The 1153433-nt window shown below is 39.0% G+C and overlaps 4 protein-coding genes and 1 long non-coding RNA gene across 20 annotated transcripts; 3 read left to right on the top strand and 2 right to left on the bottom strand.

Annotated features, from left to right (window-relative positions):
- Positions 1-271440: 271440 nt before the first annotated feature.
- Positions 271441-767034, top strand: TENM3 (teneurin transmembrane protein 3). 8 transcript variants are annotated; one of them, XM_089525426.1, is made up of 33 exons: positions 271441-271505; positions 380897-381196; positions 397077-397355; positions 434234-434326; positions 541294-541503; positions 581879-582116; positions 600418-600656; positions 622732-622854; positions 634667-634881; positions 641447-641657; positions 642107-642208; positions 642385-642579; positions 652016-652216; positions 656789-656974; positions 673262-673288; positions 675084-675101; positions 676016-676162; positions 692756-692972; positions 694377-694496; positions 694848-695109; positions 705277-705544; positions 706375-706518; positions 710395-710644; positions 711001-711021; positions 717273-717505; positions 717987-718141; positions 721504-722378; positions 746937-747112; positions 747692-747927; positions 752646-752942; positions 754561-756172; positions 760431-760561; positions 762904-767034. In XM_089525426.1, exons 2-33 carry the CDS (start codon positions 380965-380967, stop codon positions 763657-763659), a joined length of 8469 nt encoding a protein of 2822 aa, XP_089381552.1. In that variant the 5' UTR covers positions 271441-271505; positions 380897-380964; the 3' UTR covers positions 763660-767034. The 8 variants fall into 8 exon arrangements, with proteins under 8 accessions (XP_089381552.1, XP_089381553.1, XP_089381551.1 ...); XM_089525427.1 differs by having other exon boundaries at positions 622729-622854; positions 642388-642579; XM_089525425.1 differs by having other exon boundaries at positions 622729-622854.
- A 23921-nt stretch (positions 767035-790955) lies between these two features.
- Positions 790956-854619, bottom strand: DCTD (dCMP deaminase). Of its 8 annotated transcripts, none has more exons than XR_016281432.1 (8): positions 854463-854619; positions 846129-846240; positions 843914-844049; positions 840381-840497; positions 837815-837911; positions 834397-834471; positions 792321-792426; positions 790956-791027 (listed from the first exon to the last, which is right to left on the bottom strand). XR_016281432.1 is itself a non-coding variant. In XM_089526995.1 (7 exons), the coding sequence occupies exons 1-7, from the start codon at positions 854597-854599 to the stop codon at positions 825094-825096; spliced, it is 681 nt and encodes a 226-aa protein (XP_089383121.1). In that variant the 5' UTR covers positions 854600-854619; the 3' UTR covers positions 824938-825093. The 8 variants fall into 8 exon arrangements, 3 of the variants coding, with proteins under 3 accessions (XP_089383121.1, XP_089383122.1, XP_089383123.1); XR_016281433.1 differs by lacking the exon at positions 854463-854619 and adding an exon at positions 853491-853629; XR_016281434.1 differs by lacking the exon at positions 854463-854619 and adding an exon at positions 847501-847523.
- A 4269-nt stretch (positions 854620-858888) lies between these two features.
- LOC149312811 (uncharacterized) lies at positions 858889-869301 on the top strand. Its single transcript, XR_016281437.1, has 3 exons — positions 858889-858960; positions 864518-864536; positions 868973-869301. It is a non-coding gene; the product is annotated as an uncharacterized LOC149312811 (long non-coding RNA).
- A 57318-nt stretch (positions 869302-926619) lies between these two features.
- Positions 926620-1104206, top strand: WWC2 (WW and C2 domain containing 2). Of its 2 annotated transcripts, XM_089525423.1 has the most exons (23): positions 926620-927019; positions 990704-990813; positions 1013367-1013570; positions 1016274-1016350; positions 1023175-1023254; positions 1030588-1030717; positions 1031237-1031386; positions 1036470-1036543; positions 1039295-1039534; positions 1050534-1050623; positions 1052464-1053074; positions 1062189-1062309; positions 1067036-1067116; positions 1067215-1067301; positions 1071419-1071611; positions 1074964-1075122; positions 1076361-1076497; positions 1079072-1079261; positions 1082774-1082935; positions 1088328-1088420; positions 1092810-1093052; positions 1098564-1098691; positions 1101064-1104206. In XM_089525423.1, the coding sequence occupies exons 1-23, from the start codon at positions 926889-926891 to the stop codon at positions 1101128-1101130; spliced, it is 3558 nt and encodes a 1185-aa protein (XP_089381549.1). In that variant the 5' UTR covers positions 926620-926888; the 3' UTR covers positions 1101131-1104206. The 2 variants fall into 2 exon arrangements, with proteins under 2 accessions (XP_089381549.1, XP_089381550.1); XM_089525424.1 differs by lacking the exons at positions 926620-927019; positions 1013367-1013570; positions 1016274-1016350 and having other exon boundaries at positions 990744-990813; positions 1101064-1104204.
- A 2600-nt stretch (positions 1104207-1106806) lies between these two features.
- LOC149312809 (claudin-24-like) lies at positions 1106807-1108230 on the bottom strand. Its single transcript, XM_089526994.1, has one exon. The coding sequence runs from the start codon at positions 1107704-1107706 to the stop codon at positions 1107038-1107040; it is 669 nt and encodes a 222-aa protein (XP_089383120.1). The 5' UTR covers positions 1107707-1108230; the 3' UTR covers positions 1106807-1107037.
- Positions 1108231-1153433: the final 45203 nt, after the last annotated feature.

Raw genomic sequence — 1153433 nt, 5'->3', positions numbered from 1 at the left:
CCAAATTCAAAACAGATTTTACAAACAAACCAATTTATTATTTATTATTTTATTTTTGGTAACAGTGGTCTCATTCCCACTACCTTTTAAATCGGTTACCAAATCAGTTTGAACCGGTTCAAACGACTCTGGTTCCCACTTAATCCAAATCGCTGAAGCAATTCCGAGAGGGGGGCCATACTCTAGACCCATTTAACCCACGTCTTTGTGACGCTGATTTTTTCAGCTTCGTTTTCGATAAATCAATTCCGCGCAAGTGTGAACCACATGCGGATCAGAATTTATTTAAACTTGCCCTTCGGCTGGCTGGAGCGGGTCCATTGTGGCATGAATGTGAACCACAAGTGGATTATTTTGGAGGGAAAAAATGTGATCGGAGCAAATGTAGTGGGAACCGCACTCTGCTGTCGAATCGATCCATAGATTCAGATCACACACCGATTTAACTGTAAGTGGGACTGGGGCCAATATAAAACACAGCCCTTTCCTTCATGGCCACAGCATTGCTGAAAGCCTGAATAGGAAGGTTTTTGCCAGTGGGCAGAAACAGAAGAAGGAAGCAGGTAGCATAGCCTCCTTTGGACATGAAAGGAGCCCCAGGAAGGCTCTGTCTCACATAGACATCCTCACCAAATGTAGTAAGGATGAGAAACTGAAGACTGAACAAGGACCTTCCTCTCAGAACTCAAATCTTGGCAGGCTACTGTGGGATAATATAATCTTTCAGGTCATATAAGGCTTTATGGGGACTTAACCAATAGCCGGTGAACCTGTTGTAACATGAGTGTTTTATGCTTCCAGTAAACAGTCAAGCAGCATTTTGGTCACACAGCAGTTTTTAAAACACATTTCAAATAATCCATATAAGATGTTACACAAGCATGCATCATCATGACCAAATCAGACTCCCTTAGGAGCAAGCATAGCTGGCACATCAGACTTAATTGTGCTTTAGCCACTGCAGAAACTTGGGAGTTCAGCCATGGGGTCAGTCCATGATTGCACCCATGTTTTTAAGCTGTCTTCAGGAGCAGCGCAACTCATTCTTCCAATAAAAATTGAATCACTCTTCCCTGATCTGCTTTTTGACTGTTGAGTCATTAAGAAAGCTGTTGAATGATACCAAATGAACAAACCTCTATGAGGTATGTGTCTAAATGCCACTTCATTATGATACACTTATTATTCTTATGCTTGCTTCATTCTTTCTGTCTTTCTCCAAGAAGATCAGGTTGCTATATGTTGTTTTTCCCATTTTATCTTCACAACAGCCATGTGAGGTAGGTTGCTGAAAAAACCATGACTGTCCCGATGAGCACCCTGGTTGAGTGGGGTACAAATAACTTCCCTTGTCTTGGTCCAACATCACACTACAAGAATCATACACACTTCTTAGTGGGACTGAAATTTCCCAGACAATCTTTTCTAGACTTTGAGGATTACTTTTCTCGGGGACATGTGTTCCTTTTCCTCTTCCCTGTTAGTACAGTCATTTATCTAAGAAAGAAAGCAAAGCTGTTCCCAACTTTAGTTTTCTTCCTATCGCTGGCATTATCTCCCCTCTTTGAATGAAAAGTAGTCCTCATTTTAAATTTTCTCTCATTCCACCAGATGCCTTACTCTGCACAAGAAACAAACCTGACCCTCATGCTAATAAAAGGAGCCTTGGCTAGCAGCCAGGTTGTGTGAGGCAACCTTCCTACTGAGCAGTAATTTGCTTTCTTTGTGCTCCATGCCCTGATCCTTGAATAGACCATTTCACCAGAGATACCAACATTTTTTTCCCTGCCACGCTCAGACAAATGAGTTGCTATTGGATAGAGAAACAGAACCATACAGAGAGGTGAGATACACTGCTGGAGGATATCTACCCTTTGTACTATGCATTCTTCTGCTCACTGTGCTTCTTGACAGCCTTCTCAAGCTGGAATCTGAGTTCACTATTACTATGTCTTGAAAAGTTGTAGGAGGAGGGGGAAGAAGGACCCACCAACATGTTCATTTTGGAGCACTGCACAAAGTGGATGAAAATGTCAAAGTAAGAAATTGAGATAGGTTGTGTTATGTTGGACATGCCCTATTGTGATACATGTGTTTGTAATTGTCTTATTATGACTGGTATCTATCATATAATTGTTTTTTTGAAGGCATGCTTACTGTGCATTTCAGCGAGTCCCTCTTTGGACAAATTTCTTAGCCCTTCTTTTGCCTTTACAGTCCTCTCATTCTACATTTGTTATTTCCTAATTTCTCAAGCATTTGCTACTCAAAGCATCTTGTTAAACAAACTTAAATTCAGTGAGTTTTGAGCTATGTTCTAAGTGGAATGATAATCCCAGTATATTAAAGGTTAGCATCATATTAGTACTGTGTTAGGGTCAGGGTTTTAGTTAGGATGAGATTTAGGGTTGTACTTAGCATTTCAGTGTGTTCCCTCACTTCTGTTGACAACTAGCACATGTAACTTCCTCTTTGCTGCTTCAAGGTTCACAAAAAACATCATGGGCCTTTTCTTTTTGACACAATATGTCATGGCTAGGACAAAATTATTCCAATGGCAAAACCCAACAGATTTGTTGGAACATTTTTTCGTCAGTAACCTTTTTGTTTGTAAAAAGGAATATTCATGCCAACTGGCTGAAACCTGCAAAACGTTTACATGGTTATAAAATGACAATAATATGTGTCAATTCAGTTTTTAAAAAAGACAGTAGGAGGACTAACAAGTCCTGAGGAGTGAGAGTAAAACAAATATTGCTGAGTTAACTACTTTATAGCTGAGTGACTACAGGAACAATCGACACTAAGATTTTTGAAGAATTTTCTTATGGAACCTCACTAAAAGGGACACTGGTGGAATTCATATAAAGCCAGGCTCTGAAACTCACTATTAAACTTGATATAATGTGTGATTACTTTGTGAAGATCCTAGTGTGTGTGTGATATAGTCTGCCCTCTGTATCCATAGATTCCATATCCATGGATTCAACCATCCATGGTTTTAAAATATTTGAAAATATATATAAATCCCAAAAAGCAAGCCTTGATTTTGCCATTTTATATAAGGGACACTGTTTTACTATGCATTATATTTAATGGGACTTGAGCATCCACAGATTTTGGTATCCATGAGGGGTCCTGGAACCAAGTGGATACCAAGGGCCCACTGTAAATAGGCTGATGTATGGGGAAAGAGGAGCAGGGGGAGAGAAATTCATAACAAATTTTACTTAATCATGCAGGTAAGGAAATACTATTTCATAGGGTTGTTCCTTAAAAATACATGCACACATGCAGAGACACATATCTTGTTCTAATCAGGACTCCAGAATGTTTCAACAAACTAAAACAAATTAGGTTAGAAAACGTATGTGGAGTAGGTGAGGAAGATGTGACAAATGGAAAAGATAATTGGGGAGAGTGGGACAGCAAAATGCTGAAGCCGAAGTTATCACATACAGGTGCATCCTAATTTAAAGTGAGCATCCTCTTTCTTTGTTCATTAGAGTCAGCAGTGCTTGTTGTCTGACAAGCACAAAACATTGATCTATACTTGCCTAATTAATGATTTCCTGCCACTGTTTGGGTCCTGTTGATTCAAAGGAATCTTATTTAAAATAGTTCCAGTGTTGCCAAAATCAGGGGTTGTTCTTGCCTCTTCTCAAATTGTGGACTATGAGATATTCCCCTGGATAATCTGTGACATCATTTCCACCTGTGTACAAAACAACTAACTCATTGTGTCTTGCTGAGGAATGGAGTGAATTTCTTTAACAGGAACAGCTTAGTGATGGGTGAGACTGTCATTTGGTTCACCTTTGGATGATAACTTTCTGGAAGTTGTCATCATAGAGATGACATAAAGAACTTGCTGTTCTAGAAAATTTTGAAGATAGGAGCAAGTGAAATGGACAGGTTTGCAGGGGGGCTTTGAGTACTTCTCTCTTAACAACTTGACTTTGAAATCCTATCAATGTTTGTCATGCTGAATTAGGATTGCTACCTCCTTTTTTCTGTCAGATTTCTCATCTTTAACAGCTGTGTGACAAGTGCAACATAGCTCTTATTGGACCAAACCTGTACAGAGAATTTCATTCGGTTTATTTTTACATGAACTTACCAAGATTTACAAATCATTTCATAAACAAGGTGGATAAAGCTGAGGTTTTCTAGAATAAAGTGAAATGCTTTGTTTTATCTAAAATGTTCAGAATACTTTCCCCCAACAGATACTAAATAACTATTGTTATTTCCATGGAGAGGTTATGATAAGTCATTACTATATGTGGTTATTAGCTGCAAGGTTGGCAGAAAGTTATCTTCATCTGGTTCAGATGAAGAACACAACTGTGGAAGGAATTCCCACCACCTAAATAGACCTCTGATGATACATCCTTGTTTCTACAGGAAATTCCAGGGTCACCAATTTAGTCCACTGGTTAGACCAGTAAAGGTAGACCAACTCTTGCTGACTGCAGACTCAAACTCTCCTCCCCTATCTTATGGTTTCATAGTCCCTCTGCTTTTGTCTTATGTCACACCAGTTCATCCTTGACTGTATGGAACCAGTCTAAAAGGAACCAAAACTAACCATCACAGTACTCTGCTAATGGTGATTTATTTTATGAAAAAGTAATGTAAATTATGAACTGTCTTTCTAACTGTTGTGGGAAACATTGTTTCCGAAAGGTGAGTAATGATACACAGGCTTCCTGACTTTTATACCTGGTATAGAAGCAGGAGATAACTGCATCTGAAAAATTCACCCTAAAGTGTGTGATAAGGACAGAGAGTCTGTGTGCACAAACACACACACACACACACACACACACACAGAGAGAGAGAGAGAGAGAGAGAGAGAGAGAGAGAGAGTTCATGTATCCAAATGGCTCTAAATGGGAACTAATTATTAAATCTTTCATTGTTCCTTATTTCTAAATGGCAAGTGTTGCAATGTTTTTTTGTACTACAGAAAGATTTCCTGTGTTTTAGACACAGATCAGGCTAGCAGGTATATTTCTTTCATGTGACAAAAGTACATTTAGATGAATCCATCTACTTCTTATAATTATTTCATGGCAGCACATGATGTCCAATGGTTCCCAGCATGACTCATTTAGAATATTTAGTACCACTGTGTTGACATTCTGCCAGGCACTTGCTGATAGCTGTATGTAAGGATTTTTGTTGCTGAATCTGATTTGCCTCAAAGCAGGTCACAAATCTCAGTCACAGTTCAGTAGATCATTGAGATTTTATTGTTTGAGTTAGCCTTGTTTTTCTGGCTTGCTTCCAAAGCCACAAACTCAGAGTGTGGGTTCTGTGGAAAACATGAAGGGAAGGTCTTAGAAGGCAACCTGCTGCTAATATGTAATTCCTAACTTAGTTCAGTTTTTGACATTGTCCCCTGTGAATGACAGCAATTTAAATTGTTATAAAATTCATATCCTTGTTTAGAAGAACAAAGATTTACTGTCAGTTCTGGCATTTGATGTGTTTCTTATTCCTGTCTTATTCTTAATCAAGAGATGCAACTGACAAGGATTGTGCTAAATGTAACTAGCAGGGAGATGCAGATAACAAGACTCTCGATGTAAGTGAAAATGACGAATCACTGGTGCACCTCTTAAAAGAAACACTGCTTGTAGCATCACTGTCCAAAGCAAATCACAAGTAGAAGAGAAGAGGAAAACAGGATATTGTACAGGATATTGTATAGAAAAACATTTCAGGAAGACCGCTCTTTGTTCTTTGTCCTTATTATTTCCTGAGCATGGCATGTGCCCAGTAATGTACATGATAGCCAGTTCTCTTTATTCCAGTAAACAATATGGAAGAAGGCCCATGGCTCCTGTATTTTAGTCCATATGCATCTGGGAGTTGCTGCCAGGTTGGCTTCTATTACATTGTTTTTCTCTATTCAGCTTACTACACAGATTGGCTGATGCCTTTCAGATTTCATGTGCAGCACTGGCTTGTAGGAGCCAAATGCCCATGAATTTGAGAGTCCACAGGAATTTGGCCCTGAAGACCACTGATATGACTCATCCACCTTCATTATGCATTATTCAGAAGCACTCTGATTTCAAAATAACTTGTTCTTGGACAAAATCAGCTAAAGAACAGTTGAAGCCATTGAAGTTGCCAGATTTTCCAACCTGCTTGCTAAACCCTGTTGTCACTTGATACATGGCAATTGTGCTCAAAATTGAGAGGTAATGATAAACAAAATGTTGCCCTTTCTTTTAAATTTGTGGCTATGTCAAGAATCACTTGTGAATATGAGCCTTGAAAAGTCTGGACAGAAGGTGTACCCTCAGAAAAGTCTTATGTTGTATTATCCAGCATAAGATAATAACACACTGATTTCTAATATAAAGTTGGTATCTGATTTCCTTCGCCATCCATCTAGAATTCTGATTCCAATAGCTCTATCCACATTACTGTGGGATGCCCTCATAACCAAAGAGGGCCGGTTCTATCATTCTACAGAGTGAGGCAGATACCTGAAGTGGCAGATGCTAGAAACCATTCCTCTTGAGTCCCCTGCCCATAAATGAGTGTTGGACAGAACTGTTGATGTCAAATAACCAATATTTCAATACTAATTTATGCAGTTACCCTGTAGTGGAAGCTACAAAGTATAAGGTACCATTTAGTCCTTTATCTTAAGAACTAGAATGTTTTAGGTTGACCTGTAATCAAGCGTGAGTTGCTTAGTCTTTAGAGACATAGAACATCGACAGGATAAAACATATGTGATCATGGACAAAACAGCTGGCAAGTCAAATATGAAGTAGTTTTTTTAGTTTTATGTTTACTTTATTCATTTACGATAATGGTATGTGAGAACACTGAACTCGGATATTCTATTAGTTGACACCTCTGGTGCTTCCTTTTCTTAGGAAACACATGACAGTTTGTCTATATTCCATGCCACAATGTGAATAGGAAAAAGAAAGGGTGACAGGAAAGAAGAATAACAGAATGCAAGACATTTTCAAGCAGTCCTTATGTTTCAGGAGTCTGAATTCAGTGTGGAATTAATTAGGGATATCATGATATATTTTGAGACTCTTTGTTTCAGAATTTAACAACATAATTAGAAGGGATATGGTGGCAATCAATGCCATGGAAAACCTGGAGGTCTTACTCCCCAAGCTATTATCACACAGTCTGTCTGTCTCAAAATCAGGAAGAGGATGATAGAATACGTTTCACAGTGATATCATCATTCACCTCAACAGTGTGTTATCATCTCCACTTAAATGAAGGCCATTTGTCTGCTGTGTGACCTAAATAATTTGGTAGGTGAGGGGAACCAAGAACCACAAAAATCCAATAGACCCAGAGATTGGTCTATTAATCCAAGAAGAACCAAATTTATTCCTGAGGCATTCAAAACAAGTTGCATCTATAGAAAAACACAATTCATAAAACAACAGCCAAAAACTGAATAAAATTAATTTTCATGTAACAGAACCATAAAATTAATACTCCACATAATAAAACATATTGGACTGGATGTACATTTAGTCACACTTACAACAGATTCACTGAAGTTATTTCAACTTGTCAGCTCAAAGTATGACAAACACAACAATCTAGCTGATATACACAAGACTAGCAATACATTTGTAAGGAAACATATTTATTTTTTTTTTTTGTAGCTAAACAAAGCCAAATAGAAGATTGCTTTGTGAGTAAAATGTTTTTAATCCTAAAGACCAAGCACACCATATAGGCTACAAATCAAACCATTTGGGAAAAAATTGTTTCTTTACTTTTAAAAAATTAATAAACCTACAAAAAATGACAAAGGCACAACATAAAAGTGTTGACATCTCTGGTCACACCCTGCATAAGACTAGTTTCAAAACTGCTATAGGATTACTAAGCATAAGACAGAGAAAAGGCAGAATAAAGTTTGTGTCTTCACAAGAGGAATAATGGTGGTTATGAGGATGGAGAAAGGATATCTTATTAATTCCATTCCACATGCACACATATATCCAATACCTTACTATTTTGTTTCAGTTGTTCTCACCTTTGACCTGTCTGATGTTTTTGGCCATGACTCCTGGTTTTCCTTACCATTGGCCCTACTGCCTAAGGCTTCTTGGAACTAACATCCAGAATATCTGGAGGACCAAAAGCTGAGTACAGAATTCTCACTGAGTACCTGTAAAACCTGGAATTTGTTTTGTCACCTTTGCAGCTGTTACTCAGTTTATCATATGTACACTAGTTAGGAAGTAAATGTATAGCACATATAATGGCTGTTTCTGGAATCACACTTGTTTTTTAAATAGCATAACTGTAAAATGCAGTATCAATGAAGAGCACATTCTTGGTTGTTTTAGGATAACTAGTTAATCTTTTCCAAATTCTAGTGCATCTTCCTTTTGTGCTATGTCCCCCTGATAAAAATGGTCTTTATAATCATTATTCATTATGTCTTGTAAAGATCACACTTTTAGATTTGATTCCTGCAATATTTTAGAGATGAAATCCTATTTTTTATTTTATTTCTATTTTTTTTCAATTCCTGATTTTGAGTCTTCCTTCTTTTCTTGTTTTTAAGGTTTTTAATGTCCTCGTTTATTTCTTCACTGACAAACTAATTTATTTTTGCATTTCCAATTTTTTTAAAGCCTCCTCCCCACCCCTTTTGCTACATATGAGCCATTAGCTGACATGTTTATTTTCTAGAGTCTGGACCAGCTTTTAAAATTTGTTTTGCCTCCTTCAGTTTATAAATGTTATAATCAATTATTTAGGGATCATCTCCCAAGTGAGTCCTAAGCAGAAGAGCTGATAGCCCTCACCCAGGCCATTCGAAGAGACAGGCGTCTCTGAAGCAGCTGACACTAGTGAGCCCAGATAGTTTCCAACCCTCTCTTGAGCACTAGGATTTTGAGGGCCAGCCAGCAATTACACATTTCATATATCACTCAGTGAAGGAAAGGGAAGTGTTGTGCGAACCTATGTACTTGCCTGTGCTGAGTTTGCATTGTTTTGCCCATTGCATATTCAGCCTCAGGGTAGCACTGAAAGGAAAAGCGGGCCATCAGAGAGACACCATGGAACTAAAGCAGTGTAATTGCACTCAGTCAACATCAGCTCAGCATCAGTAATTAGACAGGGGCCCAATAATAAAGTTGGTATTAGGCTTGCCAGTGAAAACATGAGTTTTATCCATGTTCCACCTCTATAGAACTGAGATGCAGATTCTTCCATGTGAAATTAACTTTATACAAGGAAGTTGCTTTTTAGTGAAATACGAACAAGAGATTCATGGCGTTAACATGGTACTTGTATTAATAATGTCCTATTTCACCTCCTTCTTGAACTTTCAGCTAAAGAATTTTCTTATTTTCGCTGGTGACACACTGTCTTTTTGAATCTAATTAAAACTTTCTTTTTGGTCCTTAGGTGGAAAGATAACTCTGCAGAGATGAGCTCTTAATTAATGCACAGGGTCCCTGCAAGTCCCACCTCTCAACAGCAGTGATTGACATCCAAGGATACATAAATTACACTAATTGAGCTTTGCATCTATGCAGTCCTTTCACAACCAACTCATCAGAGAAGGTAAGTGAGCAGACCAGCATAAAACATTACGTCTGTATGCCTGTATGTTTTCCCTTTGGGGGAAAATCTTTCCAGATTACTGAGCATATGTTAGCATAGAGACAAATTTTTCTCTTCATTTTGAGAAGTAGTCTTGGCATTTCCTTAAAAAAAATGTTAACATTTATTATAGCCATTTACTAACCATACACAGTATGACTGCCAGTAGCAAAAGGATTACAAATCAATAACTTTATGCAAATAATCACTTGGTAACATTGGGTAATTGTCAGTTGTCTTGGATTATAATAGGAACATTTCAGCTTTGTAGGTGGGGTTATAAACTAGCCTTGCCACAGTTCACTTCTCTCAGAGTTCAGAGGCCATGTCACTTGCCTCAGGTTATGCTTAATGTCATTAATTAAATGAGGAATTAAACACATTTCTTGCCTTTTGGAAGTCATCTTGCCATAAAGTTGAACTGGTACAGGTACTGCTATGTGGCAGAAAACATAGCTAGGATGATAAGGCCCCAGCATCTTGGCCACAGACAAGAACTATGTTATTGTGGGCAAAAGTAGGTCAAATTGGCATCTGGCCCTTCCGAACTCATTGAGCAGTTCTCAATTAATGGGTTATCTGAAACAGAGATGTTTTACCTCTTTGAGCCTTCTTTATGGGCTAAACAAGATGCTTAACATAAAATTTTGAGAAGTGTAAAGTAAATCTCAGAGAGTCCTCTAGTTTATAGTTAAACTATCCCTTCACATCCTCAGCTAGCCAGCCAGCTTCTAATGCAGAGTAGTCTTCCTTGAGCAGAAGAAACGCCTACAGAATGCCCTAAAGTTAAGGCTTGACTTGGAGGGAGGAATAATAACAGGAGATTCTACAATCACTTAGTACATTTGCAGAAGATATTCCCTAGCACATAAGATTCCTTGGCACCTTGCTATCAACAGGAAATGAATTTGGGAATGCACTATGCACCTAGGTTTCTACCTTTGTGCCTTCGCTTTTTAGGATAGATACTTTGGTATTATATAAAATCTTGCTACTGAATAATTCAAGAACGACCCAAGGATGAATTGCTAGAAACATCTATAAAGCATACTTGCATAATGCTCTCCCTTTTAGTTTTGGACCAACTGCCCAATTTTATAGTAAACTTTGATCTTCTTGTAGTTTAAATAATGTTGTTTAATGTTGTTTAATGTTGTTTAAATAATGTTTGGCCTGCATTCATTAAATTTAACTAGACGGTTTCCCTGATATTAGGTTTACAGAGCAACACAGTGAGGATGAAATCATTACATATTTTAAGAGAAAGATACCAGCTGGAACAGAGTGGTTAGAAAGATATGTTGGAGGGAGCTGGGTTATATCAAGGCAATAGTTGGTAGAAAAGAAGAATTGTAAAGGGAGTGTGGTGAGGGCTGGAAACAATCAAGGAGGAAAATAGATGGAATCCAAAACATGCCTACTTAAAACGTTCTCTGTGGCTTAAGCAACAGCTCTAGCAATAAAGATAATCAGTTTGGTCTGGGAAAATGGCATTTGTCCAGTTTTGTGCCTTTGTCTAAATAACTTAAGATCATCTTAAAAGGAGGTTTTGTTTTACTCTGTTTTGACATTTCTTTTCATTCACTAAAATTTTTCCCAGTGCTTTATGTTACATTCTTAGTGATAAGCATTTCTAACTGGTAGAGTTTCAGTGCCAGTTTGGCACTTTGACCTGCTGTTTTTATAGCCTTCCATTTATGGGTTTGTAATTTCCTAGAAGTGTGAGGTGGGCGTGGGTGTTATTAATACAAAAATTGGGTGTGCATTTTTAGAACTGCCAAACAGGGAAGAATCAAAGTGCTCATGCAGTTTGCCCAATTTATTCCAGATGCAGAGTCAGGTTTGCTTAGCATATAATTTGAAAAGTTATGGCAATAAAATAATGTTCTGAAGCATCTGTGTCTCCTGTATTTGGTCCTGTTTGCCTTTAGCCTTGTCCTTCACTATAAAATCCTAGGCAATCTAGCTCTTACTTTGTTACACAGATTTGGCTCTGTAATCTCAAAACTGACAGCTGAGAATATCATACCATATTTTCTAAACCAATGGTCCTCAACCTTGCCCTTGCCCCCAAAGAGTTGTACTTTAACTCTCAGAAGATACCCCATCCAGCATGACCAGTAGTGAAGGATTCTAGAGGATTCAAAATATCTGGGAATGCTAAAGGTTGAAAGCTACTAATCTACTCAGTCTAGGGATATAGATAGCTCTCTTTGCGGGCTCATATTGAATGGGCTTAATACAGGACTGAAGATAGGAGGAAGAAACATCAACAATCTCAGATATGCAGATGACACCATATTACTAGCAGTTACCTTCCAATTACTAAGGAAGGTAAAAGACGAAAGTGTAAAGGCAGACTTAATGCTGAACATAAAGAAAAAAGAATGGCCACAGAGAAATTGCATGAATTCACTCTAGATAATATGGAAATTGAAATAGTTAAATGGTTACTGTACCTTGGATCAAACATGGAATAGAGTCTGTAATCAGGAAACCAGAAGACTGGGAATGAGAAGGGCAGCTGTTTAGGAACTAGACAAGATCATAAAGAGTAAAGATATACAACTGAACACTACAGTTAGAATCATCCAAGCCATTGTATTCCTCAGCGCCATGTACAGATGCAAGAGCTGGACAGTGAAGAAAGCAGATAAGAGGGAAATCAACTCATTTGAGATGTGGAGCTAGAGAAGAGTGCTGAGGATATTGTGGGTGATCAAAAAGGCAAACAAATGGGTCTTTGAACAGATTTGGAAACCAAGGCACATTACAGACCACCGAAAAGCGGCGGCCTGCACCCGCCCCTTTCCCCACCGGATTGGGGCCTCAGTGGCCAGAGCGGCAGCTGCTGAGGCCCTGATCCGCCACTTTCCAGGCCATGGGGAAGCGGCAAAAGGCCCCTTCCCCGAGGGCTGGAAAGGGCTTCAAGCCCCAAGGACACCCTGCAGCGGCAGGAGGGAGGAGAAAGGGGCCGCTTGGCCCCTATCTCCCTTGCGTCACTGGGCGCAGCCATCTAAAGGCTGCGCCCAGCGATGCAAGACCAGGAAGGAGCTCCATTTCGGAGCTCCTTCCTGCTCCGACAAAAGGGCGCACTAAGCGCCCTCATGCGGCATGACGGCGTCACGTCCACGCCGCCTCGTTTGGAGGCAGCGCGTTCGTGACACCATCATGGCGGCCCCCATGTAGATGGGGCGCCACCATCTTGTACGTCCTGAGGACGTATTAGGCTTGGGACATCCCTTATGGCCATTTCTAACGCGCACAAGATGATTAAACTGAGGCTGTTGTACTTTGGCCATATCATGAGAAGGCATGACTCAGTGGAAAAGACAATAAATGCTAGGAAAAGTAGAGGGCAGTGGAAAAAGAGGAAGACTGCATGCCAGATGGTTAGACTCAATTAGGGAGGTCCCTGGCATAAATCTACAAGACTTATGCAGAGTAATGGAGGATAGGGAGGCTTAAAGATGTCTCATTTACACGGGATGACTGAAGGGTACTTAACAACAACAGTGATCACACATAACACCATAATCCTGTCTGCCAGTAGGGGATATTTTCAGCCACTTCTCTAGGACTTCAGTTTTCAGCTACATATACAGAGAGTTTTGATTTCAAAGAGCGTTTTTGATTTGATTTCAACTAAATAATTGTTCTTTTTTCTATAGCTTCTGCATAACTATTGAAAATACAATGAATTCTAAAATTTAAGAAACATTACCACTGCAACACATTAAGAGCTACTGTGGATAATCGAAGATCATGATTTCAGATCACCTTAAGCTATGCTTCTTAGTAAAGAAAGTTCAAATTATACAATTCCAAGTAAATTTCAAGTTGCACTTTCAGTTTGCTAAACAATTTACTTCAAAGTAATCACTTGGAAGCCATCAAGAATGTGAAAGAAATTTTTATGTAGGTTGCTTCTAGTAGGTGATGTCTAGATTATAGGCCAGAAAACAGATCAGGTGTTGCTCACAAAGTAAGCAACATAGATATGCAAAAGAAAAATAAGCTGTAAAGGTGAATTATGTCCAGCCAGATAACAATCTATTATACTAACTGTCCAATTGCTTGTCATGTTGAGAAGGGGCTTGCTTTAATTAGCCAATATGACATGACAGGGTGTGAATTACTATCTAATAATTCTTGTTCAGAGTATTGTTAAGCATGGGACCAAAGGCCAAGTGCCATTCAGCAGAGGAGGCATAAATTATTACCCTGTCATTTAATTTTTGAAATACAATATTGTAATTATTTTTAAAAGTTTGCTTTATCTTTGGAAATTAAGGATGAAAAGAAATATTTATGAATGTTATGTTTTCCTATGCAGCCACATTCCTCACTGATCACTCACTCACCTCTTTGAAGGCTTCTCATTTGTAAACCCCTTAAAATTCATCTCAGGTCATACAGAAAAGTAAGTTGTTTTAAAAACCTGCATTTTTAAAATCTCTCTTTCTGGCAGCATCAAAGGGGATGTCAATGGGGAGAGAACTGAACAGCAGGAAAGAGAATGCTCCTACTGGCTTTATCTGCTACTGAGCCCTGAAGACACTAAAACTTCAAATAGGGGCAATCATTTTGAAAAAGTTTTCAGTTGGTATAGTTTTGTCTCCTTCTACTCAGATGGAGCTAACAATGGAAAAAGCACCAGGTATGCTACATACCATCACTTCAAATTGTGATAACCAGTTGATATAAATTGCCCCTTACTACCAGTTAACAAAGCTTGTTTTGTTTCATAGAATTTTCCTAGGGCTTAAGTATACTTGTGGACATATGTGACAATTTGATCATGTAGCAAAAGGCTTCAAATCAGTCAGATTACATTTGTTGTTTGATACCAAATATTTCACATTTTTGTGTTTGGAGCAGGATTTTGCAAAGCAATTGGGAAGTATAGTTTACAATCAGGGGGAAAAGCATGGGATGAACAGAGACAGAATCCTTTGGCCTTGAAGAAGCCCTTGAAGGCTGAAGTTATTAACCTCAGCCTTAAGCAGAGTTGAATTTGACCTGTGGTGCTGGGCATAATGAAAGGGTGGCCCTAAAGAAAACACTCTTAAACTTTTTGTCTGCAGGTCCAATGCATATGGACACCATACAGTTGTCTTATATAGCCATAACAGACTAACTGCCTTACCACATGCGAAAAGAAAGCTGAAATGGAGTGGGAGAGTGGCATCTTTCTGAGCAGTCATACTACTTCTGTTCTCTTCCCATGTCATAAAAGTGTCCATTTTGTTGAATGGATTTTTCCAGTGTGACAATAGACACACTTTTACAATTATTTCCCTAAGGAAGAGAACGAAAATGCCATGACGTCATGTGAAGAGGCACAAAGAAAATCGCTATTTTCTCTTGCTCTGTTTTGGCTCCCCCCCCCCCTCATATGATAAAGCAGTAAGAAAGCCTTCCTGCACCTAGTAGCATATATATCCTGGACTACATAACCTATCTACAACAGGAAAAAACTAGGCTGAGAGGACAAGGAGCCTGCCTATCTGAGATTAGCTTACAGAGTGTGTGTTTGGCTCAGAATACATTTTGTAACAACTGTATGCTGACAAAATGTCATATACATGTTTATTCTTACAGAGTGCATTGGGTAGTTTGTACAAAAATGGATGATGAATGAAACAAATGGATCAAATTGCTGATGAAAGATGAGGAATTTTATTATGGTGGGGAAGAATGAAGCAACTGATTACTCCAGAATTGCTTCACCAAAGAAGAGTCTTCATAAATGATCTTAACCAGAGTGACATACAGTGGGCCCATGGCATCTGCTGGGGTTTGGTTCAAATCCTACTGCTAAAGCCCCATTAAATATAGTGGCATAGGTGTCACTTTATATAAAATGGCAAAATTAAGGTTTGCTTTTGGAATTTAAAAAAAAATATTTTCAAGCTGTGGATAGTTGAACCCATGGATAAAGAATCCATGGATATGGAGGAGCTGCTGTAATTGCAACTGGGGACAATTATTACATCATGCTGGGAAAGAACCCAAGTCTAGTGGTGCTACCATAACAGGCTCAAAACCATAACCACCATCTCTGTGACTTCCCATGGTTTTTGTGACCTCATGAAGACGTGAGCAGAGTGTGGAGGGGCGATGAAAGCAAACAATCTTGCTGGATTAAGAAATGCCACATATTTATTTTCTCCTTTAAATCCCCATCCTTGCAGAACAGAAACAGTCATGCAAACAAGCTGAAACTCATGTTTCCACTTATGGTTGAACAAAGTGGTTACTCTCCACATCCAGGAATCCTAAGTGCTACTGGTTTTGGGGTTTTTTTTTGGTTTTTTTGTTTTGTTTTGTTTTGTTTTGTTTTTGCATGTAGTTGCTGTTTTACAAAGGAGAAAGGAAGAAGTTGAACAGCTTTTAGTTTAAGAGCTTTGGAGAACCTACCCATCTCTTGTAGTAGTTGGTCTAGGACAGACAAAATAAAAACAAACAAACAAACTGGTTAGCGGCCAGTGAGATTTTCATGAGAATAAAGAGACATGTCTCAGGATGCTGAAAAGATGGGCTTTTATTAGTTAAAAAGCCAAAATGCCTTTTAGCTAATATAAGACCATCTTTTCAGCATCTTGAGATTGATCTCCTCTTTCTCCCCAGAACTGGAGAAGCTGGGTAAATTTCCATTTAGCCCTGAAGCTTGAAGGATTGTTATCTCTTCACCTAATGCACTTGCAGGAAACAAAGTGTGCAGAAAACATGCCTGCCACATCAAAGTTGGGTGAAATTCAAATTTGATATATAGATAGCTAAACATTTATTTTACATGTTTTAAATCTGCCTATTACTTACCTCTCTTTCTGCTTCAGAATATTTGGCAACAGCTGTTTTAAACTATGCATCTATAGAGTTTCTATCGTGACCAAGAAACACTCTATTAAATAAAGTTAGGGAGTACTATTGATAATAAAATGCCTGTAGTATATGCTTTCCTTCCAAAATAGGAATGTGTTTAAGATTTGATTTGCTCTGACATATCTTCTAACAAAAGAAGAAAGGAAAGGATTTGGATAGTGAAACTAAAAATAGTTCCATGCTAATTTAATAACTAGGCAGGTTTTTTTTCCTATCTGCCAAGAAAAATTTGAAAACCATTTCCTGCTGCCACTCACACTATGGAAATATAAAACTTCAGTGATGAAATCAGAGTCAATGATAAAGATGGCTGCTATGATTTATTTCCTAAGATTCATATCAGTCACCATGTGTGGCAAGTTCTAAGATGTATAGATGAAATGGATGTCTGCCCACTTTGCTTTGTTATTAATTCCAAAGATAATTGGGAGGGTTTTCCTAGCTGCCTTTCAATGGTGCCACAATTTCTGCAAATCACCAGAGCTTACTACCCCAAATGAATAACGGCAGATATTCTGCATTCAAAGGCAGACTTGCTGTTAACATAATGAAAATGAAGATAATGACCATGGAGGACCTACATAAATTTAGACAATGAGGAAATTGAAATAAAGCATTCTCTTTATTTCTCTTTATTATCATCTCTTATCTCTTGACTGTAGTCAAAAGATAAGAAGAAGACTAGGAATGGCAATGGGCAGCCATGAAAGAGCTAGAGAAGAACCTAAAGAGTAAAGATCTGAGCACTAAAGTTAGAATCATCCTAGCAATGGTATTCCCAATCACTATGTATGGATGTGAGAGGTGAATAGTGGGAAAAGATAGATAAAAAGAAAATAAACTCATTTGAGATGTGGTGCTGGACAAGAGTATACTTGGGAGAGTCAAAAAGACAAACAAATGGGGCTTTGAACAGATCTAGCCTAGTAGCCAAGATGATTGAGGCTATCAGACTTTAGTCACATCATGAGAAGGCATGACTCATTACAAAAAACAATAATGCTGAGGAAGTTGGAAAGCAGCAGAAAGAGAAGAAGACTGCACAGCAGATGGTTGTACTCACTTAGGGAGGACATGAGCATGAATTTGCAGGACTTGAGCAGAGCAGTGGAGGATAGAGAGTCTTGGAGATGTCTCATCCACAGGGTTGCCATGAGTCGAGGTCAGCTCAAGGGCAGTTAACAACAACAATTCTGAATCCATAGATTTATTCCCATCATAATGTTATATTTTTGAAGTGGCTGCTTAATAATGATAATTGCCCAAATTTGAAGGTTAAAATCCCAATATTTTATGGTTACACAAAAACTAATCGAAAACATAATTGCAAGTCCCAACTTGAATGAACACATTTAATCAATGAGACATTGGTTAGTTAACACATCGGAGAATTTCATTCATTTAATGGGTCTGTTCTTACAAAAGCATTGTCTTTCCAGGCAGCAGTTGATTCAATTGATCAGCCTTACCTGAGACTCACGATTAGTTGTACAGTAGCTAAATATGTGGTTGATATGGCTGACACATTATTATGTATGTGTTCATTGGTTTACAATATTTACAAATATTGACATACTTGTCAAAATTCAGGAGAAGTGTACAAATTCATTAAATATTAATTAAATCAAACTACAGATACAAATATACTCAGTAGATGCCAAGAATCTTACTTAATTAGTTATTAAAATAGAAATCATTGGTTCAAACTGCTTGCTTTACACCATTTTTACAGGCACTGTTTTATCTTTAACCCAAAGCACAACACTATTGCGTCTGGCAACTTAATATAGTGGGAGGAGAAGGAATTTGAAATATAAAGCACCACCACTGAGAAGGTCCTTCTTATGGTTCAGGTTCATATAAACATGATTATATGCCATTACAGAGAGTGGAATGGTCAAATTATTAATTGCTGCATTACACTTTTTCACCCAACAAATAACAGATGGGAGGCAATTATCAGATTTAAATGGAGTTTCACATTGGAATTGATTACAAAGGAGGACCTGCACAGTGAAACTTTAATACACTTTTCAGTATGAATTCTTAGGATGCTCAAGAAGAGATATTACACACTCCTTATCAACTTGCTGTATAAGCTCCCTAGCTCAGGAGCAAAGTTTAGCACTATCCCTAGTCTTAAAGCCACAGATTAAAATGTCAAGGAGAGCATATCTGCATCACTTTCATACAGGCTTTTTTATGTATAATGTGAAGCTACTGCCCCCCCCCCTCCTTTGTAGCCACCCCTTGTAGCCATGACAGGTATAAAGTATTCCTTTTTTCCCCAAATGGCCTTTTGCTGGAGTACCCTCTTCCTCCTGATTCACCAAAATAGAAACCTACTCCAAAGGGAATCTCATATTTCAGCATCCAACAAAGTAGCCATGCAGTCCTAAATAGCACCATTCAAAGCTAGTAGACGTGTAGAGAGAGGCAGACAAGATGATTCGATACTACAACCAATGGCCCATCTAGACAAAAAATGTAAACAAACCTCATTTCATGAACCAGGGGCCATTCTTCCCACAATGAAGCAAGAGAGGATGAGCTTGTGTCAAAACCAGTAGCCCATCCCTTCCCTATCTCTGTGTGTAGCCCTTACTTTTCGTGCATGGCCACCCTCTAACCTTTCCCAGGACTGGGTGCAGAAGTGTCAACCTTCTTACCAGCCAACGTTGGATGGTGCAGGGCAGTAGCATTTTTAGACTTTTTGATACACAGTGTACCCACTAAGGCTGTGGTCCAAAACAGAAGCAAAGAAGATTCTTAACCCTTTTCTCTCAAGCTATTTTCCTATGGAAAATCAATGGCTTCTAGTTACGCTTGCTTCATATTGCCTCCAGCATTATAAACTCCATGAAAAAAGCCAAATGAAATACATCATTCTGTCCCAAGAAAGGAATATTTCACCTTCAGTGAGTGTAGAGATGGACAAATAAAAAGCAATATTTGTATGTGTTTTTTCCAAATACAACTTTTAAAAAGCATATTATTATTATTATTATCATTATCTTTAAACAAATATGGAATAAAATCACGAATGTATAAATGGCCCTTTGACACCTGGCACCAGCAGAAAAATAATAATTCCAGTGTAGATATATATTGTATTAAGTAGCAAGTGCATATTACCATAATTATTTCATATGAATGAGAGAGCTGGTTACGTAGCACCGGCAACTACAAGAATAAAAACAAGCTTGCAGCTTGTTTAATACATTTCTCACACTGCCTCCTTTGCCACCCAGTTATTCTACCCCTGACTACTGCATGGTGGTAGAAGTTTGTTCTAAAATTAGACATGAACAAGCAGCACCATCTGTCACAGCTACTGTAATTCAGCTATGTAAACAAAAGTCTTTTAAAATGGTTAATCCCAGATCTACCCAGGGGTAGAGAAAGAATACTGTATCTTTGTGTTCAGCACGATCACTGGTTTTTCTAACCTTGCAACAAAAATGCATTGTAGTAGAAGTGCAGCTTTTGGCACAATGTCAGAACTCTTACAGCCACCTTGGGTTTGTTCTAACATGATAGAAGGTGGAAAAGCCAGGGTACAATATAGACATTTCCCACATTTTTGAGGTCTTAGGTCAATAATTTGTATTTAAATGTAATATCAATGAATGGTTTTGAATAGTAATGATCCCATCTGTTTTACTGACAGTACATGATGTGAATCATTGACAGCTGCATGATCAATCTGCTTTCATTCCTTGGGGATAATTAACATGAGTAGAGTAGTGTAAAGTGAAGCCACTGTGGAGAGTTCAGTAGCCATGCACTGCCACCTTGATATGGACAGTCTCTTACAGGGTGATCCTATGCATTTATACTAGTAAATTATGAATTCAAGTAAGTGCCTGTGGGAATCAAGTGCCTGTGACATTAACTGGTGGTAGAGAAGACTGGTCTTCAATGCAGAGCCTAGGACCAAGATAGAACCCTCAACTCTTCCTGCAAGAGTTTTTGCATAAAGGACTGCCAGGGCTACTGTTTGAAGCATCTTCTAGAGCAGTAAAATATTATCTGGCTCTGATTTACCACATCCCATCCAGAGACATCACTCAGCTTTCCTAGGACTTGCCTACATGATTCAAATACTCTCCGTTCTAGTTTAATAGAATGTCATTTAGCCACATGCTATTCATAGGAGTTTGGAGTTGAGGGGGCGGGGGGCTGCTTAAACTCCATAGAAAAAGACTTTGCAGTATTTACCAGAATATCCAGGGAAATTTGAAGAAATGCACATTATCACACATGTGGCTGCCCATCTGTTTTGGATGGATAAGAATAGCTGCACATTTTTGGCATTGAGAATGTGAATAAATGTGAAAAGATCCAAATTTGCACAGGAAAGTGAAGACAAATAACCATTAATGTGAGTGTGTGAAAATCAACAATTTGAATAATACAGTCCTTGTAGACTAGCTCCTAGACATGAAGAACAATTAGGACCTTCCTGTTTGGAGTGAGAATTTACTGGTGAATTAATTTATTGTTATTTTATGTGTTTTCTACCTTTAATTACTGGTTTGATCCTTTAGATTTGACTTCCTGATCAAACTCTTGTCTCCCTCCTCACAAATGCTAGTGGCTCATTCTGTCAAAGTTAGGCTACTGTAAGCATGAAGCCACAAACGATGATCATTTGCCATACAGAAAGTGTTTGCTATGGCATTTCCTTATGAAGAGAATAATGTATGGGCAAACCCAGGGTTAATATGCATCATGTCACTTGGGATACTTCTTTCATGTCAGTTATTTGTTGAATATTTCATGATCATTTCATCTTTATCTTCTTTACTAATTGCCTGATCATGGTGAGTTGGTGGACAAAATATGAATAGAAGAATAGGAGAGCATTCCAGCATAGAGGTTTCTGGTGCTTTCATAGAATCATAGAGGTGGAAAAGAGCCCATGGACCATCTAACCCAATCTGCAGCTGTACAGGAATCCACTACTAGAATCATCACTGAGAGGTAGCCTAACCTCTATTTTAAAACCTCAAATGAAGGTTCAAAGTTTCAAAGTATTTAGATATGAAGTGAACACAAAAATTCCAGATATGTGGAAGGACAAAACCTCTCATTGTTTTCTTGGGTCTGTACGCATGGGCCTCCCCTGGTCTGGCATTGTCCTGTTTAGATAATGCAGGCCAACAACTCCAGTCTGAAGACAGGCACACTGGACTCCATTCTGGTAGATCCAGGAGGCGATAGGAAGACTGGACGCCATTTCAGAGGATCCAGCCTGACGCCAGCCCATTTTTGCACTCTGTTGTTTATAAATTGACATTCATGGTCACATGGAGGACTTTGATGGTCTCCAGATATTTTCTGATTTCGTGATGTTTTAAGAGGAACTGTAGTGTTGTTCAATAAACTTCACAGTACAACCAACCGAATACTTACTTTTCCTCACTACAATAATCCCACTGACCAAAGGATTCTGGGAGCTATAGCTCCCCCCCCCCCAGGTTATCAAATCCCCATGTTTAGCTGTTCCAGCCATAAACAAGAAATTCAGTATATCAACAAGAAATTGTTTTCTTGTGAGACAAGACAAATGAGTGCATGTAATATTGGGGAAAAGCCAAAGAATGCATAGCAGAAATTGGCCAATGTCTGTGAAAATTCAGGAAAAGATTTTGCATGTGTCCAAATGTTAAAAGACTGGTACTTTGACTCATTAGACCTGTGAATTATTTTGATGTTTTGAATAACAGGGTTGCAAATTTTCTCATTCCCCACCACCACAAAAAAAAAAAAAAGCTGACATTTTCTTCTCTGCATAACACTTATCTTTTTATGCCTATTCTGGCAATCCCCCCCCCCCCCCCCGTAATGGCTTCTGTGTTTCTTCATTTTAAAAATATAGACATATGTTTTACATGCTGTTTCACAGTTTTAACAGTGTCATTGTTTTTTTAATAGAAAAAAATAACTTCTCACAGTCATAACATTCTATTTCACAAGCCAAGTTTGAAGCCAGAATCAACCTTGTTCCTCTTCTTCCACTGTACTTAAGATTTTAACTTTGCTCCGAAAGAAGAACCTGCTTATTTGAAGGCGATAGAACAGTTTGACAGTACATCTGTCCCTTTTTTGAATCAACCATATTGATGTTTCTGGTAGAAATCCACTTTGTGTTGTTGCATACTGTCTTACCAAAAATGCGGGGTTTCTTTCCTTCACACACACACATTAAACACACACACATACACACACCTGGTTTAATTCAGTTCATTGAGTTGGGCAATGGTTGTTAAAAGATAAAGCATGGAAAAATAAGAATAACAAAAATTAAAGCTCCTGAAGAAAAATAAGTAGCATTCATGTCTTGGCACGGGAGTATAAAAATTAATCACTTTGTTTTTTTACATCCTCAATGCAAAAGGATGTATCAACAAATGAAGATATGGTATTCTATTAAGAAAGTGGTGGATTCTGATGAGATTTTCCACATTTCAAGACTTAAAAGAAGGGAGACAGTAATCCAAAAGGAAAGCGGCTGTAGTTTGGGGCCCATTGGCATAGACACATTCAGTAGAACATCCGAGACTAATTGAGAAGAGGAAATTGCTAGCAAAAGTTTATGGACACAGTCCATGTTATCAGATGCATCTCAGGAACCTCAAGATAGTGACAGAGGAGGCTCATGAGGCTTTAACTGGAGGAGGAGAGGGGGATACTTTTCTTGGCATGTTAGCCTTATCTACTGAATGATGATAAAATTAATTGCTGAGTGACTACTGCTAATTTAGTAGGAGTTAGTTTGTGGTGCACTATAATGTCATCTGTCCATAATAAAAGTTAACTTCAATATGAAATCACTCACAGAGATTTGTTGGAATATGCCGCGTAATCTTAGCAGTATGCTGGTCACTCTATTTTGTTTTAACATTGTGTTCTAATAGTGCAGGTACTTAATGAGTGTTGGGGCTTTGGACAGAGATCTTGCAGAGAAATAGAATTTGGGAAGGGAAGTTCTCAACTATGAAATTAAGTTTAAAGATTAAATAAACCAGATAATCTCAATCCAGTCCCTGTTTCTCATATCTCCTCCACATTATTGAAAGAATCTGAATATCGTTGGCACTCTTTGAAAACTAATGCCCCCCCCCCCCCCCCCGATTTAATGATGATAAAACTGCTCAATTAGAAAGGTACTGGAAAATATTGCCTCTGGGGTGTGTGTATGTGTTAAAAATTGCCCTCCCTTCCCACATCCCCTTTAACTATACGCTTAATGTTGGTTAAACTGCCCATCTTTCATTGCTATAGTATAGCATTTCTGGTTTGTAAAACAAGGACACTTTTTGGATTAGAACTATACACTGTATCCTTCAAAGTGGACTAAACAGCCAACAGGAGTAATGGGAATGATTAAACCCTGTCACATGGGGTTAGATCTGGTTCTTTCTTCCCACATGACAGGCTGTGACAGCCAAGCACCATTGGAGCAAATCAAATGACTGTGGCAGTTTGCTGTGAGCAGAGCTACTGTCAGAACTGTTATTATGAGCAAAATGTTGGATTTATCAACTAGGGAAATTCTCAACCAGACAATGCAGTTTCTATTTTCAGAAAGTTCTCACCAAATAGCGACAGACAGGAACTGCAACAGGACTGTGATCAAAAGCATCTGATTTTGTATTTACTGAGTTTCCATGTAGCAATTTGTGATACATGCACACAATCATATGGATTGTCTTTGCAACATATTCCTGATTTAGAGGAATGCTGTCTTAAGTAATTGTCGCTCAGTTATAATTCAAGCATAGCTTATCATTGGTTTGTAATTACTGTGTGTGCTTGTTATTTGGAATGATTACAGGCAGGCTGTCAGGAAGTAACAATGTCCCCATCTGAAGCCAAGGTTTTGTCATATTATTACCAGACTGGGTCATATTTCAGCTGTACAAATCTAGTCATTGAACAGTGGGTATTAGCGTCATGAACACTTCAAATGCATCTTTCTAATTTAGCAGAATGGAGATTAGAATGAACTGAAAGTGAAAGCCTGTCTAAAGAAGACAGTGTTTTTAGTGATCTATCTGTCAGTTGAGAGGGCATACAAAACCGTAAATCTCTCTTCCCATGCCATTTGCTTGCACGTAGAGTTATTTTTGGTTCTACTAGGTGTTTGTTTTTTATTCTGCAAGGTACACCCCACCTGTACCTAGTGTGTTGTCAAATTTTCATCAGAATCATCCTTTTGTAAGTAAGACAATATCCCCTAGGCAGGGGAAAACCATTTCCTGGTAAGATTTCTTTTGTTTTGCTGATCCTGGTTTGTTTTTACTCTTAATATTTTAACCTATTTTAAAAACTATTTGTATGATTTAGTAGAAATATTTGTTGTAGTTTGTAGATTTAGCAAAAGGCTATAATGAAGATACAAAAATAGATACAGGTGATTTTTTTTTTAAAAAAAAATATTTCCATTATTGTTTTAACAGTTATTTACTGTCAGCAATAGGGGTTGTTTGTGACAACAAAACCAGGGTGCAATTCCTGACTACAACGTGTGTAATTTAAGGTATTATTACTCAAAGTAGTGGTCCCTGGATCAATGCTGGTCCTTGACCCATTAGCTGCTTGTCTCTGGAGAGTTTCCAGGAAAGAAAGAATAATGGTAACCACTGGAAATAAATATGGTATCGGTCCTTGGCATATGGGGGGAAGGGGATATTGTCAGTCTTTTACATCAGATAGCTTAGGAAGCATTGATATACAGGGGAGGAAAGAGACAAAACTTGATAAATAATTAAGAAGCACATATAAGATTGTCGCCAACTAAGCCTTTTCTGTATGGTGGGGACTTCATGAAGTGGGGACATAAATTCATAAGAGTGTGCCCACATATACCAGCCAAATTTCATACATACACTTTATGTTCATGCTGTAACTGCTGTGTATACTGTCCATCTAATATGTTCACAGAGTTAACACAGTCAACCATCTTCAAATGTTTTTTTTTTCAGGAGACTCATTTTGTAGGAGCAGTTTTTAAAAGGAATATGTCAGATCATTTTAAACCATGCTGAATTTGTGGTAGGCCAGCTGCAAAATAAGTATAATTTATCATTCAGTAGGTGCCAGCTCCTAGGAGCTATACATGAAAGCATACCAGCAAGGGAATTCAGATGTACAGCTGCAGCTGAGCCGAGCCAGGTCATTCCTTCTAATACCCACAGTAGTGGAGCATGTTTGCAGCAAATACATGCTCAGTGGGATGAGGAGGAGAACAAAGCAAGGTATTTTGTTGTCTGATGGAGGAAATGCCCCAAACATTTCAGTTCCCTCAATAACAGTAAAAACACAAGAATAATAAATTAATTGTGTGCCTTTTAATGACAACAGACTTCTGTTGCCTGAGATGACTGGCTTAGTCTGCCTGTTATAGTAGTGTATAGCTTAGATGTGAGGAGTTAACCCAAAATTTACTGAGAGAGATTTTCTGATAATTTATTTTTCCTTATCCATTTTTAAAAGGGGCCTTTTTTGCACAGTACTCTTCTTTTCTTGTGGTTATGCTTCCTCACTCTTATAATCACATAAAGCAACATTTGGTCTGGGGCACAATGGAGGGTGCAGAATGATTCCCCAGGCAAAGTGGGGAAGGGAGCCCTTAGGAAAAGAAAGAAGGTGCACCTCTCTCATACCTTTGTTGTGAGAAACCTGAAGTCTATCATGGCGCTGAGATTCCACTTTTAAATGCCATGCCAACACATCCTTGCAATCCCAGAATCTGTAGTTTGGTGAAACATTAACAGCTCTTTAGTGAAGAATCTAAGTACTCTTCCCTAAATGCCAAATCCCAGCATTCCATATGATATTTTCATGGCAGTGAAAGTAGAATTGTAGTACTACAGTTGTGTAGCATGAGGGGTCCCTTGGACATGCTGTGTGGCACACTCAGCTTTATCCTCTCCAGAAGGGAATATCAGGTGTAGCTGCCATCTGAGGTAGTTGCCTGACCACCACAAGCAGCTCTATGCATTTATGGTTGGGTGGAAATCTATATTTTTAACTTTAGCTTGCTTCTCCACTTACTATTTTTATTTTTAATGAATATCATTTCCATTTACATTTATGCATGCCAAAAATTGCCCAAAAAAAGCTTGCAGAGAAAAGTGGAGAACAATCAGGCCAACTGCATATTTAATTAATAAAACAAGTTCCCAAATAATATACTTTGGATCCCCCCCCCAAAAAAAAACTTAAAAATTGCATCTCATAAATTAAATATTTGTACTTTTGAATTACTCAAGCATTTTAATGCTGCTGAGCTACATTGTGATGTATAGATCTAACGCCTAGTGCTAAGTCAGTGATGAAATCTGAGGATGGACTTTTGCATCTTGTTCTGTTGACCTTTTGGGTTATAAGACAGTGCTGTCTGAACTATTTTTTTCCTTTTCTACCCCTATTCTTCCTTGTACTTTGGGACACAGTGTGATATTTAATTTTCATCTAGCTGAGCAAATAAAAATAATTTTGTCATTTTCCTGGTAACTTGACAGAAACCCCACAGTGATTTTTGAACAGAAAGAAGTCTGATTAGACTCTGTACAATATTAACCTATAATATACTAGGTGTGTGTGTGTGTAGATAAGTGGTGTGCAAACCACACAACCTGGTAGGCTTCTTTCTGGCATTCTCAGTCCCACCCCACAGAAGACTCATTTTCTACCCATCCAGCCCTCTAATAAACCCAGCAAGGAAATTATCTCTTCTGAAAGCCTTCTAAATAAGTTGCAAGAGACTCTTGCACTTTTTATAACAACAACAACAACAAAAATACTTGACCATCTCCTGTTTGGTTTAGCATTCCTTTGCTTTGGTTGGACATGTTTGGCAGTTCATGCAGCCTCTAGAGGGATCCAGGGGCATAAAAATGATGAATTGACCCACTGCACTTGCCAAATCCTATTGCAGATGAATAGTGTTTCACATCATTGTGGAGCTGGCATTTTAACCATTGCTTTCCATTGTTGTTGGGTTTTAGTAATTGAAATGTTTCAATATAATAATCTTTATTCTAGTCCACTGAGCATAAAAAGGACTGAAATTCAATGCTACTGTTGCTTGGACTATTAATGCTTTGTGCTCTTTAGGGATTTTGGTGGTAGTGCCATTTGTAAAGCATACATTGCTCTATATTAAAAGTAAAAGGACCCATTATAAAACTCCCACTGAATGTTGCTTACTTGGCCAATGTGGGTTACTAAAACCTCAGTCACATTGTTGTTGGGTGGTTGTTATTTTTTAAGTAAAATAGGTTGTTTATAGTAAAACATGAAACTATTTGGTTGTTTCTTGGACATCTTTTTTTATTCACAGCACAAAAGGCATGCACACATGATTCTATTTTGCAGTTATGAATGGAAAGATATTTCAAAGGCATTAAATTAGGTTGTGCTGGGAGAACCCACGCTCTTTCCTTCCTCCCATATGACTCCCACTGTTTCCCCTGATCTATGATTTGCAAGCTATTATTATTTGTGTTCTGCAATTACCAGGAATGACACCTCCCCTTCACCACCTCAAGCTACAAGTCTGAAATGAATAAATGCTGTTTATTGTGACAGTCTGTGTTTTGCCTGCAGAAAAATGACAGACTGCACTACTGACACAGTCAGTTGCTGTTTTTTTTACCACTGTGTCCTAACCTGATTATCAAAAACTCTCCAAAACTGTGACAAAAGATAGCATGGAGTACAGCAGTGAGCAAGGATGTAATTCTCAGGCCTTAAACAAACAAGTAGCATTAATTCAAAATGCTCTCTACGTGCTTTTAGTGTATTACAAAAATATGGTCATAATAGGGCAAATTAAAATTATCTTTGCACCAATCTGTTTGAAGATTATTTATATAAGCATTACACTCTGCATGAAAATGAAATCAGGTAGGACTGTTAATGGCAGCAATTACAACCATTTGTAAATTCTGGGATAAATTCCACCAGATTAGCTTGGGAATGCTTCCACAGAATCAGTGTGGTACAGCTTGATTTGAACAATTGAAAATGTTACAGAAACACCTGAGGGCATTTGAAGGCTTGCAGTTAATTAGATTTTAAAGAAAATTTCATTTTGATGATATGTTTACAGTGCAGTCAAATGTGTTTGTGAGTGTTGTGTATGTGTTAAGTCCGATTGTATTTGCTTTCAGAGAGTCATTCTGTATTTCCATTTTCTGTTTTTCATTCTGTTTCTTATTACTCATATTAATTGACTTTTATGTAGCTTTATACATTGTTTAGCATATTCGCACAGTTAAAGAGGCATGAAACTCAAAATGCACTTCAGTGATTCCAACTGTAGTACAATTCGCATGCATGCTTTTTTTCCCAAGAAAGAAAAGAAAAGAAAATAGTGAGGATATGCAAAGAAAGATTCTAACTGTGTAGCTAGATGTAATTTAGATAAGGCTTTAGAAATGTACAAAAAACATAATTCTTCACTGAAGTAAAAAGATAATCAGTCAAGTTACTGTTATCCTTGTTGGTCCAACATCAATTCTATAATTAGGTAATTATAGCTTGATATTATTGATCAAAGTGTAGTTTTGATTGCTTTAGTTCTTCTTACTTTTTATTAAAAGCAATTACAAAATAAATGGCACTTTTAAAATCCAACATAAATGTAAGATACTACATCCCCAGTTTCTGGCCAGAGTACTCTGTTCCTATTTATCCAGAGGTATCCATCTGAGTTGGAGGGATAGCTACGCATGCAGGCCACTCCTCTCTCTAGCCACATGGTATTGGGAAACAAAGTGTTTTAAAGTCCAGGAAATAAATTTAAATTGCATTAGCAACATAGCAATAGCAATACTATTTACATTTCTATACCACTTCATAGTGAACTCTGCATTCTCTAAGCAGTTCACAGTCTGTAAGCCAATTGCGCCCAATAAGCTGGGTGATCATTTTCCTGACCTACAAAAGGTTGGAAGGCTGAGTCAACCTTGGAGCCCCTGGGATCAAACTCACAGCATTGTGGCCGCAGTCCCAGCATTTAACCACTGCACCACCAAAATCACATCCTGGAACCCTCATTTTAGCCACAAAATAGATATGTCGTTTTAGCCACACAAAAAAGAGGAGCCAATAGACTGGCACTTTACTATTTGAGGTTTCTACCTCAAGCAAAGGGATAATTTTTAAAAAATGGGACAGCAATTGACAAGCTCTATCTAACAGTACCTAAAATGTTCCTAATGGAAAAGCATGGAGGCTTTTTGAAATATTCTCTGCCTAACAAAGGGGATAGTCTCGCAAAGCCTCCTATAGCTTTAATTGTTAATAGATCCTTGATCAGGAAGACCTGGAGTAAAGTTCTGTGAGGCAGAACTATGGCACACCTTCTCTCTCATCTCCCAAACCCACCTTTTAGCTTCTGCATTCCCCTACCTAATACAACAATTTAATGGCCAGTGGAAAGTGAGAGGGGAGTATGGAAAAGTATTGAATTAAGGGTATAATTACATTTAATTAATTTAATTTAATTTAGAGTTTAATTCAACTCTTTTTCTGTAGCTGGATTCACAACAACAATGTCTCCACAACCCAGTAAATAGCCATGTTTGGTGTTCCCAACACCACTTTACAGAGTGAAGATGTTTTTCTTTTTCATTAGAATATTGACTATTTCCTATGTCCCAGAATAGGATTCTTATCATTGTAGTTTAATTGGTGAGGAACCAGCAGTGAAAATCTCATGTTTCTGCTTCTCAAAAGTTGTGAGAATGAGAAAGGTAGGATAAGGCTCTTAGATATACCACAAACAAAAGCCACATTAATCAAACCTAAATTGTACGCTACGACTTGAAAACAGGTCCATGAAAGACCATTTGAGTGACCAATTCAGTGGTGGGGATAAAATTTTAGGAGATGAAGGCTTTCATGGCTGATGTCATAGTTTTTGGTGGGGTTTTTGGGTTGTGTGGCCATGTTCTAGAAGAGTTTATTCTTGACGTTTCTCCAGCATCTGTGGCTGGCAACTTCAGAGAATTTTAGAAGACTTTTTTTTTTTTACTCCAACAACACTGAGGTGGTAAAACTGTGCCAGAGAAAATATTTTTGTGTGGAGAGTCTGCCTGCAATCAGAAGTGGCACAGCTAGGGCCAAAATTTCCTTGGCCATTTATTAGATGCTTGAGGGTTTAAAAATAAATAAATAGCAGGCGTAGAAGCATTACTGCCAGTCAGGAAGGTCTTTGACCTTTCTCCTCACCCCCATGGCCCCAGCTTTCCCATATCATTCCCACTATTAATTGTTGTGGTTTAAATATTGAATGCCATAATTAATCATGGGACAAATGTCATGTCTACCTGACCTATAGTCACAAGCCAAAATCCTACCTCAGACTGGCAGAGTGTTAAGGCCTGGAGGCAAACATTCCTCCACAATGTACATCTTTGCCTGGTCCTTCTCTCTCCCCACGTAACTGACTTTTCATGTATCATGTTGCTGTATCATGGACCCATAACAATTTAGTGGCTGAGGGTGGGCAAGGTAGCATCTATCTAAGTTGCTACAGCTGGAATCTTAAAGGAGGAATCATCCTCTGGCCTTCCAGAACGTTCTTTCTTTCCATAACAACCTTAAAACTATACATAGGGACAGAACAGAAATTTATGCCTGCATATATGACACTAAGAGGACTCCATCACAGACTTATTTTGTCACAAGTTGTTCTCGTTCATTGTGACATTTGGAGTGTCAGATCCTTGAGTCATTTGTTTGTGGGTATACACTCATTCCCTTCTTATTTTTATAATTAAATAGAACTTTAAAGTCTTGCTTTCATTATTAGCATACTTCCAGTATATTAACTTTGTCACAATTATTGATGTGTCACAGATTTAAAAAGTAGTTTGCACAGTGACGATAGATTATCTCTCAAAAGCTTTCATACAGAGAGAGTTCCAGTTGTGACGTTTAATAATGAGAGGTACCACAAACAACTGTTTGAGATCGAATAGGCTATTTACTGTCATTTGTATGTGTTTGCCATGATTGATCAGCACTAATAACAGTGTGGCACTGAATATGTAAGAGATCACTTGCTGATTTAACAGAGATGTGCCACTTGTTTGCTGTGAGCTGCTGTCATCAATAACAAGGTCTCACTATTGGAGCCTGTAAATTAATCAGTCTTGATTCAGGACAGAACTACAAATTACAGTATACAAATTATAGATTATTTGCACATGCTTAAAATATATTATTGCCTCAATAAACAAATAAATGGAATAGCTTTAGGATTCTTTCTTAAAAGTTGAATGATTTTTCTTAAAAACTAAATGGTTTTTCATGTTGTTATAGGCATTTTTAGGTCAACCCTGTTCTTAGCATCTAATGCTTGGGTGCTGTTGTACTACACAATTATAGGCTATGATTACATTTCAACTGCCATGGTTCCCTCCTATAAAATCCTGAGATTTGCAGTTTAAGGAGAAGTTTTTAGAATTCTCAGCCAGGAAGCTCTAGTGATTCACAAAATTACAAAACCCAGGATTCCATAGGATGCAGCCATGGCAATGCACTGGAATCATAGTGCTATAATTGTGTAGTGTGAAAGAACCTTAGGATGAAGGAAAATGTGACCCTCAAGATATTGTTAAGACTGTAAATCCCATTTTGCCTAGTCAGTATAACCAATAGCAAACAATAATGAAGGGTTGTCCAGAGGGGCATTGGACCATTTGGTTCAGGTTCCCACTGAGGAGATTATTGCACATAGAAAAACTGGCAGAGAGATAAAGGATCTAAAAAACAGAAACGGGTTTTATCTCATTTACCCGTGCCCAGGCTGTAGGCCACTTCTTCAAGAATGGGAAAATCCCCGGTGGATACCGGCTGCCTACAGCCTGGAGACAAATAAATGCAATAAGACCTGTTTGTGTCTTTTAGATCCTGCATCTTTCCTGACAGTTTTTCTGTTTGCAATAATCTCCAAAGAAATTACTCCCACCCTAAATTCATTGTGTACCAAATCCCTCTGCTATGACCTTGCCATATTGATTGCTAGAGCCTACTTCCCCATATGCATGCACCCTTACATAGGTGTCCATCACACTCCCAATATCAGGCTTGCTCTAGTTCAAACAAACTTTTTAGGTAGTTTGTTGTGGGGTTTTGGGGCTATGTGGCCATGTTCTAGAAGAGTTTCTTCCTGACATCAGAAAGAAACTCTTCTAGAACATGGCCACATAGCCCAAAAAACCCACAAAAAACGATGAATGCTGGCCATGAAAGCCTTCGACTTCATATCTAGGTAGTCTAGTCAAGAGATATCTTCCCATCCCTGATAAAACTGATTGTATAGAGCATTTCTAGCTATTATTTTCCTGGTTTCCCCCATTCATTGCAGCCTGCCAGCACCACAACCAAAGCTGTTCCTGGGGTTCCTTTCAAAAAGCATGGGCTGCAGCAGTAGTGAAGACAAGCTATATTTGGAAGTGCTTTAGTGCACAAGTGCAGTTCTGCTCACATAACTTTGAATTCATCCCATTCTTTCACTAATCTTATTGCACCTCACTAAAGTAAGCCAGTAATTTTCTCCCCATATGGAAGATGAGTTTTGCCTCTGATTAACAAGTCAATTCACAGATGACTTGACATTTGGATCCAACACACACAGTTAGTGCTCTTAACTGGCATGGTACCAGCATATTAAATGTGTGAGATATATATATATATATATATATATATATATATATATATATATATAATATTTAGATTCAATAGAAATATTTCTCATATTTAAAGACAAGACTGAGTGATTTCAGTATATAGTGTACAAACTACACTGGAGCTGATAAATATTGAGTTAACTCAGTAATTCGTCAGAAATATGTTTTGTTTGCTGGAACTCATACAAATTGGAAGTAGATTACACTAGCTGCCATTAACAGGGAGTTGAAATGAAGTGAAAGAAGGGAGAACAGACAGGCCTCAAACATCATTACTCTGGGACTATGACAAATGTGTAACATGACCCCCTTGTCCTCTCCCCACTGAAAGGCTTTATCTGTTTGTGGACAAAAATAGAGAGTTTATTTGTGTCCTTTTGCTTCATCATTAATTAATTAATTAATTCAATCTACATCCTAACTTACTCCCGTAAACTGGACTCAAGGTTGCTTATAATACAGCTGAAACTTAACATAAACAAAAGCATGGAAATTAAAAGCAGAATTGCATGCCAGTAAAAGGAAAATGCAAGTCCCATTCAGTTAAAAGGCCCTTTTATAAAACACAGAATCAGTTGCCAAAGGCTTGTCTGAGTCCATTTATGCAGACTTCCTCCTTTGGCTACCCAATGTGGTTATGTGCTTGTTTCATGTATTTTTTTTAAAGGAGGGGGTGTGTGCATGATTTTTTGTACTCACTTTTCAAGGGGGCACATCCCATCACTGATTAACATGTGTTTGTCAGCATTTTAGAAAAAAATATGTTTATGTGTCTGCATTTTCCCAACATGCTCGTGTTTCTAAATATATTTGTTTCTTTCACGGAACATATTGTGAGCTTGGAAATTTGTGGATTTCCAGCCAAATTACCACATTTTTTGTGTTCACTCTGTGATCTCTGGATAAGGTAAATCCATTTTAAACAATCCTGATATAGTGAATTTCTAATACTTACAATATCATCTGTATTCCATTAGTATTTGTCTCAATGATATAGTGGTCCCCCATGGCTCTTGCATTCACTGCTTCTTGGTGAGGCCTTTAAAGTCTAGTCAGACATAGCATTGGAAGGAAACCTGATAGATGATGTGATGTTCCTTTGAATGCCACAGGTTTTGTTGTAACAGTCACTTGGGTAATAGATTCAGACCACATGGTGTGCCAAAATATATACTACATAAAAGTGCACTCAACAACCACTCTGTTTACAGATATGACAATGACAGAGGTCAGTCACTAAATAGTTGAGATGACAGAGCTTAGTGCTCAAAATCTGCTCGTGCCCTAAGAAACAGGAAAAAAGCCAAAGGTCCAGGACTCCAGCTGTTTTGTACCAGTTCTTACTTTTTTCCCATATTCTGTGAACAACAACAACAAAAAAAAACCCTTCTGTATAGTCTTATTCTACCTGAAGGAAGCAACATAAATATACACATGTTTTAACTGTCCATCCCAGCATAAATAATTTTTTGGGATACTTGAGATGAATATGGTGTGGGATGGAGCATTACTTTGTGGCACTGCATATATGCTTTGTATGGGGATGTTTTAGTTTTCAGCTTTGGATTTTTAAATTAGGGTACTAGAGCAGAAAAAACTCTTCAGAGGCTCTTGAATGTTTGCCAGAGTACTGGAGTTGTGTCTGCACTGCAAAAATAATCCAGGTTAACACCACATTAATTGCCACACCTCCATGGAATTTTGGGAATTGTGGTTTTGTGAAACATTTAGCCTTCTCTGTCAGAGCTCTGGTGACCCAACAAACTACAATTCCCAGAACTCCATAGCATTCACCCATGACTGTTAAGAGTGGTTTCAACCTGGATTATTTCCAGAAGCAGCCTTATCTGTTATGGCCCAGCATTATCTGACAGAGAAGACTAAATGCCTCACAAAACTACCATCCACAGCATTCCACAACACTGAGCCATTGCAGTTAAAGTGGTGTCAACCTGGATTATTTCTGCAGTGTGGGTGCCTCATTGCTGGAACAATGGAATGGGTTGTCGGTGGACGGAATCATGTGGCATAACCCTGTTACTTGGAAAAGTCTACATGCCTTTTATGTCTTTAATAACATGAAATTGACAAAAAAAAATATTACTCACAAGTTACATTTAATTTGGGGACTCATAACCAGGATTCAAGCAGTTCTACATCACATATACATTCCCTTTTTTTCTTCCATGGAATTTAAGGGTTGTCCCCTAGATTCCATAAATGGATCAAGTCAATATTTTGATCTGAAAAGGTTTAGATTCACACAACACATACAGTAACCTGACTTTTTAGGAACAGAACTGCATCTGTATTAATTTACTACTAGTCGTTCCAAGAGTATTCATAATGATAGATGATTACCATGCAAAAGGTTGACATGGTCACCATCTAAGAGTAATGAGCATCATATGCAGGGGGGAGAACTAGAAGCAAATAATCTATATGTTTTATGTCTTTATTTACATAAATAAGCAGGTACAGTAATTAAGGTTTATTTTTACTAATGGGAGTCAGTAATAGAGGTCATCTCATCTTAATTACACAAATAATTAAGTTGAGCAAATCACATGTATTTATCAGGGAGCGGCAAAATAAAAACATTTTTTCACCCTACATTTCAGGATAAAGAAATGTAATTGTGAGGAATAATGAAGATCAGTTATACCATTTAGCCTAGTCTCAATGGGTCGGTGAATAATGAGAAAGCATTGTTAACACAAATTTAGAAATATGCTTATTGACACCATAATGTGGAGGCAAAACCCAAATCACCATGGCAAAGGAAATTTAGCATAGACAAGAGCAATGGACAAGTACATGGATGGAGTATACATTTAAAGTGTACTTTGGACATTGGTGGGTTATGATTTAAATATAACCTCTCTGGAAAAAGTTCCAGACATCATTTCAGACAGTCTGATGATGAGATCTTCTTAATGCTTTGCAAAGGTCAAAAAAGTGAATAATATGTTAAGGTACATAGGGAATAATATGGAAAATATAAAATTTTCATATATTGTAACCTGATAGTGGTTTTTACCTATGCTTTTTAAACTGAGTTTGGTCACTTTACATTTTAAAGGTATGAAAAGATATGGTCTGAAGGAGGCATTTTCTATTTTTTTTTAAGAAGAAAAAGTAAAGAGAAAATGAACTAAAGGAAAGTTTGAAAAGTAAAAAAAAAGCAGGCATTCTGATTTAAATAATTGAATTGAAATACTTGCTTTTATAGAGTGAGTGATAGGAATAGGAAAAAAATGAAACTTAAGTTGTCATATGCATATGCTTGTTTTGTTAATAACTAGTATGGCTGAATATTATCAGCAAGTACTAAATAGTTTTGGAGCTGCCAAGTTTGTAGCCCCAGTCAGTTGTAGCATTCTGTTCAAGAAAAGGGATAAGGGATAATCCGTTCGCACATTGTCAAAGGTAGGGCCACATGACCTCAAGTTCTTAGTTTATTCATTTTTCCCCAATTAATGCAACCTTTTTTTGTCCACCCTGAAAGTAAGGGAAATGTTCAGGTTGAATATTTCAGCCCAGCACTGTTTCAAATTCTGGCAATTAATTTCCCACTTCATTGATTTTATCTAGAGATGTATCTACAATAGCAATAGCAAGTACATTTCTATACCACTGATCAGTGCACTTAGCACTCCCTAGGTGGTTTACAATGTGTAAGCCCCAACAAGCTAGGTACTCATTTCAGCAACCTCGGAAGGATGCCAGGTTGAGTCATCCCTGGAGCCCCTGGCAGGTATCAAACTCACAACCTTGTGACTGAGAGTGGCTGCAGTACTGGCATTTAGCCACTGTGCCACCATACTTGACCTTGTACCTTGACCTTGTCATGTAGCCCAAACTGAATAATACTGTGGAATTTTGTTTGTCTTAAATCACTAGAGATGCCAGGGAAGCTCGCTACATTTGAGCTTTATAAAGTTCTGAATTATTCAGGTTCAGATTAAAATACTCTAAATTATTCACCATCTCAGGTTAAAATCTTGACTAAAACAAAATTTGGAATTTATTTCCCAAGGGAGCAGCAATTGTCAACTCATGAAGGAAGCTTCTCTTCAGCCCAATATCAGGCAAAGGGATCCAAAAAATGTCTGATTGTAGGTAAATGGTAAACCATTTACTGTCCAAAGACCCTGAGGACCAAGGGGACTGTAATGACGTGTTGTTTTCTGTTCCACCACCAGGTATTTTTTCTGAACTGCAATGTCAGAGACTGTGTATCAAATTAAATGAATATATCACTGTCTACAGAGACTCACAAGGGACACAGCTCATCAAAATACCTGGTGGTAGGGAGAAACAAATGCCCCTCCGTTTTGCACTCCACCAAATGTTTTCATTGGCATAGGTTGTTTCCATTCCCTAACCAATGTAATTTAATTCACTTTATGGAAGGAAATAAAACTTGTTTAAGGTCTGTCATCTGTCAGCTCCCCCTGCTACTTTACTACATAATTGTATTGACCATTCTAGCTGCTGAGGAATACAATTACAAAATGTAAACAAACATCTTGCGGGAATAGGATTCCCACAACACTCCAACACAAGAGACATCATCCTGGCTAAATCAGGACAAAGAAAGATGTGCTAAACTGGCACCAAAGCTGAGTGACAGAAAGACTTATCAGGATGAAAAAAAACGTGATTGGAATTGACAGTGTTGATAAAAGTAGTGTTTTCACACTGCTTGGGACTCATTGCAACACTTTACACATTTTCCACAGCATTTCAGAGAAATAAATGTGCATGAAACAAGGTGCACACTTTTAAATGCAAACAGCTCAGAACTGGAATTATTTTTGGGGGAAAATGTACCTGCATAAATTCTACCTGCATAAATTAAGTAAATACATGAATGAATCTGTGCATTTGGAAAAGATGCATTTACACATCTTTCATGTGAAGGAAAACACACACTCACAACCCAGTACAACACAAGGATGGGGGTGGGCAGAATTGCAGGCAGAATTTAATGAGACACATTAAATCTAGACTAAAAGATTTTTACCCCTTTCCAAGAGTTGCAAATTACTGAAAAGATGGTGAAAAGACAACATGTACAGAGAGAAATCTGTGCACACCTTTGGCATGGGAGGGGCAATGTGTTGCTAGTGGAGGAAAGATGGAGGAAATGTGGAGGTCAAGGAAGGTTTAGAGCACTGCTTCTCAAATTTTAGTCCTTGAGATGTTTTGAACCAGCTCCCAGAACCCCAGCCAGCTTGATCAATTGCCAGTGATTCTGGGAGCTGAAAACCAAATTTTTGAAGGGTCAAAAAGGAAGATATGACTTCACATTTCTATTAATAAAGTGTCTACTGATCTTCTGGACTTACTTTTGAATTGCTTGAAGTGTACTCACTCAGTTCAGTAGTTCTGAAAATATTGTTTTGAGGTGTAATCAAGATTTGGGATTTTATAACAGATAAAAGACAAAATAAGTTGATTATTCCTCAGTGATTCTGAACCAATATATATATAATATGTTGTCAAGGAGTGAAGACCATTAGTCAATAGTATGAGTGCCACAATTAGAATATTTGTACATTGGTTTGTGGGAAATATGATGAACCATTTGAGTTGCAGTGATTGGAACTCATCTATCAAACACAATAATCATTACTTTTGTGATGAGAAAATGAGTTAGCCTCATAACTGCTTTAGTTACCATAATGGGTACATTTGAGCAAAAGACACAAACATTATCAAATGATTTATTATGATGTGGTAGTTGGAAATAAAATATTTATGATCAGAGATGTAGTAACAATCATTCTGGGCAATTAAAACTTTCATAGTTTAAAGGAGATCAGAAGGCCCTAGACCCATTTTGCCATTTCCTATGCCTTTCTTCTTTCCATATTTTTAGTTTTTCCCCACATGGGTTTATTGCACTGTTTCCTTCTTTTTATCAATAGAAAAGTGACAATTGTATTATCTTGAATGCTGCATGCTCCCAAAATGACATCCATATATTATGCAGTTGTTGGTAACATTGTTACTACTGCTACTATTCTAATCTCTAATATGTCTGTTGTAACTCCTACTCCTTGGAGGTATCTTCTCTGTTCTACCTGCTGACTTATAAATGCAACTTGCAACCAAATGACCAGTGTAAGGAACTGCCTTCAGGGGTTTATGAGATTACTGAAGATGTCTTGGCTTCTGAAGCCTTGGTAGTACCACACCAGGTGGCATTCATGCTGATTCTGCCTGTTGTGAATAAAGGTAAAGGTAGTCCTTTGACATGAAAGAACTAGAGGTGGTGCTCATCTCCATTACTAAGCTGAATAGCCAGATTGTCCAAGGACTACTCCGGTGGTCATGTGGCCAGCATGACTGCACCAAATGCTGTTACCTTCCCACTGAAATGGTACCTATTTATCTACTTGCATTTCCATGCTTTTGAACTGCTAGTTAGGCAGAAGCTGGGACTAGTGACAGGAGCTCACCCCATCATGCAGCACTTGGGCCTCGAACTGCCAATTTTACAATCTTCTAATCATCAAAATTGGTGTCTGAACCACTAAGCCACTGCATTAGTAGTTGTGAATAACGGAATAGAAATAAGTTTTTTTAAAAAAAAGGAAAAGAAAAGAGTGTTACTTTCTTCTTGAGATTTTCTGTTCTTAACAGCCTTTCCCCATCTTCTGAAAAGGGAGAGTACACATTAAAAAAAAAGATTAGGTAAAGTAAACTGCTAACTCAACAGTTCTCTGGTTTACTGGAATGTAACAGGGAAAACAGGTAAGAAAATTATTTTAGTTAGTGAAGGGTGAGTCTGATTTAGATTAGCACTACTAATGGTATCTCCATTTCAGAGAGAGAATACCAGACAGTCAAAGAGCTCCAGACATTTCTTCCGAAGATCCAAACCTTTTATTCCTTTCTATGCCTCTTTGGGACCTGGGGTTAAGGTCTTATCAAATGTTTACATAGCATGTATCATGATGACAGTTTTTCTATTTAATAGGAGGTGCTACTGCTACACCTTGTTCTCTCAGCTTGTAATACCACACCAGGTCCTAATAAGGAACTATTAATAAATAAGAAAGTAGAACTGTTTCCTTTTTTGGACTCATGTCAAAGGGGCATCAGATTTCCCTGGCAATACTGCAGTATTCCTTGCCACACAACCACCTGTGAATTATGTGTATGCTTCATAGTCTATATATATATGGCCAACATAGCCAGACAGGCCCAAACATCCCTCCCAAATTTGGTGAACATTCATCTACCTATTTACATAGATAAAGTTACTTTTATTTATACAGATAAAACAAAACTTCAAAAAAAAATTAACTCACCTCACGGAAATCTTCCAAATCATAGATGGATAAATTAATAAATAAATTGAGGTGCCTTCCAGTGCTCCTCCAAGTGAATTTTGTCTACATCACATACCCTATATTTTCAATAATACTATTCCAAATATATTATCACCTCTGATTAAAATCTGTTCACTCATTTTTGCCCAGTGTGGTATTAAACAGGCAGAAATTTATTTTTGCTTCTATAGACAATTATACTTATGCTATGGCAATAAATATTTGTATTTTGTTTTTCCCCAGAATGCCTTCATTGAGTGATCAACTCTTCATTCATTCATTCATATAAATGTATTGACCTAGAATAGTTGAAGGACACATTAAGGTGTGCAGTGTGTACCATCATATGAGTTGCTCATGTAATACTCAGGCAATGAATACTGCAATACCTTCTTCAGTGGATGCAATAAAGTCTACAAATGTTCCTTTCCTTTTTCAATTTTTCTTTCTTAGCTATTCTCTGGAAGAAATTACCTCTTTTGGAGACTATAAGTACTTCTTGGATTTATATTTTTTTAAAAAATAATATTTTTGCCAAGTTGTTTCCTTTGAACATATCAAAGAGACCATATCAGAGAGACTATATCAGACTTCCATATAAGAATATAAATAATTTGAATGTGGTAGATTTGGCAAATAAGTGTTTGATCATCCTCCAAAGAAAAGGAGATTGGGCTCATTGCCATAACGAAAGCTGTTCTTTTGACCACATCACCTGCATTTCCTACTCTTAAAAGTAATTCTCTTTCTTCCTTCTAATGAGTAGCATATACAGTCATGCACACGGAAGCCTCTTTTCATTGAGCAAGCCAGGCGTATATTTATTTATGTCTGGCAGCACCCTATCCTGATGGTGTACACAAAGAATCTTAGATATTTCTTTATTACTATATCATGATCATAACAACAGCAGTAAAGGTCATTCCTTAGGAGTGTAATTACTCACATTATTAATAGTTGTGCAAATGAGAGTTTTTTTAAAAAATAAAGAGCACCCACACACCATCAGACTGGTATTGTAGGCTAGTGAGATTTACTCCTTTGTCCATTCATATTCCATTTGCTTTGGAAGGAAAGATTCTGTTGTCACAAATTTGAGTTTTCACTCTAGTACAAATGGCAGGCATAGAGGGAGATGAAGTTTCTGATCCAAATTGTAGTGAAGAGAGAAAGATGTGAGGGCGGGTGGGGGGGGGGCTTCATACTAATACTGCAGTATATACTAATGCATAATTGCTAGTTATGTGGGTGGTGTCATATCTAGTTAGGCAGTAAATCAACTAGAATAAATGCACCAAGATTTAAATAAGCATGAAAAGTTTTTCTGTGACTAAGAGGGATTCAAATTTGTCACAAAGTAGACTGGTTCCCAAACTGGGGGTGGGGAGAGATAGATGGAGTTTGTAGTATGGCATATCATTGTGCAAAAATAAGTCAAAATTTCACTTAGCAAAGAGTTTCTTGCATAAAACACCACTTATTTTTACCAAGAAATTTCATCCAAATAGTTTCTAGAGCAGAAGTGATAGCACACTCTCTTTATTTGTCTACATGCTCATTTTAGAAGTTAACTACAATTACTTGCATTGTTTTCATTCACATGGTAGTGCTCCCTCTTGCTTTGGAAAACTCCAATGTGAAAGAAAATTGGATTAATACTAACATTGTAATTCACAGATAGTGGTCAGTGCCTTGTTGTTTTATACTTTGAAAGTACTGTACAAAATATTCTGTAGAATGATTCCTTCTGCTGTCTTTGTAATGTTGAATAGAAGCCTTCTATTTTAATTACAGTCTGTAAAAATAAAGGATGTGTCTCATGGTCAGACTGTGGATCTGACAAAGCATTTGTGCTCAAACGTCTAAAAGGAAAATTAGGGACAAGTGCTTAGGAGTTTCAGAATTTTATGTGATGGTTTCATTTGAGACCTTTCACTAAAAATCAAATACTGCAAATGGAAAGATCATCTGTAAGAATTTGAATGTAGGATTATTGTAGGACCTGTCACAATAAATAGGAAAATATTTTTACTGTGTAATTATATGTCAAGATTTGGTAGCTAATGGACTTTTTGTAGTCACATCAAGGTCAGAAGAGCAATTACTGTTTATGAATTATCTGAAATCTTTTATAGCCCCTTTCCAACTAGTTTTATAGCCTCTGTTTATATTAGACATCTTTGCTGTTTCACGCATTTCTTTCCTATTGTTTTTGGTAAGAGCATAGTAGAACATTTTGTCAATTCTGTAGTTGTTTGCAAAACCTCCCTTTATTTCACCAAAGAGCTTGCAATTAGCCCACTTCTTCCTATTGAGAACCATCTCTGTAATAACAGCTTTGCTGGCAGATCTTTTGTTAGGCAGATTTTAAAATCAAGAACCAACAAAGGAGGGGAGATCCAGTCTTAGAAAAGTTCAATAAATCCCCTTCAAGGTCATATCAGTTAAGATTACATGGCTTTTCCACTTCAGTAAGCACTACAATTTTGGTTTTTTCTGGGTGCTAATTTGAAACAATCAAATTAGTAGAATAAACTTTCTGAAAATGATGACTGGTAAACCTGACAAAGAGCTTAAAATCTTTTTTTCCATGTTTAATAGGGTTCCCTTCTATCTTTCTTTCTCCCCCCCCCCCACATCCCACCCCACAGCTTGCTGTATCACTTCCTTTGAAGCTGCGCAAAGTGTATACTTTGACAGGTCCTGGTTGTGGGAAGTATAAGACTGTAGCAAGGATCCGTATAGTATAATCCACCCAGTCACTGTTGGTCACTGATCCAGCTGCATGCATCAGCTTAGTAGTCAAAGGGCATGGTAATTCCCTCCTTCGGCCTTTTCTTTCTTCGAAGGCAAAATCGTCACCTGGTGTTTTTGATTCATGCATTCTAATTATGATGGCTGCCATCATCAGCCCTGTGGGTGACAGTAGAAATTCTGTGAGCCAAGAGCTAATACCGCAGCTTGTTAAGCAACCATGTCAGACTGATTTTAGGGCCCATTTTGCAGTTCACCACAGGCCTATCTAAAAGCATCAGGAGCCTCCGTCTAGCGGGGCAGACTTATTGTCTTTCTAAATGTCTCCTTCTGATAAGCAGATCCCAAATATGGTTCATTCACTGTGGATTTGAAGGCACAGTAGGGAACTTGGCTCACAGAGTTGATACAACAAAATGCTTAATATTTTCACTTGGTTGAGAGATAAAGAACCTATTTCTAAGATACACACACACACACACACACAGAGCTATGATCAAAAGTTTGAAATTTAAATCAGAAGTCTTGGAAAGCTATTCTGACATTCAAAGAAATCTCTCTCCTCTGTACAAAGAACACGCTGGGATTGTGCCAATGTTTGAATCAGAGAGAATTCACATAATGACAAGAAATGTGGTTGCTCATCACTGCCTCTTTAGATTTCTTTAATATTTTTTCATGATCTTGACAAGCAAGTCTGAAGCTTGCTAGTTTAATAACTACAGCCAACCCCAGCAATTGTTGTGTTTTGTTTGTTCAAGAGCCATTAGCTCTTAATTCTTGACACTTCTCCTCTTTTTCTCCCTCCCTACCCCCTCTTTTTTAAACAGTTTAGCTAAAGAAGAGTTTAATGACAAAAGGAATATGGGCTGCAATCCAATGTACACTTAAAGGGTAAGGCCTACTGGACATGCAGTGCAAAGATGTGTAGGCTTGCACTGACTGTGCTCTTTACTTATCCTAAGTAATTTGTTTTACTCTTGCTTTTTCTGGCTTCTGTTGCTGAAAATACTATTTGGAAGATGTGATGTGATTATGGTGCATATCTGACTCTGAATCGCTATGATCTTCAGCAGAGTTGCATGTAAATCTTATTGAAAAGCAGCCAATAAAAGTTACAACATCTCATTATGTTCCTGCTTGGGCCCTATTCTTATGACCATTTCAACCCTGTGGTGGCCACAATTTTCAGTCAGTCAGAGATAAGTTCCAGCTGCGTTGCCACAGGCTGAACTAGTTGTATACAGTCCAACACCATGTGCTAAACTAGTACAGAATGCTGGAAATTACAAATGGGTGCCAAAACCTTATCTGTGTGAAGTTTAGTGCATTTTGTCAGAATGCACATGACAGGTTTAGTACATGGCACATTGGCTGGAAGTCAGTATGCACTGACTGATAGCCACAACTGCCACATGCTGTAATGTGTCATGAGAATCGGTTTCTATTCATGTTTGTATCAATTCAGCCAAGTTTGCTGAGCATTAAAAAGAAATAATGCCCACAGAAGGTCTTTTAGAACCTGCTCTAGACAATGAGAAAATTGAAATAGTCAAAATGTTCCCACACCTTGGTTCAAATATCGATCAGAACAGAAACGGCAGCCAAGAAATCAGAAGAAGACTAGGATTGGAAAGGGCAGCTGTGAAAGAACTGAACAAGATCATAAAATGTAAAGACATAACTCTGAACACTAAAGTGAAAGTATAGTCCAAGCCACTGTATACTCCATTACATGGACAGATGTGAGAGCTAGACAGTGAAAAGGGCCAATAAGAAGCAATCAACTAATCTGTGGTACTAGAGAAAAATGCTGAGAATATTGTGGGTGGCCAAGAAGACAAATAGATGGGTCTAGAACAGATCAAGCCTGAACTTTCTTTGGAAGCCAAGATGATTAAATTGAGATTGTTGTATTTAGACCACATCATGAGGAAAAATGAATAATTAGAAATGATGCTAAGAATGGTGGAAGGCAGTAGAAAAATAGGAAGACCACATGCCAGATGGTTAGACTCAACCAGGGAGACCTGGACCTGGACCTACAGGACCTGAGCAAAGAAACTGAGGACAGGACAGCTTGGAGATGTCCCATCCACAGGGTCACCATGAATCAAAGTCAACTTGAGGGCAGTGTACAAGAACAACAAGTAATGCAGCCAGGGGTGGGGGGAGCCAGCCATTAGTTTTTCAAATTAAGTTATTCTGTATTTTGAAATAAATTGGGAAAACTACCTTTTGTTTGCCACACAGTTTAGTGTTGTCTTAAAATTACCATATGTGTTGGTGGAGTAGTCACTAAACCTCAGTTTGTGCAACATTCATACCCATACAAATGCTTGAGTAGGGACACTACAACTGCTCTTGCTGCTCTGCAAACTCAGGCCCATGTCAGACTGACAGTTGAATTTTTTCCCAGCAATACTGGTGAAATAGCATCTTCCACCACAATTGATAGTAACAGGCCAGCTTGGGTGGTATAGGTTAAGGAATACTGCACACACCTCTGCTATCTGAAACTTATCAGTTCTCACGGACATCAGCATCTCTGCTGAGCAGCCTACCTCATTGCTAAAGCTTGGATATTTTACATTTTTTTGACTACATGCCCATGCTGGTTGTTGGGTTCTAGTAGTTGTAGTTGAAGGCTAAGATCCAATGGTGGCAGTATGTTTGTGCAATTCCCAGTTTTACAAGTGGCTCTACCTTTTTAAAGCTTGCACAGAGAAGCATCCAATACCTCTTTTGACAAGTAATCAAAGCCAACAATTAACAGAGATAGCCACTGATTGCCTCCAAGTGACACATGTGAAGCTTCCAGCCATAATTGAAAACAGTTCATCCTATTCTAGTGTCCTCAGATCTAATATCTAGCATTGGAGAGGGAATATCTGGATTGCAGTCATGGTTCTAAATTGTTCAGAGACACATGTAGACCAGAGTCCCTTTTCATACCTTTGCTTTTCAAAACATATAAGGTGGCAGGGGTTGGTAATCTGGATATGACCAAAAGGGTGAAGCCAGAAAGCACAATCCCAGTCTGCCCCCACACAGGTGAGATTTCCTGAGTTTGAATCCAAGACGCCTCCAGTTCTACTGCACTGTACCACAAGAAGGATATCTTATCACAAAGGACTAAACATTTGCCTATGTTTAAGCAGTATAGTATAGAATAGTGTAACGTTCTACTTTTTGTCTCTATTTTCTTCAATGTGAGACTGTGACAGCTCTCATATAATCTCAGTGGTGTACTAGTAGTTAGTATGTGGTTATTAAATAAGTTAATAAACAGACACATTCCAATTAGGAAAAAAACTGGAGGTGGTCTAGTTTGTTTAGTGATTTAGACATATAGCTTTATTATGGTCATAGACTAGCCTCTATACTTAGAAAATAAACTAGTATAGAATAAACAGACACACATTTCAACTCCTAGGTATTTGCATGCACTGTGCCTATTGTGGTTTCTGAATGTGCATATTACTAAATAACTGAAATAAGTTGTCATAAGGGTACCAAATCCTGTCTGATTTTGGTAGCTAGGCTCTGAATGGTACGTGGATGAGAGACCGCCAATGAATACCAGGTACTGTCGACTGTATTTCAGAGGTAAGAACTGGCAAAAGCACCTCTGAATACTTGCCTAAGAAAACCCCATGAAATTCATGGGGTCACCATAAATTGACAGCTGACTTGAAGGCACATATATATACACACACAACAGATATCTATCTGCTTTCAATAAGAAACTTAAAAGAGAGCCAACATGATGTAGAGGTTGGACTACTACTCTGGAAACCAGGATTCAAATCCTCATGGGTTAGGGTCTTCATAGCCACTGTGGGTCTTCATAGCCATTTTATATTCATAATACAGTTGGCCCTTAGTATCCATGGGGGTTCCGTTCTGGACCTCCCTCCCACCATGGATGAAAAAAAGATGGGACTTCAAGTCCCATGGTTTTCAATGGCAGTACATGTACACATGGCTGCTCTGCCGCAGCTGCTTGCAGGCATGGCCATTGGAGCAATAGGGCTTGCCATCTATAGATTCTTAAATTTGCAAATGTCAACCCTTTGGTTGGTAGGATGGGCTGTATTCTAGTACTAAAATATCAGACGATCTTCCAGGTGTGATTTTTCCCCCCTCAAAAGATTGCATCATTGTATCATTATCAAGAAAACAATGAATGAATGATCTCCATTCATATTCTGAGGTCTTTTCAACTTCTTGGTCTTTCTTATGAACTGTTTTATGAACAGAGGTCAAAACATGTAAGGTACTGCACTTAGGGCAGAAAAATGAAATGCACAGATATAAGATGGGGGACACCTGGCTGAATGAAACTACATGTGAAAGGGATCTAGGAGTCCAAGTAGACCACAAGTTGAACATGAGTCAACAGTGTGATGCAGCAGCTAAAAAGGCCAATGCAATTTTAGGCTGCATCAATAGAAGTATAGTGTCTAGATCAAGGGAAGTAATAACACCACTGTATTCTGCTTTGGTCAGGCCCCACCTGGAATATTGTGTCCAGTTCTGGGCACCACAATTCAAATTGAAAAACTGGAGCATGTCCAAAGGAGGGCGACCAAAATGGAGAAGGATCTGGAAACATGCCCTATGAGGAATGACTTAGGGAGCTGGGGATGTTTAGCCTGGAGAACAGAAGATTAAGAGGTGATCTGATAGCCCTGTTTAAATATTTGAAGGGATGTCATATTGAGGAGGGAGTAAGCTTGTTTTCTGCCGCTCCAGAGAACAGGACCCAGAACAATGGATGCAAGTTGCAGGAAAAGAGATTCCACCTCAACATTAGGAGGAACTTCCTGACAGTAAGGGCTGTTCGACAGTGGAACACACTTTCTCAGAGAGTGGTGGAGTCTCCTTCTTTGGAGGTCTTTAAGCAGAGGCTGGATGCCCATCTGTCAGGGATGCTTTGATTTGGATTTCCTGTATGGCAGGGGGTTGGACTGATGGCCCTTGTGGTCTCTTCCAACTCTATAATTCTATGTTGCTATGATTCTGTGCTGCAGAAATAATCCAGTTTGAGACTGCTTTAATTGTCCTGACTCAGTGCTATAGAGAATCCTGGGAATTGTAGTTTATTGTGGCATCAGAGCTCTCTGACAGAGAAGTCTAAATGTCTCACATAACTACAGTTCCCAAAATTCCCTAGCATTGAGCCAAAGCAGTTAAAGTAGTCTCAAATTTGATTATTTCTGCAGTATGTTTTGGACCATAGTTTCTTATAGGAGAATTCAGAAGTCCTGTTTATCATAGTCTCATAGGAATAGGTGTAATTTTTCCATTCATTTCTAGTCCTCTTTTCTTGTAATGTTCAAGAGAGTTACTTACCAAGTGCTGTTGGGCTAAAAGGACAGAGCAGATTATCATGCTTAGACATATGTGGGGGGAATCACACAAAAACCTTTCATATTGTAGCTCTGATCCTATTATTATGCTGTCACTGAAGCAGCATTGCATTAACGCACACTCTGGTTAAAGCAAAATGCTGGGGCAATGTCACTTCAATGACAGGACAATGACAGGAACAGCACAATGTCATTTGAAAGGTTTTTGCACCCTCTCTGTCACTTGCATTTTCCAGACAGGACAATGTTCAAATAAATGTGATGTTGTATGAAAGTCCTTCCCGCACTTGCATGGGAAGGATGGGGCAGGAACGGGACAATGGCGTCCCATCCCCTGTGTGATCATCTCCAGAGCCAAGTGCACTAGAAAGTCTTAAAAACAAGAGGTTGGCTTTCAGGAACTCTACTAACATTGGTTGCAACATCTTGGTTACCATAGGCAATAAATTATCTGTAATTTAAGAGAAAGTACATGATTCCAATATCATGCCCATTGTTAAGGTGATTTACTAGCTGTCTCTGTTACTGTTGTCATTTCCTGATTTTTGCCTTAACCTTAGCATTAACATTTTTTGTTAAATGTTGACTTGGTTGAAAGGATTTTTTTAAAAGGAAAATAAAGTTCACACGGGCTGTTTCTTACCAATGATAAATGGTTAAAGAAAAAACTGCTTTCAAGTGTTTGTGTAAATGTGTGTCTGAATATATATGAACAGCTGCAATTAGATAAACTTGAGAGGAATGGTTATAATCCTGAAGGTTGGGTTTGATTAATAAAATGTGTGATAGCCTGCTGATTTTTGAAATCAAAAGGTAAATAAATACATGTTGCCATGTTCAGCAGTAAAGTAATAAGCACATTGCAGTAAATGTGACTGGCATATAACAATGAAGGGAATAATGTCAGATTCACTCAGGAAACAGCTAGTAGTTAAATCTGCAAAGCAAATGGCTTTTTCAACAAATGTATCCACAGTTTAAATATGCTGAGATGGGGCAGTAGAGAGTCTAACAAATTATTCATGTCATAGTTAAATTATGTTCTATCCAGTGCTACAGTGGCATATTTATTTAATCAAACCATGATCATTATTTGACAATTACTTTTACGAAGTTCCATCAAACTGGCTTGATAATATGTTTCAATTGTATTAGCTAAGCTGTGCAAGCAAATGATAATCCTATACAGTCCAGGAGATGAAAGAATCTATGAAAAGTTTACCATCACAGAATACAGTGGAGCTGAAGACATGAGGTCATTAAAGTTTAACTAATCTCAAACTTAAAGCGGAACTCCACTTGCAAGAGCACATTAATGAAATAAGAACTCCAGGAAAAACAGGGAATACTGGACCATTTTTTAGCAAATGTAATGTGTATTTCCATGGAGTGTTATAACATTTGATCTGCTTTCCTTAAATGTACTCTTAAAAACTCAAATTTAACATAGGTTTCCCTGAAAATTAATTCCACACCACAATCTTTTGGAAAGCTGTAGAATTATCCTTTTGCCTCAAGTGAGATGGGCTTGCAGTTCCACTTCAAGAAATTTTCCTCACTACCCTGTTGTATGGGGGTGAGTCTTGCTGGTTTAGGTCTACTTAGTAGCCAGCCTGTCCCTGCTGCACATCAGAGGAGCCTTCTAGAACTGGAAGTTCTTTAGAATGATCTTTCTGTCTCAAGTCCATTGCCTAATGCATTCGCTGTTCCCTTCTGATATTCTTTTTCCTAAATTTGCACATGACTTCTTGATTTCCTAGTTATTGAAATTCCACCACCACTACCCAGCACACACTCTCCACCACCATCCCCCTTTTTTTTCTGTTTGAAAGCCCATACAGACAGGCCAAAATAAAGCTGCTTCGGGTCACTTTGGAGGTATGCTGTTTGAATGATCCTAAGGACTGGAGAGGGCTTTGGCGCAGCTTCTGACCTCTTAAGATGCACATGTCATTTAAAAAACATAGCTCCAGAGTGATCTGAAGCAGCTTTATTTTGGCCTGGCTGTATGGACCCAAGGTTGACTACCAGACTTGAGACATGACTTGAGATTTGAATTGAAAGTATCTTGCAAGGACTTGAGACTTGACTTGGGACTTGAATTGAAAGTATCTTGCAGTTACTTGAGACTCGACTTGGGACTTGGAGTAAAAGACTTGAATATATCACTGCTTTATCCTACCTCTGCTTTCATCACCCTCCACAAGAAAACATCTTCTTTCTTTCTGGATAATGAGGTAGATAGTACACTTGTGAATGACATATTGTAGGACCACTGTCCTACATAAACAATTGGTTATTAGGATAGTTTGGGAGAAAAGAACAAAGAAACTGTTGCTGACAAAAGGGCTTGATCAAAGTCATTATAGGCCCTGGGGTTGGCACACTGTAACACTAACTATGCTCCCCCAACACCATGGGAGATAGACAGACAGACAGATAGATGATAGGATTTTCTAAATGCACCTGATGAAGAGGACTAATGCCCATGAAAACTTACAATATTGTACATTTATTAGGTATTTATTAATGCCAGCTAGAGTTGAATGACTGAACATAAATGTTGACTTGCTAAATCCCTATTGATTCATTTGGGCTATATCAGCTGAGACTGGATTCATAGAACTGTGTTATGAATTACCTTTCCTTCCTTCCTGTATATGACTTTACTGTTGTTTGTTTTCAAGTCATTTCTGACTTATGGCAGACTCTAACTACTGTACCATGATGGCTCTCTCTCTATAAGGCTATATAACCCTTAACTTTATAGCTCTTGCCCAACTGCATAGATCTAAAACCATCCAAAACTCAATGAAAATAGTTCAAGAGCAATGTTTTTCTTCATTCCTGCTGCACTGCTTACTGACAAGATTTGCAATAATTCTGTTGCCTGATTATTCCAGATATTGGACGACAGAGTAGAAGAATGGAAATAACAAAGGGAAAAACATAATTTCTTCAAGATCGATATAGGGCCAAAATATAAGAATTTGATCCCAAATTTAAGCTGCCAGAAAGGCTATTATCATGATCTGTAATTCCATAAATGTTAGATTGTATATTTCAAACAGAAGAGTTTCTTCAATTTCCCAGATGATATCTGCATTTGTCTTTTTTATATACAATAAAGCATTTTGGAGATCTTAAGAATTCAGAATTTAGAATATTGCTCAGTGGCAAATCAAATAAGAATTTGTAGATTGATCTCTAGGTATCTCTAATCAAAATGAAAAGATAGCAAAACTGGGCTAAATGAGTCAATGGTTTGACTTTGTTTAAGGTATTTTTCTGTGTTTTTCCATATCCTGAAGGCATGCATTACATGAACTACAATGCATTCTTCCATAATATATAACAGTCTGTGAAAGGGAAGAATGCTTGCTTTAAGAAAACAAAAGCAATATCCATAGAGTATATCAAAAGAAACCTGCAAAACTTTGGAGTAGTCCTATTACTCTGAGTGTTTTGACCTTGATTAAAATGTTGGGAGTTTTGTCTTCTACTTCAGTTGTTACATTCCCAGATGGTATAAAAGCATCCAGAGTTGTCAATGCAGCCTGTTGTCTTACAATGAAAGCTGCTCGGTTTTCCAGGTGAGAAGCTTTAGTTTTGATAGTGCATGCATGCTGTCTTGACACCAGGATGGCCATTCCTTGCTTGGTTGTTAAATTATGGCACAAACACTTCTCATTGATTGCAATTTTAAAGCCACTTCAAGGCCTAGTTTTGGCCCCATGGTTTCGCTGTGCCTGTACAATTGAAGAGAATAGCTTCAGTGATGGGTACTATTATGGCCATTGTATTCCTGTGAGGTGGAATGTAAGTCACTGCTGAAGCTATTCCACTTGTCTAAAATGTCTGCATGTCTTGCCATTGCTAAGAGAATTATGTGGCCTCCTATGATGTAAAAGTGCAGCTCACTAGATGCCACACAGACTATGAAAACGCATTTGCCCTCAGAGGACAGCTCTTAGCTTTGTATATTTTAACCACATCTCTGGTTACATTCCAAAGACAGATTGTGTGTAAGGAATTATTCTTTTTGAGATTCCCTGAAGCTTGATCATTAAAGAATCATCTTCAAAATGCACTGGTTCAAATGCTAAGTAAGCTTTGCCACTGATGCTCTTTCATGTGATTATTTCTTTATTCACTTACATTCTGCCCAGTTGATTGATTATTCACTTGATGCTAGTATTTTGTATTGTCACTACAAGATTTACAGTGTGCAAAGTTTATTATGCCCCATATAAAAATTGTTTGTATACAATAGCTCTGTGAATGAAAAAAGACTATTTAAAATAAGAACCAGGGCACTGTAAAACTTGCATATTTTCCTGACCTCTGCAAGCTTTACCAATTCTTGGTTAAAATCTCCTGTTTGGTTCCATGAGATTCCATTCTTCAGTGTTTCACTTTCTGTTAATGTGCAGTGCCTTCCATGATTCTGAAGCCCTTAACGCTAAGAAGCATGGATCTAATTATAATAAACCTTGACTGCCTTTTAGAGCAACATTAGCATCTGGTCATCAAACCAATATGCAGAGAGTAGAGTGACTCTTAAGAACACACAAGCTAGATAAATCCATGAGACGAAATGGCTAGGCTCAAATCCTGATCAGTGTCGCAAGTAAGGACATGTAAAGAAGTAATAAAAAAAGAATAATCCCTGAAATATGTTGGAGTGCACTACTTATGCTTACCCCTCACACAGCAGGGATTCACTGGCAAAGGTTCATAGTTTCTAGATATGATGACATTTCTTAGAAATCAAGCAAATCCTCCTGAAATGGCCATGTAAGTGGCTGAAGTGATGCTCCCAGCTTTCTGCAATCTGCCCCTGTTCTAAAATTAATCTACTTCTCCCTCCCCCCCCCCCCTTTCTCTGTCTGTCTCATGAATGTACATGCACCATTTGTTTTGTGGATGAATGAGAAAAAATCCTCATACACAAAGTGGAGTAAATGCATTCAACTGCTGTACCAGACTCTCTAAATCAAGCTAAGATAACAAAGACCTTTTAGCAGGATTTATCTTCCCTGGCTCTTGCATTTCCCAGGGTAGGTGGTTTTTTATGGGAGGAAGTTGTTGGAAGAGCTCACTTTTCACTCACATGCCATTTGAATCTAGCACTATCTAACACCATTGGCTCAGGCAGTTACAGGAGAGGTGGGGAAGGGGACAGAAATTAAAAGCTGCTTCTTTTGCAAGTTCCTATGATGAATGGAAAGCCAGGATATCACTGGTTTACATCCAGTAAGTAAGTGTATTGTACTCTGGTTTGTATTCCAAGAAATTAGACATCTCTTGCTGTGATATGTCAGCCATGAGATGGTGTGGACTAACATAGCTGACATTGCTTGAGCCAAAATGGACTGTCTTAATATTCTGTTGTTCACAGTACAGACTACCAAATAGGGTTCCTTTTCACTTTCCCCCCTTTCTAGCTACTATTGCTGTGTCAACTAGAATTGAGAGTGATGGCTCCATCGGCTTCCCTCCTGGCTGGTTAATGTCTTAAACTATTGGCCAATTAGATAGGAAAAGAGCATGCCAACTTTTCCACTAGTCTTCTCAACATGTTTGTGTATGTCACACATTCTAAGATGACTACAAATGATATTGCCCAGATGATGAGTCTTGATTCAACAGCCATTCCAAAATAGCCCTTCTGTTATCTCCTTGTTCATCATACACTACTGCAGTCAAACATCACAGCAAACTATTGATTGGTGTGCATTCATAATATAAATATTCCCAGTAACCATCCAGGAGTTTCAAGTGATAAATACTGTCTTTCTTTTGTCTTAGTTGCAAACCTGCCCCGTCTTGTTCAGCATCAAAAGGTTTTGAGAATGATTTGTTAGCCTGTAAATCAAAACTTTGTGCCACGCTATTTGCAGTGCTATTTACACAGCTTCTGAACTTATGGGAACATAAATACACTAAAGCCACCAGACCCTTTCTCATCTTGGAAGCTAAGGAGGGTCCACCCTGGTTAGTACTTGGATGGGAGAATGCTAAAAAATACTGGATGCTGTAGGCTATATTTCAGAGGAAGGAACTGGCAAAACCACCACTGAGCATTCCTTGCCCAAGAAAACCTTATGAAATTCACAGAGTCATCAGGCAGTTTGAAGGCACGTATACACAGAGAAAGGCTGCAGGGTTATTTGATAAAGAGTCCAGAAGCTTGATCAAACTGAATGGTGGATGAGAAGAAGGAAAGCTGGAAGAAATTATGGTTATTTCTTTTCCTCATAAGACAGTGTCAGTTTCCCACTTTCTCTCTTTTCCTTTTACCATTTTCTTTCCTGGCCATCATGCAGGTCATGAAAGTGGAAGCAAGTAGTGTGGTCGTTCATTTAGTTCCAGTGCCATGCATAGCTTTTTGTGGCAGTGAGCAATGTTAAAAGTAGCAGTGGGTGAAAATGAGAAATCCAAAGATGGTCTTGGTAAGCAACAGATGCACTTCTGCAAAACACCCCTTGCATAAATATAAAATGCCACAAAGTACTGTTGTTTTCAGCATGAAATTGTAATGTTAGAAATCATAAGCAACCTTTCTTCCTTTTAATCATCTTTAGAAAAAAACATGTTAACTCCCTTATCAGGCAGTTTGACTAAAAAGGTATGTGTAAATTTCTAAGTAGGTATGTATGACCTCCAGCTTTTAGTATGTAGATTTTGAATTCATTTTGATTTTTTTAAAAAATCTGATATTTATTTTGCCTATAGCATTTTTACATTGGGTTCCCTGGACATGGCCAGTTCCTGAATTTCTTTTTCTGTGGAGTCTGCATAACTCAGGAGGTTGACCCTGCAATCTGTAAGCAGATGTTGAATTAATTTGATCAGACTTACTTTTTTTCCTTAGACCCTTGGAGAAATGCCCAGTTGCACATTCCTGCTATTCTGCAACAGTAGAACAACAAATAACAACAATAACAAATCTGATGAACCATGTGGAAAATAGCCTCACCTTAAGCACTATATTTCATATTATAGGGCTTGTCAAAACAGCAAATGAACAAAATAATTGAGAGCTCTTGGACAAGAAGATGTTGCAGGTCAGAATGTATGTCCACAGTGATTTCTGAATTATTGTCAATTGCAATACAGAAAGTAGTCACTCCCCCCCCCCTTTTGACACTGAATGCCAAAACTTTGTGCAGATCAGAAGTGGAAACCATTTAGTTCTTCAACTGCTGTTGGTCTGCAACTCCTTGCAGCTCTAAGCAGTATGATTTTCATCCCTAGTACAGGTACAACATCTGTTTGCTAGGTTTCATACTAATGTAGTAGGGTATCTGGCTGCATCTACACAATAGAAATAATGCAGTTTGACACCAATTTAACTGCCAAGACTCAATGCTATGGAATTCTAGGATTTGTAGTTTTTTGTGGCAACAGAGCTCTCTGACAGGGAAGGCTAAATATCTCACAAAACTACAAATCCCAAAATTCTGTAGTATTGAGCCATGGCAATTAAAGCGGCATCAAACAAACTGCATTATTTCTGCAGCCCCTAGCTCAGATCTGTTATAAACAGTTATAAGCCTTCAATATGTGTTAAGGTAAAAATACAAGAGATCCCATCAAAGTGATTAGTATCTAAGGCCCTGTACATATGGGCCCTTTAGCACGTCCTGGTGACGTGCTAGGGTTGCCTCGGGGCACTGTTTCCAGATGCCCCACAACCCTAGGACGTCACCAGGACGTCACAGCCGTGCGGTGCCGTATACACGGCATGCACAGCTGTGACGTCACTGCCATGTGCCTTCCAGATAGCCACGCGTGGCAGCAACGTATTCACGTTGCTGCAGGCAGTTTGCAGCGGTGCTAAAAGGAGCCGCTTTGTAGCAGCCCTTTTGTTTCCGCATAGCCACGCCACGCAATTTGGTTGCTGTGGCGTGGTTACATGGAAAAGAGAGGCGGCCGCTGGCTGCCTCTTTCTGGCGGTCTGTACCCCGCCTTAGAAAGAATTTCTTAAAGTAGATGGAATAAAGGGAGGTGATGTCCTAGCAATCCAGGAAGATACATTTTCTATTGCCAGCTTTGAGATGTTACTTTTTTTGGACTACAAATCCTGCAGTTCCCCAGCTGATATGCCTACTGGCTATGAGAATTACAGGTTTTGAGAGTTATAATGGGAATTAGAAATTTCCCCAAGGTTTGTTTTCCATTTAGTTGCCACTGATAGAATTAAATAGCTTGAATCAGGGCTGAAGAAGTGTACTGTGTATTTTCTTCATTTGTCTTGCTATATATATGTATATAAAGATTCATGAGTATTCCACATAAATTGGACTTCACCCATCACCACCACAAAGTTTTGGTTTTGGATCACGGATTCTCCAGTTAGGAGAACACACTCCTTTATTTGTTACTTGGTTTAAATTGCTATGGTTTTTATTATAGCAATGGAAGTATACCGACATGTTTAGCTATCAGTGATTCAAAAAGAAAAAAATCCATCAAAAGCTAAAGCTGTTTCCAGACATGGAATTTCTGGGTCAAGCAAGCCTTAATAGATATTTCCTCTGTATCTTCTGATTACAAGTCCTTGTAAGCCTGGAGAAAATATCCTACATAAACAGTGGGAACTCTGCTTTAAGCTACCTTTCAAAAGGCTTGTTTGTCATTTTTCATCAATTTATCTGTAAATAATGCCATAGCAGAACATTTGTGGCTTTGCTGGAAAGCTAAAATCCTCAGATTAAGGCAAGTTTAAAAGGATTCACTCAGGTGTCCTCTAATTCACTCTCACTGAAAAGTTATAATATACATGCAGATATTTCTTGTACTGATTTGGAGTGGTTAATTTACAGTATGTGTCTAAAAAGCCTGGTCAATAGGGTTGACAGGTCTCAGGACACTGGCTGAAGTCTCAACTGCTGTTCTTATCTCATGAGTCTCTAGGCAGCAGACAAATCTCAGGCCATGTGGCACTAAGTTTTTCTCAGTAGCATCACCTCAACTGCAGATCTCCCTATGCAAGGAAGTTAGGCTGGACCCATCACTTTTAAGTTTGGAATGGGCAGCCAAAATAGTGCTGTTCTGCACGGCACTCAGTGTTTGAAATTGCTTAACTATTTTAAAACTAAATTTCAGTATTGTTTTTAAGAATGCTTTTACGAGTTTTTAAAAGTATTTCAATGAGTTTTTTAAAGGTTTTAATTTGTTTTTATTTGTTCATCACCCTGGGAACCTTTGTGGGAACCCACCACCAATGACATCAGGAGATGCTGCTCTCCATTCTCGCTTTTGGTGCTGAAAATCTAGCAAGTGAGATTCTGCTAGCTAGCAACCCTACTGGACAGTAGTGGTGTTTTATATTATACTGAGCCCTTGGCTCCAGGATCCCCTGTGGACACCAACATCCATGGATGCTCAAGTCCCCTTAAATACAGTGGCAAGGTAAAATGGTGTCCCTTGCATAAAATGATAAAAACAAAATTTGCTTTTTGGAATATATATATATATATATATATATATAGTATTATTTTCAAGCCATGGATGGCTGAATCTGTGGATATGGGGAGTCAACTGTACAATACATTCAGTATCACTTTGTACATAGTTCCTTAAATGTAAGTCAGACTATATTTAATGGGGTTTATTTCCTAATAAATATGATTAGGATTGCAGTCTATTAGTATAATCTCTATAGAAATTGAACATTCAAAATAACTCAGATGTAAGGTTTTCTGTTTCCCTGAATAACATACGTATTTTAAAAAAATAATTTTGAAATGAAACAGACAACTCAAAAGAATTGCCCCCAGGACTATGCAGGGCCCATTCGTGTTGGGACCATGGCAGCCACATGTGCCCGTCCCCAATTCAGGTTGCTGCCACAATCCCCAACTGGCCCAATGAAAAGAATCAGATTTTCCACTTCTTTTCAGGCCAGTTTTGGGCCTGCTCTTTGGGAAAGAGACACACCCAGGGCAGCTTCTGGCCATGTTCATGGAATGCATCATGTGCATGCCCTGCCCACCAACCTGACAGCAGCTCTTTGGAACCATCTGTTTGAGGCCCTTGTTCCATCACATTTTTCTTCAACTTCCCTCTATGCTAGAACTCCAAGCAGTATATGTAAAGGGTCACCCAGGCACTGATAAGCAAATCAGCAAGGTAGCTGAATCCTGATCTGTAGGGGAAGAACTGTGACTGAAATCCAACTAATAGTGTCAGGTAGAATAGATCCATTCAGTCACAGGAATTGTTGATTTATAATTCAACAGTTCATTCAATGTCCATGTTGTTGGGGACTGGCAACATAAGTGATGCTATAGGTAGGTAGTGAGATAAAATGGATGTGTCTGCTGCAACAAGAGAGAAGACAAAAGTTAACTCTATCAAGAGAGAAAGCTTCTTGGGAGCTAGCTAAGCAGCTTTCTCTCCAGGCTTTCTCTATCTTCCTCCTATGCCATTATGCATTGCTATGAAAAACTGTTTTATGCTTGCATGTAAAACACCTGAGACTGATCATCCTACTCTAATTGGGATTAAAAACCTTTGGCCAATTGACTTTTGCCTTATTAATGCAGTGATGTTAAGTAAATTACTTAAGATGCATGCATTTTGTTAGCTAGGTATCACTTCTTTTGTTCAAAATGTACTATGAGAAGCAGTCATCTCACAGAGGAGGTGAGGGTTCATTTTGGCAACATGCCTTTCATCCCAACAAACTGTTATGAGACCTTTCTTTATTTCCCCCCATTTTTCTGCGGGAGTGAACTGAGAAACATTTTGGGCGTATAGTTCACCTATTCGGTTGGTATTTTCCCTCTAGAATAAAAACTACACCATGTAGAAATGTTTGCTACATTCTAACTTTAATCAAGGATGAAAAAGGACGAAACAAGCTGCCCTTGTAGCCATTCAATAGCACTGTGTATTATATGCTCAAGAACTGCAGCAGAGTGACATCCAATAACCCTCCTGGGGGAAGTGACAGTATGAGACTCGGATATGTTTGTGGCTAACAGGATACAAAGAGCAGGCTTTCTCCTCCTAATGTAAACAGGTTCAACCTAGGTATAGTATAGTATTTCCCAGGGGTGCTGCCTAAATATTTTAACAAGAGAACTGCAGAATGAGGACAGAAAATCCACCACTGACTTCCACTGTCTAACCACAAGATAAAAAATTGATTACTATTCTGTTGGCTTCAGAAGTTCCCAGATAACGATTTTTATTTCTAAGCTGCAGCATGACATTGAAAGCATAAGCTGGTGTAACACTACCTATATTTTACGGGTGGTCCATAACAAAATCAATATGCCATATCTCTCTCTTCCACAGCCTTTCACAGACCAACATATAAAACAGTCATTTTTAGTTATTCATTTATACATAATCCAAGATATAGTATATACACATGGGTTTACAGCTAGATAGGTTAACATTCTATTGATACATCCTAGATTGTAGTTTGGTTTTGTTTATTTGTTTATTTTTACACTACACAAAATGTGATCTACTTTATGCCTATAAAGGTGAGAAAATAATCAATCACCTTAATTAATTAACTGAAATATTTATAAACTGCCTTTTTGGAGGTGGTCCACGCAAGGCAACAAACAAAATACAGATATAAAAAGAGATTGGTATAAGAGTATAATAAAACCTTAAACTACAAAGACACGGAACAAAATGATAGAGTAAAATATAATTAAGCCAGTCTTGAAAAACTGTCCAAGAATCACAAATGATTAGCAGCATATTCAGTAAAATAAGTTAATTAAAAGTTCTTAAAAAGAGGTGGTTTTTCAGCCTTTTCAAAAACCAGAAATAAAGGGTCCAACCACAGATCTTGAAGAAAAAAAGGTTCCTAATGATGGGTTCACCAATGAGACATGGAGCAGTGTTAATTAGGAAAGAAAATTAACATGAACATTGGACTGATCTACGTAACTTAGTTTGCAGAATGTAAAGAAAATTTACATCTAATCCTAATTTACATCTAATAGCAAACTCATGTATTGTCTGCTGTCAGGGCTGGAGCCAAAATAGAGCTGCTAATAACTATGCATGAGACAATAACATGTTCAGTGTCTAAGCAGGGCTTATCAAAAACTATCTCCAAACAACTCAGTGAGATTTAAGTGTGATCCTAGAGTACTGGCTGACATTTGGCAAAAGAAAACAGCCAGTGGGAACGTAATGGTGCACAGTAGAGAAAGACATTACAGACTGCCTTGAAAAGAACCTATTGGGAAGTAAAGCAATAGCAATAGCAAGTATATTTCTATACTGCCTATCAGTGCACTTAAGCACTCCCTAAGTGGTTTACAATGTGTAAGATGCATCCCAACCTGTTACTATAAGTCCCAGTTTTGACATTTTATCATAGCATCATGTTAAATTAATGTCTGCTATCATTATACAATATTGGCTGGTAGGCATCAGCAGAAAAAAATGTGTTGGGGATGAAATGATTCCATTTCGAATTCGTGTTCACTATGTATTATAAATTTTGTTTGCAAAGCTAACCACTTACTCCAAGGTAGTCCCGTTCAAATCAGCAGAACTGATGTATGGATAAAGTGATTCAAAGCAAGAACATAAACCAAAAATGGACCCAAATATTCAGAGAGGCCGAGGGCATTCATATATGTCCTAATTTGCAATGTCCCTTTGTGATTTATGATTCACAACTGCTGTTGTAATTATCTCTTTGTAAAAATTAATGGTGATTTCAATCAGTTTTTATTTCTGCATGAAGCTAAGAACATGCATTTGTTTTCCTCTAATCTACTGAGAGATGTATCAAGGAGAAAATGGCAATTCTGCCACTTGCACAAATAGGTAAAGGGCAATCCTGATGAAACTAGTGAATTAAGGAGCAAAGAGATTCTTTCATATTAACATACCAGCCAATTCCACTTTTTGCCTCAGCACCAAGCAAAAGGCTTGACACACACGTACCCAGGAAAAAAATCCATCTAAGACCTGCTGTCGATGTGTCTGATGAAAACAACTTGACATTTAAGTATTTCAACTGCCAGTTTATCACATGAGTGGCTCCAGTGATTAGTTTCTTAGCAGACACTAACAAAGTCAGAAGCTGAAAGGGTGCATGTACTGTACTAAGTAAGTTGCAAAGGGAATGTTGACATGCACACATTTGCTGAGATGGTGTGAAGCTGTGTGTGTTTCTCTGTTGCCAGCCAAATGATGGTAGGAAAACACCTGTCTGTAGTGGAGTGACAGTTCATAATGTTAATTTTGCAAATCTCTCACTGGAGTTTGTATGTGTATGTGAGCATGCGTACACTTAAATTTTCAAACCAACCTGCTTTTACAAAAAGCACCGTACAGTTTTCTCTAAATCTATTTGACCTAGGTTTCAAGTCCAAGAGGTTTAAAAACCTAGGTTTAAAGTCCAAGAGCATGGGATATACTGAAATTAAGTGTTAATAAAGGTACTAGGAACTCAGTTTAAAGTCCAATACCATTCTATGCATTATCTAAAAATTCATCTGCTATGCACTAAGTCGTCCCTGTGCAATTATTTTTTTACTGTGGATGAATCTACACTGTTCAGTGTTAAGAACATAAATTCTTGCTTTCTATTTTTTTTAAAAAAAGACTGTTTAACCAAATGATTTGAGTTTCTTGATAGCAGTGATACTACACAAAGAATGCCCTATTTGTGAACCATACTTCTGTTAACATAATGATCTGAGCAAGATTCATACAGGATTTCACTTTTCCCCACTCCTTTCTCCTTTCTTTATGCTTCTTGTTCATCAAGGCATATGTGTTTAACATCTGGAAAAACTGCAACAGATCAAGAAAATCTGGGAGCAAAATTTAAGCTGTTAGTAACAGTGGATTCCAGGAACATTTTTATTTTGGGCTCAGAAATGTTGTGAAGTATATAACAAGTAGCAATTACTAAATGCATTAACCTTTTGCCTATGGTGACAGCAAGCTTTGAAATGCTTGAATGCACACTCATTTGCACATACACACAGATGCTGGGTATTACCAGCTGTGGCTGCCATTGCCTCCCCCTTTGGAGAAAAAAAATCTGAACAGGGTTTTCATGAATCCATATTTTTTCCAAGACATCTCAGAGTTTTTTTCATGAAGGCAACTAAAAAGTATTAAAAGTCATGCTGCCCATCTATGTTGATGCTACAAAGGGAAATTTATTTATTTATAATAATTTTAAGCTGCTTATCAGCTTATTTAGTATACATGAAGAACAATAACCAGCCACATTATCAGTCATATTTATTGTGGCACCAAAGAAGGCTCAATGTCTCAAAAAATGTCAGTTCCCAGAATTCCCTAGCATCGAGCCAGGGCAGTTTAAGAATTTGCAAACTGGATTACAGTATTTCTGTGGTGTGTTTTGGACTATAGAATACTTTCTGAAGCTGCTTTAAACATGGAAGACAAATTTCACTTTCAATGAAAAAATGTAATGCAGGGGTAGCCATATTGGCCATACAACAAAATCCTAACACACTGTAGTAATACCTTTAGTTGCTCAACCAAAAGGTTAAAAATACATCATATTAGCTTTTGAAGCCTTCATCATCATTAAGGGATGATTTAAAAAATCAGGCAGAAGAAGAGAAGTTACAGTGGTAGGGACACAGGTCTGCATTTTATTTCAGATGTTTGCTTATGGTATTTAAGGTGAACAATAGAGTTGGAGGGTCCCCATGCGAGTCCAACCCCCTGCTCAGCACAGGATCTTCAGATAAAGCATCGGCAGCAGGTAGCTGTCCAGTCTCTTTTTGAAAACATCAAAAAAAGGACAGCTTACCATCTCTCTGGGCAATTGGTTCCACTCCCTAACCACTCTAACTGTCAAGAGGATTCTTCTCATGTTTTTCATGAGTCCTACCCTATGGGACAGCAGAGAACAAAATTGCAGCCTCCTTTCTGTGATGGCCCTTTAGATATTGAAATATTACCCTTCAATCTTATTTTCACCAAACTGAACAAGTGCAGCTCCTTCAACATTTGTTCATTTCCGCACCTCTATATCTGTTATCATGCTTGTTGCCCTTGTATGAACCTGCTCCAGTTTGTTCATCTGGTTCTTAACATGAGATACCCAAAACTGAACACAATATTCCAAATGAGTCCTGACCTGCACAGAATATAGTAGTAAAGTCATAGAATCATGGAATCACAGAATCATAGGATTGGAAGAGACCACAAGGGTCATCCAGTCCAACCCCCTGCCATGCAGGAACTCTGAATCAAAGCATACCCAACAGCTGACCATCCAGCCTCTGTTTAAAGACCTCCAAAGGAGATTCCACCACTATCTGAGGGAGTGTGTTCCACTGTCGAACAGTCCTTACTGTTAGGAAGTTCCTCCTAATGTTGAGTTGGAATCTCTTCTCCTGTAGCTTGCATCCATTGTTCCTGGTCCTAATCTCTGGAACAGCAGAAAACAAGCTTGTTTTGTCCTCCATATGACATCCTTTCAAATATTTAAACAGGGCTATCATATCACCTCTTAATCTTCTCTTCTCTATGCTAAACATACCCAGTTCCCTAAGTCAACTCTCAAAGAGCATGATTTCCAGACCCTTCAGTATTTTTGTCACCCTCCAGTTTCTCAACATCCTTTTTGAAATGTGGTGCCCAGAACTGAACATAGTATTCCAGGTGGAGCCTGACCAGTGGAACTAATACTTCCCTTGATCTAGACACTATACTTATGTTGATGCAACCTAAAATTACATTGGCCTTTTTAGCTGCTGCATGGCACTGTTGACTCATGATCTACTAGGACTAGATAATGAGTCCTAGTAGACATGATCTACTAGAGAGAGAGAGAGAGAGAGAGATTTGCCTGGCATCATTTGTTTCTCTGAAACCCATGTTGACTTTTTGTGATTATGTCATTCCCTTCTAAACGTCCACAGACTCTCTGTTCAATTATCTGCTCTAGAATCTTTCCTGGCATTGATGTCAGACTAACTGGACGATAATTGTTGGGATCATCTTTTTTTCCCCTTTTTGAAGATACTATTTTTGAAGGTACTATTAGTTCCTTTGAATTGGAGACCATGCTTCTATTAATGCAGGCTAAAATAGTATTCATATTCTTTGCTGCAGCATCACGCTGCTGGTTTATGTTCAATTTATGGTCAACAATAATCCTAAAGTCCTTTTTATATGTAGTATTGATGAGGCATGCATCCCTATCCCATACCTATTGCATTTTGTTTTAATGGCCTAAATGTATATTTCTGCATTTGTATGTATTCAATTTCATTTTATTAATTTCTGCCTAATTTAATTAATTTCTGGCCATATCTAAGTTCTTTTGAATTCTGTTCTTATCTTACTTTGTGTTGACCCCCCCATACAAGTTTGTGAAATCTACAAACTTAATAAGGATCCCCTTAGCTGGAGATAAGATATCATAAAAATGGCATCAGGCATCACTGGCTGGTGCCTGAAAGGTTATATCCTCCCCATTCTAGCCTCAATGCAACTCATCTATTATAGTAACAAAGAAATTTCCCATGCTAAATCCACACTAGAATCTAGGTTGTAAAACAGCTAACGTTCTAATAATAATAATAATAATAATAACCTGAAGCTGAGATGGCATTACTTTCTCTATCACCTTATCCAGAAGATGAAAGTCTGAAATTCCAGTGATGCTTTTTTAACATTCATATCAATGCTTAATTATCTTCAATTTCCAATGCAAATTTACATCTATTTACTCTCTCTCTGCTCAAAATACACAGCCATGAAAAGTGAACAGATGGCCACACTTTCTATACTATGCATCCTCATGGATACTCACAGATATGCCAGTAAAAACTGTAATTCTCTTTTTGTGGAGTTTATGGAGATCCCCTCTCTACAAAAATCCTGAATCCTTCTGAATTGTGTGTGGCCAAATCAGTCTATTTGAATAGAATGAGGAGTATTTTGATTGTACAGTGGACCCTTGTTATACGCTGGGGTTTGGTTCCAAGATCCCCTGTGGATAACAAAATCCATGGATGCTCGAGTCCCATTAAATATAATGACATAGCAAAATGGTGTCTCTTATAAAAAAATGGAAAATCAAGGTTTGATATTTCAAATTTATAATTTTTTTGAACATTTTCTATCTTTGGATGCTTGAATCAGTGTATAAAAATGTGTACAATAAGGGCTGACTGTATATGCAAGCCCTTAGCCTTCCTAGGGAGGTGGGTCAAAAGCCTGGGATCAGCCACCAAAAAGTCCTTCTCCTGTGTTCCCATTAAAGATGCCTCAAACAATGGTGGGACCAAGACAAGGTCTGAAGATCTTATAGCCTAAGCAGGCTCATATAAGAAGATACAGTCTTTCAAATAGTCTAGATCCAAGCTGTATAGTGGTATAGATGCCATAACCAAAAATTTCCAACTGTGTGTAAAAATGGACCGGCAGCCAGTACATTACAGCCATTGCAACAAGTTCCTATACCCAGCTGCAATTAACAGTCTGGCTACAACTATTTGGGTCAACTGAAGTCTCTGAGTACTTTTCAAAGGCAACCCCACATTAGCATACTGAAGTAATCCAAATGGGATAAAATTAATACTCCAAGACAGCACACTTTGATAAAGTAAATCCTGGGGTTTTGCCATTTTTTGTTTTAAAAACATTTCCTTCATAAGATTAATGTGATGTCTATTAAACTTAACTGTAGTTTTGAATGCTATTTCTGAATTCCAAAATAAGAGCAATATAAATTGTACAGGGAATAAATACATCTTTGAAATATCTAATTTTGATTTCATAATTACCAGTGTTGACTACTGGGCACACTTACTCAGATTCACTATTGGCCATTAGAGTGTAAAATGCATAAGGAGTTTGGTGTTCAATTTAATGATGGGGAGTTTCAGCCAAAATAAATATTGGAAGGGTCAAACAAAATAGAAGAACAATTACTCTTTTTCTTTTAGCACTGGGAAATGTAGAATGTTGCTCATAACCAAAAATTAAGATACTGTTATACAAATGTTCCTCCACAAATTATGCTCATGAAGCAGGAAAAGGAGAAAACACCCAAGGGTAGTTCAAAACTTGAGGGCAAGAAAGCAATCAGCTAATAAATTTCAAATACAAGTTGGGAACATGGCAAAGACTAAGAGGTCAATCTGCAGAGTATTTTAAATGCTTTTTTCATAGTCCTCAACCGACAGAAGAATTTGCTCGTGGGCCCTCTTTGAAATGTCAGATAGTTGAGGTATAGGTTTCATTCATACTTTATGAATCCTAGTGGAAAAGTCCGGTCTGGATTTAAAAACACAAGTCTGGCTGTAGCAGAATTGCGGGGGGGGGGGGGGGGGGTCAAAATAAGAAAGGAAATATGGGAGAGACAGCTAGAAGTTTTTTAACTTTCATAGCAAGAACACACAGGTGATCTTGTCACCTGGATTTAGGCAGGAAGGCATTGGCTTTTTAGCATATTGGTCTCTGTAGCCAGTACATGTGATGTCAGTGTGCACATACTGGCATAATGGTTTAGGGCAATGGTTTAGGAGCAACAACTTTAACTCCCTTGCAGCAGAACTTACACTTTGAAAATCAGTGGTAGAGGATCTTGTTCTTGGCACATGGGATAATTTTCTTTCTGATTGGTTTTAGCCTTTGAATTTGCATCATTGAGAATGGTCTTTAAGGAAAATGTCCACAGAGAGCAGAATAGGCAGGAGTACACTTTGGCTCCCAGAACACAAATGAATCTGAGCTGAGCAGAGGGTAATGGTGTTTAAGTCCTATCTTACCTCCTAAACACAAGGCTAGCCTCCACATAGGTGTACTATGCAAACTGGTGTGCATTTTCACACATTCACATTGGTGATTAATTGTCTTCAGTTTCCTGAGTAAATTCGCATCTATTCGAATCTGTTCTCCCTCCCTCTGATGAAAATGTTCAGCCATCCAATGCATGTGAAGCAGATGGACAGTCACATGAGCAATAATGCAGTGGATACTCTGGTATAAACCATGAAGCCTGTTTCCACTGAATTTTTGGAGGAGAGAGCTGCAAAAAGCCCAAACTCTTGCAAATTGTCTGGGGCCAGATCACCTTCTATTTGACTGGAATGAAAAGTAATTTAAATGTGTACACTAGCCCATGGTTAGAAATTACCTTGCTACATAGTTTTATATCTTGCATTTCTGTTTGATTTATGGACACTCGGAATCTGCTTGAGTCACTCACTATGCTGTCTAATGGTAGAGCCAGCCCTACATTCTGGACAGCTAAAAATGTACTATTGTACCCAGCAGTTAACAGTAAATCAATATAGTCTCAATCCTAACAGCCAAGATATGAAAAATGTTTCTGACAGAAAATTGGAGAACTGGCCCCTACATCTGCTACTGGCACTTAATGTTATCTGATGGCAGAAGTATTGATGGCAAATGGAGATTGAGTTTGGCCTTCTTTTCTGCTGTTGGCACATAGTGTCCTATGGAATTTAGAAATGTTTTTGACTTTTTGTCACATTGCAGGTGCTGTGTCACAATTTAAAATAATTCATTCAATTTTGTCTGCTGATTAAGTCACTGACAACATTCTATTTTCAAGTATTCAGTGTCAACCAATTCCATTTGCATCTAGTTATTTTTAAAAACACACACTTATCCTAATGCTGTTCTGAATTAAGAATCTGTAACATAGATGCCGCTCTGGCACTTGCTTCTCTTTGACCCAATAACCCTGGATTTAGTGATATGAGTTCGATTTGGACAAAATCCTAAAACCAAAATGAGTCAGACTGATTTGAACAGATTTAGGATTCATCCAGAGTAAAGTATGGTGTCACCTCCCCCCGCTCCTTGACCTACTCCCCCCATACTACACCACACAGAATCCTTAGTAATGTTTTTATACTAATGGCCCAGTACAGACAGGCAGCTTGTGGCATCCTCACCGGGAACTAGGGCTAGATGAGGCTGGGCATTTAGATGCCCAGCAGCCCCAGTCCACAAGGATGCCACCATCATGGCTTGCCACCTTCTACATGGACGGCACCATGATGGTGCAAGTGTTGCACAGTGCCCAAATGGTGCTGGCAGGAAGTGACAAGATTGGGGTGCGTGTGCCAATCGTGCACCTTCCAAGAAGCGGCTTTAGGCAGCTTCTTTTTCCTCCCGGGAGGGAGTGCATCATTGCCGTGCCATTTGGTGGCTGCGGTATCAATGCGGGACTAAAAGGGGCAGCCCTTCTGTCAAGCTCCAATGTTACTCATAAATCATAATTCCCAAATCTCACTGGTAATAGTTGTGGCAGTAGGAACAGATTGCCAGTAATTACCAATGGGAGGCAGAAAGGGTCAGAATGCAGGGGTGGAACTTAAGGACTACAAAGACTTTATGTACCTTCCCATTACCTTTTCTTCTCCCTGACCCTCGTAGTGGTCTCCAGGAATAGTTATACTCCTAAACAAGTAATAAAAGCACCTCACAAGGGGTTGAGAAACTACAAAATGGAATAATCTTCTGGGCAATCCTGGGGTGTTTTTGGTGGACAGAGTTGTTATTGTTCGGAAAGCTGATGCAGCTATGCCATATGTGAAGTTTCTACTATTTATGTACTTTGGACAAAACATATTTTCCTAAGTGTGAAAATTGTCAAGACCAACAACAACAAAATCCTGTATTTAATTTTCTTTTCTCATTTACATCCCTGGTGCTCAAGTATTTTTTCTAATAACCTCTCAAAATCTTTTAAGTGTGTGTATGTGTAGAGGAGGTGAGGTGAGGCAGTACTGAATGAAATTTTCAGGCACACACCAGAAGCCCACATGACTTCTTTTGATACATAACTTTGTGTACATCTAACTATGTAGCAGAGGCACTAAGAAACCCCTTTACTGAATTAAAAACATGCAACTCATGATGACAGCAATAGTGCCTGATGTGCATTGGTGCCCAATAAACATTAGGATCAATGATGAGCATCAGGACCAGTGTGATGTGCATATTGGTCCTGTTGTGCATCAGTCCAGTTGTGCACAAGTGTATATTGGATGCTTCGCTGGCTTTGCTATATAGTAATGTAACAGCAGCCCTCTGCTTTATATTGACATTATTCAACTGCACAATTCTAAGTCCCACATATGTAAATTCAGTTATGCAGATAATAAGTCTCTAACAGGATTCTGACCCTATTTTTCCCTTCTGCCAAATTACAGATAGGTACAGGGTGGTTTTGTGAGCAATTTCTATAAAAATAATACAATGTAAAGGTAATTGTCTTATAAAATGTACATTTCAGAAAGATGGATGAGGGAATTTTGTGGTAAAGTCCTTTTAAAACTTGCCAGAAACAATAGAAAAATGATCCCCCATTCTTTTATGTGAAATCTCTGTGCATACATTGCATTGGTCCCAGCCCTATCATGCACAAGGTTGCACCTCTCCTGAGGAAGGAGGTATGGAATTTGGAAATACAGTTGGCCCTCCATATCCACAGATTCTTTATCTATGGATTCAAACCATCCACAGATTAAAAATATTTTTTTAAAAAAATATAAATCCCCAAAGTCCTGGAAACACTGATTTTGCCATCTTATATAAGAGACACCATTTTACTGTGCCATTGTATTTAATGGGAGCTGAGCATCCACAGATTTCAATATCCATGGGGGTCCTGGAATCAAACCCCAGCAGATACCAAGGGCCCATTGCACTCATAGTTCTATTATTGCCAGTGGAAGCTAAAGCAGCCTCAATGTTTCAGAGAGCTTGAGGTTATTTTTAATTGGTCCAACAACTACAGTCCTTTCTGGACAGAAATAATCTTGCCATAGTAGTTCATGCACTGGTAACCTTCCAATTAGACTACTTTAATATGCTCTGCATGGGGTTGTCCTTAAAAATGACTTGGAAGCTGTAGCTAAGTGCAAAATTGCTCACTGGAACACCAAAAAGGCATCATATAATGAATTGCACTGGCTACCAATATGCTTCCAGACTGATTTCAAGGGGCTTGTGATAACATTTACAGCCCTGAATGGCTTGGAACCTCAATGCTTGAAGAAACACATCTTCCCCCTCCTCCATATATATATATATACCTGAGAATTGAAGTCTGCTTGAGGTTTTCAATAGGGAACGTGGAATTACTAAACTTCATATTTCCTGAAATGATGTTTTGATTTGGGCCTGAATCAAACTGGGCAGTGTCCAAAGAGTTCCAAGTTATATCTTGTGCTTGATTCATATTTCTAAGTTTGATTATATTAACTCAAAAAAGGCTTGTTTTAATATTACTTTCATGGTAACATTATGTTTTCATTCTATGGTTAGTGATTATATATACATTATACTGGAATGTACGACTGGCCATTTGTCATCCCATGACCCTTACACACAGAAATAAACACCATTCCACTGCATTTAGGGTACATCGGAAACAAAGTCAAGTCACTTCTGGTCTCCTGTTATGGGGGCTTTTTCACTTTGTGAAAGTTGGGGCTGAGAGATGTGCCGGGTGACAGATGTAAGCTGTTGCATTTCCTGCTGATTTTGGCTCATTTCAGCTAAAAACCAATGAATTTTTTTTAAAAAAAATGTACATAAAGGAACTTTGCAGGTCATGAGGGGGACATATTTGTCTGCATAGGTGGGGCTTTGCAGTCACATGTATCACACTTTTTCCACTCCTGCCTTTATGATGCTCATAGTGCTCATATTTATCTTATAAAGAAGTTCTTGATCACACAATGCTTTAAGTAGTATTCCTAAGCTATGCACCTGCTGTTTGCATGGGGAATGCGCTCCCATCTAAGACAGTCTGCACACCCAGTTCTCAGACAAGAAACTCACTTATGCAAAGGGTTTTCATTTTGTTAGCCTCCAGCTCATTATTGACTCCAGACACAGGTTCAGCATCTATGCAGCCTCACCTGACTTAAATAACACAGAGGAAAAAGCTAACAAGAACAATAGAACTGGTGTCATACTCCTGTTGATGATTAAGGCATTTTTCTAAGTGCTCTTTTGAAATGTGCACAGGTTTTGCTGGATGCATCTGCATATATCCATCAGCAGAACATAAATTACGTCTGGCCCTAAGAAAGTCTAAGACGTGTAGACCAAGACAAGCCTCAAACCATGGACTGAGATCAGATTACTCACAAATCCTCAATCCATTTGGGCTACAGCACTGTTAATTAATCAAGACTGGAAGAAACCTGAATTCTAGATACACCACACAATACGATTAATAGTAAGTGTGTCTGTGTAGTCCATGATCAGTCAGACTGAAAAACTTGAAACATTCTGGTTCACTAATTTTAATGCTATGGTCCTAATTCAAGAATTCTTTGAACAAAGGTTTGAAAATTACACATACCTACAAAAATCTAAATGCCATTGCTGTTCATGCTAAATAGCAACTAAAATACAGATTAATGCATCTGTTTCTCTGATGAGTACACATAATTCCCATTAAATGGACAAACTCATGGTTGATAAACTTGAAATTGAATCTGCTTACACACACACACACACACACACACTCTTCATCATCCGAAGATAGGAAGGTTCAATTTCAGGTCTGTCAACCATGTCCTTGTCCATTTAATGGGACCTATGCGCAAACCATTTAGAAAACAGATATTTAAGCTTGTGTTTTGATTGGCTGAATCCCTTTAAATAATTTATATACAAATGTAATCACAATATTTCTTGCCTGATGAGCTTCTCTTCTTGATTCAATGGTGGGGAAAAAAACCAATACACTAAGTCGTTGATAGTAACTCCTGGGGAAAAATATTCTGCACTAATACATTCCTAGTACAGTATTGGAATTCTTGAAAAGTTAGAAAAATTGAAATTATGAAGCCACTGAAGGAAACTATTGCATGTAATCACCATACTCTTTCTCTCACAGCTTGACTCTATGACAGTTTGATGGGTTTATTGCAGTTGGCATGGATTGCTATGGCTAAACTAAATGGCAGCTATCTCACTTGCCCTTGATTGTGCTCAGATTAATCAAAGGCTTTTGAAGTAATGGCTTTTTGTGTCCAGGCTAAGAAACATTTATTTTGTAGACGAGTGAATTTTAAATAGATACAGATATTTCAAGACATTTGTACGCAATAGTAATGAAATTCCGATAGGGCTTACTGTTTTTCATAGCAACACTAAAAACTAGAGTGGCTGAAGTGTGAAAATTCACACTTCTTCTCTTCTCTGTCAAACACTGGAAATGAACAAACTATGATTGAATTTTTATCTAAATCATTAGCATAGAAGCATTTGCAAACATATGAAAACTGAAACATTACAGATATATATTGAATTGTAAATTAAAGGCACAAGAGGTATAATAGAAGTTAAGGTGCATGAAACTGACAGATGAGATGATGTGAGAATTTATCATGCAGTTCCTGTAAGGCATAAACACCTTCTTAACTAGAGAACTCAAGAACTATAGTTCATGGAGGTAGAATAGAATTCTATTGATTTGTAAACTTCCTTGCGTCATGTTTTTTTTTTTGGGGGGGGGGAGGGGGGAGGATAAAAGATACCAATAAGATAATAACAATCACGACAACTGTCTAGAAACTCATTTTACATTTCACCAAACTACAAACTCAAAGAAATAACCATCTTAGTCTGGAATATCAGTGTGCAAAGGGATCTTGTAGCACCTTTGAAACTAACTAGGTGAAAGATGTTGTAGCATAAGCTTTCGTAGACTTGGTCTACTTCCTCAGACGCATGGAGTGAACATGCATCTGAAGAAGGATATTTCTGCTTTTTCAGTGAAATAACCACATTTGAGAGTTTATTATCTCTGACATTATTTTTATTTGTTGTTGTTGTTTTAGTATACTGTTTGTTGTCATATTTTGTTTATAAATTGTTTTTTTAAAAAGAAGTAAATCAAGTCTATGAAAGCTTATGCTACAATACCTTTCACCAGTTAGTTTCAAAGGTGCTACAAGTTCCCTTCACATACCAAACTAGGATCTGTAGGTTACCATAGGGTGGTGCCATGAGTTAAAGTCATATCAAGATGTGACAGCTGTGAAATATAGGGATAGTCTCAGAATCATTTTCAATGTGTTGAAAAAGGTGTACAGCATGGGCTGGACATGGGAGAAGTGTTCCAAAGCCAATGTAGGCCTCTTGACATGTGCAACAACTTGGGACATTTTATTTGCTAGGACATCTCCTGTATGATGTTACCAAAAGGAACATATTGAAAGGCTCATTCAGTACAGAAAAAAGTGGTCCTTCTGGGTATGATTTGATGTGTTTTACTCTTTTAAAATATAGGAAGAACAAAACAACATTGCCCAGCTTAATTAGTATTTTTGGATTTTTTTAAAAAAAATCTATAGGTTCCACTTAAAGCATCAATAACCCCAAATCATCTTTATATTATTAATTACCAGTTACATTTTTATAACAACACAGTAAGTTACCCTAATATACACACTGCCTTGGAAGCATATCCCTTGAAATTCAGTGCAGCTTACTTCTGAGTAGAAAGATATAAGACTATCTTGTCAGACTACAATTTCATACATCCTTGCCTGAGAATAAACTCTTCTTATGACACTGTGAGAAACTTTCAAGTAAACATAAGCATAAGATTGCATTTAAATGCACAAAAAATCACTTTTACATTAAATATCATCTATAGCTAAGTTAAACTGTGGGAATCTTCTCCATTTGTAAGGACATTGTGGCTTTTCAGGTGTTATTTGAAGCATTCCCCCTGCTGAGCTCTGCCTTGCCATTGAAACTGGAATATACATCTTTCTTCCCTATTTACTCTGAGACTTTAGTGCCAGTGGAAATTTATAGGAGGTGGCACTCAGTGAACATTGCTGTGTTATGCTGAAATGGGCTTTGCTACCTGATTTAAAAAAGTAGTCTGGCTCAATTCCTGTGCCTCTTGAGATGTATTCTGGGCAGGAAAAGTCTGCCTTAAATTATCTTTATGCCTCTAATTTCAGATCCACATTAGAAAAGCCAGCAGTTCTTAAGCAGAAGAATGACAGAGAACATGTATTTAGCATTGTGTGCAGCCGTCCATTACATGCTATGCTGACACTGTGGATGAGAATTCATAGTATTCCTGGGATTAGGATTTCTACTTGTTGGTCTAAAATAACTAGAAATCAGTAATGAATTGTAGTTGTGGGAAGATAACAAGTTACCCAGGAATGCACAGGTATACACACTGTTATATGAACAACATAAGGAGCTTGCATAAACATTCTCAAATATATATGTTCCATGCACACATAACATACTCAAGTTTGCACATGCACTGTTCCATATGACCACTCACCTAAAACATGAAACATGAGCTGACTACACAGTCACATTATACTGCACATGTACATATATTCATATTATACACAGATACATATGCACACCAGCTGTCACATATGTTGAATATATTTGCTGTGCACATATATTTGAAAATTTGCTTTTTTAAAAACTGCATCTCCCAGAATCTTCATTCCAACATGGTCAGAATTCCAAGCTCAGAACCATTTACTACATGAATTACATGTACAGGGCCACCTAGTCTTGTAATGAACTGTCCAGTGATGAATTGTAACCAGTACTGTCTGAGGACAGTACTGAATCCACCAGAATGTTAAGCAAATATTTCCATACATCTCTTAGAGAAGAGGGAGAAGATAATAACACATGAGAGTGACAGAATAAACCTTTTGAATATAGAATCTGCATCGTTCATGTGCTCCTTGTGGGTTTCGTATAGGCATTTGGTTGGCTACTGTGGGTACAGGATATTTGGCAAGATATCAAAAGTCGCTTAACTTCTATGTTCACCTTGGCTGTTTTGATATATTTATACAGCACCAACAATTTTAAACACCATACAGCAAATTAGGGAGACAGCATGGTATAGTGGTTTGAGCATTGGACTACCACTCTGGAGACCAGGCTTTGAATCCCCTCTCTGCCATGGAACCCCACTAGATGACCTTGGGCAAGTCACACACTCTCAGCCTCAGAGGAGGGGAGGGCAAAGATCTGAACAAATCTTGCCAAGAAAACCCCATGTCTTTGGGTCCATAAGTCAAAAACAACTTGGAGGCACACAACAACAAAAACAACAACAACAGCTAGTTAAAGTTAAGACAATCCTTGTGTATTAATTCACAGTCTAGTGGACACAATATAAAAAGGAACAAAGAGAAAAGAGGAAAACTAGAATTAGTGGTGAGTGGTTTTTCAGGAGGGCAGAAAGAGGGAGCAAATGCTCTGAAGCTTTTTATTGTCTGTCCAATGAATAGGTCTTGACTGGTATTTTCCTTGTTGTGCTTTCCCTTCTGCAAGGATGGGGTTTAATTTTGATGGCCCCAGAGTGTGCTTCTTTTCATCTCTACAACCCAGAGTCATTTAGCAGTTGAAGGGAAAGTGGAAAAAGTGAAGCAACCAAGGGGGAGAGGGAAGGCAATGTCCGTGTAGCTGCTCTTTCTCAGAGGTGGAACCATCTGTGATGTTCTTGCTGGGAGACAAGGGGTAAGGGATTTTATTTTACAATCTTATTGAACAAGAGGACTCTGGATTTGTTGGGAGCAATGGGAAAGACCAACATATTGCCACACATTCTTGTATAGCAGAATAAGCCTTCATCACTACCATCTTGTCAAAAGGAGATGTCCAGAACTGAATGAAGCATGGTATAAATTTTTGTAGTGAAAAGGCCATAAGAATTCTCTAGGTTGAGTTTGTAGGCTATTAAAAGTCTGTGAGAACTAGTAAAGGACTTATTGGTTATAACATTACTTTGAAGATAAATATATTATTTGAATGCATAAGAGTGGCACCCTGCCATTTTCCTGTTATTCATTTGGCTATAGACAACTTGCTTACTTAATTGCTTCTTCATAAATTCCACATCCATTAGTTCACTGTTACTGGCAAGTAAAATCCAATGCAATTACATAACATACTGCAGTATGAGAACTAAATACTGTTTTGCCAGGAACCAACAAAAGTCCTTCTAATCCAGCAGTTAATGTCCAGAAGAAATCAACCAAATACCTACAAGGGCGTAGAGGCAAAGCAGGAGGGAGAGAGCAATCCCATGCTAGTGCCTCCTACATCATGTAAACAATGATTTTGAACTGTCCATACAGCAACATTTAATGGCACATACCTCTTGTGAATTTTTGTTATCCCTGGGATTTATTTCAGTGTCCCATTGTAATCACACACAAAACATGATCACAGCCTCTTGAGTCATTGGGTCATTGATTAACTGTCATCTCTTAACTTCATGGGTTCACATGGGTAATCTATTCAGAAGATGGAGAGCATCCTATACTTAGTTATGCAAAGCACTGCAAGAGCTCACATTTCAAGAGGTTGCAGTTAAGGTATTCCTTAACTTAGCTCAGTAAATGCAACTCAGGTAGTGATAAGGGAGTGGTAAATATTTGCCTAGGTCCTTTGCCCCTAGATAAATGAGTACACTGTATGTCTTCATCAAACCCATTAATCAACAATGCAGAAAGCCCTGGTGCACATATAAATAACTCTCTGGCAAGGTGTATTACTGCCATATGACTATGTTCATTGAACTATCACACTGTTAGCCTCATTTGATATAGTTCTAGTTATTTGCACTTGCATTCATTCCCTCTGGACCCATAATTATTTCTCTTCTCTTGAGTCCTTCTAATTTGTAACAATATTGACCTGTAATTGACCTCATTACTCTCATCCCTCCAGTAAAGCAATTTAAAATTTCCACAGATCTGTTAAATACACTGTCCATTTCAGCACTGTTGAATGGCCTACCTGTGCCTTACAAGAAATTGGTTAAATTCTCTCTGATAATAGTCAGAGGGAAGAAACGTTGCTAATAAGAGCTCATTAAATAAATAATGCGGGAAGCAAGATGGAACAGGCAACAGTAAAAATAAGTTTGAATTATCTGAATCAGGCAGATCATACAGAGAATCTATTTTCTTCAGGTACCAAAAGTAATGAGTGCAATTTTTGGGAACTGTGGAAGCAAGTGATCCCCAGAATAAACACTCAGAAAATAGTTGTAAAATAGTCCGTTTGCTAGGCTGAGATATTGTAGTGTCCCATGGTCCAGTGAGTTCAATTTTTTTTTCCTGATGGAATTAAGCCACTAGAAAATTCATCAAGCACTTGCTACACCTGGCTGTCCTTCCACAAAGTGGGCATTATTATTCCTCCTTTGGGAGCACATTCATTTCCTTATTGTGAATGAAAATCTACAAAGCCAGGTTACTACTGCAGTATGCACTGACTTATTCTGGTGCTACTATTCTAAGCAAATTACCAGTGTAACAGAGAGCTGTCTATTCTCCTTTTACTTTATCTTTTACTTTATCTTCTTTTAGTTATCCAACTAACTTTATTGAGTCCTGCTGCACCTGTTGTATTTTTGTTTTTGTTTAGTGTTTTCTTTGACGTGGACAGATCTGTATACTCTAGAATCACTGCTCACTTAGTTTATGGTGAAGGTCTAAGACTTAGACTATCTCCTAAAGTTGTACTCAGTAAAAACTCATATAAAGAAAGCAAATTTTGAGAAAAGGTGATGAAACTCAGATCCCAGTAGTTTCTTCATGCCCATTCATGAAGCCATGTTCATGGTCCATTTCCTACTCTTTCATCCTCAGTATAAGTGCCACTTCTGTTAGGGGAAGTTCCAGGAAATTTACAGAGTTAAAGATCTCTGCAATCACATGTAGCCTCCTCTGTATGAGCAATATTGCATTTCCCCCCTTAGTTTGAAGTCCTTTCTGAAGGATGGGTTTGTCAGCTCTGCCTGGTAACACTCTAAGATCCTTTCAAATGGGTGGATGACTAAAAACACAGTCTTGCAGTCCAAGGGAGATCTTGAATCACATAGAATCATAGAATCATAGAGTTGGAAGAGAGCATAAGGGCCATCCAGTCCAACCCCCTGCCACGCAGGAACTCTCAATCAAAGCATCCCTGACATATGGCCATCCAGCCTCTGTTTAAAGACCTCCAAAGAAGGAGACTCCACCACTCTCCGAGGGAGTTTGTTCCACTGTCGAACAGCCCTTACTGTCAGGAAGTTCTTCCTAATGTTGAGGTGAAATCTCTTTTCCTGTAGCTTGCATCCATTGTTCCGCGTTCTAGTCTCTGGAGCAGCAGAAAACAAGCTTGCTCCCTCCTCAACATGACATCCCTTCAAATGTTTAAACAGAGCTATCATATCACCTTTTAACCTTCTCTTCTCCAGGCTAAACATCCCCAGCTCCCCAGATTTCCTCATAGGGCATGGTTTCCAGACCCTTCACCATATAAGAAGAAATGGAAATCTTTTTCTGAGGGTTTAGACAAAGCTCTGACATTTGTTCTACCTCCTGGAGCTCTCCAGTCTCTGCAACCACTCTCTCTATGTGGCTGGAATTCCATTTTTACTGAGGAGAGAAAAGACAGAGACATGGGGGAGTCTAGCAGTGAGTAGAAATGACAAGAGGCCAGTTCACTAGATCTACAGCCTCACAACCCGTGTTCATGGGTGCAGTAGTTCTGGTCTATAAACCCTGGGGAGGATGCTAACACACACACATACACAAAGAAAAGAACATGCAGTAGAGAGGGAGGAAGGGCAAAAAAAAAAAAAAGATTCTTTGTAATTTGTTCCCAAACAGGCACAGCCCCAGTGGGCTTTGGATAGATACATGGCTAAAGAAGAGATACATATGAAGCTCCATTCTTCACCTTAGAGGTGTTCTCTGAAGCTGTATATGCCCTATGAACTGTCATCTGATATTATTTCCAGATATTCCCGTCTCAAAGAATCCATTCTACAGAAATGTTGTCAAATAAATAAATCCATTACTTTCTACTACTGATCAAAACACCTATGTTTGCTATTGTAGACAGATAAACCAAATGAGAAGCAGCCTTGAGACCATTAGTGCTGAATATAAAGACGAGAAGTTAAAGCAGCAATTTTATGTTTAAAGTGATGCTGATTTAAGACTAATATCTCATTTCCACATTATAACATGCATGTAGGGAGTAATGTAGTACTGTTCATTTTTGACGACCATTTGAAGCTTTCTTAGCAGTATAATTTTTTTTAGAACGTTATTAGATAGACATTTTTGACTTTTTATCATAAGAGTTATTCCTTGTAGGAAAGTGGCTAGATTTTGTCCCTATATCCCTAGACACATCTTGCTCAGAGATGCCTCTCTCAGAAAGAAACAAGTATTTTCCCAATCATGGTATTGATTCAAGTCAAGGTGGAGGTAGAAATCGCATAGGAAACATATGATTAGAACTGCTAGGGTTTTTTTGTCCCTACACCTTATATAATCAGCTGTATCAGCAGAGTTTTCGGTGATTGTGGAACAGAACAGCAATATTGTCAACATCCAACAAATGGATTGTTAGACAACAAGACCTTACATTTGTCTATAAAGGCTCTGATATAATTCAGTGGTGTGTAGATAATTAGATAATCTCACTTTTTTACCTAACTTCAGTCCTTTCAAACTAGGCCTTATACTCCTTCTCCTGCCCTCTTACTTTTTCGGTTAAATTGCTTTACCAGCTTATCTTTCTCTGAATCAAAACATAATCTTCTTATCCTTGACTTTAAAGCCCTATATAATTCTTATTCCACACCACTATGACCAATCCTTTTCCTTGACTGTCACATTCACAAATGTTCCAGTGCTCAGATCACTTACCCTGGAGTAGATCCCTAAAATCAATGGGCCTACAACAAGGTAAGCAGAATGAAACCGGCAGCCACTATTCCATGACAAGCCTGTTCCTCGTTTCCTTGAACCTCTTTTTTAAAATATTTCCAGGGTATTAAGAGCCAACTTTTTTTTCAGGATTTTTCACCTACTCATCTTCTCATGAAGAGAAACATATAAAAGTCTTCTTGGTGATAGGTTTTCCAAACTTTTTCCCCCCTCTTTATACCTCAGTTCTGCTCCGTGTCATTTCCTGCCAGAGTCCTTGGAGCCTGCAAGAATGTTTCTAGCCCACTCTGGATTGTTTGCTTGTTGTTGTGTGCCTTCAAGTCATTTCCAACTTATGGGGGTCTCTAAGGTGAACTTAGTACAGGGTTTTCTGGGGCTGAGTGTGTGTAATGCTCAAGGTCAACCCCAGTGGATTTTCATGGCCCAGCAGGGAATTGAACCTTGATCTCCAGAATCATGCTCCATTGCTCAAACCATGCTGGCTCTTACTGGTTCTGGATTTGTAGCAGTCCCTTAGCATGCACGTAGGCTTGAAGACTTTAATATAAAGTATTCTTACTTGCCATCTCCCCACACCGACGCTTGTAGAGTACGTGAGAGAAAGTTATACCCTGTGGCTGGAGCACACCTTCAGGACATTCTAGGTTTTGGCTCATATGCCTTCATAAATTGGTTTAGTATTTATTTTCACACTGTGCCGAAGCACACTGGCTAAGTGTGGCCTAAGGATATCCCAGAGGCTTGTTCCACAATGCTAGGCATCTGCCTCATATGACTACAAGCTTCCAGTGTGGCAAGAAGTCGGATCATTATTAAACATTTACCATGCAGCAAACCATAGGTCATATCCAAAGAGACCCAGCAGACTCCAAAATCCATGCTGGCATCATGGCAGAACAGAATAAATCAGACATGAAAGAGAGATGGAATTGCAGGTTATATGAAAAGGTTTTACTCCTCACTTCTGGACTAATTTGAAAAATATAACCTTTTTCATACATCTTGAGACTCTCTCTCTTTCACATCTGATTCATTCAACATTTTCATTGCCTTCTGCTTTTAGAACCATGAAGCTTTGCTCAAACTTCTAGTGGCTCAAGTAAAAAAAATAATAAAAACCCAAACTGTCATTAATAAGGGTCATTCTGGAATATAAAATCCTCTGGTCTTATGAAGAAAGCATTAAAATTACACGACAGTTGGGGGATGTGATAGGAAAAAATGTGTTATGTACTATATTTATGCAAATATAGCATACATTCCCATTTGACTGAGACAGAGAGTAAAATGACCTTTCATTGACTTTATTGCTTCAGATATTTACACTTGTTAGCAGCTTAATTTCACACATTTAGATTTTGACAGAGTCATTAATGTCATAATAATTACAATAATTATATGAATAATGTTGTTCCAGCACACGAATGGAGAGTGCTGTAAGTGATGGGCAAAACCATGTACTACAAGTGACCTAAGCAATCAGTTCCAAGTTGCTTGTTGTGAGTTTAAAGATGTTCCTTTAGAATGGGCTGCATCTATTTCTGCCACCAGCTGACAAATCAAAGAATTAACAATCCAACACCAGTTTATTTGATGAGGGAAATTAATCAATCTTTCATGTTTTCTCTTCTGGGCAATTGGCAAAATGTCAGCTTGTTAAGCCGATAAAAGAAAATGTGAAACCATCTATACAAATGCGCAGAATAGTAGTATTTTTTCAAAAGTCATTTTAGACACACACATATATACATTGTAGAAAGCGTAGTTATGCCTATATGGCTTGGCAGTGACCAGTGCTGAACAGAATTTTTAAGATTTGTGTTGTTGTTGTAGTTTTACTTCAGATATGCAGTTGCATGTTTTGGAAAGGAAATGTTAAAATAACACAAGACATTTGGAAGTATCAATGAGCAGGATAATACTCATACTTCCCCCAGCTGACCTTACGTCTGATTTCCATAGAATATTTCTCCCTGCCTCGCCTCTGCAGGTTCAGTTGTTATGTTATCCTGTAGGCTCACAGATTCTTCTCAGGGTCGCATAAGAACTTACTTTCAGACATTTATATGTCACCATCTCAGTAGCAGAATCACTGGATGTTGAAAGAAGCCTTCACCTATCCCGCAGACCCAAGGCTGTTAGTTCCTATACCTAAATAGACCTCACCATGACACCCCAGCATTGTGGCATAAGAAAGTAAGTGGAGGCTGTGCTAGGAGCACTGAGGGCCATGTGTATCACTGAGAAGATGTTTTGTGAACCATGATTTAGTTACATACCAGTTATCATGACAGGCAGTAGTTCTGTACAGTTTTCACTGAAATCTTTGTATGTTTTTAAACCATTAATTTACAAAGCATGTGATCTCCCACCATGCCATCATTTGTCACCTAGTGGCAATGTAGAACATCTAATTAATTCAATACCCCCAAAAACCTTATGTTTAAATTAAGGAGAACCCTTCCATCCTCTCTTTCCTCACCATACTTACTTGTTTATGTTGCAGTCTTATGCAGACCTACATGCCAATGTATGTTTCCTTTTTTGTCTTTCCTTTATAGAGCTGTAAATTATATGCTTGTATCGTTCTTCTATTCTAGGCATTTTTTTTTCTTTTTGGCAGAACCACAGAAATGAGAAGCTATTATGTTAACCATTCTTTTCATTGCAGCAGTCTAAAAATACTGAACCAAACACAGAAGAAAAAGGAGAATCCCTTTACATCTTAAATGGCCTCAGGATTTTTGTCCTCACTAAACAACAAATGGAGTTCTTCATTTAGGTTATTCATCCTTTCTTTTTATGTAATCACACTTTTGCCATTTTCAGATGCCCAAAAGCAGTTTCCCAGCCACTCTATATTGATAACTTAAAGACTTTATGAGAAAATACAGTGTTGGGAAAAGAGTTCATATTAAATAGAGAGAAGTGGGTAGTAAAAATAATTATTTCAACCAGTGTTCATGAGCTTTTCTCATGAAAATTTGATAGCTTATTCACGGGCAGTAGTTTCATAGTTCTGCAAGTTAATTTTCCATTTAGAACTGACAGTTGCATGCATTTTAAGTTAAGTTAACTGTGAGTGTATTTCTATTACTTCTGTCCAAGGATTTTCTTTTGTAAATTGGGGGTTGGAGAAATGGGTTGCTTGTGTTAATTATTTTGTTTGGTGGCTCTGCTCAGGAAATTTGTGAACCTCCATTTTAAATAATTTTTCATTAACAAAAAAATCAAGAAATTATATTGTGGATTCCCGTGTTTACTTAAATTCCCATAAAATGCAGGTGTAGGAGGGGGAATTCCCTTCACATAGACATTATTTGTGGATTATAGGTTATTACTAAGTGTCTGTTCACTCCAGCTTTAGCAATACTTTGGAGTTGGGTGGCTCTCAGTAAAAGGATGGTGGACGTCTCTGGTTTTTCTGTTTCTCTAAAAGTAGACAGATTCTCCGCAAGTGAAGCTATCACTCCATATTAAAAGTTTTCATTTTGCAATCAGAAACTACAATACATTGTATGAGCATTGCAATCCTGAATGTATTCAATTCAGAAGAGGTCAAATATCTACTGGCACATAGTAGAGCTAAGACATGTAGATTTGTCTAATTATGTTTTTGTTTCAGCAAATATCATTTCAGGGAAAAGATGGACATTTATAATCACTTCTTTTTTGGCACAATTGTCATCCCCACTAGTTTGCACCGCTTCAAAATGCATGTCAATCATCTGTGTATCATCAGTGACATAAGCGGCAACCCATGCAGCCTGGCTTGAGAACTAGATAGATAGATAGATAGATAGATAGATAGATAGATAGATAGAAGATTTGATTAATTGATTTTGCAACGTACTTGCAATCAGTGAGGCAAGTAGTTGCAAAACCAATGAATCGAATCTTCTATCCATTTTTTTCTTAAAAATTGCCTCACTGATTGCAAGTAGTTGCAAAATCTATGAATTGAATCCTCTATCAATTTTATTTTAAAAAAATGATAGGAAATTTGATTCATTGGTTTTGCAACTACTTGTCTCACTGGTTGCAAGTTGCACAATCAATGAATCAAATCTATCAATTTTATTTTTTAAAAAAACAAGTGCCCATAGGTCACACCACAAGCACAAAGGCAGTGCTGAGGGGGGCAGGGGGAGAATGGTGGATCTACCAAAAACTGAGGAGGGATGGTAAACACCCCTCTGCCATTAGTTCCAACCCTCCAGAATGATGTGATTCAGATCCCTCATTCCCACTTGTTGAACATGCTTCAGAATCTTTTTTTTTTTTTTTTCAAACGAACCGCTAAGAAACTAGTGTATGGAAAAAAAATTGGTTTTTGCATTTGCCTCACTTTATCGTGACAGAAACCAATCAAAGTAAGATTGGAACCAGTTTCAAATGGGAATGGCAGTCATATAATCCTGTCAGTGATTCACTTTAAATTATAGTGGGAATGTGCCCAGAGGCTCTCTTTCATTGTCTGCATTTGGGATTATGAGATTATTAATAAAATGGTCTTTTCTGCAGTGGCCAGATCCCTTTGGAATATGTTATAATCTGCCATGCATCAGGTTCCATCACTATCTGTCTGAAGATACCCACCTATTTACCTACCCATTTGTTTCTTTTGGCTTTTGCTTGAGTTATGTTTTATTGTGTTACTGATCCTTTAAACTGCAATTACATGTTGGCTTTCATTGTTTGGGGGATGGGACTGAATTTCTCCTTCTCCTCCTCTTCTTTCTCCCTTCCTTCTACTGTCATAAAATGCTCACTGTTGTATTGTATTTTATAATGAAAGCTGCCTTGAAAGGGTTCTAAGAGCAGAGCATAAATATCATAGACTATTGTTGCTTTTCACACTAGAGAACTTGGATTATTTAAACCCTGTTTGAGTCACTTTGCTAAGTAGAATTAAAGTATGTTGACTGACCTATTATGTGGATTAGATAGCATAAGAAAAAGACTGTGATTCTGTCTTGTAGGCTCTGCTTCAATGGACCATACATAAAAACAGGAATTACCTATCCAACATAATGTCAGTTTCTAATATATCTATGGCAAATATGTTTCACTTATTTTGTGTGCTTTAAGTTTGCACAATGAAGCCATTACTGTAGCAATTATTTCACTTTTACAGTTAAGCCTTTACATAATATCTTATAAGCATCTGATACATGGAGCAAACAACAACCTTTCCCCAAGATACTATTCGGGATAAGTGGAAACTCTTCAGGATTCAAAAATCAATTCTCCATAAACAAAGCAAAACAAAAACATTTACATTGTCTTCCATAATCTTGCTGTTAGCAGTTGCACTGCTACATTATGCATGACTCTTTGAATGCTCATTGCTTCAACAAATGGCACAGTGTTCCATTAGTGATTTTCAATTTCATGGTAAACTTTGCAATTTATAAGTGTTATTTAGGCAAGTGTACTATTATTTTGCATATTTTATATCATGCATCATTTGTTACCCATGTGATCTATATATATTTCAGGATCAATAAACTGTCTGAAGGACTAAATACCCTTATTATTATGACTATTAAAAAGTATGCCATTGAAACAGCCACTTTAGGGAGCTTATTCTTAAAGTGGGTTTCAAGGATCATGAGTTTAGCACATTGTATATGCAGTGTTAAGCACTTGATATTTGTGTATTAAATACAATTCATTTTTTTCCTTGTTAACTGGGCTTCCTATTAAAACCATTTACAGCATAATAAAACATACAAAATAAGATCAATAGAAGAGATAGGTAAGACACGCTACCACCCATTACAGTATTTTGGACAACCTGAAATTTCCTGGCATAAGGGCTGTTCAACAGTGGAACAAACTCCCTTGGAGTGTAGTGGAGTCTCCTTCCTTAGAGGTCTTCAAACAGAGGCTGGATGGCCATCTGTCGGGGGTGCTTTGATTTAGATTTCCTGCATGGCAGGGGGTTGGACTGGATGGCCCTTGCGGTCTCTTCCAACTCTATGATTCTATGATTCTATGATTCAGGCTTGCAATCCATAGACTGGAGGATTGTGGCTCTCCACACGCCATATTTTTCAGTGGTGTTACATGCATGCAGAATAATAAAAGGCACAATCATCCATGTTTTTCCGCATCTATCCAGGGGTGGGGATGGGGACTGAGATGGAGACGGGAACCCCCATGGATGTGAACAGTAAACTGTACCTAAAACATGTATCATCAAAATGTTATCGGTAGCCTTCTTTCACAATAAGCACAGCTAGCACACTGACCTAAGTTGGTTTATGTAGACTGGGCCATAGCTGCCACCTGAATATCCAGATGTGATACCCTTTATGTGTACCTAAAACGTGAATCTGAATAGGCTGAACTCCTCTTCCCAGATCAGCTGTTTAACTATGCAGGATCATCTGTGTACAAAATTTCAGTTTGTTCATTTATTCCCTCCCATGAAATCCATTACTGTCCTCTAACACCGTTTTAGCTGTTCAGCAGCCTCCCTCGAATGTGGTGGAAGAGAGAAAGAGATGCATATTGCCAAACCCTCAGCAATGTCCCTAGGTGACTTGTCTTGGTAGTTTCATGCAAATGTTCAACAGCATCACAGATGACATAGAACCCCTAGGTCAACAGGCAAATTGTCAAACAAGTATCCCCCATCATCACCTTCTGGAATGACTAGGACAGGCACAGAATTGGGACCCTAAATCCTATCGCCAATCAAGGTAACTCATAGTTCATAGTACTGAAAGCCACTAAAGAAATTCAGCAGAACAAACAGGTTCAACACAAATTGTTATGTTCCTGTATACCATAGTGACCCAAGCTTCTTCTCTCCACTTTGATGGATAGAGCTAGAGCAACCTTTGTTTCTCTCTATCTCTCTCTTTAACATTCCCTTCTCTCCCCTCACAACATTTCCTCTCTCTGACCAGAAGGCTGCTAGGGAAAGGGAAGAAATCAGAACTCAAAAGCCAGACACTAGCTTACCTTGAGCCTTAGGAATGATCTAGAAGTTTACTGCACCGGGGATAAAACGTTCCCTGATGTGTTACAACGGGCACGAACAGGGCCGTGCATGGAGCGTGATGGGAACCCGATGGGGCCCAGAACGCTAGTTTACCACACAGGGAACGATGCCGACGCCATGCGTTCCCATCGGGTTCCAGGGGATGCCATTTCTGGGGATGGTTTTGAAACAGTTCCCAGAAATGGCGTCCCCTGGAACCTGATGGGAATGCATGGTGTCAGCGTCGTTCCCTGTGCGGTAAACTAACATTCTGGGCCCCATCGGGTTCCCATCATGCTCCGTGCACAGCCCCGCTCATGCCCGTTGTAATGCATCGGGGAACGTTTTATCCCCGGTGTGGTAAACTTCCTAGTGTACCCTCAGCTCCATTTTGCAAACATTATTCTTCTCAAACTAAGGAAGAAGACTAATGTGAATCTCAGCCCATTTTATGTTTTACTGATGGCTACAAATAATGCTCTTTGTAGGGCTTAAGCAGCACTTTGTGAGATAGTACATCTTGGTCTTACTGCCTGCCATATTTTACACCTAGTTTTTTGCTTCTGCATAAAGAACTATTCTTAATACAGGATTTTTCAAGTTAGGCTATATTTACACAGAACTAATAAGAGGTGTGGATTTACTCTGCTGTTGTTTATCAATGATGTTGTTGCTGGAACTGCAGTTGTCAGGTATCAGTTGCATGCATGTTAGTGACTTTTATGGCTTATCTACAAGGAAAACAGACTTACATTTATCACAGTAAACTGTTCTAATAATGTACATGTTGACTGGGGCTGAATCCAGACCATTTTATCATGTCAGGGCTTTAATCCAGAGGAAAAAGGTGATGATGTATGCTGATTTTAAGCAGAAAATCTGGATACTTGTGCATGCTTGTGGACTGCACTCCATAGCAATATTGTTGTGGGGACATGGGAGGGGAGTTTAGTAGTCTGTACATTCACATGGATATGAAGAGGTAGAGAAACCTGGAGAGGCAATAGTCATGCACCCACGCAAATGGCTATTTATCAGACTGGATGAGTCTGAAAGGGAGAGTTGTGTATGGACAGTTCTCCTAAACTTGTCTTGATGTGTGTGGCAGTTATATAGAAAAGCCTGTAGCTGATGCGGATTGGGGCAACCCAAAGGTCAGCTGGATTTTCCTGTCAGTGTAGATATGCCCTTAGACTAGGCCATTATAATTTTATTCATTATAAATTTGTTTTTTCTTCATTTTCACATGCCTTCTCTATGGCAAAACAGAACTATTATAAATCATTAAACTCTGACAATGAGAGGGGCCCGCAGCGTTTGTTCTCCACTTTCAACACTTTGCTAAAACCTTCTTCTCCACCTGTCTCTTCATTATTTTCTCCTAATGATTTTGCTACCTATTTTATCACCAAGATTACTACTATTCGTTCTGAGTTTGTTCCTCCTGATTTTTCATCTACTACTAATCTTCAGTCACTTTCGACTAAAAAAAAATTCTACATTTCCTCCTGTCTCTATGGTTGAACTCTCTACATTGCTGAACTCTTCCAAACTCTTCCAAACCTGCAACTTGTTCTCTTTTTCCAGTTCCTTCTCATTTTCTGTGTACAGCGCTGTGTAAATTTACAGCGCTTTACAAATAAATAATAATAATAATAATAACAATAATAATTTCCAGGTAAAACTACTTTTCAAGGCAGCCTGAAAAATTCAGATAGGATAAAAACTATATAAAGGACGTTTGTAAAATCTAGGAAATTTAATCTTAATAATTACATCAGGCAAATAAATAGCCGTGTTAGTCTGGTGCTGCATAAACCGGGGAGAGGGAGGAGAGAAAAGAAAAGATTAACCAGTTTTTATTTTAGCATGAGTTTTCATTAATATTAGTTCATTTCTTTACAGACAGTCTTGGAGATTATCGCACACAGAAATCCCAATGGGAGAGACGCAGGACCAAAAGACAAAAATGAATGTTATTGCATTTACCCATGCCTGGGCTGTAGGCAGCCTGTATACATTTGGGCAGCCCGTCCGCAATGTGGAATTCTCCCATAGCTTTTTCAAGAACAGGAAAATCTCATTCTTGAAAAAGCTGCGGGAGAAGTCTGGGTTCCAGATAGGCTGCCCAAGTGGATATGGGCTGCCTACAGCCTGGACACAGGTAAATGCAGTCACATTCATTTTTAGATCCCATGTCTCTCCCACTGGGTTTGCTGGGTGCGATACTATCCTCAGAGTGATATTATCGCCTCAAATTATGAAGCATATTTATATAGTTGTGGGAAGGTGATAGAATGCCATAAAATCCAGAAAGATGCAAATTGTCACCCAAAATCTGTGTGAAATTTGAAATATAGTGCTGGAAAAGCATTCTGTGGATACTATAGACTACTTAAAGGAGAAATCAATGGGTCCTAGAGCAAATCAAACCTAGGAGCCAAGATGACTAAGCTAAGACTGTCATACTTTGGCCATATCATGAGAAGACATGACTCATTAGAAAAAAATAAACAATAATGCTTTGGTAAGGTAGAAGGCAGAAAGAAAAGAGGAAGCTCACATTCTATGAAGGAAGCCACAGCCCTGAGTCTGCAAGACCTTAGCAGGGCTGATAATGACAGGGTGACTTGCCAGTGTCACATTCATAGGGCTGTAATAAGTTGATTTCATGGCAGCTAACACCAAAAAACCTAATGAATATGTGAGCACTTTATGTCAGTTTTGGAAAGGACTGCCTCTTTGCACAGAGTTCATAAAAGTACAGTGGGCCCTTCCCTTACGCGGGTGATCCAATCTGGATTCCCCCGTGTAAGGGGAATTCTACATATGCTAGCGTTACATTAAAAACAATGGGGTGCATGTTTATAGTGTGGCACAGCGTGCACGCCACAGGCATGCACGCCATTTCCTAGATTGGTGCGCAGCTTCACCATAAGCTTGAAGCTGTGTACGGTGCACCTACATATGGTTTTGACGCACTGTACCATGCTAGCAGAGGAATTCTGGAAGTACCCATATGAAAAAGGGTTTTTTAAAGCTCTCATCATCAGTGTTTCAGAATCTCATTAATCTCCTGTGCTGGCATCATAAACCTCCACCTATATCCCGATTTGATTTGCATAAGGCCTTGCACAGTATAGTTAAAAGTTCACAGTTATAATACACTGTCACATTTTATCTTCTATTATGTCTTTGATTGATCCAGTGGAGTATTTTCTACTGATTCTGTTCTGGTATTAGGTGTTACATCTACTGCTGGGTCCTGCACTCTAAACAATCTTGCTACACAACAATTCCTGCCTTCATAAATCCCCCTGGAAGTTAGGGCGCTGACTGACTGAGGTTGCTTTGGTCTACTGTATAGCATTGTTATGCCTGTGTTGGCCTTTCAAAGGAGTGTATTGCAGCCCTCTAAGACTAAGTGCTATTTTCATTCCTATTTGTCCATGACAAAAATCTAATCTTTGTCCATTTCAAAACACAATTTGTTGTTTCAAAACATGACAAATTCCTTCTTTCTGTATAATGAATCATGGCAGACATTTGCAGAGTTGTCTGACAATTTCATAAAAGAAGCCTGTACATTATGTTAGAGCCCTTTTGTTTTGTTTTTTCTTCTTGTTGGCTGTTAGATGGGGGGAGGCAATACAAATACAATTCCTATAGCATAAATGTATCCCATGAAGTAAGTAAGTAAATTACCATATCTTTTCTATTTAGAGGTAAAGATGCTGAGATTCAGTAGGGTCAAATGTCTTATTTTGTACATAGTCACAGAAATGCATTGCTAGCCATTCCATTGAGGCTGTGAATGAAATATTTGCAGAGGGCAATGCCTCCTGTAACTGAGTCCTCCTTCTGTTATAGTCACCACACTTGACTCTAAAAGGTCCCTAGGGACGAAGATTAATTAGATTTCAATTATGTTACAGAAAAATGTACTTTACATACTTGTGCTCTGGAAAGCATTATGGTGTATCTTTAATGTGTTTAAAAATTCAAAAATGTTTTTAAAAGCCACTTTAAAAGTCAGACCAAAGGCAAGCTAATGGAAAATGGTGTCATCCTTCAAACTGATGTATGTTCAGTTTCACCAAGCCTCACTCAGTCTGTGTGACGTTATGCAGATACAGAAGGAATTTTTGTGAATGATCACTGAAATTTTTCAAGCAGGCCATTAAAATCAGCTGACAGCTACAGAGAGATAATGTTAGTGCAGTATGATTAGACCAGTTTAAAGTAAAAATAAACACAGTCAGAAATAAGATCATGAGATAAAGTAGCTGGGGTTTTTTTTTATCTGTCTGCTTGTATTTTGGTCTTACAAAACCTTTTCTTTTAATATTTCTTTTTGAATTATATGTAGATTTTATCAAGTGTCTTATCGGTCATCATTATTAAATAGACAAAAGTGAAGAGTTCTAACTAAAAATTGAGAGTAACATTCTTAATACAGTTGTAATCAGTCTTACAGCAAGATTCTTTCAACAGTTTGGACTATTTTAAATGCTTCTTTGTTAGGAATATAGAGCAAATCAATATGAAGAGACCAAAACTAACAGAACCATACACTCATGATTTTTGCAACAGCTGAAACCTAGTGCATAGGCTGTGCCATGTGGACCACAGAAACCACTTTCAAATGACATGTCTTTATGTAGAGCCCACAGCTCCTCCTGGCTTCAAGAAAATATGTTTGCTGTCACTTTTTCCACAGTAAGCGAACATATTTAGTATCACACTATGTATCTGAAGTGGTGGCATTCAACACGGTACTTTTCAAAAGTTTGAAATGTGTCATAAAATACATATTTTGGCCTTGAGATATGTTTCTTTAACATATGACTGAACTTGTTTGCCTGTTTTGATGGTAAGTTTCTTGGGAACAGGGATTTGAGATTTTAATCTAGTGACAGGGAAGCCCTTTCCCTCTGCCTACTTGGCTTTCTATTTCTGTTAGAGGACAGGCTGCTGTCAGTCCAATACAGCTGGCTCAGAAATTAGTATGTCTGCCAAATCAACAGGAGCACACTGAAGGATAACATAGCAGCTTCTGTCTCGAGATAGAAGAACATTCTGGTATGGTGCCTGGAAAGAGAAATGGGAGCCAAGATTTGGTGGCTTAATCCAAAAAATGGATTTATTAACAGCTAATAAGAAACAATTGGGATGTAGTGGCTTAGTGATTAAGGCTCTGACTCTGATGATCACAAGGTCGGCATTTCGAGACCCATGCATTTCATGACAGAGTGAGTTCCTGTCACTAGTCCCAGCTTTTTCCAAACTAGCAGTTTGAAAGCATGTAAAAGTGCAAGTAGATAAATAGGTACCACTACAGTATTCACAAAGATAACAGCATTCCATGATCACAGAGTCATCTTTGACAATGCTGGCTCCCTTGGCTTAGTAACGGAGATGAGCATTGTCACCTACAGTCGGACATGACTAGACAAACTTGTCATAGGGAAAATCTTTATCTTTACTTTAATAAGAAACAACATCACTTTGTCAAGCTTTTGTGGCAATATGTGAATTAGTGAACGTCCTGGTAGGTGAGGAGAGGGGAACAGCAGTTAAGATGAGCCCAACTGTATGAATCAATCCAAAGCAAGGTAATACTCACAGGTCATAGTAGGCACTTACTGGAGAGAAGCATTGGGATTTGGTTCAAGATAGGAACTTCAAGATACTTAGGCAGTACAGATGCCAGCAAGACCACTGATTGAAAGCAAAACAACCACCTAATCCAAGAGTCTAAAAGCAATTGTAATTTCTAGACAACGCAGATGAAGATGATTATTGAGAGAAGCATGTCATTTCCTATATCAAAGTGCTTGCTGGAATACCACAAAGGGGCTCTCAGTATTGTTCTTTAACAGTTTAAACCCTGCTGACATTAGCCTTTACCAGCACTGAGGGGTTAGAGGAAGCAAAATTGAGCAATGAGAGTTACTATAAAAGGTTCATTTTTTAAAAAAAATGAAAAAAGCAAATGTTTCCCTGATTACTAATTCTGTATACATTTGAACATATACTGAAAAAAGTATTGCTCCCATGTCACTTCCATGTTTTTTCATTGCTCCGTTTCTGCTGTGAGAGTAGATATGCAATCCAACCAAAGAAAGTAATTTATATGCTTTCTTAAACATATTGCTATCTGGATCAGGAACCATGATTGTAAATCAGAGGAAGAACTTAAAGTTTCTCCTAAGAAGACTATAATGACATGATGACGCTGTCCCTACCTGATCCTTGGTAGCACTGTACTCTTGTGTCCCAAGTTTGGATGAGCATTAAATGTGCATTGAATGCTGCCTGTCTACAACTCCCTACTTTCAATAGGATACACATTTCAATATACATTGGACTGGATATATGTTATGGTATATGACTAGAATATGTATATTATATGGTTTGCTCAAATAAAAGTACATTCTTCAGCCAGGATAAATACATTGCCACAGATTTTTATTTTTATTTTTTCTTATTGAAAAAGTATAATTTGTATGATTTCTGCATAATTATATAATCTCTGTAAAATTTACTGGAGGTTGGTTTGTTTCTTTATCTGCCATGATATTTAAGTGTAGTCTTCTCCTACACAGTATCTTCTGGATATATTGCCTACAAGACTCAGCGCAAACCAAGATATCCAATGGCTTTGACATTTTGGGAGTTGTGGCCTAAAACATTTGGAAGGCATGAACTTTGATTAAGAATTACAGCATTCTTCTTCAAACTCAATGCCTTCCAAATGTTTAGGCCACAACTGATTGGTTACTGGTTTTTAATGATTGTGCTAGATAAAGCAATAAAGTTCAGAAAAATATATCATTTTGTGACATGAGTGTGCTAGTATATAACAATATTGCACAAGTATGCTAAAATTTTGGTTTTACTTTAAATAAATTTCTCTTCTGGTTTAGACATTTCAGTTGAAGGTACACCAACATTTGTCACAGGAGCTTATTTCTCATGTAAAGTTTTCACTTTTATTTTTTGTTCTGAGCTAAAAGACAGGAGGAAGTTTATTTTAGCTTTATCAGATTTTAAATTTGTTTCCTTTAGTATTCATTAACTGATTGTCTCATTCTTTCCCAAACTCCTAGCAGAATACATTGATTTTTCTTCAGTTTTAATTCTGAAACTGAGTATTATTGTGGACCAGACACATTCATCAAATATTAAGTATATAATTTTCTTGATCTGGGCCTTAGGACTGTAGTCTTTGTTTCTTCAAAAAGCATACAAACATTCACAAGTGTCACAGTTGTGTCTAAAGAGTTGTACCATTATGACTGTAGTGACCAAAATAAGAAAAGGCTTCTAGCTTTGCAATGAATTTTAACCCTACAGTCATTTACTTTCATACTGCACAAGTGTTTTCTGGCTCAAGTTTTAGATGTCCAAGAGTTCTCAAAATGTTTTTAATTTGTAGCAATCAAATGTCAGCTTTTTAATGAGCTGAGATAGGTATAACCCTTGGGCATATACTCCTGAACTAACATTTGAAGGATGGCCAATTATTTGCCATGCTTATGCATGATGTTACTATAGGCACATCCTTGTGCCAAAACTGATTCCCGATAATTTTGCTTAAATCTATCTTTTTGCAACTGCCAAAACAAAGGAGCAGCTCATACTTAATATGCTATTCATTTGATAATTGCTTTTTGTTTTATTGTTGTGTTGTGCTGTTGGAAATTAGCTTTTGTAGGCTAAAAGACTGCTCCATCATGAAGAAAAAAATTATTGAAGTGAGAAAAAAAAAAGGATTGATGGGTTAGGCGTGTTACAGACCGCCCGTTAGGGGCGGCATGCACCCGCCCCTTTCCCTGGTGTATCGGGGCCTCAGCTGCCAGAACGGCAGCCTCCGAGGCCCCGATCCGTTGTTTTTCAGGCAAAAGGCCGCTTCCCCGCGGCCTGGAAAGGGGTGTCCTTGGGGCTTCAAGCCCTAAGAACACCCGGCAATGGCGGGGAGGAGGAGAAAGGGGCCGCTTGGCCCCTTTCTCCTTTGCATTGCTGGCGCAGCCATGTAAAGGCTGCGCCCAGCAACGCAAATGGCAAAAGAAGCTCCGTTTTGGAGCTCCTTCTGTGGCCGGGGAAAGGGCGCACTATGCGCCCTGGCGCAGCGTGACGACGTCATGTCTGCGCCACCCCGTATAGAGGCGACGCGCTTGTGATGCCATAATGGTGGTGCCATCTACATAGGGTGCCACCATTTTGTATGGACTGGGTCCGTATTAGAGTTGGGGCTGTCCGGAAGGGACACCCCTTCCTAACCCTAGTACGGACCCAGTCCGTACTTTAAGGCCCATGTGTAACGGGCCTTAGTTAGCTTTAGCTCAGCAGGTTTGTCTGTAGTCTGTGAAAAAGTAGCCTGCCCTTTATTCTTAGGAAGGAAGACAATTAGAGGTTTTAAGTAGAAATAGTGGAAAAACTGATTCACATTTTATTTCATATTAACCTAACTGATACTTCATAAGATGATGCATGAGTCAGAAAACAATTAATCCTTCAGTTTTTGCAGCTCTCCAAATGTTGTGATACCATTCTCTAATCCAAATGTTTACACAAAATGAACCCGTTATAGAAAAGTGCATGTAAAGTTTTAGGCATTAGGGGAAATGCTTACAAAAATGAATAAAGTTCTGATACTCGTTTCTCCCAGTGTATGTATACACCATTACATACAAATTTTAACCCTCTAAATACAACAATATGTGCAGAAACATGACATAAAGAAAGTGTGCTTTAAAAAGTGTTAAAGTTGTAAACATTCAAATAGGTGGATTTTCTATCCCTAGCTAGTAACTAGCTCTCAGCAGAGAGTCTGGAAAAAGTTAGTAAAACATACTTCTGATAACAGAGTACAAAGTACCCATTTTTTAAAATAAAAAATCAACATATATCTGAAGTAAAATGGCACAGTAGGCTCCATAAACTCAGTTTAATGTTAGCTTTACAGTCTTCAACTAGCAACTATTCAACTTATTATTCAGAGAGTTTCAAAAGCATTTTGGATAAGGCAGCAGGGATGGAAGTAGGTTCCAAGTAAAGGAGTTCATACAATAAAGGACAAGTATAAATTTGGCACATAAAAAGTAATTAGTAAGAGATCAAGCATTACATTCTTCATGATGAGTACAGCAATACCTTGAGAACTTGAACATGAGTTATGCAGTGATAATCTGCACTCACAATCACATGACACAGATCACTGTTTCTTATTTTGTTTTGTACCTGCTAAGATTCAGAGACTGTAAACCTGTTGTGTTCTTGTTCTCAAAAAGCTAGACGATGAAGAAACTTTGTGATAAATAAGTCACACTGAAACCACCTCACAATCACTTTCATCCATAAAAATTACACTGTTGGATTTATTCTTCAGTGTCTCCCACAATTAAGATCCCCCTTTCCTAGTAATATACTAAAATTAGTACTACTAATACAATAAAAAAGGTTCAACATACAAGATTTTGCATTTTTGCTGATACATATCTTGATATCTAGTTTTCAAAGACTAATTACAGTTGACAATGACTTACTGTTGGTGTTTTCAACCTATTTGTCTGATTGTTATGGATGTTTTATGCCCTTCTTTGTTTAAAATTATTACCCATCATAAACTTTTACAGCAGGGTGGGGGGAAATAGATTTCCTTGTGAATAAAACTCCTTAAATACTTCAGCTTACTACATCAGTATGAATAGCAGCTAAAAACCACTATGGCGTACATATTTGACATAACTTCAGTGACAGAGGTAACCTTAATAAAAATGAATAAAACAAGATTTTTCTAATAATTTAATTGCCCTCAAAACCTATAATAGACCATTGTCAGTCCTTTCCAGAAGTGACTGTTTCATATTGTGCAGTAAACAGTGTCTTGCTATGCACAAGATTGTTTAAAAGTTTTGTAAGGTTAAGAGCATGTTGTTTTAAAGATTGCCTGCCCAGCAGGTTGTAATGTTTCTTTCTACAGTACATTAGTGAACTATGTTGAGCAAATTTGACAAAGTATATTTTGTTAATATGCTAAAAACATAAGATGCCTCTCTAGAACATTTTTTCAAAAATATTTTAATACAGTCATGTCAATATCTTGTAACTATCTTACTGATCCTTCTATAAACGGAAAGATTAAAGTAAGTGTTTTCTTTTTTAAATCCATGTGTATGCTCAAATCCCTCAGTACCCAATAAATGTAAGGGACAACAAATATTACTTACTTGCTTACTTGCTAATTAGCTTACTTGCTGTTCACCGCTATGATCTTTGGAATAGCGGTATATAAATAAAACAAATTATTATTATTATTATTATTATTATTATTATTATCCTTTAAAAATATTGAGAACTTGATTATATTGAAATGATCATTACTCACAATTCAAATCTTTGACTAAAATCTTTTGCCTCAATGATTTTTTTAAAATCAAAATTGCCTTGGTTCTTCAAAAATGACTTTGCCATGCAAGCAGAGAAGCTTTCTTGTATGCTATATTACACTGTGAATGTATTAAATCCCTCTATGAACTTGATGTCTTCAGTAATCAAAAACACTTAGAACACTGGAGCATATGCAATTCTTTGGAATTAGAAAGGCATTTTTGAAACAATATTTTTTTATAAATGATAAGATACTACAATACAATCACATATTTTCTTCCAACGGGTAATCAACAATAATGTAGAATCATACACTCACAAAGTTGGAAGAGACCACAAGGGCCAACCTGCTGCTATGCTGGAATACATAACCAAAGGACTACAAACAGATGGCCATCCAGCCTGTTTAAAAACCTACAAAGAAGGAGCCTCCACCACACTCTGAGGCAGTGTATTCCACAGTTGAACAGTTCCTACCATCAGGCAGTTCTTTGTAATGTTTAAGCAGAATCTTTTCTTGTAGTCTGAATACATTATTCCATGTCCTAGTCTCTGTTGCAGCAGAAAACAAGTTTGTTTCATTCTCAATATGACATGCTTTCAAATATTTAAACATGGCTATCATTTCACCTCTTAACCTTGCCTTCCCCAGGCTACACATACCCAGCTTCCTAACAGCCTTCTTGAATTGTGGTGCCCAGAACTGGACACTATATTCCAAGTGAGGTATGACCAAAGCAGAATAGAATGGTATTATTACTTGCCTTGATCTAGACACTGTAAACCTATTTATACAGACTACTATCACATTAGCTTTTTTAGCTGATGCATCATACTGCTGACTCATGTTCAGCTTGTAGACTACTAACACTCCTAGATACTATTCACATGTATGGCTGTCAAGCAATGTGTCCCTCATCTTATATCTGTGCATTTCATTTTTTCTGCCTAAGTGTAGTACCTTGCATTTCCCCTTATTGCAATTCATTTTGTTAATTGCCATACCTTTCTAATCCATTATGGTCATTTTGAATTCTGATCCTCTCCTCTGGGGTATTAGCTGCCACTCCTAATTTGATATCATCTGCACACTTGATAAGCATGTTCTCTATTCCATCATCCAAGTTATCGATAAAAATGTTAAATAGCAGTGGGCCCAGGAAAGAACTTTATGGCACCCTGCTAGTCATTTATCTCCAGGATGAAAAGGAGCCATTACTGAGTATCTTTTGGGTTTGGTAGGTCAATCAATTACAAATTCACCTAACAGTTGCATTGTCAAGCCCACATTTTGCTAGCTTGTTTGCAAAAATATCATGGGGGACCTTGTCAAAGACTTTGCTGACTTTGAGATACACTACATCCACAGCATTTCTTTAATCTACCAAGATTGTAACTCTAACAGAAAAAAGGAGATAAGATTGATCTGGGATGACTTGTTTTGGAGAAACCCATGCTGATTTTTAGTGATCGTGGGATTCCTTTCTAAGTGCTTAAAGACTAGCTGTTTCATTATCTGCTCTAGAATCTTTCATGCTCTAGAATGTCTTAAGGTTGTTTGTTATTGTATGATTCTGCCAAACAGTGTCTTCAGGATTATAAAACAGATTGGATCTCCCCTTCAAGTGACACAGAGAGAGAGAGACCTTGGACAGAGAGATCCAATCTTTAATGCCTCTTGTAAAAACCTCCAAGGCCTATGCTGCTGTAATGTTAGAGCACTGACGGTTCAGGAGGGGTGTTGGATACTATTGGGGATTCTCTATTCCAACAAGGGACTCATGGTTATAATGATGAAGAATTCATTCCCTTGCACCTACAGATACATACACAGGAAGAGAGGGAGGAAAATCTCTATATTCCCTTCTTCTAGAGGGGCTTTGAATGAGGCATCTGCAGATCTCATCACAACCTCTTGCAGGTTTGCTCTTTCCATGAAGAGCAAAGTTTAAATATATTGCTGCTTAATCTAAACATAAAAGACACATGTATCTTTAAACTGTCTCTGTAATAAGAAACAGTATTTCGATGTTGTCTTGTCCTAATTTTTTTTCTTTCTTCTTAGTATCTAGGATAATTTTAGGTGTGACAATGTAAGCTAATTAATCCTATGGTAATGTTAGTGGATACTGTATTGAACAACAGATAAATGTGTATCTGTTCACATTTGCATCAATATCACCCCCATATGCCTTGGAAAGCACTTTGTTTCACTCTTGAAGAGAGCAGGAATCAATAAGTAGCAAATGGATTCTCCAGGCTCTCTGAGGTCTTTTGAATGTAATTCAATGGTGGGTGTTTAACCAAACTCTTATTGTCCATGGAACTACAGAATATTATACGCCTCAGTTTTAGACTTATTTTCTCTTCTACTGTTGCTTGTCTTTGGAGAGGTAGTTTACTGATCTCAGTTAATGCCATGTCATCAATAAATAATTATTGTCTGTTTGATCTTTTTAAATAGCAATCTATCCTTCTTCCTCAAAATGGGGAAATATTAATGCCATTTTAAGCATATTCTATCTTCATTCTAAACTGGATTCACTCTCTTCAAAACTATTTCAAACCAATACAAGCTGAATTATAGCCTGCCTTACCCAACAATTTGCAAGACAGTCCTAGTACTATGGATGAATAGTATACAGTCAGACCCCAGATTATGTGTGACAGCTGTTCTGGGGCCCTTCACACAATACAAAATTCAAGTATAATCTGGAATGCTATTTGTCTTACATAAAATGAATGATGAAGTCTTCTCTCTAGTCATTTCATAGGTCTGCCAGTGTAATTCTCTGATATGCTTCCACTGGAAGTTGACCAAGACATTGTGGAAATATGACTAATGAAGGACCCTAAGGATTTCACATATAACTGAAACTTTTGCCCAAAACAGATGGGCCAAATGATGTGGTTTCCTGCTGCGTTGGGTGGGCAGCATTTAGATTATGCATGCCCCAAATGCAGCGGGAAACTGCACCAGCACCGCATCTTTCCAAAAGAACCAGGCCACCAAGGAGTGGAAAAATCCACTCTTTTTTGGTAGCCCCGTTCAGGACTGCAGTGGCAACCCGAATTGTAGGCTGGTGCAGCCCCAGCATGTTTTTTTCAGCCCATCTCTTTTAGGTCCATGTAATACAAACTTGCACAATATGGGGTCCTACTGTATATTAAAATTATGTGTCTTTGTGTATGAAATCATGCCTTGTATTTCACAGGCTCAAAGGGAGGTTGGTGCTTATGGGGAGAAACAGATGGGTGAAAAGGGCCGCCTCTTTTAGGCTGGATTGGGGCCGGGGCAAACATATGCCCGGCACCAATCCAGCTAGATTCCACATCAAAAAGGAGTGGATAAGATCCTCTCTTTGGGGGGGGGCAGAAAAAAGCCGCCCCTTCTCCTGAAGAGCCGGCTTTTCCCCCAGAAGAGCTGGCTCTGGGGCAAGTGGCATGTAAATGCCATGCCCCCAAGTGGGGGAGAAGTGGGCCAGCATATAATTGCTTGTCTAGCTTCAGTCTGACTGGGGGGGCATGTTGCATCTAAACACCACACCCCCAAGTTGGCCAAAACGGACTGTTTGTTTCAGCCCTATGTACCCAAAATGATATTATTCACAGAAGGTGAATTCATGATCAGGCTTAGGGACCCCTTCCCCCCAGATGTACAGAAGTATGGAAAAAAAGTACTAAGGAAGGGACCACAAGAACATCCCAATGAAGACTGAATATGCTACCAGTCACCACATGATGTTGATTGACTGCTGAGGAAAGAGAAGGAATGAACACCAATTCTAAACAGGCTTAAATGGGTTTTTGAGGTAGCAAAAGCAAGATACTGCCTCAAGTAAGAAAATATATCTACAACAGGTGTTGCAAACTGTTTGCTGAAAAATGCTTTTGATGTTCTTTCTATGAGTATGAAGTGAACAACATGGGGTAGTAATACCTTGCCCATATTTCCTATAGTAGTCAGAAGACATTGCTTTTTACCAATTTGGATTAATATTTTGGTGAAACAAACTATTCTAATTTTAGCATATCCACTGTGAGACAACAGATCTATTAATGTGGTTTAGTGGAGCTTATGGCCCTGTACAATAAAATTGTAACTGTAACTAATAAATGAAAAAGGGATATGAAAATGCTTTGATTTAGTAGAAGTGTGGTCCCATTTGGAATTAATGCTCAATTTAGTATTACAAACACCTTCCAAACAAACACCTTCTCTGATCAATATTACACTGGGCAAGAAGTAACACTTTCCTTCTCAATGCTTATCCTGTGAAAGTTATCCCCATAGCATCCTAAAGTTATGTGTGTATATATGTATGTTCACATGCACCACTTTAAACAATTTAACCTGGACAAAATAAAACCCATAATTACACAGATCAGAAACTAGCCATGATTTCACTTGCTCCCATATTCTCAGGAGAATAGCCAGCTTTTCACTTGATGTTAAACGCAAACCTCCTCTGAAGAAATTTTCCAGGAAAACCCTGTGATAGGTTTGCTTTATGGTTGCCATAAGATGAAAATAACTTTAAGGCAAACAACACACCACACACTAAAATAAGGGCAATGTCAATACCAATAAAGTCTCTAAATTCTACACTGAGATACTTTGTGGTATACATTTCCTAGATTCACAGAGATTCACATAGATGTTCTTACCACAACCAGCAAGTCTTAATGTTCAGATATATGTTCTTTGTATGGAAGTAAGGTTCTAACTATAGATCATTTTACTAAATATTTAGATGAAGAAGTTATTTTTAGACTTTCACAGATTCTAAAATCCTGAGATTCCCTTGATAATTTTTTGAAAGAAAACTTTCAGTAGACATGTTGGCCTCATTCCTATTTGATTTAGTTTCCACAGGTTTGGGTAACCAATCCAAATTGATGAATTGGTTCAGCCTCAGAGCATGGTTCCCATTATATTTGTGCTGGGAGAGGCCAGGGACAGAAAGCCGAGATGGAAGGAGGCCTGGGAAAGGAGAAGGCCAGGATGGAAGGAGGCGAGGAGGTGGGGAAAAGGAGAAGGCCAGGACAGAAGGAGGCAAGGAGACCAGGGAAGGCCGAGACAGAGAAGCTGGAGAAGCCAGGGACTGCCGGGATGGAGAGAAATTAATTCCTTCAGTTAGAACGTATCACTGAACGCCTTACTTGTAGGTACTTTTTAAATATGTAGAAGTTTCTCCATCATAATCATTCATGGCAGCAGTGGCAACAGTTGTATTTCAAACTGTTCACTTCCCTAAGGGCTCACTTCTATCTGCCAGTCAAGATATTCTTAAGATTTTCCCACTACAAGAAGAGTAGAAAGATTCTGTTCAGGGACTAAATATTTTATTGATAGTAAAGTTATGATCTAAGGCTTATAGTCATCTCCAGTAACTGAATACATATTCTTCATAAAATAAACAGGCCACATGAACATTGAGTAAAACTGTGATAATAGCTACAAACATGTACACATAGCAAATATTTGTATATAACAATGTGACTGTGAATTCAGGGCCTTGTCCTCCATTTCTGAGGGGGGATCTAAATCTAACTAATCCATCCATCTATCCATCATGAAACACTACATTTTAAATTTTTCAATAGGTGCCCTTCTATTACCTATATTCTAATTTTGGGGGCTTTGGGGGACCTACATTATATGCTGTCTTCTGAAAATGCAAACTGCTACTGAGCATCCATTGTATTACATTAATTGGCTTTAAGGCACAGGTTTAACAGAAAGAACGTGTTGCTTAAATTTAATTAGTTGATGTAAATATTGTGGTCATAATCCATGAGAGAATTCAAAGACATAGCTATATTAGTCTGGAAAATACGTGTGCAAAGGGATCCTGTAGCACCTTTGATACTAACTGAAAGAAAGAAGCTGGCTGTATGAGTTTTGTAGACTTGACCCTACTTCTTCAGATATGAGAAATTGTTGTATTGTAGTCTTTTTTCAAAGTGATGGTACTAAAATGAATGGGTAAACATTCCAAGTCCCATTTATTTCAACTCGGTGCATGTAATATTACATTAAATATCCCTGGCCTGTACAGATTCTGTTGGTTTTATCTTATCCACACACAATCATCATTTTACGAACCACTCCAGTCTGTCAAACTTTCTGAGTATTCAAGGAATTAATGTCCCTGACTTGTGTGCAAATTGAGATTAGTAGAGCAATTAAGTTTAAATATTTTCTTAAAATGCATACTAAAATTCCTCCACAATTAGGAAGATAGTGAAATAAAGCTCTCTCTTTTTTAATGTAAGCAATTAGGAAGGTTTTTACTGGACTGGTTGAAGTGTGGCCTTGGAGCTACATTTGTCCTCCAAGGATGTTTGTGAAGCCTCTGACCCATCCATACTGAAACTGTGCCTGTAGCAGAGCAGTACAAATGGAACTGTTGACACAAGGGAGTTGTGTACTCCTTGTAACCAGCCCAACTAGCAATCTGACTGCAGCATTCTTGCTCTTACTTTTTAAATCTTTTTTTTCCCCTTTTGTCAAACCATGTGGCTGCAGAGAGTCTCAGGGGCATAATATGGTCACCAGATTCACTGCAATTGGCCATGTCTGGTTTAAGTTGAGAACCACATCATGCTTTTATTTCAAAAAGCCAAATATTTACTACTACCCAAAATTGAAACATATAGCTTCAAGCACACAACATATAACAAGCACACAACTCATAACAAGCACAGAGGTGTAGAGCCCTGGTGGCACAGTGGTAAAATGCCTGTACTGCAGCCACTCACTCAAAACCATAAGGTTGTGAGTTCAAGACCAGCAAAAGGGCTCAAGCTCGACTCAGGCTTGCATCCTTCTGAGGTCTCTAAAATGAGTACCCAGATTGATGGGGGCAAATTAGCTACAGTTGTAAATGAAGCTTGTTTGTTTTGTTTTAGCAGTTTTCAGGTAACAAAGGCCCCGTACAGACTGGCAGAAAGCACTGGCCTGGGGCTGATTTTAGGGCTCCAGAGGGCTGGGCATCCATACGCGCCCAGCCCCACTAGTGGCACCCATATGCCTTCTTGCTGCGGCCCTACCCACCTGAGATGCACGACAATGACGCATGGGCATCCACATGCCCAAATGGTGCTCGTTGGACATGGCGACGTCATGGTGCGTGCAAGCACCATAATGGTGCTCCTACAGTGCTACGCGGCTTCTTTTTAGGGAGCGTGTCGGTGCTGCGCCGTGTGGTTGCGCGGCACCAATGAGGAGCAAAGGTGGGTGGCATGGAGCGCCTGTCTGCATCCCCCCAAAGACTCAGAAGTAGGATCTCCAGAACTTAGGCCCTGACTTCTCTGTCTGATTTCCCCGTGCTGAATAGGAAGGCCTGAAGGGATTGTGTTCATTTGAACAGGACAGCCTCTACTCACATTCAAGCAAATATGAGTAGAAGCTGCCTTTAGGCCACCTCATTCACCAGAGGGAGACTGGAGTATAGGGATGGACTGACATATGCTGCTCCCTACTTCCTACAAGAGTTGCTGTACTTTCTTTGGTGTAATTCCCATTTATTGCTGTGATGTTCAATTAACACAAAAAGCATTTTGCTTTTGTATGCTCAGTTGATTATTTTAAAAAATTTAAAACTCTTTTTTAAATAGGATGGGCACAGAAACCTAAAAGAATCAAATTATATTCATGTCTAGTCTGAAATATGTCCTGTATTATTCAGCAAAGTTTAATCCCAAGTACAATAACAACAAACATTTTGAGAATGCTGGTTAATTTAGGGGCAAACTCCATCCTGCATATAAATGTTGTTATTGTTTATTTTATATCTCCCCCTTTGAGCCTGCCTGGACCCTGATATTGGCAGGAAAGGCCCAGATCTGGTTGGTGGAAACACAAGAAGGCCTTCTTAGTGGCTGCTCTTAAACTTTGGAACTGTCCCTAGAGGAGCTAGAATGGCTCACTTCTTGCTCTCCTTTTGTCATAATTTTTCTATTTAGATAGGCTTTTAAAACTGTATGCTTTTAAAGAAAGGGCTGTAAGTGGATGACTGTTTTGTCTTTGAACATATACGTTCAAAGATAAAACAGTCATCCACTTACAGCCCTTTCTTTAAAAGCATGCAGTGTATGAACGTGTATGTTTCTAGTTTAATTCTGTTTTAATGTTGACTTTTTGTATGATTTAATTACAATATATCACAATCATTTTAATTGTAAGTTGTTTTGAATCTCCATCTTGGAAAAAAGATACACGCTTAATAGTAGTGGTAGTAATAGAGTCATAGTCATATACATTTTCAGGCAGTTTGCACTTCATTAATTAAAGGTTGCCATACTCACCAGCTGGAATCCATGGGAATTCAGAGAAGTTCATCCATGGCCAATTAAGCCTTTTGTTCTTGTTATTCGCTGTCATGTTGACTTTGGCTTATGGTAACCCTATGAAAGTAAAAAACACATTCCAGCCATTAGCTGCCATGTTCTGTTCTTGCAGACTGAGGGCTGTGGCATCCTTGATTGAATGGATCTACCTCAACTATAATGTCTCTTCAACTTTAAATTAAGCCTACTTTTGGGATTGTTTCTCTACTTGAATTAAGCACCAAATAATGGCATCTCATTATCTTAGAAATGCCAGGGAAAAAAACACTGTTCAGGTTATTTTGTATGATATCCAGAGATCCTGATTCATTTTACATTTGACAGTTTGTACTACAAAGAATACCAACTAATATCAATGGTGCATTCTTTGATCTGTTCTGTCAGTGACAAGTAACCTTTGTAGTTAGAATGCAATTGATGTACATTGGACAGATGTGATAAAGTTGTTTTTTTTTCTAAAAAAAATATTGGTTTTTTTTAGTATTGCTATATTGTGATCTCCATTTATCATGGCCTTTGGATGAAACAATAACATACGTTGATTTGATATTTCAAACTAGTGATACAATAACTTGTTTTAATGCTTACTTGGAAATTTTTTATTAGGACAAAGTCACAATATATTTTTGTTTCTTCATTGTACTAGAATTAGAGGTATAATGCTAGTTTTTCAAAATGGATCTTATTCTGATTGGGAATAAACTATAGTATCACAGCCTTGATTCTTGATAATAAAATATGACTATCTCTAATAGTTTGTGTCTGTTCCAGCTCCTTAAAGAACAATTATTAAAATGACTTTTTATTTATTTATTTGATTTATATTTTGCTTTTTACCACTATGGAACACAACTGGTTTACACTGTAGGCTAAAACAAAATCAGCTAAAACAATCTGTGAAAATGAAAATGCATTAAACAGCAATTATTAATTTAAATCAGTGAAAAACACATTAAAAACATATTACATGTTTTAAAACAGGCCAGCCATTAAACAGTCTTATAGCAGCTCTTGATAGAAGGCAGGAGCAGATGGAAAGGGCTTTCCCTATTGGTATGTGTTATTCTGCTAAAATAATAAGGGAACAAAGCACTGAAAGAAGAGCAGATGGAGAAATCTTGGAGCAGGGAGATAAATACTCATCACAACAATTTCTGTATGTTTATCTGTGAGGCTATTCATCTGTATTACAATGCAATCGTATGCATGTTTACTCAGAAGTAAACATGGCTTACTTCAAGACCAGCACCTTTGCATTCAGAATGAGCCTCCAATAAAATGTCCCTAAAGAGGGACAGTAATCTGATAAATTTAATTCTTGTTTGATCTATGTCAGGGAGACTGAATTCCTTTTTTACAGTTTTTAAAAGGAGAAGCAAAATTTAAACCAATTTACAACATTCAGCATATCAATGCATTGTCTGACAGAAAACTTAATAGTGCTTTAAATTTGGAAAGTACAGAATTCTAGATAGTGACACTCATTTGTAATATTGTAAATTATGACACTTTAAGTTGATTGAGGCTTCGACTCTTGATGTATTATTTGGAAATAATTCCCACTGGTTTGCTAGCATCTTATGTCTGTGTAAAAGTGAATAGGATAGTAAGGGATTTGAAATCAACTGATACATTTGCAATTAAATACATTTTGGATTGAATTGTTTTTCTTGTTGACTTCAAAGAGACTGAAATGGCTTAAATCCAAGAACTTTGACTTAATTGAGTTGAATATTGGGCTATTGTTGCCTCTTGTATGCAGCTCTCTATTCTCTGGGTGAAAGTGATGCAATCTACTTTGCTAATGCAATTCAATCCAGTTTTGGCTATTTACCAATGTGAAGTTCTCAAAATGGCAAGAACTGGATGCATGTTCATAGCTCTATTAGCCAAAGTGACTTTGTGTAAAAAGAATCCTTCATGTGACTATTAGACCACAATATTCAGTGTAGCAGCGAGTACACTGCTGTCTCTGACTCGGGCTTGTCTCTGACTTGTATCAGTCTTTCTTTCTTTCTTTCTTTCTTTCTTTCTTTCTTCCTCATTCCTCCTGAATTATTTTACAAAAGGAATGAACCCTGGAACTTTCTGTTTTGGAATAAGAAAAATGAACCCATTATCTGGAAAATATATATATATATATATATATATATATATATATATATATATATGAAATCTCCACTTACATTAGTATTACCATCCTGTATTAAATTACTTTATACTTTGATAATGGGAAACAGATACTTCTATGAAAAATATTACAAAGAATAGTGTGATATATGAAATTTCTGACACGCTTTAAGTGGACACTGAGATTATGTGCTTTAGAGCACCAAATTGTGTTATTTTATCATGTCAGAGTAGGCACCATGGAAGATTATGAAGCTTATGGAGGTGAAGTTCCTGACTTGGAAATTATACATTTTCATGTGTGTAAAATCTCATATGAGCAAAGTGACTTTTGTATAGTAGGAAAGAAGTTACCTCTACTTTTACCAAATAATTTATAAACTCACTTGAAAATATTAGAGCCTTTGTTGCCCACCAAGAAATTTGCTCCCAGTCTTTCAGAAATTGCCCACTCTTGGAATGTTCTCAAGGACTATTTTGTTCCCAAGGACCCAGCACCATTTGAAAAGCGCCCAACTGGAACTCATATTTAAAAAAAACAATAATGGGGGGAAACAGACAGGCAAAATGCATTGTGTTCCTGGAAGCTTGGAGACATGGCGAATACACGACACATATCCCCAAGCCACCAGGAACATGCCATGAAGCCACCCTGAACAACTACACAGCAGCAGCGTTGCAGAATTTTGGTGGCACTGCATTTAGAAGCACAGAAAAACTGCCACCACTGCCGCAAATGCACCTTTTTCACAGCAGAAAAAGGAGCAGTTGTCTGTCGCTTCTTTTTGCACCAGGAAAATGACATATTGGGGCCATGGCCCCAATCCAGCACTCACAGGGGCAGCGTAGAGTCGCCCCTTTACTGCCATCTGTTTTGCCCCTATCTGTTTTTCAGAGAGATAAAAGGGGGGCTTTAGATAAGAGTTGTAGTGATGTTTACTAATTATCCAATGCAGAGGGTCACCTTGAAGAAATTGAAAACATTTTACTTTTTTAAATTATAAATCCTCGAGTTTTCTATCTACCATGGCAGTGGTGGTGTTGACTGGATAATTCAGAGAGCTTCAATCAAAAAGATGGCATTTCCTATCTATCCACTTTATAACTGTAAGGTTACCTTCTTCACGTATGCACAGTAGAGCACCTCCAACTTTTCCCCTTACACACACAGCCACCCAACATCAAAAATTTGCCTGGGCTGAAATATTTAATCCAGCTGTGAGTTGGCTGCATTCTCATTGCAGAAATAATCCATCTTGACACGACTTTAACTGGCATGTCTCAATCCACACTGCAGAAATAATCCAATTTGACACCACTTTAACTACCATGGCTGAATCCTATGGAATTCTGGGAACTGTAGTTTGTTGTGGCACCAGAGCCCTCTGACAGAGAAGGCTAAATGTTTCACAAAACTAGAATTCCCAGATAGAATTCCCAGATGTGGATGCAGCCTTTGTAGATTAATGGTATGTGTTTCTACTTAAAACCAGGCCTCAGTTTATAACTGGACAAAAATGCACAAATGTCTCTAGATACATTTTAAAATTGTTTCTAGACTTGATTTAGAGTTATACAGAAACACCAATGTTTTGAACTAAGCAGACATAATAATGCTTTCTGTTTGGCTGAAATCCAGATCTTCTTTAAGAGGCACCAAACATTTGCATTTAGTGATGTTTTGCACCTTTTTTTAAAAAAAAAAAATCTAATAGTCTGGAATTCTGTTAAAGACTACCTAGAGACATGAAGCAAAACATGGATCTTTAATGTACAGGAGCAACATAGAGACAATACCCCCTGTTTATTAAAATCACCTCTCAATGATGTTTCATCTTATTTAATGATAAATGAACATTTTAATGCTATATACACAGGTTGCCAACTAAAATTAATTTGGCTTGTTAAAGTAATGGGAAGAACTGCCTGGAGCCATGATGTGAATACATTTTATTTTTCTAAACCCTATTTTTCTAAAGCCTTCTCATAGTTGCTCAGCTCATCCATATAACTAGGGAACTTGTTGCAAAAAGTCTAAATTTTTAGCAGCACTTTGATCTTTCCTTCTGATCCATAATGTTCTCAAAGCTATTAATTTCTATTATTGAAAAAGCTGTAAAATTAAATGTATTTAAAACTGCAACACTTATCAGTCATGTTTTTGGCACCACTGATGAGTAGTCCTTTAGTCTACTCATAAAAAACAGTACATAAAAACATTAATGGACAACAATTAAACATCTTTTAAAAGATTATCAGGAAGAAAAAGACTTTGATATGCACTTTCTAGTCCACCTACTTCACTATTCTGTGTTTCTCCCTCTTTGGACTTAGCATATAAAGAAAGCCAGAGTTCTTCAAAGACACAGATGTATAAATGAACGAGATTTAATACAAATAATGCCTTTTAATAAAAAGTGAATTGAGTTGATCTCTGCAGAATCAATAAGAGTCTGGGGTGAGGGGAAATACATAGAACTCTTTTTTCATTTAATGATTGTCTTTATAATTATCTATGGGAAATTAGGATGTTATTTTAAACTGCTGCTTCACAATGCTGATAGGTTTGCACTTAGGTACAAATACCTGGGGCACTGCAGACATCAGAACGTCAGCAAGGCCCAGTCATTTCTGGGTCTCTTGATATCAAATGATCTAGCAATTTACATAATGCTGATGGGAGCTGCCATAACAACTCTTGGCTTCAGTCTGTTTGGTATCCACTTTTGATCATAACTTCTTACCAGTTGTATTTCCTGGAATGCCTTACGAGTGATGTTGGCATTACCATGGTAGGGTAAGGAAACTATGGCGGGTTACAGACCGCCATTTAGGACGCACTCTGCACGTCCTAGGGTTAGGAAGGGCGTCCTAGGGTTAGGAAGGGTTGTCATTGGATCCAGCATTGAAGAATGCAGGGCATAATACTATCCATGTGCAGCACTGGGATTGTTTCTTCAAAAGCAGCTGCCAACCTCAGAGCACTGCCATGGTGATTTACTGAGGCAAGGAGTGGATAAACAACCAGAAAGTACCAGCTCGAGGTAGGGAAAGAGGAATCTGGTTGTTTTTCTGCATTTCTAGTGATTTGCTGGAGATCTAGGAGGACAACTTCATATCTCTTCCTTGGCCAAACCATGACAGTACTGAGACTTATAGCTTTTATTAAGGATGGAAGCGAACAATAAGAGCTCCTTGTTCAACATCCAAAAACAAGACAAAACAAAAAGATACGCACACACATACCTCCAAATTATACACATATGACTCTGAGATCAAGTTATGTCGCTCTATATACCATAATAGATAAACAATTAAAATTATAGATGCTTATCACTCATCGTAACTAAAGAAAAGGGATCTTTCAGCAGAAGGAATGTATTAGGGGAAAACATCTTCCAGTTTAAAAGAAGCCTAAAACGTATGACTGAAGAATGGAAAGTTGGAATTAAAAGTGGTTTTCTCCCAAAACCTACTGAAGAGGTGCCTTTGATAACTAATCAAAAGTCTGCAAGATTATTGCTGACTTTTATTGCAGGCCTTTTTTCTGGCTTTTTAAATGTTTAATGTATTTCCTTCATAACAATTTAACACTACAGAAGTATTTTTCTTTGTCACAATAACAGTTTGAAAAAAGTTTAGTCTGATTAGCGGGAGAAAAAAACAAGACAAGAAAGAAAAAAGGAAAGGAAAGGAAAAGAGAAAAAGAGGTTGATTGAATCCTCCAGTAATTAAACTGTGATTTGTATAAGAGACAGTCCCATAAGACACCCAAAAACACGAAGCAATGGGATTGTGAAGTGATTTTTCTTGCATAAGAAAAAGATGGAGGATTCATAATTCATTGATTAACATACTAATAGATGAGATTGCCTCCCAAAAGAGAAGTCTAAAAGCCATGAACTTTTGTGAATAAATGAATAAATTAGCTATTAGTAAGTGTACATTGGCACGATCAACCGTATGTTTAGTCATTCTGCTTCAGGATCTTTCTGAATCTTGTATTTTGCCTATACTGTCAGAGAATTGTGTCAGTGTCTGTTTGCTAAAGGGTTTTCCATAAATGCTCATTCCTTGCTTTAAGTCAGAGCTAACAGGCATCCTACTAGCACCGAGAAAGATTGTTTTAAAAAATCATCCCTGGAAAGGCATGGCAGCTAGTGAAGCAAACAGCCAGAAGGAACAGGTTTTTACTAGTGAGCAGGGAAGAAGGTGTCAGAATAGATAAACCAGAAGATGTGAGAGATAATAATTCAAACTCCATAGAAGATCGAATCTACCTGGAGACATAGAACTAACATACAAAGACACAGTGTTCTCTGTGCTGTGTAGAATAATGGAGCTGTTCATTGTTCAACAGTTTTCTCATTTGAAGGGAAAACTCTTGAGGCAGAGGGTGCAGGCTAGAAAGCCAACAATGTCATACAATGTCATCCTGAAGTCAAACACTATTCCATACCAGTTGGTCTTTGTAATTTCAAATGAAACATTTCTGAAAACTGAAAAACACAATCCCCCCCTTTTTTTTTTACTGGATCTACTAGCACTGAACAAATATCACACTTTCCACCATATCTGTGGACCCATCTGTCTACAGTGGGCCTTGAGACAGCTTTCAGCGGGAGCTGAATGGATTCTAATAATTATCAGGAAAAGTGGCTTGCCATTATAGATGAGGCAATTGGGTGACCGGAAGTCAATAAAAGTGACCCCAGACAGAAAAGAGAATTCACTGACAAGTGGCAAGGACTCTCGGTCCCTTAATCTAAAGAGAGGTGGGGAAACCACACCCCTTTCACAACACTGCTCCATAACTGGAATATCATTATTATTATTATTATTATTATTATTATTATTATTATTATTATTATTGAATCCTAGAACCATAAAATCATAGAGTTGGAAGAGACCACAATGGCCATCCAGTCTAACCCCCTGCCATGCAGGAAATTTAAATTGAAGCATTCCCAACAGATGGCCATCAAGCCTCTGTTTGAAGACATCTAAGGAAGGAGACTCCACTACACTCCGAGGGAGTTTGTTCCACTGTCGAACAGCCCTTACTGTCAGGAAGTTCCTCCTAATGTTGAGGTGGAATCTCTTTTCCTGGAGCTTGCATCCATTGCTCCAGGTCCTAGTCTCTGGAGCAGCAGAAAACAAGCTTGTTCTCTCCTCAATATGACATCCCTTCAAGCCCAAACAGGGCTATCATATCACCTCTTAACCTTCTCTATTCCAGGCTAAACATCCTCAGCTCCCTAAGGCGTTCCTCAGAGTTCATGATTTCAAGATCCTTCACCATTTTAGTTGTCCTCCTTTGGACACGCTCCAATTTCTCCACATCCTTTTTGAATTGTGGTGCCCAGAACTGGACACTATTTCATTCCCCCTTATCCTCAAGGCTCAAGGCAGGGTACAACATGTTAAAATACAAAACAAAATTTAAAAAGAAAACACATAAAATCAACAGTTAAAATACAGTACTATAAAACAAATTGTAGTGTGCAATAGATTAGAATGGGTCTAAGCAAGCAATTTTCTCCAACAATATGTGAAAGACACCATCACCCACTTAAACACATTGCACACACACAAAAATTGACACTAGTCTGAAATTATTATAAACCCCTGGCCAAAAGCAGGATTTTTCCAACAACCAGCTTAAAGGACAGTGATATCTATGTGGTCATGTAAAAGGCATTTCAATTCATACTTCATCTTGTTTTATAGTAATTTGAGAGTGACCAACAGGCAGTGATGTATACTTGAGTTGACTGACTCAGATTCAAGTCAGACTTAAGTCATTTCAATGATTCTACTTGGATTCAACTTTGCAATAAATGACGCACTGACTAGACTCGCAACTTGCATATTTTTACCAACCAACTTGCTGGCCTTGTTCAGTAACATAACATATTCATAAAATTTCTTGGAGGGGAACAGTAGTAAATGTGTTAGCCAAAGGGCTTGAGGCAGAAGGATCTTCTAAAGTTTTTCAAAAGGTTTAGAAGACTCTTCCAATGTACAGTGGGGGAAGGCTGCCAAATTGATCTCAAGTTCTGCCTCAAGCCCATTGCCTAACATTTCCCTCCAAGAAACACACCTCACACTATTTGGGGGGGGGGGGGGGTCCTTGTCTGCTGCTCCTAGAAAAACCTTTAGAAGGATCCTCCGATGTACAATGGGAACAGGCTGCTGAGTAAACCTAAACCTCTGCCTCAAGTCCAGAGTATAGGGTGTTTTTTTCAGGGAAGAACAAAAATGTGTTAGGCAACTGGCTTAAGGAAGAAATATACTTCTAAAGCTTTTCTTAGAAAAAGCAGACAATACTTACCCCCAGAACACAGGACTCTTGTCTAACATGCCCCATTCTCTTAGGGTCAAGTCTTACCTGCTGCTCTCCATGGCCTGTTACAGACTGCCAAAATAAAGCTGCTTCGGGTCTCTTTGGAGGTATGCTGTTTAAATGATGCATGCATCATAAGAATCCGGAAGCTGCACCAAAGCTGCACTCCAGTGCTTAGGAATGGAGTGTGGCTTTGGTGCGACCTCCGAACTCTTAGGACCCATGCATCATTTAAATAGCATACCTCCAAAGAGACCCGAAGCAGCTTTATTTTGGCAGTCTGTAATAGGCCAAAGAGAATGATGACATGGACTTTGCTCCCAGTGGCAGGGTCAACTGACATGATACAAACAGCTTTCTGCACTGACATGTTGCTCCCCTCAGCAGCCATAGCTCTCAGAAAATAAATCCGCCCTTGATCAACCAACATCAATCTGCCCCATACTGGACAGTATATTCATCCTCTCTTCCAACTGTTTTAAATGATAACTGAAACACCTTAATTTGACACGTGGTCGAAAGAGTGGACTACAAATCCAATATACAGGTTATGGTATAATTTAATTTTTTTATTTAACTTTGTGCACATTATCTAAATTTTCCAGTTACTGACACTATAGACACGACACGGCTGACACCACCATCATCACCTCCTATTTTCCCATTACATTTGGCTCCCAGACTTCAGACTCTACTTGAGACCTGACTTAAATGTATCTTTCAAGGACTTGAGATTCGACTTGAAACTTGGAGTAAAAGACTTGAATACATTACTGCCAGGGGGATTTAAAGATTTCTGTAAATGTTTTTAAAAGGCTTTGGGCACCAGATTTGCTGACTATGTATTCTCAGAATCTCATTTTGCATCCAAGTAGGCAAACATAATCCACAGTGCTTAATTCATAATACATATGAGCATTGCCAACTGGACAAATATATATTTTGAATCAGGTAATTCCACACACCTTAGTATCATTACTTCATCAAATTAAATATTTAAATATACCTTTTTTAACAGTACTGGCTTCTGATGATACAGGAGCAACCTCACTAGGCATCAGAGACTGGTTGTTATTTCAGGCATCTGAAGAAAAAATCAGTAGCACTTTTTCACTGGGAAAAAAATTATGCTGTCAGGTTAACTGGGCAGACATTGATTTCCTTTGGAAAAACAGTTAAGTATATGCTTAACTTTCTTACTGTGAAAGTCGAAGGAAACATAATGTGCTTAACTTGGCCTCAGTTTTACTCTTTCTTTCCAACATCAGCAACTTTAAGAATGGTGCTTTATTGCTGTCATTTTCTGTCTGTCCCAAATATTAAAGTATTTTCTACAAAAAAGCACTGTTGCCTCCAAGTGTAAGATCTATCTTGAAAGTGAATGGAATAGTCCTTACTATACTTGTAGATAGTTCAACATGTATGCTTTTTTTTTTTAACCTTTGTTCATAATTTTGGTTAATTCTCTTCCAAAATCATGCTTTATATTTAGCCCTTGAGACTACCTTCACAAATTTAGATGCAGCAATCCCTTAGATGATGTGCCCATTCTGACTGCATTTACAACTCACTGGAGGAAAACTGGAAAACAGTAACATCTATAATGCCTCCCCCAAAGATTCCAGAGATAGCTTCACTGGTAATCCACACATCTTTGCTTTTAAAAGTTAGTAAAAATGTATCTTCCCCCCACCACATCCTCAATAATTATTCCCATGGCTTACATTCAGACTAATATTTTACTTTCCCAAGTCTATGCATATCATACCAGCTTTTCCATCTAGTGCATTCTTTCCATACTAATGCCTAATGGCTCCATTCAGAAATGGAGATTGTTCCCTTGGCCCTGACATCTGACAGCATGCTGATGGGATCATCTGTTAATGAAAGTTAGTGGCATTTGCTCATTCATATCGTTTGTTGTTCAAGTTACTTTCATTTAAGATAGCAATTCTGATGGTTATTCAAAATAAGTGAAAATGATTTTCAACCAAACAGGCATAACCATCAACATCAGTTGTTCTCACATAACTGAGAGATCACTCAGCAGTCATTTAACATTTGAAGACTACCAAAGAAAACTGCCTCATGCAACCATTCACCACTTTCCCTTCCTTTTCCTAATGTAAAGACAATGTAGGAAGTTTTGGCACTGCATTTCAATATACAATGGGACACACTGGCAATTCATTTGCAGTTATTTTATTTTATTGCGTTGCATTTAGCTATAGAAGCTATAACAATCAAATTAAAATAGTCTAAAAGTTCCCATACATTAATTAGAGCAGATACTGTATTTCAACTATGAACATTAGAGCATAGTTTGCAAAGGTATCACGGTCCTATTGTAAGAAATTATTCTGAGTATTTTATATGGTGTTTTATGTATACAAATCATAATTTAAAAACACAAAATGAATGGTTCTTTGCCAGTACTTTAAATTAGGGTTGCTTTCAGAATTAAAAACCAAAGGTGGAAAGTTTCACAGCTCATGATAATTCTTCAGTATTCTTGCATGCTGTTGACTTATTTGGGGAAGATATCATCAATATGTATCTGTATGGCTCCCAATATAAAATATACTCTGGTCATGTTTCTGATTCATTCAGATTACTAGCAATAGCTGAAACACTGGAGAATTCATTGAAGTGTGATTTTTATTGTTCTAAAGTTTAGAGCTGTCTACATTTTCATCAACTGATAGCTTTTCCCTATAAATACTACACTGCACAAAGCAAGGGGCTGCAGGAGATCCCTGCAGCATTTCCCTCCCACAGATATTGCTTTAGGCTTGCATTGCCAAGTACATCTGAAAGTGATGTGATTCTTGGGTGAAAGAAAGGATGAATTTGCAGCTTTTAATTTTGAAACACATGTGAACAATAAGTGAAAATGAATTAGTAAACAGCCCAAATAACCCTGCTGATTTTAATGTTATTCTGCTCTCACATCTATTGGCGTTCATTTCCACAGAGAAAATAGCAGATTGTCAGATACTATACACTTTATGGATATTTATATATCCAATGTCATAATTGGTGCTCTTGACAGGGTGTAAATGTTTGAATAAATACATAAACAAACAACAAATAATACAATACCTGCAAATGTTTTAAACATTTCACTACCCCAACTCTCACGTTGATATTTATATCTACATCACGGTTTTCAAAGCCTCTGAAATAAAAATCCAGATGCACCTTCTAAAACAAAAATTTGTTGCCATAAGATCTACATTATCACTTCTGGTTTTTATTAACTGTACTTTTTATTGTAAGATTTTACTTTCCTCATAAACCCTGTGTCACTCAGACACTGGTTGCCATATTTCATTTCATCTACAAATTTTATTGGACTCAGTTTTTATTCTCTTCAGTTTTTGCTTTGTTTTTAGTATTATGTTTGACATTCCTCTGGGGGGCTGACTTATACTGAATGTCCTTTCCTGTGATGAAAAGAATGCTCCCTTGAGCAACCGTGAATGAAATCTGGTAACTGGAAATGTACAGAAGTAGTATCCAAAAAGTACTTTGGCTAGTCAGCACACTTCAAATGCTATGCTGTTCATTCTCTAATAGACTGCTGCAATAAACTTGCCTTTGAGACAGCATATATTTAGTCTACAGTTTCTCTCTTCTCTTTTCCTCATTACTTTGCAATACACTTTCAGGCTTTGACCACATGTAAAATGACACATTCCTACGTTAAGGGCATACAGTACTGCCAAGAGCCTGTTTAGCAGATGCAGCATGGCAAAGCCATTTAAGGACTCTCTTCAGTAAACCATAGATCTAAAACAAATTTAGATTTCCAGTGGCAGGATACTGCACAAATATTCATAAGGTCATACTGTAGATGGAAAAGCTGTTCTCCCTCCATCACAATTCTCTTGCTTGTTCACTTATCCTTCTGAAATTTTACAGTTTTCTTGCCTAGAGACTTCTCTATGACATAATGTCATTTTATACACATTGATTAAAACAACACATAGCTGGAAGTCATCAGAAACAAATCACTTGCCACTACCACAAACTGAATATTCTCCTTTTACTCAAACTCAACACCCATCTCCTGAAAATATTCAGGTTTCTAAACTAGGTCAATGTCTGGTTACCAGAATTTACCTTTTGGGGGGGGGGGGGGGGGGGAATCAGCAGACAAAAGCATGAAGCTTTATCTGAAATTTGGCAGGCTTAATAGGCTATTACATTTATAAATTGACTTCAGTTTGGACAAAATATGTACAGCTATTTGTTGATTTCCAGTGCTATTCAATGCTAGTTGATTTCTAGCACTAGACAAATGCTAGCCAAGCAAATGCTTGGGATACATAATCCCAGTTCCATGTTTACCATCTCTACTTAAAAGGATCTCAGATAACAGAACTGGGAAGAATGCATCATGGCTCCCATCTTGGGGACTTTTTGCTAGGTGGAGGAGGCAGCCAAATAGAGCAAGGGTGAGGTTTGATATAGGGTGGTTTCTGTTCATATACTCATTTTTTATCAGATTCTGCGGTGCATACTTATGCCATCTGTACTGATTTACAGTCGGCCCGGATTTTTTATACACAGCTTCAAGCATCGACGGTTTGAAAATGTTCAAAAAAAGTATAAATTTCAAATATCAAACCTTGATTTTCCATTTTTTTAAAAAGGAACACCATTTTGCTATGTCATTATATTTAATCGGACTTGAGCATCCATGGATTTTGTTAACCACAGGGGATCTTGGAACCAAACCCCAGCGAATAACAAGGTCCCACTGTATATGATTGGGTTCAACACACTCTTTTCCCTCATACTAACTGAACCCTTACATAACTCTCATATTAACTGACCAAGCAAAGAGAAATAAATAAAATATACATCATTTACATCCAACCAAGGGTTGCATTCCACTTCTACTTCTCATTTAATGGGGAGTAAAGGAAAGTTTAAAATGACTTCATTTCAAAATACAAGGATTAGTGATAATAATTTTCCTTCAGTAACAAACTTAGCCTCAAGTCCATATTACATTTTCTCAGAAGCCTATGTGTCATTATTTTCTATGCTGTCTTTTATTTATGGCATGAAAAGTGTTCCCTGAACTTCCTACAGAACTACTTCTACCTTCAAGCTTATCTTCAAGGCATCCTTCTGCAAGTCCTTTGAAAAACTGTGAAAACTTTTCCTCTAAGACAAGCATAATAAAGAAAGTTTGCAGTGTGCGTTAGATTTTAGAATGGTGATGCTAATGTTTTTATGTATCTTATACATTTTTGTTTTATGAGTTTTGTGTTACCCTTTTTGAATTATATAAAAGGCAAGAAAAATAAATAAATAAATAAATAAATAAATAAATAAATAAATAAATAAATATCACCTCTGTGTCTAAAAAGGAGATGAAAACAGTTAAAGCAGTAAATGTGTTTAGGGTGATAGATGAAGTAGGCACTTCTCCAGTTTGGATGGATGAGATTCACTTTGTTCATTCTGATGATGTAGACAAGTTACTTTAAGGGGTATGGCCAAGTATTTGTCTATATTTTTGCTGAAAAGACCTGCCAGCATGTAATGGAGACTGTAAATGCTTCTTTGAATGAGAATTGTGTGCCATTGCCTCTATAAGAAGCTATTGTGACAACATCATTAGATCCTCATGTCAGTTTTGATTTTCTCTGTTGTATTCCTTCTGAAGAACTAGATTGTAGCTTGTGGTATTTGAAGTTCCATGTATTTCCAGGTGCAGCATTGCTCCTGGTGAGTCAAGTGGCTGCTGTGGCCAAAGGTATCAGTTAAAGTTGTTGCACCCACCACATCCTTTCCTAAAGAAGATGATCTCCAGAGTAATGCATGTCTTACCTTGTTACTGTTGTTATAGGCCTTCAAGTAATTTCTGACTTATGGTGACTCTAAGATAAACCTATTATGCGGTTTTCTTAGGAAGATTTGTTTGGAGGAAATTTGCCATTGACATTCTTTGAGGCTGAGAGTGTATGACTTGCCCAAGGTCACCCAGTGGGTTTCATGGCCAAGACAAACATCGAAGCGTAGTCTCCAGCATCGCAGCCCAATGCTCAAACCACTATACTATGCTGGCTCTAGCTTATGTTTAAATTATTAAAATGCACTCTCCATGGGGTTGTCCTTGAAGAATGTTCAGAGCTAATGTAGTATGTGGCATCCTGATTTTTATCTGGTATATACTTCATACACTAGTCTCATGCAAACTACTCAACCTTCTAGATTTTTTCTGAGCATCATGATCATCATCTCTTACCCACTTCTCCCTGTGGATCAAGGTCACAAAAAATATTAAAATATATCAATGGATTTATATCTTGACTTTCTCCCCCAAGTATGCTGGATAGGGCATAAGGCAAGGTGACAGGGTTAAGGGAGAGTCAGGAAGAGAGCACAATGGAGATAGCAGCCCCGGCAGCAGGAATAAGAGGAGGTGCGATGATAGCTGCCTTGAGAAGAGTATGGCGCTGTACATACCGGCATATGTGATGCCCCCGTCACGTGCTAGGGGTTGGCCGAGGACACAGCATCCATACCAGCCTTACCCCTAGCACGTGACGGGGGCGTCAAAATGGCAGCGTCCTATACACACGGGCACCGCCATTTTGACATAATGGCCGCATCACGTCCAAACGGTGCAGCACAGCCGTTATGTCTTGGCACCCTTTCAGCGGTGCTGAAAGGAGCTCCAAAACGGAGCTCCTTTCACACCACATATCACTGGCGTGGCCTTTACACAGCCACACCAGCAATACTGAAGAGAAGGGGCCGAGAGGTCCCTTTCTCTCTTTCCCTGCCACTGTCGGGTGTCCTTGGGGCATGAATCCCCAAGGACACCCTTTCCAGGCTGTGGGGAAGCAGCATTTTGCTGCTTCCCTGAGGCCTGGAAAAGTGGCGGATCGGGGCCTCCGGGGCTGCCGCTGTGGCAGCTCAGGCCCCGATCTGTCGGGGAAAGGGGTGAGTGCAGGCCACCCCAAAGGGGCAGTCTGTATCCCGCCTATGTTACCATTTTATTTTAGAAGCACGACTACTGCAAGAACTGGGCCCATGCAGAAGTGTTCTCTATGTGAAGACAGCATCAACTTTCAAAGAGGCATAATGCATACATACTTTGTACCTGAGTATCAGAAGCTGCTTATAAACATATTCAGTTGCCTGACATTTTTCAGCACCATATTGAAAAGGTGCTTCTATCCAATTTGAAGAGTTAACATGGATTCAGGGATGAAACATACGACCCCAAAGGGGGGGCATGATGCCACCCCTGACAAAACCAGATTTGGGCCATGGCAACCACACACCGCAACCTCAATGTCCACTCCTATTCGGAATGGGAAAAAAGCTGCCCCTTTACCTCTAGGGACGGCTTTTTGCCAGCTCTGGGGCGAGTGGCGTCTGAACGCCATGCCTTCAAGTAATTCAGAAGCTGGTCAACATGTAATCACCAGAGCGGCTTCCAGACAACTCAGGGGTGTGGTGTGGCGTGTCTAAATACTACACCACCAAGCTGACTAGAAGCTGGCTTTCCCGGGCCATCTGTTTCAGCGCTAACTCACCCTATTTGATCTAGTGAACCCATTGCGAGTATATACAGCTATGTTCTGATTTGATCACTTAGTAAAAATTCTCTTTAATTTTATTATAATAAATAGAAGGCTCAGCTACTGAGACCATTCAGTGTTAAGTGCCCAGGTTATCTATCATATATATTTTTCATGGTAAAGAGGGAAGGAATCTGATTAATTCTTTTATATTGGTTTTTTATCTTTGATTTTGCCCATGAACTTGATAAGTAAAATAAATAAATAAAGCCCTTTCCCCAACAAACTTCATATAGTCAGTGTTGCATGTATATACAAAAATTAAATTCCACTGAGTTCCCTGGAGACTACACCCTGTGTTGAAGCAGAAGAGCCAAGTTATGGGTTAGTTTACCAATTAAATGCAAAGATACAGTGTTATCTGTATAGAGAAATGAGACTGACAAGCAAAGAGTGGCTTTCTCATTAAGCTTTGATGCTTTTGCTATGCTAAGCATATTTTTCAGCAAAAGACTTGAGAAATTTTAGGTTAACATTCATATGTTGTTTTGGTCACAGGAGGCATTGGCATTTTACAGCTAATGTGTTAAACAAATAATTAATGGTTCATCAGCTGTTCCTTTCATTACACACAATCTGAGGTTATATTGCATGTTATCTATATGTGAAAACCACCTGAAGAAACACTAATTAAAAATTCCTCAGATGGTTTGTCTGAACACTAATTCACCTTGAAGTGCATTTAACACCAGACTTTGTGCCACTTGATATATTCCTATCTACCCACACAGACCCTGGTAGATTTCACTAGGTATCTAAATCAAACTGAACCAACAAGAAAAACTTTTAAAAATATATCATTAGAATAGTGGATGCTGGTGATAGAAAAAGTCATCCCTGGGTACATCTTGTAAGAAACCCTCCAGTGCTCTCTAGAGCAATGGTCCCCAAACCATTTTGGGCTACTGCCTCCTTTCCTTTTGATGACAACCCAAATGCCTCCCAACACCTATCCCAGGATGAAGAATACAGGGGACTGTCCTCTCATCACTGATGGCCACCCCACCCCGCCAGCCAGCCAGCCTCATCTACCTCATCTGTGCTCAGTTTGCCACCATCTCCTCCTCAGCCTCTCATGTGTGAATACACCAGTGGCAGTGGCCCAGGTCTGCTCTTCCCTGTCACTCATGCTGGACTTGCAGCTAGCTAGCTGGTTGCTTGGTTGCTGCTCCCAGGGCAAAGGGAACAGCAACCAAGCAGCTGGTTGAGCAGCAACCAAGAATTCTTTCTCCTGCTTTGCTCCTTGTCACAAGGCTGACACAGATGAGAGGCTTCTTGGTTGCTGCTCAGACAGCTGCTTCGTTGCTGCTCCCTAGGTGACCAGGAAGGGAAGAAGTGCAAAGGTAGATGTTTCCCAGAAAGGAAGGACTCTCAATCTTTCTTTGCTGGGGCAGCCAGTGTGTGTGTGCAGCAGGTTTATAGAGGGCATGGTCTGGACTAGAGACTGGCATGGACAGGGAAAGGAAGATTTTATCTACAGGAGCCACTCCAAAGGGAAGGGCTCTTTCCATGAATCAGCCCAGGATATTCCCCCTCCTTTCCTAGAGACATGCCTTCCTCACACACCTTCAAGTGTCCCCTTCCCCATGCACACCCAAACATTTTTTCATTTGCTACCTGCTCAGCCTGTCAGATGAAAGAAAGTAGGAGTCTTGGCTAAGCTCATAAAGCTTAAGCAGGGCCCCAAATTTGTAAGCTTCCTTTTGCTGTCACTTCTCCCTACTGCCCCAGTCACTCTGTCCCAAAATGACACCAGTCTGAGCCATAGAAGCAATGCCCTGCATCCAAACCTCACAAGGATGTTGAGAAACTGGAGCGTGTCCAAAGGAGGGTGACTAAAATAGTGTAAGGTCTGGAAACCATGCCCTGTGAGGAATGACTTAGGAGGCTGGGGATATTTAGCCTGAGAAGAGAAGGTTAAGAGGTGATATGATAGCCCTGTTTAAATATTTGAAGAGATGTCATGTTGAGGAGGGAGCAAGCTTGTTTTCTGCTGCTCCAGAGACTAGAACGCAGAACAATGGATGCAAGCTACAGGAAAAGAGATTCCACCTCAACATTAGGAGGAACATCCTGACAGTAAGGGCTGTTCAACAGTGGAACAAACTCCCTCGGAGTGTAGTGGAGTCTCCTTCCTTAGAGGGCTTCAAACAGAGGCTAGATGGCCATCTGCCGGGGATGCTTTGATTTAGATTTCCTGCATGGCAGGGGGTTGGACTGGATGGTCCTTGCAGTCTCTTCCAACGCTACGATTCTATGAATCTATGGCCCGTTCTAGACGGGCCTTTAATACGCTCCCGTCACGTGCTGGGGTTGGCCGAGGACCTAGCGTCCATACCGGCCTCACCCCTAGCTTGTGATGGGGGCCTAAAAATGGCAGCGCCCTATACACATGGGCGCCGCCATTTTTACGTGCCGGACGCTTAGCATCCGCATGTCCCCCTGCACTTGCAACGTCACGAGTGCGCCAGTTGCGCACTCGTGCATCGCAAGCGTGATGCAAAAAGAAGCCACTTTTTGCAGCTTCTTTTTCCGCCACCGGGAAGCCTCCTCATTTGAAGGCTGAGGCTTCTTGGCAGCGGAAATGGAGACAGTGGCAGACCGCCCTTTTTGGGTGATCTGTAAACTGCCTATGAAAGTTTCCCAACCACCACTGCCACTACTTGTGATAGACATATGTAAGGGAGTGAGCTCATGAGGGCAGGCAAAGAGCAGAAGACACCAGCACACAAAGTGATCCTTTAAGCTGTGTGGTGGTTTCAAGAGATCCTTAAAAGAGATGTTTCATGCAATCCTCATCCCCACCATGGTCCTAAAGGCTGCTGGCTCCCCTTGCCTTTCTTGATCACCAATACCTTGACTGAAGCCGCCCCGATGCCCCCTTTTTTCCTCATAGCCCCCTTGTACATTTCCACCAGCCTTATAATGTTTTTCTCTACTTCCACAAGGCTTATTTGACCTGTTTGTTTCATTTCACAGGTGCTTATTGTTAGTCTGCTTCATTAACAATATACTTGGGTATGACTAAAAACTCCAGCCATTCTTCTGCCTCCCCCCCCCCCCCCCATGCTCAGTAACTGAATTCTTTATGCTTGCCAGTGGGGCAATAATTGAACATGACACGTAAAAAAAGAATTCAAAGATTTAAAAATTGAAAATAACCCTGAAAGTGCAAAACTATAAAGGTAATGAAACCAAACAATTTCAAACCAATTTAATAGCTACCTTGAGTCCCATTTTGAGAAAAAGGCAGGATAGAAATCCCATGAATAAATAAATAATCATATTCTCATCCCTGTCTTAATAGCTATGGCTGTTGTTGTTTTTTCCCATTAAGACGACACACCATAAACCATCTTTTTGATGCCTTCCTTTCAGTGAGGTTAAAATGTTGTCAGCTTCCATAAACATGGAATACATGAACTAAAAATGTAACTGGTAACTAATGCTATTGACAAGGTGAAATGATCACAATGAAAAGGGTAAAGGTTTCCCCTTAGACATGATTGTCTAGTTGTACCCTGCTGTAGATGGTCATGTTCATCTCCGTTACTGAGCTGAAGGAAGCTGAAGTGTTGTCAAAGACGACTCCGTGGTCATGTGGCCAGCATGACTAAATGCCGAGCTACATTGAACACTATTACCTTCCCACCAAACTGGTACCTATTTATCTGCTTGCACTTTTACATGCTTTAGAACGGCTAAGTTGTGGACGTCACAATCAGTGTCTTAACTGCTAAGCCACTGCGTCCCTATAAATGTTCACAATACTGCAGCTAAAATCCAACTGGCACTAAATTGGGAAAGCAAGTTTATTATTTGGATTGGTTTTGCCACCTTACGTTTCTAGCAGAAATCCAGCATATTTTCCACTGGGATCTAACTCTGAACCAGAACTAATTGTTCATTTTAATTATGCCCCTTTCATCTTGACTTTCCTCTGCTCCTGTCACACTTTCCTCCCTCTGCAGCTTGCTCTACCAGTCTCCTGCTCCCTTTGTTAACTTTTCATAATAAGATCAGTGTTTTTGTGTCCAGAATTTTTTCTAATACTGACCTCCAGGGTGTTGCAAAATATTAATGTAAGAGATTTGCCTCCTCAGCTTTCTTATTCGATACTCTACATCTTACGTTGTTTCTTCCCTGTTTATGAAGAAATCAAACTAAACACCCACATAATAAATATTTTACCAGACAACAATATGAAGTTATATTTATCCTATGTGTCTGAACTGAAGCAGCAGCAGACAATATGGTCCATTAACAGCCATTTTCTGACTTGTATTTTGTATTCTTACATGATAGAGACTAAAAGAATTTAGAATTAAAATAATTATATTATAATCACCCCATATAACTGGTGATTTGAAAGTGCTCACCTTCAAACCCTGGAGAGCTTCCGTCAGTCAGAGCAAGCAGTACTGGGTTCAATAGACAGGCATTTTCCTGTGTCCCACATAAGGAGATGTGAGTGGGATGCCAATCTTGAACAGAGGTTTTAATTTTGTAATCACTGTCTTTGAATAAGAACTATTATTCACAACTGGAACACTGCTTTTATCTCCCAGACCCCCATTATGTACATTCACTTCAAAAGATATCCGCAATAGGTCATTATGGGTGCATCCAGACTGAGTGAAAAGCTCAGAGTTTGTTCCTGATATTTCCAAGTTTATACTGGGTTAAACTAAACTGACCTGGTGAGCTGGTATAAAAGTTTTTAATTATCCTGGAAAGTGACAGAAAATATCCTGGGGAAACCAAAACCATGTAAGAATCTCAGAAATAAAATTAGAAAGAATAAGAACAAAATGAAGTCTTTACAATATGTCTGGAGTTGTCTGGTTTTCACAGTATGGCTGAGGAAAAGAAAAGATGCATGCTCAGATGTCTTTTAAAATCTTCAGCAATAATGTTTGTTGCATATGGTAGTTCAATTTTTAACTCTAACATGGATCACACCTATGCAAAGCAGATTTTTATCCAAGTGCTTGTACCAAAAGTAAAACCATTTTCTTTCACTATAGTTTAATTTTCCCTCCCACATTTTTGCAGATACTAGGAAATTTGGTTTAATAATTACAGGATCATTTTATTTTGAAGTGGGAATGATGCTAAGAGGTTTTGGTGTCTTTAAAAATGTACAGATGAAGTAGTATTATGGGGGTGCACTGTCAGTGTCTCAGACATGAATTATATTCTGGTAAATATTCCCAAAGATCCGATTAGAATTAAGCACCAACAGTGCCAAAATATTTACCTGGAATAAATGTACAGACAAATTGCTGCAACAAAACTATGCAAAGATTTCTGCAAAGTTATTGTTCCTCTTTCAGGAAAGAATTCCAAGTGGCTTTGGGTGAAGTGTTGCTGTAATTCACCACCATTCTTCCATTTTATTTTAATCAACCAGTATGATTCTCAATGCAGAAAGAAATGAGGTGATTTCTTGACCTAGCATGTCAGAACACCACAATTAATGAAGAATAAATAATGATCCAAATAGATGCACATGATTTTAAATTTTGGTTCCTCTTCCTCCTCCTCCTTCTTTTATATTCTTATTTGTATTATTTCAACAATGTATTTGTATTACTTCAACAATGGCTTTTCACACCCAGGACTTTGCAGGATTGGCAGTTAATTCACCGGTTTCCCCCAATGAAAAGGGACATGGCAGCTACAGGAGGGAAATGGTATTGTGCAGTCAGCATCAATGATGCCACTTCCTTCCCAGGGAATCACAGTTTAAAAGCCACATTTGATAATTTCCAATGTCTTTGGAGACTCAGAGGCATTCTTAACATTAAGGAAAGTGTGTTCCCTAGGCTGTTTTTTTCCTCTATCACATTTTGTGAAACAACGTTTGATGTTTTCAAGAAATGAAACAAAATATGGAAGTTTAGACTGTCCCTCAATATAAAAATTAAGACTAATTGATTTGCTCCTAATTTGATTGTCTGCACCCATTTATATGTCTAAAAAATACAGAGAAGATACTGAGCAACTAGAGTAATACTTTCAGTATTACCATGATCTGTAAGTGGGTAAAGAGCTGCTACGTTGTACTATGCACTGAAAATTGGTACATTTGCTATAATATATTGAAACTCTCTATGATCTATGTCTGCATTTCAACTTATTTTGAGAACACCCACATATTACAGTAATAACCATCTACACAGACGAACCACACTTCTTAAAATCAAAAGAAAATGAAAAGTGAATCTCAGCCATTCCAGCTGTGGATAGGAGACACAATTTTTAAAAATTAAAAGAGCTCCCTTTCAAGGCTATAGGTTCCTGCCTGTGTAGCAGACTCCCTACAATGATGTTCTCATTTAAAGGTCTGACATGACTGACTTCACCTGGAAAGTTATCCATTATTGGTTGGCAGTAGATAAACCCATCAAAAGATGTTACAAATAAGTAAGAATTTATTTGAAAAGTGGCATTATCCTATTCCTGTCAGGAAGTGGGAGCAAAGTAGCCAGCAGTTTATTAGATTTACAAAGAGGGAGACTGTTTGGAAGTAGATATTTTTAAGGTCAGCATCTTTAATCCAGAGCTGTGGCAGCAGATTTGATGTTTCCTAAATGGTAGCCTTTATCAGCAATCTGGTTTGGTCAATTCATTTTTCCCCCTCACGTGCAGTGACACTAAACCAGGGGAAAAGAACAAGAAGATATCTTGCATTCAGTTGCACTCATTTCCTATTAACAGATATCGCTATCAGCAACCAGAGTTGATAAAACCCTTAAAGCAATAAAATAAAATAAAAATAAAAATGTGACACCACCACACACAAACACAGTATATGGGAAGGTCTACAGAACAGAAAGAGTGGTGTGTTCAAACAGCTAGGTAATGCCTTTCAACTAGTCTGAAAATACGTTCCTTCCTTTTCCATCTTCTTCTACCCCAATTTGCTTTGTTTGAAGAGTCTATCATTACTGTAGTAGTGAAGACAGTACTGAAAAGCTACATTGAAAGTAGTAAACAGTAAACAAGCTGTAAGTACTCTGACATGGTCAAGTGTTTATTCTTTTTTAAAACAGCCCAACACATTTCGGGCTATATGGGAAAAGGCCTTCTTCAGAGTCTAAAAATAAACACAAATACAAATATGTAATTTAAAAATAGGACAACACTAAACAAGAGTGGGACACAGACCGCCCAAAAAGGTTGGTCTGCCACAGCCTCCTTTTCCGCCAGCGGGTTCTTTTTTCGTCGCGCTTGCGACACCTGAGTGCGCAAATGGCACACTCCTGACGTTGGAAGCACGCTGCGACGTGCGAATGCTATGCGTCCATCACGTCATAATGGCGGTGCCTACGTAGACAAGGTGCTGCCATTTCGACACCGCCATGACATGCTAGGGTTGCGGGGCATGCAGTGGCACCGCCCTTGGGCAAACCTAGCACGAATCCAGGCCAGTGCAAAGTGCCGGTCTGGATAACGCCAAACTATACCCCATAAAGCTACATAGGAATGTATTATTTTTCATTCTGAAGTATAAATACCAGAAACATACATATCTGTCAGCAGAAACCTCAGTGAGGTTGAGAACACTTTCCTAAAACACGGGTACATTTATAAAAAGAACAGTCTATAGTATTTTGCTGTATATAAGTATTCCAGCTAGTCCTTGAATAGGAATAGACAATGGTATTTGTTGGAATCAGACCCTTTTTATTATTGATATTTTATTGCACAAATAACAAAAAAATATATAACAAACAGTGCCAATTCAAAACCCAGGGATATCCGATGCCTCATTGTGTAACAGATTTTCACTTTGGGATAATAGAAAGAATTTATAACAACAAAGAATATATTTTGAAGAAAAAAGAAGTGGAATGGATTTTAAAATTGAAATCTCTGGTACCTTTAGGTCTGAATGACTTTTTGGACCTGCAATCTTTAACATAATTGCAATAAGGAACAATGTATTGTATGAATGTACATTATTAAAATATAATGTCTTCAATGGGCTGAATAATTACTTGAATAGATTTCATCAGATGTCCCTGGGTCTGATTCCAACACATTTATTAGTATCTGATAATGTAAATTGGTCTCCAGGAGTCAATTGAATTTTGGTTCAACATTGTTGTGTGCCTTCGAGTCATTTTTACTTATAGTGACCACAAGGCAAACCTATCACAAGTTTTTCTTTTCTTGGTAAAAATTGTTCAGAGGGGGTTTGCCTTTGCCTTCCTCTTAGGCTGAGAGAGTGCAACTTGCCCAAGGTTATTCAGTGGGTTTCCATGGTCGAGTGGGAATTCATACCCTGGTCTCAAGAGTCGTAGTTCAATACTCAACCTCTGCACCGCATTGGCTCTATCTTCCCAGTAAATTCAGAAAAAGAAAAAAAAAACTGTTGCAGCCTATCCTAGTTTGTGTGTTCTTCCTTCTCACAATATGATGCACATGTGTTCTAGTTTTCTTTTGCAATATGCTGTAGGTTATGATTCTGTAAAATTAAAATGAAGGCTTAATGACCCAGCTGTCCTACCTTTGTTTGATGAAAGGTCAGGAGCAAGTGTTAGCACTGGAGAGTTTACTGGCATTGGGGTCCTAGCAGCTGGCCTAGTATGTCTGTTTCTAGACCTGGGCCTGCACACTATGACTCTCCTGTAGATGTGAAAAAGGGTTACTAAATATTCCCCAGTCAAGAGAGAAGTGGGGGCAAGAAGAAAGAAAAGAGAACTGTCTGTAAGCAGGAATTGCCCTCATTACTTTTTCTAAAAGTAATGGTTTACTTCTTGTTTACAAGACATATAAATACAATAGCACTCTGCTCCAGTAACTGGGAATTGGATACAAGTTGAGTCTTCCTTATCCAAAATGCTAGGGACCAGAAGTCATCTGGATTTTGGTTGCTGTTGTTGTTATCATTATTGAATATTTGCATATCTCACAGATGGGATCCAAGCTGAAACATGACATTCATTTATGTTTTGTGTGCACCTTAGCCACATAGCCTGAAGATCATTTTATATATAATACTTTTAATAATGTTGTGCATGAAACAAAATTTGCATACACTGAACCACCAGAAAGCAAAGGTGTTTCTATCTCAGCCACCCATGAAAAAAGTTGTAGATTTGGGAGTAAATTGGATTTCAGAATTCCAGATAAGGGAGACTCAAGTTGTAGAAGAAGAAAAAAGAAGTGTACTGCTGATGTTCCATTTCCATGGCCCTACCATTAGTCAGAGAGGGCAGCTGCCTCAGGTAAATGATGCTTAGGAAGGGAAATGGTGGTAAAGTGCGAGATGACCTACTCCGGGCCCTGTGAGCTACTTGCTAACCCTTATTACAGAGGATGATACTGCTCCATTCCTTCTCTTGAAGTGAGATTCAGCCTGACAGCTGGGACAGCTACTGTTATATGACCCAGGCAGCAAAATATCTTGAGTCTTCCCCCCACCTCACCCCCCTCCCCCTGGAAGATATATAGCTGCTGGATTGGCTGTGGCAAAAGAGAAAGACATGTCAGGATACTTACTGTGTCAGAAAGGGAAGAGTAGTCTTTAAATAAAGATATGTAGCTATGAACACATACTGTTTGGATAAAAATCCACTTCACCCATTCTGAAAAGAAAGACAAATAACCAAAGCCTGAGAAGCAGCTGCAAACAGTAGCCACTGAGAAGAGGGACAGGAGAAGGGATTAGCTGGGATCCTGCTGGGATCTAAGCCTCTTCCTCCTACTTCTCTAGGGAATGTAGGAGGGGACTTTGCTCCCATAAATATAAACCAAGGGAAGTGGCATTATTTGCAAATGAATGTAGCAATGTCGCTTTTGCCCTTTTAAAATTTTTATTCTAAGAAAAAAGAGAGAGAGAGATCTCTTTGTCCTATATTCCCCACTGCACTAGGGATGTTATTCATAATTTCTAATATTAGGCTACGACTAGCTGTTTCAATATCTAGATGCTTCAACATGAATATACACATTTTTAGTTGTATTAACTAGACAAAGCATGGTAATGAATCTATCCTTCGCCCATTTCCCAACACTATTATCAAAAATAACTAAATAAACAAAGCTAGCTAGCTGCCGGAACGTTTGAGTTCAAATGAAGTGTTCAAGAGTTCTGTCATGACATATATCACTTCAGGCCAATTACTGAAATGGAAAATACTGGCATATGCCCTTTTGTTTCTTAGGCATGTCTGATAAACATTACTTCTGCTTTCAAGGCAGAGTAAAGAGATTATTTGGGACTAGGCTGGTATGAAGCCCAATACAAAAGACTTTTTTTTAAAAAAAAAAAACATTTCAAGCACCAAATAGTACAATGCCATACAGAGGTGCGCACATAAAACACACACACTTATGTATAGTAAAATGAAGTTAAAATACAAACCTAGCCCTTACCTATACAACAAGGCTTGCTAAATCCAGTGGGAATGGCTTCTCTGTAGAGATGTATCAGTTGCACATACATGCTTCTCTTTTGACTTCTATCAAAAACAAGTCAAAATGCAAGCGTGCCATCCATGTTCATGAGTAGAAACTGCACACAGACAAGGTAGGGACACCAAGTGAATATCTAAGCCTTTAAGAAGCCAAACCAAAAAAAAAAAAAAAGACAACACAAGATAATACATAATACAAAATTGGTATTTTTTTTTTAAAGGCAGTGAACCAACAGTGTGGGAAGGAAAACACATTTGCCCTATAAAAGATGAATTGTCACCCATCCTCCCACCCTAAATCTGTAGTGATAGTGATTTCTATAGGAGCAGCCCACATAAGGAAGTATTTAGTGATGCATGAGTGGACACCAAAGGCATAGTAGGACATTATTTGGACTTTGTAAAATACATTTGTTCTTTATATCCTATCTGTCTTTTAAATCATCTTTTAATCTTGACCCTGTTCCTCAATATGAGTACATTCAGATGTTTCATTTAATTTTATATCCTTCCCCCTGTATTATTGAGTCTCTGAGGCCTCTGTCTTGCATAAAAACCAGGATCTTATTGCCTTTGAATGGTGGAAAAGGGAAACTAGCCATTATTGCACAATTTCCATTGCTTCCCCATTCTACCACACAGAATGTGGTTTCCATCCTTGGCATCACTTTGTATAGAAACTCTGCTTTTCAGATCATTTTTCTTCCCCATTAACTTTAGACAGAAAGGGGTTTTTGTTTCCCACATTTATCTATTCAATAAGTGGTGACATTCTGTATTGACAGAAATAAAAGAGAGGGAGATCCCAGGATGAAATTAATTCTTTGTACATACCTAAAGAATTAGTCGTTCTGCCCAAGAACACACACGAATGTAATCTGAGCTACATAAACAAAATACAATGTAAAATGATGTTAAGAAGTTTAATTTAAATGTGATCCCCTAAAAGGTAAAGTTGGCAATGTTCTATTAATGCTCTGTATCTACTTACTTAGGAGTAAACCCCATTGAACTGTATGTGGTATGAGCAACACAGTGCTACGCACTTCCATGTAATTGTGAAGAGTTGCATTGTACATGTATAGAATTAAAAACACTTTACATTTGCAATTTAATTCACATGGTTTTCTTCTGTACTGATTATTTTACTATTTGTTGTCTAAAAAGAATTTAAAGATACATTTTCAATTCAGTGCTCTTATTTTATATGTGATATTTTGGAAACAGGCTTTTTTGTTTTGACTTTCTATATACATATCTAGTAAATATAATCTACATGTATAACATATGCCCTAACCCATGAAGAATTGCTATATGGAAGCCTGTGAAATGATTTCTATATTAGACACTGTCAATCAGTACATGGCAGTATGCCATAGAGTTTTCTTGCTTCCTGTAGAATTTTGAATTGTTACAGCCATCTCTAGAATACAGCCAAATCTGATGGAGTGGCATTGCTATATTTATAAACCAACTTCTACCTTTAGTAAATGATAGTATTCCCTGAGTAATGTTGTAGTGGTGGTTTTGGGGTGAAATGCTCGGTATAGTTTACATGCTCTTTCTGCTTACTCTCCCAGTCATTCATAAGGTGAGTCTCAGTCATTTGTTCATCCATCTCATTCTATCCACTAATTTATTCTACTTTTTACTTATTCTACTTATTTCCTCCCTCGTTCCTTTACATTCTTCAGTCCTATCACATCTGTTCCTGAAGTACTTAGTCTTCGTATATTCCATATGTCTTTTCGCTGTTGTGGAGGGATTCAATAAAGCCAAGGGCACAATGGTAGAACGTGATGTGGTGCCATAGAATTATGGGTGGATGAAATAGATGAGCTTGGGCCACAATGTCTCCTGCCTCCCTTATCGCTCAATAGCAGTTTGGAATTGTAGGCAGTTTGTTTTCAATCTTAGTCAGGTCTTTGTAAGGGGGGGGGGGGTATGTTGCTTCATTCATTTTGAATTGTGAGTGTAGAAAAGTGTGTTTCACAACTCACAGACAGTGGGGGGCAGGGTTGACAAGCAAGTGAAGGCTTCACTCAGGTCATCCCTGACCCATATAAGCTGCTTTCCCCACCACACTTACAGATTCATCATCCCTACCCACTTTTCCTCAGTGTTAGGGGTTATGTATACATTATTGTTTTACTACAGGTGTCCTACTGCTTAGTTGACATTATCACATTTCTGGGTGGTTGTGGCATGGGAGCTGCATTTAGTTTGGGGGTATACAGGGCCTGTGCACCCTCCATACCCAGAACTCAAGGGACATTGATCATATAGGCAATCAGATTGTCCCAGTTCAGAGAAAGATGGCTATGCCTCAATTCCAGCTGGCAGAAGAACCACAGCGTGGCTTCCACCCACACAGATTTCTGCATCTGTATTTCCAGCACCACCCAGTTTACAAGCTGTGTGAATAGTTTTCTACTGGACAGCAGGCAGATCATCCGATGTATGGGCTACTATCAACTGGCTGTTGTGTTATCCAGTGCCTAAACCTAAACCATGCTGTGGTCCAAGCCTATTCAGATGTAACCAAGAAAATTGTGGCCTTTTCCATTCCAACAAAATGGGTTTGTGTTCATTCTTGGTAAATGAGGAGAGCCACATCCACCACTGGGTCCACAATATCATTGTGCTTCCTCTTGATTTAAAATGTGTAGTGTGAAAAACTATGCATCTTCAAAACATTGGCTTTTTCCTATCCCACCCATTTCCCAACATTTGTGTTTATAGTCATGCTTGCTGTGTCATAAATAGGAATTATCTCTTGTGCATATATACACTCTATTTAAGAGCTTAGTGTAGAGATGAACTGTATGTTTTTCAGATATTATTGTGGATATAGTACATTTCTGTAAGCAATTGCTCCATGATGCTCTGGGCTGCTAGGTCTCCAGATATGGGGAGGGAGACCTCTGTGGACTCTTCTACATCATATGGCTTTGGAAATTCTGGCAATTTCTTTCCTTCCTTTCTTTAACACTACTCTCAAACTCCCAGTGACTATGAATGTGGGTTCAAATGTGGCTAAATTGAAAAAGTTGTTATGAGATCCCTAAAGAGGACAACAGTGACAACTGAGTAGTGGAATTTCCCTAACATTGGCAAAGCAATTTACAGTATAAGTAGTCTGACAATTGTTCTATAATTCTACCTAACAAAGGAGCTTGTAGCTTCACAAAAATCAGAGGCAACTTGGATCTCAAATTTTATTTCATAGAGTACCCACAGGCCCAGAAGGAGGAGGGGCCTGCATGCATGAATGTTTGGCAACACCACCTGAGATTACAACAGCTACATTTTGACAAAATGCAGACTAGGGATTAACATCATCATATATTTTTCTTCCTATGTGATGTCTTACCACCTTTTATGATGAAGAAGCCACTGGGGCTTCAAAAGTTTGCAACATGTATTTTGTGCATTTTGGTTTGTCCAATAAAGGTATCACTATTTTGTAGATTTTGGATGTTATTTTACTTTGCTACATGGCCAACATATCTAGCCCCAGATATGTTTTCTACAACTTTGTTATATTTGTCCACCAGGACAGACACAATAATCTATTATCCAAGTTAGATAAAGTATTTGCTATTCCATCAAAGGTACGGGACATTTCCACAAGATCTTTATCTTTATTTTCATAATGATTTTCTATACTTTTAATATATTTTTCTATAATTAACTATCTGAAGATTGTGATGCATGTGCACTTCCACTATGATGTAGGGACAGTGCTTGCCATGTTCAGCTACCGTGTATGACACAGATTGCAAATTAAATAATTTAATACTTAAATTGGAGACTGGGTAATATTTTCTTTGGCAAAGACAGCAGTTTTCTGATTAATGTTTTTAATTTTAAGAGATGTCTAATACACAGAATAATAAAACTGACAGTTTGGATTATTTAGAATTAAAGATGTTCGCCTCAATACACATGAGGCTTTTAAAGAGAATTTCAAAGTTTATGTTTACAGGATAGAAACCCACTAATTAAACCAAGTTCAACTTTCTCCTTGTTTTGCAGTGATTCCTTATTCCCAAACTCAATAATTCTATTGGATTTGTGGCTAATGTTGGCATATCTATTGTTATATCCTAGTTAAGGTAATATTTACTGAAGACCCAAATGCATTTGAATGTGGGAAATGAATATGTGGTGTTATCAGTGGGAAAATGTTCTTTAACTATATTGAAAAATACAGTTTTTCATATTTCTGTATATGAAAATACCTACAATTAAGAAATTCTGAAATAGTTTATCTATCCCCTTCATCAGAGTTGTTTAACACAGAGATAAAAATTGAGTTCTCACTGCTTTTGCTTTTTGCCCAGGACTGCAACATATTTAGGTTTGTAGACTTTTAGGAGCTGGAATGGCGAGGCCCATTTGCTAGTGTTCTTTACATACATGGTGAATGGCTGGTTTGTTGTTGTTATTATTACTTTTACTATTACGATTTCCAGCAACAGCTCTCATGTGTGCTGCAACAGACAGCCACCAACTTCCAAGGAGTGGGCTGTATCCATTCATGAATGTTTTGATCCTGTTCCATATCAGTGCTGGTATCCTCATATCTGATTTCTGCCCCATTTTACTTATCTTCTCCTCCTTCATTATCTGAAAGAGTGAATGATGTATGGTTTTTCCTTTTCAGTTACTGACAATACTGTTCAACTAGCAGGAGATCCTTGGGTAGCAAGGTCTTTGTTCAGTGAAGCAAAGGATTGTTTTGCCCTTGGCTGATCACACTATCTCTGTGGCTCTCTTGTCCATGTTGAATGAACAACATGAATCTCCCACAGTTCCTAAAAGAATCTTAAGGTCAGCTACCTTAAAACTGTTTTACTTAATGCATTTATGTTTACAAAACTAGCTTTTCAAATATATTTCTCCTCTGTCAACAGAATCTCACAGAGAAGGATAGAAAACAATAGCCAGTGTCAGTGAAGCTTGTAACGTGTATCAGAAAACTACTAATAGGGGGGAACTCTGATTCTCAAGCCGAAGGAAACACAAATAAACACCCACTGAGTTTTTTCTATTTTCACCACCTGACCTTTGCCATTATAACTGAGTAGTCATCTTAGGGCATTTTCCAGGTTATAAGAGAGATGTTGACTGAAATGATGACAGATAAAACACATTCTGTGGCTGTGAATGCCTCATCTTTGTGGAACAGCTGACAGTTTGGTAGTGGACTCTTAAGACAGATCTAGTTTCGTTTACTTTCTTTAGACTTGGGGGAGGGAAAAGCTTTGTATTTTAGACATATTATTTTTTTAAAAAAAAATACCTCTGTCCTAGTATACAGAACTATGAGTCAAATTGCACTCAGAAACCCATGCCATCAAACATATTGTTATGATTATTAGCATGCTCTTCCTGTAGTGGGGAGATTACATCAACCACTCAGGATGGTTGGTTGATGTTTCCTTAATAAGAGATAATGGTTGGGAGGTAGTTGGCAAACACTCTCCCTCAATCCCTCTGTGAGTTAAAGCTCAGAGAAGATGATGCCTTCCATCCAGCCAAAAGGGTCTCATGGAAAATTACTTTTTTTAAAATATTGCTATTTCTAAGAGACCCTCCCCCATTACTGTTATAACCACATTTTTTAATTTAAAAAAAAACCCTCATATATTCTGAAAGTACAATGAAAGTACATTTTAGTTGCATTTGGGGTTTTTAAATGCTTCAAGTCAATGTTGTGTGGTTTTAAAAAAACAGATATACTCTTCTAGTAATATAATTCTTCATTAATTTTGTACTGGAAGAAACAATAAGTAACTTTACCAATTTTCATCCCACTGCAGGAAAATATTCAAAAACTGGAGCATTTTCAAAGAGTAAATACAGTTCTGAACTTATTCTGTGCAAAAACTACAAAAATTAATTTGACAGAAAATAACATTTTCTGCAGTTTTCTGCACAGAAAAGTGTTCACACACACACACCTGGAGAAATGAATGACTTCAGAGTCTAAATGGGAAAAAAGATTCATCAAAATATCTCCAGTAAATAGATAAAACTTAGGGAAATTTAAGATGTACACAAGTGTGATTCATTTAACCTTTTTTTAAAACCTTGTGGCCACTAATATTCAAGCAAACTGCTTGCTTCTTACCCAGATCTAATTTTGCTCCAAATATGTACATTATAATTTGCATATTTTATACATAACTGATATCTATCATTTCCTTAAAATACAGTAGAATCTCGATTATCCGACATAAACAGGCGGGCTGATAGTTGGATAGCCGAAAATGTTGGATAATCCGGAGGGTCCAAGAAAAGCCTTGAAATCACTATGAATTGCAAACGTATTGAAGTTTTATTGCAGTAACAGTAAAAGTAACGTTGCAGTAACATTATAGGAATAACATTGTAATGTATAAACAGTCCTCTGAACATGTACAGAAATCACTGATCAACATTGTGATGTACAATATGTACTGTATAAACAGTTCAGTCCTCTGAAAATGTAAAGAAATCACTGAGCAGCGACGTTGGATAATCCGGAATGTTGGATAATCGAAGGTTGGATAATCGAGACTCTACTGTATGCCACAAACAAGATGCTTGTGGCACCTTAAAAACTATCAGTCTAATTGAACCATGGAATTATAGATGAAGCAAGTTAAAAGTTCATAAGTGAATGTTGTTTGTTCCCCATTTCATTTAATACGTTAAGTTTTCCTGCCCAAGATTTCACATTAAGAAGTAGCATATATGTGGCGTGTGAGTCCACAGCACAGTGTGTGGGGGGATAGGTGTTGAGACTATTCCCTCAACCCATTGCACTGTGGAGTCATTGCCAACAACTCGCCCATTGCTGCCACCATTCTGTGAAAGTTCCTGCTGTGAACTGCACCTGGTCTCACATACATAGCAAGGTGTCCTCTTCTGGCATCACAGGCCACTACTGGGTCCTGCATGGAGAATGGTGGCAGCAACAGATAAGGGGACATGTTGCTGTCTGAACTACTGACTACTGCTGCAGAGTTTCTGGGAAACTCCACCACAAACACCCATTTTTAAAAAACCAGGCTAAGAGTGGGCAGGGTTGGAGTGGATCCACCAGAATGGTATCTGGACTAGCTATTCACAGCCCAGGGTTGTTGGTGATGCTAGGTTGGGAGGAAAGCAGGCCTATGCAAGACCAAGTAAGATCCAGGGGTGGGAATGGACTGGATCCATGGATAGGGTATGATGGTGTGCCCTAGTAATGTTTAACTGTGGATACATGGTAGAGACCAGGGAAATCAGCGTAACAGGATTTTTCTAGGCTTTCCTAATGCCTTAGTAGGATGTGGTTAGGCACAGTCAAATTATCTGTAATAGTTTTTCCTCCATATTCAGCCTGCCATATGCTAGCTCTTATTCTTCATTTTTAGCTTGTATCAAGTTCTGCTGAAAATTAACATTGTGAGAAGTCACTGTTTCTTGAGCGGTTTCATGAAGTGCTCTTTTCTTTTTGTTAATATAATTTAAATGGCCAATTGTGTTTTATTCTGTAAAGATTATTTTGAGAGCTCTGATAATCATAGAAATGAGTTTAATTGGCTTCTAAATGACTATGAACAAACTTAACCTCAAAGATGGCTAAAGCTTGCTTCGGTCTCGAAATTCTACCCTGTTTTCTTCCGCCACATGAATTGAGATTCTATTGTACAGTACGTAAGTGATTTTCCAAAGCTTTTTAAAAGGAAGCAAGTATTAATATTTTAAACAGAAGTAATTGCTTCTTGCTTAGCAATGGTTTTCATTTATGAGTGTTTATCCGAGGCAAATGGAAAGTATGGTTAATTTAAGTTAAAAATGGGTTCTTTAAATAGCTCTAATTACATTCTCTTTATATTTGTACATTTTAGACACTTAAGATTTAATCGGTAGCACTTCTAACAAACCCTAATGTTTATTAGCTGGTTTAAAATTATTATTATATATGACAGTTGAATGAAAAAATAAATTATGGTTTGGCTACTGTAATACGCAGTAAATAAGAGGGACCAACACTGGAAAAAATTATATGTCTTCTTCATTTTTTTTCCAATTTAAAAGACAAAGAGATAGCATCAAAACCACCTTAGAAGAAGGAAACCATTTTCATCACATCCTTGTGCAGCAAGGCAATGGTTATTCACTTACTTTTAATAAAAGAGTTATATTTTGAAATTTTACCTTTAATGGAAGAAAGAGATAACAGATATAATATAAGCCTTACCCTGAACAAAACAATATATTTTTATTGTTTTTATGGAATAAATGTGTAGATTATCATGGGTGAAGAGTAATCTTGGGTATAACAAAGTTCATGGATTTCATAATATTTTACTTAGAACTGTGTCAAATCCACCTTTATGGGACTGGTTGGTCCTAGAAGGAGAAAATAGGGAAATTTATTAAGACTTCATAAGGTGACAGCACTAGTGACTTGGCTGGCGGGAAAGAAAGATAATCTTCCTCAAACAGGAAATCTAATAAGTATCCCAGGCCAAATCCATGCATAGTTGGAAGGGTTTGTATCTTGTTAAATCCAGTACTGATGTGAAAAGAGTATTTTTTCAACATATTCAATACCTTTACTGGTATTCTGGTGCCACTGGACAGTGTCAGACTCATTCCATGTCCAGGAGCAAAAAAACCCCACAAAAAAACAAAAACAAACCTTTCAACATGTGTAGTTCTAGGCTGCATCTTCAGAGGGCTGGTGCCACAACAAACCACAGTTCCCAGAATTCCACAGCATTGAGCCATAGCATTTAAGATGTTGTCAAACTGGATTACAGTTGGCCCTTCTTATACACAGATTTTTATACATGGATTCAAGCATCCATGGTTTGAAAATGTTCCAAAAAAGTTTCAAATATCAAACCTTGATTGTCCAATTTTTATAAGGGACACCATTTTGCTATGTCATTATATTTAACGGGACTCAGGTGTCCACGGATTTTGTTATCCACAGGGGATCTTGGATCAAACCCCAGTGTATAACAAGGGTCCACTGTATTTCTGTTGTTTGGATGCAGCCCTGGAAGCAGAAATGTAGTCCTGAGGCATAATTCCAGTGCTCCTATCCCACGCTGGGGGGGGGGGGGGGGGATTATAATAGTGAAACTACTTGACAATTTTCTATACGCTCAAGGGATTCTAAAATCAGAACCCAATAGTACTCTGGTTCATCCCATGAGATGACAGAGATTCACAGAGACATCTCTGCTGTGAATTAATGATTCACTTTAAGTTTAAATAAACTCAACTTCATGCCAACCCAGCTGCTAAGATATTTAGAGTTTTACAGATGTTCTACTAAAAAAATGGTCCCAAAACACTGTATATTGGTAGCCATTCATTACTGTATTTCTGTTACATATTTATTTATTTATGTATTTTGTTTTTGAACCCTAGAGATTTCTTTACAACAAAGAGAATGAAAGGATGGCTTATGGTCTTCAGTTTGGGGGCAGTCTGTCACCTCTGTGTTAGAGCATAGTGGGGCTGTGGGTAGATAGATTTTTCATCTTATTTCTTCTGTTCTATACCAAACTTTGGAAATCATACAGAGTATTGTTTTCCAAAGAAAATCAATTTTAGTAACATTATGAGTGCAGTTAAAATATAAAATTTGTTTTGCAGTATTTTTAAATATCTGCAATTAACAGTGTACTGACTCCCCCTTGTATGTTTCAAACAGGTAGAGTTTCCTTGAAATAACTGATCATTACAGTTCAGTGGGATTCTGATGCCACTCTGCTCTATTAAATGTACTCATTTGAAGCATTAATAACATTTTAACAAACCACAGCAGTGAAACTTGTATTAAAATTGGCTTAATTAAACATGTGCGTGCATTCACTATATCTTTCAGATATTCTTTCTCTGTTACTCACTTTCAAGATTTTTCCCAGTGCTTGTGGAATTTTTCAGATTACAAGCTAAATCAACAATATTTCATCTAAAAGAACAGGGAAAATCACATCTATGTGGTGATTTTTCCTTTTGGTGCAGATGTGACACTAGAAGAAAACCTACTAAATTGACAGATATTGGATTTCTTCAAAGAAAAACAGAGAACTGAGTAAATATTTTTCTCATTTACTCCACAGAAAAGGTCAATGAAAGGTTACTTGCAGCTCAGCCATATATTCTCCTGTGTTTGCTGGAATGCTTTCCATTATAATATTTACAACGTACTCTGTATGAGGCAAATGTGCCAGTTTTGAAAAGCTTTGCTAAATATGGAGGGAATCTTACACTTCTTGTGTTTGCTGCTAGAATTAGACCATCAATGCCATTTTAGTGCTTTGTAAAATGGTATGCAATGATTTAAATGTCTTCCTACTGTATCCTTGGGCATAAAGCCTAAGAACATAAGGAAAGCCATGTTAAATTTGACCATTCTGTTCACACTGTGGTTACACAAAATCCACAAGCAGGACACCAGTTCAACGTCATCCTTCTATTTTTGTTACTCATTTACTGGTACTTACCAGCATTCTGTCTCTGATATTGGAAATCGTATATAGTAGTACTGTTAAAGAATGTTTCAACAGATTAAGAGTTAAGAAAACTGGGACGTTTTCTGTGGGGAAAAATAATTTGTGAAAAATCTTCAATACAGTGTATTTTGCATATAATCAGGATTTGGGAAAATATAGCACATATAGATCAGAATTAATTTATATTGTCTTTTATATATGGAAGGCATTGCTGTACTCCCTTCTGTATTTTTGTCCAAGCATTATAAGCCTTTTTAATAGCCTTTTGTTTTTGGGTTCCTTTAGGTCGCTTCTGACATATGGCTACCCAAGTCAACACTTTCATAGGGTTTTCTGGGCATGTTTTGTTCAGAACATATTTATCTTGCCATCCTCTGAGGCTGAGAGAGTGTGACTTGCCCAAGATCACCCAGTGGGTTAACAAGGTTGAGTCTTCAGTTATAGTCCAACATCCAAACAACTACACCACTCTGACCCCTGTAATACAGTCATTGCAGACAAAAGGATTCAGTTATTGCCCCTGGTTATCACAAAGAATTAGTGTGGCTTGCAACATGGCATTGGGGAGACCTCATTGCTTCATACAGTGTTGTCATACTCAGTAGACTGTTCCTTCTGATCAAGTATTATTGTTCAGGTTAATTTTGTTTTGAAGGCCTCTAAAAATCACTGTTCTCTATACACATCTGCATAATCTTCCTGCACACTGAAAGATGACACTGAAACAACAGAGATGGACTATGTACATTTTAATGGTAGTTAAATCACTCATATTACAAAGCTGGAAGGATAAAAAGTCACCATCTGTCTTTCTGTGTTCTACCACAAGCAGTTTAGATTCTGCAGTGCAGCATATTGTTGGAAAATATACATTTATATTAATGAGCTTTCTTGAGGTGGTATTATACAGTGCGCCTGCCCCATACGTGGGCTTGCCATATGCGGCTTTAAGCTTACGTGGACTCCAAGCCCCAGGTGTCAAAATGATGTGCGCGCCTGTGGCATATGCACAGCTCAGCATTCAGGAGTGCACGGCCATTGAAACAAACGGGACTTGAGGTCCCACGGTTTTTCCGTTACCGGGGGGGGGGGGGTCCACCCAGATCCCTCAAGTATACTAAGGGTGCACTGTACTGGTGATGTGCAGGAGTTTGTACCACTGACATTGTCTGGCTTGATAGATACTGTTAATATTTGATGGGACTGGGCCCCTCTTCATATCCTGCTTTTCTTTTCCTGTCAGTCCGCTGACACAGAGGCCACACTTAGCAATGTGATGCATATATTTGTTAGAGGGATCAACAACTTTACATTATATGACATCTGGACGAGATAATTTGTTTTTTAATCTGAAAAGGAAGCCTAGAAAATCTAGGCTGTGCCTTTACTAGGCACAGTCATTTAGCATATCATTTTTCTTGTCAGGTAGTCTCATTGTGTTGGTTAGTTTCCACTCCACTCCAAAGTTTTATTGTATAGTTGGCCCTTCATATCCATGGATTGTTATCCACAGATTCAACTAACTATGGTTTTAAAAGGATGGATGGACGGACGGACGGACGGACGGACGGACGGACGGACAGACCAAAAAACAAACTTTGATTTTGCCATTTTATATAAGGGCCACCATTTTACTACCCCATTGTATTTAATAGGAATGGAGCATTCATGGTTCTGGTATGCATGAGCAGTCCTTAAACCAAATCACAGGAGATACCAAGGCCTACTGTATAAATTATCTTTATAGTTCCTCACTGAATTTATTGATAAAGACCATGCCTGAGATTTAATGGAATCCCGAAAGCCCCACTCGCATAGTAGATCACCTATGTTTGACACTGTACAAGCAGCAATCACCATTGTGCAAAAATACAATGGATGCTTCTATGCATGAGCTGCCAATGCGCTCATGCTATGATTTGACACAATGGATTTCTGGACCATGATTTTTTCATGCACAACTCATTCCATGAATTCAACAGAAGGCTAGATCTCCTTCTCAAAGAAACAAATCATTTTTTTAAAAGCAGTTGAAAGTATGAGGGACTGCTGTTCAAAGGGGGGGTCACTAAATACATCTAAAGAAACTTGTTGCATTCTGACTAAAGTATTTGTGCATAAATATTACAATAACCTATTTAGAAATACGGATAGGCTGATATTTTTGACCTTACATGGCCATATTAAATTCTACTCTGCAGCAACATCTGAACTGTAAAATCATTCTGCTGTGGTTATGCTATTGGAACTCTTAAGATGAATGAGGCAGTCTTTCTTACCTTTTGGAGATAGATGATCAAAGAAAAAGACTATATTCAAACATGCCTTCTAACACTAGATACCCTCCAATAATTTACTATTCCTTCCACAAAAAGTTCACATCTTTTCACATTTCTGTTGAGCATATTACACTACACTTTAATCACTTCTCTTGCTAAAGAATGTAAAAGAATTCAACTTAGTAGAGAAGAGTCAAGTAATATCTAAATGAAATTCACTTTCAAAGGTATGGAAAGTGCTTTAAAATATAACATTTATCAAAGCTTATAATAATAATAATCAAAAAAACCCAGTCCTCAAAGTACTTCACTGGTATAAAATGGATTTCACCATTGCCATGTGTTGAGGACTGAACAATTAGATTAAAATGTGCACAAGAATTTGATTAACAGTGTATGGAGTTAATGGGAAAGCTTTCAAAGGACAGCCAGACTCAAAATAGATCATCTGAAAAATATTTGGACAGTGCAGAATTTCAGATCACTGAAATATTATATTTTGGTCCTTATTATAAAGGCTGGTAAAAATGTGCAAATAAATGAAGGCTTAAATCTGTTAATAAATTGAATCTATATATGTATAGATTTAGGAGTCAGCATGGTGTAGTGGTTTGAGTCTTGGACTTAACTCTAGAGACCAGGGTTTGAATCCCAGGTTAGGCATGTAAAGTCACTGGGTGACCTGGGCAAGTCACATTCTCTCAGCCTCAGAGGATGGCAGTTACAAAGCCCCTCCGAAGAAACTTGCCAAGAAAGCCCCATCAAAAAGATTGCATGAACTTAAAAAATTATGAGCATATGTAATGTAGTCCCATACATATTAATCTGGAGTAAGCCTCACTAAATGGAACTGATCACATTTCTATGTACAGATTTATAGGAGCACACCATAAGACCCATTTATTTTAGGGGCAGACAAGTTAAGTTTAGCATACACTACTGTATTGAAGTCAGTAGCTGTTTGACTTTGGCTAGATGCACTTAATCTTTCTTTCTTTCTTTCTTTCTTTCTTTCTTTCTTTCTTTCAGCTCTCTCTCTACCAACTCTTCCTGAATTTGTTTAAGCAAAAAGTTCAAGAGTTCAGAATAATCATTGTTATACATTCTGTTTCACCATCTTTAACATCATCTATAACTGTATCAGAACCAACTAGATATCAAAGTATCATCTGATTGTTGAATTTATTTATGGCTCAATTTATCAGTAACATTCTGACACTCACATGAAAGCAATGGACATATTTTTACCACTGCTGACTAAAATATTTGCCTGAAAGAAAAAGGGTCCCAAACTATAAAACAAAACCAAAAAACAATAATAAAATATATTGTTTGCTATCATTAACCTTTCCCATCTCTTCTTCCACTCAGAACCTGGGCATCTTTTCATATCAATATAGGCAACAAGTTTTGGATGGTCTGAACATTGTTCTAAAGGAAGGAAGGAAGGAAGGAAGGAAGGAAGGAAGGAAGGAAGGAAGGAAGGGACTGAGAATGTATGGAGTTTATCACATGTAATTTTCATGCCAACCCGGGCACGGGACAGGATTGGGCTGGATCGGGTTAAAACTGATTTTACTGCACACAAAATTGCTGCTGCACTGCCAACCGACCATCACCCGTCCTCCAGCAGTGCTCTGGTAGCTGATTTTGATACTACAGAAGCTTTCCGTAGTACCAAAATCAGCTGCTATGGCACTGCTTGAGGACGGGTGATGGTCAGGTAGCAGTGCAGCAGCAATTTTGAGTGCGATAAAATCTGTTTTAACCCATTCCAGCCCAATCCCATCCCATGCCCAGTTTGGCATGAAAATTACATGTGGTAAACTCTTAGGTGAATGAATTCTTAATAACTAAGAAGATCTAACTTCAGACTTCTCTATGGGGAATAGCATGAAAATACAATTTCCTTGCTCAAAAACCCTTTGAAAATTTTGCACAGTGAGTTGGTGGGGGGAGGGGGAATTCAGAGTACTTATACTGTATCACTTCATAAACCCTTTGGAAACTGAATTTATAATCCCCACATTTTTAGAACAACCTTCTTCAGTTATAATAAAATAGTATATAAGGGTTGAGAGAGATAAATTTAGGCTGAAGTCCTGCCTCCAGTTGCTTGGGACTACAGGAATATTATTCCCCACTTGTAAACTCCACAAACACACATATTTTTCCACCACTTCTTTCATCCTTTTTCATAAAATGCAAAATCCATAAAGACTGTATATTTAACAGAGTGCTGTCTACTTGGTAGCATAACAAGTCCTCCTTTCTGAGGTACAGGTTTCTCAAATAAATATCTTCTGCAATATTTACTGTTCCAACTTTTACCAAAACTAGACTTAAGATACAAAATCAATTGAAGGCTCAATCCTATGATCTATGGTATATTGGACCCAAGCCATAGAAATGATTGGATCACCTCCTCCAAGGCCAGAGAAAGAGCCGTGAAGGAGAGAATGAACTTTGTACTCCATCCTCCAAGCCACACAAAAAGATCCAGTCCCCTCACTTCTGATGCTGAAGCACTGAACTAGGAAACAGGAGAAACAAGGAAAAATGAGAATGTGGTAGAATCACATCCATGCTACCAACACAGGCACATGATTTCTCTCCCATTTTCAGTAATGCCAGAAAAACTGATTAAAATGTTTATGTTATGCTATTCTGATACTCAGAAAAGAAAGATGATAATGTTGTTTGGAAAATATGCAACTTAATGCCCATAACCACACTTAGTTGTTAACCATCATCAAGTTGACTTTGACTTACAGTGACCCTATGAATGAGAGACCTCCAGGTCACTCTGCCATCAACAGCCCTGCTCAGGTCTTGCAGACTCAGGGTTGCGCTTCCTAGATTGAGTCCATCCTTCTAGAATGCAGCCTTCCTCTTTACCTACTGCCTTCTACATTATTGTCTTTTCTAGTGATTCACACTAGATGCAGTAAAAATCTAAAATTTTTAAGTGTTCCTATTGAGCAGGGAAGATCATGCAGTGTTTCATTAAGCTTACTCTTTTATCTTTTTTATCAACCTAACACTAAACTATAGATATGAATGTACTGTTTGCATTTTAGTCATAGTAGCATGATTTAAATAAATCACTGCCAGTTCCTTTTAACGATGAAATGTTTAGAATTTAGAAATCGTTTAGAAAGTTTTCTAAATTATTTATATTTTAAATTGTGATGTTCATACAATCTACCCTGTCTTCGCTTGTTTACACTGCCAAATCCACCTAAACCTTGTATAAACTGAGACGTTCAGAAATGGATGCCAGAATGCAGACAGAACACTCTAAGCCCATATGCAAAGATGCTGCTGTCTAGAGTTTATTTTGTCTGCTTGCCATATTACACTGAACCCTGGATATAACTGTACATAATGGGTTTTGAATCTGGTCTCTGTGGATTGCAGCCAACATCACATGCACAAGTTAATGACCGATTGTTATCTCTGCTCACTGCTGGTTCTTTCTCTTTTTTAAATAAGTGTTTTAGTGTAAGGATGGGTTACAAAGTAATGGATTAATTAAGGTCAAATCCCAGTGAATTGTAGAGTTTATTTTTTATGAGAGAGTAAAAAGAGTCTCACAGGTTCCTCTTTCATATAATAGTACCATTGTAATGGTTAAGTAAAATGGGGGGGGAGGGGGTTGTCTATCTTGGTAAAGATAGGAAAATGAAAATCCTACGTTATTTCAATATTCCTACCGATCAGCATACTAACAACATTTATCATTACTGTGACTGACACTAATTTACAAAAATGAGAAATATTCAATGTCTTAACAATTGCAAGTGGATCTAAATCATATGACTGTGCTGAATGTGGTTTATTAATATCTGACAGTATAAATTGATCTCCAGGAGCCAACTGAATTTCTGTTCAATGTTGTTGTTGTGTGCCTTCAAGTCATTTCTGATTTATGGCGTCCCTAAGGTGACCCTATCATGAGGCTTTCTTGGCATGATTTATTCAGAAGAGGGTTGCCTTTGTCTTCCTGTGAGGCTGAGAGAGTGTGATTTCCCCAAAGGTCCTATGGCCAAGTGGGATTCAAACCCTGCTCTCCCAGTGTTCTAAACCAACACAACATTCAAACCACAATGCCATGCTGGCTGTGCTTGGTTCAGTGGGATAGTATATTTTAGTCCAATATAGTAGCATATTTTCAAAATGTGGGATTTGATTAACAATGACAAAGTCAAAGCAGTGGTTCAGTATACTAATTATTCTAGTGAGAGATTCTAATATCTCATAAGATTGTGTTGAATTTCTGTACCTTTTACTAGATTATCCTTCTCTTATTATTACCTGGACTTTTCTTTCCACCAATATTTCGCCCTTCAATGGATTTTAAAAAAAAACAAACCCTTTTTCTAAGGAAAACACAAACTCAAAATAAAATGTATTCCATTCTTCTGGATTTACATTGCCAGCACAGAGGTTACATTCAAAACTCTGCATGGAGCTCAGTACTACAAGGAAAATTAACAAAAGGAAACTATGCTAGCTCCTGTTTCTCAACCTGATCATACATACATTCCTTCCTTCTTTATTTTCACACACACACACACACTTGTTGTTCACTACCATCCAACTGACTTAGACCTATGGCAACCCTATGAACAGAGCCCTCCAAATCACCCAATATCAATAGCCATGCTCAGGTCTTGCAGTCTCAGGGCCGTGACTTTCTTGACTGAGGGACAGAACAGACAGCCCAAAAAAAGCCAATTTCCAGACATCATCGGTGCAAAACATTTAGACACCGCACATCCCAATGATGCCAGGAAGCCGGCGTGAAGCAGTCCAACTGCCCAGATATGGGTGGCTTCATAATGTCCTGGAGGCACAATGTTTACATGCAGTATGCCACTGGAGCATCATGAAGGTGCCATGGGGCCTCAGCAGCACCAACAAAGCCAGCTTTTTCCCAGCCGAAAAAGAAGCAGATCTTTGCCACTCCTTTTCCAGCCAGGTTCATGGCAGATTAGGGGTGTGGTGTGTGTTTGCCAAGCCCCAATCCATCTTTGGAATGATCAGCTTCAAGCCACTCCTTCAGGTCCTTCTGTTCCAGCCAAGTCTATCAGTTGGGAATGTGGTCTTTCTCTTTACCTACTGTCTTTTGCTTTGCTGAGCATTATTGTTTTTTCTAGTTACTCATGCCTTTTCAAGATATGCCCAAAATATAACAGTCTCAGGTTAGTCATCTTGGTTTCTAGGGAGAGTTCAGGTGTTATTCAATCTGGGGTCCATTTACAGTTGTCCATAACCATCTGGGGATTTGACTTTTGCAAATTTCATTATTCAAAAATTTGATTAATATGTTCTCTCTAGCAATCTCTAGGTCCTCTAGTATGGCTCTGTTGTTAACGTTTGCCAAAAGTCATGCTGGAGAACCTAAGGATTCCTAGAGAGAACACTTCTCTAGGCATTTGTAGATCCTCCAGCACAATGTCATGGTCTCCTTCTCATTTCTTGACTGTAGTGTCCATTCTGGTCAATGACTGGGCCAAGGTATGGAACATGTTGAACTATTCAATGTCTTCATTGTCTATTTTAAAGTTATGTAAATCATCTGTGGTCATTATTTTTGTTTTCCAAATGTTCATCTGTAAACCCACCTTTGCACTTTCTTCCTTGACTTTCTTCAGTAATCATTCCAAGTCTTTGCTATTTTCTACTAGTAGTACAGTGTCACCTGTATCTTGAATTGTTGATGTTCCTTCCTTCAGTTTTCACATCTCCTTCCTCTGAGTAGTACTGCTTTAGGTAGTTTGAAAGCAAAGGGCTGTAAAGCTTGCCTAAGTTTTGGGAATGTAAGCTTTGCCAAGCAAACAGCCTCTTGCTGCTCAAATATATAGAGTCTATACAGTTTTTGAGAAATTAGAGTTATCTGTCCAGTTGAGCACTATAGTCATTCACGAAGCATCTTTTTTGAATTCAAGGCTTATCAGCCTTTTGTCTAAGATCAAATGTAGTATTATTAGAGTGATTAACAATCAAGACTTAATAGTTGCTGAAAACAATGCAAGATCAAAATAAATTTATTACAGTATTTGATTTTTTGTATGTTATTAAGTGATCAAATGAAACATAAATAAATAAATGAATGAATAAAATAATAAACATCTTAATAAACACATTCAAACTTTAAACACCTCCCCTGTGCATGTGAATTGGGAGTATGTAGCCCAGCAATTTCTAGTTTGGACTTTTCTGTATGCATATTTTTATCAGGTGTGTAGTGGCAAATGTTGAAGTAGAGAAGCACCTTGTAACAATGCCTATAGCGATACCCTCAAAATGAGTTTTAAAATGCAGGAAACAGTATTAATGTATATCAACAAACCATTTCCAGCTGTTTTCATTGCCATTGTAAGGTGTTTTTGGTAAAGCTAATGGGTCTTAATTGCCTACTCAAGACAAAGCTACTCTGATATATTTTGCATAATAATGGAGAAAGCTCACAACAAGATTGTTGCTATGGAAATCTACTCCACCCCTCCATTACTGTAGGCATTTTAGTAGAACAGGAGGGCCTGAGGTGGTGACTGACAATATCTTCATCCTTGTTAATCAAAACGTCTTGCCCATGAAATCTCTGTCTCCACAGCCCCACTGATTTTAGTTCTCCAGTGCTTGGTCATCTAGCTCAGTATTGTGTCCACCAGCCTTTCTCAAGTGACTGCCCATTAGACACATTGGCCTACAGCTGTTATCATTCCCAGTCATGCAACTCCCCAAGGTTACAACTAGAGGTCTTTCCTGATGTTAGCTGGAGATATTTATTTATTTATTTATTTATTTATTTATTTATTTATTTCCTGCTCTTTCCCCAGGACTGGGACTCAGAGCGGTTTCACAGCATTAAAAAACAGTACAATACTAATATATATATTTTTAAAAGTACGGTACATTGAAAAGGATTTTTAAACTGGTCCAACATCCCAGCCTGTCCTTATTGTAATTCTCTAAATGCCTATGTAAACAGGTAGGTCTTCACCTGCCGGAGGAAGACCATCAAGGAGGGAGCCATTCTGATCTCCCTGGGCATGGAGTTCCAGAGTCTGGGGCAGCCACAGAGAAGGCCCTCTCTCTTGTCCCCACCAACCGTGTTTCTGATGGTGTTGGGAGAGAGAGAAGGGCTTCTCCAGAGGATCTCAGAGTCCAGGCCAGTTCATTCCAGGACAAAAGGTTTGCCAAATAGTGTGGACCTGAGCCATGTAGGGCTTTGTAGGTAATTAGCAGCACCTTGAATTGTGCCTGGAAACAAACTGGCAGCCAATGAAGCTGTTTCAACAGGGGCGCTGTATGGTCTCTGTAATCTGCCCCTGTTAACAGCCTGGCAGTAGCTCTTTGAACCAACTGAATTTTCCGAATACTTTTCAAAGGCAGCCCCATGTAGAGCCCATTACAGTAGTCCAAACAAGATGTATCCAAGGCATGTACCACCGTGGCCAAATCTGTCTTCTCAAGGAACGGGCGCAGCTGGTGTACAAGTTTTAAATATGCAAAAGCACTCCTGGTTACAGCAGAGACCTGGGCCTCCAGGTTCAAAGCTGAGTCCAAGAGTACCCCCAAACTGCGAACCTGTATCTTCAGGGGGAATGTGACCCCATCTAACACAGGCTGGATCCCTATTCCCTGATCTGCCTTCTGACTGACCAGGAGCACCTCTGTCTTGTCTGGATTAAGTTTCAACATGTTTGCCCTCATCCAGTCCATTACTGAAGACAGCCTCTCTGGATTGAGGTGAGAAGGAATAGTAGAGTTGACTGTCATCTGCATATTGATGACACCACACCCCAAAACTCTGGACAGCCTCTCCCAGCGGTTTCATGTATATGTTAAACAGCATAGGGAACAACACAGAACCCTGAGAGACCCCACAGGCCAATGGCCAGGGGGTCGAACAGGAGTCCCCCAATACCACCCACTGAGTTCGCCCCTCCAGGAAGGAATGGAGCCACTGTAGAACAGTACCTCCAGGCCTCATCCCAGAGAGGCGGTCAGAAGAATACCATGATTGATGGTATCAAAAGCCACTGAGAGGTCCAGGAGAACCAACAGCGACACACTCCCCTTGTCCAGTTCCCTGCGTAGGTCGCCGACCAAGGCGATCAAGGCTATCTCTGTTCCATATCCAGGTCTGAAACCAGATTGAAATGGATCTAGATAATCTGTTTCATCCAGAAATGCCTGGAGTTAAGAAGCCATCACACGTTCCAAAACCTTGCCCAGAAATTGGAGGTTAGACACTGCCTGATAATTATTAATTATTGTGGGATCTAAGGATGACTTTCTTAACAGGGGCCTCACAACAGCCTCCTTTAGGCAGGATGGAATTCTGCTTTGTTGTATGGAGGCATTGATTACCTCCTTTACCCACTCAAACAGTCCCCCTCTGGCCTGTTTAATAAGCCAAGAAGGACAAGGGTCCAAGACACATGTGGTGGCTTTTACCTCTCCAAGGATCCTGTCCACATCATCAGGCTGCACAAGTTGAAAAGTATCCATTAACACTGGACCGACAGGAGGCAAAGTTACATCCACTGACACTGTATCAACTGTAGCATCCAAGTCGGAGCGGATCTGAGTGACTTTATCTGCTGATGCCAATGGCTGGACTTTTTGCACACAATTGTGGGCTCATCCAGTTAGCTACAATCCTATTTCCAGAAGAGCAAGAAACTACAGTAATAACAATGTATTAAACTTGTATTTGTACGTCCCACTGTTGTGCACCACCTTGTTTAATGTAATGCTTTATCATTAGGTTTAGACAGTACATACACACTGATCTGGCTTATAGTGAGTTAAATTTATGACAATAGAAAAGATGTTCCCCACATAAAAATCTGCAGCCAATTATTTGGTCCACAGGCCAAAATAATTAATCTAAGATAAGTCTTTTTTGTGTGTGAATTAACAACTGTGCAAAGGTTAGGAAAGAATGGACAGAATGCAATTCATTCTTCATAGTACAGATAAAACTCAGGACCACCCGCAAACAGTTTTACTGGCTGAGGCACATAGAAAAGCTAGTCATATTGCAAATGCTGAAGTAAGAGTCAAATGCCAATGTGATACTATCATCCATTTGAGATCATCAGACTAGTTTAGGTCTTGTAAACCAGGCAATACGGCACACATTCTTCTGATAATTTACTAACTCCTTCAATCCCTAGCCTCTATTGTTTGAGGTGGCTCCTTCACCTTGCGTAACAGAAGGGCTGGTTGCAATGGTGGGGCTGGCTTACAAATTTAGGAATGCCTGTATTCATTGTATACAAAAGTATGGGCAACTTTTACCCCTTTTGCATTGTATACTCATTTTTGTTGTTGTTGTTGTGTGCTTTCAAGTCATTTCCAACTTATGATGATCCTAAGGTGAACCTTCCATGGAGTTTTCTTTGTAAGATTTGTTCAGAGGGGTTTGCCTTCGGGTTCCTCTCAAGCTAAGACCTGTGGATCTGAGTCCATAAATTTCACAAAAGAGTAATGTTATGCCATCATACCTGAAATTTGTTTTGTTAATATTGGCCCGGTACAAACATACCCTAAATGACACCTTCGTCATGTGCTAGGGTTGCCTCAGGGTTGAGTGCCCACACGCCCTGCAACCCTAGCACGTGACTAGGGCGTCATCACTGCACAGCGCTGTACAGACGACATGCGTAGCGATGATGTTGCTGCTGTGCTGTGTCCAAATGGAGCAATGCAGCAGTGATGTGTTCAAGCCATCGTGGGCTGCTTGTGGCGGCACAAAAAGGAGCCGCTTTTTAGCGTTCCTTTTTTGCTGCACAGCAGCACCGCACAATTTGGTTACTGCGGCACTGCTGCGCAGCAATGAGAAATGGCCCCAGCCCATCCTTTTGGACTCGTTTGTACCGGGCCTTAGCTAGGCAAATATGTTCTGAACATGTCTTCAAAAACAGAAGAAAGCTTTTCTGAACCATTACTACTATAATTATTATTTTTTTTTGAGCGCTGGGTTTCTAGTTTTCTGACTGGAAGCATTTTCAAGCATCATGGAGAAGTGAAGCTCTAGCATTAGATACAAGTTCATATGATGTTCTCACTAACATCAAAAGGAAAGTGTTGAATGGGGAATGTTGGTTTCATGTGCTCAGTTTAACTGAACAATAACAATATCAAAAGCAAGTACATTTCTATACCGCTTATCAGTGAACTAGCATTCCTTAAACTGTTTACAAGATGTAATCCAATTGCCCCCATCAAGCTGGGTACTCATATTAATGAAGGTTTAAGGGCTTTCATCCCACCAGTCCTAAACAAAAGTGTGGACTTTAGATGTCTAAGAAAAAATGAGTCAAATCATCCTTAAAGAAAGATCTATATATTGATTTTTATATTTCTGTCATTATTTTTAAAACATTGGTGTGGATCCTATTGTTAATTCAAACTACACTAGATCCATTGAATCAATTCATCTATGTGATGACTCACATAGGCCTACTAAGAACTAACCAAGAGGATTTGGGGCATAGTCAATGTGTTTTCTTTTACCACACAACTCACTTAGGCCTTACATCAATTTTAAGAAAGAGACAAAAATAAAACTGCAATTTGTGGATTTTTATATCAGATTTTGTATTCTTCTCATCTTGTTTGAATTGCTGTTCTTTCTGGAAACCATAAGTCTTATTCATTGTTTATAGTGGTAACAACACTTTTGAGTCAATGACATACCTTTTAAAAAAATAATATTGCATTTGACAATACAATGCAAATCCAAATAACTCCACTTTTAGAAGCATACGACTAAAGGGCTGAGGAAAATGAACAACATATCCAAAAAAAAAAAAAAAAGAATAATTCTCTGTATTTTATTTCTGGTCATCATATCTGGAGGTTCAATCTCAATATGACAGTGTTGGATTTGTTGATCTCAATGTATTCCTTTGAAACACTTAACATATTGTAAAAACAATGCACATTTTGACACAGTTGGCAGGCTCTGGTCAGAAAAGACTCAAAATCAACTAAGCATAGAAATTCTATTTGCCTAGGGAAATCGTGGTGCCTTTAAAGAAAGAAAGTTGATATTTATTAATGCAATGCCTTTCATGGTGTCTGTCTTTTCTGTCTTCTAATAGTTAATCGTCTCATGCAGTTCCCTTCATTGTGGTGGAACTCTGACAAACAAAACCATAGGAAGAATTTTCCTTTCACCTTGAAGGTAATAACACCAACACTACACTTCTGATTTGAAACACCTGTGGTGACTTCTTGAAGTTTGAGATATTTGCTTATTCTTTAATTTCAGTCTTTGCATGCTGTCAATCAGGAATAGCATTCTCGAGCCAATTCATATATAGAAACCCAGACGTATAAAATTTAAAAGAATATAATATATGTATCTACAGTTCTGACTAAAACACTGACTGGAGAAATTATTACGTGAGGCAAAAAAGTGGAATTAAAGTAGAATAGACACATTTATGACCAAACTTTATCAGATGGTGCTGTGGCTGAGCTGGAACTGGTCTGCCCTCCATCCATGACTATCACACAACATTTCAATGGCAGGCTTTCCCTGTCAGTTGCTACCAATATCATTGCTGTAGCATTAGATTTGTATGTGATAATGTCTGGGAGAGCCAGCATAGCATAGTGGTTTGAGTGTTGGACTATGAGTCTGAAGACCAGGGTTTGAATCTCCTCTTGATCATGAAAACTCACAATGATCTTGGACAAGTTGCCTCTAAGCATGGCAGTGATAAAAGTGTGTCCAGTGGAATGCAGCCAAAATGGTGAAGGGTCTGGAAACCATGTTTAGCCTGAGAACAGATGGTTAAGAGGTAATATGATAGCCCTGTTTAAGTATCTGAAGTGGTGTCATACTGCAGATGGAGCAAGCTTGTTTTCTGCTGATCCAGCGAATAGGACCCAGAACAATGGATGCAAGCTACAGGAAAAGATATTCAACCTAAACCTTAAGAGGAACTTCCTGTTAGTAAGAGCTTTTCAACAGTGGAATACACTCCCTCGGAGAGCAGTGGAGTCCTCTTCTTTGGAGGTCTTTAAGCAGAGGCTGGATGGCCATCTGTTGGGGGTGCTTTGACTGTGAGTTCCTGCATGGCAGGGGGTTGGACTGGATAGCCTATGAGAATTGCCTTAAGTCAGAAATGACTTGAAGGCACACAACGCACACACAACATCTAGGCTGCAGTGCAGGCTTTGAGCAGTCATATGGTGCCAGTTTTTTCTTTTCTCTTCCCTCCCCCCACTATTCCCAAAAGCTCTCGGACAGAGAAGGCTAAACATCTCACAAAATGACATTTCCCAGAATTCCACAGCATTTAGCCAGGGCAGTTCGATCGGTCTCAAACTGAATTATTTCTGCAGTGTGTTTTGGACCTTAGCTGTTCATATCCACTGGGGTTAGGAACGCAGGACTCCCGTGAAAGTAGAAAATCTGCAAATAAAAAGCACTATTTTTTCTTATCATTGGCCCCTTACAGACTGGCCAAAATAAAGCTGCTTCGAGTCACTTTGGAGGTATGCTGTTTCAATGATGCATGCGTCCTAAGAGGCTGGAAGCCACGCCAAAGCCATACTCCAGTCCTAAGGACTAGAGCACAGATTTTGCACAGCTTCCGGACTCTTAGGACGCATGCATCATTGAAACAGCATACCTCCAAAGTGACCCAAAGCAGCTTTATTTTGGTCTGTCTGTATGGGACCTAAGAGAACATCTCTCTAGGAATCTCTAAGTATAATCTGATTTAATTATGTGTTCTTTTTTAAACTCTGGCCTTAAACAGTTTCACATTTCCTAAGAAGTTTAAGTCTTGCTTAGCGCTTACATGATTATTGTTTGTTTGTGTGTTTGTTTTTCAGTCAATCTCTCGTTGGGAAAATGTATCTTTTTTTCTAAATGTGACATATTTTTTCTCATAATGAGATCTGTATTCTGTCAAGTTTTGATTTAAAATATGTCATTTTCCAAACCCAAGTTTGTTTAGTTTTAGCTGATCATTCTAAATTGCATCTAGGGATATAATTCTTTGCCAATTTTCTTCTCAATAAACCAGTGACTATTTTTTTAAAAAATTTCTTCTTGCTGCAATAAAGTCTTTGAAAATTTTCACAATGTTTCAGTCCTAGACTGACAAGAATCTTCACCATTTAAGATTCACACATGTTGTTTTGCACTGACAGCAGCATATTTTCTGTGGACTCTCTCAAACGGAGGAGGCAAGAGTCATTAAAACATGATTAAAAGATTATCACACTCCTGCATGCTTCTCCCGTTCATGTCCCATGTGTAAACTGTAGTGGACACGTCATTGGGTAATAATATGAGTGTCTGTTATCACCCCACAATGCATCCATTACAGTTTACACATGGGGCACGAATGGATGAAGCACGTAGGAGTGTGATAATCTTTGCCTCGATCACGCTATTACCACATTTTAATCACATTTTAATTACGCTTGCCTCCGGTCTGAAAAATCCTGTGCAAAAAAGTATTTTGTGTGCTGAACTATTGTCTGCAAGTAGATCATGATGTGATGACCTGAGATATATATTATTACAAAATATCCATATGTATTCAACAGAAAGTGTAGTGCAGTGTAGAAATTAGTCACATGATATATACATGTTGTTTATTATTTTCCACAAAGGAATGCTGCTTTTTAAAAAAGTAAAAGAAGCGTTAAAACCACATATGTACAAACTTGGAAAAGGTAATATGCCTTAGTGTATGTTTTCTCTTTTTCTAATTATTCAAATTACTTAGAACTTAAGTGCATAGAATAACTTCAGTTTACTGTAAAAGAGCTATTACAACAAAAAAAATCATTTTTTTTAAAAAAAAATTAAGTCTCTGAATATTTCTGAGAGACTCTTACAATATTTTGCCTTCACAACAACTCTGGGCAGGTAGATCAGATTCAATCAGACACAGGGGCTTGTCGTCAATTAAAATGGGAATCAATGGCAATCCATGCTCAAATTTGAGTGTCCCACACCCAAGGCCAATTTTCTGTTTCCTGGACACTGTGGTTCTTTTTTCAAAGACAAATATATAAATCCTTCTATTACAGAAGGACTATGTTGAATTTAAAATCTGTGTAAAAATATTGCTTTGACAGCACAAAATGGATCCACCAGTTTGGGTAATAGTATGCTTCATGCTGTTCTGTTCACAGCTGTGAGATGTAGGACATTCCATAGCATCTATGTTTGCATTGTTTGCTTGTCTGAGTCTGATGAATCTGTCTAGAACATCTATTTGAGATCCATTCAGCTTGAGGAAATTGCTTATTGTGTCTTTCTTGTCACTAATGTGTCTGCAAAGCACAATATCATAGCTTTTCTTTCCACTATGTCTGCCAAAAGATTGGTATACTGATGACAATTCCTGACTACAGATGTGTTTGCATCTTATTTATGTGTGAAGTTGCTGGAATACTTCATGCACTATTGACTATTGTCAACATATGACTGAGTCTCAGCTAGAAATCATACATTAGCTACAGGTCAGTAAATAAGCAGAGATATAAGAAAACACTCATGATAAAAACATGAAAATTAAAATATTCAAGCAAAATCAAACCATGACAAGTGTTAAATTGTGTGTACATAGAATATGTTTATACAGTTGGGGAGAATTCATTGTAGAACTGATTGACTGAGAGTTGTTAACTTGAGTTATTAGTCCCTGACCTAAATCCAGTTGTTAGGCCCAACTACAGTAGATTCACCAGGTCAATGTGAACTTGGTAAATCAAGTCTAATATATTTGGGTCCATTCTACAGGCCTCCCCCATTTATTTGACAGGTTAGGAAACAGAGCACTGTCAAAAAGCAGAAGTCATCAAAGTGCAGAACCATTATGTGCTCTGGTCCTTAACCTGTAGAATAAGCAGACTCCCCCTCCCAAAAGCCAAACCTTCCCCAGAAGAGAGCGAAATCCTTGACAGCCAAACAGAGTGGTATTTTCTTCTCTTCATCCCCCCTCTGCAACCCCCAAATGTACAGGTTGACTACACACACTATCCTTGTGCTGTGCCAGGGGGAGGAGGATACCATGCCAGCTCTGACCACCCTGTGTGTGTGTGTGTGTGTGTGTGTGTGCCTTTGCCCATCCCGTCAGCCTCTCCATTTCCCCCTGGTCAATCTGATCCCTTCAGTGTGCTGCCACGACACAGCTGCAGTTAGGGTTGCTGTTTCTTCTGCTGCTGCTTTCCGTTGCCTGGGCCTGGCTCCCCCATTGCTCTCATTGGTTGGGCAGGGAAAGAAGAAATGCCACCCTACCTCTGCTCAGCCTGTGTGCATGAGAGAGGGTAGGTGGGTGCCTTCACCAGTCCCATCAAACTCACTGCCTCTCCTGGGCAATCTGTTTCCTGAAGCCACTTCTGCTGTCGCTTTACTTCGCAGTGGCAGAGTGAAAGGAGTGGATCAGCCGGAGGAGGCAGAGAAGTTGGCAGGGCCAGTGGAGGCACATGCACGGTGTGTGTGTGTGTGTGTGTGTGTGTGTGTGTGTGTGTGTGTGTGAATGATACTGGGGCAATATCCCTCTCTCTTCTGCCCCTTCAGTGAGAGGAATGGGGGAGGCCAGGCTGAGGCAAAGCAAAACAGCAGCAAAAGCAGCAACAGTAACTTACTACCATGTCATGACAGCCCAGGCTGACTGTGGTAGTAAACATACATGCAGAAACAGAGAGAAAGAAAGAGGGTAGTTCATCCCCATGCCTAGTGAGCACTAAGGATGAGAAACCAAGCTAATATAATGGAAAGCAACAGCAGCAGCAGCAGTAACTGTCCTTTTGAAGGGGGAACAACATAGTGGGGAAATTACATCAGGCAATGAGAACGCTGTGGGACTACAGCCTTAGTGCCTCTAAAATGAGGAAGGGTGGTACTGTAGGTTCTTAGCCCCACATCTTCTCTCTTTAACATCCCTGTCTCATGGGTGCTCTTTTTTCCCTTGTCAGTGACCTGCTCTGTATTAAGTCTGCCCAGCCTGTAGCTGCGGAGAGTGAAAGAGAAACATTAGTACAGCTGTTATTGTGTTTGAGTGTACTTTTAACGTTGAATTTGGAGAATCTAAGTACAAACCTGCAGTGATGGAGACTGGTGTCAAAATATGTCTGGCTTAACTGTAAAGCCAATAAAGAATTGAAGCCACAAGGTTACTGGTTTTTTTCCCCTCCTTCCAAAGATTTCAAGTAGTGTATGATTATACTTTTAGTGACTGGTCTATTTAAATGTAGACAATGGCTGTATTGTTTTAAATCATGTGATAATTTACAAATAAACACACACACTAACTATTCTTCCAATTTGAAACACAGCCAGTGATGACAACTCTTTGAGCACATTTTTTAAATCAATTATGGATCCTTATAATGGTGTTTCTATCTCTTCTATTTTTAGTCAGTTTGCTAATCAAAATATCAGGGGGACTTTATCAAATGCTTTGCTGAAATCCAGATAAATAACTTCCACAGATTCTCACTGCCTACTAATAACCCCGCCACCAAAAAAAAAAAAAAAAAGATTTACAGTTAGTTTGGCAGGATCTGTGCTTGACAAACTCATACTGGCTTCTACTAATCACTGCATTGTCATCAAGATAGCTAAAAGGAAAATTCCTGAATAATCCATTTTAATATTTTTTCCTGGTACTGAGGTCAGGCTGACTGGCCTGCCATCTCCTGGATTTTCTTTATTGAAGAGAAGGATAATGTTTGCTCTTCTCCAGTCCTCTGGAAACTCTTCCATTCTCCAAGAGTTCTGAAGTGGTTCTGTGTTATGTCAGCAGCTTCCTTTAAAAATATGGGATGAGGTCATCTGGCCCTGCAGATCTGAACTTATTTAGGTTAACTAGGTGATTCCTGACTAACTCTTTATCAATCTTGATTTGCAATCCAGTTTCCTTGCAAAGGTCTCTGCGGATGCATGGAAGCACACAGGCTGCTGTCACACTGCAGAATTGATGCAGATTGACACCATTTTAACTGCCATGACTCCATCCTAGACAATTCTGCCACTTGTAGCTTATTGTGGCACTAGAACACTCTGATAGAGAAGGCTAAATATCTCACAAAACTAGAAATCACAGAATTCCATAACACTGAGCGATGGGCAATTAAAGCTGTGTCAAACCGCATCAGTTCTGCAGTGTAGATACAACCACAGTCCTCTTTGGAGTGAAGATGGGGAACTGATGCAAAATAGGTATTGAGCAACTTTGTCTTTTTTATTGTGACCTGTTAACATTTTGCCATCTTTGCAGTTCCACCATTTCCTTGGTGACTATCTTGTTTTGAATATATATTATAAAAAAAACCTTCTTGTTGTCTTGCCTAGCGAGTCTCAGCTATTTTGAGCTTTATCTTTCCTTTACACTATTCCTGCAAGTTTGGACTATACATCTGTATTCTTCCTTAGTGATTCACCCTTCCTTCCATTCTCTATACATTCCTTTTTATTTTAAATTCCTTCTCAAATTTAGTGTGCAACCAAGATGTTTCCCCTTTTTCTTTTCCCATGGAATTATTTGTACCTTTAGCAGTTCATTCTTCAAGAAATCCTAGCCATGCTGGGTGCCATTTTCCTTGTGCATCACTAGTTAAACCCAGCGTTTCCCTAAGCTTCATAAAACCAGCTTTCCTGAAATCCAAGTTTTGTGTTTGTGTAGACTCTTTTTGGGTCGGCCCCACAATCATGAATTCTAGCATTACTGGGTCACTCCCCCCAAGGTACCAACTGCTTTAATTCCAGTAACCAACTCCTCTCTATTGATTAGGATCAAGTCCAGGATTGCTGATCCTCCTGTTCATTCCTTTTGAAAGAGGTCATTCTAATCATAGAGCATTCTATATCAATTTATTCTTTGCATTGCACCTGACTACTGGGGGTAAAGCCATTTTGTGCTCTGGATACAATGGTTCTCTGAAATTTGGGGGGGAAACTATCTATATAAATATTGTTTTCTGCACAAATCCCAAATTTAGGATAGTGACCTAATTCCAGTTGCTAGTCCCAGTTAGAATAGATGTGCTGAATCAATTGCTGAATTATAAATCAGCACATATTTGGACCCCACTGATTCAGTGGGTATGCTCTATTTGGGAGTAGCAGGATTTAGGCCTGTCTGAAAGCATCACTGATAATGATGTAAACATCATAATGATGCAAACATCAAACATAATGAGGCAAAGCGTTTGGTTGCTTGAATCTTCAGCAATTTTAAAATTGCCTTTACATGATCCGTACATAATAAAGCTAACACTTATTTGGTGTGTAAACAAATCCCTTCCTATGAAGTGATATTACTAAATACTAATAGATTTTACTGAAACCTTAAAAATACTCTTACAATGGCTTTGACTATGTTCTGCTCCATTTTTTTGTTATGTGGGGCATGATTGGCACATTTGTTTTATTCAGTGTTCTACAAATGCACAGTCTGAACACAGAAATGTATTCTTTTAATAGCCTTATTTTTATGTCCATTATTAGTTAATGTGCCTTTTGCTATATTAGAAAGTGACTTTGCAGTGTGGACATAAAAGATACATAGTGTGAACAGATAAAAGGTGTAGCATGAATCACACAAAAAGGAAAAATTCTCAAGGAGAGTTCTGAAAACTGCTTGATGTTAAACAGATATATTGTCTTTAAGGTTAAGCCATAGGGAGCTAAAGTTTTAAGTCTATTTCTAGAAGGTTTTTTCTCTCTCTTTTATCCTGATCATCTGCTCTGTATAGTTTCTGCAGGAAAATCCTATGGTCACAAGTGGGTGAAATTAAATTTGGTAGGTTAAGGATTTGACACTTTCTTTGATCCAGACTCTTAGTGAGATAACGGAACTGATATGCTGAAGAATAAACATACAGTAGGTCAGCTCTTACCTGTATATTGTTTATTAGTCTCTGTATGCTGGTATTCTGTGGCAGATAAAAATACAGTATTTCAGGCTCCATACAGGCTCATAGCATGTATGTTTCTTCTAAGTGACCACAGGTAGTGTGGTCCATCCTTTTAAACAATGAAAGGTAGAATTGATGATAGGTGGTTTTATTCAGCTTTTAAAACAACTTGTGGACATCAGGAAGTTGTCTGAAATACATCATTGTACTTTTTGCCCTCTGGAATTATTTTAATTTGTACTAATAGGCAGCTGTCTTGACAACTCTCTTTAAAGTCTTCTGATGCAAGAAGAAATTAGATCAGAAAAAGAATTTGGTTTTACAGGTTATTTCTGTGATATTTCTTTTAGTCTTTCAATTCCAAAATAATTAATCAAACCTAGCTGATATTTCTAAAAGCATCTAAGAATAGAGTCTACTGAAATGTAACTCCCATTGGTTTCAGTGAAACTTACCTCCAGTATGTGCATTTGTGTTTTTACAGTAAAGTGGACCATTTCAATTAGCAAAGTAATTGGGATTTTTAAAAAATTATATGTTCACAGCTGTGGGTTGAATTAATTTACTTCATTGGGCATAACATCAATCCAGATTGTTTCCTTCAAATATTTGGGACATATATCTTCCAGATGATATTTAGTTTTAAAAAGTAATTATAGCTAGAGTTAGACTATCTGAAAGACCAAATCTCTAAATATGAGGAGGGCCTTCTTTCAGGAGATCAGTGCACTTTTTTTTTAAGCACCTTATCCCTGACAGGATAGAGGCACATTTAAATTTACAAATGGGTTTTATTGTATTCACTGTGGCCAGGTGAATACAGCCCATATACAATCCAGATGCCAGATGAGCTTATTCTGCAGCTTTTCAAGAACAGGAAAAAAGAACAGGCTGGCATCCAGGCTCTATCCGGGCTGCATTCATCCAGCCATGGGTGAATGTGATAAGACCCATTTGTAAATTTGATCAGACCCCTACCCCATTGGGATGAGGTGCTTTAAAAAGAGTGTACTAATCTCCTCAGTCCCACTACCATCACAGACACGTTTGGTGAGAAGAGAGCCTTCCTGGTGGCTGCTCCCAGACTGTGGACTTCCCTGCCATGGGAAGCTAGTTTTACTCTTTCTGCTTTCTTTCCATCAGAAGGGGAAGACATTTAAGAATTAAATGTCTGGTGGAAAAGGTCTGTAAGTTCCCCAATGTGTTTTTATCATTTCTGTGGCCTTTAAAAAAAATAATTAATGTTTTAATATGTGCAATTCTTTTTAATTGTTTCTGTTGTTCTGTTCTGTTCTGTTTTGGACCTTAGATAGTTTTAGTTGCTTTTTAAAGGGCTGCTGGGCTGTGGTACAAAGGAACTAAAATAAAAATGCATGTTTAAAGTAATGACATCCCTCATTTCATTACAGTTATAATGTAACCTATGTATGTCTTATAAAAAGGAATTAATGACATATAACTCATTATTTGTACTATCAAGCTCTGTTCCCATTATGAGACTCAGGAGCAATTTTAACAGTATGAACTTGTATTTTTCTACTTCATTTGTTGTTAACAATCTTACTTACCACTAGAGCTGTGTCTAGTGAGTAGCTCTCCCTAGGGCTGGTTTGTGCTGTAGCATTAAACAAGAAAAGGTGGAATCCATCAAGAAACATTATGAACATACAGTGGGCCCTTAGTATCTGCTGGGGTTTGGTTCCAGGACCCCCATGGATACAAAAATCCATGGATGGTCAAGTCCTGTTAAATACAATAGCATAGTAAATCAGTGTCCCTAAAATAAAATGACAAAATCAAGGTTTGTCTTTTGGAATTTATATTTTTATATATTTTCAAGCTGTAGATGCTTGAATCCATGAATGAAGACTCTGTAGACACAGAGGACCAACTGTATAAAGAAATATAGAAAATTTCTAATCACACTGTTGGACAGTGCAACCTAGTTTCATTGTGGTAAGATCCTTTATTGCCCTTTGAAGTACTAAGCACAGTCCTAGCTTTGTTGTTAGTATAAGACATTTGGAGGAAATCATCTCTTGGGACCCTTATTTCTATTATCTTTCCTCTAATCACTTCTTTGCTCTAGTGAAGTGTGTGTGTCTTCTGCACTGACCAATGAATTCATTTCTCTTACTGAATCCATAACAATTCTTCTGCTTGTACATTTATTTTTTTAATTTTCTGTTCTGCCCTTCAGCTTGTATTTTAGTATAATTATTTCTTTAGCATCAGAACAGCTTACCAAAACAATAAAAACAAGTAAACAAATGCCACCAATAGAACAGTCAAGGCATCACACAGTAGTAGTAGTTGTAGTAGTAGTAGCAGTGTAAAACTAGGTTCAACAAAAATATCCAATGAGTGGGAAAACAAACTGTCTTTGCCTTGCACAAACAGTTGTCACCAGCCTGGGGATACATTTCCAAAGGTCCCACAAGTGAAAATATCTTCTTGGTGGTCACCACAAAGGCCATCTCTGAAAGCAGGAGTATCATAAAAACATTGGGAACTCTTTTCTTCCACTGTAGCACAATATCCACTATACCATAATGAAAGTCAATAATTTGTCTTGAATAATCACATTGGATTATATGAAACAATAAAGTTAATGGAATGATACATGCTATAATGATACAGAAGATGGAATGAGTAACTTTAACCATTGTATTGATGTCTTGGAAAGACCCAGCTACAATACAGGTATGGTAAAGTGAGCAAAAAGTTCACTAGGGCTAGTGAAACAGGCAGGCTACTATCCATAATGCTCCAACGTATCACAGATGCAAACCAAGACACATGGAATCAAGTAACATCAGAATGTGGTCAAGATGGCAGAAGTTATTTATGAGGAAGAACACATGAGCTAGGAGAGGCGGCAGCAATTTGCTTTTTGTTTGAGCCTACTAGCAAAGGCAAACTCTACCCCTTCCTCTCCTCTCCTCTCCTCTCCTCTCCTCTCCTCTCCTCTCCTCCCTGATGAATCAATTCAGTTAATTAATTTGGCTCTTTGCAATTAGTTTGCAGCAGTGGAAGTTAGTTGAGGACCAAAGGGGGAAATGGGAGGAGAAGAGAGAAACTGGAACATTTTAAAAGCTACTGAAAAAGTAGCATGACAGAAGATTAATTGAGATTGCCCCTGCCAAACCAGGACAGTCGCAGAGTATCGACAATCTGTCTGCAAAAATGGCACTGCTCTGGCACTGAAACAGCTATGAACACAATCTTCAAGAGTGACAATAGGCAGAAAGTATATGCTACATTAACAAGGAAGAGATCCCAGGATCTCTCAGTATACTATATCTTTTTAGACACATGTCAAGTCTAGGCTTTTCTGCGTTTAATCTTTGCTTATTGCTTATATGAATGCAAGCACCTGTAGATTGAAGCTATCAATTCTTATATTGTCAGGGATATAGACAGATAAACATTACCTGAGCTGCCTGTTGACTAAAGTGTCTGCAACTATCCTATGCTCTCAACATCAGTGAGAAATCTTAACAAAATAATCCATATTGGTCAATTAAACCCTGACTAAAGGCTGTTAAGGAATGGGCATTTTAAAAATATTATTTGTTAGCAGGCAGTAATTTTATCATGAATTCTCTTCAGCTACAGGCAGCAGAAAGTCAAGTTGTTTTTTTAATTGGCTGCAAATCAGAACAGGCAATTACGAAACTATTAACCATTAAGGGATGTCACTAAAAATGCACAATAAATAAATGTGGCTTCTTAGTGGACAAACACGGTATACTATGGCCAATTAACACATAGCACATAGCAGAGCATGTTATGACAAAAGAAGGGAAAGAAAATAAGTACAATAAAAATGCAAAAGTTTTCCTATTGTCTTTTCCTGCTTCAGTACTCATAGTGCAAATGACAGTAGCAAAAAGATGCCCCTAATAAAGTTTTCTCAGTTCTGTAAAACATGGTGGAAATTAGTTCTATAAGTACTATTTCTGGAGGTCACATTAAGTTACCTATAGCTTATTATTTTTATTTAGTACAATTTGGGTTCTGCTGCAAGAGCTCGGGAAGAATTGTTGTTGTGGGCCTTCAAGTCAATTTCAACTTATGGCTTCCCTAAAACAAACCTGTATTTTCTTTCCAAGACTGGTTCGGAAAGGTTTTTGCCTTTGCCTTCCTCTGAGGGCTGAGACTGTGTGACTTGCCCAAGGTGACCCAGTGGCTGAGTGAGGATTTGAACCCTGGTCTCCAGAGTTATAGTCCAACACTCAGACCAATACGCATCACTGACTCTCGCTTGGGAAGAATAGCTTCAACTAAAAATAAAACACAGTGAAATTATGCCACACATGCCTAACTCTAGCCACTAAATGCCAGTGCCCAGAAGAATTTCACAGTTTTTCCAGATGGACCACAGTTTATGGCGCATTTCTTTATTCTCTGATTACCTGATTTATCTTTCCCTATAAGTACCATATCTAATGAACAAGAAAGCTAAGGGTGAATCTGAAACAATGATATACTTATCTTAGCCTATCTTACGTTTCTCTAATGGGAAATGTGATAAGGATTGTAAAAAGTTGTGAAAGTCCTAGGGAAACAATACCCAGCAATAATGTTAATGACAGCAATAAAACTTTTCCCACTACATTCCACATTCCATTATTTCTCCACTATGTTGTTTCCTAAAGTACCACTTTCTTGTTTTATGTCTTTAGTGATTTACTAAAGTACTAAATTTTGCTAAAGTTTACTAAAATTGTTTACTAAAGTCTTGGACAAGTTATTATTTTTCCTGTGAACTGGATATTGCACTGCACAAGCAAATGCAGAGACAAAGAAGTAGTTAGACATTTCTGGCTGAGTCTAGTTTTACCTTGTCCTGTGTGAGTCGAGTCCAGGAGCAGGTAATTGCAACAGGTCCATACAGGTTTTCTCCTCCAGGAGCTTCCAGCATCACACAGGGCCAAAAAAACAGAAGTGGCCAGTACTGGGGAAGGTTCCCCTGGAGACTTGAAGGATTTCACTTGTATTTTCTTCAGAAAAAAGGGTAGTCCAGAGAATCTGGAGATCAGAGGTTACAAAACCAGCCTTGGAGACACACTTTGCCCATGTCCATCCAACCCAAGATTCTCTTTCCAGCAACGGTACATCAAAAGCCCCTGAAAAGCATAGAATGAGATCATGAGGTCAACATGATCCCATTGTTGCTTGCAACCAGCATCTGGTATTCAAAAGAATTCTGGACATTTGGCTATTATGGCTTACATTGCTAGATCAGATAGGAAAAGCTTTAGATAGATGGGTGAAACCATTGGGCAGTTTGATGGGAGTGTTTGGGCACAGTACTTGGGATTTTTATCATTCCTCATGTTTTGGAGGCTGCAGTCTCCCCTATTGAATGAAATCTGCTTTTTTTGGAATTACATTCAATGTATCAATTGTTTTCTGTGAGGCTTTCTCCTTTGCATACTGATTTGCAACCTAAGAACCATGGTATTTCACTTGTAAATTACTCCTGACTTTCTTTTTTAATCAGTCTGAAAAATACTTAGTAGTATGGAACACAGCCAATGTGAATTTCTCCATATAATGAACTTTTAAAAAAATATAAATCCCAGATACTTCTTGCTATATTTCTGAGCAGTAAAAATCCAATGAGGTGTGTTAAAGAGGGATAGAAATTGCCCACTGACAAGAGGCCTTTTGGGCACAGAGGGCACAGCATCATATAGAGGTTTCATACAGAACTTCAGCATTTTCTGACCTAGATTCCCTTTCATTTTGTATGGTTTTATAGCTTTGGGCATTTCCCCTGAGAATACAATGGTTTGGAGATTTGGTATGTTTTCATACCAAAGTCATGCTTTCTTTTCCTTACCCACACCCTATTTCACTCTGATCCTTACAAAGCTTCTTGGTGTCACTTTAATCCTTTCCTAGTTTTCAGCTCTCTGTTCTGATCCTCCATCAGCTCCCCTGTGCTATTCACTTTCTGTCAGATCCCCTGGGGACCATTCTGTCTCCAGCTTAACTTCTTCCTTTTTCTTTTCCTTTCACATAAAAATATAACTGATAGGCAAACATACTGGGTCCAAGTAAACATGTCAGTTGAAATTTTCCATATATGTGTGTGTGTGTGAGTGAGAGAGAGAGAGAGAGAGTCCCAGCTGAATGGGAACTTTGTCCACATGTAGGACTCAAACATGTCTATTTAGGGTGTATTTAGTAAACTAGCATTACTAAAGTTAGAAATATTGTTAGTCAGCTTTCTACCAGAAAAATGAAAATATTTTTGTTCATTTTTTTAAATTTTGGTATTACTGTGAAAAACTTCCTTCTATTGTTTTTGCAAGGATTAAGAAACAGACTGTTGCAGTTTAATTTTTAATCATTTTAATGCAATCTCAATAGTTTCATACGATTAACACTAATGTGAATTAGTTCTAGGAGTACAGATTTGGATCCCATATTTATATGTCTGTCCAGCAGTTAGAGTGTGGCTAACCTGGACAGCAAAGTGATAGCGGGAGAAATGGGTTTTACATAGTTATCCAGAACTTATATTAACTCCTACCTACAAAATCTGGTCTGGGTAAGTAAACTGGAAAAACTTTTTGTGGAATATGTGGTTTTAGACAGTGAAATGCAGCTCACTGATGACAACAGAAGAAATATGTGTATGAATTCCAGCAGATTAGTAGTCCAGGAATGTGTACTTTGGACATATGTAGCCTGAATTGTGTTTATTTTTGTACTTCCATTCTAATTCCTTCCTCCTCCTCTTTTGCATTCACAGTGTGGAGAAATATAAAGAATATGTTTATGGGGAAAAGTGTGCAGAACTAGTAGCTACCCCCACTGTCATCCATTCATTAGAACAAATAAAGTAGTGTACAAAACTGATGACATATAATGACATTTTGGAAGTTAGCCCTATTGGAAACTGTGGTTTGAACACTCTGGTGACTCACAGGAGTACGTATTGTAATCTTGCCAACAGTGAATGTTGGGGATGGTCAAACCAATTTAGTACAGGGGCTTCACAATGGAAGAGGGAGTGAATAAAAGGTGAAAACATAGTAAAATATTAACCATTCTTTAATTTTATGTTTACATAAGATGTGAGAGCTGGGTCTTCATGAAAGAAGACGTCTTTTGTAAACTGGCATATTAAAAGACATTTTCAGACATTCTGGAAGGTGCAGAAACAGATGGCTTGCTAATTATTTTCTAAAACTGTTATCAGACTATACTGGCAGTGTATTGTTAAGCACAAATTCATGTGAAAATAAGTACGCCCACTATTACAGGAAAGGAAAAAGAAGAAAAATCATCAAACTTTGTATTTTTAATATTTGAGTATCAAAAGGGAAGATAGATTTTGGGGGGAAATCATTAAATTCTGCTTTCTAAAAACTGAATAACTTCTCTCTATAATCCATGTTTTAATGCTGGTTAAAATGCTGGTTGGGGGCATTTCTTGTTTAAATTTGGTGGTACATAATGATTTATTTATTTATTTATTTATTTATGGCAAACCAAACCTTGAAAGTACATAGGAATCTGGGCCTAAATGAATTGTATTTGTTTGACAGACAATCCATATCTAGTCACATATAGGAAGACAAGAATTCCTATAGGAATAGTGAACATTTTTTCAAAATACTAAAATGAATATGGAACATCTTCAAAAGAGAAAATAAGCTAAAATTAAGTACGAGCAGATACCAAAACCAGGTAATTGTGGGGTTTTTTTAAAATCTAGTTTACCTGAAACATTTCATTTTAAGCAAATGACATTCTATTAAGTGTCAATAAGACAGTATCAATTTAGTTACGGTATATGTTTTTTAAAAAAATGTTTTTGAACCATGCTAAGCACTTTTGGGCCCTTCGTATTATTTATATGTAGATGTAAATGTTGTTATAAGAAACACAACAGAAGAGAGTCTGTTTAAAATCACGTGTGCATTCTAATCAATTTAGATTTCATATTTGCAATGTAAATGCAGAGGAAATAAAACCCAAAACACTTTTAGTGTCATGTATCAATTATTATTTATTATTAAAATTTCAGATACCCTTTCATCACAAAAGAAAATATGCTACTTTTCAAGATGAAAACTAATATAATAATATTAATAACAACAACAACAACAACAATAACAACAACAATACCTACAGCAAGAGTTCACTAAGACTGGTATTGTAGATCAATGCTAATTGAACATCTGCACTATAGGTCATTCTACAATGTGGGGACCAAATGGAAGAAGCACCCCTTTAAGTCTCCACAACTATAGGGCATGTTCTGATTATCTTAGTTCATGTGCTACAGAGACTGTAATGTAATCACTGCAAATGAGTTTCAGGTTGACCATTTCCACATTTAGGGCATGTCTGTATGGTACATTAACCTGACACTTTCTTTATTATTATTTACCCCACTATAATGTCTAGTGCTAGTAATATATAAACCTTTCTCTTGAGATGGGATAGCAGTGTTCCAGTTTGACATCTAATAGTTATAGCGAGAACTCTATGCATAATATCAAGCTCACTGGATATTACAGATCATAAGTGAACCAGCCCCTAGAGATAACTTGGGCCTGTCAAGAAACTGTGTGTTCCCATCATATTCTGACTGAAATAAAATCAGTCTGAATATGATTTACATTATTTTCAGATAAAGTGAAGTGCAATCAAACTTTATAATATAGTAATATACAATTGTTCCATGTTCACTTAGGGCTTGAATAGATACAGCTGCACACAGGAGAACAGAGACTGCTCTATAGCTATCCTTACCTCTCCCTGTCAACCTTCACTGAGTCGGAAGAGTTTTAAAAAGACATCACAGCTGGACATTTTGATGTGAATATGTAATGTGCGAAATGTTGCAGATACCTCAAATACAGGGTGATACCTTTTGTTTTGAGCCTTAACTCCTTAAAGCACAGATGGGTGTCTTTTAAAAAGCTAAAAGAAAACCCAAACTGGCAAATTGATCCATCTATATCTTATTTTTTTTAAAAAAAAAAACTTTACCTTCCTGTAATTGTTCAGTTCATAAATGATGGTAAACCTATAATTTGTGGTGATCATAGCTGAGAACTCAAAAAGTGTTTTATTTCCAACCTACAGAAGAACCATGGTTCAGTCAAACAATGTTGCTCGACTGTTTATCTGTTTTCATATAGTGCAGATGAGTCTTAGTTCTGGGAAAAGATCAGGATACAAATCATCATCATCATCATCATCATCATCATCATCATCATCATCATCTCCAGTATTCTGATATCTGGGGGAAATAGCCTTGAAAACTAGAAGAATTGCCCTACTTATGGTTGATCAAATCAGACACACTAACCATAGTTTGCAAACCTTTTTCAAACGATGATTTCTGATTTGGCTTCCCGAGTGTTTTCAAGCAACACCTTCATTTGAGCTAGCACACTAAATCATAAATGAAATAATTAAGATTTTTTATTTATGATTTGGTGTGATATTGAACTGTATTTGTATGTGCATATGCATATAAAACTGCAGTTAACTAATGTTATTGTTAAAATGTCTGGCTGTACTTACATGTCTGTTCTTTTTTATTATTCTAAAAACTAGAATAGTGATGACAATAACACACATCTTAAAAGGGGAAAATATTTCCATGTGATTTATGTGATGATCCATAGAAAACAGGGTTGAATTGGTAACTGACACCCAGGAGCTACATCTGACACAGATATGCCTTTGAAATTTTGTCAACACTGAAAGCTCTCACACTGAAATCTACTGAAAAACATTCTGCACCATCACAAGATCCATAAGGGCATCACCTTAATTATAAAGAGCTTTGGTAGCTCACAGGGGGGGAAATGAACGACATGTTTTCCCCCACCTATTTTGCTTTTTCAGAAATTTGAAAACCTCTTGTTCATTAACATTTGCAGAGCTCTGGAAGCAGACTCAAATTTACAAAAGGTCTGGGAGTTCTTTAAAGCAAATTCCCACCCCATTCAATAATTTATGTCATGTATAGTGCCTTGACCACTTTAAAGAGACTGTGTAGCTTTAGAAAAATAGCATTAAAACAAATTAGAAAGTATTAACGCATGTATTTTTTTCCATTAGTGTAACCAGGAAGCTTACTAATTCACAAATATTGAAACTAGCCCTGATAGAGATGAATTAATTTCTCATATTTTAATAATGAAAGCAACAGAAACAACAGAAAACAGAGTAACTAGTATGAGTAGCATTGCAGAAGTGGCTATGAAAGTGGGCAAATGTGTCTTTGGACATAATGTCTTTTATTTTTCATAAACATGCTTATTTCTGTTATGATATACTTACATCATTTGCTTTTTTCACTTTTTTGCACTAGCTTAAACATTAATATTTCAACAGCAAACATACTTCAGTGTCAAGAATATATTTTTAAAGTGCTTTACAGAAAATAATAATTACATGAAAAGTTGTAATTTAAGCCTTCATTTTTACTATACCCTAATATAATTCAGCATTAACACAGTGTTTACCTTATTGCCGCTGCATGTCAGAAACCAATACCTGAAAAGAAAAACAGATTCTGAAAAATAAATTACATTCCAAAATATGTATCTTGCAGAAACACTCATGTTAATCTCTTATTATGACAAAGAAAATTAACCTTTATAGAACAACATGCCTTTGTAACTCAGATTTTCTAACCAATATAATGTGAAGCTTTAAACATTCTATAAATGTTCATAACTTCAGATTTCTCTTATGAAAGCTTCATTAAAGTATATAAATTAGTAGTACTGTCAGAAATGGCATTAAGTATTCAATAAGAGTAGACTTAATGCAATTAATAGCAATTAAAATTATACTTTTATGATGTCAGCCACCAGCATTGGAAAGACATAATTGCCTGTAAGGACGTTTGTACCATATTTATCCGCTAAAGCTGTCCAATTTATATGAAAAATGCCAAAAACATATCCCATATGGGTACTATTATCTTCTTGGATTTTAAGAAGTAATCTGTCTTATCCTGCATGTGCACATTAAGCTAATTTGCTTTAATTAGTTTTTTCTCATTGTGTTGATGCTAACTTTTGGAGGTACATATGCTAAACTTTGTTATGAGGTCAGTACATAGACCTTAAGCCCTGAAGGTTGACTATTTAACTTGCTTATATTTCTCCATTTAATTTACAGACTGGCTAGATAATATGATTACACTTCAACAACTGAGGGGTTTTAATTAGCAGTTGAATATGAACTAATGCCATTGGTGTTTTCCCCCAATTCTGAGAGATTAATGAACAGATTCTTGTCAGACCAACTTGCATATATGCATATAAAATTTACAAATATAAGTTATCATATCATCATAAATGAAGATTACTCTGTCCGTAATCAGTTGCTCAACTACTCTGTAATTTTAAAATAGTAAAACATCCAAACATATTATGTTGTTTACAGCACTGCTGTAAATAGGTTTTGAAATCCTTTAAATCGTTTCCTCGATCAGATTAATTCAATAACATTTGTAGAGTCCTTCTGTAATATTTTCCTACTTTCCTTGGGATCCAGTAGAAAGACTTATATTGATGAGATTCAATAAAGATAATTAAACCAAATGAGCCTGTCTATATAATCTGTCAAGATAACAGCTGATACAGAGGATCTTACAGCACAAAAGGAATTATATGCAATCAAAGCACCAAAATAACACAGAGCTATTGGGTTTAACATTCCCAGAAGTTCTAATGCTCAATTACGTTTCCTCTTCGAATATCAGTAGGAAGGTATGTTTACGGGACTAAAGAAACTCTCTGTCAATCTCACAGAGAAGTTATAGAAAGCAGGTACCAACCTCCCAGCCTTCATTACTCAAGCAGTTATAGTACAAAAGAAAAAGCAGCACACCTAAAATAATATTTTTTTAAAAAAAATGAAGCATGGAATTGAATGTATCAGCACTGAAATTATTCCCATCCCTTATAAAAAAAATTAAATTTTACCCAAGGCAAGCCATTCAGACTATGGAATTCAGTTCTTCTCGACTAGGGCTGGGCTCCACAGCAACAACTATGGAGGAGGAATCTAGAATAGCAAATAGAAAACCTGACTAGGCATAAGCATCTCAAAGTTTCTGTAATCAAGAGCCATATCCCAAGGTTACTCTGTCAGATGTTCAAAGCACTTCATGGGCATATGGTCATAATCTTTAAAATACTGTGCTAAGGTAAATTGGTATTATTATACCGCATGTTGCACATATAGAGTACTAGAAGGTGTGGCTTGCGTAGGGCCACCAACTTTTAGCTGGAGGGAACCTTAACTTTCCAATTCATATCTCAACCACTAAACAACAACATCTGCAGTTTAAAAAACAAAACAATCAAATCAGTACAGAAACACCTGTTAATTATGTATTTCAACACGCACAAGACTCCTGAATAAGACTTAGTCGGTCATACCTAATATGACAGAACAAAACCCAACCTTTTATAACAAAGTAATCTTGAACATGTGTGGCATTGCTTAACTGCCCCCCCCCCAATATATATCTGGACTTGTCCATTCTTAATAATTTATTTGGTATGTTGTTTATACATTACTAAAAAAAATTTAATTTAAAGTGGCATCATTTCTTTTTATTTTTGTTACCTGTGTAATAATTGGTGAACTTCTCTAACAGAACTAGGAAGTTACTAGTAGTTATAATTATTACTGTGTACTTATTATTATTATTGTAATAATATATAAGTATTAGTTAACCAACCACTATCATGTCAGGATGCACAGGGAAGCCACTGAAATCCACAAACATTTGGATAATTTCAACTGGAAAGAAGAAACCCTCAAAGTGAACAAAATATGGCTACCGGTCCTGAAGAATAGCAAAATAAGGACTCAGCAAATACAAATGGGAAACCACTCAGAGTCAGGGGCTCACTAATCCTCTTTTACATTGGCCTCCCAGCCTGAGGCCTGCCATCTGCAACAGAACAATACATATGCAAATCACTCCTGCATTCCCAGGCTCACACAGTATATATATACCCAACTTTTTCCAGGCAAGCATTCTCTGAAGATGCCAGCCACAGATGCTGACAAAACGTCAGGAAGAAACTCTTCTAGAACATGGCCACATAGCCCGAAAAACCCACAAAAAACTATGGATGCCGGCCATGAAAGCCTTCAACTTCACATTACAGTCGGCCCTTCTTATACACGGATTTTTTATACACGGATTCAAGCATACACGGTTTGAAAATGTTCCAAAAAAGTATAAATTTACCTTGATGTTCCATTTTTTATTAGGGACACCATTTTGCTATGTCATTATACTTAATGGGACTTGAGCATACACGGATTTTGTTATACACGGGGGATCTTGGAACCAAACCCCAGCGTATAACAAGGATCCACTGTAGTTAATAACTTTGCATTAATTTCTTTTTACAATTATGAAGGTATAGTTAACAACATTGCTTTATGGTCATAGCAAAGAGGACTAATTTCACTTGTAATGTTTTACTTACTTTTATTGTTATGTGGGGTGCCTTCACTGAATGATGAGGCAGTACTACTTGTTGTTTTGGCCACAAAGCCACATTCAGTGTGTGGCCACCCTATGAATGAGATGAACTCTCATCAACAGTCAAGTTCAGTTCTTGCAAGCTCAGGGCTGTGGCTTCCTTAATTGAATCAATCCATTGGTATTGTAGTCTTCCTACTGCCTTCTATTTCCCCAAGAATTATTCTCTTTGCCAGTGAGTCACATTGCCCCATGATATATCCAAAGTATATCAACCTCTGTTCAGTAATCAAGGGAGAAATGAGCAAAGGCTTTGTCTTTTTTGCAGTCCATGGTATCCATTGAACTCTCCTCCAGCACCACATTTCAAATGAGCTCATTTTCTTCCTGTCAGTTTTCTTCCATGGAATTATGCTTGGTGACACAATGGATGGCTGGGGCCTATCAGCTGTGATAGTGGTCTCATCAATGCCAGGACCTGTAAAATTCAAAGATATAACTATGTTAGTCTGGAAAATCAGTATGCAAAGGGATCTTGTAGCACCTTTGATACTTACTGAAAGAAAGAAGTTGGTAGCATGAGCTTTCATAGACTTGAGCCTACTTTCTCAGATGTATTTCCTCAGAAGTCTCCAAAACAATCATCTGAAGAAGTAGGCTCAAGTTGGCAAAAGCTCATGCTACCAACTTCTTTCTTTCAGTTACTCTCAAAGGTGCCATTAGCAGTAGTCATCAGTAAGCATTTGTGCAGTTGGCTTGTTGGTGACTGTTGCCTCGTTGCCTCTTGATAGGTCTGGATAAATCTTAGAAGTTTATCTCACAGCCATTTTTGTCCTGGCATGCATGGGATGGGATTGGGTTGGAACGGGGGGAAACGTTCTGCCAGCCCCTTTTTGTGGTATGGAAGCCTTCCGTATCACCAAAATTGGCTGGCAGAGCACACCCAAGGGATGGGTGATGGTCGGGCAGCAGTGCAGTAGCAATTTACTGTGTGATAACACCCGTTTTTCCCCATTCCGACCCAATCCCGTCCCGTGCACGGCCAGAGCAAAAATGGCCATGTGATAATCTCCTTAATCTTCCTGTCAGGTCCAAAACATATTGCAGAAATAATCCAGTTTGAGACTGATTTAACTGCCTTTAAAGCTAGGGAATTCTGAGAACTGTAGTCTTATGTGAAACATTTAGCCTTCTTTGTCAGAGAGCTCTGGTGCCACGATAAACTACAATTCCAAGGGTTCCCTAGCACTGAGCCAGGGCAGTTAAAAGAAGTGTCAAACTGGATTATTTTTGCAGTGTGTTTTGGATCTCAGATGCTATACAGTTCAAACTGTTACCAGAGAAACAGAATATTCTTAGAAATTCTTTTTACACCTTGTTAAAAAAATGTGTTTTAATACTATTTTGTGATGTGCCAAAAAGGAAGCTGGAATTTATCTATTTCATAAAAGTAATGACAGGATGCCACTTACATTGGTGAAGGTTCACACTGAAATATCATGCTCCTCCATTTGATTGTAGTAGTAAAGCTAGAAAGAAAAAGCATTTTCGTCCCTTTCCCCAAGTATTTTCCCCTCACTGCTTGGTTGGAATGAGGAGCTATAATGCACACATCCCTAGCCTATTCTTGATAAAGAAATATTTTGTAATTATTTTTGTATTTATAATGGACGATTCAACCAAATATATTACTTTTTAGAAAAAAGCTAGAGTCTATTCCATTTTTAAAAAAAGTCATTTGACCAATTTCCTGGCATTGTTTTGTTTTGTTGGCAATATACACTGGCAGCTAAATTAACTTTCAGTTTTTAAAATGTAAAAATAACAAAATCTGTGGAACTATCAGTGTGCTTCTCATTCTTCTGGAACTAGTTGAATCTTGCCTCTACAGCTCAGGCTATATTGGAAAAAAATTAATCAGACTTAACCTTCTTTTACAGGAAGTAAATGAATGGCTAAAAACAATGTTTGCACCAATAAAAAACCCCCACAAATTAGATTTCCTGCAGGGGCAAACTTTTTCAAAGTAGATCTGTGTGTTCCACAGAGACCAATCCTACATTTTAGGTCTTCCTTTGACTGGCTTTTTCCTTATAATAGCATGAAGTTCTCTAGGGTAAGAAGAAAAACAGATACTTGCCATTATGGGGATAAAATTCCTGTCAGTAAAAATCAGGTTTCGAAAGCAGCAACATTAGTAATTTGACGTTCAGTGGATTTTTTTGTCACTCCAATCCACAAGGGAAAGGGGAAAAGGCCAATCTGCCTCCTCTAATAGCTGGTGTTGGTTTTGGATGTAATGTGTTGCTCTTTTGATAGCTCTCGCATGCACATAACCTGTTATCAGTCTGTTGTAATTATGATGTATCATCTTCATGATTTGCCTCTTTGCAGCCTAATATATTATGATAGCTAAAGTGAGCTGCTCTGTTTATAATTGGATGGCTGCTATTGATATGGGTAATGGATCTCTCCTGTGAAATGCAAACAGCAACTAGATGCTCAGCATGGAGGTAAATTAAGTACCGGTGCTACCTGGGAATCAGCAGGTAGGCCTCATGACTTAGTGTAGGGATGTATTTTTTCTGGCATCTCAGCACATCTCTAATTGCAATTATATTTCATGCCCACCTTGTCATGTTTCTTAGACTACTGTATGTATAAATCTTTTAAGTACCAAAAACTAGCAGGTGACCATGGATAGTTTTTATTGATGATCTATGTGTCGCTTACAAACAACAACATAGTCCTGCTATGGCCCCTTGAAATCCAAACTGTCTAGGGCCAAATCTACTAATTTCATACAGAAAGGGGGTACAAAACAGAACATTTTTTAAACATTGAAATCCTTTACAAATCCTCAAATTTATTGAGCTACATAATCCTCCTTCTTTGCATTTTGACAATATCACTACCGAATGATTGCTGGAAATGTTATGATGCAAATAGACAGATTCACAATGCAGACCCTGCCAATGTACAAGTGGTAAAATATTGCCATGCTCTTATCAGTTTGTGTAAAACAGGATTTGGAATATTGCTTCTATAGATCATGATACAGAATTAGCATTTACAACAGATGGAAGTCTTTGTCTCTTCCTAAACAAATATGCATTTTTTAGGCTCCAGTTCTATATCCACTTACCTGGGAGTAAGTCTACTTGAAAGCAGCAGAACTTCCTTCTGAATATACATATACAGGATTGTTCTTCTATAGTAAAATAAAATATTTTCAAAGCTATGACAGAACCTATTATAATGACATCTCCTTAATACCATGTAACCTTATATATTTTTTTTAATCAGTAGCATTAATACATTGGTATACCTAGAATGCGAAAAGTAAGTTTTCATACAGTGCATTGATTTTTGTTTTCTCTCTGTAAACACAGAAATATAGCAACAATGTGCAGAACTAACAAAATATTGATTTTATTTCCCTTGTTTTTAGTTCACTTTGGGTTTAAGGTTGACAGGGGCAATTATATTCTTACATCCTCTCAATGTCCCTAAGTACTATTGAGGAGATCTTGGTGTTGTTGTTGTTGTTGTTTTAAAAAATCACCTTGGGCATGTATTTGCCAACCAGTATAAGCTTTTAGAACATTTCATTTGGTGTGTTTCAGCTAATCCAGTCATGGATAATGAAGAGCAAGCCATCAAAACCTTTCAAGTCTTAGCCCTTCTTTTTAATTCTCATTCTCCTCTGAAAAAATCTTTCTTCCTGTGAAAACAGAGGAGTAAAATACCTCAAACCAAATAGTCTTTTGCCCTGTGATGATAACCTTTTAGTTTAGTTTAGCTGAACCAGATCTAGTAATGTGATTAGAACAGAATGTCTACAAAGCATGAGTTTGCTCAGTTTTTGCTTTGATTTTATTTAAGGGTTACTACTGGTAATTTATTTTTTAAAAACATTGAACACTGTGAGCTGAGCATAATTTATCACTCTTGTTCAAATATGGGCAAATCTGTAATTTTCACCAGGAAATCTACTGCACTTTTGTGTTGCAGGTTACCTTAGTGCTGAACTTTCATTTAACAGTAATCACTTGAAATAACTTGTTCTGATGATGGAGAGAAACAGTTCACTAATTACAATTAAATTATGTGAGCCATGACTTCAGTACCATCAATAAGTATGACCTGAATTGTATTATTTAATCTTGCTTGGAGACTCATTTGGGGTATATTAGAAAACCAGAAGACTTTCAGATGGATTTTTTTTTCTTAGATGTATTGGTTGATTTGATTGATAATTGTGACACCCCACCCTTCTTAAACCCAAGCATATTGCTTCTTGCAAATTCACACCTTTCCTCTGAGCTTAATCCGATATTTTGAATATACAGTAAGCCCTTCTTATCCGGGGGGGGGGGGTCCATTTAAGAGCCCCTTGCAGATGAAAAAAAGTGGAAAGTTTTATTAATACTATAGTACTTTCACAAATTTTGCATCGTCTCCTCTGACTGTTTTTGCTATATCTTGACTTACTACTAATATAACCCTATTTCTTCTTGCAATGTTATTTCAGATAATTTATCTCTGTAGTTATCTGATTCAAAAAGCCCATTCCCCATCCACATTAGCTCACTTACACCAAGTATTTGCTGCATCTATATGTTCCATGTTCTACAGTTTCTAGCTTCTCCAATTCTTCTCACATTCTTCTTAGATTCCACATTCCTGTTATATGTATCGTGCAGCTATAGAATTTCCTTTCACAGCTGAGCATATCAGCAGCTCAACATCTTTTTAGCTTGAGTCCAATTGAAACATTAGACAGAATACTATTCATATTTTTCCTTTGCTCTCTGCTCATGTTGAGTGCCTTCCAACCTGGAAGTTTGCTCTTAAAACACAATCTCTTGTTTCACATTGGGTTATCGTACTACAAACTAATGTATGGGTAGTGCCCATGTATTAGTTCCAGTAGTTTAGCCATTCCAGTTCCTTGAGTCTTACATCTGAGATTTGCAAATGCTCTATCTATCTGCAAATGCTCAATCTATCTGCTTGCACCCACACAAGGATGTCTGCACCTAGGGAACAGACATTTAAATAATATTTCTGTTTTTGCTTAATCAAGCATAATCCTATTACATGGTGATTGATACCAAATGTAATTTATTTCCTTTTAATTAAAAATAATAATAATAATAAACTTAAGATTTAATGTTTAAACACCAGTTTTGTTCATTAATCTGGTAAGCTAATAAATTCTAGCTTCCTACCTTTGCGTATGTTTATGAACATGATCTCAATTTTGTGATGTATGTCTCTCTGCCTGCCAAATTGTTTTTTTAATTTTAACCTAATGCTGTATAGCATTCTACTGTTTTAAAACTTTGATTGTTTAATTGCAATTTTAATATTGGGGAGGGGTTCGGGAAGAGATCAATTAGTATTTTATTGTATTTTTAATGCATTTTTACTGTTGTAACCCACCTGGATTCGTAGGGATTGGGTGGGCTTTAAATGAATTATTATTATTATTATTATTATTATTATTATTATTATTATGCTTTATTGATATATATATATTTTTAAAGACAAGGAATCGGTGTCTTTCTTTCCCTGAACAATTCTTACATTTTAATCTTCTGTCTGGGAGTCTGGGAAGAACGGCCAAATGTCCTCCATTTTGTGAAACAGAACCTCTGCCAAGCACACCCCATCTTCTGCCATTCCTTTCTGCCGGGGCTCTTAGCCATTCACAGCTGCCTCCCCCAATGCAGCTTAGCCCTTGAGGGAAGGGAAGGGAAGGGAAGGGAAGGGAAGGGAAGGGAAGGGAAAGGATGAGACAGGATTGACCAGTGGGTCCCACATGGTTCTGTCCTGGGTCCAGTGCTATTCAACATCTTTTTCAATGACAGAATTAGGGGCACAGTTATCAAATTTGCAGATGTCACCAAATTAGCAGGAGTAGCTAATACCCCAGAGGACAGGATCAAAATTCAAAACCTGAATAGATTAGAAAGCTGGGCCAAAGCTAACATAATGAAATCCAATCTGGAGAAATGTAAGGTACTGCACTTAGGGCAAAAAATGAAACACACAAATATAGGATGGGGGACACTTAGCTGAATGAGACTACAAATGAAAGGGATCTAGGAGTCCACGTAGAACACAAGTTGAACATGAGTCAACAGTGCAATGCGGCAGCTAAAAAGGCCAATGCGATTTTAGGCTGTATCAATAGAAGTATAGTCTCTAGATCAAGGGAAGTAATAGTGCCACTCTATTCTGCTGTGGTCAGGCCCCACCTGGAATATTGTGTCCAGTTCTGGGCACCACAGTTCAAAAAGGATGTTGAGAAACTGAAGCATGTCCAAAGGAGGGTGACTAAAAGGTTGAAGGGTCTGGAAACCATGTCCTATGATGAACAGCTTAGGCAGCTGGGAATGTTTAGCCTGGATAAGAGAAGGTTAAGAGGTAATATGATAGCCCTGTTTAAATATTTGAAGGGATGTCATATTGAGGAGCTTGTTTTCTGCTGTTCCAGAGAACAGGACCCGGAACAATGGATGCAAGCTCCAAGAAAAGAGATTCCACCTCAACATTAGGAGGAACTTCCTGACAGTAAGGGCTGTTTGACAGTGGAACACACTCCCTCGGAGAGTGGTGGAGTCTCCCTCCTTGGAGGCGTTCAAACAGAGGCTGGTTGGCCATCTGTCAGGGATGCTTTGATTGAGAGTTCCTGCATGGCAGGGAGTTGGACTGGATGGCCCTTGTGGTTTCTTCCAACTCTAGGGTTCTGTGATTCTACAGGGTTGGAGGAAAGAGATGCAACATGATGAAGGCCAGGTGGCTGCAAGAGCAAATGCTTGGCTGGGCACCACAGGCAAGGGGAGGCTGCTGAGGTAGGCAGGGTAAGGAATTGGCAAGGGAGAAAGAAGGGTGGTGGATAGGACAAGGCTGCTGGTGCTGGTTGGGGCAGTGAAAGGGAGCCTATTTGTATCTTATGTGGGCTGGGAGGCAGGGCAGCTAGAGAACAAGATAGGAAGGAACAGCCAAGCCGTACCACCTTGGCCATTTCCTCCTGCTGCTGCCGCCATTGCTGTTGTCCAATGGAAGCAGGCCAGACACCTAGTTGGGGCTGGAAAGGGCGTGAGCATGGCAGCTTGGCCTGAGGATGTTGCCCAAGAGAAGGCTCCCCCTCTGACACTCTTTTCTTCTTCTCCTTCTCCTGCATGGGCTCCAGAACCAGCAGCAATTCACTTCAGGGAAGTCTGATGCCAACAGGGAGTTTAAGGTACGTACACATACAAACAGAGAGGGACACTGGTGGCGGGGGGAGAGAATTGTCATAGAAAAGAGTTGATAGGAAAAGGTTACCAATGAAATCCTCTATGAACTGATTGTAAGACTCAATGACCTGAACAGGACTTACATCTGAGTAAACATACATAGGATTGTACAGCCAATTAGCTCACAACTTGTTTCCAGAAAATGTGAAAATTCAAGTAACAGAATTTACTTTTCAACTCCACCATATTAACAGCCACTGTCTCAATAGAAACACTTAAATTCACCAAAGATGCTGCATTTAGGTGCCCCAAGATCTCTTGCTATGTCATAGAGAGAGAGAGAAAAATGCAGAACTATCACTACTATTATGAAAAATGAAAAAAATGCTGGACAGCACCAATAGCGCTCCTGGTCACTTAAACTGGCTGTTCTCTGCCTTGGCTATAATATAGTTGTAAATAAACCACATGAAATAAATTTATATATTTATATTATTATTTTTAGTTTTTACTTTGTAATGTCCTACATTTTTCTTGAATGTACTAAATTTTGCGGTGTTTGTCCTCCTTTGTAGTTATAACATCTGGTCACCCTGCAAGGAATGTAGTTTTGGCTCAGAATAAATCACGCACACACACACACACACACACACAAAACTATAATTTCCTCAAATGTACATTTGCTCTTACATTTTATTTATTTATTTTTATATTTATATTTTATATTTTATTTTTATTTTTTGCTTTCTTTTAAAGTTAGGCAAATACTCAATGCTATACAAGTGATATGCTTGTGTTTCTGCATTTTTTTAATCTTGATTATTTTTTTGGTGGTACAATATCCAGAAACCTGTATTATACCAGTCATGATTTAAGTGGCAGTACATACAAGGTAATCACTAGAAGTAGTACATACTGCAAAACATTTTGACTTCCATCAATTTAATTAATGCCAAGTTGTGTTAGAAAAAGAAAAGAGAAAAGGTACAGTGCCTTGATTATCATGTATATATTTTGAACAGGTGCCCACTGGGGGGACAGTTCTTTAATGTTACCCTGTCATATGATACCAATTATTTTAAGTGTGCATGACAGATTGTTGACACACTGTAAATGGGAGGTTGCATCTCAGCAGGTTTTACCCCTAATCCAGTTGAACTTTTTAAAAAACAAAACAGCTATATATGGCAAAGAACAATGTGCCATGAAAATATCCTCATTCATTAAGGATATAGTTTCTTAAAACCAGTGGAAAATAGCTGTTAACTTTTATGAATTTGGATTCTACTCTTAGACCAGAACCATGTTGGTGACTATGACCCTGTGCAGACCGGCACTTTGGGCTGGCCTGGGGGCAGAGTCAGGGCATAGCATCTCCATGACACACACTCCGGCTCTGCCCCCAGGTCACCGTGACACTGCACACCACACCACATGGCGCACAGCATCATAGTGCTCCTCCAGCATTGCATCTGCATGATGCCGCACCGAAGGAGCGCCATATAGCTGTAGTGCTGTGGCTATTTCACCCTTTCCAGGGCACAAAAAGGAGCCACTTTTTGCAGCTCCTTTTTGAACCCTGGAAAAGCCAGATTGGGGCTGTAGCATGCGGTTGCCACAGCCCTGATCTGGCTGAAGAAGGGGTGGCTAGAGGCCATCCTTTCAGGGCTGTTTGCACAGCCCCTATGTTAGCAGCTGCATTTTTTTTTCAGGGTCACACAGCAGTGATGAGGGAACACAGAGAAAATCTGCCAACTTTGACCAAACTGTTTGACCATTGCTTTAATCCCTACATGATTGTTTTACCCATGGCCTTTTCCTTCTTGCTGCTATACTGTACCTATATCACTTTGATGCACCAAAGGATTCTCACCATTCAATTGACTTACCCTAGATGATGTAAATGCCCCAACATAGAGAGTTATCTTTAAACAGTAGTTGCCATTACAACTGCTTTTATAATTAATATAAACAGCAAGGACATGCCAGTCAATTTTACACTGTTTTATTCCTTACGGACACCAACCCTGATATAACATATAATGTTGCCAGATTCTGCACAGCTGCAGTTAAATTCCGTCAGACAGTGACCTCTGCAGTAGGCTAGTACCAATCTTGCCCTGCCACACTGGATTCTAAACGGATATTTTAAATACCGTTTTTAACCTGTGTTTTACCTAGTTCTACCTTGTTTTTACATCCTTTTATTCTGTATCCCCTTCTTACCTGTTCTGGTCTATGACTGTAATAAAGAAAATACAAATATGTTATAACCAATGTTGTAATTACTGGAAACATTAGCTACCACTGCAGTTACATGTTGTTGTTTTTTAAAAAGAAAAACTTATTGCTGTGTCTTCTTTTGAATGTGACTAATGTTGTTACTTTTCCTACTTTTAACAAAACACCAGCACTTAGCCGACAAGGCACTCCTAGACTCTCTTTTGAAGGCCTACGGAGTGGCAATAAGTGCAGCAAAGCATTCGTTCTATGCTGCACGTATTGCGTCCACGGAGTCACGTCCGGCAGAACTGTTCAGAGTAGTGAGGGAGCTTACTCAACTGCCTCCCCCCCTGAACCCTATTTTGGAGCCATCTAAAGCCTGCTGTGACGAGTTTAACAACTTCGCAGATAAAATCTCTCGGATAAGGTCTGATCTCGACACCAGTATTTCTTCAGAATTGAGAGTAGAGGCGTCCAGAGCTTCCGTGGACTTTGTTAAACTGGATCATTTTGAGTCTGTGAGTACCGAGGAAGTGGACAAGATTCTACGAAGCGTTAGGAAGATGACATGCTCTCTCGATCCCTGTCCTTCATGGCTGGCAGCTCAGGGGGGAACGGCTGTAACTACTATGTTAGGCCGTATAATTAATTCATCTTTCAGGGAAGGGCGGTTTCCATCCAGCTTAAAATCTGCAGTTGTAAAACCACTGCTAAAAAAGACCTCCCTAGACCCCCTGAATTGCAATAACTATCGGCCTGTTTCGCTGCTGCCTTTTCTGGGGAAGGTGATCAAGAGAGCGGTTGCCTTCCAGCTTCAGGCAATTTTGGATGAAATGGATTTTCTAGACCCATTTCAAACCGGCTTCCAGGCGGGCTATGGAGTTGAGACCGTCATAGTCACCTTAGTCGATGATCTCCGTCTGGGCATGGACAGGGGAAGCGTGTCCTTGTTAGTGCTTTTGGACATCTCAGCGGCTTTCGATACTATCGACCATGGTATCCTTCTGGAACGCCTGAGGGAGTTAGGTATCGGGGGCACTGCGCTCCAGTGGTTGCGTTCCTACCTCTCGGATAGATTCCAGATGGTGCAGCTGGGGGATTGTTGTTCCGATAAGAGGGCACTTACATCTGGCGTCCCTCAAGGAGCAATCTTGTCCCCTGTGCTATTTAACATTTACATGAAACTGCTGGGAGAGATCATCTGGAGACACGGGGAACGGTGTTATCAGTACACTGATAACACCCAAATATGTTTCACTGTGCCTCCGACTGATGCAGTGATTAGGGATGGCATCTCTCCTCTAAATGCTTGCTTGGAGTCGGTAATGGGCTGGATGAGGGAAAACAGACTCAGTTTGAATCCAGAGAAAACGGAAGTACTCCCCGGGCCAGGGGAAGGAAATTTGTCCACCTGTCCTGAATGGGGTCATGCTCCCCCTGAAGGACTCAGTTCGCAGTCTGGGGGTGCTTCTGGACTGTTTATCCAGCTAGTTTTTGTGTGTGTGTTTTAAGAGGTTGTATGTTTTATAGTTTTTTAAATCGCATTGGGATGTTTTTAACATGTTGTTGGTGATACTTGTTAGTTAAATGTTATATTGTATCACTTTTGTTGTACACCGCTGTGATCGAATTTGGAATAGCAGTATATAAATAAAATTGTATTTATCATTATTATTATTATTAAAATAACAAAATGCCACAAAATGCCTCTGATATAATACACACATATACACAAAGCAGCAGTATAAGACTTGACCCGTATGATATTTCTCTTCCACCATTTAGTAAGGCCCTGAGCTTAAAACATTAGGTTTGAAAATTACTTTCATAATTCTGACTCTTATACACTGGAAAATAAATTTATTCTAACCTACACAGTAATAACTGAAATTGTCTGATTGGTTGGATTACAAGCTTCTTATTTTTAAATGTTAGTTTCATGACAAACCATGGGACAAACCATTTACAGGGAATGTTATGGAAGTTATCACTAGTGATCTTGGTGTGTGTGTGGGGGGGGGGGGGAGAGAATTAGTTACTGGCACCATCAAAAGTGTACTTTTCATCATTTTAAATTTGCCTTCCTCCAATATTGATTCACACCACCACCACCCATGGACTAAAAAGCCTATAGTAAAATGTTACCTGAGTGTGGTGGGACGTCTACATATCTGGAAGGTGATTTTTAAAAAAAGGAAAGGAAGAGGGAAAGAAAGGGAAAACACCACCTTTCAACGCCTTGTACAGTGGTAGTAAAAACACATACAAAGATTACAAAGGATTTAAACAGGACATGGATTGAGCATGGGTTTAGTTAAACGAATTACTGGCCTCCAAATCTTTCAACTGCAATCTCACCAAACTCTTCAAAAAAGTGATTCACTGATTTAGGAAGTTGGTGAAAAGCAGAATGAGGGAGAAGAGGAAGTAAACTTTTTTGCTTAATTTTCCAAGTGCACTGTTCTGTATAAGCAAAAATAAACAATTAAAAAGGGGGTTCATTGCTAGGAGTACTGCAGCTACAACATTGTGGGTTTGATCCTGCAGGGTTCCAAGTTGACTCAGCCTTCCATCCTTTCATAGGTTGGTAAAATGATCACCGAGCTTGTTGGGGGCAATTGGCTTACAGATTGTAAACTGCTTAGAGAGTGCTGAGTTCACTATGAAGCAGTATAGAAATGTAAATGCTATTGCTATTGCAGAAAAAAAGTTTTTTTTTTGTTTGTTTTTTTGCAGTGGGTTTTCTAAATCCATTTTTGTGAATATTTAAACTCGACCAGAACAGAAAATAAAGAAGGCAAACATATATTTATAGATTATACACAGACATGCAAAGTTCATTACATGTTACTAAAACTGCTATTAATAAAGGATTGCATGAATTTTAAATGTTTTTTAGTATTTAGTATATTCATAAATTTTAGTATACCCATAAATGACTAAGGGCTGGAACAGACAGCCCATTAAAGCCACCTTACAGGCATCTTGGGGACACGGTGTTTATACACTGCACACTCCCAAGTTGCCTGGAAGATGCACAGAAGCCAGCCATCCACCCACAAGAGGGTGGCCTCAACACACTTTAGGAGCATAGCGTTTACTGCACACTGCCAGAGCACCTAGAAGTTGGCCTGGGGCTGCAGCAGAGGCACCAAAGGCAGCTCTTTCCTGGCCCAAATCGAAGTGGATCTTTTCCACTCCTATTTGGGCTGGGTTCAGGGTGTGTTGGAGCTGCAGTGCATGTTTGCCGCAGTCTCAATGTATCTTTGCACAGGGGCGGTTTCAAGCCACCCCTTCGTGGCCATCTGTTTCTGCTGTAAATGGAATAACTAACAACAACAAAGTGGAATAACTACTGGACAATGCACAACGGCTACCAAAGCTGATAGAAATCAAATTTTGCTAATACGCATGTATATATTTATAGGAGACATAGAGTCACAGAATCATAGAGTTGGAATGGGCCTCATTGCCCTGCATGTCCAACCTCCTGCTTGATGTGGGATCTCCAACTAAAGCGTCCCCAAGGGGTAGCTTTTCAGATTCTTTTTGAAGATGTCCAGAGAAGGATACCTCACCACTACTCTAAGCAATTTATTCCATTGCCAAACCACTCTTATTGTCAAGAAGTTTCTTCTAAGGTTCAATTGAAATCTACTCTCATGTAATTTCAAACCATTAGACATGATTCTACCCTCTGGGGCAACAGAGGACAGGCCTGTCTGCTCCTCTCTCTGACAGCCCTTGAGTAATTGAAAGAGTGCAGTCATACCCACTCCTCAGTTTTCTCTTCACTAAAATGAATATGCCCAGCTTCTCCAACCTTTCCTCATATATTTTATTCTCCATACCTCTTACCATCCTCATTGCCCTTCTCTGAACCTGCTCCAACTTGTCTATATTCTTCTTTAAATGAAGCACCCAGAACTGAATGCAGTACTCCAGATCAGGCCTGACCAGTACAGAATATAGTGGGATTATTACTTCCCTCAACTTGGAAACTATGGGGCTGTACAGATGAGGAGAAAAGGGTGGCCAGAGGCCGCCTCTTTCTCCCCCAGATCGTTGACACAGCAACTGCATGGCATGGCAACAACCTGCTCCCAAAAAGAACTGCAAAACACCATTAGCATCCTGGAGCAGTGCGGTGATATCCCTTGTGTACCACACCATTCGGACATGGCACACATAGAAACATAGAATCATAGAGTTGGAAGAGACCACAAGGCCAGGAAATCTCAATCAAAGCATCCCCAACAGATGGCCATCCAGCCTCTGTTTAAAGACCTCCAGGGAAGGAGACTCCACTACACTCTGAGGGAGTGTGTTCCACTGTCAAACAGCCCTTACTGTCAGGAAGTTCCTCCTAATATTGAGGCGGAATCTCTTTTCCTGTAGCTTGCATCCATCGCGCGCACTGTCTGAACGGGCACACAGCAAGATGGCGCCCAGATAGCATGGTAGGGTTCGGGAACACGTGGACGCTCTACTCTCCTGAGCCCTAAAATCAACCCCAGGCCTGAGCAAAGCGCCAGTCTGTACCAGGCCTATGTTTCTAGTAATGCATGCTAAAATAGCATTCACCCCTTTTTGCTGCAGCATCACACTGCTGGCTCATATTATAATAATAAATAAATAATAATAATAAATGCTTTATTTGTATACCGCCCTTCTTCCAATCAGGGCGGTGCACAGGATAATAACATATACAATATACAAAGGCAATAAAACAGATTAAAATATACATTTAAAATCACATACTAGCCAGCTCATCATTGGTTATCGGCCGGGGGGGGGGGGGGGACTAACTAGAGCTTGTATTGGGGAACGCTCGCTTAAACAGGAAGGTTTTTAAATCCTTCCTGAACTGGGCTTAGGGAGGTAGCCGAGCGGAGCTCTATGGGCAGCATATTCCAGAGGGTTGGGGCCAAGATGGTAAATGTCCTCCTTGCAGTGGAGGATAGTCTTGCCCCAGGTACCCTCAATAGCTGCTGCCCAGTTGTTCTGAGTGTGCGGGGCAGATTGTATGGGGAGAGGCGGTCCTCAAGGTATCCTGGGCCCAAGCCATGTAGGGCTTTATAGGTTATAACCAACACCTTGTATTGCGCCTGGAAGCAAATGGGCAGCCAATGCAGATCTTTAAGTACAGGTGTTATATGACTGGCCCTGGGTGTACCAGTGACCAGTCTGGCTGCCATATTCTGTACCAATTGTAGCTTCCGGGTATGGTACAAGGGTTGCCCCATGTAGAGCGCGTTGCAGAAATCCAGTCGAGATGTTACCAGAGCATGTACCACCGTTTCAAGGTCCCTCTGGTCCAGGTAGGGACGCAGTTGGCGAATCAGCCGAAGCTGATAACAGGTGCTCCTGACCGTCGCATCCACCTGAGATGTAAGGTGGAGCGACGAGTCAAGGAGCACCCCCAGACTGCATACCGAGTCCTTTACGGGAAGCATGATCCCGTTCAGGACAGGCGGAACCACCGCCATCCCCGGGCCAGGGGAACCTATCATGAGCACCTCCGTTTTCTCTGGATTCAGACTGAGTCGGTTTTCCCTCATCCAGCCCATTACTGACTCCAGACAGGTCACGAGAGAAGAGATGCCATCCCCAGTCACTGCATCAGTCGGAGACATAGAGAAGACTATTTGGGTGTCATCAGCATATTGATAACCCCGCACCCCGTGTCTCCGGGCCTCAGTTTCTTTCTTTCCCTCACTCTAGTACATGAAAATGCCATATTGCTTACTAGGAAATTGAAATATTTTTACTCTCTCACATTTGGGTTAGATTATACTTTGAGTTCCTTCCCAGTCCTATAAGATGACCCAGAACTAAATCAGCTGTTGGAGCCATTCATCTTTGAGGCTTATTGCATGTATTATTAAACCGGCTTACCTCTATCTGGTTTAAGGGTTAATTTGGGTGGCACCCTGATCTTATCACACACTTTTTACAGCCAAAATTTTACTGCCTGAATAGGGCCATCCCCAATAGCAGAGCCGCACCCCCTGACTCTTTTTGAATCCAGGAGTTTTCCAGTTTTAAAAAATGGCCACTGAAGCAGCTCTGCAAGTAAGAATGGACCTGGGCTGTATATAGAACAAGATTTTAATATGTATATGTAATATACTTTAATATCTTACAAATCGTTCAACATCTAGCAACGGTCGCCCACCTCGCCGGGCAGACCATTTTGCCGCTAGACACGGCTGGACTACAAGCCCCAGAGTGCTCTGGGGCTTGCACGGCTCCCTATTGGTGCACGGGGGAAGGGGTGGCCCTTCCACTCCGCGACGCTCTGGGAGACGGTTTCGTTGGTGCGGGGCTTCCGGTCCTCCAAGGCTGCCCATTGGTGGGCTGGGCCTTGGAGGCGGGGCCCTGCAAAGCACACAGGGAGGGAGGGGCCTAGGCCTATATAAGGCTGTGTTGCTGGCCCTTTCCCTCAGTCGGTTGCTTGGCTTCGAGCAGAGCAGAGCCAAGCTGTGGAAGGGAGCAAGTCTTGGTGCTTCTCCCACCCGCCCACCACTGTTGTTAGGTGGTTTTTAGTCACAACTTGGCGGCAGCATATGCCAGGATCTGCACGTTGTGTTACCCGGGCTATGGAGCTCTGGTTTGGGAGTCAATAGGTACCCGGGGGCGAATAGGGCAGGCGTTTGGCCATTGCGGGGGCCAGGACGCAGGAGCGCCTCCCGGTGACTAGGGGCTTTGTGAATTGGTGAACGCAAGACAAGGTTTGCGGTCAAGTTGTGTTCCTTAGCCCCTAGGTCATCCCAAGCACCGGGTGGGTGCCCGGTTTGGATAATCAGACTACATTGGGTGGTTTGATTGCACAGATCCTGACCTTATGCTTTGTGCCAACCCTACCAATTGTTTGCAAATAAAGTTGTGGCCTTACTTCCAACATGTTGTACTGTAGTTATTTGACAGCAACATCTGAGGCAACAGTGAAAAAAATGATGGAGCTTAACATTGCACTGAGGCTAAAAACTTATACACATTTACCAGGCAATAAATACCCTAAAGACACAAGATCCTATCTGATCTTGGAAGCTAAACAGGGTCAGGCCTGGTTAGTACTTGAAGGGGAAACCACCAATGAATACCAGGTGCTGCGGACTATATTTCAGAAGAAGGAATTGCCAAAACCAACTCTAAATATTCCTTACCTAAGAAACCCCTATGAAATTAATGGGGTCCTCATAAGGTGACTTAAAGATGTTTTCACCTGCCTCTCTTTTCCTCCCCTATCTTTTTGGTAAAAAGTTCATTTAAAACTTAGAGATACATTATGTTACTTAGTCCAGACCTCATTACCCTGTGAGCTGCAATGCTACAATATAGACTTAAGCCTCCCTTCTTTGACTGATGAAAGCAGAGGAAACGGTCACTGGGAGTAAATCTGAATCTCCCACACACGTAGCATAGCCAAACTGAACATCAATCAATGATTCATATCCAAAGAGCACATCAACTGGCAATATGATACAGCTGGGGGGAAGCTTTTTCAATTTTAAGCTCCATCAATGGATCCATAATCATTCCACTTCATTGTGTAATAAATTTCAGATACAATACTATGTCCAGTTCTGGGCACCAAACATTTAGAAAAGTATGGACAAATTTGAGAGAGAAGCAACAAAGAAGGTCAGGAGGTGTGAGAAACAAATCATATGGAAAGACTGATGAAAATATGTATCCTTCTATTTAAGATGATAATATGGAGAAGCACACTTCAAATTCCTGAAGTGTTGTTACACAGCAGATTATGAGGCCTGTCCAAGAGAACAGAGATATGTGTTCAGATAGCAGGACTGAGTCTGATGGGCTTAATTTACATTTTGGTTGAGTATGAAGATATGCTTCTTGATAATAAAAGTTGATTGAAAGTGGGAACAGTGACTAAAAGTGATGGCTTCCTCTTTAAGTGGAGGTCTGTTTGCAAGTGTAGTTCAGCATCTTCATTACCCAATGAACTAATCTATGTTAGGACTAGCTCTGATATCTCTCCATTAAGTGAGGAGTTGAGCTAGATAGCCCACAATATCCTTTTCAATTCTATGGTTCGGTGTTCTGAAGTTAACTTGGAAGAGAGGAAACAAACACAGGAGTACACAAGTAATAGGGCTGGAGGAAGTAGTGTGCAAATTCAGTATAAGTTTGACCTCATCCTCAAAATTTGTTTTGATGTAATTGACTAAGTGTCTCATGCATTCTATTTGTTGTTGTTGTTGTTGTTGTTGTTGTTGTTGTTAACCACCCTTGAGTTGATCTCAACTTATGGTGACCCAGTAGAGACACCTCCAAGACTCCCTATCCTCCTTTATTCTTCTAAGTTCTTGCAGATTCATACTCGTGACCTCCTTAACTGTTCCATCCATCTAGCATGTAGTCTTTCTTTCTTTCTACTTCTCTCCACCTTTTCTAACATTACTTTATTATCTTTTCTAATAATTCATGCCTTCTCATGATGTGGCCAAAATATGATAGCCTCAGTTTAGTCATCTTTCCCTCCAGGGAAAATTCAGGCTGGATCTATTCTAGGACCCATTTCTTTGTTCTTGTTGCTGTCCATGGTATCCTCAGCACTCTTCTCCAGCACCACATCTCAAATTAATTTATTCTCTTTTTGTCCATTTTCTTAACTGTCCAGTTCTTGCATTCATACATGGTAATGGGGGAATATAGTTCTTTCATAGCTGCCCTCCTCATTCTTTGTCTTCTTTGGATATCTTGACTGGAGTCCCTGTTCTGTTCAATGTTTGATCCAAGTTATAGGGACTCTTTTACTATTTCTATATCTTGTCTAGGCTGAACTTGTGAAGATCCTCCGTGGTCATTATTTTTGTTTTCTTTATGTTCAACAGTAAGTCTACCTTTGCACGTTCTTCTTTGACCTTCCTCAGTAGTTGCTCTAGGTCTTCAATGTTTTCTGCTAATACTGTAGTATGATGTCGTCTGCATATCTTAGATTGGTTGATACTCCTTCCTCCTATTTTCACTCCTCCTGCTTTTGTGTCCAACCCTTCTTTTCTTATACAGTGGGCCCTCTCCTTACACAGGGGATCTGTTCCGGATCCCCCTGCGTAAGGGAAAATCTGCCTATGCTAAAGCCCTATTGTTTTTCTACCCAAGCAGCTTCCACGTAAGCTGGCGCAAGAACACTGTAATATTTTCTGCATACAAGTTGAAAAGATATGGTGAAAGGATGCAGTCTTGTCTGACCCATTTGCCAATTGGGAGCCCTTCATTTTCTCCTTTTTCTGTTCTAACAGTGGCCTCTTGTCCTAGGTACAGATTCCCCATCAGGACTATCAGATGTGTTGGCTCTCCCGTGTCTGTATGAACTCTTTTGGAATGATCCCTAGGAGGGCAAGTGTTGGCAAATGTTGCCTAATGAATAAGGCAATGAGGCAATAGTGTAACCTAATGCCAACATAGAAATATGGTATTGCAGAATCGCTGTAGCCTTAATGAACCAGAAGCCCACTTCAGTTTTCTGCTTCTCTCCTTCTCTCTCATATTTCTTGCAGTTCCTTCTTCTTTTATTCTTCTATTGTCTGTGCCATCATCACTGCCATTCTCTGATGTTCTCTTGCCTTTACATTTTCTTTCCACTCTTTGTCTTCTCTTGCTTCTCCATATGTCCTTCTGTCCAACCACTTTCTTTACATCTGTTGTCGTCCACTCTGGTTCTCTCATCTCATCCATTCTTACCTCTCTCATTTTCTGCACAGACTGGCTTCCATCCCTGTGTGCTATGAAGCAGCATGCTACATTTCTTCTGCCTACTTCTTCATCCCTCCTGTTCTTTGCTGCCTCCCTGCCTTGTTTTGAGTGGCTCATTACTGCAGCTGATGGTGACTGCCAAGGAGTGATAAAATCCAGGCAGGATGACAAGGGAGGCAATGGGAGAGAGAAAAATATATAGTATATGCAAACACTCCCTCCCCATTGTTAACCAAAAAAAGGTCCTCAAAATTATGTTAAAACCTACTGGGAGCCAGATCATTTGTATTCTTGCTCATTTTTAAAATGTTATTATCATAAATGATATCAACGTGGTGGTTTTGATGTTTGGCTATGTAGATGTTAAGAAAGATCTGGAATACAGTGTTCTGACTATGATGCGCTAACGAATTAGATTAAGAAATCTTATTATTGATAATAGGCACTATTTCACATACTTTAGGGCAACCTGCACTAGCAATTTAATCCTGTAGCTGTAGAATTTAATCGTGTAGCTCCTATAAAAATATAACTCTATATGGGATACAAAAGCACTACTCTCTTCTACTAAAGTGTATTGTTGATAATATCCTTTTAGTTCCTTAACATTTGATCTGGTCTCTATTTGTTTCTTCAGAAAAAACAGCAATCTGTGGGAATATCACTATAATAAAGCATGTCAACCTTTAAGTATCCTCTGTTCAAAGTTGTCTCTTGTCAGTTATTTGAAAATTGCACCTCTCTGACAGTGAATTTTTCGAGGGTTAGCATTTGGAATTTAATAGCTAATGTATAGATCTAGATGTTCTAGTGCTCCAGTGAGAGACACGTTGAAAGATAACTATTCATAGCTATCTATCTTTTGGGAAAGAGAGGAGGTTACTTAGATATGCTGTTTTCTAACCAAACTAATAAAAGCATTTCTTTCAATAGACCTGAGGAGGAAAAAGTTAGCTTCTATCTCAGAGGCAAGTAGGCATATTATTTTCCTTGTTACTGAGTGCTGCTGTGCGCTTTCTTACATATACACACACACTTTCATAAATTCTATCCAGTTACAATGTTGGCAAAAGTTCAGTGGCTAGGTAAACCCTGCACTGCATTTCTTTGAGCAAAGGAAAGTAAACTAGGGCTTCATATCAATTTGGGCCAAAAAGGTTTCATTGTAGAATTTTCTGACTGTACAGTTTTAAAAAATCCTTGCTATAAGTAAAAATCATAGGTATATGAAATCCCACAGGCTTGGCAAAAAAGCAGATAGACAGTATAAGTAAATATATACCCTTAACAAGAACAATCCATCTATAATTTCTGCTTCGGGGAATCAAAATTTTGTTATTTCAAAACGTGGACGTCAAAATACTGTATAATGATCAAAAACTCCCACTGCGTTATAAATCCCCCAAACTATAGCTTCCTACTGCAAAAGTATCAGCATGGATAAATCTTTAAATGGTCAAGAGTTACTATGGATTTTTTTTTTGTACAAGATCACTGATACAAGTTGAAAAATAAACTCCCCCACACTTGTGCTATTCTTTTTTTTCCTGTAATTATTTGTCAATGGAAACAAGATAAGATTTGGTATCAGGCCAGTAGGAAAACAAGATAGTTTCTTGCCTGTGGAAGAGTTAAAATGCTCTTGCTATTCTATTTTTCTTGAAGAGGAAGAAATGTATACTTGGGACATTGACTGATTGTTATTTTTGGACAATCACAGCAAGGTCTTTCTAACTGTAGTCAAGAAAAATAATATTTTATTTCAAGATTTATCAGTGGTCCAGTTCAGTTGTTCAGTTTCCATCCATAGTTTAGGAGCCATAAATAAGCCATAGAGGTGAGTTTTGCTTTTTCCTGCAACCAATTTTTTAAAACCTCTTTCCATCAGAAATATGAAGAAGTGTGTGGATGTTGGTTAACAAAAAAAGCAAATTGAAGCAAATTGTCTTCTATTTGAACCAGCCAGATTCAGTAGGTACAGCTACTGCCACGGTTAATGCCATACTATTTCTGGTCTCTTAATTAAGTATAGGCCTTATACAGACTCGCCCAAAAGGCTGGCCAATGGGCGGAGTCAGGACACAGTATCCTGACGACGCATGCCCTGACTCCACCACAGCGTGCCATGTGCCTCTCCAGACAGCACACAGCATTATGATGCACCTCTGGCAGTGCATTCAGATGATGCAGCGCCAAAGGGGCGCTATACAGCTGTGTCGCGGTGCTGATGGTGCTCTTTTTGTACTCTCCAAAGGCCAGATCTGGGCCATGGCATGAAGTAGCCACAGCCCCAATCCAGCCAGGAAAGGGTCTGTATAGCCCCTATACTTAACTAATTTGTGTGACTTGGTCTGACCCCTCCTTCCACCAAATCCTGCATTACCAGGCATCAGCCACCGCAAGTGATGTATGTCTGTTCTGTTGATCAAAACAGTGCAGACTGATATTTCCACATGCTCCTCCTGACTTCTGGTGTGACATTCCAAAGCAGGAACCCTGTTGCAATTCCTCCTTGCACCAGAGAATGATTGGCAGTACTGATAAAGGATAAATCTTTTTTTTTTACTTTTTTTTAATAAGGGCAATAATGTAGCATTAAGTTACTTGAGACAACACTGGAGGAAGTTGCTCAATTTTCGGGTTCAAAGACTAGTTAAATTTCATAGAAGAAAATAGAAGTTATCAGTAGAGGCAAAGTCAGATATTCTGACATATGTGACCACCAGTTGGGAGATAGATGATGATGATTATTTCTAATTTTCTCTCTGTGTGTGTGTGTGTGTGTGTGTGTGTGTGTGTTGGCATTTTGGGGTGTTTTGTGTGTGTTATATTTAGTGTGTGCAGTATTACCTTCTTTTTGTTGTTGCTTTCTTTATTGTGTATCTTGTTTTTCATGTAAAACCTTTATATATATATATATATATATATATATATATATATATATATATATATATATAGTGAAACAATTTTTAAAATGTGAAACCTTGAGCACAGTTACAGCTCAGTCACAGTATGCCATGTTCCTTTGGTTCCACACAACCATTTATTGGAGGTATATTTCTTTTATTCATATATACGAAATAAGCCACACTGTCTTCAATAATATTAGAACCCAAGTTGAATTAGGCTGTATGTGAAATTAGGTTAAATGTAGATGATGAGGATTCAGTTATATACTATAGCTGCTGCTAAAACAGAAGCTTTTTCTGGAATAGATAAGAATAATAGGACACCTTCCTGATCTATGAAAAGAAGACCTTGTGGGAAGAAAAAAAGCTGTATCTTTCATGGTTGCAGGTTAGAAATTCGTCAACAAAGGCTTTCTCACTGCTGAGATAGAAAGGAATGCTTTGCCAGTTTTTATCTTCTGTTGAAGGTACAGGATGGCACAGAAAAGGTGGCAACAATAGATGCCCAGCTGTATCAGAAATGCCTTCAGAAACAGTTGAGAAAAGCAGGAACATTTTTCATTGTCATATGATATGATTTGAAGCTGTGCTAGAACTCTGTGAAAATTAGTCATGACTGCATACAAGGACAAGAAATCTGCAGTTATAATGGACCACACCATTCTGCCTTTTCAGTTAAGGGCAAGGATGAAACCTCATTGTACGTGAAATGCATGTTAGCAGTTGCGGGAAGAAATCACACGAAAATGTAGAACACAGTCAGGAGATTTCATCTTTTTCCCCTTTGCTGCAGTTCCAAGAAAATTACCTTCCTTTCAGAATTCTCTTGGCTCAAAGCGAGAAACCGCCAAAGGTAGACAATTTACTTTTAGAGCATTCCTGTGGTCTACATGTCCCATTAACATCAGTCAAGATTGTGCTGCTTCTTGTAACCAGCACATTTTCCTAATGTTTCACTATGACACCATAATGAAAGAGAACCAATGTAGCATAGAGGATAAAAGTGCTGTTTTGGGACTTGGGCAGTCCAGGTTATGATTGCCGCTCAGTTATAAAGCTCTCACCAACCTCTGGCCGGTCATTCTCTCTTAGCCTTAACCTCAAGGTGGCTGCAAGGAAAACATAGAGAGAAGAAGCCATGCATGCTAACTTGAGCTCATTGCAGGAAAGGTAGGATATACCTGTAATTATTACTGTAATTAATAATTATTTTAATTGCTAAAATTGTAACATTTTAAGAAAAAACAACAATATCTTCAGGTCTGGGGAGTAGGCAAGAGGAAATAGTTTTAGAGAAACTATTTCAGATTTCAGATGGGCTTGTGATAGAATCTAGGTAAAAATCTCCTATGACAGATTCTAAGATAAAAGGTGCTTGTCATGTTTGTTTGTAGCAACAACGTTCTAAGGGTGGATGGGAGCTGTCACTTTAATTTCCAAAAAAAACACTGGAGTAACTCATAAGTGTCAGTTCAGGACACTGTGAGAAATCAAAATAGCAGTTTACCGAACCAGCTGTCCAAAATGGAGGACTAAAGCACATACCCACAGTAGAAGATCCTACTGACACAACGGCAGCTTTCCTGGGATGTCAGTTCGATACTATAGCTGAGAAATACTGTTGCATTAGCAAAAGTGTGTGTGTGTGTGTGTGTTTAACTTATAAGTTAGGTAAAGAGATTTTTCCCTCTAGTTCTTGCCACATCCACAAGTTTGATCTTATTCTTTGGCAGAGGAAAGAAATGGACGTAGGAAATAAATTTAAGGTGTCATGAAAGGGCATCAAGTGTTATTTACTTTGTTATTGCAATTTTATTGCCAGTGACAGGGAAAGTGTTTGTGGTATTTTCTGCCACAGGTGACAAAATAAGTGCACCTTGCATAGTATTGGTGGGCACGATTTGCTGCTCTATCTCAGGAAACAAAATATGTTGTGCCAGCCTTATACATACCCATTTAAAATATGCAGCATAACTACTGCTGAGAGAGGAAAAGAAAGAAAAAGAAGCTATCATCATAATATCGACAATGTAGTAACTTTTTTTCTAAGAAGCAACCAGTTCATGTTTTGGCAGTGAACTTACTTTAAAACATAGTTCTGAAGACCAGAAAAACTGGCTTCTTAATCTGCATTATCCCCTGTAATGCTATTTACCTTATATTTGCATGCAAGTCCAGTATATATTTACTGTTCTTCTGAGAACAACTAGCTAAACATTTTGTGGTTTGATTTTTAAAATTAGTTTTCATGTAGGCCTCTGACCTTCATTGCCCCAGGGAAGTAAATCAGGCAGTACAGAAGTCAAGAGATCTTGGAAGCTGATGCTATTCCCCATGTTACTTGGTGAATATTTATACTTCTAGAACAGAGGACTGAACTGTATTATTGTAATTCTGAGATTATATTCAAATAGATTAATATCTTGAAGTCTCATGTTCAGTGATAAAAGTGCTTTTGTTTAAATGTCAAGTTCAGCTAAGTGTGTACAGTGCCATTAAGTTTCTCCTCACTTTCTAAAGCCCGGTCTGCATGTGCCAAATAAACTGTCCTCTCCCCCCCCCCCCCCCCATTTCCATGAAAACCAGTCTGGATAACACAGGGCCCAATCCCCAGTTCTGTTGCAAACTGTCCACATGACATCTGAACAGCTGAGAAACACATTCCCTTGCAGTGTGATGGAGTCTCCTTCTTTGGAGCTTTTTAAACCGAGGCTGGATGGCCGTCTTTCAGGGGTATTTTGATTGTGTATTCCTGCAGGACGGGGGTTGGACTGGATGGCCCTTGTGGTCCCCTCCAATTCTATGTTTTATGATACTGTGATTCTAACAAACCTGAGGTATAACACTCTTAACACGAATTTTTAAAAACTCTCCATTTGCTCACTGGAGCGCTCTGTTGCAATGCTGGGCAGCTGTTTACAGTGCATCCCGCTGTACTACCCAGTGGTGCCACCGCCACCAGTCACTGACTTTGAAGTAAGAATGACATGCTTAGCCATGTGATCAACGCTGGAAATCTCATTTTAACCTCAGAGCAAGCAACCCATGGTGGCAATGGTGGTGCTGAGCAGCATACAGGGATGTACTTGTGAGCAGCCAGCGAGCATCACAACAGAGTTCCCAAGATAACAGGAAGATGTCACAGCAGCTTCAAGGCAAGAATGCTCTGGACTGCTCCTGGAATATTCTGGCCCATGTAAACCCAGCCTAAAAGGAAACCACAGGAAAAAGTGGCTGAGGTTATTCTTCCCTTTGTGTATCTGGCTTTGACCCCAGAACATATTTTGGTGTGGTTTGGAACAAACTTAAAGAGTCCATTTCCTGCTGAATAAAAAGACAGAGAGAAACATTTTAGATCAGTAATTCCCAAAGTGGTCAGTATGCCCTCCTGGGGCCAGTGGAAGAATCCAAGGGACAGTGAGGTAGAAGGGGGGCAATAGGGAGTGGTAAGGAAAAGCAGGTGGCAGGGGGGCCGTCAATCAAAGTATTGGTATGCAGAAAACACAAGGGGAACCAGCAGACTCTGGGAGATAGTGGGGATAAGGATTACATTAAACATCTTTTCAAGGTCCCCAAAAAACCACCACACAGCCTCGCTGATCATTTTGTGTTGTGGTGTCTCCCATTCTTTGCTTGCCCATGTAAATTCATTCTCTTTCTGGCGCCTTTCACTAGTAGTGACAACTGGGAAACTTGTGTGAGGCTTGGGCACAGGGTATCACTTCTGTGCCTCAGAGCAGAACCATTTTGAGACAGATGGGAGCGAAGAGTTAGATCACATAGTGATGGGGGAGAAGTGGTGACAAAAAGGAGCTTTCAAATCTCCTGTGCTTTGTGAGCTTTGCTGGGGCTTGGCTACTAGGCTGGAGTTGCACTACTGTTCCTGCTTTCTTTCATCAGACAGGCTGAAAGAAGAGGTAGCAGAATAAACCTTTTTTGTTTGTTTGTTTGTTTGTTTGTTTGTTTTTGTTGTTGGTTTTTTGTTTTGTTTTGTTTTTGTTTTTTTGGTGGGTGAGTGGACACTTGAAGCTGTGTGGGGAAGACCTGCCTTTGGGAAAGGAGTATCTGTGCTCGATTCTTGGAAAAAGCCCTTTGTCTTGAAGCGGCTCCTGTAGTCTCCTTTTCTGGCCCATTGCATTCTCCAGAGCACATGGCCTCTGTAAACCCCCTATACACATACACCAGCTGTGCCTTTTTCTGCCCCAATGAAGAATTGAGAGTTCCTCCTGCCTAGGCAGAAGCTTCTCCCTTGCACCTGCTCACCCTGGGAGCAGCAACTGAGCAACTGGCTGAGCAGCAACCAAGAAGCCTCTTGTCTGCACTGGCCTTTGCTGCAAGGTTGGCACGAGTGAGAAGCTTCTTGGTTACTGCTCAGCCAGCTACTCAGTTGCCGCTCCCAGGATGACAGGGTGCAAAAGGAGCAGTGACTAAGCAGGTAGTCAAACAGCCACCAAGAAGCCTTTTGCCTGCACCAGCCTTAACTGCAAAGCTGGCACAAGGAAGAAGCTTTCTGGTCACTGCTCAGCCAGCTCTTTGGTTGCTGCTCCCAATATGACTGGGTGAAAAGGGGACAGAAACAAAGACTGGTTGTTTTGAATTTGCAGTAGAAAAGGTAAAGGTAAAGGTTTTCCCTTGACAAGACTGTCTACAGTGTTTGACTGTAGAGCGTGATGTTCATCTCCATTACAAGCCAAGGGAACCAGTATTGACAGAAATGATTCCGTGGTCATGTGGCCACCATGACTACATGGAGAACAGCAGATCTAGTAGTTTTTTGTGGGTTTTGGGGGCTATGAGGCCATGTTCTGGAAGAGTTTATTCCTGATGTTTCACTAGCAGCTGTGGCTGACATCTTCTCTGAAGATGACAGCCACAGCTGCTGGCGAAACATCAGGAATAAACTCTTCTAGAACACAGCCTCATAGCCTGAAAAACCCACAAAAAACTATGGATGCCAGCCATGAAAGCCTTCAACTTCACAGTAGACCTAATATAAAAAAAAAATGTGGGGGGGGGGCACTAGGGCTGCCACCCAAAAGGAAAGAGGACAGTAGCACAAAAAAGTCTAGGAACCACTGTTTTAGATTATGCTAGTCTAATGTCATTTTAAATTGTCATCTATGCCCTTGCTTCAATATTAAAAACTGAATCATAAGTCCCAGTGCCATGCCTCAGCTGCCTACAAGTTTGTGTAGCAAGCACACCATTGGTACTGTATCAATACTGGTGCTGGACTAAACCATAATCAAACACAGTTTAAAGTCATAAGACAAGGTCTTCACTTGGTGTTACTCTAAGTGGAAACTGAGCCATGGAAACAAAGAGGATTTGGATGTGGGACTGAACGGACAGCGCCAGGTACAAAACACTAGGGCAAATACTGATGTACTTTGTAAGGGTGCAGTGGTACAATAAAGTACCACTTTCAGGACCAAAATCAGTTTACAAATGGAGCTGGAAAATTAATTCCCTGATTTGATTAATATCAAAGTTAACAGCATACAATGAAATCTGGGTTAATGAAAACATACTAAAATATGTTATTCTGGCAGTCTCCTTAGTACAGGCTTAGAAACCTTTACCAGAGAAATTTTTTCATTTGTTTAGATATTTTTCAGGAGCTTAAGTTGCTTTATATTTGCAGAGGTCCTGCAGGATCCCACTGGGTGTTGGGATGTATTCCAGGAATTGCATCACTACTTGAATTCCTAAGCTTTGTAAGCATGAGCCTCTTAAAGTATGAAACTGATTGCAAGCCTTTGGATGTACTGTATGCAACTTGATTCCAATTTGTTTTTTAAGTAAGCATTTGACATGTTACATTATGTCACATCCCAGTTTAATATAAAGTGACTTCCTGTGTCCAATAAAAAGCACATTTTAAGGAGGATGCCAAGTACTATATTATTTCCTTGGATATTACACTGGAAAGCAACCCCTTCTGTCTTGGAAAGATTATTTGCAAGTAGTAGTGTTGAATCTGCTAGTAAAATAGACATTTTCTGGTATTCTGATATTTTTATTCATCTGTCCTATCCAATTACAGAAGTGACACAAACAAGATGTAATCCAGTGTTATGCACCTATTAAAGTTCTGGAGCTGCATCTTGTGTTAGCTTGTGTTGGTGGGAACTGCACATATGCATGTTCTCATACATACACACGCACAAAGAACCTCTATCTCAGCAATCCTACTCAGGATTGCTGGAGAATGGGCTGTTGGTGCTATATATTATGTTATATTATATCATAATTGTAATCAACAATGGTTTCTTTCAAACACTCTCATCTACTACCTCCATCATCATAGTAAACATATCCCCTTTTTTGTACTTTTACACTTATTTTGAAAGTACATTCTTCTTAGCTACCTTTCAGCAGAAGCAACAGCTATCAGAACCACACTCAGGGGGCAGGAGTCGTAAGGGCCTCTGAGACTGGCTGCCAAAGCATCTTCTCAGAGGCCCTTATGACGTCTGCCCTTTGAGGACCACTCCTAGAAAACAGAAAAGACTTTGAAAGTCCTTGGAAGTGGCAGGTGGGCCCAACTGGTTGAGGAAGAAATGGGAAGAGGGGACAGTCATAGTGAGAGAACGGTAGAAGGAGGAGGAATTTGTGGCAAAAGTTGTGTCAAGTGCCACCAGGGTACCACGCTCAGGGAAGTCTGATATTGAGTAGTGGTGATAGTGAGCACATCCTTCTGTGGACATTTTGGCAGCTCCAGGAAGCCACTATCCCATACAGCATTTCTGTGACTATGGGCCCAAACAGACAGGCCAAAATAACACTGCTTTGGGTCATTTTGGAGGTATGCTGCTTAAATGCTGCATGCATCCTAAGAAGCCAGAAGCCACGCCAAAGCCATGTTCCAGTCTTAAGGACTGGGTCACAGCTTCTGGCCTCTTAGATGTGTGTGTCATTTAAACAGCATATCTCCAAAGTGACCCAAAGCAGCTTTATTTTGGCCTGTCTGTTTGGGCCCTATGTGCCTATCAAGAGCCTTGGTTTGTGCACTCTTAAAATAATAAAATATGTAAATACAGCTATTTGAAGGCTTAAACTATAGGGTAAATAAACCCACCTTCAAGAGACTGGGGAAGTGAATTGTGGGGGAGATGCTAAAAAACATTTGCATTTATCAAGAAAAGTTAACTAATCTTGGATGTAAATGTAATGGTTATTAAATAATATTCTCAGTTTCCTTGTCCTTGATGGGAAAGAGTGTCTCAGCACTCTGGTTGAGACCATGTTGAAACATCCCAACATGAGAAAACCTGTGGAACTGAGGTTCAAAACACACTGCAGAAGTATTCCAGTTTGAGACCACTTTAACTTCCATCATTCAGTGCTAGGGAATCCTGAGAATTGTAATTTAGTGTGGCACCAGAGCTCTCTGGCAGAGAAGGCTACATGTCTCACAGAACTACAGTTCCCAGATTTCCCTAGTCTTGAGCTAAGGGAGTTAAAGCAGTCTCAAACTATTATACCATGTGTTTTTGGACCCAGGTTGGAGTTTTCTCATTTTCTTTCATAAAAATTTGCAAAGGGTGAAAAATACTTACTTTATTATTTTGAGATTTTCTTCAGATTGCAAAAAACCCTTCCCAAATGCAAGGTTATCATCATCATCATCATCATCATCATCATCATCATCATCATCATCATCATCATCATCCTGTACAGTGAAAATGTGCAGGATTTGTCATAATCTCACATTTACAAGGAGAAAAATGTTGATTGTTATTTTTGTTCTCGTTGTGTATAAGGGAAAAATTAAGGGAAGATTTGCACACCTAAAATCCTGTTTATTACATATAATAACCTTTAGAGCAAGAAATATGCATTTGTACATTCAGACTTTGCTATGTATTTTGTGCATGTAATTCCTGACATTGCTTTCCTGTTCTATTAAAATATCAAAACCTAATCAGTCAGTTGGCAGTAAATGATGGGAGTAAAAAACAGAAATCCACAGCAAAGATTAGCAATATCTGAAAGTGGGTTAGGATTCCTAGTGGGATTCTACCTCTTTTAACAACAAAGTGCAGAGGGAAAGAATATGCACAGCTTACTTTGTCTTCCTATTTCTTTTGATCTGAAAGAACAATCAGATAAGGGTGATTTCTGGAGACAGTTCAGAATGAACAGATTTCAGTTGCCCCCAGTGATAACCATCATTGTCAACAGGAGGTATTCCAGGTACTGTCACTAGAGCCTTCACTGTTCAGAGGCTGAGTATTTTATCTTTTTATTTTTAAAAACTACTGCTGGGAACTCTCTTTATAGCACGCATTGGATGATGAGTATTTAGAGGAAGAATGAACCTTGAAGGGGAATAAAGCCTGAGCTTCAGAGGCTATCAATGAACACCAGAGGGAGAGAATAATTTAAGGTTAAGGTGGGAAATCTCATGCACACACAAAAGAAAAAGGAAGCCTGTGTCAAATCACAGAATAAATAATCAAGTGTTATGCAGGACAAAATATCTTATTCAGGGTTTGCTTGACATTTTTTTAACCTCCTCTTACATCTGATGTGAAAAAAAAGAAGATAATAGGTAGATGTTTATCCACATAACAGGCACAGAGTGTCAAGGGTCAGTCTTAGCAAGGCTAAGAAGACTGAACACAGGAGGATGTTGCCAGTCACCACTGAATGCTCTCATCTTAGTTATATAGGGGCCTTCTCATGTATTATTTTCATAAGCATACCAACACTAATCAAGGAAGTGAGTCCTTCACTTCAGTTCCCTATACACCTCTATGTTGTAAGGGAAATAATCAATCCGGCATTATGTGCAATGTTCCATAGGAATTATCCAGCATTGTCTGTTTCTCATTACTGGCAAATTTAATATAGAAATGTATACCATTAGTGAGTGAAGTTCAAGCAACATTGGTGGTCCATGTGTAACAATGTGAATTCGTTCACCACTACCAAGTGATCATCAATCTGTACAATCACATTTTCACCCAGGAAAAGGCATTTTCTCTGCTCTCCTGTTTTAGAATCCAGCTGTTAGATTATAGTAGAGTAGTTTGGAGAGAGCAGGTGTGACATGCATCTAACTGCTGTTCTACTTTATCCACTGGGGGAAAGGCATGCTACAATCCAGGGTGCATATTTTATTTTTATTTTATTTTATTTTGAGCATTTATGCTCTGCTTTTCAGCACAAAGGATCTCAGAACAGTTTACAGATTTCTGAGGTCCCTTGGGGTTACCTCCCTCAGGGTTACTATCTAAAAAGACATGACACAGAAGGAGAAGGGAATCAAGTGCAACAGATGCTACCGGTTCATCTCTCCCTTCGAGGTATTGGTAAGGCCTTTAATATTACTCCTTTCAGAAAGATTACAAGAGTGAACCCAATCATATGTTGAGTTTGTGGATAATCTATTCAGGCATATCTCAAGCTTCTAACAAAGACGCTCCTTTTTACAACGTATTTTTGTGCCTGCCTACCCCCTACTTTTTTTTCTTGTCTTCTGTCTAGTTTGAAGTTTTTTAGCCACAACATGTTTGGGAAGATGGTGAAGGAGGGATGGTGTCAGTTCTGTAATAACAATGTAATAAAGCATGAGCTGGGAAAGAATAGGATTCTGCTCTATCTGTTCCTGTTGTAGCTTTGTGCACACCTGCTTACAACAGGCAAAGTAAACAGCAGCTGCCTCCAGAATACTTTACAGAGCATGCATGAACAATAAAACTGAATCAAAAGGACAATAGCAATAGCAAGTACATTTGTATGCCGTGTATCAGTACACTTACGCACTCCCAAAATGGTTTACCATATGTAAGCTAATTGTCCCCAACAAGCTGGATACTCATTTTAGCAACCTTGGAAGGATTCAAAGCTGAATCGACACTGAGCCCCTGGCTGGGACTGAACTCACAACTTTATGGTTTGTGAATGAGTGGCTGCAGAACAGGCATTTAACCACTGTGCTGCTGTTACGCCTGATAAGCAGGTTATTTTTAGCCACCCCGCCCCCCCCCCCCCCCCGTAGGCCACAGTGTTTGGTTACTGCAGCCTCCATCTGGGGCATCTTGCTGCCCCTTTCTCCCAGTCTGTACAGCCCTTTTGTTTCAATTGGTTTGCCCTAATCCAGACACTGATGCCAGTCACTGGTTTAGATGGAAAGAGAACTAATTACAAGCTTACTTTAACAGATAGATGTGAAATGTGATTGGCTTGAGGACAAAGGATGTAAATCTTTTTTTATTTTGTTTTTGTCAACATCAATGAGAAATCTAAACTATTTCTATAGACCTCTATTGCCTTCCCAACATTCCACAGGATGTTGCCAAAAAAGTAGAATCATAGTACTACAGTTGTGTAATGTGAAAGATCTCCTTGACTCTCCTCCTTATTTCCATCCAAAAAATAGTGCTTCTCCACATCAGAGTGTGGCAAGGGTACAAAAATGCCAAAGTTTTGTCTGCTTGTAATAATCAGAAAAATACACAGTAGCACACTGCTATTCTCCCTCTCATCTATGTGTCTCTGGAGATCCATGAAGGAAGGTGAAAGGGACATTCCTTTGCCAAGGAGCGGGATGAGTGCCCAGGTAGACTGGCAGCAGAGCCAAGCTGCCTGCTCCTCTCACTGTCCCTACCTCGCTGCCAAGATATGGCCATTTATTAGTTGCCTGGCCTAGCCAAGAAAGGGACTTCCCACGCAGAACCCCTGATCCACAAGGAGCAGGAAGAAGCCAAGGCAAAAAACAGCCAAAGGAGCATCCCAAAGACAGGGTGCTGCCCACTCCATCTGTCCTCCTGCTGATGCTCCTGGAAGTGTCCCCACCAACCATAGTAAATTCCTCTGCATACAATCTGGGTCTGACACTGCTAATGGGTCGTTGCTTTCTCATCTGGAATCTGTATGCCTGTCTGCCACATGCCAGTCTCAGTAGCACTGATCATTGAAGATTTCTCAGCAGAATATACTGGCAGGCACAAAATCCCACAATGGCTAACTTTTCTCAGAGGTGAGTTTCAATAGTCAGTAACCTACCTACCTTCCCCCAATTTTTGTCAAAGATTAGAAACAGTGCTAATAATATCTGTAATGGGCACCAATTCCACGCCCACAGGATTAGCCACATGCTGCATTCCCATCCCAGTGTCCAAATCTGCACATTCTCTAATAAATTTCAGCAGCAAACTGAAAAAAGAAAAAAGTCAACCAGTGGAACAGGAAATACTTAGCTTCCTCTAGTTTGACAGTGAAAATTGATGGCAAGCCACTTCTTTAAAACAAACAGAATGTGCTTGTTTTTAAAGGGATTTTAATGGCTTGCTGCTGAATTTCAACAGCACAGTTTAGGAGGTGGATCAAAAAATATCCTGAAAGGCTATGTGGAGTTCACAGACAACATATTTCCATCTTTGCCTTTAGTTTCACATATTGACTAAAAGTTAGAAAGTCCAAATCTCCTTTCTCAATTTATAAACACAGAAGAAATACCAAGAGACTATAGAGAGGATAGTAAAGAGGATCTGAATACAGAATTACACATTAGATTAAGACAGCGATATATTTCTGGAGAATATTCATTCTATTGTTCGGCATATTATCACTGCGATGAGTGGACAGTAGTGTGTCAAGGAAGGCTGGCTCCTTTTGTGCCAGGAACAGAGACAGCATCAAGCTTAACATTAGCCAGAGTGAGACAGCCATCTCAAGTGCCAGGTGGCAAAAAGGGGCTAGGATTACTGTATATACTCAACTATAAATTGAGAAATGTATGCCCCCAAATTGACTTTAAATCCTGGGTCGACTTATATACATGTCAATATACTAATAATGCTTAGAAAGGTCTTGAAACAAGTACCGCCTGATGCACCACTCTTCGTGCCTTGAGGCAGTAGTGTGTGTGTGTGTGTGTGTGTGTGTAAGAGGTTCCCAGTCCTATTTGAAAGTCGTCTCTTCTCATCAAAGATGTTTCAGATTCTTCTTCAAGGATATTAAAGTTCTGGATTACTAAATTGTGTTCATGGGGGAGGAGAAGATACAGCACAGGAGGAAAGAGTTAAATATCCCAAGTCTTATGAAATAATAATTATGAGTCCCCCACAATGCTATTTGCATGTTTCAAAACCTGCACTCTAAATTTAAATATGCATTTACAACATACTCCTGAAACTGTGTGTATAGAATGGTATATTACATTGAACTCAATACTCTCTGAAAAGTGTTGAGGATTACAATCTGAGTATTATATCAAAGAAACACTCCTTTTAGTTCCACTTCTTTCCTTTCTCAATCTGATCTGAAAGCATTTCCTTCCCATAAAAGAAACACCCCCTTTAACTCCACTTCCTTTCCTACTCAACTCAATGTTAAAACTTCTCCTCCAGTACCTGTGAAGTGATGGTCGGGAGAGGTCCAGAGGAGGAGTGATAGAAGTAGTGTTTTCATATTTCCATCCTCTGTTATAGCCCTCTAAATTCTACCCTCAATTTATCCACGATTATATCAAAATCCATGATTTTGATCCTGAAACCTTCCCTTGACTTATACATGAAGTTGATTTATACACAAGTATATACTGTAAGCTCTGTGAGCTCCATAGCCTGCCCTGAAGTCCTTAAACTACCTTACCACAAGATAAGAAAATAATTTCCCATTCTGACCACCAAAGTAAGGTCCAAGTGCCAGTCCATTCAGCTTTTGTGTATGAAGCATGGCAATGAAACACTGTATCTTTCACCTGAGGTAGTGCAATTTCTTGAGTCAACTTAGTTAATTAGTATAAACCAGGATAAAAAAAAGAGAATAGGCTGTACCAGACACCCACAGGCATTTCTTTTAGAGGAGGAAGTATGTCACCTTACAATGCCAGTACCAGGGCAGCTGCATCACTGAATAATGTAGCAATGTTTGGCCTCCAGGCTCTCAGTATTTTTATTCAAGGAAGGGAATACATTTCAGAATTTCTCTTGGGCCACGCGGCTTAAGATTAAAGCAATGCGAACCCACATTCCCATATTTGAACCAGGATGGAATTACCTTAGGTTAAAAAAATGTCATGATTTTTATCTCCTTCCCATAGTTCACTAGCATAGTATATGTTTTGTGTATACGATGTCACAGAGTTCAGTCCCTGATATTTCCAGTCAAGAAACCAGGAAAGGATCTACCCAAAGTTTTCTTCTTTTGGTAGGAATAACCACATCAGCACAGTGTTTTCATTTGAGGATTGTAGTTAGCTGTCTCATTATCCCTTGGAGGATCTGTCCGCTGACATTATTGGACATCTTGTGGAACACATGATATGTGATATTTTACCAAATGGAATTGTTGAAAATATAATAGATATGATTCACAAGGTAATTTTAAAAACTACCTTTACCTTTTCTCTCCTGGGGAACTAATAATCGTTAGAAATATGATTAGTTTACCAACTAAGATGCATCACTATTGAGTAACAAGTACCACTGATAGCACTTCTTAATGTCATTTGCCCACAGGTATTTGTCTGCAACCTATTAAAGCTTGCCACTGTATCTCACTAAATCATCAGTCATTATAGCAGTCCAGCCACCTGCTGTTCAGTATATTAGGTGCTTGAAGTGAATGAAGTGTCAAGACTAGCAGAAAAGAGCAATGACTGAGAGGCTGGATGGAGTTTTTCCATTTTATCTGAGTACAGAAGAATTTGAGTATGTCCTAGTCAAGTCATCCAAATAAAATTTAAAAGGTAAAGATTGTAAAGAAACCACTTGTCCTTGCTTGGGGAATCTAGTCAAAAACATATTCACAAGTTATCTAACCTTCTTTTCTCTGAAAAGTTTGTTTGATCATATTGCAATAGTTAAACCTGCAACTTAATTTATGATTGAAATGGTAACTGTTGGTAGGTTTATGGTTATTTCTTCTCACACAGCTTTTCCAACCAAAATCCTGACAATTCTTGATTGATTGATTGATTGATTGATTTTTAAACTGCCCACTAACTAGAGTTCTCTGGGCAGTATACAAACTGTTGAAAATATAGTGTGCTTTAACATATAACAATAGTACAATAAATCAACAATTGAAGAAACAGGAGATAAAACCATGTTAAAACAGACATCAGAGAACAAAACATGTTCTTCTTTGTCTTGGGCTGTGTTTGAAACATGACAGAACTGCACATGGTATCTGTGCCTTTGCCATGCAATTCTTGTTAAAGGTGTAGAATAATGTATCTGTTGTGAGGATGAGAATCTTGGCACCTAAGGGACCATGCAGGTGTTGAATTCCACGTACTATACACAGTCTTTTGTCAACACCCAGCAATATCCCACATTTAATTGCTTATATTTCTCATATATCACACCTCTGCTCTCAGCTTCATTTATAAATCATTGCAATGCTCTCTGAAGGGGTTTCATGTGTGTATGTGTGTGTTTTCTGATTTGCCAGTTCAGAGCCTGCTGTGACATAATATCTTTGTGTGAATTTCCTCTCCTGGTATCAACTGCAGCCTAGAAACATTGTATTACATAAACAGATAGGAGAAACAGGATAAAAGGACAATGAACTTGCATACTGATCAGAAGCCTTTCTGAAGTGTGTAAATGCTGATGTTTCAGATTCTTCTTCAAGGATATTAAAGTTTTTGAATAGTGTTCATGGGGGAGGGGGAGCTACAGCACAGGAAGAAAGAGTTAAATATCCCCAGGCCTTCTGTGATAATGATAATGATCATTTTCATGTTTCAAAACCTGCACTTTAAATTATATATGTATTTACAACATATTCCCGAAACTGTGGATATATAATGATATATTCCATTGAATTCAATACTCTCTGAAAAGTGTTAAGGATTACAATCTAAGTATTATATCTGGTTTGGATATTGACTGCCCATACTTGAATATTGATTATTGAAAAGGAACACATCAATTGTGACAATAGCTAGCCATACTTAGAATTTTATAAATAGGTTAGAACTGTTTGCTTCAACCAGAGAACCATTCATTCTTACTGAGAACCTTTCCTTCTGGTCTGCTTTCCTTTCCCAAATAAGATGTTAACAGGAGAGGAGAAATCTTTTTTCCTTCCATCATCCTTGAGACATGGTGTGGTAGAAACCAGGAATTTTGTTAGCAGTGCTAAAAGAAAAAAGAAAACTGAATTAAACCTTATTCGCCATATATTATTTCTGAAACCCAAAACACATGGGCAAGATAGAGCAGCTTCTGGCCACTTTGAAGGTGAGGTGTACACATGATGCACACTCCCGAAATAGCTGGAAGCCTGACTGAGACCACCACCTAAGGTGGCCTGGGGCTGCCAGAAAATGGAGTGCAAAAAAGTACTTCTTACCATTCGAGATAGCAGTGGTGGCAGGCCTTGGGATTGTAGCAGACAGTTGACACAGTCCCATGCCAATCATGGGCAATTGGGGCTGGAGTGGCTTCCAGCCTCTCCAAGTTGACCATCTGCTTCACCACCCCTGAAGTTTAGAAAAATTCAGATTGGCCCTGAGTTAATGAGAACAAGGAATTTAATTACTAAGCAACAAAAGATACTAGTGCAAGTGTATATGGACAGAATCATAGTGTTGGAAGAGACCTCAAGGGCCATCAAGTCTAAGCCCCTGCCATGTAGGAATACACAATTGAAGCACCCTCAACAGATGGCCATCCAGCCTCTGTTTAAAAACCCAAAGAGAAGGACACTCCACCACTCTCCAAGGCAGCATATTCCACTGTCAACAACATTTATTGTGAGGAAGTTCTAACACTGAGGTGGAATCTTTTTTCCTGTAGTTTGTATCAATTGCTCCAGGTCCTATTATCTGGAGCTGCAGAAAACAAACTTGCTTCATTTTCAGTATGACATCTCTTCAAATATTTAAACAAGGCTACCATGGCACCTCTTAACCTTCTCTTCCCCAGGCAAAATAAACCCAGCTCCCAACGCTGCTCCTCATATGGCATGGTTTTCAGACTTTTCACTATTTTGGCCATCCTCTTCTGGATTCTACATTCTACTTTGTCTACATACTTCTTGAATTGTGGTGCCCAGAACAGCAGCATTCTGACTGAGGCCTGATCAAAGCAGAACAGAGTGGTACTATCACTTCACTAGATCTAGACACTATACTTCAATTGATGCAGTCTTTTTTAGCTGCCATATCATAGTGTTGACCCATGTTCAGTAGTTGTTGTGTGGTCTACTAAGACTCCTAGATCCCTTTCACGTGTACTGTTCTCAAGTCAGGTGCTGTAGTTCTTTGTGTTCCAGGACCTGTGGTTCCTCGTATCAGCTCCCTCTCGTGGCTCAGTATCACAGAAAATAAAGGCTCTGAGATCTCTTTGAAGTAGCTGTGCTTTGACACCTATATTTCCAAGATATACTAATAGCTGTTTCAGGATTAGCTGGGGTTCACTGTCACATCTTGCAAAGAAAAATTGGTAAGCTCAATATCCTGTCTGTTTACGGACGACAGATAAAGGAACTAGACAATGTACCCCGGGTATTATTTGTTGTATGGTGTGCAGAGTACTTAAAATCTAGGTTAAAAAACTATAGTATTTTAGTTGCTTGGATGTGGGATGATCAGCCTAATACAATTTCATACATAGATATCAAAGCATCAGAGCATCGTAATACCATAATATGGATAGGAGTATTCTGGAGGCAATTAGCACCTGCTTTAAGAAATGTTATCTTAAGAATTCAAGGCACTTGGCCATTTCAGTATTACAGAACAGTTTTTACAATGGACGGCATTATTATGAGACATTTGTTAGATGCCTTGAGAGAGTAAAATGTGCACTTATAAAGGTGGAGAGTGCCCCCTTCCATTTAAAGTACAGAGAACAACATCCTGGCTTACACTTGAGATATTAGCCTTGTATACCTTGCATCTCTGAATTTCCCAGTTCTGAATGTGTGTCAGTGCACTGATCAAAACCTCTTCTTGTTGATATCTTTCGTGATGACTGAAATACCTATGCATAGCATTACTTCTGTATGTAAAGTTATACAGTGTTGACAGATTCTATAGCTCTTCTATGACATGGCACTATAAAAAAATCCTTTCTTCCATAACTACCAAAGAAATCATGGGGGTTAAATGACAGTGCTCCAACAGCTATTTGTCTGTCACAAAGAACGGTAAATTGCAGCCTGTCTCCAAGATGGTGTTTAGGCACATTCTGAGATTAATGGTTTTGCATAGACACTTTGAGCTCCAGGATTTTTTGAGATGAGTTCTATCAAGAAGATCCATCCAATTTGAACTCAACTGAAGAGGGGTTTGGTGGTAGTGGTGCGGTGGTGTTTTTGATAAAGTTGTGTATTAATAGCAAAGTTTACATGCAAGTTTGTGGGTGAGGACCACACAATGTTTGCTCTGAAAAATACCTTTAATTATAATTTGAAATAATACATGGATTTTAAAATGGGAATCTTTCTCAGTGAGTCTAAAAGGGATCTTTTTTTCCTTTTTCCTCCTCAATAAGACACAAGAAGGTGACATTGTTACAGGATTTTAAAAATATGATTATGAGAACAAATTGCAAGAAACATGATGATTGTCTGGCCCTTGGGTTAAACATAAGGAAGAGTAACAATTCATCTTCAGTGTTCTGTTGCCCCAGTCTTTAGTTGTAGAACTTGTGGAAAAGTGGACCTAGGGAGCATGGTCCTATTTCTACTGTCACTGAAAGACCCAAAATTAGTTTCAATTTTCCTAATGGTTCATGTCAGGATTAGACACAGTCTTAAATATACTGTAAAAGAAAGGGACAATGGCCCAGTTTAAACAATCATATATTGGGTTAATAAGCTGGAATGCCTGATCCTTTTATGCACATACTCCATCTTGATGATGATGATGATCTCCTTCCCTTCCCTTCCCTTCCCTTCCCTTCCCTTCCCTTGTATGTTGCAGTAATCCAGAAACTCTTTAATCATAGTTTCCTGTTATATCCAAAGAGGAAGATTGCACTTACTAGGTTCAGAACAAACTAGGATCTTAAACCATTATGAGAATTTTAATATTCTGTCTGTTCCAAGTCTAGTAACCATAACTTCCCAGTTTGGATATAACAGGAAATTATGGTAGAAAGGAGGGAGGGAGGAGCTGCTGAGGTATGGTATGTCATCTTAACAAATCTTAGTTATGACCATCAGACCTAGTTGCTGTTCTCAGTCTTCATTAAAGACAGTAAAGTGACAGGAAGGCCATAAACACTACTCCTTCACAAGGCTTACTTTCCTGAACCAGCCATAAAATAGTAATAGACTTGCTTGATTCAAGGGGCACAAAATGTGGGCTGATAATCCAATCAAATTTAATAGGTATTATCTATCCTAAGTAAATCCCATATACCACACACAGTGAGGTCAGTTTTCCCTTCTTTGTACAACTTTTTAAAAACTTTTCAGCAGATGACATATTCACTCTGAGCTTTGTTGAGTCCTCATGGTTCCTATTTACTTGAAATGTAGCATGGATAATGAGCTTTCTTTAAATAAAAAAAATCTTAATATGAGTTTTGCAGATATCAGCATTAGCCTGCATTTGCATTTCCATTCAGGCATATCCTATTGTCCAATTAAGATGGGTCAGAATTATTTCTTGTTGCCAGTTTATAAAATCTTGCTGATTTGTAGCAGATTTCCTACAATATTGCAAATGTCTGCTCCAAGACACAGCCTCCATCCCTTGATACATTCTATGGAAATATATATGATAAGAGACTTTCTCATTCACTTCAAACAACAATGCTGCTTGTATGTACCAGTGTTCCAGAGTTCTGCTGAGATCTAGCTGGATGTATGTTAAGCTGGATCTATATTGTATAACAGTCTGATTTTATAAGCTTTCAAAACAATGAGCTGTTTTTCATTTTCAGTATTAGTGTGTTGACATCATCCTTCTCTAGGTTTTTATGTATAATACCACTAATAATTGTTAACATATATTGGGTATACGTTTGCAGAAATGGCTTCATCTCATCCATGCCTACAAAGTGTATCAAAGGATAGGGATTCTGTGTTATAGCAGGCATTCACAATATTGTAAGAAAGTTTGAGAAAACAATACAGTTTTTGTAAGCTAGTCACAATTCTGGACTTATTTTGTGCAACATTTTCACGGTTGGTTTTTGGGCAAGAAACAGCATTTTCAGGAACTTGCAGAATGTAACAAGGTGTTGTTTTTCTCCACTTTCCATTCACTTTATTTTCGCATTATTGCTGTTTGGTGCAAACGCATCTGCAAAATATCCCGCATTTGCACGTTTTATACTTTTCAAATCCCACTTCTGAGCAGGATTCATCTAGTGTGATACAGCTCTATGTTTAACTTTTGAACCATTTAGTTACAACTGATCTGACAGAAACAGTAGAGACCAATGTTGGAAGAGAAAGATAAAAATCTCTGCTTGGTAATGGAATTTACCATGTGACCTCCTAGCAAACCTACCTTTGTTGTTGTTAAGTAATATTTGACAATGGCAACCCTAAGGTGACCCTATTATAGGGTTTTCCTGGCAGGTTTCTTCTGAGGGGGTTTGCCATTGCTATCCTTTGAGGCTGAGAGAGTGTAACTTGCCCAAGGTTACCCAGTTTTGTTTGTTTGTTTAGTGCTCAAGCAGGGAATCTTAGTGTTGACTTTTGTTCAGATGACCAATATGCTTCCTGCTTTGGAAGTTTACCCATGGAGCCTGATACACCCCTCTTTTACAGAATATCACCAAGGGTTGTGCAAAAGTTAATCAAACAAAAACTCTTTGGGAAATTGAGTCCACAGGTGCATTTTAAAATCCTTCCCCATGCATCCCCCTTGTAATTAGCAGTACATGATACTTAACAGGAAAATATTAATATGCAGGCATTTGAATGGCAATAGCAGCTTCATTTATATACTGCTCTTACCATCGTGTCCATGCCCACATGACTAAACTCTGAAAACATCTGTCTTATTAAATGACATTTTCATTAGTTCTCTTCCTCAAGATATAACACAATGGTGGCTAATGAGAAGTAATTCCATTGCCTTCAGTGGGATTTACTCTGATGTAAGTGGAGTACATTCACTTGCTTATAAGTAAGCCTGGTTGAAAGTAATAGGATTTTCGTGTGAGCAGACATATCTAAGCTTGATTAAAGGATTCTTATTTTTCTACCAGAGGTCGTTTGGTGTGCGCACACAGAGGAAATTCTAACAAACCCAATGAATTTTGCTTCTGTATTTATTCATTTGTTCCATCTGGGGGAGACTGACAGCATGAAAGGGTGACCAGATCTTGAAGCACCCTTCTTCCATATCTCCTTAAGGCCTAAGTGTTTTCAGGGTCTTTGGTGTGCAGGGACTCAACTTTAGTCCCTGCACACCTCCCACTATCCCCACTCGCCATGCCTAGTGGCTATTCCTTGTTCAAATCCAAACTACCATCCCATAAATTAACCATCTGGATTGGAGACAACACAACATATTTATTTAGATTATGCAGAAAAATAGATACTTCATACAGTGGGCCCACGCCATACGCAGGACACTATACCGGGTTCCAGCTTATGCAGACAGTAAAAGAAATGGTGCATGCCCCCATAGTGCACGAGTCGCCCCAGCGGCAAGAATGTGCCCCCATTGTTTGCTATGGGGTGCAAGCATATGCAGATTTCCCCTTGCAGGGAGGGATCCAGAATGGATCCCCCACATAAGGGGAGGACCCACTGTACTTACACCTTTTCTTTCTTCTTGTTTTCTTCTTCTTCCCCTCTCTCAGCCCTCCTGTCTCAGCTGAGCTCGGCTGCCTTTATATATTTTTAAATCCCTCTCTCTGAGGCAGAAAAAGAGTCCAACAGGAGAGGGGGAGAGAAGGCGAAAGAGAGACACCCTCAACCTAACTGCCCATCTGATTTGAAGCCATGACTCCTACAGACCATCCCCACCTGCTCCCTTCCCCCCCCCCCCACCACCCCTGTATTATCACTGCAAAGAGTAGACAAAGGGCTTCTATTGTTAAAAGAGCTATCTTGTATCACCTGGCTTTTCTTTTCATTTTGTTGGGAAAGGTGGAGCCTTGCTCAGGCCAACTTTCATTGTAAAGACTGGAGACTGACGTCTCTGACAAAATGTGGCCTGGAACAAAGGAGCAATCATGGATCTGCTTCTTCAAACATGCCCAGCTGGCCAGGACATTTTTAACAGCCTACTATCCAAGATTTTTCCAGTTTTCCAGGACTTATGGCAAGCCTATGCAGGGTTCTTCTTGAAAAGGTTTCTTGCATTTGAAAAACTTCTTTAAACCCATTTTTAATATTTCCTTATTCTTTCTATCTCTAGTGAGATGGTGGGATGGGAGTCTTCGTTCTGTCAACCACACTGTCTGGCAATATGCTTTTGGGCCCAATTAAAGGTATTGGTTTTAACTCAGTAGAGATCAGCACAACTGAGGTATGCCTGTTTTAAAGGCCATCTCTCCCTCTATCAAGTTATCCTCCAGTTTTATTTGTCCAACTGGACTTTGTTTTGGCTGCCAACTCTGTTAGTTCAGTACAAAAACAGGGCTTATATTGTTCTGACACCAGGGTTATAATAAAATAAAATTAAATATTATTTATATCCCACCTATCTATCAAAGATAATTGAGGCATCTGTTGAATTACCGTAAGTAACTGAAGAATTATTTCTCTTTTCTTGCTGCAAAGTCTTTCTTTTTCAAATGGACTTTGTGTTCTTCTTTTTTTTAGAACAAGTTTTCTGGAAGATTCTTTTTAAAAGTTATTTTATTACCTTTTCAATTTTAGTTCTTTCAATTTTATATTATTGTAGGGGCTTTATTCTTGAAAGCCTTTTTGAGTACATGCTATAATTATACTAAATACATTCACGTTTCTATTTTGACCTCCAGTGGTTCATCCACCATGATACTCTCACTGCTCCATCTTTTAGTGCAGTGAATAAACAGTTCCATTCAAACGTTAAGTTATTTCATTTTTATTTGCTTACATAACCAGTGAATGTGGTTCTCTAAAGTTCTTTCATAGGAGTGTCTAAAAAAATTTAAAGTAACCTTTGGAGTTAAAGTTCAGTTGAACTAAGGTGTTTGGAGAGAGATTAAGAATAAAGCTCAGGAGCATTGTCCAATTTTGTCATCCTCTTCTATAAGACTTTACTTTTATCTCTTTATTTGTGCTCTGAGCCAAAAAAATTCCATCAGCTTCTCAAAATAAGGCCTCTGTGCACAGATAACATCTTGGTTGGAAGACTAGCTTTCGTGAACTGTATCCTTCTCCAGGAACTACTGCAGTACATACCTTGATGTTGTGGTTCCAATCCTTTGTCATCTGTCTTGCTAATTCTTGTAAGTAATCAGTTTTGTAAATTTAGTAATGTAAAGTTATAAGAGATTAAATGTTCCTTGTATTATTGGAACTGAATGATATGTTGAATTAAATGAATTACAGTAGATGGTAGAATTCCAGAATTCAAACCTACTAATTAATTGTCCTGATATTGTGCATTTCTGTTTCCCATTTAATAAGATAAACACAGAGCTGATAATTCTGGTTTAATTATTCATAGAAAGCAAGTAATTTAAAACCGAGCATTCGTGTGTAGTATATGGTAGCTATTTTAAATGTGCAAAATAAAATGTGAAATATAAGCAAAAATGCAGTGTTTATGAAGTCTCATTTTACTAAGGTTCTATTACATTTCTGTCTCTCTGCCATCTAAAACTCAGAGCATTTACTTTTTTTAATTAATTTTATTGAGTTTTTACAAATAAATGACAACAATAATAACAACAACAACAATTAACTACAAGGGCCAAGGGAATGTAGCTGATGAATAGCTATTCTGCAGCAGAATAAAAAAATAGTTCTCAGCAAGAGCCGGAGAGTCCGGCTTGTCAAGGAGTACAGTGTCAGTCCAAAGATCCATCTGTGAAGTAGGAGGTTGGATCTGGTGGGAATGATGATTAACTTAGGGGCTTGACAGACGGGTGGAAAAATGGTGCCCCTGTTTGCCCTAGATAATTGTGGGCGGCAACAATCTGCTCCCTCTTGGGAGCAAAAAAGAAGCTGCTGAAAGCAGCTTCCTAGAAGGGGTCCCATAATGGCACTCGTGCACCATGATGGTGTCCCTTCTGGCTCTGATGCACATGCATCATCATGGGGCACCACAGACAGCAAAAGTAGGGCTGGGCGCGTGTGGACACCCAGTCCTATCTAGCCCTACCTTCAGCCCCAGGCCAGCAGAAAATTCCTGTTTAGGGCCATAGTCAATAAAGATCATCCAGTCTTCTTGAAATATGTCAGTCCTTTTTGTGGCCAGTGCAAAACCTCATTGTCGCAGACAGTTTCTCCATTAACCACATAGCCCAAATTCTAGACCACCAGTTCTCAATGGAGAGGTCACCTGACTTCCAACATTTGGCTACTTCTAATCTGGCAGCAGTAATAATAAAAATTATCCATTTCCTATGTTTCAAGTTAGAATTACTTTTAACAAATATAGAAAGCACAAGCACAATTGGATAGAAATTTATGGTTTGATCAATGATAGATGAAATTTGATAGAGAACTGCATCCTAGAATTTTCTCACTTGAAGGCATTCAATCCACATATGCCTATAAGAGCCTCTAGATTTACAACCCCTCCAGCAATCTGGAGAGAGTGTTTTAACCATTTTAAACAGTATTACAGGTGTGAGATACCACCTATACCTTTCAAAGTATTCTCCCGCACAGATGTTGAACACGATTTGTATGGAGGTGAAGACCAAATATGAGCCCATGCAGTGTCTGAAAATTGTAGTTTTCAATTCTCCTTGCAAAAATGAGTGCATATACTGGCCTTTCCCATACGTGTGTTCCAGGAGACGTTTGTAGATAACTGCTGCCGTCCCTTGAATATGAGATGCGGAGTTCAAACAAACAGGGCATTTACATTTATTCTGAATAAAAAGTGTTTGAATGCTATACAGTTTCATTTGGAGAAGTCTTTGAATTCTAGTTTCACTTGGATCAATGAGAGCTACCATTTGTTAGTTTGCTTCAGGCAGAAAAATGTCTTGGGCTTATTAAAAAAAACCTGTGGATAAAAATAGAAAACACGAGTTTAGATCAGCGTAAGTTCTGTAAAAGTAGCTTACATTAAGTTACTCTATCTAAGCTAATTAGGCTTTATTTTAAAAATTACTGAAGAAGAAAGAAGACAAAAAGGTGTTTTTAACTGCAAAGATTTAGACTAAAAATAGTCATCAGTTAAGATCATTGTGCATAACTCTTTAAGTCCATCCTTTTCATTATTTTCAATAGTGCTCTTTTCTAGGAGGGCTATAACTGTGGAATTCAACAAAATCCAAAACTGATAAAATAGTGTAACCTTTACTGGACCAGCTAAAGAGCACATGCAAGCTTTCAAAGATTCATCAGGCAAATACGTTAAAAAATCATATAGCATTATGATCACTTACAGTGGAAGAAAAGTGACCCTAACATTGTTACTTTTCTTCAAAGGTATAACTGTTTTGTGGATTTGGAATTTTATTGTATTTTTCTGCATGGCCAACATGGCTACCTTTGGTTATAACTTTGGAATACACAGATAACAAAAACTATGAATATGCATGTGTATCTTGTAGGATATTTAATTGGCCACATGAACTGAAATATTAGTCATGGATAAAATGCCTTGAGCTCAATTTCAAGGCAAATTTGATCAGATAGGAGAAGATTTCCCATCACATCCCATTGATCACTAAAAATAACAGAGGTGAAATAAAACAATTACTTTGAACTGCCAAGATGATATAGAGGAAAATATACGCATCAATGTATCAAGCATAGCACAGTGAGACTGGGGAGGCAACAAACAACAATATTCTTTTAGAGAGGATAACACAAAAAAGGAAGGGAAATGGTTTAATAATAATAATAATAATAATAATAATAATAATAATAATTTATTTCTATTTCCCACCTCTCCCTATGGATCGAGGCAAGATTACAGCAATCAGCAAATTACAACAAAAAACATGTCAAATACATGGCATAAAATATATCGCTATCAATACAATATAATACTATACAGTTGGTCAGGTCTCCATGAAAGCATGCAATTCTGACTGGGTAAGATATATTACAGCAGGTTAGGTGGATAGGCTTGCCGGAAGAACAGTAGTCAAGGAGGTGGCAACAAAGTAGATTGCAAAGGAATACAGTTATAAATAAAGATGAAAAAGCTGGCAATATGTTATAGGTGCTAGAAGATATAGAGCTCATTATATGACCAGAAAACTATTATTAGATCAGATTACAGTCTAATTTTCCAGCGTTTTAAATAGGCCATGGTGATAGCAGGTTTGTGTTTTCCCCCTAAAATTTGGTAGCTCTCCATGTGTTGACACATTCTCCACATGGAAACAGAAAACCTGTGAAGGAGTAAAATTCACAATTCTTTATCACCTTCTCAGTAGCCTAGATACCTGGTTATTACAGTTTTTCTTCCTGGTTGTGTATACTACCTGAGTTGATCTGTACATTTTGTAGAGTGTATTGGTGGGGACCAGGATTTTGCCTTTCATCATTATGAAGCACATTTGGAAGCATTATGAAGCTAGCAGATTTTGAGATAATCGTTTCAGATGTATGGTTGCTGGTACAGAAATGTTCTGTGTAGCTTTAGAGCATTGATGTTCATGACTGAAATAAGAAAAGTTAATAACAACTTATTGAATCCCCTAGACATGGTGAAGGAAGCTGTCGGGGTACAGTCCTCTGCTTGTGTGTGTGTTGGGGAGGGGAGTATTTAAAGTTCCTTGCTGGTTGCTTAAATAATCTGGGTGACTGCAACATAACATTCATCCTCAAAAACAAGGCTATCTCCCTTGTATTAGATAACAATTTAACATAATTTAGAGAAGCTTTACAACAAAATAAACATGAGCTTCCAGGGTTTCAGCTTCAGATTGTGTGATTTATCATTTAAGTTATCTGAACTGAGAAAGTGTTAGAATTAGATTTGCAGCCAAACCACTTGAGTCACTAGTGCCTTTGAACTCCTCTGGAATATAACAGAGCTGTTGCTATTGTAGCTCTTCACAGTAGGTTTCCAGTGCTGACAAGCTGAACAACTTGTTTTCACCCAAAGTGTTCAAAAACTGGTAGTAACTTCAGCAGTACAACAATTCACTGTGAACGTAGAGTCATTTAACTTGTGATACCATAGATGAATGTTATCACTGCAGTTCTCAAAAATGAGACAAAGAGAGAGAGAGTTTGTGAGATAAACAGAAGTGTGGCTTTGCCTGTATAATCAATATGACTTCTCACCCCACATTGTTAAGTATGGTTTTTCGTTGATGCTATGTGATAGATATTTTACTTCAAACATATTGTGATAGGCCACAGTTTAAGAACATGAGGAGAGCCATGCTTGATGCAACCAAAGGTGTATCTGGTCCAGAATTCACTTTCATATACCAGTCAATGGGAAACTGGTTATCAGGGCATATGTGCAGAAAATTCTTCCGATTCATTTTCCTCAACTTCCTCTCATTTGTCCTCCAGTATCAGAAGTACACTGTCTCTGATGCTTATAATATGTTAATCCCCTTTTAATGCTGTCCATGTTGATGACCATCAGTACAACCTGCATTGTGTGAAGTACTTCCTTTTATATTTAATGAATCCTCCACCATTCAATTTTAGTTAATATTCCAGAATGAGGATGAGAGAAAGCTCCTCCTTATCCAATTTCTCCAACATGTTATAATTGTGTACACTTTTATTACATTTTCAATTTCTTACCCATCCCGCCACATCTTATATATTTTAACCTTTTCTCTTATGGGAGATGTTCAGTCCCTTGTTCATTTTGGTTGCCCTTTATTGTGCTTACCCATTTTCTGCACCTTTTCCTTTTCAGATGTCTGATACCTACTTTATTATAGTAAGAAAATGACAGTCAATTCCAATCAGAATTTATTGAGGACATTAAGAGCTGGAAGGACTTTGGCTAATCACTATAATGTCTCCAACAAATGGTAAATGAAAGCATAAGGAAATTGAGTTAACACAAGTTAAAAGTTCACATTCTTACTGAATTATATTAGAAGACCCGCAACTTAATTAAATTATCTGAAACTGCTTGTTTCACTTCTCTTTTAACAGTACATTTCTATTCTAGTTTCCTGGTAGATGCATAATAGGTGGAAGGCTTGCTTGGGTCATATAGAAATAACACATCACTTTATCACTTTATGCAAAATTTCAGAAGAAAAATAATTGAAGTGACTGAGGGCTGGAACAGACCAGGGAAAAAAAGCCAGCTTCCTGGTGGCTTCAGGATGTGGCATACACATGACACATACTCACAAGCAGGTAGGAAGCCATCATGAAGCCACCCAGCCATTTACATGGTGGTTACAGTGCTCCTGCGGCACGGCGTTTAAATGCCGCACATCTCAGGAGCACTACAAATCTGCAATGACAGTAGAAAAGCTGGCTTTCTGCTGCTTCTTTTTGCACCAGCAAATAGGCAGACTGGGGCTGCAGTGTGTGGCTGCTGCATCACCACCAATCTGGTGTTTTTGGGTGGTCTGTTTTGCCCCCAAGTGAACTGTTATTGCTATGACCCAAGCAAACTTTTAAATTGTTAAAAACAGGTTAAAATGTACATTTCTTTTCATTTATTTTACTGATTGTGGCCTGTAAGGCAGTGGCTTCCATGTCAGTGAAGTAGTAAATCTACCCTGGGTTTTATCTTAAAACTAAACTGTTAATCCTATGCACACAAAAAGTTCAGTAATTTGGATAGCTACTTTAAAGTCTGGAGTAAAATCTGGAATGGATGCATACCTGATTGATATGAAGACATGGAATTCTGGTACTTTAAGTATTAAATCCTTGTCATTTTAACATTACTGGGCCCTGGAACTTGTCAGTCTAGCACAGGGAGCTGAACTTATAACCCAGAAGCTGTGTGTATTGCCAAGTCCTTGTGAACAGTCACTATGCCCAACACTGCTACCAAATCTTCTCCCCAGTGAAGCAGATGGAATTGCTGTGTTTGACACAGTGATTCAAATCAGGGTCACTGGGAGGGGAATATGCTTAAACTTCTCAAATATAGAATCCTAAAGCTGTTCTCTCATCCTAGCAATCTTGAGAAAGATTGCTAGGATGAAGGCAAAGTTAAAGCTTCCACACCCACAGAAAACTAGGACCTCTCCCCCAACATGTATTTGCATGTCTATTTGTGTATAGGTATGGGTATATATGTCTGTATGAATACCCAGGTCCTCCTCATAACCACCAGTAGATATCTGATGTGGTCCTCAAATCAAAAGTTTTGCTTGACAGACTACTGGTTGACAGTTTCTCATCATCCGTTTACATGCATTTTCCACATCCGTTTACATGCATTTTCCATATTAAAGGTTCCTAGTTTTCTTTCCTTAAGCAGAATACATTTGGACCTTGGTATCCATGGGGGATCCATTCCAGACCCTCCCCCTGGATACCAAAAATGTGGGACCTCAAGTCCCCTTGTCCATATTGGAAGTGCAATATGCATGTGCTGCCACTGGGAACAATGGGGCTTGCCTTCGCAGATGCTTAAATCCACAGATGGCAAGCCCATGGGTAAGAAGACTCCACTGTATTCTTGTTTAGTTATTCCTAGATAAATTCATCTTTTCTTTCTCCTTACTAGGGATAGGGATGTTTGTAGACCATCTATTTCCCAGTAGTGGCAGGATTCCCATCTTTCTTTTTGTTTCCATCTCTCCCTAAACAGCACAAGCAAGCAAAAATAGCCCACAGTTCTCAAGGAAGAATTCTAAATTAGTTCAATTTATTGCTGCCTGCAATGCCAAGAACATCTAGGTGTGGCCAATATGAGTTTGGGAATTATGTAACCTGGTCTATGGTTACTGAACTACAGGTACAATATAAGTGTAATACAGAAGAAGACCAAAGAGCAGGTGGTTACAATGTTCTGTGACTGTAGTAAAGCTACGTACACAACAATCTCTGTTGCTGGACCAGGGGCCCATTCATACCAAACAATGATAGTGCTACATCCCACTAAGTCCCATAGTAATATCCCATGGAATTGTGGGACTAGCAATTTGGGGAGAGCATTTAAAATTCTCAGTCAAAGAATGCCACAGGATGGGAACCATGGTAGTTAAAGTGGAATGATTGTATTAGAAATGTGTCTTGTGAATGAGACCTAAGATGAAGTGGAAAACCTGATATGATAGTGCTTTACATGTAAATTTCAGTATAAATGCTTAAAGATTATAGAAAGACAAAGTGTGGTTAAAAGGCAAACTCCCTCAGAAGGCACTGATAAAATTCTTTTAAAATAATAGATAGCATACTACCAAATTTAACTCCGTCTTATTTAGGAAAATACTTTCATATGCCTGCCAACAGAAGCTGTGTTTTTTATTATAATATATCCTGCCCTTATGTGGCATATTAGTTTGAAAATGTTTGCACATACAGACACATGTGCATTAAGAAAGTAAATCTATTCCTTTAGGAAACTGTTTGGGTTGCATGTTACAGCCTGTGAATGTTCATTTCCAGTTCTTTAACTGTAGACTGTCTTAGTAAATTTTGTATATCGCATGAAAGATTCTTATATCTTATCCTGAAAATCTCCATCTGTTAGAACAAAAGTGTGTAACACTGCACTTTTATGAGACAACTAGCATAACAATGCCTTAACTAGCTCAAAAGCACTATGCTTTCCAGACAGTGAAGCTAAATTCTGTTTTGTCAATGGAAGCAGTTATACATCATGCTTCACTTCCTGAGAAATATCAGCATAAGCAGGAAAGCAGTGTCATCCCCTTTCATTTAACGTTTTAAATTTTAAATGAAGTTATTTTAGATACCGGCAGAAATAGCCTTATTCAGCTGTAGAAAGCAATCTGTGGTATAAAAATTGTGATAAAATAGCTTTGCCACCTTTCTTGTTTTTTAGGCCATGCCGAAAACTGGTTGTGTTCCACATAAAGCTTTATCTAAAGAATTATTTCTTAAGGCTAACCGTTACTTAGAAAAAATAGATGTGTTTTATAAAGAAGTATGGCCTCCCACAGACTTGTTTTTTGAAGGTTGTTACAAAAAAAAGACCTTTTTTAAAAACTGCTGGTAAAGAATTAACTCTCCTATGAGATGAAATGTTCTGTCCAATCCTGTTTCACAGTAGCTTTTAGTGCTTGACTGTACCAAAGAGAAAGGGCATGATTTGATTGTTCATTGTTGCTAGCAGAAGACTAACAATTGTCTTTAAATAATAATCATCACCAAGGCTGTATAGAGCAGTTTTCATTGGGCTTTGATCAAATGTGTAGTGTGTAACCCCTGCAGTAGTTGCTCTGCAGCTCACTCCTGAGCATGTTTACTGAGAAATAAACCCCACAACATTCCATTATACTTCCTAATAGGCATGCATATGGGACTTTAGCCTTCAGTGTCCTGTATCTTACACATTTGAAGCTCTTGAATATTGAATGGTTTATATGTATCCATGTGTGTGTACACGAGCAGTCTTATGCTGGTTCTGTGCCATTTGACTTATGGTCAAATTGTGTTTCTAATACCGCCAAAAACAAAAGAACAACTCAAGTTGCAAACAGTGACACTGCCCCCATTTTTATTCTGAGATAGATGATGACAGACAGACACAAAATATTATATACAGTATTACAAAAATCTTAATGAAGCTTGGGGTGAAGAGTCAGTGAATGAATGAATGGATTGAACAGATATATTATTTTGGTCAAATATTAGAGCTGGATCTGATGCATCACATCCTTTTGCTAAAGGTAAAGTTTACTTCTAGAAAATAACATTATTCCATTCCTAATTTTCTTTGGTATTTTGAAAATACAGAAGAAGATATGCAAATGAAATGCTTTGGAAGCAGCTTCCTGGAAGCATATAAAGTATACGACTAGGTTTATTTGTTAATGTTGGAAGGCTTTCATGATATACTTTTACATCTTTCCTCTGAAGGCAGATAAAATCCCATAAATTCTTCAATCAAAATTGAGTGGAAGATAATAGTTTCTGCAAATGGAAAAAAGCTGGAAGCTTTTACAGGGCCTTAATAGTATGACAAAAACTACAGCAACTTACAAAATACTAGTGCAGTATAACAGAATTGGAATTATCTGGAAAAACTTTAATTTCCAAGCATGTGTGTTTATAATTTCCAAGTGTGTGTGTTTTATTCACTTTTCTCTGAATAAAAGTGATTAAAATACATTGGGGTGAAAGGTGGAAGGAAGAGAGGTGAATGATTTAAAAAGTGTATATTATATATGTTCCACAATGTTTTTAGTTACTTAAAGGCACAGAACAAGCAATTGTCTTTTTCAGCTTTGCTGTGAAAAAGTTATTTGGTCAAACAGAGTATATACTGTTTATATAGTTTCAGTCTCAAGGCTAGATTCACCTCAAAGCTTTTCTCATTTTAAGTGCTGTAATTCGATTGAGATTAATGATGTTACACTGGGATTAAAAACAACAACAGGGAAATACGCAGTGGTGGTTCAGATCCTAAAACAGCATGAAATTGCCTAGCTGAAAGCTTCCAACTGATAAAAATATTTTGAAGAATGTTATTTCGATTTGCTCCTCCTATTATGGGCTTATATGAGCCTTTGCTTGTAAAGGATTTCTCCACAGCAGGTCCAATGGAGGTCAAATTACCTTTAACTCCCTTGTTTCCCTAAGTACCGCAGACATACATCCTATAAGATTCTGGACTCTTGTCATATTAATGTACATGCTGTTTCTTTCTAGGATCAGAAGTAAGGTAATTGTATATATTGTAACACAGACACTTTATGATATGTAGCTTATATTAAAGCAATAGGAAATAACATGTTACGTTTCTCATTAGTAAAGTGTAATAATGCCTTACATAAAAACGAGACAGCCCATTTATGTTTTCCTTAGATTCACATTTAAAAGAAAAATATTGCTATGACTGTAAGTAGACTTATGATGCACACAAAGAAATTCATTATGTTAAAATGATCGGGCGTGCCTAAACTAGCTTCAGCTATATGAAATTTTAAAGATATAGATGAATACTCATTCTTTAATTCTAAGAACATAATGAAGAGTATATTTTACTTTAGCTTACAAAACATGTAAATACTAATTGATGTGAAATAGCTATTTCCCACTTATCTGTTGCAACATGGTTTGCAGTATTAAAAACCATTTCTTTTTCTATATATTTAATTTGCTATACAAAGTAGTTAATATCCTTATGCATCCATCAACATTTATATACCTGCTTTTTAGTTAGAGGAGTTTTTCCAATTTAAAACAATCAATCTACCAGATTACATCATAATTTCCTGAGTTAAACACAGATTCTGTGGGTTTTCCCCCCTTGGAAGTGACTTGAAGGTACACAACAACAGCAAAAAAACTGTAATAACAGAAAGGGATGAATGGATAAAAAGTGAAATCAAGACATTTTATTGGGTGAAAGTATGAAATACAATTCTTTAGTAGATCCAAGTCCTTGTTTTTACTTTGCTAAAACAATTGCATTGTAATAATACAAATAATATAACCCTTCAATATCCACTAGAAAGAGGAAGAAGCATATGAAAGGCATGACTGAAATGCCAAAATCAGGATTCCAATGAATCTGACACAACTCATTATTCCATTTGTATATTGTTTCCTCCGATCTGTCCATTATTATTTTCTTTCAGAGGCTGTGCTGTTTCTCAACAATTACATTCACTGCTACAGTACCTCTAAGTTCTGTGTGATATACCCATACTTCTGTTTTTAACTCTTTGCATTTATTTATTAAAATTAATTAATATATAATAAACTGTTGCAATTGGACACACATTCCACATGGGCTAGGAGTGGCGCTAGGACACATAACCTTTCATTTAAATCAATGCCCTCTCAGTGCTCGTAAAAATTCAAGAAATGCCTTCCCTTATTTGCTTTGTGTTTTGTTTCGCCTCTGTCTCGAATCTGATGAACAGAGTTTTTAGCAGTTGCACACAAAAATATTACTTGTTTGTTTTTTGTAATATTAATCCCTAGCCTGTATGTTTCACAGAATTCAGTGAGATTTACTCTCAGGTTAAGCATGCACAGCACTGAAATCCTAGGGATTCATTGAGGAATACCATGTATATGTGTTTTCGCATACACAGATACTGTGGAGGGAGATTTTAAAAAGCAGAAACAGGCATAACAATTTCATTTTCCTTCATTCAAAAAGTATGGATTACTATATTTGTATTGTTCAAGATGTTATATGGTGCCATGCTATTGAAAACATCCCATCTGGAAGAAGAGCAGTCAGGCTTCGTGTCTATTGATAATAGAATTCCCAGCTAACCATATCTATTTTGATAAATCAGATTCTACCAGACAGCATCTACCGGCTGTTTACTCCTTGCAGATGGTGCTGTGCTTATACAGAAGCCAGGGCAAAGACGTCAAACTCAAGAACTGTTGACTGGAATTTCCACAATCTCTGATACCTACATTGTGTTTCTTGCTTAGATGCCTAAGGTTTGGCACATGCGTCTTCAATTATTCCCATTGGCCACAAGTGTTGAAACATCATTCTCTGCATTAGTATGCTTTATATTTTAAAGAAACCCACATGCCAACAGAGCACAAGCACTTTGTCCCATAATGACTTCTTAGCTTGTACAGTACCAATAAGCTATGGCTGAAAACCATATTAATATTAATGGAAAAATGGAAGTCTGAGATTTAGTGACTCTTGTTCCCTCCATGCACCTCCCTTATGTTAAATCCATTAGCAGAGATGAATGCACTTTAATAAATAAAAAAAGAACAAAATGTCTCTCCATTCAGCAACATTAACCTGACCTTTGCTACACAGCGCCTTTTATATGACCACTATGATGTTTGATGTTGACCTGCATTCTGATGGTATCACAAATGCAACAACTGAGAATCCTTATTTTCCTCATAAAATGCTTTTGATTTAAATTGCTCTGTTTTTGATGGAAAGAGTGCTATAAATGTACTAAAATTGTATGGTTCTATTGAGGTTTTTGTGAATATGATGATTAGCAATAAGATTCATAGAGGGGCTCCCAAGTGTAAGCTATATAAAAAGTAATGTCTGTGCTGCTAAGGAGATGATCCAGTTTTTTTGCTTCATCTTAAACATTAGTCGTTCTCCTATACTGTACAAATCGTAAAGGTAATATTAAATTTACTAGTTCCTTGAAAACAATTGGGAAATGTGTTGTTAGTTATTAAGGGAGAAACATATTCCAGTAGACCTTTTTGTACAGAATTTTTAAACTCATGGTCTGGATTGTTGCTGCTTTCATCTGCACTCTGTAACATTTAACATTTAAAAACCTATTCTTTAAAAACCAAAAGTGGACTTGCAGAAATTTCTGGTTTGCCTTTTCACCCTTTCCTCGTCTTCTCTTTGTCTTTTCCTCTCTACGTTTTTTGGCAGCTTATGTAGCTCATGAAGGATCTCAGGGGCAAAAAATTGATGCTAGACTCATCACAGTTGCCCAGACCTGTCCTCGTGTTCTAAGCACCCTCATTCAAAGCCAAGGGATACTGTAGTGGTATATGTTGTGTTGTAAAATTTGTCCGCTTCTTCCAGCTCTATTTATGTGGACAGTATACGTATATACATTAGCTATCATTAGTTGGCACGGCTTCTTAAGATACCCATATTCAGATTAGTATTTATTTTGACATGCTGTTATATTGTTAAAGAATAAGCAGAGCCTAGAAAGCAAAAGCAAAGTGTCCAATTCTGGCTGTGACCACTTCTTATTCTTGGATTTTAGATGGATCTAGTGGCAATACAGCTGAGGATAGTACAGAACCTGCCAGCCGTTATTTTATGTTGGGTGTGGTAGCATTATTTGGAAACTGAATATTCCTGGACATGGCAAAATGGCAAAAAAAAAAATGGCTTTCAAGATGTAAAAAAATTGACATATTTTTTTCTAATAAAATGAAAGGTTGAAAATGTTAGTTGAAAAAGATGTCACTTTTCCAATATTTTGTTGAGTGTCAAACCATATACTACATACAAATACATATAACATTGGCTGAGGGTGGGGGGCAGGAATCAAAACAGTCTCAGAAGGCTGAAATTATGAGCAGAGGATAGCAGAAGTGACTTTATTCTTTCCCAGTTGGCTGTTTTTCCTGTTGCATATACCATCACTTAAGCTGCATTTTTTGCCACTAGTTTTAGAAAACTAGTTTAGGGAAGATTTTAGCAGAAAAATGACCATATAGAGAATGGATGAAGCACCTTGTTTCCAGTCAGCTGCAATGGTCAATAGCCAATGACAGTCAAATCATAAACATACTGGCTTGTGCTAAGCCCTGCTCAGTATAATGGGAGAAATGTACAAGTAAGCATACCAGAGCTATGACGATTCTCTACAAATTTGTCAAATCCCTTTTTTAAAAATCTGTGAATCCTAGTTTACCTAAGCATAAAATGTTTACAATCCCAAAACTGTATAAGACCCTATGAAATGTTGGCAATCCCAGTTCTAAAGAATCCAAATAATTTTAACATTTTTATAGAAAAAGAAAGAGAATATATTACATAGTGAGACACATATTTAAATCCCAGTGAACCCAATAGGACTTACTGCAGAGTAAATGTGTAGCACAGTAAGCTGTCTAATTTCTTTTTATTCTTTGAAGAATGTATGTTCATCTTAATAATATTCAGCATGAAATATACCACCAATTTGAATTATCACCTTCAAGTAATATCTTGTTTTATGCTTCATTGTTTGTATGTCAGGTGTGTGTGTGTAAAGACCTTCTCTGTATACTTTGACAGACATCCCTGCACAGAACATCTTGTGATGCATGAAGTCTCCACATTTCTGTACATCCTAAAGAGAGCATTGATGGAATATATATATTTTTTGTATGAACTCAGCTATTTTGTGGAAAGAACTGCATAACAATTAATGCTGTTGAAATCGCTATTGTTGTCTTCCTACACAGGAGGAGCCTTATTTCCACAGATAGATGAAAGATAATCCCCGCCACTTGACTGTGCATCCTTTTGCCTAATGCAGCACTTCTGCTAATAAGAAGCCACAGTTAAAAAATTAAAAATATAATTAGAAATGAAAGAGCAAAGTATTGTTATTATACATGTTAATCAGCAAGAACAGAGCTCTTGACTCTCTTACTTTGAACAGAGATCTCCCACTGTTTATGCGGAGCCTCCTATCTCCTCTTGAAGAAAGCCTTTGCCTTCGAGAAAGTGACTGTTGCTCTCTGCGCCTGCAGCAGTCCCTTCTGTGTTCTGTCAGTAACACCAAGGGAGAGAGGCCCCTTCATACAACTTTGGGGGAGCTCACTCTCTTGAAGCTTGTTCCTTGCTGTTAAGGACTCATTAGGCATTATAGTACAATTAGGGCAATACTTATGTGAGCATATAATGGTAATTGACTAGCTAATAATCTGTATTAATGGAAATAGAAAAGAGTCTTTCCTTTGATAGCTGAGTGGTTTCTGTTAATCCAGGATATTTATTGCAGTTTATAACCTTTCCTCTCTCTCGCCTCCACTTCTTCTTGTCTTCAGTTCTCTAAATGTTCTGAAGTCCTCCAATTCTGATTTCTGGTGGCAAATCTTGCCATACAGCAATGCCATTGCTAAGTAGGGAATATGGCTTTGTACCACCCAGAAAAGTAACAAGGGATGTTTGATCCTGTGTGCTGGATATGTTCACAAAATTCTATAGTATCTTGATTTAAAAAAAAGCATGACTTCCTCCAGAAAAGACTTAAAAAAAAAACTTCTTGTCAAAATCAAATTCCTCACTAACTCTTCTGAGCTGTGATTTTGCTATTTTAAGTAAAATATTCTTTTACTTCAGTGACAGATGTCTTAGCTTATGCATCTCCTACATTTAATTTTTTTAATGAAACTATAATATGTATTATGGATATTTCCTTCTTTTTAGCTGTACATTAATGAACACTAATCTCTGAGTAATCAAGAAAGTCTGTTAGAACCTTCTAGGTTAACTGAGCGCTCTTGGCTTTTCTCTCTTTATAGTTAATTATTTCTGTTATGTACATATTCTGCGCAATTAGGGGACATTTTTCAAATGGAACCATATTTGGACATATGAAACCATAAAGAGTCTACTTCTTCCCAAAGTTTTCTAAGGACTTTTTGCTTTCACTTGATGAAAAACAGCACCAGGCAACATCTAGTGGAAATGAACCAACTGTTGAGAAGAATCAGTGGAATTTTAGGCATATGCTTACATTTCTTACATTGGAAGCATAAGGGACTTTAGCGTGCTTCAATTTGGTGGATTGTATACAATATTGGCAAAAGACTTCATAAAACTGGTTTTTCTACTGATAAAACAAGAAAAAACACAAATAGACATAGTAGCTTCTCTTACATAAGTTGCTGTTCCTCTACATTACACATTTTAATCTATAAAAGTCAGTTAAAATAGGATTGAAATTAATTTAAAATCCAACTTTTGTTGTTGTTGTTGTGTGCCTTCAAATAATTTATGATGAACCTAAGGCAAACTTATCATGGGGTTTTCTGGAGCTAGGAGTGTGTGACTTGCCCATAGTCGCCTAGTAGGGTTTCCATGGCCAATGGGGTATCCAACACTTAAACCACCACCCTGCATTGGCTCTCCTAAATCCAAATACACAGAGAAATTGAAAGCTAGATCAACAAAAAGATAAATCAAAAGATCAGTGGATGTTAGTTTCATGCAATACTGGTCACAACAATAAAAGTATTCATTTATATTCACAGGTTAAATTATTTCAGGAAATGACATAAAATGACATTAAAATGTGGGAATATGTGGTTTCCCTCTTTTGTACAAACATTACTTGTTATTTTCAATATATTTATTAATATTGTACGGTCTACAACTAATTACACTGGCAAAGAAAAATATAATAAATACTGTCTGTTTCTTATGAAAAAATACACATTTGAGCGTGCCTTCTTAGCCGAAAGCTAATCTGGCTGTCTGTGAACCCACCTCTATGTTGATGCAGTATACTAAGTTCAGAAGGTTCCAGGTTCATTTTGTTGCATCCCTAGAGTCAGGCACCAAGTGATTTGATGCATGTTAAAGAGACACAGCTAGTCAGAATAGACCATACTGGGTTCAGTGGGCATTGTGATCTGATAAAGTGTAGGTGTTGTGGTATAAGCTACAAAACAAGAGTAAGCAGAGACTAAAAGGGGAGGCAAATTGCAGCATATGTCCCAATCAAACAACATCAGTATGAAATAAATGTTCCTTCTGGATTCATTATTCCCAGCCAAAATTGGGTTAAAGTGGGTTATCCTCATACTATCCAGCATCCTTTTGAGCATTTCTGCTTGTTTCAAGAAGAGAAGAGGGAAACAGATGCCACATTTAGTATAGTTTCTGTACTTCAGAACTCCCCAAAGTAGGCACAAAAGCATCATCTCATAGGAGGGGATTAAAGTAAGCAATATGCAAGAGAAGAAGTGTCAGATAATTTGTGACCTCAAAGTAAGTATGAATCCGGGTGAGATGAGCAGAGAGAAGAATAATCCATTCAAGCACCATTAATTCCTTCGATTTTCTTCAATGAGAAAAAGGAAGAAGGAGAAGGATTAAAGGTAGTGAACTTCTTGCTATCCCGTTACCTACTCCACTTCTGATGTATGCAAGAGGAACATAGGGGCCATTACATAAATGTAAAAGAATTATGTGTGTGACATGGAAGGCTTTTAAAAGAGTGTGATAAAGACTGGGGCTGAAATACTATATCAATTTACCTGGAAGGAAGTTCATCATAGAGTCACAGAATCATAGAGCTGGAAGAGTCTACAAAGGCATCCAGTCCAATACCCTGCCATGCAAGGAATACACAATCAAAGCACTCCCAACAAATGGCCATCCAGCCTCTGTTTAAAAAACTCCAAAGAAGGAGATTCCACCACTCTCTGAGGCAGCATAGTCCACTGTCGAACACCTCTTACCATCAGGAAGGTCTTCCTGATGTTTAGGTGGGATCTCTTTTCCTGCAGCTTGAACCCACTGCTCCATATCAAGGTTCAAAACACACTGCAGAAATAATCCAGTCTGAGAGCACATTAATTACCCTAAGTGCTAGGGAATCCTAAGAATTGTAGTTTGTTGTGGCACCGGTGCTCTCTGACAGAGACGACTAAATGACTCACTACAGTTCCCAGAATTCTCTAGCATTAAGCAGTTTCAAACTGGATTATTTCTGCAGCGTGTTTTGGACCCTAGTCTCTGGAGCAGTAGGGAAAAAAGCTTGTTCCATCTTCAATATTGAAATTCAAATTTATTATTATGGTCGATGACCAGCATAAAACAATATAAAAGAGTACAATATTATACAATGCCCAATATGACATCCCTTCAAATATGTAAACATGGTTATGTCACCAATTCCAGTGGGATTTACTTCAGAGTAACAATGTATGTAAATACATTCCATCTTGAAATATAATGCTGAAACAGTTCTACCTACAATGCCATACAGATACCTTTATTTAAAGTATTTCATTTTGTACAGTTTGTTATTGCATTAGGCTTTGTCTCAGGGATATTTAGACAAAAAGTGCGTGAAATAAAACTGAGATTTTGTTCATTGTTCCAGTACCAATGGCACTTGGGTTATCCTGTCCAGTCATAATTGTATGTTTGTCAAAGAGAACAATTGTGTTTCACTATAGGAATAATTATAATGATGGACAAACAAAGAGTTAATTTAAAACATGAAGTAGAGTGTTTAATGGAGGAATTTAAGAGCAGATAAGAAATACAGCATCCCACATATTCTTCCATAAATGTACATTCCTCCAGAGATAATGGATATCATTATCAACGGCGCCTGTCCTAGGAAACTTGGCAAGGTTATGATTGTTTGTTACAGCTTTGGTTATATTAACATGCACATTAATATTTATAAATATTTGATGTCATGTTAATTTTTCATATAAGATGATTTATGTAATGTTGCTGTGCTCTGTTAGAGGGCATTTAGTGTAGGCTTCAAAAGGGAACTGGATTGATGCATGTTCTTTAAAGGGACTTGACCGTATATTACTGTTACGTACACACAATGAATCATTCTAGGAAAAAGTGGTTCAAAAATAAATTATCTGAATTGTGGAAAAGCTCCATTAACATTTTAAATAAAACATCATGAAAAACACCATTCTAAAGTATTTCACATATCTTATTAAATAGCAGGCATTTGTTGTCAAAGAGAGCAGAATTTACTGAAACTTTGTGTCTAAATAATGTATTCCACTATTTTATGCCCATCTTTTTTCTTGATGCCCATTCTAAATTAATTATGATAGAAGGTGGATAATTCCTATTATGGCATAATACATATGTACACAGAGCAGATTGCTTGTTGTTTCAAGAGAATTACTTTTCTTTTTTGTCTTTTAAAGCAATATAAGTCCTAAAAAGAGTAATAAGACTGATCAACACTATATGGTTCCATGAACGTGACAGTGAAGAAATTGTTAGCATTAGTAGAGAATAAGAACTGAAGTGATTAACAAAGGACTTTAGTTCAAACTAGTGAAGAGACAAGGGCTTTCAGTTTAAATATTTAGCCATCTCAAGCTTTCAGTGTGGGGACTTTTAAAAATGGTGAAATATATAATATAAAATAAAATCAGATATCTCTATAATATAACTTTCTTCCAGCCTATTGTGTGTTGGCTTATAGTTCCTGACATGCAAGTATAGCATTCATGAGACTTCAAGATTTGTATAGTTAAAAGAATTTAGTGACTGGATGTAATCATCACCATGATTCCCTACTGCTGTTATCTCCCCATTCCCATACATAGATAATGTACCCAAATGAATATTTAGAAATGTTCAACTCTATATGTTACTACACACGAACAGGTCTCACTGATTTCAGTCAGGGTTACACATAGAACAATGGCTTTAGAATTACAGCTTTAAGTTTAGAAATTGAGATGGTCCATAAAAAGCTAGTAAGCTTTGAAAGGTACAGTGGTATATTTGTGACCATATAAGTTCACATCGCCTTCTCGAATTATACCCTGACAACTTTGTAGAAGCTGTTAGTCTGGCTTTTGGAGATTTAACTTCATCAGTAATGTGGTGTGTCTTCGGTGGGAAATTTTCCACCATTCTACTCTGCCCTCTTCTCCTATCTCATTTTCAAGCTGAATAGTCTAATTGCATGAGAAACATCCTGTGGATATTTCCTTTCCCAGCTTTCCATTTTGCTCTACATACTCATGTGCACCAGGAATTCCTATCTGCATGTCAAGAATATTGTTTTGCCACTCCCACAACACCTAACAAAACTGTTGTGATTAGGCTACCTAAATCTGCTGCTCTTATCCAACTCTTATCACTATCCAAGTGTTGATGATAGAAAATGTGCCTCCCATGATTGTTTCCTAGAGTGAGCATCAAATTTGTAGTTATGAGACAAACATATTTCATTACTTTAAAATGCAGTATTGTACCAGCTTGCAACTTCCCACAATTTGTGACTGTTCTTCCAAACTAAATGCAGCCTATCAGTTAGGAGTAGCCTGCGGCATGGGCAGGCAGAAATGCTTCACCCTAAAATGGCAGGAGGAGGCTCTACCAGCTCAGACATGAACTGGCAGTGACATGATGCATATGTTATAGACATCAGGTGCTTGGCAATCCTCTTGGCTTTTGAAGACTGAGATAGGCAGCCAAATAGAAAGTTTATTGAGTCCTGATAGTGAGCTGACCAGCTGGTGAGCTGTGTCCATTCTGTTGGTTACACATAGTGCTCATAAAGTACAGACTTTGGCCAGTGTGGTGTAGCTAGAGTGTCAGATTAAAGGATTGAGGAGATCCTGTTTCAAATCCTGCCTTAGCTGTGAAACCCATTTGATGACTATGAGCCAGTCACTGACTCACCACTTTGCAGTCTAATCTACCTTGCTGAGTAAATATGGATTGCTGGGGAGAGGGCCATGAGCTCTTTATCAGTAGGCTTTATGCAACAGTAATAAATAAGAAAATAGAAATAATAACTGGCAATCTCACAGTCTTAAATCACAATAATTTTTTCATTGCAATTTTAAATATACCACAGGTAATAAATATAAAGAAAATTAATCCAAGTTTGTGTGACTGCTTTTGATGAAATAAGGCATATGCCCTCCCCTGCCCAGTGTTTTCTGTTCTAAAGGAAATGTAACAAAATCACATTTTAAAATATAGCTTAGCTCTCTAAGCTCATACAGAAAGTGGCAGAGTTTGGGAAAAGCTAACAGTTGTAAGCAAATATGCCAACCATGCAGGCAAAGCATTATTAATTTTCAGGGCAGTGATTGTCTCACCAAATTTTGCCCTAACTATATAGCATTTACTTCCTAGGTTATAACCTCTGGAGCAGGAAAAGTTCCTTGAGATTTGCTAAGACAGCATTAGCTGTTGAGATGAGGCTTCTACATTCCCACCCAATTAATTATATTTTAATCCGGATGGTTCATATATACTCCAGAGTTTCTCTTAGTTTCAAATTCTGTTTCCTATTTACATCTATGAAGCCATGACTATGTTCACCAACAATTTGGCCATTACTGCCAAAGTGGAAGAGTTATTCTAAAAGATTAGATTTTTATCTATACCCGGTAGAGGGAATCTCCAGTCCGTAGGCTGGATCTGAACTCTCTCCAAGCTGCTTAGACTTATGTTCTGCCTCTTAGAGAAAAGTGAAGGAAGACATATTACAGTAGTTGGGAAGCACAGGCTCAGGGCAAGTGGAATGCCTTGAATCAACAGTTCCCAGAAGACTTGATTCATCCAAATCCTTCCCAATGAAAAGGGAAAGGAAGCTTGCTTTTGCACACTTTTCTCCACAATGCTCCAGGAGGCAAAATGATGCCAACTACTTTCAGTGATTGTTCATTGATATACCAAATCCTCACCATTCTAAGAGAAAGATGACGTGATAGTGACCCTGCTTTCTCTGACTCAAGATGGGGCACAACTTGGAAGTTACAAATAATCAGTTAAATTCAATGTTAGTCCAACCTAGAATAAACCTATTGAACTCAATAGAATGTTTGTTTATGATTAACAAGCTCCACTTGTTTCCATGCGTTTATTCTAGGTAATAAAAATATTTGATTTAGGCCTGTGTAGTTATTTGTAGGGATGCAGTGGTTTGAGAATTGGACTATAACTCTGGAGACCAGGCTTTGAATCTCCACTCAGCCATGGAAACCCATTGGGTCACACTGTCTCAGTTTTGGAGTCAGGCAAAGGCAAATTCCCTCTTAACAAATCTTGCCAAGAAACCCCTGTGGTAGGTTCACCTTCAGTTGCCATAAATCAAAAATGGCTTGAAAACACACAACAACAATTACTTGTAACAATATTTTCAAGGTTATGAAAACATAACATGGTTACATTGCAACATGAACAAATGTGCAAGTATGCACACACACACATCTCACTTGTAACATTTTCTGGTTACTTTCAGTGTAACTTTTTGAGTTAAAGGCTGCAAGTTTTATACCATACTCTTTATCAATCGTAACTAATGTTCCATAAAATAACAAAAAGGAGTATGTAACAACTGATGTAAAAGCTGCTAGACTTGGTTAGTGTTAATATCAGATTATTTTCTGGACTCCCAAACAAATTACACAACTTCTCAAAAATTATTTTCTGATCTCTGGGATAAAGGTCACCCTGAAATTTGAGAACAACTGTCTTGATTGTAGTTAATTTCCTCATGTTTCATTTTAAATCACTCTGGTTCAATAAGGTCTATGCTGGACAGAGTAATGTCCCTAGGGTTCTCCAACTCTAGTACCATGTATTAGGATACACAGACCTAAATCCAATTGTTTGTTTCAACTAGAATTGATTTACTGAATCAATGGGAACTTGGTAAATGAACATGGATGAAAGTTCTGTTGAGTCATTGGGTCTACTTTTGTTTGAACTAACAGTTGGATTTAAGTCACAGTATCAAATTCCCAGGGATGTCACTTTTGGGGAGGGGGATATTTTTTTGTTTTTACCTTTGCTTTTGTTTTGTTATGTTTAGCAACTTAAAGAGCACATTGGCAGGTTACAGACCGCCCCTTTCCCCAGTGTATCGGGGCCTCAGCTGCCAGAACGGCAGCCACTGAGGCCCCGATCTGCCGCTTTTCAGGCTGTGGGGAAGCGGCAAAACGCCACTTCCCCGCAGCCTGAAAAGGGGTGTCCTTCAAGCCCCAAGGACACCCCACGGCGGCAGGGAGAAGGAGAAAGGGCCCGTTTGGCCCCTTTCTCCCTTGCTTCACTGGGCGCAGCCATCTGAAGGCTGCGTCCGGCGACGCAAAGCAGTGCCGCAAACCAGGAAGGAGCTCCGAAATGGAACTCCTTCCTGGTCCGCGCTAAGGGCGCACTAGGTGCCCTGGCGCGGAGCGAGGACATCACGTCCGCGCCGCCCCGTATAGAGGAGGCGCGGCTGTGACGTCCTCATGATGGCCGCCGTCATTTTTTATGTGCAGAGCGCGTATTAGGGTTAGGGAGGTGCGGAAGCACCGCACCTCCCTAATCCTAGTACGCGCTCTGCGCGTACTTTAATGGCGGTGTGTAACCCGCCATTGAATTCTACATTTCAACTGTTACCCAGTCCTGGACTTCAGGAATAATCTCTTATTATTTAGGCTTATATCAGCCTCTTAATTTTAGAGGCAAGTGTGGGCCTTCTTGAAGGAGATCAGCCTTCAAACCACTTGAATAGAATAAATATGTATTAGAAGTAAAATGAAAATAGTTCTTTCTCATGTATTCACTGATGCGAAAAGAGAAATATGGCAGGTTTATGGGCTGGATCCCCTCTGAATGATGTGTCTAGTGGGCATCTGTATAATAACACATACCACATTCAGACTTCTTTGGCTTGGTCCGTCTCATTCTCTTTGAGTCTGGAGCTCCCTGGATACCACCTTTCTCAATTAATCTATATTTTATAAAATACTCAAAGCACCCAAGCTTTAAGTTGTGTTGGTGATGATTTTATGTCTACTATTATTATTCGGTTTTGCCTTTTGTGATAATATCTTTTTTTTTTAAGTTGAGACCTCATACAGTTTGCCAAGTAAGGACTTCACACTTCATAGAACTAGATTCCTTGGGGAAGAGATATCCAAGACAATCTATGACAATAAGCATACTTGCTGTACACAGCAGTATGACAAAAAGGATGGCATGAGCCAGTAGGCCTTTTCGATGGGAAACATCAGTGTGAGTACCAAGTACTGAAAATCTATCCCATTATTTGTGATTGGCAAAACAGTGTAAAATTCAAATATTAATAGCAAAAAAATTAGTAATGGTTTACATGCAATATGTGTTTCTGTTATTAAACATGAAGGACAAGGAGTGAAAGACATCTGATGCTAACAATAATTTACATTATGCATTCAGAGATGTTGGAGATTATTGCACATGCCTTATCCCATCTTTTTACCAACGGGATAGACATATGTAATTGTAATAAAGTTTATTCGGTCATTGACCAGCAAAGATAGACATATGTTTAATTTTCAAAGACAGGTCTTATCGCATTTTCCTGGGGCCAGGTGTATGCAGCAAGCATGCAACCCGGCTTATCCTGCAGCTTTTCAAGGATGGAAAAATCCTTGAAATGCAAAGTACTAGAAAACAGGAGTCCCATCACACTACTCAGGTATAGCACTATACTTGAATAGTGTGATGGGACTCCTATTTTCTAGTACTTTGTATGATCAGGTGCAGCCCCTACCTTTCACCAGCCAGCATGGCACATGTTGTTCATATCCACAGCTTCACTATTCTCTATTTTGCACACAAACTAGTTATCCATCAACAACAGAGTAACATACCTCAAAGTTTGAAGATGAGAACAGAAAGAGCTGAAGCAAAGAGGCAAGCTACATTGTTCATTTCTATTCATTTTCTCTGAAAGAAACAATATATTGTATTCCTGTGAGTAGCACAATGTCTATAACTACTCTGGCTTCCCTGATCAGTCAAGTTCCTGAAAGTATGCTCCTGATCACAGAAACTGCAGCAATTGCACCTTGTCAATTGCCATTTCATAATATTATATGGCACCTGTAAGTGCTTCTTTTGTACATGAGAGAAAGTAAACATAACATTGTGATTGCCTAGTGCTTCTATGTATAATGTTCCCTTTGTTAGAAGCCAAAACAGCAGAAGCTGTACTTCACTTGTGTAACGGCTGATGGGAAAGTGGCCCCTCCATCATGGTGACTGTTCTATTACTACATTGCTGCGCAAAACAAAAAACAAAGCACAAAATCTGCTACTGTTAGTTCAATAAAATATTTAGGACAAATTAAACACAATGAAATTCTTTTAAATGAGATTAGATTTTCAGGAAAATAAAATCCCCAAACTCCACTTATGTTCATTAATTTGAATTGTAATTGTTAATACAGTCATTTGGGAAAATATTACGTTATTAAAAGTAATAGTTAAGCAAAGATAATTAAGTTCTCTTCATTTAAGTGACCTCCTTCATAGCCAGTGTTTATGCTATGATTCTTTTACACCACTCCACACAGGCCTAAATCCTATTGTTAGTCCAGACTTGAGTAGACCCATTAAACCAATGGGATTTATCTCAGTGTGGATTCACCATTCAGTAATTGTTTCAGAGAGTCTTCTCTAGTTGGGCCTAACCAACAGAATTCCAGCCTTATATTGTTCCATATACAGTTTTTTGTTATCTGTTTAGATAAGTATATGTTATTTATGTAGTTAAAATAAAAATTACTTGCTGCTATAAACTCCGTTAGGTTGTTGTTGTTGTTGTTAACTGCCCTCGGATCAACCCCAATTCATGGCGACCCTGTGGATGAGACATCTCCAAGTCCCCCTATCCTCCACTGCTCTTTCAGTCTTACAGATTTGTGTCCATGGCCTCCCTAACTGAATCTAGCCATTCAGTGTGTGGTCTTCCTCTCTTTCTGCTGCCCTCCACCTTTCCTAGCATTAATGTCTTTTTGAGTGAGTGATGCCTTCTCATGATGGGGCCATGGTATGTCAGCCTCAGTTCGTCATCTTAGCTTCCAGGGAGATTTGTGGTTTGATCTGTTCTAGAACCCATTTGTTTGTCTTTGTGCCTGTTTGTGGTATCCTCAGCATTCTTCTCCAGCACCACATCTCAATTGTTTTTACCTGCTTTTTTACTGTCCAACTCTCACATCTCTACCTGATGATGGAGAATACTATGGCTTGGACAATTCTCACTTTGGTGCTCAGTTGTAAGTCTTCATTCTTTAGGTCTTGTCTAGTTCTTTCATCATTACCATTACCATTCCTAGCCTTCTTTTGATTTCTTGGCTGCAGTCACAACTCTGATCAATGTTTGATCCTCCATACATGAACTCTTTAACTATTTCAATTTCTTCATTGTCTAGGTTGAACTTATGTATTTCTCCCATGATCATTATTTTTGTTTTCTTTATATTCAGCATTAAGCTTACCTTTGCACTTTCATCTTGACCTTGTTTAGTAATTGTTTGAAGTCTATAATGTTTTCTGCTAGTAATATGGTGCTGTCCACATATCTAAGACTGCTGGCCTTTGCCAGCAACAAGTGTAGGAAAACCCACCTCCATGGCATCCAGGTTCATGTCTACACTAGAATGAAAGTCATTGTTAATTTAGTGTAAATTTACATGTATACTTCTTATACCCACAACAAGACTTCACAATTTAATACTGACAAAATACCATATGTAACTTGAGTTTTTAAAAGAAGAAAAACAGCAATAAAGGAATTATTGTGAGATTAAATGTAAGAAGGTTGAGTGTCATGAAAATTCCCCCCTGATCTATGCATCTTAGACAAATTATTTACTGCTCATTGAAATTTCATGGAATCATTGATATCCTGCTTCACGTCCTAAAATGTCATGGTGGGTTTTTAAAAATGATACTTCATACATGTAACCATTTGGACTGGTATACAGATAAATTACCAAGATATCACAAGAACCTTTGTATGCAGCCAGTTGTGGCAAGTGGGTTAATTCTTACTCAAGATGTAAAGTGACGGTATAATCCTGATTACACCATTCATTCAGCTGATCTGACACATGCTTTGGACCACTCAGAAAAATCAATCTCATTGGTCCGAGGGTTGAGCCATTAACAGATGAATCAAATGACAAATGAGTACATAGTCAGCCTGGATAAGAAATGACTAAACCTGAACTCTGGGCATGATAGGGCTAGTAGCCTTTATCTATAACAAACCAGCTTTTGGCTATAACTGACTGGAGGACATTTAGAAGGTCATTAGCCACTAATCATGTTGACTGCTTTTTGGAGTCCTGAAAAGTAATGTTTATATGTTCGGCTGATTTCCTAATTGGTTTAGAAAGTGTATCAATACAAACATATTTTGCTTGCTGGTAACAAGAAACATTATTTGCAAAGTAGCCGTATTAGTCTCTTGCAGTATAAAAAGGAGGGAGGGTGGGGGAGGACAGAATGTAGCATCAACTTTAAGACTGACTGACAGCTATTTTTTTCATAAACTTTTGTAGAGATAAATGCACATCTTCAGATACTTACAGAGCATTTATTATCACTCTGTAAGCATCCAAAGAGCTGGGCTTATATCTGCGAAAGCTCATGCAAAAATAAAAACCAGTTAAATATTATTTGCATTAACAGACACAGGTCTTTTTATAGTCCTTCTTTTGGTACCTTTCCAGTGCAAAATGGTAAGTGTGCTCTGGAGATAAAATGACTGGGCTGATTTCTGCTGCTACACTATAAGGGCACAATTTTATTATGCCAGAGAGATTCCTGATTGCCAAGTTTTGGCAGTTTTCCATTCTCAATATTGTATTAGTAGTGAAAATTGTTTAAATAATAGGTTATGAGACACTGGGTATTTCTTTTAGCAGCCTTCTTGCTGTTATTATCTCAATATGTTTAGTATTTCATTTTGATATATAGCTAGAGCACGCTGCATCATTTGTACTTGGTTTGTCTCACACAGCTGCATCATCTGTTTGCTTCCATAATAAAGTCCTTGAACTGCACATTTAATACATAAGATCAGGAGGTCTGTGGGTCATATTTACAAAACTGAAAGTGATAGGGACCCAACATATTGCTGTTTATTTCAGTGGAAGTTAACAAACAATATAGCACCTGAAAATAACTTCCCTGATGCTCCCTTCTTCAACAACGCAGCAAGTATTTGTTTTAGTACTATCACAGACTTATCAATAGTGATCCCCATTGAGATCAGAGCTTCTCTTCTTCCTCTCTAATTTACTTATGTTTTCTACAGGGAGTACTCTATTCTGTTAGGTCTTGGTCTCTCGGGCATTTAAGCAGCCCTTTAGAGCGTACATTATCTCAAGACAAGAATTGGCTCCTGCATTTAGCTGAGCTTACAGACATTTCACCTTCAGCATGGTAGTGTTTTAGCCTTCTTCACTGCTTGCAATATACAGGAAGAGCTCTGGATTTGTTGCTTTTGCATAGGAGCAGTAAGTTCAATTCTGCCAAGAGTCACCATTACTTTACCTCCTCAACATTTAGGTTTCCATCCCCCAAAATTTTGCAATGAAGTTCTTAGGTATGATACAAGTTCTGTTTGCATAGACTGAAACACATTTGCATATACAAATGAATGGCACATCACTACAACCAGTATGGGCAGTAGCTGTGCTGGCTGGGGCATTCTGGGAGTTGTATGTAAAGTAATATTTTCAGGTTTTGGAAATCAGGGAATAGCAGGATCAAAGCAGAAGTCACAGAATTCCTTTTCCTTTCTGCCTTTTTCTCTTTAAGGGAGCCCTTAGTTCAGTACAGCTGAGAATTATGTTCAACTCACTTTTGATAAGAATGTATCAAAACACAGTATGCACATACCATTATATTTGAGATGAGGGGGAAATGAGATTTTAAAAGCTCAGACATGGGAGAAAGTGAAATTGATAGTCTATTCAGGCTCAGATCTCTGTGTGCTTAACTCTTAGGAGTCTGACTTTAAATTTCTGTGAATTCCACCATCTTAGAAATGAACTAATATTTCCATTTCTTTTTTTTCTGAGAGCCTTCTCAGCTTTAACAACAATGGTAGGTAGATACAAGATGCTCCTCTCTGTGCTGGGAATCACCATACTCACTGAACTGAGTCATTGCAGTGTGTAGTGGGTGTGTTTCAGTTTGGTTTGTTTGCTTGGAGAATTTTCTCACATAGTGAAGATGAAAAGATCTTTAGATTTGAGATGGGAGAAAACAAAACTGACAGACACTCCAGTCTCCATACCCTTCCTTGCAATCTTGGGAATAGGGCATATGAAGTACCAATTAGTCTACTCCTCTAGTTTTGCTGATCCTACTTTAGTTGTTTTCTTCTTCTTGCAGGTCATGTGCTGTTTTTGTATTTGCGACTGTCATTGAAAAAAGACAGTTGTCACTTACACAGTGGGTTTGATTAATGAGCCCATGTCTTACCAAAAAAGGAGGAGTAGCACAAGAGTATCTACTTTGAAAATGTTTCCACAAGGAAGAAGAAGTGGAGAGAGACAACATCAGTTACATAGGTTTGATAGAAAAGAAAACAGAACTTTCGGGTTTAAATCCACATTACAGTGTCCAATGTAATCACATGAACTGAAAGGAAAGCCAGTCCTTTACATTTTGTGTGTTTAATATATTGCATATACTATTGTATTTGTTGCCTGATGTTTCCCAAAGCAAGTACTCAGGGCAGCTTATAGGATAAAAAGAAATACTCTTTGAGTAGAAATGCTTGAAAAAGTTCACACAAATGTGTTTAAAATAGTATTAAAAGTTCTATAGATTTAGAATCATTTAAAACATCTCAGTTTAAAGGCAGAGGATAAAAAGCAGTACAGCACACCAAAGTAAGCCCTTTACTTTTAAGACAAAAGCCTTTTAAAATAAAAAGGTCCTCACCTGCTGACAAAAGGATAGCAAGGAGACAGCCTAACCTCTCTAGAAAGGACTCCAGAGCTTAGGAGCAACCATCAAGAAGGCTCTCTCTTGCATTCCCACCAGATGTGCCTGTGAAGGTTAAGAGAAGGCCTCCCATAAGATTTCAGAGCCTGGAGAGGCAGGACACAGTCTTTCAGGATGTAGTCTATATACAGCTATATAGATCATAACCAGAATTTTAATTTGTGCTTAGAAAAAAAACATAGCCAACAGAACTGTTGTCCACATTTCAAGAAGCCAAGAGTTCTCTCTTCAGGTTAAAAAAAGTCTCAGAAGTTCATTACCTGGACAACAACAATGAAAAAGTTTTTGTCTGTACTGTCTCCTAGCTGTCCCATAGAATCTTTTACTTAGGCAGCCCCCAAGCCTCCGGCAAAAGAGCAGATTTAATCTGCACCTGCCAGCACTGGCCCACTTCTGGAGTGGATAGTCCAGTTGCCATAGTCCCAGAGCGATGCTACAAAGTCTCTTTGCGTGTTTACACCAGGTACTTAACACTTCAGCTGAATTAACATAACAGAAGAGGTCTTCTAGCACCTTTGAGACTAACTGAAATAAAGATGTTGGTAGCATGAGTTTTTGTAGGAGTTTATCGCACTCACTTTTGGTCCTGATCCGGGCAGGGGACGCACCTCACCGAGTAAAAACACATTTTATCACATGCTATACTGTCCTCAAGGCGTTCCCATGCCATCGCCTGACCCTAACCTGTCCTCAATCCAGGCTCAGCCGCGTGATTGAAGGATGGAAGCTTTCCAGCTGAGAAAAATCACGTGGCTGAGCCTGGCTCAGGGATGGGTTACAGAATGGTATGGGGGACAGAATAAAATGCCATAAAATGCATTTTTACTCAGCCACGCGTATCCCCTGCCCATGCCTAGACTGGGGGCAAAAGTGAGTATGATAAACTCTATAACTTGAACCTAGTTCCTCACATGCATTTCAGAAAGGAAACCTGTCTGAGATAAAGGAAGACTGTGTAAGTAGACTGAAAACAGCTTACATTTGACAGCTATTTGGGGGGAAATGAAAAGGCATGTTGGATTAAATTTAGAATTTACTTTAAAATATTCTGAGCATATCAATATCTAAATTTGTTATGCACCTTTGAATATCTCACCTTTGCTATGCCCACTAATTTAGCCTTTCGGAGACTCCTACTGGAGTTGCAAGTCTCTGAGAAACATCAAAGGGCTTTTATTAATAAAGGCATCAAAACCTAATCTAAGAAATGTTTCTTGTCTAAAACTTTAGATGTAAGTGTGTGTGTGGGGGGGGTCTTACACTACATCCTCTAAAACATTATTTTTGAGACTTCTGAAAACTGAGCCTTGATTAATGAAGAAGAAATATTCTAAATATGGACATTCTTCATCATCCTCATCTAGTTGTTGTGTCAGATCGGTTGATATAAGTTTCTGAGTGTCCACCCAATTGCTGGAGGGACTGAGTCTGAGAGTGCCAAATGAACAATTTTCTGTGCCAAGTATTTGATATTGAATTTTGTGCCAGAACTCACCAGAAATCTCAGCCTTGGCAACTCTTTTGATTGCAGTCAGCTCAGAAATGAAGAAATCAGAACAGATGAAAGTGCTCTTAAACAGGTTAAATTGCATTCCCTTCATGGAGTAACTGGCAGAACTTCCCACTCATCTAGTACAGGGCAGAGAAGATGTGTTTTTCTTTTTCCAAAGAGACATAAGTTCCAGTATCTTTTTCTCTGTAAATGAAAGCACTGGTAGTATTTCCTACCAATGATCCTAATGTATAAAATGGTCCCACAAGACCCTGGTTCCTTTCCCCTTGTAAACTATGTGATAAAGACAGAGGTTAGAAGTAAAGTTACCTGTCATATGTTACCTTGAAGGAGAGGATAACAAAGCCATAATGACATTATTTTCACAAAGAGATGTTACAGCTGTAAAAGCTACTTTTTAAGTATATTCAGTAAAATTTACATCTTATTTCTGAAGTTCTGGGATTTGAAATTCATCTGAGGGCTTTTACCAAGGTGAGTCTCCCAGGGTGCCCCCCCCCTTTCCCCCTGTTTTTAAGTGTATTTGTGTAAAAACAAAGTACAGAGTATGTTGCTCTCAAAATAATGAACAGTGACAAACATGTTTCTTTAAGAAGAAATAATGAGCAATGTGTAATGGTTTACTTTTTTTGACAAATAAAATTAAATGTTCAAAGCTCTATCTAGAGAAAGACAGTACAGTAGCAATGCTGGGAATGGACCTCTCTAGTTTGAAAGGGATTTAAAGGTGTTCATTGTTCAATTGTTGGAATTGTTGGACTGCAATTCAGAAACCACTACCTTCAGAGGAGTTCTAATATAGGAGATATTAGAAGAAAGTGGTTGATGGCTTTCTTGAGGCCTAAAACTTTACATTATTGGCCCTAATCGCCTTGGACTAGCGAATAAGAAAACTTTTAGTCAAACCTGGATAGAGATTATAAAAGGGCCAGACCTTGACAAAAGATGTTTGGTAATTGCTTGGCTGCTATAGAAGGGGTCTTTAACAGGTGGGTGATGTACTTCTTAAGAACCAAGTGTTTTAATGTACAGTTCAGTTGCATTTTAATCTAACTCGTTCAATAAGATTCTAACTTTAAAACTATTTATGTTTTTATCTCTACGTGTCTTTAATCTTTCTGTGAGCTGCTTGTGTCCCACTTTTGGTGGAAAGATAGGATATAAATAAGATATAAACAAACAGAAAAATAGATTTTGAAGAATAAATGAAAAAGGGTAGTGTTATGTTCCATCTAGAAAATCATTTATGTTTTTTGACTTATGAGGCATTTCTAAATAATTGAGTTGACCCATTTAGTCCTAGAGGAACATTAAAGTGCATCATGTCATGGGTTAACATGAACATACTTAAAAGCAGAAGAGTTCCTATTTTCTAATGTAGTATATTGCTTTCCCCCCCCTAGCTTTTTCCCCCCTAGCACCATAATTTTTTAAGTTTTAAAATTAATTTGCCCCCTCCCCTTTTAATTACTGACCTATGCAACACAGGTAAGAATTTAAATTAAAACTAAATAAAAATTTGCAATATAGTAAAACTACATTAGACATTATTTAGGTGTTCCTGTTGGCTAGTTCTCTTCCACTCCCTTGTAATGATTTTCTCATACAGCTTCATATAATTCAAAGTTGAATACCCCATCACATCAAGGGCTAAATCCAATTGTTTGGATTACTGCTACAATTGTTAGTAGTAATTAGAATAGACTCACTGAATCCATGAAACTTATGTCAATGTTGATTTGAAAAGTTCCCATTAATTTAATGGGTCTAAGTTAGGACACAAGAAGTCTGTATAAGAGGTCTATACACATTTATTTTGAATAGTTAATACATAAAGGTTTACATTCAGTGTTGTCCATGAAATAGTGAAATGGAGGGGAAGTCTCATGTCTGAGTGGAAGTCCACTTGTGTGTTGTTTGTTTATTATTTCATTTGTATCCCATCTTTTCTCCTAAGGTTGGGATGCAAGATGTCTTTTATCATATTAAAATAAAGCACAATTGAATATAAATGTAAAATACCTATTGATTTTAAACAGATATTAAACAACTTTAAAATACTAGTTTAATGAACACAATAAAAGATTAAAAGTCACTCTAACATGTCCATTTAGGCCCAGTTAGTTACTAGTCAGACCATGCCTGACTTTTTTTGAAAAAATATTCGCTGGTGGAGGGACAACAAGGAGCTAGCCTAATCTCCCTAGGGATGCCATCGCAAGAAGAGCCTCTTCTGAAGTTCTTAAAAGTCCTATAGGCCCTTGTTAAAATGACCCATCAATTCATACTCTAAGGATGTTCATGCATGAGCCCATTCTCACAATGATCATGCTTTTAAAGAAACCAGAATTATACCTGTTTGAGAGCAGCCACTATTGCTCTTCTTCTCAGTTGTGTGACAGAGGTCCAAAATACACTGCAGAAAAAAACACATTTTAAACCACTTTAACTGCCCAGTGCTAGGGAATTCTGGGAAAGATCTCTGACAGAGAAGCCTAAATGTCTCACAAAACTACAGTTCCCAGGATTCTCTAGCATTGAGCCAGGACAGTTAAAGTGGTCTCAAATGATTATTTCTGCAGCATGTTTTGGACCTGGGGCTACTTCTGCCATCACACTCTCTTCCTGATTCCCTCTTTATCCTACCTCCCCTGTGATATGCCTTACCCAGTATGCCTTTTGGGATGATGATGATGATGATTACTTTTGCACACAATTCCAGAGCTCTGATACTCTGATTTAAAGGTTGTTTTTTTAAAAGAAGAAGAAGAATATAAATAGAAAAATAATAAATACATAGAAATAATAAGGGGAATCTGCTTGCTTAGGAATAGTGAAGGGGAGTGCGGACAAGGAGAGAGGAGGAGACACTGACACCATGTGACTGCCCCAGCACAATTGATGGGTTTCCTCGCTCAGTTGATAGGTTGATTGAGCTCACTGATGGCTTTCCTCAGTCAATGAAAAGGGACATCCTAACCATGCTTCAGGGACACAGTAGTTATCCTAATAGAGCACACAGGTTTCCATCACACTGTACACGCATACTTCAGTTAACAAAGCCTCTAACAAGGATGCTCCTTTTTACAAGGTGTTTTAACACCTGCCGAGCCTCCCTTTTCCTATGTCCTCTACCTAGCCAAAGTTTCTTAGCAGCATTGGCACTGGGAAGCTGGTGAAAAAGAACTAGAGAAACACAGGTTGTTGGTACTGGGTTGCAGCAGCATATCTGCAGTCAACAAGTCAATACAGCTTGGTCTGGAAAAGAATGGTATTCCCCTCTAGTGAATCTTTCTATTGCTGTATGTGCCTACTACAACAGGCAAGTTAAACAAGAGCTGAATCCCTTCCTGAGCATGCATGAACAGCAAAACACAACGAAAAGGAGAGAACAGATTATCCTGCCTCACCTGCTCCCCCAACATGTTTAAAAAGCATAGCTCTATAGGTTTTGTCAACAAAATAGAAATTATAAGAAAACTGGAGGCCAGTGAAATTGGGGAGAGGGGATCTCTGGATTAATTTTGGAAAATTTCAAGTGGTCTCTAGAAGTTGGTGTAAAGCTTCTCTGACCTGGTTGTTTCATTTCACATTTGCATATTCTTAGTTTTTGATTAAAAAAAGTTTGCTCTTGTTTTTTATGGTATAGGAACCTACTCTAATCTTTCCATGCTGTTTCTGACTCTGGCACCAAAGTTTCTGTTAAAGAAGTACTGCCCAGGAAATAATCTACCTCATTCAATAAGCTATACTTATAACTGTATTCTTAACATAAAACCTTATGTGTTACATTAAAGATGCACTGAAATCTCCAGTATTTCTCAATATTACAAAAAACAATTTCATAAGATAGATAGGATAGATATATAAACTATGTTTTGAAATCCTATAGAAAGCCTATTACATGTAATACAATTATAATTGTTCAAATATGCACCTACAGTGAAAATAATCCTCCTGAGGTTTTTAAATAATATTTTGCAGTCATTTAAATGCATCCTTGTGTCATATGTCACATATGATTTTGTTATTTTTAGGCTTCTGGAAGCATTGCTAAAGGAATCAGTACCACAGCTAAATGTGGCTTGCAGATTCTTCCTGCCTCTTTTCTGCAAGCCATATACTTTTGTCCCTCAAGCTGCATAGATGTATTCCAATAATTAAAAGGAAACTGGGTGGGGATTTTTTTTTTTAATGGACACTTCTTGAGATCTTGAGTAAAAAAGGAAAAGTTCCCATGAGTGAAGTATAAGTTAGCTTTTTTCAAGAAAAAGAAAAGGCATGAATTACATTTTTCTTCTTGTCCTTTAAATGAATAGCATAGTTTGGGTGAAATTATCAGGCAATTGCATGCCTTTTATGCAGATAATGCTATTTGATGAAAGCGGTGTTTTGATCTGCTAAGGATAATACAGATCCAGGGTTGGATTCATTGGTAAGAGTAAAGCTGTCTTCTGTGATAACTTCATCTCAGCATGAGGTCAGACGGAGAAAACTGGGATGGGGGATTAAAAAATGACACAGTCGGAGCAGTATTCAGTTCCCTGCTGTGCTCCTGGCTGCACACTATAGCTTATGTTTCTGATCTGTTATGGTATTGTCTGCTTTTCTCTCCCAGAGCAGAAAGAGATTGCTTAAAACTTTTCTTTTTTCAGCTAGAGGGATTAGTTCAGTGCAGCTTTTTTAATTAAAGAAACTGTATCTTTTTCAAGGCAATTTAAGGCTGCAGTAGAAGGCCATCAGCATTCATAACTTAGTACTATTAACTATAACAAAGAGTTGTTATACCTTTTAAATTTTAAAATAGGAGCCAATCAGTAAAAATTTGGGGTTCATAATTGCTCCTTCCCCCCAAATAAGTAGCACTGAATGAATTATTGTCTAGAACTAGCAGTTTTGAGTGTGGCACATTCCGTTTAGCAAAGCGTTCTTTATTAAATCCCCATGAAAATTTTAATTGCGTAAATAAGTGGAAATAGTTCTGAAGGTTTTTCCTCTCTGTTAAAAATTTTAAAGAAAGAGTTCTTCTCTAATAAAATGCACTACTATATGCAGACAAAACCATTCAGTGTTCAGGAAATTTAAATTTGAGATAAAATTGTGGTTCAGTTTTGTTAATGGTAATAGATGGAAACCTCAAATATTTTAAATAAGGCCCATATGGTGATCACTTTACAAAGCATACAAGGATGGTGCTTGGATTGCAACATATACATCTCCTACTAAATTCCATGTCAGATCAATTAGAAACAGTTCTCCTGGACAGACAAGAACAGAGTGGGTTGCAGCTAGACTAACAACAAAAGAAGCACTTCCAAATGCTACCTATTTTACAATTTTTTAAAAATAAACAGCAAACAATATTTTATTAATAGTTCACCTAGCTATTTACTGTAAGGACATTTTTATACTCAATGACAAAAACAACAAAGAAACTAATTGAACCAGTTTTTAAAACCAAACCTTTCAGTTAGAGTGGTATGTTTTGGTAGTTTTAACAAATCTGAAGCACACTTTTTGCATTTTGTAGTACAGTCTGCTTGTAGTTAATGATCAGCTGTAATGACGGTCAGGTTTTTCTTCCAAAACATGTTGTAGTCAAAGGAGAAGCATAACTTTAAATCTACACTTCAAATTGACTTATCTGAGAGTCAACTCAGTGGAATTTATGTCTAAATAGACATTATAGGATGCCCTGTATTCAGTTCTGTGAAGGAATCACAGTTGTAACAAGACTTATTTTTACTCCACAGAGTAAGAATGAATAGATTATTAGTATAGGTATTAATTAGTTAGTGAAGGTATTAATTTAAAAGCCAGTAGTGGTTTGAGTATTGGACTATGGTACTCTGGAGACCATGCACATGAACATGCACAAGTGCTCCCCTATCTATACAACTCTAAAAATACTACAGTTTTTTTTTTACCATCCTAAATGCTCACAACCACTACAAAACATAATGGCTTTGCACCATAACCTTAATCCCCAACCCCCCACAAAAGTCAGTAAGTGTCTCTTCACCCTAAAGCTTCCACAAAATTCAATGTGTCTTCACTCAGATTAGCTAATTAAAGCTGTCATCCTTGTCTGGATGCAATGAGATTCCACTGAATTCAATACAACTTGCCCATATATATATATATATATATATATATATATATATATATATATGCTGCCTTTTAAACTTAACATTGCAGGTTGGTGTACAATAGAGGTAGGCAAGTTACAATACAGAGGCTGCTTGCAGCTTGTAGGGTCTGATTTTGCAACCTCTCAAACCCCCGAATGCCCAAGCCCCCAAAGGCTGCCCTCTCCCAAATGCCAAAAATGACATAAACCACTACAAAACATTGACCCCTCCTGGAAACCTTCACAAAGCTAAAACAACAACTTTTAAACAAAACCAAAATCAATCCAGAATGGCTGAAAATGAAACTGGAACTCATATGCCCTCCTGGGCAGAGAGAGGTGAAAAGTGGCACTGCGGTGTCTCCAGTTGCCCACCGGTGGTGCACAGCAACCTAGACAGAAAAATTTCTTATAAAACAAAGAGAATATAAAAACATTAACTTTAACAGTTGGGCAAAGTGATCTTGTAATACCTTTGAGACTAACAGGTCTGAAATAGACCAGCAGTCAGCACCAGTTTGGGGGTGGCGTGGGGGCATGGCATGTAGATGATGCATGCCCCTAAGCAGGCATCATGCTGCCAGCCTGACTAGACGCCGGGCAGCATTGCAGTGCTCCAGTGGCATGGCATTTATACACCATAAACTGCAGGAGTGCTGCAAAGCTGCAGCGGCGGAGGCGAAGGAATGAGTGCCCTTTTGCTGGCTCAAAAAAGAGCACCATTTTGCTGCCTCTTTTTTAACTGGCAAATAGCCAGATCGGGGCTGTGACATGCGGTTGCCACGACCCCAATCTGGCAGTCAAAGGGGTGGCGTGAAGCCACCCCTTCAGGGCCATCTGTTTCAGCCCTAAATGTGTGAGTACAGAATATCAGTGCACCAAACTAAGGTTTTGTCCTTTTAAATCATAGAAGGACTGACTGATTGAACTAAATATACAATGATTCTAATTTTTAAAAGTTATGATGTTTCTGGTTAATAAATTTGTAACAAGGCATCAGCTATTGTACTTTAGCTATAGAATTTGAACAACAAAAAGGATTCTCTCTATTTGCACTAACAGTCTCAAGACTGTCAGAAAATATCTCACCATTCTGCAGGTGAGGAGAAAAATGTATCTGTTTCTCATTTTCACACATGAGAACAAGACAATCCCTATAGCCCTTCTGTAGACTGTACAGATTGTAGGATTTTGAGGATGCCCTTGAAAACAGTTTGGAAACTCTAGGTGATACCAATTCTGCTGTTGGCATACTAATTGGGTGAGACCTGATCAAAACACATTACACTACACCTATTCTGAAATATCCATTAGTTACCATTTGTTTCTAGCTGCAATTTTAAGGTGTTGGTTTTGATCTTTGAAGTCTTACAGGCCCCTGATTCCAGATATCTCCCAAGGGCAACTTCTTTGAGTTAAGGCAGTTCATTGCAGCCATCCTTGTAATACTTAACAGGCAGACGCGCACACACATACTACAGTACTACCATTGAGGTTGCAGTTAATATAGACCTTCTCCTGCATCATTGAGCCACTGTCCAGAGAGCCATAAAGGCATTATTCAGTGTAATGGTAACACAGACACAGCACAAGAGAATGGAGAAGAGAACCAGTAGGAAGGAAACACTGGTTTTAGTGATATGCTTTTGTCAGGAGAGATGCACAGCAAGGACCACAAAAATGACTAAATGGGGAACATATCTGTTCCATGTAGTTAGAATTAAAAAGGCTCAGGGCAGTTACAATTAAAATATTTAAGCATTATCAAATGCATTTAATAAGAAAATAAATACACCGCATAACTCCAGCATCAAGTCAGCTTAAACACCAAAAGCCTATCTGAATAGAAATGCCTTTGCTTGTTGGCAGAAGGATGGTGATGGAGCTAGCCTTGCTTCACAGAGAATGGAATTCTAGTGCCCTGGGAGAAGCCTATCAGGGAGATCATCTCATGTTCTTTCCAAACATGTGTCTGATGGTGGCTAGAAAGAAAGGAGGTGCTTTAAATGAAAATATAGCAATAGCAAGTATATTTCTATACCGCTTATCAGTGAACTAGCACTCCCTAAGTGATTTACAATGTATAAGCCAGTTGCCCCACAAAAGCTGGTTACTCATTTTACTGACCTAGGAAAGGACAGAAGGCTGAGTCAACTTTGGAGCCCTCCTCTAGAATCAAACTTACAGCATTGTGGCTGCAGTATCAGCATTTAATCACTGTGCCACAATGAAGGATCTTACATTTCGTTCTTTCTACTAGAGTTGTTGGAAACAAGGATCGGTACTTAGTTATGCAGTTCCTAAGAAGGGAGTCACATGCTCCCTGTAACTGGTTCTGCTCAACACTGGCCTCACTATTCTGGACCAGCTGATATTTCTGAGCACTTTGAAAGAGTAGCACCATATACAATGTATTAGTGTAGTTGAACCCAGTGGTGTGATTAGGGGGGAGGGCAAACTGCACCGGGTGACACCCCAGAGGAGCAATGACAACCGGTTGGACCCTCCTCCCTCTTTGGCACAGGAGGGGTGAACATGCACCCTTCCCAGCTGCTCCATTGCTTGGCTTTCTCCCTGGAGAGGAAACTTGACAATGGAGCAGCAGGAGGGGTGAACGTGTGCCCTTCCCAAATGGCATCCTCTGCACCAGGTCACACTCTAGCTAGTGATGCCAAGGGTGCCACCATGGCTATATCTGACATTTCTAGGTACAGGAGTGATTAACCACTAGCCTTAGCTGTTCAAACATACTCTTGGCTACCAGGGAAACAGGCTATCTACATTTTGGCCTGAATCCAGAAGTTCACCGAAGCCGCCAACCTGACTCTGCAAGGAGCTTATTACTCCATCAGACATAGGCTGAATCCCTATTCCCTGATGTGCCTTTCAACTGGCTGAGGACATTTCCTTTAGGGAAATAAAATTCTCTCCCACCAAGAGCACGTGCTTTTCTATGGTGGTCTCAGAACTGTAAAATTCTTTATGTGTTTTTCCTTGGTCCTTTCGTGAAGGAAGGCAGAAATGTGAGTATTACATCAGGCATTTAGGAACTAGCTGGAAATTTTATTGTAGCTTTTTGTAGTTTTCAAACAGTTGTTTTACATTGCTTGCATCTGATTTATGTTATATTTTCATTTGTATTTTTGCAGATTGCCTTGTGAATTTTTTTTCTTTTATGAAAAAGTAGCCCAGAAATATGTGATAAGTAAATAATCATGAGTACTATAAATTACAAATGTAGTGTACTTAAATAATCACACAATTATTTCTTATCAAACCTAACAGGTTTTCTCAGTTGGCAGTCCAGTGCCAGAGATGTATGACAGCAGGTGGAATGTAGGGATTATTTTCTCCCCTCTAAGCTATGTGTAGATTCAGTCAAGTTGGTTCTTTTATGGGTCCATGGTAAAAAGGGTCAATGACTGGGTGAAACTAAAGTACCGTGCTTTCACCAGAGGTCAGTCTCATATAGAGCATTGGTTTATGCAGTGGAACACAAACTAATGTAGCAGAAAAGCATGACCCCCATTTAAAGGTTGATTTGTATGATAATCAGTACATCCAGTGGCTCTAGAATGGATACATGTAAGATGCTAGTTTGCTTTAATGAAGGTAATTAGGACATATTTTTTCCAGTGTAGACAGCCATTTAATTTTATTGGTTTGTCAATGAATATTTAAAATATTTGTTGTACAATATTGCCACAATTCAAATGCCAAGCAAATGAAACTCCTCAAAGTATTCCTGGTAGCTTGGTAATATTTCCATGTAAGGTGGTTTGTTGTTGTAAACTTTTGATGATCCTTTGCTAATAATGCAGTAAGCTAGATATCCCAGCAGACTGAAATTTACAAGTGTAATTCCTGACCTCAGAAGCAAAATTCCCATTCACTAATGCATCCAATTTACTAATGAGTTACTAACACTCCAATGCAGAATCCAGCTTAGCTGAAGTGTTTGGATTTAAACCGATTTATCGATTTAATTGGCTTAAATCTTAGTACTTTCATGAAGCTGTGGATCAGTCTGCTTTGTTAGCTGATGGGTTATCAATTGGGGCTTATATTGTATAAACATTCCTTTCTGTTAAAGTTCAGCTGCTGCTCACCCACCCCTCTGGGGGAAAAGAAGAAACTAGGTATATTTTCTGGTTGTTTTCCTAGGAGATGTATAGATAGCTACAAGCAACAGCAAAGTACAATTAGTAAGTTGAGGGAGGTTATCTTTGGAAAAACATTAGGGAAACTTGACACCATGCAGATCTGCAGGAATGCTCTCAGATAAACACGGCAAACATGCCCCCAAAGGCAGGGTCTAAAGGGGAGGCCGAGAAAATGACCCAAATCTGCTCTGTTTTCTAAAGGAAGTCCTAAACAGCTGTTCAGCCTAACCCAGAAAGAGAAAAAAACATGAAGCCAATTGTGTAAAGAACAAATGGGAACTGTAACTGTCACATTATAGTCTGCCAATAAGATTGACAGGGAATCTACAACAATTCCCCAGCACTAGGTTTTGGATGTTAATACCTCTCCCTTTCCCTTGCTCTTTCTCCTTCAAATCACCCCCCCCCCCCATTATCCTCAGCAATGCACAGAGTTGGCTCTTTCAGTCCCACCCAGGCAAGCTCTTACCTAACTGTTCTCAACCACAGCTTGACTGCACAACAACCCCCAAAGCAAATTTAATGGTTAGAAACAATTTCTTCCGATGCCATTTGACAAGTGATTTTTTTTGGGGGGGGGGGGGTAGGTGCTTGAGTAACCTAAAAAAAAAAACCTTACAGAGAAAATAGTAGTAAAGAGGGAGCCACTTTAAAGCACATAGAAGAAATACAGTAGATGAACATGCACATTAAAAAAAAGAGATGGGGGTTAGAGAGAAGGGGGGAGAGGACACATTAGGGCAACTTTACAAGTCTGGAGAGCACATGGCAATGCCTGGATTGTGTTTTTTCCTCCTCTCCATTTTTATGGGGAGCTTCCACCAGGCAGGAGCCAGACTGTCTTGCAAGGAGGTCCAATCCTGCTGTTTGCTTTCAATTACACCTTCAAGCCGATGGACCTGGGAAGCTTGCCTTGGCCTTTGAGTGCTGAAACATGTGAGACGTGTTTTTGTCTGGCCCTGCAAAATAAAAAATATTAGCAGTTGGAGTGGGGAACAGAAATGATCATGTTCATGTACACACAGGGTGACCAGATGTCCTAACCATAAAGGAGAACAAGGCCCCTTAAAATGTAGGCTGATCTGGAAAAATCTGTAGGACATGACCAAATAAAAGCTCTAAAAGAACACTCATAGGAATTTATCACACTGGGTCTAATTTGGTCATTTATGAGAGATTAAAGTGCATTTAAAGCATCCTGCAAATAAAATGAAAATGGCGAGTAATTGCACAAATGATTATCACACACAATTGTGCAAATAAAGCGACATCGGAAATGCATTGTCGCTGAAGTCCCAAAAGTAAAAAGATGCACATTAATGCTTCTTTGTGACCACTCTAATGGTGGGTTTTGTGCGACATTTTTCTGGGATATTCAAGTGATAAACTCCCGATCTCCTTGGTTTGATAAACCCCATAGAAATGTAAACTCATGCTTTTTTAGATACACTCAAAATTATTTATTTTATTTTATTTCAAGGATTTATATCTCATTTCCCCCCACAACAGGACTCAAGGCGGGTTACAATAATTTTAAAAAGGATAGAACTGAAACACTGATTACAAAAGTTAACAAAATAATTAAATGCACCCAAATGCATCTGAGGAAGTAGACATAAGTCTACGAAAGCTCATACTGCCAATTTCTTTCTTTCAGTTAGTCTCAAAAGTGCAATAAGACCTCTCCACAAAATAATTAAATATTACTAATATTAAAAAAGGTAAGTTTTAATATTAAATTAAAATGGAGGCTTCTTACTCAAAATGCATGCTTCTGTAGTCATGCACAAATTTTGGATATCCTCCAGGAAGAGAACATGCAAATGCAAGGCCCCATTCCCACTGGCCCAGTTAACATGGTTGGAACTGGGTAGATCCGGATGCTCCTCCCCCAGATCTCTCCGTTAGCAAGTGCCCACTAGATTTGAGGGGCATTTTAACCCGAATGCCTTATCAGGTTTAACTTGAAGGCACCTGCTGTCAATCAAGCGATCGTCATAGGTGACATTTGCAGGGGCATCGGAAGTGTCCTCTCCCCCTCCTTTTTTAAAAGAGCCATGCACAAAATGCCCCAAAGTGTGCACGTCAAAATTTAAAACCTCTTTGTGTGTGTGGGGGGGGGGGGGGCATTTGGGTCAGTGCAGGTTATTATCTGCCCTTGGCCCCATTTTCAACCCCAAAATGCAAGCTAATGCATCCTATATCCCTAGCTCCTTGCCACCCCAGAATGCCTCGTACACATGTAGTAATAATAAATAATAATAATAATAATAAATTCCTCACCTCGGAAATGCCAGAAAAGGATGTGATTGCCATGCATTCTTTTTTGCTTTTAAAAGCAATTCAGGGCTAGCCCTGAAGAGACAGTAGCAAAAGCATGTATCGTTTTGCCAGTTGCCTAATTGACAAGAGCAACAAATGTAACATTCGAATTATAGCATTGATTCACAAAGGAAAAAAAGTCTAGCCCTTTGCAACATTTCCCCTTTGCTGGAAGCCAGCAAATGGAAGGGAAAGTGAACAAGCAACTAGCCATGTTCTATCCATCTATATATCTGCCTCAAGAAAAAAAATGCGCATATTTTGTCAAAAATAATTTTAAAAAATAAAAAAGGGGGGAAGGTGCCTGATGGGAGCTCCGTTCGTGCCCTGCCTTTGACCTGACCTGACCTGACCTGACCCTTTTCCTCCTGCTGACATTCTCTTCAGAGGAGCTTTGCCATTGCCTTCCACTCAGGCTGAGAGAGAGTGACCTGTCGGTTCCAACTGACCCATGGAATCAATTGGGAATAAAAGAGAAATGAAACGCAGGCATTCTGACTGTAGCATCCGCATATAACACAAATAATAATAATAATAATAATAATAATAATAATAATAATAATCCAGGAGCAAGAGGAAATAAAGCACAAGCAAGCACACAGACATGTCACCCAAAAAACCATGCACATAAATTGTCAGAAATAAAAGAGGCTCCTTCTGCTGCAGCTGGATTTCCCTACATCCCCCGGCTTAGCCCCACAGCCCTATTTCCCTGGGCAATCCTCCTCCTCCTCCTCTTTCCTTCCAACCCTCCCCTCCCAAGCTGCCCTGGCTCCTTCATCATCATCCTCCTGCTCCATTAGAGAATGCCCTCCATTTCCCAGGGCTCCTCCTCCTCCTCCATCACTTTCTCCACTCCCCCTCCCTCTTACAGCCCTTTGCAGCCCAAAAGTCACCCTGATTTCCCCCCCTTTTGCCTCCTCTCAGCCTCCAGTCCTTCGGTTCTTTCCTCCTCTTCCTCCCTCTCCCCTCAGATGAGGGGAGGGAATGCTCTGTCCACCCTCCAACCCTAATCTCTCCCTGAATTTGCCCCGATCATGATCGAGGGCAAGTTCATATTTCGCGGAGCCCGGGTCTTTTTGGGAAAAGATGGATTTTAGCCCGATTCTGGATACCCCGGGGTAAGGGGCATTTCCTTCTGCAAGCCTTGACAGGGATTGTGACAGAATCGGGCCCAATATGAACTTCACGTGCAAATTTTGAATCCTGAACCGGGTTAAAAGGTAGTCTGAATGGGATTCACAGGTCCTGGAAAAGGAGGATGTCTGACTACCCTGGATATGTACTGTGGTGCCTTTAAAAAAGAAAAAAGGAAAACATTTTACATTTTAAGTTTAGTCACGTTCAGGGACAGACTTGGGAAAGATATCAGGATATTAGCCAGATCAGATTGGAAAGAAACGTGACTTAAGGCACTTCAAATTAGCTTAAAGGCTAAAGCGTAATTAAACTCCCTTAAGCTCCCTCCTCCTAGTATTCAACTTATCCTACCATCCTAAATACCTCCTTTGAAAGTAAGCCCCATGGATTGGAGGTAAGGCTGGGGCTCTGCTTGCCACTGTTTTAAGAATAAGCGTTTTCTCTCCTCAGGTACTTGTCCTGTGGACTCTGGACAAGGAGGGAATGGCTTCCAGGGGAGCCCTTTCCCTATACAATAGGCAGTGAAATGGAATAATAATAATAATAATAATAATAATAATAATAATAATAGCTTTATTTTTATCCCACTTCTCTGTCAAAAAGACAACCGAGGCAGCTTACAATTAAAAGAATTGTAATTGCGCAAATGATTATCACACGCAGTTGCACAAATAAAGCGATATCAAAATGCACAGAGGAGGAGAGGAGAACAAGAGCCGTTGGCTTTGTCCACACTGAAGACATAATCCGTTTTTCTGGCAGTTAAAGCTCTATTAAAATGGATTATGTCTCCAGTGTAGACAGACTCCAAGTTGGGTTTCTCTTTTTCATCCTTCCCTCAGCGGTTTACAATCAGTAAACCAGATTCTAATGGGTGACCTGGGATAAGTCACACTATTAGCCAGGGCAGTTAAAGTGGTCTCAAACTGGATTATTTCTGCAGTGTGCTTTGGATCTAAAGGAGCCCTGGTGGCGCAGTGGTTAAATGCCTGTACTGCAGCCATTCACTCGAAACCACAAGGTTGCGAGTTCAAGACCAGCAAAAGGGCCCAAGCTGGACTCAGGCTTGCATCCTTCCGAGGAGGGAGCTAAAATTGAGTACCCAGACTGTTGGGGGCAAATTAGCTTACTTGCTAATTAGCTTACTTGCTGTTCACCGCTGTGATCTTTGGAATAGCGGTATATAAATAAAACAAATTATTAATTAATTATTAAATAGATTACCACACTACATTCTTTATATAGTGCTGCTGTTCCACTTTTAAGTGCTGTGGCTGCCTCCTGTTGCATTATGGGGTTTGTAGTTCAGCGAGGACTAAGCTCTCTGGCTGAGAATTCTAAATGCCCCCTCCTTAAACTACAAATCCCAGAATGCAACAAGAGGAGGCAGCCAGAGCAGTTAAAATGGAATAGCAGCACTATAAGAGTGTAGTGTGGACATCTAGTCTCAAAGGTTTGTAGCACCTTTGAGACTAGATTACACTACACTCTTATAGTGCTGCTATAGATAGGGTAGTGATCTCTCTACACATTTTGGTCCTTCAGGGTTTTACTTGGACTTCGGCTCCCAGAAGCCTTTGCCAGCCTGGTCAATAGTCAGGGATTCTGGGGGCTGAAGTCCAAAAGATAAAACAATGAGGGAACTAAGTTTCCTCACAACAAGAAGTCTGACAGGAGTTTTGTGTGTGTGTGTGTGTGTGATGGCAATGCCAATAATAATGTCCACATTTTAGTTTGTTACAAGGGTCCTCCTCCCAACTTTTAACTCCATTAAACACCATTTTAACTCCATGGAGAGCAGGGTTCGAATCCCGGGCCATGAAACCATTCTTGGTTGAGTCACACTCTCTCAGCCTCAACTCCCTCTGAATAAACTTTGCAAGCGATGGTTTGGCCTGAGGGTCGCCATAAGTCGGAAACAACACAGCTTCTAGCCCCCTCTCCTCCGCCCAAATGTTCTTGAAAGGCCGACATCTATCCAAGGCCGCTGAGCCACAGCTTTGCTCGAGGGAGGGTTTCCCTGGTGGACGGCGTTTGGGGATCAAGGCTGGCCAGTGGGCAGAAGCGTGCTTTGATGAACGGCCCAAGTGTCTTTCTCTGCTGCAATGGCTTCCTTTGATCCTTCCCTTCTATTCTCAACATGGAGGGAGCCGGTGTCAAAAGACCTTTTCAAAGCCATATATAGCTTTCCTTTTGGGCTGCTGAGGAAAGACAAGCCAAAAATGGAGGGCGTTACAGAAAAAATGGAGGACACGGCCCTAGAAACACTTTATAAATGTAAATTCATGCTTCTCAGTCCTCAGAATGGAGGACATTTGGGGAAGATATAAGACACGACACAAGGAAATGTTGAAACACTCCCTAAATTCATGCTCCTCAGACCTCAGAATGGAGGACATGCAGGAAGAATGTGGAAGTTAAAGTGGTGCCAAACTGCATGAATTCTGCAGTGCAGAGGCTCCTTACATGGAGCAGTGGTTTGAGTGTTGACCTTAGGCAAGCCACACTCTCTCAGCCTCAGGGGAAGGCAATGGCAAACTCCCTCTGAACCAGTCTTGCCAAGGAAACCCCAGGACAGGGGTCGCCATAAGTTGGAAACGAAGGCACCCAACACAATAGATGGAGTTTGAGAACCGGTTATAGAGTGATTGATTGATTGATATCTAGAAAGCCAGCCTTCTTTCAAAGTGTGGTCACAGCCTAGAGCCAAACGGTTCGAAACCGCTTTTCGCGCGTAGACACAAACGCAGGGCTGCCAAGAATTCGTTACTGTTACATCAGCGTATCCCCCCCCCCCCCCTTGGTCGTTGGCTTTGAGCTGGGAAGCTTTGCCGTGGGTTGTGCTGCGAGGTCCTGTGTTCAAATTCTGCCCCGTTCTCGGGACTTTGGGGTTTATTTCCCAGAAGAAACTTTGGGAAAGCAGGGAAAACGAATGAAGCAGAAGTGGAGAAGTTTTCTGGCCTTAAGTCCAAAACACACTGCAGATATAACCCAGTTTTGAGACCGCTTTAACTGCCCTGGCTCAGTGCTAGGGAATACTGAGCTTTACAGTATATTGTGGCACCCGAGCTCTCCCTGACAGAGAAGGCTAAATGCCTCACAAAACTACAGTTCCCAGAACTCCATAGCACTGAGCCAGGGCAGCTAAAGCGGTCTCAAACTGGATTATTTCCGCCGTGTGTTTTGGAACTAAAAGAGAGGGAAGGAGAGGTTCCCCAAGACCCTCCTAAACAGTCTGCAAAGTATTTATTCAAGAAGTAAAGCCCTAGAATCTAGTAGGAGGGATGCGTCTACACTGTAGAAATAATGCAGTTTGACACTGCTTTCAGTGCTATGGAATCCTGGGATTTGTAGCTTTCTTAGGTCTTTAGCCTCCTCTCCCCAAAACTACAGATCCCATTCTGTGGGATGGAGCCTTGGCAGTTAAAGCGGTGTCAAACCACATTGTACAGTTCTTAAAATGGCTTCACAGACTAAAGAGATCTCTCTCTACAGACTCGAGATCAGGGTTCGCATTCTGCCTCAGCCCCGTAAACCCACTTTGGGCAAACCACACTCTCTCAGCCTCGGAGGGTGACTCTGAAGAAACTCGTCAAGAAAACCTCTTGAATCAGGTTCTCCGGAGGGTCGCCATAAATCGGAAAGGAACAAGATAATAGGGAGACTCTGAGGGAAAGCGACATTTTATTTTGAGGAGCGAAAGCATATATGTAAGGGAGGAGGAGATGGATGGATCTGGGTAAGAGAGACGGTTTTACTACCAGGTGTGTTCAATGCAAACTAAGGTCCAACACACACTGCAGAAATAACCCAGCTTGAGACCGCTTTAACTGCCCTGGCTCAATGCTAGGGGGATCCTGGAAACTGTAGTTTTGTGAGACATTGAGCCTTCTCTGTCAGAAGGTGCCGCAACGAACTACAATTCCCAGGATTCCCTAGCACTGTGTGCAATTAAAATGGTCTCAAACTGGATTATTTCTCCAGTCCGGACGCAGCCTTAAGTACCAAGCGCTGCCTCAGGAACGCAAACACTTGGCGCCTTTTAAACACCGCTAAAAGAAGTAACGGAGAGAGCCAGGGTAGCGGTTTGAGCGTCGGATTATGACTCTGGGTTCGAATCCTGGCTGGGCCACAGAAACCCAGTGCCCGAGTCACACTCTCTCAGCCTCAGAGGGTAGCAATAGGGAAACCCTTTATGAGGAAACTTAAGAAAGCCCCACGAAGAAATGGAGAAAGCGCGCCCGCCCGCCCGCCCGCCCGCCGTCCTCACTACCCCAAGATCAACTGGGGGGCATCTGAGACAAGTTCGTCAGTGTTTGCAATCAGCGCCCGCCCGCCCGCACCCCTTTCCCTCCCCCTCCCTTCCTCTTCGTTCATCAGCGCCAAGTGCTGTTCACGGATGACCCCTCAATCACGGCGCCGCGAGTGGATGCCCTGATTGGACGCAGCATGGGAGCCCCGGCATTCCGAAGGAACCAACCGAGGAAGCGGGGGGGGGAGGAGGAGTGGAATGCGAGGTGGTTCAGTCCACCGCCCGACCAAAGCCGCCGCCAAGGGGCACCCCGGCGCTCAATGCTCTAGGGGCTGAGAAGGTTATAAGAGAGTAATCCTATTCCGGGGCTTTTTGGATCCCCCCCCTCTCTGAGCGCTTCATGGTATGCTCCTCTCCCCCTCTCTCCCCCTCCCTTTTCGTTTTCTGAAGCTGCTGCCGCCGCCGCCGCCGCCGCCGCGTTCCCTGCGGGGGTCGCCCCTTGCAGAATTGCCACCCTCCCGGCTACCGCCCCCCCTCTGCTCCAGTGGCACTTTATTTGGTGGTCCCCTCTCTGCCTCCTCCGCCTCCTCCTCCTCCTCTGGGCTTCGCGATAACGAGCTCCCCTCCGGCCGCAGGAAAGTGAACTCCTCCTCCGGCTCCTGGGCGCCCCCTCCTCCCCCTCCCCTCCCTCCATCCCGGACCCGAGAGGGAACTTGGGACTGACTCTCCGCTCTCCCTCCGTCCTCCCTGCCGCCTTCTTCCCGCCTTTCTCCTTGAGAAGAGAAGAGAAGAGAAGAGGAGGAGGAGGAGGCGGAGAAGGGAGTCCGCGCCGAGGCGCCCCGGGTAAGTGGAGACTGAAGAGGGGCTCCCCTGGCGCTCCGGGAGGGGAAGGGGGCGCCGCGGGGGACCCAGCCTCGACCCAGGCAGGCAGGCAGGCAGGCAGGCAGGCATGCGGGGAAGCACCGTCCGCCCTCCCTTCCCCTTCACTCCTCTCTCTCCCTTCTTCTTTCACTTCATCCCTTCCTCTCTCTCTCTCTCTTTCTCCTTCCTTCCTTCCCTCCCTTCCTCTTTCCCGTCTTTCCTTCCACTCTCTCTCTCTCTCTCTCTCTTCTTCTTCTTCTTCTTGTCATCCCTTCCTCTTTCTCTCTTTTTCTTCCTCCTTTTTTCTTTCACTTCATCCCTTCCTCTTTCTTCTCTCTTCTTCTTCCTTCTTCTTTCCTCCCTCTTCCGTCTTCTTTCCTTTCAATACCTCCCCTTTCTCTTCCTTCCTTCCTTCCTTCCTCTCTCTCTTTCACTTCCTTCTTCCTTCTTTCCTTCCTTCCCTCCCTCCCTTCATCTCTCTCCTTCCTTCCTTTTTTTCTCTTTCGCTTCTGTCCTCTCTTTCTTTCTTTCTCCTTCATTCTTTCCTGGCTCTCTCTTTTTCATCCCTTCCTCGCAACTTATTTCTCTTTTCCTTCCTTCCATCCTCCCTTTCTTTCTCCTTCTTTCCTTTCTCTCACTTTTCCCTTTCTTCCTCGCAACTTATTTCTCTTTTCCTTCCTTCCCACCTTCTTCCTTCCTTTCTCTTTCCTTTCCTTCTATCCTCCCTTTTTTCCTTCTTTCCTTACAACTTATTTCTCCCTCCCTTCCTTTATTTCTCTTTCTTTCCTTCCTTCCTCGCAACTGATTTCTCCCTTCCTTCCTGTTCTCCTTCCTTCCTTCCATCCATCTATCTTCCCCTTTTCTCCCTCCCTCCCTCCCTCCCTTCCTTCCTTCCTTCCTTCCTCTTTTTTCATTCTTTCCTCTCCTCTTTCCCTTCTTCGTCTCTCCCGGGTCCTTCCTCGCCTTGAACTGCCCGCCTTTTCCGAGGAGCCTCTCCTCCGGTGGCAGCCTCAGGCGGTGCTTCCCTCCAAAGCCCCCTTTTAATGCTCCGCTTCGGACTTTCTCCTCTCCTTTCCCTTTCTCCTTCTTCCCTTCTCTCTCTCTGTTTCTGGGCCAAAGGGCAGAGAGCAGACAGAAGAAGAAGAGGCTTTTTTTTTGGGGGGGGGAAGCAGCGAACGAGAGAGGAGCCCCTCTTTCTCTCTCTGGCTCCGTCCGCGCCAAACACGCGTGTCTTAAGCCTCGTGTGAACGCGGTGTTCCAATCTCTCAATTAGGTCGGGTCTCAGACTGTGGAAAAGGAGAGAGAGAGAGAGAGAGAAAGAAAGGCAGAAGGAAGGACAGCTTTCCTCCCTTTTTAAAAGCATCCTAGCTAATGCCACCAGCAACACAGATCCATGCCCTGTCTGCCTCTATAACAGAGGTTTCAGCCTCCCTCTTTCAGAGTGATGAATGTATTCTAGTTTCAATAATACCTTGAGGTCTTTTGCTGCTCACACTCTCTGACCATCTCAACCTTTTCCGACTTGTACCCACCTCTGAGTTGTCAAACTGTTGTTGAGACCTTTTTTTAGATCTACGTTTCGATATACGTTGTGGTTGCTTCACCTTGGACCTTGCAGCTCCTTGGGCGACTTTGACATGTCTGGGAAACCCTTCCCTTGACCTCCCTGCTGCTGCTGCTGCTGCTGCTGCTGCTCTGGCGTCCTTTGCTTTCTTGAGGGCAAGTAGAGGGTTTTGCCTCTTAGGATCCAGCAGGTTGAGCTTTGCTGGGTTTCATTGACCTTTCTCCAGTCACGCCAAGGTGTACACAACACATTACTTATCCAAAACATCAGCCTCCCAGGCTAGCAAAAGTCTAGCCTTCTGCGCTTGTTGGGATGGGTGTTGCAGTGTTGCAGCTTTTCAAAAGACAGGACTCCTGGTACACACCGGTTTTAACACACACAAACACACAGGCAAGACACACTTCATGAGTCTGGCTCTTTACTGTGTCAAGCTAAGGATCCTCAAGGACCATAAAAGCCTGCCTTTTGGTTTAAAGTGTGGATGGTTTCTTATCTGTGGTGTGATCTCTGTAGATGAGATTGTCTCTTCCTAGCACTGTACCACTTATCTTTTGACAACTGTGTTTGTCAAACCTTTGCAGACAGGATAGATTTCGCTGGGTGGTCTGTTCATGCTGGAAGTTAGGCATTCAGACTTTACAAATATTCTTATCTGCACTTAAGAAATTGCCAGTAAAACAAAGAAGGAGGAAAAAGGAAAGACATTTGTACACATTGCCTGAAAGAACAGAGTTCTGCAGATCTATCGTTTTATAACACAGCGTTGTGAAGTGTGTGTTGCTTTTTCTGTCATGTTTTTGGTGCCATCTAAACTTTGATAATCTAATCATAACTTTAATATAAATGCAAATAGGATAACATCTTGCATAATATATGTCAAACGCATGCAGAATCCCCATGATGCAGTTGTATTGTGACTTGCAGAGTTAAAGCAGTGCATGTAAAGATTTAAAAATATGTCAGTATGTCTCTGAGATACCCCGTTTTGGACGTGATCCCATTCGACATTTACATTGGAGTAAAAGCATTAGGTGGAATTTTTGAGTAAGCTTATAAAGATATGCATTGTCAAGGTGTTTGGGTTTTTGGTTAAAAGTACTGTAGGACATTTATTCTAGTATCAATAATTATAAAAACAGTGCATAATATTTGTGTTTACCTAAAGATATTTAGAGTTAATAATTTTATAGTTTCTTAAGTAAAGCATCGAATTAGCGTATCATTTGAGGCCACTGTAGGAATGCATACAGCACACTGTAGTCTTAGGTAATAACATTTGTATAATGTTAAAGTATAATGTTAAAGTACCTGGTATGGGTCAACATGGTCTAGTGGCTGAAACTCTGCAGTAAACTAAAATGACTGGATTTAATCTATGTGATGGCAGTTGGCTTAAACTGGATGTTTTTACGCTCCCAGTGTGGCAGATCCAGTGTAACTTCTGCAGATTAGAAAACAGAAGGCTTCTTACATGTGCTGTATACAGTTTCCATGAAGAAGTGACGTGACAATTTTAATCCCTGTGAGGAAATAGGAAAGCACAAATTCTGAAGCTTAAATCATTCATTCCAGAAGATCTTTTGCTTTAGTGGAATTGCTCTGGCATAAGTGGTTGAATACGATAAGGAGAAGTTGTACAGAGGAATGCTGTGAATCCCCTATTTAAAAAAAAGTCATCTATAGGTCAGGGAGGATATTGCAGTCATGATCTGGTTAGCAAGATATTTGTATTCCAGTTAAGCTTTTTCATGCAAATAATAGTTGTGTCTTGGAGACTTGAGAGTAAAGCACAACAGAACAAAATGATCTTTATAACTGTCCAACTGTTATGATATGTAGAAACAAAACATATAAATGGAAGGAGAGATTTAGAAAAGCAGACTAGCCAAGTTTAGTGTCAACCCTAAAAGATTTAGAGATATGATCTTAAGGAAACCTTACAAAATGCGTAAACTAAAAATCAGTAGCCTTTAAAATCTTACATTTTGTACCCTGTGCAGCACGATCCAAGCTATTAGTAGTTATTAGTGTGCTGCTTTTCTTGATGTAACTGATCTTTGCATTAAGTCCCACAAATAGGACCCATAGTTTCAGGAGAATCAGGCCTTTAAATTTTCAAGCAAAAGAGAGTTAAGTTTCCTGAATTTATAGCTAATATATTAAAATTAAGACTACTCCAAAAACATATGCAGATATTCTGCCTTTGAAGCACTCACTATCAAGTAGTCCTGTTGACTCCAAAAGAATTTGGTGGAATTCAGACTATGTCAGAAAGCTCTCGAAATCTTGCAGCAACTAGACCCTTACAAATATTCTAATTTTGAGAATTCTTGTGATACATACTGTTAAATGTAACTTTTAAAATACTAGTAGAAGAGTAACTGTATGTAGAACTATAACTAAAATCTGTATGGAAAACAGATGGCTTTAATACGCCTGTACTAAATCTGTTTCTTGTTCTTTAACCTGTTCCTTCGTACAAGGTTTGTTGTTTTAGCAGGTATGGCTATATTAAGATTCCTGACAATTGGTGTGCAAAACAGAAACATTCTGTTATGTGATGATATTGAAGTTGTTTGTTTGAAGGAAACACCATGTCAGGTACATATGCGATAAGCTGAAATATCTTCTTCCAAATAGTTCAAATCTTGAATTAAAAGATTTGTCTTCTGAGTGTCCAGTTGAGAATGGCAAATTGTATGATACTGTTTTGTAAGGCAGGCTCTGTCATACTAACACTTAAATATTCATCCCCCCCCCCCCCCCGCTAACTTCAGAGAATTTCCTATTAAGTAAGATGTTGCCATTACCAGTTTTAAAGATGCCTGGCTTGGAAAGTTTCAGATCCTTTTTAATGTATCAGGGTAGATATATGCTGGCTCCCCCCCCCCCCCAATTCCGAAACTGATAACTTGATTATGTCTTAGAAAACCTGATTTATTTTATACTTTCTTCATACCAGGCATTACTGTTATGAAGATTTCCTTATAATTGAGATTAATGTTTCTAAGCAAAAGTAGTGATTTGGAGAGCTGCATCCATTTTGAGTGCTGTTCTAATCAACTTTACATAAAGCATTTCACAATATATCAGTCTGCATTGAAACCTGCCTTATTATGTAGAATTAACTTGTAGGTGATTGATAGCAAGACTGCTCCATCTTGAGAAGTCATTTGTTTCCAAACAAGTGTTAGGGATTCTGAAATTTTCTGAGTTCTAGGTCACACCACACTGACCTTACTGAGGCCTGAGTGAGGCTTCATATTAAAACTGGAGAGGGGACAGGTTTCATTCTGGGAAAAGAAAATGCATATGTTTAACCTACGCATGCGTTCAATCTACATTTTGGAGACAGATTCATACCTCTTCCTTACTAAAACATGATAGAAAGAAAGAACAGGTGGTAACTTCTAAGAACGTGCTTATAATTTTTGAAAATGTTTTTTTCCAAGGATGAGATTAACAGTATCGAATATCAACCACAATCACCTATCCTATTTCAGTTGATAGTTATTCTAGCAGTACATTGTATGGTAATAGAAATCACCCTGGGAATGAAAGGTAATGGAAGTAGTTCTTTATCCTTCTCTAAAAACAGTAAGGATAGTAGATGCTTTCGCTCCTGCTGTGAAATTTGCATATTTTCTCTCCTGTCTGTGTTCCTGTCTCAGCTCTGTCAGCATTTTGTTCTAGACAAAAAGTAAATATTCACTTTTTACCATGGGTGGGATATCTGTATCCAGTTCACTAAAACACCAGGAGAAACTAAAACACACAGCCTTAGTAAATAAAGCAGAAAAGTAGAATAATATCATTCTAAATGAAATAAATGAGGTGAGGAATATTTCCATCCCCTTAAACCTGTGTTATTTATTTTGTGAGAGCTCTTAGCTGTATGGCATTACCTACACTGTATACTAAATATGTTGCTTTGTAGTTAAAGGAATATTGTTTTCAAAATGTTTTATTTCTGAACAACTAATTTTTTTCAGAAGTGTTTTATATTAAAGTAGATCACAAAGATGTCAAAATTGTAAAATTACTGCTGAACCCCCTCCCCTTTTTATTTAGTGTTTGGCACTTGTTTGGAAAAGAGGCAGTATGTTTCATAGATCTGCGGCTTTGCTTTCTCTTTCCACTGCTGGCATGTTTATTTTGTATATATTGGAGTGGAGAAGCTGTACTTGATTCCCTTATGAGTTTTTTGGAATGTGTGTGAAATTATTTAAAGTGCTTTTGGTGTCTAAATGGTCAGTATTACACACACACACACACACACACACACACACACACACACCATTATAAAAAGTTAAACTTAAATTGATTCAGGCCAGAAATATTGGAACAAATAGAAGAATTGCTTTCTGTATAAGCAAATGCTGTGGCCAGAGGTGAGGAATTTTTGTTATTATGCATATATGGTGACACAAAGTCAGCAGAAAAAGACAGGCTGGTAGCATTGCCTGGATTATTATGGATATAGTTGGTATAATTTGGATAGTTAGTGCTAATATGTTATTTGTTTATGAGAAGGAAGAAAATGTAGTGTTAATTTTAGAGTTGAGAAGTGAAAAACAAACACGGATTAAAGTTCAGGTTATTGGAAATACCATGCTTGTTTCATCCCATCTAGTCTTATTGATGCAAGAAGGATGAGATGAAGCTGCTGTATGTCACTGTAATGTCAGTTTTTATTGCGGTAATATGTTGTGCTAATTTGTTTGTATCTAAAATATAAACATTGTGAACAAAGTGTATTCTCTGTTGACAGACTATAATAGCATGTCTATTTCTGACATGAGAAAATAGCACAGAAAATTATCTTTTAAAACATTCATTTGTAAAGCAGAATATTATTTTCTGGTCCTCATAATGCCTTATGCACACAGTTAAGAATCTGCACAACAAATCATTTTATTTTGTGTATTTCTCATTTCCTTTTATCATAGGAGTGAATTTAGCTGTGGGTTAACAAACGTGCATTCTGATTTTATCCCCTAGTCCAACTTTCAACCAAAGTTCTGGAGATATATCATTTACGTTGCTGTAAGTCATATTGACACCAGCTGAGAATGCACGTCCCACTGGGCAAGTGTAATCTCCATTTATGGAAATGGGGTTGCAGCCACTGGAGCATTTTGAGGATTGCACTTTAAGATTCTTGTGAGAATAAAAGCTTTTTAAAAATACCTGCAGTGTTATTTCATCCCCTTTTCTTTGATATCTACAAGTCCAATTCCAATGTTTAACGAGTGTGTAAAGGTCTAAAGAACTGCTCTGGATTCTGTACAGTATTTTACTTAAAAACTAACTTGGAACTTACTATACTGGTTGATAAGAGAACACAAAAGATTTAACATAAGACCAAAGGAAGAAACATGTTTCAATGTGGTGACATGTTCTTGTATAGTGAAACACCCCAGGCATACAACTATATTAAAATATTCATGTATTAATCTTTTAAAGGGATGAATTTATCTGTGAATAGTAGGTGAGACATAGAAATGCATCCTAATGCTAAAAACCGAGCCACAGTTTCCTAACATAAGTCCCATTGAAATGGATGCATTTAAATCTGCTGGGGAACTTGCAAGGAAGTCATTTCCATCAGAACTAACAGGACAGCCATGTAATGGCTGCCAATTTTTAAGACCAACTCTAGAATGCTTACCTGCATGTGAGATTACAGTATATATATTTGATAGGAATGTATATTATAGTTGGGCAGGCTGTAACAAGTGATTTTAAAATAAGGTCTTTAGATGAAATCATTATGTTTTGTTTCAGATTTGCTGTTTCCATAAAGGGGAAAAAGATTTTAAATAAAATGACTTATGAACCAGAAAATAAAAACGAAAGATCTGTGAAATCCATGGTATTCTCTTCCAAATTTTTGTTCCTCTGATGATAATTGGTTGGGCTCAAAAATGAGAACTTTTGTAATTGACTGGTTATTAGTGTGAGCTGTGAACCTCAAAATGCTTAGTCACACAGCCATTTGGTGTTTTCGAGCAAGTCTTCTAGTTTCAGCACCTATTTACAGTGTGGGAATAATCATAGAAGCCTTTTAAACAGTACTGGTATGAAGGTTACTGGCAGGACTGATCCAAAAGAATTTTAAAAATAGTAATAAACACCAAATGGACAGTCATTGTTTTCATTGTATGCAGTACTCTTGTTAAGGTTGCAAAATATTTTGCTTTATGTTATGTAAATACTAAATATTAGAAGGTGAATTTGAAATCATACTGTTAAGGAAAATTATTGCTCTTTACACAAATGATCAAAGAAGACTTTGAGGTTGAAGACTAATTCCTGCTGGTTTTACAATATCTATCAAATATTGCTTTTAACTTAAAGATGAAAGTAAGAGGAATGTGTGGTGCTTTATAAATGCAGCTGGTTAAATTATATATACAGAAGTTAAAATCATAGTTAATTTACTAGCAAACTAATTGCATTTATTTCAACAATCAGAATTCTGGAGTTTATAATCAAATGCAAATATTTAAATATTGAGATATGAGCATGCCATGAATTTCTCAAAATGTCAAATGGCTGCAGTTACTTTAATTGCCTATAAATCAGTATATGTCAAAATCCCATATTAAACTGAAGTATAACAGTAGGGACTATTGTGAGACAGAACAATTAGTGTGTGTCATCCAAAAAGTGGGAACTCTACAGTTCTTTGCAGAGTATAGTGTTGATATTTACTGGCTATGTTTACTGGTACTCTGATCCCCCAAGGTTTTTACAGATTGAATGAAAGTCCTACAGAATTACTCTCTTTCTGAGAAGTTTTTCAATACTTTTATTGAGGCCAAGAGGTGGCTCTTAATTTAAGGAGTGGCATAGTAGCAGAATTACAGTACTGTATTTAGGTTGACATAGACAGTGACATTGCAGTTTATACCGGCTTCAGTCTTTACAAATGAGACACAAAGCAATTATTCTAGATCATGATAAGTCATTCATAAAGCCCTTATTGTTTTCCAGACTACGAAACTAAAATACAGTGTTGCACAACTAATATAATTTCACTTGTTGTGACTTTATGGTTTGTTTTTGTACTGGCAACCCATTAAGGGTTGCTTAGTGGTTGCAGTGAAACTTGACAGTGAAGATAAGTTCCATTTTATATTTTTTCCAACACTAAAATCTAAAGTTTTTTCACTAAACTGAGAAGAGAAGCAATTGAATGCTTCTGTACAATTGTGCAGTCCATTCCTGGTTTACCAGTATCTCTTGAGGTCCAACTGGAAGGAAATGTTAACATCGTTGATCTAGTGATATTCTGTGCTGGGGCTGGAACAACTATTGCAAGAGAGTGATGCACATGTAGTGTTTTCATTTTGGGTGGGGAGTTTGAGAAGGAGGGACAGTATTGAGGCGGTATTGTTGAGGGACTAGCCAATCACCTTGTGAGCATCCTGCTGTTGTCTCTTGGTTCATAAGGCAAGTAAGTAACCCCACAACTTAAGAAAAGTGGGACTATCAGAAATGATGCACTCCACACTCCCACCCCACAGTTTGGATACTTTATATTTCAGATTTCTGAAGCGACACTGAAATTTGCGAAGGCAGACTGTTAGGATTTCAGGTGAGGCTGTTCAGGTTGTTATTTTCTTTCATGCATAACAAGTTAGCAAATCAAGATTTTGGTTAGCGAGAGCCTTTAGCAGTGCAACCTTCTTCTAGTTTATATTGAGCTTGATTTAACTGTTATTTAGCAGCTAACAGATAATAGGAGAGAAGATCAAAAGGTTCAGATGTGTTTGTTTTTTTACAATATTTTGTAAATTTGAATTCTCTGGGCTACAGTATAGCTGCATAATCTGCATGATACAGATGTATTTTCTCACATAGTTAATACAGGAATATGACAGTATACTTGATTTAGTTTCAGTAGTGATATAAAGGCTCTTAATAGAAACTGAGTGTTTCTGAAGTATTAATTAAAATCTTGGTGTTTGTAAGGTTATAGCATACTTTTTAAGAAAACATCAATTTTTATACATATACACAAATTTAAAGCACATTTCTTTACTCAAAAATAAATTCCACTTGTTCACTGGGGTTGTTCCAAAGTATCTTACCTAGAAGTAAAGCCTCAAGAAGTTTAATATTGTTTCTTACTAGCTTTAACCCACTTGAATTTGTAACTTATATTTAGTAATCTTAACAGAGTACTATAGTGTATTTCAAATGCATGTATGAATTGTGAAATTTTGTTAAATGCCTAGCTTCAAAAACCTTTAAATTAGTAGAACAAGTAAAATCGCTCTGTATTTATTATCTATAGTGGATAATTGTTTTAAAATGAAAGATACTTAATAGAAAATAAATACAGTGTGGAATTTGTTAACTATTTAAAGTGAGTGTATATGTTTTTCAGTAAAAATGAAGAGGTACAGTATATTTTATTAAAATCACTTAAAATGAATACCAGTGAGCATTGATGTCTGTGGGTGGGGATTGTCTGAATATTTTCCTGATATTGCCAGATGAGTATGAACTATATGGTGACAAAAATAAAAATGTTGTCATGCAAATGCCTGTTTAAAACAGTAATTTAAACCTATAAAACGGGTCACCTTTTCCTTGAAACGTTTAAAGTTCAGTAAGCAAACTAGGATAAATGTATGTCTTTACTTAAGTTCCTAGTTACGGGACAGTAATTGCCATTAAGCTAAGTGGGACTGCCCATAAAACTAGGCTGTACACAAGGTTGCTTTCAGCTAAGTAACATATGCTAAGGATCTTTATTTTCTGAAAGTTAATTTCATTGGTCAAAAACCAATGGTTTGATATTGGTTTTTTATTTACTTATAATATTTAGAATGCCTGAAAAATGTAACCATCCTCCCAAGTATTTAAAAGTGCTTAAATACTATGCTTTTTGGTACAGATAAATCATTCAAAAATAGTTATACAGGAGTGTGTGTGTGTGTGTGTGTTGGGGGGGGTGTAGTTAGGCTTTCTTTAAAAATGTCTCGATGTAGTTGAATGTGTTTTTGAGGATAGAAATAACTATATTTTTAATATTGATCCAAAGTGGACACAATAGAATCACAGATATTTAATAAATATTAAAATGACAAACTTTCATTTAACCACTGGAAAATATTAGTATTGTTTCAAAAGAACATGTATGTGTCCTTGGTCCACCTCATTTGTAAAATATACTTTAAAGAAAAGCTTGATCACACTTTGAAAGCGTGTTTGTACCCGAAAATGTTTTAATTGTGAAGAGTGCACATTTTAATATTTATAGGACAATAAGTGTTCTGCCAAATGTCATGTGTGAATGCATGTGTGACTCATTGTAATCAAAGGAAACTTGAACAGCTGAAGTGGAGGTTTTAACACAGTCTTGTGTCATAACATTCACTTACTATTTCTCAGAAGTTTGTAGAATGATTTTGCACAACTAAATGTATTCTGATTTGAAAAAAGGTAAATATCTTGATGCTAAGTCTACACTAGAATTACAGTTTTGTAAACTGCTGGGCAAGAGTGACAGATATGGCTGATACATAGTTTTCTTGCTGTGTTAGGAAGGAGCGCGTGTATTTTTTTTTCTTTTGTGGCTAGGTTCATTTAGTAGCATTTTTCATGTACTTAGCAGTAACTCATGTAAGCAAAAAATAGAAGCATTAGTACTATTTCTTTGAGAGGATATTCCATGAGGGTAGGGTGTCTTGAGGATAAACTGTGATCCTTTGATGAAGACTTGCATTATGATGATGGAGGAATGACACGATGCAATCCTGAGCATGTTTGTTGTGAATTTTAATTATCCTGAGTCTAATGGGGTTCACTATTTAGAAAGAATGCTTAGGACTGCAATGTGCTTTTGATTTTGTTGCACATGTCTTTTGTAAGCATAATTGAAAGCCCATAGGCTTTGCAGCAAAATCTATGTCCCCTTGATCCAGAGCCTGGAGTAGCACCTGCCCTTGCTTCACATAAAAGGCTGCCTTAGTGCAGTGAGCATTAAGAGCACCTACCCACCACAAGATTGCTGTTGTTATTGTTCGTATGTATAACTAAGAGTAACTAGTAGATATGTTCTCCACTGACATTATTGCACAGTGATTTGAAAATTTCAGCGATGTTGCAAAGAGCTGCTGATTTAAGAACAGTTTCTATCATTAGGACTTTGGATTTCATAAACACAACCAATTTTGTAGTTAGAGGGGCACTATCCTTGGTTGCACTTTTAAGATAGGGAAGTGACTTAAGAAGTGTTCTTGTATTCAAGAAAATATTTTGGCTGTACTAAGAGCAATTAATTTAGGTCCAAAACAACTGTGGAAATAATCCAGTTTGAGACCCCTTTAACTGCCCTAGCTCTGTACTAGAGAATCCTGGGAATTGCAGTTTATTGTGGCAATAGAGCTGTCTGACAGAGAAGGCTAAATATCTCACAAAACTACAGTTCCCAGAATTCCGTAGCATTGAGCCAGGTCAGATAAAGCGGTTTTAAACTGGATTATTTCTTCAGTGTGTTTTTGACTTTTGTAGAATATGACACTGGCAGTGCTTGGTGTTGGTAGACTTCTGTGTCACCTAGAGTTGTGAATAAGAAATTCAACTATGTTATGACATTGCAGGTATACTACAATTTTGTGTCCCACTAACCAGTACTTAGTCTACCATTGGTCAGAATAAGAAGGTCACCTTAGCAGCTGTTTTGAGTATCAAGTAAATAAAGCAAGTTGTTTGTTACTCAGTTTATTATCATTGTCCTAAATCCAACCTATTCTCAGCGGAGGAAAACAGTACATCTAGTCTTGAACTGAATATCAGTACCGGCTGCAATACTGGAAAAACTCTATGATTGGATGGATACTGGCCTTAGTGTTTTTACTTCAAGGAAAAGGATGTGTGGGATTTTTCTGCCTTAGGCACTGATATAATGTGTGAGGTTTGTATAGTATGCACTCAGACAGGACCAGGAATATTTACTCTTTCACTCCAGGCAGCAAAATATCATGGGCTTTCTGTACCTCTGAGAGGGGAAACAGTTATTTTTCTGTATTTATATGCCACTTTTCACAGTTACAGTCTTCTTACTTTAGCACTTTGTTTTATATTATGCCACTCATAACATAGATCCTACTTACTTGAGATACCTTTTCTACTGAAAACCACAACAATGTTGTATCGTTTCCGTGACAATAAAAATTATATGGCAAGCATATTTGCTGTTTCTGTATTAATACTGTACATCCAGATTTGTCAAACCCTAGGGCAATGTTTGGCTGTGTAAAATTAGTAATAATGTGATAAAGATGGTAGCTGCCTTTTTCTTTAGTGAACTTGTTCATGTGTACATTTCTTTCCTTCCCCAGTCTATATCTAGGGTTCTGATGACATAGCCACCATGTGGAGATTGTTTGAAATAGCCTCGGTATGGTATACACTCCATCCAGCAAAGAGTTTCTGAGTATCTTCTCATAATGTGATTTGACTTCTTGAACATGATTGGTTTCCACAATCCTAACAGTATTCTTGTTAGTGGAAAGTTTAATACTCATGTGTCTAACAGGCTAGCCGTTTATGTAGTTTGAAAGAGTTTTTATAAGACTGTAGAAATTTCACCACCATTTCACCAATTTTTAAATAGAACATTGAGTCACACCAGTTCTTGAGCACCTTTTAATTTCATAATGCAGAATCAAGGCTTACATTGCTTGCATGATAAGTGTAATAATAATAATAATAATAATAATAATAATAATAATACTATCCCAAATGAGTTAGAAACAACCGTTATATGGAAAGTACCTTCCTAATCTTTTATTTTTATAAGAAACGTGTATATTCTGAAAGATTTCCTTTGTGACCCAGATCATGAAAATGTAACAATAATAAGAAAATAATGTTTAAAATAGCAACCTAAATAATAAACAAAGCAGAGTGATCTGAACTTGAGAGGACATAACAGCACCAGACAAGCTTTCTTGCAAAAAATGTTTGTAATCGGGGTTCAACAATGGCCATAGCACTGGCCCATTGAGAAGATTAAAGAAGGACCTTCAAGAATTATCTTAATATTCAAGCAGATTCAAATGGGAAAGGAGATTTCATCCTGAATTTAGATTCCAAGGTATTTTGTGGCATTAAATGTAGACAAAGGTGTGCATTCCACATTCATGGTTCACTCATCTTCCCATCCTCTGTTCCTTGGTTTTTTATGCTGTAAATACAATGGCTTTCTATGTTTTACTTCTTTATGTCTGATTTATTTGTTCATCACAACTCTGGGATTTTTGTGACAAGGGATTGGATTCAATTGGGATAGGACTGAGCCTATATGCCTGTCATCCCTCTAATGGAGAGATCCCCTTATGGGTTCTTGAATGATTCTTCCAGGAACATGCTCACCTCAGGGGCTGTTTTACTAGGCTCACTTCCAAGTGATGGAGATCTATACAGTAGTTAGCACCCAACTAGGATTCCACTTTCTGTGATTCAGGCTCAGTAGCCAGGCTAGGAGGTTTGGTCTTTATCAGTTGGTGGACAGATTGCTTGATGCCTGGACTCATTGTACTGGAGGGTGAACCTCTATAGTTTGTAACTAATAAACATGTAGCTTGTCAATCTTATTTGTTCTGGGTTCTTCCTCCACCCAGTGCTTCACTTACTGCTTGCTTCTAGAATGCAGATATATAACTTAACTGGTGAAAGATGTATTGGCTCATTGTAGGCACTTTGTATTTCATAGTTAAGACTACAAACCTGATCCTTTAGAAGGAGTTAAAATCTATTTTAGGGGAGTGAATACAGAATAAGAAAAACGAGACTGCCAATTGCATTTGAGTATGCATTTATTTTGTGTTGTACACAGTTTATTTGTGCTACAGTATATAATGTTTTGCAGGAATATCTGACAAATGTTTATGGTTTGTCTGTGTTATAAAGTCCACCCTGTGTGACCCTATGTAAATTCCAGAAATAAACTTAAAGATGGTTGCTTGTTTCAGTGTTGGCAGATAGAGAGTGCATGAAGGTGTGCATTTGCTCATGAAAAAAATATTAGAAGTGAGTTCAGATTGCTTCTGTTATTAGAGATGGATTGTATGAGTCTGGGCTATCCAAAATTATATTATTGAGAAATAAGTTTTTCATGTCAGGAAATTAAGGTGTTGATGGTAAGGATTCAAAGGTCCAAAACACACTACAGAAATAATTCAGTTTGAGACTGCTTTAACTGCCTTGGCTCAATGCTAGGGAATTCTGGGAACTGTATTTTTATGAGACATTTAGCCTTCTCTGTCAGAGAGCTCTGGTGCCACAATAAACTACTATTCCCACTATTCCCTAGCACTGAACCAGGGCAGTTAAAACAGTCTCAAGCTGGATTATTTCTGCACTGTGTTTTGGACCAAAGACACTATAACTGTGACTGTTTCAAGTATTAACATGTGTAACAGGGATGATTGTTTTGGGGAACATCATTTTGGAATATAAAAAAATATTAAATCTTACCATTAGAGATTAGAGACACTGTGGTAAAGTTGTCTAGAACAAGGTTCGTGTCAAACTAACAAGCATGTTTTAAGAAAGTTGACATAAAAATGACCTGAGCCAAGCAGCAATGTCAGTATGAACTGTATAGCTGCCCTCACTCTGGCATAGAGGTCAACATGCTCGCTGTTTTCTTTATAAACCTATCTAGCAAGCCATTGGCACTTGGTGCAAAGTTCACTCTACCATCTTCAGTCTTCTGTTATAAACTGTATATTATTTTAGAAAATTGCCATTCAGAATCTGAATGTAGGGTAAAAACCCCAGTTAAAAACAGAAAATAATTTTAAGGAACATAACACATTATTTATTTAATTTAAGACATTTCTGTATTGCCTGCCAGCCTACAAAGGCTATATTTGTGGACATTTATAAATAATCAGATTATTGCAAAATATTATTATCAACACATATAATTTTTAAAAAAGACTTCTAAGAAATCTTGATAGATATGTTTCATATCTATGAACTTAGATTCTATTGACATATCTTCATTTTATATCATTACATAATACAGTTATTTATGGTAGGTTTTAAAAATGGATGGTAATGCTGAGTTATGAATGACAGATCTAGAAAAGCATGGAAAATTGAAATAAATTCAGTGGGGTTCACATTTCATGATACCATTAATTTTCTAAAGCATATTTTGCCACTGGGTATCATAGTTCCAAGAGATGTGCTTTGCATACTCTAGCGATCTGGGCAAAATGGGAAAACTGATTTAACTTATGCATGTGCAGAATTGTGGGAATTTTTGTCCAAGTATAGGACACTTGTACACAAAATATGAAAACATATTTTTTTTGTGTAGAAGCAAATTTTGGAGGCATTTCTCCCCCCTCTTCCAAAATGTACATGGTTCTGTCATACAACAACCATGCAAAAATATGATTTTTGCACAATATAGGTATAGGTGCCTTCAGAAGCCATATTCTTGTTTGCAAAAATCATGTTTCTTTCTTCCCAAACCCCTAATTTTGTATAAAACCCACACTTAAAATCAAGTTTGAAGCAACTGAGTTGGACTCATTCCTGAATTCTTCATCCCGAGGTCTCTTAAAGAACCTGGAGATGATGGGTGCAAACATGCCCTACAAATTGCATCACCTTCATGCCAAGCTGCCTAAAATTGTGACAGTAGAATGCATGTATTACAGACTCAAGGCCTGATTGTCCATTAGCCACAGCCCATATACAATAAAGTTAAGGAAATGATTGTAGGAAGGTGATCCAGTATCAACTGAAGTGTCAAACCTGGGGGAACAGTTCTATGCTTCAAGCGACAGGGAATGTCTCTGCCTGATGTCAGTTTGGTGAGTGTATACCTAGGGCTGGCCATTCTCTTACCTATTTGCTGCAAAATCCTACCACTTCAGGAGAGCCGATAAAGTTGAATGGACTCTTGTGGAGAAGACAAGCAATAAACCACAGTCATGCTGTGTCTCCACACCTCTTCACAAAATACAAATGGGGAAGGGAGACATACTTCTAGCCACCTGCTTGTTAACAGTGTCAAAGCACTCTGAAAAGTTAGCAAGATAGGACCTGCTTGTGTAGAAGCCATGTTGTCCACAGCATCATGAGCTACCAATCCATTTTCCAGCATATTGCAAAGTGGTGGTGCTTAAAGCAATTGAAAGCCGTGCAACGGGAGAATGAATGGTGCGCACGCCCATGTCATGCACGAACCCCATTATATCCAATGGAGCTCAAGCATATGCGTTATGTACAGCACTGTGTAAATCTACAGCGCTATATAAATAAAACATAATAATAACAATAATAATATGCAGGAGGGGATCCGGAACAGATCCCCGTATAAGGCAAGGGCGCACTATACAAACTTGAACCAAAAAACAAAACAAACAAAATAACCCAAAAAACACTACACCACATGAGACCACACATATTTTGACATACATACTGAAGATATTCTTCTCCTTGTCCTGCCATGATATTTAGTATATTTGGTGGAAACATGAGGGAAGACCTTAGTAACTGCTCCAGGCCACAGGAGCCCATGGCAAGTTCATTCAGCAGACAGATATTCAGACTCTTTGGTGGTGTTAAATTGTTCACTGAAATTTCACCTTGTTAATGTGATTTATTTTTTCTAGGGTCTTTTATTTGGTGAGTGCTGTTTATTATGTATTTTTATGTTTTCATAATAGTTTTGTATTTTATCTTGTATTTTAGTTTTTCAGCTACCTCGAGCACTATTTTTAGTGGAAAGTCAGGATAAACATTTATTAAATGGTTCTTCAGAAAGATTTTTGTGTCCATGTACTCATTTTTGTATCTTTAATAATGTTTTCTACCAATTTACCCAGAATTCCAAGATAACCCGTCTGCAGTTTTCAGTATAGATTCACTATAGATCCTTTTGAATAAATTGCCTTACTTTGACCAATGCTTAGGTTTTGATATTTGATATTTTAGGTTTTGATATTTTAAGAAATAGACATTTATTTTTTGAAAATTATTGCACATTGCACCAGTGCAGTTGGACTGCAGAAGTGTTAATAATCTGTTGAAATGACAGAAATGACAAAAAAAAAAATCCTACTTACTAACATCATAAGAGTTGTAATTGTTGGGACTGTCAGCTTGTACTCCAGAGTAGGGGATCACAGACTGCTGGTGGTTGTTGCTAATTCAAAATATGATATGATATTGATATGATATTCATATTGATCCCCATGATTAATGTAAGAAAAATAAGGTGATTAGCAATGGAGTGTGTATCTTTGACGTTGTATAAAAAACCATATTTGTGTTTTTCATGCAGCACTGAAAGAAGCTGAACTTACTGCACTGCTATTAAAAGTATAGGAAAAAATATCCTCCTATATCAGGTATCGTTTCATGAAAGTAAGCATAGGATGACATTCTTAATATTGTTATATCAGAAATCAGAAACAAAACCCAGTGTCTAGTAGCCATTTGTAAATATGTGGTTCGTTATGTCAGCTTTTGTAAAGAGTTTGGGACTAGGATAAGGCTAGAAATAAGGGTTTTTTGCATATATAAACGTTCAATTAGCTAGCTGTGTAAGTCTGTGTACATTTACAAAATTGATTTGAAGAAAGTATCCTATCAAATTCAGTTTTCCTATATCTATCATCAAGTACAGTGCATAATAGTACACAGAACTCAAAATAAAATATCAAGCTGTAATGTTGTGCTATGTTTCAGAATCTAGCTTTTGGATGAGAAAGTGCATAATGCTGAGTAAATTTTAATGCTATTTTATAGTTATCAGTACAGTACAGTCATAAAATAGATTATAATAGATAAGGGGCAATCTGATTATATATTACAATTTTCTGCCAACTTAATTTTTTTCTAGAGCCACTTCATGTCTCCTTTTAATAGGTTTCCTGGTGCAAGAGGTAGGCTCTATTTTATTTTTACATCTGTATATTCCTTAATATATTGTTAAAAAGCTCTACAGGGAAAGCTAAATGTTGCATCTTTGACCTTTCTGTTTATTGGTAATCTAATGAGACATCTCTGCTGCAATAACAACTTCCAGCTTTTCTTGCACTAGTTCTCGCTAACAGCACCAACACCATCCATTGGGGGCTAAGAATATTTAATCCTTTAACGCTGACATATACAACACATAGCCATGTCAGCTACAGCTGTTTCCAAACATCAGTAACAAAATTATAGACAGGTTTTGAAGCTTCCGTGGTGGAAATGAATACATCTGAGGATTTAACTTGCTGACAGTGTTTATGTAATTTAATCTTACCATCTGGAAGAAAGTAAACATTTTTTAGAAAATTAAAGTTAAGGAAATAAACCCCATGTGGTTTTTAAATTCAGTTAAGTTCATTAAAATGTTCAATTGCAAGTTCGTTGTAGCTATATTGAGAAGATTCTTATTCAAATGCCATGGGGATATCATTCCCTTTGTTAAAAAGTGCCTTTTAAAACTATAGTTGTGATTCCCCCTCCCCAACTTTAGTTTGTTAAGAGCAAAAGCCTACTAAACTTTATGTTGCTATATAGTGTGAATAATATTTGAATCTTAGATCTGCAGTCTTTACTATCCTAGAAGTTCTTATTTTCCAATAGCACCAGTGCAATGCAAGTGTTGGTAACTGTGCAGAGAATATCAGGACAGTTATTTATGTAGACATTAAATCCACAGTCCAACATACAACTAAGTAATTGGTTATGCTTAAAATTCCAGTGGATGTAGCTGCTCTAATAGTGCAATCATGTGCAAGCTTGTTTAGATGTAAGTTGGTCTTAATAAATATATTAAGGATTGCAGTCTTCAATGTATTGTGGTTTGTGACTACTGTACATATTGCAATTAGTATTAGTAGATCTGGCTATATAGGAGATAATAGTTGTAACATCTGGAATGCCACATGATCCCCATGCTTTTGCCTGGGAGAAAGTACCAGGACAAAATCAGCATGAATTGCCAAGACTGAACAGACAACAGCTTTTTTTAAAAAGTTTTTGTTTTCAGAAAGATAGCACATTGTACAAGTGCCTAACACAAACATTCATGGAGGTACTTGTGTGAAATTTGACAGTGTGAGTCTTCTGTACTATATCCACCATGTCTCCAAAATTCTATGCAGAGGTTTTGAGGTAGAAAAACCAGTACAATCTGCAACCATTTGTGGTTTACCAATGCATGTCAATGGGGATGGCTGGCAATTCAGATTTCAGAATCTTCATTGAGACACACAGTCTGAACTGGAATGGACTGGATCCAGATTGATCAGCTTTGGGTCTGAAATGAATAGGGCCCTATGCACATCCTTAAAAATGTATTTTTGTTACTACCATTAGCCCTCCATATTCACTGATTTTTTTATTACCAGATTCAACCATCCACAGTTTGAACACAGAGGGGAGGGGGATTTGGTATCCACGGGGGATCCATTCCAGATCCCCTTCATGGATACTAAAATTCACAGGACCTCAAGTCCCATTGTCCCCAATGGTGGTGCGTACATGCAGCCATGCCATCATTGCTTAAATAACGAGGTCCCATTGTGTGTGTGAGAGAGAGACTTCCAAAAAGCAAACCTTGATTTTGCCATTTTATATAATGGACACTATTTTAATACAGCATTATATTTAATGCCACTTCAGAATCCATGGATTTTGGTATCCACAGGAATACTCTGGAACAAAATTCCAGAAGACACAAAGGACCCACCGTATTTATATTTTTTTAGTCCTTGCTGTGAATATCTATTGAATTGTTCAATTCATTGTATCTTTATTACTGTGATACATTTGTTATAAGACTTTAATATTAAGTCATCATTGGATACATGGAAATGTTGCTGTTAAGTGTTACTTAGCTCCCCTCCCTCCGATGTTGCTATAAGCTGTTTTGAGCATGGTTGCACAATATAAAAGTGACATTCAAGTAAAAATGATGTGGATAACTATGCGAACAGACAGTATTGGGTAATTTTTAGCTGGCTCAACCAGGATCCCAAATTTTGTGGAATCCAATTCCTGGGAAAGCTATATTAGTAAATATCTTTATTTTCTGCTCGCCTTAAAGGGACAGGGTTCTGTAGGGAGAAAAAGTGTTTAAAAGGTTTTAAAGAAAAGGAGTCATGGGGGTGCAGGTTGTGCAGTCCTCCATTACATGCTGAGTATCAGAAAAACCCATCTTTTCTTTTCTGTTTATAAAGCGTCTTTGGAAGGAGTGCTTCTGAATGGGAAATTAGAAGTGTCCATGCATGCTGCTCAACCCTTTCATGACTACCACACCATTTGCATAATGAGTAAACAATTTGCATAATATGGAAATATAGTTGTGAGGATTTTGGGAATTAGAATATGGCAGCTGAGATAGAGAGAGGGAGAGACAGACAGAGAGGGAGACTGACTGTGACAGACTGCTGAGGCAAGAGTGAGCAAGAGAGTTAGGGAATGGGAAGGCTGAATAAGCACTGGATGAAAGATGAAAAAGACCAGCAAGAAAAAAGACTGTGGGAGGAGGGAGAGGCTGGTACAGACTGAATGACTATCAAGCCTGATTGAAGGAGAGGGCAATATGAGAGAAAGAGAAATGAGGTATGGGACAGAACTAGGGGTGGAAAGAAGATTTGAAAATACTTGGAAAATGCTTGAAAAACATGCTTTTAGAGTGTTGAAACACCTTGAAGAGAAGAAGCCTGGACTGACAATAATTATTCATAATACTTATGAATACAATACTTATTCATTGTAAAATTTGCACATGGTTGTTTTGTACAGAAAAATTATGTTAATGTATTATTATTATTATTAGTAGTAGTAGTAGTAGTAGTATTAAAATGTATTATGTGCAAAATTCTCATATTTGATTTGAATAGAAAACAATATTTTCAGCACAGGGAATAGTATTTTCTACACAGTAATATTATTTCATGTGCAGAAAAATCCATTTTCTATGAAAAATAACAATGTGCCAGTTTTGCTCAGAATAGGTCCCAAATTATGAATAGCCTTTGAAAATTGCATAGGTTTCAAAGTCTTTCTTACAGGAGGAAGGAAATTGCTGAAATTACTCATTGCTTCCTTTAAGAAGAAACACCAGGGTGAGTGTGTAACTGCTGAGTGGTTAATTTAGGCAAAGCAATGTATTTTCATCTGTTCATTACTAAGATGTAATCATAGTGAGAAGTTGAACTTTTCAGTGTTTTTGCTTTTTCTACAAGGCAGCAGTCAAAAGATGAGAGAAAAGATTTGTGGGTAATATTGTTGCTTGCTTCTCTGGGAAAAATCCCAGTCTGACTAGGTTGGAGTTTGCACACCATCCATTGCACTATTTGCAGAAACCCTGTCTCCAGATATTCTTAACTCTCGCAGCCCCTTCCAAAATGGATAGAATCTTAAACTGAAATATTTTTGCATCTTATTAAAGTAAGAATTAGTTAAAACTTCAAATACAATTGCTAGCAAATGCATTCATATATTTTCATATTTCTTAGAACTGATAGAAAACTTTGCCACGCTGGTGTTCACTTCCCAGCCTGAATTCTGTTCTGCAGAAGAGCTCTTTCAGACTATCGAAAATACTGTGATCTGATGAAAGTGAGAGAGATAGTTTTTATTGATCCCCCCCCCCAACAGTCTCCTGTGCCACTACCATTCTCTTACAATTTCTTAAGATTTTGGGTTGTACTAAAAAGAATCATTGATTCGGGTTCTTTCTTTCATTGGGAACAACAAGTGAAATGCCTTCTGTAATATTTGTTAGGATCTTAACCTTAATTTCAGTGCTTTCCTTGAATTACAGGTTGAATAAGACAATTACTCATGTCGTGGTAAGACAATTTTGTTTATTCTGGAGTGATTTATATTCACAGTAATTCAAAGCCAGTTGGTGAATTTGGAACTCAAGTGGGCATATCATTCCCGTTAACAAACTGTTGAACTTTTAGCATCTGATGGAGAATTGTTTAAAGTCAATTAATGAATATGTAATTCAACAGAGACAGTTATTGCCATATTCAACCTGTTCACGTTGTAGTAACAGCTATCAGTCCTAACATTTTGTGGGTGACTCAGAGACATATAATGACTGACGGTAATTGTGCGATACAGTAGAAAAAAACTTATTTTTTTCCAGGAAAACAGATTAGATACTCAATTTAATTGTCGCCATAGATTCTTAAATGAAAATATGTTTACTAAAAGAGAAGTGATGGGCTTTGAGTACCTGGAGCCAGCTAATTGTGAACTTCACAAACTGCTACCGTATTTTCCAGCATATAAGACGACTGGGCATATAAGACGACCCCCAACTTTTCCAGTTAAAATATAGAGTTTGGGATATACTTGCCATATAAGACTACCCCTCTTCCAACACACACCAAATAAAAATTAAAAAAAAAAACATCAGATTTGATTTCAATATGGTAATTTTAATTCAAATGCTTATGACATGCAGGTACTTAGCAGGAAACCTTGTTGTATACAAAGCCTGCTTGGACTGGTCAACTCTCCCTGCCTGCCCAGCCCTCCCTGTCTCCAAGACTATCAGAGCAGTAGCTGCTTTCATACGAATGCCGCATACAGCGGGGATGTGCCCGCGGCCGTTTTTGAGCTCCCTCCACCATATGCAGCAACCATAGATTCTCCAGTCTGCCCTATAAGATGACACCCAGGCGTATAAGACAACCCCCAACTTTTGAGAAGATTTTCCTGGGTTAAAAAGTAGTCTTATACGCCAGAAAATACAGTAAATAGCTTGGTTTAATTCTTAGCAGTATGCATTTCAGCAGCTTTGTAAAACTTAAGTGATGCACAAATCTTGCCAAGTCTTAACTTTATGAATCTGACTTAGACAGCTTGTTTGAAATAAATACACAGACCAATAGGTTTTTAAACATTTATGGTTGTGCCCTGTGTTAAATGAAAAGACCATGTTTAATGTTGATGCAATAAAAATTAATTAGTTGTAAGTCAGGTTTTGCTTCAGTTGTAATTAGTTTAGTGCATAATTATTATGTCTGATAGCAAATTGAGATCTGCAAGCATTTTGATTTTATTCCAAGTTTTAAAAATAACACCCCTTTTTGATTTATGCCATCAGTGACTATAAAAAAATCATATTAGTCAACCATATTATAAACACTGTAATTTTTAAGTGGCTGAGAGAGCATTTACATTTATGTCAGCCCCATGTCATATTAAACTGTCTTGGAGAAATGTTTTATATTGGGCATATTTTCCTTGCTTGACTAAAAAACAAAGAAAGCTCTGTTTTCATTTTTTTTAAAAAAATGTTTTGCTGTGTACAAAAGTATTTTCAAAAATACTTTTTTTGTGGTACAATGCTATGAATGGTGCACGCACCCCATTATTTTCAATGGGGCGTGAGCATATGCGATTCCCCCCACACATGGAGTGGGTTGGCCCAGAACGCAACGGAAGGGAGGACTGTAAGTGAAATTCACACGAATTGTTTTACTGAATTGTTGCTCTACAAATAGAGGCACTCTACATTTGTGAAAAAGACTGTTGAGAATAAGAAAATGCTAGAATTAGTTTTTGTAGTTCTGTGTATTGTAATAGTGTCTGTGTGTGTGTGTGTGTGTAGAAGAGAGAATCTTGCAAGATATAAAATTTCATGTGCTGCATTTCCCCACTAGTACTTATATTTTATATATCTTATATGGCCAGGAGTGCCTGTTATCAGCTTTGGTTGATACACCAGCTGTGACCTTACCTGGAGCAGGAGGACCTAGAAATGGTGGTACATGTGCTGGTAACCATCTCAGTTTCTGCAATGCACTCTACATACGTGGGGCTATCTTTGTGCCAAGTTTGGAAGCTTCAATTGGTGCAAAATATGGCAGTCAGATTGGTCATGGGTAAATCCAGAATTGACCACATTACACCTATTCTGAAATCTCTCCATTGGCTGCCAATTAGCTTCCGGGCACAGTACAAGGTGTTGGTTATTACCTTTAAAGCCCTACATTTATTTTATTTTATTTATGGTATTTATACCCCGCCCTTCAGCCCTAAAGACTCTCAGAGCATCTTGGGTCCAGCTTACTTGCGGGAACACCTCCTCCCATAAAATCCACCCCACGCTCTTAGGTCCTCAGGGAAGAATTTACTGCAGCCTAGGAAGACCAGGTTGGCTGCAGTTTCCCAGAGGATCTTGTCATCAGCCGTTCTGAAAGTGTGGAATGACCTGCTGGACAAGATCCATCATATTACTACCCTGGACGCCTTTATGAAGGCAGTCAAGATGGATCTCTTCCGACAGACCTTCCCAGACTGACCTCCCATCCAAATGACATGCCCATGTGCCTTTGATTGTCCTACTCCATGCTGTTCATTTTTAACTGTTTTATAATTATTTAATTATTTTAAATGTGTAATTTGTATTGATTGGTATTTGCTTATTGTTGGGGAGGTTTTGGGATTGTTTAATTTGATTATTTTGTTGGGTTAGGCATTGATTATTTTCTTGTGTTATGCATTTTTACTTCTTTTATTGTAACCTACCTCGATCCATAGAGAGAGGCAGGCTACAAATAAATTATTATTATTATTATTATTATTATTATTATTATTATTATTTATAAAGTAGTTGTTCTTGGTGAATAACCTTGGTGGAATTAGGATGGAGAGTCATTTGGAAAACTAAAGCAGTGTTTTAAAATAAGTTGCTTCACTAATGTGAGCTCTCTCCTCAAAGAAGCTTAATATTTCAGACCCAGTATACTGTTTAAAAGTTTATTAATGTCAGGGGTGTTGTCAGCAGGAAGTATATTTTACCCTAGGTAGTTTTACAAATTTGGCAGCTAGATTATGGCTCTTCTAAGTAGGATATTACTGTAGGACAACAGATCTGTTAGGATTATGTAGTCAACTGCTTTGAAGATGTAGCATCCAGTGTGAGCACTGTGCTGAATAAATGAGTAAGAGGAACATGCTCACTGTGGGATATCTCTTGAGATAATACACTTTGCATGCTTCAAAAACAGAGAGACTGTGAGGACTTGGAGGTGTGTTCAGATGGATGAACTGCTCTGTCTAGGCAAGGATTCCTTCCATTGTTCCATTGAAGTGTGAGAGTCAGCGTAAGAGAAAAGATTTCTAAGCAAGGTCATGAAGGAGACAGGTGTGGTGAATGAGAGATGGGTTTCCTGGAAGCTAGGGATCTATACTTTTTCATCACTTTGATAACTTGTTTTATTTTTTAAAATTTGGAAGAGTTTAAATATATGCTTAGATCCAAAGGTCTTCTTGTGATCCTTAATGAGATCTGTAGATGCTGCTGGGAAGTAAAAACCAGCCCCACTTTGTATGGCAGAAGTGATTTGTATGAGTCTCTTTGAAATCCAGCCATAGTACTTATTTAATACATTTTGTTCAAAATATATATTTTAAAAAATCCAAAAGACACACAGAGAGAAAATATTGGAAATAGACTGTGTAGACAATGAAAATTTGAACAAATCAAATGGAACAGACAGAAAATAAAGAGGAGGTAAAAAGGTGAAGAAAAAATAGTGCTATTTTTGTTCCTACTTACCATACTTGCTCAATTATGTCAACCTTGTTTTATAACTTCTTGATTGCCAAAAGCAAAAGTGGTCAAGAATAGTACATATGTCCAAGAGTTTTCTTACGAGTGTACTGTGCAGGGAACAGTAAACAACTCACAGTCCTTAATTATTTTCAGACTACTTATTTGCACAAATGATAGGACTCTTCAAATGGCATTTATATATTGCTCAAATTGCATGGCATTTATATCACAAAAAATTAAGACCAGAGTTGCTTCAGTAAGGGTTTGTTTGTTTTTAAAATTTAGTCAGTGTGAAATTGAAGAGGCTAGAGATTAAGGACACAAGAAATACCAACCTAAGAGGTACATTTCAAACTGTGTCTAAGAGCATTTTCATCTCTTCTGACCTCTTAATACACTTTATTCTAAGAGTACAATAGCCATAGATTTGAGATGTGTTGTGGCTTTGAGTGTTTATTTTTCATATCAGTCCATAATTGAAACAAGCATCTTAAAAGCTGCTGAGCACAGAATTCAAAATAATGTCTTGAGTTTAGTTTATGTTTAGTTTCAATCTGTTCTTACAGACCTTTTACATATTCCCTTGGTGGTCTTTCAAAAAAGCAGGTGTTCAGAATTGTCTCCAGTCTACTCCAAAAGCACCCCAGGCCTTGGATTAATACATGAGAGCTGCTTTTTATTTAGGTCTGCCTATTTACATAATGCCTCTTCATGGAATGTAAAACCAAATCAAACCATACTCTTAGCTGGTCAGTGGTGCATGGTCTTGTTTTTCTACAGAATTAAATTTTGACATTGGCTTTCCTCATTTGAGGTTGGGGAAAACTGTGAAAACACATGTGAACTTGCATTGTTCTTGTGTATAGTATTTAGCTATCTTTTCTAATATCAGCAAAGTAAAAGTATGTAAAAACAGCAAAGCAATGGCTTGGGAACTGGGCTTAGTAAATGTGAATTGTGTAACAATATTCAAAATTCAGCTGCATATACTATGCAAAGGTTTCATGTTTGAAGAGCAAAACTTTCAAACATAACATTAAATTCTAGTATTAAACTCTTGAACATTCTTGATTCCAGAATGTCATAGTAAAGACCCATGTTTATGTGGTCAGCACAGTTTTGAGGATAGGTTAATGTGCCAGTTATATACTAAAATAAACAGATAAAGAAACCAACTTTCTTACATTGTTTGAACTATTATGAGGTACATAAATTCATAATGTTGTGTTTTCTCCCCTTTATGGGTACATTTATTGATCAAAACATCCTTTATATTTAATCTACAATTCATTGTATCCTTTATAGTCTTACATGGGCTGGGTTGGTTCTTCTCTCTGAACAATAATTTTCTTTGCTGTTATACATTAAATATTTGTTCAAGATATACAAGTTCCTATAATCTATGGCTATATATTAAAATTGGGAAATATATTGCTGATTTTAGGTAGAACTGTGAGACTGTTGCTATGGTGGCTGATGTATTTCATTTGAATGAAACATTAAGACCACCATCTGGGACCACTGAATTCAGTAGCAAAGCTGCCATTTATTCTAGTGCAGTAAATGTTTTATCCTAACTGTAAATGGCTTGTAAATAATACTGAAAATATGTAACAGTGTTTGAGATTAATAGCAGTAGAGATCACTGAAAACATTCACATGCTGTGTGAAGACTAGCTAGATGGACCAGTGTCCTGACTGAATATAAGACAGTTTCTTATTTTTGTTCTTTTCTGGTTTAAAATATCATAATTATATAAAATAGGAGAAAGATAAACAATGGCTGAATCCACACTGCAGGAAAGATCTAGTTTGACATGACTTTAAGTGCTATGGCTCAGTGCTATGGAATTTGGGGGTTTGTAATATTGTGGAACAGTCTTCTCTGTCAGAGACCTCTGATGCCACAACAAACTACAATTTCCAGAATATCATAGCATTGAGCCATGGCAGTTAAAGTGGTGTCAAACTGGATCATTTCTGCAGTGCAGATGCAGCCAGTAGCAATTAATGCAGATGTAATAACACTCCACACATGTGCAGCAAGCCCTTGTATTCTGCACTGTGAAAGACTGATTTAGGTACTGGAAATATAGCAATTAAATTGTGTAAAATCCCAGCAGTTTTATTTTTTTTTCTAATGTACAATAAATGTTCTTTTACTTTTTCACAGTTTACAGTTGTGGACTCTCTGTGGCTACTTACCAGGTGCATTTATTGCGGCTTAATTTGTACATGCTGCTAAACTCTTGTGATTCGTTAAAAGAATGAACCTATGAGAACCTTTGCCTTGCACTATCCCTGAAAACAGATATGTTTTGATTGGTCTTAACTTTGGTTTGCTCATGTCAAATCATGATTTATGAAGCTGATTTAGTAGTCTAGATTCATGCTACTCAAAGTAATGATACAAGGACTGCTGTTGTTCTACAAGCCTTGTCCCCAGTGAGCTTCCAGGGGGCAAATGTATCCAATGCACACAGATACGGTACTGGTAGCAGCACAGTGCAGGAGGTAGAAAACACTAGTCCCTGACATCAGATAGTTTGAGATACACTGATCTAGATTATCCAGAGTTTCTGCTTCAGGTATACTGTATATACTCATGCATATGTCTAGAAATTTTAGTTAAAATTTGACTCCAAAAATCTGAGTAAAATAATAATAATAATAATAATAATAATAAATTTATTTATATCCCGCCCCTCTACAAGATGCATTCGGGGTGGCTTACAAAGATTAAAAAACATATATTCCAAAACCCTCAATCCCTCTCTTACAATACAATTAAACGATGTAAGAATTAAAACATACATAAAAATAAAATAAATTAAAATCAGTGGGTCTATGTATGTACTGTACTGTACTTTAATTCTTATAAAAAAAGAACCATTCCCTGGTGAAAGGCAAGAGTGTCATCTGTTCTGGAAGCACTCACAGCCCCTTTATATATTTTCATCCACGAAGCCTTTAGTGTGAGCAGAAACAGTTACCATATTTTCCGGCGCATAAGGCGACCCTTTAAGTCTTCCTTATGTGCTGGATTTTTACCCCAGAGACAGGCGAATGGCATAGCCACTTCCCTGTCTCTGGGGTCCTTGGTGGGTCCTCTCCCAGCCAGCTGGCACTTGCGCCGGCTGGAGGGTTCCTCTCTGGAGGCCTGAGAGAGGATCCATGGCGGCTGGGCTCTCGCCGCCATTTTTCTTCCAAACTCTCAACTTACAATTGTAAAAGAAAATAATTTTGCTCAACAAAATTAATTAGAGGAAAAGTGGTAAGGGAAGAAAAACTAAGATGCTGTAGAATACTCATGGCTGCAAAATGAGAACTTGCTAGAGCAGTTTGTTAATATAATTATATAAAAAGACATTTTTATATTTCCCTATTCTAGTACTAAACAGTAGTTTTGTCAAGCAGTAACAACTTATTCCTTATGGGAAAGTGCACTTTTATTGTCTGATGGGCAGTTTACATCTATAAAACAAAATGGATTAAAGAAAATTAAACAGTATTTTAAAGACTTTGACAGCATGTTCCATCCTAACAACACTATATTTAACAAGGTTATAGGAAGAAGATACTTAGTTTTCCATACCACTACTTAACTAGATTAGCTTTTTTAAAAAAATACAGGATTTTTTTAGCTGAAGTCAATAGTCACACAACACAGTATAGGAGTCTAAAGTAGAAGTGCATGAAATTAAGTACTGCATTTAAATCAATTGTGGTCAAGTAATTTGAATACACAATTTTAGTTCTAATGGTCTGTGGATCATAGCTCAAAGACACAATCATTATAGGCTAGTTTTAGAACTTGTTAATTTAGAACTTTAAACCTTATGTGTCCATCTTTACAGTATACCATTTGTTCTACAAGCTCTTTATGAAACAGTTGCACAAGTATATAAATACAGTTAGACATTATGCATCAAGCACTCATTTCTAAAGTTGTGTAACGTCAGTGAACTTTTGGTTATTACCTCCATTGCCTTTATCAGATTGTTAACTGGCTATTTGAGAAATCCTGTATTGTTTCTGTTAGGTTAGAATTTTTATACTCTGATCTCTGGGGGAAAGATTGTTAGACTGTAGGTCTTATTTCATATACTCACTGATCTGCAGTATCATGAAAGAAGTGTATCATCCACCATGCACTTAGTGTATATACAGGTACTTTGCTGGTTATAGGGATCATATAACTAACTCTCTTGCTGAAACAACTTTACTGGCTACCAGCCCATTTCCTGGCAGAATTCAAAGTGCTGGTTATGACCTATAAAACTATATACATTTTACGTTCAGACTATCTGAAAGATCAAATCTCCCTGTATAAGCCTACCCAAGGTTTAACATCTTCAGACGAAGGCTTTCTCTCAGTCTCACCAACTTCCCAGGTATGGCTGGTGAGGACTAGGGAGAGTGGTTTCTCAGTGGCTGCTCCCAGGCTATGGAACCCTCTGCCAAGGGAGGCTCAGTTGGCCCTCTCCCTGATCGCCATTCATTGGCAGGCCCAGAGCTTTCTATTTAGACAGGATGTGATGGTTTAACAGTTAAGATGCTGACTCTGATGGTTGCAAGGTCAGCAGATTGACAGTTTGAGACCCTAGCGCTGTGTGATGGAGTGAGCTTCCATCACTAAGCCCAGCTTCTGCCAACCTAGCAGTAAAACTGCAAGTAGATAAATAGGTACCACTTTGGTGGGAAGTTAACAGCGTTCTGGGCACCTTGGCATTTAGTCATACTGGCCACATGACCACGGATTCATCTTTGACAATGCAGGCTCCGTCTTAGAAAAGAATATGAACACCTTTCCCTACAGTCAGACATGACTGAACAATCTTATCAAAGGGGGAACCTTTACCTCTAGCTTTTCCATTTTGAACTGGTTGTGCTGGTGCCATGGATAAGTTTTAATGTGCTTTTAATTTTTTTAAACTAATGTTTTTAAATGGTTTGAAAAAAGGAAAGGGTTTCGTTTCCTATTTTGAAACAAACTCTCTCCTGGACCTAAAATGGCCCTGGGGATCCTAAAATATGGCAAAAATGCCCCCACAGCCCATAGAGAGTACTGTATTAGGAAACATTTGGTGACAGTTTGTTTTGTTTGTTTTTTGTGGTAGTGGGTGTGGCTCCCTGTGAAGGTTCCCTGTGTGTCCCCTTTCATTCCTGCTTAGTTGGATGAGATCCTTGAGACCACCTTTTATCTTAAAAAAAAAAAAAAAACCCATCCAATAACTTATTACATCTTAGCAATGCATTGACATGTTGCTGGCGAATTCCACTGTTACTTGCAAACCCAGTGAAGAACTAGCCAAGCTAAGGCAAGTGAAAAATTCTGCAGAGTGTTTTTCTGTTGTTCCATTTAAAGAAGTTCTAGAGCAAAAGGATATTACTACAGGCGGGACCAAGTTGTCCTACAGGCAAAGATAGAAAGTTTCAAGTTACAAAGTAAAATCATTTTAGCCAAACCAGGAAAATAAGTCAAAATTCTGATGCCACTGACTGTTACATGTTCCTAACCTTACTCATAGATCAGGTGGGATTTGTAGTCCTTCATTTTTCTGGATAGCTGGGAGCTTGGACTCCATTGTCGAGCTCCACCAGCCTCCTCATGGTCTGCCTCATGACAGCCAGAAATAAAAGCCCAGCAGGCAACAGAAAGACTCCCCAAAAACCTTGTGTTTCATCCAGGCTTTTTAAACCCTCTCCCTGAGAACCATCTTTTTTTAAAAAAAAAAAAAAATTATCATTATTATTATTGAACAATTTACACAACAAACATCTATATAACATACATACTCCCAACAATCACCATGTTACCACATCACAACTTTATCATATACTTACTATCTATCAACTTCTTTTATCCTTCTCCTTCTACCTAAGACTTCCCTTCTTCTTCAATTCCAACCTTTCTTTACCTTCTTCTCTGACCTTTTTCTCAACCTCATTAATCTCTCCTATCTCTCTCTCAACACCTACTCTTACCCTCTACGACCTACTTATCCCTCTCTTAATTACTGCTGATTACTACTCTAACCCCTACAGTCGCAAATCAACCTGTGCTTCCTACCTTCTCATTTACTCGAGAACCATCTTGAAGGTTCATGCTTCTCCTCAACTGCCCATTTCATTGGACAGTTGCCATTTAATAATAATAAATAATAAAATATTTATTTCTAGCCCGCCTTTCCAATGATCAAGGCGGATTACAGACACATGCCAGTACAGCATACCAATACAATATAAGACACAATAAAAACAGCAAAAACTTTACATTAAAAATTGCAGTAGCAATTACAAATTACATCAGCTGTGATGTAATCCCTCAGTAAAATGTTAACGGTACCTCCTCCCACATTTAACTCTTTGTTATCTAGGAAGAAGACTCCTCTAAATGGAGGGATTCCCATTTATCCCACTCCCCAAGGCTTCCTGGGGTTTTAATGCAGCCTTTTAGCCTCCTACAGTTCCCCCCCCCCCCCCCGCTTTATAAGCTATTAGCAGTATTTGACCATGGGCAAGAAATAATATTTGACCAATGTCCCAAACCAAACTGGGCTGTGTATGCCATTAATATGACAATTATCAGTTGAAAATCTGAAATGTGTTCTAATTATTCCTAAACATAGAATTATTGTTCAAAGCTTACAAAACTATTTCCATATCCCTGTTCCTGGAATAGGATATGATGTCCCATAAGTATAGCTGATGTCATCTAAAATAAGTTGTAAAACATTGTTGCAATCTACCAAGAAGTAGCAATAAAGAATTTTCTTTCATGCTTTTGGAACCTGAGTGACTAAGATGAAAATTTTCCCATCATAACAGTACAACATTGCAGTATGTTCTGATTCACAAACCTTAAATAGATTATGTTTGCAATATCATAACTTCCTAAATTTAAAGAGAGAATTCCCACATTCCAGAGGTTATGTCAGTATGTGCACTTAGCTATAAAGGGATTTTCAAACATGCTATATCCTAAGAGCTCCACATTAACAGCTTCTAGGTTGAAGAGGAATATCAGATAAGAATAGTCTTGCATCCAATTTCACCCATTAGTATATGGATTTAAGCATTCTTACTAAATTTGAAGAATTTAATGTTTACTTTTGCAACCATGGGATTATGTACTTTAAACCAGGTGTGGCCAACTGTTGAAGACCGAGGGACCACATTAATCCCCCAGGAAACCTTGGAGGGTCATACCAGCTTCTGTAAACAAACAAACAACCCCAAAACCACACCCTTTCTTCCCCTGCTTGCCCCCAGATTCACTCTAGGAGACACAGGGACATATTTTGGGGTTTCTTAAGCCACTATAGGACATTTGGTTTGGTTTGCTCCTGGGGTTTCTGATTGGGGATCCAAAGATGGTAGAAATGCCCATCACATCCCTTAGGAATCGTTTCTGGGCATTTTGGAGTCAATAATTTTTTTTTATGCCTGGAGGTCACAAAAATGGCCCTGGGCCCTGTATGTGGCACATAAGCCACACTTTCCTCAGCCCTATTTTAAATTTTCTCTTTAGATAGTGGGTGATGTATATAATGCATTACAGTAGATACACTTAAATACATTATATATTTGAACATGTTCTAATTTTCTCCACTCTGGGTAGATAATCTCTTTTCAGTTTGGTGAGATATGAGGAGAAGCCTGTCATTAAAAAACAGAAACAGAACGGTGGTTGATGATAGATACAGGCCTGATATATGCTTACCTCCTCTCATATGAAAATACACAGCTCTGACTATATAGTATACATAAGGATTTTAAGAAAGGGGTCTTTCTTAAAGTTGAACTTAAAAGATCATGACATCTTTTGTTTTGAAATAACTACACTTTAGTTTAAGCAGTGTCATTTGGAAATAGCTGTGAATTTTGCAACATGCCAAGTTTCATACGCTACCATGGCCTATGTTTGTTTAACAATTCCTATTGTATACATGGGCCCGGTACAAACCACCCCAAAAGGGTGGGCTGGTAGTGGCCTGTTTGCCTCCGGAGGAATGCCGCAGCAGTGAAACTGCCCGGTGTCCCTCCGCCCCAAAAAGAACCCAGAAAAAAATGGGTTCTTTTTAGGACGGAGTGTGCACATCACGAGTGTGTCATTGGCACACTCGTGATGTAAGCAACGCACAGCGACATCTATACACTGTGCATCACTTATGTCAAGATGGTGGCCCCTGTGTGAATGGGAAGCCGCCATTAGGCTGGCGCCGTGATGTGCCTAGGGTTCAGGAATGTGCTGTTGCCATGTGCTCCAGAACTCTAGTATTGGCAGCAGCACACCGCTTTTGGACCGTCTCTCCCAGGCCTTACTTAGGCTAATACAATACATTTATCATCCTAAAATAAATAAGTAGGACAAGTATATCTAAATGATAGAATCATAGAGTTGGAAGAGACCACAAACCATCCAGTCCAACCCCTTGCCATGTAGGAACTCTCAATCACAGCATCCCCGACAGATGGCCATTCAGCTTCTGTTTAAAGACCTCCAAGGAAGTTGACTCCACCACTCTCTGAGGGAGTGTGTTCCACTGTCGAACAGCCCTTACTGTCAGGAAGTTCCTCCTAATGTTGAGGTGGAATCTCTTTGCCTGTAGCTTGCATCCATTGTTCCGGGTCCTGTTCTCTGGAGCAGCAGAAAACAAGCTTGCTCCCTCCTCAATATGACATCCCCTTCAAATATTTAAACAGGGCTATCAGATCACCTCTTAACCTTCTCTTCTCCAGGCTAAACATCCCCAGCTCCCTAAGTCATTCCTCATAGGGCATGGTTTCCAGACCCTTCACCATTTTAGTTGCCCTCCTTTGGACACGCTCCAGTGTGGATGTATATCTTATGGCTTATCCTGAAGTATATGCATTAATTGTGATGTCCACATAGCCATGTTTAGAAGGATGCTCTTGTGCTGAACTACAAACACACACACACACACACACACACACACAGTTATGACAGCTTTCATCTCCATCAGAAGCAGGTCTTTTGTAATATCTCATTTAGACCAAGACTGACTAGCATTGTTTCCGTTACAACAGGGATAGCACACAAATGTTTATTGTTGCTGAGAAAATCTATCACAGCTCTTGTGAGGATGGGGCTATGGTCAATAAGTTGGAGGCAGATAGCAGAATCAAAACATCCTAGTAGTTCAACAAAAGGCTGTGGTTCTGCTACACCACTGCTTGTGAACACACACAAGTAGCATTATCACATGATAATAATTCTGTAGCATAGTGAGGAGCTTCATATTATTTGGTGCTGCTCTTTTAGATTATCTAGCAAAAATGGATTTCTTATTACTGTAATGAAAAAGAACAGTGTGTGCTTCCCATTCATGGGCATTTGGTGCCTCATTTGGATGGGAAAAAACACAGGAGCTCAAGCCCGTATTAGTCAATGGATCATGCCTATTGAGCGTGTGAGTGTGTGCCGCCATTGGCTAATCTGGGGTGAGTTGATTTGCAGGCACTCCAATCCATGGATGGCTAGCCTGCCAGTATGGTGGGCTCATTGCTTTAGCAAAGTTTATATTCACTTTTTTGACAGTCAAACAGACAGACACATGTTCCCCTCGCCCAGAAATCTGTACTGTATTGATAAACTGTGTTCTGAATGGGTAGACATATTATATGCCACGGTGATAATAATGTGTGCAACTTCGATTAAATAGTTTGTTAAATACTGTATTCAGAGTGATGAGTGTTTCTCAACTTCCACATTGCCCATTATGTGTTGAAGTAAATTAAAGCTGGAAAACCTTTGTTAGTGTTGTAATGCTGAAACTGACATCCAATTCCCTCAGACAATAGGTACAAGTCTGCAAGCTGCTCTAATTCTTTCCAGTCTTTACATTTATTGATTCTTTTGTAGACCTGTTTCATCCAATCTATTACAAGTGGCACCAGTTAAAAGTGTGAAGTTTATCACATTTTACCCGAGGCACATGAAAAACAGTGGGTTCCAAACATATGTTCCACCAGATTCAGCGTTATTTTTTAAAACACAGAATCCTTTTTAAAAAATTAGGGGTTTGAGACAGTTTGAGGTGTTGTCTTTATTAAAAAGATTGACATGTTAATTTTTTGGTTTGACATAATCCCCTAAGAGTAAAAAAAATATATTAAAAAATCTATCTCCAATATGAACTTAATTCAGCTGCTATTTGTTACCGTAGGCTCTAAATGTTTTATCAGTTCAGTTGGTTTCAATACTGCTTATTTTGCCATGTCTTTGAAATGGTATTTTGCATATTTAAATGAACTACTTTACAGACAGTGTTTGTGAGCATGAGTGAAATATCTCTATGCTGAAAGATTTTTCTTCTCCATGTTAACAAGAGAATTCTATCAAAAATGTTTCCACTTATAATATCTATACAGATGCATCAGTAGAATAGGCTTATTGGAATTAACTTAATATAACAATTTTATTATCCACGATTTTTCAGGATTATGCCTTTTCTGCATATCCTGGACTGTAAAACATACCATATAAATAATTGATAATAAACAAACAAATCCTACTTTTGCTTCTCTCTGTTCTTCCTTGAATTTAAGGCTTTGAAGTTCAGTAAATAATTTATGGGACTATTACAGTAGACGAATCAAACAGTATCCTTGATCCTAGTTGTTTTGTGTCCTTGTTTCTGAGGAGAATTTTTAACTTATCTTTCTGATTGGTAGGTAAACAAGATGATGGAGAAAACAGAATGATATATTTTAGAATATGTTTTAGATACTAAAAATAGATTTATCTCATCATGAATTATAAGCTAATTTCTGTGTTCATGTGCATATTTATAAATATAGGCTACAGAATTCCTGGATCATTTAAAAATGGGAGGGGGGGTTGGCTTGTTTTGTTTTTGTAAAAAATGTATAACTAAATTTTGAGTTCATGACAGACTAAAGTGTATGATGCAAGTTTTAACTGTGTGAAACTATGGGCCCATACAGACAGGCCAAAATAAAGCTGCTTCGGGTCACTTTGGAGGTTTGCTGTTTAAATGGCATATGCATCTTAAGAGGCCAGAAGTGGCATCAAAGCTGCACTCCAGTGCTTAGGACCGGAGCATGGCTTTGGCATGGCTTCTGGCCTCTTAGAATGCATGCATAATTTAAACAGCATACCTCCAAAGTGACGCAAAGCAGCTTTATTTTGGCCTGTCTGTAAGGGCCCTATGTTAACTTTTTACTAAGGGCAAATTATTAAACTAGTTTCTTGCACACATAAATTCACACAGACTATCTGAAAACCAAATAAATATTTGTTAAAGCCTTCATAGAGTTATGATATTAAAAAAAATTCTGCCAAATGTGGAAATATAGTTTAAAAACTATAGAACACATTATTTTTATTTGAGTAAATAGGATATCTTTTTATTCCTCTTATTCATATAACTGGAAAGACGAGAATATAAACATGACAATTTAAAGATATTTCAAGTGGTCCATGCTCCATCCTCAACAGATACTTTTCCATATTTTTTCTCCCTTGCCTGTGTTGTGGATTGCTCACAAGTAGAGATGTGAAAAATATTAATTAATATTAACACCCTTGATGAAGAAATGGTGCCTATATGCTTAAGGCACTCTGCTGAGGAAAAGGAAATTTAACCTACCATGAGATTCTTTGAGCTTCAGAATTTAATTCAGAAACATTCATTTGTACTAAACTAGAACTGTCCTGTGGAGAACCTACGTATATAAAAACTATGCACATTTCATAAATGTGCAAATTACTATACAGAAAATTACACATGCAACAAATGGACTAACAGTGATGGCAAACATTTCAAAGACTGAGTGCCCAAACTGCAACCCAAACCCACTTATTTATTGCAAAGTGCCATGTCCCTCTGACTTTCTAGTAACAAACTCTGGCAAACTCTATGCTGAGGTGATGGCATGTGTGCCCACAGAGAGGGCTCTGAGTGCCACTTCTGGCACTAGTGCCATAGGTTCGCCACTGCTGGGCTACCACAACTCCGTATCACAATGAGGAAGACAGGTCTCATATTTATTGCTTCTACAAGGCCTGGGTTGTAGATAGTACTGAGGCAAATATAGACATTGACAAGATGCTAGGTCTTCCCTAGCCCTATCTGGAGATCCTTGATATACTGTAGTCACAAGTATTAAATAATCCTCACTCAGCATAGCTTTCAAATTCAGATTTAGAGTGGCACATTGGTACGCAAGATGGTACAACAGTCCGCAAACAGATGGCAACATTAAAAACTAAATAAAAATGTAAATCCATATAGACCTCAAAGAATTGCAAGTATCTGTCTAAACTACATAAATGAGCAATACAGTGCCAGAATATGCAAACCAGTCTGTTTGGGGTTTATATTATCCTCGCATGAATTTGTTTATAAGTCTGGTCTTTCCATATTAAATTTAAGAACAGGTTTCGTAATATTTCCTTTCAAAATAGGCACTTGACTGTATCCAAAGGTTTTTGGAGAAGTCTGAAGTTAAAGATTCAGATCTGTCCAGTTATATAACTGGGTCCAAGAGATATAGATTGGAGTAGTTTGTGCTTGCATTCATAAAGACTATATTTTTAACTATGATTTAAAAAATGAAAGTTTAAAATAAGGCACAACATCCCCATGTATCACATATACATTATGGGCTGAACAGATGAACATATTTTTGTTAAATATCTTAGTGCTATTTCAACATAATGTGTGTATGACTTTAAATTTTAATACTTAAGGGACGTGTAACATGAAATGGAAATCCATCACTACCACCTCTTATTTCTCCAGACTGATGTTCTGAAGTCTTCCCTCCATCTCCCAGCTAAAGTGAACCAGCTGGGTTTTAAAAAGAAAGAAAAGAAAGCAGAACAAGTAGACCTATGGTAGTGGGTATTCTAATTTTAATGTTTTACTTTGGGCACATCATGAGAAGGGAGGACTCATTGGGGGGGAAATAATGCTGAGAAAGGTGAAAGTAAGTAGAAAAAGAGGAAGGCCACATGCTAGATGAACAGACTCTATTAAGGAGATCATGGATATGAGTTTACAGGACCTAGGCAGAGTGGTGAAGGACAGGGAGTCTTGCAGATGTCTCATCCACAGGGTCGCCATGGGTCAAGATTGACTTGAGGGCAGTTAACAACAAACAAAAAACCAGAAAAAGAAATATTTGGCCCCATACAGACAGGCCAAAATAAAGGTGCTTCGAGTCACTGTGGAGGTATGCTAGATGCATACTAAGACGGATTTTAGCAATATTGTAGAGAAAGAATCTACAGGCCTTGGCTGTGGCTTGGATGTGGGGGATACACGACAGAGAAGAATCAAAAATAAAACCAAGACTACAGGCTTCCTGGACTGGTCGAATAGAAGTGTCATCAACAGAAACAGAAAAGGAGTATTGAAGAGTAGACTTAGGTGGAAAAATGAGAAGCTCTGTTTTGGACATATTGAACTTCAGGCATCGATGTCACTTCCACTGAGAGACAGCTGTAAAATGAAACTTGCTGTTCAAGACCCGGAGAAAGGTCCGGGGTGGAAAGTTTTCACTTTTCACCACTCTAGACAGAATAGGGGATGGTTCCTTTTTTATTATTATAAGAATTAATACAGTACCTTAACTTTGATCAGAAATGGAACCACCCCCTTCTCTGATTAGAGTGACAGAAGGCCTTTTTGAATATTTGGGTGGGAAAATGGCAGTGGCACCTAGGTTTTACTCTCAACATATCCACGGTCACTTCAAAATCCATAATCTTGGCCCTAAAACCTACCCTCATTTTATGCATGGGTCGACGTATAAACAAGTATATGCGGTACTTTGTTTGGGTTACAACCCACAAATCCCCCAGCCAGCTTGGTTTTAAAAAAAGTAATATTTATGGACCACATACACCACTTGAGGCATGCAAGATACTCAGTACTGTGAAGCTACAAAATGTTTTTTTTTAACCATGACTAAGAGGTTAACAAAAACAAACTGACCCTTATTAGATGCATAGGATTCCCCTTAATAAGCTCTAGCCACTGCCTCCAGAAGTCACACATGCAGTTGAATGGTGTCCACCACCCATATGCTGTAGAATTGCCACATGAATTCAGAATAATACACCTGCTACTTGAAGAAATGCTTTAGAAGTGATTGAGAGCATTTCTAAAGAAACAGCATCATGAAGTGATGGGTGAAATTGTGCAGCTAAATCAGGCAGGATTGGGTTATTTAAAAACAAAAAACCAAGCAATAAACATCTCCTGGAGCATTGCTAAATTCATTATTGCAAAATACAAAGAAAATGGCTCAACCACAGGATTGATTAAAAAAGGCTGGCCATTACGCCAAGCAACTGAGTAAGGCAGTTCTCAAGCATTTTATCCCTGTGACACCCTTTACATCTACAGATGGACATCGTGCCCTGCTGCTCAACATAGTATATGAATAAAACTATTTTGTTTGTGTAATGTGCATATTTTCACTTGTACATTCATGTATATTCACATTTTAACATTTTATAAGGAAATAACTTCATCCAAATTAGAACAATTTTTATTTAAATGAATTCAGTACATAACACATGTACATTTTATACATATGGTCTCACACACAGCCACACTCACATAAGCCAGTGATCACAGATACATACAGTCATGCTCTTTCTTTTTTTCTTCCACTTACAGACATATTCATTTACTTTACTGAGTGTATGTGAGAATTAGTTTGTGACATAACGTCACTCACACACTGAGAGAAATACCAAAGGTGTATGAGAATGTGTTGAGGCTGCAGCAGTGTTTCATCCCAAGAACTAGAACAGTGACAGGACAGGCAGAAGAAGAGAAAGCAGCAGCTTGTGATGCCCTGCTGGGGCCATGATCCAGTGAGCTTTCCCACTTCTCTCAGGCAGAAGTTGCTGTTCCAAACATCATCCTTGCCTTTCTGTTCCCCTCCAGGGCAGAAAAAAATTGAGGAAAGGAGGAGGAGGGTGGGTATCAGGGCTTCCAAGTCTTACACACACACACACACACACACACACACACACACACACACACACCTGGGGTTCGACCCCACTATTTGAGAATATTTGAGTAAGATATTATTTAGAGAAGGAACCAAGAGGCCAATGTTAACTCTGAAGGAAATAGAGAGATGGCAGCTGTCCATGAGACAACCATCAACTGGATGATCAACAAAGTTGGGTTTTATGGAAGACTAGTGAGAAGAACGTCATTGATAAAACAAACCCATATCAAAACCCATGTATAGTTTTTGTAAAGGCATGCAGGAGACACAGCAAGCATGTGAGAAAAGCTTCTCTGGTTTGATAAGACAAGATTTAAATTTAGTGACCATGCTGCAAAAAATATGTGCAGTGTGAAGACAGCATTGTTCATTCCTCTAAAACATGGAACATAGTGCTAGTAGCAGCATGTTGTAGGAATATTTTTCCTTGACAAAGAATTGGAATCTGGTCAGCTTTGAGGACAAGATGGATGGAGTCAAATACAGGGCAATTCTAGAGAAAACATTTCAGTCTTCAAGGAACCTGGGACTGGAGTGGAGATTCATCTTGCTTCAGGATAATGTCCCTAAACACACAGCCAAAGTAACACTGGAGTGGCTAAAACACAAGAACTTCAGTGTCCTAGAATGTCCCAGTCAAAGCCCAGATCTTAATCTGATTGAAAATATGTCTTGACCAGAAAGTTGTTGTTCACTCATCCATCTTAACAGAACTGGAGCTATTTTCTCTAGAAGAATGGGCAAAAATCACAGTATCTCAAAGTGTAAAGCTAATACAGACACACAGAAGAAAAGCCAAGTTGTAATTGCTGATAAAGGTGCTTTTCCACAAACTGATTCAACCAACAAATGCTACTTTGTCTTTAATTACTTAGCTTTTATGATTAACCACAGTAAAATGTTTTATTTTGCATTGTTGAGTATCTCAAATCTGTCAAGTGTTGATAATGCCTTTGAAATCAGTTTCAAGTCCAGGTTGTCACAACGAAACATGGAAAAGTTAAAGGGTCTGCAGGAATACTTTTCTATGGCCCGATTTAAATGGGCCTCGGCACTGCCCCCGTCACGTGCTAGGGGTTGGCCGAGGATGTAGCGTCCATACCAGCCTCACCCCTAGCACATGATGGGGGCGTCAAAATGGCAGCGCCCTGTACACATGGGCGCCGCCATTTTGACACGATGGACGCGTAGCATCTGCACGTCCCGGCGCCTTTGTGATGCCACAAGTGCGCCATTGGCTTTTTGCTGGTTCTTTTTGTTCTGTGACAGAGCCACGCGGTTTGTCCGCTGCTGCTCCCTCGCGGAGCAAACCAGGGCAGCGGGAGATCGCCATTTTTGGGCGGTCTGTATCCCACCTAAGATACTATATGTTGTATTTCCTTTGTTTAATCTTACAGTCTGGCTTCCACATTTGTGGCTTTGACTTTTTGCAGATTTGATTATTCATTGATTATTTCCTGCTACCACCGCTGTTTCCCTAGTGTCATTTTTAATAGGGACTGTAAGCCTCACAAAACTGACAATAGCCTGTGCAAATATAGCAAGGCTTGTAAGTCCCTGTTAAAACTTTTATTAGGCAGTGGCAAGCTCCACCAGCTGCCTACTTCTAATGCATTTGTGGTGAATTCAGTCTGTTGATCATACTTTGTGAGTGTGGTAAATATGGTTGGGGGAAGTTAGAGTTATATGTGGTTTTTCCACTTTTGTGGTGGTTCTGTACCTCTAACCCCAGTGAATTTGGAGGGCTGACTGTATATGCCAAAGCCAGAAGTTCACCAATTTTTCCTTAGAGCAGTGGTTTCCTTGGGGGTCAAACGACCCTTTTACAGGAGTCGCGTAAGACCATCAGAAAACACATAATTCTGATAGTCTTAGGAACCAAGACCATTTTATAGTTGGGAGTCACCACAACATGAGAAACTGTATTAAAGGGTCGCAGCATTATGAAGGTTGAGAATCATTGCCTTAGAGGGTGTCAGTATTCATAAGTATGGAAGGTTCTGCCTGGCTCGCTTGATCACTTTTTTTTTTTAAAGCCTCATAATCTTTAAACCAGTCCTCAGAAAACAAGATTGTGCTCTTCCCAAAGTGCATACTAATTTCTGGCTTTCAAATGACCTGGTTTTTGTTTGTTTGTTGTAAAAGTTTCTTTGATATAAATTTTAAAAGGTTTGAAATTTTCATTTTTTTTAAAAAAAATTGTGTTCTCTCTCTACATTATGTATGCTTTGAATGATTCTGGTGACTTCATGCAATATTCTTCTGGGTTGCCTGTCTGGGATGGTACTTGGAGGTACTGTTTTACAGTGGCTCTGTCCTTCTTTCTCACAATTGAGTATTCATAATTTCCTCAGTCTTCTCCTTGCCATAAAGGAAAAAAAATGTTTTTGTGTGGTTCTTGCCTGGTATTTGCACATTCCAAATTGTTTTGGGAAATGATTCTGCCCAGGAATGTGTGTGTGTGTGGGGTGGGGGGTTGCATGAGAATGATGGGGCTTTTCATAAAAACACTTTCCAGGCAGCCATGTGTATTTAATAATATTGCTGTCCCCTATGCAAAAACCAGCAATCTTATACAACAAAAATCTTGGGCTGGGGGATAGATAGGTTACGGATGGATCTTACATAACAAAAGGATTTTTTAAGTTTCAAGATTGCTTTTTTGTTGTTCAAACTTTTTTCATAAATATTTTTGCTTCTTCAGATTCCTGTTTGTGTTTTTGTTTTGTGGAGGATGTGTGTGTGTGTATTGCTGTATATACTCCTTTAAGTCGGGGGGGGGGGGGGGGAGAGACAAAAAATTGACCCAAAAAACCTGGGTCAACTTGCACATGAGTCAATGCTGCAATTGGGACCCAGCATATTGGCAGTGACAAGAATAATAAATAATAATAATAAAAAGTTTATTTCTATCCCGCTTTTCCAACTTTTGATCAAAGCGGCGAACAGATTTAGATAAAAAATACATCAAGATAAAACAATTAAAACAGCATTTAAAAACAATCACAATAATAACAACAGGGCCTAGCTGAGTGGGGGAATCCATAAACATTGCAAGGTCGTCAACAGAGGGGGTAAAATATAAAAAGTAGACTCAAGAAGCCCCTTGTTGCAAGGAAGAAGCACTCCCTCTCCCATTACCTCTCCCTTGCCCTAACCAGAGCAAGAAAGTCAGCACTCCCTCCTTCCTCGCCTTTTTTTTCTGCCCAAGCTGGTTCAGCATCAATGGAGCAGGAGGAATAAATCCATGTATAAGCCTCTATTCACAGAGACCTCCAAGTCTCATGAAGCTTACACAATAAAACCCCATTAAAATGGCCACCACTTTCTCAGTTCAGATTCCATTGCTGCTGAACCTGCTTGGGCATATAAAGAAAGTGGTGGAGGCAAGGTCTGTCTTTCTTCCTCTGGTTGGGTAAAGCAGGGGTAATGGTGTGGGAGCACTGCTTCCACGCCAAGAGATGGTCTTAGCCTCTTCTTTATCCATGGATTCAACTATCTACAGCCTGAAAATATTCCAAAAATATATAAATTCCAAATAGCAAACCTTGATTTTGCCATTTTATATAAGGGACACTGTTTTACTAATCCATGCTGTTGAGCAGTTCAAGAGGAAAATGTGGGAAGACTGTGCTCGAATAAACATGAATGTGGAAAATAATGTAGGTAGCTGCCATACTTCTGCAGTATGGTCTTTATTATTTTTAAAAAATATAATCTTACAAAGATCAATTTTGCATTTGGAAACATATGGAAATACCATCAAAATCTGTGCATGAGTTGAGGCACTAGGAATGTAATTGGAAATCATTTTACTTCATTCTACTCTCTTGGCATGACATTGACTGGTCTGTATTCTTTGTACTGAATGATAAATGGAGAAATAAAAAATATTTTTGTTAATGAAATTTCTTATGTGTAAGGGTTTCAAGGGAGGAAGCATCTTGGACTATCCTGTAATTTACTCTTCCTTTTGTGTGTATGCTGTTTCAATAGCCATGGAAGCAGATACTTGTATTTCTGCTTGCTCTTTATACAGAATCTAATCTGTGTATGTTCGTAAAAATCTTGGAAATCTGTTTGCTAAATCATGTGGTAAATAGTCTTGCTGATGACTGAAAAGTTGCTGTGGGGCTGCCGTTGTTAAGCACTTATTACAGGAATCCAACCAGGCAAATTAAGAAACCTGTGTGTTTGCTTGTTATTTCAAGACTTTTATGCTTGGCTTCTGAAGAACCCCTTACAGGACCTTGTGACCTAAAAACGGCTTGCTGTTCCTTAGTCAGGGATTGCCTTGTGAAATCTGAATCACTGACCTGGCAACAATGAAAATGATTACCTCCAAGGGAGAGTTTAGCTTTTGTTATTCTTTAATGCAGCGTGTTTGAATGTCTACTATTAAAAATGTACAGTATGTGTAAAAGTACTATGGAGTAGTTGGTGCCATTTTATAACAGAACATTAGTGGAGAGACTTAAAATTTATTTTTTCCTTCAATCTGGCAGATTAAAGAATTTAATATTTCATAGCAAAGGGTTATTAACAGCATCCTCATTTGTAGTGCAGGAGAACTTCAGCGAATGAAGTTACTATTTGTTCCATACATGACTGTTCTAATAAAAGTGTATGGACTTGTTATCTGAGTTATATGAAGATTTTAAGACACTGCAGAAGTGCTGCAGTACAAATATATTATGTTGTGCTAAATGCTGAGTTTGGAAGCCTTTACAGTTAGGGAAATTGAGAAATGCCTGAAGAAATGTATATAATGGCTTACATACAACAACCTGCCTCCACATTTTGAATTTACAGTCAATTATTTCATCCCATATCTTTTTTATAATACAGTAGGCACTTGGTATCTTTGGGAGTTTGGTTCCAGGATCCCCAGGGATATCAAAAAGTGCAGATACTCAAGTCAATATTTAAAATTTAAAATTGTTTACCATCCACTGCAGTCGGGCCAAGAAGCAGTTACAGAGTAGTAGTGGAGACAGTGGCATCAAAGCCTAGACACCAGGCATGCGTTATTCCTGGTTTGGCAATGGTGATTGTGCTGTAGACAGAAGCTATAGCTGGTATGCTCCCAGCAGGAAATAGGAAGCAGGAAGAATTTGGGGCTTGCTTCCTCACTCCTCCTCCTCCTCCCCTCCCTTGGCTGATGGAAGTCAATCCAACCATAAAGCCTCAGCCAGGATTTAAACCTTTTCCTAACACTCTTTTCCTACCATGGCACATCAGCCAGAATTTAAACCCCTTCCCTACTTCCTTTCCCATCTTCCCACCACATAGCCTCATCCAGAACTTAAACCCCTTCCTCACTCCGTTCCCATCTTCCCACCACGAAGCCTCATCTAGAATTTAATTCCCTTACTCACTCCATTTCCCAGTTTCTCATCACAAAGCCTCAGCCAGAATTATATATTTTATATAAACCAGGACTTATATTGAGATCTGCAGGGGAGGGCTTTCTCACAGATCCATCACCCTCATAGGTGTAGTTGGTAAGGACTTGGGAGAAATTCTTCACTATGGCTGCTACCAGGATGTGGAAGGCCCTTCCATGAGAGATTCTGAGTGGCTTGCTACTCTTCCCACCACTCCTTTCAGTCCATTTTGGGAGGGATTTTGAAGGAAAAACTGGAACACATTGGGCTTTCTTATGTTACTTTTACATCTTATGCAAATTTCATCTGTTCCTTGCACATGATGTTATTTGTGAATCTTTTTCTTTAATCACTTCTCATTAGAAGAAGAGGCAGTTTCATTTTATTAGCATACCAATATTAAACAAAAACTTTGATTCAGTATATATTTATCTTTGTGCTGTTTTGACTTGTCATCATTGTTTTTTCTTGTATAAACATACTTCTTACAATGCAAAGTGTTGTATTTGAAAAATCCTTGATGATATTTCATGTTTGTCACACATGCCCTATTTTTGTCTTCCTTTCCTTTTTTTAAAGCAAAGGCCTCTTTTTCACTTTTCAGCTGTTTAGTTAAAGCCTATTATTATCTACTCCGCAGGACAGGGCACTGTCCTCACTTTATCTGTGGATGTACTCTTCCTGCTTATTATTTGAGAACATACAATTTAAGTGAAGAAACCTTTTGCTATTTACAAAAGAGCTTCAAGACACCTAATGCAGAAAAGTTGTTAGGATGATCCTTATGATCAGCTTTAATAATGGTGTCAGTGTCCAGTCACTAATGGCTAAGAAAAATGTTACATTACCAATAGGGATTATTCTAGTAGCAAGGACTGGCAAATCAGTTTAAATGAACACAAAACAAAATGCCTAATACTGATGTTGCAAGTTCACTAGAGATTAAAGAAACTGTTGTAATTATATATATGGTATGAAAAGCTAACCTAAAACATAGCTTTTTCTTCAGATTAAATGGAAAAACAAGAGTTTGAAATGATGCAATACATCCCCCATGATTAGGGTTGCCATAATTCTCTACTATAAACTGGGACAAAATGTAGGACAAAATTTAGAGCAAAATATAGGACTTATCTGATGCTTTAGGAACTGCAGCACTGTCACATCTTCCATTTTTGAGTAAGGTAATTGAGAGAGCTGTTCTCCTTCAACTCCAAAGAGTTTTCAGTGAAATTGATTATCTGGATCCATTTTTAACTGGCTTCAGGATAGGATATGGAGTTGAGACTGCCATGGTTGCCTTGGTCAGTGATCTTCGTCTGAATATAGACAGGGGAAGTGTGACCCTGCTGGTACATCTGGACCTCTCAGCGGCTTTTGATATGATAGATCATGACATTCTCTTGGAGCGTTTGGTAGAGTTGGGATTCGGAGGCACTGCATTGCAGTGGTTCCGATCCTATCTCTCAGGGAGACTCCATAGGGTGATGCATGGGGACAGTTGCTCCTCTAAAAGAAAACTAAAATCTGGTGTCCCTCAAGGTGCCATTCTGTCCCCAATGTTATTTAATATACAGTGCACTTGCGTTTTACGCAGGCACATATGCAGATTTCAGCATACGCTGAAAGCCGCGCCGGAAGAGCCCGTTGCGTGCCCTAGAAGAATTAATGGGGTGCGCGCCCCAGTGTGCTGTTGTGCGACACGGGCGTGAGTCCCATTACTTACTATGGTGCTTCAGCATACACTGATTTCCCCTTATGCAGAGGGATCCGGACTGGATCCCCGCGTAAGGGGAGGGCACACTATATGTATGAAGCTGTTGGGAGAGATCATCCAGAGACATCCATGCTGATGACACCCAGATATATCTCTCTATGCCTCGGACAACAGTCTTGACCAAGGATGGCATCGCTTGTCTCAGTGAGTGCCTTGAAGTGGTAATGGACTGGATAAGGAAAAACAGACTGAAACAGAATCTAGACAAGACAGAGGTACTCGCCGTTTGGACCCCTAACATAGGTATAGGGGAGAAATCAACCAGTCCTAGATGGAGTCACATATCACACTCCCCTTAAAGGATTGTGTTCGCAGTCTGGGATTGCTCGTAGACTCGTCGCTTCTGATGTTAAATCAAGTACATGTGATGGTCAGGAGTGCTTGTTATTAGCTTTGGCTGATATGCCAGCTGCGTCCCTTCCTGGAACCGGTGGACCTGGAAACGGTAGTACATGCGCTGGTAACCTCTTGACTCAACTTCTGTGATGCGCTCTACATGGGGCTACCCTTGAAGTCTAGAAACTTCAACTGGTTCAGAATATGGCAGCTAGGCTGGTCACCAGGACAGCTAGAAGTGACCATATAACACCTATATTGAAATCTCCTCACTGGCTGCTTATTAGTTTCTGGGCACAGTACAAGGTGTTGGTAATGACCTATAAAGTCCTTCATGGCTTGGGTCCAACCTATTTGCAGGATCGCCTAGTTCCGTACAACCCACCTCCCACACTGAGATCCTCTGGGAAGAATTTACTGCAGCCAATAAAGACCAGACTGGCTGCGGTTACCCAGAGGGCGTTCTCATCTGCCACTCCCAAACTACGGAAAGGCTTGTCGGAAGAGATCCAGAATATCAACAACCTTGGCGGCTTTATAAGGGCTGTCAAGACAGATTTCCTCTGACAAGCCTTCCCTGATTGACTTTCCTGATTAACTTACTTGGCCCCCGTTAATATGGACTCCTATGTATCACACCCAGGACTCCCATTGTCTTCTGTTATGTTATCATTGGATATTATTTAGCATAGTCACTGTTAATCGAGTATTTTAAGTGTTGTGTTGGAGGGAGGGATAATGGGTTTTATTGGGTATTTTATTCTTATTGGAAGCCGCCTCAATCCAACTGGAGAGGCGGGATTTATTATTATTATTATTATTTATGATGAGAGGTATGAAGAACAAAACATATGATGAAACGTTGAAGGAACTGGGCTTGTTCACCTTGGTGAAGAAAAGAACACATTTCTACCATGCACTCACCTAGTAGAGTGCTATCAGACTAGTTATAAATTTAATTTATATTCTGTCTTTCTCCCAACACAGGCTTCAAGGCAACTAGAGGATAGAGTAGAAGAGCAATTTAATACCAAAGAATTGGGGAACAGAGAGGGGAACATGTATACCAATTTGTATTTCCATCTCTCGTTATGATCTTTGCTTCCCCATGTGCTGTATCTCACCTCAATAGAGTCAGCATGTCCAAGTGCCTTGAGCAAGGGCATTCAGTGTTGGCATATCCAGATACCAGGCTCACTCTGCAACCCTGTCACATATACAGTAAAACAACACATCAACATCTCACCCGCTCCTGACAAAAGAACTAACTATATAAATAAAGCATCATTATTATTATTATTATTATTATTATTATTATTGTTGTTGTCCCTGATGTATCTCTTGTCAAAGGGATTTTCAGCCATGGAGAGCAGAACAGAAGATAAGCTCAGCCCTTAATGCTGGCCAAAGTCTCCTGCTTCAAGCAACTGTCACAAGGAAAGATGTTTCTAGTAAGCTTCTGGTCGGGAGGATAGGCCAGGTTAAAAGGCTCTACACATGATAGTGGTTAGTCCCTTACATGAATAAAGTTACTCACTTGAAAAACCAAGTGCTGTTCTCCTGCTATTCTATCTAGCTCTTTCATCTTGAGGCCTCTTACTGGTAATGTGAGGTAAAATTCAATAGAAGATGAGTGAACCAGTTCAAGTTCTGGGATTTCAAGTGAATGAACAAATGTGAATCATTAGTTTTGTAGGAGTCCTAAGCCTCAGTCTTTCATTGCTTTTAAATTGACATGTGGATTTACTTGTTTGTAAATTTTGATGTTTTATGAATCACTATGCCATGATTATAGCTTTGCAAAAAATATTTGGAATACTTTTGTATACTATAAAGTCATCATATATTATTTTCTTTTGTCTTTAGGTTCTGAGATCTCTTCTATTGCACTAAACACATAAATCTCATAGTTCTCTTGTACAGTACTTTCATTTATCTTTCTCTACAGTTAGCTCTGTGTGGTACCATATTATTTTCAGATCTAAGAAAATTTGCTTGATTTAAAGGTGCTGAGGCAAGTTTCATATGTAAAACTGGGCAATATTGCTAAGAAGATACAGTGCCCAAGGAAGGTCCAGAAGGAAATACATGAATTCCATGTAACAGAAATAAATGCATTTTTATTACATGTAAGTCCAAAAACAGCTAGGTGTGCTAAAGTTGAAATAGCTTCTAAAGATAAAGAAAGTGTCAATGAGGCAATGTCGTTTATCATGATTATGGGACTGGAATTGTTCTGAAGAACAGCGTCCATCAGTATCCTTTGAAGAAATGGGCTAAGTGTAGTGAAAATGGAGTGCTAGTAATTAGAGCTGTCACTGGTGCAGCGGCGTTGTGATATTTTCATGATGCTTAATAAAGGACAAGGTGAGAAATTAGTTCACTTGACACCTTCAGAACAAATGCTATAAAATCTGAAGCACTGCCCTTGCACAAGAGAAGAAATGTACTCAGCTATATGAGAGGATGAGTAGGTGCTTCTTGAGGTTCTTCTGTAGAATATATATGGGAGCTTACATAACATCTAAATAACTGTGCTCAGGGACAGATGACACAATAAGCCAGAGATCTGTACAAATGCTGTCTTGTAGGTTATGAGCAGCATGCTGGTGTTTGCATCAGGCCTGGCTAAACAAACCATGGGGTTTTGCTCCATAATTTGTTTAGGGTGTTGTCCAAATGGGGGCAGTTTCACTTTTTAAATTTATTTCTCTCTCAACAAGCTTGAGAAACAAATAAAGAAGTATGGATTCTTCCTCTTGTTTGTTGTGAGACCATAAATTAGAGAGACAAAAACATCTATGTGTTGATTACCTGATTACCAAACCAAAGTTAAACATTGGTGGGCTGTTTAGTTGCTCCCTCTTCAAGCGGGCATGAATAAGCTTTTCTGCATGACAAATCTAGATTCAGGTGGTTCCTTAGCTTGTCAGATCTCCATCTCCAGCCATGTCTGTAATGCTGCCATTCTCCCCTCCTCTTCCTCCTTTTCAGGAAAGTAGAAATAGAGTTGTACCTCAGTTAACAAATTAGATGTGTACCTAGGTTTACTTCTTTAACAGAAAATTTGATAATAGAGGCAGAATAACATGGAATGAATGGAGATAGGCCCCCTACACCACAAAAAGAAGACCTTGACATGTAAATAATAACAACCAGGTTTATTTATAATGGCCTTTTCACCAGAGGGGAGAACATCAGACATATATAATCAAGAACAAAACAAAACACAACACTATAAAATACCGAGGATAAAATCCTTACCACCTCACCAGATGCTCAGCAACCTTAGGCACACTCAGCAGCTTAATCCAGCAAATCAAACAGGAAGGTCTCCAACCCTTTATGAAAATCCTCACCCAGGCAAAGGTATGAAGGAAGACTATTCTATAAATGTGGGGCCAGATCCTGAAAGACTCATAGGTTTGAAAGAGCTGTATGCTTTGTTTGAACCACCAGAATTCTTTTCCTGTTCCTAGATGGTATATACCAGGATAGCTAACCTACCAGATACTGGGGGAAGTTAAAGGGCCTTATTATATCAGGACCAAAAGCTTTTAATGAGCCCTGGCCTAAACTGGTAGCCAGTGGAGGGATTTATGAGAAGAGGCGTGTGAGTATTTAGGAGATTTAAAATCACTCAAAGGGCACTGTTTGGGATTAAAACCAGAAGAATAAGAAAACAGGAAGGTAAACCTGCCAATTGACTTGGCTATTATAATGGTTCAAACATGAAACAACCAAGGCTTGGACAAGCAGATGGGCAGTATCAGTGGTCAAAAACCTACAGATCCTACAGATGTTCAAAAGATGAAAATTACATTCCTTTGTAGTTGCCCCAATAAAGGGGTGTAGGGACAGACAATCATTCAACAGGACTCCCAAGGTTCCTGACAACAGATATGACCATGTTACAGCATAACCATGTTTCAGCAAACTTTATATTCAAAACTCACAAAATGACATGGAGAATTAAACAACCAGGTCAGGGAAGCATTGGATAAATAAAACCATTTTGAACCTTCTAAAGATCACTTAAAAGCTGATTCCAAAATGCATCCAGAGGTGGAGGTTTTTTCCCCATTCACCAGCCTCTACTTTTCTTTCAGTTTCCATTCTGAGGCCAAACTAAAGCTTTATTGCATTTTATAATGCAGACAATTTGCTCTGATCAGATATCTGTTACTCCACTCCTTCTTCCCCATTCTCCCAAGGCTGATGCTAAAGAAACTTCCAGCTAGGCTGAGGATGAAGCCCCAAGGACACCCTGACAGCGGCGGGGAAAAGAGAAAGGGGCCACTCGGCCCCTTTCTCTTTTGTGTCGCTGGTGCAGCCGTGTAAAGGCTGCACTAGCAACACAGATAAAGGAAGGAGCTCCGTTTCGGAGCGCCTTCTTGCGCCGCGGAAAGGGCGCCAGGATGTCACTTCCACACTGCCCCATTTGAAGGCGGTGTGGTCGTGACATCCTAATGGCGGTGCCCATGTAGAATGGGGGCCGCCATTTTGTATGTACTGTATACGTACTAGGGTTGGGGGCGTGTGAAAGAGACGCCCCCGGGCAACCCTAGTGCATACACAGTATGTACTAAAAGGCCCTTCTGGAAAGGGCCTTTGTTAACTGCAGCATGTCTGTGTCCCAAAATGGCAACAGCACTGTTCAGATTCCTGCTTTTCAGTAAAAATAGTTCAGTAAAACTATCTTATTCTGCATTTAAATTTAGTGTGGAATTATCCTGTGCTCCTTAGTTTTCATTATGCTTTGTCAGACTCTCATTTATTCTTGAAAGTCCTTTAGATAGTAAAATTATTTGCTATTTAATATCACATTGTCTTGTGTATGAAACAAGCATACTATATGCTATAAATTTTTTTATAAAATTCAGGTTTTTCTTCCAAGCTACACTTGTACTACATGTGATTATAAAGTGGAAGAATGATGCTTATTTTAAGAGTTATGTACACCATATATTTTATTTGGAAGCAACAGTGTTATGTAGTGCATTTGGACATTGAACTACCACTCTGGGAGACTAGGGTTTAATTTTCGGCTTGGCCATAAAACTCACTGGGGGTGACCTTGGGCACGTCACATCATCAGCCCCAGAAAATCCTGTGATAGTTCTCCATAATCCTGTGATAGGTGTTCGGGTCTCCATAAGTTGGGAACAACTTGCAGGCACACAACAACAACATTTCATATGCAACATATTTTACAGTATATTTTATTTTGTATTATTTTAAGGATATAAACTGAGATAGCTTCACATGTTCTAATCCCCCCCCCCCCATATTTTCCCTTCTGAATTATCATCTATGAACATTTTTTGTTTAAAATAGAGCAAATTAGGTTGTGTAAATTTCAGTGAGAGCCAGTGGGGTGTAGTGGTTTGAATATTGCACTAGGACTCTAGGAGACTGGGGTTCAAATCTTTTCTTGCCCATGGAAATCCAGTTGGTGACTTTGGGCAAGTCACACTCTTTCAGCCTCAGAGGAACAAATCTTTAACAAATCTGGCCAATAAAATCCCATGATAGAAAACGCCATGATCTTAGAGTTGCTATAAACTGGAAATTTGAAAGCACACAAGCAAATGTTCACCCCTGATCCCAATGTAACTTTTAAACCTTTTTTTTTTTTTTTTTTTTTTGGTACTTCCTGCACATGGTTTGTATGATCTCTCTTGCTCCTCTGCTGTTGTTTCACTGCATGGTTGGAGCAATGAGGGATTATGTAATAAGGGAGATGAGGTGATGCTGCTGCCAGCCAATCTTCTTTGAATATATAGTTTGGTCCATAAAGGCAAATGAAGCAGAATTGACCTCAGTGTTGTTTTGGGGATGAAGGAAGACAAAATATACATACATATTGCTCAGGCTAGTCGGCAGTACTCTTTCTTCCCATTCCGTACTGGAACAGTCTGCTTTCCTGTTCTCAGAAGCTGGAAAGCAAGAAACATCGGACAATTTGCCTTGACAATGTGCTTTTTTTCACCTGCACACTGGGTGAATGCTTCACATCTATTCACTGTCTTCAGACCAGCACCAAATGTGCAGTCCACAGACACTACTATATGATCAGGCTGGTCACTGATTTTGCACTTATTTTCTGCAGTAGTAAGTAAAATTTATTCAGTCATTGACCAATACACAAATTGATAAAATAATAATTGCACAGTTTTCTGCAGCTTATCTGCTTCCGGGGACACTGATTATGAGGCTTTTTTTGTTCTTTTTACAAGTTTCTTTTGCAATGTGTTTGCATTATCTTACTCATCTTTCAGAGTATAGAATGAGACATACTCCAGTGTGTTTGGAGGGTAATGCCAAAATCAATTTGCTTTTCAAATACATAATATATAAGATATTTGGCCTCATGTTTCATATTTGCTGATCAAGCAATGACCCTTTAATGCAACCTCTGTCAAGTAGTATAGTGGGTTAGACGTAGATGACACAAAACTTAATAATAGCTAATAATTTTAAGGAATGTTGTTCTTTCAATTTTAAGCAGAATGATGGTTTGCAAAAGCAGGTATCAGTCATTTAGCAGATCTTGTTTTTAATATGCCTAAACAGCTCTGTCTGTACTAAAATGAATTTAGACAATTTACTATAGACTACCTCTGAAACAATTTCTTTAAAATTATGTAATTAGTATTGTAATAGCTCATATTCTAGGGCAGCATATAATTGTGTGAAATATGGCAAAGAAAATAGAAGATTCCTCTTGGGATTTGCAGTTGCATTTTGTCTTGGTGGCATACCATGTCTGTTTGATGATCAGAATACTGTCTCATATATATTGACTGTTGAACTGCTCAGGGTCTTGACAGCTGGATCACTTACTGACCCTTTTCTTCATATAATCTCTTCAGGGATCAAACAGAGTACTGCCATACCAAGCATTTTCCAAATGCAGTAGGACTGAACTGGAGACAGTCTCCGTTTAGATTGATGGCTAGATTGATAGTAAGAAGCACAGGAGGTTCAGGCTCCTTACTACTACAAAGCCATCTGACAGGTAGACATATTTGCTTATAAACTGAAAAACTCAACAATAATAAGGTTTTTAGTATTATGTTACATGATTGTTTACTATTACAGATAGCTAGCAAATAGCAAAGTATTTGTTTATCAACATGATGGATAACAATGACTCAAAACATTGTTTTACTCTTTATATTATTCTCCTAGTTGGTAGTGGACTGGCCATTTACAGTGTACGTCAACAATAATGCAAATTTGTTTAGGACTTCCAGAATAATCTGTAACTTTCACCTGGACCTATCTTTAGAGACAAGACTGAGTATGTGTGCCTGTGTCTGTATGTATGAATATTGAAATCTTGAAACTTGAGCAAACTCATCTCATCCTGCATGTGTCCCAGATTTCTTTTTATAAAACATTTCTGTATGAAATAGCACCATCTTGAGTTAAAAGCTCTTTAGATTTTAATTTATACGGTTTCACAATATCAGAATTTTCACAAATTCTAATTTTTAATTTTCAGGTATATTAAATTTGCAAGTGTACTTTTAAAAAGACAAACCAGAAATTCTGGTTTATTTACATCCTTATTTATAGCCTTTCTTACAGCATGGAACCCAAGGTGGCTTATACCAAGGTTAAAACAAGATAAAACTAAAAATTGGATAACAAAAATAAAATAAAATAAATAACACAAAGTATGTTGATATGTTAAAATGCTATTAAATTTTTAACTGTTTAAAATCATCTAAAGGCATTTTTAACTAAATGCAACACACATATCACATTGGTAGCAAATCATTGTTACTGTAAATGAGTATCACCTTGATGCTGTTTCATCTTTGCTATGCTGGAAACACACTTGGGAAAATAAGTAGTTGAGATAATGTTATATATCTCTTTGATTAAGGACATTCTTTTCCCCCACTGTGTAGAGATGAAAGTTATTTCTATTTCATGCAAGCCCACATCATGGCCAAAACAGGGCCTGGGCTAACATGTTTACTTTTTGAAATTTATATTTTTTGAACATTTTCAAGTCATGGATGATTGAATCTGTGGATTGTCATGGCCAGCCAAGATCAGGTCTCAGAGGATGAGGAGGAGGATGGGGCTCCTCCAGAGCAGGAGGTAATTGAGGCTACACCAGGTGCTGGTCCTGCTCCAGTGCAAGAAGTAGTTGAGGCTACACCAGGTGTTAATCCTGCTTTGCCAGAGTCCAGCCCTAGAGGAGGAGGAGCAGCCAGGTCCCAGTGCTGGTGGGATTCCTCTTGTGGTGCAACAGCCTAGTGGTGGTGCTGGGGAGGAATCATGCCTGGACGTGCCTTCCTTCAAGCAAAGAAGGGCTGAGACTGCTTGCAGGCGTAGATCCAGGAGGATTGCAGAGAGGCAATTAGCAAATCAGCCTCAGGTGGCACGGGGGAGAGTTTCCCTTACTTAATGAGCAGAGAGACAGCAACTCAGTGCCGGAGTTTATTGTATGATCCTTTGGTGTGATTGCTGCCGGCACTGGCTCTGTGTATCCGGACTCCTTGTTGCCTTGACTCTTGACCTTGGAACGGACTGGACTCTTATTACCTTCTGCTGCCCTGACCCTGGATCGGATTGACTTCCTGACTTCGGCTCTGGCTTTCGGCTTGCTCTTTAACTCTGACTCCTTGCAAGGTTTGTGGACTGGTTCCAGTGCTTGCTAATTACCTTGCTGAGACATCCTTATCAGCATTGTTTATGTGTGCTGGCTGCAGTCCAGGACAGGAGAAAGAAGCCATGGATATGGAGAGCCAACTGTAGTATGAGCAGAGCTGATCTGGATCATACCAAATACCTGTGTAGTTCAATGTATTCTTTATCACAGTGGGCAACCTTCGTCCTGAGACAGCATGATTTTATTGTGACTAATATCTACTGAATGTATCTATTCCATTTTGAAAGCCTAGCCATGCAACAATGGGAGTGGGACTAATAGTCTGTTATTTTGTACTTGTGTGGATTTCTTCATATGATTCAATGCTTACTATGTCATCAAATGGTACTTCTTTGTCCAAATCTTTGTATTTCTTTACTAGAACGTCTATTTTAAGTATCTATGACTCTACACACATAGCTGTAACAGAAAGTAAATTAACTTTTTTTTGTAAACCAAGAAGGCCAGAGATTATGCATTTAAATGGATATTGAATGCCAGCCAAGTGATCTATGATTAATGGGTTCTGAGTGAAGATGTAGACTTTGAGTCTTTCTCTTGCATTTTGTTTAAATGATCGGTGAGTGCAGAGCTATAAGGGCATGTCATAAGTAGGTTTCCTAATCACAAAGCCTCACCCTTCTTCTCTGGTCCTGAATTGAAAGGGAGAGAACTTCAAGTGAAAGTACTCTATTGAAAAGTGTGTTTGTATGTGTAAATATTTAAATACAGTGAGCCTGCGCCATACATGGGCTCGCTATAGGCGGCTTTCAGCTTACGCAGAAGCCGCTGGGAGAATTGGCAAATGGCACGCACGCCCGTGGCGCATACACACAGCCACGCAACATGCACGAGCCCCATTACGTGCTTTTTTCCTTACGTAGTGGGGTCCGTAACTCTCAGAGCGTGTGGAAAAGTCAGGACGTGGCAACCCTAGTCATAAAATGCAGCCAAAATAGACTACTGTGCTATAGGAATAAAGAATAAAGATAGGCATGTGGAGATAGATCTAGAACCTCAATATCACTAGAGTTAGGACAGTTTATGATGTAATTTCTTTATTGCATGCCTTAATCCAGTCCTGGTCAGAGAATCCTGTACATTCCCTTCATTATTGTATTCTCTATAGATGGAATACAGTATCTGTATAAGCAAAATCATGATATGAGGCATTTTTGTATTTGTTCTTTCTTTTTGTTTCTGATAATCCAGGGATCATTAATAGTTCTAGGAAGATTAGAAGATCAATCCAGGTATTATTTTCTACCCACTCTTTTTCAAGAAGACAGAGAGAAGAGAGGTTAGCTCAAAGGCATCCATAAGCTTAAGACCTATTTCTCTTGTCATACTTGGTTCAGAAATTATTATCTGACTATGTTTAGAAAACAGAATTTTAGTCAGAATTCCAAAAGATTAAAATTTACATCAGATTTCACAGTGAGCTTGACACTTCATAAAAACACATTTCTTAGTTTACTAGCTTGGAAAATATTGCAGTAATTGCCAAGCCTCATGCCACTTGATCTCTAACCTGGAGCAGCATCTGGATTGTCAAGAAAAAGAATAATATAGCTTTTGGCTATATATATATTTCTTTTCTGAAGCATAGGAAGAAAGACTGAATTACTGAAAACAGAATTGTCTTGGTGTGGCCTTTGGTTTACCTGTTTGGCAGCCAGTCACTGTATTTAATTTGACTGAATATGTTAACTTTCCAAACTCTGTTGCACATTCAATTAGATGACTCCTCTAAGAGAAAGAGATAGTAATATGTGGATAGGCAGAACAATGTTAATACTGTTTCACAGTAATAACATTCTAAATTTGTAAAACAATTTACAATCAAGAGTGCTTCTCTTTAAAGTCTTACATCTTATGGCTGCTTTACAGTTTTTGATAGTTCCCTTGTGGAGAAAAAGGACTTTATTGTTTTCTATTTAAGTTATTGCTTTTATTGGTTCATTTTTAATTTGTTCATTCTGATTCCTATCATAGTTAACCCTCTTGCTTGCGTCACTCAGAAGTCTTTGTTACAGTGAAAAGCTTCCATTAACCCACACCAGTGATTTCTTGGAGATTATACATGTAAATCAACCAAATGTAAGCTGTTCATCAGAACTGCTTCAGGGATTCTGCCCCTGTAAATATGCCAAATTAATTATTATGTGAGATGGCATGACTATTGATGAGATTTCAGAAGTAAATGGTATAAACTAGCCTAAAGATGGTTATAACCAAATCACTGTAAAATGTCTTCAAAAACAGTTGAAAATAGTATTTCATATGAATTTTCAATCAAGAAACCAAATAGGAAAAATGGGTGACAGAACAATGAAATAGTGTCCGTTAAATTAATAATTTTTGGCCAATTTAATTCTTGTCTTCCCCAATGACATATAAAGAAACTGAACAAATATATAGTTTTATAAATGACAAATATTTAGTTTAGAAAAGAGGGACATAATGCTGTTAGAGTATGATCTTGTGGTAGCTGGAAGGGCATCACAAGGGCAGTAGAATATGGTGCATTCCTCAGCTGAGGTCTGGTCCTGAAAGCCTTCTCTGAAGGGCAGGAGAAATCTCTGCCAATGTTGCTGCGCAGGTGGTAGGATGAAAAAAGAGGGCATTTGGGGGGAGAGGTTGTCAAGAGAAATTGGAGCAGTCCTTGGTTCTTTGATTAACTTTGATTAACAAATGCTCTGACAGTAAACGTTTTTATGAAGTGTTTTTGGCACACATTAATAATAATAATATGATTTATTTGTATACCGCTTTTCCTACGATCATGCCACAAGCATGATCCTTCCCAGTTGCATAGATGTGCACGCTCTTCCTAGTCTGATGAAAAAACTTCCTAGTGCCTCCTGAGCCCTCCTTTCTCATTTTGTGTGTGTGTGTGATGTGCACTTTTCCTCTTGTCCATTGTCTTGCTGAAAAGGCTTTCTAGAAGCAACAGCAACAGTGGTTGCAATATTCTGGAGGGCATACTGGAGAAACAGACTTTCAATGCCAGGTTCTGGAGGCATTTTGTAAGTAAATAATTCTCTAGAAGCACTGTTTACTCCACATGTTCCTGTGTGAGCTGCAATCAATGTGTATCAAAACCAGCTGTAGCAGGCAAAGCAAACAGTAGCTGTATCCAGAATCTTGTACTGAGCAAGCAAGAAACAGTAAAACAGAGGAGAAAGGGTAGAAGTACCCTACCTAAGCAGCTATCTTCAGCAGGTTAAAAAGGCATAGATCTATGCATTTGACTTGCAAAATGAGAAGCATAAGAAGGGGGTAAGCTATAAAAAGAAAAATATGTATTGTAGAAGAAGTCTTGTTCATCACAGGTGGTTGGAATGCCAAAATAAGGAAACAGAGCAGAAGGAAAATTTGACCTAGGATCAAGAAATGAAACAGGAGACCAAGTAACTGAATTTTGTAAGGCCACCAGTTTGTTTATCACAAACACATTCTTCAAGTAACTGAAGAGGCAACTGTATACATGGACATCATCTGATGGCCAATGCAGAACTCAAATAAACTATATAACTGGAAGCAGAAGCTTTATCTTCTCTGCAAAAACAAGACCAGGAGCAGATTGTGGCACAGAACTAATGTCAAAAATTAGAGTAAAACTAAAGAACACTAAACCAACCATCATGCTGTAATAAAATCTGAAGAAAATCTCCACAGAATTTTAAGATAATCCTTGATGTCCTTGGATGAAAAATAGCTTTGCACTATTAAGCCCAGGTGACTAGAAGGCAGAAGGACTCTGGAGTGAAGCCAGGGACACCCTAAGGGATGATTTAAAAAACCAAGATCTTCCCCACACATTTACACGTTTACCTTCTTTGCCTGGAAGAACATTAAAACAAAAGATTTTCCTCATTCTGAGACACCCGATGCCTCGTTGTAATCTGAAAGTGTGTCTTCAGGAGTGACTTGGGGGGGGGGCTGTAACTATGTTTTCCCCTCCTCTGCACCACTCCTGGCAATGTGCTTTGAGGTTACAATGAGGCTCCAGGTGCCTCACAAGCTGGCAGAATCTTTATTTTTGTGTTGTTCCAGACAGGGAAGGTAAATGGCTGGTAACAATACGTCCTGGAGCTTAGGGAAAGGCAGTGGTAGCTGATTAAAATGGCAGAATGTGTGATATGTCCTGCCTCCCCCCACCCTCAGGTCCAGTGCAAATCAATTGGACACACACAGAAAACACTAGAGATTCCTGTAAACTCTGCAGCAAACTGTGAGTTTTAAAAATCCACATTGAGATGTTTTTAATCTGAGTTTGCTGTTGATTGGGTCCTGCATCATGGATCCTGGTCATGCCATATTTGGGGAAAATGCTATGCACTGTGTGTCCTGATCTGCACAGATTCAGGGGAAATTTGGATTTTTCCCCTTGTGTAGACTTGGCCACAGATCCATAGTAACAGTAGTGCAGTTATTGTTTTTTGCTGTGCTTGTTGCCAGAGAATGTTCTTAGATCATGCTGTTAGACATGAGAGAGTCAGTGGTGTAATGGACATAAAGGTGGGATTGGAACAGGGAAATGAGTTACCATATATACTCGCCTATAAGTTGACCTCATATATAAGTCGAGGGCAGATTTTGGGGCCAAAATTATGGATTTTGATATGATCCATGGCTAAGTCTGGGGTAAAATTTAGGGGCATGTAATGGGTGATGCAAAGGAAAACAATGCCAAGAAACTTACAAAACTCCAGTAGGCATAACTATTTGTGGTCATACTAAAGGATGAATGGATGGATGGGTGAGAGAGTAGAAGCAGGTCAATACTTACACACACACGCGTGTGCGTGCGATTTAAAGTGAAGTGCTTGCATTGACCTGTGGATAAATCGACTCAGGGTTTTTTGGGTCAATTTTTTAATCTAAATTTCTAGACTTATACATGGGTATATACAGTAAGCTGCATTCCTCTGCTAATCAACAATTAGCATGCTCTTTAACTCCTGTGTTTGTTTGTGTTCTGTGGCCCTTTTGGCTGACCTAATAAAGGTGTTAGGCTAAAATATTTTGAAATATTCTGTACTATTAAGAGATATGCAGTTATTTTTTAAATCAATTAACTTTTAGTTAGAGTGAGTTTATATATGGATAATTATTACCAATAGAAGGAATATCAACAGAAAGGTCACTGTCTAAAACATTGTGGAGAAAAAGCTTTGGGGCCAATGCTTCCATATTTTGATGATACTAGGCACAGCTCTGTGTTAAATTTCAGATTATTGATGTCCTTGGCTGGTGTCCTGTTGGTAACTATATGCATAACTATACACAGTCTCTATATACACCTTTTGAGGGAACTGTCAGAAGCAAGAAAGTATCTGTTACCTCCAGCTCTGGATGTAGCTGGATCTTCCTGGCCACTTACCAGATGAAAGAGACTGCCCAGTTTTTTTTCCTTTCTAGTTGCCCTTGAACATCTGTTTTTCTAGGATTTATTTATTTATTCAATTTATAGCCTTCACATCACAGAATTCAAAGCAGTTTGCCACAAATAGAACAAAAATCAGTTTAACACCCCCCCTGCAATTAATACAAAGGTTTTTTTAAAAGTTAAATAATAATTCTTTTTTTACATTTAAAGCATGGTAAAAAGATAGTAATGAACAGCACAACACAGCTAATTAAAACTTCAGTTTGCTGCAATAAACTGAAAATTAAAGGCTTGCCAAAATATAAAAGGATCTTGGTTGTCAAAGGAAAGACAACAGGGGGATGGTAATCAAACCTGTGGAATGGAGTTCACAACTTGAGAGCAGTCACTGATAAAGCTCTTTCCTGTGTACTCACTAGCTGGGACTATGATTGTGATGGGACTGAGAGAAAGTCCGCCCACTACAGATCCTACAGTCTGCTCATATGTGGGTAAAACAGACGGGCAACTTGCCAATCAAACCCCGAGTGGGGTGGGACTGTGGCAACTAGACGCCACAGTCCTGAGGCTGCCCATTGCCACTGTCCACAATGGACCTCTGGCAAGAAGTGTTTTTTGTTTTGTTTTTGTGCACTACCTTTATGGCTGGGTTTGGTCTGTATTAGCTGGTCTCTGCATGGCTTCCGATCGATCCAGGCATGTGCAATATCTGCATACCATGCCACCGGATTGGCCCAGAGGTGGTGCTTTTTGCCCATCTGTTTCAAGCCATGGGGACGGATACAGTCTTTCTGATAGTGGGAATCTAAGCCATATAGGACATTAAGGGTAATAAGTAACACTTTGAAATCTGGAAATGGACCAGTGGAGCTGTTGCAACAAGGGAATTGCCTGTTGTCAAGGAAATAAGGTGCAGTCTTATACTGAGAGTAATGGCTATTCCTTCTATCCTCCATGCTCAAGAGCAGCTGAGTGATCCCCACAGCCAATTAGTGGCCAGAAGAAGGAACCATGCTCACCAATCCCTGGGATATTGTTGTGCACTGGAGAGAAATAACTGAACAGAGTGATCAGCCTGCCACCTCCTTGAAAGCATTCTGGTGCAGATTTAATACTCTGCCAGAATGTTATCAGTCTCCGACTGATGCAGTGACTAGGGATGGCATCTCTCCTCTCAATGCCTGTCTGGGGTCAGTAATGGGCTGGATGAGGGAAAACAGACTCAGTTTGAATCCAGAAAAAATGGAAGTACTCGTGATAGGTTCTCCTGGTCTGGGAAAGAGTATTTGTCCACCTGTCCTGAATGGGGTCACACTCACCTTGAAGGACTCAGTTCGCAGTCTGGGGGTGCTTCTGGACTCGTTGCTCCACCTTACATCTCAGGTGGATGCGACGGTCAGGAGCACTTGTTATCAGCTTCAGCTGATATGCCAGCCGCGACCCTACCTGACCGGGGGGACCTTGAAACCTTGAAATGGTGGTATATGCTTTGGTAACCTCTCGGTTGGATTTCTGTAATGCGCTCTACATGGGGCAACCCTTGTACCAAACCCAGAAGCTTCAATTAGTGCAGAATATGGCAGCAAGGCTGGTTACTGGTAGCTCCAGGACCAGCCATATAACATCTCTTTTGCAAGATCTACATTGGCTGCCCATTTGCTTCCGGGCGCAATACAAGGTATTGGTTATTACCTATAAAGCCCTAAATGGCTTGGGCCCAGGGTACTTGGAGGACCGCCTCTCCCCATATAATCCACCCCGCACTCTTAGATCGGTCAGGAAGCAATTGCTAAGTGTTCCCAAGACAAGATATATCTCGTCTTCTCAAAGGGCATTTTCTGTCTCGGCCCCGCAGACCTGGAACTCCCTTCCCGACAACCTCCGCTCTGTCACCTCCCTTGACCAGTTCAGGAAGGAACTTAAGACCTAAGCTTTCCAACAAGCTTTCCCCCATGTGTCTTGACATCTGTTTTCTCTCCCGTTATACAGTTGCTATTCGGCTAGTTTGTTTCTCTGGTTTTATTTTTGGAAATTGCAAATGTTTTATTGGAATGTTTTTTATGATGTTTTTAACTTGGAATGTTTTATATTGTATACTGTTCAATGTATCCATGTTGTAACCCGCTTTGATCTTTGGAAAAGCGGGCTAGAAATAAACAGTATTATTATTATATAGAATCTCAGCTATTGTGTCCATGCCTATAGTGGGGGGAAACCTGGGGGACTACCTCCCAGTTGAATCATTTTATTTTTGTTTCTCAAAACATTTGATCCAAATGAAAAGCTTGCACATCAATACAATTAGTCACCATACACAAGTTTCTTAACACTTGTTTCACTTTTATGTTTAGGTACTTTTACTTTTTCATCACTGTTGAGACCGTTTCTCCTGTGTTTTTACATTTCATCTCCATTATTTTGTTAAATGAGATGGAATTATGACTCTTAGCTCCTTACAGTCTCACTTTCATTCTCAGATTTTTTTTTTTTTTGAAAAATCAGATCACTTTTATGCTTAGGTTAATTTAAATTATCAGTATTCTGAGTGAGAAATGAAATTCTAAAATTAAAAATGAAGTGTTGAGCTGGAAGGCAATTTGAAAGGGGAAAAAAGATACAGTAATGGATTTCACAACAAAAATTCTACTTTTTGAAGATCCAATCACTCCCCTTTCATATTCTGGACTCTTCTTTTTTGCCCCTTTAGCATCAGTCCTCTTTCCACCTGTATAAAATGAGCAACTGGATTAGTTTAGATCAGTTACGCCGTCTTGGAGAAGCTTGAGGGGGAATTGGAAATGTATCCACTATATCTCTTGTGTAAATTAGGTTTTTGATCGTTTTGATGAGGGATAATTGCTTAAACATGACAGTTAATTTGCGTTTTGTATTCCTCCATAGAAGCTTCAGAGAAATTGTGTTATCCTGGATATTGCTGACTTTACGTTAACTTTTCTTGACTTCATACTACTAGAGGCACTGCATCTCAAATTTAAGTACGGCCTCCATGTTTTATAGCATTCTAATTTAATACTGCAAACTTTGAGACTATATAGTTTTCCAAATTTTAAAAATAATTTGTGTAATAGATAATTTGGACATGATCCACTTTTAACTCTTGCAGTGACAATAGGATTTAAAATGAGTGGTAACTTGCTCAGTATGAGTGTTCTACATTTACACTGTAATTTTTAAAATTCCAAACATACAAAATATTTTCTTTTTTTAAGCAGTGGTGAGTAGGCTTATTTTTGTAAAGATTATAAATAATGTATTGTGTTAGCTGTTCAGTCCACAAGTGAATTCAATTAGTTTTTGTGTAAATTATTACAATACTGATTAGAATTGTTGCTGTTAAAACAAGTTTAAATTGAGACTTGCATTAAAGGCAAACAGTGCTGAATGAAAAACATCAAGCCTACTTGGACACATTCAGTACAGTACTAGTGCTGCAGCCTAACCTTTGCCTGTCAGTGAATTTCTCAAGTGGCAGATCTGCACTTGAAAAAAAAGCCTAGATGCGTCATTCCTGAGTCACCTCTATCTTTTACAAAAATTTACAGAAGTTCCATTATAACTGAAGTGGAGTAGGAGATATAGCTGCAGCATTTTATTACTTCTCAGGTATCTGAATGGAGCTGGTCTGTGGTCAGTTGTTTGGGTTTTTAACCACCTCTGAGTTGTAAATACAGTAAGATTTTGAATTCCACATGAAAATTGTTTGTGCATATCTACTTTCTCATGCTTTGAATGCCATGCTAACTTCAGTGTTAATTCCTTCATTGTGGATGTTTCAGTATGTGATCTAGGTTATCTTTTTCTTGATTTACCTAATATCAAGCAAAAAATACTATGACTATTCCATAATCTAACAGTATGAACAAAATGTTAATATAACCCAGCAGGAGAATTTTATTTAATCTTAGTTTCATTCTGCATATACCTATCACATGAAATAGCTATTTTTGTTAGAAAGTAAAATTGCTTTTAAAAAAATTCAGTGCAAAAAAAGGTAATGTAGCAACAGTTGGCTCAGCTTTGTATTGCTTGAGATGCATTCTGCCAAAAAAATATTAGAGCACCTTCTTATTTTGAAGCTTTATTTTTTTTCAATACTTTATGTATAGACACATACTGCTCTCTGAGAGGCAGACTCCTGCAAATCTGTCTCCATTTACTCTTCGTAGAATTGAATCAGTACAATTGATAAGAATGTCAGACAACAATGTGCCTGGTTAAATAGACCATCTGCTTGTTTCATAACATTAACATTTATGCTTAGTACATTACAAGAACTGTGTTTGAGGTGCTGGGTAGTATCTGTTGTTAATCTGAGAATAAATGATAATATGCAGTATCTCCAAATTATCACATGTCTTTCATTTTGTTTCATCCAGCTTTGATTGTGAAATCCTTTTCTTCACTCTTCCACAGTACAAAAAACTTTAACACATTCTGCTACTGTTATCTGTGTGCACATTTCATACAAACCCCTTTTTGTTATCACAGGACCTATGCATAGTATGTTTTTAAAAAGATAACTATGGCCCAAGACAGATGAGCCAAAAGTGCCGTGCTGCAGCTGATACTAGGGTTAGGGAGCATGCAGTAACTGCATGGTCCCTAACCCTAGTACGTGTGGGCACCACCATGATTGTATGGCACTGCCCACACTGGATGCACATGCATGACGTGTCCTGTGTGACACGTCCAAACTGCATGTAGCACAAGACACATCACTGTGCCCCTGGAGGGCAATTATGGCGCCTTACCAGCGGCATGGAAAGGAGCTACGTTTTGCAGCTCCTTTTGCGTGCATATCGCAGGCGTGGCAACCACATGGCCACACCAACGATGCAGAGGAGAAAGGGGTTGCCCCTTTCTCCTCTTAAGGGTTGGGGTGCCGGTGGGCATGAAGCCGCAAGGGCACCCCCTTTCCGAGTTGAAGAGAAGCGGCATTTTGCCTCTTCTCTTTGGCCTGGAAAAACATTGGATTGTTTTCAATAATGCTATATGCATATACACATACATAGGGTTTCTTAGGCAAGGAATACTGAGAAGTGGGTTTACTATTTCCTCCTGTGAAATATAGCCTACAATACATATTGAGCAAGGGACTTCTGCTACCGCCCAAGAACATTAAATGCTAAGACAAAGTTAAAGCCTTTGACAGCAAAACTCCTTTTCAACAAGGCATTGATTTCCGATTATCATGATCCTAAAGCGAACTTATAACAGGTTTTCCGGGCTGAGAATGTGTGATTCGCCCAAGATCACCCAGTGGACTTCCATGGCTGAGGGGGAAACTGAACTTCCATCTCCAGAGTGGTAATCTGATACTGAAACAACTACACCATGCTGGCCCTCAGGGTCTCAAGCAGAGGTACCTAAACCATTTCTAATGGAAATGCTACATGGAACCTACTACCAAGCTATTATCACCCCCTAGTTCAGAATCCAATTTATGGTAGTAGCAAGTTTTTAGCAAACATTTACATGAGCCATATGCTGGCAATTCATATGGGAGTTCATACAGATCAGTTCAAGATTTCTTGATTTTGTTTAGGTTATAGTTGTATATTCCTTCACACAGTACATATAAAAACAGTAGCTGGGTGGAAATTCTCTGCTTTTCAAGTTTTATTTCCCATCAAATCTGTGTAATTAGTTTATCTTACCAGGTTTGAATGGTTCCAGGACTTTGTGTGATAAATCCATAATAATTATTTTTGTAACATTTTAAATGCATGTTTCTTCCAGATGTTAATTAATCTCAGGAAAGAATATAGAGGGTTGGTTTAAAGGATCAAAATTTGGGTGTGAATTGTTTGGACAAGTGTGTAAGTACTCCTATGCAAAAGGATTTGGCACATACTTAATTGTTTTTTTATCAAAAACATCTTGCCACATGGAATGCCAGCTATAGCTGATGTGTGATGACATCTGATATTTTCAAGTAGCAAAGATCCAGCAAGTTAGACAATTTAAAAAACTAAATGTATCACCCCCTGCAATGAGGTTTTCACATCTGCTTTATTCTTAGAAGTGCTAGCTGATAAATCTTTGATATGTCCTTTCTGTAAAATGTAATTTAATGATCTCAGCCTGTGTAACCTTTTATATAGTTTAAAGTATATATGTTTTGTCCTATTTCTGATACACCCAATGTTTTATTCCTTGCCTCAAGATCTGCTAAAAGTGGTATGGTGCACTAGTAATATGGGGATCAGACACAATTCATTAGTTACATAGCTATCTGTGTTGCAAACAGGAGCAATGGCAGTGCTGTTTATTTCTAATAAATAAACAGTGAATGCTATATGGTAGTGTAATTCATGATAGGATATATAAAATAGCTTTATTGATATCCTAATACAGTTACCTCCATTTATTTAAACTAGAGAAGGGGAGGGGGTGATAATATGCCAGTAGTTGTATGCTGGTGGTAAACAGGAGCAAAGTCAAAAGTGGATAGTAATATCCCTTTTCTTTTTCTTTATGTCACCCCTTGCTCCTCTTCTTCTGCTGTCCTTTTTTCTGTTTCTTTCACTTCCTCGCAGATCCATCTATTTCTATGACTTCCTCCCCATAGAGATGGATGCTGGGGAGGAGGCTCATGTTCTTATCCCAGGTGGGAGCCAACTGAGTGCAATGTATGTCAAACAGCACAGCACCAGATAATGCTCCTTGTGAGCAACTTGCGCTGACAAGGTCAGAAATGAAGCTAAAATCTTACATGCTTTAGTACAGAAATCTCCATCTATTACTTGAAAAATGGGTGTCTTTAACAGGACAGGCCTCTGGCCTAGAATCTAGTTATCCTGTATAAAAGCTTTGTCATGCTTGCTTACATTGGGACACTGGGTCCATGGATGGTAGAACACCATCCACCAACATGAGTAGACTGACCTGTTTTTTGAAGTTATTTGGTTGTGATGGTGGTGCAGTCTGTTGAGTTTAAGGCCCTGCTGTGTTCTTCATTGACAATTTCTAAATCCACATCAAGCTCACTGCTAGACTCCAGGGTTACAGATCACTCTTTTGAAGGGAACAGATCACTCTTTTAAGATTAGACCAAGGGCCACATAATGCTAAGCGAGTAGCCACGGGTTGCCTAAAGTCATTTAAGTACTTACAATTTCCAGAAACCTAAACTCAACCTAGAAGTATTCCAAGGTGACTAGGTACAATTCCTGCATGATTGACAGTGCCTGAGTATGTCTCCCTGATGACTGATTAGTCTAATGTAGAGAAAGCATACTTATCTTTATTTTTTCATATTCAGACTAGTCATATGAACTCAACATTATTGAGCACATAGATAATTTGTCAGATCCTTTTAGGCAGTTTTCATGCATGATCATGTGTGCACATACTTAATCTGACCATCCATTATTTATCTTATATACAACCTGCTTGGAAGATGGTGGGAATGTTGTGAATGTCATTTATCTGGATTTCATCAAAACATTTGATAAAGTTTCCCATAATATTTGATTGGTAAAACAAATATATGTGGAATAGATGGGAACACTGTCAGTTGGATCCATAATTGGTTGGAAAACCATGTTCAAAAATTGTTATCAATGGCTGCATTTCAAATTGAAACAATGTCTTGAGTGGAGTACTTCTGGGTTTTGTCCTAAGGCCACTACCCTTCAACATTTTTTTTATCAATGATAGCAAGATGGATGCAATCCTTATCAAGTTTGCAGATGATGCAAAACTGGGAAGGATGGCTAAGATATTAGAAGATAGGAAGAGAATTAAAAAGGTCTTGATAAACTAGAAAATTGGGCAGCAAATTAATAAATTGAAATTCAAAAGAGAAAAATACAAAAATTACATTTAGACCATACAAATGTACAGATTATAGGATGGGGGATAACAAGGCTCAGCAATACTCCACGTGAAAAGGAATTATTGGAATTATTATTGATCATAAATTGAACATGAGACAGCAATGTAATGCTGTAGCAAAGAAGGCAAATGCTATTTTTGCCGGCATTAATGCAAGCATAGTTTCCAAGTTGAGAGAAGTAATGGTCATTCTATATTCTGCACTGGTCAGGTCCCATCTGGAGTACTGTGTTCACTTCTGGGTGTCTCATTTTGAGAAGGATATAAACTAGTTGGAGCAGGCTTAGAGAAGTGCAACAAGGATGATAAGAGGTACTGAGAACAAAACATCAGGACATGTTGAAGGAGCTGGGCATGTTCAGTTTGCTGGTTGAGGAGTGACATAATTGCACTTTTAAAATATCTCATTGGCTGTCACAATGAGGAGAGGGCAGGCATGTACTCTGCTGCCACAGAGGGTAGGGCCACCTCTAATGTTTTTAAGTTACAGAAGAGTAGATTTCAACTGGACATTTGGAAGAATTCTTGGCAGTAAGAGTGGTTTGTCAATTGAACCAATTGACTAGAAAGATCATGGGGCCTCCTTTGGACATCTTCAGAAAGAGGCTGGACAGTAACTTGCTGAGATGCTTTAGCTGGAGATCTTGCACTGGTCCAGGGGATTGGACATGATGGCCCATGAGACCCCTTCCAGCTCTGATCCTGTGATTCTATGGTTTGCAAATTGTGCTTTTATTGTTGTATGCCTTCAAGCTGTTTCTGACTTATGGCGACCCTAAGGGGGTCCTATCATCAGGTTTTTTTTGGGCAAGATTTGTTCAGAGGAGGTTTGCCATTGCCTTCCCCTGAGGCTGAGAGCATGTGACTTGCCCAGGGAAACCCAGTGAGTTTTATCACCAAGCTGGGAATCGAATCCTGATCTCCAGAGTCATAGTCCAACTCTCAAGCCACTATACCATGTGTTGATTAGCCCCACAGAAATAATGGCTAGCATTCTTTTAAGCAGTACAATGTAAGCTGGACCTCAAACAGACAGCTCCAGAGGGCTGCTGTTGAACTAATCCAGGGACGGGCCATGCACATGATGCATGCCCCTAGATCGCACAGAGGCTGTGCCGGGGCCACCTAATGCTGCCAAAACCTAGCCACAAAAGGAGCAGTATCTTACTACTCCTTTTCGTGGCTTGTTTGGGACTGTGGCAGTGGCTGCCCTTGGAACCGTGGCATCTGGTGCTGCAGTTCTGCGGCGTGTGGGGCAGAGCAGTCTCTGGACGCTCTTTTTGCCTCGTCTGCTTCGACCCCTAGACTTGACAACTCAATGACTGCTTTATATTCACATTTATGATTGTGAGACCATTGCTATGAGCAGACTTTGCCCCTAAAACCCATTTTGAACATCAGACAGCCCCACTGAGCTTTGTGTTGAGTTCTGTGGAATTTGTGAGCAGGGCCTTAAAGCATGGTGCATCTAACCCACTTCTTACCAGCTAATGGCACTGCAATGAACAGTTTCAAGAAGATCCTAGGGGGTCTCTGCTTCTTTCTGTTTGTCACACTGTGTCTTACTGACAAGAGGGGGCTGGATGTGTCATACTGCAGCACTGTGCCACAGCAGGCCTTCATTCATTACATCTACCTGGCTTTTAAAATGGATTTAAGGAGATCAGATTGGGAAACAAAGAATAACTATGACATAGTAGTGTGTTCTATGCATGATCTCAGCCTATGATATATACCAGTCAAATTTTTATTATGTCTGTCTAAAAAGGAAGAAATTGGTGACATGAGCCTCAATGCAGAGATCCCCTGTACAAACCTGTTGAAGCACAGCTAGGTTTATGTGTTTTTATCTCCTAGTTGCAGTACTTTGTGTTGAATATTATAGCTGGGGGAGGTAAGTTCCTTTTGAATTAACACATCAGAGTAACATGTGTTAAAATATCTTCATATGGGATCAGCATATTTAAATGATGTCCTTTCCCTCATATAGTCTATGCTCAACTGCATAATTTTAGAGGTGCTGATGCATATTAAATTTTCATTGGGGGAATGGGGGGAGAGGAGGGGCTTTGGGGTTGTAGCACCCTGACTGTGCAACCTCTTACCCCAGGATTTCTCTTCGTCCATATCTTCCATTTGAATTTTGACATTTCAACATTCTTGTGCATGTGAATGCATCCATTCCTGTTTTCATTTTGTTTCTTTCTCTCTTGATAATTTATTAATGTATTATTTTGATGGGTCTTAAATCCCTACTCAGCCATGGAAACCCACTGGGTGACCTTGGGCAAATCACATTCTTAGTTTCAGAGGAATGCAAAGGCAAACTGGCTCTGAACAGATCTTGCCATGAAACTCTCAGATGGCTTTGCCTTAGGGTTGCTATGTCGGAGACGGCTTGATGACACACAACAATAGTGACCTAATTTGGCTTGTTTCATTAGGTGTTTTGTTGCTACCTTGAGATGCAAGTTTTGAACTAAAGAGTGGCTTATTTTCGTTAATGAGTATATGTAATACATTTCACAGACCTAAAGATGAATTTATATCCTGAAAATACATTCTTACACTAAAGTTACTCTGGGTAGAATTAAGGCCCACTTAAGTAAATTGTAATTTTTAAGCTATTTCAACATCTTTAAGATGCTTTTTAAGGTTATTGAAAACAACTAAATTTGGTTCTACACCTGTTTTTGTGATGACATCCTGAATAATTATGCTGCCTTCTGAAATGGGAAATGGTTACTTGAGCAGGTTTCCTAATGAAATAAAACAAGCAGTTGTTCATTAATTTTTGTACAAGTAACAAATTAATCTTTGTCTGAAAAAAATACTTGACAGTTTTATATCAATTTGTAAATACATCAGCTTACAAACATGGGAATCTCATAATTTTTAATTTGGAGTTAAGCTCTTCAGACTCCAGTTACTTATAAAATATTTTTAGTGTATTCAAATGAAAGAGAAATGCTCCTGAAAATATCTGAGATAGGGAGGGGGAGAGACCTTTTGGGCTCTGTTAAGCTAAAAATTTCAATTTATTACTAGCAATTAAGCATTTGAGTGGCTGTAAATGGCATTTAACATTTTACAAGTTAATACAGACATGTAAGTTACAGAGAGGTAATAGAATACCTCTGCAATAAACCATCAAATTTAGTACAAAAACAAATTGTTGCTTGTATTGAAGATTTTTAAAAAAACCTTCATGAGTTTATAGTACTTTGCTTTTGATTCTGTATATTTTTAATCCCTGAAAAATATGCTATATCCTTATGTTTAATAGATATTTTGTTTAACATGACAGCTTGTTCTACAATCTGTTGGTAAAATAATCTCACTTCTTGCCAAATTAGGCTCAGGAATCCTTAGTACATTTCAAAGTGCTCTAGTAACCCTTCAGCTCAGCTCCTTAGGTTCCTTTCCAGAAAGGCAGCACTGATAGTTTATGGATTTTATTTTATATTTATAGCTTGTCCTTGGTTTCTTTGTGCACCATGATAATGAGGCCCTCGGTTCTTGGAGTCATCCTACATGCAATTCTAATTGCATAGTGTGCGGTTCTCTGTGTTGAATTTGCTTATTTGAAAGTAAACGTACAGGCCTCTGATCTGGTTCAGGAGTACCATAGGTGGGGAACAGTTTTTATTACAATATTTATATTGTACCGTATATTCAGAGATATCAAATCAGTCTAAACGTTTTAAAACACTGCAAAATAGGGAAGAATAACATTTTATTTTTATTTTCACTCTTAGTCTGTACCTTTCCTGTGGCTATCTGGCACTCCTCATTGACCTACAGTAAAAGTACAGTTTGGCTTCCTTTCATAGCATCTCCTAGTCCTTCGCTCTCCCGGCCCAGCAAAATCTCATTTCTCCTTTGGTGGTGTTTAGATTACTTCTCTCTGTGTTCTTTGTGTTCGCAGTGTGGGTCTGAAGCTATTTGGAATTTGTCTTTATTTCCCTTCATGTTGTGAAATTGAAAAGATGCTTCTGAGCAGTGGCAAAAGATCATTTGGTCTGTGTAGGACTTCACAGACCATTGTTATCACTTCAGTTGACTCTCATTCAGTAAAAGACATCCTGTCATTGTCACATTTAGTGGATTCTTTGCTGTCCATGAAATGGGCAGTATCCCTGTTTGGTTATGTACATTATCTACTTCACATGATGACTGATTTGGAAAGAAATTCACAAGTGATGAGGACCAGCGGTGTTGCCACAGATGCTGTGTGAGGTATGACTGCTTGGCTGAGTCACATCCCCGCCCCAAACGACATTGTTTTCCTCCCATCTTTTCTGTACTGTGTGGAAAGTTATTTAAGAATTACTTATAGTTGTAAACTCACATTAGTTCATTCCAATGAAGGTTGCCTTTTAAAAGTAAATTTTGGTGTCTTTCTCAAAGGTAACTAATATCATTAATTTTAGTTACTTTAAAAAATTCATATGACAACTTGCTGGCCTATCATAGAAAGCATACTCTCCTCCCGTTCAAATCAGCACTTCCCAACAGAGCATGAGTCTACACTTGAATCCTGTTATACTCATAGTGATGCTTCATTCTTGTAGCTGTAAAATTAACTAAAAGTACAATTAAACCGCAAAAGGAATAATTGTCTCTCAAAGCGTTACAATAATATCTTAGCTATGCTTTAGTATTGTGAAAGGGAAAATAGGAAGTAATTACAAGTAAATAGTCTCTTATAGCTAGTTAATCCCAAGATCTTTGGAAGTATTTGGCATATGGCAGACATTATACTACCATTGTACCAGTCCCTGAAAAATGGAGTTTAAATTGTGCAGTAATTTCTTGAAGTGGTCCGTGGCTTCTGCCCACTTTTGACCCTGTTGCAGCCATGTGTTCTTGCATACAACAGAGAAAGTAAACAGCAGTTGACTCTAGAATTCCTTACTAAACATGGGCGAAAAGTAAAACAGAGAGAAAATTTGAAAGCAGGTAAGCCTTCCCCACCAGCTACGTGTGTGTGTGTGTGTGTGTGTGTGTGTGCGCCTTCAAGTTGCCAGTCAACCTGTGGCAACACCATGAATTTTAGGGTTTTCCTAGGCAAGGAATATTCAGAGGAGGTTTTGCCAGTTTTCCCCCCTGTGAATTATCCCCTACAGTAACTGGTATTTGTTGGTCGTCTCCCATCCAAGAACTAACCAGAGCTGACTCTGCTTAGTTTCCAATATCAGATATCTTCTTTCCCTGTCAGAATGCTCTTGTATCCCATTAAATCTCAAATCCCAAAATTTCATAGCATTGAGCCATGGAAGTTGAAATGGTGTCAAACTGCTTTATTTCTGCTGTGTGGCAGCAGCCTCAGCATGTTTTTAAAAAACTTAGATCTTTAAATTTGGCAACCAATTGGGAAATCATAAGAAAAGCAGAGATAGGTGAAAGGAAAAAAATATCCCTTGGTGTATTTTAAAAGAAATTTTAAATTAGCCTCTAGAAGGTTCAAAATGTTTACCTTGACCTTGTTTCATTTCAAATGTGCAGATTGTTTGTTTTGATTTTAAACATTTGCTGAAACACTTTGTATTAAGTTTCTCATTTTGTGGTATAGAAACCTGTCTCTATTCTTTCCATAATTATCTCTGTCTTTCCAGATTCTCTGTTAAAGAAGTAATGCCCAGGAACACACCTACAGTAGGCTCTTGGTATCCGCTGGGGTTTGGTTCCACAACCCCCCCATGGATACCAGAATCCGTGGCTACTATAGTCCCATTATATAAAATGGTACATTAAAATGGTGTCTCTTATATAAAATGAAAAAATCAAGGGTTGTTTCTTTCTCCCGGATTTTTAAAAATACATATATTTTCAAGCCATGGACAGTTGAATTCATGGATGACGAGCCGTTGGATACGGAGGGAGATCTGTACTCTATTAACAGAATATACATGTGCTCTTTATTTTGAGTGTTCAGCAGATTGCTACTCTTCTAACAGACCTTTGTGTAGTGAGATTAAAAGAGACAAATATTGTTGTCTTGATACTTTCCCTGAAGGTTTGCTGAAATGGATGTTAACATCCATTCACAATTAAACCTTTTACCTTTTTGTTTCTCTGAAGATGGGGGAGAGTCTGCTTGTAAACAAGCAAACAAAACAAAATTCTGAAACTAAAAGCCAGCATTTCCAACTGCATTCAATCTCATGTTGCAGATTCTAAGAGCTTGTATTACAGTAGTCTTTTTCTCTGTTATTTTCTCTGCAATGCCATGATACTGAAACATATACAATTTAGGGCTTCATTTTGCCATATATTTTATCAGAGAACTAATAAACATTGAAAATCTGTGATTCCATTGTTATGAATATCCCTTCCACAGATGGAGATTGCTGCCATTCCATGCATTCCATGCAAAGGATAGCTTTTGCCTACCATTTACATAGCCCTCCTCTGGCCATACTTGAAGATGAGTTGCCATTGGGCGAAATGTTTCTTATATGTATGTGGGCAGTAAAGTGAGCTTTGCAAGGAATTTATTGATACCACGTCTTTCAATCAGCATTATAAAATATACATCCATAATGTTTATGGCCAGCTGACATAGCACACCCACAAACACACACACATATAGAGAGAAGCTCAGTGTAGTACAAATGACACTTTGCTTGTAAAGTGTGGCACACATATTATAGCTCTTTGAATTCTCAGTGAGTTTTTCCAAGGACATTAAAACAATAGGATTTTCTCTATTTATAATTAAACTGTAAATCATATCTGAGCAATCCAGCTACTATCAAACTATAGTTGCCAATTTCACTGTGTATAACCAGTGTAGGATATAGTGTAGTTCATACATAATGTGACCTAGATACTTATAACTATGATTTTAGAGATGGGGAAAATCAGAATCAGCCTAGGATTGTTTCTCCCTTTACAAAAAGGAAAGTAATGAACATCCCGCTATGCTTGTTCTTCATTTCATACACACTTCTAGTGATATATATGATATATTAAAGATAAATGACCAAACCAATAAGTTGTCCATTTTAAATAATAATAATTTTATTTCATCACGATAAAAATAATAGAAAGAGCCTTCCAAAGAATCACTTCATCCCCATGAATCATAACAATAATACATTAAATAATAATTGAGTCTCAGCTATGATCCAAGAATAGCTGGAATCACATAGTAGCCTCAGTCTAAAGTCCTGGCTGCCTTGAGGAAAAGAAACATCCCCACCCTGTTCCCACACTGACCTGTTTAGATGACACACAGGACCAAAATGGGGGAAACATGAAGTCTCATCCACACTTCAGGACACACTTCTCCAGAGTAAAAAGAAACTCCATTTGCTCCTAATCAGGCTGAAAACTTGAGAATCCTCTGAGTATGCAGAATGTGTGCCAGTGTAGGGATGGGGCAGGAGTGTTGCTGTGTAGGTGGAAGTGGTGACGAAGAGGTGCCCTGGGTCAGGCGAGCCGCTGAACTCTTCCTGCCAGGAAATTCCAACTCCCACCACAGCATTGTAACTTTCACGTTTGTACTGTTCTTCCAGTACATATTCCATTTTAATGGAATCAGAACTGGGACCAGGACTGGAGTGGGGAATAAGTAGACAGTGCTGCCAGTATTGGCCCATTGTGGTTGCTGATTGTGTGGGCAGTGCATCTTCCCCACGGATCCGGAACCTCTGACAGTAAGCCAGATTTTCCCACCAGTGCAGATAAGACCTCAGCCCTCTCCATCTAAATGCCTGAAATACTGCTGCAGTACCACAATGTCTTGCAATGTTTTGATAGTACAGCAATGACCAGACAAAATTCTAAATATTTGAAAAGGCTCTTGTAATATACTTTATTAAATGTAAAAGATATTATATAAGGTTAATATAATTGCAATATACACTGAAATATTATAAAATGTTATTTTCATATTCTGCAGATACAGAATTTTTTAAATATTTGCAACGCATGCAGCTTGATTAATAGAAACAGATAATTCAGCTTTATATCTCCCAAACATTGGTGTCTTTTCAGCTCAAAATCAAATGAATTACTTATACTGTAGTCATAGGAAGATAACTTGAATCAAGATTCATGTGTAATTTAGTTACTTATCATCCACATCTTTGTTTGCCAACACCGTCCTCTTTGTACAATTAGATGTTAACTTCAGTTGAAGTCCAATCTTCATCTTTCATATTCATGCCACTTGTGATCAAGTGAACAAGAACAGTCAGATAGAGAGTACTGGAGTGCACTTCTGCACTGGTAAAGGCATTATCATCCTAACTTTTAAAAACAACGGAAAGTTAAAATGACCTATACAGCTATTTCCAGGAGGCAATTTGTAGACAGTTTCTATAATGCCTGCATAAGAAAGATATTTCCGAAGAGGAAGCTATTAATATCCTTCTTTCCTTAAAAATGTGGAGTGAGCTAGTCATGCCACTTCCCTTGAGATTTTGCAGGGAGCTTCTTCTGTAGGAATAGTTGTAGTCCTAGAACCACATGTAAATTTCAGATGACTGGGAAGATGGTGTTCAACCAACAGGAACACCTGTGACAAGAAAGTACTACTTTGAATGTGTATCTTTAAATATAGAACATGACTACAGATGGGAGAACATGAATTCAGTGGGCAGAAATACACAAGAAGATGTGGGCCTTCAAAGAGAAAGATTACCTAGAAAAATATTTCTTTTTCACCTACTTGTGATGACAAAAACAGAGCAACCTTGTCTAAGTCACCGCTGTTTCTTTCTGTTGCTGTTACTTCTCACTTTTCAATCTAAAAAATAACATAAACCTTAACTCTGAGCATCATGAATCCTAAGGAGTCTGTGGAAAGCCAGATATTACTTGTTTACAGTAGTAGCACTGCCAATGCTTATTATAAAGGCATTCCATCCAAAGAAAAATCTGGGGCAAGGGGAATATGTCCCTTGCTCCTTTTCATCAGTCTTTCATGTTACACTCAATAGGCAGTGCTTATTCTCCTCGTTCAAAGTAAAGTAAACCAGCCATACAAAAGAGAGTAACCTTGGGAGCTCCACTTATTTTGGATTTCAGTTTCTAGAAATCCCAAACAGCATGCCAGTAAATTAGGGTAAAGTAAGAGATTATGGGAGTTATAGTCCAAAACATGGTGAGTGAAGTATCCCCACCTCTACCCTAATTAAATTTTCATACAGTTGATTTTTAAAATACTGTGATTATTAATAAATTATTTATTTATTGTTAAGAATTGCAATAAAAATTTCTATACTGCTCATATGTGTGCTGCCTGACCATAAGTTTGGTATTTTATAAAGAATGTATTGAATCCAGGATAATAACAGATGGTGATCCTGGCAGATTTCTTCCTGAAGTAGAATAAGCTACAGTGATAAAGTAATACTGTGATACTTTGGCTGCACACTGTATCTTAAATCTACGTTTTTGATACTATTTGTTGCAATCCTGTCAGAAAAGTTCTGGTTTAAATGTTGACTATTCTTAAAGTGTAATACAAAAGGTATACTTGTAGTAGATAAATATTCTATAAATTACTTCCTACATTTTTATTAAATACCAGAATATGGATAAAGTGGAAGCCTTCTGAGTCTGTTTAATTTTCAAGTAGCATATAGTTAAAATGAGAACTACACTGAAATCTTTATGTAATACTTTTCCCTGCACCTTGTTCACATAATTGGCTAATGTCGGCAAAGCAAGGAAACACACCAAGTGACATTGTTTATTTGTTTATTTTAACGTTTAGTTCCACACAAACTGATAAATAAAAATCATGCATAGAGTCAATTGCATCATTTTGAAAAGCGACTGAGCAACAAACATTCAGCATGGTCTAATCATACTTAAAAATGAGTTCTCCAGAATAAACATACCATATTTACGTGTCTGTCTGTCTATCTGTCTGTCTATCTATCTATCTATCTATCTATCTATCTATCTATCTATCTATATGAAATTAAATTAAATTCTTTATTATGGCCAAAGACCATATCTATATATCTGTATATATATCTCACAGTGTAGTGATGAGCTAGCTGCCTCTTTTCTTGCTGCTGACGGGGCCTGGCGTACAGGTATAACTCACTTTTGCCCTTCAGTCATTGCTCTTGGTGAAGCTGCAGATTCCTGTGATCCTTTTTACTCAGAAGTATGTGCAGGCTATATTGATACTACAGTGTGGAGCAAAAGGTTACATCAACCTACCGCTTTCTAAGCTAGCTTCCTGATCCAGAGAAGCTCCCCTGCCCTTTGGCTAAATGGTGGTGGGCAGTGGGTAAGTTTCCAGCTGAGTCTTAAAAGGAAGATGTAGTTCGACCACAGGTCTCTTTCAGTGAAAAAAAGGCACTGCTGGTGATAATAATAATAATAATGAGAAGATTTATTTATATACCGCCCAGTCACTGGGAATCCAATTTACCAATTTGATCTCAAAGTCTAGGAACTTTACAAAAGGAAACAAAGACATACAGTGGAGCCTCCGCATACGCTGCCTTTTTATAGGCGGCTTTGAGCATAGGCGCTCAAAGCCGCCGGCGTGCGCGCGGCGGAAGGGTGGCACGTCCCATTCAATTGAATGGGCGCGCGCACCCGTTGCGCCTTCCGCGCCGCCGCGCACGAGCCCCATTGGAAACAATGGGGCTCGAGCATAGGCGGATTTTTTTATACACGGAGGGATCTGGAACTGATCCCTCGCGTATAATAAGGTTCCACTGTACTTTACATAGCTTCTGGCTTCCCTCTGTTGATATGGCTCTTCTCATTATTGGCTGAGTTGTTGGAATTTAACTATGCACATGACAAATTTTGCAGCATGGGAGGGATTCTCTCAGATGAAAGTCTCATTACCACCTTAGAAGCCTTTAAAAAGGCACTTAAGACAGATCTCTTCCAGCGGGCCTATCCACCTGACCTTTTATAGCTGATTTTATGGAACATTCCAACTCTGATTTGATAGCACGGAAAATTGACAATGATTTGGCCTTTTTAGTGATTGGTAGTAATATTGTTGTTGTTTTACTGACCATATTTTTAGATAATACTGTATTTTGAATTGTATTGTTGTTTTTATTCTTTGCTGTAATCCCACCTCGCTCCGTAGGGAGAGGTGGGAAATACAAATAAAATTCATTATTATTATTATTATTATTATTATTATTATTCTAATGCTACATGTTAAAATTCATTATGCAGGAAAAAAGATGGAGTAATAAAACACTTTATTTATTTAATAAAGCATTTTATATGAAAGCCAATATCATCTGGATATCCCATAAAATTCACACACACCCTTTTCCCCCCTGTGTTTAAAGCAGGGTGCTTGCAGGAGAAAAATCTAATGTGGAAACACCAGATTTTTAGGGAACAAACTCTTCTGTATATTTTTGGCGAAAATTTGTGCATTGATAAAAAAAAGCTGAAAACGATATATTAGTACTTGCCAGTTGTTAAGACTGTATGAAAGTAGTGTCTGATTTACATGTCTGAATAGCAAGAGTATCGGAAAGTTGTGTGTTAAACACTGGTGTATGTGAGTGAAGAGCATGTAAATGAGAGATAATGAAGAAGGAATTAATACAAAGAAAATATAGCATACATATAAAACAAACTGGAGATTTACAGGGTTCTTTATTATTTGGTCTTTCTGTGTATGAATGACTGAGGACATATATTTAGTACTAATATAGTAAGTCAATCAGTAGAATATGCTTTTACATTTTTTAAAAAAAAAATCAAAGCCTCCTACATAGTATATAAAACAGCAGGTGTGCAACCTAGTATAAATATTCCAAGTGTGTACCTTTTCTCAGTGTTGCATAAGTTAACTGAATATATTTTATAAACTTTCTAAAAAGCTTAGTATTCATAACTTTTTAAAAAAGTATTTATTTACTAGACTTGAAATATGAGTGCATATAGGTCAGGCTTTTTTTTAAAGCACTTTATCTCAACAAGCCTATACAATCTTTGCACATTGTTTATTTTGTTTGATGATGAGAACCTGTTTATTCTAAATGACTGGCATTGCTTTCATAGGAAAATGAATAGCAGCGTTCAGTATGAATACTGCCCTTTATTCCATTTAATTTTCCATCCTATAGTGAAAGTTGAATGACAGGAAGTTGTAGCTTTTTTCTTAACATGCTCAAAAAGTCTTTTTCACCAAGCCTAGTTTCTGGTATCCAGGTGACTGCTGTGCTAATATTTATTTTAATGTACCATATGTAAGTCATACTGTTGCCACGAGGCCAGACAGTATTCTATTGATAAAATGCGTGGATAGATATCTGTCCATTTTCTCCACAGTGAAATATGGTCCTGTTATGTTTTAAATATTTGTCATAGCTTGGGAAACCTGAATGCTGACTCTGTATTTCTACCCACTAAAAATTGTCCTCATATTGTGTTCTTGCTTCCTATATGTTAAGCTAAATAGACTAACTGCTGTTATGAACCTGTCAGGGAATGCATGTCAAACACTAGGGGTATCATATAATCAGACTGGTGTCAGGGTGGAAAAGTCAGTGGCTTGGGAGGGTGGAGGAGCCTGACCTTGTTCTCTCAACATTGCCTTTACACTGAATGGAACAGATGAGAGTCTGAATTATTCACAACACTGAAAGCTTATAATTGTTAGCATTGGTGGCAGCAACAAAGTATAGAAGCAGATTTCTTTTGTTGTCAAAATGTCTGACCTGGTAACACTTCAAAGGCTTTCCTTCACAAAACTGTCTTTAAGAATTTATCTCCGCCCCCCAAGATTTTATACATAGCATTTTTCCCACGTTTGTTTCCTGTAAGGGAATCTGGGTCAAAAAGGTTAAAGTTAAGATATAGCCTTTTCTCAGAAACATTGTAGTAGAACAGACAATCTATATATTTTAAAGGATTTTTTTCTTAAAGGTAGGAAGGATAAGGTGCAATTGCATTCAAGACTGCAAATGTATAAAACTAGAACGCAGTGCCATTTAAAATTTTTGTGGTTTTGTTAACAGATGAGATAGATGTTTATACAGGAGTTGTTGTTTTTTTATTAAAAAAACCCCTAAAATTGTATATCATGGTGGCAACTTATGATGTATGTGAATTTGAAAACATTTGCTTTAATTGTGAATTTGTAATATTAGGATAAAGTAGGACAAATTAGGATAGATTAAGTCTTTTGTGTGTTATGGGTCTTATGGGTCTTATGATTTTATATGTTATGTGTTATGAGTGTTATAATTTATATGATTAATACATTTTAAAATATTTTTAAAGAAATAAAATATTTGCTTTAATTAATAACAGAAGTGGCTATTCAGGTGATTTGACTGGGATAAAGTCTTTTGCAGAAAACCTTTAGGAACAGAAACATTTTTCTGATTGCGGGGTTGTCCACATGGACCAAAAGGCTTGGGTTCCAGTTGGACTCGTGTCATCTAGTTCAGATGATGCAGGCCAAACCCTCAGGGGCAGCCTTGGGCCCAATTATGCCAGATCAGATGCAGATCTGGACTATTTGGTCTGATCCTGGGGTAAACAGCCAATACCATGGGATAATTTACCCTGGTTTTGCCATGGGGCTTACTGGAAACTCCACAGCAAACCCCAGCTTTTTACACAGCCCCCTGCACTCCTTATCTTCACTTACATCTCTCTATCAGAGAAGCCCCCATTGCTCCTTCTGGTGCAGAAACAGAGGGCCTGGACATGTGGGTGCAGCCAAGCACCCCGTTTCCACATCAGATGCAGCAATGAGGGGCTCCTCAGGGGTGCACAGCAAAGTAAGGAGTGTGTGTTTGTCCCAGGTCCTGGGTTAATGCGGGGGCAGGTGGGTAAATACGCTCGTCCCTGTGCCAACCAGGAACCTACTTGGGCCAGGATAGCATGGGATCAGCCTGTTCTATCCTAATCCATCTACTCAGCTCTTAGGTTGATGTGTTGTTCAAAGAGATCAGTAGTAAATGAAGTATTACCATGTTTGCTACTCTTATAGTTTACATTTCACTTAGTTCAGTTCAAATATTAAATTGCAGCAAAGACTTTTGCTTCATTCATTGAAATATTTTCACTCTGTAGTCCATAAATACTCTTGTATATTTGAGGAGCATAAGATTATAATAGGCAAGTTTTAGGAACAGATGTTGATGCATTGGACTACAATTCTGGAGACCAGTGTTTGAATCCTCTTTGGCCAAGCCAGCTCACTGGATGACCTGGGGCAAGTCACAGTCTGTCAGAGGTAGGCAAAGGCAAATTTCTCTGAACAAAATCTTGCCAAGAAAACCCCATGATAGATTCACTTTAGAATTGCCATAAATTGGAAATGACTTAAGGCACACAACAATAGGAAAAAAATATTATGATCAGTTCCTTCCTCTCTCTCATCCTACTGTTAAGATATAAACCTAGTGGAAGTTTTAGGCTCTTTACAGACCAGCCTGAAAGGTTTGCATGGGGCAGAGTCCAGGTATAGTATCCTCATGACGCATGCCCCACTCTGTTCCTCCAGGGCGCCCTGATGCTGCACACCAATCCCCATGACACACAACATGGTGCACCTCTGGTGCTGCATCCAGATGACGCAGTGCCAAAGGGGTGCCATATAGCTGTGCTGCACTGCTGCGGCTATGATGCCCTCTCAAGGGTGCAAAAAGGAGCTTCAAAAAGCCCTCAAAAGGCCAAATCAGGGCTGTAGCATGAGGTTGCTGCAGCCCCAATCCGGCTAGGAATCTGTCGAGCTCCTCAATCATAAGATTTATATGTATTCTTGTTTTTATGCAAGACTTATTCATTTTATTGGGGGTTGTACAGGACAGATTGGCAGGGGATTGTCTTCCATCTGTGAAGACACAACAGCTTAGATTCCCATCCTACACAGAGAGCATGGGAACCATCTGGTGAAATACCTAGGTGATGTTTGCTTGTCTTGCATTGGTTGCTTGATTACTACAGTTAGGACCTCAGTGTCAGGGCAGCTATAGGTGGAGCAAAGAAGTTAGTATAAATGGTGGCTGCAAACTGAGGCATGCTATTTAGTGGGTAAGGAGTTCAATGCTGCTTGTGTGTGTGTGGCTTATCACCCATGTTCTGTCATGCTTTCTCCCACACACTTGATTGTCTTTCATACACTCTCTATTTCTGTCTGGTGTGCATTGCATGTCATTGCAGCACACACTATTGTTCTGTCACACAATCTCAAACACAATTTCCCCCTGCTTTCATATACAATCCAACATTCTCATGCTCTCTTTCTAACACACACATGTACAGATAAATCCCTAGCTGTCTTTTTCAGATATTTCAATTTTTGAAAAATGATAATAGGGAAATCTGGTGAATCACATGGTTATGAGGCCCAACTCTGAGGTAGAAGCCACTCCCCATTTGGCCCTGTGGGACTGGGTACATGTGGCAATAAAAACATTAATAAAATTTTAACTCCATTAGCCACAGAATAGTAATTTCCCATGAGATCTGGCTGTCTCTATCCTGTGTGGAGCTAACTGCCCTTTCTTAGGTGGAGAACACTGAAATTGTTAAGAAGTCCCTGTACTGTTATATCGGGTAACACTTTTAGGTACTGTATAGTAAAACTTGCCAAATGAAAGATTTTTTTACCTTTGTTGGAGATTTAAAAAAAATCCCTCAAAGAATTAAGTCACAGTCCATTGCTCCTTCTTGTTAAAGTTTCCCCTCAGTATCTTCAAATCCAGGAAACATATTCAGAGGTAGCTGTGATGGTCATGCTGCAAATACAATAATATCCAAAATCCACAAAAGAGTGATATCTTTATTGGCAAAGTAGCAGAAAATCCATTGTGTAAGCTTTCAAAGTTTCACTGATCTTCACCAGGCAATGATTTTAATAATCATACAGTAAAATAAAAGTGGAAATGTTATTAAGTTACCTTTGCAGTTAATACATATTGTTGCTAAATAACATTTTTTCTTCTGCATTAGGAAGACAATTCAAAGTGAGGATGGGTAAGTGTGAAAATCAGGGACACATTAGCCCTCTAGGAGACCTTGGAGGACTGTACCTGCTGCCACACAAAAACCATTTCCCCCCCAAGTGCCCTCTAGGTGACACAGGGCTTGCTATGGAGCCCTCTTGGGGGCCCCTGGAGAGCATTGTAGGACATTTTAAGGCAACCTCCTTTTTAAAAGAAAACCTCAAGATTTCATTTTGACCCCTGTGTGTCCAGGGGAGCTCCAAACATGTGGAAATGCCCACTACATTGCCTAGATATCTTTTTTGGGCACTTTTGAGCAAAAACTGTTTCAATTCTGGGAAATGGTGAGGGTCACAAAAATGGCCTCAGGACGCCATATGCAGCCATGGGCCATACTTTGCCTATTCCTGGTCTAAAGGCTGCTTGATATATAACAAATCAGTATATAAATGCTGATTTCACTTTATGAATACTGTAAGCAGAGTACTTCATGTCTGAGGCTGCATCCGCACTGCAGAAATAATCTGGTGTGACACCACTTTAACTGCCATGGCTCGATACTATGGAAGTGTGGGAAATTCTATAGCATTCAACCGTGGCAGTTAAAATGGCAATAAACTGAATTATTTCTGCAGTGCAGATGCAGCCTGAGTGACTGTACTTGGATGGTGCCTGGGATGCCCTTGCCATGAGGATGGGGGTGCTTTCAAAATGTGTTGTCTAACCAGAAGTACAGCAGAAAAGCACTTGAGAAGATTTATACTCATTCAGAGCTTGAACAGGATTTTGGCTTCTGGTTGATTCTCTACATGGATGGATTCAAACTTACATAAACGAAGGAGAATTATATAATGGAATGAAGAAGAAAATTAAGAGCTGCACACAAACATGTCAAGGCAAAAAAATTACAAAGAAGGATGGGAAAGACAACTCAAAACGTCACTAAATTGATGGACAAAATTTCAGCAATTCAAATGAGTTTACAGTCAGCCCTTCTTATACACGGATTTTTTTTATACGTGGATTCAAGCATCCACGGTTTGAAAATACAGTCCATCCTCGCCTTACGCGGGGGATCCGTTCCGGATCCCGCCGCGTAAGGTGAATTCCGTCTATGCTCGAGCCCCAATGTTTCCAATGGGGCTCGTGCATGGCGGCCGCGGCAGCGCAGCAGCACACGGGGCGCAACGGGCGCACACGCCCATTCGATTGAATGGGACGCGCTGCCCCTTCCGCCCCATATGCACCCCGCGGCTTGAGCGCGTATGCTCAAGGCCGCGTATGGTGCGCCCATGTATGGCGCGGGCGCGCTGTATTAAAAAAAAGTATAAATTTCAAATATCAAACCTTGATTTTCCATTTTTTATAAGGGACACCATTTTGCTATGTCATTATATTTAATGGGACTTGAACATCCACGGATTTTGTTATCCACGGGGGATCTTGGAACCAAACCCCAGTGTAAAAAAAGGGTCCACTGTATTATCAAAACATAGGTATCCCTTTCAAACATTGCCAATTGTTTTATCCAAAACACTGTTTAAAATTTGGTAGAAAAAACTTATTTTATTTTTTTATTTTTTTGTGGGCTGGTAGGAAGCCAATTTTAAATATTAAAAATGCAGTTAATATTGTGTGGGAGGTCAAGGGGGTAAGGGGAAGAGGAAGGGGAAAACTTGGTTAGTCTTGGTTGTTATTTTGATCGCTGTGGAAACTTCCATTTGCATTTCTTCATGTGTGTGATGTTATTTTTTTCTTGTGTTTTGTATGTTATAAGTGAATTTCAGTAGAAGTTATTTTGTTTTAAAAAAAAACCTTCACTAAATTACTTTACATCCTTACAAAAAGTAAACAATATCCAAGTATCTTTGAGAATAAAACTACATTTTTTGTGTACATCTTTAAAAATTATAGCTCTGCTATCAGTTTATGTTGTGAGTGATTTGGAGCTTAGATTCTAACAGCTGAGCTGAGTTATCATTGGCTCCCATTTTTATTTTTTTCCATATGTCAACTTACGCTTTTTGTTGTGAGATACATGCAAATATCATATGCGAGGTTATTCATAAAAATGTTCGCACAACAAATGTCGTTATAGTTAGATGGAAATGCACATATCCAAACATGACTTACTTTACAACATGGGTCTTATGGCTTGTGTGTTATGTGAAACATTGAAACCATATTTCTCAGTTAGCCATATACAACTGGCAAACCCTGGCTGTAATTTCTTAGGCAGAGATTCTACCAGGGCTGTGAGCAAGGCACATCTGCTGCATGGGAAAAAGGCACCTGCAGAGAAGGGATTATAAGGGAAAGAAAAAGCAGCAGGAGGCAGTTCTTTGTGTCACTTTTTACTACTCTAATTAAACAAGAGAATGGAATAGATAGATGAGCATAGAAAAGAGAAACTCTGAATCCACACCTGCAAAATAATTAGGCATTACCTCAATCCGGTTCCTGTTTGAACACATGATGTTCCTCTGGTTACAAAGGGAAAGCAGGCTTAATGTGATTTAAAAAACAACAACCACTTTTTACTCCCCTTTCCCCCTTATGGACTTAATAGGGCTGGGACGTCTCTGGGGTGGACAGAAAGAGCAGGACCAAGACAGGGGAGGAAGAAAGAATGGCCAACATAGCCCCTTCTCCCTTTACCTGAAGTTTATATAATCCCTATGAAGCCCTGACCCACCAAGGCCAATGCTGCAAAGGAAGTGGGAAGGGGCTATGATGGCAGCTCCTCTTCATCTCCTCCCTGTTTCTGCTCCCTCCATCTGCCCTGAGTCTCATACACCACCCACCATCTGTCCTTTGTGTCAGTGTGTGCATATATGTACATATGTGGGTTCTGTCTGTCAGGAGAATTAAAGACCTCCTAGTTTAGGCAACAACATTTAAAGTTTAAAGTTCGTTTGCTTGCTTACTCACTTGGGTTGGAGGGGGGAAGGGGATGGGATGGGATTGCGGGATTCAAATAATCTACTGTATTTTCTGGTGTATAAGACTACTTTTTAACACAGGAAAATCTTCTCAAAAGTCGGGGGCATCTTATACGCCGGGTGTCATATTATATATAGGGCAGATGCTGAAACTTCCGAGCTGGACTGGAAAATCAGTGGTCACCGCATATGGTGGGGGGAGCTGAAAAACGGCCACGGCCGCATCCCTGCCATATGTGGCGATCGTATGAAAGCAGTGTCCACTCTGATAGTCTTGGAGACAGGGAGAGCTGGCCAGGCAGGGAGAGCTGACCAATCTAAGCAGGCTTTGTATACAACAAGGTTTCCTGCTAAGGACCTACATGTAATAAGCATTTGAATTTAAATTATCATATTGAAATCAAATATGATGTTTTTAAAATTTTTATTTGGTGTGCGTTGGAAGAGGGGTAGTCTTATACGGTGAGTACACTCCAAACTCTATATTTTAACTGGAAAAGTTGAGGGTCATCTTATATGCCTAGTTATCTTATACGCCGGAAAATACGGTAATTGAAATGCAGGTGGATGATCAGGATGACAGGAAAACAAAAAAGGGCTGTTGGTTGGTACATTCACATGCATGCTGGGAAAGAAAAATAGCACAGCACCTGCAGTCGTGCAACCCAAAATAACCGGTTTTATTGAATATGTGGACCAAGATAGAAATGCCCTTTTATAGCAGTGTGACTTCAGATGGGGAAATCTAAGGCTTTATGATCAATTTGAGTTCAGATTATGGCACTCATAGGGCCAAACAGATGCAGGATACAGTGAACTGGAGTTAAATTATTTTGCAGGTATGGATTCAACTTCCATATAACAGCAAAGTTGTTCAAAGACTTGTTCCACCTGTCACAACTAGTGTATATCTTTGGGGAAATTGTGCAGGGTTTATCTTATGGGCACCAGCCTTCAGGGGAGATTATTTTTGTATGTACATTCACTGAACAGAACTTGTTTACTAATTTTTAAGGCCACCTCTGTGAATTTTTTGTTCTCATACTGGATCTTGGCTTTTAAGTTTCAAAAACATCCATGTTCTAAACTCAACTGTTAGTCCAAGTTCATGTAGACTCATTGAATTAATGGAACTTATATAAGTACTGACTTTTAGAAATTGGATGTAGCCTAGTGTTTGCAATATATAATTAACAATATATAATTATATTGTAATCATTGCAGAATTTCAAAAAGTTCCATTGCAAAATTTGTTTGGACAAAAAAGGGCTTACCATCCAATTTTTTTCACTAGAATTTTCTGTTATTTAATGTTTTGTTTTCTGTGATTTTTGCACAGAAAAGACATGTGGGTTTTCTGTATAGCAACCCATGTGTTTATGCAAATCATGTAGCTAAATGCATACTATGTGAAATGTATGCAGATTGTGTAAACATACCGAGTCCTCTGCAGAAATCCCACATGTATTTTTAAGTAAAAAATATTACTTACATGCATACAGCAGCTTCGTTCCTTGCATGTATTTCTGTGCAAAAAATAGTTTAGTGCAGAAATCAGTTTTCTGCCCAGAATATAAGTGTAATCTACCCATAATCCATGTTTTCTGCCTCCAAATATGTTTTGTGTAAAGGAAAACCATGTGTACAGTACTTTTTGCAGAAATGGATTTTTCTCAACGAAGTCCCAGAAAATGAGTTGTGGTTGAAAATTGCACAGAAAGCCTTGTATTCCCACAAGGCACAAAATAACTGATGAAATTGTTCAGTCTTGTACATGGGACTCAAATAAGTGAAGATTTTAATCTCTCGTTGGGGGTGGAAATAGCCTCTGAGAGCAAGTTGTGGTTTTTAAAAAAAATGTTTTGTTTTTAACTACCAGTTGCTTCTCTTTATGTGGCTTTATTTTTTTCATTCTTATTTTTCTACAGTGAGTAGAAATTATTTTCTTTCTTTCTTTCTTTCTTTCTTTCTTTCTTTCTTTCTTTCTTCATCATTACATTTCCTATGTGGTATTATGGTGTTTCAACATTTCTCCCTTTCAACACCAGCCTTATCTTCATGTCTCACACATATTCTTTTCAGTCCTTACAAATATGATCCTCTTTCAGCCACGTTAGTCAAGCAGACCTACTTCTCTATGTCATTTCTCCTGTTTCTTTAAGCAAAAAGATTCTCTCCTTAAACAAATCTCCTTTGTTAAAACTAGCCAAGTTTCATTTATCCCTCCATAAAAATAAAACACAATAACCTAGAAATCAGATCCTCTTTACTAAATCTCTTCCACCCGTACCCAACTGTTATCAAATAATCCCATGGATTTCAAATCACACAGCAAGTTCTTAATGTTTTTCTGGATGTTGCTCCTTCGTTCTGTGTACTACAGAGACCCTAACCTGTGCTTCTATGTGCTTGACACTCATTTCTCAAATGTTGTTTTTTCTAAGGAAAATAGTCAACATTCAGTTTCATTTCTCTAAGATGATAGGCTAATTATCAAAACTAATTTCTGCAAAGGAATCCTAGAATCATAGAAGATAATAACAAATAAAACACAGGCTAATATTTGTGAAATATGATCATCATAATCTGTACTTCTAGTTTTGCATAGTGCTTTTACTTGTTGAAGGTTATTGTACTGAATGTTTATGCTATTCAGTAGTTTCATAATGGAAGTATCCTATTTCAAAGAAATGAGTTTGAAGAAATGCAGATAAATCTAGAGTTTTAATGCAGATTGAAAAAAATAGATAGCTTTTAGACTTTCATGACTGATTAATTTAGTCTGGCTTTAAGTTTCGAGTTACTATGTAAGTAAGAACTTTTATTTTAAAATGATATTTTACTTTCATGGAGCCTTTTAAAATATTTTTGCCTGCTTAATAAAAGTGCAAATAATTTCTCCCAGAACCATGAAACTAACACACACGTACAAGACTGTTCCCTAAAGCAATGACTATATATCTCTAGTTGTTGGACTGCAGTGCCCAGCAACCATCACTATTGGCTATGGAGCCTAAGAATACTGGAATGTGCAGTCCAACAGTAGTTGGAGGGCTACATGATTGCTACCCCTATTCTAAATCTCTGGGTGGGATTTCACTACCAAAAAAGGAGCCAATGTGTTGCTTGGGAGTACTCTTCGATACACTTCTGTCACTGGAGGTCCAGTTGGACTTCATGGTGTGGGGTGCCTGGGGCTTGAGTGGAGCACCTCAGCATCATGTGGTAATAGTTTTAAGGGAATTTCACTGGCTACCAGTTCATTCCCATGTGAATTAATGTTACTTGTAGCCCTGAGTAGCTTGGGACCTTGATATTTGACAGAGCACCTCTTCCTATATATATTTATCACTCCATTGAGGTCAGCTGGAGGTGCTCTCCTATGTGGAGAAGCAGTGCATCATACTACATATAGTAATATACTACATGAAGACATGGCAAAGATATATTGTTTAAGATGTCCCGGTTGTGGAATTCCCTTGTTTTGCATGCCTGGTTGGTACTGACTTTCTTTTTATTTTGTTTCAAAGAGAAAATGTAGCCAAATGTAGCCTTGCAGGGTCTGTGGATCTTGGTTTTGAATCTGTAACATGAGGGTTTTTTTAACTGTATGAATTGTTCACTATGAAAGTTTTGCCAGAAACAAAAACTGAATCCAGATTGTAAACAGGATTGTATTACAGAACCGTACCCATAACCAGGTACTAGCAAGGAGGGACCTATTTAAATCCCTGCCTATTTTCCCCATATTTCATTCTTTTCTTTTATCAGAAAAAAATAGGCGGGTGGACCCAACAGAATGGTCCCAATGGACTTAACATTTTTCCTCTGTAAATACTGCAAAATACTTGCTAGTGATTATGGGACACCAGTTACAACCTCAGATAAACAATGAAGCCTGCTAGAGCCTCTGGAGTGTTGTATGCCAACTTCCTCAATTCCTTTGGTCCAAAAGATAGGGGCTATAGGAAGAGGGATGCTTTTTGTGTGCTTGTTATCCTTCTGTTAGTGTTCAAACAAAGTATTTGCAAAAGCTAGACCCTCTCTGAGGTAACCAACAGGATACTTATGCATCTTTACTTATGCATTGGCTAGCACTTGGAAAAATGATTAATTGTATGCCACTAATAGGAAACTTGTTGGAAGACAATCATGTACTGTTTTGAAATTGATTAATTCTAAAATATAGGGCAAGGTGATGGCTTTCAAGAGGGTTTCTTGGGGTTGGGCTTATGACAGTGTTGTTGTTTTTTAAACCCAGTATGCTGACTTTAGAATCGTATTTTGTATTTTTGTACAAGACTGGCTTCTGATATTAAGATTCTAGATATGATGACCTGAAATATCCATGTATTAAGAGTCATCAGTTTGACTAATGGTAGACCATAGCTACAGATCATCTTAAGCACCTCTTCAGAGTGTCATTTTTCCAGCTCAGTTGATTTCTGACATATCTCACTTTATCAGCCACTGGAGTGGAAATTCCATCATTCTTCTATGTGTTTTGAATTTTTCTGAGTGTTTATTTGTAATAGGTTTTATGGATGATTAGTTATGTGAATTGTGTCTTTTTTGTGGGAGTTGCTGGTTCTTAATTCTTTTTTATAAACTCCAATTTGTATCACGGGTTCATGTTTGAGTAGTTGTACTGTTTAGTTTTGATTTGTGTTTTTTACATGTAAAAAATAGTTTAATTAGATATTAGTAGTTAGCCTACAATAACTTCCCAGTTAAATGATATTTTTAATTAATATACTCAGTATTGTGCTTTATTTTCAAAACGGACAGTGAACTGTATTTGCATTTCCCCTCCTAGAGCTATTTTGAATTCTAATTTTAACTGAAGCCTTATGGTTCTTTTGAAGCTAAAAGCAAAAATGTGACTGATTACAGGGTAGTAATCATGTTACTACTACATGCTATAACAATCACTATTTCAATAAGGAAATGCAAGAAATTAGGTGACCTATTTGTTTATGCCCATTTTGAAATTGTAGTGTAAGTTACTTAGTCCAGTCCTGTACCCCAATAATTTTGTTTTTAATGTTTTTTTAATGTAATGTCTCTTTTAATGTTCAAATTAAATCAAAGTTTCAGCTACTGAAAGTGCAACACATTCATAGGAGTTTATCACATGGGGAACATTTGGAAGTGTAAAATGGTAAGAACCCATTATTAATTCATAATTGCCCAAATGGTTTTCACACGCAAAGCACTTTTATCCCATGCAAAATCTGCACTTGTGTGCAAATTTGTGAATGGCTTTCACATGATGGGACCAAATGTGACTCCATCCCAATAATGATAAAAGTACATGCATCCTGAAAAAGCGATCAAATGTGCAAATGATTTTCACATGTAGACCATGACAAATCTGTGTGTGTGTGTGCCTTCCCTCAGCAGCTGTTCCTTTAAGAGCCCTGGCTATGGGGGCTGAAGCTGGGGACAGACAGACAGACACAGGAAATAGCAAGGGGGAACTAAGCCTTTTTTCTGTCTTGCTTGCTCGGTCCCTCCCTTTGCCTCAATAGCTGTTTCTTTAAGGGATCTGGCTAGGAGGGAAAGCTGAAACGATCACCAAACAGTTCCCTTTTAGGGATTTTGGACTTCAGCTCCCAGAAGCCATGTTGGCCAATAGCCTGGGATTCTGGGAGCTAAAGTCCAAAATTCCTTATAGGGGACAGTTTGGGGATTACTGGGGCTGAAGCAGGAGACACACACACACACACACACAGAGGAGTGCACTGGGACTCAGACTTCACTCTCCTCTCTCTCTTTCTGCCCTTGCATTAGCTGTTTGTTTTAAGAGCTCTGACTATGAAGAAGGGTGGGCACTTATTTTACTTATTCCACTGCACTAGCAGTAAACTTGTCCCAAAAAGCCATGGGAAATCTGACAACAACAAAAACCTAGGGAGAATCCCATGAATAAACTGCAAGTAGCTTTCATACTACAGCAGTTGCACACAAAAAAGTGAATTTGTGAATGGAATGGAAATGAATTTCCAATATTTTCCCAAAAATACTTATCTCCTGGTTCATGTCACTTTCTTGTCATCTGAAAAACATCTGCGCAATTGTGCCTAATATGCTGGATAACTATGGGTTCTGACCCTTTTAAACTTCCAGTTTTCTCTATGTCATAAATTCCATAGTTATGGCCATGGATATGGGTGAACTGTCACAAACCATGACTCTTCTTTCCCTCATTCATCCTCTTGGTTTCCTTTGCAGAAAATCAGAAAATAAAGGATTGCTTATCTGGCAGTGTTAGTCTTTTCTTTCACGCAACTTGTTATAATGATTCTTGTCTCTTAGAAAGGGTTTGTGCAGCCCCACCACACCCCAGGAATGCAAAAATACCTGAAATGGGAGGTGGGGGGGGGGGTGGGAATAGAAAGCTACCTCACTGATGCCAGACTTGAACAGAAGGTCAGAGGCAGATAGCATCGATATTAAAGTGTCGGCAATGGGATTGTGCTTTGATATACAGAATCCTTTCAGACACTAAAAGGAACAGCAAATTAGCCGTACTTTATTGAAAAACATTTTAGATTCATTCCTCCTGGTTCTCAGCTCCACTTCTAAATTTAACTTGCAAAACTATTATCAGTTTGTGGAAGAATTGTTATCACCATTTTTTATTTTATCTATATGAACCATTGCCATTATGTTTTATTCATTATTCAGCATTATATTATATTTTTATCTAATTATAATTCCTTTTGGAAATGTGTGTTACACATATACACACACGAGTATTGCATTCCAAAATTTACTTCTAAAAATGGAAGCAAAATGCTTTTTCTGCACAAACCAGGAAGATTATATAAAAGCATGCAAAGCATTATATGCTCTAGCTGCAATGGGCCTTATGTTCCCCAGTTACAATAATTCTTTAGGGAACTTGTATGGGGAACTACTGTTCTGAAGGAAGTGCAGCACTTTTCTTTAGCAGTTTAAAAGTCCTAGAAGCATATAAAAGACTTAGCCAGATGTTTCAGTTAACACTCTGTAACATTTACCCCTAAGCCTAATTTGCATAACAATTAAATACATGCTACAATGTATGTTTACAGCCTGTGGAACTAATCAATATATTACTGTTGGTTTTTGCTTTTGAAAATGAACCACCTGAATCCATTATTTTCAGTTTCTCTTACCTTCTTGACACACTTTTATCCAGGCACATACTATAGTATAAGGAGATAGGTAGGGCACAGCTGAAATTTATAAAAAAAAATCTCAGACATTTGAAACTCTATTCTGGTGTTGGTCCTTTTTTGAAAAATGTTTTCATTCTGAAATGTAACCTTAATTTGAATATCAGAAGCAATAGTTTAGCCTGGAGAAGATAAGGTTAAGAGGAGATATGTTTCAAAGACATAGCTGTGTTTAGTCTGAAATATCAATATGCAGAGGGATCTTGTAGTACCTTTGAGATTAACTGAAACAGAGCAGTCGGTAGCATAAGCTTTTGTATACTTGATCCTGCTTCCTCAGATGCATGGGGTAGAGTGGAAAATCAAGGGAAGACATATATAACAGTCTGTGTGGGAGAATGTCCATAGGAATGCAAAGGTTTGTGGGTTTGGAGATGGGGTGACAAGGTCAGTTTTAACAATGGTCATTGGGGGACAAAGCAGGAGAAAGGATGCTGCCTAAAGCCAAGGTGAGTGGCTAGCCATATGAATGAATACTGGGGATGTAGTGTGGGAACCAACAAAGAAGACATGATGAACTGGCCAAGAGTGCCTCCATGAGGATGCTAGGGTTAGATAGTGTTATAATGTGTGTGGTGCGCTAGGAAACCATTCTCTCTCTTCTACCCAATGTTAATGGACTGTAGTTTGTTGACATATTCTAGTTCTGCTGTTTCTCTTTTCAGGCTACTCATTCACATGGTTAGCCACTCTCCTTGACTTTAGGCAGCATCCTTCCTCCTGCCTTGTCCCCCAACAATTGTTGGGGGACAACACTTGTTAAAACTGAACTTGCCATCTCATTTCCACTCCCACAAACCTTTGCATTCCTATAGACATTCCCACACACAAGCTGCTATATAGGTCTGTCCCTGGACTTTCCACTCTACCCCATGCATCTGAGGAAATAGGATCAAGTCAGCTCAGGCTACCAACTTCTCTCTTTCAGTTAAACTGGCCGATAAACTAACTGATAGACTGTATATGTTTGTATGAAACAGGCCATAGTCTTACTGCTTTCAACTGAAGAGGCTTGGCCACAGTAAGAGTCCAGATAAAGAGATCGATCAATCCTGCCATTTACTGATGGCAACCAGTTACCCAGCCTGACTGGTTGGTATTGGAAGCTAACTGATTCAGCTGGCCTGCTGAGTCCACCTCTGAAATGGCAGAGGTGGGATTCCATATGAGAAGAACCCACTGTGTGGTTCCTTCTACACCTTGGATAGGGCAGGCTCACGTACCTTCAAACTTACCATGATGCTGGTAGCAACCAGTCCTAAGATCCCATAAGGGCCACCCAACTGGATCCAAAAGGTGCACAGGTCCTATCTCCCACCAAATGGATCTGTGCCGCAATCTAAGACCTACAATAAGAGGGAGCTGTAGCTGATTCCTCCTCCTGTTCTTCCTCCATTTCCTCTGATTACAACATAGTTGAAAACATGCAAACTGTCGGCATTAACATAAACTCAAACTAATAATGATATTAAAACAGAGTTTTAGCCTGCCAACAGAAGGGCATCCAAGAGGGGGCCATAAAACCTATTTTCCACCAGGCCTACTGCAGTTGGATTCAAGACCAGATCTCCTGTCATCTTGCATAAAAGTCCTCCCTCCCAGTCATACAGATGCAGCCTCATCTGAACAATACAGCACCTCCAAAGCAAGTAGCAGCAACAACTACCACCACATACAAGGAGCAGCAGTGGCTGGGGAATGCAGGTTCAGGGGCCAGAGCTCCAGGGAGCAATGGAAGACAGCAGGAAGTGATGGCAGTGAGGAGAAGGAGAAGGAGCAGCAGCAAATGAGTGGACAAGAGATAGAGAGCTGGAAGATGGAGGAGTGGTGGTGACACAGTGTGGGAAAATATTCTGGGATGGAAGTGTTAAAGCAACAGCAAGGCTGTCTCAGTGGAGGGAGGTGTGCAGGTCACCATTACTGTTGTTATGCTGTGTGAGGCAGGAACCTCAGCATGCTGAATTAGCGTTACCCCTATTAATGGACTGCATCCCCTCTTAATCAAATTCATGGAGCTGGCAGATATTCATATATATTCTTGAGTAGGAAGTAATGAGTGGGCGAGAGAAAATTCAAATGCAAAAAGTAAAAATATTGATTTTTATTAGTAAACAGTAATTAGGTGGCAGCACAGACATCCTAGAATAGATGTGTTGATTAATGCATTTGCTGCTATAAAAGTTAAATAGGATTTTAAGCTAGAATATTTTCAGGTTAAAATAAAACATTCAATCTGTATCTCTGAAAAAAATCACACTCGTTTTCTGTACTGCAATTCAATCTGTTTGTATTCACTTTGCTGTGCATTTCCCTAACAAATCTGATGACAGTGTTTCATTTGCAGAGCTTTCTGTGGTGTTCTGATAGATATGTACACTTTTGACATTAGTAACTTTAAAAAGGAGTCTAAAACTAAAATTATACTAAAATTATACCAGCAGAACACCTGGGTGTGACAATTGTAATTATGGTTATGATTAATCTGTGTAGCACCAGTAATGTAGAGGACTGTTTTCCATTGTAGCCATCTCCCTGTTCATCCTCATAAAAATCTTGTAAGGAGTTGGCTGAGAGATAGTTAGTGGCCTAAAGTCACCCAGTAAGCTTTGTGATAAGCATAGATCTAAACGTGGCCTTCCGTATTCAAGTTTAGTGTTCTGTTACACTTGTGGGTGTGTCAGGCCACTACTTGCTGGTGGTGGTGATAAGGCTAAAATACAAAGTAAAAACTGCAAGAATTAATATACTTGATCTGCAGAATATTAATATGGAGTCTCCTTCCTTGGAGGTCTTTAAACAGAGGCTGGATGGCCATCTGTCAGGTATGCTTTGATTGAGAGTTCCTGCATGGCAGGGTGTTGGACTGGATGGTCCTTGTGGTCTCTTCCAACTCTATGATTCTATGATACTAATATTTGCATAATGTACTTAATTTTGCAAGTTTTCATAATATGCCAGTTAGATTATACCTGGATTTGGGGAACTGGAATATTGGAACATTACAGCAGCGATTCCTAAACTTTGGTCCTCCAGATTTTTTGGACTTCAGCTCCCAGAATTTCTGACAGCCAAGCTGGCTGGGGCTTCTGGGAGTTGAACTCCAAAACATTTTGAAAACCAGTGTTTGGGACCCACTGCATTAAAGTGTGCTATAAATATATTACATGCATAAAGAACCAGGACAATGTAAAGACTTTTTACAAATCTGCATCATTCAAAGAGGTGGCAAAGAAAGATCTTTTGACACAGTATTTATCGAATGAATTGCTTTCCTTAAGATCAACAAACTGTAATTGTGACATATACTTGCTTTGACAATAAGTTGAATCCAAGAACTGTTTGACTGATAATGTGAAAACTTTCACATCAAAGAGCTTCATTATCTTGCAGAGTTATTTTAATACCATTTTATGGGTTTGGTGATTTTGGACAGTAAACATGTGTCACATTATTTCATTGAGAATATCAATTTAGTATTTTTAAAAAATGAAAATGTAGTGCTATTTGTAGGTGAAGGTAAATATATGTAAAAGTTCAGAGTGGCCCACTGGATCAGGAAAAGGAGATCCATTCAGCTGCTGATCAGGACATAAAGAGGATAACATTTCCAGCTCCCTCACACCAGAAAGCAAGGCTGATAAAAGTTGAATTGACTTCCTTCACACCAGCTGAACTGTCCTCCTTCACACAATCTGGCAGCTGGCTCTTAAGGTGAGTTGGGATGGTATTTATACAGGCTAACAGTAATCTTACTGAATACAGTGGGCCCTCCTTATCTGCTGACTTGCCATCCATGGATTCCAGCATCTGCAGATGGCAAGCCCCCAGCTGTTTCTAATGGTGGCAGGTACACATGGCTGCACCTCCATTAGGGATCGCCCTGGCAATTTCACTGTCCGTGGGGGCCGGGTAGACTGGCAGGGGGTGCTATGTTCCTGCTGTGAACTCTGCCTGATGCCAGCCTGGGAAGCAAATTGGAGCCACAGAGAGACAGAGGCAGCGGGAAACTGGACTCTGAGCTCAGCCTCACCTGGGAGGGCACCAACACTTGCACCACCTTCACCCCCTTCCTCTTTTTGTTAGCTTGTCACCCAGTGCTCCAAAAATGAGAGTGCCCCATGAGGGAGAGTGTGGGACCGCCTTGGTGCCCCTGCCTGCCCAGAAGATGCCCAGGAGATGGGGGGCTTACCTGAAGTCCTGTTGTCCATAATGGCAAAGGGGGCTGTCCCTAGTAGCCACACCACCATTGGAGACAACATGACTTGAGCATCTGTGGATTTTGGTATCCGTGGGGAGACGTTCCAAAATGCCCCCCCCCCCATGGATACCAAGGTTCCACTGTACACAGCATTTAACCTTGTTGAATACAGATCAGTTATGGATCCATAACTCTAGGTTATAAATCTAGGTAACTGCAGTACTGAATTCTAGACATTGTTAATATGGCACACAAGTTACTCAATTTCTGTGAGTCTATACATTGCACTTACTGTTTCCAACTGTCTGTTTAAATATAATCAAGGAATATGGTGTTGTGGGAATTTCTCTTGTTGGTCTCCAGCTTCCTAGCTCCTTCACCATTTGCTGTGTTAGCCAGGACCAATGGGAATTAGGCCAAAACCAGAACATGTTGAAGTTGTTTCGAAAAATCTTGTAAAATTTAATTTAAAAAATGTGTTGACACTTTTTATTGTGATTAATTGGTCAGAAATTTTAAAAGCTATAACTTGTATTCTAAAAGTTGCATGTTATTTGTCATTGATATGGTCTGATAAAAACCACTTTGATTTTTTGATCGGAGAAAAAAGGCCTTCATTTTGAAGACCATCATAGTATAGCAAGGTGAAAATGTCATGCAATAATGAGATAACATTGTGGTATAGAAAGTATATTTTTAAAAGCTAACTGTTTCAACACATTCTCCACTAAAAAGTCAGAAGCACATTTTATTTTTCTTGACCTGCTTCGGTGACTGCCAATCTCTTAAGTTTCAACATTAAATACACTTCTAAATATAGCAGGAATGCATGCTTTGTAGTACGAATCCCTTTCTACAGCTTTCTAGATGAGTGTATGTTGTACACTGCAGAAGCTTTTACTAGTGTCCCCTAGATCGGACTGGCTCCATTTCTAAATAAGTATTAGATGTTTGCCTTTCCCCACAGTAAAGCACTCAATTGGTTTCCCTTTCAAGGAACAAAATTGTGAACCTTTCTTTATTTATACACATATTTATACAGTGCACCTGTGTTATACTTGGACGCGTTTTATGCAGATTCCGGCATACGCTGGAAGCTGCGACGGAAGTGAGGGAGGCGCACGCCGGAAGGAAACGATGGCACGCGCTCCCATGGTGTGTGCCCCGCACACTGTGGCTGCACCTCCGCAAGCACAAGCCCCATTCATTTGAATGGTGCTTGAGCAGCTGCATTTTTTCCTTTATGTGGGGGGATCTGGAACGAATCCCCGGGTAAGGGAAGGGCAGACTGTACATGAATTGCAGACTTTGGCTGAAAACAGATGGCCCTAAAGGGCCAGCGTCATGCCGTACCTTTGTACGCCGGAACGGGGCTGTGGCAACTGCACACCGTGGCTTTGATCTGGCCTTCTTCCAGTTCAAAAAGGAGTGGCAGAAAGCTGCTCCTTTTTGCGAAGGGGAAGGGCGCCCTTTTAGCCACTGCCGCAGGTTTGCGGTACCCCTGTGGGAAGTGGCATATAAATGCCACACTTCCAGAGCACCGCAACACTGCGCTTCATCTGGTCGAGTGGGCAGTGTGATGGCGGCATCGGGCATGCATCATCTAAAAACCACACTCCCATACTACTCCCAAGGTGGCATATTATGCCCATCTATTTAGCTCCATACTCTCCTTTTTGAGACATAGCTACAAGCATGCATGAGAAGATCCTGGATATAATCCTTTCCTTGGCCCAAACAACATTAGGAACAAGCATCAGTGGCTTACTTGTCATATGTTTTTTTAAAAGTACAACCTCCTCAAACCTTTCCAGATTTCCACTTTGCAAAGGGAAATTATTAAGTGTTCTTTCATTTAAAAAAAACCCAACAAAACAAATGGTGCTTTGTGCAAAAAAAATGATTTGCATCATTTTCATTATTATTATTATTATTATTATTATTATTATAAAAAGGCTTTTCAACTAGCTAATAAGACTTTAGCAAAAGGACCTGAAAAATGAAAAGTCTTTTGGAAGTTGATTACTACTACTACTACTACTTATTCTTCTTCTTCTTCCTCTTTGGGGAGGGGTTTCAATCTCTCAGGAGCCCTTTGCCATTTGCAAATATTCTTTTCAGTCATTCAATACATTCCCAAGTTTCTGCTATCAGATCAGTGTGAATGTCACTGGCAAAGTGGATGGCATGGGAAAGGAACAGAATATGCAGCACTTAGTGAGAGGAGAGGACAGGAGCTTTTAAAGATTGCCATACTTGAGCTGTGTACTGGAATAATATGATGGAAGCTAGGAATAGTACAAAGTTTAGTGTTGAAAGGAAGATCAGAAACTAAGTTTTAGGATAAATCAAGGACTTTGTGGAGGAATAGTGAAGCAATATAAAATACTGAGACAAAATGTGTTACGCTAGAAGGCAGGTATTGTACAGTTCGGGATATTAATATGACTGCTGCTGGTGATGTATATGTTTTGGGTAAGAGGCATTCAGCCTTTGTCATGCACAAGATTTTAAGCAGGCAGGGAGACTTTATATTAACAAATGGCAAAACAAATTCCAATAAAATTTATTGTATAGGACTGCAGGTGAAATATTTTTCTTTCTGCTGGAGTACTTTTGTAGTCAGGGAGCTCACATTCCCCACTGCATATTTATTGTGTTGACTTCTCTTTGAAGAATCACAGATCCAGACATTTCATAACTTGTAATCCATTACTAGGAGCCTTGATGGAGCAGTGGTTAAATGCTAATACTGCAGCCATTCACAGCCACAAGGCTGTGAGTTTGATCCCAGGCAGGTCTCCAGGGTTGACTTAGCCTTGCATCCATCCATAGATTGCTAAAATGAGTACCAAGCTTGTTGGGGGCAATTAGCTTATACATTGTAAACCACTGAGGGAGTGCTTAAGTGCACTCAGAAGTGGTATAGAAATTTACTTTCTATTGCTATTGCTTGCTATGACATACAGTGGACCCTTGTTATACGCTGGGGTTTGGTTCCCAGATCCCCCATGTATAACAAAATCTGTATATGCTCAAGTCCCATTAAATATAATGACATAGCAAAATGGTGTCCCTTATTTAAAAAAATGGAAAATCAAGGTTTCATATTTGAAATTTATACTTTTTTGGAACATTTTCAAAGCGTGTATAAAAAATCTGTGTATAAGAAGGGCCAACTGATACAAGTATTGTGGGAAAACAATGGAATAGAACAATTTTTGATAGTTCACAGACTTAAAACAAAAGTAACTGCCAGGAAATGCTCATGGATCTTCATGTGATGGAATGCTAATTTGCTCAAAAGCTTGCTTGCACATCTTTTAAAATACTACACACCTGAGACTCCGAAACTTACATGCCATGTTACCTTGCAGAAACATACCATTACTAATTCCATTCATGGAATTTCTATCGCAAAATAAAGGAACTACTGTACTCCTATTGTACACACATCAGCAATGTAGAATGTCAAGCTCACTTAAATTGAATATCCATTTCTTTCTCTTCTGTCAACCAAGAGATATGGAAAAGGACACCTAGAAGATGGTAGCAAGCTCTAGAGCTGTTGAATTATCTCTGTTGCTATGGCAAAACCCCAAATTACAAAGACCCCTTCAAGAGTACTTCCTCAGGCGACACATACCAAGGAATAAGCTATTGCTGAGACTGGGTGGAAAAATGCAGGCAAGGTTTCTGCTCATTTCCAATGCTGTTTCTTCCCCATCCCCTATGAAAAATGTGGTTTTCCCTCCACTTCTTTTTGCGCTGGAGGAACTTGCCATTGATAAGGGTCAGAGTACATGTATTGTTCCATGTTTATGTATGAGAAATAGCACATATATTTACCAAGAATTGTAGGTTCAGTGACATTTCTGGGCAGATCTTTATACTGTATTTCAGAAAGCCAGTGATAGATATTTATGGACAGATAATGACTAGATAAGGCACCTTTCAAAGTCACTCAGATTAATCCTAACTATGGTACTAGTATTTACAATGGCAAATAGTACAGTTGGTAATTGTACCACCCCAATCTTTATGATAAAAACATGAAAAAATGTAAGGATATGATCAGTTGTATCTTTACTGTTTATGATAACTGTATAATTGCTGTCATGGCGTTTTAATAATATAGTGCTATGAAGCCTCTTGCAGTTTCTAACCTTACTATTCTTAGCCTTGAGGGCTAGGGAAGACAATAGATAACCCGGACTGCTGCTTTTTGAAGTTTATTGAGTTCATTGACTTCTGTGAGAAGGAGATTGTTAATTGCTAACAAAGCAGCATGGATTAGACCATTGAGGATTTTCAACTGTGGATAGTCAAAATAAAATTTATACACAAAAATAGTACATACAAAAGGTTTTTGCTCCCCCTCCCCCACACTATCCACTTAAAACTCCAGAACCTTGAAAGCAATAAATTAACTTCTTTTGTAAATAATATTAAATTGTATAAATTATAAGAAGCCACATTTTTAAAAGGTTATATATTTTAAAATTAAGTTAAGAATTTTAATTTTCCAACAAATTTTCATTGTAGTAGATGTATATCGTTGTTTGTGTAGAGCAGTTGAAATGTTTAGTGTAGTTGATTGCATGTTAAAAAATGAATTTAAGAACAACAGTATACCAAAGAAAATAGTTTCTTAAGGGATGAGGGAATTTTTTATCTTAGGAAACATCATGTCAATTGTATAAAGGTTCTAGAGTAGGATATGATATTGGTGCAGATATTGTAATAGTATATCTGAACAGATAGTTGAACAAGAACTCTTCATGTTCTGCTCTTCTGAGAAGGTACTGCTCCTTAATAGATTTTAAATTGTCCTTTGTGCGATAAAGAAGTATTTCCTAAAAGAACAATTTCTGTATTCTGCATATGTATTCCATTTACATGTACAAATCTGAGATTCATGAAATCTCCAGAATATTTCAGATAAGGCTTGATGATTAAAGACCTGATACTTTTAGAATTCTAAATTACAATATGATTGTAAATTAAATACATGCTGAGAATTACTTTAAGTGAGATGATTGATTTGTTTAAAAGTGTATTTTAGAAAGGCAATAGATGAATGGATCTAACAGCATCTTTCTTCTTTTGTTGGGCAGGAAAAGGTACAGCTTTATATTACATCGTGATGAATTCCATACTTCTGTGTAGTAATATTCTGGGGAAAAACTGGCTGCTTCCATTGCTTAGACTTTGTATGTTAATTAAATGGCATATTTCAAATACCTTATACTCAAAGGTGCAACAGGAAGAAAGATCTCATTATGTTTTTTTCTCCTGAAGACAAAAGGGAAAAAAAAACCCTTACATCATGTTAATACAAGACATAACACTTCTGTTAATGAGCCACTTTCATGCATTTTAGTCCACATATCCTAGTGTTTGTTTATGCAGAGAGGCAAATAGTGGCAATTACTCTTATGTAATATTAATAGATTTAAAATATGTAATACTGCCTTGTGTCATATAAAAGGGCTTTCTGTCCTTGATAAAAAAAAGTACATAGTACACTGTTTCTGTTTGTGTGTTGATGTCCATGGAGGTTGATTAGTCTCATAATCTCTGCAAACTTTACCTTCCTTATATAAATTTCTAATTACATCAGTTGGTAATGTTGAAAATTTAGTTACAACTCAGGCTTCCTGAAAGTGTTTAATTTTAGTGGAATACTTGTGAAGTCTGATCAGATACAATATTGTTTAATATATAGTTGATAAGATCATAGAAATTCCTGACTTCTGATAATTTCAGTGACCTTCTTGGCTCACCATAGCTGGGAGACCACTAGTAGAATAGTGGAACCCTGTGTAAGTTTTGGTGGTGGACACTTCCCTTTCCACTGAAGCTCTCTGAATATCCTCTCCCGAAGAAAACCCCACAGCCATTTGTTGGCCCTTTCATAAGGATGCAGTAAGAAGGAAAATGGGAGGTTCAGCATTGTACGGGATTTATGTTGATCTTTACAATTATTGTCTATAAATGTGTTAATGGGTGTATTGTGGACTTAATGCTATTTGAGAATGAGGCACCATGCCTGCTGAATTTATGAGCCACTATTAAGTATGTTCTAAAACAACAAAAGAATTTACAATACAGAAGCTTCTCTGATTTCTGCTGTTTAGACTGTAGCCAAAGGACCCAGTTTGAACAATCCATTTTTTCAATACAAATTGCAGGCAGATGGTAGTGGATTGTGGAATCAGCATTTAATTTGGATCCCAACAACAATGGGTGGCAAAATACTAAAACTTTCTTCCCCTGTCCTGATTCAGGTTAGGTTTCCCACACTTAATTTTGAGTAAGGAAGGAAAGCTGACATATTGTGTTCTTCATATTAGAAATGTTTTTATTTAATTCTAAGGCCAGTCTAGCATTCTGTTTACTCCATGGTTAATCAGGTGCTTCAAGCAGAGCTTAAAGCAGCCCTGGTGGTGCAGTGGTTAAATGCCTGTACTGCAGCCACTCACTCAAAACCACATGGTTGTGAGTTCAAGACCAGCAAAAAAGGGCTCAAGCTTGACTCAGGCTTGCATCCTTCCGAGATCGCTAAAATGAGTACCCATGTTGTTGGGGGCAAATTAGTTTACAGTTGTAAACCGCTTAGACACTGCTTAGGCGGTATGAAGTGGTATATAAATGAAGCTTGTTTGTTTTGTTTTTTGTTTTTGTATTGAATTTCTGAGACACGATCCGTATGCAGCCAAAAGAGCATCACTCCCACAAAATATTGTGTCAGCTCTCTTGAAGGTTAGTGGGTGAGGGAGGGAAAACTTTAGGGGGGAAGTTTGTGGGAGATGCCCACACACATATACAAGAGAGAGAAAGGACAAGTGTGATCAGTGAGCATAGAATACTACCTAACCACTGGGGAAATACTAAGGAATGGGCACATGGAATTGTGTGTAACTAGGGCAGAGTGCAGTGTTTAATGACAGGGCAAATGGGAACTATGTCAATGCTGTTAAGCTTAATAAGCTTCCTCCAATATTAAGGTGAACTGCAAAACTCCTCTATAATAGGATCAGCCTGTTCAGCTGGCAGAAACAGTCAGCTTGTTCAGCTCATGGGAAATCTGTCTAATGGTAAAGAAGTCTCTGATCTAAATATGCAAAAATACACATTTGTAACTATTTTCTGAGGCAATAAATTAACAGCATGTCAGCCATTTCCCTCTCTGGAAATCTATTTTCTTGGTTTTTAAGCAAAATTCCTAAGTGACATTTTTTAAATGCTGAAAGTGAAATACACCACTCACAGATGCTTTGCAACTTTCCCTTGAATCAGTGCTTGTTAAGACCAGAGAGTCAATCTGAACTTGAAGCTAAAACTGGAATGAAGCTCTGTTTTGTCCTGAACTAGAACAGAATCTAAACCATTATCTGATAATCTGTTTTGAGTGTCTGTCATAACAAAACTGGAGAGGAACAAGGATTGGGTTGCCAATTCAAAACAGGAGATGCCCCAAACAACAAAACATCTGTTGGGGGTATTCTCACTGATTTACTGACTCTATCAGAATCAAAAGAAGCACATAAAATATAAAAACTTTGGGAAGATGTGTATAAGCGTATATACTCCACATTCTTTAAGGACTAGGCTATAAATCTCTTTTCTATTCATGACAAATGTTTGGTCAACACACAGGTTATCATGGAAAAGAAAAACATACAATACAGTATAATGGAATGCAATACATATTTATGTTGTTAAAAGAATGCAATATAGGTAACATATATTTGGTGTCTATCAAATTGACTTTACATGTATAGTATGCTGGGAACATACATACAGAAGCAAACAAGTATACTTGACATGTGAACCTAAAATGGTGCATGAACAAAGGGCTTTTTTTAAAAAAAATCAAGAATTGAACTGATCATTTAGGCATGTAGAATTGGTTAACTTTATTTCAGTAGCATTTGAACCTGAACTAAAGCAATGACTTTGTTTGTTTTTTTGTTTAAAATACTGTATGGCTTGACTGTACTGGCACGAACAGAGTATGCCAAAAATATATGGTAGATGATACTATTAATAGTGTATATTTTATTATTTTGGGGGACAGAGATTACTTAACTAACCTAACAATTATACTGCTAAATAATTTGCCTCATTTTGGTCTCATTGGGCCGAAACAGAGAGGCCAAAATAAAGCTGCTTTGGGTCACTTTGGAGGTATGCTGTTTAAATGACACACATCTTAAGAGGCCAGAAGCTGCTCCAAAGCTGCATTCCAGTCCTTAGGACTTCTGGCCTTGTAGGATGCATGCATCATTTAAACAGCATACCTCCAAAGTGACCTGAAGCAGCTTTATTTTGGCCTATCTGTTCGGGGCCTTTCTCATAGAATTAAATGGTAGCTAAGAGTCAGCATTATTTTGTTTGAGTAGGACTTTTACCCCTAGTAATTACCTAACTACCAATGTGTATAGTGTATTATGTAAATATATACATAAATTATATATAATCTATTTAATCCTCTTACAGATGAAAAGTCGAATGTAGAGCAGAATTTCAAGCAACCTGACCTGATGTGCATACAGAAGTAATGAAGCATGGATGTGAAAGAACGCAGACCTTATTGCTCCCTGACAAAGAGCAGAAGAGACAAGGAGCGGCGTTACACAAATTCTTCAACAGAAAATGAAGAGTGCCGAGTGCCTACACAGAAATCCTACAGCTCAAGTGAAACTCTGAAAGCTTTTGATCATGATTCCTCCAGATTGCTTTATGGAAACCGAGTAAAAGACTTGGTCCACAGGGAGTCAGATGAGTATAGCCGACAAGGTAGGCATGATATTGTAAATATAGCACAAATATTTCCTATGCAGATATATAGTATCTGGACTCTGGAGGTCTAACCCTCTGTGTCAGTCTTACCATTGATATTGGAATGGTTGACATTTCTGTCAAGCTTCTACTGCATTGGCTTCATATTTTAACAAGCTGGGAAAAGTTGCTATACATGATTATCCCTCTCTTGTTTTAAAAAAATAACCTGATACAATCTTTAAAGTTTGTTGAGAATGCCCCTTTTTCTGTACATATGCCAAGTCAATAGAACAAAGGCATTTCAAGAGACATTTTTGGGAACATTTGCACAATGCTTACTTCTGAGGTCAGAGTCATGCAATGCATCCAATTCTTTAAAGCCACATGGAACAAGCCTTTCAATCCTGGTTCATTGCCAGCCCAGGCAGCTGGTAAGACAACTGTAAAACTATTTTGACATCCCATATTGTTGCCCACTGTTACAAGGAAACAAAGTTACTGTTTTTTTCAGAGTATTTTCAACACTTCCACAAATGAGCTGGTATGTTCTTATAGGCTGTGAAAAATCACAGCTTTGATTTCCCCTGCAGAGGTCTCCAAGAAATTTACTACAAACGTTCAGTGTATTCAGTGTCTACTGAATTTTTGGATCAGGGTCTGTCATAGGAAAAAAATAAAATAAACAGGAACACTGCAATTACATTGTACTTCCCTCAGGCATGTAAATAGTCAAACACCTGCAAGAAAGAAGATGGTCATATGTGAAAGCGAACAAGGCTTTTGCACTTTTAAGAACAGAGCAGAAGGAAAACTTTCAGCAGTGATTTGTGTCATTACACGGCAATTAAAAGTGCAAGAACCTGTTCCTAAAAGTGCAAGAACCCTGGTATAAATATTTAAAATAAATATTATTTGGGAGTAAATATTTATAATGACATTAAGACCAAGGGAATTTTAGAGATGTAATTAAAAACAAATAAATAAGCATAAACTTTAGTTGTTGGCTTTTTTCCTTCAGCCTACCAACACACTGCAAATTACTGATGTAAAGTATATATGGATAGGCTGGAGTAGTCATTTTGTGGGCTCATTAAAAATCTGTTTTATATTACTGAGCTTCTTAAATATCAATTTGTTCAAAGTTTATATGATTTCTTTCTATAATATTCAGCCACTGGAGTGGGACTATATAATTCATATGTGACCACATTACTCTATAAACAAACAAAAACCTTCTTCCTAGCACATGGATTAGGTCACATGGATCTTGTCTTCTGAGATAGCACAGCAAAGCAGCATCCTATTTATATGATAACCTGCCCCCTTCTCCAACACCAGCAGTTATAGATATTTCTGGTAGATGCCTATTAGGCTTCCAGAGGGCTTATACTTATGAACCCAGAAGTGAGATGCATAGTCTTAAACACTCCTAAAACACAGTATGCCATTAAAACATTAATATGTATTTGTTCTAATTCTAAAGGATTTATTCTCATTCTAAAGAAATTAGAATTTACATGGCACTAAAAGCCATAGTTTGAGTGTTGGCCTATGACTCTAGAGACCAAGGTTTAAGTCCTAGTTCAGCCACAAAACCCACTGGGCAAGTCACACACTCTCAGCCTCAGTGGAAGGCAAGGACAAACCTCCTCTGAGCAAATCTTTTAAAGAAACCCTTCATGATAGGATCAGAAATTAATGGGTGGAGGTGAGAGAGAGGAAGCCCTGCCAGGAGGAGGTTACAGTAGTCTAGTCGTGAGACCACTAGGGCATGGACCAGTGTTTTTGCGGTAGAAGCTGAGAGATATGGACAGATTTTGGCAATATTATAAAGAAAAAATCTACAGACCTTGGCTGTAGTCTGGATCTGGGGGATAAATGACAAAGAGGAGTCGAAAATGAAACCAAGACTGCAGGCTTTCTGGACCGGCTGGATAGATATGTTATTGACAGAAATAGAAAAGGAGTAGTGAAGGGTGGGCTTAGGTGGGAAAACAAGAAGCTTGGTCTTGGACATATTGAGCTTCAGACGCCGATGGTGCATCCAGTGGGAGACAGCTGTTAAACAGGATGACACTTGCTGTTCTAGCTCTGATGAAAGATTAGGGGTGGAAAGGTACAGCTGGGTATCATCAGCATATAAATGGTAGGAGAAACCAAAAGAACTAATAGGTTTGCCAAGGGAGAGTGTGTATAAAGAGAACAAAAGGGGACCCAAAACAGAGCCCTGAGGAACTCCCAAAAGATAAGGGGACAGAGAACGAGGTCTGACCACCCGAGACCACTGAAAAAGATCTATCTGACAGATAAGATGTGAACCAGTTGAGGACAAGGCCCAAGAAACCGGGGTCAGAGAGTACGTCTATTAGGAGACAGTGGTCCACGGTGTCGAAGGCTGCAGACAGATCGAGAAGGACAAGGATAGAGTAGAGGCCATTCGCCTTGGCCTGCAAAAGATCATTCGAGATCTTAGTGAGGGCCGTCTCTGTGGAGTGCCGTGGTTACTATGGAGTGCCGTGGTTACTATCAGCAAAGAATTGGCTTCCATTTGAAGATCAAAAATCTGAACCTAGAATCTAAAAGAGAGTTATTTGCCTGCCCTTTCTCTGATATGGAAAACTTGTTCAACAGGGACTAATTGGAAGGACCTTTTTGACAGGCTAGAACTAAAATACATCCATATTTGTAGCTCTGTGTTTGTAGGCTGAACTACAAATATCAGTAGTTGGGTCAAGTATATTTTCCTTGGAGAAAAAAGCATCGAAAACTCACATCTTGGATCAACCCAACTAAGCAAAGTCCATTCATAGTCAGATGTAGTTACAATGTAAAAACCATGGTAGAAATAGAGGACCAGCATAGGTTGAATTTTCATATTTTGCACAAATAAATCTAACTGACATAGATAGCTTTGTAAATCATTTGTAACAACTATTTGTAGATAGCTTGTATTTTATTCTGCTTTTTAAAACTATAGTATAAGTGTGATTATACTGTATACTCTTATACTGTATATACTCATGTATAAGTCTATAAATTTTAGTCAAAAATTTGACCCAAAAAAAGCTGGGTCGACTTATCCACAGGTCAATGTAAGTACGGTACTTTATCTCTCATATATATATATATATATATATATATATATATATATGAGCCATCCTCTATCTCTAAATAAAAGGGAAGAACTTGGTCCATCCTGCCAGCACCAAAAAGAAGCCTGGATCCCCTCTATTCTCTTATGCATCCAGCCTTAGGATGAGCACAAACAGTTATGCCTGCCAGAATTTTCTAGGGTCTTTGGCATCATTTTTCTTTGCATCATCCTTTACATCCTTTGTTACATGCCCTCAATTTATCCATGGGTCATATCAAAATCCATAATTTTGGCCTCAAAACCTGCCATTGACTTATAAATGAGGGTGTTCAGTATATACGGTATATTCTATCTGTTTATTTGTTGCTTTCTTATTTATTATAATTACTTTAATGACCTTGGGTTGTGACTGTTCATAGCTTTTAGCAATAAAGATTCTACTACTACTATAGAGCTTTTGTATCTCTGCCATAATAACTACTGATGGTGGTGGATTACTTTGCCTTGGAAGAGCATTCTTCCTCCTACAGGTTTTATCTAAGTGGTTTTACACTTCAACAGTCTAGACTGTTGGAATGTATGGGTTGCAAGATAGCTTGAAAGGAAAATATATAAAACTTAACTCACTTTTCAGAATACTCTTGCCACTGAAATAAGTGACTCTAGACTCTCATTAGGATTGACGTGGTATTACCCTCAGGGGTACTTTGATCAGAAACAAAAGCGGTATACAAATAAAAGTTTTATTATTATTTATTACTTCAAGATATTCCCATTGTGTCCCCGATCTATCAGTAATATTGCTCTGATCACTGAGAAGGCATATATAAGCATTGCAAGTCCCAATAAAGTAATACCATTCCCCAGGATGGTTTCCAGATAATCCAGATTATATGTAGGTCAGCCACAAGCAACTTGATCAGAATATAAACTGTCAGAAATGTTTTTGACAAATCTGTAGCCATTATATTAAGCATTAAAGAATGCGACTGCATTGTCTCATCAAAATGAGATCCATATTATGAATAATTGCTTTGAATCATTACAACAGTTTATAGTTTCATTAATGTTAATCTGAAAATGGTTACTCACAGAGAATTTGTGAGGTGCCCCACAGCATAAGGTCTCAGAGTGGCATAATATTAAAACAATACTACAGTATAATAGAATTCAGACAACAGAGCAGTGTAAAATACAAAGACAGCATTGTTACTGTTTAGAGTGTTGGGTTGCCAGTGCAAATAAGGAAAGTATTTGTTGGCATGACAAAGATGTCAGAATGGGTACGAGGCATATTCCACTGATGAACAGATTCCAAATAAGGGTTACCATGGCTTAGAATTCCATTCTGTAGACACCGTTTGCAAACTCTCATACCCCAAAAGGGATTCAAGCAAGATTTTAGGAAGGGCTACTTCACATAGGTTTTACACACACACACTGACCACTAGCAAATGCCCTTGGAACAGTTTAAAAACACAAAGGTTGTGTAGATTATATCAACACTGGAATACTTTGCAGGACAGGCAAATCGTCTTCATGTGGTGGAGCACTAGAAGTTGCAAATTTATGGCTGCTTTCTCCATCCTGGCAGAGTCCTTGACATTTTAGAGAGCTGTCTGTAATCTACACAGCCCTCCAGAACTGTGGATGACTCAAGATCTAGGAATTATATAGCTGCCCCTTTTGAGCCAATGCCCCTCAAGAAGTAAGTGATAGAGTCAACTGTGTCTGGAACGTTTATACCACTACCAGTGACCAGCTCTGTGAGTTGCCAGCTTCCTGTCATCCTGTGATAGATCTTAATAACCATACTCTGTGAGACAGCCAAAACTGTCCAGGAAAATTGTCGGTGTTACAACAGCCAATGCTTCCTGCTCCACTTCACTTTCTTTCCACCTACATCTGAGCACTGAGTTAATATTCTCAGCTCTCCTTTCCCATCTCTCTTGTTTGTTCGACACAGTCTTCCTCTTCACTGTGCATTTTTGCTGGTTTCTTTGAAAACCATGGAATTTGCCCTCTGTGCTTCCACCCCCTACCCCAAGGTAAATGGGTGGTTTTCATTTTGATTAAAATAATTTTGTTTGGGGTTTGTTTTGTTTTTGATTTTTTAGTAGAGGGAGCAGTTTTTCAATGAAGAGATTTAAAAAACTTTATGTTAAAACACTCAGAAGAATAAATTGATTATTTCTCTCCCCCCCCCCCCCCATCTAGAAGTACAAGGGGAAAAATGCACTGTTAAGCAGACAGTGGAGGACATCCTGTTAGTGACATGCATGCACATATATTCATTTTTAAATAGGGTACAGAGCACTTGCCCTTGTGCTCAGCTGTTGTGACTCCTAGGGCCACATAGGTTTTTTTTTTTTTAAAAATCTGTGCTCTAAAAAGTTGCCCAGCATCCTAGAGGAGTGTGAGAACATATCTGCCACGTTTGTGCTGCCCTCCCATGCCATTTTAGTTCTAACAGAGGCCCTTTTAAAAAACAAGAAGTGAATGGGAAGTGATTTCTCTGTCATTTCTGTTTGTAAATAAAGCTTTTCCTGGACCTAAAATGAAACATGGCAAAAATATCTCCATGCTCATAGAAAGCATGTTAGGGCAGAAATGGGGTTTCTGTGCAAGGAATGGGAGAAAGAAGCAGTTTGCCATGGTCTCCTCAGGGACTTACATTGCCCCTTGCCTGTTGACAATTGTCCACCCTTGCTCTGAACTATCTAGCTTTACAAAAATCTATGTATATTACAATAAATAAATAAATACCCACCCCCACCCTGCAGATACTTATACATACACCATGTTGTATCGTACAGACTCCCCATTTGGGTTTCAGAAACAATGCCAGTCTGTGAACCTCATCTTTCTGGAGCAGTCCAACTTTTTTTGAGCTATGTGAACTTAAAAACAAACCCCAAACCCTTGTAAACTAATGTGAAAGTAGAATAAAACAAACTTGAGACTGGAAAATTGAGAAAAGGAGCATAACTGGGATGGGTGAAGTGTTTGCCCTCTTTTGAAGCTTAGATTCATCCATCCCTTTGTTATATTTACACTGGACTTCATCAATTCCATTATTCATCCAAAACATTGATTGAGCACCTGAGTCACAAGAAACTTAAAAGGGAGCTTTCCAAGAGGTATGCAACACTATTATTCTAATTAAAAAAACTTTACAGACCCCTTCTGCACCTATGGATTTTACTGTGACATTTTTCCTAAGTAGATTTGGAAAGTTGGACTGCTGAATATATCTTTTTTTTTACTCTAATTGTATTGTGCTCATATGAAAATGCAGTTTTCCTTCAGCAGAGACAGTATACATGATACAGTTTTTCAGTAGCTAAAGGACTGAAATGCCAGTTCCAGGAATGTTTCCTATAGTTGTGTATGTGTCTATAGAGGTTTCCTCTGATACTTGCTGTTTTAATAGCTGTAATTGCTACCTGTAGGTTTGATAAAGTTTAGATTACCCTTTACTTGTTTTGCACTCTCATCATAAATTAAGGAGAATTTAATTTTCCTTGACTGCATTTTTTTCCAGTACTCTGAAGACAAAAAGAGTGTGCTGAAATATTAATGAGAAAAATTAATTAAGGATTTTTTGTTTTTGTTTTTGTTTTTTGCAAAATAGTTTTCATTTATACAGGGGTTTTTTGCACACTGATTCCAATACCTGTATTTGGGTTTTCACTGAGTTTATATTATATTTGAAGTAAGCAAAAGGTGATTGAAAGCAAACCTTGTATCATCTGATTAACTTGAAAACAGAGATATCTTCAACTAGTTGTTGTTGCTGTTGTTGCTGTTGTGTACCATCAAGTTGTTTCCTACTTTAGGCAACCCTAAGATGAACCATTCCTGGGGTTTTCTGGGACTCAGAATGAACTACTACCATTTCTAAATACAACTTGCCACTCCATACAGTGCACAGTTGTGTACATGTGCGCCTCCCCGAGTAAAAGACTGTCATTTTATAGGACTGCAAAAACTTAAAACATTAATGTGAATTTTAATGCTTAATTAATATTAATCCAGATTTATTACATTTTAAATATTAGCTATGCAACATGATTGATTTGGAGAACAAAATGATTAACTTTATTCAGATGCTATAAATGTCAGCTGTAGCATGAAAAGATTTAAGTGGTCATAGTTTTTTTTTCCTTTCAAACTTTAAAAGTCTGTATGTAAACACCTAAGCAAATCTGTCTTATTGTCCTAACATATCAGATATTGTCTGTCTTATTTTAAATTTCTTGCGTAATGATTTATAGTGTAATTTTAACTATTTTACTTTAAAGCAACCCTGTTGGTTTGTAGTGCAACTGACATTCACATAAGAGAACTGGGTTTGCAGATTTATTATTTCCTCTGTGTCTGTGGAGTTCACAATAAATAACCAATTATAATTATAGTAATACTAATACAACAAAATCATGAACAGTAGCAATAATAATATAACAAATTTCAGAAGTTTCTTACTCATTTAAATGTCAGCCACAAAATGCCAGGCAAATGGAAGTGCTTTACTGTGTAAAAGATACTACTGATAGGGCAGCCTTCCTCAGGAAGTTGTGAGACACTCACCAACACTTTCTCTCCATTTATGGTCCTTTCAAGATCATATGATACTTTTTCAATATTTTTAGGTTCACCTGGTAAATTTCACTGTTTGTGATAGGATGTAGCCAGAAAGGGAGACTCCCTTTCTGGCTACATCCTATCACAAACAGTGTAATAGGATGCATGCTTTTTTTCTTGAAAGAAAGTGCAGATTTGGAATAAAGCTCTTACTCAACCCAGCATTTAAAGCACATTGATTATTAAATGCAACTGCTACATTAGTCTTGAAAGGCATTAAAAAAACCCAGTGTTATGGAAACGTGTAAGCCACAAATGAAAGAATCTAATTCTAAACCTAAAAACAGAAAATAGTCCTTTTCACCTGACACAGCCAATGAAATTAATTCCTATCCATCATTGTAATCAAGTTTACCTAATGTTATAACCAAAGAAAGTAAGTCTTAATGTGACAGCTGTCTTCAAAGTCTTGAGTTGTAAATCCTGCCAATCTCTGGCGTGGTCCAGACCGATGCTTTATGCCAGCCTGGCCATGTACTAGGGTTATTATTATTAATTATTATTATTAAACTTTATTTCTAAAGCACTCAGCAGGGGCAGAGTGACTGCATGCTCTGGAACCCTAGTACGTGGCGGCAGCTTAATGACGGCACCCTGTATACATGGGCGCCACCATTGTTACGTAAACGCCACGCAGTGTCTGCACATTGCCATGTGGCACTTACAAAATGGGTGCGCCAATGGCGCACTTGTTACGCCACCCCTGCAGTTTTAAAAGAACCCGCTTTTCATGTGTTCTTTTTCCACCATAGGGAAGCCACGTGGTTTGGTGGCTGCAGCTTCCTTCTGGAGGAAAAAGAGGCACTGGCAGGCTGCTGTTTTTCAGCGGTCTGTACTGCACCATTATTACCTTAGTCCTGTCAGGATAGTTTCTGTTGGCTTTTTAACTCTTGTGTCTTGCCACAATCAGAGAAAAGCCCCAAAGTCAAGCATCTGCTTCGTATTCCTTGTTGGGATAGATCTCCCTTTATTTGGGATTGTTCATAGTGCCTTTGATGCAGGACTATTGTTATATAGAGGACTCCTCTGTCATGTCTATGTATTATACCGATAGATACGCAACACAAGGATTTCTGGAGAAAACAGCCCTTCTCTTACCATGCCTATCACAGTCTTATAGCGATCGGTATCATATGTGGTACTGTCAGCCTCAACAGACCAGCACTAAACACCACAGTCTCTAAACTGCCAGCTTAATTGATGATGTCGGGACCTGCCCTTATACTGACAATCTTCATGTCTGCTGCATCACTTTCAGTACTGAGTGGGATTCCACTGTTACCAATGGTATGAATCACCTGAGCCATGCTACCTACTTTGAGCACTCCTTCAGCAATGGTTGTTAAAACAGCATCTTTTGTACTGTATCAGCAGCTATCTGCGGAAGAGTCTGAAGACTATGATACTGATACTTCTCCAGATTCTCCTTTGCTTCTTCACCTGTCTTCCCATCTGAGACCATGGAGGATGCTGGGCCATTGTTGATTCCTAAGGACATTAAGCTATTCACTGATATGGTACTGAAATTCCACCAAAGGAGGAAGGAAGCTGTTTGCAATTGGGGAAGGGCATGCAAGATTAAGTTGAGGAGCAACTAATTTACATGAATCATAAGCAAAAAACACAAAGCACCTCCCAGAGACCTCTAGTAGCTTACAACAGAGCAAATCAGTTAGGTTACGCAGCTTTATAGAATAGGAGGTTTTCATGCAGGATACATTTTCCTTGCTACAAACTAGCTGCAGCAGCTGGAAAAATGTAGCAATAGCAATATCTAGTATATTTCTATACCACTTACCAGTGCACTTAAGCATGCCCTTAGCAGTTTACAATGTGTAAGCCAATTGCCCCCAACAAGCTGGGTACTCATTTTAGTGAACTTGGAAGGATGCTAGGCTGAATCGACCCTGAGCCCCTGGCTGGTATTGAACTCACAACCTTGTGATTTGTGAGTGAGTGGTTGCAGAACAGGCATGTAACCACTGTGCCACCAGGTCTCAAAACATAGTCCATATTATTCCTTATTTTGTGGCCATTCACACCACAAGCTGCTTGGGTATGTGTGATAACAGTTTCTTTGATATGTAATCAGCTGTTAAATGAGGTGGCTTGGTGTACTCACTAGAATCTGGTCTGAACAGAATTGAGAAATGACGTCTTGTTGATATTTCTCAGACAATATGATATTGCCTGAGGTCCCCACAGTCCTTAGTCCTATGACAGTTTTATTAATTGACTAGAAAATGTAGGAGACATTGCACTGGGATTAGAATCACTTGTTAATGTTGCCTATTTTGTGTGTGTGTGGGGGGGGGAGGACAGAATAAGTCTACTCAATTCAATTACAACATGGAAGAATATCAAATAATAACCACAACATCATCTTACAACCATGTATAAAATCCCTAAAGAAAAAAAGTAGATTTAAGGCTGATTATCACATGATTGCAAGACTGGTCTATGTATATTAGGGTAGAGGAGCTCAGTGGACAACTAACATGGTAATTGACTCCTAAAGCTGGAACACTGTTGGTGTACAGTGCATATGTAAGAGCAGTTGCACTTTTTCCATGATTGTGCAGCCACCACCTCACCACCACCACCACAGAGTATTGTAAAATAGCTGAGACCTGACAACTTCTCTGCCCCTGCTGACCTTTCCATCCTATGCTCACTACTTCCATGCTTGTCAATATTTTTTGCTCCTTTCCTTTCCTTTCTTTTTTCTTTTTAGTCTTGTGCCAGCACAATAATTGTGCTGGTGGAGCCAACACGATCCTGGCCTGAATTTTCCCATGAAAGGAGGTGACGATGTACACTCTCAATGAGAGAAGTGTTTTTAAAATGTGGATGCAGCATTTTTAAAACTTAATCTTGACACAAAATTATATTTGTGGCTTTGCAACTGACACTGTGTTCAGCAGTTGGCAGACTTCCCTAGCTTGTTTTCTTTATTTCTAAAATGGGAGTTGTTCCTGTGGAATGAATATACCTGAGAGTCTTAATCAGCTAATGTTTGCAAAGTATTATGAGCTGATCGGTTTGATGGTGTTACCTGTGTAAGTGCTGAACATTATTATCAGCTAGATAAGAAGGTGATAGTGGACTTGGAAACTTTGCTTCTTTCCTATTTTAATGTCATTTGCCTCAGATGCTGCTGCAAATAACCACACATAACAACAAGTTTGGAAGAAAGGCCACAACTTTATTAGCAAGCAATTGGTAAGGGTTGGCACCAAGCATGAGGTCAAGATCTGCAAAATCAAACAGCCCCACGTTTGTCTGATTATCCAAAAACCTGGCACCCACCAGGCGCTTGGGATGACCCTAGGGGCTAAGGAACACAACTTGACCGCAAAACATGTCATGCGTTCACATATTCAATAAGCCCCTAGTCACTGGGAGGCGCTCCCGCGTTATGGACCCCGCAATGGCCATACGCCTGCCCTATTCGCCCCCGGGTACCTATTGACTCCCAACCAGAGCTCCATAGCCCTGGTACCACACCGTGCAGATCCTGGCCTATGCTGCCGCCCCAAGTTGTGACAAAAAACCCAAAAAACAGCGGTGGGTGGGTGGGTGGGGGAAGCTGCTCCTGTCTTCCTGCCTTCCTAGCTTGGCTCCGCACCGTGCGAAGCCAAGCGCCGACTGGGGGACAGGGCCTGCAGCACAGCCTTATATAGGCCTAAGCCCTGCCCCCCCACAACGTGTGCTGCAGAACTCCTCTTCCAAGGCAGCCCAACCAATGGGCTGCCCTGGAGGACCGGAAGCTCCGCACCACTGAGCCCGACTCCCAGACCATCGTGGGGTGGAAGTACTGCCCCTTCCACCCCGCACACCAATAGGGAGCCGGGGCAAGCCCCAGTGCATACTGGGGCTTGTAGTTTTTGCTGCCTCTAGCGGCAAAATGGTCTGCCCGGCTAGCGGGCGACTGGTTTTTTTAGGCAATACATTGTACATTTGGAAATGCCACACATTTAATTACTTTCAAGGTACTGTGCAAAATTAGACAAATGTTTAATAAATCTATTGACCATACTCTATTTACACTGAAGTTATTTAGACATTTTTCTTACTTGTTTTATTTTTGGAAACTGAGATTTGTTTAAAATGTATTTGATGAAAATAGATGAATGAGCATCTAGGACAGAAATAATCTTTTGGTTAGGGAGAGCAATTCATTTTGCCATAAAGTTCATTTCAGTTCATTTTGCAAAAAAAGCCCTTTGCACAGCTTTAGAGAAAGCCTTTTTACACAAGACAATAACATAAAGTGAAGGAGGAGTCCCATCTAGTGGGTCAAAAGTCTGTTAGTCTTAACAGTAGCTGCAAAAAAAGCAAAAAAAAATCTTTCTCACCTCCTACCTAAGGAGGCAGGGAGAACTGAAGCAATGAGAGAAGGAAGTGAAGAATATTCACATTGTTTCTTGTTCTGGATGAGAACAGGGTGTCTTATTTTGTCAAAAAATTGGGAACTGCTGTGAAATTTTTTTTTCACTCTTGTCTGAATGCAAAAAGACCAGTCCTTTTTTCCCTTGTGGACAGCAGCATGCTTTAAGGAAAGAAAAAAAAAGAAAAGAAAAGAAACAAGAGCTTTTATGCAATTTGTGTAGAAAAACACTGAATTTCACACACAAAAAAAGTCTTTGCAGTGGTTCTTAAATGGTGGGGCGGGACTGCTGAGGTATGTGAGAGTTGTTTATGTTGGGCTCTGGAGGCTCTGATCCCTCCTCCTTTTCCCAAACTTTTTAATGTGTAAAATTGACATATGCACTGAGTTGAATATTGAATGTATTTGAATAAAACTGTTCTAATTTGAATGATGTTATTTCCTTATAAAATGTTAAGAAATGTATATACATGAATGTATAAATGAAAATACACACATTAAATAAACAAAATATTTTTATTCATATACTATGTCAAGTGGGAGAGGTGCGATGTCTGCAAGCAGATTAAAGGGGGGGTCTCTAAGGTTAAAGTTTGAGTACCACTGTCCTAACAGTTTGTCTAAAAGACCTGAAATGCAAAACAACAACAACAACAACAAAAACCCACACAATAATCTCACTCAGTGGGGAGGAGAAAATTGACATGTTTTGGTATGTAAGAATGAAACAATGAAAGATTTATGTCCTAAAGCAAGAATAGTACACTCCTCATCACTGTATCAATAAAGGAAATATCACCTGAGAAATGTGGAGTGGGAAGAGGGAAAGATCTGTGCTTGCTCTTCCCTGACTAAGTATTCTCTGTAGCATACTTGATTCTTTGGTCAGATCCATAGACTGGGGAACCATGATGTTAACATCTATTTATATTCAACCACTAAATATACTATGATTGCAGTTGACAGTATAGAGACTAAATGGGACAAGCTATCCCAACCTCACTTTCTAGTTTCATATTATCTTGGAAGCAAGTATACCCATATAAAGTTGTAGAACAAGAATGGTATAGGAAGAGGTCTCCATCCCCCAACTGTTCACAACTTTCACCTACTAAATCTGGACTCATGTCTAAATCCAGTTGCTACTTCCAGCTAGAGTAAATTTACTGAATCAATTACTGAATGGTAAATCAACCCTTATGTCAGTTCTGTTCATTCAGTAAGTCTGTTCTAGTTAAGACTAAGAAATAGATTTAAAACTCAGACATTCTAGAATTCTCCAAGAATTCAGTGCTATTTTAAAAAATGTCCTAGTACTTCACTGTGGTCCAAAACACACTGCAGAAATAATCCAGTCTGAAACAGCTTTAACTGTCCTGGCTCAATGTTAAGGAATCCTGGGAATTGTAGTTTATTTTGGCACCAGAGCTCTCTGACAGAGAAGACTAAACGTCTCACAAAACTACAGTTTCCAGAATTCACTAGCATTGAGCCAGGGCAGTTAAAGCAGTCTCAAATGGGATTATTTCTGCAATGTGTATTGGACCTATGAGAACCAGTGTGGTGTTGCAGTTTGAGCGTTGGACTATGACTCTAGAGAACAGGGTTTGAATCTCTGCTCACCCATGAAATCCACTGGGTAACCCTAGACAAGTCACACTATTTCAGAGGGGTGACCACTGAAGAAATTTGCCCAGAAAACCCTGTAATGGGTTCACTTTAGGATCTCCATAAGTCTGAAGTGACTTGAAGGCGCACAACAACAAACTTCAGTATGCTTGTACAAACCCCTCAATCTTTGTCACTCCAAAAGGGTTGTGCTTGAAAGCTCTGCCTTCTAGACAAACCATACTTTTTCTTGTTTGAATGTAAATTGTCATACAGAGATTAGGCTGTGCTAATATGGACACATTTTCATATCCACTGTACTTGGATATATTCTCAACCAAATGCTATTATAATTTTAAATTGTTGTAAATTTAGGAGTTATTTCACAATTGCTGAATGGTACCAAAGATGTGCAAATGTTCAGTGAGTGTCCTGATAATTTTTGACTTCAGCCTTAAAGCAAACTTCAGTACATAGTATGGTTCCTGTTTAAACAGTTGATTGTTTACTAATTCCTCTTCAACCACATTCACAGAGTTTACTCTTCAGTGTAGTTATTTGCAGCTGTGACAATTGCCTCCCCTTCTTCCATGCATTTTTGTTCTGTTACTTATTTCACAACTCATGATAAGAACTATTTGATTTTGTAGTTAATTGCAGTAACTGTTTCTAATTATTTATGAGTGCTGCAGTCAAAATCTATTTACTATTCTGACTGGAATAAAACTGATTGTAGCAACTGATACGACCGCAGCAATAAGGTAATTAACTGATATACTTGAAAGCTGACAAGGTCTGGGACAGAAGGCCCTTTTACATTGTGCATTCAGTTCTTCACATTTCCATTGCTCTTTTTTTTAATGTACTTGATTTTATACTTTTGGAGATTTACACACTTATCTAAGCTTCCAATTACAACCTGTCCAGGAGGATCATTCAAATGCATACTAGCACAAAACTTTTCTTTGAGAAGGGGAGGGAGCTACTAAAATTACTTATACTTCACTTTCTCACTATAATTTACAAAACTAAAAAACAACAACACAAACATGCAGTACAAAGGAAGTATAAAAATTAAAAGTAGACAAAGCAACAGTCATATTAAAAGCCCAAAATAAAAAATTGACAGAATAACATACAATATTTGAAATATATTAAAATAAGAAAATATTCAGCTTGACCCATAGTTTCTACAGTAGGATGTCACTCCTAGGATTTGTAGTCTAGCATGAAATTGAAATATCCTGGTGGTGTGTATAGATCACAAATGTGTGAGTACCTGGGAAATAAAGCAAGCTGAACATACAGCCATTACTAAACAATAACTTTTAAGTGCTGTAATTCAAATACTCTTCAGTATCTCAAGGAATTTTATTTATTCACATATAAATGTGTCTCTTTTTAAGTGGTCCCAAAACAGAATGCAGGCATCCTTACACTATCATATGAAAATTAAAATGTAAAAATATGTCTGATTTTTATTTGACTTGACAGTGCCCATGAACCAAATACTGAAAGTCTAAAAACAGCAATGCAATTATCAGTTGCTAGTATCTTTAATGTTTTTTTTTTCCCCCTTAGGAAAAGTAATGTATTGTACTTTTAGGTATTCGACAAAAGCAGGAAGATTTAATAAAGATCAAGCAAACCCTTATTCTAATTTGACAAATGTTTTATTGTGGAGGGAAGCAAAATTTTCTTATAATGACAGATGACATCTGGATGGGGAAAATATCCTGTTGTTTAAGACTTTAGCCACAAGAGAGAAGGATAATCCTGACACATACTAGTTACTGCTTTCACACTTTCATAATGTAAAAAAATAAATAATGGCTGTCAGTTACAGTTAATCCTATATGCTGAACTATTTCTTCTTTATTTAGATGTGCTTCTCTTTTTCATGTGTTAGAAAACTCCTGATGTGCTTAAGTAGTTCACAAAGAATGAGTAAGATGCAGAAGTTGAAAGAGGTCACACAAGTTTTGTCAAAGATAAAAAGAATGTACTTGACCACTGCTCATGTGGAGCTTAATAACAGACCTTGAAACATATCTAGGAAAATATATGTAGTTAACATGTGTTTCTTTTAATGTTTTTTTTAAAAAATAGATAAGTGCATAGATTCTTATGTTTTGTCATTTTTTTTCTTCCCTAATTAGGACAGAATTTTACCCTAAGGCAGTTAGGAGTTTGTGAACCAGCAACTCGAAGAGGACTGGCATTTTGTGCTGAAATGGGGCTCCCCCACAGAGGTTACTCTATCAGTGCAGGGTCAGATGCTGATACTGAAAATGAAGGAGTGATGTCTCCAGAGCATGCCATGAGACTTTGGGGCAGAGGGGTCAAATCAGGCCGCAGTTCCTGTCTCTCAAGCCGTTCCAACTCAGCCCTCACTTTAACTGATACTGAGCATGAAAACAAGTCAGACAGTGAGAATGGTAAGTCTTTCTGTGTGTGAGTCTAAAAAACATTTTAATGTTTGTAATTTATGCAGCTCTTAGCCTTTTAATAAGAAATTGTTGAGTGAACAAGTTAAATAATGCCAGTTTTCCAGAAATGTGACTTTTCCAGGAAGACAATATTGGTCAGTGAAGTGACCCAATCTGACTCTACAGCATTTTATCAATCAGTTTGGAAATAGCACAGGATTTTTAAAAACTTGTGTATGACTTATCTTGATCCACAATTTTCCACAGAAGAACAAAGAAGGAAAGTGCTGAAGTTTATTCCCACTTGCATTCTAACTCCTTTAAGAAATATAAAAGAATTTTTTGAATCTGAAAATGGATGAGGGAGTTCACAGACCAGTTTATAAAGAAAGCTCAAGTGATTGAAGATCAAATTTGGTCCAGCTTTAAACTTGCTATTTGATGATAGCAATTGAAATTATTGTGAAGTAGGAAGTGTGCCATTTGTGCCATGGATCATTATGCAGTTAAATGCCACAAACATATCAAGAAAACACTTTTATGCATTTAAAAATAGCAAGGACTAGAAAGGTTACTTTGTGACTACATTTGCAGAATCTCCAGCCATAATGCTGGCTTGGGATTCTGGGAATTGTAGTACAAAAAGTAACTTCTCTAACCTCTGGGATATAGTTTATTTATACAAGTTTACCCTAGTTAATTCTTAAGTCAGTTTAATTATGGATTAGATAATGTGCTGCCTGCAGATATCATGTAGCCTCTAATGTTGCACATTTCTTGTTTTCTTCAAGAGGCTCCCTGTTTTAGTGGCAGTGGGCATGTTTTGAACAAAGACAGTACTGTATAGATTAAACTAGATGGACCAACTACCTCAACTTCATGAGTCAGCTTCATACATTTTATATGTTAATTGGACTCGTGCAAGGTAACTTCCATAACAAATTGTACCCCAATATATGTTTGAAACACTTTTCCCTAGAAAAAAGTGATTTCTTTGTGTGTATTGTGAGAAACGAAGCTCTCTTTTAGATTTCTTTGGAAAAGGTCATTAACAGAACATCATCCATTGATCTGACTGTAAAATTTTACTTACTCCTGAAAGAATAAGTAAGGACTGCCAACATTTAAAGCAACCATTCTACCCTATCTTTAAAAGCAGTGGAAACATGCAGAAATTAAGCTTATAAAGCTTTTCCAAAGATGGAGATAGAGCAGTGGAAAAACTTAGGTTCCAACATTTCTTTTGAAAGGTTTCTTCTTAAAAGTTAAGGAACAGTGGGGGAATACAGAAGGAAGGCACTAGGCCACCCGTCTTTGCCCCTCGTCGGCACTGCACCAAAAGCATGGTGCGGCACTGATGCACTTCCTTAAAAAAAGCTGCCTAGAGTGGCTTCTTTTTAGGAGTGCCATAATGGCGCTCGTGTGCCATGATGATGACGCTTCTGGTGAGTGCCATTTGGGCGCACAGATGCCCGTGCGTCATTGTCGCATGCTTTGTGTGGGTGCTGCTAGTAGGGCATATGGATGCTTTGCACCAGTCTGTACTGGGCCAGAGTCACTAACAAAAGTGAGAAGTTAATTTCAAATCATCTAATTCAGTGGAACAAAGAATTTTTAATGTGCAAGGATGTAGCTATTGAAAGAGGCTAAAATATAATTTGGGAAAAGACTCAGACTGTACAAAGGAGATTTGTAGCTCAGTAATACCTCATATAGTAATTGTTGTGAGGCAAGCTGAAGATTTCACTTCATAAGTACAGTAACACAAAGTAGTACAGTATGGTTGCATCTGATTTTGGACAGGGATTGGAGAGAAGTACCACTACAGGGCAACAAAATGAGAACTCACTTTTTCTGGGCTTGGTTGTCCCAAATGTGATCCTTTGTTCTTTTGCTTATAAATTAAAGCATAGTGTGATGGTCTTAGATTGAGGAGTAAAGAGGCAAATCAAGAGTTTTGCAAAATTCTGCTTTCTCAGCCTACAGAAAGCTTACAGAGAGGGCTAATTTGCTTCTGTATTTATTTATATATTTAAAGATGCACCTGTGTAATGGCATCTGCCACATTTATGGGAATTGTATGCACATTTTGATCGCCTGCAACAAATGTGTAAATTATATGCAGCCTCAAAATCAGTACATCCTGTCCCTTGGAGTTATCTTGTTGAATATCATAGTTTACATAGCAAATTTTAAGGAATTGTTTTGACAAATGAGCTAGGAACAAAAGAGATGATGCCTTAAAATGTAAGATTAAGAATAATTTGTTTGGATGCCACACTGCCAGCTCAACTGGATGATGACTAGGGCAGACATGTTAAAATCTTCATATCTTATGCTTGAAAACAGGTTTTGGAACTGGAACAGAGAGAAGTTTTCATGGTGACTTTTAAGAGCTCATTTTCATGGAAGGAAGCATTTATGTAAATCAATTTTCATATGAAAAACAAAAAAGTAACTTGAAAGTGTTTTCTCAGAGATGGTAAGGTTTGAAGTTCTGTTGTGAAGTGGTAAAACCAACATGTGCCACATCAAAAACAAACGTGTGCACTTACTGTGGCAACAAACACTGATTTTGTGCATTACAGTGTCCCCTGATATCCAGAAAAGCAGCCTCTTTTTGTAAGAATGGATGATTTTTAGTTTGATTTTGTCAAAATCTTCTCTCTTAAATAACTTGTACTGACACAGATAAGAATAAAAATAAAATAAATAAATCCCTGTATATAATTTCTTGTTATCTGAAACAAACTCACTGGTAAAACAGATTATTTGAAGGCAGGGCACGGAAGAATTCATTGTTATAAAAGTTGAGAAGACAGCTGGAAAATGTCATTAGGAACAATTGAGGCTTCTGTCCTTATACAAACAATAAGGAATTGTTATGGGGCAAATGGCAAATAGAGGGAAGGTTGAATTCTCTCTCTCTAGACTTTGCATTCCCCCAATTAATATTACATCTAGTTTAGCTGTCCAGGATTGAGATAAGACATTTATGAAAATGTGTGCCTTATGATACACCTTTCCATTTGACAAAGTTTGAAACAGTTAGGTGCTTATTTCAAATTTTCTTTATTTATAGACTTTAATAAGCAGTGACATCAGCAGTATCAGAAAATTTATGTAGACCCTTTAGTAAGGGGACAGTTTAACAACCAAAAATAGGTACCCCTCCCCTCAAAACCCAACCATTGGTTTGTCTAAACCTGGGCATTTTTCAAACACTACTCATCTTAACTGTACAGATTGTATATTTGTGCTTACATAAGTGCAGTATTAGATTTGAAAATCTAATAATTAATTAATGAAGCAAAATGAATGAAGCACTTGTCAAATTTTGTAGCAGATTGTCTCATGTTTCTGATATTAACTTTAAAAAAATGAGTTTAGCAACTTAATAATATTTATATTTATTGATTAGCAAGCAAAAAGACCTGACTGTGACTATGTTAGTGGCAAATAAAATTTTGCTACATTCATCTGGGTGAAATGTATAAAAATTTGGACAAATCATATGTCTCAGTTTGGAAATATAAAGCAGATTGTTATATAGATTTATGTTATCTAAAACTGCACTGCAGTTATTGCATAGGCTTAGTAAGAGGAATAATAACAGATTTATGTGTCAATACAGGCATGCCTTATGAACAAAGCAACGCATAAAGAAGCTTCTGTTTATAAAGTCTTGTAAAGTCTATGCCTGCCTAGTCCACTTTTCCTTCTTGTTCTCTGTCTAGCTGGAAGATTTTCAGCGGTGTTGGATTGCAGTAGCATCTGCATCTAAAACTTGGGAAGAAATAGATTCTTCTTTAACAGATCTTAACGTAGCTATGTGTCCCTGCCCACTATAGGCAAGATAAACAGCACCTAGCATCACAATCCCTTCTTGAATGTGTCTGAACAGCAAAACAGAGAGAAAAGGCAAAAACATATAAACCTGCCTCATAAGCTACTTCCAGAATGTTAGATATCTATAGTTTTGGTCACCAAAATGGAAATCATAAGAAAAGAAAGGCTGATGAAAGAAAAAAATTATCTCTGGATGCATTTTTGAAGAAACTTTTGTGGACTTTTTGGACGGTTCAAAATGTTTTTCTTTGCTTACCTGACCTGGTTGTTTGATTTCACACATGCATATTGTTAGTTCTGGACAATATGCTTGCTGATTGGGAACCTATCCCAATTATATCTGTTTTATTTTTGCCTCTCGTACCAAATTTTCTGTGAAAGAAGGAATCCCCAAGAATGCATCTGTTTCCTTAACTGAAGCATACCTATACAAAGTCAGACATGCTAAGCACATTCTGATTACAGTATAAAGTCTAAATATAGTAAAGTTTAATAGGTGATTTTGATGTAAATTAAGACTGGTAAAATTTTCAAATGTCAAGGGGAAGAAAAAAGTGAAGACTCTCTATTTCAGGTTGGTTTAAAAGTAATTTCCCCACATCTATATGCAAAATCTAGTTGCATATATTATAAAATATTTTATTCTTATGCAGGCTGGTTACTTATTTATTTATTAAGTTTAATGTGCACTGCTCCATCAAGCTTGCCAGTGCTTGAAATAAGTTGGGATGCCTTTGCAGGACACCCTCAAATTTAGTCCCACCAGTAGAAATAAACTCTGGATTTTATTTCTACTGGTGGGACTAAATTTGAGGGTGTTTATACTTCTGAGCTGAAGATTTTCCTGCCAGTAAAAAAGAGTGAGAAGCAATAATTGTCCTAGCACCATGTTCAACACTCTCCTAATGTTTCCCAACCCCCTGAAGTAGGTTTTGAAGGAACGTAGAACACTAACTGCAGTTGGAGTTAGAATAAAAGAAATTCACCTTGAACACTGGAAACTGACGATGGGATTCCTCTACAGGAAAGATATTCTTCTGTTCATGGGATGCAAATTCTGATCCATCACACAGTTCTTAAGATTCTTGTATACATCCTGAGAAAGGAGCTACCTTCTGAAAGGACTCATGTACTGTTTGTACTCATAGCCATAGAGCCACAAATTAATTCCTGCAATTTTAGTCATCCGTCCCATACAGATAGATTTGGGTTTAAAAAATAGTTTGGGAATCTTGTTATTATTCCTATGTTTCAAGATGATAGACATCTAATATAGTCATTCATATTGGCCAATGAGGTTCACCAAAAGACAGATTAACACAGTTTTGTCTGGAACCCCTAAGGGTTTTCTTTTGCTTACAGAGGCATTGCACCCTTCTCTCTATATGTAAAATAATCCACTTTTTCTGTTCTATTTATTTCAGTGTCTTTATAAGAAACACAAGAAGTGCACCATTTTGAGCCAGGCAGCACTAATACAAATATATCTATCATGCATCCATGATAAGCTGCTTTCTGCAGTGCTTTCTCATTTTATTTTATTAATCAATAACAACTTGACCTATTATCCCGCTTTGTATCACAGAAGTGTGCTTCCTATTAACAGAATTCTTCCCCAGTCACCCAGCTATTATTATAATCAATATCCTTCTCCAGGGAATCTTCCACAAGCATTTGTCCTACACATCAGGATCTTTGTTTCTGTAAGCTGTATTTTTCTGATTCACTTGTACTATTATTCCTGTGCTTAAAGTAAGTTGCACAAAGTACTGGTATTCCTGAGTAATGTTCTAGTGAAAGAATTTTATTTATGAGTAAGCAACTTCATCATTTAGCGCCATTATTCCCTAGCAGTGATAAAAGGCTTATGACTGTGTAGGAAAGATTTTATGTAGCATATCACTATATCTCTGCCTTAAAGAGTCAATTTCAAATATGTTGAAATGCAGTCTCTGTAAATCAGCTTGATACTTATTAAAATGCAAGCTGCAGAAATCTTTGGCATGAAGAGTATTTGTATGCACAGCCAAAATTATGTGGTACCAGTTGTGCTGTTGCAATAATATCAAGTACAAGCTAACTGTAGAAAGGCTATGAATCTTAAAGATTTCGCTTTTATGAAAAGAGAACTTTTTTAAAATAAGAATCATTCCTACTTGGTTTGACTGAATTTTAAATTTTAAATTCAGTCATTCTACTTGCATATGCAGCATTGTACAGTTGTTAATAATTTGTCTTAATAAACTGCCTTTCCTCTGGTGTGTTTGTCTTTGCATCTAGCTAAAGATAATACTAAACAGCAACTCACCAAAGAGGTGCTGTATTATTCAGATAGCCATCCTGTTAGGACATAATGGCCTGTTACAGACAGGCCAAAATAAAGCTGCTTCGAGTCACTTTGGAGGTATGGTATTTCAATGATGCATGTGTCCTAAGAGTCCAAAAGCCGCACCAAAGCCACGCTCCAGTTCTAAGGACTGGAATGCAGCTTTGATGCGGCTTTTGGACACTTAGGACGCATGCATCATTGAAATACCATACCTGACTCGAAGCAGCTTTATTTTGGCCTGTCTGTAACAGGCCAATGAAAGAAATGTATACAACAGAACTAGTAATTTGAAGACATTCTTTTTAATTTTAAGGTAACATACCTTTCTCTAAATTAGTAATTCCATAGTACTTCATATTATTGGAATACGTAGCAGGGTTAATTGTAAATTAATACTAATAAATTGGTGTATATAAAAGTCTGGAATCCTGCTGGTTAGACTCAACAAGAGTAGACTCATTGAATTAATTGTTGAACCCCATTTTGGGAGAAAGGCAGGATATCCAATAAATAAATAAACGTTGAATGGTATGTTTTAGTGGGGAGTAACAACAGGATTTAGATCCATATGTTCTCCTTGAAAACTTTTAATTTAAGAATTTATTTAAGCAGTTAGCAGGTGCTCATTTTACTGCCTTAGGATACTGATGAATCAATAGGCCCTTTAAAAATTAGTGTTTTTTTCCTTTAAAAACATGTTTTTAATTATAGTTCTAAGAGCAAAATATAATTCATTTTATACTAAGTTGTTCAAACCTGCAGTAGTCTTTTGGATTTACATAACCTTAAAGGTCTGTAGCTTGCAAAATAAAATAATGACTTGCTTGAGAGATCATTGACAATTTTATTTATTTTGCTGTTCTGTTTATTTATTTTGCTGACACCTATAGTTTCAGAATATTACATGGACATCTTATTTTTGTTCCAGGAATTACATTGGAATCATGCTGGTAGTTTTTCCAGGCTCTTCAAAAAGCATATGGAAGCTAAGTAAGAGCTGGTAAAATATGATAATGTGAAGTCAAAGGAATAAGAAATGAATAATAAAGCCTGAGAATGTATGCTGGATATTGGGAACAAATTCAGGATGGAAGCCCTGCTCAGAGAATAGAGTGCAGGAGGAAATTGGGGAGGGGAAAGTGGAAAAGGAAGAACAGCCAGCCATTTCTTGGCAGCAATGTAAATGCTAAATGCTAAATACTCTTAGTAATGGATAAGGAAACAATCCTATAACATGAAAGTAGTAGTGGTACAAGTACAAGTAGCAGATATGGAACTCCATAATACAGACATCAACAACTATGTAAATCCTGGTTTGAAGATGAAAATTCATAAGCTAGTTACAAAACTGACAAGGACTAAAACATTACTGTACAGGGAGCAGCCACTGAAGTACCGGTAAACATACATAGGCTTGGTTCGGCCACCTAGTTAAGTGAATATGGACTATGTGTGATAGAAGAATAAATATATATCCCACTCACAACCATATCTGTAACTGTGATGTGGATATTCCATACCAAAGCATAAAATCTTGATCCCAACAGTCTCTTCTACATATTCACACTTTGAAGCAGTAAGATGATATGAATTTGGCAACTTCATTTCTGTTGCATTATTTGATGTGCTTGATGGAATAGAAAGGTGAGCATCTGTTCATCCACCATGTAGAGCCTATCACTCCCTGGGTAAGTGGTGCATGTGGACCTTAGGTTATTGCAGATTACTTAGTTAAAGGATGTGGAAAGGGATTGCACAGTGTGTTTTCATTTCTTGTTGGGGTTTTTTTAAGGCTGAATTCACTATGTCATCTTTTTATGAGTGCTTCATGCTTTAGATGCAGTTTTTATACATTAATTCAAATAAAATTCTCTGTGTAACATCCAAACCAGCTTGGAATTGAATCTATTACTTATTTATGAGGCCTTTTGTAATGTCAGTGTTATTTCTGGAATGCATATGTGTGGATACTATTTTATATTTAGGCTTTGTACAATGTGCTGCAAGATGACAAAATGCCAAAGGTAATCTTCTGGCATTTACTGATTCAAAATCAAACTGCTGCCTTGCAGAAAACAGCAAAGACACTAATTGAATTGCTTATAAACACTTTTTTTACATCAAAAATCATTTGAGATTGAAATATATGTATAACACATTTTACGCAAGTTGATAGTTACAGTGAATTCTTAAAAATGCTTTAACTGGAAAAAATATTGAATGTTACAGATTGAGGAAAATATAAGCTGTGTGTCTGTGGGTTTGGAAGTAACTTTAATATGAGCATTTACATTTAGATTCATTTCTAAAGAAGTCATAAAATACTTCCAGAGAACTTTTTGCCAATTTTTGCATTTTAAAGAATATGCTTCATATCCATTGCTACTCAGTTTCACTAATCAAAAATATGTGACCAAAAAAATCTTAACAGAATCTTGTATTTCTTTCTAAATTATAAATATTCTCTAATTTTTGAAATTGCATTGAGAGCAAACCATGCTGTGCACATATCAGAACCGATGATGTGTGCTGTTTTGATTTTGAATGTGTTTTGATGTCCTTGAAAAATCACAGTGGTAGCAGTAAAACTGTTTTAATTAATGATTCGGAGAACAACAAATCTGCTGATTCAGGCTTTATGATGTAATTATCACTGGGACAGAAAGGAAGCAAATCTGGCAGGAGGGTTAAACGTTGCTTTGTTGATAAATAGTTCAACACTTGGGTAATGTTTCATGGGGTATATTTTCTATAAAAATGTTTTCATTTGCTAATAGAATTATACCTGACTTACCACACTCTTTTTCATACATAATGTAATGACAGAAAGCAAATTTCATTTTAATTTTTTGTTTTGCGAGGAAAACATTTATTGTATGATCGTGAGTGGGCTAGAGCCATCTGCCATTTATTATGAAGCAGCCATTTAAAATTACTTAAAGTGAGATTAAATAGCTTGAAGCATTTAGTATTGTCCATTCTTTCTTATGCAACACAGCATAAGTGCAAAGTCCTGCACTGGTAGCATGCTGGACTAGATGATCCCTGGGATACCTTCCGACTCTGTGATTCTATGGTTCTGTGAAACATAGTCTTTTAGGAATACGCAATAAGCTTTTATTCCTAATTAAATATTGCAGTTGTACTTTATTCATCTAGTCACTAGGACTGTTCAGCCAGAATCTTCCCTGTAACTATCCATGTGGATATAAAGACTCAACCTCAGGCTCATTGGAGTCCAACTGATAGGCTGTTTGATTGCAGCCATATTTACATAAACAAGAAGATAACATTTCGGTTGTTTCATTATAAAACAAAGATATAAATGGTTTGTAGTTATGAAAGCCCATTCCCCAGGAAGTACCTTACACAAACTAAAAGATTGTCCTGTTTTATTGTGTGATTATTATTGGTGTTGTGGATTGTCTTAAACTGTGTAGGCATGTTTGCATCTTATACAATCTGTGTTGTCTGGAATTTACCACTGTTCAACATATAGCTTGCAGTAGGGCAACATGTAAACAGCACGTGAACACATACTTGATCTGGGGTCAGTAACAACTGCTTGTGCTTTGAGGATGTGTTAACAAACACGTTAATCCTCCTGAAATCCTGATCACTTAAATATAGGTTTCCCACTTGTCATCATAGAAGCTCAAGGCTAGTGAAAGCCTAGGTAAAATTGTATTTCATCTGTTTAAAACACTTAAAAATAAAACAGAAGCAAGAATCAAAACAGCAGCAATAATAATAATATACTATGTATTGATGGAAAAGCTCATTATCTCAGATGTAACTATAAAAGAATGTAGATAGAAAACTTCTTGACTAGGGGAATTTATTCTAATCTTTTTTATGAATGACCAGTAATAAATTAATATGCAAAGGGATCTATTGGCAACTTTGAGACTAACTGAAAGACAGAAGCCGGTAGCATAAGGTTTTATAGACTTGAGCCTATTTCCTCAGATGCATAGGGTGGAGTGGAGAGTACTGTATTTTCTGGCGTATAAGACTACTTTTTATCCCAGGAAAATCTTCTCAAAAGTTGGGGGTCGTCTTATACGCCAGGTGTCATCTTATAGGGCAGGTGCTGAAACATCTGAGCCAGACTGGAGAATCTGCAGTCACCGCATATGTAACTGAAGGGCGGAGCAAGCTGCAGGCGTCCGGGACGCCCGGGGTATGGAAAAAAGAGCCGTGTTTGCAATACCGCTCTGATAGTCTTGGAGACAGGGAGGGCTGGGCAGGCAGAGAGAGCTGACCAATCCAAGCAGGCTGAATAGCTTCTGAAACATATGTTCCAAATAGAACCAAAGTCATTCAGGTTATTTGACAAAACAAGTTTTCCTGCTAAGTATCTACATGTCATAAGCATTTGAATTAAAATTACCAGATTGAAATCAAATCTGATGTTTTTATTTGGTGTGCGTTGGACAAGAGGTAGTCTTATATGGCGAGTATATCCCAAACTCTATATTTTAACTGGAAAAGTTGGGGGTCGTCTTATACCCCCAGTCGTCTTATATGCCGGAAAATACGGGAATAAATTAAGATTGCAGTGATTGCTAGAACAGAAACAACTGGAAAAAAAGACCTTTTCAAGGAACAGTGCTGTTTCTCAGCTATTACATAACACATATCTGATGGAAATGCCAGTATGGGCTAGAAGAGTGCCAATACCTGTGATTAAGTCATTCATCAAGCTAATCAAATCGAACTTGTTGAATGGGAACCCAACATACCTGCATCATACAGGACAGTATCAAGGTGGATCTAATCAGTATCAGCAGCTGCCACTGCTGAATTTGTGAATCTTGATATCATCTGCAGACTGCACTATTTTTCCCTATACCAAACCAGTGCATTATCAGATAGGAGTATCTTTCCACTTCTGGAACCCATTTTCTCTTGCTTATGTGAGAATTTTGACACTGAATAGCTTCTGAAACATATGTTCCAAACGGAGCCAAGGTCATTCAGGTTATTTGACCAAACATGGGGAAATCCTTATGTATTGTTGTCCTCCATTAACATATTTAGTTTGAGGGAATGATATATGTCTACCTTTCTAAGGTACATGTAATCGTATGGAAGTTATAGCAGCCTTGGACTCACACCTAATTGCTGTCTTAGCAAGTAACAATGACATTGTTTGAGATCATGTTTTAGATTCCTAAAAGATCTGTAAGACTGTACTGTACTATGATTATGTAATTCATAAAAGTGGTTCCATAGGACCCCCCCCCCCCCTTTAGAAGCACAAATGAAGGAATGATGATATAATCTTTCTATCATATTTAGACTGGTTACTTTAATAATAATGTTTATTGTCTGTTGTTATTCATTCACTTTATTTATATCCTACCTTTCCCCCAGAATTGGGATTCCAGGTGGCTCACAAATAAAATCAAATACAATATAGTTAAAGATAGAAAAGATTATCATATAGGGGTTTATAAATTATAACCAGAACTTTGATTTTTTGGTCATAACAAACATTGCTTCAAACTAAAAATCTAGTTACAAATTGACTCTTTAAGAACCTTACACTAAAAAGGGAGTTTATTAAGATAATTGTGATCTAGCCAATCATGTCCTTTTGCTAGGACATTAATGGCAAAAGTACAAGCAAATCGATTGATTGATTCACTTCAAATTTGTCCTGAACAGTTGAGGACTTTCTCCAGCAGACTTGGATGGTGGCGGTGGAGGTGATGAATCAGGTGTGAATCAGAAATGCATTTGTGTAGCGTTGGATTTAGTTGAGAGTAAGAACTTTATCGCACCGGGTTCTCGGCCCGTCCTGGCAGGAAACGGAAATGAGTGGGGGACAGATTTTACTGCACACACCCGTCCCTCACTCATTCCGTTCCCCCTCTCTTCCCTGCCCATTCCATTCCAGAGGGAATGCTTTTTGAGAACTGTTCAGAACAGTTCTCAAAAATTTCCCCCTCTGGAACAGATTAAGAACGGAAGAGAGGGGGAACGGAACGAATGAGGGACGGGTGCATGTGGTAAAATCCGTCCCCCACTCGTTCCGCACTCGTCCCTGCTCCTTCCGTTCCGTGCTCAGAATGGAACAGAAGGAGCCAATGCGATAAAGCTCTAAGTGTCAAAAAATTTAGAACTGTGGCCATATGAGTGACAGTCATTAACTTTTTAATCATATTGAGAAAGGTTATGGTGTTCTGAAACAGCATCACATTGGACAGCTAGCATTTGAATGCAAAAGCCTTCCCAGTGTAGTGCAGTGTTCCATTCATAGCTATTCAGATGTCCAAGGTGTTGTTTCACTTAGACTATTTTTATCATTTTTTTTTTTTTTTACTGGAGAAAGAGAGTTGGATAACTCCAATGTCATTGATCTCCAGTACCAAAATGCCCCTTTTTCGTATGGAAACATGTTTAGCTACTTAGTGATATACATAAAATATTATACCATATGTGTGGATTTAAGGTCAAGCTGTTTTTAACTAATAGTGCTCAATAAATAAATAAATTTCATATTCTCGTTTGTTATTTTCAAAGTTCTTTGTTCTTTACTGTATCAGAAGCATTGATTTTATGAAATAGCTAATAGGCTTTCCTTTGTGCAAAGTTCTTTGCCTGTGATTAGCTTTTTACAATTGAATTGTTTTATTCCCTTGTGGGAAATATATAAATGCAATAAAAATTCATTCAAATGGAGCCATGATGTTAAAAATATTAGTGAACTGTGTTTTTACAAATGGTTTATTTATTTCCTTTTTTCAAACTTTCTGTCAGGTGTTCAGAATGCATATTAGCTTACATTCCCTTATTCTTTGAAACTGTTTAAATAGTGACTATGAATGTCAGAAGACAGTATGGAAGAATGAGGAAAATTGAAGCAGGACAAGCGTGCAGCACAAACCAAATTATCATAGTAGGTTTCATGGAAAATAGCAAATGTGAACATACCTTCAATCCTATTTCTACAATGGAGCATTATTTTTTCAAAACCATTAGCAGCATAGGGAAGAATGGCATTACCATTCTTTTCATCCTTTAAAGAAAGAAAAATCCAACCTCATTTCATTCCCATGGTGAGCATTATAGATGATGCATTTAGACAACTAGTTTAAACAATTCCCTGTGTTGGAGGTACAGTACAGGACTTCAGCTGCTACATATTCAGAATGGGACACAATCCAGTGATGGTTTAGATCTCCCTATCTTGAAATTCCAACATGGAGAATGTAAAAGTTGTAGATGTTTCCATAGGGATCCTGAAATTATATCATTGAGATCAAAGCTCTTGTCACTTGGAGGGGAAGCTCTAATTTATGATATGGCTCCCAGCATACCTTAGGAATGTTCTCTAAACCATTTAGAACAGTGATTCTTTTGTTTTCAGGGTCCTGTACCCTTTTGAGAATCTGATGAATGCTATAGATCTTCTCCCTAGAAAAATATTTTTAATGTTGTGTTAGGCTACTCAGGTCTTTTGTACCACTGCTCTTCAATTTGTAACATGTGTCTGTGTATGTGTACAAAGTAAGTTGCTTTTGAGACAGTCAAAAGTAGTTACCGATTTACTTACTTTTGATAAATAGGAAGATAAAATGAACTGTTTAAAATTTGTGACCATAACTCTAACTTCCCAGTAAAGAAAGTCTTAGAGTTCTTTGGCCTGAAATATAAGTCTAATTTAAATCTAATTAGTTTTTATAAGCAATTTTTCAAGGTCTGACAGTATGAACATAGAAGGCTGTGCTGAGTATTGCACCAAAATACTTTTTATTGAGTAAAAGAATCAGACTCAGTCTGGACATGTCGTTGATGATACCTTTTAAGGTTACATAGATAAGCTGGAATGTTTCTCCTAATTCCACTTAATCTTCTGCAATAAAACAAAAATCTGTCCTAATAAATGAAATCTCACAGCTCTCAGTTCTTACTGGTTTTCTTGTTCCAGGAAGTACCTGACTAAAATGTTTTATAAGTGAAAATAGAGACTGGGAACAAAGATATAAAACAGAAAAGGGTGTAAGCAACTTATCCATGAATGTAAAGCCAATTTATAACATGTGAATTGAACAGAAGTATTAGAGTAGGCAATATATTTGCCAAGTAAACTTCTGTTCCTGTCTTCTGTATGTTTTCCTCAAAGATATGGAGTAGGTTGTGTGATAGAGGCCACCATGAATGTGGAGAAGGCTAAGCCTTTGTTCCATGAAAAATTCCTCCAGGGACAGTTTGCCTCTGAGATATTATTTGTGAGGAGTGTAGCAAGGGTCATATCCCTCCTCTGGATTCTGAAGTTCTGATCCAGATGGCCATATTAAAATAAACACCTTGAAACAAGCTTTGTGTAGGCAGTCATGTGAAAAATGTATTTTCTGTTTTACACCTTAGTAAATCAATAACAAATTTAACATTTTAAGGGCCCAAACAGACAGGCCAAAATAAAGCTGCTTCGAGTCACTTTGGAGGTATGCTGTTTAAATGATGCATGCATCCTAAGAGGCCAAAAGCTGCACCAAAGCCATGTTCCAGTACTAAGGACTAGAGCGCAGCTTCTGGCCTCTTAAGATGTGTGAGGCATTTAAACAGCACACCTCCAAAGTGACCCGAAGCAGTTTTATTTTGTCCTGTCTGTTTGGGCCCTAAGTGTCAATTTTAAAGTATCCTCTTTAACGTTGAGGTATAAATCATGTGATTATCATGTTATGCTGGTCCTGAGTGGAACAAATAGCACCTTGTATTGAGAAACATTGCCTTTATTTAGATTAATTAGATTATTTAGATTAAAACTACAAATTTAGCTAGAATGCTGCCAAATAAGTTTTTTAAAGATCCTGGTTCTTTATCTAACAAAACAGCTTCTTTGTCTCCCTGTTCCAGATCTCATTTTGCCTAAGAGTTTAGATAGTGTTCTGAAATAAACAAAACTTCTGTTTCTCTCTTTCTGGTTGGTTGTCTGTGAAATAGGCTGTTGTTCTTCTTGTCAGATGGTGTATGTAGTACTCCACTGTTGAGCTGATATTCATTTATTAAAATCACGCACATTTTGATTTTTGTTTTTAAGGGGAAGATCCTTTGTGAGTCTGTGCCTTGAGAATTTCAGCAACAAATTTGTTTCTACTATAATAAGATAACAAAATAGCATTATGGCATTCACAGTTGTGTTTATAAGACTGTTTTTATTCATTTGTAAGACATCTTTAAGGCTTTGAACAACCACAACAACAAACCCAAACACACAAGAAGCCTGGGGGGTGGTTTCTTGAGCTGTAATTTTATCATATAGATAGATTTTAAAAATAGTGGATTTCACTGTTTTTACCACTGTTGGTATTTAAAACAATTTCTGCTGAGAATATCTTGTGGAACATATTAAACAAAGCTAGGGATATATTTTAAAAATTATTACTGAAGCAGACTATCAGGAAGAAAAAGTTACTAAGGCATTCCCCTGTGCTCCCATTAATTTGTATAGTATCAAGGACCTGATTATGAATATGGTTACTGAAGTAGGTATGTAATAAACAGAATATAATTGAATTTTCAATATTTAGTCACAAGGGAATAATTTTCTTACAAGACGTCTGCTCTGTCTTCCAGCTAATTGTCACTCTTTATTCAATCTTGCCACATAAATGTCATCAAATAGTGAAAATCCACCTCCTCCAAAAAGTGATTTCCTTTTAAAATGTGTGGCTCTACACTATCGTATTTTAAATTTTTAAATCACATTTCTCTTTCTGACATGGTTCACAAACGGTTTGAAATAAAGTCATATGGAATTCGAGGATCAGCTGCACAGTAATTTTCATGGAGTGTTTGACATGAGAAAGTTAATCATGGAGAACACTTTTTAAAATTTTGAGGCTGAAGAGTTCCAAAATTGAGCAAAAAACAGAGGAAAAAAGTAAAACAAAGCAAGGGAACAGAGACCCCACGTGACTGCCAATTGTGCAAGTGCCCCGGGAATGGCTTTTCACACCCGGGGCATTGCATGATTGGCAATTCATTCACAAGTTTTCCCCATGAATGAAAGGACAGACGGGTCAGGGATGATGATACCTCTTCCTTCCTGTGGGAATCACTGTTTAAAAGCCTCATATAATCTCCCACATTTCCAAAACATCCAGTGAAAAATTTGGGTGGGGATGTTGCTCAGAGAGCATGCTTTGTATGTGAAAAACCCACATGTATTAACTGGTATGTCCATATTTGGGGCTTCATGGGTTGTGATAGCTCAGCTGAAATTTTGCTGTTTGTTTAGAAGTACCATTTCCCTCCTAACTCACAGATCTGAGATTCGTGCCCTTGAATATCCGTGAAGGTGCAATCTCTGCTATTTTCAATGGTGTGCATGTCCGGGCCACGAGCCTCCGTTTTTGTGGGAAGGGGGGGGGGGTCCAGAACGGATCCCCTGTGAAAATGGAGGGCCAGCTGTAAGCCCTATTGAACTTAATGGCCTTTATGTCTAAATAATTATGTATACATAATATGCACACTGGAGAATGACTGAATGTTATGTACCTTCAAGCCAACTTTCAGGTGACCATTGTTAAAAGATAAAGTTTTCCCCTTTGACAAGGTTGTCAAGTCGTGTCTGACTGTAGGCGGCAGTTCTCATCTCTGTTACTAAGGTGCGGGAGCAAGAGTTGTCAAAGACGATTCCGTAGTCATGTTGCCAGCATGACTGAATAAAACGCTATTACCTTCTCACCAAGATGGTACCCATTTGTCTACAGTCATCCCTCCTTATCCACGGATCTTTTATCCATGGATTCAAACATCCACTGCTTGAAAATATTCCCCCCAAAAGTATAAATCTCAAATGGCAAACCGTGATTTTCCATTTCATATAAGGGACACCAGTTTGCTATGCCATTGTTTTTAATGGGACTTGAGCATCCATGGATTTTGTTAACCATGGAGGGTCCTGGAACCAAATTTTTGCTGGCATATTTTAGTTAGAAATTCAGTGGTTTCTGTGTCTATGGGGGAAATCAGACTGGCATGATTGGGCCAGTACCGAGGCAACCAAATGGCCCACTCCTGAAGCAGGCCACTACTGTGTTACCAAACGGGCTGCCAGCAGGAGTGGATTTAATCCGTTCCTGGAAAGTCCAACTCCTGCACTTCAGCATGGCTTCAGAGTGGCTTCTGGCTGCTTTGGGGGCATGAGTCATCTGAATGTCATGCTCCCAAAGTGGCTAGAAGCCGCTTTTTTGGGCCCATCTGTTTCAAGCCTATCACTTCAAACAGCTCTTTGGTAGACCGTCTGTTCCTAATTATTTAATAATAATAATAATAATAATAATAATAATAATAAAGTTTATTTCTATACCGCTTTTCTGCGTTGATCAAAGCGGTGTACAGAACAAAAGAATACAACAATACAGCAGTACAGAATAAAAATACAATATATACATAATGATAAAACTGTATAAAAATTACAAATACAATTTAAAAACTATTAAACCAAATCAAAGCCATGGTTGAGCCATGATGCAAAATACATAGGGGGGGGGGAACCACATGATATCAGAGCACATGGGGGAAAGCTTGATGGAAGAAAAAGGTCTTAAGTTTCTTTTTAAAGATATCCAGGGAGGTGATAGAGCGGAGCTCATCGGGAAGGGTGTTCCAAATTTTTGGGGCCGAGATAGAAAAGGCCCTTTGCGAAGTCGACGCATATTTTGCAGTTGGAACCCTCAACAGGTTCTTCCAGTTCCTTGAAAGCAGCTTTTATTTCAAGTTCTAAAATTGTAGTGTTATTGAAATAAGTTTCTTTATTGAATTATCCTGTCATTCATTCTTCTCTTTTACAGAGTTATTCAATTTATTGGTTCTTTTTTGTCTTAAACGTGTGTGTGTGTGTGTGTGTGTTTGTGTGTATGTAATGTATTCTATTGGTTTTATAGCATCCACACTCTTGATTTAATTTACTCCTTGATTTTATTAGATCTTGTGGAAAAGGTCACTTGTTCTACCTTTTTATTTCTTTGTATTATCGTTATACTAATTCTCTTTGATGATGGTCACTCTGGGCAAATTATATACAGAGGCCTCTGGGGCTTGCCCCGGCCCCTTATTGGTGCGCAGGGCAGAAGTGGACTCGCTTCCACCCTGCGATGCTCTAGGGGCCGGGCTCTATGATCCGGGAGTTCCGGTCCTCCAGGGCAGCTCATTGGTCAGCTGCCCGGGAGGAAGAGTCTCCTGGATCAGGTGACCTGGGGGGCGGAACCGGGGCCTATATAAGGCCACGCGACTGGCTCCAGCCCTCAGTCAGCACTTGGCTCCAAGCGGTTCGGAGCCAAGTATGAAGGGAGGAGGTAACGGAGTGCTTCTCCCACCCACCCACTGCTTGGTTCGTGGGTTTTTTGTCACAACTTCGAGTCGGCAGCATAGGCCAGGATCTGCACGGTGTGGTACCAGGGCTACGGAGCTCTGGTTTGGGAGTCAGTCGGGACCCGGGGGTGAATAGGGCAGGTGTATGGCCATTGTGGGGGCCATAACATGAGGACACCTCCCGGTGACTAGGGGCTTAGCGAATATGTGAACGCATGGCAGAGTTGTGGTCAAGCGGTGTTCCTTAGCCCCTAGGTCATCCCAATGCCTGGTGGGTACCAGGTTTTCGCTAATCAGACAAACATGGGGTTGTTTGATTTCGCAGATCCTGACCTCATGCTTGGTGCCAACCCTGCCAATTGTTTGCTATTAATAAAGTTGTGGCCTTTCCTCCAGCTTGGTTTCCTGTGGTTATTTGTCAGCGGCATCTGAGGCAAGTATTACTTGTCCAAGGTCACTCAGTGGGTTTCCATGGCTGAGCGGAGATTGAAACTGGGTCTTTTCAGACTTGGCAATAGCAACATCATTAAATCTTTTATGGCCATGGAGAACAACTGTCATGGGGCCAGTTTTTGTATTGTGGCAGGCTGAAGCTCTTGATTTTCACCTGGAAATGAGTCCTAGATCACTGGAAGTCTATGTTTAGTTTATTGTGAAGACACACCCAACTAAAAGTGGTGGCAGGTTTGGGTGTGCAACGCCGGTACCCTGGTGAGATCAAACTCTTCTACCCAAAAAAGGCTCTGAAGCTGAATGTAAAGTTCAAAAAGGGAGGAAATTTAATTTAAAGGACAAAATAAAGAGTTTCCTCCTTCCCAGCTCTAAACAAAAGGTACTTTACAGTTTCAGCAATCTTCAGGTTGTCATCTTTCTGGGCCTGATGTTGGTTTGCTCTCCTCACTCAATGGAGCTGGTGCAGGGTCTTTCAGCTCCTGAATTCTTTATTCACTTGTTGTTGGTAACTAATTTGGCTGAGTTGGTAACTAAAATGGCTAAAGTGTAAGAAATGCCCTTTCCGGCTGTCTGGGCCTGTTTGCCACCAAAAGACAGCTCTCTGCCTGCTCACAGCAAAGACTGCTCCAAACTAAAAGCTTCCAGCTACAACAGAGCATGCTGGGAAAGGGCAAACCAAACCTGGAAATAATGCAGGGGAATCCTACAGCTCCTACCACAAACTAATACAATGACTTTCCTACACTAAAATATTCTATGGCCTGAACCAAAACGAAAGAAAATGCAGGGGGAAATTCAATCAGTCCTGGCAGGACATCACATTTATGTTTCTGGATTTTACTGCCAATTGTAGACTGAAAGGAAAGGGTGTTTGTTACGTGACTGCCATCTGTCTGCCATTTGAAGACTATTTTCCCTTATTTTTAATCTGAGGGGTTTAGGGAAGCTTGGAAGGACTGGGGATCACAGTAAAGAGGTTGTACGTCATATGCAGGCTGTGGGCTGCACTTTCCCCAGCTCTGTTATACAGTGAAGTAGTATCACAGCACTTTGCTTATTAAGACGGTTCGACTAGCGTGTGTACAAGAAGTTTTAGGATCCAGCATAAATTGATAAGAAGAGGCATAGTGATTTCAGCATTGGACCATGACTTTGGGGACCAGAGTTCGAATCCCTACTCGGCTATGGAAACCCACTGCCCTAGAGTCACCATAAGTCAGAAATTACTTGAAGGCACACAACAACAAAGATTTTAATTCATTTTAATTACAACTCTAAACATGACAAAGACATAAATCATTCTCTGTGTGTGTGTGTGTGTGTGTGTGTGTGTGTACTGAAGCTTTGTATTCACTATATATTACTCTCATCTAGGTTACAGAATTAATGTTAACTGTTAATGTTAAAAATAGATGCATGAGGTATAGGACAGCTTTGAAGAGGAGAAGGCAGATGAAAGTACCGGTTTTGTGTTTCCACAACCTGATCCATTCAACCAGCTGCCCTTTCCACCTGCCTTGTGAATAAAGAGTTCCCAAAACCTGTGTTTAAAGAGCACTTATAAAAGCCAGACCCTTTTTGGCAAGAACTAAGTAGAAAGAGCCAGTTTCAAATTTTTAACATGTGAGACAAAGAGGATTAGGGAGCTGCTTCCAGCCAGTGGAAATTTGATTTCAAAAGAAAACACAGTGATTTTCAAACTTTTGATTCCTATTGTATGAGTGCCAACTGAAATAACTTTAAAATCAGTGCTGTGTAGTGTATGGGAATTGCTTCAGCCCAGAAATCTTAAATCTAAACATTTACCAGGGAATTTGCTAAATCAGATTTCATTTAATCAAATGTCATATTACATACAAATCACACATCTCAATTAATGTATTTTTCCCCAGCTCACCAGGTACATTTCAAATCTCTTAGCCAAGAGTATATTCTTTACATTGTGACAAAAGCTGTGACTTTTATTATGCACTATTATTGCTTTTACATCCAATACTGTTATCTTAAAAAAAAAAAAAGAGGGCACCACCACAAATAGTTTGTTTGTTTCTGCAAAGGAAAAATCCTTAAATGATCATTAGTTTTTATTCTACATACACAGATGAATCTCTTTGTATTTGGGAAAACATGCCAATCCTTTGTTCTCCCTTTTCTTTTTTACTGATATCTCAAAGGGCAACAGATTATTATTTTAGTAGCAGCTGAATTTCTTGGGAATCTACTTGCATGATGATGTTGAGCCACTGAACAATGCAAATATATAAAAGAAGTTTATTTTTGTGGAGGAATGTACTACAATCCTATGAAAGAGATACCAAACTATCTTGTATGCTGTTGCTATTTTTAGTAGTAGTAGTAGTAGTAGTATATCGTACATTTTTCTCAGTACAGGACTCAAGATGGCTTGCAACAGATTAAGACAAGACAAAGAAAGAAACAGAAGGCAACCACATAACTAAAAATTCACAAAATATGCAAGTTAAAGAGTGATTAAACTGTCAAAAATAACATTAAAATTAAAAATTAAAACTAGTTAAAACATAAACCATTAATAAACAAACAAGCAGCTTAACACAAATAACAATTAGAAAATCCAGCTCATTGTTTAGGCAGGAAAGGCCTTGTATAACAAGTTCTCAAAGGCCTGTAGAAACAGAAAGGTCTTAACTTGTCTGTGGAAAGAAAGCAAGGAGGGTGCAAGTCTAACTTCTCTGGGAGAAGACTTCCAGAATCTGGGAATAGCCACTGAAAGGCCCTCTTCAATATTCTCACCAGATGTTTTTGCAGAGATGATGGGATAGTGAGAAGGGCCTACTCAGAATATCTCAAACACAGGTTCATATGAGATAACTTAGTAAAATAATCTGGACCTGGACCATATGGGGCTTTATAGCTCATAACCAGCACTTTGAATTGTGCTTGTAAACAGACTGGCCAACAAAAGAGCTGTGGCAAGAAGGGAGTTGCCTGCTCCTTATATCCAGCCTCAGTTAACAACCTGGCTAAAGCTCTTTGGATCACCTGAAGTTTTCAAACACTCTTCAAGGCAGCCCTACATAGAGCATGTTACAGTTACTCAACCTGTGTTTGCAATCCTACAATGCTACAGAAATATATTAGTATTTCTATTTGGAATTAAGCCCCATTAAATTCAATGGTATGTTTTCCTACTGAACCAAGATTGTGATGCTGAGTTTTCTTCTCAAACCTATCATATGCTGTTTGCTGTAAGGCTTTCCTGCTGTCTTCTCTATGTAGTTGTCCTTACAAGTATTGAACTTACACTAGCCAGAAACTCTAGAATATTGAAAATCATATAGCAGAGGTAGTATTTCCCTTCCCTGTGGACACAAGCTAACTTTCAGTGTCTGGATCTGATTATTTGATTATTACAATTCATGTTGGTCTTGCCTCAGAGAAAACAACTACTCTCGGCCCTGGTCTGCATGAACTATAATAAGTCGGTGTGGACAGAGCAACTTGAATGGTATGATATCTGTGCCTGATTTTTTTTAAAAGGTTGAGATGTCAAAAGCCACTTTGTCAGAAAAGTGTGTGTGCTGTGTGTCTGTTCCTTCAAGTCAACTTCTGGTGACCCTATCAATTTCATAAGGTTTCTGTTGTTGTTGTGTGCCTTCAAGTTGTTTCCGATTTATGGCAACCCTAAGGCCTGTAGAAATCATGGAGTTTTCTTGGCAAGATTTGTTCAGAAGAGGATTGCCATTGCCTTCTCCTGAGGCTGAGAGCATGTGACTTATCCAGGGTTTTGTGGCCAAGCTGGGAATTGAACCCTGGTCTCCAGAGTCATAGTCCAACTCTCAAACTACTAAGCCACACTAGCTCTTGTCAGAAATCACCACTGTGTAAAAAAAGGTGCATGTGACACAAATGCTTGTTTTGATTGATTGGCTGTTTTTCTAATATGAATATATTGATGAGACAGACAAAAGTATTTCTATATTTTGCGATAAAGCTTGTTTCAAGGGACTAGATACTCATTTTTCAGATATTCCCATACATTTAACCTGTTAAGACAGTGGTGCATTTGGAACTGTATTACTGGCAGTTTGCAATCTGGATGAGAAGAAGGAAGAGGATTTTTTTAGTTTTCTTCGTAAGAGTTTATGATGCTTTAACCTCTAACTCATTTTGATTGGGAAAAGAGAAACCATTTACAGTACTTCAATAGGTGTTTATTTCCTTACTGAAAATTTAATTAATGTTTATTTGCTAGTTGCTTTTATGTTGTTGTTGTTGTTGTTGTTGTTGTGTACCTTCAAGCCATTTCTAATTTATGGTGATCCTAAGGCAAATCTATTGTGGAGTTTTCTGGGGCTGGAGTTCTCTCATTCATAGGATCACCATAAGACAAGATTGACTTGACTGTAAATAAACACAGCCACATCAGATCATAATATCCAAGATTTTTTCATATAAAAGCAAACAAAAACAAGCAATGACCTTTTTATCGCCATAGACTTTTAAAATGGAAAGTTTTAAAAGAACGAGCTGAGGTGCTGTGTTTTTAGACTGAACAATATTAATAGTTCAATCTTTGAATGGTATTTTATCTTTTTAAGTATAAATCATTATAGTATTGTCAAAAGTTTAGTCCTATTTTAATGTTACTATTTTGGTGCGTTTTTAGCTGTATTATGCTTTTAACTTGTAAGCCATCTTGTGCCCCAATTTTGGGAGAAATACGGGATACAAATATCATCAGCAGCATCATCAGCAGCATCATCATCATCGTTTAATTTCATTCTAGTAATAGTAAACGATCTCCTTCCTAATTTATGTTCTTATATGCAACACGTGGTACTTTGCATGGCACTTTGCGATAAAGTTGCTCCGATCCGCTCAGATGTGGATGCTGTAGTTGATAGTATTCTCAACTGTTTGTTGATAGTGCTAATGGATACTTTTCAATTTGTTCAGGCAGAGGATGTGGACAGGATGCTCAGAGAGGTGTGAGCCACCATATTTATACTCGACCAATAGTCCTCAAACTGTGCTCTTTAAGAGATTTTGGACTTCAGCTCCCAGAAGCCTCAGCCATGTTGGCCAATAATCTGGGATTCTTGGAGCTGAAGTCCAAAATCCCCTAAAGGGCACAGTTTGTGGACCACTGTGCTAGACCCTTGTCCTTCCTGGCTTATCAAACAAACCAGAGGGGAATGGTTGTGTGGGTGAAGGGGGTAGTCAGTGCCTCCCTACAACAAGGCAGTCTTCCACTGCATTTCATTATTATTTGTGTGTGATTTGTTTTAATACTGTAATAGTTTTAATTCTATTTAAAATCTTTTTTTTCTGTTTTTAATGTTGTTGTTCTTTTAAATTGTGAGCTGTTTTAAGTCCCAATTTAGGTTAAAAACAGAACTAAGGAGGAGGAGGAGGAGGAGGAGCTTCTTATTCCCCTCCCCCTCCCAAATTCACAACACTTTATTTGTAGTCACCTTGGAAGAGTTGCTTAGTGAAATAGTTGTTAAGTAAAATTGATCTTTTCCTTAATAGGCCTTTGTTTTAGATCCCAGGTATGCCACACTGACCTAGCATATTGTTCAAGCGTAAGCAATAGATTCCTTGTCTGTCACCTCAGGTACTTTGCTAATGTAGCATTGATCAAATCTAAAAATCCTACACTCAGGAGAAGTGATAGAAATATTAGCCATGGGATGCACTACATGCCCAAAAGATAAATTGTCCAGGATGTCATTTTGCAAGTTGGAGGTCACAATTCATTCATCTTGTTACTTGGTTGTATCCCTTTAGTGGCTTCAATTGCAGGATTAAATATTGAATAGTGGCAGATCGTTCAATATATAGCTCTCCTATGCTGGCATTAGAAGGCTTTTCATGCTTAAACTGGAACTCTGTGCACATAGAATGCCAAAGGTAATCATGCTGATGATCTATTCTATAAGATTAATCCCACAACAATATTACCAGGCAATTCTTAAAACATTGATTTACCCCTGATTTGACACTTTTAAAACAAATGAATATACCAAGCTTTTCAGAAATGGGATTGTGAGGAGAGCCTTTCTGAAAGGCGCTATCAAAAATTAATCAATTTGAGAGACCTATAAGGAATATTTCATGATTTCTAGTAAATTTCATGGGGCTCTTCCACAGAAAGATAGGGAAAAAGATTTCTAGACAGCTATGTCACTATAGTTGCTCTGTAGATTGACTTGAAATGGTTCCAGCCTCTAAAACTCTTCTAGAATTTTATCTATGTTAAATAACATGTGCTGTTTAATATTTCGTAATGTTTATAAGGATAAAGAAATCACATCTCTTCCTTTATCTTTTGTGCTTAAAATGAAAGTCCTTTGTTATATCTTGATATAACATTATAGTTTGATACCACAGTGCTGACCTTGACATCACAATACTTGTATTACAAAGTTCCATGCTTCACCTTATTGAAGAATATGATAGTATGATTTCCTAATGTCCTAATTTGATTTTTTGTACAACACAAGCTGTTATGGCAACTACTTTATACAAAATAATTTTTGACATGGAGTTACAATGTTTCAGCTTTCCCACATGTTTCTTATCTCGGGCAGTAATAATTTTGAAATAAAAATTTGAGTTATTTACCTTAGGACCTGTTTGTACTTGTGTATATTGGTAATAACTGATGAGGACTCTAGGTTTGCATGAATTAAGAAGTTTTTATTTGGAAAAATGCAGAGTGCAGTCACACACACACACACACACAATTGTAATTCAAACAGACACAGCATTCAGAACTGACTGAGATGGAAATATGGAAACTGAATAGTAAAGTTTGAGGGGCTTAAAGAGGATGATATATTTGTCCAAGAGTACACCACCGAAAGCGGGAGTGGCTCAGACTGAGTCTGAGGGAAATACAGTTCATACACAGAACTCAGCCTGAGACAACTGTATATGTTCTGTGCACAGAGGCTGTTTTTTTTAGGAGCAGTATTTATACCTGAAAACTAGCCTCTCGGGATGTGCTATCTTGCAGGAAAACAAAGACTTGATAGCTTTGTCAGGAATTGACAGTAGGATTCTGGATTTTAACTTTAGGATACTAAAAAGAGTGATTGGATGAGGAAAACCCCAGGGTGAATGGACAGGGAAGATGACTGGAAGCACAGCGGAGGGCAGGCAGAGAGAACTGCCTTACTACTTGGGAACAATGAGACCTCCTTTGTCTTGTGGTGCAAGAGAAAATGCAAAAGAGGTTGGGGTGAGGAAAGAGTCTGCACACCTATTTAGTTTTGATTGTAACATTACCTGGATCATGTACATGTTCTTAGGTCCTCGCTCCTTCCTCGTGGAGGCTTCACCTAATTTTCCAAAAGGTCATTATGACCTCTTAAGAACATGCTGAATTCAGATATGAAATATGAAAATATGGAGACCCTCAAGTATAGCACAGGGTATGCAGGGTGTACTGACAGTAGGAACACATCCCTATTTTTTCCATGTGCCTCTGGAACCAAATTTTGGGTATCACTGTCTTTAGTTTTCTTGAATGTTTACCATAAGTTTCCTCTGTTATTGTGTACTAGCTTCTTTTGCCACCCATAGTGATTTCTTTAATATTCTGTTTAATGCAGTACATTAAATGGTAATTGAGCTGTGTCACTGGTCATACATTTTGCTTTTTTACTATTGCAAGGTCAATATTAAAGCTTTATCTGCCTGAGTTCTTTGTCTGCTTTTTACTGCTTGTTTCTTACATCTGTGAAATATGTGCTTCCCCAATTTGACAGTCAGCTATCAGTTGTACTGGAATTATAAATCCTACTGTGTGGGCGGAAGGAATGAATGAAGCTCATTAGAAAGTATTTTCAATATATTTTCTTCCCTAGTGCTCAAATTCATTTTTGTGCAGCAGAAACCTTCTGTAATGTTTAATGTTGTCTGATGTGCATGTTAGCAGCTTTTATATTTGTCATCTTGTCTTAATTTAATGAATGCATAGATGGCCATCACATATGCAGCTATAACTAATACAATGTATTTTCCTTCCCTTCACAGTATTCTTAATATAAACAGGATGCACTCTTTCTTTCAATACAGTATCTCCCTTTTCCCCCTTTCACACATATTCATGCACACGCACACTTAGCAGTCAGGAACAAGCCCCAATGCCACACACCCTAGGTACAGGGCTAATGGAAACATATAGTGGAGCAATAGATATCCCCAGTCCAACATATGGTGCCTTACATGTGTCTTGTCTTCCTTTGCCACAGAGCTGAATTTCAATAAGAGTTAAATGTCATATTTTGAATGTTGATTGTTTAGGCAGTTGACAGTATGCCTGGTATAATGAAGTATAGCACATGTAATATAGCCAAGCCCGTACATGCAGTGATAATTCAATGTATCTTTTAAAAAGAAAATATCTTAAAACAAGTCAGCATTGTTTTCTCAACTGTTGTGCTGAAGTCTTCATACAAGTTTAGTATGTAACTGCATCTGGAAAAATGTGGCCACTTAACATTATATCAAGCTGACAGTATAAATCTAACAAGAGTAAAAGAAAATATTATCAGAAGATGACTTTTTGAAACAGTAATATTGCATATAAAACATGTGCCATCTGACATTACTCTTGATCTCAAAGTTAATTTTCATATGAGGATCAAATTCTTACCAAGCAACTGTGCAGCTTCAGCAAAATGGCTTTTGTTCACTTAGATAAAGGTGCTAAAGGATTAACTAACAGAGCTAGGAGGGCACCATATTGAGTACTAACGCAGTTTAACAGCACCATATTGTGTGCTATTAAATAGTTTTTCCATGTTTTGCATATCAGAAAAGATTGTTTTATAGAATATTCCTACTAATTTTAATAGAGTACTTTGTACTCTTTTAATGCATGCTCTTGAATTGAGTACTTTAAAGTTGAACTAGGATTTGCCATATTTTCTACGAATGCATGAAAACTTGCTTGGCGTGGTTATAATCTTAATCCGGACCTGCTTTTCTATGTATATGAATGGAATATGGAGTGCTGAATATGACATTAGAAACTTAACAAATTAAGGAATAATTCATCATTGGTCCCATAATGGGGAAAACGGTAGAATTTCAATCAAATAAATGAATCAGTTCATAAGAGTGACCTGAGCCTAGATTTTGAGGCCAAGACAAGACAGAGCAAAAGCAGGTAGGGAGATGAAATGATTGATTAATTTATACCATCTTTTTTTCATTAAAGGAGGTTAACTAAAATATAGTGATAAAGTTTAAAAAAAAACTAAAGTAAAATGACTACTGATAACAGCATTTTGTCATTAAGATGGGAAAGCTAGTCCAATCTGGAATCTTCTCAGTTCAGGCTTTACACCATGTCCTGTTCCTGTTCAAGGTCCGATCTAGACGGGCCTTTGCGGCACCCCTGTCATGTGCTAGGGGTTGGGTGAGGGTGCACCGCCCATACGTGCCTCACCCCTAGCTCGTGATGGGGGCGTCAAAATGGCGGCGCCCTATACACATGGGCACTGCCATTTGACATGATGAACACCTAGCATCCACACGTCCCAACGTCATCATGATTCTGCGAGTGCGCCATTGGCGCACTGCGGCATCACAATCATGCTGCAGAAAGAACCTGCTTTTTGCTGCGCAAGGGAGCCACGCGATTTGTTCGCTACGGCTCCCCCGCACAGCAAAGCAAGGCGCTGGCAGACTGCCCTTTTTGGGCGGTCTGTACCACGCCCAAGGTAACTTTTTTGGGGTGGGGGAGCCTAATTGTGATAATTTGCCCAAAGTCACCAATGAGTTTCCATAGCCTAGCAGGTATTCAAACTCTGGTCTCTAGAGTTGTAGTCCAGCACTCAAACCACTACACTACGCTGGCTATTCATTACCTAACCCGAGAAACTGAAGCCACCTGTTACAACTAAAATTCACCTTAAAGCTAGTAGATCCTGTTGCTAAAGACTTCATAATTGAACTTCCACCTTTAAAAAAAATGAAGGCACAAACATATTCAGATTCTGCAACTAGGCAGGACACTCCAACTTTTAAAATACTTGCTTTTAGAAACTGCATGTATGTGTGTGTGTGCACATGTGCATGCTGCTATCTTTCATAGTCAATTCATATAATCAGTTGAATTAAACTTATCAGGTTAAGTTTAGGATATTGTAAATTTGATTCAACTATGAATTTTTAATGTATCCAGAACTGTAATGCCTACCTCTAAAAACAACAACAAAAACCTTGAAATTCTGCAACTCAAGTGTTTAGAGTGGTACTTAATCCATGCATTTCATTTCCTGCCAAACAGCCACTAGACTATATTTAACTGTGCTTAAGGACTGCTAGTGTGGATCCTGGCTGTTGAATCAGTAAAGGAACCTGGTAATGGATGCTCATTTGCATATGCTGTGCCCATATATGTTGTATACGTACCCTTTTACATGGATATTTTATATCCAGCTGAAGCTTTATATTGATAATATCCTGCATGCTTACAACTCATAGTTGGAAAAGACAGATTTGTTTAACTGAATTCCAGGAAAGCAAATGTACATCAAGGATCATATCATTCTTCCATTAATGTTCCCTGGATTTATAACTGGAGTGCTCAAGTCAGTTTTGGTGGCTCCATTAACTTTTGTTTTGCTTGTAGACAAAACAACCATCACTTTCCTTGCCTTTTTTAAAACCATCTTTACCTGATAAAAGAGCCTGTCAACTTTAAATGAATATTGTGCTTCATAAAGGTATCACCTCAACATGGACTTTAACATTTGTTAAACAACCCAGCATTACCTTTAAGAGATGTGTTTTTTTAAAAAAAATAATCCCTTTTTGTTTTAACCTACCTAACTAATTTGGTGTCATCAGCAAATTTAGCTGCCTTAGCTCAACCCAAGCTCATGTATTAACAAAGTAAATAATATTGGTCCAAGTAGAAATTCTCAAGGAAAATCCACTGATCCCAGTCCTCTTTTGTGGGAGAACTAACCAATGATTTTCACTCTCTGTTTCCTTTTCTTTCACCCATTGCCAATCTAGGAGAGAACGTATGTTCTTAATTCACAAGTGCTAGATTTGCCCAGGAGTTTTTGAATGCAAAATTCTTTTGAAAGTCTGAGTCTACAGTGCCACCACTTTTGTCCTTATGTTTGTTGATTCCCTAAAAGAACTCTATAAAAAATTAGTGAGAGAAGACTTATCTTTGCAAAATACTTGTTGATGCCCCTTCATCAAGTCCTTGTAAATGCTGGATAGCTTTGTATTTCCCACTATTGGGCTTACTATTTCCTGCCACCCGTTGAGGCTATTCATTGATGTGAAAAGATGTGCAGTACATTCAATGTTTGGAATTTAAGTCCATTCTGACTGGCCTTCAGTATTCAGTAGCTGCTTTTAAAAGATGAGCTTTTGAAAGTAACCATTGAAGTGATATGTTGATTCATTTTCTTTTCTTTTAGAATGCATGCTATCTTTTGTCTGAAACAAGACAATAAATTAATGTGTGACTCTAGTGGGAGAGATTATGTGCTGCTTCATACGGTATGACTACTTTTTACACTGCAATAAGAAATCTGGTCTTCTGGGTGTCTTTGAAGTACCATATATACTCATGTACAAGTTGACTTCATGTATAAGTCGAGGGGAGGTTTCAGGGTCAAAATCCTGGGTTTTGCTATGACCCGTGGATAAGTTAAGGGTAAAACTTAGGGGATTATAAGAAAGGATTGAAAGGGGAAAATACCACTTCCATCCCTCCTTCTCCTTCTCCAGACCTCTTCCAATTGATTCCTAGGTCCTGGAAGAGAGGTTTTAACATTGGATTAAGAAATGAAGCAAGTGGATTTAAGTTGAGAATTGTTTCCCTAGGAAGCGAGGTCTTACAAAATGGACTGGAGATATAGTTTTAAATGAAGAGGTTTCTTTTATAGGAAGCCAGGTCTTGTATTGTTACCTGCCTCAATCCCCAAAACGGGAGAGGTGGGATATAAATAATAATAATAATAATAATAATAATAATAATAATAATAATATTTCCTCAAATGTTCTTATTGGCACAAAATGCCCATAAGTTAAAAACGGGTTAGGTAATGAATTAAATAATCATTATGAATTCTTAATTTTTTTCCACCTCATGAATCTGGCTAATATTCCTGCTCCCTGTCTGGGGTCATCCAGGCTTAGTCCAGAGAATTTTATTTTGCCACTGTAAAGTACCATGTAAAAATTTAACACTGATCTGATTTGGTTAAGCAATTCCTTCTGCTTTATTAAATCAACAAATAGGTAAATCTTTAATATACCGAAAAATCCAGACATGAATGATAATGTGATTAATTATATTCTAACACAATGAGACAAAACTGTATAAATTAACTGAGTGCAAATCGACCAAAGAAACTAAACTATCTACAAACCATTTTTCTGATTGTCAAATTAAATTGCTTCTGACATCATTAAAAAAACAAACCAGCAAGCCTCAGATCTCTGTTGTTGTTGTTGTTGTTGTTGTTGTTGTTGTTAACCACCCTTGAGTTGATCTCGACCTGTGGTGACCCGGTGGATGGAACATTTCCAAGACTCCCAATCCTCCACTATTCTACTTAGTTCCTGCAAAGTCATACTTGTGACCTCCTTAATAGAGTCCATCCATCTAGCATGTAGCATTCCTCTTTACACTTCCCTCCACCTACCCTACCATTATTGTTTTTTTCCAGTGAGTCATGTCTTATCATGATGTGTCCAAAGAGTGACAGCCTCAGTTTTGTCATCTTGTCTTCCAGGGAAATTTCTGGCTTGATCTGCTCTAGAACCTGTTTGTTTGTCTTTTTGGCCATCAGTGGTATCCCCAGCACTTTTCTCCAGCACCACATCACAAATGAATGGATTTTCACCCTATCTTCTTTCTTAACTGTCCAGCTCTCATATCCATACATGGTAACAAACAATACAGGGGCTTGCATGATTCTAATTTTTGTGTTCAGTTGTATATCTTTGCATTCTAGGATGTTTTCTAGTTCTTTCATACCCAGTGTGTCCCCATATTTAATCTTCTGATTTCCTGACTGCAGTCCTCATTCCTATCAGTGTGTGGTCCCAGGTATGAGAATTCTTTTAGTATTTCTGTTTCTTCATTGTCTAGGTTTGTATACATTCTCTGTGGTCATTATTATGTTCAACAGCACTTTCTTCCTAGAACTTTTTTAGTAGTTGTTGAAGGTCTGTGAGGTTCTTTGTTAGTACTATAGTGTCATCTTTGTGTATAGATTGTTGATATTTCTTCCTCCTATTTTCACTCCTCCTCCTCCTATGACAAAGTCTACTTTTCTTACAATGTGGTCTGCATATAAGTTGAGAAGAGGTAGGGTGATAAGACACAACCTTATCTTGAGTTCCCCTTTGCCAATTGGGAACCATTCTGTTTCTCCATGTTCTGTTCTGACAGTAGTCTCTTGTCCTGAGTAAAGATTCCTCATCAGGACTATCAGGTGTGGTGGCATTCCCATGTCATTAACCGAATTCCATAGCCTTTCATGATCTATGCAGTCAAAAGCTTTGTTATAATTGAAGCACATGTTCATTTTCTTTTGAAATTCTCTGGTGTGTTCCATTAGCCATCGTATGTTTACAATGTGGTCTCTAGTGCCTCCTGCTTTCCTGAACCCCACTTGGTCCCCTTTGAGCACTGCATCAGGGCTGCAGCAACAGCATGCCGCAGCTCCGATCTGGCATTTTTTCAGCCCCAAAAGAAGTGGCAAAATGCCACTCCTTCTTGAGATGGAAAAGGCTGCCCTTGCCGCTGCAGCAGCTATTCCACGTTTCTATAGCGCAACATGTGTAAACGTTGTGCTGCAGAAACATTGTGGTGCTGCCTGTTATCTAGTCAGGGGAGCAATGTGACACCACTTTGGGCTTGATGCCGGCTTTTTATGTTGGTCTGTACAGCCACAGTGTTGCAGAATCTTGAGCATAATTTTGCTTGCATGTGAGATTAGTTCTATTATCCTGTAGTTGCTGCAGTCATTTGTGTCTCCTTTTTTATGGATGGGAATGTATATTGATCCTTTGGCCATTGTTTTGTTTTCCTGCTGGCATATGTTAGTTATGTCATATGTCAACGGAGATTGCAGCAATTCAACTGGAATATCACCTGTTCCTAGTGATTTGTTTTTTTGTCATTTCCTTTATTGCAGCTTCCACCTTGCTTGGGATGTGTACTCATTAGCAAATCATTCTTACTCCCCTTCCTATGTAGCCTTTGCCATTTTTGATCTGGTTTTCCGCAAAACTTTATGTTGAATGTTTCTCGTGTTAAATTGTTTTAACATAAATGTGCACATCATGTACATCACATAGGCCTAAAACAGTAAAAACTTCCTAAGCTGAAGAAGATACAGTTTAAAGTGCCCAACACTTAAGACATTAAGATGCAACCTAAATAGTTAAATGCTTTTTGCATAATAACACAAGACATTGCAGCTATCACTGTAATAGTGTAGTACAGAAATGCACCATGCACATACTTAGTTGCTTAGCTGAGAAGATGATTCCTCCTGATTGCACATAAAAAGGAATATATTGAATACAGTTCAAAAACGGAGTACTAGGAATAATATCAAAATATGATGATTGTACAGCTGCAAAACATCTGGAGAGAGAAAGAGAAAAACAAGAGGAAAAGAGGTTCAAATCAACACAACGTACTTTAGTGAAGCATTGTCTGTGTTAGAAAAAACTGTTATTTCTGTTGTGCCAGTTTAGTCACACAGTCAGTTCAGTCACTTTTAGAGTAATATTGATGCCATGCACTAGGAGATCTATAATTAACCTCTGCTTTGCTTCTGCGGTAACGTTTGCCAGATGTTGGCTCTTGAGTTAAAGCTACTGTTTTCTACTACAAACATTTGCAGCTAAAGGCTAGTTCTGAAGTTTGGTTTTAGTAACATTATAGTTTTCCTCTAATCCAACTATTGCAGCATGCCTTTGTTTTTGTTTCCCAATGTTTATATCCCAGATATTGCAGCATCTCTCTTCTGTTCTGTTTTCTGAGCATTGCATTTAAAATGGTATCCTTTTTGTACAACATATTCAGTAATAACGGTCTATTTTGTTTATTCCATTTTCTAGTTAGCTAGTCATTCATGGTGAGAGAAGGATTTAGCTGAAATAAGGAAAATGTTAATTCTAAAGCATTGCAGATGGAGTGATTAGTGAGTATTGGGAATACTGAATGGGTGGATTCATTCAGATGGCCCAAACGTGTCACTGTAGTGATGAGTTTCTGTGCTATATGTCCCTCCCCCCAAATCCAAACAACATTTTGTTAATTACTGGATTTGGGTGGTTTTGTTTTTTTTAAATGTGTCTATGAGATAAATTCCTTTAAAAATGGCAATGTTTTCCTAGTGCTAATCTGTTGATGTGGTTCATCAATGTAGCATAGATGGATAACTTTGTGAGCTTAGATATGGGTGTGTCTTACTCTCATCCTTTCCCATTTTGCGCTTGTTTACAGGTGTGTTCCATTTTGCAGTCCTTGTGTATTTTCTTTCTGCTTCTCCTTCATAGTCTTGTTGTTGCTGCTGCTGTTGTTGCATGTCTTCAAATTGTTTCTGACTTATGGTGACCCTAAGGTGAACCAACTACAGGGTTTTCTTGGCAAAATTTGTTCAGAGGGTGTTTGCTTTGCCTTCCTCTGGGGCTGTGAGAGTGTGATTTGCCAAGGTCACCCGTTGGGTTTTCATGGCCAAGAGGGGATTCTGACTGACTCTAGAGTCATCCAGTGCTCAAACCATGCTGGCCCTCCAAAGTATCCTTATAGCACTTAATTTTAAAAAATCTCTTTTGAAGGGCCTGAATGGTGGCATTCATTGTTTCCTTAGGCAGACATTGTTCTTCCTTCCTGTGGAGCTTCTACTTGTCCTCTCATGTCACAACTTCTGCTGCCACCATCTGTGAAATTGTTGTTGCTACCTCTTGTAACAATCACCTATGTGATTCTTCTTGTGTGGGTTCTTTTCCAAAACAAAAGTTTCATTAAACCACTAGTACCAAAATACACTAACCACAATTGCACATCCATTGCCATCACAGGCATCACTGTGCTGACAATTAAGCTTAAAACACTGTGTTGTATCCTAGTTGGCACAATTACATGCTAATTCTAATTAGCCATCCTCAAAATCTTCAATGGTCCTTCTCTCCCCCCTCCCTGGGTGGCTGTGTGCAGTCAAAATGCTCATTACTATATTGTTGAGTGGCAAGATGATTTTGTCTGGTTGCCTAGGCAATGTGGAGATGCTTTTGTCTTCTACTGAAAAAGAGGATTCAGACGTTGCAATGAGTGAACTTCATGTTCCCCCCAAACACTTGACTAAAATAGGAGTGTGACTTTGCAGTCTGCCATCAAGGTTACAAAGTTATCAGTTAGTTTCAGCTCACTTTGGCTTAGAAGTGACTGAATGTCCTACAGGTTTGCTAAGAAGAAAGTGTGACATAGCTGACATGGTTACACTATACACATTCCACCGTTTGTAAAAGGTTTTTTCACCAGAACAGCAAGCATCTGCTTCAGTTTATTTAAATAAGCATGTATACTCTGGGCATATCCTTTGAAGAACTTTTCAAAATGAGGGGTTGAGAATAGGTTACAATGCAAGCTAAATGGCGCCTCTTCATAGCAAGAATCCGAAAACAAGAAAACTGCACAGAACCTGGAAAGAACCCTCAAAGCTCTGCAGATCTTTTACCACATATACAGAAACATAGCCCAGATAATTTTGGAAAGGAAGAAGAAGGGGCAAAACCAGAAGTTAATAAATAGTGAGGAATGTTGCTGGCTAGAGATGAGGAATCAAAGAGGAGAGGTACCTGTTTCCAACACATTAAGAGGGCAATGTATCCTGTCAATCAGTATCCAATATCCACCTTCTGTTCCCTGAACTCTTCCAGGACTTTGTCAGAAGTGGACTTGTATTTGCCAATAAGCTTTATGTATTCCTATGAATGATCTCTAAAACTAGGACTAGTAAAAATCCAGGAAAAATGTAGTGACTGTCACTAGATATTGGTTGGAAATAATCTGCTAATCCTTCAAATAAATTTATGCTACTTTTCCCCTTATACTCAATTTTATATATTTTTCTGCCCTTTATATTTTCCCTGCAATTTTCATTTTGTTACTGGCATGTTTTAATCAGCTGAAGAGAATTTTTTTGAATATATTAATATATCAGCAAGGACTTGTTCTATAAAATTTGTTAAAGGATAGAGTTAATCATGAATCCTTTTCTGGAATACTGTTGTAATCCTCCCTCCATAAAGGATTTGGGAATGTGAGAGTTGATTCACAGTGAATAAAATACTCTGCATCTGTTTTAGAATATATTTTAATGTTGCAGCTTATAGTTCTCTTAAGGCATATTCCACTTTAGCGACTCTGTTTCTTAATAGTAAGAGTACAAACAATTTGCTATGTATTATTATTATTATTATTATTATTATTATTATTAACCTTTATTTATAAAGCGCTGTAAATTTACACAGCGCTGTACATAACAATCTTTTTAATTGGACGGTTCCCTGCCCTCAGGCTTACAATCTAGAAAGACACGACACAGAGGGAGTGGTGGTGGGGAAGGGGCATCTCTAGTAGGATAATACATATAAAATACATAGCAATACAGGAAATGATATTATTATTAACCTTTATTTATAAAGCGCTGTAAATAGTCACATTACTTTTAAATTCTGTTTGAACCAAAATCATGTATGTTGGCCTAAGTCATGGAATGAATGAGACATGGGTAATCATGGTTATGATTTTATCATTTTGCAAGGGTGTGATGAGGCACTGTGTACTCTTTGCCTCTTTTAAAATGACTTCAGTTTCCAAGAAGGTTCAGTCCCTCTAAATGCAATTTTGATGTTATGGTTTTCTCAACAGGCACTACTGCTCAGACCACCCTATGTTGGAATGCTTCATATCATGATGAGGATCTGATCCTGATTGGAGATACTGAATCCCAGCAAAATACAAGTAAATAAGAGTAAAGATAATGATATATTAAACATAATTACAGTGAAATGCTGCTTCATAAATTTACACACTTCAGTAACCTCAAATTACTGTGATGGCAAAAATAGGCTCCTGCACAGAAATATCCACTTTTACAACTCTTGTCAAGAACATGTGCTACAGAAATAGAGTTGAGTTGTGTTGGAAAGTACAGTGTGAGGTAATGCTAAGCATATCAAAAGGTATACGTCATCCTTCTGGTATTCATCCTTGAATTCTAACATCACTGAGTGAACATAAGTAGATAACTTGGCTTAGAAATCCTAGGTATACAAAAGTTTTGGAAATTCCCATTGAAAAACTGAAACTGTTGTTATTTATTTCCTAGAAGAGGGAGAAAATGCACAACCCATTCAGTTACTGTGTTGTGTAATGGAAAGTGGGGATGAAGGAATCAAGCAACATTTTTGAAACTAACTAATTTATTTTAGTGTGAGCTTTCATAGATATCAATTCCCTTTTCCCTCTGCCTTTAGATGTGGTCTGTTAGTATTACTATTGTTACTGTGGCTTGTAAAATTTTGCCCATTTTCATGAAACTAAATATTACTAAATATTTATAGTTAGTGCAATAAAATATATTACTATAAGTATCCACTACTACTCTCTTTTAATGATTCATTCTGTAGCTGTAAATCTTTAAAAGGCAAGGCATCTTAATCAAGATGCATTCCATGGTCTAAAGCAGAGAAGATGCCTCATGTTGTACTGCAGAATTGAGCCTTCCTCTGCTCTCATGTTCAGATTACAGGCTTCAGGTGCTATACTCAGTACTCCAAAAACTCAATATTTAGGGAAGTAGAAAGTTCTTGTAGTAATCATCCTGCTCAAGCTAGTATTCCCAAGTCTCTGTTTGGTTCCAGGGGGAAAGAGTTCAAAGAACAGTGGAGTTGTACCGAAATGAATGGGAATCCTCTTGTAAAAAAAGAAAAAAAAGAAAAGTGGTTGGTTATTGTATCTGCAAGAAATCAGGGGTTTAGAAAACTGTCTTGCTGAATTTTATACTAGCTAGTTCTCAACTGGACTATCATATTTTATTATTTTAAAAAAAGATAGAGACGAAAAGAGTATGTAAGATAACCATTCAGGATGTAGATTTTAAATGTGAAAGAAACTGATATGTGTAATCTATTGCAAACACAAGAATTGATAGCAAATGGTTTAAGGCTGCCAAAATTGAGCTCTGTCACTTCCATTAATAGAAAAAAGATTACAGATGCCCAAACAATATACAGCTATACAAGAACTCCTAAGAATCTTCCAGCGTACAGGAGATGGTTGCCAAGCAAGCTGTCCTTGCTGCGCTCATTGTAAAGTTATCCTTTGCAAACTTCCTTTGTAAGTTGATTGTCAAAGGTTGATTTAGGTTAAATTTAGTGAGTGTCTTCACTATTCATTTGCCCCTATAAGATATGGATGCAGGGTAGTATGGATTGACTCAAATCTGCTGCGGACACAAGGAGCAAAAACAAGTAGGTTTTTAAAAATCCAGATAAATATGTTTCTGTAAAAGTGTAGGCACTGTATATGATGGCATCAGTTTCATGAATAATCTATAAACATTAAGATTTCAGAATTTATTTCAGCAACATTTTCTTCTTAAAATTCCTTGAGCTATTTGTTGGAGAACATGTGGGTGTGCTATTTAACAAACATGTATTGTTCTTCCTTCTTTGTGAGAAGCATTGATTTTTGTTATTTGAAAATCTCCATTGTGCTTCTCAACTTGTACACCCAGAGTCTGTGTAAAAAGAGTACAGCCATAGAATGTGGTGAAAATGCCAGGATACTTAGAACTGTTTGACGTTTTTGCTCTGGTTATTGTTTTTATCAGAGCGCATAGGCAGTGATCTACTATGTTACTTCCTGTTGTTGCTTTTCTGTACCTTCAAGTTGTTTCTGACTTATGGCAACACTAAGGCTACATCCACGCTGCAAAAATAATCCAATTTGATACCACATTAACTGCATGGCTCAATGCAATTGAATTCTGGGAATTGTAGTTTTGTGAGACATTTAGCCTTCTATGGCCTGTTACAGACTGCCAAAATAAAGCTGCTTCAGGTCTCTTTGGAGGTATGCTGTTTAAATGATGCATGGATCCTAAGAGTCCGGAGGTCGCGCCAAAGCCACACTCCATTCTTAAGCACTGGAGTGCAGCTTTGGTGCAGCTTCTGGATTCTTAGGTTGCATGCATCATTTAAACAGCATACCTCCAAAGAGACCCGAAGCAGCTTTATTTTGGCAGTCTGTAACAGGCCTCAGTTAGAGAGCTCTGCCACCACAACAAACTACAATTCCCAGAATTCCATAGCATTGAGCCATGGCAATTAAAGTGCTCTCAAACTGGATGCAGACTTAGGGTTACCATAAGTCAGAAACACCTTGAAGGTAAACTATAAAAACAGGTAATAACATAGTAGATTTTATTTTATTTCTACAGGGTGGATGCAGCCTAAGACGAACCTATCATAGGGTTTTCTTGGCAAGATTTAGGGGTTTGCCTTTGCCTCCTTCTGAAGTGAAAAGTGTGTGACCTCCCTAAAGTCACTCATTGGGTTTCCATTGCCGAGTGGGGGCTTTGAATCCTGGTTTCCAGACTCCAGAGTCATAATCCAGTGCTCAAACTACTACACCACTTTGGCTCAATAGATGTTGATAGGAAACAAGTGATCAGACTATCCGGTTAGCAAATACCTATGATTACATGATATATAGCTAATCATGCATGAGATTAGTCTTATTAGAAAACTACAAAACCAACTCTGGATAGTGAAAATTCTCGCATTGCTTATTTCCTGTTGAAAGTCTGATATCACATCAGATTTCACAGTCTATTGGTTCAAACCTACTCTTTGCTTTTTCTTTACTTTAAACCTGAAATGGGTTAATAAAATGTGTCTTATTTTAATAATAAGGGGAAAATAACAGATGATTGGTCAGTATGTAGAGATCAGTGGGATTCATTTTTTAAAGTGGACATATTTTCTGAATTTATTGTTCCTCACCATTTTACATTTTGTTTGAATATCTATGTTGCATTTTTGTTTATTATGTATATAAGTGTTTATATAAAATGCTTTCCCTCACCGTTCAGTCCTGAATGATTTTTATGCTTCAATGTTTTTTTAAACTAGATGAGTTCTGTATTTCTGTTATTTTGGTAACTTTTTTGTGTATTTTGTCATACTAATTCAGGGTAAGGGGGAGAGCAAATGTTGATTGTGAGTTGTTATTATATATGTGTCTTTGGTTTCCTTTTTATGCAAAGTTGTAAAATGCTAAAATTGTAATTTAGAAGAAAGATGCCTATATTTGGGATGGGAAGAAACTCTCTTAATATTTCTCCTGGCTTACAAAATGGAAATATTAAATATTTAGAGAGTGCTGAAAATCAACTCTTTGCTTGCATTGCAAAGTGTTCCCACCATCAAATTTGGATGAGATTTGGTTTACGTCTTTGCTATATCTGTTCCACAGCTACAGCTCAGAAAGCAAATTTACAATATCCAACAGGTCACTAGCATGGCTAATGAGAAGTTTGAAGGAAGCCATCAGATTTTTTTTAAAATATTCCCTTCAGAAACTGGTCAGTCTTGCCCAAAAGAGGCAAATGTAAAAGAACAAAAATGCAGACAAAATAGGGATACAAAAAAGGATATTGCTAATAGAATTTACATCAGCAAGATGTAGTTCTTCACACAATGCATAGTTAAACTGCTAAATTCACTGCCACAAGATGTCAAAATGGCTGCAAAACTAGGATGGCTTTCAAAGGGGACTGTGGATATATTCATAGAGGGTGGGGCCATCATTGCCTGTCATTCAGGATGATTAGTGCCAGTAGCAAATAGGCATTTTAAAAATAATAGTTGTGTGTCTCTATGTATGGCTAGTCCTAGTTTGTAGACTCCCAATTTGAAAATTGGACACATATAATTATATCAATGAAGTACGAGAATAAATTCAGACTGCAAGGTGACTAGAGGTATGAAATTTCACTAACTGAATTTCAGTAATTAAACTGAATCGGAAATGAGATGGGAAAACAAGCCTCTAGGAGTAGCAATTTTATATGCAAACAGTATCAAATTGAGGCATGTTGCATTACAATTTGTAAGGTTTTCTGAAAACATCTGAACAAAATCTCTCTTCCTGTACATGGTGATGTGAGAAGGGCTTAATTCCCAAGGAAAGTGCCAGTAATAAAGAGTTTTAAGTTGCCTAAATATCAGGCTGTTTGTCCTGGAAATCCTGCTTTTTAATTTGATCGATATACATTTACCTCTCCAAGATCCATCAAGAGCCATGTAAATCTACTTGTTTTGTAAAACTGCTCTTGTGCAATGGTGGGCAGAATAAAACATGGTTGCAGCTTGTACTAAAAGATAATGGCTATCCCTGTAGGCTTACAGGTAGGGTTGCCATAAGTCAGAACCTCCAAACCGGGACAAATGTAGGGCAACATTTTCAAATGTAGGACACATTTTTTAAAAATGGAGGACATGCAAAAAATTTGAGGATTTTTTAAAAATGTTAATATAAATGCATGTTTTTTAGGCATGATCAAAATGGAGGACATTTTGGCATTATTCCTAGACAGATGGCAGAAATGTACTTGCCCTCGGGTTCAACTGTACTTCTCAGAAGTGTGTACTTGGGCAAGGGACTGTGGCTTTTCTTCACTGTGCATAAGTTTGTAAAAATCACAGCAAGTTACATTGGCCGTGCCTCAGAGGCTTGTTGATATCAATATCACCATCATCATCATCATCATCATCATCATCATCACAATTGTCCAAGAAAGGCAGACTTGTTAGCATTCAAAGCGCCATAAATACACAGAAAATGTACTTGCATATATTTAATAATAAAAAATAATGAAAAAAAATTAATAAACAAGGCAGGGGTGTATATATTTAATAATAAAAATTATTGTAATAAAATAAAAAACAAGCAATAATAAAAATCAATGAAATAAAATAAAATAAAAAACAATAATAAAAATTAATAAAATAATATAAAAACAAGCAATAAAATTAATAAAATGAAATAAAAGCAAGCAATCATAACAATAAATGAAATAAAATAAAAAAGCAATAAAAATTAATAAAATAAAAAAATAAGTATTTTATATTTTTAAAAATTACTGCAATTAAAAAAAACAAACCCAAGGCAGACCTGAAATGGCCACTGACTCACTTTTCCACCTCCTCCTCCTCTTCATCCTCCCCATCTCCTCCTCTTCATCCTCCTCATCTCCTCCTCTTCATCCTCCCCATCTATCTCCTCCTCTTCATCCTCCCCATCTCCGCCTCTTCATCTTCCCCATCTCCTCCTCTTCATCCTCCCCATCTATCTCCTCCTCTTCATCCTCCCCATCTCCTCCTCTTCATCTTCCGCATCTCCTCCTCTTCATCCTCCCCATCTATTTCCTCCTCTTCATCCTCCCCATCTCCTCCTCTTCATCATCCCCATCTCCTCCTCTTCATCCTCCCCATCTATCTCCTCCTCTTCATCCTCCCCATCTCCTCTTCTTCATCCTCTCCCTCCTTCTCGGCGCAAGGCCTCCTTGGGGAGCCCTGCGCAAGGGCGCGCAAGTTTGGGATGCGCGCGCGCTGCCGCTGGCCCATGCTGCAGCCGGGGCAGCACGCGCAAGGGAAGAGGAGCCCGTCCCCTTTGGCCAGCTGGCCAATGGCCGGCTAGCCCAAGAGGACGAGCTCCTCCGTCATAGCCCCGCGCACGGGTGGGAAAGCCCCACCGTGGGTGGCGCGGCGGCGGCAGCAGCGGCAGCGCTAGTGAGGAGGAGGAAGGCGGTGCTGCCCAAGAAGAGGAGGAGGAGGTGGGTTGGCGGCCAGCCGCATTAGTGGCCACAGCAATGGCCGCATGAATGGGGGCCTGGAGCCGGGACAAAGGCTGGGGTTGGGGGGAACTGGACCGGGGCAGGCAGGGGGGCCCCAAAAGCGGGTTTGTCCCGGGGGCCACCGGGATATGGCATCCCTACTTACAGGAGTCACTGTTCTCTTGACCCTTCTCTGATTTTTAGTAAAAACAAACAAACAAACAAACAAAAACACTAGGAAGAGTTGAGGCCTGCTGTAATGAGTGGAGGAAGTTCACATCTCTGAATGAGTCACTCTATAGACCATATGATTCCCACCCATGCCTAAGGGGTTCTATAGTGACTTTCTTATTAATGACTTAATTGGTTACTGAAATCACTTTGGTTTGGTGATAAAACTTGGCAAAAATTAAGTCCACAGATGTTATGAGAAAACATGGATATGGTTTGTGTGAGAAGGAGGAAAGAGAAAAGGAGGACAACCATCTTCATTTGCAAAATATTTGTTCTAGTAAAACAGTATTGGAGTGGGGTGCCATGGGATGGGTGACTCATTTGCAGAAAGGCGAAATATTCGTCTTTTACAACAAAATATAAAAATGCAATGACAAGCATTTTCTTTGCAACCCAGTCTAATTCTAGAACAATGTACCATCTTAAAATTCTGATATTAGAGGATTCAATGGTTTTGGTATAATATATAAGTTAATATTTTATAAGTTAAGTTAATGCAGAACAGATATAAAAATGAAATAAAAGAAGTCTCTTTTTCGTAATCCTAGAATAATTTACTGATTTATAGAGTTTTGGGGTTCCCCCCTCCTTTTAACTGTATTTACCAGTGGGCAGGTACATTAGTAAAAAGATTGCTAGAGTAGCAATATGTGTAAATATATTTGCAAGGCTTTATTCACACACATATATTTCACCTCAGTCCATAGCAGCAGTATAACTATACCTGTTTTGAACTTAATTCTTATAATGTGTCCAAAGTGCATCAATAATCTTTGCAATGTTTCTGTGTGATAGGCCAATATTATTATTAATTCCTGTATTGCATAAGTTGTAGCAGTTTGAGTATTGGACTGTGACTCTGGAGACCAGGGTTCAAATTGCTGTTCAGTCATGGAAACCCACTGGTGACTTTGGGTAAGTCACACTCTCAGCCTCAGAGGAAGGCAAAGGCAAACCCCCTTTGAACAATTTTTTTCAAGAAACCTCTATGATAAGTTCACTTTAGGGTTACCATAAGTCTGAAAGAACAGCCAAGGAGGCTTTGAGGGAGAAGCTGAAAGAGAATGAGGACAGTGTAAGCCTCTGCAGAGAGACTGCCAGACTTCATGAGGCTTATATACAGTAAGCCCCTATTTAAAATAGTCACCTCAGTCACTCTTCAGTCTCTCTCATGTTGTTGCTGAATGTTTAGACTGAATAAGGAGGGAAGGTGGTCTTTTTTTTCTCTGGTTAGGGCAAGGGAGGGCTAATGGGGTGGGAGTGCTGTTTTTACACCAAGAGGAGCCTCTTGCCTTTGCCCCTGGTTACTGCATTCACACTGGGTCTCTATTTCAGCATTGACCAGGTTTTTTGGAGTCATTTTTTGTCATTTTTTTCCAGTTTATACACAAGTATACATGGGAGTTCTATCAGGTGGAAGAAAGAATACAGGTATGCTTGTCCCTCCCACTTGCAGACTTCTTTACATGTGTAGAGAAACCTCCTTGGTGTAGATGTATATCTCCAGTTTGGGAAAGATAAGAAGAACAGTGATATAAGGATGCAAAAGAAATGTATTCATCAAACATATTCCTTTCCATAGATAGAGAATAGATGATCTTTGTGAGCCTCCTCAAAATTTATAAACAGTGTCAGAGCCTTTAGAATCTGGGTCACAGTATCAATACAATACAGGAAAAACACTTGAAATACTGCAGATTACATGTAAAAGCCAGGTATATTTGTTATCCTCTTACGTGTTTATATATACATTAGTTGCTCTACTTTAATCTGATTATTTCTAATGACTAGGACATGACAATGTTCTTACAGGCATCACAGCTATTATTTTAGGGTGCCTGGGAATTGAAGCCACACTGAATCCTGAATGCTAATACATTTGTTGTTGTTGTTGTTGTTGCCTTAGCTATTTATGTACAAGAATTTTTTAAAACCTCAGTGGATTTTAAAGCTGGATTAACTGTTAACTCAAAATAGTTATATTTTCTTTGCTTTATTGTTCCACAAGCTAGCTCTCTAGACAAGCCCAAACCAACTTTGATTATATTGCCCAGATTCTGCCTTTGTTCTCAGAAAAAACACCAAAGTGATTAGCCACTACCTGATTCGGGCCTAGGCATGCCACAAATTCCTTTCAATTTCATTTTTGCTCTGGCCGTATCTGTCTCTTGAAGCTTACCTGTCTAATAAACCTTTGAACAATTATGGTTGATTAAATAACATTTATTCCTTTTATCTATTCACTGTCAAGCTTTTTATCTAATCATGGTTACAGTACATCCATGAGAGTGCAGAGCAGCTGTAAGCACAACTGCCTCATCATTTCCATTCATGTTTCACTGTATTTAGGCCTGGTTGCCAAAACAGTAGATAGTTGGGAAGAGCACTTGTCACCTCAACCTGCCTTTTCAGATCTAATATTAGAAAGTAAGTAAGTAAAGCAAGGGTGAGAATTGTATGGCTCTCCAGATGTTGTTGAACTACAAATCTTAGTGGCCCCAGCCAGCATAGCCATTACTTGTGAATGATGGCAGTTGTTGCTCATTACCATCTGGAGGGCTAAACAATACCCACCCTCTGCTTTAGAAGGAAACTCAGAAGAAAAGGTTTCTTAGCTGAAGATGTTGTATAGGTACCCCACTGCATCCCAGCATCCATTTATATTTCTGCATGACCTTTCCATCTTGCAGTTGCATTATTTCCAAAGTGACAGGCCAATTACGTTATTATGTTAAGATGACATAATTTAGTTACAATCCAGTGCAGTCTCAGCAGCAAACATTGTAAGAGATAAAATTTTAGAAAACTAAATATACAATATAGGACAGGCGATTTGAGAAAATAAGAGTGATATTCCATAACAGCCAGCCTGCAGCTCCCACCATAGCCCAGAAGGCATCATACTTAACATACAGAAACAATAAAAATTCAAACACTTCTGTTATTCAATATAAGCAAAGCCCAAATCCATCAACAAGTGTGTTGAACAACAATGTAGATGTAATCCTCATTTCACATGTTTTTGGAAGGAAGTGGATGGAGAACACATTAAAAGAAAAATGTGCATTGACCTAGTCAGTAATATCATACTTTGACTTAGGGTGAATCTCCAATGTCAGACAGGCTTTTGCTGAGGAGCAAGACTAATTGTGCCAAACAGCTACCAGGCAGCAGCAGTAGTGCGAGTTAGTACTGACAGACGATTGCTCAGAGCCAACAGCAGTGGGATCATAGCTAAAACCTGTTAGCACTGTGAAGAAGAAGTTATGGTAAAAAAAAAATTAATTGTCTTTTACCATGAAAACTATATGATGGCACAGTCCAAAATAAACCAAGACAGTGCCAGAAGATGAAACACTCAGGTCAGAAGGCACTCAACAAACTACTTGCAACAGAGGACAACTATGAGTAGCACTGTAGCCAGTGTCACAGCTGAACTGAAGCTGTAGGACATTTAACTGTTGGCATAAAGAAAAGTCCAAAGCTGCATATTATAGGCATCTGGAATATGAGAAACGTGAATAAGGGGAAGCTAGATATAATAAAATAAGAACTGGATCTTACAAACCTTGCAGTGCTTGGAGTGAGTGAGCGAAAGTGGACAGGAATGGGACATTTGAGTCAGATAATTACCCAGTGTTTTACTCAGAAAATGAAAATCTAAGAAGAAATGGGATGACAAAAGCAGCCAAAGGATATAATGCAATGTCTGGTTGAATGATATCAATAAAACTACAGGGAAAACCCATCAGTAACCACAATCCAAGGATTCTTTATTGGAGTCCAGGAGGAAATTCATCACACACCAAAACAGGACATTTTGGTAATAATAGGCAGTTGGAGCACAAAAATAGGAAACAGAAGAACCAAACAATATAGGAGAATTTGGCCTAGGGCTAGGGAATGAAGCAGGAGAGTAACTGATTAAATTCTGTGACGGTTGTAAGGCAACCCAAGAGGTGACTGTACAGTTGGCCATTCTTATACACAGATTTTTTTAATACGTGGATTCAAGCATCTACAGTCTGTAAATGTTCAAAAAAAAGTATAAATTTCAAATATCAAACCTTGATTTTCCATTTTTTACAAAGGACACCATTTTGCTATGTCATTATAATTAATGGGACTTGAGCATACACGGATTTTGTTATCCACTGGGGATCTTGGATCCAAACCTCAGCGTATAACAAGGGTCCACTGTATATCCGAATACCACCTGATGTCCAATACAGAAATCAGATAAACTACATAATAAAAAGTGGAAGATAGAAAAGTTCCATTCTTTCTGCAAAACCAATACCAGGAGCAGATAGTGGCACAGATCATGAAGTACTAATATCAAAAATTATAATAAAGCTAAAGAGTAACACCAAATCAATAATTGTGCCAAAATACAACCTGAAGAACATCCCTGTAAAATTTAAGGCTAATATAAAAAATAGATTTGCACTATTAAGCCTAATTGACCATGAACCAGAAGAACTCTCGACTTAAGCCAGGGACATTTTGGGAGAAGAATGGAAGGGGGGAAAACACTATCTTCAGCCAAAAAAGAAAAGGTCTTCACTGGATGACAGAGGAAATTCTTCAAGCAGTTAACAATACACTGAAGAATTATATAAAAGAGATAAAAGGATGACAGATTCTTTCAAAGAAGAACCTACAATTTTAGAAAGTAAAGTGGAAGCTTCACTCAGAGCACTTGGGATAAGTAAATCACCAGGAAGACATGGCATAGCCCCTGATTCTGGGCCCATTTCCTCATCCTTATGCCATTAAAATTAGAGGGGATACCAACTGGAAGATAATCTTGAGCCAATAAAATATAGCTAATATTTTGGCCAGGATTTCAAGTGAGCATCACGTGGGCTCCGCTTGTACATCTGCCTTGGGAAATGATTTAAAGACACCCTGAGCTCTTGTTAAAATTTTTGTTGTATTCAGTCCAGTACTGTCATATCAGAGGGAACCCACACTGCAGCTCCACATAGCAACTGGGGCAGTAGTTTACTCTTATAAAGATCCTGAAGGGACATCACAAACCTACTCCCAGAAACAGATGACATCATACTGCTATGGAAATAGCAAAGACTTGGAACAATTACTGAAGGAAGTGAAGGAAGAAAATGCAAAGGCAGGTTTTCAACTGAAGATTAAGAAAACAAAATAAAGACCATAGATGATTTACATAAAGTTAAAGTAGGCAATAAAGACTTTGAGATAGTCATTCATCAAAATGGAGATGCAGTCAAGAAATGGGAAGAAAATGAAGACATGGAAGGATAGCTATAAAGAATCTAGACAAAATTCTGAAGTGTAAAGATATCATCACTGAATACTAAAGTTAGGATTGTCCACCTCAATATATTTCCAATTTCTGTATATAGGGTGAAAGCTGGACAGTGAAGAAGGTCGAAAGAAAGAGAATTGGCTAACGTAAAATGTGGTGCTGGAGCAGAGTTCCATGGATATTCTGAACTGCCAAAAAGACAAATAAATGGGTCCTAGAGCAAATCAAGCCTGCATACTCCCTAGAAGCCAAGATAGCTAAACTGAGACTGACATACTTTGACCATAACATGAAAAGACATGACTCATGAGAAAAACAACAGCTGCCCCGCCCCTAGTCGCTGCCCCTGGGATTAGCTCCATGTATGCAAACAAAAGCCGCTACAAACAAACACTGAGGCTGATATAACTTTGCCAACCAAACTCACAGCCCGTTTATTTCTGGTCCCAAGTCACACAGTTACATATGCCCACCTCCCAGTTACTTCACTGGAGCTGCCAACTTACGTTTGGGCCCGAAGTTCCTGTGCCGCTGACCTAGTTGCTTCACTGGCTCAGCAAGGAATTCTTCCTTTTCCCCGGGCTCAGCGAACCAATGGGGCTCTTCTTCACAGGGTGTAGGTGCGGGGAGGATGATAATCCCACGCTGGACTTCTCGGTCCTTCCCTCGTAGCAGGTCTCGGGGCCACTGCTACTGCCTGGCGTCCTTCCCTTACCACCCACCACGGCTCCTCTCCTTCTTCCAGCCCTTCCCATCTGCTGCCTACTTCAGGGTTCCAAGGCTGTCCTCCACCTCCAATCTCCTCTCAAGGGCAGGCAGGGTGTGTAGTCAGGACTGGGCCTACCCGCACCCTCCCACCTAGGGAGTAATCTCTTCAACCGCGGCGTCCTCCTCCCGCCTCCGAGCACGCCTCCTCTTTCCCTTGCCCCATCTCCTCACCGCGTCCCCGTCTTCCAGTCACTCTCCTCCCCCCGAGCGCCTCTCCCTTGCTCCTTTTCAAACCCTCCGGGGCTCCACCCCTCCCCGCAGGTGTAACCCCTAATTGCTTCCCCCTCTCCGGCTGGGTCCTTTCTCTACCCTTCACCACTCCTGGGTCCTCAAGCCCCCCACTCGCCCACTCAACCTAACCACTACTCTCCTTCTCTTTACAGTTTGGTAAAACAGAATAATAATTATTATTATTATTATTATTATTATTATTATTATTATTATTATTATTAGCCCACCTAATCACAAGGAATCCGGGCAGGTTACAGCAATAAAAATACAGAGAATACAATAAAATAAAATACAATAAAATAAATAAAATAGAATAAAATAAAAGGCAGATGGTCCCTGAGTCTGCAAGACCTGAGCAGGGCTGGAGATCTTTCATTCATCGGGTCACCATACGTTGAAGTCAACTTGACGGCAGTTAACAACATCAACAAATAGTAATGTTTCACATTGTACATTTATGTAAGTAGAAATGCTTATTTCCATTTTTAATATAAATTATATGGACAAAACTTTGCAGTCTTCAGTGTTGTTTCATTTGCTGCCATCATCAACCTCTGATATTCATTTCCATCTTTCACTATTAATTGGTGACATGCTATGTATCAGCAAGCTGTCCCCAAATATTCAAATGCTTATCAGCTCTATTTGTTTCTATGAAATAATGGATTGCAACTATTTATTTATTTATGGATTTCAACTCTTTTTAATGAAGAGATAATAGAGTGGGCCTGTGATTTCTAACTATTGAATTCTGTAATTTTGTGAGACATTTATCATTGTCTGTCATAGTGCTTTGGTGCCACAATAAAATAAAATTTCCAGGATTCCCTAGCACTGAGCTAGGGCAGTGAAAGTGGTCTCAAACTGGATTATTTCTGCAGTGTGTTTTGGACCATAGTTAATTTAAAATTTAAATTAAAGTTACTTCAGTCTAAAAGATGTAGACTAACTTCAGTCACCCAGAGGGTCTTTTCTACTGCTGCTCTGAAGCTATGGAATGACCTGCCAGAGGAGATCAGCCACATTTCTACTCTTGCAGTCTTTAAGAAGGTTCTTAAGACGGATCTCTTCCAGCAGGCCTTCCCAGCGTAGCTCCGCTCCCCGTATACTGTGATTTATGTCGCTCTGTCCACTACTTTCCCCCTTAATTTTAAAACTATTGTATTTTATTGTTTTTAAATGCTGATTATTTAATTGTAATTTTAGTATTGGGATGACAGGTTGGGAAGGGATTAATTTTTAATTTTATTGTATTTTCTATGTATTTTTATTGTTGTAACCCACCTGGATTCCTTGTGATTGGGCGGGCTATAAATAAATCATTCATGTTATTATTATTATTATTATTATTATTATTATTATTATTATTATAGCTTATAGTTAAATTAAATTAGGGGATGCAGTGGTTCAAGTGGTTAAGACGCTGACTCTGTTGATTGCAAGATCAGCAGGTTGGTAGTTTGAGGCTTGGGTGCCGCATTATAGGGTGAGCTCCCATCACTAGTCCAGCTACTGCCAACCTAGCAGTTTGAAAGCGTGCAAATGCAAGTAGATAAATAGGTACCACTTTGGTCCACATGATCACAGAGTAGTCTCTGACAACGCTGGCTCTTTGTCTTAGTAACAGAGATGATCAACGCCCCCTGTGGTTGGACATGGCTTGTTGATCCTGTCAACGGGGAATACCTTTACCTTTACCTTATAGTTAAATTAATAACTGAATAATGTAGCTTAGTGGTTAACTATTATGTCTTATAGTTGTAGAACAATATAAGTTTGCAGAAATATATTTTTATATTTTGATACACGTAATTTTGATAAACGCATTATCATTTGTAACATAAATAAAATAAATAAATAAACTATTTGACTGACTGACTTCTAAAAAGATATATCAATGAGATACAAGTGAGGATGCCATTATATATGTGTGTTCTTGCCAGTGCCTGCTCCAGAAAGCTATCTGCCATTCATGTGGTACTATAAAAATGCTACTGTGATCTTAATTAAGATCAGGTCAGTAGATCATTATTCATCTTAATAGTTGCATTTTATGCCAATGATTATTTTATTCATCGTGTAAACCTATCCAGGCCTGAAACAGATGAGCCAATTGATGCGGTTTCTTTGTTTAGATGATGTACGCCGTGAATGTGGCTGGAAGCTGCACTGATGCCATGTCTTCTGAAAAGAACCAGGCCAAAAAGGAGCAGAAAAATCAGCTCATTTTCAGCGGCCCAGTTCAGGACCATGGCAGTGTGGGGTTGCTGCGGTCCTGGAATAAATGGCACCACAGCGGTCCCACCATAGTCCTTTTAGCCCATCTGTTTTGGGCTACAGTTGGTACTCTGTATCCATGGGCTCTTCATCCACAGTTTCAAAAATCCATGGCTTGAAAATAAATTTAAAATTAACAGAAAAGCAAATCTTGATTTTGCCATTTTATATTAGGTCTAACATTTTACTACATCATTGTATAAAATGGGACTTCAGCATTCACAGATTTTGGTATCCATGGGGGTGTCCTGGAACCAATCCCCAGTGGATACCAACGGTCTAGTGCACAATAATACAACTGTTAAAAAGCAATGGAAACTAAATATAAGAGTCTGGTGTCCAGTATGATAGTTTTAAATATTTTAATGGGCCTTGTAAAAGAAGGTGCTTTATTCTTGTTGATACACTGGCAAAGCCATATAATGTCTACTTTTATTTTCAACAGCTGTTTATATGTTCAGTTTTAAGTATGGCTAAGATTAGTCAAATAAAGCCTTTTGAGACAGTGGGGAACATGATATTTCTGACCAGCTGCAAAAATTTTAGCCTCATAGAAGAAAAATGAAAAGAATAAAAGAAAAGGCATGTTATGTATTAGCCTTTTTTCTTTTTTATGATTTAAAATTCCTATAAACCCTTAATAGAACTCTAATGTTTTGTGACTTGAGCAATTCTTCATCATCCAGCTGTTTTCAGGTTGCTTTTAGTTCAATTTAAGGTTTCTTTGATTCAATAGATTAATGCTGACTGTATTTATGGACTTTAAATCCAGAGTCACACAATGTTTAATAAAATGTGATTGAAATTGCTATAAACCTATTATAATTTGGATAAATGAGAAGGACAATATTAGAAATAATGTTCACAGTATTTGAATACCACTATTAAAAAATTGTCCTATTCTGTTTGTTCTCTACCATTTAAGTAATATTAAGTAGCATACAGAATATAAAGCCTCAATTCAGTTAAAATTGCCCTGTATGCCTACTACCTTGATAGGAAAGGAGGCCATAAATATTAGGGTATGAAGAACAATGCATATGGTTCTAATTGAACATTCCTAAGTTTGGTTTAATGCAGACAGCCAAATGTGGTTTTGCAATAAAATGTCATTTTTATGTTATGTAGAAACAGAACTGTTCCATGCTTTCATTCATTGTTGAGGAGAATTAACTATTTAAAACTATGTTATTATTGGCAGAAATTTTGAAAATTAACATATAATATATTTTTTTAAAAACATGACTTCCCAGGAACAGCTATCAATTGAGCTTGTGACTGTGGGAGCTTAAAGGCTTGGAAATATATGGACTCCAAATGTTGAGCTGCATTTCTTCTGTAAACTGATAATAAAAACATGGTCAACAATGCAATAATCCCACCTCGATCTGTGGGGAGAGGCGGGAAAATTTAAATAAAAATTTTATTATTATTATTTATTAATAAATATTTCTTCACCTTTCCATGCCATATATTGTGTTATTAAGTTATTTACATCCATCTAGACTGTTGCATATTATGGAACCCTAACGAGCCAATAGACTTTATATTTTGTGTGCAGATAAAAGAAAATAGGAATACAATATGCCCTTCACATTCACTGGGGTTAAGGGTGCAGGACCCTTGTGAAAATGGGAAAATGACATAAAACCCCACTTTTTACCAAGATAACACCTCTCTAGAAATCTCTAGGCCCACCAGAACCCTTTGGTCCACATTAGGTGGAAGTTGACCATAGAATCACGCTGGCAGACCTAGAGATGCCTAGAGAAGTTCTTTGGCATTGTTTTCCTTTGCTTTGTCCTTTACATTCTGTGTTGCATGCTCTTAAGTTTTACCCTCAACTTAGCCGCAGGTCACATCAAAATCCATACTTTTGCTACAAAAACCTGTCCTCAACGTATACCATGGATCTATGGATTTAACCACCCACAACTTGAAAAGATTCGAAAGAAATCAAATAAATTCCAAACAGCAAACCTTAATTTTGCCATTTTATATAGGGAACATAATTTTACTATGCCATTGTATATAATAGGACTTGAACATCTATGAATTTTGGTATCCACGGGTCCTGGAACCAAACTGCAGCAGATACCAAGGGTGTACTGTACATGAGGTCTACATATTCTTGTTAACTGTTCTTGAGTCAACCCCATCTCAGGAACCCTGTGGATGAGACCACCTATCCTCCATTGCTCTGCTTATAGGGTTGCCATAAGTCTGGACCTCTAAACCAGGACAAATGTAGGACAAAATTTTCAAAGGTAGGGCACATTTTTTAAAAAATGGAGGACACGCAAAAAAAATTGATGGTTTTTAAAAAATGTTAATATAAATTCATGTTTCTTAGGCATGATCAAAATGGAGGACATTTGGGCATTATTCCTAGACAGATGACAGAAATGTACTTTCCTTTTTGGCCAACCTCCCCTCCCCCCATTCCAAACAGCACATTTGGGCATTGAACATGGCTTTACTTAACATGGCATCTTGCATATTTCAGAGGCTTATTTGATAACCAAACTCTTTGGGTTTCACACTGAACATGCTATGCATACTGAATATGTCAAGGTGGTTTAACAAGAAGTGGATTTGCCCTCGGATTCAACTGTACTTCTCAGAAGTGTGTATTTGGTCAAGGGACTCTGGGGTTTTTTTCACTGCACATGAGTTTGTAAAAATCAGAGCAACTTACATTGGTCGCGCCTCAGAAGCTGGCTCATTTCATCATCATCATCATCATCATCCTCTTCTTCTTCCTTGTCCTTCCTCCCTCCTTCCTCCCTCCTTCCTTCCTTCCTTCCTCTCTCCTTCCTTCCTTCCTCCTCCTCTGCTTTCCAGGCCCAAGCGGAGGAGGAGGTGGGTGGCTGCCTTGGTGCACTCCCCCCTGCCCGTGCGCCAAGGCAGCAGGCAGGCTGCCACCCACCTCCGCCTTGCGCGCCTCTGCGCCAGGTGCTTGCCTTGGGCCTGGCAGGTGGAGGCAGAGGTGCCTGCCTGGTTTCGCGCTCCCTGCCCGTGCGTGTGCTAAGGCAGCAGGCAGGCAGCCAGCCACCCACCTCCGCCTCAGCCTCCTCCTCTGCGTCCGCCTCCCGGGCCCAAGGAAGTGCCCAGCGCGGAGGTGGTGGTGGGTGGCTGCCTGCCTGCTGCCTTGGCGCGTGCGCGGGTGGGGAGCGCCAAGCCAGGCAGGCACCTCTGCCTCCTCCTCCTCCACTTGGTGTGGCCTGGAACGGAGGAGGAGGAGGAGAAGGAGGTGCGCCTCCTGTGTGCGCCCGCGCCCCCCTCCCCACCTCCCTGCCACCCTCCCCTGCCTCCCTGCGTGGCCGCGCCACCCACCTCTTCCTCCATTCCAGGCCACGCGGCCGCGCGCTTCGCTTCCTCCATGCGGCCTGGAACGGAGGAGGAGGAGGGGGGGTGGCGCGGCTGTGCGGGGAGGTGAGTTGGCGCCACACAGGCCCTGAACCGGGGGCTGGGGGCCAAACCAGACCGGGACCGGGAGGGGGGCCCCAAAAGCGGATTTGGCCCGGGGGCCACCGGGATATGGCATCCCTATCTGCTTAGATCCTGCAAGTTCAGGCCTGTGACCTCTCTGATTGAGTCTGTCTGTCTGATGTGGTCTTCCTCTCTTTCGGTTGCCTTCTACCTTCCCTAGCATTATCATCCTTTCTAGTGAGCAATGCCTTCTTATGATACAACATCCTCAGTTTTGTCATCTCTTCTTTCAAGGAAAGTTCAGGTTCAATAAGTTCAGGCTCAGTCTGGTCAAGGACCTGTTTGTTTGTCTTTCTGGCTGTCCACAATATCCTGGGCACTCTTTTCCAGTACCATATCTCAAAAGAGTTTATTTTCTTTCTGTCTGTTTTCTTTACTCTCCAGCTCTAGCATTCATGCATTGTGATGGGGAATACAATAGCTTGAATGATTCTGATTTTAGCATTCAGTTGTATATCTGTATACTTAGGATTTTATCTAGTTTCTTCATGGTTGCCCTTCCTAGTTTTCATCTACTTCTGATTCTTTGACTGCAGTTTCCATTCTTATCAGTGTTTGATCCAAGGTATGGGAACTCTTTAACTATTTCGATTTCCTCATTATGTAGGTTCAGGTTGACTTATACAAGAGTATATATGGTATACTTATCAGATAAGATTTTAAAAGTTATTTTATTTTGATGGACCCTGCACTCGTGCATTTGGTTATCAACACTATCAATTGTTTATTAAGACTAACCTTATAGTTTAGTTCTGGACTCTGAATGCATTTTATCTAGTAGAAGTATGTTAGGAAAGGAAAAATAAAGATTTATTTGAACACTTCTTTTAATTCAGTGACTATTGTGCTGACAACAGAATGGCTTTGTCATGCATTCTATTGGACTGGAATAAATTAAATAGAAAATGTGATTCTGCAAGTCACTTTATCTTGTATTCTGTGACCCTATGGAAGAATACAGCAGAATTATCAATGAGCCAGAAATATGTTTTCAAATCATTTCAATTTATAAAACCATGCAAGTCATATGTGAAGGGGGGAAACATATAGGTAATCAAGCTAAGAATATTAATTTCGGTATTTGTCATGTACTTGTGTAGATATTTGTCTTGTGCTTTATTTGGTTGAAAGTTAACAGCTGATTAAATTTTAAAGCAATAATAATGTTTGAAACCTGAATAAGAAATGGATGAACAGCCTAGCTATAATAGTGTTATGAAATCCATTCCTGCTTGTGTGAGATGAAAACACCCATGAAAATAGCCATAAAACAATACTCCTATACATCAGATGGAAATTATTTCAGTACTATATTGTATTATCAGATTTAAATCAAAGCCATTTGTACACTGTAGATACCATACACTGTCTTCCACCCTGTATATAAAATCCTCTGTAATTCAAGAGCTACACACACTGTGATCTAATATGCTCAGTCTTCCCCCCTAACAAAAAAGGTGAAGGATAGGGAAAATGTTCATCCTTCCCCTATGTGTACATTTATAAAAGTAAAGCATGTGGTTCTGGTTGCATCAAACATTGGTTGTGATTGGATTTTCACTATTCATGTTTTATTGTGAACAGAATGAGCTGTTGTTACATAGTCTTCTCTGCCTGTACTCCAATCATTTTTTTTAATTAACTACGGTTTAGCACTGTGGTCTGTTGAAACAAGCCATCTTCTCCTTCGTTTTCTTTTTTTCTTTCTTTTGCATCTTATAAATTTTCACTTATTAGGTGTTCTGTATGCATATGGGCACACACACACAAAGACAATTTTACAAATCATAACAAAAACACTTAACAATTAGACATGCTATAGGACCTTAAATTATAATGAATCTTTTGTCATTCATGTATAGTCCAATGGATAGAGAAGAGATGTTCTGTGTAGACTCAGTGGTACTGTCCTGTCAACTGGAAGTGGTCCAGATTTTTTTTCCGGTTGTAAAGAGAAGTATATTCAGAGGATTCTTTCTTGGGAGAGATAACAAACAAATCTTCATCTTTCTTTTCCTGTGGTTTCATTTTATATGTCAGCCGTTCACATAAGACTATATTCCAAACCCTTGATAGTCATTGATGAAAAGACAGTCCAGATAGAAGTCTTTAATGTTTTGCAGTTTCCAGTTGTGCAGCTGCTATAAGCATTCATATAAGGCCCTTGTTTTTCACATTTGTGTTACCACCACAAAACATAGACAGTAAAGTGAACCAGAGAGGGTAATAGGTTGGTTAGTAGTTTTGGAGATGAAGTCAGCATTTGCTCCCAAAGTCGCTTTTAACACGGGGGCAATTGAGCCACATATGTAGCAAGGTGCCTGTCTCTTTACAGCCTCTCCAGCACTATGCAGATAGGTTACAATTTATCTAGGACAGTCACACTCTGGTGAGGTATTATTTATATATAGTCTTCACTATACAAGCAATTTCTTGTATTGCTGCTGATACATTCTTTATCTGGGATTCCATTCTTTGTCTGGGAATGTTATTCCCAGTTCTGATTCCTATGACAATTTTATTCCTAATGCAATCTTCAAACAACAATCTTCAGTTAATAGGAATGTTTTAAAAATTAAGTTAATCATGTAATAATGCAACGTGGATGCTACTTGTGGTCAAAAACACATATATTTCTGAGCTTACCATATATAAGAAACAAATTTAAATGGATTGAATAACACATGCAAATCTCTAAATGTATCCATTTGAAAAATATGCACAGAAATAAATATGGATTTTTTCCCATTAAAATATCTTCTTGGAACTAACTTGGAGATGAGGGTGGAAGGAAGTCTGTAGACACATAGACATGACAGAAGGGACCATTCCTTGTGATAAATAAAATATTACTGTAGTGATTTAAAACTTAATTTCAGACATTACATTTTCTGCCTGATATGCTTAGATAAGTCCTTAAATGAGTGGTCTCCCCACACTGCCTGAGCCATATAAGGCAGAGGACTTGCAGAATATCATGGCTGCTTCTCTGCTCTTAGAAAAATCAGCTGTAAGAATTTCTTGTCAATAGCTAAACCACAGCACAAAATGCATCTTGCAGCATTCTGTGCCCGTTATTTTCCCCCTTGATGGACTGCTTGTGCCACCAATTACATATGCATATCAGCTGAGCTGCATAAAAACTGATTACACTGAGAAATTTGTTCACTTTGCACTGCAAATTGTTTTGTACAGAACTAAACAAGTGTAAGTAAACTTAACTAAAACCACTAGATGGGATGAACCTCCTGAAGATGGTCTGCAAAATAAATAGAAATGAAGGCAATTCTAGTAAATAGAGTATTTTACCTTTCTTTCAAACTTCTAACTCAGTGGTCCCCAAACTGTGCTCTTTAAGGGATTTTGGTTTTCAGCTCCCAGAATCACAGACTATTGGCCGACGTGGCTGAGGCTTCCGGGAGCTGAAGTCCAAAATCTCTTAAAGGACAAAGTTTGGGGTCCACTGTAAATTACCTTCCAGCTCTTGCCCTCCATAAACAGAATTTGCAGTTTCGCTGCTGGAAACTCTTCTTGTATTCAATACCTCTGGGACCTTAAGCAAAACTGTCATAGAATGACAGTTTAGGAACCATCATCCTTCTACAGCTGGCTTTTGCTGCTTTTGTTGTTGGGTGTCTTCACGTTGTTTCCAACTAGTATGACAGCATTTGTATGATGATAATGGGGGGCAAAATTTTGATAGACTCCCCGCTATCCAAGTACTATAATTAAATCCTGCAACTTTAATTACAAACTGATCTAAAGATGCTTGTACTGTATACTGTGTAAATCTACAGCGCTTTATAAATAAAGGTTAATAATAATAATAATAATAATAATAATAATAATAATACCTGAGATATTTCAAGAATATACAGACTGAGCCTCCCTTATCCAAATACTTGGGACCAGAAGTGTTTTGGATTTTGGACTATTTTTGGATTTTGGAATATTTGCATTTACATAATGAGATATCTTGGAAATGGGACCAAAGTCTAAATAAGAAATTCATTCATGTTTCATATACACCAATGGTACTTAAAAGGTTTACCCTTGGGACTTCCACCTTTTATAACTACACGTGGATGCTGCACCCCTCACTCAACATAGTATATGAATAAAAATATTTAGTGTATGTGTTTTCATTCACACATTCATGCACATTCATATTTTAACATTGTATAAGGAAATAGTATTGTTCAGATTAGATGAGTTTTATTTAAGTAATTTCAATATTTTACTCATTGCATGTATAAATTTTACACACAAAAAGTTTGGAAAGAAGAGGAGGAGGAATCAGAGCCTAAACTCTTGTGCTTCCCTTAAGCATCTCTCATCTCCCCCCCCCCCCCCGGGGTCCTGCCCCACCATTAGACAACCACTGGTATATACCTTGTACACATAGCCTGAAGGTAATTTTATACATAATATCTTCAATGATTTTGTGCATGAAACAAAGTTTGTGCACATTGAACCATACGTAAGTAAAAGTGTCACTGTCTCAGGCACCCATGTGGACAATGTTGGATTTTAGAGTATTTTGGATTTTGGAATTCCAGATAAGGAAGATTCTCAACCTGTATTTTCTGGTGACACAGTGATTAAATGCTGGTGCTGCAGCCACAACGTTGTAAGTTTGATCCTTGAGGAAGGTTCCATGGTCCACTCAGCAATCCATCCTTTTGTAGGTCAGTAAAATGAGATTAAATGATCACCTCTGTGTGTTCTTATCCCCCCCCCCCCCAGCATCTTGCCTTCCTGTACCTTTCTGTTTCTCCTATCTCCCCTCACATCTGTACTTCCCTTCTTCCTTTGTGTGGTCCCACTGTAAAGCTGCTGAGCACTGGCTATTTGCAGTGGCTGCCATTTTGGTGCCATCCTACTGGTGGGAGGATTGATTACACGTAGTTTTATACAAGTAATACGGATGTCCCCCCTCCCCCTCCACACACACTGTTTTTCTTTTTGCACATGGTGATGGCATGTTGTAACTGCTTTAAAACAGCAGAAGATTCATGCCATTTTTCATATTCCTAATATGTAGATGTCCTGGGCACCTAAGTAGAAAGGGTGAACTAAATATCTCAGGATGGCTGGATACGTTGCACAAAAACAAGTAAACGATATTTTACCTATGGAGTGCACAAGGGGAAGGGAGGAGCTTTGTAAGTCCATTTGAACAAAAACAAGAAAGAGTGACACCTTAAAGACTGACACATTTTATTAGGCATAAGCTTATTTGGAGTCAGGTTAATTATGTCAAATAAAACTCTTTATTCCTTAGGGTGCCATAAGACTGTTTATTTTTAACCTATAACCCTTAGATATAATATAATTTTAAGTTATAGACAAGGTAGGTCTTGTGCATGTAACAGGTCTCTTGTTGATTTTAAATCTTCCACTAACTGAATTTTTTTTTTCAATTGTCATTATAAGATAGAGAAAAATGAACCCACAAGTTGTGTTTTTTGGTTGTTTCCTATTAAAAATATGCTGTTAAAGCTTCTTTCTTCACAAAATGCCAATTCTTTGCAAAAGAATAGTTTCCAGTGACCTCAAAAGTTTAAATTTTAATAAATTGTAGAACAGAATTTGCCAGGCTTCTTAAGTTAAAATTATTTTCCCTTATTACGTAACTTTGAGTCAACTTGCAATGTACAGAATTATTGTTTAACATCCTACTAATTTGAAGGGCCTTTTTCCCCCCTTTTTGTTAATGATCTTTCCAGCCATTGTTAAATCACTTCTAGGCATCATTTGTGTTTGTAATAGTGAATTGTAAACCCACTAAATTTCACATTTTCATATAAACAGTCTCATTACTCTGTTTATATAGTGACTTTCATACCGCAGTGCTGAACATTATATTGGAATAGTTTGGCGACAATAAATGTTACAGAGATAGTGAAGACCTCTTTGGCAAGAAAATTTGAGTTTAAAAGCAGTGGGAAACATCCAAGAATAGTTCTTAAACATATTGCATTCATTATAAACAGCTGTGTATATGAGAAGCCATTCTTTATCCCACCTACGAAATCCAATAAGGCACAGTACTGCCATTTTTATGCCAATTTGTTGACCTATGTAAAGTTTCAAAACAATTTGTACAGAGCATGTGTAGAAAAATGGATAGCTTGATTTTTTTTTAAATGTGTTAAGAAACTCTTACTGTAAAATGATTCTAAAATTAGTCTGTAAGCGGTGTTTCATTGGAAATGCAAATCCTGTGGTCCCACTATGACTGCAGCCACTGACCCCAGTCTTAACAGTGACTTAGTGTGGTTTGGATTCCTGCATATTTCAAAACAAAGGAAACAACAAACAAACAAAAAAATGCCCACATTAGACAAGATATGGTATATCACCCACTAGTCAGTGTCCTATTCCAGCAATACTCTCATATACTGCCATGGACCAATCAAAGCATGAGGATGACAGAATGGTTTTGTGATTTTGCTCTAGTTAACAGATGTGCAAAACATAGGCATAAAGTAATTATAAATGTCCTCACCAGCACATACCTTCACAGCAAATTCAAAAGAAACACAGCAATTGATATAACTAAAGCAGATCTCTGTAGCTGGAAACATTATTTTTGACTGAACTTCCCACTCTTTCTTATGCTTCTCATCAATCCTTTGACAAGCTGAGCAAACCATACCCCCCCCCCCCCCCGGCATGACTGGACCTCAACCCCTTTCATTTTCTTTTTGTCTTCTTCAGTTTGGACTTTCGCCTTCTTCAGTTGCCAAAGATGAAACTAGGCTCTATATTAAGTGGCATTTTAAAATGCTGTTACCATCATTCTTAGTGGGTGTATTATCCTCTAAGTAGAGGTCATGCCATGTTAAAGCTTTTAGTCCACATATCCAAAAGTTCTTAATTTTGTTTAAAACGTCTGAAGGGTATGGCACCTCAGTGCCAAAAGGGACAAATCAGAGAAGCTGTGATGCTCCTAGTCGAAAGGCCTGGCCATTAGTTGCTCTAGCTTTCTAGTTGGAATAACAGCATTATGGTACCTGAAACTTGTGTGCAGTCTGTTATTGTTTTGTTCTTATACTGCAGGTGACATCCTACATGCCTGTACTGAATCACATAAATAAGATTGCAGGGCCTGCAGGGGATGTATTGTTTAATATAGTAGGTTCTGCCAGTCACTGTTCCTAAAAGTGACAGTCTTCTTAAGGTATTAAGGGGTGATGCAACGCTTTGAATCACAAGGGTGTGATCCTGGATTGCTGACTGGTGGTCTCAGGATAACCTTTACAACAGGGGCATAGCTAGGATTTTAGGAAGGGGGGGGGTCCAGACTAAGTGCCACCATTGTAATGGGGCTTGAGTGCGGCAGCACAGCAGCACACACAATTCATTTTTCTAATGGAAGGGGGGGGGTCCGGACCCCAAGAAACCCTCCCCCCTTGGCTACTTCCCTGTTTACAAGCAATCTTCCTAGATTTGGTGGCTGGCAGAAAGCTATAACTGGAGGCTTGTTGATGGCTCTAGCAAGATGTTTTGAATTTGTTAGCAATGTATAGCTTTCTCATTGCTATATAGTAGTTAGGAGATGATGAATGGAAGTCTACCACAAATGAAGTGCTGTTGGTTTGCTTTTTAAGTAAGTGTGTGTGTGTGTGTGTGTGTGTGTGTGTGTGTGTGTGTGTGTGTGTAATTGAGATTTGAACCTACAACAGAGAAATACTGAAGTGAACTGATTTGACCAAGGCAAATCATATATTTCTCCTTAGGCAGTAAGAATAATATCAAATGCAAAAAGGAGGAGAAGAGGAGAGAAGGAGGATTAGAATCCATATCTCCATTCCATAAAGAAATATGCTGAATACAGGACAAATTCTTTTGGAAAGGGCCCTTCTTTTTCCTGCTAACCAGTCAGGCAGGTGGTGGTAGTGACTATCAGCTATGGCCATCATAGCCAATGCGCTGTAGTCAACAAGGCCCTCTTTCCGTTTGTAAGTTACAAAGTGGTTCTACATATACCCATTGACCCATATAACAACTGATCAGACCTCACTCTTGTCTGGATTAAATCTTGGTTTCTTGCACATAGAGGCTTTTTCATTTGTGCTGAGAACATTCATATTCTTCTTCACATCACTTGAGAGGAAGAGAGAGAGTTGTTACCAGCAATGTGATCAGACTTAAATCCAAACCCCCAGATGGAATAACCACTTCCAGCTGCTTCATATAGATATTAAACAGTATGGGGTACCAATTAGATTTGCAAGAAAATACATAGACCCAGCAATGGAATGGTAGAGCCGTGTATTACTATCTAAAACTACTCTGTATGGCTAATTTGAATTCTTTCATCTTGTCTGTGGAAAGGTTTGGGACAGAGCAGGTGCATTCAGCAGGAGTATTTTAACACATATCCTGCTTTTCATTCCTGTGGGATTCATTCCAGGGATGAGACTGACCTGGGGATGTACACAGCTTCTGTCTATACATAATCTTTTTCCTGGTCTGTGCCCCACCTTTGTTCCAATCTATTTGTGGCCCTTGTGTGGGTGTTAGAATTAGAATTATGCTGACATGATAGCTATGCTAATGTAATAATCCCTAATGCTGACCTTTATGGATTATGCCAGTTCAAGGGCATCCTATATTCTTATCTATAAAAGTTATTATAAATCAAAGATAGCATTGCACAATTAACTTTTAAAATTAGCACAGAAATAAGAAGTGTTATTTCTTTTTTTGGTATTCAAAGATATATTTGAGATAAGTTAACAAATAAATCTTCAGGAAGTCAAATGAACCTAGCTGGAAAAGCTTCTGAAAAAACTTGGAGGTTTTTCTAAGACAATTAAAATAGTTGTCGAATGTATTTGAAAGGTTTTCAAAACATGAGTGGCATAGCTTACCTCTTGGCAGTTGTAGAACATTTTAAAAAGAAATTTCACTCCATCTTGTCATCTAATGCTAAGGATGGATTTGGATCTCCCCCCTCCCCTCCAACACATACATATACACCACTGTATGGTGATTTTTGCCATCATCCTATATTGTGGCTCCAGTCTAGTCTAGGTTGCCTAAAAGGATTCAAATGCAGGAAGAACTACAGTTCCTTCACTGCATCTTTAATCAGTTTTACAAAACTTCCTGACTGAAACCACAATAGCATGGGAATGTGTTTCCTTCAGTCAGTACTATTTCACTTTATCTTAGTGTATGGTTTATATATAAGTGTGAAAAGCAGCATGCTTTATTTTTTGTCAACTCAAAGAAAAATAGATTATGATCTTACAGATTGAATTTCTATGTGCAGTTAGTGACATTTAGAGGTGGAAGTGTTTCATTTTCTTTCTGTCCCTTTTTTGGTGGGATTAGACTAAGTATTCAAGAAATTATTTGATTTGATTTGATTTATATTCTGGCTTTCTCCCAGAATGGGATGTTAGGCGGCATGGTATCCAGTCTTGGAAAATGGCGGCATTGATTTTGTTACCGTGTTAAGATAGTAACAGATGCTGCATCCTGATGATGATCATTCCCACACAGTAACAGAACAGGAAAGAAAGAAAGAAAGAAAGAAAGAAAGAAAGAAAGAAAGAAAGAATTTGAAGGCAATCCAAGTTTGGATGATTGTTGTATGCCAGTATCAGCAACAGTTATCCTAGGCAACCTTAAATCTACTGACTTTCTAGTCCTTAATATAAATGCTAATGCCAATGAATAAACTCACCTGCTAAAAGTTATAGTTTCAAATTAGACTGAAGGAGCAGATCTCTCTTTGTATTAATATACAATAAAACACTGCAAGGTATATTTTAAAAGCAGTGGTTGGTACTTTACAGCAGTCAGGCTTGTCCCTAATAGCCTTCTGTAAAAACAAACAAAAACATTTATCATTAAGTTGAAAACATGCCTATTGAATGTTAGATTAATGTAGATGTTTCTTGTTGTTGAAGAGGTAGTAGCTGTGAAATATTGAATACATTTCAAACAAAGAAGTTTCAAACTTCTTTCTCCTAGAAGTGGAAATAAATCACACATTTCAAGGCAATTCATGTTACACCTCTTCATCTCTTTATAAAAACCAGTCAGGATTGTTTATTAGGAGTAGGCTTTTTCTTATTTTATTACAGTAAAATTTCAATTTGGATATTAATTTTGATTGGTAGCTGCGAAAATTGGTTCAGCCAGCATTTTATAATTTTAAGAGGTGAATGTCATTTGACAGGGCGTTAAATACATAAGGCAGGGCTCTAAATTCTTTAGAAGGAGGGTGTCCCTGAAGCTGAAATGCCTTTTGTCATATATCAATGCAATGTTATAACAATGTAACTATAACAGTGTAATGACCATTCTGTGTGCCAGTCAGACAAAATAAAGGTCTGAAGGACAGCAGCAGCTGAAATCACGGATCGAGGACATAGTTTCCATGATGTTGTTTGGAAAGAACACTTACGTAGAGAAAAATATAAAGTATTTAAAATGACAGTCACAAAGAAACAAGTTAGTGTTTTCTTGTAAAAAACCATTCAAAATATTTTGCCATCTGAATACTATCCCAGCATTTCTCATGGTAAGAAATGCCTGAGAGAGTCTCATTAGTACCGACTATAGAGTAGATTTTTCTCTTTCCTAAAAACTTGTACACTTTTAGTGATAAGCTACTCTGTTTGTGGTCTTTACCAATTCTTGTTAGTTAACATCAATGTTGTTTCCTCAGGAAAGCCAATCCTCTGTGCCAGACCACTACACTAACCATATATTACTTCAGGATGTCTGTAAATACCTTGCTGTGGGTGGGATTCCTTGTTTTGTGCAGACATGTTACATGGCCTCTTTTCACTATATTTGACTTTATTTCCCATTTTCAGATAAATCCCTCACTGCTACATAAACATTAATTTCTAATTAAGGAATGTGCTTCTTAAGCAGAAGGTGTAGGCACTGTTGATGCAAGAGCCAGAAACTTAAATCCAAGCCTCCTGGTCAGTTGGAGGTGGTTGCATTATGGAGATTAGACAGCCAGTCTCCAGTATGGAAGCAATGCTGGCTGTAGCTCTGTAGGAACTGGTTCCCTGCCAGATAAAAGCCAGCATGTTTGTAGCAGCTGCCAGCAGAAAGGAATATGAGAAAATGGCAAGTATATGAAAGAGGAAGCAAATGAACTGATGGAACTCTAAACATTAAAATTTTAGAAGGTGTTTCCTATGTGTACAGTTGGAGAATGTATTTGGGCTGCTGATTGTAGAACAAATTTGCTCTATTTTGTGCAAGGTTTAAAATGGTCTTTTGCTTTCAAATTAATACCACTTGAGTGTGTATATTTGTTAGTTAACATGAGCAAACATTTGTAAAGATAGCGTAATCTTCTCTTTACTTGATATAAATCCATTCTTTATTGCAAACAACTGTGTTGATCTTAAAACATTAAGGAATTATCATATTCTTCTCTATGTTTTAGGTTTGCATATCTCATTTTAAAAGCAAGAGAACCTCACACAATTTGATTTTCTAGTCAAAAGTGTTTGTTGATCTAAGAGCCCAATACAGAGACGCATGAAAATGATTTGTTCTGAAGCACTTAACCAGCAGTTCTGTTTCATGTTCAAATATGATAACAAAAGTATGTGCGCTGCTTCACTTACACGAGAACTGTCTCTTGTATTAAACATTTGATGCCTGTGTGCCCTTTTTCTCTGAAGCCTGCTGATTAACTGATGATATCTTCACTTGTACTCAAGCCTAGGGACGATGAACTAATTAAAACTGTTTTTCGACCATGAAAAGCATGACTCCTCAGGTTTGCACAGAACTATAAAAATTAAGATCTAAAGTGATGTTTTTTCCCCTCCTAACATGCACAGTATTTAAATTTTTAAATATTTATTTATTTATGTGGTGCTACAGATCATCATTTCACAAATGTCATATAAATAGTGTCATAAAAACTGCAATAGTACTACTTACTGTATCATTTTTGGACACTTTTCACTGACAGGAAATAAAAACAGCACCTACCGAGATTACTTTGTATATGAAGTTATGTTAAATACTTGTATATAGGAAACATTTACTACTGTGCTTTGGTTACCTTGTAGCATGTGTGTATCCTCCCTGAAAACCTCAAAACCCAGGCAGGCTCATATGGGAGGATACAGTACTTCAACTAGCGTGAAACCAAGCTGTACGTTTAGCACTTTGAATTGTACTTGGGGACAGACAGCAGTGGACCTGGCAATACAAATGCATTATGTGCTGTCTGCAACCAGCCCTACCTAGCTGTCTGGTGCCAGGGTTGTGAACCAGCTTAGGTTTCTGAGCACTTTTTAAAGGTAGATCCATACAGAGATCATTACAGTAATCCAAACAGGATATAACTAAGGATGTGTCACTATAACTAGATCAGACATCTCTAGTAAAAGGATGCTTCTGGGGCACTACAGTAAAATGCATTACTAGCCACACAGAATTCTTAGTATGTAATCACAAGGTTTACTCCAGGAGTACACTCTTGAGTTGTCAGAGGAAGATTAACCTGTCCAACATGTGCTATCTGCTTGTTCCACAATCTACTGTTCAACTGACCAAGAGAATTACCTGGATATCACATTCAATTTTTTTATCCCCATCAGTTCATTTTCCTCAAGGACAGTCAAGTCCATTGGAATGAATGCCCTATGGGATTCATTACCAAGACCATCTCCAATGAAGATGGGAAAGTCCACAGGATTGAAGTCAAGATCACAAAGCAAGTGATAACAAACACATTTATTGGACCTGTTATTGAAGCAGTTCTGCTCCTGACCTGTGATGAGGCACAAACATAGAACATATGGATTCATTAGTTAGTAACACATTAGTATTACATTATATAATTAAAAATTATATGAGCTGTAGAATCTACCAATTTTAGATGGGTAGTGTTTTGCCACGAAAGGGCATTTCTGTTATCTGTTTCCTTGTCTTAGGTTGTAATTATACACGTGCATGATTGGTTGTCCATAGCAGATCTCCTATCTCTGGCCTTGTTCTCCTCAGTTTTCTCTTTCTGCAGTCTGATGTCTTGTTCTCTCATATTTTTAACCTCACCCTGATAACCACCTTACTGCTCTTACTGTTCTTTTATCTTCCTCTTCAGTTAGTGTTGAGTTGTACAGTACCACGGAGATTTCATTTACCTCAGAGTAGTTGGATGTTAGTTAACTGTTTGGATAGATATATAGCGAAAGACAATGTGTGTTGAGGCCAAAATACTTACTGATGACAGTGTTTACAATAATCACAGTGTCTTCAGATTTAAGTGAAAAAGGAGAAATGGAAGTGTTTGATGTCATTAGCATGCTGGTCCCAAGGGGCTTTTATGTACAGTATATGTTACAAATGTGTTAACATGTCAAGGTGTTCCACAGGCATCCCTATGGTGATGCACACCAAGGCATCAAACTGGAGCGGCTGTAAATGGTGCCTCCAAGTGCCATCCTAGCAAAGAAATCCCAAAGATGGTATCAACAGACCCTGAGAGGTACTGCAGAATCAACAGGGAGACACTTCCCCTGTCCAGTTCCACCTATTCATTTGTTCACCAGATGACTAAAGTCATCTCTGTCCCATAACCAGGGCTCATGCCAGAGACTGAAATGAATCTATATAATCAATCCGATTGAGAAACTGGAGATGCCACCAAGGGCTCCAACACCTTGCCCTGAAATTGGGGAGGGTGGTGGCTGGTAATTATCCAGTACTGTAGCATTCAGGGTGGGTTTTTTCCATAGAGCATCTCTTACAACAATTTCCTTTAGGCATATTTCAAAGATCCAGTTTCAGCAGGAAATAGTGCTATTCAAACTGGAAACAGTACCAATAAATAAATAAATAAATAAATAAATAAATAAATAAATAAATAACATTTTTAAGTGCACATGTAAATGTTTAGGACATCCATCTGCACTACATACCTCAGTGGTGGAGCACATGCTTTTTACACAAAAAATCCAAGGTTCACTCCCTGGCTTCTCAGTGTTAATGGATCATTGGCCTGTTACAGACTGCCAAAATAAAGCTGCTTCGGCTCTCTTTGGAGGTGTGCTGTTTAAATGATGCATGCATCCTAAGAATCCGGAAGCTGCACCAAAGCTGCACTCCAGTGCTTAGGAATGGAGTGTGGCTTTGGCGCGACCTCTGGACTCTTAGGACCCATGCATCAGTCAAACAGCATACCTCCAAAGAGACCCGAAGCAGTTTTATTATGGCAGTCTGTAACAGGCCATAGTAGATGACAAAAAAAAAGAACTTTTTCAGAGACCTTTGGAAGGTGCTGGCAATTAGAGAAGGAAATAATAAACTAAATGGACCAAGGATCTCATTCAGTATAAGGCAAGTTTCATATCTGAATATGCTTAGCAATTGCTAGAATCCAAATACTGGGGAAAAGCCATAGTTCAGTAGTAGGAATATGATTTCAAAGTAAAATGTTCCAGGTTGATCAACAGCCAGAGCTGGGAAAGACTTCTCTATGAAACCCTGAAAAGTTTCTTTGTGGCACTGCAGACAACACTGAGATAGATGTGTCAGTGTAAGGCAGATTCATAGATTCCTTAGATTTGATGAGTTGTGCCTTCAAAAGCACATTTCTACCGCTTTTGGCTACATCTAGACAACTATACAGAACTGGATCCGGGCATGAGAGTTCTGATTCGCTTGGCAATGGGGATGTTTCTCTTCACATTGATAATTTCGCAAAGGGATCTGGAAACTATCAAAAAGATGGAACAAAGTATTCACAAAACCATCCACCATAATATACCATGTGTTTTTGTGAACTTGGCATTAGAAACAGAAATAGGAACAGGCTGATTAAAGCACCTGGTGAGGAGAGTGATTACCCATAGGAGGGACATCGATATAGTTAATAAGTTAGGATGTTTGTGAGAAAGCTGAATAGTCCTATGGACTAAAGTAATAGAAATGAAATGAGACTTAATAGCTTGAATTAGAAGAATATTAAAACAAAGTCTTTGGGGGCCCTTGGGAGCTAATAATTAGTATTTTTGTTATCTGCTGGGAACTGAATGCTGGAAGCAACAGAAGAAAAAGGGACCTGGGGTCTTGGTTAATCACAAGATGATTATAAGCCACTAATGTTATGGTATTGCAAAGAAACAAGAAGTGCAATTCTACAATGTGTTATCCTGCTTATTACAATAGTGACAGGGAAATAATATGACTGTTTTAGACATTTGTATCTTTTTCTAGGAGATGTCAATTTGGTTGACATTTTAAAGTCGGGAATTGTTTTGTTATGTACTCTGCCAGTCGAGATAACTGGCAAAGGTGGGAAATGCACCTAGTATCACTGTCAGAGGCAGAGGTGGATTTGATATGAGGGTCATGAAATGGGGAGTGGGTAGGGAGAAGGGTTAGATTTATGTGGCAATGTAGTGGCCTGTAGTGATAGCGTTGGTTCACGTAAGGTGTTCCAGCCTTGTTTTGTACTGGGCTCAGGACTACTTGTCTACTATTTGTCTTTGTTACATTCTGCACAAATAGCAAGTCTTGCCTATACAAGAAGTTTCCCCCCCCAAATTTTTTTTATTAGAAACAAACATCAAACATCAAACCTAAACAAATACATTGACATATAATATTTAACATTAAAACCACACTATATAGACAAATCACATTATCATATTGAAAATCCGTAAGGTCTTGGATTTTGAATCTTCTTAAATCAAATATATAATTGCTTCCACAAAGTAAATGCATTTCTTTATATGATTAACCATATTATGTCTCCTAAATATAAATCTGTAAGTAAAAGGTTTTTCATTTCCTAATAGGAAATGAGCATGTAATTAGGGAGTTATGTATCGGACATAATACATTTTTGATTAATTATTTCCCCTATATCTTTTTAGGCAGTCCCATTCTTTTTCTTTTTCTTCCTTATTCAAATCTTTTAGAGATGCCGTCAATATATCCATTTCCATTGCTTTGTTTAACCTATACATCCACTCTTCTTCTGTCGGGGTCTTTTTTCCCCTCCAATAACTAGCATAAGACAATTCTAGCTATAGTAATCATATATAGGATGATACGTCTATATTTTCTTTCTATTTCTTTTTCTAGTATCTAATTGGAATAGTAATACATAATATCCTCGATATCAGTGTGTATTTCCCCCCAATATTTTACAGCCTCTGTACATTTCCACCAAAGGTACAAAGATGTTTTGAAGTATTGAGAAGAGATGATACTCAATGTATATCTGCTAAAATTTTGAGTTTGACATATTTTTAACATTTGTCTTTCCCTGGTGAAATCACTAAAGCTTAACTGTTAATGCCTTCCAAAGGTGGTTATCTTTTTATTTAAGCTGAACTTTGATTACTGCAATAAAACCTGTAAAGAGATTGCATTTTATTTTACACTATTTAAAATACTGATTTGTTATCTATCTCAGATCAGAACTGAATATAGATAAACCTGGTTATGTTGTTGCAGCTTTGATATAGGTCTTTGACTAGAGACTATGTATCCCACTTGCACTGGTGATGCCAGACTGCAAGTGGAATCTTCTTCAGCTAGTGCAACTTATTTCTCTGGGACTATAAATTGCCTATAGATGCAGCAAATTCTAAATATTTTCTGAATAGCAATTGATGACCAGTTCTGCTCATCAATCTCTTCCTGAATGCCTTTAAGGCCCCTTTCTCTCACACACTAGGCTTGAGGAGGAGAAACTTGTACTGTTGATCTTTGATGCAAGTTCTTTTGCTATGTCCAGAGTCAAACACATTATCAGAAATTCCATCAGACTACTCTGTTCTGAGAGAGAAGGCATTCTGGTGTGATACTGATTTTGCCCAGATAGAAGCAATGTGACAGATTTACTGCCACTGCCTGTTCCAAAACCCAGTGCAATATGAAAATATCTTCTCTCCCTCAGCATCTACCCCACACAGGGTGACTCTAGGGTCTGGCAGGTCTGCTGTCTGGGCGGTAAAGTGAGTCTCCACCCCTTCCCACCTGGCCAGCAGCTCCGCTAGATTCTGAAAAGGCTGCTGGAGAAGGAATATTAAAAAATGATACACATAGGGTGTCAAATATCCTATGTATAGCATTGCACCCATACTGAGGGAGTAAAAGAGTGAGCTTGCTATTTATAGCTTGGTTAGTAAGATTTGTGTGTGCATGATTTCTTGACATTGCCCCTTAGAGGGAAATAAGACCTAGCATATATGATTTTTAAATATATGTTTGTCTTTTGGGCCTATTTGCACTTACTTTACTGGATTCAGTGACACAGGCACACTAAATGGCAAGGAAGGATGGAAGGGGCTTCTTATACCCTTGATGAGTCTCATGAATATGATGCTGAATTATCATCATCATCATCATCATCATCATCATCATCATCATGTTTGTTTATATCCCACCTTCCTCCCAGTACAGGGACTCACAAATCTAAAACAGACCAAATTAAAACATAAAACTTGAAAGAGTCGGTGTAACACTCTGTTAACAAGAGGTGCATTGCAGTAGCTTCTAAGAAGAAATACAACAGTGACTATAGATTGTTAACAAAATTTTAAATCATTCTTATTCAGTCATCTAAACCCTCAATTTCTATATGGATAAACCACCCTAATCACAAATATATAACTCTATGTCTGTATATATAACTTGCATAATTGTTATTAATTTGCATGTTACAATAACTATTTTACTGGATTAATTTACCATGTGCTTGTATATATGGTAAGAGAATGTGAATGGGGAGGTGGTAATAATAATAATATTTGACAAGCTGGCAGTTCTTTCTTTGCATTTCCAGTTTTTCTGGTGTTCTTGAATCCATCATAAAATGTAAGTAAAGACAGGGATAGCTATTTAAACTTCCTTTCTCGTCTCTACAGCTCTTGGCCAGATGAATCTCTCTGTTCCAATTTCTTTTCTTAGGTTTCTTATCAGAAATATCTTCTTCTACCCTTCTTCATTCTGTCATGCCATTCTTTCTTCCACTATCACTCCATTATAGGCTACTTCTTCCTTTAGTTCTCTGCTTTCTCAGATTCTTTTATTGAGGCTCTGCCTTCTTTACTTCTGGTCTTTGCATCTGCTTTGTTTCTTGGTTGTATGTAAGTAGTTTAACCAATGGTACTTTGGAGATTTTAGTCTTCCCATCTTAGTGTGACATTAGAACAATTCAGCCAGTCATTGCCACCTTCAGCCAATCACTGCTACCTTCAACACTAAAATCCCTTGCTGGTTTACAATAGAGATGTTATTGGAGATGGAAAATATATTATTGCCCACTACAGAGTACTGACACAATAAATTGAGTTCATTCATCAAAATCATGATTCCGTCTTTAAAAGGAACTTTTACATTCCAGGCTGTTATATCTTGCATTGTTACTTATTTTGTAGCTAAGAAAAACTGTGTGTGTGTATGCACACACATATAATACATGTGATAACTGTCATGCTCCTCATTACTTGTAATTGAAATTTCGCATATTCCTTGAGAAAAAAGTGATGCTATCCTGTGCTTGAATGCTAAATTACAATACTTGTTTTGTATTAATATTTGTCTGTGTATATTTTATGGAGAGAGCCAGCATAGTATAGTGGTTTGGACTAGGATGCTGGAGATCATCCCGGTTTGATCATGTAAGCCTACTGGGTGACCTTGGGCAAGTCACACTCTCTCAGCATCAGAGGATGGCAATGGCAAATGCCCTCTAATGAAACAGACCAAGAAAATCCATGATAGGCTTGCTGCAGGGTCACCATAAGTCAAAAACAACTTGAAGGCACACTAAACAACAATATTTTATGGAGCCAGCATGATATAATGGTTTAACATTGGACTGTGACCTTGGAAACCAGGATTCAAATCTCCTCTCAGCCAGGAAAACTCACTGGGTGAGCTTGGACGTCACACTTTCTCATCCTCAGAGGATGGCAAAAACACATACACCACTGAATAAATTGTGCCAAGAAAAATCCATAGATATACTTGCTGTAGGGTCACCATAAGTCAGAAACAACTTGAAGGCACACAACAACAATGGTTTATGGCTAATTTGGGCTGATAGATTTTAACATTCCTGTAAAAACATTTTTTTAAAAGAATGAATATACTGATCATTGTATTATAGTTATGACTATTGTTTTTAGATTACTTGGTTATACCCTAGACATTTTTATACACATATTATCAGTGTGTTTATAAGAGCATCTGAATACCTTGAAAAGAAAGGTGACATACCATTTATTTCTTGATTTATTAAATAGAGTAATTTAATAATAGCAAATTAACTCCTAACTGGAAAGTAGAGTGTGACAGAAGAGTGAGCAAAGGAAGGACTGACAGCAGGGGCCAGAATGTAATGATGGCTAGTGTCGGTGTCAGATGAGATAGTCATTTAGGGAGTCAGGTCAAAGACAGTTAGCAAGAGGTCAGAGAGAGTCTGTTGATGTAGGACAGAGTGATTTACTGAGAATTAGGGGCCTGAGTTAGGGTTGCAGACAGGATTGTTAGAAGGCAAAGGTAACTGAAGCAGAAGTGGGAGCTGAAAGGATTAGTTGGTTAGAAGAGAGGAGTAAAGGAAATCTGAAACAATACGTTATATTATTAGAACCATTACAACTTTGGCCAGAAGTTGCTATGTTCCACAAATAATTATATATTTTATTGGAGAGCTTGGAAAAGTTGTTTTTTAATTTCCAGTATACTCCACAAAATAACCAGAATTAGAGAGTTATCATCCTCCCGCCCCCATCAAAGCAATTTTTCTAATATCTAGTTAATGCTTTCACAACACTTTGGGGTGAATTCTAGGGCTGGCGTATCCCATGCCATGCATGGCCTTTGAAGTACACAGATATGTGTCTCAAAAATGAAAGCCCTATTGCTCTGTGCAAATCAATAAGCCATGGAAGCTGGTTATTTGGGAAGCAGTAAGAGAAATCTGGCTCACTGGACCAGTCAAGCGATTTATCCAGTAGCCTCTAGGACCAAGGCTGCATAGACACATCATATGAAGCTTGTTGTATCTTTTTTTGACATCTTTAACATAAGTTATCGATACATAATATATTTTAATTACTTATTGAGAGTAGCAATTAATAATCTTTGAGCATTGTTGCTTTACCGTTTAATTTTGTTAGGGGCCTTGTCAGGACACAGAACTAAAACACAAGATGGCTGTTGGACTTCACCTGCGAATGGAAAATCATGAAAAGGGGGAGCACAGCTTTTCAAAAGGAGAAGATATCTATGAAGAATGGAGCCTATACTGTATTTCAAGTGGACTTTGGAAATATTGTACCAACATTATCATAGCATAGGACTTTATCACACGAGAAAAATCAGGTGGAAATTGAGGGTTTAAACAGTGATTATCCTGTGAAAATTGTGCGATTGTGATTAAGATTTTCATACACATTATGATTAAAGAGTCATTATCCTGGGTCTAACCAGGGAATAAACCATGCAATAAACAGCAACAAATCATTTATGGGATTTCTCCATGAATGATTTGTTGATGTTTATTGCCTGGTTCCCGGGATAATGGCTCTTTAATTGTAATGTCGTGTGACAATCTTAATCACAATCGTGCAATTTTCAATGGATAATCACTGTTTAAACCCCAAATTTTCCCTGTGTGATAGTCCATAGTTTTTTGTGGGGTTTTTTGGGCTATGTGTCTGTGTTCTAGAAGAGTTTTTTCCTGAAGTTTTGCCAGCCAAAGTTGCTGGCAAAACAGTGAGGAAAACACTCTTCTAGACCATGGCGACATAGCCCGAAAAACCCACAAAAAACTATGGATGCTGGTCTTGAAAGCCTTCAACTTCACGTCATCATAGCAATTAGTAGAGAGAGAAAAGCATGAACAGAATTGGGACATTGGAAACTAGCGTGAGACAGAGCAACCTACTACAGAAGGTTGGCACAGCTGAGACTAGAGATGGTTGTTGCATGAAGAAGAGGAAAGCGAGGATAAGGATTATAAATTTATAATTGTATGAGTGTCCCAATCCTTTAATCCAGTTATGAGGGCATGCCCCGATGGCAGCTGCCGGCAGCCTTGGTGTGGGAAAGGGTCTGGGGAAAAGGCAGGCCTCTCGATGATCCTGTATTCCAAGCGGCCAGACAGCTGCACAGGCCTCACCAGTTTACTCACCTTTTGGACCGTTGGGAGACCAGCACAGGCAGTATGCCTCCTGCCTTTATAGGAAGGATAAAAATGCAGACTACATTTAAAGGCAAGAGGCAAAAGTTGATTTGATTTTAATAAAGCTGGGTTTCATCCAAATCCCAAGAGCGAAGGAAATTACAGCGCGGAAACACTACATTAAGAGACATCGTTCCAAATAGAATCTGTGGAGGGGATTTTACTTTATTTATTTATTTTGAAAGGCATTTGGGAATTGCGCACAGGGCGTATGAGCGACAGGATTGCAACGTTTCCTATTGGGTTTTTAAGCCCCTTCAAGCTGCTCTTCATTTCAATTTTTGGAGCTCTTGCAGGGTGGGTGGGTGATGCATTATTTATTGTTATTGTTAGGGCTTCAGATGTGGGCTTTTTTAAAAATAAAAAAGTACTGTGCTTTCCTTTGGTTTGGAGGCAAGGCAGGTTGGCCTTGATAGGGGAGGCTGAACAGTGTAGATCTTAAACTAGGGAGCTGATCACACTGGGGCTAATTCTGGCTTTAAAGAGAGATTAAAGTGCATTGAAAGCATCCCGCAATAAAGTGAAAATGGTGAGTAATTGCACAAATAAAGCAATATTGGAAATGCATTGTTGAAATCCCAAAAATAAAGAGATATGTGTTAATGCTTCTTTGTGACCACTTCAATGGTGGGTTTCACACAGCGGCATGCAAAATCATTTCATATATAAACACGATTTTTCCGGGATATTCACAAAATAAACACCCAGTATCTCCTTTCATGGGATAAACGCCTAAGAAAAGGAGGCAGTAATGCCTCTCTCTGCATGCCTGCAGCAACCTGGGTTTGTGCAATGTGAGGCCATGAACCCGGAGCCTGAGCTGGGCCCAAAGAGGAGGAGGGACACTGAGTCACTTGGCTCAAAGTGCTGGGGGGGGGAGGGGTTGGTGGCTGTGTGGAGGGTCTTTCCTCTCTCCTCCTCCTGGGTGCCCAGGTTGGGTCCTCCTCTTTCCAGGACCTGTCCTCCATTTCCACCTTCTGCCCAGGAGGGGTTCCCAAATTCCCCCCCCCCCATTCCGCACAGGACGAAGAAGCAGCGATGTACATTTCTAGGAGTGTTTTTAGTGTTTTATGTGGTCATGTCCTCCCCCCCCCCCCACTGGAGTGTCCAACATTTCTCAGTGCCTTGTCCTCCTGTGCTACCATGATGTCGGGACACCCCCTCTTCCTCTTCTTCCATCACCTCCTCTTCCTTCTCCCCTTCTCCCTCTCCTCCCTCTTTTCCCCCTTCTTTTCATCTTCTTCTCCCTTGTCTTTCTCTCCCTCTCCTCCCCCCTCCTCCTTCCTCCCTTTCCTCATCCATCTTCTTCCTCCTCCTTTTTCCTCCTCCTCCTCTTCTTCCTTCCCCTTTCAACCTCTTCTTCTTCCTCCTCTTTCCCTTCATCATCTTCTTCCTCCCCTTTTCCTCCTCCTCCTCCTCCTTCCCTCCATCGTCTTCTTCTTCCTCCCCTTTTCCTTCTTCCCTTCTTCCTCCTCCTTCCTCGTTCCCCTCTTCTTCTTTCTCCCTTTCCTCCTCATCCTCTTCTTCTTCCTCTTCTTCCTTCTCACCCTCCTCCCTCTTTTCCCTCCTCCCTCTTGCTGGGGCTCTTCCTCGGAGGCGCCCACTCCTGCCTCCCTCCCTGCCTGCCTGCCTGCCTCCTTCCTCTCCGCGCAGCAGACCCTCTCCATCTCTCTCTCTCTCTCTCTCTCTCGCTCCTCCTCGGCGCTGGAGCCCGAACGGAGGCAGCAGCAGCCAGAAGGAGAGGAAGCAGCAGGAGGAGAAGGAGAAGCAGCGCTGCTCTGGACGCCCAGGAAAGGTGGGTGCAGCCGGGGAAGCAAAGCAGGAGGCTCCTCAGGCTCCAAGGCGAAGGGGAAACGGGGGAAGGACTGGCTGAGCCTCTTCCCTTTGCAAAGAAGGGCGTTCGGGGGGAGGGCGCGTCCAGATTGCAGGATTAACCCGGTTTGATGGCGCTCCAAGGGCCAGGGCTCCAGGCGCTGGCATTCTGGGAATTGCAGTTGGTCGTGGCACCACAGCAGAGCCCTGCGATTCCCAGAATGCCCGCGCCTGGAGCCCTGGCCCTTGGAGCGCCATCAAACCGGGTTAATCCTGCAGTCTGGACAGAGGCTTCCCTGTGCAGATCCTCTTTGCCATATCGCCTTTACCGGGCTTCAAAGAATGGGATCCGCAGCCTTTCCTTTCCAGCCTTGAAGGAGGCTTTTGCCCAGTCTTCTTTCGCAGGCGACATGAAGGCAGAAGCCAGGCTGGCTCTTTGCAAAAGGCACTGACTGGGCATAAGGCATGCCTGGCACCGTTGCCTCTTCCTTGCCAGAGGCTCGAATAAGGGCACCGGGCAGCAGCAACAACAGCAGCAGCAGCTCACCAGTCATAGACATCTCCTGAATGGCAATGGAGAGCAGGGACTGCAACCAGGAGCTAACCATTCAGTCTCTGTGGGGTTAGTAGTATCTAACCAGCATCTAACTACTCTGTCTACTAAAGGGCAATGGGGATAGTAGAGACTAACCAGGAGCTAACCATTCAGTCCCTTGAAAGGCAATGGGGTTAGTTAATATCTAACCAGCATCTGACGATTCAGACTCCTGAAAAGCAATGGGGTTAGCAGTGTCTAACCAGCATCTAACTACTCAGTCTACTAAAGGACAATGGGGATAGTAGAGACTAACCAGGAGCTAACCATTCAGTCTCTTGAAAGGCAATGGGGTTAGTAGAGACTAACCAAGATCTAACCATCCAATCTCCTAAAAAGCAATGAGGTTAGTAGAGTCCAACCAGGCTCTAACCATTCAGAGTCCCCTGAATGGCATCGGTTGGCAGAGCCTCTGTTGAGTTTTGTTTTTTCTTCCCCAACAAAGTCCATAAAGGGAGAGCTAACTTTATTACAGCCGATGTAGTGTAAGTGAAAACAGTGAGGGGAAACAGACTGGATTGATTTAGAAGTAATGGTTAAGCGTTGCCTGTAAACCCGGCAGTCCTCTCGGCCATTTATTGTGGTATCTGGAAAGGGGGAGGGGGTAAAAATAAGGCATACCACATTTGCTGTAAACAGTCACAGGACCCAGTGCTTGCTTTCTCTCCTTTTTCCGCACGCTACACGCAGAATCACATCCACATGTGCCACAGAGGCGTTCAGCGTCCTCCAAGCTTAATATAATCAAACACGTTGCCCTTAAAGATGGTGTAGCTGAAGATTTGATCCTTTTCCACTGAAGTGGAAATACTTTCAGTAATTGGAAGCAGATCCCTGTCTGGAGCTGTGCAAAGAAGCCAAGGTTTTCGTTTTCAAAAAAATAAACCTTTTGTTCTCTCAACTTTTAAGAGTTGGGCTGAAGCATCCAGAGAGGCCACCATTTGCTTATTGTTTTAAGATCTTATTAGAATTTTCCTTGGCAGAAAAAGGCACATCAGCATTTAGAGTATTTTGGGAAAAGCGGCACGTTTTGTATGACGGCCCCGTCCAAATATAGCATTGCACGTTTTGTAAATTCCTCTTTTAAAGGGATAAATAATTACAAACAGTATTGTTTGCACGCCGGTCGAAAGTGTTGGCTCTTGATACGTTTTCTCAGGGTCTTTGCCACAAGCTGATTTCAAACTTGGGAGGGGGGGGGGTTGGCTGTGAAACTTTGATGCTATGCTGGTCAGCCTCACCAAACAAATCTGGACAGCTGCTCTTAGTTAACTATTGGTTTCTGTACTCTGGCTATTATCATTAAAGGTGGGGTGGTGGTGGGGGAGAGAGAAGAAGCCCTTTAAGGAATGTTTTCCCTCAGTTCAGGAACACTTAGGTAGGAGATCCACTTTGTGGACCTTGAGGCGAAGCGTGATCTGTAGCTGACCTGTTTAGGAATTTGTAAGCTGGAGAACAATGGAGCTAAAGCGTGGGTCTGCTTTGCCATTGTAGGCCTTTTGAGCAGCAAAGTCAATTGACGAAAATTGCATGGGAAAAGTTGTGAGATCTTTCTGTACAGGGGTCTCTGCGTGGCAGTGAATGCGTTGCATCTCTTTGTGCAATCGCCTGATGGAATGAGTCAGTCTTACCTTTTGATCTTTTTTTATAACTAGAGTTAAGGTGAGTCAGTCAATTTGCTTCTATTTCCTAATACTAATGTAATTGCTTCCAAAAACCATTGGGTGGCCTATCTTGTTCGTTTTTGAAGACTTCTGAAATCATTCAGCAAAACTGTTACAGATTAAGATAAAATGGATATAAGAAAACCTCAGAAAGATGCATTTCCATCCATATGTTTGTTCAAAATGAAGATAATTGAGGTTTTTTTTTAAAAAAAATACGTATGTTGCTAAATGGTACCGTTTCCTTTTTTTATTACTTCTGGAAAAACTAGGAATTTGCAGTATAAATCTTATTTACTAATCGGGGGGAATCCATTGTCCTTGTTTTGGCATTCACAACTAATAATATTGGAAACTTTTGTTTTCTTCTTCTCCAGTAAAATATTGGATGGACAAATAATGTCAGTGCAATGTGAAATGAATTTTTGTGATGACACATGCTAGTAACTGTCTAAATAGAATAATCTCCATAATAATAATTTCAATATAATGTGAAATAAATTTGTTATGACACATGTTAGTAACTGTCTAAATAGAATAATCTCCACAATGATAACAACAACAACAACAACAATAATTCCAATATAATGTGAAATGCATTTCTGTTATGACACATGTTAGTAACTATCTAAGTACAATAATCTCCATAATCAGTATGTCAGATTACATGCTTACTCCAGGTATTCAGTTCTTTAGAAGATATATGAGAGAAAGGTTGCTAAGCATCAGTCACAACTACAAGTAAGATAAAATGACCGAAATTAAAGAATCTCTTCAGAGCTTTGTTTTTTGTATTTGTTGAAGCACATTTCAAAAGGTTTCAACAAAAGTTGTGCAATTAGTGGGGAAAAGATCCGTTTTCAGTCACGATCAGCAATTAAGGGATCAGAATTCAGAACTTCATGTTTTGTTTATAACTACCATGCTTTGTGTGCTTTTCAGGCCATTCTTTGAACTAAACAATAGTGACTAACAATATTAACCAGGCTTTCCAGAAATGAATGTTTGCGAAGTAAATACAGAATACGATAGCATGCATTTATGTGACCTGGGAACTTTGTTTTGCCTTGCATTGTAGAACAGTTTTGATACGAATGAGCACAATCTAGTGCAGAGCTCTCCTGTGACCTTCTTAAGCCCCACCTAAGTGAATGGGAGAAGCAGAAGAGCTGCAACAGAAGGAGAGAGGAAAGGGTTGAAGCTTTGTGTCCTGTTTTTCTGGCATCTTAGTGAAAGTCAATGTGCTTTTATTATAGACGTCACAACCTATTTAAATTAAACTGCCATATGGAGAACCATTCATTTTGTGTTTCAGTTACAGCTGTAATTTAAAGGCCTGTTGTGAAATATTATCTTTATCAATGGATTTGTTTCACACTTTTTAAACCTTGACCCTAAAAGCTTCCTTTTTTTCCCCTGAAAATGGAAAAGTGAGTTGAACTAATTTAACCACTGCACTATAAATATTTATAGTAGCCAAAGAAAATTAATTAAACTTTTAAAAGATTCACTAGTTATAAACATATAAGTATATGAAGTAACAGTAAATCTTTTCCTTTGGGGAAAGACCCACACATTAAAATGTCCAGAGGTTTAATAGTCTGCAAAGATAGTTGTAAATGACAGGAAAGAAGACTATCATCAACCCCTTTTGCTAATGCACTCTGTTAAAGTTGTAATTGCAATACTGCAGTATAGGCAGATATATTCACCATAAGTGGTATTAACTCTTACGTTCTTCTTAAGGGATTTAGACAAGGTAGCCTACATAAGGAAGTATGTAACTTGATACTTGTATATGTGTTTACCAGATGAAGTTTCTACGGCAAAGGAAACTGCCATATTTGTTGTACCTTTTATATACAATCAGGTGACTTTGCCAACATTGTCCATACCCAGGTAACTGGATGGAAATAACCAGAGTGAGCAAGAAATTGTGGAGTACCTTACTAGAGTCAGGTAAATGGACAGAACTTCAGTTCTGTTGTCATGGCTCCATCCTATTGAATTCTGGAATTTATAGTTCATTGTGGCACCAAAGGTCTCTGACAGAAGCGACTAAATAGCTAACAAAACTACAAATCAAGACTTCCATAGTATTGCGCCATTGCAAATGAAGCATTAATTCTGCAGTGCAGATGCACTCTGTTTCCTAATCTGAATCCTGCACCTTCAGTTGTGGACATTTAGATTTTGTTTCACCTGGTATCTAGAATTTTTTTTAGGTGCAACTCAATTACTGAATTTATACTACTATCAGCATCAGAGGTAGTAAGCCTCCTTATTTCAGATGCTGTACAACACATGAAGGAGGGTGCTATTCCATTAAGAGCCTGCTTGTGAGCTTTCCATAGGCATCTGGGTTGGCCACTGTGGGAACAAACTAATGCATCTCAATGTCACACTACACTGTTATGGCACTGTTATTCCACTTTAACTGCTCTGACTGCCTCCTGTGGAATTCTTGGGTTTGCAGTTTAGTGAGGCCTGAACTGAGATTTCTAAATGCCCCCCCCCCCAAACTGAAAATCCTAGGATTCCACATGAGGCAGCCAGAGCAGTTAAAGTGTAGAGTGATAGTCTTGGTGGACTAGAGAGCTAGTGTGGCATAGTGAGTTGAATGTTGGACTAGGACACTGGAGATCAGGGTTCAAATCCCTGCACAGCCATGAAACTCACTGGGTGACCTTGGGCAAGTCACATTCTTTCAGCCTTAGGGGAAGGCAATGGCAAACCTCTTCTGAACAAATCTTGTCAAAGAAAACCTCCTGGTAGGTTCAAGTTAGAGTTGCCATAACTCAGAAAAAACGTGAAGACACATGCACAACAACAAGATAGGTCTACTTACAGTCTTAGGTTGTGTGCTTATAAAATCCCACTAAATTTAATGGTGTTTACATTCAAGCAGTTTGCTTGTGTGATTTCATAGGATGACAGTGGTGGACAATAATATCTGCATTTAAGAGAATTTTACAGGCAAGATAAAACAATTTGTGTGAATGTTCAGTAACTTATTAAGGAGCTGTTTTACATGAACCATGGAAAGCTTTTTGCATAATTTTAATTTTGGAGTGTTTTTAATTTAATATATATTTGAAGGAATAAAAGAAGCAATATAAACAATGTTGAACTCTCTCTATTCTTATGTGCAGAAATCCCCCCAAAGGCTTTAAAAACAGGCATGGGGCCACAATCAGGAGCTTTTTACACAGCCACCATTTTTATTTTTATATTTTCCTTTTTGAGCAGGGAACTAGGACTGTGCAAACCACAGAGCACACTGCTTTTCAAAGTTTCTCTGAGCCTCAAAAATAATGTTCTCTGGGGGAAGTAGATTACTGTTTGTGAAAGGAAAGCAGTTTGGTAAAGAGCCAGGAGCCCACTTGATTTTGCCAAATTCTAACCAAAATATGAACTCAATAAGCAAGTTTGCTATATTTATACAAATAAAGAAAAGGAACAAATATGTTTTCATAGATTTCTATGCAATGATTTTTATTATGTGCCTGATTTTCATATTTTTTAAATATATAATCTGTTCTGTTTTTAATTATACAGATTTTTGGTTCTGTTGAATAATTACTGTGTATTTTTCTGACTTCGTTGGTGCACTTGCTACAGTACAATTTAGTTAAAATTTAGTTAAAATGGTAAAAAGCTAAGCTATATATAAGTGACACTCCCAGCTGGATGTGTGAGTTTGTAATTCAGCATTGTAGTTTATAGCCTTAACTTTAAAAGGAGAGTTTTATACATGGACTTCACACAGTTTTTGTTTGATTGCTTGGCGAGGATAGGCCATTTCCTATATAAGGTAAGCTGTCCCTAAGATCCTGCTTGGATGAGTGTGAACATATTTCATCATAGTAAAATAAGTGTACACTTCACTTATTAAGTAGTTGCTGTGGTGTTAGTTTATAGACAAGAAATGAACACATAGGAGAGAGTCAGAAGGATCAAAGACCCAGATAACCTATAGCATGGCCTATGTTTTGCTGCACTACAGATAATACTGTAAATTAGACTTACATAATTTAGTGGTTTAGATGTTGGGCTTGTACTCTCAGAGACCAGGGTCCCTCCTCAGCCATAGAACCCTCTGCCATAGAATCCCTGCTCAGTCATAAAAACCCTCTGGGTGACTTTGGGCAAGTCACACTCTCTCAGCCTCAGTGGGAGGCGAAGGCAAACCATCAGAACAAATTTTGCCAAGAACACCCCACAATAGCCTCCCCTTAGGGTCATCATAAGTCCAGAAACAACTCAAAGCCACAACAAGAAATATTTCATTCCTTTCTACTATAAAAATCAAAAGTAGACCTTTCATATTGACTGTTTTAGAAAGAAGGAAATTACTAATAAAGTGAGAAGAAAGTGTTATTAGAGAGACTTTGCAAATGGCTCCATTTTCACTATCGAACATAAAAACAGAAGTAATTATCTTAGAAATGTTGTTTATGTTAATTTTTGCAGAACACTTCTTTCCGTCATAAATTGTTTCCAAGGTGGGAAAAATGTTGCCCAGGGAGCTGTAAAACATAGTCTGGAACTTTTATAATGCTCTTTCTTTTTAACTAACCTTATGTGACAGAGTTAACATAGTTAACCTTTTATAATTATTTAACCATTATTTCATTAATGTTGCCCCCTGCTTAAATGTTGTACATTACTGGAAAAGACACCTGACTGTGCTCTTAAAAGTTTATTTGTCTTTCAATTCCTGTGATAGTAGGGGGCAGTACATCTCCTTAATTATCTTTGTTCAGGGAAATGCTGAAAGGCCAGGGTAGTTAAACAAGGCCATTCTGATTTGCGATAAGGTCGAAGTCAGATGCAAGGAAAGTTGTTAAATGCATTATCATATTATTGAGCACATCATCAGTAACATGACCTTGATGGAGGTGGAAAATGCCATTTGACTCTTTTATGACAGCCACCATTGAGTCTACATTATCACTGCCAGAAAATTCATCATGTAGCTTTATCATCAGCTTCCCTTTTTGTTTTGAAATCTTACTTCCATTTATTATAACTCATAAGTGAATGGTTAGAAATTGAAATAAATATTTTTTCTGATTATGGTAGATTTCAATATGCAAGAAGGTATCCTTTTCTTTGGCAGATTCTGAAACTTTCTTTCATTAAATATTGAAGCGACCAGACTAGTTCTTGGTTAAGTATCTTTCAATAATAAATGGTTATTTTCCATTCATGGAGCTAGCTGATCTTGTACTTATTTGAAAATTGCTATGCTGCTATAAAGAGATAGTTGCCGACTTCATTTTTAGCTGCTGCTGTAACATTTGCAGTTAGACTCATGAAATTGTGCTTGCTTGGGGCTCTTCAACTTAACACAGTATAGAGGCTATTCTAGATTTACAATTACTCTTAAAAGCAAGTATTAGCTTAAAAATGGAATATTGTAATCATGCTTCTAGTTATGTGCATTTACATTTTGTTGATCTGCGTGAAACATAGACATGCTTAACTGGTCCATTTCCAGAATTCACAAGTAGTTATGATGGTTTTATGTGCTTATAGATTAATTCAGTAAATTCATTCAGAACTTTATTTGAGTAAATCTCCACTAGAATTTCAGTGAACTTAACATAAACCTATATTTTAAAAGTTGTTTGACGGCTAAGGTTGCAGAACCAAGCACCTTCCCTGAAAAGCATGTTCCAGTCAAGTTCAGAATGTTTATATAGTCTTATTAATTGCCATGTTAAGCACTTGTTTAACTCCTCAACCCTGTTGAGACTAATAATTTAAATCAATGAAATTTAGTTGTAAATGTATGACTTTATTCAGGAAAGTCATGAGAAAAATAGTATGGATTAGATTCTTGTGGCTTCGGTACAGCAGCCTGCCCTCCTCTGCTTTTATTGTTTGCATAGTAGTAACAGATTTGTTTGCTAGAATAAGGGGCGTGTTTTTCAGTTTGAGAAACTGTGCAGCTTCTTTTACAATGTGGCTTCAAATTTCCTCATAGGAAGATATTCTTTCAGATTCATTTGAATCTCAGCTGTAACTGCATTGGTTTGAGTGAATGTGTTTATTAGAATTCTATCCCATCTTTCTTCAGTAGAAGTCAGTGCAGCTCGCATAAAGTCCTCAGAACCATGCAGGACCCTGTCTGTGGCTGCTTAATTTGTGACACTGAAATTATGTCACTTTACTTGGGAGTCAACACTCTAGAAATAACATGAAGTGTGGCTAAGAGCCACACACTTTGGACAGGAATATTGTGTTGCTGAATAAATTGGCCCTGGATTTTTGGCAAGGAAGCTTGGAAGCAACAACATACACAGACCTGCACTATCCTAGGTAATGTAAGTTCTTTCATTAGTTAAAAGAATAAAACAGAATGCCCCTCCTAGCCACTTCCAACATGAATGCTAACAATAATAGGTATTGAGAAACATAATAATGCACTTTCCCATGGAAATATAATATTAGTGACCCCCTGGGTAAATTTGGGAACATGTAGCAGAATGAGGTGTGTGTTAAAGGTAGCAGTCCAAGCTTTGATTTATAGTTGTCAAAGAGCTTAGAATTAAAATGTTATTTTAACACCTCCCACCCATCTCTTCTTTATTATGGCTACGTTCCAAGCTAAAGGTAATATTGTTGTGGATTAGCCATTTTCCAAACATATTATTGGAATTATTCATTCCAAATCTAAAAGAGGATAGTTGTGCACAGTTCATGAAATAAATGAAATGACTGAAAGGAGGGGAGAAACACAAATCTTAAAATGAGCTTTCATTTATACTAGCACCACTGTTGTCGCCACATCATTAGTACATACAATATTTGCAGATGCAGGTAAAAGATCCCAGAAAGTTATTGTTGCAGTTTGAACACTAAAGACTATTTTGATCAGATATCCATGTTGAGGGAACATTGTCCAAATTACTTGCTGGGCTGCAAAGCAATGACAATTGTAACTCGAAACTGCAGAGAAGCAATGTTGTTTGCAGACTCTTGGTCAGTCTGAGGAAACACAGAAAGGAAGACAACATTAATTACAAGATGAAGGGGAATCATTTAGAAAATACATTTAAAAAAAGCTGAGGTGGATAACATTTTCATGTTATGAAATGATTTTGAAATCACTAGCTCTTCTGAAGGAATGACCTATTCACCTTTAGTACCTTAGTTTGGAATACTGGGTGAGGGTGAAATGGAGGAAAAATAAAATGCCATGTAATGAGAAGGTGTCACCAGTGTATTAAAGCATTTATTCCCAAAGGCACTGGAAAATGTATCTTATTGTTACATTCTCTGGTGTAAGGCATATCTGTTCATTATTTTTTGTGTATTATTTGGTTCTGTACAAAATTATGTCGAATTTGAAATTCAGCATGATATAGTGGTTTGAGGTTTGCTTTATAACTCTGGAGACCAGGGTTCGAATTCCTGCTCAGCCGTGGAAAACCACTGGATGACCTTGTGTAAGTCACATTGTCTCAGCTTGAAAGGAAGGTAAACCCTCTTGAATCTTACCAAGAAGACTCTGTGGAAGTTTTTCCTTAGAGTTGCCATATGTTGACACCCCAAAGGCACACAACAAGATGTTGAACTTGGATAGGATCCTGTACACTTAAATAATAGCAAAATTAATTAGCTTATTAGATCAGGGTAGCTCATCCAACACCAAAGACTAATCAATCATATATTGAATTCAAAGAGGTGTGTGAACTGTGTGTCCCTCCAGATTTTGATGAATTGCAGCTCCCACCAGCCTCTAGACACAGCTCAGCCACTAGTGAGGAATGGTGGAAGTTTTAGTCCATCAACTTTTAGAGGGCTTTATGACTGACATACCCAAACTAGAACAATTACAGTAAGTTTCTTTCCTTGTGTCTTCAGAGAATGGGGCCTATTAAATTTTGCTAGCCTGAATAAGCCACTGATTTTTCCAAGACGTATTTTAGAATTAATCCTACATCATGCTGAATATCACTGAGTGCTTTTGTGCATCCTGGATACATACATTGCAATATTCTACTAGAGTTTATTTTGGTCATCAGGATTATCATTGACTGAGGCTATGCTTTCATTTAAAAAGGGGGAAAAATGTAGATGTCTCCAGTTGTGATTGACTGAGTGGAACTCAGTATTTACAGATGATTATCATTTCTTTCTTTATGAAGACATCATGATGTCTAGAATTTCCAGGAACATGCATATTCCAGACATGATCAGTGTCTGCTTATATCTGCTTGCCTGAAAGTAAACCCTATTGGATTTTATGCATCTTGATTCTGAATGCACACACACACACACACACACACACACACACACACACACTTTTGCACTGTAACACTGCAGTTCCCATAGTCCAGGGATTGTATCTCAGTGCCCACAGTGATGACAGATTCCCCCCTGCAGATGCCTCCCAGGAACTCAACCTTGAAAAGTGGCAAAAAAAATGGTATGTTAGGAATGTGGCAGTGGAAAAAATGGAGTTACTGACACCTGTCTTGAGGTGTACAAAAGGACATCCCTCTATCCAGGTTCTTCTAACTGCAGTGGGACCTTTCCCAAATTCACATATGCAAATCAGAAAAAAGTCAGCCCTGTGGAAGGGAAAAGCCAAGATTTTGCTAACACCTTTATCAATGACAGTCTGGGTATAGTCTAAGATGTGTTGGAATCTATGACGTCCTCTGATTTCCATTCCCTTTAGCACTAGTGCTTGACTCACATTGTGAAATTTCTCTGTAGTGATGTAAAGTTAGGCTGTACAGCTTTGGAGCTGTCCTAAAACTTACTTAAATCAAAATTATTATCAATGAATAGAAAAATAATGTAAATATTTCACCTGCTGTTTGTGTATGTATTTTGGAGATGTTTTGCACCACTCATTAATTTGTGGAAGCTCTTACTTGGGGAAAGACATAAATCCACATGCTGTATTTTTTTCTGAGCGCTAAATACTCCATTTGTGTATCTGGCTTGGCTGAAAAATGTGTAAATGGTCCCTTTGGCTCCACATCTGAGGAGGCTCATAAATGCAAACAATTTCTTTCCAAGTCAATTATAACTCATGCTTGCTAAATTGGTTCAAGATTTGCTTGTGTCAGACAAGTAACCTAATGAGTATTTTGCTTTTGAGGAAACCATCTCCCAGTGCTTAAAGGAGATGAATGATATGGAGGCTGGAAGATCTTCATTTTTGTAGAATGACAGACTGTTAACAAATCAAATATTTTTGTAAGTGCCTTTTTGTGCATGTGCCAGATAGTGTGAAGTGTGAATACAGTTCTTTATGCCAAAGCTAGGTTAATTTTTTTTAATACTTCACATTTTTCTATTTTTTTTAAATAGACATTTATTTATTTATATTGTTGTTACTGTTATATTAATTCTGAAAGTTAGTCAAGTACACAAACATGTGGGATCAGAATCAAGAAAGTGGTACTTCACCCTATGAGGAGGTGATTTCAAAACCAGCTTAGAGTTAATTTCAGCTTATTATTAAGTAATGAATCTTCCATTACCAGCCTTACTGATTATTGGTCCTAACTAAGATGTAAAATAAGAGAAATATGTTTTTGTGGCAGTGGAGATATTTCTTTGGTTTTAATTTAGTTTTTATGTCATATTTCCAGAGAAAATTGTGCCCCAGTTGGTTCACAATAAACATCAACATACCAGTGTTTATCACAGTTAAAAATGCATTTCACAAAACACTATAATTGCTGGATTTCTGTTGGATGCCTTTGGACCGTACTTCTTGTTGTTGTTGTTGCGTGCCTTCAAGTCATTTCTGACTTACGGCAACCCTAAGACAAACCTATCACAAGGTTGTCTGTGGCTGAGAGTGTGTGACTTGCCCGAAGTCACCCACTGGGTTTCCCTAACCATGTAGGGAATCGAACCCTAATCTCCTGAGTCCTAATCCAGTGATCAAATCCCTACACCACTCAATGTGTTAATTTTGTATTAGAAAAATAAATCTGATATGTTCTTTTAAATTACATTCCTGTGATATGGAGTTCAATTGAAGGTTAACTTTGGCCCGGTACATACCTTATTGATGGTTCAGAGGTGTGGCGGCATTCTTTCCTCCGCAGAGAAGCTGCAGCCACCAAACCGCGTGGCTTCCCTGCGGAGGAAAAAGAACCTGCAAAAAGCAGGTTCTTTTAAAGCCGCAGGGGCGACGTAACCAGTGCGCCATTTTAGGTACGCTTATGTAACAATGGCGGCACCCATGTATACAGGGCACTGCCATTGTTACAGTGCCACGGCGTACTAGGGTGAGGGACCATGTGGTTGCTGTACGGTCCCTTAACCCTAGTATGGCTCCAGCACAACGCTTTAGCACCGTGTGTACTGCACCTTTGTTGATTACTGTAAATCCAAGATTGGACAGATAAACATTCACCATCCATTGTTCATTATACAGGAGATCTAATCACTTTAGCTGTACGTTGGCATCTATAATTAATAGACGTCAGACTCAAGAAAAAATATTTTTGCAAATATGATCAGCTCGTATTAATGTATGTCCTTATCCTTTGTTCATAACTTTGTTCATATCCTATGTTTTCCCTTTCCCCGTATGTCTTTGTTATCCTTATTCTTTTCTTTGCTTTTTTTATTCATTGTTTTACAAATCCAATTTTAAAATGTTAAGCACAGCAGCATGTATCACCAAGACCAGCATATATCTGAAGATGAAAACAATTCAGGAAATATAGGATGAACATGACTTAATACATGGATTTAAAAACAAACAAACCCTAACTCTTTTTGATTTCATTTTTGCCTGTGTATTTGAAGGGCCACAGAAGCCTTACGTAAAAGCAGTACTAAGGGGTTAAGTCTTCTTAGCAGGTAGAGATTGTACAGTTGGTTTCCCAATCTTTCCTTCAGGAGGGTGTTAGCAAGAGGAAAAGAAAAGAAAAATGGAATGGAATGGAAGTGGTGACACATGCTCCTCTCCTGCCTTCCTGGTGATTTGGCTATGAATGTTGATCTTGCTGCCTAAAACTTTCAGATGCTGAAGCATTTCATTTGGCACCTTGAAGACCACACACATTAGTGATAATGAGAGGGTGACATGCAAGAAGGGTTTTGTTGCAGTTTAAGAATCTTAGTGCCATGATACACATCCATATATTTATCCCCAGAATGTGAATAGACATTAGCATTCTGATAAAGAGCTGCTATCCTTTGATTTGTATCAAATGTGCATCCAGTTTGAGCCATGTTTACAAACTCTACATGAGAAGCCTCCTGATTGGTTAGCATCAGATTGCCATTGAAAATAACATTGTTTTTAAAAAGATGTAGTCAGTGTGGCATGGCAGTTTGAGCATTGGACTATGACTCTAGAGTAGTGATTCCCAAACTCTGGTCTTCCAGGTGTTTTGGACTTCAGCTTCCAGAAACAGTCTGGGATTCTGTGAACTGAAGGCCAAAACACCTGGAAATCAAGAGTTTGGGAATCACTGCTCTAGAGACTACGGTTCAATTCCCAGCTCAGCTATGAAACCCACTGGGTGACCTTGGGCATGACACATGCTCTCATCCTGAAGGGAAGACAATGGCAAACCTCCTCTGGACAAATCTTGCCAACAAACCCCCATGATAGCTTTGCTTAGGTTTTCCATAATTTAGAAATTACTTTAAGGCATACAACACACACACATACCATATATACTCAACTATAAGTCAACCTCATGTATAAGTCGAGGGCAAATTTTGGGGCCAAAATTATGGGGTTTGCTATGACCTGTGGATAAGTCGAGGGTAAAACTTAGGGGCATAAAGCAAAGGATCTAAAGGATGAAGCAAAGTAAAACAATGTCAAAGAACTTATAAAATTCCATCAGACTTAAATCTAGGGTGCTTACTCATAAGGCTGGATGGATGAAAGAGTAGAGGGGGTTGGTGCTTCACATATTATACTCTTGCTTTTCATCAGGAGACGGTTCCTTCTTTTAAATAACAATTAAGATACAGTACTTATACTGACCCATGGATAAGTCGGGAAACAACATCTTTAAAAAAGCATTTTTACACTGATGTTCATGTTACAAAGGCATACAGAAGCCGAATTCTCTGCCTTGCAAGGTCTGAAAAATTGTGGTCAATTTTTTAACCTAAATTTCTAGACTTATACATGAGTATATACAGTAGTCACCAAGACATGCAACCTTAAGCCACCTCTTTCTTTCTTTCTTTCTTTCTTTCTTTCTTGCTTTCTTTTTTGGTGAGGGGTATGTGTTTAGTGTATTTCATGCCCCTGAAAGATCATTTTACATGCACAGAGGTGGCTTATCCTTTCCTCTAAAAAGTGCTACATTTTCCACACACTTTTCTTTCCTAGTTGTGGCAAGCAGAATACAAAGGAGTGGGCAATAGGGGTAGGTGCAGAATAAAGATGCTTTTTCCTCCACTGGAGTCATTTTGCAGGTAAAGCAAAGCCAACACTGATACAAATCCTGTATAGCTATACCTGAGAGGATTTACAGATCTTGTTTGTGAGTAGGCATGCATAGCATCACACTGCCTTTCTAACAACTTCAGACTATAGTGCTAAACACACTGAACAGGCCCTGCTGGACACAGTTTTGACTAGTTTATTTCAAAAAGCCCTATTTTTTTTAATTTTAAAAGTAAGATAGAATTAAGCAGTGGGAAATATTTGTAAATTTAGACTAGATCATCAGAAAGCTGTTAAAAATGATCAAGAAGATCCTTAATGAGGTAGTCTTCATTCTTTTACTCTTAACCAGTGACCACCCATTGTAACAAGAAATCTAAGCAGGCTCACTCTCCATTCCTATCTCCTTTGTCATAACCACAGATGAGATTGGAAACAATTGGCTTTTGATTTTAACTAACCTTAATTCTAGTATTCGGCTCAAAACATAGTTGTTAGTCATCAGCAGTTTGCTGAAATATGCTAACTTCCAACCTTGTGTATGAAATCTCATGGCCATACTGGAGTAGAAGAGCATCATATCACACTCATATATGATTGCTGCAACATTTTTTGTCAAAGCCTAATAGACCTCAAACCTGTGAAAGCAAAAATTTGAATGAAAACTGATTAGTTTCCTGAATTTCCAGCATATAATGCATTAGCTGCTGAAACAGGAGTGCTTGAAAAACACAGTTTGTAATGACAGTGGCAGCTCTGCCATAGTACTGTCAGATCTACTGGGACAACAATATTGAAAATGCTATAAAATCGAAGATTGAGCACATTTACATTTTCTTTCTACGAAAAGATAATATGCCCATGAAATGCAGGCTTGATTTTTATAGATAAATTCTGTGCCATAAGTCTAGTCTGGAGTAGGAACCAGAACTTACATGGCTATGGCAGCAGTTACTTTTTAAGGCAGCATTGTATCAACTCAACAGTCTTTCCCTTCCCTACTCATTGCAAAGGTGTTCTGAAATCTTTATCAGATGCAGATGCAAACTTAATTACTGCCTACTGGAGTACTGAGGTAGGACTACACATTCACTTGCATTTAATATTACACTTAATGCATTTCAAGTACATATTCCTTTGTAGTTCAGTTTCTTAAATCACTAAAGATTTTTTTTAAAAAAAACAATCAATAGCAGCAAATTAATTGTACATAACAATTATTGTGGAGAGTATTCAAAGAGCAGGCATCCCACTTGTTCTGCCAAACCTGAGAGAGAGAGAGAGAAAGCTCTGTGGAAAACAAAGGTCTGTTCTACTTTTATCGTTTTGAGAATAATTGCTGGCATTTATACATTTTTTAAATAAAATTACAATTCCTTTAGCAATAGACATTTGGAAATACAGTAATTTGTTAGAGAGAGAGAGATGAGAACAGTAGTTTAAGCTTTTATCAGGTTACTTAGAAAATATTTCATTGTACTAACCTCAAGATTGTCAGGACATTGAAGGTAGAGGAACCGTAACTCCTGCCAGTGTTGCTGAGGAGGCTATGATGGGGTGGTACATCCATCCTGGAAGCACTCCTTTGAGGTTCTTTTATTATGCCATATGGCTTTGGGTAATTCATGAAAGCCAATTGTGTCTTTGGAAGCACTCAGTTTACCTGTAGGAGTCAGGGTCCAGCAGTGCTTCTTATGGCAAGACATGATAGTCATTGGTCTAATGGACCGAAAGCTTCTTCACCCTTCTGGAATGCTACCTTAAAAAGACAAAATGCTGGGAGAAGGAAGAGGATCACCTCCTCTCCAGGGCACAGCAATTCAGAAAGGTATTTCTCCCATTGTAGTGAAGATTGCTTTCTAAAAGTGTAAAATAATCTGTAACACAAGAAAAACCACAGAGAATACTATTACATAAGAGCAAATTGTAAACTTTCTCCAATCATTACAAATAATAAATAGCCTGTAGAAATAATTATTTCTGTGTCCAACAAAATTTGCAATAAATGCATAAAAACACCAGCTTTACATTTTCATGTAATGCCTCGTATCAAAGTGCAGTCAAAACCTGCTTCTTGTTTGGAGTTGTGCATACTCTTCTAATTTGTACAAGATCTCTGTATAAACCTGATGCATGTTTACATTTGGAAGCTTATCAGGGATTCAGTGAGCTATATGGATGCATCTTGTGTAGATGGGAAACTGTAGCAGGGGTTAAAAGGGAATCAGGCAAAAGAGGCAACTGTGCAAGAGCAAGCAAGATAAGGCAAGAACATTCATCAGTTGTTATAGTGTACAATAGTCTTACTATTTTTCCAGAAGTAAATACTGAAAAGATATTCTTGAGCAAGCTGAGTTTCACAGATTCAAGAAATGTATCTCTCTATATAAGTCTGTGGCAGCCAATTTCTTGCAAGTACCAGTAATACCATACACTTTAATTGGTCAGTTTTATTCAGAACTCCTTTGATCGGGGGGGGGGGGGGGGGAGCAGTAATTTTATTTTGTTTCTTTGTTTAATTAATTTATATCATGCTATTCTACTTGTAAGGTACCCAAGGAAATTTATTTCCCATCCCTGTGGTTTACATTTTACTCTTCGTATCTTATACATACTCACTATTTTAATATATGAATCGTGAGTGAATTGTCATACATTCTAATGCATCATCACACATACGTTTTAGCAGACTGGTTTGTCTTTGCCCAATCTAGTTGATTGTTCATGGGTATATGCCATGTGAAAGGTTTGTTCCGTATTTTTGTATCACAACACTAAGTCTTACTTTAGTTTCAGATAACTCTTATTTCCCTTCTGGGTCAAAGTAAACCACATAGCTTGACCTACAGTCCATTTGTCCTTAGGATGATACCCCAGGATCATAGGATAGATTGAATCTTTGCCTCCAAGATTGGCGATTGAGACTTGAAACAGACTGGCTGAATCAACCAGCATGAGGCTGTGCTGGCACCATTTGCACCGAGGCCATGGCAACCTCATGCACCCAGTCCCAATCCGAGCCACTGCCATGATCCTGAACTGGGCCGCCAGAAGGAGCGGATTGCACCTACTGCTTCTTGGCCCGGTTCTTTCTGGATGATATGGGCTCAGCGTGGCTTCCAGCCACATCTGGGGCATGCATTATCTGAACGCTGTGCCCTGAATGTGGCAGAAATCTGCATAATTTGGCCTGTGTGTTTCAGGCCACAGATGGATTGGAGGAAGAGACTGACTGATGCATTGCCACTGCTTTGAATTGGTGGAAAGAATTTTGTCCCAGATTATTCTTTTTGGAGATTACTAAATTTAGCATTAGCAGATTATACTGTTCACTGATGCTGAAGTGCATTTCAGATCCACTTATAAATTTTTATGAATTGGGATGAGTATAACATAGGGCGAATAGATGTAGAAGATGTAAGTAACATCTGCTAAACTGCATCGTCTAATTGTAAAAGATGAAGGAACTCTGTCCCCATTGCATCTGTCCACCAAAATATAACTCCACTGTGTACAACCTAGATCTTTCTTTTTATTTCCCATGTTCCTCCAAAGAAATAAAGGCTACACAGTTCTTCCCCTTCCTTATTTCAGCCAAACATCAACTCTGTAAATTGGGGGAAAGAGGGGCGGGGAAGGAGCTCTTATTCTTCAGATGTCACCCAGTTGAGCTTCATAGCTGAATGGGAATTTGTACCTCATTCTTTTTGGTAACAGTAATCACCATACCATGCTTGCGCTGGTGAACAGAAATTAGACTCCTCCTCCTCCTCCTTTTCCTTTTCTTCCATTTAAACACAAGTGCAGAGACTTAAGATTACAGTTAGTAGCTTCTGGAAGGGGAAATCTCATGTGCACAGCAAGAGCCATGGTCTATTGTTTCAGAAGGTACATGGGGATCACAGCTGTAATGTTAGATTTAAGAGAGAGCTTTTATAAGAAATGAAAGCAGCAGCAAATTGCTAACAAAGGGTACAAACTGACAGTGTAGTCATCCTTCCGTGTCCACAGAATCCATATACACAGGTTCAACCATCCACAGCTTGAAAAAAAAAATCCAAAGAGCTGCTATTGATTTTGGTGTCCACAGATAGTCATGGAACTGAACCACATTGGATACTAAGGGCCCATTGTAATCGTAGGGGGAACATCAGAATCATCTCAGGCATAGAAAAGAGATTTTAAATTACATAAAAGGTTTGAGGGTTTATGTTTACAGTATGAGAGAGGACAAGGAGTAAAAGTCTGTTGGACAGAAAAGATGGCAATATAGCAATGGACAGCACCTGTCTAATTAAAAATAATAATTGAAAGTCGCTCTGATAGCCTTTAGGGCTGAAGGGTGGGGTATAAGTACAGTTGTCCCTTCATATTCGCTAGGGTTAGGGGAACAAGACCCCCGTGAATATGGAAAAAACACAAATAACAAAAACACTGTTTTTACCTGAGAGGACACCTCTCTAGGAATCTCTAGGTCCTCCAGTGCAACTCTGTAGTAAATGTCCAACATACACTGACCATAGAATGGCACTGGAGTAGCTACAAATGGTCTTTCAGTGCAACTTTTAGTTAAAGTTGACCACAGATTTGCACTGGAGAACCTAGACAGTCCTAGAGAGAACATATTAATGAAATTTGTGAATAATCAAAGCAGCAAATATCAAAGCCGCAAATATGGAGGGATGACTGTACTCTAATTAAAAAAAAACTTCACATCACCTAGTTTGTCTCTGTATTCTTCCAAAAGGAAAACCCCTGGTAAGAATAGAATAAGACAGTGAGAGGCCTTCAGACGAAGATAGGTAAAGAGGTGGTACAGGATCATCTACCTACGTTAAATGGATTTACATCTCCAGGGTCAGATGAACTACATTCAAAGGAACTTTTACATATGATCTCAGGGCATTTGTCCATAATGTTTGAGAACTCACGGAGTGAAGGAGAGCAAAACTAGCTTGTATTTTCGAAAGGGGGGAAAAGAGGAGCTAAGCAACTACCAAATGGTCAACTTGTCATCATTACCAGGAAAATTGTAATTGAAGAGCCTCTGTATATAGTCTTTGATAATTCATGGAGGAGAAGTCCCAGGATACTGGATGGCGAAGGTTCTCATCTTCAAAAATGTGGAATAAGAGGACCTGAGCAATTACAAACCAGTCAACTTAGTGTGAGTAGCAGAACAGGTTTTGGAACAGGTCATTAAATAATCAGTCTGTGAAATTTAGGTAGAAAAGCTGGCCACGATCCTGCATGAGACATGTAGCCATGATATTGTTGCTACAATCCTTTTCTTGATTGAGTCCACAAAACCCACCTTAAAATCCAGGCAGCCACACTGATGGATGGAATTCTGTGGTGCTGTTGAGTGGGGAGCTAAAGGATGATGGATGCTAGCCTCTCCCACCAGCAAGGGAGGGAGACACTGGTGGGAAGGGGCTGGGCACATCCTCCTCCACCACCCTGCTGACCATAGTTGCAGAACGCAATCACTTGGTGAAGCTGCATGGATTTTAAAGTAGGTTTGAGGTGCATTTACAATTGTGGTAATGATACTATGATTATAAATGTGATAACAACAGTTATGAGGTTGTATATCTAGCTTAAGGTGTCATAACTGCCTAACAAGGTGCCAGTCTCTGTGATTACTAAGAGTTATCATGGGTTTCTCACCAATAGTTCCTTATCATCTTGAAGGGGAATGACAAGTAAAGTGTGACGAACTACTATCTTCAACATGACTTGATTTAAAAAAACATGACGTACAAAAAGCCATGCTATTCAGATTTGCTGATGATGCCAAACCTTGGCAGCACAGATAATACTTTAGAAGACAAAGATCAGACTTCAAGATGACCTCAGCACATTGGGAAACGGGGCCAAAACTAACACTGTGAATTTCAACAGTGTGATATAGTGGTAGGAAAATGCTCAATTCGCAGTTTGGGAGTGCTTCTGGACTCATCCCTGCAATTGTCATCCCAAGTTAATGCAACGGTCAGAGGCACCTGTTATCAACTTCAGTTGATACGCCAACTGCGACCCTACCTGGGTGAAAGGGACCTTGAAACGGTGGTACATGCTCTGGTAACCTCTCGTTTGGATTTCTGTAATGCGCTTTACATGGGGCAACCCTTGTACCAAACTCGGAAGCTTCAATTAGTACAAAACATGGCCTCCAGATTGGTCACCGGTCGTTCCAGGTTTGACCACATAACACCAATCTTAAAAGATTTTCACTGGCTGCCTATTTGCTTCTGAGCACAATACAAGGTGTTGGTAATTACCTATAAATCCCTACATGGCTTGGGCCTGAGTTACTTGAAGGACCGCATCTCCCCATATGATCCACCCCACACTCTCAGAACAACCGGGAAGAACTTGCTCGAAGTCCCTACTTCGAGATATGTTACTACTTCTCAGAGGGCCTTTTCAGTAACGGCCCCCAAGCATTGGAATAGTCTTCCCGAGGAGCTCCGTCTCATTACGTCCCTTGAACTGTTTAAAAAGAGACTTAAAACCTTTCTCTTTAACCAAGCATTCCCCCATGTACACTGAAGTTATGTTCGATCCCCTTTCTCCCTCTCACTACATACACCTATGAACTGGATTTTAATTGTATATTGTAATTAATGTAATGTAGTTTTAATTTTATGTTGTTTTAATAATTTTACTATGTACACCGCTTTGATCACTGTGGAAAAGCGGTATAGAAATAAATTTTATTATTATTATTATTAAATTCTAGTTTGTATTAACAGAAATATGTCACGATCAGGGCAAGTAATATTACTATCTATTCTGCTTTGATCAAAGTTTACATGGAGTACTGTGTCTGCTTTTGAGTACATTAACTTAAGAAGGATGTTGACAAGCATAAACATGTCCAGAAGAATGAGATCGGGATGGTAAAGGGTCTGAAAACCAAGTCTGATGAATAACAGTGTAGGAAGGTGGTGTGTTTATCCTGAAGAAGAGGTGATCAGGATGTAAAATGATGGCCATCTTCAAGAGCTACAACATGAAAGATGGAGCAAGCTTACCCTAGCTCCACCAGAAAATGAGACCCTAGCAAATAGATTCAGATTACAAGAAAGAATATTCCAAATAAAGTTTGGGATGAATGTGATGGTAACTATTCAGTGGGGGACTGGTCTGTATTGGAAAGTGGTGGATTTTGCTTCTCTGGAGGATTTTAAAGAGTGGTCGGGTGGCCATCAGTGATACTTCATCTTTAGATCTCTGCATATACAGGAGATAGGACTGGATAGGACCTGGGGACTCTTCCAGTTCTACAATTCTGGGATTTTCTGTGTATGCAGTGATACACAAAAACGTATTTATGGTCTCTGATAAGCTCAGAATATTATTCTTTGCTGAAGTACTCAGCTATACAAATATAAAGAGTGTGCCATTCATCAGTTTTTCTCTTTCCACTTTGACATCTCAAGAGTCTCATGATAAAACAGGAAAATGTGTGATTTCATTTTATTTATTTTAAAATGTTCTTTTCTTTAGCACAGCAGTCCCCTTTTTCTTGTTTTATTTGAAGAGGCCACTAGAAATTGCTAAAAAGATATTTTCCTTAAGCTGATTCATGCAACTCATTCCTCTATTACACTCTGGCCCACTAACAACAGTTCTCCATGTATTTCTCTTCTCCACAACACTGAACCTGAAACAAAAGTCACTGAACTTGGGACCTCAGTCATGCAAAACATATTTTCTACTAGTGAGCTATGGCATCTTCATTTCTCTTCCTGTTTTAAAAAACTGTACTTCTGCCACCATGTTTTCTGGCTACTGACACTATCCTCATGAACACACTTCTGTATCCTAGAAACTTGTTAGGTTTACAAAATAATACAGTTTGATAAAACAAATAATTTAAATGAACTACTAAACTTTTAATCTACAGGGCAGGTTAGGTAAATCTTTGTCCTCCTGACTGTTCTATTTCGTTTATTCCCTGCTGTATTATAAACCTAATTATTGACACCTTTGCACAGATAACAGAACATTGCATTAAGACCTAAGGCTAGTTTAAATAAAGACTTTTAGGAAACTTCTCTGCTATCCTGGGAAATGAGTTCTAAGCTCCCCCTCTTGATTATACACTGCCATTGTATAAGCTGCTTTCAAACAAGTAAAGTAAATTATTTTTCAGTTCTAAAATGATTAAATAACATACTCTTAAACATTAAATAACTTGTAAAATTTAGTTTGCTTGTTCCTAAATTAAAGCAACAATTGATTAATTTTTCCAGTTAATAATATTTTTCTACTTGAAAGAACTTCCCTATTACCTGTGAATGTTTTTAAAGAAATTCCATGTGGTTTGTGGTTAATTATGAGAACCACTTATTAGCATCGCAATCAGCATGACTTTGCCATGCTCTTATAATGAAGCTACTTCCTCTGCAAAATCAATATCTGTAATACAGATATGAAAAATCATATGAAATGTAGTCATCAAAAGATAATCGTAGCTTACTGAACCATGTCTGAGTAGTAGTACTTCTGACATCACCGGTGTATAGTTATTGTAGTTAGCCTTTTGTACTTTAGCAGGACTGCCAAATAATCCTGAAGTAAAATGAAATATTCCTTTCATTTGCATATAGAAATTACATTTAAAAAATTGGAAACATAGATCTATTTAAATGTGGCTACAGGCCTAGTTATAGAGATCACAATGGAGGTCACCCTGATGGGCAATCTACTCCACAAATTGGATAGGAGGATTGTGTTGCGGTTGGTTCTGGGATATCTCTCAGTGACACTCAGTTTCAGTGAATATGGAGTTCTTCTGGGTCAAAAGTCTGGGATAAAATATGAAAGCACTGTTTTACAATAGCTCACTCTTACTGGAGAGATGAGTTTATGGCCTCATGATGAGGTCCTTCTTTTTGGCACCATGGGCCTTGATCTGTGCTATTGAGTTGTGTCTTCTTTCTCATTCTGCTTAATTTGCATATGAAACTGCTAGGACAGGTTATTCGAGAGTTAGGTACCACAAGTTTCTAGTATAGATGATAACCAACTCTAGCTCACCTTTCCACACACATATAAACAAGATGTTTTTGTTCTTAAACAATGTGTATTGTGGGTACTGGATTGAATGAGGGTGAAATGGTTTAATGCAGATAAGGCATGAATGTTTCTGGTCAGTTGAAAAGCCAGTCTGAGAACTGGGATCTGTTCTGTGCTGGACTGAGGCTGCATCTGCACTATAAAAATAATCCAGTTTGACACTACTAACGGCCATTGCTCAGAACTATGGGATTCTGGTAATTATAGTTTCGTGAGACATTTAGCCTTCTCTGTTAGAGCGCTCTGGTGCCACAACAAAGTACAAATCGCAGATTCCATAGCATTGAACCATAACAGTTAAAGTGGTGCCAAACTGGATTAGTTCTGCAGTGAGGATGCAACCTGAGTTATATTCCCCTTAAAAACTGAAATTCACAGTTTGTGTATGTTCCTGGATTGTCCTGAATGTCACTTGGAAAGTTTTGCCCTGGCCATGAGAGTGTTTGCATTGTTAAGGCTAGTGTGCCAACTTTACCCATTATTGAATTTGACCATGATGGTACTTGCCATAGTTACAGCATATCCCACTCATAATATGCTGTGTATGAAGCTGGCTTTTTAAAGGATGCAGAAACTTGGAATGGTCCAATGTGTTATGGCCAGACTCTCAGTGATGTAGCTAAGGGGGGGGGGGGAGGTCCGTGGGGTCCGGACCCCCCCTTCCATTAAATACAATGAATGGTTCGCCACACCCAACCCCTGTTGTAATGGTGGCACTTAGTCTGGAACCTCCCTCCCCTCCCAAAATCCTGGCTATGTCCCTGAGACTTTTGATTGGGTACAATTGCAGGAAACATATGAAAGTTTCACAGATGCTTGTCTGTTTCCAGGCATGTTTTAAAATTCTGGTTATGACCTATAAAGCCCTATACTATTTGGGACCTGGTTATTTGAAGGACAGTTCCCCCCCCCCCCTTAAATGCCTCCCTGGGTTTTAACATTCATGGAGATGCCCTTCTGTCAGTCATGTCCTCATTGGAGGCATGTTTTTGTGAGTCACTAAATCCTAATCATTTTTTCAGTTCTGCAAGAGATTGCATGGAAGCATAGGAATCACTATGGATTTTGCCTATGCAGTGCTATCTGAACATCCAATCATAATATCATAGAGTTGGAAGGTACCAGAAGGGCCATCTACTCCATTCCTCTGCTAAAGCAATTCTGGCAGAATGTTTATTCTGTTTGCACTATTAGCTTTTCTGTATTCCCTTCACAGTAATTTGGATCCAAATCTGTGTATTTCTAGTATAGAGTTAGTGTGCTCATTTTGAATCAATCCATTATTTCTTTTCATAGAAATACTTTATAAGCGCAATCACACTGAACAAAGATGACACAATAGCCTTTTAAATCAAGTATCTCTGAAAATAGGAATAACCCACTTACCTGTGTGTCTTACTCTGTGGATTGTCACTGTTGCAACTCTGGTGTATTAGCCCAGTCTTAACAGAAGAGTGACACTGCTGTGCAATCAGTACATTAGATCTTTCTGTCCCCTAAACCCCTGCAGCTCAAAGCTTTGTAAAAATCGTATTCTTAAAAATACTTCTCCAACAGCTGCCTATGGGCAGTATTCCAGCAGTGCCTAATAGGCTACCTGTTATAGTAAAAATAGCTCTTCTAGCTGATATAGCAAGATTAGCCAAGTCTCTCACAGAGGGGAGTGTATGTATCTGTGTGACTGTGTGCATGTGCTGTCTCCCTACTGCCCATAATAGTGGCAGAAGAATGTCAGACAGTGGTTAGTTCTTGATAGTTTTGTGGAGGAAAAGAAGCAACCATATTAAATATATGAGTAATTCTTGAGATGGTGCAAGAGGCATCCTTTATTCATAAGGCTATTTGGCTCTGCTCATTGTACCTGGCAAAGTGTACTGACACTGAACTTGTTCTAATAAATACACAGCACTGCGTCCTAAGGTGTAAAGATTTCAGGAGTACACTAAATTCAGAATTGTCCAAGCTATTATATTCCCTATTACTATGCATGGGTGTGAGAGCTGGGCAGTGAGGAAAGCTGAAAGGAAATAAACTCATTTGAGATGTGGTGCTGCAGAAGAGTACTGAGGATACCATGGGAAGCCAAAAAGACAAACAAATGGGTTCTCCCTGGAAGCAAAGATTATAAAACTGAGGTTATGGTGCTTTAATCATATCATGAGAAGGCATGACTTATTAGAAATGACGATAATGCTAGACAGCAATAATACTAGAAAGATGATAATGCTAGAAAGGTAGAAGGCAACAGAAAGAGAGGAGGACCACACATCAGGTAGATAGACTCAATCAGGGAGTGCATGAGCCTGAATTTGCAGGACCTACACAGAGCAGTGGAAGACAGGGGATCTTGGAGATGTCTCATCCACAGAGTGGCTATGAGTCGGGGTGGACCCAAGGGCAGTTAACAACGACAATAAACTGTTGCTCTCAGTACTGCTATATGCAGTAAGTCCTTCTAGGAAAGGACTTGCGTGTGTTTCTGATTATAACAGTCTTGAGTTTACAGCATCTCACTGATAGACTTAGTTCATGAAATGAAGGTTAGCAACTGCTTTGAAAATCTCTTAAATAAAATTGAGTGTCATTCTAAGTCAAACTTGAGCACTGAATTGTTGATATTATGAGGTTAGGTAATTTAATTTGTCTTAAATGCCTTCAGTGGCTTCCTCTGATAGAATCCTATTTCCAGCTCTTCGGAGAATAATAAAATTGACAAGTCCACATCTCCATTTCGTTTATTTTGGCAAGCAGTAAGGGTTGAATATTCATCTTCATAGTTCTCTCTATCATATACCCATCTTTGTAGCTATAATTTATTTATTTATTGCACCCTAAGCAGATGGGAGTTTAAGATTTTAACAGCTCTAGTATATTGAAAGGGGAGGAATACAAATCCTCTTTTTTCCCTTGTCAAGCAAAGAGACATAAAATAGAAAATGTCATTTGAAGTGTATGAAGGTGGGGTAGAAGAAGATGGATCATATTTTGGGCCTGTCAGACATGACAGGCACTCTTTATGCTGAGAAATGAGTACATATAAAATCTGTCTTCTTTCTTTCTTTCTTTCTTTCTTTCTTTCTTTCTTTCTTTTTTGCTTTTCTTAATTTATTGTGAACAATTTTAATTACTCTAAAGCATTGTGTATCTCTGTGTGTGTCTGTGTTCATGTTCCAGCATCTAGAACAAACCTTCTGGTATAATAATAATAATAACTACTACTACTACTACTACTACTACAAGTAATAGCAGCAGCAGCAAAAGCATAACATATTTCTATGTAACCGATTAACTGCTGTAATTGTTATTGGACATGTTATCCATACAGATTGAGCATCCTTAATCCAGAAATCCGATGTGCTCCAAACTCCGAAATGCTTTTCATGGGTGGCTCAGATAGTGACAACTTTGCTTTCTGATGGTTCAGTGTACACAAACTTTGTTTATGTACAAATTATGTAAATATTGTGTGAAATTACTTTCAGGCTATGTGTATATGAAGCAGAAATGAACTTCATTTAATAATAATAATAATAATAATAATAATAATAATAATTTTTATTTGTATACCGCTTTCCCTCCAGATCAAAGTGGTTCACAACATACAAGCTACATGTCACATGCTATAGCACAAAGCAATACAATACATCAACAGTGACATCAGCGATCTCATACAATTCAACAAAAACAAAAAAATTATTGGGTCTCGTCTCCAAGATATCTCATGTATATGCAAATATTCTAAAATCCATTTTAAAAAAAATCCCAAAACACTTCTGGTCCTGACTTCTGAGCCTTTCAAATAAGGGATCCTCAACTTGTATGTGAAACAATATGCTGTGGATATATTCATCATGCTTTTTGTTTTCTAGTTCTTTGTTTTTGTGACAGATCGTTACATTAAGCAACATTACTGCAACTCTAGAACTAGGGTTTGACTCCCTTCTCAGCCATGGAAATGCACTGGCTGATGACAAAGGTAAACCCCTCCTGAACAAATATCACCCAGAAAACTCCATGATAAGGTCACCTTGGGTCCAGAATTCCAAAATCTAAATGATCCATACAACAACACAGCAACACAAGTGTAAAAGACTTGAAGGTACAGAAGAACAACGCTACAGTGATTGTTTATTTACTCTCAGAAAAACACATTATGTTTTTCTGAGACTTTGCCATTTCTTATCAGAGTGTACTTTTTCGAACAGGAGAATATGCCACCTTCTACATAACAAGAGTATAGCTTATATCTTTCGTACTTTATCCCAAAAAACTTTAAAATGCTGCACTGTATAGAATCGTGGAATTATAGAACTGGAAGAGACCACAAGGGCCATCTAGTCCAACCCCCTGACATGGAGAAATACACAATCAACACACTCCTGACAGGTGGTGATCCAGCTTCCACTTAAAAACCTCCAAAGAAAGAGACTCTCAATACTCTCCAAGGCAGTGCATTCCAGCTCTTACTGTCAGGAAATTCTTCCTAATGTTTAGGTGGAATTTATTTTCCTGTTTGAATGTACTGCTCTGTATCCCAATCACTGGGGCAGAAAAAAAAAAAAACCTTGCTCCAACCTCAATATGACATCCCTTCAAATATTTAAATGTAGATATCATGTTACTTCTTAACCTTCTCTTCTCCAAGCTAAACATAGCCATTTCCCTAAGCCACTCCTCATAGGGCATAGTTTCCAGAGTTTTGATTGTTCTCCTCTGCACAAACTCCAGCTTGTAAGTATTCCTCTTGAATTGGACACAACCCATGGTGATGAAGAGGGGTGTCTGATGACTTTGATGTCAAAAAAAAGGTGTGATAAGATGCTTCACACTTCTGTTTATTTAGAGCTATCTCCTCTTTTCTTCCAAAGATTCCTGGACGACAGTAAAAAAATCAGGGTACTTCAAATAAATTAAACATGCACAATTCATTTGTGGCTGAATATCCTCTGTTGTATCATGAAATAATTTGACAAAAGTCTGTACAGATATTACAACTAGTTGAATTCTATCCACTGCATAAGTATGTACAGAGACAAATGTTTGATACTGAAGATTTTCACACAACATCGTTATATCATTCCTTTATTGTCCCAAAGTGTAGTGGAATCGTCATAACAGATAGACGATTCCAAAAGATTTTCACATGAGGCTGTTAGTGTTCTTAAATCGTTGATATATCAGAATTCAGCAATAAGTGATTACAAAACAATTTCAAAACAGTTGAATATTAATTATCTGACCCCCTTATGTCAACATGCTGTTGTCCATAATTTTGTCCAGAATTAGCAAGGTTTTGTACTTTTTCTGACAAAAAAACCTCCTTCCCACACTAAGCAGGATTTTGAAATGAGCTTGAAATCTCTAACACTTTTTTTTTGGCAGCAAATACTAGATCAAGCGATATGATTTTGTCACACATCTAAGCTGCATTTAGTGGATAAATGTAAAGATACAGCATTATTTATCCCTAAATGACATGGTTAGTGTTGTTTGTATCAGCAATTAGTTTGCATTATATGGGCAATTGGCTCTCTGTATCCATGGATTCTTTATCTACAGATCCAAACATTCACAGCTTGAAAATATTCTGAAAAAATATATAAATTTAAAAAAGCAAACCTTGATTTTTGCCTCTTTATATAAGGACATCATTTTATTATGCCACTGTATTTAATGGGGCTTGAACATTAGCTGATTTTAGTATCCATGGCGAGTCTTGGAACCAAGCCCCAGAGGATATCAAGGGCCCAGTGTACATTATGACACCCATTATTCAAGCAAAACCAACAGGAAAAGGCTGTTCTAGGCTATAGAATGCACTCAGAAAATAATTTTTATCCAGACATTCAAAGCCAAGAGATTTGTTATAAGCAGTGGCATTCCCTGATTACTGTGGCTTCCTCATTCATTTGAGCCAAATAAGTACATATGTGCTCACATTCATTGTGTTATTCTCTATGAAATTCATTCCCTAAGATTAAATGACTCAGATTCCTTAAAAGCTTGAGAGAACTATGTGTTCATCCATGCACAAAAAGATTGCCAGCCCAAATAAATTAAATGCAGACCTTGGTATTTTATACCACTGAAGGCCTAAATTCTCTTTGAGTCCCCACTGGAATAGACCCATTTAATCCATTATATTTGTCTACATATTGATTCATCATTGAACCATTGTCTGAATGGGTCTGTTCTTATTGTGCAGGCCTATGCTGTCTACTCAGAAGTTATTGGTAATTAGGTTCAATAGGACTTAGTTCCAAGTACACAGAATTTTAGGCTCAAACCACAAATGAAGTCATGTTTACTCAGACATACACCATTGATCTCTGTGAGACCTACACATAAGTGTGTATAGGATTGTTCTCATAATGTTTGTCTTTCTGAGTTTGGTTTTTTAATATTTCAAAATCAAATGTATTACATTTCAGAGATACATTTCTCATATTCACCTGTTCCATTGGAAATAATAACTTAGTAGATGAATGTATAATTGCAGGATTTCCAAGTACTGTATTTGGGTCTTTAAAAAGAAAAGAAAAAAGCTTTGGATATCAACTATGCAATTTTGAAGAAATGAGGAATGCCATTTGTTTTTATTAAGCTGGGATTTGAACATTTGAAAAAGCACTGAGGGAGGCATAGCTTTTGAAATTGAGGTAATGTTTCTCACTTGCATGTGAAAAATATTATTTTTGGAATGCTTTCATTCTTTATAAATAAACATAGGAACCTGTGCCTGCAGGAAATATGTTTACTTTGTGGGTGCTGGGGTTTTTGTGTGTGTATTGTTTTGTTTCTTAGTAAACGTAGCACTAGCTAGGAATACCAAATGAGAGATAACATCTTGGTGATAAAATGTAAATATATTGATTAAAAATGTCAGTGTGATTAAGCCTTGCCAGCTCTGAAAATATTAAAACAAGGGGTAGATTTCCCATAATATTTAACTGACATTATGATAAATTATTTTTTAGAAAATAACTTATAAAAAAGTGGTAATCTTCAATGTTTGAAAATTCATAATGCTAAAAAGACACATTTAAAGTATATTTGATAAAACAGAATTGAATTAGACAAAAAATAAATAAACATTTTAGCAATCTTCTTTTTAACTTCATTATTCACAATCTGCTTGTTTTTAATGCCTGTCTTTTTTCTTTATACCATTTTTACAATATTCTCTGCCTATGGCATAACCCTTGCAATTTAGATTTGCTTCATAGACTCAATCATGATTTATTATTATTATTATTATTATTATTATTATTATTATTTTAACACTGGTACAAGAAAGCATATGCTATTGTTCTTGCTTTGTTGCCTGATACACAGAAGTAAATTAACCTGAAAAATTTTGCTGATCTTACTCCAATTCTTAACTTTTCTAAATATGTCTAATTTTGGTTTTACTATGGCAAGATTTTAATTAATTTTCACTGATTTTTTTCTTATTTATTTCCCTTCAAAATGTTTGGTCATTTTTTAAATAATAAAGAAGATAATTATTTGTTGTGGTTGTTGTTTATGGTGGGGATGCTGAGTGATTTGCTCATTGTGTTTTAAAGGATGGCACATTAATAGTATGCTATTTTGAGATTTTTTTTAAAAAAAAAACAATAAATTAAAATAAAATATAAAAAATGCCCAAAAATCCACCCGCTGAAATTGTACTTCTTACCTTAAAAAATAATGTCATTACTAGTTTTACCATCTTTAACAAACAGGCCATTGTTACGCCTTGACCTTGATGCTTCCAAAAATATACAGGTAATGGGTAATTGGAACTTGTTATTATCAAGTTTTTATTTTACTTGGAAAAATTCAGCTATCTAAATGACCACTGGTTAGAAAATTGGACTACAGATGAGCATGTTAATTTCCTTAAAAGAACAAAACAAACAAACAAACAACTTGATATGTTTCTTAGAAGATAAAGGTCTACCTAGTAATGGCCAAGCAAGGAATTGAACCTTGGTCTTCAGTCATACTGCAATACTCAAATCACTACATCATGCTGGCTTTCTCTAACAGAGTTAAATTTATGCATCCATTGCTTCTGAACTTGAAATATTTCTTTGTCTCAGCACATCAGTATATTTAAATAATACTCTAGCTTTTCTAAATATTCCTGCTTATTGGGTTTTCTGCTGGCTATGCAAAAATTAAAATGTTAATATTGCTATTTTTTTTTTGAATAATTAGGCTAAAGCAGTGTATTCTGTATGTGTGGTAAAATGATTTCACCATTATTTGTCTGGTGGCTCCTTGTTGCAAAGCCAAGCAGCCTTTATCTTGATAGCAACTTGACTAAATATTTATCAGCTCAAATCTTAACCTTGACCCCAACCCTGCTTTCAAAAGTAGCATGTGTTTCGAATTGCTTCTCAGGCTACCAGAATTTACATAGTATCATTGGATTTGGAGAACGTTTGCTCTCAGGCATACAATAGCATAAATTCTCATGTAAATCCTAGAATTTTCTTTCCATAGTTATGTGCAGCTCCAAATGTCTCATTACCAATTTGTTAATAAGGAACGTTTTCAGCTATCACAGTTCTCAGTGAATATTTTTGAAGACATGCTTCAACAGTGATACTTAGTAAGCAGTGTACTGACTGTAGGCACCATCAGCAAAATTCAAATTGTTACATTTTGCTTTCTGGCAGATGCGTTTAGTTTAGTTCTTCATTAATGGTAAATACAGTCTTGCTTGTATGTTGCAAAATGTTTTCAAACCATATGCATTTTTGTATTTTCCTAATTCTTGAATATTAAAAGTGATCCATAAATATCACTTCACAGATTTCTGGCTAGTGAACTTGAAGTCATTTCAATTGAGATATCTGGTTTTCAATGATAAATGATAGCTGAAGTTTCCAGTATTGTTCATGTTTATGACGTTCATTAGAACTATGTCCCAGATGATTATCTTGACAGTGTATGCTTTCACTTCATCAAGACCTTAAAGTATTTGGGTCACCGCACAATGAAATACTTTTAGGGCTGAACATATCCCATAAGACTCTCTACACAAGTAGCAGCAAGCTAGCAAGTGAAAGTGTAAACCTTGGAATATTCTTGTTTAAATGGATTCGGAAACAGCGATAAATCTTTCTTGCTTTAGAACCACAGCTAAGAATCCATCAGTTTATGTTCAAATAAATGCATTAATGATGTTAGGGTTATTTTTAACATCCCTAATGTGACTGTTAAGGATACATTATATTTATTTTCAAGATACGGAATGTTTCTATTTTTGCAGCTGATCAGTACAAAAATGAAAGTTTTGGAGAAAACCATTACAATGATATGTTTGAGAGAGAGAGAGAGCTCCATTCCTATTAAAAGGGCATATGTTATAATTTGAATCTTCCTGTGAGGTTCAGATTTATGGGAGTTTCTTAATTTCTGTTGATTTGAGACTAGACAAGAGAATCCTCTTTGCTCTTATTCTGTAATACTGTATGAACTGCATTGCGAGAATTTCACAGTGATATTCTTAGTACAAATGTAGGTGGGATGGAAAAACACAGATGGGCAGAGCATTTGTAGGTTGAGAGTGAAAATTTTCATTGCATTCCTTTCAGTAGGATTTGTATCTCAAACTCCATTCTGCCACAATTAGCGTTCTGTATCTCACTGGATTGAGATGAATGAAGTAGCATCTGCCTATTCACCTCAGCCATTGAGAACTCCTCCTCTTCTCTCAAATGAACAGTTTCAGATCTTATTTAAAATGTGTTGGACCAGATGAAAGCAGTGTAGTTTTTTAAACTTTATAAAACTATAATAACTCCTTCTTGCTATAATTTCTTTTTTAGCAGCTTCTGTAAGGGATGCCCAGTTTCCCTCTGTCCAGAGTGCAATAGTAAAATACTTAAAATTTAAGCAATTTATCTGCTCTCACTGCTGCTGCCACTGCAGAGAAATTTAGAAGATATATATTCATGAACAGGCAGTGTATAAGGTTGTGGGTAGCTGCAGGCATTGTTAATTAGCACAGCAGGGTGTGATCCTAGAGCTCAAGACTCACAATCTGGTTCCTGCTTGAGCTTCTTCTTTTTTTAAATGTTAGTGGTAAAGAGTTGTAAATCGTATTGCTGTGTATATAGAATTGAAGAGTATGAGCTCAGGACGAACCTTGTGAATATGATTGCCAAAGGTTCCAGATTTAATTGCTATTTTTCAGACAAGGCTGGAGGACTTTCCTGTCTGAAACTCCCAAGAACCCTCTGCAGCCAGACAGTGTAGGCCCACCTTCTTAACCTGATGCCCTCCTGTTCTTGTAGATGCAATGCTGAGCTATGCATCTCAATGGAGTAGTGATATAAAGGAGCTTCCTGTGTTCCATTATAAAAGATTATTTTTAAAACACATACACACATGCTCCAGATGGGCCTGATATAATATTTGAAATTACTGTTGATTCTCTTGTCCTCCTGGCCCTTTCTTTATCTTCTAAATTTATGTTTTCTGGGAATTAGATAATAGTGGGATTGTTCTGTCAAATTTCCCTAGCCTCTGCTATTTTGCTGCTCAAAGAGATTGTGGAATTTTTCCAAGAGTACATTAGATTTGTGGCGTTATTATTTTCATCCACAAAAGCATTATTATACCTGATACTCAAATCCCAGATATTGTCTTTTCAGGTAATTACTGAAAAAATTACCCTGTACTCACTGTTGGGAGTTGAGGTATTGAGCGTTATAATTTCTGAAACTGAGGTTCAAGCAGAAAATTCTAGTGCTTATACTGAATAATGTCTGACGGCAACCTTGTTATATAAATGGCTGTCAGTGTTATCTATGCATTGCATAATTGATGACATTATATAGCTTCCCCACCTGTATTGGCAAATAGTCATATATTAGGAAACATTTTCAAATTTGTATGCATTTAGCAATGATTGGCACATCATTTTATTGAACATCATATTTTAAAGAGGTTTTCAGCTATCCACAGTTCTCACTTTCTCTGTAAAAGATTTGTTCCAATAGTTTTCCTGATGTACTATTTGACTAATTAAAAAATGTTTCATTCAAAAGAATGATTGCAATTTAAAATCAAACCTTTTAGATAAATGCCAACTGGAGTAATGCATGCATGCTGTTTATTCTTCGTGGATTTAATCAGTTTGCTGTATATGTGAGTCAAGTTTATAGTATTTTTTCTAATATTTCTTATATAGGGTAGGATTGTCTTTTTACACTAACATGCATATTTCTGCTTAGTAGGTGAGAAAATGATTTATATTTTATTGTTGAGATTTAATTGTTGGGATTTATATTTGATATACCCTGAGACATTGGAAGACTATTAAGGCCAAAGCATATGTAGCTATGGATAGCTACATATGGACACAGTAAAATGGACATAATATTCTATGTGAATCATAGAGTTGGAAGAGACCGCATGGGCCATCCAGTTCAACTCCCTCCCATGCAGGAAATCCAATCAAACCATCCCCAATAGATGGCCATCTAGCCTCTGCTTAAAGACCTCCAAGGAAGGAGACTCCACTACACTCCAAGGGAGTTTGTTCCACTGTCGAACAGCCCTTACTGTCAGGAAGTTCTTCCTAATGTTGAGGTGGAATCTCTTTTCCTGTAGCTTGCACCCATTGTTCCAGGTCCTAGTCTCTGGAGCAGCAGAAAACAAGCTTGCTCCCTCCTCAATATGACATCCCTTCAAATATTTAAACAGGGCTATCATATCACCTCTTAACCTTCTCTTCTCCAGGCTAAACATCCCCAGCTCCCTGAGTCGTTCCTCATAGGGCAAGGTTTCCAGACCTTTCACTATTTTAGTCGCCCTCCTTTGGACACGCTCCAGTTTCTCAATGTCCTCTTTGCATTGTGGGGCCCAGAACTGGACACAGTATTCCAGGTGAGGCCTGACCAAAGCAGAATACAGTGGCACTATTACTTCTCTTGATCTAGAAGCCTGACCGCAGCATAATAGAACAGTATTATTGCTTTCTCTGATCTGAACACTACTTTTCTTTTGATCCAGCCTAAAACTGCATTGACTTCTTTTATTGTTGTGTCACACTAATTATTATTATTATTATTATTATTATTATTATTATTATTATTATTATTATTATTATTATGCATCCTTGATCTAAGACCGTTAGATCATTTTCATACACACTGTCAGGTCATGTGTCACCCTTGCTATGTTTTTACTGCCTAGCTGCCATTTATTCCATTTGAAATTTATGTTATTAATCTTGGCCCTGTTCTCCAACTTGTTAAATTCATCTTGAATCCTGATTCTCTCATCTTATGTAATGGTTAACTCGCCTTCAGTATCATTCATGAATTTCCTGAGGACACCTTGTATCTCCTTCATCTTGTAGTTTATAAATAGCAGTGTGACCATGAGAGAACTCTGCATCATCCTATTTACCACTTTTATCCAGGGAAACAAGGAGACATTGATAAGCAGTCTTGGATTTGTTGTATCATTTAGCTCAACAAGAAGTATTGGGTAGCCCTCATTATAGCAGCTTCTTTGCAAGTGTAGCAGGGAAAATTTTATCAAAATCCTTTCAGAAATCAAAGTATACTGTATGCACAGTATTCCACTGGTCTACCAAGGTTTTATTTAAAAAAATATAAATACATTATAGATCTCACATGACTTGTTTTAAGAGCCCATTATGGATCTTAATAATTACATATTTCTTTTCTGAGTGTTTACTGTCTGCATGTTTATCAGTTCTAGAACTTTTCCTGGTGTCTCTGTCATGCTCACCAGTTGATAGTTGCTCTTTTTCCCCTTTCTGGAGAGGGAGAACATCTATCTACCTCCAGTTGGCAACCTGCTCACCTTCTCTCAAAGACTTCTTCAGGATCATAGGCAGAAACTGTGAGATTATAGCTGCAGATTCCATAATCTCACGCTACTTTGGCTGTAGTACCTCTGGCCCTGGAAACTTCATTTCATTTAAAGTGCTTATATGTTCTTGTACTACCCCTTTATTTATTTTTGCCTCAGCCACCCAAGTTCTTTATACAAACATCCTGGTTTCTTTAAATACCTTCTACGTTTCTTTCTCAGTGAAATTATTTGCAATTGTGTCTTCAATATCCAGCCTTAAAGAAACTCCCTGATGTCATGAACTCTTTGAGAAAATTTCTTGTCTGATATTCACATATCCTGAAGTGTTTCAGAAAATTATTTTGTGCAAAATATATGTTTTTTTCTATGAAAATTGTGGGTTTTGTACCAAAAATGCTGTTTCCAGATAACCACGTGTATGGGTGGTGGTGGCGGTGGTGGAAGGTGTGCAGGACTGCTGTTATTTTGAACCAAAAACAGCAACCAGGCACAAAAAAACCATTATGTCATTTCTTTGGAGGGTATACAAGGGCACAAAAATCATTAACACAAAAAATGTGGCTCCTTTCCCCCCCAAAAAAATTGCTTTATTTTGTCGACAACCCAGCAGTGTTGTTCCTAAAAGCCCACTGCTTTTTGAATAGATTTAGATCCTTCAGTTACTTCTTTACAGCCATATGCCTCTTCCTACCATGTTTCAGTAATGCAACTTAAATCATATTTCCCCTCCTGTGTTAAGAGTTCATATTCATACTGTTTTGTTCTGGTTCTTTGTTTATTATTGTCGAGACATCTGAAACTATGGTTTATTCCTCTTCAGCATCCTTACTGCTATTTCATGCCTGTTGGTAGGTTCATGTACCACCACCCCAGTCTCCGTTGCATCATTTATATGGTTTTCCATGGACCCAAATATTCATGTCCTTTGAAATACTGTTTTTCTCCCCCACAGGATTCAACTTAAGCCCCCCCCCCCCCCCCAGTTCAGGTTTACTGTACAGTACTCCTAGCAAACACATTCTTACTAACCACTGTTAAGTGCAACCCATCGCTTGTTAGAAGACAGGCTATGGTCCAAGACTCCTGAACTTTTCCAACAACACCATTTCGCACAACAAATTGTTCATTCTTTCTGTGCCATGACTTTGATTGCTGACTAAATGTGTTCTCCAGGGTCCTTCCGCATACTGGGTGAAGCTTCATAGTTAATTTTAATAAACTGAAGGCAAAGTCTGACAGTATCATTTTGTTAGCACATGTATCAGAAGAGGAAGGGCGATCTTCAGTGAGCTTGATAAGTCTTGGCAACCTCTCTGTTAGCATTGGATCCTTGCATGAGAAAGGCAACTCACCTCTCAAGACTTCTTGTCAGCTGTGCACATTGCGGTCTCTGTTCTCTTTATTAAGGAGTCACCTGCAGCCATCTTATTAGGAGTCATAGAATCTCCAAGGCCATGACTAGGTTCTCTGGGTCCTGTGGCCGCTTTCCCTGTTCCTGTTGCCCAGAACCACTGTCCAAGGAGAAAGCTTGGAATTGATGTGTTGCTTTGAAGACATGGCATTGGTACAGATTAGTTCTGTTTATATGTGTCTCATTTTTTCTAACCATTTGTCTCTTGCGTTTGGTAGCGAACCTTGCTCCTCTTCTGTTGCTCTTCCAGGAGAATCTTCTGTGCTCTTTATCTTCACCAGTGATTCAAAGTATAATTAGTTCTCTTGTTCTTGTGCCTACTCTACCAACAGGAAAATCAGTTTGCACTTGTTGCAGGTGTACAGCAGCAAAACATGGCACAAATGTTGCTGGTCACTGCAGCTGTTCCCTTATTGACCATGTCTATTTATTCCTATAGGCACTGACACAGCATGCTGGGTCACTTCCTCAGATACATCCACTGAATGCTCCTCTTACTCTCTCATTTCACAAGCTCTTTTCTCATGAGTTACAGAGACTGTGAAAGCAGCTATATACAGCAGCTGTATATATACAAAAGCTCACACACAATGCTCAAGATAACTCAGCCAAGTGAAGGGCACGAACTAGTGACTAAGGGGCTTGACAGACCAGCATTATATTCAGGCATGGTGGTGGTGTGGAGTTGTGAAGTACACATGCTGTCCGTCCTGACATTGTCGCCACGTTGGCCACCTGACCAGAAGGCGAGTGGCATCACATTGCATCTTCAGAGTTTACATGCTCTGTGCTGTAGAAGTGGCAAAAAGAAGATGACACCATAACTAGGGCACCCTTTCTGTGGCGCAAAAAGGAGCTGCTTTTTGCGGCTTCATTTTCATGCCTCGGAAAGGCCAGATCAGGGCCTCAGCATGCGATCTGTCAAGCCCCTAATTTCCGCACCAAGTCAGTGACTTGCTTCCTGTTAGAGGCAGCTGAAAATAATTAATTTCTGCTGATGTTCTTCAATGTTTAATCCATTTAGTAAAGTATTAGAGCAAATGGTTTATAATTTTAAATTGGGGGAGCACCTTTGATGAGTCTGGGAGATAGTTTTCTGTCCCTTTTGCCCCCTAAGCCCACACAGAATGCCAACTATGCCAAATATGGTGGGGGGGGGGGGGGCAAACCAGGAAGTTGCTGGAAGTCAACTTCTGGTTTTGAAACACTATATTACTATTTATAAAATGTTAAATTGGGGGGGGGGGATTTGTTGTAATTTATTTGAAAGTAAATAGGTTGCCAGAAAAGGGGGAATATGGGAAAGGCTGAGTATTGGTGTTAGGGGTCACAAAAACAGCCTTGGAGGACCACATGTTACACTTTTCTCACCCCTTTTTAAAGCAATCTAATGTATAATATGTCTCTTCTTTAAATTTTAATGCAATACTGACAGTATTTGAAACATCTTTTTAAAAACAAAATAAAACTGTGTACTATTAACCTGATGCACAAGTGAAAATCACCTTCTCTAGTCATTGTTCTTAATGGTAATGGTTATATAAGAACATAAGGAGACCAATGTCCCATCTAGTCCAGCATATTGTTTTGCACAGCAAGCAGGATGGGAAAGCAAAAGCCTTCTCTCTTTAATTAGTTTCCAGCAACTGATGTCCATGGGCATGTTTCCTCTCAGCCTGGAAGATCTATGAAGCCATCATAACCAGTTATCAGATTTCATTAGATACAAGCACTCTGTCTCATAAACACATTGTCTCTTTCCAGAAATAATACCATACTGTGCTTTTCTATGATACAAACAAGCCTGTGGCTAGCATCTCTTCTTATCCTCTGTTTTCTAAATCTCCCACTTCTCCTCCCGTGTAGTAAACCATAAAATGCTATTATATCAGAATAAAGAAAACAGTCATCTTCTGAAATGGCTGTACATTAATGATTGTAAATCTGGGTTTCAGCCAGTTCTGGTTTTTGGAAATCTAGTTTGATTGTAATAATAATTTATAGTTTACAGCAGAAAAGGAAATAAGAGAAGAGCCAGGAAAATAACCCAAGGCTTAGTCTTGTATGTAATGTCAAACTATTTTGTCAATTTGAATCATTATTATAACTTGAAAACTGCACATATAAAATGTAAAAGTTAATATAAAGTGCTTCTAAAAAAAGAAAACTCTTATACAGCATGCATATTAGGTTAGATTGCTATACAACACTGTGCTGTTGAATTTAACAAAGTATAAATGCTGATTTCTACAAAAATTACAATATAAATATTAGCAAGCTTTGTTACTAAGTGCAGAAGAGCCCATCAAAAATTGTTTTGAATACAGGTTTACTTCTATGTCCCCTTTGCCTTTGTCTTTCTAGCCATAAATCATATACTGGAAAGTTTACTAACTGTAAAACTGCAAGGTTTTCATTGTCTTGTGTAGGCAGTTTAGAGGTTTGATCATTCCTACTTGTATACTGAACTACAATTCTTAAAGTGTTACTAGAACTTTAGAATAAATACATTTGGTGAATTCCGGTGACAGAAGCGGTAATCTTTTGCTCTCTTTATATATAAATGTCTTTCTTTTCTAAAAATAGAAGATGGAAGTATATAGGCCAGCTATATTTTATATTACACCTTTCCCAAACGTACGTGTGTGTGTGTGTGTGTGTGAGAGAGAGAGAGAGAGAGAGAGAGAATGAAAATAAGAAACAGAAAGTTTAAGTTCTTGCATTTACAACATACCATGTTTTATAATTGTATCAGCTTACATCTTATTTACATCTTATTTGCTCTTGGCATTATAACAATTATTTTTAATACATTATTTGCAAATTGTGCATTTGTATCTGTTTTTCTTCAAAAACACAAGTAAATTCTGATCCGGAATTTGATCCAGTTTGTGTGTGTGTGTGTGTGTGTGTGTTTGTCGCTTAAAGTGTAAATTGCATACCATAAGTGTCTGCATAAAAGGGGATATGCTAAAAAAAATTTTTTTAGATCCAAGACAAAAATGAATTGTTGCAGTTTTGGACTGCAGGTGCTTGATTGCTATAAGAATTAAACATGGTCACATTTTACAACCTCGCCTTGGTAGCATCTTTTCTCGTGTTACCATTGTGTGAATGCTATAATCAAAATACAGTTAGAAGTTTGGAGAAAAAAAGTCTCCAAATACAAGGAGATTTTCTTACAGCTATTTGCAAACTGTCATTTCTGCTTGAAATCCCCCCCCCCCTCACCTTTCTGGGAAAGATACATCACTACAATTTTATAGTCAAGCTTTTAGCAGAGTCCGTCAAAGTCTGTTATGATCTCCTGATAATGCACAACCACTGACTTGGTTTATCTAATGCAGGCATTGTCTGACAGAGTTATAGCATGACTGTGGGCCATTTGATTGTTGTGGCTTGAAGGAGTATTTTCTTTGTAGCAGCATCAGCATGATCTCCCTTTGCACCTGAGCCATAAGAGGACACAAAATAATTGATGTGATAAAAGAGTTCATGGACAGAATTGCTTTATGAAAAGCATTTTTTTTCCATTTGCAATTACTATCTAATGTTGAAAATGTTGACATATAAAGTGATGCAAAGCACTACTGGTCTGCTGTGTAGGTAAAAAGTGGCAAGGCATCAATAATATGTGTGTGGAATGATTTTTTTTTATTGTATGCTGCCTGAATTTTATTCATTACAGTAGTTGTTAACTGATACTTTTTAATAGTAAAAAGTATTAAAATAAGTATGTTTGTATGATCACCTAGAATGCAAGATGTAGTTGGACAGAGAACCAACATTCCATATCAAAAACAAACAAATGAAGAAAAAGATGGGGCAGAAATGAAATGGAACAAAGGGAACATTTTGAGTCTATGGATCCTATATCCATAAATAAGTAAACCTTTGTGGTTTTTAGATGCCAGGTATCACTCCTTGATATATGCTACTTAGAGAAGTCATGAGTGGCACAGAAACACTCAGCAACTACTGAGGGAAGAAAAAGAGACAAAATTGGAAGCAAACAGTTTACACTTAGCAGAGGAAAAGGCAAGGGGATGCTGATACAGATGAAGTACAGTAAAATTTCAGAAACTGTCTGTCCATTTTTATTGTTTAAAGCTAGTGGGCATCATAGTATCTATCACACAACAATTGTCAATGTAACAGTTAATCCAGAAGAAAGTTTAACATACACATTTTCTGAAATACATAGTGGCATAATTTACACTAATTAAATTTCCATAATCATTTAAAATTTTAAAACCCCACTTGGCTCTCAGCATTGTTTTAGGTCAGAAATGTCCCATAACTGTCCCACTGCTGCCATATAGGTGGCAAACCTGTTAAATCAGCTAGCAACCATCTAAGGTTGAAATCACCTGACTAACCTAAAAATCAGAAAGAATAAAGAAGCCTAGCCCTTAAAAAATAGAGAATACAGGATTCAATGTTTTCATTCTAGGCTGCTTGTCTTGTATAGAGATGGTCATTTATGGGGCAGGTTTTTTTTATAAAAAAATTAGTGGCCAAATATTCTGAAGGCATCTTGGAGAATATAGAAGATAAGCATAGAAAATAGTTCTAGAGAACAAGGCATCTGTCCGTAATTTGAGTAGAGTTATTAAAGGGTAGGAAAATGCATTTTATGAAAATTGCAATGTTTCTGATATCATGATTTTAGGAGTAAGTGTCCTAAAATTCCTCTTAACTAATGGTTTCCAAGTCAGTGGTGCAGTGGATCTGCTCTGGGTTTTGGTCCAGATTTTTCCTTCTAAATGTTTTTATTTTTTTCGTTGTAGAAATGTGATCTGGATTTTTATTTAAAGCAGTATGTTCTAAATATTTGTAAAGAATCATATTTGTGGAAAGTCAAACTGCTAACAGTTTAAGGTCCAGGGTTCTGTCCTGGGCCTTTTGTTGTTCAATGTATTTATAATTGGCTTGGATGACAGAATAAAGGAAGGCTATGGGTGGGTGTGTTCCTTCAAGTCACCTATCAATTTATGGCAATCCCATGAATTTCATAGGATTTTCTTTAGCAAGGAATATTCAGAGGTGGTTTTGCCAGTTCATTCCTCTCAAATATAGCCTATAGCGCCTGATATTTGTTGACAGTCTCCCAAGTACCAGCCAGAGTACTGCTCAGCTTCCAAGATCAGAAATTTCCAGATAACAAGTTTGGAGGAGTAATTAATATCTGAAGGACAGACTTTGAGCTTCAATATGATCTTAACAATTAATGGGATTGCTTGTATATTTTAAGCCTGTTCCCAAGTTGCCTGTATTTTCACAATTACTAAGACTTATACAAGCATTCCGTTGCAACTGTTCATTGTGGTGATATCTTGTCTGGACAGGAAGACTTAAAATAAAGAGAAGAAAGAAAATCTCCCTTTTGTCCTCCCATCAGTCTCTATAAAAAAATGACAGAAATATAAATGCCAAATAATAATAATTCTTAAGTGCTGAATATTCTCAGGATGTGGGGAAGAATGGGTCAGATGTTAAGAATGAGTAACTGCCAGACAGTATCACCTATAGCTGGACATCCTTTATCTAGTCTAGGGGTGGGTGTCTGTCATGGGATAGCATCTGTCAGGGGTTGGGTGGTTTCGTTGGCTCCCTGCAGAGTCTGTATATTCAATTTTTGTAGACCTCACCCGCATGAAAGAGCCTCACAATCAAAAATATGTTGACATTTCCCCTGTTTCCTGGAGGCAGTGGGACATTTTTAGTAAAAGAACATCCTAGGTTCAAATTATATTGTCGGCATCGTCATCATCATCATAATCTATTGTATTTATATTCTGTTCTTTAGAAATGCTCTCAGAATGGCTTATATTGGTAATCAGACAGTTCCCTGTCCTCGGGCTTACAATCTAAGGACACAAGGCACAAGGAAAAGGGATGGTAGTGAGGAAAGGGATTAAGTCAAGCAGAATCTGCCTCTTATTCTTTCCCTCTGAGGCCAGGGCGATGGCAGTTGGAATGGAGGGAGGGCCTGTCCTATGGGGGGACCTTGGAGCATGTGTGGTCCATTGGCTACATTTTGCCCATCCCTGATCTAAGCCATTTTAATCAAGAGCTCACCTCAGGTGATTGATTGTGAGATACTCTGTAAGGTCTCTCTCTCTCTCTCTCTGGGGTACATGTCCAGGGCATTATTACCTTTCTGTTAAGTCAAATTCCTGGTGATGTCTTTCAGCAGGGGCATTGTTTTGCTGTTGGTTCTTTTATGTTAGAAGAGGCTTTTCTTCACCACAGAATTCTCCTAAAAGAAGAACTAGAGATCTTTTCATGTTTGGAGAAAAAGCTTTCTTTTCTGCAAAGAGTCTTATGTCCTTGTCCTGAAATTCTTGTGCAGAAGCATTGTTGAAATCACTGGCTAGGCTTTACCCAGCTCTGTCTCTGAGCTACTTACTGTCAGTGAAGTCTGAAAAACCTGAGCTACCTGAAACCACTCATTAAGAATGCTTCGACATCATGATTCAGTAGTCTCTTAAGGCACTGTGGAATGGGAATGCTTTTTGTGTTCATTCTACATCTGTTACTTCTATCGAAGTATTTTCCACAGTACTTACCATCCCCAATTGACAGCAAAGACCCTATCATCAGTGCAGCAATTCTTGCATTAGGGTTGCTGCAGTGTTAGCAGAAGAGCCATAAAGTCTGATTCTAAACATTGATATTGCCCTCTGCTATGAAAGACAGTTCAAGTTTGTTTTTGGTGTTGTAACTCTTAAAATGTCAATGAAAGAAAGCATAGCTAGACACTTTTTTGAGTTCTGTTTATTTTTTTAATGAAGTCCTGGAACAGGTTTCCATTTAGGCAAGCATTTGGCAAACAGAGATAAATGGTGATCTTTTTCCAAACAGGATTTTTTTTTTTTTTTTTGGGGGGGGGGGGGTATCTTGGTATATTTTTGTTGTTGAGTGCCTTTAGGTTGTTTCTGACATATGGCAACCCTAAGGCAAACCTATCACAATGTTTTCTTTAGAAGAGGTTTGTCCTTGCCTTCCTCTGAGGTTGAGAGAATGTTATTTACCCAAGGTTACCCAGTGGATTTCCATGCCCAAACAGGGATTAGAACCCTGGTCTTCAGAGTCCTAATCCAGCAGGCAAACCACTACACAACTCTGCCTGTTATTTTAGTATATAGTACAGTGTGCCTGCGTCAGCATAAGCTGAAAGCCATGGAACGGAACAGGTAATAGCCGCATGCTGCAGTTCACCACCTGCATGAACCCCATTGTTTTCAATGGGGCTCAAGCATACACAGTATTTGCCTTACACGAGGGGGTCTAGAACAGATCCCCCACTTAAGGCAAGGGTGCCCTGTATGTATTTTTTAAATTGGTTTGAATTACGTTACCTCCTATTAAAGTAATTGCTGTATTATATTTAAATATATGTTTTGCACTCCCCATCGCATTGTAATTTGTTTGGCGAAAGGCTACCTGTATAGTATGGACCAGTTAAACATTCTAGAATGGCTCTCGATTTTTGTTCTTGATTTTTAATTACTGACAGCCTGGCTTTCCCTCATGGAAGCCAAATACATGTTCACCACATACATTTAGGAAGACTTCCAAAACTGTCTTGTATGAGTTGGTGCTACAGATAAATTGTAAAAAAAAATAAAGGAACCTCTCTGAATTGTCTTTGTGATTATTACAATAAAATATACTCGTAAGATACACAGTATGGTGAACATATAATTGTGGAAGATAGTGACTTATGATGGTTGGCTTGCTAAAAACCACAAACAGAAGTGTTCTTATTCTACAACTGCTAAATCTGAAATGGTTATAATAATTCCCATTTTTTTTAAACCTTGGCTGCCTTGTGCCAACTATATACAATTCTTTCCCTCTATTTAGTAAGATTTGTAGATGCCTCCCAAACCAGAATCATTGCTGTTTGGGGCGGGTTATAGACCGCCGAAAAGCGGCGGTCTGGCTCCGCCGCTGCTTGCAGCATCCGGGAGATGCAGCCTTTAAACGGCGCAACTCCCGGACGCTGCAGAGAAGGAGCGCGGAAATCGCGCTCCTTCTCGGGCCCTGGAAGAGGCGCCGCAAGTGCCAAAGGGCGCACTTGTGGCGTCACTTCCGGTGCGCCACATGCGGATGCAAAGCGTCCGTTGCGTCAATATGGCGGCCCCCATGTGGAAGGGGCGCTGCCATATTGTACGTATTCCATACGTACTAGGGTTAGGGGGGTGCGGAAGCACCACCCCTTCCTAACCCTAATACGTATGGAATACGTATTTTTTTGGCAGTGTGTAACCCGCCTTAGTGACTAAAATAGTGCTTGATTAAATCAAATAAATAACATAAATTCTGGGGGGAAATTGTTGTATTTTTGTTACAATTTCCATTCTATTCAATACTGTTCAGTTTTATATTCCAGTACGTCCTCAAAACTGTTTGAAATATTTGTTTCCTAACACATATCCTTTATGCCATAAAAAAAATCACAAGGAGATGCTATAACAGGATTTGACACATTTAGTATAATGCATTACGGTTAAGAATGACAGCATATGATAGTTTACTCTTTCAAGAAGCTTTCAAGAGGAATATAGCAGTGAAATATGTTTCCTGTGGAATAAGCACATGACCCATTGCTGATCATAAAAAAAAAATACTGTTCAACACAGATGCTATGTTCAGTGAGCTAGAAAGGTTTAAGTTAGTGTGTTATTGGCTTGTTAGTTGTTGTACCAAACACGTTTAATCCTGCCCTTCCTTTTCCGGTCTCCATAGTAAATTATCATAGGCAAATAAATTCAAAGCATGCATTTTGCTTTTTGAAATAGGATTTTTAAATCCTTTCAAAAATGACATTTGAAATAGCATTGAAATTTAGTTTCCCATCTGAAAAGTTAAGGCATGCACATGAAGAATGATGCCATTCAGAGCAAGTATGTGGCAGCACAATTCAATATTGTTTTGTTTTGCTCTTATATGGCATTAATCTTTTAAGAGTGTAAGAATAATTTACTCTTCTATAATAGTTGTTATATGGAGTTACTGAATTTACAGATTGTGTTGATCAATAGAAGCACTAAGAACTACTTCTATGAAATTGTTTCTTGATATTCAAACAGTATTCATGTTATTTGATCAGATGCAAACTAAATCTTTTAACAGACAGTGGTAGTTGCAAGTTACTCACGGACATTATACTTTAAGTAGGTTAAGCAAGATTTCACATCTCCCCCATTCAAATTACCATTCTTGTAGTAAAGAAATAATTTCCAATAATATACAGTACTAATGGGAGGCAATGAACATTACTATTTATTTATTTCATTTCATGTCTATGCAACCTTTCTCCCAGAAAGGAATCCAAGGCAGCTCATAAACAAAACCATCTAAAAATTTCACAGTATTAAATCATCTGGCTTTAAAAAAAGTATAAAATGTATTAACATACAATAGTTAAAAACATGAATAAAACACACATTTCTATATAAATGAAAACATTTTATAGGCATAAAACTGATACAGCCCCTGGTAATGAGAACTTGCCAATATATTAGGGCAGGTGTTGATATAGCTGAGATATTCTCATTTATAAAATCCCATTCATTTAAAATACATCATAGACATTACTTACTGAAACTATGATGAGCTTAAAAGAGGGGATGTTATCTGCATAATTGCAACAATTAGGTATGCCTGCTTCTATACTCTGTGAGTTTCCAACAGTTCTGCTTGGCTATGTAGATGAACAAATATATGATGCACAATAAGAAATGGTTCCGAATTTGTTGATTGCGCTAGAATTTTGATTGCCAAAAACTTGAGAAGCAATACTTATCCACATTTTGGAAGATGATTGTGGAAAATGTGAATATTTGTAGAAATGACAAAGCTAGTAAAGTGTGTGTTCACAAACAGATGATAGACAAAAGACAACCTATTTTTAAAAAGCCCTGGAGGAGTTTATTGATTTTATGACACTGGAAATAACTTGGCAATTAAAAGCTATTAAAGCTTTTCCTTGTTCTAATTAATTCAATGAAAAATAATTTGTTTACATTGCTTCTTTGTTTTGTGGCTCCAGAGGCGAGTTATACTCCATTTTCAAAGAATACATGGAGACATATAGTTGGAGGAAATCAGGCCACAACGTTTTTGATTAGGGGTGTACATTAATGCTATTCAACATCTTTATCAGTGACTTGGATGAAGGAATAGAGGGCATGCTTATTAAATTTGCAGATGACACCAAAATAGGAGGAGTAGCTAATACCCTAGAGGACAGGATCAAAATTCAAAATGACCTTAATAGATTAGAAAGCCGGGCCAAAACTAACAAAATGAGCGTCAACAGGGAGAAATGTAAGATACTGCACTTAGGTAGAAAAAATGAAATAAATAGACATAGGATGGGGAACACCTAGCTTAAAGAGACTGTGTGTGAAAGGGATCTAGGAGTTCTAGTAGACCACAAGTTGAACATAAGTCAACAGTGCGATACAGCAGCTAAAAAGGCCAATGCTATTTTAGGCTGCATCAATAGATGTATAGTATCTAGATCAAGGGAAGTAATAGTGTCACTCTATTCTGCTTTGGTCAGACCTCACTTGGAATACTATGTCCAGTTCTGGGAACCACAATTAAAAAAGGATGTTGATAAATTGGAGTGTGTCCAAAGGAGGGCCACCAAAATGGTGAAGGGCCTGAAAACCATTCCTTATTAGGAAAAATGTACAGAGCTGGGTATGTTTAGCCTGGAAAAGAGACGGTTAAGAGGTGATATGATAGCCCTGTTTAAGTATTTGAAGGGGTGTCACATTGAGCATGGAGCAAGCTTGTTTTCTGTTGCTCCAGAGACTAGAACACGGAACAATGGGTGCAAGCTACAGGAATAGAGATTCCACCACCACATTAGGAGAATCCTGACAATGAGCTGTTCAACAATGGAACACGCTCCTTCAAAGTTTGGTATAGCCTCCTTCTTTGGAGGTCTTTAAGCAGAGGCTGGATGGCCATCTATTGGGGATGCTTTGATTGTGACTTCCTGCATGGCAGGGGTTGAACTGGATGGCCCTTGGGGTCTCTTCCAACTCTATGATTTTATGATTTCTATGAGCTTGGCAGCTGAGATGGCCATGTGGATCATATCAGTCAATGAACCAATAACTTGGCCTGCTTGTCGAGTGATAGCTGGGATGACAGATATGGGATTCCACATGGGTGAACACCACCACTTCATGGCTCCCCTGCCACCAGGGGATGTGACAAAAATTGACACTTCCCAGCCTGGGTATGATCTTTGCCACCCAGAGTCCCATCAGGGGACATCCCCCCCCCTCACCATTTAATTGGGCCTGCCAACCCCTGATTACTTACTTTCTATATCTGGATCCAATACTGTCACCCCCGAAAAGTTGTGACAGTAAGAGAAAACAGTAATCCATCATAGAGTATTGACATAATTAGAGGAAGGGTGGATGGGATGTCGCTCTAAAGCCAACACTGGAGAACAGCCTTACATCCCTGAGCTCCTGACCAAAATGAAGCCAGCAGCTAGGCTACTCTGGTCCTGCCAAGCAGCCATTTAATTTAGATTCCATTGGCTAGCATTTTTCACTTCTTCTCAAGGCCCACACAAATCATATGGGCCTCTGTAAAGCAGCAGCAGCAGATGGCATCATTGTCAGCATGGTGCCTCTGGGTCCATGCCACCCCAGACTACAAATTCACTCCAAGGTAAATCAAGGAGTGTTGCTTACTGGAAAAATGGGGATATTCTTTTTATATGAATGATTTCATCATTCATATTTTATATTGTATTTCTATCTTAAATAACAAATATTAAATTTTAGATTGCTTCCCCTTTTCCTCAAAACCAGATACTTCCTTTCCTGGGGAAAAAATATCAAAATTGTTTTGCATCTTACCTTAGCAGATGTTATGAATGCATTAGTTTAATAAAATTCACATCCCATAGTGTTATGTTTCAGTATCAAACAATAGATTATTTCATGTTCAGAAAAAACTATAATCTTTGTAGTATTTTTTCTTGGATAAAATTAGGTAACTGACAGAAACTATGGCCCCATACAGACAGGCCAAAATAAAGCTGCTTCAGGTCACTTTGGAGGTATTCTGTTTAAATGATGCATGTGTCCTAAGAGTCCAGAAGCTGCGCCAAAGCTGCCTTCCAATCCTTAGGACTTGATCGTGGCTTTGGCCCAGCTTCTGGACTCTTAGGACACATGCATCATGTAAACAGCATACCTCCAAAGTGACCTGAAGCAGCTTTATTTTGGCAGTATGTATTGGGCCCATAATACATGCCTTCCCCTTTGGGTCAAATGATGCCAAATAGTAACAAGTTTATCGCGGAATCTCTGAGGGAGCCATTGTGCACTCAGTTTTTCTTTTGTAAACTGACTCATTTAAACAAATCTGGGCAAAGCCATGTTGTTATGAATCATAACAAGCCTTTTTCCTATCATCACCAAAGAAATTCCAGCTATCTAAGACAAAAATTTAATGAGAGATGTTCATACGTGCTCACTGTATTTTTTGTGAATATTCAGAAAGCTTTGAACGCTAAGTGGCAACATTGCATATGTTCTCTTTCATGGTGCTTGAATAATTTTCCAGAGAGTGATCACTGCAGCTGCTGTGAATATGGATATTTGTTTGTTTTTCACCTTGGTCATTGGAATGCTGACATAGCTAATCTATCCTGCACATAGAAGAGAAGGGCTTCATATACTGAGGCATTCTTCTGAACAAAATAAAATCAAACGCCATGCTTGGGACACTCAAGTAATCTGCCACGAGTTTATTGGAGCCGTCTCTTCTGATTTTTTTTTTTTTTTTTTTTTTTTTTGAGAGAGAGAGAGAGAGAATGAGAGAGAAGAAAAGCAAACACATGAAACATATTCATGAGGAATTTGGGAGGGAAAGAAATGGGAATGTTCTTTCTGCTTTTTCATGGATGTTTGTGAGAGAAAAGGAGATGGCATGGGCTGTCGGGGTGAGTTATAGAATGCATTTTGTGATCTCCCCCTGGTAGTACTGCTCATTATGTTAAACAGGGTAGCTCTTAAACCCTCTGTAGTTTTCATTTTATGTGCATTGGCCTTCATTTGCTGAAATGCTTCAAGTTCACAGCACTAAAGTCATTTTGAAAACAGGATGTAATTACAAAGGTTTCTTATGCTTACCCACAGCTTTTTGGGACCAATGTAATTATCATTACATGTGGATACTGTAAATTGAATATCCCTTCCCTAATTACATTAAACTCAAGGGTTAGCTGCTTAAGCATCCAAATAAGAAAAGTTCACCCTTTGCTATAAATAGTCGAATTGTTCTGTTAGTTAAGTTGACCTTTAAAGCTCAGCATTTACATGATATTGTCAGGTGTACATTATAAAGATAGCTTGTAATGAGATCTGTAATGAGTAACCCAGTTATAATGGCCTTTTCTAAAAGTTCATTTATTCAGCATTTTCTAACGGCATGATGAAATTAAAGTTTTAATCTGTGCGTGTCAGGGCCTTTTTAAGGGACAAGCCACACTGTTCTTAGTTGAGTTCCATCCTGCCAACTGCTGGAAGTAGCTTATTATTACTGCCACAGCTTGACAGAAGTTACTATAAATATAAAGAATTAGCCTTGCCTATTAAAAGAAAGTGACTTATTAAGAGAGCATGTGTTTTCTTTGACACAGAGTTTTATGTTCTGCTTCATCCTTCTTTACATATATAAAGGAACTTGCTTTCTTTTTTGGAAAAATATGAGTAATTCCTGTATGATGTCCAGAAAAAAACAGCTTCATCTTCATCCATTTTTTTAAAAAAAAATCCACTGAATGCCTTGGTCAGTGGTATTTTGGGGCCCAAAGGAGAATTCCAATATATTCTATGGTATCAGATGCCCCATGTTCACAGGCGTGTTTGTGGATGTAGATCAGGATATCCCACAGTACTGAAACATTCAGAGATGGAAGCATGTGTTTACACAAGGTGGAACATTCGTTTTTACTAGCTGTCAACCCTTCTTCTTTGCCAGTTTTTTTTTAATGTAACCAACACAAGTTCAGTGGATTTGTTGGGACAATTTTGTCCCAGCTGTTTTTGTCTGTTGAAAAGAACAACAAAAACACTTTATGGCAGATGGCTGAAATTCTGAGACGTTGTTTACAACTCTTCAGGTGATGACAACGTAGTGAAACGTCTACCACGTTGAACTGAATGTAACAAAAGATGACTCCAGGGGACTAAAATGTTCTCTGTATCTGGATGAGGGTTAAGAATGCTTACGTGTCTAATTTAGTAGTGGCACATTGTGCTTTTGGTATTATTACAGTGATTCTTTACCTTATGAGGGCAATGTGAATCAAAGGTTTCATGAAGAATTGATATTGAATAGATTTCTGCTTGCTCATTCATTAAAAATATTACAGTTCTGTATAGTTATCTCCTGCTGTTTAATTCCGTGGCTCCCCTCCCCATTCTAGCTTCATTAAAACCATACCATTCCCCCGCTGAAGCTTATTTCCTCCAAGGACACCTTCTGCTGAGTGTCCTTTATGAGCTCTCACTTGAAAACAACAACCTGCTTTATGTGGGACAAATGACAAAGTATGCATTGCAAAGGATTTTCCTGCTGTACATAAAGTGACTAGAATTTTGATGATATACAGTGAACAACAGACTGTTGCCAAGCGGTGTACCTTGAATAGCAGTATCCTAATACTTTAACCATTCTGTCTGTTTAGCCTTATGTTCCACTTTTTTATACAATTATACTTTGTATACCTTGTTTTTTATTTCAGCATGTTTCTATTAATTGTAAATTTAACATGCATTTGCAGAGTCTTCATTTTCATTAATTATAATAAAACTAAAAGTATTGACTCAATTCTCTGACTTCTCCAATACTGCCAGGAAAAAAAACTATATAAAGAAATTGTCCACATTTAGTTTATTCAGTTATAAAATATATAGTTCTATTTTCTAACACAGGAAATTTAGTGTTATGCATCCTCAATAGAGGAGTGGCATTCTACTGTTTTATATCATGGACTGAATTTATCAGGAGTATCAACTTCACAGCAGCAATTTTTAAGGATATATGTGAGGCTAGTGTGTGGCAGTAGCCAAGCAAGGAAAATGTTCCATTGTGAGGAGCAACAAAGAGAGTATCACCAGGATGACAAATGGAACATGCAAGCTCTCTGAAAACATTGTGGAATGCAGTGAGCCCTTTTCACCTGTTGATTCTTGACTCAACTACAGTCCAGATATGTAACAACCAACAGATATTTACCATCTGTTGCCTTGTCACTTTTGTGTGAGAACTTGGAAATCTGACTCCCCCTCCCCCCCCATTCTAAACACATTTTCTTGTAAGTGTGTCAAATTAGTTTAGTAGAACTTTTGGATGAGTGTACTTTGCATTTGTGCCTCCCTTTTATCTCCTGTAATGCAGCTGTTTGCAGTATAGTACAGCAATGTTGTGGGTAACGTATGGTACAGCTCGCCTCCTAGCCATAAGGGGAAGAGTGCTTGCTACAACTCCTGGCCAGCAGTTGGAGCTACTGTCATAGTTGTAAATTTGTGTGAGTCAGAGGTTTAAAACAAACTAAAGGAAGACGTTGTTACATCTTGTTTAACTTACCAACAGCCATCATTCCTATGAGATATGAAGAAGCTGATCATTTCATTTTAAGAGGTCACCAGTGGAGGAAAGCATCAGAAGTATGTCCTCTTAATTAAGGGGAATTTAACCTGGAAACAAAACCTAAGGAGGGGAGTAAAGTAAAGGCTGAATAGAGCAGAGGGAAGGACAAGTGTAGGCAAAGTGTGATACACACACAAATACCACTAGGACTGTCTTTGCTCCCTTCAACCCATTCCAATTCCCTGGACCACCCTTTTTCTGACAAAAAAGTGGAGCGGAAGGAATTGCCTTTCCTGGATGACTTCAGCATTGACAAAGCATTTTAAATAGCTTGCATTCTGCTACAGTGTTCATCCAGAAGTGGATTCCCAGACATTCCAGGTTAGGAAGAGGTTTGTTTTTATTCTGTGGCATTTTTTGCAATCCATATAAGCCCAGGGATGCTGGGACAAAAAAAAGGGGGCGGGAAGCTGTCAGATCTGTTGCAGGTACCAATCAAAAGTTAGGAAAAATCTCTTCAGGAACAGATACAACAAGAGTAGGGCAGTTCTGGCCCACAGGTACCATATGAATCCTGGAGTACCCCATCAGTCCCCCAAATCTCTTGTGGACACCCCATCCCTGACACTTTGAAGAATCAGTGGATGGAAAACAAGCACTTGGAGGGTGGTAAACCTGCAGTAGAAGAAATGTTAAAAAATTGGCCCCCGGCTCTCATGTAGTTGCCCATCCTTGAATACCATGTTCTTTAGTAACAACAGACTTTTTCTCTGTCTTGGTGTGTCATCTGATTGAGTTAAAGAAGGAATATTGGCTTGTTGCTTGACATGTCTTAACATTTCTCTCCTTTCTCAGCAGTACACAGAAGCTGGAATCTACAGGTTCCTGGCATTTAGATTGTTTGCTGATACCTAATGCAAACAATTGTCCATTACATTAATCTGTAAGGACAGTCAGAATCTGGGTGTAAAAATGGTATTAGCCTGTTGTTGTTTTTCTGCTTTCTATGAATCATCTTGAGTGAGTGATATAATGAAATTGAAGAGAGGGACAATCTAAAATCCAGCCTGTTCTAGTCTGGATTTTGTACCGTCACAGCTTTTAAAATCTTCTGTGCATCAAGTGATAACAATGCCAGTTAAATCCATTTCAGTTCTAGTTTGTAACACAACAGATTCTGGAAGAAACAAGGGGGGGGGGGTTGGTTTGCAAGACATTGATTTTAAAATATTTCTCTACATATTTATAGATCTCTGGGGTAAACTCAATCGGTAAAACAATTTATCATTAAAAAGTGAAAAGCTTTAAGGAGTTTAAAGGAGGTAAGGCCACCTTAATGCCTTGCCTCAGTTTGAAAGTTTATTTTTCATTAGACTTTCAAATACTTTGATTAATTCCATATCCATTTTTACTGACACATTTTCATGATATACTTCTTCCAGCTGTGACGTGAAAGACTCAGCAGGTGATAAAAAGAGAGGTGTTCATTTATAAAAACAGTAAGGAGCAAATTTAGAAACAAATGAAAATGCTCTGCTCTTAATTTTTCATACTTTACTAATAGCATGTTTTTTAAAAAAAAAATGAAACAAAACCTCGATTTATAAATATCCTCTGTTTCCTCTCAACCTTTGGTTAGATTAATAAGTTTTTCTGGAAACTGGGTCAAACATAGTAAAAGAAAAGTAAAAATTTATGTCCAGAGAATCTTTGCTTGTCACATGAGTAACACATTAGAGCATTCAAAGATATAGTCTTGTTAGTCTGTAAAATCAGTATGGAGATTGTGAAGTGGAAGTTTTCACAGCTGGCATCCATAGTTTTTTGTGGGTTTTTCAGGATATATGGCTGTGTTCTGGAAGAGTTGATGTTTCATCAGCATCTCTGGCTGGCATCCTCAGAGAAGATGCTAGCCATGTCAACTCTTCCAGAATATGCCCAATTAGCCTTAAAAAAACACAAAAACTAAGTATGGAGATTATCAGACACTGAGGCTACAAGAGCCAGCCAAAAAAGGAGCAGCAAAAATCCATTCCTACCATTAGCCCGTTCAGGACCACCACTGCATCCTGCTTAGAAGTGTGCTATCCAGTTGCCATGGCCTATTCTGATCCTTAATGTACCTTAATGTGGAGAATAAAGAATCATGTTAAAAGTGTGTCATCTTGCACTCAGATTAAAGTACAGTAAGAAACTACAACCGAAATACTTTTTAAATCCTATGAATTCATAAATTGTAGATCCCAGTTTACTCTAAGGCAATTTCTTTGACCTCTTTGCTTTGCCAGAAGGATACGTGATCATAAATTCTCATCTTGTTTTGTTAACATAGAATAGCATGGTTAATCATATGGTTATATCCCATTTTCATTGTCCTAAACAGATGACAGAAAATCTAGTGAGTGAAGAGGATGCATTAATTTGAAGGCAATTGTCCACAGTGGCAACATTCGTCATTCCAGAACCTGTATCTGCTATCCTGGTATCTGTTCGGCCTTCAGTCCTCCCTGCCTGCTCACACATAATTTTAAAAACATAACCAGAGTTATGTTCCAAAGATCTAATCCACTCAGATCCCAGGCCAACCAAAACAAGAGTCTACCAAAATTAAATGGAGTCTCTGGTACACCAAAATGATGGTTTATTGAGCCATTGGACTGTGGAAATAAAACCTAAAGGCAAAGGCAGCTCGTATTCTTTCAGATGATTGAAGCTGTCCTTCATCACAGGACCAGATTATTGGCCCAAATTTCCCTGATCTTTAACATTTCTGCCTTGTCCTGAAAAGTGCTGGAATCACTGGAAAGCTGACATATCATCAGATCAGAAGAGAGTTTCCCTCTCTGACTCCTTCCTCCTTGCCCTTTAAAATGACAAATTTATTGCAATTTGTTTCTCTTTCTTTAGCTGATTTGTGTGCATGATGTTTTCTTCCTCTTTCTCGCTATAACCTTTCTTGTGAGCTACATCTTAAGTTACAACATTTCAACTTTTTCCCCTGGAATTTTGCAAGCTTAAATAGTTTCTCTAGGTCTGCTTCAACTATTTAGATTAAAAGGAGTTGCTGCTGAATTTGCAGAGCATTCAGGTGGGATTGTGCTTTCATGCTCCTTCAAACAGATGGATAACCTCTGTCTGTTGATAGATTTAGATGGCCTAGTTGGCATTTCTTTTATCCTAGAACATACACTGAAGCATTTGGAAGCTCTTTTGTGAAAGCTTAGCTACCCTCAGTTTTAGATGTATACAAACAGTAATTTTTTTCTATTCTGGGAATGCCCTCCCTCCTGTTGGCTAAAATTGGTTATGACCTATGCATCTTCTGTGTTTTTAAGGTCAAATTCATAAGGCATAAGTGATGCTAATTTTTTTAGACCAAATTCATAAGGCATAAGTGATGCTATTTGTGTTATTGGTCAATTTGTCCAAACCCCAAGGACTATCTTTTTAATTTCCTGGGTTTTTCTTTTGGTAACACCAAATTTCCTGTTTGATTGTAGTGTTGTTCCTAGGACCTTTAATTTCAGCCTGTCTTTCATAACCCCAAATGTCTTGAAATAATGATTTGTCCAGTTTCTTTCAATCTTGATCTGAGATAGAAAGAATTTTGTGACATGAAATCTTGCTTAGTTTGTTCCACACTATTGAAGGATTCCACACACAGATATACATACACACACATTGAGAGTACCTCTCTTTTCTCATTTAAGTAGACTTATTCTGGACTTTTAAAATTCAGTTTGACTTCGTGTTTTTTGTTTTTTTAAATAAGATTGTTAAAGTGTTAGGTGACATGTTTAACAAATTAATAGTATTTAAAGAGTCACATGACATTAACTATTATAACAGGATTTTTCTGGTAATAGCTGTATGATTCAAGCAGCTATACTTACAATATTGAATATTCAATATCTGCCTTATGGTATTGGTAGCTCAACTGAGATGTTTTCTGCTATCTGTTCCTGAATCTTTCAGTCCAGTTTACAGTACTGTGTGATTGTAGCAGAGCCAGTGGCATCCAACTTTTGTTTTAAGTTTAAACTTTCTAGATTCTTGGTTGGGGGTGTTTCATTTGTTTTGTGATTAGGAACATTTTCTGTGTATGGGCAAAGCTGATAAATTCTCACCCAGCAGTGAAACAAATTACAGACTTGCTCTGATGAGACCATCAATAATTAAAACATGCCATTTTAATAGTGAGAATACTTTCATTTACTGTAGAATTTAGGTTTGTTGTTGTTAATTTTCTAATTCTTTGAATACCATCTAAATTATAACATGTTCAGGAAGCTCTTTTAAAACATGACTCATATGAATGAGGATAATGTTGGTTGAAACACTGGAAAATACTATTAAACTTACAGTGGAATGAGAAGCTTAATGCTACTTCTGTTTGTGCCGGACTTTATTAATCCTTGCTTCTGCTAATTTAAGTATACCTGTTTGAACGTTTACATCACTTCTAATGCAATTCCATACATGTGTACTCAAACCTAAGCCACGTTGAATTAAGTAAGACTCACTCCCAGATCTAACTGAACACTGCAGTTAACTACCTATATGGCTTTGGTCCAGGCTATTTGAAGGACCATATCTCTCTGTACAAGCCCCCAAGAATATTGAGGTAATCGAGAAAGGTCCTCAGGCATGTTTGGTGGGAACAAGAGAAAGGGCCTTTTCAGTGGCTGCTCCCAAGCTCTGGATCTCCCTCCCTAGGGATGCAAGGATGTCTCCATCCCTGCTGTCCTTCCGGCAGCAGGTAAAGATGTTTCTGTGCTGCCAGGCTTTTGCATGACAGGGATGCAATTTTGTTTTGGTTTTTTGTTTTAAAGAGTTTTAAACTTTAAATTTTAACAATGTAATGTTTTTAATTGTTTGTATTATTTAATTGTTTTTTAAAATTGCATTTTGCATATTTATAGTGTTTTAACTTGGACTGATTTAGCTTTGTAAGCGCCCTTAAGTCCTGTACTGGGAGGAAGGCGGGGTATAAATAAACATAACAACAACAACAACAACACTTTAGGTTAATGGTAATTGAAATTTTTTATGGTATACATATCCATCTGTATTTTCCATTTTAAAGCTGAAATTTATAATACCTGAAATTTGTCATACCTAACCAAACTACCCTGATTGCGAACTCCATAACATGGAGTATTGAATGATCCCACCTGCCCCCTCCCAAAAATGAAAATGTTAAAATCTGAAACTGCTATATGTGTGGCTTGAATGGAGTGTATAAATGTTTGTCACTGTGCATTCATTAGACTTTGTAGAAAATGTACACATGGGCGCTTTACAGACCTCCCAAAAAGGGCGGTCTGCCTGCACCACTGGTTGCTGCGTCCGGGAACCGCAGTGGCCAAACCGCGCGATTCCCGGACACAACAAAAATGCGGATTCTTTTTGCGCTGTGGAAATGGTGCCCCAAAGTGCCAATGGTGCACTGGCGGTGTCACTTCCGCCATGCAACATGCAGACGCTAGGCATCCGTGACAACAAAATGGCGGCGCCCTGTAGAACTGGGGCCGCCATTTTGTATGCACTGAGTGTGTACTAGGGTTGGGGCGTCCGAAAGGATGCCCCTTTCTAACCCTAGTACGTGCTCGGCACGTACTTTCAGCGCGTGTGTAACGCGCCATAGAAGCAATGAAAAGAAGAAAGTGTCCACATTTTCTATTCTAACTGCATAGTTCCCAAGAAAAATTCCAGAGCGTCATGCAGTGACAGAATATTATACATTCCAAATCAGTGTAGACACTAATAACTCATGGCAAATTTTTGCTTGTAGGAGATTTTGTATAAAATGATGGAATAACTGTGAGATTTTGTAAAGAGTAGTATGCACACTGGATTAAGACAATATGCACAACTTCCGTTTCATTCTGCATTATGCTCAGTTTCTGTGGAATATACATAGTGTTTTGGATTTATATATTAAATTCATATTAAATATTAATGATGAATAGGTTTTAGCCTGGAGATGTGAACAACCAGGTTTATGGTTTATAGTTAAGGAGAAATACAAGTCCCTTTAAGAGTGTTTCCTTTGATCTCTGTGAAATGGGGTACCAAGTTTGGGTGTATAGATAAATCCAATCCAGGTTTTGAAAGGGACATACCGGTAAATAAAAATTACAATTAATTGTATTTAATTCATATTGAAGTGGAGAGTGATTCAGAATCAATCAAGAGGAAACACAGGATTGGATAGGTAAAACTTCCTTTTCAGAAAATAAAAGCCTAAGAATAACTCACTAAAGAAGGTTATAAACACTTTTTCTATAGCAGTTTATAGATGCTTTGTCTTTTAAAAAAAATAAAAAATAAAAGATATGTCTTTTAGGCTGTCCACAATATCCTCAGCCCATAGTTTAAAAAGTTCCATCAGAAATGCTTCTTTTTTCCCCCATCAGCAAAATAAGGTAGAATGCTGAAGAAATTAGACAACAACTTTTTTTGTGGTAGCAGCTCAATTTTGGAATTCTCTAGGGAGATTAGACTGGTTATTCTGAAAAAAGATGTAAATATTTTGCTCTACATCATTTCTGGATTATTTTAAATGCGATTAATTTCTCTCTTTATGTTTTTTAAAAACCTTAAAATGTGTTCTTACCATGCTTATTATTACAGTAGCCCCTCCAGACCTCCCGCAAAAACAGGAAATCGCCGGTATTCAAGCCCCAATGGCTTCAATGGTGGCAGCGTGCCCTCTATTTTGTCTCCCTCCGTTTACTGCCTGTGAACAGGCAAGGGATGCAATTTCAAAGTCTGCAAAAATGGAGGGGCAACTGTATAGTGTTTTAATATTTTTGAGGAAAACTTGCATTGTTTTGAGAACCCTTTGGGGCTGGAAGGAGACTCATTAATATTTTTTTTAAAAAATGCCGCTAAACTTCTTGTTCATCAACTACTTTGAGCAGTAAGAAGGGCTCTGGAAGCATTTTGCCATTAGTACACTATGCACTACATGTTCTGACTTCCATGTGTGGACCAAAGTAAATGTCACTGTATAGTTAAATAGACTAGGGAAATACTGAGCCAAAACTGCTTGACAACATAATCCTATACATATTTGGTGTAAGTCCTGTTTAGTTCATCATGGCTTACTTTCAGATAAGGGGGTGTAGGACTACATCCTACTCAACTGTGGAACTCCCTACCCAAGGAAGTTAGGCTGGTTCCATCTCTTTTCAGCTTCTGATGAGCAGCCAAAACAGTGCTGTTCCATCCAGTATTCAGTGGTTGAAATTGCTGTTTTAATGGTTTGAAAACTGGATTCTAGAATTGTTTTTAAACTACTTTTAGGAGTTTTAAAGAGTATTTTAATGTGCTTTAAAAAAAACAAAATTATCTTCGCATTGTTTTAATTGGTTTTCATTTGTTCATTGCCTCAGGGGTGCTTGTGGGCTAGGACACCATACAGAAATACTTTGAATAAATAAATAAATAAAATAATGTGGGCAATAATTCATTTAATGTCAAAAGATGCTGAAATGAACTGGGCTGAACAAATAATTGTCGGGTTTAGCAAGCAAGACTAATCTGAATTATGAGTAGTTATCTGAAATAGAAATGGCCTATAAAAATAGAAATAAGAATAGGGCAACAGTTGAAGCAACATTATGCCCTTAATCCTGTTGTTAGCCTGTTGAATCAATTGATGAGTAGTGAGTTAACACTTAGGCAAATCCCACTGATTGAATGCGTCTTCTCTTGTCAAGGCTACTAACAGAATTCAGGCCTATTTAATTATTGGTTAGAGTTGGAAAACTGTGTTGTGAACAGTACCATCACCAGGATACATTACGAGTGAGGAAAGAATGCCTCTTCATCCTTCAAAGGCATGATCATAGTCTAGTACTGATTTATTTCACTGAAATGTAAGAATGAACAAGCATCCACTGGATTGAAACATGCTGCACAGGTATGGATTGCTCATACTTGATTGTTCCAGAAGGGAATACCTATAAACTAGAAAGACTTGGAAGAGGTGGGCATAATACAGTGGGCCCTTGGTACCAGCTGGGGTTGGGTTCCAGGACCCCCTGTGGATACCAAAATCCATGGATGCTCCAGTCCTATTGAATACAGTGGCATGGTAAAATGGTGTTCCTTATATAAAATGTCAAAATGAAGGTTTGCTTTTGGAATTTTTATATTTCAAAAATATTTTCGATCCATGGATAAAAAAAATCCTTGGATATGGAGGGCTAACTTTATTGCAGTACATCAGAAGATGGTTTTGGGGTGCGGGAGTAAAACTTGAAAAGGAGAATGTTGATCTTCTCTTTGGAGAGTTTCACCCAGCACTCTGCCTACCTGCTTCAGCTCTAATCAGGAGCAGCTGTGCATAATTAGGCACTGAAGCTTTAAATGGAGTTGGCGTCTTTCAGAATGGAAACAGTCAGGGGGTTCATGCTTAGATTCCAGGACTGGGAGCTTTTCTAAAGATGCAAGAGCAGTCTCCTTTATACTGCTCTGTTGCTTTAAGGCAATTTAGCTTCACAAAAGAATGACGGCTGTGGATTTTACAGGCCTGAGCACCAAGAAAACAATATTTTAAAATCTGAAAACCCTGAAACATTCCCCTTATGTTTAATTTGAAATTCATGCTGAGTTCTGTCTAGCTGTGCAGACTTTCACTTTGGCACAGAGCAATGTGTTACGCTTGCTAACTTTTCAAAAAGCGCTCATTGAGAATGGTACATCAGATCAGTCTACTGAAAGTACATTAGTTAGGTCTAAGATCCAACCATCTCTTTGAACAGACATATCCATTCCTGTTGGAGATGGAGGGCAGCAATGCTTGATTGGAAATGGCATAACTTCTCCTATATCAATGAACATGCTTTCCTTGGTAGCACTATTTGGCATTTCATTTCAGTTTATTTTTAAACCAAATACACAAACAGATGTATTTTAACCACATATATTTGAAACCGAAATTATCTTTATGGTGGATGTAAGCAAAGAACATTTTATGTTCCTAAGATGAGCTCTCTGTAATACTGACAAACTTAATTTTAATTTTTTGACTCCTATTGAGATGTTTAATGTTATTGGACTCATCCAGTACTTCGTTTGAAGATCACAGGGTTTATGGTACCTAAAAGCAAAGGTTTTACTGATCAAAAGTTAGAGTTAATTGTTTGAATCAGGTTTGACAGTCCTTGTTACCATTTTTAACTGTTTTAATTTGATGGCTTATTAATTTAAAAAAAACATTTGTACTATATATTGTTTTAGCTTTATTTTGTTTTGACATATATTGTAAGTGTATTGGGTCCCACATTGGGGGAAAGGCAGATTATAAACTAAATAAATAAACTTGTAATAATAGTTTTCACTCTTGGTTGAAGGGCTAGACATACCAGTGATCACATATTAAGTATGTCCATGTCCTAAGCAACCCAGAGAGGATGTGTGGTGGGCATGCCCTTTAGAAACAACAGAAGCATGTTCATTTCCCAGTGCTTTTTCCAGCCATAGAGTAGAGACAAGGAAATCTAGAAGAAGGAACCCATCCCCACAACTGAAACAACTCAAGGGAAGGGACTACTGACAAAATGGCAGTCTGGTTCCAATAAGAAAGCCAAAAAGTAACAGAATTGGAGGGGGGGTTGAAGGGAAAAATAGAGACTTTATGTGGGGATTGTGAGGGTGGGTAATAGAGCCTAAAATACCAAGAAACAGCCAGCAATGCCCAAAATGGAAGGATAGAGGGTATTGGTAAACAAGAAATGTTGCAGTAATCGCAATTGTGAATTCTCTTTACCATAGGCTTAAGAATATTGGCTATTGCTGTCATGTAGGAACAGGTATATTTGTTTGAGTTCAAATGGCTGCTGAATGACAGTTGCTATGTACAAATGATGACTTTGCATGTAAACCAGTTAAGGGAGTTATGGTTTCCCCACAAAATTTATACAAAGTCCCCATTACAGTTCCTTATACTGTAGTGAGACAACTGTGGAAATATCTATAACTATCTCAGTTTAAGTAATGAGGATTTGTTAAGCATACTTCCCAGAGGGAGAGCTTCACACTAAGTACAATGGTTGCCCAGTATTAAAACTGTAGATAACAAGACCTGTGCAGTTACAAATAATTGTGCTTTGTGTGCACTCTGCCACAACACTTTTCAGTAATGCTATTTGCATGTAGAGTTTTAATTAACAGATAACTGTCACCACAGGTTGACTGCAGAAGGCTCTAGTATCCAGCAGAGAGATAAATGCCAGTGCCAAGTTATACAGGTTGGATAGCATACAGGGGGTCTATAATATAAAATGGATTTATAATTAAAAGTCACTTATTACAAAGTTATTGTGTTACATAAAGGAAGGAGAATGGCTGAAATCTGGCAGTTTCATGTTGTACCATATAACATATGCTTTTTCTCTTGACTCAGCTGTGTATAATATAGTTATATCAGGGAAATGGTTTGTGAACCTTTGGCTGTACACCTTCATAGTATGCACACAGAAACCTACAAGTGTTAGATTTGTTACTGCTGAGCCCCCATTTTAAGGCACCATAGATCAATATTATTTTCATTTCATAGATGAAATGATGAAGCTGAGTGTCATGTATTCTCCTGAATCCATCCAATGGAGTCTTCACCCTGGAGTCACCCAGTGCTGGGGGGGGGGGTGGCCAAAAGGGCACATTTGGCCCTCTCCTTTGCTGTGGCAGCAAAGGTCTCTTCATTAGGAGGCCTCTGCCACTGTGGCAAAGCTAGGAGGGGTGCAGCAGAAGGAGTATCCAACTGGGTATCACCCCTCTTCTGGGCTGTCACCCAATGTGGTCTGTAGCCCTTGCACCTCCTATTGATGCCACTGAGTCAATAATTAAGGTGAAATTTGGACTTGGACCTCACAATTCCAAGTTTTTCAAAATTATAGAGGAAATTGCAGTTGTTCCTCTTGGATTAAGCCTCACAAGCAACTGTAACAAGTTGGCCAAGTAGCCTACTCAAGATTTCAGGAATGCTCTTTAATATCTCTGTTATTTTTATTCTGTGTTGGCCTTTTAAAGTATATGATGAAAGGGGTTAAAATCAAGTGTAATCATGAATGCAAAAAAGACACATTAAGCTATGTTCTTGCAGGAAAACCAATACGGTACAGTGATCCAATAATTGCCTTTATGTTTGGAGGCTCAAAAGAGTAGGGAGTGCTCAACTGGAGTAAGCAGTTGTGTCAGCATTCTTAAGAAGCCCTGTGTGCAGGTTATAGAAGCACTAGATTCCTTATAGGACTCTAAATCACTGTACAATTGTTATCAAAGCCCTGTCACAATACAATGAAATCTGCAAAATTAATTGACCATGTGAAGATTGTCTGATTCTAAGTGTTAGCTATGTGAAAATAAATTTCTGGTATTTTAACTTAAAGCTAGGCCAATCTCTTTATATCTGGTATAAAACCTAATTCCACTATGAAGGTAGTGCTATATTAAAAATTTGGTCAAATATAAAGAATTTGAGCAGAGGGTTTGGATAAAGCAATTATTTTGTTTATTGAAGAGTTATTTTTGTTTTCCATCTTACAAATACTTCATTTGAATGAGTAACCCTTTCCCAGTGTGAAGTCTGTATATGTGTGACCTCATTTCTCAGGTGTTTCTTGAAGTCTAAAGTCATAAAATGTCTAGTTCATCCAGTCTTATCTATGATTCTTCAGCACTGTTATCTACTTGGCTGATATATATAGTGAGAGAATGGATTTACACCATATGGGTTATGTAAATATTTAGCCTCTGAAGCTAGAACAAAAGTATTGGGGCTTTAGTTTGCAGACATAGATGTAATGTTTTAAAACTCTAAGTTTTACACTTAATGATCAAAATTATCCACGTCTGGCATTTAACTCTTTTATACATGGAAAATAGATAGAATCTATAGGATGTGCACAGCAAATATAGTCCTTTGCATTTTGAATTTGCACCATATTTCCCACCATATGTTACCATTTTATTTGACCATGATTTCTTAAAGTATTTTAGCCAGAAAGATAAAGGAAGTAAGCAGCAACTGATCTGTCACTCATTTTGTCCTAACCATTTTTTAAAAAACATATTTTTTATTTTTTTCCTTAGGTCCTCCCATGCCATCCTCTTCATCTAGTCAATCCGTTATTGAACATTTACATTCCCCACCTCCATCACCTAATCTCCATGACAACCAGAGATGGTTGCTAAGTACTAGTGCTATCCAGCCAGTTCAGGACTCTGACACTGATGAGGACTATACTGCCAGCTCTTATCTAGTACAGACCGGTCCCGTTTCAGTTTTTGCCTCAGGTCATGGTAAGAATAATATCATCTTGTCCATAGTACACTTTCTTACTTTTGTCCTGTAATAAAAGCGTCTGATGAAATATTATCCAGATGGTTTTATAGTTAACATTTGAGACCATGTGTGGGTTGCATAAATGCATTTATTTTGTTGGATGAAGTTAAAAGGAAGAAGCAATACAGAATCACTTTTATTATTCATTCATTTTAATAATTAGTAAAGTCATCCTAATTTAATCTGCATGTAATAGCCTCCTAATTACATAGGAATCACTAGTACTTAATTGCATAGAATGTTAGAAGTTGCAGTCAGCATCTGCTTAAAGTACAGCGCAGTCTTCTACACGTCCACTCATAAGTAAGTTTCATTTAATGCAGTGGGGCTTATATGCAGGAGAGTGTGTGCTTGGGTCACATGCAGGGAGAAAGGTGGCATATAAATTCAATTAAATTAAAATAGAATTAATGCAGCATGGATAAGCAACACAGTTCCCCCTAGCTGTTCTAAATTACCACGCCAAACATCCCAGGCTATTGGTCATGGTGGTAGAGGATACTGCAAACTATAGTGATGTGTAAGACTAGCCTTAAGTACTGTTTCTTTTTCAGTGGCTTTGCTATGGGAATATTTTCTAGTCAGCTGTTTTTTGTAAAAAAAAACTGGAAAGCTTCAAGGTTTGTAAACTTATGAGTAATTAACAAAGTCTGGATGCAAGCACACAACTATGAAAGAGTATCTTTCCAGTTATGTGGAACATTTTCACAGTATATTATACCTATATAAGCTTGTCAGCAGTAAGATGATGATGTTTTTCAGCCAGATGATGTTATAGTGTATGTTACAGAGAGATTCTGATTGCTTTGATGACAAGATAAAATTATTGACATCTATATTTTACTTGATCCAGTTAATCTAATTGTTTTCTAGGTTTGACTGTAAAACATATCTTAAATATACGTATATAATCTGCAGCCTCCACTAAAGAAACTGCTTCAGAATGTTACACTATTAATTCCCCCATGTGGCAAATGTATTGGGAAGGTGCACTATTTGTTTCTATAGTTTTTGGAGATTTTTTAAAATAATATCCAAACAATTTTTTTGTTGTCCTGGGCTATTTTCTTGTAGTTCCTGGCATGAACTACAACACTTTATCCCCGCTCTGGAGTGAATTTGTTTTTAGTTCTAATATATGTCAAAGGAAAAATGTATCCTCCACATTTCTCTCTCTCCCTATCTCTCAATCTCTTTTTGCTCTTTCTTGTTTGTTTGTTTTTATGGTGCTACAATGGATCAGATAAATGACACTTCTACATTATAGCACTACATCTCTAAGAATTTAAGGGGAAAGTGGAGAAAACCTTTTTCAAAGTGTAGCAAACACAGCTTAAAAAAAATCTTCCAAGAAATACAAGCAGAAATCACTGAAAATAAAATAATGAGAGGATATGGAGGCAATATCCACTAGCAAAACTTAGCAAAATCCAAGGAGTTATATCACCAGAACTCCTAATTATCCGAACTCATTACCAGGGGGTTGGACCTAAAGGCCCATAGGGCACCTTTCAGCTCTATGATTCTATGATTCATGCTTCTTTATCTAGAGAGTACTGTTACACTGTGGTATTAATCACACCCTTTCCTCTTCATCTTGTCCTACTTGCTGTAATTTTTAAGTTGGGATCAAGATACAGAAAGGCTACATAAGATCCTCAGTTTCTAAAATTTGGAGTGGGCTCTACACTGTGCTAAAAAAAGAAGTTGTGCTAGATTTATAAAATATTAATAACAGGTTTTGATTAATCTTCATATGATGTAGCTGAATTTTGAATAGTTCATGTGATGACTCATCTATTGCTAAAAGTTGTGACATATTGCTCAATGCTTTGCAATATTTTATTGTTTGTTTGTTTGGAGCAGAAGATCTCAAAACATGGGAAGGTTCATATGACTCACCAACCAATCTGGACCTGAATCACATAGGGTTTTAGAGGTTATATCTAGCACTTTGAATTGTACAGCCAGTGGAGCTCTTGCAAAAAGAGAGTTGTATGTTCCCAGCAGTAGCCCCAGTTAACAATCTGGCTCCAGCTCTTTGGTCCAGCTGATGTTTCTGAACACTCATCAAAAGCAAACCAAGATAAAGCATGTTACAGTAACCCAGACTGGATGTATCCAAACCCATGTATCCAGATTCTCAAAGAATAGGCACAATTGGAAATCCTGGATGCAACATGATTATGAGCCCATTAGAATTTTATTTCTATGACTTTATTTTCCTTTTAGAACATGTAACTGGTGACCATCACCATATCACATGGAAGCAAATTCTATAGTTTAAAATTGCAGGCAGTTGTTGACTCCAGATAAACCTAATCAGGATTATTTTTCCTAGTATATTCTGTACAAACACACACAAACAAACACACATACCAGTAATGCAGCTAATGTACTAATTCCATTTCCTGATAATTGAGAGCCAGTCTCTGTGTATCATTACATGCACGTAAGCATTTCATACAAACAGGTTTTACTCTTTAAATAGCAGCTATGAAGGAGCAAGCAGAATCGGAGTGCATCTAGGGTCGGGGGCTATTTTGGTCATATGGCCTCATTGAACAGAAAAGCCCAGTGTTTATCTCCCATAGGGATAAAATAATTCCATGTTTGGCATTTGCTGAGTGGCTAAGTTTTATTTTTAATCAAAAGTTGAAAGGCATTCAATACTATATTAAACCCCCCTCCCCCAAATCCCTTATTAACTTCGTAGGGAGGTTTCTAGTGAGAACACTTGTAACAGCTATAAGATGGGTAAATAATTTTGTGTTGAAACCACTGCATACAGAGAAAGAGTTTACCCTACTCCCCATATACTGGAGACCTAATCCTCCATGGGAAGGGGGTGTGGTTGCTATTTTGAGAATGAAAAGCATGGATATTAAATGCTTTAAAACATTTTCCAGCACATGTTCTGAGTTAGAAATGAATGAAAGCTTACTCCATGGCACCTACAACTAGGGCTGATAATATGGTTCAGTCCAGTATCACCATACCATAAGTTGGAAACAGAGGTGCGGTAATACCAAATTTAGGCAGTTTGTCAGAGCTGACAAGCATCTTTTTTTCCTAGAGAGGGATTATTCTGTCAAGCAACATTGTCAATTTTGATTTCTCTCAGTTTTTTTTATTTTTCCCCAGTCTTACGTCAGTTCCATCAATATGATTTTAAAAAACAACAACAGCAGTGCAACAATGTATTCATTTGATGCAGACTTTCTATAATACAAGCATTTTTCTATACATGTTTTGATCTGGAAACTGTACTGCAAAATTTGGAGATGTGTAAATATCAAAAGATAGCTGTGATTTGGTTTGCATATTGATTCAGGAAGTGCACAGTGAAATGAAATGTGAACCAAATGAATATTGCCTTCATCCGGGCTGTCATTCAAGATTGACATTTTAGAGCATTTTACTCCCATGCTAATTATCCAGCCATATACAGTCAATAAAAACTAGGTAGTCACTGCCCACAGGCATACACTCTAAAAAGACACAACAGAAAATCCAAAGTGGATGGGGAAGACAGAGGGGGGAAAAATTGTCTTTCAGCAGGTCTGCTTCCATTCCATCTCCCTCGCTTGAAGCTTGCTGGATTAACTGCAAGTGATGAGAACAGAGAGAAGCATATGATGGGATAGTCTTGCAGCAGGGCTAATATGTCCTACTTTACATCTCATCTCTCTGCAGTACAGTCTTCCATTAGGAGTATCATAGGGGCAAGTTGTTCAATAGCTACTTCTGTGTGGGATGGGACTAGTCTACATGAAGGAGTATCTGGTTTTTGGCAGATACCTTCCATGATATAATGGGTAACTGCTAAAGATCCCACTCAGGAGTAGGATTCCTCTCTGTGGGATGCATTCCCAAGCAAGATTCATCCTTATTTGCAATGTGTAGATATCAGACTGGGATCTTTCTCAGCTGGTAGGCATTCATGCCTTAGCTTATATTTTTATTTTTCTCTTTGCTCTTACTATTTTAAGTTTTATTGATGGCTATTAATATTCTTATGATTTAACATTCTGACTGCATCTCAGTTGTTTTATGGGTTTATATTGTCAAGCCCTTGATTTTATGGACTTTTTATTGTTTTATATTCATAAACTGCCATGAGGACACTTACAAGTTGGACAACATATAAACATTTTAAAATAAATAAATAGTAAATTAGTAGTGCCTAAGTAACTTTTAATGTTGTATCACAAGAGAATTAACTCTAGCTCAAACAGTAGGATATAATGAACAGTGTATCTGTGACTGTAAACAGCAAATCTGGGACTAGATTTCAGTGTTATTTGCATGTTTGACAGACCACTACATGTATTATGTAAAAATAGAAAGGATGTTATAGTAAGGAACAATTTTTCTTTCTTCTATTTATACTGAGAGTGTACCCAGAATTTGAATTCATGTGTTAGGCTTTGCTTGCAGTGGAAAATATTGTTGGTTTAAAAGTACTAAATATAGCATAACAAAGCTAATCATGAATATGAATGGACTGGTACAAGAAGAAAGCTTCAAAAAGCTGGATGTGTTCTGTATATCTTGGCTAAAGATGGATAAAGCAGAAATAGAACTTGCTTAAGGGTGGAGGAAAAAGCCTGTGTGCCATGCACAGGGATGTATTTCTGAGCAATAAAACTCTGGAAGAGAAAATGTAGGCAGCATAAGAAAATCTTCCTGCCACTGGATTCTATTAGGAGGTGTAATAGCCTCCCAGGAGGAAAGAAAGAATTATTGAACTTCCTACATTTTTAAAACTGGAAGGATTAGGGAATACATAGTTTCAAAAGATGGAGTGGATACTGTACTAGATACTTTACATTCCATGAATACAGACCATAGGAGCACCAATATTTCATTATAGCAACAAAATTGCCATTATTTGACAAAAGCAAATCGGTATATAGAATTTAAGTGAGTGTATGTAATGAGCTGTTTGTGTGGTGCTCTGTCATATGCTCCTAAACTGCTCTCAAAACTTTCATTTCAAATATGAATTTTCTTTGTCACCCTGGAATCATGCTTCTACATCTAGCTGTTAAGACTTCATTATTACTACATTATGTTTAATTTTCAAAAATCAAAACTTCGTGTTCTGGATTCCAAACAAAGCATGATACTTACCAATGTGACTGACCAATATAGTGGTTCCCTAAGACCCATTAGTGTTCTTGGACAGTAAGTGTATTTAGAGGTAAGCACCAATAACAGGTACAATTTCAGCATGAAACAGCAATCTATATTCATAATAGAAAATTGTGTATTAGTAGTAGTAGTTGGAGAATAATCAGTAATTACTGTAACCTAATTTGGGCTAGTTTGTAGGCTCAGTTTGTTCCAGGGATGGGCCACTAGTGGCACTCCAAATGCTGAATAGCAGTTTCGAGCATCCATTACCATTATGCTGGCTAGAGCTGATGATAACTGGAGTTTTAATAATTGGAACAGAAGTTGTTCATCTCTGGTTCATACCAGAGTACCATAATTTATACCTCATAGAGATATGTAAAATATACTAGGTACTGTGTCTAAATAAAATGCACAGTCCTAAATCTACTTTCTAGTTCCAACTAGAGTATACTCATTGAATTAGTGTGAGTCATATAAATATAGATTTATAGTTCAGCAGTTGATTCAATACATTTTCTCTACAGGGGACTAGCAACTTTATTTAGCCCACAGAGTCCTGTCTGCAGGTTCAGATATACTGTTGTATATTGAATGATAGTTAGATCCAGAATTAGTCTCTTCACTAATTTAGGGGCAAAGCAGACTGCCCCAAAGAAGCAACTTCTGGCCACCCCTCTGGCAACCACATGCCACTGCCATTATCCAGCATTTTTCCAGCCCAAAAAGAAGCGACAAAATGCCACTCCTTTTGGTGATGGAAAAAAAGCTGCCCCTTTTGCCACACTAGCAGCTCTTCTACGTTTCTGCAGCATGTGGTATCTAATCGCTGCGCTGCAGAAACGTTCCCACGCTACCCACCGTCTGGTTGAGTGGGCAGCGTGATGCCGGCTTGGGGGTGGAGTCAGGGCGTTTGCCACCTTGAAGTTGGCTCTTTTTGCCAGTCTGTACTGGCAGTTTCTGAGCTTTTGCAGATATGTTGTGGCTAAAGACTAATTAACAATGACTATAATAGGAACAGATTTCATTAATCCCACTTTATTGCACTCTTTCAATACTAGGGAGGAAGAAAGGGATTTATTCAATATAATGTCACTGGGGTATAATATCATCTGTGGCAAATTTTAAAAATAGCATCCTTGAAGGAGGCCAAATTATTTTGAACATTTTGTTTTCACATGTTCCCTCCCAAATCAGTTCTACAGTGTGACAGCCCTACTCATGTGAAATATTTTCTTTATGGAGTCTATCTCATAAATGTAGGGAAACACAAACCCTGTAAGGGCCTTGTTCTTCATTTTATCTCAGCCTAACTTCTTCTTTGGTTATGATTATGACTAAACAATATGTTTTTATGTATAGGTTACAATGAACCAAAGGACAACAGGCTTCTAATTTTTTCTCAAGTAATTACCAGTGTATAGGAATGGGATTCTTACTGGGAAGAAGGGAATATCTCTGTGCATTCCAAACATATCAGAATAAAACTGCTAATTGCACAATTTGGCAGGTTTGATAATGGCCATTTTCATTCTGATCAAAGGTGGGAAGTAAAGCATATTAATAATAGGTGCCCTTCAGTTACTTTATTTAAAAAATGAAATAATAATAATAATAATAATAATAATAATAATCCTACCTTTCTCCCAGTAATGAGGGTGGCTAACAACACATAGAATCATAGAATAATAGAGTTGGAAGAGACCGCAAGGGCCATCCAGTCCAACCCCCTGCCATGCAGGAATCCAAATCAAATCATCTCCGACAGATGACCATCTAGCCTCTGTTTAAAGACCTCCAAGGAAGGAGACTCCACTACACTCCGAGGGAGTTTGTTCCACTGTCGGACAGCCCTTACTGTCAGGAAGTTCTTCCTAATGTTGAGGTGGAATCTCTTTTCTTGTAGCTTGCATCCTTTGCTCTGGGTCCTAGTCTCTGGAGCAAGTGAAAACAAGTCAGCTCCCTCCTCAGTATGGCATCCCTTCAAGTATTTAAACAGGGCTATCATATCACCTCATAAACGTCTCTTCTCCAGGCTAAACATCCCCAGCTCCTTAAGTCGTTCCTCATAGGACATGGTTTCTAGACCTTTCACCATTTTACTTGCCCTCCTTTGGACACGTTCCAGTTTTTCAACATCCTTTTTGTATTGTGGCGCTCACAACTGGACACAATATTCCAGGTGGGGCCTGACCAAAGCAAAATAGAGTGGCACTATTACTTCCCTTGATCTAGATATGATACTCTTACTGATGCAGCCTAAAATTGCATTGGCCTTTTTAGCTGCCGGATCACACTGTTCACTCATGTTCAGCTTGTGGTCTACTTGGACTCCCAGATCCCTTTCATACATAGTCTCGTTCAGCCATATGTCTCCCATCCTATATCTGTGCATTTTATTTTTCCGCCCTAAGTGCAGTACCTTCCCTGTTGAAGTTCATTTTGTTAGCTGTGGCCCAACTTTCTAGTTTATTCAGGTCATCTTGAATGTTGATCCTGTCCTCTGGCGTGTTAGCTATTCCTCCTAATTTGGTGTCATCTGCAAATTTGATAAGAATGCTTCCAATTCTGTCATCCAAGTCGTTGATAAAGATGTTGAATAGCACTGGGCCCAGGAAAGAACCCTGTGGGACCCCACTGGTCACTTCTCTCCAGGATGAAAAAATAATACAGATTAAAAATTATACAAAGGCTTCAATAAAAGTACATATATAAAAATTATTTTAAAAGCAATTAAACTCTTATAAACTTAAAAGCTTTACCATTCATTAAAATACTGTATACAAACTTTAAAAACAGCACCACACAGTATTAGAAGCCCACCCAAGTCAGTTTCTAAAAGCCTAACGGCACAAAAATATTTTAACTTGCTGGTGGACGAAGAGCAAGAATGGGGCCATCTTGGCTCCACTAGGAATGGAGTTCCAAAGTTTGGGAGCAGCCACCAAGAAAGCCCTCTCCCTTGTTCCCACTAAACAAGATGGTGGAAAAGAATGGAGGGCTTCTCCATAAGCTCTTAGAGCTCTAATTGTCTTATGACCATAGCTACTTGTTATATATAGGCAAAGATACACAGTAGGAGTTTCTTAAGTCTGCTTGAAAGGAAGCAAGGACATAGCCAGGATTTTGGGAAGGGGGGGTCCAGACTAAGTGCCACCATTATAATGGGGCTTCGGCGCAGTGGCACAGCCGCACACCATTCATTATATCTAACAGAAAGGGGGGTCTGGACCCCACAGACCCCCCCTTGGCTATGTCCCTGAAGGGAGGGACAATTTTGCTGTTTCTTTGGTGCGTTGATTAGAACTATAAGCAAACACAGACTTTAATATAGGCTGTGTATAATATAAACTGAATTTTATCTACATCAAAACCCCATTAATCATGGAAGTTCTGAAGATGCAGAAGTCACCTTCACTGGCTGCATCCGCACTACAGAAATCAGTTTGACACCACTTTACCTGCCATGGTTAAATGCTAGGGAATTATGAAAATTGCAGTTTTGTGACACATTTAGCCTTCTCTGTCAGACTGAGCTCTGGTGGCGCAACCAATTACAATTCTCAGGATCCCCTAGCACTGAGCCAAGGCAGTTAAAGTGGTGTCAAACTGCATTATTTCTGCAGTGTGGATGCAGCCTGTGTGAATCAAATTTATTGAAGTCTGGTGTTTCCACAACTCCAGCATTCTATGCAAGCTTGTTCATTTTGTAATATCATTTTCAGTACAAGTTCCTAGCTACCTTATTGTAAGATAGGGCAACCAGTCCTTTGGGTTAGGCAAAATAATAGTAATCCTGTGGTTCTAAAACTGTTACTTTAAAGAGAATTCTACTGTAATCTGGGGCTTTGTAGATTGTGTTTAGGTTAACTATAGCAGGAATCTTGAGAGTCTGTTTATACATGGCAAGAAGATTAGTCAAATAAAATATAAATTATAAATATATAATATAGGATACCCTTGGCAAATGTGAAACTTCCTGATCCACAAAGATTTTGCAAAAAAAAAAAAAAATACATGTTAATTTGATCTAGACACACAACACTAGCAGCAGAATGCTTGAAGCATTTCTCAGTGGTTGTCTATACTGCCACTTAACCTCCCAGTTACAAATGCAGACAAAGAAGCAAGTCAATACCTTTAGGAACAGTCAGAGCATTTCTCTGTTCTACATGCTTGAGGAAAATGGAGTGTCTTTTAAAAGCCAACAAATGTTGTGTGAACTATTTTGGATCTCCTTCTGATCTTTGATTTGATTAATCTATTATGTAATCCTTTTTTAAACCATTCTGCCAAAAACCTGTCAGCATTACTTTCTAATATAAAAGAAAATGTACTTTTGTTTTGGTTAAATTGGGCATTCAGTTCTTCTTTGAAGAGCAAATTGAAGTTCTTTCTTTGTCCCAGTCTCGCCCCATAAAAATCAAATTATACAAAGTGGTGGGAAATTAGTTCTAATACAAGTTCTGTAGTTTACATTTGCTTCACATTTTAAAAAATCCACTTGGCAACTTGAGAGAGAAGGCGGGATCAATTATTTCATCACTAATTGTAGCTCATACCCACAGTGTCTGTATCATTAATATCATTCCAAGACAGGTTACCAGCCTGTTGACAGTTTAAAGGGATTTGATATGACAAATTGTCATTTTGATAGTAGCAAGTGCGTAACACTCTGGAAACTGATATAGTGATTTCTGTCCTTTACAATCACATTTTAAGGAAAATCTGCCAGGTAACAGTATTTTCAGATAATAAATGCTTGTGAAGAGGCTAGACATTTTTGAAAGTGTTAGCTTTATTAGAATCTACAGGCTGGTACCTTAGATATTTGTGAAAGCGTATGGGTGTGAGCACACTGTGCTGTTTTTAGTAAGCAACTGGACACTTGTAGACCAGATTCTGTCTGTGTAATATTCATGCTTCCTAATGATAAGAACATAAAATAACTGCACAATCATATTCAGGAAAGAAACAAAATTCAAAACAAACAAACAAACACCCATATACATAAGGAGTGTGCTTAATAAGGTGTTTCATTTGAATTCATTCAAATCATGTCACAATTGCACTTATTCCTATGCCAGTCAAGGCACATGAAAAACCTCAGTCCACAGTAGAGGAGCCAAAGTTTCCGTTTCTTCCTATGCCAATATCAGATCTCAGGAAAAAAATTAATGCTAGCAGGACAAGTCTCAGTTTGAGATTTCACCTGTGAAACTGGGGTTTTTAAGTTACCTAGTAATGTGGAAGGAATAGCACTGCTGCAACTTAATATAAGTAATAAATCTTAATCATTGAGATCTTCTCTCTACAAATACATGCTCAAGAACAGGCTGGTAGAGCAAAGTCAGAACAGATACTTTGACTGGCATCCAAACTATGAATTCATATGAAGAGCTTACCTGAATCAGAGCAAAGGCCTAGCACACTGCCACAGTGGCTACAGGGGTCTCTGGAAAGCCCACAAGCAGTGCATAAAGCCAATCACCCTCTTTAGTTTGCTTGCACATATAAACATTTAATGTTTTGACCACAATCAACGATCACTTATGCCCTTGAAAAAATCATATACGTAGACCTCATGTATAAGTCAAGGGCAAGTTTGGGGGCCAAAGTTATGGATTTTGCTATGACCTGTGATTAAATCAAGGATAAAACTTAGGGGCACATAGCAAAGGATCTAAAGGACAAAGCAAAGCAAAACAGTGTCAAAGAACTTAGAAAATTCCAGCAGACATAACTCTTTGTGCTCAAGGCTGGATGGATGAGACTACAGGAGTTCAGTGCTTCCAGAACAGATTATACTGTACTCTTGCTTATCACCAGGGGACGGTTCCTTCTTTTAAATAAGAGTTCAGATACAGTACTTACTTTGACCTGTGGATAAGTCGACATAGGATTTTTTGGGTCAATTTTTTGACCTAAATTTTTAGACTTATTCATGAATATATTCAGTACTTATCATGAGCAAGGCCTTTTGTAAGAAATTTCTTTCCTGAATTTAGCTAATTCTCTGAAAAGTATCTAATCATAGCCAGCTCTAGGTTTGCATGCCACCCCTGCTTCTATGGAAATGGGCTTTCCCATGGATGACCCCTGTTTCTAGCTCTCATCTTCCTATAAAAGACTGTTTCTTGTAGAAGATAGGATAGGAGAAAAGAATAGTGAGAATCCCAATAGAGGTACTAGAAGTAGTCTTGCAACTGGAGAAGTGAAGGTCCAATGACAAAGTGGTGGCACTGAACATTGGCATCTACTGTACCATGTTGCTTGGCACCCCAAACAGTCATTATCATATCTTATGGCAGTGAACAACATAAACTATATGTCTGTCTTGCATGTCTTGCGTTTCTGTCTGTCTCGAATGCCTTGCCTTTCTGTTTCGATCAACCAAGGTCTTAGTATTACGGGTGAATGAGGAAAATATATGTCATCCACACTATAACTTTATAAACATCTGCCTTATTTGTCTCATATTTCCTTTTTCATAACTATAACCCTAATTGTCATAGTCTTTCCTTGTAGAAGCTAGACATGACAGCAGATTCATATCTTTATACATGAGTCTACTGCAACCATGTAGAAAGCAGTAGTGATCTAATTTACCAAACAAAAAGGGAACAGTCCTCAGTCAGATTGGTAGGAGTGTCTGAGGAAGGAAATGGCAGAAAGGTTAACTAGGGATGTGATGTGAGGTTCTGCACTATTCCCCTGTGCACTTTCCCTCCAAAATCACCCCTCCTGCATATCATGTGTTCTTAGCAGATACAGATTTCAATTGAATAGGTGAATCTGCTGACATCACTTCTAGTGACAATGCCTGAGTTTGAGGACAGTGACTTTTTCCATCATTGGTCCTCCCACAAAGGTTCCAATAGATTATATACAACAGAGAGGCATTCCAACCCTTTCATTTATGGGATCCATTCCCCCTTACAGCCAACTGTAGAAATGGACCCCCAAACAATTTATTCTAGCCATGGCCACCAATTCAATCCTCTGTGGCTAGCTAAATGAGACTCCTGGGTTAGAGTTCTACCCCAGGATGACAATGATGGAATATGGATTCCAAAGGGTTACCGTATTAACTCATGTATAAGTCGACCCCATGTATAAGTCGAGGGCAGGTTTTGGGGACAACATTTTGGATTTTGATATGACCCGTGGATATGTCGAGGGTACAACTTAGGGGCATGTAACAAAGGATGTAAATGACAAAGCCCCCCTCATGCACGCATACTCTCCTTGCAAAAAACTATCAGGGCAGTTTTCCTCCTCCCTGGGAAAGAGAGAGACATACACACACTCTCTTCTTGTAAAAAAAGCGATCAGGGCTCTTTCCCTCCTTTCCCAGGGAGCAGGGGAACGGCCCCAATTGCTTTTTGTGAGGCATGTGCATGTGTGTATGCCTTTCTCTTTACCAGGGAGCAGGGAAAAGAACCTGATTGACTGCTTTTTGCAAAGGGAGTGGGTATATATATGCCTTCCTCTCTTTACCAGGGAGCAGGGAAAGACCCCTGATTGATTGCTTTTTGCAAGGAGAGAGAATGTGTGTGTATGAAATAATAATAATAATAATAATAATAATAATAATAATAATAATAATATAATGTATGCCTTCCTCTCTTTACCAGGGAGCACGGAAAGAACCCTGACTGACTGACTGCTTTTTGCAAGGAGAGTGTGTCTCCCTCTTTCTCTTTTTCCAGAGGTGGGAGGAAGGAATGGGGCTCTTTTCCTGCTCCCTGGGAAAAAGGGAGACATGCACACACACCCCTTGCAAAAAGCAATGGGGATTCTTTCCCTCTCTGGGAAAAAGGGAGACATGCACACACACCCCTTGCAAAAAGCTATGGGGACTCTTTCCCTCTCTGGGAAAGAAGGAGACAACACACACACATGAGCGCCTCGCAAAAGCAATTGGGGCTGTTTCCCTCTTCCCAGAGAAAGGAAGAACTCACAAAGTCTTCTTGGCTGAGCAGCAGCGGCGGAGGTAAGGCAAATGGTGTGTTGGGTGGAACTTTCTCAGCACTATTACCGTATTGACCCTTGTATAAGCTGAGTCAGAATTCTGGGCTCAGGTTTTTGGCATAAATTTTTCGACTTATAGTCGAGTATATACGGTATATTGTACAGAAGAAAGGAAAGTACTAAAATTGAAGTGTGTAGGCATGGCTAATCTCTCATGTCAAAGCTGTAAGAACTTTGCAAGCAGGTTAGTAGCAGAGACATGTTCACTAACCCCTCTGTTCCCAGCCTTGAACTACCAAGCAAAAAGCAAAATATCTAGCCAAGCTGCTAAACAGAAATCAACTGTTTTGTTCCATTGTAGATCTGTTAATGTTTGGGCATGGTGCTAGCAAGGACTCCAAATCCTGTGCTGGAAGTTGGAATATAATTCAATAAATCATAAAATAAATAAACCCATTTATTTGGTCCCAGAGGCCAGACGCACTACATGTCCCCACAAATATTCTGTGGTTCTTGAAACAATAAATGTGGTGTAAATTGAAAGATTCTAAATGTAATGTTGTCACAGATTCTCTAAAGTGAAATATAGTCATAAATGAGATAAAAGAAAAGGGATTTGGGGGTGAATTATGTAGTTATGAAAAGTAAAACCAAGTCCTATGAAAGAGTACATATATATCAGACCTGAACTACTACAGATTATTTAAAACCTTGAGGTTTTTTATCTTTTTGGTATACCTCCCTTAGCAAAATACTACTGAACATATTGATAATGATAAATATGATAAAGCTCACAGAGAATATAATTAAACTATGTTTAAAATGTTAATATTTATAAATTTCATCTAAGGCTTTTACAAATGTTGCCAAAGGTACAGTATGTGTGTATGTTAGAAATAATTGTAGTACCAAACAATGGGACTTTTTTTTTTCAAAAAAGGAAAGACAAATGTTTGTTCTGAATTTGCTTTTACTTACAGGAATGCTCTCAAATTGGAACAGAAACTTTCAGGTTATTTTTGCAGCAGAAGATTTAAGCTATTAATTCAATAACCTTTCCCCTTGTATATATTCCCTTTTCCTATAAAAGCTTCAGGGTGGCTTTGAAAGAATACATTTTCTGCTTTTCCCCATCTCTTACAAAAGACTTCTCCATTTAGTATCTTTCTCTGTCCGGATGCACCATTGACATGAATCTTGCTGTCACTAACCCATTAAGAGCACACACTGAAGTAGTATCCCTGGTTTTTAAGAAATGCAGAGTTTTGACTAGAAGGCACATCAACCTCCTTCCCTCATGCTAGATCAAGGATTCCTATTGTCAGATGCAGTGGGCATGAAAGCAGCAATTTTACAGCACAAAACCTCCAATAACATTTACTGCGGTTGGCTGAGATTGAAATGCACACAGGCACTGCTCAGTCTTGGTTTCTTAAGCACCAGCTTCCCTTGGCTTCTAGCCAGTTTGTGCATTTCAAAGAGACAGTCCTTTAAGGGGAAAGAGTTTTCCTTGTAACTTGCTATGGGGTAAACAGACCATTCAGGCATAGTTTATTGCATTACATAGTTGACTATGCATAACAGAATGAAACACCGCAATTGGCAGAATTATTTTGATCATTGGAATTCATAAGTATGAGATGCCTTTTCTAAGCCAGAAAAAAAGAAAAGAAAAGGTGTGAAATTTTATTATATTTAGCCAGGTGGTAACCTTCTTGTGAAAACACTTAAGCCATTTCTTTTTTTCCCCTTAGGTAAATCGATTCCTCTAATTCTATACAACTATAAGACAAAGTAGCAGCTCTTTAAAACAAAGGGACTATCAAATTGAATTTAATATTTATTGATTTAAATAAGATAAAGAACATTCTTAACTCTTCTTCTGTAATCAGGAAGATAAAATGCTTAATACTGGCTGGATTATGCCCAAATTTGTTTTAATTTGACATCAGATTGGTATATTTGGGGGCGGGGGTGATCTGTTACTATTGTAAATGAATTTTCCATGTCTCTCCCCCCTTCCCAGATGTGTTGAACTACAATTTGCAGAATCTTCCAGAAAGCTATGGGTTATGCCTGACACATCAGGAGAACACTAGTTTGGGCTACTCTCGTCTCATTCCTCACTATAATCGTAGTTAATGCTGTTAACTATGATCAGCATTTAACGGACTTTTAATTTAGGATTTAAAAATCATAGTTTTTTAACTGATAGCCTTTAGGGCTAGAGGGCAGTGTATAAATACCATAAATAAATAATAAATAAATAGTTTTAAATAACTGATGGCTTGTATAAAGAAGGCAATTTATGCAGCATAGGAAACCTTCCAGTTTAACTAGTCTTAATGTTATGAATGGAAAAGTAGATATATGTACTGGGTAGAATTAGGACAACTATGTGTTAACTTTTGCCAAGTGCAGCTTAGCATCCAACACTTTTCTCCAGCTTGTAATGTGTGGTCAAATTCTAATGTTTTCTGTTAAGTTTTTCATATTGATTTTATTTATGCAGTCATTAAATCATGACCTTTTAATTTGTGTATGTACAGTACTCTTGTGAGTGTATTTTAATGATCTTATAGTATTGTGTTTTAACTGTGGGTTTATGTGTTTTTAATTGTGTTTTGTATTTTACTATGCTGTGTCCCACCTTGAGGAGAGGTGGGAAAGAAGTAAAATTTATTAGTAGCATTAGTATTATTTAGATCTGTTTTGTTTCCCTCTGTTTAGTCCTCTCCCCATTTCTTCAAAAACGGGTGGTGCAATCTACCCAGTTGTGGATCATGTCCCATAAATTGCAAAACAGCATTTTAAAGCAAATGGTATGTAAGAATTTTAAGAGAAGCTTGACTGAACATGTTAAAAAAATTATTTTTGCATATAAAGAAAAACTCTACTATGATGATAAAACATCTAGAATTCTAATTGTTGCTTTATACGAACAGCTTCTAGTAGTATGATGCAACAATCCTTCAAATTTCATTTTGTATATGTGATTTCTGTATCCTTTTAAAGAGTTCATGCCACGTTAGATTTCTCTGCTGTCAAGAATTGTTGTTATGATGTCTGAACGTAAAGTGGCATAATTTTGTTATTATTGAACAAAGTGTGGCTGCAGTGTTCAAATCTTTTAGTTGCCTCAGATAGCTATCAGTATGGTTTCCTATAACCGGTATTAAGATGATGGGCTTTTTTACTCTGTATTAATGCAGTGCTTCATTCAAAAGTGAGTTCAAGGTCTGCTTTTACTTTTGTGTTGTGAATCCCCCCTCACCACCTCCCAAACACTTTCAGGAACAATTTGAAAAGGTATCTGAGGTAGTCTTACATTTCTGGGTTGCTTTCCAGTAGCTTGCCCTCTGCTGAGTAGGAAGAAGGCAAGAATAAGAATGACCTTGAACCTCTCTGTCAGTGTATATGCCTGTAGCGAAAATGCTTCAGAAACCAAGTGAAGCACTTCTAATGAATTGTGCTTTTGATTCTTTGAATCTGCACAGCATCTCCATCAGGTTTTTACAGCTGGACTCTTCCTGTAATTGCTACTGGGATGAGATGCACAACATGGGGTGTTGAAACCAAGTACTTATATTGTCTTACTGGCCAAAAATATATGGCATAGTAGGAGCAACAGACTTCATGAAATTCACACTTGTATATCTTCATGTTCTTCGCCCATTTCTGACATGCTGCTGATCTGTCAGCAGGCACTCTAGATGGAGGTGATAAAAACGACAAACTCAAAAGGTGTTTCTTAAAGCTGACATGTATCCTTCAAGGGGAAAAAAAAATCTGGTTGTAAATATGTAAGGCTTGAAAACTGTATCATTGGTTGCAGTGGGAATATTGCAGTATTTATGCTGGAGTGATAATGTTGGTTTCAGTGAAACTCTTGCGGTAATCCTCTGTGAAATTTTCTCTTTGTCCTACAGTAGTTAATATTTTTGCTATTGACTTAATGACTCCAATCAGAGGTTTAAAATTTAGCAATACTTTCATGGTTTTAGTGCAAGAACAATGTTGTACTTTGCCTTTGCATATGGAATAAGTAGGGTAGAAAAATAAACAGATTAGCTTCAAAATCTCTTTACTAAACTCCTGGCTCATCTGGCCTATTGTGATTTGACTTGCTTTTCAATGCTGCAGTTTTTCTAGATGGAACCAATTAGTTCCATTTTCTTGAGGGCTACTAACAGTATACAGTTCACAAAATTAATGTAGTTCCCAGTCTTTTGCAATATGTAACATATTTTAACCTTTAAGCCTCCCTCCCCTCCCCACCCCAGTGCACTTCATTGTACTTTTTCTCCTGTTTGGAGCTGGCTTTAACAATATCTTTCAAAACTGTATGCTATCTCTAAATGACAGTATACCAAAAGGTGACAACTCATTTTAGTAAATATTAGTGCTACAGCATGGGAACCAGACCGTGTACAATTTTGTGGTGGCTCGTTGGTCTTAGGGTTAGGCAAATCATTTCTATTCTGACATATCTATGGATGGCTGGTTTTTGCTCATGTGGCATTTAGCCAGTTACTCTGAAGGCATTTTTAAAAGGCAGGAACAGGAAGCAGCCTAAAGCTCAAGAGAGTTTTTCTCCCTTTCTGTGATAAATTTAGATATTTATAAGTTAAACAAAAGTCAAAATGACACTTTCTGCATATATTATTTTTATGAAATGCAGAGATAGGTGTTGGCCTTAGGCCTCCAGAATTTTCTGCTTAAAGGTACTACTTCTGCTTCACAACCAAGCCTGGCTCTGTCTGCTCTTAAGTGGGCTGCGGCAGGTTGCATGGAGGTTTACTGCTTCTTATGATATCAGGTAGTATTTGGCTTTAGAAAATGATTTCACATCTTCTGTGGGCTCTGGAAAACTCAGAGCCTGATAAAGCAGGCAGATGAGGTGAAGGACCCTCATGGGATGGTAGCAGAATTAATTATTCATAGCAAAGGACAACAGATGAAAGTAGTGCAGATATTAATACACAGTTCTTCCAACAGGATTGTCACCCTCTCGCCCCCGCCACCCCACTTTCCTGGGAAAAGTATGTCTGCAATACCCCACCCCACCCGTACTTAACAGTGCTTCAGGCAAAAGGGAATTAATCTGTCTTTGAGACTCCACTCACCAGAAAACATGTATTTCAAAGAAAGCATTTGCATTTTATAGTGGGAATGGAAAGGGGTGCACTTGTGGTAAACTGCACGGAGACCAGATTTTGCCTTATTTTATGCACCAGATAGTCTCTTTACTTAGAATTTAATTCCCATACAGCTTGATGGAAACTGTTTCCACCGAACTTAATGGAGGCCACTGAGAACCAAGCAAGTCCTCCCACAGCTGCCATGTCTTCAAAAGCCCGTCTTTGCTTCCCCCACCCCCGCCCTGCCCTCAGTTTCCTGCTGTGAAAACAGTGACCCTCCTCTGGGAGCTGGCTGTAGCTAGCCAAGTAGCTGTCTAGAGCTAGATTGATTCAGACATACTATATTACAGTTCTCACACATGCATTATCCCTCCTTTTTCTGCCAGGGCTCAGACAGCCTGCTTTCCCTCCTGCTATCAACGTGTGAGCAGTGGAGATAGATTGAGTGAGACGACTATTCCATCTTTTATTCTCACACTTTAGTCTCTCCTTTGTGTCTAGCCTTCTTTTCAAGGGAAAGCGGTATTAAAGAGGAGGGGGACATAGCTTCCTGTAGGCAACAAGGGAGAAAGACAATGGTGGCTAACAGTGGGGGGATATTTCTCTTGCTTGTGCGGCTCATGTCTCCCTCTTTCCAAAGCAGAGAAAGGACGAAGAAAAATGGCTGGCAACTGGGCATGCCTACAGACCAAACCTGTCAAGTGCCATTTACCAACCCCGTATATCTGCCTCATTGTGCCATGTACAGTTTATGATGGCAGACAGGATACATTATAATCAGCCTTCTAGCAAAGCTACTTGCCAAACAGCCAGGAGTGAGAAAGTCCTCAGTCTGTGTGAGCGCTAGTGCCCAGCATCCCCAGGGGGCTGCACTGCAGCAGGCAAAGTGTTTGAGAGTGTCTGAGAAAGAGATATTTTTGTATAGGTTTGCACAGTAATTCAGCCCCACTCCCACTCAGCTTTTTTTCTTCAGTTTGTCCAATAAGTGGGGCCTGCCAACAATTAATTATTAGTATAGAGGATAAACCTAGTAAGTGGAAGGAGAAAGAGAAAGTGTCTCAGGTCCTGTTCTTTAGTTCCCCCTGTTGAGGTCTCAGGAAAGAAATTTATTTTTGGAAGAAAAAAAAATCCTGAAATAGATACCCCACTGGTATCTATTGAAACTATTTTCTCTTGCAGGTGGTTTAGAACAGAAGTTTGAAGCCTATTCTAGCTCTGCATGTTGCTGACTTTGGAATGAGTGCATATAATAGGGCTACATGGCCATTTAGATATAATCCTGAGCAGTGTTGATTAGAAATTAAGAAAAATGGTAAGATGGTCATTGCCAGCTGCGGAACAAAAATACTTGTCTAAGTCAAGCCCCAGTTTGTAGATCACTGGTTGTAATTTGTATTTTTATTTAAATATGTAAATCTTGTATATAAAAAGCTCTGCCTTGCAATATACATATCTGTTCAAGTAAACAGATTTCCACCCATCACTTATTTTATAGACTGCTTCCTGGTTACCTTCTCTCTGTTGTCCTATTTCTGATGTAAAGCATACAAAATCCTTCTACAAATGTAAAATAGTGGCTCCTGTTTCTAGGTCCACTAGAGGCAAGTGATAAGGATTATTTCTTGCAGATTCTTGTTATGGTATCTTGTATAGCACTTGGAAGTAACTTGTGAAAGCTTACTTTGGCAACAAATTACTTATTGCAGTAATGAACCAGAATGGATTTAGCTTCTTGCCTCTAATAACCAATATTATAATTCACTACTTTTCTGAGTAAGGTAACATAATTTATGGCAGTTGCTCATTACTTGGTTTGTTCTGACTCAGTCTGAATGATGAGAAAGAATAGAGAAAGGGCTACATTAGACACATGGCTTTGTTGGATTTTTTAAAAATTGAAGTTAACTTCCCTTTTCTACCTTCCTTCATCCTGCCCATATGAAAACAATTGCTGCTACTAGCCCCACAGAGAGAAAAAGAAAGAGTGAGTCAGTGTGAATTCATAGGGTGGGTGGGCTTCCTCACTAGGTTGGCAGCTCCAAATAGCATCACAGGGCATGTACTTGGATTGGCTGAGTTGAAGTGAGAAAGAGAGTTACAACAGATGGGTGAAGAAGCTGTATCTTTCAGGGGCACAATAGTAACAGTAGCGTGCTAATAATTAGTAATCAAGCAAAATACTTTCTGGAATTGTTTGGAGATCAAGGTAATGAGCAGCATAACCAGTTGCTTCAAAAAAAGGAGCATCCAAGCCCTGAGCTTATATTTCTTAACAGAGTTGGGCAAGGTAACCCAAGGTATTTATAATCTGGCTTACTTTTCCCTATTCCTAGTTTGTCATCACCTGTAAGCAGGAATTAAGAGCAGAAGAATGTGAAATCAATAAGTAATTAAGGCAAAAGTCCTGGACATTTACACACCTACACCACTAATAGTAAGTGCCATTAAACATAGTGGGGTTTACTTCAAAGTAAGTACATGAAGTTCTAGGTATTAAATCTTCCACCTAAATTAATACATTACAAATGTACTAGGAAAGTGTTCTATTCTACAGATGGAAATTTTATTAAAAGAAATCTTGTGTCATACGTTCCCTGTTTCTCTTCTTGCTCCTCATTGTCAGATTTTTTACTTACCAAAATAATTTTCTAAAGTAATTTCTACTTGTGTGAAACAGCTTCCACACCCCCACAGGTAAAGAATATTTTAGTACAACCTTTCCATTTTTTTTCCTTTTCTCTCATACCTAATTGAAGTATTTTTTCTTGCTGATGTTTTGTGCATCTTGCCCCTTATTTCTGTTTGTTAAAGCTCTCCATGGAATATGAACCTTTCATAAGGAGGTGTTTTTCTCAAAATTTGCATGCTTTATGATAGGTATTTAATTGGCAGGAGGTGGGGAATCAATTTTCTTCCCATACTACTTCCTTACAAAGGCCCTGCATAATGAATAGCAATTGTCTTTTAGCATAATTGAAATAGGCAAATGTTTTCTCCTTTTTCATACTAGTGTGCCTAAGTAAAAGAAATTGAAAGATTTCATAATTTGTTGGTAAATTAAAAATATCAATTTTAGCTGTCTAAAACAGGCTGCAATCCTGCAAAATCCTCTTGCACAAATGTCAGCTTGCAGTTCCTAATATAAACAAGTTTGTATTCTTCTCTTGCCATGCACCTTTAGGGAGTTGAGTTGAGCGCAGAGTAGCTTTTAACATTCATTTGCAACCATCTCTCATTGGCCTGTTACAGACAGCCCAAATAAAGCTGCTTCGAGTCACAGTGGAGCTATGGTGTTTCAATGATGCATGCGTCTTAAGAGTCCAGAAGCCACACCAAAGCCACGCTCCAGTCCTTAGGGCTGGAGCGTGGCTTTGGTGTGACTTCTGGACTCTTAGGACGCATGCATCATTGAAACACCATAGCTCCACTGTGACTCGAAGCAGCTTTATTTGGGCTGTCTGTAACAGGCCATTGAAAACAATAGCTCACACAGGCTGAAAGAGTCTTCACTGAAATGTTGAGTGAACTTGAACGTTTACCAGAGATCAGGATTTGGCATGTCTGAAAGAACTTTCAGACAGCCATCTTTGTTGTCTTGCTTTTCCCACATCTGTCCACCTGTGGCATGCTATCTGGTCTCCTTAACTGATCCAACCCTATCAGTAGGTGCAATGAGGTGTCTTCCCCAAGTTGTTGACTTTGGCTTTCATGAAAGGGAAGCCAATCATGAATGCTTTAATTCACTATTATTATATTACAATGGTATGAATAGGCAGATGTTCTACCTCAGATGCCAAAATACTTTGGTTGGGTTAAGTACTTTGCAGTTTAGGTTGGGGTAGGAGGACTCTAATATACATCCACAAAAAAGGGGACACAAGAGACTTTAGCAACTATAGGACCATAGTACTGATCTCTCACGCATGCAAAATTATGCTCTGAATACTGCAACATGGACTTCAGCCACATATGGAGAGAGAAATCCCAGAAGTACAAGCAGGGTTCAGGAAAGGAAGAGGCACTAGGGACCACATTGTAAACATACGATGGCTAATGGAGTGCACCAAGGAATTCCAAAAGGAAATCAACATGTGCTTTATAGACTATAGCAAAGCCTCTGACAACACTAATCCCTTTTATCCAGGCTTAGGTGTTCTGTCCAAGAGAGAAACAAATGTTGCAAAGAACAGAATGACTTGGGAAGAATCCTTTACCACTACCTTGGATGTAATGATGGCACTACAGGGATCTATTTATACCTGGCTCTGAGAGGTTCTCACACCAAGGGACTATGTAAGGAATGACCAGGCAATTTTCTGGTCACACTCCCATGTACCTTAACACTGAGGATGCCACATAGCCAAACACTGAAGAAAGAGCAGCAGCTCTCCAAAGGTATGGCATGTGATGAATTCAGTGGCACCAGCAGTTTACTAACTGAGCCTTACTAGGTCTTGTGGTAGAACTGGCCAGTCACATCATTCTGCATAAAGGTACAGTACTGCCCTGACGAGAGAGAGGATCTTCTCTACTGTGGTGCTCTGTCTTCTGGAATGACCTTTCCAGGGCGGTGTGGCAGCCACCAATCCTGATGTCATCTCAGCCCAAAGTAAATAAAAGCCTTTTTGGTAGCTAGGATAAATGTTAAATTCTTTTACCTGTTCTGCTTATTTCTGTGGAGTTGCTTTTACAGTTTGGTTGTTACCATTTTTGAAATACATTCCTGAAAAGTTTTAGTGGAAGTTGATGTAAATATATTTCAATACAATAACCACTTAATCAGCATTATTAGTTACATACAGACCGTGTTTCAGAACAGGCCTGGTAGCTTATGGCCAATTAGAACCACCCCAAGGAAACCAGCTGGGAAATTACTGCAAACTGGTAGAGAGCCATTTCTTTCAAGCTGTTAATAGACCACCAGTGATTAATATAGATAATTATACCCAAGTACTTTTGTGGGATAATATTTATGGAATTACAAACCTGATCCAGGCTTTAGAATCTGTGAAAGACAGAATCTACAACGTATTGCTGATGCCTTTTTCAAAGCTCTATTAAAGCTTTCTACTTTAGCATTTTCTTTTATTCCAAAATTATTTATCTCAAAATTAATTGTTGCCAGGCTCCAACATTACAAATCACTACAATGCCTGCATCATCATCATCATCATCATCATCACATTTATTTATATCCCACCCTTCTCCCAGGACGGCTTACAACAAAGCTTTCTGGTTTGATTTGATCCTGATGGAGAGGCAGGATATAAATAAATTATTATTATTATTATTATTATTATTATTATTATTATTAATGCTCGTCTGAAAAGGAAGGTTTTCACCTATCATTTTATTGCCAAGATGTGTTCAGAAGGGGAATGCATTTGCCTTCCTCTGAGAATGAGAGAGTCTGACTCTCCTGAGGCCACCCACTGTGTTTCCACGGCTGAGCCAGGATTTGAACACTAGTCCCCAGAGTCATGATCGAATATTCTACAGAAATATTAATAAGTGAAGTAAAACATTTGTTGTCACAAATATGAAGAGCACAGAGTCTTATATATCAAAAGGTGTTTGAAAGTGACCCTGACACTGTAGAAAGACAGCAGCGTATGGGAAGTGATTGAATCTTTCCAGAACTTGTAAAACATGTATAAAAAGTTCAAAAGGCTTCACTGAAAATTATTGTTATTTATTTCCCTATGCAATGATAGTTTGAAGACCAGCTAGTAATAGTTATCTATCTATCAGATAGTTATCTGTCACAAAATTTGGGAGAGAAAACGGGATCTGTTTTCAGTTGAATAGTAACAAAAAATATATATTTTATCCGCCTAATTTATACCCTTATATACATAGCCTATGAAAATTGATGTGGCAAAACAATTAAGAGGAAATATGCGATATACATTCACAACCATAATGGTTCAGCTTTTACACAGTTAGTTTTATGATTCACATGCTGGATTTGTATTTATTATATCTAAAATAATTGGAGCTGTATGTACCTTACCTGAGAAAATTCCTAGTTTTTAAAAAAATGTACAATATTTTATTTTTCTATCAGCAAATCCATTTAACTGAGTTCTTTGTCTTCAGGCAATATACAGCATGATTTTGTGTTAACTGTAGGTATTCACTCTGAGGATTTGCAGTTTGAGATGAAATTCACACCTTCTCAGTCTCAACAAGAGTCCTCCATAAAGGTAGAACATTCTGTACGTGAGTATAGGTGGGAATCCCTAAAGAACTCATAACAGCATGGAAATGCAGTGCAGGTTCTCTTTATTCTTTCTACATAGCTTCACCCACTAGAGAAAGGCATACATTTCAGTCAGGGTGAAGCTTAGCAATATATTTATTCTCAGAGTGGCTTGCATACTTTGATAGCCATATCTATGCAATAACTTCATTTTCAGGCACTAACGACATCAGTATTATAGATCAGAGGAGCTGTTATCATTCTTAGGGCTTATTTTAGTGTTACATTGCACACTAGCTTTTCAGTTCATGTAGAAAGTACTTTGAATCATTGTGGTTGTGATGATATATTTGGGAAATGTCTGTTGCAAACATGCTTCGCATACATACAAGAATCCCTTCATTCACACACATAAATCTGCACATGTCCTGTGGCCTGGTCCTTGCAGTGGTTACAGGGGCTAGCTTGCATTGAGTAGCAGGACTTTTGCTTGTAACCACGATTGGCTTGACAGAGTGAGCAAAATGGTTTCTTAGTGACACTACATTTTATGCCAGTATTTCTGTATCTATCAACTTTACCTTAAATGTACAACAAGCAAGGCTCTCTTGTTCATCTCATTGGAAAAAGATTCTTATAAGAACAGTAAAGCTTTTTTTTTTTAAAAGAAACTCTCCTTGGGTGAGAAATTCAGAAAAACTCAGGTTTATATTTTTGGAACTTCTGTACATAACATGCACACACACACTTCCAGATCTATACCTTCACATGTGCGCGCACACAGACAAAATGTCTTCGAAATTTCTGGAAAACTGAATTTCTACCTTGTCTAACAAAGTTGGTAAACAGGGAGAAATGTGGGGGACATTTTTCATCTGATTGAAAAATACTGATGCCTAGTATTGCCAAGGGGTATAAATCCTGGATTATTCCATCCTTGCATGCAAGGACAAATAATTACTGTTTCTTCCCACTGTGGAAATAAACAAATAAATATAACTACACATATTGGAATATCTGAAAGAATTCTGGAGGATTTTTCTGCACAGAAAGATATGGGGGGGTTTTGCACACAAAACATGTTTTCTGCATAGAAACATTTTTTAAAGCAGAAAACATTCTTTGTGTGAAAACATAACGTGTTGTTGTTGATTGTTGTTGTGTCATTGTGATTATTGCTTTCCAGTAAAATCATCTAAAGCACTTCAGGTTGTTCAGATGCCCCTCCTCCTAAAAAAAACACCCCTCACTGCTGTATTCTTAGTAAGGTTTCCCAACCCTTGAGAAACCCATTTTTCACTCAAGATATGAATAATAAAGAATATTATTCCCATTTAGTATCCACTACCATAGCCATACTGCTCTTGCCTCTTCCTGTATATCTGACAGCAAAATGGCTCTCTTTCTTGTCTTCATTTTCACTCTAAAGTTCTATGTGATCCTTCCCTCCACCTTCATGCAATTGTCATCCTGTAATAAGAGCTTCTCTCTCACATAGAACTTAGTTTATTTTTCATTTATTGATTTAAAGGTAGAAGACTGTATCTCAAAGTGGTAACAGTCTGCCTTCACTGTGATCAAAAGGCAAGGGAAACAAAAGAACTGAGAAAGATGAGTTCATTGTTTCTCAGATGACGTTTTAGGCACAGTAGTTTACAAATTAGGAAAATAATGTGTTAATTATAATTATTTATGGTCACACATTACATCTGTTTTATGATATGGAAATATGTCTTAATCCTTTGGTGATTCATTTCTATGGGGCATAATTTCTGTCTGTGAATTGAAACTCATTCCTTTCTTGAAGAGAAAACTTGATATCCAAGGCAAATTTGTTCTCTTTTGGCCCCATATTCCTCCTTTCTGCTCATGGCAGGAATGTATATCATAGGACCATACTGAAACTAGCATGGTGCAGCTCAGAGGTAATTGTTGCGCAGGTCAAAAGCTAAGGTTAGAGGCTGGAGTTGCTGCTGCTTCTACTGCCTTCCCTGTCTCTCATTTACCTTTAAATGCCAGTACTGCTTGAACCACTTTGACCTCAGCTGTATTCACTTCTAGCTAAACTGGCTATGGCACTGAGTAGAAAGCAGGGACCAACTATGCCCAAACCTCCACAATCTTAACATTTCAAGCAATATTTTATATCTCATTCTGATACATCCACCACTGTGAAAATAATCATAGTCCAGCTGTCCAGCTCTTTTGATCAGGAAGGTTCTGTATTGAGCTGTACATTGCTTTCAGCTGTGAGGACATCTGAGAGGAGAAAAATGAACTTGCTGTGACCTGTTTGATGTAACCTTTTCAGGAGAGGTATTTTGAGCTGGAAATCTAAACTAGTCATTGACAGAAAGTGGCCAAATGGTGTTCACTAGTGGTTGCAGTAACTACTTCTCCAGTTTAGTATTTGGAAGTGCTGTGTAAAAATCCTGAGGCTGAAAACATGGATTATTATTTCTAGGCTTGTTTCAAATGGGAAATATTGGTGGAAGGATTGTAGAACTGACAGTGTTGGGAGGATGAGAGACACTGTTTCCCTCAAGCTTATTTTTTAAAATTAATCTCCTCTATTCACTTACTAGAATCATCTGCTTCCCCCCCCCCCCCCATGAGTAAGAAAGGAATTAGTCGGTCTTTTCTGTCCAGTCAAGGTTTTGCTCCAATAAACTTTGCAGCCATGCCCCTTCCACAAGCAACAGGGCTATTTTCGTGAGTAATTTTTTTAAAATTGCATTTCCTGACTGACAAGGGATGCCAATTTGCAGACTGTAGCTGTGGGCAAAACAAGGATAAATGCCATGCTCCAGGTGCCAGTGCTGCTTCTCTTTCCAAAAGGCCACATAGTTGTCCTGGTCTCTGGCAGCCTGGTTGCCTGCTAGCCCAAATAACCTACTTCCCTCCAACGTGCCAACAGTCAGTCAGCTTTGCTCATCATCCCTAACCATCCTCCCTTACTGTTGTAGATTTTGTATAGATTGTTTTGTTAGTGGTATCACAATGCTAATGTTGATTGACTTTGCATGGAGGCCAGACTCAGTTTAGTGGTAGATGGGACCCGTGTGCCCATATTTGGTATGGAGTGGTGTAAGCAAGAACATTTGTCTTTCCTGCTAACTTCTGAGACATTGCTGCCCCATCACAGATATATCAAAGGCTTTCCCCCAGCATGCTTCTCCCACAAGGGAAGACAAAGACTCAGAAGCAAATGGAAAACATGCTGTAGTTGTATTTCAGGTGGGAAAAAACCTATTGTTTTGTCATCTTTCTCCCTAACATGGCATCTTTATGCAAAACTTTTTATTGTACTGTAATTGGAAGTTTAGACTTTGTGGAATTTAGACTGCACTGCCTGGCAGTTGTAATAACAATGCAAAAGAGGCCCATTTTCTTCATAATGTGCACTGTAACAGTTGTACACTGGAGGGATTATGCTAGCCTGCATACATTTTGGATTTTTGCTCATGTCTGGTCCAGTTTGATGCTTAAATCAAAGAGTACAGTCATGAGCTGGGCTGCAGTCAAGTGCTGTGATCTTTCTTTCTTTTATCTATTCTGGCAGTCTCTGCCCTAGGACTAAAGCGTCACAGTAAAAGGAAAAAGTTTAATATTGCATGACTGGGCCACACGTGTTCACACTTCACTTCAAACTGACCTTAAAATTCACCTGCTGGAGAGAGACCATCTGAGTGTGGCTTTCTAGTGGGTATATTTTAAGGTCAGTTTGAAGCTCCTGTGCAGTTTTGGGAAAATGAAAGTATAAATAGTGATGGACATAAAGATGTCATTTGCCATCTCTTTTTTATCTTTAAGAAACAAAACCTTCTTCATTTCAGATACATCAATCATTGCTGGGGTGGGGGAAGGCTGCCTGTTATCTTTGAGTGATGCTTCCAGTCTTTCGAAAGATAGATTGAATAAGATTTTCCTCCCTCAGAATCATTTGAGGCATTTCTTCACCTATTGCCCTTTGTCTCTTTTTCTAAGTTAAAATGTTATGCACAAACACAAACCTCTACTTTAATCTTCTTTCAAGGTTCTCAGATAATAGACATTGCAATTACATAGTGAAGTGATGGCTATTTCATTGTTTAAAATGAGCTCAGTAACTTGAACTGAAATAGATTCAATCTGGAAAGTCGAATTTGTTTTAATTACCTTGCCATTTTAAAGTTTAGTGTGACTTGAGAATTACTGAAAGTGGAAGCCCTGAACTTCTTTTGTGGAAATGGCAAGAAAGATTGTTTATGGGAGTGATATCTGAATAGATCTGATGAGCAGTGGCACAAGAAAGTTGTTCAGTGACCAGCTTTGTTCCAGCATTTAAAAGAAATGTCTGGAGTCACCCGTACATTTGTTGAATTTAATTAAAGTCATTAAAAAACTAAAAGGCTATTCTTGAAGTTTGATTTCTACATTGTCTCTACTATCATTTACTCTTATGTTCTCTTCACTTTCATTTTCAGAAGAGGAAATTTCAGGCTGCTGTAATACAGTTAAATCTATTCTTTAATAACTGCCTATGTACTATTACCTTTTCACTTTAGAATCATCTGTGTCCTAAGTATATCCTTGGTGATGTGGATATTTATTTAGAGCCTTAACCCAGCCAGACTTCTGTAATTATAAATTGTCTAGCTTTAGATGGAAGACATTTCAGTATATGCCTAATTCACCCTTGTAAGTCACAATGCAAAATTTACTAGCCTGCCCAAGCCTTTTCTAGATTGATGTGGGTTGGCAGAAGAAGACAGGAAAGTTTTATTTCTTTGCCAAGCCCAGAGGAAGAGGCTTTTCTTTTCCAGGAGTCCCTTTGGTTTCTGTGTTTGGTGCAGAGAGGAGGGGCACACTCTACCCCCTATTAACTAACCTACTCACTCACATGTAGTTCCATGGATGGAATTTTGAGTTGTGTATGGCTACAAGGCTAGTGCTTTACATACAAAATTGGCCAATTTTTTCTCCTGAAATTCATATATTTCTAGTGTGCTTAGGATGGGTTGATGGTACCATTATCCGTTTTGCTTGTTTGGTTAATGTGCATAATAATATTTCACGGAATGATCCACATAATAAGGAGGAGCCCATTCACACTACACAACTATAATGCTGTTGTTGCTTTTGAATGCTAGGGAACTGTAGTTTTGTGAGATATTTAGCCTTCTGTGTCAGAGAAGACAAGAGGCAGTTAAAGCAGTCTCAAGCTGGATTATTTCTGCAGTCTGTTTTGTACTTTCTAGTACAAGGATAGAATGCCATCCCATTCAGGCAAGTCTCCCCCTAAAAGATCACATTCAGAGCTTAGCAATACTCCTGGATGTTCATCTGCCAGCTGTGCCCCGGAGTTCTTTTGACCAGCAACTAGTGTTGGAGCTGCATGCATTGTTGATGAGGCAACATTTGGCCGTGGTTTCATATGTATTAGGTACACCTTGACTGCACTACTGTAATATGCTCTATATGATGCCAAATTTTGGCTAGGCAGTGTGCTGGAATCATATTTGTATCACCTGTACTCTGCTAGTTTGTTTCCTTATGCAAGTCTGTGTGTTTGGTATTAATTTTGAATCCTAAATGGCTTGGGACCTGACTACACAAAGGATTGTCTCCTTCCATGTAAGCCTACCTATCATTTCATGTGCGCACCACTAATTTCAGAAGCACAGTTGGCAGCAGTTTCTGAGGGCTACAAGGCAGCACCCCATATGTGGAACTCCCTCATTGCTTCCTGTAATCTCCCTCTTTTTTATCAGTATTGGTTGGCACTTAACATTTTTCTTTGAACACAATACTTGTTAGTTTAAGCTTTGTGTTGTTTCTGTTGCTGCTTTTTAAATTCCTCATTTAAAACTCCTTTTCTCTTTTCTAAGTTAGTTTTATATTCTTCTTTTGGAAGACAAAGCGGAGTATAAATTCTTCAAATAAATAAAATGTAAGGTTAGAACCTTACACATATATATGTTATGTACTGTTAATACACTTGTTTGAATACACTTGCTAATATATATATATATAACCTCTCTTAAAACCTTCATTTAAATAGTTATCTTACCTTTAGCTGGCTACTGACTTCCCCAACAACACAGATAGTTGTATAAAATAGTTTGTTGTTCCCCAAAGAATGGGGAAATGTTTTCATAGTGAGTATAAGCAGCTGCTACAGGAGAAGAGAAAACAATTCCAAAACCAATACATTCTCCTCCCTTCCTTTCATTATAGCCAGTAAGATTTGCTTGCTTGCCCTCCTTACACATATTGTGGGCCATATTGCTTTACTCAGGTATATTTTGACAGTGCTTGAGAAGTTCTGACTGTCTGTTGACATGTGAATAATTGATAAATAGATTCTTTTCCTCCTGGAAACATGGTCTTACTACTAAACTGTAATTGTTGTGTTTTTTTTTTTATCAAGTGAGCAGTAGTTGTTGTTATTGTGTGCCTTCAAGTTGTTTTTGACTTATGTCAGAAGGTGACCCGGTGACCCTGTCCCATGTTTTTCTGGGACTGAGAGTATGTGACTTGCCCAAGTCACCCAGTGATGTTCCGTGGCCAAATGGGGAATTGAACCTTGGTCTCCAGACTTGTAGTACCAACAGTTTTACTATTATGGAAACTTTCTTGTAGCAGCTTGCTCTGGCTTTTGCTTAATTATCAAGCAGAATTGACTCCATCTGTTTTGTATGTTTGCTTGTTTGTTCTTCACAATGCAGTCTTTTCTCATAGTGGGTTCAAAATAAAGAACTGGTCCTGCTAGGTCTTGTCTCTCATTGCTGCATTTGGAAGCAAAGTAAAAGAAACAAAAATGTGAAACTAATTACTTGCAGAACTTTCAAATAGTTGTTTAGGAGTCTGTGACTTATTTGTCTGGCTGTAATTGGAAGAAGATAAGAACTTCAATACAAGTAGATAAGGAAAAGTAATTTCTGGGCCATCTAGTAGAAGGGAACATGTACATCCCAAAGAAATTATATTCTCCTTCACCTGCCTGGGACTCTATATTGGTCAGAAGAGATGAGAAAAGACAAGGTATGGATGTGGGTCTGTCAGGGACATAGCCAGGATTTTAGGAAGGGGTGTGTGATGTCCTGCCAGGACTATTTGAATCTCCCCCGGCATTTTCTTTCGTGTTGGTTCAGGCCATAGAATATTTTAGTGTAGGAAAATTCATTGTATTAGTTGTGGGAGGAGCTGTAGGATCCCCTGCATTTTTCCAGGTTTGGTTTGCCCTTGCCCAGCATGCTCTGCCTTAGCTTGAGGCTTTTAGTTTGGAGCAGTCTTTGCTGTGAGCAGGCAGAGAGCTGTCTTTTGGTGGCAAACAGGCCCAGACAGCCGGAAAGGGCATTTCTTACACGTTAGCCAAATCAGTTACCAGGTACTACTTAGCCATTTTAGTTACCAACAGCAAGTGAGTAAAGGAATTCAGGAGCTGAAAGACCCTGCACCAGCTACATTGAGAGAGGAGAGCAAACCAAGATCAGACCCAGAAAGATGACATCCTGAAGATTGCTGAAAGCCAAACTGTAAAGTATCTTTTATTTCAAGTTATTTAGAGCTGGGGAGGAGAAAACTCTTTATTTTTGTTCTTTAAATTAAACTTCCCCCTTTTTGAACTTTACATTCAGCATCAGAGCCTTTTTGGGTAGAAGAGTTTGATCTCACCAGGGTACCGGCATTGCACACCCAAATCTGCCACCATCTTTAGTTGGGTGTGTCTTCACAGGGGGGTCCAGACTAAGTGCCACCATTATAATGGGGCTTGGGTGCGGCGGCGCAGCAGCACACACCATTCATTTTTCTAATGGAAGGGGGGTCCGGACCCCAAGAACACCCCCCCCCCCTTTGGCTACGTCCCTGGGTCTGTCTTTAATATAGTTCCAAGCCTATAAAAGCTAGACACCTGAAACTTGATAAGGACGCTAAGAGACTATTGAGATATGTATCACATGGGTTGTGGTTGTTTTTTAAAATACTTTTAATTAAAACAGTCAGTTTTACAACTGGGTGTGCGTGTGATCCAAAGAGGGCAATAACAACTAGAAAAAAATACATTTTCATGCATAAATTAATGTAAATATCTCTCTCTCTAAGTTCCTTCTAGTTTTATTTAATTTATGAATTTTTCATCTAGCCTTACTGTGTTCAACTTTGCAGCTCTTCATAATAATATAATGAAATCAATTTAATATTTTAATTGTTCTTTCTACAACTAATTGTCTCCTCCCTCATCTTACAGAATCCTGTAATGGTCTATGTTTGTTTAATGAAATCAGAGAATCAGAGAGTTGGAAGAGACCACAAGCCATCCAGTCTAACACCCTGCCATGCAGGAAATCTCAATTAAGCATCCCCGACAGATGACCATCCAGCCTCTGTTTAAAAACCTCCAAGGAGGGAGATTCCACCACACTCTGAGGAAGTGTGTTCCACTCTCAGACAGCCCTTACTGTCAGGAAGTTCCTCCTAAAGTTGAGGTGGAATCTCTTTTCCTGCAGCTTGCATCAATTGCCCCGGGTCCTAGTCTCTGCAGCAGCAGAAAACAAACTTGCTCCCTCCTCAATATGACATCCCTTCAAATATTTAAACAGGGCTATCATATCACCTCTTAACCTTCTTTTCTCCAGGCTAAACATCCCCAGCTCCCTAACTCGTTCCTCATAGGACATGGTTTCCAGAACGCTCACCATTTTAGTCGCCCTCCTTTGGTCACGCTCCAGTTTCTCATTGTCCTTTTTGAATTGTGGTGCCCAAAACTGGACATAATATTCTAGGTGGGGTCTGACCAAAGCAGAATATAGTGGCACTATTACTTCTCTTGATCTAGACACTATACTTTTATTGATGCAGCCTAAAATTGCATTGGCCTTTTTAACTGCCGCATCACACTGTTGACTCATGTTCCAACTTGTGGTCTGACATGTAGTCTTGTTCAGCCAGGTGTCCCCCAGCTCCCTCTGACATGTAGTCTTGTTCAGCCAGGTGTCCCCCATCCTATATCTGTGCATTTTATTTTTCTGCCCTAAGTGCAGTACCTTACATTTCTCCGTGTTGAGAATCAATAAACTTTATATCAATAAATATCAATATACTTTATATTAACTATATTTCCCATTTCTAAATTAAGTGATTTTTTATTTCATTTGAGATTTACTAATCTTGATTATTTAACTTTCCAAAAACTCATTACTGGCCTGCAGTTTTCATCAGTTTTTCTTGAACATTTGCTAGTGAGTAATTCTATCCATTTCCATCATATTTGCTAGTCTTCAATTGCTGATATATCTTTGGTTTTCCATTTTTGTGCATATAGAATCCTTGCTGCCAGTACTATGTACATCTTCACTCTCCATTTTTTTCTTTCAAAATGTTCTTCCAGCCTAAACAATATATGTAATATACTGAATCAGGTCTGTGTAATTATTCCCATTTAAAAGTAGGATGCTTGCCCACAGGTCCTGTTAGGTGATTTTAGATGCTCCCAGGCAGACTCCCAAATTCTGTGTAGTTATGATTCTTGGAAAAGCTGTGCCTGTTAAAGGCACTCGAGAGCCTTTCTGAAGAAAGGGTATTTTAATGATAGCAAAGATGGATTATTTGTCAATATTTTGTTTATTTCAGTTTTCATCCAGTAGTCCTAAATTTGGGATAATCTCCTATGCTAGGAGTGATGATAGCCTTTAAATTTACCCAATTTTAAGCCAGAAAAGCTGACAAATATACAAATGTCATATTCAAATTCGTCAAAGCCCATTTCCCCAGTTCATTTTCAATGACACACAGTTAGTTGAAAATGAAAGAAATATCCAGTAACTCCACCTACCCACAGCAATCTGTCTGGGTGAGAGTGCATCCAAGTAAGGCGTTGAGAAAGAGATGAGAAACAGGCGGTTCTGAAGAGATGGCTTGAAACCGCCCCTTCTGAAGACTGATTGGGGCTGCACTAACTACACACCTCAATCCACCTTGAAGCTGGATGAAAAAGGACTGGCAATATCAGCTCCTTTTTTGGCCTTAGTTCTTTCTTCATCTATCCAGAATTCAGAGCAAACACAGTTATTCCTGCTAGAATATTGTAAGTTCTTTGGCAACATTTTTCTTTCCTTTGTCTTTTACATGCCCCTAAATTTTACTCTCGATGTATCCATTTCTCCTATCAAAATCCATAGTTTTGGTCTCAAAACTTATCCGTCACTTATATACGAGGTCAACTTATAGTTGAATATCTACAATAAATAAACTCATAACATAGATTGCTCACTTTAGTGCCATAATATGGCTATGCTCTTGGTATTCTTAAACATAGGGAAATAGTAAACATTTCAGTTATTCTGTAGACATACTGATGTTTTAAATACTAGACTAATTTTTGTGTTTTACTTATTAAGGAATTATGTTTTATTCATTTTGTACTACATTAATTAAATTCTTCCCCAATATGTAATCCTTTCACCAAATGAAAAATTGCTTTTTCCCCACCCTCTTTCTTTCTTTTTACATGAGTGGCTATGTGACAAGTCTCAGTGATCGAGCAGCTATGGAAAGAATAAAGTATAAGGTGTATGACAAATTACTTTTCATGGATAATTGGTTTACCTTTTTTTATTTAGTGTGAATTTAAGATCAAGCTACAAAACATGAAATAATTATCACTGCTGTATATTGAACAAATTTAATTGTTCCTTTTGCATCTTATGCACCTTTTCACTCTATGTTTTTATTTGGCTTGAACCCTGTTTAAATTGCATAACAATTAAATTATAAAATCAATTACATGTAAATTAAAGTTTTAAAAAATGGATGAGGAAATAGAGAATCAAGTGCTTCTGTTTTTGCTTGGAAATTGGAAATGTTACCATTAGTTTTCTCTTAGGTAAACAACTGTTTCCATGGGAATAGAATTCAAAGACGTAGACCCAAAACAGGTGGGCCAAATGAAGTGGCTTTTGGCCACATTGGGGGCATGGCATTTACATGACGCATACCCCCAAAGCAGCCCAAACCTACACTCTAGTCATTTGAACCAGAGCGAAAAGGAACCAAGATAATTTGGCCCCTGGTGGTATGGATTGGGGTCATGAAGCAGCAACCCGCTTTAGGAGTGGGCCATGCAGTTGCTGCAGTCCTGGCCCACTTGGAGTGGCCTTGGCCCTCTCCTTCCCACCCATCTGCTCCGGTCCCTAGACATATTAGTTTGTATCAATATGCAAAAGTAGCGCCTGTGAAACTCACTGAAAAAAAGAATGTTAGGGCCAGTACAGATTGCCAAAAAAGGGATGGCTTGAAGCTGCCCCTGCCAAAGTTGGAGTGGGGCTTCTGCAAACACACCCCGCAGCCCCAGTCCACCTCAAACCCAGCCCAAAAAGGAGCAGAGAAGATCTACTCCTTTTTGGGCCAGGAAACAGGCGCCTTTCCCAGCCCTGTCGCAGCTCGAAGCCAGTCTCAAGATGCTGCAGCAGCATGTGGCATGTAAATGCTGTGCCCTTGCAGTGTCTTGAAGCAGCCCACATCTGGGCAGCCGCCCAACATCCGGGTGGCTTCAGGATGGCTTTGGAGCATGCAGCGTATAAATGCTGTGCTCCCAAGCTACCCAGACAGCAGCTTTAAAGTAGCATCTGTTCCGGCCCTTAGTACCATAAGCTTTCGTAGACTTAAGCTTTTGTAGGTTACAAAAGCTTCTTCTGTCAACCTTTTTCTTTCTCTGTTAGTCTCAAAGATGCTACAAGATCCTTTTGTGTACTGTTTCAATGGGCGTTTAAAATAACCCATAATATATTTTAACTAGTCCATTACCCTTTATGGAGACTTTTCATAGTATGCTTGTCATGCATAATTATATATGTTCCAGCTAGTAAAGACAGCTGACAAAGAAGAGTACACATATTGCACATGCCTCAAGATATGATGCATATGATGTAATGACATTGGTCAGAAGTAGGTGAGCAATGTATAAAAAATGTGTACTGTATCTTGTTATTTAATTGCACAAATAATCTCTTCTTTCTTGCCTTATATAAATTAATAGCATATGCATCTAAATTCCTTCATTTCCTTAAAGCTGTGCCGTCTTCCAAAACTAAATTGTAGCTATTGCCTTTATATTCATAGGCTACATGTCTTACTTCTTTTCTCTCTGACTTAGCATCAAAAATGGAGCTGTCAGCCAGAGAGCTGGAATGCATTTGGCTGCTGCACCTCATCAGAATTACTCATGAGCTGACTGACATTTCACTGAGACTGAAAAGAATCTTCCTCCACGTGTATCAATTAGGATTGCCAACACCTGACTTTGAAAGGTGTTCCAGGGCCTTTAGTAGCTGTATGGAAGGAATAAGCTTGACAAGTGTTGCTTCTCCATCATCGCATCAGTATGACAGGAAAAACTGTACCTCATGAACATTCATCTGTCATATAGTTATGAAAGACACAGTAATTGGTCACCTTAGACATGATCAAAACTGCTTACTTTGAAGTTGCCCATGCCTAGGATTATCTTGTGTATTCTTTCAGAACATAATAACAACCCCAATTTCATGAGTACCATATGAGTACCATATAATTGATAGGCACATTTGAAGTATGAGAATCCTAGAACATTACATCAAAATTATTCTTAAACCTACAATGGGTAAGGGGAAATCCATCAATAGACCTGAAAAAAATGACACTTGACCAAATTGGCTTCTGCTCTTCAACATTTTTATCTATATTATCTCAACTCTAGCATACTGGGGGATTTTTGGACAGAATGCGAAACCATCCATCCTCAACTTTGCTGGGAATGATGTGAGATGTAGTCAGCATGTGTGGAATACACCAGTTTGGACAAGGCTCCTCTGGGCCATAGTTTTACATTATGGCAGAGATGGCAATTGTGTGACTGGCCTAGTGTTCACGAACGCCAATTCCCAACATTCCTCACCATTGCTTATGCTGACTAAGGCAGCTGAGAGTCGTAGTCCAACATGCTTTGGAGCCTGCACAAGTCTCATCTCTACTTACAGAAATAAGCTTGCCCAAGCACTTTCCAACACTCTCCTTTACCATTTACAGAAAATTAGACTGAAGGTATTTATTTTCTAGTTTACATTATCTGCAGTTGGGGCTGTGGCTGTTTAGTTAACTACATTACAGTCATCCCTGGATATCCATGGATTCTGAATCTATGGATTCAACCATCCACAACTTGAAAATATATATGAAAAAATATCCAAGAAGCAAACCTTGATTTTGCCATTTTATATAAGGGATACCATTTTACTATGGCATTCTATGTAATGGTGCTTGGGCATCCATGGATTTTGGCTTCCATGAGTTGTGGGGAGGTCCTGGAACCAATTGCAATGGATACCAAGGGACCACTGTACATTAACTTATCCTCTTTTCTTAGATCAGGTCAAGGTACATGGTTCATAAATGACATAGTGATTGACTGCAGGCTCACACCAGTGGTTCATGACTGAATAGGCATCTGAGCCTGGACCTCCCTAATCCTCATTCAACACTTGTAATCTTTGCAATACAATTGTTAGCTGCCCATTACTATGCATACTATTTGGAGTAGCTTTTCAAAAACAATTCATCAGCTTTACAAAAGACATGTCCCCTAGAGATGAAGACTGTTAAAACTGATTTCTTGACATGGGGCTGAAACAGATGGCTTGGAAGGACCAGCCTCTGGACACTTCAGCCCGAATCGCGCCAGGACTGTGGTGACCACACACCCCACTTCCAAAGCAGGCCACCACCACAGTCTCAAACAGGCTGCCGGTAGGAGTGGATTAAATCCACTCCTTTTGGGGCCAGCTTTTCCTGGCTTGGTGCAGCCTCGGAACAGGAAACCATAGTTATCTTAGTTCCAGCAAAGGTACATCAGCTGCCCATTCATATACAGTTCTACATAATAGTCCTATCAAAGTCAATGGAACTTACTTCCAGATCATTTTTAGCTAGAGAATATACCTGCCTATCTGGGAGTAAACGCCATTGGACTCAGTTGGCATAGATAGATATAAGATTGCACAGTTAAGTTTCTTTCTTTTCCCCTGCCTTTTAATCTTGGAATAGTTGGTTCCAGTAGAGGAATTTTATCACAATGCTAGCTAAAAAAGGAAATTAGCTTGAAGGGTTAAATTATATTTGTGTTATAAGCTTCTATGACTCAGTAGCCACAGATGGCAGGGTTATTCCAACTGATTTATTTCATTTTTATCTTCTTTTCTCAAACAAAATTTAAGGCTAGTCTTGAATAAATATTAGGGTGTTTAAAGTCAAATGGAGAGTAGAACTTCAGAAGTAAAGTTTCAGACGACAGCAAATAAGAGAGTCTTGCACTAACAAATGAGTACTTTCAGCAAGGTGGCTGGTTATGTCAGATACATAAAGAGAGATGTGCATACTGGGGAAAAAATTAGTCTTTTCTCAAAGCAGGAGACAAATTTAGTATCCTATGTAAAGAAAGGGTCTTAAAATAGGGTCTCCTGTTGTGTAAGTAATCCTTTTTATATATATTTTTTCATAATGACCAAAGTTAATTCTGTGGCAGCTGATAATTAACTTCTAATCTAAATCAGATAAAATTTTAAGTAGACTTGGGGGAAAAAAGCCTTTGTGGGCTTTAGCCTGTTAAATTATCCTGTAGCTAGCTGTGAATGTGCCTTAAAGCTTTCTATAGCAATTCTAATCATATGCACTGACACCCACTGGTGTCTGTAAAGACAAAGCTGATTAATTGTATGCTACCTGAATGATAACACTTTCTTCATACAGTTTTTAAAAGCTTTTTGTTTCCTATGTCAAACCGGAGAAAACTTTATGGATTGTTTTAAATTTTTAACCCTGCTAGTTCCTAAATTAGGAATTCCTATCACTTAATTTACATATCTGTTAAGTAGAAGCAATTGGATACAAGCCAAGTTACTGGTGCAGTCAACAGGAGGAAATTGACTTAAACCATTGTACACATGGCAAAAATGTGCAGAGGAACCACACCTGTAATGTCTATCATTTGTTTCTATGAGGTACATGAGGTGGGAAACCACCTCTTATTAACTATAGAAGGTGTGAAACATGCTGTGAAAACCAGTGGTGGATATAGTTGCTTTGAAATAATGTGTATACGTTTTGTTGGTGTGACATTTATACTACTGTCATGGTGGCAGGATTCTCTGATTACCTGTGGCTTGCTCTAAAACATAGTTATACCACATAGTGTGAAATTGGAAAATCTGTTCTGTGTGTGTTCTAATGGATGTAACGGTCATTAAGTATATGAGTCTTCTGACGTTGTAATCAGATGTGATTCAGTCTGTTAAATATCCATGAAGCAACATCTGCTTCACAGAGTGACCTTCTGCTAAATAATACTTAGCATCTATTAGCAGATCATAGTGCAGATCTGCCTTATTTGAAATGCACTAAACTAGAGTAGTCTACTGCTGTTTAGCAACTCGCTTGCAATAATTTATTGCTGTTAAATAAAGCTTAAAAAAACTTCTGTTAAATAATTATAGGGATTATATACATCTCAAAATCTTTGTATTCTACTGAAATTACTCATTTAATTTAAGGGTTGTTTTTTAAAAAAAACAGTTCTAAGACATGTTAGGGAATCTCTCAGTTGTTATTTTCTGTAGGTGTTAATAAACCTAGTTTGGGGGAAAATGAAACAAATTAAAAACAAAAGCAGTTGCACCATCTGTTGTATATTAATTAGATCTTTGCCTGTCAAGGGTAAACTAACTCTGAAAAGAATGTCATTGAAGCCAGCTCATAAAATACTGTGCTAATATATTAAACAATGAGCTTTCATTTCATTTAGTACTTTAGCTTTAGCAAAGGTGAGCATGATGTATAACCAACTTTAATTTTCTTTCTTCTCAGAGCAACCTCCAAATAACCAAGGCCAGTCGACCCTGCAGCCTTTACCACCTTCTCACAAGCAGCATTCAGCACAGCATCACCCATCTATCACCTCCCTTAACAGAAACTCGCTGACAAATAGGAGGAACCAGAGTCCGGCCCCGCCGGCTGCTTTGCCCGCCGAGCTGCAAACCACACCCGAGTCGGTCCAGCTGCAGGACAGCTGGGTCCTTGGCAGTAATGTGCCACTGGAAAGCAGGTAATCCTTTAGGACCTTGTAAGACTACAGTTTTGCTCAAAATATATAAGAAGCCTGACATTTGTACTTCCCCCTTGTGTGTCAGCAAAAGTTTAAACTATGGAACTTTCCACCCGTTTTGCCAGTATTGTCTCAAAGTTTACACTGGCTCATAATTCTTCCCATGGAGTGTTTTCTTTTACTGCATGTATGGATACATAGTTACTGTATTTTACTGATGTCATTATTTAGAGATGAGACATTTCTCCTTAGTGTGTTTTATTAGTTTTACTGCATTAGTATACAGTACTGTATTGGTTATCTTTAAAATAACCAAGGAGGACAATCATGTTATTTTCAGGGACACTTCCACACCTTTTAGATGTTGCAGTTAGATATTCTCTGCTACTCATATTTACTATCCTGTGTGTAATTATTATTTCAGTTTAGCCCATTTCTATATAGATGCCCCCTGTATTTATGTGACCTTTCATTCATCCATAAGTGCCAGTTAAAGTTACAGATGTCTCTGTCTCTTTAGGTACAAACTGATGATTACCACATTTATGGATCTGGAGTGCAAAGGCTGTCTTTCAGCTCATATAGATGAACAGCAATTATGATATTAGTGGAATGCCATCTGTGTAGTTAACCCCTATTGGGAATGTTTAAATAACCCTGTGCTTTGATTGTGTAAAGTCTGGCCTGCAGACTGTAAAATAAGAGTTTGCTTAGATCTGCATGTTCACCTGCAAAGAGTTGCAGGTAACTAGTACTCCCATTACGGTATAGCAAAAATTAAAACCAGAAGTAATAATGAATACTTTTCCATTCTCCCTATGCAGATTTCAAGAGGAGGGTAATATATGTTATTCCTTTATACAGCCTGTAAATAAATGTTACCTGGAACTCTGAATATGATTGCACTTCCCATCATTGGCAGTTCTCAAAAGCATACCTTCTAAATGCAACCATTCCTTACTTTGCTAAGGTGTATGCATCTTTTTGTATATGAGCATAAATTAAAGATGGGTGAATTACTAGAATATTGGAGGTTCATTGCATTCATTATTATGATTATTTTGGAAGTGTGTTTCTAGAGGGGTGTTTCATAAAGTTATTCCTCCCTTTTTATATTGACAGTGTTCTGTTTTCTTGCTGCAGCTAGTGTTTGCTATTTGGAAGATAGTATGAAGTGCTGGCATTGCTGATTAAAAGAACACAGTGTAAAGGAACAGGTCAATACTTTCTAGTAGGGATTTCCAATGTTACTAAACAATCTCTCCTTCCTGTTTTTTCAACTTTCCTATAGTCGCTGTAAAATCCTCTTTCGGGCTTTTTAAAAAGCTGTCATTACGGGCTTTTTAAAAAGCTGTCACGTGCTCTTTTATCACACTGATATAAGGCTGAGATCCTTCATCACACTAAGATTGTAACGTATTTCCAGGTGTAAGTAGGTCTTGGCCCTCTCCCTGCATGCTCCTACCTATTTGACTGACTCATTATGTGACCAAAGGAGGATGAGCCAAGGGACAGCTACATAGTCAGTCATCTCTGTTCCTGCAGCTGGCTGCAAGATGATGGATTCATCTTCTTGGACTTCCAAACAACCCAGGAGGTCAGGAGAGTTTGCCTTTTTCCTCCTGCGGGCAATTGAAAGAGCAAAAGTGGCCAGCTTTCTGCCTATCTCCCCACATCCTCCCCAGCCACTAAATGGCCAAAGGGAGGGGCAATCAACCAGATTAACATGTCCAGGGCTTTGAGTGAGAGACATCTGACATGACCAAAACATTTAGCTATCCCTGCATATGTCATGAAGAGGATGCCAGCCATACATTTCAGGTCTGTTTAGTTGCTGGAGCCATATATTTGCCAGAGGGATCAGAATAGGCCTAATTTTCACTTTAGTGGGATACTGTTGGTCTGCACTTTGCAGAAAAACCTGAAGAGACTGGAAGGTCACTTATGTGCTTTGATAAACAGGAGTTTGGGAATAACACATGCTGTGGGAAGTGTTGGAGGGGAACTATGATGGAGAGGCTGCAAAACAGCCACAGGCTGTGAGTCCCACTCTTGTTTTAAGAGAAGGACCTCATGCCATAAATTACAAAATAAGTGGATGTTTGCAGTCCAGGAAACATTTACAGCAAAATAACTAGCTGTATGGGCATAGGGATAAAAAAACTAGGCATCCCCCTACAAGGTCTGTTTGTTTAAGTGGCCGTTTCTATGGCTAAATTAATAAAATATGGCTTCTTTTATTCCAATCTTGTGTCTCTCTATGCTTTGCCATCTGCAAAACTCTTTCCCGTAGTACATTATTTTGTACATGGGTGGATATGTTTTGTTATCAAGGAACAGTCCTTCACGTGAATCTTTTGTCAGCTGAGTGAAGTTGGACACATAGATTTATCACCTTCCTCATTGGAGTATAGAGTATAGTTCCTCTGAACCCTTGTTGGGAAGTTCTGGCCTTCCAACTCCATCTTGAGGAACGGCTGTATCTCTTTGCTTACAAATGAGCTTAAATGCTTCAGTAGTTACCTTATCAGTGTTAACAGAATGGTTCATTTGTAGTCACTTGATTAAAGGTGTATTAAGAACCTGCCCTGTGATGAATTCTTACTGAGGCATTGATATTTCATTAGTAAGTTTCTCTAGCTGTAATATTATAGTTGAGTAAATGGCAATAATATGTTAATTACTTATTTCACATTTTGCATTTAATTACCTCTTTTAATACATGTTTTACTTGCATATCAGAATGTGATAAATCTTTCTTTAGGTAATTTCTTTATGCAACTGTGTATTAAAACATTTCTTTTCCCCCTTTCTATCTATAGAGATTGCTAAAGGTAGCACACAGTCCATAAAGTACAGTAAAGCATATACCAGCAGACACTTTATCATTTTATACAGTTTATCTCTGTTTCCTAATCCAGGAAACATTTGTTAATCTTAAAGATGTTTGAATAAGCCAGCTTCAAACCAAAGGTTATAAATTCAACCAATGTTTGTTAGTTCTGGATATAAAAACTAGACTATGATTTATCAAACAAGGAAGCAGAAGCTTCTGATTTTCTCTTGACTACACTGGAGAAGGGGGAGCAGTGTATGAACCTGAGGGATGCTGCAGATTATTCTTGTAACAAGCCATAATTTCAAATAATATCTAAACAGGCATATTTTGTTGTTGTTATCCACTCTCGAGTCGATCGCAACCCATGGCGACCTTGTAGATGAGACAACTCTAAGACTCTATATGCTCCATTATTCTGCTCAGGTCCTGCAAATTTATACCCATGACTTTAATAGAGTCCATCCATCTAGCATATGGCCTTCCTCTCTTTCTGCTTCCCTCCACCTTTCCTAGTATTATTGTTTTTTCCAGTGAGTTGTGCCTTCTCATGATGTAGCCAAAGTACGACAATCTCAGTCTTGTCATCTTGACTTCCAGAGAGATTTCTGGTTTGATCTGCTCTAGGATCCGTTTGTTTGATTTCTTGGCTGTCCATGGTAACCTCAACTCTCTTCTCTAGCACTGTTCACAATGATACTCTGAAATTTAAATATTCATTTCCCTGAGAAATCAATACCCATTAAACTGCAGTAAATATGAGCATCAGATTGACCATTTAACACTTCAGTTTTCTTTGTAGTATGTACAAGTGTTTATAACCCATACCCATAGTACATTGTCCCTGCTCTCCACATGTACTACAAAGATATCACTTTTCATCCCACCTCCTTTTTAAACACATCTTAAGCCCTATTTGGTTGACATTAGTGAAGCCACAGAGCTCATTGAAATTACTTTGCAAAACAGAAGAAAGCTTTTAATCATGGCATGTGTTTAGGTCTCCTACTGTAGTTCGAATCCGAGCTCAGTTTTGTGGAGCAGGTTTGTTTTCCATTGGTTCATCTTAAATGTATGGGCTGTTGTTGTTGTTTTATTTTCATCCTAAATCTAGTTGTTAGTCCCAGTGAGAACATGGTAATATAAATTCCATTGTTTCAGTGGGTCTACTGTAGTTGGGATTGGTAACTGGATTTAAACATTGATCTTTCCTCCATGTCTTATCCTGTCTACCCAGGTGCCCATGTTTAGAATTGTATGTTTCTATGTGTCTTCCTGTCCACTTTATGTTCTGAGCCACTCCTTTCCAAATGAGAGGGAGTGAAGATCCCTGGATTCATTTCATATATTGAAATATATATATGAATAATCTCTCTGTGTGGGGAAAAATATATACCATTGTGCAGCATGAGCATTTATTTTGTCATATGTCTATCAATCTGGCAGGCAAGTACTTAGGATAAAATTGCAATTATAACAATCGTCAAGTGCATTCCCTCCTCATGTATACAGAAATTATCACCATGACAGACTGTAGAGTCAGTGCATGATGCATCACAGAGTCATGACTTACAGTTGATTATATGAACTCTGTCTATTGAAAAGCATTGGGGCTGAAATGATGTTACCAGATATGAAAGCTCTGTCTGTGTTGTTGGAAGAGAATCCGTTCATTGACTATAGTCTTCAGAGTTTAAAAACCATGATTTCCCATTGATCCTAATAAGTCAGACCAAAGTTTGCAAGACTTTCTGTTCTGTCACTAGAGCAGCTTACATCGAAGGATCGGGGGGGGGGGGGGGGGGCTGAATGGCAGAGGCATGTTCTACTCCAGGTGAATTAGAAGTAACCTTGACATACTCCTGGTTTGGCTGGGTTTCACCGGGATTCTAGACATGCCACCCAGTGGAATATGGTAGTCACCTGGGTCACTACTGCAAGAATAACACAGATCCAGTGGCAACAAAAGAATCACCTTGAAAGGAATTCTGTAAGTCTAGGATAAGGTCAAGTATCAAATAAGTTCACAATATGGGAGACTTTTGATTAAATGAATTTGTTCTGTGGAACACTTTGTCAGTGACACAATACCTGTTACAAAACAGTATAACAGTACACTATGTCTGCTAAAATAAATCAGTGGCAACCAAGGCTTCCAACTAGTTGTGGGACAAAGAAATTACATTAATTGGTGATACTGTATTTACTGTGCTAGATAATTTATGACAGCTCTAAATAATGCTGCATGGTGTGAGGGGAGATAGCATTTTAAGTAATATGCTAATGTTACCTTTATTCTTTTCTTAGGATTCTATTGTAATTACTTAGAAACTTGACATTGTATTTAATTATGCCTTAATTGTATTACATTGAAAGGAGGAGAGTAGTCAAATAATTAATTGTAGGCCAATATCTCAGCACATTAAATCATTTAATTAACATCCCAACAGTTAAGAAGGTGAAACTTTGTCAAAAACATTTGCCCATTATGTACATTTCCTAAGTCATCAGTACAGTAGAGCAAGGTGCATGAAAGGTTTAGGAGCCATTCAGACTTGATGAAGCGTTTGTGCTAGTGGACAATTATGTGTTTTTACTGGTGTGATATGCAATGGAATGGCTGCCTTTAATATTGATTAAGTCTCTGTGAAAACAGGTATTAATCTTTTATAGGATGGACTGAATCCATTTACTGAAGGCTGACGCGCCATTGGAGTACAATCTATTGCAAGCAGGAAGGTGTATAAACATTTAATAGGTGATAGTTTAATGTGATTCAGCAAAACAAAAAAGGCCCAAATCTGTCATACATGTGATAATTTAATGTACTTTACTTTTCCCTGTGTTTTATAAGAACTTGACCAAATTGGGCCATTGCTAATCATGATGTGCTTTCATTTCCTATGTATAGTTTGCAGAAAGGAATTCACTGTAGCTCAACATTTATTATCAGTTCTTCTTTTAATTGGGAGGTTAAAACACAAATAGATTGATATAGGTTTTGCAGCATTGCCTAAGGTTCTGAAGCTCCAGACTGAGAAAAGAATGCCTCCCAAAACATTGTGTATCATAGTGTTCTTTGTGAATAAAGGGTTCTGCCCCTATAATCACTAATGAATCATTTAGAAATAAATCCTGCTATTTGTCTTCTGGTAACGTCTTTAATTCCCAAGTGAAGTAAAAATAAAAGTCCACATATATATATATATATATATATATATATATACACACACACACACACACACACATATACACACACACACATGTATGTATGTATGTATGTATCTTGTGTAGGAAATATACAGAAATATTATTTTGTATAAATCAGAAGAAAATATAAACATTGCTCCAAACCCTTGAAATACTCAGGCTCTAACCAAGTTCTTGGGAGTAATATCCATTGAACTTGATGGGAGTTACTTCTAAGCAAGCAACATGTCAGATTGTGCTTTCATTGTATTAGATAAACACATACAGCAAAACCAAAATTGCTTCTCTCTAGATAATTCCACCATATTGATGCATGTTCATAATTGCTAGTAAGTAATTTGTTTTATTTATATTTGTTATGTAAACCCATGTGCAGATATCTGGTAGATGAAATAGTTTATCTGAAATTACTGTTAGCTAATATTAATAAAGGTAACAGAACAGTGAGATTTATCTTGTTTATAAGCTTTTTATTTTTGAAATAATGCTAGCAAGGTTTGCCTCCTAGTGTGAAAGTTGTCCAAAGATAATAACCCACTGATTCAATAACATAATAAATTTTACGATACAACATGCTATCAGCTGGAAGATGTAGTTTATCAGGCTCACTAATATATGGCACCACAGCTAGAATCATCAAGCTTTTGTTCTTTTGTTTTCATGTTGTACATTTATTACTTACATTTTAAAGAGCTTTTTGTGGGATAATTCATGGCCATTTCCACCTTCTCTTATAAACAAAAGTATCAATGTTTAAAAAATGATATAAAAGCAGAAGTGATTCTTCAATGAAAGTGGGCGCTGTTCTTAGGGTAACTGGATACACATAGGCGGGTTACAGACCGCCATTAGGGACGTCCTGAGGATGCCCCTAACCCTATCATGGACAGAGTCCGTGACAAATGACGGCGGCTGTTCCACACGGCTGCCGCCATATTGACATAGTGGACGCTGTGTGTCCGCATGTCACGCCCTGGAAGTGACGCCGCAAGTGCGGTTTGGCCGCTGCGGCTCCCGGATGCTGAAAGCGGAGGCGGAGCCAGACCGCCGCAATCCGGTGGTCTGTAACGCGCCATAGTATGTTTGTAACACAAGATGAACTATAAAATAGCAGTGTGTGCTATTCTTAAGAACAGAGTTCATGTTCATGTTCATGTTATCGATCTATGATTATAATCACATGTTATAAAATCAGTTTACTACTTTCCATAACTTATTTTTAATGTAATGGCCTCTTTCCCCAAATTATTAAATAGTAATAATATAAATATTTAAAGTTGTTTGTTATAGCTGTGTAATTTAGTAACAAAGCATCAAGTAGCTTGAAAGAAACCATATTTTTCACCCTCCCTATGCAGAAAGTCCAGCATGGTGACTGGGGTCAAACATGCTGAGTGAGCTGTTACTACCTTTGCTTTCAGATTTTTGAAGAAAGCATTGGAGTGAGTTCTGTATTTCTTCCTTTTCCATATCTCTGTTATTGTTGAGGATGAGGATGATCACCCAAAAACCATAGGTTATTCAAGGCTCTGCTTTGCCTTACATTTTTCTTGAAAAGTGGAATACCTTCTTTTAAAAGATTTTTAGTCTTGGATAAATGGATTACGTTAGTTGGCTACGTACTCTCACAGGTTTACCAAAAATGACAGTATCTCACTACATACTCTACATATTCACTAAATCTATTCTGAACATGGACAGTTTGCTGTAGTACCCTTACTAAATGAAATCTAAAGGAAAATTCTTACATCTCTTGTACTTTTAAAATAACAGTGATCAAAATAATATCAGCCTTTGATTAATAAAGCATGTCGTTTATAGCTATAAATGGAATAAATAGGTTTGCTAAGTAGTATCCTAAAATACCACTTGTATCTTTGAACTCTCCTATGCAGGATAAGGGAAGGTCATTATGGTTCCCCCCCCACCTGTTCCTCTTCCAAAGTGCAGGTTCCTTCCTCCTGCAATTACTGATATGAGGAGAAAACCAAATGCACCACACTACAAGCAGGATGGACTGATACATTTTGTTCATCTGCTACAGCTGGGAGTGTAAAGATTCAGTGTGTGCCTAGAAACGGTGATGGATAGGTAAATAAAAATACCAACTCACTGTAAAACTGTTGTATAAAAGGCAAATTGCCTATTAAGGATCATTAGGGAAGAGATCATTGTATTCCCTTTTACTATGTATGGATGTGAGAGTGGGACAGTAAAGAAAGCAGATAGAAAGAAATCAACTCATTTGAGATGTGGCGCTGGGAAATGTGCTGAGGATACCATGGATGGCCAGGAATACAAACAAATGGCTTCAACCCAAACTATCCCTGGAAACCAGGATGACTAAATTGAGGCTGTTGTATAAAGGAAATGATGCTAGGAAAGACAATAGAGAGAAGGAAACCATTCCAAATGGTTAGACTCAATCAGAAAAGTCATGGGTCTGAATTTGGAGGAGCTGAGCAGAGCGGTTGAGGACAGGGGAAGCTTCACAGGTTTGACTCAAAGACAGTTAAAACAACAGGAAAGAAATGGAAACTGTCAGCCTTAACAGACCGACCATAAAGGCGGGTATCAGGGCGGGGTGGGGACGTGGCATCTGTATGATGCATGCCCCAACCACCCCCATGCTGGTGTGACGCCGCACACCCCACCACATGCCCCACTGCACAGCGGGCGGCATCACGGCACTTCTCTGGCGCTGCTTCCTCATCAAGTTCTACAGACATATACAGGATGCAGAGAATATGGATAAGGAAATAATACTTCCTTCTCATAATACTAGAACACAGTGCCACCCAATGTATATCAATGGTGACATATAATGTTGAGAGAACAAATAAAAGGAAATGACTTACACAACACATAGTTAAACTGTGGAATTCGCTGGTATAATCTGCAAGGATGTCTCCCAAATTGTGATTTTAAAGGGGGAATAGAAGAATTTGTGGAGGATAAAGGTTGTCAGTGTCTGAGAGTTACTAGTGATATATTGTGTCTAGTCCATAAGATTGTACTCCCAACAAAAAAGATTCAAATGTGTACTAACAGGCAGGTGCCAATCCCATGGGTATTGTGAGTAGTACTGTAGGAACATGGTGCTAGGCCTACAGATATGCCTGTTGTTTTCATTGTTGTTGTTATATTCTGCCCTTTCCCCAGAACTGGGACTCAGGGCAGCTCAAAACATTTTTAAAAATGGTTTTTTTAAATGTTAAAAGTCCAGTTAAAAGCATACAAAAATATCACATTAAAATAGAATTAAATTATTACAATATTAAAACATGTTACATATTATAAAAATACAATACAATTAAAAAGATAAAAATGTTTAAAATATTTTAAAATAATACAACACCCCAACCCATGCTTTAAAAACTTCCTGTTTCAAATGCCTGTCTAAACAGGCCTAGGCCTGATGCAATACGTCCTTTCCTACATTAATGTTATGCCACTGATTGCACTATACCTTTGAGTTTTTCTGATGTTTTGTAATAGCAATAGTGGGATAATGTGCACTAACACTATGTTTGGAGTAATATTCAGTATACATATACCCAGAATTACTTGTTTTTTACAATGTCATTTCAACTGCAGTTCTTAGATCACTGTAAAAGACACTATTTTAGATATCAGCACAAAATGAGCCAGGCACATTACCTGTTAATTGTTAAGTATGGTCAGAAATATTCAGGTTTTTTCCCCACAAAAAATGTGATCAAACCATCTGTAGTGACTGGCTCTTGCTGTGCATTTGCTTCTGTAATGTCATTGTTGTTGCCTCCAAGTCATTTTGACATATGGTGCCCCTAAGGCAAACATATCATAGGAGTTTCTTGGGGGGCAGGGTTGCCATTGCCATCCTCTGAAGCTGAGAGAGTGTGACTCACCCAAGGTGATCTAGTGGGTTTTTATGCTTGAGTGGGATATGAAAATCTGATCTCCAGAACCATGGTTCAAGGCTCAAACTCTGACACCATTTCCGGTTTTCTTTTCTTTTACCAGCAGATTCATTTGAAGTTTTCATTTTTGAAACTTTTCAACATTGAGGTGCACTTTCAAAATTGTTGAAACCTTTCTACATATTTCTGGGAATTTATATACGTGTAACACACTTTCCTCTATACATTAGACTGTGGAAATAATATTCCCTGTTATTTGATTCCTACTTTAAAAATGGACTTCACGGCATTTGCAAAACTTAGAAAGACTAGCACAATGGTGAGGTTTCATTACTTCAGAAATGATCATGAGCTGTTTTTGTTTATTTGTTTGTTTTTGGCACAAAACATGCAGGAAATGTACATTTTTGTGCAAATCTCATTTTTAGAAACACCCACTTTTATGCAAAACAGTAGGATTTTACAGAAACATTGTGAGTTTTGTGTGAAAAACACATTGTTTTACACACACACACAAATCACTTTCCAGGAACACTTGTGGTTTTTGGTTCCAAATTAGTAGATTGGTGTTATGTGCTTGTGTTTTGCTCTCCTGACTCCTTTCATTTAGGAATTCAGAGTATGTACTTGGTAGAAGCAGTGTCCTTTGTGCCTAGTTGCTACCTTTATTGCCCAGCTGACCTGTTTGGAAAGTAGTACTGCACAAGCAGAAAACATTATGTGAGGCTCCATATTTCCCTTTAGTAATAGTTTGCTGAAGAGAGAGGGAGAGAGAGATGTTTTTCTATCCTTGCGGGAACCTTTGGAGATTCTTTTAATTCTAGTCTGGAGGTCAGTGCTAACTCAGAAAAGTGCACAATTTGTGCATCATCTGAGCAAGTTAACTGGGAAGGAGCTGCCTGGTAAAAAGCAGCTTGTGGTGGTGCACTGTTCCTCCTGGTTGTTCTTAGGGAGGCATTGGGGCTGCATTGAGTCAGCTTTCTGGCTGGATTCTACTGGCAGACCATCAGATTATTATCTTTGCTCTTAGCCTAAAGCACAGCCATTATTTTTTAAGATTTGCCTTCTCATGTTTGGACAAAAATAAATCGTTTCAAAAAGTTTTTCCAACCCTCTTTGTCTACAAAACTATATGAAGCTGTAGTGGGAAACTATCCATTATAGCACAGTGATGTTCAGAGTAGACATCAGATAGTGTTATGCTATCACTGTTACTTTTAATGAATTTTCCTGGTAGAGATTTCAGTGGCTTTTCACAAAACATAAAATACCTTCCTATTATTGTCTACTTTTAGCACAGACCTAGCATATGAAAGACTGTTTCTGACTTTTCCTCGCCTTGATGGATAAGTGGCTTTTTTAAAATGCGTCTGCTATTTATTTTGTAAGACTTCCAGTTGGTGGTCTGAGCTATACTGCCGTTGGCTGGATTTACAAGCTGTTCCTGGTTCTTTAGAAGATGTTGTTTCCAGTTAATTTGATTTTACTACCCTACTTCTGTACTTTCTCATCCTGCACATTCTTCTCTTTTTAATTTGTTTTTCCATCCTGGCTCTATGCTAAGGAGCTTGTAGTAGAGTCCCTCAGCCCCCCCCCCCCCCCAAAGAGACACACTGAACACATAATAGCCTCTTGCAATTAAAGTAGCATTTTTAAAAATGAGTGAGATAATGCTAGCAGTATAACATTTTGCAAGAAATCGTTATATAATTCCAGAAAGATGGCTGTGTTACTCTCTTGCAGCAAAAACAGCAAACACCTTAAAAATCCAGGAGGTTGCTCACATCATGACTGGAAAAGACCTCTTTCTGGAAATCTGGACAGTCACTTCCAGTCAAAGAAAATAATATTGCATACCATTGTATCCAGAGGTTACATGCATTAATGATCTGACTCAATGCCAAGTAGCTTTCTGTGTTCCTGACATTTCAGGATTACATATTTTTAATTTTATTATAGTTAGTATTCAAAAAAAATTTACCATTATAAGTTTACTTATTAAAGTATACAAGATTCTGGTCTAAAGGAATGATCAGATGCCCTTCTGTTTTCAGAGTGATCAGAAGTCTCATTCTTTGGAGGTCTAAACAGAGGCTGGATGGCTATCTGGCAGGGGTGCTTTGATTGTGAGTTCCTGCATGGCAGGGGGATTGGACTAGATGGCCCTTGAGGTCGTTTCCAACTCTATGCTTCTATTATTCTATACTCATACTGTTTTATGTGTCTTCTCAAAGGTAATTGAATACACTTACACTTACTAATTCTTGATTGATAAGTCTATTTAATTGCTAATCCTGGTGATACAGGTTGAGTCTCCTTTATCTGAAACTTTTTTTTCATGGGTGGCTGACACATTGATTTCTGATGGTTTTAATGTACACAGACTTTGTTTATGCACAAAATTATTAAAAATATTAAATATCAAAATTATTAAAATATGAAAATACCTTCAAACTATGTGCAGAAAATATGTATGAAGCATAAATAAATTTTGTGTTTAGATTTGGATCCCATTTCCAAGATGCCCCCCCCCACAAAAAAATCAAATTCCAAAACACTTCTGATCCCAGGCATTTTAGATAAGGGAGATCCAAGCTGTAGTGTTAAACACAAACTCTCTATCAACTACAGTGTTGGAAAAGGCACTGTAATAGGTAGTATTGATTTATTGCTCCTGGGTATGAAAATGATTCTGGTAAAAAGTAAAATATCCTATGAAAATCAAGCCACCTATTGAGAAAACATAACACACTAAGGATTTTTCTTTTTAAGTACCAGTAAATGATTTAAGGCCTACTGCACTGTGTACAGAAACATCTTTCCCTTTGCATTTGGAGTTCATTCCAGTATTACAAAATACTAAACATGTACCTTTTTGATCAAACTAAACACAACTAAAATAATCCATAATCAGTTTACATTTAATTCACATTTAAATTTAACAACTGCACTAAAAGTCCTACCAAAATGAAGCTGAAAAATTGCAACTATAATTTTACTCTCCCCCACTGTTATCCTTGTTTTAAGCTTGGGAGTAAAGTAAATAGCTGGAGTAATTTGGGCAGGGAGTGGGGAACAAACCTTAATTTCCCATCCGACCCAAGCCAAAACTCTTTCTCTCCTTACTGTCCTCCAACATTCTTCATTTTACCAATTCCCAGCTGTATCCTTGTTCAGGTTAGGATTAAGAGCTTCAAAATTTGGTTTCTTGGAGTTTCTGGTTTTCAGGAATACAACACCTTTATTTGTTGTTGTTGTTGTTGTTAATGGGGTGAGTATGAGGGCATGCCAGTGTACTGAAACTGCTAAACTGAAAAGTCCTTACACCATTGACTCCATTAGAGTAAGTGCTTTGAAACATGTGGCCTCATGTAATTCTTCAACCCAGAGTGCTAAAATAAACAAGAAGTTGCTTTTCAAAAATCCAAGAGTTATTTAGCTTTTTGGTAAAGACCCAATGAGAAATGCAAAATGTGTTGATTCTGTTTTTGTTCAAGTTATTTCTGATTTCTGATTATCCCATGGGATTTTCTTGGCAAGATATGTTCAGGGGAGGTTTGCCATTGCTTTCCTCTGAGGCTGAGAATGTGTAATTTGGCCAAGGTCACCCTGTAGGTTTACATGGCTGAGCAGGGATTCGAAGCCTGGTCTCAGTTGTACTCCAGCACTCAAACCGCTACACCACACTGACTCCTGTTGGTTTTTTTAATTAATTTTATTAATATCGTTTCCATTTTATTTTTTAAAAAATCTTCTGGAATTTTGTAGCAGATCTGTCAATGAATCACTCAGTACCTTCATTAGTAACTTTATTGTAGAATTAAATATATGTTGAAATTCCAATTTACGTCATTCATTATAGTTTTGAAAATTAGATTACTTTGTTCCTTTACAAAAATCCATCTTACTTGATACATTCTTTGATTTTAATTAGCTCTTACCACTGGTCAGATCTGCCTGAGCAGTAGAGCTTTTTCCTCTTATTTGACGCTGTGTTCTTCTTTCCTATCTGTATTAGTTTCTGGAAGAAGAAATCACAGGACACTCCTAAAATTTGGAGGATTACATTGAAAAAATAAGATATTTCCTGTATTCTGTGATATACAGTAGTGGACTGGAACCTTGGCTACTTAGCTACTTAGACTATAGTCTTATAAATTTGTCATTGTTAAGTGATTTCAAGTCATTTTTACCATAAGGTGACACTATCATAGAATTCCTAGGTAAGATTTGGGGCTATTAAGACAATGCAGGCCATTAGCTCTGGGCTTGGATTGTCCAGCATAGACTAATCCGGTGATCCCACACCGATCCCAACCCAAAGGGGGCATTAATCTGATGTAAAAAGACTGAAAATTCTGCAGTGACTGCCAGCAGACCAGATGGCCCATGCACCCCCCACCTGCCACCACCATTGCATCTTCCCTGAAGACCATCCACTGTGGCCTCTGATGTCAGAAGGGAGCACCTGGTCAATAGCTGTAACCAGGCGCCCCATTTCAGCCTTTAAGGGCCATGGTGGAGGCACAAAAGTGGTGACATGCAAGGGGTATGTGGTGCCAGCAGCTCTATGGGATGGTGGTGGACAAGTCTGTCCTAGTCCAACATTCAAACTACTATGCCACACTGGCTCTAATCCAACATAATCCAGCTATGCCATGCTGGCTCTAATCCAATGTGAGACTAATCACCTTGCACTCAATAGGGCTATGAGGATAACACTATTGAGGATTTGATTGTGAGCATGGTCTAGTTATTATATAATGATATATCCATAATAAGACCAAAGACTTTTAAAAACTCCTCTGCTTGAAATCTGTTTCCATGTTCGTTGAGGGGAAACTGTACAGGGTGAGAGAAGCCAATAAAAAGTTATGAGTATCCAAGCTAATACACTGGGCCCTTCCCTTATGCGGGGGATCTGTTCTGGACACACACACCCCTGTAAGGAAAATCCCACATATGCTCCTGCCCCATTGCAAACAACAGGGCACGTGCTTGTGACGCAGCACACACACCATGGGCGCACATACCATTTGTTTGATTGCTATGCATCTTCACCATATGCTTGAAGCCGTATATGCTGTGCCCGCATATGGCACAGGTGCACTGTTTTTACACTGGATATGTGACTTTAAGAGCCAACATGGACTAGTGGAGTAGGACTCTTAAGAGACCAGGTTCGAACCCCCACATAGCCATTGAAGCCCACTGGGAGACCTTGGGCAAGTCACACTCTTTCAGCCTCAGGGAAAGGCAATGGCAAGCCCTCTCTGATCAAATCTTGCCAAGAAAACCCAGTGATAGGTTCACCATGGGGTCACCATAAGCTTGAAATGACTTGGAGGCATGTAACAACAATGTAACCTTAGTATGAACAATGAATAGGGTCTTTTTTTATATGAACTGGAAAGCCTATGGTAGAGTGTGCATTTGAGGTCCTTACCTCTACCCTCCATTTCCACACAGTTTGTGGAGCCCAGGTTAGGATTCTGAAAGAGGTTGGCAACGATTCAGCAGTTCTAATATTGATGTCCATGTCAATGTCCATGTGACCCCCCCCCCCCCCTCATATGTTGCCCTTGTCTTCTCCTTTAGAATGTCCTAATGCAGAAATAAATCTCATGAAACATAAATTCTCTTGAGATAGTACCATTTCAAGAAATAGTAGGACAGAGGCAACATTAATAGTGTGTGTGTGTTTCTTGTGTCAGTCTTGATGAATGAAAACTATCATAACAAGATCAAATAAAATGAGAACCTTCTTTAAGATGTTATTAACCATGCCATGTCTCAGTATTAAGATGTATTTCTGTTAGTGACATTGAATGGTTTCTGGATGAACTTGTTACACAGTAGTGGAGGCTGAAACCCACTGTGAAGTAAGCAGTCCTTTCCTCTTCTTTTTTTTAAAGACATACAGAAAGAGACATAATTAGTTCCAGGAGATACTGGAACACATGCATAGGTTTTTCATTTAACTGTAGTATATTTTGTGTACAACAAGAGCATATGACCTATATTCATAGTATGTTCATTTTCTTTCACATTGTTTGTTATGCATATTCAGTAAACTTTAAAAAGGGAGCTGCAATAACTCAGTTCATTATAGGGGGGGAAAACCCACATGGTACTGTTTCTCTGTGCATCTATTTTATTGCAATTTCCCCAGAATTGCCCTAGGTTGTTGCTGAGTTTTGAATAGTCTCGTTTGGATTCACTGCAACACTGTAAGGTTTTTACTTAATGCATAATAGTTGTGGCTGCCTACCTTTAGAAACTGTCATCTACCTTTACATAGATAACTGGGAAGCAATTGATTGCGTGCTTAATCACAGCTTTTAAACTAACTTGACACTGCTGTCATCAGTTTAGTGTAGTAAACCCAGGGAGGCCATTTTGTTTTAGTTCCCACTTTCAAAAATACTTCTGCTGGGCCTGAACACTCCACAAGTGGATAAATTTCTCCCCGTGTCTGTAGTTAAGTATGAGGGTTGTGTTTTTTTTAAGAGGGGGCTCTTTGTATTGGAGACCCCGATGTACGTCATTTTGTAATTTAAGGAATTGTGTATTGCCAGGGAAGTTTTCTACATAACAACTTAGCAGGGATGGTTCATGTTGTGGGAGGTACCCTTAATGTTATGTAAACATCTTCCCAGCAGTTGATAATTGCTAAGAAGATGCTTCACCAAATATTCCTTACAGTCGGCCCTCCATATCCAAGGATTCTTCATCCATGGATTCATTCATCCACAGCTTGAAAACATTCCAAAAATATATATAAATTCCAAACCAACCAACCAACAAACAACCCTTGATTTTGCCATTTTATATAGGGACACCATTTTACTACACCACTGTATGTAATGGGACGAGCATCCACGGATATTGGTTTCCATGGGAGGTCCCTCTGTAATAGGAAACATCATATTAGCAAACACTAGTTCCAAGGGCCCACTGTATAAGGAAACACTGGTTATCAATTTCTTCAGGGGAGAGTGCTCAATTAATATGTTACTTTATGAGAGGAAACAGCCAACCTCAATCATACCTTCTTTTACACAAGTGCGTGAAATATGTATTCCTACTATTTCTACTAACCACCAGGATTTCAGCAAAGCTAGGAACACTGTGGTTTGCATACTAATTATGCTATGATGGCCTTGCCATGCATGGTTTATCATGTTTATGTTACCCTAAGCATTAATGCTAACCACTTTCTACAGTACCATATTAATTTACCCTCTCCAGAAGTCAGGTAAGAAATCTATACCTGGGCAGCATGTGGCTTACCACATGGAGGATTGATCTTTTCTGACTTATATTGCAAAATAGTTGTTGACTTCATGTTGCCAATCAGAATACTTATACTTAGTTATTCATACTTGGTTAAATGGAGCAATTTCCTACATTCTTAAAGCAGTTGTAGAAACAATTTGAAGACATAGTTTCTACGGTGCCTAGGAAAGTTCAAAATAACACTCCCTCAATAATTTACACTATGAAATGGAATGGTTTAAGATGGGTTGATCTTTAGACTTTAGGCAGTTCCACTGCTAATTGTAACCACTACAAAAAAAGTAGTCCTTATCTACAGCAGTCACACTTTGCTGGGAAGCAACAGTGTTGTTTCATATGATCCTATTAAATCAAGCCTTGTAATAGTTTTACTAGAAGTGGTTTAGAGTAAGAGAAAGACAGTACAGTGTGTTGTAAAGCCCAACCAAAGTCTTAACTGTATGCTATATTAAATGCATAGTGCAACATTTCATGTCACTTTCTTTCTTTTAGTCAAGTAAAACACAGTGTCAAGTAAATATGTGTTGTCATCCAATTCAGGAGCAACATATGCAGATGGAAGGCTTAACACACACACACACACGTGTTTTTTCCCCAGCTGCTTGCCTACTGTATGCTTTTGGATGTTATTAACATGCTGAATGCCAACTGAAATAAATCATTAATATTTTTCTCAGATTTGAACAAAGGGGTTCTTTGCCAGTATGGAGCTATAGCATCCTGGTCTGGTAAAGGCTGTGTGCAGAAATAATTTCACAGATTCATTTGTCATTTACATCCAGCTACCAGCACATTCTGCAGTACAAATCATATGGCCATGCTGGCAACATTGACAATTATATTTACCCACAAATGACCGATTCCATGTAATCTCTTCTTCCCCTGTTAACTGACATCTGCAACAAGAATTTTTGCCTCAGTACCGTCATGTTTAGAAAGGCTTGTATCTGAATAAAATTTTAAAAGCTACAGAGAAGATTGTGAAAAAGAGTTCTTTAGTTAATCCTACATGTTTGTTTGTGCTTATTTTAATGTGTACTTTTGTTTCCTGCAGGCATTTCCTATTCAAAACAGGAACAGGGACAACACCACTGTTCAGTACTGCGACACCGGGTTACACAATGGCATCCGGCTCGGTTTATTCCCCTCCTACGCGACCACTACCTAGGAACACCTTATCAAGAAGTGCTTTTAAATTTAAAAAGTCTTCAAAGTACTGTAGCTGGAAATGTACAGCACTTTGTGCTGTAGGGGTCTCCGTGCTACTGGCAATATTACTATCTTATTTTATAGGTAAGCCTGTGTTTTTATGATTATTGTCATAAATCTATATGTCTATTTTGCTGATTATATATGGACAGTTCTAAACTGCATAATATACAGCGGTCGTTTTTATCAGCAATTGCTAAGAACAACAAGGGTATGAGAACAATTTAATTAAATCCTCTTCAGGTGGTATAGAAAATACCTGTATTTTGTAACCATTTCCCACAAAATGGCAAGTGAATTGCCATTTTTAAAAAGTGAACTGTAATTTAGAAATGCTGTTCTACCATTTTTTTTCTGAGGAGGAATAATTCAATCATTACTTCTGTATTAAAAAGTATTGTGCATACAAAAATAATATGTGGTCTTTTCAAGCACAATCCTTCAGCTTTTCATATCATATTTTTAAAGCATAATTAGTAGCAAAGAATTAGTTAATTCTAATAATAGATTTGGATGCACGTAGTAATGCATCAACATGACTATGTGTTCTAAAGCTTCCTTGGAATTATTTTAATCCAAAACACTATGATTCAGTATATACATTATATCTGTAGACCACCGTATCCACTAAGACCCAAGTGAAACTTTATGTTTAGCTTTTAAAATTAGTACAGTGCCCAGAACCTTTATGATCCTGAACTGCTGATAGCATGTGTTGAAATATGCTTGTTAAATTTCAGTCCAAGCCACAGCAGTGAACAAAATAAAACCTTTGAAGTGGGTCCCTGTTGAAGCTGAAGCAACTGTGAATAATGTAAAAAATGAGGCTGCTGAGTAGTAGAAGAAATTCCCTCTTCCCCGCTGATGGAATATGGCTGCTTCAACAAGATTACCAGTTTTCCTGTTGCCCAGGAGAGCTGAAAGGAGTTTTATGGGAATTAGGTCTATGGTTTCTGCTGTGTATGACTATTTGAATCATTACTGGATTTTCTTTGCCCTCTCTGCTGTATGCATTGTGATGTGATATGTTTAATATGTGACTTGTGGCTAAGATGCTGGTACTCAGCTTATTAGAATGAAAACCATTTTAAAATCCAAGTCTTCAGGCACAATCTTTGTAGCCAAAAGTGTAGTCATTGCAATCAGTTTATGTTTTTATTTAGATTTATGGCACAACCTAGTCCCTTCTCTATGACCCTACAAAAGCCCCAGGGCAGAGTAACCACATGAATAAAATATGTTGGTCTGCATTTGAAAGCATAGTTATGCAATTTTTAAATATTATTGATTTCAAGTGGATGGTAATTTTAATTATATGTAGGTTAGTCTGTGACCCATCATATTTAATATATGAAATTATAAAAACACAATTGAAAGCCCCCTATTTCTCTCTGCACACTTAAATGTGTTTAGTTACCAGAGTATTAAATCACATTAATGTATTTTTATAATTACTGAGTCTTCTTCAGACTGTGTGTTAACTAGGTTTTTATTTAATCCAGATGGGTTTAAAGGCTGCCAGTTACAGGGAAAATTGAAAATGTTGCTGCAAACAGATCTTCTTTTTCCACTGTTTCAATTTCTACTAATGCTGGTGATTAGTGGGGAAAAACATCGTAATGGCACATAGTACTCTGTTTTTTGTGGCAGAATATATAGGCGGAACAGTACCATTTTGAATAGGACATGTGCCTTCTGAAGGAGACATTCAAGGGTGATGCCATCTTGCAAGTGCCATTAGCCCCTTCTTGGCATGGTTACAGCTGCTACAAGCACCTTTTTAGTGTCAGGTTCAAGGCTATGTACATTAAATCTGTCATTAAATAGTGCCTGTAGGGAAGTAAGAGTGCATCCAAGAGTGCCACCTTGTCACATATTTCCTATGATGACCTTTTTAGGACATATGTAAAATACAGTGCATGATACTATGGCTTCCTTTTAAGACTATAATTTATAATATATTAAAATAAAAGTTTGCTGTTTTTCTAAGGGCAGCCAAAGTCTGCTGTCTAAGGTGAGTGTTTCCTTTTGACTAATACTATAACAGCAATATATATTCTGGTATATAGATGCAACATAGTGAAGATGTACAGGAGTATCCAACAATATCATTATTTTAGCACAAAAAATGTTCCTGTGACTACCTAATTCCAGACTAGGTACAACTGGGAAAACCAAAAGTATACTGTTAGTGTAGTGATGGTTAATCTTTTAGAGATCGAGTGCCCAAACTCAGAGATGTTCACACAGCAGGTGTCACCTGTTGCCAATGGTGGGACTTCCAGAGGGGCATCAGGGGTGAGACTTCCATTTCTGGGGGGTGGAACTTTCCTAGAGACAGCTGAATGCCCAAGATGGGTGGGAAGATGAGGAAGAGAGGTGTGCCTGTTCCTTTTCCTCCCCCGTACCCTCCTGGGCCTTGAGCTGCCTCTCCAGAGACCGCTGAAGGCCTGGGACACCCTCTGTATGCCCTCAAAAATGGTTTAGTATGCCATCTCTGGCATGCATGCCATAGGTTTGCCACCACGGTGCTAGTGCATTGTTATTCTCCATAATATTATGCTCCTTTAAGGCTGTAGTCTGTTGTACCTGATAGAGATTTCCACATGTATGTTGACTGTCATTACACTCTATGAGGTTTGACTGCAGATTTGTAACATATTTCTAACAACGTGTTTCTAGTTAAATAGTCAACAAAAAGCACTTGCACTTTATAAGAATATCTTGAGTCTTGTGGCATGTAGAGGAGTCCAATTAAAATCACATTTGTTATAAAAAGAAGTAGTATGTAAGTTTGCATAAGGTGGGGGGATGTCATGCAGAGAGAAAATAATCCAAAAGTGCCATTGTAGAGTGCTGTTTAGAAGATGGATGCTCTCTAGTGTGAGAGAAATGATGAAGACTGAGGACTTGTAGTAGCAGGAAATAAACTGTCAGAAGGGAGAATAATGGTTCTCGGGGCCCATTGGCCCAGCGAGAAGGTTTTGCTGGCCTCTCATTGGAGAGACCAAAAGATTTAAATAAAAACGGTGTGCTTTGTGTGGCCGTTAGACAGGGAGGGGGCAGGGCTAAGCCCTCCCACCCTTGCCTCCCTGTCAGTTCAAAAGAGCTGGCCCACCCTCCCACCTCGGAGACAGTGTAAGATTCATTCTGGTTGCTTCGGAGCCGGTAGGAATTTTTGCCCTTGTTTTCCCAAGGGTTTTTTGCCTACCCTACACTGCTGGATGAGGAATGGGATGATTGGCTTGGGGTGTGGCCATAAATAGGCCTCATGCATAGGCGGGGGGAGATAGTCGATTCGGTGAGCACCTCGGCACCGTCCTAAAGGCTAAACACGAAGGGAAAGAGACTTGCCTTGGGGCTGGCTTGAGATTCAAACACTCACTTAAGTCTTGAGAGTTAATTGGGGAAGTCTTGGGTTGGCCTTCCGGATGAGGGCCAGCCAGGGGCAACCCAAATTATGGATTGCCCTTGGGGCTCAGGTGTTTTCGCCCTTTTTGGAAACTGAGGAATTGGTCTTGGAGCAGACCATCCACCAGCTGTTCCTACACAAGGTTCTCTCCCCACTGGGCTTGCAGTTCTCAAGAAATAAAGTTAAATAGGTTGAATGTTAATAAAGTTGCCCATTTTATAACCCAGTTCTCTGTGTCTGGTCTCGTCAGCAAATAAGCATGAGTATTCAATGTATTCTACTGCTAGGCAGAGGGGAAATGATCTGGAACATTTTCTACTAAAACGTATTGGGACACCCACTTGTGTGTCAAGAACTTTTCAAGACATACATACATTTCTACAAAGTGAAATCCTGACTCCACATAATATGAATTGATTTTATTCATATTAACCATAGCTATGTTGAATTGCTTCACAAATAACTACTTCATATACCTGCTAAAATAAACAACAAAAATTCCCTTCTCTATATATTCCTCAGGGAATCCTTTATGTGTGGGTGATATTATTTGATATTTTAGCTAACTCAGCAACCTAAATGTAAAATCTGGCAACCAGGAACATTTAGGGGTCCATAAAGCAGTTAATGGATTAAATTCACTCCTATATGTAGTTTTCACATCTCTTCAGATGTAATATTACAATTCTTCTTTAATAGGCCGTTCAAGTATAGTTCAGTAAGAGTTACTTAACATGAAATGGAAATGGTCTTCCATTTTATTTATCTAGTTCAAAACAGCAGATTTTAAAGCAGTGAGGTGAAAAATTATGGCTAAAATGTTTGGTTGTTCACAATTTAGATGTCAAGACACTTCTGAGGATGTAGTTTCTGGCTCTTCTATTTGCATCGAATTATTGCCACAACTGAGCCATATTGCAACCATACCTGGAAAATATATGTGTGTGTGTGTGTGTGTGTGTGTGTGTGTGTGTGTGTGTGTATATATATATATATATACACATACATACACACACACACACACACACACACACATACAGTCGGCCCTTCTTATACACGGACTTTTTATACACAGATTCAAGCATACACGGTTTGAAAATGTTTAAAAAAGTGTAAATTTCAAATATCAAACCTTGATTTTCCATTTTTTATAAGGGACACCATTTTGCTATTTCATTATATTTAATGGGACTTGAACATACACGGATTTTGTTATACACGGGGATCTTGGAACCAAACCTCAGCGTATAACAAGGGTCCACTGTATTGATAAAGGAAAATTGGAAGATGCATTAGAATTGTACATGCTCTGTTTAGACTCAGAAAGTACTGGCCGCAAACAGATTGGCTCTGTGGTAGAGCTGATCTAGTCATCTGTTCTTTCATGGCTATAGATAGATAGCTTTTTACAAGGATGTAAAGATGGATGAACATGCCAAGTCTCTGTATTTTGTTTAAATGTTCAAGTGAACAAAATGCATTCAGAAATACTGCTTTCTTTGTACAAGAGTAGTGTGACAGGAAACATAGTTTGCTAAAGTAGAGAGAGTCCCATCTCCTCAGCCTCTCAACTGTGCAGCTGTTTTGGCTAGTTGGCAGAAGGATATGCAATGAGAGATTGGTCTGTCTGATCTGTCTTCCAACACCATGACAACAAAGTCTGTGATGGTGCAATGATTCAGAGAAAGGAAGCAGAGAGACAAAGGGAGCCAGCATGAGAAGAGAAAAAGCTGAGAGGTCACAACAAGGAGACAGGAGAGCAACAAAGAGAGAAAGAAAAGAAGGCATAGGAAAGTGAATATGAAACCATGAAGTAGTTTGAATAAAGCCAAAAATCTAATCCCCAGAATGGGTAGAGAAAGTGAAAGGGCAGAGAACGGGTAGCTCTGAGTTATTTTAAACTAATGTCTACAGCTTTTTATAGATGTAGAATGTCTAATACTTCCCCCTTAAATTTTAAATATGTCTTTATGATTTCCTTTTAAAGAGTGAGAAGACTAAATTAAAGGAAGCATCTTTTAAGCATATTTATGTGTTAATGATTTCAACAAATCAGTCTTTAAAAGAAGAAACATTCATATGGTTGATAAGCAAAATCCAGAGGGCTCAATCAACCTTATTTGGTCACTAAAATGTATAACCTCTGAACTTTTTGAGTCCTCTCTGATTCTTTTTCAGGGTGGATATGAGAGAGAGGGGGCAGAAAAATACAAAAATCAAACTGCCTAGATGTTGAAGCTACAGGATCTGTGGTTATCTTTCCACGTCTGAGTTTACAAATAAGTAGAATTTGCAAACTTAAATTTCCCCCCATGGAGTATGGACACAGTTGGCTGCCAATGAACTCAATGAACTTTCCGTTACTCTTATGCAAAGTACTTTATGCAGCAGACAACCTCAGTTGCTGTTATTTCTCCCTTTCACTTGAATGACAGGACAAGAGAGAAAGTAAAGACAAGATGGATGAGTCTTTATAATAAAGATGCAGCAGAAATGATTAAAATCAAAAGGATAACGCTACCCATTTTTTTGGCCCTCTTTGAATTTTCAGCCCTTGAACATTTGCCCAACATCCAATGTGACCTAAAAATTGCTAATCCCTGTGTTACAGCACATACATTAATGTTGGCTTCGTGTAAAGGATGGTTTTTTGGGGGGGTGCTTTGTCAACCCTAAACACAAGAAGTTGTATATTTGATTTGTTTTCATCTCAGACCTGCCCCCTTTTACAGTTAAATGAATATCAGTAGTAGACAGGCTGAAAGCTCACTGTACTTTCTGTCCTCTGCTTTGCATCACATTGTTAAATTAAGAGGAAAGGTGCTTATAAAACCCTTAATCTTGTTAAGGTTGTTGGATACACTCAGTAGTGGGGACTGGAGAGATGAAATACATGCCTTACAATTACATCTAAATAATTTTTATCAAAATAAAATGATGTCCAGTGTGGCACAGTGGTTTGAGTTTTGGACTATGACTCCAGAAAAGACCAGGGTTCGATTCCCAGTTCAGCTATGAAACCCACTGGGTGACCTTGGGCAAGTCACATGCTCACAGCCTCAGGGGAAGGCAGTGGCAAACCTCATCTAAACAAACCTTGCCAAGAAAACCCCACAATAGGGTCGGCTGAGGGGCACCATAAATCAGAAATGACTTGAAGGGACACAACAGCAAGAACAAATAAACAAATAATGTCTGTTGTGGTTAATGTGAGCATAGAATCTTTAACCACTCTGGCTTTACAGGGTGTGGATTTTTCATGTTTTCACTTTTACCTCCATGTTATAGTGTTGTCATGTTCTTGCTATAATCAATATACTTCTCAGTGACAGTTTCCCATCAGAGACAGATTAAATTATGAAATGTGAAAAATTAAATACTTAATTCATGGCCACTGGACTAACAGCCTGAAATTTTCAACTTGTTTGTCCCTCCAGAATATCATAGTTACTTTTGAAGTTGTGGTATGTTATCATATTAGCTAGCTAGAATAAATGTTTTCAGTGAAGATTAATTGGGACTTAAAACAAATTTTCCTTAATTAGAGGGAGTGGCAAAAATGAACTTCTAAGGTTCTTTCTGTTTTTGTTTGTCAGTAATTGCATCTATCACTATTTGGGCTCCCAGACCTTCCTTGTTCTCTTGGGCTGTGGTAGCCTTGTGTTATGGCTTGAAGTAGCATGCCACAAACAAGACAGTTAAGAACCATAGTAGGTGTGATTTACATGATCCCTATGATAGTGTTATGGGGATATTAGGGTCTATGTGAACTACTTTGCTGCAGTTCTCTGAACTCTGGGCTTGAGAGATCGGTTATGAAATTCAGATTCCAGTAGCATCACTAGTTTTCAGTAATATTCTATTTTGATGCTATCAAGTTTTATTGACAAATTTCAGAGAAGTGAAAATGCCTTAAATAAGTTAATTAACAAAAACTTGTTATACATTCTGTTACTCCTATTATAATGTGTCTAAGGGCCAGAGCAGACAGGTGTGAAAGAGTGGCCCAAGTCTGTTTCAGCCACAAGCGGGTTGAGACCGTGCACTGCATGGCCCACTTCCAAACTGGGCCACGGCCGCAGGACCCAACTGACACTACCAGGAGTTGAATTGCTCTGGTTTGGGACCTGAGTGCAGCTTCAGTGTGGTTTTGGTTTGCTTTTGAAGTGTGCATCATTTGAACGTCATGTCTCCAAAGCAACCAGAAACCACTTCATTTGACCTATCTGTTCTGGGCCTAAGATGGACTTCTTATTTATTACAAAAGCTAACATGGCAAAGTCCAGTATCCAATAATACACTTCCATTGGATCCTGCTGCCTCTGACTCTTAGACATATTATAATTCTTATAATTCATATATCAAAATCAACAATCCTCTCCCTTCTCTAGCTCCCATGGCACTCTAAAAGCTTGTTCTGGGGCCTCTGAATCCTTCTGGCACTTAATACAAAAGTAGATAATTAAATATGCGCCATGGCTCTTCACCAGTGTTTGCATTTTTCTTCCCTCAGCAGTAGCAGTAATAGTCTAAGCAGTTTGCCAAAATGATGGAAACCTTACATTGTTTTGTGGCTATAAAAAAGGTTTTTTTCAGTCTTGCTAAAAAGTAAGCGACTTTTTATATTCTAAAGAAGTAAACTAATTTAGTTCCAAAATCTTGATTATTTGAATATACCTTGTCATGTGTAGTTCTAGAACTTAAACACTTGTTTTCCAGTGCATCCTAGTGACCATTTGGATGGGAGGGCATTAAATGTAAACCAGACATTCGTAGATACTGATCCACAGTGATACTTGTAACTACATCATAATTCCAACAGATATAAGCATGATAGTTGCTGTAGATATTTCTATATCAGGCACTTACCAATGGCACTGAAAATTTGGGGATATTTTCTTCTGCCTGTATGAACAGAAAAAAGAAAAAATAGATGAACATGGGGTTAAATAGTAATGTTTGACTGTGGCCTTATAATGATAACTAAGTAGATTTATATATCAGTGTTATATATTGCAGTATTTTCCATATTTTCCATTGTGTTTTATTAACCATGTAGCTTAACATTTACTACTGAATTAGTTGTAAATTTGCAACTAAGTTTTAAATGAAAAATATATGACATCCATTTCCCCATAGTAAAACAAATATACAAATATCAGTAGCAACATAAAGTATATTTGTCGTTTATACTTTTTTATTTTCTCAGAATCATAAATCTTTCTTGATTCGATTAAATAATTCACTGATGCATGAGAACATGGTTAAATACTGCTTGCATAACCCTTGAGTAAATCTTTCCATCTAGAACAGATCTGAAGAGTGACACTACCAAAATGTGTCACAGCAAAATGGTAATTTTATTGGATGATATTAATACAGTGACATTTAAATCTCTGTTTGAAGATTATTTTGCTATGATATAACTATGTCAGAGTCCCTGTGCTGAGACAGCATATGGATGAGATGATGAACTTTGGCACGTCTTACTGTGGTGTGTTATTTTCAACTCTTTAACAAAAAACTCAAAACAAATTCTGTGTGGAAAAATCTTTCTTTTATGTCTTCCTAATATAATTCTCTAACAGTTTTGAAATGATTAATGAAAACTAGTGGTAGTGTGTAGTTTTACCATTATGTATAAATCTGTTTCCTTATATAACTAATCATGTTTACATGTTGTTTTATGTGCCCTGTTCACTTATCTGTATGGCTCTTCTCCTGCCACTGTTTGTTTGGACTTTTATCATGTCATCTGTCTTCTCCACTTGGCATGTTGCCTTACTGACATAAACTGGAAGCCTTTTAAGGCAGAAGTGTGTGTGTTTAAACAGAACAGCCTAACTTAAAAGATGTATGCCTGTTGGATTTAAATCCATGGTATTGTACAAGGTTTGTGATAACTGAGAAGTGCTTAATTAAATAGGTTATATAATTTTTGTATGATCTGTTGTTGATTCTAGGTTTGGTACATTGCCACATTAATGTGTGATGATAGACACATTAATATGGTATAGAAATAAAGTATTAATAGTTAACATCTATGTAATGCTTTTAGATACTTCAAAATTTTTGAATGTACAACCTTAATATCTAACCATTTCAAATACTGCATGGAAGATCAGTATTATTTCTACCCTCAGCTATAAGTAGGAGCTGATGTAGAAAGACCATAGCTTGCCTAAAGCCACCTACGTTTAAGCCCCAGTGGCTTTGCCCCAGTGAGGTCTGTGGGGATTGCTTCCAGGTAATTGTGTTCATGATTGCAGTTCATGACCGAGGTGAAATTATCTTGTCAACTTAATAAATAATGGTTATATGAAGCTGTGAAATAGTGTCTGAGTGAAGCACTCCATATCTGCATTGTGATCTGGGGAATTCTAACTTAATATCACAAGGAACTCTGTTTAAATTAAAAACAAGGTCATTGCCCCTTAGTTTGTATGCAGTGGGGAGGGGGGGGCAAAGTGGGCTGCATGTCTTCTCCTGATAGCAGAAAATCTGTGATGCCTCAAATTATATATCTGTACACCTATATAGTTCACAGAAAGCCAGCATAACATAGTAGTTTGAGTGTTGGACTGTGACTCTGGAGATCAGGATTCAATTCCCTGCTTGGCCATGAAACCCACTGGGTGACCTTGCGCATATCACATGCTCTCAGCCTCAGGGAAAGGCAATAGCAAACCCACCTCTGTACCAATCTTGCCAAGAAAAAGTTCACCTTAGGGTTGCCAATGACATAAAGGTCAGAAATGATTTGAAGGCACACAACAACAACATAGAGCTCACAACCCATACTCTTATTTCTCAGAGCACTTCATACTCTCATTTAGATGTAGTAGGTTTTCATCATGGACAAAAACATTTCTGTACTTTCTTATGAACAGTGTTTGGAAGCACTGAAACTTTCACATATTCTTCTAAAGGATCTAAAGCAATTTTAGTCTAACCTATTTATGAAATTATGTAGCACTCTCCCTATAGAAATTAAAATTGATAGAAGAAACTTTGGGTCCTTGTATTAGTATATATTCTGTTCTTTTCTGGAGTCTTCTAAACAGACAGATGTAGAGTTTTAAGAATACATTTTTAATGCGAACTGTGAATGTACCTTTTCAAAAAGTTCAGTATCCATAAAGATTTTTTTTAATCTAAGTAATATAGAGGAATTATTCTGGGTAAGGTTTCTGCTGTCAAATTGCTACCAGTAATATGCTGAGATTGGGGTTATTGAGGGAAGATTCTGAGTGTACTTCATATAAAGCACAAAGCATAATACAATATTTACAATTTCAGCACTGCACAGTATTAATATTTGATTGGTTTTGCAAGTGTCATATGCTGTTATTGTCAGTGACTCTGAAAAGAGAAGGTCCAGTGGGAAAAACAATCCATATGCAAAAACATGAAAAAAGACATGTGGCAGTCAGAAGGTTAAAAGCTACATGACAAGATATCAAGGAATTCTAGTATAATTATTTTATTAGCATTATCTATATCCACCTTGAAAGAGACTAACTTTAAAATAAAGATTTATCATAAGATTACTTTTCAAATTCTGGATTTAACCAGTGCAGAAAACTAAAACTGTCTTCTTGATAACTTTAAAAAGTAATAGGGAATCACAGCAAAACCAGATTTTGAGAAAGTTGCAGCACAAACCTTAGAAGCATCTATATAAATAGCAGAGTGATGATTGTTGTTTCAAACAAAATAAAGGCAATCTAAACTTTCACTCTTGATCATCCAGTGTAAAAATGAATTGTTACCTATATACTTCGTGTAATAGAAAGATTTCCTAAGAGAAAGAAGATCAGAATTTGTTGAGCATCATTTGTGCTGTTGGCACATCGGTACTTTGTTCTTGTTGTTGTTAGATCATCTTTCTTCAGTGTCTGTGCTTTTCAAGTTGGACACCTTTCTTTTTATTCCAGTTAGTCTGTGACTTATCTGCAGATCTGAAATCTTATCTTAGAGATTGGAAATAACTTACTACAAATACGTAATTGTAACAAATAAAAAATCGTAGATTCATATAATCATAGATATAATCACAAGGGCCATCCAGTATATAAGTATGTTTCATCTTGTTTAAGTTTTCGTTCTGGAAATCCTACCTTCTGTTCCTTCTTTCCTTTTCTCACACACACTCCTGCATCTTGACTTGTTCCATTTTGAAAAAAATATTTTTCCACATTAGAAATACATATTTAAATCACAAAGTACCTTGTAGCTGTTGTGATTTATGTATGGTGATGGTGCCATTTATATGATCCCTTGCATTTTCAATACCTGAATTTCAAATATGATTGCTTAGATCATCTGTTGTTGTTAGGAGCCATCAAGTTGGCTATGAATTGGAAACCTAAATTATCAACACACCTGCTCAGGTCGGGGCCATTGCTTCCTTGATTGAGTCAATCCATCTGTAATGTTGTCTTTCTCTTTTCCTAATATTGCCAGCTTTACTAATCATTTCTGTTTTTTCCAATGACAATTCTTCTGATTTCTTGCCTATTGTTTTCATTATGATTAATGAATGAGCTACAGTAGAGAAAATCTTTTAACTAATTCATTGACTTCATCACCCATTTTAAAGTTGTATAAACCTCCTGTGGTCATTATGTTTGTATTCTTAATATTCAGTTGCAACTGTACTTTTGACTTTCTTTCTTAATTTTTGTCAGTAGTCATTCTAGTTCTTTGCTATTTTCTCCTAGTAATATGATGTCATATCATATCTTAAATTATTGTATTATCTTTCAGTCTTCATACCCCCTTCCTCTGAGTTTACTCCTAATAATGCTTTTGCCACCATGTTCAAGTTATTGAACAGTTGAATTCAGGATTCAGACTATTTCTGTCACATAATAGCTTGTTTTTCTTCTTTTCCCAGCCATTTGAAGAGTTTCATCAGTAATCCAGTGAAGCTTTTCTTTCTTTTTGGGTGCAAATAGTGAATATTTGGTGTCGTGGTTTGAGCACTGGCCTATGACTCTGGAGACCAGGGTTTGAATCCCAGCTAAACCATGTAAAACCACTTGGGTGACCTTGGGCAAGTCACACTCTCTCAGCTTCAGAGGCTGGCAATGACATACCCCCCTCTGAAGAAACTTGCCAAGAAAACCTCATGATTGGTTTGCCTAAGGGTTCCCATAAGTCGGAAATGACTTCAGGGACACAACAGCAACAACAAAGGGAATATTTGAAGAACCAGTATGGTGAATCCTTGGAAACTTCCTGGGGTACCTTGGGCATGTTGCTGTCACTCAGCCTTAGAAGAAGGCAATGGTGAGCCTCCTCTGTTAAATCTTGCTGAGAAAACACCACGATAGGTATGTCTTTGGTTTGACATAAGTCAGAAATGACCTGAAGGTAAACAAGCACAATTTTTATTTTTATATTTTGCATTCTTCTTTAATAAAATCCCCAGCTTCTGTCCACAGTTTTTCTGGTTAGGTTCATTCACGTTTAATAGTGCAAACTTGTTCTTAGCATGGTCTTTAAATTCTTTTAGGATATTCTTTCAGTTGTATTTTAGCACTATGATTGATCCAATATTCTTCTTTAGCTTTTCTCTAACTCTCACTCCCCAACTGCCTTATTGACTGGCTTCCCACCTAAACCCTCAGTTCCTTTTATCCGCCATAGCAGCATTCATTTTCCTGTCAAACTTTAAAATTTCCATTTGACAGGATCAGTCTGCATTTTGGTGGTATTTCTTTACATTGTCATTCTTATTTTAAAAGGAGTGCTGTGATTTCTGAGAGAATCGCGTACTTACATGTGAATTTAACTTCTGAGGAATTTTTTTTAAAGAGCCGCTTGCCTTGCAATTGCAGTTGGCAAGGCCCATGTACTTCTCAGGAAAAACGTTTTTTAAACATCTACAGAATGAGGGATTTTTTTCCACCCCAAATAGGCCCTGACCTTTTCCACTCCTATTTGGGGCAGAAGCTGTCCAGATTGGGGCCATACTGTGCACTTGCCACGGCCCCAATCCAACTCTCTCAGGGGCGGCATGGTGGTGCCCCTTTGGGGCCAACTGTTTTGTGTGTGTGTGTGTGTGTGTGTGTGTGTGTGTGTGTATAGCTCCTTACTGCTTTTGTTAAATCTCATCTCATTATTAATGTTACCCCATTTCTTCTCACATTTTCATTTCCATAATAAAACAGTTTGTAATTAGCTAATTGAAAATGACCCATTCCTGTCCACTGTAGTTCACTGGGTCAAAGTACTGCAATCTTGATACATGTAATTTCTTGTTTAAACATTTTTAGCTTCCTCTAATTCATACTTCTCATATTCCACATTCCTGTTATAGGTGTTGAGCAGTTTGGGTGTTCTTTTCACATCTGTGTGTGTCACCAACTGACTTTTCTTTTGACAGGTCCAAGCTGTGTCATTAGACTGAGCATTATTTCTATTTGTCCTTTGCTGAGTTCTCTGCCAGTACTGTACTACTTTTTGCTCCATTTCAGAGTGTATCATCATAGCATTTTCAAGGTAAATGACATTAGGAAGGGGCCTCCTACTATGCAAGAATTAGCCGAAAGCAACTGCCATTATCCATAACATTATCCTTCCCCATTATCAGTTTCTACTGCTGCTTCCCAATAGCTTCTCTTTGGGAGCTACTCCACTTTCTTCATCATTGGAACTATCACATCTTTTCTTCTGATGGAGCTATTACTCCCAGAACAGAATGGATGCATCTTAGACTGGTGTCTCCGCTTAAGGCATTTTGCGTTGGATGATCCCACTAGGAGTCTAGACTTTTGATAGAGTCTAGTTTCTGATAACAAAACTCTCAGTCTTTCTAACAGAGTCGTACACTCTCACCGTTAAGAAGTGCACCTGAGAGAAGGCTTGGATTACATGTGGCCATATGTGAATGGAATGCTAGATAGGTGAAACCTTGATCTGATCTAACTTGCCTTTCCTTTGTTTTTATGAACCAAGATCGCTCTGTTTGGAGGGACAGATGTTATTATTTACACAAGTCACTTTTTTCACCCTGATTTCTTTTTCATGCAACACTGGCCACTTCATGTGTCATTCCAAAAGGTGACCTTTATATTTAGGAGAAGAGGCAGGAGGATCTCACTTTGCATGTAAAATCCCATGTGTCTGTCTGTCTTGAGCAAGTCAGGGTGGGGAAAGTATTAAACACCACTTTTTTTTTAGCTCCTGTTAGTCGCACAAAGCCCCCTTCTAACCCATTTAAATTTTTCTGGGCTCAGCTTTCAGTTATTTTCCTAAAACAGCCAGAATGCAAGAAAATTAGTTGTAAACACGGGGGCTTTGTTCCTTTCCCCATGACAAATTCAAAACCTCCAAAAATGCCAAGCAGGGGTTGATGCATAGTTTTGTTTGCAAAACCATGCTTTTCCAAAATACTACATTTAGCTATGCTACCTCACATCTTTCCAAATATGCAGAATGAATATTTAAGTTCTGTTGAGTGAAGAGTGCGAGTGTAAAGTTAGGATAATTTAAACATCAAAAAGCAAGAAAATTGTAAATGGAGCAATTCATGCCTTTAGAGACCTAAATGGTAGCCTTATTTTGACCCAACACATTATTTCCTTCATAATAATAATAAAAAAGAAATCAGGCCTTCTCCAGAGTGGTAGTATAATGGAAGATGTTTAACTGTTATCAAGAGTGAAAGTTCTAAAAGTAAGCACTGGGGAAATACTAAATTGACTATAGCATGTAGAGAGAAAGTCTTTAAAAGAAATCCTCATCTGTCTCTATGGCCTGTTACAGACAGCCAAAATAAAGCTGCTTCGAGTCACAGTGGAGGTATGGTGTTTCAATGATGCATGTGTCGTACGAGTCCAGAAGTCGCACCAAAGCCATGCTGCAGCCCTAAGGACTGGAGTGTGGCTTTGGTGCGGCTTCTGGACTCTTAGGACGCATGCATCATTGAAACACCATACCTCCACTGTCACTCGAAGCAGCTTTATTTTGGCTGTCTGTAACAGGCCTATAAATCCTGCTGCAAGTCAGATTGAATTCAAACTGAATTGGGAGTACATCGTGTCATTTGAATATTTAGTTATCCAACTAAATTATTATTATTATTATTATTATTATTTATTTATTTATTTATTTATTTATTTATTTATGAAGCACTGTAAATTTACACAGCACTGTACATGCAATCTTTTTAGTTAGATGGATCCCTGCCCTCGGGCTTACAATCTAAAAAGACATGACACAAAAGGAGGAGGGAGTGGTGGAGGGAAAGGGTAAGAGGTCCAGCAGTTCCTCTCTACCTCTGAGGCCTGGACCAAGGCAGATGGACTGGAGGGAGGGCTTGGCTTCATAATGGATGGTTAATCATTTTACAGGGAAAATACATACTCTCCAGTAGGATAATGCATATACAGTACATAGCAATACAGGAAATGGTTTGATAAACAGGCACCAAAAGAACATCAAATAGTAAGCGACAATTATGCAGTGCCTGGGAAGGCTTCTCTGAACAGGGTGGTTTTCAACTCCGTTTTGAAGCTGGTTAAAGAAGCGATGGCTCTTGCTTGTGGGGGAAGAAGGTTCCAGGAGTGAGGGGCAGCAAGTAAAAAGGGGCGAATCCAGGATGGAGCAGAGGAAATCCTGGGCTGGGACAGCAGACCTTGACTACCAGAATGGAGGGGCCTGGTGGGAAGGTGAGGAGAAAGAAGGTCTGATAAGTAAGGAGGGGCCAGTCCATGGAGGGCTTTAAATGTCGACAGCAGGAGCTTATACTGAATGCGGAAAGGGAGGGGGAGCCAGTGAAGGGATGCCAACACAGGAGAGATGTGGTCAGAGCGGTGGGTGGAAGTGATAATGCGTGCAGCTCAATGCTGGACAGAGATTAAAGGACGGAGGTGAGAAAGAAGAAGCCCAGCCAGGAGGACATTACAGTAATCAAATCGTGAGATCACTAGGGCATGGACCAGGATCTTGGCAGTAGAGGCAGAGAGAAATGGTCGGATTTTTGCAATATTGTACAAAAAGAATCTACAAGCCTTGGCTGTGGTCTGGATCTGAGGGATACACGACAGTGAAGAATCAAAGATAAAACCAAGACTGCCGGCTTGCTGGACTGGTTGAATAGAAATGTTGTCCACAGAGACAGAAAAGGAGTGTTGAAGGGTGGGCTTAGGAGGAAAGACAAGAAGCTCCGTCTTGGCCATGTTGAGCTTCAAATGCCGATGGCGCATCCACTGCGAGACAGCTGTGAGGCAAGACGAAACTTCCTGTTCAAGCCTTGGAGAAAGGTCAGGGGCGGAAAGATACAGCTGGGTGTCATCAGCATACAGATGGTAGGAAAATCCAAAAGAGCTGATGAGTTTTCCTAAGGACAGTGTGTAGAGAGAAAACAGAAGGGGACCCAGAACAGAGCCCTGGGGAACTCCAACAGATAAGGGAGTTAGTCACCTTAGAATAATACATGCTATGTATATATTTGGGTGGCCTAAAAGCAAACAGAAAAAAACTGTTTGATTAGCTATTTGTGCGAATCTGAGCCATTAACAGTGTAGGGTATGTATTAGGATGTTCAGTAGCTTTTTCTTGTAAAATCAAAAAAATTGGAGCATTCATCTGTGAGATCATCTTGACATATCTTCTTCCACCGTTTCTCACTAAGCAATTTCCTGTTATGACGTGTCTTTTAATAGACTGTGTTATGAACACATTTCTATAGAAATGGGAATTTATAATCAAGATTAAATCTTTCATTGCAAAAACTACAAATGAATGGATTGATCCAGTCTACTCACAAGGATATATTTTGTTTTCAGACAGCAAATTACAAGATAACAGTGCCATATTAGACAGGTTGGGAGAATTTTCATTGGCATATGAAGGCCAGTCATGGTGCCTCTATATCTGATGTGTAGATTTCTGTCTGTAAAAGATGGAACAGATGCAAAATGCATCAGTTAGTTATACCTAATGAACATCTCATTATCTTCGGCTCTTTTTTTACTTTTTATTTATATATTTATGTATTTGTATTTGTACTGTAATTCAACATTATAATATTACATTGAAATTCCAGAAGGCTGGTTGTTAAGCTGTGGCTAACTCGCTTACTATGGCATGTGTTTTCATAAACATGAGGCTTAATAACAACATAATTATGGCATGAGTTTTCATAAGTAAAAGCAGTATAATAAAATGGACTAAAACTGTGGTGGTTATATAAACACAGTCATTTCCTTTATAGTACAAGATAGTCTGCTTGCTGTCATTTTATTTTTCTCTTCCTATTTTGCATAAAGACTCAGTCACAAGCTGTGAATAAATAAAGTAAGGCAGCTTAATTAATTTTTACCAAGAAGTTAAATCAGCAAATCCTTTTAAAAATACTTGGGACTTTGTGACTATGGGAAAGGATGAAGTTGTTATTGTGAATATCTTATACTGGTGATGGTTGGCTTTCTTAAGCAAATGTTGATCATTCTCCACTGGTGATTGTTAATATTCATTGGCTGTCAACATTTACCGGAAGAATGTTAAAAACTGTATCAATACTTTCCAGTTTCTGACATTCACAGTAACAAAGGCACTAAACCCTTGCTAAGTAATAAAACAGACTAGTTGAAACATTTTGAGTAATGAATATTTAGAACCCCACAAGTGGGAATCATTCTTTGAGTTGCTGCATTGAAGCCATTATAGCGAGACAGTATAACTGACAGTAGATTTGGCCTTGGGGATTTTACATATCCATAGTAATCCAAGGCAACAATAAAACATGAGCAGTAGGAAAGTCATGAAAAGGAATTTCATGGAAAGTACATTCAAAATATGAGCCAATTCTGGCAGTATTCCAGAAGTGATTATGTTTAGACAGGAGATTGATGTTGGGAATATAAAAGAATTAATATTAAGATAAGCAAAAGGAAAGAGATCTTAGAATCAATGATCTGAAGCAAATACCTATGTATGTATGATATGGAATTTTTTTCAACTATATGGTTATGCAAGTAATAATAAAAAATGCAAAAGATTTTTTACATTAATAGTGTTGTCTGTTGCAACATCCTAAAACATTGTTATCATTGTCTCAGTCAACTAGAATAATTTCAATTAGAATGGAATTAAAAGTGGCAGATAGAATTCCACATCCTTTTTCCAGGGGCAAACACCCTTTTTAACCATTTTGAGGCCAAGACCTGAAAAGGTGCAAAAGTATATATGGGAAGAGTGGCATCTGGACCATCATTACCTGTTTTACTGTGCTTTGTTGGAGTTAAATTGCACAGTGATACTTGGCATAATATGCCTGTTGCCAAATTGCCAGGCCATCATATGGGCATAAGTAGCCATAGGAGTACAAGCCAATAAGCCTTAATGGACAGAAACTAAAAACCATTAACTTTTATAGGACCTCTACAGCCCTTTAGTTTGGGGGAAGGCTTCTAGTTCTAGCAGTATTCACACTCCCTGCCTCACTGTATTGTGCTGGGCTAAGTGTACTGTGACAGCATGGAGAACTTTGAAACAACCAGGGCACTGGAAATATGCTTTTTTTTCCTCTAAGTGAATAAACCCCCATCCCAAAAAGTACATTTTGGGATGTTTCAGGGGCATTTGGGCTCTTACCAGCTCCTCTGTTACCCTGAAAGTTTCAGTACTACTTATTTTAAACAAGGGGTGATGTTGTATCTAGAAAAAAATAGTAAAGATCACATTTTGCTTTCTGTGATCTGAAAAAAATTGTCTTGAGGGCTGACACTTGGTTACTGATGATATGGTAGTTTGCTGGAAGTAAAGCACCAACTAGTCATTGATATGTTTGAGAAACTGGTGTAAAGTTTTCTTCTTTGTGGTCTCTGTTCCTCACACAAATGGGTCTTGCACCTTCACAGGTTCAACTCTTGAAATATTCCAGAGCAGAGTAGCTTTTAGCAGTAACCCAACCATTTGCACCCCAGCATAAATAACATGACCAGCGATTCCCTTCAGTTGCTTCTTGTCTGTTGTACAATTCACTTTCAGAACTTCAGACACTGAGTAGCTTCCACTTCTTTATTATTCTTCCGCATGATTTCACCTTGATTCTCTTATTTTTGTCGGTTGACCAAAGAGAGTGTGAGAGAGAACCCTTTGGACTTTCTGCAAACTGCAAAATGAAGCATGGTTGACTGTACTTCTCTGAATACTAACAAAAGGTACAAAGGGCCTAGTAAAGCAAGGTGTACAGCATCAGTCCCTTGGTTGCCATCACAACTAGTTCTGCCATCAGGAAACAGCTGGACTCAACTAGCTCTCCAGCATTAATCGTCCTTGAAGAATGGGCCCATACTGAGGATTGCTCAAGAAATGCCTCTTGTGGCACATACACAGTCCGACCCCCCTCAACAGAGCAATCTCATGGGATTAGCTCTTGCTGCAGGTCTTCCAGGATAGTCAATTACTAGCTCAAAAAACCTGTTCTCTTGCCACATCCACTGTCCATGCCACCTCGTGGGGCATTCCAGGCATCACCTCAATTCACATATACTCCATGCCATCTCATCAATGCTCCTTATCCTGAAAGAAGGACTATCTTACCCCATCTGTATCACCTGAGTACTTTCCTGAGATTCACTCGCATTCTCATGACAGGTCTCCTCTGTCTCAGTTCCAGTGCAGAGATGATTCCTATTGGTCACTTCTATTGGTGAAGGTTCAAAAGGACTTGGCACTGCACTGCAGTGGATGAAGCATCCCTGGTTTGCAACACTCCTACAACTGTCCCAATGGAATCTGGCTCCCATACTCACCAACCTTGGTTCGCAGGTGGAGGGCTACATCAGACACCTGGACATTTGCACCCTCCACCCAGTCAAATGACACAGGTTCTGTCCCTTTGCCCAAGCTTTGAATCTCCCTACAGTACTGACAAATGAATGGACTACTATAGCTTTTTTGTTACCTCTCAAAGAAGATGGCCTATTTCTATCTTCATTATGAGTTTACTTCACCACCTTAGTGGCACACCAGCTTGCATCTCATTCAACAGTGTCACTGTTTCAAAGCCCCATTATTAAGATGTTTCTCAAGGGACCTCTCACATCTTTACCTGCCTGCCTGAGACCAAGTTCCATCACAGTCTCTTGCTGTGGTTCTTTCTCAGCTCACGAAGAAGCCATTCGAACCCATGACCACCACTGACCTGCTACTTCTCATTCTGAAAATTGTGTTCTTAGTGGCCATCACCAAGAGTTCTGTGGGAGATATCTGGGCTCTCCTTTTTAATTGGCTTGTCTTCCACACAGATAAAATTGTCTTCCGTTTTGATCCTGCATTCCTTCCAAAGATAGTCTTCCCATTCTACCTGAAGCAAAACATTGTGCTGCCTGTCATCTAAAGGGATCCTTTATGCCACCTTGGAGAAGGCCTTGCTTTGCTAGATGTCCCACAGGCATTGGCCCTTTACACATGTCACAGTACTTCCTTCTGGAAGTTCCTAGATTGTTCAACTGTCATGGAGGCAGTATTGCTGGTGTTAAGATGGGTGATCAATCTCATCAACCTGGCATATCAACTCTGAAAGCCTCTTCCTTTGGATTTCAGCACATTTGATTTGTGCTGTTTCTACTTCTGACAACTGACTCTGGAGTATCTCCTTGCCAGAATTGTTCAGTGCAAATATCTAGGCTCTGCACTTTCATCCAGCAATACTGGAATGACTGCAGGGCACATGAAGATGTAGAATTTGTCTGTGTGGTCTTGTCTTTGATCCTCACTTCACCTGACCTGCCTCCATTGGTAAGCTAACTAGTTATCCATTTGTGTGAGGTACAGAAACCATGAAGAAGGACAGGTTACTTATCTGTAACTAGTTCTTCAAGTGGTCATCCTTGCCCTCACACAAACCCACCATCCTCCCCTCTTTTCTTGCAGGTCTGCCTGACTTTACGATAGACATTGGAACTGAGGGGAGTAGCTCTTTATGCTATTTATGCTGCTGCCCAAAGGGGCAGGGTTACTGCCAAAAGCTACTCAGCCCTGGAACATTCTGTAAATCAGATCTGTGCAGACACAAGACCCATTTGTGTGAAGGCACAGATTACCACTAAAACTACAAGTTACAGGTAAGCAACTTGTCCTTCCATATTTTCTAGCTTTCTAACAGTTGGCTTTAATAGGCACCACTTTATAAGAGACTATGGAACACTGTCTATTAGAACTGAGTTTATTCAAATGCAATTTTATGAACATTGGAGGAGATGGAATATTGAAACAAATATTCACCATATTTGTTGCATTTTGTTGGTTGCTAGAATACGTATAACACATCTGATACTGTGCCAGTGCATACTGGTATTACCTGAAAAATGGTAAAATTTCCTTTAAGAAATCTTTTTGTTTTCAGATGAAGTTACTACCCCTTCTGAAAAGAATAAAGCAAATAACTACAGAGAGTGTTGGGTATTTTTGTTAGTGTGGTTTTGTCTTTTATCAGTGTGGCAGTTATGTAATAGAAAGGATTGGTGTTTAACATATTAATCTTGTGAATGTTTCCTAAAAACTGCTTTGTGTCTTTACAGTTATAATAGTCCATAAGCCAAGAAATGTTTTTTTTTTTAAAATGTATACTAGTATGGGCAGTATTTCCAATTTTTGTCTTTTAAAATCAAATTAAAATATTCTCTACAAAATGCAAATTTCATTAACTGTTCTGTGTGAATTGTTTGTTTTCTCTCCAAAACATAAGCATTGAATTATTACATATTATGTTTTCTTGACCAGCAGCAATGCATCTATTTGGCCTCAACTGGCAGTTACAACAGACTGAGAATGACACATTTGAAAATGGAAAAGTAAATTCCGAAACTGTGCCAACACACACTGTGTCATTACCTTCTGGTGAAAATGGTAAGAGAGTATCTAACTTTTATTTAGTTTCTTTCTTCAGTATATAAACATTCCTAAATGTCCTCTTTCATCTAATGATTGTCAGTACTTTTTGTCCATCTATTTAAATTACAAAGGCAAATTTTAAAAAGAAGAGGTCATATTGTCTAAATCTATGTCTTTTGAGTATATGTGCCTTTAATCATTGTGAAGAAGTGAAAATGTAGTTACAGGTAGTGCTTCCCAGAGCACAGTGACTAACTTGAGCTGGAATTATTTTAATTGTGGAAAGGGGGGGGGGCTGCATGGTTAACCAGCATCTACTGTGTTGGATCCCACTCAACAGTGATGTCAGACATAAAGATGTAGTCTGTGGCATGCAGACTGAGTAGTCAAAGAAATTGCAAATAGAAGTCTGGCACATTTTATTACAAATGCATTGCTTGCTGAAGTGGTTCCAGAGATGGGCAACACTTGTGAAAGAACCATAGTTCAATGGTAGTATGCATACTTTGCACATACATGCTCTCAAGTAAAATCACTTAGTAAGTCTGGAAAAGATACCTAATGGAAAACCCCAGGGGCACTGCCAATTAAAGCAGACAGTTCTGAGGAAATGGGATCAATGTCCAGACTTGGTATAAGGCAGGATAGGCACCTGTACCAAGACTGAGAGTCAAATTGTCACTCTCAGCACCTGCTATAGGCTGCATCAGGCCAAGAAATGACAACATTTTTAAAAAAAATTAAACCATAAGTGGCCAGGCAGCCACTTATGTGTTCCTTTTTTATTTTTATGGGCACTCTTTCCCTTCCCCCCCCCCCCAAAAAAAAGTTTCTGTTCAAAACTGCTGCTCCCTAAGCAAGAAAATTTAATTTTAAACACCTGTCCCCCCAAAAAAAAAAATTGAGAACATTTTTGCATCTGATTGGGGGATATATATTACATGGGGTTCATAGACTACACTTTGTGCATTCCTGGTATAAGACAGAATTCTGTCTTCCTTTCTTTAGCAAGCTCACTACTGTGTTACTGGTGATCTTTTTGCCACTTTAAAAAAAGTCAACATGAGACTAGATATGTGGACAGATACTAGTTCAGTACTGAAGAAAAGTTGGTAACAGATGAATTGTGTATAAAGAGGGCAACAACCTTTATGTAGTTTGGGTTATAGCAGCTTGTTTTAAGGCTATGGTAATGCTTTTTGTGGGGGCAGAACTGACTGGAGGTACCTCTTCTTGGGCCTCTCCTATCTTAAAATTGTTGTATAAGAAGACAAAGCGATCATAGTGACTTAAATTGAGGGGTCATGGCCTGTTTGTCTGATTTACAAACTGCTTGGGCTTCCCTTATGTTTGATTGAGGTTGCACACTTTATCTAAAATATCCTTATGTTATATTGAAACGGTATGACTCTTAAAGATTGTATTAAGGATATTATATGGAGTGGTCTTTTTCAAGACAAGAAATAAAATTCAAGTGATGAATTAATTTTATTGAAGATGCTTTTAAAGTACAGCCTATGTAAGGAGATTTTATTTTATTAACTTTTCTAATGTTGCCCTTTAAGTTTTTCTAAATCTTAGAGAGTCCATGCTCTTTTGACTGATAAATCAATAGTTTTAAAATGGAAAACGAGATTTAAATGGTTGATGAATGCTGTATTTGCAGTGCTATTTTCTTTAAATCTGTTTTTCCATTCACAGTCTACAAGTGTGCCCTATGTCACTGTAAAAGAAAATAGCAGCATTTTCTGTTCACTTTTCTGTCCATCAAAGTTCCAAATTACAGAAATGATATGACTCAATTTCCAATCTGTACCATTTTTTAGACATCTTGTCTAAGACAATGCTCCCTTCCACCTCTTCTCATTTCTTTTTGCTTCAGATATATCCTTTGTATTTTAGTATCCATCATCTCTGTCCTTATGTGGGTGGCTTCCTACTTATACAGAAGAACAAGAAGGAAATCTATTGTGCATTTAATGAACACACACACACATTCTAGTAGCAGCTGTGCCTGCCCCATTCACTTATGACTAACCACGATTTTTTATATAAAACATGATTTTCACTGTTATTGGTTGATCCATTTAGTATGTGTCTGGAGGAGGGGATTAAAACTGCTGATATTGGCCTGTTACAGACTGCCAAAATAAAGCTGCTTTGGGTCTCTTTGGAGGTATGCTATTTAAATGATGCATGCATCCTAAGAATCCGGAAGCTGCACCAAAGCTGCACTCCAGTGCTTAGGAATGGAGTGTGGCTTTGGCGCAACCTCCGGACTCTTAGGACCCATGCATCATCTAAATAGCATACCTCCAAAGACACCCGAAGCAGCTTTATTTTGGCAGTCTGTAACAGGCCATTGTCTCAATTGGGAGACTATAACATTAGGAAATGGTATTCATCATAACAGCTTGGTTCCCAAATACCTGAAGCATCATTTATCTTGACACCAATATGCCCATATCTTAAAAGCTTCCTAGAAGGCCATTTTTTCCAAGTTTTTTGGCCAAAGAAGGCTATATAATTAAAAGGGAGATTAGAAGGAATTTATTAACATAAGAACAGTTTGGCAATGGTACCAGTTGCCTAGATAGGTGGCAGTGTCCCCTTCTCTGGATGTGTTCAAGAAGAGGCTGGACAGCTACCTGCTGGGAATGCTTTAGCTAGATATTCTGCACTGAGCAGTGAGTTGAGCTTGATGGTCCATGAGACCCCTTCCAACCCTACGATTCTATGACTCTATGCCCTCTGATACCACTCCTCTGGCATGGCCCTACCACAGATCATTGACTGGTTCAAACAATGCTGTCATTTTGGCCCAGGTTACACATTCGCACAGAGACAATTGTGTTCAGGTGTTTGTACTGGTTCGAATTGTTTGCTCTGCTGTTTTTAAGTTTCCAGTTTGTTTTTGTTCCAATGATATTTTATTATTTTTTCCTGTTATTTTGTTTTTACGCATCTAGTGCTCTATTCTGATATTCTGTGATAAAAGGCAAGTTAAAATACTTATAATATGCAAATAATGGGATTGCTGTTTTCAGCAGCAGCCCTGTTTGTTCTTTGTAAGATTTAGTTCCACTCTAAATGTTCGTCACTGTACAAAAGGAAAACAAAACTGTCTACATTTTGAAATAAAATAAATAATGGATGGAATAGAACAATGATAGTTATAAGCCTCAGAGAGTAGAATGTTCTGTTTTAAAAAAGGACAGTGACTAAGATTTGTGTTCAACTGAACTGATTACATCTGAAGCCACTGAATATCCTGCTTATCATGGAGGGCAATACACAGCTTACTGGGCTCCCCAAGATATCCAGTTTTTGTCCCTCCTGGTGTCTCCAGGGAATATTTCATAACCAATGCCACCACTGCTAATATTTTTGCCTTGAAACCAGAGCTTCCACTTTAACACAAAGTGTATGAGGAGCACGCCAATGGCAGCTGGTGTTCAGCTCTACTTGGGAAGGAAGAAGGCCCAGAGCCAAAGCTGCTACATATTAGAAGAAGCATTTATGCAAACTGAATCTTGTAAGATGAACTTAAACACACTACTGTATGTGTTAGAGCACATTAATCAAGCAGCACCACAGACCTGTTAACTGGATCTTTGTCCTGGAAACCTGGTACTTTTTGTAATTTAGAATTAATTTACAGTGAGCAACATGACTTTACTTCATCTTCATGTTATTTCTCTCTCTCTCTCTCTCTCTCTCTCTCTCTCTCTCTCTCATATGCACACATACAAGCCAGAGAAGAGCGGGATCTAGATAAAATAGACTGCAATAAATACATCCACACCAGCAGATGGCAAGGGTTTTTTTTAAACCTCTGCGCCCTGCACTTCTCTTTTTGTCTTCCAGCTACCATGCATGTTGACTGTTTACCATACATAATTAAGATAATAAATCTTTGAACTGGAAAGCAAAACAATTTCTGTACAGAGCAGCGAAGAGTGCTTTTTCTTCTTTGCACAGTAAATAAAATAAATTGAGAAGTTGCTCCTCAAGGTAGCTTTCCTTCTGTCAAGGCAGCTTTCTTACCAATTTCAACATCCCTGAAATCAGTAGAGGGGGAGAAGCAAGTGTTATTTCTTCCCTCTTTATCAGGATAGAGCTCCAGGAGAAAGGACTTGTCCAGGTATCTATGAAAGCAGAAAATAAAGCCTTGCAATCCACCCATTGCAAGTACCAACACACTAAATTACACACCAGTTGATAGAAGCCCCTATTGCCCTTCTGAGTCTTTGAAGAATCTGTCAATTTTTCCTTCCCACTTCCCCATGCTCATCTTCTATTTGCTAAGCAGAGAGACCTCTGCCCATAAAGACCTAGAAGCCTCTCTGAATCTGATCGCCCTGGGATTGTGGCGAACACATACCACGGCCCCGGGGGCGCCTCATCCCGCAGCCTTAAATAGGAGCAGAAAAGATCAGCTCCTTCTGGGCCAATTTTGGGCCGGCTTAAGCAGCCTCATTGTGGCCCTGGGAAGGCTTCCAGGTGCTCTGGAGGCATGTGTCGTGTAAATGACATGTGCCCAGGGTGGCCGAAAGCTGCCCCCATTGGCCCATCTATTTCAGGCCTATGTCTTTGCAACAAGGAACTTTGCCCAGTAAGATCAACAAATGTGGGTGTGCAAGATTGACTGAGGAGAAAGGTTACAACCAGTACTACCCTTTAGAGTGGTTATAGGTAAGGAAGCCATTGTTCCACAAGATCTGCAATCCAGTGCTTTAGTTGAGCTTGTAGCGATCCCTTCATTCCATACAACTTACACCACATGTTTACAAACACGCTTTCAAGTTATATCAAATAAAGACACATTGATCTAGAAATCAGTTGTGTGTGTATGTGCTTTCAAGTCTCCTGTTGACTTTTGGTGACCCCATGAATTTCATAGGGTTTTCTTAAGCAAAGAATATTCAGAGGTAGTTTTGCCATTTCCTTCCTCTGAAATATAGCTTACAGCACCTGGTATTCATTGGTGGTGTCCCATCCAAGTACTTAGTAAGTACTAAGGTCCCCCCCCCCCCCTTGCCTCCAAGGACTGCTGACTGTGGGCTGTGTTTGTTTGCCGGGCGGCTTCTGGGTTGTTAGAGGTGCGCAGTTGCACACCGGCCCAGGAGCCGCCTTCGGACTGCTTTTCTCCATCTGCTCCGGACTCCACCGCCAGCGTTTCCAGCCAGCGGACCAAGGGAGAAGCAGCAACACCTGGGGGGAGGCGGAGGGAGGAGCACGCCGGTGGCAGAGGCGTGTACAAAAGCCAGCTTGCCTGGCCCCCTCCTCCGTCCCGCCCCCTTGCCTCCAAGGACTGCTGACTGTGGGCTGTGTTTGCTTGCCAGGCGGCTTCTGGGTTGTTAGAGGTGCGCAGTTGCACACCGACCCAGGAGCTGCCTTCGGACTGCATCATCGCAGCTGCGCAGTTGCGCATATAAGTGACTGCGCAGAAGGCAGGAGAGGCGCACCCGTGCTAGCTACACGGCAGCGAATGACTGGGGTGTCTCCTCTCTGCCATCATTGTTGCACTGTGGGGGAGGGGGGTACGGATGTGGGGAGTGTTTCGGTTGGGGAGGCAGAGGGTAACTCCCTTGATACGAGCGGGGCTCCTATAGGAGTAGTGTGGGGCAGGGGGAGGTATGGCGGTAGGAGAGCGGACCAGCGTTACAGAGGAAGGCGAGATCGATGCTTAATATCTATCCCTCCTTCCTGTCCCTCTTCTAACCAAAGAGATCTGAGGGTCATTCCAACCGTACCACAAACCCTGTCTCTGCTCCTGTGCAATGCCAGGTCCATTAAAAACAAGACCCACATTATCTATGACCTGCTGGAGGATAACAACTGTGACCTGGCTTGCATTACTGAGACCTGGCTTGGGCCTGAAGGGGAAGCTGTGTGGGCTCAGGCCCTACCTACCGGGTACTCAGTGAAGGACCAGACCAGGTTAGGTGGGTGGGTGGAGGGGTGTTGCCTTGATCCATAAGAAGACCTTGTCACTATCCAGGAACCATGTCAGACAAACTTCCTACATTGAGTGCATTTACTTGACCCTGAAGGCCAGAGACAGTCTAGGGATTCTGTTGGTCTACCGGCCACCTCGTGCGCTAACAGATTCCCTGACCGAGCTGACACAGTTGGTCTCGGAGCTGGTGCTGGAGTCCCCCAGGCTTTTGGTCCTGGGGGACCTCAACATCACCTTCGCGACCAACTATATTCCATCAGGTGCAGCTCGGGAATTCATGGATACCATGACAGCCATGGGTCTGTCACAACTGGTCACGGGGCCTACGCATTCTGTGGGTAATACACTTGATATGGTCTTTTGTACGGACATGGAAATTCCATGGGCGGAAATAACCAACATTTCCGCCCTGTCACGGACGGATCATTTCCTGGTGGAGGCAAACATCAAGGCATCTACCCAGATCCCTCCCGGGGGTGGCGGACCTATTAGAATGGTCCACCCTTGATGGCTGATGGAACCCAATAGGTTCCAAGAAGCCCTAGAGGGCTATATGGTTGGAAATGACGGCGATTCTGTTGATGCCCTGACTAACATCTGAGATACTGATCTCTCCAGGGCTATACACAGCATCGCTCCCAAGCGTCCTCTCAGGCCTGCTTCCAAAAAAAAGCCCTGGTATATGGAAGATCTCCGGGCAAGGAAACGGGTGCTGCGACGTCTAGAGCGCGACTGGCGTAGACACCAGCGCTTACCTGACAAGGCTCTCCTAGACCTCCTGTTGGAGGACTATGGAGAGGCGATAGATGCAGCAAAGAATTCGTTCTTTGCTGCACGTATCGCGTCCGCGGAGTCGCGTCCAGCAGAGCTGTTCAGGGTCGTGAGGGAGCTCACCCGGCTCCCCCCTGCCCTGAACCCTATATTGGAACCATCTAAAGCCTGCTGTGACCAATTTAACAACTTCTTCACGGATAAAACCTCTCGGATAAGGGAAGGTCTTGATGCTAGTATTAGTGCAGATACCAGAGTAGAGGTTTCCAGAGCTTCCGTGGACTCGCTTGTACTGGATCATTTTGAGTCTGTCAGCACCGAGAATGTGGACAAGATCCTTAGAAGTGTTAAGAAGACAACTTGCTCTCTCGATCCCTGTCCCTCGTGGCTAGAGGCTCTGGGGGGGACGGTGGTAACTTCCATGTTACACCGTATAATTAATACATCACTGAGGGATAGGCAATTTCCATCTAGCTTAAAATTGGCTATTGTAAAACCACTGCTAAAAAAGCCCTCCCTCGATCCCCTGATGCATAATAATTATCGGCCAGTATCGCTATTGCCATTTCTGGGGAAGGTGATCGAGAGGGCGGTTGCAATCCAGCTTCAATCGATCTTGGATGAAACAGGTTATCTAGACCCATTTCAAACCAGCTTTCGGGCGGGCTATGGGGTTGAGACCGCCATGGTCTCCTTGGTCGATGATCTCCGTCTGGGCATGGACAGGGGTAGCGTGTCCCTGTTAGTGCTCTTGGACATCTCAGCGGCTTTCGATACCATTGACCATGGTATCCTTCTGGAGCGCCTGGGGGAGTTGGGAATCGGGGGCACTGTGCTCCAGTGGTTCCGATCCTACCTCTCGGGTAGGTTCCAGATGGTGCAGCTGGGGGATGTGCGCTCCGACAAGAGGGCTCTTACATCTGGTGTCCCTCAAGGAGCCATTCTGTCCCCCATGCTTTTCAACATTTACATGAAACCGCTGGGAGAGATCATCCGGAGGCACGGGGCGCGGGGTTATCAGTACGCTGATGACACCCAGATAGTCTTCTCTATGTCTCCGACTGATTCAGTGACCAAGGATGGCATCTCTCCTCTCGTCTCCTGTCTGGAGTCGGTAATGGGCTGGATGAGGGAAAACAGACTCAGCCTGAATTCAGAGAAAACGGAAGTGCTCGTGATAGGTTCTCCGGGCCTAGGAATGGTTGTGTCTCCACCTGTCCTGAACAGGGTCACGCTTCCCGTGAAGGACTCAGTGCGCAGTCTGGGGGTGCTCCTTGACTCGTCACTCCACCTTACATCTCAGGTGGATGCGACAGTCAGGAGTACCTGTTATCAGCTTCGGTTGATACGCCAGCTGCGCCCCTACCTGGGCCGGGGGGACCTTGAAACGGTAGTACATACTCTGGTAACCTCTCAATTGGATTTCTGCAATGCGCTCTACATGGGGCAACCTTTGTACCATACCCGGAAGCTGCAATTGGTGCAGAATATGGCGGCAAGACTGGTCACTGGTACTTCCAGGACCAGTCATATAACACCGGTCCTTAAAGACCTTCATTGGTTGCCTATTCGCTTCCGGATGCAATACAAGGTGTTGGTTATTACCTATAAAGCCCTAAATGGCTTGGGCCCAGGGTACTTGGAGGACCGCCTCTCTCCATACAATCCGCCCCGCACACTCAGGTCTGCCGGGAAGCAATTGTTAAGGGTTCCAGAGGCTAGATATGTCACCACCACGCAGAGGGCCTTTTCTACCTCGGCCCCCAAGCTCTGGAACTCGCTTCCCGGCGAGCTCCGCTCGGCTGCCTCGCTGGAACAATTTAAAAAGGGGTTAAAAACACACCTATTCCAGCAGGCATACCCTGACCCCTGATGATCCCTGATGTACTCCCTTCCTCTCTCCTCTCAGCAGCATTGTTGAGCTAGCGTGAGACTGTTTACTGTATGATTTGCTTTTATGATGTTTTTAATGGTTTTTATTGTTATATGTGTTGTGTTGTGAAACCGCCTTGATCTCTGGAAAGGTGGTATATAAATAAAAAAATTTTATTATTATTATTATTATTATTATTATTATTATTATTATTATTATTAACTGACCCTTGCTTAGCTTCTGTGATCAAACAGGATCTGGTGCCTTTGTGGTATTTTAGTCCCTTACAGCAATTATTTAACAAATGCTGCATGTCAGAATTTTTGTATGCAAAAAGATTTATGCATTATCTGAACATTCCTCCCTAATTATTTCAGACTTTTCCTATGTGACTAATTATACTGTGAAACACATGCCATCCACGTAACAAGGTGCTGTGCAATTGAGTTTTCTTCCTCCCACTCACAAGCTCTACTAACTAATGTTGCATTTACTGTCTCTGTTTACATGGGAACTGAAGAAATTTCAATGAATATTTGCAAAGAAATATCACGCTAAATTTCAGTGTTTTAATTGAACATATTGACTGACTACAATTTTAAAAAAACAACCCAAAAGCATAACCAGACTGTTTGTATTTTAGATGGTTATATTTCTCTTCAACATAAAAAATAATAGAATGTCAATTAGCATTTTCATATTGACCAATTTATTTCTTTTTTCGTGTGACATGTTCAAGGGTAATTTCTAGAAGTTTTATTCATTAAGACATAAGAACTCAAGGAAGAGCAAAAGATTAAGTAAAGCTAAAACAATTAGTTGTTAACATCCAACATTTTTTAATATTGTTCAGAATGCTTCATTCTAATTAAATAGTATCTTAATTCAATGGTTTATTGATTTTGGATAAGTACCTCTTTAAGGATGTGATGACTCTAACCAATAGTGTTAGGAAATGATATTAGTTTTTTTAAAGGATGTATGTCATCTCAGTTTTCTCATAGTGGGTGTTAACAATCCAAGGTTATGCTATGCAATTGGATGGTGTGCTATTGATTGTCTATAAATCTAATCTTACTGCTTGATACTCTCTTTAAATCTTCTCATGATCACTGAAAGCTTGAAATTATATCAAACTGTGCCCTGCAGCAGACATTGTTAATCTTTTAATGTCTTGTTAAATCATACTACATTGATTCTGTGTTATTAGATTAAATTTAATAATTACTTTATTGATTAGTTTAAACTGTAACCTAGTCATTTAGTAGATAAATTTTGCCACAGTTTTGCTTTGTGCCACTGTAACAAAGAAGTTCAGTATTTTGTTCAGTGAATACTTGGAAACAGTACATATTTAAGTACAGCCTTTGGTATGTCTGTATACATTAATTGTGTGTCTTCATAAAATGTTGAAACTGAAATTGTTCAAGGTAGAGATTTGGGCTGAAAAAGAATTGAAAAGGTAGCTATATGGGGGAAATGCTTTTAAACTGTTTTTAGAAATAGTTAATCCAGATAGCTGAACTAGTCCTACTTCTTACCTTTTCCAGATGGGTAAGGGAAGAAAGATCAGATTAATGCAGTTTGACACCACTTTGATTACCGTGTTTCAGTGCTATGGAATCCTGGGATTTGTAGTTTGTTGTGGCACTGGGGTTTGTATTTTTTTTCTCTCACAGAGAAACCAAAATATCTATTCTGATTATAATGTTATAAGAGACTCCCTGTTTTTAATACCAGCTTTCCTCCAGCACTTGCTTAAATCAGCATGTGAAATGGCTATTTTCAATTTGGATTTTTTTTCTTCTACCACCATATATATAACATTTAACAGTCAGTTAAGAGGAGTGAGGAATGTCACCGTAGACATTTCTGACTTTAAAATCTAGGATTTTATTACAGTAACTTTCAGCTCACTCACTTGTATTAGAGATTCATACCTACTCTGAATTTAAGAAAAAATAAACAATAGTTGAACTATTCTTTCACTATTTTTGCTTGTTTTTACAATATTCTCTGATTTCATGATATAAGGAAATGCCCCTGTTTAATCATTTTTAAAAAAATGTTATATTCATGAACTTTCATATACCTTTGAGAGATACATGTATTTAATAAGAGGTCCACAAGTGATTCTAAGCACACATTTTAAGTCACCCCTTATAGATTTTCACAAACTCCTACAGAAAGTAGAGGAGCAGAGTCTGGGAAAGTGTGGCATACGTAGCATAGCAGTAGAGTTTAAATACAGCTTTAAAGATGGGAAGCCATGTCTTTCTGTACAGAAACTAGCCTAAATCAAATTGGTAGTCCCAATTATAGTGCACCCATTAAGGCAATGGTATTTACATAGGATTTGATCCTCTGAGTTGGAGCATTGATCCATTGACTCAGCAAGTCCACTCTAATTTGAATTAGCAATTGGACTTAAGCCACTCTGTTTACAAAGGAATTTATTGAATGTGCAGTATATATTAGAAAACAATTAAGAGTGACACCTTACATATGGACTGTGATGTCTTGTGGTTCAAATAGAAAGGTAAGAAGACTAATAGTAATTCTATTTTAGTGCATCAAATGTATGTTCTTTCAAAACATAGTCTACCAAAGATTTAGAAAGGGACAAAACTATTTTCTGAGTTGTTGGACTTCTGTGCCTGTCTGTGCCAGCTTGCACATTATCTGACTAATTTACATAGACAGGGCTTGAAGTCTTCTTCGGACAAATGAATACGTCTTGAAAAATATTTCACAGAGCATTCCTCATGTGTAAATCAATGCTGAGCTATCTAATGGAGTGTAAAATTGCACTTACCAGTTCCACTGATTGTTTTGATACCTGTTTACATAAGAGCGTTTCTGCTAAGCTATATAGACACACTTACACCATTTCATCTAAATCTACAGTAGTAAGAATACTGTGTGTTTAGACAGAATGATAAACACCAGAGTTAATCCTACAAGATACAGTTTGTAAAATAATTAGGTTATGAATGATCAGAAACAGTTATGTCCTGCAACATTTGCCTTAACAGTATACCTTAGGGAAGTCATTGGATTTTGACTTTGAAGATACTTGTTTAGTGAATTCTCTGGAATCATTAACAGTCTCTGAATGATTCTGAAATAATATTTCAGGAGAAACAAGTCTAAATTTGTGACAGCTTATTTCAAGAATGACTGAAAGCAAAGATCTGATATCTTTCTTTTTAATCTCTCAGGAAAATCAGGAGGATTTGCACAAGAGAACAGTACTATAGATTCTGGAGAACTTGATATAGGCCGAAGAGCAACACAAGAAGTTCCTCCAGGGATCTTCTGGAGGTCACAAGTCTTCATTGATCAGCCACAGTTCCTAAAATTCAATATCTCTCTTCAAAAAGATGCATTGATTGGAGTATATGGCCGAAAAGGCTTACCACCTTCGCATACTCAAGTAAGACCTGTTTTCAGTGAAAGCAAAAAATCAGTATTTGAAAACAATTGCTTTGTATCTTTGAAAATGTTATTTTTCTGCATTTCACTGTTTTTTATATAGTGTCAAAATAATAATGGTATTAGTACTTGTTAGATTACTTCTGAATGTAATTTGCACATTTAATCTCTGAAGCATGCAAAAAGTATTTGTTGATCACCAATACAGATTGTCACATATACTGTGAAGACAAAGGTAATTGCTTGTTCTTCTTGTATTTTCATTAGCCTGTTTTGGAAACTAGTTTAGCAGATACTGCTTGCATCTCTGTGCTCTTATAATAAATAAATAATTTAATTCCGGAAGCAAAATTCCCATCAGTAGATTTGACCAAAATTGATGGGTTCTCTAAGTAAAATATGCTGACTGCAAGATCTGCAACCATGGCTGTAACACTGGAGAAAAGCCATCCACTGAGTAACTAAGAGCCATCAGCTGTTGATCATGGAACTACCCCCTCACAAGTACTTTATATGTGTTTTGAAGCAAGATGGCTGTGAAAGGTGAATTAAGAACACATGTGGAAATTAAAAACAAAAGTATTGAAAGTGAAAGCTATGGGGAAGGATGGGGGGGAAAACATGGAGAAATTAGGTACTAGAAGATGTCTTTTCCAGGTGTGACTCAGTGACTGATAGTTTACCTGATGTGCCTGGGTCTGCAACGAACCATATAGAAGCACATCAACTGTCTGACTTGTTTCAAATCTAGAGCACACTGGTTCTAAAATCAAGCCATCTTAGGTTTCCTTGGATCTTTTTCTTTACCCAAATGACAAAATAGACTAACCAGGAAAGTCTGGTACTTGTGAATACTTTTTCAACAATAATGCAAAAACATATTAAACCATACATTGCATGTGTTTTCTACAATAATACAATTGTAAACATCATTTGGAATAACAAAACTATATAAACTATCTGGGAAATGATCATACCCTAGACAGTATTGAAAAGTAACAAAAATGTAAGGTATCCCATCTCTAAAACTTAACAAATCATCAAAGGAACAATCAGAAATGAATAAGGTAATGTCTACAATTAAATTATAAGTCCATTTAAAGAAAGACCGAAGTAGACGATTTGGAATGTGTGGCCCCTGTCCACTCCAGCCCTCAGTCACAGCAGGACCATTGTAACCACATAGCCAACTTCCAAAGTGAGCCGCTGCCACAGTCTCGAACAGGCCACTAGCAGATGCGGATTTAATCTGCTCCTTGGGCCGACTCTTGCCCTGTACGTGCAGCCTCAGAGCAGCTTCCAGCCACTTTGGGGGCATGTGTCATCTGAATGTCACGACCGTGAAGCGGCCAGAAACCACTTCTTTTAATGCATCTGTTTCGGACTGAAGATATAAGGTTAATGTAGTTTATGATGTAAGTTTTGCAGAACCCGAAATCTGAAGATACTATGGCTTGAAAGAATCTTGGAAATAATTATTTTATAACATTAGGCTTAGAATCTAAAGGAACTTGAAGAGAGGGTTGTTTCCGGAATCTTTTAAAACTGTTTCAAGAGGTCTTCATCTGTCTCTGCCTTTATACTTCTTCTAGATTACTCATGTTTAATTCTGTAATGTTATTGTAGTAAACACATGCAATTTTTGGTTTAAGAAGGTTTTGCATTATCATTAAATAAGTATTCACAAGTATCAGACTTTCCTTTACCTATCAGCTTTTTTCTTGAGGAAAGAAAATAGGTGACATGTCTGTTTCCATGTTTCTCACAAGTGGTTAAGGGAAGTGATTAATGTCTTTTTACAATAAGCCACGCAGGTAAAGGAAGTTATGGTAAAACCTCTTTTTTTTTTGGGGGGGGGGGGGGACTTCCCTGGATCCCACAATACTAGATAACTACAGGCTGGTCTCCAGCATCCTATTTTTGGGCAAGGTACAGGAGTGTGTGATGGCTTTTCAACTTCAGGGGTTTCCTGGATGAGGCAGATTACCTTGATCCATTTGAGTCTGCTTTCAGACCTGGTTATGAGTCAGAGACAGTTTAATCGCCTTGGTGGATGACCTGTGCAGGGAACTGGACAGGGGGAATGTGACCCTGTTGGTCGTACTGCACTTCTCAGCGGCTTCTAATATCATCATCCATGATATCCTTCTTCCATTCTTTCCTGGAGGGTGCTCTCAGAGAGTCGTGATGGGAAAATCTTATTTGTCTCCCTGGCCCGTGAGGTCCCTCGGGTTCAGTCCCATCCCCTAGGCTATTTAACATCTACAGTACATGAAACCAGCTCTATTACTTCTTTCCACCTAATTCCAGTTAAGCTGTTCCTTTGCTAAACTGGCCACTGTAACGGACTGGATGAGGACAAACAAATTTAAATTTAATCTAGACAAGACATAGTCCCAAAGCAGACGAGCAGCAAGGAGAAGTCGGCCAGGGACCGTGATGACCTCACAGCCTATTCAACAAGCTGCCATGGCAGTCCCAAATGGGCAACCGCCAGGAGCAGATTAAATCTGCTCCTTTTTCTGGAAGCTTCAGGCCACCTTTGGTGGCCTCAGAACAGCTTCCAGCCGCTTTGGAATGTGCATCATCTGACCGCCACACCCTCATGTGACCAGAAGCCATTTCTTTTGGCCCATCTGTTTTGGGCCATAGATGCTCCTGGTCAGTTAAAAGACAGATCTGGGAATAGGGATTCAGCCTATGCTAGATGGGGTTACGCTCCCCCTGAAAACACAGGTTTGCAGTTCAGAAGTACTGCTAGATTCAGCACTCGGCGTGGAGGCCCGGATCCCAGTGGTTTTACAGAGTTAAAACTAGTGCGCCAAATGCACCCATTCCTGGAGAAGTTGAGTCTGGCCATGATCCATGCCTTGGTTGCATCCTGTTTTGATTACTGCAATGCTCTCTATATTAGGATTGCCTTTGAAAAGAGCTTAGAAACATCAGCTGACCCAATGAGCTGCAGCCAGATTATTTACTGGGACTCAATACAGGGAGGATACATCTCACCTGTTGCAACAGCTGCACTAACTGCCTGTCTATTTCAGGGCACAATTCAAAGTGCTCATTTTGACCTATGCAGCTCTATGTCTATGCCACTTCAGTCTAGGTTGTTTGAAGGACTGTATCTTCCTGTATGAGCCCATTACGGTTTTAAAATAATCTAGAAAGGCTCTTTTCTCGATTACACCATGTTCTCAGGCAACTTTGGTGGGAACAAAAGAGAGGGCCTTCTCAGTAGTTGCACCCAGACTTTGGAACTCCCTCCCCAGAGAAGCCAAGATGGTAGACTCATTGCCATTAAAGTGGTGTCAAACAGCATTATTTCTGCAGTGTGGCTACACCCCTTGCTATTTTGTGTCATTTTAACACTTAACTCAATGCCTATATGCAGAATTTTAATAAGAACCAGTGGCTCAGGGGGATAGTAAACTGTAAACTATGGAACATCAGACTGCAGCTAGAAGTTCATATTAGTGGCAGCATAGTCTTCATTCATTTTTATTCAGAAGTCAATCCCACTGTATTCAATGATATTTAGTTTGCAGGATTGCAACCTGGAATTTTCCTGCACACCCACATCTCCTGCATAGTAAACAAGTCTATCAGGGAGAAGCTAGAATTAATCTTCCTGTCATACTTTAGATAAGAGTTAATTAATTGATTGATGTGAGAAGAGCTATCAGGTGGGGAAAATCTTCATCTCAAACCTGCAGTCTGAATTTAAATCTAGATTCAGGTTTACAACTGGAGAGAAACCTATGCCCTTAAATGTATCTGTGTTTGCTGAAAGACATTTCCTACCTAACATATTAAAGACTACTTTAAGATCTCCAAAAGTCATATGCAACACTATCATTTTTTATGTAACTTTTTGAGCAAATGGTCTAAAATAGTACATACATCTCCTTTTCTTCCTTCCCCTTTTGGAAACCTGCTATAGGGATAAGTTCTATTTCTCCTTTGATGGAACATGGAAAGTCCACTTAGCCCTATCTTCCACAGTTGCTCTTTTAGGCCCCAATAGTTACAGAACCTTTTCTTCAATTTCTTTGATAAAATCCAACACACCAGGTATTAAGCCATGTGTTATACAGTATCGTTAGCAAAATACCATAGAACAGCTGTTCAGAATATGGAGTTCAGAAACTCTCTCTCTCTCTCTCTCTCTCTCTCTGTGTGTGTGTGTGGATACACACATACACACTCACATATTGTGTTTTTATTCAAATTATATATAGTTTCTCCCCTATTTTCTTTCTTTAGAAGTAAAGGGGGGGTCTTTTATTTTCAGTTACATTATTAGGAGTTTAATATATTCCTTAATTTCAAAAGTAAGATTTTATAGATTATTACAAAGTGTTCCAACTATAAAGTTCTAGGTTCATTTCATAACAAAAACAGCCCCATGTCAGTAGATATTCAATGAGGAAGATCTCACATATAAATAGAGAAAACATTGCTAAAATGCCTTTGACAAGCAGTTTGTAGTGAGGAACAGTGTAGTGTCAGACATATATTGTTATTAAAAAGTGGTGGTGATGATGATGATACATGGGGTATTGTTATCATCATCACTTTTTACTAACAGTACATGTCTAACACAACCTCTGTGATTTTTTTTTATTCCACAATATGCATTTAAAAAAAGAAATCACATTTTTTTTCCTAAGCAGGCTTACATGGCTGTTACTATACTTTTTGGTATAGTATCATTATAAATTATAATTTGCATATTTTCCCTGTTATGTAACTTTATTCCCCAGTGTGACAGGATGATTATGTATTGTACTCTCTGCCTTTGTCAGAATAATCTTGGTTGTACTGTGCTCTGTTTTCTTAGGTATCATAAATAAATCAACCAGAAGTAATTGCTAGTGGCTGTCCATTCAAAAACAGTGAATGGTAGTCTGCAAGTCTGTGTGACACTTCCTTAAAATGTCAGTTCCATTGCAACCAGCCAATCAATATATTTATTTAAAGAGGCTTTATGAGGTAACAAATGCCTTTGGTAGCTTAAAAGAAAAATGAAGGGTATGGAAGCTATGTATGTATATCAAGTAAATAAGGAACACTTATCCATGGAATTGAAGCTTATTTATAAGATTTCCACACATATTGATTTTTAAAAATATCTGTAGCACCCAGTCCTCCATCTCCAGAGTTTCCTTTCTGTCATTGAATTACTTCTTCATGTGAAAGATTGGCTAAAGTGTTTGGTTTTGAAGATGATGGAGGTCTAGCATGATCAGGTGTCCCACCAATGGAAAATGTAAGCTTCACAAGATACTTTCTTTTAATTAAATTTTTATTGACTTTTTATAATAAAACATATAAAGTCTGTAGAACAATGACAAAAACAACAACAACTAACTACAAGAGCCAAGGGTATGTATCTGATGAATAGTTGTTCTGCAGCAGAATAAAAATGTAGTTCTCAGTAAGAGCCAGAAAGTCTGTTTTATCAAGGTGTAGAGTGTCTGTCCAAAGATCTAGTTGTGAAGCAGGAGGTTGGATCCGGTGGGAGTGATGATTAACTTAGTCAATATAGGTCATCTAGTCTTCTTGAAATGTGTCAGTCCTTTTGTGGCCAATGGAAAACCTCATTGTAGCAGACAGTTTCTCCATCAACCTCATCCCAAATTCTAGACCTCCAGTTGTCAGTGGAGCAGTCACCTGACTTCCAACATTTGGCTACTTCTAATCTGGCAGCAGTAATAAGAAAAAAAAATCAGTTTCCTATGTTTCAAGTTAAAATTACTTTTAACAAATATAGAAAGCCAAAGGAAAATTGGACAGAAATTTACGGTTTGATCAGTGATAGATGAAATTTGATAGAGAACTGCATCCACACCATATGTGGGCGCACTATATGCAGCTTTCAGCATACGCTGAAAGCCGCAAGGGAGCCTGCAGGAGCGTGCAGGGCGCAAGCGGCGGCGCATCCCATTAAATTTAATGGGCTCACGCCTGGGGCACATGCGCACCGTCGCTCCACCATGCCATGCATGAGCCCCATTACTTTCAGTGGGGCTCAATCATACACGGGGGGGGGGTGTCCAGAACGGACCCCCCGTGTATAAAAAGGGCACACTGTATAGTGTATTATATTATCAGCTAGATTTTTATTGTGCTATTAAAAAGGAAATATAATAATGAACCAAACTGTGGGGCGATCGTTTCCTTGCTATTAATTGACATTTTCAGTGGGTGATAACCATGTGGCTATTTTTATGCTAATAGATGTGTCCCAAAGCTGATCTTGGTTGTTTTTAGTTCAGGAAACTATACAGAATTTCTCATCTGTCTAACAGAATGCAGCAGAGAAAGTCTTTTCTTACTAGTATACAGATCAAGTTGTTATCAGAAGTTTTATAGCAGTTGATACAGGACTGAGTATATAGTGCTTCAAAGAATAGCTGAAAAAGGAAATCAAACATCCAGATTTTCATTTAGGAATATCTAAAGTGTTAAATCAACTGTATGAACATTTAGTTTTCAGACAAGGCAACACTACATACTGTAAATGGATGATGCACAGATCATTGTTCCACTTCCCCCCACAGTATGACTTTGTGGAACTTTTGGATGGGAGCCGATTGATTGCAAGGGAACAGCGAAATCTTCTTGAATCGGAGCGAGCTGGTAGACAGGCAAGATCGGTCAGTCTTCATGAAGCAGGTTTCATCCAGTATTTGGATGCTGGGATCTGGCATCTTGCTTTTTACAATGATGGGAAGAATCCAGAACAAGTGTCTTTTAATACTATTGTCATAGGTAAGTATACTATTCCTACAGTTCATGAACAATGCTGTGATTTCTTTTTCAAAAGGTTTTTTCCCTCTCCGTGTGTATGCTACCGGTAAGTATTTTTACAGATAATTATCCACAGTTGATCAAAAGATGGCTTACTTGAAAGGTACTAAAGATGTTTGTGACATGTTAAGCTCTTCTGCAAAAGTGAAAACTTCTAATTGTTCTATTAAAATATCTCTCTCTTTTTTTTTTGTCCTACATTACTGAAGTAACTTTCCAAACCCTACAATTAAAATAAATTGAGCACTATTTACTTTCTCAACAGCAGTAAATAAACTAGAAAGGCACACTTCTAGAAATATCTTAATTTTCTGCTATTTAGAAGTGACTTAAAGGAGAGAGCTCTGGGGCTTTTTGTTAAATGCTATGATTCGGCATGCTAGACTTTCTCTTCTTACGGTCTCTTTCAGAGTCTGTGGTGGAGTGCCCCCGCAATTGCCATGGAAACGGAGAGTGTGTATCAGGATCGTGCCATTGTTTTGCTGGATTTCTGGGCCCTGATTGTTCAAGAGGTATATAAACTGAATTCTTCTGAAGTCAATACAAATAAGGAGCAGAAACAGAAGTAGTTTACTAGACCAGCAATCAAAAGAAACTGAAGTACAACTTGTTGTCTAGATGTTCTTCTGCTTCTAAAGCTTGATTGAAAAGAATTGCGTTAAGTCTTCTGTCATGTTTTATTTCACAGCAGCCTGCCCAGTATTGTGCAGTGGAAACGGGCAGTACTCCAAAGGCCGCTGTCTGTGCTACAGTGGCTGGAAAGGTACAGAATGTGATGTGCCTACCACCCAGTGCATTGACCCTCAGTGTGGGGGTCGTGGGATTTGCATCATGGGCTCTTGTGCCTGCAACTCAGGATACAAAGGCGAAAATTGTGAAGAAGGTAAATATGTAAACATTTACTTAGGATTTAATGTCACAAATGCTTTGCTACAGCATTATACTCTACGCATAATGCCAAATAACTGCAGACATGACCATACTTTCAGTTTAATTGAAAGATGACTTTAATAGGCATATATCATTTGCATTCAGAAATTTTCAAGCATGTTAAATGTAAGATTTGGAAACCATTTCTCAAACGTTAGATTTTAGTTATTCTAACTATTGAATGTGTAAATAGAATTTAATCTCTTGGCGTACGAGTATGATCTTGTTGATATCAGCAAGCTGATACAAGTTAAGAAGAAAAAATGAAATGTTTGATGAATGATTCAGTACGTTTTCATATGATGGAAGAAATTGTTCGTGCATTGCATTTGTTGGCAGTTACTTCATAAATTACATTCTTGATAATGCTGACTCAGGGCAAATGATATATCATTTTTGTGTTTTGTACTTTACGATAGCTGTTCTTCTCTACTGGAAAATAGTCACTTTTGTTGGACATTCTTATGAAGAAGAAAAGCACTAGTTTCCATTCTCAATCAAATTATTGATCTGACTGTACAAAGTAGTACAATTAAGTCTTTCAAATTAAATTTTCAGAAGATTGACCCTACAAGTGTAACATTTTATTGAATCTAATTGCTAAATTAAATCCTGTCATCTAAGGCACATGAAAGTGAATTAAGAAAAAGAGTATGTAACTCATTTGTTTGCTAAACAGGGTAGGAGTATTGAACAGCTACCATAACATAGGAAATAGATTGGTAGAACAGGCCATAAAGAAACTTGTGCAGGATGGTCCAGATGAATGGTGTTTTGGTAATAAATCTTTTTGAGCAAATTGCGTTTACTTCAGTTCAGTTAACTCTGGATGCTTTTGGACACTTAAGAAAGTGGTCTTCTGTAATTGCCTTCTGTAAAGGCAATTGTCCTTCCCTTTGGAATAACAGGGAGGGAAAATTCCTGTGCTAGTCCCAAGGTGACATAAAATCATTGTGGTTTAGTGGTTAAAGAAGCAGACCTGGGATTTGGGAGGTTGTGGTTTAAAACCCCATTGCAACTTGAAATTCAATTTGAGGTAGCCATTATCTCTCAACCTACCTTACAGGGTTGTAGTCAACAGGGTTGGAAATAACAAGGAAGAAACCTTTTCAACTGGTGGTCTTTGGGGAGGGGGGCATGGGGTGGAAAACAAAAAATTGAAGTGACATCATGTCACTTCCATCTGTACCACATGCATTGGGTGATGCAGCAATCAAAAAATGATCCTCTTCTGCATGTCCCTTCCAATTAATTAAGTATCCTGTCTTAGTATATGATCATGGAAGCTAAGCAGGGTCACCAGTGGTTAGTAGACTCAGAAGAAGGAATTGGCAAAGCCACCTCTGAGTATGCCTTGCCTAAGAAAACCCTATGAAATTTATCGGGTTCCCACAAATCAACAGGAGACTTGAACACAAATTTAATGTGTTTCTTGTAGCCACCGTAAGAAACTTGCCCTTATATAAAGGGAAGTGTCAGTAATCTAAGTCTCTATTCTTAAGAACTGGCATAAATTCAACAGTGAAATGTATACAGTATTTTTACAGTGGAGTTGAAAGAAAAGAACAGACAAAAGCCAGGCTACTAGAAGCTGTTTTGGACCCAGAGGAATAGATTCCAGATGGCACTCCAAGTCATTCTTCCCTAGTCTGGAACTGATGAATAATACCTACTGGCTACAGCGCAATAGATTTCCCCACTGTTGATAACCTGTAGATTATCCATTGGAACAAAACATTCTTGATAGTTATATACTTTTAGTTTAGATTTAAATAAAGTAATAGAAAAGTTCCTAGAGCAGCAAACAGCTCTCATCTTGTGGCCATGTTTGTGGGGGGAAGGATATGATAGAGTTAGAGGTGTTGCCTCCTGCCACCACCAGAGCTCAATAGAAATTCAAGATCTTGAAAATACTTTTTTTTAAAAAATGAGAAAAGAAACCAACATGAAAGAAATAAACAGCTGATCAGAAAGTTGAACGAAGAAGTTATATTTAAATGATGTGAGTATTTTTAATTAACTTTAAAGATTACTTGGGCTCTGCAATTTTCAAACTATAGGTTTCATAAGACAGTTTCAATTAAGCTGACTTTCAAAAGGAATATTCTTCATTTAACATTTATATAGTTTTAAATGTAGTTTTAGAACAACAACAAAAATATTGGGTCATCTGTAATTGTTTAAAGTGGGAGCTGGGTAATTTCCATAGGCCTGCAAAGCAATTTTCTACCCTTGTTACTATCTGGAGTCAAAGAAAGAGACCCAAAGATGTTGACATCAAAAACAAAATAGGGATAAAACAAAACAAACTCGAAGTCTGGTTTTGAATAACGAATTGTTTAAAATGTTAAAGGGCAGAGCACTGCTCCTGAAGGCTTCCAGGATATGCAATTAACCCTGCTTTTGACAAAAAGGGGTCAGTATGGAAGTCTGGAGGGAGGCAGGAGCTTCAAACACACCACATTTTGCTCACCTTTGCGTTTAATTTCCCCCTTGTGACAATTTTAGTGCAATTTCAGTGCAGATGCATGCATTCAGTTAACAGTCAGCATTGAAAAGGGGTGGCTCTTATTGAAGCTTATAGCTTGACCAGATAATCATTTTCGTAATTAGAAATTTAGTAAATATTACTCAGTTAACAAAACCTTTTATGTAACCCATGGATTTTAAAATTCAGGGTTATTTTTAATAATGGTCAGAGAAAATGACTGTCATTAGTGAGGGAAATTGGAACATTGGGAAGTGGAACATAAAATTTGGATAACAACTTTAAAAAATAATAATTTTCCTTTAGCTATGAGTAGAATGTGTAGTGAAAGAAAGTATATTTTCTTGAGCCCCTGTGAAGAAAGGTGGGATACAAATGGTACTGATAAAATAAAGTGAGGAGGCCAAAGTTTGGTCCCCTCAGGGGAAAATAGAGGTTTTGCATCTGACACTTGTAGAATACAGCATTTTGACACATTCCCTGAGTTGTTACTTGAAGGAACACTATCAGCAGTGTTGCTGCACCTGCAGAGCTCAAAGCCTCTTCATGATCATTGAAGAACAGATTGGGTTCCCAAAAGCAAATCACCTTTGATCATTGCTTTGACTTTAATAATCTCATTAAAAATATATTCAAGGATCATGAAACATCCAGGCAGCCTGTGCAGATGTGACTGTTACCTTCAACATATTTGACAGGAACAAATTGTGGTTAAAATTAGGGCATGCCAATATTGAAAGATGACTGTTTATCATAATTAGGAAATTCTGTAAATCACTATTATTAAAGTCAGAGTGGGCACTGTAGTTTCCTGCTTGAGATGATTACCATCACAAGAATAATGAAATGTTTCTTATCTCCTTTTTATTCATTGACTTGGAGCTGCATAGGATAACAACATAATTATTCTTGTATCCATGTGTGTGTACCTTCAAGTCATCTCTCAGCTTATGGCAACCGTATTTTTTCTTAGCCAAGGAATCGGATCATAGAATTGGAAGAGACTTCAAGGGCCATCAAGTCCAACCGCCTGATGTACAGGAATACACAAAGTACCCCTGACAAATGGGCATCCAATCTCTGTTTGAACTTGAACTTCAAACTTTTATTTATAGCCTTACTACCCTGAACCTCTGTTTAAAAAACCTCAAAAGAAGGTGATTCTACCACTCTCAGAGGCAATGTATTCCACTGTCAATTAGCTCTTACTTTCAGGAATCACAGTCACAATCGCGCCACAGAAAGAACCCGTTTTTTGCGGGTTCTTTTTGCTGCTCAAGGGAGCTGCACAGTTTTGTCTGCTACGGCTCCCTCGCGTAGCAAACCAGGGCGCCAGGAGACCATTCTTTTTGGACGGTCTGTCCCATGCCTCTGACACAGATCTGTGTCATCGTAGCTATATCTAACAACGAGCCCCACTTTTCTACCAGGCAGCACCCCAATTCAAGGATATTCCACTGTGAGATGATGTCTACAGTGCTCTCCCAGCCATGGAGTGCTTCATGAACACAGAGTTCTGGCACAACTGCTTCTTTCAACATGTTATGCTACCAGAAGAGTGCTGCTGATGTCATTTCCCACGGCCCCAATACATCATGCCTCAGAAACCCTTTGGTTGGGGCACTACCTGACTGAAAAATGTAAATTTTAAGTCATTAATATACATAAATATGAATCTCAATAGTTACAAGATTGTTAAGTTCAGCTTACTCTCTCATAACTAATGAACAAAATGCCAGGTGACATTTATTGCTTACATTGACAACGTGTTTTTTTCTGTTCTTCACTCAGAGTCAGCTCCATTGATTATACATTTAACACATATTTATCTGAAGCAGATTTAAGGGCTATACAAATGGCCCCTAAGGGCCCCTTTCCTGGCTGGATTGGGGCCACGGCAACCTCATGCCACGGCCCTGATCCGGACTGGGGAGCGCAAAAAGGAGCTGCAAAAGTTGTTCCTTTTTGCACCCACCAGAGGATGTCAGAACTGCAGTGCCGTGGCTCTCTGGTGCCCCTTCGATGCTGTGTCATTTAGACACAGCGCTGGAGGTGCGTCATGATGGCGTGCACCAAAATAGTGCCATGGAGGTGGAGTTAGGGCAAGCGTCATCAGGATGCTGTGCCCTGACTCCGTCCAAAGGTCGGCGCTTTCTGCCAGTCTGTATAGGGCCTTTGAAGGTGATATGTTAAAAACATACTCATAGATGTTGTAACTGTGTCTTCCATCCACAGCAGAAAAAGACAAGGGAGGAGCAAGTGTCCTTTTTGTTACCATTCCTTTTTTAATTTGTCTTTAGGCTTACCTCTATGATTTTAATATCTAGCCACTTTATTTCTCAAGTGTGGGATATACATATACATTGATATTACTGTACATTATTCACCATAGTAATATAAATATGTTGAGAAGCTGGAGCATGTCCAAAGGAGGGGGACCAAAATGGTGAAAGGTCTGGAAACTATGCCCTATGAAGAGACTTATGGAGCTGGGTATGTTTAGCCTGAAGAAGAGAGGGTAAAGAGGTGGTATGATTGCCTTGTTTAAATATTTGAAGGGGTGCCATATTGAAGATGGACAAGCCTGTTTTCAGTTGCTCCAGAGAATAGGATCCAGATTTAAACTACAGGAAAAGAGATTCCACCTCAACATTAGGAGGAATGTCCATACAGTAAGAGCTGTTTGACAGTCAAACAGACTCCCTTTGAGTGTGGTGCAGTCTCCTTTGGAGGTCTTTAAACAGAGGCTGGGTGGCCATCTGTCAGGGGTGCTTTGATTATATATTCCTGCAAGACAAGGGGTTGGACTGGATGACCCTTGTCACTTCCAGCGCTATGATTCTATCTGTTTAGATACAAAAATCTATAGCAGAGAGAGCAGGACAAACTGCCAAAGTAGTAACTTTGCCTCAAATGTTTTTTTTCTAGAAAGAAATATCATAGTGAATGGGGAACTTTAAGAGTTAGATATGAAATCTATAGATATTGGGCTCTTTGTACACATGAACTGGAGAAATGAAAGGGATTAGGATGAGGAATTTTAAACTTGACCTCTTGTTCTAAGCCATTAGAAGTAACTGCTTCTGTTATAATCTGGGTTTATCTAATTATTCTTTTTTTTAATGAATAATTATTATGTATTGCTTCATGATTTAAAGAACTTTCCTTTCTTTTTTAAAGAGAAGTAAAATACTGTACCATTATTGTGTTAGTGTGTCCTATTTTGCTGTCCTTGGCACAATCACAACTACTATATATACTCAACTATAAGTTGACTTCATGTATAAGTCGAGGTCAGGTTTTGGGGTAAAAATTATGGATTTTGCCATGACCCATGGATAGGTCGAGGGTAAAAATGAGAGGCTCCTTCAGTGTGTGTATGTGTGAGTATGACAAGAGAGAGTCTCAGTGAGGCTTTTTTGCTTCGTAGTTTCAGCCTTTGTTTCAGCCAGATGCGCTGGTGGGAGAGGGGCTCTTAAACAGCAATATCAGTCAGTCACCCAGAACTCTTTCTGGGTGACTGACTGATATAATAAACTCCTCTCTGAACTGCATGGGAAAATCTGAAAGAGCTGCTATCATAGAATTATAGAATCATAGAGCTGGAAGAGACCGCAAGGGCCATCCAGTCCAAACCCCTGCCATGCAGGAAATCCAGATCAAAGCATCCCTGACAGATGGCCATCCAGCCTCCGTTTGAAGACCTCCAAGGAACTCCACTACACTCCGAGGAAGTGTGTTCCACTGTCGAACAGCCCTTAATGTCAGTAAGTTCCTCCTAATGTTGAGGTGGAATCACTTTTCCTGCAGCTTGTATCCATTGCTCCAGGTCCTAGTCCCTGGAGCAGCAGAAAACAAGCTTGCTCCCTCCTCAATATGACATCCCTTCAAATATTTAAACAGGGCTATCATATCACCTCTTAACCTTCTTTTCTCCAGGCTAAACATACCCAGCTCCCTAAGTTGTTCCTCATAGGGCATGGTTTCCAGACCCTTCACCATTTTAGTCGCCCTCCTTTGGACACGCTCCAGTTTCTCAATGTCCTTTTTGAATTGTGCCGCCCAGAATTGGACACAATATTCCAGGTGGGGCCTGACCAGAGCAGAATATAGTGGCACTATTACTTCCCTTGAAGTAATACTACTTCTATTGATGCAGCCTAAAATCACATTGGCCTTGTTAGCTGCCGCATCGCACTGTTGACTCATGTTCAACTTGTGGTCTACTTGGACTCCTAGATCCCTTTCACATGTTGTCTCCTTAAGCCAGGTATCCCCCATCCTATATCTGCATTTCATTTTTTCGCCCTAAGTGCAGTACCTTACATTTCTCCCTGTTGAAGTTCATTTTGTTAGCTGTGGCCCAGCTTTCTAATCTATTCATGTCATTTTGAATTTTGATCCTGTCCTCTGGAGTATTAGCTATTCCTCCTAATTTGGTGTCATCTGCAAATTTGATAAGTATGTCCCCAATTCTGTCATCCAAGTCATTGATAAAGATGTTGAACAGTACTGGGCCCAGGACAGAGCCCTGTGGGACCCCACTGGTCACTTCTCTCCAGGATGAAAAGGTGCCATTGTTGAGCACCCTTTGGGTTCGTCCGGTCAACCAATTACAAATCCATGTAACAGTTGCCTTGTCTAGCCCACATTTTACAAGCTTGTTTGAAATCAAGATATATTATATCCACAGCATTCCCTTCATCTAACAAGGTGGTAACTTTATCAAAGAATGAGATAAGATTTGTCTGGCATGACTTCTTTCTCTGAAACCCGTGTCGACTTTTTGTGATTATGGCATTGCTTTCTAGATGTTCACAGACTCTCTTTTTAATGATCTGCTCCAGAATCTTTCCTGGTATTGATGTCAGACTAACTGGACGATAATTGTTTGGATCCTCTTTCTTCCCCTTTTTGAACATAGGGACAACATTTGCCGTCCTCCAGTCTGCTGGGACTTCTGTTCTCCAGGAGTTTTCAAAGATTATTGCCAATGGCTCCAATATTACATTTGCCAGTTCTTTTAATATCCTTGGATGTAGTTCATCTGGTCCTGGAGACTTAAATTCATTTAGGTTAAACAGGTATTCCTGTACTATCTCTTTACTTATTTTGTGCTGGAATACCCTTATTCTGTCTTCTTCTCCATTATCCACAGGTTGAGCATCCTTTGCCTTTTCTGAGAAGACTGAGGCAAAAAAAGTGTTGAGTAATTCTGCCTTTTCTCTGTCTTCTGTTAGCATTTTGCCATCTTCTCCACGCAGTGACCCTATCGTTTCCTTCTTCTTCCTTTTGCTGTGGACATATCCATAAAAGCCCTTTTTGTTGTTCTTAACCTCTCTAACAAGCCTAAGTTCATTCTGTGCTTTAGCTTTTCTGATCTTATCTCTACACATACTAGCTATTTGTTTGAATTCCTCTTTGGTGATTTCCCCATTTTTTCATTTCTTATACATGTTCCGTTTAAAATTTAGCTGAGTTGAAAGTTCCTTGGTCATCCATCCTGGGTTCTTGCGACACCTCCCATTTTTCTTTCTCACTGGAACTGTTTTAATTTGTGCCTTGAGTATCTCCCTTTTGAGAAACTCCCATCCATCTTGAACTCCCTTCTCTTTTAGTATTTCTGACCATGGGATCACCCCCAGTATTTCTCTAAGTTTACTGAAATCAGCTTTCCTAACGTCTAGAATGCGTGTCTGACTATGCCTGGCTTCTCCTTTCCACTGTATAACAAACTCCAGGTGAACATGGTCACTTCCACCTAAGGATCCCACCACTTGCACTTCATTAACCAAGTCATCCTTGTTGGTTAGGATCAGATCTAAAATAGCTGACCCCCTTGTTGCCTCTTCCACCTTTTGGACAATGAAATTGTCTTCAAGGCAAGTGAGGAATTTACTAGACCTTGAGGATTTGGCTGAGTTTGACTTCCAACAAATATCAGGGTAGTTGAAGTCACCCATCACTACTACATCTCTCCTTTCTGAGTGTGTGGTCATCTGTTCTAGAAAGGCATCATCCAATTCCTCCATCTGACTTGGGGATCTGTAGTAGACTCCCACAATAACATCCTTGTTGTTTCCCTGCCCTTTAATTTTTATCCAGATGCTCTCCACCTGGCTTCCAGGATTGATGTCCTGGATCTCTTCACTGGTGTAAATGTCCCTGACATATAGGGCTATTCCTCCTCCTTTCCTGTTTGGCCTGCTTCTCTTAAAAATGTTATATCCTTCTATTTCTACATTCCAGTTATGAGATTCATCCCACTAGGTTTCAGTGAGGCCAATTATATCATATTTGCTTTGTTGCACTAGGATTTCGAGTTCATCTTGCTTATTTCCCATGCTCTGTGCATTAGTGTAGAGACATTCAAGACCATGTGTTCCCTTTACTTGCTGCCTGTGCAAACATTTTTGCCTCCAACTGTTGGGTCCTTGCACTGTTTGCCTTGTTCCCTCTATGACAGTTTGACTATTTTTTCCAGCCTTTTTGCCTTCCAGAATACTGTCTCCCTACCCTACATATCACATTACCATAGTGACCCATAAATATGTCGACCTGGGATTTTGGAGTCATTTTTTGGGCATAAATTTTTAGACTTATATGGTAGTCTTTTTTCTAGTGTTTCTGATTTGTATATGGATGTGTTTCGAGGTTGATCAGATTTGATATTTGCTGTTGTTGCTGTTGATTCTGTTAAAGCAAATGGTCTAGGACTGAAAGTTTATTATTTTTATCAATTGTTTTTATTTCAGGGCTTAATGAAGGCATTAGGACAGATCTTAGTGCCAAACTATTTGGGTCCAACTTATAGTATAGATTCATAATGATACTCATGTGCAATATATTGTATAGACTTATTCATGTATAATGATGATGCAAAACTATCTTCCTATTTCAGCTGATTGTTTAGATCCAGCCTGTTCAAATCATGGTGTGTGTATCCATGGAGAATGTCACTGTAATCCAGGATGGGGTGGTAACAACTGTGAAATACTGAAGACTATGTGTCCAGACCAGTGCTCTGGACATGGCACATACCTTCAAGAAAGTGGCACATGTACTTGTGACCCTAACTGGACAGGACCTGACTGTTCCAATGGTAAGAGGTTTTTTCTTTAAAAAAAAACTTTCATTGTAACTTCAGCAAATCTTCTTGCTTTATCTTAAAAGAGCTCCAAGTCAATATGGAGCAACTTTACAATATTATGTCATGTTCTATTGAACAGTTTATAAGAACCAGTATAGCCCAAGCCTACAGCCAGTTTAAACAAAATTTACAAAAATGCATCATTTCAGTTGACACTACAGCACAATTTAGTGAATGACAGAGGGTCCAGATATTGCATAATACTGCCAGCCCATTATAAATGAGGAAGAATGCCCACTTCAAGTCATGAATGCCTGATTATGTGCTACGTGGATAAAGAAAAGTTTGTCTTATAGCACATACTGTTGAAGGTTTTGTATCAAGCAGACTTTAGCATACTCATTAAAACATTGTCCTTTCAAGGTACAAATCAGGATTGTACTCATTCACATTTTGGTAGTGCATCTCTACTGACGACAGGGATGCTCTATGGAGAAAAAAAGAACATAATACAGGAACAAGAAGAAATAAAAAGACACTGGAGGCAATACATAGAAGAGTTATCAAAAGAGATGAATGAATGATATTTGGAATGAGGAGCCATATGAAGATGAACCTCAAATTCTAAGAAGTGAAATGGAATCTGCAATAAAGGAAATGGGAAAAAATAAATCACTGGGAACAAATGATATCCCAGTCAAACTGCTACAATGCCTACAGACAAATGCAACTTCAGTGCTAACTGAAATATGTACACAAATACGGAAAACAAAGCAGTGGCCAACAGACTGGAAATCCTCAATATACATACCAATCCACAAAAAAGGAGATATAAAAGACTGCAGCAACTGTAGGACAATAACACTAATCTCACATGCAAGCAAACTAATGCTCAGAATTCTGCAGCACAGGCTCCAACCATACATGGAGAGAGAAATTCCAGAGGTGCAAGCAGGATTCAGAAAAGGAAGGGGCACTAGGGACCACATTGCAAACGTACGATGGCTAATGGAGCGCACCAAAGAATTCAAAAAAAGAATTAGCATGTGTTACAGCAAAATATTTGATTATATAGATCATGAAAAACTATGGAAGGCACTCAAAAACATGGGAATGCCACTACATCTGATAGTCCTAATGAGGTATCTGTAGCAAGGACAAGAGGCCACAGTCAGAACAGAATTCGGGGAAACAAAGTGGTTCCCAATAAGCAAAGGAGTCAGACAAAGCTGCTGAGATGGCTAGCCACAAGGAGGAGGACTCGGCTCCTCAGGTGCAGAAGGAACCTGAGGCTGTGCCAGGCCCCAGTTCTGCCCTGCCAGGTCCCAGCTCTGCTCTCCCAGCCCCAGTGGATTTGGCTCAGCCAGACACTAGCTCTGTGGGATCTCCTCCAGTGGAGCCTGGGGCTCAGCAGCCCAGCCTTGCCCCAGTAGAAGTGCCAGACCTGGGAGACACAGAGTAGCAGAGCATTGAGGTTCCTACCTTTAGCCAGAGGAGATCAGAAAGGGCATGCCTTCGGCATTCCAAGAGACTTGCTGAGAAACGCTCATTAGGCAATCAGCAGCTGTGATAAAGGAGCTAGATATAAGACACTGGCAGACGATGAGCTCTCTTGCCAGAGACTATTAATTCTCATTAGTGAATGCTGCTTGATCTGACTCCTGGCTTCCTAGACCCTTGACTGCCTTGGAATCCTTGACTTCAGACCGGACACTTTGACCAACCCTCTGGCACTATTGACCTCGGACTGGACTGGTAGTATTGCTCTCTGTAATCCTGAACTTTGGACTGGCTAGTGGCTTATTCTATTGGATGTCGTTTGGCATTGTTGAGGAACTGCTTCTTGGCAGCTCGCATGTTTACCTTTTGCCCAGCAGGCTCTTATCAGCCGTGTGAGTGTGTGTTGGCAGCATTCCCGGACAAAAGCTATCATAGGGTTTTCTTGGTAAGTTTCTTCAGAGTAGAGTTGCCATTGCCATCCTCTGAAGCTGAGAGAGTGTGACTTGCCCATAGTCACTTAGTGGATTTTTATGCTTGAGCAGGGAATCGAACCTTTATCGCCAAAGTTGTACCTATAGCAGCGTGCAAAAATGCCTCAGATGTTCACTTCTTTTGTGCTGAATGTGAAGAAGCAAGGGAGTTGAACAATGTAATGACTATGAGATTACTATTGGGGCTATGTTGCACAGATCAAACCCATACACATATATTAATCTACATTTTGCATACCCAAATAGAGCTTCAGAATTTGTGAAGTGCCTCCATGGGCATGCAACAGATTCAACAGGTCATTCTTTTTACTAAGCAGTCTGGGGTAACTGCTTCAAAAATCATTGGAAGGTGGAAATTAATAAATTAGGTTTCTGATTATACTCTCGTTTTGGTATAGTAAATAAAAATGCCATTCTAAAAGGAACATCTTAAAAAGGAAGCTTCTAAAAGGGAACATAATGAACAGTTTTTGTTCTTTCAGAAGATTTATGGTTTAAAAATTAGTTCTATCTTCATCAGTGGTTTGTCTATTAATTAGCCCTCCAATTCCACTTCAGTTAAATTAACTCTAATTAATAAGTTCATTACAAAGACTGGTGCACCTTGCTTAAAGCAAGTGTGTGAAAAGCTGATAAACACTTTCATGCTAATGAAAAATTGATTAGATTGAAGGGAAAAGGTGGGCCTCCAAGTACAAGGGTTGCTGTTCTGAAATTCTGAAGTTAATCAATCCATCTGAGACTCCATACTAAAAGAAAAACTAATTAAAAATAGAAAACATTATTTGAAAAGAGCTCTCTTGGCAAATGCACATTCTGGCACGTAAGGTGTCATCATTCTTTTGTATCTTTAATGTTCCTGAGCAGTTTAAAATAGAGCAGTGTCACCGTGGGAAAAGGATCCCTTTCAGCCTGTTTTGTTGAACTTGCTTTTCAGCATCTGCTACAAATAATTTTTGATCTGTGTTTTCAGGGTTGCGCCTCTATTTTGTAAGAATACTGGAAGTTGTATAATATGCTTATAAACCAGTGTTTGGCTGTACTAGCTTTTCTTCTCGGAGACTTAAACTTTATCCCTTAGGCTATGTTAACATGATGTTTTCCTCCTGATATTAGCTTTACAAGAAACTATATTCTCTCCTTGTTTTTTTAAGTAGGAGAGATGAGTGTAAATGGACTGGAATATTATTTCATACCTTGTATTCCTTTTGAAAATGAAATCTGTTGTGTAGCCTAGAAAACCCTTCATTAGTCTATCACATACACTGTATTTTCAGAATAAGACTCAGAAGAAACTAAAGACTGTACTTGATTGGTTGACTAATATATTTATTATGTAAAACAGATTACTCATTGCTGCTTTACTACAAACCTGCAAAAAATGGAGAAAGAACCATCCCTTGTATTTAACAATTTGTCAGCACATCAACAGTGTACAGTTGTGTATAAATTAAGGCTGGCAACATCAAGAACATTTGTTTAATTAGAGATGGTACTAAGCAACATCATTTTACTATTATACATCTTGGGAAATATATCTTATTTGACTATAGAAACCTCCACATATGGAAAAGCTGAATTAAAGAGGTGATAAACTGTAGGTACTGCATGGTCTATCTGCTTCCCTCACTTGTACAGGGCAAATAAATTACACACAGCTTCCCACAGTCTTTTTTTCATCATGGTAATAGTCACTCAGCCTTCCATCCTTCTGTAGGTTGGTAAAATGAGTACCCAGCTTCTTGAGGCAATGGGTTTACACACTGTAAACTGCTTAAGGAGTGCTAGTTCACTGATAAGCAGTATAGAAATGTACTTGCTATTGCTATTGCATAGCATTATTGAAAAGAATGTAATTTTAGCAGGAGAAGATCCCAATATGATAAAGCCCTCCTAAGTGAAATTAGTAATATTAATTCACAAGATCCTAAGGACCAGTAGATTTCTAATACCCTTTCAATGAAAGGAAAAGATTAGTGTGCTCTCCAAGCATAGAGGTGGTCTTGAGATTGCAGGTTCATTATATTGTGATAAAGTGGGAAAGTGGAGCAAAAGCTTTTGAGTGTTCCTCAGTACCCTTTCTTTGAATGATAGTGAGACTTATGTAGAGAAGTAGATATATAAAATATATCATTGATATTTTCTATATAAAGCGTGCTGGAAATCATAGAACTGAAACAGATAAAAGGACTATTTAATCTGATTATTTTGATGGGAGGCATCCAGTAAGTAAAATATTGAAAGGAAAATGTAGTCTTTTACTCTACAGTGTTGAATAACATCTGTTCCTGCCATTTCCCCTATAGTTCTTTTGGAATATTCTGCTGATTCTCATGTTTATAAGCATGCATAGTAACAGTTTTATCAAGAAGAGAAGTACTGTATGATCATGAAAATGTAATTTGAGATTAGCCAGAGCTAACTGAAGAAAATCTGTAGACAGGTGGATATCACTAAGTTTTCTGGACATAAAAATATACAATTAATTTAATGTTGAGAATGTTCCTTTTTCTCTATATAGAGCTTGAATTTGGAACTGGGCTGATTAATGTGCCACCCGTATTCACCTCCTTCTTGTTTATTTCTAATACAGAAATCTGTTCTGTTGACTGTGGTACCCATGGTGTCTGCATGGGAGGAACATGTCGTTGTGAAGAAGGCTGGACTGGCCCATCCTGCAGCCAAAGAGCATGTCACCCTCGGTGTGCTGAACATGGAACATGTAAAGATGGAAAGTGTGAATGCAACCAAGGCTGGAATGGCGAGCACTGCACAATTGGTAAGTTAACTGAAGACTGAACTGAAAAAGTCAGAGCTAGTGGCCTTGTCGGAATTAGAAATGTAGCACTTTGAAGCTTGCTTCTTCAAACTGAATATTTTTACTTGTCAGCTTGTGCAAAGGAATTGATATTTTAAAAAAAGAAATGATTATATAATGGGTTGTCAATCCTTTATGGATAGCTTGCCCTGGATAGGAGGGACAAAATTCCCTTTTGCATTTTCAGTAGTTTTCTCTGTAGATACCTTCTCTGACTCCAGTAGAAGAAGATACTATTTTTGTAGTGTCCATAATCCGTAGATAATCTTCATTTCTACAGGCTTTTCTATTTTAAGCTGGTAATAGTACATCTCATTTTAACTTTATTAGCAAAAAGGAAACCAAAGGTACTTTGTATGTGAACATGAAAGCTGAAATGTATGTACCAAGAAATTCACCAGCCTGAAATCATTTTTTGAGACTTGTTAGCAAATGCAATGTGTTAGACTAAAGACTGCCATACAGCTTCTATTTCAGTATTGACAAATGATAGAACCTATACATTACCTTCTAAACGACAATAATAGCAAAAAAGATGTTTATCTTTCCTACAGCACTGTCCAGTGTTCCTTCCAGAATTTGGTCCATGACCAAATAAACTTAGTCCACTGACAAGCTAAATCATGAACAGTCATTACAGTCCGCCTTTCCCTTCCGCGGGGGATCCATTCCAGATCCCCCCGCGTAAAGGAAAAAATGTGGATGTTCAAGCCCCATTCAAATGAATGGGGCTCCTGCCTACGGAGGTGTGGCAGCGGCGCACAGGGCACTCGCCATGGGATCATGCACTATTGTTTCCTTCCGGCACACGCCTCCCTCACTTCCGTCACGGCTTCCAGCGTATGCTGGAATCCGCGTAAAACGTGCCCTCGTATAACGCAGGCGCACTGTACATATCACAACAAGCAGAAATCAAGGAATGCTTTAGTAAAAATAAATTCATTGATTTGGATGGATTAAAATTCTCTTCACCTTTTTGATATAATGGTGGTTTGAGTGAAGCTCCCATTTGTGTTCAGAGAGTTTCTCAGTTTGAAACTCTTTTATAGTGTCCAGGTTTTTTGTTGTTGTGTGCCTTCAAGTTGTTTCTGACTTATGGCAACACTAAGGCGAACATACTCCTTGATTTTTTTAAAGGCTTTGTCCCATGCAACTATGAGTCTTTATGCTATGTTGAGTTAAAAATGATACATTCTGCCAGATAACCCACCTGGACTCACAATATTCTTATGCCAGCATGTATTTTTTTATGATACCTATGAAATTCCAATTATCAGTATATATTATAGAATTCCAGACATCCCGATTTAGTATGAGTATTGCATCTGTGTTGGAGTCTTTGGGATAAATCCAAATTAGTTCCTAGAGGAGTAGACCCATTTATATGAACAGATTCTGTTAGTCACCACTTAAATAAATCCCATGGATCTAAGTGTATTTACTCTAGCTGGAAATAACACTGCATTTAACCCCATATACTGAAGATAATAGTATGGGAAACAGGAGAGATAAAAAAAAATAATTAGAATAAGTAAGAGTGGCATAGTAGTTTGAGCATTGGACTACAATTCTAGAGACCAGGGTTAGGATCCCTCCTTCATCATGGAAATCCACTGGGTGGCTTTGGGCGAGTCACACACTCTCAACCTGAGAGGAAGGTCATGACCAACCACCCCAAAACAAATCTTTCCAAGAAAACTCCATGAGTCACCAGAAGCCAGAAACAATTTGAAGACACATAACAACAAAGATTCAGTCATCTGGAACTAAACTTTCTCTGATAGAAGTAGTCTTTTGTATGCAGACCTATATCAGTATAGACTAAGATCAGGGAAAGATAAAAAATTGTGCAGAATATGATGATAGTAAAACAGAGCTGAAGACACATAGCTTTTAAAACATTCCCAGTAAGCCTTCAAACACAGTCCAAAAGGGGGTAGAGAAATCTGGCATAGTGCCCTAGAGTACATTGTGTTAGTAACAATAATGAGAACACACACACACACACACATATACATGTTATACAACTCAAAAGAAAACAGAGTTCAATTAGTGACACCTGCAAATGAAATAAGACAGTTGAGGAATACATGCACCAATAGAATTTAAACAGCAACACTTGCAGCAGGACAATCACGGTGTCTGACAAAGCAAGATAAAAGGTGGCAGACTGAAATTCTGTCTGGATTCTAAATGTCTCTAACTTTTCCATAGTGTTTAACAGCTAATTCCGTAGCTGTTAATGTTTCATTTTCAATTTCCCTCCTCAACAAACCCAAAGCATCCATAGTGTTTAACAGAGATGTGCCAGCTGCTGGCCAACATGCCTATATTTTCTTCCTTGCAACAAAGAATATCTTTGTGATTATTCATGTTATTGCTTTCCAATGTAATAAAGAACTGGAATGAAAACAAATAGCTAGTCTTTCATAGTTTAAAGAATTAAGATTTCCCCTAGGACAGATTTCCATTAAAACTCCCTACCTATGCTTAAGTAGGAATATGGCTCAATAAACAACTTGGTGTTTAAAGCATTATTAGTAGAGAATACCTCAAAGGACCACCTTTCTTTAAATTGGCGTGATGGGATTTTTGAGGGACTTCTTAATATATGTCATCCTGAGTATAAATAGAGAGGCTAATTGAACATATGGTAGAAAAGAAATTTAACCATTCAAAAACTAACAGAAGTTCTCACTGGAAACTGGAATGGCAATTTGCAGTCTAATTTAATCAAGTGGCATGCGGTGTGGCCACCTACCTTTATTGATGGCTTAGATATTAGAGCTTCATAACTCACAAGTATGATAAGCATACACTCTTTTCTTTAGTCGCCATTCCTTTCCAGTATGGAAAACAATTTTGTCAATTGTTCAGGGTTACATATTAAGAGCATTGCAGGCTTTTAAGATTTTTTACAAGTGGAGACCTTTGTGCATAGGAATGGAGAACTAGTAAGCATGTTGGGAAGAAATCATGGAACATCACCATGTTCACCCGCCTCCAGCTCAGTTACAACATCAGTTTAGAAAATTATGGGGACAAGTGATAGTAATCTTGTTAGACTGATGCCCTTAATAAGCTAATGTCTGCTCTTTATCTCTAACCTTTTCTTGAACTTCTGCACCACTCAAACCCACTTCCTCATGAATCTTCAAATAATGACAGGGACTGTTATGCAGAATGAAGAGCAGACTTGAGCTCTGCTCAGGCATTCTTCTGAATGTATAGAGGGTTAAGTGTGTGATGGAGAAAAGTACACACACATGTCCCTACGTTCCCAGTAGCATCAGAGGCCTTCACATATTGAGCATGAAGGGAGCTTTATAATCTCATTTAGCTAACAACAGTCATAGAGTTCTACTTTTTTAGGATTCCTGATCACAGGCTGAATGCAATTACAGATCCCTTTACCAGCTTTTGTGCTGAGCCTGTGAAGGTCTCTGATACTACTAGGGGTTCTTTGAATGGAACATACATGCATGCCCATTTTTCAACCATCCATTTAACCCTCCATGTATTCAGACGTTGTTGCCTAAGAGAGTAGGACAAAACATAGTGGGTTGAGATTGTAGAGAAGTGAGTTTAGCTAAGAGCTAAAGAGGCTTAAGAATAACATACCAAAGGAGAGGGTTGTTTGGCATCGGAACTAGCCTGCATTGGGAGATGATGGGTTCTCCTTTGATTGAAGTGTTTAGTTAGAATCTAGATAGCCACCTGTTCTTACATTCTTTATTGCAGGTCCTTCATTGAGCAGAAGGTTCAATAGATATTCCAAGTCACTTTGGAGTCCCTGAAGCCACTCCTGACCAAACCAGATTGGGGCTGCAGCAACTGCATCCCACGGCCACAATCCGGCTTTTTGCCAGCTCAAAAAGAGAAGGCAAAATGCTGCTCCTTTTTGAGCCAGCAAAATGCTGGCATCTCCCGTGGCTTTGCAGTGTGCGGTGTGCAAAATGCACATTTTAAGTCACATTTATGGTTTTAGAATATACCAGTGCATTTGTCTAAAATAAAATCCATTTTATTCCTATATCTGTTAAGCCTGTTTAGTTACTGCTTTTCTATTCTGTGCTCTGTCTTAACATTTAGAAATTACAGTGTGAGAACATCATTTGATATCTAATATGAGCAAGATGTAGCTATTTATACCCTACATTAGAGGCCATAGACTGTGTGTGAGGTATTCACTTGTCCATTACACATAACAACCATTTGACAGAAAAGAGGTTTTAGATCATTGCTTTTCAAACTATCTCATATGGGGGACCAGGAACTTTTTTTTAGTGGGCCAGCAACTGCTATCATATTTGTGGCCATTGACTACAATAGTTTCTTTGTTTCCTGGAAACTCTCCAAAGACCAGAAGCTGATTATTTGTGAAATGGCATCAGTCCATGGGCCACCAGTGTGAGTAACATTACTTTAGATGCTACTTGGTGGTACTTTGTTTTCTTTTTATAAAAAAATCAAACCAAGGATACACTACGGAAGAAAGGAAACCAAGGCTGTAACTTTTAATATGTGTTTTCAGCCATGAACTATTTTTGTTAAGAGATTTTAAAAGTATAATAAATCATTTTTCTCCAAAGAAAAAAAAAGACTCTGCATACAAGATGAATCTTAACATTTTCCTAGATAGGAACAATGAATACATTTGTGTTTTCAATTTTACATTTATAAATGCAACAACTTCTGTTCGTTTTCTTCTTCATATTGAGCAGAGGATCAGATGCTAAAACTATCTGAACAAAGCTTTCTGATCAGGTTCAACCTTCCCATTAGGCCAAGTGAGGGAACTGCTGTATAATTTCTATTCACTTTCTTCTCCATGTTGAGCTGAGGATCAGTTGCTAAAACTACCCAAACAAAGCTTTCTGATCAGCACCAACCTTCCTGTAAAATTTAGCTTCTAGTTCATTTTTGTACATGGAATTGGGGGTGGGGTGGGGGTCACGATCTTGTCCTTTACATCAAACAGCAAAACATCTGGACTGTCTCCATTTCTCATAAATGCTGTAATGCCAAGTACAGTGGGCTCTTGATATCCACAAGGGTTTGGTTCTAGGTCCCCCCGTGGATACCAAAATCTGTGAATGACCCGAGTCTTATTAAATACAGTGCAGTAGTAAAATGGTGTCTCTTGTATAAAATGACAAAATCAAGATTTGCTATTTGGAATTTATATTTTTAAAAATATTTTCACACCTTTGATAGTTGAATCCGTGTATAAGGAGTCCTTGGATAAGGAAGTCTGACTGTATAATGTTTGTGTTCATTTCATCAGAGGGACTCAATTGGAGTTTATATTTCACTGAATGTGTATAGATGAAATAACTCTACTGAAATGGAGTGTACATTTGCATATACTCTCCGTCTGTTTATTGGAAGGCCTCTATCTCAGCTTTTACTGGATTTGGCCAGTTTACTGTCTTTGGAGTGTTCTTCTATACTGTTCCAGAATAAACTAAATTAGGTCCTCTGTCTAAAATTACAATAGGGTGCAATCTAAAATGTGCTGAAGTTTCACTTAAATCAGTAGAAGTAAATATGTAATTATTTGCTCAAGCTTAGGTGTTTGGGGCTTTTCTGCTTAAAACTAACTGACCAGCTATGTGGTATAGAGTGATTCTTTGTGCTGTGCTATTGTTTTTTGCAATTTAGCTGACATATAATGTGGTTAAATTAAATAACACTGATAGAAACCCTATAAAAGTGAATGCTTCACCAGCTGCTTTCCCATTAAATGTTTTTAGCTGAACAGAATTAGCAAATTATGTTGATAGGGAGTGCATTATATGCAACTGTTGTATTAGTGCCTCAGTTTTAAAAGCTTCATAATTTTTCTTTCCATATACAAGATTATTGTTGGGGTAATTTACATTGCAGATTAGAAAAGTTGCATTAGAATTCTGCTGCATTCTGATTTGTCAACACCCCTTTTAAAGGAAATGTGCAGCATTAAGTATGGGTGGGTAGGACCATCTGTTTATAGAACTTGCCTGCAGTGTGATCACTTGAAGTCATGAAAGGCGTTACAGCTGTTTAATTGTTATAGTGTGGAAACAATTATCATTCTGTCCAGAGTTAATATTTATATACATATGCATGTGGTTAAATGTAAGTGGTGTCAGTGTCATTAAGCAGCCAGAGAAGAGATGGATTAGGCATGCGTGCTGTTTTTACCTGACTATAAATATGTATTTTAGAAACTAGCTCAAATGGCAGTGAACAGTCAGCAGATCATTAGCTCCTTCTCATTGTATGACAAGGTCACCTTAAGAGACATGAACAGCACGTATCTAGCCCTTGCCTGAGTCCTTTTGTTCCAATAAAATGTTTAAGCAGGTTAGAATGAATTGACCATTGGTTTTGTAAATCTAGGTGCAGCATTAGTGGAAACATCTTGTGGTAGAGTAATCTGAGTTTCCTGAATCATCTTGGAAGGAAGGTCAGATGCCCTAGCATGGTAATATATAGAAGCTGTGTTGAATCTGTAGGGGAAGATGACAGGGCTAGATTACTAGAGGGATTCCTTATGATTATGCCTTGAAGCAGGACTAAATGCGGCCGCCCGATTCATCGGGCAGGCCGTGTTGCCGCCGGGAGCTTTGCCGCTGCAAGGCTGCAAACGGGCTTGGTTGCGCCCCAGTGTGCCTTGCTGGGGTGCTCAGGCCTGGGATTGGTGGCCAGGGTGGAAATGGGAGGGACATCCGCCTCCCGAGGCCTCTCCGGGAGGCATGGGGTCCCTCTCCATGGTCTCCCCGGGACCTCCAGGGCGGCCGATTCCTCGACTGGCCTTGGGGGGGGGGCAACTTCCCTCCTGGCTCCTCCCACATACTGGCTTATTTAAGGCCACATGGCTTCCTGCTTGGAGCCATTTTGCTGCTTGCTGCTATTGCTGCTCGATGCCATCTGCTGCTTGGCTCACCCACCCACCCTCCCTTGGGTGCGTGGTTTTTCATGTCACAACTTCAGGGGCGGCAGCATAGGTCATGGATCTGGTGGGCATGGTTTCCAGGGCTGTGTAGCACTGGTTCGGGAGTCCCTTTGGGACGCGGGAGCGCTGAGGGCATGTGTTATGGCCATTACGGGGGCCACAGCGTGACAGCGTCTCCTGGTGACTAGGGGCTTGATTAAATACATGCGATTGGATGGTTGCATGGACAAATATATGGCGTTCCCTTAGCCCCTAGGCCATCCCGAAGTCTGGCCGTTACCAGGTATTACAGTTCATCATACAACAGCGGGTTGTATGATAATCCAGATCCAAACCTCATGCTTTGGGCCAACCCTACTTTGCTAGCTGGTTGCTTAATAAAGTTGTGGCCTTTCCTCCATATTGTTGGCTCCTGTTTTTCTTGTAGCGGCGGCCTTCCAGGCAATTTGAAGTAATGCAGGTACCAAAGCTGTATGACAGTGAAATCTATACACAATATTACACACATACACACACATCACTGTATGTAGTTATTACTAATCAATAAATTCTGAATTACGAGCAATTGCTGTCTGAGTATAGTCACCCCTCCAAGTCTGTAGACTTGGAATTGGTGGACTTGACAATCCGCAGAAGGACTCTCCCGCCACTGAGGTGAATGAGGTGTGCTCCTGTGGTGTGCCCTATGCACAGGAGCTCACCCCATTCATTTCAATGGGGCTTGATTATCTGCGAGTCTCCTAACTCACGGGGTGGTGGTGGTCTAGAACAGATCCCCTGCAAGTTAGGAGGGGTGACTGTATTGGTGAAGAGGAACATGCAGCATCTTCCTGAGTCAGCAAAATAAGCTGCAAAATAAACTGTCAGAGTCTTAGGAGCACTTGTCTTTTAAAGAGTTATATCCTTCATGTTAATATAAAACAGAAGTGAGTACGTTGTGGCCATCTAGATGTTGTTGGATGACAACTCCTATCATCTCCCACTACTAGCTGTGCTTGTTAAGGCTGTTGGGCGTTACATTGTAATAACATCTGGATGGTCATAAGTTATGAAGTCACATAATGCATTACTTCATATAATTCTCACAAGATATTCAAATAGTATGTAGCTTGCCTCTTTTATACTGATAGGTAACAATTAATAAATAAAACCATCATCCGATTTTGGTGACTATTTATTAGAATACTAATACAGTCTAATTCCATTTTAAAAGATGCAACACTAACAACAATTATGTTACCAGACACAAAATGAGAACATAGAACTTTACACAAGTAATAAAAAAAGTGGTTCTTAAGATTTAAAATTGCAGACTTGCTGTGAATACATTGGAGTTAGCAGCAGCTATTGCACAGGAAATTGATAGATATATAAGAGGACAGCATGTTCGAAGAATACAGCTGGTCTGGCACTCTACAAACTATGCAAGAAAAAGTGCAATCTATTACAATTGTAGGTTCAAATTCAGAATAATTCTTACTGCTGCAGAATTAGAAAGTGAAGAGTAAGCGGTCTTTGTAAGAAAACTAAAGGACTCTGTCAGCATAGAACTTTGAACAGTTCAGAAAAAGATAAGTATTTTGATTTTTTAAAAAGAAGATTCTCATACAATACCTAATATTTTCAGGTTTGACAAACAGGTGACTTTACATGACTTTGTTCGTAGCAATGTGATATTAACCACAATTAATTGAAACATTTAATTAATTAAAAATTAATTGAGTTTTCATAGTAAGATAGTCTAATTAAACTGCTGTTACAGGCTCACACATTTTTCTACAACAAACTGACTGTGCATTATAGTATGTCATTGACTTTTTAGTCTTGTAAATGATTTAGCATTCTTTCTTATTGTTCTGAAAAGACATATTCATTTGTGCCTATCTTTGTGCACCAAGTGCCCATGTTTGGTGTTCATCTTTTTCTTCCTAAATTGTTCTTTCGGACTTCAGCCTCCCAGATCATCCATCCAACATAGCATGTGGGTTGGGGAATTCTGGGAGTTGCAGTCCAAGAAGTAACTTTTGCAAGCTCTGGTCTGTTTTTAGCTTACAGTGGCTTTGCACATTAGTCAGGAGTTTCACAAGGGAGATAGATGCTTTAGTGCAGTGGTTCCCAACCTGTGGGTTGGGACCCCTTTGGGAGTCGAACGACCCTTTCACGGGAGTCGCCTAAGACCATCGGAAAACACATATTTGCATGTAGCGATGGAAAATAATTGTACGGTTGGGGGTCACCACAACATGAGGAACTGTATTAAAGGGTCGTGGCATTAGGAAGGTTGGGAACCACTGCTTTAGTGAGTCTTGCATCCTCTTTCCATTCCTCTGGTGATGTCCCAAACCACATTTATTATAAGGATACTACAAGCAAAGTATATTAGCCATTAATTTTGCATAATGGGTTATTAAATGAATGATCAGAAAACTAACACTCCAGCCCTAAATGTTTATGCTGGATTATTAAATAAATGATCACAAAACTAACACTCTAGCCCTAAATGTTTATGCTGGATTATCTGCTTATAAAATTATAGTAATACCCTTGCTACACCAATCTAGTATCATTTAGCAAGCAAGTATGTGTCATCCTATCCACATCCTAGTTATCAACAAAAGCCAGTCAGAGTAATCCTTATGCATTTTAGTCATTTTTTATCCAATTAAATATATTTTCCTTCTTTTTAAAAACTAAATTGTCCATCTTTTTACATATTAAATGCCCATGTTCATTAACTTGTTTTTCCAACTGTACAACAACATTAAAGCCAATATAATGATATGAAGCTCTTCAAGGACTATTTTATGTTAATAATAATTCAGCAAGGGCATTTCCAGTTTCTCAGATATGTGTAAGAAAATACATTATACATTTAATAGCCTGGGCTGACAAGCTGTGTCATTATGTGCTCTGAAAGTGGAGAAAGTGCATACTACTGCACTGCTACTCACTTGTAACAACTACTTAGAGGTAGTTGCAATCAAACATGGCAGATTGAATGGCACTGGTATAAATGAATCTGGAGAGGTTAAACTACCTGATAATTTTTTCTCTCATCCATCTAATTCTGGCCTAGTGGCGCAGGGGTTAAATGCCTGTACTGCCACGGGGTGTATGATTTTTGTGTTTGAGCCACTCACTCAAAACCATAAATTTGCAAATTCATTAATATCTGGGGCTCAAGCTTGACTCAGGCTTGCATCCTTCCGAGGTTGCTAAAATGAGTACCCAGTTTGTTGGGGGCTATTAACTTACAGTTGTAAACAACTTAGAGACTGCTTAGTTCAGTATGAAGCAGTGTATAAATGAAGGTGCTATTGCTATATAAATGAAGCTGCTATGGGATGAGGGTGATTTCTTCTGAGAGAGTACCAGCAACCAACCCAGTTCTGTCAACAGAGCACCTTGTGTTGGTTTTCAGTTTCCCTTATGTGACAGTTGTTCTTCCCGTTCCTCAACAGTCATACAACACCTTGTGTTACATGCAATTGGCCATTGGATTTTGTATTACAGGTTTGCTATTGCTAGGGAACCATATTTATATTCCACTAAATAGCCAGCAGGAGTTTTTAATAATGGGTCAATTATTGCAACCCTGACCTGACATTTGATCTGACAGTCATCTTAAAAAGCTATACAGAAATAGAATAGTTAGTGTTTTTCTTTTTTATTGTAGCCCTAGACAGAAAAGATCATGGTAAGTAAAATATCTCATAAAGGATGTGAATAAACTAATATGAATATGAATTTGTAATACTGCATTGGAAATTGTGTCACTGCTATAATCCTTTATGACAGGATAATCAGTAATAAAACAGTGCAGCGAGTACCAATTAAGGAACATCAAATCACTGGGCATGCTGTTCATGCTGATTTAAAGAGGAGATGATTGGAATAATGGATTTAATATATACTTCTTTGCAGACTGTAGCTATTCTGTCATATCTACAGGAGCAAGCATATGAATAATCTAAGGAGGATACCTACTTACATCTCTGATGGAAGACTAATGAAAAGCTTTGCATTTTAGAAAGCCTTCATTAAGACCTGTTGTTAAAAACATACTAGTAAATGAGAAATTTCCTGCTCACTTTAACAATTTACTGCAGGAGAAACCACAATGAAGGGTTTTTTAAAATGTTAATTAGTTGCGAAAGTTATTAAAAAACTTTTGTGTAATCTTAGGTGAATCCAGGATATTTCCCCATCATTTAATACTAGTATCCTGCTCAAAATTCTAACTAGGAATGTGCCAGCACATAACTGAAAATGAGTCTTGTTCTCATTAGTCTCAGCCAGGTTTGACCTGGTTCAACCCAGTCTTGCAGTGTAAAAGAACATACTTACATATTTTTCTAGCAAAAATGACAGTCACACTGCACATTAAGAGAAATGTGTATTCACTACAATTAACACTTTTTCCCCTCACAGCAGGATTTCCTCACAGATTAATGCTTCAGCACCTGACTTGCAAATTAAGCCCATGTTTACATTCCAAAGATCAATCACAAAACAAAACATGGTAGATGCAAGATTTGCAGTTATGGATAGTTACACGTTAGACAAATAAACATGTTTTACCACATGAATAAGCACCTCTTCTAAACATCTGCTAAACATTTTGTCTGGTTTTGTCTAAACATCTCAAAGACTCCTAAATTTTGATACTGAAATTTGATTCTATTCTTGGAAGTGAGATATGAAGTGAAGAAGTTTCTTAATACCATCTATACCTGCTAATTCTCACCTCCTCATCAAACTTCCCACAAGATGCTTTTCTCTTCTAGAATTCCTATCTTGTTGGAATTAGGAATTCCATCACTGAGAAAGTTCAGTTTTTATCTTCAGGCTTCCACTCTTAGGATACTGCTTCTACATTTGTTGCTTGTTATTTAACTGAAATAATGGTCATACCAGACTCATCTGACCACTGTTAATCTAAATATTGGTGGACTTTGGGGGTCCCCACCAGCAGTGCCAGTCTGCTTGACATTTGGGGAAATTATAGCTCAAAGGCGGCTTGCGAGAGAGGGTAAATGTGGGAATCTTTTCACCTGTGCACACCAGAATGAAGAGAATGTTCCAGTTTCCATAAATAAAGTGTTTTATTTAAAAATGTGCAAAGGTGCAGGCACATAATAAAAATAGTATGAGGCTTTCAGAAGAACACATATGGAAGACTGGATAGAAAGAAGTTGAGGGTTTCAAAGGGTGATAATTTCCAATTCTGATGAGGGGTCCGTGGAGAAAGAAGTGCTGCATCCAGCACAGTTTAAAGTGACTCAGACTATATCTGAGGGTTACACCGAGAGATCCTGGTCAATGACAACGTGACTAGGACTGGGGTGAATATTTATCCCATTTTGTACTGTTGAGGGTGATCTAATAATAATAATAATAATAATAAAGTTTATTTCTATCCCACTTTTCCAATTTGATCAAAGTGGCGTACAAATTCATATAAAATACATAATAATCAGTACAATCAATAAAACAATATATAAAAACAGCATATAAAAAACTAATACTCAGCCAGCTGAGTGGGGGAATCCAGAAACATGTCACAGTTGATACCAAGATAGAGGGGAAAATAACCAAAGTCACATCTCATGGGGGGAAAGTTTGGGAAAAGAAGAAGGTTTTGAGAGTCTTCTTAAAAAGGTCTAAAGATGTGGTGGAGCAGAGCTCATCAGGGAGATTGTTCCATATTCTTGGGGCTGAGATGGAAAAGGCCCGTTGCAAGGTCCTCACATATCGCACAGTTGAGACCTCCAGCAATTTTTTCCCTGCTGACCTGAGTGTGTGGGGCGGATTATATGGGGAGAGGCGGTCCTCTAAGTACCCTGGGCCCAAGCCATTTAGGGTTTTGTAGGTGATTACCAACACCTTGTATTGAGCCCGGAAGCAAATAGGCAGCCAATGAAGGTCTTTTAAGATAGGCGATATATGGTCTGACCTGGAACCACCAGCGACCAATCTCGCTGCCATATTTTGCACTAACTGAAGCTTCCGGGTTTGGTACAAGGGTTGCCCCATGTAGAACGCATTACAGAAATCCAATCGAGAGGCTACCAGAGCATGTACTACAGTTTCAAGGTCCCCCCAGTCCAGGTAGGGTCGCAGCTGGTGTATCAGCCGAAGCTGATAACAAGCGCCTCTGACCGTCGCATCCACCTGATATGTCAGTTGGAGCGACGAGTCCAGAAGCACTCCCAACCTGCGAACTGAGTCCTTCAGGGGGAGCGTGACCCCATTCAGGACAGGTGGCTTTGATGGCTTTTCCTGGCAACTGGCAAAAGCATCCAGATCAGCTTGATAGCTTTACCATTGGGGTGTCAATGCACTGATTAGATTGAGACAATCCATTGATGGTCAGGCAAGAGGGGGGGATGTAGAAACATAATCAGAAGGTAAAGGGTATTGTTACTGATTGTGTTAACAATTGCTACTTTTGCTTTCTTTGCAAGAGGAAATGCAGAGAGCCTGGTGTGAGGGATAAGAATAGATCATCAAACCCATTTCATTGTCTTAGTTTTAGCTAGGTCTCCTGCATGTCCACCAGTCAGTGTGACTCCTACACATGTGTATATTCTAATTTCCACAGGTATTGTGACCTTGAAACATGCTCTATTATTAATTATGAAACTGCATAGCTAGCAGTGTATGGTATTTTAATACAGGCTATATCCTTTTATCTCAGGATTGACACCAAGATTTTCAAAATAAAGACTAGATTAAATAATGCACTCTACACAGTACAATATTTAATATAGTAGCTTCTGAAGGATGCTGCAACTTTCCTGAAAGTAGTACAGTGGACCCTTGTTATATGCTGGGGTTTGGTTCCAAGATCCCCCGTGGATAACAAAATCTGTGGATGTTCAAGTCCCATTAAATATAATGACATAGCACAATGGTGTCCCGTATGAAAAATGGAAAATCAAGGTTTGATATTTGAAATTTATACTTTTTTGGAACGTTTTCAAACCATTGATGCTTGAATCATTGTATAAAAAAATCTGTGTATAAGAAAGGCCGACTGTACATCAGAATTTTTAGTAGTGCTGCATCACCTACCTTTTAGATGAAGACTTCTGGTCAGTGGCGTCACTAGGGGGTTCAGGGAGTGCGGAACACACTGGGTGACACCCTAGAGGCAGCAACTTCTCTCCTATGTACCACCCCCACCGGGTGACAGCCCCCTTTGGAGTGTCAGCCTGTGTGTCCGCACCCCCCTAGTTACACCACTGTTGTCAAGCCTGGCTTTTAGGTGAGCCCTTGTAGGGCAGGGTTGCTGCCTTCGCTCGAGACTCCTGTGTGGGGGTTACTACCTTCTGAGTCCATCCCCCCCAGGGCTGCAGTGGCCTGGCTGGGTGGGGGGAGGGCAATGTGCTCCCTTCCCCTGCACTGGGTGATGCTAACCTTAATAATTCCACTGCTTCTGATTTCCCCAAATAGATTTAAGAATTTATTTGCCCAAGGTCACCCAAAGAGTTTAATAACATAATATAATAATAATAATAATAATAATAATAATAATAATTTTTATTTGTATTTGTATTTTCCCGCCTCTCCCTGTGGATCAAGGCGGGATTACATCAACAAATTAACACAGTACAGATATAAAATACAATCAATAAAACACTGACGTTATTATTAATTCAATAAAATAGCTAAAACATCTAGACAATTACTTGGTGGTTTGTGTGTGTCTTCCAAATCGCCTGTTGACTTGGGGTGACTTCATTAATTCCATAGGGTTTTCTTTGGCAAGGGATACTCAAAGGTGGTTTTACCAGTTCCTTCCTCTGATATACAGCCTACAACACCTGGTATTCCTTGTCAGTCTCTCATCGAAGTAATAACCAGTGCTGACCCTGCTTAGCTTCCAAGATCAGACTGGATCTGGTGCCTTTAGAATATTTAGGATGGCCTCCTGCTGGGTCAAATGTCATAGTGGGAGACTGGGTGGTGTAGTGGGACGATCCAGCACTGTCCTGCCCACTTTTACATTTGCAAGACATCCATTGTGGGAAGTGGCTCTTTATAAAGCCACCAAGACACAAAGACGTTACTTTGAGAGCTCCTTCTTCAGAACAAGGCATTTTGGGAGCCTTCTTATGTGCACAAGCATGATGTGCACAGGTGGTCTCCATCTGTATATTTTCCATAATTCCTCACATTGAAGAAGAGCCATTCAGAACAATATATTTAGGTTTCAGCTGCTCCTCAGAGAGCAAGATCAGTTCAGAAGTAGTGGCAAACATACAGTTTCATGTCTTTCTGTCTCTGATGAAGGGATTTGTTGCTCTATCGTTGCTTTAAAAGTAATCATATTTTATTTTGTAAGTTGTTTGTTAAAGTGGCATTGTATAATCTAAACCTTACTTCATTTTGATATTTATTTATTTATTTATTTACAGTATTTATGAAGTATTGCTGCTGTCAATATGAATAATATAGTTCAGTATTTTGTATAATTGCCAAGTATATTTCATTATTTGACAGATCTCACCATAGAAAGATGCTAGAAATAGACAACAGTGAAAAGAAAAAAAATCAGGGTCACTTAAGTGCAGCTGAGCTGAAGCTAAATGATAAGAGATTTAGGTCACACACATAAGCACACAGTTTTCTTGTAGAATTTGCTTCCATAAGATGCGATTACAGTGACCAGTGTTTTTAGACATCTTTAAAGGGGATTATAAAAATTAATGGAAGATAAGGCTATCTTATCTACTACCTGTAGTGTCTGTGACTCATTAACTGGGGGAAAGAGTTGCTCTTTTGTTAACTTCTCATAGACATCTGGGTAACAACGGAGGAAAACAGGATGAGGGACCAGATTTGCCTGTGGTCTAACCCAAAAGAGTGTTCTTTTCTGAACTGTACATGACCAAATACATGATATTTCAGTTTGGCCCAAGCCGTAAAGCTCACCTGCTATGTGACTTCTCTAAAATGAACTGAAGATCAGATTTCTTTATTAACTTTTGCTAGATTTGCTGTACATAAAAGATAAGGCACAACAAAATTAGCTACAAAAGAAGCAATAGACTAAAATGGGTTGGGGTTGTGAATGTGGAGAGATGTATTCTTAAACCTTGAGCACCCAGTCACATTGTGTCATAACTTTATGTTTACTGAAGAGAAAAACTTGTACTGTGTAAAAAGTGGTAAATATGCTTATTCTGTAAATTTAAGGCCTCTCTTTTCAACAGTCAGTGATCCTTCTGTGTGTTATTTCTGAATTCTTGTCTTGCATGACCCGTCTTAAATGTCTATCCTTTTTCTTTTTAATTCTCAAGCTCACTATTTGGATAAGATAGTTAAAGGTACTGTATTCTCGCTCTTTCTTGAAATGATTACACGTATCTCTGTGTATATTATAGCAATCATTCCATTAGACTTGGCAGATGCAACATTTTCTTATATCTATTCCATGAATTATAAATTTCATTTATGTTACTTTCCATGTGCCTCCAATTAAAGAGATAAAGAGTTCAAATGTTTTTGTTACCTGTTAACATTTTAACTAAGCAATGTATAAATTTCAATGTATATTGTGTAACTGGATTAGCTTTGATGCTATCAAAAACTGAAGATAATTGTGCATTTGCTGTTTGTGGTTTTTAAGAGTCCTCAAGAATATATTGAAATAAGTGTGTGTGTGTGTGTGTGTGTGTGTGTGTGTGTGTGTGTGTGTGTGTGTGTAAAATTTCAAACCAGTGGTGCTGTTGGTCAGGATCTAGTCACTCCCTGTCATGCATTGATAGAGAGCATTTCCATACAGGGATCCTGAGACTTAATTTCTCATAAGGACCATTGATGCTAGGCTTTATGAGAGATGAAAGTGACTGTCACTAGAAGAGGAAACTGAAAAGTTGTGGTGCTCCATCAGAACATCACATGTTGTACTTTAAAAGCCTGGCCACTTAAGCTGACAACAAGCTGTTTAAATTTATGGAAGCTCACTAAATATGTGAAAATAATGAATGGCTTCAATGAGTGCTTATTCAAAGATTTTATCTCAGCTTTCTAAGAAATCTGTGTGCAATCAAATAATTAGGCTTTATAAGGGGGGGGGGGTAATATTGGGTGAAAACAGATTCAGCTAATGGCTTATGAGAACAAACCACTAAACAGCAAACATTCCTGTATCTTCAGTTGTGACAGAAGTTTGGCAAAGAAGTGTGTTTTATTTCCCCAATTATCACCAACTTTCCCTTCCCCAATTGCCTTTCTTCTATTCCTTGTTTGTGCTTTTTCATTAGAGTATGGCAATATTCATGGCAACATCCAGGCTTCATATAATTGCTCTTGATTATGTTTATTTGCTGGCAGTGATTTGCCAGAAAAACAGATAAAGCTGTGTGTCCTGGGTAACCAAATGGAATAAAAGTATTTCAGACGTAAAAGCTACATACATCTGTACATACAATTAGAATGTGCAGATTGCAAAACATGCCCCACCAAAATGGGCAACAAAATGTAATCTTAGCCTGGCATGATGACATGATATCCATAACTATGTCATTATACCTTGTCATGAGATGCTACTCTAATTCACTTCCATTTGTAAGTACTAATCTTACTAGAGGCCATGATGCCTGTATAAATAATTGTTTCATTCCTGCTGCATAGGTGGAGAAAGGTTTATGTTAAAAATAATTTAAGCATCAGCTAAAAGAACTGTTTCTTTCAACCATGTTGTTCACCAACAACAACAGGGCTACTACTCCCCAGAGACAGTAGACAGATGAAACTTTCAAAGGTTGTGGCACACTTTATATTTCATGCTGTGTAAAGTTACAGATAACTAATTTGTCCTTTAAAATATCTGATTTGTAGCCACTGATTATAATTCTGCTTCTGTACGTGCTTATGTGAATGTCTTGCCATAGTCCTAGACAAGGAATACCAGAATTCTACATTTCTATCTATTTATCTATCTATATTTTAACTGTCATCATCCTCATATAGGTCATGTTGGCTGCATGCCAGGTTTTCATCAGTAGGAAGTGACAGATAACTGTTTTTGATGTACTGTTAGATGAAAAAAATAGGTCTTGGATATACTAAATAATTTTAATTGTTTCCCAAATTTTCCCTCCTTGCCCATAAAAGCAGACAAGATAGGATATAAAGGTAACAGCACAAAAGCCTTAGGGAGATTGTCACAGAAAAAAAAATCACTCTCTGCTATCTGTCTTGAAGCACGTCACTACCGTGTTTTTGTTCAGTCTATCAATGTTTTATTGTGGTCCTTATGGTATTTCATTTTGTCCGTCCTAAGTAATCAAATACGCACAGCTATTACATTTAGTTGGAAATCCTGTTGGTCCTGTCCCATCCGTATGCAGCCTGAATCCCAATGTTTGTTAGAATAGATGCTAAGCTGCTTCACTATTTCCTGGGCTTTGCTTATTCTGTGAAAAGGAATGTACTTTTGGCATAAAGTATAGTAATTGAAACTGACCTATACTTTGTGCAATTTTTTAATGCACTGTAATTTCACATGAATATACGGCAACTCTGAGACCAGATAAAATTAATGTTCTCTTTTATTGAGTGCAGAGGAGTACAACTACATCGGAATCTCAAATGATTTATTTAAAACTACAAGGACCTTAATGAAATCTATACCATCAAGTGACCAACAATGCATATATGTCAAATAATTATTTGCTCTATAAGCACAAAATGTATATTGTTTTACCTAGAGGCTGTGCTGTGTGCTATGATTGCATTGCCTGCTGCTCTGCCAAAGAAAATGAAAACGTAATTTTGTCTGGCCTACAGGTATTTTAGTTGTTTCTTGGATATATTTTCTGCCTGCACAGGTAAGTGGTGTCTCAAGTGTCAGACCAATCAAAGATGCCACTTAGTTAAGAATTACAATCTCAGCTAATGTTGCTGTTACTCTCCATGTGCAATTACAGTATTTGTGCTGTTCTGAAGGCCTGTTCCCAGTAAGTGTCCCCTGTCTGTATTTTGATTTGATTTAAAGTTATTGTTAAATTTAAATTACAGTCTGTGCATTTTTTTACCTGTTCCAACAGAGGGATGCCCTGGCCTGTGTAACAGCAATGGAAGATGTACTCTGGACCAAAATGGCTGGCATTGTGTTTGTCAACCAGGATGGAGGGGAGCAGGATGTGATGTCGCCATGGAAACTTTATGTACCGATAGCAAGGACAATGAAGGAGGTAGGAGATGCAGAATGAAATTCCTACACTGCTAAAAAGAATTGTAAAATTATCGGCTTCCCAATCAGGTGAAAAAAATACTGCTGTGAGAATGATATGGAGCTTTTACTACCTGTGATGAGATACACGCAGGATTGTACTACAATGTTTATTATCTTCATTTAGTATGCTATCAACACCTTAAGATGTGGTTACAGCAGGTAAAATGTGTACATTGAAATCCATTAGTGAGCATTAGGGTCCAAGTGGTAGTATTTTATCTAAGGACAAAAATACTAGTGTAATTTGCTGAGTTTTAAAATAAAGCTGTATACAAACAAAGATTGGCTGTAAAGTTCACATTTAGGTAAAACCTTCAAAATGTATGTTGAAAAACAATTCAATAGAAATTTCACATTTTCCAAAGATGCATTGTGAGACACAGTCTCATCCCATTGTGTTTGTTGCTAGCACAACTTCTCCTTGGCTAAAGCCAGCTTTGAAATATAGGCCCGGTACATACCTCCGGCGCTGATTCTACGGTTCTGGAGCGTGCAACAACCACATGCTTCGGAACCCTAGTCCATATGGACACCGTCACCATGGCAGCCTCCTGTCCTTACGGGGGCCGCCATGATGATGTCACCGCCATGCAGCGTTCAGACATCACTGACAGGAAGGGGCGTTATGGCAGCACCCCTTCTTGTTTGCAATGTTGCAAAAAAGAAGTTGCTCTAGGCAGCTTCTTTTTGGCGGTGCATTGGTGCTGCAGCATGCGGCTGTTGCAGCACTGACTCGGAGCAAAGATGGGCGGCACAGAGCCGCCCGTCTGTCGAGCGAGCCCCATAGTTCACATTGCTTAAGATCTTCAAGAATGTTTGTGACAGTCCTACCATGATCATACTCTTACTCTCATATCATCATGGTCTTCTACTTTTTCTGCCTTTTCTTCCAACCTCCATTCCATTACTAAACAATTTATCTCTAGTTTGTCTCATTGCATTAAAGAATAAGTCTTTTTGTCAACCTATTCATTCATCTATGGCCGGCATTGTTGCATACAGACCATGGCCATATATTTTGATCTATTGGTATTTATTTATTTATTTTGAGTATTGTAAGGGTGATAAACAGATTTGACATACGATGACGGATGTTTTATGTTATTTCTGCCTCCCATTTCAATTTCAATTTTAATTCTGTTTTACTTTCTATGGTAACTATCTTACATATTACTGTTCAATTGTGTAACCATTTTATTTTTACCTGTTTATTAGTATATCTTTTAGCATATATTGTATACTTTTTAGATATGTATAAGCTGTATACAAGTGGTGCATGTTCTGGTTCTGGTGCATGCTCAGGTTATTCATATGTATCTATATTGTATTGGGGTTTATTGCACCTAGTGCACTATATTTACATTTTATATATAGGTGTGTGGCACTGCTTTATTACTATGTTACTAGTATTTTGAAACGGCCCTCAGGCTATTCAATAAACTGTACTGTACTGAGTATTTATACCCCTCTCTTCAGCCATAAAGTCTCTCGGGGCATCTTACAATGGCCGTTGAGATGGAGCGGGTGCCTTTCATCTGCTTCCAGACCTAGGCATGATGGAGCTGGGCCTGCCTCTTCCCTGTATGTGTGTGCAGAACAGTGGCAGTTGAGATGGAGGGAGGGCCTTTAATCTGCTTCTGGGCCTAGTCATGGTGGAACTGTACTTGGTAGTCCCACAACCTTTGTGGGTTCAAACATGTATTTTAAAATGTGTACTCAGATGTAGCGTGCAGATGAGGGCATTACAGATATATACGATTGCCAACCAGCTAGAAAACCCCTGAGTGCAAGCAGTTTAGGAATATGTAGTTGCTCCCAATTCTGTTTCTAGGTAAGGGGGGTGATGGTGGAAGAATGGTGGTTTTCCATTCATTTTTTAAAAATTCATACCTGTAATCATACACATAACATAGATGAGATTTACATTCTGCTGCTATGATCAGTCTTTCACTGCAGCCTTGACGTGAAATTTTTAGCCAGCAACAGTGGTAAAGTGTTGTCTAGCCAACTGGAGCAATAGACAGCTGCTGCCAGAATGAAAGCTTGGGCAGAAGTTTCCTGTTCTGTGAGAGTGTACGGCACAAAAGATGTCTACTGGTTGACTGGAATACAGTTTTATAAATATGAAACATGAAGAAAATAATTGTGTTCAGTGCTCTGAACATTTTAGAAGAAGAGCAGGATACAGATATCCTAAACAAATAACTCTTCCCAATCTTATAAATAATCATTGATATATCTTTATGAATTGCTGTCAGTTTAATTGAAATGGAAGTCTTTATTCCCTACCTCTCCACAACCTCATACTTTTTTAGTACTGAAAGCAATACTTCTTCCCTCCTACTGGTATATTTCCATCCTTTGCTCCTTTTATACTTGTCCAGTTTCTTGTTACTACTGTAATCTTGCTTTTCTAAGAACTTCCTTTTCCTTCATTACAGAAGAGACACATACTGAATAGTTTGCAATGGAATCCACAAGAAAAAGGGTGGAGATGTGTCTCCAAGTGCTCTGTAGATGGCCTTTATTTCTTATTTTGATATAAAATTAACTTTATTTTGATATACACCCAACTTCAGCCTGTATAATTATTTCAGTGGCCATCCACAGGGGCTGTGTAAAAATGAATACAAATATAAGTGACAAATTAAAAATCAAAAGTACAAAACATAATATCTGTATCTGTATAAAACATCATAATGCATTGTAATTTTTTCTATATGGTTCCAAGCCTATACATTCCAATATGTGAGACTAGCCACAAAAAATTCTGGAGATGAAATTCTCATTCCATTAGCTGGACCAATGAAAAGCTAGAGAACAGCCTTAAGGGTTTTTTTTAAATATGATCAGGAAGGTCTAATCTACACTACAATTTGACACTGTTTTAACTGCTATGGCTTAGTGCTGTGAAATTCTGGGATTCCATAAGATGGAGTCGTGGCAGTTAAAGCAATGTCAGACTACATTATTTCTGAAGCACAGATTAGACTGAAGAAAGGGAGGCACCCTTCTTTGAAGCACCCTTGCAAAAATATTTTTCACCTTACTTCCATAACTTCTTAGTGAAACTCCCATGATCTCCTGCTGCCCTGTTAGGTGGCAAAAATGAGTAATCACCCTTATTGAACTAGCAAACATCCATGCTTAATTGTTATAGTATTGTTACAGTAGTATATAATAGCCTCATATTTTTAACATTAATTTTTCTAGTTAACAATGATTTGTAGAAGTTATGCATTTGTTCAAAAGTTTAGACTGCGAGAGTGACCCTGCTCAGGTCTGAAATAATGCTTACATGCTTCTCCATAAAACATTCATCGTTTATGGAAAATGTTGAATATTGGGGGATTTTAGAAGAGTTATTGAAACTCAAGGCTATCTAAACATTCAGCAACAAGCAGATGGAAAACTATGAGACATAAAATGTAACTAGACTCTCCTATGCTCCAGACGGAGTTTAAATATAAGTAAAAACATAAAACAGATGAACACTTTTTCAGCACTAAAAGTGTCTAATGGCAAAAGATGAATATTAAGCTGACTGAGTGAAATGGCAAAGTAAGATTCTAGACATACCAAAGTAAAGGAACAAAAAAAGAAATTGATACCAAATAATCTCTTAATGCTTAAACCCAGAATTTAGAAAGTTACTTCAAATAAGAATGACTGTTGTGGCATGTTAAAGCCAATGAGCACCATTACAAATGGTGCTTTAGGTCCCATATACTACTGCTTGCTTAGAGATGGCTTACTTATAGTTAGATTCAGGATGTCATACTCATTCTTTGAAAAGTACAGTTTCAGGTACATCTTAAGTTAAAAGAACTACACGCAAGTATAGGTTATACAAATTTATGGGTTTTCTATTACTTTATACCTTAAGAAGTTAGAAATTGAACTGATTATAGATGCAACTGTATAATGGGGATTTTTGACATTCAGAATAACCTTTTTCAAAAGGTTCTCATATTTATTTGTTGACAGGTTTACAGGATTGATAACTATGATTTCTTTGAATATATTTATACTTAGAAAAGTGTGTACACTACTGAGCATTTAAATTTTTATCTTTCTATGTTAAGAATGATCCGATTCCAATTGCTGAACTTAATATAAAGAAGCATATTGTTGAACACATAATGCTGCTTTTGTGTGTTAATGAAAGGAACATGAGGGAAATAAGACCTTTGAGTTAAGCATTATACATATGAAACAGTAGCTGACTATATTTATTACAGTGGCAAATTCTGAATATGTATGGCTATTAAGCAACATACTGACATTTACTTTCCATCTAATGGGGAAAGATTGTCATAAAATGGGAGTGCGTTTTTAAGTTTTCCAGAACTCTTCATAAGGCTAGCTATTAAGCAAGATGGAAGGGGATGGCCAAGCTGGAATAAGAAAGCCACAACATTTGAAGACTAAAACAGTTTTAAAATTGATTCCAGAGGCAGTTACATAGGTGGGTTACAGACCGCCCGTTTGGGGCGGCCTGCACCCACCCCTTTCCCCGCTGTATCAGGGCCTCAGCTGCCAGACCGGCAGCCTCCAAAGCCCCGATCCACCGTTTTGCAGGCCGCTTCCCCGCGGCCTGGAAAGGGGTGTCCTTGGGGCTTCAAGCCCCAAGGACACCCGGCGATGGCGGGGAGGGGAGAAAGGGGCCACTTGGCCCCTTTCTCCTCTGCGTCGCTGGCGCAGCCATGTAAAGGCTGCGCCCAGTGACACAAACCCCAGAAGAAGCTCCGTTTCGGAGCTCCTTCTTGCACCGCGGAAAGGGCACTCTAGGTGCCCTCGCGCGGCACAAAGACATCACATCCACGCTGCCTCGTTTGGAGGCGGCGCGGTCATGACGTCGTAATGGTGGCGGCCATGTGGAACGGCCACCGCCATTTTGTACAGACTGGGTCCGTATTAGGGTTAGGGGCGTCAGGAAGTGACGCCTAGCACCATTACAATTGATGGTTTTGTTTAATAATTTAAAATGTCAAAGGAGTTTTTTGAAAATAATATTATTTCATGGATTTGTAAGAAGCACAAGTAAAACATAAAACAGATGAACACTTTTTAAGCACTAAAAGTGTCTAATGGCAAAAAGATGAATATTAGGCTCACTGAGTGAAATAGCAAAGTAAGATAGCTTCTAGACATACCAAAGTAAAGGAACAGAAAAAGAAATTGATATCAAATAAACTCTTAATGCTTAAACAATCAGGACCTGGACAGGGTGGGGACACCAATTTGGAATGGAAGACCCAGGTAGATGCACATCATAGAACATGAGATAGCCATAACTCTTTTTAAAAAAAAAAAAAAAAAGTTGGAGATTTCATCATTGAGTAGCTACTGGTTGGCAGTATTTAGAGTGCATCAACGCTGCACAGTAAAAGTAATTTGATACTACTGTAACTGCCATGGCTCCATCCCAAGGAATCTGGGCATTTATATTTTGGTGAGAGACCAAATTTTCTGCTAGAGGTTCTCTGCACTTCTCTGAATTACATTACTACAGCTCACCAGCAGAGATTTCAAATAAACTCCTTACAAAACTATTAATTCCAGGATGTGGGATACAGCCGTGGCAGTTAAAGTGGGATCACACTACTATAACCATGTAGTGTAGATGCACTCTTGTATCTCAATTTACTAAGCTAAGGGAATCATGAGCCTTTTTATGTATGTACAGTGCTGTGTAAATCTACAGCACTATATAAATAAAGAATAATAATAATAATAATAATAATAATAATAATAATAATAATAATCTGTCTTCCTGCTTCCTTTCAACCCTGAGCACTCAAACCTGTGGAAGTTCTTAATTACCAGGCAAGATATTAAACTGCAGCTTGAAGATGGTTTAAAATAAAGTACTGTATTTGCTTGTTCCAAAACTGCTAACCATACTTTTCCAATTAACCCAAAAGGCAAACTGGGGTAGATTCAAGACTTCTTATTTTAATGAGTATTTCCACAAAAGAAGGTATGAATAGGATGTATGTACCTGTTGTGTACATCTCTGCTCACTTGTTTCTGTCAGGCAAAAGCTAATCTTTTTTTTAAGTATGTGTGTGTGTTGTGTGAGTATTTCTGCAAGAATTTGAATACCATGTACTTTAACTGCTTTAATTTAAAAAAAATTAACTCTTTTCTTACTGGAAAAGTTTCATGTACCCTCTCATTATTTTGTACACTTACTCTGCATACTTTATAGTTATATCTTCTTCAAAATGTGAAGATCAAAAGATCTACAGGGATGCCCCTGTTTATATGGGGATAATTTAATGTAATGCTAATTCTTGTCAAAACTCATAGTTGACATTTTTGCTGACAGACTGTTAAACCTTAGACTGTGGGATATGCTATTCCAAATACAAGAGTGTCACTGATCATGAAAGATCAGTATATTTGAACATTTCATGATCTCCTTTCAATGTTTTTCTTCACAGAGTCAAAAATAGTTGTTAAGCCATCTAAAAAAAGGAACAGGTTTGGTCTCAAAAACAATAGACTGGTGATCTTCTGGAGTTATTTCACCTTTGCTGTTTTACACATGTGGTATAGAATACTTTATAGAAGGTGCTAGCTGTACAAATACAGGGAAACAATGAAAAATGTTTTCGTAAGCTGGTAGGAGCCAGATTCATAACCATCCGTCACTTGCTTGGGCAAGTAGCTGATAAACTTCATAACAAACAGTGTGTCCCTGTATCTTGACTGGTGAAAATGAGATTCTTTCACTGATTGATGTGAGTGGAGAGGCTTGTAAAAATGCATTTCCAGCTGATTAGTTCAGAAGATGTCAATCTCACACAGTTTTATGACCTGCAGTCTACGTTCCAGATGTACATTTGCTTTTTATAAAGTAACAAAGATGAATGACTAAATCTGAGCATTCCGCCTTGGCAATACGTATTTCCTGCACAACAACATAGGTGTGTAAAAGCAAAGAAGGCAACCTCTTCTCCATTGCCTCTTTCAAAGTACATCTTTTAACAGTTAGCATAGTAGATACTAGATACCAAATTTTGGTACTTTAGAATTTGGTACTTTAGAAACTTAAGAGCAAAGGCGTTTAAAAATAGAGAATTATACTTTTAGTAACAGAAAAAGCAAATGAGAAGAACAGTTTTAAAAATAGACAATTATACTTCTAGTAACAGACAACACAAATGAGATGAATAGTTTGACTTTTATAAAACTAGGAGATATTTTGAATTGGGAAAGCATTACTTAAATTGCATTCAAGGCGTAGGTGATAATTACACCTGCATCATAGTATGTATGAATGATTGTGCATATAATGTAAAATTTTATGAATTTATTTATTTTTTAAAAAGATGCATTTATTTTCTTAGCAGAGGAAATGGATGTTGGCAGTGCTACTAAAAATGGTTCCAATGGAGTTCATGCATTTTTTTTCTTGAATGGGATTGTTTGCAGCTCTTAGTGGTAAATGTGAGCAGAGCATCCAAGAGACACACATAAATAGAAATAGCCAAAATTTTGTTTGGTTAGAGCTGAACAGTGTAACTGTAGCATAGAGAAGGAATCAAACACTGGATGAATTGTCAGCCAAAGAATCTGCTCAACCCTTGTCTATCTGCTGGAGACACACTGTGGGATCGCAAGATAAAGGCATTATGGACATAAACCACCTGAGGGTTTAAAAACATCCTGTGGTCTCCAACCGGAGCATGTTGCTATAAACCTTCACCCTGAAGATAAGGCAGAAAAGAGCACAATGGGTGCAGGGATCCCTCGGCCCTTTTGGGAACCAGACAGACTTCCAACAGAAGAATTAGCAAACTGCAAGTGGCTATAAACGGACAATTTTTGTGTGGTGTGCATATCTGCAACCTATTTTATGTTAAATTTCCAGGACTCAAGGCTTCTGAAAAAAGCAAATCATTCTATTTTGCCAGGAAAGGGGTAGATGGGAAGTCTGAAAGGTGTTGAGCTCTGGGGGATTATGGTGTTCAAAAACACCCTTGTGTGCATGAAGTTTGGAGCAATACTTTGACCATCCCCACCTTAAGGAAATCCCTAGTATTCATAGATGGCTATCCTCCACCCCTGAAGTTTCCCAGTGCCCCAAATGCTGAACAGTTACTGAAGTGCAAAATGAACAAAAGCAGTGATAAATCTGCAATACACTAGATTGCTAAAGGACAATACAGAAGTGGACTCAAAGGGTGAGAGAACGGACAACAGTATCCGTGACAGTGTAAAACTGTGGCACAACCAGGGAACAGTTTTTGTTCCCCACCTAGACGAGGTCAGATTTGGAAGTGCAACCCCACTTCCTTGCCAAGCCGAAGATTTCCCCAACACCACACAACCCATACTGTGTGATCAAGAAATGGGGGAAATCCACCCTCCTTAGTTCTGTGCCTGCATGGGGGCACAAACTGAGGGCTTCAAGATAAGCTGAGAACTGTCCATGTCACACTGTTTATATTACAGGTTCATGTGACATTTTTAAAATGTATCTCTTGACAGATATAACAAATACCTTTCAGAAATTGTATCTGCACTAGATTGGAAAGATGGAGAATGGAGTGCTGAATAAGAAAAGCCATACACACACACAAAGTGACAATTTGCAAATGCTTAATTAGTCTGCTTTTTAATACTTTGACGGGGATAGTTAATGTGGATTATATACTGTATTTTAATTGTGGTAGCAAATTTTGTTCACTGCTTAGAAATTTTAATAATGAAAATTGGTATATAAATATTTTTAAAAAATAATTAATTATATTTCAAACATGTGTAAGAACTACTTGGTTTTCAGCATTCCAGGAAAGATACAGAGGAATACGTCTTTCAAATCAACATGCACCCTATGGTTTTTCCATTAATTTTTATTGAATGCACTTACCATTATAATTAGTGTCCCAAATGACTCTTTAAAAATGGGAGATGAAAAGTAATTTGCTCTTAGTTTAAGGAGCTAGTGAAAAGAAAATGGAAGAAAACAAACAGGTGTGGGTTGTTCTTGCACACATATACTCCTGGGATTTCAGCCCTGGTATAAAATCTCTTAAGAGCAAACTAATTAAATGGCCTTTTAAATTAGTGATGGCTCAAAACTCTAAAAACAGTGAGGTTATTGTAACCCTGATGTGGTAAATAAAACTTTACTCAAAATATTTGTTATGTAGACAAAATAGACACTGCAACTGGGGAAACTGGCCAAGGGTCAAAGTTACAGCAGACAATAGGCTGTTGTACTTTCTTCCTCCCATTTGTTTTAAAATTGTTCCTAAACTGTTCTTTGTTTGGTTGTTGTTTCAAGAAACATTGATTTAATTGTGTTTTAAAGGTATGGCATTACATTTTTAGCTCTATTTGTTCTTCCACTAACAGAAAGGAAGTTAAAAACACCTATTTGATCCGCCTTCCTTATTTTTATTTTTTTGTTCTTTTTAAAACTTTTAAATATGATTTCACTAACTTGGGTCCTTAGATTTTAAGATGATGAGGCAGCCCTTGCTACTTTAATTCCTGGGGGGTGGGATCCTTTATTGCTCTTTCTGTGGAAGTTTGGAAGTCTGAGGAAGTAAGTCTTTGTTCAGAATCCTGTGGCATTCAGTTACTATGAAGAAGTGAAGAGGGAGAAAGAAAAGGTGAAATCTGCACTAGTCTTCCAAGTCTACTAAATAGGTAGACACAAATATGTGAAAAGCACAGAACATACATGTGGAATAAGATTGTGTCTTAGAGATGTCAAGTCAGTTCCACATGTTGTTTTCTTTGTCCAGTGTATTGGGAAAGAAACTGCTTTTAATTACAATTTAGATGATACTAAATGGGAAAATATGAAACTAAAAGAAAAAAAAAGATAATTAGGGTGAAGTGGTAGAAAAGAATGGAGAAGAATGAGGATGGGGCTTGAAGGTATAACATAGATAAGGTTTAGGGCTTTGGAAAGGCAGTTAATTTCATTGAATATTCCTTTCACCTCCTTACAGCTGGTCTGAGAACTCTAGTGTGAAATATTAATCACAGTAATGTGCAAATCATATTACTGAATGAAAATGACTTGTTCAAAAGTGGTTTCAGTATATTATTTATTATATGATTAAATAGATACTCTCTCACAAATAAATTTGAGTCTGTAATGTCCTTTCATAGATCATGGTCTGATGCTGGATTTCTGCTTGCAGAACACTCGAATCTGCTGTTGGGAGGCAGCTGAACTTCCCTGCTCCCTTATGCAGGCTCCCTTCCTTGGTGCTTACCAAAAACCTGCTCTAGAGGCCTCAGAATCTACCTAGATCCAATTTTAAGGATGCTGCAAAAACTACAGGGCACAGAGCCATGGAAGGAAATTCCTTGGTGCTGCCTTGTCAACACAGCATTCAGTTCAGGCCATGTGATATAATTTGGAGAGAGGAAACTCTCAGAAACAATAAGATAAATATGTAACTCCTTTATCCATATTGATTATCCATATTGATTACATATGAAATCTTAAATGTAGGACTGACAGACATTTCTTTTGGGGTGGGATGCAGATGGGAAAGAAGGAATCAATATTGAATAGATAAGTAAATTTCTATCTTAGAAAACATTATGTAGACTTCTTTCTAAATCAAATTGCCAGAAAATTACCAGGTATCCTTTCTAAGTAAGAGTTATTACTTACCAACTCGTGCATTTGAGAACTGATGGCTTTTAAATCACACCATGTTTGAATATGCTATATTCATATATGCACTATATGTGCAGTGAGCACACAATGGCTGGGATCCTGATAACTTTGCCATGCTGGCAGAGATGACAGTGACTATTTGGGAAGGGAGTAGCAATTGCAAGAAGGAAAGAGCACCAGTTGTGACAGAAGGATAAGGCTACCAGGTTCAGGCCTGCTGTTTCCTAATGCTTGGCTTTGTGAATAGTGGGGAAGTGTCCATGGAGTGAAGGTAGTATGGAAGCATGTGGCTTCTTCAATTACCAGTCTTGTGGCCACACACACAGAAGCTCCTTGGAAACCCACCCACCCAAAAAAGGCCAGTGAATTTGCAATTTGTATTGCGCATTTCTTGATATGGTCAGCTGACTAATCAATAAACTTGGACCCACATCCTCATGCCCCCACCACTGCTACCTCTGTGTGTGAGTGCTTGGAAAGTCAAAACTGCATGTGTAATGGACCACTGTAGGGTTCCAGCCAGCCTGTTTATATCAATTAGCATTTATCATTACTTGATCTGCATTAAGACACAGTTTGCTGAATGGAGATTGTTTTCCCAGATACAGTATTTATTTTCCTGGGGGAAAGTGGGTGCCATTACCTATGCCTGTAGCAATATAGCCTTCTTCTAAAGAAAAAAGAATCCATCTCCATAAATGTTCTTAAATATTTAAACCTTTCTTGCGGTTGAAATGCTTTGAATAGTCTTGAAGAGGCAGCCAAGCTGGAGTTACCTAGTTCTCTTTACTAGAAAACTAAATAACCTCACATAAAAGCTACTTTAAACCTCCCTTGAAAATTATTTAACATTTATAAATCAACCATATGTGTTCTAGTTATATCTGGGCTGGCACTGAAATGAAATTTTGCAGCAGTTGGAAATCTGGTACATTTTGAACATGTCAATTTGCAGCAGCACTCACATCAATTCACAAAATTTGTGGGCACTTTGTTAGTGTGTCAGCATCTGAAATAAATCTCACATTCATTGTGATTTTTGGAACTTCATTCTATAGAATGAAAGTTCAATAGAATGAAGGCTAGATTATGCCTACAAAATGCATGCTTTTTGGTAAAATGTGAATTTCAAGCGCTGCTGATTGTATTTCAGCAATCAGGGGGATTCTTTTGTCTTCATCTGTGCTCTTATTTATTACATACACTTGAAGTTCTTTTACATAATTGAATTGTATAATGCTGAAGGAAAAATACCAATCAATACCAACCAACATGGCCTAGAGCAGTACAAAGTTATATATGTGAGTGGCAGAAAGCTATATTGTTATTCTTGTTGGTTTTGGTTTATTTTTTATTAACTTTTAAAACAAAAAATCCCATGCAAACCAGAAAACACATTTAAAAACATAGCCTTATGCTAATCTACAAATCTAACCCTGAACTAAACTAAATCAACCCCTAACCCCCAACATATTCCCACATGTAAATCTAAAGCAGTTAACACAGCAGAGAATGACCACTAACCCAATTAACACACGTAATACAGATTACAATTGACTTCCCACTTCCCAAATCTAACAAATTTATATATTCTCTATAATACTAACTTATTTTTATTTTACCTCTGACCCAAAAGAAAAAAGTTGCTTCAAGTCTCCAATCTGACAATAGTCTTTCCTTCTTTCTTCTTCAGATAAAACAGGAATCATCTCCATTCTTTTAAGAAATTATCAAATGATTTTTCTTTAATCAACATCTCCAATTTGTCCAGCTCAACCAGCTCAAAAACTTTAACAGTCCAATCTTCTTTAGTGAGAAGATAGCCAGTTTTCCAGTTTTGAGCATCTAGCTGCTATAATCATGCATCACTTTATAATTTATATTTTTAAATTTCTCCATTGATATGCCCTACAGAAATAGCTCTAGTGAACTCAATTCTACATTTAAATACATTTTTAATAAACTTTTGTATTTCCCTCCAATAACTTTTCATTTTATCACAGAACCACTATATGTGGTAAAATATACATTTACATGAACCACATTTCCAACATTTATTATTAAAACCTTTATACATCTTTGCCAGTCTTTGTCATTTTTCTTGTTGTTTAAAAGATTCGTAATCTATTGTTCCACTTCAGTATACAAGCATTCAACACATCTTACATCAAACATTTAAACAAAAAAAGTTTACTACAGTAATATTATTATTAAAAACAGTACACCTAAATTGTACTGGGAAAGACTACATTACTCTTAATAATAAGTATTCTGTACTGACTAGAAAATGTATCTAGTATTCTTAATAGCTAGAATAACTTGTGGCAGCATGTTGAGACATTTTTTAAATTCTGAAAAGTTTGAAAAACTTTAGAGTGAGAATTTTATCTGAGTAGTGAAAATCTGTTATATTTAGCACTGACATATATTGGGGGAAGGGCTATATTTCAGTGATAGTACCCAGGCTTTGAATGCAGAAATTCCTGGGCTCAGTCAGTTTCCAGAATCTCTAAGTAGGTAGAGTCTCTTGTCTTACGCTCTAGAGAGCCATTGCCATTCCATGTAGACAACATGTGTTCCTAAATTTTGAAACTGCTATTTCATGTAGATTTTAGGTTGGACTTAGTTTTCCAGTTGGACCCTACTGAAATTCCTTTTCCTTCACCAACAGTTGTCCCTCATTATGTACAAAGGACTGTGTCTTTTCTATAACACTGATTTGATCTTCGAAAAAGAAGTAATATTCTTCAACTCAAAATCATTGTTTTTTGTTATTGACCCGCTGAGTATTGTGAAATAATTCTTAAAGTACTGTCCTTCCGGACCCTTCTACAGATAACAAAAAATGTGGGACCTCTAGTCCCGTTGTTTTTTGTGGGCATGCAACATGCGTAGAGCCACATGCACATGCATCCATTAAAAACAACGGGTGTCCACAGAAGCTCACTGTACTGGAATTCACATGGAATTATTTGAAGTTATCATTTTGCTTTATATTAGTGTGTGCTAATTATATTAGTGTAGTTGTTTCCAAATCTAAATTAGCATGGTATTCCCTACTTGAGCCCTCTATATACTGCTGCTTTCCTTCAGGCATTGTTTCTTTTCAGAAAGTCTTGTTTTTTGGCTTGTCTCTATCCAGGTCTCTGTTACTTGGCTTTAAAAAACCTCTAAATTCTTACCTTCATAGTACCATATAGTGAAATATAGCGAGCAAAAAGCTGACTCATTCAGATATTTATTTATAGGTTATATTCTTCATCTTTCTTCTTTGGTGCATTGCAGAGCAACATATATACCGTTTCCAAATGGTTCCCATCCACAACTGCTCAGACCCTGTTTGGCTTGAACATAGTGTTGCCACTATATTTGAAACCTATGCATACAACGTTCATAGCATCTACCTTTAAGAGAGAAATGGTACAATAATATGCAGTGGATAGGGCAGCACGTGCTAGATGCTTAATATGCCCATCAGTCTCCCACTAAATCAAGAATCAAATGTTTCTGTTGAGAAAATCACAGCTACCGTTGATATCATTGTAGCATTCCTGTTGACATAGAATCATAGAGTTGGAAGAGACCACAAGGGCCATCCAGTCCAACCCTCTGCCATGCAGGAACTCTCAATCAAAGCATCCCCAACAGATGGCCATCCAGCCTCTGCTTAAAGACCTCCAAGGAGGGAGATTCCACTACACTCCAAGGGAATGTGTTCCACTGTCGAACAGCCCTTACTGTCAGGAAGTTCTTCCTAATGTTGAGGTGGAATCTCTTAACATCATTGCAGCATATCTCTGTAGGAAATCTTATTTCTAGTATTGTGAGACAGACTCAAGTGAGGTTGGACACATGCCTCTCCTGTGCTGAACATTACTGGTTTCCATAATTTTCCCCAAAATACATACAACTACTTGTGCGAAAAGTGCTTGTTTCTAGTAACATGCTTAAAATAACAGCCTCCTATGGCTTTAAACCAACGTTTCAGTACTGTATTTCCACAGATAGTCACTTCATCCACATAATGATTTATTTCAAGGATGCTGGGAATACTTGACTTACCTACCATATATACTTGTCAATAAGTCAAAAAAATTATGACAAAAAACTAATCCCATAATCCAGGGTCAATTTATGGACAGTAATACTGCTCAGAAAGAAGTGCCACCCAACACCCCATTCCCCTTACCTCAGCAGCTGCTGCTCAGCCAAGAAGAGTTTGTGAGTGTCCCTCTTTCCCAGGGAGCAAGGGAAACAGCCAGTTGGTTTGCAAGGCATGCATGCGTGTGTGGATGTGTGTCCCTCCTTCCCAGGGAACAGAGAAAGAGCTAGCTGATTTGCAATGAGAAAGTGCATGGTGGGGGGGGGGGGGGCTTTGTCATTTACATCCTTTCTTACATATCACTAAGTTACACCCTCGACCTATCCACGGGTCATATCAGAATCCAACATTTTGCCCCCAAAACCTGCCCTCAACATATATATGAGGTCGACTTGTGCACAAGTATATATGGTATACCTGGAAAAATATTGTTTACTTTCTTCTCATCCATGAAGTGTGATAAATGGTCCTAAGGACCAAGGGTGTCTAACATTAGACCCCTTAAAGTCATCCACTCGCACAGTTGGATCTTGGTTTGTGCAGCAATATATCAGTGGAGGACAGAATGAGAGAATAGCTACTATTTGCAGTAGGTGCTTTCTCTATGGAAAATGAAATAAACACATGGAAAGCAGGTGATGAAAAGACCTCATAAATCATTAACATGTGAGACAGTCTAGTACTGGGATAAGCTATACCAGTGATTCCCAAACTCTGGTCCTTCTGGTGTTTTGGACTTCAGCTCCCAGAAGCCTCGGCCATCTTGGCCATCTGAGATTCTGGGAGCCAAAGTGCAAAACAACTGAAATGCCAGTGTTTGGAGATCACTTATCTATATTCTGGTTACTGTTCAGCAGCAGTGATATATGAATTAGGGCTGCTCTTCTCTATTTCAGGTGTGTTCTCATTCTGCAGTTGTTTATGCAGGAAACATTCAGCCTCTCAAATGATTTAAGCCATATGAGGGGTTGACTGGAGCCACATCTTCTGGTTCAACTTGTCCATTCCAGAAGATCTAAATCAAATGAGGAGTCTACTTGTGTAGAGCACATTTCCTCGGTATAGACCTTATAACACATGGATGGCGATGGGGCCAGGCCAACAGTCATTCATGGCTGGAACCAGATGATGCAGACTCTGTCTCTCCTGGTGCAAGTAGTCATAACTGAGTGTCCCATAATGTCTGACAGTTGCTAAAAGTGAGGATTGGATTTCCCTTTTCAATTTTGCTATTGCTCTGTGAATTGTTTCTTCCCCATTTTCTACTGCAGACAGGGAGAATTTCATAATCAGTCCTAGTCAATCCATTCCCTTTCAGTTTTCAGTCCCAGACTCGTAAATGTAACTGAAAAAAGAGTATTGCTTTTGATGGTTGATGTGTACACTTGGAAAATAAACTAGTTTTCAGGCCTTCTCTTACGTGTTACACAATGGGAATATTTTGAAATTATATATTAGAATGAATATGATTTTGTGTACACATTAGTTTTTTGTGTTTGCCCCACTCTGTGTTTACTTTGTTTAGCAATTAAAACGTTTATTTGAAATTTTAAAATTAAATTATGGAATTTTAATTTGCAACTGGGATCTAATTCCACATCGCTATCAAACTATTGCAGAGGGCCTGAAGTAAACTTCTTTAACAAGTTTTAAATTCTGATTTTAAATTATTACTTGCACTGTAAAAATTGCTGACTGTGACAATCGTCCTTATTTACTCATTAGGAGCAAAAGAATAGGAAGAAGTATTGCTCCTTTTCTTTTGGCTTTTTTTTTTTTTTTGTCTGTAGATGGATTAATTGACTGCATGGATCCTGACTGCTGTTTGCAGAGTTCCTGTCAAACCCAACCCTACTGTCGTGGATTGCCTGACCCACAAGATATCATTAGCCAAAGCCAGCAATCACCATCTCAGCAAGCTGCTAAATCTTTTTATGATCGAATCAGTTTTCTTATAGGACCGGACAGCACCCATGTCATTCCTGGGGAAAGCCCCTTCAATAAAAGGTGACTGCATCATTACTGTATGAAATATAAAGTAATACATAAAAAGTCTTATCATCATTCCTACTTCTAGATTCTGTTTTCAGAATCATTGGGAAATAGCAACATTTGAGACTTGGTCTAATTTAATTATTATGTGTCTCTTCTCTACAAAATTTCAGACAGTGGTATTGCTTTACTGGCTTTTACATTGTATGATGTCTAGATACTAACAGGGCATTCCGTTAAGGATTATATAAATCTTCATTGACCCAGCTGATTTGGGTTAGCACAGTTGGAAGTGTATCAAAGTGATGAAAATGCCTCAGAAGGGAAGGCAGTGATGTACTTCTGAAGCTCAGCTCAGTAAATAATATAAATTATGAATTAATGTAATAGAACTGTTAACTGCATGACAGTATGATTGCATAAGCTGTTTGCCTGGTACTTTGTAGAGCAGTTATATACCTGGAAATAAGCTAGTAACTGAAAGCAGGTGTCCTGTTCCTTACTGAGTGAAAGTAGATGATTTACGCTGGATCTCCTGTGTCTGCAGTAATTTGGCTGCATTAATGTAGTTGGGCACAGCAGTTGATTAAAAGTTGTTGCACAAATGTTCCTTATTACTCCTTTACATTCTGTATTTTGCAGCCCCTGCAGGTTTATAGATTGCCTAAAAATTAATTGGCAAAATACTTTCCTTTAGGGAAGTGCAAAAGATAGAAGATTTAAATGAAGAGCCTTGAGTTTATAATTTTAAAACATCATTGCTAATTTATTAATTTTGAACACTGATCCAAAATGCTTTGGTTGCAATTCAGAAAGCTTCTTTATGTGCAATCAGGATTTTCCATGGTTGTGGATACTATCCATGCAACATCCTCTCCTCATAATCTGCTTTCAAAATTGATGGGATTTAAAATGATTCGTACTGCAGCATAGTGCTGCTGTTTGGAAAATAGAATAAAAAATTTGCTGCATATTGGAGATGCTCCTTACATTTCCCAAAACTTGGTCAATGACATAGAAGTAATTCTCTTTATCCTAGTGAAGCTTACCACCAGTGATTGTGGTTGTGGTTGCAGACCTAGCAAATAAAATATAATAATTGAGAGCTGTAGGGAACTAATGAAGGCAAAAGCCTCACTGAAATCATTGAGACTTCTGAATAAATAGATGTTATGTTGTACTGAAAATAGCCAGAAAAAAATTGCACCTATTGCTTATGGGCAAACCTGGAATTGCCACTGAGTGTACATTCAGCAAAAAACCATGGTTGCTGCTGTATTTGTATGAAACACTATTCATTTTGGCCACATTCAGCCTTTGCATAATTACATGTATACTTTAAAACTAGCCAGTGTACATGATTTGGTACTATGGTGTGCATTCTAATCAAATGTTCTAATATTGTATCTTTATCTGCAGTCTTGCATCTGTCATAAGGGGCCAGGTATTAACAGCAGACGGAACACCATTAATTGGAGTTAATGTTTCCTTCTTACACTATCCAGACTATGGGTACACGATCACTCGTCAAGATGGAATGTAAGTTCGCTGCCATGCAGTCGGAGATTGTAGTATGGAAAATATTAATTGTAAGAAGGAGAACAAAAGTTGTTTGGTGAAGTACTAATATTTATATGAAGAGAAAATGTTGATCTCCACCACTTTAGACTGTAATGCTAAATATATGGCAGAATTTGATAGCATATTATGTTATATCAGGAAATGTGCTTGTATAAAGAAAAATGCACATATTTTTAGGCACTGTGGTTAAGTAGAATTTAACCGAGTTATGGGTATACAGGCAAGAAGGGATTAAATATAAAATGTTTCTGTTTATGGGCAGAATGTAAATTTAATATGTCTTACTTGATAACCATTTGATTTAATTAGGTTTGACTTGGTGGCAAACGGTGGTGCATCTTTAACCCTGGTGTTTGAACGATCACCATTCCTCACTCAGTACCACACGGTCTGGATTCCATGGAATGTCTTTTATGTTATGGACACTCTAGTCATGAAGAAGGAGGAGAATGACATACCTAGTTGTGATCTGAGTGGATTTGTGAGACCAAATCCTGTCATTGTATCATCACCTTTATCTACCTTGTTCAGGATTTCTCCTGAGGACAGTCCTATTATTCCTGAAACACAGGTACAATTCCATCACTTTCAAAATAATTGTTTTACAGGGAAAGAAACTCAATTTGTTGTAGTAGATCTTCTTGTAAGCAAATTTATTCCTAATGCTTGTCCTTAAAAAGTGCCAGTAAGGATAAAGCCCTTTCTCGTGTCCCCATCAACAGTGCTTATGATGGGGTTGGGACAGAGAAAAGGGCCTCTCCTGAGGGTCTCAGAGCCCAGGTTGGCTCATATAGGGAGATACTCTCTGCCAAATAGCCTGGACCTCAGCCATATAGATTTTGGAAAGGTGAGGAGTGAGGACCTCTCTGCCTCTAATAATCTGAGATAGCCTTTCCAGTCTAGTATGTGACTTCGTTATTTCGTTATTTTATTATTTTAAATGTTGATACTGGTAATTAATTTGATAAATTTCACAGTACTTGTTCACTGCTTAGAAAAAAGTGTATGTTGAGAGGTTTTAAACCAACATACCAGCAAACAAATGCACAGCTCTTAAATGTGATCCGATTTAAAGTTTCTGTGCCCTTTAATCCAATGCTACTCTTCATTTAGCTTCCTCAGACTGATACATAGCTTTCCCCTCAACTGTTTCACAAGAGATGACTGATCTAGACACACCAGCAGTTTACCAATTTGTAACACACCTCCCAATTCCACTGTTCCAGATAATTGCAGAAATATAAATTAAAGAGGTATAATTTGAGAGATACTCTGTGAAGAAGTCATCCCTATCTAACAATGTGTCTAAAGTTTGGGGATATTGTTCTTGTGTGTATTCAGCATCCTTTTTGTTAAACCATAATTATCCTTACTGGCACTGGCAAGATGGGCAGGTGGACAGTTTGAGGCCCAAACGCCACATGACGGAAAAAGTTCCCATGACTATTCCCAGCTTCTACCAACCTAGCAATTCAAAAGCATGTAAAAGTGCAAGTAGATAAATAAGTATCACTTTGGTGGGAAGATAATGGTATTCCATGCAGTCATGGTGGCCACATGACCACACAGATTTGTATTTGACAATGCTGACTCCCTCAGCTTAGTAATGGAGATGAGCCCTACAGCCAGACACGACAACCTTTTCAAAGAAGAAACCTTTACCTTTATATTAAATGAAAAGTGACATTTAGCGTCACAGTCTAATTTGGCCCTCACTTTCTCATTAAATGAGTTTCCCTTTATTACCACTTTCCTTGTAAATATACCACACCTTTCTTTCCTTTCTGTCTCTGGGAATAAACCATATCTGGGCAAGTGTAGTACAGAAGACAATATAAAAGTTATAAGTCAGCAATTGTTACAGATAGCATTGAGAAGACATGGCTACCTTTCAATCTTGTCTTGGTGAATTTAGGTTGGGGGAAAACAGCAATATTATACTTGAAAGGTTTTCTCAGGAAACAAGGAATGAATGATGTTTTCTCCTTGCTGCAAGTATGACACCTTCCAGCTATAACTTCACACTAGAGTCAGTTTTAGTACAGTCAGTACTATTTACTGGGCATTTCGTGACTGGGACATTGTTTGAGGCAAAACAATACTATGGAACCCTTGGAGGTTTGTATGACTGAAGAAGATACAGTGAATTCAAGAAAAGAAACTTGGTTTGTTTGAAAACTGATCAAGTATGTGCTAATGCTAGACAGTTAAAATGTTCTTTGGTTAGCCATTTTAAAAACCTGACAAATACTGGATTTAAGTATAGCAATTGTGGTGTGAATCTCATACAGGAGGATCTCAGTTAACCCAGTGCTATGTCAAGTAAATATTAATTTCTAAGAATGTTGCTTTAACAGAATGTGACTACTATATATTCTAAAAATATGCAGGGGTAGCTGTGTTGGCCATTTAGCAAATTCAAACAAAAATCCACCAAACAGTGATACCTTTGTTTTTGTGGGTTTTTCGGGCTATGTGGCCATTTTCTAGACGAGTTTCTTCCTGACGTTTCGCCAGCAACTGTGGCTGGCATCTTCAATACCTTTATTGGCCAACCGAAATGCACAATATACTTGTTACAAGCTTTCGAAGCTCCACTGGCTTCTTCATCAAGCAACATGTTAGGCATCCTACAAAACTTACCCTCCTGATACCATTTTAACTAAGGACAGAAACATCAAAATGCAGGCATCTTACTGACATTTCCAATTTTTTTCTCCTGTTTGGTTTGGAACATCTTGCCTGATGAAAAGGCCAGTGGAACACCGAAAGCTTGCAACAAGTATGTTATACGTTTCAGTTGGCCAATAAAAGTATCACTGTTTGGTGGATTTTTGTTTGTATATATTCTAAAAGTAGACATCTTCACAAATAGGCTTTCAAACATACCACCGCAGTTTAGTGAAATACTTTGTGCCAACATGCCTACTTGATTTATCGCTCTCATAATGAAATTAACGCTGTAATTGATGGTTTAGCAGGAGAGCTGGAAAGATTTTACTTACTTCACATTGTTTTTGGGTTGTAGAAAATACCAAAGTGCTCATGAAGCACAGTTAGAGGTGGTGCTGAAGCCAGTCAGTTGAGATGGCCCGCTCTATTGTTTAAGCATTTATGATGCCATTTACTGCACAGTTGGTGCAAGCATAGCAGAGAATCTCTTTCTTCAGCAGATGTAACCCTTGCTTGCTCCTAATGGCAACTATAGCTCTGAAAAGTGGAGTATTATCACTCATACTTCTGGAATCTTTAGTTTAAAGAGAAACCTTCTACTTCTTCCTCAAGGGTTGATAGGTGACCTTTCTGGCTCCTCCTTTCCCAGAAAGCCTTTACAGGGAGGACTCACTTGAGCAGAATAGGATTGCTGTGAGCAAGAGATAATCACCCAAAATAGGGCTAAGCTACTTTGCACTCAGGGCCTGTCCCACATTGTTCTGGGATCTTTCCAAATTTGGCGATGCTTTTCAGGGATCTGTACAAGGAAGAAAGACAGGAATTTCCCCTTTTGTAGACATCTTTCCACTTATAATTATCAAGCTCTAAACTCTTAAGTCAGTGGCTCCGTATATTCTAAGGGTGTCAGAACCAATCTGATCCTGGAATCTAAGTACTTGATTAAGAAAACCCTATGAAATACGTACATACTTGCACATTTAGGAGAAGGGTGGCTTCCTTCATAAAGAAAGGAACATCAGAAAAAAGAAGTCCACCAGTGATACCTTTATGGGGACAACCAAAATGCACAATAAACATGTTTCATCTTTTCATAAAGACAATCATCTGGCAAATCTATTTATTTATATCCTGGCTGATGTCCCTTGGGCCAAAGTGATATCTATGATGACTTGTGGTAGAAAGAGATTATTGATCTTAATGACATCAAATGAGACTTATTATTTCCCTAAGATATTTCATCCCTCTTACAGTAATTCTCAAATACTAAACTTCATCCTGATAAACCAACTACTGTGGGAATCTCATTAAAATGTGCCTCACTAAACATAGTAGTGCATTAGAGCTAAAAATGCCACAAAACCTTTGGGACTGGGGTTTGTTTACTGTGATGCCCAAACCCACAGGAGGTGACACTTTAGCTTGTTTTACCCCACAATAAACCAGAAAAATAAAATATGGGGGTGGGGTAAATAATTTGGCAGCATTCTTGAGAGAAAAACAATTCAATGTGAAGGTCTTTGTTTAGCCATTTCTCCTGCAAGAAGCAATGATTGCACAGCATGTGCTAGCCTGCTGATCACCCTAAATAAACTAAGGTTTCTGTTCCCATGGCTCATTGTGACATCCAGATGTGACCATTTAATTAATGTGTGTTTGACATGTAACATTGAAATGTGTATTTTTTATCTGTATTATTATTATTATACAATTTCTTCATTATGCTTACTTCAGCTGTGATTGATGAGTTCAACTATGTGAGATTAGCTTGACCAAGACAGAAAAGTTGGAGCTCTGTTATTGTTCCATCAAAGTGGACAAAAATAATGTAATTTTGAATAATAGAGCTAATGGAGCTCTGCTACCTTTAGGTTCAGCTGTTTCTCCATTATAGCAGCACAGCTATCTATCCAGATCTCACAAGTCTGTCCAGGGTTTCGGTGGAGCCAACAGTCAGTGAAAATGGTGTCCTGAAAGAGGAGCTCTTCTCCTGAAAACCAGTATTAATTATTTTGGGGAGACCCTTGGCAAACAATTTTTGAAGGACTCTGAATAATGCACTCTCTAACCAGAAGTTCATAGAGGAAGACCTCACAGTTGACTTTTGAACTCAAAATGAAGTAACAAACACAGAACTGCCAGATTAATGGAAAAGTCCAATAATGGTACAGACACAAGATAGAGCAACAAAGGAGGGGAAACTGCAGTTTCTTGAATTAATGTCACATATGACCACATCATTTCCAAAGCATCACCAGACATTGACACAAGAATAGCCAGTTTCTCTTAAGACTCCTGAAACGTCTATTTCTTCGCAAAAGCAACAGATTCTGCAAAGGCTTCGGGTGAAAAGAGTTTCAAAAGAAAATCAGCAACCTATTAAGAGCAGATGAGATGAAATCAAAACCGAGGGCTTAGAAAACTGCAGCAGATATTGGTATCTGAGGGCCTATAGGATCCTAGAACTAATGGGGAAAGAGAATGCAATCAGGTACAAACAGATTGGTCTCCAGAAATCCCACCACACCTTGTCATCCCTACTTTTGACTGTCTAGAATGGGATCGTCTGTGTCAGCTGCTAAATATGACAAGTGTGGGAAGAATTAACTTGATGAATTCATAGACTATGAAGATTTTAAAGTTTTGATTAAAATTTACTTCCTCGACACCAAAGAATGTGTTTGAAACAGGGACACCAAAAAGGCTGCCCCTATTACCTCTTATTGCATTGGAACTCTTAGCAGGACATATTAGAAATAATTCTAGCAATGTAGAAATTCACCTTAGGAATACAAAACACAAGATTAACTTCTTGCTAATGACACTACCGTATTTTCTCATTCAGAGATAACAGAAGTCATGTAAGAATTAAAAAATATGTAGAAAAGAGAGGTAACAGATTAATTCCAAAGAATCTAAGGATTTGAGAACTGGGATGCAGACAGAGGATAGAAAACATAGATTACAGTTCTGGAAAAGGGCCCAAAATCAGTTATAAGCACCTTGAACCATATATTTCTTGGAACCTTGATAGATTGAAGAAAGAAAGGTTAAACAACTGAAGCTGACTTTGTTTAAAAAAATAATAAAACAGGATCTTTCATGGCTCAGACATAATTGCAGCTGTAAAAAAATTTAAAAAGTGCCAAAGCTAACATTTTTATTCCATGTACTCTCATCCTCCCAGGATATATCACAAATTTACAAAAAGTGTCCAATAGTTTTAACTTTAAAGGCAAAAATGGCAAAAATCTCCACTATATCTGGAGGTTTCACAGGTGTGGGAGGCGTCTGGGTCTATGCAACATTAGCAAAAATCATGACTCATTTCAGCTAAAGCAAACATTGCTGCTCCTATACAAGGAGACAGAAAAATTGTGGATCTTGAGAGAAACAGAAGCAGATCCTGTAATGGAATCATTTTTTTTTCCCCTCTTGAATTTCTTACAAGTCCATTGATTCTGGACAACCCATTTCTTAAAGTCACCTTAATGGCTTGGAAATAATGTTATAAATACACAGCATCCCCAATAATAATAATAATAATAATAATAATAATAATAGGATTTATTTATATACCGCCCAATCACTGGGAATCCGAGCGGTTTACAACAGAGGGGATAATAGACGGTTCCCTGCCCTCAGGCTTACAATCTAAAAGACATGACACAAAAGGAGAAGGGAATGGTGAGGGGGGCAGGGGATCAGGTCCAGCATTCGTCTCTCCCTCTGAGGCCTAGACCAAGGCAGATGGACCGGAGGGAGGGCTTGTCTTCTTCCAGGCAGACAGTTGGAGCTAGCCTGGCTCTCTTTCCCTGAAGATGGAGGATGAAGGGAGGGCTTGTCTTCTTCCAGGCAGGCCTGGTGGAGCTAGCCTGCCTCTCTCTCCCTCAAGATGGAGGATGAAGGGAACCTTTTACTGCATTGAGCAGTAAATAATACTTTATCTTAGTAACTGGGGTCTATATTTCAGAGGAAGTAACTGACAAAATCACTTCTGTGTATTCATTGCCTAAGAAAATCATATTAAATTCATGGGGTTGCCAAAGTCGACAAACTACTTAAAGGCACATACATACATGCATCAGAAGTTGACATTGTTTTAAAAAGTCACAGAGCACTTCAGATAGGGAAGAGATCAAAGAGGTAGGAATACCTCTAGTTTGTTACCAATGTATTGCTTTATAAACCTATATGATTATAAATGGAAACAAGTATGTTTCTAACATGGAGACTTAGGGAAGAATCCTTTTGACTGTCAGATACTGTGGCAAAAAGTCCTCAGTGCACTGTAATTATATAGATACATTACTTCTTCAAAGAATATTTTAAAACTTCTAAGAAATTTTTTTTTCTTGAGTTGTACCTAAAACCGTTATAAATGCCTCCTGTTTATTTCTGTTGGTTTATATACATTCATAATACTGTTAACTGTTTATATATATTTCTTTACTCTGAAAGAGAGTGTGTATTGCCTTTAAAAAACCGAATAAACTTTATGTTTAACAAGTCTGCCCAGAACATCTGATAAGAACAAAGTTAAGCAGTATAGATCTTTCCTTGATGAACTATCAACTCAAGTTAGGATAGCCTGAAAGAAGCAGTTTGAATTAATGGCCAATATTTGAGGTTAAACAAGCCTCAGTTTGGCTGACAGCTGCTCTAAGGCTGCTTGGCTGGTCAGAATGCCTAGGGATAATAGGAGGTGTAGTATGTTACATTTGGAGAACATGATGCTCTGGAAGGCAGTTTCAAGGGATTTCCCCTTATCAAAAAATTGAGAAAAAAATTAAGGACAACATAGAGTTCTAAGATAAAATTTATAGTTAACTTTCTAGAAATATTTTTATCTTAATGGGAATATTTGGTGACTTTACAGCTAAAGTTTTAGCTTCTAGTCTTTAGTGATGTAATTTTTTAAAATCTGGTTGAAAGTCTTGGATGAAATAAAGATGATTGACTATCTTAATCCATGGATGGCAGAAACCCATCTTGTCTTACTATCACCCACACACCCTTCTCAAAGAAGAAAGGCTTTTAAAAGAAAATTGAACCATTACACTTTTCTGATTTGCAAAAGTAGTGAACATTGATTAGAATGTCTCAGAGAGCTTTTCCTATGGTTGCTGTCTAGCTTTAAAAATAAAGTGGAAGAATATTATTGTTTTAAACAACTTCATATTAACTGCTAGTGTAAATTACACTCATTTGATTGTGAAGTATCACAAAGCAATATTATTATTATTTTAATTAAAAACAGAGTAATCAGATCCCATCTGATCTTGGAACCTAGAAAAAAGGTGGCTCCCCTTAGATGTAAGGCATCTAAATCAACAATTTCTAGTTGATTTGGCTTGTGATTATGCTCACACACTGAGACCTCAGCACATGTGGCACATTTGACTAGATCAGTGGTGACTACAGCACTCAGGATAACATTTTTTCCTGGAGGAAGTGTATACAGCAGAAAGATGTAAAGGGCCATCCATTCATTAGCCATTATAAAGTGGGTAAGTTGGAAGCATTTGGTCAAACTGTTTTGCAAGCAGTTCTGGGTTCAAGGTGCCATTCCCACCCTTAAAGAATTCCTCTTGGGTAGATCCTAGTGCTTGTGGGTTGCTCCTTTAGCCTTCGTGAGAATGAGAGGTTGATACCTACTGTGAATAATTATTCTAGAAAGTCTGAAGGAACAAAGAAAAAAGAGGAAGGTCTATCAATTTATAATTTTTAACGGCCTGTTACAGACAGCCAAAATAAAGCTGCTTCGAGTCACTTTGGAGGTATGGTATTTCAATGATACATGCGTCCTAAGAGTCCAAAGGCCACACCAAAGCCACGCTCCAGTCCTAAGGACTGGAGTGCAGCTTTGGTGAAGCTTCCAGACTCTTAGGACTCATGCATCATTGAAATATCATACCTCCAAAGTGACTCGAAGCAGCTTTATTTTGGCTGTCTGTAACAGGCCAACCTTTCAGCTGAGTGAATTTTAAGCTCACACCAAGCAAGGCTGTAAAACAAAACTGAAGGCGGGAGAGAGAGAGAGAGAGAGAGAGAGAGGGAAGCAATGGTATAAATGCTTTATCAGCTGGCAGGAAGCAATAATCCAGTGGTTGTGGAATGTTCCTTCAGCCTTCCTAGAATGATAATTCACAATAGGTATCAAACTCTCATTCCCAACACTTAATTTAAAGTCTGAAGAAGAGGAGCTCAAGTCTGTAAGCAAGAGAGACCGCATTCCTTGCATGTTTCTCAGTGAAGACACTGTGCTGTACTCCATTCATATTTTGTCTGTTACCAATGGGAAAGCATGATACATGTTCTCTCTCCTTAGAAGTTTGACATGATGCTGTTTTATCCATTTTTAAGAAATAAGTTTTAAATGTTACCCTTTTCTCATTTATCTGTTTCACCATTTCTATTGCAATATGTTTGTAAACCTAGCACACCAGTATTTGCTTTAACAGATACGAAATAGCGATAATGAAAGTCTGATCCAACTGATCAACACCTGCTCTGGAAAGTGTTCTTTATGCACATGCTCTGAATATCATAATTGACTCACCGTTCATATCTGTGTTCAACCCTATATTACAATGAAATAAGTTTGTAGAAGTGTGAAATAATGTTACACTTTTTTGTGTATATCAGGTAGGAAAGGTTTGTGGCATATGATTGTTATGAAGTGTTTTGCGTACCATTGTGAGAAAAGAATTTGTTATTTTGATAATGATGATCAAGGACCTGATGTCAGATCCTGAGATTTCAAGGCCAAAACTTGAGATCTAGTGACATTCCCTAGAGATGTTTGAAGGGAAGGGAGAATGGAGACAAGGAGAGAACCAGGTGGACCCTCTTGAAAGTTTACAGTAGCTGTTCCAAAGCAGCCTGCAGCAGAACCAGATACACACAATAATTTGTGTACTTGTATGTGTGTACTTCTCGGGAGGAAATGTAATTTAATATAAATGTTTATACTTGTTCTTCAGTTGTTTGACCTTTTGTAATATTCACTTAAACCTTCTGCCCCCCACCATTCAGTTTTGAATCATGATGGAAATATAGTTTGGATTGCTTTCTTTTTATTTTAAATATCAGGGTTCTTTTTTAAAACAAAAAGATGCTGAAAATAAAAGGAGATAATAAGCAGCATTTACTATTTTTCGAATCATATTGGTTTGCTGTCTCTCAAAGATGAGGCCTCAGGGTTTCAGATTTCTGGTTACATACCTTGTATTCTAGAATTGTTCTTGTAATGCAGAACACAGCCTTTCAGGGTGCATGCACTTCACAGAGCTAATTAATGCTTTGCTATTTCACTGCTAAATATAGAGTGCGAAATATTTACCACAAAATTTGCTTCCCAATTGAGTTGTTTTTATTTGAAGTTTAGTACACTGGGCTAATTTTAATAAATTTATCAATGCATAGTTATTCTTACATTATAAATGGTAGAAGCATCTTTGCCCGAGATTCTCCAAAAGCACGTATTCTTTTGTTTCAGAAAATTTTAGCTGTTTCAAATGTAATACTGCTGACACAATAAACAGTGGTTTAAGAGGCCAGGAATGAGCAATGCACTTCCATGGTCTTTGTGTGTCCTTCTTTTCCTTTATATGACAGACAACCTGAGCACTTCCATCCAGCTTGATGTGTATTAACCACAATCTTAAACCAGAATCAAATTTTGGTAAAAGATTGTGGCTAAAACACTCCCATTTAAACAAAACAGAAGCATGATATTGAGCTTGTACACATAGCTAAATGCCAATGAAATGGAGAAAGCTTTCCTGGGTTCTTAATCCACTGTTTAGGAAGATAAGACTGTTATATGTGAACTCACCTGTTGCCTTTAGAAGAACTAAGATCACAATAATCTGTAGGGAGTCTTGAGGAACTGTATTTGTAGGCCATGCTTTAAAAGTTTTGCTAATAAGAACCCAAGTAATGAGAGTTTGCTTAAACAATTGTATATTCTTGAAGAAAATATAGTTTTGATTAATTTTCTAAATATAGTAAAGCAATGGCAAATTCATGCTCTTCTGTCCATTTTTGTTCTACATTTTAGGTCTTGCACGAGGAAACCACAATCCCGGGAACTGATTTGAAACTGTCATACTTAAGTTCCAGAGCTGCAGGGTACAAATCTGTTCTTAAGATCACCATGACACAGTCGGTGATACCATTTAATTTAATGAAGGTTCATCTCATGGTGGCCGTGGTGGGACGACTTTTCCAAAAATGGTTCCCTGCGTCCCCAAATTTGGCTTATACATTCATATGGGATAAAACTGATGCATATAACCAAAAGGTCTATGGTTTATCTGAAGCTGTTGGTAGGTTTTATTTGTTGTTGAGTTTTCTTGCTTGCTTGTGTTATCTAGAAAACATAGTTGCACTGATAACTGTCAATGATTTAAACAAATATAATGGTGTTATAGATGAAGTTCAGTATTTGTAGTATACTGTACAAACAATAGTCCTGTCACATTTTAAAGACTAGCAGGTTTATTTTCCTACAAGTTTTGTGGACTAGATTCCAATCCATCAGTCATGAAACAGAAGGGCATTTTATGCCTTTAATACAGTGGACTCTAATCCTCAATAGAGTATGACATAATACATTTTGTTAATCTTCAAGGTGTCACAACATTCTTCGTTGGTTTTCATTTTAAAGCCATATTAATCACAGACAATTTGATGATTATTCCAATCTGACAAACTAATAGTAAGAGTGTTTTTTATTTCTATCAAATAAATGGTTAGTGTAATTGTGGCTAACATCCAACACTTTGAATGTACTTTATGTACTTTGGTATCCAACATTAGAGGTATCAGGACTTAAAAATCTGTTCAATAAGCTGTTCCAAACTTCTATTTTAATGGGGAGAAAGAAGGGTTACAAAAAGTTGGAGCCAATTCTGATGGAAGCAGTGGAATTCAGTGAAAGTTTGTTCCCAAATCCTGGCCTATAAGTTATCTTTTAAAAATATAGCTCTTTAAGATTTTGTAATTTGCACTGACAAAAATAACGGTTAAATCCAGAAATACTTCATTGCCCCTTGCAGTCCATATTAATAAAATGGAAATAGTAACATATTAATTATTAATATAAAAATTAAGTCCATCTGAAGTTGGAAAAACAATTCTTTTTTCTTAATTCCAGTATCAGTAGGCTATGAATATGAATCTTGTTTGGATCTAACATTGTGGGAAAAACGGACAGCCATTTTGCAAGGATATGAACTGGATGCTTCCAATATGGGTGGCTGGACACTGGATAAGCATCACGTATTAGATGTTCAAAACGGTAAGTTTTCTGGGTCCTATAGTACAATCCGTCTCAAAAGTGAATCCCAAGTGAATGTGTATAGGATATACACAGTCTTAATATTGCTGTTTTCATAATAGATAATAGTATTGGCTTCCTTTAGTAATTTGTTTAATTTATCATCTTACACACAAAAAAGACGTGTTGTTTACATTCATGAGTCTCCAAGAATTCCACCAATGACTGAAGATAAAGTTGCAAGCTAAATTTCAGGCTAAGGTGGTAATCGTATAGATATTGCTGGCCTACAACTCCCGGCATTCTTTTTCACTTACTAAGCTGGTTAGGGCTGCTGGAATTTGCAGTCCAGCAACATCTGGAGGGGCATTTGATTTTCTTCCCTGTGGCCATATAATGAAGAAAGAAATGTTTTTCTCTTCATAGGAAAGTACTGTGCTATTTTCTTTTACTTGTCTTAATTTTCATCAGCCTTCTTTCTTCCTCCTTTTTTCTCCTAATCTCTGCATTTCGTCTTTGCACTTCCAGGATTTCTAGTTGATCCCTACTTAAGTGCATTTTCTATAGATACTGCGTATTACTGCATTGTGATTATAATCTGCTCATTTTTAAACTGTATGTGAACACATTTTAGTCAGTGGGAGCATGCATCCAAAAATGCATACAGTTTTTAAAATATATACCAAAAAGTATACTTTTTTCATGCAGAATGGAGTAAACCTGCATTGAGTTTATGTGAAATGTCTAACAAAATGTTTCACCACCTTCAGCCACAAAATAAAACAGAAACGGTTTCCAAATGCCTCTCTTCTAATCTTGGTACAATGCAGAAAATAGATAGCAAAAATACTTCTGCCATATTAGGGAGATTTTTTATCTAAACCCAATTGTTAGTTCTAACTAGAGTAGCCTCACTGAATTTATGTAAGTGTTGTTTACCAGCTTCTCTTGGATTCAGTGGATTCACACTAATTTTAGTTCTTAGTGCAAATCTTTACAGTGATTTTATATAGGCTTTTATGGGCATACATTCCTTTGAAATCTGTGGGACAGGTGTCCAAATAAATATATCTGAGGTGTCAGGGAGTGTTTTGCTATTTTAAATAAACTGTTCGGTTGAAGCCTCAGTGCTAAAGATGCTAAAATACATTGAGAGCTCCCTTGGTAATATGGCTCCAGCCACTATTTCAGTTATAATTGCACAATAATGAATATATATATATATATATATATATATATATATATATATATATTCTTCCATCTTCAAAAAAATTCAATGATACATTGCAAATTATATGGAAGTAATAACTCTGTCACTGGAACACTGCCAGTTTTCAGAATGAAATATGGTGGCTATTTAACTTCAGGAAGCTATGACATGTAGGGGGGAAAGTACTTGAAATTAGTTTAGCAAAGAAAATGAATTATGCTCATGCTCATTAGATATTATGCAATGGAAGTTAGGACAGCTAGAAGACATTATCTCATGTTTAAGACAGGCAGAAACATCAAGTGTTCAGCCTTTCCTAAGAGATGTCATCCTTTGTGTGCATAATCAATTATAGAAAAGAGAAAGGTCAGTTCCAGAATTGTACAGAAGGCTAAGGGCAGCTAAACACTGACTAAAAGCTGATTCATACAATCATATGGAGTAGAGTTATAGCTATCAGGGACTTAGGTTGCATTAGAGAGATTTTATCATATGAATGTAGTACATGTCATTGGCAGGAAAACGGTTAAGAAGTAAATGCCATGTAATTGGGAATTATCTTTTTGCCTTATCATTGGAACTGATATTAAACAGTTTATGGTATGTGTATCATATTTGAAAAAAACAAAACCAATCATGTTGTTGAGTAGTTCTTTTGAAATGGTGACTCAGCTATAGTGCTTAAATTTATGCCCAGTAGTTGGTTTGACAAGTAATGACTTTTCAAAGTGATGCCTGTCTAATTGAATAAATGAAGTGGCTAGTTGTAATGTCAGTGTGGATGAGGTGGGGCAATTTATTCACAAGGGAGCAAAGGCAGTGACAGGTGTTTATACGAACACCCTGAATCACTGCCATAAATATTCTAATGTTCATCTTTCCCTCTGTAGTAATACAAGAGAGATGTGAAGGGGCAATTTTTCAAAGTAATGACAGAATAAATCAGGTGCCACAGTGCTATGTGCTGACTTGTATGATACCTCTGATGAAAATTATAGAGCATGGCTATTTCAGCAAAATTATGGTTTCCTGATTGTCATAAATGATGTAATCGTAGGAGGGGGATTTCAGGTTCTATTAGTGCATTCTCATTCTCAGTCTATGCAGGAAAATGTATTCCATGTGCACTTATGGCTTCCCTTGTACGTTTTCACAAGCCATTTTCCTTTTCCCATATTTCATATAATACATCTGTTTTGATAGTTACCTCTTTGAGATGTCATGGCACTGAAAAAGTAATTGCCACTGCCCAAAGAAAATGATATGCTTCTGGAAAATATGTACTCATTTAAAGACATCTTAAGAGTAACCATGGTGTAGAAAAACCTCCCTAAATGTATTTTAACATTTATTCCAGGGGGAAAGCATCATTAGCCTTAGTATAGTCTTTGAAATGTTGTACATTCAGTCAATAAAACAAATACTGCTATACAGTAAACAGTGACATGCGGTTTGTGTGGATTCTACCACACTGAGATTTACTGTGGAATGAGTGTAACAATAACAGCTGGCAGTTCTTGCAGCAGACCTTGATTGAGTCATTGATCTGGATAATAATGAGGATAGTGGTCATGTCTAACAGAATATACTTCTAACTGTAAAGCCTAACATTAGGCACATATATTGCCTTCCCACATTTCCTGTGAAGGCCATAAAAACGATGCTGGCATAGTACTTTGTCTTTTCTCAATGATCATTGATGCCTTGAAGCAGAACTAGGTTTAAAGGGCAGGTGGCCTGCCAAAACATTTTTGTCATGTTTGACATACGAGTATAGAACTACAGATACAGTATAAAGCCAAGCTGTGCTCCAAAAGTAAATTATTATTGTACATTCAATAAGACTGCTTTGCAACGTGAAATTGAGGTTGTCAAAAATCTTTTTTACCATAATAGTTTTATGTTATAAGGTTGTAGTTTTGTGATAGTTAACAGCAAGTCTATTTGCAGTTATTCTAAAAAAAGAAAGAATATCAGTCCTCTCTTCAGCATTCATCCAGTCTAGGAGAGGAAGATATATATGCAGATGCATATTGCTCTTAAGTTTCCCAGTTTAACTGGGCTGACAGGGGCTGCACATAGTTAATTTAAGAGATCTTGAATGATAAAAGTTATGTTGAAGGGCAGAAAAGGCACAGAGGTAGACTCAGTTCCTAAAGTCAATCTGACAGAAGTTGTTCTGATTTATTTGGTTGGGTTTTCAACTAAAAAACTTGCATTATCTTTGATTGGACAGGGTCCACTGTATATGGTATTAATAGTCCAGTGTAAAAGATATTGACTTATTTTCTTCTTCATATGTATGTATCAAAGACATTTGGATAGCAGATTGTAAATCATGAATTTTTGGTCAGACTATATTTTGATATCTCCGCATAAGAATTTACCCCCAGGCCTGGGACTAGAATGGACATGCATGAAGTATGTAAATGGAGTGTACTTCTGAAGGCCTACTCCCTGATAACAGTACCTAGATTTTATCTGCAAGTTCTTCCTGAATCTCAGAGGAACAACAAGAATGTTGATCATGGTGTGCTCACATGCACTTTCTGTATTTCAGCATTTCAGAAAAATAATCATATTGTGGAAGGTTATATTTATTTAGTCAGTAGATATTTTCTATTCAGAACTTGTCATTCTGAAAACTTTGCATTCATCTGGGAAATCATTATTTGTGTTTTCTTCAGGAATACTCTACAAAGGGAATGGAGAAAATCAGTTCATCTCTCAGCAGCCACCAGTTGTTAGTAGTATAATGGGTAATGGTCGACGACGTAGCATTTCTTGCCCAAGTTGTAATGGTCAAGCAGATGGCAATAAGCTTTTGGCTCCAGTTGCCTTAGCTTGTGGCATTGATGGAAGCCTGTATGTAGGGGATTTCAACTATGTCCGACGGATATTCCCATCTGGAAACGTAACAAGCGTTCTTGAACTAAGGTATAGCATTTCCTACTTTAATCACTTGGCTTCCAGATAGTGTTCTGATGAATCATGTTTTATGATACTCTTGTTTCTTTAGGCATTTGAACAATGTATTAAAAATAAAAATGCTTTGAAAAATAACATTTTTAAATGAAGTCGAAGAAAAAATGGGACATTTTCAAGTATCTACTCATGCAGATAACTGTCAAAATATCCCAGTCATTCAAATGATTAAAATGATTAAGCAGAATCACAGTCAGCACCCTTATCAACTTCATTATCTATTTTCAGTTCCTCTTTAAATGTTTCCTTTAACTTTTTAAATCTAATACTGTTCTTTTTACTCTTCCTTTTCTTGCCTTCCCACCAAGAAATAAAGATTTTAGACATAGGTAAGCATTTTAAGCATGTTCATACTTTTTGTTCAAAGTGTTCTGTTCTTTAAAGAGAATGAACAAATAAATCCAACTGATGGAATTGTTGTAAAAACAGTTACAATTGTAAGACTGGGTGCTCCATAAAAATAACTATTTTTTGTCATAAATCATAGTAGGTGAAAGTTTCCAAAGTGCTAATACTCAGTATAAGCTAAATTCCTTTCCTCTTTCTAGTTATAGTTATTTTAAGCTGCCTCAAGAAAAAGGGGGATGTAAATGTCTACAATGGCTGACTCTCTTTGCTTATTGTTTCCTCCTCCCAGTCTGTCTTTAAAGCATTGTCCCATTTTTGTTCCATGAATATGCTAACATTGCAATGACCACTGCCATTCTCATACCCTTTTCATAATCCTGAGCATAAGAAACGCCAGCTTTCATATTGATTCATATTACCTGAAGAGACTAATGACGTTTGTGTCAGGAAAGTCTATTCACATTCAGTTGCTTATCACTTCATAGCCTTAGATACAGATTCAAGTAATGGACATTCCTGTATGTAACATCCCTGTATCTCACAGCATCACAGAAGAGGAGCTTTTGTTGTTGCAACTCAGTGATAGAGTACATGCATTGCATATAAAGGGCCCCAAATGCCATCTGGCATTTCCAATGCCTTTCACACTAGACCATTATTCCACTAACTGCCATGGCTGCTCCTGTAAAATCCTGCAGTTTGGTGAGGCACTAGAGAAATATAAATGCCTCTTCCTAAACTTCAGATCCCAGAATTCTACAGGATTTTGCCATGGTAGAATCATACTGGTATGATTGTGGAAGGGCTTTTCAGATTGTGAAATTGTGTATTGTGAAAGGGCTTCAGATGCAGCTGGAAAGGGTTTAAACTCTGAAGATATGTTGCCATTCAGCATACATAGTTATGAGCTAGATGGACCAGAGTTCTGGCTTATTGTGAAAGTAGCTTCTTGAAGATCAAGTTATAGATGGCTCTTATTGAATTCTGGCTAGGCAGATTGATCAAGAGAAGAAAAAGGATGCACAGCACTTTGCTGCTATTCTGTGGTTACCAAGTTGCCATTGCTTAGGGTAAAAGCGAACCCTCCACACCACCACAGCAGAAACGTAATATGGAATATCTTGCCAGGCCCAAGCATTATATCACTGCTGTGTGGCACAATTGCAGAATGTGTCACAAGAAATTCAAGGTGACATTCTTTTCATGTGTGCTCATTTCATCTTTACTGTCCGTGTCTCTGGCCCTGCTTTTTCATTATACACAGCTCCTTAGAAAACCTTAGAGTTTTCCCCCCTTGTTTCTGTTTTCTGCTGAAATTCACTCAACTTCTGGTTATACTGCTTGATGTGGGTATTTCTTTTCCTTAATTGGAGAACATTTATATTTAAAAAATAATGTTTCACATATGTTGCTTTGTGTAGCAAGTAACATTTTTCCAGTGGCTAAATATAACATTCACACTTATTTCCAATTATAATTGGTGTAATCAGCTATTTTCATATTACATACTCTTGATGGTCTGCTGCTGTGTTTCTTGCGGGTTTTTTTAACTGCAGTGCCCTCTACTCATTACAGATTTGTGATACTTCACCTATCCTTGCAGAGAATGTATTTTCAGTGCACAATTTGAAGTAAATATGATACTGAGTGCAAAATTTCACTTGCATTTCCACAAGTCCTGTTGTTTATGCATTGCTAAACATAGTGTGGAACTAAGAATGTCAGTCAAGACATGTTTTCTATCTTTGTTGTACTCTGACATAGTCTCAGAACTCTTGTGTTACAAATAGAGTAAAAGAAGTTGATCTACATTTTTCAAACCATAAATCTTTATTCTGAATGTATCTTGTTATCTTTAGTCATGCAAGCTTTAGCTTGGCAGTAATGAAACCTGTGGCCCTCCAGGTGCTGTATGACAATCCCCAGCATCCTTGCCATTGACCATGTCAACTTCTAGAAGGCAGCAGGTTCCTCACCCCTGCTTTTTGCCCATGGAGGGCTACAGTCAAGTTAATGACAGTTTTGTATGAGGTCCATTTTCTGGACTGACTGGTGTTTTTCTGTCATAAAAAATAGGTTCCTGGGAGAGGAAGGCAATATTACTTTTATTTTGTGCTCAGTGTCTTTAGTATTGCATGTGCCACTTCAAAAATTCCCCAAAGGAGTGAAAAAGCCTTCATAATCAACTGAACTAGCAAATATGAAATGTTATTCTATCTAGGAATGGTTTTAACTACCCCAGGTATACCCTTGTAATGCCAAGAAGGTCTTGTTTCACAATAAAGCAAGGAATGTACTCCATTAATCAAAAACAGTCTTTTAACAGTCAGCCAAGATTATTATTGTGGCCCTCCAAAGTCCAGAGATTGTGGAAAGCCTTTGAAGTTCCATGAGTAGAGGTAATTTTGAGGGATGTGGATTCTCATGAAGCATACTAATGATTATTCTTTAGAGATTTATTTATCTTGCATGGAGCAGGCAATAGCACAGGCAGTATCATATCCCAAACCAAAATTTTGGGGTGGAAATTCTAAACTTTTAAAAAATGTTCTTCTCAGGAGGATTCCACTAGAGTCACTGCACAAATTTTCATTGATTAAATAATGCCACTGATGAAAACTAAGTAATACTATAGAACTATTGGCTATTATAGCAAAAAAGATTCATATCTGTATGGTGGCCTCTCTAAGGATTTGTCAGCAAAAAATAAAAATTGAAGTGTTGCAAAAACATAATAGTCTGTTACTGTTACGTCTACCTGGCTAGTAACTAAGCTGAGAGAAAATAGAAAGGCTTGTGATGGTGGTATCATTCTGATGGTAAATCATCATTTTAATTGTAGCATGTGAGTATTCAGGTGGGATCCTACATGACTGAATGTTTTCCCATACACCTAGTCATTATTTTTAGAATCCCAGTTCTAATTTCTCCATCCTGAAAACCTACTGAGATCTCATTTGGTATTTCTTATAATATATTGCCTTCATTTGGCTGATCTATTTCATGATACAAATAACTATTTTGGGATTTCTGCATACTTGCTTTTTTTCTTCAAGTTTATATGATGTGGGAAACAAATTAATCAAAAATAGCTTTTAATGCAAATGATATGTTCTGTGATTTCACTTGATTCATTGTTCTATACTATAGTGAAACCAAGAGCAGAAAAAATTATGCAAAGCTAGATTTTTTTTGTGTAATGAACATCATGATTAAAGCACTATCCATGCACCTGGCATTGTTTAGAGAAACAAATAGTATATGAACAGTCTACAAAGGATACACATATTAACAAAGAAAGAAATTAAAACTACATGCACAAAAAGGCATACACACACACACACACACACACATATATATCTTAATTGTTGCTAGTGCTATTGTTTTAGGTTGAGGCTTGCAAACAAACCTCTTTTTTAGTTATGTAAAAACTGATCAGACATAGAAAAATGCTATATGGAATTTCTTCTCTGTACTCTAAAGAGGAAGCAGAAAATAAACTGTCCTATTATTTTAAGCCAATCTCCACATTGTGGGGATCCATGGCTCACTATTCTTAAATGTTTAGTTTGACAGTACTGCTTGATTGCACATTATTGTGAACCCACTGCAATAATATAAGCTATGTTTAATGGCGCAAAGATTTGATTGTTCAAGTATTACGCTGGCATATCCCCACTGGAAACCAGACTAGTCAAGTGAAACACAAAATAATCAGACATCAGTATTTTGTCTGTGCCAATAGAAATGTTCATATCTCTGTTACTTTTCAAACAAGACAATACAGAATGAACTCATTATGTTTTCCAGAGATGTTTGCTTCTCTGCAAGTACCCTGAATTGAATGACAGCTTTGCATTGTTCTTACATTTGGGTTGCATTGTTAGCAAAATAGTACAGCTTTATTTACACTACGATCTGTCCCTTCCACTGATCAGAACAGAGTGACCTGTGTCTGAACAAGCTTTAAATATGCTTCTACTGGACTGTGTCAGTAGTGTACAAATGATGGGTATTTCTCCACCGCCCTTATTGGTATCTCATTTATAACAAGAGCCACATTCAGAATTGAGAATGGGCTAAAGCAGGCATTGGCAAACTGCAGCCCCCCAAGTCAAAAATGGCCTCTACCATGCTTGGAGGACTGAGGGACACCCCTGGGGGGTTAAATGTTAATGTTTTGCCCCAAAATGGCCCAGGAATGACCAAAAACGTGTTTAAAATGTCCCATGTCCCCTATAGGTTGTTTGGGTGCGAAAAATTAATTAGCTTTAGCAGGAGGAGGTGCAGTAGGAATTGAGGTCCTCAGAGGTTGCCTGGAATGGTAATATGGCCCTTCCACAGTAGCCCTCCCCTGAAAGAATGGGAAAAAGGAAAGTTTGGTTCAATCATGTACAGGCTGTCACACAGGAAATAGACCCCTTCCCCAGTACAAATAGCAATGGAGGCTTTGGCAATGCTAATTCCTAATTCAACTTTATTAGCTCTCATTCGCCTCATATTGGGCCTCACATATCAGTCACCAGATGAATGGTTAATGAAAAAAGACTGCTAAAGCATTCCTGTTTGCACTGGGAGAAGTTGGTAATGTGTTTTTTTCAGTGACTTGGCTGGAAAGAAAGCATCTGACGCTGCATCTGCACTGCAGAAATAATCCAAGTTGACACCACTTTAACATAACTCAATTTTATGGAATTCTGGGAAATCTAGTTTTGTGCAACATTTAGCCTTCTCTGTCAAAGGGCTCTGATGTCACAACAAACTGCAGTTCCCAGGATTCCATAGCACTGAACCATGTGCTATCAAATTGCATTATTTCCTCAGTGCAAACATAGCCTGAGATACACAGTAAAAACTGCTGGAGTAACTTTGTAATTGCAAAATATGCTATGGGCTAGACAAGAAATCCTGAACAGTCAATTGCCTGTGACCTCTAAAATGTAAATTATCTGTTACTTAGAAGCAAACTATAGGCATGGTGTTGCCTTATATGTTTGTACAAGACCATGCTCAGAAAGTGTCTTTTCTTTGAGATGCAACTTATTCACAACTTGTTTAAATTTGCCTCTTATACCTTTTGCAAACAGATGTATATGTCATGTACTGCATTAGTACTGTACTATATTTATGAAATACGAAGCACTACATTTTGTGAACAGAAACTCAGGTACCACCCAGACTAGCTGATACATTTTAGTAGCACATTTGCAAACATATCAGAAGGGGAATTGACTGCCCTGGAATTTGAGCTCCATGCATTAACACTGTAGCATTACCAGCCATATATCCATTTCCATTCTTAATACTGTTACTCAGATCTCCTGTCAAAGATGCAGCTAGTTAAGCTTCTGAATCATATCTATGCAGCACAACAAATATATTCCTGAAAGCCAATTTTTCCATAGGAGAGATATGCTTTAATTGTGCGAGGCGTATGGAGGTACATGCTCTATGTTATTTGAAAAATAGCTTTATTTCCTAGAAGAATGTGCCAGCACATTCAGAAATCTTGAAAGTTTCTGCCAATTTCAGAGAAGAAACACTTCACTTTGCAAATATGCCCTCTAGTGTATCAAATTGTCTCCGTAAATATGAAGAATGTCTTAGCAATATGAACAATCTGTTACCAATTTAGTAATATTATGAATCATGTTTTCAGGGGATCTAGATTACTTATAATAAAGAGATTCTGGCATAGAAGCAGTGTTTATAAAATGGGAGTTTGTAGGTTGATCAAATCTAAAAGGGCTAATCTGAAGCAACAGATAGCTCAGAATGGCCATAAAACTCTAGACTTGGACAAAACCCAAATCATGTTTATTCCATTGCCCTGTTGCAAGACTCTCATCAGCTCCTTTATTCTTCCTAGTCCACCCATGCACTAGTTTGTATTAAAAAAAGAACAAGCATACCGTGTTTTATATTTGGCCTTTTTGAGACCTATATGACTGTCAGATATACACAGGTACAGTACTATGTGGTGAAATTGGTTTGTGCACACATTGGATGCATTCAGAGTTATTCATCTTCAAGAATACACAAGAAAGTATTCTCAGATCACATTCACTGCAATTCAAGATGTCTGTCTCTCTTCACCCTAATTTTAAACAGAAGAGGAGTTGTTTGTTTTTTACTATTTTCCTGTGCTCTTCCAACATATAAATTGTGTTGTAAAATGTTTTTAAAAAGCATACTGCCTTTGGCTCAAGTGTGCTGCTTTCCTTTTTTACAGCAGTAACCCAGCTCATAGATACTACCTTGCAACTGACCCTGTCACAGGGGAATTGTATGTTTCTGACACAAACACACGAAGGATTTATCGCCCAAAGTCACTCACCGGGACAAAGGACCTGACGAAAAATGCGGATGTGGTAGCAGGGACTGGAGAACAGTGTCTTCCATTTGATGAAGCAAGATGTGGCGATGGTGGCAAGGCTGTAGAAGCAACTCTCATGAGCCCCAAAGGTGGAGGAAACTTGTCAGTTTATGAACAGAAAAGCACAGTTCAGTCACCACACAAAAATGTTTAGTGCTGGCTAGTTTTTAATTCCTGTGATTCGGATAGCTTATTACTGGTTTCTGAATGGCAAAGCCACCTAAGACCAAAATCACAAAAAAGTAAAGTAATTTTTACTTTTTTCCTCACTATTTGCCATTTATTACATATATTTTTAAATGTTTTTTAAAATGTATGTTGTTACAACATACTAGCTACATCTGCTAAAACACTCTAAATTTGTAAAATAAATTGTAGTTTTTAACAATAAATTGTAGCTGTGGTTCATATGGTTAAATATAATCTTAATCTTTTAAAAGTAGTTTCAGTTCAGACCTTGAGATTCATTCCATGTGGTTCTTTAGAAAACTAGAAAAGTCCAGAGGACAAGTAGAACAAGAGAATGAATTATTATGCAGAAATAAAATTAAAATCATTTTTTCCTTAAAGGCATTGCAATAGATAAGAATGGATTAATCTACTTTGTTGACGGGACCATGATCAGGAAAGTAGACCAGAATGGTATCATATCAACATTGCTTGGATCAAATGATCTCACTTCAGCACGACCTCTAACATGTGACACCAGCATGCATATCAGCCAGGTATTTTGGAAGCAGATCTCTTCATTGTTATATAATCTTTTCCCCCCTCTGGTGCAACCAGTGCAGTTGACAAAAACCAGTTTCCTTATCAGACAATCCATAGGCAGAAAACATCTGCAGGCCCATCCTTCTATTTCACTTAGCCAGCTAGTGTTGCTGACAGTGGAACAGCGTGGTAAGAACAGTGTAGGGGTGTGGCAACTGCACGCAAGCCACTCCACCCCCACGCCCCTGCCTGACCAGATGGCGGGTGATGTCACACAGCTTTGGCGCTGTGCTGAGCTGAAGAAGTGGCAAAAAGCTGCCGCCATGGCTCAAAAAGGAGCCGCTTTTTGCGGCTTCTTTTTGTGCCGCGGAAAGGTCAGATCAGGGCCATGGCATGTGGTTGGCGAGGAAAGGGGGCAGCATGGACCCCCTTAGCCTTTTCCTGGCATGGAGTTTCCCCTCTTTTGTTTCCCAGATACTGAGTAATGTTAATGGGCTACATTTAGAAATAATAATAATAATGAAATGTTATGCTCCTCCTTATAGATGTGAATTCAAAATGTGCAAAAATTAGGGCAGGGATTTTTATTGGCAAGTTGATAGGTGTATCAACAAACTTTATTACTTCAAAGCAAGCAATCTTAAGCATATTTGCACTGAGTACATTGTGTCAAAATCAGTGGCATTTACCTCTTAGTGAATGATGATAGGTCTAAATTCTTAGTGAACTGGGTAAAACTACAGTATATCTTCATGATAAGAACTTTATTCCAAGAAGGTAAGAATACATATTATATACTTAATATGTACTGTACTTTTGTATCTAATTTTACATGACATTTGGGGAACAGTTCAAAACAGGCATAATTATCTGCAAGAAGAAGTAAAGTAACAAAATACAAGTGGAGAAACCAATATATTAGGAAAGTATTGACATTCTTATGTTCTAAATGTGAAATTCTGCTAATATTTCTGCTCTACTCTTCTGAATGCAGTGATCCATGCATTCAAGTGTTAGAGGACTTTTTTGCCCCTATTGATTTCTTGGGATTTTTCCTTAGCTGTTGTTCTGGTAAAAGAAAAATAGCCTGTAGTTATATGAGAAGTTAATGTGTCATGTTGGGATAAGATCAGATATTTTCCTTTATTTGAATCATCCACATTTATATCCAGTTCATATATTTCTGAATGCTCAGTGTCACAGAGAATTAAAGTTAATCATGACTAGGGCTCTATTTGCATGGGCCAAATAAAAAGGCTCCCCCCATCTTCAGCAAAGAGTTCAGATGATGCAGGGACCAATCCCTGAGTCTGATGTGAACAGTCCAGATTAAGTCTGTCCCATTCAAAGCCAACCTGGAGTATGTCTTTCTTAAAATGAATTATGAAATCTCTGTGTTTGCTCTGGATTTTCGTGAAAAATCCAGAGACCACTGTTCCAACGCTGGGTGGCCATTTGAAATGTGTTCCTTTGTGCCAGCTACTGGCTTTTTGAAATGTTTTCTAAGAAGCAAACCAAAAAGCAGTATGTTTATAATGCATCATTTTCCAAATAATTATTAATGTTAATGGACTACTTTTAACAAAGCTGCCGCTTCTGAAGATGGATTGGGATGCAGCACACACACACCATAGTCCCAGTTCGCCTTGAACCTAGCTGAAGATCCATTCGGTTTTTGTCCAGGGAAAAGCCGGTTTTGCTGCTCCACCGAGGCCCCATGGCAACCTCATAATACCGCACCTCACCTCTGACCACTCCAATCCCAGTCACTTCTCGTTTGGGGCAGGACCAAAGCAACCATATGCCGCGGTCCTGAGGCCTGCCATGGCAGTGGTCCCAAATGGGCCACCAACAAGGAGCGCTTTTTGGGTGTTCCTTTTGTCAACGGCCCTGAGCCTCCATAGGCAGCCACGGTCTGGCTTCAGGCCGATCCAGGGGCATGCTTCATCTGCCATGCCCCTAGGTCAGTCTGAAGCCGGTGCTTTTAGCCTGTGTGTTTCAGGCCTCTGACTCATGTTACCATCAGCCACTTCCACTGGCAATGAAACATAAAGAAGAGCATCCAAGAAAGCCTGCTGTAGATGTGCAAATTCATACAAGGAAGAGGCTGCCCTTCAGCTATTCTGGTTCCATGCTTTATAGGGCTTTATTGAAAGGTTTTTGAAACTATATAACCAGTTTCCTTCTGCAATGTGTTCTTTAAAAGCCCATAGCAAGTTATTATTTAATAAAAATTTATTATGTGCCTGGAGATTCCATATCCTGAAATAAATCCTATTTCCCCAATCAGCATTGGTCTTAATGGCATGGTCCAAAGTGATTTGGCCCTTCTATGGCAGGGGTAGGGAACTTGTGGCTGGCAGGCTTTTAAAATAGAAAGGTGTTTTTTTTAAACAAAATAGGCTGAATATACTGTACTGTTTTAGATTGAATTGTTTTAAAGGGGTTTATCTCTTTGATTGTATTTTATCTTTTTAAGTGTAAGTTTAAATATTTTGGATAGTTTAATCCTGTTTTAATGTTTACCTTTTGGAATGTTTTTAATTGTATTGCAATTTTTTAAATATTATAAATGTTTCTAACTGGATGTAAGGTAATTTTTGTAACCATTTTATTATTTTATGCTGGCTGCATGCCGTAATTCAAAACAAAATTTTAATATTGTAAGCCACCTTGAATCCCAATTTTGCAAGAAAGGCAGCATATAAATAAACAATGATCATGATGTTATCATGATGTTGTTCCAAACTGTAATCTTAAACTCTCATCTGACATCTGAGATTGAGCAGGTGTTTCCCACAGTTAGGAAGAGAGTTCTCTGCCATGTCCCTTTTATACCTACAGAAAATGCAGGAAGAGATCTGTCACCAGCTGTGTTCCCATTGGTGGTAGATACCACAAAGCCTCAAAATAGAGAGCACAGAACAGAGCAGAGAGCCTTGGAACTGCTGGATTCAAGACCCTTTCATTTCTGCCTGAGGTCCTGCAATGGTACTCTGTGCCTACAATTAATTGCAGGCTGGCATTGACATTTCATTTCTTTTGGAACAAATAGTAGAGGGAAATGCCAGTGATCAGGGCAAGGTTGAATCTATCTGATCTGGCTACCATTACATCACTGAGGACCATTTGACTCAGAGAAATATAAATCAAATGTCTTAAAGATCAAATCACAGTGTTTCTAAACCAGCAAGCCTGGTTGTGTTCACCTTCGTTCATTAGTTTAAAGTGCTTCATTTGTTTTATTTATAGCATTCTATATATTTTAAAAAAACAACTATTTCACAAGAGATAGCTAGAAATATTATTCAAGTGAAACAAATGACTGGAGCCAAATTAATTAATTATCTAATAAAATACTTTTTTTTTTGTTAAGGTCCGCCTGGAATGGCCAACAGATTTAGCTATCAATCCAATGGATAATTCCATATATGTGCTGGATAACAATGTAGTTCTTCAGATTACTGAAAATCGACAAGTACGTATTGCTGCTGGGAGGCCAATGCATTGTCAAGTCCCTGGAGTGGAGTATACTGTGGGGAAACATGCAGTACAGACCACTTTAGAATCAGCCACAGCCATTGCTGTATCTTACAATGGGGTGCTATACATCACAGAAACTGATGAGAAAAAGATTAACAGAATAAGGCAGGTCACAACTGATGGAGAGATCTCATTAGTTGCTGGAATACCTTCTGAGTGTGACTGTAAAAATGATGTTAACTGTGACTGCTACCAGAATGGTGATGGTTATGCCAAAGATGCCAAACTTAACGCCCCATCTTCCTTGGCTGTATCTCCTGATGGAACATTATACATTGCAGATCTTGGAAATATTCGGATACGGGCTGTGTCAAAGAACAAACCCTTGCTGAATTCCATGAATTTTTATGAAGTGGCTTCTCCAACTGATCAGGAACTCTATATCTTTGATGTTAATGGTACTCATCAGTACACTATGAGTTTAGTCACAGGAGACTATTTGTACAATTTTAGCTATAGTAATGACAACGATATCACTGCAGTAACTGACAGCAATGGAAATACCCTTCGTATTAGAAGAGATCCCAACCGCATGCCAGTGAGAGTAGTATCGCCTGACAACCAAGTCATCTGGTTAACTATAGGAACCAATGGATGTTTGAAAAGTATGACAGCCCAAGGACAGGAGCTAGTATTATTTACATATCATGGCAACAGTGGACTCCTGGCAACTAAAAGCGATGAGACTGGATGGACAACTTTTTTTGAGTAAGTAACATAAAAATGTATACTGTTTTCTTTATGCGATACTATCATTGAGTGATAGATTTATCTTGTAATTAATTATTAGGACACCAAAATGTGTGCATTAAACAATCAGAATACACAATATTTTATCTACCACCATCTCAAAACTTTGATCTGAAATAATTACACTTAATACATGCTTTCACCCAAATCTAAATTGGCTTTTATACTAGTAATTAAGTGGCAAGCTTTTGTGTATATGTGTATCACCTTCAAGTCACTTGTCAACTTACGGCAACCTCATGAATTTCATAGGTTTTTCTTAGGCAAGGAATACTCTGAGGTGATTTTATTAGCCAGCTCCCATGTTGGACAACACAACTTTACTAAGTTTGCATGGTGAAACTAAACTTACGTGTTGTTTTATTCAACAGTCTATAATAAATTCCAGGTGACTGAAGAAATACAGTTTGGTGCATAATCACCACTGTTTAGTTTTCCAAAACAAAACCAAACTGTACTTTTGTAACAAAAAGGCAAATAGTATTTGTGTTGGACTTGGGGTCCAATATCTGCATTATTCCTGTCCCTGTTCTAAACTAGCTGATACACTAGGTCTGCATTTAGTAACTTTGTGCTATCTTTCCTTATGCCTAGAACTGCCTCATAGCTCCCAGTCTGCTTTCTTCCCTTTCCTCTTTTCAGTGTCTCTTCAAAAACCCAGTCTTCTCAAAGCCTTTCTTTAATTCAGTTTTTCTTCAAGCTCCACCTCCACCTAATTATAGCATAGACTCATAGAGATGGAAGAGACCGCAAGGGCCATCCAGTCCAACTCCCTGCCATGCAGGAACTCTGAATCAAAACATCATAAACAGATGGCCATCCAGCCTCTGCTTAAAGACCTCCAAGGAAGGAGACTCCACTACACTCCAAGGGAGTGTGTTCCATCTTCAGCTTTATCCTCTCTACATTATTTAAATTTCCAGTTCCGTACAAGTTTATGGACATTGCTCACCACCTTTTCAACACAACTATTTAATATCAGATGTTTTGACTACTTCTGCCCATTCCCCAGTTTTTGCATATGTTTCTCAAAGACACAAGAGCAGAGCTGCAAAAAGTTATTCTATAATCTGGAGTAAAGAAGAACTAAAAATACTGAAATGAAAGGCTGTGCAAGCTTACATTAAACTGCTGGCTTGTAAAAGATACTTTATATTGATTAACAAGTATGAGAATTCTGATGGTACTTCCAACATCAGTGCACATCTGTGCACTGTACATTATTGCATAGCTGCTTTTTTGAGGAACTCCCAAAAGCACACAGAAATGGTATTATAAGAGACCATTTGGCCAGGGGCATTGAATGCACTTCTTATTCTCCATGCGTTATAAATGTCCATAATGTTGCTAGAATACTAAGCTGCCTAGTTAATAGCAAGTGGGAGTTGCTCTGGTGGGAATAAATTATATAGCTCTTGGACGTAAGTTAAGCTTATAAAAGATTTTATCAGTTTTCCGGGAGACATCTTAGTTTAACTGTGTGTTTTTCAGACAACAACAAATTATAGCCATATGAGTTCATGTGGGATTTGAAGTTGACAAAGTCTGACTCCATGGATCTTAACAATGCCAAGATAGAGCTTGGCAAATTGATAAAATATGGCCAATCTGAGGACATACAGAGTTTTCGGATTTTGCTGTATAAGTGTGAAGGGATCATTAGAAAGACCATCAATGTTAAACACATTTTAAATTTGAGGATACATTTTCCTTAGCTTGAGGTTTGTCTGTTTAAATGATTTAAGTCTGGTGTGCTTTCCTTACTGTTTTTCAGTAAATAAGATTTCAGTGTATTTATGTAGCCAGTAATCCTGCCTTCCAGCTTGTGAGTTGGAGCAGGTGGGGGATGAAAGAGATGGGAGATACATTTCTAGAACAAATCGGTCTGCTGAGGACAGCTGGCATCTCTAGCACACTGGCATACATTTTGGATAGTAGAGACCCCAGTGTTTTATTTCTAGCAGCAATTTCTTCCTGTGTTCCTTGTGCTTATTCTATGACTATTGTAATCCCATTAGGGAAATGGTTGTGGATGTCTGCCTGTTCTTTAATGGCTTCTATGTGCTCTTAAAAAAAGATTTTATGCAGTATCAAGTGGTTTATATGTCTTCCTTTCTGCATCTTAGGGAGGATTTACAGCAGTGTGCTTCATGAACTGAATAATTGCTTTCTGGTTGAACAACCATTTGAGTTGCCCAGCTTTGTTAAATATAGAGCCTGTGGTCTGTGTGAGGAGAATCTCCAGCTGCCTAATGAGAGGTCCGGTGTGATGCGTCATAGCCAAGTGGGTTCATCCCAGCACATTGAGCAGACAGAGATTAACAGCTAGTCAGTCCTTGTTCACATTTGGCAGTTCTGCATAAACTCTGCTGGGGCGGATAGCATGAAGGCGACCCTGTTTTGTCCTGTGATTTGTGAAGAAACTGTCCATAATCTTACATTTGCTTCTTGTGATGGTGCTTGTCTTCTGTTGGCTGAGAATTGTGAATGTTTAAATTCCTGCTTAAAAAGAATCTAAGGCGGGATACAAACCGCCATATAGTATTTATTGTATACGTACTAGGGTTAGGAAGGGGCGGTGCTTCCGCACCCCCCTAACCCTAGTACGTATACAATACGTACAAGATGGCGGCACCCCTTCCACATGGGCGCCGCCATCTTTACGTACTGGACGCATAGCGTCCAGACGTGTCACGGCGCCTATGACGTCGCGAATGCGCCAGCAACGCCTCGCGACGTCATAGAGGCGCCGCAAAAAGAAGCTCCGAAATGGAGCTTCGTTTTTGCTCCGCGCAGGAGCCGCGCGGTTTGGCTGCTACGGCTCCCTCGCGGAGCAAATGGCGCCGGCGGGGGAACACCGCAAAGCGGCAGTTTGTATCTCGCCTAATTCTTGCTCTTTTCTCAACTGTTGTACCCTTCTATTTAACCAGGAAAACCAGGTCAAGCCCCAGGTGAACCTTGTGGGGTCAAACTGAAGGCTCGTCCAGTCTGGCATTCCTTTCTCAATTGTAGCCAAATAGTTGCCTTCTGGTTATCCCAACCAGATCATGAAGGCAGCTGCTATCACCCGCTGCATTTCTCACACCAACTGATATTCTGAGGCTTACATTGAATATGCAGCAGCTACTAAAAGACCTGTCCTTCATCATAATAATGATCTTGCCTCTAGGGCAGCTGTATAAATTGATTTTAGGTTTTTCTCTCAAAAGGGAGAAGGCACCAAATTTGGCACATGGGCCACTGAAAACCAACCTACAAGTAATGCTTTGGTTTTGTACTTAAATATAAAATTATCATAACAAACTGTTCAAAAATATAACTGAAAAAAAGTATATTAATTATACCAAGGTTATTTTTTTTTCTATATCCAAACTCTAAGCATAAATGGAAACAAGTTTGGGACATGCTTAAGCTTCTTATGTATAAATAAGCATAAAAGTTAGAATCATACAAACAGTTGTATTCCCCATTACCATGTTGAGAAAATGAACAAAAAGAGAATAAATTCTTTTGAGATGTGGTGCTGGAGAAGAGTGCTGAGCATAGTGTGGACAGCAAAAAGAACAGATAAATGGGTCATAGAACAGGTCAATCCAGAAATTTCCCTGGAGGCAAAGATGACTAAACTGAGGCTGTCATACTTTGGCTACATCATGAGAAGGCATGAATCATTAGAAAAGACAATAATGTTAGGAAAGGTGGAGGGAAGTAAAAAGAAAAGAAGACCACATACTAGATGGATGAACTCAATTAAGGAGGTCACGTGTATGAATCTGCAAGAACTTGGAAGTATAGTGGAGGCTAGGGAGTCTTGGAGATGTCTCTTCTATAGGGTCATCATGAGTTGCTATCAATTCAAGGGCGGTTGACAACAACAACAACAAATACATTTAAGGACAATGTTGTGTGCTTGTTGCTTTTCAATAATATTGAGGTTGTTTTTTCTACCTAACATTAATGTTGGATTATGACCTGTGTTGCAACTCATCAGTGAGAAAATTATATTGTTAGTGTTGGTCATAATCTTCATGGGGCAGAAAGCTCAATTTCAGTTCCTTCTGTAGTTTTTTAAATTAGTGCAAAGAACCCTGAATAATGTGGTCTGAAAATGAAGCTTCTTCCTATTAGTGTATAGTCTCCATATATTAAAATTACACCTCAGCACGGAATTTTTAGCCACAATGATGTCTCTGGTACAAATGCCTTTCTCCTATTTTCTTCTTTTTACTATTTTGTGTTGTTTATACATGCTGCCACTGACCAAGGGACACTAATAATTCTGTGTGCGTTATGGCTCAGATCCTCTAATAAAGAAACTTAAGGAAGGAAAGTTTCCCATCTTCTCCTCTCCTCTGCAGTCACCTGCAGCGCCCCTCCAAAAGTTTCTTTGAAGGGTCTGGGGCCCTCCTGAAAAACACAGGTTGGGGTGCAGGAAGATGGGGGGACTAGGATATAGCCATATTGCAGAATTAATGCCGTTGAAACCACGTCAAGTGGCATGGCTCTATCTTTCAGAATTCTGGGATTTGTAGTTTTGTAAGGTACCAGAGCTCTCTGACAGATCAGGCTGAATCCTCCCCAAATTACCAGTCCCAGGATTCTGTAGGATAGAGTCATGGCAATTGAAGTGGTGTCAGGCTACTCTAATTCTTCAGTGTGGACACATCCTTGGAAACTGTTTTTCCATGAATTTATTTTAAGTTCATATCTTTTAAGTTGTGAGAAAAAATGGGGGTGTTTCCCCTTTCCTGAATCATGCCCCCTAACAACATCCCATGTTTTCAGAAGGACCCCCAGGTCTCAAGAGAAGCATTTCTGTGACTGTGTGTGGTGAATATTTCTGTTTCCTTGGCCACAAATGAGACATGAGGGTGTGCTTGGTGGCATCAGGCTCTGTTGGAAGCAGCATGGCACAAAACATAAATGTTATCTCCCTGTTCAACATCCATTAAAGTACATATGCCAGTCAATACCAAGGATTCTGCTGATGTTTATTACCAACAGGATCTTGGTGTTATAGTCCAATCAACCATGTACATGCTGTCATAAAAAGAAAGTGGAGGCTCTCACTTGTTACTCTGCAGGTGTACAGATTGTGTAGACATCTAACTGTTGTCCAGATAACATATAAAGTAATCCTTAAGAGCATGAATCTTTGTAATAAAATTCTTGCAAATAAATGAAACTTCCTTCCCAATAAATGTGTTCAGGAGTGAAATTAAAGAACACTGAAAATGCATCCAGTTAAGCACTTGTTTCATATATAAATGAAATGTAGAACTCAGGGGTTGATAGCTCATTCCCAGTTGTTGGATGGGTTCTCCCAGCAGCTGCACAAAGTCAGAACTGTATCAAAAAGCTTGCTTGCAAGGCTAATACCTGTTTCCCAAAATGAAAATAAAATGCAAGCTAAACATTTGTTTGACACTACATCAAAATTCAGTTTAAGCCAATATAAGATTTTTAGGAGGCAGCCAACAAAAAAAACAAAAAATAGTTGTGTTTTCTAAAACATTTGCTACAAATTGGTAAACATTACAACCATGAAGGATTGTGTAAAAGCAGCAGCCTGTTTTAGGAAATTGTTGGCCATTTCCAAAACACAACACTGCACTCCCTAGTAAGTGCATTTTAGGATTGCAGCCTTGGGATGCTGTTTTTAAAAATGGTATTAAAGTTCAGTGTGGCCCAATAAAAGAGCTAATCATCCAATGGCAGCTTTGTTTTCACCCATATTTACTTTTCTCTTAATTTGCTTTTAGTTTCTTACTGAGCTCTGTGCCTCTCTCGCTCTCTCCAATATCTAGAGTTGTCGTCGTTGTTGTTTAAAAAAATACATCTCAGGCTGTGATCAGGTGTGTTCTTCCAGCTATGGCTCATCACAGACAGTTTCTCTTCATTCCACCTAGCTGGGTAGCTAGTTAGCCTTGAACAAAGGACATGAATCAGTTTAGTTCAATCAGTTTTGTTCTGCAGCATCACACACTGAAAACGTGGAAAGAGCATGAGAAAAGAAAGCCCAGAAAATGATGTATGCTTTGCTGCAAAGACTATCCAGTTCAGCTTTGATTACAGCATGTCACAGACATGACTGCTTCTGATTTAACAGCAAACTAAGCAGTTGCATTGCATTTCACCTGTACAACTTTTTTCCCCACCAGAAGGATGAAATTTGTGTTTTAAAAAATGTCATGTGTGCAGATGAGAAGATAGAGCACAGATGAAAAAGGAAGCACATAGTTAAATTGCACGATTAGCACAAGATGTAGTGGTGGCTGCCAACTTGGATGGCTTTAAAAAGCAAAGAAATATATTTATGGAGCTTCAGGCCATAAGTGGCTGCTAGTCAACTTGGCTATATATCTCTTCCAGTATGAAAGACAATATGCTTCTGCATAGCAATTGTTGGGAAACATGAGAAAGAGGCTGCAGTTGTGTTGGCAGGGTTCCCATATGCAACTGTACATTGGCGGTGCTGTATAAAGCAAGACGAAGACATGGTAGTAAAAGTAGTGGTGGTCTATTGTGGGAAAGAATACCAGGCTAGAAAGGCTTTTGGACTGATCCAGCGTGGCTCGTCTTATGTTCTGATGTATTTGGAGAGCAAATGGCATCAGATCAGTAGTGATTTGGTCATCATGCTGTATAGAAATGAGCAAAAAGCACTCATGTTCTAATTATATAGCTCCTTTCTGGGATTATAGTTTTCTTCCCCAAGATATCCAAAACCATATAGCATGCTAATAATATAACTATGAACTAAATGTAAATACACATAACTTAGGCTAAACGTCCTAAACAGAAATTCCATTTGCTATCTATGCTACTATGCAAAAGTTTGCTGATCATTAGAACAATGTTTAGTTTTCATTGTGAATTTCTATCCAGTAAAAGCCCTAGGCTCCTGCATGCCCAAACCCATGTTTAACAGGCTTGGTCATCCTTATGTGAATGTAGTATCTTATTAAATAATGCTGTTCTTATGATAAAAAAAATTGTTGGACATAATACTAAGGCCAATACTGAGACAAAAGTGTAACATAGAATTAGGCATTTGTGACTGGTTCATATTCACAATCCCTGTGGATTCAGTATGCAAAGAGATCTTACAGCACCTTTGACACTAATTATGTATTCATTATAATCAAAACCCACAGAACAGTGATTCCTTTACTGGGCCAACTAAAATGCACATTATACTTGTTGCAAGCTTTTGAAGCTCCACTGGCTTCATCAGGCAAAGGTGTGAAAAATCATATAGGAGAAAGAAAGAAGAAAAATAATGAATCATAGAATTGTAGAGTTGGAAGAGAGCACAAGGGCCATCCAGTCCAACCCCTGCCATGCAGGAACTCTAAGTCAAAGCATCCCTGACAGATGGCCATCCAGCCTCTGTTTAAAGCCCTCCCAGGAAGGAGACTCCACTACACTCTGAGGGAGTGTGTTCCACTGTTGAATAGCCCTTACTGTCAGGAAGTTCCTCCTAATGTTGAGGTGGAATCTCTTTCCCTGTAGCTTGCATCCATTGTTTCGGGTCCTATGAAGTTAGTCATAGACCTGCATTTGGTCAAGAGGTTCTGGTTGTTGTCCTCAGTTCGGATGGTGTGGAAAGGTATTCATGTAGGTGGGCCCCTCCTCCTTCTGGTCATGTAGGTACCAGGAGATTTTATCCAGAAAATAAACTTTAAATTCCATTAGCAAGGAAAAAAGCTTTGAATCCATACCATCTGAACTGAAGACAGCAGTTCAGTGAAGACACACATCTTGACCAAATGCAGGGTTATGACTCAGATCATTGATTTTTTTTTCTTTCTCCTGTATGATTTTTAACACCTTTGCCTGATGAAGAAGCCAGCAGAGCTTTGAAAGTTTGCAACATGTATAATGGGCATTTTGGTTGTCCCTATAAAGGTATCACTGTTTTGTGGATTTTGATGATACTATACTTTGCTATATGGCCAACACAGCTACCCCCGGATATGTTTTAAGAATTTACTAGTTCAGGGAATACAAGGAAACTGTAAAAGTCCCCCAAGCCTCATCTACCAGGCAACAGTGCCTACCTAGTGTCTCCTAGCTCAGCTCTCCCTAATCTTCCTTTACCTGGCCATAACCACTGCAAGTGACAGGAGTGTATTCCCCTGGTGATCAGGTAGCAGCTGATGACATTCCCACCCACTCCTCACATGAGCAATCTCTGGTGCGATGGGAATTAGGACCGGGACTGTGCTTCTAGCTGTTGCACTCACAGGAGGGGGTGAAAACATTGATCAACTGCTTCCCAATCAACAGAAAAACAGGTCTCCTATCACTCACACTGGCTACTTCCCAGTAAGTGAAGATGGGAGGTGGGGTTGAGGCCAAGAGATACTATAAAGCTATGTAACTGTGATGATTGTGCATTTGTAACTGCCTTATTGAATTCCAGCTGGTGATTTCTGTTACAGCATCTAGAAGATGCCAGAAGAAAATATACTAGAGACAAGTTACTTTCCATCCACAGTGGGACAGACAGAAGAGTATGTGTGTGCAACTGAGCCATTAACAAATTGAGTTTTGTCTGAACACATCACTCACTTCTGTAAATGAGCTGCTTAACAAACTGCATTTTGTCAGAACACATCACTCCTGTCCCTGTAAGTAATGACTTAAGAGGCCTTAGGACTGGTCAACAGAATTGCAGATGTATTTCCTGCAATACACAGACAGGAGAACTACAGGCCTCCAGAGGTTGCTGGACTCTAAATCCCACCAGCCCCAGTAAGCATATCAACTGAGTGGGATAATTGGATTTGTAGTCCAACAACATCTGGAGGACCAATACTTCCCCATTCTTGCTGTACTGCAAGTTTTATGACTTTATTGTATTCTCAGATAAGGAATTTCCTGGCAGGCAATTGAGGGTAACCCAAAGATGATAGGATAAAACTAATCATTTCTTAGCCATAAATTATGACATAGGATTATGGTTTAACTTTCAAGACAAGTTCTACTGCAACTTTTGTTTCTTAAATGTTGTTTTGTTGCCTGCATTCCTTCAGTGAACAAAATTGACACTATTGTAACTGCTCCATGAAGTTCTGCCGTGATACAGTGTGCTCAAATAGAATATAGTCTCTTGTACTGTTGGACATCTTGAAACCTTAGTAGATGCTTTTTAAAAAAAAATTACTATAACTTTTATCCACAAACTTTTAGCACTTGCCTCCTCTTGAAAGGATCTAAGCACAATTATAAAGCCACTGTTATAAATGCAGAGGAGTTGGGTATTTTTCTGGCATGCAAAAATCTCCAGGGTGCCATCATGCCAGAATAGTAACACTGCCAAGGGTATGATCAACAGAATCATCCCTTTCAATATATCAGAGGAATGTGCCAGGAGGAATTCAGCTGAAAGGGCCTCCGGGCTTTGAAATACACTTTTGCCTCCAGTCTGAAATATTGTGATTTTCCCCCCATGACCGAGGGCACATTTTGAATAGTTTGTTTGAACTTCACAGTTCAGGGATGTTAGAGAAAATGCAGGAGGACCCTTTCTGTCCTTAGTCTTCTTGATTAGTCATAGGAATAGGCCAGGTGAGGTTTGGATTTAACTGGTAATCTTTAGCAAATGAACAACAAATACAGTTGCCTTCACTAGGTATGAAGAAACCCATTTTGGTTCAACACCTATAGGGCAATGAAAGCATGAAAAGTGCTGCTTAATCCTGTACTGCGGCAGCTACTTCATCTATCTGCTTCTCACACATGCTGTGGGGCAGAACTGGCTCGGCTTGTTACATAGGCAAAGGAGCAGAAGGGCAAGTTAAATGACTGCGACATTAGAGGCAGTGGAGATTACTCACTATCCAGGTGCTGTCTCTCTGGGCATTTTTTCATGCTTAAGAGGTGGCAAAGGCCCACATCTGCACACACCCTACCTCTGCAAAAAACCCTTATGGCTGGTTATGGTAATTATAGTAGAAGAGAAAAATAAAAATACACCCCACAGGATGTTAAATTCTTCTCTTAAATACAAAGGTGTGAAAGTCTAATGTGTCAAAGAACTCTTTGTATGTCTGTCTGATTCATCATGCCACCATGCCTTTTCTCTCTTAAAGAAGAGTGGCGTGTAATAATATTTCACATTTTGACCACATAAACAAACCAAAGCCTGAAGGAAAGGCAGAGATCACTGTTTTAGGATATATGATTATGCAGTCAAGTTATGGGTGGGGGCAAAATAAGAACATTGACCAACCCCAGCCCAAACAATCCTTAAAGATAAAGGAAAAGGTACTCCCTTGACATGAATGTCTAGTCATAACCAACTGTAGTGGGTGGTGCTAATCTCCATTACTAACCTGAAGAGCCAGCTTTGTCTGAGGACTATTCTGGTGATCATATGGCCAGCATGACTGCACTGAACACTGCTACCTTCCCACCAAAGTGGTATCTATTTATCTAATTGAATTTTCAAACTGCTAGGTTGGCAGAAGCTGGGACTAGTGACAGGAGCTCACCCCATCACACAGCACTCAGGCCTTGAACTGCCAATCTTCCTATCTTCCAATTGTCAGAATTGGCATCTTAACCACTAAGCCACCACATCCTTAGAAACAAATCCTTAGCCCAGTTTAAAACAACTGGCTGTTTGCAGTGAAGTTTCTCAGAAACTCCACAGTGACACCTAATAATGCAGACAGCTGTGTGCGATTTTACCTGCCACCAAAGTGCCATTCTTCTTGCAGGCCTCAGTCACAGACTGTGACATGGTTAGCCAGGCACTCATTTGCATCTTTATGGGCTGAGGCAGGGGTCTGCATCATATTATTATTATTATTATTATTATTATTAACCTTTATTTATAAAGCGCTGTAAATGTACACAGCGCTGTACATACAATCTTTTTAATTAGACGCTTCCCTGCCCTCAGGCTTACAATCTAAAAAGAGATGACATAAAAGGAGAAGGGAAAGGTGGTGGGGCTAGTAGGTACATAGCAATACAGGAAATGGTTCGATAAAACAGGCACCAAAAGAACATCAAATAGCAAGCGACAATTATGCAATGCCTGGGAACGTTTCTCTGAAAAGGATGGTCTTCAACTCTGGTTAAAGAAGTGATGGCCCTTGCTCGCAGGGGAAGAAGGTTCCAGAAGTGAGGGGCAGCGAGTGAAAAGGGGCGAATCCAAGATGGGGCATAGGAAATCCTGGGCTGAGACAGCAGACCTTGACTACCAGAACGGAGGGTCCTGGTGGGAAGGTGAGGAGAAAGAAGGTCTGATAAGTAAGGAGGGGCCAGCCCATGGAGGGCTTTAAACGTTGACAGCAGGAGCTTGTACTGAATACGGAAAGGGAAGGGGAGCCAGTGAAGGGATGCCAACACAGGAGAGATGTGGTCAGAGCGGTGGGCGGATGTGATAATGTGTGCAGCTGAATGCTGGACAGAGATTAAAGGATGGAGGTGAGAAAGAGGAAGCCCAGCCAGGAGGACGTTACAGTAATCAAGTCGTGAGATCACTAGGACATGGACCAGGATCTTGGCAGTAGAGGCAGAGAGATATGGTTGGTTTTTGGCAATATTGTACAAAAAGAATCTACAAGCCTTGGCTGTGGTCTGGATTTGAGGGATACACAACAGAGAAGAATCAAAGATAAAACCAAGACTGCATAGAGAACGGTGGCAACAAGCAAGGTAGAAGTGGCAGCAGCGGTTGCATGGCATAGCAACAGGCAGGGCATCTGAACACCTGCCCATCGCCGCACCAGGTAAGTGCCAGTGGCAGGAATGGTCTGGATCCACAGGCAAAATACAATGGGGTTGGCCCATCATATACAGCCTGTGCATTTGCATCCTTTGCCTGCCCCTTTTCTTTAGAGGTCTAAATGTTTAATTAAAGTTTCAAGGTACGGCAATACTATAAATACAAGGAATGAAGCAAAAATTTATTTGGGAGGGACAGAATTCTAATTTGGGGTGAGTGCACCCATTTTGCATCCTCTGTTGCTACACCCCTAAGATGAGCCTTCATGTCTGCTTTTTATTTCTAGTCTGTTTTATATTATACACCATAATGAAGTTCATTTGGCTGCATTTCTTTGAGACTTACATAAGATTGTAAAGGCTGGAGAAAAGACAAAACAGGGAAATGGCCCTTTTTTCCACACAATCTGACCCATTCAAAACAGGGATGGCCTGTTTTCATGCAACTAAACCAATGGTTTTCTAGCCATATTCCTAAAATTCTTTCAAATTCTAAAAAGGTCATTGAGTGTGAAAAATGAGAATGAAAGAAAATAAGTTATGTCTAAACCTCTCCCCCAACATTTCTCTCTGTGTGCAGTTTTTTGAATGGAGTAGCTTTGAAACATATGTTCCTACCTGCAGTGGTACAGTTTAGTCTTTTACATTCTTGGTGGAAACATGTTTGGTACTGGCCTAAGAGCAAATGGAAGGAGACAGGCCTTTCATCAAATGTATTGTCCTATCCACAGAAGAATTGGGGAAGGATTTGTTGTCTTTTTCTTGTATTCTTTTCTGCAATCCCCTGCTGGAGTGGTTTCTAGTAAGTTCTCTGTCCCTGGCACAATTAGGCCAGCATTGAGGTTGCCAGTTTGAAATCCAGAGATGCCTTCTTTACCTTTAGAGGGAATTTCAGCTGGTGATCCTTGTCATAGAACCAGGTAGCAAACAAGAAATTCATGTTTAACTTAATTATTATATAATATATTCATACAACTTTGACTACTTCCATTTAAGTATAGAGATCTCCTTGAGACCCAAGTACTGATCAAGGGAGGGATCCTAAGAATAAAAGGACAATGTGAGTGACAGGATCCTAAGAATTGAAAACTGTTGGGCTAGCTTGACTAGGGATTCCATCACATTTCTGTATGTCTCTTTTCTTTCTTTCTTTCTTTTTGTGGAAGTTGGTACTGTATTCTCTTCCACTGTTGCATTGACCAAAGTTCCCCCCCCCCCCCCACTAAACTCGTATTTGACCTGTGATAAACCCCCTGAACTGCTATTCTGTGGCTGGTGGAGAGTGAGGGGCCAGAAACCATATGCAGATGGACACCGGTGACATTAGCCACTGCAATGCCAGCAGATCTTGGCAGTAGATGTCATCAGCCTGCATCTGGCTACAAGGTCTAGACAAACTACCATCCCTTTTCCTGCTTTCCACCAGCTATACAATGGACACTCCTAAGGCAAAATCATGAGTCCTGAAGCTGGTGAATGGAGAGCTGTAGCAGAGTTCTACTTGTGGAACTCTTACATTACACTGAGCAACGTAGGTTCTTAGCCATTACAGGTAGCTTTTCCATATTTATGTTGTATGCTTTTCCCTTGCAGTCCTCATTTATTCTCCAGCTTACAGTTCTCTTCTGCCTCATGCTCTATTTATATTTGTATTTTCTTTCTCTTTTTTTCTGTTTTGGTAATCTCTTGCCAACAAGGTTGTGACAAACATTAAATAAATTAGCAAATTACTGTTGACACTGTATCACTTTACCTTGGCATATCAGTGTTCTTTCCATTTCATTTGCAGAGGCTTTATCATATTAAAATTCAATGTAAAAAATATTGCTTAGCTACTTAGGTCATGTTGTATTACAATTAATATTTTTATTAATATTAATATTTTTATTTCCTGAGATCCAGCCATTTCTTCACTGCTATGAAATTCAAAAGGAGAGGCTGCAGATTGCTAGCCCACCAATGCGGTGGGCCCACAATAGTTAGAATCACAGTTGTGATAAAAGCAGAGTACTAAACATTATACAGTAGGTTATTTTAGCATAGATGTGATTTAGTATAGTTCCATATAGTGTGGTCAGTATGGTGTAGTGGTTTGAGGGCTGGACAATGGCTTCAAATCCTACTCAGTGAAGGTACCCAGAGGGTTACCTTGGTCACGTTGCACTCTCTCAGCCTCAAACAAATAGCTACCCCTCTGAACAGTCTTGCAAAAAAAATGATAGGTTTGCCTTAATGCCACCATAAGTCAGAAATGACTTGAAGTCAAACAGCAACATAACATTATAATGCAAGTACTGTAGATTTATCTTCATAATGAAAGCTATTGCATGGCTGCTTAAGAGAGCAAAGCAAACATGTTAAAAAGAAATATATTAAAATTGCTGTAGGCATCAATTTTGAACCTGAAATTTTTAAAAAGAAAATACAGTCAGCCCTCTGTATCTGTGGATTCTTTATTCACCGATTCAAACATCCATGGTTTAAAAATATTCAGAAAAATATAAATTGCAAGAAGCAGACTTTGATTTTGTCATTTTATGTAAGAAACACCATTTTACTATGCTAATGTATTTAATGGGACTTGTGCATCCATGGATTTTGGTAGCCATTGGCGATCCTGGAATCACCAGTGTATGGTTCTCCTTGGGTCATTATAAATCATTTTAATCTTGATAGCTGTTACCATGGTACTATTAGAACTCTTTTTTTAATACCCCCAAATGAAAAAAAAAACCTATAAAAGACATGGCTAGCAAGGTAGCATCAAAAGGAGTGAATGTGAAAAGATCTTGGGGAAATGAGTGGGATAATGAGTTTCAAAAATCAATGATGATGAGTGTAAAACGTAGTAATGCGTGCAGAAGACAATCTATCTTAACAAAAGATATTATTAATATTATTATTATTATTATTATTATTATTATTATTATTATTATTATTAGCTACAGCACTTAAAGTGTTGTCAAGCTGCATTATTTCTACTGTGTATATGCAATGTAAGTTACATTTCCCACCCCTCATCCTACCTTAACAGCCAGCCCCGATTGGGGTGCAAGAAGGATGATGTTTCCAAGCCCTTCCCACCAGTGCTTGAAGCTGTGGTGAGAAATTACAACAGAGATCCTGCTTGTGATTGTCACAGCCACACTTGTTGGCAAGAGTGAGCTGGGAAAATTCTTCTCCTTGTACCCCAATCGGCATCTGAAAAGACATCCATCACTCAATGTGGCTACCAGTTGTTAAGGCGAACTGGGGGAGCATTTACATTAAGCTACATAGTATTACTGAAAACAGAGGAGTTACAGATTCATAACTAGGTTATAAATCTGTACCTGCAATACAGAATTCCAGCAATCATTAGGAGAAATTCTATTTCACTTTAATGGCATCCTCTTAGCTACTTTCCTTTCAATACTCTATACAGTTATTCCCCTACAGAAGAACTAAGTTTGACAAGAAACAAACAAAAAAAAAAAGCTATGTCAGTGCAGCAAGCAAGAATTATTAACGGTCTGAGTTTTCTTTGAAGTTTTTGTCATAGCAATTCCATAAGCAGAAAAATACATAGGACCTACTCTGTAACCAAATGCCTTCCTCGCATCTTTCACAGTGAGAGTGGATGAGGTGAAATTTCATCTGAAAGTGCAATTGTTGCATGTATTGAGATAAAAATTAGTTTCTTTAGAGGCCAACAATTTTCATCTCCTTTGTATTTCTGGTCCTAATCCATCAGTGTTTAAATTGTAATAACTCTTGCCTATCACTTTGGTCACAAACATGCAACTTCACTAAAAAGAAAAACAAGCAATCTCCATTCTACTGGATCCTAGCATTGTGCCTGCCAAATGCCACTACTGGATGCTGCTCCAGTATCTATTCACAGTATTGGTAGGTCCATGTACTTACTTACTAACTGACTGTCTTATAAGCTACTATTAGTTTGTTACAGGACAGTTGATTAATATCAATCAATTTGGGATGGGGAGCTGAAATTCATTCTTCATTTTTCTTTCACATCAACAATAATTAAAACAATATATTTTTAGACTTACTAACTCTAGGGAAATATTTTAACCAGTGTTTTCTTTTCCCCCATTAAACATGCTAATTGATATATATATGCAAATTTTCATTTAATGGCTCTAACAAGCGTGATGAAAAACTTTAATTGCCACATAATGATAGATTTTCAGAACATGTCAATGTGGAGCAAAAGCACAAGCAGTGCTGTGGAAAAGTGAGATATAATTTCCCCCTTTATGCCATTCCTTTCTATACAACACAGAACTCGCCTAGAAAGGTTTGACACATTATCTATCTAGGCAACAGAAGGATGCCTACATAAATAGCATTGTTCATTCTGCTGTCAGATTTATATGCTATTACTATAGGAAAATATCCATTCCTCGTTTATCAGATTTCCTGTTTCAAACACTGCTATCATTCATGACAAGTATATAAATGCATTGGAACTCAGTTTATTATGCAACTTCCTGGGTGGTATTGTCTTGGCTTTGTAACTGACATTCCTCTTCACCGATAGAGGATAAGTATGCATCTTAAACAAGGTTTTGTAGAAAGAAGAATTCAGTACACACATAGTAGAAAGAGACATATTCCAGCCCAGTTCTCAACATGCATGGAAAAAAACTAGCCCTAGAATTATGGGACAGTCCTGACTTGGCTAAAGTTGAACACATAAAACTTACCAGTTAATTTAAACATTTCTGAAACTGAGATGCAAATGAATAAAAACTAATTAGAAATGGAATAACATTTTAGCTGAATAGGACAGAATCTCAAGACAGAAAAGTATGGAAGCTATAGGGCCAACAAAACACGAGTAACTGAAGCAGGAAGATTTGTTTTGAGATCTGAGATATGTCACACAGTCTCTTTTACAGGCATAGTATGAAGACACAATAGACAGAGACATGGCAGGCAGCTTTGGACAGGAAAGAAATGGAGGCAAAAGATAGCACATCCAGACAAGACAGTCATATAATTTTAGAAGCAGAGGCAACATGCTGTTGTGAGCCAATTTCAATCTTCCCCCATTTTCCCATTGTAGCACGTTTTTCCTTGCTGCAGAAAATCCACTAAGGAGGAAAAGAGCAGGATAGTACTGTTTGCTGTCTTTGTGGAAGAAAGTGTGAGTGTGGCACAGTGGGAGAAGGTGTCTCTGGGGAAAGAGAATGTTATATTCTGATTCCCACCCCTCCCTTTCTCTTTTTCTTTGAATGCTCTAGTTTGCCTGCCTGAAACCTGTTGCATAGAACTGAGCTGTATTTTCTGTAACTGAAAGCTGTTGCACAGCAGCTTACTCCTCTGTGGCCATCTGTCATTGCCCATTTTGCTTTTGGCCCCACATGCTCTTATTAGCCCCATTTTATTTTGCCACCCCACCTGCAGTTCAGCCCCCAGGCTGGAAAGGGTTTCCGCGGGTGTGTTTTTATTGCCTGCTACACATTTCAGGTTTCATATACTGCAACACTAGTTATTTTCCCTGGTCTACCTGCTCTTAGCCTTAATTAATTGTTTCCTGGAATGAGATTTTTTAAACTAGCTCATTTCAATTAGGTGTTTAATTAATAGATTACATTGACAGCAGCAGCAGTTACTTCCAGTACATATGTTGGGTTCTGGCTGTAATTCTGTAAGGTTACCATCATCTGTCCCTGTCCTGCTTGCTTGTGTAACTCCTGTTGAGATGATGTAATGCTGCAATGTTCTGACCTTCTCCCGAAAGCCCTGGTTTGTTGCTGTTGTTGTTTTACAAAAAAGTGAAATCGAACTATGGTAGAAAAGTACACTAAGAAGAACACTAAACCAACCATCATGCCAAAATAAGACCAGCAGAATTTAAAGATGTGAAAAATAGATTTGCACTATTAAATCTAATTGACCAGGAACCAGAACTATGGACATTAGGAATATGGTCAGGAGCAGAAATATGCTCTCTGTAACCAAAAAGAAAGAGAAGAATCAGTAGATGACAGACAAAACACTTCAAGCAGCAAAGAAACAAAAGAGAGACAAGAAACAAAAGAGAGACAGAAATACAGTAAGTACCCTGAAGACAACTGTTCAATGATTAGTGCTCAAGGATGAAGAGAATTACAATAATTACTGCAGAGAACAAAACCATTCTTCCACAAAATCTATGAAATCAAATGGAAATGTAGACCGAAGGGTGAGGAATGATGCACTATGATCAGCAAAGTAATATAATACATGACCAATATGAAATAAAAAGACAATGGAAGCAATGCACAAAAGAGTTATATAAAAGCAATGAAAGACACATGGGAAGAAGAATCATACAAAGATGAAACCCAAATTTTGGAAAGTGCAGTGAAAGCTGCACTTAGAGCAGTTGAAGTAATAAATCACCAGGAATAGATGACATACTAATAGACCTGCTGCAGTCTGCAGAGACCGAATCAACATTTGTTCTAACTAAAATCTGCCAGCTAATATGGAAAACAACACAATGGCCCTCAGATTAGAAACAATACATTCCTATACCCCCCCCCAAAAAAAAAGAATACACAAAAGATTGCAGTAATCACAGTACCATTGCATTAATTTCCCATGCAAGCAAAGTCATGCTCAAAATTCTACAGCAAAGACTGCATATGGAGCAAGAAATTCCAAAGGTTCAAGCTGGGTCCAGGAGCAGAAGAGGCACTACGGATCACATTGCAAATATATGTTGGATACAGGAGTGCATGAGACAATTGCAAAAGAAAATCATTATGTACTTTATAGACTAAAGCAAAATCTTTGACAGCATAGCTCATGAAAAGCTATGGATTGCTCTTAAAGAATTGGGTGTGCCACTGCATTTGATACATAACCTATATTCAAGAAAATAGGCTGCTATTAGAACAGAATATGGAAAAACAGAATGGTTCCCATTAAGAAAGGGAGTCAGGCAAGGTTGCATTCTGTCATTCCAACTGTTCAGCCTATATTGTCAAAAAAAAATCATACGCAGAGCAGGTTTGGATTTGTAGGAAAATTGAGAGAAGGTCAAAGAAAGGAATGTCATGGATCTAAGATGACAACATACTACTATCAAAAAATAACAACTTGGAACAATTACTATGGAAAGTCAAAGAAGAAAGTGCTAAGGCAAGCTTACTTTTGAAAACTAAGGCCCTGTCCAGATGGGCCTTTTAGCACATACTGAGTACATGCTAGGGTTGCCTCAGAGCGTCCTTTATAGACGCTCTCTAACCCTAGTACATACTTCGTACGTCAAAATGGCAGCACCCTGTACAGATGGGCACCGCCATTTTGATGTGATGGCCGCACCGCGTCCAAACACCGCTGTACATCCGTTACGTGCTGGTGCCACTACAGGGCACTTGTGGCGCCCTTTCAGCAGCGCCGAAAAGAGCTCTGAAATGGAGCTCCTTTCGCCACGCATATCGCTGGTGCGGCCTTTACACGGCCGCTCCAGCAATACAGAAGAGAAAGGAGCTGAGTGGCCCCTTTCTCTCTCTCCCTGCCACTGTCGGGGTGTCCTTGGGGGATGAAGCCCCAAGGACACTCCAGGCTGCAGGGAAGCAGCGTTTTGCCACTTCCCCGAGGCCTGGAAAAGCGGCGGATTGGGGATTTCGGGGCTGCTGCTGAGGCTGCTGAAGCCCTGATCTGTCGGGGAAAGGGGCGGTCTGTATCCCGCCTAAGAAACCAAAAATAATTACCACAGAGGAGCTACATAAATTCGAGATAGATGATGATGAAATTGAAACAGTTAAAGATTCCCCATACCTTGGATCAATCACTGATCAGAAAGGAAATTGTAGTTAAATCAGAAGACTGAGACTGGGGAGGACAGCTATGAAAAAACTAGACAAGATCCTGAAATGCAAAGATATACAACTGAATACTAAAGTTAGGATTGTCCATACCATTGTATTTCCCATCACTATATATGAATGTGAGAGGTACGATGTGACAAGTACACTTAAGAAGCAACACTTTTAAAGAAAAAAAGCCATGCCTACACACATATACGAAGCACATTGCTAAAACAGAAACACCATCCTCGTGGTGTCAGGAGAAGTCTATGTGTAGCAACCAGTGAGAGTTGGGAGAATGGGAGGCAACATGTTATACCAACATGGCATACCTGTGCTTAGGTAGAATATAACAAGATGTCCCTACCAAAAAGAAGAAGAAGAAGGGAACAAGGACAACAAGATCAAGACCACAGAATGATGTATGATGCAGTTAGAGAGGCCAAGGGAGCTCTTACAGAAAAATGCTAAGGCCTGGCTCTGGGAAGAAAAAAATAGGACAGAGATTAAGACAAGGGATTATAGATTTAAAATTATTCATTTAGCAATAATCTTGCTTTTGTTAAACTTTTTTTTTAATCGTAGTTTTTAATGTTTGTAATCTTGTGTGCATGTTGCCTCCCAAAGAATTGTTATTGGATAGTTAATGAACAGAATGAAGGAATAAATATAGAGTTGGGAAAGGTTTTGCAGATCAGTGGTGGTTTGTGGACTGATACTGGTCTGAGAGCCATGGGCTACTGGTGTGTGGCAAGTTTCCAAAAAAGAAATAGTTCCAGTCAGTGGACCTCAGTTGGGTGCTGATGTCTAGCACTTGTCCTGACATCAGACAGGTTGAGAAACACTCATGTAGACCCCCCTATTCAATGCAGGAGATCCAGAGCTGGAGAATCCTTAAGAAATAGCCTCTCTAGCCCTTACTAGATGATAGGCATCATAGGCAGTTAGTCCCACTGAAAACTGTTCTTCTCATGAGGAAATTTCTTAAGGAAGGCCAGGGCATAAAATGTGATATGTATAATTAGACATTTATTTCATAGTTGTCAGATTAGACTTGAATATATTTCTTCTTTGGTACCAGGAGTTTCTTAAAAATATTAAAGAGCAATTGTAAAAGATAGGGTACAGGCTAGGATAAATAATAAGCGGGGTGGGTATGTATTTAAAGAGGGTGTGTATCAGAAAGAGAGTCCTAGCTGTCAAAGGAGCTGAAGGTCAACTATCTGAGGTGATCATTATCACAGAGAGGCTGTTCTTGTACAAAGTCTTGTAGGTGGCAAACAGGACAGGTTTTTTAGAAGAACAAAAAATGTTTTTTACTTCTTCCTGCCCCTGTTCAGACATTAATTCAGATAGATGAAAGGTATAACAGAAAAATTAGAATTGAAATATAACAATGAATACAAGTAAAATGAACTATGACTTTAATATGTTCTGAATCTTGTCTGATACATGTAAAAATTGGAATTAAACATTAAAAAGGAAATTAAAATCTTTAATGAAATGCTACACATTGTTTTTATATAGCTGCCTTAGATTTTTACAAATCACTGTTTGTGGAAATGATATGTAAATACAAGAGTTTCATTTTTCCATCACTCAGTAAAGAGGGGTATGGAATTAAAGCAATGACCACAACATAAACTCAGATCATCTGTTAATGCCAGTGATCAATACTAGCTCTGGTGATCTGGTGTTACTTAGTAGGACCTTGAAAAATTGAGATTTGATGCTTTAAACACTAAATAATGTATTGGTTGTCACAAAGTAAGCACAGTAAAGATAGCATCTTACTATTGGTTACTTAAGAAAACCAAAACACATATTGTAATTGTTGTAATAGGGCTGTTTTTCCATGGACATTTCTAGAAGTCATAAAACTTTTTCTTTTTCAGAGCAGTTTCATATCAGCTTGTTCTGTAGCAATTTAAGTATTAAGTTACATCATTAACTTTTACTCTTCCATTAAACTCTTGCAATGAAGCTCTGCGATGGCATGAAAACTGAGGCGCATGGACTAACTCAAAGCTGGCTGGAAACTGGTAGTTTCCTGAACTCCTAGCTGTGGAATTCAAGGCTAAACTAGTAGTACTGAAGTAATCCCAAAAGCCATGGAGTATAAAGGTTGAGCTAGACTGTGTGCAGCAGATCCAATCATCCAGTCTAATGATCTGAGTTGAAATTTGGAGTGACAGGGATGTCTGTGTGTGATTTCCATGTCTTAGAGGAAATATGGGCATTCTTTATTCAATAGCTGTGTTAAACACCCATGTCAGCTGCAAATAAATGGAGATGCCCTTGAATACTGTCGGTCCTTGGTATTCACAGACTTGCCATTCGCGGATTCAAGCATCCCCGGATGGCAAGCCCACGTTGTCCCCAGTGGCGACGTGTGCAAACAGCCTCATCACCGTTAGAGACAGCCCCCATTGTCCCTAATGGCAGCGTGGCGACATGCACATACTGCCACTGGAGACAACGCAGGCTGTCCCTAATGGCAACATAGCCACATGTAGTCACCATCATTGAAGTCACATTTCTCCAGTGGTATCACGGCTGTGTGCACACGCTGCCATTGGAGACAACAGAACTTGAGCATCCATGGATTTTGGTATTTGTAGGGGGGAGGGTCCAGAACTGATCCCCTGCAGATATTGAGGGCCAACTGTATTATTAACCATGTGAAAATGCAGGGAAGTTAGAAAAAGAAGGTTCTGTGCAGATGTGTCCATTTGTCCACATATACTGTTTCTCAAAAACATGTCATGGCAGACTAATCTGATCTCTTTCTTTGATGAAATTTTAACTTGGTCAATGAAGGGAAAGCAGTAGATATAGCATATATTGATTTCAGTAAGGCCTTAGACAAGGTCTCCCATTATATTCTCCCAAACAAGCTAATAAAATGAGGGCTAGACAATGCATTTGTTAGGTAGATTTGTAATTGGTTGACCAGCCGAACCCAAAGGGTGCTCCGCAATGGCTCCTCTCCATCTTGGGGAGAAATGACCAGTGGGTGCCACAGGGTTTTGTCCTGGGCCCAGTTCTATTCAACATCTTTGTCAGTGACGTTGGATGATATTGGATGAAGGAATAGAGGGCACACTTATCAAATTTACAGATGACACCAAATTAGGAGGAGTAGCTAATACTCCAGAGGAGAAGATGAGAATTCAAAATGACCTTAATAGATTAGAAAGCTGGGCCAAAACTAACAAAATGAATTTCAACAGGGAGAAATGCCTTTGGCAGAAAAAACGAAATGCATAGATATAGACTGGAGGACACCTGGCTTGATGCAGTACATGTGAAAGGGATCTAGGAGTCCTAGTAAACCACAAGTTGAACATGAGTCAACAGTGTGATGTGGCACCTAAAAAGGGCAATGTGATTCTAGGCTGCATCAATAGAAGTATAATGTCTAGATCAAATGAAGTAATGGTGCCATTGTATTCTGCTTTGATCAAGCCTTACCTAGAATAACGTGTCCAGTTCTGGGGACCACAGTTCAAAAAGATGCTGACAAGCTGGAGTATGTCCAGAGGAGGCAACCAAAATGGTGAAGGGCTTGGAAACCATACCCTATGAGGAAAGACTTAGGCAACTGGGGTATGTTTAGCCTGGAGAAGAAATGGTTGATATGATAGCCCTGTTTAAGTATTTGAAGGGGTGTCACATTAAGAATGGAGCAAACTTTCTGCTGCTCCAGAGACCAGGACATGAACAGTGGATGTAAGCTACAGGAAAAGAGATTCCACCTCAATATTAGGAGTAACTTCCTGTCAGTAAGAGCTGTTTAATAGTGGAACACACTCCCTCTGAGAGGTGATGGAGGTTCTTCTTTGGAGGGTTTTAGACAGAGGCTGGATTGTCTTCTGTCGGGGGTGCTATGATGGTGAGTTCCTGCATGGCAGGGGTGGTCTCTATGATTCTATGAATTTGGAAGACCATCTTCCCCTTGACCAAGACATTTTAGAAGTATTGGCAGGTAAAGTTATGCATAGGTAGATTGCAAGTGTTACTGCCTCCAACATTGTACAACTTCCTCTGTTTCTTATGTTCAGAGAGATTTATGTTACTTATGTAACCAGGATATCAGCATCCATACACAAGAAAGGGAATACAGTACTAGCAAGTTTGTAGAATCTCCAACGTTTGTCAGAGTACACACATTGTTTTTGAGACAGGAATCTATGGTAGGAGAAGAGCAAATTCCCAACACAGACCAATAAGAGGAAGAACTAGGGGAGAGGGGATGGAATAGAACCAGGTGAGTGGGAGAATGGAGTGAAGTACTGTGGTGGATTGCAAAGAACCATGAAAAGAACACTCCACACAACAATGTTTTGTTACAGGTTCCACTTACTCCTTTTATATTAACAATTTCAACTTGCTTCTGTGACTTTCTGTTCCCAGTGTAGGTGTCAGGGACAGGGTAACAGCAGCAAAACAGTGCTTCCAATAAATCTTATCCTTGTAATACTGAGTATGTGGTGCATTCAGGAACATAAGTGGAGGAGATCCGCTTTCTTCATAAAAAGATAAGGCCCATACTTTTTTTAAAAAAAAAAATCTCAAGAGCCCCTGAGATAACTTTCGTATAAGAGTGAACTAAATCTAGCGTGATTATAGGGCGCGAGTTCAGAATGTGAAGCAATTTATCCCTACCAAACATGTTCTCTTTGAAACAGCAAATTAGATGTGCAGCAGGATTTGGTCACACTTCAAAGAATAATATGCAGAACTGGAGATCCATCTGTTTTCTCTTCCACTGAGGCTCCTGTATGTTAAACAGGCTTTCGATAACTTCAAAGCTTGTTTGAAGTCCTCATTGTGCATAACTCAAGCACAAAACCAAGGATTCCTTAACAATATTAGCATCTGATATTTTCTGTTAGTTTTAATGTGTGTGGAAAAACAATTTGCTCTTCCTTCTTATTGTTTTATTTTCTTCTTGTTCTAGCTACGACAGTGAGGGGCGACTAACCAATGTCACATTTCCAACTGGAGTGGTTGCCAACCTGCATGGGGAAATGGAAAGGGCTATTACAGTCGACATTGAATCATCTAGCAGAGAAGAAGATGTCAGCATCACTTCAAACTTATCATCAATTGATTCTTTCTACACTATGGTCCAAGGTACAGTAACCAGATGGAATGAAAAAGCACTTTTTCTGAAGAGAAGAAAATGAACAAAAGCCAGTTATAATCTATATATGATTGTGTCCAATCTCTTAAGGATTAGACTGGAATATCCACAGGTGGAAAATATTATTGCTTATTATTAAGCAAGTTCAGGAAAATGGGTTAGCTATATTTAGGGTGTGTAATTAACCTTACTTAAATAACTGGTCCAAATATTTTCATTGGTATCTCAACGCAGCTGCAAATGAAGTATTACATTTATTCAGACACTTTGACCAAAAAACCTTTGTATCAAGCTTCTATCCATGCAGGAATTATCTCAACTGCAGTGTTTGTAGAAACAGACAAATATTCCAGTAATATCTCTTCTTATTTCAGAGTGCACAGGGATATGGATCAAGCAAATATATCAGCTAGATAGTAATGCTGAAAGGCCACATAAAAACTGAAAAACTATTAGAATGCTTAGCAGAGTGTAAAAAGCAACACAGCACTAACTTGATTTCCATTATGATTCCTTCTGTATGAACAGCCAAAGTGCACAATGTATATTGCCCCTTTGTTCCATTTCAGATCAGTTAAGAAATAGCTACCAAATTGGATATGATGGGTCCCTCAGAATTATCTATGCCAGTGGCCTTGACACACATTACCAAACAGAGCCACATGTTTTAGCTGGCACAGCCAATCCAACTGTAGCCAAAAGAAATATGACTCTCCCTGGAGAAAATGGACAGAATTTAGTGGAATGGAGGTTTCGAAAAGAACAAGCCCAAGGCAAAGTCAATGTGTTTGGCCGGAAGCTCAGAGTGAGTAATATTTTTAATTTATTTTTATTTGAAGATAGACTAGAGAAGAAACTGCATGAGCCAGCAGTGCTTGAAACATAATTATTTTCCTTTGGCTAATTTTTGAAATCATTCAGAAATGGGATGGCCCTTGGTATTTAAAACAGATTTCATGACAAGTAATAACATAATGTACAGGAAATTACTTCATTCCCATGCACTCCCATGTTGTTTGATGTGATTTTTATAGTGTATCAGTATTTTACATGTGATTTGTTAAACGTTGCATGAATTCTAACCCTAAACCTCCCCCTACCTTTTAAAATAGAAAATTGTAGTGCCTATTTCAGGATGCAAGGGCAATAAAGGATATAGTTGGTCCTCTTTCCCATGTATGAGTGGGAATGGGAGCAGAGAATGTCCACAGTAGCATATATTTCTGAGACATACATGTACTCTGCAACTTTGCAAAGGAGCAGAATAGTAGCAAAAAATTGACTGCTCTAACAATGTATTGGCTACAACAATGCAATGTTGTAAGTGCCTGCTCAGAGTAAGTCTCTGTAGGTTCAGTGGGATTTATTCGCAGTTGGGTAGAAGCATTTAATCTAGGCAGTGAGGCTCTATTACATGCTGGTGTTTTTACCTTTCTTTGAAGCACTGGAAACAAATTGTGTTTGGACCAAAGGATTCTAGAAGCATACTGTGATTGAGGGGAATAAAACGTTAAAATGAAATTACCTGTTAATGAAATTACCTAGCTAATGAATATCTACTATATCTATATCTTCCCCGTTAAACGTTCTGTGGACATCCAAAAGACACTGGACTCTTTGATTATTCTGTAACACAATCCATTTACAAATACAATATTTTATTTATGGAGCATTCCTGCTGTAAATTTCTTTGATTATTTAGCAGTGTTTACCTTGTGCCTTAAAGGCTGTAAATTCTTCTAATACATTCAAGAACTGACGAAAGAGAATACTACTGATATTCTTCCAAAGAAGGAATGTAATTCTGGAAGAGGAGTGTAAAATGAATCGTCTGCTGTTCTAGTGGAGAAAATTATATTAATGCTGTTCTCTTCAAGGTCCCTCATTTATACCAAAATAGTTCAGGCCAGTGGACTACCTAGTAGTCCAGCATTCTGTTTCCCACAATAGACAGTGAGTTGCCTTTGCAAAGCCTATAAGTAGTGTCCAAACACAATAGCCTTTCCTCCTGTTGTTCCCAGCAACAGGTATTCAAAATGATAGTTCGTCTCAATTTTAAGTGGTGTATATATGCCATGCATAATAGTCATAGATAGCCTTGTGTTAATTATTTTTAGTGCTGTCTAAACGAGTAACAATCTCATAGTAAAAATGAACTACTCGATTTGTATTTACTCAGCTTTAATGCATACAGTTCCGCAGTTCACAGTTAAAATGTGGGGTACTAAATTAAACTTTTTAATTTAGGATGTAGGAAAAGATGATGCTGGACTCCCAACAAATGTGAACTCCAACTTATACAGCAAATTGTCAGAAATTATGGGAGTTCCACTTCAAGAACATCTAGTTACCTATCCCATGTGTAAGAGCTTATCTGTAGTGCTACAATGCATGTCAGAAACAGACATAGATCTGTGATTTAAAATATATTTATTTGGAAGTAAACACTATTAAAATACCATTTAACAGTTATAAGAGGTTTTGTTTTGTTTTGTTTTGTTTAAAATCTACAGGAAAGACAAATACAAAATCCTATTGGATTTTAGAATTAACCAGACAGTTCTTTAGATCCTGACCATAAATGTATATGATGATTCTGGCCACTGTACAGTTATGCTTAATGACAGATTTCTATGTTTTGTCTCTCATAGAAAAGAATGATGAATGCTGTGCTGTTGTTCATCTTGACACCCCTTTTATTTACTGCTATTATTCAATAATGTCACAATTCTTTCTTTGAATTTTGTCACTTTCTGAAAACTTGAAATGTTTATATCTGCCTTTTGTGGACAGTACAGAGTGCAAATTATGAGGTGATAGTTCTTGGTTTATCTCTCCTGCTCCCATATTTAGGTGAGACTAGCTTTTGACCCAACATTTCTGAGCAATTGCTGACCCCTCATGGGAATGAGGTTATGTTTATGAGTAATATGTTGTAGGATGGAGGATCTCTTGAAAAGGCAGCTTATTTGGCAATAACAAATCCATCTCCTTTGTGTAGGTGGTTGTGATTTTCTTAGAGATTCAATTATTTTGCATAAACTGAGCTGCATTTTATAGTCAAATTAAGCTACTGTGTTCCTCTTGACTGTTTACTTTACATGATTCTACCCATGTAAATAAGAAGAAGACCTGGAAGGGGAAGGGTAGCTATGAAAGAACTAGATAAGATCCTAAAGAGTAAAGACATGCAAGTGAACACTAAAGTCAGAATCATCCAACCTACAGTATTCCCCATCACCATGTACAGACATGAGAACAGGACAGTGAAAAAAGCAGATAGGAAAAAAATAAACTCATTTGAGGTGTGGTGCTGGAAAAGAGTGCTAAGGATACAGTGGACAGCCAAAAAGACAAACAAATTGGTCCTTGAACAGCTCAAATCAGAACTCCCCCGGAAGCCAGTATGACAAAATCGAGGCTATCATATTTGGACCACAACATGAGAAAGCACGATTCTTTCAAAAATAAGTTAATGCTTGGAAACTTGGAGTGCAGTAGAAAGAGAAGACCACACACCAGATGGCTAGACTCAATTTGGGAGGTCACTGGATTAAATCTACAGGATTTAGACAGAGCACTGGAGGATTGGGGGCTTGGAGATGTCTCATCCATGGGTCCCCATGAATCAGGACCAACTCGAGGGCACTTAACAACAACATAAATAATATGTTTGTTTTTTTCTTGTGTCTGGGTGTGTTTCAAAAGAAGGAAAATTCCCTAAAAAGGAAATTGTGGTATAAAGCAAAAGGTTATGTTTGGAGCTTTAACCCCAAATGCAAGGAAATTGAACTAACAATTCAACTACACCCCTGAAAACATGGGCACATTGATGGATATTTCCTGCATCTTAACTGCAAACCAATTAAACATTTACCCCTTTTAATTCTGTAAAGAGAAGAAATCAAATTTAAAGGCTTGTGGAGATAGTCTAGCTATTTTATTGTACTAATGTTAGCATTTACGATATGATAGAATCTTATTGACTATATTTTTATACTGTATTGTATTATTTTATTGATGTAAATATAAATAATACTATTATTATTATTATTATTATTATTATTATTATTATTATTATCTCCAAAACAGCAAAGAAATTCAGACTGCAAGCACATACCCACAAGTAAGCATAGTCAGGCCTCTTGTTTCTTCTTTAACTTATACCCCAAGTAAAGAGGTATATCCTCAGTCTCTGATACTGTGAACCACTGCAATTTGATGTCAAATAATTTCTATTATTTACCTTCCAGAGTGCAGTGTCTGTGCACAGACTAGTACAATATTTAGCATAAATTTCATTAGCCTTGTTGAATGTGAATTTCCTGTTCCAGAGAGAGACTGAATGATCTGGCTTACCTGGGACTAAGCTCCTTAAACAAGACTGTCTTCTCTTAGATACAGATCAGATGGATTGGATTAGTAAAGATAATGCAACTGGGGTTAGAACTACACTATAAATTTGCTAGTTGATCATGGAAACCCATGTTTTATTTAAGCTCTTCCACACCAGCAATAACATAGACACTAGGGTAGTGAGTTGGATTATGCTGTAGTGTTTACTTGAGGTAAGTCTTAAACTCAGTTAATATCCCGAAGTTTTGAATTAACATGAGGAAAATAAATCTGTGATATGAATTTCTTTGCTCTGGTGGGTATAGCTTCAATAATAACCTTTTGCTTTAAACCTATTTTTTTTTTGGGGGGGGGGGGTAGTTTCTTTGGAAAATTTTTGATCACAGTGACAAACTGACACTCATCTGAGAAATTTAGCCAGACATGAATGGTACCAGATAGCTTTGTTTTAATGGTAGTTAACATCTACGTTAAGAGTGATTAGTTGTCTTGAAGAAGAGGAAGAGGAGATTGTTTAACACATTTCTTCTGGCTGCAAGCCAAAGAACCCTGAAATACTAGAAATAATTAGATCAAACTTTTCATTTGGAGAGCATAATATTGTGTACTGTTTACAGTGCTGTGTAATTTGCCACCACGTGTTTGATCATATCATCATTTACATATAAATATTTACTGTCAACACTCAGGATGCTTTGATAGAAAATGTATGCCCTTTGTTTGTTAAATGGTATTATATAGGCCTAATGATCAACTTCAAATTAAATTAGTTACATCTCATCAATATTTGCTAGCCTTTCATCTTCTTTTGATACCTGTACTATGTCCCTCTACTATCCTCCATGAATTTTGCTGATTACTATACAAGTTATCAATCTATGTATTGTTATGTTATATTAACATTTAACTAAGTTCCAGGAGACTTAATTGAAAAGGTCTTGAATAAATGCCAGGACATCTTTATTTAATGAAACCTTTCAAAATGGTGATTAATCTAATCCCTGGCACTCATACCAAGAAATTGCTAAATTAATTTACTGACGAAGGAAATCAATCATTGTATGTGGTGTTTAAACAATGTTTTCAAACAGTTGATGATACTAGGAGGTCATAACAAACATCTCATGGTCATTTATATATTTTGTTGTTTTGTTTGTTTCATAAAAGGTTAATGGTAGGAACCTCCTTTCAGTTGACTTTGATCGGACAACAAAAACAGAGAAGATCTATGATGACCACCGTAAATTTCTGTTGAGGATTGCCTACGACACATCAGGACATCCAACTCTCTGGTTCCCGAGCAGCAAGCTTATGGCTGTCAATGTTACATATTCATCTACAGGTCAAATCGGCAGCATCCAGCGAGGCACCACTAGTGAAAAAGTAGATTATGATGGGCAGGGAAGGATTGTTTCTAGAGTTTTTGCTGATGGCAAAACATGGAGTTACACATATCTTGAAAAGGTAAGGTACAAAATTGAGAATGGGTGTCTTCATGCTGCAATTAAATTTGTGAACTACTATTGCATGTAAATGATTAAAAACCATGTGTTACCTTGAGAAATGTGCCATTTGTGACTGTGAAGCTACAAAGAGTCACACTCTGAAAAGGCACCCATGATTTTTTGCAATCTGAAATATAGGTTGTTGTCTTGGACTTACTGGTTTGCTGCCTATATATGAAATCCAGGCAGAGTTAATGATGCCTTTGAAATAACTGAAAATAAAAGTCACTAGAGCAATATCATTCCAGTGACTTCAGTGAGATGTAAGCATACTTCTTTTTCTCAAATTTGTCCCAAATTTTATATATTTGTTACCTGGTGCTTTGTTTCTCATCTTTAAAAACTAAAATTAATGTCAGTGTTTTCCAATACGGATGAAAACAATAAAATTTAGCATCTACTGCAGTGAATAATCAGGGCACAACAATATCCTCTCTTAGTTACAAAAGGGAATCTGAAGGACTTGGAGAATAGACAGCATTTGACACCAAATAAAACCCGTCAACTAATGAATTCCGAATGTGGCACTACTCACATACAAATAACTATCTGTCTTCCTTTCTCTAAAACTCTGGCTGCCTGATCTTACCCAGACTTTAAATTCTGTAGCTGTTGTGCATCCTATGATTGGCAAGATAAGCTGTAATAGACTTGCTGTAAATGTTCACTCCCTCTCCAATACACATAGAACTAGCTATGAATGTTGTGTGGGTTTTCTTTCCCCAGCGTTCCTGTTTAAATTTAATTTCTGCTGCTTGGCACAGAGTCAGTTTTCCTGTACCAAAAAAGAGATTAGGTACCCCCTTGTAGCAGCCCTGCTAACTCACTCTTGTGCTTTACTTATCTAGCACATCACTAAGTAGGGCATGTCTAAGTCTTAAAATTGTGAGAAATGTCATATGTTCGATCCTATAGCAAGTTTTGCCAAGTGATGAAACATCCCCTCATCAACATCTTTCCAGGATGGGGACAGTGGCAGGATATGCCTGAGGTGAAAACAGCTAGTGACTCATAGTGCCTGATGTCAGTAATGTAAATTAACGGTAAGACACAGATCTGAAGCTCTGCAAAAGAAGTCATTTGGTGGCTGATTAACTCTGCAAAGTTTGGTGTTAAATAACAAACCAATTGCTTTGCCCAGCTGACAAATAGATGTAGAAGAGGAGGTTCAGGAATCTTCAGGCTAGTAAACTTCTCGCTAAATTATCTCTAATTACAGGAGTAAAATTGTCACTTCCATATGTTGTTCCCTTCTTGAGTTATTGGCTTTAAGACAGCTTCACTTTTGCCGGTATTAAACATGACTTATCCAAATCCATTGACAATCTGCTGTTTGGCTGTGAGTGCTTGATAAAAGAATGACTCAGTCACAACAAGTAGCACATTAGGAATCTGGAGCTACTAATTACAGAACCTCTTACAATTAAGTATCCAAATAAATTAGGCAGAGAATAATTACCAATATGTAAGGTCAAAGATAATTCGATTTAAATGATGATAATTTACTCAGATAGAACACTGCTATCATACAGTGATTTTGGCACTTGACTAAAACTTCTTTTTTTCCTCCCTTTCAGTCTATGGTCCTCTTACTGCACAGCCAACGGCAGTACATCTTTGAATATGATTTACTTGATCGGCTTTCTGCAATAACCATGCCCAGTGTTGCTCGGCATACTATGCAGACTATCCGTTCCATTGGTTACTATCGGAATATCTACAATCCCCCCGAAAGCAATGCCTCTGTCATCATGGACTACAATGAGGAAGGACAGCTGCTACAAACTGCTTTCTTGGGTACCAGCCGAAGAGTTCTGTTCAAATACAGAAGGCAGACACGGCTATCCGAAATTTTGTATGATAGTACAAGAGTCAGTTTTACTTATGATGAGACAGCAGGAGTTTTGAAAACAGTGAACCTCCAGAGTGATGGTTTTATCTGCACCATTAGATACAGGCAAATTGGTCCACTGATTGACAGGCAAATTTTCCGCTTTAGTGAGGATGGAATGGTAAATGCCCGATTTGACTACAGCTATGACAATAGTTTCAGAGTGACTAGCATGCAAGGTGTTATCAATGAAACACCTTTGCCTATTGATCTTTACCAGTTTGATGACATCTCTGGAAAAGTCGAGCAGTTTGGAAAATTTGGGGTTATATATTATGATATTAACCAGATAATTTCAACAGCTGTCATGACATACACAAAACATTTTGATGCCCATGGCCGCATAAAGGAGATTCAGTATGAAATATTCAGATCACTTATGTACTGGATTACGATTCAGTATGATAACATGGGACGAGTAACTAAAAGAGAAATAAAAATAGGCCCATTTGCTAACACAACCAAGTATGCTTATGAATATGATGTTGATGGCCAGTTACAGACAGTTTACTTAAATGAGAAAATAATGTGGCGGTACAACTATGACTTAAATGGCAATCTCCATTTGCTGAATCCAAGTAATAGTGCCCGTTTAACACCCCTTCGGTATGATCTGAGAGATAGAATCACTCGACTAGGCGATGTACAATACCGATTGGATGAAGATGGATTCTTGCGACAGAGGGGAACAGAGATCTTTGAATACAGCTCAAAGGGCCTGCTTACTAGAGTTTATAGCAAAGGTAGTGGATGGACAGTGATATACCGTTATGATGGACTTGGAAGACGAGTTTCCACTAAAACTAGTCTGGGACAGCACCTCCAGTTTTTTTATGCAGACCTCACATATCCAACAAGGATAACTCATGTATATAACCATTCAAGTTCTGAAATCACATCTCTGTACTATGACTTGCAAGGACACCTATTTGCTATGGAGATTAGCAGTGGAGATGAATTCTACATCGCCTCAGACAACACTGGCACACCACTGGCTGTTTTTAGCAGCAATGGTCTAATGCTTAAGCAGATTCAGTACACAGCATATGGTGAAATCTATTTTGACTCCAATCTTGACTTCCAGTTGGTAATAGGCTTCCATGGAGGACTTTATGATTCTCTAACCAAACTAATTCATTTTGGCCAAAGAGATTATGACATACTGGCAGGCCGTTGGACTACACCTGACATTGATATCTGGAAAAAAATAGGGAAGGATCCAGCTCCTTTTAATCTATACATGTTCAGAAATAACAATCCAGCCAGCAGAATACATGATGTAAAAGATTATATTACAGGTAAATAAACATATTTTAACTTATATATAGTTAACAGAATTTTCCATTTGCTCATAAACCACTTTTTTAAAGCAAATTGCATTGTACACATCACTTTGGAATCAAAATAGCTATTTAATAGCAGTATATGCTGCATAAAATGAGAATATATCCCAGTAAGTCAAATTAAAGTTTGTCATGCATATTCTAGTTTGTTCCATTAAGTGAGAAGGAAAAAACAGGATGGTGCAAAACAAGCAGGGTTATGCAAAGTATGTATAGTTCTATAGCTATTAATGAAAATTATCAGGACTGTCGCTTTGGTAACGATGATAGACAAAGGAAATAAATCTGCACAATTTTCCATCAGTGATTTTAAAGTACCAAGTGACATTATCTCCTATATCATTAATAGACATTAAGCTAAAAATAATCAGACGTCTTCATTTTGGGCCCTGTCCTTTGTCTCTGGAGAATTTTATAGCTCAAGGGATACTGAATAAAAGAATTACAGAAAGGAAAATATAATTTTGATGTTTCTGTGCCTGACTAGACAGTTACCATGGAAACAGATTATAAACCTGTAAATATATTGACTATTATGGATGGTATTATGCCAGATGGCAACTTTTTCTAGAGCTTGGTACGGCTCCTTTCTTGCATGTAGCACTTCAGTTGATTATCTCTGTAAAGGAGAGTTTTCCAAACTCTTCTCTACCAATATGAAAAATACAGTGTTGTCACTCCCACTTGCTATTTATGGTTGTGTGCATCTGTGTATTAAAGAAAAATGATGTTCCCTCTTTCTGATGCTTCTCCCATATTTTCAGGTACCTTAAAAGAGAGCACTCAGAACCAAAGCATCATCTCTACAGGAAGTAACATGTTTGCCTTGTGCTTTGACCAAAGTGCACTTTAATGCCTAAGTCCAAAAATTAAACTATTTGGTGTACCAAATTTGGTGTTGACAAAAAAAAACCACCTTTTGTACAGTTTTATTCTTTTTCTGTTCTTGTTTGCCATTTCTCTTTTATTTTAGACAGCTCTAACATTGTAAGGGACATCCCAAGGCCCCTAAGGATGCCTGTCACTGTGGATCCTGTAGAATGAAAACAGCTGGATGCATCTCTTCCATGTCCCCAAATCTCCACCAACACAAAAACTGTTATTTTAAGGGGGCAAACTCACATAGTGGAGGTTGCACCAGAAGACACATTTTGGCTACATCCTACAGATAGCTTCCCAATGCAGGATCTCAGTCGTTAACTATAAATCTTGGGAAAGTTACTGTAAATTCTGAGATCATCCGGTATAGGATGGGATATACATATTTTAAACAAACAAATAAAATATTTCATTCTAGAGAAACATTTGAGATAAAAGGGTTGCATTAATACTGCATTGACAAAGCCTACTTCATGAACTATGCTTCTTAGGATCGGGAAGGCACCATATGCATATAGATCACCATCTGAGTAAGCCTGGCTTACCAGATACCAGGTTATTTGTATTATCAATGAACATGGTTTGTCGTATGGCTCGTGCTAATACTGTAATTGTCCATGTCAGTTCTTTTTGCATTTAATTTCCTTGTGACTGTCCCCATCTGCTCTATATGTACTGTATTTATATTTGAAATTCAAGATAACACTTATGCATCTGAGGAAATGGGCTGAAATCTATGAACCCCATGCCATGATCATTTTTTTTAATCTGCTAGGGTGCCACAGACTCAGTAATGAGCATGTCACTTAACACCTAGATATGCTGTAAAAGTCAAGGAAATCTAAAGGCCAGAGTCCACAGGTTGGCCTGAATAGCTGCTAGCTAAGTTCACTCTTCAGCTAGAAGCTGTGCATACATGAGATTTGTGGCTCTCAGCTGTGCCTATGATCAGCTGCTGGAGGAATAAACATAGAGGTAGGTTGAAATGTTGCCAAGTCTTACTCAGGTATCAAGTTGACCATGTTTTCTTTCACATTACACACCTATAGCACTATAATTCTACTTTAAATGCCATGGTTGCATCCTGTAGAATCTTGGAAGTTTTAACTTGGTAAGTCAATAGAGCACTCTGTCTTAGAATTCCAAATACCGTATTCTTTCCTGAACTGAAAATCCCAGGATTCCATATGATAGTACCATAGCAGCCATCCATGGTGGAATTGTGTATGGTGCAAGGGTCCCCGACTGCCCTTTGGTTTGGGTCTGGACTAGGGATGCAATTCTTTGCTGAGGCCCTGTCTGCACAGGCCAAATACAATGGCCTCCCTCCACCCATTCCCTGAATGGGGAGACCAGAAGACACATGACCCAAAGCCCAGTTCTGGTGTGAGCAGACCAGATGATGGCTGGTTCATTCAGCACAGGACTTACCCCACTCGCTTGCATTTTGAATACTCTCTGTTGGCTCCAGATAATAATTAATAATTTGTCTTCCCACAAGGCATGGGCTGCTGAGCCACCCAGCATGTGTGCCACTTCTGCCAGTTGTTTCTGCTGCAGTCAGAATGAGGCATCCAGCAATGCAACTTGTCACTGGACACTGTGTTTTGACATCAGAGTGAAATGGCATGTGGCAACTGTTACATGTCAGGTGGCTCAGTGGGACACATGTGTAGTCAGAACTGAGGACTTTACAACAGGGGAGGTTTGGGGCAGTTTCAGGACAGGATACTCCAGACTCCCCATGCCAGTCTAGACAGGGCCTAAATTTCTTCTGAAAGGGAGAAAATCCTAATTTCAATCATTTTCTTCCTGCTGTAAAAAAGTCTTCAAAAACCATGCATTTCTGAAAATACACAGTTCTGGAACTATTAAGCACAAAATGCACGCATGGTGGTTTTGCAGAGAAATTAGCATTTTCTGAACAGAAAAAGTATTTCAATGCAGAAATATTATTTTCTGTGACTATTTTCTGCCCAAAATATTCTGTTTTCTATGCAAATCACCCATGTGTGAATTTTCAACAGACTAAATCCCCAATTACAGCATTTTCTGTGGAGAAAATATCATTTCCTGTGCAAGAAGTAATACTTCAACACAGAAATAGTATTTTGTGTGCTAAAAATGCTGTTTTGTGCACAGAAAAATGCCAATTTTTCTGCAAAAAAGTGCAAATTTTCCATAGAATAAGGCCTAGATTGCAAAGATTCTTCTAAGTCTAAGAGTCTTCTTATCAAAGTTTCTGTTTGCATCATTTTTTTTCAAATATTTTCAAATATTATTTCCATCCTTGCTGTGGAAATATGTTCCTAATCTAGTAACACAAATCTAAATCAAGCTGCAGAGATCCTGCAAGCAGTATTTACACATGCTGCTTAAAGACTGGAGCAATGGATTCAATTTATAGGAAAAGAAATTCCACCTAAACCTTAGGACAAAATTTTGCCAGAATCCTATATGACCACTGCATACTGCATAGCACCATAACAATGTTGCTATGTAGTAAATTCCAGCATACCTCTCCCTCAAATCCTACAGCTGCTGGGATCACTGGAGATCCATTCCTCTGCCTATTGAGAAAGAAGTGTCTGACATTCCCTCCCCTCCCAGTGATCTCCAGTGCAACCAGCAGGAAAATGACCCCTGTTGCATATCCCCCTCACTCCAGAGATCACTGACACAAGGAGGGGTGAGAAGGTCAAGCAGCTATTTCCTGATCAACAGGGGAATGAGCCTTTGTTGATCACTGTGGCTGCATAAGTGGGGTTTAAGGAACTTGCACAGTCCCTACCCAGCCCTCAAATAGAGGCTGCATAGGGATTGTAAATGTGTAATATCCTCGTGTGTAACTAGGTTACATATTCACAGTTGCCCAATAGGATTTATTTATTTATTTTTATCCTAAGATTTGTTTGAAAGTGGAATAGACTGCCTCGGGAGGGGGAGTGGAGTCTTCCTCCTTTGTAGGTCTTTAAACAAGGGTTGTAGGAGCATCCTTCAGGAGTACTTTTGTTGTAGATTCCTGCCTGGCAGGTGGTTGGACTAGATGGCCCTTGGAGGGCCTTTCAACTGTAAGATTTTATGATTCTGTGATTCAGTTTCCATTCCAAAAAGAGGAAATGCAGCTGAGGATAATAACAGACACTCACAGATAGGATATTCTGTAAGCCCTAATGTGTTTTGTTTCATTTTTGCTATTAAATATTTTTGATTACAGCTCAAAGTACTATCCAGTTCTGCAGCTATGAATAAAACCTCTGCAACCGTACTTTCAGAAAAATACAAGGAAGGAGTATGATGTTTCTTTCTCTCTCTTTTTATACTTCTTTTGTAGATGTTAATAGCTGGCTGGTAACATTTGGTTTCCACCTGCACAATGCCATCCCAGGATTCCCTGTGCCCAAATTTGATTTAACAGAGCCCTCTTATGAACTTGTGAAGAGTCAACAGTGGGATGATGTACCGGTAAGGAAAAAAAAAAGAATTAAAATGAAACTGTAACAGAATTGAATGAGAACACTGTTCCATTTGAACACTATGATCTTCAAAGGCTTACATGATATTTAAGGGAAAAAATTAAATGTCCATTGTAAAGATGTTCTTGCTAGATCTTTTTCTGAACAATATCCATAGTTCAGATGCTAATTTTGCTCTTTTTTGTGCATTTACTAAAGATTGTATCTGAATTTTATCGTATTGTAGTTAGCTTTCCATAATGCAGACCACAAATGAAGGGGCAAGGGGAGAACTAATCAATAAATAATAGTACTTTGAAATCCTCTTTTAGAATTGTAACTTTCCCTTTTGAAACTATGGAGATTGGATTTATAGCAGTACCATGCCTCAAGGCAGAAAGTGAACACTGTAATAAAAAATAGACTGTGAAATAAACAGAAGAACAGGTGATATAAATTATGCATACCAAGCACCAGTACAATTTTACTTCTCTTTAATATTAACCATGTTTTATATGTGAAGATAAAATATTGAATGTGAAATTACCTTAGGTAAAACCCATTACATTACATAGAGCCAAAACTCTAGGTGCTTATGAAATTTCTTGGGAAGAAAAAAACTACTGCAGAGCAGAAATTTGTAGCTGGCTTAAATGACAGGTAAAAATGAATGGAATGGAAAGTAGAAAAGTAATACCTGCTATTTAGGAAAATAGTGATTATAAATCTTAACTGTTCAGAGATCAAAAGGCCATGTGCCATCATGGTTTCAGTTACCAGCAAGGAGTAAGAAACTCTGAGCAGTTGCTTGCCCATAATGTTTGTTCCAAAAGGTTGCTCTAACTTATCTGACTGTGAAAAAGAGGCAGGATGATTTCACATGATATATTCATCAAGAAGCCACCATTTGTATCAGTTTGTTAAAGTGTGTTCCCACAGAGAAACCAATCTATCAGTGTGAGGTTCTCCTCCACTTACAGGCCCCGCAGTCATGGGAGAGGAAGGAAAATGCTGTCCTCCCTATTCCCTATCTGTAGCCTAAGTAATGTGACTAAGGCGTGTTACAGACCGCCCAAAATGGGCGGTCTCGCGCCGCTGCCGGTTGCTGCGTCCACTCAGGTGGATCACTCAGCCAAAGGGCTACCATAGATTGAGTTTGAACTGGAAGATTACAAAGTCCTTCCATTTTAGACACACACACACACATGTTTTTAGTATGTTATGTTATTTATTATGTGGTCAGAGACAACACAGTTAGGAATTTAGTAACAGAGGAAAATGCACAGTTCCTGTTATATGTTCATTGGCATCCACTAATAAATAAATCATATATCAATCAGAAAATTTCCCAATGGATTGATTTAAAAGAGGTACAATACATCTAGCTATTCGGAGAGGGGTTTTACAGACAGCAGACAAAGAACATTGTGCATCCATGTCTTTTGAGAGCAAATGTAATGCTCCATTATATATGTTTAAAAAAAGGCAGCTTGAAATCAATGAAGATCTGTTATCAAGTGATCGTCTCTTTATAGTTACCTCTACAAATGATCAGATATGTAACTTGGTCCTACGCTCATCATTATGTTTAGGATGCTGCTCAATAACATTAAACCTATGATCAGCTAGTCATCTCCCAACCTGGGTTCCAGAACTTCATGCTTCCAGTGTAATGATACCAGTGGAGTATTACACTCTATGAGTGTCAGTTAGAATCTTGGCTTTGCTGTCCTTGAGAGCAGATCCATAATAACAGTTTCAGTGCAGTTTTACATAAGTAGAACAAGGCTTTGTATTAGGTCTTCCTCTAAAAGGGATGGTGTGAAGAGAAATTGCTGGACAGTATAGTAATTGTCTTAAATTGTTTTTTATGACTCTGGGGAAAGTTTGGCCCTGTGAGTTGTAGGAAGTTCAAAACAAAATGTAAGCCCTCGTCTATTTCTGTGCCTTTTAACAAGCCAGTTACACTCACTACCTCCACTGCCCCATTTACAAAACATTTTACTTTTTCTTTGTGCAGATGTTTTATGATGTAGTAATTAATATTTAAAATATACCTGTGCACATTCTAATTAATAGGATGGTCTTTATGTATGTTTCAAACTGACTGAGTACAAGCATTTTACTCTATTTCCTTTTTTGTAACCTCATCAAGACCAAAAATAAAAGGAGATAAAGCACTGAACATTATCAAAGAAAATAGGGCAGTATGTGGATTCAATTAACTCTTTGGCAGTGTCAATTGTGGCATATCCTATTGTCAGCTCCAGGCATCGTGCCAACAAATGCGCGACTGTTGGAATCTAGGGACTACAGATGGTTTGTAAAACTTCTGTCTCTTCTTGTTTTCAGCCAATTTCCGGAGTGCAACAACAAGTGGCAAGGCAAGCAAAGGCTTTCCTGTCCCTAGGAAAGATGGCAGAAGTCCAGATCAGCAAATGCAGGCCTGGCAGTGAGAAATCATGGTTGTGGTTTGCAACTGTGAAGTCTCTGATTGGGAAAGGGGTTATGCTTGCAGTCAATCAAGGCAAAGTGCAGACTAATGTGCTCAACATTGCCAATGAGGATTGTATCAAAGTGGCAGCTGTTCTGAACAATGCATACTACCTGGAAAACTTGCATTTCACTGTTGAAGGGAAGGACACACACTATTTCATAAAGACAACCTCACCAGAGAGTGACCTGGGCACACTGAGATTGACGAGTGGCCGAAAGGCCCTGGAAAATGGAATCAATGTCACCGTTTCCCAGTCCACCACAGTGGTGAATGGCAGGACTCGTAGGTTTGCTGATGTCGAAATGCAGTATGGCGCACTGGCTCTTCATGTCCGCTACGGCATGACTCTCGATGAGGAGAAGGCACGGATATTAGAGCAGGCTAGGCAAAGGGCTCTTTCCAATGCCTGGGCCAGAGAACAGCAAAGAGTAAGAGATGGTGAGGAAGGTGCCAGGCTGTGGACAGAAGGAGAAAAGAGGCAACTGCTGAGTGCTGGGAAAGTCCAAGGATATGATGGGTACTATGTACTCTCCGTGGAGCAATACCCCGAATTAGCAGACAGTGCTAACAATATACAGTTCCTTAGGCAAAGTGAGATTGGAAAGAGGTAACACACTGGTTGAACCTGGGCTGCCAAAGAGACTGACTCTGTGCCAGTGTCTTCTAAGAAGGAGACCAAATTGTTTTGCTGCATTACTACTTGAGCCTAAACGTACACCTTTGCTCAGATTTTTCTGTAGCACAATCTGAACAGACTCTGCAACAAAAAGAGAGCCTTCCAGAAGAATGATATTACTAAAAGAAAAACTGGGTTTTTTTCTGAATGACCTTAAAGGTGATCTGCTTTAAAGAATATGTTTACATATGCATATCGCTGCACTCAAGTCGGACTGAAAATATTGAAAAAGAGACCTAAAGGGTTTGCAACAGGCTGCCTAGTCCTTTGAGGCACTGTGTTTAAATAAGAAACAGATCCATACAGTGTTTCCAAATATTACAAAATTGTTGACCTTTGCTTACAAGAAATAGTCTTTCTTTCCCTCCTCCTCCCCCCCCCCCCCCGTCTCACTCTGTCCCTCTCTCTACATAAGATGTGGTATATATCTCTGTTCGTTTTAAAATGCGGGGCAAAACCTCTTGTTTATCAAAACCCCAATGGCTTTAAACTGTGCTGCTTTCTAAAAGGACATTGGCACAAGCAATTTATGCTACAATGGGAGTTAATAATGGATTTTACAATGATAGTGGGGTTTGCCTTGTGGGATAAAATGGCAAGTAGAATCCTTGTCACAGAGAAGCAAAGGAAACCTTGATTTTTTTTGTAAATTATGTGAGACAAGTTGTTTATGGATTTTTATATGAATTACAATTTACTGTACATCAAATATTAGTCTCAGAGGAGTTAATTTATGTAAAGTGTTTAAAAAAGGTTTATACTTAAAATAAAATGATAAAAATGTGCAGTGTGTGAATTTTTTTAAAGGAATTGCACCTTTTGTTATGTTATAGCTGTACAGTATAAAGAGTTATATTGTAGAGATATAACTGTGTATGACTAATGGACAGAAGTGTTAATATTTTTGTATTAGCTTTAAAAATGGTGCATCTTTCCCTTTTGATCACTCCATGAAAGAATGAAGTGGTCCTAAATTTGTAAGTAAATGAGCAACAGCCTCTTTCGTTTTCCTCTACCTTTGCTTGGCCCCTCGATTAATAGTAATTCAGTAAGACTCTCCTGTAGGATAGCAGACTTTTTTTAGGCTGGGCTTGCCTTGTCCTCTCCCAGTCTTAAAGGGGCATTTATTCATCTTGCAGCTTGATACTACACATTTTAAAAATGTGGGGTATGAAACTGTGATATGTGATGAAAAGTACAATCCTATGAATGTTTACACAGAAGTAAATCCCAATGTGTTCAGTGGGGCTGTTTTTCTAGTAATCACATTTAGGATTGCAGCCTTGGATGTTTAGCAAATGCACACGAATGGCAGGATAGTGCATCTGTTAACCCACATTTCTAATTTATGAGGGGCAGGTCATCCACCTTTGTCCTCTCTGTGAAAGAAGAAGGAAAACTAGTCACAATGGTAATCTGGGTAGATGGAGCAGTGAACTAAAGAAATACCCTCGCCTTTAAACCTCTTGTCTGCCAAAAGAGTCACTGGGAACTTAAAGGGGGAAACAGGAAGAGGAGAGATTCAGCTTAGTGCCTAATCCATATCAGGAAGCCATGATACAGTTTAGCAATGCTGCCTGTAAAGACAGGCTGTCATTTGCATTCAGATCTGAGAGCTCAGTTTGGGCCATAGCTCATCCCTTTTGAACCAAGCCTTTGCTGTGGAACTTATACAGTAATAATAAAGAGGGATGTTTCTAAACTGATTCTGAAATCTTCTCTTACATTGCTCAGTTTTGAAATCTTCTCTCACATTGGACTCATCTACTGTCCCAGGTTTCCATGCTTGCAAGGGGACCAACAAAGTCTCCATGCCACATGGAAAAAAACTTTGGCAGGTACATCTCCTACCACCAGCACCTCTTTTTTAAGGAAGACAAGCAAACCAGTCATTAGAAGCAAATGTGTCTCATGGATCTTTCATGGCCTAGTAACTGCATTCAGAGGGACACTGATCACACAATGCCTACAGTCTTGCCATGGTCATTCTGCCTATTTCAGTAGTACAGAATTTACTCACTTTTCCAAAATATTGAGCCTCAACATCCAATTTTTTTAAAAAAAACCCTTCAGATAACGGTAACTTTTCTTTTCAAAAAGATAACAGACAAACACACACACACATGCAGTGCCTCCTAAAGCCTTGTGTGCCAGGAAGTCTGCATTTCTTATTTGCCTCTTGTTATTTTTTACAAATACAACAGTTTTTACAGATGACCATTTTTAGTGGGAATGCATGATTAAACATTGCATTCAGTTCTCTTTTTAATGCATCATTTGTAAGGGGAGGGAAAAGACAAAAGAGAGGCAGCATCGTTTCAGGGCCATTCCCAGACCCATCACCTTTGCTGAGCAAAAGCCCTTGTACTTTTGTGCTGTTTTCAACCACAGAGTGTTTTGAAATACTGTTGGTTTTTTTTTTGGGGGGGGGGTAATTTTTATTGTGCTGTAAGTATTCAGAATGGTAATAAACGGCAGGTGAATGTGTCTTAATCATATGGAGGAAGTTCTGTGGATAGAATAAAAATAGTTTTCTAACTGCTTTCTGCCCTGAGATTCTATGGTATTATGTGTGCTCTCAACTGCACAGTAGGAGTCTTGTCAAACAGGCTGTGAGTAGGTCAAGCCAGTTTCTGAAGCTGCGTTATCAGTGCTATTACTATCTGTGTCCCCCTTGAGTAGAACCTATGGAACTGCTGACATTTAGAACAAAAGCTGTTATTTTATTACATTTAAAGTGCAAATAAAGGGTTTCCTTTTTTTCCCAACCAACAAGGAGTCCAGATTTAGAAACTTGGATCCATAAAAACTACTGATGTGTGCCATTTCTGCCATCTTTATTTTTTTTTCAGTTTAGGAAATGCAAGATGTTTGTGGTTCTGGTTCTGGTACAGCAGCACTGTATCACAGCGCTATAAGTGCTATTGATGGAATTAGGCTTGTGCAAAAGATGTTGTAGAGTGTTATCATTCTTTGGCATACTACAAAAGTACCCCATGTATAATGTGAGGATGCAACTGATGCTTCTACCTGATGTGCCCTTGTTCTTTATCCCTGATATTGGCACCAGTAACCCATCAACTTTTGTATCTCATGATGCTAAATTTAGATGCAATCCAAATAACAGCCTTGTCAGTAGGTATAATAAGCCCTTTTCATAATGAAATAAAAACCCTTTCTGATATGGGCCTGCTCCTACATGACACAATGACTGTGGAGAATATGTAAAACAAAAGACCTTTTTTAAAATAAAAAATGAAAAAAAAATGTATTAAAATAATCAGCTGACAAAAATAAGGCGATTCAAAGTATTTTGGGCAAAGCCAGTCAAAATGCTTTCATGCTATTTTGAAATGTAAATTTTGTCTGATTTGTATTGTTCTTTTAATTTGCCTTCCTAACTTTATATGTGTTCCAAATTTTTCCACAACTTGATGACTATAGATTGCATTTAGGCTTTCCAATAAAAGCCAAGCCAATGTGTCTGTGTTTAGATTTGTTTTCTTAACTATGTGTGTCAGACATTATAACTCTGTTATTGCTTTTCTGTTTCTATTTGTAGAGGCAAAGCAATCTGGTTGTACTTGTATTGATTCATTTGCTACACATTTGGGAGTTGTTTCCTACCCCTTCTGCCCAACAGCCCAGACTGCTGGCTCAGCACGTCAAATTACTCCTTGGACTCTCTAGTGGCCTACTTTACAGAAACATTTAACTATCCCTCATATAATTAAGCATCACAAATTTAAGAGAAGAAGAAAATTAAGGCTTGTTCCCTGTTGTAGTAAAAGTATCAGGATGTTATTAAAGCAGATGATTATAAATCATCAGTGTGGCCCTGCTAGTTTTTCAAATCCTGGAGATCTTTCTCACCACATTTATACTGTCTCACTGGAAAGTACTGCCTTCAAAACTCTCTGTCAGTGTATAGGGATGACAACAGCACGTTTTGATGTTAGTTAGAGGAGGCAGACTTCATCACGCTTGCTTTATAGTGACAACTGCAACTTGATAACATGTTGATCCAGCACAAATCAGGTCACTGTATGTAGCTAAGTGTGACCTATTTTTAAAAAATTATTTGCTGGTTACAGGCCCGAGTATTTTCACACTTCATTGGGGAGAGAAATTATCCTCCATTTTAACAAGAAGCAATCTATCATTCCTGTAACTATGCATAGCTTTCTTATGAATCAACACTTTGATAATACTTCACATTTCTATTGAGTGCTGAAGGTGGTTCGTGTGCATTATCTCATAATCCTTGCAATGAAGCTGTAAGGTAGGTTCCCACACTGCAGATGGGAAGACTGTGGTTGAGAAAGAGAGTCTGTGACTTGCCTAGGGCTACCTCAAGAACCCATGGCACAGACAAGATTTGACCCAGGACCTTTCTGATCTGTAGTAATCTCAACCACAGTATTACACCAGCTATCAGCTGATGCATAAAACAGGTTTATTTTCCTTTTGTGTACTTAAGTGTGTTCCTCAGTGCAGTTAATAGTAGAGCTTCCTTTTTAAAAATGCTACTCATAGCATCTGTTTAGGATACATTCATGAGTTGTACATTGAGACCTATTAATCACCAAATCTATGTAATACAAACAAGCAGTTGCAATAAGCTGACCAGTCTTCCAGATCAGAATAACTGTACTACTTATTTTTGCCCAATCCATTTTAGGGCTAAGATGGGGCTACAGGGAAAAGACTAAGATTCCTGCTTCTGACATTAAGTTATAGTACATCCTTGTGCTGAAGCCTGGATCCAGCTATAGGAGAGTACCTACACTTGGTTTAGCAAATACAGGGCAATCTCTAATAGGAGGACTTGATGCACTGCAGTGAAGAAACTACTAAATAGAGCTGATCATCAAAATCAAAAGTTGAAATCTAGTATGGTTTCTATACCCCAACAGTGGTCCACTGCTACAGTGTGGATCAGACCAGAATGTAATGAGTGTATCTGGAGCCAGACATCCCTTGATATGAGGAGAGACATTATATGATTGTTGTACTAGAAGCCAAGCTTACAAGTCAATGCACATTTCTTGCGGTAATTCATCTCCAGTTTTTATTCTGAATTTTAAAGGAGCTATCCAATTGCATAGGTCCTGCACACTGGCTAGTTCCTTTAAAGTTTGAATATTTGAACAGAGACTGAATTCACAGCCCCACTGACATGTGAAGCACCCCTGTTTACCACTGTACTGACACCCTGTGCTTTAAAAGTGGATTTAGTTGTGAACTTAGGAGGTGGTGCAGCCTTTGCCCTGATCATTCCACCACCTATCAAACTTAGACCATAACCCTACATCAAGGTCTAATGGAGAACTGAAGAAAACGGGTAACATTTTCTTCAAGGCTTCAAGTTAAGTTAAGCAGGAACTGCTGACAAATTTAATTTTTAAAATCAAAAGCAGCCAGAAAGGGACAATCTGGATAAGGACTGTAAAAAGAGACCTTAGCGCTTACATTTCCCCATTTGAAAATCATGCCCTATTCTCTTTGCAGCAAATAGCACCTTTTGGGGTGAAAGTCATGAAGAAATGAGTACAAGCAAAACAGTTTTTTTTTCCTTTTAAGCTGCAGTCCTGCAGGTCTGATCTAGCTCAACAGCCCTGAGGCTGTTTGTGTTAAGAAAGGGACAGTTCTGAACAAGTGTGTGTGTGTGTGTGTGAATCTGAAAGTATTTTAAAGTTAACAATATTAAGAGTCAGACTAGGCCTGGGAGAAGACCCTCCAGATGTCAATGCGCTAAAGGTCCCAGTACCTTTCACCTGCAGCTGTATACAGGTTACAGTTGATGGGAGTTGCAGTCCCAATGATATCTGGTGGACTGTACTTTGCTCAATGTCAGGTTACAAAAGATTTACAGAAGAGTCGCAGTTACAGAGTATGCAGTCCAGATCCCTTAGCATGGAAGACCAGGTGAACTAAATCCTTTCATCCTGTTGTGATCCCAGATGAGGTCAACCTGCCATTTTTATTGGCCAGACGTGGTCCATTTGTTTCACTAAAGTGGCACAATGGACTAAAAGCAGACTTGTGTATCAAGCTCTTTTATTTGACACATACCTCCAGCTAAGGGACTCGGGTCATAACACTCAATATTTGCTCTGGATTAAAAATAGGGAAAAACAAACACTATATGCTATTTTTTGCTTCCAAGGCAATGGCATGGTCTCATTTTATATCTCTATAAGCTGCACAGACCACCAGTATTATAACAGGCCCTAAACTGTGTTAGTTATTTTGGTATTGTAAATTATTGCAATTTGATCACAGCATTCAAATTCTCTATTTTATCTTAAAAGTCCACTGCACTGGCATCGTGACAAATAAACATTGTGTTTAAATGTCTAGCCAACAGAAGGAAACTTTTAAAATTATATCTCTTGCGTACCCTGCAGGGCTCAAAAACTGTAAGGCCAGTTAAATCTTGACTTTTTTCAGTGGGGGAAGGAGCTTATGGCTTTCAAGGTGGTCTTTATTACTGCAGACCCATCTTCTGACTTTGAAACATTTTGGCACATAGTACTGCAAGTATTTCAGAAGCAGAAAACTAACTGGGTAAAATCCACATTAATTTTATGTACAATAATATTTGCAGTTATGGAAGTATAAACGTGCATATATTTTATAGCGTTTATATTACAGGTATTTTTTAAAATGCAGAATGAATATATAAATCATTGCCAAATATTACAACTGCTATTAATCTTGCTGCCAGACAGATGGATTCCATTCCAGTGCAGGTACTTCCATATCACTTGAACTGAAGCAAACTTATATATCTTTCAGACAGTAAATCAAAAGGCTACCAACTATTTCAAGGCATTGGGAAGCTGCGTGACAACCAGTAGAGCTGGACTACTAATATTAAAAGACCAGAGCATAGAACATGAAGTCACTGTGTGATCTTGCTCATTCCTTCCGTTTTCCTGTTTATATTGCTATACTCTTCAAGGCACATGAGGGATGTATGGCAGCTGCACAAAACCTCATACATCATTAACATTAAACCCAAAGACACCAAAATCTTGGGCATTACAGGAGCCAACAGCTCCTGTAAAGTAGTATCAGTGGATTTTCCTCTCTTGCTACAGTGGCATCAACAGTATATAGTATTAGACCTGGAAATAAGAAATGGAAGTGGACACAGAAGGAAAAATCCTCCTCAATTTTTCTACAAAGGGTGAGAAAAGTGGGCTGTTTTTGTAGCCCCCCCCCCCCCCCCGGGTCAAGACATTGCATTCAATGGCACTCCAGATAGTTTGAAGGCATTTTCATATTTTAAGCCCCAGGGGCTGTATAGAGTATTTGAGGCTTTGGGAGGCAATTTTTTTTGTAATTTGGGAGGGGGGATTGCAGTGGTGGCGGTGCCCTTCATGGTCTGCTAGGGGGCTAATGTGTTACCCTGGCCTCCCACAGTTGCCCTTGCCTGCCCAAGACTCAAGCAAGTCAAAGGAGTGATGAAAATGGATCATAACAGAAGAGCTCCTTGGCTTTCAGGAGAGAGACAGTTGCACCATTATGGGAACCTTGCACAATTTTTACAAGCATGGAAAGAAAGACCTGCTCAAAGGAAGGAAGGAAGAACACAACATTCATAAAACAACTGGTTGGTTGGTCAGTTTAAAAAATATATCCTTTAAATGATAGCACTTAATAGAGTTGGAAGAGACCACAAGGGCCATCCATTCCAAGCCCCTGCCATGCAGGAACACAGAATCAAAGTACCCCCAGCAGGTGGCCATCCAGCCTCTGTTTGAAGACCTCCAAGGAAGGGGACTCCACCACTCTCTGAGGGAGTATGTTCCACTGCTGAACAGCCCTTACTGTCAGGAAGTTCCTCCTAATGTTGAGGTGGAATCTCTTTTCCAGTAGCCTGAATCCATTGCTCCGTGTCCTAATTTCTGGAGCCACAAAAAACAAGCTTACTCCATTGTCAATATGACTATTCTAATATTTAAATACTTCAGTGTAGGTGTGGGCAGTCTTTCATAGTCTGCATGGCTTCTGCATACCTTCTTTTCCATACATTAAAAAGGTAGCAACAGGGAGGTAAAATTGTTCCAAACACAAATAAGGACTGTTACATCACTGTTACATCACCACCAGTTGTTATTGTGAGTATCCCAACAGGTGCGTAGAACAGCTAAATAGACGTCTCACAGAATCGTAGAGTTGGAAGAGACCACAAGGGCCATCCAGTCCAACCCCCTGCCATGCAGGAAATCACAATCAAAGCATCCCCGACAGATGGCCATCAAGCCTCTGCTTGAAGACCTCCAAGGAAGGAGACGCCACTACACTCCGAGGGAGTGTGTTCCACTGTTGAACAGCCCTTACTGTCAGGAAGTTCCTCCTAATGTTGAGGTGGAATCTCTTTTCCTGCAGCTTGCATCCATTGTTCTGTGTTCTAGTGTCTGGAGCAGCAGAAAACAAGCTTGCTCTCGCCTCAATATGACATCCCTTCAAATATTTAAATAGGGCTATCATATCAACTCTTAACCTTCTCTTCTCCAGGCTAAACATCCCCAGCTCCCTAAGTCATTCCTCATAGGGCATGGTTTCCAGACCTTTCACCATTTTGGTTACTCTCCTTTGGACACGCTCCAGTTTCTCAATGTCCTTTTTTAATTGTGGTGCCCAGAACTGGACACAATATTCCAGGTGACCAGAGCAGAATATAGTGGCACTGTGACTTCCCTTGATCTAGACACAGATGTACCACTTGGCTTCCCTTTTTTAATTTTTCCCAGGTACCAACAGTTGCCGAAAAATGTTTAGGCCCTTTCCATTACACATTTACAGCAGTTATAACTAAAGTTGTGATTCTGCTTAATTGCCATAGCAACATCCTATGCAATCCTGGAGTTTGTAGTTTGGTGGGGCATTGGAACACTCTGGCTGAGACTGCTAAATAATCTTCCCTAAATTGCCAGACTCAGGAATCCATTGGCTGGAACCATGACAGTTAAAGTGGAATCACAGCTCTATAATTGTACTGTGTGAACAGTGAACACAACCTTAGCCAAAACACTTTGTAGAGCACACACAAAAATTATGATACTGCCCCAGATTCTCTGCAGAGTTATTGTCTGCTCAGTAGACAACCTAAATTAAACATTTTTAAATGAAAGCAAAGAAGCTAACTGTTCATAGGGACATAGAGGCGTCATTGTTCTGGACAGCCCAGGGTTTTAAAAGGTTATTTTGGGGAATGGAATTCCCAGAATCCCCCAGTCATTTATTATTAATAATAATATTAAGAATAAATCCTTATTATTATCCAGCTTAGAATATTGTAGGAGATGTATTCCAAAAAGTAACTGTCCCAAATTCTGGGATTGCCTACTTGCTATTGTTCCCTCAACAGTTTTAGGAAAAGCCTCAATAGCATGTCAATGTGGAATTATACTTGTGTCTTAAAAGAAAACACCTTAAAACATGAATTTAGCTGCATATAGCAATAGTCTTGCTGACAAAAATTATATCAACAACTTTGATATTTTCCCCCCTACACAGACATTTCCAAAATTCAGTGACAATCACAAAGAGAAAGGGCGTGTTCGTTATTTCCAAAAAGGTTATTAGTCATTAACTAACATCCAGAACTTCCACTTAAAGAAACACTGAAAGGAATATTGGTGAAAACTGGGTCTTTAAATAAAAAAGCACTTGGGAGCACACAAAATACACTGGCTGAATTGAGAAACCTTCCATTGCACTAAAAAACCAGCACTAAAATGATATAGATGCTTTTTACACTTGACTGTTATGCAAATCTCTAGCCCACCAACCTTTTGCAGCTGTGGGGATTTCATGGTGACTCCTCTGGGAAGAGCTCATTCCTTTGGGTGGAAAAGGCATTAGTGAAACACACAAACACACACAGACACTCTGTGAATTTGAATGTAGACAGTTACTCATGAAGGCATCCATAAACCAAAAGAATCCATCTTTTGGAGACCAAGATAGGGAAAATATTCTTGAGGTTACAAGTGAGGCTAACAGAAAGGGAGAAGCTAATTTGGTTTTCTCATCAGCCCCTTAATTGTAGATAAATACAATCCTTCCTTGTAATTTCACAAAGTGAAAAAAAGAAAAGCAGCAAAATATAGTGAAACGCTAGGAACCTTTTACTTTAACATTGTTACTGAATAGTTCATATACCAGAGCACTGGTACAATGTTCCAGGAGGTGAAATTAAAGAATCTAATTAATCTGAAACACTTAGGAATAGAAAACTCACACTTGACCCGCTGGGAATATGTTGTTTCCATCTCTCATTGAAATTGTCCCCATACAATTTAGCCGGCAATGAAAGCAATAGGTTTTCCACAGGAATTACTCTAAAACCTATCAGGTTTAATAGAAAATGGGAGCCTTCCCCTGGGTTGCTTGTTTTCAAGCCACTACAGAAAATTCTATTGCAGATACTGAATTATCTGTTGCATTTTGTAACCAAAAGAGGACACACACATGGCACATTGATGCATCACATCATAGAGTTGGAAGAGAAGGGCCATCCAGTCCAACCCTGCCATGCAAAATGTTTGATACAATGGTGGTTGCAAAAATGTTCAGAGCACATTCCAAACTCATATTGTGTACATGAAACAGTTCCTAGTTGTCATTCTGTTGCCATAAGTGCTAAGCTATCCATGCCAAATCACCATCATATCTGTGACAGTATGGAGGCAAGTCATAAAACAAGCCAGTCTAGTATGGATGGCTCACTTGTATAACAACAGCCTCCATGAGAAACAATTTAAACTGGTCTCCATATGTGGACAATTTGTTGTGCATAGGCTCTTACGTCTCAATGAAACTAGATTGCATACACATCCCGTTGGTTCTGTCATTGAGAAATCCAATAGAAGTTCTTCAAAGTGGTCCCCAAAACATTGACTGAATTGACACTCCATTCCCCCTTTTTCATGCATGATGACTTGGCAATGATAGGGTGCAACCCAAATGTGGCCTCATTTCCATACAGAGATGTAGGCAGCAAGAAGAGGGTAGAAACACAGTTTTAAATTCCTTTTACATACAACTAGGAAAAAATAAATTTTCAAGCAGGCTAGCTTGGAAGCAAGTCCAGTTGCTTCCTAGTCCATTTGTTTATGATTAGTGTGCCAACCAGTATTCATTTTTAGAGAGACAGGGAATCTGTCCGCCAGCCACAGCACTTTTGCCTGTTCTGAAACTTGAAATTGTCAGCCAGCCATCCCCAGCAGCAGCTCTACGACTTCCCACATCAGCCAAGGCTATTCATTCTTCATTGCTGTCATTTAAACCCAGTTTATGGGCCCAGGAGCACCATAAGGATTGCTAAGTCCATTACAAACGCACTTTGTAAGTAGAGAGCTTTATTTAAAAAAAAAAAAATTAAAGAAAAGATTTGAAAAGCAATTTCCTCTGGATTTTGATTACAGGACTTCAGAGAGGTTGATTTTAAAAGCGTCCTTGAAAACCAAAATTCCAGCTTTAAAAGGCAGAACTCTGAACAGGAGCTGAGGCCTTAAAGGGCTTCCTGAAAATGCAAATTCTCTCTGGCATTTTCCCCACTTCTTTCCTTTTGTGGCCAGCGAGCTCGAGAGGGAATAGCTTGTAAAAGGCTGAGGAGCAGCCTGTAGCCAACCTCTCAACAAGCGCAACCAGTCCAACACATGCTCCAGTCAAAAACGTTATGCACACCGAGTACCCTTGAAAACATGATGAGGGCTTTTCACCTAAATCATTTTCACGATACCAACAATTTGAGTACAGGCAGACCATTAAAAGAAGAATGTACAGTATTTTCATGTGTCCTACGCAGGATGGCAGTGGCAAACTCCTTCTGAAACTTGCCAAGAAAACCCCATGATAAGGGTTGCCTTAGGTCCACCGTAAATCAGAAACGACTTGAAGAGAAACAACACATACAGAAACTATTAGTATGTTCTCTGCTCAAATCATAAACAAGCCTTTGCCCCATAAAATGTCAATTGTCAGTCCGTTCCTCCGTTGGTTCTACCACAAATGTGGCAACGGCATCCCCTAGCGGAGGACAAAAGTTTGGAAAAGACTCTGAAAGTGGTTGGGGGAAGGGGAGGCAAAGACTGCTTGGTGCCATTTGCGCAGAGTCTGCATTTCTTTTCCTATTGTTTGAAGAATTCTAATTATCCTGCATTTTAACAGCTTAGCACTGCCCACAGAGTTTCACAAATAAAGGCTATTACTGCTGCTTCATGCTTCAGCTCACTGATGCCTGGGCCTTGCAGGGGGAAAAAATCACTCCCTTAAGATTTCTTTCCACCTCAAGCAGAAGCTTTGTCAAACAACGTTCCTCTCGCCTGGCAGATCAAAATGGAACTTGCTGCCAAGAATTGTTTTCTGGTCAGTTGAGTGTGGCAGAACCCGGCACCAACACCTCTTCAATGCTTAGCTAGCTGCACCATTGCTTCTATTGAGAGGCTCGGAGTTCAGCCCACCAGGCAGTGAAGAGGCCACAGGAAGACGGAAAAGGGGACAACAACCATACAGGGCTCAAAGGTTTACTGTGCAATGGTGTGTGTGTGTGTGTGTGTGTGAGAGAGAGAGAGAGAGGGGGGGGGGTACTGGCTCACCTTGCCAGAATCAGTCTGGTGAGAAATGAGGGCCATGGCCAACATCTCTGGCCTCGTCTCCTTTGAAATTCAGACTCTGAGCAAAAGGAATCTCATTTGTCTAGGAGGCTTGATAGCTCATGCCTGTTTGGATGTTTCTGGTAACAGCTAGGTCACACAACTCTCGGCTACTATGAGTGGAGGGCAGCTGGCACTACCAAACCAACTGTGTCATTCATATTGTGTCCTGCAGCTATTCTCTCAATCAGTCAATCACTTTAGTTATACCCCAAGACTGGGCATCATGCAATTTAAGGCCAAAACATACAGCCACAAAGGCGTGGCTTGAATCTGCCCCAACCAACACACCATGGGACAGCAGCAAACACACACTGCAGTCCTGAAGGCGCTCTTCTCCAAGGTCCCAAATAAGAGCCAAAGAACCCACTCCTTTTTGGGCCAGATTTACGCAGCCCTGGCACAGCTTCAGCACAGTTTCCAGGCATCATGGGGGCATGCATAGTCTAATGGCTGTACCCCCAAGCTGCACAGAAGGCGGCTTTTTCAGACCATCTGTTCAGGCCCTTACAGACTAAAATGAATAAAAATAAACAACATATAATTGAAAACATAAAAAGCCAAGGCTAAACTTAAACCTCCTTAGCAGGTTTTACTAGGAGAAGGAGAATCTGGAAAATGTTTAGTAAAGTGGAAGGGAGTAAGAGAGCCAAAGTACGGTAGTGGTTTGAGCATAAGGTCTGATTCTCCAGTTGACTGGTTTTCTTTTGAAATTCTTTAGTGTGCTCCATTATCCAACATAGGTTCGCAATATGATCCCTAGTGCCTCTTCCTCTCCTAACCCAGCTTGGATATCTGGCATTTCTCACTCTATTGTTGGTAAAAGGCTTTTTCATTTAATTCTGAGCATCATTTTGCATGCATTGAAAATTAATGCTGTGGTCTTGTAATTATTGCAATCCCTGGTGTCTCCTGGTGGGAATTAGGATGTATATGGAGCATTTCCAGTTTGTGGGCCATTGCTTGGATTTCCATATTTGTTGACAGATTTCAGTTAGAACTAGAGTAGTTTCTGTCTGTTGCTTCAAACAGCTCTATTGGTATGCCATCTGTTCCTGATGATCTACTTCTCCCAAATGCTCTCAGTACGGCTTCCTCCTCACTTTCTAAAATTGGAGGATCATCTTCCTAAGGTTCTTCCTTGAGTGAATCTGACCTCTTTTCATCTCTTTTACATAGTTCTTTAGTGTACTGTTTCCATTATTTTTATTTGGTCATGTAATGTGTTCCAGTGCTGGTTGCAGAGTATCCTCACTTTCTAAATTTTCCTTTGATTTCTTTGATCTCATGGAGTGGTCTCTTAGTCTTCTTTTTTTGCTGTCACCTTCTATTTCTCTGCATTGATTATTGTAGTAGTTCTCCTTGACTGTAATGCACAAGTCACTGAACAGTTTTAACTCTATTTCTGTCACCTTTCACTTTTGTTTCTCATTTGTCTTTAACTACTTGAAGAGTTTCATCTGTTATCCATTGAGGCTTCTCCCTTTCTTCTATTTTCTTTTTGTTGTCTAGATTACCCCACTTCACTCTTATAGTGTTGCTATTCCACTTTAACTGCTCTGGCTGCCTCCTGCTGCATTCTAGGATTTACAGTTTAAGGAGGTGCATTTAGAATTCTCAGCCAGAGAGCTCTTTGGCCTCACTGAACTACAAATCCCAGAATACAACAGGTCGTAGCCAGAGGAGTAAGAGTGGAACAGCAGTATTATAAGAGCGTAGTGCAGTAATTTGGTCTGTCTTTTGCATTCTTCTTGGACAATGTCCCCAGCTTCAGTCCGGAGTTCTTCTGGCTCCCAGTCAATTAGAATTAATAATGCAAATCTATTTTTCTGTTATCTTTATGTTATCTTCATGTTATCTTTAAAGTCTGTGGGGATATTCTTTGGGTTATATTTCAGTGTTCTTCTTTATTTTCATTCTAATTTTTGATATTAGTAGTTCATGGTTTGAGCCACAATTTGCTCCTGGTCTTGCTTTTGCAGAGGGAATGAAGTTTCTCCATCTTCTGCTTCCAGTTACACAGTCTTTTGATCTCTATATTGGCCATCAGATGATGTCCATGTATACAGTTGCCTCTTGAGTTGAAAAATGTGCTTACGATGAACAACCTGTTGGCCTTGCAAAAATTCAGTCAGTTACTCTTCATTTCTTCATCCTAGGCCAAATTTTCCTGTAATCTTTAATTCTGCCCTATTTCCTATTTTTGCATTCCAATTGCCTGTTATTAGCAAGAATTCCTGTTTTGGTGTGTGTACTGTTTCCCCATGGACTCCAGCATACAATCTTTGAATTTCTCCTTCTTTTGCATCTGCATTTAGAGTTCTACACCCCACCTCATCATATTACAATTCCCATGGAAGGAGATTCTATGCCATCCTGCAGTGTGTGCAGTTAGCTTCAAAAGTGGGTGGGTTTTTAAGCACTAATAAGGGCTGCTGTGATATATTTATCTTATGATCTTGCTAAATTTCATAGGAAGCCAGCTGCTGGTATTGAGATTGAGACATGGAGTCACTGTAATGCTAGCTTCTGAAATAGTCACCTCAGAGTTTTTCTTGACATTGTGATAAGACAGGTAGCACTAAGGTCTCCTGCAGTTCTTCCTTATGTGTCCATTTTTTCAGAGAGAAGTTTATACAAATATGAGGGAGAAGGATCCCAATCCTGTGGCACCCTAATTATGGAATAGGCATCCTAAAGAAGCCAGTTTGGGACTTCTGTCATAACCTTTCTGATGCCAGATAAGAACATCATTTCTTTCCAGGTGCTTTGGTCTGATGTTGTTTTCCATTTTCTTCAAGGATTTTAAAGTTTAATGTAGTATTGTGAAATAATTTGAAATTACACTACCCTGAAATCTGAAGGACAATATATACATGTTTTAAACAGAGCAATTTGCCAAGCCGGAGAGTGGAATCTGAGAATTTTAATTCCCAAAAGTGACTTTCCCCGTCTTACTGCTTTTCCACAGTTCAAGACTCAAAGCGGCTTACAACATTTAAAATAAGGGGGAAGTAGAAAATCCACCACATTGTCCAGTCAAAACCCAATCCATTCCCTAAAGCAATCAATCCTCAAAGGCCTATTGAAACAAAAATATCTCATTTGCTTGTGGAAGGTGTAAGTCTATCATCTCTGGGAAGGGAGTTTCAGAGCCTGAGAGCAGCCACCAAAAAGGCGTTCTCCCATGTTCCTGCCAGATGCACCTGTGAGGGTGATGGGACAGAGAGAAGGGTCTCCCCAGAAGATCTCAAGACATGAGCAGGTTTCAAATGCTGTGGTTATTATCTACAATTATCTAACCAATCAATTAACTAACTAACTGGCACAGCCTGTCTTACAGAGGAAAAGTAGCTTTCTCAAATGCATAGTTGACCACAGGCTTGCTCATGCCTGCTATACAGGGCAACCTAGCCTAAAACATCCTATACAAAATGTTGGTATCTTATCTAGCCCCTCAAACTAGAGCCAAGCCACAAGCCAAATTAGAGCTAAACAGGCACAAGGAAAGATGGTGGCTACATCTGCAATGCCAAAATAATGCAGTTTGAGACCGCTTTAACTGCCATGGCTCCATGCTATGGAATTGTGAAAGTTGTAGTTTTGTGAGATATTTACCCTTCTCTGTCAGAGAGCCCTGGTGCCCAAACTGCATTATTTCTGCAGAGCAGATGCAGCCAGTGAGCATTCAACAGCTTTCCCACCTCTGTCCATAAGCAACAGGACAGAAGGTGGGTCATTCATTACATGTGCTATACTATTGCTTGTGGTTGGGAAAAGATTTCACCTTTGACTTCTGTCATCCTGAAATATGACTAACAGTATATTATCACTATTGTTCTGCAGGTAAAAAGTTGTTGTTTTTTACAGCAGCTGACACCTTAATGTGGGAAACAATTTAAAGTCTAAACAGGCCAATCCCCTCTTCTCCAGAAGCGGGCTGATAAACTACTTCCAACCAAGTGTCCATATACATGTGCCACACTAAAGCCATTTAATTTGCTTTATATCAGCTCACTGGCAATTAATATGCTTGCCATAACAAGGCCTATAAAAATCGCTAGCAGTAGGGGTGTGAAATGATTATAACATTTTCCCCCTTTCAGCAATACTCGTCTATAGTTTGAGCATTGTCAAATCATTTTAAAAGCGGAAAAAGAAGCTGAGCTGCATCGGAACAGCTGTTGTTTACTGAAGCAATAATTAGCAACAGGGATGGCGTTAAAATACCTGCTACCTGATATAAAAGCAAAACAGCACACCCCCACACCCGCACATGCCCCCAGCCCCCTAGCTAGCCAAAGCAAAACAACCGACAATAGGAAGAATGAGCTACTGCTGAGGTTTCTTAATTTGTTTTATTAAACATTCAAAAGCCTCCCATGCTAAGGCACACGGCTCATTTAGGCTAACCTGCTTGGTGCCACATAATTAAATTCAAGTCATCCCCACTTGACTTTGTCATGCCTCTCTGGAAAATTAGGAGTTCGGTACAAGCAAGTTTGGATTCTCATGGCCCATTTAGTACAACTTTGTTGTCATTGTTATGTGGCTTCACGTTGACTCTCATTTATAGTAACTTTACAGAACCTTAGGATTCTCAGCAAGATGTACACCAGAGAGGTTTGCCCTTGCCTTTCCCACTGAGGCTGAGAGAGTGTGACTTGACATGATCACCAGGTAGGTTTCCATGGATGAGTGACGATTTGAACCATGGTCTTCTAGAGTAAAATCCAATACTCCAACCTTTTCACCAAGTAAGATTTGCACCAGTTAACCTTTAGCTCCTCTCAAACTTGTGTCACTCCCCTTCATACTAAATCATTAGATCTGAGTGTAAACTAAATGGCAAACATAGAAGTGTATCTGTTATGTAGAAAAATCATGAGTAATCTGGAGACTGACAATGGTTTTGTTAGAACAGCTTACTTACTTTTACTAGACATGTTACACATCTGTGGATCACAAAAAGGAGAGAAGATAGCCCAATGATAACCTTGTGTAGTGTCCCCAAATTTGGAGTCCTCCAAAGGCACTGGACTACAATTCTCATCCAAATTCATCATGGTAGTTGTAGATGATGGATATTGTAGTGCAGCACACCTGGATGGATTCAGGTTGAGAAAATTTAAAATACTCCTCATTCCAGCTGAAGAGAATGCAATCCATCCACATGCGATTCGCAGGAGTTTGGGCTTTTGGCGGGGCGAGGCCTAAAACAAACCCTCTAAACTCTACACAAATAAGGCACATTTTCACATATGTGGCCTGCTTCACATGTACTCAGGTGGCAGTGCATTTTCAGGAGAGAGGGAGAATAGATGCAAAAAGATGCAAATTTGCACAGGAAAGTTAAGACAATTAATCACCAGTGTCAAGGTGTGAAAATGCACACAAGGTCACATAGTATACTTATGCATAGGCTAGCCCTTAGACATGCGTCTTAAGTATTTTCTATTAAAATACACACTAGATTTCTGGACAAATGGCTTCCAATTCCCCCCAAACTGGGAGAGGGATTGCCATTGCTATTGTGAAATAATTGGGAGTAAGAATCCCATGCTCACAGCCTCTCTGAACAAATCTTGCCAAGAAAACTCCATGATAAGGTTGCCTTAGGATCACCATAAACTGGGGCTGACTTGAAGGCATGCAACAACAACAACAAGCCCCTACAGCAGAGAGGCCAGTTGGGTTGGACCATGAGAAATATAGAAGAAAATGCTGGTAGCTGGTAACTTATGTCTTCTTGTATCGGCCTTTTTTCATAACTTTTGTCCAACACACAGACTTATATTTTTCAGGACAGATGCAAAAACTATTTTAACAATAATAGGACATAATTTTTAACTACTTGACATGCTCATCCAAATTTCACAAATCTGACTGGGGATATAAATACCTGCAAGAACAGCGTGTACTACAAAACCAGAAGGGGAAAACACACACCTCACAAAGCAAGTCTGGTACTTATAACTATGTCTAAATTAGCTTTCATGGTAAAGCAGCCCAAAAGCTTTTTCAGGAACCCATCCTTTTTTTAACTAAACACAAGCAAAATAGGTTAAATAAACATGTAGGTGCTGACAGCATAGAGTAACAGGAGGAAAACACTTTGCTGACTGCCTGGAGTTAAGGCACAGTAGCAACCCTGGTATATGCACAGCCCAGACATTAGACACAATCAAATGGTGCACCAAGAGCAGTGTGAGCAACTACAGTCCTTTGAGGAAAGCATCAGATTGGCAAACCTTCTGTAATGCTTCTTAGCCTCTGGAAAGGCAGGAGCCTAATTACCATCTCAGGTTACTCTCTCTTTTTCTGTAAGTGAAATCTGCTAAATATATATACCTCCTCAAAAAGGTTTGGCTTTGTTTCCATAAAAGCAAAGTGTGTCAAAAATTCTCTGTCTAGGTAACTACATTATTGATTATTTTAGATTTAGGATGCAAACGGACATGGTGATCTGGAAAACGTCTGGCCCGCTGTTCTTGGTTTTTAAACTTCAAAGCAACCATTCTGCATCAGAAAGCAAGTTGAATACTTTCTTACATGCTGTTTTGTTGAATGAAATCAGTTCACCAAAGCTGCTATTTTCTCCATGGTGACAGGAATTTCAGGTATCCTGCCTCTCAGCACCAAGCTAATTTCTCTCTCCTCTCCCTCACTGCAAATGTTTTTAACTAAATTGGTGGAGATACTCATCATAAATCTCTCACATTAATCCTACTTTACACCCCAACTACATTTTAGCAGTGGAATAGATGGGGAGGAGGCATTCCTAATCTGGATGGTATTCAGTCAGTCCTTTCTTTCTCTGTATTCTAAAGTCTTGTTATGTTTTTGCCCATGTGGGGGTTTATCCACTGTTGTTGTGTTCCTTCAAGTCATTTCCGACCTGTAGTGCACCTAAGGGAAACCTATCATGAGGTTTTTGTTGTTGTTGTTGTTGTTTTTGCAAGATTTGCTCAGAGGGCGTTTGCCTTTGCCTTCCTTTGAAACTGAGAGAGTATGACTTCCCTAAGGTCAACCAGTCGGTTTCCATGATAGGGATTCAAACTCTGCTTTCCAGAGCTGTATCCTAATGCTCAAACCATTACACCACATTGACTGTCAGAATTTGTACATGCAAAAAGGAAATTTCCTAGAAAGTCTCAGCCTGGAATAGAGTGAGGGGTCTACTCATGAGACCCTTCACCCTATTCCATTTGGTAACATTTGGTTTACTGATCCGCTTTCACTCTTTTGGGGAAGGTCTTTCTTTAAGAGTGAAATGGACTGGGGCTGAAGCAGCTTTGGGCAAAGGTCACAGTGCAGATTGACTAAAAGGGTGAATTGTACTTTTTAATTGCAAGGCACCATGTCTTTTTTTGAGAAATAAATAAACAAATAAATTGCACTTAATTATTCATGAATGATTAATTGATTGATGTCACTTGAACCCACTGATCAGGGGGAGTAATGCATTTTGCAATGGGAAGAACATTGGCTGCATCTGCACTGCAGAAATAAGGCACTTTGATAAGACTAACTGCCCTGACTCAGTGCTGTGGATTTCTGGGATTTGTCATTTGTTGTGGTACCAGAGCTTTCTCATAAAGCAGGTTAAATATCTCACAAAACTACAAATCCCAGAATTCTACAACATTGAGCCACGGCAGTTAAAACATTGTCAAGCTGCATTTTTTCTGCAGTGCAGATTAGACCATCATTACAAGGAGGAATGTGGAAACTTAAGCAATCACTTTACCAGGACTGGATGTAGATAAATCCTACAGTTTTCTTGGAAAAAAGAACTAGTGCCAAGTTCAGATCACTGGTAGAAGAGTGACTCTAAAGGACAACTAAAGGGGGCAGTGTTCATTTCTGTTATTAAGCTGAAGAGCCAATTTAAAACATAAATAAAAGGTTTTTTTGTAGGTTTTTTGGGCTATGTGGCCATGTTCTAGAAGAGTTTATTCCTGACGTTTCGCCAGCATCTGTGGCTCTGAAGATGCCAGCCATAGATGTGGCGAAACGTCAGGAATAAACTCTTCTAGAGCATGGCCCCATAGCCCAAACAACCCACAAAAATCTATGGATGCTGGCCATGAAAGCCTTTGACTTAAATAAAAAGGCATCCTCAGCATTTTGTCAGTAGCTCAGGGCCCTTGCAGTTCACATCTTTCCTAACACATAGACGAAATTATTCAGCTATTACACCTTTGCCTTTGATTTTACCAAGCTCAGGAACCCTTCTTTTCTGGCAGTGCTTGTTGGACTTGCAAATATGTTGTAAACTACAAGATTAAGAGGAAAGAAAACTTACAAGATGAAGGGTAGGCTTATCACCCCACAAGTTTGGGTTCTTATACCTAAACTTTCAAGTACTGAGAGGGAATAGTCTGATACATTTTGACATAATTTGAGGATGCCTTGCTCAGAAAGTCTGCTTCATTCCCCCTCCCATCTTTCTTCTGACATCTGCTGGCTCTATGTTGTATCCAAGACTTGGAGGAATCACAAGGGATCAGCCCAAGGCAGGAAGAAAAACTATATCATTTCTTCCTCCAGCACCACCATAGAGATTATTAAAGGTATGGAAACCCAGACCCAAAGCTGACTTGAATCTAAATGTAAAAGCATAGAACAGTACCTTGTAGTCAGAATCAAGAGCTCCAAAGCTTCCTGATTTTGTGTTTTGTTTTGTTTTTCCTTTTTGGCTAATGGCATTTGAACAAAGGCCTATCCCTTAATTCTGAGTTTCCAGGCTGCCATTGCCTGACTTCTTGCCATTCAGTAGACTAGTCTGTGAAGCCTCTGATTTTTCTTGCGTTCCTCTAGAGTGGGAGAAAAAGCCGATCTTCAAAGGGGAAAACAGCATCCGCCGCTGATTAAAGTGCAGCTTTAGCTTGCTGCTCAAACACAACTGGGTGCATTTCACGTGGCCCATCTGATTAGAAGCGTGCAGAAAACTCAAAGGAAGGATTTCTTGTTCTTTTTCCACCAAGTTGATCAGCAGAATGATGAAAGTCTAAGAGATTTTTTTAATAGCAGCTGATTTGAAACACAAAATGCAATTGAAATAAGTGCAGGAAATCCAATTAGTTACTCTGCCTCTGTCCTCTAGTCTTTCAATGAGTTTTAATAAGTTCTTTGGCCCTGTCTGAAAAAACAGACAAAGGGGCTAAAGGTCACACCAAAAGGTACACCTAGGATGAAGGATGTAGCCTTGCGCTCCTAGCAATTTAAAGCATTCTTATCACATGTGCTCCCTCCTCTGACCACTGACAGAAATGCAAACCTGAAGCACAAGAGCACACGGGGTGGGGTGTTTGCTTGGGGCATATCTTTAAGTGCTGTATTCCATGGATTGGATGCACTTTGGCAGTATTCAACCTCTGCAGATTCCCTGTCCATACAACTGAATGGGATGCCAGCTGGAAATGTTGGATACAGACTCTTATAAAGTATATAATTGCCAAAATACGTGGCAATTATAAACAATATTATTTATAAAACAAAGGCCAGACGCATATCGACCTACGTCTTCTTCAGTGGCCTGTCAAAGTATAAAATATAAAAAGTGTAATAACACTTTAGCAAACAATGTGACTTTGCTGAATTCAAAAGCTGCTTTTTGCCTTATGTTTTATAAATAATATTGTATATAATTGCCAAGTATTTTGGATATTTTATTTACCCTTAGCATTTTAGATCTTCCAGTGGGATAATTTTACCCTTTTAGATATTACATTGTTTTTGTTTTTGTTTTTTTTGTTCCAGGGTGTTGTTATTCTTTTTTAGTTTTTACCAGAACCTTTTGGTTGTTGTGTTTGGTTATATCTTGGGGGTTTTTCGGTTACAGGGACTTTGGTTGGTTTGGTTTGAGGTTCCTTGGCTTCACGAAGGCATGAAGAAGGGAAGTTGCAATGGTTTAGAGCAGCTTTTCCCAACCAAATGCCCTCCAGATGTGTTGAACTCCAATCCCCATTCTACCAAGCCAATAGCCATGGTGACTGGAGATGTGGGGAGTTCTCCCAATATGCTCTCAGGTTGGGGAGGACTGCTCTAGCATATTATCTGTGACTGCATCCAACATAGATTTTTGTTTTTTGCCCCTGGCATGAATCCATTTTAGGTGGTTCAGTATGTAAAATCCTGGCTCACTAAAAATAAGTCTGCAATATGAAGTTTAAATAAAGTTATAATCACTTGTGAGTTGAAGTTGGAAAAACTACCTTTTACTACTATGGCTCCCTAAATCCCCCAGGCTGGCATCACTGGCCATGTTAGCTGGAGTTTCTAAGAGCTGTAGTTCAAAAAGTAAATTTTAAAGACTCTGAGCATTGCTGGCTATAGTATTTTAGCCACTGGAGTTCTTACAAACTGTTATGATCAGCTAGAACCCCACTGGTGACATATGCTGGCATAGGTATGCTTCGCCAGCCTGATAACTGGACCTCAGCCACGGTTGTTGTTAATTTAGATTTTAAACTTTGCTGATTTTGCTTCTCATGGAAGTAAGCAAGGCATATGCTTTTAAAACAGATGTATGAATTATTATCAGGATTCAGTTTAATTCCCCAGTTAGCTTTCTAGGAAATAAAAGAAAATAAAAATTACAACAAAAAAAATCAAAATGAAAACATTAACAACACAGTTTAGTTGAGCAATGTCCAAATCATCAGAAAGATTTAAAACACACACACACACACACACACACACACCCCAAAGTATCAGAAGCATGGTCAAGAGATTAAAAAGTCTTTTTTTTTTCAAGTTGAGAAAAAGTGGGAGGGACTCCATCAACTAAGTACTGGACAATACTCTTTGTGGAGAATCTTCCATTACCGAGAAGTTCCTTTTTTCCCATTTGCCAGCCACTGCTAACCAGGAAACTAGAAAAATGCAATGGGTGTCTCTTGAAAATTTTGGTGTACAGTCCCAAGTTCTGGTGTGAAAATTCAAGGCACAGAAAACTTTTTACTTGTCTTGTGTTTTTAGAGCCACACTCAGTGCGACATCAAAATGTCCTTCCACTGGGTACTATCTATTACTCTCTACTGTTTCTGCAGATAGCTAAGAACTTATCCTGTCTGCACAATTATAGTATTATGATTCCACTTTAATTGGTATGGCAACATCCTATGGAATTCTGGGATCTGCAGTTTAGGGAGAACATAGAATTCTTGGCCAGAAAGCTCTGTGTCTCACCAAACTATAAGCTGTGGCAACCCCATGGGTAAAACCGTGGGGTCGTGACCCTCTCTCAGGATAGCAATGCTCATCAAGATTGAGACGTGGCAGTTCTATTGGCAAACCATAGGACTTCGACCCTCTCTCAAGATGACAATGCTTTATCCATAATTAGATAGATAAGCCCATGTTGATTCGGCTGGCTTAGCTGGTCTCCATATCCTGCTTCCTTGCCTCAAGAGCACGCACCAAGCATGCACTGATCACGCACCTGTCATGCCAGTCAGATGACCTAGGAGCAAGGCTATCATCAATGATTGTAAGGAAGACAATGGACGGAAGTAAGCAAGATGACAATAAAAGGCCCAGCCAGAAGCCTGGCTGGGAGGCAAGCTTGTGAGGAAGCTTGTGCACCCCCATTCCTGTCTCTGCGTCTCCTTGCCGCGACAATAAGCCTTCCATACGATGTTGCTAGTGGAATCATACTACTATGATTGTATAGTGTGAAAGGGCCCTTAGAGTCAGATGGCTGATGTTTAGATTCACATTTTCCAGTAATAATTATGTAGAAGCCTGTCTTATTCATTCTGTCAAAACAGGGCTGGACCCAGATTGTTTTCCTTTTGCTTTAGATATCCATGTGGTATCCTTCTGCTACACAGGAAGAACTTTAAATCGCCAGGCCCTGTTGCCTGGTTGCAAATAGACAAGGCAAGCAGATACCAATTCCATTTCTGGATCAATTTTGCATCATTAAGAGATGGATTTTTCAGCACCTTTGATCCAAAAATGTCAAGTTATACAACATACTTCAAAACTAAAATTAAGTGGGAAATTGCAAACGCCTGGATTTTTGAGTTAACTAGCTATGAAAAAGCAGCAGGTCACAAATAGGTTTTAAGAAAGAGAGAGATTACTAACTACAGCAATACCACTGTAAGGAGGTACATATTCCAGGGCAGCCAATACAGCAGAATATGTACAGGCAATTTTTGTGGACTATTGTTTACAGTGGAGAAGGGTCTAAGCAAAGGTCAGGCAAAATTGTTCTGGAAATATCATCAATGTTACATTTAAGTGGTCACTTAAACTAAAGGTTGCTTATTACCAGTGTCGACCAGTGTTGAAGCTATTCACTCCCAGATAATCATCTTGTTTTATTCTTCCATTTATTTATTGGGTAAATCAAACTAATAAAAACAAAAACCATGACTGTCATGGGAACACTCCAGATCCAACTTGCCTGAAGAAAGGAGGGGGGAAATGCTGGCATCAACTGTATTCTCATTTAGAAAGCAATCAATACAGTTTAACCCAAATGGTCCTTGAATGTTCTATGCTTTGCTTTTCTGGGGAAAGGGTATTTTTCCTCTGTCCCTGACTCTTACTCTAGGGTGTGGCTGTATACATTCTTCTTCTAGCCTTATTTATTATCTGTCTCATTCTTCACTTTCCACAGAAGGGGTCACAAAATTTAAGGGGGCTTGCACACGTCTATTTGAACTACCATGGCAATATCCTATGGAATCCTGGGATTTGCACCTTCCTTGTTGTTGTGTGCCTTCAAGTTGTTTCCAAGTTATGGCGTATTTAGCATTCCATGCCAGAGGACTCTAGTGCCTCACCAAACAATAAGCCCAAGGATTCCATAGGATGTTGCCATGGCAGTTAAAGTGGAATCATAACACTATAATGGTGTAGTGTGAAAGGGCCCTAAGTATGATAGTTGATGTTGTGTGCCTTCCAGTCATTTCTGACGTATGGCAACACTCAACCGAACCTATTGTGGGGTTTAGTTGGCAAGAGTTGTTCAGATTAGATTTATCAGTGCTTTCCCCTGAGGCTGAGAGAGTGTGACTTGCACCCAAGGTCACCCAGTGGGTTTCATGGCTGAGCTGGGAATCGAACCCTGGTCTCTAAAGTCATAGTCCAACACACAAAACTACATAATGCTGTCTCTCATATCCCTGAGAGATGGTATCAGATCCCTTTCTACCAGTGTGACTGTTTCTTTTACTGTTTCCAGGACAAGATTGCTCATTCATGCATTGTGTCTTAGGAGTTTATCACATGGGACGAATCTTGTGTAGAAACTACATTTAAACTGAAAACAACCCACATTTGCGGGTTGTTTTTCAGACAATGTTTGGGGTTAACACAAACAGAAAGTTGAAAAAAACCCGCATTTGTGGGATGTTTTTCAGACGAAGTTTACATGAAAGAGAAATAATGTGAAAATAACCCAAATAAAAATAACCCAAATGCATAGCCATCAAAACCAGCTTCTTTTTACTTTAACTAAATTCCAAAAGTACAAGGGAGCTTTCCATTCGGATTATTTTCGTGTTATTTCTCTTTCATGCCAATGCATCTGACAAACAACACCTGGATTTTAAAATCCCATTTCTGCATGGGATTTTACCAATTTGGCCTCCATGTGATAAACTCCTAAATTAGGTCTCATATCTTTTAAAGCCTTCTCAAATATGAATCATCATGTTGTTGCTGTTGCTGCTGCTGTGTCCTTTCAAATCATTTCTGACTTATGACAAACCTATCACAGAGTTTACTTGGCACAATTTTATCAGGGGAAGGAATTGCCTTTTTCTCCTTCTTCAGAGGCTGAGAGAGTGTAACTTTCCCAAAGTCACATAGTGGGCTTCATGCCTGATCAGGGATTGGAACCATGGTCTCCAGAGTTGTATGTAATGCATAAACCACTACATCATGCTATCTGAAAATCATCATTTATTCTGAAACAGTTGCTCTTCTTTATGGAAGGCAGAACACTTTTCCTTTCTTGTACTACAAATCCCAGAATTCCTTTCTTGAACTACAAGTCCCAGAATCAATGATTTGGAAAACTTTAGGAGTTGCCGTACAATAAAGCAACTATTCTGAGTTCTACTTCTGTCTGACATGCAGTGCATGCCTGAAAAATGTTGGTGGTCTACAAGTGAAAGAAGGAACACTGGAGGCTAAAGCTGCTTTTAACAACCTGTTTATTCGAACCTAAGGGGACCCAGCTCTTTTATATGGATTAGCTTAATTACATTTCAGTATTCAACCTCCACATCAAGCAGAATCAGAATAGGGGAATGGTACAAGAGGACAAAACTGCAGAAACTCAGAACAAAGACCAACCTTTTTCTCCTTTAATCCTCTCCCAATAAGACCCTTGAGGATAAGCGATAGTAAGATCACTTAAGTAGGAAACATGAATTCATGATATAAACTCGGATTGTGGCATTTGATTTATCTTTGTTCAGTATTAAGTTCCTCATTGGTTACAGTCTCCGAGGGCATGTTTTTAATATGAATCCATAACAAATTGAGGCTACCATCCTGTGCACATTATGCATCAATGAATACAACAGAACTTGCTTTTAAGTAGATGTATGTAGGGTTGCAGTGTGCCATTCTTTAATGCAAAGCACAAACAGAGTGTTCCCTGTGGGAAAAGCGGAAATATGATTGGTGAAAAGAGACATTCAACTGCTGTCTTATCACTCCCAGCCACCTTTTCCTGTTGCTGGATGGTCTGTCCATTTATGGCATCTATTCAAAGTCTTTTCAGCTTTGGCAAAGACATATATCACAGTGAAACCTCACAGCAGCCATATAATGGCATGGTCAGATTCACCAGCCTAGTAAACAACTTAAATTGGAAGAAAGTGAAGTCTGGATGATCTTGCAGTACAGTACTTTATAAAACAAGATCAATTCTCAGTGCCACTTTGATTTTCTCTAACCTCTTATGTATTAATTTTTTGTTTTGTTATTTGCTTTTCTGAAGCGCAGACTTCATATAGGCCTGAAATATAGCCACTGGTTACACATTAAACACATCATGTCTGGTAGATTGGTCCACATACACTTCAGACAACTTTAAGCTATAGTATACTTCTTCAATTTCCTTTTTGAGGGCAAAGGCATAAGGCTCATATATGAAATCTACACTATACAGTGCTTTAACTGCCGTGGCTCAGTACTATGGAATTTTGGAAATTGTAGTTTCTTGTTGCACCAGAGATCTCAGAAAGAGAAGGCTAAATGTCTCACAAACCTACAGTTCCCTGAATTCCATAGCATTAAGCCATGGCAGTTAAAGTGGTGTCAAACTGCATTATTTCTGCAGTGTAGATATGTGCAAGTTTGATTTACAGTACTTGCAAACAGCACCAGTACAGCAAAGTCTCAGGATCAGTAAACAAAACATGTGGTAGAATTGCATTTGAGGGACAAAACGTCAAATTTTTTGCTGTTCAAAGGCTGTGATGATTGTCTTATGAAATAGGAGGAGGGTGGCACTTTTTCTCTTCTTTTGAATAGGCAAAGGCTTCTGCTCCATGACTGTGACAGTTGTACAAAATTCAGTAGACAAACCTTTCCCCATCACACCATCTCCATGTTTAGCTTTTACTGCCTTCAGCCTGTTGTTATGTTAAAGAGATGACTTCTCTGTTCATTTAGAAGCATGGCAACAGAAAAATATACAGCACAGATTCTATTTTAAATTAATAAGTAACTGCTCAAGCATACCTTCTAAAATACATTTTATCTGGAGACAAATTATTCAATTATTCAAAATCTGCATGTGATGTCTGCTAACAAAGACAATATTCTAAACCTTAAATATAAACAAGTTTCTTAGCTGTTAATTATGCTGTCAACACACTGCACAATTCAGAGGACTCAAAGGGAAGGTGTATGTTCATTGAATCATTTGAAAATGTATACCTACATTTATTCCAGCATGGGTTTCAAGGACATTGGGGTTCCCATAACATGTCCCACAGGCCAGACCAAGACTTCCTCGATTTCAGCAAACTGGTTGCGTCATGTAAACTCTTAGACCACATTTGAAGGAACAAATATGCAGAAAGAAAAATAATTAATAATAAACACATCTCAATGGTTTAAACATTTATTTTCGAACAAGGTGACCCCTTCAAAAAGTGCTCAAACAGTGATAAATTCATACAAACATTTCCATAGTACTGTGCTATGGTAACTGAATATGACAAGATAATTATCAAATTCATAAGAACAACTTCCATATCCTTATGTTATGATAACTCAGTACAATACAATACATTATTCAATATCCTTTATTTGTTATTCACAAATGTTCAACATCCTCCCTTAGAATATTCCTCTCTTTCTCCTTGACTCATGGAGATCCTGTGGATGAGACATCTCAAGTCCCCATATCCTCCACTGCTCTGCTTAGGTCCTGCAAATTCAGGCCCATGACCTCCCTGCCTGAGTCTATCAGTTTAGCAGAAAAAATGGTCTTCCTTTCTTTCTACTACCCTCTACCTTTCCTAGCATTATTGCCTTTTCTAATGAATTGTGTCTGCTCATGATGTGACTAAAGTATGACAGCTTCAGTTTGATCATCTTAGCTTCCAGTGAGATTTCTTGCTTCATCATCATCATCAATCATCATCATCATCATCATCAAGCTTTATTTATAAAGTGCTGTAAATTTACATAGCACTCTGCATACAATCAATCACTTCCAGCTTTCACATCTGTACATGGTAACGAGGAATACTATGGTTTGGACAATTCTAACTTTGGTGCTCAGTTGAATATCTTTACTCTTAAGGATCTTTTCTAGTTCTTTTATAGCTGCTCTTCCCATTTCTAGTCTTCTGATTTCTTGACTGCAGCCTCCATTCTAGTCAATGTTTGATCTTAGGTATGGATTTTTTTTTTAGCTATTTTGATTTCTTCCTTGTCTAAGTTGAATGTATGTAGATCATTATTTTTGTTTTCTTTATGTTCAGCATTGTACTTTTGTACTATTGCACAAAGGTTGTATTCACCAGAGGCAAAGCAGAATTATGCCTGTGGTGCCATTGCACATGGTAACACATTTCATAGTGGCTTGCAATGCACATTTAGTTGCAATTTTTGCAATTCTCAGACAAAGTAGCAAAATGAAACCATCATTTCATGAGCATAAAGTTATGCTATGTCTCCACAACGCAAGATCTCAGTCGTTGTTTGTAAGCAGATCTTTACTGTCAGGCCTGGTGTGCATATTTCTTGCTAAAATATTTTATTTTGGTTTGCTGGTTGAAGAGACGTACGACTTCTAAGTTGTATTTTTACTTTTCTGATTTTATTTGTTTTATATAGCATTTTTATTGACAGAACAAATTTCTTTTTTTTATTTTATTATATAAAATACAAAACATAAAAAGGAAAAAAACTATATACAATCACAAGGAAAAAAAACATACTATAATACAGATATTCCCTATCCTGGCAAATTAACAGAGTGCTAACAAACATTAGACAAACCTAAACTTACCAATCTAAAACTAACCACCTAACAGACATAACATAACATATACAAACACCTAACATCTAACATATTATACAAAACAAACATATAATAACACCATGACTTCCTACCTACCAGATAGTCGCTTACTGTTAGAATTTGGCTATCCGATACTTGTGCTATACTTATCTTTTTTTAAATTGAAAGAAAAAAAAATACACAGTCCACTTGTACTTTCCGGTACCACTTTCTGAGGCTAACAAGCTGGTCTACTTAAAATTTTCAATGGCAGTCTTGCCCCATTCGTTTTCAAAATAGGTTAATACTCTTTTCCAATTATCAATTGTCTTTGTATCATATTCGTTTCTCAGGGTTTGGGTCAAAATGTTCATGCCCATGCCCTCATATAGTTTTATTAGCCAATCTTCTTTGGACGGTATTCCTTCATTTTTCCATTTTTGGGCAAAGCACATCCTGGCCAACGAAATCATGTAGAACAATACCTTTTCATCCTCTTTTTTATTTTCCTTATCCTTTATACCTAATAAATATAATTCTGGTTTTAAAGTTAACTTTGTTCCCATTATAACATTAATCAAATTATTGATCATTCTCCAATAAGCTTTTGCTTTACAGCATTCCCACCAACAATGGAAGTATGTTCCTGTCTTCTTTTTACATTTCCAGAAATTCTCTTTCTTTGTTTTATAGATCTTAGCCAATTTGTAGGGTGAAAGATACCAGAAATACATCATTTCATAGAAATTTTCCCTGATGTTTTGAGATAAAGTCAATTTCTTAATATCCATCCATGCTTTTTCCCATTGACTCAACATTATTGGATGTCCAATACATCTAGCCCATTTTATCGTCTGATATTTAATCGTCTCTCCCTCCATATCCAAATTCAAAAGTATCTCATAGATTTTACAGATTAATTTATTTTTGTCCAAATATAAAAATTTTCCCAATTCAACATTTTTAATCTCGGGTTCGAAACCTTGGGTTTTTGCAGCCATTTTAAATCGTTCATAGATTTGTCTATAAGTAAACCAATTCAAGTTTGCCCCTCCCCCTTGCTCAATTAAATCTTGTCTCGTTTTCACCGTCAGCTTTCCTTCTACTTTCCCCCATAAATCCTCATATTTAAACCAATTTACCCCTTCACTTGTCTCTTTTCTATAAATAGCTTCATGTGGGGATACCCAACCACAAATCTTTGGGAGGATGTATTTTTTATACTTCTTCCAGATTCTGTACAGTGGGTGTCTAAGCGCATGGTTCAAAAAGGATTAGGTTTGGTTACTGTTTTCATATGCCAAAAACGCATGCCAACCTTTACAGAACAAATTTCAAAGATGTATGGCAACTCATGGAAAGAATCCCAATAATTTAAGAAAATGTCTGTGTCATGGTAACCATTTCTGTGTCATGGCCATGGCAACCATGCTCTTGAGCCACCCACCCTCTTGCCCTTTGCATTTCCCTTTCTCTTATGGTGGCACACAGTACTTGCCTCAATAGCTCTCACACTGAATTATCACAACATACTTTGCGTTTTTTACCTCACCATTCTGGAGGGGGAAAATACAGACCACAAGTTTGTTATTATGGACACCAATTGCCTCAGACCTTCACCACGGAGGCAGCTTGAATTGCTAGGAGCCTGAGGATCACACTGTTCTCAAAATCCCAAGCAGGTGGCAAGCATAGGGGATATAGGACTTTATCAAACAAGGCAGGTAAATTGCAATTACATCAGGATAATAGGATCTTCAGTTGGGGCTTATCGAATGATGTCATTCCTCTTCTGTTGTTGTTCCAGGGGGAGACCATTTCGAAATCATTAAATGATCTCCTTTTACACTACTGTTCTGCTATATTATCCAGTGAAATAGTTCAATTTAAGTATAATGCCAATTCTGGGTGTTCAGGGAGTGGGCAGTGGGCATGCTTTGGGTGTGGAGTAGGTGATCTAGTGATCAAGTAAGGCAAAGAAATAGACATTTCAATTTGATTTCCTTTCAGTTGGCAAAGTAACTGAGAAACTTTTAAACTTTTTTCCTCTATAGAAAGAATTGGCAAATAATTGGCAAGCGATGAAACTGGGGCTTGTCAAAGAAGCAGAGAAGGAAATATTTTGCTCACTGCCTTCCCACATCCCTCCTCTTTTCCCATCAGAGTAACCCTGCTCCAGAGTCTCTCTTTTTCTCTCGCTCACAGTTGCATACACCTGGAAATGTAAGTGGAAAAGAGAAAATAAGTCTTCCAGTTAAAAAAGCATTTATTTCCTTTAGCCCTGTTCTGCTCGTTCTTGTTGCTTATAGTTTCAGACATAGTTAATCACTGGCAGATAAAAGCCAACAGCTAGTTCAATCTGATCAGGATGCTCCTCCCCTACAAAGAAAAAAAGGAATAAGGCTGGGAAGTTCTTCTTCTTCTGTAGGGGTGAAAAATGCCTGCAGTAGGGTTTGGTTCCAGGACCCCTCTGCCCATGGATGCAAACATCCGTTGAAGTTCAAGTTTCATTAAATACAATGGCATAGTAAAATGGTGTCCCTTATATAAAATGGTATAGTCAAGGTTAGCCTTTGGGGAATACACACACACACAAGCCATGGATGGTTGAATCTGTGGATATAGAATCTATGGATATGGAGGGCCGGCCCTAATAATATTTTCATTTTCTGTGTATAAAGGGTGTGTAAAGAACTAGAAAAGATTCTAGAGCATAAAGATATACAACTGAGCTGTAAAGTTAGATTCGTACAAGCCATTGTATTCCCTGTTACAATGAATGGGGCTGGACAGCGAAGAAAGTGGATAAGAAGAAAATCAATTCATTTGAGATGTGGTGCTGGATAGAAGTGCTGAGGATACCGTGGATGGCCAAAAAGACAAACAAATGGGTCCTTGAACAGATAAAGCCTGAAATCTCTCTGGAAGCTAAGATAATCAAGCTGAGGTTGATGTACTTTGGCCACATCATGAGAAGGCATGACTCATTAGAAAAGACAATAATGCTAAGAAAGATGGATGGAAGTAGAGAGAGAGGAATGCCACATGTCAGATGGATAGACTCTATTAGGAAGGTCATGGATATGAATTTGCAAGACCTAAGCAGAGCAGTGGAGGACAGGGAGTCTTGGAAATGTCTCATCCACTGGGTTGCCATGAGTCAGGGTAGATTTGAAGGCGGATAAAAAGAACAATTGTAATGGCTTACATTAAAAAGAGAAATTATTCTAATCAGGAAGGGGGAAAATGAAGCCAAATTAGGAAAAGGAGAGGGGTTAGGAGGAACTGGAAAAGCAATCCCAAATCCTGTGTGCAATAAGCTTTTAGTGCAAATGAGGGCTGCACTCCTAGAATGGTTCCCGAAGATGAAAAAGGAAAGAGAGCAATCCCAATTGTGTAGCTTTTTTTTTTTTTATGATACAACACAATTTTAAGATTTCGTGATAAAGTCCATCCTGAGCCAGCAAATTCTAGATTACCCAGCAAAGCTTGGTAGGGCATGTGCCCTCCTCTGCTGTGGCACCTAGTTATGAAATGCCCTCTTTTGGAAACTCATTGAGTGCCAATGTTTCTGTCATCCTGGCACCAAGTGAAAACATGGCAGCTCACTAAAACTTTTGGAACCTAGTTGGTCTTCAGTAGTTTTAAGCTACTTTAACCAGTTCTAATCTATCTTTTTTACTTGTCAAATTGTTCATGTGTTGTTAACCTTTCAGATTTGTCAGGCTTTAATTTATACCACCCTAGGATATCTAGATAGGAGGTGGGGTATAGATGTTTACTAAAATAAAAATAAAAATAGAGCCATAATGTTTTGTTTTTTTTAAAAAGCTGACTGCATTATTCACTTTTTGAACACAGAATGTATGTTTCCTTGGTGAAATTAAGGAGGCATTTTCAAACCTGCCTAGTCAGAAACATTTCAAACTGTTCAGCGTGAGGGTAGACAACCAGCATGTAACTTCCAAATGCTACTGATTTTGTGGCCATAATCTCCTCAGACCCAGCCAGATCACCTTCTTCTGGGAAAAAAATGTTGTCTCTCCTGGAAGCCTTGGGAAATGGGGATTTACCTTATGGATAGGTCATAGCCTTCCATTAAAAAAAAGTGTGTCTTTCGAAACCAAAACTGGATTTCTAGTCCTTGTTTGTTTGTTTGTTTTTGCATATGGCTCCTTGAAGCTCCTAGGGCTGAAAAATTGGCCCCCAGACCTGCCAAAGGTGCCCACACTTGGCTTAGAGGTTCAAAACAAACTTGCTAGGACAGCCTTTCAGCTGAAGTTGTGGGGAAGTTGCAGATGTTTCCAGCATTCATTTTCTCTCCCAGCAATTGCTTTAATGGGTTGGAGCTCCTGGGAGACCATTTGACTTTTGCTCATGTCTGTGCCGTTCTTCCTCATAAGTGCTGACTGGACAAAAGCTGTCAACAACCTGCATTCGGTATTATCTCAAGCAAAGGAAAATAAAGTGACATCTGATCTGTCAAGACGAAGGTAGGAATTTTGTTTTCAGAAATAAAAAGCAAAAATGCTCTGTGCCCAATCAATAGTCAAATCAATATTTTGCCTTCCCTCCAAAAGCTCAGCTCCAGAGGGCTGCTCTCCTCCTCCACGGTTGCTAAAGCAATGATCCATTAGAGCGAATGAGTGGTACTTACTCTGCCAAGCCCATTTCTTTGGTAAGTGTTTCTGTAGCAATACAGTAATGATTATTTTGCAGCATTGCATTTTAATAATTAAAACAAAGCGCTCAGCATTATGCACACTTCTCTGTGGGAAACACTTCCCAGTAAGAAAGGCCCTCGGAAAGCATTATTCACATTAGCAAAGAGAGGCCTCCGCAGAGTAACAGCCTACGGTGAAAATATAAAGGCGACCCTGACTGATTCACCCTCTTTCTGAAACAGAATTAACAATCAAGCTTTTTTAAAAACGGGTATTTTTCACCTCATGCAACTACTGCTTTCCCACAGCTCTTCCAGTTCAAGAAAGACAATGCTATGTTCACAAGTGATTTGTATTTTTAAAAAATCAATAACAGTGGAGGTGAAAGAGGAGAGTTGCAGAGACCCTTGGATGTGGAAAGGTGTAGGACATGTTCACTAAACAAAAACCAGGATCAACACCAATGCAAACCAACAATTTTAATTAAGCTCCCACTTACTATAGCATGACATGTAAAAGGTAAAGATATGAGAATTAAAGAAAGAATGAGGCCACTAATAGCTGTGTTTCAAGAAATAAAGAACTATGACATTCTTTAAATGCTTTTAGTTCTGACTTCTCCCACCTTTTTCTCAGTCTCCATTTACTTTTTCTGTTTAGTTAATGTTCCAGCGTAGTGTGGCATAGCAGTTTGAGCATTGGACAATGACTCTGGAAACCAGGGTTCAAATCCCAGCTTGACCATGTAAACCCGCTGGGTGACCTTGGGCAAGTCGCATTCTCTCAGCCTCAGAGAATGGCAATAGCAAACTCCCTCTGAACAAACTTGCAGAGAAAACCCCACAATAGGTTCACCTTAGGGTCACCATAATTTGAAGGCACACAGTTTGAAGGCACACAACAATAACACCAACAATGTCCCTTCATAGGAGACAAGCTTTAGATTCAGGACCCTAACTCAAAGATTCTCTTTAATTGTTTATATGTATGAAATACAAAAACACAGTTTAAAATATTTTTTAAAAATTTACTGTACCTGGTATGAAGGGGAATTTTAAACTATACTTCAACTTTCCTGTCTTTTTCATTTTGACCCCCAAGCTCTCTAAATGTTTTTAAAGCACCTATGTTGGGCAGAACCCACAGTATTAAAGTCACTTTCACTTGCTCGTGCTATAATGTGATATACGTCAAAAACAATGCCCTTCAGCACTCTACATTGGGCAAACAGGCCAGTTCATGTGACAGAAGATAAACAAATATAAAATATTAGGACCATGGGAATACACAAATACCCACTGCAGAACATTCCAGTCTTCCTGAGCCTTCCATCTTTGACCTCAGGACAGCGGTCCTGGAACAAAAAAACTACAAAGGAAGATTGGAAAGAGAACCCGCTGGATTGGAAATTATCCACAAACTCCATTCCATAAACAGTGGGTTGAGCAGACACAATGGCTTCCTGGCACACTATATACATTGTAACACTGGTTAACACCCCAGCCTCATGAGGGTGCACTTGGCCAGTTTATCACGTCTCCTTTCTGGTTCCCAGCCTGCACAAACCACATTGCAAAACTCCCTCCATCATCCATATGATCATCTGCCCATCCTGGCCTTAGGCACCATCTTTCATCCTGCTTTATCATCCCATCACCATGCCCACATGTTTTGAATTTCTATAGCTATTCATACAGTCTGATTAGAAATGGTCCTTCTTGGGCACTCACACCACACGTGTGAAGAAACTGACCAAGTTTGTGAAAACTTATGCTACAACGTCTTTCACAAGCTAGTCTCAAAGGTGGTACAAGATCCCTTTGTACAGTGTCATGCCAGGATAACACAGCTATGTCTCTGAATTCTACAGTTTTAAAAAGGATTGTTTAAAAATTCACAGCATAAAAAAGTTAAAAAGTAATTCAACTACCAAAACAATAAAGCCAAGTAAAAATATAAATCATTTTTAAAATAGAAAAAAATAGAATATCAACACATCATACAGTTCCTGTTCCTCTAACCAACAAAGGCCTAGGGAAACAAAAAGATCTTCCCCTTCTGGCAGAAAGACTATAAGGAGGGTGCCAGTCAAAGTTTTCTGGGAAGAGAATTCCAGACCCTGGGAACAGCCGCTGAGAAGGCCCTCTCCTGTGTTCTCACAAGATATACCTATAGCAGCCCCATGTAGCATGCATTACAGTAATCAAAAAAATTATGTCAGTGCCTTCCCTTCCGTCTTAGTGAAAGGGCCGAGATTGGAGTGATGTCTATTTCACTAAAGCCTGAAACACACAGACGCAGCTTCAGGCCATGTTGGAGGCATGCTGTTTACATGACACATACCCCAAATGTGGCCTGAAGCTGCGTGGAGGCCGCATCCTTTGTAAAGAACCAGACCAAGAAGGAGCAGATAGAATCCACTCCTTCCAGCAGCCTGGTTTAGGACTGTGGCGGCAGCCTGGATTGGGACTGGGCACATGCAGCTGCTGCAGTTCCAGCATGAATGGCACCAGCGCAGGCTCTTGCAGCTCTGTTTGGTCTGTTTTGGGCCTAAGATACAAGGGGAGGGGGGTCCTGTATCTTAGCAGCAACAATACTCCCCCCAAAATAAAAAACTTCTTTAATTTTTTCCCTTCAAAAGGGCAAATATACTCCCCCCCCCCCCCGCAAATTAAACACTCCCTTTGTTTTTTAAAAGCACAAAAGACTGGTGAAAGACTTTCCCTCAGTTTTATTGGTTTTACTAGAATGCTTGGGATATCAATATGGGTGTATGAGAGACCAGTGGTGCAAAGATAATGATGGGAAGCAGTGGGGTCAGTACACAAGTGAACAGCCTAACCAAATCATGATGGAATTGCATCTGAAATTAGTCACAGGGCACTATAGGCCAATATCTAGAGACTGAAAATGTGGTCAGGAGTAGGGTGTTCTGATGGCATTTAAAGAAAAAGAAGCATAACCTGTGAACAGTTGGGATGTGCCATAACTGAAGCAGGTGAAGATTGTTAAGCTACTTAAGAACAGACAGGTGATTTCAACCTTAGACTTACAGCCCCATCTTGAAGGCAGTCAATAGCATTTGTAAAAGATAAAAATATATTCGCCAGAATCTTCTATTAGTTGTTGCTTAATGTAACTTTACATATGCTTAGCAAAGTAGCAGAGGGGCTAAGAAACCCTGTCAGTGAATTGTTAAGATGCACATTGGGACACAGGCAAGAGTGCTCAGTGTTCATTGGTGCCCAATGTGTTTCAGGACCAATACACATTGGTGCCTGATGTCATTGGTTACATTGTGTGTCAGTCCCATTGTGCAATGGCCACTTTGGCAGCTTTGCTACATAGTAACACAATGACATCCCTCTTCTGGGTACAAACATTACAAAATTTTCCAATTTTAATCCCATCATATATAAATCCACTTCTTATTGTTATTGTTGTTGTATGCCTTCCAGTTGTTTCTGATTTATGGTGACCCTAAGGCAAAGCTATCATGGGCTTTTCTTGGCAATTTTCTTCTGAGTGTGTTTACCATCAGCATCCTCTGAGGCTGAGAGAGTGTGACTTGCCCAGGGTCACCCAGTGAGTTTCCATGACTGAGCTGGGGTTCGAACCCTGGTCTCCAGGGTCACAGTCCAATGCTCAAACCACTACACCACACTGGAGATGTAACTTCCATATAGGATTCTGAGCATACTCTGTAATTGACTAAATAAATGACTTTTGCATCACAGCTGCTACACTGCATTCATGTCATTTTGAAAATTGATCAGCCCCTGTCCTTTGGTGCATACAGAAAATATGATATGCAGAGGGAAATTAAGGCACAATCAAACAGCTCATTTGAATGAAAAGCATTTCCAGTTATGCCTGAGACATTTTTTTTTAAAAAGCAAGAAAGGAGCCTGAATCACCATAGCCATTAAACAGTTACAATCACTAACAAATTAAAGCAGTTGTGTTATTAATTTGAAAACTTTGCCAAGAAAAAGGGGCAATATTTTTACATTTTTATAAAAACAAATATAATTGAATGAAGATGGAATTTCATTAATTTTTCTCTAAGATTAAATTATTAATTAATTAAATGGCTCAGTGCTAAAGCTCTTGCAAAATTTACATTTGCCCAGTCAGTTACTTACCCAGATTCATTTCTATTTTTGCAATTTTTTAAAAGTTTTGCAGCACTGGGAAGCTGTAAGGTTTAGATCACAGGTAGTAAGGCAAACTTAGGAAGGAACGTTTTATTTGCATCCAGTTTGTCCGACATTCAATGCCAGATGCTTCATAGAGGCTCCTCATCTGTCCCTACATTTTAAAGCTGTTAAATCCTAGGTACAGACCCATGTAAAAATTAGTAAGCTAAGCAGAAGGGTAATGAGATTATAAGACAGAGAGCAAGAGAAATCAAGGAAAGAGTATTTGATAGGATGAATGTGAAATGTTGTTTTTTTCAAAAATTCAAGCGTCTGTTTCCTTCTCTTCATAGCTCTTCATAGAGGCTATGCTAACGGTAGCAGAGCTGCTAGTAGGGTCTCCCATGTCAGACAAGCTGCTGCTGAGGAACCAGAGTAAATGTGCCAAATAGCAACTAGGCAGCAGTAGTGGGGGTGATACTGGCGACGATCTCTCAGAGACAGTGGCAGCGCCACCATAGCTAACACTTGTTAGTACTGCATGGAAGGACCCTTTAGAATGTCTTTTACCACACACACACACAAAACCCTTTCGTGACACAATCCAAAATGAAACAAGGGATAGTGCCAGAAGATGAGACTCTTAATTCAGAAGGCACTCAACAAGTTACCGCAGAAGACAGACAACTATGAGTAGTGCTGTGGCTAATGACACAATTGGTCTCAAACTGAAAGGACGTTCAGCTGTTGACATGCTCAGAGGTGAAAGGATAGTCCCAAACTGCATAACACATAATAATGGAACATGGGATGTGAGAAGCATGGATCAGGGAAAGCTAGAAATAGTAAAACAAGAAATGGAATGTTAGGGTGAATGAGTAAAAGTGGATAGGAATGAGACACAGTGTTTTACTCAGGAAATGAAAATCTAAGGGGTAGCATTAATAGTGAGGAGAGATATAGCAAAAAAAGTCAAAGGATATAATGCAAAGTCTGATCTAACCATATAATTAAGACTTATGGGGAAATTCATCAATATAACTCAAATCCAAGTTTATGCTGCAATTACAGAGGCGGAAGTGGAAGAAATTGAAAGATTCTATAGTGGAGTCCAGAAGGACATTTATAACATATCATGTCAGGACTTATTCTTAACCATGGACAATTGGAATGTAAAAGTCAGAAACAGAGCAGAATCAAAGACTATAGAAAAATTTGGCCTAAGATCAAGAAATGAAGCAGTAACAGAGTAACTGAATAACTGATTGAATTTTACATGGACAAAGTTTGTTCGCTGCAAACACATTCTTCAAGCAACCAAAGAGGCAACTGTATACCTAGACATAGAAATAAATTGGACTGCATAATTGGAAGCAGAAGATGGAGAAACTCTATTCTCCCTCCAAAAACAATGGATGACAGATAAAATTCTTAAAGCAGTTGAGGGCAAACGAGAAGGATGAAAAGGACAGAGACAAAGTAAAAGGTGACAGTGTCAGAACCTTGAAAACACCCGTTCAATGACCTGTGCACAGGGATAAGGACAAATACTATAATAATCAATGCAGAGAAATAGAAGGTGACAACATCAAACAAAAATGAAGAAACCACTTCTACAAAATCGAAGAATCAAAAGATGATAGAAGCAAGAAACTGAAGAACCACATAAAAGAGATGAAAAGATAATGGATTAATTCAAGGAAGAACCATCTGAAGATAAATCTAGAATTTTAGAAAGTGAAGTAGAAGCTGCATTCAAGCCTCTTGGGAAAAATCACTGCCCAGATCAGATGGCATACTGATATAGCTACCTGAAGCTACAGTCGCTACCTGAAGCTATAAAGGTAGAACTAAAATCTGTCAACAAATATAGAAAACAAAAAAATATTCTACAGATTAGAAATGCTCAACATACATTCCAGTCCTCAACAGAGGGGACACCAGTGATTGCAGTAACCACAGGACAGTTGTATTAATTTCTAATGCAAGCAAAGTGGTGCCCAAAATTCTACAACAAAGACATTTATCACATATGGAGTGAGAAATGCCAGATGTCCAAGCTGGGTTCAGGAAAGGAAGAGGCACTAGCGATCATATTGCAAAGACACTGTGAATAATGTGCTTTATAGATAATAACAAGGCCTTTGGTTATATTGAAAACTGTGAATCAGCCTTAAAGAAATGGGTGTGCCACAATATTTCATTGTCCTGATGCACAATCTGTACAATAATGCTTGGTAAGTTAAAATATAGTAGGAAAAAAGGAAGACCACATTCCAGTTGGTTAGACTCAATGAAGGAAATATCCCTGAGTTTGCAAGATCTGAGCGGCTCACAATATTAAAAGAACAATGCAATTAAAAACATAGACAAGTGGTACATTAAAACAGAATTAAATTGTTACAATGTTAAAATAGATTGCTTATTAAAAGAATGAAATACAGTTAAAAGGATAAAACTGCCTAAAACACTTAAAACAATATAACACCCCAAGTCTTGTCCTTTAAAAACATTCTGTTTTAAAAGCCTGTCTGCATAAGAAGGTTTTAACCTGCTGGTAGAAGGATAACAAGAGGAAGGGCCATTCTGGTCTCCCTAGTTATTAATGATAAGGTGACTTGATGGTCTCTCATTCATAATTTGAAGTTGATTTTATGGCAGTTAACAACAAGACTTTTAGTTTAATACAGTCTGCCCTCCCCATTCCCCATTCCGGACCGCCCCCCGCCCCCCCCCCCCCGCATATAGGGAAAAGCGCGTATGCTCAAGCCCCATAGAAAATAATGGGGCATGTGTTCGGGGTGGCACACGGGGCACGGGGCACGGGGCACAAGTAAGTTCCCCATTATTTCTGGGGTCAAAGCCGCAGAAGGCAAGCCCAGCTATAAGGCAGGCCAACTGTAGTTTGGCATAAATTTAAAAGACAGTTTAAAATTAACTTACTTGTTTAAAAAGCCCCCTTTCGGTATAAACATAGTTGAATTAATCTGTTAGCTTAACATGTTAACCCCCGACTTTCTCTCTTCTGTCATTAAATAATTGAGACCTTTCCATTCTTCATCAACATTTGCTTTGAAAAAGTCTTGAGGGGCAATCGCTTAACCTAGTAGTATTCTTAGCTAGTTTTTCTTGCACAGTAGTACATATTAAGATCTGCAAATAAACAAGGGCAAACAAATAAACAATTCTCCTTGCTTAGCACCCAAGTTTTGCAAATAAATCCTGCCAAGCATACTGCTAGCATACTGTTTCTTAAATACTTTAAACAATCTTAACTCTTTCCTATGTGTTTTGTCTTTTCCCTAAGTACCAAAGCCAGAGCAATGTAATGGTTTGAGCATTGGCATATGACTCTGAAGACCAGGGTCTGAATCCCTACTCACCTATGGAAACCCACTGGATGACACTGAGCAAGTCACATACTCTCAGCTTCAGAAAACTCCATCATAGGGTTGCCTACAGTCACCATAAGTGACTTGAAGGCACATAACACCACCAACAACCAAAAGTCTATAGTTTTTTGTGGGTTTTTCAGGCTACATGGCCATGTTTCTAGAAGAGTTTCTTCCTGACGTTTCGCCAGCATCTGTGGCTGGCATCTTGATGCCAGCCACAGATGCTGGCGAAACGTCAGGAAGAAACTCTTCTAGAATATGCCCACATAGCCTGAAAAGCCCACACAAAACTATGGATGCCGGCCATGAAAGCCTTCGACTTCAAAAACCAAAAGTCTATTTTCCCATGTTGGACCTGAGAATTAATTTTGATTTGACACATGGCTTTTCACTTGATTTAAATTGGTACAAGAAAGGCAAAGGACACAGTTTTAATCTAAGCAGCTACACAGTTAAGCACTCTCCATGTTTTTATGCGCAGGTTTCATAAAAGATCCAGATAGACAGATAAGATTAGGCACTATGTTATCAGAGCCAGCTTCACAAACACTCCATGAGCAAATGAAAAGAGCCACTGACGGACAACTAAAGTGTAACAAAATTACTGACAAGGAGATGGTTGGCTGGCCGACCTGTAACAATTAGTAAGAGCTTAAATCAAATATGTTATATCTATCACAGCAATGAATAAAGCAGTTCCCTGAAATTATTCCTATTCATGTTCCCTACCTCAAGAAATTCATATCATAGAATCATAGAATCGTAGAGTTGGAAGAGACCACAAGGGCCATCCAGTCCAAACCCCTGCCATGCAGGAAATCACAATCAAAGCATCCCCGACAGATGGCCATCCAGCCTCTGTTTGAAGACCTCTAAGGAAGGAGACTCCACCACACTTTGAGGGAGTTTGTTCCAATGTCGAACAGCCCTTACTGTCAGGAAGTTCCTCCTAATGTTGAGGTGGAATCTCTTTTCCTGCAGCTTGCATCCATTGCTCCGGGTCCTAGTCTCTGGAGCAGCAGAAAACAAGCTTGCTCCCTCCTCAATATGACATCCCTTCAAATATTTAAATAAGGCTATCATAACACCCCTTAACCTTTTCTTCTCCAGGCTAAACATCACCAGCTCCCTAAGTCGTTCCTCATAGAGCATGGTTTCCAGACCTTTTACCATTTTAGTCACTCTCCTTTGGACACACTCCAGTTTCTCAATGTCCTTTTTTAATTGTGGTGCCCAGAACTGGACACAGTATTCCAGGTGGGGCCTGACCAGAGCAGAATAGAGTGGCACTATTACTTCCCTGGATCTAGACACTATACTTCTATTCATGCAGCCAAAAATCGCATTGGCCTTGTTAGCTGCCACATCACACTGTTGACTCATGTTCAACTTGTTGTCTACTTGGACTCCTAGATCCCTTTCACACGTAGTTTCATTCAGCCAGGTGTCCCTCATCCTCACTCTCTCACTGATGTTTCTGCTGCCACTTCCACTCAAGTATCTCAGTTTTCTGACTCTTCTGTTCCATAAAATCAACCATCCTATTACTGAGGTGTTTGTCAACAGCCATTCCTAAAAGCAAGGGCCTGGACATTTGAAAGGGGCAGCGTATTGCTCTGAAACATAATGAATTTTTCTCTGTGTGTGATTTGGATGCAGGTGGCAAATGCAATAACATGCATGCTTGAAAAAACCCATAAATGTAAGCACGCAAATTGATCATTGAGGATAATTTTCAATACAACCACCCACCTGCCTAATTGTTTTAATTGGTGATACTGCATTTTCCTTAGTCCGTTGTTTTTGTTCTCATTGGATACATGTGAGAGAAAGATCTTAGGTCTGTGGTATTACTTTATTAAAGATTCATAAGAACGTTGGATGTTGCCTTATACCAAATCAAATAATTAATTCCCTGAACTCAGTATCCTACAGCAGTTGCTACCCATAGTCTTGGCCCCTGAGAAGTTTATAGCAAAGAAAAAAACAATTGCAGCCAATGGGCACAACTATGGCACTGGTCTATTGCCACATTATGGAAGTTTGAGATGCACTAATTTCAGAAAGGAGACGCTTTTTCTAACCCTTCCTTGCTATGCAATGAGTGAACTCAGAACTTGGAAACAAGATAATACAAGCAACAATACCACCTGTAACATGTTACCTGTAACATGGTACTACAATATACTGACTAGTAATGTTGTTACTTTTCCCAAATATTGAATAACATTTCTTTGCAGGCAAAATATGTTTGCTGGAACATTTTGAAGGGATTTCTCTCCCCTCTCCACCTGCATTAAGCCATTTCTTACTTTTGAAGGCTTCTTTTTAAAAAGGTACCAAAAAGTAATAAGAAATATAACAACTGATTTAGAAAGGAAATATATATATTTTGGTAATGGTAGTAAGTTACTGAGGGGAGGGCTTTGTAACAAGTTATATAATTAATTATGAAATTGTAAAAGTTACTTTCTCGTGGAAACTGGGACCTTCTGTATGCAAAGCATTATTCCTCAACTTACCTACAGCCCTTCCATAAAGAAACAACTCAACTTTTTGTCCCTGGATAAGACCTGCCCAGAATTTTAAGACAAAATGGATCATGTCCATGAGCCCACAAGCTAGAATGTATCATTAGTTGACCCTAACACTATACTAAGTAAGTAGAGAGATTTTGTAGCACCTTTGAGACTAAATGAAATAAAGACGGCAGCATGAGCTTTCGTAGACTTCAGTCTACATCCTCAGATTTATATAAAGTGATCTGCTATAGGCAGCTGATTTTGGAGTGCCTTTGAAAGACCCCAAGTGGACAAATTTGGTATTTATTACTATATGTGTACAATCACACCAAGACACAGGATGGTGTAGTTTGAGAGTTAGACTATTACTCTAGAGAGCAGGGTCAGTTCCCTAGTCATCCCTGGAAATCCACTGTGTGATCACTCTCAGCTTCAGAAAATCCCATGATAGGTTTGCTTTAAGCTTGCCATAAATCAGAAATGACTTGAAGGCTCACAGCAACATAACAGAATCTCACCAAGAACCACCTTTGGATATCAAAATGGCTTGGCCAATGCCAGATAATTATAATGTATATATACTTTTTATTGACATCAAAGGAAGAAACAACTGTCCAACCCACTCATATTGACCATGCCTAAAAATAACACACTGGGAGTAGGGTGGATAGAGATCTTCTTCAAGCATGATCAATGAGAGTTTTTACTTGTTCCCATTTAGAAAACCAAACCCTGTGGCCTCTCCTCTTTATTTCATATGTAGCTCTTCTGTATCAAGGCCATTGTCAATGGCACATTTTTGACACAACAGTACTGGTAAGGTTGGATAGAGAAGAAACCTAAACAAATGGCTGCACCTTTCTTAAAACAAATCCTGTTTTGATCAAGTCATTCCCACGGTGTCCTACTGGTATATTGTCACACAAATCTTTGCTATTCAAGCTTAGCCCAAACTCTTCTGGGTCAGAGATGCTGAGCTAGCTAATCAAGAAAAAATTGACACAGTCACAAGGTCAGATATCTCATGAACACTGTGCAGTACAGTCCCCACAGGCTCAGAAAACTAAAATCCCATTACTTGCAATAATATCATAAGAGTTAGCAAGGAGCAGCTTGGATATTTTGTTGCCAGATGAAAGTTTCAAAAAAGTTCAAGAGAAAATCTTTCACACAGGCAATAGTAGGCAACCAGATGTCTCTGGGTACTGAAAAAGGAGGTCATGAAGGTGGTAGCTTTTCTGCCCCCCCCCCAAGTATTTGATATTTGAGATATACCACTTCTATACATGGATGTTCTAAAATGACATACAGTGGGCCCTCCATATCCATGGACTTGCCATCTGTGGATTTAAGCATCCGTAGATGGCAAGCCTGGGGTAGGGGGGCAGAGGAGAAGGAGGAAGGAAGAGAAGGAGAAGAAAAGGAAAATGGCCATGGCGGTGACCGGGGGAAAAGAGGAAGAGGAGGAGGAGGCAGCACCCTGCCATGGTGAGAGGGGCTTTGGATGGCTAGCGGAGGGCAATGTCCTATTGTCCCCAATGGTGGCACAGCAGCATGGCTGCACCACCATTGAATACTATAGGACTTGAGTATCTGCAGATTTTGGTGTCTGATGGGGGGGGTCTGAAACGGAACCCCCGCAGATACTGAAGGCCCACTGTATACACTCGTCCCTCCACATTCCCTGGGGTTAGGGGCACAGGACTCCCATGAATGTAGAAAAACCACAAATAACAGAAACACTGCCAGACATTGACCACAGAATTGCACTGGAGGAACTAGAAATGCCTAGTGGAGTGTTCTCTCTAGGAATCTCTAGGTCCTTCACTGCAACTTTTGGTTCAAGTTGACCATAGAGTTGCACTGAAAGACCTAGATATTTCTAGAGAGAACATATTAATAAAATCTGTGAATAATCAAATCCACAAAAGTGAAAGCCACAGATGTGGAGGAACAAGTGTACTGTGCTTCTTCAATGTCATGAATATGCTATGAGGATGACGAATATAAGAATGTTATTTCTACCAGTTTTAAAATCATGTGAGCTGCTTCAAGTCTTTGTTTTGGTAGAAAGGCAGGATATAAATCAAGCAAATGGATGAATTAATGAATAAACAAGGACAATAAAATGTGACAAAGGCAATCTAGATATTCTTGAGAGTGTATCCACACTCCAGAATTAAGACTGACACAATTTTAGCTGCCATGATTCTATCCTTTGTTGCCTGTTTTATTGAATCATTTCCTGTATTGCTATGTCCTCCCTCCAGTCCATCTCCCCTGATCCAGGCCTCGGAAGTTGAGGAGAACTGCTGGCCCTCATCCCCTTCCCCACAACCACTCCCTTCTCCTTTTGTGTCGTGTCTTTTTAGATTGTAAGCCTTAGGGCAGGGATTCGTCCAATTAAAAAGATTGTATGTACAGCACTGTGTAAATTTACAGCGCTTTATAAATAAAGGTTAATAATAATAATAATAATAGTAATAATAATAATAATAATAATATCCTACAGAAACCTGGAATCTAGTTTGGTGAGATACCCAGCCTAGTCTGTCAGAGCTCTGGTGCCCCACCAAACTAAAAATCCCAGGATTCTATAGGACAGAGTTATGGCAGTTAAAGTGGTAATAAACTGCTTTAATTCTGCAGTGTGGCTTCACCCAATGCCCAACTGGTTCAGTGTAAAATATGTGCTTAACAGTGCAGTCATATGTTTCTGGATTCAGCAGGGCATACTCTCAAGTGTCTATATGATCATATCATAAAACTCTTAAGACTGAATTCAATTAAAACATCCCAGTTTGCCAGAAGTATACCTTTAAGACTGCAAACTAAAATTGATATGGAAATATAGATGACAGTGAAGGAAGGCGAGTAAATGCAGTTCTTGTTGCTGCAGTGCAGCTATTTGGTAGTGCCTTTGGTAGAAATCCCTTGGGGAAGCATGTGTCCCTTGTCTTTATAGAAATTGGGTTTGCTTATGATTGAAAACTTACCATAATTTTATCATTCAACCTGAAGACTTAATTCAAAAGTGGGGTGGTGACAATGACAGGAAAGTACCTTTTGTACTACGGCTCAGCAGTCGAAAGCTAAGATACCTGACCAGCTTTCTGAAGATGAGCAAATTAAGGCAAGTGCAGTGCCCAAATAAAAAACTATTAAGCATTCCTATATATCAGGGGTGGACAAAGTGCAGCCCATGGTCACATGTCCCCAGGACCCCTCAGGTATCAAAAATGGAAGCTTCTGAGGCCCCTCCTGGTCACAAATGGGTATAGAGGACTAGCAATTTGGCAAAATACCCTCATTACACCTTGAAGTTGTTTGGAAGCATTTGGAGACATAAAAAAAATTCCCCACTTGGATGCACTGGGCAGTACAGCCTTCTTGTTGTGTGGCTGCTGGCACAGGGTTGTTACCCATCTCTGTTGTATATGTAGTTTTACCAGACTGAAAACTGAAGACAGCTCCTATGCTTTTAGTGATTGTATAGAAGAGGAAATTTCAGCAGGTGCTGCTTGTCATGCACTCAGGTAACAAGCAACATCTGCTGAAAGTTCCTCTTCTACACAGCCATTAAAGAGACAGGAACTCACCTGTTTTCACTCTGGCAACCCTATATATTTGCATGGTTCAGTTATCCAGCTGACTTGAAGGCAGGGTATATATGCAATAAATAAATGTATGGTGTTAAATGGGTTGTGATGACTAACTGCATATGGAGTTTCTCCCACAAAATTGTACCTATTCAGTGATCAACCTTCACATGAGAACTCACAAAGTGCGTTGGCCTCTAAAGGCAGTTCAGAAACTTCTCCTGGCACAGACTGGTGAGGACTGGCTCGTATGATAATACTACCTGTATATATGTATGTATTACAAGTATGTTTGAATTGGATTTCCTGCATGGCAGGGGGTTGGACTGGATGGCCCTAGTGGTCTCTTCCAACTCTATGATTCTATGATTCTATGATTCTATGATTCTATGTTATGAATATTTGTTTTATAGTGCTATTTTAACATTTTATTTTTTATATATATTCTGTTGCCTAATGGCCTGTTGGCTGAAATAAAGGTATGTTGTTGTTGTTGTTAATATTACCACACAGCATCTACAGTATGTTTCAGACTTTGTAAATTCTGTTCTAGTTCATTTTTACTGTGTCATTGCATTGTTTATTAGACATGCCATATCAAAAGGCCTGCATCCTGAAAATGTTAAAAATAAATAAATAAAAGCAGCCTCTAGCCTCAGCAATTTTTGACCACTTTACTGTAAAATGGAGGTCACTCTAAAAGTAGTTGCCTAAAGTGATATTGGCTACTGTTGCTTGGGCTCTGGGGAAACCACTTCGAACATATTACTCACAGCATGACGACTATTTCAGCAAGTTGTAGCAAATATTTTCCCTCTAGATTCTTTCTCAAGGTTCTTCCTTTTGTCCCCTGCACCTCCTGTATTTGTTCCATCTTAAAAACATCACTGTTTGGAAAGTGGTGGGACATTTCTTTTCTTCCTCTCCCTTCGCCCCCTCTTTTGGGGCTGAACAATAAATAGCACTCATTCTAAAAATGCCTACAAGTGGCTTCCATTAGAATTTTAATGTACTGTTGGAATGAAAGAAAGGCTTAACACAACTCTCTTTTTTTTAAAAAAAATAAAGCACATAAATTCAGAAAGGGACATTGCCACCTACACTGAGCTAGAGAGTTCAGTGTCTGATGTCCCTCTCATAAATTAATTGAGGTCTCTTGCTGTAGATGAAGAGCATATCCTGGAAAAGATCATATCTGTCAAGATTGCAGATTGGTTTTTCTCAGAGTTTGCAAGAAGTCACAACTTACAATGCCTTCATTATGTCGATGAGAATGGCTTCCCAACTGGAAAGAAATGTGTGTTTTATTCAGTTAGGCCCAAGATTTACAGAGAAAGCAATTTCCCCGCAAAGTCAAGATTCAGCTCCCACCCCCATGAAAAATGTCACCCCAAATCTTTTATTCAGTCACCTTTTTTACTGACAAATGTATATTCTCTCAGCTTCATGTGTACTCAAGATTTGTGACATTTTATGGCCAAGTAAGGTTAATCACAGGTGAGTGCATATACCTGATGGATATTGCAGCTTGGGCTGTATTCTCTGTCTTGGGAGAAATTGAATGATCTGGGCAGATGATTTGGTATCTCACATACTTCTAAAAATGGGGGTAGCTAATATTTCAATTCCATCTGGAGAGCTTGGAAATCCACCTCAAAATGTTACAATATGCTAGGACTGTGACCCCAGAAGACAAGAAGGTAAGAGATATATATTATGCCCTCAAGTCATATTGGCTGCTTCCTTCTCTCTCTGACTTTGCAACACTGCAGTGCACTTAAAGACGAGTGTGGAACTGTTTCTGGTTCAGTGTTTAATTTACTAGTTTCTGTCACAATCCTGGATGTTATGTGCATTGACCTTGTCCTTGGCTACATGAATGCAAATAGGCAGTTTTCTCAGGGCAAAGTGCTCTATTAGCATTCATTAATGCTAATGCTAATGTTACTCCTCGGTACAGCATAAAACTCTTAATGCCAAGTTATTTGCTGAGGAGCAATATAAAAATTGCTACTCCGCAGCAGGCCTAAGCCACCTGCTGATCCAAATCAGCAAGGAGATAATGAAGTGTGTATCTTCTTGCTTTCGTTACATAAGTGACTATTTGAAAATGAGCAGCAGTTCCAGCGCTGACTTCAGAAAGTGGGTTCTTTTCTTTTTCAGAGAGGCCTAAGACAAATGAGTTAATGAGGTCCTTCCTACTCTTCATGCAGGCCATTTTAGTTTGATCTTGCTATAGAGTTCTCTTCTCATACAGTCTTGTTTCATCCCTCCCACCCCATATTCCTTTCAAATACTTGCCTCTTTTTGTATCATTATAGTTTCAGAATAAATACGTTTTAAAAAACCCATAATTGTATTATTTTGCTTTTGGGTTTCTATGGAAATTCTCTGTTGTTTGTTTGTTCTTAGCGACTATATATGTAGACTGTAGGGAACTGACTTTTCTTTAAAAGGAATGGAAACTATAGGCTATCAATTCCTCTTTCCATTCTTATGTGAATTATTATCGCAGCAGTATAAGCAACATAATACATTTTTCTTTGGAGCTCTAGATAAAGCTCAATTGTTTCTTCTAGAATACTGATTTCCTCTGAGGTTTCAAACTGTGAAGTCCAGAATGATGGACAAAATATTAAATTGGGGCAGCAGGGGGGGAGCAAACAAAGTGTTGGTTATCACCTTTAAAGCCCTAAATGGCTTGGGCCCGGGTTACTTGAGGGAACGCCTCTCCCTACATAATCCTCCCCACACACTCAGATCTACAGGAAAATCCTTACTCAGCTACCCTAAGGTGAGACTGGCGATCACACAACAAAGGGCATTCACAGCAGTGGCGCCTTCTCTATGGAATGCCCTACCGGAAGAGATTCGCCTCAGTGGAACGGTGGAAGCCTTTAAGAAGGCTCTAAAGACTCATCTCTTCCTACAAGCCTACCCTCCCAATTCCGTCTGAGACTATCTCCCCCCTATTGTCTTTGATATATAGTAATTCATGGTTTTAATAGTTTATTGTATGTTATAATATGTTTTTAATCTTGTTTGAATTTACTTCTTTTAATATGTATTTTTAGATGTGAATTTTTAATTGTTCTTATTGCCTGTTTTTAACGATATTGTACACCGCTTTGATCGTAGGAAAAGCGGTTAACAAATAAACAATTCATTATTTAACCTTCCCCCCAAAAACAGAAAAATGAGAACTGAACTGGGAAATGCTGAGAGTCAGTTGGAAAATATAAAACAGGATAGAATGAAATGTCAGTTGGAAATAAAAACTGGCCAGTTCAAAGTCCTTGCACATTATAGCAGGTGTTGGGAATACTGGGGTAAGGTGTTACATTCAGCCTCATCTTTTATAGCCCTCCAGAGAATAGATGATGATAGCAGATACGGCTACTTGCTTTGACAACATCTGAACCATGGCGAAAGTATGTGAAGCATCACCATGCAGTGCAAAGCCATGTTCACTGCTCCCTCTTCCCTGTGGAGAAATGTATGCAAAAGGTGACTGAGTCCCAAACTGAATCTGATACCTAAGAGTGAGCGAGAGATGAAGACATCACTCTGGAAGTGAGAGAAGAAACTGTTCTCTCACCAAGACTTTGCAGGGTGACTCAGAGCTTCTGTAGATTTCATTAGGCTTGCGGACTGGAGAGCCCTGCCGGCTTAGAGTAACCTGGAGGAAGACATGGCTGTATGGTTGTCGGCCTGTCACAAACTTTGAAGAGAAGTTTTTCTATTAAGAGGCGAGAATATTATGCAACGTTTTGTTTCTTCCTCTTAGACAAATGCTAAATGTGTATGGCACAGCAACAAAATTACAGTTTGATAACAGCTAAACACCTTTTGCAGACTGTGAAATGCTACCAACTGGTACTAATTCACGGGTACAGAGTGATGTACCTGTTGGCATACAGTATTGGGTTCTGGATATGCTATATTCATATATACTTTCAAATTAATCATTTTAACATCCACTACAAGTTATCTGTGATGCTCTTTGAACAGGTTGTGATTGTACTAAAGCCACTAGCAGCTTGTGGACTAACCGGGGCAGGACGGGAGCTCTTCTCCCACCATTTTAGGGGTAGGTATACTCCCTATTTTGTCCTTAAGCTGCCACTGACTAAAGGCAAATATAAAAATGCTAAGTATCATCATAATCAGCTTTGTTGTTGTCATGTATCGACAGGCTTTTTGATCCCCATTTAATACTACTCATCTGAATGAAACAATGCTGTATGGCAGAGATATGATGCAAACTGAACTTTAATGCTAAAGCTGTTGCCAAATATGAATGGCAAAATCCTCTAAAGCAATGTGAACGGCACATTGGAGATAACCAATTTATTTAGACTGCTCACTGTTATTTTAATTGCTTACAAAACACTAACAAGCTCTGCTAAGATTCAGCCCCAGCTGCGATGCTTTGCAGCTGCACATCATGATGCTGCATTTTCTCACCATGACTCTGCAGCACCATGTCAGGAAAGTAATTACAATACAATTTATTTATTTTATTGCAAGCACTAGCATTATTCCCAGTACAATATTTAACAGTCTGAACAGTGCCTGTGTTTTTAAAAACAGAGATTCATGAGCCTGGGATTGAGCATCAAATAATCATGACTGGGGCAGGTGGGGAGGGGGTAGGATCTATTTTATTCGAGAAAGTTTGAGGCTGCTAAATCTGAGTCAGAATTTATTGGCTTCTGGTTGATTTGTATTCATATTTCTTTAGTGTTTCATGACTGCTGCTTTTATTTGTTTATGTGTATTTTAATTTTGTTCCATTTGTAAGCCACAGTGAGAACCCTCTGGATTAGACAGCAGGATATTAAATATTAGAAATAAAAAGTAAATAATTCTGTATTTGGAGTGCATTTAGCACAGCAAAGCAGTTGGTGAATATGCCTAAAAACTATGAACAAGCACTAAATGTCTACATTTATGTCTTCTACAATAAGTCCTTGTGTCTGAAAATATAAGTGTGAAAAAAAAATTGCAGGCATTGTATGATTATCTATCTGTTTCTCACATTATAATATGTAAGTAGCAGACATAAGAGCAAGCAACGTGTACAAGCATTTCTGTAAATCTTCACAGGAGAGGCAGATCACAAGTATCTTGTTTGGTTATGCATCAAGAACACATATCATCCTGCAGAAATAAACACTTACATAACTCAGTACTGACTGTATTACTACTTCCTCATGTCTTATAGTTCTTGCTCTGAAAGACTCAGTGCCATATTTTCTACCACACTACACTGTTACAGTGCTACTTTCCACTTTTACTGCTATTTCCTGCACTGGTAGGTTCAGATTTCTTTTAGCCACCAAATACCACGTCTTATGTTTGTCAATGGATACTAGGTTTTATCATCGGTTATGACTGTAGGCCTCAGTGCTGCAACTGTTTGCCCTAGAGTCATCCCGCAAGGAACGTTTAGATAGCAAGGATTCTGCTATTGTGGCAACAGAGTAAGAATTTGTCATCTGAAAACAAAAGCTGTAACAATCATCGCTTCGGTGGTGTGCTATGTTGTTAGCAATCAACAGCAAAAGGAGGAGCAAGAGACAGATAAACTGGACAGAGAGCACATCTGGGAAAACAAATCTTCCAGCTCTTGTCTGAGCAGATATAAGCTGAAATATTTTTCGGCAGGAAGCAATGCTTTAAACATTAAAATATGCTGGCAAGAAGGTCAGGAAACAAGTGTTGTGGCTGCCCATAGCAATTCAGTTACTAAGAAGCAAACACCTCACATGGGCAGTGGCTTCAACTTGCTGTAGCACCAGCTCAGGGAACTAAATCTTTCAGTCCATTAAAATATTTTGCTGCAGGCTTTTCCCCTCTTTGCTGGTAGGTAATGAGTTCCCACGTCTCATCTGTACTAACCCCCGACCCCACACCTGGACTAGGAGGTATTGAAGAAAATTCAGAAAGCTACCAACACATCATAATTTGTTAACCATTAGTGTAACCCAATGACTTAGTGTCAAGTATTGACTCTTGTAGTGGTTAGAACTACAAGACTTAGGTTTTCAACAAACTATTGCAGTGTAGAGAGTACTAGGCAGTGTGGTCTCTTCCACAGCCTTTCATGCTCTACAAGTCTTGCACATCAATGACTGATAGGGCAGGAAACTGTACCTCTGTCCAGGAATCACACAAAAACATGGCAACTTGGGGGTCCTTTCTCCCCAATTATCGACTCCCAAAGATTCACTTTATTTGGGAATATTTTTGCAACTGGAAATGACATGATATTACTTCTGGTAACACTGGGAGTGACCATGTAGCTTTTGTGGGGTGGTGTTATAGCACGATGAGAATACTAAATGCTCCTCCCTGAACTGCAAATCCCAAGACTCCACAGAACGTAGCCTTGACAGTTAAAGTGGAATGATAGTGCTATTACTGTGTAGTGTGAATGAAGCCATTCTGTTCTTCTAACAACTGTCCAATGACTGGTTATTTTATTGCAAGGATCGTCAGGTACCCCTTGCCTCCCTGGTTACTTCACATGCTCACCTCCAGTGTTTCCCTTGTATTTATTTCAGGCTTTTGACACAGAATGTAATGCCTTCTTGAGCAACTTTGTCGTGGGATGTATCCATACTACAGAATTATTGAATTTGGATGCCACTAGCTGTCATGGTTGTATGTTATAGAATCCTGTATATCCTAGTCAAATAATGTTTGTAAGCACTGACGAATCTGGAAGGCTTACCATCCACAGATGGCCCCACTCCTGTTTTTCCAATGGCGGTGTATGCACATGGCAACGCACACATCACACCACCATTGGGAGCAATGTAACTTGAGATCCCACTATTTTGCTATCCAAGGTGGGAGAGGGAAGAGAGCAAAACCTCAATGGATACGAAGAGCCAGTTGTATTGAAAATATGTAAACTAGATTTTAAAAAACAGTTTGAATTGAATTTGTGTACTAATAATGATGTATAGGGAAAGTAAGATGTTATTCAAAATACAAATGGAAGATGAAAAGGTAAAAGATTATATGGTAACATGGGACAAGAACTTTGGTTATAATATTGAGATGGGATATTGGGAGAAAATGTGGATGGTGGGGCTGAAAGAATTATTATCCTATGATATGAGAGTAAACTTGTATAAGACTATGTATCAATAATACTTGACACGAGATTATATAAAATGTATAAAGGACTTTAAAATGTGGCAGACATCAAGGTACGTTTTATCATATGTGGTGGTATTGTGACAAAGCAAGAAATTATTGGAGGCAGATACAGACATTAATGCAATCAATTTTTAAATGTAGAATTGTGTTAAGGCCAGAGCTGTTCTTGTTGGGCATATCAAAACAGAAATTTAAAGATATAAATCATAAAGTGATGCATCCTATGATTATAGCAGCAAGACTATTATTTGCCCAGAACTGAAAAAAGGACAGTGTACCTTCAGAAGATGGGTGGATCATTAATGTTTTTGAGTTGGTCAAGATGGACAAACTGGTAACAGTGATTAAAAAAAATCACTAGACAACTTCAAAAAAAGGCTGGGAATTATTTTTGCTTTATATGAAGAAGAAAGAAGGGAAGATTATGGTTGTGGATATAGTGTCTTAGAACAATTTTGTGTAATAATTTAGGGCTGAAGTAAGAACAAAATAAGATGGCATTACTGATAAATCATATATACTGAGTTAGAGTTATCAGGTTTGGAAGTGGGAAGTCAACTATAGTTTGTGTTAGATATGTTTAGGTAATTGTGATTATATGTGAATTGTTATGATTTTATAGGGGTGGTATTGTGGGAAAACGGTGCGAAAGTAAGGTAGACTAACAGGATCTGGGGTATGTTTTTTAGTTTAGGTTAGGTTTGCGCTATGCATGTAATTAAGTGCTGTCAACTTATGTATGTTTTAAAAGTTAATAAAATATATATTGAAAAATCTAAAATATAGTTTTAATTTATTAGCCTTAGAACATGATAATATTCTGTATTATAGTCGAACTACGTTTGTGTGAATGTTCTTATTTTTGAGCTGTCTCTAACAGCTTGGCACACATTCCTCATGAATAGTCGTTTTTTCTCACCAGGTGCATTCATTTATCATCCATAAATAAATGTTCTCTTTTTATAAAAAAAAAAAAAAAAAACAGAAAGAAAAGGCTACTTTATGACTATTATGCAGATGCTTTTGAAGACTAGCCCATTAGTCTTAATTTAAGAACTTAAACAGCTGTTTAATTTATTTAAAAATATTCCATGCTGGCTGCAATTTGAAATTTGTTTCACATGAATCAATCCCACTGCAGGCTATACGGCTGCTGCCATTATGGCCTCAAGTCAATGCCATGAGCCCATGCTACTCACTGGGCTAGATATGTGCTGGATTGTGACCCCTTTAACCACTTAACATTCTTCTGTCCATCTTGCGTGGAAGAAAGATTATTTCCTTGAGGAAGTATTAAACATACAGTCTTCAATGATCTGTGCAGCACATAGGTTAGGAATAAAGTTTTGAAAGAGTTTTCTATGTCTTTGACCTAGAATGGATTGAGATGTACACTTATCAGGCTAAGATTCTCCTTCCTGTATTATTGTGCCTGGTCAACAGTGTCCAGAATAGCCTGACACTGAAACAAAACTTTTCTTTTGTTTTTGAGTGATGTGCAAATGGATGGTATGAAATGCCAATGGAAGACCATAATAGGCCTTGCACATCAATAGATAAGGCCAGAACTTGTTTTTCTGTCTAGGAACACAGGAAGCTATCTTACACTAAATCAAACCATCAGTCCACCTAGCTCCATAGTATCAATTCTGACTATCAATGCTTCTCCAGGGTTTCATGTACAATTCTTTCCAACCCAAACTGGGGATATCTGCTGTTCCTAGATGGTCTCCCATCCAAGAACTAAATAGGGCCAAACTTGCTTACCTTCTAAAATTAAACAGAATTTCATGTATCCAGGATGGTACAACGGGACATAAAAACAACAACATGCAAAAGATGAGTGTCTTTCTGTTTGTCAGATTGATAGCCCCAGTATGATTGAATCCAAACTCTTGAAACTTGGCATGCATACTAAAAGAGGCCTAGGATATCTTGGGGTTCTTTCTTTTTCTTTTCTTTAACATCTGAATTGATTTGAATGTATTGATTTGAAGTACCAGTTTCAGTCACTATGTTTAAAATTCTTTTCGTCAACATATAAACTGATATAGATATGTGGGAGTTTTCTATAGGTTATAGCATTCCCCCTTCGCCACTCTTGTGGGGCAAATCCCTCACAGGTTTGGAGTGGGGAAGCAGGGGGCATTTGGGGAGAGGGCTGCAAGAACTTGTGGCTTCACTCAGATGATGTAAGCACACTGAAAATGGAATATCTTTGTTGGAAAGCTTAGGGGGCAGTGACATCACTTGGAAGGTGCAGACTACACTGGGTGACACTCCAGAGGAGGGTGTCACCCAGTGGGCCAGCTGCCTTCTAAGTCCCACATGGCAACCACCATGCAGAACTTGGAAGGCCTCAGGGGTGGTGGCATGAGTAGAACAGAGCACCAAGGTGTGGGTATGCTTACTTGTCTTAAAAGGTAGTACCCCCCAAAACATTCCAAGTCCTGTGTGGCAACCGCCACATGGGACTCGGCAGGCGTGGGGGGGGGGGCAGCTGCCTTAAGCTGCCATGTGCACCCCTCCACCTTGCCACACTGCATCATTCTACTCACTAGCAGAATGGCACCATGACAGCAATGTGTTGGCCACATCCCCAAGCCTCATCCCAAGAAGCCCCATCCCACACACCTGGTGAGACTCCAGGCGGGGACACCACTGTTACAGGGTATTAAACCAATTATTAAATCAGCTTGTGAAAAGCCAGTAACATGGAATAGTACAGAAATAAAGCTGAGAAGTGACCAGTTAAAAACTGGCTAGACTAAGGAGATTATCACACGGGGGTTATCTTGTCCTTGTCAAGTTCTTCACATGCAATCATGGGAAGGACTTTCAGATGACGTTGCACAAATCCCGTCATTAACCCACCACTAAAGTGACATTGGTTGGCAAGTTCACATTATTGCAATTTTGCTTTAATGACACGTTAATAGCGGAATTGTCACTACTATTTGAAAGTCTTTCATGCTATCACAATCACAGACGGGTTAATGACAGGATAAGGACGAGGGGGCAATTCCGTCGCTATCCCATCCGTATGTGATAATCTTCTTACTCATTCTCTCAGTAACAGCTTGATATAAAGAACTCAGAACTCAAAAGGCACCTTTTCTGGTGACTGCAAAGTTAGAGAAATTGTCGCTGGAAAGGTCATAAGTGCTGATGTCATGTCAGTCTATCCTCAAATGCATAATTGCAGGAATTGTATATAGAAGTAGTCACGCTTATAATTAATCAAGCAATTATTTTCCTGTTTCTTATATATTATTTGTATCATCTCAGAGTATAATCACACAGGCATAACTCATCTCTATTTGCCTCCTTCTCTTCAGGACCCTACAACTATCTTTCAAGCAAATGTAATCATTATTCCCTATGTTACCTGAGAACCATCTGATCAAGTCTCCTTTTCAGACACTGGAAAAATCAGTTGCTTTTCTGAGCACAGCTCCTGGTTTATTTTCATAGAAAGGCATCCCAGCTTCTTCTGCATAGCCTGTCTGTCTCCTAGACTGCAGCTATCAAGAGGTTTTTTTCCAAATCAAAACAGACAACCCATAGAGGTAGACATGGTTTTGCAATGCTTACTACTCACATCTCAACATGCCCAGCTGGGATGTCTGTAGTCCTTGCTGGAACAGCCAGCGAATGAAGAAAAATAAGGTGTCAGACTGACATGTCTACAAGAATGCAGGGTAGACAAAGCCCATTTCTCTGGAGACAGTGATGATAACTCAAGAAAGGCCTCATAAACAAGGCTGCAGTTCCTTTCAAAAGTGTGAAATGTAAACTGCATTTCTAAAATGATCTGACTTGGACTTTAAAAAATGTGCATTGCCAATGGGCCTGAACATAACAACCTGTGCAAAGAAATGCCCAACCCTGCTCTCCCTTTTTTCTTCTGACTCCACCTACATTTTTGATAATATAACAAATGATAGAAAAGCTTGGGGTTAAGAGGAGAGTAAAGGAAGATTCTTACAATGTAGATAAATTATGATCTTTTAAAAACTGTAAGAAAAATAAAGTTCCTGCATGCAGTGTTGTTGTTGTTGTTGTGTGCCTTCAAGTCATTTGACATATGGCGACCCTAAGGTGAACCTATCATTGGGTTTCCTTGGAAGTTTCTTCAGAGAGGGTTGTGATTGCCATTCTCTGAGGCTGAGAGAGTGTGACTCCCAAGGTCAACCAGTGGGTTTACCTGGCCAAGCCGAGATTCAAACCCTGGCCTCCTGAGTCCTAGTCTGGCCCACAAACCACTACACGACTCTGGTTCATACAATGTTGCCATACAAATATTATACTCTGCAAATTGTGAGATCACTTGAATTCCATCTGGTCAGATATTATAACAACTAACTCTAGAAATAAGGAAGATAAAGCTTCTGGAACTGGACCATATCCTTAAAATAATGCTATTGTTTCTATTTACTGAGTGCGCTAAGGAAGATAAATCTTCTGGAACTGGACCATATCCTTAAAATAATGCTATTGTTTCTATTTACTGAGTGCGCTTTGTTTTGTTTTAAAAAAATAAAGTCAGCCTTTCATGTCAACTGAACAGAGTTTTCATACTTCAACAAGCCATAGACTATACCTTCCCCTTCTATATCATTAAAGGAGGGAGTTTTTAGACTTAATAAGAAACAAAATGTAAAATAGCACTCATTGCTATGAGGTTTTGAAATTTTAATTTATTTGATCTATCAATTTTCTATTTGTTAATACCATTGTGCAGTTCTTTGGTAAATATTTTCTTCCTGTATCTTACACATTGAACGTATCAAGCTGTCATGTCTATGACAATCCTCAGCTATAAAATATGATGTGAAACTATGCTGATTTTGAAAAATGGTTTTAAAGGAAGAAAATTTTAGTCTGAATCTTTGGGACTGAATCTTTCTTCTACAAAAGACACTGAGATTACAACTTTCCTTCTAATATGGGCAAACCTTATTAATGGAGCAGATGAGCCACAATAAAATTGTAGAATTTTTTCCCCCAATAAGCATGCCATCCCTTTCAAAGGATGATGATCTGAAATATTGTACTTTTTAAACACAAAATAACATTATCCCACATTGTTATTAATATGAAAATTGCAAAGGACATATGATTTTGATTAGAATAAATTCAGCCTTGTGAAAACATATGGTACAGTGAAGAAGCAAAGTTTTCTGTAGTGTTTTTAACGTAAATTGCTATTTTAATATATGTCTTGAATAGTTGTTTTGCTATACTTTGTCCATTTTAAAGGCATGGGTTTTTTGTCCAAGGATATTTTAAACAATTCCAAGAATTGGCCTGGCACTGGTCCTTCTTTTGGTGTTATACAAGATTGGAGAGGTATTACGAAGTGAGATTGATAGGTTATTCCTGTGGAATGGATTTAGAATAGGAATTGGGAGCTTTTCCAGTCCTCCTTTCAGAATAACAATGGCTGTTTACAAAGCTTATCCTCTTTGAAGGCCAAGTCAATTCTCAGAAAACCATTTATTAAGATTTAATTCCAGAACATCTGGCTGATCTGGTGTGCATACCAAAGACTTGGCTGGCTGGTTTGGGTGGGCCTCTATTGCTCATGTCTTCAAAAAATGCATTTAGAGGTAGTGTTGCCACAGACCTCAAGGATTTTCTTAATGTTATATTTCCTTGCAGAAATACACTCACGTGCATAAACACTGACTTTTCCATTTCGTTTTGTTACAACCTGGAAAGGAAACGCATTTAATTGGCATTGTTGCCACATCATGATCACAAGACTGTCAACAATGTGAAGATGCAGAGTAATTTCATTGTGGCACAAAGTTAATGAAAATGAACTGCTACAGGCAGGAGACTATCACTGTTTCAGTCAGTTGTAGAGGCATGCAGGTCTCTCCAGTAAATGGACAGGCTTCAATTTCTGCCCTGATTTGCCTTCAAACAAGTTTGCTTGACTCGTCTTCATTTTGGCTAATCTTGGAGAACTGAGAAACTGCTGGCTTCTTTGAGATATCCTTCGTTGATTATGAAAGGTTGTTTATCTACCTGGTATGAAAGAGCCATTCAGGGGATGATTTGTTTTGTTTTGTAATAGTTGGTCCTAGTTAGTTGGGAACTATAGATTAAGTTCTGATCTCCTGTTTTTGGCAAATGCGGCTTGAGAAGATTGTACCTCAGCAGCTCTGAGGGTACACAAATACATTGCCTGAACCCATTTCATTGGGGTTTCAAGCCTTTTTAGGACGGGGAGTGTTTTGGTCATCTGAGATCATGACATTATTGATTCTACTTCACTTTCTTGAAATAATCTCAATATTCTTCTAGACAGATTACACAAACAGCAAGTAGCAGCACAGCTTTACAGTGAGTCTGCTTCAACTACAGCAAAGAATCCCAGAAGGGGTGGGTGGGAAGCTGTTATTCTTGTCAATGGAAGCTGTCATCATTTACATATTATTTGTTGCCTGTGCTTAATAACAAATGCCTACAAACATGCTTGAAAAAGCAAGATAGGGTTGTTGTTAAAGGTGGTGATAATATCCAGCTTTATATCTTAACAGCCTACCCTGTTCTGACAGACTATTAAAACTTGTATTTTTAAGCAGGCTTTTAACTTGCAAGTGTATATTTTAGTGTGGTCTTTATTATTCTACCTGCTGTTAAGCTAATGTTGCTGATCTACAGAAGCAACGTGACAAATGCATCATCCTGGGTGAATACACACACACACACACACACACACACACACACACACACACACACACACACACACACTGCTTTCACCTGGGTTTATTTCTATGTACTTCTTGATCTTCATTATGCAAGATACTGTATATCATGGTGAAATCTTCTCTAGGGTATAGTACCAAGCCAAAATGATCCTAAACAAAATGCATTTTATAGGTTCCTCTGACATTCACTGTTTGTTATTTATATGCTACAAAAATGAAAAAAATAGTCACTGGTCAGGTAAGGATTAGTGGGATGGTGCATTTCAGAAACAGAAATACAGAGTCTGCATGTCAAACTGGGATGCACGCATTGACCCAATTTTGGAACTCAAGTCAAATACATCCACACACAGGAGCTCTGTGGACAACAGTGAAGTTCCCACAAGTACAAGGACCTCGCCTCTGTTTTATGGTAGTGGTGGGAAATTGTTCTGCATTCCAAGAACACAAGGCAAATTCGGCACACACTGATGTTCTTTTATTGCAAAGACAGATTTCTATAGCCAATCAAAAATTAAAGTTAAAAGAATCACATTAGGATACCAGCCAGATGTGATTTAAGACCCCTGAAGAAGAAAACCATAAACTGTTATTGGATTTATAATAGAAAACACTCTATCTTTGTCGTATTTGCATTCTGGCATTGGCAAATGGGCAATACAGTAAAAGCTGTATAAATATAACAATGTCCAAAAACAATGGCTTAAATACAGCTAGACCATTCTTGAATTTAAAGGGCATATGCTTCAGTTAACCCTGAACGATTCCTGTAAAGATTTCTGTGAACTTTTGATAGTTCTTCCAAGGAGCCCAAAACACTATCTGCAAGGGAAAAAAATTATTACATTTCTCTTATTCCAGTGTGGATGCTTGGCTAATGCTGTGAATGGCACTGAAGAAGTGTCACTCCGTCAAGAGCAATCCAGCACAGGAGTTTTCAAAGTGTTTTTTAAGGAACCCTTGTTGTTCCACCTTCTTTATTTCTTGGTCATTCTGGGAGGAGATATTCAGAAGCTCCCTATTCAATGATACCTGCTCCCAAATGCATATATGCCCAGCTTGAAGGTGCTGGGGTGTATCACTACTCTCAGTAAGAAGCTCCCAGGTACCATCTACCAGCAAAAAGGAACAGCAGTCATCTATCCAGACTTCCAGCGATTTGCTGGACTACAGGTCTACTTTATGTAATGAAGCTGATGAATTCTTGGGTTTTTCTTCTTTAACAGAAACTTTGGTAGCAGAGGTAGAAATAACATGGAGAAAACAGAGAGAGATTCCTATGCCACAAAAAAGAGGAGCAGTTCAGCATATTTGTTTCAGCAAACTTTTTATTCAAAACTAACGTATGCACGTATGAAATAAAACAATCTGGTCAGGTAAGCCTTGTAAAAGTAAACAAAAATATTTTGAATCTTCTAGACACCCTGTAAAAAGTTTCTTCCAAAATGAATCCCTGGATTATCATTATTATTTTTCTTTTCTCCACTTTTTAAATGATTACCATTTTGATGGTGAAACTTATAGATCTATGCTTTTTCAACATGTCAGGGTAGCTAGTGACACAGGCTAATATTTATCCTTTTCTTTTCTGTTTTACTCTGCACACAAGCTCCACAATTGATTCTGGAGGCAGCTGTTTGCCTTACCTGTTGTACATAAGAACACACAGCTAAAGTAGGATCAGGATCACCTAGATTCTTCTCCAGGTCAATCTTTATCGCATTGTTAACTGCAGACATGTTGCTGCAACCCAGCAGGGCCAACACAGACCGGCTCGAAGGGGCAACTTGATGCCGTCCCTTTGAATGCCAGATCAGGGCCATGGTAACTACAAGCAGTGGCCCTTATCCGGCTATTTGCCAGCTAAAAAAGAAGTGACAGAAAGCTGCTCTTTTTAGAGCCAGCAAAAAGATGACTTTTCCGTGTCGGTGTCAGCTTTATGGAGCTCCTGCAGTGTGCAGTGCATAAACACTGCACTGCTGGAGCACCGCAACGCTGCTGGCCATGTGGTCAGGCAGATGGCGTGAAGCTGGCTTGGGGGCAGCATTGGGATGTGCATCTTCTAAATGCCACATCCCCATACTGCCCCCAAGCCAGTGCAATGTGCTAGTCTGCTTTGCCTGAAAGTATGTCCTTCTTCAGCTCTCTTTCCCTATCCTCCCAATGCCAATGCTGCAAAAAAACAAAAAACAAAAACAAAAACCCTTCCAAGTAGACAAGAGACGATGGGGGCAGAGGTGGGCAGGTTTCCTGTAAAAAAGACTTTGTAAAAAGGATCTTTTATCAAAAGCATTGTTAATGGAGGTATGTCTCTACAGTCAAATGGTGCTTGGCAGCTCGCTGTCCACTCATTGGCTGTGGAGATGCACACTTCAAGATGGGATTGGCAATGGCAACAGGAATCCAATGGAAATACTCCTGCTGTATTGATACTTAAGATATTGGCCAACAACTGCTGATATCTACAGTTCAAAACATCTGGATGAGCATGATTCTCATCCATGACTACATGAATAGGCCCCCTGCCTACAAGACCCTTAAATATCCTGCCTATTGCTACTAATTTTTTGCTATATCATTCAGCTCGTTTAATACATTCAATTGCTGCCCCTTACTCCTGGAACCTTCTTCCCCCACATGCACACCTCATCACTTCTCTACCCAGTTTCAAAACTGAATTAAAGACTATATTGTTTAGAGAAGCATTCCCAGAGGTGAGCCCCTCTCTGACCCAGGAAGCCTCCTTTTAACCATCCATTAAGAAGCCAAGCCCTTCCTCCAGTCAATCTGCCTTGGTCCAGGCCTCGGAGGTGGAGAAGAACTGCTGGACCTGATCCCATTCCCCACCACCACTCCCCTCTCCTTTTGTGTCGTGTCTTCTTAGATTGTAAGCCTGAGGGCAGGGAACTGTCTAACTAAAAGATTGTATGTACAGCGCTGTGTAAATTTACAGCACTTTATAAATAAAAGTTAATAATAATAATAATAATAATAATAATAATAATAGGTATATGTCCTGGTATGACCAAATGAACATCCTAGAATGTGTCCCAAGTCCTCCAAGACAGACAGGAGATCCATGATAGAAGCTCAGGAGCTCCAGCACCATGTGAGAAATGTTTCCCAGAGATAGAAATATTTAAAAGGAATGCCTTTACCCCTCACATTGTCTAAGAGGTCCCACTACTGCCACTGACACCAAGTAAGTGGGAGAGAACTATTGCTATCACAAATTAAGTAGGTACAAAAGTAGCACTTTGGGGATTATTCCTATTCAGAGAATATTATAGTATGTGTTACCTATTATCAATTACAAGCCTTAATAATGATTATATGTACTGTATTTTTTATCCTGTGATCTTCTGCTAAAAATCACAAGAAAGTAAGAACTAGATAGTACTACAGCTGAGCTTTTTAGAGCCTGCAGCCAGTTGAAATGAGCTGTGAAATAAAATTTCAGAGTACTAACTGGTGGTTTGATAATATTCCATTTCTTTTGGTTATGAGGCAGTCCTGAAATTTTACAATAGACATTAACTGAAAACAAGGCACTGACAAAAGGACAATGAAAACAGTACACCACTATTTGGTTGAATCAACTGTTTTCAGACATACAGGTCCCACTAATGTCTGTGTTATCTTCTAATTTTGATGACTCACCTTTGGGGAAGGGCATAAAAATGCCTATGTCATGGATTCCACTTTTCTATCTCTCTATTTTACACCTTTATGTCCTTGAAGATCAATCCGAAGTGACAGAATAGTCAGTGTGCAATTCAATTTCTTATTTCTTCATATGTCTCTCCTTTGAACACACCAATTCTACTCAGTAGTTTGGCCCTTCATGTTACTTATTGGTCATGACAGCCAGCAACACTCCCCTTAGATTTAGTGTCATTATGCCTCAATTATCAAGTAATGCCTTATAGCATGACTCTGTCTGTCTGAAATATTTCACTCCACAGACAACCAATTTAAACCACACTCTTATTAACAAGAACAGGGACATGTTAAAAATGTATCCAGACAGCACAATTCCACTTATCCTCTTAGATAAGCAACATTAAGGAAACCAAAGCTGTTGCAATCAGACATTTAATGTCTACATGTTTTTATTAACCATATGCTTTATTAAAGCTTCTACCAGTAGTTAATAAAGTAGTCACTGGCTGTGAGTCTGGACAGACAGCATACCTCTCAGTAAGTCTGACACAATCTATTATCATGCTTTGAAAAACTCGTTATCTATTAGCAGAGCTATTACCCCAAGTGTTTGGTTTAAATATAAATTCGCATCTGAAAATGCACAGTAAGATGAAAGGCAGCAAGAAAAGAGGACTGCATTATAGTCGATTGATTAACTCAATTTAAGGAAGCCATGGCTTTGAGTTTGCAGGGCCTGAGCAGAGCTGTTAATGACAAGATTTCTTGGAGGTTTATCATTCAGAGAGTTGCCATAAGTAAAAAGCAAGTTGACAACACATAACAGCAGCATAATTAAACAATCACACTATACTTTGTTCCCATGCTCCCTTGACTTAGTAAGCAAAACAAGAATTGTTCTCTCTGACAGGGCAGCTATCCATAGACATGATTTTATTAAGGTAATGGAAAATCCACTAACAATTTCCTACCACTTGCAAGCTGAATCTGTGACTCAAGTGTAGATTACTTTATTTGGGGCTTGAATATAGAGAGCTCCCCCCATAGTGTGTTCCCATATGTATCGTCTCATCATGTTTAAAGACACAGAACACTTTACTGAAACTACTTCTGTACTAGCTTTTAACAAATACAATTTGTATTTATTATCTGGAGAACAGCACAATATTCATTGCTAAGTATGTTTCCATTCCTTGATAAAACTTTTTCTTGCAAAGTTGTTTAGTTAGTGGTGTCAGTACACCATTTACAACAGTGCTTTAACTCTGTCTAATTTATCAGATCTTTCCAGATAGTTTGGGTTTCTAGTCATTATAAAGCCCCATGTTAATTAAAATGATGAATGAATAAAATTTTTGAATAAAATTATTTTGATTCAACATTCCTAGGGCCCTTTTAACACTACATAGATATAGCACCATAATTCCACTTTAACTGCAATGGTTAAAACCTATGGTATCCTGGGAAGTTTGGAGAGTCATTAGAGCTCTCTGGCTGAGAATTCAAAATACTCCACCTTAAAACTACAAATCCCAGGATTCCATAGTATGGAACCATGGCAGTTAAGGTGGAATCATGGTGCTATAACTGTGTAGTATGAAAGTACCCTTTGTCTGTATGAAACATTCTGAAAAAGATGTCTTGCTTATTTTGGAAAACTGTCTTCCTTATGACTTAGGCTGAAAGATCAGCAGGCTCTAAGACAGGGGTAGGCAAAAGCTATATCCCCAATGCATTGCACCCATCAACATGCCTCCTTTTTCCTGGAAAAGGACCTTCATCTCTACTTAGGGGCTCTGCAAAGCAATTTCACAGATTCAGAGCCTCTTCCAGCTTGTTTTTGTTTCAGATGGGATCAAAACCACTACTGTTAAACTCAACCCTCTTCTGATTCTCTGTATCTTATGCCATAAATATCACCCATATGGTGTTAACTTCTTGTAAAACATTCTTGATAGAGTACTCCAAGTCTCTATGGTCCCATAGACTCTTCTGGAACAGATTAATTCATTTGCTGCTGAATTACACGGCGTGCAATTTAAAACTCAAGTGAAATTGTTAAAAATTAACTAAAATTAATCCAAACTTTTTCTGAAAATATTAATGATAGTGATGACTTAATCTATGAAGAATTAATTTTTAATGGAGCAAAGGTAATTAACTGGGAGGGAAGAAATACTGAAATGCTGAGCTAAGAAAACTATTAAGTTAAATAAAATATAAAGTAAAAGAAATAAAAAGTGAATTTGGGGAGAATTAACCCTGTAAATCAAAAATGCATAATAAACTTAATTTTTAACTTAATTTTTTTTAAAAGGTACTCTTTGGAGCATTTGGTCAACTTGAAAAGGCGCCTTACTACAGAAGTCCACCCATGTTCAAAGATTTAAAACTGAACGTGGGTTCTCTGTCAAGGTCTACCATTGCATTACTACCACTGGGAAAAAGTATTTACCTATTAACAATTCAGTTCCTACATTCAAACCAATATGGGGAAAAATACAGAAAAGTGGCACATGGACTTTCTTACAGTGACTGCTGCTATTGTTAGCAATGTGCTGCTATTGTTAGCAAATATCCCATTCTGGTCCTATGCAGCCCCCCTTTCTGGCTGTCCGTGCCCAGCCTTTGATCCTTATCAAAGTAAATTCCAAGAGCCCTTTCTTCCTCTACATGCCAGGATTGCTGCAGGAAAGACAGAGACATAAAACCATAAACCCCCTCACTTTGCTTACCATTTGCCCCACTGCCATTTGCCCACTCTGTTACTTCCCATTCCCAGGGTCCATGCATATAATTCATTATTCAGTCTACTTCAATATTCAATACATACATCCTTTCCAATCAGCCACACCAATCAAGACAGACCATGCCCCCATGGCAAATGGCAAAATCAAAGTTTGCTTTCTGGAATTTATATTTTAAAATAGTTTCAAACCATGGATACTTGAATCTATGGATAAAGAACTCGTGGATATCTTCTTCTATAAATATGGCTTCTTTTTCTACTCCAGGCAACACCAACAGAATAAGTTGAGACTTTCAATTCAGTACATTTTTTGCTTCTTATGGTTTTCTCCTCAAAATTAAAGGCACACAATTATTTCCCATCATAAACAAATTTAAAGGGTTTATCTGTGACAATAGCTAAACTTATCAATGAATTATGAAAACCTTCCAAAAATAATGAAATGAAAATTTGGAAGAAAAAATGTTAAAGTTGGAGGCCAGTTTTAAGTGTCAAAATAGAGGAAAATACTTATAACGGGATACATTACTACCATCATAACTTGATGCTTCTTCAACAGCAAAGGAATTTGTGATAATTATATATGTTCTGTAATTATATTACAAATATAAAACTTTACATATGATTGCACAAAAGGCAACCCTCTAGAGCCAACTACACAATATAATAAAAATGAGTCTCCTTCAACAATGTAGAATTTTAATAACAGTTTCAGAATGCTGGTTGTGAGCCAAATTACATAGCATCTTAATATACAAAATGATTTCAACACAGAAAATAAGAGTGCACAGAAGGATCACAATATTTAAAATAAACCCACATACATTTAGGATCAGAAATATTTTCTGAGCATGCACAATAAGGTACATTAATATTTAACCTTTTTTCTCTCAAGTTCAGATTGAAGAGGAGAAAAAACTGCTGATGTTTTAGCCACTATTCCTGAAATGTATGGCACAGGTCCATTTTTTAATAACTAAAAGCAAGCTAAAACCCTAATTATGACATTTGGCATGAACAACCTCAGCACAGACTGAAGCTCCCCCTTTTTTCTTAAAGGAAAAGAAGTGATTACATTACCTTAGAGGCTGGTTCCAGAACTGTAAAATGCTGGATTGGCTAGCACAGATTTAGACCAATAAACAAGTTTCCTCTTAGAAATTAAAATCAGCTCCAACTAGAGTCCCAAAGGTGAAAGCCTAATGATTTATTCACTTATTGTCTACTAAATGGAAGATATCTTGGGGGAAAGGAATTAAAGCTATTCTAACAGTACATCCAAATACAAAACATTTTTCACATATAATTGAACACATGCTCATATACCACACTGCAACAGGAGAAGCAATTAAAGAGATGAACATCTGGTAAAATATCAAGGTGTAATATACCAGGATGGATTTCACACAACACAGTATTTTGTCTGTTGTATAGTTGTCTAGCCATACTGCTTGAAAGGCAACATTTTGAATAGTTTGGCCTTTATGCAGACCTACTAAGCAATACTAGCATGTTAATGAGGTTGTCCTTGAGTTGTCCAGGTAGGGTCAATATTCATAAGTTATGAGTTGTGGTTTTTGTTACTCTGTTTTGACCAATTCAGGTATCATCACTGGTCAGTCTTTGTTCTGTTCACAGACAAGTCTAGGTCTCACCTACAGGTTCTATTTAGAAAAGGTTTAGCAAGTTACAGAAGTCAGAGCTTGAAGGTATGGCTGGGAAGACCAAAAATTTATAGGCCTGATACAGTCTTTAGATGTCTGCTTAAACTGTAGTGGCTATTAAAAAGTTATGGCTAACTTCAAGATGAAAGACATTAGCAGCTTCTAAGAAAAGAAAAATCACAATCTTCTAGAGATTTAATTAGATGTAACTCACAGAGGCTTTTGACTTGGTCTGCTGTTAATTGAATCAAAATCAATGACTATCTTGTTGCACTTTGGTTTGAATTTCCTAAAAAAAAGAAGAGGGAGAAGAGAAAGAGAGAGATAGAGAGAGATGGATATTAGCTAGTGAAGTAGTTAAACATTTTGTTTGCTTTGGCTCCCAACTAAATTTTAAGAAGGGAAAAATATCCTTGGATTCACTCTGTGTTTTATCTCTACAGGAGCCAATTATAGTGCACCATACTGAGAGAAACCCGGACAAGAAAGACTAAGACAAAAAGACACATGGGGTTGCTTAGTCTGTATGTTCTTCAGCTATTGGAGTTCATAAATTAGCCAGGAGTCAAAGAATTTCTAACAACTTAGCTGCAGGAGGTGGCATCATGTAACCAGTTTTTCTGTAACATTTGGTATTTTTCCCATGGCAATTTTTCATACAAAACTTCCAAAATTTGCTTTTGCAGTCTTAGAGCAAAGGGGACAACACACTGCATTATGCAAGGCTGAGAAAATATAAGCTAGTGAAGCTGAAATAATTTTAGAAGTTGCAACTTTAGAATTGTAAAATTAATATTAGCAACAAAGCTCATCCTTTTACATCATTAGAGCATCTGTTGCAGCAATTAGCAAGAAAGGTATTTGGGGACTGTGGATATATTTTACAATCTACCAGTAAACAGAGGATTATGCAAATAGTGTGGATTTAGTGTCTCATTAAGCTTGACAATTCAGTTCTCGAGATTCATTAAGCACACCCATATCCTCACAAATCAATACAAAAAGCAAAAACAGTCAACACAATGATAAATACATTTGGGGTTGCATACAAGCTTTATCCAGCCCAACAGCAGGAAATGCTGGAGGTTGTCTAACTCGGGGAAGAGAGGGGGAAGTCTGGAAGTTACACATCCACTTCACCAACTGCCTATGGTAGACATATAATTCACTGAAAAACCACAGAGTAGGACTTTATTGGTTCACAATTTCTATTTTGACCCACCAGATAGGAGCCAGCCTAAAGTTAACTGTTGTTATACATATGACATTTAATAAAGTTCTGCATTAATATTATAAAGCATCTTCATGTTTTGAAGAATGATTAATCTGATAGCACATTAGGGGTATCACATGGACTACTGAAAACATTTAGTTTTTTCACCAGCTCTAAAAATCACCCATATTTTAGGACAATGAAAGACATTTTCCTGAAGTGTCCTCAAGGACTGGTAAACTCTAGAAAACAAAATACTACCAATGTAGAACTCTCTATCTTCTGTTTGGATCCAGTTTCAAATTTTAAAAATTCTGTTACATCTAGAGTACAACTGCTTTGAATATTTATATAAATATGTCATCACAATGCAACAGATAATCTTAACAACAACAACAACTACTACTACTACTATTTATTATTATCTTTTTAAATTATATCCTGCATTTTCCCCAAAATTGGGAGTTATAGCGACTTATTATTATATAATATTCTTCATATTATATGTGTGTGTGTGTGTGTGTGTATAATAACAACTTACTGTTCAAAGTCACCCCTAAGTCATAATTAGAAACCATGCAGTCCATGCACATCTACTAGAAATAAATTCCACTGAATTTGATCAGGTTTATTCCCAACTGAGTGAACTGCTCCCAAAGGTATAATTTTATATATAAGATAAGGATATTTAAGCAGATAGTGTGCGTGTATGTGTGTGTGTGCATACTCTCCTTTCAAGTTGCCTGTCAATTTATGACAATCTCATGAATTCCATAGGGGTTATTAGGTGCTTTTGCCAGTTCCTTCCTTTAACACACCTGGACATAAACCCTACAAAATTCAATGATACTTGTTTCTGAGCAAGGATGCATAGGATTGGGATGAAAATAGTAAAACCAATCCACTGAGAGTGAAGTGCTCCTTACATCTTGACTTGTTCTCTGCTGCCTCAGGCAAGACTAGAACTGATGGATAAACAATCCAGGGAAGGAGATTCTGACTAACACTGAGAGAACTCTCTATGTACTTGGTAAAAAGGTGCTCAATGATGGAAAAAATTGCCTCAGGACGTTGTGGAAACTTTTCCACAGGAGATATTTAAGCAGATGCTAGATAACCTTATGTGAGAGATGCTGCAATTGCACCTGCTTTTCAGGTCCATGGCTGAGCACTGGGTTGAACAGGATGATCTCTAAGATCCTTTCAACTATGTGTCTGTAGCCCTGAGCCAATTTATGAACATTTCATCAAATGGGCTGACAGCCAGGCCTGATATAATTTACATGGAATTCAAACATATTTGACAGCAACCTTTTCGCCCTTTATACATGCAAAAAAGATGATATGGAGTGGTTGCTCCCAAATGTTTGGATGTTGTGCTAATTGTGTCAGACATGCTGGTTACCATGCCATTTCCATCCTTGCTTGCATAAAATATGACATCAGAGACACCAAGCAAATAGAATGGCCAAAGAAAGAATTTGTCCAAATCAGTGTCTTCTGTTTATTTGGCCTCACCTCCTGTAAGTGTTTAATGACCTTACTTTGCCTACTTACTGTGTATACTCATGTATAAGTCTAGAAATTTTAGACAATTTTTTTAGTCAAAAAATGGACCCAAAAAACCCTGGGGCAACTTATCCATGGGCCAATGTAAGCACTGTATCTTAACTTTTATCAAAAAAGGAATGATCCCTTTCTCTAAGTAGTAGTGAAAATTGAGAGCTCCGCTTGTCCTCGGAGAACCTAAAAGCACTAACCCACTAATTCTAACCACTCTAGCGCTACTTCTTATCTTTTTGAATATTTGGGTATGAAAATAGAGGCGGCAGCAGGTCTTTTGCGCTTTCCCTCAAAGAAGCGAGACAGAGTAGGTGTGCGTGTGTGTGCTTTCTGTTTTCCCAGGATGGAATAAGTTTAGCTTTTCGCCACTCTATTCAGAGAAGGAGATGGTTCCTTTTTATATAAGAGTTAAAGCTGTACCTTAATTCCTGCCTTTACATATGCGTGGCCCACACACATCACATGCCCGGACATCACACAGTCACCATTTAACATAGTTCCCTCCACTTTACACTGAGGAACAGTTATGCTTGCCAGAATTTTGTAAGTTCTTTGGCATCATTTTCCTTTGCTTTGTCCTTTACATCCTTTGTTACATGCCTCTCAGTTTGACCCTTGATTTGTCCACAGATCATATCATGGCCCCAAAACCTTGCCCTCAACTGATACATAAGGTCAATGTATACCTGAATATTAACAGTATATACAAAAGGGAGAAAATTTCTTGCTGAATAGTGGATCCTATAAATCCTGTTAATGGTCATGGGGCTCCAAAACAGCACAATACAAGATCACAGAAGCACATGAAAGGAAGAGGGAGGGAAAAGTGTTACAATGCTTCTCTGCATAGCATCACCTGTATATAATTCCAGCTAAATCAAACAAGCGCCGAGCAGCTGTCATCTCTGGAGTATCATGGTATTTGTCAGACATAAAAATAACTTCTTTGATACCTAGAACACAGCAAGAAGACATCACAAACCAAAGCAAGCAGGTTTAGATACCACTTAGGATAGATTAATTTAGATTTATGTAGCCTAAAAGAAGCTTCTATTTAGAAGAAAAATTTTCAAAGAAAATAGTGTAAGCTGGTCTTCTGGTGACACAGATTTGCTACAAGTAGTAGATCATGTGTTTTTAATTATCAAGTCAAACCAGCAATGAACTGGGTGTAAAATGCAAATACATTTGACTACAGAGCCAACTTCTTACCACTTACTGACACAGTGACAGCTATGCCAAGCTCAGTTCTACTCGTATCTCACACTATCAGCATGTCATAATAAGACCACATCCAGAACATGCAAACAAGTCACAGAGAAAAATCCAAGAGTGAAGGCTAGCAATAGATTTGTATGATATTTGTAAAGGAGACTGGTTATTGATTTAGGCGCTTACCTGCTTCAAAACTTCTTATAAAACAATTCACATAATAGCAAATTAATTTATTATGCATAATTGGCTGGAGACGTTTCAGAAATCAAACCCCACTATTACATGAAATCTCATTTGTCATTATGGAATAAGTACAAAGACTTAAGGATTTCTAAGGTTTCATTCCTCATAAAATGTATGTATTCTACAAAATTAACCTTCAGTAGTCTTTATTACTAAGGCAGCAATTATTATTAGATACTACTTACATTTATGAACCTTACACATTTTATTTCACTTTGTGGATTCTTATTTTACATTTATAGTATATTTTGGCACTTTTATTTCACTATTGCCCTTTACCATGTGTTAACTAATTCTGTCATAGCTGTGAGCTAAAAAATCTCTTTTTGACACCATTAATAGGTATAACTATTGTTTCATGTAATGTGTATTAAGTGCATCTTCTTCCCCTTGTGCCTTGTGTTTCAGTGCTGATCAGCTTTTAACATCTAGATTTGGAATTTGGAAGACTTTTCTTCTGCAATTTACTAAAATATGGCCCACCCCAAACAGTTAATGAAATATTACATTTCCACTCAAATGGCTAATTTATACAATGCCTTGGTGATGTATTCCATTCCATATTTCCCATGTTTTGTTGTGCTACAATTTGCCAATGAAATGGATTTAACTGGAGTTCTTACCACCAACCAACAAGTACCAGTTTGTTTTTGTTTACTTAATTTTTGTGCCACAGTGAAAATATTTGGCAACTTTAGACTGTTAAGTATATCAAGTGGTAATACCAATTAAATCTATTCCAGTTGCAGATTGTAACACAACAAAATGTGGAAAAGTCTAAAGGGATGTGTGATTACTTCTACAATGCACTTTATCTTAAATAAGGATCTTCCAGTTTCCAATTTCCAAAGTGCTGTTTTATTCTCCCAATATTTCACCACTTTTAAGTGTGACCAAGAAACATTCCCAAAAAGGAATGCACTTATAAGAATAACTCAATAATACATTCCTTTCTTTTTGCCACCCAGCTTAATGATACTTTCCTTTCTTTTCACCAAGGGTTGCATTCACTCCTACAGGGAAAAACACATAAGAAGCTGACTTATACTTGAATCAAACTATTGAACCACAATGCCAGAACTAGAAATATTAACTAAAAGCAGATCCTCAAGATTTCAGATAGTGGATTTCCCTAGAGATGCCAAGAACTGAACCTGAGATATTTTGCATGCAGAACAGGAACTCTATTACTGAGATATGAACCTTCCCAGAATGGAGTGGTACACTCTGTGAAAACAGAGCACCGAGGGCAAGGCATGTCCACCAACACTGATGGTATGTGACCAGATCTTCTTCAATGGTGATTCAGTAGAATTTTATGCATCTCCACAAGCCAGGGGTCTCTGAAAATCATAAGTCTTCTCTAAAACGGGTCATAATGACAGATATTTTACTGGCATCTAATAATCTAACAAAAGGGGCCCAACCATCAGATTAGTACACCTGCAGCAGTGACAAGGATTTACAACTATTGTAATGAAAGGCTTAATTATAACAAAGATCTAAGAACTCTTCTGACATTTATGACCAAAGACATAAAATCTTCAAGGGTGTACTATGTTTGATGTTCAAATTAAAATGTTACATATATACTCCCAGGAGAACCTGTATCACACTAAGTTTACTCTCCTGCAACCCACCCCCATATTCTCTTCACAATGTGTCAGAACACTGTAAATTGACAGTAATTATATGCAATGCTTGCACAGTTCCTTGGCAGTTCTTGGTATAGGAAGTTGCAAACTTAAATTAAAAACAAGCTAAGAATCACAGAGGATGCAATTAGTACTGGAAAACTTGGCACTACTCAAGTACAGAAAACACAAGGAGTGTCTTAAAGGTTGATAGTGCAATTAATTTAGATCTAAACAGCCGCAATTTGAAAATCAAATACATCTGTGCCAAGATACCCGCAAATAGTCAGTGCAGCATTACTGACAATTCCATCTGGCACCTTTCCTTACCTGCCTGGATGATGAGCTTTGCACATTCATTACAAGGAAACAAGGCAACATACATGCTGCAGCCTTTCACATCAGCCGAGTTCTTGTTCATTATGGCATTCAGTTCAGCATGACACACTGATTAAAGATAAAAAGAACACAACAAATACTCATATGTGCGTTCATTAAACTGAGTCATCAATCTAAAACTTAACAAAGTGGTAAGCTGCAAATGCCTATGTCCTTCCAGAGGCAAACAGCCAGCACAATTTGTCACACAAGAGAGAAATTTAGAGGGGGGAAAACGAGGGAAAATAATCCAGAGATATCAAGATCAATGAAGGTCAAGTGATCTGGCCAGGCTTGCAGTGAGTAATGAAATCATTAAGCACATTAACACGGCCATTTATGAACACCTACAGGACAAAACAAAGCCATAGGCTGAAGGCCAAGTAGTTTCAGCCACCCTAAATGTGGCAATATCTCACAGCACCAGCGCTCTCAGAGAGCATCTAATTGCCAATATAAAGGAGTTCATTTATGTGTTTACATGCATGAATAGGAATGTTCATTTGATTAGGCTAGTGCACTTTGTGGTCTTAAGAGAGGAAAAAAGTTATGAAGGAAGAACAAGCCATTTCTGCTTCCAGGTATGAGAACTGACAAGTAAGCTTGAGGAAAAAGCAGCTAGCATTAAAAATTCAATTTAGAGAATCATTTTGCACTGCTACCATTATTTACTAGTGCCTAGTAAAAAAGTCTTTTGATATGTCTACTAGGATAAACTTTTGATAGCTGCAAGGTCAGCTTGGAACTATCTGAAGATAGGTTTCTTTTGAGTTTTATTTAGTCCTAGGAAGTAACACTTGGATCTTTTGAACACTTGGATCTTTTGAGTGACTTTGTTTAAAAGGGTGGAAAATCTATCTTTTTGTTGTACATTTGTTGAACGAGTTAGCACTGATTTATCTACTTTTGACAGGCATGTTTGGGATGCAGACTGCATGTTCCATTGTCTGCCCAAGATGCAAAAGCCAGGGTAACCAAAGGTACAAACTGTTTCCCCTGTTAAATTAGAAAAAGTGAAAGAGAACAAGAGAGAGTGAGAGAGCAAACAGCAAATTCCACTGCCATACTGTAATCATTCTAGAAATCTCTTTAATTTTAAAAATGGTTTGCTTTATGGGAGCTGTACACTGAAATCTGCTGTGCAGGAATTATTTTATAGCTTCTCAGATGTACCAGACTACTTGTATGGTTTTTGGACCATGGCCTGTACATTAAAAAAAATTTACAAGATTTTTTTCAAGAGCTAAAATATTGCATGCAAGATATTTAAGACAGAGATACAGGATGGCTGAACAAACCAAATTCAATTTTATAGGTGACTTACCATATAGATTCATGTACAAGTTGAACTCACATATAAGTTGAAGGAAGGTTTCAGGGTAAAAATCATGGCTTTTGTTATGGCCCAAGAATAAGTCGAGGTTAAAACTTAGGGGGCTATAACAAAAGATGAAAAACACCACTTCCGTCCACTTTACACCCCTTCTCAGATGCTGGAAAAGAGGTTTGAAAACTGGATTGGGGAGGAAAGGAAGTGGAGTTAAATGGTGTGTTTCTTTGATGGGAAGAGAAGGCTTTAAAATCGGATTGGGAAACTCTCTCTCTCTCTCATACACACACCCATACAAAAATTCTTGCATCCAGGAACGAAGAGTAGGGAAGAGTGGGGCATCACGGCAGTGCTTGTTTCAGGACCTTTCTAACCAGTATTAGTGTATTGACCCGTATATAAGTCAACCCAGGATTTTAGGGTCAATTTAAGACATACATTTCTTAACTTATAGTCAAGTATCTACAGTACATGGATGATTTAGCAAATAAACATTAGCAGTAATACTTTTGAAAAGCATGTACTAGGAATTAAAAAAAATAGAATATGACAAGAAAACAGAGTAATAACAATTTCTGATTTTAAATAAAATTGCATATACCAACATACTTAAAGTAGTTAGACTCAGTCAAATTTTGTTTAGCATACATTACTCTATGCAGTAGTTTATTCCTGAAATATATTTACGCAACTCTAATTCAATCTTGTAAAATTAGAGAGCAAATCTGCTCAGTGTGAGCTCTAACATTTATATTTGTGCTTATATTTGGCAGACTTTGTACAAGTAAATAAACACATTTCCTAGTCAAGACTAGTTGTCAGGCAAGTATTTCTACAGTCATGGGCAAAGACGGAACCAAACAAAAAGTCCAGGCGACATATTATGGCGAACTGCTGTAAAAACAGCTTGTCATAAACTAATAAGCAAGACTTCTGCATATGTTACAAAACTAGAAAAGATGTTCTGTCTTGATTTTAAAAAAATGTGCTAAACTAACTTAACAAATTAAGCCTTGAAAACTGAATTGGGCTTTTTTCACATTCAACAGTTTTAGCACCTTGAAAGCATTTTAACTGCATTCTACTGAATCCTGGAATTTGTGGTTTGGTTGGGAGGCACCAGAGGTCTCTGGCAGAAAATTATGAATAGTTTTATGAAACTACAAATCCCAGGATTCCATATGATGAAGGTAATTCAAGTGGTATCAAAGGCTGAAACTGTTTATTATGGAAGCAGTATTTCTCAACCACCCAAAACAAAAAGACTTTAAACTGGCTGGTATTTTAACAAAGTCAATACTGTTAAGTTATATTTTTCTAAATATCATCCAAATTTTCAATTAGTTTCCAACTTATGGTGATACTAGGATGAACCTATCACAGGATTTTTCTGGTAAGATTTGTTGTTGTTTTTTTTTGGGGGGGGGGTTGCCATTGCCTTCCTCTAAGGCTAACAAAATGTGACCTGTCCAAGGTCACCCATTGGGTTTCCATGGCTGAATGGGAATTCAGACTCTGGTCTTCCAGAGTCTTAGTCCAAAACTCAAACCACTACACCACACTGGCTTTTAAATAAATATAGCATGAGCTGGGGAAAAGCAGGATCTCCATGTAGCTGATCCTACTGTAGCCCTGTTTGCCTGCCTGCAACAGAGAAAGTAAATAGCAGCTGCTTCCAGAATCCCTTGCTGAGCATGCAAAAAACAGCCAAGCATAGGGAAAAGGAAGAGCAGATAAGCTTGCTTCACCAGATCTCCCCAACATGTTAAAAAGTGTAGAAGTGTGGCCAACAAAATGGAAACCAGAAAAAAAGTGGAGGCCGATGAAAGCAAATGTCCACTTGCATGGATGCAAGTGGACATTAGAAATTTCAAGCTGTTTTCATTTATTTATGCAATGTTTAACTGACCTGTTGTTTTTTCCATTCCACATGTAGGGTTAGTTTTGAATAAACACATTAAACTACTCTTCTTTTTTGTGGTGCAGGAACCCAACCCTGCTCTATACAGGTTGCTTCTGCCCTAGTACCAAATTTTCTGTTAAAGAAGTCATACCAAGATACAAATCTACTTCATTAACTGAGATATACCTGCAATGTTTATTATTTTAAAAAAGGCATAAACAAGGAATCTAATTAAGACATTATAGTCTTTACCGTAGGGATATTTAGTGTCAAGTTTACTGTCACCAGTTCTTGTCCAAGGTAGCAAGTCATCGCTACATCCATTAGGCATGCCATTGTAGCCAATCCCAACAATCTTGTTTTCTGAATTCACAATGCAAGCACCAACCTAAAACAGAACCAATACATCTTTACCATAAATAAAGCAGTTTATTTTGTGAACTAATACTGTACCGGGGGATGTTTTTTTCTGTCCTAGACTGTGCTTCACCTGCAGCAGAAGAGTAATAGCCTGGAGGGTATTTTCTGATTCACTTCTGTCCCTAGAAGCCCAAGTGATCTCAGTCACACAAGAAAGCTTTTCACCTGCTAAAGCTTGGAAAGAGGTAGTCTATATACAGTTATCCATGTTTTGGCAATTAGACTACTGCAATGTGTTGTACATAGGACAGCCTTTGAAGTCTGCCCAGAATGTAAAGTTAATTCAAACCATGGCAAGCCACTAAACTACTTACTGGGACTGGAAATTAAACACACAGTTCAAGCATTGGTGTCTCATGGACCAAGTAAGGGGGGTGTACCCCACAGCAGTATGGTTGGATGAAGTGCCCTCCCTGTTCACCCAGCAAATTACTCATAATTTTACCAGTATTTGAAAAACTATGTTGCCTGCCAGTATATATCTGAAACCAATTCAAAGTGAGAGTGCTACTCTTTAAAGACCAAATGGCCACCTGTGGCAAGATCTTTTGATGAGATCCTTCTTGGGTGTCCCACCATCGAAGGTGAGTTGAGTGACAACTGAAAAGAGGTCTTTCCCAGTTCTGAAATTCTCCTACCAGGAAGTTTGTCTTGTACCTACTGTAACCTCTTATAGTGCCAAGTGAAGACTGTTTTGTTTTCCCAGATTTGTAATCTCTTTTTAATCCTTGTTTAAGCCCTTTATTGTTATTTTATTATTTATTGTAAACCACACTGCAAATTTTTAATTGAATATGAAAATATTAACAAAACATGTGATATTCTAGTACATTTTGAAAAACAGAAAAATCAATTTAAGCTCAGTTTAAGAGTGATCTTTGATATGCCATATTTTAAAAAGAACCCAAACACAAGCATGAGAGAAGTAAGATTGAAATGTGTGGGTTGATATTTACTCAGAAGCCTTCGAACAATTCAAACATTTTGACTGGTAAACTGTCCCAACTAGGACGGATCCATTCAATCAACTACTGAATGGTGAGTGAGTCAAGAAGTAGATAAATCTAATGGATTCAATGAACCTATTCTAGTCAGGACTCAAAGAAAATTTAGTTATCTAGTTGTTCTGCCCTATAGGTCTGCTGCAAGTAAATACTAAACTAAATCTGTTTCAGCCCGGTCCGGCTTCACCATCTCTGGTGAAAATCTACAAATACTGGGGAAGGTTCCAGTATTATAAAAGGGTCCAGTATTACAAACCAAACTACAAAACGCAAACTCATATTAACCCCACAATTGTTTGTACAGTACTGCACTTTGTGGACAAAACTAATCTGTTTCTGTGTCTTAAAATCTAGAAATAAGTCAAGAGAGAGATTTTTTAAAAACTTCCTATATTATAGTCCTAGAAAAAACTCATCCCAAAATATTCCAGTTTCTTCAACAATAAGTCCCACTACAGGTTGAGTCTCCCTTATCCAGAATTCCCAAATGCTCCAAAATCCAAAATACTCCAAAAGCCAAAAAAATTTTCATGGGTGGCTGAGATAGTGACACCTTTGCTTTCTGATGGTTCAGTGTATTTCACGCAGGAAATTATTTTTAAAATTATATAAAATTACCTTCAGGCTATGTGTATAACATATATATGGAACAAATGAATGTTGTATTAAGACTTACACCCATCTCCAAGAAATCTCATTATGTTCGTAGGTATTTCAAAATCCAAAAAATCCAAACACTTCTGGTCCCAAGCATTTCAGATAAAGGAGACTCAACCTGCAGTAGCATTTGTGGGGAAACTTCTGTTGTCTGGTGGGAAGTTTTGTCAAATAGGTCTTGTTTGTCCAATGCCAAACAAGAACTACTTCCCAAGGAAAGAATAGTTTTTGGTACACATACATACACACAAAAATCCAAAAAACCCCAAAGCACAATTTATTTTGTTATAAATTGGCCTAATGATGAGGTTGCTTTGCCTGACTTCCTTGCGGTTTTGCAATAGATATTTCAGTGAGACTACCTGTGTGCCATATTCTTACCTTACCTGAGAATGTGGATCCTTGCTTCTTTGTGCTGAGAGGAAAGCAACAGCCATAAAATATTCAGGCCATTCTAAATAGTCATCACGTTTTTTACAGGTCATCTCACAGCTATACCTACAGAAATCAAATAAAATGACAGTAATGGTTGTGATTTGCATGAACTGTTTTATTTTTATTTTTTAAAATGCTCTATTAAGTGTACTTTGACCCCAGTGTTTGAGTCTCTGGAAATAAGTCAATTACTGTGATGTAGAATTCCAGAGTGGCACCAAAGTTTAATTAGTATAAATAACAGAGCATCATTTGACCCTGAAGGTTACAGATTCAAATCAAGAATTTAATGGTGGAGAATATCATTGTTTCATATCTGCCCAGTGCCTTACAAGCAACACTACTTTTCAAACCAAAAAGGCCAGAAGGAGACTGAATTATCTCATTTAAAGCTGCAATTTGCAGGCTTTAAACTGTGTGGGGTAACTATTATATATTCTTCAATTCTACCTTCTTTGGAGCAATATTGAAAAGGTTATGTTCTTTGCTCCAGTATTACCAACATTAAGCTGCTAGAGCAAAGACATATCTTAGGCCAGCTATTCTGATTGCAAACATCTAGTGCAGTTTCATTTGTTACAGCTAAAACTGAAAAAAGAATATGAAACACTGTGTGCTGAACACTTCTTGTGGTGTTATTCTGTACTAAAAATGGTTTTCAATAACACTACTCATAAGGAGTGTTGCCGACAAAGATTCTCATGTCAATACTCAAGTGCTCCATCTTTGAATCTCTTTGTACTACAGGCTACAGTCTGTAATGGCCCCTCTTTTTTTAATTCTGCACTTCAGCAAACACAAATAGGCAGATAAAACAATGAACCACAACAAAAACATTTCAAACAAACACCTGACTCAACAAACACATGATCTGAGAGGGTACAATTTACATGTGCTCCAGTTTAATTCTTTAATAAACAGAATACGCAGGGACAATACTTTTAAGAGACCCGCAAGTTGGTTGTGGCTTGAGAGGTTTTGCTTCTCATTTCGTACACACATAAAAACCAGGAGCTTTAGATCCTATTCCTGCAGACATTCATTTCATGTGTTACCAATACAGTCAGCCATCCCTTTTACAACCTGCCCTCAACAGTCTGAAAAAGTACATATCTGTTTAAGACCCATCTGATACCACGCAACCACTGGATCAAAAAACAAAAAGAACAAAAAACAATTTGTAGGTTTTACATATACCAAGACATCTCTCTCATCTTAGCATTGTCCAAAATATTTTCCACTCACTTCTGTTTGGAAGGCACTCACTCATATCCAGCATTTTTTAAAAATAATATATAATATAAAGGGATGCTTTAACATAACCTCCTTAGAAGCAACCTCATGGAGATATATTCTATTTTCTTTGTTGTTGTTGTTGTTTTCTGTTTTTCATTCCCTACATGGGTACTCCATCCCTGGCTGCCCAGATTATCTAAACATTTGAAAGAGCACCCTGAACAGTGAAGCTTTGCAGAACAGAAAGAGAAGAGAAAAATCAGTTGTACAAGCCTGCCCTCTGTTCCCCCACTGGAAACAATCCAATGGTTATAGATTTCTTCATTTTTATGTCTTTTTATTTCTGAAAGACTATTTCTGTGCTTTTATTAAAACAATCACACCTTTTCCTTCAGATGAAACTAACCCAATGGCATTGCACTATATTCAAATTAGTAGGTATTAGTAGGAAAATTGATGGCCTTGGAGGTGATTACAAATTGGATGTGGTCCTATGAAGAAGTCTTGCAACGATGAGAGTACTTGGCATTTGCTGAAAGTCATGTTCTGATGGGGAAATAAATTACCAGAATCTATCCATAGTGTTTTGGTTCCTTAGAAAAAATTCTGTCTTTCCTACTGAAATCTGGGTTTTTTTCAACAAGGGTTGAAATCTTTTAATTTCAGGCCTAGGCTCACTTGAGCCTTTAAATTGACCCTCTGTCATGATGTAATGAACAAAGTGCTTGATCTTGACTGGTGTCTTAAGAGAAATTGAGTTTGTAACCTCTTACATCTTTGTTTAGACTAAAGCAGTGATTGTTCTTCAAGTGAGTTCCCTTAGGAATTTTTTAAAAATGGGAAAGAGTAAGGTTTTTTTACGAGTTGTTTTGTATTTTTCTGTTGAAGTCTCCATAGACACCAGAAGAAATAGCACAATGGAATATGTTGTATAATATCAGGAAAATTGAATTTTAGATCTGTAGACATGTACGTAATTTTATCATTGAGGCCACCATTGTTTCACAGCTTTTTGGCATGCTTAAATGCCAAATACCAAACCAGGATACAAAAATATTTTAATAAATACAAATAGAATAATAATTAAAAATCCAATCTCATTGAGATTCATGGGGCATGATTCCTTTTATCAAAAGAAGTTCGGTATGGACGTGGGGGTTTTTTGGCTACCGTATATACTCAACTATAAGTCGACCTCATGTATAAGTCAAGGACAGGTTTATGGATTTTGATCTGACCCATGGTTAAGTCAAGGGTAAAACTTAGAGGCACGCAACAAAGGATATAAAAGATGAAGCTAAGGAAAATGATGTCAAGGAATTTACAACATTCTGGCAGGCATAATTATGCTTTTCCAACAAGCCTTCAAAGAGGTCAGATGTGAAGCCTTGGTGGACAGAGTAGAAGGGGTTGGTGCTTCTTTTAGGTGTTCTTGGGATGGACTAAGCTCTTGCTTTTCACCACTCTACTCAGAGAGAGTGGTTCACTTTTTTGACTCATAAATAAGCCAACTCGGTTTTTTGGGGTCAATGTTTTTGCCTAAAATTTCTAGACTTATACATGAGTATATACATTATATATCATGTATGTTAAATAACTGCCAGTATTTTCAAATTAGTGTTTTGAGAACGAAGAACAGTGCTGGCGGGAGGGAGTGTTTCAAGACTTTTTAAACCATGCCAAACAAATGTTCAGTAGGCATAAGTAAATAAATAGAATGGCAAAGACTGAAGGAAAAGTGAAGATGAATTTGCTGTTCAGTTCAGGTTATATGTGTTTGAGGAGCAAAATCAAGGGTAAAACATTGTTCACTGTGCAGTAGAAAAATTCAGTTACATCATGGGCAGTCAGGCCCTCTGTATCCATGGATTCTTTATCCGTGGATCTTGAAAATGTTTTTAAAAACTTTAATTTTGCCATATCATATAAGGGACACCATTTTACTGTGTCACTGTATTAAATGGGACTCAGCACCCACAATTTAGGTATTCATGGGGGTCCTGAAACCAAACCCCAATGGATACCAAAGGCCTATTGGGGATATACAAGGGATGTACAGTGCACCTCGGCTATACGTGGCTTTCAGCTTATGCTGAAAGCCATGCGCCAGTAGAGGAAATGGTGCGTGCACTGTGCTGCATGCACGAGCCTCGATGTTTTTAATGGGGCTCGAGCTTTCGCAGTATGTCCCTTACATAGGGGGGAAGGGGCTTCAGAACGGATCCCCCACGTAAGGGAAGGGCCAACTGTATACTGTATCCCTAAGGCTGTTAGTGGGTCTGTGGTCTTGTAGATTTGTGCTTAACATCCCACTGTGGAAGGTTTAAGCTTTAATGTAGTTTTTAACCCTGGATAAAAATAATAACGATTCTAGGTTTGTTTTGTACATTAGGAGAAGTAAATAAAAGTGATTGTATAAGTGGAAGGTGTTTTCTGCAACCAATAGATAGTCTAACGTATTTCAAATGGAAAATGTGGAAATTGCAATGGGTGTCCACCTCAGAAGAGCAATTTCCATTGCAAGGTACCATTTAAAATTTATCATAGTCATCATTAGAGTGGAACAGTAACCGAAAGAGGGTGACAATAGACATATTTGGGACTATGTGACTGAAGGCAAGATATTTTGTAACTTATCTAGCTTTAACATATATTAAAATATTACATAATGAATAGTAACACAAAAACATTCTAGAGAATAAGGTCTGCAAAGCAGGGAATACTAAACAGAGCAGACGAGAGAATGTGGTTTCCTGAACTATCTTCTGCAAAAGAAGTCCTTTGATTTGTGAAGAACAAAGGACCATATTTTTACCTTTGTACCCAGTCTGTGCATGATATTTAAGAGAATACCCAGAGCACAAGTAGGGATACATCATACCACCAGCAATGTATGAAGGCTTTTCATTAGTGGGAGACTTGGATCATCTGAGACATCTCAACCTGTCAAAAATCTGAATTGCTTTTTCCAGTAAGAGGTCTCTTTACACCAAATTTAAATTCAGTTGAGTAGAAACAGGAAGAAAGGTTGGTAGGCTATCCTGGATAAGAGGAGCGTTGTGATTAGTGGGAGAAGTTTTAAATGTTTTAAATGTAATCTTATTTACAATATACATGTACGTTATATGCATTTGTTATTTTTTAGATTGTACGCCACTGGCAGGTTTTATTATTCTTATCAATTTAATCCATTCTATGTACAGCGCTGTGCAAATTTACAATTTACATGTAATAATAATAATAATAATAGCTTTTAGCAAAGTTCTCCTGCAATGATAATAATAATAATAACATGATTTATTTATATTCCACCTTGTCCTTGAGAAATCAATGCGGAATACAAAATAAAAGTAAAAATCCAATCATATCTTTAATTCCAATCACCTTGTCTGTTCAGGAAGAGCCTCTCCCCTCTCTGCCCCAACCATGAAGAACTACTGATGTTCTAGGTTTCATAGAAATAGGCTGATTTTACTCATAAAAAGCTATTCACATAAATACTGCCATGTTAATAAAACTTGTATGTATTCTGAATCTCATTCTCTACCTGTCCAGAATATGTTACAAATTGTAATTTGAATTTGGTGATTTTATACTCATAAACAGGCTAAATATTAATGACTCTCAGCTGTGTTTAATCATATTATAATTTTATCAGCTTAGAGATTGAGATATATAATATAATATCATATTATATTTTATCATCTTAGGGATTGAGATATATTAAAGCTTTGGCAATTCGCCACCTATGAAAAACTGCATTCATCACCTTGGCTAAATTTCTTTGGACATTAACCTACCTTGCTTGCTATTCAAGGGCATCAACTGCTTCCTTTTCTTTAGATTTGTCTCCTTTTTCACTTCCCAATCAAGATGAAATGCCTCCATAGAAAAGGCTTTTTTATCTAAATAGTTGTGAGGTTGGTTTTCCCCCCTTTAAATTGAATACTACCCCCTGCTTCGAATATTGACTGTAATCAAAATCTTTATAGGACATAATATTGTTTAGTTTTATAGATTTCTAGATTTTTGCCTATAATCAGTCCCTCTTGAATACCACCAGCATGGAGTCCCCCCCACCTCCCAATATACAAAGAGGTCTGCATTCACAACACTGCTGTGCATTTAATTATTTTTGTGTGCTTTATTATGCCTGTGTCTCTGTTTGGAAAAACACCATAGGAAAGCTAGCTTTTAAAAAGCTATTTGGGGGAATATCTAAATGATGTATTTTTGAAATGAGTGCTGGTATTAGCAGCCCATGAAACTTGCAGCTTTCATGTAAAGTAAAAGTAATGTGAAGCATACAGTCTTGTAAAGCAGAAATAACGAAAGTGTGGTATTCTTGATTACAACTCCTATCATTCCTCACTACTGGATATGCTGGCTAGGACCGATGGTAGCTGCAACCCAACATCATCTGATGGGCAAGACATTTGCAAACCTTGATATACCTTATATACTCGACTATAAGTCGATCTCATGTATAAGTCGAGGGCAAATTTTGAGGCCAAAATTATGGATTTTAATATGAACTGTAGATAAGTCGAGAGTAAAACCTAGGAGAATGTAACAAAAGATGGAGCAAAGGAAAACAATGCCAAAGAACTTACAGATTTCCAGCAGACCTAAGGTCTTTGTGCCTACTCTTAAGGCTGGATGGATGAGAGAGTAGAGGGAGATCAGTGTTTCCAGAACAGATAACACTCTTGCCTTTCACCAGGAGATATGTAGTTCTTGTTTTTTAATAAGAGTTAAAGTACAATACTTACATTGACCTGTGGATAAGTCAATTCCCACTTCGGCCATGGAAAAGCAACTGGGTGACCTTGGGCAAGTCACACTCTCTCAGCCTCAGTGGAAGGCAATGGCAAACCTCCTCTGAACAAACTTTGCCAAGAAAACCCCACGATAAATTCAGTTTAGGGTTGCTATAAGTCGGGAATGTCTTGAAGGCACACAACAACAACAAAATCAGTGTGTTCACTCACCATTCAACAATTCACTGAATGGGTCTACTCTAGTTAGAGAATAATCAGTAGTATAACTTATTATCTGTACTGACTAAATTTTATTCTGCATTTTGTGTCTCTGTATGCATGGCTGCTTTTTTTCTATTTTAGTATTTATTTATTTACTTAGCATTTAGACATTCTATTTTAGCCTTTATTTATTCTATTTTAATGTACTATTTTTGTATGTGTTTAATTGTACTGTTTTTTAATGTCATGAACAGCCCTGAGTCCCAGTTTGGCAAAAGGGCAGGATATTCTATTTTAGCCTTTATTTATTTATTTATTTATTTATTTATTTGCTTAGCATGTAGGTACTCTGTTTTAGCATTTATTTATTTACTTAGCATGCAGGTACTCTATTTTAGCCTTTATGTATTTATTTAATTAGCATTTAGGTATTGTTATTTAAGCCTTTATTTATTTATTTGCTTAGCATGTAGGTACTCTATTTTAGCATTCATGTATTTACTTAGTATGTAGGTATTCTACATGGCTTCGACTTAATATTTCAGCACTTATTTATTTAGCATTTAGGTATTCTGTTTTAGCATTTATGTATTTACTTACCATGTAGGTAGTCCACATGCCTTTGACTTAATATTTCAGCACTTATTTATTTTTTTAGCATTTAGGTATTATATTTTAACATGTAATTATTTACTTAGCATTTCTTTATATACTCAGCATTTAGGTATTCTGTTTTAGCATTTATTTATTTACTTAGCATTTATTTATTTATTGCATTTTTGCATCCACAGGGTCAACCACCACCACACATTTTCAGCACTGCATTTTCCTAATGCATTTTATAGCACTGAAAGAGTCACAAATGTTTGGTTCTGCTTGCAAAGCACCAGCCGTGTGCAGAGGTTTCTGAGCCTTGGAAGATGGCTCTGGGTTCAAATGCATAGGAAGCCCACACACTGGGTGATCTTATAAAAGAAGTCACACTCTCTCAGCCTCAGCGGAAGGCAATGGCAAAAAAACCCTCTGAAGAAATGTTGCCAAGCAGGCAACGACTTGAAGGCACACAGCAAACACAACAGCAACAAATGCACCTACCCATTGGGGCTGCTGGTCTGTGGTCCCTGGCCAGCACTCATTTCCTTGCAGCCTTAAGACTGGAAAAGAGCCCTTTCTTTGTGCAATTTGCAATTTGGCGCCAAACCCCCTGGAATTGCAAGAGGAGGAAATGGAGGAGTTTGGCTGTTTTGAACTACATCCCCCATGATGCATTGCTCTAAGGAAGGCTGGGCCAAAGAGGAGGGTTGGTAACAAGGCATGCTGGGGGATGTAGTCCAAAAGCAGCAGAGGCTGGTTTGATTGGATGAACCTGGTTCCAGTATTACTCCTCCTGGGAACTGCCTCCCTTGAACTTCTGCTGACTCTCTCTTCTCTTGCTAGTATTAAACCCTGATTTAAAGACTTTCTTGTCCTCTCTGAAGCATTTGGAACTGCATTTTAATTATTGTTTTAGTAATTTTATATTTGATTATATGTATTACTTGGGGTTTTTTTGCAGATTTATTTTTTGCAGATTTTTGCAGATTTATTATATTTTAGCCACATAAAAGTTGCTTGTTGTTATTATCATTAACGTTTGTTTCTATAGAGCTGTAAATCTGCACAGCGCTGTACATAATGAACATCCGAGCACAAATAAAAACAAATAAGAACCTGTAATTATTATTATTATTAAAGTTTATTTCTGTAAATTTGCACAGTGCGCTACAGAATGAATATTCAAGTACAAATGAAAACAAATGAAAACCTCTTATTATTATTAATAAAGTTTATAGGACTGTAAATTTGCATAGCACTGTACATAATGAATATCCAAGAACAAATAAAAACAAATAAGAACCTGCTGGCAGTGTACAATCTAAAATCATTGGCAGGTTATATGCTGTTTTGATTATGCCTGCAAGGTGCCATGCCAATATATGCGCTATATAAATAAACATAATAAATCTCAATAATAATAATAATAATATAAAATTATAGTTTATATTTAATAATAATAATAATACCCACTGAGTAAATTTAGGCAAGTCACACTCTCTTGGCTTCTTTCTCCTTTCTTGCCAGACACAAGTTTTTTGGACTCTCCTATCTTCTTCCCTTTGCATCCACATTCTCCTTCCTTTCTTTCGCCTCTTCTTTCCATACATCTTTTGGCTTTCAAAACAAAGGAAACCTTCTTTTTCTCCTTCACATTACTTTCCTGGGAATGGAGACAGAATATCCCTTAATCTCTCCAGGGGCCTGTCATTATTCTCATTCTAATCACACTGTCTACATTGCAGAATTAATCCAGTTTAACACCCCTTTAACTGCCATGGCTCCATGTTATGGAATCCCAGGATTTGTAGTTGTGTGAGATATTCTGCCTTCTCTGCCAGAGAGCTTTGGTGCAACAACAAACTACAGATCCCATAGCATGGGATTCCATAGCATGGAGCCATGGCAGTTATAGCAATGTCGAACTGCATTAATTCTGCAATGTGGCATCAGCCTTGGGCAAGATGTTTACTTTTGGATGCTATAGCTCCATCCTCTGGAATCCTGGGATTTCTAGTTTTACAAAGTCTTTCAGCTTCTCTGCTTGTGCCTCACAAAATTACAAATGCCAGGATTCTGTAAGATGGAGCCATGGCAGTTAAAGTGGTGTCAAACTGCATTATTTCTACAGTGTACATGCACTCTCAGTCAATATTTTTATAGCTGGGATTAGCAACTACACCTCACTTTTATCTTCTTCTTTTTTAAATATTGCATACTCTCTAACTTTCTCAATTTGTAAGAGACCTGTCTCTTTACAAAAGAAATCCAGACATTCATGTCCTTCTCAAAAGTACTAGGAGCACACTTGAAAACATGATTTTTATAACAGTAATATTTCAGATAGCATATGTCACTAAGCACAAAATGTTAATAAAACCTCCAGAATAAAATAATAGAATAGACTAATAATATAAATGCCCCTGTAATGACAACAGAATAATAGAACAGAATAAAATAATAAAATATGCCCAAAGCAGGTTAAACATTCACCAGTCACACATAAAGAGAGGTGAGTGATGCAAAGTTGGTTGAAACAATGAGGATTATAACCTTTTCGAATTGCTGGACTGGATGATTGCAAAGATAATTAAAGACACAAAGTCATACTCTGGTACCTATTAAAGGCAAAACATTGGTATTTCATAGTGAGAGTCACATCCACCACATTCACTACAAGCACAATACATGGCATTCACAATATATACCATATAACATCTGAATTAAGAAAAAAAAACAGCAAAATGCAGACCTATGACATCTTCCATTTTTCTCCTCCAGTGGAGGTTTGAAAGCTTGCATCATGTATATTGTGCATTGTGATTGGTCCAATAAAGGTATCACTGTTTGGTGGGTTTTTTATGTTAACAGATTTGCTATATGGCTAACATGGCTACCCCTGAATGTTTTCTGGATTACCCAAACATGTAATGGAATGTGGTTTCTGGCATCACTCTTATCCAGTCACTTTGAATTTGGTAGGTGCAGCTGCTATTGACATATTTTCTGAAATATGTATGACTGATGAATTTTGTAAGTGTGGCTATTTCAAATGCTGGATTTCTGGAAATTTGGTGTTACTTCCAGATTCATGATGGGCCTTCATATATCTGAGTTTTTATTTAACGTAACCATCAAATTTTCGACACTGATATGAGAATCAATCTATCCCTCGGTGCCACACATTTTCTAGACATCTGCATTACTCTTTTGTCTTCCTTCTAATAGTCTGATATTATTTTATTTGAAAATGACTGCTTGAAAGTTATGCAGAGAGGGAGATGTCATTTTGATTTTTTTCCTATCAGGTGCCAAGATATTTATGAAATGTCTAAGACCTATAAAAATACATTTAGAATCTTTCAGGAACTTGAACAACATTTAATTATTTTGACTGCAGTTTTAAAACGACTTAGTCTTCTCCCATCTCCCTGCCTCTAAGCTCATAAATTGGTTTACGATGGCATGAAATTAATTCATTGATACTAAGTTTTGCGTTTTTCTCTGAGAGCCAAATACAATCTAATTTAACAGTATTGTCTGTGTCTAAGTGCCCTTTTTGATATGCATTTCTGGATTTTGGTTTATGATTATGACACAGTTGGAAGCTGAATTATGTTTGGGTGAACATCTATCTATCAGTCTATCTCTTGTTGAGCAGCAGGCACTTAGAACTAGATGGAATCTTTACATTAAAAGTGCCTTTGCACTCTTTCCCCTTTATTGATAAGCTTTACCCCTTGCCTGCATGAGGTTCCAGATTTTAACTTTTACACCAGTGCTTCTCAAGGTATCTGATGTGTGGAACTGGTTTTTCCCTCCCTAACGTGTCAGGGACTGGTGACCATTGGCCACACCTAAGTCTTTCTTTTTTTGGAAACTCTCCACAGTCGATGGCTCACAAACTGGCATCAGTCCAGGGACCACAATTTTGAGCAGGACTATTTTACAGAAGTTGGGGCTCTTAGAGAGAGAGGTGACTTAGCTAACTTGTACTGACTTCTAACAACATGTTGCAGTAATATTTTTTCTTTCTGCATCGTACTTTGCCGTCAAGTTGTTTCCAACTTATGGCAACCCTATTGCAGGGCTTTCTTGGCAGGTTTCCTCAAAGGGGGGGGGTTACCATTGAGGCTGAGAAAGTGTGACTTGCCCAAGGTCACCCAGTGGGTTTTCATGGCCATGTGGGGATTTGAACACTGCTCTCCAGAGTCATAGTCCAACACTAAAACCACTATATCACAATGAAAAATAGCAACAAACAAAATATGACACCCATGTCTCTGAAACAATAGAAAATGCAAGACGGAGGTGTGGATGGAGGGTGTAAAGCGCCTTTACTGTCATACATGTAATAAACAGAATGAAACAATAGACTACCTATTACAGCAGAACAGCAAGTCCCACTGTAATGCTGACATTATCTCACCACTTTTTATGGTATTTCTACCATTTAAAAGGGCAGATAATCTCTAGGTACCATTAACTGCACTTGCTCTCTTCCATTAAGTAAAGTTCACCCTCTGCAGAAGCAGGATTTTGCCCTTAGTCTTCACGACATGGGTGTGCAAGAGAGAAATTGAGGATGTTCATTTCTTACCAGGAATGTGACAATTTTCACTAGAACTTGTCTCTTTAAAGTCACCTTTAAAGTAGGTAACTCACAAATAAATGCTTTGACCTTTTCTTTCCTTTAAAAATGTGTTACAGTTTAGTTTATAAAACAATTAATGAAATAAAAAGTAAAACAATTGACAGAACAATGAAAAATAGCAACAAACAAAATATGACAGTTTGGAAATGAATTCATCACCCTAGGAATAACTGAAAGTGATCATCCAAGGGCATCCTACCACAATTTCACATGCATAGCTGGTGGGTTTTACTCTCTTCTTTGCTTTTCTCTTTGTAGCTCTTTTATCATTTGATTTCTCTGTTGTTAAGAAAAATAAAAGGTAACTGAAAAAGAACTGGATATTTCAGGAAAAACATTTTACATAAAGTGAGAAGTCTGACAGTCTGCTGAAAGTTTTTTCCCCCTTTTCTTTCTAAAGTGGTCATTTTATTCATGGTGCTATTTACTGCTAGCATAGTAGCTACTACTGTTTCACACTTGTTTTTTTCTGAGTGTGAAGGGAACATCTTGAGATGGAGGGTTTAAGCAGTTTTGTTATGAGAATGGGATACCACGGGGATGTTTTTTCTCAATTTGCAATATTTATTTTAAAATGTACAAGATGAGGAGGTGGTATATTGGCATGTTTATACAAAAGCAATAATGTGGCTAGATCTAATAGTACTCCCCCCCCCTTGTTAATGATTTCTGAAAATAACAAACATTCAGATTTCTTTCTCTTTCACAAGCCAAAGTCAAATTATTTCCAATCAGACCACTGTTTTTTTGTTACAAGGCAAGGCAGAATTATTTGGCTGCAATCCTATTCATAGCTCCCTGGGAGTACATTTCGTTGAACTGAATAGAAATTACTTCTGAATAGACATGTCATTGAAGGACTGAAAGAACACTGGATGATCTAGCTGGATCATTAGATGGGTTTTGGGACAGTCACTGACAGTAGCTCTCCAGTGATTCAGGGAGGATATTTTTCTACTCCACCTAGAATTGCTGAGGAGTGACCCTCAGACCTTCTGCACGCAAAGCATGGGCTTTACTATGGGCTATAGTCCCTCCCAAAGTGGAAAGCTGTGTGGCTGTGGCTGGGTTTGTGAACGCTCAAAACAAATATTTTTGTACGTAAATAATAGGTGCAATTTCACTTGGGCTGCCCAAGAATATTTATCACCCAGCCAGTTTTGTTTCCATCATATCCGAACAACATTAGTAAACCTGAATTTAGTAAATCTAATTTGATGCACAGATCTATCTTTCAGTTGCCTTCTTGACATGATCAAGGTACAGGACTCATTGTGTGAAACATTAAAGAGAAGTGTTACAGAGAATGTCATACAGGTAAGTAATATTAATGCAATTACAAAAACAATTTCAAACTCACAACATGTTGCAGTAATATGTTTCTTACATTGCACAGATGGCTAGGGGATGTACATAAAAGAAACAAAACTATAAACAGTAAATGACAATAATCTGGGGACACTGTTTTCTATGATACAGGTGACAGTGCTCAAGTCTAGAATCTTACAGTACTGTATACCTCCAATAAGAATTTAGCAAATAATTGCCGATGTAAGTATTTGGAGGAATGCATCTAAGAGGTGAACCACAAGATCCTCCAAAGGTTGCTGGACTGCAGTTCCCAGTATTCCTCATTAACTACAGTGGCAATACACCAGAAGAATATTGTACAGGGAGGATTAGGATGGTGTCTGCACAAAGGAAAAGTTCCACTGTGCCACCATGGCACCATTCCTTTTGCAGACATGCAAACTGATTGCACAAGCACACATTAGTACAACCGTTCCTTTTAAAGATGTGCAAGTTGATCATACAAGTGCACATTAGACCAAGAATACCATCCATACAGTGCACTTCTGCTCAGTAGGAAGGTGTTCACACAAGCCATGATAAAAGAGGGAGAGGGGACTCCTGGTGAGTGTGTGGACAGTGCTGCTGTTGTTGGTCCATGGTGGGTGCCGGGTGCATGTAGAGCGCGTCCTCCCCATGGGTCTGGAAGCCTCATTGGCAAGTTGGGTTTTCCCATTAGTGCAGACATAGCCAGATGGCATGTGTCCATTGTTCCATCATGCTGACCACTTTGGCTATTTTCTCTCAGAAGCCTATGCAGCATTGGCTTTAGCCAATAGTTTCTGGTGTAATTGGCTTTTACTTATGTTCATCTTTAGTGTAAGTGATACATAACCTTGAAGGAAAGGGAGGTATCAGTACCAGTTATTTGCTGTGATTCATCCTGATCTAGTTAACTGTAAACATAGAATGTTACTACGGTAATTAGAATAGCTACTGTTAATTATCTTGTCCCAATTTATCAAATAAGTGCAGATGTGGGTAATTGGAGGCATGCATCCAAGTAAGTGCAGGTGTTATGGATCAAAGTGGGGTTTAGCCTATATAAAGTCCTGTAGACTTCTGCTGGGGAGCTCAGTGTAGGTCAGATGGATGGTAATGTGCGGCACTCTTTTCTAAGAGTTTTGGAACTGCTTTTCTAACATCTAAAACTCTTGCCTGCTATGTTAATAAAGCTGTTGAACCTTCCATCATTGTCTTCATTATCTCCATATCCGAAAGAGGTATTTACTCCTGGCAAAACTTTGAATTATGTGGGCTATAGCTGCTGGGAATTGCACTCAATGTCTGGAGGGTGACACGATTCATACCTCTAAATCTCCCAGTTTGGCAGGGACAGTACCACTTAATGCTCTGCTGTCCCACTTTTTCTGCTGCTTTTAAAATGTTCCAGTTTCTCTCTCCTTTTCTCCCAGTTTGTCTTTAGCTTTCTTAAGTTGCTGCAGGCTGAGTTCAAAGTAAAAAAGTTGTTTACACTCACTGAACTCAGCAGGGAGGAGAGGAGAGGCAAAATCTTGTCCTTCCCAGTAGACCCAAGCAAAAGCAAAGTACTGTAGCTGTTCCAGCTGGTCTGTCCTTCCTCATTAATAATTTATGCCATCTTGACCACACACTGATGGCCATGTGTCTCCCAGTTTCCAATGGTGAAATGTTGGCAGGGATACACATGAGTCCTGCTTCTAGGGAATCCTACTGAGCACATGAGAATTATTGTATTTGCATTAACTATTGTTTTATTTCTAAGTTTAATTCAAGGTATTAAACCTTGCCTCAGAAACCCTAAGTAGCTTTGGACCTGGGTACTCAAAGGTCCATCTGTCCTTATGTTTTCTTCCATGCTCCCCATCAACATTAGCAATCCTGTTACACAAGCCTATGGGTGACAAAAGAATAAAAGCCATGGATGTACATACAGTATACATTTTGCCCACCCTCCTTTTATAGGATATAATGTTTAAAGAACCAGAGACTGGATTCCATGTTAACTAATACTCCGTATTATAGACAATGGAGTAAGCCCACTGCCAGATGGTGTGAAGGTCAAACTGATGAAGGCACATAAACATTACAAAAAAATAAACCAGGGTGGGAAAACTCCCCATACTGACAAGAAGGCGGCAGGGGAGTCTGCGTGTCAGAATGACAGATGGCTGACATGAATCAGTGAAGAAGAAAGCATACTGAACTAACTTAGCTTCCTTTGATAAAGTAACTGGCTTGGTAGAAAAGGGAAATACAATAGAATGTGATAGTTTTACTTTTGATCTAGTTTCACATGTGATCTTTCAAAGAAAGATTGATACACGTCAACTAGAAAGAACTATCGTAAGACAGACACACAATTGGATGAAAACCCAATTAATGTTAAAAGGTAGCAACTGAGAATTTGCAGGGCTCATACTCTGTGTATGGCTCAGTTCAATACTGCCTAGTTTCAGGCCCTGAGGATCCTAGGCTGAATCCATTATTCCCTTTTCGTATAAGATTTACTTGTATTCACCAGTATTTCATAACAGAACATAGAAAGGAAAGCAAATCACTCATGAAAACACATTAAGAATTTAACCCAGTGTACACATTTCTGGCTGCATTTTTGCTTTTTGCTGAAGAATTCAGGGAGATAATGAGGTCTAGTCACCTGATGGTTCACAGTTTTTATTTATTTGTCAAATGTCCCACTCCTGTTCTGCAGAGCTTAGAGTTGGGTATGCCTATTTTTATCCTCATACCGGCCCTTCAAGGTAGTTTGAGATGACATATGTAGTTAGCCCAGGATTATGGCTGAGTGGGCATTTTATCTGAAATCTCCCCAGTTTAAAACCAATTTTCTACCTCACCAATCTGGTTTTAAAAATTATCATTGTGGGTTTTTCGGGCTATGTGGCCATGTTCTAGAAGATTTTCTTCCTGATGTTTCACCAGCATCTGTGGCTGGCATCTTCAGAGAATGCTTGCCTGGAAAAAATGAGTCTATATATATTGTGTGAGCCTGGGAATGCAGGAGTGATTTGTATGTGTATTGTTCTGTGCTGATGGCACAGATTCACAAATGAAATGAAAAGTATTCAATATTAAAATATGCAGTGTCCTCCTACCTCCAGATTCCTGGATGAAACTATTTATCTTGATCAATTTCAGTTGGGGCCCATACACACTGTAAGTTATATGGCTATGATTCCACTTTAATGCCATGGTTCCATCCCAGGTTTTCCTGTTTTAGGGAAGAGTATTTAGTGTGGCGTAGTGGTTTGACTGGTGTCACAGGTTGGTGTAACCTCCTCCATTGACCTTCTCCCATATTACACCATACAGAATTCTTAGTAATGTTTTTTGTACTAATGTTACTCATAAATTGTAATTTCTGTATATCACTGGATGTCATGGTTACAACTGTGACCTAAATAACTAGCAATACCTTTAAATTAGAATATCATACACACAGCCAAAATGTATTTACATATAAATATTTATATTACATATTAAAAAGATTGTATGTACAGCGCTGTGTAAATTTACAGCGCTTTATAAATAAAGGTTAATAATAATAATATAAATAGTTCCATGTGGTTAAGTTGGTAAATGTGTTGGTTTTAGAGAAAATTTTAGAAGAATAAAAAATATTTTAAAATTAAAAAAAAAAAAAACAACCCTTGGGCATTTCCTTTCCCCTTGCACTGAGCCCTCTCACACTAGCCTTTCAGCATTTTAGAGGGGCATAGGCCACAGCCAATTTCTGTCAAAAAGCAGATGTTTGAGAAACAGTGGTGTCACCCCTCTTTAGGCTGTTAGCTGGGGCAGTCCGCACCCCTTGCACCTCTCACACCCCTCTAGTAATGCCACTCCCTATTCCTTCCTAGAGGGGCAAGTCGAAAAATAATGCTGGAGGATTCCTGTTCAACCTCTGTGTCCCTGAATTTGGAGTCCCTCATGACTCTGTTCTGTCCCCAATGCTATTTAGATAGGGATTAATCCTGTGTCAAATGGGGTTAAACTGCCCCTGAAAAAGCAAGCTAACTGTTTGGGTATACTCCTGGACTCAGCCATGAATCTGGAAGCTTGGGTTTCTGTGCTGTGGTGGCCAAGACTGCTTTTTCACATGTTCACACATAAAGCTAGTGTGCCAATTGCAGTCATTTTTGCAGATGCCTGATGTGGCTACAATGACATATGCCCTAGTTAAATCCTCTTTACAGTACAATAACATGGTAACATGAGACTGCCTTTGAAGAGTGCTCAGAAACTTCCAGAAACTTCAGCTGGTACAAAGAGCTGAAGCCAAAGTGTTAACTGGTTGACGGGACCATACAAATCCCTTGTTTCAAAAGTTTCATTGAATGCTGGTCTGTCTCCAGTCAAACCTCCACTGGCTGGTGGTCTGTTCCCAGGCACAAAGTGTTATTTATAATCTAAAATGCCATATATAGCTTAGGTTCAAGCTATCTGACACATGTGAGATTGCCTGTGTCCTCAGTAAAATCCTCAACTGAGGTTCTTCTCTTAGGACTATCACACCAGCCTGCTGTCCCAGCACAATCACACTAGTTTAAAATTGAAAGCATACCAGTTTGGCATCATTAATTATCATACTTTCTCCCACAATAATGGATTGATTATCTATAGCCATATGATCTGTTTTAAACACTGCCTTCAGTGCAGGACAGGAGATCATGGCTGATAACTGTCTCCCAAAACTGGCTGCTGTGTGAATGTGCACACAATAGCCAGCATTGGGAGGGTGAGCTGTGACACTGCAAGCGAAAGGGAAGAGATGATGAGAGGAGGAGAATCATGCTACTCCCATCACATATCTGCATAGAAAAGGAACTGCAGTGGAAGGGGCCTATAATATGAAGAGGCAGTAATGGAATAGCAGTGAAACTGAGAGTATATTGATGGGTTTTGCCCATCAATGAAAAAGTGCACTAGAATAAAAAATGGCATACAAGGCAGCAGCAAGATGAATACAATGTTGTGTGATAAGTACCAGCCAAAGACATTTTTATCCTGTTAAAATTCCACTTCATAGCTTGGTGTGATAAAGTCCTTAGTCTTACCGCCTTCACAGGCAAAACTGGGAGGACATTGCATGGGACCTTCCCAGTGGCTGCCGTAAGTGCTAGATTTCCCTTTCCATGCAAAGGGATTTTGTAGCACACCTTTTAGAGTCGACTGAGGGAAAGAAGTTGGTAGCATCAGTTTTCAAAGATTTAAGTTTACTTTGTTAGATCTCTGGACTTTATGAAATCTTATGCTATCAACCTCTTCCTCGGATAGTGTCAAAGGTGTTACAAGATCTCTTTGCATACTGATCCAGACTAAGACAGCTATGTATTTGAATTTCCTTCCTAGAATTACCTTTCTTATAGCCCTTCCCACAGTAAGCAAATATTTTTAAATTATTATTCCAACAGGATTTTTAAGAACTGAAGGCTGAAAAATAAAGGGTTTTTAAGAGAACGCTGGACTGTTTTGCTACTTTAAATACTGTATGCTGTTTTAAACTGTTTTTTTTTTTATTTTACAGTTTTTAATTGTACATTTAGGTAAGTCTATTTAGAAATCTTACTACTGTATGTTTTAACTATTTTAAATATGGTACGTTATTTAATTCCCTTCTGATGTTAATGTTTTGTATGTTTTAACTATTTTGTATTTTGATTTGTACATTGGCTTGAATCCTAGTTTGGGGAAAAGCAGGGTATAAATTTAATATTAATATTAATTGTGATGGCGATATGATTATCAAGCAGGAGAGTTAGAAAAGTACTTAAAGGAGACACCCTCTTGTGAAAAATAACTCAGTGGTAGGTTTATCATGCCACTACTTTAAACTATTCATTTGAGCCCATGAAGCAAGTAGATTAGTCTATACTGCTGCAGAGAAAAATGTGGAGGCCATGGTTTTTATCTTTCAGAATAATATATATAAGGTGAAGCAGTAGTCTGTAGAATTTCTGGATATCACTAGATATTATCCTCATTTCTGTGGACAGTTTGAACCAGATGAAGAAACAAAGGAATCAAAGCAGCAGTATAAAATGTTAACTTAAAAGAAAGATTTTGGGAGAGAGAGAACGAGAGAGAGAAGGAACGTAGATACTCTGAAATGATACATTATTTATTTACTGAAAGTCTAACTGGGATGTTCCCTACTGCAACAGTAAAAACTGTGTTGTCCACTTGAGGAAACTTGAATGCATCTTCCTCTGATAGAACTTATTTTGTACATGCACTGTTGAAAAAATAAGCCAGAATGCATCAAAGCTTTAAAGTCTTTTTCTCCTTGAGCTAGAATTGTTTATTTCTTTAGTATCTTTTTATAGTTGAGAGTAATAATGCAGATGTTACATCATTGCAAAACAATAGAAATAACAGAACTCATTTATTATTATACGTAATAGAAACTAGTGCTTGAAACACTACTTTAAAAAAAATTGACTATAGATGTCAACTATCGGAATTTGAAGAGATGTTTTTTGGAAAAGCTTTGGACTCTGATAACAATTTCACTGTTTATGTACATTCTGATTGTAAGATATGTGCCTTGCAGTAGTAGTTGTTGTTATGTTAAATTTGTCTTTTTCATGTATTAAATAAAAGCTTTTTAAAAAGCTATAGATGCCAGAATATCTCAGCTGCAGTCTCTGGGAGTTGTAGCCCCCAAAAGGAACTTTTCAAGCTCTGATGAGAACTTGGAAGATGCAAAAGGACACTGTCAATTTACTGTGCTTTCCAAATACAAAGAAAGATTTGTTTCTGATTTGCTAATACATAGGTTAATGAAAATGTATTTTAAAGAAGAACTGCAAATATTCTTTCATTACATCTAATCTCTACTTTACACTATTTGAGACACTAGAAATCGTTCGGAACTTACAAAAAAATCAAGTACCAGTTATGTTGTTGTGTACCTTCAAGTTATTTCAATTTATGGCAACTCTAAGGCAAAAAAACAAACCAAAGTCCCTGTAACCAAAAAAAACCCCCCAAAGATATAACTAAACACAACCACCAAAGGGTTCTGGTAAAAACTAAAAAAGAATAACAACAACCAAAAGGCCAGACGCGTTTCGCCCTACGTCTTCCTCAGTGCAGCTTTTGACTTCAGCAAAGTCACATTGGTTGCTAAGGTGCTATTATACTTTTTATATTTTTACAGGCCACTGATGAAGACGCAAGTTGAAATGTGTCTGGCCTTTTGTTTTATAAATAATTTTGCATATAATTGCCAAGTATTTTGGATATTTTATTCACCCTTAGCATTTTAAATCTTCCAGTGGGGTAATTTTACCCTTTTAGACATTACATTGTTTTTCTGCTCCAGGGTGTTGTTATTCTTTTTTAGTTTTTACCAGAACCCTTTGGTGGTTGTGTTTAACTCTAAGGCAAACCTATCATGGGGTTTTCATAGCCAGATTTGTTTGGCAAGTTCAGGGGTTTGCCTTTGTCTTCCTCTAAGAAGCATGACTTGCCCAGTGTTATTCACTGGGTTTCCATGGCTGAGTGGGAATTGAAACCCTAATCCAGGGGTAGGCAACCTTTTTGAGCTGGGAGCCGGGTTGCTGTCCCTCAGACAACTGGGGGGCCAAAGCCAAAAAATAAATAATTAAATATTTTTTAAATAAATAAATAAACCGGGCCAAATGTAGGACAAAATTTTCAAATGGAGGACACTTTCCCCAAAAAATGGAGGACATGCAAAAAAAATTGCTGATTTTTTAAAAAATGTTAATATAAATGCATGTTTCGGAGGCTTCTATAGACAATTGCCCCCCTTGCCCGCCGCTTGCCCCCCCTTGCCCACCTCCTCCTGATAGGCCAAAGGCCCCACACCCTCACGCGAGAGGCCAAAGGCTCCGGCGGCAATCAGCGGCAGGACCGGGCTGGGGCCGGTCCCAAGGCCTTGCCGGGCCGCATCCAGCCCGCAGGCCGCAGGTTGCCTACCCCTGCCCTAATCCATCCTAGTCCAATGCTCGAACTACTGTAGCAGCTATATATTATTATAAAATATGGTGTTGTTGTGTCCTTTCAAGTCATTTCCAATTTATGGTGACCCTAAAGTGAACCTATCACAGGATTTTCTGGGGCTGAGAGTGTGTGACTTGCTCAAGATCACCAAGTGGAAACCCAGTGGGTTTCCATGGCCAAGCAAAAAATCAAATCCTGATCTCCAGAGTCCTAGTCTTATGCTTCACCACACCATACCTGTTACAATTTATTGCACTCCCAACAGTCAGCTTTGATCTTTGCTGTAGGATATATTGTCTTAAAATGGAGGAAGAATATTATAAAGCTTATATCAGTGATGTGTTTTTCCATTAAAAATACAGCACTGCTTTCCATAACAGTGTCCAAGTAAGGTGTTGAAAATGTAGTGGAATAGCTGGTATTGCTTCCTGAAACTTGGCATAATTGTGATAAGTATAGGGTGATCTTGGGTAGGAAGATTTAATTGGATTTTAAGAATCTTTTACATGGATTTTAATTTCCCTACTTCTACATCTACAACATGGCACCTTTAGAAGTCATCTTCAGAAACCTAAATGCTGTTAAACCTGAACAACAGTGTGAGAACCTGAAATTATCTAGTGCACTAGAATCAATATCAGGCAATATTTCTCTTTGAAAGAAATTTAGTCTGACAGAAAGGAGTAAGAGCAATGTAAGGGAACTGAGATCCTAGCTAAAGACCAGGATATAGAAATTCCCTGTAAAGCAGTACAAATTAGTTGATGTCACTAGAGCAAGAAAACCATAGTGACAGAATAAAATGTTATCTAGGTTCCAGAATACTTTATTATCATCACCGTAGGTCACTAAGCTTCACATGCTATATCCATCAACTTTGATAGCAATTTATAAGCTAACAAAGGGAGCTGGAGGCTCAGGTACTTTAATGTACTAGCCATTTTCTGAGACACCTGGGTTCAAGCATGGTTTAGAACATAAATGAAACACAATTGTTGATCTCAGCCTGCTCTCTAGTGGACAGTGATACATAAAACTGGCACCGAAATAGGAACATACAGCCAGATGAATCTCAACATTTAAAGGCAAGACTAATTTTGGAGGAAAAGCCCCAGTGCTTCCAGAATAATTCCTAAGAATTTTATTTCATGTTTTGTTCCATGTCAGGATACTTGATGAGTAATCCATGTGGAATTTAATTTTAATTGGTAATGATAATTTTGAATGATTATTCAAAAAGAGACTCTACTCTGATGCAGACATCACTGATAAAAGATGCTAGACTAAACCGAATGCTTCCCTTCCTGTTTTATTTTTAAAAAGTAGTAACTAAAATTAGAGAATGACAAATCTTTAAGCCTAAAACAGGGTATGCAGCAAGGTGCATTCTGGTCACAGAAAAAGAAACTGAAACCATAGTCTATTGCAGTCAATTTGCTCTTCCAGATGTTTTGGATTTCAACTCCCTGAAGTCAACTTGGCTAATCATAAAAGAATCTGGGAAGTGAGGTCCAAAATCTTTGACAAATCAAAAGTTGAGAAGCATTGGTCTAAAATAAGGGAAAAATCTAACAAATGCACCCATGTTAGAGGGAGACAAGAGGTCCGGGGATGATGAACAAAGTTGTGATGCCTTAAAAGAAAGTAGTTGTCCCAAGGTGGGATCTCATGGAGCTAGTTAACAAACTTAAGTCCACTTTTTGTTATTATTTGCTGTCAAATCATCTTTGACGCATGGCAACCCTATGAATGTCAGCCTTTCAAGACCTCCAGTCATCAATGTCTATTCTGGTCTTGCAAACATAGGGTTGTGACTTTCTTTATTGAATCAATCCATCTATGATGTGGTCTTCCTCTTTTCCTACTGCTGTCCATTTTCCCCAGCATTATCGTATATCCCAATGAGTCGTGTCATCTCACAATATGTCCATACAAGTAAATGCTTGCTTCCCTGATCTGTATTGGGAACTGAAAGTTCAACGCACCCTCTCCATGCCACTTATTTTCACAGGTTTACTCCTACCCCAAGAGAGAGCAGAGAGAGAGAAACGAACTGAATGACCAACCAACTGACCAACCTCTATTGGTACAATTTCTTTATTTCTTTTACTTTATTTTAGTCACCATGGCCACTGGGATGGACAAGATACAAAGACAAGCAGCTGGAGTAGATATTTACATTTTCTCTACCCACACATGATTGTACCTTTTCTCTACCCATGCATGGCTGTTGGGACTAGTTCAGGAGGTTGTTTGGACCAGGAAAACAAAGCAGAAGCTGTTTCTCCAGAAAAAAAACTGTGTCTCTTGTGCTTCCCCAGGATTTCTTTCGTCACTTGCATCACACAAAAAGAATTAAGGGATCCAACTATTGGACCCCTGCAACATTACCAAGTGTACATCAAATGTCATTATTTTTACTGTATTATTCTTTTTTTAACTGTTCACTGTTTTCTTTTAAACACTATTGTATGCTTATCCATTATGCTCAAATTAAAACAAAGTGGCTGTGACACCAGGGTGGAGACGGGGAGGGAAAACTATCATTTGCCTGTTATGTATAACTCAGTGAGCTGGTGATTAAAGACATAGCAATGGGTAACTACTAGACTGATGCTTTTATATTGTCTGTCTTACACTGTTTGATTATGGTTTGTTTTATCCTTAAACAAATTAGATGTCAGGGAAGAGTTTATGTTATATATCTTCTTAGACAGGCTCTGGGGATTTCAGCTCGATGTCTTTCTAGTCTACACCATGTATATGAGCAGCTGGACAAGTGAAATGTATATTCAGTGTAAGAAGACTAGGCAGTCCTATGAAGCAAAAGTGGGTGCGGAACAGCATTAAAGGAAAGTAGTCTGGCATAACTCCTCAGCTACCACTACTCTCAGTCTTTGTCAGCATTAATAGAAATATAAGAATATGCCTTATACTGGAAGATGCCTTATACATAACCACTATGGTAAAAACCAGCTACAGTATGTAGGCCTTCATCCACACTGTAGAATAATCCTGTTTGACACCACTTTAACTGCTGTAGCTCCATGCTATGGAATTATGGAAACTGGAGTTTTGTGAGACATTTAGCCTTCTCTGACAAAGAGTTCTTATGCCACAGCAAACTGCCATTCCCAGAATTCATTAGCACTGAGCCATGGCAGTTAAAGTGCTGTTAAACTGGATTATTTCTGCAGTGCAGATGCAACCAAGGTTTTGGTAGTTTTTTTCCCTACCAGGAGATTCCTTATACTCCCTGATGTTCTTCCATCCAAAAACTAACTAGGATGACCTGTTTAGCTTTCAAAATCAAATGAGATCAGTTATGAACAAGGGTGTATTTTGACTATAATAGTTTATAATAAACGGTTTACTTCATAAAGAATCAATACATTTATCATTTTTGCTGCCAGACCAGAGCTGGCTAGACACTGGAAAGCCACTTAATTTGGATGTCCAGCAACTCTGGAACATTGTACGTTCAGCAAAGCTGACATAGAGAACCAAATGATCTTCAAGAAAAACAGACAGGCAATGTTTTAACTCATTAGTTAACAAAAGATGAAAGTTGTCTGAGTCTGAGAACCTCGTGGACTGCTGCAGAAGGTTAATAAGGCGCATTACACACCACCATTTACTACGCGCTCCGTGCGTCCTAGGATTAGGAAGGGGCATGCTAGGGTTAGGAAGGGTCTCACCTTCCTAACCGGATCTGTTCCTAGGACGCGCGGAGCGCGTAGTAAATGGCGGCCCCTGTCCACACAGGGGGCGCCATTTTGACGTCTCGGATGCACAGCGTCCAGATGTGGCGCGGTGGAAGTGACGCCGTGAGTGCACGACTCGCGCCTTGTGGCACCACTTCTGGGGGCCAAAAAGGAGTGCCATTTCGGCGCTCCTTTTTAGCTGCACCGGGAAGCCTCGCGGTCTGGCCGCTGGGGCTTCGCGGTGCAGCTAATGACGGTGGAGGCAGACCGCCCGCTTTAGGGCGGTCTGTAACACGCCTAAGTCCTTTTTTTAGTATTAAAAGAACTAGAATCCCTCTGGGGAAGTTCTTTTAAAGCTTGGATTGTCTAATATTACATTGATGTATTGTGTCCTCTTGTAATGAATGTTGTATTTTGTGTTATTAATAAAATGTAGTGTTTTTCTTTTTAAGAGAAGTTCAAATGAAAGACAGAAGTGACAAATGAAATGCTGGGAATATGGCAGGTTTGGGGAGGATGTGACATAATTCAATCTGTGAAGTATATTATTCCAAAATTGCAATTCGTTCTTTGTCAATGGGAGCAGGAGCGCAGCTAGAATCTGTACAAACCTCCAAAGACTATAACCAGATGTATATGTTATATTATCTGGAAGGATGATATAAAGAAAGAGGAAAGAGCCACTGACATGATCAAACTGCTACATGCTTCTAATTCTGGTAAAATGACACAGTACTCTGGATGAGTTTGATGCACTGGTGTAATGGCACCGATTGTGATATTCCCTAGTTTGGCAAACTTGCCCTTCCCCCACCCCAAATGCATCTTCAAAAGAATGTGAAACATGCATTTTAAGTTTCAACCTGTGATATTGGCTGAGGCAATTTACTAAGAAAGTATCAGCTTTTGCAGCTTGTCAGTTTCTGACCTGACGATGAAAGATTATATATCTGGAAACGAGACACAGATTATATGAGAACAACTATGGCTCATGTGAGCTCATGCTTTTAGCCTTGAAGCCTGAAGCTGAAAAGAATATTAATAAAGCCATATGTCTTTTTGTTAATTGTCCAATAAAAAAAGATCTGCTAATGTAAGATGATTTTTGATGGATGTCATGTTCTATTGCCAGCTGGCACCAACCGTAATCCTTTAAAAATATTTTCTTCCTCCTTTCTTTTGAAAATTCCCTAGCAATAATGATCTTCAACAAAAAAAAAAGAAAGAAAGAAGATAGATGTGCAGCTACAAGCTGAAATGAATGGGCAAAGAGAAAAGTATTTGATGAGAGCCTTGCATTTTTTTCTAAAATGAGTTTTTCTCGTCAGAATTTTTAAAAAGCCATACAAACTAAAAGAAAACTTGTAGCGCAACTTGAGAAATAAAATACAACTTAATATTAAATATGTAAATAGAAAATGCATGACTTTGGAGACACTGACAGCAATTTTAAGAGCTCAAATCTGGCTAATGACAATGTGGAATAGCAAGTGCTTTAAACGTTCTCTATATATTTGCATTGTTGGGAATTTTTCATTTCCCAGTAGAGGCATGAAGTAGCAGCTCTTGTTGCTACGCTCAGGATTAGCTTCTTAGTGAAGATATAAGCACTAAAAACTGTGTCTATTCTTTTTTGACAAAAAATACCTTAATCATTAATGCCAGAGAGGAATGGAGCTCAACAAATGCAGTACTGCCAAGAGATGCTATTATCTTGTGTGACCAGTGGAGAACATGGATAAGAATGAACAGATACAGAGTTCCAGTAAAGTATCATGGCATTCTGACATGCATTCAAGTCATCTACATTAATCACTGAGATTAGAGCTGAAGAGTACTATTGTGGGAGTTCTGTAAAACCATGTAATCCATTTTCATCACCATAGCTAATAGCCAAGCTATACACCAAGGTGAACAGGTTGATGAGTATTATAAAGCTAAAACATCTGGTCTCTGTGAAGAAAGATTAAGAACACTGAAGACCTGGAACCTAGAATAGAAACAGGATGTTGGGAGAATGCATGCATTAAAAATCTATTTATACAATTTCCCATAGTAGTGTAACACAGATTCTGAATCTGCCATTTGGTTCTTCCATGTAGAAGAGCCTTTCCATTTCAAACTGCTGGTGGGAAATTATATACTTTAATTTTTCTCCAAATTAAACTGCCTAGATAGAAAGCCAGCATACTCAGGGTCTAGCAAAGTAGAATGATCATTTCAAAAGGAGGGCCATACAAACTTCCACAGGGGACTAAGCTGGCCCCCTCACTGTTGGCCTTTCACAGGCAGGCAAAGACATTTTTGTTTGAACAGGCCTTTTGAGATCTGGCAAGCTTGGTTTTATTGGGAGATGCAAGGGTTGGTCTTGGATTGTTAATTTTAACTTTGTATGTTTAAAATTTTATATTTTAATTGTTGTGTTTCATGTATGTTAGCTGTCTTGGGTCCTGCTTTGGGAGAAAGGCGGGAGATATATATATATATATATATATATATATATATATATATATATATATATGCATGCAAGCTAAGGGAAGACTGAAAGGCTGGAAAGCTTTGTCATGTGGTACAAGCAGGGTACTTCTGAAAAGACAAATAGATCTGTATAAGCCTGGAAACGTGGCTTAACATACAAACATGTCTGAGCATGGGGTATATCCCCCCCCCTTCTCAGTATGGATTGACTGCAGTCCCCATTGCCAGCACAGCCAACAGTGAGGAATGATAAGAACCGCAGTCCAGCAACATCTTGGGGTGACATATTCCACATTCCTAATCTACAGGATAATGTTGAATATGTTATCTAATCATGTTCTTGGTTAAAAATCATCAGAACATTATTTTATCCATCAGGCATTTATAATTATTATGGAATTCAGTCTGTAACGACAACAAAACTTGATTGAGTATTGATCCAAGGCCACCATGTGAGTGAAAGCTAATGCTTTGTGCCATGTCTAAACTGCAAATTGGATTGCTAATAGTCTGTCGTGCAAAATCTTAGAAACAAAGAGTTCCAAAAGATAATGACGATCATCTGAGTCAAACCCAGTCTAGGTTTCTTGAAAGCAGGATGGAGGAAGCTATGGGATCCCCAACAGTTTGTTGTCCAGATTCTATTTAAATACCTCCACCACTACTCCAGGTAGCCCACTTGTCTGTACTCTAACATCGTAGACTATGTACCATATGCATATACTACCATATATTCCAACAATGATTCATTGGAAGTCAGCATCATGGGCTTTTTCATGAATGGTATTAAAGCAAAATGACATTTTCTCACCTTATCTCTATCACTGAATAAGGATAAGGCCCAGTGTGAGAAATGGCCAGTTAGAATATCAGATTGTATACATCTATTGGTCTGTCTTTCAGAGAAGTTGCCATTTGTTAAGTTTTGAGAGTATTTTTGTATGTTTGCTAATTCTACAATTAGTCTGCTTCATGCCCTAAAACCATATTTTTTTACAAGTTTCAGCTGTGATGTCTTATCATAAAAATGAATACAATTTAAAACAACATCTGATGATATTTTTGTTTTTCTGAATGGGGCAAATCAATAATCTTGAAAAGCAATCAACCATTAACAAACAAATTGCATATAAAAATACATGCTGTTTCAGTTGGCTATAATGATATATTGTAATAAGAAAGATCAGGATTTGGTGTAGCTGCCTTAGGCATCTGTTGTAGAGACCTAGGGCAAAATTGCGAATCAAATCATCCCATTGTGTTGCCAGGGTGAAAATGTTTAACATGCCTCATCTTCCTGCTGTTTCTGTTACATCAAACTTTGAAACAATGGCTGCTTGTTCAAACACTCAAGTATTAAAGTGATGTAAATCCTTAACTAGCACTTTTCAAATTTTCCCTGCACTGATATATACCAAAGACTGCTTCCTTTGGATCCCTTCTGCCAAAAGGAAAGTTCTCTTCTCTCCCATTTGTAACAGTCATCAGTTGCATCTGAGGAAGCAGACTCAAGTCTATGAAAGCTCATGCTTCCAGTTTCCTTCTTTCAGTTAGTCTCAAAGGTGCTACACAATCCTTTTGCATACTGATTTTCCAGACAAACGCAGCTATGCCTTTAAAGTCAATAGTATGGTTACTGTGGGATGGGAAGAACCCATCTGGCAAACAAAATTTGGTTTTTGAAATACTGTTCAGTTAATCATCACACAAATCATGATCCATTTGGCTCATTAGGTTATTATATACATCAAGAAAACAGAGCCAGTACTCCATATCCACTACTGTAGGCAGAAGATACATAATGGGGATTATCACATGGGGTTTATCCCAACCTTATCCCATTCCTATTCCATCCTTGCACGATGATGTTGCACAGATCCCATCATTAACCCATTTGAAAAGTCTGATTGATTACGACCACACAAAAGACTTTCAGCAGACGTCATGCCAATCCTGTCATTAACCCATCATTAACCTGCAATTGTGATATTTTAAACCGTTTTTATTCGATGTTTTATGGAAATATATTTGTGATAGTAACTGTATTGTAATATGATGTGATGTATACTTTTTTCCTCGAATTTGTGAACCGCTTTGATCTCATTGGAAAAGTGGTATAGAAATAAAGATTTTATTATTTATTATATTTTATTATTAATTCGTCATTAAAGCAACATTTAATTTTGCATTAACGGAAGTCTGTATTATTGCAATGCCACTTTAATGATGGGTTAATAGTGGGCTTGGAGCTACAATTTGAAAGCCTTTCGCACTATTGCAGTCATGGACGGGTTAATGACAGGATAAGGATGTGGGAGCAATCCTGTTCCTATCCCGTCTGTGTGATAATTTCCATTATTAAGGACTACACTTAACATGATATCAGTTGGTGAATGGTAATTAATATGCATGGGTTTTTATTGTGTAAACAGAAGCTGCACAAAAGTCTGAGCAGCATCAGGACCATGGCTGGTGGAGGTGGAAAGAGGTATGTGGTTCTTTCTCTCCCAGCAAAGGTTGTCTTGGTCGATGATCTCCGTCTATGCATTGACAGGGGAAGCGTGGTCTTGTTGGTGCTCTTGGACATCTTAGCGGCTTTCGATACCATAGACCATGGTATCTTTGGAACACCTGAGAGAGTTGGGAATCGTTGGCTCTGCTTTGCAGTGGCTATGTTCCTACCTCTCAGGCAGATTCCAGATGGTGATGCTGGGGGACAGCTGCTCCTCTATGAGAGAGCTGACATCTGGCATCCCTCAGGGCGCCATTCTGTGTCCCATGCTGTTTAACATTTTCATGAAGCCGCTGGGTGAGATCATCCGGAGATATGGGGTGGGGTGTTATCAGTACACCGATGACACCCAAATTTATTTCTCTATGTCTCGGACTGTTTCAGTGACCAAGGAGGGCATCTCCCCCCTGAATGACTGCCTGAAGTCAGTAATGGATCGGATCAGGGAAAATAGACAAGCTGAATCCAAATAAAACAGAGGTACTCATGATAGGTAACCCCAATCCGGGTATGGAGATAAGTTCGCCAGTTCTAGATGGGGTCACACTTCCCCTGAAAGACTGCGCCCGCAGCTTCGGGGTGCTCTTAGATTCGTCACTTCAACTGTCTTCTCAGATTGATGCGACAGCCAGGAGTGCCTGTTATCAGCTTCGGCTGATATGCCAGTTGCGCCCCTACCTGGAGCAGCGGGACCTAGAAACGGTTGTACATGCTCTAGTAACCTCTCGTCTTGATTTCTGCAATGCGCTCTACATGAGGCAACCTTTGTGCCACGTCCGGAAGCTCCAATTGATACAAAACATGGCAGCCAGACTGGTCGCCGGAAAATCCAAGTTCGACCATATTACACCTATTTTAAAATCACTACATTGTCTGCCTATTAGCTTCCGGGCACAGTACAAGGTGTTGGTTATCACCTATAAAGCCCTACATGGCCTGGGCCCAGTCTACTTGAAGGAACACCTCCTCTCATATAATTCTGCCCGCACACTCCGATCCTCCGGGAAAAACCTCTTACAATCTAGAAAGACCAGACTGGCAATGACCTCCTGGAGGTCCTTCTCTGTCACCGCTCCAAAAACTTGGAATCACCTGCCGGAAGAGATTCGCCAATCACCCTCACTCAAGGCTTTTAAAAAGGCGACAAAAACCTTTCTCTTCCGGCAGGCCTTCCCCGATTGATAATGTCCAGAACCAATTGAATCCCCCTCCTTTTATAATTTTTCTTATTTGTGGATTGTTTTTTAATTTTGATGTATTGTTATGTACTTTTTATACATGTTTTACTGTTTAATTTTATAGTTGGGAGGGAGGGTTGGGCCGGGGTCTTGTGGGGCTTGTTGTTTTTATTGTTGTATATTGTATTAACTTTGCTGTTAACCGCCTCGATCCTCAAAGCGGAAGAGGCAGGATATAAATAAATATTTATTAATATCATTTATTTTTTAAAAATGAAATTTTTCCTTTACTCCATCTTAATCTTTAGGATTCTGTTCTATTTTATGGCATTATTTCCCTACTTGTTAGCCTCCATCTCTTTTAACTTTTTTTCTCTTTGAGTATGCGTGTATTTCAGAACATTTTTGTTTGTTTTATTTTTTAACCAATTATCAATGGAAGCCCAGTTGGTAAGTGCAATCTCTTCCTGGTGCTCTCATCAAGCATATAAGTCAATTTATCCAGTTCCACAGTATCTCCTGTCCTCCCCATCCATTCCTCTTCTGTTAGGCTATTACAGTGGGCCCTTCCCTTATGTGGGGGATCTGTTTTGGATCGCCCCGCGTAAAGAGAATTCTGCATATGCTTGCACCCCATTGAGAACAATGGGTCTTGTGCTTGTGGCGGCATGCACACCATATGTTTTATTATCACATGGCTTCAGCGTAAGCTTGAAGCCACGTATAGTGCACCCGCGTACATTGCAGGCACATTGTATTTGTTTTCCAATACTTTAGCAGAGGTATTCTGGCTGCAGTTAGCATATGCCAACAAAGCCTACCAGTTCCTTTCTCCATATTTGCTTTGAAATTTAGTAAACCTAATAAGAAAAATTCTAGATACATATTAATTTTCTTCTGCAGTATTATTTGAAATTTGGCTTGTATCATCAACCAGAATGTCTTCTCTTTCTTACACTTCCACCACAAATGGTGGACAGTTCCAATCTCCTCACCACATTTTCAACATAAATTGTTTGTATCCTTATAGATCTTTGCAAGTCTATCTGGGGAAGATATTGCTTGTGCATAATTTTCCAAAAAATTCTGTTAGATAATAACACTTTGTAATAACATTATTTTTTCTCCCAGTTCTCCAAATCTATGTTATGGCCTATATCTTTGGCCCATTTCACCAAATAATCTTTGACTGTTTGGTTCTCTAAATTAAATTCCAATAACATTTTGTACCAACTACCAATCAGATGATTTCTCTCCTTTAACATATTTTTTTTTCCAAATTTACTTTTTCCATATCAAATCCTCCCTTATCTTTATCTGTCTTTTATCTTTCTGAAATGTGTAGAATGGGTACCTTGGGTAGATAGAGGGGTGTAGCTCAGTAGTAGAGAAATTGACTGCAAACACTTTTTTGAAAAGGCGTGCGAGAGAGATTGGTTCTGTCATGAGCAAGCACCTTGTGTCTCTTGCTTCTTGCCAAGATTTTCTGAAAGAGTGGCAAGAGAACAAAATATACTTTGAGTCAACATAGGACGGCTGTGGCTGTGGAAACCAAAGTGGTTACCTAGGCATGCACACAAGACTCCAAGCCCAGTCCATTAGTATGTTGAACTGAGGGCAGGAGCTCCTCTTGATTCAGCCACCCATTCTGAGCATCAACAGGGTAAATGTGACCCTGCTGGTGCTCTTGGACATCTCTGCGGCCTTCGATACCATCGACCATGGTATCCTTCTGGAACGCCTGAGAGAGTTAGGTATTGGTGGCACTGCGCTCCAGTGGCTCCAGTCCTACCTCTCAGGACGATTCCAGATGGTGAGGCTGGGGGACTGTTGCTCTTGTAAAAGAGAGCTGACATCTGGCATCCCTCAGGGTGCCATTTTGTCCCCCATGCTGTTTAACATTTACATGAAGCCGCTGGGAGAGATCATCTGGAAACATGGAGCTCGGTGTTATCAGTACGCTGATGACACCCAGATCTATCTCTCCATGTCTCTGACTGATACAGTGACTAAAGATGGCACCTCTCCTCTGGATGCCTGCCTGGAGTCAGTAATGGGCTGGATGAGGGAAAACAAACTCAGGTTGAATCTGGAGAAAACAGTGGTACTCGTGATAGGTACTCCAAATCCAGACGGGGAAATTTGCCACCCTGTCCTGGATGGGGTTAAGTTCCCCCTAAAGGACAAAGTTCGCAGTTTTGGAATACTCCTGGACTCTCTACAGTTGTCATCTCAGGTAGATGCGATGGCCAGGAGTGCTTGGTATCAGCTTCGGCTGATACGCCAACTGCGTCCCTGTCTGGACTGAAAGGACCTTGAAACAGTAGTACATGCACTGGTAACCTCTCGTTTGGATTTCTGCAATGCGCTCTACATGGGGTTACCTTTGCACCAGGTTCGGAAGCTTCAATTAATTCAAAATGCTGCAGCCAGACTGGTCGCCGGAACCTCAAGGTCGGACCGTATAACACCTGTCTTAAACTCTCTTCACTAGCTGCCAACTAGCTTCTGGGCTCAATACAAAGTGTTGGTCATTACCTATAAAGCTCTACATGGCTTGGGCCCGAGTTACTTGAGGGAACGCAGCTCCCTACACAATCCTTCTCGCACCCTCAGAACATCGGGGAAGTGCTTATTGGAGCACCCTAAGGTGAGATTGAAAACAACTCACCAAAGAACTTTTACAGCAGTGGCCCCGCATTATTGGAACAAACTTCCGGAAGAGATCCGCCTCAGTTCTACTGTGGACGTGTTTAAGAAATCACTGAAAACTTGCTTCTTCCATTTAGCATATCCTCCTGACTCTTTTTAGGAAATTTATCCCCTCTTAGATGCTACCTCAAGATGTTCAACCGCAATTAGATTAAGATACACAGGACCTTTTATATGATTTTTTTTAAATATGTCTATGTTATTCTGTCTATTTTATTCTATTTTTTAATGGCTATTTGATACTTGATGTTGTGAACCGCTTTGATCATTTTGGAAAAGCAGTATATAAATAAAGTTTTTATTATTTATTATTATTTAATATTGCAGTTCTGATCTGGAAACAGCTATTGTGTCCCCTTTGAGTTCAAGCAAACTGCTGCCAAATCTATTAATTTTTCGTCTTCCTCCTTTTCTCTTCCCCCCCCCCCCCACCTACTTTGCTTTCTCTTTGCCTCTCCCAGAAGCCTAAGAATACTGTTTTCTCTTCAGGTGGTATAAACCATTCACCTATTTTGCTGTTATGGTGGGCCAGAATGCTGGAATTTTTTTATTTATTTAAATATTCATTTATTTAAATCTTTCTTTCTTTCTTTCTTTCTTGGGCTTTCCCCCAGCACATGACTCATGGCTTACAACAAATTAAAACAAAGTAGCACTTAAAAAACAAAACACTATTGGTCCAATTAAAAAAAAACAACAGTCCAACAACAATTCTATTAATTCTATTTAAAAAAAGTTAAAGCAGTTTCAAATACATTTAAAATATAATGAAAAAGATAAAAGCTCAGCACATGAAGCTTGGGAGGATGTCTTATCTTTTGTACTAAATTTCCTCTTTGATTAATTTGGGGCAAATGTAAAAAGGAATACCAAAACAAGCCCTTACAAATAAGTGTTTTCCATGTATCTTGACATGCCTGAAATGTTATATTATTCCAGGCTGTTCAGTGTGAAGGCATGTTTATGCTTACTGATTTTTATACATTACATTTATGCCCTACCTTCTGCCAAAAAAAAGAAGAAAAAAACACATTCAATATGGCTATTTCCAAACACAGGACTTCCAGCATAACTTTAGTGTTACAGCCCATATTTGTGCCCTAAACCAATGAATGAGGGCTCAAGCAAAATATTTTCAATGAGATTTGCATAAAAAGAGAAATTAAAAATCTAAAATGATGAGCAAACACACCCACACACATCCCAGGGCACCAGCACTAATATTCAGCTAGCTTTGGAGAAGAAATTACAGTCAGCCCTCCTTATCCACGGATTTTTTTATCCACAGATTTAAGCATCCATAGTTTGAAAATATTCCAAAAAAAAGGTATAAATTCCAAATAGCAAACTTTGATTTTCCATTTTACATAAGGAACACCATTTTGCTATGCCACTGTCTTTAATGGGACTTGAGTATCCACAGATTTTGTTATGCATGGAGGGTCCTGGAACCAAACCCTAGCGGATAATGAGGGCCCACAGTATATCCCTTGGGGCTGCCCCATTCCTCCCTTCATGAATGACTGACCCGGTGCAGACCACATGCCTTGCACCCCTGAATGACACCAGTGGAGATAACTCAGAGCTTTGCCCATACAATTTTACATTGTTAAAGACTTTGAAATTAATCACACACAGGAGAGATTACCAGTGTATTTCTAGGATATTAGATATTTGTTGACTGTGCAATGCTCTTTTGCATCAAAGTTGTCACTTGTGTGCTCTCACCTTTAATGGTATGGGAGCAGATATCATACTATGCCTTGATACATGAGATCTTCTGCATTCCCTTGCAGGGCCTTAAGACTTCATCACACAGGGAAAATTGGGAGAGAATCGGAGTTTTAAATAGTGATTATCCCAGGCAAAACACGAATTCACAATTAACATTTTCACACAAGTCGCTCTTAGAAAGGCAAGTAAGAAACAATAGAGAGGCAATAAACAGCAACAAATCACTTTTGGGATTTCCCCGTGAATGATTTGTTGCCTTTTTATTACCCCTTTAAGAGAGACACCATCTGAAAATCTTAATTGCGAATTCACATTTTGCCTGGGAAAATAGTTATTTTGAACCCCTGGTTTTGCCCAATTTTCCCTGTGTGATAAAGTCAGTTATGTCTGCTGCTGTGCCAGGATTGGATGAAGAATTAATCAGAATTATATTATTCAGTATGGTTGTTCAGTGAACATGGATGGAAGAAACAAGGACGGAGGGACTGTCTATTGACCACTTAAATGAAAGTGTTTTAAGTCAACATAGAGGGATTTTTGTTTGTTTGTTTGTTTGTTTGTTTGTTTTTGTAGAATGCATACGAAACTGGAATTACAGAGTAGGCATCCTATGATATTGTCACCTGCAGAATCGTCAACACTGGCTGAAGTTGACTGCCCTGCTGGTGCTGTTATTCTGTACTGGATTGCTCATCATACATCTTGCGCTGGTTGGGGACTTTGGCCCGGTATAGATGGGCATTTTGCGTCATCCTTATGGCAAACTAGGGCTAGATGAGGCTGGGCATTTAGATGCCCAGCAGTCCTAGTCTGCAAGGATGCTGCCATCATGGCTTCCTGCCCTCCACATGGGTGGCACCATGATGGTGTGAGCATCGCACAGTGCCCAAATGGTGCTGGCAGGAAGTGGCATCATGGCAGTGCCCTTTCCCATTTCCGGCACCACAAAAAAGAAGCCATTCTAGGAAGCTTCTTTTCAGCAGTGCATCATTGCTGCACCGTTTGGTGGCTGTGGTAACGATGCAGGGCAAACAGGGGTGGCACAGAGTCCCCTGTCTGTTGAGCTTTTTTATCACACAAGCCTCAGTCTCATTGCAATCACGTTGTTAACAGAGAATGAAAACATACTGGTTTTGGAGCTTTTATTACGAGACCTCTCTTCAATAGTGCGATGGGAGCTTTTTGTGCCATTGATGGTCCCTGTGTACTGTCTTCCAAATTCTCTTTTAACCATGCTTCCTTGCCCTATGTCCAACCCAGCAAGCCTTTTTCTGTATTTGTATTTGTAAAGCAAATCTGGACAGTGAAAAGGCTGTGGGGGAGAAAACAGGCTGCCTGGGAATAGCGAGGGGTTAAGGGGTTAAAGAGAAGACTGACACCACATGACTGCCCAATATTGAAATTGCCACAGGCTGTCACTATCACATCTGTGGAGTAATGGGGTGGCAGCACGATTGGCCATTTATTAATGGGTTTTCCCATCAATGGGAAAGGTGCCTTCTAACAACACTTCAGAGGCACAACAACAACAACACATTGGAGGTGACATTGTGTGCTAACATTGCAGTTTAAAACCCACATGTGATCAGGTCTCTGAACTGTCTAGAATCTTCAGAACTATGGCCCAACGGAAGGGGTGGCCTGGGAAATCTACTTTGCCTCCTCTCAAATGGCGCCTGAGTGCCTAAGATCCCTCAAAGCCAGGCTTTATTTTAATAGGCAGCTCTCAACAATAAAGCTAGTTTCTCACAGAAACAGGGGGCTGGGTAGCAACCTCCTTCCTGAGCAGTGGTGTGCAGGTGTTATAGGTTAGCCAAACCAATTGCCACCATTTGTCACCAGTCCCATTCTTCCACTTGTATGGGGTGCTCTTGGTTGCCTTCCTGCAGAAGGGGTGAGACTGCCAAACTGCTTGCACAACAGCCCACTCTGTAAGCAGTGGATCCTTATCCACTTGCCATGTATTTTATTTGTTTGTTTGTTTTGAAACAAAACAGAAAAGAAAGAGGAAAAATGAGGGAGAAAAGTTATCAGGTAGGATCCCTATAGCTATTGATGTTTTAATTATTTTATTTATTTATTTATTATTTATTTATTTAGGCACTATCATACTTTTATGTCCCAGCAAATGGAATGTATTGGGGGGGGTGTATTCTGTGCTTTTTATTATGAACCATAATAAAGTGAAGTGGAAATAATGCTCTGGTTGTTAGCCAACTGGCTCCATTCAGGGGAAACAGGTTTCTTCCAGGAGTGTGTGTGTGCCACTGATATTTCATTTGGATTTGGATATTAATAGTCCAAGTAGTCTATGTTCATTTTTTAAAAATCTAACATTTATTTTTATTCCATCTTCTGGTTTATTGCTCTTTGTGTTCAGGTGGGATACATTTGATTCAGCACATGCAGAAAGCCCTTGGGCATGAGTTATATTTAGACCCACAACACTTTGGATTTCCAACTGAACTCAGAAAATATTCCACAACTCACACTGTGTGCGGGATGTTTAACCCAAGTACATGACGATTAAAGCTAAGGTACCTTTTTTTTCACTGCTGGCAATATCACGCTGGCACAAGGCATTAATTGTGAGCAAGGAAAATTCACAAGTAGTTTTGGAAGTTCCTTCATCTACAATATAGCCTACAGCACCTGATATTCCTTGGAAGTCTCCCATCCAAGTATTAACCAGATCTGGTCCTGCTTAGCTTTCAAGATCATACAGGATCTGGTGCCTTCAGCGTATTTAGGTCTTCAGATTTTACCCTAGTGTAATTTTTCTGCTGGTATAGGACTGTGGTTTGTCAATAACTTTTCCAGCCATTAGGATTTGGTGATAAATCAGGGTTAGGTTTGAACTTCAAGATTAACATTTTGCTGATATGCATTTTATGGGTTTTCTCCCCTCCCCTTCATTTTTAATTAGTAGGACATTTACATGAAAACAGGAGCCTTGTTTCTTAGGAGCTCATCTGCTGCTGAACTTGTCACAAGCAGAATTTTTTATATTTTCAGGTGAGTAATAAGAAGGAACAGATGTGATCTTAAGAAACAAAGATCTTTTTGAATGCAAATCTCCTAATAAAAGCAGGTGAAGATAAAAACAGAAAATGCCTGCTACAGAAAGTAATAACAATCTTCTTTTTTTAAAAGAGGCAATGATATTTCATGAGAGCAAACACAATTCAGAGTGCTAGAATTTAAAACAGAAAATAAAACATTAAAACATAATATAAAGAGAAAAGACACATGATACTCTGGGGAGAAATGAAGTTGGTATGATTATTTTTTTTATTTGGCCAACTCCCATTGGCGAGAGCGTTTTTTATTTACAAAAACCACAAAAGGAGAATCCAAAGAGCTCCATGAAGCTTAAAAACCTATGCAGATGTTCACTCAATAAAATATATTCTCTATAGAGAATTAGCTTTAAAGACATGGGAGAAATATATTGAAGCGTATTCCAGGCTGCCAAACTTTTCTAATCCATAATACACAGTCCTCTGGTGATAATAATGCAGACCGTGCTGGCAATCAGTCACAAACTATTGGATGAAGATTTGGAAGATGCAGATTTGAATTCTCTGCTCTCCCATAAAGCTCAATGAATTAACCCAAGCTTGTCTGTCTACTCAACCTACTTCACAGGGACGTTGTAAGCATAAATACACAGAGAAAGCATCATGTACATCATCTTGACATTTTTAGAAGAATGACGGATATAAATATTTTAAAAAAGATATTACATTTATATTCCACAAAGTCTTCAAGCCTTACAAGTTTTATTTAGCTTCAGTAAACTCCACCCCATTCTGTCAGATGCATCTTTTGTAGTGGGCTGGAGTCCATGAAATTTTAAACTCCTTAGTCTTTAAGATTGCCACCAGACACTTGTTGTCTTTGCTGCAGCAGATAACACAAACTCTCAAACTCCCTATTAAATATTGCAGCATCAACAATGATGTTTCCAGGAGGCTCATGGAAAGCTGTCTCTCTTTTTTTCATACATGTATTATGGCTGCTATTTAGAACAGATATAAGAAGAATGACTGGAGATTATCACACTGCGTTCTGAGAACGTTCCTATCATCACGTGATGAGAACGTTCCTGGAACAGATATTACTGCATTAGTAAACTAGAACGTGATCAGAACGTGATCAGAACTGCATTTTACCGCACAGCGATTCCTGAAACCGTTCCGAGAACATATTCCACCAAGGCCGCCTCCGTCTCCTGATTGGCTGAAAGAATGACAGGCAGGGAGGCAGGGAAGCAGGCAGGCGAGCGACTGCAGTGAGGGAAGGGGTGTGTGTGTGAGAGAGAGGGGGGAAAGGAGGAGGGAGGGAAGGGAGGGAAGAAGGAGGGATCGGGAGGAAGGCAGGGAGAAAGAGAAATGGGGAGAGATGAGCCTTGCATGTTACATCCCAAACCTCCTTTGCAAGGTTGGGAAGAAGGAGGAGCTCCATGCAGGTCTCTTCAAGCCGAAGAAAAGCAAGTTGCCAGGGAGGGGACTGGGCCAAGGGCAGAGCCCCGGCAGCCATAGCAGCTCTTTAAACCGGTTAGAAAAGAAGAGTCCTCTGCTGTCATCCCAATTCCCCATTTTGGCTGCTTGTCAGCCTTTTGCCTCCTGTGTGTGTGCGCATGTAATGTGTGCCTTCATAGAATCATAGAATCATAGAGTTGGAAGAGACCACAAGGGCCATCCAGTCCAACCCCATTCTGCCATGCAGGAAATCACAATCAAAGCATCCCCAACAGATGGCCATCCAGCCTCTGCTTAAAGACCTCCAAGGAAGGAGACTCCACTACACTCTGAGGAAAGAGTGTGTTCCACTGTCGAACAGCCCTTACTCTCAGGAAGTTCCTCCTAATATTGAAGTGGGATCTCTTTTCCTGGAGCTTGCATCCATTGCTCCGGGTCCTAGTCTCTGGAGCAGCAGAAAACAAGCTTGCTCCCTCATCAATGTGACATCCCTTCAAATATTTAAACAGGGCTATCATATCACCTCTTAATCTTCTCTTCTCCAGGCTAAACATCCCCAGCTCCCTAAGTCGTTCCTTGTAGGGCATGGTTTCCAGACCTTTCACCATTTTAGTCGCCCTCCTTTGGACACGCTCCTTTTTTAATTGTGGTGCCCAGAACTGGACACAATATTCCAGGTGGGGCCTGTGAGCTTCCCTCCCCGCTTTAATTCTTGTCTGGCTCTTTGCTATGCAATTCTGGGAGTTGTTTGCTTGCTTTTGTGTGTTGCTCCAAACAGAGGAGCTTTTGTGGGTTCCTTCCTGGAGGGAAGGAGGAGAAGGTCCTGGGCATCCCTACCATCCTTGCCTCCTGCAGGCTGCCAGCACAGGAGCCCCGCTGGACATGACACTAGAGGCCCCGCAGAAGCAGCCAGACCCTCTCCCTCTTGCTCTCTGCTCTGGCCCCCCTGTTTCCCTCTCTCTTTCTCTCTCTTTCTCTCTCTTTCCCTTCTTTCCTCTTCTCTCACTTGTCCCAACTTTCCTCCCTTCCCTCCCTTCTTCTTTCCCCCCTCACACACACACACCTTCCCTCACTGCAGTCGCTCGCCTGCCTGCCTCCCTCCCTGCCTGTCATTCTTTCAGCCAATCAGGAGACGGAGGAATGAGAGAACGGATTTGAGAACAGATAAGAATACCGCACACACCTCTGTTGGAACGTTCTCATCACGTTTCAGCTCTCTGGGAACACATTCATATCTGTACCCTCCTGGAACACATTTGGAACACATTTAAACGTTCTGAGAACCCGATTGGAACACATACGTGCGGTATACTCAAATGCGTTCCGTTCTCATCACGTGATGAGAACGTTCTCAGAACGCAGTGCGATAATCTCCACTGTGATGGCTGAATACTGAAGCCATCTGTAGCTGACCCAGAGCCTCATTCTCTCACAGTTCAATCATGGGTGGCTTCCAGCATGTCATTATAGTGATTCTTCTTACAAGAAACTTTCCAAGCTTTGTAGCCATTTCACACAGTATGTTTCTTTACATGTCATACAGAGCTTGAAAACATTACTTCTTTTGCACTACAACTCGCAGTATTCACCAGCCAGCAAGCCCAGTGGCTATGCTGGATGGGAGATTCTGGGAGTTGTCATCTCAAAAGGCAAAGCTTTCAAGCCCCATAGGTAAATAAATTCTTCCTCAGCCTAGGTTTCCAGGGCTGATAACCAGCTCCTGTACTGATGGAGTTATCTGAGATGACCAGTTAGATTACATCTTGGGCTTCATTGTAGTCTGAAGGCACACAACAATGCAAGCTCATTAAGGACAGTGCCTGAAAGTGAATCTTAGGCATATTGGCACAAGGTCGATGAAAATGGTAGGAAGTAAGTAAAACAAACCATAATTAGAAAATCAGTATGCAAAGGAATACTCTAGCCCCTTTGAGACTCACTGAAAGAAGGAAGTTAGTAGAATGAGCTTTCGTAGACTTCAGCCTAGTTCTTCAGATGCATTTGAGGAAGTAGGCTCAAATCTATGGAAGCTCGTGCTATAACTTCTTTCGCACAGTTAGTCTTGAAGGTGCTACAAGATCCCTTTGCATACTGATTTTCTAGACTAACACAGCTACCTGTTTGAATTCTACCACCATAGAAATGAAGTAGTGCAGAAGCTCTGGCTTGGCTTTTATCCCTACTGTTCTAGGTTCTAGATTGCATGGCTGATTTCAGATTTGGTGGGACCTATAATAAAGTGGAAGGCTTCCATGGCATCTGTAGCAGTGGTAGAATCCCAATGAACACCAACCAGCTGCCGTGTAGCATTATTCTAGATAAAATATATATTGAAATTAAAATGTCATCTGCTAGATCTAACCACACAGCACATTCATTGCAATATGGGAGACCTGTTGAGGTACTTGTTTAAAGATCAGGTAGTATCAGTGAATCCTACCTGTATGTTGTTGTATGAATCTTACCTGTATGTATGTTATTGTATGATGACTCTAAGGCAAACCTATCATGAGGTTTTCTTGGCAAGGTTTGTTCAGAGGAATTTTGCCATTGCCTTCCCCTGAAAGAATGTAACTTGCCCAAGGTTGCCCAGTGGGTTTCAAGGCAGAGCTGAAAATCAAACCCTTGTCTCCATAGTTGTAGTCCAACACTCAAATCTCTACACCATGCTAGCTCTCATTTTACCTGTATGCTGTATGCAATAGCTACCAATGATGCTAGGCCTGCAGCATCTTACAGAGACTGGGTTTGCACAGGCAAGAATATCCTGGGAGCAGCCCAAAGTACAGTCTGTCCTTGCCATATGCAGGAGATCTCTTCTGGACCCCCCTCCCCATTCTGGACCCACCCACCCACCCCCACTCCCGCATAAGGCAAATTTTGCATATGCTTGAGTCCCACTGATTTGAATGGCGGCACGCTCCCATTTTCTGTGCCATTTTGTCCATCATCGCTCACCATCTGTATAAGCTTAAAGCCACGTACGGTGAGGATGTGTGTGCTGGGGGTGAACTGTATTCTAGCCCGAAAGCTGCACTAACATCTCCTGTTACCTGGGGCCCTCTGTTACAACATTGGGTTAGCATACATGCCCCACTGTGGCACCCAGCCCCTTTGCAGCCACAGCAAATCATTCACTCTGAGGTCAGAATAAGGTGTCCAATATCAATCACATGGCGGGGTGCCTTGTCCTGAGACAGCAACTTGCTGCTGCCACAGTAGAATGTGTTGTAGACAGCTGCTCAGTGTTGGAATGGAGGAGTCCCAATGCTCCTCAAAATGTGATTTTTTAAAAAAAAAATGTTTTAAAGGTGGTATATGGCAGGTCTGGTGCTGAACTGGCAGGACACTGTCTGGACAGTTTGCACCAGAGCTGGGGATTGGGCCAACCATCATTGGGATTCGGCACCAAGATTGCCGGGGGAGGACATTTTATTTGGCCTGTGAAACCCCAGAGTGGATCTTCTGATGACCAACCCTGACAATATTCTCAAGATCATGCAGACATACTATTAACCACGTACCAGTAGAATGGCACATGAAGGCTGGCACCCTGATGGTTAATTAACTAAAGTGGATCCATTTAACCAATTGAAGAATGGAGAGTCAGTGCATAGGCAATTCCCATTATTTGATGGGTCTACTTTGGTGAGGAGTAACAACAAGATTTAGACCAATATCTGGCAGAGATTGGTGGCTTGGTGACATAAGATATACAATATAGCTGCATGGAGAGTAGGATCAGCCAAACATATCTGCTGCCTGAAGCAAAGAGCAATATAATGTCCTCCACTACAGAAATGAATCACACAATAGTTGCATTTTATTTTGACAATGCTGACGGTACACGCAGTATCTTCAAGACACTGGCCTGCTTGGCCAGTTTAGGGAGTAAGAGGCAGGCCATATGGTCCATATTTATAGGGTTGCCGGGTCAGGGGCATCACAGGCCCTCATCTATTTGGGGCAGCCCTGGTGATGTCCTTAGGTAAACCCTTACCAATCTCCTCCACTTCACAGTCTGAGACAGCCAACCAACCAGGCTCTGCTATTACAAGTTTAGTAGGTGTAGGTCTAATTAAAATGCTCTCCTGCCAGAGATTCCTGACCTCACCTGTGGCCCACAAATTGGGCTCAAATCCTAGAGAATTTGGGAAGGGCCTGGATATCTGGCAATCTATCTATGTATTTCAGTGTTGTGCTGCCACTAACCAGCCACTACCAACCAGCATCTCATGCCTTAGATGGCTGCTTCAATTCACTTGATAGCAGGACTAGCTTTGATGTAGAGCAACACTAGAAATGTGATATGAAGGATGTTTCTGGAGATCAAAATGAAGTGAGCTAACACTAGATGTGTGAATGCGTCCAACCCTACTACTTATTTTATCTACATCTTTGAAACTGTTGATCTGATATTCTTTCTGGGACAAATTACCAATTTACCTGGATGGCACAGGGGCAGCTTGACTATGTAACACAAAAAATAAAATTCTTTCACATCTACACTATCAACACTAATAAAAACAGAAAACAGGGTCCCATTTGGCATGGGATTGTTCTGTGGAAAAGACAAACATTTGCACATGGCAAGCCACAAATGGATAAAAGCTCCAGTGAGAACTTCATAAGCCATCTGCTAGTTGCCTAATGAGGCCAGTAACTATCATTGTTTACAGTGGAACACTGGGGGTCATGGATTTTTGCTGTAATGAAAGAGTCAATGCATCACTGCAGAAGCAAAAAGAGTACTCATTCTTGCAGAAGGCTAATTATAAATACAATAAAGGAACAAATTACTAAAAAAAATCTGCTCAGGTCTACAGAGAAATTGAATTTGGAAGGCAAGATACAAAATTATGAAGCACTGTTTTGTTTCCCATTGGTCTCAGAGTCTAGTTCTGGTGGCACAAAGGAAATCACAGATTTTTGTGCTGATTACTAATCAGCAAGTATTATTTCTTTCTAAATCTCAGAACCGCTGATGTCATTTGATGTTTCAAATCTAGATTATTATATTCTTGAGAATGTTGAATCTCTGATGTGCACACAGAGCTTCCACCTGCTCAAAGAGTTCTTGCTTCATTGCAATGTCAAGGACAGATCTGGACACAGTAGTGAATTGATGTCTTGTGCTTGCCAGAAGCTCCATGTGTGCATTAAGAGCACATATGGAGCTCTGGACAGGGCTACAGATTTGTTACTCTTCTGCTCTGTTTCTGCTGACTACCTGTTGTTCTATAGATATCAGAGATAACAAGTGAAAATACTTATTATACACATTTTAAATAAGGCTAACATGTAATATATAATATGCAAAATAATAATAAGTAGGAATGTAAAGACTGGTCAAAGAAAGTCAATATATAATATGGAAAAATGAAGGGCTGGACTGTTTGCCAATCAGTTTGGACCATTTCAGGAGATCTTCCTCAAGAGCCAACTTTCATCCAGAGTTTAAGCAATATTATACAAATTACAAGAACAATAAAATTCCTGCAGTTTCTCAGTTCAGGCTGATCTGAGGTGCAATTCAGACATTCGCCAAACGTATTTGGTAATTCATACAAGTGCCATTATACAATGAGTCCTCTCAAAGGACATTCTTTACACATTTACAGATACAAATAAGTTTGCACTTTGAGAGTCAGATTACAGACTCTCCAGCTAATTAGGCCGCCCCTTTTATAGCCAGATCAGGGCCGAGGCAACAGCAGCCCCAGCCCCAATCTGGCTTTTGTAGGGCGCAAAAAGGAGCTACAAAAAGCAGCTCCTTTTTGTGCCCTGCAAAGGGTGGCTCCATGGCTTTACAGTGCTCCTTTGGCACTGCGTCATGTGGATGCAGCACCAGAGGAGCACTGTGATGCTATGCACCATGTGGTGCAATCTACAGTGTCATGTCGCCCTGGGGGTGGAGCTGGGCCATGCGTCATATGGATGCTAAGCCCTGAATCTGCCCCCCCAACCTGGTCTTTCCCGTTGCAGTTCACAGACCCTTAGGCAGTAAAAATTAAATGCACAGACATAAGATGGATGACACTTGGCTGGACAACAGTACAGAGGAAAGGGATCTAGGAGTCTTAGTAGCTAATAAGCTCAACATGAGTCAACAGTGTGATGGCACCAGCTAAAAAAGCCAATCTAATTCTAGGCTTCATTAATAGCAGTATAGTGTTCTATTCTGCTTTGGCCAACTGGCATACTGTGTCCAACTCTGGGCACCACAATTCAAGGAGGATATTGACAAGCTGGAGTATGTCCAGAGGAAGACGAGCGAGGGGGGGAAAGGATGAAAGGTCTGAAAGCCATGTCCTATGAGGAACGGCTTAGGGAGCTGGGTATGTTTAGTCTGCCAAAGAGAAGGTTAAGAGGTGGCATGGAATTGCTGTGTTGTTGTTAATTGGCTTCAAGTCAATCCTGACTCATGGCAACTCATGGATGAGACATCTCCAAGTCTCCCTGTCCTACACGGTTCTGCTCAGGTTCTGTAAATGCATACATGTGACCTCCCTAATTGAGTCTATCCATCTGTCCTCTTGCTCTCTTTCTACTCTCCTTCTTTTCTAGTAATATTGTCTTTTCTAATGATTCATACCTCCTCATGATGTGGCCAACATATGACAGCCTCAGTTTGATCATCTTGGTTTCCTGGGAGATTTCAGACTTAATCTGTTAAAGAACCCATTTGTTTGTCTTTTTGGCTGTCCATGGTATCCTTAGCATTATTCTTCAGCACCACAATCTCAAATGAATTTATTTTCTTTTTTTTTCTGATCTCTTCACTGTCCAGCTCTTGCATTTGTATATTGTGATGGGGAATACAATGGCTTGGATGATTCTAACTTTAGTATTCAGTTGTATATCTTTACTTTTAAAGATATTTTCTAGTTCTTTCATAGCCAGCCTCCCCATTCCTAGCATTCTTCTGATTTCTTGACTGCAGTCTCCTTTCTGACTGATTTTTGATCCAAGGTACATGAACTCTTTTACTGTTCTGATGACATGATAGCCATGTTTAAGTACTGTATTTGAAATCATGTCGTACTGAGAATGGAGCTAACTTGTTTAGTACTGCTCCAGAGAATAAGATTTTCACACACCTTTTTTAGCCCGATCCAGGCAGGGTCTGGGCACAGGATTAAACAGCTGAAAGCAAATCTTAGCGCATGCCTCCTTGCCCAACTCAGTCACATTGCGTACCTGATCCAGACTCCTGGCATACTTTTAGAAGAACAAGAAAGTACCATTCATTCAAAAAATACACCAGGAGTTCAGATCGGATACACGATGTGGCTGAGTTGGGTAAGGAGGCATGAAATAAGATCCGTTTTCACCCATCTAAGCCTGTGCCCAGATCAGGCGAAAAAAGGCATGAAATAATCTCCTAAAACATGGAGCAATGGATTGAAACAAGAGGAAAAGCGATTCCACCTAGACATTAGGAAGAACATCCTGATGGTAAGAGCTATTCAACAGTGAAATACGTTGCCTTGGAATGTACTAGTGGAATGTCCTTTTTTGCAGGTTTTTAAACAGAGGTTAGATTGCCATCTGTTAGCAGTGTTTTGATTGTGCATGGTGGGATGTTGGACTGTATGGCCCATTTGGTCTTTCTTCACTCTATGATCATAAGAGTGCAATAAAATCAATGTAATGTACAACAATTTAAAAGAATAAAAAGTAATTTAGGCAGACTAAAAGCACATTAAACAATTTAGCAAAAATATAAAACATTTTAAACAAGTAAATTTAAAACCCATTAATCTTAAATTTCTTATTTCATGTCCATTACTAATAATCTTGGGATGTGATGGCTTAGTGGTTAAGATGCCAGTTCTAACGATCGGAAGATCAGAAGGTTGGCAGTTCAAGGCCCGAGTGCTGCATGATGGGGTGAGCTCCTGTCACTAGTCCCAACTTCTGCCAATTTAGTAATTTGAAAACATGCAAATGCAGGCAGATTAATGGGTACACTTTGGTGGGAAGATAACAGTGTTTGATGCAGTCGTGTTGACCAATGACCACCGGAGTAGTCTTTGGACTACGCTGGCACTTCAGCTTAATAACAGAGATGAGCTTTTACCTTTACTAATAAAGTTAGTATTTTCCACATACCGTATATGCATTTTTGCTGGCTGCATTGGTGGTAAAGCATTTCAAGTACATGGCAGGCATGACAGTGATACAATAAAAGTGGACAAATATAGAACATAACCCTCTTCAATGCTGTAAATTTTTAAGTGATAGAAAGTATTCCAGGGGAGATGGGGTTAGCACCACATATCCAAAAAGAAAAGGAAATCACAGGAAGCAGTGACATACTGTCTGATGCAAGTAATGGAATAACACAAGTAAAAAGTAAAGATATAAATAAATACTCTATCCTTCATACCTTCTGGCTTTGCTGACATGAGCAAGCCAGTTGGTGATGCTTGAGTGGCACGACAGTCTCTAATGTTTTCCAACTAGAGTGACTCCTTGCGAAAAAGCAGAATATAAACAAATTGTTATTATATTATTATTCTACAGACTGAGTGATACAGGTGTGAAATTTGTAATATACTTATCCATTCAGGTTCTCTCCAGTGACAAAATAGGTAAAGAGCAGAAGCAAGGCTAGAGGGAAGCAGCAGTGATTATGTACAGTTTTGTTTATTCCTGATAAATTAAGGCTGAACAGCTTTCATCTCCAATTCCATGCTCATAAATCAACAACAGACACCAAAATGAAGAAGGGATAAATTAACTTCCCTATTTTAGTTATATGAATGGATGATTAAAATGTACATCAACCCATGTTAATCATCTTGATGTACACATGTGCTTTACCTTTTCTAGAAGTACTGTCTTTTCTGTTCAGAAGGCAAATTTGCGGGGGGGTTTAATTTAGAGAAATAATGTTGCCGTGTCTACTAATTATAAAAGTCCAGTTTTGGCCATCTGAATAATTGCTATTAAATCCTTGTAACAGCTATATAAATTTAGAAATATAAATATTACATGGGATAGATTTAGAAATATAAAGATCCAGGCAGGTTATTGCACTAGCAAAGCTGATCACCACAACTTGATTCCATTTTATCACAAATGATGGCCTGCTTGCACAATCCCTCTCTTGCCTCTTCTGCCTGTTAAATTGTTCTATCTGCAAAGTTCATGAGATAATGCTTATTAACCTAAATTACAAGGAAATGTGTGAGGATGTACTTACTTACCTAAATTATAAGAGTCATTCGAGGATTAATTAGTTAATTAATGTTTGCAAACTGCTCTAAATGGGGCAAGTGTAGTCGGTGAGTGTCAGTTATTAAATCACAGGTTTGTATGGCTTTACAAATGAAACACCCAATAAAGTAAGTTAAACAATAGTTACAGGTTTGTAAAGCCACTCTTACTGTCTACAAGATATAAAGGTTTTAATTAGCAATGATCTGGAAGCTGTTTTGCATAGGAGAAAAACACCACTAAATATTATTAAAGGTTTTCTCTAATGAAAACAATAACAAAATATAAACTGTTGGGATACAGCTATTACTTTGGAATCTATTACCTAGGGGATTATCCAGTGGGAATATTAACTGTTTTTGACAAGCTTTTCCTGAAAATAATTATATTTGTCAAATAAATGGTGCAAACTGAAAGCTATATTTAGTGTAAATGCTATCATTCTAAGCAATGTTCAGCAGCAGCAGCAGATTAAAAAGCCATTCCTATTCAAGAAAAATTAAATCTATTGTACCTTAAAATATTCTGCATAATGCTATGAAAAGAAATTTTGAACATTTATTATTCAGGGACTATAATGCATGGTAATGCCCGGATAGTGAAGGCTACAGTGGAAATATGGTGCAAAGTAAATGAGGGCCTAATCCAGGCCATTATAAGTGCAGCACATATACATAGATGATTCCTGTAGACTCAAGGGAATCCTGTTTCTGAGTGCACACTCAAGTGTGTGAACAGGGACACCTATATTCCCTAGGAGAAATGCGCAATCTATCTATATGCTTTCAGTATTCCCATGCAGTCCTCCAGCTCTCTAACCCTCAATGATTTTGCATCTAGGAGAAACTATCTTGGTCTGAGACCAGGTACACTCGGGCTTATCAGAGCTATTCACAAATAGCCATGGTTAAAACAAGTCTTTAGTGTAAAAGAAGGTTTTATTTAATAATGATGATTAATGAATGTATATGATAGATTACAGCCAATAAATACCATCATATCACCCTACCTATTATGAGAACTGTTAGGTCATGACAGAGTTACATCCCATCCATCCCTTTCTGTTCAAGGCCTCATGTTCCTTAGGACTTTTCTTGTTCTGTGTGGAAACCAGCTTGATAAAGCTAAACTGATGAAGCTGATGATTATAGGCATTGCAGCCACAGTAAAATACCCCCCTCTTCTTTTACAGCCTGGGAAAATGGGGGAAAGAAGTCGGATTGAACAGTTCTATTAGGTTCACACACTTTTAGTTGGAAACTCATTTCTAGAAAGTTAGACTTAGGGTGAAGAGTTCAGCTCTGACTTTTCTACATACACTGTTGTAACTCTTTCTTTGAATAGCTCATACATTTGTTCCTCTTTCTTCCAAGTACAACCACCACAGAGGGGGAGGGCAAGATAGGGATATGGGGTTCTGCAACTGGGTATGGTTATAGACAAAAAGAAGAGGAAACTGAACCTGCAATGCATAGATGAGGAAGGGTGGGAAAGGATTCTGCTGAGATACATCAAGACATGTGTGGATTAGACTTTGCCATATAGAATTTATAGAATACTGTAAATGGTTTGTGTCACACAGTGGTATCACTAGGAGTGTGTGGAGGTGCAGAATGCACTAGGTGACACACTAAGGGGGGTGACACAACTGTTCCTCAAACTCCTACCTTTTGGCAGAAACAGGCTGTGGCATTCATCTGCTTCCCTTTAAAATGCTTTAAGAGATGGTGGGAGTGGGGTGAAGATCCATGGACGAAGAAAGGAGAGGCCCTAGAATTTTTTTAAATTAAAATTTCAAATGTGAAATTTTAATTTTTTTTCAAAAATGAATTTAAAAGTTTTTTTAATTAAATTTTCTTTTCACATTTTAAACATATCTTCACTATGTATATGTAAATACATTTAGGAAGTGTGAATGATATTGTAATTTGAAGGTATAATTTTAATTTTGCTAGTTGTTTATGTCACAACTATTAGCATTACATTCAGTGGTATATGGGAATTACAATTGATGAGTAACATTAGTGTAAAAAGCATTACTAAGGATTCCTTATGGTATGAAGTAGGTCCATGGGGGGTGTCATCATGAGTTACTGCAACGGGTGACACCAACCCTAATGATGCCACTGGTGTCATGTACAATGAGACTGAGATTTGATATCAGTTCACCACACTGTGTATCACCATGGTAGCTGACTTGACAAGAGAATTACAGTTATGACCTTAGTCTTGTTACAAAAAAGCTCAATTTAGTATCCAATTTCAGAGCAGTTTGGATCCTTTGCACTTTGTTTTTAAGTCTATAATAATGAACCTTGAGTTCAAGTATGTAGTATTTTTCGTTTGGAGATTTAGTAAGATCTGGAGTTGGGTTGGCATCCAAGATGACTCCTCATGGCCCCTTCCAAACACTGTGCCTGATCAACTCTGATTTCTGCCCATGTTGGTCAGCATTATTCTTTCCCTTCTCTTGTTTATACTTGCCTAGACAGATCTCCATTGCCTTGTAACTACAAAGAGACCCAACAAACTGCCTGTTGGTTCCATACGTAACTTGGGGATCTGTACTTTCTGAATTCAATGGTTGTGACCATGCAGGGAATACAAGAATTGTGAAAGCTGCTATAAAATTTCTCATGTTAAGCATAAATGTTTAGCTACACTTACTGGGTGATTTTAAAGCCTGCTCCTCTCCCAGCTTTCCTTTCTCAGTTCCCTTATTTCTTTCTATTTGTTATTTTCTTTGGTGTAATCTCCTTTTAAGGAGCAGTTCTATTTAAACGTGCTCCATTTTAAGTGGTTTGGAACCAAACTATATTAACTCCAAGATATCCTCATAACACCTTAGCTTTCTTTCAATCTCCCATATCTTCCAACTATTCTGGTTTTGCAAGGACATTCCTGATTAATCTTGTCATCCCTTGTCATCAACTGCTTTATTCATCTCCTCCCAAGCCCCTCCCTTGGTGCTCATCTTATTCATCTCCAGAAAACTGAGGGTCTCGACAGATGGGGAGAAAGAGGTGGCACCACTTTCTGCCCCCAACGCAGGCTGCAGCAACCAAACGGCACAGCCTCTGGGAGCCCTAAAAAGAACCCACTCCTAGTGGGTTCTTTTTAGGTCACGCTCAGGGTGCCATTGGAGCCCTCATGTGCACCAATGACATATGCATGGCACAGCACCGTTTGGACACTGCGCCATGCGTACATCATCATGGTGGCCCCTGTGTGGACACGGGTGAGCCATGATGACACCCCAACAGTGCGGTAGGGCTTGGGAGTGTGCGGATGCTCAGCTCTCCTGAGCCCTAAAATTAGTCCCAGGCCGGTGCATAACGCCTGTCTGTACCGGGCCTGAGTTCAAAGTGCAGAAGTTATTTTCACTCATCTCAGGAGGAGAGAAGAGCAAAGAATTTTGCCCATCCCAGTAGTCACAAGCAAAAGCAAACTGCTGCAGCCTCTCCTAGCTTGTATGTTCTTCATTAATTACGTTTGCCATTTAAAGGTTTCCCCAACCTTTGCACATTCTGATGTTGCTTGGTGACACATGCCCATGTTTTTATCTGTGAAAGGTTGGCTGGTATGGTATCCTTTAGTCCAGGGGTCGGCAACCTACGGCCCGCGGGCTGGATCCGGCCCGGCGAGGCCTTGGGACCGGCCCCAGCCCAGTCCTGCCGCCGATTGCTGCCCCTGCCGCAGCTTCCGCGCTGCTCTGGGTGCCATTTTGAGTTCGGCCCCCCAGTTGTCTGAGGGACAGCAACCCGGCCCCCGGCTCAAAAAGGTTGCCTACCCCTGTCTTAGTCAATAATTGCCTTTTCTTCAGTTGTTTATAGATAATGAGGTGCAACCTGTGATCAGTAACACTTAGAAGTGATTACTTCAATATGTATTTGTAGCCTAACCCATGACATTTTCCCAGTTTTCCATAATAAATCAAGAACAAGGTCCTTTGCGTTGATCTTTCTCTGGAATAAACTAATTAGAACTACTACAGATTCCTTTCTTCATCTGATGCTATCATTTTTACCCATGAAGATTTTTACCAGTACTCAAGCTCTTTGATGTGCAAGCATGCCTTGCAATTTCCACGGTGCTTCCTTCCATTTTTATATGGCAAACATTAACTTTCCCATTCTCCATCTTTTGCTATCCTTGTTCGGTCTTTTTACATTCAATATAGGTGGGATACAGACCGCCCCAAAAGGGCAGTCTGCCATCGCCTCCTTTTCTGCTGGTGGGAAACCGCAGCGGATAAACCACGCGGCTTCCCACTGGCAGAAAAAGAACCTGCAAAAAGCGGGTTCTTTTTTCATCACGCTTGCGATGCCCGAGTGCACAAATGGCACACTCGTGATGTCGCAAGCGCGACACGACATGTGGATGCTATGCGTCCATCACGTAGTAATGGCGGCGCCCATGTAGACAGGGTGCCACCATTTTGACTCTGCCACGATGTGCTAGGGTTGTGGGGTGTGCAGTGGCGCCACCCTCGTGTAACCCTATCACAAATACAGGGCGGCACAAAGCGCCGGTCTGGATAGCGCCAAAGTTAGCAACTGAGCGGGGGGGGGTTCCCTTTCATAATGTGTGCACATTAAAATACAAATTCCTACTTGTTGACTTTAATAGTTTAGCATATTGTGCATACACACACACACACTTACTTTACTGTAGCTATTTCCCTCCACTTTAGAATAGCTATTCCTCACTTTGTTAGAAAACACTGCATAAAGCTGTTAGATGCACACCACTCTGCTGAAAAAGGATTCTTTGTTCCTGCATTTGTCTTGACAAAAGTACACATGCATGTTTGCATATGAATGCGAATGAGGAATCATGGTAATTGTCAAACGAATCCCCAACAGAAGTCAAGCTGTTGTGGATGGGGGATGTTAAGTACTTTGGCTCCCAATGCTTGTTACCTTTGCTTCTGGTTTTTATTTCTTCTCTTTGTTAACTCACACACTGTCAAATTTTAAATTGTATAAACCTCCTTGGGGGCACAGATCTGTCTTTTTTGCTTATGTTACTCACTTAAGAAACAACATATAAAAAGGTAACAGCCATGGGACAGTTTTGTCTCTACACTTTTAATATAGCCTGAAAAAGTACTTTTAGCTGCAATGTTGTGCCAGGCTTAGAGAATTGGTTGAAGGTATATCATGTAGTTCATATCATGAAAGTATATCATGCAGTTCTAATGTGCGCCTGGAAGTCTGTAAACTATATATCTGAGCTGCATATCCACTAACAGTCTCTGGTTACCAGGGCCAGACCCTATTATCTGGTACCTTACCCTGCTAAATCATCGCTCCTATTTTGTCTTTGAGTAGGGAGATTTGGGGAATAGCTAATTAAAAACCGTTAATGTTTATGCATGTATTCATGATGAATCAATCAGCAATAACCTACAATATGTCAGGTGTTACAGGTACTATTAGCAGTGAAAGCCATGTTCTAGAGTTGCCATTCTTGCAGCTCCCTTCCCTCTGCAACCCATTTACAGGTTATTATTCCTGTTCTGTGACTATATACCAATTTCCCATACCTATTTCATGCCCCTAATTCCATCCTTTAATTCCCAGAGCTCCCTGGATCAATCTTGTGGTAACTAAATCTACTTTGATCTCTGACTAATTGTGGTGTACTCCTTTGGCCTGTTGACATGTATGGCTTGATTCCTTTGTTATAGTTTATTCTCTCCTACACCTTTAATTATGCTGATCTCTACTGCAGACTTAATTATATAATGATCAACAACTGGAACATGAACATAATATTGACTCAAGCTGATAAATCAATGCTTCTCATCTTCCATTTAGACTGTAACTTTCTGTACATGGAACAACGCTTGAAGGCTGTTCAAAAACTTCAGCAAAATGTGACTAAATATGGCATTTGTTTTACAGATCATATAATATAGGTCCTGAAATAGCTGCACTGACTTCCAATTAGTTTCTGAGCCAAAGTTCTCATCTCTAAAACTATAACAATCTATACCCAAGGTTTCTGAAATACCAGAGACATGGATTTTTCTGTAATAGCACCCTGGTCTCTCCCCAGGGAGGTTAGACTAGTTTTTTTTCTTTATTGTCATTTAGATGGCTGGTGAATACAACACTGTTCTGGCAGGCTTTGAACAGTTAATGTCATTCTGTATTTCTTATTAGTCCCTGATGTTATTGTACAAACATTTCTTTACCTTATTACAGTAGATGTATTTTATTTTTGTCATTTCTACACCTCAAGTACTCATTGAGCAGTTGGTGGACCAAATCTCATTGAGCAGTTGGTGGACCAAATACTGTATATGAAAAAAAATAAATACTACACACACACTTTATACAAAGCATCCCTGATTTATACATACATTTCACAAAATTGATTTCCCCCTCTTGTGTTGTAAAACTGGCATCCAGATCATGTACAATTGCAACTGTCCCTAAACATGCACAATTTCCCTATATTTCCTTTTTTTTTTTTTTAAATATGCTGCCTACTCGGAGGCCATAGGACTGACCATTTTTAATGCCATGAGAGGTGGCATAAAATCCAGAGTTGTCATGCCCTGCCTCCAAGATCCTGGTGTAGATTCTAACACTGGCACTGAGGACTCAGACAGAGAGACAGCGTGACAGGGAGACCCGCCAGTGCTAGAGACAGATGGTGAGACACCCCTCAGCAGCCACAACCTGACATAGATACAGATGGTGAAAACCTCCCAGCAGCCACAGACTGACCTAGACACAAATGGAGATACAGACCATGTGGTGTTGGGCCCAGCCAAGCATTGTTGAGAGAAAGAGGGATGCAGGCGCTTTGAGCATTTATATCTAAAATGCTCAGCAATCATTTTGCAGGAGGCTTCCAGATCATAAATACCACAGCAACTCTCTCAAGAATTTGTTGCTGACAATCGAGCTCTTGGGTGGAAGCAACATTTATGTCTTGTGTTCCTGTTCGTGCTTTAGACCTTGCTCTGTTTGTTGACTATGCACTTGGAATCTCCCTTTAGTCTCTTGCCTGTATTTATTGGTGGATTGTGTATGACGTAAACTGAATGTACTTCACTACATCAACCTCCTTACTGGTGAGCCACACTTCTCCCTGTGTTTGTCTCAGCACTATATTTTCCGGAATTCCCTTCTGACAGTCTGGTTGTTTGCTGAGACCATTTCCTGAATGGTACACACACATGCGGCGGTCGTGCCGTCGTGCCACCGCGTGCACAAGCCCCATTATCCTCAATGGGATTCGAGCATAAGCAGAACTTGCCTTACGTGGCGGGGTCCAGAATGGATCCACTGTGTAAGGCAAGGGACCACTGTACTCTTCTTGAATTGTTGGATCCGACCAATGCCTCAGTTTTTACAAGGACAATAGTTTGTGCAAAACCATCTCTACATGAAAAATTATCAGATATGATGTCTAAAAGCCTCACCTATCTTCTAGATTAGCTTTTTCTCTGAAGACATTTTTGTCTTTTCCTTCTGCTTTTTTTCCTTGTTAAGAGGTGAAAGCTTATTTTTATATAGGTTCACTTTCACACAAAATATTTCTTATTACCGTATATACTCAACTATGAGTCAACCTCATGTATAAGTCAAGGGCAGGTTTGGGGGCCAAAATTATGGATTTTGATATGACCCAAGGATAACTTGAGGGTAAAACTTAGGGGAATGTAACAAAGGATCTAAAGGATGAAGCAAAGGCATGCAATGCCAAAGAACTTGCAAAACTCCAGCAGACATAACTGTTTGTGTTCATACTAAAGGCTGGATGGATGAGAGAATAGATGGGAGTCAGTGCTTCCACGACAAATTACGCTCTTGTTTTTCACCAGGGGATGGCTCCTTTTTAAAATAAGAGTTAAAGTACAGTATTTACACTGACCTGCGGATAAGTCGACCCAGGTTTTTCAGCTCATGTTTTAGACTAAAATTTCTAGACTTATACATGAGTATATACAGTAGATAATTTTCTAGATGGCCTTTCCTTCAGTTCATGACGGTTAAGCATATTTGGAAAGTGAGATGAGAACTAAAGGAAAAGAGAATGAAAGGAAATAGAAAAATGACTGCAAGGTATTTTTTAAAAGGAAATAATTAAACTTATTAAAATTCTCAAAACTGTCCTGGGTTTTGGGATGCCTCAAGGCTCTATCTAGTTGCCTATGTTACGTCAACATATAAATGAAACCGCTGGAAAAACTAATCCAGAATTTGAGGCTGGAGTATCATTAGTATGCAGATGTTCTGTTTAGTCTATTATTTCCAGCAAGGCTGTGGAAAGTCTGAACAGACATGTACACCTGCAAAAGTGAAGCTGAAGTGAAGTGAATACATCTAGGCATTATAAGACCAGGAATTGGTATTCTCAGCTCTGGGGAAATGTATGTTTGTGAGGGCCAAAGGCTGGGGAGGAGGAATGCTGCAAGATATTGGGTCCAGGCTCAACAATATAGTTAAGGAGCAGGCAACTATAGCAGGTCTTATGGTCTTATGTTTGCCTTCATATCTGCTCCAGTGAAACATATAATAATAATAATAATAATAATAATAATAATAATAATAATAATAATAAAAATTTTATTTATATACTGCCCTGTGGAGAACCAATCCAGGCGGTTTACAACATTAAAATAACATACAGCATAAAAACAATATATTTCCCTCCCCCCTTAAAAAGTTATTAAACTGCATATCTAAATTAAAACCACAATAACTAGTTAGAATAACAATAAATTGAACAAAATAATACCAACCGATAAACCACTGCAACTTCAGTTCTAAAGAAAAGAAAAGGGGGCTTTGGAGACATTACTACGGAGGGGGGAGATCCTGAGATCCTGAGGCCGGGATATTTTAGTCTGGGAAGGCCTGCCTGAAGAGATCCGTCTTGACAGCCTTTTTGAAGCTGTCCAAAGATGTTAATTGATGGATCTCATCCAGCAGGTCGTTCCAGAGCCTGGAGGCGACAGCAGAAAAAGCCCTCCGGTAGGTCGCCACAAGCCTCGATTTTTGAGGCTGCAACAAGTTCCTCCCAGAGGACCGGAACATATTCACCCCCAAATCAACTGCAGATGAAACCGAAACCAGATGTACCTTCCTGATTCTAATTTGATTTGGTTTTGGTCAGTTTTTGCAATTTCTGGGTCTACAAGGGTGGCTTCTCCTATTTGAATGAAGGTTGCCCCTCTTTCCTCTCCTTTTTTTGACAGTGCAGGAGTTGAGAGGGGGCATTGCAAGCCACTTGGAACCTGCAGCCCACCCCAAAGTAGTTTAATCTTGTCTTCCAGCATGAAGCCTGCTTTGTATAAGTAACAAGAAGTGGGATAATATATGCTATGTAGCAAGATTTTTGAATAGTAATGTCTGAATAAAGTGAACTTGATGGTTCAGATCATGATGCACTTTTCATTTACTCACTCATATAAAGTTGCATGTTATTTGTCTGTGTTTCAGTTGATGAAACAATAGATGATGTTACTCTTGGTGCAGATTCTATTTCTGCAATGCAGTTCTTTACCACTATGTGGCAATATAACTGGAAAAGGACAGATTATATTTCAAGCTGGTAACTTGCATGGCTGCAAAGTAATTAGGTGCAAAGTTGATAATTCATTTCCATAAAAGAGTTTTATCCCAAGAAGAACGTTAAATTTAATAAATATCTTCGGCTATTTAAAAATATTTGTTTTCTTGCTAAAATATGATATTTTGACTTAGGTGCTGCAGAAATAATCCAGTTTGAGAACATTTTAACTGCCCTGGTTTGGTGCTAGGTAATTCTGGGAACTGTAGTTTTGTGAGATGTTTAGCCTTCTCTGTCAGAGAGCTCTGGTGCCACAGTAAACTACAGTTCCCATGACAGCTAAAGCACTCTCAAACTAAATTATTTCTGTAGTGTGTTTTGGACCATATTGAACAAGTTAGATGTTGCTGATAACTCGCTTCAAAAGGCTTACATAGTGATAACTCTGAAAATTAGTGCAAGAGGGATAATGACAAAGCTCAGTTGCAGAGTACACATTTCAATCCCTGGCATCTCCATTGAAAAGATCACATAGATAGTCTAGAAGTTCTCCTCCTACTTTTATAATTCTAATAGTATAATGAATCTAGTCTCCTAAGACCTTCTCCACTCTGTGATAGTATCACTTAATCTTGATGTGTACAATTTTGACACAGATTTATTTATTTATCAACTGGCTGGTTTCTGAAGTTTGATACCAGAAGAATAGACATGGGAGGGAAATTTTCATTGTAAGTACATATCATTAAGTCAGTTAACACAGAGCAATTACATTTATTGGCCAACAGTGTCATAATACTATAACCTTCCAGATCATGGAAAAAAGTCTGCTTGGATAAGTGTTTAAAGCATATCCTAAATCTCTTTACGTGTATACTTTAAGACTATCTCCAAAAACCAGACATATATCATTGATGCTTTCTGCAAGACCAACTGATCAGAGAAATTCTGGACATCTCCAACAGATGAATCTAGCTGTATGGTAATTAGCTGTTCAACTAAGACCAGTCTAAGATGGAGAAATGACCCTAGTTTGTTTCTGGAGGTGGAGGAGTAAATAGTCTTTATTCACTGTAGTACCAAAAGCTGGGAGAATTATTCTAGCAAATTAAGTAGAAATCCCATGGGCCCTCTCCCCACTACTGCCAGTAAAATATGGTTACTGCAAAGTAAATAATATTTTACTGCCTTTTCCTGACACCTAGTATTTATTGCCTGAAGCAGCTGCCTCATTCTGCCTAATAGGGCTTGCTCTGCTTCTTATTGGAGAGTGTCTTATTGTGAGCTCCTTGATTATTCAGCATAGTCCAGAAGAACATTTCCCCTACTTCAAGAGAGCAGTGGTTCTGCCCCCTTGTGTGAACAAATTTGGCTACTGTCTCTTACAAAGAACGGAATAAATGAATCACATGTAATTGAAAAATAAATAAAAGGCGTCTGCTTCTTTGTTTATTAACCGCATTCTCTATAGGAAGGGAGGGAAAGTGTGACACTTTTTGCAGGTTCTTTTTGCTACGCCAGGGAATCACGCAGTTTGTCCGCTGCGGTTCCCTGGCACAGCAAACACCGGCACCGGCAGACCGCCCTTTTGGGCAGTCTGTAAAGCGTTAGTACTAACTTTTCTACCAGCTTGCACCAGTTTAGCAAGCCACTTCTTCCCCTCCTTCATGCTGTCTGATATGTGTATGTGTGTGTAGTGAGGATATGGAAAGCATAAATGAGCTTCAGGCATAGACAGAGAGAAAGGAAAAGAATGGAACGTAAAAGCCTGAATTCTACTAGAATGGAAGCATTTAATCAGTTGTTTAATGGTGAGTCAACACATGAATTGATGCAATAAATCTATTATGGTCAAGACTAACAGCAGTTGCAACATAGCCTGTGTTTTATCAGGATTCTAGCATTGCCATCTTATGGCATGTTATCTTATACATGTTTATACCATGTTAACTTACAGTCTCAGATATATACTCTCACAGAGCAAGCCTAGCCCTGTGGAAGCCAAGATATGAGGGAAAATAAGCAGTAACTATTCTCCCCAATTGTTTTGCAAGAAACAAACCTGCTATTGCATTTCCATGTTTTGCAAAGAACAGAGCTTTCAGTATGTTAAGTCCTCTAGGAACAGAAGGCAGAAAGCTTCTGAAAGAAATGGTGGCAGCAGGTTATAACAGATTTGGCTGCTTTTTAGATTCTGTTTGCCTCAAAACCCAGACATATGCTCTGAAGACAATGCTGAAGAATACACTAAAGACTGAGTATCCCTACAGGGTGGTTATCTACTGTGGTTACTCCTACCAGGGAATGGTAGACACCAGAGCAGAATTTTCTGGTACCACATTGCCCCTTGATGAAAAAGGCACCCATGGAGCCACATTACTAGAAAGTCCACTAGACTCAAAAGAAGTGTCAGTGGCACAAGTGACTGTTATATTCATTGATGTGGAATTGGATATCCAAATAGTCCTTGTAGACAAGCTACATAATACAGAATTTTTATTGGCCTATAAAGATATGCCTCTACAGAGCTGACCAAAGGAAGCCTTTCAGTTGTCAGATCCGATAAAACTTCCTACAGTGTTAAAGATGCAGAGAGAGAAAAGCAATTTACCAGAAGAACAAAAGAAAATCCTATTTGAATTCCTGGAAAAGAAACATCAATATTTGCAAAAATGGACCAATCAAGTGGACCATCACAAAGATCTCTGTCATAAGACAGATCTTGGAACAAACATCTGTGAAACAGAAGCAATATAGAGTGAATAGGAAGGCAATGGCCAACATACAAAAATAATAAATAATGTACTGAAACAGGATGCTCTTCTCAGATAAACCTCACCAATTAATTCAGCCCTATTCCCTGTACCAAAGGTTGCTCTTGTTGGTAACTGCCCCTGAGTCATCCTCAACTTATGGTGACCCTGTGAATGAGACGTCTCCAAGACACTTTGTTTTCCACTGCTCTGCTTTAATCTTATAGATTCAGGCCCGTGTCCTCCCTAATTAGTCTTGTCATCTGGCATGCAGTCTTCCTCTCTTTTAACTACTCTCTACCTTCCATAGCATTATTGTCTTTTCTAATGAGTCATGCTATCTCATGATGTGGCCAAAGTACAACAGCCTCAATTTGATCATCCTTGCTTCTAGGGATATTTCAGGCTTGATTTATTCAAAGACCCATTTGTTTGTCTTTTTGGCTATAAACACTATCCTCAGCACTCTTCTCCAGCACCACATCTCAAATGAACTGATTTTCTTTTATTCCACTTTCTTCACTGTCCAAATTTCTAAATTGGGAACTAAAATGTGCCTACAAATATGGAAAAAGTATGGAAATCTCAGCTGGCAAAAAGCTGTGTGAATTTTCTGGGCTTCACCATCTCCAGTGAAGGACAGGGTATATCTGATAGATCCCGAATCAAATTAGAAAACTTGAAGGCAAGAACTATGGTTAAACAACTACACAGCATATTGGGTATTCTTAACTTTGCATGTTTGTTACAGATTATGCAGCACAAGTCAAACCTCTATGCTTTAGTGAGAGCATACAGGAATGTAGGGCTTCTGTGGAGCCAGCAAGAGGAAACAGAATTGAAGGGGCTTATACAATCTATAGCAAATGCTGTTTCATTGGAAATGAAGGATCCAGAAACTTGACTCATAGTGAAGGTAGAGCCTACCCCCCAACAGTATTTTATCAGCTATACAGTGAGAACAATGCAACCTTCATCTTTTTATTCATATGTGTTTAAGGGTGCCAGACTGAATAATACAACATTACAGAAATTGCTATGGCTATTCATTTGGATGCATTGATTGCCCATGATATAGACTAGGATCAACTGATAGACCAAATTTGGCTAGGAACACCAACAAGATTACAGATATCTGCAGTTGCTGAATGGAGAGCAGTAAGTAAATGATGGTTAAATTGACTTTTAGTGCTGGAGAACACACAGACCTTCAAAGATTCAGGAGCTGTAAAAAATTTACCTGATTTAACCTGAATTGCTTCAATAAAAATCAAAATACTCCCTAAAATGATGTTTCTATTCCAAAATGTACCAACGATTACAAATAAAAGACCCTTCAAACAATGGAACATGGATCTATTGAGAAAAGAAACCCAGGATAAGAAGGAAATTGTTGCAGGACAGCAAAGAAAGAGGGGGATTGCCCAATCTTGAACTATATCGGTGTGAGATGCTTTCCTGCATGTTTGATTGGATTATGTTGACAAATAAAAGAACACTTCAATTGGAAGGCTTTAACATACATTTTGGATGACATGCCTATGTATGGCATGATAAAATGTGTGTAAATAAAGAAGTTCACCACCACTTTATCAGACATTCATTGTTAAGGATCTGATTAAGATATAAATGGCAACTATGTCCAAAGATAGCTTTGTGGGTATCCCTCATGAGACTTTCCATAGAAGAAAAAAACTGCAAAATGAACAAAACTGGATTACATATAGAGGCTTATTGAAATTACAGAAGGATGAGTATCAAATTAAAACAGGAGAGGGACTGAGTTTGGAAGGGATAAATTGCCACTAGCTCTTATATCAAAAAATACCAGAAACATTCAAAATCAACAAGAAAGGTGGAAGGATTTGAAGATACCAAGATGAAATTTAGAAGATCTTCTCCAAAAGAAAAGGTAGTATATGTTATAAGATATTATTAAAATTAAAATTAGAACAAGAAACAATTAAAGATAGTATGATTATATGGGCTCAGAATATAGGTCATCCCTTACAAACAGAACAATGGGAAAAACATGGAACCAAAATTTAAAATTTACACAAAATAACAGTTTAAAAGAAAATTACTACAAACTGTTTTACAGGTGGTATCACACACTAGAAGAATATAGCAACAAATCTTAAGAAATCACAAGACAGCTATTGGAAATGTAAGGAACACAGAGGTACATACTTCCACATGTGTTGGCAATGTACAAAGGCAACCAAATTCTGGAAACAAGTTCATAACATGATTGCTACAATACTGAATACTGATTTCTCTATGTTTCCAGAGATGTGCTTACTGAATATGTTAGATTTTACTGATGCAAACATTGAAAAAAGATATTCAAAAGTTTTACTTTACAGTATAATCTCAGCAAGAATATGTTATGCATAAAATTGGAAAACACAAGAGATTCCATCACAAGATGGTGCACACTATACGACATGTATGAAATGGGCAGATTAACTATCTTACTATTTGAAAAAACATTGAATCAACATAGAAATTATTGGAAATGTGTATTAAAGATTTGGGGGAAAGAAATGGCACTATTTGTGAGGTTAAAGGTCTAAAATATTGATGTAGGAATGATTTTTAAGTTGAATGTTTTTATCTTTCTTAGACACGTGTTATTCAATTGATCTACATTAATAAGGTAACTTTGGACATAACAGGTGTCCCTCTTAAGAACTCTTAAATCAAAAAGAATTTGTGAAGATAATAAAGCATATGCCCCCCCCTTTTTTTTTTCTTAATAGAGATAAAGGAATGCAATTATACTGGTTTTGAAGGATAAAATAGCAAGCAAAATGGAACACAAGGACTAACACTGCAGAGAAAGGAGCTTTTTAAACTTGTCTTTTATATTGGTTTTTATGGCCCAAAACACATGGCCAAAATAAAGCCATTTCTGTGAGGGCATGATGTTCAAACAGCGCATGCCCCCAAAGCAGCCAGAAACCACTTTGACCCCACAATCCAGTCCTTTGGACAGGATCAAAAAGGACCCAGCATAATCCAACTCTTAGTGGTGTCTGGCTTGAGACCACAGTGATGGCCTGCTTTCAAAGCAGGCTGTGCAGTTGCCATTGTTCCAAAGTGATTGCTTCGCTCCAATGTCTCATGATTATTGTTTCTTGTTGTTGTTGTCATTGTTAATGTTTTAAATGTTAAATGTATATTTTTATTTATGTTAATAAAATCAAGATATAGATATAAAAAAAGAAAGATTGATTGATTGATTTACCTGATTTTAATGCTCTGGCAAAGAAAGCTTTCTTGCTCCAGAAACATCCTAATGAGGCATATACTGCTATCTTCTATACAGACGGCTCATCAGTTAAATCCAAGTACTATCCAAGATAGCAAGTCTGCAGCAAGCAGTGTGTATTCAAACTAAATGGATCAATGGCCACATGCAAGTCCTGATAGAATGGAAACTTCCCACTGGAAATCATTCAGCACAGTATGCTGAACTAATCACCTTGGAAATAGCATTGAATGAAGCAGCTAAAGAGAAGCAACATACTTTAATCATGACTGAGTCTAAGTATTTAGCCTATGCCTATATAGAACTCCCCATATGGGAGTCCATTGGGTTTTTGACTAATAAAAATAAACCACTGAAGCATGTTAAGTAAATGTAAATCTACTGCTAAGATTAAGCAGACCAGTCCATTAATAGAAGTTGTATATGAACCAGGGCTCAGGATATAAAATCTACATCCCTGAATAGTAAAGGCAATGCCCTTGTGAATGCATTAGCACAAACAATTTCAAATGCAGCATCAGTGCAAATTTTAACTAAAACAAAGGCAGAAACATCTAAAACTTACAAGGGACTCAGTACTAGAATAGTGCTTAGAAATTCAACTGTGATTAAATAACATGCCCAGAACCAATGATGGAGTGCTCCATATTATTTAATGTGTGGATTGCATATGCTCACTTCTTTTCAGCAGGTATCCCTCACCTCATCAAATGAGGCTAATCCATTAATCTTGATAGAAAAACTGAGAACCAAATCAGCACAGATCAAGCCACCAACTGCAGCAGTCCAGAAACCATATTCTGGAACATGGATTCCAGAGGCACGCCAGCTCATGCAAGAAAGAGTTATATGGAAACATCCTGCATTGAGACCCAAAAGGTGACCTCCTCAACTAATTGTGACATTGCTCAGTCCAAGGACTATTGTTATAACAGGCCCTAAGAAACAAGAACAAAAGGTTTCAGTGGACAAGGATAAGCAAGCACCACTGCAATATCAAACTTGAAGATGATGAAACAATCCAATTCGCATCCAGTGTACCAAGTGAAGATAATGAGGATGCACAACTGTGCCTCCATAATGTATGACACTCCTGTGGACAGTGATGCCAATAAAACTGTTAATTATTGCCTGATATTGTCTACAGCCTCAGTCACTTAATTTTTGCAAAACCAGGGGTTGTAACAGACTGGGAAGCATTTTAGATTCTATTTGACTCATTCAAATTTTTGGAGTTGTAGAGATGTATTGCAGAGTAGCATGGTATGAAAATAAACTCCTGTTTGCTCTGGGAAGGGAGCCAGCCTAAGTATAAACAAAGATAAGATGAAGGTAATAGCTGTCTTATAATAACAATCCTGACAGTACAAGGTCACTGGCCTAATGCCATTAAAACACCTCCACACCTGTACACAAGGAGACACCAGTAGGTTGGGAGAGAAAATGAATATCAGCATATACACTGGATGAACAAGTACAATAGTAATGATACTTGCCTTACCTCAGCTCCTCTTTTTGATTGGATAAGAGAGCAATGAATGAGTGGCTAAATGAAGGCTGAAGAGGGTATAAAGTAGGAGCATCAGATTTTGTTCTCTGCCTTTAGGCTGCTGCCACCAAGCAATTGTTGATAACCCAAACTCCTACATGTAGTAAGATATTCCTTTCTTGATGAAGCTTGTTATTTAATATCCAACTAAATACTAATGTACAGACACACTAGGAGAGGAGGTGTAATGTTTTGCTATATAATTCTAATAGAAATGTAAGATTATACCTAGATTCAAGGTCTATATAGTTGTGCTATATAGTTGTGTCTATCTCTGCTATTTGTTGTCTGCTAGAATAAATCGTAACATAAAAGCTGAAACTTGTTTGTCTGTTAATTTCCTGATAGATCAGTGTTTAAGAACACTAATCTGACTACTGAATAGAACTGGGTTTTGTAACTTTGGGAGCTTAGGTGACCAACAAGATTATTATAAAATCCAAACAGATTCAGACCAGCAGGTATAAGTAAAAGAACCTGCAATCTTCTACAAGATATAGAGGTAGAGGAAGCATTCTTCTGTCAAAGTAGATCTAGGTCCAGAATGAATCATCTTTACATCTAGGTCCTCTTTTATGAGGACATGTGGTGTGAAAACATGCTAATTTGCCTTTCACCCACCCAGACTAGAAAAATACCTCCAAATCAGACAGAATAGAAACAACATGTCTCACTGGGAATATGTGAATTTGGCATATCGTGTGGTAGAGTCAAATTGACCACCATCCATGGTTCAGTTGCATACCCCTGGGTGAGATATAGAGATATTCCTCAGTTAGTGAAGTAGATGTGTTCCTGGGCATTACTATTGTAACAGAAAAGTTTGTACAAGAGGCAAAAAATAAAATAGAAAGAATAGGTGCTTACAGTGCCAAAAAGAACAGCTCAATACATTTTAGCAATTTTTTAAAATTCAAAACTATAACTAGAAATGACATGTGAAATCTTGAAGAAATAATCAAGAATACCTTGAACTTTCTAAAGACCACTTGGAAGCTTCTTTCCTGCCTTGATCTGTAGGGAGAGGTGGGATATAAATTATTATTATTATTATTATTATTATTATCATCATCATCATTTCCAAATGTTTTCAGGGGTGACATTTTTGTTCATCAGAAGCTACTTTTGTTATGATTGCCATTTTGGTAGCCAAATGTATAGATATATACTTTTTAAAAATGTGTTGGAGGTAGTTGGTAAGGCAGGCTAATCTGCTTTCTCCTTCCCTCTGTTCACTGTTCACCCATGCTCAATAAGGAATTGTGAAGCAGCTGCTGCTTACCTTGCCTCTTTTAGGTAGGTACACACAGATAGGGTAGATTAGAATCCCATTTTTTTCTCAAGTTAAGTTTTATAGCATTGTTTACCACAGAAAAATAATTATAGAATTATAGAGTTGGAAGGGGCCCCATGGGCCATAGAATACAAACCCCTGTTCAGTGCAGAATCTCCAGCTGGGCCATCCCCAGCAAGTAACTGTCCAGACTCTCTTTGAAGATGTCCAGAGATGGTTCCATTGCCAAAGAGCTCTTACCGCTAAAAAGTTGCTTCTAATGTCCCCTTAGTCTTCTCTTCACCAAGCTGAATATACTCTGCTCATTCAACCTTTCTTCATACTTTGTTTTCTATACCTTGTATCATCCTTGTTGTTCTTCTCTGAACCCACTCCAGTTAAATGAAGCACCCAGTACTGAACACAGTACTCTGTGCTGCTGCAATCCCACACTGAAGGTCTGTGTTTCTCCAGCCTTCCTTCTCCATCTTCTATCTTCTGAATTCAGGTACTATCTCCTTCTGTATCCTCTGTCTTCTGAATTCTACTACCTTTACAAGCATTATTGTTGTTTTTTAATGAATCATGCCCTCTCATGCTGTGACCAAAGTATGACAGCTTCAGTTTGATCATCTTTGCTTCCAGGCAAAGATTAGGCTTGATCTGTTCAAGGATCCATTTGCTTGCCTTTTTGGCTGTCCACAGTATCCTCAATCCTCTTCTTCAGCACCACATTTCAAGTGAGTTGATTTTCTTTCTGTCTACTTTCTTCACTGTCCAGCTTTCACATCCATACATGATGATTGGAAATACAATTGCTTGGATGAATCTAACTTTAGTATTCAGTTGTATAGCTTTACACTTTAGAATCTTCTCTAGTGCTATCATAACTGTCCTTTTCATTCCTAGTCTTGACTGCAGATTCAGTTTCTTGACTGCAGACTCTATTTTGATCAATGTCTGATCCAAGGTACAGGAAATCTTTTGACTATTTCTAGTTCTTCATTGACTAGGTTGAATCTATATAGATCCTCCATCGTCATTGTTTTTGTTTTCTTTATGTTTAGCTGTAACCCTGCCTTTGCACTTTCTTTTTTGACCTTCCTTAGTAATTGTCCCAAGTCTGTGATGTTTTCCATTAGTAGTATGGTGTCATCCACATACCTTAGATTGTTAATGTTCTTCCTCCTATCTTCACTCCTTGTTCGTCTAAGTCTAAGGCTGCTCTTCATAAGATATTTTCTGCGTGCAAGTTGAACAAGTAGGGAAGCATTCCGTTTCTCCATATTCCATCTTGACCCTAATGTTGCTTGGCCAGTTTTTATCTGTGAAACATTGATGAATATGCAGTTGTGCTAAGTGGCAATGTTTTGGAAACGACTGCCATCAATCACAAATGCTGGAATGACCCAAGGAAGTGTTAAGAGAAGGTGTCAATGGTTGCTTTTTACTTTTCCTGGATGGGCAGTAGCATTCTGTATCTGTAACATTAGTTTGTTTGTTTCCCATTCTTTCCCAAGCCCTAGGACTTTTGTAAGGTGGGTTGCAAAAATTCAAACAGATACAGACACAAGTTCACATCACTAAAAACATACAAAAGTTAAAATATAATGAAAGGTTCAATAGAATTAAAGCAGCTCCCTTAGAGCTAGGTGACAAGAAGTAATAGAGTTGTGTGTCAGCAGCGTACTGATGCCATTGCACCCCATATCTGGACAGTGTCTCCCTGTGGATTTATATATGTGTTAAATTGCATGGGGGGGGGGAGACAAAACAACCTTGAGACCCTAATAGTCAAGGGATGAATCAGGAGTCCCCCTGTACCACCTGCTTTTGGGCTGGCCCCTCCAAAAATGAATGTAAAACAGTACCTCTGTGCCATGATAACAAGGCCGCTTGAGAAAGAAAATCAAGATTATTGTCACTGTAAGCTGCTGTATGGTCTAGCACAATCAACAGGGTGGAACACACTCTCCTATATGGAAATCTCACCATAGTTCATCCCTACGGTGAACAAAGCTGTCCTCTTCTACAACAAGCTTAAAGCCAGAATGAAATGGATAATTCATCTCATGCAGGAACCCCTGGAGCAGGGAGGCCAGTACACTTGCTCAAAAATGGAATGCTAGTGACTGGCCAATCATTTTCAAATACAGTGGGATTAAGTAAAGGCTCTTTCAGCAATGGGTGTATAACTCCTTTATACAGGTCAGAACCCAACTTTTTGTAGTGAGGTACTGGCTGGTTCTTCTAATGATTTGGCTAGTATCCCTCTGCCCTGTTTAGTAAACCAGAAAAGTAAAGGATCTAGCACACACATGATGGCTTACAGTTCTCCAAGAATTCTGTCCCCATCCTTGGGCTGTTCCAGTGGAATTTGTTGGAAATGCAACAGCACTCAGTGCTTAAAGAGTTAAATGTGTCTTAGAGAGAGCAAGCAGTGATTGGGTTAATGTTTCAGTGACCTAAAATCTCATGTTTTATCCATTTATCCTAAACTTTCTTAGACCTCTCTCTTAGGGATCACTCCACCTCTTCACTCTTCCTCCTTTTAGCTCTTTCACTGCTCCAAAAGTAAAACATAGGCAGGTTACAGACTGCCAAAAAATACGTATGGAATATGTATTAGGGTTAGGAAGGGGTGGTGCTTCCGCACCCCCCTAACCCTAGTACGTATTCCATACGTACAACATGGTGGCGCCCCTTCCACATGGGGGCCGCCATGTTTACGTATCGGACGCATAGCGTCCAGACGTGTCGCGGCACCTATGATCAGGGTTATCTTCCACACCAGACCAATTTGAAGTGAAATCGAAGTGAGCTTAGAAGCAGATTTTGGTGAATTCGCTTGTTTCCGAATTCATCAAAATGAGGAGTCACTTTGGAAGCACTGCCGAAGCGCCATGGAAGGAGCTCCCATAGAAAGGAATTGCATTTTATAACACATTCATATTATGACCTGAATTAACATTGTTGGACCCACAATCACGTCAGATCTGAGCTGCAAAAAGCTCCAAAAACCTCAGTGTGATAAACACCTTTGTCTTTCAAGCTGCACTCCACCCTATATCCAGTCATCCAGGAATAAGCTCCATTTAATGCAATAAGTAGACACATTCAGGATTGCACTGTTAATTGATCTTTTTTTAACAAAATAATTTTATATCATAGGTAGGATGTGTTCTGCACATGTTTAGAGACCTTTGGTTTTCAGTTCCATTTTACAAAATAGAAGCCAGTGTCTTTATCAAAAGAACCTTTCTGGTGTATTTGAAATGAAAAGTTTGTATAGAGAAAGACACAAGCCTCTACGTGCATATAAGAAGTTGGGTGGTACATATTTGTAATGCAGAGATCAGTGGCCCGTACATCTATAAGGTTTTGATTCCCAATCAAACTGTCAATGGTCTCATTCATTCACTAGACACATTGAAAGGCAGCAGCAGGCATACTTTTCACAAAACCATTGGTTGGGATTGTGACTGAATATTTTGCCTCATTTCTCAGCTTCTACAGGGATAGATATCTGGGATTTTAAAAAAAATAAAGATAGGGATCTGATCCAGCTAATGGGATACACAGACTCTGTTTGGCACATGTAGAATCTAGGTAAAAACTCAGCAAACCATGCAATACAGGAATGTTATCTATAACTGTACTTATGCCTCAGTAGCAGTAATTCTGAACACTGAAAATAATTGGCTTGTATTGTTGTTTTCTGTTAATCTTCTCAAATAGAATTCATGGTCTACTTGGCACTTATTCCATCTTTCTATAGCTATAGTTCCCCTTGTGCTAACTACTAGTCCTTTTATTGGTGATTTTGCCCAAATATAACTATGGCCTTAGATAGAAAGAGAAACCCTTCCCATCTCTGGTAAAACCTCTACTGAGTTCGAATGCTGGATTCCATTTGTGCAGGAATGTAGTTAAGCCTGCAAGTCCACATAAGCAGTCTGTAACCAGTGTGTGGGCTGTCAGCTTTGAGTCCAAGCAAGATAATCAAGAAATAAGCACTGGGAACAGCTAGCAAAAATTCTACAGTACCATTCCTGAATGTTACTGGAAAACCTAAGGGCATACCCCAACTTGCAAGTTTTTTGTCTCAATCTATTAACCAAATTGTGCTGGTACTGGTGGCTGCTTCCTGTTTGGTTTTCCCTTCCTCACCCATCCAGGAACACAAGAAGCTATGCCAGACATTTCTAATAACATTGGCCCTTGAATTTGGAATGAATTCCCAGGAACCTGATGGAGTCTGTGCCCATAGTATGTTTCTACCTTTTGGCAACGCAGTAAGAATTTGCATCCTTGGGTTCCCTCCCGAGTCAGGTAGTTATAGCAACATCTTCTATCTTTGTTTATTTATTCATTTTATACTTTGCTTTTCTCCCATCAAAGGGCCTAAGATGTCTTACAAAATTTAAAATAAAAATTGGTTAATGTGGTCAGCAGGACTGCAAGGAACGCTGTTACCTTCCTACCAACATGATACCTATTTATCTACTTGCACTTTTGCATGCTTTCGAAGTGCTTGGTTGGCAGAAGCTAGGACTAGTGATGGCAGTACACGCCGATCTTGCAATCATCAGAGTCAGTATCTTAACTGTTGAGCTGCTGCATCCCTATGAAAAAATGTACATTTCAAAAGTTAAAAAACAATTAAACCACAATACTATTAAGAACAGATTGTTAAAATAGTTTAAAATACATTTTAAACATAATTCAAAGTAAAGAGGATAAAACCACTTCACACCACTATCAACACAACTCAACTATATAATTTAAAAATCTATTAAATAGTCTTCACCTGTCAGAAAGTGGGGAGGAGGATAACTGGACCTTCTGTGTGAGCAGCCTTTTCAAGGAGCAGCCACTGAGAAGGCTCTCTCCTGTGAGTGTGTGATGGGGGTGGGAGTGAGGGAAAGGCCTTCCCTGTGCCAGTTCATACAAGATGATATTAAAAGTTATAAACAGCATTCTGAATTCTGTCCAGAAACAGATTGGCAGCCAGTGGAGCTGTTTTAACAGTGAGGCCATATGCTCCCTATGACCTGCCTCGGTCAGTAACCTGGCCACAACAGTTTGGACCCACTAAAGCAGCGATGGCGAAACTTTTAGAGGCTGATTGCCCAAATGCAGTGGCATTCCTGCACTGGGGGGAGCGTGGAGACCTCTGGGAGTGGGACTTCTGGTGGGGGAGGCAATGTGCAAAAAATAAATAAATAAACAAACACAAAACAAAAAAGCCACTTATAAAAATATTAAATCCCTCCTTCTCAGCCCTGCTCAAAATGGAGGGACTTTTGGAATCCCTCCTGGACAGGAAGTTGAAATGGAAGACAGGTCCTGAAAAGCAGGAGGACCAATTCTGGTTACCTTGAGCTAAAAAGATCCAAATAGATATAAAATAAATCCATGCTTCTCAGCCTTGCTCCAAATGGAGGACATTTTGGAATCCCTCTTAGCCAGGAGGATAAAGGGAGGATAGGTCCAGGAATGGGAGCACCAAGTCTAGTCACCCTGAACAAAAAAACACTCATATAGATATAAATCTGTGCTGCTTAGTCCTGCTCCAAATGAAGGAAGTTTTGGAATTCCTCCTGGACAGAATGCTGGAATGGAACATACACACACACCCGATTCACCTCCGCTGTACATGCATTGGTCTTTACAGGAAACAGAATGTTTCACTGCACAATCTGCCCCAGCAAAACATTTTTTGTAAAGCAAGGTTCTTCTAGTCAACATTTATTTCTTTGTTTAAAATATTCAGTTATGTTTTGTTAAGTATTAGTTATTACTATGTGTTTGTTATTGTATGTGTGGATGAATTTTGTTTTTATTTTAAGATATAGAAATTTAATAAAAGATTTTTTTAAAAAAAAATAATTTGACCAACATGCACAGAAGATGGGTTCTGTTTTTACAGAGATGGACCAACTATGTTGCTTAGCCAAACTGTCATTACCTCTCTTGTCTCACCTCTTGACAACTTCTAAGGTTCTGAAAATTTTGTACATGAAAAAGCCAATCAGTCTGTCTCTTAGGCATGGTACAGACCACCCCAAAGGGGCAGCCTGCTGGCGGCCTAATTCCCTTCAGAAGGAAGCTGCAGCCACCAAACTGCACAGCTTCCCTCCGGAGTAAAAAGTTCTTTTTGTGCCGCAGGGTGGACGTAATGAGTGCGCCAATGGCGTACCTGCAACGTAAGCGACATGCTGAACCATGCGGATGTTGCGTGGCACTTGCATCACAATGGCAGCGCCCATGTACATGGGACGCTGCCATTGTTATGCCGCCACTCTGTACTAGGGTTAGGGACTATGCGGTTGCCATGCAGTCCCTAACCTTAGTATCGCCGCCACCACACCACAAAGGGCCCGTCTGTATTGGGCCTTAGGTAGCTCAAACTGACAGAAGAAACAAGGAACATCATTTTTAGGTTATTCTTCTTTCCTACTATGTTCTTTCACCAAAAGTTGTATTTATCTAATTTATAACTACAGTATTTAGATAATGAACATAATGTCTAGCACTAGATAAATTTAAACTCAGAAGGCTTGAGTTTTCCTACACTAAGTGTATATAAGACAAGACTGACTACAATTGATATAGTTCAGCCAGGCTGCAGTCAACTAAATTAACAAAAGAAAACCCACTTTCCGAGCTTGGCTTAAATTCAGTCCTAACAGAAAATCTTGCTGGAACTTCCATTGTGTCACACATATTCTTTGGGACTTTTCCATGTAAATCTATTTTTCATTAAGAATATATCACATGGCATGAAATATAATCATAGCCTGTTAAGCTATGTTTTGTTCTGTTACCTTATGCATGGATCTTACCAGTACACTAAGTAATGCAAAGGACTTCTTACACAAATGTGGAACTAAGTTGTTGCATCTCACAAGACTCAAATAATTAATTGCAGAGAAAGGAGTAAAGTAGAACAGGCATCTGTATTAACTCAGCACTATAGATTTCATGAAGTATGTCTTTAGTTGCAGAGGCTGTTTAGACTGGAATGTCTACCAGGTAAAAAGAACATTCTTTTCTACTATGAGGTTCTACAGCAGTGCCAAAATAAGACCTGAATACTACAGACAGGAACCCCCCTCACTACCTTTTCCAATATACATGAGTTTTATTAATTAAAAAAAGTGTTTTGATAAAATTCAAACAATTTTGTCCATATTCATTTTGTCAACATATAAGACCAATGTAATGCCATCAGACGTGGTGAAGATCTTTTGGTCTGTAAGCCACATATAGGACTGTGTATTGGTCTCATCTATATATAGACCTCCGAGTGTTCTGAATATCCTCTGGACACAGGCTATTGATATTATTCACCTTTTCACTGCTCTTTTCCCAAAATACAAAGTTGATGGCATAATCCTTGCATAAATTAGGAAGAGAGTGTGTGGATAAAAATGAGGTCTTTACATTACATACTGAGACATGGTTTAAGAGTCATGGCCATAACCCCACTCAGTTTTGACACATTCTGCCCACTTTTGTTCTGTCCATGCAGTCTGCTGCTGTGGAAGCAGGCAAGATTCAACTAAAGTAATGTAGACTGAGCAAGAAAAAAAATGACTGCCCCTAGCATAACAATATAAATATAAATATAACTTCTCAGGACATATTCATGTCTAGGAGGTAAATGTGATTGAATGTCATATTTAAAGAAACTAAGATCCAAAACACACTGCAGAAATAATCCATTTTGAGACCACTTTAACTGCCCTGACTCAGTGCTTAGCAGTTCTGGGAATGGAAATTTTGTCAGAAAGCGCTGGTGTCACAATAAACTACAGTTCCCAGGATTCCCTAGCACTGAGCCAGGGTAGTTAAAAGGATCTCAAATTGGATTATTTCTGTAGTGTCTTTTTGGACCTAAAATGACCATTTCAGATCATGAGCCCCTTCGACAGGCCCGTGCATACCTGTATTCAAGCCACTTGTCAACTTTATGGAATTCATGGTGACCCCATTAATTTCATAGGAGTTTTCTTAGGCAAGGAATACTTGCCTAAGTGGTGGTTTTGCCAGTTTCTTTCTCTGAAATATAACCTACTGCATCCAGTATTTATTGGCAAGTCTCCCATCAAAGTATTAACCAGGGCTGACTCTGCTTAGCTTCAGGTAGAATTTGGTGTCTTTAGTGTAGTTAGGAATTCTACAGGCCTAGACTATGCTTCAGTATTGACCAGTGTTTTGTAAGCTATTTAAAGTTGAGGACTGGCAATTTCCGCCCATTGTTCCAGGCAATGGTACCATATTTGTGTTCATTGGCTATAACTCTTTCTTTCTTGAAAACTCTCCAGGGACCAGCCAATGCTATCTTGTGAGCTGATACTGGTCTATGGACCACCACTCTGAGTAGCACCAGTACAAACAGTGGAAATCAGAAAGTGCACCTCTGCATAGGGTTGCCATAGTGCCGGACCTCGAAACCGGGAAAAATGTAGGACAAAATTTTCAAATGTAGGACACACAAAAAGTGTGTCCTACATTTGAAAATTCTGTCCTACATTTTACCGCGATCGCAGCGGAGGCCAAGCGGCAAGGGAAAGCCTCCACTTAAGGAGGCTTTCCCTCCCCGCCTGGGCCCCGCCACGATCGGAGGCCAGGATCGGGGCCTCGCCTCGTTCCTGGGACCCTCAGGGACCATGAAGGAGGGGAGGAGGCCTGCGGCGATCGCCGCGGCCTCTCCTCCTTCCTGGCCCCGGCTGGGACCATGAAGGAGGGGACGAGGCCGGCGGCGATCGCCGCGGCCTCTCCTCCTTCCTGGCCCCGGCTGGGACCATGAAGGAGGGGAGGAGGCCGGCGGCGATCGCCGCGGCCTCTCCTCCTTCCTGGCCCCGGCTGGGACCATGAAGGAGGGGAGGAGGCCGGCGGCGATCGCCGCGGCCTCTCCTCCTTCCTGGCCCCGGCTGGGACCATGAAGGAGGGGACGAGGCCGGCGGCGATCGCCGCGGCCTCTCCTCCTTCCTGGCCCCGGCTGGGACCATGAAGGAGGGGACGAGGCCGGCGGCGATCGCCGCGGCCTCTCCTCCTTCCTGGCCCCGGCTGGGACCATGAAGGAGGGGACGAGGCCGGCGGCGATCGCCGCGGCCTCTCCTCCTTCCTGGCCACGGCTGGGACCATGAAGGAGGGGACGAGGCCGGCGGCGATCGCCGCGGCCTCTCCTCCTTCCTGGCCCCGGCTGGGACCATGAAGGAGGGGACGAGGCCGGCGGCGATCGCCCCGGCCTCGCCCCAGGCCTCAGAAAGGCCTTGGAGCCGCCGCGGCAGCGGAGGTAGCCGCGGTGGGCGGGGCCGTCCCGGTTTGGGCGCCAAACCGGACTGGGACCGGGATGGCACCGCCCAAACCGGGATTGTCCCGCCCGGGGGCGGGATATGGCAACCCTACCTCTGCAAAATTATTACTACAAATATAACTGAGAACAAATTTATATCTGCATAACTAAAACTTGGGTGTTAATGAGTTATTCTGAAAATAAGGTGAGAACCATTTATTTGTTACTGAAACATGACAATGAAAGCATATTAAAATTCTGTGTGCATTTTGTCACTAATATGTCAAGGTGTGCTAAAGTTGTCTCTGAGTTTGTATATTTTTCTTATTTTAACTGTATAGAAACAATATGAATAAACACAGAATGGCTGTGACTACACACTTTCGTGTCCATATGTCCTATTGAAACACTTATAGTCTCTAATACTGGAAGTAATGTACAGCCATTATTACTGAGAAACTATTTCTTTTGAAAGTAAGTATGACTGTCTTGGACTTTCTTGTCAATTTCCACTCAAATAAGATGGGATTTGAAAAAGGTAAGAGCATTTTTCATAAAGTGTTCTGTGAAGATTATGCATTGGACTTTCCATTCCATTGAAATAGTTTCCTCTCCAGTTTCCATCAAGTAAATTCACAGATGGCTGCAATAAACATAACAAACCGATCCTATGCATGTTTGTTTGCAGGTAGAGCTACATCTGAACTATAGAAATAATGCAGTTGGGCACTGCATTAACTGCCATGGCTCAGTGCTATAGAATTCAAGGATTTGTAGTTCTGTGAGTTATTTAGCCTTCTTTGTCAGAGAGCTCTGGTGCCACAACAATCTACAAACCCCAGGATTCCATAGGATGGAGCCATGGCAGTTAAAGCAGCATCAAACTTCATTATTTCTGGGGTGGGGGGTGGGAGCATGCGCATGGAGGGGGAGCAAGCAGGGAGGGCCTGACCAGGTGTCTTCTGCCTTCTGGGGGGGGGGGTCACCCAGTGCAGGCTATACCACCGCACCCTGAAGTGACATCACTGGGGCTGGTGTGATCATCTCCCAAATCTCACCATCTTCATTTGGTAAATATGCAAAGGATTGCATCCTCAGTCTCCAATACAGAATTCCAGCTGTCTGTCTATAGGACCACGCCGGCTTTGTCTTTGCATTGTATGCCTTAAAAGTATGTGTTGAGAAAAAGTAACATGTGAAGCAAGGAATTCCTACGTTATCATTCCACCCCCACCCCACCCCCCACCCCTGTCTACAAGCAAACACTAAGCAGAAACAGAAACACAAATGCATGAAGGCGGGAATGTAGGAAGCCAAAATAACTATTCACACTTCTAAGATTCCTGCAATAGCTTCAGAGTAAACCTTCTGGGAATTGGGCGCAATTCCTTTTGGTGCCCAAGCAACTCCTCCTAATACTCCTTAAAAACCTCTTATGGGCCAAACAGTCCTTGGGCCAGAAAAGTATTATTCAGCAGGCCTGAGCAGGATTCAGGAAGGTTTCCTTCCTTGATTATGACGTTTATATTTTATACTTTATACACTTTATACTTTACTTTATGTACTTGGTACTTTATAAATTATATACCTTATATACTTTACTCTTTATACTTTATAAAATATAAAGTATCTTTTTTGTCTTTGTAATAAATTTATTAGTTTAAAAAGGTTACAACAATATAAACAGTTGCATAATTGCAAAGACTTAGTAGAATGTCTTGATGGCTTCCTGAAGTTTCTTCTGATTATGTTTTGAAACTTGTCATTCTGTAGTCAGATAATATATATTTTGTTTTCAGATGTCCATATATTCCAAAACAGTAGGTATGCAGATTTTAATCCTTGGCGATACTGGTCTATATAGCTGACTCTAATCTGTGATATTAAACACTTATAACCTATTTGTTTCTCGAGAGATATCACTTAATAAAGTTACAGATTGTCTTAGTAAAAATTCAAGGATCAGAAATATGGCTAAACATTTTGTTTTATTATAGTTTGATTTCTTCCCCTTTTTCTTTTAGATAGCTCAGCAGTGGGAGCCAGTCTTCTTTTGTCTTGTCCCAATTTCCATCTTTCAATATACAGGTGGATTTATCTAGTTCTATCATTCCTATTAGTTTATTAAGCCAGTCATCAGTATTGGGGCAGAATGGGCTTTTCCAGGATCTTGCAAAGACTATTCTGGCAGTGGTCGACAAATAAAATAAAAGTTTGCCATATTTCTTTTCCACATTTTCATCAGCAACCATGCTTAACAAGAAATATTTTGGATCAAAATTCAACTTACATTTCAGTATCTTCTTTATACAATCAAATACATCTTGCCAGTATTTTTTGTGATTTTACAATTCCACCACATGTGGATATATGTTCCTCTAGCTTCACTACATTTCCAACATTTATCCGATGTATTGTATATTTTAGCAAGTTTAGCAGGAGTGATATGCCATCTGTATTGCATTTTCAATATATTTTCTTTGATATCACTACTCAAGGTGTACTTATTTCTTATATCCCAATTTTTTCCCATTGAGTTAACATGATATTTTGGCCTATGACTTGGGCCCATTTCATCATACAATCTTTAATAAGGTCTTGTTCCCTGTGCCAGCTTAGAAATAAATCATAAAGGTTGGAAATTGTATAATTTTTGGTGGAGTTCAGTAAGTCTTCAAATTCCTGATTTCCTCTTCCAATACCTGGCTCTTTAAAGTCTTGCATGAATTTGCTATGCAGTTGCTTGTAAAGTATCTTTTGTAGTTGTTTTGTGGTTTGTTTATTTTTCTTATTTTCATTGTATAGTGACAATACCAGAAGGCAGTAGTTGTCTGCCTTCAAGTTGTTTCCAACTTATGGCGACCTTATCAAGAGGTTTCCTTGGCAAGATTCTTCAATGGAAGTTTGCCATTGCTATCCCTTGAGGCTGAGAGAGTATGACTTGCCCAAAGTGGTCTCAAATTGGGTTAATTCTGCAGTGTGGCAGCTGCAGCCTTTATCAGCCTTTGTCAAGAAGTTTACTTCTTTCCCTTGAGGTATATGTCTTGAGGACTCTTTGCCCCTTTTTGTTCCATACTTTCCTTTCCCACATTGCCCCCCCCCCAAGGGTTGGCCAGATACCCTCTTTTCCAGAAGTCCTCCATTTCCAAATAGTCTTTATTTGTTGAAATAAGAAATAAAGGACTCCTCCAATTCCCATTTTCTGTCCAGGAGGGATTCCCCCCAAAGACCCTCCATAGGAGGAAGCAGCATTTTCCTGTGAGGGTTTGGAGCCTGGCCTGACATGGCTGTGAGTGGTTTTGAGTGGTCATGCCCTAGAGTTTGTTTGTTTGTTTCCTGGAAGGCCCTCCATTTTGTGAGGCCTCTATCCTCCTTTGAGGTGAAGACATGAGGTCTCTCTCTCTCTCTCTCTCTCTCTCACACACACACACACACACACACACACCCACACACACACACGGGGCGTACTAAAATAAATAACAGTACTTGCCCATAGGGAAACCATACTTGCCCATAGAGAATCACTGGAGATTATTTGCCCATAGGGAATCATTGGGGCACACTTGCTCATTGAAAATTACTGGGGAATATTTGCCCATAGAGAGAGGATCATTGGACAAGTATTCCCCAATGATTCTCTATGGGCAAATAATCCCCAATAGGCAAGGATTCTCCTATGTTTCCCTAGCTAGGGGCAAGTCTGGTTCCTCTATTGACCAGTCTGTTTTCCCTATGGCCAAGTAGTGTCATTTGTTTTAGCACAAAGAGAGAAAGAGAGAGCCTTCCTTCCTTCCTTCCCTGTGCTGTGGCTGTGGCTCTGCTGCTTCTCTCTTGGCGGTAGAGGGAGGGTTAATACTCAGGAATGCGCCAGCAGCGAGGAATGTGCATGCAGATGAGAGGGATGCTAATCTCATGCAAATGAGCGGCGGTGGCTGGGGCTCTGGCTCTGGCTGCTGATCCAGGCCTGGGCTGGGAACCTTCCCATTGGGACCCCCGGATCTGCAGGAAAAGGGAAAGAAAATAAAGGGAGGCAGTGGGGCTCAAGCCCAGCCATGGTGGACTGAAACTTGGGTTCACTTTTCTGGCTCCCAGCCGCCCAAGAAAAGTCCCAGGAAAAGCAAAGGGGGATTTCTTTCTCTTCTTTCCTTTCCTTTCTTTTTCTTTCTTCCTTTCCCTATGGATCCTCTCCCTCCTTCCCCCCACCACCACCATGCCTAGGAAAGTAGGCAACGGGCAGCTGCCTTTGCCCGACGGCTGGGAGGAGGCCAGGGATTACGATGGGAAAGTCTTCTACATCGACCACAACACCAAGCAGACCAGCTGGATCGACCCCAGAGACAGGTGGGTGTCTCTGTTCCTCCCCCCCCCCCCCCACACACACACCAAAAAGAAGAAAAAGTGGGGCAGGGAGGGCGAGCTGGGGGTAGGGGTGCCAACTTGGCACCTGGCTGGAGTTGCTTTGCAGCTCTTTTCTCTCTCTTCTCCTGGAGTTGCATAAGAAACTGCAAGGCAGAAAAGTAGAGAGAAGGAGGAGAAGAAGTGGGTCTGCATTTGAGGTGCAAATGTTTGTGCATCGGGGGCATGTGTTGCCTGGAGAGGGAGTGGGACTGCATCCACATTGGAGAAGTAATGCAATTTGACTCCACTTTCAGTGCCATGGCTCCATGCTCTGGAATTCTGGGACTGGTAGGTGCCACAACAAACTACCAGTCCCAGAATTCCAGAGCATGGAGCCATGGCACTGAAAGTGGAGTCAAATTGCATTACTTCTCCAATGTGGATGCAGCCAGGCTGGGGAGAGGAGTGGGAAAAACTCTGGAGATGTTTGGTTCTCCAAAGTCCCTCCCAAACTATATTTCTCCCCCCCCCCCCTTCAACTTGATTGATTGCTGAGTTCCCTCCCAATCTGGAATCCAAAAGGGGCATTTATTCCTCTTAAAACCAAAAGTCTGTCACAACTTTTATCATGCATTAAGAAAGCCTTTGCTTCTTCTAAGTTTTCAAGTGAGAGTGAAACTTTGTAGCCTTTAAGCAAATGTACAAAGTTTTGTCTTCCTTTCTCTCTCTTTTTTACAAAAGAAATGTGCTTGGAGATCCAGTGACACCGGGGTTGTGGTTTAAAATGAGATGATATTATTATTATTATTATTATTATTATTATTATTATTATTATTATTAGGATTATTAGGTTCCTCTCCTAGTAAAAAACTTTTTTTTGTTTGGAACTTTCTTTCTCAGGGATATAAGGCAGGATGAGCAAAGGGGGGGGAAACACTCAACAACAGCCACAACAACTACTAGGCAGTTTGCTGGCATGCAGCCGGCTTGAATTTTTCTTTCTCCTGAAAACTTGGATTATAAAAGCAAACAAAACTCCTGTCTGTTGCCTTGTTGGGAGTCCTCAGTCTTTCTGCCTTTTCTCCATCCCACCTCTCTCCAAGGTGGAGTCCTTTCTTCTTCATAGGAGGCTGAGGGTAAGTGGCCTCAGGCTTCATGTTTGGGTTTTCAGAAGTAGGCCTCAACTGAGTCCTTTCATCTCGCCCTCTCCCCCCCAGATTAGAGATGCCCCTTGGTTTTTCCTGCCCTCTCAAACAAACTGAAGAATCGAAAAAAATAAAAGAAGGGGGAAAGAACAGTTTTGTGATAAGACATCCATAAGTAATTCCTACTTTTGGATACACTCGAATATCACTTTGGTCCAGTGCAGTCAAATAATATTGGCAATCGGAGATGTTATCTCTCCAGTTGAAGAAAGAAAAAAAGAAAGAAAGAGAAAGAAAGAAAGAAAAACATGTTGCTCTGGCACATACATTCTCGAGTTTTATTTTGTTCACATATTCAGACTTCAGTGGTGTTTGGCTTTCGTAAGCTCAGTGAAAGTCAGTTATCTCCAACTAATAAGTGACATTATAAATTTATGGCACAAACTGCTGAATTATTTATTAAGGCCTTGGCTTAAATTTCCTAACTGAAAGAAGGAGTAGCTGCAACGTCTCCTGGTAGTTGCAGAGCCATGCTGCTTACGCACTGAAAGTTTTGACATTGCCTGGTGCAAAGTGTCAGAGCATGATAAACATGTTGCTGGCCTGCAATTGCATTTAAACTGTTGATGTAACTTGGTTGTTCAGTTTTGTGATGTGTCTTTTAAAATACCTCTTAAACAGACTGCAAACATTGACTAAATCAGGGGTTTTACAGGGTTGTACTGCATATGTTTGGCAGTTCAGGCAAAATTTTGAAATTATTACATCTGTTTTCAGTTGACTGTGCATTTTAAATTATATTTACAAATTGAACATATTTACAGAAACACTTCATTTTGCTTTGAATAACATATACATTCAGATAGTGTATATCCAGAGTGCTGTTGCTTTATGTTCAACATTGCTTTACGTTGTTAAATTATGATGATTGATATTGCTTGGTTCTGAAAATATAGCTAATATTCTTTCTATATCTGTTCCGTCCCCCTTTTGTTTATCTAAAATGCAGATACAACTTCAGAGTTGTTTTGTTTGCATTAAGAAAATCAGCTGCAGTCTGTATCTTCTGTGATGGATCTGGAATAGCTACTCTTTTCCAGTTTTCATTAATTTCCTAATTTCTAAAGTGAGAGAAGACTTGAGAAACTCTCAGTCCTGAGCTTGGCTGTAATTTCTTTCACAAGCACTAATGAAGTGAAGTCCTTGTTAAACAATGCAGGAGACAGTGTTTGGAGTAACTCTATTAATGCTTGTCAATCTCTTTACTCACTGTTACAAAACAAACAGAAAGAGGTACGTTGCACTTGGTACTTGAGATAATCCATAACTAATGTATGGGACTCAACTGTGTGGCAGAATTATGAGCACAAAGGGGAAAAGCCAGGTAATGCATGACCTGTTATTTGAGCTCAGTATATATCCAGGATTTGATCCTTGCTTTCCTGTAGTCCATGGTCAATCATGTAAAAGGTGAACATCATGCTTTGACCCTCTGCAGATTAATTTGAAATTAAGTTTCATTGAATCAAACCTGTATTTTACTCCCTCCCAAAAATATGCATGGGTTTGTATCCATGCAACTATAATGATCCTGTACTTCTTTATTTGGAAGTAAGAGGCGGTGTTGTAGACAGATAATCTTGACTGTAGCCTTAGCTTTGCTTGTTTCAGTGAAATTTGTTTCCAAATAAACGTGTTCTAGAGTGTAGTTGCTATTATGTTGTCAAAGCAAAATCAAGAATGACAATGCAGGAAGGAAGGCAAGCACTCAGGTGGTAGAGCATCTGCTTTGCATGCACAGAGTCCCCAGGTTCAGTCTCCACATCTCAAACTTAAAAAGGCCTAGGTAGGAGGGCTGGGTAACTGGATATTGCCAGAGAAATACTTATGCCGCAACCCAGTACTGCAGAAGAGCTGTGGTAAAGTAGTAGAACAACAGTTCCCAGGTTAATTCTTTGGAGCTTTCAGGCAGAACTAGGAAATGTGCCTATGGAATGTTGTTGCTAGTCCAAGTAGATAACATTGTGCTAGATGTAGTGGTTTGATTGCTGGAATAGGATTCCAGCCCAGGAGACCAGGGTTCATATCCCTACTCAACCAAGGAAACCCAATGGGTCACCCTGGACAAGCCACTTTCTCAGCCTTAGGAGAAGACAGTGGCAAATGTCTGAATAAATCTTGCTAAGAAAACCTCATGATAGGGTAGCTTTAGAGTTGCCATGAATTGGAGTTGACCTGAAGACACATAACAACAGAGGTGAAACAGTGCTCTGATGTGTAATATGGGGAAACTACCATGTGATAGGATTGGGGGTGCTGTGGGGTCCTGCATGAAAAGGAGGAGGTGCTTGTTCCTCTGCAAAATATTAAACACACCTTTTTAGTTTGTTACCTAATTTGATGCAACAACTTGAGCTTATTCTAGTTAAGGTGCATAATCATAATACTAAAAGCCTATCAAGTTATTCTGATATTGGAAGTGGAAATCCCCACAGACTTTTCTTATCATCCACAGTTGTAAAACAAGAATACAATAAATTCCAATTTGCTATCTTTTCATGACACCCCATATCATCTGTTTGAAGCAGTTACCTCACTCTGCCTAATGATAGGGATCTGGTCTTGCAGTAGTTGTCTTGGTGTGCTTCATGAAGTCACATCAGGGCTGCTCCATCCATGGTAATTTTCTATTTGATAATGTTTATGCATACAGAATTCACATTTGCAGTTCATGATCCAACATGAACTGTCATTAAGCTATTGAAATCATTGGCTTTAGATGTGCTGTATTTCATGCTAAAACCACACTCCATCTGTCTATTGTCTTCTGTCCACCTACAAATGCACATACCTCTATTTTAGTATGTGCAAATGCGACAAGAAGATTGGTTTAATTGTGGATTCTCAGTGCAGGCCCTTGTATGAAAGTAGACACAAGTGCCAATATTTTAGGTAGTTTGCTATTGCTATTTGCCATCAAATTGTCTTTAAAACGGCAACACTATGAATGAGAAACTTTCATGAACCCAGTCATCTTCAGCACTGCTTAGGCCTTGAAAATTCAGGGCTGTAACCTCCATTGTTAAGTCAATCCACCTATACCAAGGGCTTCTTTCTTTTCTTCTGCCTCCCACTTTCCCCATTATTATATTTTCAGGAGTCATGATTTGCATAAAGTACAGTAGCCTCAGGTAGGTCATACTTAGGGAGAGTTCACTCTTGAACTTGTTTATTTATCTTTTTGCAATCCATGGTATCAAGTGTGAGCACCACATTTCAAAGGAGTTGATTCTCTTTCTCATCAGTTTTCATCACTACGCAGCCAATACATAGAAATCAAAAAATCATGGCAGGGAAGATTTTTGACTTAGATATTTTAATGATAATAGCTTTAAATTTTAGGATCTTATCTAGTTCCCCCTTTAGTTGTCTTTCAAAGTCCCAATCTTCATCTGATTTCTTGATTGCAGTCTCCATTATAATTTATGATTGAACCAAGATACAGAAAACCTTTTAACAATTCAGATGTCTACATCATTCACACTAAAGTTACATAAATCATTTGTGGCCATGATTTTTGTTTTCATAAGCATCAGCTGTAGTACTGCTTTTGCACTTTTTTCTTTAACTTTGATCAGTAGTACAGTAATTGCACATTTTTTCTATTTTCTGTAGGTAATATTGTATGTTTTGTATATCTCACTCTATCTTACATTGTTGATGTTATTTCCAGCAAATTCCATGTCGCTTTCTTCCAAGTCTAATCCTATTTTCTGTATGGATATGTTCTGCATATAAATTAAACAGGTAGGATGATAAAATGCAGCCTTTTCTGAACCCCATGCCAATAGGAAACCATTCTGATTCTTCATATTGTGTTCGTGTCCAAAGGTTATGCATCAGCACAATAAGATATGGCACTGCTGTCTTGTTTGTTGGAATGAACCATAATTTCTCATGATCTGTGCAATCAAAAGTTGCAATCAAATAGTCTGTAAAGCACACGTTGATTTTCTTTGTGTATTCCATTATCTATTGCATCATTGCAGTAAGATCTCCAGTGCCTCTCCCTTTTCGGAATCAATCTTGGACATTTGGCATTTCTTGCTCCGTATTTAGTAAAAGTAATTGTTGTAAAATTTTGAGCATAACTTTGCTTGCATGGGAAATCAGTGCAATAGTCAAATGATTACTACAATCTTTGGTGTCCTCTTTCTTGGGAGTTCAAATATATATTTAACATTTCCAAACTGTGGAATTTGTTTTGTTTTTCATATTTGTTCTAAGATTTTTGTTAAAATTTGGATGGATTCTGTCTGTATAGCTCAAAACAGCAGTATTGGTCTACAGACAGAATCCATCCAAATTCTAATATTTGTATTAATCCAAGGCTTCTCTGACCTGTTGTTGCATTTTCCATGTGCATATTGTGAGGTTTGAGTAACAAGTTTGCCAAAACATGTTGAGCAGGTCTTCTCTTTTGTGATGTATTAATCTGTTTCTATACTTTTCATGTTATTCTGCCTCTGTATCAATTTTTTTGTTAAAGATGTAATGTTTAGGAACACTTCTAATTCATTAACTAAGATATAGTGTATTAGACATCCACGTTTACAGCCATCTTTGCAGTTGCCTGTATTATTATTATTAACCTTTATTTATGAAGCGCTGTAAATTTACACAGTGCTGTACATGCAATCTTTTTAGTTAGACGGTTCCCTGCCCTCAGGCTTACAATCTAAAAAGACATGACACAGAAGGAGAAGGGAGTGGTGACGGGAAAGGGTAAGAGGTCCAGCAGTTCCTCTCAACCTCCGAGGCCTGGACCAAGGCAGATGGACAGGAGGGAGGGCTTGGCTTCAAAATGGAAGGTTAATCATTATCCAGGGAAAAACATACTGACAAGTAGGATAATACATATACAGTACATAGCAATACAGGAAATGGATCGATAAACAGTCAGCAACAGAACATCAGATAGTAAGCGACAATTATGCGATGCCTGGGAAGGCTTCTCTGAACAGGATGGTTTTCAACTCCGTTTTGAAGCTGGTTAAAGAAGTGATGGCTCTTGCTTGTGGGGGAAGAAGGTTCCAGGAGTGAGGGGCAGCAAGTGAAAAGGGGCGAATCCGGGATGGGGCAGAGGAAATCTTGGGCTGGGACAGGAACCCTTGACTACCAGAACGGAGGGCCCTGGTGGGAAGGTGAGGAGAAAGAAGGTCTGATAAGTAAGGAGGGGCCAGTCCATGGAGGGCTTTGAATGTCGACAGCAGGAGCTTATACTGAATGCGGAAAGGGAGAGGGAGCCAGTGAAGGGATGCCAACACAGGAGAGATGTGGTCAGAGCGGTGGGTGGAAGTGATAATGCGTGCAGCTGAATGCTGGACAGAGATTAAAAGACGGAGGTGAGAAAGAGGAAGCCCAGCCAGGAGGACATGTGGGTAAACATACATAACATGGAACTAGATCTCTTGGCAGTTCTTTATTGGTAGGTGTTTTTAAGCTGTGAGCAGCAGCTATGAGAAATATGTTGGTTATTCTGACGTATTTTGTCCAAAATTACCTAGGAGATAATTAAACAGATTATTATTTCTACATTTAGGAAATTGTCAGTTTGACTTCTATTCCATGTAGAAGCCTAAAGTATCTGCTTAGTCTCCTGCCATGCTTATCTTAGGAGGGAACAGCTAGGATGCAATGAATGGTGGGAATGAGGAACTTCTAATAATGTGGAGAGCTGTATGTCATAGAGTTCACTGGTGTTAAAAAAAAGAATGAGGTAGTTTTATAACCAGTGGTATCCATAGAACACAGTCCTTTAGAGGGAGTGTTCTGTTTTTCACTTGAGGTACTTATGGTATGAAACTTCCTTGTTGAAAACAAACATGCCATTTAATAGTGATTTACAGTCATACATCATTGTTAAAGGAGAAATCCATAATTCTTAGTACGGAATACATTATTCATTAGCATTGGGTTGACTCACATTAGAGATTTTGCTATACAAATGATATGATGTAAAAAAAGTACTGCTAGGATGTAACTCAAATATAAAGTTATTTGTGTTCTTGATATTTCCTGAGAAAAGACTCTTGCAAATGACATATTTGACTAAATTTACTAGAATTAAATATGGTAGGCTTCTAGAAATAATTGTCCTCACTTTGAGGAAGAGCAATCCTGGATAATTTTGGACTCTTTCTGCATCATGATTTAAGATTTGTATAACCTGATGATATTCTTATTTATGGGACTGGAAGAAAAAGTAATTCACAAGTAGAACATAGGGAGGGTTTGAGCAAAAATCCCTGACTAACACATTCTTAAATAACTAGTCCCACTTGCCTTTTTGTGTGTGTATTGAGAGGCATAATGATTAGTCGCCTTTGTAGAATAGGCTGTGTGTACCTTTAAGTTGTCTGTTGACTTATGGTGACCCCATGAATTTCATAAGGGTTTTTTTTAGGCAAGAAGAGGTGGTTTTACCAGTTCTTTCCTATGAAATATAGCCTGTACCACCTGGCATTCATTGGCAGTCTCCCATCTAAGTACTAACCAGAGCTGACCATACTTAGCTTCCAAGATCAGATGTGACCTGGTGCCTTTAGCTTATTTTTCTTCCTCTTCTGCATTAGGATGACTGCTGTGTACAAAATAAACTGTTAATACAGCCATGGTTGTTTGAGTGAACAGAGGAATGCTATGGAGATTAATAATCATCTGACATGTTTTGTAAAGCATTCCTAAAATAGTATTCAGATGATTAGAGACTTTATGGGGCACAACAGAGAGAAGGGAAGCACTAACCCTTTCAGGTCAGGTTTCTGAGGTTTACTGCTTTGGCAATTGAAACAATACCTATAGGTCACGGAGAGAACATTATTTTTTTTCAACCATGAGCATTTTGCTTCGAGTGAGAATTATGTAATTTATCACTTGAAACACTTCTAACATTTCTACTCATTTTGATTAACTGGAAGCTGCAAATGCCCAGAGGTTTCTATAGCTGTCAGCAAAAATATTTCATTTTCATATTTTATCCCACAAGTCCTCTAAGGAATTCAGGGTGAGGTATACTGTTCTTCCCACTCCCCATTTTATCATCACAGCAGCCCTTAAAATAGATTAGAGATAGTGACTGGCCCATAGTTACCCAGTGAGCTTCTGAACTGAGGAGTGAATCAGGGTTTCTCCTGACCTCATATGACTTTCTCTACATTTGGTCTACAAATTGCATATGTTACACACTATGACTTAGTAACTGATGTGCTAATGGAGCAACTTAGTATATTAAGGAATTTGGTACATTAGGTGGGATTACATTAAATGATCATATTGTGAAAGTTGCATTATTTTTTGAGCAGCAAGCTTTTTAAACAGTGGATTCCCAGAGGTATTGGCTGCTCATTTTTTGATACAGTGCTTTTTATTTCCTTCTGCAACATAAAGATTTATTATTATTTAGCTCTTCCATGTTAACACTGAGTTTCATATACTGTATAACTATATATTTTTGAACCCTCTATTTTGTCCAGCATACATTCTTTTATATGGCTAAAGAAACAAGTAGAATATGAAAGTATTACTTTATTGTGTGTAACTTTGATCCATTGTGTTCCCTGCAGGTTTTTAAAAACAGCTGCTATTGGTTTGCAGAGATGAGAATGAAGAGGTTCCACTACAGTGGAAAGATGGTTGTTCATCATGGTCACTGGCCTCAGTGGTGTCACTGGGGGGTATGGACACACTATGTGACACCCAACAAGAGGGGTAACATACTGGTGGGGTCCTCCTCCTGCTGTGACAGAGGGATGAGTGCTCTCCTTATAGCTTTGTTGCTGGCCCGGTTCACTCTCTGGGGAGGGAGCCAGGCAGCTTTGAAGTCAGCAGAGGGATGAGTGTACCCCCTTGGTAGACCAGCCTGGCTCCCACTCCAGGGAGGGAGTCAGCTTGGCAACAAAATTCACAAGAGGTGAGTATTGGGGGGCAGGGAGAGGGGGAGGCCGCTGACATTGCCCCTCCCCCCATGGCAGCCTCCCCATACCAGTGATGCTTCTGTCAGGCCTCATGCATCTTGAGGGGTCTTGTGCTTGCATAGACTCCCTCTATAAAGTTCTGGAACTGAGTAGCTTAGAATGCCACCTCCTCCTTCCTACCATGCATGTTCCTGCACACCAAAACTACCCTTCCCATAATTCTTTCTTGTCCATTGTGCAGGATACTTCATATGGATAGTTGTCATAAACAACAATTGCTGAATAGGTTTCTTCTGATTCTTTGTTTTTTCTTGTTCTTCATTCCTAAATTTCTTTCTTTTCTTTTTTTAATCACCTCTTTCTTCCATTTTTGGTTGTTATTTATTTTTATATGGCATCAAAGGCATTCTTTGAGGAAGGTGCCTCACTTGGTGGTAAAAAAAGTCCCACAAAACCAGTCTCAAGTGTCTTTTTTCTCTGGGGAAAGCTCAGAGTTTATCACACTGCCCTTTCCCATCCTTTCATCCTAAAAGGATGAAAACTTTTAAACATGGATTTTATCGCACACCTTGGTAACCAGGCATCCCGTATCCGACCATGGCATCCCGCGTAGTCAATCTGGATTTTCCTGCGCTTTTTGAAAAAATGGGATTTTCCCATTCTTTGCAAGGTGTGGGAGGAGTCCAGATCAGGTACGGGATGCCATGATTGGGTATGGGATGCCTCCTGTCTGGCATGGAAGCATGCAATAAAATCCACTTTTAAAAGTTTTCATCCCCTGCCTAGCTTGGGAGGAAAGGATGAACAAGGGCAGTGTGATAAACTCCCTCATTTAGTTCATAACTTTCAAATTTGTAGGAGATTTACTTTTCAGGGACTCAGAAACCACCTTGTATAGCTTCATCACCATATTTAGGAACAATCTCTTCAGGCTGTAGATAAAACCATGCAAAACTGACCATTACACAGGGAATCTCTGCAAATGTATTCTCAGCATGCATTTGTACAACTCCGTCTCTGTCTGTTATTTTATCAGAAGAAATGGCTTTTGTTTCTCCAGCCACTTGTCTTACAGCCACATTGATGCCTGGAAGTGTCAGGCCTAATGCCATCATCACCAAAGGAACCCTCAGTACAGGGAGAGGTAGTACCGATATAGTTACATTGCTCTTAAAATAATGCCAGACTAATGGGATAGAACCTCTTTCCACTCTAGGCAAATGCTTGAATCTTATGCTTTAGAAGGGAACATCCCAACAAAAGCCTAATCTGGATATAGAGACCCTCACAAAACTGATGAAAGACAAAGAGGAGAGAGGAAAGGAGAAACATAAATGCAAGAAATCTACTTAGTTGGGATCAAAAACTTCAGCACTGGTATTAACACTGATAACCATTGCAATGTTGCCTACTCCAACAATAGTGTTGATGCTGCAGCACAACGTTGATGGTACAAGACAGACCTCCAGATGATTTGTTTGGGCCTCAAAGTCAGCCAATACAGCAAATGCTAGCAGACAACCCCTCTGGTATTGTCAGTCTAGGCACCAATTCATATTGAAGACCATCCATCTACTTTGGTTAAGCCATTGGCATTCATCTGCACACACTCCAGGGCACTGTGGTGTCTTCTCCAGTTCACAAAGAGCTCTCTATTAGGAAAATTATGACCATTCCAATTCTAGTTGTGTATCTCGTGTATAGATACACACGTAAATTGGAAGAACAGTCATACCACTCATATAGAGATGACTCATCTTTGTTGAGCTTTCCTATCAAGGCAGCAGTTACTAGGAACAGCTATGGAGAAAACTTCTGACAGCTTCTCTTCTCAAGACTGTTATACCTGTTTAAACAAATGTTACAGTAGCCTCCATATCCATAAATTCACATCCCCACATTCAATTACAGATCTTCCACTGGCAGTTCAAAATATTCCTATTCTCACTACAACAAGCTTTAGATCTTGCTCTGTGGTTTACTCCTCAACCATGTCTAAACTGAATGTCAAGCCTACTATACATTAGATAATTATTAAGGTGAGTTATATCCAGAAGCTGGTTATAACTCACCTTAATAATTATCTAATTTCCCCTCGCCTTTTACTCCATTTCAGACACCTGAATTGGGAGATAATGCTCCCATTTCACCATGGAAGATCTGAAAGCATGCACTGATATCATCCTTAGAATGGCAATTGGGCCTGGAAATCATGACTCCTTCTTTCTTGATCTGTTTTTTGCAAACCCAAAATAAAATGCCAGTTATACTGCCACGATTGCCAATACTGCTAGAATTAATCAACCATGAGCCAATGCATCCATGACTCCACTTACCTCAAAGAAATTAGAGAGTCTATATAAAGTATACGAGAATGCAGGTTTCTTTTTTACTTATTTCACTCCAAATTGTATTGTGGTGGAAGGGAGTCAAAAGGGAGTAAAAAACCTCATTAATTTCCATCTGATAGAGTAGGTAAGAGAATGGATTTGTTGGGCAGAGGTGTATACTCTTCCTCTGCTCTAACTATTCATGTTACCAGTTACCAAGCCTGTATAGTAGGTTATCAATTGTTTCAATGGAAGAGGATGGCATTATTTATCCCTTATTTTCCTGAATAACAAAAGAATATTGTGCATTTGTTCCAACAAGAGGCACATCAACTGGCAGCAAATTTAATTTTGCCTACAAAAGACTGCAGAAAAATCTATGGCAGCTTCATTAACTCTGACTAAATATTCCTGGCTGTACTGTGTTATTTCTCCCATTAATGATAGGAGGAGTATACTGTTTCCTCTGTTCCAGGTGGGCATTTTGCTATTTGATATTTTCCCTGTTTTTTTTTTTCATTTAGAAATATAGATTTTTCCTCTGTAGATCAATTAACTTTCATTTACTGTTTCCTCCACAAACTATGTGCACCCAAAACAAGCCAGGAATCTGTCAGATCTCTGCCTTTGCTAATAACACACTGTGGAGTAGTTCCTACTTGAAGTGGATGTGGTTAAAGTTTTGCTCTGTGATTTTATTCAGATGCCTTGGGTCCCAGATTGGGGAAAAGGCAGGATTAAAACTGCCCTTCTGGTTTCTACCTACCAAATCAAGACCAAGCTCTGGATTCTTTCTCTGAACAAACCAAGGGAAGGTAGCTGACTGCATTCACATAATATAGTAAACAAGCTACAGGTCAAAGCTTCACGATTTAGAACGGAGAACACTTTGGCATTTACACATGACAAGCTTATACATAACAAGCCAGGGTTCCTGGCTTGTTGTGAAAGGCAAATTCAATCACTGAATGGTTCTTCCTAGGGAAAGTTTCTGTTTTGGCCATTTTTTCCTGCCAGCCATAAAGTCTTCTTCTGGCCTGGTTTTCTACTGTTCTGAGTAGCACATCCCAAGGCCTGGCCTTACATTATCATTTTACTTCACTAATACAATTTCTTTTGTTTCAGACTCCTTTAATTGTCCACTCATCCATCCTTCTTTCTACACTTAAGCAGATCCTTTCTATTTATTTGTTGCTGTTCAGTTTCTTCTATAGGAGCTCTGTTTATGATACTATAGGGACATGGTGGCTTAGTGGGTAAGACATGAATTCTAACAATCATAAGGTTGAAAGGTTGGCAGTTCGAGGCTCAAGTGCCGCATGATGGAGTGAGCTCCCATCACTAGTCCCAGCTTCTGTCAACCTAGCAGTTTGAAAGCATCTAAAAGTGCAAATAGATAAATAGGTACAATTTTGGTGGGACAGTAACAGCGTTCCTTGCAGTTATGCTGGCTACATGGCCACTGGAGTTGTCTCAGGACAACGCTGGCTTTTAGACTTAGTAATGGAGATGGGCACTGCCTCTTACAGTGGGACACGACTAGACATTCATGTCAAGGAGAAACTTTTATCTTTAACTTTGTGATATTCCAGAGTAGAATGGTAAATAACTACCAATATTGGCAGGACTTCTTTGGTGGCAGCACCCTTGTTATGGAACAATCTTTTGTTACCAATCTAGCTCACACACTTTCATCCTCATGTATTTATTTGTATGAGCTTTCAGAGAGTAAGCAAGTGTTGTATTGGTTGTCTGCTGCTGTTGGTTTGAATTGCTTTTATTGTGTTTTATCTGAATACTGCTCCCTTGAGGAAGGAAGGAATATAAAGCAAATAAATAAAAAAAATTAAAAAGTAGAATACTGTTTTATATAGAAGTGTGGATTGGATATATGTTCAACTGCCTGGGTAGAGGCAGAGCCAAATGTGTGTTAAGATCTAAAGGCTGTTATTTAAAATGAGTACAGAAAGGCATCAATCCATCCTTTGAGACCTTGGAAAATAGGTAGTATATTAACTTTTAATCTCACCAGGTGGTAGACTCTCACTCTCAGATCTAGAGTTGTTAAAGGCAAAGACGTGAAGGGTTTTCTCTGCAGAAAAGATTTGGAAGGTTTATAATTTAATAAATCACTTTTCATGTTGTATGCAAACATCTGGAGCAGGTCCAACGTTTTATCTTTTTTCTAGTGAAAAAAGATGTTAACTTTTTCAGTTATCAATTGTAGCATCTTTTTTACTGTGACCATATGATAGAGGGTACAACTGCCAATTATCTTACAAATCCCTATTCTTAAACCCACATTTGGGTCAGAAATTTTGTTTGTTTTTGTTTGGTTTTTGTCATAATATGTAATTGTGTATAGAGGCTTACCTAGGAGAAAATGCTTTTCTTAACCTCCAAATATGTTGAAATTACATGGGCATGAGACTGGATAAGGTAGTTGCTTCTCACTGTTTATTAAGTGATGCCCTTAGTATTCAGGGCTCCAAGGTTTGGAAGTAATGCATTAAATGTGGCAATATTACCATCACATCATTTTAGTGAGAATGAGGGCAGAATAAAACAGTGATTTGTAACATTCGTCTCTGTGTTTACTTGTTAACAAATGTTAGAAATAACAACTAATTAGGTGTTATTCCTAAAACTCGAGGAGAAATTGAGGAGAGATTTCGTGGCATTTTTGTTTTTAAAATATAATTTGCAAGGAAAAAAGGGGGATAATTTGTCATACATTCGGGCTGTTATGGGTTTAGAGGAATTTTTTAAAATCAAAATTGTAAATTTTTTGTTTTGGAAAGAGGCCTTTGCTGGGCTTAAAGCAGCTGGCAGAGAAGGGAACATGTCCCCTGCACCCATATGGCGATGGAAAGGGACATACTGAAAATGTATAATTTAGAAGCTTAGATGCCTCAGGGCTGTGCAGGGCAAAGTCCTAGGGATTTTGTTAATCCCTGATTTATAAATAGTAAATATCCTACATGGAAGAGGTTTCATTTAGGAGGGATTCCTCTCCAGATTCCTTCATCGTTGTTCAGACTCACTCCCCAGTAGGGCTCTTTACAGTAGGGATTCTGTTCCATCTTGGTAGGACCCTCTAACAAACATGCCATGTATAACAATAGCAATACCAAGTACATTTCTGTACTGCTTATCAGTGAACCAGCACTCCCAAGCAGTTTACAATGTGTAAGCATATTGCCTCCAACAAACTGGGTACTCATTTTACCGACCTACGAAAGGATGGAAGGCTGAGTGGACCTTGAAGCCCTCCTCTGGGGTCAAACTTATATTTATTTATTTATTTAGGTATTTATATCCTGCCCTTCAGCCCTAATGGCTCTCAGGGTGGCTTACAATATTATTTTTAATCAGACAGTTCCCTGCCCTCAGGCTTACAATCTAAAAGACACGAAACAAAAGGAGAAGGGAATGATGGAGGGAAAGGGGATGAGGTCCAGTGATTCTTCTCTCCCTCAAAGGCCTGGACCAAGGCAGATGGATTGGAGGGAGGGCTCTTCCTTCTTCCAGGCTAGTCCTGATGGAGCTGGACTTGCCTGGCGAACTCCCTCTCAGGCCGGCAGATGGCAGTTGTGGAGGGTGTTGTGGCTTCAGTACCAGCATTGTGTTACCAGGGCTGTAGTGCAGTCTAGTGGTCTAGGAACCTATTTTCTATTACTGTGTCCGTCCAAGAATTTGCACCAACCCCCGACCCCAGCAAAACTAGAAGTTGCCAGAACTCTACTTCTTGTTTTTCAACAACCCTGCAGTGTCTAAGAAGAAACAAAACATACATGGACAGGGCTTTATGCCTCATTTTAAGATGCTTCCAAGAGTAGCAGTTCTCCCTTTTTTGACTGGGAAAAAAAACTGCTGGTGAAATATTTAGAGGAATCTGGTATCCTAAGAAAATGGACTCTGCCATATGTTTCTGCCCTGTGTTCCAGGAGGTTGGGATAACTTTTCATTGCAAGTCCCGCTTGTGTTACAGTTTGGCAATAAATGATGCCATTCATCTTTAGCAGATGCCATTGCAGTTTGATAGTGTCACAAAGTATTTTAACACCTTAGAAGAGCCTGTTTCATGAGTATTCACTTCTCGTTTTGAGGAAGTTAATCTCAAGGGAGTTAACTCAAGCATCATTAATTTTAGCCTTTGGTGGGGGGAACTAAGTTAAATGCTGGGCTATGAGTCCAGTTGATTGCTGAGGTTTTGTTTTATTTTCAGTTCATAGACATCTAACTAGCTTTGACTTTCTTGACTAGTGTGTTTCTTTTGTCCTTTGCACTGCAGATGTGCGCATTGCAAATTTCCTATCTTTGATAGTATGTCTTGGTGGTGGTACTTTTTATTAAGAATAGAAGTGTTTCTTTAATGTGATTATTCAAAAGTTCAGTGATCTGAAGGGGATTTTCATTCTGTGACAGAGGCTTTTAATATATTTTCTCATGAGTCTTGTAACACTTTCCATAGGAAAAAGATTGATTCAAGGCTTCTTCTTATTTTGAAACTTTGTACTTTTAAAAAAGATGTATGAAAGACTCCAGCAGTTATGATATGAAGAAATAGTTCTGTGACATTCATTTGTATCTCTTGAGTTTGTATGATAAATTACAAGTTCAGCATAAATTGACTTCCACAGACAGAATATTGCATACTTTATTTTATGTGGAGTCTGTCTTGAAACTGGAATACCTTTTAGTTTTCTATTGAGTTCTTAAAATAGGCACATGCATTCACACATGTGTGTGCCCATTCACGCACACACATACAATTAAGAATTATGATATTTTAAATATTAAGGGTACAATGGCTAACCTAATGGACAATGTTACAATGTCAGGATCCAGAGTTGCTGCTGTTTTATTATATAATTCTATATAATAGAATTTCACCTTCTATGTCTCCATCTGTATCATTGTATTTACAGTTTATTAAGGTAAGATTTTCTGAGGTGTACCTGCATCTTCAGAGGGAGTGTGGCCCCATCTAACTCAGGCTGGATCTTTATTTCCTGATATGCTTTCTGACTGTTCACAAACACATCTGTCTTATCTGGATTAAGTTTCAACTTGTTTGCCCTCATTACTGATGACAGACACTGGTTTAGGATCAGGACAGCCTCCTTGGATTGGGGTGGAAAGGAGTAGTAGAGTTGAGTGTCATTGGCATATTGATGACACTGGACCCCAAAACGCTGGATGACACCTCCCAGTGGCTTCATGTATATGTTAAATAGCATAGGGGACAATACAGAATCCTGAGGAACCCCACAGGCCAATGGCCAGGGGATTGAACCGATGTCCCCTAGCACCATCTTCTGGGTTCGCCCCTCCAGGAAGGAACAGTACCTCCAAGTCCCATCCCACAGAGGTGGCCTGAAGGATACCATGGTTGATGGTATCGAAAGCCACTGAGAGGTCCAACAGAACTAACAGGGACACAATCCCCCTGTCTAGTTCCCTACGTAGGTCATTCACCAAGGTGACCAAAGCTGTTTCTGTTCTGTAGCCAGGCCTGAAACCAGATTGAAGTGGATCTAGATAATCCATTTCATCCAGAAGCCCCTGGAGTTGGGAAGCCACCACACATTCCAAAACCTTGCCCAAAAATGGTAAGTTGGATACTGGCCAATAATTATTCATTATTACGGGATTCAGGGATTTTTTTTAAAAAGGCCTCACAACTGCCTCCTTTAGGCAGGATGGAACTCTGCTTTATTGTAGGTAGGCATTGACTACCTCCTTTACACACTCAGCCAGCCCCCTCTGGCCTGTTTAATAAGCCAAGGAGGACAAGGGTCCAAAACACATGTGGTGGCTTTTGCCTCTGCAAGGATCCTGTCCACATCAGGCTGCACAAGTTGAAAAGTATCCACTGGGCAGACAGGTGCTGAGGTTACATCCACTGACACTGTATCAACTGTAGTATCCAAGTTGGACCGGATCTGAGTGACTTTATCTGCAAAATGCTGTGCAAATTCTTCACAGCGGGCCAGCGAGTGATCTGCATTTTCTTGAGGATGAGTGTGTAAGAGACCCCTAACCACTCGGAACTGCTCTGCTGGACAACTTTGTGTAGATGCAATGCAGGCAGCAAAAGAGAATTTCTTTGCTGCACCCATTGCTACACAATAGATCTTGAAATAGGCTCTAGCCTGTGTTCAGTCAGATTTGCTTCGCCAACGGCACTCTAGTCTCAGTCTCACTCACTTCATCACCATCACTCCCTGGAGAACCAGGGGGCTGGTTTGGCTCTACTCCATAAGCAGGAGCAATTGTGTCCACCGCCCTGGCCATTTTCCCATTCCAAAGGTCAGCCAGAGCTTCAACAGAATTGCCTGCGGAGGTGACAGGAAACTCCCCAAGAGCAGCCTATTGGGCCAGACCATCCTAATCGATCCCCACCCCTCCAGAGGTTCTGAGTCACAGTGAATCTAAACCTGGACAGATAATGGTCTATTCATGACAATGGTACTGTGGAGTATCTCCATACTAAGATCATCATCACCCCACCCAGCACAGAAAACAAGGTCCACAGTGTGCCCAGCAGCATGAGTAAGGCCAGATACCACTTGGGACAGTCCCATGGTTGTCATGGAGGCCATGAAGTCCTGAGGTACTCCTGACAGGGCAGTCACAGCATGGATGTTAAAGTCCCCCAACACTAATAGGAGTGGGGACTTCAACCCCTACCCCAAGACTACCCTGGCTAGCTCAGGAAGGGAGACTGTGGTGCAGCAGGGTGGGCGGTACACCAACTTTGTCCCAGCTACTCACTATTAGGCACGCACACTCAAAACCTGTAGACTGTGCAAGAGGGCATCTGGTCAGGGGGATTGAATCACAATAGATCACTGCAACTCCACCTCCTTACCCTCAAGATCTTGCCTGCTGCTGCACAGAGAAGCCTGGTGGGCAAAGCTGAGAGAGATTAATTCTCCCATGCAAGATTATTTCTGTCCTTCAAATCTCCAATGCAAGAGAATCTATCATACTCTGAGGCAGTTTGTTCCATTGTTGAAAATTTCCCACACCCATTTGCAAAGAGACCACTGACAATGTGAGACATGACAATGTGATATCTGATTTGATGACTGAGAGATCATTAGGAATGATGGCATATATTTGTATGATACAGTTTTCATTTTGAGGTTCAACCCCCTCTCTCAATTTTTAAAGTGAAATGGGGCTAGGAAAAGAAATGTAATTTATATTACTGTGCAGTATATGTCTTGGGTATTGAAAAAACTGGTGTGCTGGATGAGGACTAGTATGCATTTTATGTTCATACTCAAGCTGAACATTCATATCTATTTTCAAGAGAGCTAGGAACAAGTGTAACCTCTCTTATACAACGCTTTTAGTAGCCCAATGGGTTTAGGTACTAAGCTAGTTAGAATTCTGCAAGCCTTCTTGTTTTGCTAGAGTTGAGACTCTTCACAGAAACTGCTTCATAGTGGTATACATAAGGCTCAAGTTTAGGGGAGAATTCAATGTGTAACGAATGATCAGATGCTTTGAATGATGTGATATATTCCTAAAATGGTTTGTCTGGTGGAAGAGAGACAAATGCATCTGTCTGGGGACTGAGGACCTTCTTTTTTGTGGTGCTTGGGAGAAGAATTGCTCATTGCTGGCAGCAATAGAAGGTTCTACCCCTTGTCATGCTTGCCAAGTCCATATTTAATCCACACTGGCATGCAAACTCTACCAAGATCACCCTCCTGCAGAGCCTTTCTGAGAAAAATGCCAGCATTTTGAATTTTTATTGGGCTCAATTAATTTGCCTGTCACAGTGCCAGCGTTGGGCAAGGACTGCTTTATAGTTTGTGGGGAGGGGTTATTTCCCCTTCTGTTCTGCTTTCCTGTCTCAAATGCATTCACCACATGTTCTCTAATAAGTGCTTAGGAAGTGTTAAAGAAAAAATGAGCTCTTGTAAGGACTGGAGTCTCAAGTTAAAACACTGTCTCTTTACAGGATAAGACAGAGTATTCCTTGGATTCAACCAGAGATACACTCATCCCTCCACTTTTGTGGCTTTGATTTTTGCAGATTTGATTATTTACAGATTTTATTACTATGCTCTCTCTACGAATCTCTAGGTCCTCCAGCACAACTCTATGGTCAACTTTAACCAAAGGTTGCACTGAAGAACCTAGAGATTCCTAGAGAAAACACTCCACTAGGCATTTGTAGCTCCTCCAGCGCAATTCTGTGGTCAACGTTTGGCAGATGTTGACCACAGAGTGGCACTGGAGGACCTGGAGATTCCTAGAGAGGTGTTCTCTCATGTAAAAACATAGTATTTTTGTTATTTGCAGTTTTTCCACATTCACAGGGTTTCTGTGCCCCTAACCTCAGCGATATTGAGGGATGAATGTATTTTCTTTAATCTTTTCTTCACCAGGAAGGCGAGATGCCAGGAAAGGGAAGACTTGTAGTATGTTGTCCAGTACAATGAATGGCAGAACAAGGATCAGTCAATCACAGAGATTGATTAAAATGAGATGTTGAGAGTTAGATCTTTACATTGTTAAAAGGAGAAAAACTGTTGAGAATTAGATCTTTAATTTGTAATCCTCTGTTCTGGACAGACTTGCTAATACAGTTTCTGATGAGTTGCTGTTAAAGTGTCAATTATCTAGTTTGGGTGTATTACTGTCGCTTAGCATTACTTGCACAAGTCCTCCCTCCCTCTGGTTTTTCAGACAAACTGTAACAACAGTCTAGTTTCAGATGAATGACAAACTGCAGTTACTTTAAAGTGGAAGAAGAGGTTTATGATGCCCTTCTTCTGCCTTCACTAGAGGAAGAAATAGAAGGTGGAGGAAAAAAATAAGGCTCATACAGGTAATGCTAAACTGTGGTTTAGCATCATGTACACACCCTAGCAGTTTTACATCATATTGAAACAGTAAAACTTGAGAAAGATACCCAACTCATTTAATATATTGAGGTTAATATTTCAACACTGGCATTGTTCAACTAACTTTGTTGACTGTATGCATTTTTTTAGAGAAAAGGGAATGGCAGAGCACCTTTTCACTTTCATTTACACCTTTTCCACATAACAGTTCATTCACAAGTAGAGGTTGCACTTTATATCTGGCTTCTTCAGGTCCTTTGTACAGATTGAGTCTTCCTTATCTGGAATTCCAAAATCCAAAATAAAGTATCTTTTCATGGGTGGCTGAGATAGTTTGCTTTCTGGTGGTTCAGTGTACACTTTGCTTTATGCACACAAAATTATTTAAAATAGTACTGTTAAATTACCTTCAGGCTATGTTTATAAAATCCATATGAAACATAAATAAGTTTCATGTTTAGACTTGATTCCCATCCCCAAAATAACTTATGTATATGCAAATATTCTAAAATCCAAAATACTTCTGGTCCCAAGCATTTTTTGGTTAAGGGAGAACCAATCTGTACTTTATCTAGTACTAAGGTTTAAAGAAACCAGCTTCTATGCTGAATGTTATCTGTACCTTTGATGAGCCTATGGCTGGACAACACAAATTATGTACATATCAGAAAACTGTGTGGGAAAGGTGTTTTAGCTAACCACATTCCTAGCCAGAGTTGGATGATTTGAAACTAAATATCAAAGACATAAATGTTTTTAATGATTTTATTAATAACTTTTTATTTATTTATTTATTTTGTTTTATTTTAGATTTGTTGTGCACTGCCTAGTGGCTTTTTTTCCTTTGTAAAAAGGCAAGAGCCATCACTTCTTTAACCAGCTTCAAAACAGAGTTGAAGACCATCCTGTTTAGAGAAGCGTTCCCAGGCATTGCATAATTGTCGCTTGCTATTTGATGTTCTTTTGATGCCTGTTTATCAAACCATTTCCTGTATTGCTATGTACTGTATATGTATTAGCCTACTAGCCCCACCACCTTTCCCTTCTCCTTTTATGTCCTGTCTTTTTCGATTGTAAGCCTGAGGGCAGGGAACCATCTAATTAAAAAGATTGTATGTACAGCGCTGTGTAAATTTACAGCGCTTTATAAATAAGGTTAATAATAGTAATAATAATAATAATAATTACAAATAATTTATGGTCATCTAAAGTGAATACATTGTTATGTAAATGTTTCACCTATAATAAATTCTACTAAATCAGATGAATGGCCTTTCTGGTTTCCCTGTTTCCCACAGTCATTGACTTATATCAGGGGTAGGCAACCCTTTTGAGCCGGGGGCCAGGTTGCTGTCCCTCAGACAACTGGGGGGCCGAAGCCAAAAAATAAATAATTAAATAATTTTTTTTTTAAAAAAAATAAATATATAAATAAATCAGGACAAATGTAGGACAAAATTTTCAAATGGAAGACACTTTTTTTTTAAAAAAATGAAGGACACATGAAAAAATTTGCTGATTTTTTTAAAAATGTTAATATAAATGCATGTTTCTGAGGCTTCTATAGACAATTGCCCCCCAACGGCCCCGGTGGCAATTGGCGGCAGGACCAGGCTGGGGCCGGTCCCAAGGCCTCGTGGGGCCGCATCCGGCCCGCGGGCTACAGGTTGCCTACCCCTGACTTATATACTCAAGATCTGATTCTTGATTGATTCTGTCAAGAGAAGAAAGATTGGGGGAAAACATTTCCATAGCAAAGGAGGGAAATGAGTCCAGCATCCTGACTACTCATGAGGTGTATAACCTCTTCTCTTGCTTCCACATTAATTTGACATAATTTTACCTGGGTTGAACTCTCATAATACCATTCATTATTTATTTACATTGCTCCTTTTTACCAACATGGCCCCAAGAAAACTCACAACATAGATTCAAATGGAATCCACCTAAACTTATACAAATTAAACAAATCTTCCTATTGAAACAACACCAATGTATTCATTTTTAAAAAACAATTAAAAACAGTTTAAAAGTCTTTATAATATCTAATTGTCTCTGTGATTTAAAACTGTGAAAACTTAAAATATCTTTCTATTTAATCACTGGGCCTGAACAGACAGGCCAAAATAAAGCTGCTTCAGGTCATCTTGGAGGTACGCTGTTTAAATGATGCATGGGTCCTAAGAGTCCAGAAGCCATGCCAAAGCCACATTCCAGTCCTAAGGAATGGAGAGCATCTTTGGCACAGCTTCTTGGCCTCTTAAGATGCATGTGTCATTTAAACAGCATACCTCCAAAGTGACCTGAAGCAGCTTTATTTTGTCCTGTCTGTTCAGGCTCCATTAATTAATTTTTATGAAATGTTCATCCTAAAAGGCGGGGTAGAAATGTACACTTGGAAAAATTACTCTTGATTACTATGTGATCCAATTATAAAACTGTGATACAGCTTCTTGAATCATATTTTTTGTACAGTATATTCTTTTCCTAACATTGTATCATGCCAGAAAGTCCAGCTTCTTCTACAGTTTCTGATGGTGTTCAAACGAGAAGAAAAAACCCCACTATATCAGTGTGTGTGTGACAAGTTGCCTGTCCTCTTGATGGCGACCACACTGTTCCTGAAGCAATTACACAGGATAAGGAGTGGATTGGCTCTTCTGAAAGTAGATTGGGGCTGCTGCAACTGCATGCCACAGCCCCAATCCATCTTTATGCCAGTCGAAAAAGGAGCGGCAAAGAGCTGCTCCTTTTTGTTGCAGCAAAAAACTGGCTTTTCTTCACCACAGCTTTAAGGCTCTCTCGTGTCGTGCGGCATGTAATTGTGGTGCCTCTGGAGCACCCAGAAACTGGCCCATGTCCTGGCAGCTGGGTGGCTTGAAGCTGGCTTCCAGGCATCTTGCCGGTGGGGGGGGGGGGGGTGTCGTCTGTATGCCACACGCCCAAGCCGTCTGGAAGCTGTTTTTTTTATGCCCGTCTGTTCCAGCCCTGTGTTACTAAAGAGAGGAAAGTTTTGTGTCCATTCCCCCATTTCTAACTGTTAGAGGATGGACTGCTAGTAACTTAGGGGCTGTGCAGAATGGCCATTAAGACTGGCCTAAGGGCGGAGTCGGGGCATGACGTCCATACAAGACATGGCGCAACTCTGTCCCCATGGCAATGTGATGGTGCACACTGCTCCACATGGCACACAGCATCACAGTGCTCTCTGGCACTGTGTCCACATAATGCAGCGCCAAAGGAGCACCTTAAAGCCATGGTGCAGCAGCTATTGCACCCTTTCTGGGGCACAAAAAGGAGGCACTTTTTGTGGTTCCTTTTTGTGCACTGGATAGTCCACACCAGGGCTGCGGTGTGCAGTTGCTGTGGCACCAATCCAGCACAGCTGGAGGCGGCTCCAAGCCACCCCTTGGGGCAGTCTGCACAGCCTGTTAGTCTTTTCCTGATTCGGAATCAAATTCATAAGGCAAAGCAAAAATTATCCTTTCTCTGAACAGAACTCAACATAGTAGTCATGAGATAAAAAAACAATGGTATTCTGGTAGAGGGTTACCTAATCCACCAAGTTCCACTTTCTTATCATTCACCTGTTCTGTAAATATATATAAAAAGAATATAACATTCATTATTTCCCCAGTCTATGGTTCAGACTGCACAGGGAACCAAGCAGCAATCTAGTGAGGGATCTGGTTAACGCTATTATGACCTGTCATCTCCATTAAGTGTTTGGGTAAAGTATAGCTGATCATTTTTATTCATATAGTATTTGGGGAGAATTAGTAAAATAAATTAAGAAAGTGTGTAGAGTAAACACTATACAGTTGGCCCGCTGTTTGCGTGGGGATCTATTCCGGACACGATCCCTGCAAAAACAGAGGCTCGCGCATATTCAAGCCTCATAGGCTTCATGTGGCCTGGGTAAGTGCACTGGGTGCTCGCACCATTAGAATTAATGCAGGTTGCCCCTCCGCACATATTCAAGGTCGTGGATCTGAGATCCATGAGTTAGGAGAGGCGGCTGTATTTCTTTCTTTTTTTTTCCAGACAAGACTGGCAAAGGTCTTACTGCTCCCAAAGCATCTTTAGGTTGACTTTGCATAGAAAATCGAAAAGATAAGAACTGAGGCAGTATTCTAGTTTGCATACTGAATGCTTGTCTTTTTAAAGGACTCTCATAATGGTGACGTGCCTAAAAGCCTGCAGAATCCTTGGCTGCTAGAATCCTAGGTAAACTCCTAAGGCATTAACAACATATTTTATGTCATCATGGTTGTGTTAGTTTTTCAAATGTTTTGTTGCTTTGCTACTTCCCTTCACTGACATGTAAAATCTTGACAGTAGTGACTGGGATGTAAAACAGCTCTGTTTGGAGCTGTAAAGAGAATTGCTTACTCTTCTGATAATAATTGTGTGTATTCAGTACAGATATCGTAAAATGTAAGTATTTACTTTCTCAAAATGCACATGAGCTGCCTCTCTGAACTATATATGAGATCTGACCTTACCAATAAATCTGTTGCTACTTTAAATGTAATAGAAGAAATACAGTAATCAATACAACCAAACCCTCAAGAGTTAAACCTACCCTTATGAATAAGAGACAGGCTGTGTTATAAGGCTAAAACAAATGCAAATTCATTCTTTATTAATTTATCTCTAACAAGACATAGCATTCTGGGAAACAGCTGCCTTGGGTACTATATAGCGAGAGGCAGAATATAAAGTGAATCAGTCAATCAATCAATCATAAGGAACATTTGTTTGTACTCTTTTTTGATTTTCAGTTCCGACCATGATTACTGAAACCTGGTTGATTTTAAATAGGTCAAATGTGCTAAAGGTAGTTAGTGTAGTGCAAATGTATAAGCACATCGGGCTTCTCTTGTACTTGAGCATAGCTATGTCCTGCTGTGATGGCATAATTTATCTTGCCCAATCTAGAAAAAATCCCAAATGCTATCCCCACAGATATATCTTGCTCCTTTTCCAGCCAGGTGTTTCCTTAAAATACTTAATTATATCTCTGTTTGCTGTTTTCATGGGTCTCCTTGCCATCACTGTTTCAAGGGACTGGCCAAATATGCACATTCATTGCATCCGCTATGTTGCAGCTTCACTTGCTACTAGAACATTCACTGTTTTCCCTCCCTCCTCCACAGCTAATGTAATTCACATTATACAAAAACAGGTCAAGTGAAACAAGATATTGAAGCTTCTTGCAAATTAGATTCTCAGACTAGGTTTATGGCTGGAAAATAATCTAGGTACTGCTGTTTTATTTATTTTACATACCTGTTTTTATATTTTGATTACGCCTTTCTATTTCATTTTGTGATTTCATTGACAGCCACTATAAGCATCATTTGGTGGAAACCTGGGGCAGTTTTAATAAAGGCAAACTCTGCTTCAACTGGAATAAGCTATGCTTCAGCTCTATCCGAAAAATGTCTCAGCATGATTAGGCATGTGCTGTATGAGGATTTTTAAAAGTTGCTGTTGTTAAATACTCTTCTTGTTGCTATGTACCTTCAAGTTGTTTCTGATTTATGGCAACTGTAAAGCAAACTTATCATGGAGTTTTCTTGGCAAATTTCTACAGAGAGGGGTTTGCTATTACTACTCTCTGAGGCTGAGAGAGTGTGACTTGACCAAGGTCACCCAGTGGGTTTCCATGGCTGAGCTGGGATTTGAATCTTGGTCTCTCAGTGTTGTAGTCCAAAGCCCAAACCATTACCCTTCTAACCATCATATATTTGACTAGTATATTTGCTACAGTAATGCATTTTGAAAATAAAAGTGTTGCCAGGGTGAGGGAGGAATGTGTGCGCTAGTGAGATAGGAGCCTGGACAAAACTTTTCTAAAGCTAAATGAAGATGAAGAGTGTGTGTATCCAATCTACCATCAGAGAGAACCACTTGTTTTATTATAGAAGATAATCAGTGCAGATTCTGTCCTAATATAAACAAAAAAAGCAACCTATTTAAAATATATATAATTATTCAGTTGAGAAAGTGAGTTTTGGTTTGTTTTAGACCATGCCTCGGGCCAAAAAAGGCCATACTTTTGCTAGTTAGATGTTACAGTGTTAGCTTTGCTATGAAGCTATGACAGATTTTTTTTAAAAAAAATTAATTGGTTTAAAAAGGCATACAAGACAAAACAACATATAAACATTACAGTTAAAACATATAATACAAACATCCACATAAACCGTATGTAGACAATAAACGCAAAATCGAATAGATGTATTGCATTTAATCTAATTCTTATTCTCCTGTAACATTAACGACATGTATTTGAAACATAACTTCATTAACCCATTGTCTTCACCACATTAATAAATTGATTTGTCATATTTTTTGTACTGTTATGTTAAACTGAATATATATATATATATATATATGTAATAAATTCAAGCTAAAAAAATAAGAAACAAGCGAATCTAAACAAACAAAACTTCACAGTTTTTCTAGCCAAGTCTCTTCCTTCAATTTATAATATATTCCATAAATTATCATATAAACACTGTATCCACAAAGTGAACCTTCTTACCTTTTTTAGCAATCTCTTTTTATGTAAACTACCTTTGTTCTACTTGGGTCTCCATCATATCAGTATTTAACCTAAACCGGTTAAATAAACCTTCATTAAATTTGTAATCAGGTGACACCATTCATTTTCTAGATTATTAATCACTTTGTTTCAAACTTTTAAAAATTTATCTGGCTTCTCGTCTCTCAATTTTCTGGTTAATACATCCAATTCTAAGACCTCATGAAGCTTCAAGTTATGGCAGAATTTTGAGGGATAGTTAAGTTATGGCAGAATGTTGAGGGAAACATTCAGGTATTTCTTCTTACGTAAATGTTACATGCTTTTCTAAGTTAAATTGTATGCAAAACCTGAATGTTTATTGCAACTCACTTGCCCATATTGAAGAGCCCATAGACCATGAGTGGGCAAAGTGAGATACCCCCCCCCCCCCAGCACATCCCCCAGGGGTCCAAAACTTTTGTGTTGTAAAGGCCTTTATTAACATTGGAAGTAACCAGAACTGACTTCTGTTCACTCCCTGTTTTGAACAAAGGCTTCTTCTGGGCCCAAAGTGGCTGCCCCTCCTTTAAAATATGGCAAAAAAAGCCTCCCAGAGCCACAAGAGGGCATTGGGGGTCATTATGGGCAAATATTGTGGGAGGTTTTGTGGTGGTGGGTGTGCAGCTCCCCAGGGTCTCGTTGGAGGTAAAGCAGCCCCACAGTTGCCTATGACTTCCCTAAACAATCATTCAAAGTAAAATCATGTGGTGCTAGTTAAAAACAAGACCATTCTGTTATTTTTTCCTCTTCTTCTGAGAGTTTTAAACATTTTGTTTTTCAATGAATTATATATATTAAGATTTCCTGTGATAAACTGCCTGATTTCCTTTGATGCATAAGAATATGCAGAAAGGGATAAGTGGAGGGTACATGTTGTGGAATACAATAGTAGCTTCAGATTCCAGAAATGTGGAAAGTGTTGCCACTTATTAATAATTCTTCCCATCTTGGGAAACTAAAAGTTTCAACACATTCAGTGCTTTTGACTGATGGCTTTAAAAAAAAAATACACCCTGATTTCTGTGATTTACTACCAGGTGCTAATTGTCACACAATGAACTGGAATAAATACAAAAATCAAGCCTAATGATAGTGGTTTTCCAAGTATATTGCTGTCACAAACACTCAAAGCCATCATTAGGAGTCAGTCCTAATTCTAAAATATTTTGATGCATAAAGACTAATATCTGTGCATTTGTATTTTCATGGTTGTTGAAGGTTTTTTCCTTTTGTTTTGTTTTTATATAGTTACATCTTAATAATGAAAACAATGGGGCTGCATTTGCACTGCTAAAATAATCCAGTTTGACACCACTTTCACTATCATGGCTCAGTGCTATGGAATTCTGGGAATTCTGAGCAAATCATTTTTAAAAGCCAGCATCGTGTTTGCAACAACATGCAGTACAGTAATTTCCATGTTGGCTCATAAAGCAATGGGATATGATGCAATAAACAAGGATCAAATTACATTTTTGTACCCAATTGACTGATGATCCCAATTAATCAAAACAGAGGTAAAGACAATGATGATTGTTATACTTTGAAAGTGAAATGTGATATTTGAAGCTATTTAGTATTGCTAAGAAGTACAGAGAAGTCATTTTATTCTTTAGAAACCATTTTAAGAGCAGAAATAGACTGGAGTTTGCAGAAAAGACTACAGTCCTGAGAATGTGTAAATGTTTCATTAAAATCGGTTGGACCGATAATTACACAATTCTGTTTAGAAATAAGGTTCAGTTTTTACATACATTTTTCCTTGATTCTTTTTCTTTTTTCCATGTCACGTACTGTATTGTAAAACTGTTAAATAACTCCCAGCACAATCGTCTCTTTACAGCCTTGCTTTTTCAGAGTTTCCTTTGGAAAGCTCAAAGGTCATATCATTCGGTTTATAACTGTGAAATGAGTCCTAGACAGAGTATGGCTATCAGGAATTCCTAGCATTCCATTTGTCTAATATTTAGGCCATATAAGTTTGTACAGAGCAGAGTGCTGTCAAAGAAGCAGGCAGTGAAACTTTCATGGTGAGAGCAAGAATGAATATTATGCCCAGCAAAATGTTTTCTCCACTTCCAAGTGCTATAGATTAACATTTATCGTTTTTGTGGTTTTATAGCCTAGAAGTGTGAGTTTAGCTTTTGTGTACATATGTCTAATTAACTTCCAGTTATGCCAACTGGCAGAAACACGAAGCAGAAAGTTTAGTGAAACTGAACAGATTTCCTCCAGAGACTGTGGCTGCAGACAGAATAAAACAGGATTCAAAAGCTTTGAGTCCCATGCTGTGTCTCATTTTTGTAACCAACATTTGATTCTGCTTAGCACCCTAACCTAAAATTGAGAGAGACTGGGTTGAAGGCCTCTTTTAAAATAAAATAAAAAAGCCTTATTTTTTTTTTAAATATTGAACCTGCACAACAATCGGTCAGATGACAAGAGAGTTATCAGTTTGATAAAACATCTGAGTAAAGTATTACAGTGGGCCCTCTGTATCAGCAAGCTTCGAATCTGATAATTTGACCACTAGTGGTTCACCACATCCTGTATTATTCAATGGTGCTGACATGAATGTGTGCACTTTAGTATGTGCACATTAATGTCACTGTCATTAAATGATATGAGAGCAATCATATGCCTCTTTTGGCATCAGTGGTGAGGGGCCCCAGAACTGAACCCCCACCAATATGGAAGGTGCACTGTACGTTACTAGACAGTGAAAAAAACATTGTTTCTGTTTATGGATTACTTGTTCTTGTTTATGGATCACTGTGTGACTTGAATGTCACAGATAAATGTAAATATAACATTAAAATAAAAGTATATATAGCACAGTTGAAATAACTTTGTTGCTTTTTTCCTTGCTGTATGTCTGCCTTATGATTGGTCTGCATGTTTACCTAGAAGTAGGGTCCACTGGCTAGAGTATTACAGTACTGAGTGTAGTGTAATAGTTTATTGGCTCCTCTCCCACCACCTCCAGGATTTAGTCTTTCACTACAAACTCTCCCCTTCCATGGCCATTCGATGGTTGAATGCTCCTCTTCCATCACCCTTGGAGTGGGGATTAGAGAAGTGTCTGGCTGTGGAAAAGCTTGGCTGGGATCAGAGAAGCCCCATAGCCATATGCAGACTGATATTATCCTCTTAGATCTCCTGGTGGTTTTGGCGTAGTCATTTGTGTCTGACTATGGGGATATAGCCAGAGGTTTCTCCATTCCCTTCCCCTCCTGCTCTCTGCCCGCCAATGAATGGTGATGGAGGGATGGTTGAAACAATTAAACAGTGAAACAGTTAGTCCTGGGGAGGGTTTGGTTGTTGAAGAGGGAGGAAGAGAATATCAACCTTCACAACCCTTCTCCCAAAAAGACATACTGTATGTCAGTGATACCCAAACTCTGGCCTTCCAAGTGTTTTGGACTTCAGCTCCCAGCATCCCAGACCACTGGGCAAGGTGGCTGAGGCTTCTGGGAGCTGACGTCCCAAAACACCTGGAGGGCCAGAGTTTGGACATTGCTGACATATGTAGACATGGGTTGCCCTAATGCGGAGTAGGCAACCTTTTTGAGCCGGGGGCCAGGTTGGTATCCCCCAGACAACGGGGGGGGGGGGGGAGCAAAAAAATAAATAATTAAATAATATAGGACAACAGTTTCAAATGTAGGACACATTTTTAAAAAATGGAGGACATGCAAAAAAATTTGATGCTTTTTTTAAAATGTTAATATAAATGCATGTTTCTTAGGCATGATCAAAATGGAGGACATTTGGGCATTATTCCTAGACAGATGGCAGAAATGGGCTTCCCTTTCTGACGAACCCCCCCCTCCCCATACACACACACACAATTCCAGAACACACACTAAGCACATTTGGGCATTTCACATGGCTTTACTTAACATGATAATCTCTTGCATATTTAATCAGAGGCTTATTGCAGAACCAAACTCTTTGGGTTTCACACTGAACATGGTTTAACATGGCTATGCATATATTGAACATGTCCAGGTGGTTTCACAAGAAGTGGATTTGCTGTTTCAGATTTCTTGCACCAACTGTACTTCTCAGAAGTGTGTACGCGATCAAGGGGCTTTGGTTTTTCTTCACTGCGCATGAGTTTGTAAAAATCACAGCAATTTACACTGGCCATGCTTCAGAACCAAAAACACACAGAAAAGGCACTTTGGAAAGTCACACTCTCTCAGCTTCTGAAACAGTGCCTGCATGCCTCTCAAGCTGACTCATATCATCATCATCATCATCATTGTCAAAACAAGGGAGACTTGTTAGCATTAACCCCCCCCCAAAAAAAAAAACCCTTGAGGCCTCTCTGGCCACTCACCTCCTCCTCCTCCTCCTCCTGTTCCCTCCTCGTCTTCCTTTTCCCTCCTCCTCCTCCTCCCCCCTCCCTTCCTTCTTCTCCTCCCCCTGGGGGTGGGGCGTAGGAGGCAGAGGAGGCGGGGCCACACTCTGAGGGCGGGGAGGGGAAAGGGGAGGCCACGTGCGGCCTGCCCTTTCCCCTCTCCGCCCCAGGCCCCAGCGCCCTGCTCTTCCTCCTCCGCGAGGAGGAGGAGGCAGCATGGGGGTGCTCTGAGAGGCCGGGGGAGGGCGGAGAGGGCGACGCACGGCCTCCCTCTCTGCCCCCTCCGCCCTCAGAATGGCCCAAGCGCCGCCTCCTCTTCCTCCTCCGCAAGGGGGAGAAGGAGGAGGCAGCGCGGGGCGTGCTGAGAGGGCGGGGGAGGGCGGAGAGGGTGGTGCACGGCCTTCCTCTCCGCCCCCTCCGCCCTCAGAACAGCCCAAGCGCCGCCTCCTCTTCCTCCTCCGCGAGGGGGAGAAGGAAGAGGCAGCGCGGGGCGTGCTGAGAGGGCGGGGGAGGGCGGAGAGGGCGGCGCACGGCCTCCCTCTCCGCCCCCTCCGCCCTCAGAATGGTCAACCCAGCTGCGGTGGGGGCGGCGGCAGGACCAGGCAGGGGCCGGTCCCAAGGCCTTGGCGGGCCGGATGTGGCCCGCGGGACGTAGTTTGCCGACCCCTGCCCTAATGCTTGCTTATATCACTAATAGGGTGTCAGACATATTGCATTATGTAACTTATTCCTAGAAAATTGCATACCCTACACCACAGTACAAAATGGGTGTGCTTTTCAGGGTAGGAATGCAAGTAAGGAAAGGTAAAGGAGGGCTCCCCTTGCCCTTCATGCTCATCCACACCAAATGCTCACTCTTGTTGTCTGCACTGGACATTGCATTTCAGAACTGCAGGTTAAGTCATGACACCATAACCTCTCTCATATACAGTATACTGATTACATGTGTGTCCGTGAGTGTGCATTCTCACACTTTTTCATTCTTACATGCTCGAATAGTGTTTGACTTGTGATATGTCTGTTTCAGCTTTAGTTGTCAGACATAGGGGAGAGAGAAATAAACACAGCTGTTGTGCATCTCTTTCTCTCTGCCTTATGTATAAGTTTTGGGTGTGTGCAAGATCTTTTTGCAGGAACCTTACAAAACAGCAACCTGATGGGAATTCCCTTGCCCTATCAGATTACACATGTTCCTAGGACATATTCCTGAGGACTATTCCTTCTCAGTTCCTTTTCATCTGATGCCCTGCTGATGCCACTTGAAAATTTCACTGGTGTTCTTTAAGGAGAAAACCTTTGTTGAATTTCAAGATTTCCTCTCACTTTTCCTTGTCCTCCCCATTTTTAAGTTTATGATTTATTTTGATCATATTTCATTTTGTATCAGATTTAACAACGCTGAAGGTTCAATTCTGCACTTCTGGCAATCTTTTATTCTTTTGCAGGGGCATTTCTTTTCTCTGTTATATATAGGTGAAGGTTACAAAGTTGAATCCCATCCTTTTGTAGGAGAGAGTGCTTGAGGCAGGAGACACAGCAGGAAAACCCCAGTCAGATCCTTGCTTAGATTGTTCTGTATTTGTCTTGCCCCCCAAAGAGTGTTGAGCTGTCTAGGATGTTCAATCCTTGCATCGTCTGCAGTATTTCAGCCTCTGTTTTAAAGTTTGAACTTGATTTGGGTATTTGTATTGATGAGGCAGGTTTCTAAACTCACATACATAGTTCTTTGAAGTGTATGGACAAATGTGGCATTCTGGAACATAGGAATAATAAATAACTGGAGATGTAAATTTTCTATAAATTTTGAAACCATGGGGTCAGGAGTCATATGTGGGTCTTTTTTTTTGGGGGGGGGGGTGTTTTGAAGAAAGGAAATATTTGGAAATGTTAAAAATGCAACATTAGCAGCCTTTGAAGAGTGAAAGTCACTTCGATTCTTTAGGAACATAAAATTAATTATATATAACTGTCATAAAGAAAACATTATTTTGTTTCTGTTTGTTCTCCCTACAGCCAAGCAGCCATTATGTGCTCATTTCCATAAAAAAAAAACTGAGAAAAGGTAACCAAGACCAGGAGGTGTCATGATTTGATACTGTACATAGTCTTACTTAAATGTTTTCCTCTTACATAATTTTTATGTAATTATTTTTGAGCAGTAAATGTGTTACTATCTTGTCCTATACATTTTATTTATAATTCTATAAGAGAATATCCCATAAACCTCTTTTCACATTTTTTGGGGGGGCAGAAGACTACTGGGAGGGGAATGAGGTAAACGGCCCCCCCCCCCCCCCCTACATTTATCCTTTTCCCTTCCAGGCCTTCACATTTCTAGGTATAATTGCATGCATTTTATATAGAAGAAAAAATATGGTTATGTCATGTGAATGGAAAAGTCAATGGTGCTCCTGTTAACATTACTTACAAAAAATATTTGCAGCATAACAGTGTAATTCATTTATTGGATTTGTGGACCTTTAATTTTTCAGTCACATTTGCTGTCTTGTATAGCAAATATAAAAGCTTTTTTTTTCTTTTACATTTGGAGGAAGAGTTGTTCCCATTTACTTATATTTACTAAAGAAAGCTGAGTAAATGCTGCTTTAGTGAATGTGGGTAGAATTCACAAGTCTAGTTATTTCACTCTGAGGTAGAGAGTAGCAGTATAATCTCTCAACAATTGTTACTTGTAATCAATAACCCCCTTTCCTATATGAAATATATCCTCTGAAATATCTTCCTGCATAATGAATTATGATATTTACTTAGCAAATTCTATATAATGTTGGGAAAAGGCATTAATAATAATACCATGCTGACATGCATAGTTAACCTTAAAAAATCAAATTATAGGATTTCTTTTCCCCCGCTTAGGCAAAGGATGATTTCTGAAATTAAGCAGAAATGGTAGAAAAGAATATTTTCATTAATGAGGTTAAAATACTTTTGTCTTGACTGAGTGTCCTCCTTGTAAATTGGTCTATTGGGGCCAATTTGCTACAAAATATTTTGATCAGTTGGGTCACATTTTTCTTATTAGGTCTAAAATATTATTCTGATGTTAATCAAAACTGTCTTCCTTGGTTTATAAACTGTGGATAGAGAACTGAGACCTTGCCTCTCTCCTGCCTCTTATTACCTGACCCTTGCAATTCCAAGCAGGCACCTGTTAATTGCCCACTTTTTTGTCCACTGTCCCACAGCTATATTTTACATGTCAGAGGTCCCATACAGACAGGCCAAAATAAAGCTGCTTTGGGTCACTTTGGAGGTATGCTGTTTAAATGATGCATGTGTCCTAAGAGTCCGGAAGCTGCGCCAAAGCCACACTCCAGTCCTTAGGACTGGAGCGTGACTTTGGCATGGCTTCCGGACTCTTAGGACGCATGCATCATTTAAACAGCATATCTGCAAAGTGACCCAAAGCAGCTTTATTTTGGCCTGTCTGTATGAGGTCAGAGTTAGCCTGGCACATAGCTTAGGAAGACTTTCACAGTCAGGTGAAAATAGAACCAGAAACAAGGAATGCCTTATTTTTACTTCCTTCTCATCTTCTCATTATGAAATTGTGAAGGCTTCAAGCAGGCTTCAACTAAGATAGAATTTCCCACTATGAAATTATGAAGGCTTCAACTAAGAAAATGTGGGAATGGAGTATGTTTAGGAATGTACCCAAACTATACATCACGTTCATTTATTTTCAGTTGGGGACATGTGTTCTGACAAAGTCCTATACAAGAGAACATATCTGTTCTACAACAGGTGGGGTCCCTGTGGCCTACAGGTTGCAAGTATTCCTCCTGTTGATTTTTTCCCCCCAGTTTAGTGTTTAGATTAAAAGATTTAGATTTTCACAATATGGTATGCACTGGTTGTTTATTATTAAATGCATGTTATCTGTAAACTCTTAATGATTGGCAACTGTATTTTCTGATGCTACCACTGAAATGCTCGAAAAATCAGGAGTTGGCCCCCCACATTTGCTGGTTTTCCTTTCACAGTTTTGATTATTTGTGGATTTTATGATTCATGGATTTGATTAATAAGTTATCTCTAGGAATCTTTAGTCCTCCAGTGTGATTCAGAAGGTGACCATAGAGTCATGCTGGAGGACCTACAAATTCCTAGAGATGTGTTTGTCAGGAAAAAAAGTAGCATTTGCGATTTTTATTTATATTTATTTATATTTGTGGTTTTCCCACTTTCATGAGCAGCAGTGTGTCTTTCAACTCCATGAATATGGGGTAGCCAACTGTGGCACGATACAGACCGCCCCTTTCCCTGACGGATGGGGGCCTCAGCTGCCACAGCAGCAACCCTGAGACCCCGATCCACCACTTTTCCAGACTGTGGGGAAGCGGCAAAACGCCGCTTCCCCGCAGCCTGGAAAAGGAGAAAGGGGCCACTCAGCCCCTTTCTCTTTGTATCACTGTTGCGGCCGTTTAAAGGCCGCACCAGTGATATGCACGGCCAAAGGAGCTCCAAAATGGACTGCAACAAATTGGAGGCGGCGTGGCTGTGACGTTGTAATGGCGGCGCCCATGTAGAAAGGGTGCCGCCATTACAATGCCGCGGCAACATACAAGGGTTGTGGGGCGTCTGGAAAGAACGCCCCGAGACAACCCTAGTATGTGTGCAGGCCGGCACTTTGCGCCGGTCTGTACAGCACCTGTATTACTTTTTTTCTAGCAGTAAGAGTTGTACAACTATAGAAGGTACTAACACTGTTTTACAATAAATTGTCAGCATATCGTCCTGAGCCATCATGGTCATTGATGCAAGTGTCTGGGAATGGGGTTCTAGGCTACACATCCAAAGGGCACCAGACTGGTGAAGGCTGTTGCATGCATTTATTATTGACAGCTGCATTATGTAAAATGAACAGAGATGTATTCTGTATCACAGTAACCAAGAACATAACTTACAGAAGTAAAAAACAGAATGTGAGTGCATTCCATGAAGGTATAAGAGGACTATTTATGTTAACATTTAATTGATGCTTAGGCTTTGGCCCAGTCCAGACAGGCCAAATGTGCTGTGCTGGCGGCGTACTAGGGTTAAGGGACTGTACGGCAACTACACAGTCCCTAACCCCAGTACGGCGTGGTGCCGTAATAATGGCGGCACCCCATGTAAACAGGCACTGCCATTGTGACGTGATGGATGCATAGTGTCTGCAAGTCACATCATGCCAGTTATGTCACGAGTGCAAGTTTTAGATTTGCAGTATTGACTATTGAAAACATTGGGTTTAGAAGGGAAAGACTTTGGAAATGAGGAGAATGCAAAGTTTGTCAAAATGAGGAAATTACAACGTTGCCTTTGTCTGGCTGGGAGTGAGGGGAGGAGGAGATGAGAAGGTGGATCCTTTGCAGTTATGGCTGCTAACATGAGATTGAAAGAGGAAGCACATTGGAAATGTGGGGGAAGCTATGTGTTTAAGGTTGCAAAGAGAGTTCCAGGTGGTGCTCTTGGTGGGAGAGGACTCTTTTTCATTCATGTTGGGGGGGGGTAATATGATTTCCCACTTTTGCGGGGGTCCTTAGCCCCTAATCCCCATGAATGTAGAGGGGTAACTGCTTTTCTTTGATCCAGTTAAGCTTGTTTTTGCCATTTTATATGTATTTTACTATGCCGTCAAATTTAATGAGACTTGACCATTTATGGATTTTAGTATCCATGGGGGGTCCTGGAATCAAATCCAAGCAGATACAAAGGGCCTACTGTAGAAAGCAGTCCATTAATGGACAACCTAATATCTATTCATTGTTAAGATTTTGGAAAGCATATAGTGCTAGGTTGGTTCAATCCATCCGTGCACAACCAGACTCTCACAGTTCCATCCTTTTTTAAAATCCCATATAGCAGTTAGACTTGAGAAAAGCCTACCACTGGCAACCTGGTAACTAGACTTGAAAAGTTTTTCTTAAGCCTGATTACCAGAACAGGTTTGAGGAGAGAGATCTTTAGGGAAGTCACAGTGTACAGTACATAAAGCTTCCCTCTCAAAGTACAATCTGCTCTACTTCCCTGAACTGCCAGAGGAGGGTGGAGGCCATATGGAAAGGCCTACTGGCTCAGTCTTGCTCTTCTCTTCAGAGAGCACCCGGCTTCAGACAGCACCTTCCTTTTATGCTTGCCACAGTCCTGGGAGGTAGTTTAAGTCAAGGCCTAAAGTTACCCAAATACTTGTGGCTTAATAGCAATAATCCTTGGTCTCCCCAGATTAAGTCTATTCATTACTTTATATTTGGAGAGCAAAAACACATACTAACAATTTTTTTAAGGTAAGGAGTAAATCTTTAAAAGTTTTTTTAGAATGCATACCAGCTTTGCCAGTATAAAATGGATCAGTAGTCTGCAAGTATGCCATTTCTGCCATATGCCTCTCCTTGTACATACAGTTAGAAGTAGTTAGTTTGAATTGCTTCATGCTTCACTTCTGTAAAAACATCAATAAGAGTGTCTGCCTATAGATGTGATGGCCAAGAGTGCTTGGTACCAGCTTCGGCTGATACGCCAACTGCGACCCTGCCTTGACTGAAAGGACCTTGAAACAGTAGTACACGCACTGGTGCCCTCTAGATTAGATTTCTGTAATGCCCTCTACATGGGGCTACCTTTGTACCAGGTTTGGAAGCTTCAATTAGTTCAAAATGCTGCAGCCAGATTGGTCGCCGGAACTTCTAGATCAGATCATATAACTCCGGTATTGAGATCTCTCCACTGGCTGCCTATTAGCTTCCGAGCTCAATACAAAGTGTTGGTTATCACCTATAAAGCCCTACATGGCTTGGGCCCGTGTTACTTGAGGGAATGCCTCTCCCCATACAATCCGCCCCACACTCTCAGAACTACCGGGAAATGCTTACTTGAATACCCTAAGACGAGATTGGCATCAGCTCTCCAAAAAGCATTTTCATCTGTAGCCCCCATATACTGGAACAGCCTCCCAGAGGAGATAAGGCTTAGTTCCTCTCTAGATGCCTTTAAGAAAGCCTTAAAGACTCATCTTTTCCAGTCAGCATATCCTTCTGATCCCCATTAGAAATTATTGCTTGCTGAAAGATGCTTTTTATGACTGACAGATGTTATTAATGTTCATATGTGTGATTTTAAGGTTGTTTCTTTAATTATATGTACTTACGGTTTTTATGTATTTTGCACTTGATGTATTGTATAATTGTATTTGATGGTATTGTGAACCGCTTGATCATTGCGGAAAGTTGGTATATAAATAAAGTTCTTACTTTTTTATTATTATATTATTATTTTACCTGACTAGCTCAGTGAAGTGGAATAACCACATTAATCCCCAGACTGTAAAAGTGTCAGTGAGAGATTGAGTTCTCTACTACATAGGAGGTCCTGATTTTCTGGCTGAAGCTATTCAAGCAGTCTAGAAATTGGTTGTTGTACAAATCCAAGATCACCCGTTGGCCCATAATTTAGGTATAAGAAGCAGCTCTCAGAAGGACTCCACTAGAGCTGCTATTGTGTTGCATGTAACCTGTAACTCAGAGTGACTTCCCTGTTCACAACAAATTATGGGTAGTGTTTATAGTACTGTTGTCAAAGATTGGGCCTTCTTGCACATAAAATAGAATTCAGACCCTGTGTAGAAAATCATCAAAGAGAGCTAAAAAAATCATCCAAGAGTATTTAGTGTAGTCTGCTTTGTAGGTCCCTAATCCCACAGCAATTATGCACTCCATGTTTGTTGTTGTTGTTGTTATTTGCCATTAAATTGATTTCAATATATCGCACCCTATGAATGAGAGCTCTGGCCGTCAATTGCCCAGTCTAGATCTTGCAAACTCAGGGTCAGGGCCTTGAGTGAATCAATCTATAGTGTGTGGTCTTCCTCTCTTCCTCACTGTAGTGTGGTCTTTCTCTTTTCCTACTGCCTCCTACTTTACCAAGCATTATTGTCTTTTTTGAATGAGTCATGTTGTTTCGCAGTAAGTCCAAAGTATGACAGCCTCAGTTTAGTCATTTTCACTAGAGTGTTCCATTCAGATCTGGTAGTGATCTGAGGCTATGGTGTACAGAGATTAGTTGTGCTTAGGAAAATCATTAATGTATGTAGTTCTGATTTGAATATATGGTGACAGAAATATTCTTGTGCCTTACTTCTTCTGGTAGCCTACATTATGAGGGTGCTATGAACAGTATCTGAAAATTTGTGGGCGATGATACTATCCTAAATTATACTGGATTAGTCTTCCAGCTGTTGGAATGGAATAGCAAATGAACACCAGTTCATGTACCTTCCATCCTTTGGATGATTAGAATGATTAAATAGATCATATGTGTATGGGAATGGAAGCACTTTACGCTAAATTTTTACAATCCTGTGCAAAGCCAATGTTCATAATGTGTGCAAGCCAATGTTAATAATGATAAGGGCTAGAAACTAACATTAAAGAAAAGTTTCAAGAAAAAGATTATGTTCTGTTTTTCTGCATAGAAATACACTTCTTTAGGCAGGTTTAGAAAAGGAAGCTGACAGAATTTGGAGTACTTCGAATTTTTTTTATTAGGAACACATCTTTGTAATTCCATCATTGTAATAATCTTTGTGGAAATTATTACTCCCACATTGCTTGAGATGTGCTGATCTTTTCAGCTGGTTTTCAGGTGTAACTCACTGTCGATAATTACTTATAAAGCTGTAGGTTGGTTTAGATTAGACCTAGCTTCCCATCGTGAGGCCACTTGCCCATTAGCTTCACTATCAGATGACTTCATCCATGTCCCTTTCCCTGTAGAGACTCAGTTGGCCAGAGCAATGAGTGGGTTTTCTTGGGAACAGTGCCAAGATTTCTGGTTGGCCACTACTCTTTTCTTGGCTTCATATTAATAGCAAATATGGTCACTATGCATTTGACTTGTCTCAAGTTGTTTTAGCTGTTTTTCTGTCATTATGGATTATTGATAGTCCTAACTCAGATTTTAGATGTATTAAATTTTCATATATATGTAATATTTTTCTTTGGATTTTCTTTTAGATTTTTACAATAAAACAATTTCCCCTCTGCTTTCCCTATCTCAGAGATATAGTACAACCTTAAATTTCCTATGTTTCCTTTCTCTCCCATTCTCTCTTTATATCACTGATACATATTAAGTTCTATATCTGTAGCATTAGATACTGAACAAGTTAAAGTTGCAACTTTAAGTTACAACTAGCCTATGTTACTGTTTATTGGTGTGTTGTGTTTCTTAAAGTAGCAAAGATAGACAAATGTATGGGTGACAAGAAGAAAAGGCAAACCAAACCAAAAACATGGTGCTGATTAGGTAGCACAGTGAGTAGAACCAGGAAAGATGTCTTATGCTTTTCACTTTGTAGAGTATACCTCTTTTAATGAAACAGATGTGTTCCTGGGTGTTACTTCTTTAGTGTAACTTTTAGTACCAAAGGAAAAATAAAACAATTCAGACAGAATAAGGATAAGTTCCTGCACCATAAAAAAGAAGAGCAGTTTAACCTGTTTCAGCAAAACTAACAGTATACAAGTATGAAATTAAATAACCAGATCAGGTAAGCCTTGCATAAATAATCCAGAACATTTGAACCTTCTGCATACCATTTGAAGGCTTCTTCTAAAATGCATTCAGGAATATTTGCCTCCTGCCTCCACCCCGTTTTATCATGCAGCATCTACCTAGCAATCTAGAGCTCCAGACACAGTTTTCACCATAACTCTTTGAACAAAGTCACAATAATTTTCTGACTGAATGTCTAAGGTGTGAAAAATCTCACAGTTGATTCTTCCATTCTCTGCTTTGAATCCCAGTTTTGGAGAAAAGGCAGGATATCAAGAAGGAGAAGGATGGTAATGGAAATAAACGTTTTCTTTCATTAGCCTGCACTCTTCTTATAATTTCTCTTTTGGTGGGCAAAATAGTGCTATTTTGACAAGCTGGGGCAGGGACTGTTGGTTCAGTTACTTGTTCTCCATTTTTATTACTGTTTTGCTGTTCCTTACATGGTAAGTAAGGGCTTCTGGAGGCAGGCACTATATCTGTGTTCACCTTACCTGCTGGAGTTAACACTGCTACAATAGAACAATGTTTTTTCTACCTTAGTGGTCTCACGACTTGATTACTGTAACGTCCTCCTGGCTGGGCTTCCTCTTTCTCACCTCCGTCCTTTAATTTCTGTCCAGCATTCAGCTGCACGCATTATCATTTCCGCCTACCGCTCTGACCACATCTCTCCTGTGTTGGCATCCCTTCACTGGCTCCCCCTCCCTTTCCACATTCAGTACAAGCTCCTGCTGTCGACGTTTAAAGCCCTCCATGGGCTGGCCCATCGTTACTTATCAGACCTTCTTTCTCCTCACCTTCCCACTCGGGCCCTCCATTCTGGTAGTCAAGGTCTACTGTCCCAGCCCAGGATTTCCTCTGCCCCATCTCAGATTCACCCTTTTTCACTCGCTGCCCCTCACTCCTGGAACCTTCTTCCCCCGCGAGCAAGAGCCATCACTTCTTTAACCAGCTTCAAAACGGAGTTGAAGACCATCCTGTTCAGAGAAGCATTCCCAGGCATTGCATAATTGTCACTTGCTATTTGATGTTCCTTTGCTGCCTGTTTTATTGAATCATTTCCTGTATTGCTATGTCCTCCCTCCAGTCCATCTGCCTTGGTCCGGGCCTCGGAGGTTGAGAAGAACTGCTGGCCCTCATCCCCTTCCCCACGACCATGCCCTTCTCCTTTTGTGTCCTGTCTTTTTAGATTGTAAGCCTTAGGGCAGGGAACTGTCCAATTAAAAAGATTGTATGTACAGCGCTGTGTAAATTTACAGTGCTTTATAAATAAAGGTTAATAATAATAATAATAATAATAATAATAATAATAATAATAATAATAATAATACCTTGTGCCCCAATCTAGGACCTTGTGTATTGTAAATGTGTTGTAAAAGTACTCTTTATAAGGAGATTGGGGCCATCACTGATGTGACTATTGGGTCCTGCTGCTTCTTTAGACAGTTTAAACAGCACTGTTTAAACTCTGTTTCCTTAGCCTGGTTTCTTTAATTAGCTTGCAGTCTTTGCTTTTAATCATTGTCCCTGATGCCACTGCTAAGACACTTCCAGCAAGAAGAAAGAAAAGGAATGTGCAAACCACAAGAGTTGTCTGGTGGATCCTTTGGGCTAGCATTGCTGAGAGGCTTATCTCTTCTACTGAGGAGTGTGTGAGTGGGAAGGAGCATGAGTCTAATGCCTTTGAAAAATGGATAGCCATCTGTTAGGAATACTTTAATTGTGTATTCCTTCATGACAGGGGGTTGGACTGGATGGCCCTTGTGGTCTCTTCCAACACTATGATTCTGTGAAAAGGAGCCCCACTAGCAAGTGGATTCATTAACTGAAGTATGGCTGTGTACATATGTTTTTCTTCCCAGCCTTGTTTAATGCAAACAAATTATTTGTGAGCTGTAAGATCTAACTATGTTGCAGCTATATTAATTGCTATGAGCTATCTTAAGTGTGTCTTTTGGAAAGTGAGACAGAAAATAAATAAAATGGAATAAAACATAAATTTATGTCATCAAAACCCACCAGATAACATAATTATTTTTAATGATAGCTACAGCTGTGGGTACTGATAAGAAACGGACCATTTTGTACCTGTGTTTTCCTAATTGGCATTGTAGAGTGGCACTTTCACAGTGTTATTGCAATAACATTCTGTTAGGAAAGCTGGTTGCTATGCAAGTGTATGTATAAAACACTTCTTACTAGCCTTTTTTGAATAGCTTTTAGTTTTGCCTGGCATCATGACTTTGATCTCACTGGCATAAATGATGCACACTTTTTGCAGAGAGCCAGAAGTGATATTGCATCTAATGTTCATGTTCTCATACCACAATCCTAAACTTATATATTAAGAAATAAGTCTCACTGGATCAGTGATGCTTATATGTAGACCCAGCAGTGAATATCGGGCTTCACATTCAGTAGAAATGATTGCAGACTATATTTTCTTGGAATGATAAAGACCACAACTTTGTTTCAGTGGAATACGCTTGGCCATAAGCATGGGTCCTAATCCAGGCACAGGCTGAGCTATGGCAACTCATTCATCAATCAACATTGCCTGCATATCTAGGGCAACCTGTTCATCCAGCCAGCTGGAACTGGAATGAAACACATGGGAATCCCTTGGCTAGAAGCCACGTTGTGGCTCTCTCACCATGTGGGTGAGAAACAGAACTATGTGTCCCTGAGCTGGCCATTGCTTGGATGCCTATATTCTCAGGTCTCTCAAGGAGATCCTCTATATTGTGGATGACAGGCGCATGGTCCCTGTCGCCACCTGATACATAGCTGCCTCCTCCTGCCAAAGTTGCCCAAAGTTGTGGAAAGCAATATTAGGAGTATGATACCATTAAGGAAACAATCGTCTATACAAAAACTGAGGTTGGATGGGTAGGAATAACCACCAAAGCCAGCTTGCTTTAGGTGTGGTGTAGAAAGCAGATTTATGATCCAGGAGTGGGGCTGTTTGAAACCTCCACTTGCTCATGAGCCCCACCTCCTGTCAGTTTAAAATCTTAAAAATTTCCTCAGAGTTTGTTGATTCCTATTTATTTTTAACAGTGACCTGTAGCATGCAATCAGAAATGCAGAACAGGGAATCTGTTAATGTGAAGCCTGTCCTGTTATTTGATCCTAGAGCTTGAGATTCAGTAATATACTGCACTACCCTTCTTTATGGAGTTTTCATTTATCTGTTTTGGTTAAGAGCTGCTGACAGACAACAAGTTGAATAGGTAACCAATTCAAGATAATTAGACTTGTATGTTGATGTAGCTACCTTTTTCACCCCCTTTAGAAGCTATTATTAATTTAGTTTATTGGATGGTCTCAAAGGCCAACGAAAGGAAGGAGACAAGATGTGTTTGCCTTCCTCCCCCTATTGCCGTATAAAATATTTTGGGAAAGCATCTCAGGATAATGTCTCTGATTTTTAACTAAAATGGGCAATTTTGTCTTGCCAGATGCTTTGTCGATATTAGTTGACTTGATCTTATTTCTATTTTGGAGTGTTTGGATCTTTCTGTTTGGTAATACCCTACTCTATCTTGCTCTGAAGATGATGTCTTAGCAAATAATTTAGCGGCCCCCCCCCCCAAAAAAAAAGCTAATATTATTACTGATCTCAGACTTCATATTTAAACAATATACTTTGCCTAAATTGTCAGCATATTTTCCCTGTTTGTTTCTTTAAAATTACAACCTGTTTAAACTCATATGGATTTTATGATCGGAGAGCAACTGGGCATTAGATGACTCTTAATGTAGTATTTTAATTCATATGTTCTTCCCAATTAGTGAGGCCAAACTTTGACCAAATAGACTTATTCTGCTTGGGCTATTAGCCATACTGTTTTCTGACCTGTTTGGACTATTAGGCATGCTGTTGTCTGACCTCCTAACTGCAGCAATAATTGGAAATAAAGACAAGATTTAACGTTTTAGAGCTTCTTTGTGCAAAACAAGGTGAAGAAATGGCTGAAGCTGATCACACGTTTCTTCTCAGAGTGTTCATCCTAATTAAAGTTGCTTCACACTGGTACAGGGGACCCTGGGAGGTAAAACAAAACTACATTACAACTGCTTCCTTTCATTTGGAAGACTTTTGAATGTTGGAGAAGCCTTTCTACAATCTTATTACATAATTTTTATCTAGCCTCCTAATAAAGGAGAATATTCTCAAATGAGTCAAATCCCAGTTAGGTGGTCTTGTGCCCATATTTTGTTGTTAGATGTATTCTGAAATAACAAGTTCATTATTTACTTACTCAATTTATTTCATCCCTACACTTACCCACCCCCTGGTGTTTCCACCTTACCATTTATTTGTTTATTTCCATCAATTAACATGATACTTTGCATAATATTTGTAAGGGGAAAAGCAGATTCCTGTCTTAAAGAACTTACCATCTGAGATTCAGTTGTGGCCATCCAAATACTACTAAACCATCAAACATTGCAAAGTCACCCATGGCACTTCACAGCACATTTAAAAAACAGACAGACTTCTACACATTCAGAGATGAACATAAGCGAGAACAGTTGCACGTGTTTGAATAGTTGGGCATGTGGACTAGGCTCAAGCTGTTTTATAGACTGTCAGTTGTCAAATCCATTTCAGTCATGAGATGAGGAAGAATTTAAACCCAAACCTTTTGGATCAAAATGGAATGCTGGGATGTGTTTACAAACAGAATGCTCATCTTGAAATAACAGGGAACAGAAATGTGTGACTACACCACATTGGTTTTCAGAGAGACAGGAATAAGCTAGTAAGATGTAAGGAATAAGGAAGCTAGAGTTGGCCACCAAGAAATGCAAGAGAGAGATGTGGGTAGTGTTTCTGATCCAGTTCTCTGAGGTAATTGTTCAAATGTTCTTCTTGTGATACATTTCAGATTTAAGTGAATTCAGGTATTTTGTGCCATTCTTTCCATTTGGTGCTGTCAATTGATTCTACTGTGTGCAAGAGGAGAAAAGTAAAGCTTGCATCACAAATTGTACACCCTTACTTCTCAATGAGACCTGGAAAATTGCCAGAAATGGTGTGATTTCTTCTTGGAGCTTCTAAGTCCTATGTTTGTCAGTGTATTATTATAAACACAAGCATTGGTGTTACACAAGCATGGTTAGTTGGACTTGCCAGTTGGTTGCACTAACCTTCTAATTTTTTTAATTTGGAGGCACTGGCAAGTCCAACTAACCATGCTTTTTCAAATAATATTCAAGAATGATTATTTGTCTGGTATGTAATTAAACAATCACTGAGACAAGTACAGTGAAAACCAGATATCCTAGTTCATGCATTTTTAAAAAGTAAGGGGCCCAAGTAGATGTTTTAGTGCTGGCAGACTGATTGGTGAGTATTGAAGAAGTAATAATGTGTATTGGCAAGACAAACCCTGCTGTCAACTTTAAAAAACAATCAACCTTTAAAAATGGCTGTTGAACAATTAGAGTTGTAAGTTGACACTAGGAAATTTAAATTTTAAATGAGTCTTGAAGATTTGAGCACAGATGGAAAGCAGAGTAACTGGGCTGTCCTTTCTGAAGGGTTAACAGTAACAGCAAGATTGATAAGAATGAGTTGAGAGCTATCTAGATACCTTAAATTAATTTTAAGGACCAGATGAATTCAATCCCAGAGTGCTTATGGAAATCAATGTACTCTAAGGATCTCTGTCATCTCTGAGAAACCTCAGAGATAATACAAGACCAGAGATGGGCAAATGTTGTTCTACTTCTTAAGGGGAGGAACAGAGGATCTGTGAAACTTTGTCCTGAAACAGATGGGCCAATCCAGGAGCATGGCATTTACATGCTGGAAGCCACTCTGGGGATGCACCAGGGCCGCCTAAGGCAGCCCAAAAAGGAGCAGAAAAAACCCCACTCCTTCCAGCGATCCATTGAGGATCACGGCAGCAGCCGACCCTGGGACCATGGAGTCTGGCTAATATGGTCCCATGCCAATTCAAGTATGTGCATGACTGACGTCTGTTTCAGCCCTTTGTTTCCAGAGAAGTCATTAGAACAAATTATAAAATATTCTGTTTGTAAAAATTTATCTAACAATGCAGTGATTACTATTAAACTTTTCCCCACTGAAATCCTATTTAACAAGACAAATGTAACGTTTTGCATTAAGACAAAAAAAAAATTCCCTTTAAGGCCAGTTATGAAATGGGGAAATGCCTGTCTTGGTAGTAGTACATATGGGAAACGTCCTTGGAATGTAGTCGATCACAAGCTTGACATGAGTCAGCATTGCAATGCTATATGAAAAAAAGGAAATGCAGCCTTAACAATGTATTATGGAACAATGGTTTCCACATCTTAAGAAGTAGCGATTTCACTTCATTTCACACTAGTTAGTCTCAACTGGAGTACTGAATTAATTCTGGACATTATACTTTATAAAGGCTAAAAAGCCAGTATAGTGTGGTATAGTGGTTAAAATGTTGGACTGGGACTTTGGAAATCCAGGTTCTGGTCCCCACTGAATAACTTTCAGACAGTTTCCCTCTTTCAACCTGATCTACCTCGGGAATATTGTGGGAAGAAAGAAAGTAAGTTCAGAGCTACTTGTATGAATGCATGGGGGAAATAAGTAATAGACATGCAATAAATAATGATTGGTAACAATGTAAACTAATCAGAACATGTTTAGAGAAGACCATATATGTAATCATGAAAAACATATCTTATATGAAAGAAACGATACGTGGAACGACCTGAAGAAAAGTGCACTTCTGGATGACTTAATATTGGAAGAAAGGCCTTAAAATGGCTGGAGGGGATAATTTGCATGCACACTTCATAGACATTTGAAAGCAAATTTGTTTTTGCTTTTGTTTTCAAATTTTGCCTATAGAGACTACATAGGGGTCAAAGATTGCATTTTACCCATCCCTGCAGGAGGGTGACATAGCAGCATTCTGCTAATATGCAGAGAGCTGCCATATTAACGACAGGAAAACCCAGTAAATTTCAGTTGAATGTTAGGAGAAACATCTTAAAAATAGGAGACATTTGGCAGTGGAATCACAAGGGCAGTGGGCTCTTTCCCACTAGACATCTTTTAAATATTGCCATCTGCCAGGGATGCTCTAGTGTTGGATTTTCAGCATCTAGGTGCTTGACACTATTTCATCCAATCTTATGAATACATCTAAGCAGACACAGGGTACTTTCTGTTTATTATGAAAATGGTTTATTGGGCAGAACTATGGGATGAAATAGACTGCCCCTTCTGAAGGTGGATTGGGGCCATGGCAACCCCTCACCGCGGCCCCAGTCCACTTTTTTATGTTGGCAAAAAGCTGGCTTTTCCTCCCTGCCACAGCTGGAAGCTGGCTTGGATGCTCTAGTATTTTCTTCCTGCCGCAGCTGGAAGCTGGCTTTAAGGTTCTCCAGTGGTGCAGTGTATAAACACTGCGCTGCTAGAGCGCCTGGAGGCTGACCCATGTCCAGGCAGTTGGGCGGCTTAAAGCCGGCTTCCAGGCATTTGGGGGGCATGTGTTGTCTGTATGCCATGTCCCCAAGATGCCCGGAAGCTTGCTTTCTATGCCAGTCTGTTTGTCACCTATGTTGAGTAAGAACTTGAATCCCTGGATTTTAATTTTATTTATACTTTTTTATTATAAGACACCTATTTGTGAGAGAAAGGTGAGATATGAATGAATGAATGAATGAATGAATGAATGAATGAACAAAAAGCCTTAGAATCTTAATTTGCATGGGGTGAGTGAGATGAGGACAAAAGGGGAAAGGTATATACAGATGTATTAGCTTGCATTTAGGTCCCAGTTTAAGAAATATTCCACAAGAGAGACTGTTTGCACAAAGGCTTTCAGGGCAAAGCATAAAGAATTGCGTTGCTTTTCCCTTCAGCCCTTGTTCATTTATTTTCTGGGGATAAATTTCTGGTGAAAATAGTGGTGCACTTTTCTTCCCGTCCACATAGAAAAAATACCAGGGAAACTTGACTGCAGTGAATTCAGATGTACAGAGAATCTCCCTAGCTGTGCAATTGCATTGCTGTCTTGAAAAGAGAGACAATTTGTGAGGGTCGGCATCCAGATAAATATGGTACAGTATGATTCAGTTGTGTTTTCCCTTTGAGAGAAAATTGCAGGAGAGGGAGTATAAGACCTTTAAACCAAGCTGACATTTCTCCCTCAAAGGAAAGAAGTCAACAGAATAATTTCTCTAAAGTTTGCCCCAATTCCCTTTTATGAGTTTCTTTTATTTACCTTTTTTTCTCTGATGTGAAAAAGACAGGTAACTACTAAAATAACAAAATGTGCTCAGTGGCAATTTCCTGAATATTTAAACAGTGTTACCCAGAAAGAGAAAAACAAAAAATTGATCTTCCCATAGTTGGTAGTACAGCTGTGTAATTTTATTCTCTGGGCTTTAATGGTCTTACAGGCCCTTTTGCTTTGGACATTGTGTGTATATTTCAGTGGCAAAGCACATAACTAAGATTTTTCTCCCTCTTGCTTTCAACAGCTATTCTCTAGTTTACAGTTGCTTCTATATGCCTGATAACTTTGAGCAAACCTACATGACATTTTGCCGATCTCAATTTTTAAAGAAAAATGCTAAACATAGGCAATTTTGTCTTTTAAAAATTGTTTAAATTGCACCTCCAAGAATAAAATGGAATTTGATTCTCTTGCTAATGTTCTAAACCCTTGAGTTTTGGAATAACCATGATCTAAGAATGGATAATCTAGTTTTAAAGTTTGTTTTTTTTTAATGTCCAGTTCCACCTGAGATGCTGTAGATCAGGAATTCTAACATTTAAACGTAAGCACAAATTCCTGCTTATAGGAAACCAATCATTTTGCAAATGAGGAATACTGAGCTTGGTGTCACCAAACAAAATTATTAGCATTTTTGTCTCATTTGGAAACTGGCGCTATAAGTTCCCATTGGGTGACCCTGGGCATGTCACACTGTCTCAGCCTCAAAAGATGGCAAGGGCAAACTCGCTTTGAAGAAACCTGCCAAGAAAACCTCATGATCAGTTGGAAAGACTTGAAGGCACACAACAACAAGTTCTTTTAACTGACTTTTAACATCAATAGATAGGATTGTTTAGACAAGGAGATATGACCATAACACCCTTTCTTCAGAATGGGGAGGAAAGAGCCAAGAGAGTCTGGCACAGGGATGGGCAGCATGTAACCTCCTCCTCCTCCTGTTTGTGCATCCCCCAGAATCTTCTACCACACTCAGAATGCAATGGTCAAAACCAGAAAACTGCCGTCTCCAATGAAGGAATTCTACCTTTAAAAATTGTACCTTCTCTCCAATTTTGTAGTTTGCTGAAGCCTATGGATAAAATATTTGCAGAATATTTTCTATGTGAATAGGAATTACCAAGCTAAATAATGTCTCCCCATAACTGGTTTCTGAACAATTCTGTATGTAATTGGCTTATGTCTAGCTTCTTTCTGAATATGTCCAGAGAAGGAAACCATACTACCTCTCTGGGCAATTGGTTGCATTATTCAACTGCTTTTACTGTCAAGAAGTTCATTCTAATGTTCAATCAAAATCTACCATCCTATAATTTAAAACCATTAGAGATAGTCCTACCTTCTGGGGCAGCAGAGAATAAACTTGCCCCTATTCTCTTGACACCCCTTTAGATGTTTAAACTGTTTAATCATGTCACCCCTCAGTGCTCTCTTCACCAACATGCCAAACTCCCTCAATGTTTCTTCATATATATATATATATATATATATATATATAGTTTGTTCTCCATGCCTCTTCTCATCCTTGGTCCCTTTTCTGAATCATCTCCACCTTGTCTATATCCTTCCTAAAATAAGTTTCCCAGAACTGAACAAAGCACTCCAGGTGAGGCCTCACTGTCGCTGAACATAGTGGGACTATTACTTCCCTTATCTTGGAAACTATAGCTCTATTAATGCAGGCTTTGTGTCCATGGGCTTGTGATCCTTGGATTGGTGAATCTGCAAATGCCCCCTCCCTGTTCTCCCCAATGACTCATTGTGCATGCAGCCACACCACCATTAAAAACAACAGGACTTGAAGTCCTGCAATTTTTGGCATCTGCGGGGGTCCAGAATGGAACGCCTGCAGATACGAAGGGCCAACTGTATTATTTGCTTTCTTTGCTACAGCATCACACTGTCCAGTCATATTCAATTTATGATCAACAATAATCCCAAAGTCCTTTTCATATGTATTGCTTTGAAAGTAAGTATCATCCATTTAAGTGTGCATTTGTTTGTTGTGGCTGTCTGCAACCACCCCAAGTGCCTTTTCGGCAACCACTCCCAGATTATGGAACGGCCTGCCAGATGGGATCCATCATATTACCAGTTTAAACAGCTTTTTAAAAGCTGTTAAAATGGATCTCTTCCGGCAGGCCTTTCCTGAATAGATAACCAGCCACCCAAAATTGGAACCTGCTATTACTTTTAATCTATTATAGCTATTGTGGATTTGTTTATTTTAAGGTAGGTTTTAAAATGTGAGTTGTTTAATTGCTATTTGGGGGAGGGAGGATATGGGACTGTATTATCTTAACTTGTTATCTGCCCTGGTTGTCTCGGACAGAGGGGCGGGATATAAATTTTAAAAAATTATTTTATTTTACTTTTATTGGTTCACCTTTAAAGCATGTCATGTAGTCAGAAAAAGGAGTCTAAATATGCATTCTGATTATAATTAATCCAATTTTTTAATAATACTTAACACCCCCCCCCCAAAAAAAGCTAAAAATGCACTTTAAGATAAATCTGCAATCCCATGGATATGACAGCGATCCAACTGTGCCATCTGTCACCCCACTGATTGCCAGGGCTAATTTGGCCAGCTGGGTCAGTGTCTTCCTCTTTCCTCAGCACTTCATGTGTGTTTCTCTCAGAGATGCACACTTAGTGGACCATCCCAGATAGAAGGAGTGTACAATTCTTTGGTCAAAGGTATAGCATAACTAACCTGTGAAATGATTTTAAAAAGGCCATTGAAATCCAGAATTTGCTTCCACTACCTGCCAACTTCTGGAAACTTACAAGCAGAGTGTTTAAACTTATGGCCATTTTACTTTTTCCTCTTATAGATAAAACCTGTAGATTTCCTTTAATTGCCATTTTCTATAAACCAAGATATATTTTTTTTAAAAAAAATGAAACTGACAGGGATAATAATAATAATAAATAATAAAGTTTTATTTATATACCGCCTTTCAAATATCAAGGCGGTTTCCAACAAAATATAAATACATACAAAAGTAAAAACAATAATGCAATTAAAACATTCCATTAAAACACTAAAAAACTCATGCCAGCTCACTGATACTGGTGGAGGGGGGAGGAGGGCATTCAGGAGGGAGGGGTCAGGGGTAGGCCTGCTCAAAAAAGAGTGTTTTCAACCCCTTCTTAAATTGGGCCAGGGAGGTAGCTGAGCGGAGCTCGATGGGCAGCGAGTTTCAGAGGGTGGGGGCCGAGGTGGAAAAGGCCCTCCTGGTGGTAGTGACTAATCTCGCCCCTGGAACTCTTAGCAGTTGCTGCCCTGTTGATCTGAGTGTGCGGGGCGGATTGTATGGAGAGAGGCGGTCCTCTAAGTACCCTGGGCCCAAGCCATTTAGGGCTTTATAGATAATAACCAACACCTTGTATTGCACCCAGAAGCGAATAGGCAGCCAATGGAGGTCTTTTAAGACCGGTGTTATGTGACTGGCCCTGGATGTATTAGTGACCAGTCTTGCTGCCATATTCTGCACTAGTTGCAGCTTCCGGGTATGGTACAAGGGTTGCCCCATGTAGAGCGCATTGTAGAAATCCAAACGAGAGGTTACCAGAGCGTGTACTACTGTTTCAAGGTCCCTCCGGCCCAGGTAGGGACGCAGCTGGAGTATCAGCCGAAGCTGATAACAGGTGCTCTTGACCGTCACATCCACCTGGGATGTGAGGTGGAGCGACGAGTCAAGGAGCACCCCCAGACTGCGTACTGAGTTCTTCACAGGAAGCGTGATCCCGTTCAGGACAGGTGGAACCACCGCCGTCCCCGGGCCAGGAGAACCTATCACGAGCACTTCCGTTTTCTCTGGATTCAAACTGAGTCTGTTTTCCCTCATCCAGCCCATTACTGACTCCAGACAGGCCACGAGAGGAGAGATGCCATCCCCGGTCACTGCATCAGTCGGAGACATAGAGAAGACTATTTGGGTGTCATCAGCGTACTGATAACCCCGCGCCCCATGTCTCCAGATGATCTCTCCCAGCGGTTTCATGTAAATGTTAAAGAGCATGGGAGACAGAATGGCTCCTTGAGGGACCCCAGATGTAAGGGCCCTCTTATCGGAGCACACGTCTCCCAGCTGCACCATCTGGAACCTCCCAGAGAGGTAGGATCGGAACCACTGGAGCGCAGTGCCCCCGATTCCCAACTCTGCCAGGCACTCCAGAAGGATACCATGGTCTATGGTATCAAAAGTCGCTGAGATGTCCAAGAGCACTAACAGGGACACGCTACCCCTGTCCATGCCCAGACGGAGATCATCGACCAAGGCGACCATAGCAGTCTCAACCCCGTAACCCGCCCGAAAGCCGGTTTGAAATGGGTCTAGATAATTCGTTTTGTCCAAGATCTATTGAAGCTGGATTGCAACCGCCCTCTTGATCAGCTTCCCCAAAAATGGCAATAGCGAAACTGGCCGGTAATTATTATGCATCAGAGGGTCGAGGGAGGGCTTTTTTAGCAAAGGTTTTACAGTGGCCAATTTTAAGGTAGATGGAAATTGCCCATCCCTCAAAGATGTATTGATAATCCGGTGCAACATTGAAGTCACTACCGGTCCCCCCTGAGCCACTAGCCACAAGGGACAGGGATCGAGAGAGCAAGTTGTCTTCCTAACACTTCTAAGGATCTTGTCCACATCATCGGTACTCACAGACTCAAAGTGATCCAGTATAACTGAGTCCACGGGATTCGCCAAGATATTTTGCTGCTCAATGTAAAAGATAAAGTTGGCACCATATTCCTATTTCCTATGTGGACACTGAATCCTGAGTGGCAGTTTAATCCAGCAGTGGTAATAGATTGAAGTCTCCAGCTCAAAACAGCAGTACCAGAGGTAATATCTTACTACCATAGGGATTTGGGGACAAGCTAGTTTATCTCCCCACACTTCACCTAATGGTAAAAGGTACCCATGGAGGTAGTCATTACCATATCTTGGCATACGAAATTTTATAAGAAGTCTTCTTTTTGTCAGTCCTCAGCCTAGAATAATATTGTGAAACTAAATGCTTGGATTTTGTTTATTGGCATTTCAGATTTTAGATAAGAGCTAATAATCCCCAACCTCAGTTAATTAGAACAGTTTTTACCATTCTTTAAACATATGAAGCATACAAGGTGCCTCTTGCATGCTTAGAGCTGAGCATGTTTCTAAGAAGATTTGTTGAACTGGAAATACTGATTCAAAAATGTTTCCAAAATAACTGGAGTTTATGGATACAGATGCCAAACTTGTGGCAGTCTTACAGAATTTGGCTCAGCTTCTTCATGAATCTGAGACAAGCTGCTTCCATTTCTATCCTGAATGTCAAGCAGTGATCCCAAACAACCATGTTACTTATTAACTGGGACAACCTAAATTAGTTCCTTTCTGCAAGATCTGATAACAAGTACTACACGAGTATATAAATATAGAGTTGGGACAGACTGAATGGTGAATACTTCATAAAGTTCAAGACATGAATTCCTTTACAGCTCTGCTACCAAGAATTAGTTATATATTAAATTGTCATCAGGCTCTCTTTTTAGGATGCGTGCATTTAGTCTATGGTTAATGGTTTCCCATATTTGCTATTTTTTTCCACGGCAGTTAAACATTATCCATTAGTTGCCTTCCCATTTTTTGGTTTTCCTAATTGCTCTTTGTTCAATCCAAAAACCACTTCACACATTATAACATTTCTACACGGAGGGTACTTGTATTTAGAAATAAAGATAGTGTTCAATCTCTTTACAGATTTTATGTTATATATCTTTGCAAATAAGTGTGCTTATTTGCTGTTTTCATAGAATTACAGAGTTGGAAGAGACCATACATGATGGCCACTTATTTGGAGTGATGTTCAAATTTCTCCTCACCTCAGCAAACTCGCTACATCTTCATTCTCCTAACAAAAGGTTGTTAAGAGAATAAATTGGAAAGAAAAAAATAGAAGGGAGAGAATGTTGTGGGAAGTAAAGGCTCATTTCCTGAGCTATTTTATATTCTAGGTGGCAGTCATCCTATATCCAGTTACTTGGGAGTAACAGTACTTACTGAATGATACTTATTTTCTTAATCATGCAATCCTATGCATTATTAAGTGACTTTTTGAAAAGAAAGTAATTTTAGGTCCAATATCATTGCTACAGTTATTAATATCATATAGTAAATATCTTGATATAAATCAGAGGTAGACAAGTGCATAAGGTGGGGGGGGCACATTAGCCTCTGGGAGACTTTAGAGGGCCACATACCCCACTGCATCCTCCCACATCAAAAGCTCTCTAGGGGACACTGGGGCATTCTTGTGATTCCTTTGGGTCTTCCTCGGCATTTGGGGTCATTTTGTGGCAAAAGAACTTGTGCAAAATTTTGCAAAACGAATTTTGACCCCTGTTTGGCTCCAGGGGGATGCCAAACATGACTTCTACATTCAGGGTTTAACATTCACAGATGTGATTATTCATGAGTTTGTCTGTGGCATGGCTGGGAAAGATGCGCTTGCTCAAGAGGGAGGGAAGAAAGCCCAGGAGGCTGAATGGTACTGAGGTGGAATGAGAGTGACCAGCACAGAAGAGTGGAAGGAAAGAAGAAAAGTGGTATGTTTTTAGCCTGGGCAAAGCTGGGCATATTCATGTGAATATGGCTCAGAACCACTATGACTACTCCCTTGTTTTCTGGACTTAAAACCCCAATCCTAAACAAAATACTTACCTATCAACCTAACGTTTTATTTTTAACCAAGCTGATTTTGAACTACATTTGCTGAGCTGCCAGTCTTTCTTATTATGAGAAGGAGTTATGAAGACTTCCCATCTTTTCATTTGTACCTGTGAGGAGATGTCTCAACTCATCAAAGTGAATCAAATTAAACTCTTATCTCAGATCCTGGTTTGTTTTTACATTGTCACATAACAGCTCTCTGTTGTTGGACATCACAAGAAGTGTTAGAGGGGCTGGAACATATCTCTCTGTCAAGGAAAGATTTACTAGGGAGGGTTCCTTCAGGTCCTACACCTCTTTCTTTAAAGATCTCTGGATGGAATGAAATTTTGATTACACAGTCCTTCAACTTCATCAACCTCCCCTTGTTTAGGACCCTACAGCTTTGCTGTAGAATACATTTTATTAGTGTTATAAAAGCATCAAAGGTTGGATTTCTAGGACGCAGGAGGGGGTTCATGGAAATGGAAGATATTATCTACTATAAGATGCTCTAAAACATTGTGACAGGAGTAGAAAGTAGCATTTAACTATCAGAATTAGGTCTATCCAGGAATATTTAGTATTTATCTTAAATTTATCCAGGTTCAGTTCTGCAAACAGGCTGTGTGTGCATTCTCTGGGAAAGTAGGCTTTCTCATTCTAGAATACAGTTCCTAAGCATATGCAACAAGTTCATTGATACTTGACATAGCAATTGTTATACTCTGAGTTAGTGGTTTTTCAGTTTGACCCTGACTCGCATTCTAATGTTTCTCTTGACTGAAGCAAGAGACAGAGGAAAATCCACCAGCTAGCCTATCCCAGTCAGTTCAATGCCCTATTGTGGTTTATTATCAGAGCTGAATTATCAGAAGGATCTTCCATACCCCAGGTTCTTTTTACTGAATTATTCTCATAAGGACATGAAAGCATGTCATGAGCCAACATAGCTTGTACTCCCTTCTCTTTTCTTGACTTGCTCAAAGGTTAAGTACAAAAACTGCTAGGTTAAACACCTCTTTCTGACTTGGCTATCTTATGTTCTAGGTGGTAAGATTGTTTGTTGACTTTGGAGAGTGTAAGAGTGCTTGCCATTTCTGAGTTACTTACAGACACATCTGTTAATAAGTGTGGCTTCCAGCTAGTCTCAATTTCTTCAGCTTGTCCTTGTGTTCGCTTATGAAGAAGTAAATTACAAAAGCCACAAGTGGTCAAGCTGTAGTTTGAGTAACTGAAGCAGACAGGCAGTGGAGTTTACTGTTACACTTGTTTTCAAGACCTAGCTATAATATTATGTCAGGTCAGTTCTCTTGTCTGCCTCTCCAGTCTTGATCTCTCTCTCTCTCTCTCTCTCTCTCTCTCTCTCTCTCTCTCTCTCTCTGTGTGTGTGTGTGTGTGTGTGTTGCCTGCCTTTTCAGTTCAATAAAACCACACTGGGGTATGGAAGTGCAAGGGACTTTTATATTATTGTTATTTATACAGAATGATCAATTACAGAGGTTTGCCAAAAAAAATTAATAGTACTAAAGAGCTTGCAATCTAAAAACTAAGACTAATGAAAGTAGGAGGGAAGAGAAGGGCTGACCAACATAACAATATACAACTATAAGCAAAGGCAATCTCTGGTGTGTCACTAGTCTGTCATTATCTGATCATATATTCGAATGGACTTATTTGCCAGAAAGATTTGCCACCACAAAAGTGGGCTCTCAATATTATGAGTACTCTTGAGTTTTCTTAAAACCTTGATTCAGGGCACAATGTCAGAACCTACTAGGGACAAGAGCTGACGCGCCGCCCCTTCCACCCCGCGGGCGCGCTGTATATATACTGTGTGAGCCTGGGAATACAGGAGTGATTTGCATGTGTATTGTTCTGTGTTGATGGCTGGCCTCAGCCTGGGAGGCTAATGCAAATGAGGATTAATGTCTGCTAATTGGTGATCAATTATCTGCTGGGAAAGCCCCTGACTCTAATTAGCCCCATTCTCAGTTAAAGAGCAAAATGGCATATATAATGCTTTTCATACCTATTCTATTGTTAGAATATGTCTGTACAGTACCTTAGGCTTTGAAGGTAGTAGTTGGCTGACTGGGAATTGAACTCAGGGCCTGCAAAAATCTTGGAAGTGACATGTTACAAATAAAGATATTACCTGTAACCCATTACTTTTTGCAGTAGTGAAGGCATAATAGTATCCTAACTACAGTAGATATCCCTTAGATGTCCAGTAATTTCCCTTTGATGATATCCCTCCAACTGGATGACTTTCTACAAACAAAACAAGACATCCTTTTACAAAATGACAAAATGACTGGTGATGCAACTAAACAAAAAGGTGTAATGAGTAATGTTTACTATTAAAACAGTCCTTTTAACATAGTTTTTGGTGGGTTTTTTGGACCAAGAGGCTATGTTCCAGAAGAGTTTATTCCTGACATTTTGCTAGCAGCTACGGCTGGCATTTTCAGAGAATGCTGGCATGGAAGAGAGTGGGGTATATATACTATTGGTTGGGAGGAAGTGATTTACATGTTGATCTGTGTATCGTTCTGTTGTGGAATGGCAAGACCTCAGGGTGTCTATTTAATTAATGATCCATAGTCTGCTGAGAAACTCTCCTCACCCTGGGTGGTTTTCATTTGCATTTGCTGGGTATTGATTTTGATGTTTTTCAGGACTGGTAGTCTAACTTTCGTTTACTTTGAGAGTTTCTTCTTTCCTGTTAAAGTTGTCCAAATATTTATGGATTTCAATGGCTTCCCTGTGCATTCATTCTGATCTGATAGTTGTTGGCATGGTCCAGAATATCAGTGTTTTCAAACAGCATTTTATGCCCAAGAAGGTTTATGACATGTTCTGCTTCTGCTCTTTTTTTAAGAGTTTAAAATAATATAAAAGTGAAGTGTTCTAACATGTTGTTGTTTGTTGTTGTTGTTGTTGTGTGCCTTAAAGTTATTCCTGACTTATGGCAACCCTAATGGGACCCTACCCTGGGGTTTTCTTGACAGGTTTCTTCAGAGGGGTTTGCCATTGCCATTCTCTGAGGCTGAGAGTGTGTGACTTGCCCAGAATAACCCAGTGGGTTTCAGGGCCAGGCAGGGATTTGAACTCTGTTCTCCAGGAGTTATAATCCAATGCTTAAGCCACTACAAACTTCTGGCTCCATTCTCATATGTTACTTGTGAAGTAATGAATGATGACTGGCATGTTACCTTTTTTTAAAAAGCAACCTAATACATTAGGTTTTTAACATAACATTTCAGGTTCTGGTCTAGCACTCTAATCAGTACAAATAGGGTTGCCATAACCCGGCGGCCCCCGTGCCATTCACGGTTTCGTGGGGCCCCTCCCGGTCCCGGTCCGGTTTGGGCCCCCACCCGTGCCTTGTTCCCGGTTTGGGGGCCCGCTCCGGCCATTGCCGCTGCCGCTAATGCGGCTGCTGCAGCGCCAACCCACCTCCTCCTCAGCTGGCTGGCGGCAGAAGCGCCGCCGCCACCGCGCCTCCACTGGGAGGGCTTGCGCGCCTTGGCACGCGCCGCCCAGGCCTCAGCAGGGGCCAGTGGCAGCGCGCGCGCCTGCCCATTCCCTCCGCAAGCGCCTTCCTGCCCTACTTCTTTCTGCGCGCGTGCACGCGCGCGCCTTCCCACCCCACTTCCCTCCACGCACGCGCGCGCACCTGCCCGCCACACTTTCCTCCGCGCGCGCGCGCCTGCCCCACTTCCAGTAGGAGGAGGGGGGAGAGGAGGAGGAAGGAGCCGGAGGCCAGGACACAATTGGGCCAGAGGAGGAGGAGGAGGAAAGCTGAGTCAGTGGCCATTAGGTCTGCCTTGGTATTTTGGGTTTTTTTAATTATTTTTAAAAATATAAAATACTTATTTTATTTAATTTTTTTAATTTTTATTATTGCTTTTTATTTTTTATTTTATTAATTTTTATTATTGCTTGTTTTTGTTTTATTTTATTAATTTTATTATTGCTTGTTTTTGTTTTATTTTATTAATTTTATTATTGCTTGTTTTTGTTTTATTTTATTAATTTTTATTATTGCTTGTTTTTGTTTTATTTTAGTAATTTTTATTATTGCTTGTTTTTGTCTTATTTTAGTATTTTTTATTATTGCTTGTTTTTGTTTTATTTCAGTAATTTTTATTATTGCTTGTTTTTGTTTTATTTTAGTAATTTTTATTATTGCTTGTTTTTGTTTTATTTTATTAATTTTTATTATTGCTTGTTTTTGTTTTATTTTAGTAATTTTATTATTGCTTGTTTTTGTTTTATTTTATTAATTTTTATTATTGCTTGTTTTTGTTTTATTTTATTAATTTTTATTATTGCTTGTTTTTGTTTTATTTTAGTAAATAGAAAAATGTGTCCTACATTTGAAAATGTTGCCCTACTTTTGTCCTACATTTGTCCCGGTTTGGAGGTCCTCACTTATGGCAACCCTAAGTACAAACACCTGTCTCTACCATTAGCCTTTCTTCCTTAGATAATCATTTTATTATTTTATTTTAGTTTTTGGACCTTTCACAGCTTTATGATACTCTCTCTGAGATGATAACAGAATTTATATTCTTATTATGCATTGTGTTACTATACATTTATATAAAGGCATTATCATACTTTCTGTTTTATTTTTCAATTTATTCCCAATAATTCTCAGTACTGATTTCCACCTCCTTTTCACTGCTTTAGTGCACCGAGCAGGTGTTTTCAGTTGCCTTTTTACTATTACATTCCCATCCAAGACCTCTTTCTTGCATAGCTGCAATCAATTTAGGTGTCCTCAGAACATAATGCTCTTGTAATCAGCTGTGGGTTTTGTATACATTGTGTATGAGTTTTTAAAAAAAGAATGATGATACTTATGACAATTTCTTGGCAAAATTAGAAAATACAGTTGGAGCATAAGTAAGGGTCTAGTGACATGGTGGCAGGGGAGGTGGTAGCAGCTGCTTCAGCTACTTTTCAAATTTGAAAGGAAAATTGATATGGTTAGATCAGAGCTTGGGAAAGTTATTTTGGGAGCTACAACTCCCAGAATCCTTCAACTAGATGGTCACTAGCCTGTAATCGCTCAAAGTAACTTTTCTACACTTTAGGTTGAATAGACCTGTGACCTGATCTGGTTAGGAATGGAATGGAAATTTGTCAGATCCTGACTGAGGTCAAATTTGGAGTTCATGTACCCTTGAGAAGCATGTTGTTGTGTGTCTTCAAGTCATTTCTGATTTAGTATGATGGGGTTTCCTTGACAAGATTTATTCAGTGGGGGTTTGCCTTTGCCTTTCTCTGAGACTGAGTGAGTATCCGCCAGTGGGTTTCTGTGGTCGAGAAGGGATTTGATCCCTGGTCTCCAGAGTAATAGTCCAACACTCAAAGCACTACACAATACTGGCTCTCTCAAGAAACTTACAGGGGAAGAAAAACAGCATGTGAAAGTTCCCGTAAATTGTGAGATTGATTTTGTTACTCCCAGCAGAAGAACATAAACTGCACACCTTCAGAGAAATTCACAAGAATTGGAGAAACTATGGAGCTTTTCAGTAAAAACCTACACTAATATCCCTCCCCTCAGGTGCAAAATCCAGCAGTGTTGCACAAAAATAGGTCATGGTTTTGTTGTGGAACATTGCTGTTTTTCTGCACAACATTTTTGTTGTGCAACATTGCTGTTTGCTATATAAAAAGACAGGTATGACTGCCTGGAAACAGTAATTTTTTTGTACAAACAAAAAAGGGGGAGCAGTGCAGCTTCTGAAAAGCTGCACAGTTTTTTAGGTAATGGAAATGTGTTGTTTCCTGTCAGTGCAAGGGAAAACATCTTGCCTGTCCCAATGTTACAGGATGAAAATCAGTTTCATTGTTCCCAACATCCATAGAACCTGGAAAAAGCAAGATTTACCATCCTCATTTCTGGTGTATTATGTTGAAGAGTCTCTTTTGCTGATTGGATTAGATACCTCTTAGTTCCCACCTTTTGGGCAAAGCTTGGTAATAGTACAGGAGCTAAATTCTTTTTGACACCTGCCAGTTCCTGGAAGTGCTAGATGCTCACTTCATGACAGACCATGGAAGTTGGTGCTAAACATTCTTCCAGCCAAGTTGACATCTAAATGAAATTATTTTTTAACACCTGGGTTAGTGGGTTCTATTTTTAGGAATGCTAAGACAGGCAAAGCTTTGAGTTTGCTACTGCAGGTTTAAAGGCCAAATTATTTCAACCTGGTTCTTCCGGAACTACAGATAAAATGTGGTGAGGTCCAGTTTTTAGATCAAGGGCTGGGAACCTGCAATCCTCCAGATGATGTTGGACTGCAGCTTCCATTGGCCCTCATGGCCCATTGGTGCACAATGGTTGTGGATGTTGGGCATTAGGTCTACCATGTGGAGGGCAACCAGTTGTCTGCCTCTGTTTTTGAGTAAAGGAACTGAAGTTTCCTTATCCACATGCAACATATCTTTCCATGTATTCTCTCACCAGTGTTTCTGCCACAGCTGAATTTATCAGAACTCAGGTGTAGATGAGAGTGCAGAGGGGAGGTAGACTGTGGAAAGGTGAAAGGAGTTTAGTATCAACTTTCTTCCATATTCATATCATACTTTCTATATGTAATGGACAGTCTGGGAAGAACACAGAAAACAGAATGGTTCCCAATTGGCAAAGGAGTCAGACAATACTGCATCCTACCACCCTACCTATTCAACTTATATGCAGACCATATTGTAAGGAAAGCAGGCTTGGACATGGAAGAGGGAGGAGTGAAAATAGGAGGAAGAAATATCAATAATCTGAAATATGCTGACAATACCATAATACTAGCAGAGAACCTCACAGACCTGGAACAACTACTAAGGAAGATCAAAGAAGAAAGTGCAAAGGAAGGCTTACTGTTGAATTAAAAAATAATAATAATAATCACAGAGAACTTACACACATTCAAACTAGACAATGAGGAAATAGAAACAGTAAAAGTGTTCTTATATCTGGGATCAAACATTGATCGGAACAGGGACTGCAGCCAGGCAATCAGAAGAAAATTAAGAATGGAGAGGGCAGCTATGAAAGAACTAGAAAAGATCCTAAAATGCAAAGACAAACAACTCAGCACAAAAGTCAAAATCACACAGGCCATTATATTCCCTATTACCATGGATAGATGTGAGAGCTGGACAGTCAAGAAAGAAAATAGGAGGAAAATCAATTCATTTGAGATGTGGTGCTGGAAAAGAGTGCTGAGGATTCCATGGACAGCCAAAAGGATAAACAGATGGATCCTAGAGCAGATCAAGCCAGAAATATTCCTAGAAACCAAAATGACAAGACTTAGATTGTCATACTTTGGCTACATCATGTGAAGACATGAATTGTTGGAAAAGACAATAATTTTAGGAAAGATGCAGGGAAGTAGAAAGAGAGGAAGGCCACATTCTAGATGGATGGACTTAAGTAAAGAGACCACAAATATGAGTTTGTAGGAGCTGGGCAGAGCAGTAGAGGATAGGGGGACCTGGAGATGTCTTATCCATAGGGTTGCTCCGGGTCGAAATCAACTCAAAGGCAGTTAACAACAACAACAAAATCTGAAATGGACCAAATGAAACATCATTATCTCTGGTTCGACTGTAAGAAAAAGCATGTATTGAAGATTTCTGTAATTCTGTTCAGAAATACCATGTTTATATGTATGTGTGTATATGTATAAAAGCATCCCACTCTCATCAGTATTTTAACCAACCCTTTCTCACTTACTGTTTGAACAGGATAATGCCTGAAGTGATACTTCTGAATTAATTAGCTTAATTTTCTGCATGTGAATGCCTAGGAAAAATTCCATAATCTTATTCAATTATTTTCTGATTTTGTTTTTAGGTTAACAAAGCCATTATCCTTTGCAGACTGTGTTGGAGACGAGCTACCATGGGGATGGGAAGCTGCATATGATCCTCAGATTGGTGTCTACTATATCGACCACATAAACCGTAAGTGTTTTCTTTAAGTGCTGTATTGATTATATAAGAAGGCTTAGCTAGATTAGACCCTGTTGTTAGACACTTAACAAGGACTTGAAGAGGAAAGATTTCTTATGAGACAGCTGAAATTCCCCACAGCAATTCCCTTAGTTTATTTGCTTTAAAAAGGTACTAATGTCTACCTCTTCTTCTTCTTACCACCACTTCATTTTTTTTTAGTGCTTTTATATCTTTCTGTCTGTCAAGGACACTTAAAAGGAGGTTTTCAAAACAGTTCTGAATTACCCAAGACTGTCTGATGATCTTAATGCTGTGTTACAAATTTAAAACCTAAGGTGTGTCTGTATATCCAAATACAAGGCATACCTCCCCCACCTTTATCAAAGGTTAGTCATCTAATTGTTCCCAGGAATCTGCTGTTTTTGTTGGACAGCTGAACAAAGACTCCAGGAGAGGCTGAATAATAAATATATTCTTGCACTCCAGTTAAATATCAATATCATGACTTCTGATATCCACGTGATGAGTGCGGTTGCATATATAGTCAAAGCCATATCACTTATGAATAAAAGCACGTTTTGGAAAAATTAAGTGGTGCAGAAATATTTGTTTATTTGTTTACTATTAAAATATTTATATCCTGCCGTATATCTAAAGATCTCACAGTACGTACATTACAACCAGACGTACCAAATTAAAACTATTTAAAACTGTAAAAACATTAAACAGACTAAAAGCATATTACACAATTTAACAAGTTAAAGCAAATTAGCTTAAAATCAGTTCAAACAGTTTAAAACCATTTAAAAACACATATATAGAGTTCTCAAGTACTGGAGCCCCAAGCTGTTTAGGGCTTTGAATGGCTTTATCAGCACCTTGAATTTAGACTGGAAGCATATTAGTAGCCAATGCAATTCCTTCAAGATTAGTGTTTCATGGTTTCTGTGTGATGCCTTTAAGGATCATCACATGGGGATAAGAAATGGGAGAAATGCACTATGCTCTTGTCATGTTTGTGTGATCACAGGAAGATTTTCACACAACATTATGTACATACCATACTTGTTCCACTATTGAAGAGTCATGTAAGTGCAACTTCTCATTAACAATAAAAAAGTGTAAATGGCTTTCCTATAGTGCTTCATTAGTGCTATTGTGAATGTGTCAAAGGCAATCACATTTCAATAGTGCCATTGAGAATCCATCATTAAACTTTCCAGAAATAAATTGAGTCCCCCAATGTGACATTCAGCGGAATCACTTCCGGTGTCACACTTGTGAGTCATAAGAGAGTTCCTTAGCAGTGAGAGATTAACCGTTTTTTCCTCTCCAATCACAACCCCTTCTTTTGACGTGCAGAACATAAAAGCCATTCATGAATCGTTAATGCCCTGTTATTGTGACACTGTGTGAAAGTAAGTGCCACAATTTCACCATTGTATCAATCTTGCTAAATAACAGAATAGTGCTGTTAAAGTGTAAATAGCCCTCATGTGATAATCCCTCCAGCCAACAATTTAGCTCTTGTGTCTTGTACTAGCTTCAGCTTCCAAGTTGTTTTCAAGGGCAGCCCCATGTAGGGTGCATTGCCGTAATCAAATTGGAAAATTATCAGCATATAAACTACCACTGCTATGTTACCTCTGTCCAGGAAGGACTATAGCTGGCAGACCAAGAGAGATTGAATCTGTCACCCAGCACTGAGCCACAAAATCCACCTTGACTTCTAGTGACAGAGATGAGTCTCAGAGTACTTTCAAGCTACATACCTGCTGTGTCGGGGGAGTGCGACCCCAACCAGTGCCGATAGCTTACCCTGTTTCCAGATCCAAGAACTTCCTGTCCACTGAGCCACTATTTATTTGGGTTCAGCTCTAGTGTACTGATTTTGGGGACAGGACAGAGAGAATTTGAAAACATTGCAAAGAGGACTGAACATAATTCGGAGGGTGGTGGGCCTTCCAGAGAATGTTCAGATACTGGATGGTCATCTTTCAGGAGTGTTGTAACTACCATATGTATTTGTGCATGGCAGAGAGGTTGGGCTACATGGCCCTTGCCAAGTTGCCTATTAATCTTCAAACTGTAAGATTCTATGATTGTGTGAATATTCTCTTTGGCTGTGATCAGGTGATGTTTGAGGGAACACATGGAAGAACAGAATGATTTGATTTGGCTGAAACCTGAGCAGCAACACCACTTTGTTGCATATTTCTCTTGCAATCATATGTTTATTTGCAATTGTGTTAATCCTGTAGTTTCCAAATGAGGGTATCCTTCAAGAGAAAACAAAAGCCAATGTGCCCATAGGTGTCCCTACTGCCCTGAATGCCAATGTGCTCATAGTTGTCCATACATCTCTTTAATGCACTGCCACAGGAGAATGTCAAGATATGTGCTTAGGTTTTCTAGGACTTTACCAAGTATCAGTAGGTGGAGCCAATACCTCCTATGACCTGTCTGACTACTCTAGAACATAACTCAAGAATCCTGCACAATATGTATAGATTTCTCAGTTAAGTTGATGCTTCATATCTACAAGTAATGCAATCAGTCAAAACATTTCTGATTAGAAAAGATTCCCTGAATGTAAAAGCTTTAAAAGCCACTTCTTTAATGGCAGACATCTAATTGCAAATAGAAATCTCACCTAATCCCTTCTAAAGGAGAAAATGTAATGATAAACAGCCATCTGGTTCTGTTTCTCCATGTGAAGTTAAAAGCAGTATGTAATATAATTTAAAGTTACTTGGGGAAAAATGCAGTGCTTCAGAGGTGAGTACTAGCAAAAGTGCATAGATTTGATCAAGTGCATACTTCCAACTTGACACACACATATTTGCCTGCTAATGTTGAGGTAATCGCTTACTGCTTCCCCGTCACTTTGAGTATCTCTGTTTCCTGCGTTGCTAAGATACTGCCTTTTGAAAATGTGGTGATCATTTCAGTCTTCTTGAAACTATCTGGAATGAGTCTTTAAAATAATAATACCAATTTTGGAAGAGTAGCCAAGAGTATTAATTTCTAGCTTTAAAAAGGTTAAAAAAAGGCCTAGCCAAAGACTGAATATATTATATTGAAGAATATTCATCCTGATTGCAGAGAAAATGAAACTATCTCTGTGTGCACAGGTAGGGAGAGTGAATGATTTCTCTTTCCTCTCCTGTGTATGTACATGTGTGTGCCTCCAAGTTGCTTGTTAACTTAGGGCAACCTCATGAATTTCAGAGGGCTTTCTTAAGCAAGGAATATTCAAAGGTGGTTTGCCTTTGCTTTCCTCTGAAATACAGCATACAACATTGCTACTAAAGTGGCAGTCCCTGAGCCATTGGCAGTCCATCTTTTGCCTAATGGGCAAAAATATAATGCTATCCCAGGTGTGCTAGGAAAAAAAATATTGGCAGTCTCCCACATCCGATATCCTGAAAAGCACTAACATACAATTCCTGTTGTTCTTTGGTGATTCCCGTTCTGACCAGGTTGTACTAACCAGGCTTGGCCATGCTTAACTTCCAAAATCAAACAGAATTTAATGTCTTCAGATTATTTAGGACCCTATTTCTTTACATGCACCTTAACTGTAACCAGAGTAAAGTGTGTACATACTGTATCAAAATGAACTTTACATGAAGACCATCTGATACAATAGAGTCTTACCTGTGCAAACTTATATCAAAATGAAATTAGTCTCCAAGGAACCACAACAAATAATGCATTGCAAAAAAAAAATTAATTACTTGACTGGAAAATATTTCCAATCTAATTGAACTGACATACCAAGCAGTAATGGTTGATTTAAAGAGGGTGCCATGGAAGAAAGAGAATTGTGAACCAGCTTTGTGATTATTAAAAATAAATAAATAATATTATGCCAAAGCCATGGATCAGGTCTGACCCTAGAAAATTAGATGAAAACTGCATTAAAACTAGACTCCATAAAGATTTTCTGCTCGGTGCAGTGCTAAAACCGTTTACATGGCCTGAATGAGAATTAAAGTTTTGAGGATGAACAAATAAATAAGTTATGTGCTATGCCAATAGCAGACCTGCAAGAGCTTATTTAGAATTTGGGTACAGTGAAAGTTTTTGTATTGAGCATTCTGCATGCATCACATACATCAAAATAGGTATATTTTAGTGAATTGCCCTCTGAACTACCATGGGTTTATTTTGGAGGAGGGCATTCGGGAGGAATGAGGTGGGTTTGTTTTTTGTTTTGGTAAATGTATTTTATGGAAGCTGGTAGCATGGTTGTGCTTTTCATGAGTTAAACTGGTTTTTCCTCATTGTTTGAGACTGAGGATCCAGGCACTTAGTGCTCTCTTAGTGGTATATTAATCCATGTTGACATTTGTTGAAGAATTTCTGAGGTGCAGTAGACATCACGCATGTTCGGTTATGAGAGCAGGTGATCTGAAGAGAGCACTCTTTGTTTGAGTTACTGGAAGGTAAGATGCCTTTGATAAGGGTCAGAGGCAGGTCATTTGCCTTACATGCTAAAGTTGAGATTATAGCTTTTAATTCACCTGACTGGAATGCAACGGTCCGATAATTGTGAGTGACAGCTCCCAGTAATTTACTAAAGGTTTACTAAATTTTAACAGTGAAAAGGCAATTTGAAGGGTGAATGTGTTTGCATGCATTATCATCTGAGCAGAAATGTAGACTGCACCATCAGGATCACAAACTAAAGTGAATTAAGGAACTGCCTACATTTGTTTTTGCTTTTAACATCTTCTTTTTAACATATATACTTTCCTTTTTGAAAAGTTGCATTAAGGATTTTCACATTTGATGTAACTGTTACTGAATGATAACAGCTTAGGGATACCTACCAACAATAGCTTCTTTCAACTGCTTTTGTATCTTATTCTTACTTTACCTACGTTAATTTATTTATGCTGTTCAAAACAGGATGTCCTCAGACGTTCACAAAAGGTAGCTCTGTCACTGTCCATTATTTTTTATTTATTTTTTAAAATTTGCTAGATCATTTAGTCAGTAATGGGCTGGATGAGGAAAAACAAACTCAGTGTGAATCCAGAGAAAACGGAGGTACTTGCCATAGGATTCTTAGGCCCGGGGAAGGAAATTTGTCAACCACTCCTAGACAGGGTCACACTTCCCCTGAAGGACAAAGTTCACAGTTTGGGAGTACTTCTGGATCCTTCTCTATGTTTGTCATCTCAAGTAGATGCAACGGCCAGAAGTGCTTGGTATCAACTTCAATTGATACACCAACTGTGATCCTACCTCGACCGAAAGGACCTTGAAGCTGTAGTACATGCTCTGGTAATCTCTCGTCTTGATTTCTGCAATGCGCTCTACATGGGGCTACCCTTGTATCAAGTTCGGAAGCTCCAATTAGTGAAAAATGCGGCAGCCAGGTTGGTCACCGGATCCTTAAGATTTGACCACATAACACCTATTCTGAAAGATCTACGCTGGCTTCCAATTAGCTTCCGGGCACAATACAAGGTTACATTTAAAGCCCTACATAGCTTGGGCCCGAGTTACTTATGGGAATGCATCTCCCTATACAATCTGTCCTGCACTCTTAGAACAAATGGGAAGAAATTGTTAGAGGTACCAGTATCTAAATATATTTCTACTTCCCAAAAAGCATTTAGTATAGCTGCCCCCAGACTATGGAATGGACTCCCAGAGGAGATCCACCATGCTACATCCCTGGAAACTTTCAGGAAGGTGGTTATGACAGAGCTTTTTCGACGTGCATACCCACCTGACCTTTTATGAATTTCAGACTGTTTCTGTATGGAATGAGAGCATCTGACCCCATCATTGTTGATTTTATGTTTTTAACTGTGGTTTTAACTTGTGTGGTAATAATATTGTAATGTTTTAATTGTATTTTTTCAACTCTGCTGTGATCCCGCCTCGATCCAATTGGGAGAGGCGGGAAGATATAAATGAACTCTATTATTATTATTATTATTATTATTATAAAATTGCTCTTTTTAGACAAATATTGGAACCCGCCAGAAATCATCTTGAGCTCTTATAAACTTCAGTGTTGGGACAAATTTTTACCTAAGTGGATATTTTGCAGGAATCTTGATATAAGCATCTCACCCATCATAATCTGAAAAGAATTATGTAACCCAATGCATCATTTGAACCACATGCTAACATCTGTTTTATTCATGTCTAGCAAGTGTTACTTTTTAAGTATCTGGCAAAATTTCAGTTGTGTTCCACATGTGTGGAAACAGACAAACGATGGAAACAGCCTAATGTATATATGAATCTTCACTTTACTTCTTGGCATGTAAAAATGATTCTTCCCTTCTCAGTGTCCACCAAGCACCAGATGAAGGCATGTATGTCTGATGTCGTTCACTGTGGTACACAAACTTTTGTATTTCTGGCTGCATCTGTACTGCAGAAATAATTCAGTTTGACACCACTTTAACTGCCATGGCTCAATGCTATGGAATACTAGAATATGTAGTTCTCTGAGGTATTTAGCTTTCTTTGACAGTCAGTGCTGGTGCCACAACAAACTGCAGATCACGGGATTCCATAGCATTCACCCATGGCAGTTAAAGTTGTGTCAACCTGCATTATTTATGCTGTGCAGATGCAGCTCATGTCTAGGTTTGCCCTCCTCCATGAGCTCTTGAACAAAGAAGGCAGGTCAAACTAGCAAAGAACTCTGTCCTCTTGCCCACACACTTCCCTGTGCCCTCTTCTCTACAGGAAATGGAATAAGCTGAAACAAAACCCACTTTTTCTTCATGCCTACCTGAGATAATGCATGCCATGTGCCACATAGCCAAAGCACCAGTGAGGTTTAACAGAGATAGGTATGGGGGGAAAGTCTTTATTATTTAGAGTAAAACCAGGTTTTTAAAGTAGCATACAGCTTGGAACAGCTTTCTCCAATTTGCAAAGACAACCAAACCAACCATTATTACCCCGGTTCTAAAGTCCTTCCACTGGCTGCCCATTAGCTTCCGGACCCAGTACAAGGTGCTGGTTATCACCTTTCAAGCCCTAAATGGCTTGGGTCCAAACTATCTTCGGGACCACCTTCTACCCTACAATCCTCCCTGCACACTCCGCTCCTCTGGGAGAGGCCTACTTCAGCCACAAAAATCTAGGCTTTCGACTACCTCCCAGAGGGCATTTTCCATCGTTGCCCCCAGACTGTGGAACGGCCTGCTGGATGAGATCCGTCTACTTACATCCTTAGACAGCTTTAAAAAGGCTGTTGAGACAGATCTCTTCCGGCAGGCCTTTCCAGAATAGAGAACCCGGCCTTAGAAAAAAACGTTTGGGAAAGATACTGCTGCTCCCACTGATTGTTTGCTGGTGTGATGTTGTTGACCTTCTGGTCAGTTTTTAATTTGTATGTTTGTTTGTTCGTTGTTGTTTTTTGTTCTGTTTTTTAAACATTGCATTGGATTTAATACTTTTTTAAGGAGGGGAGGGTGCCAGGGATTTTATATGTTTTGTATTTTTAACTTTGTTAGCCACCCCGATTGTTCTCAAAGGGGCGGGATACAAATAAATTTTATTTATTTATTTATTTATTTATTTATTTATTTATTTAGCAACCAACCAAAAACATAGCCCAAGTTACATTTAAAAATAACTTGGAACCAACAACCAGCCAACTACCTATGCTCCCCTATGCGTGCTCCCCTATGCATGCTCCCCCCTCTCTGCACTCCTCCACACACACTCCCACCCTCCCTGTGCCTTCCTGCACTCCCCCGTGCACACTGCCTCCTGCGCTGTTCTAGATGAGGTGGCATGGGGAAGGGAGCATGCACCCCCCGGAGGCCCCATTCCCACACCAGGTGACACCCGGTTCAGGGATGCCACTACTGTTTCTACAAAAGTAGTCATTCTGTTCTGAGGTTTTCCATCACTAGAGAAGCTGGGAAGTCTGACATTCTAGCCAGCCTCTACCAAAACTTCCCCAAGCTCATACCAATAGCCAGCACTCAACAGAAATGATAGAATATGAGAGAGAGCAAGCAGGAAAAAGTGATACTCTATCTTTTAAAATATCTCTAACTATTGAAGACTCCAGATGTTTTGACATCTATCTAACTCACATGAAGCTTGATTGACTAAGGGTATTTTCACTGACCTAATAATCCTGCTACCTTAATTTTTTGTTCAGTCACTAGATAATTGTAGCTTGGTTCAGTTACTAGATAATTCTGGATGTCCAGCCATTAAAATTTGTTTGTTTGTGCCTATTGCTGTTAGTGACTAATGAGCAGCTCCCTTTTAGCATTCATAGAAGTAAAAAGATATGTCTCATGTCTGCTCTGAATCAGAGAAAAAGAGGCCTGGTACAAATGGGCAGGAAGCGGTGTGGCGGTGCCGATTCTAGGGTTCAGGAGCGCGAAGCAACTGCATGCTCCTAAGCCCTAGTACATGCCGGCGGTGCCATTTTGGTGTGAGTGCTTTTACACAGCACACGTACCAATGACATATCTTGTGCGATGTGTCCAAATGGCATGGTGCACAAGACACGTCACCGCGATGCTCCAGGGCGCTAATGGCACCTTGGCAGCATTTCCGGAAGGAGCTGCATTTTGCAGCAACTTTTTTCAGTGGATCGTTGTTGTGGCCATGTGGTTGTCACAGGAATGATCTGGAGGGGAAAGGGACAGTCTCTAGCTGCCCCTTTCTTCTAATCTGTACTGGCCCTAGTGTTACTAGTTCAGGATTGTCCGAGGCCCTGAGATTTCTTGGCCAAAACCTGAGACCTAGAGACAACTCTGGTATTGTCATTAAGCATAATGCATTAAGTAAAAACCACAGTTAGTCAGTCAGTCATAATTTAGTCCATTGACCCAAAATTTAGGCATTCAGTTAAGATATGCAAATTCCCAAAATTCCCCACTATAAAATTCCTGCCGTAAAACAGAGGAGAGAACGTTAATAAATATAACTCTAACTAACTTTAACTCAAACTCTAATTCTAACTCTTTATACATAGTGGGTTCTGCTCTTAACTGCCTCAAAGAGAAATTTAGCAACTGCAAGAGTGGCATTTGGGCATTTATCTTCCAGCAAGAATTTTAAACTAAATTTACATTGTTTTACTTAATAATAGATAGATTTTGGCTTGTCGAATCTGCTTGTAAGGGGTACAGTGCAGTAAAATATGTTTCATAGGCTCTACTTCCAAGTTATTACATGGGCATCTTATTTTGGCATAAGGAACACCCATCAAATCTATCATGAAATAGTTCTACAGTATATATATTGCACCTAGTCTTTGAGGGAAAATGGTGATACTTGCCAAGAGAGAGGTTCACCAAATAATTGGCTATATGGAAAGGGCCATCATAATGTGTATGCATCATACTGGGGGAACAAGAGACATAAGAATGCAAACGTAATTCACAGGAAGCTATCTCCAGTAGTACAAACCACAGCTGCTCACAGATTGTCATTCAAACACACACAGAGAATATATTAGCTGCTTGGAAATCTTAGCTAAAGGGGTTCTTCCCACAGTAAAGTAAAGTTAAGGGAATATTATTTTTCACATACTTAGGAAGACTGGCTAAGAAAATTTAATCTACTCGGCTTGCTTCTAGCTACTGAATTTAGAACAGAGTGGAGGGTAAGCCCTAGCCCTACAACATCTGGAATGGAAAGAAGAAATTAACTAACTAAGGGGCTATACAGGTGGGTGACATGCAGCCACCCCATTTCACCCGGGACTGAGGCCACAGCAACTGCATGCTACGGCCTCCGGGGGGAGCAATAAGAAGCCACAAAAAGGGGCTTTTTTTAGCTCCCTGGAAGGGGTGTTATAGGCGTGGCAGTGTGCCATGATGATACCCTTTCCATGCTGCGCTATTTGGGTGCTGTGGCATGCAAAAATGGCGCCATGGCGACCAGGTCATGGCGTTGAGCAGGGGTAGGCAACCGTTTTGAGCCGGGGGCCAGGTTGCTGTCCCTCAGACAACTGGGGGGCCAAAGCCAAAAAATAAATAATTAAATATTAAAATTAAATAAATAAATAAACTGGGACAAATGTAGGACAACATTTTTAAATGGTGGACACTTTTTTAAAAAAAGTGGAGGACACACAAAAAAAATTGCTGATTTTTTAAAAAATGTTAATATAAATGCATGTTTCTGAGGCGTCTATAGACAATTGCCCCCCTTGCCCCTGCGTACGAGAGGCCAAAGGCCCCGGCGGCAATCGGCAGCAGGACCGGGCTGGGGCCGGTCCCAAGGCCTCGCCGGGCCGCATCCGGCCCGCGGACCGCAGGTTGCCTACCTCTAATGTTGAGCGTGCAGATGCTATGCCATGACTCTGGTGCTTTTTGCAGGTCTATACAGGACCTAAATACGGAGACTCTAGAGCAGGTGTTCCCAAGCTTTTTAACTTGCGGAGCCCTTTTTAACAATCAGTTTCTATGGTGGAGCCCCTAAGAGGCCTAACCTATGTCTTACAATTTAATGGTGTTTAGGAGTAGTGTTACAGGGGAGCAGGGAGGAAAGTGGAATAGATTGTAATTTTCCTGGAGTGCACCTGGGAAGTGCATGAGGAGACCTAAGAGCTCCTCGGAGTACAGGTTGGGAACCGCTGCTCTAGAGGATCTTTGCAAGTTGTAGCAGTAAGTTGATTAACCCTTGCAGAGTGCAGCAAGTTGCTACTTTAAAGCTGAGCTGGAGATTTATACATTTTGCTCTTGCTGGGAATTGAACTCTCAAAAACTGAAGAATTCGCATTCTTGTTTCTCAGCTGGAGGCAACTCATGAAAACTGGAAATTTTGGGCCAGATCATGGCCCGTTCCGCACGGGCATATAGTACGCACTGGTTCTTGCTTCTTTTTTGAGCATTGTGATAAAACTGGTTCTTTAAAAAGGATATATAGGTCCAAAACACACTGCTTTAACTGCCCTGATTCAGTGCTAGGGAATCCTGGGAAATGTAGTTTCTTGTGGCATCAGAACTCTCTGACAGAGAAGGCTGAATGTCTCACAGGACTACAGTTCTCAGAATTCTCTAGCATTGAGCCAGGGCAGTTAAAGCAGTCTGCAACTGAATTATTTCTACAGTGTGATTTGGACCATAGCCACTTTTGTTGCAGTATCTCACTTTCAACATTTCCCCCTCAAATTTGCTATTTTAAAATCATCTTTAGTTAATACATTATCAATTCTGGAAATTAAACCATCTACAGTGGGCCCTTGGTATCTGCTGAGGTTTGTTTCCAGGACCATCCAAGGATACCAAAATCCATGGATGCTCAAGTCCCATTAAATACAGTGGCATAGTAAAATATAAAATGACAAAATCAAGGTATGATTTTCAAAATTTATATTTTTTTGAAATATTTTCAGTCTGTGGATGCTTGAATCCGTGAATAAAAATTCCATGGATATGGAGAGCTGACTGTATATTGAACTTCTTCATGTTTCATCTTCATGGGAATGAGAAGTTTATGCCAGCTTTTTGTTTTGTTTTGTTTTTCCATGTCTACAGAGCTGCAAATACTAAAATCAGTGTAAAAGTAGTTCACCCATTTTAAATTCAGATTTGACTGCAAGATCAAGTTACTGTTATATCTTCAAACATTTTAATATGATAAATATCAGTCCCTGAAGGATATAAATAAATGATGTCAATATAGTATGTTGGACATTTTTTTTACTAAATCCATATGTCAATACAGAGATCAATGGTGTACAAAAAAAATAAGTCACTTGATGATGTTGTCCTGTCCAAGGTGGAATCATTAAAGAACTTGCTCAATTCAATTGTTTATTATTGAGATTATCATACTATTAGCTCCAAATACATTATCTAATAACAGTCTATTGGGTTAGGAAATTGAAGGCCTTTTCTTTTGCACATGGTATCTACTAACTAAGACCATTGTGGCTTTTCTACCAGTCATAAAAAAGAGGATTATTTTTTTTTTGTTGTTGTTGTTTTTTTGTTTGTTTGTTTTGCCAAAAGATTTTATTTTGCCACATTTCTTACAACATACAGGGATCTAGGTAGAGAATTCATTTTATAAATGTCATCCCTCTCCCAGGATATTGATTCAACTTGTTGTATACTAGGACTCCTAGATCCCTTTCACATATACTGTTGTCAAGCCAGGTGTTCCCCATCCTATATCTGTAAATGTAATTTATTTCCCCCAAGTGTAGCACCTTACATTTCTCCCTGTTCAAATTCATTTTGTTAGTTTTGGCCCAGGTTTCTAATCTATTACGGCCATTTTAAATTTTGATCCTGTCCTCTGGGGTATTGGCTACTCCTCCTAATTCAGTGTCCCCTCCAAATTTTACAAGCATGCCGTCTATTCCTTCATCCAAATTGTTGATAAAGAAGTTAAATAGCACTGGGCCCAGGACAGAATCCTGTGGCACCCCCTGATTACTTCTCTCCAGGATGGAATGTAAACATTGCTGAGCATCCTTTGAGTTCAACCAGTCAGCCAATTACAAATCCACCTAATAGTTGCATTGTCTAGCCCACATTTTACTAGCTTGTTTGCAAGAATATCATGGGGGACCTTGTCAAAAGCCTTACTGAAATCAAGATATGCTACATCCGCAGCATTCCCTTTATGTACCAACCTGATAATTTTATATGTAAAAAATAAGAAGATAAGATTAGTCTGGCATGACTTGGTTTTGGGAAACCCATTTTGACTTTTTGTGATTATAACATTTCTTTCTAAATATTCACAGACTCTCTGTTGAATGATCTGCTTTAGAATCTTTCCTGGTAGTGATGTTAGGCTAAGCTGGTGGTAATTGTTTGGGACCTCTTTTTTCCCTTTTTCGAGATGGGGATAATGTTTGTCATCCTCCAATCTGCTGGGACCTTTCCTGTTTTCCAGGAATTCTCAAAGATTATTGCCAGTGGCTCTGAGATTACTTCTACCAGTTCAGGTGTCTCCATTAAAATGGCTTTGGCCTGAATGATATCTGAGCTAGATATCAATTTCTTCCATGAGTAATTATTCTGAATCTAGCAATATAAGCTTTTATTTTAACATATTTATCTATCAGCATTCTCTTGCTAGCATTTCAGTGAAGTTGAATAATTACAGAAATTATTCCTGAGGAATTAGTAATTTCTCAGCTTTATTGTATTTTTCACAATATCTACAGGCATTATACAGAATAGATTTTTTTTTATCTCCTTCAAGTTAATGATATCAAAGAGTTTCTTTTTCACTTTTATGCTATATATTTTTTCACCCATTAACCTAAATTGCACAGAGTATTGCTTGTCTGTATTTGTGTTTCTTATTTGCTGTAAAATTGACTTTGACTTCCTGAATTAGAGACCTCCAAGTTTTCACGTTTTCCTTCTGCCTTCCACCTTATCAAGCTTTGTTGTCTTTTCCATTGATTCATATTGTCTCATGGTATGTCCAAAGCATGACAATCCCAGTTTATAGATGCAGAATGTCATTCAGACAGCAAAGGTTTGGTAGAAGGATTGCTATTTGGCTTGCAACATGAGCTAAAGCCACAGTTACTGGATAGTGCTAAATCAGCCTTGCCTGCACTGGTGTTAGGTTTTGCTGTATATACTCATGTACAAGTCAACGTTGTGTATAAGTCAAGCGAAGATTTTAGAGCTAAAATGGCTTTTGATATGACCCATGGATAAATCGACGGTAAAACCTAGGGCATATAACAAAGGATGTAAAAGGGAAAACACATCTTTCACAAACACTTACCACCTTAGCAGCTCTTTCAGAAATCACTGCCAAAGCACAGAGAATGAGGCAGAGGGGCTAAGGTTCTTTCTTGATCTTTCTAAGCGGAATTACTATATTGAGCCATATATAAGCCAACCCAGGATTTTAGGGTCAATTTGAGGCATACATTTTTCAACTTATAGTCTAGTACAGGGGTCGGCAACCTCCGGCCCGTGGGCTGGATGCAGCCCGCCGAGGCCTTTTCACCGGCCCAGGCGCGGTCCTGCCGCCGATTGCCGCCCCACTTCCGCGCCACTCCGGGCCCGGAACAGCAGGGTTCCGGCGGTGGCAGCGGGCCTCTAAGAGGCCCGTTGCAGTCGCTGGGGGCCTCCAACAGGGCTCCGGCGGTGGCAGCAGGCCTCTAGGAGGCCCGGTGCGATCGCTGGAGCCCTGTTGGAGGGCCCCAGCAGCGGCGGCGGGCCTGTAGGAGGCCCATTGCAGTCGCCGGGGCCCTCCAACAGGGCTCCAGTGGAGGCAGCGGGCCTCTAGGAGGCCCGGTGCGATCGCCGGAGCCCTGTTGGAGGGCCCCGGCAGCAGCAGTGGGCCTCTAAGACTGCATGCCGGGGGTGGAGCTTCCACCCACCGGGGTGGAGCAGCATGCTGGGGGCGGAGCTTCCACCCCCCAGGGGCCAGGAGGAGGCCTCCAGCGCTGACGGCCCCCGCCAGCTTTTTTGCCGGCTTCTGACGGGGCCCGAGGCCCCATCAGAGGCCAGCAAAAAAGTCTTAGAGGCCCGGTGCGATCGCCGGAGCCCTGTTGGAGGGCCCCAGCAGTGGCAGCGGGCCTCTACGAGGGCTCCGGTGGTGGCAGCAGGCCTCTAGGAGGCCCGTTGCGATCGCTGGGCCCTCCAATAGGGCTCTGGTGGCGGCAGCGGGCCTCTAAGACTTTTTTGCTGGCCTCTGATGGGGCCTCAGGCCCCGTCAGAGGCCAGCAAAAAAGCTGGCGGGGGCTGTCACGCTGGAGGCCTCCTCCTGGCCCTCAGAGGGTGGAAGCTCCGCCCCCCCAGCATGCGGCTCCGCCCCAGTAGGGTGGAAGCTCCCCCCGGCTTTGGCCCCCCAGTTGTCTGAGGGACAACAACCTGGCCCCCGTCTCAAAAAGGTTGCCTACCCCTGGACTGGTATTTTTGTGTTTTCTTTACAATCTTAGGTACTGTGAGGCAGGGTTCCAGACATTTAATAGATTCATTTCCAATACTGTCCACCAAAAAAGTTTCATATGGCAGTGGAGGACTACAAAGTCACATTCTTTGACATGGTATACAATTTCACCACTGTTGTTCATATTCTTAAACAGAGAAAAACAATATTAATATGAGAAATGTGAAATTTAAGTCCTTCAGTACTTGATTTAAGTGCATACGAATTTTATTTGAGTGAGGTGCTAGGAAAAGGAATTGGATGCAAGTGTTTAAGACTCCTCATCTCAGTAGTACAAGGAACTGATAACCCAACCCGAAATTGCTTGCTGTTCTCCACTGTCAGAAAACAAGAATACAAAATGTTCATGACCCAGAGAAAGACTATGAGCATTATACAAAAGGGCAGTTAACTCAGAGAATAGATATCAATTCCATGGTATGACATTTCCATCAAGCCTGACAGAGTCCAGAGAAATACTCTTTGTCATGGAATTACAATTGCACTGAAATTTATCCAGGTAGATTGCTGCATGCTACTGAGCATTGTATCTGTGTGCAACCTTTTTGTTCTCTGAGAAAAAGTGTTTTAATGGAAAAAAATATATATGTATAGGTCTAATCCATGGGTCTGTGTTTAAGTGGTTGTTTGTAGAAGACAAATACTGCAGAATAAGGCATTTTCCTCTTACCATTCATCTCAGTGTGTTCTAAGTAATAGCACTTCCAAAACAGCACTCTCTTACTGCTCTGTTACCTAAGGAAAACCTGAGTTATGGCTCACCTATTCTAGTTGCTCTTATTTGAGAAAAGCCAGGTTGCAGCAAATGTTCTGCAGATGCTCACAGTGTGGTGTACCCAGCTTTGACTTCACTACCTTGAAGTAGAAGTATAACCTTTTTCTTTAATGTAGGCAGGACTGGCTCTTGTCCTGCTGCTTCATGGATGTAAAAGTACATTAGCCTGCTGTTAGGAATGGATGGCCTGTTGAAACCTCCAGTAGGCTTAAATTCACCCATTAATTTATATATCTGTTGGCCACCTGTCGGACAGTGAATCTTTTTTTGCTGTTTAACAGCCATAGAGTGAAAGCCATTTTTAGCAAATTTATATTTTAGAAATGTTTTCTTGAAAAGATTCTATTCCCCTCCCCAAAATGATGCATTTTAAAGAGTTTATTAGTTGCTTCCCAGGATTCTTATGGCCACTCCATATTTTGTTCTGTTCATATTCAGAAACAAACATTGCAGCTCCATGAGGCTTGGCAAAAATAAATAGCATTGCTTGATTTGAGCCTGTAAGTGCTTAAAAGAAACCCTGCATTGAAACAGCTTTGTCCTTGTGCTTGCAGCCATAAGGACACTGTGGCTGTAGGCCACATTTTAGGACTCTGCAGGCTACTCCTGCAGTTTAGGCCACACATTGAGCAATCCTGACTTAAACCTACTGAGCAATTACCTGAAATGTGTTTGCAGATATGGCTCTCCTCTCTTGTGAAATTATTTTCCATTACAACCAGTTCTGCTCTTAAAGTACAACCACAACCATTACATCTGTCCCCTGCATTTATCCTTTTTTGATTGTTGACTCATTATGAAGCCTGTTTCATGTTTGCCTACAAGGCAGTTTCTCCTTTTAAAAAAAAACTCCCCCAAACCATAGATTGTTATTTTTTTAAAAAAGTAGATGTGTATACAAAGTTACATAAAAAAGCAGTAAGAATTCCTTTTCTTTGCTGACTAGATTAAAGAGTTTCATTCTCTTCTTCACAATTCTCAAGGAAAGCACTTACATTTCGAGGTGAAGGTACTAAAACTCAGGGGGCAGTAAATTTTTCACATGCTTGTTTCTAGTCCTCTCTCCCTTTCTAAAGTTTTAAGTCACCACCCCTTCAGCATGTTCTTCCAGCCCAGTCCTCAACTTGGATTGGCCTCTAAATGTTTTATTTGAGTTCACTTCCCAGCAGGTTAGAGACAGGGAGGGAGATCCTAGTCGTGTCATGCTGGGGTGGATCTAATGGACATGGGAACTAATAAGTAAACATTATCATCAAGTCAAAGCGAAAAATGCCTTCCCATATGTCTTCTGGGCCCTTGTCTGTTATTTCAGTGCTTTTTATGGGTGGGCTTTAGAATGAAATTAAATCCCTTAAATCTCAGGAGTGTGGAACCATAAGGCATGGAATGAGGGACTCTATCCCCAGCTTTCCTTTTCCACTCTCTTTCTTGCTAGGCTAGATAGTGACAGTGATTGGTTGTTGTTGTGTGCTTTCAAGTCATTTCTGACTTATTGTGACCCTAAAGTGACCCTGTCACAGGATTTTGTAATTAAAAATAATAATTGTAAGCCGCTCTGATAGCCTTTAGGGCTTAAGGGCGGGGTATAAATACCATAAATAATAATAATAATAATAATAATAATAATAATTCAGATAAGGTTTGCCTTTCGCAATTATCTGTGGCTGAGAGAGTGTGATTTGCCCAAGGTCACCTTTTGTATGTAATGTTTATATTCTGCCTTTTCTGAAAGATGTTCAAGACAAAAGACACAGTTAGCAATAGCAACAACATGTACATTTCTATACTGCTTATCAGTGAACTCAGCACTCTTTAAGTGGTTTATAATCTGCAAGCCAATTGCCTCCAACGAGCTGGGCACCCATTTTATCAGCCTACAAAAGGATGGAAAGCTGAGTCAACCTTGGAGCCCCTGGGATCGAACTCACAACCTTGTGGCTGCAGTACCGGTATTTAACCACCAAGGCTTCCTTCTAAGTCCATATTAAGTCCAGTTGAATCCCCATGCCCACTCCCAATTTTATCCTCACATCTCTGTACAGTGAAAGATAATGACTAGCCCAAGGTTACCCAATATCTTTACAACTCAATCCCAATTCAGCACTCTAAATAAATACAGTATTATACCACACTGAATATTAGTACATTAGAAAATGTGGGCGGGGGGGGGAACTGTCTTGTCACAATTCAACATTTTAGTTATGATGTATGAAGCACAGTAGGACTTGGCTGTCAGAAGAACTGTCAAGCCTTTGCCATCCTTGGAGCCATGTTTGGTGATGTGACAAAGGGATAGCCTGGTAGCCACTTCCAGACTTTGAGCCTTCCTAGCAAGGGAGCCTAAGCTGGCCCTTTCTGTGTTTCTCTTTCTACCAACAGAAAAGGCCTTTTTATTCAGGCAGATCTTTGGTAAGAACTGTGGAAGGAAATTTTAACTATATAGATAATGGCCGGTTACACACCGGCACTTTAGTGCGTGACGAGCACGCACTAGGGTTACAAAAGGGCGGTGCTTCCGCACTGCCCTAACTCTAGTGCGTGCTCGTCACGCACTAAACGGCGGCGGCCCTTCCATACGGCCGCCGTTGTGAGGACGTCACAGCCGCACCGCCTCTAGATGGGGCGGCGCGGATGTGACGTCCTCAATCCGCGGCAGGGCGCCTAGGGCACCCTTTCCGCGGACCAGGAAGGAGCTCCGTTTCGGAGCTCCTTCCTGGTCCGTGGCGCCGCTTTGCTTCGCTGGGCACAGCCTTCAGACGGCTGCGCCCAGCGAAGCAAGGGAGAAAGGGGCCAAGCGGCCCCTTTCTCCCCCTCCCTGCCGCTGCGGGGTGTCCTTGGGGCTTGAAGCCCCAAGGACACCCCTTTTCAGGCTGCGGGGAAGCGGCGTTTTGCTGCTTCCCCACAGCCTGAAAAGCGGCGGATCGGGGCCTCAGCGGCTGCCGGTGTAGCCACTGAAGCCCCGATACTCCAGGGAAAGGGGCGGGTCCAGACCGCCCCAAATGGGCGGTCTATAACCCGCCAATGTTTGACCTTATATTTTAAATCCCTTTTTAATTTTTTTATCCCTATATTTTATGTTTTTATTATATGCAGTTTATTCACTGTGTTGTAAGTTTTTTGAGTTCTATTTGTGGGAGAAAGATGAGAAATAAATCCAATAAATAAAATAGTGGGCAGGAAATGAAAAAGTTGGAGCTGTTTGCAATTTTTCAACAACTTCCACTAATTACCAGATTTGAATGCCAGGGGTCGAGGCCAAAGTGCCGTACTAAGTTCAGTAATGGTGTGTATAACTTAATATTTTTATTAAAATGTAGCACCTCAAATTTTCTCAGTAGAAACTGCCTTCCTGCTGAAGCTGCTTTTTTTCTGGTTCATAAGAATTTAAAGTTGATGTGTATATGCTTTTTCCATCAGCAGAGTAGAGAGCAATGTTCTTCAGAAAGACAAGCCATTGGAAAAGTGGTAAACCCTGCACTGTGGTCCCAAATATTATTAGTGATCCTGGATTAGTTGCTAATTCAAGAGATTTACTCAGCCTAGAGAGATTTTCCCAAATCTCCATTGTCTTGTCTCCAGACCTTTCTGGGTCTGGCCAGGAGGCTGGGCAAGCTAGCAAGTGAAGCAGCAGGAAGAAAGGGAGGATGAGACAGTCTGCCATTCCCACTGCCCAATGTATCATTCGGTGAGGAGAGATAGGGCTTCTGGGGGGCAGGGCTTCTGGGGCGGTGCCAAAAGGGCACATGGCACACTGTGCTGCCGCGGTGCATAGAATAGCAGTGCTCTTGGCCCTCTCAGCAGCCCCCTTGGCCTTCTGAGTCCTGCATGGCCATGGCTATGCTGGACCCAAAAGGCAGCCATCTTCCACCCACATCCTGCCTTCTGAGTCCCACGTGGGCATTGCTGAAAGGGACCCAGAAGTCAGCCACCTCCCAGGCTCACCCTGCCTTCCAAGTCCTATGTGGCTATTGCTGCGTGGGACCCAAAAGGCAGCCACCTCCCACCCACCCGGCCTTCCACGTCCCACATGGACACTGCTTCACAGGACCCAGAAGGCAGCTGGTTCCTTCCTCCAGGGTATCCTACCCCAACAGGTGTCATCCCCCTCTGGGGTGTCACCCCATGTGGTCCACACCACTGAACCCCCCAGGTCTGGCCAGGTGGGTAAAATAGCAAGGCAGCAGGAGGAAAAGGAGGACAGTGCAGTCTACTGCTGCCTCCACTGCTCAGCAGCCCTTTCTGCTCCATAGGGGTGACACCATGAGTTACAACACTGTGTGACACCAACTGTAGCGATGCCTCTGAAAGTCAACAATATAAAGTTGATATGTTACTTTTTTTTCTTGTGTGAAAATGTGTACCATCTCCCTCTGTAAATCCTTGTCTAGAAGCAACTTTCTTCAGAAGTGTGCATACCTAAAAGGTATTTGAATTTATGATGGGCAAGGGAGGCATTCTGATTCTCTCTCTTTTAAAGAGCTAGTTGTGTTTTTTTGTTTGTTTTTGTTTTTGTTTTTTTTGCTTCTTGAATTCACATCAAAATATAGCACTGGAAAGATTAAATGTGTGGAACTATCGAGTATTATTGGCAATTTCTTTCACAGGGGACCTTCCTCTGCTTCAGCAAAAACTAACCAAATGTACATTTAAAGTCTATGTTATGGCACTTTTGAATTACTGTTCACTCTCGATAATTTAAATAGGCAAAAATAGAGAAAAATGTGCTAGTGAAGGATATGTAACTAATGTTGTTGGGGTGAAGAGAATTTAAATTAGGAGCTTAGATTAATATTAGATACTTCTGAAGATGTAAAGTAATGTGTGAGAGCTACATGTTATAAACATTTTCATCACACAGATTACACTGAATAAGTTTGCTTTCATACATAGCATTTATTTTTACTCTAATGGTGAAAGGGATTTAATGTGCAATTTTAAAGGTCATATATTGTCTTGCACTGTTGTATATTTAATATGAATTTAAAATCTCAGGTTTTCAATTCAGTTAAGACTATGGCCCGTTACAGACGGGCCTAAAAGTGTGTGCTCCGCGCGTGCTAGGGTTAGAAAGGGGCATCCTTTCCGGACGCCCCCAATCCTAGCACGTGCGGAGCGCGCACAAAATGGCGGCGGCTGTTCCACACGGCTGCCGCCATTACATCACGACCGCGCCGCCTCTATACGGGGCGACGCGGACGTGATATTGTCATGCCGCGCCAGGGCGCATAGTGCAGCCGTTCCCCGGCCGCAAAAGGAGCTCCGAAATGGAGCTCCTTTTGCTGTTTGCGTCGCTGGGCGCAGCCTTCAGACGGCTGCACCCAGCGACGCAGAGGAGAAAGGGGCCAAGCGGCCCCTTTCTCCTCCTCCCTGCCACCGCGGGGTGTCCTTGGGGCTTGAAGCCCCAAGGACACCCCTTTCCAGGCTGCGGGGAAGGGGCTTTTTGCCGCTTCCCTGCAGCCTGGAAAGTGGCTGATCAGGGCCTCAGCGGCTGCTGCTCTAGCCACTGAGGCCCCAATCCGGCTGGGAAAGGGGCGGGTGCAGGCTGCCGCTTTTTGGCTGTCTGTAACCCGCCTAAGTATCTTTCCTCTGCGGTTGTGTTATGAAAGGATAGGATATTTGTTATGTCTCATTTTATTCTGATTTAGAAAAAGCAGTGATTGGAAGCTGTTAGTGCTCTCACAACACCATGTACTGCACTGATTTGTTGCTGTGTGCCTTCAAGCAGTTTCTGACTTATGGCAACACCGGGAGGGGGGGGGAGGGAGTGACAATCAGTTGGGCCCTTCTCCCACTACACAGTGGTGATGTCCAATTCTGATGTCAGTGCCTTTCTTCTGTGTTGCTGTGAAGAAGTGGGAAGAAGAAGGGGTGAATGTGTGGCCTTTCCATCTCCCCCCATTGCCTTACTTGCCTGGCTGTGAGCCCACGCCTGGCAGCCCTTTCCAAGTCTGGGTGAACAGCAGATGGGCAAACAAGGCAGCAAGAATGGAGGGGAGGTCACTGATGCTACCCAGAAGCCCTTTTTGATCCCACGTAGTGGGTGGTTGGGGGGTGGTGACAGGCAATTGAAGCAGCAGGAGGGAAGAGAGGAAGGGTCTGGCAATCACTGCTGCTGCCCCCTCAGCAGCCCTTTTGGGGCACCTGCACCAAGTGACACCAACCCTAGTGACTCCACTGAATGTCCAGTTAAAATCAAAAGTTTTGTTATGGGTAAGCAAAATGGTCTTTACCTGCCAGTAGAAAGAAAGCAGAGATAAATCCAACCCAATCTAATTCCACTGCCTGGGAGGACTGAGAAGGCTTTCTTCCATGTCCTCACCAAACATAGCTGTGATGGTGGTGGGCCTGGGAGGAAGAAGTCCCCTGAAGATCCTAAAATTTGGGAAGATACATATTGGGTACCTTGGCCCAAGCATGACTTAACTGGGCATATTAAGTCATCAGCTTATTGCACAGCTAGTTTTACACCTCTTACCTTTCCTTGGGCTGGCTAAGCAATTGTTCAGGGAGCACTTCTCAAAGTTTCTGTCCCACCCATTTTCCTTTCTTGGAGAAGTAGGGCTTCAGGGATAGCGTGGAGCCTTGTCCAAGTCCCTGTGGTCTAGATAGGGGAAGCCCTGGCTCACAGAATAGAGGTTCCTCATTACTAGTTTAGAAAAATATCTCGGTTCCAACATGCTTGATATATAGATGAGTGAAAGGTTACAGAATTTATTGGTGTTAGTTGTGCCTGGGCAAGAATGGGAGATTATACAGAGATTCAAGGTGCAACTGAATAAAAGTATCACTTAAAACTAGAATTATTTTGTAAGATTGTCGACTTAAACATTGTTAAGCTTTACAAGTTTTATTTAACCAACTGAAATGGTTTGCAACTGTATATCTACAGAAACCACACAGATAGAAGATCCAAGAAAACAATGGAGACAAGAACAAGAGAAAATGCTTAAGGATTACCTTACAGTAGCACAAGATGCACTGAACACTCAAAAGGAACTGTACCATGTAAAAGAACAGAGACTGGCACTTGCATTGGATGAATATGTACGGTTGAATGATGCTTACAAAGAGAAGTCTAGCTCTCGTACAAGCTGTAAGTAGCTGAGAAATATGTTATTTGTACCCTAAAATACCACCCATGCCTCCTTTGGTGATTTTTCTTTTCATTCTTCCAGTTTAAGATAGAGAGAGAGAGAGAGAGAGAGAGAGAGAGAGAGAGAGGTGCAAGGCACTGTTTGACCTACCCTAAGCTGTGTAGTTCATAAGTAAATGAAATGCAGAATTTAGGCTACTAAAATGCAAATGTCCCAGGCTTTCAGATTCTCCAAAACTCTTAATCAAGAGTTGGTACATGGTAGTACAAAATCTAGGAGATAAGGGGGAAGAAACAAAATCTAGTTTGTTGGATTAGCCATTGTGTGTGTCTTTGCAGCTGCAAGATGATTACTGAAGGCTCAGTGGAGAGAAGAGGTGCTGAAATAGCAGCTTTCAGCTTTCTGAGATGCACAGTTAATTATTTCTCTCCACACTCACTGACCAGAGAGCTGGTTGACATTCAGGAAATTGTCTGTTGTCATTTTTGAAGCACACAGGCCCTCCTGGGTTGATTTAGAGCCCAGTCAAAGTAAAACATACAGCCACTGTATTAGCTAAGATGGACATTAAATTTAGAAAATTCCTTAGATTTAACCAGTTTTAGGTGGTAGGTCTAGGGTTTGATTTTTTAACTCTATTGTAATTTGTTGTATTTTATTGTTGTAACCCACCCAGATTCTTAGCTTTAATTCACTTTTTAAAAAACAAAATCTAATATACCAACTAAATTACATGTCCAGCTCAGCTGGACAGTGTGTTCTGCTGCACAAATGCATATGCAATAATGTCACTGTTAGTTTTTATAGTGCCACAAGGCTAAAGCTTGAAACATTAATTCTGTCTAGCTAAAGCATAATTTATGCTTTGAGCATGAACTGGAATGAACCTGGTGACAGGGGGAGAGGGATTCCTTCTGACACATTTACATGAAAGCTGAGTTACTATGTTCAAATCAGAAACTCTAGCTTTAAAAAAAAAAGACTCATATCAGTTTCAGAACAAGGCAGCTCCAAACCTTGGATTGTTTTGCTGGTTTGGTCAATTCATCTGAGTTTGTTTTCTAGCACAGTCTATGGTTTGCACATTTAAAAAAACCACTTGTTGGAAAAAGGAAACTAAATTTAGCAATACAGTGGGCTCTGGTTATCTGCTGGGGTTTGGTTTTAGGACCCCCAAGGACACCAAAATATGTGGATGCTCAAGTCCCATTAATTATAATGACATAGTAAAATGGTATCCCTTACATAAAATGGCAAAATCAATGTTTGCTATTTGGAATTTATACTTTAAAAAATATTTTCAAGCCATGGATGCTTGAAGCTGTGGATAAAGAATCCATGGATAAGGAGGACCGACTATAATCCTTATTCTCACACACCCTTCCTGCTCCCATGAGAAGACATACAAGAGGAGGCATGCATAGGACCAAGGCTTTGATCTGGCTCACTTCAGTTCATTCTTGTAGCACTGAAACCTGGCTTCACATTATATGCACCTCAGGTCCAAGTCTCAAAAGGGACATATATTTAGCTTTACTCAACAAATCACAAAAGTGTGTCCTAACAAATCTGCTGTTCAGTGGGTGCAATACTTTTGGCATGTGTCAAAAATATGAAAATTGATTGACTACTAATTTATGCCAGGTTTTGCCAATTAGTTTTTTAGAAACAGTCCTAGGATGGCTTACCTCCTGTTATTTACTCAATTTACACACACACACACACACACACACAGCTTAAATGGAGTTCTAAATGACTTACAATAAAATAGTTTGAATACAATTCAAACACAAAAGTGTGTTCTTTAGAATTAAAATTTTCAGACATCATTTAAAAACATACCAGTAAAAAGCACACTAGCAAGTAAGGAAGCCTTATCATTTGCAATTGTAGTCATTTGCCAAAGGCTGAACAAAAAGCTCATTGCCATCTAGTGGTAAGTCAGGAAGGGGGAGAGCCCATCTCTTGTCCCTTGGTGGGAAGTCCCAGAGTCTGAGAGTGTTCAGCAAGAAAATCTATGGTAGACATACATCAGAAGGTGACGGAACTGAAATAACATTTTCTAAACATCATAAAGCCCAGATGGGCTTGAGGGTTAGAATATGATCCTCTAGGTATTTTGTCACCAAGTCATATCCCCTGATTTTCCATCGTAGACATCATTATCTGTTCTGTTGCACTGTATACATTGCTTCCCATGACCAACCATTCTTTTATGGAAAAGAAGCACTATCTTTGAAAGAAAATGTATTTGGTGGGATTGGCAACAGTAATGGGGGTGATCCACTTGTTTGTAGTAAAAATGAAATAAATATATATGCAACATCTCAGAATTAACAGAATTCCAGATTAATTTTAATCTTAGTCAAAGTTTTCAAAACATTAAACATTACAGCAAAGAGAAAAGCCTGTTACCCACATACTTGTGAAATTTGCAGTCATGCATCATCTTCTGTTTAACATTTCAGTACAATCCAAATTACACAAAGTGAGTGTGTGTGTGTGTGTGTGTGTGTGTGTGTGTGTGTATTGGGTAGTTAGTTATTGTTATGCAGCATGTTGGATTGTATTACTGGAAAGGGGTGCATTAGAAAATAATGTTAATCTAACAGTTGTAGAATGACATGAAACTTAGAGAATAAAAATAATATCTTCTATGTCTAATTTTCTTTTTACTCTCCCCTCTTTTTTTAAAAAATAAGTGTTCTCAAGTTCTTCTTCCAGCACTAAATATGACCCAGATATTCTAAAGGCAGAAATCTCCACTACAAGATTAAGGGTAAGAATATTTAATTTACTGGGAAAGACATGTTCACTATGGTATTCTTTTGTAGCTGTTGTCTACCTAGGTACTGATATCCTCAAGGATTCAAATTAAACATTTGGTAATAACGAGCATATATATACATGAATTGTTTTTAATATTCATTCATTTGTTCATTTTTAAAGCATTTATACGCTGCCCTTCAGCACTGCCAGTGCTAATCGTGTGAAATACTGTATACTCTTTAGTTTAGGATTTGTTCATTTTCCTGATGGTTTGGAAAGTTTTTGTTGTTGTTGTTGTTGTTGAAACGAAGATTTGGGCAGCTGTTTTTCATTTATTTTTTTTAAATGTGGTCATTATCAGAGTAGGTATAGTTTTGTCCTCCGTGTGGTTGATTCTTGGTTCATGAGCTAAAGCTGTGTAGATTTTGATATATAGCTACCTTCTTCCTCACTCTTATCCACCAAAGTGGCCTTTGGGAATCCTGCCCCACTTACTTGTGTGTGCACTCTCTCTTTCAAGCTATGTCAGTGGTTGTTATCTCTCTTGAATAAGAACAGGTGGCATGCAGATACAACTAATGACAAATTAACTTATGTGAATTTCAAGTTTAATTACTATAATGGGTTACCCACATTAAGAGGTCTCTTTTAATCTGGCATGTTTCTCACATTAGTTGCTTGCTCATGAACATCAAAAAGAAGAATTCTTTTGTGTTCAACATATGGTTTATTTATATGTGATAGCAAGGCTGATAGTTTTGAAACCAAGAGATTCTGCTCATAGATATATCAGACACACAGTATTTTCTTCTCCAAGCAGTTATTTTTTCTGGAACAGGTAGCTCATACCAAATTGCTAAGCAGTAGCATATTTAAGAATGGAAATTGCCTGTTATTTCTCCAGTTAATTGATTTAAATAGAATGTGAATGCTAATAAGGACTAACAATTCTAGGAATGGTATACAACATTCAGATCTAATTTATAAATGGCAAAGACATTTGCCTGTAAAGCATTCCATTAGTCCCTGCCATCTTACTTATGATGCACTTATCAGTTGGACTAAGAAGATTATCACACGGATAAGAAACATTAGAGAAGAGATTTGTTACCGTCAGTTTTACATGACCGAGGCAAAGATTTTCACACAATATTGGCCTCGTATCATTCTTGTATCGTCATGGAAGCGTCATGTTAGTGGAATAACTCATTGATGATAAAAAAACCCATCAATAGCTTGCCGATCACAATTCATTAGCACTATTGCAAATGTGTGAAAGGCAATCATGTTTCAATAGTGCTATTAATATTTCTTCATTAAACCTTTCAGAGAGTAGATTATCTCACTACACTCTTAGGGCTAATCTACTTTTACTGCTCCAGCTGCCTCCTGCATCATTTTGGGGTTTGTAGTTCAGTGAATTTAAGAGCTCTCTGGCTAAATATTATAAATGGCCCTTCCTAAACTGCAAATCCCAAAATGAAACAGGAGGATAATCTCCTAAATTGAATCTCCCACTCTCCCAGTTTGCCTGGGAATCAGTTCCTGTGTCGTGTTTGTGAAGAGAGTCGAGAGAAGACCCATTTGTTTCTCTGATAAGCAACGGTCGCCCGCCTCGCCGGGCAGACCGTTTTGCCGCTAGACGCGGCTGGACTACAAGCCCCAGAGTGCTCTGGGGCTTGCCCGGCTCCCTATTGGTGCACGGGGGCGGAAGAGGTGGCCCTTCCGCTCCGCAACGCTCTGGGAGACGGTTTCGTTGGTGCAGGGCTTCCGGTCCTCCAAGGCTGCCCCGCACAGCACGCAGGGAGGGAGGGGCCTAGGCCTATATAAGGCCGTGTTGCTGGCCCTTTCCCTCAGTCGGTTGCTTGGCTTCGAGCAGAGCGGAGCCAAGCTGTGGAAGGGAGCAAGTCTTGGTGCTTCTCCCGCCCGCCCACCGCTGTTGTTAGGTGGTTTTTAGTCACAACTTGGCAGCAGCATAGGCCAGGATCTGCACGTTGTGGTACCAGGGCTATGGAGCTCTGGTTTGGGAGTCAATAGGTACCCGGGGGCGAATAGGGCAGGCGTTTGGCCATTGCGGGGGCCAGAACGCAGGAGCGCCTCCCAGTGACTAGGGGCTTTGTGAATTGGTGAATGCAAGACAAGGTTTGCGGTCAAGTTGTGTTCCTTAGCCCCTAGGTCATCCCAAGCACCGGGTGGGTGCCCGGTTTGGATAATCAGACTACATCAGGTTGTTTGATTGCACAGATCCTGACCTTATGCTTTGTGCCAACCCTACCAATTGTTTGCAAATAAAGTTGTGGCCTTACTTCCAACATGTTGTACTGTGGTTATTTGACAGCAACATCTGAGGCAACTTCTGCCTATGTGTGGAATGTAAAATCGGTTTGTACTCTTTACTGTTTATGAAACGTTAATGCCCCGTTATTGCAACCAATGTGAAAATAAATGTTTTAATATCGCAATTGACTTGTTCTTGCTTAATAGCATTAGAATAACATTTTTATGTGATAATCTTCTAACTGATACAGTGGATCCTTTTTATACACTGGGGTTTGGTTCCAAGATCCCCTGTGTATAACAAAATCCGTGTATGCTCAAGTCCAATTAAATATAATGACATAGCAAAATGGTGTCCCTAATAAAAATGGAACATCAAGGTAAATTTATACTTTTTTGGAACATTTTCAAACCGTGTATGCTTGAATCCGTGTATAAAAATTCCGTATATAAGAAGGGCCGACTGTACATTTGAAACTATCTGCCCAGGAGCTCCTGATTGTTCCTGTATAAACATTGCATGTGAATATGCTGGCAGCTTGATAAATGTATTTGACTGTGATGTCTAGAGCAGTGCTTCTCAATTATTTTCTGTCATGCCCCCCTAGGAAGAAGAAAACATTTCGTGCCCCCCGCGCGACTGTAAATAGTATCATTTGTCTATAAAATTGTTATACGTACACCTCTGCATAACAGAGCCTTGCGCCCCCTTTACGGATCCTCGCGCCCCCCCTGGGGGGCCCACCCCACTATTTGAGAAGTACTGGTCTAGAGGGAGTGTTTTAAAATATTTTGTGCAAAAATATAATTTATCTGACTTGCATCATAGGGGTTTCAGGAACCTAAAAATGCATGTAGTATCTCCAGCAGACATCCAATCATATGTTTGATTTTTTTCCCCATGTGGAGAAAAAGAAAGAAATCTCCCAGCACATGCAAAACTAGTACTGTACCTCATGTACAAAATATGTTGCCAATTCTTTTCTCTCCTACTCCAGCTTGTTACATGGAATGGACTGTAACATAGGTAAAGAAGCATACTGGGGATCCCCTGTTTGGTGGCATTGGGGTATATTCATATTCATGATAAAGTGGTTTTGTGTAAGGCAGCTCAGGACTTCATGGCTACCATGAAAACTATGTGACTGTCTCATATGTGCAGTGAGTCAAACTTTGCATTTGGTTTTCTTGAGCAGACAGAGAGATAATTCAAAGGGAGTTCCTTTATCAAGGCCAGTTCACCTCCTGCTGAGATGAACCTCCTGCAGCAACATTTCTACTCTGTAAGGGTGGGGCCCATAAAAAAGTGCATAATGTGGTTCCAGATGTTTTCCAGGGAGCCTAATTTTCTCTCTCTGTCTAGCTAATGCGGCTGCTTTTCCTGTCAATCTGTGAAATGCAGCAATGACTCGGGCAATTGAAATGATTGTTCTTTTCCCACTTAGCATTGCATATAACAGTGCTTCTCAGGCTTATTGTTTTCCATTTTTGTGCCTGTAATTGTGGGTGTTTTTTTCTCCATTCCTGGAAACTTGTTAGAGGCTGGCAACCAGTGGCTCAGGGACTGCTCCCAGTCCCGGGACTACCACTTTGAATAGCACCCTTAGAAATTTATATGGCAAACCCCAAAGCTCAGAGCAATAAAGCAAGGTGAGAGACAGTTTTTTTTGCATAGAAAATAGTTCCTGCAGAATCCAGTCAAATACCTCCAGTACTTGACAGTAAACCACTCCTGTCATGAACCTGCCTGTACCTTGAGATCAATACCTGAGGCCTTCCTTCAAGTACTTATTCCAAGAGAGACTGGAAGGTGCTAACTAGAGAGAAGGCCTGTTCAGTTGTCACCCTCTGTCTAAGAAAGACCTGAACAACTCAGTAGCATCACCATCACAGTGCAGACCACACTGGGTGACAGCCAAGGGGGGGTGTCACGTGGTGGAGTGGTACCCCCGTGGAGAGGGCTGCCCTTTGAGTCTGGCATGGTGGTTGCCACCACACTGGAATCAGAAAGCCTTTGCGAGGGTGCAACCGCCTTCTGAGTCCAGCAGGACTCTGAAGGCCAGGGGTGGCAGAGCCTTCAGAGTCCTACCTGCCATGCAGGACTCTGAAGACTGGGAGGATGATGTGCCCAGGGGATGGTCTGGCTGGGTGGGGAGGGGCAAGGCAGTTTCACCCATCCACACACACACACACACACACACACCAGGTGACACCAAACCTAGTGACAACTTCTTTGGGCTGCAGATAGGTCTGGCAGGGTGTGGTAGTGCCCTCAGAATCACACACTCCAGCAGCTACTCAGGACTCCAGGGGCTGGGGGGGGGGGGCAAAGGTCTGGCAGTGTGGGGGAGAATAAGGCACTTTGCCTCCACCAGCTGACATCAACAGTAGTGACACCACTGCTCCACAACCCAGCTTTGTCCTGAGGAGACAGCAGAGGAGGAGGATAGGCGAACACACACTCTCAAGCCTCTTCCTCAGGAGAAAGCTGGGCTGTGGAGAAGGCTAGGGGGCAAGTGTTCACACACCTCCTCCTCTGCAGCCCATCCATCTCCTTGGGAGAAGGCCAAGTGGCTGAGGGGGCTTAGGGGTGAGCTTGAGGACTCAGGCTGTCAGAAACAGTTTGGCAGTCTGCATGTTGTGGAACTGGGCTTTTTAAAAAAAAAAAAACTTTTTTTTTACTGTTGTGTAGCACATGGGACTGTGTCATTTCATTCTTTATTTCACATTTGTGCATTGGGCTGATTCAGATATTACCATCAAGCCACTTAGATAAACCAAGTAAGAATGGTGGGAGTGGTTGAACCATGGTTTACCATACTGGCTTTTGGGTTACATCTGAACCAGATCAGTGTAGAGCACACACACACGAGCTGTGCCCCTGTCAACTCAGGTCTAAAATACACTGCTGAAATAATCCAGTTTTAGACTGCTTTAATTGCCCTGGCTCAGTGCTAGGGAATCCTGAGAACTGTAGTTTATTGTGGCACCAGAGCTCCCTGACAGAGAAGACTCAACGTCTCAACAAACTACAGCTGCCGGAATTCCCTAGCACTGAGCCAGGGCAGTTTAAGCGGTCTCAAACTGGATTATTTCTGCAGTGTGTTTTGAACTTCAGAATAAAAAGGATTGGGAGTTCTTCCTCACTGGGGAAAAGCTTCTCCCATTACATCTGGTCACCTAGGGAGCACTTTGCCTGCACTGGCCTTTGCTGCAAGGCAGTGGCATCATTAGGATTAGTGTCACTTAATGCAATAACTCATGGTGTCAACCCCCACTGACCTCCTCCATGCCAGACCATACAGAATCATTAATAATTCTTTTTGTACTAATGTTATACCATAACAATTCTTTATATTACTGAATGTAATGACTAGAGTCATGACATATACAGCTCCTAAACAACTTCTTTGTTATCTTAACTCCTGAAGCTAGAGGCTGCTTCCTCCCATTCACACAAGAGATTCCAGCATCATGAATGGAGTGCAGGAGGAATCCAGGGGTTCTTCCTCCTCTTAATTCCCAAAGTAGGAGGCTGGTGTGTCAATAGGAGACAGCAGCTCCCAAAGCAGTAAGCAGAATTGACACAATAGCCTTCCTCCTAAAGAGGAGGAAAAAAACTTTGGATTTCTCCTGCACCCTACTCTTGAAGTTGGAGGCTGCTGTCTTCCATTTGAACAACAGCCTTCTGTTTGGGGAGTTAAGAGGATGAAGAATACCTAGATTCTTCCTGCACCCCAGTCCCAAAGCTGAAGTCTCTTGTGTCAATGGCAGACAGCAGCCTTCCTCACACTCATTTGCTCCCTGGTTCTTCTGCCTGCTTCTCCCTCTCTCACAGATGGGGCCAGGCCATACCATGTCCTCGACTTCCCCCAGAGGGTGTTTGAATCTCAGTGGGTAGGGAAAAGAGGAGCCTTGTTTGACCCAGTATCTGGTCACACCTTTTCTTCTGCTGAGCTCCTCATGTCTTACAAGATACAGTAATGCTACGGCATGTTTCTCCAAAAGGCAGACATTTAGGGAGCATCAGTGGTGTTGCTAGGGTGGTGGCCCTGGTATCACCCAGTGCAGCCCGCACCCCCATGCCACCTAGTGATGCCTTTGCCACAAGGCTAGCATAGGCAAGAGGCTTCTCAGCCGCTGCGTAGCCAGCTACTTGGTTGCTACTCCCAGGATGACTGAGTGGCCAAGGAAGCAGCAACCAATATTGGTTGTTTTGAATGTGCAGTGGAATGGTAGACATAATTATCAAGAAATACATGTTGAGGGAGCATGCGCTAGGGTTGTCAATCAAGAGGAAAGGGGACGATGGCCCAAAAAAGTTTGGGGACCACTGGTGTAGAGAGAGGGAAGGGATGCATTTCACATACACAATATAATGTGTAAGGACTTTCCAAGTGATACTTTATCATGCAGTTATCTGAAAAGAAGGGTAAGGCTTATTTGAGGAACTACAACTAAGAATTACACATGTGGAGATGTTAATGGTTCTAGACCATGTCTAGACATTAAAATGTCTTTAAAACAGTGTTTGAATATTTTTTATTTTTATTAAAGGTTAAAAAATTGAAGAGGGAGCTATCACAGATGAAGCGAGAATTACTATATAAGGAGCAAGGCTATGAAACACTGCAACAGTGAGTACAAGAAAATAATTGAAACTGACTTAAGTAATTCACTCTGCTGGTTAAGACTAAATCAAATAAAATTATTGCATTTGTTTATAGAGAAAAACTTGGGCATGAGGGGGGAAACTGAGAACAAATGAGAGAGAAAATCTGCTGGCTATGACAAAATCCCACCTCTCCTTTAAAATAAGGATATTTTGAAGGTGGGGGGGGGGGGTCCTGGAAAGTTGGAAGAAAGGGAAAATTAGGCTGTTTCAGATGTTTTGAAAGTTGGAGACCAAAATGATTCCCTTTGCCTTGAAATAAGAGGAAGTGCAAAGAACCAGATAGAAAAAAGATAAAGCAGCAGTGTTACATTTACCTGTTTTTTGAATTTATGAATAGACATTTACTATCTGCATCAGTGTCATATGGAAATATATGTTAGAGTGAGAAACCTGAAACACATAAGAAGAAATGGAAATAAGCTGCAAATTGGAGCAATCTCATAATATTTTTCCCTGCTAATTTTCTTATTCCCAACTTCAGAATCTTTTGGTATACATTATATACACAGGGTACCTGAAAATTTGCAATTTCAATTCTATATATAATTGAAATTATAAAGATAATTTTCTGTATAGCTGCTTGGAGACTGTCCTTGTCCTAAAAAGTCAGCCATTTGCTAATAACAACTATATTAATAATACAGATTAAGAATTTTCTGTATACTTCAAAATTGTTTAGCTAGAAATAATTTGAACTGTTTCCTTGCAACTGAAGATGCTTAGAATTCAATCAGTTGTTTACCTGGTGGTCAATTTTTACAATCAGTTCTACATTCTGTCTTGGCTATGAGTGAAGCTGAACAGAATTAATTTTTACACATGCTTCATAGTAGCAAGCATTGTAAATTTGAATAAATATTAGAAAGGCAATAGAAAAATTAAGTGGTACCTATTTAACCATATTTTAGTTTTCACTATAGCTTACTTAAAACAAAAATAGAAGCTTAGATCTGTAGTTTTAAAATATCCCAAGATTAAAGGTTAGCCAAACACACTGGCTATATTACATTAAAGTAACAATGAAGCATTGTTTTAAAGGAACTTGCTTGCAAGCAATTTTGATAGGAATCTAAAGCATGTTTGAGAAACTTTCAACAGCATACCACATGCAAACAATAGACATTTGTTGTAAAAAAAAAATAGGCAGCCTCTTTTAAGTAGTACTAATTCCATTTTTTGAAAACTGGTAGTTGGAATATCTTTTGTACTGTAGGGCCTCTTTCCTCCCTCCCCATTTGTGCTGTATACAAGATAAAACCAACTGCAACTTCAAATATGAGGCTTCCCACTCTGAAGCAGCAGGCAGACATTGCTGTGGAAGACATCTCATTCATACCACTTGTTTTCTGTGTTTTAATGGTGAGATAAGATGGTAAAAATTAAATGTGATCATGGAGTAAATGTTCTCTTTGTCATAGCAAAAAAACCCATTGCTATCAGTGATTTTTTTTTAAAAAAAATTGACTCTTTTGTGCCATGCTGACTTAGTGCAATTGATACACATATATGAATAATATATATCTATATATTTCCAGAGACAGTGATATGATTCATATGTATCTTTACAAAATAAACTGAGAAGCAGTGGACTGAGAGGTGTAGTACCTCTCATTAATTTGAATCTCCCTGTAACTTAAATCTGATCATGTACAGTTATGCTGAATACAGTGAGTCCTTGGTATGCACTGGGTTTGGTTTTAGGACCTTTCGTGGATATGAAAATCTGTGGATGTTCAAGTCCCATTAAATACAATGGATAGTAAAATGGAGGTCCTTATATAAAATGGCAAAATCAAGGTTTCTTTATCGTTTTTGTTTTTTTAAAAAAAAATTCAAGTCATGAATGCTTGAATCCATGGAGGGCTGACTTTATCAATAAATCCTTGGTTTAAAAACATAATGAGCATTATTTTTTAATATATTAAAAACATTTGTTGCTTTGATAAAAGTTTATCTGGCAGCTAACTGTTTCACTTAAAAGGACCTCTGGCAGCATCTGACAAACTCTGATCCTACTTATTTGCAAAGTTTAAGATAATAGAAGATGACAGACAAAGAAATAGGAGCCCACAGAAGCAACATTAGGAGAGGTAATGCTTCAAGGAAATGAAGAACATGTAAGATGCCAAGAGAGAAAGAATGGGTACAGTGTAAAAGCAGTTGTAGATAGGAGCTCTATAGAGGTTAACAGAAGCCAAAACTCAGGCCCGTTACAGACCGCCGTGAAGTGGCAGTTTGCCGCCGCCGGTTGCAGCGTCCGGGAGCTGCAGCAGCCAAATGGTGTGGTTCCTGGACGCTACAGAGAAGGAGATCGAAAATCGCGCTCCTTCCTGGGCCCCAGAAGAGATGCCATGAGGCGCTAGTCGTGCACTCGCAGCGTCACTTCCGAGGTGCGACGTGCGGACGTAGAGCATCCGCTACGTCAAGATGGTGGCGGCCGTGTGGAACAGCCGCCGCCATTTGTTACGGACTCAGTCCGTGGTAGGGTTAGGGGCGTCTGGAAGAGACGCCCCTTTCTAACCCTAGCACGGACTGAGTCCGTCCTAGGGTGCCCGTGTGTAACGGGCCTCACTTACAGCCTGAACAGATGGGACAATTGAAGCAGCTTCCAGCTGTTTTAGAGGCATGTTGTTTATGTGAAGCTCATCTCCATAGCAGCTGGAAGCCACATCAAAGTTGCATTCCAATCCTTAGGACTGGAGCTAAAAGGAGCTGGGAAAGTCTGACTCCTAACAGCACTGGTCAGCACCCGTGTCCACAGCCCACCTTGGGAGCAGGCCATGTGGACAGTGGGGTTTTGGCATGCATCTGGCCACAGTGGACTCAGGCCACTCTTTTGTGCCCGTCTATTCTAAGTTACATTTGGCCCTCCGTTTTTGCAGGAGATCCATTCTGGACCCCCCATGAAAATGGAGGCTCGCGCTTATTCAAGCCATATAGGCTTGAATGGGGTGCGTCCCCATGCGCAAATATCGGACGTCGCCCCTCCGCGTTAGGAGGGGCAACTGTATTATCAAATCTTTTGCTATAGGCCTTTACCACATGTTTATGTTCTGTCATGTGTGGTACTAATACGTTCCAGGAATGGAAAAAAGAGGGGAACAGGGTCATCATGGATTTTCTACAGTGGCAGATTATAACCTACTATGGAACTTTTAAAAAATATGCTTCCTGTTTTTGTTAAAATAGGCCATGGGGCTCAGCAGGCTGCCCCAAAAGGGTGGGCTGGAGCTGTCTGTTTTAGCTTCCGAGGGAGCCTGCAGCAGCCAAACCACGCGAGCTCCCTCCGCACCAAAAAGAACCCAGAAAAATTGTTCTTTTTGGCATGCATGGGTGCCGTCATCATTGTGCCATTAGCGTACTGTGGCGTGTCAATTACACAAGTACAGCGCCTCGACATATAATAATAATAATAATAACAACAATAATAATAGGTTTTATTTATATACCGCCCAATCACTGGGAATCCGAGCGGTTTACAATAGAGGGGATAACAGACAGTTCCCTGCCCACAGGCTTACAATCTAAAAGACACGACACAAAAGAAGAAGGGAATGGTGAGGGGGGGGAGAGGATCAGGTCCAGCATTCTTCTCTCCCTCTGAGGCCTGGACCAAGGCAGATGGACCGGAGGGAGGGCTCTTCTTCTTCAGGCTAGCCCCTGATGGTACTGGGCGAGCCTTCTCTCTCCCTCAGAGGCCGAAAGATGACAGTTAGGGAGGGAGGAGCCTCTTTCTTCAGGCCAGCCCTTGATGGTACTGGGCCAGCCTTCTCTCTCCCTCAGAGGCCGAAAGATGACAGTTAGGGAGGGAGGAGCCTCTTTCTTCAGGCCAGCCCTTGATGGTACTGGGCCAGCCTTCTCTCTCCCTCAGAGGCCGAAAGATGACAGTTAGGGAGGGAGGAGCCTCTTTCTTCAGGCAACACCGCGCTTGCATCATCATGTTGGCCCCCATGTGGAAGGGAGGCAGCCATAATGGTGGCATCTGTATGGACTAGGGTTTGGGAGCATGCGATTGGTCCACACTGCCAAACCCTAGATTGGCGCTGGCACACCACTTCCCACCTGTCTGTCTCGGGCCTAAATCAAGCTAAGGGGATACTATTGCTCTGGATACCAAAGATGACATATCATCTGTATGCGGTCATGGCTAACCACATTCCTAAGGTCCCATAAGCATACACCCCCTCCGGTGAACATGTAAGCCCTGCCCTTGGATCTAGGACCCATGCCAAACCAGCCCCAAAGTTCTGATCATGCAAAGGAAACACAATAAACATTGTGAAGAGCAAGGGTGGAAATGAAGCTCTGATGAAAACTGAAGCTTGGAGATAGGAATGGCTTAAACAGTCCAGCCCCCTAACAGAATGAAGCCTGCAGCATAGAGTTGGCCCTCCATATCCATGGATTCTCCATCCATGATTTCAACCATTCATGGCTTGAAAATATTTTTTAAAAAATTCCAAAAACCAAACCTTGATTTTGCGATTTTATATAATGGATACCATTTTAATAAGCCTTTGTATATAATGGTACCTGAGCATCCATAGATTTTGGTATCCGCAAAAGGGAGGGGGAGCTGGAACCAAACATCAGCAGGTACCAAGGGCCCATTGTGCAACATCTGTGCACCCACATGACCACCGTGCTGCTTTTGATTGGTCCCAGGGACTGCACAAATCACACAGCCATCTTGAAAAGAGTAGGAAGCCAGAAACAAAAAAGCACCTATCAGCTTTGCCTTCACCACCACCTGGAATGAGTCACAGAGCATACTTATCAAAATCAAGAAAATCCTATACCTTCAGTACACATATTGGCTGGAATCTTGTTAGTCCCTATTAGAGTAGACCCATTCAACCAAATATTGCATGATGAGTCAATGCATAGGTAAATCTAATTGTTTCAATTACTTTACTCTAATTGGACCTAACCAAAGGATCTAGACTATTCTTTGTGAGATTCTGCACATGCACAGGAGGCTGAAGATTGTTTCATATTTTTGAAGTGTTTATCATCCTTCTCTGGCAAAACATTAATTTGTAACTGAAGATGATAGATGATTTTTTTTGGGGGGAACAAACACCAGAATTTCTCAGAGACGATGCCCTTTCGAGATGCCACTTCCTTTTTAGTTTGCCGAACTCCATCATTTTAATTGCTTAGAGCTGATTTTTTTCCTTAACTGGCTTGTAAGTGGCTTTTAAATGCTGCCTTTAATTCTCAATTTTAGATAATATTTATGTTTCCTTTTTTCTGTGAACTTTTTTGAGAATAGCCTTTCGAAAGGTAAAATATATTTTTGTGAAATAACGATAACAACAATAACACAATATTTTTTAAAATTTGTATTGTCTTCCTAAAGCTTTCCTTTTGAAAGTTTTATTGTAGTGGGAGGTAAATGCAAAAAATAGTAATTTATCTAATATTTCTTCTAATATGCAAAGGTTATTCACATTAATTTCTGCACAGATTGCTACAGTGATTCTTTTTACAGTTGTGTCACTAAGCTTGTGTTGCAGTTGTGTTATGGTAAATGTGAATCTGCATCTCCACCACAAATCTATGGAGTTAAGAACAGTTTAACTCGATTTCAGGCCAGAACAGACTGGCATAAAAAGCTGGCTTCCAGCCGGCTTGGAGACATAGTGTGCAGCATTTATACGGCACACGCTGCTGGAGCACCTTAAAGTCAGCTTCCCACTGCAGCAGGGCACAAAAGCTGGCTTTTTGCTAGCACAAAAAGGAGTAGTTGTTTGTCACTCCTTTTTCAGCAGGCCAAAAGATGTAATGGGACTGTGGTATGAGGTTGCCATGACCCCAATCCAGCTTTGTCAGGGGCGTCTTGAAGCCACCCCTTTGGGGCAGTCTGTTTTGCCCCTTATTTAGGCTCAAGTTTAGCATTAAATCTGCTTTAAGCCTGGAGAGTTTCAGCTACTGCTCACAAAACCTTGCTGTATATTTTAAAAATTTATTATGTATATGATAACTTTGAATCCCTATATTGGGAGAAAGGTGTGATATAAGAAAAGGAAATAATAATAAATAATGATATCCTGTAGTTAGTACTGCTAGGCCAGAACTATCCTGGGCCTAAAGTCAATTATGGCAGGATACATACCTCCATTTTGTAGCGTGCCGGCGGTGAGACTAGGGTTAGAGGGCGCACAGTATTCAGACGCTCCCTAACCCTAGTATGTACTCCTTACGTAAAAATGGTGGCGCCCTGTAGACATGGGCACCGCCATTTTGACGTGACAGACGCTTAGCGGCAGCCGCACGTCCCGGCACCTTTGTGACACTGCAAGTGCACCATTGGCGCATTGTGGTATCACAAAGGCGCCACAAGAAGTACCCGCTTTTTAAGGGTTCTTTTTGTTCCACGACGGAGCCATGTGGCTTGTCCCCTGTGGCTCCCTCACTGAGCAAACCAGGGAGGTGGGAGACAGCCCTTTTTGGGCGGTCTGTATCCCGCCTACATATCTTAGTCAACTGTGATCTCATTGATTCCAATGTGGAAGCAAAACAGCTTTTTTGTCTCAAGGAAAAGATGTAACTAGTAGAAAGAGAATGCAAATTTACTTCTGGTCATAATTTCTCTGCAAAATGTTTAGCTCAGAATAGTGTCTCAGTATGTTAAAAAAATCACATTCTGAATACAGATCAACCTAAAGAAGAAAAATATAAAAAATTAATATTTTTAGTAGAAATATATCTTTCCTTGGATATATTTAACTTATAACTGCACATTTGGGCAAATTACTAAAAGAAAAGGAAATGTTACTAACTTATTCTCTATTTGTATCTTTGAAAGCTATGCAATTCAGTGTATACTTACCCAGAAGTTAGTTCCCCTGTGCTCAGTGGGCCTTATTCCAAGATAAGGCTGCGATCCTTATCATATGATTCTGTGAGAATTGTACCTAAGGACTGCAGCCTTGATTTCAAGTGACTTGAGTCTTTGCCAAGTCAATTAGGCATTTATAAAGGATCTCAGGCTGCTGAATTCATTCAACAGAATGTGTAGAATTTTCCTTTTTAAAAAACTTGCTTTTTGAGAGGGAAGTCATTGAAGAAACAGGGGTTGGTGAGAGACAGACTTAGAGTATTTTGTTGCTAAGATTAAAGAACTCATCTCTTCTTCTGTGTTCTGATCGTATCTAGCTATTTTGCTGTGGGAGATAATATTTTTAGAACTCTCTGTTCATTACCTCCTCCTGTACTACAGTATTTCCTTTTGAATGTCAGGAACAACATTCCTTTTCTACAGTTAACACCAATCTCTCTCTGTTTTACAGAATTGACCAAAAAATGTCTGGAGGCCAGAGTGGTTATGAACTAAGTGAAGCCAAAGCCATTGTGAATGAATTGAAGTCTATCAGAAAGGCTATAAGCTCTGGTGAGAAAGAGAAGCAAGATTTAATGCAGGTATTTTGATACTGTTCACATCAGTTTACATTTGTTAGCTAATTGTGGTTTCTCATTTTACCTTCTTGAGATAGCATATTTTTACAGGGTTATTGTCATTTTTTAAAAATGTATACGTGTGTTGTTGTTTTTAAATGCAAAGATGACTGATTGCATGGACTCATACACTGGACAGATAAAATGTTGATAAAGATGAAGGCTTTCACGGCTGGCATTCATAGTTTTTTGTAGGTTTTTTTTTTGGCTATATGGCCATGTTCTGGAAGAATGTATGTTTTGCCTGCATCTGTGGCTAGCATCTTCAGAGATGCCAGCCACAGATGCAGGCAAAATGTCAGGAATAAATTCTTCCAGAACACAGCCACATAGTCTGAAAATCCCACAAAAAACTGTTGATAAAGAGCTTTGGTTACCTCTTCATATCTTAGCCTCTTTCCCTCTCCCTTGCCTGCCTCCCCCACACACGTTGCACTTTTAAAGTGAAATATAGTAGTACCTGATTTTTGTGTTTTCTTGCAGAGCCTTGTAAAGTTACGAGAGAGGTTCCTCTTAGACCAAACTATTGACAGGTCATCAGAACCAGATTTGAGGTGCAGCCAAGTGCACTCTCATCTTTCTCTCTCTCGACAGACTTTGGATGCAGGGTCTCAGACAGACATTTCTGGTGATGTAAGTGTTTCATGCCTTTTAAGCATGGGGAAAGGAGAACATGGTTGAAAAACATTCGTTAAGAAATTTCAGTTCAACTGCTTGTGGCTGCTTCATGAGATATGAAGCATATTGCTGGTCAAGATGGCTATACCATTACATCTTGCTGATATTTAAATCCTGTATTGGTCAATGGATACTTCTCTGAGGTATACTGGGAATTCTGAAGCCTGGATTTCACAGGAATATTTTTAAATGCTACAACCAGAATTTCCTCATCCTCATTCAAGTTTCTACTGCTAAAGAAATAGTGGGGTTTGGGAAAGAAGTAGTACAAAAAGAATTAAGTTATGAGGGAATAAAATTTCCTACTGAGATTAATTAGAATATAATTTATCTACAAAAATGTAAAATCATCAGTTGGTACTAACTATATTTATGGAGGTTATATATTGAAAATACCTATAACAGAGATAAATGTATATGAAATGTAAATACTTTTTCAGGAAAACAATTTAAAATTATGGCAATAAGTGGAGTCTTTCATAAGCTATCAAGACTGAATGGTATCTTTAAGAATGAAATTGATATCTTTCCCTCTGAAGTGGGGTTCCTGTGAACGTCAGCAGCTGTTTGAAATATTTGCAAAATGTTTATAGCAAACCTCAACGCTTCATATTTTGTGTTCTCCACAGCATTATGGAGTTAGGGGCTGTACAGACAGCCTGACAGGGGTGGCTCTATGCTGCCCCTGGAAGCACTAGATTAGGGATGCGTCAACCGCACGCCATGCTCCAACCCGGTGTAAAAAGGAGTCACGAAACGCAGCTCCTATTTGCGCCATACAAGGGACACCATAAGTGCCCCAGCGCAGCATTATGACACCTCTCATGCACAGTGCCGTTTGGGTGCTGCGCATGAGGGATGTCATCATAGTGCATGCCGTATGGACGGGTGCACACCATGATGGTGGCTGGGCGACGATAGTAGGGCTTTGAGTGTCTAAACGCTCAGCCCTACCTGAGCCCTAGTTCCCCTGCAGGCCGGCACAAAGTGCCAGTCTGTACAGGCTCTTAGTTATCTTGTGGAATTCATCTCTTACCCACATTCAGGTTTTTTAAAAAATCATTTTACTTACTAACCTATCAGCAGTCTATTTTACTCTATAGAGTCTCGATTATCTGACGTAACGTGGCAGTCCCATAGGTCGGATAGTCGAAAAAGTCAGATAATCCGGAGGGTCATAGGAAAAGTCTAGCAACCACTATGAAAAGCCTTGAATCGCTATGAAAAGCCTAGCAACCACTATGAAAAGCCTTGAATCACTATGAAAAGCCTAGCAATCACTATGAAAAGCCTTCCAATCACTATGAAAATACAAATTGGGGAAAAAATCAACATTTTGAAGAAAAGTACTGTAAGTACTTACCTGTACAGTTTAAACATTTCAGTCCACAGACACTTTAAAAAAGTCACTGATTTTTTTCTGCTTTCCTGAGGATTGCCGCTTTTTTGCAGCCAAATCTCACCATCTTTGCAGCATCATAATGTCCATCCCTGTAACTTCCTCTTGTTGCTCGATGTACCTCATTCCAGTTTCTATAGCCCTGACCCCTTCGCCATGAGAGATTTTGACAGGTTGCACAGATAATGTTTGCTCATCAATTTCTATTTCGTCACCATCATCATCACCACTGTTTACAAGAGCCACAATTTCTTCATCAGTGATTTCATATTGATCGTCTTCTTTCATCCAGCCGTCAACCTCATGAGAAGACACATCCTCACAACCTGGGATACGGTGTACTAAGGGCAGAATGCTATCTTTGTCTTCATCTGTGCTTTCCATGATGTCTGCATCATATTCTTCATTCTCGCATAGCAATTTATTCCAAGATTTGACAATTGTCTGATCCTTAACATCACCCCAAGCCCTTGCAACCCAATAAGCAACATCCTTTACACTGTTGCATTTCAGTCTTTCAATCATGTCTTGCCCTTCCTCAGATTCTTCTATCAGTGTTGACAGCAACTTCCTGCGATAATTCTTTTTAAGCGTTTCTAAAACGCCCTGATCCATTGGTTGGCATATGGCGGTGACATTAGGTGGGAGAAACATAGCCTTAATGTTCCCATCTTGAAGCTCCACTGCATCAGGGTGTGTCGGGGCGTTGTCTAGCAACAAAACTGCTTTTCTGGGACGGTCATTGTCTCTCAAAAATTTCTCCGTTGAAGGAACAAATTCTTTAAAAAAACATTCTTTGAAAATTTCTCTGCTCATCCACGAACCTCTTTGACTGTAGTACTTCACAGGAAACGCACTCTTTGAGATGTTTTTAAAGGCTCTTGGATTTTTGGACTTCCCAGTCAGTACAAGGTCCATTTTGAGGGCTGCAGATGCATTGCTGCATGCTAAAATAGTCAGCCTTTCTTTACTACACTTGTATCCTGGGGCTGCTGCTTCAGTTCTGGATGCAAGGCTCTTACTGGGTAACAATTTGTAATTGAGGTCGGTCTCATCACAATTGAATATCTGATCGTCCGTTAGGCTTTCAGTTTCAACAAGGTCTAGAATTTTTTTTCCTGAATGTCTGCATTTCTTCAAAATCAGAAGATAATTTCTCTCCACAAATACATAACTGGCGGACTCCGTAACGTTTCTTCCACCTGTCAAGCCAACCAACACTGGCCGTAAAACCTGGCTCCCCTTCATCAAATTCCTTTCGAAAATGCAAATCCTTTTGCTGCAAAATAGGCCCTGAAATAGGCACACCTTTGTCTCTGAACTGCAGAAACCAAACATACAAAGCCTCACTGACCTTTTCATAGCCACACTTTTTCATGGTTTTCCTCTCTTTCACAGCCTCATCTGTTAATCTGGAGGAACACCATTTCTCTATCTCCACTCGGTTCCTTCTCCAGTCTCCTACAGTTACCCTTCCAACGCCATAGTCATTTGCTACCTTCTGCAATGTCTCTCCATTGTCCAGTCTCTTGATTGCCTCAAGTTTCTTCTCCATTGATACAAGAACCTTCTTCCTTTTCATTGGAATGCTTGGGGATGTGCTTGGGGTTGCCATGCTCTGGGCCTGATGGTGCTCTGGGCCTGGTGGCGCTATGGGCTCTGGGCCTGGTGGCGCTATGGGCTCTGGGCCTGGTGGTGCTCTGAGCCTGGTGGCGCTCTGGGCTCTGGGCCTGGTGGTGCTCTGGGCCTGGTGGCACTATGGGCCTGGTGGCGCTATGGGCCTGGTGGTGCTTACTGCTGCGATCGGGGCTGGTGCCTGTGCCGCTCGGGGCCGCGCTTGGGGGCTGGCACCTCCACGCTTGCGGCCTGGTGCTGGTGGTGCTCGGGGCCGTGTTCGGGGGCCGGCGCCTCCACATTTGCGGTGGTGCTCGGGGCCAGAGCCAGTGGCGCTCGGGGCCGCGCTCAATGGCCGCTGCCTCCGTGCTTGCTGCGCTTGGGGCCTGGTGCGCTTGGGGCCTGCTGCTGCTCGCCACCGCGCTAGGAGCCCTTTCCAGCTGGGGACGTGGCAAGGGCTCCAAGCCAAGCCCACCGACCAATCCGACGTCGGATAATCCAGAACGTCAGATGAACGAAGGTCGGATAAACAAGACTCTACTGTATTTGAAATGAGTGGGAAAGCTAAACTATGAAATGTATAAGATAATTAATGTTTATTCTATCACCAGCAACTTCTTAAAATTATTAAAGCATTATAAATTTCATTTTATCTGTGTGATAATATTTTTTCCAGTATCATACATTTCATTTCCCCCCCATTTTTGTAAGTTTTCCTCCCCATACGTTCCTATGTGGGAGAAAACACTTCCCAGGTGCTCCGTGGCCGCTCCAGGAAAAGGAAAGAAATAAACATTGAATGAAATTAAAGAATAAGAAAGAAAAAGTAACACTACTCCTAAACACTATTAACTTTTAAGACATAGGGTGGGCCTCTTAGGGGGTCCGCTATAGAAATTTATTTTTAAAAGGATTCGGTGAGTCAAAAAGGTTGGGAGCCCCTGTCCTAGAGGGATATTTATGCCTCAAACTGATTTTAAATTGAACAAAAAGTTCATAATCCCATAGTAAAAAAACATGTGGCAATATTTCTTATTTCTTCCTCCCCCGTATCTTATGCTATTGGGATACATTGCATCCCATCCCATTTCCTGCCATGAGCCCAATATTTCATTTGGCCCCCTGTGTGTTGATTTCCCTTCTGTGTTCTTCTCCAGAGTTTCTTGATATCCCAAAGAAGAATTTAAGTTAATATTGTGAATTACAGTGTGACCCAATATAGTTCTGTTACATTTTACTGATGTCATATTCCAAATTTCTAAAATTAAATTTTGAAACTAGTCATTGTTATTATTTCTAGTTAGGACTTCACATTCACACACCTTGTGGGAAAGGGTTAAATGATTATAGCCTATATATTTCTTATACTTCAGTAGACTATATTCATTTTTGCAGAAATATGATTGTAAAATAAACTCATATAAAAGTAAAGTTTAAAGCTTCCTAGTTGACCAAAGATTTCATCCAAAATATGTTTTCTACATCTGAAACTGACTGATGGAATTAACATTTTAGCAACTTAAAAATCTTTGGGATCTCATTGACTGATATGCCAGCCATAAGTTTATATCCACAAATGTTTTCCAAATGCTGGCATATTTCTTTAAGGTACCTTGATGAAAGGATGTGGAGGTGATTGTACTAGGATTTTCTGAGAAGAAGCCCAAACATGAATGTGATTTTTAGCAATCTCGATTTCATTGAAGTACTACTTTGAACTGCATTGATCTCCACCAAAGTTCTGAGTTCAAAGTAGGAAGTAACAACTTGGGATGTATTAAATGTTACTTCAAAGTAGGCCTTAAATACAATTGTAGCTGCTTGTACTAAATTCTGTTCCGAGGTGATTTACCAGTAGAAAATATAAATTCCATGTGAAAATATTTGAGTTATTATAAGCTTTTGTACTTAAAACTAGTGGTTATTGTTTTGAAATGTGTTGCTAGTTGTCTAAATAATTTTAGGTAAATAAAACATTTTCCTTTTATTTAAAAAAATGTTTAATAAGTTTGGTTCTGTCAACAGGTTGGTGTCAGAAATATGTCCAATTTAGCTGAAAAGGTCAAACTGAGTCTTCAGTACGAAGATGCCAAAAGAAGGTACAGGGTCCATTTCTTTGTTAAAATGTGAAATTGTACTTCAGTTTATAGTGTTGTAGTCAATTTCATGCTTGCAGTGACATCTACTGGTTGCATCGACAGAAGACCTTGCTTTACATTCTTATGAAGGTAATTTCATTCTAGGCTGCCTGTACTCTTGATATTAGACTGTTTACATGTTGTGAAATAAGCACAGCCATACAGAGATTTAAAAATCAGGAAAATGGCAGCAATAAAATCATTCTACTCCTGCTTGTGAATGGGATGATGTAGATCATACTAAAAGTGCAAGTTCAGGAGATCAGGCTGTTATTTGTAGGTTCTGTTCACCTTCTTGACCTGTGTACTCACAGCAAAATAAATCCTAACACAAGATATGAGAACACAACATATTGACTATTTACATAAAGGTTCATCATACAAAAAATATAATTTGCAAAGTAATGTGGCTGATAATAACCCTTTGGAATTTTTCTTAAAATACTGAAAATGGGAATTCAGTTATCTCAAGTACATGAACATTTGCTGAGGTGCACTGAGGGACTGAGACAGAAAGTACAAGGAGGATCAACCTAAATGTAGCATAGAAGGCTTCTTTGAAAGCCAACCAGAACTGAAAAATGAAGGATTAATACCATATAGATAGTAAGCTATGTGGCTTTTTAAAAACACACGACTTCCCACATAATATGGGAAATTTCAGAAATCATATTCATGGGGTGGAGGAGGAACTTTGGCTTACTTTTTTAAAATAGCAAAATCCTCATGAGTGCCTGATAATCCTTCATTGCACTGGAGAAGCTCTCAGTATTGATAGCTTAGTTTGGAGAGAGGCTCAGAAGTAGATGGAGATCAAAGGCTAGTTGTGGAAAGTTATATTGTAGAAGGTAGGATTTCAACTAACAATTCTTTCCTCCTTTATTATTTCAACCAGAGCAGAGCATAGTTTCTTTGATGTTTGAGGAGGCTTCAAACAAACCCCTCAGCATATTTTTTTAAAAGGCCTGCCTTAAAAATGGAAACTGGTGTTGACAAATGGTGCTAGTCAAGAGGGCTAAAACCTTAATTTGCCAAGAAAAAGTATAGTAATAGATTCATTATACAAAAACTTCCTTGACACTGATAAAATAATATTTCATCAAAGCCTAAGATGGCATTTTAGAGTTCATATACTTGGTTACCCCTGCACTGCAGAAATAATGCAGTTTGACACCAGTTTAATTGCCTTGGCTCAATGCTATCGGTTTTGTATTTTGTTGTGGCACCAGAGCTCACCGAGAGAGAAGGCTAAATAGTTCACAGAACTACAAATTCATAGAATTTATATCATTGAGTCATGGCAGTTAAAGTGGTATCAAACCGCATTCTTTCTGTAGTTCAGATTCAGCAGCCCTTGGCCTCAGACACGGCACCAATCACTGCCGGACCATGGCAACCAAACACCACAGTCCCAAGGCCAGTCACTGCTACGGTCCTGAACAGGCTGTGGCAATGAGCAGATAAAATCCGCTCCTTTTGCAGCTGGGTTTGAGCTGCTTTAAGCAGCCCCGTTTCAGCTTCCACGTGGTTTGAGGGTATATGTCATCTAATTGCCATGCCCCCAAACTATGTGGAAGATTTTAATTGGTTTTCAGGCGAAAAGCAGTACATCATTTAAAAAAATGAGCCTGGGATCTTTTTGTGAGTCTCCAAGGGTGCTTTGGAGACCACAAAAGTGGATTTCAGGTGCCATGTTTGGCCGACTGGCTGCATTGTCCACACTCCCAGTATAGATTGTACTTTGATCTACTCTTGAAGAGCTCGTAATAGCATTGGAAGTCGGAAAGGAGAATCAAAGAGGTGGGAAGGTAAAATGTGCTCTTGGTTTTGAAGCCCACAATGCATGCATAAATGAGTGACTGAGGGGCTATACAGACCATCCCAAAGAGGCGGCCTGCAGCCGCCCCTTTCCTCCTGGACGCTGCACCCTGACTCCACTCCCAGGCTGGCACAAAGTGCTGGTCTGTACAGGGCCTGAGTCCATATCACCCAAACTAACATAAGACTTATTGTGAAAAGTATCATGATGTATCTGCTGCTAAGGCTTCTTGGAACAGAACTGATTTTACTAATTCTTTTACTTACATCATATTGACTTGCCAAATCTAAATACAGACAGCTCTCCATATCCATGGATTCAACTATCCATGGTTTGAAAATATTTAAAAATACATATAAATTCCAGAAAGCATACCTTGATTTTGGCCCAAAGCATCATGGAGCACTATCAAGCAGCGATTAGCCCGGGACAGGGGCAACTGCATGGCCCACTCTCAAAGCCACAGCTGTGGTTCCAAACAGGCCAGCAGCAGGAGTGAATTAAATCTGATCCTTTTTCCAGTGGCTTTGGGCCACCTTTGGCAGCTTTGGATTGGGTTCCAGTTGCTTTGGGGGCGTGCATCATCTAAATGCCATGCCCGAAAAGCAGCTTCTTTTGGCCCATCTGTGTTGGGTCTCTGTCAGTTATATAAGAAATATTATTTTACTACACTATTGTATTTAATGGCATTTGAGCATCCACAGATTTTGGTATCCACAGGAGTTCCTGGAACCAACTGCCAGCGGATACCAAGAGCCCACTGTACATATTTATATTAAACCAGTCACAGTTATGTAACAGTTTCAGGTGCCTAGTACTCATCTTTTCTTCTCTCTCACTTTCTCTCTTCCTCCCCTCTCTCCCAATTTTTCTCTTTATGCTTGTGTTTTTAGGATGGCAAACTTAAAGATTGAACTGTCTAAGTTAGAAAGTGAGGCTTGGCCAGGAACACTGGATATTGAGAAGGAAAAGTTGATGCTGATTAATGAAAAAGAAGAGCTTTTGAAAGAGCTTCAATTTGTCACCCCTTGCAAACGCTCTGAAGATGAATTGAAGCATCTGGAAATGGAAAGGAAGAGGCTGGAAGAAGAGCTATCTGTGAAGAGCACACCTAGTGATGAACTTACAGAAAGGTTAAAAATAATCCTTCCTTCTAATATTAAGTACTTTTTTCTTCCCTTTAACCTTTATACTCATTGTTTAGTCTGAGCTATGCCCTGATGGGCCACTTTTCTTCAGTAGCTGTTCGGTGTAGATTTTAATTAAATTTATTATTAGTCCACTGGGCAGTAATGCAAGGAGACATTCACAGAGTTCGTATTCTTCGAAGCCTTCTGTCACTCTGCATTTGTGACCAGCATGAAAATACCTGGCTTGATGTTAAATAGCTGAAAAAGTCAGCAGTTCACAATACCTCATTGGCAGGTTTTGTAGCTTTGACTGTGACTTGCGTGAACTCTTTGTTGCAAAAGTTATCTCCATTGCTTCAGCATTCGAATCTCTTGCATTGGATAAATATTACTTTACCCATGTGCTTGCGCGCATATATATATATATATATATATATATATATATAAAACTACATTGACTGAAATTCAGATGGCAGACTGGTAATGGCTTGTTTGTGCTGCAAACTACATAGCTTATGTGTCTTCCACACTTGGCAAAATACACTCAGAAATAGAAATCTAGTGTGTGAAAATGTAATTTATATAAATTTGCATCATGGTTTATTAAGCCAAGATTCTTGGCTTATTGTTATGTGCAAATAGAGCCAATCATAATTATAAGAAAGGGCATTTCTTCTCAGTAATTAGTGAGATAGTCATGTGAAAAGACTGGCTAGGTATCCAGGATAACTCTAGATTATCATGTACAAACAGTATGTTTATGCACACTGTTGGACTTCTTCCATTAGCCTCCTTCTACTGGTGGTAGTGGATAAACAAACAACAGGCCGTCTGTATATAGTTAGTTTGTCACAGGGCTGAGCAAATAGAGGGGGAAAGCCAGCTTACCTCTGGGCTTTCCCAGTTCACAAGGAGAACCTGCTGACCGTACTGTCAGCTCCTACAAAATGCTGAACACCCATGACCAGTCTGCACTGCTCCCCTTTTTCTGCTAGGACTGATTGGTGTAAATTGAGCATTTGCAGGTACAAGCAATGCTGTGCCATTTTTTTCTCTTCCGCCCCAAACGCATGCATGTGCATGGATGTACTGCCAGCAGCCACCAATTGCCTCCCTTGTGCCACCCACCCGCCAGCCCATTTGATGCCCAGTACAACATGCAGTGCGCCCACCCACTTTGATTGCACATCAGTATGCCCAGGGCCACATTGCCACAGCGCAATCATGGAGGCCCTCTGTACATGCCCCTTTCCCCCCATAATCCTGTTAGATAAGCCAATTTGTTAACCTTATCATTAAATTAATTGTATTGCTGGTAACGCCCCATGCTGGTTGTCATTTTGCTTCATGGAGTGTGCAGTGGGATAATATATAATAAAAATATATATATATAAGTTTATTTTTATCCCGCTTTTCCAACTTTTGATCAAAGCGGTGTACAGATTTAAACAGAAAATACATCAAGATAAAACAATTAAAAACAGCATTTAAAAAATGATGATGGTGCAACTCACCACGCGTGTACAGGTTCAGTCAAGTTGTGAGCCAGTGACAAAAAATAATAATAATGGACAGCAATGGCACCAGCCCCAGCCTCTGCTCCTGTCCCCACGCTGACAGGCAATCCATGTGCCAATGCATTAGTTCACACTTTCTGGCTTGAACTGGAGCATGACTTCATCCCAGATTCCTCCCATGTTGGCCACATTTGTTGTTTAAACAATTAGGTTTCAAAATAGGGCGAAACTGTGTTTTATATCTCGGATGGACAGCCCCATAGTATCTGAACCAGGATTTCTAACTTCTCTCTTTCCCAATAAGCTAGGCACAAACCATGGCTCATGACAAATTAGAATCTTTAGTTTGGATCTCACAATAAATAAGCAATGAATGGCAGTTCTATGGTTTGTTTAACAACTTCTACTGACATAAGGAGCAAAGTGAGAGTGACGACATCATGCACTAGTATGCTGATTTGATCTTGATATATTGGTATTCTCCAAAACCCTGGCTTATCATAAAGGTGCATGACTAAAACCTATGTTTTGGTCAGTCTCTTTGTATGGTCAGTCTCTCCAAACAGTCAGGTTGTTGCGTTATAATTTTAACTTCAGATGAACAACTGAGTATTCTCAATCCAGGCAACAGAATAAATGAAGATGCCATTTTAAGTGATGTATGTAAGAGTGTAAACTAGCATTGAGTATACATCACAAAGGGTCTCCTTTCTTTTTTTTCCTCTCATGGACTTGGAGTAATAATAAATAAGTTAGAATGGATTTGCCAGGAAAAAAGTATAAGCCTTCCTTTGTGAAACATTATTTCCAAAGACATAGTTCTCTGTAGTCATTAAAAATGTTCAGAAACATTCTTCCTAACCTCAAAGGGAAGAAGATTAAGTTAGTCCTAAATCATTGTTGAAAACTGAGAAAAGAAAAACAGGCACTCTGTTTTCTGCTGGACTTTAGTGGGGATCTATTACATCTCCCCCCCCCCCCCCGGACATTTGAATTTTTAAGCCTAAGGTTCTGGGGTATGCAAGCATCCACAGTTACAGATACATATATTCTTTCCCTTAAGAACATTTTTTTCTTGCTGTACATGTCTGCTTTTAAGAGACTTTTTAAATTTAATACTTTTCAAATATAAACCCTTTGTCTGTTTTGTAAAATTGTGCCTCTGGCAAGGTATTGTCTGACCCACAGCGGATGAAAAAATGGTCTTTTAAGTAAACACTAGTAGTTTTTTTCACAATATATCTGCATTGTGATTCAGTAGAAAGTAGGCAAGAGAATAAGCTCTGATATCCAGTATCAAGAGCTGTCTGGATTAGAATGTTCAAAAATTCTGCAAATTGGAGTTCCATAATTGGAGTAGTTTTTGCAGCCATGCAGTGCCAGCCCAACTTTTTGGCTATTGAAGCTGGGAAAAGAAACATGTTGCCTCTTTCGGCTTTCCACTGTTGCTTCCTCTCACAGAGATGCTTTGGCCCCTGCTGCCATCCCTCTTCTCCATCCCATCCACTATAATCCCCTTCTCACCATTTTATACAGTAAATGTTAGGCTATGAAGACCTCACAGAGTCTGGGAGGTTTTGTTGGTGGTGAGCATAATTTCCCCATATAAACTGTAAACAATGCATCACTCTGACAGCAGTGTCTCAGACTAACATTTTGGAAGATTAGAGAAGTCCACAAATAACAGTTTTCCCAAATGGCAAGGTCTGGAAGGGGAGTGATAATCTACTACCTGAAATGGCCCACTCACTTTGTCTAATGGAATAACCAGTCCTGTAGCCATGAGGCAGTTTGGCAGCCACTGGGAGAACTGCCATACCTTTAAGGTTTTCTTTCCCTCTTTTTGCTTGTCTTGTCTCAGGACTGTTTCCAATCTGAACATCCACTTACATTTAAGGTGCCATATGGAAAACATAGGTGTCCTTTTTTCCCTTCCCACAACCATATGGGAAAGATAAGAATTAGTTACTCATATTCTCTTAGGTGGTAGAATTCAAAGACGTAGCTGTGTTAGTCTGGAAAATCAGTATGAAAAGGGATCTAGCAGCACCTGTGCAACAAACTGAAAGGTAGAAGTTGCTGGCATAGCTTTCATAGACTTGTAACTACTTGAAGACAAGGATTGTGTTTTCTGTTGAGGGTTGTTTTTTTAAAAAAAATCACATCATGATTAAAATCACATAGTGCATTTTAGGTGATTTTCGATGATAAAGGAAGCATTAGTAGAAGAAAAGAGACAGAAACTGAGATCACAGTAGCTGAAGGAGTTGCAAAAAAGAGAGGAGAATTGGATCCATGGGGAAGCCAGATTTGTGGAAGCTTGAGGCCTATTGGGACTTCTTCTTAGGTCGTTTTGGAATGTGTTCTTGATCAGGATATCTTTGAACATGGATACCTGCATTCCATAGGAAATGAGTTTTGATGGTTGAGTCCTAGGGTGTGAAGAAGCAATGTGTTACATAACTCTGGAAGATCTAGTTTTTCTTTCTGATGGCAGTTCAGAAATATATTCTGATAACTACTGTATTGTGAAATAATGGCACAGAAGGCATTAGTAGTAAGATAGTTCCAAGGAATTACCTCCTAACATTGTGCCAGCACAAAAAAAGTAGTATGTTTTGGAAAGGGTGATGACTAAAGAACAGATGGCTTTTAAATTGTGCCTAGACAAAAGCTTTCTAAATTCAGTTGTGGGATATATTTATTTTTTGAAGGAAGGGGTTAAAGCCTTCATTGGATAAGAAGATAGTAAACAGAGAGTACTATCTTCTTGTTAACAAAGAGCCCGTACAGACAGGCCAAAATAAAGCTGCTTCGGGTCACTTTGGAGGTATGCTGTTTAAATGATGCATGTGTCCTAAGAGACCAGAAACTGTGCCAAAGCCACACTCCAGTCCTAAGGACTGGAGTGCAGCTTTGGCACAGCTTCTGGCCTCTTAAGATGTATGTGTCATTTAAACAGCATACCTCCAAAGTGATCCGAAGCAGATTTATTTTGGCCTGTCTGTATGGGCCCAAAATTGGATTCATTTGGTTCAATTTATTTCCCAAGCCATAAAGCATGACTATCAATACAGAATTGTTTCATGCAGAGAATGGGATAAATGTCCAACATGCTAACCAGCAACCTAAAACACGTGAAATTGAAATCTGAAGAAATCCAGTATGCCCTGTAGCAATTTTTATTCAAAGCCATAAAGAAAAATGCAGTTTCAATTAAATCATAATATTAATAGTAAGGCACATATTAGTAACAAGATACTTTTACACTTAAAACAAATCAAAATGATAAAAAAATTGCCCCCCAACCTCCCACTATCACCCACTGACAAAGCAACAAATTAAAATGACATGAACTATTAAGCATTACTCAGTCTGGTAACAACTTTGTTGCTTAATGATTAAAATCATTTGTTAAAATGTTTAACCAATTAGAAGTAATTAATTTTAACAAATCATTTTCAAGCTCTGGATTAAATCATTTCCAAGAGTGTTGCTGCAGCTGGTGCTTGAGCCTGGGAAGCTGTGCTTACTTCACACTTTCCCCTATAGGGAGAACACAGGAGAGGTGAATTTGCCTGCTGTTATCTCTGATTAGACCTTGGAGACAATTCAGATATTTGGTATAATGGAGAGGAGGTGGTCAAAATGAGTATATTGCCCACTGAAATAGGAATTCTTCTCCCACAAATGATTTAAATAGTAATGCACATTCACGCCTCTGTAGCTATAACACACTTGGGGAAAAGTATGGAGGGGAATGATATAATGTAGATTTTTATTAATTTTTTTAACAATGGCAGACTCTATGTTGTAAAAATTTACTTAACCAGTTTTCTTCAGAATAGTTTCACATAGGCCATGGGTACTTGGAGGTCCTTTTCTGAGCTGGTTTACCAGGAAATCAGCATAACTAGGTAGCCTCATCTAAATCCAGAGCTGCAACAAAGCCTACAGAGCCCCACGTATCTCATGGGGATGTCAAGCGCAACTTACAGAAAAGACTAGCCAGAATTATCCAACATTATGAGGATTTTTTTAAAAAGTAGGAGATTCAGAATTCAATAATATGAATCTATTTTAGTTTATTAGTCTGATCTGTGTACAGTCGCCCCTCCTTTTTCATGGAGGATCCGTTCCAGACCCCCTTGCAAAAATGGAGATTTGCCTATATTCAAGCCCCATTGGCTTGAATATAGTCACACTGCTGCAGGAGCACACATGTGCGTGCCTGAGCATATGGCCCATTATTTCCCCACCTCATTTGTCCCTCGCGCATAAGCAAGGGACGTGGGTTCCAAATCCTCAAAAATGAAGGGAGGACTGTAATTTCAGACAAAATTCAAAGTACTGGTTTTGACCTGAAACAGCTCTAATTTAGGAGTTTATCACATTGCCCTTTCCCATCCTTCCCTCCTGAGGCAGGCATGGGATGAAAATTTTTAAACATGAATTTTATTGCACGCCTCCATGCAAAGTATTGGAGATCAGGTACAGGCCTGCTTTCTCCTGACTGGGCACTGACTGGGCACAGAGGAGTGTGATAAAATCCATGTTTAAAACTTACCATCCCGCACCTAGCTTGGGAGGGAAGGACAGAAAAGGGCAGTGTGATAAACTCCTTAGGTTTGTTGAAGGACTGCCTTCTCCTCTAATATAATCTTGCTGGATTTAAAGAGATCCTCTTTGTGGTCCCTGAAGGTATCATAAGGTGACAGTACATTAAGAACAGGAAGGGCTTCTTTATGGCAGTACCTCAATACTGGGACATCCATAGGGTCATGCAGACCATAAGTTTGGAGCAGCCTTAGGCCCTGGTCTCTCTCCAATCGCCACAGGACTATGACAACTGCACGGCCTGATCCTGATCCAGGCAGCCACCACCATCCTGAATGAGACACTACTCACTCCTTCTTGTGCTGGCTTTTCCCAGGTGGGCACACTCTCCACATGGCTTCTGGCTGCTCCGGGGACATGCGTCATCTGCACACCCTGCCCCCAAAGCAGCTAGAAGCCTCTCTTTCCTGTCCATCTCTTTCGGGCCCATGTCTCCTTTTCTACCTGTATTTAGAAGGGGAGATATAACTTTTTTCTTAATCAGGCCTTGAGTTCCCCCAGATATTTTGGCTCTTATGAATTTTACTATTACTGATGTATAGGTTTTGTACATGTCACTCTTATTTTCTGCAAATATAGCAGTGTAAAATTGTTTCTAAATAAATTAATTAACCATAGGCTTTTACTCCAATGGAAACAATTACAGTCAAAGAAATGTCCCTTTGCTAATATGTAACTGGGCAACTTGCATTTAGCTCAAACAAGATAAATTCACATCCCAAAATATGCAAGAGGTATTGAAGGCAGAAATTACTCTGAAAATGCCATCTCCAAGGAGCCATAGTATATATTCCTTACCTATCAATAATTCACCTGCCTCAGTACAAAAGATAGGCCCGTGCTTCTTAGCTGTTTACAGACTTTATCACTTTTGTGATATAGACATCATAAGGGAGAATTAAAAGCCCCAGTTTAGTACACTAAGTATATATTGAAATATGTTCCTGTAAGGAAGTGAGCTTACAGGCCCAGCTCTGCAGGCTTTCCAGTGAAATCTATAATGCCACAAAGCTGTTTCTTGATTTCAAGATGAGAAAATAGCATTTTCAGATTTTACTAACAGTAAATAAGATTAATCACAGCTTGTGCTGGTTCAGACAGCATGACAACATGCAGTTAATCTAAAACTGAAATGAAGGCTTCTGAACTCTTCCTTGAGACCATGCTACAAACAGGGGAGGTTTGGGGAATAAGCTGGAGAAAGACCCTTACCCATATTGCTATGCTAAAGAGAACCAGAATGGTTTAGTGGTTTGAGTATTGGACTGGGGACTTGGGAGGTCAAGTTCTGTTCCCCATTGAGCCATGAACTCACTGGATGAATGTGGGCTATTCACTTCCTCTTAGCCTGACATACCCTGAAACTAAAAGTGAGGAGTAGGGATTTGTTTTGGTTTTTACACTGCCACAAGTTCATTTGTACATCAGGAAGAAGTAATAAAATAAGATGGAATGTAACATCCCCAACAGTGCAGTGTATTCTAATTCTGTAACATTTATTTCATGTCGGTAAAATGCAGCATATGGAATATAATGTAACTTGTAATCATTGGTGGCGGGGGCATGCTAGCCCAGCCATTCCAATGTTCCTCTACCTTCCCCTACAAGAATATAGATGGACTTGCCATTGATGTCAAGCTCAGTTTTCCTGACCTCTCTGCTTATTCCTGATGATGGATGTTTTTTTTTTCTTATATTGACTGAATCTAATGTACTTACAAGTATTGTATCCTGCCTGTTTTCAGTTAACTATCCTTACACTCAGGCCATCCCAACACAATACATGTGGCTACTGTTCTGACATAAAGTGACAGGATTGCCGCCAAAATAAGATGGTTCCCTGTGAGAACAGGAAATCTTGACAGGCTGTAATTAACCTTCACTTAGAGGCTGAGTAAAGTATTTACCATCCAAGTTAGTCTTCAGCTATTAAGCCCTCCCTAGAACTGAGGTTCATATCAAAACAAAATCACCGTATACTATTGGCATCAATCTTGATCACTCAGCTGCACTTTTTTTTTCCTTCTCTGCAAAGAAAGCAAGAAGAAAGTTTTCCCAGCCTGGCTGTGCCACTAGAAAGTGTGTTCATTTGGCTTGCAGAAAACACTGTCAGGGCAGCCACAGGGAGGCCAGCCATATCCAGACTCCTATGTCTGTAAAGCATGCCTATGCGTTTGTTCTATCTCACTCCTCTGGTCATATTCATCAATGTTTTACACTGTCACATAAGTCTATTTCTGAAATGAGACATCTAGTCATGCTTACTGACTTAGCCAAAACCTAGAGGACTTTAGAAAATTCCAATTTATCCTTTTTGTCTGTTGGCTTCCTGGAATGATTACTATAATTTCAGAGGCGATCTGACCCTGAGTTGTTAAAGAAGATCTTTACAGCCAGATGGGAATTTTAAGATGAAGCCGCTTAATGTTCTTATGACATCTGGACACTGAATCATTTCTCCTATTTTGTTGGGTTGTTGTAATGTAATACAGTAAGATACAGGTCATGTATCAAAAGAACATTACCCAATGTATAATTATTAAACTACATGTTACTCTGTGAGATCTGTGATTTCATAAATCTCTTCCCACTCCCCAAAACCAGCTATAGATTGGGTGGGTTTACTGATTTGGTCAGGGAAATGCTGCAGGGGCTTAAGGCCACTTGTACTGTTTTCCCAGTTGAAGCCCTTCAGTCAGCTACTGTTTCTTCCACTGATCAGTAAATATAGGCACCTGTGTCATGTCTGTAATTTCCCCATGGAATAAACTGACCCCTGTATCAGAGAACTTTAGATTTTGTGAAACTTTCAAGGCTTTATGATATTTACCCAATGTACCATTTCCTGATCAAATTAGTAGCCTCTCCACAAAGATATGGAAGTGGTGGTAATATGAAGAGCAATCATAAATCACCCATTGGGCGAAAGAAAGAAAGAAAGAAAGAAGCATTTTGCCCAATTAAACCTAATATTTAAGGACCCACAGCCCTCTCCATTGAAACAATTTTCAATCCTTTTTCTGGACCTGTACTAATGCAGCATTTAGAAGATTACGCTTCAATGTAATCTTCAACATGTATAGTCTTCAATGTGTATTAAAATGCCACACTAAAGTGGGGGCCTTCACACACACCCCTTAAGATGTCTACATCACAAAGAAAATAAACCTTAGTGCTAAGCCCCCAAGAGCTTATATGTCTGACTTGGATGCACAGAAGAACCTTTGATAGGGCCTGTGCATTTGAAACTTCATCCTGTGTCTGTATTTCAGAGACAAGCTTCCCAAAGGAAAAGTTTCTAAAGCAAATTTAAACCTTTTATAAGGCTAACATAATTTTTATTCAGACAATATCTGAATAATGCTAAAGGAGTAACTAAAGAATAGCAGCATGGTTTAGATTAATATTAAAGATGTTAAAAACAGAAATAGAGAAAGAAATTGTTCACTAATGATGTCAGTAAAAATGTTTGTATAGGAACAACATAATGCGAGAAAAGGCCTGCAGTTGGTTATTTAATTAAAACAATGGCGGGTTACAGACTGCTGAAAAGCGGCGGCCTGCACCCGCCCCTTTCCCCACCAGATTGGGGCCTCAGTGGCTAGAGCGGCAGCCGCTGAGGCCCTGATCCGCCGCTTTCCAGGCTGTGGGGAAGCGGCAAAAGGCCCCTTCCCCGCAGCCTGGAAAGGGGTGTCCTTGGGGCTTCAAGCCCCAAGGACACCCCGCGGCGGCGGGTAGGAGGAGACCCTTTCTCCTCTGCGTTGCTGGGTGCAGCTGTCTGAAGGCTGTGCCCAGCGACGCAAACCGCAAAAGGAGCTCCGTTTCGGAGCTCCTTTTGCAGCCAGGGAAGGGGCGCACTATTCGCCCTGGCACGTCGTGACGACATCACGTCCGCGCCGCCCCATATAGAGGCGGTGCAGCCGTGATGTCATAATGGTGGCGGCCATGTGGAACGGCTGCTGCCATTTTGTGCTCGCTCTGCACGTGCTATGGTTGGGGGCGTCCGGAAAGGACGCCCCTTTCGAACCCTAGCACGCGCAGAGCACGCACTTTTAGGCCTGTTTGTAACGGGTCAATGTCAGCATTTCAATTCTATAGTAAGGTCTACACATTAAATAGACATACATTTCATTTATATATAGTATGTATGCTACACAATACAATATACAATTGCCAGAACTTTGGTGGGAATTTAGAACTTCTTGTGCAATGAGGGAAAGTGATGAACATTTAAAAGTGAACAGAAGTCAAGAGAAATATTTAAAAGTGAACAGAAGTCAGGAGAAATGAACAGACCAAACTATCAGGACACATGGCAAGAACTGAGCATTTCTGAAGTAGTTGTTGAAGTCAATGGAACTGCGCAAACAGACTGAGCCAGATTACATAGTTGGTTCTAACCAGAAGTCAATATGTTTTTCAAAGTCATCTCAGAATTAGTTTGGCTAGAGAGCTGGAAGGAAACAAGGGCAGAAAAAGGGGGAAAACTGGTAGTTGTCTTGAGGATCTGTGTAAATGAGTTATGTATCATTGCAGTTCCTTGTTTGTTTTTTTACCAATATGCTTTACATTGCTGATTAATACATCCTGCTTGATCACGTAATAACTGGAATTACACGATTACTGGTGTTAACTAATCGGTGTAATGATACAGTGGAAATCATGCTTCTTCAGTTCTGTTCATCACCATTATTTAGAATAGGAAGTTGGTTGAATATGGGAACTGCCTTTTTTTGGTTGCCACCTTGCATTAAAGTTGTATTAATGGTTAGAGAGCTTTTAGGGATGTATCTTATCTGCCTGTGTGTTTATGTGTTGGGAAGTACAAAGAGTCTTTAAAATGTAATTATAGTTCTTGTATCATCTAGGTTAAAACTGGAAGAAAGAAGAAGCAAATTAGTTCAGAAACTTCAAGAAACTAGTAAAGAAACAACCAATTTGCATTTGCAGCTGAAAAGGTCAGTTTACTCTGTTTACACTTCAAAAGAAAAATAATGTTTGTCCAACAGAGTGGTGGATATATTTCGTTTTGAATCCTTTTTTTGGGGGGGGGGATGTTTACACTATTTAAACACTCGGGAGGGGGGGTACAAAAGAAAAATAATGGTTTATTCAACAGAGGTTGGAATGGTAGCTAATTCTGAATAATACTGGTTTGTCTAGCGTGGCACCGGAGAGGTTTACTTTTTATTCCACAGAAATATAATATACCATCTTTGAAAACTTAAGGTTCCTTACAGCCCACACTGATTCAGTGCACATTATATATGGATGACTAATTAATACCTTCTCACCCAAGGCATTTAAGCTGCATGGGAAGGGGATAAGGGGATAATTCTTTACTAATTTCCTACCCCCAAAAAAGCAATGAGTAATTTTAGCAAATTTCTTTTCACCACAAGAAAGGTTTCAAAAACCATACAGACTTCAAAGATTTCAATTCAGAATTTATTTGACATAAAATTCATATGAGGGCCATTTGCACATAGAATTTCTATGCTGAAATAGTTTTGGCTCAGAAAAAAACATGTTTCCTTTATAGAAAATGCCATTTTCCATGCAAAATAACCACGTGAAAATTTTGTACAGAATATATCCTAAACTACTAAAATACTCTTACATCTGAGGGTACACTACACTGTAAAAATAATGCAGTCTGACACCACTTTAAGTGATGTAACTCCATCCTATGGAATCCTGGGGTTTTTAGTTTTACAAAGTCTTTTCACCTTCTCTGCCAAAGAGTGTTGGTGCATTAGAAAACTATAAATCCCAGGATTCTGTAGGATAGAGGTATGGCAATTAAAGTGATGTCAAACAGCATTATTTCTTTATTGTAGATGCACCTGAATATTCATCTTGTCGGGATTTCTTAACCTTTAAAAATATGTTGACTATTTTTCAGATTTTTTTCAGAAATGCTTTCTGTCTCTAGGAGGGGAAAGGTTAAACATTAGCAATTACATTTTTGCAAGAATAAGGTCTTATGTATGTAAAGGCTGTCAGAACTACAAATCAGTCCAGCTGCTCATTTTCCCACTGTGGTGAACCTCAGTGCAAAATACTTCCTAAACCTGGATCTGAAGGATAATGTCTAACAATGCCTTTTTTTCTTGTTTGTACACAACTGTATGAACACAAAAGCAACTTTGCATTCAAAGTTAATACAAATCAATTTCAGTATAATCAAATTCAATTGAATCAATTTCAGTACAACTGAAGTATAACTGATTAGCATAGAAGACAATATGATCATGTAACATTTCCTGGATACAATTCTTTTGTCATTCTTCAATTACACATTGAAATGTTCATGTCCTAATTTCTCTACCTATGAAATAGAAAATACCAGAGGTAATAAAATAGAGTTCCCACAGTGAACTAAAAGAAGAGGAAACCCTTACAATATATTGCAGAGCTAAAAAAAGGATGTACTGAAATGATAATTCTGGGACATAAAGTAATCTAAACATGACCTGTAGTCTCTGATCCCTTCACAATTGCTTTGTCCCTATAAGACTGTATAACATTGTCATAGATCTAGTATACTTAATGAACTAGCTCCAAAACATCTTACAGAGGTGTTGTGCCCAGGCTGTATTCCAAAAATAGTATAAAGTTTTACTTTTTTACAAAATGGTATTGTACTTGGCTATTTTACGATGTATTCTATTATATTTTAATATTTTGACTTTTGTTGTAGGCTAATTGAATAGATATTTGAGCAGAGTCCTTCTTAGGTTTGTATTGTTGTTGTTTATTGTTGTAATTGACATCATCATCATTGCTATTTTGCAGTCTCTCTGCCAGTACATTATCTGTGTCTTCAGGGAGCAGCCTGGGATCCCTGGCATCCAGTCAGGGATCCCTGAACACCTCCAGCCGGGGATCACTGAATTCCCTTAGCTCTACAGATCTGTATTACAACCAAGGTGATCAGCCTACAGACTTAGACTATCAGTATAAGCTGGACTTTTTATTGCAAGAGAAATGTGGTTACATTCCTTCAGGCCCTATTACCACAATTCATGAAAATGAAGTAGTCAGTTCTCATGGGAGAATGGAATATATTGATTCTTCTGGCTCTTTGGCAGCAAGCCATACTCCCAAATTAACTGAACCTCCAAAATCTGTGACATCACTGTCATCAAGATCTTCCCTTTCCTCCTTGTCCCCTCCTGGATCACCTTTGGCTTTGGAAGGTGCATTCTCAGTGCCTCCTCAAGATTCTCCATTACATCACCTCAGCACAGACTTTGAGGACTGTGATTTACCCAGTGATTTTGCAGGCATTAGCCTCTGTGACAACCAAATGGATTCTGAAGCCAGAGTGTCTTCGCAGTCACTGGCAGATGATAAAGACCTTGATGAAAGTCTTAACCAGACCATGTCACCTTCAAGAAATACAGGTAAAAATGTTAGAAAATCAAGCCTACGTGTTTACATTTTGGTATGTCTGGTTGTTTAGACTAAGAAATACCTCTTTACATTTATCTGTGTCTATTCTGTTTACTTTTAAAACAAGTATGTGCGAAGAACAACATGCAGGGATGTTATTGTTTTCTGACACAAAATGAATGTGTCATTGTCAGCATGGGTTGAAGGTAACTGAACACATTTGAGTAGGATTGGAACTAGAGTTGATATTAATGGATACTTCCTCTCATTTTAGTGTATATTCTCTGTGTGTGAAAATACAATCGGCTCCTGGTTTGTGCAGACTTGCCATCCGCAAATTGAAGCATCTGCAGATGGCAAGCCCACGTTGTCCCCAATGGCAGCACGTGCACATAACTGCACCGCCATGAGGAACAGCTCCCATTGTCCCATGGTGGTGCATGCATATGGCCACACCACCATTAAGTTCTGTTGTCCCCAGTGGTGATGCGCCCACATGTCCGTGCATCACAGGACAATGGGGGCTGTCCCTAATGGCAGTGCAGCCATGTTCACACGCTGCCACTGGGGACAACAGAACTTGAACATTTGCAGATTTTGGTATCCCTGGGGGAGTCCGGAGTGGATTCCCTCACGGATACCAAGGGCCAACTGTATGTAAAAATGGTCAGTCTGTTTACTCAGTGGCCTATATGAATATATTCAAATATTGTTGTTGAGTTGGGATGGAACAGTAGGACAAATCATATAGGCTGCACAGAAAAAAAGTTCAAGAGATTCAATCTTTGGCCAGGAAGGGCAAAAATGAAGACGCGGGGGAGAAGAAAAAATATGGCTAACTGGTTTTATTTTTGCATGAGATATATATATGCCCACTTCTGATACAGTACAGAGTAATATTAAGGCTTCAGATATAAAGCATGTTTATACACTTGTAGGACTGGGATAGAATGTAATAGAATCCTGAAAGATCAAATCTTGTTTCTTTCCCTAATTTTTAAAGGAGTGGGGGAAGTGATACAGGTCTTGAAGATCTTTACAGTTACTGTTGATGGGTAAAAGCAATAAAGGTCAGTTTCCTTGGGTTCAAAAATTTCTCAGAGAAGATTCCTTTTCTTATATGTGCAGTAGGGAAAATTATTGTGTTAATATATTCAGTGTGTCATGAAGTTTTGTCTTTGTTCATATCTCTGCTAATGGGCAGGAATTTGTTAATATACAGTTGCCCCTCTGTTTTCACGGATCACAGTTTTGATTATTTACAGAGGGACAGTCATAGGCCATTTAAGCCTAGGGGCTTGAATATCCACAGATTTCCAAATTCACGGGAGTGTCCAGAACAGATCCCCCGCAAATTCGGAGGGAGGACTAATTCAGTCAGCTGTGTTTCTCTTTCTAGTTTTCCTTATTAACTTTCTTGTTCAAGGGCCGTGACCCATACATCCCCTACTGTATGTCCAGGAAGGTTGAAATGTTCTGCAACTGTTTTTGGGGTATTGCCATTTCTAATGTCAGATTTGTGTCTATTATTCCATTTGCATAGAGACTGTCCTGTTTGTCCAATGTAGAGAGTGTGGAACATTGTTGGCATGTTGAAGCTCAACATGTCCAAGACGGAGCTTCTTGTCTTTCCTCCTAAGCCCACCCTTCAACACTCCTTTTCTGTCTCTGTGTGCAACACTTCTATTCAACCAGTCCAGCAAGCCCGCAGTCTTGGTTTTATCTTTGATTCCTCTCTGTCGTGTATCCCTCAGATCCAGACCACAGCCAAGGCTTGTAGATTCTTTTTGTACAATATTGCCAAAATCCGACCATTTCTCTCTGCCTCTACTGCCAAGATCCTGGTCCATGCCCTAGTGATCTCACGACTTGATTACTGTAATGTTCTCCTGGCTGGGCTTCCTCTTTCTCACCTCCGTCCTTTAATCTCTGTCCAGCATTCAGCTGCACGCATTATCACTTCCACCCACCGCTCTGACCACATCTCTCCTGTGTTGGCATCCCTTCACTGGCTCCCTCTCCCTTTCCGCATTCAGTATAAGCTCCTGCTGTCGACATTCAAAGCCCTCCATGGACTGGCCCCTCCTTACTTATCAGACCTTCTTTCTCCTCACCTTCCCACCAGGGCCCTCCGTTCTGGTAATCAAGGTCTGCTGTCTCAGCCCAGGATTTCCTCTGCCCCATCCCAGATTCGCCCCTTTTCACTTGCTGCCCCTCACTCCTGGAACCTTCTTCCCCCACAAGCAAGAGCCATCACTTCTTTAACCAGCTTCAAAACGGAGTTGAAAACCATCCTGTTCAGAGAAGCCTTCCCAGGCATTGCATAATTGTCGCTTACTATTTGATGTTCTTTTGGTGCCTGTTTATCAAACCATTTCCTGTATTGCTATGTACTGTATATGTATTATCCTACTTGAGAGTACTGTATGTATTTTCCCTGGAAGAAGATTAACCATCCATTATGAAGCCAAGCCCTCCCTCCAGTCCATCTACCTTGGTCCAGGCCTTGGAGGTAGAGAGGAATTGCTGGACCTTTCCCTCCACCATTCCCTTCTCCTTCAGTGTCATGTCTTTTTAGATTGTAAGCCCGAGGGCAGGGAATCGTCTAACTAAAAAGATTGTATGTACAGCACTGTGTAAATTTACAGCGCTTCATAAATAAAGGTTAATAATAATAATAATAATAATAATAATAATAATAATAATAATAGTTGTTGTTGTTGTTGTTAGCTGCTTTTGGGTTGACCTTAAGACTCATGGCAACCCTGTGAATAAGACATCTCCAAGCCCTGCTATCCTCTACCTCTGTGCTCAGGCCCTGTAGGCTGTGGCCAGTAGTCCTCCTGATTGAGTCTATCCATCTGACATCTATTCATCTTCCACTTTTTCTGCTTCCCTCCATCTTCCCCAGCATTATTGTCTTTTCTAATAATGAGTTGTGCCTTCTCATGATGTGGCCGAAGTACAGTAGCCTCAGTTTAGTCATCTTGGCTTCCAGGGATGAGTTCAGCCTTGATTTGTTCTAGGACACAATTGTTTATCTTTTTGACCATTCACAGTATCCTCAGCACTCTTCTTCAGAATTACATCTCAAATGAATTAATTTTCTTCTTATATGTTTTCTTCACTGTCCAACTCTTACATCTGTATATGGTAATGGAGACTACAGTAGCTTGGATGATTCTAACTTTAGTGTTCAGCTGTATATCTTTACCCTTTAAAATTTTGTCTAGTTCTTTCATAGCTGCCCTTCCAGTTCCTAATCTTCTTCTGGTTTTTTAACTGCAGTCTCCGTTCTGATCAGCATTTGATCCAAGGTATGGGAAATCTTTAACTATTCCAGTTTCCTCATTAACTTGGGTGAATATATGTAAATCCCAGTGGTCATTATTTTTGTTTTCTTTGTGTTTAACATTAGGCCTACCTTTGAGTTTTCTTTTCTGGCTTTCTTTAGTGATTGTTTAAGTAGTAGTATGGTGTTGTCTGCATATTTAGATTGTTGATGTTTCTTCCTCCTATCTTCACTCCTCTTTCTGCCTTGTCTAATCCTGCTCTACATATTCCAAAGAATAAAGAAAGGCAAGAAAACCGCATAAAAGGAAATGCAGTAATTCTTTATACAGTTAGTGCATCACTCAGTAAGGAGATAGGCTGTTTGGTGGCTCCTGGTGATACTTTCTTATGCTTCACCTGTGTTTTTCATAAGGAACCTTGATTCTTTCAGTTCTTTGCTGAAGCTATGGCCTGTTACAGACTGCCAAAATAAAGCTGCTTCGGGTCTCTTTGGAGGTATGCTGTTTAAATGATGCATGCACCCTAAGAATCTGGAAGCTTCACCAAAGCTGCAGTCCAGTGCTTAGGAATGGAGTGTGGCTTTGGCACGACCTCCGGACTCTTAGGACCCATGCATCATTTAAATAGCATACCTCCAAAGAGACCCGAAGCAGCTTTATTTTGGCAGTCTGTAACAGGCTTAGGTGTTCAAAGCCTGTCCTTCTTTCTTCCCTCCCTGGCCTTCCTACATATAGTATTGCTGCCACCTTCTGGTTCAGGTATTCATTTTCACATACGTTTTCTCTTTGGTTAGACTGTATTGGGATAATAGTTTATACAGAAATAGATGTGTGTTTTTTTACTCTTCACCCTAGCACTTTCCAGTGCAATTTACAAAGTAACACAATAACAATAAAATGAAAGGAAAAAAAAACAAAATAATAAGGAACAGCCCTTAAAGCAAAGCAGTTACAATAGTTAAAATTCCATTTTAAATGCTTGAATAATAAGACCCAGAATATAGCATAGTAGGCATTAGGCAAGTACCTCTAGGAAGGTAATTTCATAAATAGCAATAGTCAAGGAAATCATCTAGGTAGCACCCAAGAGTTAGCCTTCCTCAGTAATCTATAAACTAGTGATATGAGAGTATCTCTTCCTTGCTTCAGGTACCTGGGTTTCAGATCATTAGAGTTACACACCAACAGCTTGCCATGTACTCTGAATTGGAATTTGGTAAATGAGAGAAGATTTGCTAACTCCATTGCTTGCTTGTTTAGCCAGCTAAAGCAGGTTGGTTTGTCCAGGTGTATTGAACTAATGTGGTGACTTAAGCACGTCTCACGGTGCAGACCATTTGTAGTGAAGAATGCTGGTTGCAGCCAAAGTGGATTTGTGACATACAATGCCGATAGCCAGCTGTCATTGCTCAAGCTGGGGGCCCAGTGCTGAATGTCTACCATCTGCTCTGTTGCCCAAGTAAAAAGGGGGGGGGGACTTATTTATAATAAGAATGACAATATTTTGGTGTTTGACTCAGGCTTAACACACTTGGCTGAGCTTACTTGATATGAAGTAATACATTCTCTACCTTATCACAAACATGCCAAAAGTGTAAGGACTGCAGATGGCCAAAAGAAAATACTTTTTAAGATACACTGGAGATGCTTTTCTTTTCACTTTGCTTGCAGAGGATGGAGGTTGTATGCATCTTCTACGTGCAGTATGAGACATCTACAGTATTGGCAACTTTATAATCTCATCTAGTTCTTTTCTAGTGCTACAGTTATCTAACAATCATTCTAATGTACATATATGCAGAAAAGTATGGGATCTGTGCAGCTTTAATCTTGCCTCAAAATTTAGAAATCTGATGTATTATCAAAACCCTACAAATGTTTTCTATTTTGTATCTGAAGCAACATGATGTTTTTGCCATAATAAGTCATGAAGAAATATTTTACAAAACAAAAGTAGTGTCTAGCAATATCATGGAAGCCAAACATAACCTCATTGGAGATTTGCATGGTTGGGGCACTTTCATTGGTCTTGTAATTCGTCACTAAATCTAGTTTCTGCTTCAGTATATAGGTTTTTCTCATCAATATTCCAAAATCCTGTTTCTCCTCTCTACTTGCAGAATTCCCAGACCTTTTCCAAGAACTTATTTCTTTGTGAGGAGCAGTCATTTCTTAATTTTGTTTAAAATAATTTCTTTATTTTAAGTAATAGTGATAAATTACCGTATATACTCAACTATAAGTCGAGAAATTTTGGACTCCAAAATCAAGGATCGACTTATGGAGGGGTCAATAGGTTACTACAGCTGATAAAGTTCATTTAAAAAAGTGCCCACCTTCCTCTGTAGCCAAGTAAACAGTCCCCATTTGAGTCCTGGTGCCTGCAGCCTCTCCTCTCTCCACGAGTGAGTGTGTGTGTGTGAGATCCTTCAGCCCTCCCTCGCAGCTGGAGCTAACAAGCAGCTACTGAGGGAAGGGAGAATGATGCAGAGAGAGGGAGCATGCCCAGGCTTGGACCCTGTTTTGCAAATCATGGGTCTGGAAATGCTGGGATTCAAGGCAAGCCTGAGGTCCTCCTTTTCTCCCCTGCAAGCCAAGGGTCTGGAAATGCTGGGGTTAAAGGCAAGCCTGGGGTCCTCCTTTTTTTCCCCTGCAAGCCATGGATCTGGAAATGCTGGGGTTAGAGGCAAGGCTGGGGTCCTCCTTTTTCCCCCTGCAAGCCATGAGTCTGGAAATGCTGGGGTTAAAGGCAAGTCTGGGGTCCTCCTTTTTTTTTCCCTGGAATCCATGGGTCTGGAAATGCTGGGGTTAAAGGCAAGGCTGGTGTCTTCTTTTTTTCTGCAAGCCTTGAGTCTGGAAATGCTGATGCAAAGAGGTGTGTGTGTGGGTATGTATGCACCCAGACTTGTTTCCCCATGCTGATACTGTGACCCTTGAGAGAGGTTCAGAGAAGAAGATGTAGAGCGGGAAGTGGTGCTTTGTTTCCCCCTTTAGATCTTTTGTAACATGCCCTCGACTTATCCACGGGTCATATCAAAATCCATGATTTTGGCCTCAAAAACTGCCCTCGACTTATACATGAGGTCGACTTATACATGAGTATATACGGTACTCTTTTTCTGTGCACTTTAAGTTCTTTGGTACTACTGTAGAACTGAACAGCTTCTACCATATTTCTATATGTGCTTATTAGTATTCCTGGCCCTCTCTCAAACTAACATTCTTTGGGAGTCAGCAAACACTCAGTATTATCTGCCAAATGTTTTCTGCTTATGTCAAATTAATAGAATTTGACATTTGACATTAGGTCTGGAAGGGGAAAGGACTATAATCTGGGCAGGACTTGGTGGAGAACCTAATGTACAATCTCTGTAGCAAAAGTCCTGGTTGTTCTTAACCATATTTTATATAAATAGAAGACTGGAAAAGTAACTGGGTCATTCAAGGACACTGTGTTCTTCTTGAAATTCCTATAAACACCTGGATCCTGTCAATTTTTCTGTTAGCTACTTTTAATCCCTTGAATTTCAATAGGAATCCTAAGCATTTTCTTAACAGTCTCTCTCCAATTGAAATAAATAGGTTTTGACACACTAAGAGGGTTAATATATAGGTAATACAGTCTGGAAATATGCAGGTAATGTGCAGACCTTCACTGTTGTGCATCTTTGCCTGCAAGATGGTGGGCTTTGTCTCCACCCAAAGAATTTCCTGTGCAGAATATCTTTTGGAATAACAGAGTTAGAATAACTATGAAGTTCTTCCATAGACAGTCTCTGTCATTGTCAAAGTCGATTTTAGACTGCTGCAGTTATTCCTGGGGGTAATCAATAAATCATGTCATCACCTTCACCTCTCTCAAAGTGGTGGAAGAAAAAGCACTTCATCATCAAGGAAAAAGCATCCCCACTGCTACAAATGAAAGGAGAAATGCAGCAATCAATCCTCTAATCTGAAGCCTTAAAATTTAAACATCTTAACAAGATGTAAAGTCATGACTCAGGAGGGGGGCATAATGCATACCAATACACTTGGCTCCTTGGCAGATGAAAGGACTCCACAGGCTTGCAACTTATTACATTACAGGATGCTGCTTACAGTGAATGTTTCTTGCTCTCTGCAGGAAAATCTAGTACATGAATATGAGCTGAAGGTTGAAATTAAGTGAGGGTTGGCTCTTCAGAGTATCTTATATTTTGATGGTAGTCACTCCAGAATACTCTCTTGCTGAACACTCTCTTGCTGAACCTACGTCAGAATTACTATTTTCTTCAAGCATTTCAGAAAGGAGAATTATATCTGCTATCATAATTGCTAGTTGTGGGAGCTAATTTACTTGTTGCTAAAGCTGAGTGAGGTCTTTACTTGCGTCTCTCAAAAACTGGCCTAAATCCAGTTGTGTGTCACCTAGAGTAGACCTATTAAATGAATGGAATGTACACACGATGTCTTATCATATTCCCAGTGATTTGTTTGGACTTTGGCCATTGTGTTGTGTAATGTTTCTCAAATATGACCGAGGTAACAAATGTGAAGGTGGGAAATACAGATATGTGGTTAAGATTGAATATAACATAATGGTGATAGAAAATTGTTTTGGGGATGGCAATTAGGTTAAGCTTCAAAGGTCATCAGTTTTGTACATGAGTCCCTATGAAGATATATAATACACTGGTCTTCCAACAGTAGGTTGCAATTTACAAATGGGATGGAGCTGGACTAAAAAGAGTGACATCAAGGTTTGCCTGCCTTTGCAGAAGGAATTATTTCACCTGTTTTTGTCTAATGATAGCAACAGTTCTGAAAATACTCAACTATAAGTCAATTTCATGTATAAGTCAAGGCCACATTTTGGAGCCAAAGTTATGGTATGACCCCATGCATAAATCAAGGATAAAACTTTGAGGCTCCTCAGGTCCATGGTGGCTCTTCAGCATTTCCCCAGCATTGGACAGAGGCTGTTTTTCTGCCACAACAAGGAAGCATCAAAGAGCCCTGGCTGGAGCTGTTTTTTCCTTGGAGTGGGGTTAAACAGTCACAAGCACCCTCTGCCCCTTCAATCCTGCCAAGAAACCTACTTTTACAGTAGACTCTCCCCAGAATGGAAGCTCTTTACTGCTGGCCCATACACAATTGTCTACAGCAGCCAGCTTGTCTTCCCACAGAGGATGAGGAGAAGGTGGGGGTGAGGAGTCAGTTGGGGGAGAGCCAAATGTATAAGGAGTTAAGGCAAGGAGGGAGAAAAAGTGTGCATGTGAGTATATATGGTACTTAGAGCAATGGTTCTTAATGGTAGGCATGAGCTGCTTTGAAAAACAGATGAATGCTACAAGAAGGAAGTTCAAGAGGGAGAATTTAATTCATTATATCTTTGTGCCTGGTTTTACAGATCTCCTGAAGCCAAAAGTGGAGAACCTAATTTGGAGGGCTTGTTTTATTGGATTTAAATGGGAGGGGGGAGGAGAGACGGTGGGTATCTCAATGATGGAGAGATGGGATATAAATGTAACAAATGAGGTGTAAAGTGGATTGGTTCCTTTACTTTTAATGGTAGTGGAAAGGAGAATTTTACAGTTTCTCTCAGCCCACAGGACAAGTTATACTTAATAAATTTGATAGTCTGTATAAACTATAGTGAACAAAGTTGGGTATTCTTGGATCTGACATGGTTTAATGTGATTGCTATAAATGAGTTCATAATTCTATAGCAAAAATGATTAGTTTCTCTAACTCTATAAAATTTTCTTTAATTTATGAACTGAGAGTTTGGGGTATACCTTTTACTGATCAATATAATCTAAAACAGGGACTCTCTTTTTTGCCTTTACTTAGGTGTTGACTTACCAAGAAGAGTAAGTCACCTGCTTGAGGAGAAGGCAGGATGTGTATCTGCTGCAGTATCTGATGAATCTGTTGCTGGAGACAGTGGTGTATATGAAGCATCCGTAAAACAGTAGGTTATCTAGAAATAACATTCAAGCATCATAATATTTGCAATAATTTGGAAAGCTAGTGTGTAAGGTTGAGTCTGATAGCTAGCATGGTATAGTTCGAACATTGGACTATGACTCAGGGAACTCGGGGTTCAAATCCCTGCTCAGCCATAGAAACCCAGTGGGTGACCTTGGAAGTTGCACATTCTCAATGTCAGATTAAGGCAAAGGAACCTCTCACAATCACCACCTTGAACAAATCATGCAAAAAAAGAAAACATGATAATTTGTCTTAGGGTCGTCATAAGTTGGAAATGGCTTGAAGGCACACAACAAGTCTAAATTAAATCAAATTATATGTTGTTTTTATTTTAAAAAATCTACAATCTGCCTTCTGTATCAACCTATTCTGCATGCATGGATTCAACCAACCACAGCTGTAAAATATTCACACACAAAAAGCAGGCCCTGATTATTATTATTATTGCCATTTTACTACACCATTGTATATGATGGGACTTGAGCATCCATTTATTGTGGTATCCATAGAGGGTCCAGAACCAAAGCCCAGCAGATACCAAGGGTCCATTCTGTTATCAGTGATTTAAGTAGTAGTAAGTACATTAGCTGGATGTTGACTTGGCTATTCTGCCATCAGTCCTCAACTTGCCCATACTAACAGTCTTATTAAAAATGGACACCCCCCTTTGATTTTTTAAAAATAACACTGCAGTTCTGCATCTGATGAAATAAGGACACATAATGATGCCTTAAATAAAACTTTGTGAGGTTGCCACAGCAAATCATATTAAATAGAAGTGGATCCAAAGAACTGAGAATGCAGACTGAAATGGGCAAGAAATAAGAAAAATGGGAACTGAAAAGTAATCACTTTAAAATTACTCAACAGCTCTGGAAGAAAAAAGATGTTTATCAAGAAAAGTTTGGTGGGCTTTGGGGAAATCTATTTGGATGATTTGGGTATGCTAATTTTAAAGTGAGTATCAGTGCTCAAAACATTCTTTGGTTGGCATCCTGTTAATTAGTCCCATCTAGAATAGGACTATGCATCAATCATTGAATGGTGAATTGATGAAAAAATTCCTCACTTGCCTGGAAGACAATTTCATGGTCCAAAAGGTGGAAGAGGCAACAAGGGGGTCAGCTATTTTAGATCTGATCCTAACCAACAAGGATGACTTGGTTAATGGGGTGCAAGTGGTGGGATCCTTAGGTGGAAGCGACCATGTTCTCCTGGAGTTTGTTATACAATGGAGAGGAGAAGCCAGGCAGAGTCAGACACGCATCCTAGACTTTAGGAGAGCGGATTTCAGTAAACTTAGAGAAGTACTGAGGGCGATTCCATGGTCAGAAATACTAAAAGATAAAGGAGTTCAGGACGGATGGGACTTTCTCAAAAGAGAGATACTGAAGGCACAATTTCAAACAGTTCCAGTGAGAAAGAAAAACGGGAGGTGTCTCAAGAAACCAGGATGGATGACTAAGGAACTTTCAACCGAGCTAAGTTTGAAACGGAACATGTATAAGAAATGGAAAAAGGGGGAAATCACGAAAAAGGAATTCAAAGAAATAGCAGGCATGTGTAGGGGTAAAGTCAGAAAAGCTAAAGCACAGAATGAACTCAGGCTTGCTAGAGAGGTAAAGAACAATAAAAAGGGCTTTTTTGGATATGTCCGCAGCAAGAGGAAGAAGAAGGAAACGGTAGGGCCACTGCGTCGAGAGGATGGCAAAATGTTAACAGGAGATAGAGAAAAGGCAGAATTACTCAACACCTTCTTTGCCTCAGTCTTCTCAGAAAAGCCAAAGGGTGCTCAACCTGAGGATAATGGAGCAGAGGACAGAATAGGGGAATTTCAGCACAGAATAAGTAAAGAGATAGTAGAGGAACACCTTGTTAATCTAAATGAATTTAAGTCTCCGGGACCAGATGAACTCCATCCAAGGGTATTAAAAGAACTGGCAAAAGTAATATCGGAGCCATTGGCAATCATATTTGAAAACTCCTGGAGAACAGGAGAGATCCCAGCAGACTGGAGGAGGGCAAACGTTGTCCCCATCTTCAAAAAGGGGAAAAAAGAGGATCCCAACAATTATCGTCCAGTTAGTCTGACATCAGTTCTAGGAAAGATTCTGGAGCAGATCATTAAACAGAGAGTCTGTGAACATCTAGAAGGCAATGCCATAATCACAAAAAGTCAACATGGGTTTCAGAGAAACAAGTCATGCCAGACAAATCTAATCTCTTTCTTTGACAAAATTACCAGCTTGGTAGATGAAGGGAATGCTGTGGATATAGTATATCTTGATTTCAGTAAGGCCTTTGACAAGGTTTCCCATGACATTCTTGCAAACAAGCTTGTAAAATGTGGGCTAGACAAAGGAACTGTTAAATGGATCTGTAATTGGTTGACCGGCCGAACCCAAAGGGTGCTCAACAATGGCTCCTTTTCATCCTGGAGAGAAGTGACCAGTGGGGTCCCACAGGGCTCTGTCCTGGGCCCAGTGCTATTCAACATCTTTATCAATGACCTGGATGACAGAATTGGGAGCATACTTATCAAATTTGCAGATGACACCAAATTAGGGGGAATAGCTAATACCCCAGAGGACAGGATCAAGATTCAAAATGACCTGAATAGACTAGAAAGCTGGGCCAAAGCTAACAAAATGAAATTCAACACAGAGAAATGTAAGGTATTGCACTTAGGGCGGAAAAATAAAATGCACAGATATAGGATGGGTGACACCTGGCTGAATGAAACTACGTGTGAAAGGGATCTAGGAGTCCAAGTAGACCACAAGTTGAACATGAGTCAACAGTGTGATGCGGCAGCTAAAAAGGCCAATGCTATTTTAGGCTGCATCAATAGAAGTATAGTGTCTAGATCAAGAGAAGTAATAGTGCCACTGTATTCTGCTTTGGTCAGGCCCCACCTAGAATATTGTGTCCAGTTCTGGGCGCCACAATTCAAAAAGGACATTGAGAAACTGGAGCGTGTCCAAAGGAGGGCGACAAAAATGGTGAAGGGTCTGGAGACCATGCCCTATGAGGAACGACTTAGGGAGCTGGGGATATTTAGCCTGGAGAAAAGAAGGTTAAGAGGTGATATGATAGCCCTGTTTAAATATTTGAAAGGATGTCATATTGAGGAGGGAGCAAGCTTGTTTTCTGCTGCTCCAGAGAACAGGACCCGGAACAATGGATGCAAGCTACAGGAAAAGAGATTCCACCTGAACATTAGGAGGAACTTCCTGACAGTAAGGGCTGTTCGGCAGTGGAATGCACTTCCTCGGAAGGTGATAGAGTCTCCTTCCTTGGAGGTCTTTAAACAGAGGCTGGATGGCCATCTGTCAGGGATGCTTTGATCTGGATTTCCTGCATGGCAGGGGGTTGGACTGGATGGCCCTAGTGGTCTCTTCCAACTCTACGATTCTATGATTCTATGATTCTATGATTCTATGAATCAATACATAGATAAATCTAGTGAACTGAATGGGTCTGTTCTAGTAAGGACCAACATAGGATGTAGATCTGTATCTACTTTAAATTTAAATTTAAAAATTGTTTGAAACACCAAAAATTTCTGTAGGTTTTAAAAAATAAGCAGATGCTGTGGGTAATTTTGTTTTCTAAAAGTCTCGCTTTTTGAGTCTTTTAAATATGGGAAGAGGATGAGACTCTGTCTAGAATCCTCTTAATGGCATGCTACCTGTCTGGAACAGTGTGTAGACGTATTAGGGAGATGGAAGATAAAGCCATCTCAATCACCTGGACAGATAGGCTCCAGCAGAGTAGCCTTTTCTCTGAACAAAGGCAACTTCCTATGCTGTCCCTCCATCCCGTTGCTGTTATGTCTGCAGCTATTTAGCTGCTGCCAATGCTACCTCAATTGATTTATTTATGCCGGCCAAGAGGATGACAGCCCCTGTATGCTGGCCTAAACCTGTTAAGAAGAGGTCAGCCTGAAATATAAAATAGTTATACATTATAATCATAACAAATGCAGTTACCAATAATTCATTTTAGCAAAGAAATAGGAGAAGGGAAAAGGAGATTGACCCAGTTTTTTTTTTTATTGGCAGAAGAAAATGCAAATACAATCTCACATCCCAGATAAGTAATTTCAAAAATAGGGGATTTTTGCTCTCTTTTTTAGCTATTGATGTGAAGTTTTATTTTTTAAAGAAGCCTTTTTGTGCCTCCCTCTATCTTGTCACACCATATTCATTGTAGTAATCATACCAAATGGGCTAGTAAATAATAAAGGGAGAACTGCATTATAGAAAATTTCAGCTGAATTGTATACTCAGAAAAGGGCCAAGTTTACTGTTCACCTGAAGTCTCTAAAATGCTATTGCTGGAAATTATAAATGATGATGACCGTTCAAGACTGGATCGTCTGATAACTTACCATTTGTGAGATAAATGTAACTTTTAAAAATCTTTAAAGGAGTCAATATTTTCTGATATTGCGCTTTGATAACTTGAGTACACATGCCTTTACAAATTGTTCAGACTGGAGGGAAGCTAGTTCAAATAAATCAGATGAAGTTAACCAAGGTGGAGTTGGGATGCATTTCCCATAATCTTTAGCCATCATGGCTATGGTCAGGGGCAATGGGAGTTATTGTCCAAGCATATCTAGGAAAAATAATCTAGGAAACTCTGCTTCTTAGTGCTACTGTTAGCTATCCTCAGCTCTCTATACTTTATCTGTTCTCTAGACCAAATGATGGTGAAGAAGTTGCATATAGCGAAGATGATACTACAGTTCTAGAGACAGCTCAAGTACAAATAGGACTCAGGTAAGTCATCATATATAGAAAAAGAGAGAGTATCTTTATACAATACCAAAAGTGTTACAAATGTCTAATACAGATTTCCCCTCCATTCTTCTTCACAGATATGATACAAACAGCTCAAGTTTTGTCATAATTGTGGTACGGTTACAAAATCTCCATGCCCTTTCGGTATCACCTGGCTCCAAAGTGTAAGTTCTTCTGAGATTATACAAGCATTGAGAATGGAGGATTTTTGAGGAAAATGCACTTTTCAGGAACTCAAATGCATTTATCACCCTTTGATTGCACGAAATACAAATATTTTGCTGAGAATTTCACTTCCTCCTCCTCCTCAAACTGCTGCAGATGTCAGCTTCTTACAAAGCAAAATGCATCTCCCGCCAATTTTCCTCTAGCAAGTGTTCTTGCAAGTTATTGTAATGGGCATCTACTGAAATAGTATTAGCATAAGATGCATGTCTCTTTCCTCGATAGCAGGAAAGCATTCAGAGTGGGGCAAGTCTTGGAGCTCTTCCTATCAATGAGAGGAAGAAAAATTCACTAAGTTAAATTTTCATTTTCTTTGCTATGGTTTCTGTACATCGCACATATGGGAACTGAATCTATCCAGAGCCTTCTATGTAGGTTAACTGTGTGTGTCATTCACTCATTGTCTGATAACTACAATAAGTGAGTCCTTAATTGCTTAGGTAAGATCTGTAACGTGCAAACATGCAAAATCTGTCACAGTTTCATTGCATAGGTACAGGGAAACAGAGCAGCCAGAGTCAAACTACTCATTGGAACAGGTCATTCACACTGTTCCTTCCACATTTATCATGCTGGTACTGATGATTTGAATGATGATCTCACAGTGCTCCTTCTTCATACAATTTACATGGCTTTTGTACATTTTTTTTAAAAAAATCAATTTTGATTTTCATTCTCTAGAATGATTGTTTAACTCCCCAAAAGAGGGGGAAATCTGAACAGATGAAAGACTATGCTCCCCCTTCATAGCACAGCACTGCCATGTGACTGAAGTGTTTCTTGTGGGGGTTTTTTCCTGTTGCATTTTACTTTTGAAGGATGTGTGTTTCTTCTTTTCAACAAGCAGTACCCTCTTTTCCAAAAAGCAAACTACCACACTGCCCCCTCACATACTGTATATACTCATGTACGAGTCAGCCTCATGTATAGGTCGAGGGAAGGTTTCAGAGTCAAAATCCTGGGTTTTGATATGATCCATGGATGTCGAGGGTAAAACTTAGTGGGCTATAAAGAAGGATGGAAAGGGGAAAGTACCACTTTCATCCCTCCTTCTCCTTCTCTGAACCTTTCCCAACTGATTCCCAGGTGCTGGAGGAGAGATTTTCAGATTGAAAAAGGAAGCAAGTGGATTTAAATGGAGAGTTGTTTCCATAGGTAGCAAGGTCTTGCAAAATGGACTGGAGATAATGGTTTTAAATGGAGGGTTTTTTTGTGTGTGTTTGGTTTTGGTTTTGGTTTTTTTATAGGAAGCAAGGTCTTGCAGAAGGGACCAGAGGGAGAAGCAAGTGGATTTAAATGGAGAGGTTTTTCCATAGGAAGCCTGGTCTTTCCAAATGGAGCAGAGAGAGAAGCATTTAAATGGGGAGGCTTTTCCATGGGAAGCCAAGGCTTGCAAAACTGAGCAGAGAAAGAAGCAAGTGGATTTAAATTGAGAGGTTTTTCCATGGGAAGCCAGGGCTTGCAAAACAGAGCAGAAAACGAAGCAAGTGCTTTTAAATGGAGAGGCTTTTCTATGGGAAGCCAAGGCTTGCAAAATGGAGCAGAGAAAGAAGCAAGTGGGTTTAAATGGAGAGGTTTTTCCATGGGAAGCCAGGGCTTGCAAAATGGAGCAGAGAGAGACGCAAGTGTTTTTTAAATAGGAAGTTTTTCCGATAGGAAGCAAAGGCTTGCAAAACGTAATGGAGGGCGAAGGAGTTGGTATTCAGTGGAGATTGGAGTACCAGCCTTGCTTGCTTGCTTTAGGACCTTTCTAAGCAATACTGATGTATTGACCCTTATATAAATCTACCCAAGATTTTAGAGGCAATTTGGGGGCATACATTTCTCAACCTATAATCAAGTATATATGGTACACTCCAGGGTCTTCTAGATTAGGAATTTTTTATGTGGTGGGCTTTCAAATTGTTCTTGTTGACATGCAGTTAGATAGGTGAAAGTGAATCCAGCCAGTTGAAAAATCAGTTTTCTGAGCCTTCCTATTTATTTATTTATTTATTTATTTAATTTATCTAGGAGGTCTCAGACTTTTTGTCCTTACCTGAAATGTAGGCCAGTTCCAATACTCCAGCAAATTTCCTTAATACAGCTCAGTTTTTCCAAAGAGTCATGTGATAGTTGAACAGAAATTTCTCCTCAGAAGAGCTGACTTTAAACTGAGAATATGGCTGAGTTGTTTCTAATATTCATTCACTGCTTTGAGACTTTCCAACATTCACTGTATGTGTGGGATGTATTTGCATTTCAAAGTAATTGCAGTTTCACTTTCTCATTTCATCAGTGGAGTAATGCTTTTTTGCCTGAGCATGAAATGCCTCCTATATTCTGAGCACTTGTCTCAGGCAAGGTGGTTTAATTTGAGGAAATAATAACATATTATATGAAATTCATGGGTTACCATAAGACAACAGACGACTTGAAGGCACACACACATGCATGCACGGCATCATCAGTTATTTGTTTGTTTATTTATTTCTATCCCACCTATTCCGAGTTCGAGACGCAAAGCAGCTTACAACAGATTTTTTAAAAAATAAATTGTTAAAAATGTGCAGGATAAAACCAGCTTAAAACATACATCATTACACACACACACACACACACACACACACACACACACACACAATCTGCAGCACAACAATTAGTAGTTTTTTGTGGGTTTTTCGGGCTATGTGGCCATGTTCTAGAAGAGTTTCTTTTTCAGGAAGAAACTCTTCTAGAACATCACCACATAGCCCGAAAAACCCACAAAAAACTATGGATGCCGGCCCTGAAAGCCTTCGACTTCACACAACAGTTAGTAATATCCAAGACATTGTTTAGGTAAAATAAGACTTATACAGTCATTCATCCAATGCCTGTTGAAATAGAAAAGTCTTTACTTGTCTGTGAAAAGAAAGTACGGAAGGTACCAGCCCAACCTCTCTGGGAAGGGAGCAGAGGTATGAGCATCTAAGCTTTCAAATGTAGTTGAACTACAATACCCATTAGTTATAGCTATGAGAGCACATGATGAGAGATGAATGGAGTTGTAGTCCCACCACCATCTGGAAGATAACATGTTACCTATTTCTGCTGAAAGAGCTGCTTTCTGCATCACAGTATGGCATCAGAGTACTCCCACAAGCTGCTCCATACTAGAAAAACAGCACATGAGTGCACATGGAAAGGGAGAGATTGCTGACTCATCCTTATCCTCTGGCATTATTTATGTGAATTTTTACCCTTCCCGGTTTGTTTTCAGACATGACAAGATATCTGAAGAGTACTCCCATATTACTAAACTCGAATATGGGAGGAAGCAGTCTTATAAACATTTGTTGAGGAGGCAGAGGTGGGGAAAAGGCTGCTGTGGTTGTGGTTAGTACTGGATTTAAGCACATTTCCCCACATGATCCAGGCCCTAGATGTAATCAAATGTGATTGTGCAGCAAGAGAAATGGCACTTGGTCTGAGTAAATGAAAGCTTAAACATTCTAAAACATTCCACTATTTCCCTCTCAGCAGTTATTTGTTTTTTATCCCTTCAGAATAATATTCCCTCTTCTGTAGTATTTCCATTGGAGAGAATGAAGCATCATAATGCATCCTCTGGTATTTCCATTAGGATAGCAAACTCTGCTTTCCATAAAATTATTTCTCAGTCACCATAACCAGTACCATCAACACCACTTCTTTTCATTATGTTCCCAAGCAACACCTTTAAGGGGGGGGGGGGGCAGGGTTTGAGGTTTATAACTATGGGATAAATTTATGAGTATCTCTTCTTTTGCACAAATCCACTCCACTTCTTCTGGTCCTGTCAATTAGAGCATTTCAGTTTTCTTGCCCTATTTATTTTCAAGGTCATTTGCCAGTTCCTCAAATAGCTTGGTTTATTGGGAGACATTTACTCTTGGCAGCTGTAATTCAGTAAACATTGGAACTTCTGAACATGAGAATTAGGTAGAAAAATATTAATGCAACTCATGAAAGTGTATCTAGTTCCAGAATGTAACAGGCATGGGGACTTGATGGTGCTATTTTCAATATTTTCTTTCATTGCCTTCCCATATCTAGGTATTTTAGAGTTGCCGTTCTTCCATCTTCAGCTGACATCAGCTGTCTCTTCCGTACAAAAGTCCATTCTGCTGCTGAAACTCTTTTATTTAGTGAGATGTTCAGAGTAACTATTTCCCAGGCATCTTTGCATCAGAAAACTTTGAGAGTGGATGTCTGCTCCGTCAGTAAAACTTGTCGAGAAGAATGCCTAGTAAGTATTCTTTATTATTAGCTTTGTTTGATGCTTTTATGTTTGGGGTTGTTTGGTTTTTTCCCCCATGCTAATAGGTGGTTTCTGAGCTGTGCATTAGTAACCTCCACAAGACTGAATATATTCATCTCTGATATTGGATGATTGCAGTGTTTAGACTCTCTTTTGATCAGAGTATTACAGAGGTAGACAATTTGTTCAGTACTGAGGGCTTCATTGAAAATGCATCATGAGCCTGAGGGCTGCAGCTAATATGCATATTTTAGATGCATGTAAATAAGGGTAATTTGCATTCCATTTTAATGGATGTGGTGAATAGCGAATCAGAATGTGAGAGAATAATGTGCTCTTTGGTGTAGGTTCTACAGTGAAGAATTTTGTTTAGTCCATCAGCTCAACTTTGTATATATTGAGTTAGAAATTAAACTGCTAAGAACTTTGAACTAATTTATGCATCTGATCTGTTTGCATTTAATCAATATGTTCCCCTATATTTTCCTAGAACAGAATTTTGAGGTTCTTGCGTTCCTAGGGACCCCTACCAGGGGTGACATTGATCAGAAAATTGCAAATCCTTGTTCCTGGAAACATCCAACAACTCTGGTTCTCCTTTAAAACCATGTCCCTCTGTCACACCTTATATCAACCCCCAAAATGTGATTTTCAACCCTGGAGGTGGATTTCTTGCCCTGTCTAGGTTCAGTTTTATGGTGTAATGCAGCTTGTGAACCCCTGAAGCTTGAAAAACTTAAGGCAAGCTGAAACTCCTAGGACTTACATGCAAGCCAGAGTGAGAGTCTAATTTGCTTGTAAAATATTATATACCTTACATAGTTTTTGTCTGCAAGAAAAAATTGTTTAGCATCATCTTGTAGATAGAATATGCAGGTTTGCAGGGGGGGGGTGTTTTTAACTTGTCAATTGCATGAGGGGAAAAAAATAAGCTTCCAATTTTATCAAAAACCTTTAAAAGGAAATCGACCTCCAGGACTGTAAATCCCATTTTGGGATTTGATACAAGGTGTGACAGAGTTCATGCCAATATTATGGTTGCGGTATGCCATCTTTTGTCTACTAGACTATGGTTTTGGAAATAGCAAATGGTTTTCCCCATTAATTTGAAAAGCCTAGATGCTGTGAAAGAGCCTAGATGCTGTGAAAAAGTATTCATTGTGTTTACGAGAACACCATTTTTCACTCCAACGTGATCACTAATCTCCTTGCTATGGCCCTTGAGAGGAACTGAGAGCTAGCATAAAGGTTCTAAAGATCCTTTAGCTGTTTTTCTTGATGTGCAGAGGATAACCCCTACATGTGTGGAATTATCTTCCATACCACCAAGAGAATAAATAAAAGTCACAGGAGAAATTATCTTCAATACATAGTTTTTTGTGGGTTTTTTGGGCTATGTTGCCATGTTCTAGAAGAGTTTATTCCTGACGTTTCGCCAGCATCCGTGGCTGGCATTTTAATTCTCTGAAGATGCCAGCCTTAGATGCTGGTGAAACTTCAGGAATAAACTCTTCTAGAACATAATAATAATGATGATGATTATGGTGATGATGTTTATTTATATTTCCTGCCTCCCATGCATTGAGGTGAGATTACATCATTAAAATGATACATAGTACAAACTATAATCAATAAAACACTAATACTGAATTCACCAACATTCTTATTAGTTCTCTAAAATAGCAGTTCAACAATTAGCCAACAATCATAGTCAAGAGTGGGGCGATCGTCATAACCTTTTATATGGAGTCTAGTGGATAAGCCCGGACATGGCCACATAGCCCAAAAACCCCACAAAAACTATGGATCCCAGCCATGAAAGCCTTCGACTTCACATCTTCAATACAATTTTTGTGTTGGTGCAGTTTCCTGGACTGTCTTTTATGCTGATTTTTGTTGTAGTGAATAGTGTCAAGATAGCAACATAGAAATACAACTCAGAAAACTGTAAAAATAATAAGTTCTTTCCATTCATCATTGTGTTGAATATATGCAGTTATCACATGACAGGTTGCTCCATGGCTTTGAGAGATGTTCTTTCTCTGAGACACCTGAAGGGAGACTTCCCCAGCCCTTGCTGGAGATTTTCCATGTGAGTAAATCAGACGAGAGACACCCCCCAAACAGGCAGAGACCACCATGCTGTGGTCTCACCTCCACTCACCCACAGCTCACTAGCAAAGGTGCATCGGGCAAAATTGTCAAACTCATCCTGTATAATAGTATCATAGTAAGAACTTGATTGCTTTATTTTTCTCCATACTTTTCAAGCTGCTGTTCCAGCAGCTGCCCAGTGAATGATAGTATAACGGGAACATATTGATTAATAACTGTGGACCCAGCCAGAGTGTAAACTAATAGCGCCTGAGGCATGTTGCACAATTGGGTTCTCAAAGTCTCTAGCTATAAGCCTGAATTTTCTTTCTTTGCATATAAAACCTGTTACTTCCTCATGAAGAAGATGGATTGAGGCCAACTATATTTTGCCTCAGGCATCAACTTAGCCAGTACTCTCTCTTGCATGTATCTATTATGGTTGATTAGTAATATAAAATATAAACAAGGTGTTTTTTTTCCTGCATTGCCTGTCTGATCTTGAATATTTACCAATTATTTGTTTTTAGAAAACAGTCATTAAACCATGTGACCCTTATACTGAGAACAAAATATAACAACTGAAGAACAAAAAATAACAAATTTGTGACTTGAATTGCTTTGCTCTTTCTCTCCTACAAGCTTTAAGTGCTACCCCAAACTATGTTCTGAACCAGCATTATTGCATCATTTCTGTGCCATCTGCTCTGGATAAACACTTACAGGGCTTTTCATCTCTTTCTATGGCTCTTCTTTTCTGTCATGCAAATGATGTAATCAGTGTTACACAGAAACATCCATACAGATCCATGTGATGCAATTGCCCATACACTCTTAAAGACACTTTTGAGAAGTGGAAGAATTTTATAGACGGAGCCTTCACATAGAGTGCTCCCATCACACTTTATTTTATATGCATAGTGGAATAGACGAACGCAGATTCACTCATCTACCACATGGAGTTAACTTAACCCATTTGTGTATTTACTTCAGTTTCAATCTTGGTTCTAAGTTACTATTATACTTGAATCAAAAAGATGTGCAGGTATAGTTGATGTTTTTAATTGTAATGATATAAGAGACAGTTGAAACAATGTTTATGTGGCAATACCATTCTGAAATATTTAAACTATTTCATAATTCTTTCCATTAAAGACTATGACATAAATCTTTACTCCCAAACATTGAATTGGATGGAGGCCAATTAAAATGACCAAATAAACTAACCTTTTGTATTTCTCTGTAGGCTGGAACTCAGATAAGCCTGGCAGATTTGTCACTTTCAAATGAGACTTCTACTTTGTGGTATAATTTGCTCACTTACAAGAAGATTTCTGGCAAAAAGAAGCCAAAGGAAGATCCTGTGTTTGTACCAGATGATCAATCATCTGGCTCCTTGGATTTGGTAAGCAAGTTGGTAACCTGGAGAGAATTGTAGAAATAGTAGCAGTTTAATAGCAATAGTCACAACTCTACTGTCTAAATTTTTGCCCCACCCGACTGTCTTTATTAGCTGACTGTCATATGCTCTAAGCTGAGTTGCATAATTTGGCTACTAAACACCATTCTCTATAGTAAGAAAAAAGTAATGTTAACCATTTTCTGTGGATAAACTACTAGCTCATAACTAGAAGGCAAGATTATAACCATTCCTCCTAAGATACTGGCTTTCCAGAGGCAGGATATGCTTTCTTTTTTCTTTTAATGGAGAAATATTTAGTCATGCAATTTTCCTCACTCACATACTGTTCTTAGATACTTATTTCAAAAATTAATAAGGGGATTGGATCAGACAGTATCTTAATTTGTGCACAGTGGAGAACAAGAGTATGCTTTTTGTAGCATGCCTGTCCCAATTCCATAGTCCATGTGTGCCTTAGGTTCTTAAGGTTATATGCACTTGAAACCAATGGACATGCGACAGAGTACTGTATAACTGTCACATATAAACTACCAAGAGCTTGGCCTTCATGGAATTGGAATGTGGGTATGCAGATCTTGAAGGATTGCTGCCCATGTATGAAATGTCCAAAAGCGTTCAGAATGGGTTCTGCAGGCCACCAATGCAGAACACCCTTTGAGGGAAAGACATTCTTGTTCTTCATTGTATCTCAAGATATGAGTCAAGATATTATCCTGTCTGACTGGCAGATACTTGTGTCAGTTATAGCTTTTGCCAACAGTATATAAGTTGGAGACTTGCCTTTACTAAGCTGCTACTTCTGTGGCTGTTGCCTGGGTCTGTGTTATTTTTTATGTGGCACTTCGTTGTAAAAAAAAATGTATCATTTAGCATATGTTAGACCACCTTCTGAAATAGTAAGTTTTTATACAGGGTATGATTTTCACAGGAATACATGAAATTTTGAATTAAGAGGATAGCATGGTAAGATTATGTCACCTGAGTCACAGTATTTGAATAAGCCTGAGTGACTGATGATGTTACCCTGATTATATAACTGTGCACCTAGAGCTGTTTTAAAACTCACTACATTTAGTTTGAAAATATAGGCATAATATAATGAAACAGACAGTGTCTTTTTTGTCTATGTTCTCAATTGTTGATGGGGCAGGTTTTATAAACAGTCCCTTCTTAAAACATATATTATAATAACAAGAAACTGTCTCCAATGCCTCTGTTAGGATGCTGTGTCAGCACTACTAGAAAGAACTTCAGCTGAGCTGCAAGCTGTAGAACAAGAATTGGCAAAGGAGGAAGAAGAAGAGGAAGAGGAAGAAGAAGCGAATGTACAAGAGCTACAGAATGCTGAGGAAGACTGGTGAGATGAACTCTGTTTTTCATTATTAAAATTGGCCAAAAGACATGAAACAAAGAAGGCTGTGGCAAGAAACCTTTTCTCACCATCTGCTACTTGTCCAAACAGAAATAACTTTTAATCCATTTTGGATTTGCTTTACTTGTTGTTTTCCCAACAGCAGCTTCTCCACTGCTGCAGACAGAAGTTGTTGGGTCATTTTTAAATCAAAATAGTTTGTTTCTTTAGTGGAACTGCAGCAAAGAGAACAATAAGTAAGCTAATATATATTCACATACTGTATTCACATGTGCCCACTGAACCCCCCATCAGCTAGTTTCCACATGAGGGAAAACAAACTCAGTTTGAATCCAGAGAAAATGGAAGTACTGATGATAGGTTCCCCAGGCCCAGGGAAGGAAATTTATCCACCTGACCTGAATGGAGTGACACTTCCCCTGAAGGATGAAGTTCGCAGTCTATGAGTACTTCTGGACTCGTCTCTGCAGTTGACATCTCAAGTAGATGCAACGGTCAGAGGTGCTTGCTATCAACTTCGGTTGATATGCCAACTGCGACCCTACCTGGGCCAAAGGGACCTTGAAACTGTGGTACATGCTCTGGTAACCTCTCGTCTAGATTTCTGTAATGCGCTCTACATGGGGCTAACCTTGTACCAAACTCGGAAGCTTCAGTTAGTACAAAATATGGCAGCCAGACTGGTCACCGGTACATCTAGGTTTGACCATATAACACCTATTTTAAAAGATCTTCACTGGCTGCCTATTTGCTTCTGAGCGCAATACAAGGTGTTGGTTATTACCTATAAAGCCCTACATGGCTTGGGCCCGAGTTACTTGACAGACCGCATCTCCCCATATAATCTGCCCCGCACACTCAGAACATCCGGGAAGAATCTTATGGAAATTCCACCTTCCAAATCTGTATCTACATCCCAGGTGGCCTTTTCAGTGGTGGCCCCACGAATCTGAAATAGCTTTCCTGAGGAGCTCCATTTGACGACCCCCTAGAAACATTTTAAAAAAGGCTTAAAACCTTCCTTTTTTGTCAAGCCTTCCCCCCGATAAATGAAGCTGTGTATGTTGATGCCATTGATTCCCTGCCTTACCTTGCTGTATGACTGTGTTTTAAATTTTGTATAATTGGGTTTTATCTAGAGATGTTTGTAACGGTTTTTTATGGTTGTAATGGTTTTCTACGGTTGTAAACCGCTTTGATCTGTGGAAAAGCGGTATACAAATAAAATTTATTATTATTATTATTTAAGATTGTGGAGAGAGAGAGAGAGAGAGAGCAGGGTTCTCCCTGGACTCCTGCTGTCAGTGGCTGGGGACCTGGAGAAAGCTGCTGAATGCTCATGGGTACTCTCTGTGAGCTGGAAGGGTTCCAGATAATGGAAAGAGGCTTATGTCTGTTTAGAAGGCTTGCCTCTTGCAGACCTGACCTCAAACCATGAACTATCTTTAAACACATTAATACAGTAATGTGAAACTGAAGGCTTTCACAGCTGGCATCCATAGTTTTTGGGCTATGTGGCCATGTTCTGGAGGAATTTATTCCTGACGTATCACCTGCATTTATGGTTGGCATCTTCAGAGAATGGTGACATGGAAGTGAGTGGGGTATATATACTGTGTTACCTTTGGTTGGGAGGAAGTGATTTACATGTTAATCTGTGTGTTGGTCTGTTAGAAATTAACATGTAAATTACTTCCTCCCAACCAAGGGGTCATACAATATATATAGCCCACTCTCTTCCATGCCACCTTGTCTGAAGATGCCAGCCAAAGAGGCAGGTGAAACATCAGGAAAAAATTCTTCCAGAACATGACCACATAAGCCTGAAAAACCCACAAAAAATTAATCATGTTTTTGGATTCAGTCTTGTGCTGTCCACAATAAATATAATGTCTGATGAATGAATCTTTTGTTAGGAATGTAATCCAATGAGATTATTGCTTTGTTTTAGATTCAGTGTAAAAAAATACTGATGCAATTTGGGTGTGTGTGTGGAATTCACAATGTTCTGGTAAATTGAGAAGCATACCTAATTTAATGGACTGAGAACTCAACATAAATTATCCTGTACTTATGATAATCCTGTACTTATGTACATTTTGGAATAATTTTTTGATATCAAAAATTTTATGTGGTGGGTTTTAAGACAGTATTGCTCAAAGTGGTGGTCCACCACCATTGCCTATAAGTCTGTAGTAAATTTCCTAGAAACTGTTCTAATAAGATAAAGAAATAGCACCAATATAGTACTGGTTCCTGGCACGTTAGGGGGAAACTGTCAAGCTGCCACATCAGATAGCTTGAGGAACACTGTTTTAGAGGAGGTGATTTCTGACTGAACTTTCTGTTTTTCTTGGAGCAAATGATAAATATAATGGATGTAACATGTCAGATCATGAAAGCATTTTAGTAAAATTCTTATCCGCTTCTGTCCAAGATAATGAGTTGATGATAATACATCTTTTATAGATAGTTTACATCCAAAACATAATAGTATTTTCTTGTCTTTCAGCTTTGCTAGTTCAAGGAGTAAACTTGGGTTACTTTTTTTTCTCACAGGCTAGGAATATTGGCAGAGGCATCCCATGCCACTGTGACAGAAGAGCAGGGTGCTGTTAAAAGTGCAGACAAAAGTGAATATGTAGATTTCTGTTCTGAATTGGTAGAGGTAGAAGAACTCAAGGACAGGGAGGACAGCAGCCCTACAGATGTGCATCACAATGAAGAAGTTGCAGTATTGCCCACACTGGTGAGTATTTTAAATGGTGTTTTCCAAAAGCATCATGAAGATGACTCTGGCATTCTTTGGCTGGTCATGAACCATCAGGGTAGTGTATTTAAGATTAAGAGCATGAAAATTTATCATGAGGCATTTATCATTTTTGTAGTATTTTAAATATGTCAGCTCATCATTTGGCCTCTTCAGTTGCTTTCTAACACATCCTTTTCTGTTGTTGTCATTGTTGCCTTCAAGTCATTTTCTACTTATGGCAACCCTAAGGTATCATGCGGTTTTCTTCATACCTTACAGCATACTGATACATTTTGTATTGTTGTTAAGGGAAGTAAGCAAAAAAACAAAAACAAAAATCCTTAAATCCATAAGAGAAGCATTCAGCTTGCTAGTTAACATTTAATGCTTATTTGTTAGAATATTCATGTTTAATAATGAATCTATTAAATATTTAATAGGTTATTTAATGCTGAGGCTATACTTGCATATATGTATGGCTTAATATTTTTATTTTTGCCATTGTTATGAAGTTTTAATAATAAGGGCTATGTTTTTCAGAAGAGTGCAGAACTCTGTGTGTGTGTGTTAGGATGGATTGATCGGTTTATTTATTTCTAGACTATTTAGGTTTTGCCTTAGATCAGTTCTGGGACATTCCTATATTAATCTGCAAGTTTTGTAAGGTGGAAATTATAGAGGTGTTCATGTTTAAATATAAAATTTGACTATGTTTTCCTACCAAGATATGCATTTCCTAAATTTTATCTTAAAATACGTATTTTGTTGACATACTGACACATTTGAAAGTTGAGAGCTGCATTGCATAAAAATGCAAAGTCTGAATAAAAACTGCATCCTGAACTAGGGCTCTTTCATACTGCCCAATTATAGCACGATGGTTCCACTTAAACTACAATGGCAACATTCTGTGGAATGTTAGGGTTTGCAGTACTAGAGCTCTCTGGCTGAGATTTTGGATACCCCTCCCTAAACTGCCAATCCCAGGATTCCATAAAATGGAAACATGCAGTTAGTGAAATCATGGCTCTATAACTGTGCAGTGTTTGTGAAGTAAAGTTTAGGTCTGTTTGCTTCAGAATGTGGACTGAATTAAATCCTCAAGTATCTTGTCTTTGTGTCCTCTTGCTCTTAACTCTGACCTGTTGCCTTGTTCCCTTGAATGTTCCCACCTACTCGCTTCCTTCCTCTCTTTCCCTGTTAATATTTTACTTTTCATATATTCCAAATGAGGGCCTTTTAAGTACCAGAGTATAATTCCATTTGACATTAGTAGCTTCATTGGGGGGAGGGGGGTCCAGGCCGCACCGGGTGACATCCCAGATGGGGGGTGATGGCCCAGGATGGGGGGGTGACACAAGTAATCTTCTTGCCGCTTTGGCATTGTTTTGGCCCATGCAGAGGCATCTCTACCCCCCACAGGAGCTGCTCGGGCCTACACGGGCTCTCCCCAGGCCCACGCCCACTCTCTCTGGGCTGGGTGGGTGCTCCCCTGGGCCCGCACAAGCACTCCCCAGGCCACATGGGCTCTCTCCACTCTCCCTGGGCCCATGCCCCCCAGTAACGCTACTAATGTGGGGGCACAGGTACAACCCTCATGGATGTCCTTCTGGCCCCAGACTTCCAGAAACCCCACTGGAAGTCCGAGTACAGAAGTCCCACCCACCCCAGAAGTCCCCCCCCCTACACTGGGTATCACTGTTTGACATTAGTTTTTATTTTACAAAAATAGTGATTAAAACACACTCCATCGATATATTCATTCTTTTTGTGATAGCTCGCAAAGCAGTTCCTTTCCCAATAGTTGTTGTATACACCATTTTCATTTATGGGCTGAGTGGTGAAAATAAAAGAGAAGAAAAAGAGAAACCCCTACGATAGAACACAGGACACAGAAAAGTGGTTTAGTCCCACTATGTTTAAATCCAGATTGTGATCTAGGTTAAACGGGCACGGTTTCCACTGAATCCGATTTTAGAAATCGGTTCAGAAAGGGGAGGCATGCTTTTTGTCAATTTTTACCCATTTAACCCACGTCAAAAAGACACTGGGAAAATGGGGTGTTTTGGGGCTGTTTTTCGATTCAGTCCAAGTGGGAACCAGGTGGATTCAAATCGAAATCAAATCTGCCCTGGTTCCCACTGGCAGCCTGGCCCGGGGGGCAGCTGGCATTATCCGGCCTCTCCTGGTCCCCAAATCCCCAGTCCAGCCGTTTACCGGCTTCTTTGGCCGCTGACCGGCTTCCCTGGGCTTTTTGTTTAATTTCTTGTGGCCGGGGAGGCTGGAGGGACATCGCAGAGAAGCCAGAAGCCTTGCAACCTCCTTCCTGGCTTTCCCCCAGCTTCTCTGCAACCTCCTTCCAGCCTCCCCATCCAAAGGAATTTTTTAAAAAGGTGCAGGGAAGCCAGTAAGGAGGCTGGACCAGGGATTTTGGGGCCAGGACAGGCTGGGCCAACAAGCTGTCCCCCACCACTTGCCAATTCCTGAACTGATTCCTGAAACCGGCTCAAACATAGTGGAAACCACATTTTTTCTGAACCGGTTTCAAGAATCAGTTCAGGAAATGGATTTTCCAGTAAGTGGGAATGGGCCCTTAGAAGATTAATTCACTACGGTAAGCATTTGGGTAGTTTTGCCAATTCTTCTAAGATAGTGTTGCTGTTGAGCATATTTGTTGCAGAATGGTAGAGCATATGATTTGCATTTTATAAGTCTTTCCAGGTTTGAAATCCTGGAAAACTGCTGCCAGTCAGTAAAGTAAAATTTAGTTAAGTGGGCCAACAGTCTGCCAAGAAAAGGGTTTTTATAGTGCTGTACTGTTGTTAATCTTTTTAAAGCAATATTTTAAATTATTTTAATTCTGTTGTTGATTTAAAACTGTTTTAATCTCAACTTCTATAAATGTTTTTAACTGTATATACTGTATTAAATTGTAATAAACTGTATTTATTGTAATTATTGTAATACTGTAATAAGCTCTATTTATTATAATTTTCTGCTCTTTGTAAGCCACCTTGAGTCCCACCCTGAACAAAAGGCAGAATATAAATAAAGTCATGGATGGATATATGAATGGATGGAACATAGTAGGAAGCTTCCAGTGTTTTTCTATTTGCTTTTAAACAGCAAATGTATGTTTTGTCAAATATTAGTTTCATCTTCTGCATAACCATAGGTAGGATAACCTGGAGCCATAAAAGCTAATAAAAAGCGTTAATTTCATTTTAAAATGGGACTTGTATTTATTTAAAAATTAACTCCATCTTTCACTATAATCTGAGTTTGGCACATTGTTATCCATGAGGATCTACACAGCCATCAGACTAGCAAAAGTGTGACACTTTGTCTAGTAAATTACCATTTAAGAATCGCATCCTCTTGAGGAACAGAGCACACATCTCTGTTTTTACTATATGTCACAGTAAATGCATTTGGATTCCTTTACGGTAAACACACGTGGTTAATTGGTTTTTGTTTTAAATGAGAACTGTTTATTATGTGCTCAACAGGTTGATAAGGAGACAAACACAGATGACAGGACTGAGAGAGTGGCTGTACGACCCAAGGACAGAACCAGCCTAAAGTCTCAACAGCATCCTTTTGTCAGGAACAGCATGATAGTGCGTTCACAAACCTTCTCTCCAGGAGAGCGGAACCAGTACATCTGTAGGGTAAGATAAAGAGTGTTCTCCATGAGGTCCTATTAACTAAGGACTCACTTAATTGGCATATTGCTGGCAGTGAGCCATATCCTTAGAAGGCAATGCCCATCTGTCAATTGTTAAGCTGTGGGAAATTCGCACTTTCACCTGTGGAATACATGTGAAAACTCTCAGTCCTTTCACAGAATAATCTTTGGATGTTAATACTTGCATCTTTTTATTGAGTTAAAATAAAGTTTTATGCTGTTGACATTTCTCCCCCTCCTCTAGTCTTGTGTTCATACATACTTGATCACAGATTTTACTGTACATGTACAAGAAGAACTCGCACTTCATACAAATTTATGCAGCACACATACATACACTTGGAATTAAGTCATATTGAAGTCAATAAGAATCATTACTGAATAGACATGCCTAGGGTTACTTTGTAATTCCCCCAAATAATCTAATTCTTTGAATGTGAAAATCTCTTTTAGTATACTTGTTTATACACAACAGCATGCTGCCTCTGTGAGATTTCTGGCAACAAATTATCTGTGCACATGCAAAGTCTGTAATCATAAAAGGAATACAGACTACTACTAGGAACTGAATATACAAATAATTGAGCAATCTGACCTCCAGTATTTTAAATATTCTTATGTGCTCCAGGAGGAAAAGCTTTGTTTACTGACTTCATTTTGGTGTCTTTTAAATATTTAGAATATTGATGGTAAATTCTACAAGAAACAAAACACGTTTCATATGTTCCTTTCATTGAAAGCTGTTTACTTAAACTTTCTAAAATTATTAAAATCCTTCTGGAATTGGGTTGTATAGAACAATAGCCCTAGAAGTTGAGTCTGCCAGTGCTATTAGTTGGAGAAATAAAATTGGATATGATCTATATAGTAAACTATACATTTTAGGATGCTGCCACACTGTAGAATTAATGTAACTGGACACCATTTCAAATGCCATGGCTCAATGCTATGGATTTCTAGGATTTGTAGTTTGCTGTGGCACTACAGTTCTCTCACAGAGAAGGCTATATAATCTCACAAAACTACAAATCCCAGAATAGCATTGAGTAATGGCAGTTAAAGTAGTTTCAAACTGCATTAATTCTGCAGTGTAAATGCCACCTTAGTTGTGAGATTGATGGTTTCTGCACAATCCAACTAGATATCTAAATCAGGCTATTAACTATTGAACTTTAAATGTGTTTCTTACTCTGTAGAGTGCCCTCCTTGTGACATTTCTTTCTCTAATCTAACTCATCTCTTTAAAATTTCTGACAGGGATATCATTTGGACAAGGTCAAAAGCCTTCTCCGGTGAAAGCAAGGTTGATCAGGAACAATTAATTTTTAATGATAAAAGAAAATATCTGCATGAGTGTCTGTTTTGTCTCTCTGGCAGCTATAACTTTCTGAAACATTGTGCTAGCTGCCTCAAAATTTCACAGAGAACTTTTGGATGTCATCCAAGTTGTAGTTCTGAGTTCCAAATAGAAATTCCATGTTTGTTGGAGGAGTTGCTAGAGGTAAAAAGGGAGAAGGCATAACTTATTGGGATCTCATGGTAGACACCTCAGAATTTGTGATCTAAGTGACAGTGTCCAGTTTCAAGTAGAAATTCCAAAGGAGAGGCTTTCTAGAAGCAAAAGATGGGAGCTCCTGTGACTTATTAGGACATCACTGCAAATAGAAACTGCAGAACTGGGCAGTGTTCTTGGTTGTCACCCAAGACGCAGTGGCCAGCACAGTGCTAAGATTTTCAAGGCAGGAAGAAAGGTGGAAAATCAAGGCCCCTGGGCTTTAAAAAGAGCAGGAGAACAGGAGAGGACCCTTTGAAGTAAGGTTCCTGAGGTAAAAAGGGTTGGAGAGTGGACTTTTTAAATTGGAAAAGCTCCATGGAACCATTTGGAGTATTAGGCAAATCCCTGGACAATGCTAGGTATGTTTCAGTTAGTTATTAATAAATCTATTTTGGCTGCTGCTAATTGCACTATTTTCCACTAGATGAATTGAGATAGTTTTAATATATATTGCATTATTCATTCTCCATCTTACTTATTTTTCTCTTCAGTAGTGCAGTGGGAAGCCGGTGTCTGTTTCCATTTGTACCTCCTCAAATGCACAAGTGACATTTAAGCACTAACATATGCCCATTACCATTGATGATCACTTAACAGCTCACTTCCTATGGTAGAAAAACTAATGTCTCTTTGGGGAAAGAGAAACCTAGATCATACAGCTATTTTTCAAATACTAGCTACATCGGCGTATCTTAAGGCCCAGAGCTCATTAATTATTGAAAATTCTATGGTCTAATTCTTGTAAATAATGTTGTTTAATATGCCTTCCAGAAGAATTGAGAAGGTTTATCTTCTTTTCTAAGTTAAAGTTCTTAATATGACATTTTTCTTCCTTGAATACACTCCCTCAACAACACTGTGTCTTGGAAAAGCTGTTCATTTCCCACAACCTACAGCCTGGTCAGGAACTACAGGACAAAAAGGGAGATGATAAAATACTGTTTGCCATTTTATTTGAACTTGGTAAACTATTTTATTTCTATTTGTTTATATATTCTTTCATACATTTGTATCCAGGAATCTCAGTGTCATATACAATGCAAATTGATGTATTATGGATCAATTTTAGCAGTTTAAGACAGTAAGAAAAAATATATAGACAAAAAACATTTAACAAAAAAAAAACAGAGCTTAAGATAAATTAGAACAGTTTAAGATAATCTGAAACCATGCTGACTTGGATGTAATCAATTTGCCTCAAAAGGTTTATCAAAAAGCCATGCTCTGACTTGATGCTAGGGAGAAACTAATGCTGGGGCCAAAAGTGACCCCTGTTTGCATTCCACAAATGGAGGGTCACAGCAAAGAAGGCTCTGCTCCATGGAGTAACGTTAACTAAGGCCCGTTACACACGGGCTCTTGAGGCGCCCCCATCACGTGATAGGGGTTGGCCGGGGACCTAGCATCCACACTGGCCTCACCCCTATCACGTGACGGGGGTGTAATAATGGCGGTGCCCAATACACACAGGCGCCGCCATTATTATGTGTCGGACGCATAGTGTCCGCATGTCGCGCGGCGCTTATGATGTGAGTGCGCGATTGGCGCCTTGTGGTGTCATAACCGCGCCGCAGGAAGAAGCGCCATTTTGGGGCTTCTTTTTTGCTCCTGCTGCGGCTCCCTCGCGGAGCAACCAGCAGTGCCGGCAGACCACCACTTTTAGGCGGTCTGTAACAGGCCTATATTATCTCTATCCAGGACAGGCTGTGGTTGGTAGACCAGTTGAACCCACTTCCAAGCACTCTGATCTCCAGTGACAGAAGTGAATTTAGGAGTACTCCCAAGCTGTGCACTTCCTCCCTCAAGGAAGAGCAACCACATCCAAGGCAGATCACTTATCCAGTGCCCAGACCTGAGAACCACCAATTCCCTGAGTATCCATCTTACAAGGATTCAGCTTCAGTTTACTGACCCTCCCCCCACTCAACCCATTACAACTTCCAGTGACTATTCCAGCACCTATATAGCCTGTCAGATAGACTTGTCATTTTCAAGTGTGTAATATCTTTATTACTGATTTCAACAACAAGAAGTAGAACTAAGTGTCATCAGCATACTGATTACATCCAGCCTTCAGACTCCTCTAACAACCTCCTCCAGAGGCTTCATATAGATATTGAATAGCATGAGAGACAAGTTGGAACCCTGTGACATCCTGTAGCTTAATGGTGATGTGGCTCCACTGGAGTCTCCTATATCTCCACCATGCAGGTAGGAGCAGAACTACCACAGTGCCTCCTACTCCCATCCAGCAGTCCAGTAGGATACTATGACCAAAGGTATCAAAAGCTGCTGAGAGATCCAGCAAGATCAGTGGGGTAGCACTCCTCCTGTCTTTCACCTGGAGTAGAACATAAGCAAGGGTAACTTAGGAAGGACTTCCACAGTTCTCACTGCTAGATCTATGGTTTACTACTAACCTAAGAACAGAGGCATTCAGTTCCTGGTGAGATAATGACAAGAAGGAATATTCAACTCTAAATAATGGGTTAGCGAAGAGTAGACAAATGTGCCCCCCATTCCCCCCCCCCAATTCAACATACAAATAGACAATTGTGCCTCCAAAAGCCTCAGAGATGGCAATAGTCATTTCAAAGCCCTTTTAAGGGGAGCTGCTCTAGTCCTGAAATAGCTTTTTAAAGAGGGGGGGGGGGAGAGAGAACTAGAAAATCATGAACCAGTTTGGCATAGTGGTTTGAGTGCTGGACTGCAACTCTAGAGACCAGGGTTCGATTCCTCACTCGGGCATGAAAACCTTGGCAAGTCACAGCCCTGGGGGATCCCAAGAGCCACACTTAAGGATCCCAAAGACCGCACTTAGGAGTCCCAAGGCCCACATGCAGCTTGGGGTCCATTTTGAGCCTGTTTTTTGTTTTTTTTTTTAAAGCATGGAGGGTATAGGTTTATCAGGGTGGCTGACCAAGGTTTGGAAGAGGGCAAAAATGACTCCTGAATCCTCCAGAACTGCCCATCCCTAGTTTATTGTATGGTCTTAACAGGATCATTTGGAAAGAGAATCCTATTAGCATAGTACTGCATTTAATGTGTGAAAGTACCAAAGTGATACAGAGAAAGATGTTTTATTTCTTTGACTGGATGGTCTTTGTGCTCTCTTTCTACTCTATGATTCTATGTAAATTTTCCCATTGGTTTTGTATGCATAAATTGATAGTCTGCTTCTGTAGTTTTTACTGTTGTCATTTCTAGCTTATGGCACCCTAACTCAAGCCTGTTACAGGGTTTTTGTAGCAAGATTTCTTCACAGGAGGTTTGTCCTTCCTCTGAGGCTGAGAGAATGTATCTTGCCCCAAGGTCATCCAGGATTCATAGTCTACAGAAACAGTGAAACGGCTTCACCATGCTGTGCTTTGTCATTTTTATTACATCTGTGTAACTTTAAAAGGCTATTTAAAATAACGTTTTTGTAGGTTAGTAATCCAATACGAAAAATTGTTATTTAAGCCACTGATAAAAACAGGGTTTCCTTTGATAAATCTGTCAAAGGCTTACATTAAACAAGTGACAGATGCTCATACTTTGAAATTAGAGGGCAATAAGCCTGTTGGTGGTGATGTCTGTGTGAAGATTCTTAACACCATGGAATCATCGTGCCTTTTTTTTCCTGCATAATAAATTATGGGCTATTGAAATGTGGCTTTCTAACAATGTTGCTTTAATGAATGGTTTGCAAGAGTTATATGGTCTATTGCCAAAACAATATGCAGCAGGTTATTTTTTGGCAACTTCATTGTTAAATGTTTGTCTGTTTCAGATCCAGCCACCTCATGTTATAAATCTATTCTGTTTCTTGTTTTGACAGTTGAATCGAAGTGATAGTGACAGTTCAACATTGGCCAAAAAGTCTCTCTTTGTGAGAAATGCCACAGAGCGGCGGAGTTTGAGAGTTAAAAGGGTAAGTTTGACCATTTGCTCATTTTTGCCACTCTCTTTCCCATTGTTTTGCAGATTAAAAATATGAAAAAACTATGCATCTAAAAATACTCTTCCTCCCTGAATCACTCTCTGATATCCAAATGGGCTTGTATCAAAAGGAATATAAGCTACTGCTACTGCTTGCATATGTTTTTAAATGTGAAAATTAGTTCACCCCTGCTCTGTAGTTCTTTAAAGCCAGATCTTGTTGGGGGAATAGAATGTTGCTTGGGAACACTGGTATTGGCACTAACACATTAACATTAAATTGCTAAAGTAAATTGATTCATTAATGTCAGTCAGTCGAGAAAATTATAAAATTAAATAATCATTTCTGTAGAAGTCATTTCAAATTGTTGAAAGTAATGTTTAACCAATTAAAGTAGCAAGAAACATTAGTCATTACTCAGAAATACAATCATTGTCATTTCCCAGTGAAAATAACACATTTTTAAATTATTGTTGAAAATTTTAACAAACTAGAGGGTGGCAGCAATTTAATTGTTTATTTCCTCAGGTAGGATACTTACTTTATCTCTCCTTTCCTAAGCCAAGTTCCATTGTAACTAGAATTCTTTTCCCTGGGATCAGAAATGGATAGCATCTACTTGGAAACTCCACCTTGTCCCTCCTTCTCTTTTGCATTTCCAAATAGATTTTTTGTTGTTTTTTTGCTAATCTAACCCGATTTCATCTTGATTTTGAAATTTTGAGAATTGTGGTTTGTTTCAGACTAAGATTACTGTGAACAAGTCACTTCCAAACTGTTTTCAAATCCTTAATTATAGCAAGAATTTGGAAATAAAAAATAAATGCGGAATTGGAGGATTGGTATAAAGAAGTCTGGCAAATAGCGATTAATGATAATTTAATATGTAAATTGAAAGTGAAGAAAGGATTATGGAAAAGAAATGATTTTGATGAAATATGGAAAAAAATATTGAAAAAGTATTAGGAAAAGAAGATAGAACATTATCTTCACAAGATGAATTAAAATTTTGGTTGGAGTATATGGATGGGAATGGCTCTGGAGAAGGGGTGCACTGATATTTAGTATAAAATAAGTAAAGTGTTAAAGCATATATTTGTATGAAAAAGTGTAATAATTTGTATTGTAAAATTTAAAAATATTAATAAAAATAAACAAACTATTTTCAAATCCTGGCTTGTCCTGAAGCCACAGTTTAAACTAACCACAGAGCTCAAAGTTTACAGGCAGGTATTGTTACTTGAAAAGTGAAAACAGAAACCTTCAATCTCTTCTAAATAAATAAATGTATAAAGCAGAGAATGGAACTCATTCCTATTCTTCTTATTTTGTGAAGCCATGGTTTCCCATTATATCTGATGCAAGCATAAGACAATTTATGGGGTTTAGAATTTTAACTCCCTAGAAAACAATGAACAGAGCTAAATGTTATGAGACATACAATGGCGGGGTACAGACGGGCAGGGGAAGACGTCTTGGAGGTGTATTCTGCTGAATACGGAGCCTCCAGACCGCCCGCCCCGGGGGCGTGGCTCAGGTGTATGGGGCTTCCACATGGGGGGCAGTGAAGACGCCTCACCTGGGACCGTTTCTGACCCGCAGTTTCCATACCGCCGCCTCGGAGGACGTTGCAAAGAGAGAGGCAGCTTCTGCACGGGCGGCCAAAAACGGGGCTTTTTTTTTTCTTTTGCCGGCTGGCGGATGCGCAGCTGCGCAGCTGCGGCGCTCAGCACCGGCGGCAGAAAGCCTATGTGCACATTTAAAGCGCCCAGGCCCCTTTAAACTTTTTCCCTCGCCCTGCCCAAGAACAATGGTGGTCTCCTGCCAGCTGGTGATCAGCTGGTGTTGGCATCCTTGTCCGCTTGCACGTTGGTAGTGTCACCAGCATCATGGATGCCTCCTCTCCTTTGGTCCCCACGCTCTTGCTGAATCTGCAATGCACAGCCACAGCTGTCGCCGCTGCCACCGCTGTTCCCCTGCCATCCCCCATCACCTCCCTTGTACATATGTAAATATTTAAAGTTTTAGGGGTTTTTTATTGTTAGGTGAAAATGGCGCAGGAATGTGTGTAGGGGTTCACTTTAAATTCCAAACTTTCCCCAATTCTAGCAGCGCATACGTACATGTTGCTCTAGGGTTAGGGTTAGGGTTAGGGTTACGAGCATTAAAATAGAGTGCAGCTGTGCTGCAGCTTCCACATCTGCATGGCATCTGACGCTCTAATTAGAGCCTCGGTGCAAACTGCGCATGTTCCAGGAACCCGACTCATTATGCGATAAGGCAGACACGGAGCTTTTAAATGGGCAACTTAAATTAGCGGCGTAACAATTCTGGCGTACCGGTGCAGCAGCTTATAGACGGAGCAGCACCTTTTTAATGCCGCTTCTTCCCGCTTGGGGCGTGCGGGCGGCGTGTTCATGGCGGCATTCAGGTAAGGACCGTCTGAAGGCTATACCTTCATGACGTCATGAACACACCCCTTTTTGCCCATCTGTATCCCGCCATTGTTGGCAATCTAACATCCCCTCAATGTTACATAAATTCCACATGTGGAGACAGATCATGTGAACATTACATAACACCTGTGCAGGATTGAGGCATTTTGCAATAGATATCAATTATTAGGTGCTGTTGCACTATGAACAATGCACAACTGCAGTGCACAACCACAGCAGGCAAAGGCAAGGCACAGGGGAACATGTTTGCACAACTCTGCTTCTGACTCAATCAGCAGACTACTTCCATTGCATAATGGTGGTTTTTTGGCCCCACATGTGTAATGTAGCTCAGACGTGTATAGGTCTGTAACTAGATGCCAGCCATGGTATGGGAAATTGCAGTTATAAAATGGCTGGCAAGCAGTCTCAGTTTGTTAGGTTTGTGCCAGGAAAACATTCCTAACTATTTGCCTACATCCACCCAATCCAGACCTAATGCTAGCCTAAGCATACTCCTGGCAGTCACTAGGCACCCCATGACATCTGTCACAGCCCCCATTTCTTAAACGTGGAAAATAAAACTTTTAAAATATTTTTCCTTGCATTCCAATGGCAAACACTTTTGGATGTCATCTTGCATTTGCCCCTAGTGTCTTGGATATTAAGTCATTCCAGTACAGGGGGAGGGGAGTGGAAATGGTAGCTTATGCCATGCTTTCCTGGCTGTCCCCCAGTACGGGGGGGGGGGGGAGTTTAAATGCCCAAAAAGTCTTCCTTCCAAGGCATATGTGGTAGATCCAGAATGGATGTAAACTGCTCAGTATCAGAGCAGTAGTAACACATGGAGAGGGAATTTTACAAAGGGGGACCAGGCAGGACGTCAAGGCTGGAAAGTAGACTTCCAGGAAGCCTGAACCCTAAATTCATCCTATGCATCCTGCATTCCCCTAAATGTGAGAGATACATGTCTGGGAACCTTAGGTGAAAGTGTGTGTTACTGAGAAAACAAAGTCTAGGGAAAGAGTGAAGGACACACACCATTTCAACTGCTTATCCTCTGCAGATTGCACCCACCTTTGATCTGTAATTCTTTGACAGCAACTGACATTTTCAGGCCTGCCAGCTACCAAACATCTAGTTGTGTCCAAGTTTCATTAGTAGTCACTCATGGGACCATGTGATTCTTGAAGAATCAAAGATTCCTTAGTAATGCCAGATCTGTGCAACAAAGTATTGTATTCAGAATTTAAAGTGTAATAGTCATAGCTGTTTGAGGGTTTGGGGGGGGGGGGGGTGGAGGTGATATTGGAGGAAAATACACTGACATCCTAAATCTGTAATAGAAAGGAAAATAAGCCTGAGAGGGTGGTGGGACAGAGAGAAGGGACTCTCTGGATGATATCTTGGCTCTAGTGGGCTCATAAAGGGATATACAGCCCTTTAAATAACCTGGACCCAAGTTGTATAGAGAATAATTATCCTGTAGCATTTAGAATAGCGTAACTTCATGCAAGTAAATGCTATATATCTATGCACATAGTGTATTTAAATATTTTGTATGCATGAACAAAGAAATTAATTTGAGATACTTTACATATCTTTGTTAACATATCTTAGACCTGAAATACATGGACCAAAAGAAGTGGTAGCCATTTATACAACACACGTCTCCGATGCAGCCAGAAGCTGCTCTGCAGCCATGCTCCAGTCCTTTAGACTGGAGCAAAAATGAGCTGGGATAGTCCAGCTCCTGGTGGTGCAGGTTGGGGCCAGCAGCTGCGGCCCACTTTCAGACCGGGCTGTACAGTTGCCATGGACCTGATCCTCTTGTAGCCAGGGCTGCCTTATGCCGTGCTTTCCCGGCCGTCTGCTTTGCCCCATTGTTTTTATTTATAATCTGTAGTACTTTAAATGATTTTTATTTAATTCTTGGGTACTATAGCCTGCTTGCCAGCCCAGCATGCGAAGAGCAACTCAGGAGCACCCTATCCGCACCTCTCTTGACTTGGAGCTGGATCTCCAGGCTTCTCGGACACGACAGAATCGCTTGAATGATGAATTGCAGATGCTTCGTGATCTTAAACAGAGGCTTGAGGAGATGAAAGCAAGAGGGAAGACAGAGCTTCCTCCCTGTGTATTGGAGGATGAAAGATTCCGAAAGCTCTTGAAACAAGCCGAAAAACAGGTATAAATTAAAGAAGACATGTATGAAATTACATTGTCTACATAATTTTAAAATATGGATTCTTAAAGTTGCATGTGTTAAAATTAATTTGAGATGCTTAGCATCTAGACTTCAGAGATACAGTATCTGTAGGATGTTGAGATTATTAAGATTTCGTTTCATCTGACTTGTAATCACAGATGAACTGATCCAACATGTTACTACCTGATTTTTAATATTTGGGCTTTTGCAACATCCTCAGTTCCTTCACCTGATTGTGCTACATGAAGAATTTGTTTGTTTTGTCTTATCTTAAAATCTTCTGCCGATAAAGCCCAGATGTTCCATGAGAGTTTGCATCTAAGAGTTAGGGGTTCTACAGACCACCCTTGAGGGGCAGTGGGATGCCGGCCCTTACCTGGCCGGATCGCGGCTGTGGCAACCTCACGCCATGGTCCTAGTCTGGCCCTTGGAAGGTACAAAAAGGAGCCACAAAAAGCGGCTCCTTTTAGCGCCCTCCAAAGGGCACTATAGCTATGATGGCATGGCTATATGGCACCCCTTTGACACTGTGTCATCTGGATGCAGCGCCGGAGGTGTGCCATGATGCAGTGCGCCTTCTGGAGCAGCGTGTGGCACCATGGGGGTGGAGTCAGGATGCTACACCCTGACTCCGCCCACAGGCTGGTCTTTTGGACCATATAGGGCCTTAGTTACTTTGCTTTGAACATTATTTCCATGCCTTTCATTATTTTGTAATCTCTCATCTTACCAACACTTTTCTCTAGGTATTTTCTTTTCAAAAATGTGAAACAGAGCTGGGGAACCTCTGTCTCTCCCAATGCTGTCGGACTCCAGTTCCATCAGCCCTGTCTACATTTTGTGAGAGTCCATGACAGTAGTATCTTTGGAGAGCCAGAAGTTCCTCACCTCTGAGATTCATAAACCTTTCCAGTAAAGAATGGTTCATCCATACAATAGTTTAAAGCCTAATTGGACATTATAAGACAATTGTAGACACATCACAAATTATTTATTCATACTGTTTCCCTGTGCCATGCCCAAGATAACCTCTTCTTTGGAAAATGAGTGTGCTGCAGATGTGGGTACAGTATTTATACACAATTGATGTGCAAGCTAGTTGTGTATTTTCTATCGTTGATTCTTGGCTGTCCATTTTCTAGATTGTATTCAGAACACATCTATACAGCTAGAATTATTTATCCTAATATGCATGGTAATGCTCTATTACCCTTGAGGGGTACTGAGGGCACTCACTTGTCACAAAGACAGAACTGCCTTAGGAAAAATGTTCTCTACATAAAAAATGGGCTTCGAGCACTTCACCTTTTTACCAAAGATACAGCTTATTTATTTATTTTTAGTATTAAATTGTGTTCTACATTTTTGGGAACAATTTGCAGATTTAAAAAAAATATATAGATATGAATTTGGCAAGTTTTGGGATAAATATTAGGATAGAGACTGGGGGGGTACAGACTGGCACTTCGTGCTGGCTGTGGGCAGAGTAATGGCATAGTGTCTGCACGCCCAACTTCTAGATGGCACGCGGCATCATGGCGTGACTCTTGCACAGCACAGAAATGGCACAGAAAGGAGTGTCATGATGCTGTCCTGTTGCGGCTATGACGCCTCTTCCAGGGAGCAGAAAAACTGCTTTTTGCGGCTTCATTTTACTCCACATGGATACCGTAGCGTGTGGTTGTTGCGACCCCAATCCGGGACAAAAAAGGCCGATGTCCTGCCGCCCGTATGTACAGCCCCTTCATTAGCAAAATAGTTAACGAGTACCTTTGACTGGAAAAACTTTTTACTGGTACAGAAGAGTACTTTCAAAACTCATACAAATGAGCATTACCAGGTGTTCCATGAAATCCAAATTTATATCATCCTATTTCAACAGAAACTTGCTTTTTAAAAAATGTTCTTTAAAAAAATTGTACAGAGGTCAGCAGCATTTTGCATATCCTGGTATCTAGAAGAGATCCAGAATAACTTTGGCTGCATGTGCACTTCAGAAGACAATGCAACTTGACACTGTTTTAACTTCCATGGCTCCGTGCTATGGAATCCTGGAATTTGTTTGTTGTGGCACCAGAGCTCTCTGACAGAGAAGGCTCATTATCTCAGTAAACTACAAATCCAAAAATTCCATAGCATTGAGCTGTCGCATGTTTGACATGGTAGTGTCAAACTGCATTATTTCTGCAGTATAGATGCAGCCTTTGTTTCCAATATTTCTGATGTTGTTTTGGGTCGCTCACCCCATTTTAAAAGCATATTTTAAATATTAAAAGTCTGGAATATTTTGTTCTTAATATCAAATGGAGTGTACTAAAAATCACCTGAAGAGCTAGAAATTTAAAACAAACATTTAAATCTATGTAGATGCAATCCTATACACATTATTTAAAGAAAAAAAATTCCATGGGATGCAATGGGGCTTCTGCATAGACATAGGATTTTGCTGTAAAAACAACTCTGATGATGATGATGATGATGATGATGATGATGATGATGACATTTAATGGCCATAATCCCGTGTCAGTTACTTAGTTAAATAACTAAGGGGGAATACAGATGGGCAGAAAGGGGCGGTGAGAAGCCTCCCCTTTCTGTCCTGGATGGAGGCCGCAGCAGACAAATGCTGCGGCCTCCGTGAGGCCTAAAAAGAACCCAGTCCCAGCGGGTTCTTTTTGCGCAGCATGCCAGGCACCATTGGCGCCCTCATGCGCAACAGTGACATCTGTGTTGTGTGGCACTGTTTGGGACAGGCACACACACGTATGAACAGGCACACGCAATCATGGTGCCCACGCGCCAATTGTAGGGTTGAGCACGTGCGAACACCTAGCCATACAAAACCCTAATACTGGGCCTAAGTGACTTCTCATAGCCCAATCCCCCCTAGGAAACCTGACGGAAACTTTGTTCACCCATGCTTTGATCACCAGCAGAATGGATCTCTTTCTCCCCATGAAGCTGATGCCTGGTAAAGTAAGCTGGGGCAGGAATTACGGTCACGGTTGTAGTGTCAAAATTGTGACCGAGGCCCTTTACAGACCGGTCTGAAAGGCTGGCCTGGGTGCAGAGTCGGGGCGTAGCATCCTTACGACGCACGCCTGACTCCACCCCCTCAGGGCGCCCTGATGCCATGCACCGCTCCAGACAGCGCACAACGTAATGACATCCATATGACACCGCGCTGAAGGAGCACCATATAGCCATGCCTATGGCCCGATCTAGACGGGCCTTTGCGGCCAATCCAGCTAAGAAAGAGGCGGTCTGTCAAGCCCCTCAGGCTGCATGCTGCAGGAAAAGAGACTCCACCTGAACATTAGGAGGAACTTCCTGACAGTAAGGCCTGTTCAACAGTGGAACAAACTCCCTCGGAATGTAGTGGAGTCTCCTTCCTTAGAGCTCTTCAAACAGAGGCTGGATAGCCATCTGTCGGGGATGCTTTGATTGTGATTTCCTGCATGGTAGAGGGCTGGACTGGCTGGCCCTTGCGGTCTCTTCCAACTCTACGATTCTATGATTCTATGATTCTAATTCAGTTTGACACCACATTAACTGTCGTGGCTCAATGTTATGGAATTCTAGGATTTGTGATTTTGTGAGATATTTAGCCTTCTCTGTGAGAAAGCCCTGGTGCCATAACAAACTACAATTCCTAGAATTCCATAGCATTAAGCCATGGCAGTTGAAGTGATGGCAAACTATTATTTCTACAATGCAGATGCAAAGTAAGTAGCAATCATGAATAATGAGTAAATCTTGATAATAATGAGTAAATCAAGGTAACGGTTTCATATTCATGATCACTACTTAGTCATAATTGTAACACTATGCCAAGATAATAACTCCCCCTGTTGCAAACCTGCTTTATCAGACATCAGCTCTGCAGTGAGAAGGAGATCCTTTCTGCCACTGGAATGCAGGTTGATGACATTTCCATCAGGGTTTTTTTTTTTACAGGGGTGAGGAGTGTCAGGCCAGGAGAGGTTACTTAGGGCCAGTAGAGACGGGCTGTTTGCGCCAATATTGGGGCTTGATACAGCACAGCATCCATATGCGCCGAGCCCTAATATCAGCGCCATTATGTCACAAGGCTGCGGCCCCGTCCATACAAGGCACATCCTTGTGATATAATAGCGTCACAAGGGTGGAAGAGGCATCATAGGGCTGCATCGCAGCCCTCATAATGGTGCAAAAAAGGGGCAGTCTACAGCGGCTCCTTTTGGAAGGTGCATCTGTGCTGCAGCATGCAGATTCTGCAGCACAGACGCGGGGCTTACAGGGGTGGCTTCTAGCCGCCCGTCTGTACTGCCCCTTAGTTAAGTATATTTAATGTAGGTTGCATCTGCACTGCAGAAACAATCCACTTTGACACCACTTAACTGCCCTGGCTGAATGCTGTGGGGTTTGTAGTTTAGTGAGACATTCAGCCTTCTTTGTCAAAGAGTTCTGGTGCCACAACAAACTACAGTTTCCAGAATTCCACAGCATTGAGTTATGGCAGTTAAAGCGATATCAAACTGGATTACTTCTGCAGTATAGATGCAATCCAAGTTAAGTATACTTAACTAAGTAACTGGTATAGGATTTCAGCCAATGATTGTAAAATAAATTTAACTATAAATTTTAATTTCATAATTTTATATTATTACTGCTATTTTAATACTATTGCTACTACTCCAGAATAAACCAACTCAAAGTGGCTTATTCCTTAAGCCTATGAAGGATCCTGAATCTTCAAAAGCTTTCATGTGTCATCCTCTGCAGTTGCAGCATGTTTACTCCATGAGGCAAAACTATGCCTACCTTAAGAAATACTGTATCCATTAAATTGTAAAAGTCAACAACCACTTTAAGGCTTTTAGTATATTCATGTAAACAGTTAAGACAGGCACTCAGATAGCAGTATCTTTATTAACACAACAGGAAGGCATTTAATAAAACTAATGAACATTACAGGCAGTAGATAAATGGAAGATAATTTGGGTTATTTGAGGTATTAGATAATCTTAATTCCCACAAGTGTCTTCAAGCACTGGCTGAACATTGTCTGATTATAAAATCCAGGGCATACTTGTTTCTTAACACATCCCAGAAATCTGTGCAAATTAGATACTGGGTATGCAAAAAGTACTTGTAAAAGCAGAGTTTCTTGTGGCCTGGCATCTCACTTAAAACTGTCTTTATCAATATGCCAGTTTCGAACATTTTCGTGCCAATAGAGCTTCCTTCTAGGCTGCAGGATTCTGGTGTGCTGACACTGGCACATGAATTAAAATCCCTTTATCTGCCATGCCAAAAATTATGGAGTCCTTTTTATGCACCCAACATCTTCATTAAACCAGCCATTAGACATGTTAGTTATGGTGCCTGGCTGTCTTTCTCTTATTTGTACTGAAGGCATTTTGCAAGGTGCCCTTTCTCGGCCTCTTTTGAGCCCTCTGTCACATTGTCAATTACTGTGTGTTAGTTGTGGTTTTGTTCCCTCATCAGGCTGAACAATCAAAGGAGGAAAAGAAAAGGGGTTTAAGTGCGGAAAAATTGATGAGGAAAGCTTCGAAGGATGTATGTCGGTTGCGAGAGCAGAGCCAGAAAGTGCCGCTACAGGTGCAGTCATTCAGGTAATGAAAATTTGAATCTCTGAGAGCTTCATAAAATCTGTGACACTATTGAAATTAGCCTTTTTGTCTTAATGCACATCTTTCTGGAATTAATCAGTGCTTTTTGGATTAAATACTTGATAAATGGAATTCAGTATAGGATGTACTTTATTTTATTTGTTTAAGTTCATGTTATGTTTTACAATTTCATGCTTCAGGAGAATTAGAAATAGAAAGCCACTGAATAATAATCACCCAGGAACTTGAAGTTCTGAGAGTGGTAGCAAAAGGCCTTTATTGGCTGCATCCACACTGCAGAAATAATCCAGGTTAATACTGCTTTATCTGCCATGGCTCAGTGCTATAGAAATCTGGAACTGTAGTTTTGTGACACATTTAGCCTTCTCTGTCAGAGAGCTCTAGTGTCACAATAAAACTACAATTACCATAATTCCATAGCATTGAGCCATGGCAGTTAAAGCAGTGTCAAACTGGATTATTTCTGCAGTGCAGATACACACCTGGTCTGCAATAAATCCTCAGCCCAGTTTCACCCCTTTTCAAAACATAGGAACGGTCATTCAGAATGTGACCATGACTTGTCTAACGGAGTATTCTGCTCCCACAGCAGCCATCCAATTTTTAAAATACAGTTACAGCACTGTGGGTTCACTTTAAATGCCATGGCTGCATCCTGTGAAACTCTGTGGATTTGTGGCTTAGTCAGAGGCCATAGAGGAGCTGTCTGGCAGGTAAATGTTCCACCCTAAGCAGCATGATGTAGTGATTTGAGTATTGGACTATGACTCTGGAGACTAAGGTTCAAGTCCTTCTGAGTGACCTTGGGCAAGTCAAATGCTCTGAGCCTTAGGGGTAGCAATGGCAAACTTCTCAACAAATCTTGCAAAGAAAACCCCAGGATAGGTTCGCCTTACAGTCATCATAAGTCCGAAATGACTTGAAGGTATATAACAGGAAGAAGAGGAAGAACAACAGCAAACCCAAGGATTCCATAGGATGGAACCATGACAGCCAAAATGTAATCATACTGCTATAATTGTGCAGTGTGAAAGGGCCCCTGGAATGTATGGGAAGCCCATAAATAAGACATGAGAGCAACAACATCCTCCTACTGATATTCAGAAGCATGGTGCTTTGATAGTAGAGAGAATATGTAGCCATCAGGATTAACATTATTGCCTATGAATGTGTGTAACTCCTTTTTAAAGCTGTCCAGGTTAATGACCATCTTTTGGTAGAATTCAGATAATAATAGCTCTGTAACAGTGTTACTCTGGATCAGTAGGCAAAGGGATCTTGTAGCACAGTGCTTCCCAAACTTTAGTCCTCCGGACGTTTTGGACTTCAGCTCCCAGAATTCTTGATTGTTGGCCATGCTGGTTAGGGTATTCCGATTATCTACCATTAGCTCCAATACACCGTATGGAATAAAGCTGCCCACCTCCCTTACTGTAATTGCCAGCAAACACACGCTTTACCCTGGTTGCTGTGCCCTTCACCACTGCTTGACTTCAGAGCAAATTTACCAGCACGGCTCTACTGGGGAGAGAGGCAATAGCAACTGAAGTGAAGCACTCCATTGCCAGCGATCACTGCAAAGGAAATGGACAGTTTCCATTCTCTGTGTGTTGTCACGACACATTAAAAACATATTTAAATAAATAAATCAACAAATAGTGGGGGGGAAGAGACATTTAGACTTCCCACCTTTCCCATTATTACTTACTGGGATGCAAAGAGGGGGAAAAGGATTGAATGGAGGAGGCAACCAGTCAGAAGGCAAGCTGGCAAGATTTATAGGTAAACAAGAATACTATTGGTTGATAGATTTTGGCATGCTGGGAAGGAGGGAAAACACATCCCTTTTGTACCAATTTGAATTTGGGGATGGAAAATGTGTGGCAGTCAGTTCAATTGAGTCCAGTTTGTTTCGAGTATGTGTCGCACTAACGGGATCACTATAACTCACTGCAGACCAGGAAAATATGAGGCAAAGGTTAATTTTTTTGTGAGTGTAGACAACCCCCACATGTCAGATACATCTCAGTCTTGTCAGAGGTTATTTCTAACAGTTCAAAGTACACAACAGGGATGCCAAATCCATACTTTCAAAACAGTAGCTAAGGGGAACTTCACCAAAGGTATTTGGACTTGTGGCCCTGTAATTTTAGTACTGTGAGACAAATTAATTGACTTCAGATATTATATTTTAAAGCTTAAGGATTCAACTGAGCTTGAATGGAAACTTATCATTCATGTCCCTAACAACTCACCCCTTCTTCTTCTTTTTTTATTTTGTACAGCACATTTTAGCTTTCACTGATGTTTTCATCATTTAATATATATTCTTTTTTCTCCATTATCTTTTTAAGGGAGAAGATTGCATACTTCACAAGAGCAAAGATCAGTATACCATCTCTGCCAGCTGATGATGTCTAATTTTTATTTTCTACCACAAGATGTTTTCTACTTGTTCATCTATTCCTTTTTTAAAGATTACAGTTTTATAGTGTAGTTCTAGTTTTAAAAATGTTCTACTTTACATCGAACCCTAGATATTGTCTGTAAAAATAAACCCCTCAATACATTGTTCTCATATATGTGCACACACATGTACCTGAAAAACAAAAAAGCCCCTCTCTTTTCTAACCTACAGTACTTAATCTTTCACACCAGAAAACCAAAGTAGAATACTTCTGGTACTCTGATGCTAATTTTGTACAGTTTGTATGTATTATAGATATGCTATTTTGTAAAGATGGATCTAAGGAACAAAGGCAGTACCTTGTGTGTATATCCTGTTGAACTGCACTGTGTCGAGAAATATTATGTTCAACGGGAAGTATTGTTTCACCCTTTTTTCACAAGAGCAGACTGTGAAAATGGCTGTTAGCCCATGCAATATTTTTGTACAAAGTGTGCTTTTTTTTTCTTTTTTTTTTTTTTGTAGTTAGCTAGCAACAAACTCAAGTCCTCTTCCAAAACATCAAGGCTGCCTCATACAAACAGGTGCTGTTTAGATTTCTATCTCCTACATTGGAACTTTTTACTTGGAACCTATTTTTCTTCTCTCTATTTCTTGTTACAAAAGAAGAGGCATGGGATACTCACTGCAGGAGTGTAATTTTGTGAATGGAGATGTATGGAGGCTATCGAGTCTCTTTACACGTAAATGCTGGGAAGTCCTGAAATGTGTTTAAACTGAAACTACCCAAAGGCAGCTGTTTTATTAAATTGCACTCAGGTTCACACAAAAAGTATTAAAACCTGAGTAAACAAATACTGATATACAAAGCTAACATATTAGTGTAACACTGTATATTGAATACCACAGCCAGTAGCCTGTAGAAGAGTCAGTTTTACAAAGCCCAAACAGACCCAGGCAGTTTTCAGAGGAGTGGTACTTAGACTGATGAATTTCCTAAGAACCAAATACCTATTATTGTTGATATAGAAATTCCTTCCAAGAAAATCCCAAGATTTGGAGCACTTAAAATAACATGTTAGTATAATAAAGTTTATAGGTTGTAGCTTATTCCTAGTATGTATTCCATTGTGTAGGTTCATTCCTAAATTAATTGTGGCACAATAGCTATGTGATTAGAACCTAAGCTTCTTGAAACAGAACTTGTATTGATGAAAAGTAAAAGACAATATGAATGTGTTTATCAGAATTCGAAGTAAAAAAATGTTCTGGTTACCTTTTAAGCAGTATATATCTGCAAGTGTGCATATGCATGTACTTAGCATCTGTGCTATCAGAGGTTGTTCTGAGTGTCATCTGGCAGCAAGTGGCTGATTAGGTCTGATGTCATCATAATGAGACTTGGGGGACAAAGCTGTCATCACTTTGTCATTAGATTAACTGCTGCTGTGATGTTTCGAGAGGAATTTAGCAACCCAGAACTAGGCACTTGATAGCTAAGAGGGCCTGGGAGACTGAGAAGTGGTGAGCAACATTTTCTAAACTAAGGCTGCATTCAATAGGACTTTTGAGTATAGATTTATAGGATCAGACTGTTGTCTGTACAAACACTGTGTACAGATCCTGGAATTTCAGGTGGCATGGTGCAAGTTGGTGGAACAATTTTGGAGCCTTTTGATGAGCACAAGCAAGTTATCCTTTCTTCTTTTGTATATGGCACATATCTACAAATACATGTTACATGTGAAATTCACCAAAAAAGCAAAGATGTGAGCTCGTTGAGCACTGTCCATTTTACAACATATCATAAGTTGACATACTGTATTTTATTTTCTGAGAATGTTGGTAGAATCCCTGAAAGATAAGAAGAATATAACAATAATACATTGATTGCCATTTTTAAAATTGTGCCTTAAATTTATTTTTCTAAATCTCCCCAAAGGTTCTCTTATTATGCACAAGACTATATTACTATTCAGGTCCTTTAAACATAACAAACCTCGAGATAGTTAACTAACTGTGCCTGATATTTCATGGATCCCCCTTGTTGTTCTACCCATGTTTTAGAAGTGATTTAAACACATACATGCCATTCGTTTTGCTGAGGTCAATCTCTAAAAGCTAAAGCTTCAAGATTATTTAATATAGAAATGAAGGTTGACTGTTTCAGTTTCTCAGTTTGACAATATTAATATGTTTGTAGAATGATGTATAGAGTTGTACCTTGTGATTTATTTATTTCCAGTCTTATTTATGTACTTAATATAGTTCAGTTCTGTCCATTTAATTTTGCAGGTTAAAAAAGCTACTGTGAGAAATGTATACAGCTCTCTAGTTTCATAGGAGGTTAAGACAGACAGACACACATTAAATGAAATTGAGAGGAGACTAGAAAGGAGTCTTTCTAAATTGGTTATTTATAAAATAAGAGAACTTTTCCATGCATTAATACATTTTCTCACAGACACCACCGTAGTATCAGCTCATTTTTTAGGAGTACATTTTGAAAAGTTCTGGGTTTGTTTTGTTTTTTTTCTGCTCATATAGTTTATTGTGTTTATTAAACAACAATGATAAAACAACTTTGAAAAATACAAAAATGGGCAAATGCCAGTCAAATTTTATGCATACAGATATCACTTTTATCATTGGTTTTATCCTTCACAAGATAGAACAAACATTACAAATGTAATAATCCTCATATTCCTTTTATCCATTTGTTAGTACAGTTCTGTATATTAAATTCTAAGTATTACAGATACAAGACAATATTATTGCTTAGCCAAATGAACAAAGTATAGTAAATCATTTATAGACTGAAAATCAAATCAACGCTTTTTACCTAATTTTTACATTTTAAGTATAAAATGCTCAGGACTGAACTAAATATTTAATCAGGTTATATTACAAATGTCTTTCTGTCCTAATATTGTCTGTCAGTGTACACATGTACATCACCTAGATTAACTTTCATCTCTGCACTTTCCATTTGTTTCAGTGATTTGGAAAAAATACAGTTTTTTAACAAATCTTCCTTGTTTATGTGTTTTCTGTTTCACAAAATGTATCAGCCACATCAACTCAAAGTGATTTGTGCACCATAAGATTTGTACATACAAAATACTTGCTCATTTTTACCAAGATTTTGACTGTAATATCAATGGATGCTTAATAATATCAATAATGGTTAAAACTGTATGTCCGTGCTGCATTGAAGGCACATGCACCCACAGGGATTACTATGTGGCTGCATGTTTGTGCAAGGGAGATTCTTTCTGATAACCACAACTGAAAACTATTGTAGTATCAAAAAGTGTCTTCACTGATTCTGAAACACAGGGATATCATAGTCATGATGACTAGATGTTGTGACCACAAGGGAGGATTAGATACTACAAAATATAGGACTTTCAATAAAAATGGAGGACACGACCAAATAAAAGCTAAAAGCACTCATATAAATGTAAATTCATGCTTAGTGATGCTCAAAATGGAAGACATTTTGATATTCACCTTGGACAGGAGATTGAAATGTAGGAAAAGGAGGATGTCTGGTCACCCTATATCATAATCATATCCCTTTTCCTGGGTGCATAATTAAACAGAGAAACCTAGAGCTTATTTTGAGCACTCCTTTAAAATATGAGGGAGGGCTTTTCATTTCTCTGATTGCAGGATCCATTTATGACTACATTGGTCAAAGAGAAACTCTTCAGTTTGTTATCTTAAGTCCTTGGCAGCTCAGGCACTACTGCAACAGAAGCATCTCATTAATTGTCTGCCAGTTCATATCTTTTTACACTTTCAGGTTGATTCTGTCATACCTGAAATAATCAAATTATGAAGAATATCTTTGAGCTGTAATTTTATAACTCTGCTGATCACAGCAGGGTCCAGATACCTCAATACATTCAGATGGAATTATTTGTATTTGGGATTACTTTTCTCTCAGATGTTTTATACTTTTTTATATGTAGCAGAAAGTAGTTCAGTTTAAAAATGTTTATTTAAATGGCGCACATTTTTAAAGTCCTTGTCAATCAGTAGCTTTCTGTCATCCTTAAGAAATGTATTTGCCCATTTCAAGTTGTTGATGGTATCTTGTATTTATGCCATAGGCTTAACAGATTGAAGAATTATGTGAAATAAATTTAAGATGAACAGACTGCACAGTTAAGCAGGAATCTAGTAAAATAAACAATAAATTGTGTGTTCTTATATTCCCATCTGGCAGCAGTCTTTGGATAATCTTGTTCCAAATTACTGTAATATAGTATGCCCTTGTGAAACCTTAAAAGTCAGACACAGATACTGTACACTTACATTCCTTTTGTTGTTCTAACTTCAATTATTCAGTTGTCATAAATGGTAAAATGCTTTAAATAAATTTTAGAAAATGTTCCCTTCTTGAGGCAAAGCTAGGCAAAAAAGATTAAAATTCCTACAGAACTCACCTTCCATTCCCTAGTGAAATGCACACATACCATTCAATCATTTCATATGAAATTAAGAGTCAGACGATTTCAGCTTTGCAACATGTTAAACACAATAGCTATAATTTCCTGGCAAAATATTGGAAAACGTTCATCAACTATATAGCCAGAACTGTAAAAGCATCAGCATTAATTTATAAACTCATTGCATGTAGAGATTTTGTTGGGAGTGAATATGAAGCTGTTAGTACTACTGACCACAAAGAGATACTTACATTCTCTCCCTGAATTTCTACTATGTTTTTGTCAAAGAACATCAGATCTCTGTGTCCTCTATAAATACTTTGCATATAGAGAGACAATAGCAAGCCTTTTCGTCAGTGTAGTAAACCCATTTCCCACGGAGGTTAAAGCACGAGCATTAATGTTTTATCTGTGCACAGATAACAGTATTTTGTCCCATACTTGGATACCTTTTAAAGGTGTAGTACAATGCATATTTACATAGCAGTAGGTCCCATTGAATTCAGTATGACTTCTCAGATAAGTGAATACAGAATTGCAACCATTGAGTATAACTGAAAAATTAGATTGTGTAATATGAAGCTGTTTAATTACAATAATCGTAAATTGCATTTTTGAGGAACACAAGGGTCTTCAAGCTGTAAACAAAAATGGAGGCTACCTTCATAATTGAAAAGGAATGCAGTATTTCTCAGATTTTAGTATGCATATTGTGATTATGCATGCTTAAAACTCAAGTATTTACATATAAGATCAGCACTGATTCTTTATAGGAACAATATTTAACATGTATTTTATAGGAAATTTTGGCTACTACCTTGTTTTTTAAAAAGGCAGAAACTAGAGTATCCAGGTGGAGAAAAAAGAACAATTTGCCATTTTCCATGGGTCAAGATGATTTCACAATCTCTTCCATAGGTGATAAAAGTGAAATCTTTAAAATGCTAGTGTTGCAAGAGACTTGATGGCAAAAAAATTAAAAATTAGTTTGTCTGTTTGATTGCATGAGTTAGACATGTTTTTTGTAGCAGAAAGCTAAAGCCAGGATATTCCTCATACCTTTGGACTGCGGAAGAACAGTAGGCCAGGGAAATCAGTTACTAGATTTATTGGTGTTTAGCTGTGTAATATGATGGTTCATATTACATTTCCTTATGTTTTATATGAACTTTAGATGGAATTATTTTGCTTTTACATTTTTGCTGAAGTAGACAAAACTGGATGGTGGGGATGTTCTGCAGTCAGTCATTTTAATCTCCTCCTGTTGTGAAGACAGCATTTTCAGTGCTGTAACAAGGAGGGTTAAATGCTGCTCTTCAAATAAAAAGTACAGGAAGAAAGTTTTGAAAACCCATGTGGAATGAATCAGCTAGGGAACAAAGAGTCCTTTGAATCTTAATTGGAACAAGATTCTGGCTGGTGTTTTTAAGTGTCTGAGAAGAAAAAGAAGCCCTTCTATCTCTCTTAGATGCTTAGGCTTTTGGGTCTGTTGTCACTTTCCAAGTATTGACAAGTATCTTGCACTTCTGCCACTGTATAATGGACCAAGGATGATTGAGTATCAGTGGAACAAACTGTGCAATTTAAGAGTGCGCCTCCTAAGATGAGACAAAATCCTGCAAACCAGCCTACAAAGAGAGCTTCCCCAAAGTCCCACCTGGGCACGATGTCTGGAATACTTTCATCCCAAAACTCCTGCACAGTGGTGTGAGCAACCCAAGACACTGGGACTATGGCTGTAATGCCTGATATCCAGAAGAATATTCCTCCCATAAGCAGTAGCTTCTTCTTTAGATCCTGTTGTTGTTCCCCAATCTTCAGGCAGTCCAGTCCAAGACCTGAGAGTAAAAGGCCAGAAAGTCCTAATCCATTTGATGTGAACATCAGAATCCTAGAAATTTTGAGCTCAAAGGGTAAAGCCAGAAAAGAATCAAATTCCTTGCATTGCATTCCACCTTCTTCTTGGAATACACAAGCTTGCCAGAGTCCCATTGTCCAGATCTCCAATTCATTCAATTCTAAGTTGAGATTTTTCCACTGAGGTAGATAGGTGGTGAGGCAGGATAACACCCATCCCAACAAAGAAAACAAAATTCCAGCTAACTGCATCGTGGTTCGGTACATTAAAGCCATTCTAAAAGATGAAATCGCCTGAGTGGAAAGTCTTTTGGATCCCTCTATAAGAATTGCTACCTTATATGGCGGCTGCAGCTCTGAGAATCTTTAGCTCTTTGCGTCCTGAGGTATAAGCTTTAGATATTAACCCTTTCAAAGCTCTGAAATGTGTTTTTGTTCTTCCTGAATACTGTATAACATTTCTTGTAAAGGACGAAGGACTCTGCTTAACTATGAGTTAGGTTCTGTGATAAGGATTTGATCTGTTACCTTCCAATTTGCTTGGTAAAATTATATCCCAATGCCTGATGATTACAAGTCTAGAGATGAACAAAGAACGCTCTATGACCCCTCACCCTAAAAAAAACAACAGAAATCTTTGTGCTTCAATACGGATTAATTAGATTTTAAGTGGTGATAAAAAAACCCAGCTCTGTCTGCAACAGGACTTCATTGTAATGGCTAAATTTGAGATTTCAGGGTTGCAAATCAAGACCTTGTAAAGAAAGGTATACTGTTTTCCTATAATCTGTATCATTAGACTTCCTCAGTATACGTATATGTACACCCAAAGGCTTATCCTTCATTCTCTTCATCTTTCACCACTACAAGGAAGATTGCAAAAGAGCCTTTTCATGCGTTTTATACAAAATTAGTTTTAAATAGGTTTTGTAATATGCGTGACCTTTTTAGAGCACAGTGAAGTGATAAAGTATTTTGGTCAAAATGTTCTGAAGCATCTGCCATTGGTCACAATATATTTTGAACAGTCAGTTTTTGAACCTGTTTTAACACCAGAGTATCCTTTACTTACTCCATATATAAATTTATGAACATCAGAGCTCTCATTAAGGCCATATTGAGGCTTGCATATATAGGAAAATAAACATCTTGGGATTTTCAGTGCCTGGCACATATACAGTTTGATGGGTATAAGGGAAGCACTTGAAGAGCATAGAGGAACATATACAACTTGAAGAGCGTAGAGGAACTTGAAGAGCGTAGAGGAACAATTTGTGCACATGGAACAGATCCAAGCCATTAGCACTCAAAAATCTTCACCCAGTACATAAAATGGTCTTTTAATTTAAAATGTTGTGGTTGTTTTTGCTGAATTAGTCTAGCTAGCATTCTTTTTTCATCAACAGCTAAAAAGCATTTTGCCCTATGGCTACTGATTATACTTTACATTTTATTATAGTGTATAAAGATTTGCACAAAGTAGTTGACCTTGGAAGACTGCATTATGCTATTGTTACTTATAGAAAAAGCTTTAACAAATATTTTATAATCCACTCCCAAACAAAAGGATAGGAGACATATATGGGAAACTGTTAGATTCAGACAAAGTACATTTAAATAAATACATCAGTTCTAGCTTTTGCTGGTGGTTTGCTTTTTTTGTGGCAGTCTACTGTATGTGTGCTTGTATTTATGGGAGCTAAGCAGTTTTTTATTTTGTTTGGGAGAGTTGTAGACCAAGAGCTGTACAGATGGACGGCATGCAGACGCCCATTTACTGGCTGTATTGGGCCACGGCCACCTCATGTCACAGCCCCAATCTGGCCTCTGGAGAGCGCAAAAAGTAGCTGAAAAAAGAGCTCCTTTTTGTGCTCTCCAAGGGGCACTATAGCTGTGGTGGTGCGGCTTTATGATGCCCTTTATATTGCACCATCTACTCTGGCACTGTAGATGTAGTGCCAGAGTCACACCATGATGGTACGCATTGTGTAAACTGGTGCGTGCCAAAATGGCACCCTAGGGGCAGAGTTAGGGCATACAGCATGTGGACGCTGCACCCTAACTCCGCTCACAGGCCGGCACAAAGTGCCGCTCTGTATAGGCCCCAAGTCTGTTGTAGGGAACTGACAACAATATTAGAATTGTGCTTTCAGGAGGTCTCCAGAAAAAGATTCTCTTTGGAAACAAGATATGTGATTAGTATGCATCTTGTTTAAAAGGAAAACTGGTGCTTTATCAGCATTACTACCATGGCAAATAGAGCAGCAAAGGCCTCTTAGAGGGCAGCATGAGGATCCACAGGCCACATCATGTCCACCTATTCTGAGCAGTCAGATAGGATTTGAACCTTTCAGAAAGGCCTATGGATTCTCCAAGGGTGGGCACTTTCAGTGGAGGCAGAGCTCAGTTATTGCTATGCTTCAGTTGTCATCTTTCACACAATTAATACTTGGAGTACGGCTGGCATGCAGTGACATGATCACTGGGTGGCGGGGGAGTTGCTAGCCCATTAGCAGTGGTCTCTACAATTTTGACATAGCTTTTGCTGGTGGTTGAATGTAGGATTGCAACTGTCAGCCCTGTCCAAGTGAAAAGCATCACAGTAGGACTGTAGAAGTGCCCTACCTTCTTAAATTTAAATGAAGAGCATTTAGTTAAAAACAAACCAAAAAGGCAGCATGGTGGTGCTTTACAGTATATTACATACCTCCAAAATCCTGTAACAAAATCTAGCTTAGTCTACTAAGGAACAAAGATGAAGGAAAGGAAAATTAATGAATATGTGAAGCGATGAAAGATTAGAATTTAAACCTCTAATAATTTTAGGAATGTTTGTTATGCTTTGCATTAACAGTTCAATATATAATCATTGGGGTTTCCTTTACAAGTTGACTTGTCTCTGCTGAAAATTACTTCCTCAAAAAGCTTCTGTTACATAGAATGGAAAAGAGGAATTCACTTTGGATGACCACTGACCTAGAAATAATTAGCTTAGAGATGGATCTCTGGAATCCTGGGTACATAGTGAAAAGCAGACACCAGACGCTTGGGTTCATGACTGTTCATGGCCAGTACAAAATACTGCTCAAAAGTACACTTAGACCTTCATAGACCAATGGCGGGAGCTCAACTGTAGTTTTGCAGGCTTCTATCCAAGTTGTCTACCATAGGGGATGCAGAATAGATTTCTTCTGGAAATCTTAACCTCACTTGTGAAAAATCTTGAGGTCCCATTCCAGCAATGGCAAAACCGTCGCAAGATATGAGCTGCCTCCCCAGGTAGAAAACACCCAGCCAAAAGACATTAAAAGCAATGGGAAAACAGAGTTCTCTGCATCTTCCCCTGCCATGATCCAGCAACCTTTTTCAGTGTTTCCCTGAATAAAAGGGAAATGCACCAAAACAAAAGTAGCTATGACTGAACATGAGTGGAATGTGCAGCTGAGTAAGCATGCATGCCCCCGATCTAGATCAAGTCTACTGCGTGTAGGTTAGGGGGCCTTTAGATCCTTTCCCAGAGTCAGATTTTCACCCTGAATCCCCCTCTCCCAGTATACTCTGAGCAGGAGCTAAAAGCTCAAACTTCCCACTGACACCAGTGAAAGACAAATTTGGCCACTGAGTAGAAGTTTAAACCTCACATATATACACAGCACTGATTTGAATGTTGGACTAGTACCCCAGTAAACTAGGGTTTGAATCTCTACTTGACCATAGAAACTGACTGGGTGACCCTGGGTATCTTAGTTCTCCTCAGCCTAAGAGGAAGACAATGGCAAACCCCTCTGAACAAATCAGGAAAGACTTAGGGACACCATACAGCAGAAATTACTTGAAGACATGCAACTGCAATTTCAACATTACACCTACTTGCAAGTAGGAGAAGCTCAGCAGTGAACATTATCACACAGGAAAAATCAGGGGGAAACAGGGTTTTAAATGGACATTAGTCCTTGAAAATCGCATGATCGCAGTGAAGATTTTCAAACGCATCACAATTAAAGAGGATTTATCCCTGCACTAAACATGGGAAATCCCATAAATGATTTGTTACTGGTTATTACCTGTTTATTGCCTGGATAAATCCTCTTCAATCGTGATGTTGCATAAAAATCTTCTCCACAATTGTGCAATTATCACAGGCTAATGTCTGTTTAAACCCCTGCTTTTCCCTGATTTTCCCCATGTGATATAGTCCAGTGTAGTATGGCTAGGCAAGTAAGGAGCAATAAAAGGGATGGTTTCAAAAGAAGATGAAGGAGATGGTGGAGGTGCTGCTTAGCAAGCATGGTAAAATCCTAATGGATCACAATGAAAAGGCAGAACTGCTCAATACCTATTTTGTTTCAGTTTGCTATCTGGGGCAAAGAACGAGACACCTCCCTCCTACTCCCTGCTCCCTACCATCATCTGCCTTAGGCATCTGCCTCCCTTTGCATATGAAAACCAAGAGACCTTATTGTTTGTTGTTAGCTGCAATCATATCAATTTTGACTTACAGGCAACCTTGTCAATGAGAGACCTCTAAGCCAGCCTATCATCAACCGCCTTGCTCAGCTGTTGCAGACCTTACATGACTAGATCAGATCTACAAATGATAGTATTTTTTTTAAAAGTATAAACATAGTATATAGAGATTGCCCCTATATACCAGCGGCCCAGATGTTGTTCAACTGCAGCTCCCATGACCCTAGCCTGCATAGGCAATGGTGTGAAATGCTGAGATTTGCAGTCCAGCAACATCTGCAGAGAGCCACTTTTGTCCATCCTGTGATATACACGTGACCTATGTAATGCTGAGAACTATCAACTGTATTAGTTCCTACTGCCTAATAATGTCATGGCAGCAGCTATTGGTGTTATAATTTTATTCTATATAAACACTATGATTTACTGATGAACTGTTATTCATAATAACCGTGCTGCAGCAGGAGGGGTTATTTACACTTCTAAAATACCATTTAAGTAAATAATTCAATTTTCCCTACATTTTGTGCATCAGCAGGGAACCAAAAGAAACCCTGCAGTGGACTGTGCAGCAGCTGCACTGTTCTCAGAGATTCTCTAGCAAAAGTTAACTCCAACATCCCATCTTTTCAAAGCTCAAAAAAAAAGTGAGTTCCTTTTCCCTTGTCACAGGTATATCTAGGGATGATGGCCTCCACTTTTCCTGAATTAGAGTTACTGCCTTATTTTTGCCTCCCCTGAAGCGTTTCATTCATATTTGTACATTTCTTGCAACTGAAACAATAATCAGGATTGTGTACAGACTGACCAATAGGCAGGGCCTTTGAGAATTCTTAATGGTCAACTCCCTTGGTTCTTGTATTTTCCTGCATGAGATAGATGAGTTTGAAGATACCCTAAACATGTGTGGTGGCCATACCTGTCAACATTTCAGTGTTGAAAACCTAATATGAGTGGTGAAGTAACATCAGAGTGTGGTCAAAATGGCAAACATTATTCATGCAAAAGAACACACAAGCTACGAGAGGCTGTAGAAGCTTGCTTTTGCCTAAATTTACTGGGAAGAGCAAGATTCCACCAGATTTTGGTCTGTGACTTGAATTAATCCATGCATTCAGGATTCTTTCCCCTCCCCTGCTGCTCAGTTAATGAAGTGTAAACTACTTTTGCACTCTGATATCAGTTTGCAGCAACTGAAGTAAGCTGTGGACAACGGGGGGAACTGAAAAGAGGTGAGAGAAACAGAGGCATTTTTAAAGCAGCCAGAAAAGTGGGATGGCAGAGAATTAATTTAAACTGTCCCTGAAAAATCAGAACAGTTGTGAAGTATATGTGAGAGATATGTCTATTAGGAATTAGGATGTTTTATTTTTGATGCATTTGGAGTTAGAGGTGTTGCTGCCAAGCGGTACAACAATTCTCTCTGTGCCATTTGATTGCTGATCAATATATCATATTAAAAGGCCTCACTTGATAATGACCTCGGGCATGCATAAAATTTTCACCTTGGACAGCAGAGGAGAAAGAATTGTTTTTATAACACAAGAGCTAGTTTGTTCAATAATAAATTTCAGTCCATCTGTTTTCGTGGGGCTTACAGTGGCCTGAATTCTGTTACGGACATTTGTGTGTGTGTCATGTTAAACATGTGGGGCCAAAAAGTCACCACTGCACAACACACACATTCTGCTGATAGCAGTGGAAGAGGAGTTGCACAGACAGCATGCCCATCTGCGCCTTGTCTTTGCAAGTTGTGCATTGTGCTGTGGTTGTATGTCCTATACTTTGCAGTGCGACTGTGCATTGTGCAATGACACCTAGTCATGGATGTGTTGTGCAATGTTGCTATTCTAAATAGGGGTTGCATAGCACCCACGTCACTTATCTCCATTTGTGGGTATTTATTCTACACTAATGGGATATTGGACTGAAGCCAGTCTGTTGTATTAGTTCGACACACAATAACATGAATGGATAAATGAAATTCATGGAAAATGTCCAACATGTTTCCCAAGGGTAAAAAAAAAAAAGGGGGGGAGCCTCATAACATTTGAAGCTCAATAAAAGGAAAACATGAAAGGCTCAGTGGCAGAACTGACATTGTTAAGCCCTTCATTGTACCTGGGATTATGTGAAGAACTGAAAAGACTGAAGCCAGTTGAAATATTAACTAAAGGTGGGGAAAGCAGCCATCTTGGGCGAGAGGCAGACAAGTACTTCTGAGGTTTCTACAATAGGTCAGTCACAGAATTTTAAAGTTTAAAAGACAGTGCTAAAAGAGATCTTCTAGGAGTCTCAGGGCAGCAAAAATAAATAAATCTCACTTTATTGTCTGCTGGGCAAATGGAAGATAGAATAAAGGTGATGTCTTTGAGGAAGTGCCTTGCAGAAACGTTGCAAATTGAAAGACACACAAAATCCTTTGAAATACTAGATGGAGTTTGCATTAGATAATTAATATTGTATCCTAGAGATACTACATGGCCTTGGGCATCGAATAGAAAAGATATAATTGTAATAGAAAATATTTAATTTATAAGGACAGTCTGAAATTCTTTAAGGGAAAAAGGGAAAAAAGAGAATTTCTGATCACAAAGAAAAGATGAACTCTATTGTCTTAAGACTTTACATAAACGGCACCATAGGAGCATTATGGGAATAAAAGTTTGACTTCCCAGAATTTCTAAACACATTTCGATCTTTTTTGAGTGTTAGATTTTTGCTGGGGCATCATCTTGTCTTTGCTTCTTTCAGAGACAGTAAGTGAAAAGCTCACACAGAAGACTACATTGGATGCTACTGAAATGTAAGTCTGAACAAGTCTTATTCATCTTTCTTTACTTTATATAAGGTAATTTTAATGTGACCTGTTTGGCAAATGTAGGGTTTCACATTACTCTCAAGTTTTAAAAAGAAGTTCTTGTTTCAGCCAAAATTATAGCCCTCACATCAGCCTGATCACATGCACACCAATATTAAATTGTAAAAGTGCAAAATTATCAGGCTGCTTCACAGAGGTACATTTACAGCTATCCAAGAACTCTACAGATTGGCATTTCAGTAATAACAGATCCTCCCACCAAATGGCCTGCATTGTAGCATCAGAAAGAACAGGGCTGAGCAAACTTTAAATACAAAACAATCAGATATTGTCAGCCTTCCACAGTGATAAGCTTCCATATGTTTGAGGATCTTTAATTGTGTATTAATATTTAGATTACTGGTATAACTTGGATCATGTTTGATATAGAGTTGTTCAGATGACACCACCACCCCGAACACAAATATTCAATGTACACATGGCGAGAAAAGAAACAGAATTACACCACCTACTCATGTCTCCCAACAAAGCTCATTTTGCTGCAGTATGAAGGCTGACTGTTTGCACACAGGTGCAATATACAGAAGATGCCTCCATGTGAGTGGGATTCCTGAAGGTGATGGATGTGCATTTGGTGGAACACCTACTTGCACAGAAGAACCATAGGCTGCTGTAATACTGAATGTTTGACCATGTTGCAGTATGTAACTGGTAAGCACATTCCCAGTGCCTTCAGTGAACACAGGGGGAGTACACCTTAATATATACTGCTGTGCATAGTTAAAGAGAAGCTAGTATTATCTGCTCCTCTCAAAGAACATTAACTTGTAGTTAGCATTCACCTAACTCACAGCACAGAAGGATGGATAGACTGGACAAGAACTGAAACAATCTGGTGCCCTCTGCATGATTTAGACTGCAGTACTAATAATTGCTAACCATTAATCATGCTGGTCAAAACTGATGGAAATTCAAGTCCAACATATCTGGAGGTCATTTTTTTTTAATGTTATCTATCATTCATTCTGCACTAAACTTGATTTGCATCTACTGATGAAAGTGACTTTGCTGAGATCTGGAATCTCAGAAGAAGTGCCTTTTTGCATTACTAATGTAATTCAAATTTTATCTCCTGGGCTTTGGAATGTTTTGTTCCCAATGCCACATGGCCAGCAGGAAGAGGAGCTTGCATAGATATCCCTCCAAAGAATACCAACAATACATTTTGAGAAAAGGTAAGGCTGTGACTAACACCATCGTTTTATCTTTTTCTTTTCTTTTCTTTTCTTTTCTTTTCTTTTGAAGGAGCCCTAGTGGCACAGTGGTTAAATGCCAGTACTGCAGCCACAACGTTGTAAGTTCAGTCTCAGGGCTCCAAGGTTGACTCAGCCTTCCATCCTTTCGTAGATTGGTAAAATGAGTACCCAGGTGGTTGGGGGCAATTGGCTTACAGACTGTAAACCAATTAGAGAGTGCTGAGATCTTAAGTGGCATAGAAATGTAAATGCTACTGCTATTGCTATTTTTCTCTCATGTTTGATTCTTAACACCTTTGCCTGATGAAGAAGCTCTGAAAGCTTGCATCATGCATTTTGTGCATTTTGCTTGGACAGTTAAAGGTATCACTGTTTTGTGGATTTTGGATGTTATTGTACTTTGTTATATGGACAACATGGCTACCCTTGAATATGTTTGCTATATGTTAACATCTATTCAATATCTAAACAAACAAACAAAAAAAACCTCAAACATCTGGGCCGTGCCAAGCAGTCCATACAGCCTGTCTCACTAGTGATGTTCTGCTACTTACTTCTATTCTCAGTAGACTACAGGCAAAGCCAACTCAAGGGTAGGTATTTACTGAAGTACTATGGGTTGAAAATGCTACTGGTGAATGCCAGGTTGGTGAATGGGGAAACAAGTGCCATTTACAACTTGATCTTGGATGAGCATGCCAACCTGCCGTGTATCAGACAAACCTAGCTTGATGAGGTAGGTGAGGATAATCTTTCTCAGCTTTGTCCATTGACGAAGTTGTATTTTGACCACATCATGAGAAGGCATGACTCACTAGAAAAGACAATAATGCTAGGAAAGGTGGAGGACAGTGGAAAGAGAGGAAGACTGAACTGTAGATGGAGATACTCAGCCAAGGAAGCCACAGCCCTGAATCTGCAGGACCTAAGCAGAGCAGTTGAGGACAGAAGGTCTTGGATGTGCCTTATGCACAGGGCAGCACCATTAGTTGAGGTTGACTTGAAGGCAGTTAACAACAACAATAAAAAAATTCCTCTATGTTTGTCTTAACTGTTGTGAGTTCCAGATTAGAGAAAAAGGTAGGATATAAATAATTATTGTAATATATTAATACAGTGAACCCTTGTTATATGCTGGGGTTTGATTCCAAGATCCCCGTGGATAACAAAATCTGTGGATGCTCAAGCCCCAGTAAATATAATGGCAGAGCAAAATGGTGTCCCTTATAAAAAATGGAAAATCAAGATTTGATATTTGAAATTTATACTTTTTTTGAACATTTTAAAACCGTGGATGCTTGAATCCGTGTATAAAAAAATCTGTGTATAAGAAGGGCCGAGTGTACACTATCTGGTGAATGGCAGACCTGACGGAAAAGTTTACCACCACAAAAAGAACAATAAAGATTCAAAGTACCTTTGCTTTCTTTCATTTACTACTTGTGTCCATACAGTGACCTAATTCTATCAGAACCTGTTAGGAACCTAACAGTTAGCATAGAAACCTTGGGATGGGATGAAAAATAAACAAGAATGTAACTATGTTGACTCTAGACAGAAAATAAAGATGATTTTATTATCAATGAAGGTAAAGGCATCCCAAGGTACTACCTATGTTCAGTGCATAGGTTTTTCAAGTATCCTGCACCCAAAACTGTGGGTCGTTTCAAGAACATAAGGAAAAGCTGCAGGAATTATGATGCAAATCTCCCTGGGCAAGAAAGAAGAGACAAGCTGTTTACATGGATAGCCACAGCACTTTTCCTAATCAATTTTCTTCAAGCACTTCAAAACACAGCCTCTCTCTCTCTCTCTCCCTCTCTTTCTTTTGATAAGTGGACTCCATTTCTCAAGCATTTCAAGGACATCATAATAACCAGACCTTCTGTGTTCAATAACAGGTTCACTGAAGTCACACTTGTGCTGTGAACTACTTTGCCTCCTGTGGTGCTGCATAATAAACTGATTTGACAAACAGGGTATTTTTCTATCTGAACATTAATGTAGGTTTTAATGAATCCTTTATTACTGGAACAATTCCCCCCCCAAATGTCATATGAAATATGGCCATAAAATTACAAACAAAAGCTAGTGTTTTGTTCCAAACCAATTGAGTGAATAGGACTGAGTACATGAAACCCGTAGCACTTAGGATTTTAAAAAGGGATAGAACACGTTTCATCCAACCAAATTGCATTTTATATTTCTTTTATTTCAAGTGTGTTGCATTACATTTGCATTTGGACTAAATTAATTCAGGCAGCATGGTATAAAAAATAAGCGAAGTCACATCTCATACCTAAAATATAAATGTGGCCATGAATAACATATTTTCACCTCCATCCTTTTTACCATCCAGCTTTTGCCTGAATGAAGAAACCAGTGAAGTTTGAAAGGCTAGCATGATCTATTTTGCATCTTTTGACTGACCCAATAAAGTTATTGCTTCAAAATGGACTTTGAATTTTGTTGCTTTTTTATGTATGGCCAATACAAATAACCAAAAACATTTTATTTCTCATACGGAACATGCTTACACCTGAATCCAAATTGGTAAGCAAATGATTGTCACTGAAGGATACAAAGTACACTTAAAACAAAGGGCATATCAAGATGGCAGCTGTCTATAATTCAAATTAACTGAGTTTGCACCAAGATGGATTTTCAGACAACATCCCGTCAAAGTTGCATCTTCAGTTAAAGATATATGTGCATACTAATATGCACAAATAGACACGCATGTGCGCACGCGCGCGCACACACACACATACAGAATACACAAGTAGTCATTTATGCCCAGTTGAGCATCACATCTACTTTGACCCAGAATCCAGAAAGATTACTTTTTTGGACTAAAACTCCCAGACTCTCTCATCCAGCATGGCCAGTGGTCAAAAAAAAATGTCAAAATGATGATTTTGAGCTTTAATTTAAGCCTGAGATGGAAGTAATGTAACCCAGCACTGCTTAAGCTATCCAGCGTTAGAAACCAGCTATCATTATTTTTAATGGAATATGGACCATCATCTTATTTGTATCCATTGGACAATTTCTTTCTTTCCCAATAACTCTCCAGGGACCATCAGTAGATGGCTTTAGGACCAGCACCAGTCAACGGACCACCACCTTGAGGGGCACTGAAATAACCAATCTCCTCCTTTTTTCCGAAAACCAGCACCATATCAGGAATTTGCTGCATGGTGCTCCAAAAGTCATTTATGTATAAACAGAGGAGTTGTGTTGACAAATTCCAAAGTCCATGTTATGGTAATACGTTCACTAGGCTGAACAAAAAAAGGTAAATGTGTTTCAGTTTTGTATAATGAATTTTGTGCCCTTTGCCAGCATTTGTTTCCATGGGCTACACTGGCCTTGGCTGATGGGAGCTCAGTTCAACAATATCCAAAAGGGTGTATAATCTGTTTTGCTGTCCAGTTTTCAATGCATCACATCTATTGTGTCATGCTTTGATAAAAACTTTGATTTTCAAGATCTAATGTTTGAGATAGTAGCCATATACAGTCAGCCTTCCTTATCCACAGATTTCTTATCCACGGATTCAAGCAGCCAAAGCCTGAAAGTACTTTAAATACATATAGACTGTGGGAAGCATCTACTTGGACCTGGGGGGAACGCATACAATCCTGCATGTGTTGTTGTACATTATTATTATTATTATTATTATTATTATTATGTACAATAACATATGCAGGATTGTATGTGTTCCCCCCAGGTCCAAGTAGATGTTTCCCACAGTTTCTAGAAGATATTATGACTCTATGATCAAGCAGAGGAGCTGCGAAGTCTGACTATGGCCCGTTATAAACGGGCACCCTAGGACGGACTCAGTCCGTGCTAGGGTTAGAAAGGCGCCCCTAACCCTAGCACGGACTGAGTCTGTAACAAATGGCAACAGCCGTTCCACATGGCCGCCGCCATCTTGACGTAACGGATGCTCTGCATCCGCACGTCACGCCCCAGAAGTGATGCCACGAGTGCACGACTAGCACCTCGCGGTGTCTCTTCTGGGGAGCAAGAAGGAGCGCGATTTTCGCGCTCCTTCTTGGCAGCGTCCGGGAACCGCGCCGTTTGGCTGCTGCGGTTCCCGGACACTGCAACCGGCGGCAGCGCAAGACAGCCCCTTCTGGGCCATCTGTAACACGCCAAAGTCACAATAGAACTGAGATATTACTTGAGATGTCTTTCATACTTTGCAAAGTTTCTATAAAAGGAGAATTTCCACCAAATACAGCTTCTTTTATTTTCTCACCATTAAAATGGACTACAAAAGCCATAGCTTAAAAATAATTTTCTGTTCTTAGGGAGCTGGGAGGTCCAAGAGACAGTGGGAGGGCAAAATTCTGAAAATGATTTGAGCTTCTTTTGGATTATGTGTTTTCGGTAATGTCTGCAATGCACTTTGAATACAAACCATGTTTTCAGAGCTATCTTATGTAATTTATAAAGCAGAGTTTTTAATCTATTGCTTCTTGAATGTAAAAGAAATGCAAATGAGACATTGGAGATGGAAATAACTGAAAGTTGGCCTTCTTTAAAATTTAGTTTTTCATGTATTTATAAGACACTTGTTTTACTTTGAAAGGAAAAATGAAGTGGGCGTTCTTCAGTAAAGTATGTTTAGAAATAAATGAATCTGGTAAAATTAGTATTCTGGCGGGGAATGGAGTCCTGAGGGTTGATACATCCAATGACTCTGGAAGAACTGATAGCAGAAAAGTATCCTTTGATGTTTTATTTAAATTTTTTGCTCAATAATTCAATAAAGAGATCCATTATAATCATGAAACAGTAAAAAAATGTGCAATGAATACAATAAAAATAAAAAGTACAAGGAACTAGTACACATTTAATATATGTTTATATTTCAGGAACCGTTTTCTCTCCACATTTGCAAAGAGCGTGACCCATTTTACACCCACCATCAATGTGGGAGGTGTATGCATTTAGCCCAGTTTCTTAACTCTGGAGCAATCAAAGCACAAAAAGGAAATGGCACCCAATATTTTTGTGAAGAGAAATGAAATCCTGTTCTTAGCAGTTCTACAGAAGAATCTATGCAACACAACAGATATGCCTCCCTCCACTTAAGAGATGAGTGTGTCTACAGAGGAAGGCATATCCCAACTCACCAAGGAATTAACCAAGCACAGTATTTGGGGGGGGGGGTCCCCTCCTTTTTTCTTGTTACTTAGTCTGTGTACATATCAGAAAACGTGAGGGATGTCAGCCATTTAGAAAGGAGAATGGGGTGGACAGGTTATTGCTGGATTTAGTCACTCTACAGCCTCCCCTCCATTGAGCAGCCAAGCAGCATGACTGCTAACTTTTAAAAGGGTGGCATACCCTCCACCTGTCCTGATTTAGCAGGAACCGCCCTGTTTAATCCTCTATTGCCCTACTTTTTCAACTAATTTTAAAATGTCCCAGTTTTTCTTTCCTCCTCCATTTTCTCCCTTTGTCCTCAGCTTACTCCATTTGCTGCAAACTGAGTGCAAAGTGCAAAAGCAGCTTGCACTTCATTAACTAAGCAGCAGGGAAAGGAGAGGAGAAGACATAATCTTGAATGAATTATTCATCTCAATCACAAACTAGAATATGGTGGACTCTTGCTCTTCCCAGTAGATTTGGGCAAAAGCAAACTCCTGCAGCCTCTTCTAGCTTGGATGTTCTTCTGCATGACTAATGTTTGCCATTTTGACCACACTCTGATGTTGCTGCACCATATGTGTTCAGGTTTTAATCTCTGAAATGTTGGAGGGTATGCTCACAACACAATTAAGTCAGTGGTGGAAAGAAGGGGAAGGGTGCAGTCTTGCCCTTCCCAGTAGGCTCAGGCAAAGGCAAAGTGCTGCAGCTCTCCTAGTTTGTGTGGTCTTTCTCATTAATAACTTGTGCCACCTTGTGCACACTCTGATATTGTTTGGCCCCATGAGAATGTGTGTAGTATAGTGGTTTGTGCATTGGCTTATGACCCTGGAGAGCAGTATTCAAATCCCTGCCCATGATAACTCACAGGGTGACGGGCAAGTCACAGTCTCTCAGCCTCAGAGTACAGCAATGTCCTGAAGAAACTTCCCAAGAAAACCTTGTGATAGGGTCATCTTAGGGAAATGACTTGAAGGCAAACAACACTCACAATTCAACTGTGAAATGTTGAGTGGCATGGGATGGGCATGGACTTGTGTCAATAGGCACAAAGACAGTTTCATTAGATCTGCAAAATTGGGTAAACTCCATTTTCTCACCGTTGAACCCAGCCAGGTCTCATTCAGGCAGCTAGCTTGCTGAATCAGGCAGCTAGCTTGAATTCCAATTTCAGAGATTAAAACTGTCAAATGAAAACATTGTTATTTAAAGGAAATAACTTTTCATTGGCAACAGAAAGACAACTGTTATGCTCTGATTCATCCATGCAAAGGTCTCAGAAGTAATATCTACAACACAAGGCTAGGTCTGCTACTCATTCAAACATTATGGAGTCAATTAATTGTACATATGTGCTAACCAGTTAATTTATTATATCCACACAAATCTGCAAATGAGTCAAACAACAGTCTTTAAGAGAAGAGTATGCCTTCCATGTTGGGAGGGAAGGTCTGCTAGTTCAGTGGTACAGGGGAACTGTAAACTGTGGTGGAAATGCACCCCACATCTCCTATTGGACATTTGAGAGCAAAAAAAAAAAATTCTTTCACACACACACACACACACACACACACACACAGACACACACACCTGATTTGGAAATCACTGCCGAAGGGCAGAGGGGGGGCATCAGAGTGGTGGTTCTTTTAGGATCTTTCTGAGCTGTATTACTGTATTTACCCATATATAAGTAAACCCAGGATTTTAGGGTCAATTTTTAGGCATAATTTTTTCAACATATAGTCAAGCATATATGGTACATACATGTACATGCATATATCTGGCAGGGCCCAGGAGGCTAAATGCAGTCTGTGAGCTGAATTTTGCCCACCCAAACTCAAGAAAACTAAAGCAAATCAAAGAAAATGATGGGCTGAAATATTTATGGGTCAATGGGCAGATTTGTCAGACTGTAGCAGCTTCAGTAACAATAGATGGTTTGTATATGCGTTTACAGGTCCATGAACTTTATAATAAAATTATTAACATTTCTTTTAAAACATGTGTTGCCTAATTACTTCAAAGTACCCTCATGGCGCTGCCATATAAGACTTTCATTGTACAACCACCATACTTCATTTATGGAATTATGCAGAGGAGCCAAGCAATGCTCTTTTTCATTTGTATGCTATTCCTTCTGTCTTTTCTTTTTCTTCTACTTGCTATTTAATGTTGTGTGTGAAGAAATTCCCATCCTTCTCTATTTTTTACTTAATGCTGCTGCACAAGGCAAGGCCTAATGACGACCAAAACAAATGGTCTACTCTTTTGCCTGGAGTTCTGTCTGCATCTCTCTGAACTGCTGCTTTAAATATTTAGAGACATAAAACATTGTAGAAAAAATGGAACTATTCTAGCAGAAATCATACTCAAACAAAAATCACTGGGTGAATTCAGATGGAGTGAATAGTAATGGTAACTGCACCCAATGGTATACAGTTGTTCCAGTCGTTTAATTCTCTATTCACAGGACATACACACATATCTCAAGTAATCAATAATGCTTCTCATACATTTGTATTACTGTCAGCCCTTTCTTTTTAGCTCAGTGGAAGTGACAATTTAATTCTGATCTGACTACAATCTTCTTGTGCTGTGGATGTTTCACCATATACAAATGCCCACTGCTTGATCCCCTCCAATACTGTTAATGATCTGGCCTCATTATCAGGGTCCTACATGCCCCTTACATTTTCTGGATGATTATTTTCAATGACGGCCAAGGGGGCTGGTGGTACTTCTGCAATGGATATCTATGTCCATCAATAGGAGTATAGTGTCTAGATCAAAGGGATTAATAATATCACTCTATTCTACTTAAGTCAGCCCTCACCTGAAATATTGTGTCCATCTCTGGGCAGCACAATTCAGGAAGGATGTAGACAAGCTATAGGGTGACCAAAATGGTAAAAGGTCTGGAAACCATGTCCCATGAGGAGCCACATAGTGTGCTAGGTATGTTTAGCTTGGAGAAGAGAAGGTTAAAAAGTGACATGATAGCCATGTTTAAATAGCTGAAGGGGTGTCATACTCAGGATGGAGCAAGCTTATTTTCTGCTATTCCAAACACTAGAACATGGAGCAATGGAGTCAACCAACAGGAAAAGGGATTCCACATAAACATTAGAAAGACCTTCCTGATAGTAAGAGCTGTTCAACAGAGGAACACACTCCCTCGGAGAGTGGTGGACTCTACTTCTTTGGAGGTTTTAAACAGAGGCTGGATGGCCATCTGTCGGGGATGCTTTGATTGTGTCTTCCTGAACAGCAGGAGGCTGGACTTGATGGTCCTTGTGGTCTCTTCTAACTCTAGAATTCTATAATTCTATGTGTGGATTCACCCACCAATGCTAAGGCTAGAAAAGGAAGTAGTGTTTCTATCACAAGACCTATGCAGAAATATGGATGTGTGGCATGAAACCTAAAAATGGTGAGGGGACATGAGTTTCCATGCAATCCCCATCATCCCCATTCCTTTGGCACCAAGTCTTGCCCTGTGTTCAAACATGAATCAAGGAACACAAGAGACACTGCAGACTGGGTCAGCCAGAAAAATCAGCAATAGCAGAACACATTATAAACCTTCCTTGGCATAAAATATTGTTTGTAAACACTGAAATTCTGGACCATGCCAACAACAATCAGGTCAGAATGCACAGGGAAGCCATTGAAATCCATAAACACCTGGACAATTTCAACAGGAAAGAAGAAACCCTTAAAGTAAACCAATTTTGGCTACCAGTCCTAAAAAAAACACAAAAATCAAGACCCAGCCCATGCACATGAAAACCACCCAGGGTCAAGGGGTTGCCCAGCTGACAGTGGATCATTAATTAAATAGACACCCTGAGGCCTTGCCATTCAACAACAGAACAATACACAGATTAACATGCAAATCACTTCCTTTCAGCCAACAGTATATATACCCCACTCTCTTCCATGCCAGCATTCTCTGAAGATGGCAGCCACAGATGCTGATGAAACATCAGGAATAAACTCTTCTAGAACACAGCCTCATAGTCTGAGAAACCCACAAAAAACTATAAATATGGAAAACAAAATGGTGGCCAACAGATTGGAAACTATCAATATACATCCTTCTTCACAAAAAAGGAGGCACAAAGTTTGAGAACCCCTGATCTACACACACTTAAACTAGATAAGGGGGAAATTGAAATAGTTCCCGTACCTTGGATCACACATTAATTTAAATGGGGTCAAAAAATCAGATGATTAGGAATGGGAACGGCAGCTATGAAAGGACTGAAAAAGATCATAAAGAGTAAAGATATACAACTGAGCATGAAAGTTAGAATTACACAAGCCATTATATTCCCCACCACCATGTGTGAATGTGACAGTTGGACAGTGAAGAAAGCAGAAAAGAAGAAAATAAATTTATTTGAGATGCAGTGCTGGAGAAGTGTGCTGACGATAACATGGTCAGCCAAAAAGACAACCAAATGGGCCCTAGAACAGATCAAGCCAGAAATCTCCCTGGAAGCCAGACTTAAGTCTCCAAAAGCTCATGGTGCCAACTTTATTTCTTTAATTAGTATCAAAGGTGCTACAAGATCTCTCTACATACTGATTCTACAGACTAACAGCTATATCTTTGAATTCTACCACTCCAGTTATACTTTGGCCACATTATGAGAAGGCACAACTCATTAGAAAAGACAAAAATGCTAGCAAAAGATGAGGGACATAGAAAGAGAGGAACATGCAAGCTAGATGGATAGATTCTCTTAAGGGTTTGATGTTGTAGGACCTAGGCAAAGCAGTGGAGGGCAAGGAGACTTGGAAGTGTCTCATCTACATGTTCACCATGAGTCAGAATCAACTCAAGGGCAGTGAACAACAACAAAGAAGCTTCTGCTTGTGCCCAAGTGAAAGTGAACTTGAATACTAAAAAAATTGTAACAGAAACTGCTGCATAATTCCTTTTCTCTGCTGCTAACACTCATAAAATTACTATTCAGACACATACGTAATACGTGGGCTTCATCTTCTTTTAATTGTACTAATTGATACCAAATGAACTGAATGTTTTTTTAAAAAAAAACTTGATATCCCCGTGATTTGTTTTATATTGCTTGGCTTTTTGTCATGTTTCATATGACTGACTTTGTGTTTTAATTGTCTGTGGCTGTACAAAAAAAATAAATACATTTGGTAAGCTGCTTTGTATCTCATGCAAAGAGAAAGGCAGGGGAGAAATTAATGAAATAAAGAAACAAAATGGTCAAACATGACTATCTTCCAGAGTTATGCTACTTTCAAGATTCATCACTCTGTTTCCCAGTGTGTGCCTTTCCAGATGCAGGGTTTCCCCCCCTCTCCCCTATACTACCATCATATGACTTCACAGCTGCTTCTCAGAAAGCAGCAGTATTGAGTCATTAGAAAGCACAGCTGGGCATTACACTGAGGCCATTTACATGAAAAGAGGATCTTACTTTAATTAATCTCCTGCTGCTGTACCCGCCTGATCTGAAGTCAAGTGCCAGTGGGCGGATGGGTCACCAGTGGAAATTTATGCTTTCAGGTGCAGAATGGGAAGCTCTTATTTCATTATTATCCTAAAAGAGCTGTGAGAAATCAATCATGTTATATTAAAAAGTCATTTTTTATAGGAAGAAAATGTTGGTTATGAACAGAATCTGAGAATTGCACACAATTTGCTTTTATAGTCTGAATTCAGGCAGAACAATTGAGAAATGACAAGAACCTGGGCAATGAGGCAGCCCACCTCTGTTTCAGATGCTAATTCTGAGGGGAGAAATATGGGGGAAGAAGTCTTTTCAAAAGAAAAATAGAAGCTCTGGTGAGTTTTCTGAAAACAAGACCTCTTTCCCAAGGGCTTCGGTTCTCACATTTCAAAAGCTGTGTTAGGATACTTACTGTCCCTTTAGTGGTTTCTGCAAAATGGCATAAATATTCAAACGTTTTTTAAAGTTTGTCTTTTTAAAAAAGAAAGAGAGAAAGTGAGATTGAAATCAGAAGCACCCTGCTGTTTACATATGGGTTGACTGCAAACACAGAGAAATTTGGTCCCTCTTGACATTATAAAACTGATGACCTGAATTAAAGATTTGGAAAAAGTAATCCTAAATAATGTTCAGTAGCAAAAGCATTTTATATATTTGGCTATATGTTTGTATAGTCGGCCCTTGGTATTTGCTGGGGTTTGGTTCCATGAACGCTCAAGTCCCATTAAATAAAATGTAGTAAAATGCTGCCCCTTATCTAAAATGGCAAAATCAAGTCTTGCTTTTTGAAACTGATTTTTAAAACCCTTTTCAAGCCCTGGATAACTGAATCCATGGATAAAGAATCTATGGATATAGAATGCCAACTGTATTAGTCACATATTAATCTAGTGCTGGTCCTACCATTAGGCACAACAAAGCAAACTACAGCAGGCAGCAGAGCCAAGATGTCACAAATGTTGAGCAAACAGTTTCATTTATGGCGTGAACTATGGTTCTGGGATGGTGTCCCAGAAGCTTTATGAAACACCAAATCTGTCCAAAGGTCTTCTGCCTCAGTGGAATAATTCATGTCTCCTCCTATCAACGTCAAATCTACAATGGACGAAGGAGAGAGGCAAGGATGATGAGGAGTGTGGCAAGGGCTGAACAGAGAGCTTAAGACCCCAAAGCCAAAGAATGAACTGAGAGCAATGGCAGTGTCAACTCTTTCTCTCTTACTTCTGCCATGCTGTGCAGATGCAGAATAAGTCATGAACTCCATCTGCAGAGATAGGATTTTCCTGTTTTATTTGAGGGGAGCCTTAATTAGGTGTTTACTCCCAAGGGAGAATCTTGTGGGATTTTTCACTCAATTGGCAAAACCCATTGGGCATTTTTGGGATTTATGACCTTGATCTGAGTGGGCAGTGCTATTTCCTGTTCCACCTCAGGCAATAAAATGTCTTTCATGCCCTAGTTTTTAGCCATGAGTATTGTTTCTTGATCAGTCATAATGGCAGACGATTACATATTTCTGTGGTGAGCCCTGAACATTAAAATATAGCTATTCACTGTAATTTCCTCCTGAAGTAGTTGGTTAAGCATCTATTGTAGAATTCTGTGTTCCCTAAGGTTTCATGCCCAATTTGAAAATGGGTCTTTGTATTTCATTATTTACTTAGGGCCTGAACAGACAGGCTAAAATAAAGCTGCTTCGTGTCCCTTTGGAGGTATGCTGTTTAAATTATGCATGCGTCCTAAGAGGCCAGAAGCCACGCCAAAGCCATACTGCAGTCATAAGGACTGGAACATGGCTTTGGCATGGCTTCTGGCCTCTTAGGATACATGCATCATTTAAACAGCATACCTCCAAAGCAACCCAAAGCAGCTTTAATTTGGCCTGTCTGTTCAAGCCCTTATTATTAATTACATTTTTATCCCAATCCAATCCTTTCTCCTGAGAGACCAGAGCAGCTACCTGATCCTTTCTCCTCTCTGTTTTATTCTCACAACAATCTTGGGAGAAAAGTTAGCTTGAGACAGAATGGTTGGCAAAAGTTCATTCATTGAGCTTCCAAGTCAGTGAGCATTTGAACATGAATCTCTCTAGTCTACCTAGTCTAAATCCAGTATACAAATCCGTTCACCATTGGCTTGCTGTTCATTACAAATTTTATGACATGTTTACTCCAGAATGCTCAGGATGATATATACAGGGTTCCCAGAGGGGTGTCTCATCCGCTTATTTACTTAGATTCATACCTGCTTAGCTTCCACAGGGTTATGACTTCATGTACATTCACACCATGCCCTGCCCTTGGAAGAGCTGCACAGAAATTATAATTTCATAATTTATCATTTCCCTGTCTCCCATCATAGCAGTTCTGTGACATGGGAACCAAGCATATTTTTCTCCATATGCCATATGTTGTTGTTGTTGTTGCCTTCAAGTCATTTCTAGCTTATGATGACCCTAAGGCAAACCTGTCATGGGGTTTTCATGGCAAAGTTTCTTCAGAGGGAGATTGCCATTTCCATCCTCTAAGGCTGAGAGTGTGTGACTTGCCCAAGGTCTCCCTGTGGGTTTACATGGCCAAGCTGAGATTCAAACCTGCTTTCTAGGGTCATAGTCCTAACCACTATGTGTTCAAACCACTGCAACATGCTGGAAATTCCTATGAATGTTTATTCAGAAGTTATTCCATGGATTTTAATAAGATTTATTTCTGAGTTTATGCTAATTGAGAGTTCTAGGAGCTGTAGTAAAAAAAAAAACCAATTTTTCTAGACTATGACCCTAGTACCCTCCCCCACCCTCATTTCAGGGACACATGAGCAATAAAATTAATCCCTGTTGAATTGAATTTAACTTACAAGTAAACACACATGATTTGGAGTGCCAGAACCACTTCGAACATATCACAGCCCAGAGATCTGCATCTCATTTGTCCATTTTAATGTCTATATTCGACTAGCGCTGGTGAAGATTATGAATTGCTGTTCTGATGTAATGTGTGTGATTGCTCAAAAGAGATTAGAAGTGGGGCTGCACTTAAGATTCTTGTTTAAACTGGTTCAGTTTCATTCTAAAAATGTTTGCTTAACACATGTGCATGCACTGAGTATGCATTTGGGGGAAAAACTGTTTCTTTACAGCTAGGTAGTAGAGAAGACAGCCATAGATATTGGTTGTCTTATCACAAACAAGTAAGCCCACCGTCTTTTAAAAGTACAAGTGCTGCCCTGAATAGAAGTAAATTGATATTGTAGCACCATCTCAAGGAGTACTGCATTGCAGAACCTGGACTTGTCGGGATGTGATGACCACAAAGATCATCCTTGCTCCCTTCCCACTCTACAATAGCATTGATGAACATGAACAAAACTTTTGACTGCAATATTATAAGCTAAATTTGTCAAGTAGACAAATACTTTGTCAAATAGTTTATCAAATTTTTTTTATTTATTTATTTAGAATACAGGTCATCCTGCTGAGCTAAAATAGCATGTGATAATTCAAAACAGAAATGCAACAGTCATGGAAATGGGCTGGCAGAGACTAGGAGAGACGCTGCAGGGAGAGATTCAAGCCTTGTCTACACTGGCCAGGATACGCCAGGGGCAGTGCCATGGTAGCTGTTTGCATGGGCATCCTGCCAAGCTGTCCAGTGTGTCTGCCACTACCAAGGGTTGCTCACTTCTAAGGTCAGAACAAGCTGCCCAAAAACAATCACATGGCTGGGTGCCTCGTTCTGACTTCAGAATGAGCAAGCCATGGTGATGGAGGACACACCGAACAGCTTGGTGGGACATCTATGCAAACAGTCGCCACGATGCAGGAATGGAGGGCTCCAGATCTTCCAGTTTGACCGATCAGCTGACACTGTTTCCTGGTGAAGTGGCTCAGATTGTGGCTGCAATATTCCATTTCCTCCCTCAATGGTCCTTTCACTTGGTTGATACTAATAATTTCCAAATCTGTCACAGAGTAACAAGTACGTTTTTAAAATTCTTGTTAAGACTGTTGTGGTACAGAACATGTCGGACATCAGGTGGACTGTTTGCACTAGAACCAGGCTTTGGGACATGCATCATCTGAACAGGGTGATGCCAGAATGGGAGGAAACAGACCTTTTGGCCAGTGCAGACAAGGACTTGGAAAGAACAGATGAGGACAAAGGGTCAGCATACATTTATTGTTTGCTGTGGCTCTGCTTTAAATCACCCCATTCCAGTTTGAACCTATCAAGCAATAAGTTTAATGACGTGTGACTGCAGTATGTGGGCACTCTGGATTGACCATTTCTAGCCACTTTCACCACTATCATGTTTACACATATCTACACATCAATTTCCTTTTTGATATTTTCTATGTGCTTCCTAGAGTGGAAACCATCATTTTATCTGTAACTGACGGAGGACTCCTGAGAAACAATGGAGAGAGTTTAGTTTTGGGAGTGTACACTTGAACTCAGAGCAGGCCGTTCAGGAACAGAAACGGCATATGTTTTATTTAAAGAGAGTTCCCTGCCTCCTCACTTGAATGTCTCTCAGTAAAGAGTTATTGAACCAATTTTTCAAAAAGCAGTAAGTTTGGATATGGAGAAAGTAACTCACAAAACATAATCCCTTATATTTGGGGTTGGAGAAGAGGAGATATGTAAGGGATTAGTGTAGATTCTCAAGAGTTTTTGGCTCCTGGAAGGAGATGACAAATAAACCACAGGCCCTCATTGTCTAATCCAGCTGGACAAGCCTTTGAAAATCCACACTGTGGATATCAAACTCCTCTGCCAATTACACCCTGAGGGAAGGAAAAAATTGTGTCTGGTTACTAGCAGACCATTTCTCAAAGTGGGGCAGAGGGCTTAGCTCTGCTTCCTGATGAAGTGGCTCAGATTGTTGCAGCTGACACAATCTAAACTGCAATTTTCCATTGCCTCCCTCAATGGCCCTTTCACTTGGTTGATACCAATAATTTCCAAATTGTAGACATGTAGACAGAGATAACTGTATAGCCCATGAGATAATTCCTCACTCTGTCCTCTGCTAAGGGAGAAAAGGGACATTATATACTCTGTTTCATGGTAACAAACTATAAAGAAAGTGAGAAAAAGAAATGGGTCCATTTTTTTAAAAAGATGGAATAAACATACTGATTTCCTACAGAAAATACGAGAAATACACAGTACTAAAAAGATACTACTAAAAACAAACAAAGATGATATTAATAAAATGCAGTAATAAAGTGCATTGCCTTTTTTCCATGTTAAAAAGGGGGGGAGGGTAACTTTCTTACTGTTCCCCCACCTTTCCTTCAGCAGCAGGAGGATGCTGAGTTAAGACAAAACTGCCTGGCTGCACGCAAGATGGAATGGGCTAGGATGCCATTTTTGGATATCATGTTAAATCAGTGGGTGTGCAATTTAAGATGCATTAGAACTTGGCTGTGTCGAGAGAATAAAGTCTCCTTGCTGATTATAGAAATGGAAGTGTCTCACCACATGGGGTTACCACAGCTGATATTAGATCAAGCAGTGTTCAAAGTGAATAAAACAGTTAAGTCTAACTATATATTGAGGAATACTGTCACATGAAGCTTTGAAGTGTGTTGTCTTCAAATAGTAGAGTTTCCCTTTACTTCTTTTGCTTGCCCTCTCGCTTCTGCATATAGACAATGGCCAATGTTGGAATGGTAGCCATGTGAACACTTCCTGCTAAAGGCCTTCTCCATTCTTGCTACAGAGGAAGATTGAAGTAGTGGAAATCTCACCAGGAGACCCATCGATCGAAGATCATCTGACAGACCAATGCAGCAATTGAGTTTTCAGTTAATGTACACTTCCCAAGGATTTCACACTCCTGCTTCTCATCACGGGGAGAAAATGAACCTAATTCTCAGATTAGCCATTTCTGTGCTTCTCAGCATAACAGAGAGAATCATGTTTTTCCGTACCTTTAGCAAAACAATCACCCTGAGAATTGATGTACTGTTGCTTGCAACATGGGCGTGTATGTTCACACGAAGAAACCATAAACATCACAGTCTCATGAGGAGAACTGTTCCTTTGGGGGTTCTTATTCTTAATTTATTACTATTATTTGTCATCTGTGTGGCTTATACAAATATGCAGAACTGAAAATAATCACTAGTTTCCTTTTTGGAAACTTTCTGGAGACTGTCTAAGCTGTTCTATAAAACAGGAAGAAATCAAGCAGTCCTCCAGAAATTTCTAGACTTTTTAGTCCAAGCATGCCTAGCTCACACAGTTCATAGTGAAGAATGCTGGGAGCTGCAGTCCAACAGTATTTGGAAGACAACATGATTGCCACCCGAACCTAAAGCATTCCCCTATGTGGATCCCCAGTCCATACTCCTCTGTAGGCTGGATAATGTAAGGGGCAGGAGGCATGTCCATTTATGCCATTGATTCCTCATCCACCTGGTGTCTTACTGGAAAGGAGAGGAGGGACACCGCGTCCACTCAGCTGGTACATCAAGAACCAGTCCTAAACCACTGGCAGTTCTAACCACTACAGTGCAATCCCATCGATTCCCTAAAAGTGTATGGGGGGGATGGACAATGTTTTAATTAATTTGTATTTGAAAAGTCTGCAGGGCATGAATGCTTATAGGAAGGGGGAAGGAGAAAAACAGCTACTTCCTTGAAATATAATAAACAGGAAAGCATGATAACATACATGCTTAGAGATAACTCTCAGAAAAACCTTCTTATAAAAACAGTTCTGTTATTGTTGGGAGTTGGTTTTTAAGGGGAAGTAATATAGCACTAGGCATCAACTTGAATACATTCCAAAGTCCATGACCAAGAAGGTAAACTGATCCATATTGCCTATCTATGGGAAATGTAATCTCTTCCTCTTCAGAATAACAGCGCTCATTAATTTCAACCTGAAGAGAGTAGCTTTTTCTTTTTAATGCTTTCCTCTTGTGGGGGAGGAAGCGGGTGTTCTGTTTGAATCTTTAGAGATTAGATCAGCAAGATGAAATTCAGCCATGTGTCCCTGTCTTGGAAAAAGTATCCATAACTTCAGTTTCTTCTCTGCCACATGCATTGTAAAGGTGCAAACACCCAGCAGATGGTTTCAAGTGGTACTTCCAACTCTGGTAGGAATAAAATTAAGACCTGCAAATGTGCTGTTTGACTTGGTTTTTCCTTGATGAATTGCATCTTAAGGTTCAAATCCTACATGAACAGTTTGTTGTTGCTGTGTGCCTCCAAGACGTTTCCAACTTATGGTGACCCTAATGTGTGGGAGTTTCAGTTTCTTCAGAAAGGGTTTGCCATTGCTAACCTCTGAGGCTGAGAGCATGTGGCTTGCCTAGGGTCACCCAGTGGGTTTACCTGGCTGAACCAGGATTTGAACCTTGGTCTCCAGAGTCACAGTCCAAAGCTCAAACCACTACCCCACACTGCTGTAGACAGTGCCCACCTCTGGGCCTGAACAGACAGGCCAAAATAAAGTTGCTTCAGGTCATTTTGGAGGTATGCTGTTTAAATGATGCATGCATCCTAAGAGGATGGGAGCTGCGGCAAAGCCACACTCCAGTCCTAAGGACTGGAGCACAGCTTTGGTGCAGCTTCTGGACTCTTAAGATGTGTATGTCATTTAAACAGCATACCTCCAAAGTAACCAGAAGCAGCTTTGTTTGGGCCTGTCTGTTTGGGCCCTCTATTTCCAGTCAAGGAATGTGCAGATTGGGTAGGAATTATGCCTAAGTGCCTTTGTATTAACAAGGAGTAATTTGTCCATCAAGCCACTTTGAGTCTCAGTTATTAAATAACAAATAAATGTTCATCCCTACCTTCAATCAGGATTGCTAATGGATCTATGGCTATGGAAGAGATGGATCCACTCTTGATTTTATCACCCTCCTTCCACAACTGTTCCATTTTTTATGAACTCTCCTTGTGTGAGACTATCCCACCAGTTGTTTAGCACAAGGAGCGGTCTGGAAATCAAGAGTGGTTTCTCTGTCCCCACAGTGATGGATGCAACAGCCTTGAACTGGACTGTGCTTTGACCAACTGCAAACACAAGGTCTTGTACACTTCAGACACAGGTTGAGAAGATTCTGAAAGGCAGCAGCAAGATATTGGAAAAGAGCTATCTTGCCACCATCTATACAGTCGGTATCTGCTGGGGTTTGGTTCCAACCCCCCTCCTGGTGGATACCAAAATCTGTGGATGCTTGAGTCCCATTATATACAATGGCATAGTAAAATGGTATCCCTTACATAAAATGGCAAAATCCAGGTTTACTTTTGGGATTTTTACATATATTTTCAATCCGTGGAAAGTTGTATCCATGGATGCAGAATCCATGGATATGGAAGGCTATATGGAACACTGAAATATTTCCAGTGTTTGGAAATATTACTTTTTTTTTTACCTAGCACCAAGAGTCCTCTCACTACTATGACCAGTGGCCATACTGAGTGGAGGAATTTGAGGCTAGAGGCCTCAAAATACTATTTTTCTAAGCTCTGCCCTAACCTAGTCTGTTGTCTTCAGCTGTGGTGGAGGACACTGTCTCATTGCCAGTGTTAAACAGGAGCAACTATGTTACTTACCAAGTAGAAAGTGAACTAGAGGATGGGGAAGAAACAAGCCATATCATACATGCCATAGTATTTCCAATTTCTATACATGGTTGTGAAAGCTGGACCATAAAGAAAGGTAACAGGAGGAAGTTCAACACAACTGAAATGTGGTGCTGAAGAAGAGTTCTGCAGATATCATGAACAGCCAAAAAGACAAATAAATGGGTCCTAAAGCAATGAAGTCAGGATTCTCACTAGAACCCAAAATAACTAAACTGAGGCTATCATAGTTTGGCCGCATCATTAGGCAACTTGTATAACTGGGAAAGATGATAATGCTCTTTAAAGGAAATAGGAAAAGAAGAAGACTACACTGAAGGTGGATTGACTTAGCTGAGGAAGCCACAGCCTTAAACTTGCAAGACCTGAGCTGGCCTTCTGTTGAATGGGGCTGCATCTACACTGCAGAAATGTTCCAGTTAGACACTGCTTTAACTGCCATGGCTCAGTGCTATGGAGTTCTGGGAATTGTAGCTTGTTGTGGCATCAGAGCTCTCTAACAGAGAAGGCTAAATGTCTCATAAAACTACAAATCCCAAAATTCCACAGCATTGAGCCATAACAGTTAAATTAGTGCCAAACTGGATTATTTCTGCAGTGTGGATGCAGCCTAGGGCTCATGGAGATCTCTCATTCAAAGGGTTGCCTTAAGATTAAGCTGATTTGTGACAGACATCAAGTACTGTATATTATAAGATGCTCTAATTGGCTGGTACATACAGTAGGCAATCATACAAGCAAGAAAATAACTTTGTCTAAAATTTATTTCACTGTCTTCTATCAGAACATGTAATTTTCTTAAAAGACTGTGTCCCGGCCCCAGAAAATGAATAGGGCTGAGATAGAATCCCTCTTTCTTTTGACTTTATTAAACTTGGGATCTGCACTTGACAACCACAAATTAACCAGCCATGCATATTATTAACCAGCCATGTATATACTCAATGAATTTAACATATGCAATTTACTTATTTATAATAAACTGAACATTCCTTATTTAAGGACAAAAATATTGTAGTTCCTACTGTGTTTTATTTTTAAAATGCTTTTAAAGGATAGAATAGTGGCATTATAGTCTCTGCACCATGATTGAATATCCTTTGATATCTCTTCTGTCTCCATTGGCTCTGGAAAGCTCATTGGCTTTTTGATCCAGCACCAGTCATCAGCAGATGTTCCTTCTTCAAGATCCCTGCCTCTCCAACTTTGTCCTTTGAACAATTGTAAAGGACCCCAGACTTCATGGCTTCTTTCTGCATTTTCCAGACACACTTGCCTCCTAAAACAGGCCACAGTGTCCAAATGTTGTGTGAACATGTCCTAATTCCAAGCTTTGGAGATAGCCATCTTATTGCATGCCAGAGAATACTATATTAAGAGAATATCCTTTACGGGGGCACATTTGTTTTGCCATATGTAGCTCTAAGAAATCTACATACCGTCTTCTCTCAGACTCTTTAGCTGATTTTTCTGTGTTTCGTTTTTTAGAGAGCAAGGTTCCTTTGCTTCTTTATCTTCGATAACTATATGTATGTGCATCAATATTGCAAACATATGGGTGGGGCAGACCAGATGAGTCTTTCCAGTCTGAAAACTCTCCCTCATATAACGCTGCCTGGGCAGGAAGGATCTATCACAGTAATAGGAAAATTATGACAGCCCCCCTCTCCGAGAGCTGATTTTGCAGCCATCAACCCTACAACATGATCCCCCTCCCATTTACTTTTCATTGCCCTCAGATGGCCTCGTTTAAGTGGCTTGGTTGTGGTGTGGAAAAAGGTCATCTCCTCTCTGGTACGCATCATGTAGAATCATATATAGAGCAATCTTGTAGCACCTTTGAGACTACCGTAACTGAAAGAAAGAAGTTGGCAGCATGCACTTTCCAAGACTGAACTCTACTTCTTCGGATGCATTCCTAAACTTCTTTCTTTCAATTAGTCTCAAAGGTGCTACAAGGTGCTACATACTGATTATATAGACTTAAATGGCTATATCTTTGAATTCTATTACCGTAAAAATGAGAGGGTTCCCAATGCTGTCAGTTGAAACCTGTTTTTCCTACTAATTGAAGACTTGTTTGTTTACTCAGTATTTTCACATTCTTTACCTTAGGCCTATAACTTTATTCCAGTACAAATAAATACACACCAGCATATTTACACTGGATTCCACATTTGCGCAACTGACTGTCTAATAGGTGCCATGCACCTTGTACAATAATCAATTACCTCCCCACCTATCCAACCAAAGGTGAGGGAGAAGGATATGTGTGTGTGTGTTGCAGAACAAGGGGATGTACTGGGACCCACATTTATGCATCATCTGAGAAACTGTGACTGATTACACAATGATTTTTACACAAGCATAGTCTCCTAGTACAGTACCAGCTTTAGTGTCACAATTACCCTTTCTTGAGTTCAGTGCAAAACTATAATGCTTAAAGATTGAGGAACTTTTTTTAAACTTGATTTTATTATACTTTCTGGTATTTAATACTTCCAAACTGTAAACTATTTTTAGATGGGGGGGGGGGGGGAGTGGTATCAAACTGTCTTAGTAAACAAGGTAAATAAATATGTTCCATTCTTAAGACATATAGATGCCTTTGCAAATGCTTGAAGAGACTTTCCTCTCAGCTTCTCACACAAGAAGATCCACAAGTGCTTAGATGTAGTGCTATATTTTTTATTCACTACATAAATAATGCACATTTTTTTTAAAAAGGAACATATATTGTTTAAAATGATATCTGAAACATTATGCTTACGTGCTTAGCAACTGAAGTGCCTCTTACTAATCATGTCATTTTTATGCAATGTGATGGATGGAACTGCTTTTGGTAGCTATATGTCAGTTCTCCAGTGTAATCACACGCCATTTCATTATTGGAATTTGTCTTGAATTGTGTATTGAATAGCATACTCAAAAACATTCTAAAGGATAATATACATAGAATAAAGGCATAAAGATCCTTCTTTTTACAAATCAACAGCAATTTCAAATTGATAAATCATAGTGAGATTGGAGAGACAGCATGATGTAATGGTTTGAGCATTGGACTCCAACTCTGGAGAAAAGGGTTCAAATCCCAGATCAGCCACTGGGTGACCTTTGGCAAGTCACATGCACTCAGCTTCATGGGAAGACAATGGCAAATTTCCTCTGAACAAATATTGCCAAGAAAACCCTGTAATAGCCTGGCCGTAGGGGTGCCATATGTTGAAGATGACTTGAAGGCACACAACAGCAACAGTGCATGTGCATAGAATCTTGGCTGTGGCAAAAAAAAGGTCTTTTCTTAAAATTATATAGTAGCAATGGTATTAAATGTTGTCTTTTCTGTGTCTTTATTCTCCAAAAACACAAAACCAAACCTATACTCTAAGCATATGGATGTTATTTCAATTTTTGCACTAGCATTGTATTTTGGATGTATATCAGCATTAATTAATTTATCTTCATGGCTTCTAGGCCTTTCCTGTATGACTATTTTATAAGCAACAGTGTCCCATTTTTGTATCAATGGTGCTGATTATTTTTTCCCAGGTGTATTACCTTACATTTATCTATATTAAATCTTATTTAATTTTCTTCCTTCCATCTCATTCAAAGTTTGCCCTTAGTGCTATTCTGCAGACAGAAATGATTGTTACACAGAACTGACTTACTCTGGGGATGCATTGCTGGGAGGAAAGTTAACAGCTAAATTAATTGTTTTGCTTCTTTAAAAGATTTTGTTTCTTTTTAAAATGAGCACATAGGCCTGTTACAGACAGCCAAAATAAAGCTGCTTCGAGTCACAGTGGAGGTATGGTGTTTCAATGATGCATGCGTCCTAAGAGTCCAGAAGTCACACCAAAGCCACACTCCAGCCTGGAGCATGGCTTTGGTGCGACTTCTGGACTCTTAGGACGCATGCATCATTGAAACACCATACCTCCACTGTGACTCGAAGCAGCTTTATTTTGGCTGTCTGTAACAGGCCATAGATTCGTTTTGATCCTTCTGAGTTTGTTTTTGCTGAGCATGTACATATGGGCATTAAATAAATTTCTCTGATAATGTCTCTTGCCAATGGACATTTCACCTTTGCTAAGCCATTGTTAGGCTCAAATACCCTAAAAGCATCAGATCCTGTCTGATCTTGGAAGCTAAGCAGGGTAAGCCCTAGTAAGTGTCTGGATGAGAGGAAGGAAGGAACTGGGAAAACTATCTCTGTGTATTCTTTGTCTAAGAATAACTTACTAAAAGTAATAGTACCACTGTATTCCACTTTAGTCAGGCGGCAGCCTCACCTGGAATACTGCATCCAGTTCTGGACACCACAATTCAAAAGGATGTTGACAATCTGGACCGTGTCCAGAGGAGGGCAACCAAAACGGCTGAAGGTCTGGAAACCATGCCCTATGAGGAGAAACATAGGGAGCTGGGAGTGTTTTGTCTGCAGAAGAGAAAGTTAAGAGGCGATGTGATAGCCCTGTTTAAATGTTCTAAGGAGTGTTGTATTGACGATGGAGCACATTCTTTTTCTGCTGCTCCAGAGAATAGGACATGGAGTAGTGGATGAAGCCTACAGGAAAAGAGATTCTATCTAAACATGAGGAAATCCTGACAGTAAGAGCTGTTTGCCAGTGGAACGCACTCCCTCGGAGAGTGGTGCAGTCTCCTTCATTGTTGTATCTTTCCGCCCCTGACCTTTCTCCAAGGCTTGATCAGCAAGTTTCGTCTTGCCTCACAGCTGTCTCGCAGTGGATGCGCTATCGGCATTTGAAGCTCAACATGTCCAAGACGGAGCTTCTTGTCTTTCCTCCTAAGCCCACCCTTCAACACTCCTTTTCTGTCTCTGTGGACAACATTTCTATTCAACCAGTCCAGCAAGCCTGCAGTCTTGGTTTTATCTTTGATTCTTCACTGTCGTGTATCCCTCAGATCCAGACCACAGCCAAGGCTTGTAGATTCTTTTTGTACAATATTGCCAAAATCCGACCATTTCTCTCTGCCTCTACTGCCAAGATCCTGGTCCATGCCCTAGTGATCTCACGACTTGATTACTGTAATGTCCTCCTGGCTGGGCTTCCTCTTTCTCACCTCCGTCCTTTAATCTCTGTCCAGCATTCAGCTGCACGCATTATCACTTCCACCCACCGCTCTGACCACATCTCTCCTGTGTTGGCATCCCTTCACTGGCTCCCCCTCCCTTTCCGCATTCAGTATAAGCTCCTGCTGTCAACATTTAAAGCCCTCCTTGGACTGGCCCCTCCTTACTTATCAGACCTTCTTTCTCCTCACCTTCCCACTAGGGTCCTCCGTTCTGGTAGTCAAGGTCTGCTGTCTCAGCCCAGGATTTCCTCTGCCCCATCCTGGATTTGCCCCTTTTCACTTGCTGCCCCTCACTCCTGGAACCTTCTTCCCCCACAAGCAAGAGCCATCACTTCTTTAACCAGCTTCAAAACGGAGTTGAAAACCATCCTGTTCAGAGAAGCCTTCCCAGGCATTGCATAATTGTCACTTACTATTTGATGTTCTTTTGGTGCCTGTTTATCAAACCATTTCCTGTATTGCTATGTACTGTATATGTATTATCCTACTTGAGAGTATGTATTTTCCCTGGAAAATGATTAACCATCCATTATGAAGCCAAGCCCTCCCTCCAGTCCATCTGCCTTGGTCCAGGCCTTGGAGGTAGAGAGGAACTGCTGGACCTCTTACCCTTTCCCTCCACCACTCCCTTCTCCTTCTGTGTCATGTCTTTTTAGATTGTAAGCCCGAGGGCAGGGAACTGTCTAACTAAAAAGATTGTATGTACAGCGCTGTGTAAATTTACAGCGCTTCATAAATAAAGGAGGATACTAATAATAATAATTGGAGGTTTCTAAACAGAACTTGGATGGCCATGTGTCAGGTATTCTTTGATTTTGAGTTCTTGCATGGCAGGGAGTTGGACTGGAGGGCCCTTGAGGTCTTCTCCAGCTCTGTGATTCTATGATTCTAAATTCATGGGGTTGTCATAAGTCAACAGGTGATATGAAGGCGCGCGCGCACACACACACACACACCACTGTTTGTAGAGGGTGGAGGGTGTGGCTTCCTAAACTTGCGAAGTGTCTTTCTACAGAGTCTTCAACAGACCTTATGAACTTAAAGTAGGCTGTGTGATATCATGTTAGTGTTTTTTGCTTACTCCACTTGGAGCAATTTCATTTTATATCAGATCCACTCTTTTGTTTGAGTGCCTTTTACTCCAGTAATTGGCATACCTAATTCAATGCTGTAGGTCACCAACATTACATCTTTCTAATCAAGTAGGGCACTGTTTCTCCTGTCCCAGTTTCTCAGTCTTAACAAAATAATCCATCAAGCTGAAGCTGTTTAGATGCTTGTATTGCAGAAAATGTGCAGTAAAGGCTTTCCTCCTCTTGGATTTGCTTGATATCCAGTTTTGGCAATCAGCACTGGAGAAGACATGTGAAATGTGAAAATCCCTACGGTACTTTTGTTTTGGCAAAGATACTTTAATTATAGCTTTGATTCTTTCTTAAAGTTATGATGTTAAGTTATTGATTCCTCAAGGCTCTCTGTATTCCCTCTAAGCACAGCCATACCAATGGCTGCCACACATCCACAAATGGGACAAAGTCCAAATCTAGACAAGATGAAAAGCCTGGCCAAATAGGTTATTAAAGGGAATTATCAACCCTGGAGACAGAGGGAAAGCTCTGTAATTAATTTGAAAATGTCTAACAACCACTGGCTAGGAAACAAGGATCAGAAGAACTATGACCAATTTGGTTTAAAATATTTGCCAAAATTTAGCGAATGGAAATGATCAGCAGGTGGTAGAGAAAGAGAGCAACCAATTTCCAACTACTTCTCCTGAAAGCTCCGGATGGAATACATGGTATCTGATACACAATCAATAAAACAACAATGAAATAGACATGTTTCAATACAGTACTGAAAAAGATGAACCTAGATAAATCTAACATTGAAATCCATTGTACTTTCTTCATACACAAACTATTAGTTTAGGCCTCTCCTTTTTTCTGAGAATATGAGAGATAATAGAGCATTTTACAATTAGCATTGTAATTGTATAGTATTGCGCAGAAGGTGAGCAACAACCAGTTCCACCCTCCACTCCATGCATAAATACAGTATAGAAGATAAATGAAGCAGGCGTAGTCTTCTTTGTAAAAAAATATGAAGTAGGTTTACTTACAAATACTAAAAGTTTCATAACATCTCCTGGAAGGACACTCTGTAATGTGCTCTTCACACATAAATGAAACAACAGAAGACTACGGGTTGCAGAATTCCCTCCCATGCAAGATTTGATTAGCACCCTCTGTGTTCTGCTTTCACCAGCATACAGACCTTGTTCTTTAGGCTGGCCTTTAGTTTAAGTGCCATGATATCTCCATTATCCAGCTATATTTTGATATCACATTCCTGACCCACAAAACACTGGGAAAAGTAGCATTTTCAAGATGGCACAAAGACCCTAGACATGTGGACACCTGAAAAGAAAGGATGAAGGGATTTGAGAGAAGATGCACACATACCCCAGTATGTATGTATTTATAGTACTTATACCCTGCTCTTCAGCCAAAATGCTACCAGAGCGGCTTACATTTTTAAAATTAGACATTTCCCTGCCCTCAGGCTTACACTCTACTCTGCACTTTTTACAAAAAGTAAAAGTCAAAGATGAATCTTTGCCAATAGAGCCCAATATTTCCTATTGTAAACTGCTGTGTTCCCACACCCTTCCTGTCTACCCATTTTGGGGTACTCCAGATCTTCTTGGTGTGTTGTAAAGTCAATGAAGGTACCATTAATCAAATTAGTCTTTTTTATCTTCTGGGTATAAAGCAGTTCACCATCCAGAAATCTTTTGGTCCTTGCAAAGAGCTATCAAGTCTTTGTTTCCCATTAAATCACCTTAGCCTGGGGCTAGTTTTAAAATATAAATATGAGTAGAAAAACCTAGTTTCCATGCCACAGTTGACTCTCCTACTATGTCTGGTGATTGTCTCCCTCAAACTCCTGGTCTGAGCCGCTTCTGAAGGTAGGACCTCTCAAACTCCACAATCCCTTTTCACTTTTCCAGTTCAGTTAGCTCTATATGCTGGATGTTAGGGTGAGTTATTGCCATGTGTTTTATATATATATATATATATTCTTTCCAAATGAAAGTTCTCTTCCTTCATCCACAACTGGACTTTCCATCAGTGAGTACTGGTATAGTTGGTACTTCTGGTTCTGACATTACTCCTGCTTGCAATCCAAGCTAAACAATTTCCTAACATATCAGAGACAGACTGCTAGCAGCAGTGGAGGTTCTCTGAGCCTCGCACCTTTATGGGTAACATTAGCTCTTAAATCATGTGAAAAAAGGCTCTTTCAATGGAGTATGCAGTGCTTTTATCTGTTTTATTATGGCTTAAATTTGCTCTAAACTTTTTAAATGTTGTTTTTAATAGAATTGTTTAATGGTTTTAATTTCTATTTAAACAACTTTTTAAACTAGAATTTATTTTAATTTGTCGTAAGCCACCTTGGATCCTTGGTTGGGAGAAATATAGTATATAAATAATAAACACATACATACATATATACCATTGTGGTGGTGGTATGCTTTCAAGTGATTCTTGACTTACGACAACCCAAATGCAAACATTTGTGAGCTACCTTTTATCTTGGGTCCCTTTCTGGGAGAAAGGTGGCATAAAAATGAAATAAATAAATAAATAAATAAATAAATAAATAACCATTTCAAGAGGTTTTCTTGGCAAGGTTTGTTCAGAGGCATTTTGCGTTTGGCTTCCTCTGAAGCTGGGATAATGACTTTTCCAAAGCCACCCAGCAGGCTTCCATGGCTGAACTGGGATTTGGATCCTGGTGTCCCTGAATCCTAATCCAAAACTCCAACCACTACACCACATTGGCTCTCTAATATACATACCATGCCCTCAGACATTTCACAGATGAAAACCAGAAGAGGTTTGGCCAAACAACATCAGAGTGTGGTCGAGAAGGCAAACCTTTTTAATGAACAACAAATAAGTTAGGGGAGGCTGCTGCGGTTTGTTTTTACTGAAGTCTACGGAAAGAGCAAGAGTCTGCTCCTCCTCTATTCTCCTTTTTCACTTCAAATGGCCATTTATTCACTACTGGAAGGTGAACTTAGTCCCAGATGCTTTGAAAGCTGAAATAGATTTTCCTCCTCAATTGCCTATACTTTGCTCCTTCCATTTAGTTTTCAATCCTGACCAGTTTTGCAATTTGTTTTTGTTTATTTAACCTTGGTGCCAGAATATACAGTAAATGTTTTGTAAGGGGTCGGGAGGTTGAATACTTCTGCAAGGCATTGCAAAGGCAAAAAGGCAATTCTAAAAAAACCTCTTAGCACAAAATGGTGTAGAAATGTTAGAGGTGGCAATGCTCAGTAAATGCTATTTTGCATGTCACTCTAAAAGTTTAGGCACAGTATGTATTTTTTGTTTGTCGGTTTTAGGTATATCCTCTTTCTTCCTACATCAGTCAGTCTGGGAACCTTATTGCATGAGGCAGGTAAATCAAAATTGTGTCCTGATAATAGCACCTTTGGTTAGTGCTTTTTGCATGATATCGTCCCTATGCTGTTATTATCAGGTGGGAGATTGTTTTAAAAGTGCTTCTTTTTATTAACAGGGGGGAAAATCAGTTCATGTCCTATCCTGCTTCTGTAATGCTATGATTTGTTGTGTGAAAAATCTCTTGCGCTTTTATACCAATTTTAGGTGGTCAATCGGCATGCTTTGGGTGGGAAAACATAATGAACAGGAAGAAAGAAAATGTCCCACCTTGTCTCCTTTTCTTGCCCTGCTCTATTGCTATAATGTTATTCTGTAATGACATGGTGTACTAATGGTGGTCTTATTCTCTCTCTCTCTCTTACACACACACACACAATTCCACATCCCTGAAAATGTCAGAGGAAAAGGCAAAGCAGTCTTACAGTTTTATAAGGCATGAACGCTCTGTCTCTTTCTTGCTGTGTCTTCCTTCATACATAATGATCACTGCATGAGGACAGATCAGAAAGATAGCAGTAGATGCCCATTTTCATCAGCCAGTGATTAGTTCAGAATAAGCACTCCCTGGGAAAAATGACGAAAGGGCATTTTAAAAGGTAGCACTGGCTTCATTTATATTTCCGGAGGAGGGGGATCTGTGTCTCTGCATGTGTGTGCATGCACATGTGTGACAAACTAGGAAAAGGGCAGTACTGAGTGGTACTGGGTGGGCAATGCCGAATGCTCCCAAATGCCATGTGTGATAAGGTTTTTGCAGGGGAAAAGGTTCCAATGTCAGGAAAATTATGATGGTGTGAAGAGAGCAGCTCTGTTTAGCACTTTTGAAAACATTGGAAGAAGATGTTTGTGTGATAAAGCTCTGAGTTTGTTTGCACTCCATTTTGACTGTATGAACATCATACCCTTCAACTATCCCAATTTGTCAGGGACAGTCCCAATTAATCCTCTGTTGTTCCCTTTTTTAGCTGTTTCTAAAATGTCCCAGTTACTCAATCCTCTTCCCAATTCCCCCTTTATTCTCAGTTTACCACAGTTGCTGCGAATTGAGGCCCTGACCAGACTGGCGATAAACACTGGCATCAGGGCAGAGTAGGGGTGTGGTGACCGCATGCCACAGTCCTTGAGTCCCCCTGTGCTGGCGTAACGGCGTGCACCCTACTGAATAGAGGGAGGCATCACGGAGCTCCCTTGGCGCAGCATGTACACACGCTGGGCCAAAGGAGTGCTGAAAAGCCACAGCACTGGCAGCTATGGTGCCCTTTCCACAATGCAAAAAGAAGAAACTTTTTGCAACTTCTTTTTGCACTGCAGACCTGCCAGGTTGAAGGGGGTGGTGTGTGGTTGCTGCGTCCCCAATCCAGCAGGGAGAGGGGAGGCGTCTCGCCTTCACTTAGGGGCCGTCTGTAAAGCCCCTGAGTTCCAAGTACAAAAGTAGTTTTCACTCAATAAAGTCAGCAGTGGAGAGAGGAGGAGGCAAAATCTTTCCTTTCCTAGTAGGCTCAGGCAAAAACAAACCAATTGTGTGCCACAAGTAGGATCTAAAAGTCTGTTCTTGAAAAAAGCTATACCTGTGGAATATCTGCAGCACCTGAAGCTATTAAGCACAGGAGATTCATGAGCAGAAAAGGCTGTAAAGAAAAGGGTCACGCAGCATGCACAGAACATGTTATGCTTGCAGATGTGCATTCTTGCATTAGATTCAAAGAAAACCCAACTTTGCATCTTTAAAAAGAGTTAAGAGATGGGAAAACTGAATGAGCATGAAGATAGTGGAAGAAAAAGATCAATAAGAGAGAAAAGAGTGAGGGACCAAAGAGAAGAAACAGCCTTGGAGAGAGATATCCAAATAATAAAACTGGTACAGGCTGAAGGCATGTGATGGGGAAGAGTTGCAGGGAGAATGACCAGACAGACCAGCATACACACAAAAGGAAGTTGGAGGGAAGGAAAGGGGAGAGAGAGAATATGAACAGACACATTGTGGGTGGATGTTATTTCTTTTAACCTGGCAAAGCCAGTGACCTTCTTGATTAGTCCAGTGATTCAAAACATCCACAAACTATACAAAATCACATTGTTCTAGACACACATTACCACATTTGTAAGATCAAGGGTTGGAGGAGAAGGATAGTTATCAGAACGTTTCCAGAGCTATGAAACAGCCATAGTTGTTTCAAGTGTGGTACTCCCATTCAATTCCAACTAGTCAAGATGGGCAGACTTTGTGAACGTAATGGGCTTTTAAATATCCCTATTAAGTGGGCCTTTTTAAAGTCCATAATATATTCATCGAAAGTAGAGATAAAACACATATACCATGTGTTTATAAGTCTCCTTTTGTAATAGCCAGGACTTGGGCATGTATTGATTTTCCTGGCAGGTGCAGTGGAAAATAACTAGCTGACGATATTATCTAGAAAGACAGAAGAAAAGAGATGCAAAATATCAAACTTCAGTTTCTCTGCTTTGCAACTGTTACTTAAAAACAAAATAAAAACTGGAAGCTTTCTGTTGTGCATGATTTCTTACACGTACAGAGTAGACAATTTACAGAAGACAAGAAACAAACATCTCAATACCAGGAAGCTATTAATTTTCATTATTTTTATAATTTCACAGGTGTCAAGCCTTAATCTGCTATGCCCAAGCATTTTGTGTTACACAGCTCGACACTGACTTGCCACGAGCTAATTATTGACGGTTCACTTCATTCTAATAAAATCTCTATCTCATCTGCCCATCAAAAGCAAGTGAAAGGTTGCAGACAAGCTTCCAGAATAGCTACTTGAATTCCTTTTGAAAATAATAAAGGGGGTTGGTCCGTCAACACAGTTTGTGCTGTTAGGACGTTTTCCACGAGGGTGCTGATGCAGAGGGAGCATTGGCCTTAACAGCACAAACTATGTTGAAAGGCACCTTATACCAACTTTCTTAGGAGGTTATCACATGGGGGACAATTGGACGTATAAATGGTGATTAACCCATGATAATCCCACAATTATGCTAATGTTTTTCACATGACGTCATGTTCAAAGTGCTATTATCTCATGAATAACGCGTTATTATCGTGTAATTGTACAAATGGTTTTTACATGATGTTGAGGTGAAATGTGATTAAAGTGCCATTAACCCATGAATAACCAGGCAAGAAATTCATGGGATTTTCCTGTGAGTGACTTTTTGCTGTTTATTCCTGGTTATTTCCTGGTTATTCACAGGATAATGGCTCTTGTGTTAATCTCATTTTAATCACATTTTAATGTCAATTGCGTGGTTTTCTCAGGTTAATCGCTGTTTAAAGTCCCAATTTCCCCCTGTGGGATAAACTGCTTAGTGTTGTGTGCAGTGTCACTAGCCTTTCTGGCTCAAGATTCTGGAAATCATGGTCCAAAAACGTAACTTTTCCAGTATCAGCTAGCATTCCTTTGGATCCAAGCCTATAGATTTAGGAGCTTATCGCTTGGTTTATTAAACTGACTTACCTTTATTTGGTTTAAGGCTTAATTCGGGTGGCATCCTGATCTTATCACAAGCTTTTTACTGCCAAATTTACCAGCAGAATACAGCCTGGGTCCATCCCCGCTTCCAGAGCCGCTCCACCCGGATATTTTCAGATCTGGGAATTTTCTGATTAAAGAAAATGGCCACCAGAGCAGCTCTGCAAGCAGGGATGGACCTGGGCTGTATTCAGGCAGCAAATTCAGCAGTAAAAAGCTTGTGATGAGATCAGGATGCTACCCGAATTAAGCCTAAACCGGATAAAGGTTTAATAAACCAAGTGATAATCTCCTTATTGTGGTTTGACTTCGTGTCAATTACTCTGAAATTGGTGATAAACACTGGCAATAAATAAAATAAATCCTGGAGCCTTCACCACCTTCACCACCCATCTGGTTTTCTTATCAATAGAAAAGGCAATGTTGCTGGGAAAAGTGGAAGGCAGCAGAAAGGGAAGACAACCGCGCACCAGATGGCTAGACTCTATCAGAGAGACTATGGGCCTTTGTCTGCAGGACCTGAGCAGGGAGGTAGAGGACAGGGGGAGAGGGATGGGGGGACTTGAAGACATCTCATCCACAGGATTGCCATGAGTTGAGGATGCCTTGAGGGCAGCTAACCAGGTCACAGTAGCATATCTGCTGTAAACAATGCAATAAAGCTTCAGCAGGAAAGAATGGATATCTATCTACTTTAGCCAATCCTACTGTAGCTGCATGTGCCAGACTGCAACAGTCAAGAAGAACAGCAACTGCCTCTAGAATTCCTTATTAATCAAGCTTGAAGAGCAAAAGGGGAGGGCGAGTAGATAATTCTGCCTCGTTGGCTAATCCCAAAATGTTAACAAGCATAGATCTATACATTTTGCCAACAAAATGAAAATAAGAACGGTGGAATCAGATGATGAACAAAATCACTCCGGATGCATTTTTTTTAAGGTTTCAAAGCTATCGCTAGAAGGTTCAAAAGGTTTTTGCTTACCTATGCCAGGCATACCTGACTGGTTATTTCATTTAATATGTGCATATCATTTGTTTTGAACATAAAGTTTGCTGCAATATGTTGAACTACTCTTCTTTTTGTGATGCAGGAATGTATCCATATTCTTTCCATGCTACTTCTGCATCTGGTACCAAATTTTATTTTGAAGAAGTAATGCCCATGAATGTACCTGCTTTGTTAATTAAGCTATACCTGTATAAGGATTAAGCCTGGGTCAAGGCCCAAGCCTAACAAGAAGGAGAGATAGAGCATTACTGGAAATTCTACAATACTGCCTCCTACTATTACGGTCAAGAAAGCTAAACCGGTAAAAGGAAGAATAAGAAGAAAAGCAAAACTGTAAAACAGACATATGATTGACCCAAAGAGATTTCCTTGCATAGTACAGCAACAACATCATCAAAGCACTGACCTCTTGGGCGCCTTCTGTATTTCCAGCCTCATGCTGCTTTTGCTACAGAGGCAATCTGCAACAGTGAATTTATTGACAATTTAGCCATAGGCCATTTCATAGTATGAAAAAGGAAAAGAAGGAGTTCAATGAAATGAAGGAAATCTGAAAGGAAATTATTTCCAAAAAGAGTTATTGGCATGATCTCAGCACACATTTCTCTCTCTCTCTCTCTCAATCTCTCTCTCTCTCTCTCTCTCTCTCTCTCTCTCTGTGTATATGTGTGTTTGTGTGTGTGTGTGTGCGCGTGCGTGCATGCGTGCATGTGTGTGCAGTTATTTGTTGTGGTCAGCACAATATGACGTATAATGTTGTGCATAAATGGGACAAGGGGAAATAAAAAGAATAGGCAAGAAATTATTTTTCAAAAATATAGGAGAAAGTTTGGTTTGCATAAACCTAAGAATAGTTATGTGGGATGAGACAAAAGGCCTATCCTAATACAACATTTTGTTCACACAGTGGCACAACCAGTTGCTTACAGGAAGCCTCCCAGCAATACATAACTGTGACTGCACTCTCCACCTCCCGTTCCCTAACAACTGATACAGAAACATACTGCCTCTGAGACTGGAGGTGTTATATGGCCATTGTGACTAGTAGTACGTATATATTCGACTATAAATTGACCTCATGTATAAGTCGAGGCCAGGTTTTGGGGCCAAAATTATGGATTTTTATATGACCTGTGGATAAGTTGAGGGTAAAACATAGGGTCATGTAACAAAGGATCTAAATAATGAAGCAAAGGAAAACAATGCCAAAGAACTCACAAAATTCCAGCCTACATAACTTTGTGCTCACTTTAAAGGCTGGACAGCTGAGAGAACAGAGGGAGGTCAGTGCTTCTAGGACAAATTACACTCTTTCCTTTCACCAGGGGATGGTTCCCTTTTTAAAAAATGAGAGTTAATACAGTACCTACATTGACCCATGGATAAGTCAACTCAGGTTTTTTGGGTCAATTTTTTGACCTAAATGTCTAGACTCATACATAAGTATATACAGGTCCTAGCCTTCCAAAATGTGAACTTTATTGCATAGTATTATGATAATGTTCCGGGAACCGAATAAGAATGGAACGCAGCAAAGTCTACTGCACGGTTTGGTTCCCATCGAGTTGCCATTCTGACCTCAAAGTGTTCCAACAGCATTCCAGGGTGAGAACGATGAGAAACAGTACTCAGACAGATGGAAGATTATCATACCAGAACATGAAAAGTTAGTGCAGTAATCCTATCCATTCTTATATCCATTCTGTCAGTCCTCGTGAGACAATTTCCTCCTCTGCAGTCCTAGAGCATCCAAACTGGAAGTTGTATGAGGTAAAAAGATGATAGAGTGATGACATCACGGCATCGCACCACAGCTAAAGCAATGTGCATGCGCCACAGCAGTACGATATGAGAATGCACTAGGCAAAAGCACCCATTCAAAGGGGGTGCTGTGCAATATAATATGTTCCCAATATGTTATCATTCCGTTATTACTTCTCTAATGCGATGAGTCCTGTTCCCAGATCGTTCTGCCACAGAACATTTTCAGAACTCAATGGGAACGTTACAGGTTCTGATGCGATAAAGTTTTGTGTCTGATCCCCCTTTATAAAGCCATCCAGGTTGGCAGTGATCAGTACTTCTTATAGCTGCAATTTTGTTTCACTTTGTCCTATGGGGCGAAGTATTTCCTTTCACCTGTCCTGAAAGTTTCTCCATTCAGTCTCAGTATGCCAAGAAATCTTGTAGTACCTTTGAGACAAACTGAAACAAAAATTCTGGTAGCATGAACTCTTCTAGCCATAGGCTCAAGTCAAGGAGAATTCATGCAACCAGCTTTCTTCTTTCAGTTAGTTTCAAAGATGCTACAAGATCTCTTGGCACAATAATTTTCCAGACAAACATGGCTATGCCTTTGCATTCAATTTTAGTGAACGATCTTTCATTCTAATATCACTATAATATCTACTTTCTCCACATCATGTATAATTTCACACATATTTTATGTCACTGCTTACATGCCTGTTCTCTAAGCTAAACACAGTTGTATTTGTCCCGACACAATAAGCTTTTAAAGCTAGCAGCAGCCTGTCATTGTAAAAGGATCAATTTTTAGAAGTTTATTCATACCCTCACTATAAATGTATGTGATTTGCTATTTGCCTGTGATACTGAAATTGTTGTTGTTGTGCGCCTTCAAGTCGTTTCCAACTTATGGAGACCCTAAAGCATGCCTGTCACAGGGTTTTCTTGGCAAGATCTTTTTCACTGCCACTGCCTTCCCCTGAAGCTGAGAGCATGTGACTTGGCCAAGATCACCCAGTGGTTTTGTGGTCGAGCTGGAAATTGAACCCTGATCTCCAGAGTTGCAGTCCAATGCTCAAACTACTATGCCATGTTGGATCCATCTGAAATTACATTGCCCCAACACCAATCCAATACTGTGTATTTCAGTATCATGCTGGAATAGCGTTTGATGTCAGATGCTTCCTACCTTAAACATTTACGTATCAATGCAGTGAGTTTTAGAGCAGACAATCTAAACCAGGCTGATCTACAACATCTCTCATCCTGATATCAAGCACTCTGATCCTAAGTGGTAGAATTCAACAATATAGCCATGTCTGTCTGTAGAATCAGTATATAGAGAAATCTTGTACACCTTTGAGACTAACTGAAATAAAGAAGTTGGTAGCAGGAACTTTCATAGACTTCAGTCTACTTCTTCAGATGCTCTAACAGTGAAGTATGACTCACTAAAACCATCTTGCTACTAATGGAGGGAAGAAGGAACATTTCCCTGGTTTCACAGATAATCCACTCAAAAATCTGATAGGGGTGAGATAAAATTACTTTCTGTTTAATCATTGGTTAATCATATAGTTCTTCGGGAATTGCCACAGCTTAGAGGTGCATCTATGCCATAAAAATAATGCAGTTTGATGCATGCTGTAGCTCCATCCTGTGGAATCATGGATTTCATTTTACAAGGTCTTTCGTCTTCTCTGCCAAAGAGTGCTGGTGTCTCACAAAACTGCAAATGCCAGGATTCTGTAGGAGGGAGCTATGACAGCTAAAGTGGTGTCAATTATTATTATGTAGATGCACCCCATGTCACAGCTAAATATCTCCATTTTGAGATCCTTTATGATGTCTTAAGATAAAAGAATTTTTGGAACAATGTTAGCTTTGGAGAGAGCTTTGGCCCAGTATCTCAACTTTGCCACACTTACAAAGGTAATTGTTTAGGGATCTTTTATGCAGTGCCATATGCATTGTTCCAATTTTTGACATCCCCCCACCCCTTCCTATTAGATTTAAATATCATGTGAATTCAATTCTCTCTAAAAGGAAATTTTTCTCTTAAAATGCCAATATAGTGTCCCAATTATCCTGTCAGCCTATTCAGGCTAATAGCTATATTCATGCTACTCAGTACTGATAAACAGATGTTTGTGGAAGGGAGGGGAATTATGACATCTTTGATAGTGAGAAGCAGAAAAGTGATCACAATTTCTGCATCCACACTCTAGAAATAAAACTGTTTGATAAAACCACTTTAACCGCCATGAGTTCATACTATGGAATTCTGGGAATTGTAGATTGTTGTGGCACCAGAGCTCTGACAGAGGTTCAAAAGACACTGCAGAAATAATCCAGTTTG

This window comes from Sceloporus occidentalis, unplaced genomic scaffold (genome assembly GCF_023333645.1).
Source record: "Sceloporus occidentalis isolate IW3139 unplaced genomic scaffold, rSceOcc1.0.p SCAF_5, whole genome shotgun sequence".
Taxonomy (NCBI): Eukaryota; Metazoa; Chordata; class Lepidosauria; order Squamata; family Phrynosomatidae; genus Sceloporus; species Sceloporus occidentalis.
Note: the sequence above shows the minus strand (reverse complement) of the source record. Positions and strands in the feature narration are given on the sequence as shown.

Coding starts and splice junctions, on each gene's coding strand:
- TENM3 (XM_089525425.1), top strand. CDS start 380,965: ATGGATGTGAAAGAACGCAGACCTTATTGCTCCCTGACAAAGAGCAGA. Junction 622,855..634,666: donor ATTACCTTCTGGTGAAAATG/GTAAGAGAGTAT, acceptor TTAATCTCTCAG/GAAAATCAGGAGGATTTGCA. Junction 641,658..642,106: donor TTTTAATACTATTGTCATAG/GTAAGTATACTA, acceptor GGTCTCTTTCAG/AGTCTGTGGTGGAGTGCCCC.
- DCTD (XM_089526995.1), bottom strand. CDS start 854,599: ATGTATGGAAAGAAGAGGCGAAAGAAAGGAAGGAGAATGTGGATGCAA. Junction 840,498..843,913: donor TGACACTAAATATCCCTACG/GTAAAGACTATA, acceptor ATCTTTAATCAG/TGTGTCATGCTGAACTGAAT. Junction 837,912..840,380: donor AAAGCTCATCATCCAGGCAG/GTAAGGAAAGGT, acceptor GCTGTGTTCTAG/GTATCAAAGAAGTTATTTTT.
- WWC2 (XM_089525423.1), top strand. CDS start 926,889: ATGCCTAGGAAAGTAGGCAACGGGCAGCTGCCTTTGCCCGACGGCTGG. Junction 927,020..990,703: donor TGGATCGACCCCAGAGACAG/GTGGGTGTCTCT, acceptor TTTTGTTTTTAG/GTTAACAAAGCCATTATCCT. Junction 1,082,936..1,088,327: donor GGAACCAGTACATCTGTAGG/GTAAGATAAAGA, acceptor TTGTTTTGACAG/TTGAATCGAAGTGATAGTGA.
- LOC149312809 (XM_089526994.1), bottom strand. CDS start 1,107,706: ATGGCTTTAATGTACCGAACCACGATGCAGTTAGCTGGAATTTTGTTT.